The following is a 1001071-nucleotide window of genomic DNA, read 5'->3' as shown; positions in this document are numbered from 1 at the left end:
ATGTGATGGACGCTATCTTTGGGAAACAGAGAAATATGATTCCTGCCCTCATGGAAGTTTATTTACTTTTCTCTCTTCCCTTTGTTCAGACCTTGAAGAATTCAGACTTTTGAGGGAATGGAGGGAGCCTCTCACTCTAGGGAGGTCATTCCATCTGTTCTGCCTCTGGGACGTACGACAGAACCTATGACATCCCAAAAACAGCTGGTTCTTCTAATACACAATAAGATTCTCCTGAGTTACAGTGCCTCATGTACCCTCGTTCATTGGTTTTGTTAGGAGAGACTGAAGTCTCCAAAAGATTGCCAAGTGCCTGCTACCATCTACTAAATTCTTGCAAGACAGGGCTTTAGTAATTCATAACGCCTCAGCATGTTTACCCAGTTAAATGACATTGTTTCAGCATTTGGTAGAGAAGAGCCATTTCTGCATCTACTCAATCCTGTCACTTAATTGTCATTGTATAGGAGTTCATTAACATTCCCTTAATTTGCTATGAAGAGTTAAAAGGCTTTCAAATCTAGTCAAATTCAAAACCAGTTTATTTGCCTTTTATGATGATGGAAATGATGTGCACTGTAAATAACCTTATGTTCAACATTCAGCGATATTAATTTCACTCAACTTCATGACTTAAGGTCAAATACGTTAATCAAAGCCGCTGTCATTAACACAGTTTCCTTTTCTATTAAGCGATTATGATCACTTACTATTAATGAGTCGTGAAGTTTTAATAAATTTTGGCTGGTGTGAAATTACAAAACAGTAATTATGACACATACTGTATGGATGGCTTGTTCCATGATGTAAATTTGGCCCAGTGTTGGTAAAATACAAAAGAACCGCAAATAATTAATTAGTTGCTGCCATGGCACCAAAATAAGTCCTCACTATGAAAGCAAATGAATGAAAAATGAAGAGCCTTTTGTTGTTATTAGTGAACTGTTACACAGTGAGACCTGGGCACTCAAAAAGGCCTGATCCCTCAAAAATGACATTTTGACTGGAGCTGGAGGAGAAATATCTGCAAGAATTCTTTTGGTTTGAAGTCCATTTTTCTGGCATGGGGCTGATTGTATAACAGTATGGGGCAGGAGGAGGATTTTGAAATAAAATTGAATGTTGATGCAGATGGATTGATGGGAATGGTACCAAAGAATTAGCATCTCAAGACTGAGAGAGCTCCTGTGAGCCTGGGAGAGACACAGAGTCCTCAAGGATTTACCACCTACATTGAGAGTTTGTTGCAGAACACATCGCGGTCCCTAAAGGATTATGTCACAATGAAGATTCCTGGGCAGTGCCCCCAGAAATGTTGGTTCAGTGAATCTGGAATAGGGCCTAGGCGTCTGCATACACGCAGGACAATTCTGATACAGGTGGTCTCTGGCACACACTTTGAGAAGTAATAATCTAGAAGGCCTAAACCACAATTCTTCAAAACTATATAGGAGTCAAAATCCTCACCGCAAACACTAAAGTACCAAGCCCCATATTAAGCACAAGATCATAAATTTTCTACATTGTTTACAATCAAGTAAGAAAGGGATATGTATATAAATAACAAATATATCATCATCTAAGATTTCCTGAGCATTTGCTTATAATGTGCCACACACAGAGCTGAGTATTTTATATGTACAATCAGATTTGACCTCAACACAACCCCATTTTTCAAATCTGGAAACTGAGTCACAGAGAGATTACATAACTTGCCCAAGGTCACACAGCCAGCAAGTGTCAAGCTAAGAAGTGGGCTCTATTAGGCAGGCAGTAGGCAGCAACCGAACATGTTTAGATAGGGGAGAAGCACAACCAGAGGGCTTAGGAATGTCTCCTGGGACAGCGCTGTGAAGCAGGGACTGGGGTGGACGCAGGTGAGCCCCCTGGGTAGCAGTTTCAGTTGTCCAGGGCAGTGGTTTGCAAACTGCTCCCCAGAGCCTCGGAGGCTTTGGGGTGTGTCCAAGGGTGGATGCTGAGGTGGAGGTTTAAGGAGAGTTCCTTATCCTTTTGCTGTCCCCTTGACACCCCCATTCACATTTTATATCTGCTGTTGGAGAATGCTATCATGTGACAAAATGTCTGAAAACCCCTGGCTTGGGGCATGCAAGAAAGGGGCAGAAGGTAGACGTGCAGGCTCAGAAATGCTTCCAGGATGGGACAGGTGGGAGCCATGAGACTGAGTTGGAAGTTGGGCCCGGGTTGTTTAACCTGCTGGCACAGGGCTTGGTGAGACAGTTCATCTGGAAGTCAAGAGACAAGTCCAGAGTTTGGGGATGGAAGATTTGATATTTATTTTGGAGTCATCTGTGGCCAGGGAATTTATTCTAGAAGGAACACAGCCAGCCAGTTTCTGAGTGAGGCCGAGAAGGACCCAAGTGCCTGTTCTGTTCTGGGTACCGTGCCAGGGACGGTAAACATCTATCACTAGCCCTAGGAGGTCTGCACTCCTAGGGCGGATGCTGTGCCCACCTGGCAGAGAAGGCTTACTGAGTTGCAGCAGAGAAGGCTGCACCATCGACACAGCAGCTACCCTCACTGAGCACTCACACATGCCAAAGCACTTTAAGTATCATCTCATTTACTCCTCGGGAAAGCCCAGGAGGAAGACACCGTTATTTCCTCCGTTTTAAAGATGAGACTAATAAACGTATCTCATGTGGGTAAGTGAGATTCCAAAGCTTGTGTTCTTTTCTCTCCACCTGTGATGACATTGATAAGACCAGCATCTATCTTAAGAATTAAACAACAAAAGACAGGGCAGCTTCCGTTATACACTGTAACCCAGACAGATGGGACCTGCCAGTTATGCTAATTCACAACTACGCAGCTGAGCCTTGCAGACACTTTTCAAAGCCAGCCCCAGCTTGGGGTCACCCCTCCTGCAAGGAGAGGCAGTTTGTCTAAATACAAAAATAGACGAAAAGGGTCCAAGAAGCAGAACTCCCACCCAAGGTGGTCAAGTAAGAGGGAAGGGATACAAAATATGTCAGAAACTGGATAAGGCATTTCCTATTACCCATCAAACACCTTATTACACTGAATAGGTTATGTGGGAAAGATTTCTTTCCCTTAACCATTGCAATTGTCAGTGTGAAGCACCAGTCTTCCAAGAATTTTCTGTCAAGCTCCTCACTAATCAGTCTCAGACCTCACAACCGGAACCACAGTGCCTCTGCCCCATTAGTGCCCCATCCGAAGGCTTGTCCTGGTTTGCCAAGATCAGTGTAAGAGCCAAGCCACAGTGGCAAATGCTACTGTCTGTGTTCTTCATACATAGGGTTATCACCCTTATTTTTAGCAACACTAGTGTCATTTAGCCTTACTTTATTAAGTTTTTATCCATCTTAGGCAGGAGGCAAAAACTGATAAGTGACTTGAAGACAAGGTAGGGCCAATGTGGAAACAAAAATAAAGATGCAGTAATCTGTAAATAGCTCCAGGGAAACATGTTTCCGAAGAGAGAGAGAGAAGCTGAGACTGCCCATTGCCCAGATTCCAGGGTAGGACTGCCTGTGATGTGGGAATTGCCCCTCTCTGGCCACAGGAAAGCTTGGCTCAAGTATGTAACAACTCACCCCTAGGGACTATCCTAGAATAGCCACTAGTTTCATTTTAAATGGTGAAAACAAGAATGAATATCTAATTTTTGTTGAGCACTAACTGTGTACCAAGAACTGTGCTCAGTGTTCCTGGGTACACCTTCCCTGAGGCAAGGTGCACCAGCAGGATCCAGGTAGATCCACGTTTCTCAGAATGAGAAGACTGCACAGGTCTCATTGTCAAAGCCTCTGTTGGGTTTGTCAGTCCTGGAAGTCTCCAGGGCTCCAGGGCACAACATTAACAGTGATTCTTTCCAGATGGCAGGACCATGGGCGATTTCTCTCTACTTTTTCATAAATTTTAAATGTTCAATATGGAACAATTAGTTTACACCATGAAAAGCATATCAAATTCTACTTTTCAAAAGTGTGCCAATCTATTAATTTGTCAGGTATAATAAGGAGAATAAGGCTTTGCTAGCAACGTGAACCACTGAACAACTACTAAGAAAAGGGCCTAGGTCTTCCAGCACAGCCTGGAACAATCACTCAGGAGTTGTTGAGTTCTCTTTCAGCTACTTTCCTATTCCATCTGTCGGTCTATTGTCCTATTTATTTAGTTAATGCTTGCTTGGTTCCTGTATTAGTCTGTTTTCACACTGCTATGAAGAACTTCCTGAGACCTGGTAATTTATGATGAAAAAAATTTAATTGACTCACAGTTCCACATGGCTGGGAGGCCTCAGGAAACTTAAAATCATGACAGAAGGCAAAGGGGAAGCAGGTGCAGTCTTTGCATGTCAGAGCAGGAGAGATAGAGTGAGGGAGGAAGTGCCACACTTTTAAACCATCAGATCTCGTGAGAAGTCACTCGCTATCATGAGAGCAGCATGGGGGAAACCACCCCCATGATCCAATCACATTCTACCAGGTCCCTCCCTTGACACATGGAGATTACAATTCGAGACGACATTTGTGTGGGACACAGAGCCAAACCATATCGGTTCCAAAAAGGATATTGACAGCTTCCATGCAATTTAGTCAGATAAAAACTTGAAGTGAGTGAGAAACAAGAGACAAAGTGAAACAGCAGGTGGACCCAGCACATGGGCCGCACAAGACCCGGCCACTTTCAACTGGGCCGTAAACATGGCTGCAGCTGACAACAGTAAAAAAGGAACACTAATTACAGTTACACTGAGGGAGAGCACTCCTGAGATCAAGAGAAAGCTTCTTAGAAGGGGCATGACTATTCCCGAGACTATGATGGGAAAGTATTTGTTGCAGAGTACCTGGTAAAAATGACACTTGGTGACATAGGAATGATCAATGTACTCAACAACATCCCCATTCTAAGTCAGCCATGCTTCTCAGGGGAATTCTCTTACCGAAACAGACCAAAGGCATTGCTCCAAAACACTGTTCAGGAAAGGAAATTCTAAGGGGCCGTGCAATTGGGTCCAAGACCTTTATTCACTAATAGTCTGAATTAATGCAGGTTTTAGGGTATCTTGAGCAATGGTGCCCCAGGAGTTATGCAATTGTTTATTTTAAATTTTACCTTCAATACCTTTTAAATATCATACATCTTTCAAATCAAATCATAAATATAATCAAATCACCTCCACCCAAATATGCTGTATAGTAAATTCTAACATTTTGGAAACCACTAAATTGATGAATCATGCATCTGGGTTGATGTGTTCTTTTGTAGCCCTGACAATGAAGCCCTTACCATACTGATTTAATTGAAAATTTTCTGAGATGGCCAGGTACACTGTGGAAGAAATAAATATTGACAAGTGTACCCTCTTATCTATGTGAATTGTGACATTCTTAAACCACATGAACAAAACCTAATGTAGTTACAAATTAGATGGAAAGGTGGATGTTAGAATGCAGCTGTCCCCTTAACTCTCAATTTCAGTTTTGGAGTCATTAAAACAACCTCTTTGACTGGGAAGACATAACAACTAAATGCTATGTGGTTCTTGGATCCTGGAACCAAAAAAGAATATTAATGGAAATACTAGTAAAATCTAAAGAAAGTCTGTAGTTTAGTTAATTGTATTATAATAATATTAATGTCAGTTTTGAAAGTGTACCAGTTATATAAGATGTCAACATTGAAAGAACTGAGTAAAGAATATGCTTCCCTCTATACAAGCTTTGCAAATCTAAAATTATTGCAAAATAAAAAGAGTTTAAAAAATTTAAACAATCTCATTGTTTTCATTTGTTAACTTTGTTAAAGCATATTATACATTTGAGTTAACAACATGGTTACATAATATATTACAATGCCATGTGACTCTGTTTTATATATTAATGATCCATATAAGATTTGATCTGAAGAAAGGATTCTGTGGTAGAAATTTGTTAAATTGTCCTTCCCCTTTACCAATAATTTAGTCCAAAAGACATTAGAGGGAATTGAGCAAGGAAGGTGAGCTCGCCAGTGTGGTGGGAGGAGCCTGGGTGGTGCAGGACATGGGCAGGGTGTCAAATGCCAACTGGAGTAAGGAGGATGTCCACACAGGGGGGCAGCTTTGTGCATGGATTCAGGACCAAGTGGGGAAGAAAGGCTACCCAATGCAGAATGTCAGAACTGAGAGGAGCAAGAGGAGCTTCCACGTGCAGAGGTGGCTTAGCATGGAGAGTCAATGCTCAAGACAGTTGAGCAAGGCGTCCATGCAAGTAGGCAGGATGGGGGTGCACACTGGTGTGGGGAAGCAGAGCCCAAACAGAGCGAGGAGAGCTTCTGTGTAAGGGTGCAGCCAGCGTGGGGAGTCAGAGCCTACATAGGGTGAGCAGGGGCACCCCAGTAGAAGAATTTTGTATAGCAGGGCACCATGGCAAGGGGGCAGTTGGAGAGGAGGATGAGGCCAGTTGGAGAGGAGGCCATATTTGGGATAGGGGTGCAGTAGGCACCAGTGACAGGAGACTGGATGCATACAGGTTACTGGTCAAATAAGCTGATATACTAAGGATAATAAGAGTCAAGTTTCTTATTGTCATAGGGCTACAAATAAACAAAGGGAGAAAATTAGAAGGAATTTTGTGGTATTACAGCAGAATTGGAAGTATTACTGTAAACTCTTGTTTTTCAACATACAATATTGAAATAAATAAAAATGTAAATATGCATGTGTATTATGCATACATATAATCCCTTGCTCTGTCCATGAGAAGGCTGGGAACAGCGATGTCCCAACAGCCATGAATACACCTACTGGCCAGACTTTGGTTTTGAAATACCATCCTCCATTAAAAGAAACCAGGGATCCCTCGAGAAACAGGTGATTCTAAGGCTGGAAATGTGAGGAGCCTGGAATATTTTGTCAAGTCAAAAGTAAGGAAATAGTCAAAGAATAATGGGAATGTGTCAAATGAAAGGGCAGCCACTGGTCACATCTGGGAAAATTTGTATATCGAAATATATACATAGGAATAAAATAGGAAACTATGGGCCCATACTGATATAACTACAGGAATAAATTCAAAGTTTGATAAGGAGTGGGGTGTTTACATAGTCTCAGAGAATGTCTCCATAAATTAATACTTTTTAATTACAAGCAAGAGTCAAGAGAGTAACTTTATAGTAGAGAAGGTTGACAGATACCTTAATCTAGTGATTAAATTTAATATCATTAGAAATAGGAGGAGTCAACATTGGGTGTCACCTGATGGGAGGCTTAGGAAGAACTCATTGTCACTTCTGTAACATTCCCACTGAAGATGCATCACCTAAATCTAATCATAAGGAAACGTCAAACAAACCCAAATTGAGACACATTCCACAGGATATCTGACCTGTAATTTTCAGAAGCTTCACGGTCATAAAAGTTTCAGAAAGACTAAGGAAAAAGACACTAAAAAGACAGGGCAACAAAATGCAACGTGTGTTCCCGAACTGAATCTTTTTACATAAAAGACATTATTGGGAGAGTTCACAAAATGTGAATGAGGCCTGAAGATTAGATGGTAGGAATTTAGCAACACCAACTTTCTGATCTTGTTGGTTATATTGTAATAATGTGGAAGAATGTCCTGATGTGTAGGAGGTGCACGAAAATGGTATCTAGGACTGATGGGGTATTCATGTCAGCAACTTATTCTCAACTCTTCAGGACCAAAACAATGTATTTGCCAAACTTTTCAGTAGGCTTGAAATTGGTTCACAAAAATATTTGAAAATCACTGAGGTAGCAGAACAGATAAGATACACGTCAAGGTCCCAAACCTACAAGGGGAGGTCACCCCATCTCTACTCAGAGATGACCATCTGAGTGGACATATTGCAGAATGAAGAATTCCTTAGAGTGCACCCCAAAAGATCTTCTCTTATGGACATATAGAGATTGATGAGTTCATGTCATAGAGCATAATTATGATCATTTTATCTTAGAACATTTCTGTAGTAAGAGAACTATATACCCACCTTATCCATAGGAACACACCATTGAAAGGCCCATGGAATACAAGGCTGATGGTCCCACCTACATGAGCTACTTGCCAAAACTGATGCCAAGAGGACTGAATGAGGTGAATTGCTGAAGTGGTTTATTAGCTATAAAGAAATTATTAATGGGTTTTGATTCTGGCAATAATTAAATAGTAGGGGCAGTTGTTTATGAGATTAATTAGATGAGATCATCTGAATCCATTAATCCAAGTAAGTGCTGAGCATGGTGAATGGTACAGAGTACATGAACACCACTGTCATCATCCTTATTATGATTATTATTGTTGTTGTTACTGGCCACTCCCAGCTAGTAACAGCAAACTATCTCTGTGGCATATTTTTATATTCTTCATCACAGGTGGGCATACTCCAAGCTCATTCAAAAGTAGCAAGCAATCACCAAGAAACAAGTTAACAATTGTTTCCTCAATTTTCAAAATCATTAACTGATCAGCCCAGTAACGATTTGTGCTGAGACAGTGATTTACGCGGGGTTATCCCAGTGCAAGCCTCAGTAACTGGGGGACTATATTATGTTCACACACGTTGGCCTATAATTGGTTCCAGCCAGAGAGTCAAAGGCGAAGGAAAGGTCTGTGAAAACAGCAATCTAATAGTGCTTCTAGTTTATTTCTCCAACTGCAACTCCTGTAAAACACTGACCTAAGAAATTCAGGCTAGCTGTGTACTGAGGATAAGACAGATAGAGTCTTAAATGGCACACCAAATAAACTAATTTGTTTGTAACTGGGAAGAGAACAAAAAGGTAACTCAATATCTATGCCAGCAAAATAACAAACTAGGTACCTTGACCAATTTTCTCACTGAAAATAACCAAAAATGCTGGCAAAAATGGTAAATACCTCCTGAAGTGCATTGATGAGCTGGCAAGGAAATAAGAAACACTAAGGAAAAAAGTGAAGTGAAGGTCTGAACCCAAGAATTAGGCAGAAAATGGACCAGCTTTCACCCTGGGGGCATTTGCAGAACCAAGCTTACAGTTTCACAGCCTCATGAGGCACCAGAGACAAAATACAAGTCCACCTGGGAAGAGAAAGTCAAATAAGAGAACTTAACTAGTAAAATCAGGATCCTACAAGCAGGATTTTCGGAATAGAATGGATTAGATGTAAGTCCACTACCTCCTTACCACCAATGGGACTACAACAAATGTTACCACTCTTGAACCTCAAAACAGAGGAAAAATGGAAAATAGTCCCTGAGAATTGATACCCACAAGCTGGCCCTCACTCAGGTTTGCAGCCTAAATTCTTATGACCTGGGAGTCTGAAAATCCTGAAACCAACAATTTAAGTCCTACAGTAGTAGTGATCCCAGGCATCCGGCAGAAGTTAAATGAAATCCTCTCTGAAGAAAACCATCTTCATCTCACACATAAAGAATTGCCACACACAAAGTTCCAAGGAAAATGAGCAAGTCTTGCTCAGCACAAAGGTAAATAAAGGACCATAAATAAGAATCAGCAAAAGCAAAAATCAGTTAACTATGACTTCAGATCCTGAAATTAGCTACAGAACATAAAATCATTGTTCATAGAAATTAAAGATAAACTTGAATATAAGCAGAGACAAAGAAACTGATAAAAATATAAAACTATAACACTTTGTAAATATAAAAACTATAAAAATAAACTAATTAAGCTGAAGAGAGAAGTAGTGAAGAAATTATCCAAATTGCAGTTCAGAGATGACAAAGGTTTGGAATACACGAATGAAACATGAAGAAACAGGAAACGCAGATTAAAAAGTTTAACATATGTCTAAATTAATGGTGCTCAACCAGGGGCAACTTTGCCTTCCAGGGGACATTTGGCAATGTCTGGAGACATTTTTGATTGTCACAACTGGCAGGGGTGGTGGGTGTGTGCTACTAGCATCCAGTGAATAGACGCCAGGAATGTTGCCAAACATCCTACAATGTTTTGGACAGCCCTGCACAAACACGAGTTATGTCAATAGTGCTGAGGTTGAAAAATTGTGGTCCACATGGAGTTCTGGTATTAAAACACAGTGAAAATGGGGCAAAAAGTAATATCTGAAGAGGTTAAAAGAATCAATTCCAATGAATTTCCCCCCACCATAAGATATATATAAAAAATACACATATAAAACTTTAATACATCAAAGGGAAAAAGCAAATGTTTTAAGAACCAGAGTACATTAGGGGTCATTATACTATTCTATATTCTTTAAAATTTTCCATATTAAGAAGTTAAAAATTGTTTTACAAGACCAGCCAAAGAACAAAAACAGACCACCTTTAAAAAACTGATAGCTAACTTTTCAACAGCAAAAATGAAAACTAAAACACAATACAACGATATTGTCAATGTACTCAGAGAAATATTATTGTCAACTATAATTTTATACCTAGTGAAAATAAATTTCAAGATTGAGGGGATAAAGCACTTTCAGATAAAAAAAAATTGAGTTGACTATAGACCTTCAATAAAGGAAATTCTGAGGGATATACTTAAGGAAGAAGGAAAGAGATTCCACATAGAAGGCCTGAGACCCAAGAAGAAATAGACAGAAGAAAATTGATTATTCAAAATAATAATAAGAATGCCCTGAGAGTTAAACTGTCACCAAATATTCACTTGAAGAAAGCTTGTGTATAAAGCATTGCACCAGGCACATGCATAATATGTATTCTTTTCAAATGCACGTGAAACATTTAAAAATTTGATCACATACTCAGCCACAAATAGGGTAAGATACATTGTAGTTTCAAGACAGTATTAATTCACATCTCTTGCCTTAACATCTATCTGTTATCATAGATAGCAATCCAAAGACCAAGAGATCCAAAAACACATCATAGATAAAATGTTAAAATAAAAACACAAAGGCAAATCTTAAAAGCAGAAAGAGAAAAGAGACTCCTTATATATAAAGGAACCTCAATGAGATGAATGGCTAATTTCTCATCAGAAACAATGGGGGTCAGAAGTCTGTGGTATGACATATTCGAAAGGCTGAAAAATTGGTCTAAAATTCTCTTGTTTTGTTGTGTCTCTGCCAGGATGAACATTGATACAAAAATCCTCAATAAAATACTGGCAAACCGAATCCAGCAGCACATCTAAAAGCTTATCTACCATGATCACGTGGGCTTCATCCCTGGGATGCAAGACTGGTTCAAAATACACAAATCAATAAATGTAATCCAGCATATAAACGGAACCAATGACAAAAACCACATGATTATCTCAATAGACGCAAAAAAGGCCTTTGACAAAATTCAACAGCCCTTCATGCTAAAAACTCTCAATAAATTAGGTAATGATGGGACGTATCTCAAAATAATAAGAGGTATTTATGACAAACCCACAGCCAATATCATACTGAATGGGCAAAAACTGGAAGCATTCCCTTTGAAAATTGGCACAAGACAGGGATGCCCTCTCTCACCACTCCTATTCAACATAGTGTTGGAAGTTCTGGCCAGGGCGATCAGGCAGGAGAAAGAAATAAAGGGTATTCGATTAGGAAAAGAGGAAGTCAAATTGTCCCTGTTTGCAGATGACATGATTGTATATCTAGAAAACCCCATAATCTCAGCCCAAAATCTCCTTAAGCTGATAAGCAACTTCAGCAAAATCTCAGGATACAAAATCAATGTGCAAAAATCACAAGCATTCTTATACTCCAATAACAGACAAACAGAGAGCCAAATCATGAGTGAACTCCCATTCACAATTGCTTCAAAGAGAATAAAATACCTAGGAATCCAACTTACAAGGGATGTGAAGGACCTCTTCAAGGAGAACTACAAACCACTGCTCAACGAAATAAAAGAGGATACAAACACAAGGAAGAACATTCCATGCTCATGGATAGGAAGAATCAATATCATGAAAATGGCCATACTGCCCAACGTAATTTATAGATTCAATGCCATCCCTATCAAGCTACCAATGACTTTCTTCACAGAATTGGAAAAAACTACTTTAAAGTTCATATGGAACCAAAAAAGAGCCCGCATTGCCAAGTCAATCCTAAGCCAAAAGAACAAAGCTGGAGGCATCATGCTACCTGACTTCAAACTATACTACAAGGCTACAGTAACCAAAACAACATGGTACTGGTACCAAAACAGAGATATAGACCAATGGAACAGAACAGAGCCCTCAGAAATAATGCCGCATATCTACAACCATCTGATCTTTGACAAACTGGACAAAAACAAGAAATGAGGAAACGATTCCCTATTTAATAAATGGTGCTGGGAAAACTGGCTAGCCATATGTAGAAAGCTGAAACTGGATCCCTTCCTCACACCTTACACAAAAATTAATTCAAGATGGATTAAAGACTTAAATGTTGGACCTAAAACCATAAAAACCCTAGAAAAAAACCCAGGCAATACCATTCAGGACATAGGCATGGGCAAGGACTTCATGTCTAAAACACCAAAAGCAATGGCAACAAAAGCCAAAATTGACAAATGGGATCTAATTAAACTAAAAAGCTTCTGCACAGCAAAAGAAACTACCATCAGAGTGAACAGGCAACCTACAAAACAGGAGAAAATTTCTGCAATCTATCCATCTGACAAAGGGCTAATATCCAGAATCTACAATGAACTCAAACAAATTTACAAGAAAAAAACAAACAACCCCATCAACAAGTGGGCGAAGGATATGAACAGAAACTTCTCAAAAGACGACATTTATGCAGCCAACAGACACGTGAAAAAATGCTCATCATCACTGGCCATCAGAGAAATGCAAATCAAAACCACAATGACATACCATCTCACACCAGTTAGAATGGCAATCATTAAAAAGTCAGGAAACAACAGGTGCTGGAGAGGATGTGGAGAAATAGGAACACTTTTACACTGTTGGTGGGACTGTAAAGTGGTTCAACCATTGTGGAAAACAGTATGGCAATTCCTCAGGGATCTAGAACTAGAAATACCATTTGACTCAGCCGTCCCATTACTGGGTATATACCCAAAGGATTATAAATCATGCTGCTATAAAGACACATGCACACATATGTTTATTGCGGCACTATTCACAGTAGCAAAGACCTGGAACCAACCCAAATGTCCAACAATGATAGATTGGATTAAGAAAATGTGGCACATATACACCATGGAATACTACACAGCGATAAAAAATGATGAGTTCATGTCCTTTTTGGGGACGTGGATGAAGCTGGAAATCATCATTCTCAGCAAACTATCGCAAGGACAAAAAAAACAAACATCGCATGTTCTCACTCATAGGTGGGAATTGAACAATGAGAACACTTGGACACAGGAAGGGGGACATCACACACCGGGGCCTGTTGTGGGGTGGGGGGAGTGGGGAGGGATAGCATTAGGAGGTATACCTAATATAAATGACGAGTTAGTGGGTGCAGCACACCAACATGGCACATGTATACATATGTAACAAACCTGCACATTGTGCACATGTACCCTAGAACTTAAAGTATAATTTAAAAAATAGGCTGAAAAATTTTCTTAATTGTCAACCAAAGATTTTATGTCTAGCAAAATTATCGAGCAAAAATGAAGGGGAAATGCATTCCTAGATAAAAATGGAGATAATTTGTTGCTAGCAGAACTGCCTTGTAAGAAATGCTGAAGTTAGTTCTTCAACTTTGCTGAGAGCGAGTGACCTCAGATGGTAATTAGAATCTATGTGAAAAAAATAAAGAGTGTCAATAAAGGTGATTATGTATGTAATTATAAAAGACACTATAATTGTATATACTTTCTCCATTCTATTATTGACTAATATAAAATGTACTTGTATAAAACATGTACATAATTGCATTGTTGGGGCTACAACATAAAGAAATATAAAATATTTGACAATAACAGCTCAAAGAAGCGGGTGGAAACAAAGCCGCATCAGAATAAGAAAATGACAGCAGTTAGTCAAATCCATAGGAAAAAAGAAAGAATCAGAAACAGTAAGTAAGAAGGTTAATATAACCAACTCTGTAAATATATATTTGTGTTCCACTCTTATTTTTAAGGACACATTATAAAATTATAAAATTATTACAGTATATTGCTGGGTTTGTAACATAGACAGACATAATATGCATAATAATAATAGTACAAAAAAGCAGAGGAATGAATAGAGCTATCTAGAAGCAACATTTGTGTATCTCATTGGAATTTAGTTAGTATAATTATGACATAGATTATAAAAAGATGTATATTGCAAGACCTAGAACAACTGCTAATAAAATAACCTTTGAAATATGGTAAAATAAATCATAAAAAGAGTTAAGATTATATACTAGAAAATATTCACTTAATGAAAAAGAAATCAGAAATGTGGAACAGAGGAATAAAAAAGGCATAAGACATATAGGAACAGAAATCTAAATGGCAGACATATATCCTATTATATCAACAGTAACATTAAATGAAAATAGACAAAACAATCTAATCAAAAGGCAGAGGTTGTCAGACTGGATAAAACCAACAAAATCTATTTGCTGTCTATCTACAGAAGACACGTTTTAGGTTCAAAGACACAGAGATGGAAAGTTAAAGGATTGCAAAAAATATATGATGCAAACAACAATTCCAGGAAAGCTGGAGTTGCTAGACTATGTAGCAGGCAAAGTAGAATTTAAGACAAAAAAAAGTTACTAGTAATAAAGAGGAGCATTTTAAAATGTAAAAAAGTCAATCCATCAGGAAGATATAAGAATTATAAATACATATGCACTTGACAACAAAACACCAAAATACCTGAAGCAAAAACTGACAATAATGAGGGGAGAAAAGACAGTTCAGCAACAATAGCTGGAGACTTTACTACCCCATTTTCAATAATGGATAACATCTAGGCACAGTATCAATGAGGAAACAGAAGATTTGAACAACACTATAAATAAACTAGATATAAAAGCCATCTGTAGAATATTCTACCCAAAAATAGCAGAACATACATTTTTTTCACAAATGCACATAGAACATTCTTCAGGATAGATCGCAAGCCCTGATACAAAACAAACCTCAATTAATTTAAAATGATTGCAATCACACAAAGTAAGTTCTCTGACCACAATGGAATGAAATTTAAAAGCAATGATAAAAATAAATTCAGGAAATTCAAAAGTATGCATAAATCAAACCACAAACTCCTAAACAACCAATTTATCAAAGAAATAAATCACAAAAGAAATTTGAAACTACTTTGAGATGAATGAAAATGGAAACACAACATACTGAAATTTATGGGATGCAGCTAAATCAGTACTTAGAGGAAAATTTATAGCTGTAAAATGCCTATATTAATAAAAGGAGGAAGACTTCAAATTAGTTATCTAACTAACCACCCTAAGACACTAGAAAAAGAGCCAAATAAACTGATAGCAAACAAGAGGAAAGAAACAATAAAGATTAGAGTGAAAATTAATAAAATATTATGGAGTTACTTCTCTGTTTAAAGCCTTTCTGTGTCTCCTCAGTGCTTTTAGGATAAAATCCAGACTCCCAGGTCATTCAAATCTCTTCGGAATCTGACCTTTGCTGACCTCACCAACATTATCTCCCATCACTCCCCATTTTTATCCTGGGACTCAACCATCCTAAGTGAGTTATGAGCCACCTTTCAGATACTGTATATTGAAGTATAGTGGTTAAGTATAATCTCTGAAGAAATGAGGAGTGATTCCTAATGGGTACAGAATTTCTTTTGGGAGATAACAAAATATTCTACAAGTGATTGTGATGGTGGTTGAACAACTTTGTGAACACACTAAAAATCACTGAATTATACACTTTAAATGAGTGAATGTGTATAATGAGGGATGTGGCAGCAGACCCAGAACAGAGCCACACAGTCCACAGGGATGAACTGCCAGCAGATGACTAGCTGGAGAGCCAAAAGGCTCCTTCACCTGTTCTCAGTGCACTGTCTTCAGGCGTTGCATAGAGGGGATGCCCACACTGGGTATACTTCAGGAGGTATCTGACCTTCCTGTAAGAAAAGGTCCCATTGGGTAGGTCTGGTTCTTCACCAGTGTATTCCTGATTGTGGCTAGTTGAAATAATTACCAAATGAATGCAATGCCAGGTTAGATTTGAGGATTCCTGGGGAAACTGCCTCCCCCTACACAGACAGACCTTCCCTAATAACTTTCCAACCTGAGCCTCACCATAGCTCACATTTGAACACATGCTATGTGCTCCATACTATCTTAGGAGATTTGTAAATATCAACTCATGCAATCCTCAAAGCAACTCTAGGAGCTAGATATCATTCTTATCCCATTTATGCATGAGGAAATTGAGGCACAAAGAGGAAAAATAACATGCCCATAGCTAAGAAGTGGTGAATATAAGATCTAAACCTAGACACACTAACTCTGGGGCCCACGTTTTTCACTTCTTTACAGTGCCTGCAATTTTACTATGCAAGATTGTGTTTTCAGATTCCTCTGCCTAGGGTTTGTTTTTTTACTCTTAGCAATATTCCTAAAGACTAACATATTAAATTGTTACCTATTCAGGTTTACTTCTCTTTCTCTTTCTTTCTTTTCTTTTTTGAGATAGAGTCTCGCTCTGTCACCCAGGCTGGAGTGCAGTGGTGCAATCTCAGCTCACTGCAACCTCTGCCTCTGGGATTGAAGCAATTCTCCTGCCTCAGCCTCCAGAGTAGCGGGGATTACAGGCACGCACCACCATACCCAGCTAATTTTTGTATTTTTCATAGAGATGGGGGTTTCATCACATTGGCCAGGCTGGTCTCGAACTCCTGACGCCAAGGGATTCACCTACTTCAGCCTCCCAAAGTGCTGGGATTACAGGCCCAGCCTCTCAAAGTGCTGGGGCATGAGCCACCGCGCCCAGGCCAGATTTACTTATTTTTGTTTTTCAAGGACCATGTCACTCAAGGAGGCCCAGGAAGAGTGTGGGCAAGGGACCCCTGGCACAGTTAGTGGCATCTTAAGGTGAACTGAGCCAGACAGTAATTATATAATTCAGTCTTTAGGGGGCAGGCAGCGGTCCAAAAGGTTGTATCAGTTCTGAGCTTTAAAGGCTAGGGCAGCCTCAGCCTATGGTTTAGTGGGGTAGATTAATTGCAAACATGGCCCCAGTTTGCCATGTCTCCCATGTATGTCCTTTGTAAAGTGATTTTGTAGCTCCTTCATCAAGAAATGGCATCTACTTCTTCACAAGAGCTGGTCTTGTGACGCATGTTAGCCAGTAGAGCTTCATGGCTCAAAGTTCTGAGCCCAGGATTCCAGTGGCCTCAAACACCTCAGCACTCTCCTGGATCCCTGCCAACTGCCCCACAAACACGGTCAGCTGGCCTGATGGGGGATGAGAGATCATGTAGAGTAAAGGTCAGTTGTTCCAGCTGAGGCCATTCTAGACCAGCAAGACCCCAGCTGGCCTATCAGCTGACTGCATGAGTGAGCCCACCCAACACCACAAGAAGTATCCAGTTGAGACCAGCCTAAATTACCAACTGCTAATAGTAATTGTTCTCTGCAATCATGTAGGGTATGGTTTGTAATACAGCAACATTTATTTGATCCCATTGGCGAGGAGCAAGGTTTGGAAGTGGGCATATGCAGGAACAGAACAGGAAGTGAGGCACAGGCTGAGGCCCTATGGGAGGCTGAGGACCCAGCCCCTGCAATGTGAGGTGCAATGGGAAGCATTAGGAGGGAAAAATCCCAGGGTCTGGGGTCACTTTTCTTCCAACTGGATGGACTGCAAGGATCTGAGAGCCTCTCCAAGGTGCACAAGAACAGCACTCATGCTGGTCTGGAATCTTCAGGAAATAGATGGGATGCCAGAAGCGGATGGACGGGCAAAGACTGAAGCAACTCCTACTTTCCAGATGTGCCGCAGGCAGACTCATATCAGATTAACCTCCCCCGCTCCAACCCTGGGTGGAGGACCTGCTGGATATGCTAAGTGGAGGCTGCAGAGATCCAGGGGCCAGGGATGCCACCAGTCACTCATTCAAGGGCGCTTTTCCTGAAACTAGTCGAATTGAAAAGTGCTACTAACAATCAGCAAGATCAAAGAAGGAGGTCTGCCCTGTGCAGGTGCTCTTTTGAAGAGCCATCTGTTGGCCCCGGCTTCTGTTATCAAGACACGGCATTCCAACAGAAAGGATTGCAAAGAAGAAATGGAACTTGCAACATGTTTATGATCTAATGCAAACAGCAGGTGGGGTCTGTCAGGAGTTCTGGGAAGCCCTGAGGAGCAGGGGGGAAGGACAGGCCAGGCTTCTCGTTTGTCCCCAAACAATGGCAGCTCGGGATGGCGGATAGAGGGTGGGCTTAGCCAACCTTCACGGGTACCAGCCTCAACTTCCCAGTTCTCCCAAATCCTCCTGTGGACAGCAAGCCCTCTAGGGCTTCACTTCTCTCCTTTATAACTCTGCTCATTCCTAGACACCAAGAAATCCACATCAACAAAATTAACCTAATATTCACCCATCCTGGAGTCAGACAAACTGGATTAGAATCTTGACCCAACCAGATATTAACTGAGTGACGCTGGGCAGGTTACTTCTCAGGTTCCGTTGCCCTTATCCACCAAAGGACTTGGAAGATGGCAGTCCCTCCACCTTCTGGGGCTGTGGTGAGGAGGTGACATACTCAGCACAGGGTCCAGCACGGAGTAAACCCACCCGTAGTACGTATCTTTGTCACTGTCATCATTCAAACAGTCATGAACATCTGCAGAGGGCCAGGAGTCGGGGCATGGGGTGCATCAGAGGTGGTTCCTACTCCTGAAGAACTCAACAGAATGAATTAATGATTTACAAAGCAGACAAGAGCACCTTACCGTCATAAAACCCCAGAATGGTGACCAGGCAAGGGGCTCCCCTAATTCAGAAAACCCCAGAATGGTGACCAGGTAAGGGGCTCCCCTAATTCCTGGAGCACAAAGAGCAGATGGAGCCTTTCTATGAGGCCATCTCTGTCTCTCCCCTGCCCTCTCACTGCTCATCCTCCAAGAGTTGAAAACTCGCGGAAGCATCATCTCTACAAATTAAAGTTGCCCAAGTACAATATAAAGTTTCCTGCACATTATAGTCACGGAAGCAGGTCCAAGCCGGACTTCCTTCCTCTTGGAGAAGCATCCAAGAGGGAGGAAGCTTCCCAAAACATCCAGAAGATTCAGCTGCTGAGGATGAGGCTCTTAGGGCAGACAGAGGCAACAGAAAATTCCAGAGGCCTGGTGGGGGTCTATTAGAGAAGCTGGTTCTCAAACATGAATGTGCTCAGGAAGCACCTGGAGCTCTTGTTAAAATGCAGCTGCTGATCCAGTAGGTCTGGGGCAGTGCCAGAGAACCTGCATTTCTAACAGACTCCCCTGTGAGGCCAGTACTGCAGCTCTGTGGACCACACTTTGAGTAGCAAGTGTTTATCTAATCTAGGCCACAGGAGAATAACCTGAGAAACTTTTATTAACAGGTTTATTGGGGCATAATTTACATATAGTATGTACAAAGAGATATATTATACCATTCATCCATTTAAAGTTTATGATTTAATAGTTTTTAGTAGATTCACCGTTGTGCAACCATCACCATAACTAATTTTAGAACCAATCTTTGGTTGGGCCAAGATTCTAATCCAGTCTGTCTGACTACACTGGATGGGTGAATATTGGGTTAATTTTGTTGATGTGGGTTTCTTGGTGTCTGGGAGTGGGCAGAGTTATAAAGGAGAGGTGTGAAGTCCTGTGGGCCTGCTGTCCACAGGGGGATCGGGAGAACTGGGAAGCTGAAGCTGGTACCCATGAAGGTTGGCTAAGCCCACCCTCCATGCCCCATCCCCAGCTGCCATTGTCTGGGGACAAATGAGAAGCCTGGCCTGGCCTTCCCCCTACTCATCAAGGCTTCCCAGAACACCTGACAAATCCCACCTGGCGCTTGCATCTACACATCAAGACCCAAAGAATATCAGTACCAGGTGGTGTTTGTCTAGATCATACAAATAGTCTTACATTCAGAGCAATTTCACGTGCTAAGCCACTGTCACGGCCATCCCCTGGTGCACCCCAAAAATAAAACTACTCTTTTTGTTCAAACACCTCCTTCCAATTTTCTTTCAGGCCTTGGTAGTCACTAATCTACGTTCTGTCTCTACAGATTGTCCTCCTCTGGACACTTCAAATAAATGAGTAATATAATATGTGTCCTTCCTGTTTTGCGTCTTTCACTTAGCATGTTTTCAAAGATGCATCCATATTATAGCATGGATCAGTACTGCGACCATCTTTATTGCTAAATAATAGTTGGATGTACCACCTGTGGATATACCACGTTTTACCCTTCATCAGTTGATGAACATTTGTGTTGTTTACACACACACACACACACACACACACACAGAGCACATGTGATTTTGGAGGCTTTGCAAGTTTAAAATCTGCAGAGTAGGCCAGCAGGCCAGAGTCCTAGCGAAGAGTTTCAATTTCAGTCCAAAGGCCATCTGCTTATACATTAATTTTGGCTTGAAGAAGTCAGTCTTATTCTATTAAGTACTTCAACTGATTAGACGAGGCCCACCCACATTATGGAGAGTAATCTGCTTTACTCAAAGGCCACCAATTAAATTAGTATCATCCAAACAACACCTTCACAGAGACATCTAGATTAGTGTTTGACCAAACATCTGGGCACTGTGGCCCAGACAAGCTGACACATGAAATTAACCAATACAGGTCACTTATTGATTACGAAGCAACAACAATGAACCCCTTACTGTGAACTGCCCCAGGCACTGGGGATATTGAAATGGAGACATGGCCCCTACCCTCAGGAAGGTCATAGTGTAAAATGGGGACACTGACAGTGCCCACCTCACTGGCAGACCATGAGGAATAAATGGAAAAATAATGCATGCATGGCAACCAGCATCATGCCTGGCATCAGTAGGTGTCCACAGCAGCATCTATACATCAGGACCCAAAGAATATCAGTACCAGGTGGTATTCTCTTAGGTGATACAAATAGTCTTACATTCAGAGCAATTTCGTACACTAAGCCACTGCCACAGCCATTCTCTGGTGCAGTGTAAGACACCCTCACCCAAGAGAGATTTACTGCCATAAAAAATATTGCCCTGCTGGCCAGGAAAGCCGCAGTGCCTGCTGTACCCGTTGGGGGCCCGCTGCCCACGGCCACACACACCAATCTAAGCAGGATTATTAAAGCATAAATCCCTATCGCTTGTCTCCCTCTCACTGGGCCGAAGCATCACCATGTTCATTAACGGGAAATGTGAGGTTATATAATGTAATTTTTATAACTCTCCAAGGATAGTGCGGCTCATACATTAGGCTGAGATTTCAACCTTTAAAGATAAGGGGAATGTCATTTTTATTAAAAAGGACCACAAAGCATAATGAGAATTACTACCCCAAATAGCCAAAATAACCCAGAATCCATAGAAAGGAGTGCTGATAATTCTAATACTGTGGTCTCTGAAGCAGGCGTGCAAATTAAGCAGCTCAAGGGCATTTGCCAGGGATGCCCAAACAGCACCCAGTCCCACACACAGACAGAGGGAGGCATGGCACCATGAATCCTGACACCTGCTGGCCAGGGACTGCCCAGACTCCATCTGCATTCCCTGCCTGGGCTGGGGAGGGGTAAATCCTGTGGCTGCCCTGGCTACCCTCACCCTGGAAGACCTGGGCTGGCACCAAGGAACACTCAGCATGAGAAACCCAGGTGGCTCAAGTGAGAAGGCCAGGCCTCTGTGACTGCTCTAGACCTCCAAATTTGGGTGCTGGACTTCTCTCCCTCCCCCAGACACTCCTCTCAGCCCTCTGTGAGCTGCCAGAGACAATCATAGTGCTCCAGGGTCAGAAGAAAGTGCTCTAGGGTCTGAAGCCTCTTCATAGACCTGGAGTCTGAAGCATCAACCAAAGTCAGCAGCACTTGCCCCATATTTAAGGGATCCCAGAACAGGTTTACAGGGGCTGGGTGCAGTGGCTCATACCTGGAATTCCAGTGCTTTGGGAGGCCAAGGTGAGAGTATCACTGGAGGCCAAGGCGAGAGTATTGCTTGAGACCAGGGGTTCAAGACCAGCCTGGGCAATATAGTGAGACCCAATTTCTACAAAAAATTTTTAAAATTAGCCAGATGTGTTGGTGTATGCCTGGAGTCTCAGCTACTCAGGAGGCTGAGGTGAGAGGATTGCTTGAGTCCAGTAGTTCAAGGCTGCAGTGAGCTATGATCATGCCACTGCACTCCAACCTGGGCAACAGAGCAAGGCCCTGCCTCTCTAAAAAAGAAAAGAAATGAAATGAAATAGGTTTCATAGCACATTAGCTGTGTAGAGAACTGGCCACGGGTGGCCGAGATGTTCTTGACTACAGAGTTTCAAGAGATTTGAGAAAACACTGAAGAGTCCAAAGTTTTGACCTGAGAATGCAAATTGCTGGTTTCCCTAGTAAACCCAGTCCCCCTAGGCCCGCATACGGCTGCATGCCCCGCCATGCTCAGGATGTAAGTCTTCCTACATGGGCGGCTTCCCTCATTGACTCTTCCTGTCTCCTGACCTCCATCCTGCAAACATGGACTGGGAACTTCTAAACTGGAGTCTGGTTATTCACTCACCCATCCCTTTGCTCCAGGTACTCCTTGGTCCTCTGCCTACCTGTCTTTGAAGATGTCCTACTCTGCGGGTGAAATCTCTTCCTGGCTGGTTCCCACCGCCTGCCCTTCCCCTTCTCTATGCTTTCCTGCAGCTCTGCCTTGGGGGTGAGGTTGCTGTTGCTGCCCATGGCTTGGCCCCTTGGCCAGATACACAGTACCCAGACCAGTGCCCAGCATCATGGAGAAGGTCTCAGTCACTCCTTCAGAATCCATCGCAGTTGCACAAATAGGAAGTGAGAAAGCAAGCCAAGATCCTTCAAATTCATTTTCCCACATGTCCAATTATGCTGGAGACAGTAACCACCCATCTACTCTATAGCTCAGGGAGAAGTTCAAGGCCCAAAGAGAAGAAGAAGGGATGAAAATCTGAAGACACACAGGCCCAGTTCAGAGTGCACCCCCAGCCCCTCACCCTCACCACCAAGAGTTGCTCAGGCAGGAAGTTCTGCTTCAGCTAATCTCAATCTTTCTTGTTGCAGTTTAAGCCAATTTCCTGGGCAGCATGATGCACTTTTCATCAAGGACACACGGGTGGCAATTATCTTTGAGAGTGGCTATTACAGGCAGGCTTAGCGGATGACAGCCTTTTAAGTTTTCAGAAGTGTGTGTGTATTTATTCTCTGCCATATGACTTCCTGCTTTGTTGTTCTGCATATTTAAAAACTCATCTTCTAGCTTATCTATTTGAAATACATGTAATTCATTGGAACAGTCAGGACATCAAATAAAACCATGTTTGCAGTTTCTGATCAATACCCCAGCAAGGGAAGTACTTAAGCAAAGAAGGCTTACACTCCAACCTCAGAGCAAGCCTTGCTCAAAAATGTTCCAAAGCTTCACTTCTCTAACTCCCTAAAATCCTGAACTCCTGGAGATTTCTGATGAAACACAGAAACAGGTGTTTATAATCAGGTTGTTTTAACCTTAAAAGTATGTTTTCTTTTTTAAAAAAAATTGTGCAGTTTTACAGATGTTTGTAATCAGGTATCCTAAGCTGGAAAACATGTTTCCTTAAGACAGTATGTGCAATTTAGATCATATCCTCTTACGTACAATTTAAAAAGTCATTCTTAGAGAATGATTGTAGCTGGGATTTTGGTAGCTCCTTTCTCATAAAGAGCTCCAGGCCCTTGAACCTAGACCTTGTGGAAATAAATATTGAAGGAGATGCTGGTATTATGTTATCTTTACAAAATACCCATTGTGAAACCAAGTGTTAAAAAAAGTAATCAAATCCTTAACACAGATCTGGATGGAGTACTGAAACTTTAATTAGAAGTGTCTCCTCCACCCCTCATTTAGTACAGGAGGCATTTTTCTGTCTGTGTGGTCTGATTTGGGATGACATTAACTTTTTATAAAATGCGCATATGGGAATGTCTTCCCTTCCCATAACCTTCCAGTTTTCATTAATGTTGGGTATGAGTAAAATACTTAAGTTTTAAAATACCCCTTTGAGGAAGGAGGACAGACAGCTCTTTGCTGATCTGTATCAAATCTTTGCTTACAATTAAAAACAAGGAACATGTAGACATTTCAAAACAAGTTGTGGGGGTTTGCCAAGGCAGACTTTCAATCTCCAGATGCTAGATCCAATAGACCCTCACAACAAGGTGCTCTGCTACAAACCGTGGGACCCCAGTAGGACTGATGACATCCTTATAAGGGAAGGTCTTCTTAGGGTCATGGAGAAGTGCTGTGGGTCATGGAGAAATGACCTGAGTCACTATGGTGGCAGGGGAGAGGCTGGGGAGTGGCTTTTGAACCCCAGTTCTGGGACTTGTGGATCACAAAATGTTGCCTAAGTGAAGAGCCAGAAACACAGGTATCTGCAGCTTCTGTGAATAACCGACCCATTCTCCTAATGGTTCCATGGGAACAAAATGCCCACGGAACAGTGGCAGAAAGAAAACTAATTCAGAGCAGGAAACCAGTGAGAATCTCAAAGAGTTGAGGGAAAGAACAGAAATTGGTTATTTTCCTAATGGGGCAAGAAAGTATTTTTCATCCAGTTATGATTGATAAAACAGACAACCTAATTGTTATTAAAAATCAAAGGATTCGTCGGCCTCTGGAAAGGCACAATTGCCATGTTTCAGATCTGAACAAAAGGGTTTGGTCTTCATCATTTCAACTGACATGTGATTAACTTTAGTGACAATTTTTTAAAAAATATGTATACTGTCCGGATTTTCCTTTTAATTTTCAATGCTTTTTCTATCCTCAGAATGAGCACAAAATCAAGAGATATTAGAATCAAAAATTCACTACAAAACCCCTTGAAAAACTGAATGCATTTAATTTTTGTCAACTCTCTAATAACTAAATCTATTTGCTAATACAAACAGAAAAATATTAAAATAAAAATCATTATATACCAAAAGATTCCATTATTTTCTCTCAGCCTCACCCCCTTTCCATTCTACTTTATTGTCTTTATTATAATAAGCACCGGAAGATAGACGATGCGAAAGCAAGAAACCCTGGTTCCAGGGAGGCAATTGCATTTCCAAGCACAAGAATTGATCATCTACTTTTCCTATTCATGCTGTTCAAACTCATATTAGTCTTTCTAATTTTAACAGCAAAAGTCAGCTTGGAAAGAATGATTTTGTGCATATTTTCACAAGATGTTAACAATTCCAACAGTGAGGAGTCAATAGTTCCAGCATACATCATAATCATCAAGACTGCATTAAGATGAGATAATTATGAATGGAAAAAATATATATTATTTGTGTCTAATAGCATCTCTGAATGATGAGAATAGGGCCTTGCTCGTGAGAACACATGTTTGGTAATTGAGCTCTCATTTTGGAGATTAATTGTTCAGTGACAGCTGTCTGAGACACAGTCTCTTATCACTGATGGAAAATGGCCCCTCCGAGTCTGTCCTTCTGGAGTCCTAGGCTGGGTTGACAGTATAGGAGAAGTAAAAAGCTCAGGGCTGTGGTTTTGTAAGGGTGTTTGGTCATGGTTCTGCCTCAAATAGATCAATCCTTCTAAAGAAATTCAATCTCCCACCAGACATAGGGCTGTGATCCCCTAAAGGGTGCTTTGTATCCTAAAGGTGGCAGGCAAGTTCATTTTAGGTGAGATAGATGTGTAATTTATTTTAATCACTATGTAGTTACTTTCTTGTGTATTATTCAAAATATTATTAGCACATCCAAATGTAATTTCAGAGGTAGGATTACTTAGAATGAAGCAAAGTAACAGAAGTCAGTGTATTTAGGTACATGGAAAGAATAACAATAAGTACAGTTGCCCTTGGTATACGTGGGGTATTGGTTCCAGGTCCCACGTGAATACCCAAATCTGTGCGTACTCAAGTCCTGCAGTCAGCCCTGTGGAGCCCGCATATGCAAAAGTTGGCCTTCAGTATATATGGATTTTGCCTTGCCTGATTATTGTATTTGAAAAAAAATCCATGCATAAGTGGACCTGTGCAGTTGAAACCCACGTTGTTCAGAAGTCAACTGTAAATTATAGTGCAGGCATTGCTCTGACATGGCAGGACACATGAACATGGTTTGAAAATGACTGAGGTTTGGAAACCAGGCTGTGAAATTTTATCTCTACCTACACAGAAAAGACAGAAACCCTGACTCTTTTCACTGGAAGAAAGGTCCAGAATGAGGGCAGGGGGTTTTGACTGCATATGTCCAGCACTAAAATTGAATTCAGATACAGCAATGCTCTCTAGTGGGTTTAAAAACAGCACAAGTTCATGTTTCCAGGGTTCTACACATGTGGTCCTCAAAATTACAATCCAGCCTTCTGTTTTGGCACAGAAATAAGAAAGGTAGAAGCTAAACAATGTGCACATCTCTGAATTCTATGCCTTAAAAGTCTCCCAAGCCCTGCTTTTAAGAATCCTGCTGATATGGTTTGGGTGATATGGTCCCCATCCAAATCTCATCTTGAAATGTAGCTCCCATAATTCCCATGTGTTGTGGGAGGGACCTGGTGGGAGATATACGAATCATGGGGGCAGTTTCCCCCATACTGTTCTCATGGCAGTAAGTCTCATGAGATCTGATGGTTTTATAAGGGGTTTCTCCTTTTGTTCGTCTTTCATTCTCTCTTGCCTGCCGCCATGTAAGATGTGCCTTTTGCTTTCCACCATGATTATGAGGCCTCCCAGTCACATGGAACTGTCAGTCCATTAAACCTCTTTTTCTTTATAAATTACCCAGTCTTGGGTGTGTCTTTATCAATAGTGTGAAAATGGACAAATACACCTGTTCTCTCAGATCCAAAGACTTGGAATTAGAGAAACCACTGGGATCTGCAACAACCAACACAACAACATCTGCATTGTCCATGGTCAGGTGCTGTTCCAAGATCTTGACCCAAATTATCCCATTTCAGTCTCTAACACTCCTGGGGGATGAATTATTATCCCCATTTTATAAATGAAGCAACTGAGATGTGAAGAACTAACAGCTAGCACAAGAAGAACCTAGATTTGGGCCCAGGTCCAGAGGCTGACCTCTTAACTGTTACAAATATTATACTGCCTCAAACTTTCTATCACTCAACGCACTCCCATCACCGAATGCTCTGGACTATGAAGATTCACAACAAAGAACAAGTCCAGAGAGACTGAGCCAGGAACATGGAGGTTGCTGCAATACCACCTCTTCACCCAATTGCTTGCTCCGTCTCCTGAAGGTTGTGGCCCTAGCTTGCCATCTATTTTTGAGAAAAGAGTAAAGTTGTTGTCATTATAAAGTGAGATGCTTGCAAGAAATTGATAGGTAATTGTTTTCTTTCATTTTTCCTTAAATTTCTGGTAGGAAAGAAATGTAATGTTTGGTGATAGCCAGCAGAAAAAAGTCTGATCACTACGTCTCAACTTGATCAGAGAAATGAACCACTTTTAGCCTTCTCTTTTTTCAAACTTGATTTTCTTTCCCAGGCTCCACCAATTCAAGATCAGATATGCCTTATGAGAAAACATGATTGAAGACAGTCTACTCACCATTTCTCAGCCTTCCTTGGTTTTTCCCAAAGAGAGCACCTGTTAGGATGCACAGAGGTGATTTTTCAAATCTACTGTCAAATTGCCTATGAGAACAACTCCTCTTCTCAAGGTCGAATTCGTCTTTGAAGAATATTTGGGATCACTGAAGGAGAATTACTTTTAGGCATCATAATGATAGGCAAAAGCAAAAGAACTCCAATCCCTTTTAGGGTTATTATGACAATTAATCAAATGCTAAACTCAGAAAATGAGAAAAATATGCACTGTGTGAAGAGAGACACACATTATTTGAGATGGGCAGGGTGCGGGTGTGGAGTTTCTTCTGCTTTTGTGCTGATGCTACTTAATGCCAAATTTCTGACGTGCATGTGGGGAAGCTGCTAGGTCAAAGACCCTGAGTGTGTTTTCTGGTTACAATAAACCCTGTTAAGTTAGGTTGCAAGAGACACATGTGTACTTAGCATGGGAACAAGACAGAAAACCATCAAACACTGGAAGTGCCAGCTCCTTCTTCACGTCTGAACAAAGGCAAGAAAAGAACACTTAACACTTGAAAAAAGAAAACTGTGTAGTTAAACAACCTAACAGGGACATCCCCAAAATGAAACCACTCAAAAATTCAACCAAGCAGCTTTTGACACTGTCATTTTTTCTTTCTCTTCTATTATCTCCATATTAGGCCAGCACCAACTAATGGCAAACCCAGAACCACCATCTCCAACTCCAACTGGGATTTGGGGGACAATCAGCTATAGGGTAGGCCCGAGTGAAGGGCATAGCCACATTCATGTCTCTAATCCTGACTGACACCCTATAGATCAGTCATTAAAATCTCCCATCCCATTCACACTGGAGTTTCAGAACAACAAAAACCATGGGCATCCACATTCTCCAAGTCACAAACTAGAATATTCAAAGAGCTATCACTAACCCCCTGTGTACACTGCATGCTGAGAGCTTACCAGAGCCATCCCATCCACTTCAGGAATGACTAACGGTGACTGGGCACTTACTGTGTGCCAGGCACAGTGTTTGCAACTCTGCTATGTCTTCTTTTGGACAGTGAAGATTCTCATTTTACAGGTGAAAAAAACAGGCTGGGAGAGGTCCACCTGGCTGAAAGACACATAGATAGACCAGCCCTGGCCCCTGGGTGAGGTTGCAGACTCCACAGCTCATGCTGTCTATCCTGGCTAGTTCAAGTCCAGCTGAAGCTGGGCCTCTGAAGTTGATGCTGACAACCACCACTCTGCTGCACAAGTCCCTTGAGAGGGACACACACTAAGGGTAAAGCTACCCTGAAAAGCATGCCTTTTCGTTCATTAATTTGGCAAATAGATGAGCACCTCCCATGATTCAGACCTGTTTTGGACACTCCAATAAAGCAGTGAACAAAAGAGGTCAACTCTGTAAGTTAAGGAGCTTATATTCTAGTGAGGCAGACATATCCATAAACAAATAGGAGCTTATATTCTATGAGGCAGACATACCCATAAACAAATAGGAACTTCGGTGGCTAGTATTAGGGAAGAATGAAACAGAGTGTGTGTGTTGGAAGGGTGTTATTTCATACAAAATGGTCAGGGAAGTCCTCTCTGATGAGAGGACTGAGTAGAGACCTGAAGGAAGCAAGGGAAAGAATCATGCAGACCACCGAGAGCAGAGTATTCTAGACAGTGGGGACAGTGAGGGAAGCCACTGAGCACGGGTGTGCTTGGAGGAACATCAGGAAAGAACGGCTGGGTTTAGCAGAGAGGGAGCAGTGGGAATCTGACGACCACTCATTTAGTGAAACACACACTGAGAACCCACTCTGAGATGCTGGGCCTGGCAGAGACACGAAGAAGCAATCCCAGCCTTCAAGGAGGTAATAATCCCATGGGTGATTCAGGATACAGAAACCTGAAAGAATTACTTGGAGAACAAGAGAGAATGAAGCCAAATGAGCTGCAAGGGGAATGTCGAAGAGTCAGGAGAGATCTCTGTGGCCTGGGAGCGTCTGAGAAGGCATAAGAGGTGGAAATGTCTCTTGGCCTTCAAGAATGGCAGAATTCAAAAAGGGAGGGAAAGGGTGGAGGATTATTTACCCCACAGCACAGTGCTGGGCACATAGCAGATATTCAGTGAATCCTGTTTACACAGGCAATAAATTATCGACGAATAAGGAGGCAGTGGGAGGTAAAAATGGAAGCCTACTTGAGATCATACCTTAGAAAGAGCTGAACACCACCCTATAGTACTTCATAGAGAATTAGTGTGTTTCCCGCATGTTCTCGCTTATAAGTGGGAGCTGAACAATGAGAACACGTGGACACAGGGAGGGAAACAACACACACTGAGGCCTGTCTGAAGGGTTGTGGGGGTGGGGGAGCATGCAGGACTTAATACCTAGGTGATAGGTTGATAGGTGCAGCAAACCACTATGGCACACATTTACTTATGTAGCAAACCTGCACATGTACCCCAGAACTTAAAATAAAATAAATTTTTAAAAAAAGAATTTGCATGTTTGTGTTCATTCCTATCTTAAGAACAATTATAAATGTGCTCTGTAAATTGCAACCTCATTTTTCATAATCAACCACTTTGGAATACATTGGCTTAGCTTAGATGGAGCTAAGAAGATATATAGTACATAAGTTTAAATTTTTCTTTCACTGGCTTTGGCACCAGTGAGCCTGACATTAACAAGACTGGTCTATAAAAGCATGTCATCAAGTTGCGTTTTTCACAAAGAGATGGGAGGCCAGGCAGAGCCTAGATCTCCTGAAGGAGAAACTCAAAAATTCACAGATAATTACTTCAGTAACCCCAGATTCTTGCTTATGTTAGGGATGCATGCCAATGTAGATTTAAAGTGCTGATGGGCTTGTTTTGTTGGGAAATGTCTGAAGAATTTTCACACAGCCCTATTGCACTAAAGCACTTGAAGGAGACTAGTAAATGACATCACATTGGTTGGGGAAATTTTGTTTTTGTTGTTGTGGAAAAAGTCTCAGGGTAGGTGAGCTGTTTCATTTTTCCCTCAAGAACCAGCGTAACATGTATACTTCAAAAATGGACCATCCACGTCCAACTGTCAGGAGAATCAGTTTTGATGTAAAATTGCAATTTGAACTGAAGACCAATATCTTGCATGCCATATTAAATAAAACATCACATAAAGCTTAGAAGCAAAAGGATAGACGGGAACAAAGTTTGCAAAAATTTACCAGAGTCACAGATGCCACTGAAACCCAAGACGGAAGCTAACTTCCCAAGACACTGTGTTATAGCCTATTGCTTCTAAAAATGAATGCATGAACAAGTGGAATTAATCCACCACAGAGCCAAGAACTATTACAGGAAAAAGTGATTTGTTTATTTGATCAACAGATCTCTCTAACAGCAGCATCTGCGCTGCAAGAGGTAATTCACAATCAACATCAGCAATAAAACATTGCTGAATTTATTACAAATTTCAAAAATATCAACTTTGTCAGCTTCTTCTGAGAAAACAAGGCTGGGGTTCAGAATTTCCAGCTTGTGAGGTGGGGTGATCATGACAGCTCAGAGAGAATTAGGAAGGAAAGAGCCCTTGCTTTAATCCCCCGCTTCAAATTCATTGGCTTCTTCTGCCAGAGTTTACCTAATCCAAGCCACCCTGGCAGGCTAAATGCACACCATCCCCAAGACAGTGGCATGGGTGCACATGGAAGCGGGGGAAGTTCTCTTTTTTTTTTGAGACGGAGTCTCGCTCTGTTGCCCAGGCTGGAGTGCAGTGGCGTGATCTCTGCTCACTGCAACCTCTGCCTCCTGGGTTCAAACGATTCTCCTCCCTCAGCCTCCCAAGTAGCTGGGATTACAGGCACCCATCACCACACCCAGCTAATTTTTTTTTGTATTTTCAGTAGAGACAGGGTTTCACCATGTTGGCCAGACTGGTCTCGAACTCCTGACCTCGCGATCCACCGGCCTCAGCCTCCCAAAGTGCTGGGATTACAGGCGTGAGCCACCACGCCTGGCCAAGTTTTCTAGTCTCTTCCTTTAATCCTACAGACTCTTTTGTCATCAGCTAGTCAAGGTGTGGGTACTTATTCCCTGTTGTGCACCACTGCCCCAGCAACAGAACAAGGACACCTGGAAGTGAGGGTTCCACAGGTGATGGAAAGCTTGGCCTGCCTGGGAAAGATGAAGCATCTCCTGTTTTTTCAAAATGTGCATAAAAAGGTCAATCAATGGACACTTCCCCGTACCTCCTCAGGGCAATGACTCAAGCCCTGAAGCTGGGAGAGGCAAGTTTGATGGATTTTCAGATGAGAGCAGGAGCTGCTGTGATCAATCCCCCAGAACCACGCACCGTGTGGGATGGAAATGGGCATATTTCCTGCGCTCTGATGAGGACTTTATCTTCTCAGGTCCAGGAGGAGGAAGAAAAGCTTGACTGATCTTTCTGATGTCTGCATTATTAAAACTTTCTATCCCTCACCATTCCATTTCTTTCTCATAGTCTAGTGACCTTTGTTATTAGATGGTGAAGGGAGAGCCTCGTTGCCTTAAACTTATGATCCATTGCCTCGATTTAGTATTCTATTTACTCAAAAACATATCTGTGGCCCAGAACCTCTGGCAATACATTGGAAATACAGATGGGAAAAATATGACTCTTATCAGCTTAAGTGCTTGGTTTAAAAAATAGCCCAGAGCATTATCTAGCAGAAAATATCAGAAAATGTATGCAATGTGTTGTATCCCAGACAAAAAGGTTAAGAAAATGGGAAGGTGGCCAGGTATGGGGCTGCTATGTTTACCAAGGACACAGGTAAAGTCCAAGTACCAAGAGTACCAAATTGAAGGCAAGGATGGAGCCCATGTGGGTAAATCTTTATTTCCCAATTGTTCCCTCCTTGATGCGGTTGTCCCATTTACATACTGGCTTTGATGACTTATAATAATGGCTCTGAATGGTACAAGAGTGCTTGCAACATATATTTATAGAAGACTAATTTATTTATCACATGGTCTCCAGGGAAGAGGGCTTGACTGATGGTGTGTAAATCTGCACATGTGAACAAGCAGCTTTCTTTTTCTTTGTAATGGAAAAGAAGCATGCATTTCCATAACTGACATATGGACTCTGAAGTCCCAGGTAGAGAAATGCAACATGAAAGGTCCGCCTCCTCATAAGAATATCTTCTGTGGAATCTAAAACTTGGAAATGTGTGATTTTTTAGTCCGTTTAGTTGAACTTCTGGTGACCTCAGAGAGAGAGCTAGCAGGCTCAGATCATCATAACATCCAGGTCTAAGGGAACTGTGGTCTTCAGGGGCAGCCATGAGGAAATGAAACCAAAGACTCTAAACTCCTGGAGGTTGTCAAGCTTCTGTTTAACATCAGCTCTGACAAGCAGGTCTCAAGTTCTTAAATGCCTGCGGTAGGAGGTGCTGTGTAAACAGAACTTCACGGCTTTTATCTTTGCCCTCTTGGTGATTATAGTGTTAGAGAAAAATGTACTGAGGTTTTCGTTGGTGGTTTGTTTTTCCCTGAATTAAGATTCCACAAAGAGCTAGGGAAGGACTTTTTTCTCAGACTTCCTATATTATCTCTTTGTTTTTGTTTGTTTGTTTTTAATTGGCTGGCCAACTATCCAAATCATGTCAGGATCTAAGAAGCAAGCAGTAGTCAAGAAAAACAAGACCATTTTTGGCAAACATGAGTACTATCCCAGATTCAAGGCAGGTTCATGAGCCAGCTTAAAGGTCAAAAAAGAAAGAAAGAAGTTAGTTGCAAGTACCAGGAACTCTAAAAAGTGTTGGTATGGAACCAAAAAGGTGGCATGCAAACTAATCACTGTCCAGGGTTTGTAGCAAACCTGCACTCCGTCTAAAATACTGGGTGACATCAGCACCAGTTTGGAATGTTGAGCTGGAACTCCATGTCTAGACCTGAAGCCTTTGCTATGGACATTCCTTCAACAGGAAGGGGTAAGACCTGAGACCAGAGGTTCGCCTGGCCTTCCCACCAAGACTGTAGTTAAATCTAAGGCAGGCGAGTCCTTCAGAAGAAAAGCACATCTGACATCAAAACCTCTTCACAGAGTAGGTACATTTAAGGTGCTGCATTGAGAGGTGGAGTTCAGTTTTCCTCCCTGAACTGGGGCCCTGTGACTGCTTAATCAACAGAAGGCATGGAGGTGAAGCTCCTGAGCCCTTTCTAGCCTTCAATAGGGCTGATGTCTTCAGATTCTTTCCTCCTGCAATGTGTGTGCTTGAGAGAAGCTGGGCCTCCATGTATGTAGCCCAGCTACTGAGCTGGAGAGAACATGCAGAAAGACTGTGCAGAGAGAGAGGCACTGAGACCACACAGAGAGGGAGAGAGGCCCAGGCATCCCAACATCTCAGGTGGCCTCCAGACAACTCCCACCCTATTTTACTACAACCAGCAGAAAGACCCAAGTAAGATCAAAATACCTTCCAGGTTAAACCTAGTCTAACCACAGAACTGTGCAATATAAGAAAATGTTTGTTGTTTTAAACAGCTATACTCTGGGGTAATTGGTTATATAACAGTGAATAACTAAAACACAAAAGCATCTGAACGTATTTTCATCCATGTATTGATTTATTCATCTATTTGTCCATTTGACAAATACTTGCCTGAATCTCTGCAATAGACCAGGCACTCTGCTAGTTGCTAGGGAATCAGCAGGAAAATGACATATCTGGGTTTTTCTCCTTTGGAGCCTCCAGCATCAGAGACAACAATGACCTTCAAACAAGGAATTATAGCCATGATGGATGGCATAAAGGGTTAGGGCCAGGATGCTGTGATTGGAATACAAAATATTCAGCCCCAAACCATTTGTAAAATGCACAATGCCTGGCATCCACTCACAAATTACCAAGCATGTAAAGAATTAGAAAAAGTAGCCCATAATAAGGAAAAACACTAACAATTAAAACAGACTCAGAAGTGACACAGATAATTGAGTTAAAAACCAATAGCATCAAAACAGCTATAATTATATTCCTTGCCAAGGCAAGACATGGAAGGAAAGAGAAAAGACCCAAACTAAGCTTCTAGAGATGAAAACTACCATAAGATGGAAAACATACTAGATAGTATTAACAACAGATTACACGCACTTGAAGATAGAACAATTGGAAATATACAAAATGAAGCACAGAGAGAGAAAAAAGATTAAAAACAAAACAAAAAGCAGTGATCTGTGGAACATCAAATTCTCTGGGTGGAGGGAGATGGATAAAATATTTGAAAAACTAATAACCAATTTTTCCTGAATGTGATGACAACTATAAATCCACAGATCCAAGATGCTAAGGAAACCCCAAGCCCAAGAAATATGCAGATGATCTTTGACTTACAGTGGGGGTATGTCTTGATAAACCCATCCCAAGTTGAAAATATTGTAAGTAGAAAAATGCACTTAATACACCTAATCTACCGAACATCACAGCTTAGCCTAGCCAAACTTAAACATGCTCAGAACATGTACATTAGCTTACAGGTGGGCAAAATCACCTAACGCAAAGCCTATTTTATAATAAAGTATTGAATATCTCATGTAATTTATTGAATACCATACCGAAAGTGAAAAACAGAATGGTTGTATGGGTTCTCAAAGTATGGTTTCAACTAAATGTGTATTGCTTTTGCACTGCCATGAAGTTGAAAAATCATAAGTCAATCCAGCATAAGTCAGGGACCCATCTGTACATAAAAATATATATCAACACATTTCATAATCAGATTGTTTAAAATAAGTTATCACGCCTGTAATCCCAGCACTTTGGGAGGCCAAGGCAGGCGGATCACAAGGTCGGGAGATCGAGACCATCCTGGCTAACATGGTGAAACCCCATCTCTACTAAAAATACAAAAAATTAGCCAGGCATGGTGGTGGGCGCCTGTAGTCCCAGCTACTCGGGAGGCTGAGGCAGAGAATGGTGTGAACCCGGGAGGCGGAGCTTGCAGTGAGCCAAGATCGCACCACTCACTCCAGACTGGGCGACAAAGTGAGACTCCGTCTCAAAAAATAATAAATTAATAAATAATAAGTTACAACAAGAAAAATCTTAAAATCAGTCAGAGGAAAAAATATGTTATATACAGAAGAACAAAAATAAGACTGATAGCAAATTTCTTGTCTAAGTAATGCAAGACAGAAGATAGTGGATTCACATCTTTAAGGTCCTGGGTGAGGATGGGTGGAAGGAAGCACCCAACCTAGAATTCTATGGCCATCAAAAATATCATTCATAAATAAGGATGAGAAGCTGAGTCAGCTTTTCATCTCACATCTTCTGGCTTCATAAATTTAATTTGGTTGTCCAGAATTGACAAGTTGATTGTAAAATTTATATAGAAATGCTAAGGACCTAGAATAATCAAAATGACTTTGAACAAGAACAAAGTAGGAAGACACACTAAATTATTTCAAGGCTTATTATAAAGTTACAATAATTACAACAGTGTGGTACTGATATAACAGTTAAAAAGAAATTATCTAGGCAGATAGTGAGGGTAAGGAAGTCCTTGGTAAGGTTTCCCTTTTAATAAAAAGCAGCCCCCAAATTATTTCTTTTCTAACAAAAAGCAGCCTGTAAAATCAAGCTGCAGACATTGATAAGCAAGCTGGAAGCCTGCAAGGGTGAATGCCTGTAGGTATGACCATAGGAGAAGGCTACATGGGGGCATGTTCAACATGGCGGCCCCATCTTCCCTTTTCTTTGTCAACTAAAGGAAATTAAAGGAAATTTTTTGCAACAACGTGTACAAGAAGCACACAACATGGTGCCAGCCAGGTAGAAAACTCATTTGCATAATAAAAGATTAGGGTGGGGTGGCCAGCTTCTTCGCATGCTATGTAAACACCACACCTGGTCCAACCAATCTTTGGGCTCTATGTAAATCAGACACCAACTCAAGCCAGTCTATAAAATCCCATGCACTTCATCACAGGACCAGAAGACCCACTTGGGAACCCCTTGCAGAGAGAGAGCTTTTCTCTTTCTCTCTATTAAAACTCTCTCTCTATTAAACCTCTGCTCTTAAACTCACTTCTTGTGTGTCTGCATCCTTGATTTTCTTGGTGTGAGATGACAAACCTCAGGCATGTACCCCAGACAATTACATTGCTTCAGTACTGGTGTAAAATGGAAATATAGATTAATGTAACAGGATACAGTTAAATTAAAAAATACTTTATTGCTAAAAAAAAAATCTAACAATCGTGTCAACCTTCAAGGAGTTATATAATCTTTTTGCTGGTGGAGGATCTTGCCTCGATGTTGAGGGCTGCTGACTGATCAAGGTAGTAGTTGCTGAAGGATGGAATGGCTATGACAACTTCTAATTTTTTTTTTCTTTGAGACAGAGTTTCACTCTTGTTGCCCAGGCTGGAGTGCAATGGTGCTATCTCAGCTCACCACAACCTCTGCCTCCCAGGTTCAAGCGATTCTCCTGCCTCAGCCTCCAGAGTAGCTGGGATTACAGGCATGTGCCACCACACCTGGCTAATTTTTTGTATTTTCAGTAGAGATGGAGTTTCTCCATGTTGGTCAGGCTGATCTCGAACTCCCGACCTCAGGTGATCCACCTGCTGCTGGCCTCCCAAAGTGTTGGGATTACAGGCATGAGCCACCATGCCCGGCCAACAACTTTTTAAAATAAGACAGCAGTGAAGTTTGCTGCATCGATTGACTCTTCCCTTCAGAAAATTTTTCTCTTTAGCATGCCATGCTATTTGATAGGATTTCACCCACTGTAGAACTTCTTTGAAAGTTTGCGTCAATCCTTTCAAACTCTGCTCCATTATCAACTAAGTTTATGTAATATTCCAAATTTTTTATTGTCATTTCAACAATATTTATAGCATCTTCAGTAGGAGTCAATTTCAAGAAAACGTATTTTTTGCTCATTTATAAGAAGCATGTCCTCATCCACTAAAGTTTTATCATGAGATTGAAGCAACTCAGTCACATCAGGCTTCACTTCTAATTCTAGTTACCTTGCTGCTATTTCCACTACATCTGCAATTACTTCTAAGTTTTGAACTCCTCAAGTCATTCATAAAGGTTGGAATTAACATCTTCCAAACTCCTGCTAATGTTGATATTTCAACCTCTTCTTATGAATCACAAATTTTATCAATGGCATCTAGAATAGTAAATCCTTTCTAGAAGGTTTTAAATTTACCCAGATTCATCAGAGGAATCACTAGCTATGGCAGCTATAGCCATATGAAATGTATTTCTTTCTTTTTTGTTTTTTTTTAGAGATAAGGTCTGGTTCCATTACCCATGCTGGAGTACAGTGGCAAAATCATGGCTTGCTGCAGCCTCAAACTTCTGGGCTCAAATGATCCTCCTGCCTCAGCCTCCCAAGTATCTGGGACTATAGGCTCACACCACCATGTCTGGCTGATTTTTAAAGTTTGTCCTTATATTTTTTTAGAGAGAAGTTCTCACTATGTTGCTGAGGCTGCTCTTGAGTTCCTGGCCTCAAGCAATCCTCCTGCCTCAGCCTCCCAAAGTGATAGGGTTACAGGTATGTGCAACCATGCCCTGCCAATATCTACTTCTTAAATAACAAAACCTGAAAGTCAAAGTTACTCCTTGATCCATGAGCTGTAGAATGAATGTTGTGTTAACAGGCATAAAAACAATATTAATTTCCTTGTACATCTCCATCAGAGTTCTTGGGTGGTTGGGTGCACTGTCAATGAACACTAATATTTTGAAAGGCAACCTTCTTTCTGAGCAGTAGTTCTCAACAGCAGGCTCAAATTATTCAGTAAACAATGCTATAAACAGATGTGTTCCTATCCAGGCTTTGTTGTTCCCATTATAGAGCACAGACAGAGTAGATTTAGTATAATTGGTAAGGGTCCTAGTAGTTTTGGAATGGTGGATGAGCACTGGCTTCAACTTAAAGTCACCAGCTGCATTTGCTTCTAACAAGAGAGCTAGCTTGTCCTTTGAAGTTTGAAGCTAGACATTGACTTCTCCTCTCTAACTATGAAAGTCTTAGATGGCATCTTCCTCCAATAGAAGGCTGTTTTGTTTGCACTGAAAAATCTATTGTTTGGTGTAGTTACCCTCTTCAATTATCTTAGTTAGGTCTTCCAGATGACTTGATATATCTTCTACATTAGCACTTGCTGCTTCACCTTGCCCTTTAATGTTATGAAGATGACTTCTTTCCTTAAACCACATACACCAACCTCTGCTAGCTTAAAACTTTTATTCTGCATCTTTATCACCTGTCTTAGCCTTCACAGAATTGAAAAGAGTTAGAGCCTTGCTCTGGATTAGGCTTCAGCTTAAGGGAATGTTGTGGCTGGTTGGATCTCCTTTCCAGACCACTTTATATCAGCAATTAAGCCATTTTACTTTCTTATCATTCATGTGTTCACTGGAGTAGCACTTCTAATTTCCTTCAAGAATTTTTACTTTGAATTTACAACTTGGCTATCTGCTGCAAGAGGCCTAGTATTTGGCCTACCTCAGCATTCAACATACCTTCCTCACTAAGCTTAATCATTTCTAGCTTTTGATTTGAAGTGAGAGATATGTGACTCTTCCCTTCACTTGAATACTTAGAAGCATTTGTGCATTGTTAGTTGACCCAATTTCAATATTGTTGTGTCACAGGGAATAGGGAGGTCTGAGGAGAGGGAGAGAGACAGGGAAATGGCTGGTCAGTACAGCAGCCAGAACACATGCAACATTTATCTATTAAGTTTGTCATTCTATAGGCATGGTTTGTGGCACCCTAAAACTATTACAATAGTAAAATTAAAGATAACTGATCACAAATAACCATAGCAGATATAATAATCGTGAAAATATTTGAAATATTGCAAGAATTACCAAAATATGACTCAGAGACACAAAGTGAGTACATGCTGTTGGAAAAAAATGTCACCCATAGATGTGTTCAATGCAATGTTACTACAAACCTTTAATTTTTAGAAAATGCAATATCTGTGATGTGCAATACAGCAAAGGACAATAAAATGAGTATAAAATGAGTATATAAAATGCCTGTATGTTTCACCACAATAAGAAAAGGAAAAAGCTATTCATATAAGATATCCCTTGCAGTGTTGTGTGTAATAGAAAAACGACCAAAAACAATCTAAGTACCTGTGGATTGGGGGCTGGTATAAAAATTATAGCACATTTTAAAAATGTAGCCATTAAAAATAATTAGATGGTTGCCTATACATAGGAGATGATCCCCAAAGCTTATTTGTAAAATAGACATAAGCAAGACACAGAACAGTGTGTGCTCCCAAGTGCATAAATAAAAAGCAAGAAGGAAGGGGCTAGGATTATGCACACACATCCAGACACACACAGTTGCATATGCATAGGGTATTTCTGGAAAGATATATAAAGAACTGGCATCAACAGTTGCCTCTGGAAAGGGTGAGAGAGACACCTTTTTATTCTCTGAATTTTTACCATGAGCATGCATAACTTTTTCATTTTAAAAAGTTGTTAAAACAACTGGTCACCTACGCACTAGAAGATTTCATCCTTTTGCAGCTTCCAGGGAACATCACTCCCACACCGAGCTCCTCCCTCTTCAGTAACTTATCCAGCTTATTCCTCACTTCAAAGCCTCTCCTCAAATCTGCTGCCTCCGAATCTGCTGTCTCCTCTAGAGATCCTTTCTCCCTTCTTCCTCTTCCTGATAAGCCTCTGGAAATGGTGGTGATGCCTGCCATCCCTGCTTCCTCACCTGCCAATCACTCCTCAGTCTTCTGCCCTCTCGCTCTCCCTAGCTGCTGTCACTCCACGCCCTGCAACTGCTGCCTTCTTGCCTAACTCAAATGCTTTCCTCACTGCTGCTTTTCCTCACTGACTTCCTGGCAGTATTCAGTAATGCTGACCAATTCCCTGTCCCCAAATTCTATCTTCTTCCCTCCCTGAACCATAACACCATGAGTCTAAGAGCTGCTTGATCACCACCACCCTATCCTTGGTATACACAACACCTGGCGCACACCAGGAGCTCAATGCATGTTTCCTGAATGAACTGGCCCTCCTCCCTCTCCTACTTGTCCACCTACTCCTTTTCTTCCACTGACTCTTCTCTTTCTCCCTAACTGTGCACATTCCTCAATGCTCACACTTTGCCTTTCTGCTCTTCTCTCTGTTGACACAGCGTACACCTTTCCCCCACTCGGCCATTGACACAATAGTCCCATATGTTGCTTCCTCTCTAACTCCTACCTCCAAGGCTTTGTAGAAAACATTCCTTGGAACGCATACCACCAATTCAGAGTCAGGAGCTTGTCTGAACTCATCTGCTCCTCCAAACTGGTCACCTCTCCACTTTTCAGCAATTTGTAATTGTTAATTCTCACTTATTCTTCTATGCAGTTGATAAGGCTGACTGGCTCTTCCTAGAAATGTGGCTGCCCCTTCCTCACCCACCTCACCCCACTGCTGCATCCCTGATACAAGCTTCACACTCTCAAACCCAGTGCCCTAAAGCAGACTTCCAACTGGCTGTCCTGTCTCCTATTTCTTGCCTTATCAATACATCCTTCACACAGCCATCAGATTACTACTTTAAAAACTTTCTCAGCCACAACTAAAAATTAAGCTACTCACTTAAAAGTGGTTAACTCTGTTATGTGAATTCACTTTAATTTAAAAAATCAATTACTGAACCATTGTACCATCTTACTAGTTCCCTCATTAATTAATGAGTAAATAAAATCTTGAACAGGTATTCATTTAAAAATTAAGCTACTTTACCCTCATACAACCTGCGTAAAGTACTGTAAATGGTTCTTCAACACCCTCATGAAAAAGTCCATATTCCTCAGATTGGAATTCAGCATCCTGGGATGTCCATTAGAACCTTCTGCTGTGATGGAAATGCTCTATAACTGCAGCACCCAATAGGGCAGGCACTAGATACATGTGACTATTGAGCACTTGCAATGTTACTAGTGCAATCAAGAAACTGCATTTTTATTTAGTTAGTTTTAATTAAGAAGACTTTAAATAACCACACATGCGTTCTGACTCTCATTTTGGACAGCACAGTCCTAGACAATCTGAGGAACACTGGTCTTTCCTTCTAATCTTTTCTCCCACTTGTCTTCAGTGTGAACTCCCTTTGCTGGTCTCTTCTTTCTCTTTGGAATGGGTTATGTCACTGAAGATTTTCGTTCTTTGCTTATTCCTTTCCTCTATATCCCTTCTTGCTCTCTTTCACCTATCAAACCTTCTCCATGTCCAATCCTTATCACACCTTCTTCTGGAAGCTTCACCAATGGTCAACAGTGCTTTCCTTGACTCAGTTCCCTGGAGACTCCATCTGCAGTGCTTATCTTACTCTGGTGCTCAATGAAACTGCTCTTGAAGAATGGCGTCCTATGGGTTTGTCTAGATCCCCTCTCTAGATGGTGAACTCTTGATCAAGAATACTTTTTTCAAAGTATTCTTGAGTATCAAGAGTACTTTTTTCAAAGTATTCTTGAGTATCAAGAGTACTGTTTTATTGTCTCTATCTCCAGCTCATCTTATGCCTCACCCATACCCAGAGCATGGTTACAAGACAGCAGCAAAGTGACCAGATGACAACAGTGAGACTATATGCTCACTTCTCCATTCACACTGGCCACTGTGATATTCAAATGAGCATGAACTGATAATACGAGAAGACTTGCCTGAGCTTTCATATCCATGAGGAAAAATATTGTATAGTATCACACATGGTCTTCATGTTTTTGTTCAGTGGAAGATTTCTCTTTCAGTCTAAACCCCAAAATTTATTGAACATGTCCCACCAATCATGTCATTGGGCCATGTAAGGAAAACAAAGGCAACTTAAGGGCACTTAGTTAGAGTTGTGTAGCTAGCAAACAGAGTGAGAAGCTGTGCCCTGGGGTAATGAGATAAGCAGGCAGTGGCACTTTGGAAGGGAGGAAAACCCAGTTTCTTGTGCAATGGAGTTGATCATTCTGTACTTAAATTTGAGCGAGTTCAAACACAGAGGCTGAGCGTAAGCTGCTTAGTATGATGAAGTAAAATCTGAGTGCTGGGTAGGAAAACATAAGCACAGATTAATGCATAAAGAGAGAATCTGAGAACTCAGACAGTGCCTGAAAAGATGTACCAGGCTTTGACCATAAACTCTCTTCTGTTTTTGGCCATTTTTGTTAAAAAAAATTTACTAGTTCTTTAGTGTAAAAGAACTAGAAATTAATCAGACCCTCACTAAATACTACTGCTAGTAACAATAATAAGGAGGAGGAGAAGGAGAAAGAGGAGGAGAAATACAAAAAAGAAGGAAGAGAAAGAGGAGGAGGAGGAGGAGGAAGGGGAAGGGAGAGGGAAAGAAACAGGAGGAGAAGGAGATGGAGGGGGGAAGACATCAAAAATAGCAGTTCTAATAAATATTATAATTGACTATGATAAAATATATATAGTTTTTCCTCCACACTGTGGTTTCAGTTGTTCTCAACTAATTTGTTGGGCTGTCTTTGTAAAGCCTCCAGTGAAAGAACATTTCTACTTGCTGTTACAGATAAGTATCTGAACTGAGTAGACCCTGCCTGACTCTTTGCAGTCAAAATTATAGTGCCCAGAGCAGATAAACACAGGGAAGCAGTCAATTCCCCTACAGAATTGAGTCTTAACAGAGCTTATTTCTCTGCGGATAAGTGTAACTCAGGCTGGAAGCGAGTGGCCCCAGAATATAAGGGATCATTCCTGTAGTCAAAGACCTATGTCATGGGTATAACAATCCTGTGCAACTATTACAAAGACTAGAGAAAATGAACATAGCTGCTTGGCATATGGTAAAAGCTTAATAAATGGTGGTGATGATAATGACAATGAGGATTATAGGGACTTTGCAAAGGAGTAGTAAGGGCCTTTGTGGCCTGAGACCTTGTAGAAATGTGCCAGCTGTCTTGGCTCTGAAGGGTTTGGCCAGGCCTTCCTCATGTCCTGGGGCAGGGGCCAAGCTATAGAAAGGATCTTCCATAGGGAGAGGGGGTCTGCCTCAATCCTCCTCCCTCCCACCCAGGACTGCATGTAGGCGCCATGGTAGATGGAGACATGGAGGCTGGACCAAGCTTGCAATGCAGTTATAGCCCACACAAACGAATGGAAAATTAAATTCAAAGAAATACAGAAGAAATACAAATATTGTGAAAAATATTGTAACCTCCTGGGCTCTGCTTCTGTCTTAAATACATAAACACGGCTGGGCGTGGTCGCTCACGCCTGTAATCCCAGCACTTTGGGAGGCTGAGGTGGGTGGATCATGAGGTCAAGAGATCAAGACCATCCTGGCCAACATAGTGAAATGCTATTTCTACTAAAAAAAAAAAAAAAAAAAAAAAATTAGCTGGGCTTGGTGTATTCTCAGCTACTTGGGAGGCTGAGGCAGGAGACTCATTTGAACCCAGGAGGCAGAGGTTGCAGTGAGCCGAGATCACGCCACTGCACTCCAACCTGGTGACAGAGCGAGACACCGTAAAAAATAAACACACACACACACACACACACACACACACACACACACACACAGTGATTATACCAGAATGATCATTCCCAACACCCCCTTTCCTTTCAGTAAAGAAGAATTGCAGGCCGTACATTTCTCTAGCTGGGTTATTGATTTTTGAAGACAGCAGTATGACAACGGGAGGGCCTGATCAGGACTGAGGTGTGGTGGAGGTAAAAAATGGACAAGCCTGCAAGGAAGAAAGCCATGTATCAGCTGAATAGACCAAGCGACCCTTTCCACCCAAACAAACAGGAGCCACCTCTGACCTGGCTCTCTCCTCTTCTCTAATATAATTCAGGTTTGAAAACATCTGACCGCGACCAGAAAGAAGCACATGCTGTACCTTGCTAACGCTGCCTATAACAGAAACCAATTCTTGACTTCTTTTTTCCAGTTCTGAACAATAAAGAACAGTTAGGGGGCCAAGGACTCCATGGAATCCTGCCAACTGCCCTAGGAGGTAGGTATCACTATTGTCCTCATCTTTCAGATGAGACAAACTTACTCAGAGAAGTTAAACCATTTACCCAAAGTCCACACATGCTAAGTGGCAAAGCCAGAATTTATACCAAAGATGACTAGAGGTGAAGCCTCTGCCTGTAACCCCTATGCTGTGCTGCATGCAAGCAATGTCTCCAAGGGCTGTGGTCACACTGGCCAAGTCCTCAGCATCTCCCTGTATGGAGAGGTTGCCCCCAGCTACATGTCATGTGCCCAAGGCATTCCCTGGGCTGCAGGGAAGTTGCCTCAGGGTTGGGAGTGTATGGGAGGCAGGGAGTCCTGCCTCAATTTCTCTGGCACTGGAGATGCTACTGCTTCCAGCCTAGATTATAGTTTCCTCTGTGCTCTGTCTGTGATTAAATCATGGCATCTTCTATGTCCTGTCTCCTCTGGAACTATTTTGGCAACTCTAGTCACCAACCCCTATTGCCTTATCCATTTCTCCCTAGTAATTCAATCCAGGAATGTGTTGTCTACATTCCATGCTGACTCAGCACAATCCTCCTTCAACCCTCACATGGCTGTTCTGGACACTGAGCAGGTGGGGCCTTGTATTAGTCTGTTTTCACACTGCTATAAAGAAATATTTGAGACTGGGTAATTTATAAAGGAAAGAGGTGTAATTGACTCACAGTTCCTCATGGCGGGGGAGGCTTTAGGAAACTTACAATCATGGTGGAAGGGGAAGCAGGCACATCTTACATGGCAGCAGGCACATCTTACACAGTGGCAGGCACGTATTATATGGTGGCAGGCGAGAGAGAGAGAGAGCAGGGAAAACTGCCTTATAAAACCATCAGATATGGTGAGAACTCACTCATATCACAAGAACAGCATGGAGGAAACCACCCCCATGACCCAATCACCTCCCTACCTTGACACATGGGGATTACAATTCAAGATGAGATGTGGGTGGGGACACACAGCCAAACCATATCAGGCCTGTTAACTTAGACATGGGCTGCCCAACATGGTAGCCACTGGCCACATGTGGCTCAAGGGCACTTGCAATGTGGCTAGGCTGACTTGAGAAGTGCTATCAGTAATAAATGCACTGAAGTTCCTACAAAAAAATTAAAATATCTCATTAATAATGTATTTATATTTATTCCATGTTGAAATAATATGTTGAATATATCATGTTGCATATGTTATTAAAATAATGTCACAGATTTCTTTTTTACCTTTTTATGTAGCTGTGAAAAATGCTAATTTCATATGTGGTTGACATTAATTTTCAACAGGGCAGCTGTGACTTTAGCTTTGGCATCTCCACCATCCCCCTGCCGGCCCTGGCTCCCAGTTCCTGCCAGGTGAGTGTTTGAAGACCTGACTCAGTGGTCACAGCCTTGCCCTCTACCCTGGGAGGTCAAGGGGACAGACAGCTCAGGGTGACAGGTCCCTAGGGCCAAGAAGTTAACCTAAAGCACTTTTAAGGGGCAGCTTCCAGGTCCACTTGGCTTAAGGTCCCCCTGGAAGCTGTTTTCTCAGCGCTCAGAGCCAGAGGGGAGCGAGGGGCAAGGCAGCATCTGGTTAAAAAACAGAAAAATCCCCATGAGGCTCTCACAAACTTTATCTCCGAAGGAATTTTGAATAATGAACAAGGGAAATAAAAACTCAATTTTCAAAAATAAAAAAAAGACAGAGTCAAATTAAACTAAATTGAAAAAAAATAACTTCTCGGGGCCGTCAAACACCATAAGAGAATTTCTGAAAACATATTATTCTTGTTTCAGGGGTTTACCAGATAGATTGATTTGGTGATAAGGGGCTCCGAAAGCTATTTTCTCAGCTTCAGCAGAAGTTAACCACCTCAGAATGCCTCAGTATTTAGCTCTGCAGCTGACAGCAACCATGTCGGGGAAAAGCAAGATAAATGAATGAACATACTGGATCAGAGCCTCTAGCAATCTGTACAGCTCTGTCCCCGGCGGCCACGATTAACATCGAGGCCAGTTTAGAAGTCTCACATTGTTATTCCGGGAACAGGACGGCAGCCAAAGTTCAGTGACATGGAACCTGTTGTCAGCAGCCCTACAAATGGCCAGGAAAGTTTTAATTGGTTTTTTAGCCAGGGAGACAAAGGGGGAAATGGGGAGTGGGGGCGGGGTGGGGAGAGGCTTTTTTGTCTAATGTTCTGCTGTAAGCAACTTCCAGCCTCCAGGCCCCAATCCCCAAAACATAGACACGGTTTTCACTCGTTTTTGCTCTGGATGCAAAGCAAAGCAAAATCGTTTATTTATGTTTCTCACCATGAGACCGAGCCAATGACACACTTGTAAACATTTGTTCTTGCAGGGAAAAAGAGAAACCTAATTTCTTGTGTGACACTTGTACAACCCCACTGTGTTTGGATATTTTTGAGACAAGCAATAAAGGCTCTGTCTTCAAAGACTGGTTTGTTCCTGCCATTTCTGAAAATAAAGGTGTTCTCAAAAACATGTCTAGAAAATGCTCCCAAATTCCAGGTGGTGCTTCTGTTCTCTCTTCCCTTCCCCTGCTCAGCTTCCCTGAGTTAATTACTAATTTCCCGTCACATCCCAAACCACAGATATATAATATTGCTGTTCCAGCCACCGGGGAGAGGGAAATGCCTTTTATTAAAAGCTGATAAATAGAAGTGACAGATTGGAAGGTCTTGATGAGATGCGCAAGTCAGAGTGTGTCCCCGGCCCGGTCATTCTGTCAGCTCAGGAAGGTTGTCGTTCTAACCTCTCTGTCTGACCTCAAGAATATATCAGAGCAAAATTTGCTCAGCTCCATCCTCCATCGATCAACAAACTCACACGGAGCGACAACTGTGTACTGTGCTCCTGGAAGAAGACACTGAACAAGCCAGCCAACCTCCTGTGGTAGGGTGGGCTGTGCAGGGTGTGCAGGCTAGGGCCCCGGGGGTTGAACTTGGACACCAAGAGCTCCCAGCTCAGGCTGGGCCAAGGAGTGCTGAGGTTTTTACAATATACGTGATCCTGGTAGACACACACACACACACACACACACACACACACACACCCTCCTCTATCAGCCCGTGTGTGGCTCTACTGTCTCGTTTGGAATAAAAGTACACTTAGTCATAAATTTGAGCGACAGTAAAATGCAGCGGTCATGTGTATAGTGTCTAGAGCCAGACAGGCCTAAGGTCAAATGCTAGCTCCTGCAGATACTGACCATGTGACCTCAAGTAATTTGTTAACCTGAGCTCAATTGTCCTCACCTGCAAAATGAAACTAACACCTGTGATTATTGCTATACTGCAGAGCTATCCAACAGGAATAGACTGAAAGCCACCAATGTAAACCATGTATGTAATTTTAAATTTTCTAGTAACAATATTTTAGAAGGTAAAAATAAAACAGGTGAATTAAATTACATTCGCATCTAACCTGATAGATCCAGAATGTAGCCTTCCAAGTCTTTGAAATCCAGTGTCTATTTTATACTGAAAGTGCATCTCAATTCAGATTCACCAGTAGTCACAAGTGGTTAGTGGCTACCATATTGGATAGCTCAGCTCTGGGGGTTAAATAAGTCAGCACAAGCCCAGATGCATGGAGAACCTTCAGCAAATGCTGGTCACTATGACTGTTAATAACACATCTGCTTAGAAAAATGTAGATGAGGAAGTCAGACCTTTCTTCCATCATGGCTGCAGTGAGTTAAAGCTCGTTCGTTCACAAGTCAGCCAGCAAGGGTTCATGTGGCCTATCTAATGTGCTTTGCACCTGGCTAGGTCTTACAGGGTGAAATATACCCATAACCAATAAATCCATCATTCCTGCCTCCAGGAAACTTGCAGATTAGCTGATCATAGGAGTTAAAATATCACAGAAAATTCATTAAAGATGAAAAAAAACAGAGCTAGACAGGGGAAGGGACTAACTTAAGGAAGCAAAAATAGCCAGGGCCAATGATCTCCATGTATGAAACAATCAGTTCATTAAGTGCTTGGTCAAAGGCTTAGGGCTGTAAGTCAGAAAGGGTAAGGTCAGATAGGGCTGTGAGACTCTGGAAAATTTCACCCTTGAGGCATGAGGAGAGGGGCAGGCTGTGCTGGGAAAAGTCACTTATGTTGAGAGCACGTGGATTTTCCTTTCATCAAAACTCACCTATCCCAGCCTCATACTGGGGCATGCCTTGGCACTGTATGGCAAAGGACCAATGACTTCAGCAACTATCCCAAATATAAGAACATATATTTTCCCTCTCCACAAACATGACAGCCCATTAATTAACCCCAAATCTCACCATGTTAGTGAGAATCCTGTCCCTATTACAAATCTGTGGGTGATATGTCTGGGGTAAGGAAGAGGCTATAATCCTGTCCCATGGTTTGCTACTCTGAGAGGCCCAGGTAGGTAAGCAGGCAGGCATCTCGCTCCATACCTGGAAGGTTAAGCACCACCTTCAACGGGGGTCAATGCTCTCTTGAATTCCTGTAAGTTCTGAACAGATAATGATGCCTTACCAGCAACCAACTACAAAGACCAGGCAAATGTGAAGAGAGACAGCCAGCACAAGAAGAGAGTGTAGACCATTTATGATGCTACCTGGTAAGGGTGTATTCTGCCAACCACCAAGTCCTTATACATGCACAGCATTTTGTAAATTGCAACAGGTTTTATTTGAGCCTCACAAACACTTTGTTTGACAACAGAGCAGGTAATATGAGGAACTTTTTAACTCCCATGTCTTCTGGCTCTGACTTCCAATCCTCTAGCCATGAGTCAAACACAGACCCGATTTTTTTTTTCTTTTGAGTCAGATTTGGGACACCAGGTCTGACAAAGGATGTTAGTATATGAATTTTTATGCAAAGCCCTACAAAGTATACATGTGTAATTATATTGAATGATACGTATAATAAGTTTTATTGAAGAGCAAAAATAACCTAAAATCAGGACTTTCCTATAATAGCCATGCAGTAAGACCAGTTCAGGATGCCACAGGGCAGTGGATAACCAACTGCCTGACTCATCAGCCCAGCAAGTAGCACCAAGAGTCAGGTGATCTCATAACTGGGGATAGATGAAGTTGTTAAAAGGTGATTCTCCTGAGCCAAGGTCAAGGTAACCATTGCCAGAAGCTCAGACAGACCCAAATTCTTGGGGAGAGGTCTTCAAAAGGTCCCTTCTGACAGATCTCCAGGACTACCCCGCCCTCCCTTCTCTTCCCTTCTCTATTTGTCAATTAAAGGGAAGAGACTAAGTCAGGAATAAGGTGCTCAGATCAGTGAGGTCTCCTTTTGACAAGGTCAACAGATTGAACAGAAAAACCAGAGGAGCCCTGAGTAGAAATGCTGTCCAGTCACCACCTCATCTCATTGGTGAGTGCATAGTGGCCTCAAGAGCTCAGCAGCAAGGTGCAGGCTAGACTCCAGATGATGATAACCCAGGGCCCCTGAGAGATCCCTGCTCAGAGGCCAAATCACTTTTCCAGGAAATTCTGTGCTCTAAGCAAGGGCAGGCTCCTGAGTGACGGGATGTATGGCTGCTCTGGCCCAGGTTGGGTGACTTGAGCTGCCTGGCATGTCTACCATGTCTACCCTGCAACTCCTAAACAACTATGAAACCCAGTCCTTCTCACCCTCCCTGACTCATCCTATGCATTGACTGTCCAACCCAAGAGCATTCACTGGACATCAACCATGGGGAGCTCAGGATTGTATCCCCAGAGCTTCTGAGCTCATTTCTGCCCCATCTCTTCTCATCCTAAACACACTGTATAATACCAACAAATGGATTTCCTAAAATACTTTTGTTTTGCCACTATGAAGTTCAGATTTTTCCTTTGTTCTACCATAAGAGTTATTTTAAATATTAGAATTCCTTTTTCAAACAACTTCCTGTAGAATCCCAATAGATGATGGACTTGGACCTTGAATCTCCAGCCTTGTGCTAAGTCCCTCGGAACTTTCCCTCATGGGCTGACCCTCTCCTAGCCACAGGGCCTCAGACCCTATCTAATGGACTAGCTGAGCAACAGATGCCATGACACCTCTATCAGTACAAAATCGGCCTGTGCCTACTCTTTTGTGTCCTGGGGCTATTGTAACAAGCACCACAAACTGAATAAGTTAACAGAAATGTGCTGGAGGCCAGCAGCCTGAATTGAAGTATCAACAGGGCGATGCTTCCTCTGAAAGCTCTTGGATAGTATCTGTCCTAGTTTCTGATAGTTCCTTGGCTTGTGGCAACATAATTGTAATCTCTACATGGTGTTCTCCCTGTGTGTATGTCTTATTTCCATCTCCACATTTCCCCTTTTCAGGAAGAAGCCAATCATGTTGGAATGGAACCTACCCTAACAATCTCATCTTTACTTGATTACCTCTGTCAGAGGTGTTTAAACCAGATCAACTCCATCTTGAATATGGGCTGGGTAAAACAAGGCTAAGACCTGCTGGGCTGCATTCCTAGGTTAAGGGATTCTAAGTCACAGGATGAGATAGGAGGTTAGCACAAGATAAAAGGTCATAAAGACCTTGCTGATAAAATGGGTTGCAGTAAAGAAGCCAGCCAAAACCCACTAAAACCAAAATGGCAATGAGAGTGACTTCTGGTCGTCCTCACTGCTATACTCCCACCAGCACCACGGAGAGTTTACAAATGCCATGGCAACATCAGGAAGTTACCCTATATGGTCTAAAAAGGGGAGGCATAAATAATCCACTCCTTGTTTAGCATATAATCAAAAACCTATAAAAATGGGCAACCAGCAGTCCTTGGGGCTGCTTTGTCTATGCAGTAGCCATTCTTTATTCCTTTACTTTCCTAATAAACTTGCCTTCACTTTACTTTATGGATTTGCCTCAAATTCTTTCTTGCACAAGATCCAAGAACCCTCTCTTGGGGTCTGGATTAGGACCCCTTTCCAGTAACATCTTTCTGGTGACCACAAAAGGGACAATACTGAGAAAACCCCCAACCCAAAGGCTAACTTTGGTAAGTGGTGGGGTCTGGTAACACCTCTGTAAAGACCCTATTTCCAAATTAGGCCCTATTTGAAAGTACAGGAGGTTAGGAATTCAACATATCTTTTGGGAGACATGATTTAATCCATAATATCTACCCAGAAGCATCTTTGTGTCTGCCCCCCAACCCAGGCCAACTTCCCTCTATGCTCCCAAAGCAGTTTTAAGCTTCTTAATGCTTCTTAAAGCCACAGCTTGAATCTCAAGCATCTCCATTTCAGAAGAGAGTTTTGTCTTGACATTTCCATAACTAAAGGCTCCAGTTTGGTGTTTTTCCAAAAACAAAAAACCATTTAGCCCATCACCACTTCTTATAAGATGGCAAGTTTTGGCTTTTTAAAGGCAAATTGGGTTTCCTTCATTGCTTTTTAGCTTTAGCCCAATAAGATTTCAAAAATTTTAACGTCTGTGTTTCTGCTTAGGTACTGTGCAATATTAATATACATTTATTTCATGAGTTCAGATGATTAAATGTTTGTGAATATAATGAAGTCAGTCAATGAGAAAAATGAACCTAAAACTTTGAAATCTGTGCCTATGGAAGAAAATGGCAATCTGATATCAGCCTTAACATCAAGTTTATTTGTATATGTGGTTTAAATTGTACAAAATGGAAAAAATCTTGATTTGGTCCAGTAAAACTGGGACAATTTACAGTTTAATAGCACATACTACAATCTCAGAAGTGCCTTCCATTAAACAGCTATGGCCAGAGTTTTATTCAAAGAGTTGATCTAGTAGCACAAGTTAACCCACTGGAGGTCAACAATGTGTTAGAATTTAGTGTAAATCAAATTTGTGTGCGCCAATGTAATTGTATTACTGTTTAAAATATGTAATTTGGAAAATTCAATTTAAATTATTTACAGAACTCCTGAAGCGCTTCTGTGGTGCTCCGGGCTTCTTTGGAAGAACATAATTAGAATATCTCTGACCTACTCAGCCAGATCCAAGCTCCTCTGCGTCTTACCATCCCCTTCCACCTCATTCTCTTTTGCTCCTCCAACATGCAGTAGGCACGTCTAGCTTCAGGCAGACCAACTTCTCAAGGCTCCTGGTTCAAGTTCAGTGTTAAGTCTTTTTCAAGTGTTTTGTTTACTCTGTTACTACCCCAGCTCCACCAGCTCTACGTTCCCAACTCTTTCTTGAGTTTTGAGTCCTTTCCACTTTTCAGGCTCAAATCTTCCATCCGTCCACTTACCCCTCCACCAGACATCTGCTGGAAACTGTGATGTACAAAGTGTGGCTGTAAAGATGATCAGACCACAGTGCTATCCTGTGGAGCTCCCGGGGCAGGCGCAGGGGAGACACAGTGTGAACAGGACATTAGAATACAGTGAAGTTGCTGGTGGAATGAAGGGAAGGCAGGCATCTGCAGGATCACAGAAGAGCAAGGAATTCCCTTGGAGGCCTCCAGTATACCCTGGTTTCTGTCATTTATGAACATCAGGTTGCTGCCAGTTTTCATTTTATTGTTCATGAATGTGTTCATAGGCATTAGCTCTATTTTCCCCCATCCCAATTCCATTAGAGACAAGCCTCAAACACCTTTGCAAACCCTTCAGTGCCAGGCACAAGGATAGGCACGTAAGTGTTCAGGAAATGTATGTTGGTTGATCAACAAACTAAATAAAAGGATAAATGAAGATGAGGTCAGAGGAGAGGAAGATTGTAGGCAGAAAAGTGTCCAGGGGTGCCCAGAAGGCTCTGCAGTATAGCACAGAAGGTCACATTAGCCCTGCCAGCATGGCATCCTGCAGGGACCATATGGTTGTGCATTTAGCCCTGGCCCCAGTGATGATGTGGCCTTGTTCTGGCAGCTTTCTGCTCTCACTCCCTGGAACTGCAAAGTAAGATTTTGCACCTTCAGAACAGATGTGACTGGTCAGGCCAAAGCCAGTAGTGTTTTGCTACAGGATTAACAAAAGCTCTGGTTTATAACACTTGCCAATTGCTGTAGTGTAAATATTCCCATCATGGTTAATTTCAAGCTACCATTGTGGCTTCAATGAACAGGGAGCTGAGAAGAAATGCACACAATTGGCCAGTATGAGGTAGCTCAGACACAACATTGTTTGAAGTTAATGTTTCATGCAAGGGCTCTCACTCAAGGATGGCTCCTATAATCAAATAGGACATTCTGTCTTTGATTAATTTCTATTTCACTGTCAAAAATAGAATATACAAGAGCTTATTCATAGTATAAGACAGAAAGACAGCCGAATGCCTCCCTTCCTTCTAACTGTCTGTTTTGATGAGTAAATAATGATTGACTGGCTTACAGATGAGACAGATCAAAACCAAGAACAAGATGCTATGCTTTGCAGGACTCTGAAGGTTCCAGCTCCTGAGTGTTTCATTACATTTGCATTCCAGAAATAAAGCCCATCCTAAGATCTTATGCAATGTTTCTAAAGGTAGGGTCTGCAGACCAGCCTGCGGAGCTGTGAAAATGAAGATTTTAGTCCCATCCAAACTCCACTCTCAGATTGCAATGTGATAGCTCTGTGGTAAGGCTCCTGAATGAGTACTAAGGTATAAGAACTACTACTCTACAAAAGATTTCAGGAAGAGATACAAGACTGCTCAGGCAATAACTTGCTATGGGCCAGTCTCTGTTCTAGGTGCTGGGCAAACAGTGACAAACAAACCAGATGTAGACCTTAAACTTTAATGGAGAGGTTTCCTCTTTCCCGCTTAACTCCCACACGCCCTTCCTCTCCTCGCTTACCCCATCTATTCTTATTTTAGGATCCTTCCTCCCCAGATGACAGCTGATTTGCCTTCCTGAGCTATAGGGCTAGACCTGGCATGTATGGCCCCTTGGAGCTAAGACCCTGCTCAGGGGAGGGAGCAGAGGGTGTGCATAGCCCTTCAGACCCTCCATCATCTTACTGTGGGCATTGGGGTAAGCAGGAATCTCAGACTCCAGAATACTAGAACATTTCAGGGACACACACCTTGGAAAAGAGTAGAGCTTTGTGAATGCCCATTCATCTGTCAAAGAGGAGCGTTCTCTCAGAAAGATCCTGTAACCCCAAAGCCTCAGTGTTCCACATTTTACTAGGTCAGCACAGCTCTTTTATTAGCTTCATTGTTCTCCTTTCTCAAGGTCACCAGTTTCCACTCACTGGGAGTAGCTTAATGGGCTGACATAAGTTCAAAGGGATAGGGGTCTCTTGGCTATGCTTTAGTACCAAATTTATGAATGCTGCGTGTCAGTAACAGTTGTTGCTTTGACTGATTAGCCAGCCTGTAAGAGCAATGAGTGAAAGTGACTTCCATGAGATATTTATTCAAACTTCTCTTCCAATTCCTGAGCCATGTCTGCAGTGACTTTAAAATGCAGATGGTAGACATTATTGTTCTGCATCCAGATTCTCTCCTTAGAGAGCCTGGTGGATTTGCTTTTCCTGCCATGGAGGAAGAAACACTTCTCTAAAGTGCATGCATTGAAAGCCCATCTGTTGGAGTCCTCTGACAGGCATCATGGGTGGAGACACTCCTAATTTGTCTCTGTCTTTGCCACTGCATGGTCCCAAATTCATGAATGGGGTTTTATGCTTACCTCTTATAATTAATCTCTGTCTCATTGGGAGAAAAACACAGCTAGCAACAGTGCAGCTTGTGTATCTGCAGGCAGCAGACATTACACCTATTAGAAGTGCATGCACCAAGTTTATTTTTCCATCATTAACTCTTCAGGTTTCTAAAACCAGACAGCAGGGTGAGCAAACAAATGAGCCTGTGGACGGCAACTGGGCCACTTGGTGTGGCCTGGAGGAGGACACCGGGTCAGTGAGCAATGGATGGGATGCATCAGGTCTAAGGGCTTTCTGCTGAATGCCAGCCCCAGGGAGCACTTTCCTCCCAGCAAGTGTCTGCAGTTGAGTGGAGTGGTATAACGCGCAGCCTTTTTTCAGAAGCAGGCGACCACAGCTCCCTTCTGCGTGTAATGGCCTCTGTTTCCCCCTCCCTATTGGCAATTAATACTGATGCCATACTGGTTTTTAGGAGGTGCCATTTTCCTTAAATGGGCTCCATCTGTGAACTTTGCTGAGTTCTGGCACCCTCCATGGGGGCTGGGAATAGCACCAGGCTTGGCCATTAACTTTCTTGTTGGCAATTTCTACTCTCTGCTGTTCTGCAGAATTATATATGTGATGGGAAGTACAAGCACACATGGCCCTAATCCAGAACTTGGTTCTCAGTGGTTTGGACACTGTATTAGTCCATCTCACACTGCTAGAAAGAACTGCCCAAGACTGGGTAAATTATAAAGAAAAGAGGTTTAATTGCCTCACAGTTCCACAGGGTTGGAGAGGCCTTAGGAAACTCACAATCATGACAGAAGGGGAAGCAAACATGTCTTTCCTCAGATAGCGGCAGGAAGGAGAAGAAAGAACTGAGCAAAGGGGGAAGCCCCTTATCAAACCATCAGATCTCGTGAGAACTTACTCATTATCATGAGAATACCATGGGGGGAAGCCCCTTATCAAACCATCAGATCTCGTGAGAACTTACTCATTATCATGAGAATACCATGGGGGAAACCAACCCCATGATTCAGTTACCTCCCACTGGGCCCCTCCCACAACACGTGGGGATTATAGGAACCACAATTCAAGATGAGATTTGGGTGGGGACACAGCCAAACCATTTTAGGCACATCTGCTTTCCTGGTTTGTGGGTGCTGGTCTCCTTCTAGATGATGCTCTAAGTGGAATCTCTTGGCTTGTGGAATCTTAAGAGCAAAACATACAGGGCATAGGTGAGAGGAGGGGAAAAGAAGCAGGCTTTTCGAAATGTGGATGCTCATTACTTGAGGCCAACACATGCAAATTACCTTTTAGATGAAGGTTAAAATAAAGTATTTAGAGGAAGTGTTCACCTCCTTAACTTCTTTGGGACTAATGTGCCTGTGGTTGTGGGCACCTGTTCTTCTATCTCGCTAGCCATTCCTTCTCAATTTTTATCTGAAGACTCACTTGTTACCACCTTGGTAGCACAGCTTATCCACTGTAGTCTGAATGTGTCCCTCCAGAATTCATGTCCCCTTTGTGGTGATATTAAGAAGTAGAGCCTTTGGGGAAGTGATTAAGTCACAAGGGCTCTGCCCTTATAAATCAGATTAGTACCCTTACAAAAGGGGTTTAAAGGTGCCCCTTTCCACTTTGTGAGGATGAGCCTAGAAGATGCCATCTTTGACAGCCCTTATCTGACACCAAATCTGCTGCCACCTTCATCTTGGACTTCCCAGCCTCCAAAGCAGTGAGTAAGAAATTTCTGTTGTTTAGAAATCACCCAGTGTGAAGTATTTTGTTATAGCAACCCAAATGGACTGAGATGCTGCCTAAAACTGAGTGTACAAAAATCATTCTGTATTTAAATCAGAGTGAAGATCTCTGTGCTTTCTCTTTGTGACCCACCAGATTCATCAGCACATACATGCTCTGGGTAGATTGGTTGACTTCCAGACATTTGTTCCATCCCTGCCTCAATCCCCCTTCCAGATGATTGGTCCAAGGAAATCAAGCTAATTCATTCCCTTTGCTATTGACTGGTTCAAGAACAGGTTTGCAGCCCAATCAGAGACAACAAAATTTGAGGGGAAGAGACAGCCTTAGAAAGAAGCAGTTTCTTCCCTACATTCATCCAAGTTTCCACCTGGTCAGCCAAGATATCCCCCCAGTCAGCCAAGATATCCCCCCCAAATCTACATTTTTAGTCTGTTTCTTTCCTGAGCTCCAACTCCCTGTATCCAGCTGCCCATGGAAATCCCAGTGCAGTGGAGTGCCATGAGCAAAGCCCTGGGTAGGCATTCAGGAGAACTGTTGTTCCCTGACCTCTACAATTGCTTACTTATTGGGTTGTTCAACATGATTCATGCTAGGTAAGATTCAATTTTTACAACCAAATTTGACTCCAACCTTCTGAGCCCTGAGCCCCTAAAGCAATTAGCTGCTCCTCCTGCCTACCAACTCTGTTGGTTAATATCATCAGTATTCATCCTGTAACCAGGATGCAAACCTCAGTTTTACCTTCAATTCTGCCTTTCCTTTATTCTACCACAACCAACCAGTTATCCAATGAGTGCCCTTTCTCATAATTCAGTCTTGCTCCTGCCCCTGCCTGTGGGATCTGCCTCCTTGAGTATAAGGAGGATAATTATATTAGCTCCAGATCCCAGGTGCTTTGTACAGTCTCTTTCCTCTGAATTGATCTACCATGTGGATATCACACAATTTCTAAAGGTACTGATTTAACTCCCTCTGCCCTCTGCTCAGAAAGATGAAAAGGCAACTGATAGCCTTTACAATAATTACACAACTTTGGCCCATGGATCAGCATGATATAGCACTAAATTCAATTTTCAGCCTTATTACTTGCTATACTCCTGTTTTCTTGATGCATATTTTACAGAACTTGGATTGGGTTAAATTGTATCCCCCCAAAAGTTGTTTCTACCTAGAACCTCAGAATGTTCCCTTATTTGAAAATAGGTCTTTGAAAATGTAATTAGTTAAGATGAGGTCATACTGGATTACAGTGGGTCTTAATCCAAAGACTGGTGTCTTTATACAAAAGCCATGTGGAGACACAGATACACACAGAGGGAAACACTGTGTGCAAATGGGGGCAGAAGTCAAAGTTATGCTTCCACAAGCCAAAGAACACTAAGGACTGCTGAAAACCACTAGAAGCTAGAATAAGCGAGAAAGAATCCTCCCCCACAGGCTTCAGAGAGATTACAGCCCTGCCAACACCTTGATTTTGCACATCTAAATTCCAGAACTATGAGACTAGTGTTCTAGGCTAAATTGCTACTATTTCAAGTCAGTTAGTTTATGTCATGGCATGCCCAAGGAAACCAACATAGGGCCTTTACACAAACTACTCTCTGTTGTCCCATCTCCATGCTTCGGTCCATGTTTCCAAAAAACCCTTCTCTCACCTCTTGTCCTTTGACATCTGTAGATTTCTAGGAATTCAACTGATAAGTTACCATAAGCAGCCCTACAAGGCCTGGAAGGGATTCTGTGCCTACTTTTCTCACAAGTACTTTGCATGATGGTTTTCCAAGCTGTCTCCCCCTAGACTGGGAATCAGACAACCGTAACCTGGTGCTTTTCCCCTTTGGTGCTCTGCCACCCAATGCAATAGGCCATGGGCTATGGCGGGATCTCAAATGTTAAGGGAAAGATGGAAAGAATGAATTAGTGAATGTACTCCTTGACAAAAGTTTGTACCAGGCTTCTTTCTGTGGAAAAGGGAATGGCATATTTGTGAGGCAGTTAGCAAGTTGGGGAGGGCTATGCCCATTTGTTTATTCTTCCAGGTGAACTTTAAGATAATTTTTGCAAACTCATAAAAAAATACATGAGGACTTCATAAGAATTCCTGTCTTTACATTATGTATTCAAGTATTCTTTTTATTAAATGTTTCTAAACAGCTTTGAGATATAATTAACACATAACCTGTACTTTTTAGTTTTTTTAAGACAGGGCCCCACTTCCTTTTCCCAGGCTGCCGTGGGGTGGCATGATCACAGTTCACTGCAGCCTTGACTTCCCAGGCTCAGGTGATTCTCCCATCCTAGCCTTCTGAGTAGCTTGGACTACTGGGGCACCCAACCACACCCTGGTTTTTTCTTTTTTTTTAGCAGAGATATTTTTTGTATTTTTATTAGAGATAGGGTTTTGCCATGTCGCCCAGGCTGGTCTTGAACTCCTGCGCTCAAGTCATTCACCCACCTCAGCCTTCCAAAAGGCTGAGATTACAGGTGTAAGCCACCATGCCCAACCAAACTGTACATGTTTAAAGTGTACAAATCAATGTTTTGACATTTGTATACAACCATGAAATTATCACCATAATCAAGATAGTGAACAATTTCCCCATAAGTTTCCTTGTGCCCATTTAAAAAATTGTGATAAAATTTGTATAATATTTACCATCTTAACCATTTTTCAGTGTCTAGTTCAGTGACATTAAGTACATTCACATTGTTGTGCAATAACTGCTGCCATCCGTCTCCAGAACTTTTTCATCTTCCAAAACGGAAACTCGGTTCCCATTAAACAGTAACTTCCATCCTACTCCCCTCTAGCCTCCAGTAATCACCATTCTACCTTCTGTCACTATGAGCTTGACTACCATACGTACTTCATATACATAGAAGCATACAATATTTGACCTTTTGTGACTGGCTTGTTTCACTTAGTATAACGTCTTCAGGGTTTATTCATGTTTTAGTATGTGTCAGAATGTCCTTCCTTTTTATGGCTGAGTAATATTTCATCTTATGTATATACCACATTTTCTTTATCCATTCACCTGTCAACGGATATTTGGGCTGCTTCCACCATTTGACTACTGTAAATAATGCTTCTGTGAAGATGGCTATACAAATATATGTTTGCAACCCTGCTTTCAATTATTTTAGGCATATATCCAGACATGGAATTAAGGAACCGTTATTTGTGTCCTTATGAAATTCCACCCTTCAGCCCCTCAACCCCCATTCCCAGGCAACTGCTGATCTACCTTGTCACTATAGGTTAGTTTGCATTTTCAAGAATTTTAAATAAGCGGAATCATACAGTATGTACTTTCTTGTCTTCTTTCACTCAGTGTACTTATTTTGAGGTGCGTGCATGCTCTTGGGTTTACCCATTCCTTTTTATTGTTGAGTAGTTTTCCATTATATAACTATATCACAATTTCTTCATGCATTCACCGTTGAAGGCCATTTGGGTTATTTCTAGTGTTTATTATAAATAGAGCTGCTATGAATGTGCATGTACAAGTCTTCCTATGGACATGTGCTTTCGCTTCTCTGAGGTAAATAGCTATGAGTGGAGTAGCTGGATCACATGATAGGTGTATGTTTCACATTTTCAGAAATAGTCAAACTATTTTTTAAGTGATTGCATCATTTAACATTTCCATCAAGGCATGAAAGTTCCAATTGTTCCACATCCTTACCAACACTTGCATTGGGTGATCTTTTAAATTTAGGCCTTTTCAGTAGGTGTGCAGTGGTGATATGGTTTGGCTCTGTGTCCCACCCAAATCTCAACTTGAATTGTAATCTCAATTGTAATCCCTACAAATCAAGGGAACAAGGGAGGGACCTGGTGGGAGGTGATAAGATCATGGGAGCGGTTTTCTGCATGCTTTTCTCATGAGATCTGATGGTTTTATAAAGTACAGTTTCCCCTGTGCTTGCTTGCTCTCTCTCTCTCTCTCTCACCTGCTGCCATGTAAGACGTGCTTGCTTCCCCTTCTCCTTCTGCCATGATTGTAAGTTTTCTGAGGCCTCTTAGCTATGCTTCCTGTTAAGCCTGTGGAACTATGAGTCAATTAAATCTCTTTTCTTTATAAATGACCCAGTCTCAGGTATTCTTTATAACAGTGTGAAAATGGAGTAATACAAGTGGGATCTCACTGAGGCTCAATTTGCATTTTCCTATTGACTAATAATGTTGAACATCTTTTAATCTTTATCTGCCATCTGTATGTCATCTTTGGTGAAGCGTCCATTTAAGTCTTTTGCCCTTTTAATTGGGTTATTTGCTTTTTGTATTGAGTTTTAACATGACTTTATATATTATGGATGAAAGTCCTTTAACACAGATATACTGTTTTCTACTACTCTGTGACTCGTCTGTTCATTCTCTTTACAGTGTCTTTTGAAGAGCAGTAGTTCTTAATTTTTATGAAGTCTTACTTATCAATTTTTGCTTTTATGGCTCTTCTTTTCAGTGATCCATATAACTCTGTCTAACCAAAGTAACAACTATTTGCTTCTGCGTTTCATTCTGGAAGTTTTATAGTTTCAGGCTTTACAGTTTGGTCTGTGATCCAACATGAGTTAATTTTTTTATATAGTGTGAGGTAGGGATCAAAGTTTATTTTTTGGAAGGGCCTATCAAATGGTTTCTGCAACATTTGTTAAAAAGACTATTCTTTTTCCACTGAATTGCCTTTGTATCTTTATCAAAAATCAATTGACCATATATATGTGGGTCTTTTCCTGGACTCCTTTTTCTGTTTCATCGATCCATTTATCTATCTTTACATCAATACCATACCATCTTGGTGAAGTCTTGAACACAGACAGTATATGTCTTCTTTGTTATTTTTTAGGGTTTTGTTTTTTCCTTTTTCCAATTCTAAGGTCGTTTGAATTTCCATGTGTATTTTAGAATCAGCTTGCCAATTGTATTAGTTTTCTATTGTTTCTATAACAAATTACCACAAACTTAGCAGCTTACAACAACATAAGTTTATTATCTCACAGTTCTGCCAAACCTTGACATGCATCTTACTGGGCTAAAATCAAAGTGTCAGCCAGGCTGTGTTACTTGCTGGAGGCTCTAGGGAATGCTCTGCTTCTAAGATCATGCAAGCTGCTGGTGGAATCCAGTTCCTTGCATTAGGACAAAGCTCCCCATTGGCTTGTTGGCTGTCATCTGGAGGCTGCCCTTAGCTTCTTTATGCCTCTCTCATTCTTTCCACATGGGCCTCTACATCTCAGAGCCAGCAACAGTACATTGAAGCTTTCTCATGTGTGGAATCTCTCTGACTTTTCCTTTTGCCACCTCTTTCTACTGCTGCCTCTTCTTTCAGTTCAAGACAGTCATTTCCTCTTAAGAACACATGTGATTAGCTTAGATGGGCCTGCAGCTGGAGAAGAGGGTTTGGAGACATGGAATATAAGAACTTCCTAGAACTAAATCAAATGGAAACGCTTCAGCAATAACAGGAAATATCATCTCCGTTTATATAGGGTGTCTGCCAAGTAAGACTTTGTAACTTTACTTCATCCTCTTCATTTACATAAGGCATACACCATGTAACCAATGGAAACCGTAGAGGATGTCTAAACCCCAAAAAATTCTGTAACGGGGCTCTTGAGCCCCTGTGCTCAGGCCTGCTCCCACCCTGTGGAGTGGACTTTCATTTTCAATGAATCTCTGCTTTTGTTGCTTAATTCTTTCTTTGCTTTGTTTGTGCATTTTTCCCAATTCTTTGTTCAAGACGTCAAGAACCTGGACACCCTCCACCGGCAAGAGGTCTACCTGAATAATCCGTGATAACTTCCCTATGTTAAGTCCCATAACCTTAATTATATGTAAAAAATCCCCATTGGCATGCAACATAACATATTCATCCAGGGATATGGGCATTGTTGAGGAGCTATTCTGCCTACTCAATTAAAAAGAAAAGCCTGCTAAGATTTTGATTAAGATTGCTTTGAATCTTGTTTCAATTTGGGGAGCATTGACTTCTTAATGACATTGAGTCATCTGATTCGTTAACAAAGTATCATTGTCCATTTATTTAGGAGTTCTTTAATTTGTCCCATCGATGTTTATATTTTCAGTATACAGGTCTCACACATCTTTTGGTAAGATTTATCCCTAAGTGTTTCATGTTTTGATGGTGTTGTAAGTGGTATTTTTATTGTAATTTTAATGATTTGTTCCTGGTAATAAAAATCTAATCAATACTTTATATTGACCTTGCCTCTTGCAACTTGCTATACTTACTTATTAATTCTAGCAGGATTTTTTGTTTTTGTTTTGGTAGATTTCTTAAGGAGATAATCATATCTACTGTGAATAAAGACAGTTTCAGTGCTTCATTTCTAATCTGAATACCTTTTATATTCTACCTGTCTTGTGTTATTGCACTGGCTAGAACTTCCAGTATAATGTTGAGTAAAAGTAATTAGATCAGCCATCTTTGCCTTATTCAGGTGTTAGGGGTAAAACATTCTGTTCACCATTTAGTGTGATGTTACCTACAGGTTTTTTGTAGATGCCTGTTATTCTTAGTTCATTGACATCTTTTAGTAAGAATACTGGATTTTGACACATTTCTCTTTTTTTGCATCCACTGAGAGGATTAGTTGTCTTTTTAAGTCTGTTAATATGATGAATTAATTGATTTTCAAATGTTAAACCTATCTTGTATTCCTAGTATAAATCCCACTTGCTTTGATGTATTATTCTTTTGATATATTGTTTAATTCTATTTGTTAAAGTTTTGTTAAGAGCTTTTACTTACATGTTCATGAGGGATATTGGTCAGTAGTTTGCTCGCAATGTCTTTGTCTAATTTTGGTATCAGAGTAATGGTGGTCTTACACAATGATTTGGTAAGTAGTTCCTCCTCTTTTATTACCTGGAAGAGTTTGTGTAGAATTAATATCATTTGTTCCTTAAATGTTCAGTTATAATTCACTAGTGAAGCCATCTGGGCCTGAAGCTTTTGATTTATTACAACTTTATTTAATAGATATAGGACTATTTGAAATATCTATTTCTTCTTGAGTGAGCATTGGTAGTTTGTGTCAAGAAATTTTTCTGTTCATCCAAGGTTTTACATTTATTGGCATAAATTTGTTCTTAATATTCTCTTACTTATCTTTGTAATATCTCATAGGATCTGTGGTAATATCATCTCTCTCATTCCCAATATTAGTAATTTGTGTTCTCTCTCTCTCTCTCTCCCTCTTTTACCTAAATAGTCTAGCTGGAAGTATATTCATTTTATCGATGATCTCAAAGAACTAGATTTTTATTTTATTGGCTTTATTGTTTATCTGTTTCCTATCTCATTGATTTCCACTCTGATCTTTATTATTTCATTTCTTCTGCTTATTTTTTTGTTCAGTTTGCTGTTATTTTTCTAGTTTCTTAAGGTGGAAACTGAGGTCATTTATTTTAGACATTTCTCTTTTTTAATGTATTTCATGCTACAAATGTCCCTCTCAATAATGCTTTAGTTGCATTCCACAGGTTTTGTTTGCATTTTTATTCTGTTCAAAGTATTTTCTAGCTTCTATTTGATTTCTTCTTTGATCTGTATGATATTTAGAGGTGTATTAGTTTCCAAATATTTGGGAATTTTCCAAATTTCTTTTTATAATCGATTTCTAATTTAATTCCATTGTGATCAGAGAAATACTTTGTGTGGCTTGAATCATTTTGTATTTATTGAGACTTGTTTTGTAACCCAGAATGTAATCTATCTTGGTAAATGTTCCATGCATATTTGAAAATAATTTGTATATTCCTATTTTAGGCTCAACTGTCCTATAAATGTCAACTGGGTCAAGTTGGATGATATTGTTGTCTTTTATATCTTCATTAATTTTCTGGATTTTTTCCTTCTTCTAACAATTATTGAGAGAGGGTTGATGAAATCTCTGCCAATAACTGTGGATGTGTCTATTTCTCTTTGCAGTTCTTTGGAGTAGGGGGAGTATGGAGGTCAGGAGGCTGAGCACTACCCCTGGCCAAGAGCTAAGAACAAAGCATCACAGTTGAACATAGCAGAGAAGGGAAGCAGTTTGAGAAAAAAAATGGGAATCCAAAGTACAAGAAGGGGCCCTGTTACAGTGGCCAGGATAGAGGGAATGTCTCTTCCAGAAGGAAAGATGCTCAGATGGGCTGACCTCTTCACTAACTTTCTCTAATACAGAGGTTCTCAGACTAAGGTGGGAATCAGAATCACTTGAGGGCTTGCTCAAACCAACTGCTCGCCCTACCCTTAGAGCTTCTGGTTCACTGAGTTTGATTTGCTTGTGATGCTGGTCTGGGAATTGCCCTTTGAGAAGCACTGCTCTCAAGCAGCAGGCTCTGCCTTCACTTTGAGTCTTACACCTGCTCTCCTCTATCTTGAACCCTCCTCTACCTCCACAGCCACCCAGCCCTGGTTAGTATTTCATCAACTTCTTCAATTCTTCATAACCAGGTTAGTTGCCTCCTCCTAGGTGCTCCTAAAGGCCCTATACATCTCCTTGTCACATTCTGCAGTGACGGCTATCTGCCATTTGTCCTCTCCCCGAGGCTGTCAGATCCCTGGAACAAAGGTTCTGTCTTGCTTGTTCACCATCATACTCTCAGAGTGGAGCACATGCTCAAATATTCACTGCACAAATGATGTGTAATTCCCCAAGGTTTGAGTGGTCACACTAAGCCTTACCTGAGCTTTCCATAAATTCTGTGAGCCAGATAGGAACTATAATGTTGGCACTATAAGATATCTGGGAATGGGACCAGAGTCTGTGGAGACCTTTCTTTCCTTCTTGGGTGTTAGATTTGGGCAAGAAATACATAGAACCAGAGTGGAGGTTTGCAATAATTTCAAATGTGCCTTCTCTTTGCAATTTCTTCCTGGAACACACACATCACAAGTCACAGGGTGCTGTGGCTCACTCTCAGAGGAGCTGTTTCTGTCATTTCTTAGCCCTTCAGGGCAGCATCTGCTTTGTGTCGGCGGCAGCAGCCAGGTCTGAAGATGAATGATCCGGGTTCTGCCTTGATGGATAGCTGCCCCCAACAAATTGGCATATGATCTGCAGAGATCTTCTTTAGAAAATGTGACAAATGGTGACAGATGAGGAAGGTGAGCTGTACTTCTGTTGCCAGCCAGATACACCAGCTCTGAAAAATGTCCCGTAGTGGATGAAAAATCGCCCACCAAAGATTTAAAGGCGGGGAAAAAAACACCTAGTTCAAGTCGTGAAACTAGGAACACTATGAATTTGAATAATTTTGCACTTCTCAGAGATGCTTTCACTCAATTTTTAAAATTACCCAGTGAGATAATCTGGAGAGGGAGTAGCATTCCCATTATTCTCATGCACAAATTGAGGCTGGAAGAGGTTCAATGTCAACCCCAAGGTCACAGGGAGCAGAGCCAGGGCCATAGACCCTCCTTTGAGATCCCCCATCCAGGGCTCATCTTAAACACTAACAAGGCAGTGAGGTGAGGACAATGCTTTCATTTATTTTGCTACAAAGTAATAAAGGAAAGGCTGACTGGTAAGAAATGTTTGTGTACACATGCTTTATTCTTGAGGCTGATTTATGGGAGGAAAAACATCATGGGAAAGCATATGGTTACAGCTGAGAATGAAAGAGAATCACATTTTTTGTGATTTCAGGTACTCGGGCATGCCACATTGCCCAGCAAGCCTGAGGTGCATGGCGGGCGGGTGGTCTCTGCTGAGTGCTTTTGATGCAGCTTTATTCCCACTGTAAAGGGGCCTTGTGGAAGCCGCTCATCCACTCTCAGACTGAATTGCAGCATGCGTCGCTTTAGGGGACAAAGCTGGGGACCATGTACCAGCCTCGGGCCAATTAAGCCTAAAACAAATTCTTAGGCTGCCAGAGCGCAGATTACACTTGAAGTGCCGTGGACTCCAACCTACAGTGTAAAGCCTGGATGCGCCCCAGTAATTGGGTTGATGCACCAGCTCCGTCAAAGGCCTCCCTAATGACCAGTGGTGCTGGCTGTTTGTTTAGGAGCATTTAAAAGTGAAAGTGCTAGAAAATGCAGTCAGGGAGCCCACAGGCCTGCCCCCCTTCACTTCCCCGGAAGCCATTTGCTGGATACACACTCTGGATTTTTCTATCGAATCTAGGGGCATGGGTAGAGGAGCAGAGATGAAAGGTCAGAGAAGCCAGAGTTATTAAAGCAAGGGCTGAGAAGGCTTCCAGTATGAACAGCAGCCTCAAATCAGGTGGGAAAAAAACCATGGATTTTTCATCAAGAAAACACAAGCTCAGCACTGAAGAGGAAACAATTATTCATAAAGTCCACACGTTGTAAATGCACGACCCCTCGTCCCACTGGGGAGACATTCTAAATGGCTAATAGCTTCAGGATGATTAATTTGGGCTAGATTAACTTTGTGTTATAAATGGATCAAATCCACACAGTTTAGAGGTTACAAAATTGTCCCTTCCCTGCCATGCATTTTCATACTCAGAAATAAGAAAATGAGACTTAAGAAGGAGATAACTTCATCTGCTGGATTCCACAGATGTTTTCTGAGTGCCTGCTACATGCTGACGAGGAATATGTCTACCCCCAGGAAGATACAATCTCCTAGGGGTTTGCCCCTTGGGCAGGAGATATACAGTGACCAAGTGTCTGGATCAGAGGGATCCTAACAGTCATCACTGTCTAGACTAAGGGTTGCACACCAAAACACACAGACTGGCTGCGTGTGGTGGTTCATGCCTGTAATCCCAGCACTTTGGGAGGCTGAGGCAGGTGGATCACTTGAGCCCAGGAGTTTGAGACCAGCTTGGCCAACATGGCGAAACCCCGTCTCTACTAAAAATACAAAACCTACCTGGGTGTGGAGGTGCACACCTGTAATCCCAACTACTCGGGAGGCTGAGGCAGGAGAATAACTTGAACCCAGGAGGAGGAGGTTGCCGTGAGCCGAGATCATGCCTCTGTACTCCAGCCTGGGTGACAGAGTGAGACTCTGTCTCAAAATAATAACAATAATAATAATAATAATAATAATAATAATAATAATACACAGGCTGCCTCTCCCTCTGATCCAACCACATTGGATCCAACCAAATTGGTCTGAGGCTGGTACCAGACACGTGTGTTGTTAAAAAGCTCCCCAGGTGAATTGGCTGGAAGCCAGTCTAGTCTAATTCTCCCACTGTCCTGATGAAACTGAGGCCCAGATTACAGAAGGACCATGCCTGGAGTGAACCACAGCCCTGCTGGGATGAGGAATCCACAGCTCCCAGCATCCCCAGCAATGCTCTTTCTCCTGTACCTTCTGGCCACTCACTGGTCATCAGGAAGATTATGATGTCCATGGAGGTGTGTCCTGGCCATGGATAACAATCATTCCAACTGGGCAGATCTGGGAATGTTTCTTGGCAGAGGTGAGATCTGAGCTGAGCCTTGACACATGGGCAGTGATAATAACAAGTTGTTATCACTAACAACACCTGCCTGACCAGCCCCCAGCCTCTGTCGGAATTCCCCTCCCCCACATCCCTGCCAACACCTCTGCTGACAGGTGGCTCTCTCCCTCCCTCTTCCTCTGATTAGACAGAGATAATCTTCTTAATAGAAAAACACCTTCTGGAAATCAAGAAGGAAACCAAAAACAACCACTCAACTAGAAAATGGACAAAATACATGAACACCCAAATCACAGAAAAAGAAATGCTAATGACTTGTGCACCTGTACACTTATGAATAAGAGAAAGATTGACATCATGCTGGGGAAACCTCTTCTTACTTAATAGGCCAGGAAAAATCCCAGACCCTGAAAGCAGTTGGGGAACCTGTAGCAAAAGAGACATTTGAGGGCATTTTTTTTTTTTTTTTTTTTTAGACAGGGTTTGCTCTGTTGCTCAGGCTGGAGTGCATTGGTGCAATCATAGCTCACTGCAGCCTCAAAATCTTGGCCTCAAGTCATCCTCCTGCCTTAACCTCCCCAGTAGCTGTGATTACCGGTATGCACCACACTTAGCTAACGTTTTCATTTTTTGTAGAGACAGGGTCTCACTATGGTGCCGAGGCTGGTCTTCAACTTTTGGCTTCAAGCAATCCTCTCACCTCAGCCTCCCAAAGTGCCGGGATTACAGGCATGAGCCACCATGCCCATCCTGAGTGCATTTTTTATGAGAGTACAAAATGGCATAACCCATGTGCAGTCAATCTGACAACATCTATTATAATCACAATATTGTTTTAACTTGTGATTCAGCCAGCAACCCCACTTTTGGGTCCGAATCTTTCTAATCTCCACCCGCTCCAAACATATACAAAATCACACAGATACAGTCAAGGCAATGGGTCCATGGCAAGTCAAGGGTGGGCAATGAAGCATTATTTGTAGTCATAAAAGACTGGAAATAGCTAAAGAATTCGTCTATAGAGAATAATGGAATCACGGCACATCTGCCCAGTGCATCTACCACATTGCTAAGGAAGAATCAAGAATCTCACATGGAGAGATCTCCAGATATATTTTAAGAAATTAAAGAAAAAAATGTGTAAAACAGTGCATAATGCATGCTACATTTTGCATTAAAAGGGGGAAAATAATACATATTTGTATTTGCGTGTGTTTGCATGAGGTAGCACTGTGAGAATTCTCAATAAATTAATAAAAGTCAATGTGGGTGTAGTAGACCCCGTGTGACAGACAAAACAGGTGTGAGCACAATTTGTGTGTGTATCCTTCCTTATGTCCTCTTTGATTTTTTGAACCCTGTGAATATATCACTTTCTCCAAAAAATTCAATGTAATGTTAACAAGTTCTTCCTCACATTCAGTCCAAATGTACACCTGTGCCCCCAACTTCTGGCCCTGCCCAGCTCTGGCGCTAAGCAGTGCACACATGACCCTTCAGAACCTGGGGTGGATGATAGGGTCCCTTTTCAAAGGCTTCCTCACACCCCCGACCAACTCAAACAAAGAGGGTCCCTTCCTTACCCACTATGTGTCCTCAGGTAATCGTTGGTGTTCGCATCCACTTGCCTTTATAATTCTAAGGCTGTTCCTTGACTTAGACCCTGTGAGCATCATTAAAGAGCCACCCTAGGAGCCAATATTTACAGAGCCTTTGCTGTGTGTCAGGACCACTGTGAGCACTCACAGCATCACCTCATTTCATCTTTGCTGCAGTCCTGTGGAGTATTATGGATATACCCATTTCACAGAAGAGAAAACTGAGGCCTGGAGAGCTCAATCATTTGTCTGAAGACACACAGCCATCTCAGCCCAGATGCAGGGCTCCTGGATGCTGTCTCTGCTGTAACAGTAACCTTCAACCCCCCTGCATCAAAATGAATGATAGTAAAAAATAAATAGCAGCCAGGACCTGCCAACAGTCACTATTCACCAAGCTCGGTGTTAAACACGTGTTCTTTCATGTCGTCCTTAGAACAAACCTGAGCAGTAGACGCAGTCTCCCTTATACACAAGTGGAAACTGAGGCCCAGAGAGGTTAAGAAATGTGCTGTGGTCACAAGCTAGTGAGAGCAGAAGCTGCCTGAACTCTCAGTCTCCTGGTGGCCGCTACATTCCCCCAATTTCAATGTGCTTCTGGTTTCTCTTTCTAGACTCCAGTTCATGATAGTTGATAGGATTCTGGGCCTTTCTCCAAGTGTCATCTGCCCCCGACCTGTATCATGTCCCCACACCTAGTGAATTCTCAACACACAGGCGGAAAATCCAAGGTCTGTGTCCCTTCTTGCTACCTCTTAATCACCACTCTTTTACTGCCTCCCTGATGCTCATCTCCAGTGCTGGGAGTGAGACAGGCTGGAGAGAAGGAAGAAATCTCTTTTGGCTCCTTGCATTGGCTTGGATGCAGGGGAAAGACTGAGTTTAAAGGGTCACCTCTCCTCTGGGACCTTCATCTTCCCTGTGTCTGTGTCACAGCGACAGGGAGTGGCCCCTCCCAAAGGAGACCCCAGGGCAGAATTGGGATCGATTGACTTTTGAGCTGGCCTGTTGCACCCATGGTTCTCCACGGTGGCATAAGGTTTTATTGTGGTTTTATTGCTCAGGACATTAAAGTGTTTATACACAGAGCCTGGCTGGGGCAGCCCTAGTGCAGGCCGGGCTCATTTCTTCTTTCTTTTTCCATTTACCGTCAATGTTCTAAATTGCGGAGGACCCATTAGGACTATTAGGACTGAAAATCAGAAGGGACATAATGCAAGTCTTTCCCAGGATCTGGGACTGTCAAAGCCAGAGCCACACAGCAGGCTCCAAGCCCATGAAAGCAGAAAAAATCTGGGGACACAGAGTCAGCTTCAAGAAATGAAATTCAAGAAAAAGCCAGAGTTAAGAGAAAACTGCATTTTTTAGGAGAATTCATGGGGAAAGAAAAAAAAAGTTGTCACAGGAGCATTTTTTTTTTTTATAATTCATAATTTGCGAAGTTTGTAGAGCTCAGTGTCTGATTCTCATCCAAGGGGAATTTCGAAATCAGGGGAAAATAATGCACCAAGGAAAAAGTGCTGGATCAGGGAAACGCGGCTGAGAAGCAGCAGAGCTGCTGGGAGGCTGCTGGTCATTACTGAGGCAGGAGATGGAAGGTGTCAGGGATCAGAATATCATTTGAACAGCTTGGGAAAATCTCAGAGGGAAAGAGGGTGTGTGATCCATTCATTGGCACACACCCCCGCCTTCCTCCATCTCTCCTGTGGCGTTGGGTGTGGGTGTAGCTCAGCAGCCCAGCTGTGCAAGGAGAGGGCTTCTTCCACTGTGATGGGCAGCCCAAGGGCAAGATGCACACACTGAAGTCTGCAGTGAAGTCGCTGGTTCCACCCAAGTCAGGGGAGCTCATGTCCACAAGAGCCCTACCAGCCAGGGATCAGACACCATCCTAGGTACACACTTAGGAAACCTGAGAGAGCCCAGAAGCTCTGTAAACCTCTGTTTCTTTATCTGTTAAGATTCCTTACAAGGAATCTCTGCTGGGCAGATGAAAAGAGGAAATGCGAAGGCCCTTGACCCAATACCTGTCCCTTCCAGGAATTCAATGTCCATCAGTTCATACATTCATTCCTTGTCAATAACTTAGCCATCTTTATTTCACTCATAGAACCCTGCAGTGCATTCTACACACAAAGGTGCCAAATAAAAAAGTTAAATTGATAGAAAACTAATCAACTAGGAATAAACCAAACCATATACAAAACCCTCCCTCCCAAAACACACCCAAAATCTTAGGCAATAGATGAGGTTGCTTCAAACTTCGCCATTCTCCCTAATTCTTTTCTGACTTCAGCCTGTCTTTTTTGTGTATCTGAAATAAATATGTTGCTGAGCATAAAAAGAATAAGAAGTGCTTCTGTTTGTCGAGTGCTGCCCGAGCTATGGATCCCCAAGCCCTGTGAGTTGCCTGCCAGTTACTGATGGGGAAACAGGACGGGCAAAATGTGAAGATTCACTACCTCACCTGCCGTGAGGAAGTCAGCAGCCCAGATTCACAGCTGGTTTTGCAGCGGTCCCTCTGCCCCACAAATGCTCTGGCCTCCCTGAGCAAAGTCATCTTATAGGGATGGAGGAGTGTCAGGCTGGGGGTGGATTCTTTTCTCTTTCCCAGTAGCACCTACTTAACACATCCTTAACAATAGCACCTCACAGCTGGTTTCCAACACAGAGGGTGAAATTGATCACATTGCTGCATCTTCAAATCTCTGTTTGCAGATCATTAAATACTTAATCTGGGGTGAATCGGAGATGTTCTAAACAAATAAAGCAACAGTCAGACATTTTCAAAAAAATAAATCTGACTCCATAGTGACAACAAGATACCCTCACGCATGGAGAGGACATTGTATTCTGCTGTTTGTTTTTAATGTTTGATTTACTAGATAGAAAGCGCAGCCCTTGTGGGTGTCTCCAGGGCTTTGGGGGGGTCTCCCTGTAGCCCTAATCCCTGCCCCCCACCAACCTTCCCGAGATTCAACGCCCCCCTCCCCGCCCAGGCCAAGGCCGAGCCCCCAGCCTGCCCAGATCTAGGGAAGCTGCTTTTGTGCTACCGCAGGCCCAGTGTCTGAAGGTTGGCTTCCAGAAGGGCCTTTGAAAGCCCTTGAGCTGAGATGCACTCAGAGCCGCTTGAGACTGCTTCACAGTAAGGGTTTATAAAGCCCTTTTCCCAGAGAGAGGCACAGCCTGAGAAGTATTTCCAAAATTGGTGCAATTTGGGACAGTGCAATGTTTAGTCTAACAGGCCCCGCTTCTCATGACTCCGCTTCCAAAAGTAGGGAAGATTCTGGCTGCCTCTAAAAGGGCCTGCTGTAGGCTTTCTCTCCCCTGGGCTCCACATTCTTCCACAGTAGACAGGATCCTTAGAAAGAACTGGAAGGCCCTTACCCTACAGCCCCCATGGTGGCCCCAAGCCCTCTGATCTTCTCTCCACAGAGTGGAGGGAGGCCGCTTAGACCAGGCAGGGAACCAGGGAACCAGGAGGCAGCGAGGGTCAGTTTGGAGAGGAAGCAGAGCTAAGCCCCCTCCTCCAGCAGAGATGGGGAGCCCAGGGACCTGCCAGAACCCCAGGCCTCCCACTGCCCATGCAGCTGCCTGACTTAACAAGAAATTAGTCAAGGGCAAGAACTGAGGGCTGGAGTTTCCTGCAGTCCATCAACAAGCACTTTTGGAGCACCCGCTAGCATGTCAGGGATCTTTCCAGACACCCTGTCCTGACGGAATAAGACTGAATACTTAAACTTGTAAGATAAATGAAGACCATTTAAATGAGAACAAGCAGAGGCATGCAGAGCTTGCTATAGCAAGGGAGTCAGCCGCTGACACTAGTGTTTGGCAGAGGCTCCAAGGCAGGCAGGGGAGTGGGAAGGCTTTACAGCAGAAAAGAGGAAGGCTTCAGGCATGCTTGGATTGGAGGCTATTGGTATGGGGAAGCTGGAGGTACCTAGAAAAGAGGCATCCTATGCAACTGATTAGGGGTATATGTTGGGCTGTCTATGGTTGGTCCTGAGTTGAAGTTTGCACTCACAGACCAAGTCCTGCCCAACCTGGGTAGGTTGCTGCAGAGGCTGTGGGTCAGAGTGCTATTGTCATGTATAGTCTGGCCACTGTCCATTTGTGTATTCGGTCTCTTAGGAATCAATGTCTAATGAAGAGACCATGGATACAATGCTACTACACACTGGACAGAATGGCTAAACAAAATGAAACAAAAAGTGACAACATCAAAGGCTGATGAGCAGGTGGAGCAACTGCAGCTCACATCTACTGCTGGTGGGAATGTCAAATGGTATAACCACTCTGCAAAACAGATCATAAGAACCCAACTATCCCACTCCTAGATATCTACCCAAGAGAAATGAGGACGTATGTGTACACAAAAACTTGATCACAAGGGGTTATAGCAGCCTTATTCATATTCACACAAAACTAGAAACAACCCAAATATCCTCAATAGAGAATGGATATACAAACTAAGGTATATGTATGTAACAGAATACTATGCAGCAATCAAAAGGAATGAACTACTGATACCCAGCAATGTGAATCCTGAACGTATTATTATAACTTTTTAAAAGGAGATGGGAATCTTGCTGTGTTGCCCAGGCTGGCTCAAACTCCTGGGCTCAAGTGATACTCCCACCTCAGCCTCCTGAGTAGCTGGGATGACAGGCATGCACCACCACACCTCACTTCCCAAATGCATTATTCTAAGTGAAAGAAGGTAGACTCAAAATGCCACATACCATATAATTCCATTTACATGATATTATGGAAAAGGCAAAACTGTAAGGACAGAAAAGCAGTCTGAAAAGAGAGTGGTTATTAACGAAGGGCTGGGAAGAGGCTGAGTCCAAAGGGGGGCAAGTGCATTTTGAGGGTGATGGAATTGTTCTCTGTCTTGATTGTGGTGGTGCTTATAGGGCCGTGTATTTTTGTCAACACCCACAGTAAATTTTATTGTACCTAGGTTATATAAAGATATGGAAAAAATATAATTATGGGAAGTTATAACTGCCCTGAAGAAAAAAATAATGCAGAGGCCGGGCTCGGTGGCTTATGCCTGTAATCCCAGCACTTTGGGAGGCCAAGGTGGGCAGATCGCTTGAGGTCAGGAGTTTGAGACCAGCCTGGCCAACATGGTAAAACCCCGTCTCTACTGAAAATACAAAAATTAGCTGGGTGTGGTGGTGGTTGCCTGTAATCCAGCTACTCAGGAGGCTGAGACAGGAGAATCACTTGAACCTGGGAGATGGAGGTTGCAATGAGCTGACTGTCTCAGAAAAAAAAAAAAAAGTGAAAATAATGCAGGGGAAAGAGGAGGAGAGAGATACAGTGGGTGCAGTTTTGGTCAGTTTCCAGAGAGGAACTGGGAAATGACATTAGTTCAGAGACATTTGATTTGGGGAAGATGGGACTTCCTAGTGGAGACTGTTCTGGGCTGAGGGGCACAGGATAGAGGTGGGGACAGGTGCTGTAGGGAGGTGAATGAGAGACGGGACACCAGTGCTGCAGGCAGATCATGGGGCCTGAAACCCAGCACACGCTTTAGATTTGTAGGTGGCTGGGGAGCGCCAGAGGGTTTTATGCAAGAGAAGGACTTGATCTCACTGACACCTGCCAAAGCTGGCCCTGGCTGAAGTGTGGAGCGTGGAGCGCAGGGGCAAGCGGGGAGGCCAGCAGGTGCCCAAGGCCCATGTCCAGGTGGCAGGTGATGCTGGCCTCACTCAGCAGGTGACCGTGAAGGGCTGAGGTGCAATTCCATTTGGGGCACCTTGGGTGATACAGTGAGTATTTACTAATTGATTCTCAGTGAGTTGTGAGAAAATACAAGAGAAGGGGGTCTGGGGTGAATTAAATAGTGAGGCAGGTGGGCCCAGCTGGGTGTCAGAAACAGTCAGAGAAGGGGCTGTGAGATATTAGATTGGTACAAAAGTAACTGTGGTTTTTGCCATTGAAAGTAAGGGCAAGTACCACAATTACCTTTGCACCAGCCCAGTGAAAGCCTCTGGATTCCCACGCTCCTGGTTCCACAGCCCCATTCCCTTGAAAATCCTTAAGGAAGCTTGGAACCCGTCTGTCCCCAGGTCTCCACCTCTGCCTCTGCCTCCTCCCATGGCTCACCCACAGCCTGCGGTTCCTGATCAGCCCTGGGCCATAGACCAGCTCTGACTGCACTGCCAGCTCTCTGTCCTGTGGCTTCCACACCCCTAACACTGGAGCCTCTCCAACGGCTTTGTCCAGCGTCCCGGCCTGGCCTCTGTTCTGGCTGTGCTGTCCCTCTACTATTCCATGCCTTCCTTCCATTTCAAATGTCTGTCTCTCCTTTGGCCACTCTCAAACTGGTCTGGCTTCTTGCCTATCAGCTGCCTTGCGTTTCCTTCTGCCTGTAAGGTGCTCCTTGGAGCCTCTCATTTAAGAGTTCGAAAGCCAAGCCAGTGGTCTTTTCTGGTGTCCCTCTCTGTGATGGGCGTCCACTCAACCCACACTAGACACCTCGCGCCTCCCCTGCACTCTTGCACCGAAAAGTTCCAGTGACACCTCAACTGGCCTTCGGGCATCTCTGGTCTAGAGCCTGGCTCCTCCCTGCCATTCCCACTGTCACTGCCTGGACTCCGGCTGTGACCTCCTCTGCCCCCACTGGAGTCTCTCTGGCTCCTTATTTTCTTCTCCATCCCCCTCCTCCATGCTACTGGGACAACCTTTCCAAAGCTTACTCGCTATCAGGGCCTTCCTTATAAGCTCCAGCCATCCCCACCTACAGGACCAAAGCCCTGTTCTTTGGAAAGCACCCACTGCCACCCCAGACTCTTTCTGGCACGGGGTGATCATGGAATTTATCATCTAAACCAGGCCACTTCTGAGCACAGAGGGCACTATTAGAAGTCATGCTGTGACAATGGGCATGCATTGGGACGTGTGGGCTCCTGGCTCTGGCCTCATCTGCAGCCTCGTCTCCCACGTCTAGCCCCATCATGAAGCTCACAGGGTCATCTCATCAGACCAGTGAAACCTCAGGCCAGCCTTGGTGCCCATGGGCCGTGTTTTTCCTTTTGTTTGAAATGACATTCTTTCTCCCCAGCTAAATTCAACCTCACTTCTCACTCAGACCCAGCTCTCTCCCCACTTGTCTGGAAAAGTCTGGGAAAACTGTCAGAGTGCCCTCAAAATCCATCCTGCTCCCTCTGGCTCCGCATTGGTGAGCGTTCCAGCCCTGAAGACCAACAGACAAAGCAGCAACCTTGAGCAATCCCCATAAGATTCATCTCAGTTTCCAAATCCATGAAATGGGTATAACTGCAGTACACGTGCCTTTCTCATCTAGGCTGCTGTGGGCACTGAATAAGGGGTACGAGGGAGTCACGGGGTGCTGTGCCTGATGGATGGGAGCATTTGGGTCCTCAATCTGATTGTTTGCTCACAGTGCTGTAGACAGCAGCTTCCCTCATTAAAAAGTAAGAAGTGGCCAGGCACAGTGGCTCATGCCTATAATCCCAGCACTTTGGGAGGCCCAGTTGAGCAGATCACTTGAGGTCAGAAGTTTGAGACCAGCCTGGCCAACATGGCAAAACACCATCTTTACTAAAAATAAAATTAAAACAAAGGCCGGGCGTGGTGGCTCACATCCGTAATCCCAGCACTTTGGGAGGCTGAGGCAGGCGGATCACAAGGTCAGGAGATTGAGACCATCCTGGCCAACATGATAAAACCCCATCTCTACTAAAATCCAAAAAAATTAGCCAGGCATGGTGGCCGGTGCCTGTAATCCCAGCTACTTGGGAGGCTGAGGCAGGAGAATCGCTTGAACATGGGAGGCGGAGGTTGCAGTAAGCCGAGATCATGCCACTGCACTCCAGCCTGGTGACAGAGCAAGACTCCGACTCAAACGAACAAACAAAACAATTAGCCGGGTATGGTGGTGCGCTTCTATAATCCTAGCTACTGGGAAGGCTGAGGCATGAGAATCGCTTGAGCCCAGGAGACAGAGGTTGCAGTGAGCCAAGATTGCGCTACTGCATTCCAGCCTGGGCAACAGAGCAAGACTCTGTCTCAAAAAAAAAAAAAAAAGAAGAGAAGAAGCATAAAGTTATGGTTTCCTCTTCTCTACAGCCCTGGGTAAAGTCCTGACTTCTCAGCAAGTGCCCAAAAAACATCTGAATAATGGACAACACTGGAGGACGAGCAAAGAAGACCGGCATCTGAGCAATTGAGAGGCACGCTCCAGGGCCAAACAGAGTAGTTAGCTACTCCTTTGCAAGGGTCCCTGGGAGGAGCCAAGCTCCTAGGAAGCCCTGGGGAGAAGGGGCGGCCCAGCTGATGCAGGCTTGGATGAAAAGTCTCGCAGGATCACTCCAGCCCAGGCGACAGAGCCGTCACCTCTTCTGACTCCTCGTCCAAGTGTTGTGGCTGGGTGTACTGTGAACTCATTAGTGGGAGTCTCCTGTCATCGGTCTTTAATAATTGAGTGTTTCCCCATCTCCTGGCACATCTTGCATACGTGTTAAACTCCCATTGAACACCACGCTTGGCTGCTCTGCTCTTCAGCAGCCTGTGCCAGTGAGCCGGAGTGAGCAGAACTCGGGAGCATTTCCTAGCAACTTCTGCCTCCCCAAGCCTATTGTGTCTTAGTGGGTTACGAGGTGTCAGGTGGATCTGGCCAGTTCAGAGGCTGGCGTCTTGACAGTCCCACATCACCATGGACCATGTAAACCCCCTACCCCAAAAGAAAGGAAAAAGACAGAGCGCATGGAGCTTTAAATAGAACCAAAAGCTGTTTGCTATTTTGCTAAAGCTGGAACAAGGGGGCTTCTTTCACGGAGGATAAAAGACTAAAAATCAATGGCAGGGTTGTCTGAAAACTCAGGTTTCATCTCATTTCAAGGGGGGAAGAAACCAACAGGAATCAGTTATTCCAGTCTTTCTCTATTAGATTTAGTTCAAAGATACCACTCGCATTGGCAGTCAAGTGGTATGGGCTATTTATCTGAAGGATGCTTGATGATCCATTTGTTTATTGATTTAGTTAAGCAGGTGTAGGTAACCTTGTTTACTTGGAAGAAAAAGAGGTCTTCCTATGAGAAAGAAACTGTGTATGGGTTAAAAAAAGAGTTCTGTTAACATAAATTAGAAAGTTGGAGTAGAATAACAAAACCCAGTACTGTCTAAGCTCTCAGTCAATTCAGAAGAATCTGGAATATTATGTCGAAATGATGGTTTGCAAAGAGGGGGAGATGTTCTCATAAAACCCAGAGGTGGAGAAAAATGAACCCAAGCGCCTGGAAGTAATGGGTGGTCAGGGAGCTAGAGAGAGAATGGTCCATGTGTTTTGTGTTTGATGCTGAAGATTTGAAACCTTGTCAGGAACACGGGGAGGGAGTTGGAGATTCAACCAGAAAGATGGCTTGTTATCCTTAGGCAAAGAGATATGTTAGTGTGCATAAAAGAGGGAGCATGCTTGAGGAAAACCAGGGCGTCTTCTAAACAGTCAGGTATTTTAGGGAACAATGGATTTCTGGTTGCTTACAAAACTCTAGGACAAGGAGCTACACATGGACAGAGTTATAAGTCGGTTCTTCAGACATGAGCAGATAATCTTACAAACAAATGTGTAACGACGAAAGGCAGTCGTGGCACATGAGCAGTAGGCTCTCTCAGAAGAAAACCATTCAAAAAGCTACTCTCCAATCTTCTCTCTCTCTGGAGCCTTCCAGGGGAATTTTCCTGTTTGGCCAGAGGGTGATGGCTGCAGTCATTGCGGCTACCATGTCAAGGAGTGGGCCTTGCACATGAATGTTTTTCTGTGCCCTCCTGACAGGTTCCTGCACTCCTTCACCACTGGAGGCACCACTCCTGATGTCACAGGTCAAATGCTGGATGACTTCCCCCCAGCATGACCACAGGGGACTTTTCAAAATCCATCCAGACCTAACCGCCCTTTACCATCCAGGCTGCTTCCATTCTGATCCAATCAACCCTCACCTCCCCCAGATTGTCCCCAAGACTTGTCATTCATGTCCTTTATCTATTCCTGTCCCTTGGCACTTTTTAATCCATACTTAGCAAGCCAGAGTGGTTCTCTTAAAACATGTAACGGAACTCAAGCTAAACAGCACATCTCTTGATACCACTTGGAAATGTGTGCACGGTCCCCCGAAGACCTGTGTAAGGATGCTTATGGCAGCACTATTCAAGAGCGTTCAACAGAGCCCATTAACAACAGAATGGATACACACTGATAATGGTTTTGCTGTCCCCACCCACATCTCATCTTGAATTGTAGTTCCAATAATCCCCACATGTCATGGGAGGGACCTAGTGGGAGGTAACTGAATCATGGGGACGGTTTCCGCCATGCTGTTCTCGTGCCAGTGAGTGAATGCTCACCAGATCTGACGGTTTTATAAGGGGCTTTTCCCCTCCTTTGCTCTGCACTTCTCCTTGCTGCTGCCATGTGAAGGACATGTTTGCTTCCCCTTCTGCTCTGACTGTAAGTTTCCTGAGACCTCCCCAGCCATGCTAAACTGTGAGTCAATTAAATCTCTTTCCTTTATAAATCACCCAGTCTCAAGTATGTCTTTATTAGCAGCGTGGGAACGGACTAATACACACACTATAGTCCTTCCGCACGATGACACAGCAGAGAGAACAAAGCACTACTCGCCACAACATAGGTGAATCTCACAAACATAATGTTGAGCAAAAGAAGTCAGACAGGAAAGAGAAAATATGTCATCATCCATTTACATGAAGTTTACAAGTAGGCCAGTTTAGACTATGGAGATAGAGGTCAAGAAAGCAGTTACCCTTGGGTGGGAGGCAGACAAGGAGGAAGAAGTCACAGGGTTGCTCTGGGGAGGCCAAAATGCTGTGATTCTTGCTCTGGTCCTGGCTAAAGAGAAATTTCATCTAGCTGTACCCTAACTATTGGCATGCTTTTCTCTCTCTATGCTATACTTTAGTAAAGTGTAAAACATTTCAGATAGTTGCATAAAATGAGATTTAAAAATGGACAGTAATGAAGATCATGAGAACTGTTTTATATGCTATGGGCATAGAATATTTAGTGCAAATTTCGAGTACTTTGTATTGGTGATATGAAAGAATTACTGTTAAATTACAGCCATTAAAAGTTATAAAAGAAAATTGGTACTGACATTACCATCTCCACACCATTTTTTTCAGCAAAGGTATTTGGTACTTTTATTCTAGATAATGTTTTTAATGTAAGTTTTTCAGGCTGTTTTATACTATTTGATTGAGGGTATAGTAAGACCAACTTATTGATATCTTTATTCCAAATATCACAGGTACAGTGGAGAGCAAGTCAGATGATACAACTGCTATCTTCCAAATCTTTCAATGGTCCCATCTCACTCACAGTCAAAAGTTAAGTGCAAAGTGGCCCCAAGGCCCACAAAGCTCTGCTTGGCCGTCATGCCCTCCCCTTATTTACTGGGCTTTGGGCACAGTAGACTCCAGCAAGCCAGGCATACAGTAACCCCAGGGCCTTTGTACCGGTTGCCTTGCCTTCTGGCTCTCCTTCTGAACATTCTTCCAGATGAAGGCAAGCTTTGTTTCCTCACCTCTTTCCATTTTTGTTTAAATGTCACTATATTAGTTCATTTTCACACACTATAAAGACATACCTGAGACTGGGTAATTTATAAAGAAAAGAGGTTTAATTGACTCACAGTTCCACATGGCTGGGGAGGCCTCAGGAAACTTACAATCATGGCAAAAGGGGAAGTAGGCACGCCTTATTATACTTGGTGGCAGGTGAGAGACAGCCAGCAAGAGCAGGGAAAACTGCTTTATAAAACCATCAGATTTGGTGAGGACTCACTCACTATCATGAGAACAGCATGGGGGAAACCACCCCCATGATCCAATCCCCTCCCTCCCTCAACACGCGGGGATTATAATTCGAGATGAGATTTGGGTGGGGACACAGAGCCAAACCATACAAGTCACTGTCTCTGTGAGTCCCTTCCTGACCACCAGCCATCCCCACCCTCCTCTGCTTTTCCTCCTCATAGCACTTACCTTTCATTACACTATATTATTTAGTTACTTATATTATCTCTTTCCATTAGAATGTAAACTCCATGAATAAATGAATTTTTGTCTATTTTGTTCACTGCTTATGTCCTTAGTGCCTAGAAAAGGACTTGGCAGGTAGCAGAAACTTAGTATTCCAAGAACGCAAGGGTGAAGGAATTAATGAATTTACAAAACTCGCTTTGAATCCCATATGGTGTGAAGCAAACTAGAAATGCAGGCAACATCCAGGTCAATAAAACTCAGTTGTAGGAATTCCTCAAGCCAAGTTTAAAGTCAGATCAGGACTAAAGAAAGGGGGAAAGGATTATTTCCCTGAATATTCCCTGCCTTCAGTCTCCCTGCATTCTTATTTGGGTGCATCAGCTCACTCTTTCATTCACGCTAAACAATACTGGTGCACCTACTATGCGCTAGGCTGTGCTGGTTGCAGGATCCCTGGTTAAGTGGCACCAGGATGAAAGATGCTGAAGGATGAGAATCATTTTTAAGGCTTAAGCATTACTGGCATTATCTCAGAACATCATCACCGAAACCATCACAAGAAACTACTATCTCCTAATTTTATATCCTAATTTTACAAAGAGCCTTTCTGAGGTTAAGTGACTTCCCCAATTAATCGGCGCCAGCAAGTGGTAGAACAGGGGGCTGCACTAGCCTGCTGGGCTCCAGCCTGCACTCTGCTTTCTCCAGTGAGGGATAAGACTTCAGCCAGAGCTCATCAGGACGTGAGTGTTTAAACCAAATCACAAAAGCACAGACCAAAGAACCAAAGCGATGGCCACCGGGATGTTGTCAGGACATGCATCATGGGACCTTTGAGGGGATCCTAAAAGACCGGCTGCATTTTGGTAGACAGGGCAGAGGACTGGGTGCAGAGTCAAGGAGGGCAAAATCTGAGCAAATGGGTTGCAAATGGGTTGCAAATGAGCCAACCCCAGGTAAAAGCAACTCAAGGAACTTTCTCTGCCACCCATCCTAGGGCGGACAAGATGATCAAGCACTTTTTCTGAGATTATGATGGTGGATGCGAACAGGGTCTGGGATATACTAGGTTTGCAATAAATGTCAGTTTCCCTTCTTACTATGCCCAGGGGTTGGGGAGTCATAGGAAGAACATAGATATGGAGCATTCTATTTCTTCTAAGCAGGCCTGGCTCTAACAAACGCTGTAGACTGATTGCATTTCCACAAGAGTGACGTCACAATCTTCTCCTTGCTGGGGATAAACCCCCTTTGCTATAATCAAAGAATCACAGTGTATCAGGACTGAGAGTGGCCCCAGCTCTCCCCTTCAGAGGAGGATAGGAGAGGAGACGAAACTGATCCCTAATCACATAGCTAGTTGCTGAGAAGTAACTAATTTATGATTACACAGCTAGTTGCTGGCACCCTGAGAACTATAGCAGGTGGTTCAAATGTGTGTGTGCAAATAATGGCCACCAGGGTGAGGGAAGAGTCATTTGAAGGAAAGATGCTCTCCCGCCTCACCCCTCGCCCCGCAAAACCCCTTCCCTTGCAACCCCCTTCCCTCGCAGCATCCCTTAATGGCTACAGTTAGGAAAGTTAGCTCTCAGTGGCACTTGGGCCATGGCTGGTTCTTTCTCTTGCAAACAGCACCTCTTTGGGATTTCTGGGTTCGTCGTCAAAGAATAAGATGCATAGTAGAATACTAGATTACTTGACTATCTGTGGGCTTATGATTTTCCATGTGACATCCATTTAATCAGACTATTCCGTGCCCTGGAACCTGCTATTTACTGATTATGCCTCATTTAAAATCATTTTCTCCACTGCCATCTACCAGACTGAATTCAAGCCCCTGGAGAGGCAGTTCCCTGGGTGGAGGCATATCAAATGTCTCTGGGGAGTCTAATATTTTACCTACTTGCATACACTATTGTGAGTGACTATTAGTTTTTTGAAGCGGCTTTCTCAGGAGTGGGAAGAAAAGAAGCTGGCTAACAGTGGGATCTCAAATACCACCAGGCACAACTGAGAGACTCTCCTGAACAATGAAGGAGGAATAGAGCTGGAAAGAGGGGCAGGCAGTGGAGTGTGGAATGGCTGGGGCGTAAGCAGCCCTGACAGAGAAAGGAGAAAGACCCGTGGAGTCAGAGGAAGGCCTGACGCTTTGCCATCTGGCAGATCTGGGTGTGAATATAGCCCCACTTACCAGCAGGTGGCCTTTGAGAGTGACTCAACCCCTTTGAAGTTTCTGTTTCTTTCTTTATACAAAAGAGGCCAATGATTCTGCACACCGAGTTGTCAGGAGGGTGAGTAGAACCGTGCCTGGCACGTAGTAGGTGCTTCACTGAGTTGGCACCCTGCCTTTCTTGTTAAAGCAGATGACACCATTTACCAGCCTTGGCTCCATTAGCCTGGAAGGTGGATTGATTGCCAGGAAAATGCCTCAGTTCTCCAAAGCCTCTTGAATAATTATCTCATGGGCTTTGTCGGAGCAAATGAGGTCTTGCCATACTCAATTTCCAAAGATGCAAAACAGGGATGCATTAGAGGCCCCATTTGATTCAAGAGACCTTCTTACACCACCAGACATCACAGAGTAATGGAGAAACTAGGTTTGGAGTTAGACTATGAACTGGATCCTTGGGGAAACTTTCTCAGCTTGGATAATGATGATAGCTAATGTCCTCACAGCACCACCATGTGCCAGGCCTGTCCTGAGTACTTTATGCCTGTAACTCATGTGCTCATCTCCAACTGTAGAGAAGCCTTGAAGTAGATACCACTATTATCTGTGTTTTTCAGATCAAGCAACTGAAGCACAGAGAGGCTAAATCACTTGCCCAGGGACAGTCCAGGACATGAACCCAGACTACTTGGCTCCAGAGGTCACGAGTGCAGCTCCTGGGCCACACTACCTTCCAGTGCCTCAAAGGGCACAGGTTAAGTAACCCAGATTGGACAAATCTGTGGGTTCAGCACAGCACTCTGGGCTTCTATGCCATCTGAGGACTGCCAAGGATGTCAGTGCCAGGGAATAAGCCCAGACCCTCTTTTCGCCAGGAAGAACGGTGGTCCAGGACCGACTACTGTGGTCCCTGCACCCTCCAGGGTCTGTTGCCTGTGTGCCCTTTCATCATCAGCTCTCTGCCTTTGCCAAAGCAATTTGATGGCTATGTTTTTAGGGAGGACACTGAGGCACAGGGAAAGTGGTAGCCAAAGGTTAAATCCGTTTAGAGCCAGCATTTTCTGCCTTCTAACTCTTAGGTCTCTTACAGATCTTGTATTCAGTGTATTTCTTTGTTTATTTGGTGAGGCAGTTCAGTATGACCAGTGCATCCTTGGGGAGGCACCAAATCTCTGCTTCCTCCTCTGTAGGTGGAGAATATGGCAGCCACATCACAGGTGACTGGAGGGAACTGAGTTGAATAAGGTTCTGTATATCACATCACTAGGGCAACGTACCATAGCAAGTATTTAATAAGTGGTAGTCCTTTTTGGATGGTGTTTATTTGTATCATAAATAATTTTCGTCATGTATGAGCCACATTCAATGAGTCTGTGGGATGAGTGAGACCATTCATAGGAAGTCATCATCTGTTCAGATCAGCTCCACTGGGAATGACAGAGAAGGAAGTAGAAGTGAATAAAATGGCCAAGCCAAATCCCTCCAAACAATGAGCTGAAATCCAGAGCTGAAGGTGTATTTTTAGTTCATGGCAGGCTGAATCAATTTGGCATATTGGCTATATTTCACAATCCACATACCCAAGTGTGAAAAGAAAATATTCTCTAATTGAACCTATTTTCTTCTCAAGCTTCCACTCCAACTGTGGCAGAATATTAGGCAAGTCAAGAAAACTCAGCCACTTGAAGGTTTCCCTGAAGGTTTCCAGTCGTTTCAGCCCTCGCCTCTTCCCTAAGCCGCATCTACATTCTTGTGGGGCAGGGTGATGGCAGAGATGGGGGTTGAGCCTCTACTTCATTTGGGAAAGTGTTTCCTGTTCTCCACCACCTTTTGTCCATGGTGGCATCTCTGGTGATGGCCACTGCATGGTTTTGCTCTGATAATCAGCCTCTATCCCCTTTGGTATCTGTTGAGACAGGTGGGTCCTTCACTGGCCATGGGCTTGCAGAATCTACAGGCTACTTCCAATAGCCAAGACCTTAAGACACCCCAACTTGCACGTGCACATATACCATGCACACACACATCATGCACGGACACATATGTATCCCCTTTGGTCTTGGTCCAAGGAGAGGGGCAAGGGGGCAGGGCCTGGACTCCCTTCCATACATTCTCCTGCCTCCATCTGGTCATCTATCATCGTCTCTTTCCATGCCTAAGAGAAGTGGCCTTTGGCTAAATATTCTGTTCAACCTATTGCTTATGCTATTGTTTATTTTGGGCCTTTGTAACCTCAAAATCCAGAATTGAATATTACTCTGTATTATTTCTTTTTGTATTTTAACTTGAGCCTTCTTTCTTTTGAGATAAGGAGCCAAGCTGTGGTTTTCTTGAGGATGTGTTTTATTTTCAGAGGGGCAGCACCAAGATGATGTAAATAAGGGGAACATTAAAGTGCATGTGTGCACGTGCGCACACACACACACACACACACACAGCCACTCTAAACTTCATATATCAGTCCTTGCCATTGGCAAAAGGTTGCACCACAAGGCTCAGATGTACCAGTGAGGGAGTGCTGAATATTCCTTTATTTCCAAAAAAAGAAGTCAAGGGCCAGGGGATCAGGCTCTGTACTCAGCAGACCTGGAGGTGGAAAAGATGGCTCTGCAGCATGGTGGCCCACCAGCAGTGGAAAGAGCCATGAAGGTGGCTGCATTGCAACAAGCACCATTTAGAAGAACGTGAGCTTAGGAGCAGACGGCAGGTCTGCGAGCACATTTCTGAGAATAAGCTGTGCTTGCAAGATTGTGACAGCTTCTTCCACCTCCTTCCCAGCAGTGAAAACAATTATTCTTTACATTAGTCTCCCTCAGTTCAGACCCTCATCCATCTCTATCCAAATGGCCTGAGATGAACACTGTCCAAAGAGCTTCTTTAAAAGCCTCCATCAGCACAAATGTGCCAACGCCAGGAATGGCTTCTTCTCCTTGTTGGAGGCCAGGCCTTCCCGTCTGCAGAATTATGGCCTTCCCCGGGCTGGCCTGAGTTGTGGCCTCTGCCCATGGCCACAGCTCTGCATGAGACCTTCACGTCCTCTCTCTTTCCCCAAGTCCGCTAGCGTCCCTTCAAGGTTGCTAATGGCCGCCCTTTATTCACTCTGGCGGCACGTTTAGTCTCCTCAGAGCTGGCACCTTGACCTTTCTCTGTCTTTATTGTCCTGTCAAATGGTTTTGGTGGAGCAAGGTACAATTTACCCAAATCACTGTAGAAAGGAATCAGAAAAACATCTGTAAAGTTGGTTGTCTAATTGTGCTCCTTCCTTTCTATTCTATGAGCAGCTGAAGTCAAGGGAAGCTGTGTGTGTGTGAGGGAGGAGGGGTGCTAATCTCAGGCCCACCCTCCCGTTACCATGTCTTGCAGGTGGGCAAGGTGATAATGGTAACCAATGACCTGCAAGTAAGATGGCAGAGGATAACTGCCTTTGTGAGCTTCCTGGACTCTAAACTTTATCCTAATCCAACTGGGATTGTATTCTAACAGTTTTTGAATGTCTCGTCAAAAAAAAAATCTATCTATAATGTCATTTGTATTTATACTAAAATAATTAAAAATAACGTTGCTGGGTTTAAAGTTGTCTAACAGGGAATGTCACGGGCTGCAAGATGGGCATGTTCGTTTCTTGGTGGCTGCTGTAACAAATTACCACAAACCTAGTGGCATAAAACAATAGAAATGTGTTCTTTTATAGCTCTGGAGGCCAGAGGTCCAAAATGAGTGGTACATGGCTAAAATCAAGTTGCTGGCAGGACTCATTCCTTCTAGAAACTCCAGAGGAAAATCGATTCTGGTTCCTTCTAGAAACTCCAGAGGAGAATCCATCCTGCAGCCTCTCTGGTGGCTGATGACATTTCTTGGCTTATGGTGTCCTCACTCCAGTCTTTGCCTCTGTTGTCACATTGCCTTCTCCTCCTCCTCTGCAGTCAGTCAAATCTTCCTCTGCTTCACTCACAAAGACACTTGTGATCACATTTAGGGCCCAAGTGGATAACCCAGGGTAATCTTCCCATCCTCATATCCTTACCTTAATCACATTTGCAAAGTCTCTTTTGCCATACCTGCTAACATTCTCCATACATTCTCCCAGGTTCCTGGGATTAGGACATGGATATTTGTCCTAATATTCCATCTGTCATGGTGAGGGGCCAGTTTCAGCTTGGACTCTATTCAGAAAGTGATGCTTCCTGCCAAAGGGAGTGGAAGACTCACGTGCCCTTTGTCTCAGCACCCAGGGAGAATACTGAAATGGTCAAAGTGCCAGTAGACAGGGGAGAGAGCTGCAGGGCCACCCAAGTGCATCAAAACCATTCCCTGGGTTAGCAGTAACATAAACAGCCAGTATTTTGCAGATCATTTTGGAGAGAAAAGTAGTGGTCACCAAAACAGGTGACAATCCCAGTCTAAGTGATGAGGAATTTGAAGATTGCAAAGACACTGATGGTTGCCCACCCTAAAGCCATTTCCACCTTTCTTGCTAACATAATCTTGATTTTCCCAAGTTGCAGTGTGCTCAGCCCAGGAAACAATTCCTTTGGATCACACTTTGAATAGAGAGGGTCTAGGCAGATCCCATTCCCCCTTGCCAGAAGATTGATTGGTCTAGGGTAAGTATGTGGCTCAGTCTCAGCCCATGAAGGCTAAGAGAGGATACGCTGAAGGGCAGGTGGGCTTCTGAAGATTTCCTTTCCTGATGAAAGACAAGAGGGTTTTAAAGAGAAAGCAAGATCGCCCCTTCCCTGCCTTCTTGCTTTGCACGGTCATGTGAGGAGGTAAGGCCCAGAGCCGTGGTGGCCATCTTGTGACTGAGATGGACACATCGATGGATAAAAGCCAATCCACTGAGGGCGAGAAGCAGGGGAACACCTTTGAAACATCAAAACAACCTCAGGACTGCCCACTGCCATGTTGTCTTTTTAAGTGAACTATAAATTCCTTATGGCTCATTCCACTGTTACTCAAATTGTCTCTTATTTGGAGCTCAATGCACCCTAAGTGATAAAACAAACATAAGGTCTTCAGAAGGAACAGAACAGGGACAAGGCACAGAAAACTGGAGTTCAGATGCAGGCTCCCGGATACTAAAGATCCACCCATTCTTCCCAGTGAAGAGCAACCTTACGTTGCTGTTTGAACTCCAGTGCATGGCAGCATATCACAAGCATCTTCCTGAGGAGTTACTATATGGCGATATGCCTAGAGCACTCACTCCTGAGTTTGTAATAGAATCTCGAGCAACCTTTAAGCATCTTCATACGTCACAAACTCAACATTCCCTTCAAGTACCATGATACCTGAATTGGTAGATGCTATCGATAATAGTTAGGACTCTGATGCTTACATTGAACTGCTAAACTAGATAAGTCTCATTTCCTCAGCCCCTCCATTTAGAGATACTCAGGTGTGTCCTTTTTGGTATACTTATTTCAGGCTGGTTATATCACATCTCCTGCACGTACCTTCCAAATTGGAGGGATGCCCCTCAGCTCCACACATCGCAGCGATCAACCACACGATTAATTAATCCTGAGTGTAACTTAAGCTACTTTAAAGAAAATTCCAGGCAAACAGATATAAAATACCTATCTTTCTTGCTGAATTGCTTGTTTGAATTCCCTCATTGATATCAGACTTAATTATGCAATATCTCAGAAATACACAAACATCTGCGATTTTATTTCAGAGTGTATTTGAAAGACAAAGATTTAAATGCCCTGTGTGGTTTCAGAAACATGATGGATCTTACAGAGGCTGAGGTGGGGGAAAAAAAGAAGAAGAAATAAACCAAACTCCCTTATTCAGGTGAAACAGATTATTCGACACAGTTTGAATTCCAAGGAGGAAGACATTGGCTCATTTCACAATGCAGATTCTAGGTCCTCTACTGACTTTTCTTTTAAGGAATACATCTTTAAAAAGTCACCACCTCTTTTGGGACACAGTTAAAGTATGCCTGTACCACTGATTAGCTACATAACTTTTAATCTAGGAGGTTACTAATTTGTCTGACAACTCCCTGACCATTCGGCTCTGTCCTTCTTTTTTCTGAGTCAGCACACTCACTCTTAGAGAAGCCTGCATCTTGCAGAGCTGTCACTTCTATCAAACACAATGCCCTCAGGGTTTATGCTCATCATTAAAGAAAAAAAAAACTTGTTAGAGTATTAGCCAGGCCCAGTGCAGCGCCGTTAAATTAATTTTAGAGATGTATCTAGGTCAGACATCTATCTGCATGTTGCATACAAACACACCAGCTAGTTACCTAGTATTTGCATGTTTCTAGGCTGTTAGGGCCATGCCTGATGGAGAATTACCCTTTATTTTGGCCCCAGATGGAAAAATGGCTGTTCCTGTTCAATATAACCATAAAGTAATTGTGGTATTTCTTCTGAAAGTTGGCCACCACAGAATATTTCCAATGATTTTTTAGAAGACTGTTTCTAAAGGGCATCAACATTTCTGTCTCTGTTAACTGGCAATTTTTATACAGAATCGTTTGATGCCCAAATAATTTATGAATCCTCCACATCTCATTTTATCTTCTGTGTAGAAAGAATATGTTTCATAAAGTCCCTTTAGAGGTAATGAAGTTTTTACACAAAGCTGAGACGATGAAGTTATAATATATTGTCCTTTGGGTAGAAATTAAGCTTCACTGGTGGATAAAGAATATTTAAAGTATGTACGGTGCAGAGGATCTGTATTAGAAAAGATAAAGTCTGTGAGAAGAGTCTGCAATACCCATGTTCTTTCAATATGCTAGGATGCCAACTCAAGCATAACCAAAGGAGTCCAAAATTATTACAGAAGGAAACCTTTTGACTTTGCACATCACACTCCTAGGATGACTCGTGTGCCACTTTAAGAACATATATTTCTTGTGGAGTTGAATGAAACTGACAGGTCCTCACAGTCTTCTCAAGAGCTATTTCATAAAAAGCATGACAATGTAGGTAAGCACAATAGCATTGTCACCAGCTGAGAATTCAGACAGAATCAGCCAGTATGTCCTGAAAAAGGCCCTTGTTAGACAAATGAGGAAACCAAGGTTGGGACAAAAAAAAAAAAAAAAGAAGTAACCTGCCTAGTACTACAAGCATGCTTTAACTGAAAAGTGCTGTGTGTCAATTCCTGTTAGTATGCAATCTGTATAAAGATGACCTCCATGCTTAGATAGTGTTTATGATAGCAACACTAGAGTTCTAGAAAGGAATTTTAATGCCTTTCATAACAATTTGTACTGTAGCTTGACCTGATACAAATACTATCTAGAGGACCCATAACTGGTGCTTTGTTTCTCCAAGGCTTAGAGTCAGGGAAAAACTGGGTAAATGACAGCACAAGACACAGTCCACTGTTCAGTAAGCCCAAGGAGTAGAGAAGGGAGATGTGCTTCACCCTATCCAAGGTAACTACTAACAAAGCACAAGTGTCACTAGATTGGACTAATGTGCTGATGACTTATTGCACTGGACTGAAACAAGCATTGCAACCACAGCCTAGAGATCTGAAAATACCAGCAACGTGGAATACGGACAAAATGATGACATCAAGATATAACTTGTAATAGCAAGTCATTTTTGATTAGATCACTAGCACTTTTGTGACCCAATGATGTGACATGATTACGTCTGAAGCCAGCCCAGGAACACGCACAATGATGGTTGTGTGATTAGCTAGGCTGACTCATGGGCATGTTGGGTCATGGGCAACTGAAAGTCTAAGACTTCCTGGAGCTGGAGAGAGCTAGAGCTCATTTACTTTACATGGGAGATTGAGAACAACTTGAAAAACGAAGATTGCCCATTAGAAAAGGGAGACTATGTCTTGGATGAAAAAGGTTTCTGTCATTGGAAAGTATGATAAAGGAATGATGGTCAGAGTTTCTGACATCATTTTTTCTGACATTGTATGAAGGTTGTGTGTTAATCACAGCAGGTTTGGGGGAAGCAGCATGTTGTGGTAGATTTTATTCCCGTCTGCACTTGCTAGCCACGTGAGCTTAGACAGGTCAATGCTCTAAGTCTCAGTAAAATGGGGACTCTAATATTCTTCTCTTACCGGCTGTGGGAGGATTAAATAACATGGCATGGCATGTAGCCCATAGTAGGTGCTACCAAATACTTGAACTTTCAGAAGATGCATTTCACCACAGGGTCATCTTTTGACTTGATTGCATGTCTACTAATTAATTCTATGTCCACTAATGAATTTTAAGGGAAAATGTAAATGCAATTAAATAATCAATGAAACCAGTATGAGGACCTTCTCACTTCTCACCCTCCTAAAACTACCTTACAATATGAGAGTCAGAAAAAAAATAAACCAGCATTGACAGAACAAAAACAAATCATAATTGAATGTATCACACTGTGCATGAAGATTATACAACTGAGAGGCACACTGGGCCACTTCACATCCACCAAGGAAATTATGCCACACGTCAGGGAAAGCCCCAGCAGAGGAGGTCAGCGTGGGCAGCAAGGGGGTCACCTGCCCCAGACAGAGGCTTTTTGTGAATGGCCTCCCTGAAGCTCTATATGGGCAACGTTAGCGACTCCGTGAAGAATAGTTCTAAGGAAAACGGATTGCCTCCTTAAGTAGAGCTCCCCAAACTTGTCTGTTAAGAATCAATTGCAGCCTTATTTAAAATACTCATGTCCAACAGAACAGTAGATCATTCTTATTAAGAGCAGAGCTGAGAAATGTCTCCCTGGTCTAGCTTTTCACAAGCCAGTTTGGTGCTAGCATTGCCCATTTGCACAGGTGTACCACGACACTATTTCCAGCTAAAAGCTTGTTTTCAGGTGTTTGTAATTCCAGCAAAGCCCTCCAAGGAAAACCCCATGAATTAAAATACAGACGATAATGTCATCCCACTTACCCAAGTCCACCACTTAGCCCCTGCCCAGAAATTCACCCTGGAGGCCACTTCAGAGACATACGAGGACTGCCTACTTTCTGGCAGAGACCCTGCGGAAAATATGCTGAAATATATGAGGAAGGCAGATTCTTTGCTCAGTGCTGCATTCAAACCATGCCCGCCTTATTTTTTATTTGTTTCTAACAGTTCTCACATGGCGATCCTCGAGTTCCAGCATTACTTGAGAATTTGTTGGAAATAAACATTCTGGTCCCACCCCAGAACTACTGAATGAGAAGCTCTGGGAGTGGGCCCCAGCAATCTGTTTTAGCACACTTTCAGAAGATTCTAACGTACTCTAAAGTTTGAGAGCCACTGGTTAAAAAACAGACAAACAGGCCGGGCGTGGTGGCTCACGCCTATAATCCTAGCACTTTGGGAGGCTGAGGCAAGCAGATCATTTGAGGTCAGGAGTTCGAGACCAGCTTGGTAAACATGGTTTCACTGTCTCCACTAAAAAACAAACAAACAAACAAACAAAGAAAAAAATTAGATAGGTGTGGTGGCGGGCGCTTGTAATCCCAGCTACTGGGTAGGCTGAGGCAGCAGAATTGCTTGAACCTGGGAGGTGGAGGTTGCAGTGAGCTGAGACCGCGCCATTGCACCCCAACCTGGGCGACAGAGCAAGACTCTGACTCAAAACAAAAACAAAAAACAGACAAACAAACAAAAAACCAGGCCATTTCCCCACTTATTTCAATACAGCGACCCATTAAGTTTGTAACTAGTTAGGCCTCCCAAATATTTGTTGAGATTTTTCTACATTCAGTTAGAGGAAGGTAAAAAAACAAACATCATTTTCACACGATTGACATTCTGTAAAGTAGCTATGATTTGAAAACATCAGAGTGAGACAAAAGCTGATCATTAGAAGAGAAAAGCAGTTATTCTAATTTCACCACTTTGAGTATTTACTTTCGTAAGGGCAAAGTCACCCGGTGAAGTCATTTTTCACACAAACGAGGATCTAATCAGGCTGCAATGCCTCTTCAAGGCGCGACGGCAGCAGAGCTTATGAATGTTTCTGTGAACATTGTGCGGTTTTATTTTAGCTGCTCAAAGTATGAACAGCCACTTAGTGACAATTGTCCAAGGGATAAAGAGAATGTTTTAAATTTAATGCTTATTTGTAATGTATCCTCCAGCATTCTTTTGCTACATATATATGAGTATACTCTTACATACATGTTTCCTACTTTTCCTAGTGTATATAATAATTAAGGGTATTAAGATGTACGTATAAATATATTCTATATACAGAGAGAAGTAAAGGTTGAATGTAAGCAGGCTTTAAATGGGAGAAATTGAAGTCCATTATATTTACACACAAATATGTAAGGAAAAAGTGTACTATGGAATACAATATACTCTATTTATGAATTCTCGCATTGGTTTCGAAAACTCAAAAGAACACAGTTAAATGAACAGGAATTGAAGGCGCATGATGGATGCGTCCCTCATAGCATTTAAATCTCTTCCACTTGATTAAAAATTCCTAGTTCCTCTTCACTGAATTGTTTAGAGTTTTTGAGCAGCCTCTGCCCTGATTAAAACAAATTAGCATCAAAGATCCCCTGTTGAATGAGAAATCATTAATTGAGAAACATGCAATGCTCCTTAATTACCTTTAGAACAGTGAGAGAACAAATAATCTCAGGTTCCAGAGGGCCCTGCCTGCTCTGCACCGTGAACTCATTTCGTGTAGCTGCTGGAATAAAACTCAAGTAGCAAACACTATTGGGGAATATCAATGCAAGCTTCAGTAAACACACTGTAGATTGTTTATCTAAAAGAAAAATATCTAGGTAATGACTAACTGGAAGAGAGGAAAACGTTTTAGTCTTTTATTTTGACGAGAGCTTTAAAAGGGTTTTACATATGCCAATATTGATTGAGAAAGAATGTGAGCTGCTCTTTCTGATACAAATTTTAATGCTTTGTGTAAAACACTTCATTTATGCAATTACCTGATAAGATTTCAGATTCTTAGGTACAGATGTGTAAACTTTATCATTTCACAGTGGAATGGAAAGCTCCAAAGTGTTAAACTGTACAAAATCCAGCTACAGATGGAAATTCAAATTATGATAGGGCACCATAGTTCTTGCTTCCTTTATATACGAATACAATGATTATGACAGCTTAGGTAGGTCAGCGATAAATGATGCATCCCTCCCACCTTTAAAATCTGGTAAACCTTTCATAAGACCCCATGAGAATGTCAATGGAAAATCAAATTGTTATAGATATTATGACAATGTAAAGAATGTTGCCAAATGCTTGTACGCAGCGCCATATGGAAAGCCCTCTGAGAAGAGGGGCATGGCACTGAGTGTGAGGTTCTAAAGATTCTAGAAGCACATTCCTCCCAAGCACCCTGGCAGAAAGCAATGTTCTCATTTTTCTACATGGGATAAATAAAGCATAGTAAAGTATAGTTATTCTGCTGAGGGTAGAATTTTGGTTTTATTCTAGTTTTCCCAGGCCTCCGTTTTAACCACTAGATCATGCATGCTTCCTCAGCAGTCTTTGAAAAAATTGACAGAATTGATTCAACTATCTCTATTTTTTGGATATTTTGGTTCACCATACAGTTTACAGACCAATTCAGATAAAATAAAGTGCAAAACTTCCCAAACAATACTGCCATATAAGATCTATATTAATGTGATTAAGACCCAATTTGGGGAATTTGCATTTAATTTTTAGTGGCATGAAGTGACATGTTTTACAAGTTGAATTACACTTTTTACCAACAGTCTTAGTAGATTTCAAACTTTGTAGAGATTATTAATCACTATTCTTTGTCTTGCATCCCACCAAGATAATAAACTTGATGCTGCTACGATCTTTGCTAATACCGCAAATAGTCCCTTACTGCCTACATTATAAGGGCAATTATCAAGACTCCATCAAGAATATGTACACAAAGTAATTTGCACCAAAAACCAGAATGTTATTAACTGTCTTAATGCAGTATAGAGGACCATAAACATGGTCATACTATTTTGAAACAGTAGGAAAATTGTTTTTTCTCAAAGGGTTCCCAGGAAGGTATATGCTTTTTGGGATATCCACAATAATGATCAATCCAGTAATGTGCAAAATGAAAATAGTTCAGATATATTATCACTTACAAGAATTACTAAAAAAAAAAAAAAAGGCCATCACATAACTGTCTTCTAGACATTGTTCATAAAAAGAAAATCATGTAAACATTGCACATTATGTATAAAAACACAACCAAGGCATCCTTCTACGTCATTACAAATTTCTAGTTTGTAAAGCTCATCATAGACACAGCCTCCTGAGAAACAAAATGATGCTATTTTGTAGTTCTCCCTTCTAGAAACGCTGCTTTAGTTAACAGCCCACACTGGTAGCATTTTTTGTTTTGTTTTTGGCTTTGGAAGGTCAAATTGGAGCTGTCACTTCAGAAATCAACAAGGAGTGAACACTGGATTCTCAGAGTTTTTCCCTCTTCTAATTAGTTCACCTGCCCCTAAATGTTTGGGGAGGCCATATTCTTCTATCCTCCCATGGAAACAAGTTTCAAAGGAACTTGGAGATCTGACTCTCAGAAGGGAATAGTCTTGATAAGTAGCATATCCTGTTCGCCATTATCTATTTGTGTTGCAAGGTAATTCATTTCAGGCTGAAATCAAATTGCTTTAAGCTGAGCTGCTGTTTTTATTGGTGTCCTTCCAGCTGGCCTTCCCTTTTAAGTGCCATCGTATTTCAAACAAGCTGAACTAAAGGAAAAGATTACTGCTGCCAACGTGCATTGTAACAAGGGAATGAAGATGTGCAAGACCTATTTTATGTTATTTATTTATATTTTAAACATTGGTAGAGGTGTGAGAGAACTAGTCTGCCACTGAGGGAATGAGCTGACTAGTCAGCGAAGGGTTAGGAGAGGTGGGTGAAGATGAGAAAGAACATCTAACACAATTTGTTAGTATTTGCTATAAAACTGTCACTTAAAGTTGAGGAAGGTAATTTTAAAAATATGTAATAGATATTGTAAAAATCTTGAAAAGCACAACTCTAAATCACCAGGCAACACATAGCATTGGTTCCAATTGCAATTTAATTATTTGGGAACTGTGGCACATAGAAGCACTTTAGTATTACCCCAACAACAACAACAAAAAATCAAGGAAAAAAATCAACGCTCATGATTCACTGAATTTAAACCTGGACCTTTCCATAGTAAAAGGAGAGAACATTTAACTATGATCTACTTATTTCAACAACAACAAAAACTCATCACAAAACCTACATGAGTTAGCATTTTTATCTCAGCTTACTCAGAAATTTAGATAACTGGCCCATGGCATTAAAAAAAAAAAAACAAAAAACTCGGCATTTGAGTTAAAATTCGAGTATTTCTTCACACAGGACCTGTTCTAAGAAAACTTATATGTCACTGGAAAGAACAAAATTTAAAATATCTTTGGGCAATAGAGGCTATAGAAACACAAAGAATTATAAAAGAATTTGCTCGGTAATGCTATTTTCCTAGGCAGATTTTCTAGAGTGAGATTTCCTGACTGTGCACACAGCCAGGCTAAAGAAACTTATGTTTAAACAACTATCTTCCCTGAGTGAATACCACTCAGGCCAGATACTACTTCTGCCAAAAATAACCAGAAAATGCCACTTCTGCCAAAAATAACCAGAAAATACCACTTCTGCCAAAAATAACCAGAAAATACCACTTCTGCCAAAAATAACCAGAAAATACCACTTCTGCCAAAAATAACACGGGTTAAAGCTTTTGACGGTGAGAAGAATACAGTGTTTCTGCAATGGTCTTTCAGGGGTTTGGTTTCTTGTTCAATTAAAACTACTCTGCACCCAATCCCTGAAGTGGGAGAAGGTTAGAATGGGGGTGGGGGTGGGGGGTGTAGTTTACAGAAGCTCATTTAAAATTATACTGTTGTTTCATATTTGGAAAACAAAACAATAGTAGCTATTTTCATAGTAGGGCTGGAGAAAGTAAAGCTTGATACTCTCTTGGCTGCCATGGCCATGCCAGGTACCCTGATTCTAAACAAGCGAGGAAGCATGTAAGAATCTGGAGCAGGAATTGTGTGTTTACCGAAAGGGTTATAGGTTGGAGCTGAAAGAACGCCTAACACTCACATCCGCCACTCACAGGTGATTTCTCTGAGCAAACCCTTTTAGGCCAGAGAAAAGTCAGTTTTAAGCTAAACTTTCCAAATCTCCTTACAGCCACTGATCCACCATCAAAAAGCTGAAAAAGAGAGTGTGCAAGGCTTAGATATTCACAGAGCAGCTGCTGCTGTCTGTGGCGAGAGTCCACCCAACAGCCCTACCTACTTTGGGCGCATCTTCATCCAGGACCCTCGAAAAGCTTCTCTTTCTTCTCTGATGTTCCTGGGAGGCAGCAGCCAGGCTGGGCATGTTTCTCAAGATTCGGTGGTCCTCTTCTTCCCAGCCCCTTCCTGGCCTGGCCTCTTGGAGGTGCGACGGGGAGGAGACCACCATTCCAACCCCTGGAGCACAGGCAGGGCCGGCCTCAGGTCAGGGGCCTGGAAGAGCCTGCTTGAGGCCCTGAGCCCAGAAGGTGTCCCAGGTGCTGGGCCCAGGTGGTGTGGGGGAGGGGGTTGGAGAGAAGAGAGAAGTTTAGATCCTCCTTGGTTTTCTCCTTCTCGGTGAGACCTTACAGAGGCCTAGCAGAGCAGTGCCACTGAAAGAAGGCTGGGCCCCAGATGGCCACATAAGGACCAAGCCCAGAGCTTACCAGAGAACATGCAGGCTTTCCCCAGAAGAGTCAGCTATGCCAGAGCTGCCCTGGTCTCAGATAGCTGACTTTTATTCTAAGTAAGAGCAATTTCTATAACACGTGTCCTGTGGCGTAGACCCTCATTATAGCTAGATTCTTAGCTGCTGGGCCTTGTGAGTTTTGCCTTTAATTCTCAGGAACATTCCAAGTGCTCAGCACGCCCTTCACAGAGAACGACAGGAAAGGTCAATGCAAATCTGGTGAAGAGGAAAAGAGGGGGAAATGTATTTTGAATGTCAAAATTCAATAACAAACTATATAATCACCTCTTCGATGGAGAGGGGCTTTTTCAAGTTCTCAGAGTGCTTTTTCCTGTGTGACCACGAAAGGATAAAACAAAAACAAAAACAAAAACAAAACAAAACTGCATTTGGCAGTGGGGGGTTGGAAGAGCCAATGTTTTTATTTCAATAAAGTCCTGATTAACAGCATATTATAACATAAAATGTTGGCTTTCTAAAACGGGCTTGAACTTTTACACAATCTGTTTTGAACACTGGCATGCACACCTGTGTACATATATACTGATAGGAGCTCGGGTTCTAATTCTTAATTTCAAAAAATTTTGATAAAACTAAAATGTTAAATGTACACTCTAATGAAATCACTGCTGTAACACCAACCAGATGGCTTGTATTCCTTGGAAAATTCTTTAAAGCATTTTGAATTAGAGTAATAACTTCGTTATTTAGAGAACTCCCTCTAATGGTCGATAAAGGCAGCACTTTGACCCTAATTTGTTTCCCTAATTTGCCTAATGGTAAGAAGCACTGAGGAGCTTATTAACAGTACTGCTCTCCAGGGCCTACCCCAGTGTTTCTGAATCTAAATCTCTAGAGGTGAAAGTGGGAATCTGCCTGAACCCAAGCAATTCCTGTAATCAGGTAAGTTTGCAAGCTCACCCTAGTATACGGCAAATGGGTTTTGAAACTCGACATTTAAAAAGACCATAGGTGGGTAGAATTAGTTCATTTGGTCAGTTTTCATTTTAAAATCTTTTTTAAATATAAGACACCTTTCAAATCATAGTTTTATGTTCACTGAGAAAAGATGTATCATGTATAACCACAAAATGTAAGCACTGACCCTGTCTTGCCTACTTTGTACGTGAAAGGTGATCATTGATGCTCTTGTCTCAATGTCATCAGTCAGTAATTTTAAGAAAAACTCTCTTAAAACTATAGATTTAAGAAGAGTTTAAGTCTTTATTGACTAAATGTCAAAGTCGTTTTGTAGAAATCCCTATATCTTAGAAATATAGGAACTTAAGTTATTCAGGGAGTCTTTTTGAAAAACCTGATTGACCTTTACCTACGATGAAAAGATGGATGAAAATTAATAGGTGGATTCATAAAACAACTGGTAGAAAAACAGTGGCCTGGTGTCCCCACGGTTGTTAATACCAGCTACGCTGCGTCAAGGTCCCACTGTGGGAGCTTTCTGTGTGTTACCATCTAGCCTCGCAATGCCTCGAAAGGTGGGCACCATTACCGCCCTTTACAGATGGTAGGCTGAGGCTTCAAAGGTGAAACTTACCCAGCGCCACACACCTGAAAGCTGGGTCCAGTGCCCGTTTTCCAGCCTGTGTGCCAGTGTGCACCCTAAATGACCTTATACCATGAACTGCAGCCATACAGTCACCTCTATCTTACTGCAGCCAAAAGAAGATGAGATGTTGGGAAGTACAGCAAGGATCAATTACCTTTTTCAATACGAACTATTTGAAGTTTTCCTACTGAACATAACACTATAGTATACGGCATCTCTGTGTATCACTAAAACAAATTTTCATTTAAAGAATTACGAGAATCCTAATCCTCTTAAAATTTATTAGCTGAATCTGTAAGTACGTGCAAATTCTTTTCCAATAGGAATTTTCTAGTTCAAATAGAATCCCCAGGTTAATTTTTAAAACTCCATTGTATTTAACCAATTTTTTTCTTCATACTTGGCAGAATAAAACATCCTAAAATCTAAGGAATTTTTCAAAGTCATTCTAAACTGAAATGTTTAGAATTCCATTAAGGTTAGTTTTCAAGAGGATCAGCCATTTAACTGCGAAATTCTGGGAAAGCATCTGCATATTTGTGTGGTTTGATTTAAAAAAAATGAAAGCATCCAAATTTAAAGTGTCTGGAATGTAGGGGAAAACCAACAGATTCAAAGTGATTATCCTTGATCCTTGATGTCTTTTCAATCCACTTCACCTGAGGGCAAAGAATTTACTGCCAGTGAAAAGCTTTGATACGTTGAGAATTAATTGCATAATTAGCCACAGAGTTAGCAATATGTGGCCCAGAAAGACATAGCATGACTTTAACTTAACATTGCATTGTGTCTCATAATTCTCTACAATTTGAATTTTCAAGTTTTAAGAACCCAATGGGATTTGAGGTGAATAAAACTTGATAATTCTTCCACAGTAATACTATCTGCTTAGCTTCCCTAAAAATATAGCTTATATAGATTTTACATCTAAATCTGTATGTTTTTGTATTTTTATTGTTATGCTTTCTCTTGTGACAATTGTTAGAGAAATACATTGGGCAATCCCTTTTTAAAAAATGATTATATCATTGTAATCATTAGTTTCATCAATTTATTTTTTCATGAGAGAATTCAATATTTAGAGGATCCAAAAGAAGCTAATAAAATTACTTGATTGTTTTTAGGGGATATTTACAAACTTAGCTCATTCCTTTACTGAGAGAGAAAATATCATAGGGAAGTAGAAACAACCAGTGGCCTCCCCCTCCAAAAAAACCCCACAGATTATAGATAAAATTACTAAAATTACTCTAAGAATTTGTCTTATTTTTAATGCATGGAAAATAGCAAAATTATCATGCCAACATGAGGAATATATACTATAATTCATAAATGCCTAATTATCAAAATAATGACATAGTCATGGTTAGATGCAACCTAGAAATCTTATATAAGATGCAACTACATATTGTATGATCATTCCTCTTATATATGACATTCAATCCTCATCAAATTAAGCTATGTATAAATGGCATTATGAAATAAACATTTAATATCACAATAGGGTCATAGTCTGCTACTGTACAACCATGGCATGCAAGTAACTATGCATTCGCTGTAAACAGTAAAGTGTCATAACCTTCCAGAAATCCAAAGAATGTGAAAAGTACATATATAGTACTAAACATCAATTGTATTTAAAGGACCTTCATATTTAACAAAGCTATATCATATACAGCAGCTTTGGAGATTTCTGTCACTGTTATACATATCTTGTCACCCTGAAGTGAGGAAACTGCAATTCCAAACTATATCTGTTAATGCTACTGAGCTTTAGTGAACTGTGGTCAGTATTAGGATGTAAATGATTCTAGGTTCTAATGTGAAGTATGTTTTATTTTTCCTTTCTGCCATAATTCAGAATTTTGAGTCACTAAGAGTGTGCTGACTGTGGGCAACCATGGACATATTTTCTAAACCACAGACTTTTTCTCAGGACACGGATGCGCTCGTGTTGGGAAGAAGACTCCTGTTGATGCTTGCCAGCCAGTGCTCTTCTCTACTTGTATTCTAGGTGGAACAGTTGGCAGGAAGGAACTCAGGTCATCTTGAGAGATGTCGCCTCTAAAATACATTTTGTAACATTTGTAAAAGGTAGTTAAAATCTAGCAGCTAGGAGAGGAAGGGCAAAGAAAGATACATTCTTATAAAAATGCAGATGGATCATTTAGGTCTGATCCAATGATTCTTAGGCAATTAAAAATTATCATACTGGAGCAGAAGCTTGTATGCTGTAAAATAACCATTTTGGCTCTTTTCAGGTTGTGGCATTGGAGGCTGTTTTTGGAAGGAGGGGAACAACTGATCGCTGGACAGACTTTTCCATGCTCTATCAGCTCTGATAACGAGTTAGGCAGTTGGCATGGATGACAGGAATGTCCTCTACACTGAGCATTCTAATAAACGTCCTGTGAAGTTGCACAGAATGAGTTGAACTCATTCTGGTCTGCATTCCAGTTAGGTGGAAAGCTGTCACATTCTCAGACTGACTTTGGACATGATATGGTCATATGAAATATTTAAATACATTACCTACATCCTACTACATCAAAATCTTGCCTTCACATTTACAACGAGATAAAAGAGCATTTAAAGCCATTGCAATGTGTTCATTCCCTGTTCACATACAGGTGATTCAAGTTTGCTTATGAGGCAAAAACTGTACAATTCTCATCATTCAGGCATTAAAAAATGTCTTTCTTTAAAGTCTTGGGATATAAACAGTTGATTTATATGAATTACATATTTTTCATCTTCATTAAGAAACAATATACATCTTTTTCCAGAGTAATTTAATGTTAGCTATAATAAGCCTAAGATAGTGGTAAAAACTGACTTTATCACCTGTGACCATCAATACTTTTATAAAACTCATGAACATTCTTCGGCCACCTGGGTCATTGTCCATTTGGAAGGAAACTGTACTCAGGCTCTGGATGATACAGAGATCTGCCTCCATAAAATCCAAGGCCATAGAACAGCTTTAACAGAAGCCCGAAGTCAAACAGTACAGAATATACAGGAGCGGTTTCCATTTCTCAGACACAAGTTCCTTGACGTGTTGAAAGGTGTTTTCGATTCCGGACTCCAGAAGTCTTATCTTTACTATCTGAAGCTTTCTGTTGTGAAATATCTATTAGGGCACTGGCAATTGCAAGGCCTGGAAGGAAAGAGAAAAGCATTTAAATGCTTGCTTAGACATTTCTGGGATGGCAACAGTGGTGGTGAAGGGCCCTGCTTTTTATTGCTTTTCATTTAGTCATCACACGTTTGGCTGTTAATGGAAGTTTTCAAGTAGTTTGCCCTTTACCTAAAATGTTTCTTGACTTGGGCATGTGAACTTCACCAAGGAAGAAGAAGAAAGATCTAAGAAAGTTAACTGACTCTGACTTGGAACAATCAAATCAGTGTTTGACAAATTATCACATTTAGTTATGCATACGACCCTAAACCTTCCTCTCCGTGTCTGAACACGAGTTTGCTGTGGAGGTACTAGAAATTTTAAATGTTACTATTTTTTTTTTTTTAGGAACAAAACTAGTCATGTTAAGATTTTTAAAAACATTTCAAGCAGTTTTAGATTTACAGAAAAATTGAACCAATATTGAGATAAAATTACCAACTGAAGTCCATAATTTACATTAGGGTTTACTTTTTCTGTTGCATAGTTCCATTGGTTTTGACAAATGCATAATGCAGGGCATCCACCATTAAAGTATCATACAAAATAGTTTCACTGCCCTAAAATACCCCCGCACTTCACCAATTTATCCCCCTCTTTCCCCAAGTCTCTGGCAACCACTGATCTTTCTTTAATGTCTCTGTAGTTCAGCCTTTTCCAGAATGTTGTATGGTTGGAATCACACAGTACGTAGCCTTTCAGACGGTCTCCTTTCACTTAGAAATATGTATTTAACGTACCTCCATCTCTTTTTTTTTTTTGGCTTGATAACTCATTTCCTTTTATTGCTGAATTATATTCCATTGTGCGGATGTGCCATAGTTTGTTTATGCATTCACTACTGAAGGACATCTTGATTGTCCTTGCTTCCAATTTTTGGTAATTGTGAATAAAGCTGTTAAAAACATCTGTGTGCAGGTTTTTATGTGAACATAACATTTCAATTCATAAGTACCTAGGAGCCTGATTGCTGGATAATATGGTAAGCTTATGTTTTAGTTTAGTCAAAAAAAAAAAGCCAAACTGTATTTCACAGTGGCTGTGCCATTTTGTATTTCCACCAGCAATGAATGAGAGTTCTTGTTGCTTCACAACCTCACCAGCATTTGTTGTTGTCAGTGTTTTAGGTGTTAGCCAGTCTAATAGGTGTGTGGCAGTATCTTACAGTTGTTTAAATTTGCAATTCTCTAATGACATATGATGCTGAGCACCTCTTGATATACTTCTTTGCCAAATGTATATCTTCTTTAGTGAGGTGTCTGTTCAGATCTTTTGCCTGTTTTTAATTGGGTTGTTTGTTGTCTTACTGTTGAGTTTTAAGAGTTCTTTGAAGATTTTGGATATCAGTTCTTTATCAGATATGTGTTTTGTAAATATTTTTTTCCCAGTCTATGGCTTGACTTTTCATTCTCATAAACTGTTTTAAAAATTACAAAAGCACTCCATGGATAGTTATGCTATGTACAAATGGACATGGAAGAAAGACCACTTGACATTTAGCTGACAAGCATCTTAAGTACTAGAAAAGGACCTTGAGTATTATTGACCGAATGTGACCACAAATGCGGAGCTGTAGCTATCATAGGTAATTTAAGAAGCATATTGTTTAATTATGTTGATCTGCTTTGTTACAATGATGGACAGGAACACTTGATAAGATGCTCAGGGATAGTAAAGATTTCATTAAATTTATAGGAGCCATGGCTCAACCAGATAATTTGGCTTATCATAGCTACATATGAATCATTTTCATATCTGTTGAGTCCCATATAACTCTTGAGTAAAACCAAATGTATCAAATCACCATACTAAACCATGAGGCCAGATTGGCCTTGCTTAAGAAAAGGCCACAAAAGGACTTTTGGCTCATTTTCCTTTCTACAAGGTCTTGAAGACTTGACTTTGAATTGAGCTGACCTTTTCTCCACATGTTGCTCTTAGAGGAAGATCATTTTCAGATCTTATCCTACGTAGAATATCATTATTTTATTCCTGTGGGTCAGTTAATTCTGGGTAAGCTTCACGTATTTCCTGGCAGGAACTGAATTCAGAGATTTATGGACAGAAAGAAATGACAGTAAAGGGATGTGAGCACTGTAAGAGGAAAGCAAACCAGCCTAGTGCAGTGTTGCGGGAGTCAAGGGAGGGCCAAGCCCAAGGAGTCTGTAAAAAGTGGCAAACGGGCCAGCAGGGTAAGGCCTGTGGCAAAGGCCATTAGACTTCCTCCAAGAAGATTCTGATGATCTTTGAGTCATTTCTGTATCTAACTGAGGATGGAAGCCTGAAAGTTAAACAACGAATGGAGTGACAGGAAGTACGGCCAGCAGACATAAGTTCCATGTTTAAGATGTTTAGCAATGGGAAGAGATAAGTAAGCTTATCTACATAACAGAATTAGCAGGGTCAGACAGAATTTATGTGGATGCATGGAATTATGTAAGTGCATTATTTAAAGGAAAAGGGAGCCTTGGATACATTTGAAAACAGAAGAGATTTGTGGAGAAGGAGAAATTTATGGTGTTAGCAAGGAAAGAAATTACAAAATTATAATAAGCTCTGGCTAAGCTGATAAATTTACAGATTTACCTTTTAAGGGTTGCTCTTAAGTAATTTGCTCTTTCAGGATATTAAATATCATCCTGAATGTTTTAGAGTTATTACAAGTTCAAAGTTTACACAAAAGCTGTTTTCTTGACCTTTGAAGAGCACGTGGGAACTTCTGAAGAGTCCAACATAGATGTTTTAAACACTTATTCTGCGGTAGTAAATAATTATTTCATTATTTGTTCAATTAGTGGAGCTGAAGGACCTTGTTATTATTTTTAAAATTGCAGATTGTGGTGGTGCTAACTAAAAGTTCAAGCTGACTGTAAGTTTCCACTGATCTTCTGGCATACTTCTGTCATTATTTACAACTTCCTGCTATTTTATTCCTGGCACCAACTAATCCAGAGACAGCCAAATATGACACATAATACATGTCTCCTTTAATGTGGACAGAGACCACTTACACTAATTTCAATGATCACAACATCCAAATATGAAATCATGTTATTCATTAAACTACTGCATGATGTAGTCCAAAGAAGCTCTGAAAAAATAATACTTTCCATTTACATGTGAATGCAAATGTTTTCATTACAGAAGATATAGCATCAGGAGAGGAGTAAGCAGCTTGAGTTGCCAAAACAGGAAATTCTACGCTAATTCAAAACTGCCACTGTATCGCTGTATTTCATGAAGTCCAGAACCTAATTGAAGCAATGTTTCTGACAACATGTCCTGGGTTTACTAATGATTCTGAAACTTGGAAACACATTCAGTTGAAAATCATAAATATTTCAGTTCTTAATTTACAAATAAAATTGCAAATCATGCTTATTTTTAATTTGACAGCTTTTTGTCATTTCTTATGAAAATGTAACAATCAACTGCATTTTCAGATCTGCATAAATGGCAATGTGTATGTAGAAAGGCTTGCACTTCTCTAGGCAGAGATATTTAAGTGTTCGCCATGGTGCACTCACAGAGAACACTCAGGGCCATTTGCCCAAAGTCTTATCTGCCCATTTGATGGGCCAAACAATGTTTCATTTGGCTTAGGTCCTTTACTGGACCCCACCGCTTGTGGCCCGTCATGAGTTATTCTTCTTTATAAACCTTGTAGTTTAATTATGAACAGGATAAGAATCATAATAACTGCATTTATATGTGTGTGTGCCTTAAATATCAAGTTATTACTACTTTTGCATTTCTTCATGTTAAATATAAGGTGAACCTTAAAAACATCAGAAGTTGCTACGTTCTCTTCCAACCTACAAGAGAACGTAGATACAAGAATGAAAAAAAGAGACAAAGCCCCTATCTTATTGAATTCGATAGTGTGTATGGAAGACTCACTGAAAGAGAGAGAGAGAGAAGAGAGAGAGAGAGAGTAATCTCTGTCATCGCCTTTCAGCACACTTTGTTATTAACTGATGAAAAGAAAAGCCAAGTCAATGCCTTTTTTAAAAAGACAGTATTACCTCCCCCGTCCCCTAAATGTAGCAGTTATATTCTGGTAAGATACTGAACATGTAGATAATGCCCAGACCATGTATAAATAGAATTCTGACCCACAACTTGTGGCAACCTGCTCAGGAAACCGAGCTATAATCTGCAATAACCAGCCCAGGAAGCCAGCCTGCTATGTCAGACTTGTAAGAAGTCAGACTGCTATCTCTACTAATAACCCATGAAGTGAAACTGTAATCCCTGTCACGACTGGCCCCAAATGGCCAGGACTTGATTAATAAACAGCTTCCCTAATTTATGTCCTCACTTCCAGCCAGAGGAAACCAAATATGTACCCCTAACTACATAGGATGCCCCACTTCTAGTTAGTCTGTCTACAGCTCCCACAAGCTAATGGCCTCTAATCAGGGCACACCTGAAGCTTCCCTTTTTTCACTATAAAGATTTCCCATTCCTGCCTGTCCTTGAGTCTCCGCCAAAACACAAGTGAAAGTGGCTGACTCCCTTGCTATAGCAAGCTCAGAATACATAGCTTTTGCTTATTTTCATTTGCTTGGTCTTGGTTTATTTTCACGCTGGCAACAAAGACATAAAGGTCGTTTGCGATCTTTTCTGGGCTTTAAAAAAGGTATGTATCAATAAAAGAAAAGCAACCTAGAAATAGGTTCTTTGTGTTGCCATTTTTGGCACACACTTTCTCATGACTTTCCTGAGAATTTTTCCTGGTGAGAGGTCTTCTGGGGATGATCCCGCACTTCTTGTGCCATAGGAGGAAGTGCTTCCTCCTAGTCGGATGCTGGGCCCATGCTGCACGCCGCTAGAGTTCCATTAAAATCAGGTCACTCCAGAAGATCATTTTTCAAGACGTCACACAAATCATCTGATGAAATTCACTTATTGTGTTCTCTAGGCCTAGCATAGTTCCTTGTTATCAAAGCAATACAATTAACTGGGGGAACAATTCATTATTTTAGACTGATGGTCCACAGGAATTTCATTTACCACGTAAAGATGATGCACAGATGCTGCAGGCTAGTAGGATTTACATAAAAATATACCAGTAGATTCAACAAAAATGCTGGGGTTTCAATAGTTATTATAAGCTTTACCTTTTTGTACTTTTAGTTCTTAAACACCAGACACTATGACATTTAGATTATTTAAACAGGAAGTATAAACCTCATAGGAAGGAACATACCATCCTCTGTTTCCTCTTCAATTTTCCATGGTCTCTTGGTGTTTCAAACTGGTCCTTGCTAACAGAGAGCAGGCCCAGTGGCTGCTCTGGTTCACCTAGGGCAGGACAAGCCCTAAAGGAAACAGGCTCCTTTGAGACCATAGGAAATTCCCTCAGAAAATGGGCACGACTCAGTGGTCCCTGGGCTGGATGCCAAGAGTTACCACAGCTATTTTTAAAGCTTATTTTCAATTGACAAATAACTGTGGATATTTATGTGATACAATGTGGTGTTTTGACCTATGTATACATTGTGGAAAGATTCAATCAAGCTAATTAACATATCCATCACCTCTCCAACTTACCATCTTTTTTTGTGGTGAGAATGTTAAAAATCTATTCTTTTAGTTGTTTTGAAATATATAATACATTATTATTAACTGTGGTCACCATGTAGTGCAATAGATCATTAAAACTTATTCCTCCAGTCTAACTGAAACTTTGTACTCTTAGATCAAAACCTTCCCTTTCCCCATCCCTCCCCCTTCCCCTAGACTCTGGTAATCAGCTTTCTACTCTCAATTTCTGAGATCACCATTTTTAGATTCTACATATAAGTGAAGTCATACAGTATTTGTCTTTCTGTGCCTGGCTTATTTCACTTAACATAATATGCTCCAGTTCCATTCATGTGTTGCAAATGACTGAATTTCCTTCTTTTTAAGGCTGTATAATATTCCATGGTTTATAAAGACCACATTCTCTTTATTGATTTTTCCCTTTATCCATTGATGGACACATAGCTGCTTCTATATCTTGACTATTGTGAATAATGCTGAAATGAATGTGGGAGTACCCCACAGCTATTTTGTAAACAAGTAGAACATACACCAAAATCAGACCTTCACCTGCAACCTTAGAAAAAAACAATATATGCCTCCTGAAATTTAAGAATTTTATTTCTCTTGAAACATGTGAAAACATGACCTGAAGATACAGCTAAATAATTAAATGGTAAACATGTCTTTTTAAACCACTAAATTTGCAATGAAAACCACCAAGGAGAAACATCAGGAATTTAGTTATTGTTAGCAAAACTCTAGTTTTCCCTAATGGAAGTGAAATGGTAATAGTAGACTTCAGCAGTAACAATCTAATCATAAAATTACTGATGTGTGTTTTTTACAATTATGCAGAACAATTAATAAGTACAGTAATAAAATACTGCACATCAAATGAAATTGCCTTGGAAAGAACATTCCCGCTTTATATACAAACATAGTACTTCCATTTTACATTTGAACAAAAGCCTCAGAAAAGTCATTCATTTTGAAATGCTCTCCTCTGAAGTCTGTGTAAAAGCAGGCACCACTATATATTTTAATTTTCCAGGAAAACAGCTTCATTAGGCGTGAAAGGTTAATTGTAGGTTTAAGTGGAGTTCAGGGAACGGTGCCGGGCCTGTAGTGAATTGCACAGTCTGCTTCAGGACGACTGAATGAGTGCTGTAAACTGTTTGCCCTGCCGAAATGTTTTACTACCTCATTTACTGTCTTCTTTTACTGCTTGTATTTGTAGTTCTTTTAAACCTTTAATGGCTACAGTTTTATTTCACTGTAATCAGATTTAAATGGAAATACCATGCTGGGATGTTTAAATGTTTTTCCTCTGATCGTATATAGCTACATACTACTGATCAAAGTCTTGGCTATCCTTCACATGATTAAGAAAGTGACTTTGGGAAACTTTGATGTTACATAGACTCTAACTATTGTGCAGACTTAATTTAACATTCGGTGTGGCCACCCTCGCCAATATGCAACTAAGGCTGGATGCATAATTAGAAAATATGCATTTCCATTTTAATTTATCTGTTGGAAGGCCAGCACAAGTGAAGTCATTATTAGGCAAAACTCCAAAGGTTACATTGTTGAACAAAAATGGAAAAACTTCAAGTGCCGAAGACACTGGAATGACAAATGCACTAGTCATACTTGTCTGATCATTTGAAGAGATATTTCCCATCACCTACTAAAAACCAGTGACAACTACAGATGCCAATGTTTCAATGCAAATGATCATTGTATTCTGGTTATAAAATTTTGCCTGGCCTTTAACATATCATAATATTCTACAATTTCATTTAGAGACACACTGTTCAAGTTATAGAAAATGTTATCCTACTCCAGCACCACAGACACCTCACGCAACACTTTCTATAACATTGCTGAGCACTCCCTGACTTTGACACGAATTGTTCTCTCATTGGGTAGAATGTGCTGAATAAATCATGACTGTCTCAAATCATTGTTTTTAATGCAAATCCTCACGGTTCTTGGCAAGTGATCTCATCAGTTCTATTTTTAATTACATACTCAAAAACTTTACCTGGTTTATTTAAAATATTTTGTTGCCACTGATTTCGGAGACACAAACACTTACCAGAATCAGACTTGCAGCTACCTTTCCAGATTGTTTAGTAAATTTGGAACTCAAATGGAAATTCCTTCTTTCTAAGCCAACTGGAGAAATATTTTCTAGTATTTTCTTCTTTCAATTAAAAAAAACCCCAACAATTCTGATACTTGACAATCCTTATTAGAAACCCTAGTCATTCTTAATTTAAATGCTTACTGCTCATTGAAGAAATGGAACAATGGTAGTATTGTAATAATGGCTGTATTTTATTTTTCATCTGGTAGAGACATTGTATTTCAGTATTTCTAGTGGAAAAATGTCATTGACTGCCTTAAGTGAGGTTATGTATGTGAAAGTGTTTTATAAACTATAATGTATTATATAAATTTAGTTAATAATTTCAATAATAATCTGTTACTACCAATAAGAAATCACCGTCAAACTATAGATGCTCAGAAAACTCCAAAGCCTTGAGAATTAAAAAAATCATTTGAGAAGCAAATAACTTCACTCAACAAGTGTTTCTTGAGCGCCTACTATATGCCAGGCACTGCTTTAGTCCCCAAGGATTTAGCAGTGAACAAAACTGATGATATATGAAAGATTCTGTACCTCATGGAGTTTACGTTTTAGTGGATCTAGCACATGAATTCTTTTGACCAAGTCATCGTGAGGATTAAATGTAAAGGGCTTAAAAAACGCCTGGTATATAAGAGTTCAAAAATGTCAGTCTTCATCATCATCACCGTCATCCTCATTAACATCAAGTGAGAAGCTTGAAGTCAAATAGGAAATAGTAGACAAAACTCTGGGCACGCAAAGATTTTGCCTGTATCTGCAAAAGCATTCATTCATGCAAAAATCAGTATGTCTACCATGGGTTGAAATGCTGTGTAAGGAAACAATTATTAGAAAGATAGATTCAATGACAAACAGACAATGTCAATTTAGAGCAACATCCTCAGTGAGGGGATTCTGTGTGCAGTCCTCAAAGCAGAATTTATGTGATGCCTGGGATGATGAAATTGAGAATTTGCCCATGAGGAAATACATGACTTACATGTGTTGTCCACTCATTAGGAAATGCAAAAATAACCGAAAGTGATAATGGCAAAATAGAGGAATGACAATATTCAACAGAGAAAGCATTGTTTATACTAATATTGCCTATGTCCTTGGAAATACTACTAATAATTGACTTTTATCATTTTCAGAGTTACAAAATGCTTTTATATTCATTATCTAGGTTGTTTCTCAAAACTATTCTGTTGAAGTGGGTCAGGAAGCTATTTTTGTCCTGATGTCACAGATGGCCAAAATGAGGCATGGAGCGGTTAAATGACTAGTTTATGCCCACACAGCTGGTGACAGTGGTGGCACCTGAACCCATGACTCCAGATCCCTTGACCTGCACTCTGCTCATTTGCAGCCAGAAGAAGGAAGCTGCTACTTTGGTGCAAATGTCTCCCATATGATTGTGAACCAGAAGAAAAAGAAAAACAAAACTTAGTAGAGATGTGAAATCAGCTATGGTCAAAAATATTGAGTAATTGCTGATAGTAATAAAAGCAATAATGATAATAATACAAACAAACTATGATTGATTCTGTTAACATCAACTGAATGCTTGCAATAAGCCAGGCATTACCCTCAGCTCTACATATGCATTATTTTATCAGGATATGCAGTTAGGAGTGGATGACAATACAGGTTAAATTGAGAAACATGTATTGAGGGCATATTGCAGGCAGTGTTGTAGCTGGCTGTTCTCAAAGAACATCAAACTAGGGCAAAGATTCAAGAGCTCCTAGATTTGCTAACAATTGTGCAGATGCCAACTCTATGAAGTAGGCAGAAGCCATGAGGAAAAGAAAGATAGAGGTGTGATCTCTAACGGGAATGTGGAGGTTGAAGATTCCCAAGACAGATGATCTCTGAACTGAGATTTGAATGATGAAGAGGAAGAAGTACACTGGCAGGAGGGGTGTGGTGTGTTCTGGATACTGGAAACTACAAAATCAGCAGCATGGAGGGAAGGGATATTTGAGAAACTTCAGGACGTACATTGTAAATGGAACAATGGGAGAACGGTAAGAGAGAATACAGGAGGTCAGCAGCAAAGGGTCCATAAAGTGGCCTTAGGTGTTACACTAGGACTTTGATTTTTAATCTGCAAGGCAGAAAGAGCCATGGAAGGATTTTAAGGAGTAGAGAGGCATAATCAGATTTTTATTTCAAAGAGACACCTCTAGTGTAGCATGGAGGACAGACTGGAGTAGGGGGTGAGGCTACTATTATTGAAACCAGATAAGAATATGGCAATAAGGAGAGATAAACGGGATGGACAGGATAGATATTTAGGAGAGAGTAGTATGGGAGATAAAATAGGGCACTCTTGAGTACCTGGGTGCATACAATTGGTATTCACAAGCATATGATGGAACAGGAATGGCCAGGGTGTGTGGGAAAGCAGTGGATCATTTGTCTGGCTTCAGACATAGTGAATTTGGTGACCTGCAGGTCATTATAGTGGACCTGTCTACTAGGATATGCAGTTGTGAAACTCAGGAATAAAGTCTATGCCAGAGATGCAGAATTGGGAGTAATTAGCATAGATGGAATCTGAAGATTTTATAATTATATAGGTGGGGAATGTTAGCTGTTGCAATAGTTAAAGCCTGAAATCTCAAGGGTTTAACAAAATCGAAGTTTGTTTCTCACGATGTAAAGTGTTCCTGATTGGTGGCAGGCTGTCTGGAAGGGGATGGAGAGGAACACAGCTTAGCTCTGGTCTATGGCATTATTTAGGGCCTCAGACCGATGACACTTCTGTCATCTTCAATCCAGGGCATCCACCATTGCCTTGAGCATTGGCATCTAGATGGTAGGCAGAAGATGAGCAGGTGGAAAAGGTACCTCCACTCTAAAACACTTTGTTCCCATGCCATTAGCAAGTACAGCTGCTGGGCAACACCTCTCCACTACTCAGTTGGGGCTGGGGGGTGTGTGCAAATCTTCGGTGGAAAACTAGCACTCTGCCATTAGAGTGGATGAGGCTGCCCTGGTAGAAAGAATAGAGTAAGAAAGGGAGAAGACCCAGAGGAGGGCTGATGGTGGGGAACACAGGAAAACAAAGAGAGGTAGGAGAAACCAGGAATGAGATTGTCCACAGGCTCTGTAACACTGGTCAGTAGCTAGTTATAACCTGTGGATTCTGTTTCTGTTTGCAGCAAAAGTCCCAAAATTCCATAGCAACTGTAAGCCAGCTGAGTTTGTGGCTTCCAAGTTGTTCTTGACTTGAAATTCAGCATGTCTCTTGAGAAATTTCTCTTGGAAAGCAGTTGGAGTAGGTGGCTGCTAATGTCACTTCTGGTTCTATGAATTCATGACTGCAGCTGCCTTTCTTCATCAGGCCATGGGCAAAGACCTGGACATCCCTGCTGGCTTCCCCTCCATGTGTGCTTGCTGGCAGCAGCAGAGTGAGCTGCCACAGCATCGCTGTGAAGTCAGGGGACTGGATGGGCTCAAGGACTCCCTTGCTGGAAATGTGCATTTGGTCTTGTTAGTTGATGACTTGAGAAGGACTGGACATGCTTCTACAAGAGTGAGAACTGCACTGGTAGTACCAGCTATGGTTTGTATTTATGGTTAGGTGTGTGGTTTCTATGATGCCAAAAACACTAGTGAAGAAGCTGACTCTAAGTTTCACATTACAAGAGTAAAGAGACTGGGCAATGTCAAACACCTGGCTGGGACTTGATCTTGTGTCTAGCAATCTCTGAACAGCCTGGTTGTTTGTTTGTTTTAAAATTTACTTTTCTAATTGGAAGTCCCACCGTAAGCATAACTCAATTCCTGAAGGAATTGCTTGCCAAAGGGAAGAATCTGTTTACCTTTCATATGAGTTCTGATCTCTCTCAAGGGATCTGTGCGAAGTTAGAGCTAACAGGAATGTGTTTTTGTTTGTTTTTTAAAGCTCAGATACCTGTTTACAAGAAATTATCTTACCGTTTTAAGTCAAGGCTAAAGTGTTGGGTAGTGATGCACATAATAATTTTCCATAGTATTTATGTGAGGGTATAGGAAATTATAGGAGACAGATACAAGGCTTATGATATTACATAGCACAGATATACCACAATGAATATTAAAAGACAAGCTATCAACTAGAAAAAATGAATTTTTGTATTTTTCAAAGTGATATTTCTGCTCCCTTAAGTTCCTAGCAGTCAATATTTTTAAAAGTTTGGTATTAAAATAAATAGAAAATATATAATGATCTCTGCAAAGTCAAAATATTGTTTTAACAAACTCCATTGGTAGAACAAATTTATGACTTCCATATAAAACTAGATCATGGCAAAATGGGAGAAAAAAACTAGAAAAAATTACGCAAAGACTCACTTCTAGCCATTTAGATAAAATGGAAGGGAAAATGGTGTAGAGAATCATTATTTTTTTCTATTAATATTATTATAAATTGCTTAGACCTTACTGAAAGTTATTACAGATAATGTAATGGCCAAAGGCATTTTAACGAAAACAGGTATGTCTGTAACCAAATTTATCCTGATAAATCTCCTTTGCTGAAGGAAAAAGCAGTAGAGTTGGACAGTACATTTCTCAAAACAGACTTGAAACCTTTCCTCTGATGTTTGCTAAGTGATCCAGGACCCTGATAGTACACATTCTTTCCAGTAATTCAAAACAGGGACTTTTGGAAAGTCGTTTGATTAAATGACCTCCTTTAATAGGATTCTCTGAAGCAATTTTGAGAATCTGACTGAGTATATCCCATAAATGCTGGCCCTTTTGAGTGAAAAAAGTATCATGGTGCCCCATTTTGCCTTTGGGAGCAATCAAAGTGGCCTCCAAGCTACTATAGATTGAGAAGTGTCAGAAAGAGTCAGCACTAGTGGGGACCTTTCAAACTCCACAGGCAGGTAAATCAGAGAGAGAACAGACTTCAGAGTGATCTGGAATTTTCTGATGTTATATCCAGGGGGGTAAACACTGCCCTGCATCCACTCCATGGTATTTTTCAGACACAAAGAGAATTCTCATAGACTGGTTCCACAATCCCTGCCGACATGTTTCCTAGATCATTTGACGTGTGTATCTGCAGAAGGGGCCCCTTGTTAACCACAGGTTCCTCACAGGATGGCAACGTGATGGGTTAAGGGATGGATGGAGATAGAAACTATTAGCACATGTCATTACAGAATGTCATTTGTGGGGAGAGATGGAAAACTTTGTTCTCTTCATTAGGCATATTCACTTTGGATGCTGTCTACCTACTTTCAGTAAGTGCCTTAGCTGGCATGAAGATGAAAAAAACTTGCTTTCAGGTCAATAAAGGGAATCTCTGACGATCAATGGCTGATTAAAGCAAGATCTTCTGAGCAGTAGGCTCTGGGCTGTGTTCTGTAAAGAGTTTTCAAATTAATCTTCCTCTGAGGTCTGGGCAAGGGGCCAGTTCACCATCCAGCTGTCTCTGACTTTCAGCCCAATGGTACATGAGTTCCCATAATTAGAGTAATCATTTTATTTTTAAATAAAGAAAAGAAACTTATAATATCATTATACTTTAGAGGCATTAAATCTAAGAAAGTGCAGTGCAGCAGAAGTATGGTACTATCAGGTTTCAAAAAGTATAATTTAATCAGATTTAGTTTCATATTCTCTTAATCCCAAATCCTAAATTAAATTACTTAGTTTAGTAATTTGGGATTACTAAAATTGGAGAAATACAGATTACAATTTTTATTTGCAAATATATTTATCATTTTCCCTAAAGCAATGTAAAAGCAAATCTTGAAAAGACAAATATATGGCTTATAATCAACCTGGATATTCACCCCTCCCTACTCCCTTAGTAAAAGGCTGTAAGACTATGTTTTTAAAGCATTTGACAAATTGGGATCCTAATTATCTGAATAAAAGCAAATCCTGTATGAATAACTGCATATTTTAATTAATTATATTTTGTCCCTATTTCCCTATTTCACTTTCAGGAGTTGGAAATAGCAGACCAGTTGTTTTTCTTTTTTTGTTCAAGTGCTAACTGAGAGAAGAGGATGGAGAAGTAAAAATACTGACCCTGAGCCAGTGAGCCTCAGTGCCAAAGGGCTACCCATTATTTCTAGAGAGTTAGAATAATCTGCAAAGATGGAAAGTCAGTGTACAAAAACACATTAACTCATAATGCTCATGCCCAGATGTTTACCATCCACCAGTATGACTCTTAGTTGTATATTTACTGCAGTCTTTGTATGAGATTTTAAAAAATGTTATCTTTAAAAATGTTGAGTGAGATGCCTGAGATAAAATGTGGCTATATCTTTGTGCAGAATCACTCATGTGACCAAAATTGACCCAGTTGAATATTTTAGCTCAGCCAATTATACCCCAAATTTGATTTTCATTCAAATAATACCAATAGTTGAATTGTAGGTGGCTGAATTGCCTGGCTGTTAGACTGAACTGTTCAGATCAGTATCAGTTATGATGCCCTTCATGGGATGTATGACTAGTTCTGAAGCTTGTGTATGGCTAGTTCTGAAGTTTATGGGATGTATGACACATTCCCAGGCTTATGATCCGACCCAAAGAGGTTTACACTTCAACTCTGAGCATGGTCTGTATTCAGATGTGCAATCAAATATGACAGAAGCAACTTCTGGGGAAGGAAAATAACCAAATAAATCTCTAGAATGACTGTGGTTAAAAACACATTGTTTGGTAATTTTAAGTAATTTGGGAAAAGGCCTGCTTAGAAGAAATAAACAAGGCATACAATGTCACATTAAGATAATGTTAAAATACAAAGCACTGGCATTAAAGTGTGAATTGGGCGTAGCTACAGCCCCAGAGTTCAAGTTCAGAGGAAATATTTCCTAAACTTCCTAGAAGGTCAATATTTTAATATGTAAGCATCTATACCACATTCTTTGGAAAGAGTTTAGGAACTGCACCATCAAATTTCAAATGGTGCTTCTTTCACAGGTTGCTTAACCTTCCTCAAACATTTAGATTGGATTAGTATTTAAAAAGTAAGGTGAACTTAGAAAAAAACATTTTTATATAGGAAAGCAATCTGTTCAACTTCCCATCTTTAACATATTGACATATGTTTTGTTCTAGTATTAGTCAAAATTAGCTTTGAGATAAAAGTTCATATTAATTATCCCATAATGTAGCCTAATCGCTGCTGACATTTTGAAAGAAGATGTTAAGGCAGCCAAGATAAAAACTAAAAAGTGGGTGCAAAAATATTACACATGTTCATCACAAAAATTATAATGGTCCTCTGTGAAGTTATTTTTTCTTAAAGTACAATCTGAAAGTGACCATGTCTGGAGGATGGATAAACTCATTGGACCCTCTGACCTACTCCAGCCTTGGGTTCCTTCATACCTGGCATGTCTCTGGTTTGTAGGTAGATAAGCCAAAAACATTTTGGATATGTTTCAGTTTAAATTTTATTGTTTTGTCCATTTTTATGACTTTTAATATGACACAAATATAAGATAGAATGAGTCAAAGGATTATGCTTTAGTTTTCTCTTTTTCAACTGAAATGATTAGACCCAGAATTAAGTGAACATTAACTCCAGTCAGGCATTACCTTCAGAATTTGGTGAACCTTGCAAATTTTGATGTTAAAAATGAGAAGTGTTTATTATTACACAAATTCCTAAATACCAGTAAGAAATAAGTGTAATCAAACATAGCATCTATAAATTTTTCCTTTTTAAAAACATAAATTAGCCCCTACACTTTGTTTATTTAGTCAATATAAAAAGTTGAAATTTCCCCTTGTTGAAATGAGTAAAAATGCAATTATGATGCAAAAATCAAAAGAAAACACAGATTTTGATTCTCTCATGTTTTTCAGGATCAGTATTCAAAATGGGCTTTGTGAATAATGAACACTAAAGAAGAACATAAGGATTCAGTGAGTTTGAAAATAACTTTGTTTTGGACAATCACATTGAAGTGAATTTAAATAATCTTAAAAGTATGAGAGAATCAAATTTAAAGGACATGTTTCTAAAATCATTCTTAAAATCTTATTCCCAGTAATAAAGGTGGTTTTCACACCCACGAACACAAACAGATACATGAAACACTGATTAAGTCCTATGAACCAAGAAGTTGAAAAATATTTTATCATATGTATACTGGTACTCTTTGTATTATCAATATGAACAGAAGCAAAATACTTCTCTATTTCAAAAAAATCTGTTTTACTTCTGGTTTTGATCAGAATATTCAAACAGGAAAAAGATAAGAAAGTGATCACCAAAAACTGAACCTAGGACCCTTGGTTTGAGATAATTAACTAATCAATAGACAATTCTTCTCTTCAGGGAATGCATAGAAACAGACATTTATTCAGGAACTTTTCAGATTTTCATACAAGGTAATTAATACAAGCTTCACTATAGACAATTACATTTTAATGACTTTCTGTTCAAATTACATGAATTTTATGTAAGGAAAAGCTTATGAAGTCTAAGATTTTCTTTCCACCCAAGTTATTAAAATCTGTGTTTGAATATAGTTCCTTTCATTAACATTAAATCAGTTAGCTTTAAGTTATAAAAAAGGACTGCTAAGTTTTACCACAATAGTTTGCACAGCTTTAATTTGCATTCATGAAAAAACACAATAAATTAATTTGCTACTTGGAACAAATTTGACAAATGCATTAATCATAAAGAAACCAAATTCAGTTTTCTTTACTCTTTCTCACAAAGATAGATGTAAGATATGAGACTACTGATTTAGCATTCTTTAAGCAAAATGAGATGTAATGATAATAATGAGGATATTCATAGCACTAGAGAATTGGAGAGCTGGAAGGGGCCTTAGAAATTTCCTGGTTTAACAAATGGGAAAAGAACAATTCAGTCTCCCAAACAGTCCATAGAGCCAAATTCTGAAGAGGGATTATTTTCATTTTCTCCATTGGAAACCACCACAAAAATTAGACTTTTTCAAGTACTGACTAGTTTGGCTTTGAAATTACTTTGGTTCTTCCTGAACCATACTACTTCTTGTCCCTAAGGTTTTGAGAGTACAGTTTGAGCTCAGAGATTATGCTAAATCATAACATGAAAATTTAGGTTTTTTAACAAATAGCATGAAAACAGCACTAAAACGATTCCCAACACCTACACTGTGCACTGATTCTCTTGACAAGTCAATAAAATATTGTCAAACACATTTACAAGTTTGTATCTCTGTGAAAAGGTTTGGATAAAGAAGCATTTAACAGCAATATACTGTATTGCAAATATTTCTCTTATTTGCTAGTTGTCATTTCATGCTTATTTATTAAGCTTCAAACTTTTGCTTTTATATATAGTTGAAGCTAAAGATCATCTTAATGTTTATATGGTGTTTGGAAAGGACTTCCCTACTCTTAGATCATAGCAAGATTCTCCCATGTTCTCTTCTAATGGTTTTTTTAAATTTAATCTTTTGGTATTATGAAGAAAATTCAAAGGAAGTTACTGAAAGCAACAGTAATCACAGTATTCTTAGCAAATGTTCAAACATTATTAATCATTTTTGAATGAAATAGAATTCTACCAGTTTTCAAAGAGAATGCTTCCAGGTTTTGCCCATTCAATATGATATTGGCTGTGGATTTGTCATAAATAGCTCTCATGATTTTGAGATATGTTCCATCAGTACCTGAGAGCTTTTAACATGAAGGGATGTTGAATTTTATCAAAGGCCTTTTCTGCATCTATTGAGATAATCATGTGGTTTTTGTCTTTAGTTCTGTTTATGTGATGGATTATATTTATTGATTTGTGTATGTTGAACCAGCTTGCATCCCAGGGATGAAGCTGACTTGATCATGGTGGATACCTTTTTTGATGTGCTGCTGGATTTGGTGTGCCAGTATTTTATTAAGGATTTTTGCATCGATGTTCATCAGTGATATTGGCCTAAATTTTTCTTTTTTCGTTGTGTCTCTGTCTGACTTTGGTATCAGGATGATGCTGGCTTCATAAAATGAGTTAGGGAAGAGTCCCTCCTTTTCGATTGTTTGGAATAGTTTCAGAAGGAATGGTATCTTCTGAAACCCTCTTTGTACCTCTGGTAGAATTTGGCTGTGAATCCTTCTGGTCCTAGACTTTTTTTTTGGTTGGTAGGCTATTAATTACTGCCTCACTTTCAGAACTTGTTATTGGTCTATTCAGGGATTCAACTTCTTCCTGGTTTAGTCTTGGGAAGGTGTATGTGTCCAGGAATTTATCCATTTCTTCTAGATTTTCTAGTTTATTTGCATAGAGGTGTTATTCTCTGTTGGTAGTTTGTATGTCTGTGAGGTCAGTGGTGATATTCCCTTTATCATTTTTATTGTGTCTATTAGATTCTTCTCTCTTTTCTTGTTTATTGGTTTAGTTATGGTCTATTTTGTTAATTTTTTCAAAAAACCAGCACCTAGATTCATTGATTTTTTGGAGGGTTTTTTTTGTGTCTCTATCTCCTTCAATTCTGCTCTGATCTTAGTTATTTCTTGTCTTTTGCTAGCTTTTGGATTAGTTTGCTCTTGCCTCTCTAGCTCTTTTAATTGTGACATTAGGGTGTCGATTTGAGGTCTTTCTAGCTTTCTGATGTGGGCATTTAGTGCTATGAATTTCCCTGTTAACACCACTTTAGCTGTGTCTCAGAGATTCTGGTATGATGTCTCTTTGTTCTCATTGGTTTAAAAGAAACTCTTGATTTCTGCCTTAATGTCATTATTTACCCAGCAGTCATTCAGGAGCAGGTTGTTTAGTTTCCATGTAGTTGTGCAGTTTTGAGTGGGTTTCTTAATCCTGAGTTCTAATTTGATTGCACTATGGTCTGAGAGACTGTTATGATTTTAGTTCTTTTGCATTTTCTGAGGAGTGTTTTACTTCTGATTATGTGGTCAATTTTAGAATAAGTGCCATGTGGCACTGAGAAGAATGTATATTCTGTTGATTTGGGGTGGAGAGTTCTGTAGATGTCTATTAGGTCCACTTGATCCAGAGCTGAATTCAGGTCCTGAATATCCTTGCTAGTTTTCTGTCTCATTGATCTGTCTAATATTGAAAGTGTGTTAAAATCTCCTACTATTACTGTGTGGGAGTCTAAGTCTCTTTATAGGTTTCTGAGAGCTTGTTTTATGAATCTGGCTGCTCCTGTATTGGGTGCGTGTATACTTAGAATAGTTAGCTCTTCTTGTTGAATTGTTCCCTCTACCGTTATGTAATGCCCTTCTTTGTCTTTTTTGATCATTGTTGGTTTAAAGTCTGTTTCGTCAGATACTAGGATTGCAACCCCTGCTTTTTTTTTTCTTTCTTTCCATGTGCTTGGTAAATTTTCCTGCATGACTTTATTTTGAGCCTATGTGTGTCTTTGCACATGAGATGGGTCTCCTGAATACAGCACGCTGATGGTTCTTGACTCTTTATCCAATTTGCCAGTCTGTGTCTTTTAACTGGGGCATTTAGCCCATTTACATTTAAGGTTAGTATTGTTATGTGTGAACCTGATCCTGTCATCCTGATGCTATCTGGTTATTTTGCACACTTGCTGATTCAGTTTCTTCATAGTGTCATTGGTCTTTATATTTTGCCCTCTCTCACCATTCTTATGCAACATAGTATTGGAAGTTCTGGCCAGGGCAATCAGGCAAGAGAAAGAAATAAAGGGTATTCAAATAGGAAGAGAGGAAGTAAAATTGTCTCTGTTTGCAGAGGACATGATTTTATATTTAGAAAGCCCCATCATCTCAGCCCCAAAACATCTTAAACTGATAAGCAACTTCAGCAAAGTCTCAGCATACAAAATAAATGTGCAAAAATCAGAAGCATTCCTTTACACCAACAACAGACAAGCAGGGGGCCAAATCATGAATGTACTCCCATTCACAATTGCTACAAAGAGAATCAAATACCTAGGAATACAGCTAACAAGGGATGTGAAGGATCTCTTCAAGGAGAACTACAAATCACTGCTCAAGGAAATAAGAGAGGACATAAACAAATGGAAAAACATCCCATGTTCATGGATAGGAAGAATTAATATCGTGAAAATGGCCATACTGCCCAAAGTAATTTATAGATCCAATGCTATTCCCATCAAACTACCATTGACATTTTCACAGAATTAGAAAAAACTACTTTAGATTTCACATGGAATCAAAGAAGACCCTGTAGAGCCAAGACAATCCTTAGCAAAAAGAACAACGCTGGAGGCATCAGACAACCTGACTTCAAACTATCTTACAAGGCTACAGTAATCAAAACAGCATGGTACTGGTACCAAAACAGACATATAGACCAATAGAGCAGAACAGAGACCTCAGAAATAATGCCACACATCTACAACCATCTGATCTGCAACAAACCTGACAAAAACAAGCAATGGGGAAAGGCTCTCCTATTCAATAAATGGTGCTGGAAAAACCGGTTAGCCATATGCAGAAAACTGAAACAGGACCCCTTCCTTATTAAACCTTATACAAAAATTAATTCAAGAATGATTAAAAACTTAAATGTAAAACCCCAATCCATAAAAAAACCCTAGGAAACCTAGGCAATAACATTCAGGACATAGGCATGGGAAAAAACTTCATGACAGAAATATCAAAAGCAATTGTAACAAAAGCCAAAATTGACAAATGGGATCTTATTAAACTAAACAGCTTCTGCACAGCAAAAGAAATTATCATCAGGGTGAACAGTTAACCTACAGAATGGGAGAAATGTTTTGCAATCTACCCATCTGACAAAGGTCTAATATCCAGATTTTACAAGGAACTTAAGCAAATTTACAAGAAAAAAACAACCCCATAAAAAAGTGGCAAAGTGTATGAACAAACACTTCTCAAAAGAAGACATTTGCACAGCCAACAAATATGTGAAAAAAGCTCAACATCACTGATCATTAAAGAAACGCAAATCAAAACCACAATGAGATACCACCTCACGCCAGTCAGAATGGTGATTGTTAAAAAGTCAAGAAACAATAGATGCTGGTGAGGCTGTGGAGAAACAGGAACGCTTTTACACTGTTGGTGGGAATGTACATTAGTTCAACCATTGTGGAAGACAGTAGGCGATTCCTCAAGGATCTAGAACCAGATATGCCATTTGACCCAACAATCCCATTACTGGGTATATACCCAAAGTAATATATATCATTCTACTATAAAGACACATGCACATGTATGTTTATTGTGGCACTATTTACAACAGCAAAGTCATGGAACCAACCCAAATGCCTATTAATGATAGACTGGATAAAGAAAATGTAGTACATATACACCATGGAATACTACACAGCCATAAAAACGAGATCATGTCCTTTGCAGGGACATGGATGGAGGTGGAAGCCATCATCCTCAGCAAACTAACTCAGGAACAGAAAACCAAACGCCACATGTCCCACCCATAAGTGGGAGTTGAACAGTGAGAACACATGGACACAAAGTGGGGAACAACACACACCAGGGCCTGTTGTGAGGGGTTGGGCGCGAAGGGAGGGAACTTAGAGATGGGTCAATAGGTGCAGCAAACCACCATGGCACAGGTATATCTATGTAATAAACCTGTACATTCTATACCTGTGTCCCAGAACTTAAAGTAAAATTTAAGAAAAATAGAATTCTAATTTTTGATCTACTACATACATATATACATATATGTTTTGTGTATATATGTGTATGTACATATATTTTATTACTGGGTTACATGAAGATGTTGATACAATAATTTAAATCAGGAGACCATCTCATTAGAGCCACTTCACTATCATTAGAAACACTGCAATCCTTCAGTTAAGGCTTGGACAAGAAAATACCGTAAGGGAATAAGCTTTTAAAAATTAAAAATCTTTTTGAGATTCATACATTATGTTGATTCATGGAAATTATTCATATTCCTTTACTGTGGGCTAAAGTAACACTGATATCTTAGGAATAGGAAGAGAATAAACCATCTACTACCTCACCATGCATGGGTATTTTCCTTGTGTTAAAAATTCTAAATTCTTTTGATCCCACTGGGTCTTTGTTTCTATAGAAGTAAATTTATTTCTTCTCCTCTTAACCTATTGCTCTTTCCTCTATAAATTGTTGTTACATGAAGAACTTGCCTTACTTATTTTCTTATTAGTTTTTAAAATTTAAAACATGTTCTTATGCTACTACATATGTCAGATTGGAAAAGTCAGCACTGATGGAGTATTTCTGCTAAAGATAATCTTAACTGACTTTTGAAAATGAAAACTATCCCATGCTTCCCAGGCTGAGTACAGTGATTCATGCCTGTAATCCCAACACTTTGGGAGGCCAAGGTGAGAGGATCACTTGAGCCCAGAGTTTGAGGCTGCAGTGAGCTTATGACTGCACCACTGCACTCTATCCTGGGTGACAGAGCAAAAACCTGTCTCTAAAAAAAGAAATTAAAACATAATAAATAAATAGCTAGCTAGATAGGTAGAATGAAAACTATCCTGGTTGCTTATTTATATATATGAAAGGATTTTATTATTTTATGTTAAGTATATTTAATTTTTCTGGGTTACTCATGATCAGAAAATTTAAATGACATGAAATTCTAGCTAAGTGACTACATGCAAACCACCCTTCGTCTGCTTTCTTTATTAAAACATACAGATCCCTGTTGACAAATGATAGTTTTCCTAAAAGACAAGTATTAAAATAAAAATATTTTCCCATACTCAGACAATGTCAAACTGTCCATACGCATCTAGAGAATTTCTTCACTTCAAGCAAATCTTAGTGCTGAAAACCAGTGAACGTGGGGGCAGGGTTCAGAGTAGTTTCAGGCCCTGGTCTGGCGCCTCCTTGACCTACAGCCCTGGGTAACGAGGCTGGCAGCAGTCTCAATGGCTGAGCTATCCTTCACCCTACAACTGGAGGTGAGTCAACAATCCCTAAGGCAGGGAAGCCGATTAATGTTTAAGAAACATTTTCAGTCATAGGTTTGAAATACAATTATTTTTGGTTAACTCTCGATTAGTCACAGTATTAAGTTGATCTGTTTTTATTTTCCAACACTTGAAAATGTGGTGTTACAAAAAGGTTATGTAAATTGGGATAATCCCATGTAAAAATGAGTGGGTTCACCAACACTTTACGCTAACACAATTTTAAAAAAAGATTAGCTACTGTATGAAGTGAAAGTGACTAACATGGTATTTCTTCTGGGATTAATACTGGGTATACTTAGGTGTCTCTACTACTTGTTCTCAGCACCTGAGCAATCTCCTTAAGAATCAAGCCCTAACAAAGAAGAAGAGCTACAGCTAAAAGGTAAATTTGGGCTGTATTATCAAACTATAATACAGTGAAAACCAGAAATATGGGGGTAAGAGGTGTAAAAGAATTTAAGAACCTTAACAGTTATTGTAACTGGACTTTCTTTTCTCATCCTTTAAAAAAGGTGCTAATTCCTAGAGTTTTCTTCTTTATCTTTTTAAGAAAACTGCTTTATTGAGGCATGACTGACATACAAAAAGTTGTACATATTGCTTTTTTATCCTTTAATACATTTTAGTTCACATATAAACTTCTGAGACAAAAAATACTGCTTAAATACAACCTATATCCATATCCTTTAGACTATCTATAATTATTTTTTTCTCTTTTTGTCATTTATTCTTCCTCTGTCTCTTTTTAAACCACCCCTTTTAGTTCCTAGCTTCCTTTACTTTCAAAAGCAGGTGGTGTGATTGCTGGTATTTGACATTTTTGATTAAATAATAGCATTATCTAAACCATCTTCTATTCTTCAGGGACCTCCTTTCATGAAACTCCAGAAATGTCTTCTAAAATCTTCTTAATGCTATCTTATTCTGTGAGCAACTTAGACTGTCATATCATTATTTGATACTGTAGAAGAGAAGGAAATTTCAGCTGATTTCAATAACCATTTCTGTTATTGTACTATTTCTAACTTCTCATTTTAGTTCACAGATAATTTCCATTTAAATATCTTCTATATATACATTAGTTATAGAAATAAGTGCTGATATTTTGATACTTCTTAACTTCTTCTTTCTCTTAAAAACCGTTTTTTGCAATTTTAGTGCTAATATCTATGTAATACTGGGTTTAAATGACTTCTTCTTATGTGTACTGACTAGAAGAGCTCCTGCTTTCATTAATGGTTCCATCTAACGCTGTGAAGGTGATTGTTGTAAAAGACACAGTAAAAATGAATCCAGATTTTGGTTAACCAGGCAAGGTCATTTCAAGGGACAGCTTAAATCTATTCCATGCACTTTTGGGCTCCTCTTCTCCTTATACAAATTCCCCCTGGGGACCTTTAGCAAATGAGTCTCATGCCAGATCTGGCTAGATGGGTTCTTGTGCCTCTCTTAGATTCTGGGTGTCTATAACACAGGTAAACAATTATATTATTCCCTGGCAGGGAATGGGTGAGTGTCTCAGAATTACAGTCTTCATGTTACTCCCTCTTGCCCACAACCAGTCATTTGCTACTTCTTTGGAGGTGTTTGTACTAGCTCTGGTTTTCCTGGTCTGAGTTCCATGAGTAGCAGCAACGATGACAGAGGTGAGGACAGAACACGTGTTACCACAACTTCACGTGCCTGATAAGATCAGAATAAACTGGTAAGGCAGAGTTTAGAGTGACCTGCTGGATATCCGTGAAGGTGAAAATAAAGAGAGTTCAAAATGTGTTTGTTTACAAAACCACGAGTCTAACATAACATGGGCATGGAGTAGTGGGGAATAATGTGACAAGAATGCTGTCCATGAGTCTAGATTTTGAGTTGTTAGGGAGGATGAGACTGGACTTCAATGAGAAGAGGATACTGGGGGACACAGGCAGGTGAGCGGACTCTTAAAACAACTATAAATTTCAATTTACAGGGTTATTGAGTGAATATGTCTCCCCCAAATCCACGTGTTGAAATCTTAGCCCACAATGTGATGATATTAGTAGGTGGTGCCTTTTGGCGGTCATGAGGTCATGAGGGTGGAGCCCTCATGAATAGGATTTTTGCCCTTATAAAAGAGATTCTAGAGAGCTTTCTCACTCCTTTCCACCACGTGAGAACACAGTGAGAAGACAGTATCCATGAATCAGCAAGAAGGCCCTCACCAGTCACCAAATCTTCTAGCACCTTGATCTTCGAAGCCTCAGCCTCCAGAATTGTGAGAAATAAATGTTTGCTGTTTAAGCCACCCAATGATGTTTTTGTTGTAACAGCCCATGGACTAAGACTATATATATATGTGTATGCATATGTACATATGTATACATATATGTATACATAATATTAATTATATATACACATTCAGTATGGCATCTATAGCACAGAATGTTAATACCTTCATCATCATTTTATCTGAAGAAAACCAGTCAACATTCACTGTGATTTTTAAATGTTTGCACTTTTTGATGATAGACTTAGTAGGAAATAATTAGACATGTGGGAAGTTTCCAATATGCCTTCTGTACCTATCACTGAGGAGCTCTGAGCTGAGATTATAATGAGTAGAGCTGTATTAGAAAACGTTCTCCATTCTGCTGCACTTCCTCCGGGCTGAGTGAACACGCCGTTTCTTACTGAGTATGTTTTATTTAGCATTTCGGCCAGCTTTCCAATTTAGCTGACTTTCAGGTTCTCTTGTTAACTTATTTACTTGTGTGCCCAAGTAGAATTGGAACACCTCTTTTGCATAATCACAATCAGTAGAATTGGAACACCTCTTTTGCATAATCACAATCTGTTGACCCCTTATCTTTTGAAGATCTGATGCACAAACTCAGGGCAATGCTGGTTCCCAACTGGAACTGTGGACCTCAGTGGTGGTATTTCTTCTTCCTATGGGGTTATGTCTGTGAAGTTTTATTGCTGAGTCAGGGCTTTGAGATGGGTTTTATTTATGTCTAGAAGTTTTATTGCTGAATCATCTTAGGCATTCACAGTCAAGTTCTTAGGTTTGCTAGTTATTTGGAAATATTTTACATCCTTATAATGTGAAAGAATTTGCAGATTCCCACTGCAGATCAGCGGTATTAAACACTAAGGAACATTTATTACCTCTGCCTATCCAAATTCTGTTCATCCCTTCAGACCTAGATCAAGACCCAGCTTCACCAGCAAACTTCTCTGATTATCAAAGACTACACTAAAATTTCTCTCCTTCTGAACTTCTTTAGCACCTAAAGCCCATACTACACAATTTGACCACTGGTGGTTTTGTTGTTTATTGCTGTTTTAGCAGTTACCACTGAAGAGGTTCTGGCTGTGTGTTTTATCCCCTTTTGCCATTCCCAAATCCCTAACCCCACTACATCTCTACTATATAAATACTTATTGGTGAATTCTAAAAATTCTAATTATTTCTTTAAAGTTACTGAAATAATTGCCTTGAAATTATTTAAACTTTTCCTGGGAATTTCTTAACCTTATATTCCACAAGGAATGTAGCTAGCACTACTTCTAGATCTGTACAACTACTTAGAAGGCAAAGAAAAGACGCTAAAAAGGCCGGGCGCGGTGGCTCACGCCTGTAATCCTAGGACTTTGCGAGGCCAAGGTGGGCAGATTACCTGAGGTCAGGAGTTCAAGACCAGCCTGGCCAACATGGTGAAACCCCATCTCTACTACAAATACAAAACAATTAGCCAGCTACAGTGGTGCACGCTTGTAATCCCAGTTACTCGGGGGGCTGAGGCAAGAGAACCTCTCGAACCCGGAAGGCGGAGGTTGCGGTGAGCTGAGATCGTGTGACTGCACCCAGCCTGGGCTACAGAGCAAGACTTCGTCTTAAAAAAAAAAAAAAAAAAAAAAAAGACACTAAAAAATAGATTGCTGTAAGCTAGGACACATATCACACAAATCTGAGATTTTTTTATTTTGCAGCAAGGCAATAAACATTTTGAAATGGAGTTTAAACATGATATAAATCTTATTTCTGGGACCTCTTATTTACTATTTTAACAATTATTAGAAATATAATTTTACATAAGAAAAGCCAATCAACCAAAGAATACTTGTTAATAATTACAATAGCAGTGACTTTTGTTGCCCCTATTTATTTTGTTACTTGTTTACATGGAAAATACCAGGTGAGGGAGTGCTGAGCCGGCCTGAAATACTGTAGTAAGAATCAAGCCCTGCAGAAAATTTTCCTTGGAGCATTATTATGAACAAAATGTGGTTAGCATGAATATCTTCAATATCTGAGAAAAGTAAACAAGAATTTTTCCTTCAAAATATTAATCACATATGAGCTTTTACTCCATGGTAAGGATGTTATCCATTTAAATAACCTCTCTCGTTGAAAACAACACAAACAAAAAACAAAAAACCACTACATAGTGAGCAGACGTTTTGCTCGCTTTGTCTAATGTAGTCCACATGATCACTCTAAAAGGTGAATATCATGGCCCCGTTTTTGTTTTTCTTTTTTTTTTTTTTGAGACAGAGTCTTGCTCTCTCCCCCAGGCTGGAGTGCAGCGGTGCGATCTCAGCTCACTGCAAGCTCTGCCTCCTGGGTTCACGCCATTCTCCTGCCTCAGCCTCCCGAGTAGCTGGAACTACAGGTGCCCGCCGCCATGCCCGGCTAATTTTTTGTATTTTTACAACACAGAGACGGGGTTTCACTGTGTTAGCCAGGATGGTCTCGATCTCCTGACCTCGTGATCCACCTCAGCCTCCCAAAGTGCTGGGATTACAGGCGCGAGCCACCGCTCCCAGCCGGCCCCATTTTAGAGAGGGAGAAAGTCAGGATCCAGAGAGTGCCCAAGGTAGCACAGCCACTAAAGTGGCAGTCAGAGTTAGACGCCATCTCAAAGCGCTGACAAGGTTCAGCATTGGCAGTGTCGCCACATTTCTGATTTGGACTCTATGACCTGTAAGGCTGTATATAGCAGCTCTCTTCACTTGTATTGCAAAAGTGAAAACTGGGAACTTAATTTTTTGCACCACGCCTAGAGGCAGTTCCTGACAGGGGGCCAGTCCTGAGCCTGGTCCTCCCAAGCAATATAAATACCCAGACAGAAGGAACAGGGAGGTGTTGGAAGCACGGATTCTGGGTATCTCAAAGTGGGATACAAATAACTTTCTCTTGGTCAGAGAAAGAGCTCCCAGGAAACAGAAGGCCCTGAGCTCCCAAGGCTGCAGCTTGTATCAGCACTGAGACGTCTGGACAGACACAGAGTAGTTGGGGAGTTGGATGTCTGGCAGTCTACACTGTCGGGATCTCTCTCCTAAAGAAATATTCAAATAAGACTTTCATGAATTCTAATGCACGTGGGATTACACAATGGAAATGAGTACAAAAATAGGATGTGCTTTACAGAAATTTACCGTGCAGCCAAGTGCTATAACCTATATAGTCCATGAGGCGAGGGAGAGCTGAAATCATAGCACCATGTTCCCTGTCTGTGCAAGTTCACTTGCTTTAAGCGTTGTATTTACAGCCATTTTGCTTCTTTGCCTCTGTGTTGGTGCATGACCAATAGACCGAGACTATTTCAAACAAAAGGTCTCTGAGGGCAAGGCTATATTGACTTGACTTGATGTGTGGAACAGTAGACAGAGCCCAATAGGCATTGTAGGAATTTATAATGTTACTTTGGGCTGCTAATTACGATTAGGCTATAGCTTAAATCTGAAGCAATTCCGCAGTAAAGTTGAGACCAAAACATGGAGTCATTGCCTCCCAGCAGTCACAATCCAATATGTGGTGCATGAGTATGATGCTGCAATTTTAGGGAAGGTGACTGCCCTTTAAGATGGTCCATTTAAACTGGAAAGCATTCTAGACAAATTCGTGAGAAGGAGCTGACTCACCTATGTGCCTGCAAATACTTTAAAACTATACTTTAAATGATGCTTTGCTTTGAACAGATCACTGGCCCAATTCTTCCCTTTCTCTGAGTCTGTAACTCCCATTGAAATCAATGAGAACTGAATATTCAAAAGGGACCAGAGAACAAAGTTGCAGGTTGAATTAATGGGACAAAGGAGTGCAGATCTCTTAAAGCCTGTGCAATTAAATTGTGGCCTTATACAATTCTCTAGGGTCACCAGCAATTTGCTGGCCTAGGAAAGCCAGCTGACTTCACTTTCAGAGGTGTCACAATTTATAGCATGCATATTCTTAGACATTAACGCATGATCCTTCTTAGCTCAAAATCTACCTCCTCACTCTAATCCCTTTAGAACCTGATACTTTGGAGTCTGGGATTTCATTCACATGTCCTTATCACCAGCTAAGATAATCAATCAAAAGGCAAGACGTTCATTTAAAAGTGCACAGCTAAGCACATATGGATATATTATTTTTCTATACATACATTAGTTTATGCATCTTATCTATATATATACCAATACATATATTTATATATACCTATGTATGTTAATTATCTGATGTCTTTCCCAACTAGAATCAAAGTTCCAACTGACAAGAACTTTATCTTATTTAATCATTATATCCTTAGCACTTGGCTTCATTGTAACTGTCAATTTTTTTTTTTTTTGTGAGATGGAGTCTCGCTCTGTTGCCCAGGCTGGAGTGCACTGGCGCGATCTCCACTCACTGCAAGCTCCGCCCCCCAGGTTCATGCCATTCTCCTGCCTCAGCCTCCCAAGTAGCTGGGACTACAGGCGCCTGCCACCACGCCTGGCTAATTTTTTTGTATTTTTAGTAGAGACGGGCTTTCACAGTGTTCGCCAGGATGATCTTCATCTCCTGACTTTGTGATCCGCCTGCCTCGGCCTCCCAAAGTGCTGGGATTACAGGTGTGAGCCACCGCACCCAGCCATAACTGTCAAATATTTTTGATCATCAAGACATTTACAAACATATTTGACTAGATATTCGTAATGCCACAAGAATAATATTTCAGTAATTCTCTTAAATGTTTTTTGTCCAAAGAGAAAAACAGTATCACTTACTAACCATATATTGTATTCTAGTTTTTTTCCAAATACTTTTCTTTCTCAATAAATTTTTACAACAGTGGAGTGTGATGTCATATTTTTATATTTTTGTTACAAATAGTTTAGAAATGGAGGCTTAGAGAAATTAAACAACTTTGCCAAGGACACAGAACTAGGAAGGGGCACAGTAGAAGTGTGAATCCTCTTCTGACTGCAAAGCCCATACTCATTTCCCTTATCTCACTTCTTAACAGTTGAACAATCGGGAAAAGAAACATAAAATGGAAAGGTCTCCACCAGTCAACCGTAAGAAACAGTGATGACTATGACGTAGCCTTCAGCATGGGGAAGTAGCAAGTAGGTGTCCAGATAAGCTGAAAGGCAATGAAGTGACAGGAAGGAAAGGTCTGGGACTGCCTCACCAGCAGAAATACACCAGGCACCTGGAAGTCCTTGCTGGTCACTTGCTCACTGCTCAGGGCAGGACCACTCAAGCTGGGTACGCATGTGGCATAAACCAATCTCCATCTGCCTTGACTCATTTGGTGGCCTATTCCATACCCCCAAATCCCTGCTCTTTGGTCAACATGACCTCAGAATCCTATCATTTCCACAGGTGTAATAGACAACACTAGATTTCTTCCTCTCTATCCTATCCTTCCCCAGTGACTTCTGTCTTCCCTGATATACCACCTGTATTAGGTCATTTTCACACCACTATGAAGAAATATCTGAGATTGGGTAAATTACAAAGAAAAGAGGTTTAATTGACTCACAGTTCTACATGGCTGGGGAGGCTTCAAGAAACTTACAATCATGGTGGAAGGGGAAGCAAACACGTTCTTCTTCACGTGGTGGCAGGAGAGAGAATGCCAAGTGAAGCAGGGAAAACCCCTTATAAAACCATCAGATCTCCTGAGAACTCACTTACTATCATGAGAACAGCATGGGGGAACTACCCCATGATCTAATCACCTCCCATGAGGTCCCTCCCCCAAAACGTGGGGATTAGAATTTGTGTTACAATTCAAGATGAAATTTGGGTGGGGACACAGGGCTAGGTCATATCACCCACCCCTCCCAATATCTTCATGAAGTGTTACAAATGCTAACCACATGCTCAATTTGTACCTATTCCCAAAACCTACATCAGGGTAGGTTGAGATGCCCCCAGTCACAGTTTGGGGGCATCCATGAGCAGTCTGGATAGCCCCAAAGGCTGTGGGCCACGCATTGTGACTCCATCTATGCTTTCTGCACAGGCTGACATTGTCCTACACTCTGGAGGCTGCTTCTATTGTCCTTAACTAGAACATGTGAGCAGTGCTGGGAGGAACAGCATTGTGTAACTGGAAGCTGAAAGCCATCTATGAGTTAGAGGCAGTAGTAGTAATAAAACCTACCATGTACTGTTTCCTCTGTGCCAGGTATTGCACAGATGATTAAATGAAATAATCCAAATAAAAGCTCACCATCCCTATGAGGTAGAAGCTGCTATCCCCATTTTATAGTTGAGGAAACTGTGGCTTTACAGTAGTTAAGCACTTTGGCTTGGGGTTTGCAACTGGCATGTGACAAAACTGGGCTTTGAATCAGGTCTTCTGGCCCTAGAGCTAGTCCTTTGACATAGCGCTACCTGCAGGGGTCTGGGTGATTTTTGGAGCCACCTTTGGGGGCTGGTGTGGATGGGGACGATCAAAGGACTCAGGACTGTGTTGGTGGAGGACTTCTGAATAATTAGGCAATTGGAATGTTTAAGATACTGAGGGCAGCTGGGGATATGAATGTTCTGTATGTGAAAAGGAATGAAAATTTGTAATCAGTTAAAATATTACTTCAGACACATACTGCAATTTAGTTCATAAAGTACTTTTGCAGCCTGTTATCCATCCCACTAATAGTTTTTTCTCTCCAGTGCCTGCATTCTATGCTACCAGCAGCAGCTGCCCTAGCTTCTTTACCACATCAACATTTTCAGACACATTATCTCACAATTTGTCTGCTGAGGTAGGTGTAAGGGACACTGTGGGGAATTGGGAGCTCTGGGCAGTCTAGCAACTTTGCCATGGCCACACGGTTAGTAAGTGGTGGCAGCCAGGTCTGGTCCTCAGCCCCGTGCTCCCTCCCTGCCTTGTGTGGAGGAAGCCCCTTGTCACCCACCATTTCTACCATATGAAGAGTGATGACATTCTTCCAAGATTTCAGGAGAATTAATTGTGGTTGACATTTTGTGACATCCTTAAATATTCTTTGCATTATTATGATACAGCACAGAGCTTTGTGATAATTCATGGAATTTTTTTTTTTACCGTTCATCTAAGCTGTCAATTTTCTACTTTTATAAATCATGTTGTGTTGAGCATTTCTGTTTTGAGTATTTGACCAAATTTCTAATTATTTCCTTAAGGTAGATTCCTAAAAATGAAATTACTGAACCTGAATATGAACTCTTTTGAAGCTCTTGATACATAGCTCCAGTTACTTTTACTGAAAGACCTATCACACTGTTCTTCCACCAGCAGTATTTTTAAAATGTGCCTGTTTCATCACATGCACACACACACACACACACAAAGATATATATATGTATTTCACTAATTTGACAGGTGAAGATTATTGTTTTAATATCTACTTTATTGACTACTAGTTAGACTACAGTCATTTTTATTAGTCATTAGTTTGTTTATCAAGTGCTCCTTTGTATATTTTGTCCCTTCATTGTATGGATATGTTAATTTCCTTAATTGATTTCTGTGAGCTTTTCCTATAATCAACAATCAATGGTTTATCATTTGTTTGTAAAATTTCCCTGGATTTCCCCCTTGCTTTGGCGGCCTTGTTGTATCTTCATGATTGATGATGACTTCTAGAACTAGGCTGCCCTGTCTCCTGTAGTTCTTCCCCCCAAATGCTTCCCGATGTCCCAATGTGTGGGAAGCTGTTTAAGTCACAAGCCTGAGATTCAATCATTGAATAGTCTTGTGTTAGCTCATGGTGTAGTGGTGAGAAACATAGTACATAAAGGAAGCACACCATACGGGGGCTTCCTTTGAGCACAGAATGAGTTACTGAAATAATAGGCAGATCAAACAAGGAGGAACGAGGAGAAACACGGGATGGTGCAGGGGAAAAGCAAGGCAGCAGCGGCTTGAGGGGAGAAAGTGGAGTTCATTTATCAGCGTCTCCCTTGTGCTCTTCCCATGGCAGCTGCCTGCTAAGGGCTTGGTGGAGGATGAATAGATGGATGACCACACTCTTCTCTCCTGACTGCCACGCCCACCGGCTCTGTAACTTTACATAAGTCAATTGCCTCAACTGATGAAATCGGGCCTCAATTTCATGATCTATAAAATGGGTTTTAGCCAGACATGGTGGCTCACGCCTTTAATCCCAGCACTTTGGGAAGCTGAGGTGGGTGGACCACCTGAGGAGTTCGGGACCAGCCTGTCCAACATGGTGAAATCCTATCTTTACTAAAAATACAAAAAATTAGCTGGGCATGGTGGTGGGCGCCTGTAATCCCAGCTGCTGGGGAGGCTGAGGCAGGAGAATCGCTTGAACACAGGAGGTGGAGGTTGCAGTGAGCCAAGATTGCACCATTGCCCTCCAGCCTGGGCAACAAGAGTGAAACTCCATCTTCAAAATAAATAAATAAATAAATAAAATAGGTTTTAGGCCGGGCATAGTGGCTCATGTCTGTAATCCTAGCACTTTGGGAGGCTGAGGCAGTTGGATTGCCTGAGCTCAGGAGTTTGAGAACAGCCTGGGCAACATGGCAGAACCCTCTATCTACTATAAATACAAAAAATTAGCTGAGCACGGTGGGGCCTGCCTGTAGTGCCAGCAAAGGCTGAGCCATGAGAATCGTTAGAACCTGGGAGGCGGAGGTTGTAGGGAGCTAAGATCGCACTACTGCACTCCAGCCTGGGCGACAAAGTGAGACTCTGTTTCCAAAATAAATAAATAAATAAATAATGAAAAATAAAACGAGTTTTACACTGGGTTGTTGCCAAGATCCACTGAGATAACGAATATGAAAACAACTTGCAAACTAGAAAGCAAAAAGCGAAATGTCAGTCACGCATTTTAGTAGAAGTTTTGCTGTAGTTATTTACTATCTTATAGGAAAAAAATATTGCCAGGCGGGATGAGAAGTTAGGATTTTTCTCAGAGGGTTACTCTCATTTCTTTGTGTGCCCCTGTCCCTGCTATGGTGTACATTCAAATGCCTCTAACAGGCGGGCACTGTAGTCATTTAACTTGATTTCTATGGTGACCAGCCCAGCCCAGTGAGTGAAATGTTTTCATGAGAAGTCTGTAGGAAAATTCTGTTCTACACACATATATATCCTGTATAGTGCATTAAAGGTTAGCATAAAATATTAATGAATGGCCTTTCCTTGCTTGTGTTGGGTGTGGCAGCCGCTAGGAAGAGCTTCACAGATGGGCTGCTGAGCACAGACTGCCTGATGAGCATGTAAGGAGGGTGGGGGGTGGCTCAGTTACTGGAGCAGCATGTATAGTGGTCAGGAGGTGTGACAGGGTGACAGGGCATGGCCTGGGTCCCAGAAGGCTTCTCCCCAGATGGGGAGACAGGTGTTGACAAAAACCACTTATCAAAAATTCATCCACTCAGAATAGTCAAATTGAGTGCCCTTGACACAGCATTTAAGAAGTAAAAGAGGTCTATGTAAAGGGTATCAAGACCAAGAGTGCAGCTGAGAATGTGGTAGCAGCAGCCCCTTTCCTCTGACCTTGTGGCTTTCACTCCTGTGGGTCTAGTCATTCTTCCTCCATATGGAGGTGACTTGGGGAGGATGTAATGTCAATGGCCCTTCTCAGGTTGGTTTCAGTTGCTTTCTTACCACCGAGTGGTGCTAAGGGATCGGGTGAATAAAAAGTGGAACTCTTCCGGAGTGCCAAGCCCTGTCCAGAGGTGAGAGTTCTCGTGGTCTTCTCCTCCTCCACTCCTCCCCAAATCAGGTTGCAACATCCTCAGTAACAGCCAACTTTCAATTTATTTAGTTACTCCTAATGCCCATTGAGTAAAATGAGGACTCAGTTGTTTGTGGGTATCCCATTTACTTTATTTAGGGAAGATAAGATTTAATAATGCCAAATTCCTGCCTTCTGGCTAGGAATCACTGATCGCTACAAAGTTATCTCTGATTAACTGCACGTTGTAAAAGGAAACATACATTTAATCTAAATTTAAACATATTCAGTATATGTCCTCCCCTTTCTCAAGGCATGATAATTCTCCTTGGGAGTTCTAGAAAATCTCTCTCTAACACTGGCTGGCATTTGTCCTCCCACCTCACTTCGTCTTTTTTTTTTTTTTTTTTTTAACATTATCAAAGTGGAAAAAAGAAAAAAAACCATGAAGCCAACCTGAAGTCGTGTCCTGTCTTCAGTATGTCTGGCGCCTGGCAAGCAGATCTGGTTTGGGGAGGGTGAGATGCAGTAGAAGCAATGGAAGGCGAAGCTGGAAGGTCAGGATGGGACCTGATTTGGAAGAGCCCTGTAGATCTATCCTGAGGAGTTTGGCCTTTATCTCATAAGGGCTTTGTCTTAGCCTTGATGGCAGTTTAAAAATCAAATGAAATACTGATTCCTGAGCGCAGTGTGAAGTGGAAAAGCTGCCACTATTTGCATTTAATCTATAAAGAAACTGACGCATACAGAGATTAAGGAATATGCGGAGGAGGATATCACAGCTGCTAAGTGGCAGATCTGAGTCTGACAAGTCTATGACACTGTTGCTTCTGGTACCTTTAACTGACTGGGCATGAAGAGGAAGGGGAGGGGGATTGCGCCTAGGGGGAGAGAGAAAACAAGTTCACTACAGCTGTGTACATTATTATTTCACACAAAGTCTTGAATGAATTCCTTGCATGTGGCAATTCTCTGAAGAATATATGTATATTTTCTGAATAAACAGTAGTGAAAACCCAGAGGTAAAGATGGGAAATAAAAATGACGGGGGTGTGCAGGCATGACGTGCACACGTGCCTACATACACTGCTCTGCCCACCAAGGGTCTACCGCACAGGGCATTATTACCAAGAGAATCAAAGGGAGGTAGTGAATCATATATTCCCTGTTATTAGGTTTAAGAAAAAAGTAATGAGTAGGAAGAGAGGCAGCAGCAACTTTAGAAGCAGAATGTAAGGTGCAGTAGGGAACCAGTAGCAGGAGCAGAGTGAGATGAACCAAATATACCTCTGAGAATAACTAACAGTGTGTGCTGGGCAGCAGCTTAGGTGCCCTGAGAAATCTGTTCTTCTAGATTTTGCCATGTGCCTCTGTGGCAGGCAAAATAATGGCCCCTCAAGGATGCACATGTACTAAGCCTTGGAATTCTACATGGCAACAGGGACTTTACAGAAGTGATTAAATGAAGGACCTTCAGATGGAGAGATTATCCTGGACAACCTGGGTGGGACCAATGTCATCACAAGCATTCTTCAAAGTGGAAGAGGGAGGCAGAAGAGGAGGTCAGAGGGGTGCAGGGTGAGAAATCCACCAACCAGATCCTGCTAGTTTTGAAGATGCAGGAAGGTGGGCATGAACTAAGGAATGCAGGCAGCCTCGAAAAGCTGGAAAAAGGCAAGGAAACGGATTCTTTCCCAGAGCCCCCAGCAAAAAGAATGAAGCTTTGCAGATCCATTTTAGACTTCCGACCTCCAGAACTGTAAGGTAATACATTTGTGTTATGTTTAAAGCTGCCTAGGTCGTGGTAATTTGCTAGGGCCTCCTACAAGCTCAGAATTGTACTCCATGCAGAGAAGGAGCCATGGAATATTCAAAATCAAGCAAGCAGCTGAAGGGTTCTGAGAGGTCTTATGTGTTCACGGAATCTACATTTTCTGTTCTCTGCTGTTTCTTGTAGGAAGTAGATCTCAAAATGACCAAATCAGAAAAATGAGAAGTAGAAATAATTCAGGAATTTGCATGGTAATGGGTAGGAAAAATAGCTATTACTTTTAAAAAGTGGATTACTTATAAAACTCATCAATAAGACGGTGTATGCTTTCTTCTTTGCCTTATTCAGTATAGCTAGTGTGTACAGAGAAGTAGGTAGGCAGCTTGCTGGTTAGTTTGTCAAGGATTAAAATGAAGTAAGTCCTAACAAGGCCTTTAAGACCTTCATCAGATCCTCTACATGTCATGTCAGAGTAAAAGGTACTCAGATTAAATATAACATTTTATTATAAAATATTTTTTAAAGTTTTTATAATTTTATTTTAAAATATTCGCTATAAGTATCTTATATAATGTATGACTGGTTATGATTATTCTGCAATGATCCTGCTTACTTGGGAATTCTAATGAAGTGAGCAATTAAACCTACAGACTGCAAATGTATTGAAATGTGTATGAAAACTACATTTAACAATAATGTGGGCATTATATTACATGTTGTAGCTATTAAATTAAGGGATTTCTTAATTTTAATTTTGCAGCTTTCTTATTTTGGAGTAAAAACTTTGTTTTCATTCTCAAACATGTTCATAAGGCCCATGGCCTTTTTGCTCATAGTGCTTGATGGATAAAGTAGTCCTGTGAGATGAAATAGCAGAACAGCACCTGCAACTAACTGAGCTCAACTGTATGAATGAGCACATACCGAAAGGGAAGAGTTAAGATTACCATAGAAACTGTAATACAAAAATTCTGGAGCTAAATCATTACCAATCTAATCAGCTTGCTACCGCAGCTTCCTTTTTGATGATGATAAGCATTGTCATTAATGGGAGGCAGAATGGTACAAGGATCAAGAGAATGGACATTAAAGCAAGGCAATGATGAGCTCCAAGCTGGACTCTACCACTTAGAAGACATGTAACTTTGGCCAGGTCACTTGGACTTTCTAGACCTCAAATTCCTCATCTAGGAAATGGGGATAATAACGGTACAGGTTGAGCATCCCTAATCTGAAAATTCAAAATCTAATGATTAATTAGATTTAATGGTTAAAACTGTTTAACCCACTTACAGTTAAAATTATTTAATGAAAATATCTTCAAATATTGAAAAATGAAATTAATCAGCAGATTTACTAAATGCCTATTTTGTCTGTAGGCCTGTATAATCTACTGTGATTGTTTTGAAAAAAGGCATTTGTTAAGAGAGGAGGAAAACAAGACAGAGAGCCTGCTCTGTGCCAGGGCCTGTTAAGATTTTCTTACTGAACTTTCTCAATCCTGAAACAAATTTTGAGGTATGTATAATCATTCATACATACCTCAAATTCAAAATGCTTCAAAATCTAAAACTCTTTGAGCACTGACTTGACACTCAAAGATCATATTTAAAGGAAATGCTCATTGAAGCATTTCGGATTTTGAATTCCTTGATAAGGGATATTCAACCTCTACCAACCTCAGGGGATTATAAGGATTAAGTGAATTAATATTTACAAAGCGCTGGTACATAAGTAGTTTTATATATAGGTTTCTGATTTTTTTTTTAAAAAGTATTTGTTCAAAATTTACGAAGTTCAATTATACGGCCTTCACTGTAAAGATGAAGTCTAGGATATAATCCTGTACTCTAGGTGCTGAAATTCTAGGGGGAGGCATGTACTGGAACCCAGGTATGAATAAAGTAATATGAAAACTTTGAAGAAAGTAGTCAATTCTAATAATGAAAACTGTTTAACCCACTTACAGTTAAAATTATTTAATGAAAATATCTTCAAATATTGAAAAATGAAATTAATCAGCAGATTTACTAAATGCCTATTTTGTCTGTAGGCCTGTATAATCTACTGTGATTGTTTTGAAAAAAGGCATTTGTTAAGAGAGGAGGAAAACAAGACAGAGAGCCTGCTCTGTGCCAGGGCCTGTTAAGATTTTCTTACTGAACTTTCTCAATCCTGAAACAAATTTTGAGGTATGTATAATCATTCCCATTTTACAAAATAGTTACCTGAGTCTAAAATATGTTAAGGCAGAGAGAAATCTGAATCCAGATCAAATTCTCACCCTCAAAGCCAATTTTACTTTCGCCAAGCCAGTAGTTTTCAAACTTTATTAGCAGAAACCTAGCTTTAAAACAAAATCATGCATGTTAAATGTATTATTTTATTAGTGTAAATATAAGTTATAATTATAATTTAATTTTTAAAACACAGTCATAACAGTAAATATTTACTTGTTGTAAAGTCAATCAACGAGAATAATGTGGGTATAGTGATTAACATAGAAATTGGAAATCAAAGCTTATGGAAGTTAGTCACAGTTATGCTAGTCTCAGAGCTTGATTTATTTTTTTGTTATTGTTACATAGTATTAAGAAAACCCTGCATTGCACAGTTGTAAATTTTAAAAGAGTTTTAACAGTTCACCCTATAAACCAGGCTATTCTTCAACTAAGCTGATATAGAAGCTTGAATGACATGAGGAGGAATTAACTTCTCTTAAGTTCTATTTCATAAAAACAATTATTTATCAAGTCCCTCCTTTATGTTAGGCATGGGGCTGGATGCCAGGGATTCCATGGTGCTCATGACAGATGTGATTCTTGGCCTCCAGATAAGTGCTTTGAAAGGGGAATAACCAGGTTAAGAACATTTACTGGAGTAGACCATTTTCAAGAACATTTACTGGAGTTGACCATTTACACGGATGACTTTTTCCCATAAATATAAATGTATAGGGTCTAGTTAACCTCTTATGGAAAGATTTCTTTCCGTTGAATTTATATTCACAGGTCATAGACTCTGGGCATCAAGTATAGCCTGACTGGAATTGTTGGAAGACTAAAACCAGCCAGGCACAGTGGCTCATGCCTGTAGTCCCAGTAATTTGGGAGGCCGAGGTGGGTGGATCACTTGAGCCCAGGAGTTCGAGACCAACCTGGGCAACATAGGAAGACCCTGCCTCTACAAAACTTAAAAAAAAAAAAAAAATTAGCTGGGTGTGGTGGTATAGGCATATGGTCCCAGCTACTCGGGAGGCTGAGGTAGGAGGATCGCTTGAGCCTGGCAGGTTGAGGTTGCAGTGAGCCATGATTGCACCACTGTACTCTATCCTGGGTGACAGAGTAGGACCCTGTCTTCAAAGGAAAAAAAGACTAAAACCAATATTTTCTCCATCTACTCTCCTTTACTCACTTAGCACTCAATCTCTGCTACAGTTTTAGTAACCCTGGGCACTGCACTAATTACTTTAGTAGCTGGGGACTAGCTCACTTTCTCGTTTGGGTAAGTGCCAGGCCAATAATAATCTTGAGATTTTTAAGGATTTATTTTGAACTCTTTCAGACTTCAGCTGTAATTTATGAAGCACTGAAGGGACTACATCCATCCGAGTGATAGAAACTCCGGGCTGAAGCTGCTCAAGCAACCCTAACTCGTCTTATGTATCAATAACCCCAGTACCTGGCACTGAGCAACATCAAAAATTGGAGAGAATAAACTGTGGATATATATTTTTAAAATTTAGCTCACTAGGATAAGAGAATCTGATTGCAGACTTTATGTTCTTTGGACTTTAATTTGTAAAGTGATTGAATATTTGGACTTAAATTTCTCTCCAGGAATTTGAAAATGGTAGGGAGTTTGTATTCAAACTTAGGGCATCTTTATGTTGACAGTCGATTAAATATCTTAACTTAATCAGGTTGTTTGATCTCTACAACCTGTTATGCTGTCTTTTAGAAACATGACTATATATAATTTGAAATGGGGAATAGGAAATAGATTTTGAGCCTTGGCTACAGTATAGTCTTGGAGCTAATTTCATGGATGTACAGGTGTCATTAATCTCAGAGCTTGTGAGGGGGAAATCCACACTGTCTATAGTGATCCCATGGTGACTGCCAAAGCAGCATTAGTTGGCCCTGGGAGAATGGCCTCTAGGAGTAAGACTGTCTTGACAGGTTGCTGATCTCTTCTCCTGAGGGCAACAGCCACACTGCAGGAGGAAAACAAACAGCTGAGAGTGGTGGCCTAAAAAGGTGCTAGTCAGATTTCCTGTGGAGGGGAGCACAGTTGACTCAAAACCCCAAATGCCACCCCTCTGGATCCAGCACCATGTGCGGTGCTGCCAAATTCTTCCAGGATGGTCCCAGCCAACCAATGCTGAGCCTGGTGGGAGTAGTGGTACAGGGTCCATTCCTGCCTGATGTGAAACTTTGCTGGCAGGTGATTGGCTTGAGGACTTTCCATTGGTCTTTTCAAAACTTTCTTAGAACGGCACCATGCTGCCCAATCATTGTTCCTTCCTTTAGCCTTCCCCACACCGCCTCCCACAGGTGCCAGACTTACCTCCTGGTCTGAGGCTGTCCTTACTTACTCATGCTTCCTCCCTGTACCCTTCATAGGCATGCCCCCCAGTAAAGCTCTTGCACATTTCACCTCGTCTTGGTGTCAGCTTCTCAGAGATCCTGAACTAACGCACTAAAAAATCTTAGGGGAGTGAAAGGATTTTTAAAATGCAAAGTTAAAATGAAATGCTTATGGGATCCCCTTGCCACTGCCTTCTCCTTCTCCTCCAGCCCAAGTTCCTCTGGATACATTTTGCAAACCACTTCACAACATAGGAAGTATGGAGGAAAATGTGGTTTTACTGTGAGAAGAAAAATATAGATGATTCTTTAGGAAATTCTGACGAGAGCAGATGAAGGCTGAATTGGATCCCAAGACAGGAGAAGGTATTAAAGGTGATAAATACAAGACAGGGAAAGTCACACTTTAAGCTGAACAAAGAACTCTGGCTAAAGGATTTGAATCTCTTTTAGCTCCAAAGAAAGTTCCAGGTAAGGTTCTGAAGCAGGGAGTTTGTCATAGTTAAGAAAGGAAGTAATTAAAGTAAGAAAGTATCTTAGAAGCATTTTCCAGGTCAGTATGAATAGTAACAACATTCCAGAGATAGTGCTAACCAGACAGGGGGAGGGAGAGACTGGAGGCAAAATATAATGCTCCTGAGCCTGATTTAAGCAGCTAAAGCAAAGTCCAGGCCAGGGAAATGGAGGGCAGTGGCAAGATACCACGGAGAGGTTTGTTACTCAGAAGACTGCTTGTATTTTTGAAGTACATTTTCAAAGGGTAAAAAGCAGTTTGAACTTAGCACCCACCAGATGCAAAATGAATGTATCAATATTTTAAAACAATATACAGCATGGAGAGCTAGTCACACTTTAAATAATTAATTCCCTGGTAATTAACCCAAGAATGACATGATAAAAGAGAAACTTCCCCAGTGTGTGTCAGATTATATACGTTTAAAATTTAAAACTTTCATAAAGTATACAAGGGGGCCAAGAGGATCACAGATTCAGAGGCTACACTGAAAAGTCAGAAGCAGTCTCCAGATTTTGATAGATTTCTGGAAAGATGTGTCAAAAGATCAGCTTGACACGGACAGCTGGGCTTCCTTGAAAATTAAGTTTCTGTGTACAGAGTTCTTCAGGTATCCAATTTCTACTCTCACCTCTGCCTCCAGAAGCAGGTCTCACAGGACTCCACTGTAGCAAAGACCTGTCAGATCCCCCCGTTGCTTTTCATTGCTGAGTTCCTCCTGTAAGTTGTGTCATTCGTGTTAAAATTACAAATTCACATCCAATTGATTTCTGAAGGAAGGAACTGCCTCCAAATATTTGCTGATCTTCCTCAATATACAAACAAACAGAAAGCGTAGGGGGAAAACATATTTGTGAATTGAGCTATTTGCTTTTTGTGTAGCTTCTCTCATCAAAAACGTGGGGACATTCACTCCAGACTCTGCTGTTTTCACTTTCTAATATGAGGTCTCCACTCATCTCCATGCAAGTATTTCCCTTCCATTAATGTTAATGGAAGTCACTCTGGTGTATCAAGGGGAGAATAGATCCCTTTGTCTTTTTAATTAGTCCTATAAAAAATAAATGAATGCACTATGTGAGTTCTATTGAGAAATAAATTTTGGCCATCCACACTATGCGGCTTTTAAAAAAACATTTTTTTTAAAAGAAGATAATATGTAGCTTCCTGGTTGGACACTAGCTAGGAACCAAACACATAAAAAAGTACATCAAGATTAAAGGGATAATAGGTAATTTTGTTCTTTAGGAAGATGATGTTACTAAGTGTGTCTGCAGAGCATGGGGCAGAATACAAAGCACAAGGCGCCTTTTAAGATGAAGCAATTGCAACCGCAATTTAATGGAGGACAAGAAAGCAATTAACAGTGTAAAGTCATTGATGCGAAGGATAGACCTCAGGATTAGAATCTTATTAAAACAAAGGCTGTACAACTTGATTATAACGAGCTAAGTTAAAAGATCTCCAAAACAATCTCAGCGTACGAATGTGAAAAAGAAAACATAATTTACCCTATTATTACATTTTGGGCCCTATAAGTTGCTGGTAGCATTGAGATCTTTCCCAGGTCAATCTCTAACAAACTGGACAGCTGCTGTTTCCAGGACTTAATTCTGTAGGACTGAACTGAGGGGATAGAGGGCATTTGCTCGCTATCATGATTACCGAGTCAAAAAATGATAGTTCAAAACATGATGTTTTTTAGCACTGTTAGAAACTGTTCTAGAAAAGCAAAGCTTTTTTTTTTTTTTTTTTTTCTCAGTTCTGTTCCTCTCTGGTGTTTTTCTAATAACATCACTAAGACGGTTCTGCAGGTCAGTGTAAAGATAAGCTGTGGTTTGCAATGAACTAAACCGTAATCTTCTGACACTTTCCTTGCTGATTTAATATTTTAAGACAAAAGCATAAAAGGGACAGTGAGAAATGAGACAAAGGGCACCATATTAAATGCAACAAAAACAAAAACAAAAACCAAAAAACCCACTGCCTAAAAACCTGCCATCAATTAACAGTTACCATTTTGGTTTGTCAACGCCTCCAAGTTGGGATAAAAATCTGTCTTAAATAGGCCCTTAAGAATAAGTTAAAGAATTTTTTTCACTCAAATATGTACTATCTTTTTAATCAAAATAGACTTGAGTGAGGCTCATACTTTCCTTCAAGTTTTAAAGATGAATTTTATATTTTACAAACCACTTAATAAACTCCATATACATATTTTATCAATTGAGACATATTTGCTTCTATTTTTAATAGAACTGTCTCATGTGTCCATGTGGGAGAAAAATGTGACCTAAAGAGATGACTTTTTCCATAAAATTTTTACATAGTAGGACCAAAATATCAATTAATTAACTCAAGAGAATGATGACATTAATATATTTGTCAATCTATGCTCCCTCCAGCAGTGTAGAAGAGTCCATATCTGTGCCACTATTTCACACTGGCAAGGATATGAACTCCTCTATACCATTATTTCACGCTGGCAAGGATGTGGACTCTTCTACATTGTAGAATCAGGTGGATGTAAAGTTGTAGCTATAATTTGCATTTCACTGATTACTAGTGAAATTGACTACTATTCATATATTTACGGACCATTTATTTTTCTTCTTCCGTAAAATGACCCTTTAATCTTTTGCCCTTTTTGCACTGTACTGCTAGTCTTTTTTATTATTGATTATAGGTGCTCTTCATATATTTTGAATTATCATCCTTTAATATAGCTGAGGCAGTATAACGTCATGTTGGAGTGATTAAAATAACAGACTTCAAAGCAAGTCAGCCTGGGTTCAAATTCCAGCTCTGCTACTTCCTAACTACGTAGGCATGAGCAAGTTCCCTAACTTCTTTGTGCCTCAGTGCTATCTACAAAATGGGGATGACAATACTACGTGTCTCATGGGGTTGTTGTGAAATTAGCTGCATTAATATATGTAAAGCCTTAGTATAAGCATCTGGCACATCATAAGCACTGAAAAATAACTAAATATTACTTTTTGCCTTTTGCAGGTTTTAAAAATATTATCTCCTGTTTTGTAGCTTATCTTCTAATTTTTTTAAATGAAATCTTTTGATGAACAGAAGTTCTCAACTTCAATGTAGCTGAATTAATTTTTTCATCGTTTGAGATTTATATTAAAGAAATCTTTCTCTTCCTTTAAAGTCATTAAGATCTTTTGTAGACTGTCTTCTAAATGTTTTATGATATTACCTTTCATATTAAAATTTTAAGCCAAGAGGCATTAATTTTTGAGTTATAATAGGAGGTATGGGCCCAATTTATCTTTTTTAAAAAATATGGACAACCTGTTTTCCAGCACAATTTATTGGAAACTCTGTTTCTTTCCAACTTGTCTTCAATGCCAACTACATCATGAATCAAGTTTCTGGATATGTGTAGACTCTCCACTTTTTAAAATTGGTTCACATACTTGTATTATGCCAGTAGCACATTGTCTTAATTAGTATAGCTTTATAATAATTCCTGAAATCCTGATAAGCAAATCTTTGCTCTTTGATCTTCATTTTCAGGAGTGCCTTGGCTAGTCTTGGCTCTATAATCAAGTTTTTATGAGATGAAGATATTTACTTTTTTGAGGGTGAAAAATTATTCTGGTGGAATCATTTTATGTTCTATATGGCTCTTGAGATTCTTTTAACCATCAGTCATGTAGAAATATTAATTTCTTTTTACAAAGACGATTTGTTACAGGAAATCAAGAATACAGGAAAGTGGAAAAACTACAGTAAAAGTTGTCCCAAGTCTAGCGTCTCAAGACAATCACTATTAACAATTCTGCATATCTAACAGGCTTTTTAAAAAATACATATAGCTATATGGAGGTATATTAATATGCAACATTTTACTTAAAAATTTCATATAATGGGCCTGGCACAGTGGCTTAGGTCTGTAATCCCGGCACTTTGGGAGGCCGAGGTGGGCAGATCACCTGAGGTTGGGAGTTTGAGACCAGCCTGGCCAACATGGAGGAACCCCATCTCTACTAAAAATACAAAATTAGCAGGGCGTGGTGGCACATGCCTGTAATCCCAGCTGCTCGGTAGGCTGAGGCAGGAGAATCGCTTGAACCTGGGAGGTGGAGGTTGCAGTGAGCTGAGATCATGCCATTGCCTTCCAGTCTGGGCAATAAGAGCGAAACTCCGTCTCAAAAACAACAACAACAACAAAAAAATAGGGACATGGATGAAGCTGGAAACCATCATTCTCAGCAAACTATCGCAAGGACAAAAAACCAAACACCGCATGTTCTCACTCATAGATGGGAATTGAACAATGAGAACACCATAGATGGGAATTGAACAATGAGAACACCCAGACACAGGAAGGGGAACATCACACACCAGGGCTTGTCGTGGGGTGGGGGATGGGGGAAGGATAGCATTAGGAGATATACCTAATGTAAATGACGAGTTAATGGGTGCAGCACACCAACATGGCACATGTATACATGTGTAACAAACCTGCACATTGTGCACATGTACCCTAGAACTTAAAGTATAATAAAAAAAAAGAAAAAAAAGGAGAAGAAAAAAGTAAAGAAACAAAAAAAGTTTCATATTATGTATTCTGTTTTGCTGCTAATTGTTTTCCTCCACTCAGCCATATAGTGTAGAGATCTTTTCATGTCAGTGAAAACTGCCATATTTTAAACAATTTTAAAAATTAGTCAGCTTTGCTACAAAAATGAACCCAACAGTTTTGGTGACTTATAACTACGCAACATATCAGGGGTTCGTCATTCATTACGGTTCTGCTTCATGTGCCATCTCATTCCAGGATTCAGGTGGTCCCTGTTTAGGACAGATGCAGAGTGTGGAACAGTGGAGTGGAGACCTGTTATGGCCTTAAGGTCTCCTAGACAAGGTGTGTGTCACCTCCACTCGTATGTGTTTGGCCAAAAGGAGACACATGCTTGGCCCCACATTAACGGGCTGGGCCAGTGCACTGCTCATACAGCAGCACTGCCAGGCACACAGGAGCACTGCCAGGCACACAGTAGAGCATGGGGTAGACAATCCTGTCTGGGAGATGGGACAGCCCACGTGGGGGCAGCAGAACAGCCTGCCACAATGATGGCCTGGAAGTCTTTCACTGCACAAATCACATGGTGCAAACTGGATTTTGAAAGCTAAATTTGGTATTTGATTAATTAATTTTAAAGTAAATTTGTCAATAGGAAACTAGGAAAAGGAAGTGAATAGACAATTCACATGCATACATACATACCTACCTATCAAAGAAATAAAAGGGGACCGGGCATAGTGGCTCATGCCTGTAATCCCATCACTTTGGGAAGCCAAGGTGGGCGGATCATGAGGTCAAGAGATTGAGACCATCCTGGCCAACATGGTGAAACCCCGTCTCTGCTAAAAATACAAAAATTAGCTGGGCGTGGTGGTGCATGCCTATAGTCCCAGCTACTCGGGAGGCTGAGGCAGGAGAATTGCTTGAACCCGGGAAGACGGGAGGTTGCAGTGAGCTGAGACCACGCCATTGCACTCCAGCCTGGTAACAGAGTGAGACCCTGTCTCAAAAAAAAAAAAATAAGGATGACCTATACGAGAATATATTTAATGTTGCTAATAATTTTAAAGAAATGCAAGTTATGACTAACATGAATGATCACTTATGACCTATTAGATAAACAAAGAAGAAACAAATTTATGACATCCAGAGTTGGCGAAAGTGTTGGTTATGATCCACACTGTGTTTTCTTTTACATTTTAGTTTAAAAATCCGGGGACTGCATTCTCAAATTTCGATTTTCAACTTCTCTTCCACAAAAATCTGGCAGCCTGGGCTCAGCATTCCCTGATGGTGACAAATAGCTGGAGCCGAGAGTGCCTGTCCCTTTGTGAGGACACTCTCCCATTCTCTATGATCCCATCACTCCCTATTGTCTTCCACCTGAACCACTCCTTCATTTAACTAGCTCCATGATCCCTCTAAGCATTTAAGCTTTGTATGTCTGCATAGATCAACTGTATCTCCTTCGGATTAACATTTAAAATATTTCAATTTTCATTAGGATCGAAAAAGCTGAAATCAATACCCTTGAATACTTCTTCAAATATCTTTAATTCCTAAGAGGGGTTGCTAGATAAAGTACCTTCCAATTTTGATTAAAAATTGCCCCACTCCCTCCAACAATGCATGAGCATGCCCATTTCTTCAGATACTGCCAACATATGATATTATGATTTGTTTCATCTTTATCTAATAAATCATAAATGATAATTCAGTATAGTCATAACTTGCATTTCTTTAATTATTAGCACGATTGAATATATTTTCATGTTCATATAGGCCATTCCTATTTCTTTCTTTGGGATGTATGTATGTATGTATGTATGTATAATTGCCCATTCACTTCCTTTGCCTAGTTTCCTATTAGCACATTAAGAAAATTAGTTAATCAGGACTCTTTATGTTAGGGATACTTATTCTAAGTGATATAAATAATTTGCTAGTTTGATTTAGTCTTTCACTGAGGTTTGGTTATAGAATTTATGTGTCAGTGTTGCAGTCACCAGCGATTAGTCTTTTTCTTTGTGGGTCCTCCCTATTACAAGTTTGTAAAAATGTTTACTCATATTTCGATCTTATGTATTTATGTATGCCTTTTTATAGTACACTATTTTATCTATCTGGAACTTAAAAATTAATATAAAGAGGAATGGTTGAATTCATATTTTTTGAACAGCTTCCAGCCAACTCTCCCTATACTACTATTGAAAAGTCATCCTTCCTTCATTTATTTTATATTCTTTATTATGGCACTAAATTACCACATATATTTGAATCTATTTCTGTATTCTTTTTCTTTTTAACTGATTTGTGTAGTGAGGCCAAAGCCCACATTGTTTTAATCTCTATAGTTTTATGTTTTAATATCTGGGATAATTATTCACACTCCATTAGACTTTTCATTGTTATTTTTTCCAGACTTTTACCAGATCTTTTTATACCTTTATTTTCTTGAATAAATTATATCATCAGTTTTTCAAGGCATCCTTTTACTGCGCTATCTTTGTCAGGTTTTGCATTCTATAATAAAAGGATAACTATTTACACTTGCTTCGGAAAAAATTCAGTTTTTTCTCTATGCTGTGAAACAGTTTAATTAGCACAGGAATTACTGATTTCTTTGAAATATAAAAAAGTGATATCTTTAAATCATTTTGTGATTATTGGTCAATTTCAGCTTTCCAACTTGTGAGTCATTACTTACTTTATAATTTAATAGTACAGGCAGAACCATAATCACAGAATACATATTAGGAAAACAGCATACTACTGAATCTTTATAGAATGGGCAATATGTTTTTATGGGTTTTTTTAAAAATTCAGTCTGCTGAACGTGTTAGAAGAATTTTACAAACATGGTTTGATGATGATGATGATGATAATGACAGTGACAATAATACAGAAAACGCTAACTGGGCTCCTTGTACACATCCCCTTCTCTCCTTTTATATTCCTTTTCTTGGATTATGGCAACCTCATCCACCTGGTAGGTCGAATTAGTAAACACAAAGCCATCCTTTCCACATTCATATATGTTCTTTCCCCTGTCTGCTAATATCTTCACTTCTCATTTGAACCACTTGGCAAATTCCTTGCATCTTTCTAGACCCAGTTCAAGCATCAGCTCCGTTGGGAAGGCCTCCCTGATTCCTCTTCTGCACATCACTCTTGGATACAATTAGGTGTTCCCTCTTTGATTAAGAGTTCTTACACTTTATTGTAACTACTTGTCTAAATGTCTGTCTTCTTCACAAGACATTAGCATCTTTGAACACCGGGTCCGGGTCTTACTTGCTTTTATATCCCTGGAATTCAGCAATGTCCGGTATTCAGTGGATGTTCAATAAGTGTTTGCTGAATGCACAAACAAGGTCTGTGGCTTTCCTGAGTGGAGGGGGACAGTGACAGGCAGAAGATGTTTCACTGAGGGTTTGTCAGATGAAGGCGTCATAGTCAAGAGTGAGTAGAAAGTGATTATAAATGTGCTGGAGCTTCCACAAAGCTGGAAATAATGCATTCACATTAGAATGGCAGGATGAGCACAGACGTGTGCAACACGCTGCTGTATGCCTAACCTTGCGGCAGCTGAGAAGGCACTGCACCCGGGAATACTGAATGACAACAAATACCTCCAGGTTATTCAGCTGTATCCCCGGTGGACCAGTGCAGTGTTGTTCCTTCAATACACACGACCACCTTTGACTGTGTACCTCTTGTTTCATTTCAGATCATGCAAATATCTGATTATTAGTGCTAGTTATGAAGGTAAAATGCTCTTTTTATTTTTTACTTTTAGAAATGGTCTTTGGAGGAACCAAGAGAGCATTACCAATATAATGGCAACTTAAAATACGAAGCTTTTGATGAAATTGTTTTAATTACATAGCCCACTTCAGCATACTTCAGTTTTGATCATTATTCTGGATCTCATGCACACGGCAATTTGAGTTTTACTTAAGAAAACAAGTAAACTAGAATTACCACACACAGCTTGTGAGTGAAACCACAGTTACAACTGAGCAACTGAGAGCCATCTAATTGACCTAGAGGTATAGTAATTAACTACCAGGGGATAAGCTAAAAGCTCATTTTGTAGACTCCAAGTGTTTCTACAGAGACCCCACATGTTATTTCAGTCTGCCGGAAGCAAAAGTCATTATGGTTGCCTTTGTACAAACAGAAGGAAGGAGATATTTGTGTTGGATTTTTAAAGAACTGATATTGTCATTCTGTCTGTCCAGGAGTATTATTGTGGGTAGCATAACAGACACCCCGCGATTTTGCTGCTGACTTAAACAATTATGATAAAAATTTCTTTCATAAGAACATATTCTAGATCTTTATAAGAATGCAACAATGGTCAATATCTTGGCACCAATTTCAAAAACTAATATTCCTTGGGATTTTTAGGTGGTTCCCAGCACATTTATAACTCCAGCAATTTTTTTCAGAGGTCTGGTAAATATCTTGTAATCTTAGAGAAAAAAAAATTCTCTTGGGTGCTCCCTGCCCTACATACATTACATCTATATGTAGCCAATTTCAAAGCTCTTAGATTTCTGTAAAGGTGAGAGTAAAACATTGCTTACTGGATAAATTGTGGCAAGGCTAGCAAGTTCATGACCAATGCTCAGGAATCAGGGAGACGGAACACAAGAGCCGAAATTCTGCTGCAGTCATTAATTGCATGTCCTATAAAGAAAAGAAACTCAGCCATCATCTCAGTCCCATTCCTCCAACCACTTTGTGGACAGTGGACCTTCAACAATGCCCTTTGGTGCATCTTTGATCTAATATTATGCTAATTAGCATCACTGATTCCATGTCAGTTATGTTGAAGACACCTGGCTTTATATGTGGCCCAGGAGTCAGCTCAGGGCTTCCTTGCCAACTGAAGTCTTACTGAAATTTCCATCTATTCCCCTTGTCTCTTTCCTCATCCTGTAGAAGTACAAAGTCTTTCCTAAGATTTTTTTTTTGGTCCATTCTTGAATATCAAGTTGTGATGCTCTTTTGAATTTTGTCTTCCCTGAGAAACTTTCCTTTGCCCTACTGACCCTGGCATGAAACAAAGGTCCTTATTTGGTTCACACTATATCCACACCAAACATCTGTGAGTTCAACAGATATGACAGAAATTATTGTTTGCGTGGGGGTCCTATGGAAGTAGTCACGTTTCATGCCAGGCATCTGTCTGATTTGCTAGCCCTTCACTGCCCACTGCCACCTCTGCTGTCCAGCCGCAGCCTCCTGAATCATCTGCAGGAGTGGCTGGATCTCTGTTTTCTGAATCCAGTGCTATTCAGCTTTCCCCAGGCCTGCACCCAAAGTGCTTATGCTAACCCATCAACATGCTCAGTAGAATACAGTCTTCCAACAGAAGAAGGCAAGATATAAAGAAAAAGAACAAATTATGCTATATCATCTACATATAACTTCATTCACCCAAAATCTGTTGAGTCATATATTATTTCAGTTTTATAGAAGGAGCAGCTAGATGCTCAGAGGTTAAATACATTAATAAAAGGCACACAGATTGCAAATCCGAAACCTTGCTCTTTCCTCTGCATCATACTCATTAAACACCTTACTCTTTTAAAGTCTTTTTCTCTCACACATACTCTTTTAAAGTCCTTCCCAGCGATAGACTATCAACTTCTCCATAACTCCCTCCTCTCCACTTCACCTGGCTGCTGAAGGATGCCACACAATCATGATCTCCATGTTCTGCCCCCATTTCCCTCAGCCTCATGCCTAAGATCTTGAAATCCAGCTTTTGCCGTTATCTATATGATGAAACTCGAACCTGCATTGTCAGCAGTGGTTCCTGAGATGCCAAGCCCATGGCCTCTTCACATTCTTTATTTTCCTCTTATTCTTGAGGCATTGGCACACAATGAAGCATAGTCTGTTTATGGAAATTCTCTCCTCCCTAGGTTTCCATGACATATATGTTTATAAAGAATTCAATAGCAATTTTTAAAAGCAACTTGTCTTGAGTCTCTCTAAAGTATTAATATAATTTTAATATAAACAACTTTTGAGCTAATATTTTATCAACTTATGGAACATTTAATTAAATTACTTCATTATAATACAGTACAAATATAATTAGAGTTACAATCACAAACACAGGCGCATAAGCAGGCTTGTGAAACAACTCGATCCCTTCTTTTTTCCCAGCTGCCTGAATTTTCTATAACTAGAGTAAATATTCCCTGATCATGAATGATTTCAATCGGAATTCAAATCCATTATGTAGTATGCAGTGCTATGACTTAATAAGATGGGTGGCTTGAGGAAACTCAGGCCCTCTGTAATCTCTAATGCATACAGTAGAGTTTAAATTATATGCTTGCTATGTCTGCTTTCAAAAAGTTCATAGTCTTACAAGATATGTATCATCAGCATGAAATATTGCTAGCCTAGAATCCACTATTCTTATTAGAAGGTAACAAAAAAGTGGTGTATCATATAAAAGTGTTTAAGAGTAACTATATATATTAAAATTGCTGGTAGCTACACAGGACAGAAAGTATATTACTAGATGTATATATAACATGGGGAAACTGAAGATTGTTTTTATATTACACTTTTGGAAACTATAAATCCCCCCTTATTGGGTAAACAGTCTCTTACACAAAAATTTACCATACTCCTTCCAAAGGAAATAGTTAACTGATTGTGTTTGCACTGTTTGGCAGGTCTCATAAACAAAAGCCATCAAATTTTGCTTTAATAAAAATCACCATTACAATGTCATGAATTTCAGAAATATCTTTCTGAGGCGAGAAAAAAAGCCTCAAGTGCCTGATTTTAGAGTAAACAGAGTAATATAACAACAACAACAAAATCCCAAAATATTTGAAAGGGTTTCAGCAGACTCAGTAGAATCTTGTCTGTATTCACCTTAATATGTATCTTGATCACAGATATCATGAAGCTGGTTTTGCTTTTCTTACCCTGCATCTATCATTCAGGAAGTAAATGTGTGAGCATCGGTACTGCACATTTGTAATGAATTGATGAACTGAATTAACAATGTCCTATTTAAACTGCACAAAATTTAGAATATACAAGATTGTTGGATTAATGCAACAAAAAAAATCAGTCTTATTAAGGAAAGACAAACTTTTACTAGCTTACCTGACTGAGTTAAATCAACCTCAGCCAGATAATCTAACCGGTAAAACAAAAGAAAACTAAAGCTACCCTTTCTTGTGATATTTGAAGTACCTGTCCATTTCGAGGATACAAATTATCTACAAAAAGGAACTAAGTGATCTTCTAGTATTTGGAGAAGAGTCATTTTAAAACAGAAGACATTGAAAAATAAATGGATAATGACTAGATCCAGGACAGAGGAGTAACTGACAGAAGATTCACGATCATCATTCCACCTTGCAACTCATCATCTTCATCTGCTCCAAACATTGGCATTATATATGCACAATATAATTTGCTATACTGTTCACATGAAATGCTTGCTTGGAGATAATTAAGTATCCCCTTATTTATTTGCGAAACTCTGTATTTCCAAAAAGAAAGACAAGGCTAGTAAGCCTGGTTTTTGGATGTTCTGTTCTTGGATGAAGTTCACAGGCATAGGCAGTTTAGAGATAACAGTTGGCCTCCCTTTTTCTTCCAGAACACTATTCTTTGCATTCTCTGCTTCCTGACCCCACATTCTCCTCCTTTTATAAGTGTCCTCACTCCAAATTTTCTTCCATGGCTGCCCAAGCTTTGAATATAAAGATAAATGCTATTTTACAGGTTACAAGCTTTCATTTACCACTAAAAGAATCTGTTTAAAATAAGATGAGCATATGATTTTTTTTTTTAACCTGGGGAAGATAGAACATATTTTACAAAATAAAATGTCTGTTAATGCTGTAGGCAAGAGATGCTCTCCCTTGCCCACACACCTTGATTTGCACCCTTACAGCCAAACAAGAGTTGCTTGGGCATTTCATGAGTCCCCAGTCGGCATCTGCAGTAAAAGGTACCATCTGAGATTAAACCAGGCTGACCGCCTCCAACTTGACGGCCATAACTCTAATATCCAAACTGAATATTATTCTCATCAGAAACCTCCCTCAACACTAATTTGGCACAGAAGCAAACAGGCCATCGAGCAAACCTGTAAACCGAAGGTGTCAGACACTAAAAGGTACCATTAAGCTGATAAAATATCTCTGCATATGAGTAGGCATCATTACGGGGCTATATTTCTTAGGACCTAAAGTTTATTGGCTCATTCTCCAAATCTGACAGTGTCCTTCATGAACTATCAAACATATCATAACACAAGCTATTAAAGGAAATAGAAAGTGTACATTTCTCTAAATAATCTTTTCCCGTTGCAGGTAAACTTAATGCACTTGGAAAAAAATATGTGAAATAACAAGCAGCAGCAATTTTCAAAAGATGATCTGAAGAAAAAAATCATATTTTATAGGGACTGTGAGTCACATAAAGGCCCTTTTATACAGCACCATTACTGCAAATTTTAACAAAGATTCGGTGAAAATAGGTGATGAATGAGAGTGGTAGAGAAAGATGCACACTATGAAGTGCTCAATCAAATGTCTTTGTGTTCAATAAATAGCTTTAAAGATTAACCATATTAGAGCTGGTGAAAAATGGAATCCTTCAACTTCTCATTCTCTGCTTAATAGGTTGCATTCTTAACATCACACAGACTGCCACTCTGTCCCCATGTGCTCTAATGGTCACCACCCACAGTGAGCTGGGTATAAGGACAATGATTTATAAGGCTTACGAGGGCTTCTCTGGTTTTCCTGTGATGAACACCTTCACGATTTAATGTTTGTACTGTACATAAAACTAAGCATAAAGCCAAAAGCTAGTCTTATTTGTGCAAACATATATGAGTATATATATCAATGGAAGAAATGACAAGGTACTTTGTGGCTGTTGTCTCATCTGGAAACCACCACTCCCCCAATGCACACACACCAGCAACATTATCCAAATTGCTCATCACCCTGGCTTTAGAATATGTAACTTAATTAAATATACATATATTCCTTGGAATTTGGCTACTGTCTTGGCAAAATTCTACAAGTGTTTCCTTAGAGTCTATTTCCCAAGGCTAAGTCACAGGGATTATAATGGGTAGATTAATCACATTACTTATATGCGCTCATTCTCAGGGTTGATAAATATTCGGATGTTTAATAAACTTCAATGTGGTGTTGTGGTTAAGAACACAGGTTTTAGAGGCAGACAGAGTTCAATGCACATTCTAAGGCAGAAAATTGTGAGTTCTGTGATAAGAATGCCTGTATTGCAGAATTGCTGAAAGAATTACTGTATAGCAGTCTATGTAAAACACCTTGCACACTGTCCAGCACATGGGCGTTATTCTGAAACTTTTCAATAATATCACATATAGGAAGCCACGCTATTATAACAAAAACTGACTGCGGGTGGTGCGTGGTGGCGCATGCCTGTTATCCTAGCTACTCAGGTGGCTGAGGCATGAGAATTGCTTGAACCTAGCAGGCTGAGGTTGCAGTGAGCACCACTGCCCTCCAGCCTGGGTGACAGAGCAAGACTCTTTCTCAAAAACAAACAAAAACCCCAAAAAACTGACTTTGGGAGGTGGGGGTGGGGGTGGGGCAGGCTGTTTATCAATTTAGTTAGCACTGCCCAAAAGTGTGTAAGTAGCTGAAACAAATAGTAATGGACTAAGAGAGAGATGCTATCTTCTAGTGCTGCTCTGTATCTGCCTTTCTGCTTCTCTCTGCTTTTGTCTCCCTCTTCTGAAATCCTCAGCCATTCATTGAATCAGCAATTTGTATTAATTGGCAAATATGGGAGAGGTTGAATACTTTAGTGTTCTGAAAGTGATTTGGGCTTAGATCTTGTCCTCTTTCAAGAGTTTACTACAGCTTGGTAGAGATGACTAGTTTTCACTCATATCTGGCTCTATGCATCCTCCTGGGTATGTAGGGGACTATATTCCACTGCACCATTCATTTAGGAGGAGTCAGATTACTAGTTCCAGCCAATGAAATGTCAGCACAAGTGACATGCCATTTCTGTGCCTTGTCATTTAAGAGACTGGGAGGCCTCTCCATGCTTTGTGGCTGCCTTGTGAGCCACATGCTAGGAAAATGGCCTGATAAGATGAAGGGGGCCTAAATCGTCAAGTCACTGGATGAAGGAGTGCTTCAGTTAGCCCAAGTTGAACTGGGTATAGGTGAAATTCAACTTCTGTTTATCTTTTGCAGCAACTAATGGTTACTTACGTTGATTAATACAGAGAGAGAAAAATGCATAGTAATTATTGTAGAAGGTAATAAGTACCTTATAAGAGGATCTGAAGAGGACTTCAGCCAGGAAGATCATATTGAGGGGTTGTTCCTTTAATTCAATCTTGAAAGACAGGTATTATTTATTTAAGTGACAGTGGAGGAGAAGGGCATTCCATCTGGAAGAACCACTCATGAAGAGAGCCAGAGAGGTAAGGACCTGTAAGACATCACCTATCATCTTCTGGCCCTGAAAAAACAGATGTGGTCTCTGCCCTAATGGAGCTTGCACTCTAATGGGGTGCCAGATATTAATCAAAGACATCAAAAATGAATGTTGAGTTACAACAGTGATAAAAATGCAGGGGAATAAGTGGTGTAATTTGAGATCACAGAACAAGAGGAAAGAATCTAATTAGGGAGGTCAGGGAAGGTTTTCTGAGAAAGAAATGATTGAGCTACAATCTAAGGAACAATAGAAGTTCACTAGCTAAACTGAAGGGTAAGGAGAAAGCAAAGTGAGAGAGGACTGCTACCTTAGAGAACTCGGCACAGAACAAGTCTAGAGAGCAAGCAAGACTCAATCTCGTGGGACCACCTTACAGATTTCTGTCTTTATCATGAGAGCAATGGAAGGTCCTTTGGACGTTTTAAGCAAGCTGGTGATAAGTTCCAATATGCCTATCCAAAAGATTACTCTTTTCCACAACTTACTGTGGAAAATAAACTAGAGGGGATAAGAATGGAAGCAGGGGGACCAGTTCAGAAGATACTGCAAAATATCCAGGCAACACACAAAAGTAGCTTAGACAAGGAGGGTGGCAGTGGAGAGAGAGTGAAAAAATAGGAGGGATGTGAGAGATAGTGAACTCGGTGATAAATTAGATATGGGGGGTAAAGTAGAGGAAGGTTTCTGGTTTGCATGAGAGAGTGGATGGTGATGCCACTCACTGAGAAGAGGAAAACTGGAAAAAGAACTAGGTATGGTGAAAAAAAAAAAAGAGCTCTATGTTGAGCATTGTTACAGCCTGAATGTTTGTGCCTCTCCCCGCCCCCTAAATTCATGTAGTGAAACCTAATCACCAGTGTGATGGTATTAGGAGATGAGGCCTTTAGGAGATGATTAGGTCACAAGGGCAGAGCCCTCATGAACGGACCAGTGCCCTTATAAAAGAGAGCCCAGAAAGCTGTCCTGCACCTTCTACTGTGTGTTGTTACAGTGAGAAGACATCCGCCTAGGAAGGAAGCTGCCCCTCACTAGACAGCAAATCTGCTGGTGCCTTGATCTTGCACTTCCTAACTTCAGAACTGAGGGTAATAAATGTTTGTTGCTTATAAGCTACCCAGTTTATGATATTTTGTAATATTTTATAATAGCAGCTCCCAAAACTAAGACAAACATATTGTGTTTGGGGCACCTTCGAGATGGTCAAGAGGAAGTGTCAGAGAGACAGTCTACCTCCAGGTCTAGTTCTTAGAACAATGCATCTCAAACTTGAATACGCAATCGTATCACCTAGGGATCTTTTGAAAATGCAGATTCTGATTCAGTAGGTCTGGTGTGGGGTCCATGATGATGCATTTTTAACATGTTCACTAGTCAATGCCAATACATGACGCCTGCACATGGTTAGCACTCAATAAATATTTGGCAAACTAGAACGAATGTACTACTGCAGAAAGTATTAAAAATGAAGGGTAAACTAAAGGGAGAAAAGTAACTTGAACAGTCTGTACTCAAATTTGACAGAAACATCAAAAGCCTTAGAATGTTTATAACATTTGACAATAATTTTATGTTTAAGAAATTTCCCTGAGGAAATAATTTATTCCAAGGATATGCATAATGATGTAGCTATGAGGACAATGTAACCCAAATTGAGAAAATGTATGGATCTGTTTTAAAAATGGAAACTTCTTACAGACTCTCACTGTTGACTTAAATTAATTTTACTGTTACTTAGATGTATGAAAATATGAAATTACATAGTGGCTCTTTAGGATTATGGTTCTTATACAACTATACAATCCAAACAAATGTAAAACAAATCTACAAATTAAATACAATACTTACAAAACACATGACATTCAAAACAACAACATTAATTTAGAGTTACTAATGTTTTTGTTCTTGTTTTTGTTTTTGTTTTTGAGACAGTTTCGCTCTTGTTGCCCAGGCTGGAGTGCAATGGTGCGATCTTGGCTCACTGCAACCTCCGCCTCACGGGTTCAAGCGATTCTCCTGCCTCTGCCTCCCGAGTAGCTGGGATTACAGGCATGCGCCACCACACCTGGCTAATTTTGTATTTTTAGTAGAGACGGGGTTTCTCCATGTTAGTCAGGCTGGTCTCGAAACTAATGATTTTTATGAGAGCCTTGATTGCTGTCTGCTGTGAATATGGTATCAACTTCTTGGGTTTCTATTTTCTTTTTTAGTTTTGAGTTTGATGTATCTCTGCTACCTCCATGTGATGGCTCAATCCTGCCACTGCTTTTTGCTATTTGAACTTCCATTTGTCCTGCATACTATGAGGTCCTTTGGTTTCACTCGGTGGAACCAACTATATGATCATTTACTTATTAAGCAGACCTCTGTCCTTTCTCATCAGCTCACAACAATGAAAGTGACACGCAGCACAGCACACTGTGAATACAGATGCAAACGCAGGCACTGACATTGTCACAAGGTAATAATTTAGAATGAATGACCTTTAACATGTTTTCATGAAAACACAACATTTAAAACTTCTTTTAGAGAACCCTCACATGGTGAATAGTAAAATGATAGAAATTAATGTTGAAAAACTAGCCTAAACGTCCATCAAAACTGGTTAAATAATTTAGGAACTATCAATATTACAGATTATAATGGAGTCATGAGAAATATGATAAAAGACAATAATACTTCATTGGAATGTTCACAATATACCGCTTCTAAAATGCAGGTTGCAAGAAGTATACATATATATGTAGATACAGTGAGAGTCATCTACAAGAGAGACTGAAAGCATATACGGAAAAAAGTTAACATTGATAAGGAATTATAAGTGATTTCTATTTTCTTCTGTGTGTTTTTCAATATTTTACAAACTTTCCACGATGAATATATGTTAGCATTGTGATCAGATGAAAACATTATTTTTTAAAAGAATTCTTGCACAAAGCATCTGACATAAAACTACTGGATTTCATAGCTTAGAGACAGGTCAGATTTAGTAAGACAGTGTCTAAGTACTTGTTATTTGAGGCATGCCAAGAAAAAAACCATGAGACTTGCTTGGCGCCGCTCATCCCTGGTGGTAAGATGAACCACAGTGGGCATCTTCCTGACAGAGTGGCAGTACTATCATCTTCCCACCTTCAAGGAGCTAACAGTATTATTATCAATTCTTGACATGCTGTACAATCTCCCTGAGAACAATGGAATTTCAAATGAGACCTGAGTCTTTGAATCTGTTTATTTATTTATTTTTGATAAGACACAAATTTTACAGAAGTACTCTCTACTTACACAGTCACTGTTCATCATTTAATTACATAGCTAATGCCAGGGATTACAATAGTGAGTGCACAAAGATGTAATTATGGGATAAGTACCTGGTAATTTCTATTCTCTAAAGTGAAGACTGAATGTTAATTAGCTTTAAGCATATTACGGTAGGTGCAATTATCAGGTAATCTTTGGGAATGTGTACTTTTTGGATCAGCATTTATTAAGGAAGTCCTATGCAGTTACTGAGGAATGTTACAAAAAGCTGCAGACCTTTGTGCATAGATAAGAAGAAAGTATAATTAGAGAAGTCAATTCCACTGTCACCTTATTGGTATTACTATATTCCCATTGTTCCCTTGTAATTCTGTCCCTGTAAATGCTCAATTATTCACTATTCCCAGGTACCTGGGATATTTGGAAGACCTGTACATGTGATGCGTAGCTAAGTACGAAATGCCTGAAGAAGCCAAGTCCATCAAATAGAACCTCTCTTCGGCAGTTTTTTTGCATTTAAATATGAAATCATAATGAAGTGTCCAGGTGGCAGAATTTTTTGCTTCAGCAGCTGCAGTACCGACTCAGGAATTCAAAAGCAGAAGCCCAACAGATTAACGATTCCCCATAATATTATCTCTGTAACATGCAATTTGTTCTCAATGATAATTAGATATTTAGAGAGAGACATAATTAGGAAGAAGCGGCCTAATGCTTTTTGTTGTTGTTGTTGTTTGCTGAGAATCTCCTGACAGCCAGATGATCCACTATGGGAGCAATGTGATTCTGGGATTGGAATTTGCAGTAGCTGGCTATGTTGAGATATGGCTTAAACATTCTGCATGGTGAAATAAAACCACCCTAAATTCAAACCTTCCTAGAGTTAATTGGTGTGTCATATCTCCCATCCTTGAAAATAGGCCAGGATTCTGTTTATAAGGGCTTCATAGCCATGGATTACCAAAAGAAATATTGGGCCAGATATAAAGAGAAATGAGGTAAAATGTGATTTCAAATTCATTTTGGAATGATCATGGCTAAAACAGCCATGTAAAGGTAGGGTCCAGATGGAAACTGCTATTTTCTTTTGCCTGTTTATGACAGCTTGTTCCATTTTTCCTCAGCTCTAGCATTGTTGCCACAGAAGCCCATATCTAAATGCACGCCATTCTTTCCTGGAATTTTACTTACTGAATCAATCATTAGGTTCTGTCCCATGAGCAGAGTGGACACCAAGCTACTCAAAATATCATTCTTCATATCCATTCCAAATGCCCCCACTGCAGGCTGAATGGACAGTTGGAAAAGACTGCCTCTGCATCTGACGAATGTAGGCCATTTCTGAACTGGTCAGAGATTCTTACCCAGGCAGAAGGCCCAGGCCTTAGGCAGAACGTTCACCCCCAAATCAGTTCTTTCTATACCAAAGCTCTAGAAGATCCCCTCTGCTCTCTCCTCCTGAAATATAACTCTCCTCCTGACTCCCAGCACTATTAATTAGTTGTCCTTTTAAAAAACTTCATATGAAACCATATAGTTCACACCCTTTTGTGGCTGGGTGTTTTAGCTCAACCTTATGCACACAGGATCCATCTGCATTGCTGCATGTAGCAGTAGTTTATTCCATTATGGTATACCATACCCATGTATGAATATACTACCCTTTATCCATGTTGTTATTGATGGTTATTTGGATTGTTTCCAGTTTTTAGCTACAAAAATTATGCTGCTGTGAACATTCCTGTATAAGTCCTTTGGTACACATATCCACCCATTTCTGTGGGGTGTTTATCTAAAGATAGGATTGTCCTCACTCCCAACAGCTGTAGCGCATCCACTCATATGCACGAGAGCTTTGTTTTCCTAATAGAAGAGAGTTTTATTGAGGACAGGTCTTAGATGGAGTGGGAAGGATAGTGGGGGAAGAAATATAACTTATTCTCCATTGGAGCTTGCAGACTGGATGTGCAGGAGGGGTAAAGAGTTTCTTGCATGGATGTTGTTCTTGGATGGGTATAGAGTTGTCTCCAGGGTCCAGAAGATGCACTCCTACCATCTGCGCAAAGCCCTGCCCAGCGCTGGTGCCTTAGAGAACAGGAGTTTGGGATTATCAAGAGGTCGCAGCTTGGATAGCTACTGGCATCTGTTCCGCTGATAGACCATGACAGTGGTGAGGCATCTGTAAAGGCTTTATGGGCAGAGAACATGGGCAAGGATGGCTAGAGCCAGAAAGTTCAAACAGCTGGAGCTACGATGTATTGTAACTGGTTTATTCCTTCTAGAAATAACTGGCGGCCCATTGGGAGGCAGGGAGCACTAAAAGCTTGCTATATGGCAAGGGTGAAGTACCTGTAGATATCTGTCTATTTTACAAAACTATTCACCATACAAAGTGGCTAATGCCACTGCACCAGAATGAGCAAAGACCTAAGAGCTCTGGGGGGAAGAGACGCCATTCTACTCCTCATCCTCTTCTCATTCTCCAACTCAGACCCCTTCCTTACCAAAACATTCTCCCTTCCTCTATAAAACCACAAAGGAGAGTTGTAACACTGCCTACAAGGAGTCTGGAAGGCTTCATAGAGAAGATGACAATAATGTGTGACCCTAGAGAGTGGAAAATTTTTCCAGATGACAGCAAGTCTTACAGGCTGAAAAAATAGCACATGTGAATGAAGTACGAAATAGCACATGTGAATGAAGTATGAAAATACAGGGTACCTATGGGAAAGAACAACTAACTCAGTGTGACTAGGAAGTACAATGTGGGTGTCAGAACCTGGGTTAGGGGCGTCTTAAGGCCACTTATTTAGGCAGTTCAGTGAATATCTTCCCAGCAGCCCTCAGTGGGGCAGACCTGACCACCGGCCTTTCTCCCAAAGCCCACCACACCCCTAACTAGTGTGGGCACCCTGCAGGCATTCTAATGCATGTGCTTATTTGCTCAGCTCTCAGTGTTTATTCAAGGCCTTTTGTGGCTCAGCTTTTCCACCCACAAGTCTCTTCCCCAGAGACCACAACTGTTTTTGAATGCTGAGTGCCAATCCTGCAACATCTTCCCTTTACCATTTATCCCCAGGGCCTGGACGTGTTGGTCTCAGTCTGATGGTGTTGGAGATGGGGCATGAGTGTTAGGAACCAAGGCTGGGGAAATAAGTAAAGACTGCATATGACAGGCTGGGAAGGGTGAACTTTACCTGTCAGAAATGGCTGGTCCTCAAAAATCTGCAGGTGACAGGATAGGTGGTATGCATTTAAGGGAGTTACCTCCAGCACCAGTGTGGAAGATAGGCTGGTGGAGGGAAAGTGTGGGGTTGGCATAGCTATTTAATGGTAGGTCCTGGAGCAGATTGATGAGCACAGTGTAATGCAGGGCAGGTGAGCTTGGAATTTAGAAGCAGACAGACCTGGGTAGGCAGCACTTACTGGCTTGAGGCCATGATAGTGAAACTCTCCAAGTCTCGCTTTCCACATTTATGAAATGAACATAATGGAAGAAGAAGATAGCCTATAATGAGTAAAAGAGACCTAAAGTACCCAGCATATGGCAGGGCTCTGTCAATGTTAGTTCTTTTGGTTTTTGAACTACAGAAATAGTCTTTGAGAAATCAGAGGTGGGATCAACACTAGTATTTAACTGAATGTAAAGGTTGAGGGAGGAGTCAAAGATGACTTCAATATTTTGGTTAGGTAAGCCAGAGAGAATATAGGAAACAAAGCTTTGTGGGTGAAAGCTATTGTGCTACAGAGTTGATGTGTTGGAGCACTCCTTCATCACCATCCGGCAGAAACAGAAGCAATCCATAGGGGCGCTGCAAACTGCAAATGGCTGTGCGAGTTCATCACTGCACAAGACTCCTGGCTAAGGGCTGGGCGCCGGCTGAAATGCAGATTCCACTCTGTGCCAAGCCATAAACTCTGGAGCAGGACAGCATTTGCTCAAAGGCAATGAAAGCTAGTGGTGGCCCTGGAACTACGGTACTCCCATGTATAGCTGGATACGCAGCCTACCCTCAGTGGAAGTACCCAGAGATAGGCTCATGTTAGCTAGGCAATGCCCTGAGCATAAAACAGGGAAAGCCCTTCATAGAGAGAGCCTGAAGTCCCAGAAAAGACAGGCCACGCATTGAGGGCACAGGCCCCAGGACAGCTCCACAAAAATACAGTAGGTAGCACCTGCCTCTGAGTCTTTTTCACCTTGGGGGGATTAGGACATTCAGACACTCACAGAATGTTAAAGTGGGAAGGGGCCTCACACCTCTATTCAGAGCTTGTTCTTTTTGGTTTCTCAAGGGGAAAACAACTCTTATGATTACCTGCTTCCTCTCTTTCTCTTCTAAAGCAGTCCTTTCAAACCTCATTGATTACCATACATTGCAGCAAGATAAATACTTAAGAGCATAAAGGGTTTAACTACTCGTACATGCACAAAAGACTCAGGATGAAAAATCCAATACTGATTAGGTAAATGACAGGGACACAATTGGCCTAGATGTTCTACAACATCCATCAAATTCTTCCAGGCCCTTCCAGTTCCACAGTACCACTCCCTTTCTTTTTTGTTTTTGTTTTTGAGATGGAGTCTCACTCTGTTGCCCAGGCTGGAGTGCAGTGGTGAGATCTCGGCTCACTGCAACCTCCACCCACTGGGTTCAAGCGATTCTCCTCAGCCTCGCAAGTAGCTGAGATTACAGGTACCCATCAGCACTCCTGGCTAATTTTTAAAATTTTTATTAGTAGAGACTGGGTTTCACCATGTTGGCCAGGCTGGTCTCGAACTCCTGACCCCAGGTGATCCACCCGCCTTGGCCTCTCAAAGTGTTAGGATTACAGGCGTGAGCCACCGTACCTGGCCCCTTTCTATTTATCACAGGTCTTCTCTAGCCAAAGCCTGGGATTCCTTCACTTTTCTCCATAGTTCACCCTCTCCCATGGCCAGGCTCAGGTTGACCCCACTGTTTCAGATCTCTGGGTCCTTGCGACAGCAGGCTTTTCAGTTAGAGCTACAGATTGCATCTGTTTCTCCTTGGCTGACAGCCACTGCCAGTTGAGGTGAAGCACTCTACTGAAAGCCTCCAGCAGGATGACTTTATCCTGGGAAATAATTTCGGTTCCTAGTCCAGCAATATAAGCTGCTTTCTCCTGTCTGAAGCTGTTTTTGCCTTGTTTCCAGGTGCTTTTGGCATCATCTCTGCTGTGTTGGCTTTTACCATCTGATGACTTTTGATTTCTAGCTTCTGAAACATTTCCTGGCTCCTGAGCTCAGCTTTTACTGCCCCACCCTGACCCCAGGCTTCTGCATACTATTCTTTCAACTTGTTCCCATCCATCACCCACAGCCTCTCCGAGGCTCCCCTGATTTCCTGATGCTCGTGAATGACTGCAGCCTCCGCTGCTGGTTGAAAATGCTTTCCTTGCAGCCACTCGAACCACAGTTGGACCAGAATCTCTAGTATTCCCTTAAAAAAAACTCACAGTGATGATCATTTACAATCTATTGCTAAAAAGGGGATTTAAAGTAGCTAAGTGACTACTATTGTTTTTATTTTCTGTTTATTTACCACAGTCAGGGTCTTCCCCAGTTCAGCTTCAGTTCAGCCCTCTATTCCTTTCAAAATTCTCGGTTCCCTTTCTCACAACTCCCTTTACCCCATTATACAGACTCACTGAGTCTACACCCATCTTTTGGTTTATAAAGAAATCTTTCCTCTACCTGCATATAGGGCTCTCCTGTGGCTACATAGCATCATGCTTTGAGCATTGACTTGACAGCTGGACTGTCTGGGTTCAAATCCTCACTCTGTCACTTGTTTGCCATGTCATCTTGGCCAAGGCACTTTACTTTGGTTTCCCCAATCTATAAAATTTCTTTCTTTCTTTCTTTCTTTTTTTTTTTTCTTTTTTTTTTTTGAGATAGAGAGTTGCACGTCACCCAGGCTGGACTGCAGTGGCACGATCATGGTTCACTGCAACATGGAGGTCCTGGGCTCAAGCAATTCTCTAACTTCAGCCTCTTGAGTAGCTGGGACTACAGGCATGTATCACCATGCCCAGCTATTTTTTTAAATGTAATTTTTAGTAGAAACAGGATCTTGCTATGTTACACAGACTAAAATTTCAGTAAGTATGTTTATCCCATGGGGGGTGCCGTAATATTTAAATGAGTATGTGAATGCACATACATAAACCTTTTTAACACTACCTGGCATAGAATATGCAACATATATGTGATGCCATTATAATTTTTCTCTTCCTTATACTATTTTTATGCCTACACATTTTCATCTTTTTCATCTTTTCTGATCCCTACCACTGGAATCTCTCAATTCTCCAATCAAACAATCAATATTTAGGGGGTCAGGAGGTAAATTTTTCTACAAGTACAGACCATGTTGCTGCTGGGCGAAGGAGCTACTTGTATGCCTCATTTATACACAGTATCAGGGGCACTAGTATTACATGGTATTAACGTATTAACAAAACACATGCATTATGCAGCCAAGAGTATTGAAACTGTAAGGCTCCAATACAATGTCAAGCAGGACTTTCTTGCTCTAATTATAAATGAAGCAGATCCCCAGGTCCTTGTTTTGCACAGAGGAAATGCAAAAGGAAACTGCTTGTAGAAACAACAACAACATAAAAAACAGAGAAAATATACTTGTACCCCAGATTAATCCACCCAGACTAGAGATGCACTGATATGTCAATTATCTGATATGCTGCAAGTTCAGAACCCTTCATCAGGTTCAATAACGTGTGTGTGTGTGTAGACAGGTAAGCATATTGAGGCTTCTTGTCCACATCTATTTATTTCTTATTGTTTCTTATAATCTATTTATTTCCTGGGAGAAGAGTCTTCCTACTGGCATTCTCTCTGGCCTAAGCCATGCAATAAGTAAATTATGTCTTTCATTGTAATGAGCAAATAGTGTGGCTTTAGGTTGGTTGGAATGAAGGCTTTTTCTTGCATGTGTGTGGCCAGTATGGCGAGGCTGGCCAGTAAGATCTGAAACAGATTTAGTCCAAATGAAATAGATTCAGCAAAGATTCTTCCATTTTTCTGCACATCAGAACCATATGTAAAGCAATCTTCAAACTAGATCTGCAGAGCCCTACAGAGAAGCCCTGAGAGGGCAGTGGGGAGAAGGGGAGTGGCAGGTCTCCTAGCCCTAGGCTACTTCTACAGGAGCTGCTCCCCTCTGATCTGGGAGTCGTCTTAAGAGGGAAGGATATTGCAGAGAGAATACTGAGACACTATTTGCTTCCTGTCTGAATCCCACACAAGACTCTAAGTGTCCATTTAGTGCAGGGCCGTTTGGCATTAGTGCCTAGCACGGTGCTTAGGAATTTTCTTGGACTTAGTTAATATTTTTGAATAAATGAATAAAATATATGTGAAATCTGCCTATCAAGAAAAAAATATTGCCAAGTCCCTAGAGAGATTAAACTAACATAGGATTTATATAGTTATGTGGTTGGCTGAACTATTTAAATTAATTGTAAAATTTGCTTACTGTTTATATTTACTAGGATTTAAATATTGCCAAACAATGCTTTTGTTCCCAAAGTCCAAATAAAATAATCTCATCCAGGTATTATTGCAAGGGAAATATTTAAACATCAGTGTACTTTACCCATTTATTGTCACTAACCTATTTCTGATCTGCCTGTTTATACAAATAAATGAAGCTTTTATGTAGGTATATGTAGGGACCCCCTGGAGTGGGCTTTCCCAAACTTCCATATTCTGGAGAAGTGCTAAGGAGAGGTTTTAGTAACTCCCATAGATGGACTTGGTTTGAGCAAACCTGTAGCTTCCCACTGCGATGAGCAGAACAGTATCCTGGGGCCTGATCAGGTTCAGGGAGGTCTAAGGCTATATGGGTAGCTTTGTTTCTAGCCATGTGTATAGGCTTTAGATACTGATTTGCTGGCTACATTCTAAAGAGAAGTGATATCTCTTTTCACATTAACAGCAAATAAAATGACTGCCTTTCTAACTAAAGTGAAGTACAATGCAAGTAGCATCCTAGCTTCAATCAGATAAATGCCTTCTTCCCAATTTTGTTCTCATGCTTCTAAGAAAGCTGGAAAAGTATTCTATGGTAATAGCAGCTCAAAGCCGAGTCTATTACAATATACCAGTTACTCATTTTAGTTTACAATTGCTTATAAAGCACAAAAGTTCTCTGGTTTTTGGCTTGGATCCATAAGGCAGAAAATTTACTGTACTATGCTTCTAATTGTCTACTATTCCTTTTAAAGGGAAAACCATTCTAGATAAATTGTTTGGCTGAAATGCTAGAAATGTTTTAAACAGAAAAAATGTTTCCTTTCCTGGAACTGTCAGAACATTTCTCTGATTAAAACATGGTAGATTTATAGTTAAGAGAATATTCAGAGAACAAAAGGTTGCAATTTAGTTTACTAACAACTTAAAAACACAAATTACTAAAAAATGCTTTAAAATTATTTTTCAATGTACACGACCTTAGCAATGAATTAACTATGGTTATCACTGTCAGATCTCTATAATTATACAGTAATCATTCATTCATCAAATCTTAATTGAGCACACACTGAATTCTATGTCTATTTACATATGAATCCCTTAACCCTTTCCCAATCTGGAGATTTCACTTCAGAGAGCCTCAAAGATATGAAACACAATTACAGATCAGGAAATAGGTGGAAAAGACTCAGATAAGCTTCTGAGCAGCAAAGAAAATGCCTGTTATAAAGTCCCTTCATTTTGCTAGGTATGTGGGTATCTTCATGTTGTTATCAAAATAAATATGAATTAAATAGAATAACAAAAGACTTGGTGACATGAAGGAAGAGCATATATTGTCTGTCAGGTACTGAATTAAGTATATTACCGACATTATCTCATTTGAGCCTTTCACAATCCCCAAGAGATAAGTAGTATTAGCCCCATTGTACAGAATGAAAAATTAAAGCTGAGAAAGGGTAAGTGTCTTCCCAGGATAAAACACCCAAGAAGTGGTCCACATTCATCTGACTGCAAATTGTATGTTGTGATGTCCTGACCATTAAATATGCTGCCTTTTTCATTTAGCGTGTGTCTGTAGATTCTGAGCTGGGTAATCTGAGGACAATTTGTAATTACAGCCATTCCAGGTTCCAGTTTCACCTTGCTCCAAAGCTTAAACCAAATACCTACTTCCAACTTCAAGATTCCCAGTATTTGATCTCCTACTTTGCCTTTCAGTGTCCTTGACACTCAACCTTTTAGTCTTTGCCTGGCTAATTCCCAGTCATCCTTCAAAGTTTCTGCTAGAATATTATTTACTCAGGAACACCATTTTTGACTGTGAAATCTAAGTGGAGAACCCTTGTTTTACCCCCATGCCACTCTATATTTCCCTTTACTGCAATGATCACAATTTGTAACTAAGTATGTATTTGTATAATTATTTGTTTGATGACTATCTCCCACACCAGACTATAAGCTCTATAAGGGCTGGGAACATACCTGTTAGGTTCTTTGCTCAGCCAACACCTAGTAAGTGCTCAATACATACAAGTAAAACAAATGACCTATGCAAAGCTTTCAGCACGGAAGTAGGTACTCAATGCACATAAGTAATATTATTTCATTAATGAATGGACTACTTAGATCCTTGAATCTCTATCCTCATTTCATGTTCTATTTTGTCTCAGAGACTGATGTCTTAGTTTGGGGAATTTCTTTGGGAGTCCCCTTCCCGTTCTTAGAAAAAGTGCCCCTGAATTTGTTTCTCCACTTGTCCCTCAGGATAACTTATCCACAGAATGGTATCTGATCTGGCCAGTCCCTCTGGACTGCCTCCCCAAATTGGGCAATGACAGCAAGCTTCAATTGTCTAAATATTTTATTTACTTAGGTTACCTAATTTTAATGATGCCAGATAAATGTGGCCTTGCCTACTAAATCCAACAGCCTGCCAACTGTATTCAACCAGAAAAGATCTCTCAAATCAACTTACATTAAAAACTTCGCTATTAACATAAAAATCTCTTTAATGAGTTCACTGGTAGAGATGTAGAATGCTGAGATGCACAAAATAATAAATGATTTATTAGTCAATTTAATTCAATTTGTCACCAAGTCCTATCAATTTCCACTTTCCAATAACTTTTGAATTCATCAGAGACTCTCTTTTTCTGCTGCAATCTAGACCCTCACCTGCCTGGATTACTGTAATTTTTCCTAGCTGATCTTTAGCTTCTGATCCCACTCTTTAATAGCTGAGTTTGTATACTCCAGAAAAGTAAATGTTCTCAAAACTGTGCATTTAAAGCTTGGATCCCTGCTCAGAAATCCAAAATGGTTTCCCAATTCCTACCAGATCAAATTCAAGCTCATCTTGGAAGTAAGGGCCTTCCTGGCATTTTCGATCTTTCTTAGCAACCTTCCACTTCCAAAGAACTCTGATTTCTGAGTCTCCTTTGCTCATGTGACTCTCCACTTAGACTATCCTTCTCCATCTCTGCTGCCTGTCCAGGTTTCTTTCACTTGGAAATCTCAGGTTCTGCTGACTCCATTTAACTTTTAGTAAGTGCTCTTTCTCTCTCACCTACATTTTTATCTTTTGTAGAAATGGAAGATACCCATATTATCTATTATCTGCCTGAAGAGATTGTAGTTTCCTTCAGAGAAGTGATTATCTAAATGTTCTTTTGTATTCCTACAGTTTGTGTATAATTAACATTGATTTCTTTCTCTGATAGTGCTTAGTACTTGAGAAACAAACTCAAGAAACACCTGTAAAGAAAAACAATATTTTATAAATTCTCAAGTTGTTATTGGATGGCAACCTAAGACAAGGCAGGGACCTGATTACCAGTAGGTGATGCTATCTCCTTCAATTAGTATTGGTCAGTGTGAGAACGGAAACTGCAATGGAGAGGCAGGGCAATCAGGGAGGTCAGCTTCAAGCTGAAAGGACTCAGTCCAGTGAGCTCAAGGCTCCTCCAGCTATGGATGCTGCTTTCTAAGAAAGCCATAGAGTAAAGCCCAGTTGTGGCAGAAGACGTCACTGACTGCCAGAAAAGGCAACAGATCTTCTCCAGCAGGCTGTCAGAAGGGCATCAACCATGACTTTCCCCAAGTTGACAAGCATGAAGAGCTGTGGAGGAGATATGAAGATGGAAACAGTGAAAGAGGGGAGAGTGGTGGTGCCATTTCTGGGTACCAATTTTGATCCTCTCAGACCTTCTGTCTTGAGTAATTCCTAGTACATTTCCAGAACCTTGTCATTAGCCATTCCAGCAGTTATTTGCATCTGGATCAACACCTTTAACTGATCGATGCAATTATTGAAAGCCTTCTTAGAGAATTCTCAATATCATTTCTCCTATCTAAACACTAAAATTAATAAAGTCACTCAATAAAATATTAGAGAATAGTCCACAGGTATTGTCTCAGTCTCATTGGTCTTTGAATAAATGACTGAAAAGTGGCCAATATATTTCCCTCTGCCGTTTTGACTGAAAATCAAAATGCTAACCTAAATAGTCAATCAATACAGTAAATCACAGACAAAAGCTTTGGAGAAACGAGGTGTCTTCTCCTTCTGGCCCAAAGGGTCCTCACTCCTCCCTTTCTGCAGCCAGAAACTACCTTAAAGAAAGGGTCAGATAAGCTATATATACCTATATGTTAAAAGGTTAACAAAGCTTAAGACAAATAAATGAATTGTTAATCATAGAATTTCAGCAAGTTAGAGCAAGTATTTTGTGCGTTGACTAGGGTGGTAAAGACAAAAAGGCATAACTCTTAAAATCATACAGTATATAGCTTCTCACTCTGAACAAGAGGCTGAGTATTTTTCAATCCTACTAAAATTTACTTTTGGATGAATTTAGTAGGTTGTGAAAGAGTACTCCCAGGAGACTCTTCCCCACAATATTTGCTACTTTAGGGTCTAGGTCCTGGTTCCTTGTCATCCTTGCCTTGGCAATATTTTTCTTTCACTGTGGCATCACCCAGTGACACAAAAACAGCATCTCTGCTGACAGTACAGGTAGAAGTTATATGAAGGTCACAGGAAGCAAACAGGTAGACAGACAAATGAATATCTTTCTGAAACCAGCCATATCTGGCATGTAGATCTCAACTGATTATGCTCAGCTATCGCATGGCTATCGTCTCCCATTTCAGGGTACTTACCTTACTATGAGGAAAACAAAGAAAGGAAACTGAAATATGATCGGAAAGATCTTCTTAAATGCTCAATAAATAGTGTGTTCAGCTAGAATTTCAGGAGGAGCAGCTATGCTGTAATTCTTGAAGATTCCCAGAAAACCTGGGTTTCCCAGAATTCTGGCCTGATTTACATAAACAAATCAAGGAAATGTTTTCCTGATGGGTTCCTCATTATTTCTCTGACAAATGCTAGAAAAATTGGCAAACTGAAGCATCTGCCTGATTTACAGTTGCTCTTTCTCTGGGGCTCCTGCAGTCAGGATATAACAGTATCTCCCGGAAACTGCAAATATTCACTTTATTTCAATTAGTTTTCTCCACACAGTCCACTGCTTCTTCACCAGCTCAGAAAACATGACTTTTAGCCTTGCTTAAGCTGCTTGACTTGTGAGATAAGCACTGGACTTCTACCTAGTCATTCCCTAGCAAGATTGGATCCTTTGTGTCTTATCAGTTTACTTGCTGGTATTTATTTAACACCTTTTGTGATGAGCTCTCACTTTTTTTGTCCGTTTGAATTTTGACTTGATATTAATTTATCTTTATCTTCTGATTAACACAATTCTACCTTTGTGACCTAGAGTCAAATTTTCCTTTGAATAGGCTAGTCTAAACACAAACGTTGGAATTGGACAGTACCCACTTCTGAATAAGACTTTTAAGCTGGCATAGTCTCTATTAGGCTTTTGAACTTTTAACAACAGAAAGCACTGACATCTTTCTGTCAACATATTCCTGAACCACAAATTGTGCATACATTAGAAATTCTCTAGAAATGACATAGAAAAGCTAGGAAGCAAATGTATTCTTGTAGTGCAGGTCTGCAAGTCCCGGTAATTTCAGAATATACCATATAAGCTGAAAAGATGGCAGATGCAAGAATTGGATTTAACCATAGATGATAACCCAATTTTCTCCATAGCACTGTAACTCAATAAGTCTTTAATGGCTTCTTAGATAAACAGATGGATGTCATCAAAAGGCACAGGATGATAAATCTGATTGGTGTCTGAATAATTTGAGCTGCTTTATCCCCAAAACAAGTAGCAAGAGAAAAATGGGAGAACACACACTTAAGCCCCAGCATGGGAGTTTAAATTATTTGATTAGAAACAGTTGTATTTTCCCAGTGGCATAATATTGAAAACAACCAGAATGGCAAAGTCCAGGAAGTGCAATCTATCTTTTTAATTAGGGTTCTTCTTTTGAAGATTTATATTGTTTAGTTTAGCTGTGTTTATTATTATTTAGTTGACTCAGTTTATTTTCATACAAATTTTCAAATATTCAATTAAGCCCTTTGGAAAATTATGACTTTCAATTATCCATGATAGCCCAGAGTTTATAGACCATCATGTCCATGGTCATGTCAATTTCTGCTGCTCAAGCAGTTCCTGCTTCTTTGAGTAGTTCCTTTCCTTGGATGCTTTTCATTTAGCTTATTTATTCATCTGGATCATGCAGTGGAATTAGATTTCAAATGGTTCATTGTCAAAAGTCATATATATATATATATAAAGAATCTGACCAGGCCTTTCTAGGACCGGTACTGTCAAATTCTAGACACACTCTGATAACCTCAACCTATCAGTGAGATTTATCCAGATGAATCTAAGAGAAAGGCTATGGCAAAAAAAAAAAAGTCCTAAAAGGAAATATGCCTTTTGTTGTCATTGTCATTATTATATCTGGGTTGTAAGATTATGGGAAATTTGTAAGATTATGGGAATAATGCCTTAGTGTAAAGGGGAAAGTATCAGATGGGTGGTAATGCTAATGGTCCTTGTCCCCAGTATAAGACACTGCTTTCAAATATGTCTGAGAGATCCAAAAGTTTACTAAGTACAATCATGATAAAAAAAAGAAAAACTTTTCAAGGACAGAACCGAAATATTATTGGGATCCTAGTTGAAAAAAAGCATTCCTTTTATTCCCAAAACTCAAGCAATTGCTTTAAAATATTTGTATTATCTAATGTTACTTCCTCTGCTAAAGTTAATTCTTAGCAACTTGAAATAATAATAGTAGGAAATTTGTATATAGCATTTACTATGGGCCTGATATTGTTCCTAGAAATTTATATGTTTTAACTCACTTACACTTCATGACAACTATAAAGAAAAGAACTATTATTATCTTCAAATTATGATGAGAAAACTAAGGCACAGACAGATTAAGTAACTTGCCTAAGATCACACAGCTACTAAATTGTAGAGCTAGGAATTAAATCTCAGACAGTCTGGCTCCAGAGTCTATGTTCTTAGCCATTTTAATGTTTTACTGCGTTTCATAAAAGCTTGATTGATATATAAAGATATGCATGATATTATCAGAAATAATGTCAAGATGGATTGGTTAGGTCACACTGAATATGAGGATAATAATCTCTGCTTTGAAATCTGGTTATTTAGTTATGCAGGCTGGGGAGTTCAGGGGTTAGTCCTTCAGGAGCAGTTGGGTCCCAGATAACCAGTGCTTACCTCAAATGCTTTTAGGATGCAGGTATGTGTCAAATAATAAACTGCATATTCCAAAAGCACTAGCTACATATTGGTATACTTTGCTACCTGGCCCTTCATATGCAAAAGGATGGCCTTATCTTAATTTCAGATGATTTCTGCTAGACTCTTCCTGTATTAGGCCTCTGCCAGGCTTCTGGTTTGCCAAAGGCAGGAGCCAATAGCTAGTCAATTGTGATCAACCCCTTGATTTGGAAAATCTGACTGCCTTTCTATGTCCCACTGCCATTTTCCTTAGGGAGAGAGTATGGCCATTTATCATAATTTACTTTTTTGTGATATTCAAAATACCTCAGTTGGCTGAAAAAAGTTGGTAAAATTTTCCTGAAAAACAATTTAGCAATATGTATTGATAAACCTAAGTATGGTTCATACATACTAGCTTCAGAACAAGTAATGTATCCCAAGGAAATAATCAGAGATGTGGACAAAAGTTTTACCCAGAAATCTTTTTCATGGAGTTATTTATAACACCAAAAAAAAAAAAAAAAAAAAAGGTCTGGGAACAACATAAATAGCCAAGAAGAGGAGAATAATTAGGAAGTTTATGATACATCCATAAGATGCAATATGCAGTCATTAAAATTATATTTCTGAAGAATTTTTAATGACATGGAGAAATACTCATTTTATAACATTCAGCAAAAATGCAGAATACAGAACTTCATTAAAAAATGATGCCACTTACGTAAAAAGAAATCCAAATATGTCTAAAGTCCTGAATAAAATATGTGTTTTATTGGTTATCTCGGGGTTGTAAGATTTTTGTTTCTGCTTTCTAAATTTTAAACAATGAAAACATTAATTTTATAATCAGAAAATCAACCTATAAAACATAAATAGCCATGAGCTACGGGGGAGACTAGCAGATGTTTGTGTGTGGTGGTGGGAGATGAGTGGAAGTGAACAGTAGAAGAGAAATGAGTCCTCCTTTCCCAGAAGGAATATCCCAACACCCCTGGCCCCTCTTCCACCTCCCTTGTCCACAGCACCTGCGCATGCGGGCATGCACTCACAGGCACACACATGTAGACAAATATCTGACTGCCCAAGGAGCCTAGCTCTTTCCCACTAATGTTGGGGATTCCTGGCTACTACAGATGAGAACAGAGTCAAAGCCTCCCATTGTATATTTTTATGCAAATTGCTCTGGCTAATCATGCTCCCACTATGAGGCCTTAAATTCTTTAGGCTAAAAGTAGACTGGACAGCTCTTTTAATACCCCTTTGCAGATTTTGTAATGCCTTATAGGTTGTGAAACGCGTTGTGTGTCCTGGTAGCTTTAGGATAATTCCAAAAATAAAAGCCACCAATTAAAACATAAAGACTTGGCCGGCTGCGGTGGCTCACGCCTGTAATCCCAGCACTTTGGGAGGCCGAGGCAGGCGGATCACGAGGTCAGGAGATCAAGACAATCCTGGCCAACATGGTGAAACCCCGTCTCTACTGAAAATACAAAAAATTAGCCGGGCGTGGTGGCGGGCGCCTGTACTCCCAGCTACTCGGGCGGCTGAGGCAGGAGAATGGCGTGAACCTGGGAGGCGGAGCTTGCAGTGAGCCGAGATCGCGCCACTGCACTCCAGCCTGGGCGACAGAGCGAGACTCCGTCTCAAAAAAAAAAAAAAAAAAAAAAAAAAAAAGAATAAAGACTTGCCACCAGATATATTCAAAAGAATATATTGTGGGCTTTGAAAACAATTTAAAAGGAGCCGAACCCTCTTTTGAGCCACATCAGTATTATATGAAACCCATTGGCATTGGCCTGGGAGTTAGGAGACCTGAGGTCACATGCTGGTTCTCCTAATAATCAGCTGTATGACCTTGGGCGAACTGCATGCCTTCTTTAGGGCTTCTGTGTCTGTGTGTGTAAAATGAGAGGCAGAGAGTATGCATTCATTCATTCATTCAGTGAAGCATTGACGGTCTGTGATATCAGGTGTGTGCTGGACATAGAGGATACTGTGATAAAGAAAGATAGCCCTCGCCTCCATGCTGCTCTTAGTTTAGTTAAGGAGGCAGATGATAACTCTTAGGGTAATGAGTGGGTTGGAGAAAATGAGAGTGCACCCAATTGTCCCTATTAAGAGACTTGGCGGTCACGGGTAACCTCATTGGTGAGAGTTTTAATACAGAAGTGAGTACTGAAGTCAGATTACAATGGGCTAGGGAATAAATGAAGATGGCAATAATAGATGGTAATGTAAGAAATTTTGGAAGAAGATGAAAGACAAAGCAAAGGAGCTAGAATAAGTTGTAACTCCCAGAGTCTTGTCTGTACCTAAAATACTAAGATGCATATCACTCGAATATATACATTTAACCTTCCAAGGTAACAGTCTTGAAAAGGGCAGCAACCAATTCAATGTATAAGCTCTATGTTTGTATAAAAGTCACATCATGGGCTGGGCATGATGGCTTAAGCCTGTAATCCCAGCACTTTGGGAGGCTGAGGCAGATGGATAGCTTGAGGCCAGGAGTTCGAGACCAGCCTCACCAACATGGCAAAACCCCATCACTACTAAAATACAAAAAAATTAAATTAAATTAAATTAAAAAATAAATAGCTGGGAGTGGTGGCACATGCCTGTGATCCCAGCTATTTGAAAGGCTGAGGCAGGAGAATCACTTGAACCGGGAGGTGGAGGTTGCAGTGAGCCAAGATCGTGCCACTGCCCTCCAGCCTGGGCGACAGAGTGAGACTTTGTCTCAAAAAATTAAAAAAAAAAAAAAATTTCACAGGGTGGCCACATTCTAAACACTAAAAGGAAATAAGATGTGGAATTATTACTGTGAGAAACTGTGTGTTCCCAATCTGTGGCTATGTTAAAAAATATAAGATGGAAGCAGCACAAGACAGAGGGCTGAACAAGATGAACTCTAGTTGTCTGATCCTGTTATGCTAATGACACTGAACTTGGAAGAGAGGAAAGAGGACCACTTCAGTGAGAGGAAAAAGCATATGAGGATCCCTAAGCAGGCTGCCAGGCTGCTGCTTCCAGTAAGGAGACTTTGACCTTGACTTGTACCATTCTTTTCTACTAAAGATGGTATAAGTAAATGGAAACTTCCTCTTATTATATGACATGGAAAAAACGTTAATGCTTAAGCAGTTGGTTGCTTGGTATTCCTAGATGTGTTATCAAGATGACATTAAATCTAACAAGTGACAGCATGGAATTCTATTGTTCTAAAAAAAGAAATCCAAAAATTGAATTTAATTGTATAAAACAGTTAATATTTTCAATTAAAATTTCTAGGTTATTCTTACATTACCAGTTCAACATTAACACTTTCTTAAAGGACAAATATGGTTTTATTTTTTTAAAGAAAAAAATATGTTTTTTACTCTGTGAAAAACAGGAATTTCAGAAAGGCAGTTACATTCATCTTTACTGGTCAGAATTCAGACTTATTATGGTAAAGGTTTGAATTTACTTTCTCATTAGCATTTTATCAATTGGACCAATTAGTCTGAGCAAGCCTGAAATTCCCAGGATTTCCTAAAACTGACATCTGTTCCCTTCTTAAGCTGCTGGTGACACACATGATGTAAATTTACCAATTACGAGACTCAGAGGCAGATGTGCATCAGCAGCGGTGAAGCCTTAGGTTTGAATCTGAAGTGCTCTGGGACAAAAGATAAAATCATGTTTGATCTTTGAATTACTCTTTAAAATCCCTTGTAGCTTTTCTTTTCGCTCCTTTAAAAAAAACTCCCATAAAACAGCAGATTAAATGTAAGCTTAACATATTTCATGTTGGTGCCATTTTTCCTTCTTAGTTTTCTATGCTGTATTTAATGCTTTCCTGTCAGGAAACACTAGAGTACTGTACAAGGATTAAAGGCATAAACTGTAGAGTAGACACAAAAACTAGGTTCATATCTTGGTCCTGTCAGTTATGAACTCTCTAACTACTGGTAGGTTTTTGAACTTTGATTTTGCTAATTTGTCAAATAGACACAGTAGTATCTACCTTACAGAGTTAATGCAAGATTAAATGAGAAAACATAAGAAAATACTTTTATGATAGTGACTGAATCACAGTAAGTACCTGATAAATGGTGGTTTTTGTTTGTTTTGGTTTTGGTTTCTGTGTATCTTTTGGACAGTTTCATAGACTACTTGAATGTATTTTCTAAGTTCAGAAAAAGTCATAATAGGAGTGACATTTGCATTAGGAGCCCCACTCCTTATAATTGTTCAGAACACCATGTTCGTGTCAACATAATTTATGAATATTTTAATGGGAAAGAGCTTCTTAGCCTAATATTATAGTCTTGAGATGCTTAATTATCTAAAGCATTAAAAAATTTTAACAAAAATATGGCAGCACATTATAAGCACAGTGTAATTTAGTAAATATATATCCTCTTGTTTTAAAATTTTATTAACTTTGCTCCAAATGCTGCATTAGGAGTTCTACACTTTTTGATTTATCTATAAAACATGGTTTTAAAATGATAGGCAGAATTAGAGAAAAAAAATCCACAAACTATTTAAAAGTCACTATTTCTAAAAATAAGGCAATTCTCATGAACAAAATAAACATGAACATTTTGTTCAACAATCCAGGAAAAGAAAAAGAATCAAGGGAAAGATTCCAGAGGACAGCACAGAAGCGTCCATAAGATTTGCCCCTTTTCAGCGGCTAATATGTGAGTGAGTGGCCTAGCAGACGAAGCCTCAGATACCTCGGTAGGGAAACTCAGTATACGGCGTTACACAGACCTGGCTCTAAAATCAGGTCTGCAACTTGCTTGCTCTAAAATCTTAAAATAAAAAATGTGGGGCAAGTAAAGAAACCTTTCTGTAACCTCATTTCTTTACCTGTAAGATAGGGGTATTTTTCTATAATGGGAACATGGCTATACTATGTTATGTTCAAGAATACAGTGAGACTACTTAATAAATAGAGATACACATACATATATAAAAATTGTAGGTTAAGTAAACTTTTGAGGCTGGCCCAGGAACCATATAATGAAATAAATATGATTTCTATGACAAAATAGAGCCTGTAAACTATAGATTGAACTTTGGAATATGACCAACTTATAAAAGAGTCCTGACAAAATACTTCTATTAACTTTTTACTTTGAGATAAATTTAGACATGCAGGAACACTGCAAATCAGTACAGAGATCTCATTTGCTCTTCATTCAGCTTCCCCAAATGAAAACATTTTACATAACCAGAGTACAATGATTAACACCGGAAAATCAACATTGATATACTATTATTGAGTAATCAACAAACCCTATTTGAATTTTACCAGTTTTCTCAGTTATGTATTATTTTTGGTCCAGGATTTAATGCAGGATTTTATTGCATGTATATGTTATTAGACTCTAATGTATTATTTCCTCAGTCTTTCTTTGTCTTTTATGACCTTGGCACTTTTGAAGAGTTTTGGTGGTTTTGTTTTGTAAACTGTCCCTCAATTTGGATTTGTCTGGTCTTTTCTTTTTTTTTTTTTTAGACGGAGTCTCGCTCTGTCGCCCAGGCTGGAGTGCAATGGCACCATCTCGGCTCACTGCAAGCTCTGCCTCCTGGGTTCATGCCATTCTCCTGCCTCAGCCTCCCAAGTAGCTGGGACTACAGGCGCCCACCACCACGCCTGGCTAATTTTTTGTATTTTTCATAGAGACGGGGTTTCATCGTGTTAGCCGGGATGGTCTCGATCTCCCGACCTTGTGATCCGACCACCTCGGCCTCCCAAAGTGCTGGGATTACAGGCGTGAGCCACCGCGCCCGGCCTCTTTTCTTATGATTACATTGGTGTTACACATTTAAGAAGAATACCACAGAAGTGATATTTTGCTCTTCTCCATCAACATGTCAGCGGGCATATGATTTCTATATGTTTAATTACTAGCTATATTGACCTTGATCATTTGGATAAGTCATGTCTGCTAGGGTTCTTTATTACAAATTTACTGCTTTCCCCTTTGTAATCAACAAATGTCTTGTGGGAAGATACTCTGACTATACAAATGTGTTGTTTTACAATGTATTTTGTCCTATTAACTTTAGAGTTCATCAATGGTTCTTACCTTTAACAATTACTACTGTGGTATTTGTCTAATGGTGATTTTTCTATTTCCCTTATTTCTACATCCATTAATTAGAATTCTACTATAAGAAAGTACTGCTCTCTTCTCTCCCACTTCTTTTTTTTTTTTTTCTTGTGATACTGGGTCTCACTCTGTTACCCAGGCTCCGAGGCTGGAGTGCAGTGGTGCAATCTCAGCTTACTGCAGCCTCAATCTCATGGGATCAAGCGATCCTCCCACCTCAGCCTCTTGAATAGCTGGAACTATAGGCACATGCCACCATGGCTGGCTAATTTTTGTATTTTTTGTGGAGACAGGTTTTTATCATATTGGCCGGGCTGGTCTCGAACTATCTATTCTTTATCTATTCAATCTTTCAGTGTGGACTCATGGATCATACATTTATTGAGTAATAATCCAATACTATACTTATTTACTTTGTTCGAGTTGTTCCAACTTTGGCCATTAGCTGCTCCTTCAGGTTGGCTCCTAAGTCCTTTTAACATGTCTTCATAATTTTTTGAGTACTTATTTTCTGGAACCATTAGATATTCCAAGCTTATCTTGTGGTTGGCCCTTCTTAGCCCTGGAATCAACCATATACCCAAAAGTCCTTGTTCATTTTATTGGAGAATGGTGTTAAAAAACCAAGAGATGAGTGCTAAGTACATTTATTGCTACTGAGATATCATTGCTTCTAGGACCTCTCGGCAGGCAGCATTAGGAAACATACAATTGTATACCAACACACATGCATACATCTATATTTCTATGTGCATCCACCTACAGTGAATAAACTCATACTGATCCCTCTAATTCCAACCCAATGCCAAAGGGTTCATTCTAGTCTTCTCACTTTCCTCGTATGTATCATTTTTCTCTGACAGTGAGGAAACTAGCTCTCATTACCCAGAAAATATTTACTTTGTTCAATCCTAGCATGGACATTAAATAGTGTCAGAATTGCTGGTCCATGCTCCTGTTTGTAGAAGAAACAAATATACAACTATAGTACATTCATATATATATTTTTGGTTGCCTTTAGCGTTATAGTATATAGTCAAAATAATCATTTTCTAAAGGTACTTAGGTTGCTCTTTTCTTCCCTATACCCCCAGCATAGTTATTTATTCATTTGAATACATTTAGGTTCATTTCTTACAGTTCATATTTCATTTTGCGTTCTCCCACATCCTAACTGATTGGGTAGGTGAAAGGCCAGGTTTTTTCTAAGGGTCAGAGTTATATACAAAAATGTACTCAGAGAAGTGTCCCTCCAACTCCCCCTCTCATTGCTCCATTTTTATACCCCATTTCGCTTTATTTCCTGTAGGTAAACAGTCTTGTTGGTTTCTGACTTATCTTTCTTTACATCTTTTGCAAAAATGAGTAGATGTTTGTAGATTTCCTTATAGTCCCTATTTCTAACTTTAGGGACAGACACTCTAGATATCTGTATGCACTTTACTTTTCTCACTTAATATATTTTGGAAATAATTTCATATGAGTTTCTCAAGGTCTTCCTTGTTCTTTCTTACAGGTACAGGGTATTCCATTTATGCATGTACCAAATTCATTTTACTGCTTCCCTATGTATGGTCATTCAGGTTATTTCCAACATTTTGTGATTACAAAAAAGTACTAAAATAAATAACTCATGCATATGCAGTTTCATATTGCTGGAGGTGTATTTTAGGGTAAATTCCTAGAAGTAGGACTGCTGGGTCAAAAGAGTACAAGTGTAGCTGTGTTAGGTCTTGTCAAACTCCCCTCCAACAGGGTTGTTGTACCAGCTTGCATCCTTCCCAGCACTAGGTTGCCACACTTTTTAAATTTCACCAACATAAGAGGTAAGAAATAGTATTTCAATAGTGTTTTAATTTGCATTTCTGAGAAATACTTTTAATGCATATGAAAAAAGTTGGCTGAGGGGAAGTTCAAGTGGACAGGCAAGAGCTGCACAAAGAGCTAAAATGGAACTTAGGAGTGCTGTAACAACACTATAAGTCACCTAAGAAGCTGGCAAAACACGATGATTCTGAAGCATCAGGGAAGGTGAAAAGCAATAAAGCGAGGACTAAAGTGATCCACTGGAAACATAAAGGGAAACAGAATATAACCTGTAATGCAGTAGGCAATAGGTTTAAAAATTTGGCTTGTTTTTATATGTAACAGAAAATACTAATAACAAATAATGCTTTAAAAAGAGACTTTCAAAGTGCTTGAAAAATTTCAGTCTTAAAGAACAACTGTGATCTAAAAATCCACAACAAAGGATATAGGAGCCAGGTAGCCTAGTAAGAGTCAGCAGAAACTACAAATGGATGGTCCAAGGAGCAGAAGCAGAGTCTGGTGAGTCATACCTAGGTCATCAAGAAAAGTGGTAAGGGCTCTGATCCTGCTTAAAGCACTGAGAATAAAGAATCTACGAAACATTATTTTTTTTTCTTTTCTAATTTTTGTAGAGATGGGAGTCTCACTATGTTGCCTGGGTTTGTCTCAAACTCCTGGCCTCAAGCGATCCTCATACCTTGGCCTCTCAAAGCACTGGGATTACAGGTGTGAGCTACTGCTCCTGGCCTCATTTTTGAGAAAAGGAAAAAGAATGGTGTTACAAATGATCAAACAATGATCTTATGAATGACCAGAGTATCAAAGTGATATTTTTATATCTGGAAAAAAATAACAAAAGACCGAAAGAAATTTGTTAAACATAGAAAAAATCATGTATTGCAAAATGACTACTAAGACTTGAGACAAATAGGTCACAAGGATGGGGCTGAGACAACAGGCCTAGTTAGTAGTAAGGAACTGATTTAACCTCAATAAAGTTTTCATAAGCCAAATTTCAGGCCAGAGATTAGGGTGGTTTATCATTTTTAAAACCTGAGAAGCATCTATAATTAATTTATAGCAAGGTACATGACAAAGGGCAGTAGAAAGTGTGAATTTACAGCTAGCTTAAGAGTTGGACTCTGGGACATTAGCACCAACATGCACAGGTAAGAAAAGTGGGGGAAATAATTAAGCAAATTGTCTTTTACTATGTTGTAGGCACAATTTAGCCCCTACAGAAATAATAAGGGAAACATCCCTGCCCTTAGCTCGCCTGGGTGGGACGGAGACAGCGTAAGAAAAATTTTATAATAGTAAATGAAAAAGCAAAGCAGAGGACTGAGGATGGGTAGACATGGGGACGAGTTTCATGGAAGAGGTGATCTTTGAATTCAAAATTCTCTTGGTGCAAAAGGGGAGGTGTGTATATTGGAGAGGAGCTGATGGGTAGGACAATCTAGGCAGAGGCAATGGTACCTGCAAAGGGACGGAGGTATGGTGCATTCATAACAAATGGTATTTTAAAAGTCCCTTTGGAATCCAGCACTGTGAGGCATCTAACATCTCCCTAAAATTATCATATTTTCAGAAAACATCAAATGGGTCACAGGGCACTAGAAAGGCATTTAAAAGGATAGGATTAAGCTTCAAATATGACCTTGAAACATAAGTGAAACTAACTAACTGCTCCCTTTTCTGTGCAAGAAAAACCGTGGGCATAGATACAAAATGCAGAATGGCAGAAAAGGTCAGGCAGGGACAAAGGAGTCCTACCGAACTGCAAGTGGGGAAGCACTGCCTAGCAGGGCAGGACAGCTGGTTGAAAAGAGAGGATAGGTACCGAGAAACAAACAAGGAGAGGAAAGCCCGAGAGGGCTCTTGGATTGGCTCTGCCATACAGTAAATGATGGACTCTGAGGATATCTTTGGATATCTTTTCTGATAAGCCTCAGTTTCCTCATCTGCCGAACAAACGGACAGAGTCCCTTTGTATTTCATGTCTCTTGAATCAATAATATTTGGGAAGGTTGAAGAGCATTCTGAGAGTCACCAGATGACTCAGGCTAGGAGCCAGGCTCTTCAAAGGCCCAGATGGAAGGACTGGGAGTGCAGTATTGAACCTGAACTGAAGGCTGGGTGGTGATTTCAAAACTGCCTTCTACCACATGATGGATTATTATAGGGAGCATAATTAGCTGTTCTCTATTTCTAGAGAGATGAGAACAAGAAGAAAGAGAACAAAAGAAAATGGAATCAAATTGCAGTGAAGACTGTTAAATAACAGAATGAATTAGTCCCGGAAGTTATCAGCATGACTTTTGGGAATGTCTTTAGAAACAGTCTGTCTGTCCAAGATGATTCTGGACAGGGTCACCAGCTGTGGCTGCATGCAGTTGGAGGAGCCATATGTCATTTCAGTGCCCTTCCTAGCTCTGTGTTTCTGCAGTTGTATAATATTATGCATAAATAGAGTAATACCAAATTATCCCATTTATACATTTTATGTATCTATTAATATGGACAACAGCTTCCTTTCCATTTTACCAGTAAAGTTTTGAATACAAATGTAACTCAGCCTCTCTCCATTACAGCTCTGCCTTCAGAGTTAATTGCCTTGCAGAACACTTAAGGAGTCATTTTTCATTGTGATGGTGAGCAAAGGGAAGGCAGATGGCACAGTCATGTTATTGATTTGATGATCCTTGCCTGGCTTGTTGAATAAATGGAACTGAATGTATGGTCACTGCATCCAGATTTTTAGGGGCTTCAAGGTTCAATTCAAATTATATCAGACAGCAGGTTCAGAGAACAAGAATCTTTATTCCCTCAAAGCTTCTAAATGATGATCCCAGGGACCATGTAGGATTCCTCAAACCACCTCCCTGAAGTCCTGTGGACCAGTTTCAGTCCCAGCTCCTAAGGAAGAAGATGAACTCTCTCATATTTTTTCCAGTGCTTTTACCTGCATGAAAGCTTTGGATATGCTACCCATCAGTGAGAGAAGCCTGCTCAACTTGCATGGGCTATGCTCATTTGCAAATTTGCAAATTATAAAGCGGATAAAAGGAAATGAATTACTCTCTTTTCAGAGGGCCATTAACTTTTTCCCTACAAGCTCTTAGAGAAAGATCTCTGTGGTCTTAAGGAGTTAATGTAATTGTAATCAACATTTACCTTTTATAGAATTACATTTTTACTGCTGGCACTTGCTCCTCCACCAGGACTTCCATTAAGAGTAAGGGGACATCCATACTCAAAAATGCCTTTGGTAGATACTATGGCACCATTAAACAGTCTGTGGGAGGACCCGAGATTAAACCAGCTATCAGTATAACATGGAGTTTTGATCAAAACTTGAACATACTTCTGGATTTGCTGACGGACCACTGGCCCTATGAGGTGACCCCCAGAAAAATGTTTCTGTGACTAGAAGGAATTTGCAGGGCCACTTACCCAGTCTTAGCCTTTACATATTTTCTCAAGTCACTTAATTTTCCTTTCTGGATCTAGGGAGTTCCCTTCTGCCTGCCTTTTCTGGGCTCTGTGTGGCAGAATTGTGCAGTACTGCCTGCTGGTAAGAGGTGAATTATATTATTTTCTTTTTCTGGTTAGGTTTTGCAACGCGTTACAATAAATATGAGGGAGGGGTAATATGAGCACGGACTAGAACCAAGGTCTCTGGATCTCTCGCTCCCTGCTTGAGAGACCCAGACACCTTGGTTCTAATCATTCTGAGACTCGGAACCCATCCATTCTTTTTAACTACAGAAGAAGACTGCTATGGCCTGAATGTTTGTGCCCCACCTTCTACCAAATTCATACATTGAAGCACTAATCCCTAATATAATGGTATTTGGAGGTGGGGGGTTTTTGGGGAGGACTAATTCGGTTTAGATAAGGGCAAGAGAGTGGAGCTTTGGAATGATATTAGTGCCCTTATAAGAAGAAATCAGAGCCCTTTTTCTCTGCCATGTGAGGATACAGCTATAGGTGATCATCTGCAAACCAGGAAAAGGGCCCTTACCAGACACCAAATTGGCCAGGCATCTTGATCTTGGACTTCCCAGCCTCCAGAACTGTGAGAAACAAACGTTTGTTGTTTAAGTCACCAAGTCTCTAATATTTTATTATAGCAGCCCGAGGTAATGAAGGCAGCAAACTTCTGTTAAATTCTCCCAAACCTATGTAAAGTAGGACTATTTAATTCATAACCAATTAAAAGTATTTTTTTTTTTACCAATTGGCAGTTTTATATAAACCATGGTGTCAGCTATCATAAAAAAAAATGGAGGATCTCACAAACTTACCCTTAACATTTATTTTATTTTAAGTTCTGAGGTCCATGTGCAGACGTGCAGGTTTGTTACATAGGTAAACGTGTGCCATGGTGGTTTGCTGAACCTATCAACCCATCACCTAGGTTTTAAGCCCAGCATGCATTAGCTATTTTTCCTAATGCTCTCTCCACAACCGCTCTCTCCCCCTACAGGCTCCAGTGTATGTTGTTCCCCTCACTATTTCCATGTGTTCTCAATGTTCAGCTCCCAGTTAGAAATAAGAACATGCAGTATTTGGCTTTCTCTTCCTGTGTTAGTTTGCTCAGGATAATGGCTTTCAGCTTCATCCATGTCCCTGCAAAGGACATGATCTCATTCCTTTTTATGGCTGTATAGTACTCCATGGTGTATATATACCACCACATTTTCTTTATCCAGGCTATCATTGATGGGCATTTTGGTCTTTGCTATTGTGAACAGTGCTGCAATGAACATATGCGTGCATGTATCTTTATAATAGAATTATTTATATTCCTTTGCATAAACACTCAGCAATGGGATTGCTGGGTTAAATGGTATTTCCAGTTCTAAATCTTTGAGGAATTACCATACTGTCTTTCACAACAGTTGACCCATAACATTGTATTCACACCCACAACATTCTTGCTTTGTTGTTTTGTTGCTTCAAAGGCAGCTTGGTTATTGCAACACATTTTGATTTTCCTCTTTGGCTTTGTAAGTTGTCTTGTTGAGTTTTAATTTTTTCCTGTTTTTCTCTTTGAGCACAGTAATTATTAACAGTCAATTCCAGAAATACCAGAAAGAGGTGGCAGGTGGGAAAGAAGAAAAAAGAAAAGAAAAATGTGTTGGTCACGTTTCAGTGCTAGTGGTCTCATTTTTCATTTCCATGAATCCTGATTTGTCATGTGAGTTTGTTTCTAATTGGTCAGTCTTTAAAGTATTTGAATTAACTTTTAAAGTTGACTCTTTTCTGCAGCATGTTTAATTAGCCATTTTCACTATTCTTTAAGCTTCTCATCCTTATTTTCTTTTGTTTCCTTTACATATTAATCAATTTCTCACAATTAAAAGTGACAGAAAGATATATTTAAAAGTCTGAAATGGAAGGACCATCACCATGTCATTTTACAGTGACACTGGTCAGTAAAAGAGAAAGCTTGTGCTGTCCTCAAAACACAAACAGCTAATGGTCTTTACTCATAGCTAAGAAATGAAAAAACAAAACAAAAACAAAAACATTTATAAAGAGCACTTTGATGTAAAAGTTTCCTGGTTTTAAATTCTGACTCCATAATTATTTACTATGTGACTGTAGGCAAGTTACTTAATATCCATGGTTCATTTTTCTCATATATAAAAGAAAAGTGATAACACAGTTGACCTTTGAATAAAATGGGGGTTGGAGTGCCAACCCCCTGTGCAGTTTAAAGTCCCTGTATAACTTTTCACTCCTCCAGAACTTAACTATAATAGCCTATTTTTTATCAGAAGCCTTACCAATAATATAAACAGTTGATTAACACATATTTTGTATGCTGTATATGTTATATATTGTATTATTACAATAAAGTAAGCTAGAAAAAGGAAAATGTTATTAAGAAAATCATAAAGAAGAGAAAATATATTTACTATTCATTAAGTGGAAATAGATCATTATAAAGATTTCTATCCTAATTGTCTTCATTTTTGAGTAAGCAGAGAAGGAGGAGGAGAAGGAAAAGGAGAGGCTGGTCTTGGTGTCTCAGGGTGGCAGAGACAGAAGAAAATCTGCATATAAACGAGCCCACACAGTTCAAACCCATGTTGTTCAAGGGTCAACTGCACATACCTCACAGCAAGGGCCCCCAACCCCAGGCTGCATACATGTACCAGCCTGTAGCCTACTGAGAACCGGGCCTCACAGCACTCACAGCAGAAGGTGTGCAATGGGTGGGTGTGAGCGAACATCACAGCCTGAGCTCCGCCTCCTGTCGGATCAGCGGAGGCATTAGATTCTCATAGGAGCACGAACCCTATTGTGAACTGTGCATGTGAGGGATCTAGGCTGCAAACTCTTTGTGAGAATGTAACTAACGCCTGATGACCTGTAGTGGAACAGTTTAATCCCAAAACCATCACCCCTGCCACTGAGCCCCAGGTCTGTGGAAAATTGTCTTCCACGAAACCCGTCCCTGGTGCCAAAAAGTTGGGGACTGCTGCCCTGTAGGGTTACAGTAACTCAAAGGACAGCATGGTGCAAAGAATAGATTCACAACAAACAGTATGTATGGCTTTTTTTTTTTTTTTTTTTTTTTTTTTTTTGAGATGGAGCTTCGCTTTTGTTGCCCAGGCTGGAGTGCAATGGCACGATCTCGGCTCACTGCAACCTCTGCCTCCTGGGTTCAAGCGTTTCTCCTGCCTCAGCCTCCCCAGTAGCTGGGATTACGGGCATCTGCCACCAAGCCTGGCTAATTTTTGTATTTTTAGTAGAGACGGGATTTCACTATGTTGGCCAGGCTAGTCCTGAATTCTGACCTCAGGTGATCCACCTGCCTCGGCCTCCCAAAGTGCTGGGATTACAGGCGTGAGCTACCGTGCCTGGTCTTCCAAACAGTATGTTTTAATGACTACACCAACAATTGATGCTTTTTATTTGCCAGTTATCTTTTGTGAGGTTATCTGTCCTGAGTATAACTAATATGTGGACATTTCCATAAGATTCAAAGTAATTTATTTTTCTGGTCATAAAGGGTAGAATTGAGTTGGGCTCTTTCAAACTTAAATAAAATAGTTTAAAAAATTACTATCCAAGGAATAAATCAGTGTTCAAATCATGAAAACAGAAGATCTCTATGATAGGTTTCAGACATGCTACATTGGAAATATAAATTGCTTTACTGTTTTGTGTCATCTTTCACTAATATTCTCATGTTCATTGAACCTTAAAGCTAAACAAGTTAGTTTTCATAGATGTAACCCATTGAAAGTACAGTTTTGGGCTTGATTTCAGTCCCTGAGATACGTAGCTTGATCCATCCTACATGAATTATAAAAACACAAAATCCAGTCTATCGAGGTTATGGGCTTGAAGTGAAACTTTACATCGTAAAGTATACATTTGTGGAGTATACATCTTTTGTACATCTTTTTTGGTGAAGAGTCTCCAAAATTTAAAGATAATTTTATTCATCAATTAAATATTTATCAAGCAACTATTAAGTACCAGAAACTTGTTAGCAGCTAGGGATTCAAAGATAGAATAAGATATTGCCACTGCCTTCAGAGAGCTTACTACTGGGGAAAAAAGAAAAGAACGTAGCAACTCTGATATATGTTAGAAGGCATGGATATATGTTAGAAGGCGTGGGATTTCAAGACAGTGAGGTCACATTTGTATGGAGGGGACTGAAAAGGTCTCAAGGAAGAGGAAATAGCATTTGAACCAGGCTTTGAAAATAAGCAGCCTAACACAGGGGATTTCAGGTACAAGAAACAGCAGTATGACAGACCACACTTACACTCAGAGAATCGTAAGAAAAATACGTATGGAATGATAGGCCTAGCAGCAATCACAAAGATATTTTATCTAGTCATTTTTCTCATGTTATACATGAAGAAACTAAAGGTCTGAGAGTTTAAAATAATTGTCCAAGGACCCCCATGTAGCCAGTGGTGCTGTGCAGGTAGGCTTAGGACTCTGAGGGTGCTAAACCTGGAAGAGAAGTTGAGGAGAAGTCAGAGAGGACCTTTCATTCCAGAGTAAACGTCTGGACCTATTTCAACAGGCAATGAAAAGTCTGCAAAGGTATGAGGAAGTGATATGATTAGAGCTGTGCCTTCCTTTGGGAGCAACCCAGGTGAGAAGCAACCACTCCCAGAACAAAGCATGGAGGGAATAAGAATGGAAAAAATAAGATGTCTTCTCTGTCCGCTCCAGGGATAAAATCTATAGAACTTCACGAATACTGAGATGTAAAAGGGCACAAAGAGAGAGAAGACAGGCTAATTTGAAGGTTTCAAACTTGAGCCATTCTGAAACAGACTTTACAAAAACAGACAAGTCAGGAGAGAAGAGCTGGTCTGGGGAATGGTGGGAAGTGACAGAGGAAAGGGGGAAGGAAGGCTCACTTTACATCTGAAAGGGAGGAAATCCAGGTTGAGATGCTGCTGCTCAGCAGGTGAGAGGTGTTGGCTGGAGACCCACAGGATCGGCAGTTAGCTGCAGAGAAGTTTTCCCTAAGTGAGTGGAGAGGTAAAAGAAGCTGGCTAAGGATCAGACCTGGGGGAATGCCTGTAGGCAAGGGGCAGACGAAGCTGAGGATGCACAGAAAGGAGATGCTCTATAGCCATCGCCACTAAGTGAATTCTAAGTGGGTACCTGTGATGGGTCAAGGCACGAAACAACAGAGGAGGGGAAAGTTTCCAGAACGTGGGGAGGTGAAGTGGGGTAATAATCGACAGTCAAACACTACAGAGATGCGAGAATTGAGGAAAGGGCATTTTAATGACTATGTTTATCACTCGATTACTGCTGTAGACAAATATTAAACTTAGCAATTGTCCATCTGTTTTATTTCATCTCTCTATTCTTTGTTCATAGCACTTTAACACAACTTGTAAGTATGAGTTTATTTGCATGATTATTTGTTGAATGTTTATCTCTGCATAGGCTGTAACCTCTATGAGGGCAGGAACTCTGTTTGGTTCACTATAGTATATCCAGTGCTGTCATATAATAGACACTTTTACACATTTCTTGAATGAGTAAGGGTAGAAAGTGGGGATTCACAATAACTGTATTTTGGATACAAGGTAAAATCGTTTCTTCTGTTGATTTTAAAGTCTTTTAATATCAGATATTTTTTGGCACGGAGTCATATTTATTAACAAGAATCTCAGATATTTGTTCTTATCTCTGTTGTTTCCTGGGCTCTCTGCCTAATTTTCTAGTTTATTTTACCATGAATGCCACTTTTTCTTTCTTCTTTGTGAAGACAAATACGCTGCCTATAAACAATATTTGTATTTGAGGTTAAAGGGTAACTAACATGCCAGATTTTTATAATGAAGTTTTGATATAATTCAGTAGTTCTATTTCTTATTCTAGCCACCTCTACCAAAGAAAGTGCTAAGATTATATCAACAGATGTGTTTCTACAAGTGTGAAGATATGGTGGCAGAATTATAAAAGAAAAACAAAGTGTGAAGGAATAGAAATTTCAGAGGCTGCTAGAAACTGGAAATTTGCTTTAAAAAACTGTGTTCAGAGGAGAAAGTACTACATTGTGAGCCAGCAGACCCGGAGTCCATTTCCAATCCATCTCTGAGATTATGGGAAATGTACCTCTCACTGGTAGTATTAGATTCCTCTTACTCAATTCTAAAATAGGGGCACTATAAACCATCTACATCTTTCAAACATGCTAGGAAGATTTCATTAACACAGTTTTAAGATTTTTTTAAATGTAAGGAGCAATGCTAATTATTTTTAGTCACTAATAATACATATGAAAATTAAGTTTCCCAATGGCTCTGAGCAACTGAAAAGATAAATCAAGGTATCTCTCAGAAGCAAGTTATTTGCTCTCCCCACCCCAAACTGTCATGACTTAGCATAATTTGTAGTATTAAACTGTGCAGTGGGGTTAGAGTGAAATGCATCCTAGGAATCTAACCCGACCCCATCATTTTTTACATGGGAAAATAAAAGACCCAGAGACTGAAAGACTTGCCCATGGTCGCATTGCTAGTCAGTGGCAGAGCTAGGTCTAGATCTTAGGGCTTGTGATTCCAAGTCCAGAGCTCAGACATACAAGTTTAATTTCTTCTCCTATGAGTTCATGGGCTTCTTCCTATTACATACACCGAGTCATAGTTTCATGAGCAGATGCGCCACGGCATGCACAGATTGGCATTTTACCAAATTTCTGAAGTCACCAGCAAAGATAAAATTGTCCTTACTACAATAAGCCCACTGCTTAGCAGAGACCCTCTAGGTCCTTCCTCCTTGACTCTGGATTTAAAGCTTTTTTAGGAATAAGGGCTATGCCCCAGTATCTTTATCCACAGGGACACAGTGATGAGGGAGAGTCACACTGGCTAAGGAGCCAGTGGCCCTGGCTTTGAATTCTGGCTCACTCACTCACTAGCTGCATTTACCCTGGGAAAGTCATTTAATCTCTCTAGAGTTTTGGTTTTCTAAATAGTAAAAGTGGGATAATCATCTCCACAGAATCATTAAGAGGGTTACACCAATGAATACATAAAGCGCTTAATATAATGCCTGGTCCTCTTTCCCTCTCCTCTTTTCATTAAATTAAACCAAAGTTATCTTATTGTTATCATTATAAACAAGAAAGACATCCATGACACCGTGGGTAAACTATCATTTTAAACATTATGTAATATTTCTAGATTATTCAAAATAATCTAATCATTCTGCCCAAACTTCTAAGGCTAACGTAGAAAACTTTAGAATTTCAAAACCTTAGACTTTCTAGTAGTATTCTTTTGGTAATGGTATAGTCAATCATATATGAGGCAGGATCATGGCAAAATTCTACTTCCAGTTGTAGCACATAGCTTCTTTTCAGCAGTGGATATTTGGGCCATTGGGATTTTTGATTCAGTGAGAAAAGTTAATCTGCTTCTCATTAGGAAGAATCCACAAATTATGAAATCCATAATCTTCCATCACAAAGTGACAGCAATCATTATCATTTTCAATTTATGCATCTGAAGAGCTCTGTTTACTCTGTCCACATTTCATCTTAATGTGCCTCTAAAACGCTTGGGGACCATGCTGTCCGGGGTGACTGGAGACATGCTTGGTTGTTTAGTGTCATGTAGGAGAGTTACTTAATGTGTCCTGTTTTCATGGAGATGTCAATCTTTCAACCACTTTGAGGTCAGAAGACAAAGTGGCTGCACAGTGAACATATGCATAAACAACAGCATAAATCCCACCTTAACCAAAGAGTCTGGCACGGATTGCAGTGGCTGCTCACAGAAAATACAGAAATGAAGCAGCAGGTTTACTGGGCGGGGGAGCAGGAAACCTAATTAGCCCAGCTCTAGGAATGCCAAAAAGCCTACTTAATATCTTTTGCCTTACTATTCTAAGCCCCCTAAAGGGAGAATTTCTCTCAAGCACCTAAATTTATTGTATTAAAAAGAGATTAGTGTATGGGTAAGCTAAGGGATGAGTCGGCACAGTTTTTCTTTTGACCTCTGGTTAAGACAAGATCCATAAGGAAGGGAGTTCACACATTTCAGAAAGAAACTAAAATGGCCATGTCTAAGCATTACTTGCCACATATTGCTGAAGCAGTTGCTAGTGGAAAGAAAATCAAGTCCAAAGATAATGCTATTTTTTTAAATAAAAAAAAAATCACTAGCTGTTCCTGAAAAGAGATGGCCAAACTAGCTCCTGTGCATTTCTGTCACTCATTTTCAGGGTTGAAATTCACTGTGTGAGAGAAATCCACCATGCTCATAGGATGCTTCTGCCTTTGCAGATCCTCAAGCTCATCCTTCTTAAATGCTCTTATTCATGCCAACAGAGAGTACACATGACACTGACATTTAGTAAGTTACATTTCAAACAAGGAGCCTGATAAAAAAAAAATTTAGTAAGCTACATTTCAAACAAGAAGCCTGACAAAAAAATTTGAGATTATGCAAAGTACTATAAGACTTTTAATCTATAAGAAGACCCTTAATAATGAACGCTAATTTAATAACTGAACAGATACACTAACATTTGGAGAAATAAATAGCCCAATAGCCAAGAGAAGACCCCTGGCACCCTGTCCTTCACACAGTGGGGTTGGGGTCAGGAGTCTGCCAACAAAGCTCCACCTCTACCTCCTCCTCAACTCCCCCAACCTGTCACCCTGCACAAATAGTGGAGGAGGCTCAAGAGAACATAGGGCTTCTAGGAGAGGAATCTGGGAGAGGGTAAATGAATTTGAACTCTGTTGCTCATTTTACTGAAATTAGCTGAAGCTAACAGATTCAAGTGGTTGCTAAAGGTCACATTTCCCAAGTCTCCTATCATTGTCATCATCATTATCAAAATAATTTATTAACTGATTTCTATGTGTAGGGCACTGGGATAAGCACAGGCCTATATAAGGACTTTCTGTGAAGACACAGAATAAACCAAACTTCAGCAATGAGATAACCAGTGTCAGCATTTGGTTCCCAAGAGCCAATATGGTTCCCAAATAATCATTGGAATATATTTCCTCTCAAATATGTGAAGTTTTAATTGGCTGTGCATACACTAAATATTTGGACGAGCACTGAAAAAAATAGTCACTTAGTTCATATATTGGTGTCAGTATTTGCCTTGTTCTGGGAAAACCTAGATGATCATATTGGAAAAATTTTTCTCTACAGATACTGCCTTTTTTCTTGCAGTGAAATCAAGACATTTTGTTTTATTGTTTCCCAACATTTCATTATTAAATATTTAAACATATATCAAAGTTAAAACAATTTTATAATGAATATCAGTATTCCTAGCACCTAGATCCTACCATTAACATTTTACTTTACTTGCTTTATGACATATCAGTCCATCTACCCCTCTTACCCATCTTCCAAATTGATGCAGATAACAGATAATGCTGCAATTTAAAGAGTAGAACCACTGTCTTACTCCTCTAAGAGCTTGAAAAATCTACTAGATTGTTTTTAGAAAACAAAGAACAAGCTCATTCTGAATTATGTACGCAGATACTCATCATAGTTTAATCCTCAGGCTCTGTAAAAAGTATGGTAAGCTATTTCAATCTTTTGTCTAGCTCTATCAACCCTGTAGACATTTTCAGTATTCATCCAAATGCTTGCTTTTGTAAAGACATGGGCTGTTGATTTTAGAGAGGCTCTCTGCTACAAATCATCAGGAACAATTACCTGGAATGCTAGCAGTAAGTATTTTTTATTCTTTTGCTCTATACTCTAGTATCCCCTCTCCCCAATTATTCCTTGAGTGTAGATATACAGTGCTTTCTACGTCTCACTCCCCTCATTTATGATGTTAGTTTTATAATACCTATCTCACAACCCTGTCATGAGGATCACATGTGAAAAACAGAAAAAACATTTTAGAAAGAGTAAAGTACTATGCATATCTAAGATAACATTAACATTAGTAATCATAATGCAGTTGTTAGAAAACACAGCTGAGGTAATGGTTCACACTGCTACTTGTCTCTTTCGTATCAGTCAAAAAGGACTTCAAAGGTTAAAGGGACAGAGAATTGGCAGTTGCCTTCAGTCTGCCCATCTCGTGAAGGATCGAGAAAAACCTTGGTGTATATCACACAGACTTGTTTTCATTAGTGAAGTGTTTGTTTTGGAAATCATCCCAGTTTTAAAACAATACTTCCATTAGCTGTGCAAGTACCTATAATTATCCATCTTATCTGACCAGTGCCAAACTATTTTACTTATTGCATCCCATTTACCTTGGAGGTGCTGAAAGGAAAAGAACAAGACATTCACTCAATGTATGAAAAGGTGCAGAAAATGTTTATTTCTTTGAATAAACATCCATAAATGAACTTTGGATAGAAATTTCTGCAATAAGATATCATCAGGTACCATGAATGATGAATCTGAAGGTGATGGAAACTCTCTGCTCCCATATATGGGAAAAATTCTGTTACATGAATACCTAACGTTTACAAGGCATAAAGTAGTACATTTTCCATTTTTTGTGTCTGGTTGGACACAAGTCAAGAAAGTGAGGAGCAAATTCAAAGCCAAGTAGGGAAGTAAGAAAAGATAAAATAAGCAAGGAGGCTGGTTCATCATCAATTACTGTTATTGAGAACTTGCCAGCTTGCTGGCATTTTATTTTATGCTTAAGGGGAATTGAAGAGAAAAACAGATTTGAAATCACCCTTGCCCTCAAAAAGCATTCATTCCAGTAGTGGTTGGATAGATAAAATAATCAGGAGACAGAAAAATTCAAAATTATAAAGATGGAATAGTATATGCAAAAAGAGAGAAAAAAGTGTGGTCTGTAATTTAAGTATGATTTATATTCAACATTGAGCATGCTTAGAATGTGGACAACACCATCGCAATGAGCAGAGCTCTAAGAGGACAGGTATAATTATCCTGAAATCAAAAACATGCTTTTCCTACAGGAAAAGGAGAATCAGAACAAAGGCTGGCTGTGCCCACCTAAGACAGAGGGTTTCCCTGGTCCATGAACTCCAGCTGGTGCTGAAAGCAATGGCGTATCTTAAACCTACTGAGATGGTTGCATGAAGCTATCATCCTCTGATGCCACTCAACGTTCCAAACATACACGTTCCCTAGTTTGGTTCCACATTCACAAAGCAAATTTCTAATCATATTTATAATTTGGTTTCCAACATGCCACACATACTGGAAGAAAGGAAGCTGGCTGGAAGGGTCTAGAACATGGTGGCCCTTCTAATGAGATTTCTCATTGTAATTCCAGCAATTAATGGGAACATACATACATGTGTGTATAATACACAAATAAACACATATTCACCATGTGTTTTTCGGAGAAACACTGGGAAATCTACCTTTATAACAATGCAGGTATCTAGATAGTTGGGTAAAAGTTTGTATTCTCATAAAATTTTACCATGCTCTAAATTAGAACCTTGCAAAGGTCCTTACTGCGCTATTTAGTGGTATTGTTTATTTCTTCTGTTCAGTCTACAAGTTTTGCTTAACTGCTGAAGGCTCCTCATTTATCATACCTGACTGCCCAGGGGGAGGGGCACCTGATGATCCTCGTGGTAGACAAAGAAACACAGTCAGAACAGCAGCTCTGTTCCCAGCACATGGTTCAATGGCAATTGGCTTGGGTGCCCCCTGAAAAAGAAAACCCACTTTAAGTTTGCAAAATTGACATAGCATTGCTATTTTAATTTTCACCTTATCTATCCTTTAGGTAGCTGTGCTGTACATTCCTAGTTGTTCAGGACACACCATGTGTTATTTTTACACTAGCTCCTTGCACACTATGGATGTGCACTTGGCCTACACTTGAATAAATCAACAAATTTCACTATATTTGACGAGCAGCTTGTGAGCCACAAAGTTATGCAACTTTTGTTCCTTTTTCCCAATTGTTTCCTCTCACCAATGATGTATAACATAGCATAGTTTATCTAATTAAGTGATCACAATTCAAAATATTCTGTTGGCATATCTTAATTTTCTTATTTTTACTGTCTATAGGGTGTACAACATGATGTTTTGATATACATATACATATACATACACAGATACATATACATAGTGAAATAATTACTACAGTCAATCGAAGTAACATATTCATCACCTGATACAGCTACCTATTTTTTCGTGGAAAGAACACCTAAAATACACTCTCTTAGCACATTTTCAGTATACAATACAACAGTATTAACTACAGTCCTCCTGCTTACATTAGATCTATAGACTTATTCATCCTACATAAGTGCAAGTTTGTACCCTTTGACCTACATCTCCTCATATCCTCCCCCTCCCTGTCCCTGGTGAATATTGTTCTATTCTCTGTTTCTATGTCTTTGACTTTTTTTAAGAATCCACATGTAACAGTGAGATCAGGTTGGCATATCTTTAATACTGTTTTAGTGAAATACCTACTTACTAATCACCCATCAATGCCCTTGTATAGATAACTTTAGAAATAACATAGAGTAAATAAATATATAATAATAATAATAGTAATAGCTAGTATTTTATTAAGTTGTTACTATGGGTTAGGTGTTCAAAGTGCATGACATATATTGACTTATTTAAACCCACAACAACTCTGTAACATGAGAACACTGAAGCAAGAGGTTAAAAAAGCTTGCTCGGATTCATATAGCTAGCTAGCAGTAGTTGGGCTAGCACTTACGCTCAGGCAGGCTGCCTCCTGAGTTCACATTCTTAATCACACAATGCAGGCTTATGACGTGTGCATATGCAAACATGCACCTCCACACATGTACACATAAATATATGCACAAGTACACACATGTGTACACAAATCCACATATAAATTTGGAATTAAACACAATGTGATCTTTGGAATAGTGAGGCTATCAGTTTGGCCTAGGAATGTTAGTTTTGGCCATCATTTAAAGAGCTATAGAAGAGACATGGTTGATATATCAAAGCAACATTTCTGAGGAAAGGCAAAATTAAATAGAAGAATAAGTACCACGGCTTTAATTATTAGAACAAATGATTTGTTCAGGTTTTTTTCACTGATGATATTTAAACTTTTCAGAAGAAATACAGACATATGCAGTCATTCACCTAGAATATTCTAGAATACTGCCGTTTCTAGAAAGTTTAATGAGGCATTAAAGATAAAATATGCCTGCTTTCATGTAAAACTTAGACTGAAATTTCTGGTGACAATGGTTTTATGTGGTTATAAAGGATTTCTCCTTTATAGCAACATAAATCTCATGTTTTAAAATTATCTTCATATAGATACATTTTGGGAGTATTCAATATAAAGGTGAAAGTGGCGATGGTGGTGGAAGCAAAGGGCATAAAAATGTTCCAAGAAAATGCTGTAAGCCATGTTGCAATACTTGTATCAAGTTACATGATCTATGGTTTTACACTTTAAAGCTTACATTTAATTTAACAGACTTATTTTTGAAAATGTTAAGTCAAAATCAGCATAAGTACATAGATATTCTCCAGTGATGTAAATATTTAGAGAATAGGTTTGTCTTATTCCAAAGCTAAAAGAAAAATACTATGAAATGTTTCAAATCATATTTACAGGCTACTAAAAGTTATTTTAATTTAATAAATGCAAACAATATGTAAAGGTCAATTGATTAAAATATACTAACAGAACATAAAATAAACTCAAGGTTTAAATGATAGTGATATATTGGAAAAACCATACCTAAGAAACAATCAATCATTTCTACCAATGGGCAAGCTTTTCTTTGTTTTTTCTTTTTAAACTCTCAATGTATTAACTGATACTATTCAGCATATCCAAAGGCATGTTAAAAAAAAACTCGACTGCAAAAATTAGAACAGTAGAATTATATGTTTATATAAAAAAGTTGAGAAACAGTGGGTCTTGGTTTAGGAGATTGAGAAAAACAACAAATGATTCAGTAGTACATCAATTTGATCTTTTTGCCAGGCTATCTTTCTGCCGCTTTTAACACAAGCAGAAAATATTTTAAAACATCAAATCATCAACAGCATCAACGGAGAAAAAAATTAATAAAAAATAACTAAACTTCAGGTGGAATATGCTCTAATTAACACTTTAAACTTCAGAGACTTAGCAACAAATAAGGACAGTGGAGTAGAATATCTCAAACGTGGAAAGGAAATTATGCCTGCATAAAAGCTACTTCTATAAAATCTTCCTTTAAAAAATTACTCTTTCATTCTTAGTTCTACTGCTATTGTATAGAAAACATTCAGAAATTTCTGTATATTGATAAGCTATATAAAAGGAGATTATACTTCTATTTTAAAAAATCAAATTGACTTACAACTTAGTCTATTTTAGGTAAAATAATTTTCATAAAAGGATATTAGCAAAAATGTGAATTATTCATTCTGTTTAAAATATTAGTTACTAGCACAGCTCTTTGATACTTCTGGAAGAAATTCACATAATTTAAAATATTATTTCCAAAGAGTATGTGGCAAATATCACTTTCAATACAGAATTTTATATACAAAAAAACCCAAACAAATCTCTTTATAGCACTTGAATTTTACAACAGAAAATAGCAAAACCCCACAAATGATAATGTTTCTGATACCCTGAGGTTTGGCAGTTGTTTCGTGATAACTACATAACCATGAATCAAAATCATTTCACAATGACATAACATGTTCACTGAGCTGTGCAATTTATCATGTATTTTCCATTGCTGCCTTTCAAAGAGATAAGGCCTGGGTTTGTTTGCCCACAGCACTCAGCAACTGTGATTTACTTCTAGGCATTTTCATATTCGCTGTACTGCAAGAAGCTGGTGTTAGGCTCTGCCAGAAAACATCACTGACAGTTATGTAATTAGCAGTCCCTGTGTATTAAGCCCACAGCACTTTTAAAAAGACTGCTTTTGTTCAGTCTAGTGTTTTTAAAACTGTTGTACTCTTATTTTCAAGTTGCTGTTTTAGGGGCAAAAATTCTATATTAAATGCTTTCTATTTTTCAGCTATTACAAACAGAAAAAAATGTTACCAGAGAAGCTTCTAGAATCATGAAGATTTTCAAGGTATAGTTATTAAAACTCCTAATAATTTGTTCTGAAAATGAGGTGTTCATTTGAGCTCAGGATCAATCCTGGGAAACTGCTGCTACATGAATCACTGCACGTTTGGAAAACATCAATGGGTAAAGCTGGCTACTTGTTCTTCCACTGGCCCTCTCCAATGGCGAGTGAGGGATTCACTTCTGTAAATCACACTGAGACCCATCACTAGAAACCATACTCCAGCAGCTGGGGCTTAACAGAATTATCTGATGTCCTTGGACTAGTCACTACAATTTAAGTGGGGTTTAGTAGAACATTCAAGGACTCAAGATTAAAAAGATGTTACATCCTTTCTCAAAAACCTTTTCAGTAGTTCCAAAGCAGAACTTGTAAACTAAGTCACTTCAAGGCACAGGTGGGTAACACAGTAATAATAGCTAACATTTATTAAGCACTTACTATATGCCTGATGTCAATACCTACCCGATGAGACATTGACTGTTTCCATTTTACAGATGATGAAACTGAAGGTCTAAGAGTTCAAGTGACATAAATAAAGTTGTAGACCTAATAGGTGGCATAACCAGGAATTTGGACCAATGCAGTCCATTTTCTGAGCTTGTATGCTTAACTTTATGCTATATTGCCTGTAATAGGTAGGAAGACTGACTTATCCTCTAGAGTAAGACAATAAAAAGTAGTGGGTACTAACTAGAAAGTTCTTTAAAGACATTAACTCTTAAAACGTGTGCTGATCATGTCTTGGGTCAAAAGAGGCTTGAGCCCAAAATGACATTCCCTACATACTCATCTAATCACATCCTTTATTCTGCACAAGCTCTATTTTTTAGTCAAATTAAGTGCTATTAATAACTGTTCAACAACTGTTCCCAGGGTTTTCAGAATCATCTGTGCCTTCTTCACCCTTAATCTTCCTACTGTCTAAGGCATCCTTCCCACAGGTCTCCAACGTTCCTGATCTTATGCGTCCCTCAAAGCCAACTCAAATGTCACTTCATCTATAAAGTCTTCTCTGATCTGAGATATTTAGTTTCTCCCTCTTTAGTTCTTTAACTTTAACTTTAGTGACCCTCTTTATTTTCTACTTTGAATAACAGCTGGGTAAATGTCTATTTCCCACTGGATCAAGCTCCTTGAGAACAGGTCTGGTTTCTTATTCATCCCTATATCCCCTATGCTCACTTCCTCTCTTTGAAATGTCCAAGCACGGTGCTTGTGCCGCCTTTTTGGGACCTATGTCTCCCAATGTTTTATTATACTTATTGATGTACATGTTGTATAGCCCTGCTTCTGCAAGGCAGATATCATGTTAGATTCTTGTCTTACCTATAGCAACTACTAGAGTGCATTGCACATGGTAAGTGAAAGAGTTAATGAATGAATAAATGAAGTTGTCACAGAGGTCACATGGTGAAATAAGCAACAAGGCATGACCAAGTTTCTCTCCAAATTGTGGATATTAAAGGGATAATAAAACACTAATAATAATAATATGTAACATTTACTGAGTACTTACTAGATGCCAAGTGCTATGCTAAGCTTTTTACATGCATTATTGTATGTAACCTAAACAGCAATCCTATTAGCAGGATACTGTTATTTTCCATTTCCTACAGATGAAGTAATTGAAATTCAGAGCGGTCAGACTGTATTCTCAGGGTAAGACAGCTAGTGAGGGGCAGATCCAGGACTGGAACTCTGATTCTAGAATCCAGGTTTTCAGCCACTATACAATATTACTAAAACATACAGCTTAAGAAGCTAAGGAGTCTCTCATTCTGTCAGCCTGACTATTAATAGTAAAAATCAATTTAGAATACCAGTTATAACAATTATATGCAAATACCTACCCCATTTCTGACTAGTGATCAGAACATATGAGTCCTCAGACCAGCTCTCCCACTATCTAGCTGTGTGATCCTGGGCTTGTTACTAAGTCAGTTTCCCCAACTTGAAAATGAACAGGGTAGGTTGGATGATTTTTAAGGTCCCTTTCCTCTTTAACATTCTGTGACTACGATTTATGGACAACCTCCAGAATCTGTGACATACCAATATCTAATAGTTTGTCTAAGTATGGAGAAATTTAAAATTTCCAATCCTTAGTATTTTTTTCTTCCTGCTCAGTTACTTTAAATGGCACATCTAATTTTTAAAGAACATTTTTATACCATATGATGAATACATCACATAAGACTAAATGGCCACCATCGCATGCCAAAAAAGCAATTAGAAAATTGAATCAAGGAATTAAGGATTAATGTGGATATGTTATACCTGTCAGCAGTAATAAGTATTTTGACAAGAACAGAATAAATTCTGACAGTATGCACAAATACTAATCTGATATATGAGTGAAATATTAAAAATGCAAACAACTACACATTAATCACTGTAACATTTCCCTACTAAAATACTTCTAATGCTATTCTTATCAGAATTCATCTATAAATAAAAATGAGTCTTTTTCAACAGCTTGCATGACTTGGTATTTGCAGCTTAATAAGTGTTTATATTGATATGAAATTTAGTTTTTAGTCACATTAGTAAAATTGAATTAATTTACTGAGTATTGTATTAAGTGAGCCTGATGACTTGGCTTGCAGCTAATCAAGTGTGCTGATTCCATAGGATCAGCAAATACTAAGATTCCAGATTTCAAAAACAGATTCTCTGATTCCATTATTTAGGCTTGGGGAAAAAAATGGAAGCGAAAATCATATTCTTTCCTTATTTACTTTTTGCTTTGCATGAAATGATAAACGAGAAAAAACACATTAGCTGGGTTTACTCAGTAGGAAGGAGAAGAATTCATATTAATAATAGAAATTAAGCTAGTGGACACTCAAAAACAGGGTTAAATTGCATTAGAAGCCAATTCAAAGAGAATAAAGTATTACACGTGGGAATAGGTAAAGGAATAAAACATAATCTTCACAGAATCAGGATGCTGCACTTGAGATTCTGAAGGTATTCCAACCGTAAACTTCATTTTCATATCCTACCAAATATCTCTCCTTGCTGAAATGCCTCCATGTTCAATCTGTGTTCAAAGTTTCTAACTAAACACACACATGTACACAAACACACACACTCATATATACCCATATTTAAGGATTATCTTTATAGTATACTATCTAGATTAACTGAGTTTTGTAGTTATTTTAATTGTGTGGCACTGACTTTGGGAGTAAAGAGGCTGGATTGTGACAGCTTCAGTTTTATCACCTATTTTTCCCTAGGTGTTTAGGTCCCAGAAAGTAAAATGAGACAACACTACCTCTTCTTGAGCTATTATATAATCATGCTTTGCCCTGAGCTGGTTAATAACATGACTGTTAATAGGAGGTGACTCTGAATAGATTATCCTTAAAAGTTGATTCCTGTTAGCATTTTTCAAAACTTTAAAATAGATTTCTATTAAATAATTATCTTAATTAGGTTTGTAACAACCTGTACTTTTCTCCACAGCTCAGTGCAAAAAGCAACCTAACCACTATACTTGATGTATGAGTTTCAAAATTAAGAACATCCTTTCTGGCCTTGAAAGGTACTGTTAAGTGTGAGAGACAACTGTGCCTGCCAAATCAGTCACTTCCCATCTTGCTCATGCCCAGACTTAGGCTTTTTTTTCAGGCCCCTCCATTCACGTAGACTTCTTGCCAACATCTACCATTCCTGCTATATTGGCTTAAATCTCTCTACCTGCAAGAAGCCATGCCAGGTCATGCTAGGCCACTTCAGGACCTCTTTGCTCTACTCTCTTTCAATACTTCTGAGTAAATAATTTTTCCTTTTTAACCATTGAGAGGAAGTGTAACGTGGTGGTTATGAGAACAACCTTTAGCACCCAACTGCCTGGGTTCAAGGCCATGCTCTCATCCAAGCATGAGTTTGGTTAAAGCACTTAACCTCCCTGTGCCTCAAGTTCTTCATCTGTAAAGTAGAGCTAAAAATACCTTACTCACAGTGTTATTATAATGATTAAAGGAGTAATATATATACATGAAGTATAGCACACAGTAAGTACTCAGTAAGTCAGTGATTGTTATTACACCATTCTGTCCAGTTTTCACTTTGCTTTGGAATTGCTCTTTGTTCCGTATGAAGAATATGCTCAACTCAAAAGAAAGATATCTGAGGACATAGACCATATTTTTAAAATCTCTGTTAATGGCTTGAAATGAATTAATTAAGAAATTCAGCCTTGAGGAGAGATTTTTATTGATGGTTTTCAGGGGAGGAAAAATCTAATCCCAATGCCAAACTTCCCACACTTACCACATCAACACTGCCCCGGAAAGCCTGCCTGTTCTTCCCATTTTTGTTCCCTGCTGTTATCAAGGAATCTGACCTGACTGTAAGCATTATATGCTGCAGAGAACAGACTTTCCCTGGCACTTAAGACTGAGGCATTTAAGAAATATTTTATGAATAAATGGATGTTTGTTTTCCCTTTTCCAAATTGTGCACAAGGTAAATCTCAAAGTTATAAACAAAATCTCAATCTAGAATAGATAGATGTAAACCATTGGGAAAGTTAGAAAAATCAAGATCTTGGTATTACTCCCCAGGCTAGTCCATTCTAAAACACATTATGTCATTCATTAATGTAGAAGGCCACCATAAGAATACAGCTGATAGATCAATTCTTTTTAAAAGGTAAATGTGCTAATTATTGGTGGTAGAGTGCTACATAGGCACAGTACCCACTCTGGTGAAGCATCCTTTTAAGCTAAATGCAACTCTGACTAATTTAGAGCTGAATGCACTGGAAGAGTTATGCACAGAGTCCTGGGGGTAGTAACGGAGGGAGGCAGGCAGGAGAGCGTATGTGAAGTTCTGGAGAAGGACTTTACCTTGCAGAAGATGACTAGGAGTTCACCAGGAGAATGATGAAGGAGGATTTCTGGCAGAAGTAAGGGCATGCACACAGAGGTGCAAAGACATATGGGTTGTATTGGAAATCGATAGAAGTTTATTGGGGATACAGCCTAGGAAATATTCTGTAAAGAGGGATGAGAAGAGGCAAGAGAGGAAGACTGAGGCCCTCCAAAATATCCAGGTCCCCCGTTAGCCCTTCACATCCTTCCTGGCCATGACTGGGATTCTCACTACCTGCTTCAAATGCTGTGCTGAGATGCTCGGATGGAAACGGACACGTGCAGCACACAGTGGGTCATGGGCAGCCTTCATCAAGATGTGCGCATCATCCCTCGGGAACACGAGCAAACCTCTCCCTATTAGAAACTTGCGGTGTCCCTTTATTAAACTATTAGTCAAATCTGTTATACTGAGGGAACATTAAATTAAAACATTTATTCCTGAAACTTCAATCATAAAAGTAAATCAAGAAGCACTGTGAAAACTAACTGTCAGCAGAAAGAATAAAAGTGCAGATTTGGCAATATTCTTAATGAGGAATCAGATGTTAATAGATCCACATAATAAATGACTTTCTACTGTAATTATTATACCAGTTGCAACCTATTATAAGTACAAAAGCATGGACAAAACTATGAATGAAAGAGTTTAATATGACTTGGTACAAAAGCATGTATGAAACTACCTGGATTTCTCAGAGAATAAGTCATTCTGGATTACAGAGTTTTCCTAGAAAGCTGAACATTAACTCTACAAGAGCTAAAACTTTGCCGTTTTAGGGTATTAAAAAAAATACTGTGAAATTGCTTAAAACAAATATCCTTTTCTCTGCTTCTCAACAAGTCTATATTAAACATAATTTAGTATTGTCTCGATGTTCCATGATCAACATTATGAACATCAGCTTTCACAGAATGCTAAAGACACATAGAGCTGCAAATGTGTGAATGAGTAAGTATGTTACAGCTATAGCCCTAGGGGTTTCTTTTCCCTCCTCTTCCTCAGTCCCAGAAACCACCAATGCCAGCTTGCTTGTTACTTATTTGTTTCTTTACATAAATGCAACCTAAAACTTATGCAGCTGCCAGTGGATAAAGTGACTGCTTTTCTGTAAACCCCATCAGTGATACAAATACCGAAATGACCTTCTCAAGAGGTTGTCTTATTTTCCACAATATCTTCTTCTCTGTTGCTGTCAGCGTCCTGTGACCTGTCAGTAACATTCAAAGCACTGCCTAATTTCTACATTACCAATCCCATGTACCACAGACATCCTCTTGACAGTCTAACCATCCTCCTATGTCCCTTGAAGTTTGTAGACGGAGTAGCCTTTGCAATTTCAAAAATTTTGACAATAGAGTTTGAAAATAATCTTACTATAAAGTCTAGAAATACTTCAGCAGACCCAAATGACTTTACTGGACATGAAGTGGGTGTGGGTTCAAATATTATGGGATTTTGAATAAATTATTGAACTTTTGTGTGCCACAGCTTTTCCACACAGAAAATAGAGATTATAATGCCAATCTTGCAAGTTTACACTGAGGATTATAAAGAATAATATAAGAATAAGGCACTTAGCATAGTGACTGGCAAAAAGTAGTTGTTTAAATACAATTTTATATTAGGTAAAATCACTTGCAAATGCAATTTTTAAAAGTCAAAACCAACTGAATATCAGCAATTTTATATGGGTCAATGTTAATAGTTCCCTTTCCCTTCCTTCCACTTTGTTTTGGTGATTGATGGCAAGCAAATAAAGGAGGCTTACACATCAAGATCTTTTCTTATCTTTCTCTCCTGGGTGAAGTCATTCTCTCTGGCTTGGTCCGAAAGTATGGCACAAGTATTCTACTGTCTGGTCTAGAACTGAGTTCCAAGTTCAAACATTAGTCTATTGTGGAGAAGATGATAATTGATCAATGCTAGTGTTAGAAAGCTCAGAGGCAAAAGCCATTACAAAGGACATATTCTATGCAAACCTTTCTGCTTATACAGCAAACAGAAAAATATTTTATGGATGGATATGCTTAGAAATGCCTCCTAAGGGTGTTCTGGTGTGTGTGTGTGTGTGGCTTGGGAAGCCTCTTTGCTCACTAGCTGTCTCCTCATTATTTCCTAAATTTAAATTTCCTAATTTTATAATCAAGTCAGGTAAGAGGGAAAAATGAGAGAAAGGATGTTAGTAGACAGAGGATGCTTTTTGCAGGTCTCTGGGGTCTTCCTGCAGGAATCAAAGTTATGGAACTCACAAGACAGGACTTGCTACCCCTGTGCATGACCTGAGATACGTGGAGTCCTTGTGTGGCCAAACTAAATATATTTGCGTAGCATTCCTTTAGGTCTTTTCCTCAAATTATCTAATATTTGACTGTGTGAACTCAACTACCACATCATGTTGCTTTAGAAAATGAAGTATATGAGAGTGAATAAAATATCTCTTCAAATCTGTCTTTTCCCCAAGGTTCCTTTTTTCAGTATGACTAAAAATTAATGGTCACAGTCTGGGTAATGATCCTTTCCCTGGTTTTACTTATGCTGCTTTACCAACTCCCTGTTGGTCCTACTAATTATCTAATTGATTAAGCCTTCAAGGAGCCTTCTGTCATTGGGTGGCGCCCACTGCACACATCTGGCTCACTGTGTTTTCTTTTAAGGCAGTTAATTAAAAGATCCACAGCACAAATACAGGTATCAACTGGGAAGCAGATCTTGGTTGTTTCCTCAGTTGTTATCTGCAGAGGGTTGAATAGCATCTTCTAAAAGTTCATGTTTATCCAGAACCTCAGAATGTGACCTCTTTTGGAAATAGGGCCTTTGCCAATGTAATTTGTTAAGATTAGGTGAGAGGTCATACTCCATTAGGGTAGGCCTGCCCTACTTTTGATACAAGGAGATGCCACACGGGAGAGTCACCGAAGAGTTCACCATGTGAAGACAGAGGCAGAGACTGCAGTGATGCATCTACAAGCCAAGGAGCACCAAGGTTTGCAGGCAACGCCAGAAGCGAGGGGAGGGGCACGGAAAAACACTCTCCCTCAGGGTCTCAGAGGAATCAACTCTGCCAACACCTTCATTCCAGACTTCTAGCCCCCAGACTGTTTTTTTAAGCCACCAAGTTTGTGGTAATTTAGCCCTCAGGAGCTAATACAGTCTCCCTAGTCACAAACCAACCTTCAACAGAATGGCCAAGGAGTATTGATTACTTGCCATCTTTTTGTTTTGTTTTGGAAATGATCATAAGTATAATACGGTAACTGGCCAGTCTCAATACCTCAGAATATTTCCCCTATTTGGGGGCCATTCAAGTCACTTTCACTTGAGAAACTAGCTACATATCACATAGCATGGCAAATGCAGCCCACACAACAGGTCAACAGGGAGATTCACTTAGTTATGGGAATTCTGTGATCATTGTACGATTGATGATGTTCTTAAAATTGAAAATAGTTGTAATTGCTCCTTAGAATGCAAAGGTAGTATACGTTATACGTTGGATTCCCCAGGAAATAGATTCTGAGATTCTGAGACATGTGTGCAGGAGGTTCATTGGGAAGTAGCCACAGGAACAACATCGGTGTGGGGGGACAGAGCAGAATGTGGCAGAGGGAGAAGTTCACCTGCGGTGTGGCAGCCTCTGCCTGAGTGGGTGGTTCTTTAGAGTTGTATCACATTGAGACAAGAGGCTAAGTCTCTGAACCTATCCATGGATGGAGGCTGTCCTCAGCGAGGGGGCATGGCCATTGTGAGAGGCAGCTTCTGTCAGCAGAGGGTGATTTCTGGAGAAGGACTCGGCTCAGAGCTGTGAAAATGAGAGGCTCAGTCTCGAAGTGGGAATGCAGGCAGCACATCCCAGTCCTACTATAATATTCACAGTTCTAAAGATAAATTTCTTTATTAGCTAAGAGTGACTGGGCCAAGGCCCAATTTTATATGTTATGGTATAGATAAGGTTATTGGGCATTTATACTTTTGTTCCTCACCAGGCTTCTGAGGCCGCTATATTATTGCCCTTCCTAATTCTCCCATATGAGTGCTTGCTCTTCAGGACTGTAACCTTCCTCTTCAACTTTCCTACCTTGGCTGGCAATTCTGATGGTGATTTTTATCTTCAAAAAAGGGCAGAAATTATGATCTTGGTGCTAACTCCATGGCTAGGTCAATAGTTTAAAGAACTGAGTAAGCATTACTCAATATTTTATTCTTCACAGTTGGCATTCAAATGATTCAATGTATCTTACTTTTTGTTAAGTCATGAAGCTTTCAGAGGAAGAGGTCACCTTTCCTCTGAAATAAGGTCACCCTTATTTTGCATTCAGGGACAGTGGAAGATGAGTAATTAATTAATCTCACCAAGGTTCTGTAAGGTGTCAAAAGGGATGGCAGAGAAGACGCCAATATCCTCTGTTTGCCTGCTAAGTCATATTGTCTCTTGGAAAACTGCAACTTTATATGTCTTTTCTCTAATAATAATAATAATGTCAACTATTATTAATTGAGCATGTACTATTTACTGAGCACTCCCTTGAGAAGTGGAAGGTGAACTAAAAAGCAGTTGCTGGACACTGTGCTAAGTACTAATACATGTTCCAAGTATTAGCAAGATTAAAAGGTTTTTGAATCCAGAACATGAATATGTCATATTAGTTGTAAAAACTACTGCAACAAAGCAAACTAAACCCTTTGGGTGGAACATTTACATCAATACTTTTAAGATAAATATTGGTCCCTATCACACTAAGGCAAGAAAATACACAGCAGAGGAGAATTCATTATCTTGAAGATTAACACATGGTGGAAGGTAGTAGGGGAAGGTGTGAGGTGACGACACTGTGGTTCTACATGTAGACATCCCATTGGAGAACAAACAAGGAAGATGCTTTGCTAATACAGATTCCAAATCCGACAACAGCTGCCTGTCTGTTGGCAATCTCATTCTATTCAAAACAAGTAGAAACTGATCATATTACCTAACCAGAGCAAAATGGTAAAGGGAACATTCCAATAAAATATAGAGGTTTGCCTAGAGACAGGCAAACAAACTTTGCAAACAAGGTGGAAGAGTCTGAGAGGCAAGGGAGAAGTAGGCGATTGGGTCAGAAAAGAAGAGTTGTTGAGCCTTATGGATTCAGACATATATACTAAACTTAGGGAAGTGGGTTTCAAAAAGTTCAGAAAAAATTACAGGTATAATCCCACCACTAGAGAATCTAAAATAATATGGCTCAAAGGACAGGAAGCTTTAAAATATCTGAGTGAAATCCCAAGTGACAAAATAAAGAAGGAATATTGGAGCCGCAGAAAGTAGTTTCTAATGGGATGCCAGTAGAATAAGAGTATACAACCTCAGACTCACAGGCCTACTGTGGGGAGCAAGTTCTTGGAGTGGACTAAAGGTGTGGGGCATGCAGGGATATGATAGACAACTGGCTCCTGAGAGCATAGTGGTAGCCACCAAATTAACTGTAGATAGAAAGACAGTCGGTCGCTGGCACTCCATTGAGGTATCGCAGTGAGTGCTCCGGCAGTTGAGCATAGCACAGTCATGGAAAATCATTCCATAAGAAATGTTTGCTCCAAAGGATCCCCATCAGGGAATCATCCAGATTATGAACACATATGGTGAAGAGCAGGCCCTGTTGCTTATGTGGCAGACCTTTAAACTAAAGCTTTACAAGATAATGTGCTTTATATTAGAATTCAAAAGAATTAGAACACAGGATTAAATTAACTAGGCAGTTTGTATTGGATAGAGGGTAAACATGTGGGCTCTGGTACATTATCGCCTAGAATTAATTCTTAACTGCCGCTTACTTGGGCATGTTTCTTAACTCTCTGGGCTCAATTTCCTCATCTGTAAAATGGCAATAATTATAATATGTACTTCACTGGATTGTTGTAAGGATAAACTAAATTGATACTTACAAAGCATTTAGAGTACTGCCTGGCATAGGGCAAGTGTTCAATAAATGTCAGTGATTATTATATACTTTTATCATTTTAATGGTCTGTTTAACATAGCATACACTCTTACTATAATAATAACTTATTCTTATAACTTAGCCTGTATCTTCTGATTTATGATAGAATAGCCCAGGAGCTTATATGTGGCCCTGGTGTGACACAACCTTTGAGGAAACTCTTGCAGGCTGGTTCTACATTGAGCACACTATGCCGTGAAAAGTAAAATCAAGTTTGAATCTTGGCTCTACTACATACAGATCACACGTGACTTTAGGTAACTAGACTAATCTTTCTAGGCCCAAATTTCTTCACCTATAAAAGAGAATAATAATAGTGCTAATTACTGATAGGGTTTTTGCAACGAGTAAACTCAATAACTTATTTAAAGCACCTGGTATATTGTATTGCATAGAGTAGGCATTCAATGAATGGCAGCTATGTTAAGATTTAGCTCCTTTATCTCCTTAAAAATATATTTAACTTTCCTGCTTATTACAAATGAACACCATACATTCTTAGTTTGCTATTTGAATTTCTTTTTTTTTTCTGCTCTTACATGTCCTGAAGGAATTTTTAAAAATCTCACTAAAAAGAAATACTGGGACATAAAAATACTTGTGATGGTCATTTTCCATTTAGAAGGGAATTACCTTGATACTTCATTGCATCTCTTCACCATAGATCTTTCTACAATGACACTCTAATTCATGATCTTGTCAGAGCTGGGGGCAGGGGATTCAGGTGTGGGTATCAGATAAAAGGTTGAGACAGAGATGCAGGATCAAGAAGGGGTGGCTTTGAAGCAAGCAAGTAAGGACAGCAAAAGTAAAGGGTTAGAGAATGGATAAATCAGTTGTGGGTTTAGAAGTGACATACATAATAATAGTGGCCATTTTTGAATACCTAATGTTTCCTTTGCCTGTGCAAGGAGAGTGGAAGAGCGGAGACTTGGACTCAGACTTATCATAATTCCAATGCCTAATTCTTCCCCACTTTCCATACTAGCATCTAGAAGTAATGAGATACCACAGGAGACAGACAGACGCATACGTTGTAGTTCAAGGTCTGAGACTCAGAATCCAGAAAGTCTATGAGATATGAAGGAATGAAGTGAGAGCAAAAACAATGTCAAATGATGAGCAAGTATAGAAAAACACAACAGAAAGGGTTTTCTATCCTTCCCTTAGCATTATGCTCTGCTTCTTGGTAATAGAAGCCAATCTTCCCACTTAGGTTGGTGGAGCCTCTGCAGGTGAGAAAAGGTTAGTGGCAGCTCCTGACCAAGATGAGGCCCACAAGGCAGGAGTCAACAGCACGAGTGAATGGTGGGAAAATCCTGGATTCCTCCCTATTTTACCTTGGCTATTTGATAGCTTTCTGACCCAGACTACAGTTTTAATTTGAAAAGTTCCCCTTTCTACAGAAACTAAACAGGTTTCAAAGCAGAAATATAAATTAATTTTGCCAATTCTGGCAACCAATAACCCTCAAATTTTCTATGACCTTAGCTTTTTCCCCCTTTATTTACCTCATAAAAGGGAAGTTAGGACATATTAATCTCTGTAAATAGCTCCATATTTTCTGAGATCACTTCAGAAGAAGACTATTTGAATAAGATAAAATTACTATTTGTCGGGGAATTTAATCATACTCTTTTTCTTGGTGTTGGTTTTCAAGTTTCTTAATGCCTTTGGTTAATAGCAGGTAGCTATAGCAATTTTAAAGTATCTCTTTCAGTTATAACACTCTCTGTTGACTTTTTTAAAGCACCTAACAATTGACAAAGCTTTTTAAAAATCTCACTTGAAAAAAAAAAAAGACTCACTTGACTCTTATAGCTACCATGTGAGGTGGTGAGAGCAGCCTTTACTACCCAAACTTTACAAATGACAAAACTAAGGTTCTGAGAGTTAAGAGACTCACTTGAGGACACAAAGTAGCTATGTCATGTTAGCCGGTGCAAGAAGTGAACATCTAAACACTGACTCCTGGGCTCTTGGTAATACAGGGAACACCTTTCCAATTGGTTTGCTTTCCACGCTCCGCTCCACCCTCACCCCGGCGTGCTTTTCACTGGAGGGATTTTCTCATGAGCTCAGGTGGGCTCTGGGCTGTATCATGCTCATCCATATGCACTCATCTATGAGATGCTCATTCCTCTTTATTAAGGAACTATGACAAATAAAATCTGTTAAAAAAAAGTTCTAGATCTCCAGTTCTCTCTCCTCAAATAGTTCTGTACACTCTTGCAAATATGAAAGATGTAAGATTGAGAGATTAAAGGGAAACACATACAAGGAAGGAGGCCGGGAGGTGCTAGGAGGGGAGAGGGGCGTGAACAGGCCTCCTCCGGCTTCCACATGCTCATTCTCTCCCCGGAGCAAAGAGTCAGTGATGCACTTAGGGAAAAGGGAAGCAAACCGGGAAATACCAACGAACCAACCAGCCCATCTGTGTTTCTGGAAGAACAAGGGCAGGTGGGAGCACTTATCTTAGGAAATTGCTTTTCTTGATTTTTTTTTTCCAGAAAACGTGGAAAAATCTATGAAGAATGTGGGACAGGGAAGGGAGCAGAATACAAGAGAATGTATGTGGCTAAGGACTGGTGCTCACAGCCAAGGGATAAAAAGGCAAGGCCTGCTCTGTGTTGTAAAGCTGTAAAACTTTCCTTCTGCATACTTTCATATGAATTGGAGAAAAGCCACTCAGGCACTGAGGACTGATGGACAGAAATTAGCTGACATCAGAGAGGCCAATAAGTTATCTTAGCACAACTGGCCAAAGGCACATAGTTTTCCATGGGAAATGACCGCTGAGCTTTGGTTGATGTTCCCCAAGAGGAAAAGCTCGATTGTGACAGCTTCTTCATTATGCTGCCAAATGCTTGTGGTTCCATCTGAAACCAACAGTGCAAAAACACTCACACCTCTGCACCTTTTATTTGAAAAGCAAGACATTTTCAGATACTGCTATATTTTCTAACAGAGGATCTACATCTGAACACACTTGAATTTTAGGAACTGGTAAACACAAACCCAATGTGAACTATCATCACGACTCATCCCAGCCAAGCAGATGGTCAGGCTAAAACCCCTAAAGCTTATTGCTACAAAGTCTTGGTAACAAGACAGTCATTCAATAAATGTTTATTGAGCATGGCCTATGTGCAAGATACTGTAGCCATGCCAGATTTCTTATTACTCAGTGTGCTGCTCCACATAATGAGAAGGTTGATCTTGCTGAATTTCTACTGAAGAAATGCATCAAATCTTACCTCAAAGGTTGCCAATGATCCATTTATAAAGAGCAAACAAGAATTTATTCTGGTTGTAATTTTTTTCCTACATATTCTTAGGTTATTTAGCGAGATGAATTAGTTTCTGCTAAAAACAAAAACAAAAACAAAAACCCAAAGCCCTTTGTTCATTTGTATATCCACAAACCAAATATTATTGAGATCCACCAATGCACCAGGAACTGCATATATGCAGCTAGAACTGCAGACTTTGGCAGTATTAGGGCAGGAGAATTTTGTAGTAACAAAGGACTCTCTTGTTGCAGGTCTGCTGATTAGGTAATAGTAGCTAACACTTACTGCACTTACTGTAGAATAGAGTCAGACCCTACATTAAGTGTTTTGCACTGCACACACCAAGATAAAGATGAGTTCCTTTTATGCAATTAAAATTAGTCATGTAAAATCCCTAAAGAGTGGGGCTAAAAGGTGGCATTGCTGTGTTTGTAAATGCCTAAGGAACTCTTCTCTGGGCAGTCAGACAAGAGACAAAACCACGAAGAGTACATCTTCTAGGGCCATCTAGCGTTGATTTTTTTCTGCTTTAGCTCTTGGGGAGTCTCCAAAACCATAAAGGAAAAGAAAATCCCTTGATCTTGCAACTACTGAAGTGGAATTCCTTGGTGGCATAAGACAGAGAAGGTCTTGGAAAAGGGTATATCTTTTTTTGGCTTAAAAGTATATGCTAGCTCAGGAAGGGAAATGAGTTATAAATACCAAGGAGCACTGTGCTGCTCAGCTCGCATTGCAGATAAGGAATATTTTACTTTTTTTTTTTTTTTGAAAAAGAAAATTTAAAAAGAAAGCCTACTGAAATCTCCTGAAGAGACTGCAAAGTGGAAATCGACATAAGCTTGATCATGTAATACAGAATTAACCTTCCTAAAAAGTTGTTTTTATCTACCTATGTGTCTTACCCGCTTAAAATCTCTTTGCTCTCTTCCCTATAAAAACTCCAACCCAGTCATGGCTGGTCTGCTCTACTGGTCTTCCTCCTGACACTTCTGATGCTCTCAACTCCTATCTGCCATAAATTTCCCTTTTCTTTTTCTAAAGTAGAAATAATCTGTAGAGATAAAGGATTATCTTCCTGTAGGTCTGGTCATTCAGTGCATTTTTTTTCCCTCAAATGCTATGTGGCATATCACTCTTATGATCAAAATATTTTATAAATCTTCACTTATGGCTTTTGGTCTTCATGTGATATTTATGGAGGGAAATTCTACAGATAGGAAAACTGAAAAAAAGGGTGATTGTGAAATAATGCCCATCTGCAGAAGTTAGGACTCTATCTTGAATCCAAGGCCCTCTCCCCTAAAAATGCTATCAGCATGTAGACACCTTGAGGTTTCTAATGACATTGGGAATTTGGAGAGGGCTAATAATGGGACATTACATTTTTTAAAGAGGAATTTAGTAATGCTCTTTTAAATTTATTAGGAGACTCTTAGATTTGTCCTGCACAGGCTGATAAATGCATACTTATTTCACTACTTGCACAGACTAGATCGAGGTGGTGAAACTTGGCAGCCATTTAATAGACTATTATGAAGGTTAGATCTGCAACAACTCCCCCTAGGCCACTGAAATAGTAATAAAATTTAGGGAGGTAAATATAATGATTATAATTTGAGCTTGTCTAAATAATACTGAATGTAAAACATTAATTAAATCCTGAGGAATTAGAAAACAACAACAACAAAAACAGGTAGACAACTACCACCATGCTGTGTACCAGAGTGAGAAGCAAACATTGTACTGTAGCTACCTGTCTATTTAAACCTTTCATTGCAATTGAAATATCCTTTAGAGTAAAATAACTGACAAGCCAGGAAGAATCTCTGCTTTATTTCCTTGATTTCCATTTTCCACAGTGCCTTTCCACACAGCCTTAACAGCTGCAGGCAGTCTGCTCTTCCAAGCCTTGCATCAGGCTTGGTGTTTCTTTTCTTTTCTTTTTTTTTTTTTTAAGATGGAGTTTTGCTCTTGTTGCCCAGGCTGGAGTGCAGTGGTGTGATTTCGGCTCACTGCAACCTCCGGCTCCCAGGTTCAAGTGATTCTCCTGCCTCAGCCTCCTGAGTAGCTGGGATTACAGGCATGCGCCACCACGCCTGGCTAATTTTGTATTTTTAGTAGAGACAGGGTTTCTCCATGTTGGTCAGGCTGGTATCGAACTCCAGACCTCAGGTGATCCGCCCACCTCGGTCTCCCAAAGTGCTGGGATTACAGGCGTGAGCCCCCGTGCCCGGCTTCAGGCTTGGTGTTTCTTGAAGCATTCATTCCATTCCATGTGAGTTGGGGCCTTTGTTAATGGATCTGCCCTCGGCTCCATTTGGACTGCTGCAGTTCTCTGTGGTCCACTTGTCTTGGGTGCTGAGCAAGAAAGAGCTCTGGGGTACTGCCTTCAGAGACAGCCCCATGGAAACATTCTTTAGCCATGATTTCATTGTGACCACTGCTTAAGGCTAGTCTATTTCATGCTCACTGAGTCCAGGAAAGCTCCCTTGTGTCAGTATTCGACAACTGCTTTTGTTCATATGTCATCTCTTACCTATGCCAACATGTGGCATGTGTAGCCAATCTGTTGACAAGGCAGCTCTCATCTCTTCTCTAAATTTCATATCTATCCCAGCCAGAAGTTTGGTACATCCATTAGGATGTTAGAATTCTTTTGTCCATATGAAGACTGAAACCCCCACCACATTATGTAATGTGTTCATGATGTGGTCATTCTTTTGGATAATCGTCAACATTAAAATCGACCAATATCCTGCCTGTGACCTCAAAGGGATTTAGACTGATGCAACACCACATGGGAAATTGTCTGAGACACCTTACGTCCTGCCAGCATTATCTGCTAAACTGGTATAGGCTTCATTAGTTAACACATCAATCATAGGCACTAATCATGCATATTTTAAACTGTGAAATCCCAGCACACAAGCCAATGTTATGACTGTTTTATCCAGAAACAGTTTGCAGGGGGTGTGGCCTGACTGAGCTGTAATACTTTGGCTCTTGCCTCATGGGTTTAGTTGTTTACAGTTTTTATAAAGCAATGAGTTAAAGTCAATGCTGTTGGACTTTCAGACGTTGGAGGCTCCCTCTGTGGCAGGGACACTGTCTTCTAGACCTCTGGCTTTAGGCACGTTAATGTTCTGTCACACAGCACAAGACGGCCAGCCATGATGTTCACTCCCATCCAGTTTTGCAAAGGAATCTGTCTGTGGGGAAACACACTTTGATAATATGTAGCTTCTTGATGTATGACACTTGAATGGAGGTGTCAGGAGACAGATTTCTAGGCAGACAGGGACGGGTCCCTGGTGAAACTTGACCTAAAGCCAAGGATCCTCTGAAGTCTGAAAACCAAACTACCAATTCCGGATAGAGTCCATGAACTAGAGTGAGAACTTCTATTCCTGTTACCCACTCTTTTTCAATTGGTTCTTTCTGAATAATGCTTTTTTATCATTTTTTAATTGAATGTTGCCTTTTCTAAGATTACCTACAGCCTGCGCTTCCTCATTCCAAACGCATAAAAAACCCCGGACTCAGCTTCACAGATGGCTACCCATTTTCAGGTGCCCACTCACTGTCGAGAGCTTTTCTTTTGCTCAATAAAATTCTATTCTGCCTTACTCGCTCTCTGGTGTCCGTGACTTCATTCCTCTTAGTCATGGGACAAGAACCCGTAATTTGCTGAACTGTGAGAGCAAAAAGAGCTCTAACACCCCTGCTCACCAGCTGCAGGAGGTGAGAGTAAAAGGGCTGTAACACTGTTTCCCATACACCAAACTATGGGAGTGAAAAAGCTGCTGGGTGCCACTCCCTCCAGCTCACCGAGCTGCAGGCAGCTGGAGTAAAAAAGATGTAACCCTCCCTCTTGCTTGCTGAACAATGGGAGAGAAGATGCCACTGGGTGCCACTCCCTCCCGCCAAGCTATGGGAGTGAAGAAGGGAAGACACTGGGTACCACTCCTTCCTGCTTGCCTAACTGTGGGAGCAAGAAAGCTGTGACAGAGGGTGCCAGTGTCCAGCAAACCAAGAGAAATTCAGAGGGAAACAGATTTGAAAAAAAATGGGATAGTATACTGTTTGATCCATTTCCAAAAATATACTAGAGAACAGTCATAGCTAGCATGACCATCTATAGATTCCCCAGGAAACAGCTCTCCAAGGAGGTAGTTTTTATCATATGTGTATATTTCATGTGAGTTCACCCTTGCAAAAACTTCAAGATGTATGACACTAAATGACCAAAAGCTTAATTAATAAAAGCTAAAATCCCATGTCTACATATATAATACTAATTTCTATTTATAGCATTCATTCATTCAGCAGTGCACCATTGTGCTAGGCACTGAGCTTAACAGGTGGAATAGTTCAAGTGGGAAAGACCCTAAGGGAAAAAAAAGGTCACAATGCAATGATACATAGGCTATACAAGCTTGCACAGCTTGAATAACTATATGAAGTTGACTAACTGCTAGAGCCAGGAATCTTCCAGGAGAAGACAGCATTTGGCCAGAAAGCTGGGTCACAAAGGACTAGTATTTATTAATGTTTGGGAAGTCCAGAGAGAGTCTGGTATGCAGCTTGACATGGTTAAAACACACTGACGATTAACAGGAAAAGTTGAGAGATACAAATGGAGAGGCACAGTGTGGACAGATCTCAAAGGGTCTGTGTGCCATTTGTAGGCAAAGGATTTGTAACTTTAAGCATATTTTAGGTAACGAGATGCCATGTTGGGGGTGGGGGTGGCAGATCAGGGCAACTTTAAGCATGGGTGTACCAAGTTAATAATGTCTAAATATAGAAAGTCTATATACGCTAGGTCCTTTTTTATTTTTATACATTAAGTTCTGGGATGCATGTGCAGAAGAATGTGCAGGTTTGTTCATAGGTATATACGTGTCATGTGGTTTGCTGTACCCATCAACCCGTCATCTACTTTAGGTATTTCTCCTAATGTTATCTCTCCCCTAGTCCCCCACCCCCCGACAGGCCCTGGTGTGAGATGTTCCCCTCTCTGCATCCTTGTGTTCTCATTGTTCAACTCCCCCTCATGAGTGAGAACATGCGATGTTTGGTTTTCAGTTCCTGTGTTAGTTTGATGTTGAGAATGATGTTTCAGTTCCTGTGTTAGTTCCTGTGTTGAGAATGATGGTTTCCAGCTTCATCCATGTCCCTGCAAAGGACATGAACTCATCCTTTTTTATGACTGCATAGTATTCCATGGTGTATATGTGCCACATTTTCTTTATATAGTTTATCATTGATGGGCATTTGTGTTGGTTCCAAGTCTTTGCTATTGTGAACAGTGCTGCAATAAACATATGTGAGCATGTATCTTTATAGTAGAATGATTTAAACTCCTTTGGGAATATACCCAGTAATGAGATTGCTGATTCTAGATCCTTGAGGAATCACCACACTGTCTTCCACAATGGCTGAACTAATTTACACACCCACCAACAGTGTACAAGAGTTCCTATTTTCCACATCCTCTCCAGCATCTGACTTTTTAATGACTGCCATTCTAACTGGTGTGAGATGGTATCTCATTGTGGTTTTGATTTGCATTTCTCTAATCACCATAGATGATGAGCTTTTTTTCATATGTTTGTTGGCAGGATAAATGTCTTCTTTTGAGAAGTGTCTGTTCATATCCTTCGCCCACTTTTTGATGGGGTTGTTTTTTTCTTGTAAGTTTCTTTAAGTTCCGTAGATTCTGGATCCTTTGTCAGATGGATAGATTGCAAAAATTTTCTCCCATTTTGTAGGTTGCCTGTTCACTCTGATGATAGTTTCTTTTGCTGTGCAGAAACTCTTTAGTTTAATTAGATCCCATTTTCCAGTTTTGGTTTTTGTTGCCATTGCTTTTGGTGTTTTAGTCATGAAGTCCTTGCCCATGCCTATGTCCTGAATGGTATTGCCTAGGTTTTCTTCTAGGGTTTCTATGGTTTTAGGTCTTATGTTTAAGTCTTTAATCCATCTTGAGTTAATTTCTGTATAAGGTGTAAGGAAGGGGTTCAGTTTCAGTTTTCTGCACATGGCTAGCCAGTTTTCCCAACAACATTTATTAAATAGGGAATCCTTTCCCCATTGCTTGTTTTTGTCAGGTTTGTCAAACATCAGATGGTTGTAGAGGTGTGGCATTATTTCTGAGGCCTCTGTTCTGTTCCATTGGTCTACATATCTGTTTTGGTACCAGTATCATGCTGTTTTGGTTACTGTAGCCTTGTTGTATAGTTTGAAGTCAGGTAGTGTGATGCCTCCAGCTTTGTTCTTTTTGACTAGGATTGTCTTGGCTAAATGGGATCTTTTTTGGTTCCATATGAAATTTAAAGCAGCTTTTTCTAATTCTGTGAAGAAAGTCAATGGCAACTTGATGGGGATGGCATTGAATCTATAAATTACTGTGGGCAGTATGGCCATATTCACAATATTGATTCTTCCTATCCATGAGCATGGAATGTTTTTCCATTTGTTTGTGTCCTCTCTTATTTCCTTGAGCAGTGGTTTGTCGTTCTCCTTGAAGAGGTCCTTCACATCCTTTGTAAGTTGTATGCCTAGGTATTTCATTCTCTTTGTAGCAATTGTGAATGGGAATTCACTCATGATTTGGTTCTCTGTTTGTCTATTATTGGTGTATGGAATGCTTGTGAGTTTTGTACATTTATTTTGTATCTTGAGACTTTGCTGAAGTTGCTTATCAGCTTAAAGTGATTTTGGGCTGAGACAATGGGGTTTTCTAAATATACAATCATGTCATCTGCAAACGCAGACAATATGACTTCCTCTCTTCCAAATTGAATACTCTTTATTTCTTTCTCTTGCCTGATTGCCCTGGCCAGAACTTCCAATACTATGTTGAATAGGAGTGATGAGAGAAGGCATCCTAGTCTTGTGCCAGTTTTCAAAGGGAATGCTTCCAGCTTTTGCCCATTCAGTATGATATTGGCTGTGGGTTTGTCATAAATATCTCTTATTATTTTGAGATATGTTCCATCAATACCTAGTTTATTGAGAGTTTTAAGCATGAAGGGATGTTGAATTTTGTCGAAGGTCTTTTTTGCATCTATTGAGATAATCATGTGGTTTTTGTCATTGGTTCTGTTTATGTGATGGATTTTATTGATTAGCGTATGTTGAACCAGACTTGCAGCCCAGGGATAAAGCCAACTTGATTGTGGTGAATAAGCTTTTTGATGTGCTGCTGGATTCGGTTTGCCAGTATTTTATGGAGGATTTTCGCATTGATGTTCATCAGGGATATTAGACTGAAATTTTCTTTTCTTGTTGTGTCTCTGCCAAGTTTTGGTATCAGGATAATGCTGGCCTCATAAAATGAGTTAGGGAGGAGTCCCCCTTTTTCTGTTGTTTGGAATAGTTACAGAAGGAATGGTACCAGCTCCTTTTTGTACCTCTGGTAGAATTCGGCTGTGAATCCATCTGGTCCTGGGCTTTTTTTGGTTGGTAGGCTATTAGTTACTGCCTCGATTTCAGAACTTGTTTTTGGTCTATTCAGGGATTCGACTTCTTTCTGGTTTAGTCTTGGAAGGGTGTATGTGTCCAGGAATTTATCCATTTCTTCTAGATTTTCTAGTTTATTTGCATAGAGGTGTTTATAGTATTCTCTGATGGTAGTTTGTATTTCTGTGCGATCAGTGGTGATATTTCCTTTATCATTTTTTATTGTGTCTATTTGATTCTTCTCTCCTTTCTTCTTTATTAGTCTGGCTAGTGGCCTATCTATTTTGTTAATCTTTTCAAAAAACCAGCTCCCGGATTCACTGATTTTTTTGAAGGGTTTTTCGTCTCTCTATCTCCTTCAGTTCTGCTCTGATCTTAGTTATTTCTTACCTTCTTCTAGCTTTTGAATTTGTTTGCTCTTGCTTCTGTAGTTCTTTTACTTGTGATGTTAGGGTGTTGATTTTAGATCTTTCCTGCTTTCTCCTGTGGGCATTTAGTGCTATAAATTTCCCTCTAGACACTGCTTTAGCGGTGTCCCAGAGATTCTGGTGTGTTGTGTCCTTGTTCTCATTGGTTTCAAAGAACTTATTTATTTCTGCCTTCATTTTGTTATTTACCCAGTAGTCATTCCAGAGCAGGTTGCTCAGTTTCTATGTAGTTGTGTGGTTTTGAGTGAGTTTCTTAATCCTGAGTTCTTATTTGATTGCACTGTGGTCTAAGAGACTGTTTGTTATGATTTCCATTCTTTTGCATTTGCTGAGGAGTGTTTTACTTCCAATTATGCGGTCAACTTTAGAATAAGTGTGATGTGGTGCTGAGTAGAATGTATATTCTGTTGATTTGGGGTGGAGAGTTCTGTAGATGTCTATTATCTCCGCTTGGTCCAGAGCTGAGTTCAAGTCCTGAATATCCTTGTTAATTTTCTGTCTTGTTGCTCTAACATTGACAGTGGGGTGTTAAAGTGTCCCACTATTATTGTGTGGGAGTCTAAGTCTCTTTGTAGGTCTCTAAGAATTTGCTTTATGAATCTGGGTGCTCCTGTATTCAGTGCATATATATTTAGGATAGTTAGCTCTTCTTGTTGCATTGATCCCTTTACCATCATATAATGCCCTTCTTTGTCTTTTTTGATCTTTGTTGGTTTAAAGTATGTTTTATCAGAGGCTAGGATTGCAACCCCTGCTTTTTTTGCTTTCCAACTTGGTAAATCTTCCTCCATCCCTTTATTTTGAGCCTATGTGTGTCTTTGCACATGAGATGGGTCTCCTGAATACAGCACACCAATGGGTCTTGACTCTTTATCCATCTTGCCAGTCTGTGTCTTTTAATTGGGGGCATTTGGCCCGTTTACATTTAAGGTTAATATTGTTATGTGGAAGCACTAAAAATGGAAAGGAAAAACCAGTACCAACCACCGCAAAAACATACCAAATTGTAAAGACCATTGACAGTATGAAGAAACTGCATCAACTAACGGGCAAAATAACCAGCTAGCATCATAATGACAGGATCAAATTCACACAAGCTACTTTTCTAAGAAAGATTGAATAACATATATTTAATCTTTGCAACTATTTATGAGGTAGGTGCTTTTATTTCCTGTATTAGTCTGTTCACACACTGCTATAAAGATATACCTCAGACTGGATAATTTATAAAGGAAAGAGGTTTAATTGACTCATAGTTCTACATGGTGAGGGAGGCCTCAGGAAATTTATAATCATGGTGGAAGGTGAGAGAGAGGCAAAGGCATGTATTACATGGCAGCAGGCTTGAGAAAGTGCATAAGCAAAGGGGAAAGAGCCCCTTACAAAACCATGAGATCTCATGAGAACTCACCCACTATCATCAGAACAGCATGGAGGAAACCATCCCCACGATCCCATCACCTCCCACCAGGTCCTGCCCTAGACACTGGGGATTATGGGGATTACAATTCAAGATGAGATTTGGGTGGGGACACAGAGCCAAACCATATCATCTACCCATTATAAAATGAGGAAATTGAGGCACAAAGGGGTGAGACAGAAGTGACAAAGTTAGTCTTTGATAGAGCCAAGTCAGTGTGACTTCAGAGCATGCACTCTTTACCACGACTTTGTACCGCCTCTCAGATGAGGATCTGAAGGGGCGCTCTAGAGACTATGAAAAACGGACTAAATAGAGAAAACACTGGAACCAGAGCCCTTTGCCTCTGACAGGCTGTAATAACTGGATGTGATATAGTTCAGGCCGACCTGCCTTCATTAGGAAAAAACAAACTGTCAGAGATCAGTTTTTAAATCACGAATATCCAAAGTCTTGACATATGTTGCAAAAAGCACTTAGTAATTTCCCCCAAAGATGGTTCCATCTCCTTTCTGTATCCTGATGAAGGAATTACTTGAAGCATTACAGTTCTGGAGCGCACAGGTAATGGGGCTCCCTGCCATAAACACTGTGTAAAGCTGGAGATACGCACAACTAGGGAAGACAACCAATATATTCTATTGTAACAGAAACTTACTAATCAGTAGTAGAGGGAACTTGATGGGCATGAAGATGACATTTACTTATGTGGGACAGAATGAAATGATGAAGGGGAAAATGAATATCATGTTCCAATAAATTATGAAATTTCTGACAATGTTAAAACCTCAGTGATTTTTAGAGTGAGGCTCAGAGAAAAAGCTGTGTCCTACTCATGCTTTGAAAGAGGATGTACATAAATGATAAAAAGAGAGTAGCCTAATATTGAGCCGTATTTTGGAGGCCATTTTCACATGTGGATTTGGGGCTGTAGTAACACAGCAGTGTTAGAGCATTTCCTGGTTTCATCTCCAAGCAAACAACCTCACTGCCACCTCTCCCACCTAGTCCTATTCCTCCACCTTAGCCAGGTGTTAGGGTTTTGTTTTTTTTTTTTGACTTATTTCTTGGAAATAGAATTCTAGTTTATACGTGAATGAAGCGGGTGAGGAGAAAAAGACCTGCTTTGAGATAAGGCAATGTTTCATGTTTAGTTTAGTGTTCAGTGGCAAGAACCAGTGACTTGGGGTGGAAGAACATGAAAAACTCTGCCTATTTCAAGCACTTGCATCTACACTGAATTTACTTATGAAGTAAAACTTAATTTTCATATAAAGTACAGGGTGCTACTGAGAGGGACAGAGATAGAAACAGTGATACAGAGAAGAAACAGTATGTTAAAAGTATAAAAGAAAGGGCTTGAATTAGGCAGAATGATAATAAAAAAGGGATGGATTTGGTGAGAGAATTTGGTGGTATAATTTGCAGGACTAGGGGATCACTTGAACAACTCATGCTAGCGGTAAGGAAGAAGAGTCAAGAAAACCTCTTAATTTACTTAACAAATATTTTGAATTCCTAAATTTCTTAAAACCTAGAGATATAGGCCTAATCAGAAAAGTTCTCTATCCTCACAGAATTCAGTAGTGAAAATATTCTAGATAGATAGTAATGCAATTAACCAAGAAATCAAGTATTACTGGAGGGGGGAAACAGTATAAAGAGTACATATTAAAGTTAATGAGTTCAATTTTGAACATGCTTCATTTAAGACGCCGAAGGGACACTAAAGGGGAGATGTCTAGCAAGCTGGTGGCTGATGGGCTTGCAGATCCAGAGAACTGGCATCACAGGCATATGGAGTGTGGTTGAAATCTGAAGAGGAGTTGAAATTATCTGTAGAGAACAGGTTGGGTAAAAAGAGAGCCTAGGAGGGATGCCTGAGCAACAGTCATCCTTAACACAAGGGCAAGCAGCCAGCAAATGATACTGTGATAGAGACATCTGATAAGGTAGATAAAATCTGGATTGAACACAATTGTGACATGAAAGGGAAGAGAGTTTTGTGGGCTGTAATTGCCGGTTTTCTTGGAATCTGCCACTGGACAATAGACTCTGTGTGGGTGATGACCGTGGTTCTCTTGCTCACCTTGTCTTGCCAGTGACTAGCATGGCATCTGGGACAAGGGTAGGACTCAGTATGTATTTTTGAATGACTTAGTGAAGGAGGAACTGGCAGTACAAAAAGCTACAGCCAGTGAAGTAAGGAAAGGACTGGAGAGCCTCTTCTGGATTTGCCAATTAGGAGATTCCTGGTAGTGTGAGGAAAGTGTAATCTAAGTGACTAGAAGGAAAATAACATAATAAATATCACTAGCTTTTCAAATATTAGAGATGTGAAGAACTGTTAGGAAGGGCACAGCCAACATAATTTCTAGAAAATAACCTTTTCTCTGACAACAGTTTAACTACAATAGAGTTGCATCATATTAATGACTGCTGATTGCTAGACTAACATGATAGCAGAATACAGATTAAAATCCTTATAATAAAACTATGAAACATTTTTGAATAGGGCATTAAGCCATCAACATAATGGCAAGTCATTTGAAAATCCTGAATAATACAATAAGCCAAATGAGTTCCAACTGTTGGTTAACCTGAAAGTAGTTTAGGGACAGAACAGGCAAGACTTGCTTGCAGTGTGGCTTCATGGTAATAAAAGTCTATACCTTTTCATAAAGCTCAGCAGCTCCATGCTTCTGGTACTTATTCACAGAAACCGAAACTAGTGAGTAAAGCATTGGCTGACTGTCCAAAAAAAAAAAACGGAATCAAATAAACCCTGGACTTTAGCTTGGACTTAAGAAAATTTGTTTCTAAACAAGCACTTAGAAGTCCTGGAAAGCAATAAAATGAAAGGCAATTTGCACAGACTAATGGAGCAGCTAAAAGAGGAGGGAATGGAGAACGAGTACTGTGTAATAAAGGAAAAGTTTTGTTTTGGAATTTTGTTGTAAAATAGTCTCTCCCTGATGATAAAACACTGGCTAATGACATCTAGAATTTTCTGTTGGAGCCATGATAACTTCAAGTTTGTGTGACAAAACATTAAAACAGAAAAAAAAAAAAACACAACGTAAAATCAAAGCCATATGCTAAAATTTTGTATTTGGGAAAGTAGCCTATGTCATAGGCTCAATTAAAATATCTCTCAATTAAAAACAAACCAAAAAAAAAAAAAACTACTTTTTTATGGGCCAGTTAGCATAGGCATTTAAGGCTAAGTGTTAATTCAGCACATGAAACAGTTTCTTTTCCTTCTTGTATAAGAGGTGATTTATTTTTACTAGTGAAACAAAAAGGTAGAAGAAGGAAAATTAAGATTGCTAAGGTGTACCTCAACATAATCACCCTTAAGTGTTTCTCAGTGGGTCCACACAGGTGGCTCACTCTTCTTTCATGTCCTTCTGTCATATATGTATGCATCTGGCTTTATTAGATTGTAAATGACTTTCAGATAAAAGGCTGTGTCTCATTCATTTTTGCCTGAGCCCTAGTGCCATATTTTATACTTAGTGCTTAATAAATATTGGTTAAATAAATTATGGTCTTTCAGGTGCTAGAACTCCTCAGATAATTTAGTCTCATGAAATGCATGCTGGGAATGTAATCCATGTTTATTATGACCTCATAAATAATTTCATGATTTTTTTCTGAAAAATTTTTAAATAGTACAGGATAATCATATTGATCCTCAATTCAAAGAATCAAGGAAAACCTATGTTCTTGGTCATTCAAATCCGACCACGAGATGGAGCTTAAATTCTTGGTTTTAATGAGGATGTTTTTATGTCCCTGTGTTTCACTGGCTCTAGGGCCAAATTTGTGTAAGTAAACATGCAGATGGAGGCCTGGGGATTCTAAAGGCATGGGGATTCTGAAGGGTCTATAAGCTCTTTATTTCCAATCTAGCCTGAGAGTTGGGTTTAGGGAATCAATCTTCTTGCAAATTATCCAGCAATGCAGTAGGAAGAGGAACAGTTAGGTTAAAAAAGCAGAATTTCTATTTGATGAAATAGAAAAATAAGGTTTGGTAAATACCTATTCTAACCCGCACGTAGCTCCAGACATGATTCTATTCCAACTGTTGCTAAAATATTTCAGAGGCATAGTATGGATCAGAGTTACCAATTTTCTTTCTTCCATTCCTCACAGTGATGAGGGCATATGATACAGATGAAAGAGACAGGCATTACGTGAAGAAACACCTTAACATCTTATAAGGTGGTTCTGCTAAAAAATAGGAAAATAGTTAAAGTGCGTAGTAGAGGACTGAAACTTAACAGGTAAGGCTGTTTTCTTCCTTCACGTGTGTGTGTGTGTGTGTGTGTGTGTGTGTCTGTGTGTGTCCTTATAAGTGTGTCTAAACAGGTCGCTCACTCTTCTTCATGTCCTTCTGTAATATATGTATGTGTCTGTCCCTGATGATAAGACATTGGCTAATGACAATATATGGCCTTACTTGTTAGCTATATATACATTACTAACGATGTTAAATCTATAGAAATTCTTATGAGTGCCCCAGTATCTGGCACAGAGTAACTTCTCACTACGTATTTGTTGAATTAATGAATGAATGACTTATACAATATCTGATTCTTAAGCCAATGGAATGTTTCATTGGATTTCTCATTGTTTAGCAACACTCCCGTGGAGTAACAGCCAAAAGAACTTAGTGATACAATGTAGGCAGTCTTCTTTTGCAGAACAAAGTGGCAGACTGTGAGAAACTGCAGTTGGCAGATCACATTGTGTGACCACAGACTCAAAGAATCTGACCAATTTGGCAGGTAGAGCTAGATGTGCAGTGATTAACATCTGCACTTGCTGAATTTCAGTGATAACATTGATGTTTCTTATGTTCTACTGTCACATTAGAGAGGGGTTTCTTTTTGCTTAAAATTGTCTTGGTTAGTCCTAAGACTGTAATTCACTGAATCTGTTTCTGGACAGTGTTTGCAGAGAACATAATCAGGCCCAAAATGCATGCTTATGTGGGACAATACTGAAGGTTTATGAAATCAGCCTGGTTTCCTACTTATTCTCCTCTTACCTGGCAATTTGAGGCTATAATGTGATTTTTAAAAAGAATTATAAGGCAGGAAATCACTGAGAAGATAAAATGTATAGCATATATTCAGGGTTCTACTATTTTCTTATTTTCCAGTCTTTCTAAATAGACACAGATCTAGAGGCTTCTCCCACTACTGCCACTTATTCTTTGCACACATTTCTATTCACGGATACATATACTTTTGTTACATCTTTCCTGATAAAAGACCAAGGAGAAAAGATAGATTAAAAATGAAAAGAGCTTCTATTCTGAAGTCAACCTCCACTTGAAGATAGTCCACTAACATTGACCTAAAGATGGTAGAGTATTTTCCAGTTAGATTAGTGTTTTTGGATGTTTGTTAAGCTTCGTGTAATTTGTGATTTAAGAAAAGTACTGAAAAAAACACAATGGAAACTTATGAATTTAGCATATTCTATATTAAAATACACACACATACACACACACACACATACACATACACACACACCACATACCAGTGGATGTGTGGATCTGTGGTGGTAAAATTCAATAGCAACTTCATTTTAGGTACTTTAAATAATTCAAATATTAACACATGAACAGAATAGGTCTATTAATTTCAAATAATAAAACTAGACTTTTCTACAATGTAGAGTTCTCACAATACGGGAGGAGATCCTCAGCCCCAGGTCTTAGCTTGTGAGACTCTATTATATTCAGTTAGAAGTGAGAATAAGTTAAGCCTGAAATAAGTATAGAAATAAACTATGCATTTCATACTACCATCACCTAGGATTAATTTTGTGGTGTTTGTTTATTTGTTTAATAGCCACTGTCTATTCATATCAGAAATCTGTAGGCGGGTTGTCTTGGAAATGTGCTCCTCAGATTTTCTTCTAACTTGATCAGGTATGTTACCTGAAACTAAGATATGTAATATTCTTTGCCATCTGAAAATGTTCATTTCACATAACTATGGAATTTAGGTAGCATAGTAATTCTGTGGTGTAGACATTACAATCATCTTTTTAATGGATTAAGCCACTGGGGCCCAGAGAAACTTGGTAACTTGCCACAGATTTTATACCAAGTAGGTAGAAGAGCTGGAACTCAAACTCAGGTCTCATGACTAACTTTTTGTGTTTTCTGACCAAGCTGGACAGTAAGATAGGCTGCATAAAATGAAAGTGCTTTGTCAATGATCAAACCAGTGCTGCTTCTTCCTCTTTGTCCTTCTGCCTTACCCTGTCCATTAAAGCCCTTCCTGAGACAGGAATGTTAAGAAGAAACCCTTAGGAAAAAAACATTTAGTCTGCCGTGTCCAGTAAGCAATCGCTCATTTTAATACTTGGATCTCTGTGGGACTGGTAACTCACTATCACATATGTCTATATAACTATCTTCTTGTACTTTCAAAAATTTATTTTCAAAATTTAAACTTTTGCTTTCAAAAGTTGAACTCTATAGTTTGATTAAAATGAGTATATAAAAGTATTATTATTAAAGGAACCACTGGAATATTCTGATCTTCAGCCAATAATGAGTCTTGAAAATTCTCTTGGGAAATTATTTTTTACTTAAAAATATTTTGTGGGGCAAGTAACTTGCCATTGCCTACCATATCAAGATCATGATATTTTCTTCAATACAGTTATTATCATGACTCAAGGTTAAAAGTATGAACTGATCCATTAATTTTACTTTCATATTTGCTCCCTAAATTGAAATATAGGAATATTTAGAAGGCTGAACATTAGGTCATTCACTTACTTAATCTTACATTTATGTGATGTCAGGGAGTGAGCTGGGTGTTGACCTACTTTCCTCATTTTTTAAACAAGACATAATTTAAATTTTCTTTCCATAAAACAAAACACAATGGTAGATTCTTAGCACCAACATAATGAGATTCACTGTCATTATGTCAACGAAGGAAAATTTAAAAAGATAACTTATAAAGTTCTTCTTTTCAGAGTGTACTTGGTTGCCAAATAATATCTTTTTGTAGGTACAAGATGATCTATGAATGTCCAAACAAACTTAATTAAAGGAGAAATAAAAAATATTATTTAAAAATGTCTGCTATAGTTAGCTTTTCTATAAATAGACCAACCACATTTTTCATCAATACCCATTACTGTAGTTTATCTTTTAAGGATTTTAAAAAACTACATATTATTATTCAGGCATCTATTCTATTATTTAATATCATTTTATAATTGCCACTAACGTGATGTTTTAATGGTGATGCACTTTGTTGTGGAAATTTAAAAAATTAATTTAGAGAAGGTTATTTAAATGTTAGTGATAATCTAATGCCAAAAGAATGTTGTTTCATAAGGATACCAAGTACAACCAGCAGCTATCTTATTGCAATAGCATAAAATCAGTTTTTGATATTCTTTCAGTGATATAATCAGGCAACTATTAGTGAAAAACAACAGCACAGTATTTTCATCATCTCAGCTTCAGTTTTCTAAACTTACGGACATGCTTTTTTAGTTTGATAAATATAGAAATTACAGGAAATAGACCCCTCTTTGGGGTATTAATCTCTAAGAAACAATGAAACAAAAATGCAACATTATAGTTGGACAGACTATACATAATAACTCATATCCCTGCAGGGATGTCAGGGACCTCTCTCATTTTTTAAAAATTTAATTTAATTTAATTATTATTATACTTTAAGTTTTAGGGTACATGTGCACAACGTGCAGGTTTGTTACATATGTATACATGTGCCATGTTGTTGTGCTGTACCTATTAACTCGTCATTTAGATGATCCCAGGCAGGGTGGGCAAAAGAACCCCACAGAGGCACTTCAAAATGACATTCTAACAGTGTGAAAGAATGGATTGCTGTCATGGCAATCTGGCTAGGGAATTCTCCTTTTATAGAGGAAGAGAAGACATCCATATTCACTCTCTAGCATACTTTCTTCCATTCACAGTTTAAATTAAATAATTAATATTGATATTAATTCTATTAATTCTAGTGACGGTGAAGTGAAAGTAGGGAAAGGCACCTACTCTAGACTTGAAATATAAGAAAAGCTTCTTAGAGGAATACAATTTTACTGAGATCTGAAGGATGAGCAATAATTTGTTAAGTGTGGTTGAGAAAAAGGGGAAAGGCCAGGCACGGTGGTTCATGCCCCTAATCCCAGCACTTTGGGAGGTCGAGGTGGGTGGATCAACTGAGGTCAGGAGTTTGAGGCAGCCTGGCTAGCATGGTGAAACCCCGTTTCTACTAAAAATGCAAAAAATTAGCTGGGTGTGGTGGTGCGCACCTGTAATCCCAGCTGCTTGGGAGGCTGAGGCAGGAGAATTGCTTGAACCCAGGAGGCAGAGACTGCAGTGAGCTGAGATCGTGCCATTGCACTCCAGCTTGGGCAACAAGAACAAAACTCCGTCTGCTTAAGTAGGCAGAGAATAGCTTGTAAAAATATCAGTGGGGTATAAAAAATTGGCCCTTTGAAGGTATTAGAATAAGCTTATGAAGGCTACATGTAGAGTAGAAGAAAATAAGTGTGAAATATGTATGAGACTACAGGGGTAGAACAACAAGATCCAAACAAGAATCTTGTAAACAAATAATAATATAATAGATTTTATCCCAACCATACTGATAATTACACTAAATGCAAATGGTCTACATAGATGAATTAAAAGGTAGAGATTGTCATTTTGGATACAAAAGTAAAAGCCAACTATAGTTGTCCATACGAAACCTATTTTTAAATATAAATATATAACAGATTAAAAATAAAAAGGTAGAAGAGAAATTTCATGCAAACACAAAAGAAAGCTGGAGTGATGGATGTGCAACATTATGAATGTATTTAATACCACTGAACTGTATACTAAAAAAGAATGAAGATAGTAAATTTTATGTCATGTGTATTTTACCATAAAAATAAAACTTTTAAAAATAGGTATATACGCAAAGTTGTTAACAGTGATTACTTTTGGGTAGTGAGCTTACAGCTGATTTTACCTTCCTATTTTTGACTATCAGTATTTTCAAATTTTCACATATTTTTATAATTAAATGTTTCTTACCTGTATAATAAAAAAGAAATCTAAAAATGAAAGAAAATGAAAATAAATGAAAATAAAGAAAGAAAGCTGGAGTGGCTATATTAAAGGCACAAAGAGACGACTTCAGATCAAGGAATAGTACCAGGAAAATGTGTAACATTATATAATAATAAAGAGGTCAATTAATCAAGAAGACCTATCAGCTTCTAGCTAATAGTAGACAGCTGAATGTGTATGTGCTTAAAGATAACAGAGCTTCAAAATACATGAAGCAAAAACTGATAGAATATAAAGAAGAAATAAATAAGACTACAATTATAGTTGGAGATTTTTAACACTTCTCTCTGAGGAAGAATCAGTAAGAATATAGAACTAAGTATGTGGAACACATAATGGCATTATCAATGACACTAATCTAATTGACAATTCTAGAACTCCATACAAGAGCAGAATACACCTTCAATTCAAATCTAAATGAATCTTTCACCATACAGACCATACTCTCAGCCATAAAACAAAGCTTAACAAATTAAAAAAGATAAAAACCATAGATTAATATTCTCTGACCAAAATAGAAATAAACTAAAAATAAATTTAAAAATCTGGAAAATTGTGAAACATTTAGAAACAACACACTTCTAAATAACCCAAAGATGAAAGAAATAGTCACAAGGAAAATTGAAAAAAGTTTTGAATTGAATAAAAATGAAAATATAACAAGTCAAAATTTGTGCAATGCAGCTAAAGGGTGCTTGAAGGGAAATTTATAGCATCAAATGCTTATACTAAGAAAGAAAAAATGTCTCTCATCAATGTTCCAAGCTTCCCTCCTAGGACACTAACAAATAGTAAATTAAACCTAAAGAGAGAGAAGGAAATAATAAAGATACAAATATCAATAACATGCAAAATAGAAAAACAAAGGAAAAAATCCATAAAGCCCAAAAGCTATTTCTCAGACAATATCAATAAATATGATAAATCTCTAGCCAGACAGACCAAGAAAAAGAAACAACATACATCAAGAATGAAAGAGAAGACATCACAATAGTTCCTACAGACATTTTAAAAAATAGTAAGGGAATATTTAGAAGATAAGAGACTGCCAATAAATTTGACAACTTAGATAAAATAATAAATACCTGGAAAATCTAAAAATACCAAAACTCACTCAAGAACTATATAACTTGAACAGCCATATATCTACTAAAGAAATAGAATTTATTAAAGAATATTATATATATTCACATGTATAAACACTTGTGTTTTTACTTCCACGAATTAATACGTATTCTTTTTTATGTTAAAGGTGTTTTAAATCAAACTTACTACTATAATTGCCACTTTATTATCTTACAGACACTGTCAAAATTACCCTGGCCGAAGGTTAGTATGTAAAATAAATCCATCAAGTTCTTTTATGGAAAAATAAAAGAATTTGTCCTTAAAACTATTCCACAGAAAACCCCAAGGACTAGGCAGCTTCAGTGGGCAATTTCTATCAAATACATTTGAGGACGATATAATATCAATTCTATGCAAACTCTCCAGAAAACAGATGAGGAGGAAACATGTCCCCAGTCATTTCATGAAACCAGCATTATTCTGATATTAAAGTTGCAAAAGACATGGCAAGTAATAAAAATTACTGACTAGTATACTTTATCAACATCTCAGTAAAAATACTTTTACAAATTGGCAAATTGAATCTAGCCATGCACAAAAAACATATGTCATGACAAGTGAGCTTAATCCTAAAAAGGCAATGTCAATTTGACATTGGAAAAACAAATCAATTTGATTTACCATAACAACAAACTATACGAAGTAAAAACCACAAGATTTTCTCAAAAAATAAGAAAAATATTGTTAAAGGTCAATATCCATTCCTAAAAAAAATTCTCAGCAAACTAAGAATAGAAAATTTCCTAAACTCTGATAAAGACCATCTTACAAAACCTAAAGTTAACATCTTACTTAATGGTAAAAGACTGAATGTTTCCCCCTAATATATGAAATAATGTAGGGGTATTTGTTTGAATCGTTTCAATTCCACAGTGTACTAGACAACCTAGCCAGTGCAACAAGGCAAGTAAAAGAAATAATAGGCATACAGATGAAAAAGGAAGAACTAAAATTGTGTTTATTTGAAGAGGACAATATTGTTTCATAGGAAACCCTGAGGAATCTACAAAAAAGCTACTAGAATTAATAACTTGAGTGTTGCAATGTCACAAGATAAAAAGATAAATCCACAAAAATTAATTGCATTTCAGTATTCAATGGTAACAAACAATTGGAAATCGAAATGAAAAAAGCTACCATTTATAGTAGTATCAAAAATTTAGGTACAAATTTATTAAAATATTTCACTAAAAATCCATTACTGACAGAAGTTAAAGAAAATCTAAATAAAAGAAGTAATATTATTTAACTTGTAGATTAGAAGAGGCACAAGACTTAAGATATCAATTCCCCCTATATTGATCCATAGATTCAACCCAATCTTATTCATAATCTGATTTTTTTGATAAATTGAAAAAGTTGATTCTAAAATTTATATGGAAATGCAGAAGATCTAGAATAGCCAAAACAAATTTGGAAAAGAAGTACAAATTGGAGGCTTCACACTACTTTAAGACCTAATATAGTCACAATAACCAAGACATTGTGGGATTGGTGTTAGGATAGACCTATATATCAATGAAACAGAATGAAGTCAACAAATAGAATCATACATATATAGTTGATTGATTTGCAACAAAGTGGTTAAGGTAATCCAATGGTGGCAAAATAAATGCTGGAACAATTCGGTATTCTTATGAAAAAAACCTTCAGCCCTTATCACATACAACATTAAGAAAAACAAACAAACAAAACATGTGCCAAAATACAATACAGACCTAAATATAATAATAAAAGCAATAAAACTCCTAGGAGGAAGCATAAGAAAATCCTTGTTACCTTGAGTTAGGCAAAAAATTATTCAGTTTGACATCAAAGCATGATTCATAAAAGGAGAAAAAGTCAATAAACTGAACATCATTAAAATTAACAGATACATCGCCAAAGTTATATCAGTGGTCAATAAGCAAATGAAAAGATGCTCAACCTCGGAAGTCATGAGGGAAATGGAAAAACAAATCACCATAAGGTACCCAATAGAATGGCTAACATTAAAAATGCTGACTAGTTCAAGAGTTAATGGTGTGTGGAGCAACTGAAAATTTTGCACATTGCTAGTGGGATGCATAGCGGTGCCGCCCCTTTGAGAACAGTTTGGCAGTTTCTCATAAAGTTACACATATACTTAGCCATACAATCTAGCAGTACTATTGCTGGACTTTTATGTAACAGAAATGAAATTATGTGTCTACAAGAAGACCTATAAACACACGTTCATAGCAGCTTTTATTCATAATAGTTCCAAACTAGAAACAAGCCAAAAGTCCATAAACTGATGAATCAATGAATTATGAAATATCCATAATCAGGATATTTTATTTACTTATAATAAAAAGAAATCTACTTTCTTACAATAAAAAAATTTCTTCCTAGCACTGGTTTAAGTATTCTACACTGAAAAAGACATCATTTGGAAAAAGTCATTTATGTCATTTCCAACATGAAAACACGATAAATTTGCAACATCTTTCGAATAATGTCTTTCTCACTCCAGTCCACTTAAACCAGTACTAGAAAGGGGGAAAAAACAGATAAATTTGTTACTAAATATATTTTAATCATTTTATCAACATTTGTTTCAATCACTTATTGTTACTTAATGAAAAATAATAGGTGAATAATACACACAGCGAAGATAAATCACATAAGATGGAATGATAAAAGGTAGTACTCTTCCAACTACCTTCTTCCCCACTTCACATACACACAAAAAGAACAAACCTCTGAAAACTAGGGAGGCTGTAATTGTAAGAGAAACCTTTAATTAACTCGGGAAATTAAAAACGACTTTTATAAGGCAGTCCTAGTAACAAGACACGCTCAGATGAGCACATAAACACATAATAAAGAACAAGAAGCTATTTCAGGTATGTCATTGACTAGGCAGCATTTACATGCAGTTCAAAGGAAGCTAGAACTAAAATTTGTTAATGCTATTAACTAGATAAACAATAGAGTCAAAGCAGTAGGCCTTAATTCTATCTTGTATTATATCTTTATTTCAGTGGCAATACATATTGATTGTAGAATGAACATAAGCATGACAATGAAAAGGCAACCACATTCTGAAAAACCTGCCACCCTTTCAATGTGGTTGAGGTGCACATCTAAATGCGAGTAATTTCTGTGTTTCTTTTTATATCCTGGTCAATTGCTAACATTCTTCCAAATATTTTCTCAACAATTTCTGAAATCTCAGCAAGAGAAATCCTTTTACTCATGGGGTAAAATTATCAGACACTTGAATTTGGTACCCATAGTATTCACTTAAAAGTATATTGAGTAGGCCAGGTGAAATGGCTCACACCTATAATCCCAGCACTTTGGGGGCTGAGGCAGATGGACTGCTTGAGGCCAGGAGTTTGAGAACAGCCTGGCCAACATGATGAAGCTCCGTCTCTGCTACAATTACAAAAATTAGCCAGGTGTGGTGACACACGCTTGTAATCCCAGCTACTCGGGAGGCTGAGGTATGAGAATCACTTGAACCCAGGAGGCAGAGTTTGCAGTGAGCTGAGATCACACCACTACACCACTGCACTCCAGCCTGGGCAACAGAGCGAGACTCCATCTCAAAGAAAAAAAAAAAAAAAGTACCTGAGTACAACGACATGCATTCGTTGGAGTTCCTGGTAACTCACTTAAAAAGGACTCAGAAAAACAAAGCAAAATTTGCAAATATTTTAAAAACTTAAATTTGTCACCTTAAGATTTGACTCCAGAGGTTGCAGAAAGGGATAGCTAAAGTAAGATGATTTTCCTTAAATTTTAATACTGAGGAAAAAACAGATGCTAATTGCTGTTAATGCCTGTGTAGTACTTTGTATATACCAGGTACTATGCATATTAACTAATTTAATCCTCATACAAACCCTATAAGTGTTATTATAATTTGCATCTTAAACATAAAGAGGTACAGCAGGTTAAGTAAATTGTTCAAAGTCTCATGCTAGTAATGGCAGAGCCAGATTTTAAACTCAGGCAGTGTTTCTAGAATTTACCTTCTTAACTATTAAACAACACTGATCTGACAAATTTCATATTCTAATCAATTAATTAATGTATATTATATGAAAGTTAATCATTTTTAGATGGCCCTGTTTCTTTGTCAAATTTGCCTTAAGAATTGAGAAGCTTTATAGAATTACAAAAAAAGGAAACCTGTGCAGTTTAATTTATTCTGATGAATTTTAGTGACTTGCAACTGTAGCATATATTTATTCTTGCCGGCCACCCCCTCTTTCATTTTATTAATTTCCTACAGGAAATTGCAAGTTAATAGAAAAAGCAGCACTGGAACTGCCTCACATCCTATAGTTATTAATTAAAGCAAAGTCTGGTTCAGTAACTTTGGATACTAAAAATATAGAGTTAAACAAAGCTGACTGCCTCTTGAAATGAAATTTCAACTTCAATAGTCTGTCTAAAAAATTTATGCATTAAAATCCACATCTTTCCTTAAAGAAATTCTCCACAAAATATTTAGTGAATACAGCAACTCAATATCTGACCGTTCCTCACTAAGACTTCAGAAGTAAAAGGAATCCAAGAAACACAGAAATAAATTACTGAAGTTTAAGTAAGTTCTTTTAAAGGCAGTTAGGCACATTATTCCACTATATTCCCATCTACAGGTTATTACCCACAATCAATAAAGCAAGAGACTGTATAAACTATCTTATTAATTTTATATAATGGTTAGTAAACTTTAAAATACTGTACTATAAAACTTTTAAATGTTTCTGATGGCTTTAGATCCCACTAGATAATTTATCGCTTTATGTAGCATAAAGTGTTAGGTAAGTGGATACCATGCTGGGGAAAATGCACGTAATTTCTGAATGCAAAAATCTATTCCATTGTAGAGTTTTCTGACATGATTTAAGGTTATTATTGGGATGATTTTTAGAATCTAGGTCCATAAAAGTCCCTAAGTGACAAACATACCAGATATGACTTTTAGTCACACAGGCTGCCTACCTGTACTTGTATTATCTTCCCCACAACCCCCAACCCTAACCCTGGTTTCTTCTACAGCTGAAGAAACAGAACCCTGACAAGTTTAAGGTGCTTTTTGGTTCTGTGATATTACATAGAACTAAGCTCCCTGATGCTCTCTCACTGAACTCTTAGTATAACAGAGTCAAGTAGGTAATGCTGTCATGGAGTGAAACAGATGGAAATAGTAGTAAATGTTTGATTTAATACAACTAAGATACGAGTGGTAGGAAGTTCCAATTTATGTAACCATTGTTTTATGGGTTTATGAAAACTTACCTTACATAATTCTAAATGGTGACAGAGAGAGAATGGACCTGCAGAAGTGGGTAGCTCCAAGATGTAAAGAAATGTAAAAGTCATGGCATTGTTTACAAAAAAATGCAGCATCTTGAAACCAACACAATTTGCTTTCACAAGTGAGTGAATCATCCAAGAATAACCTCTGAATGGCCTCTTTTGGGACAGGCAAAACTTCCCAATATCAAGGGAATAGAATGGACTAATAGGATTACAGATAAGTCACATTGGATTTTTGGGCTAAATAACCAAGGGGCTGCTTCTTCTACGATTAGGAGGTAGAATTAGGAGGGGAATGTTTGGGTGTAGAATTCTACCCCTTGAAAACTAACTCCTAGAATTTTACATATTTACCTAAGAGGCATGCTGTGCTGAACTCGATCTTCACCCACTCAATACACAAATGTAGCACATACACATAGTTTGCAAATTATTCTTTAGACTTAACCAAAATGTTGTTAGACTAACCTACAAAACTATAGACTAAACTATAACTTAGACTAATCTTCTTTAAAAGAAATTAAGATAGATTCCCAAGAAGTTATAAAGAATACATTCTTTACATATGAAATAATAGTTCCAATTAACTCCCCTGTGATCTTAATATGTTTCCCACTTGGGAGAGGTATAAAGGAGAGGAAACCTACCTCCACTACGTGATGTTACAACCCACTGAAAGTCTTGGTTTTTATTTTAAGGATCCTTGAGCCTTTGCTGTTTGTGGTATGCATGTGTCTCCGTCAGTTCAGGCTATCATAACAATTTAGCATAAACTGGGCAGCTTAAACAACAAACATTTATTTTTCACAGTTTTAGAGGCTGAAGAGACCAAGATCAAGGCACCAGTAGGTTCAGTGTCTTGCAAGGGCACTCATCCTACTTTGCACATGGCTGTCTTCTCATTGTACCCTCACGTGGCAAAGAGCAAGGAGCAGGAGCCAGGTCTCTGTCTCTATTAGTAAGGGCACTAATGCCATTTATGAGGGCCCCAACCTCATGACCTAACCACCTCCCAGAGGCCCTGATTCCCAATGCCATCACATTGAGGGTTAGGATTTCAACATATACACTGTAAAGGGACACAAACATTCAGGCCATAATAGCATGAATTCAAGTATTTTGTGTGTCCTGGGGAGATGTTAGTCAAATAGATAATCAAGAAAGTAAGTTTAAAAGGCAATGCATCAAAGTAGTTAAAAGCCCCAATTAGGGAGTAGTATACAAACCTGGATCTAAGTTCTGGATACTTTTTACTTGCTACATGTTTTGGACCTTCTATTTAACCTCTCTAAATGGAGTTTTGTTCCTTTCTGAAGTAATGATAACAGTTACTGTAAAAATTAAAGAAGATAATTATGTGACATGCTCATATGTACCTGGAATATAGTAAAAACTAATTAAATGTCAGTGGTATGAGTCAAAATCGTTCATTTACAATGCATAACAATTACTAATTATTACACAGATGTACTGTAGACCATAGATATCTTGTCATCTTTATGCGTATTGGCCAGGCCATGATCCCAAGTACCAAGGAGATGTTAATGAGTGCAGAAAAACACAAGACATAAAACTGGAATAAGTTAATATGTTCATAACAAAGTATACCCATTCTGACTTTGCAGTTAAAAGAGTTTATTTAACCATGGTTAAATTTCCATAAAAGAAAAAAACATGGAAAAATGGCCTATAGTGAGAATTTCACTAGGATTCAATCTGTAGTAAGGAATGTACCGAATCAAAAAGATATATAAAAAGCCCATTTGCTTAAAATGTTAAAAAAAAAAACCACACAAAAAAACCCAAACTTCTAAAACAAAAATTATGCAAGAATAAAGTTTCCTCCATATCTCTAATGGAAACTATACATCAGGAAAAACTAAAAATAGAATGTGATTCTATTTGTTCTCATTAACAGTTTACATAGTGATGTTTATCTGCAAGGTCACATAAAATCATAAATGTAGTCTATTTAAAAATGTAGTCCTTATTCATATTTCAGAAATGGCTTAATTTACCTTTTACTTTCATGACTGTTGTAAATCTGTGTTAATGCAATATCTTATATCCTTCAGGAAAAAAACCACTTAAAAATATTAACATATAAATTTTATTGAATGAGGATTTGAACCAAAATAATCTTGCCAAATTAATTTAGGTAAGTACACTAGGTAAATAAATCTGCACCCTTTTACTTCTAGAAAGCATTCCAAGCAATTTCAAGTCATTAAAAATACTTTCAGCTGCAGCATTTTGCCTTTTAGTGTGGTCTTAGTGGTTACATGACAGCATTTCTAGTACTGGCTGTGTGGCTTTTATTATGTCCTGATAGTAGCAGCATTTTAGAAAACTACAAAGAAAATGAAATTCAGGTGTAATTTTGGAACAAGTCTTCTAAAATTGTTAAATCAAAAATGACACAAATGTTGTAAGCTGTTGAAAATTCTAATTTCTTATATTCTTTTTGCCTGTCAATGGGAAATGAACCCTTCCTAAAAGGACATATAAAACAGGTAACAAATTGCAAAGGAGTAAGGAGCCCCTGGATAATATTCTGGAAAAGTTTTACTAATTTATCTGATTTGCTGATTTATGGATTAGCCTCATAGGCTTCTGACTTAATTTCTCTTAAGCTAACAAACGTCTCATATAGATGAATGTCATTTTGTTTCATATCTATTTAGACTAAAAGCCAAGTCCCACAAGGCAAGAGATAGTCAATTATTTTCATTTTATACTGTTATTATGAAATATTGCCATTTTAAAAATGTACTTCTGGAGAATGAGATTTGTTCACCAACATATTTTAAAGTGAATTTTAGGTGTCTAAATGCCAGAGAGAAAATAATGTAATCTCAAAACATAACTTCAAATGAATTGCATTTATAATGATTTTGTAATTTTTTTCATTAAGTTTTCCCTCACAAAAATGATCAATTCTTTTTTTCCACTTCCGTGCTTACTATGACATGCTTCTGAGCGTTAGCATCCCTTCTTTTCAAATAAAAGTATGATGGACATATGGATTCTATATGATAGAGTGGAGAAACTTCCTCCCTGGGCAGAATCAGACCTTTAGTTTACTTTCATAAGTTTGAGAGGAAATGGCTTCAATCACTTGCCTGCTGAATGGTAGCTTTCCCAGAATATCAACAAAATCAGCTTTTTATAGCCTGTCATATGACAGAGCTGAGTTCATTGTTTACCACCATAGGGGAGACAGCTTCCTTGACATGGCCTTAGTAGTCTCTGGGAGGAGGAAGGCAAAGTCGGGATATTTAAGAGAATTTAGGTGTGTGTGTGTGGTGGTGGGGGGCAGAAGGTAGAAATTCTGTTTTTTTTTTGTTTTGTGTGTGTGTGTGTGTGTGTGTGTGTTTCTTTTTTTTTTAAGGCAAGTTTTTCCATAGGGGAGCATTTGATTGTGTGTCAGTAATGCTGACACTAATGTCTTAACATTGGTTAAGACACTACATAATAATTTAAGTTTGGAAGACACACAAGCTGAAGGTTTCACAATGAATTTTGGAGCATAAACATTCATCTGATGCTAACTGTGAAAGTTGAATTATTTAATATTCCTTTAAATGAATTTTCAAAAAGTTTCTGAAAGGGACAAGAAAATCATTTGCTATTTTTATCTTCCGAGGCAAGAGTTTCTTGGAATAGTAAAATCATGTTGATGAAGACAGTAGGACAGTAAAGTCATGTTAACAAAGACAGCCTAAAAAGTAAAGTCATGTTAATGTTGACACTAAGCTGTGTGAGTACAGATCATTTTGGTTTGCAACCAATATAGTCCCAAACAATATTCCCCATCCACAAGTTAAATACTTACAGGGTTTAGAAAGTGAACAATGGTTAACCACATAATTTGCATTTCAAAGATAATAATACCCCAATATTTTTATTGCAAATAAAGGGCAGAATGGTTAAGTACAGTTGGAAGCAAAATAATTTGCTGAAATTTCAGAACTTTTTATACTAGTAGTTTTAGTTTTCTCTTCCTCTCACTGATCTTTACTCTCTTTCTCTCCTTACTTGTTTCCTCTGTGGCAAGGTACCCTATTCCACCTTAAGGTTTTTCAAGTGGCCATAAAGATTGTAGTTCCTAGTGGGCTCATATTTCCTCAAGGTCAAAACAGGTAATCATTTAAAGTCAGACAAGACAGGGGGTTAACTAGTATACCATTATCAGAGGTCTGAGTCACTAATGAATGGAAAATACAGGGTGTTAAAGCAAGACAGGAAGGGTTATCCTCACCAAAGAAAAGGAACAGACTAGGACTACAGATGGGCAAGCCTGTGTTTAGGTGCAGACAATGACTAGGAAGACAAAAACTTTTCCATTTAGGTCAATGACTGGAAGATGGGGATGTGAACCTGTTTCTGAAGACAGGCCTGAGAAGAAGACCTATATTTTCCTTAGAGAATAACAAGTTACAGTTTTCACCTGCTCTGACTGCTATAACACAATGTCATAGACTGGGGTGGCTTAACCAACAGACATTTATTTCTTGTAGTTCCGGAGGCTGGGAAGTCCTAGATCAGGGAACCTGTGTGGCTAGGTTCTGGTGATGACTCTCCTCCTGGCTTGCAGATGGCTGCCTTCTTGCTGTGTCCTCACATGACAGAAAGAGAGAGAGAAAACTCACCCTCATGACCTCATCTAAACCTAATTACCTTCCTGAAGCCCCACTTCTTAATACCATCACATTGGGGGTTAGGGCTTCAAGCTATGCATTTCGTAGGGACACAAAAACTCAGTCCATTAATGGTCATGGTAGGAGCCTCTGGTGCAGGAGATAAGCAGGGCAGGTGCAGAGATAAAGGACAGGCTAGAAGCAACTCTTTCCTGGGGGGAAATCAGACCTCTGGGGTTGAAAAAAACAGATGGTAACATACTTCATTTACTTTTCTGTCAAACATATCTTTCTCCCCTTCTCTTTCTGTTTCTTTCCCTATTTTTCTTCTCCACTGTCTGTTTCCCTCCTTTGTTTGATCATTAAATTGAAGTATAGCGGAAATATGACAAGTATGGCATTAGAGTGAGACAGGCTTGAATGTAATTTTTAGGTCTGTCACCTGTCACTTAGCTGTACAAGACACAGCTCTTGGGCAAGAGACATTTCTTTTCTTAGCATCAGATTCTTCTTTTTTTTTTTTTTTTTTTTTTTTGAGATGGAGTTTTGCTCTTGTTGCCCAGTCTGGAGTGCAATGGAGCCATCTTGGCAACCGCAACCTCCATCTTGTGGGGTTCAAGTGATTCTCCTGCCTCAGCTTCCTGAGTAGATGGGATTACAGGCACGCACCACCACGTCCAGCTAATTTTGTATTTTTAGTAGAGACGGGGTTTCTCCATGTTGGTCAGGCTGGTCTTGAACTCCTGACCTCAGGTGATCCACCCGCCTCGGCCTCCCAAAGTGCTGGGATTATAGGTGCGAGCCACCATGCCCAGCTCAGATTCTTTACTAAAAGAAGAAAAGTATCAGTACCTATTACCATACAGGTTACTGTGAGCATTAGAGATAAAGCCTGTAAAGTGGCTGGCAGAGTATCTGATATTGAAAGATTTTTAGAAAATGATACAACAAAACTGACATAATGCAATAAGCAGTGCCCCAGAAATTCAGCTGTGTAAAATGTAGGGTTGTGTTATTATGAGATTAGCTAAATGGCCAAGGTGAGCCTGTGCAACTGGACATCTGGAAGTTCTGAGTCTGTTTGATGCAAATTTCACCTACCCTGGGCTGAAGTTCGGCACCACCTAGTGGTGACTGCTCTAACATAAATATTGATGGGGAGAATTCTGGGGCCTGGCTGGGACTTCCGGGAGAGCAACTGTGATCCCAGGAATCTCTTCGTTAATTGGTGAATGTTTTGTTGGCCTGATCCAGAGAGAATGGGCTGGGAGAATACTGGGAACTAACCCCCACCTCTCTGTTTCCTAAAATAGGATTGTCTGATTTTTCCCTGTCCAGCATCCCCATGAGGGAGAGGCCTCTATGTTCCCTTCTCCTTCCTGAGAAAAGGAATCAGGTAGAGGAGAAAAAGCTGCTTTCCAATCATTCCATGTTTCAATTCAAGCTATTCTAATTTGCATTATTGCCAGGTGTGTTATTGTAGAATTTACTACCATTACAATTAATAATATGAGTTGCATTAATAACATTAAATTCAACAAGCATGTATTAAGTCCATATTGTGTGCAAAGCAAAGAGACAGGTATTATAAATGTAAAGATAAATAAGATAGGATCTCTGACGTAAAGAAAGCTTATTACTGGTGTCTCACGCCTGTAATCCCAGTACTTTGGAAGGCTGAGGTGGGCGGAACACGAGGTCAGGAGTTCAAAACCAGCCTGGCCAACATAGTGAAATCCCATCTCTGCTAAAAATTAAAAAATTAGCCAGGAATGGTGGCACGTGCCTGTCGTCCCAGCTACTGGGGAGGCTGAGGCAGGAGAATCACTTGAGCCCGGGAGGCGGAGGTTATGGTGAGCTGAGATTGCGCCACTGCACTCCAGCTTGGTCAACAGAGCGAGGCTCCGACTCAAAAAAAAAAAAAAAAGAAAAGAAAAAAAGGAAAAAAAAAGCAACCTCATTACTTGGTGGACAGAGAGATATTTAAGTAAAACTGAAACCAAGTAAGTAGTTTATTCTAATTGGAGAGATCAAGAAACATTTCAAGGAGAAGACTCCATTGGAGTTGAAATTGGAATGAAAAGTTAGCCCTCAAGTTCTGAGACTGAACAAATATCCTCCAGGATGAGCAAAGGCATGGAGGTGTAGATGAGCAGGTGATGGTCTGTAACAGGACAAAACCAGTTTAGTCAGCATATGGGGCAGATCATTTTATGGCATTTCTGAACATAACATAGGGTCCTATACTTCTGCATTTTGGTATGGTGCATGAAAGCCACACAATGGGTCTTCTGAGTAAGAATACACAGTCAGTTATGTTTGAGACTTGAGCTCCAGCAGTGATGAGGGCAACAGGCAGTGGTATGGAGAGCAGAGAGCTTTGAGGCAGGAAGTTAGAAGCCTCCTGTAACAGGTGAGAGAGCAGGAATCTCACCTAAGCTAACTAAATTTGGAAAAGAGAAGATGGAACAAATTCCAGAAACAAGATTAGTGATGTGGAGAAAGGTAGGTGGGGTGTGGAGTAAAAAGAAGTCTCTGAGAGGCCGGGCGCGGTGGCTCCTGCCTGTAATCCCAGCACTTGGGGAGGCCGAGGTGGGCGGATCACAAGGTCAGGAGATCCAGACCATCCTGGCTAACACAGTGAAACCCCGTCTCTACGAAAAATACAAAAAATTAGCCGGGCGTGGTGGCGGGTGCCTGTAGACCCAGCTACTCAAGAGGCTGAGGCAGGAGAATGGAGTGAACCCCTGAGGCAGAGCTTGCAGTGAGCGGAGATCGTGCCACCGCACTGCAGCCTGGGCAACAGAGCGAGACTCCGTCTCAAAAAAAGAAAAAAAAGGTCTGAGAAAATTGGACTGTCTCACTGAAGTATTTGCAACATTGACTGAGAAGAATTTGCATTTGCTCCTGCCACTGCCTGCAACATCTTGGCCCAGATAGCCCTATGGCTGGCTCCTGTACTTCTCCCAGATCTTTGCTTGAATGTCATCTTCTTAGTGAAGGCTTTCCTAACCTACTTCAAATTGGAGCCCATTTCTATCCACTACACTGAGTACTCCAAACCCCACTTTCCTGCTTTGTTTATTGATTGTCACAGGGTTTATCACTACCTAACAGATACTACAGGCACGTGCACACATACAATTTTTTTTTTAACTGAGTCTTCTGCTGACATGTACATTCCATGATGCAGGGACTTTTTGTCTGTTTTGTTCATTCTAATATCCCCAGTGTCAGTCCAAAAACTGGCAGAAGAAGCCTTGCAGTTGGTGGGCTGTGGATGCCTGCACCCCAGCCCTTCCTTCTGCCCCAGGTGAGCCTTCAGGTGCCTATAAAAGTTGATACCTGCTTGGTGAGTATCCCAGTGCCTGAGTGTAAAATTAAATTGCAAATTAAAAAACACTATTCGAAAGGCCAAGAGAGAGACCACGGAAGAAAGGAAAAGGTGTCATATTTTAGGACTTTTAAAGGCCTATTTTTCCTACTTTTTGAACAAGAGGCCCTGCATTTTCATTTTGTACTGGGCCCCACAAATTATGTTGCTGGCCTGAGTTGTCTAATAACTACATTTTGAATAAATGAACAAACTTCCCAGAAAAGACACAAATAAAAGCTTGTTCCTGCCATTAACAGGAACTAAAAGTCAAGGTCCCTATATTTTAGAATAAAGCCTTTATGTTTGTTATTCCTATGTAATGCTTCAGTCCAAATATCATTTAATTCTCTTTTTGTTTATTACATTTCTTGGAGGAGCTATAAGGTTGAAACTATATGGAAACTAATTCACTTGCCTATATTATGAAAATGGAAGAAAGAAGGCATAATTCTGATCAATGATTTTTGATACTAATTAAGAATAAAAGCTCTACATCTAATGAACATTGCTCTTTTTAAGTTTATGATTTCAAAATAAGTCAATAGATTTAATTTATATTATTAGCAAATTGTATATAGAAGGGTTAGCCCCCATGAAAAAGCTCCATTTTGTTACATTTTTTCAGAAAGATCCTCTTTGGAGGACAACTGGCCAAACTGCTTATGATTTACTTTCCTTTCTAAAATAATGCTCAAAGGGTTTGATTGAGATCACTGATAAGAGCCAAAGACTGGAATTGCTTAAGTTCTCAGCTTTCCACTTGAATGAGGTTAATTTAACAAGCATTTATTGCACTGCTACCTACCTCTATGAATCAGATACTTTGTTAAGAGCTGAGAATAAAAAGATGGAAAAAATGTGGTTCCTTCTGCCATGAACTTCAGTCTAGTGGGTGAGAAAGATGTGTTAAGTTAAAATATTGCATGAGCTTTTCCCCTTCCCTTTCCCTTTTGCTTCCTTTCGCTTACCTGTTTCAACAATTTAGTCCTAAAGCCATTAGGGGCAGCAGAGCAAGGTAGGTGTCCAGATTAGGGGGGAAGAGGAAACCATGGTGTGCCAGAACACGCATCAGAGCCCCAATGGGGTGAGGAGGTACATGTGAAGGAGGGCAGATGTGGCATCAGAACATGAGTGGGGTGGAAAAGGCATCCACATATGGCAGTTGCCTGGTTTAAAGCTGTCCCAAGCAGGGTGATGACGGCATCTCCACAGAGAGGCAGGCAGCCTGGCATGAAGTGTCTGAGAGCCAGCAGAGTGCAGCATGTTGTGTCCCATGTGGGGATCCAAAGCCTGAGTGAGGTGAGATGTGTGTGCATTCAGGGGACAACTCTGTACAGGGATTTGGAGTTCAGGTGCCCAGGCAGAGTGAGGAGGGAAGCTAGATGTGGGAGTGATCTGGCACTCAGCACAAGGGCATTAGCAGGATAAGGAGGGATCCGTGTGGGGCAGAAGCCAGCCCAGCATGGGTGCTGGAGATTGAATGGGGGATGATATGGTTTGGCTCTGTGTCCCCACCCAAATCTCATGTTGAACTGTGATCCCGAGTGTTGAAGGTGGGGCTTGGTGGGATTTGCAAGAGATCTGGTTGTTTCAAAGTATTTAGCACCTCCTCTTTTGCTGTCTCTCTCCCTTTCCTGCCAGCCACATAATGATGCACTTGCTTCCCCTTAGCCTTCCACCATGATTGTAAGTTTCCTGAGGTCTCCCCAGAAGCAGAAGCCTGTATAGCACACAGAACCATGAGCCAATTAAACTTCTTTTCTTTATAAATTACACAGTCTCAGGTATGTCTTTATAGCAGTGTGAGAACGGACTAATACATGGGAGACTGGAATCTGCACTGGGGATGGGAGGAAAGCTGAGACCAGGAGACTGGTCATATAAAAGGAGGCTTTATTTTTGACTCAATACATTAAGGATAATGGAAACCGGGTTCATCACCTAATTAGGTAAAGGAGTTATAAATGTGGGAACAGATAAATGAACCTTGGATTCTGGATCACAATTTTAGCCATTTATATATACTCATGGTGTTCAGTATATAGACAGAGAAATAAATATACATGTAAATGTATATATACATAGATATGTTTTCCAGCTCTGTCTACAGAGAGGCCTGGAAGCAGCAATACCTCAATAGCAATGAGCACACCTAATGTCAGATCATGGCTTCTAAATACCATTTTCCACTAAAAGAAACCAGGACTTTCTGGAGAAATCACTGAGGCATAGAAAGTACAAGATGAGACTGGAATATCTTGTGCCAGAAAGTAAAGAAATGCTCAAAGAATATAGAGACTTTTCAAAAGGACACAGAAGCCATCTTAAAGGGGCCTCTCAGATCTGGGACAATTTGAGCATCAAAATAATGATAGTAACAGATTATTATTCAGTGAATAAAATAGGAAGGTGTCATATAAATAAGGAAATATAAAATTGAAAGTTTGATAAGGAATGGGAGGTTTACATAGTTTAATAGTGTTTCCCATAAAGAACTTATTAATTGTACAAAGGAAAATAATAATTTTATATTGAAGAAAACACTACCTTATGCAAATGATTAAAGCAAACATCATCAGCAATGCACAGGATGACATTGTGCACATCCGAATAGGATGCAATGAAAAGAATATAGAATCACTTTTGCTGAAGTGAATATCACCACTAAAGATTACATTACCTGGATGTAATCATGAGGAAACACTGAACAAATCCAAATTGAGGGACATTCTAAAATCCATTATAAAATAATTATTCAAAATTATCAAGCCCATGAAAGTCAAGGAAAGACTGTGAAACTGTTGTATACTGAGGAAACTAAATGCAACGCATGATTCTAAACTGGATTCTTTTGCTATAATTTTGCTGTAAATGGAAAAATTGCTGTAACTTGAATGGAGTCTGAGGATTAGGTGGTAGTCGTACATCAGTGTTAATTTCTCCATTTTGATGGCTTCACTGTGGTTATGTGGAAAAATGTTCCTTTTTTAGGAGATATACATCAAAGTATTAGGAGATAAAAGGGTGTCAGGTGGCAAATTACTCTGAAATGGTATGAGGAAAAAAATTCTTTGTATATATTTGTAAATACTTTTTTGTAAATTTGTGATTGTTTAAAAACAGGCATGCATACTGTGTCACAAGGCCTGAGTTTTCTTGTGCATGCAAAGTAGAGCAAATGTTAATCCCAAATCCAAATAGTCCGACTTCTTTAGGATTGTCTCATAAACCGTTTGATGCACACTTGTCTACTTGTTCAACACTGGCTGAGAGCCAATAACTTTATGATCAACATCATTATGACATTGTTGTCTTCCATCAATAAAGCTTTGTTTTTCTAAGTAGCTGTACTGAGATTTAATTCACATACCATAAAATCAACATGTTTAGAGTGGATGCACATAGTTCATTGCTTTTTAGTACAATCACAGAATTGTGCAACCATTATTGTCATCTAATTATAGAACATTTTCATCACCCACCACAAAGAAAAATCCCACACTCATTGGGATTATCAATCAGTCATTCCTCATTTGCACGCTTATTCATCGTATTTTTAAATCTTAATTCAGTTTCTATTGGTCCAAGGTGTGATGGTACATAAATATAGTGGGTAGTCAATAAATATTTGATGAATGAATCAATTGCCAACTAATTGGTATTACAGCTATTCGACTGGCATCTTTATGGTTCTTTCTCATCTGCTACTTTCCATGTTTTTATTAAAACCAAAGTGGTCCTCAAGCATCTTATTACTAAACTAAATGAAGCTTTCAGCTTCTTCAAAGTTATTTTATAAAATCCATGGTATTAATATTAACTTTATTGTGGTTTAATAGAATATAGATAATGAGCTACTATTATATCAATATATTTTGGAAAGTGTTGAGGTCACTTTAACACAGATATAATCATCAGCATATCTGAACTTACAACCTTTGCCAGATGGGCAATCTACCATCATTTTCTATGATGAGAGACTACATAAAATTCTTCACATGCCAGATAAGTTTATTACATGATTGAGTTGAAGTTGAATATATAAAAGAAGACATTTCTTCAAATATAACCTTATGACCAAAAATCGGTAGGGCACAGATAATGACTAACCATACAATTATTAAAAAAAACTATATTTTATTTTTATTGAAGTCTTGCAACAAGACTTTCTTTTCATAATCAGTTCAGTGCCGAACCCTTAAAAATGGTGAAATTATTATTTTGTGGTAGTGATGAAAAAATGTTTAAGCCTCTTCTTTAAAGCATCTCCTTAAAGTTTTACTACTTATATGGAAAAAATCATTTGTATATTTGTATTCTTCCAAATACTACTTATTCTAAATATCTGGCAATAACATGTCTCTCAAAGAACTGGATCAGTTTGCCACTGAAGCTAGGTACCCTCTAGAAAGAATGATTTTTTTTTTCAAACTGAAAATAGATATTTCAGTTATATTTTTAGAAGTAGAGTTCTGTGTATACTTTTGCCTATTTAAACTTAACCATATTGAGCAGAGGATATAATAATTTTAGCTATCAGTTAAAAACCTGTTCTTTGAATGAAGAAATGAAAAATGCTGAAGCTAATAAATGAAAAAACTAAAGAAAAAGTTATATTTTTTCATATAACATTTTGAATATCCTTTATCAAAAGAGCTTCTAGACTATCTATGGATAATTTACTGCTCCACAACTTTTGTTTCTGGTAAAATGCAGCCAATGTAGAGAAAAGGCAGAACACTGATAAAATGCTACAAAAGAAGTTAATTTAGATATATACCGCTACACTTACTGCATACTGTTTTAGATAAGTAAAACGGCAATATTCTCAACAGAAGATTTAGATGCTACACCTAATATATGTTGATAGTGTAGTGATTGCCCAATCTAAGAATTCATTTCAGGGGCCAGTGACACAGTGATTACAGCTATTGTAGAACTCAGATTATAGCTGAATGATACATCTAGTTCTAACAACATAAAAAGAAAATGAGTACAGTTCTCTGGACTCTGTAGCGTACAAAAGAAAGGTGGACATTGTTCCACTGAAAATTCTGTAGAATAGAATAATAGCTAACTTCAACTAGATGAGGATGAAGGATACTTGCAAATAGGCAGCAGTCCCAATGATGATAAAGTTTCATTTGCATAACCTCTGATTACTCATTTTGATTGTATATGAAATGATTGAGCACATTATCAAAACAAAATGAGATCATCTGTGAAGCAGTATGCTTGCTGAAATCTTTGGAATAAATCTAAATGGAAACTGTACATGGGATAACTGTAAGCAAAGCAAAGTCACTCTGAGGATTGTACCAGAGAACAAAAAGTTTGGCTGTCCAGATAAGCATGAGGTTTTCTGTTACTAGAATAGGTAACAAATAGCAGAAACTCTATAACTATTTAAATTTGTTTCAGGAATGAAAGAAATTACCTATTTTCAGTAAAATTTGATTACCTTGGTCAGTTGATTCTGACTTATATCAAAAGTGAAGACTGTCCTGTTAAGAGAATTGGAGAAGAATCTAAACATCTAGTAGGGGTATGCCAAACTAGGGAAGAAAGGTTGGAAAGAGATGGAAGGTTGGGGGTGAAATAGACAGAGTTAAGAGAGCTGGTGAAGGAAGACGCAAGTTGATTGGGCTGAGAATAAGTTTTGGAGTATTCTGGAATAGGTCTAGGAACTCATCTATATACAAAGAGTGCCAGATATCTTAGTCTGTTGTTTTAACTAGAATAAATGACTAAATTATGTATTATTATTCACAAATATACATAATTGATAAAACAATAAGAAAACATATGGGAATGACTATCATAAAAGTTGAAACAGTGGTTACCTTTCCGAACACCCAGGGAGCTTCTTATTTCTTAACCTGGGTGGTGATTAGACAGGTGTTTGCTTACCCAGGTGTTTGTTCTAAACTGTGCATATGTATTTTGTACACTCTCCTGTACACATATTTCACAAATAATAATGAGAAAAAGCATAGGTAAGATTATGATGGATGTTATGGAGAAAAATAAGGCAGGAAATGTTGGTGGTTAGAAGTATGTTGGCATGAGGAAGGGGGAAGCACAATTTTATAGGGTCTGGCTCTGCAAGGCCTCACTGAAAAGGTGACATTTGAGTAAATAAAGACTTGAAGCAGGTAAGGAAGTAAGCTATGTGGACCTTGGGGAGAAAAGATTTTCAGCAAAAAAGAGAAGGATATTAAAAAGTCCTGAGACAGGAACATGTGTAATATATTCTTCCAAACATCACCATTGTCATTAGACAGATTCTAATTACCATTGATGGATTTTTAGTTTTTATTTATGTCTCTGACTCTTCTGGGTTATCTCACATAAATCATATAGGAACTGCACTGGTTTGGCAGATGGCAGAGTAAGAGAAAATGTGTTCATTTAAAAACCCCCAAACATTTTTAATGCTAACGAACATCTATGTGAAGCTTGAAGTATGTGTAAGAAACTGAGTAAAGAAAATAGGTGCCTTTTAATTCTTTCTACTTTAAGCTTATTAAAAAAGCAGTAGAAGATAGAAAAAAGAGAATAAAGCTAGAAAAGCAGATGAAATATTACCTTAGGCATGGAATTTTTAAAAACATACTGGTCTAGATCTCTCTGACACCAATATATTCAGTTTAAAAGTTTTTTTTTTTTTAAGTCAAGTTACAAGTTTCTAAAGGTAAATGAGGCAGAATATTTCATTTCCTTCGCTCTCTCTACCCTCACTCAAATTTACATAATGATCCTCTGGTTGGATATAAGCTTAACTGAATTATTGTTTGGTCACTGTTTAGGAACAGATATTAAATCAGCTAAAATTCAATCGTAACAGAAAGGCCGTAGAGGCCTTGGGGATTTGGAGGAAAGATTTAGTACGTGAGCCTTTTGATATCTGAGAGGTTGCCATTTATTCAGGGTCAGAACCTCCCTGTGGCAGTTCTGGGGAACAGAAACTGTGGGTGGAAGTTAGAATAAGCAAGTCAATTCAAGGAAAGAAGGCTCTTTCAAATAATAAGAGTTTTTTTTTTTTTTCTTTTTAAACTAACAAGGCTGCTTTGGGGGCCACCACTGGGTAGAGGCTGGGTAACCACTTGTCAGATTGTCCTGCTCTGGAGAGACAATGACAGACCATGCATTCTATGATCTCAAAATTGATTTGGGAAACACATGAAATACACAAATGTACAAGAAAATGTGTCTGAAAAAAATAAAAGCATAGAATATTTAATGGAATACAAATATCTTTATTCTCTGGCTAACAAAACTGTTTTATACTACATTTTAAGAAAAGTCTGCTTATTCTTTGTCTCTTCTATAATTAATGCCTTTAATCTTCTTCTTCACTATCCTTCAATCATGGCTAATTAAAAAAAATAACCTCTTGGTTGTGTATTTATGTTGGATACCCTTTTCCAGAATTTAATCCTCAATTGTACTGGAGCATTTAAACTGCTCAACTCTAATAGCAGATTTGCATTTGTTTTGACTTTTACTTCGAGGCAAAATTTTCCCATAGTTCTAGACATTTTGCCCTGGCTTAGGAAGCAGGGGGTCCTGATTAAAGTAAATGACTAAGACTAGGCAGGAGGAATGATGGGAAAATACAGAGTAGGGCAAAGAAATTTTAAAATAGGAAAAAATGACAAAGGCATTTTCCCAGTTAAATCATTAATTCTTCTGGCGTATTTTCTCTATTCTTGGAAACTCTGACCTAACAGTCCTTAGCTCTCCCAGGCAACTATCTGTGCACAACCCCCGCAGTTGAACCCTTTTAGCAGTAGTGCTCGGTGCCCTGGGAGGAGCGCAGGGTGCTATTATCAACAGCACCATCAAGCACACTATAATTTGTGCTATGTATCCCCATTTTGAAATGTGTCAGGAGATGCAGGGATTCAGGCTTTTTCATTTTTCTTGACAGCAGACTTAAATTTTTCAGATACAGTACCAACTTTCTCAACAAGTTTTATTTTCTTGTTACTTGAGAGCTAAATTGTTGACTTGCTGTCAGATAAAACAAATTTTCCTATTTCTACCCTTTCTCATTTACATGGGATAAATAGTTGGGTAATAAAGAACAAAGAGTCCAATCAGAAGCTTAATTGGGCATAAAACCTGCAGGGACTTCAACAACAAAACCTGCTAACCACAGGAAGCTTTCTGCAAAAGACGAATTCACTGAAACATTTAACTGAAGTTCTGTTACTTAAAGAACTGGTCAGATGCAGTTGAAAAGCAACTAAACACAAGTGGCTTTCCCCACAGAATCCTTTATTTTATAACGTGTGTGATAACACAACATCATAAAAAATCGCCACTCGAGAATGGATTTCATAATACGTTATTTCTAGGAATGAAAGAACTTTGAAGATCACAGTGCTCCTGACAGGGATACAAGTTCATGTGCAGGTTATTATTGGCAGTAGGGCAACTGCCCCAATTGCAGCCCTTTGCCACAGTTAGAAAGGCTTCTGACAGCCCTCTCACAGGAGGTTGCTTATAGATTATGTAGGTCTAGTTGATGATTTGTTTTACTGCCTGCCATTCTAACACTGCCAGATGGATTAAGTTTCCTGTCACTTTCCAGGGACTGGTTTTCTGCCCAGTAGACACTGGTACCATTTTGGTGGGGACAATTTTCATTCTTGTAATTAGCCGTGGGCACTAATAATTGCTTTTCTAATTACCTGCTTGAGAATGCCAATTATCTCCTTGCCCCCACAAAAGCATATGCAATTGGCTAATTAGACCTTCAAGTAGGCAACTAGAAACATAATTAGCCATTTGAGAGAACAATTACTTGTACCATCAATTTTGCACCCATAAAGGAGGGAAGCTTTGGTTTAATCTGTAATTTATAATGTGAAATGAAAACTGAACAGAAGTTGAGGCTTTATAAAGAAATATGAATGTTTACAGAGGGGGCAAATCTGAAACACACTATTTAGGTAGGAAAAGATGTGCCTCTTTATAAAAGACATCACTGAAATAGTCTCCCAATTTAAAAATCTATTCTATGGGGAAGTTCAGAATTAATTTGACAGGTTAAGTATTTCACTTAAGGACAAAGTGGAGGAATGTTACTCGAAACCCAGTATCAACTCGGAGGATGCATTTTCTGCATAGAACTACTGAGAAACATAACTACTATATATAAATCCAGCAGCCAATTACATTTTTGTTAGGAGTATGGTGTATCTCATATTTTCCAAGGGAAAATGTTATGTACCTGTATTATTTTCCTGAGGCTGCTGTAACAGATTACACAAATTTGGTGGCTTAAAACAACAGAAATGGATTTTCTCACAATTGTGGAGGCCAGGGATTAGAAATCAGTTTGTGTTTAAACTGCTCAGATCTCTGCATCTACTATCATATTGCCTTTTTCTTTTCTGTCTGTTTTCAAATCTTCCCCTATCTCTTCCTCCTAAGGACACTGGTGATTGCATTGAGGGTCTATCCCAATAATCCAGTGTAATCTCCCATCTCAAGGTCTTTAACCTAATCACATGTGCAAAGGTCCTTTTACCAAGTAAGGTAACATTCAGAGGTCCCAGGGATTAGGACATGATATCTTTTGGGGGAAATGAGGTGCTGAAGAGGATTTTTATTTAGCCAACTACAAACCCAAATGAAATAGGAGCTTGGATCATATTTTCAAAATAAACCTCAAGAAATAACACTCTAGTATAGTTAATAAGTAGTGGGACATGAAGCTTCTAAATATAATATCCCTAGTACGTGGATTACTATGAAGGTAAGATAAGTAAAATATTGCAAGTATATGATGAGAAAAAAGCCTGCACAAAAACCAAAAGGATATTGTTTCCTAAGTTTCCAATTGATAAAATAGACATATCTTCTAAGAGCAAAGAAAGTAAAGAATAGTATTCCTGGAATTAGCTTCATCAAGTGAAAATAATTAAAGCTATGAGTATGAGTCTTAGTGGCCCGAATGGGTAAAGCCTGGCTATATATTAATGTTGCAAATCTCTACTCTCAAGAGCTTAGAAAGTACAATGAATTTACAGTCTTAGATATCATTCTTTTCTTAAAGAATGACCTTCAATCACAAACAAGGTACAAGACTATTGAATACAAAGATGCTTCCCAAATCACTAGCAGCTTACACATTGACTTTGCCATTGATTGATGTGTTAAAGTAACAAATCCCAGGCTGGGTAACCACGGCAGACCATGTATTAAATATCAATTCACAGAATCAGATAAAGAACCTTTGATATTTTCAACTTGAGCATGTAATTAACTATGAATAAAAACAAAGATTATTATTTAACCACAGTTAGTAGCAGGCAGACATATTAATCCAATAACTTAAAAAGAATGTTTTACTGTTTCTGACCTCATCTTGGCAAAAACATAATGTTTAGATTTCTCTAGGTGTTGCCACAGTCTGACATAATAAAGGTTTAACATATAAGAAACACATTTTGAAAAGAAATAGAATGCAGATAGTAGGTCAAATAAATAAACTATCACCATAGCAACTTAATATTAGTGTCTTGTCACCTAAAAGAGAAGATGAGGAAGAATTAGAGGTCTGTAAGAACACATACTGGGTTGAATAGTGTCCCCTTTAAAATTCTTGTCCATCCAGAATCTCAGAATGTGACCTCACTTGGAAATAGAGTCTTTGCAGATATAATTAATTAAGATGAGGTTCAATTGTGTTCGGATGAGCCTTAAATCCAATGACTTGTATCCTTCTAAGAAGGCCATATGAAGACACATAAAAAGGAAGAGGAAGCGCATGTGATGACGAAGGCAGAGATGGGAGTGATACAATTACAAGCCAAAGAATCCTAGGCTTGCCAGGAACCACCCGAACGTAGAAAGAGGCAATGATTCTTCCTAGAACCTTCCAAGGAAGCATGGCCAACATCTTGATTTCAGACTTCTGGCCTCCAGAACTGTGAAACCATACACTTCTGTTGGTATAAGCCACCTAGTCTGTGGTAATTGGTTATGGTGGCCCTAGGAAACTGACACACATTTTGATACCAAGTAAGGGGTAATAATACCTAAAAAAAAGTCTGCAAATGGCTTTGGAATTTGGAATTGGGTAATGGGTGGAGGCTAGAAGAATTATGAAGCATATGATAGGAAAAGCCTTGATGACTTAAAAAGAATATTAGTAGAAATATAAATGTTAAAGGTGATTTTGGTGAGGGTTCAAAAAGGAATGAGGGAAGCTGTAGAGAAAGCTTCTATCAGCTTAAAGAATATATAAATTGTCATGAACAGAATGTTTCTAGAAATAAGAACATTAGCGGTGCCTCTGATGAGGTCTCATACGAAAATGAAGAACATATTATCGGAAACTGGAGGAAAGTCAGTGCTTGTTATAAAGAAATGAGTTGTGTTCAACTCAATTGTGTTGTGTGGAAGGTGAAACATGTAAAGGATGAATCTGGATACTTAGCTGAGGAGATTTCGAAGCAAAGTATGAGAAGTGTGGCCTGCTTTCTTCTTACTGCTTATGGTAAAATGTGAGAGGGAAGAGATAAATTGAGGCAAAAACTGTTAAGCAAAAACAAACCAGCACTTTATGATTTGAGAAATTCTCAGTCTATTTGGATAGCAAAAGATGAGAAAACATGCTCTGGAGAGAACACAAAGGTTGTAGCTGGACATTTCATTGAATAGATTAGGTGTGTGGTTAACAGATCTAATAACCAATCTCAGCAGAAGCCAGCAATAGACAAGAGATTATCTAGAAAAGATCTGTGGAGGGCCTTCTTGCATAATGGCATAGACTCCCATGAATTGCATGAGCAATCAACACAGTTTTTGAGAATTTTATACCAACAAGCACTGCTAGGCTTGGACTGAAAGGGACACAGATGAGAGAAAATGGAGGAGGAATGACTCTAAGGGTGGAGCCACGGATGAAGAGGCCATAGAGGGTGGGGATGCCCCAACAAGGGCCCACAAGATAGAATATCATGAGAGGATTATTCCCCAGCCTTGAAACCTAATGGAACTTTCTCTGCTTGATTTCAGATTTGCTTGGAACCAGTGATCCTTTTATTCCTTTCATTTGCTCCCTTTTGGAATGACAATGTCTAAACCTATGCCTCTCTCATCATTGTATTTTGAAAGCAGATAATTTGTTTACTAGTTTCACATATCCACCGATGGAGAGGGGTTTTGCCCCAGGATAGATCATACTCACAGTCTTACCTATACCTGGTTTAGATGATGAGATTTGGGACTTTTTGAATTTTTAGATGAGAATTTGGATTTAGATTTAATGCTGGAATGGGTTAAGAGACTTCGGAGGATGTTGAAATGGGGCAAATGTATTTTGCACATGAAATAGAACTTAATTTGGGGGAACCAGAGGGTCCCTGTACTGGGTTGAATAGTGTCCCTCCAAAATTCATGTCCACCCAAAATGTGACCTTACTTGGAAAGAGGTCCTTTACAAATATAATTAGTTAAAATGAGGTCGTATTGGATTAGGGTGGGCCTAACCCAGTGACTGCTATCTTTATAAGAAGGCCGTGTGAAAACATACAGGGAAGAAGGTCATGTGAGGACTGAGGCAGAAACTGCAGTGATGTAACTATAAGCTAGGGAACACCAAGGATGCCCAGCAACCACCAACAGCTAAGAGAGAGGCATGGGATGGTTTCTCCCTCAGAGCCTCCAAAAGAAACCAACCCTGTTGACATCTTGATTTTGGCTCCAGGACTGAGAGAATACATTTTTATTGTTTAAAGTCACCAAGTTTATGACAATCTGTTACGGCAGTTCTAGAAAACTAATACAGAATCTGCCTTGCAACTGACACATATCTAACTCATTTGTCAACCCTCGGTTTAGGACCAGCTCCTGTGAAAATCTTTTCGGATTCTACTACTACTCCATGAACCTTGGGCATACCTATATCATGGGAATTATCATTTTTTATTGACATTATGTCTTAATATGTGATTACCCCCACAATCGTTTATGGATTTGAAGGCAAGACTCACGTCTTTTCCTATGTATCTACAGCATCTAGGACTATGTCTGGCATACAAAATAAATCTTAATCCTAAGAGCCAATAAGCCCTGTGTGTAGTGATTACATAGTCTCATTGAAGTTTTACAACACTCTGTAAGGCATATCATTCCAATTTTACAGAAAAGAAAACTGACATTCAGAGAATTTAATCTCTTGTTTTAGTTCACAAAACAAATAAGAGATAAAGCTAGGTCTTCAACACAGTTCTGACTCCGAATCATTTTTGTTGTTGTTGTTGTTGTTTTTGGGATGGAATCTCGCTCTGTTACCGGGCTGGAGGGCAGTGGCACAATCTCCACTCACTGCAACCTCAGCCTCCCAGGTTCAAGTGATTCTCCTGTCTCAGCCTCCCAAGTAGCTGGGACAACAGGCGCCTGCCACCACGCCCGGCTAATTTTTGTACTTTTAGTAGAGACGGGGTTTCACTGTGTTGGCCAGGATGGTCTCAATCTCTTGACCTCATGATCTGCCTGCCTCGGCCTCCCAAAGTGCTGGGATTACAGGTGTGAGCCACCGCGCCTGGCCCCGAATCACTTTATACTTCTTTCTCATTACTATCTGAGCTAAAGAATTCCTGCTGATCTCCTGTAATTCACTTACAAGAATCAAAGAGTATTCTATGAGCTTAAATGACATTATATTTGAATGTGAAAACTCAAAGGTTATCTCAATAATATCTTAAATGTGTAGGTACTTTGCAATTTATACGTATTTTAACATTTATTATCATACTTAATAGTCACAGTAAGCTCTTAAGCATTATTGTTCTATTTTTCAAAATGAACCTGCTGAGGTGAATGGAGGTTAAATGATATGTTCAGTTATTTAGCTAGTAAGTCTAAGGGACTTGAACCTCTACTTCCATCTCCAAATCTGAACTCTTTTTATTTGATCATGACAGAGGCCCATATGTCTACAGAGTTTTATCAGTCTAATTTAGAACATTAAAAGCATTTTTTGGTCTCTTTACTACCTGCCCTTAATACACACTTAAATGTGTGTGTGTGTGTGTGTGTGTGTGGCATCATATAGACAAATATGAATCCATAGCCTCTAGTTTTTCATCCTGTTCATAAACTATTGAGAAGGGCTAACAATTCACCATCACCTCTGCAGTGCCATTAGACTTTAGATGTCCACAATAAATTATATACATTGTCTGCTTTTAGAAAAAAATTAATCCATGCTGAATAATACCAACCAGATCACTAAGCACTTTTAATATCCTTAAATGAAGTATTTAAGATTTGAAGACATTGTTTAAAACAGGCTAAGTCATGTGTACTGATTAATAAAAATGCTCCTAACAAATATATTTGATCAGTTAACATGACAACACTCTCTAGAATCTTTCATAACTGTCCTGTCCGTTTAAAAAACATTATGTGGCAAAACAATTTGCCCCAAGAGTAAGCTCCTAGAAACCCTTTTATATAGTTATAATCTTATATTTTTATGACTGCTGCTATGTTAAAAGTCACCATTCAAGACATTTCACTGCCAAGGGCTATTATTAAATTACAGATTGAAAATCTGAAGGTCAGAGAGGTAAAATGATTTTCTAAAAGATCCAACAGAATGACCAATAGAATCAAGAACATGACAGACTCCCAGTTTCAACTTCTCAGCCCTTTTCTCTTTTCAGAGCACTGAAGAGTCATGCTGTAGGATAAGCACAGTTGCTTTACAGGTGGCCTACTATAGCCAGGTGAATGAAATCAGCCACCTAATAATCAATTAGATGATGTGAGGAGGTTTAGCAAAATGAGGAGGCTTAACAACAAAATGTCAAGTTGTGATTGCATCAACACTTTTTCTTTTCATCATAATTATTTAACAGAAACAACAATCAACATTAGGGATAAAATAATGTTAATTTAATGTAAAGGTTCAATTTCATTTTGCCCTGTTTATTCCTTTAAAAACAGATTTTGCTGTGCCTGCTGTTAGTTTCTAAGGAGCTTGGTTAAATAAACTGTAAAGTTGAGGTGGTTAAGGTTTGAAGCAGTTAAGAAAAGCTAAAGATCTTACCTGATTCAGATTGAAGAATGTTTACTGGTTCAAGAACATCTGGGCTCTGTGGCATATGGCCTCCTTACATACCACTTTATCTGAGTTAGAATAGCGTAAAGACACTTAAACTGAGACATTTGCAGTCTTTCCATTTTCAAAAGCATAGTGATATTAACTCTTTCTTTAATCCTTTCTTGGGTTCATGAATCATCATTTGGAACAAATATCCTAAATTATCTAAATATATCCATGGAGCGACAGGAATTATCATTCAGGGCAAAAAGGCAACAGAATAAAAAACATTGTGGGTAAGAGTTGCTACTATATAACAGCTGACCATAATTACCCAATCTGGCCGATTTCAGCCCGTGGAGAAAGATTACTTTTCTTTAAATGGATGGGTTGTTATTGAAATATAGCTTATACAGAAAACTATAAAAATATTAAATGTATAGCTTTGTGAATTTTTATGAAGGGAACAGGCCTATGTAACCATCACCCACATTAAAGGAGAAAAATAAAAGATTTTCATCATCTCAGAAACTTGCCTTATTCCCTCTTCCAGGCACTTCCTCCACATTCCCAAGGGTAACCACTATGCTGGCTTGTACTATCATAGATGAGTCTTTCCTGTTACTGAATTTGATATAAGTAGGATACTCTTTTAGTGTCTGGCTTCTTTTGTTCAATATTATGTTTGTGGGATTCACCCATATGGTTGCATGTAGTTGTGATTTGTTCACTTCAGTATTCCATTATGTGACTATACTAAAATGTATTTATTTTAATCTTGATTGACTTTTGACTGTATACAGAGCGCTGCCATAAATCATCTTGTACATGTTTTTTTTTGGTAAGCACTTGTACTCATTTCTGTTAGGCTTATATCTAGGAGAATTGCTGGTCATACAGTATGTATATGTTTAGCTTTAGAATATAGGACCAAATTGTTTCTCCAAATGGTTGTAGCAATGGATATTCCCGAAAGTAATGTGTGAGATTTATGGGTGCTTCACATCTTTGCTTGGATTTGGTGATGCTTGTCTTTAATTTTAGCCTTTCTTGTGGATATGTAATGGCATTGCATTGTGGTTTCAATTTGTTTTTCTCTGATGACTAAATGAAGTCGAGCACCTTTATATATGCTTGTTGGACATTTGCAGATCCTCTTGTGAAGTGTCTCCTCAAGTATTTTGCTAATTTCTCTATCAAGTTGACTGTGCCTTTTAAAAATTGATTTGGAGTTCACATATATAGATGTATATGAGAACTTCCATACACATTCCCTCTTCTGGTCTCCCTCCACTTTGCTGAAGCAGAAGTCTCTCACTGTAGCTGCCACAGCTGGGAATGTGCTGGGTCTCACCTGAAACCAGTACATCTGAGTCTCACTCAAAGCCTATAGCATTCTACCCAAAGCCCACAGCATCACTGCTGCTTTTTAAGGGCCCAAAGATGCTTTAGTCAGCAGGTGATGAATCTTGCCTGGCCTGGATCCTTCCTTTCAAGGCCAGCAGATTCCCTTCTGGCCCAGGATATAACTAGAAATGCCATCCAGGAGCTAGGGCCTGGAAAGGGGGCCTCATGACTCTGACCAGTGCCCTATCCTACTGTTGCTGAGCTGGTATCCAAGTTGCAAGACAAAGTCCTCTTTACTCTTCCCTCTCCTCTCCTCAAACAGAAAGGAGTCACTTTCGTTGCCATGAGCTGTGCAGCCTGGGGTTTGGGGAGGGGTGGCACAAGCACTTCCTTAGCAGCCCCGACTAGTGTCTCACTAGGTCCTGTGCCCCCTACCAAGGTCTACTGGCCCAGTACAGCACTAGGACTTGCCTAGGAGTTGCCGTCCTCGCGGCCTAGACTGTGTTTCAAGTTTATTTAGAACCCCAGAGCACTTTAGCCTGTGGTGTTGAGGCTTGCTAATACTCAAGTTCTGACCACTGTAACAGGTGATTCCCCTCTGCCTAGGGCTGGTCTAAATGCTCCCTCTGTGCGTGCTGGCTGAGTTCAGCCTGGTTTTGCTGTATCCTGTGACAGAGCAGCACTGAGTTCAATGCAGTGTCCCACAATCACTGTGCTCTCCCTCTCCCCATCAAACAGATTCTCTCTCCGTGCATGTGGCTGCTACTGGGGGGATGAAGGAGGAGTGGCAGTGGCAATTTAAGACAGTATTTCCTACTCTCTTCAGTGCCTCTTTCAGCAATATGAAGTTAAAACCAGAAAGTGTGATTGCTCACCTGATTTCTGGTACTTATGAAGGTGCTTTTCTTGTGTGTAGAAAGTTGTGAAATTTGGTGTTCCTGCAGTAGGGATGATCAATGGCCATCTTGCTTTGCCCCTCTCAAAGAACCATTTTTCCAGGACATATCATGTGTGTATAAGACAATATGTTTCATACAAGTTTTATAGACTACATTGGCATTTTCTATATGTTTTGTACCAACCCTAGAGGAAGGCTAAGGCAGAACATTACCTTCTAAATCATTGAGAGTATTTCCTGTAAAAGCTAAGTTCTAATCTATTCAGTGTAATCTATTTTCTGATATTTATAGTTATTTAGGCACAAATAATTAAGTTGTAGTGATCGAATTTAGAAAAAATAAAAAAGGATATATGCACAGTCCTCCTAATATTTAGCTTTCAAGTGCCAATTATCTCAGCTGTACTTTTGGCAGGAGCCAAAAGGAATGAAATTCAAGATGGAAATTTCTGGTAGGTGCCCTTGATTGTGCACCTTGAGTATTGTTTGGCTTAAGATCCACTAGCTTTAGAGACCAGATATGTGAGTGACATTGTAGATGCTCAATTATAAATATTAACTCCCTCAGACCTAGAGGCATTCCACTAGCTTTAATTGTCGCGTCTTAACAGATGACTCGCTGACCTAGAGCACTGTCCTAACTTCTCAGCTGAGTTACATCCACTATCACATTGAGAATGTTGGGCATTATCAATTGGCCAGCCAACCACAACTCACATTTAACATGTATAAAACTGAACTCATTCCCAAATCTGCTTTTATCTTCCTGATTTCCATTTCTATTAGAAGCACCATCAAACTCCCAGGTGCCAAGCTTGAATTTCTGAAGCTTCTTTAAGTGCTTCTGCTTCCATGCAATGGCCTACCAGGTGGGGGACATTGGGAGCAATCTGCCCTGGGTGCAGGCAGCAAAAGGAATACTGTTTCTAGGGAATTTAAGAACAATAATATAACTAAAAACTAGTCTGCTTTTTATTATTATCATGTATTGGCAATTCTAAACAATGTCAATAACTTACTGAACCCCACTTTGGTATACTCTGCTGTCCTGTTGCTCTTGATACTGAATTGGTTGCAAGGTTATATCCTTTTATCCTCTGAAATAGCTCCTTCAGTGTCCTCGGTTCACGTCCTCATTGCCTTGTGGTCATTTTGCCTCTAGATTTTTCTTCCTCCAATTCCTCCTACACAAGCTACCAACTAACACCAAACAATAAAAGCCAAAAAGCTCTCAACTTTTCATTCCTCAGGTCATAATTCTTTAATGTCTTCCTGTTGCCAACAGAATAAAGCCCAAGACACTCAGCATAGTATTCAAGGCCTAGGCGGTCTGGCCCAATTTCCCTTTCAATCATCCTTCTCTCCATAGTCTGCACTGTAGCTGGAAAGAATCACATATTCGATGTCATGCATATGATTTAGTTTGTTCATTGGATCATTCTTATCCCTTTCTTTACTCTTTTACCATATCTCTGTTCACAATCTACTTATTGCTCTTTAAAGACCAACTCAGTGTTACCTCCTGCATAAATACTTATCCTCCTTTATACAACTATAAGAAAACTCTTCACTGAATTCACTTAGCATTTTATCTGGTCTTTTTAAATGGCATTTGACATTTTATACTTTGTATATTACAGTTTTTTTTCCTTACCTCTTCTAATAGGCCATAAGCTTCGACTAGCCTGGCATACTCTTGTCATCTAGTAGATAGCTCTTGTTATTGTTACTCTTAAACCTCTTGAAGTTAGGGCCAAATTTCATTCATAGTAACCCTCAGCACCTACCCTAATGCTTTATATGAACCAGACAATAAATAAGCATCTCTTGAAAGGAAGAGAGGTTGTAATATTCAGCTACAATTTCTAGCTGATTGTGGCTAAAAGTTCTGTTTTTATTCTTCCCTCCTCTCCATAATTCTCAAAGAAAGTCCGGCCCCTGAACGTTACTCTTTATTCAATTGTGTTTTGTCTTCTACCAAAACCACAACTTCGCAATAAGTTTCTTTCATGTTCCAAAGGGCTTAAATAGGCAGTGAAACTGCCAAAATTTTCACTTCAAGGCTATAATGATTTTTTTCATCTTCTGAACTCTCAGCTCATATTATCTATATTATTCACTTGATTCTTAATCATTTACTTCTTTGTTACATGTTTTATATTTTTAACTCACGCATTGTTCCTTTTTTCCCCAAGGGTTGCATATTTCTTCCTAACCACACTGAAAGCCTTTTGTGGGTGAGGCCCTTGTGTTAAGCAGCTCAATTTTCTGTCCCACAGCATCTAGCACAGGGCCAGTTTTTGTTAAATGAACTGTTTATTTGAAAACAGTATATTCAGTTAGAATTGTATGCTGGATTTCTTCTTTCTTGTGTTAAACTAGAGTTAAATTTAAATTTAGTAAAACTTATCTTAAAATACATCAAATACCATGAAATTTGGGTCAATTAATTTTTCTTAGTGCTACAGGATTATTACTGAATTTCAAGATCTATTACAGGAAATATACTATTTGCTTAGCAAGACTTTACATTTCTTGATATAACAAAGTCAAAATTGGTAAAATATCAATAACTTGATATTTTAGTATATCAAGTTATACGGAAATTAATATTTTAGAAGAATTTTTCAAGGAAATGAAGCTATATAAATACTTTATTTTATTCAGTTACTAGTAAATATAAAACTAGTAACAATTTTAAAATCCTTGCACTTTTTGAATGTTTACTAGGTGTCAAACACCTCACATCTTTGTTTTTCCCAACATTTCATAAAGGAAATGTTCAAGCATGCAAAAAAGTAAAATTGTATATTAACCACCATATGCCTATCACCTCAATTCTACAATTCTTAATATTTTGCTACATTTGCTTTATCACAACCTCATCACAGATCTATCAGTTTGTTCCTTTATTAATCCACCTTTTCTTTTGAGACATCTCAAAGTTAGAGACATCAGTACATTTCATCCTTAAAACCTTCAGTATGTATTACAATTAATGTTTATGCTTATCTGTACTGAGAAGAACTCCTGGCCTCAAGTGATCTGCCTGCCTCAGCCTCCCAAAGTGCTGGGATTACAGGTGTGAGCCGCCGCGCCTGGCCCTTCTCGTGCACTCTTAAGATGTTAACCCTGCTGCAAATGGCAGTAACCAATCCCAGAATTCCCAATACAACTGAATCTAATTTGGGTAGGGCTTGGAGATGTGGCTCATCTCTCAAGATCTTTGCCAAGATAACATATTCATAGGCCAAGAAAGGTGGTGCTGGCTGTCAGCTGTCAGCTCATCAAGGGCTGTCAGCAGGGACACTGGTTCCTTTGCACATAGGTCTCTTCAAACATTAAGATGTACGAGCCTCTAGCTTGGTTTCAAGAATGAATATTACGAGAGACAGGAGGGGAATCTGCCATTGTCTTCAAGCCTGGACCCCAAAACTGACAAACTTCACTTCCACCACATTCTGTTAGTCAGACAGTCAGATCCCACCCAGATTCAAGAGGAAGAGACCTAGACCCCACCTCTTAACAGAAGAAGTGTCAAAGAACTTGAAGCCATCTTTAATCTACCAAAAGAGGTAAGATTATCTAGCAACTGTACATTATTATGAAATATTCTTTATTCTTCATCAGGTCACATTCTTCTAGGGAGGCCAAATGGTACTTGGTAGTGGCATATACTATTTAGCTACAGATACTCCATGTCCAGATTAACATATGCTTTATATAATTGGAGGCCAAGGTCTACTTTGGAGTAAGATCCTAGAGACTGATTTTGGTACTGAATTTACTCGCTAGATAATATACCACTTATTCCTGAACTATCTCATTTATTTTAAATATGTATTGTCTTCCATTTGTGATTAACCTTGATAACTGCCTAGATTACAAACTAATTGGCTATGTCATCAAGAAAGCAGACAGCCTATAACAGTGTTACCTCTTGTATAACGGAGCTGCTTTAATAAAAGAATATTCGACTTTTCTGTAAATTCATTTTCTCCTTTTTTTTTTTTGAGATGGAGTTTCACTCTCATTGCCCAGGTTGGAGTGCAATGGTGCGATCTCGGCTCACTGCAACCTCCGCCTCCCAGGTTAAAGCAATTCTCCTCCCTCAGCCTCCTGAGTAGCTGGGATTACAGGTGCATGCCACCATGCCCGGCTAATTTTTGTATTTTTTTAGTAGAGTCGGGGTTTCACCATGTTGGCCAGGCTGGTCTTGAACTCCTAACCTTGTGATCAGCCTGCCTTGGCCTCCCAAAGTGCTGGGATTACAGGCATGAGCCATCGTGCCTGGCCCATTTTCTCCTTCTTAAACCCTTATCGTACCTTAAATGAAATTGTGCTTTAAAAAAATTATTGCACTGACTCCTTAAGATTTATTATATATTTTGAAGTCCATATAGGATATTTGTCTTTTTAAGTTCAAATATTATAACTTTTGCTCGAGAGCTTTGGTTTCATGTTAATTTTGTTACATTGGGTAATAATTGGAAGGTTGAAATCTTATACAGATTCAATTCAGAAGAATAAGTCAATATTTTCTGATTGAAGAAAAAATGTTTCTTGAAGTCAAAGTAATCTATTAAGAAAGAAAGCTCTGTATACAATAAATTGAAGTTTAAAAATGAATACTATTTTACTTAGGTGTTTTCTATAAGTAAGATGAAAGAATAATACTATTCTAAAAGATCCAGCCAAGTATTGCAAAGCTGATTCAATATATTTTAACTTAAGTATTGAAATTCAATGCCAGTAAACTGACAAGCTAAAGCTATATGTTTTAGAAGGGATCATTCTGGGGTAAACATTTCAGAAGTATGCAGTTAGAGTTGCATTGGACAGAATGTAGTTACTCAAAATATATTACTTTTAAAATAAGTTTTTTAATGGACAACTCATCAAAAGCAGGATTTATTATTTTCTAAAGTATAATCTTAAAAATTAACAGCTGATCATTCAAAACCTCAATGGTATTCATTTCTTAGCTAATGTCTTATGACTATTAGTCAACGTCACAATAGTCATTCTTTTATTTAACTTCCTTTGATGCCTGTGGGATGGGGGTGGGAAGAAGAAAAGACAGCTTTACATAAAAAAAAAAACAAACCATGACTTCACTAACTCCAAATATAACTGAGTGAAACATTAGCAAGAAGTGTTATAAGTGCTAGCTAATCTTGAAAAAAAAATAAGAGAAAATATTCTGGGGCATTCTGTCAGTGGTAGGAATTATGTGATACTAATTATAGTGCTGTGTCAACAAAAGATGAAGAGGGAGATTTTAATAGAGAATACATATCTTATTGTTGGACGGTACTAAAGTTGAAACATATGCTAAGAGGAAATAAATATTGGCTTAAACAGCAGCATACTCAAGTTTGAATTGGAATGTAAAAACTTCTTCTACCCAGAAGTGTTTTTTATAGCTTAGGTGATCAAGACTCTTATAGGCTTAATTTCCCTATTATCTGGGCCCTTAGAGCACCTTGCCCAAAGCCACCCCTAGCTTTCACTAATCTAATTTTTTTTTTTTTTTTTGAGATGGAGTCTTGCTCTTGTCGCCCAGGCTGGAGTGCAGTGGTGTGATCTCGGCTCACCGCAACTTCCGTGGCCTGGGTTAAGCTTCTTCTGCCTCAGCCTCTTGAGTAGCTGGGATTACAGGTGCCTGCCATCATGCCTGGCTAATTTTTGTACTTTTAGTAGAGACGGGGTTTCGCCACATTGGCCAGGCTGGTCTCAAACTCCTGACCTCAGGTGATCTGCCCGCCTCGGCCTCCCAAAGTGAATCTACTTTTAGTGTTTGGCACAACCAGGTATTATCCACACTCATCCTAACTCCAAACCTGGGGCTGGGGAAATTATTGGTTTTTCTAGGATGAGTGCTGGTTTGGGGTGGCTATTAGAGAGCAGTCTTTGGCTATTTTCAGCTAGATGATTCATAAGTTAGGAATAGAAAGTGAAGATTAGGCTCTTGAACCTCAGGTTTAAGGGAGAGGTTCAAATCTGAAATGATAATGTGGAACCTCATAAATCCTATACTTTCCCATAGAAGATCACACAAAAAGGGAGGGAGATAGGAACAAATAGTTAAATTTAGTGATTTGCAAAGCCTCCAATTAACCCAAAAAGAATTTGGGTTTGAATTTTTGGTATTAATATTTGTGTTGAGCATTTACAAGCCAAAATATTTAGGTAATCTGTAACGAAACACTTTCATTAACTAAGTTTGGAATTCACACAGTTCACTACCATCAAATAAAATGAGGGCTGATTTCATGAGCATGTGATCTGTGCAGGTGCAGGGGTCCCCAGTCTTAGAAGGGCTCTAAGCTTGGCTGAATGCTCTGCTGAAATTCTTAATAATTTGTTTAACAAGTGGCTCATACTTACATTTTGTACCATAGATTATGTAGCCATACCTGAATAAGATCCATTATGACTGGGCTATATCTTATATATTACTAGTGAGACAGAATAAAATAAATATTAAGCAAAAATGAGGTGTTGGTTAGCATAAGCTATATAGTAATCTTTTTTAAACACCGTATTTTCCTGAGGCCTGAACTTCCCAAAGCAATTTTCTTGTGCTCCCTTTGTAGTCCAGATAGGAAATAACTTCATGTAGGAAGATTTTTACTCCTCTGGGCATATGAATTTTAAGGGCAACTGAGGAATGAACTCAATGAAGAAATCTGAAAGGAATGAATTGCTAATGGTAGACATTTAGGAGAAATTTTTTGGGAATGGATTTTTTGCCACTTTTCCTTTTATATACAATGTGCACTTCCCTTTAATATTTGAGCTGACAACTGTTAAAAAGAGTCATTCTCCCTGCTCTTGCTCCCTATTGCAATTTCATTTCTCATAGTAAAGTCCCTCTTTTTCTGCTTCCGTAGTAGTTTTCTTCACTAAAATTTCTCTAATGTTCTTTGTATAAAGAGGGTAGCAAGAAAACGCCTCCCCAATCAAATATCAATTGAAACCGCCTATTGGCTGTGGTTGATTTTTACCTCAGTCAGTAGTCACAATTTCCAAGACAATTTCCCTCCATGCTCTTTTATACCACCCCCAAATTTCTCTGCTCACAACATTATGAATCTCAATACAGCTGAATCATGCAGGTCTGATTTAGCCTGCAAAAATGTCAGTCAAAGCAAGCAAGATGTACTCTTTGGCCTTGAGTGCTCTAAGCTGCTATGAATCACAGGTTTAGTTTTTGCCAAATGAAAAGCAATTTCACTTGCAAAAAATATCTGTAGGGATACTTATGGCTTTTAGCTTACAGGGAAAATGTACTGAAATTGTCCAGGGAAAAGGAGAGTTTGTGTAATACACACACACACACACACACACACACACACACAGACAGAGTATATATTTTGTATATTTATACAGTATATATATATATACAGAATATTGAATATATATTCAATCTTTTATGAAACCAGTTAAAAGCTAGCATTTACTGCATTTGCTTTTCATTAAAATCTTTTTCATTTTTGAGCTTCATCTAACAGGTGTTAACCATTAGACTAATAAATTGCTTCTTCAAATGGACCATGTCAATGAGTTGATACCTAATAAAGTTCACGTTTTCGTAAGGGAACACTTCAGTGAGACTTGGTAATCGAGAATTTTGTAATTAGTTGCCTAAATATTAAGCAACATGATATTTTCTCTGACTCCTATTTAAAAGCACCAGGCACAGTGTGAAATGCCATTGTGAATATTGTAATCAATAATTTTGGAATTTCTGTTCTTGAGAGAGGATTTTACACAAATTGTTAACCTTCTTTTTCACCTTGGAATTCAATTCCACAAATTGCAAGCTTTGTTCTGTTAGTGTGGCACTTCATCTCTAGCCACAGAACACCTATAATGGTCAAAGGAGCAGCTTTCATTTCTTGTAAGGACTGTCTATCCTGACTTAAAGTACAACTTAAGATGGTGTTCAATATGTTCAGTCAACACTAGCCTTCAGCTAATCCAAGACAGCTCTAAATAGTGGTTATCCAAGACAGTGGCAGCCCCATTAAGCTGTCTAAAACATCTCATCTTATTTTTCCCCCAAGATTGTTCTTGTTATGAACAATTTTTGTGGTGTAGAAAAGAATGTGAAGAAATAAGCATTTCAGATAACATTTCAGATTAGGCTATTATAGTAAAATTAAGCATCCCAATCAAGGCATTGGGCTTCTAAACTGATTTACTACATCTATGATCTCTTATGTTTTTAACTATTTGGAAGAGACAGAAAACTATAACTGATTTCTCTCCTGAAAGCGTTCTCAAGGAAGGAAAGCATAGAAAAGGGTATCGCTGGTATATTAGACTCATGATCTTCTGAAAATATAATAAAAAAGGCATTTTCTAAAAATGCTGAGAGATTTCGACCTAACAAGATTAAGAGGCAGATAAGAAGTAAGAATTCTGGCCGGGCGCGGTGGCTCACGCCTGTAATCCCAGCACTTTGGGAGGCCTAGGTGGGCGGATCACGAGGTCAGGAGATTGAGACCATCCTGGCTAACACGGTGAAACCCCGTCTCTACTAAAAATACAAAAAATTAGCCAGGTGTGGTGGCGGGCGCCTGTAGTCCCAGCTACTTGGGAGGCTGAGGCAGAAGAATGGCGTGAACCCAGGAGGCGGAGCTTGCAGTGAGCCGAGATAGTGCCACTGCAGTCCGGCCTGGGCGAAAGAGCGAGACTCTGTCTCAAAAAAAAAAAAAAAAAAAAAAAGAATCCTATGAATTCTAGTCCTGGTTGTAATAATAACTTTGGTAAAGTCATTTAACCCTGGTTGCTCTGATATTTCTTTGTCTGTAAAATGGGAATGATGTTTCTTATCATAATGCCAGGGTAAGGTATTTGATAAATGGTAGCAAATCCTTTCTGTTATTAACTGTGAGCTTCAATTTCTACATTTGACTTCCTCAAAAGTTAATACTGTCTGTTTCATAAAATTGCAATTTTGTTTTAAGATGAACAAATTTTAATATACTTTATATATTTTGAGTAGATATATACCTTTCAAGGGGAAGCCACATATTTTAAAAGCACCTGACTTAAAAATGTTTTGGATATTTTTCATATTTTATACTGAACATGTAGGTATAATGAGAAAATCTATCAATAAATTCTTTTAAAGAATGAGATGAGCAATGCAAATTACAAAGTCTTTTTACTGGTTTTATTAAGGTTTTATTCTAACTTACCAACTGATGTTACCGGAAAGACCTTGAAGTATTTTTTTCTCAAAAATTTGAAGCTAACCATTTTAAACATGAATATATCTTCTGTGGATTACAGTGTATTTATATAATACCAGAGTTTGTTTTATTGATTTCAATTATGTAATTTTCTCAACTTCAATTTTTGCATGTGTGAGTAATGGACATTTAATTTATAATTTGTTGGAAGATGTATGCCTCAATATGCTTTTGACACAGCCTGCCTTGAGGAAGACAGATATTTATTTTGAATAAGCTTAATCAGTTACCTTTCTCACTGATTGGTTAAAACTATTTTTTTTCTTCTGAAAAGTAGCTTAGAAAATATTGAGTATACAAAATTACATAATTCTATATCACTGATTACATTTCCTTTGAGTTTTATTGCTGTACTCAAGTTATCTCTTATTTTCATTGCTTATTATGCCATTTTTATTACCGGTAGAATCATTTTGAAGCTGAATGCATGAAATAGAACTTATAGGATTTAGGCTTAAAATAGAAATTTAATATAAATATTCTATCAATATATTCATTAGATCGCATACATTTTTGTGCTTCCTTATAAACTTTCTCTTGTTTTTTTAGTTTAAAAAAAAAAACCCTTCAGGTAATAGTATAACCTAGACCCAGGTTTTCTGAAACCTGAAATTTTTGGAGCTTCGGAGGTCTTCTTTAAGAAAGAGAATATAAAATTAAGAAGAGTATTAAGTGTCAGTTTGGAAGGGACTTGTGCAAATGAGAGGCCCTTAGGCTTAAGCTGCATTAACTTCAAAGTCAATATACTCCTGGGGTAATAGTTGTTTGACCCTTCCACATTGTTCAAAGGCATATTTACAAAGAAGTCAAGAACCTAAGACACAGATTTTAGCAGTAAGAATAAGAATAATAAGATCTACTACTTACTGAAAGATATGATATGTAACAGGCATTGGAAGCCCTTTATATGCATGATCTTATTAAATCCTCAGAACCACCCTATGAGGTTGCTGTTATTTCACTTTAGCTTATTGTCAAGGAAACTAAATTCAGAGTAGTAATTTGGCCGAAATCAGCCAGTTATCAGATGATAGATCTGGAATATAAAACCAGGCATGAATAACTCCAAAGTCAGTGATATCCTCTCTCCACACAATCTTCTCAAAACAGCATAGCCCGTTACTAAAATGTACTGAGCACTATGTGCCAGGCACCATGGTAAATGCATGTAATCCTTTCAATAATTTTATAAAGTAAGTATCAATATATTCATGTTACGGATGAAATGAGAATCAAACATATGTCTGTTTGGCTCCATAAATATACTGTAAGAAAGGTAATTCACACAAGGTTTCAAGCACTTTCATTTTAATTCTGAGCCCACAGTGTTGTTGGTATCTGTATAAATTGCAGCTACAAATATTCAGGGAAATGAAAATGTGCACTATTTAGCAACACTTTTTCTTTAGCTTTGACTAATTTATGGGAGCAACTGGCATGATTAATAGGCATTCCAAAGAAACCTATACAGTTTCTTGTTTTGGTGCAGGAGAAGATAGCCTCCATACATTACTTTTACAACTTTGAAACTGAAAAAACAGTATAAATGTCCATGGTTGAACAAATAATTTCTTTCCTTTAATTGCTCTGGAAACTTTCTCCTGTCTTATGATTGGCAATGTGCCACTTTGGTTAATTACTTTTTTATTGTTTTCATCTAACTTAATGAAGACAAGTTATTAATGAATACTTTCTCATTCATATGTCTATATGTTTTCCTTTAATAATACAATTTAAATTTTTTCACTAGTAAGACAAGAAAAAGATTTAAAAGTGACTCATTTAAAGATACAGAACTTAATAATAAAAATAATTTATATAGGAAGTGTCTTTTGTGGAAACAAAGTACTTTACGTTTTCTTGCTGATCCCAGGAGCACAATCTATAAGTCTAAATTTAATAGAATAGTATTATATTCCTTTAATTTTAAAATTAAATGGGATAGTTATAAACTATGAAATAAAATAAAATGAGCTAAGTTAAAAATAAATATCCTCTTTTAAATTACAGTTAGGAGGAAGAAACACCTAATTGGCAATGTCAGGTAAAGTGAAGAAGATACATAAAGTTAGCGTGTTCATGGCGTGGAGTTGCTGCTGACAAGGAAAAACTGTAATGGTGCATATTCTCTTGTAACCAAGAAAACAGTCAGTAGAACGATGGTTAAAAAATAGAATACTCATGTGCTCTTAAAATATGAAAATGTAATTAGGTTTCAAAGGTATCAAAGGTAATTAGGTATCAAATTACATGGTGATTTGATAGGGTCTTGATATCCTGTCTTAATTCCAATAGTAATGTAAATAAGTAAATCTACTAAGTCATAAAATAGCAAATCATAAAGCAAGAAAGAAAAAGGGTTTTTTAAGCATCTCTACAACAGCAGAGAGACTATATAGTATTAATAGTAATAAAAAGGCCACCATGTAGCTCTGAAAATTTATGTACATTAGCTCCACTTCTCATAATTAGCAACATATATGTTATTATTCTCATTTTACATACAAAGAAACATGAGGTTAAGAGATTCAGCAATTTATACAAAGTCACAGAGCCAGAAACTGGAAGAGGTAGCACACAAATTATAGGCTGTGCAGGAAATGAATAAGAAATATTTTTATATCACACTATCAGTTAATCAATTATTGAGCATTGGGTATATTGATGTCTTTAACATTCTTACTACCAGTAAATTTATAAATCTGTGGTCTGGAAGAGAAAAATGACCTGCTTAAAATATCCATGAAGATGTTCAAACCACTCTACTAAAATTATAATAACAAAGCTCTGTCTAGAATTAGAATCCCCAATCATGGTCCTGGGATTATATTAAGACAACAAACAAAACTTTACTGAGGTGATTCTGATATGCAGTCAGGATTGAGATCCACTATGATACATTAAGTTAAACTGACCAATAACAATGAGAGTGAAGTGATAAAAGAGATTAGAGTAAGCTGAGCTATAAAGAAAAAGAGAACATAGAGTAATAGGGATGATAGACATCTTGAAAGTTGGTGCTGGTTGATAGGTAAAAGAACAGGTGAAGAAAATTCTGGGGAGAAAAACATGATGAACAAAAGCGTAGGTGCAAGAATGAGTCTGGTGCAAGGAAAGAAAAAGTAGTTTAGGAGAATATGGGTAACAAGGAGTGCTACTGAAATATAATTTGGATTTGATGTGGCACTCAACAGGGGACTCTCAGCTTATAATCACAAGAAGGGACCTGAAGAAGGAGGTAGTCTACTTTAACTAATCTGGTTGTGGTATGCAGGATCCATGGGACAGGGAGCACAAGCACAAGAGATGACTGCAAAGTTCCCACCCTCAAGACTAGAAAAATGATGGCATTGACAAAAATGGGGCTGTTGGAAGGAAAAGGCAGTTTGGGGGAAGACAATGGTACTTATTTAATGAATGTTGAATGAATGATGAGTCTATCTGGGACTTATTCAGTTAGGAGGAGAATTGTTCTGAAATTATTTAGGCTACAGAGTTGAAGATATGGTAAGGCTACACAATGCCCATGTTTAATAAATAAATGAGTGAGAACAGTTTGAGGTGACCGCAGAAGCACTGAGAAGAGAAAAACTCTCGGGACACTGTGAGTCATGAGATAAAGCAGCGGGTCATAAAACCTTCATAATAATTATCATAAACCCTTGCAATTGTGAAAGGCTTTGCAGTCTAAAAAATAATTCTTACAATAACTCAGTGATGTGGAGAGAGCAAATGTTATTATCCACAATTTTCAGATGAGTAAATTGTAGCTCAGAGTTTATGTGACTTCCCCAAGGTAACACAACTAGTAATTAGGAGAGCCTGCACTCAAATTCCAAGGCTTTTGACTCCAAATTTTGTTCATTAATCAAGGCCAGTTGATATAATTCTAGAGAAGATTCAGCCCATGAATGCATAATGGTCTGAAGATAAGAAAGGATTTATAAAACAGATATTTTAACAAAGAAAAACAAGAGCAAAAAGCACTTTTTCTACACTTGATTGTGGATTTCATATTTTCACTCTATCCCCCACCTTCCCTCTACAGTGGAAAACCAAACTTACCTTCATCATTACAATGTACAGTGCTGGGGATTTGTTACAGCAAAGTTCCATCAAAATGTGAATTCATATGCCAGTTAAAACTATGAGATACTACTTTTCACCATTAGATATTCAGAGTGAACTGTTTCCTAAAAGACGATATTGGCAAGGCTGTGGGGAGATATTTTCATAATTGTCAGTAAGAGTCAAAGGTTGCATAACAATCAGTGCTTCTTAACAAGGGACATTTAGTAATGTCTGGAAACATCTTTGGTTGTCACAACTGGAGGATCTGTTAAACAGCCTACAGCACATACCTTCACACAGTAAAGAATTATCAGGCCAAAATGTCAGTAGTGTCAAGGTTGAAATGCTCTGTTCTATAATGATCAATTTGGCAATATCTGTCAAAATTACAAATGCCTTTTGAACCAGCAATTTGACTTCTATGATTTTTTCCTCTAGATATACTTGTGTAAGAGGCATTCAATCAACAAACATTCATTAAACATTTATTCTATGACTAGGGTTACAGTAGGAAACAAATTAAAAAAAATCTCTGCTTTTTGGATCTAACATGCTAATATGTGACAGGAGTGAAGTTTGATAATGAAAGCAATAAAGAAAATACATAGTATGTTAGATGATGATAAGATCTTTAGTGAGCGGGGGGGGAAAGGATGAGCTGGGGGGGATAAGGAGAGCTGGACAAGAATATTCACTGTCGCATTGTTTGCAATAGCTAAAGATTGGAAAAAGTCTAATTGTACATCAGTGGGGGACTAGTTGAATATAGTACTGTGGAACACTATACAGCCATTACAAGTGAGGTAGTACCCTCCACAAAAATTAACTCAAAATGAATTGTAGACCTAAATGTAAAATACAAAATGATACAACCTGTAGAAGATAACATAGGAGAAAACCTAGATGACCTGTGGTACTGTAATAATTTTTTACATATAACACCAAAGGCTTAATTCATGAAAGAAATTATTGATAAACTAGACTTCATTAAAATTGAAGACTTATGCTCTGTGAAAGACAATGTAAGAGAATAAGAAGACAAGTTACAGACTGGGAGAAAATATGTGCAAAAGACGTCTGATAAAGGCATGTTATCCAAAACATATGAAGAACTCTTAAAACTCAACAATAACAATGGATGAAAGACTGTTAACTGACACCTTACCAAAGATGATACACACATGGCAAAGAAGCATATGAGATGATGTTCTATAGATCAGAGAAATGCAAAGTAAAACAGCAATGAGATACTATTTCACATCTCTTAAACTGACCAAAATCGAAAACACTGACAACACCAAATCCTGGCAAATACATAAAACAACAGGAATTCTCATTCTTTGCTCACAGGAATGCAAAATGGTAAAGTCATTTTGGAAGGCAGTTTGGCAGTACAAAACTAAACTACCCTGACCATATGATCCAGCAATTGTGCTCCCTGATACCTACCCAAAGGAGCTGAAAACTTATATCCATACAAAAATCTGCACATGGATGTTTGTAGCAGCATAATTCATAATTGTCAAAACTTGGAAGCAACCAAGACTCCCTTCAGTAGGTGAATGAATAAATAAACTGTGATATATCCAGACAATGGGATATTATTTAGCTCTAAAAAAGAAATTAGCTATCAAGACATAAAAAGACATGGAGGAGGCTGGGCATGGTGGCTCATGCCTATAATCCCAGCGATTTGGGAGGCCAAGGCAGGCGGATTGCCTGAGGTCAGGAGTTTGAGACCAGCCTGGCCAACATGGTGAAACCCCGTCTCTACTAAAAATAAAAAAACTTAGCTGGGTGTGGTGGCAGGCACTTGTAATCCAGCTACTTGAGAGGCTGCAGCAGGGAGAATTGCTTGAATGTGGGAGGCGGAGGTTGCAGTGAGCCAAGATTGCACCATTGCACTCCAGCCTGGGCAACAGAGTGAGACTCCATCTCAACAACAACAAAAAAACAAACAAAAAAGACACGGAGGAAACTTAAATGTATATTTCTGTGTGAATATACATTTCACAGTCTGAAAAGTCTACATATTATCACAACAATCATAGAAATGTATGATTCAAACTATATTACATTCTGGAAAAGGCAAAATTATGGAGACAGTAAAAAGATCAGTGTTTGCCAGGGGTTGGTGGGAGCAGGAGTGGGTGTGGGGATGCATAGGCAGAGTACAGAGAATTTTTAGGGCATTGAACATACTCTGTATGATATTATAATGATAAATACATGTCATTACACATTTGCCCAAACCCACAGAAGGTAAAACACAAAGAGTGAACTCTAGTGTAAACAATGGACTTTGGATGATTATGATGTGTCAATGTAGCTTCATCAAGTGTAACAACTGTGTCACTCTGGTGGGGATGCTGATAATGATGAAGGCTGTGCATGCAGAGGCAGGAGGTATACAGGAAATCTCAGTACCTACCTCTAAATTTTGCTGTGAACCTAAAACTGCTCTAAAAAAATAAAGTCTTTAATTTTTTAAAAATGTAGTTGTTCCTTAATTGCTGATATGGAATTATCTAGCAAGGTAAGAACACTGCATCTATAAAGCAGAGAACACAAATACTAGTACCTGTATACAATACCTCAAAGAAACACAAAAATCCCGAAAACAGTGATTGCCTCTAGGAAGGCAAGTAGGTGGCTAGAAAATTGAGATAGAAGAATGGCTTAGTTTTCATTTTCACCGTATCATCTTCTGTTTCTTTCAAACTTTGAACGTGAATGTTATGTAATAGGCATTTAGTATCTACTAAAACAATTCAATATTTCTTCTAAAAGTGTTTCCATGCTATAGAAGTTTTAAAAATACATACATTTTTAAATACAAAAATACATATAAATACATACATACATATGTATATGTCTGTATATATACATTAATGGATATGTGTGTATACAAACACACACAGATATCTTTCTAAATACATATAACAGACACACACACATTTTCTTATTGATTGTGCTTAGAAGTCTTCTCCAGTCCCCCACTGTCTACAGAATTCAGAATCTTTGTGCCTATCCCCGACTCCCCTTCCTTGCCTCTCATCATTTTCCTTAGGCTCCATGTCACAACTAGGCCAACCAGATCATGTTCCCTCTTGAATGGAATGCCCTCTGTTCACTAGGGAAATTTATCTTTTTTCTTTTTCAAGATCCTGCTCAAATACTGCCCTCTCATTGAAATAATTACCCCACTTCTCCTGAGCATAATTAGTTTCTATTTTCTTTTTGTTCACAGAGAATACGTACATTTCTCTATGTATGTACTGTCACATGGTCAAGTATCTGTGTCTCTCCCTTAGTAGATTATGTGAGTCTCAGGAGCAAGGCCTATGTTATATTCATGTTTCCAATTCCAGATTTAACATAGATCTTGGTCTAAAAGAGTTGTTCAATAAATATTTTTGAATGATGGATAAATGAATGAATAAATAAATACATTAATTCATGGATGAATCTTAACCTTTGATACAAACTGCATAGAGTAAAATATATATGCAAAACAAAAAAACTCACTGATAAGAATTTGAGTATATTTATTGCATGATAACTTTTACAACTTATATAAATTATTTAAACCTTCCCAATCCATCTGAAATTTTCTCAAATATTATACAAATGCCATAAAAAGTGCTGATCACATTTTAATATACCTTTATATTTTACCTATTAGTGTTTCTAAATAATTTTTATTTAACTTAAGAAAGAACATTTCAAAAATTTAAACAAAAATGAATAAAGATATTTCAACAGTTAGAAAAATTGTATGCTTTCATTTTCTAAGCCACTGAAGAAATTCAAAAGTAAAGTTATTAAAGAATAATTATGTTGATGATTAACTGGTTACATTTAAAACTTTTATGTCATTAGAATCTGTCAATATAAATTATTGATAGTAACTTTCTCAAGTATGGAGTAATTTGTATTCTTATAATTTATATAATGTTATATACTATTTATGGGAGGTTAGTTTTAGGTGGGATGTAAATGTACCCTTTCTCCCCAAATCATGTTACAATCTAGATAAATTACATGGCAGATTTCAGTTCTCTAAGTTAATCCTTAAGAAAATAATTCATAAGTACTGATTATTTTTTAAATACTGAGTTCTATATTACTGTGTTGTTTCTTCTCACATTAAATGACTGGTTCCATCAATGAATTCTTAATTTTGAACTTTTCATTATTTTCTAGGATGTACTAGATTTTCTGCATTAAATTAATCTGACCCTTCTATATACTTTTAGCCATCATGGATGAGGTCATCCAAATCCTAGCAAATCTGCCAAAAGACCAGGCAGGCTTTCTGAAGAAGTCATCAGTGCAGTCTGAGCCAGGAGGAATAAAACTTTCAGGCTTACTGACATATCTATTAATAGTTTTTGAAACAGAAGAAAGAAGGAAACTTAGTGTTTTGAATTCCTTTTTCCAAGCAGTAAAGAGCCTTCTGCTGGGGCTGGGGCATGCCAGCTACTTCTCATATTCCCCAGAGTTCATGTGTGAGGTGTCATACATGGAGCAAGTGCTCAGAGAAGCTTTGGTGAATAATAAATTCTGACAATGGCCAATTTCTTTTTTACATAATTTGGAGATGTTTATTGTGATCTTAGATACTTAAAAGACAATAAGTTGACAGAGAAAGAGAAAAGAGCCCTTGTGGGTAAGCTTCCTTAAAATCTCCATCTTCTTAAGGGAGGAAAGTAATGGTTATTGTTGAGCCCCGACTTTGTTTTGGGTAGTTTTACCTATTTTAGCTCATTTAATTCTCACCACAATCCTGAATTAGTCATTATTGTGCCTGATTTTATTTAAGGAAACAAAGTTCAAAGAACTGAATTAACCTACCCAAGTCAAAATCTTATAAGAGAAAAAGCTAGGATTTTTATCCAGCTGGTATGACTCCAAAGTTTATTCTAACACACCACTCACAAAACAAAACAAAACCCAACACCAACACCACCAGCAACAGCAAATGTGCTGTTATTTTGTCCTTCCTTTTAACTGTAAGTCATCTCAATTCTCTTTTGGAAGTAGGTGAGCCCACAGTAATAAATGCTGTCAACAAGGGCATCACTCTTCAATCCTGTTTTCTCAAATGGAGAATTTAATTGCAGCGATATTTAACTGGGGGGAAGTTATTTATGATTTTTGTGTCTCCACCATACACATATCTGGATCAGCAGGTGGTCCAATGAGGTCTTAGAGCACTGGAATGTGTGTTGTAACTTTTTCCTTACCTCGCCCAATGTCTATGTGTCTCCTCCACCTCTCAAATTATTCCACAAGGAGATGACAAAGGGTGCCCACAAAGAGGCAAACTTACAAAGTGTAATTATCGGCTTCTTTAATATGTGTTTTAACAGTATTTGAGGCCAATTCCAAGCACTTCACATAATGCATTATTATAATAGAACAAAAGTTTTCTAATAAAACTAGCCTTTTGCTATTATTTACAGCTTTCTTTTGATTACGTGATTTGATTTTTTAAAAAAGAGCTCCAACAGTGCAGTCTTTGAAACGCTACCTCAAATAGGTCAGAGTCTTACTTCCCTAGTTGTGTTGTGCAGCATGAAAGGCTGCCTATGTTTTCTCATGACTTTACTCCTCAGGAGACCTCCCATGGATCATTTCTCTTAGTAAAAAAGAATCTATTGACTGAGCCTATCCTAAAGCTAACAAACTGGGCTTTCCATGGGGAAATAACAGCAAATTGAGTGCAGCTATTGACCAGCCTTCTGTAGTTAAAAATACAACAAACTATACCTTGTCTGATTACTTTTAAATTACTGGTCATTTTCATGCTCTGCTGGTATTACTTACTACTTGATAACCTTTCAAACAAGTAGAACAAAAATATTGGACACTATCTTCTATCTGTTTTTGTCATCTGATATCCAGTATATACATACGAATGTATTTTTTATTCATAGCTAATAAGAATAATATTGTTTTTTATATACGTGTGTGTGTATTGTTTCAGAAGAAAGATGTTTAAAATTCAATGGCTTAATTATACCAACAATAACCCAACATTTATATTTATCTTTCAATCAGGGTAATAGGATAATAGGAAATAATGTGCTCTACTAAGTCATATAATTAAACTGTAAATTGTTTTATTCAATTTTTAAAAGTCTTCTAGACTTACCATTTAGGAATGTTTAAAATTAGTTATAAATTATTTTTATTTAAAATTCAGTACCAATGAATACGTAAAAATATATTTTTCATTCATCTGCTGCCTTTTTGAAGGAGGAAAATGTCATGTCATCACAATAAAATTTATAGAATATTACATGTACTAGAGCAAAAAATAAAACTAAACTTCTTCCCTACTAACATTTAATCAGTATTTGTAAAACCAAAAACAAAACCATTAAAACCAAAACCACAAATATATTTAGTAAGAGTTTAGTCTTTTTTTTTTGGAAAGGGGAGTAATGAACAGTGTTTTGTAGAAAGTATTAATTAAAATCATATGTAATGAGCCACATGGAAAAATATATATTATATATAGTTCTTTGTTTTGACTAAAATTCACATTTTTATTTCTGTAAATTTTATCAGATCAACGTAAAGTGTTCACAATTAGAAAGTTTTATTTACTCAGGCCGGGTACAGTGGCTCACGCTTGTAATCCCAGCACTTTGGGAGGCTGAAGTGGGCAGATCATGAGGTCAAGAGTTCGAAATCAGTCTGCCAACATGGTGAAACCTGGTCTCTACTAAAAATACAAAAAAAAAAAAAAAAAATAGCCAGGCGTGGTGGTGCACACCTGTAATCCCAGCTACTCAGGAGGCTGAGGCAGGAGAATCACTTGAACCCAGGAGGCAGAGGTTGCAGTGAGCCAAGATCATGCCACTGCACTCCAGCCGGGGCGACAGGGAGAGATTCCATCTTAAAAAAAAAAAAAAAGTTTTATTTACTCAAATATTTAGTGACTATATCATAAAATGCTTTAAAATTATCATCTTTACTTTTTAATACAAATGAAAACATTAGTCAAAACCTAACTAATTAAAACTTTGCTCTACTGTAGTTTAACACATCTCACTAATTCTCACTTTTTCCTCACTCATTCGTTCTCACTATTGTCCCCTGGTCACTCCCCCAGGGGCCATCTGACAATATGGGTAGGAGACATTTTTGGTTATCACAAATGGAGCAAGTGTGTTACTGGCATCTAGTGGGTAGTGGCTAGAGAGGGTGCTAAACATCCTACCATTCACAGATCGGCCCTCCACAACAATGGATCACCAGTGCAAAATGTCACTAGTGCCTATGTTTTCTCATAGAACAACCCAAATATGTATTCACTAGTGCAAACTGTCACTAGTGTCACTAGTTGAGAAATCCTGATTTAAAGAGAAAGGTAAATCAAAACAAAAATTTATTTTAAAATGCCAATTTCCTCAAGACAAAATATATTCGGTCTAACCCAGACTTCCTGCATCCGCGTAAACAAAATAATACAATATTATAGGCATTAATTTTTGTATTTCTGAGCTCCTTTTATTGCTCTATAAGATTAAGGTAGTATAAATGCCTATACTAATGGGCTGTTGCAAAGATTGAATGAAGTATTTTAAAATTGTAATACAAATATTTTGTTATTGACACTATTACATAACCAAAAGTTTTTTTATAAAAACAAAATTGATTCTGTTGCATCTACTCTATAAAGTACAAAAATAAGCTAATGTATTTTAACATTTATGTACACCCATAAGAATTAAAAGTATTCTGCTATTGCTGAGGCTTGAGTAGGCGGGTTTTACCCTCATAGTGCAAACAAAACCACCAGGAAGTTCGAACTGGGCGGAGCCCACTGCAGCTCCCTGGGACAAAGCACCTGGGGGAAGGGGCGGCTGTGGGCACAGCTTCAGTGATTTAAACGTCCCTGCCTGATGGCTCTGAAGAGAGCAGCGGTTCTCCCAGCACAGTGTTTGAGCTCTGATAAGGGACAGACTGCCTCCTCAAGTGGATCCCTGACACCCCCGTGTATACAGATTGGGAGACACCTCCCAGTAGGAGCCGACAGACACCTCATACAGGAGAGCTCTGGCTGGCATCTGGTGGGTGCCCCTCTGGGACGAAGCTTTCAGAGGTAGGAACAGGCAGCAATCTTTGTTGTTCTGCAGCCTCCACTGGTGATACCCAGGCAAAGAGAGTCTGGAGTGGACCTCCAGCAAACTCCAGCAGACCCGTAGCAGAGGGGCCTGACTGTTAGAAGGAAAACTATCAAACAGAAAGGAATAGTATCAACATCACCAACATCAAAGACCAAAGATAGATAAATCCATGAAGATGGGGAGAAACCAGTGCAAAAAGGCTGAAAATTCCAAAAACCAAAAGGCCTCTCCTCCTCCAAAGGATCACAACTTCTCGCCAGCAAAGGAACAAAATGGGACAGAGAATGAGTTTGATGAATTATCAGAAGTAGGCTTCAGAAGGTGGGTAATAACAAACTCCTTCGAGCTAAAGAAGCATGTTCTAACCCAATGCAAGGAAGCTAAGAACCTGGAAAAAAAGGTTATATGAATTGTTAACTAGAATAACCAGCTTAGAGAAGAACATAAATGACCTGATGGAGCTGAAAATCACAGCACGAGAACTTCGTGAAGCATACACAAGTATCAATAACCGAATCACAAGCAGAAGAAAGGATATCAGAGACTGAAGATCAACCCAATGAAATAAAGCAAGAAGACAAGATTAGAGAAAAAAGAGTGAAAAGAAATGAACAAAGCCTCCAAGAAATATGGGACTATGTGAAAAGGACCAAATCTACACTTGACTGTTGTACCTGACAGTGATGGGGAGAATGGAACCGAGTTGGAAAACACTCTTCAGGATATTATCCAAGAGACCTTCCCCAACCTAGCAAGGCAGGCCAACATTCAAATTCTGGAAATACAGAGAACACCACAAAGATATTCCTTGAGAAGAGCAACCCAAAGACACATAATTGTCAGATTCACCAAGGTTGAAATGAAGGAAAAAATGTTAAGGGCAGCCAAAGAGAAAGGTCGGGTTACCCACAAAGGGAAGCCCATCAGACTAACAGTGGATTTCTTGACAGAAACCCTACAAGCCAGAAGAGAGTGGGGGACAATATTCAACATTCTTAAAGAAAAGAATTTTCAGCCCAGAATTTCATATCCAGCCAAACTAAGCTTCATAAGTGAAAGAGAAATAAAATCTTTTACAGAGAAGCAAATGCTGAGAGATTTTGTCACCACCAGGCCTACCTTACAAGAGCTCCTGAAGGAAGTACTACACATGGAAAGAAACAACTGGTACCAGCCACTGCAAAAACATACCAAATTGTAAAGAACATCGACACTAGGGAGAAACTGCATCAGCTAAAGGGGAAAATAACCAGCTAGCATCATAATGACAGGATCAAATTCACACATAACAATATTAAACTTAAATGTAAACAGGCTAAATGCCCTAATTAAAAGACACAGACTGGCAAATTGGATAAACAGTCAAGACCCATTAGTGTGCTATATTCAGGAGACTCATATCATGTGTAGGGACACACATAGGCTCAAAATGAAGGGATGGAGGAAGATATACCAAGCAAATGCAAAACAAAAAAAAGCAGGGGTTGCAATACTAGTCTCTAATAAAACAGATGTTAAACCAACAAAGATGAAAAGAGACAAGAGTATTACATAATGGTAAAGGGATCAATGCAACAAGAAGAGCTAACTATCCTAAATATATATGCACCGAATACAGGAGCACCCAGTTTCATAAAGCAAGTTTTTAGAGACCTACAAAGAGACTTAGACTCCCACACAATAATAGTGGGAGACTTTAACACCCCACTGTCAACATTTGACAGATCAACGAGACAGATAATTAACAAGGATATCCAGGACTTGAACTCAGCTCTGGACCAAGCAGACCTAACAGACATCTACAGAACTCTCCATCTCAAATCAACAGAATATACATTTTTCTGAGCACCACATCAAACTTATTCTAAAATTGACCACATAACTGGAAGGAAAACACTCCTCGGCAGATGCAAAAGAACGGATCATGACAAACAGTTTCTGAGACCATAGTGCAATCAAATCAGAACTCAGGATTAAGAAACTCACTCAAAACTGCACAACTACATGGAAACTGAACAACGTGCTCCTGAATGACTAGTGGATAAGTAATGAAATTAAGGCAGAAATAAAGATGTTCTTTTAAACCAATGAGAACAAAGACACAACGTACCAGAATCTCTGGGACACAGCTAAAGCAGTGTGGAGAGGGAAATTTATAGCACTAAATACCCACAAGAGAAAGCAGGAAAGATCTAAAATTGACTCCCTAACATCACAATTAAAAGAACTAGAGAAGCAAGAGCAAACAAATTCAAAAGCTAGCAGAAGACAAGAAATAAGATCAGAGCAGAATCGAAGGAGATAGACACAGGAAAAACCCTTCAAAAAAATCAATGAATCGAGGAGCTGTTTTTTTGAAAAGATCAACGAAATAGATAGACCTCTAGCCAGACTAATAAAGAAGAAAAGAGAGAAGGATCAAATAGACGCAATAAAAAATGATAAAGAGGATATCACCACCAATCCCACAGAAATACAAACGACCAGCAGAGAATACTATAAACACCTCTATGCAAATAAACTAGAAAATCTAGAAGAAATGGAAAATTCCTGGACACACACCCTCCCAAGACAAAACCAGGAAGAAGTCGAATCCCTGAATAGACCAATAACAAGTTCTAAAACTGAGGCAGTAATTAATAGCCTACCAACCAAAAAACGTCCAGGACCAGACAAATTCACAGCCAAATTCTACCAGAGGTACAAAGAGGAGCTGGTACCATTCCTTTTGAAACTATTCCAAAAAATAGAAAAAAAGGGAATCCTCCCTAATTCATTTTATGAGGCCAGCATCATCCGGATACCAAAACCTGGCAGAAATGCAACCAAAAAAAGAAAATTTCAGGCCAATATCCATAATGAACATCGATGCAAAAATCCTCAGTAAAATACTGGCAAACTGATTCCAGCAGCATATCAAAAAGCTTATCCACCATGATCAAGTTGGCTTCATCCCTGGGATGCAAGGCTAGTTCAACATATGCTGATCAATAAAGGTAAACATCACATAAACAGAACCAATGACAAAAACCACATGATTATCTCAATAGATGCAGAAAAGGCCTTCAACAAAATTCAACAGCCCTTCATGCTAAAAACTCTCGATAAACTAGTTAGTTATTGATGGAACGTATCTCAAAATTGTAAGAGCTATTTATGACAAACCCACAGCCAATATCATATTGAATGGGCAAAAACTGGAAGCATTACCTTTGAAAACCAGCACAAGAAAAGGATGCCCTCTCTCACCACTCCTCTTCAACATAGTATTGGAAGTTCTGGCCAGGGCAATCAGACAAGAGAAAGAAACAAAGGGTATTCAATTAGGAAAAAAGGAAGTCAAATTGTCCCTGTTTGCAGATGACATGATTGTATATTTAGGAAACCCCATCATCTCAGCCCCAAATCTCCTTAAGCTGATAAGCAATTTCAGCAAAGTCTCGGGATACAAAATAAATGTGCAAAAATTAGAAGCATTCCTATACACCAATAACAGACAAACAGAGAGCCAAATCATGAGTCAACTCCCATTCACAATTCCTACAAAGAGAATACAATACCTAGGAAAACAACTTTCAAGAAATGTGAAGGATCTCTTCAAGGAGAATGACAAACCACTGCTCAAGGAAATAAGAGAGGAAACAAACAAATGGAAAAACATTCCACGCTCATGGATAGGAAGAATCAATATCGTGAAAATGGCCATACTGCCCAAGGCAATTTATAGATTCAATGCCATCCCCATCAAGCTACCAATGACTTTCTTCACAGAATTGGAAAAAACTACTTTAAAGTTCATATGGAACCAAAAAAGTGCCCTCATTGCCAAGACAATCCTAGTCAAAAAGAACAAAGCTGGAGGCATCATGCTACCTGACTTCAAACTACACTAAAAGGCAAAGCAAAACAGCATGGTACTGGTACCAAAACAGATATACAAACCAATGTAACAGAACTGGAGGCCTCAGAAATAACACCACACATCTACAACCATTGGATCACTGACAAATCTGACAAAAACAAGAAGTGGGGAAAGGATTCCCTATTTAATAAATGGTGTTAGGAAAACTGGCTGGCCATACGCAGAAAGCTGAAACTGGATCCCTTCCTTATACCTTATAGAGAAATTAACTCAAGATGGATTAAAGACTTAAATGTTAGACCTAAAACCACAAAAACCATAGAAGAAAACCTAGGCAATACCATTCAGGACGTAGGCATGGGCAAAGACTTCATGACTAAAACACCAAAAACAATGGCAACAAAAGCCAAAATTGACAAATGGGATCTAATTATACTAAAGAGCTTCTGCAGAGCAAAAGAAACTATCATCAGAGTGAGCAGGCAACCTACAGAATGGGAGAAAATTTCTGCAATCTATCCATCTGTCAAAGGGCTAATACCCAGAATCTACAAAGAACTTAAACAAATTTACAAGAAGAAAACAACCCCATTAAAAAGTGGGCAAAGGATATGAACAGACACTTCTCAAAAGAAGACATTTATGCAGCCAACAAACATATGAAAAAATGCTCATCATCACTGGTCATTAGAGAAATGCAAATCAAAACCACAATGAGATACCATCTCACATCAGTTAGAATGGCGATCATTAAAAAGTCAGGAAACAACAGATGCTGCAGAAGATGTGGAGAAATAGGAAAGCTTTTACACTGTTGGTGGGAGTGTAAATTAGTTCAACCATTGTGGACGACAGTGTGGTGATTCCTCAAGGATCTAGAACCAGAAATACCATTTGACCCAGCAATCCCATTACTGGGTATATACCCAAAGGATTATAAGTCATTCGACTATAAAGACACATGCACACTTATGTTTATTGCAGCACTGTTCACAATAGCAAAGACCTGGAACCAACCCAAATGCTCATCAGTGATAGACTGGATAAAGAAAATGTGGCACCATTTCTTTATGTATTTTATGTAATTTCTATTAATACATAGTATTTCCATATAATGGAATACTATGCAGCCATTAGAAAGGATGAGTTCACATCCTTTGCAGGGACATGGATGAAGCTGGAAACCATCATTCTCGCAAACTAACACGAGAACAGAAAACCAAACACCGCATGTTCTCACTCATAAGTGGTAGTTGAACAATGAGAACACATGAACACAGGGAGGGGAACATCACACACTGGGGCCTGTTGGGGAATGAGGGGCTAGGGGAGGGATAGCATTAGGAGAAATACCTAATGTAGATGACAGGTTGATGGGTGCAGCAAACCACTATGGCACATGTATACCTATGTAACAAACTTGCACGTTCTGCACATGTACCCCAGAACTCAAAGTATAATAAAAAAAGGGACTTCTAGTTAAAGAGAATTTTTATTATTAAAGATATGCGATTAATAACATCAAATCTTCCATATGTGCATCCCATTTCATGTTCACAACATCACTGAACACAGGTATTATTATTCCTATCTTCTAGATGCAGAAATTGAGCTGTAGGTAAACTAATTCACCTAGTGTCATGCCACTATTACATGGTAGAAGGGAGTCTCCCAAATTTGACCTTAGCCCTTGACCAAACTCACGCAGAACAGTCCTCATGCAAAACAGCGCAGCTTCATTTACAAAAGTGTTGGCAATACTTTGTTTCTATGGAATTTCATTGGTAAAGCAAAGAAAATGAAAAGAACGCTACTTACTTAAAATACTAGGCATAAATATATCAGAGGCTGGACAGTATAAGTACAAAATAATTGCTAACATTAGTTTGCATAACTCTATCATTTTCTTGTCTATTTATGGAGTACTCACTGTCTATTAAAGTGCACAACGTACTACAAGCGCTATAGAGGCTTCTTTAAAATAGGTACAACACATCATACAACATAGTACTTGCTTATGTAAATGTCTGTCTTCATCTAGGGGGACTATGAATGTCCTGGTGATAGGAATGTGCATGCTCTTGCCACGGTCAACACTGATCTCCACTGCACTAAATGTAATGGTCAATTCTCAGTTCTTTTCATCTTTTATTTATTGTCTGTTACCCTCATTCTTATAAGCATGTAAGCTCTATGAAGGTAGGAGTTTTTGACTGTTTTAAAAATCACTGAACCCTACTGCCTATAACAGAGTTTGCTCATAATAGGGGCTCAGTACATATTTGTTGAATATATAACTAACTGAATGAGCGCAAAATCTTTCTTATTCTCCTAGGTGGAAGTGCACTCTCATTTCTCTGAAATCCCTTTAAATCTCTCTTTTGGATGTTTCACCATCTTCCTTGCAGTATAATTATATATCATCTGATTCCCCTACTTGATGATGAGGTCATAATGAATTCTGAATAAATATTTTTAATGAACTCCATCCTCTATCAGTTTTGAAAACTGCTTTCTGTAAATTAGGAAATTCTCATAAGATTCAGTCATTCATATTTATATTCATTCACATATTAATTCTAACTTGTGCATATTTGAAATATTTTGAATTCCTAAATCAGTAAAACTTCATAGTTGTAATACATTTATAGGGCTAGAGGGTCAGATCTACGAAGTAAAGTACACTTAGGTCTACCTACCATCCCTATTTCCTTCATGCTGGTCTTTTCAGTCCTATGAATAACCACTAAAAAAGAAAAGAAAACCCAAATAATACTTTTTAGTTTATCATTTTATTGTTAAAAAAGCAAATATATATGTGTAGGTAAAGGTATACTTATATTCTCCCTCTTCTTCGTCAAATAGTAACATACATTTGTTTTCAACTTGCCACTTTCACTTAGCAATATTGCCTGAGATCATTCCACAGCAAAAGATGAAAACTTTAATTTTTTTAAAACTGCATAGTACAACATAATACCACACTTCTTTCAACCAATTTCTATTAATACATATTTGGGTTGTTCCCAGTATTTTTTGCTATTACAAATAGGGCTGAAAAATCTTTTCACAATACTTGACAGTGACAGAGATGTGTTTGTGGGATCTAAGGGTGAGTGTATATGTAAATATAGCAAAATTCTCCTCCACAGAGGCTGTACAGTTTGCATTCCCAACAATAAATGAAACTGCCTGTTTTCTCACAACCTTCCTCTTAAGAGTATTTTATTTGTTGCCTAGTGCTATAGCAACAAGTTACCACAAATTTAGTAGATTAAAAACACAAATTTCTTATCTTACGGTTCTGGAAATCAGAAGTCAAAAATAGTTCTCAGGGAGCTAAAATCAGGGCAACAGCAGATTTGTATTCCTTTCAGAGGCTCCAGGAGAAAATCCATTTCATTGCCTTTTCCAGCTTGTAGAGGTTGCCCACATTCCTTGGCTTGCAGTCCCCTTCCACCTTCAAAGGCACTGATCACACCTTTCTAACCTCTGCTTCCATCACCAGATACATCTCCTCTGACTGACTCCTCTTTCACTGGTAAGGACCTTTGTGATTACTTTGGGCCCATCTGAGTAATCCAGGATAATCTTCATCTCTCATAATCCTTAATTTAATATCTTCAAAATCTCTTTTGCCATGTGAAGTTCTGGGAACTAGGATGTACACATATTTGGGGGTCACTTTTCTGCTTACCACAAGTATGTTTTCAACCTTTTGTGCTTTTGCCAACCTTATTGATAAACAATAGTAATTTCAGTGATTTCAATTAGCATTTTTATGAGTGAATTGGAACATCTTTTCCTATATTTAAGGACCCTTTGCATTTATGTTATGCAAACTATCTTTGGATGTCTCTTGCCCATTTTTATAGAGTTGCTGGTCTTCTTTTAATTTTAAAAGTGCTTTATATTTTAGGGATAACAACCCTTTGTTTATGACAAAAATTGCAAATATTTTCCATTTGTTATTGTGCATTAACAAGTGAAAAATATTTGCAATTATTTTAGTATAAAAAGTTTTTTTCCTAAATTTTCATATTGTCACCTTTATTAGCCTTTTCCTTTATTGCTTCTGGATTTAGAATCAGTTAAGAAACTTTTGGCCACTCTGAGGTTACAGAGTAATTCACCTTTGTTTTCTTCTAGTAACATAATAGTTTCTGAATTTAAATTTTTGATCTTTTTAGAATTTGATTCTGTTACATTTGGAACAGATTCAGTTTTCTCTTTTCCCATATAGCTGTTCATCTATCCCAATACCACTTGCTGAGAAGCCCATCTTTTTCCTACTGATTAATGCCAATTTTTTACTAAATTTCCATACTTTATTTGATCTATATATATTTTAATTCTGTTTTTATTAATAGACCTTTCTTGTAAACTATTATATTTTATTATAAAACTACTTAAAGTTGGCAAACATTCTATTAACAACCTGCCCATTAGTGTCTGCAATTGAAATTAAAGTATTTTATTATGTGTTCACGTGTCCTTGCCCATGAGGATTTGAAGTGTTTGAGTACTATCTTAATTCCCTTTTATTTCCCTAGTGTCTAGCAGTGCTCCTTGCATATTGAAGATAATCAATAAATCACTATTTAAAATGTATAAATGAAAATGGTGGACAGTAATTCTCTGCTGGAATACATTATGTTTAGATAACAAATATTGAGTTTTCCAACTAAATGTACAAATCTTGTTTGATCCAACAAGAACTCTGAGTGCTAGGCATAAAAGGTATTTCTTACTTCGACTTTATAAATGAGAAACTTGAAGCTCAGAAATGCTTAAGTGACTTTCTCAAGGTCACACAAGCTAAAAGTAGAACTGGAACTGAAATTCTGGCTTCAAATTTAATTTTTTTTATGTTAGAGATAAGATGTTTGGCACGATTTCATCCCTTTTTAGATATCTCTCTTTCCATTCCAAAATAATTTTTATCATAGGGATGTACAAGTTACTAAGGTCTAAACCTGGTGAATAATGAGATGAATCAATTATTCTCCAGCAAAAAGAATGCATGAGAGCTGAAATAACAGTTATAAAAGATCAGTTTTACACATTATTCTGAGGATAATAATATTAATTACATGCCTGAGGGTGGTATTAAAAAATAAAACGTGAGTTTTTGTTCAGCATCTTTACTGTACATGTCTTTTACCCATTTTTCTACTTCACTTATTTTTTTACTAATATATAATGAAAACTATGTATAAATTTATATGTTTATATATCAGCACAAGGCTCTACACAAAAGCAGCCCAGGAAATGTCAATACTGTATTTCTAAGTATGATTAACAGGACAAAAAGGAATGAACAAGAATAAAAAGAATTAGTGAGTTTTCTTTGTTTTGGAATTATTGGTTTACTGTTTCTAATGATAAAGAAATAAAACAAAATAAGTACAATAAAAATACATAAAATTAGTATTAAAAGATGGTTGAAATCCACTATGTTCTTATATTTAAAAAGTTGAATATCTATTTAACAAAGTTGCCCTGATAATATAGTATTCTATTCTAGTTTGTTTGGCAATACATTAACTAACTGATTAACTTAAGAACATCAATTTTGTATTGAGCTCTGTGGTTCATCTTGAGAGATTTACAGTAATATTTTTAATTTAAATACATTTCATTGTGATTATATTGAAAATCATCATAGACTCTAATAAAATGTCTTATACATTTCATTGTTACTCTGAATCATTATAAATATATTATTTAAGCTAAATACATTTGCATTTAATAAATAAGCATTCTGAATCTAGATAAAATGTTCATTTCCAGAATTAAGATTCCTAAGGGAGAAAACAAAATTGCTGCTATGGAAGCTAAACATAATGCTGTATAATCGATTGGTTCACTTAAAGGCATCGGCAATGCTCCCTTTGATGACAGATTAAGTAAATATGAGAGTAGACAGTACAAACATTATGGTATTCTACAACATATTGTAGCAAAGACTATGAACATTGGTCATGCTCTAGAGCAAGCAATGTGGGTGAAAATGTTTTATGAGAAATGTATTTATAAAGAAATTGAGGAAAAATATTTATATTAATTATATAAATGGTGAGTAAATAGTGACATACAGCATAGGGTGATTGAAACCAAAAGAGTGTCCAGGGCTTTCAGAGACAGAAAAAAGTTCCAGACCTTTAAAAATAACCAAAATGATCATAAAGATTTATTTATGTAAAGAAAAATCTCCATTTGCATGTGTAATGGAAAAATCCAAAGTGAACAAGAAACTACAATCCCTACCAATTTACAACAGAGAGGCAAAAAAAAAAAAAAAAGATGCAGCTGATCACTAACATTAATCAAATGAATTATAGATCAGATAAGCATGATGACCTGTTACCCTTCCTTCATTGTATAAAACAGCCTGGAAGCTTCAGGAGAGGTCAAAATGTTGTCAACATTGCTGGCTGCCCTGGGAGTAGGTTTCTTTGTTAAATAATATCAGAAAAGCAACAGCAGTACATTCTACATGACTTACAGGCTTCACTAGCAAGGCCAGTAGATACAACCACTGTAGGAATGGTTACATGCTTAGGGGCAACAAAGAATATGTCGCTCTTGCTATGGTCTGAATGTTTGTATCCTCCCCCAAATTCATATGAAATCTAATCTACAAAGTCCTGGTGTTACCAGGTGAAGTCTTTGGGATGTAATTAGGTTATAAGAGCCAGACTTTCAAGAATGAGATTAGTGTCCTTATGAAAGAAGGCCAACGGAGTGTGTTTGCATCTTTCACCATAAGAGGATACAGCAAGAAGGCACTATTTATGAACCCGAAAGTTGGGCCCTCACCAGATACTGAATGTGCCAGTGCCTTGATCTTGAACTTACCAGTCCCTGAAATTGTGAGAAATAAATTTCTGTTGTTTATAAGTCAACAGAAGTTTATGGTATTTTTGTTGTAGCAGTCCAAATGGAATAACACACCTCTCACTAGTTGGAATAGTGAAGATCACTGGTGGGAACAATAAGATCAGAGGAAAAGAAGGCTGTCATTCCAGAGTGAAAAACAAGATCATGTCTCTCTCTACCACTCTAAATTCAAAAACAAGAGCATGTCTCATACAACCACAAAGAATGATACTGTATTTGGGTTCTGTTCATTACATATTCCTTGGTTAAAGTCAGCCTCCTGAATAAGCATTTGGTGATCTTTCAAGTAATCTGAATCTATTCCCAGTATTACCACTGAGTTATTGATCCAGTTTTCCCACCTGCAAGATGGGGCCAATATCTTGATTGCCTTTCTTTCTTAACCAAGATGTGATGAGAGCAAGTAAGATAACATGCTGTCAGCTATTTGGAAGAATGAAGGAATGCAGAATTGGAAGGTGTTCTAACAGCATATGTAAGATAAAGGATCATCATTCTAGCACAAGTTGGGAGAATGAATAGAAATGAATTGGAACCCAAAGCTGTTATCAATAGAGGGTGACATGACACAATAAGAAAAGGCTGCAGGCTGTATTTTGTTTCTTTTCTATCTATGATAACTATGTCCCTTATCAAAGTAATCCCAACTACTATTGCTCATTAAAGCTGTCATGTTTTCACAATCTCATCTGCCTTATAATTGAAATTCTTATTTTAACAGCGTTATCTTAATGTTATTGCTAGCTATGGAATGTCTTGTGAAGAGTGCAACATTAAAGTTAATTTGGCCCTACATCTTTGGTAATGTATACTGTCTGGAATATAATAAACTACAGATACTCACACTTCAACTGAAATGCGTCAAGGTTACTTTCTCAATTATCGTAGTTTGTTATAGGTGACCCCTAACATGGTTAGTTATTATTTCTCACATTTGATGAATCTCATATTGCTTGTGGTCTTTTTTGTTAGAGAAGCAGAAATCAGAATTCCTAATGATGTGAAGTTTTGTTTTCTTTCCTTCTTTTATTTTTAATTAAAACCTGTTATGCACTTCAGCTGAGCTTTCCAGTGAGAAAAATTATATCAGTATTATAATATAAGAATTAAGAAAGTACTCCTAGGATTATAGTCAATGTGTAACTCAAAAATATAATATAGTGAATAAAAAATAGAGGCCAATATTGTTAAGTGGCAACTTCCATTATGCAAAACCTACAGTTCATATAATTTAATGTCTATAAAATGCTATCAAAGAAACTATATACAAAGTATGCTAATAAAGTAAAACAATCTCACTTAATAAGCTTTTAATCCCATTCAGGTATAATGATTTTCCTATTGCTTATTGAATAAATGCCTGGAATATCATACCTAGCAAATACTCCACATGTAAATGGGTCAAATCAAGAGACTACTAAAACCTTAGGGATTAATACTAAAAGTTTAAAAATTTAAACATTTTAAGATAATTATTTTCAATACTAATATGATAAATCAAAAACTCTGAGATTCAATTAAAAGTTAATCTTTGATGCCTGGGATTTGCTTCAAAATAATCAATGCTGAAGTTCGGGGTAAGAGAGCATAAAGATGAAACAAGATTGGCCATGAGTCAGCAATTCTCGAATTTGAGTGATTTATCTCTCTATTTCTATGTACACTCATTTTTTTCTTATAAAAGTTAAAAATTAACCTTTGATATTAATATTTCTTTTCTTATATAATGGAGTTATTTCACTAAGAAGGCTTCATAAGAACTGGAAATATACAACTGTTTATTTTATGAAGATATTTTCCAAAATTCAATTTTTGGATTCTTGTTTTTTAAGCACATATTACATATTCCCCACCCCTTGTCTTTCATTACAGAATATTCCTCAATTGATATCTATGCATATATAGCTATGGGAAAATTAACGTTTGAAGATATGCATACCTATAAATGGGTAGCCAGACCCCACCAATGTTGGAAATTAATTTACGTCTCTTCAAAACCAAATTTTGGGTTGGTGCAAAAGTAATTGCAGTTTTTGCCATTACTTCTGCACCAATCTAATACAACAAGATACCATCACACAGTCATTAGAATAGCAAAACAAAATACAAAATCTCAACAATACCTAGTTCTGGTGAGGTTGTGAAGCAACTGGAACTCTCATGTGTTGTGGGGAGAAATACGAAATGGCATATACACTTTGGAAAATTGCTAAAGTTAAACATGCTTTTACCATATGGCCCAGAAATCCTACTGATAGCTTTTTACCTGAGAGAAATAAAAACATATTTTATTAGAAAGACCTGTATGCAAACATTAATGATGGCTTTATTTATAGTAGCTCCAGGTCCTGAAAAATACAAATGTCTACTATCTGGTGACTGGATAAATAAAGTGTGGTGGATATACAATGGAATAAACTTAGTAATAGAATAAACTACTGATACGTAATGGCATGGTTGGAGCTCATTGAAAGTATTGTGCTAAGTGAAAGAAACAAGACACAGAAGTCTGCATAAAATATGGTTCCCCAGGAGGCGGAGGTTGCAGTGAGCCAAGATCTTGCCACTGCACTCCAGCCTGGCAACAGAGTGAGACTCAGTCACAAAAAAAAAGTTCCATTTTCATGATGTTCTGGGAAAGGCAAAACTATAAAGGCACAAATAAGTGGTTCTAAGGGTCTTGGAGCAGAGGGATGGGCTTTGCTTTCCATGGTGATGAGCACATTTTATATCTTGATTGGTGTGATCACTGTATGACTGCACACACTTGTAGAACAAACAGTGATGGAGTATGAATGAGGCTTTTTATTTGTATAATATATTTTTCTGCATTTTACAAAATTTTACAATTAAGATATATTACTTTTCTTAGAGAAATAGCTAACATTATTTAAAAATTAACAACTGATGTTATAACTATATTGCCCTCACAATTCAAGAATATGTAGGAAAATAATTATTGTGACAATCACATTGTCGTTCAGTGCTGGATGAAAACTGTGTATATGTATTATGCGTGCATTTACATATTCATACACTCACATTAAATTCAATACAGTGGGAGGCTGATTAGAGGTATATAGTTAATCAAATATTATGGTGAAAAGAGGGTTTATATATTAATGTAAATATAATGAAATATCTTTATTACTAATTATACTAACATTAAACTTACTTAGATGAATTAAAAGTATTCTGAGATCCTATGGTGCTTTGGGTTTATCATCATTTGCATGTTATTGTAACACATGAGAAATAGTGTGTAGTAAGAGAACTAGACTGAAAGAGAATGAAAGAAGAAGCAGTAGCAGAAAAAGAAAGAGATGATTCAAGGGGTGATATAATTAATGTCATCCTTAACAGCAGATTCTAAGACATTCTAGAGTATCAATTATGTCATAAGCACTTTTGTGCTATCTGGAATGTCTAGTATAGAGCACTGTACATTATTTTGCTTAATGAATGAGGTCATCAAAATTTAATGTACTTTTAATAAAATGTTATTTGGAACTGCTTGAAATTTAATTTATATAGGCATAATCATTCTATTTTGTGAACGTAGTTTCTAAAAATTTCTAAAATTCCTCCAAACACATAGATGTTATGACGTATCTTTCAAAGAGATTTAAGAGGCCACATATGCAATACATTTTTAAAAGTTTTGAAAGAATGATTCTTCTAACAGGAAGTTATAAGCAAAAAATTTATGTAACTTCATTAATACTCAGTATTTACTCACATTTATTCATGTTGAATACATATTCATTTATATTTACTCCTAGAATAAAAACATATGTGTAGATGTGTACAATATACTGGCTGGACAACTTCTTTCAATGTGGTTACAAAAAGATTTTTCCTGTTCACTTAAAATCTGTATTTTTTCTAAACAAAGTTCTTTTTGTTATTTTTTTAAGTCTGAGTTACTGTATGTGTATTTTAATACACATACAATTTTAATAAAATACACATATTATTTTAATGCATTAAAATACAATAAGAAAGTTGCATAATTGAGCAATTAAAACACAGATCTATCTAATTGAGAATAATCAATAAATAAAGCAAAATCAGGCAGTCCTAATTACTTTGTAACTCAAATATTTTTTAAGATCTTAAACATCAGTTTTCCCTTTCACTTCTACTTGAATTGTTATTCACAAGAATAGGGACTGTGCTCCTACATAATTTCTATATCCTCAATGCTTCACTGTTGCTCAGCAATCCTTCTTATCACCTTAAGATAATGTTTCTCATTCATTTTTTCTTTATTATTTCTTTCTTTTGTTTCGAACTTTAAGAATTAGTTAAACTCTACCACTTTAGGCAATTTCCTCTAGGACAAGAGAACAACAGAGACAGAGTCAGAGGCAAGGGCAGGGATGTTGTGTGGAGTCAGCTTATTGGGGTGAAATGACAAGAAATGGCTGGATAGGAATGGTAGTATCAGATCCATGTAGGGTATATAGTACATTATATAGAAGAGTTGTATTTTTTTTTTTTTTTTTTTTTTTACTATAAGAGATAGGAAGCTAATATGGTTTGTCTGTGTCCCCACCCAAATCTCATCTTGAATTGCAGTTCCCGTAATCCCCATGTGTGGTGTCCTGGGAAGCACCTGGTGGGAGGCAACTGAATCTTGGAGTGGTTACCTCTATGCTGTTCTCATGATAGTGAGTGAGTTCTCATGAGATGTGATGGCTTTATAAGGGACTTTTCCCCTTTTACTCGGCACTTCTCCTTCCTGCTGCCATGTGGAGAAGGACATATTTGCTTCCCCTTCCTCCTTCATTGTAACTTTCCTGAAGCCTCCCCAGCCATGCTGAACTGTGAGTCAATTAAACCTCTTTCCTTTGTAAATTACCCAGTCTTGGGTATGTCTTCATTAGCAGTGTGAGAATGGACTAATAGAGAAGCCATTGGGGAATTTTGAGCAAGGTGATATGAGAAGATTTGCATGCTAGAAAGATTACTTTAGTAGCAATGTGGAAAATTGCCTGGAAGAGTGAAGGCAGGGAAACCAGTAAGGAAGATAATGTAACAGAGCAGGAAAAAAATCATGAAGGCTTGAAACAGGGGCAGTAGTGATGATAGAGATTCATTTAAGATATACTTAGGCTGTAGAACAGGCAGAGCTCAATGACAGATAGAAAATGAAGAATAGAGTGAAAGGAGATGGATAACTCAGTTTTTGTCTTAACCATCATAGCCTTTGAAACAAATGTTCTACATCTCTTACTATTCTTAAGCCTCAACCTTGTACATCAAGTTCACTCTCTGCAGGTGACCTTACTTCTAAATTATCATGAAAAATTATAAGATCATCGAAGGTAAACTCCTATCAAATAGAAAGGCTCAAAATGTCCTTTCATCTTTACCCATAATTTTATTATCCTTTTTCATCTTTCTAAAACTAATACTTCTACTTGACTTCTTGATCCTTTCTCTGCTTTCACCTCCCCTTTATCCTACTATACATTTTTTCCCTTGAATATTTCTTCCCCAAAAAAACGTTCTCTTGAAACTGCCAATTTCTTAAATTACTATCTCATGTCCTTCCTTCCTTTCAATATTGTCAGTTTCAAAATGGGTCATCTATCCTTGTTGCATCCACTTTCTCATCTTCACACATCTCTTGTGGTCTGGCTTCTGCCATTTAATAGAAATTACTTCCTCAAAAGCCACCAATGACTGCATAATTACCAAATTCCATCTTTTCTCCTAGTGCTTATCTTCATTGACTGCTTTGAAATGGATGACATATTTTACCACACCATCCTTCTTGGCATGCAGTCTTATTCTTAATTCTAATGGTTCTAAAACTCTTCAATCTTCTTAATTCTGTACTCTTTCTCAGCATGTCATTTGAATCTTTGTTTCTTTGTAGCAATTTTCCTAGATTCTACCTTCAATTCTCTTTTCTCACTCCCATGAGTTCAAGTACATATGAAGAAGACCCAACCTTCTGACCCCTCCCTCTTTTTGACCCAGACTATCCCTATATTCAGTTACTTACATTCTATATATTCTACATTGTCAAAGTTTTCAGTAATATTTGCACCTTAACATTTTGACAATCACTAGTTCAGCGCCTGCCCTTCCAAATTGTTTCTCTACCTCAATTATTCTTCAATCCAGTTGATGCTACAAAATGCTGCCAGTGTAATCTTTCTAAAATTAATCATAAAACTCTTCTCAAAAACCTTCTGTGTGATCCTCGGCATCTTGTTTAAATTGTCTTCCATGATATGCTCCTATATTTGCTACCTTAACTCTCACAGCTGCTTCCTCATTGGGTGAATGTGGCCTTCTCACTGCTTCACTCACATACCACCCTGTTTTCTGTCTCCGTCCCTCGCTCACCTTGCTCTCTCAACTTGGCATGCTTCTTACCTGTCTCCATCCTCACCTATTCCTATCTCTGCCTACTGACATTTTAGGTACCTTTAAAGCCCAAGATAAATGACCACAACCTTTCCTGAAACATTCAGCAATACATTGAGTATTGTATTCCTTTTTCCTCTTCTTCATGCTTATTGTCCTTTTGGCATTAATAACATATTTTTATTAGAGGTATTTTTACACGTACATATCTCTCTTGTTAGTCTGTAAGTTTCTGAAAGGTAAAGATAACATATTTTCCATATCTACCTCCTGTATTGCTTTACATATAGGTCAATATTTGTGGAGACAATTGTTCATAGTATATAGAGTTTGTTTTTAAGGTAGAATTTCCAGTTTAAAATATGGAAAAATAAAACTGAGCTGTTATTACTTTTATTTTCCAAAATGTGCTGGGATGAGTAAAAAAATCAAGAAATAAAAACTCCTTCATAAAAAATTGCACTTAAACTTTACATACTTGATAGTCTATTCCATAACATTGTGTGTGTGTGTGTGTGTGTGTGTGTGTGTGTGTGTGTGTTTAAAGAGATAGGATTGGCGGGGTGTGGTGGCTCACACCTGTAATCCCAGCACTCTGGGAGGCTAAGGCAGGTAGATCACTTGAGGTTAGGAGTTTGAGGCCAGCCTGGCCAACATGGTGAATCACCATCTCTACTAAAAATACAAAAATTAGCAAGGCATGGTGGTGTGTGCCTGTATTCCCAGCTACTCAAGAGGCGGAGGCAGAAGAATTGCATGAACCCGGTGGAGGTTGCAGTGAGCCAAGATTGTGCCACTGCACTCAAGCCTGGGACAGAGCAAGACTCCGTCTCAAAAAAACAAAATAGATAGATAGATAGATAGATAGGATCTTGATATTGCTCAGCCTGGCCTGGAACTTCTGGCCTCATATGATCCTCCTACCTCAGCCTCACAAGTAGCTGGGACTATAGGTGTGTGCTGCTGCACCCAACTTTCTGCCCCACTTTTATATGTCATTAATGGTAAATCCAGAGCCTTTCTCTATAAAGCAAATTTAAAAAGGCACATAATAATATAAACAAAATTATCAAGTGTAAATATAAGAAAAGGTCTCTGGTATGAAATATGTAAGAACTATGACCTTTGATGAAAAAAAATCTATATTAAGATTTGAGGTAAATTTGCATATTTAATACTCTAAATATTGATCTAGTTGCTATTTTATTTTCTAAGAAAGTAAAATATGGGAACACATGAAAATGTTTGTTTATCTAAAGTATAACATTATTGGTTTCTTAGATTCTACATATAAAATATCTAGCTTTACATTTTGAATATCTGGTATTTTACTTCATAAGATTCTATTTGATTTAACAGCATTTTAAGGATTCTTACAGTCAGTTATTCCATTGAGGATATAAACCTGATGAGATTATCTCCTACTGCGTGTAACAGAAAAAGGATATACAAGTTAAATTGGTAACTGATTTTATATGAAACATAAGCAAAAAATATATTAAGCAAAATCATAAATTTAGTGTAAAAGTAACTGTCATAGGCAATAATAGCCTAATAAAATATTTAAACAAAAACTAGGAAATAACTACTGCATACTACCAGACATAAAATGAATGCTTCAAGACAATCTAAAAGGTTAGAAACAGGAGCCAAAAATATGACTAGCTGATTGCTGTTACTGAGAAAGTTGTATTAATTAGGATGTTAATACTACTTTTGTGTTAATGTTTTAAACACAATCATTTTAACATACATAGGAATGAGTATTCAAAGGGTTTGACAATACTCAAATTTACCCTACTGTGTTTCATAAATTGTGGAATGTTCTTGGGTGCAGGAGATACAATCTGCCCATTCTGTTGAGCACAGTTATTTTTGGTGGATTCAATATGTTATCTCTTTTATCTGACAGTAGGTGAAGGGTGGAGGACAGTGTTGGCAATTCAGTCTTGTTTATCCAAAGCTATAACACTGTTCCCAAGCATTGTTAAACTGTATTTATAACTTTTATTTTAAGAAATAATTTTCTTAAAATAAAAAATCATGGCCGGGCATGGCAGCTCATGCCTGTAATCCCAGCACTTTGGGAGGTCGAGGCAGGTGGATTACCTGAGGTCGGGAGTTCAAGACCAGCCTGGCCAACATGGTCAAACCCTGTCTCTACTAAACATACAAAAATTAGCTGGGCATTGTAGCGCGTGTCTGTAATCCCAGCTACTCAGGAGGCTGAGGCAGGAGAATTGCCTGAATCTGGGAGGCAGAGGTTGCAGTGAGCCGAGATCATCCCACTGCACTCCAGCCTGGGCGACAGAGCAAGACTCCATCTCAAAAAAAAAAAAAAAAAATCATTATCTTCTAAATCATTTTTTATGAAGAATTTGGCAATTTCCTTACAATTTCCTTCTGTCTACTACCAACTGAAAATCATCTCCCTCTCTTAAGGCAAATGGCTCACGGGGCCTATAGGCAACTATGTGCAATTAGGGATTGGGTCCTATAGAAACTCTGGTGGAGGGAACTCATGCCTTACTTTCTCCCATTTGGACTGGCCAAGTGCATAGGAACCAGCATCAAGACCCAGTGTAAGAATTTTACAGAGGCTTGGTCCAGAGAGAACTGTAAACACCAAGAGAAAAGTCAATACGGTTCCTAAAAGACTATACCTGGACTCTCTGGTCCCCAAGAGGCTTAGAAAGAAGCAGAATTGGGGGTCTGAGTCCTCCTTCTCCCTGAAACTGGGGGAGTACCAAAAGGTCGGTAGGAAATGGGTGGCTTGACTGTTTCTATGCTACTACCACATTAACAAGTGAAGGGGACCTCCCTTCCCATCCCTTTCAACTTGCCAAAGCCTGAGTCTTAAATTGGTGACAATGAAAATATCGAGCCAAGGCCAGGAGGAGGAATGGCAATCCAAAGAGAACCTGTGTTCAGTAAAATAGAGTTGCCAGAGGAGACAACTACAGATAGTGTAAGTAGGGCCTTCCCACTTCAAAATAACCAAATGCTTAATGAAGTATACTTTTCTTTTTTTTTTTTAGACAGGGTCTTGCTCTGTTCAACCAGGCTGGAGTGCAGTGTATGATCATGGCTCACTGCAGCCTTGAACTCCCCGGCTCATGCACTTCTCCCACCTCAGACTCCTGAGTAGCTGAACCATAGATGCATGCCACCATGCCCAGCCTTTTTTTTTTTTTTTTTTTGGGGGGGGATGTTTTGCAGAGACAGGGTTTTGCCATGTTGCTCAGGTAGATTTTGACCTCCTAAGCTTAAGGAATCCTCCTGCCTAGGCCTCCCAAAGTGCTGTGATTACAAGCATGAGCCACCATGCCTACCCAATGAAGTATACCTTTTAATGCATTGCTGAGAATGCAGCCAGTAAGGGAATGCTCCAAGGCAACCAGATAAAACTGCTCCAAGGCAACCAGATAAAACTGGAGAGGGTGCAATGAGCAGCAAGCAAACATGACAGCAGAGTGGCCCTGAGGGTAAAAGTTAATATGAGCAACTCACACGGTAAGAAAACTGAGTTTGAAAATACAAATATTAGCCAGGCATGGAGGCACACACCTGTAGTCCCAGCTACTCGGGAGGCTGAGGCAGGAGAATCGCTTGAACCTGGGAGGCAGAGGTTGTAGTGAGCTGAGATCATGCCACTGCACTCCAGCCTGGGCGACAGAGCAAGACTCCGTCTCAAAAAAATAAATAAATAAATAAATAAAAAGGAAAACTGAGTTTGAGATTCCTGCACTATTCCAGAGACCCTGGAAGAAGTGACTACAGAATAAAGAGAGGCCCTTGGTTTTTGGCAGAAGCAATCCTCTATGGAGGAAAGCATTCTTTAGGTCACTAGCAAACCACAAACTAAGATCATATAAGAGCTCATAAAGATCACCAAATACACAAGGAAATCAGTCATAATGATTGAGGGCCAGCAGAAATAATCAACAGATTTAGATTTCCAAGGATTTCAGATATTGAAATGATCAGATACAACGTAAAAATAATTTTGTTTGGAATGAAAAATGAAGTAATGAAAACAGTAAGGAAGAAGAGACTTTCAAAAACTGTCAAATTTAAAAAAAGAACCAAATAGAACTTTAATAAATAAATAATAAAATATAACTTTAAAAAGTAATAAAAATATGTGTTGAAAGTAATCCAAATGGACATAGTAGAAAGCAGGTCAAAAACAGATTTTATACACTTAAAATAGTTAGTGAATTGGAACAATGTTCGGAATAAGCCAAAAGAAACAGCATTGAGAAGGAGATAGAAAACAAAACAGAAAGACTAAGAGATTGTGAAGATGGAAAGAGGTTTAACACACATCTAATCAGAGTCTTAGAAGGGGAATAAAGAAAATACAAATGGGATAATGACTCAATAACTTTTAGAAATAACCAAAGACTTGGATCCGCAAATATAGGAAGCACAAAATATGCCAAGTAGGTTAAAAACAAATAAAGGTATACTTTGTTAAATTGTGATAAAACTGCTGAACACCAAACACAGGGATTTTGGAGAGAAAAGCTAGATTCTCTATAAAGGAGTGACAATGATACTGAAGGAAAGTTTTTAGTACAGTAGTCTTCCCTTATCCATGGGTTCACTTTCCATGGTTTCAGTTATCTGTAGTCAACTGTGGTCTGAAAATATTAAATGGAAAAATTCCAGAAGAAAAAGATTAAATTGCACATAATTCTGACTTGGAACAAGATGCGAATTATCTCTGTCTAGCATATTCAGCCTGCATCTACACTGTATAAATTACTTGCCCATTAATCACTTAGTAGCTGTCTTGGTTATCACATCAGCTTTGTAGTATCATAGTACTTGTGTTTAAGTACCCTTATTTTATTTAATAATGGCCCCAAAGTGCCAGAGTAGTGATGCTGGCAAGTTATTAATATTGTTCTATTTTATTATCAGTTATGACTGTTAATCTCTTATTGTGCCTAATTTATAAATTACACTTTATCATAGGTATGTATATCTCGGTTTGGTACTATCCCATATTTCAGGCATCCACAGGGACTCTTGGAACATATTCCCTGGGGATATGAAGGGACCTACTACAGCAACAACGGAAATCAGAAGCCAGCGTCAGAACAATTTTCACGTGAACACAATGTGTGAGTGTGACCCTCCCATTGAAAGATAACTAGAATGCTTGATAAAGTATATTTTAAATACATTTCTTAGATTGTAAACAATAAGAGGATACTGAAACTGGAGAGGGAAATAGAAAGACTAAGAGAGTTTATTATCAAAAGACATATGCTAAAGGAATTTCTTAAAGACAGAGCAGGAAAGTGGAAACATTTTAAAAGGAAGCTCTGAAGGCGAAGAACAACTGTGAGCCAAGAAAATACACAATATGTAAGTAAATTTAAACACATATTGATCATATAATACAACAACAATAATGTTTAATTCAAAAAATGACAAAACTCATAGAACTTAACAAAGGTAACAAAAACAAAGAAAATTGGAAGCAAGATTTAAATTGTTCTTAAATTGGAAGCAAGATTTACATTGTTTGGGAAGAGGGAAAAATGTTCATTAATTTTTGACTTAAACTATGCCTGTTAAAATGTTAAGAGTAACCACTAAAATAAATAAATTTTATAACATGCAAATCAATTGAGGATAAAAGGGAATATTTTTTAAAGATGGAAAAATAATAGGAAATTCAGGATGAAAATAAAGCAAAGGTAGGGTCTGAAAAATATTACCAAAAGACACAATAAGCTGATTAATTAAAAGTAGAGAAAATATAGCATTTAAAATCAATATCCAAAGAGAGAAAACATTTATAGCAGGTAATTTACAAATGCTTAATATATTTGATCTAGAAGTAAAAAGGCAAGGAATGTTCCAATAGAAAGATGAAGAAAGATATCGAATGAGCTATTCTATCATTTCTAAGTTTTCTAGAATTAATACAATATTTCTTATATAATCAGATGACTATCAATAAATGCTATTAAAATAGAAAAGGATTAGAGAATAATGATCAACAAATGAACATCTAGGAAAAATACAAATGGTTACAGACAATACAAAAATATTCAATTTTACTAACAATAAAATTTTGATTAAAAGAAAGAAGGTAACATTTCTTGTATCAAATTAACAGTTGCAAAAACGCTAACAATCATTTTTGACAAGAATGCACGAAAATAGAAATTCTCATACTTTGCTAAAGATAGTGTGAACAGCGACATTTCTAGAAAGTAAATAAGCAATATACCTCAAGATCCTAAAACTTAATAACTTTTGATTCAGTAGGTTTTTTTCATAAAGTAAGATCGAATTATATACAAAAATGAAATGCAGTCTTATTTATAATAGTGTGAAATTAGAATAATGCTAATTGAAAATAGAATAGGCAAATAAATGATGATATACCACAAAATAATTAAAATGTATTTTTGAATCAAACTTAGATGTGAAAAATGTTCTTATTCTAATACTGAGAAAAACAGAATGCAAAATCACTATAAAATATGCTCTCAATTTTGTAAAAATACAAATATGCAAAATGAAAATGTTATTGGAAGGAAATAAAAGTTCTGGCACTGAATATTTATCGGTAATGGGATAATGAAATATTTTAATTTGTATTATATCTGCATTAATATTTATCTATAATGAGGATGTATTCTTTACATAATCAGAATATTAATAGTAAATGATAATAATTAAAAATATCAAATATCACAAATCAGCTATAAGAAAAAAGGAAACCTGGGGAAAAGTAAATAAGCTGCTTAGGCCAGTCACTGGAACTACTGTCCATGGATATGGCAGGACAGGAATGAGGAACCAGGGGGACCACTGGCTGTGCCCAAGAGCAGAGGACTGGGCTTAATGTGCTCCAGGAATGAGGCCATCAATGCTCTTAATAGGACAGCTGCTTCACTTTGACTGCCTTAGACTTGAACAATGCGTTTTTCACCTTGGGAGAGAGGTTTCTTACATAAGATACGAGGCTGAACTGTCCCAATAAACAGAGAATGAACTTCAATGTGATGTCAAAATTAGCACTGTTAGAGCTACCAAATAGAAAGTAGATTCGAAATTAATTTTTTCTAGGTTACCGTATGCTTCTTACATGTCCAGTGTCTTTTTGAAAACTCCACTTTATAGTACTCGAAAGCTATAATTTTCTTTATATGTGGAGAGAATCAAAACATTATAAATTTGTAAAATGAAAATTCTGGTATAAAGTAGTTAAAATATATACAGAGAATACTAATGAAATAATTAGTCTGGTAAAAATTAATCATGCTGTAAACATTGTCTTTAAAATTATTAATTAGCCTACTTGACTATAATTACCAAATAAACAATCTTAAATTACTTTGTTTCTACAGAACTGTTACTTTATTAGCATAACAAAACTACAAAAGTTATTTTTATAAGAAACTTCTAATATAAAAATAAAAGAAAGCTTGTGTGCTGAGTTTATTGCAGTTTAGTAAATCACTTTGATTTCTTTATAGCAATTTAGATTACAATGGATAACTGCTGGAATTCTCTGATATACTAAGACAGCCTATAACTTTCCAAGTGAAAGTTCTTCCTTAAGATCCACAATTATCTATGACTATTTGAGCACCTGGAATCAAAGTATACTACATGAACTTTAAGTAACTCTATTCCTTACAAAAAAAATTCTACAGATATATTAAGGTCTAAGATGTCTTCTCAATTTGAACGAAAATCAGCATATATAAAAAGCAATGTGGGAAAGAAACCCTTAGGCCAATATGAGATTTGAACCCTGGTTCTTGCTCTACTGGTGACTGAATTTGTGATCTTCAGCATAGGTCTGAAGCTCTCAGAGCCTCAGTTTCCTCAATAGTAAATAGAAAAAAAGATGAAATATGCTCTGCTTATTTTATAGGATTGACTTAAGACTCAAATGAGATTGAGATAGTGTAAGTAAAGGAATTTTGAAAAATAATGTTTCAACCTCAATTTAAACATTTTGATCATTCCCAAGACCTAGGAAGTTGAAATTCAATCTTTAAAACAGTCTTTAAAAAGAACAAAGTTGGATGACTCACACTTTTAGATTCCAAAACTTGCTACAAAGGTAGAGTCATCAAGATAGTGTGGTACTGTCATAAGAATAGATAAATAGATTGGTAGAATAATATTGAGATTCCAGAAATAAATCCTCATGGTTATGGTAAATTGATTTTCAACAAGGGTCCCTAGACTATTCAATGGAGAAAGAAAGTACTTTTCAACAAGCGGTAAAAAGTTACAATATAATCCAGCAATTCCACCCTTAGGCATATACCCAAAAAAATGTAAACATGTTTATACAATTTTTTTTACACAAATGTTCACAGTGGCATCATTTATAGTATCCAAAAGGTGAAAACAACTCAAATAACCATCAACTAATTAATGTATAAACAAACTGTGCCACATCCATACAATGGAATATCATTTGACAATAGAAATGAATGAAGCACTAACAGGCGCTACAACACGTATCAACTTTAAAGACATTATGCTAAGCGAAAGAAGCTAATCACAAAAGATCACACTGTATATAGTTTTATTTGTATGAAATGTCCAAAACAGTAAAATCTGTAAAGATGGTAGATTAATCGTTGCCTAGGGCTAGGAGATGGGTGTGGGGTAGGGGGGGCAGGGGCTGAAGAAAAATGTGGGGTAGGGAGACTGCTGAAAGGCATAGGGTTTCTTTCGGGGTGATGACAGGTTCCAAAATTGACTTTGGTGGTGGTTACATAACTGTATATATACCAAAAATCAGTGCATTATATATATTAAATATTAGAACATTATATATATTAAATATAAATATAAGAACTATTGGTATATGTTCTATATTTCAATAAAGCTATTTCCATAAAAATACCATACATTAATAGCTAGATCTTGATCCCCAAATATAAAGGCCTTTCCTAAACGAGAATTTACATGTAATTATTTTTCTGCAAAAAGTCATACAAAAGAAATAGAGGCATGCTAGTTATTAAGAGAACTGAGTGAAAAATAAAAATAGTAAGAATTGCAACAATTAATATAATGCTTTATGTTATACCAAGTACTTGCAAAAATGACCCCACAGACAACAAAATAGCAAATCAGAATGAGTCATTTGTTCCCTCTCCTGATTTTAAACATGGAGATAATATGTGCCACAGTCCACATTGTCCTGGATAGATTGCTACCGATCCCACCTGCTGTGAGGCAGGAAAGCAGCAGAACCAGTCAAGTGCCAGCCTAAGGCTGGAGACTGATTGTGAGGGTTAATACTGAGTGTCAACTTGATTGCATTGAAGGATGCAATGTATGGATCCTGGGTGTGTCTGCGACGATGTGCCAAAGAAGATTAACATTTGAGTCAGTGGGCTGGGAAAGGCAGGCCCACCCTTATTCTGGGTGGGCACCATCCAATCATCTGCCAGCGAGGCTAGAATATAAAGCAGGCAGAAAAAAACACGAAAAGACTAGACTGGCCTAGTCCATCTTTCTCCCATGCTGGATGCTTCCTGCCCTTGAACACTGGACTCCAAGTTCTTCAGTTTTGGGACTTGGACTGGCTCTCCTTGCTCCTCAGCTTGCAGATGGCCTATTGTGGGACCTTGTGATCATGTAAGGTAATACTTAATAAACTCCTATATATATAGAATATATACATATACACAACTATATATCTCCTATTAGTTCTGTCCCTCTATAGAACCCTGACTAATATACTGATGACAGGGTAATTATAGGGCTCATCTCAGGGAAGAAATCCCATAGCTATAAAAGCAGATGGCTAGATAACCCTAAACATTCACTTCTTCCCGCCTCAACTGCCGATCTAGCAAATACGTAAATTTACGTGTATCTTTTATTACTTGGGAAGAAATAAGAAACATATGTATATATACACATACACACACATATGGACACATTGGAGAAAAATGTATGAACACTGAGAAAGGAGAAAATACTGAAAAATTCCAAAAAGAAAATGGAGATCATTTACAAAGGACAAAAAATCAAATTGACATCAGACTTGAGACAATGGTTAAAGCTTTGGAGAAGAGAACTTTGAACCTAAAATTTCATATTCAATTAAACTGTTTTGTACATGTGAGAAAAACATATTGGTAGGCATTTAGGTTCTCAAAGATAATGCCATACAAAGTTTCTCTCTCTCTCTCTCTTTTTTTTTTTTTTTTTTTTTTTTGAGGAGTCCTACTCTGTTGCCCACGCTGGAGTGCAGTGGTGCAATCTTGGCTCACTGCAACTTCCATCTCCTGGGTTCAAGCAATTCTCCTGCCTCATTTTCCAGAGTAACTGGGATTACAGGCGTGCACCACCATGCCCAGCTAATTTTTGTATTTTCAGTAGAGATGGCGTTTCACCATATTGGCCAGACAGGTCTTGAACTCCTAACCTCAAATGATCTACCCGCCTCGGCCTCCCAAAGTGCTGGGATTACAGGAGTGAGACACCATGCTGGACCCAAAGTTTCTCTTTGAAAAAAATCTTTTAGAGAGGTTATCTTAGTGAAAAATAAAAGAAATGCATGAGCAAACAACTAGATATCAAAAGTAAAGGAGAACAAATAAAGTTCATTGTTCTTTACATAGGCCATAGTAAAGAAAGAAGTACATCCATAACGTTTTGATAAAAATTCCAGGTGGTATTAACATATGGAAGGAGAAACAGAGGGAAGTTGAGAGCATGCTAAAGTATTAATTTTATTTGAGATGGGCAATGGAGGAATATGTTTTAATAAGATTAAAGCATAGCTAGGGAAAAATCACTATGAATCTTGATAAGGAAAGGGTAGCTATAAGCAACATAAAAATAGAATATGCAATATTCTGTTTAGTAGATGAAAATCAGTTTATGGACAGAAGCTGGGAAAAAAAAAACAAAAAGAAGCAAGGCTAGTAACAACACACACACACACACACACACACACACACACACACACACACACACAAAATGGGGTAGCTGAAATAAGCCTTGGTAGAACAGTAGTTAATGTCAGTGTTAACATCAATAAAAAACAGAGTAAATGAAAAAATAAAAAAGCTAACAGTTTTTTTCCAGAAAGTATAGTTGTAAAACAAAAGGATATAGCGAAATTGCAAATCAAAGAATGAAATAAGGAATATCAGAAAATATGGACTAAAAGAAAGTAGGGCTAGACATTTTTTAACTCTACAAAATACAATTTAAGGTTAAAAATTCACAATGATAAAGAAAGAACCAACATTTGGAAAAAATAGAACATGAAGATATGACGATTATGAACACATGGGTACCTAACAATACATTATTGAACACTATTAACGTGCAACTGACAAACTATGGTGACATATGTCTATGTCATATTTGTTCCTTGAGTTTGTGAATTTTCTAGTTCCTTATTTCTTTTCTTCTTTAGTCTATGTGTGCATTACTTACATTTTTTTTCTCTTGTTACTCGATTTTTAGCAGTATTTAAGAATGTTTTAAACAGATGGGGATAAAAAGAATTTATAATAGTCCAAAAATAGTCTAAGTTTTCTGTGTGTGAAAGGTTTTTTATAAAAGTTATTTGAAACAAGGAACCAAAATGAAATTAGAGCACTTGCTGTAACTTTCATTTAATCATTCTTTTTTGTTATTTTTTCCCCAACAAATAGAAGATATACACACAAATTTCCTGATGTTCTAAGCTTCCATGGTAACCTGTGATCTAGAGTAGTAAAAAATCAAGTACACAAAATGTCTTAAAAATCATAGGGAAACATGCACCCAATATTTCATTTCCTCTAAAAACTGACCCTTTGAGTAGCATCCATGAGTTGTGATTTTGTCTTATTTTTTCAGAAAAAACAAAAATGCTACAGACAGAATCTATTATATGTATACCTAGGTTTTTGAATGATTCTATTTTTCCATTCTTTATTTTCCTTGACAAAAAGTAAAATCTGAATATGGCAACATAAAATTAGTCAAATAAAGACATTTTTAAAAAAGAGAATAAAATGTTTCAATTCTACAGTTTCTTAACCTTTCTACTTAAATATATCTTACCACATATAAAAGTAAATAAAAGTAATAAACATACAATTAAATTAGTATGCATCATAATGCTTTGAATAGTCATTAATCAGAATTTGTGAATTTTGCATCCTTTTTTTTTTTTTTTTTTTTTTTTGAGGCGGAGTCTCACTCTGTCCGTCGCCCAGGCTGGAGTGCAGTGGCACGATCTCGGCTCACTGCAAGCTCCGCCTCTCGGGTTCACGCCTTTCTTCTGCCTCAGTCTCCTGAGCAGCTGGGACCACAGGTGCCTGCCACCACGCCCGGCTAATTTTTTGTTTTTTTTTTTGTTTTTTTTTTGTTTTTTTCAGTAGAGACGGGGTTTCACCATGTTAGCCAGGATGGTCGCGATCTCCTGACCTCGTGATCTGCCCACCTTGGCCTCCCAAAGTGCTGGGATTGCAGGTGTGAGCCACCGCGCCCGGCCGAATTTAGCATCTTTAGGGATTATTATTTTCAGAAACCACTTCATGTATTACTTTTGGATTCTAATACCATATTTAGTTGCATATAATGATTTCTGTTTCATCATACTCTATTTCTGCCTTTGCAATAAAGGAATGTAATAATACAGCAATTAACCACAAATAAAAATATTCATTTTATATGTGAGAAACATTCACTTTTCAACATTCAAAAATGAAGCTATGTAATTAAAATGCAACTCATCTCCACTCGTACCTTTTCTAAGTAAACTTTGTTAATAAAGATAGATGTGAATTGTTAACTTGGTGCACAGAGTACTCCAAAGACTAAATACAGGCGCTTTGTTTCTTCGATCATACCTATATCTTAAATTCCCTCAGCTCCTCTGTCAGAGAAAGGCTGCCAGGTGAGCAGTCTGTCACTCCTGCCTAGGCTAATAGATTCTCCAGTGGCTTTGGTTACAGCTCATGTCATACTATCAAAATTATGTGCCTTGAAAATGGCATAACATATGTAGCTGAATCTTGTCAACTGTAGATAATCAGACTCTGTTTGGCTTCATAAGCAGATGTAGATTAGAGAAGCAATATAATAAATATGCAAAGCACAGTGGTCCTCTTTCAGCACCGCTGTTCCTACCTCTAATGGCCCTCGCAGAAACTCTGTTTGTTCAGCTCCCACTTCCAGAGCTACATCAACAGAAGCAAAGGGACGGCTGGCCATCTGCTGTCGTTCTCGAAGCAGTTGCTGGAGGGGGTTAAAAATGATTTATCTTAAAATAGGTTTAAAAGCACATGAAATTCAACAATATCTGGTTCCCTCTTTTAACAAATGGCATTGAAAAGTTAGGAATCATTTTATACAGATATCCATATCTAGAATACTAAAGATGAAAATTACTTTCTCCCCGTAGCCTTGGCTGTATGTCCACAGAAGCTTTAAATGTACGGTGCCTACAAACAACTTTTCCCCTGACCTCCATCCTGCAGGCCTAATACAATGTACTCAAAAGCACTTTGAAAGCCTCGGGTGAGAGGTGCTACTTGAGTAAAAAGTGTTATTACAGTGACGGCTATGCCAAATTTTCCTACTCAAAATAACTCAGATTTTTGTCTTAGCTGAAAAAGAAAAAAAAAACAGTAAAAATATTTAAGAAAAGATAATGAAAAGTTGTCAAAATGCATTAATAGAAATTAAAGGAACATATACCTGCCAAGACTAAGTTTTGTAAGTCATCAGAATCCCCTGTGAACTGCTATGGAACCAGAAGGAATTATTATTGGCAGTGTTTATAATTTTGTTCAAAGCCTCTGTTTATCATTCAAAATGAGGCATGATTAGTAAGGTGCAGAAACTGTGTGCAAGGACTTCTACAGCACCCCCAGATACTTGTTTCTTTCTCTTTGTGACTATTCTGGGCTGTGCCCAAGCTAAAACCAATAAACTAGCAAGTCCCAACCAACTACTAAGCTAATTTATCTTTTTGCCTCTCCTTGTAATTATAATATTCATTAAGTCATGATAAAAAAAATTGGTGACCAGCACTAGATATTGCAATTCTTGCCCTTCTCATTCTATACAGCTAATAAAATTATTATTAAATATTAAAATAGGACGTGTGATGCAATTAAATACTCTTTAAAATGAGAAAAAAATTGTATTATTGAAGAAAGGCAAAATCCTTGAACACAATGAATGGCTTCATTATTCACAGATATTTTTAAAGATTCTCTGTCATTTACTTAAAATGTTAACTACTAGTCTTTGAATGTAAATGGATGTAGTCCTGTGAGTGAACATTCATAAAGTTCCCTTGTAGATGATAAAGGAACACAGGCCAAATTATTTAAACACAAGTTTATTTATTTAAGCAGAAGTTTAAATAATAAACTGCCATGACAGTTTATTATTTAAAATGTTTGTTTTAATACCTGGTTTTTATTATTAAAAAGAGAACATTCACATGACAATATGGGATAGAAATAATGCAACTGTTAATAAGTGACAATTTAAGTTTGTAGATCACATTTTTTTGAAGTAACAAATTCATTTTAAAAATACATATTCAAAGTAAAAAGTGAATGTGATCTGAATTATCAAATTATTCACTTTAATATAACTTCAAAATTATATTATTAAAAATACAGCTCCTGGCAAATAGAATCTTGTTTAGGCCTCTCTCAATAGGAATGGGAAATTGATCTGAATAGTATGTCTGTGCAAAATGCAAACATAATGTTATCTCAAATGCTAAGGGATAGTAAATGCAGAAGACACCAGGTTCTTCGTCTTTTGTAAAAACACACACAGCAACATGCCCAGACAACACACACAAATATACAATCTACCCTTCCTATACTCATGTACAAAAAGTCTTGAGAAAATTGTAAATTCCACTTTGTGTTTGAACACAATTTTCTAAGATTTGTATTATCAATTATCTCCATTTGTATTTGTTCTCCTCAGCATATAAACGGCATCTCATATGACAAGTGATTGCTAGACAAAATGAACAGCTTCTTTTTCCTCATCTTGCCTTTTCCTTACATCTAAAAGTATAAGGTCTACTAAATAGAATTAATGAATACTCAATATCACATATTGTAATATAAATCAACAAATATTCCAAACTCACAATCGTTGACAAAAAATAGAGTTCCATGGACTGGAATCTATTATTGTGACTCCCAAAAACTCATAAAAAAATCAGTGACTGATACTTTTGTTCGATTTTTAAATTTGTAGAATGCAAAAGTATATTTAAAAATTCTAGTTTGTTTCCTGAGCTTTGTGTTTCTATCAGTTTTTAAGAACTGAATGTCTACTAAATTACTTTATATAAAGAAAAAGAAAAATATTCTTCTTGCCCAGGACTTTACTACTATAGTTTGTAAAGCAAATCTGGTAAAATGGAAATAATTAGGGCACAATATAGTGTGTCAGTAAAATTACAAATAAAGAATTAGACAAATAAATTTATTCTGCGTCACCTAGTAGAAGACTAGTTAGAGAGTCCTTGCTGAAACAGCTGAGTTTCTGCCTTTGGGAGACTAATGCAAATGTTCTTACTGTGAAATTTAGGAAGAGAACATCATTTTCCCTCATAGCACTCTTGCTTTAGTGTGATAGCCCTAAAATAATCAAATGGAGTAAATCGTGATTATCTTTGCAACTAATTTCTGCCCTCCTCCCCTATTCTTAACAATTGTCCTACTTTTAAATACCAGTTTCTCCACTTTTTAGCTGTTTGAGCTTAACCAAATTATTTAGACCTCTCTAAGCCTCAATTTTTTTCGTCTATAAATAACAACAGTACCTACATTTATTTATTTATTATTTATTATTTATTATTATAAATAATAACAGTACCTACACTATGCCTATACCTTAGAGGACCTGTTTTAAATCCCAGCTGTTGCACTTACCAGCGATTGGATCATAATCTAATTACTGAGACCTTTCACTCATTCTTTCTCTCCATAAAATGGGAATAGCAATAGTATCTTTAAGTCATAAGGTTGAGACTAAAGAGATAACACACTTGGGCTGTTCCACACAGAGGCTGGCACATTGTGAGCACTCAATAACTGCTAATTGGTACAATTATAATGTTAAATTTCAAGCACTATTTTTGTCTCAGAAGACGGCACACTAATTACCACAGGCCCATTTTCTTCAGCAACAGTGACACATTTTGCTCTACTAGTCTCCCTTTTAACAAATGTTGCAAATTTATGAGACAGTTGGAAACTGTCATTATTGTGGTAAAATGAATTTAGATTTGGAACTGCCTTCCACCATTTGTGACTAAGAATGATAAAAACTCATCCTGAAAATTAGGAAAAACTGTATCGTATTTTCTTAAGAAATTTTGAAAATTAATAGATTTTCCAGGATTGTGTTTTATACAAAATGAAGCTTAACATTTTGTATACCCATAAGAAGCCATATAGCAGATGTGTCTGTTTTATAACTAATCTGCTCTTGCCAATTATTCAGCAGAACAATAAAGCCAAAAGAACAAATTGATCATAATACAATAGATTATAATCATACTGCCATAAACATTGTTGTGAAGAAAATTTAAAAATTAAAGAGATGTTACTATCTTATTTGTTGTACATAATAACTGTTTTGCTATTCAAAATCTCTTATAAAACAAACCATGGAATTAAAAATGATATGAAAATCAGGCCAGGCTCAGCGGCTCACGCCTGTAAGCACTTTGGGAGGCCAAGGCAGGTGGATCACCTGAGGTCAGGAGTTCAAGACCAGCCTGACCAACACGGTGAAATCCTGTCTCTGCTTAAAAATAAAAATAAAAATAAATTAGCCAGGCATGGTGGCACATGCCTATAATCCCAGCTACTCAGGAGGCTGAGACACGAGAATCACTTGAACCCGGGAGGTGGAGGTTGCAGCGAGCTGAGATTGCGTCATTGCACTCCAGCCTGGGTAACAAGAGCGAAACTCCGTCTCAAAAATAAATAAATAAATAAATACAAAAGAAAAGAATATCTACGCTTAAATTTGACAACCAGGTAGAGTCAGGTAGAGTCAGTGATTCTATCAAATACGAATACAGATAATTCTTCAACTTAATACTATTACTTCAAATACGGTATCATTCCCCAAACTTCATACTAGCTACCTTTCCAAATACCACAAGGCATACAACTCTTTGAATGACTTTAGGATAATACTCCTTAAAAATACACATACATAAAAAACAAAGCAGTGACTAACTCTGCCTGCAATTGTCTTCATACCTCCTACTACATGACTCTTTTGCATAGGTTCCCTATCTATTCTCTCCTCCACCTTCAAATGTCCTTCTACCTCACCTCAACTTTGAAATGATCACCTCTTCTATGAATTATTTGTGATATTAATATGGCACCATCTCTTTATGTCTCCATGCTTTTCTGGGATCTTCTTTAAGGCAAAAGCCTATTTTTGTTTTTCATTCCCCACAATACTTAGTTGATAGTCAACAGTGTTTTATGAATGAACAATGAATGAGTGAATAAAATATAGTATAAGAATCTGTTTCATCCAAATGTGGGTAAAGGCAAGTTATGATAAAACTGACTCTAATTATGCATAAACTTTTAAAACTCTTATATGTCCTTTGATATTCTAGAATTTATGTCTTCTCCTTGAAAGTAGGTAGACATTTATTTTTTTAGAATGGGGATGTTTTGTGGACCTGTCTTGCAAATCAATATCAGATTTCATATTGTTCCTCATCATCTAGCTTATGGCAATACTGCAAAGATCATAGAAAAAAACTGCCATAAAGTCATCACAATGCATTAATATTTCTAACAGCAATTATATTCAAAACAATTTGGAAAGGTATAAAAAGAGCACTCAAAATGATTTTGTCATTAGTTTTGAGCTACAAACTAAAATAAAGCCTCTGAAGAAAAGATTATGCAACAATTCATGAAATAAGAGGGTTTCTGTAATTAACACAAACATACTTAACATACAGTAATACAAGTAAAAAATCATTTTTTGTTCTTTTGATGTTAGGATGGTGTAAAGAAGAGAAGTGGCAAGAACTTTTAGTATCATTAAATTAGGAAAGCATGGTTTTCTACCATTTTATATAACTGAATCTTCAAGGCACAAGGTTCAAATTCTTGTTCAGAAAAATATTGGAAATCTTTTGCTTTCAGTCTTCCAGTGTGAAGTTAATTTTCCCAGATAGTGATGTTAGTCATTATCGGAGTGGTTTGGAAAAACATCTTTATTCAGGTTACAGTTGTTATTTTTTTTCTAGGCTTTTATAATCTTTGACCTACCGGCAATATGCTGTGTTTGACATAATGTGTTAACTTAAAAATAAAAAAAAATTCTACCTGTCTAACACTGACAAGTATTCACTGAGTTGGCTGATAATATTCATTTCCAATGATTTTTGAAATTTCTTTGTCAAATGGTATTTTTGCAATATTTGTATTAACTTGCAAAGTAAACTTGAGTGACTTTAATAATGCAAGATTCCATAAAACCTTAAGATTAGTTATTTTTTCTTCATTATTCAAAAGCAAAATGTTGTCAAAGAGCCACAGCAGATTTTCCAGGTAGGTTGTTCAGTTTTTCGGGGTTGCTATTTGGGCAGTAATGTGCCAAAACCTAAACCTACCTTTCACTGTCATCAAGTCTGCTACCAGACAGAGGAAAGACAAAGGAAAAATGGAAAATGTTTCTGGATCTTTGATTAAAATATAGATTTCAAAATATCCTCTAAAATGTTAATAGCATATATAAGTGATATGGTTTGACTGTGTCCCCACCCAAATCTCAACTTGAATTGTATCTCCCAGAAATCTCCTGTGTTGTGGGAGGGACTGAGTGGGAGGAACTGAATCATGGGGGCTGGTCTTTCCCGTGTTATTCTCATGATAGTGAATAAGTCTCATGAGAACTGATGGGTTTATCAGGGGTTTCTGCTTCTGATTCTTCTTCATTTTCTCTTAACGCTGCCATGTAAGAAGTGCTTTGGCCCCTCACCATGATTCTGAGGCCTCCCCAGCCATGTGGAACTGTAAGTCCAATTAAACCTCTTTTTCTTCCCAGTCTCAAGTATGTCTTTATCATTAGTGTGAAAATGGACTAATACAATAAGCTTATATATATGTATATACCCATGCATATATAGTACATATGCATGTCAATGTATGTAGAAAGTACAAGCATGACTATGTGTATCAAAGTAAATACGTTATCACTCAAAGTAAAATTAAACCAAAAGGTCAAAATAACGGATTAAATTATGTCAACAAATGAGGGTCTTGTTGTCATCTGGATAACACTGATTATATAATTCATATGACCAAGACACAATCTCCACAGATTTTTAGACCTGGCAGGAACCTCACAGAACCTCTAGGCCAGAGATTCCTCAACCTGCAGATCACAGACCTCTAAAGGGCAAATAGATGAGGACTGGAAAAGTCTATGAACCTGGCACTAATAGATGATACTTTAATTATTTTCCTGTAATTTCAGTGGATTCAATCATTAACTTACTGCTGTCTTCAGAAGCTAACAGCCCCTCATCCTGAACCAAAATGTAACTCTACTTCCTTAAGTTATTTCAAGAAATAAATCAATCAACTCATATTAATGCTTAAAACAAAAGGGAACAAATTCTAAAAGCCAGCAAAACTACTTTAGAATTACTGACACATTCCTATTTGCTAGATAAGAATTTGAAAATTATCTTCAAGGCAGAATTAGTTCAAAGCTCAGACATTTAATTGGAAACATTTCATTTATTTGTTTTCTTCATGTAGCTCACTGGTTCTCAAACTTTGTTTTTTCTGTAAACTTTGGTGTATGTGCAATGCCACCTATACTCTATACTGAATGATCTTGTTTCTTAAAGATATCAGCCTTACATACTGATTGTAGATCATAACTTCGATGTAAAATCAGTCTCATGGAACTCTGGAAATTGTCAATATTAACAAGAGCAGGGGGGTAGAAACTACATGACCTGATAGCATCACCATCATTTCCTTGTAATAAGGTATTTTTAAAAGGTTTCTGCTGACAGGAATTAAATAAAATATACCTTACTTTTACAAGTATGGTCCTTTTAAGCATGGGCTGTCGTTGTTTAGGTTAATTTAGGAAATGTCAGAGAAAATGAATAATCTTCATTAGCAAATCTTCCTTAACTTTACATATCCATGCTATCCATTCCTACTTAAACATCATGGGAGACAAAATAGTACTTCTTACAGGTGTGATTCTTTGTAATTAAATTTTGAAGTCAAGAAAATGGAAGGGTTGCCTGACATCTGTCCATTTGTAAGTCTTCATGAAAATAAGTTTAATTTAAAAGGGATAGGGGCCAGACGCAGTGGCTCACACCTATAATCCCAGCACTTTGGGAGGCCAAGGCGGGCAGATCACCTGAGGTCAGGCGTTCAAGGCCAGCCTAGCCAACATGACGAAACTCTGTCTCTACTAAAAAATACAAAAAATGTATCCAGGCCTGGTGGCGCACATCTGTAATCCCAGCTACTCAGGAGGTTGAAGTAGGAGAATGGCTTGAATCTGAGAGGCAGAGGATACAGTGAGCCAAGACCACCACTGCACTCCAGCCTGGGGCAACAAAGCAAGACTCCAACTCAAAAAAAAAAAAAAAAGAGTGTGTGGGGGGGTGGATAGAATTTTACCAAAATTTGAATTTTTCTCAACACAAAAGCTGTGTCTTGAAGCATATCACAAAGTTGTTAATCAAATCAGTTAAGCTTTGTATCTTTGGATAGACCTTGGTAAAATCATTTTTTGGTGGCGGGGGGATGATCATGCTAATTTGCAGTGTGGAGCAAACAAAGAAAAGTAAAATAATATCCCTATCTAATTATCACATCCATTCCAGAAATTTCTAATGTTTGCTAACACTGAGTATTTTGAAGTAAATTAGGAAAGGATTAGAATTTCATCATTTCTTTTTAGTCTAAGTGAAACACTAACATGATCCAGCATAGACAATCCCTGGTTTTTGTCAACTGTGTGCTTGCTGACTTCTCATTAACAAAGAATTCCAACTTGTGAACACTTTTTCAAAAGAAAATCACTTAAGTCTTCATAACACTGAAGATGAATATTCCATGCAAAACTTTGATTATGCAGATGATATACCTGTGTATACTTGTTTTTATCTTCTACTTGATCACATATCTCATTTTGTTCCTTAATGAGAAATGAAGTTCTGTACGTCATGTGGCACATGTCTTCATGCATTAGCAATAAGAAAATATTTTTCTGTAAAGTCTTAATACCTTGTCAAGAAACTTCATTAAGGACTGGAAGCAAATTATGAAGTTCTTTACTTCACATTCCAAAGGATGATCCTGAATAGCTTAGACTAAAATTCTAGGAAAAATTTTGTTTTTTTCTTTCATTGTTTTTAAAAAATAAAAGCCCATTTGTAGAAAAATGTGATAGAGAGTTTGCTCATAGCAAGATTTCCATGGTGAATAAATTTGCCTGTAATAATTAATTGAATGAATTTTTACTGAGCTCCTACTGCATGCCCTTTTTCTAGTAACTGATGTATGGGGTGACTCTTTTGATTCTATTCAGCAAGCTTCTCCATGCCAGCAAAAAAAATACCAGAGACTCTTCTGAACCATGTGCCAGAAAACTGGAAGCAGGCAGCTGGCAGATAGTATAGTCTGCTATTGGAGGAAGTACTTATGTAGCCTGGAGTTAAAAGCAACAAAGCTATTCGTTAGTGGACGAACACCTCCATATATGCAAAAATATTGCAGAATTTTTGAAGGTGACTCTTCGGGAAATTTTAAAATTAAAATACGGACTCTAAATCTTTTCTGTGTTGACACAGATAGCATCACCTATAAAGACTTTGCCAAAGATGATCTCATTTCAGGATAAAAGAAATAACGCAAAATGGATTTATCTAGGAGAGTCTTAAAAACTGTGCTATGGCTTGATACAGGCTATCTTTTCTGGTGACCAACAGGAAATTCAATGGACCTTTGCAAGATAGTATTTTATCTTGCTTTTTGTACTTGTTGACATTAAAACAAAATGTTGAAAAATGAATGTTTATTGACAACTTTAAAAATACTCTGGGCACTTAAGAATCATAATTAACAGCACATAGAAGTCTTGTTTGTTCGACATTGACTTACATAAACAAATAAATAAAAGTATTATGGAAAAAAATTGCTATGGGAAACAAAATGCTCAGAGGAAAGATACAGTGCAGAGGGAAAGTGCTTTAGATAGAGTGGTTACAGAAGAGAAATGACATTTGCCCTGAAACACTGAATAGTTAATCAGAATAGGCATACATCCCCAAAAGCTCAGTAGTTGAACACAGAAAAGTTTATTTTTTGCTCACACAAAATCCTCTGGTCTAGGTAACTTCCCATTTGGGAAATCAGCAATATAGATTGTTTCAATCTTGTCACTTTCCATCTCAACCCAAAACTTCCCGAAGAATCATGGTAGAAAAAGGACTAGTGAATCGTGTACGGACTTTTCAGTGCTTCAGCCCACAAGTGACACACCTCATTATCAGAAATAGTCACACAGTCCAACCTAATTACACAGAAGCCAGAAAATGTAGGGTGGCAAATAGAATATTAGGTGAATGGAACAAAGGAAGATAGAAAAGAACATTTCAGGCCGGGTGAGGTGGCTCACGCCTGTAATCCCAGCACTTTGGGAGGCTGAGGTGGGTGGATTACGAGGTCAAGAGATGGAGACCATGCTGGCCAACTGACATGGTGAAATCCTGTCTCTACAAAAAATACAAAAATTAGCTGGGCGTAGTGGCACACGCCTGTAGTCCCAGCTACTCAGGAGGCTGAGGGAGGACAATCGCTTTAACCCGGGATGTGGAGATTGTAGTGTGCTGAGATTGCGCCACTGCACTCTAGCCCAGGTGACAGAGCGAGACTCCATCTCAAAAAAAAAAAAAAAAAAAAAAAGAACATTTCAGGCAGCGGGAAAAGCAAGCACCAAGTTTTGAGGCAAGCCTGAGCTTAAAATATTCAAGAAACAGACAGAAAGAAGCTAGAATCTTAATAAGCAAGATGGTGAAGGGCAGACTGGCCAAAGGATAATATTGGGTTTATCAAGATTAAGATACATTGAAATCACATCTGTAAATCATTAGGCACATAGGAGCTGAATAAATTAGATTCATTATTTTCTGAAACATAATTTTCTTTGTATATCTCAGAGAGTCCATTCCTATGGTGTTAGAATTAGCTTGGAACAAAATGGCACAAGAAATAGGCTTTACCATCCTCAAGTAAAGTTATTTAACACATCATTCAGAAAACAGCAACAGCAGTTAATCTCAAATACAATGAACCTAGCTCCCTCAATAAGTATCAAAAGGTCAATTTCGTATGTAACCTTTTTTAATACAAAAGGCCAGGTGGTTGTAATTTATCTGAGCAAATCAAAATGAGCAAAAGGATGAGTACTGAAAAGGTCATTTAAAAGCTAGATCCTCAGAATGGATTTTAATACATATTACTCCTCAAAGAGCAAAAATGAGAACCTGGTTAATTTCAAATTTTGAAATCTGCACTTGAAAAAATTTTTCACACATAGAATAACCCCACAGTCATACTATGGAGTATATTTCTTAAACTTAGAGGTTTAAGTTGTGAAAGAAATACCTGTCCTGCTCTCAAAGAGAGGGACAAATGAATGCTATGTCTCGGACATCCAGGAGGTGTACAATATGATCAAGTCAACCTTGACGAGTGGAAATATAAAAGCATCTGACTACAATAGAAATGACACACTGACTTCTGCTTGTGTGCCAATAATTTATGACTTGAGGCTCTTGCTGCAACAAAGCTCAGATCAATCTCTCAGTAGTTCCCCCAACCCCAAGAAGTAATTTACTAAAGAAAGATTTCTTTTCTCCCTGATTCTGGGAATTAATGCAAAGCTAATGATTCAATTCTGAGCCACAACATGCAAGCTTCTAGGTTAAAAAATTCTAAATGCAACATAATCCAGTTAGCTTTTTCATTTAGTGTATAAGGAGTTCGTGTTGAACATTTAAGTAGTTTATGACTATAATTTTGAAGTTCTTCAAGAGGTTCTTAAATCTTCCTGGATATGTAAATGACCCACACACTGGCATTTTCCTTTTAATCAATATATATATTAAAGATATTTTTTCCCTTTGAGGAAAATGGGATTATTTTGCTATTAGCTAATGGAGTCATTTTCAGTTCAATATTGCAAAATGCTAAAAAATTGTTCTCCAGTAAAATGCTCCTTTGTGAAGACATCTGCTAAATATAATTTTTTTAAGTCTCCATTGGAAGATACCTATAATAATCATTGACTAACTGGTGTGATAAATGAATAGGCAATCTGACTTGCTTTTAATATTTTGTGAAAGGAGACATGACGTTTTTAAGAAAAAATGAATTTCAATTGTTTGAATTTTTTTAATGTGAAGGGCAGTTTGATGTAGCATAGATTACTCATGACTGATATAAATCGGCTTTCTTATGTACTTGGAACAATGTGTTAAACCACAAAAATCAGAATGTGAGAAAGTCACAGGCTCATTGGAGTAACTCATTCCCAGATTTGGAAGGAATACTGGAGGTTACTAAGTCCAATGTTCCTATTAAAGCAGGCTCAGAAGTGCTGTGACTTTCCTGACAGATGGTCATCTAGGACCCTTGAATACCTTGATGTGAACTTTGATCAAGACAAGTCTTCTTTACTTAGCATGTCTATGAGTAAATTTTTGAAACTAAATTCGGAACTTCACATTGGTATTTATCATACATTTTTCATGTTTTACTGTTGTGATTGTTTTTAACCTGTTTTTTTATTGAGTGCAGAATTCTCTTTGAACCTTTAAACTTCCAATGTGTTAGTTGTCTCTCTGCATGTTTTCTTTCATGTTGACCCCGATTCCATCCCCTGAACAGGTCAATGCCCTTTGGGGGCAAAGAGAATCAAGATAGTGAGTTGCCATACTTGCTAGTAATTCAATACAAATCATAAAAGCCACCACAAGAATGAGTATTGCTTTTTCATATTCCAGGGTTCCCCCCATGTCGTATATCAAAAGATAGGACAGATAAGGTATATGGATTTAGAAACATTCAGTTTATTATGTCTACTCTGGGTGGCAAGAGGTATATGATACCCAAGAAGTTCCCTAGCTAGCAGACTAGGCATGTTTTCCCTTATTTTCAAACTTTGTGAAACCATCCTTTGTCCACTGCAAAACTTACCCAAAACTTAACCCTCCTTAGCCCTTGCTCTGGAATACAACTTTTTGGACCATATGTTATTGAATTCTAATTTCTGTACTTTGTATATATTTTTATAAGGAGTGGGTTCCAAACTTGGGGCAACTGAGAAAGGCATCTGTGTATTTCTTACTTAGTCAGCCCCTCTGCAGCTGATGACCAGACAGATTTCTTGGCTCATTCAACCTCTCTTGGTCCAATGATGCTCCCAAAAACTTTGCAGCGTCTTCCTCTGTGTTTTGTCTGCTTCACCAACCAACTGGTAAATTTTCTTGAATGTATTGGCTTATGATATATTCCTGCTAAGAAGACATATCTAACCCTATGATTTTCTTCCCTTTACCAAAAGCATTTTAACTTTCACCAAATATATTCTATATATTTCACACTTAATCTACAAATTCCCTTTATTCTAATATATTTCCTTTCCATGAATTTTCCCATAAATATCTAAATTTGATAATCAGGCCATTTATTTCTTGGTTGATGAAAATTTTAAGTGGATCAGAGAAAAGAAATACATGCTTCATTACCCTTTCTCTAGAAATGGACACTTACATAGCAATCAATAATGAGTCTATTGAACTGTTGGGGTCTCTGATAAGGTTTCTATTATTAAGTAGACCCTTCTCATCCGCTTGGGATTCTGAACAAGTTAAAAAGTAAAAAGTGAAGATAAAGAACATAATATCATTGAGACAGCCAAGTAAAATGGGCCGCCTGGCAGAACCTTTGACAGGCCTGTGCAATGGGAGGAATGCACACTGGGTGGAGCCTCAGAAAGTTCGTGCTGTTTGCAGCGGGAGGAACGTGGCCTCTCCTGTTCTAGGGTGGTACCTGGGAGTCAATTGGTGAGATGGGGGCCTGTTAACAAGAAATTCTCTCACTTTGCTGAGTTTTTTTTTTCTTTTCACCCAATAAATTCAATTTTTCCCACCCTTCAATGTATCTGTGAGCCTAACCTTTCATGGTCATGTGATAAGGACCCCATTTTTAGCTGAACTAAGGAAAAGGTCCTACAACATCATCTTTATAACTGATGCTGTTTATTTCACTTAAATTTAGAAATCAAATAAGCCACTCCATTTCCTTAAGGATAGAACAAGTGATGGGGCAATCCAGAAAACAAAAATGAAGATCACTGGGCTTCAACTAGGGCCAAGGCCTTAATATGCCATTTACTATGCAAATGTAACTATTTCTAAGCTTTGCTGAGGCAATGACTTAATCACATGGAAAAAAAGGCTTTGGAAATTATTGAGCAGAATATTTGCTGTTACCAAACATAGTAAACTACAAAGAAGTCAAGTTCTAAATTTACAGAACTTGAATTTTAATTTTTGTACTTTGTACACATATATGAGGAGTGAGTCCCAAACTTGGGGCAACTGAGAAAGGTATCTGTGTATTTCTGTCTTAGCCAGTCCTTCAGCAACTGATGACTAGATAGCTTTCTTGGCTCATTCAATCTCTTATGGAGAGACTATAGATAGATAGATAGATAGCTAGCTAGCTAGCTAGCTAGATAGATAGATAGATAATAGATAGATAGATAGATAGATAGAAAACAGAACCTGAATGAGTTTTAAATGGTTACTGTGTATATGTGTGTGTGTGTGTATATATATAAACAGAATGTGAATGAGCTTTAAATGGTTAGTGTTAGGCTTAAGTAGCCAACACTAGTTCCTTTACCTAAAATTTCATTTTCTACTTCTTCCCTGACCACCTCAATTAAAATGTCAATCATCTTCACACAGACACACACACAAACACACACACAAACACACACACACACAACCACTTTCCCTCTTCCTTGTTTTGTTTTTCTCCGCATTATTCTCTCTCATCTAATATGCTATATATTTTGCTTGTTTATTTAAAGTTTGTCTCTACTGATAGTACTTGGATTTTTATATATGTTAATCTCAGCATCTAGAAAGTATCTGGTGGATAGAAGATGTTCAATAAATATTTGTTGAATTTAAAAATTAATTTAGGACCAAGATAGGACCTATGGATGAAACTTACAATCATTTAGTTTGAACACAAGCTCAAGGTCACTCTCTACCATGTGGTCTTAGATTGTCTCTGAATTGGCTAATGACAGAAGAGAGACAAATACTTCCTGGGAAGTAAAGTCATAGAGACATACAGTGGCAACAGCCACAGCAAAATAAGATTGAAATGCCTCTAGTTAGTCACAAAAGCATGGGTGCTATTCACCAAACACAGTCACTCTCAATTTAGGGTTGGGATAAAAGGAAACTAAAGTTTAAAAAATACTGTCTTGGAGGAGAAGGCATGAATAAGATGTGCTCGGGACTGGGCTGATATGATTAAAAATTTCTAATTTTTTTTTCTTTTTTTTTTGAAATATTGTCTTACTCTGTCGCCCAGCCTGGAGTTAAGTGGCACAATCTTGGCTCACTGCAACCTCCGTCTCCTGGGTTCAAGCGATCATCGTGCCTCAGCCTCCTGAGTAGCTGGGATTACAGGCGCACATCACCACGCCTGGCTAATCTGTGTACTTTTAGTAGAGACAGTGTTTGCACCATGTTGGCCAGGCTGGTCTCGAACTCCTGACCTCAAGTGATCCACCTGCCTTGGCTTCCCAAAGTGCTGGGATTACAGGCATGAGCCACTTCGCCCAGCCACAAATTTCTAAATCTTGCAAGAAGGCAGCAATGTTTCTCTAAGAGGTAAGTATGCATAATACCAAAATCAAACATTTGCTTAGGGATTTCTCCCTCTGGGATTTAAACCCATAGCTCATGAATTCTGGACAACTTGTATAGACCAATAGGTATCATGTCAAGATTAAAATCAGGGTTTACAATCTATCCTTCTTTCCTTAGATACCACTGAGTCTCTGGTATGGTGTTTGGCCACACTAAGAATTAGGTTTAGGCATATCATTTTGCCTGAGATAACTCATTTAAAGGGTAGGAATTGGTCTGCTTTCTAAATTTGGTCACTGTGTGGCCAGTGCTCTGAAAATTTTCCATGTATTATTAATAATTTGAATTATTTAAAATCAGGCCCACAGAAGGCTTGGCATTGAACTAATGTAGCAGTGTTGACGCTGAAGGAGCTCTAGGCATTCTGGTGAGAAACAGACAATCCCAACTCTTCCTGTGAATGGTGAGTGCTTATGGCTGAGACTAATATTGAAGAATGTTTAATATTTTAATAAGAAATACTGAAGAATGGTTTTGAAATTTATTTGAAGAATTTTTAACTCACAAAGGCAAAATAATTTTAGACTTTACTTATGGTTTTAACTTCCCAAGTAATATAATCTTTTAAACTTTAATGATTGTTCCTTGGGAATTTGATAAAGTGAGGAGATTTTATTTAATTAGGGCATTTCTATGTTTTTGGAATTTTATTACTGATGTATCTTTACACATTCTAGTATTAGAGTTATTTAATATGGCCATAGAGTTATATATAATTTAAGATAAGAAATAAGTTGGTGGTAAATTTCCAGCTTCAGATACAAAGTGTCATTGAAGCTGATTTGATATATGTCCTGTTCCAACCCATTTCAGAATCTTCTCAGTGTAGAATCAAAACTGACCACCATGGATCTCAGGATAAAGCCCAAAGCAGCTGACATTAGAATTCGCCTCCTGCCCAAATAAACTGCTGATCTCCTCCCTCACATAGTTGACCACAGGCTTTATGGTTAAACTCAGTGGCCTAAGAGAACAGATGCAAGGCAAAGTTAGAGGGGAAAAGCTTTTGCCATTCCTAATTTTGATGAGGAGGTATTTTCCATAAATACTCTCCTAGCTTCTCTCCTGCTCTTACTCATTGTGTTCCAAGGAGGTGAAGTGATTAATTCTACAGATGAATCTGCCTCTCTTCCTTTTAGAAGCAAGTCTGCCTGCAGATGATGTGAGTTTGGTTTGGATCCTGTCTCTCATAACTTCTTATCTGGGAAGCCTACCCACAGGAGGCAGCATACCTTAATGTATTATCCATGGCAGGTGACAAAATCTGCCTAATTCTTGAGTTCAGAATTAGCAAAATAATTTGGTTTATGGACCCAAAGTTATGTCCTTCAGCATGACTTTTATCAATAATAAAAATGATATATTGACCAGTATTTTCAAATTAACTGTTAGTTCCTATTTGTTTAGAATCCAGAGAAAGAAAAGAGGGCTAATTATTGGCCCCTCTCAGAAACCACCAACAATAACTATGCTATTACCCAGTGTCCATTTTTCTGTCAACTTCAAAAGAACACCAGATATTCATAAATGCCATTACAAAGTTAAGATATATCATATCTGCAGCATAACCTTGCTGTATCAGTCAGGTTATCCTAACAAAAAAAAGAAAAAAAGTTCATTTTGAAGCCTTAACTCACTTACAGCTTTACACTTTCTAATACCATTACTTAAACTGAATAAATGGATGAATGATCTGTTGGGGTATTTTATTTTAGCTCTCTTGCCACAGAATCAAAATAGCTTTCCTGTAAACATTTTGGAATAAATTTTGCCAAAACCTGGGGGTATGTAAATGCTTCACTTCTCTATTCTCTTTTCTTTATATTATATACTCTCAAATGGCATGATAATTTTCTCTCTCCCAGGACTCCTACATCCCCCACCTGTTGGTTGTTTATCTTACTATTCTCTCTGTCTTCTCAAAGTTAAAGCTATTAGCAAAGCAAATCAAGAATGGATGACATCTTCAGCTTTCAGTGGAATATCCAGACAGTTTCTACTTTCCTATAATTACTCTATCTTGATTCAGTGCCAATTTTGTAACCTGTCAGTGGGACAAAGACAATGTGTCACAGGTCATGCAATTATGACTACACACACTTTCAGCTCAAGGGAGATCTTTTGGAATTAATTCAAGTGCAGTACTCATTGCAGCCACCAGCTTCAAAATGTAAATAATCTGATTCATGTACCCCTTTTCTATTTAATATGCTCTTTCTGTCAATACTATCTTGGCTTACACTGATTTTCCATGTCAGGACTATCACATAAACAAAGTAAATAACTTACTGATGAAATACATGTTCCAAAGCTTCTAAATTTCACCCAAGTCTCTGCATGCTTTCAGTGTTATTTTATTTTATTTTTTTACTATAGGATAAATGACTCTTTTTGGTGAAAAATGCTATATATTACACTCAGTCATTAAAGAATTGAGATCCCTCTACAATGCAAGATGCTTTGCTAAAACTACAGAAACTATCAAGAAATAGAACAGAGTGCTTGTCTTCCAGATTTGTATTCTACTTAGAAAATTGAGATTTAAAGCATAAAATGTTAACTTATAATAGCAGATTTTAATCACAGAACAACTCAGAATTACAAGTGTTCAATCAGTTGTCAAGTAAGTAGCATAAACAAGTGACGAGATTTTAGGAAAAGACATTGTCATGGACTGGACTGGTACTAAAGGCTTTCAGATGTCTGTGAGACAAAGGATGTGCAGGATTTGAATAACAACATTGTGATAATTAAATAATTTGGGTTAGAATAATTCTTTTATTGTAAAATTCTAGTTTTGTGAGACTAAATGTACCCTTTTGTCCTTCTTCTTTATACTATAAATTCCTGTTCATTATTTCTTCTCATTTGTCAAAGTCTATACATTGCTCTTCTTTTCTACCTTCTTTTTCTTCAAATCTCTCAAATTTTCTCATCTCTGAATCCCATAAATCTTTTCCTGCCCTGCCTTTTCCATTCCCTTTTAGTTACAGTAACCACAGGAACAAGATTACTCTTCAGATATATTGGAATAAGTTTGTGATACCAGAATTCCAAAAAAGCAGAACTACATTTGTGTCAATCATTAACTTGACATAAACTTTGCTCACCCAATATATATTTTGTTCACTATATTTGCTCTTCATTACATATATTTCAGTATATAATGATTAGACATGCAAGGTATCTGAATGTGTGACATGCCAACAAATACCGATTGAATTCTAGCATTGTAGTGAGTGTTTCGGGCTTTCTTCAGAAACTGCCTTGTATTCACTGACAATTCTAAGGCCAAGTAGGTCAAAATTCAAATAAATATGCAAATTATTATAAAGTGAATGAATTTGTATAAATATTATTAAAATATACCTGAACATTTAACTGGTCTCTGCTACCTTTTAACCAGCTCTTCTTTCCATCAGGAATAAAAAAGTAATGAATATAGCATAAATTATTATTCAATCTACTGAATGCCACTGTTGTCAACAAAGCACGTGTGTTCCCTTTCTGAGAATCTTAAGTAAACAATCATAATTTATTTTCCCAATTCATTGCTTACTTGCTTCAAAAAAAGTTAGATAACTAAGCAAATTATATTCTAATTTAAATCTTGTCTTGACCTTAACAAAATTAACCAAAACTGTATTTTAATTCAAGTTAGAAGTCACTGTAGGCTCGTCAAAATAATATATACCACAGACATTAGCAAATACACAGAACCAATAAGAGCTTAAATGATATCCTTTAGCAATTTTCTTGCTAACATTTCAGCTTGAACTTACAATAACATTTATGATAATTTACTGTATACTGCTGACTTAAAACCTTTAATTGGAAATGACGCAAGCATACCTTCAGACAATGATGTATCAGATATGGCAAGGCTTTCTCTAGTGCAAACAAAAGAGGAAGAGCAAATATAATGTCACTGGAAATTATGTCCCCTTCCTATACAAAGATCTTAGCCATTTCTAACAAACAGTATTAAAAAGGAAGAAAGAGTTTATAAATTTTCAAATATTTTAAAATTATCAACATATGTAGATTTTGTTAAAACAATAATTCCCTTTAGGAAGATCACACTTTTTAAAGTGATTGTATCTTCATAAGAACCCTGAGAGTTCAGGCTCCAATTTTCTCAGGGAAAAGAAGTTACAAAGCAATTACGGGACTTACTAAAAGCTAAAGACACAAAAACTTCTAGTTAATAGTGTTACTTTTATTCTCATTTTCTTTCTATTGCAGTATTGACAACACTGATCTATGTGAAGTAAGAAGCCAGAGAACCCTACTCTAAAAGATAAAGAGGACTCTGAATTCCATTCTGTAATCCCTTCCACCTTTAGAAATTATATTCATCATCTCAAATGTTTATGTTCCTTTTCAATATTAGTGCAGTAAGCTTGATAATGATTATTTTATATAAATTTCATTATATATAATTTAAATAACTTGAAAGGGAGTCATAAGATAAATTAGTAAACAGGAGCACATCAAGGAATATTTTTACCTAATTGGCAAAAATTAAATTAATGAAGCACTTTGGCAAGAGTATTAAGAGAATGCCACTGGTTTGGCCCTTCTGGAAAGCTATTTGCCAACAGATATCAAAAACATCAAAAGTCCACATATCCTTTGACCTAGTAATTCCACCGCTAAGATTCTATATTAATGAAATACATAATGAGAGATATAAGCAAGATTTATAAGTTTCTATGAAAGTGTCATTTATAATAGTGAAAAATTGGAGACAATTTGGTCTATTTGGTTAAATTGGAATACCAAAAAGGTAAAATATCATATGACCATTAAAATTTTTTCAAGGAATCTTAATAACATTGGAAAATGTTAAGAATATAACTTTATATGAAAAATCAGAATAAATTAATGTGTATATATATGTATAGGTAAATGCATATACATATATAATCACACATATATATAAAATACAAATAAGATTTGGAATAATGTTTACTTTGGCTTGGGGGATACGGGGAGATGGAATAGGGGAGGGCCAATAAACTTAATATGATATTGTGAATGAGGTTCAAAAGAAGAAAAAACTCACTGTAAGAATCATCCCAATTATATTTCCATATCATTGATATCCACATCTATACCTATATCTTTATGCCTGGGAAATACAAAAGGTGTTATCTTTAGAACATGAATTTTAACTTACTTAAATATACATTTTCTGAACTCTTCTATAAAAGTTTCTGTAAGAGGGAAAGAAGAAGAATATTAGCTGTTATTTTGATGTCTCTGAATTGTTTAGACTGATACGATAAGAGTGCAATGATTTTGGAAAACAGTAGAACAATAAAATAATAAATTTTGCTATTTTAGAAAGCTGCCTTATTTGTAGCCATTATTTTTATTATATATTATGTGATACTACAGGATAAAAGCTACACGGATTAGTACCTGCCTGAGTTGAATTCATTAATGAAACAAGTTCTAGGAAAAATCCTGTATATAAGTAATTAAAATTGAGATTAATAATTAATCATATCAATTAAATTTAGAATTTGTAAGAAATTACTCAAAAACTAAGAGAGACTGCATTGGAAGAATTTTCTGTGAAATAGAAGCATGCTTAGTTGTTGACGTTAGCTAGATAAGGAAGTAATCTTTTTCAGAAGCCATTAAAGTAGCTCAAATTAATATCTGACTATGTGTAGCTGTTCTCATAAAAAATGATCTAGTGTGATAAAACTTCAGTTGATCTAAACTGCATGGCACTATACAGGACTTTAAATTGGCATATTTAACTACTCAGGCTGTCAAATTAATTTAGATTAGGCCTAAAAATATAATGACAAAGTTTGCCATCTGGTGGTCAGTGTGATACAAGTCGGATGTCTGCACTTAACCTATTTCTATTTCAGAGTTTTGAAATGGGTGTAAAAATGGAAGACAATATTGGTATTAAATAAATTAATGGGGGGAAATTAAAGCTGTGGCAGATAAAAGTGCACTATGTGATTTGGTCAGATAGTAGCTGTGGTGGGCTGAATAATGCCCCCCCAAAAAAATCTCCAGAATCTGTGCAAGTTTCCTTACATGGCAAAAGAGACTTCGCAGATGTGATTAAATTAAGTCTTAAGATGGGGATTTTTTCCTGGATCATCCTGAGGGGCCCTAACTGTAATCATAGTGCTCTTATAACAGAAGTATAGGGAGATTTAACTAGAGAAGAAGTCCAGGTAATGTGACCACTGAAGTAAGATGTGATAGTCCTGGTTTTGACAAGGGCCAGGAGCCAAGGAATGCAAGAAATGCAGTTTTAGAAACTAAAAAAGGCAAGAACATGGATTCTCCCCTACAGCCTCTAGCAGGGGCTTGGCTACAGAGACCTTGATTTCAGCAGGGTAGGACTAATTTCAGACTTCTGATCTTCAGAACTGCAAGGGAATAAGTTGTTTTAAGTCATTGAGTTTTCAGTAATTGTGTTGTACTAGCCACAGGGAACTAATATGACAGCTAAGCGGAAGATGGCCTGAGGCTGGGATGATATAAGAAAATGTAAGAAGTGTGAAAAAATTAACTCTGTCCACTAATTAGATATTAAATATGACCATGTCTGTCAATAAGTAATGCATTAGCACACAAACTAATTTTTTAAGCCTAGAAAAAGTTGTTTAGATTGTTTAGAAAGAAACCAAACACAATGCACAAAAATAAACTACTTTCTGCATAATCCCTGTGGTCTGACCTGGTAATTCAAAGGAAAAGAATAGTGAAAGTATTTTACTCTACAAATCTTAAAACTTTGGGAGACAGTAATCTTATAGGACATGCATATTTTATTATGACAGTGATCTTACAGTAATCTATAGTACAGTAATCTTACAGTAAAAGACAGTAATCTTATAGTACCTGCATAATTTTATAGTGATGGTAATCTTATAGTACATGCATATTTTACTCACCAAGGTAATGTGATATATTTTAAAAAGTTAAATATTAACCAAAGCAAGGAGCTATCCTGTAGTAGAGAACAGATTTAGAGTAAAATGAGGCTTGAGATAAAATTCACTAAGTATAAAAAAATGAAGAAATATCACTGGTCTGAGAAGTAATAAATATACAGCATATTCCCTGCTTTTTAAAATCAATACCTCTATTATTTTAACCAATCTTGTTTTCTGGGAAGTGAAGAAAATTTCTAGATGTAATGCTAAAATATCCGTTAGTATTTGAATCACTATAATGTGTACTTGTGCTTGAAAAATAGAAGCATACAGACAGTATTTTTAGTTCTCAGGATCCAGAGGAAGCAGGTAATCTGATGGCCAAGGTCATAGGTATAGATGAAACATAAATGGGATATTTAACATCATTGGTTTGGTTCAATTAACATTTACTGAGTACAGATCAGATTTCGGGGATCATCCTGGGCATTGACATTCTCTGTCTTCAGTACACATAAATCAAATAAGCAATGAAAGAGAAATCCACATGCAGCCATGGAAGCAAAAGAGGAGGGCTGTCTCATATGAGAGTGACTGGAGAGTGGGGCCGGGAAGGCTTCCACATGAAACGTGAAGGAGAAGAAGGAGTTAACTAGGAGAAGAAAGAGAAAGAGAAGAGGGTTATGGAAGAAGAAAGGAGGAGAAAGAGATAGAAGAAGAAAGATGAGGATATAATAAGCAGAAAGACTATAATAGGAAATGGAAAGACACCAATATTTCTATAAAATAGCATAGAACAGTCAATATTTTGCTTTCTTTAGAATATAAGAAAATGTGGTGGGAATGAAGCTAGACAGGTAGGCAAGACCGTATACCCCATATCACAAAATGTATTCTATAGGGATGGTGAACCTAGGTGTGTTAGCTTTCATTTTTTAGCTTAAAAATTTTAGTTTAAGGAACAAAATAGTTATTGTTCATATTTATTCTGCTTAATATTTTTCCTAAAAATAAAATTATTAAATGTATCCTGAAAATAGTACATATAACTCATATATACAATTTAAAAATAACAATTACATGGGTTGAAAATATGTCTCCCCAAAAAGGTAATGTTAAAGTCCTAAACCCTAGTATGTCAGAGTGGGGCCTTATTTGGAAATAGGGCCATTGCAGATATAATTAGTTGATATGTCACAATAAAATAGGGTGGGCCCCCTAATTCAAGATGATCAGTTTCCTTATAAAGACAATTCAATGTAGAGAGACAGAGACATAGGGAGAATGCCATATGAAGAAGGCAAAGATCAAAGGGATGCACTTACAAGTCAAGAAATGTCAAATATTGCCAGCAACCCACCAGAAGCTAGGAAGAGGCACACACAGCTCTCAGAAGGAAACAACCCTACTGATATTTTGATCTTAGACTTATAGCCTCCAGAATCGTAAAAGAATACATTTCTGTTGTCTCAAATATTCTCCTATACTTTTTCAAGTTTAAAAATTTTCTCCTTTTAAGTGAAAACTGACTGTCTTTAATAAATCTGGGATTCATTTTTGTGCATGTGCAAATTGGGATTCTATTTCATTTTTTTCCACAGTCAGTTGTCCCACCATCATTAATTAAATATTCTATCATTTTCCCACTGACTTGAAAATCAAGCCGTAGATCAAATTTCCATATATTTGATAAGAGGCCTAAATCTAGACTTTCTATTCAGTTCCATAAATGATTTATCCTTCAGGAAGCGCCACAGTAAATTTTGATATTTGGAAAGAAAATTCCCCCAAACTATTCTATTTTTATAGAGCATTCTGGTTTTCTTTCTTTCATTTCTTTAATATGTTTGTTTTAAATATATTTTTAAATATACAAAAGATTATATGTTTATATATTATCTACATATGTTTGTATATTAAGTTAATGCATGTTACATGCATTTATTAAATTAAAAACATAAGATAATGAACATCCATGAACTCACCACTCAACCTAAAAACTAGAATGTTACTAGATCATCCATCAACCTATGTGCTACTTCCCTATTTTATCTCCCTGCTTATCACTCCAGAGGTAACCACTGTCATAAGTAGTTTTGGTACTTTTTGATATTTATAACAATGTTCTCTTTTGCTGTGCAGAAGCTCTTTAGTTTAATTAGATCTGACTTGTCAATTTTTGTTTTTGTTGCAATCGCTTTTGGAGACTTAGTTATAAATTCTTTCCCAAGGTCAGTGTCCAGAATGGTGTTTCCTATGTTGTCTTCTAGGATTCTTATAGTTTGAGGTCTTACATTTAAATCTTTAATTCATCTTGCATTAATTTTTGTATATGGTGAAATGTAGGGGTCCAGTTTCATTCTTCTGCATATGGTTAGCCAGCTATGCCAGCACCATTTATTGAATAGGGAGTCATTTATTCATTGCTTATTTTTTTTGACTCTGTCAAAGACCACAGGACCATAAGTGTGTGGCTTTATTTCTGCGATCTCTATCTTGTTCCACTGGTCTATGTGTCTGTCTTTGTACCAGTACCATCTGTTTTGATTACTGTACTCTTGTAGTATAGTTTGAAGTCTATAGTTTGTTCTTTTTGCTTAGGATTGCCTTGCCTATTTGGGCTTTTTTTTTCTTTTTGGTTCCATAGGAAATCTACAATAGCTTTTTCTAATTCTGTGAAAAATGACTTTGGTAGTTTGATAGGAATAGTGTTAAATCTGTAGATTATTTTGGGCAGTAGATATTGATTCTTCCAATCCATGAGTACAGAATGTTTTTCATTAGTCATCTATGACTTCTTTCAGCAGTGTTTTGTAGTTCTCCTTGTAGAGATCTTTCACCTCCTTGGTTAGATGGATTCCTAGGTATTTTATTTTTTGTGTGACTACTGTAAATGAGATTGTATTCTTGGTTTGGTTCTCAGCTTGAATGTTATTGGTGTATAGAAATCCTGCTGATTTGTGTACATTGATTTTGTATCCTAAAACCTCACTGAAGTTGTTGATTAGTTCCAGGAGCATTTTGGTGGAGTCTTTAGTGTTTTCTAAGTATAGAGTCATTAGTGTTTCCTAAGTATAGAATTGTATCATCAGCAAAGCAAGATAATTTGACTTATTCTTTTACTATTTAGATGCCTTTTCTTTTCCTTGCCTGATTGCTCTGACTAGGACTTCCAGAACTATGTTGAATAGGAATAGTGAGAGTGAGCATCCTTGTCTTATTCCAATTATCAAGGGAAAAGCTTCCAGCTTTTGCCAATTCAGTATTATGTTGGCTGTGGGTTTGTCAAAGATGGCTCTTACTATTTTGAGGTACATTCCTTTGATGACTAGTTTTTTCAGGATTTTTATCATGAAGGGATGTTGGATTTTATTGAAAACTTTTTGGTGTCTATTGAGATAATCATAAACTTTTTGTTTTTCATTCTGTTTATGTGTTGAATCACATTTATTTATTTGCATATGTTGAACCAACCTTGCATGCCAGGAATGTAACTACTCAATCGTGGTGAATTAACTTTTTGATGTGCTGCTGGATTCAATTTGCTAGTATTTTGTTGAGGACTTTTGCATAACTTTCTTTTTTTGTTGTGTCTTTTCCAGGTTTTGGTATCAGGGTGATGCTGGCTTCATAGAATGCTTAGGGAAGAGTCTCTCCTGCTGTATTTTTTGGAATAGTTCCAGTAGAATGAATACCAGCTCTCCTTTGTATGTCTAGTAGAATTCAGCTGTGAATCCATCTGGCCCAGGGCTTTTTTTGGTTGGTAGGTTTTTACTACTGATTCAGTTTTAGAACTCAATATTGGTCTGTTCAGGATGTCATTTCTTCCTGATACAATCTTGGGGAAATTGTGTGTTTCTAGAAATTTATCAATTTTCTCTAGATTTTATAATTTGTGTGCATAGAAGTGCTCATAATATTCTCTGATGAACTTTTATATTTTCGCGGGATTGGCTGTAACATCATCTTTGTTATTTCTGATTTTAGTTATTTGGATCTTCTTCAGTTTGTTTGCTAATCTACCTAGCAGTCTATCAATCTTATTTATCCTTCCAAATAACCAACTTTTGGTTTCGTTGATTCTTTGTATGGATTTTTGTGTCTCAACTTTATTCAGCTATGCTCTGATTTCAGTTATTTCTTTTCTTCTTCTAGCATTGGGGTTAGTTTTTGTTTTTCTAGTTCCTCTAGCTGTGATGTTAGATAATTAAATTGAGATCTTTCTAATTTTTTGAGGTAGGTGTTTAGCACTATAAGCTTCCTCTGAATACTGCTTTTGCTGCATCCCAGAAATTTTGGTATGTTGTATCTATATTTTCACTTATTTCCAATAAATTTTTGATCCCTGCCTTAATTTTGTTTTTTATCCAAAAGTCATTCGAGGGCAGGTTTTTAAATTTCCATGTAATTGTGTGGTTTTGAGAGATCTTATTGGTATTGATTTCTACTTTTATTCCAATGTGGATTGAGGGTATGGTTGTTATATTTTCAATTTTAAAAATTTATTGAGACTTGTTTTATGGCCAAGCATGGGGTTGATCTTAGAGTATGTTTCATGTGCAGATGAGAAGAATGTATATTCTGTGGTTAACAGGTGTAGTTTTCTATAGATATCTTTTAGGTCCAAATGGTCAAGCATAGAATTTAAGCCCAGAAATTCTTTGTTAGTCTTCTGTCTTGATGATCTATCTAATGCTGTTAGTGGGGTGTTGCACTTCCCCTCTATTATTGTGTAGCTGTCTGTGTATTTTCATAGGTCTAGAAGGACTTGTTTTATAATTCTGGGTGCTCCAACGTTGAGTGCATATATATTTAGAATAGTTAAGTCTTTTTGTTGAATTGAACTCTTTATCAATATATAATGCCCTTCTTTGTCCTTCTTTACTGTTATTGGTTTAAAGCCTGAAACTATCAACAAAGTATAACAGACAACATACAGCATGGGAGAAAATATTCACAAGCTATGCAGCCAATAAAGGTCTAATATGCAGAATCTACAAGGAATTTAAACAATTCAACAAGCAAAAGTCAAATAACCCCAGTAAAAAGTGGGCAAAAGACATGAACAGACACTTCTCAAAAGAAGACATATAAGTGGCTAAAATACATATGAAAAAATGCTTCATATCACTCACCATCAGAGAAATGGAAATCAAAACCACAAAACCACAATGAGATACCATCTCACACCAGCCAGAATGCATATTTTTAAAAAGTCAAACAACAGTAGATGCTGGTGAGGCTGCAGAGAAAAAGAAACACTTACACAGTGTTGGTGGGAGTGTAAATTAGCTCAGCCACTGTGGAAAGCAGTTTGAAGATTTCTCAAAGAACTTAAAACAGAACTACAATTTGACCCAGCAATCCCATTACTGGGTATATATCCAAAAGAAATAAATCATTTAACCAAAAAGGGCACACACATTTGTATTTTTATTCCAGTACAATTCACAATGGTAAAGACATTGAGTCAACTTAAGTGTCCATCAATGACAGATGAATAAAGAAAATGTGGTACATATACACCATGGAATTCTACATAGCCATAAAAATGAATGAAATCTTGTCCTTTGCAGCAACATGGATGTAGCTGAAGGCCGTTATCCTAAGCAAATTAACATAGGAACAGAAAACCAAATACCACATGGTCTCATTTAAAAGTGGGAGCTAAACATTGAGCGCTCATGGACATAATGATGACAGCAACAGAGGAGGCTACTAGAGATGAGAGGGCAGGAGGAAAGGGCTGAGAAAGTAACTATGGGGTACTATGCTCACTACTTCGATGACGGGGTCAATGGTATCCCAAACCTCAGTCACGTAATGTACCCATGTAAGAAACCTGCACATGTATCCTTGAATCTAAAATAAAAGCTGCAATTATTTAAAATAATAAATGATAAATAAATAAATAAACAAATAAATGTTCTCTGACTGTGAATGGTCCTTTATATCTTGCTTTTTTCACTTCAGCTTATGTTTCTAACATCCATTTATGTTTCTTTGTGAAGCTCTCATTTATTCATTTTACTCCCAATAATTCGCAGTGACATATATCAAGTTTTTAATTCTATGTGAGTTTGTTGTTGAACTCTTTATTCTGTTCTCTTGATCTAATTGCCTATCCTTACGCAAAAAATCACACTTCTTAATTACTCTAGTTTTATTTAAAAAACAAAACAAAACTGGGTATCTTGAAAGGCAAGTCATCTAATCTTATACTTTCTGGTCAAGAGTGTCTTGGATATTCTTGATACTTTGCTTTTCCACGTAAATTTTAGAACTATCTTTCATGTTTTATAAAAACCTGTTGCAATGGGAATTTTATTAAATCTATAGATCAATTTGATAACTTTACTACACTGAATCTTCTTAGATTCAGTAGAATTGATGACTTTACTGGATCTTTTTATCCATAAAGTTGCTATTCCTCTCCATTTGGTTGAGTCATCATTAATCCCTCTCAACAAAGCTTTATAAAACTTTACAATTTTATGACTTCATAATTTTCTACATAACAATCTTGAGCATCTGTTAAAATTATTCCTAAATAGCCATTTTGTTGCTAATATAGATTTAAAAAAATCATATTTACTATTTGTTGCTGGTGTATATAAATATGAAATTTCCTTTAGTGTATTTAGTTTATCTGGCTACTTTGTTAACTTTTAAATATTACTAAAATTTAATAACTTAATACAAAAAGCACTGAGAAGAATATTGTTAGTAATGGCCATTTCTGGATAGCTGCTCTCTTTTTTTGTCTACTCACATTTCTTCTTCTTTTTTTTTTGAGATGGAGTCTCGCTCTGTTGCCAGGCTGGAATGCAGTGCTACCATCTCGGCTCACTGCAACCTCCGCCTCGCAGGTTCAAGTGATTCTCCTGCCTCAGCCTCCCGAGTAGCTGGGACTACAGGCTCACGACATCATGCCCAGCTAATTTTTGTATTTTTAGTAGAGACGGGGTTTTACCATGTTGGTCAGGATGGTCTGGATCTCTTGACCTTGTGATCTGCCTGCCTCAGACTCCCAAAGTGTGGGATTACAGGCTTGAGCCACCGTGCCCAGCCCACATTTCTTCTTGACACTAGCAACAACTGTAGCAACTTTATGTTCAACTGAACTCTATCAGTATGCCATATGTTAAGAAAATTCATCATCTTAAAATGCCTGTATGATTTCCCCTGTCCTTACTTGTAAATTCTCCATGTATTCTGGTTCAAGGGCATCAGATTTAGCAAAATTCACAAAAATCATGTGGATATAAATCCAGTATTTTACTTGGACTTAATTTGATTTTTTTTCTGTTACAGTTGTTTGTTTTCATATTATTTAACTAGTTTCATGAGCATTAAATTAGTAGCCTCTTCATTACATTTCTTCTTATTATTATTTAATGGTTATTCTGGTAGTATATTTGAACTGGGTCCATTTCTCTGATTGTTGTACAGCCAAATATACAGAAACTATGAAAGTATCTATAAAGGGTTAATTCCCATTTCTCTATCACTACAATGAGTTTTTCAGTATTAATGTGACAAAGAGCATAAATCAAAATACTCTATCTGGCATTTTAAGCTCTACTTAGTGTGTTTCAAAAGGGAAAAGTGGAACAATTTAGAGTTCATCAATTATATCGCATTAAATTAGCCTCCATCATTGGCTTGGCTCGACAGCCTTCATCTATTTTAATTTACAACAGAAAGGACAGCCAAGTACAGGATAGTAGCAAAGACACGGTCAAAAGGAGGCTCTGTCTTCTTAGTTATAAAAAATGCTTTGTTTTTATAGCATTAAGATAGGCATTAAGATAAAGACCTCTAACTCAAATGAGATTCCAAAATAGCATATCATATATGTCATAATATTTACATTAATAAAAGTAAATTATAATAGAATTATATATGTAACACACAGAAATTTTTTATTGATTAAAAAAATAGGCCAGGTACAGTGGCTCATGCCTGTAATCCTAACACTTTGGGAGGCCAAGGCAGGTGGATCACTTGAGCTCAGGAGTTTCAGACCAGCCTGGGCAACATGGTGAAAACTTGTCTTTACAAAAAATACAAAAATTAGCTGGGTGTGGTGGTATGTATCTGTATTGCCAGCTATTCTGGAGGCTGAGGTGCCAGAATCGCTTTAGCCCAGAAGGTGGACGCTGCAGTGAGCCATAATCACTCCAGCCTGAGCAACAGAGCAAGATCCTATCTCAAAAAAATACAAAACATGCTTGTATTGTAAAGTATAAATTCCAACTGTGACATTCTGTTAACATGGCAGAATACATTGGTTCTTTAAACAAATTTACAAGGAAAAAACACACTAAAAAGTGGGCAAAGGACATGAACACTTTTCAAAAGACATACATGTGGCCAACAATTACATGAAAAAAAGCTCAAAATCACTGATCATCAGAGAAATGCAAATCAAAACCATCATGAGACACCATCTCACAACAGTCAGAATGGCTATCATATAGTTTGGCTTTGTGTTCCCACCGAAATCTTATCTCAAATTGTAATCCCCACATTTCAAGGAAGAGGCCAGGTGGGAGGTGATTGGATCATGGGGGTGGATTTTCCCCCTTGCTGTTCTCCTGATAGTGACTGTGTTCTCATGAGATCTGATGGTTTTAAAGTGTGGCATTTCCCCCCTAGCTCTCTCTCTCTCTCTCTCTCTCTCTCTTCTCTCTCTCTCTTGCTCTGATATATGATGACTGTACCTGCTTCCCCTTTGCCTTCTGCCATGATTATAAGTTTCCTGAAGCCTCTCAGCCATGTGGAACTGTGAGTCAATTAAACCTCTTTTCATCATAAATTACCCAGTCTCAAGTAGTTCTTTATAGCAGAGTGAAAATGGACTGATACAGGCTATTATTAGAAAGTCAAAAAAATAACAGATGCTAGCAAGGTTGTGGACAAAAAGGAATGCTTACACACTGTTGGGAGTGTAAAATAGTTCAACCATTGTGGAAGACAGTATGGAGATTCCTCAAAGACCCAAAAGCAAAAATATAATTTGATCTAGCAATCCTACTACTGGGCATATACCCAAAGGAACATAAATCGTCCTATTATTTTGTTTTGTTTTGATTTTTGAGACAGGGTATCTCTCTGTTAACCAGGCTGGAGTGCAGTGGCACGATCTTGGCTCACTGCAATCTCTGCCACCCAGGCTCAAGCAATCCTTCTACCTCAGCCTCCTGAGTAGCTGGGATTATAGGCAAGTGCCACCATGCCTAGCTAATTAAATCATTCCATTATAAAGACCATGCACAGGTATGCTTGTCACAGCACTGTTCACAATAGCAAAGACATGGAATCAACCTAAATGAGCATCAATGCTAGACTGGATAAAGAAAATGTTGTGACCGGGTGCGGTGTCTCCCCCCTGTAATCCCAGCACTTTGGGAGGCCAAGGCAGGCGGATCACGAGCTCAGGAGATCGAGACCATCCTGGCTAACATGGTGAAACCCCGTCTCTACTAAAAATACAAAAAATTAGCTGGGTGTGGTAGCAGGCGCCTGTAGTCCCAGCTACTCAGGAGGCTGAGGCAGGAGAATGGCGTGAACCTGGGAGGTGGAGCTTGCAGTAAGCCAAGATCATGCCACTGCACTCCAGCCTGGGCGACAGAGCGAGACTCCATCTCAAAAAAAAAAAAAAAAGAAAATGTTGTACATATACACCATGGAATACCATGCAGCCATAAAAATAGAATAAGGTTGTATCCTTTCAAGAACATGGATGGAGCTGAAGGACATTGTCCTTAGCAAACTAATGCATTCATTCTTCAACTATTGTGATGTTACTATTAAATGGCTGGGAATAGTCAATGAATTTCTTATTATTTTATAATCTTTATCATTACCTAAGCACCAAGATGTAAATGTTCTTTATTTTTATTCAATTTAATATCCTTAGTATTTTCTTTGTTTATATTATAGAAAATGATGATATAGTTCTAATATATAACATTATCAACATCATGAATGTTCACTCATACTGAATGTAGATTATAATACAAATCACATTTACTCCTCGTGGGTTTTAGAATGACATCATGTTAGGTTTAAAGTATTGAAAGCTTGGACTGAATGCTAGGAGATTCAAATAATAACTTACCCGTTACTAAATTCACCTTCCATCTTTCAAAAAAAAGAATGTTGAAATATTATTTATAAATACTTCATAATTTTCAGAATAAAACTCTTATAAAAATAATCAGTAGTATTTTCACATTATTGAATTCCAGCGCTGTTTAAATTCCTAACTTTGATAATGGCTCCTTGAATTTGGACCTGACTGATGAGCATAAAAAATTCTCCTTCAGATTTGTACTAAATAGCCAAAATTGAATTTGGTAGAACTCAGGGTATTGACAATGGTCCTTTTCTAAACTAATAAAGGGTTTTGAATTTTTCTTTTTTTTCTTTTCTTTTAAAAAATGTGTCAGTTGATTTTTCTCTGAGCACAGTTTTGAAAGTATCACCCTTATTTTATGAAAAACAGTATTCCTTTGGTATTTAGGAAATATTAACTAAATCCAAACCATGTTTCTCAACCCCTTTTATCTCTAAGGAGTCATAAAAATGGATGAAGATACTGTGTGTGTGTGTGTGTGTGTGTGTGTGTGTGTGATTTTATAACATTTGTAAAAAAAAAAACAGGAAAAATAGAATGCACTCATTCACTTGAAATTGCATTTCTACCATCCTCCACCCTCCCAAAATAAAGCAAGGAAAAGTGTATCTTTTATTTAGACTAGTCATAGAAAATGCCTTATTCCCACCTAGGGAAATGCTTTCCCAAATGAAGCTTCATTTTTATAATATCATTGTGTTCCACTCACAATTTTGTTAGTTGTATTGAACATCAAATCATGTTTAAATAAGCTTTAGTACTCTCCAAAATATCATTTATTTACTATCAAGAATCTAAAAGAATGTCAGAAATAACATTCAGTATACACAAAATGAATATAGCAGTATCTGTGTCTTTGAAAATGTATTTTATATATAAATTCAAAAGTCATGCTTTGCATAGCTGTTTACATTATGAAAAGTTTTAACATTGCTACCTGAATTTTACTTTAGTCAAGATATTTGTCTAGTATTTACTTCCTAAGAACTTATCCACATTAGTTCCATAATGTTAGAGCATCCAAAGTCTTTCCATAATAAATTGTACCTATTCAGAACATGCTTTTATATATTAAACATTTTATTTTTTGAATTCATATATGCCTATATTTTTCAGTAATTTATTATTATAAATATGAACATATTTGTAAACACAACAAATCATGAGACAGGTCTAGTTTTTATACACTGATATACAGTGGGAAGTGTGTGTGTGTGTGTGTGTGTGTGTGTGTGTGCACGTCTGTGTAGACTGTGGGAGTAGAAGTGAAAAATAGGAAAGTTATATTTAGGAACAGAAAATGGCAAATAGAAAGAGGCATAGACAAGGAACAAGTACTATGATTTAGGGATTATACATGGGTTACTATATGGATAGTCATCTGGTATTATGACTTCATACTATATGGATAGTCATTTGACTTACATTATATTTTCCATTCACAGGAGAATTAAAAGCCAGTAGGCTTCTGGCCCCTTATGCCTAGCACCCTCCTGTCAAAGATAACCATGTGTTGTTTAATTATGTTTCTGGTCAATGATGGACTGTATATATTGCAGGGCGCCCATGAGAATTTAATGGAGCTACCCTATATATGTGTGCCCAATTTTTATCTTATATAATGCATTATTGCATTTTTACTCTACTTAATTTTTATATTTAGATACACAAATACTTATTGTGTTACAGTTGTTTACAGCATTCGATACAGTAACATACAACACAGGTTTGTAGCCCGAGAGCAATAGGCCATACCGTATAGCCTAGGTGTGTAGTAGGCTATCCTATCTGGGTTTCTTTAAGGAAACTCTATGATGTTCATACTATGATGAACTTGTCTAATGAGGCATTTCTCAGAAGGTATCTTTTCATTAAGTGATGCCTGATTGTATAGCGTTTTTAATCTTGAATTGTCTTACATTTCAGCTTGTGAGTAATTTGGTTTGGACAAAAGGTACTGAAGCTAACAAAAAGCATGAAGCCAATACTCTATAGAAGAAATGTAAAACAGCCATTGGATAAATATATTTGTCTGGTTCAATAGCTCTGCTAAATCTCAGCCAATATTTGCTTACATGAAATAGTGATGCACTTAGAATCTTAGACTATTGGTAACAACCTGAATTTAAGTCCCATTTCATTTCTGCCCATAATAGGATATTAAAACAGAAATATATGTAAAAAACATTTTTTAAAAAGTGGTTACCTTTCAGCCTTTTAAATAGTAAAAAACTATTACTATATATAATCATAAAAGGGCTGGTGAAATGCCCTTATTTGAATGAAATCTTCCCTTTTTATTCTGTTACATATAAACATATAAACATATCTAATTAATTTAGGGAAGAATTTTCCACAAAAGTCCTCTTCAGTACATAAATATGTCAAATATCAATGATCAATGATCTTACTCAGTGCCTTTTTAAGAATATGGCAACTTGGAAGCAATATTGCCTATTATAAAGAGGGATGTTGCATTCAGAAGAGGTTATGAAAAAACAAGGACTCTCCTTTACTCATAGGTTATATCTTTGGCCAAATGATAATGATCTTAGCATCACATATACATTGAACACTAAGCTTGAAATACTCTGTTCTAAAACATCAATGTCTTCTACAACTACGACTTGTTTTTTATAACTATTTTCTACATATTATTTATATTGGATTTCAGTAGGTTAAAATGCATTCTAAATAAATAAATAAATAAAATGTTTTAAAAACATTAAATGAATCTCTTATAGGATTATATTTCATTGTATTTCAAATTTTTTAAAAATTATTTTCTTATTTATAAAATTTATAAAATTATTTTAGGAATACAAGTGCTATTGTATTACAAAGATATATTAAGGGATTATTTTTAGAGTACTTGAACAATCTAACATCTGTTGTCAAGTTAAACTTTTAAGGGCCCGTAGGCTCTTAAATGTAATGCAGCGACCTTCACCTGTAATGTACCTAGAACAATATATGCTTTGGGTTCATGGCTCCTGACTGAAACTTTGTATGCTTTCAGTGATATATGTCAATTTATTCTTCAAATTCCTGCACAATCTTGTTTGCTAATCATTATTCCTGAACTCCTGCTTTACAAGTCTAGTAATCAAAGAATAAATAGTTCTGTCTGCAATTAGATCCTCAAAGCAATAGGGTCCCATCAGGCACCTATTAGCTTCACACATGATTAAAAAGAGTTCAGTTGTTTAATAGCCAAAAATTTGCCTTACTATAGTTGGAGGAAATAGTTTTTCTTTAATTTGTTAAAGAATTAGGAATTTAAATTGTATTATTTGATTCAACTCTAGGAAGAAGTTTCAGAACCTCATGAAGTCAAAACTGCCTCACTGGTGAAGTTAAGAATTTTACGGGAGGCTGAGGCAGGAGAATGGCGTGAACCCGGGAGGCGGAGCTTGCAGTGAGCCGAGATCGCGCCACTGCACTCCAGCCTGGGCGACAGAGCGAGACTCCGTCTCAAAAAAAAAAAAAAAAAAAGAATTTTATATTTGGCTTTGTCAATGATTTCTTGGATATGACACAAAAGAGCACTGGCAACAAAACCTAAAATTGTCAAGTGGGATTACACCAAACTAAGAAGCTTCTGCAAAGCGAAGGAAACAATCAGCAAAATAAAAAGGCATAGCTTTGGAGAAAATATTTGCAAACTATATACCTGGTAAATGACTAATATCCAAAAAATATAAACAAAATCGACAACTTAATAGCAAAAACAATAAAATTTAAAAATGAAAAATAAGAAAAAAACCCAAAATTTAAAAATGAGCAAAGGAACTGAATAGATTGATTGATTGATTGATTTTTAGACAGGGTCTGCCTCTGTCACCCAGGCTGGAGTGCAGTAGCGTGATCTCAGCTCACTGCAACTTATGCTTCCAGAGCTCAAGCCATCCTCTCAACTCAGCCTCCCAAATAGCTGGGACTGCAGGCATGCACCACCATGCCCAGCTAATTTTTGTATTTTTTGTAGAGACGGAGTTTTGCCATGTTGCTCAGGCTGGTCTCCAATTCCTGAACTCAGGTGATCCACCTGCCTTGGCCTCCCAAAGTGCTGGAATTACAGGCGTGAGCCATCACGCCTGGCCTGAATAGATATTTTTTCAAAGAAGGTATACAAATGGCCAAAATGTATATGAAAAGGTGCTCAACTTTAGTACCCATCAGGGAAATGCAAATCAAAATAATGAGCTATCACCTCACACCTGTTAGGATGCCTATTACCCAAAAAGCAAAAGATAATCAATGTTGGTAAGGAAGTGGAGAAAATGGAACCCTTGTACATTGTTTGTGGGAATGTAAATTGGTACAGGCACTATGGAAAACACTATGGAAGTTCCTGAAGGTTAAAAATAAGAACACTGGTTCAAGATGGCTAACTACAGACATTGGGCACCTGCCTTCTCCAGAAGGAAGCACCAAAATTATGAATAGATAATCATACCTTGAATAGAACATCTAGGAAAGAACACTGATGTCTAACAGAGATGCTACAGGAAACACCTGAGGCAGAGAAGGAAAAGGTACCCAGCAGCCAGCTCAGAGAAGGTTGGCTTGGGAGCCCCAAGGGGCTTGGTATTGTAGGTAAAGAGTAATTCAGCAGTCCACATCCCTACTGTGGACTGCTGCAATTTGAGCAATGGGAGAGTTCTTACGCCCACAGAAACCCTGACACTAGCATGGGGGGTGACTTGCAGGGTCCATGAGGGCATTGCTCCAGAAAGAGGACTTGCACATTGTCACTCATTCCTGTCCCTGCCAAGACCTAAGCAGCAGCAGCTGGGCACCCTTGTGAGGGCACAGTTGCCATGGGACTGCATCCTGCCCTGGGAATCATAGCCCCCATATCTCTACATCCCATGAGCCCCAACTGACATCTCTCAGTGTCCACCCAGTGTCCACTAAAGTGGCACAGTGTTGGTTGGTTCAAAAGATTCTGCATAGTCCCCAGTACTCTGGTCCAGGGGTCTCCAACGTCTGGGCCACAGACTGGTACCTGACCGTGGCTTGTTAGAAACCAGGCCACACAGCAAGAGATGAACAGTGGGTGAGTGAGCATTACCACCTGAGCCCCACTTCTTGTCAGATCAGCAGGGGCATCAGATTCTCACAGGAGCGAGAACCCTATTGCAAACTGTGCCTTTGAGGGATCCAGGTTGTGTGCTCCTTATGAGAATCTAACTAATGCCTGATGATCTGAGGTGGAACAGTTTCATCCTGAAAGTATCTCCCCCCAATACCCACCCCCATCTGTAGAAAAATTGTCTTCCATGAAACTGGTCCCTGGTTCCAAAAAGGTTGGGGACTGCTGCTGTAATCCACAGGGAGTACTATTTCCTGGGGAAAGGATGGTACAGCGCACCATCCGTGGGACAAAGGAAACAAAGCACATGCTTTTCAGAGGCCAAGACCTCCCTGTCTGGGACTATGAGAAGTGACTCTGTCTCCAGCAATAGTGCAAATTCTGTACTTGGCCTTGCAAGCAGAGAGTGAGATCCCCTCTCACCAGCAAAATGACCTCTCTGCTAGGGCTCATATGTACAGAGTAGGATGCCTTCTTTCCGTCTGCACACTGTTACAAGTACAGCCATTGCTGCTGCCACTGGAGGCTGAGGTGCATGAACAGAGGCTGCCTGTGTGGGGCTATGAATGACAACTGTGCCCCCACTGATGGTGTGGCCCCAGTGTCCAGGACAGTGTGTGACAGGCTGGGTCCTTCCCCACCTCTACAGAGCTGTTGCTGCAGAGAGCAGGACAGCCTGCGAGCTCTGTGTCTGGGGCTGTGAATGGTGACCTCTGACTACAGCCACTATCAACACCAGTGCACACTGATCAAGACCCAGAGATACACACTTTCCCGGTCCACTGCTGCCACTACCAGCATCCAAGCAAGCAGCCACCTAGAGGCCTAAGAATCAGTCTGTCTGATCCTGCTAATGCTGGTGCCAGTGTATGCTGCTCTGGGGCCCAAGATCAAGCATGCTCATCCCACTGCTGCCAATATGGGCATAGCAACATAAGAACAGTTCTTAGAGGAAAATTTCTTTAAGCAAATGAAAATGAAAACACAACATATGAAAACATAACATACTTTGTTTTGCGGGACACAAAAACAAAGCAGTGCTAAGAGGCAAGTTTTTAGCAATAAATGCCTACATAAAAAAGCCAAAAAGATTTCAAATAAACAATCTAATAATGCATCTCAACAATCTAATGATGCATCTCAAGGAGCTAGAAAATCAAGAACAAACCACACAAAAAAATTGTAGAAGAAACAGACAAGTTGGAGCCATCACAGTGCTTGACTTCAAAACATATTATAAGGTTATGGTAAACAAGGCAGCATGGTATTGGTATAAAAACAGACACATAGACCCATAGAACAGAGTAGAGAACCCAGAAACAAATTGAAATATTTACAGCCAACTGATCCTCAACAAAGCTACCAAGAACATACACTAGGGAAAGCATACTCTCTTCAATAAATGGTATTGGGAGAGCTAGATAACTGTATGCAGAAGAATGAAACTTGGACCCCTATCTCTCATCATACACAAAAGTAAACTCAAGATGCATTAATGACTTAAATTAAGACCCAAAACTATAAAACTACTAGAAGAAACATAGAGAAAAATCTTCAGGACATTGGTATAGGCAAAGATTTTATGGCAAATCCCTCAAAAGCACAATCATAAAAAAGGGGGGATAATACTAAATTTAAAAGTTTCTCCACAGCAAAGGAAAACATCAGCAGAGTGAATAGACAACCCCCTGAATGGGGAAAATATTGGCAAATTACTAACTGACAGGAGACTAATATACAGAATATATAAGGAACTCAAACAACTCAACAGTTTCAAAAAAACCTCATTAAAACATGAGAAAAGGACATGAATAGTCGTTTCTCAAAAGAAGACATAAAGATGGCCAATGGGTATATATAAAAAAATGCCCCAACGTCACTAATCATCAGGAAAATCCAAATCAAAACCACAATCAGATACCATCTCACCCAAGTTAGAATGGCTATTACTAAAAAGACCAAAAATAACAGATGCTGGTGAGGATGCAGAGAACAGGTAACTCATATGTTGTTGGTGGGAATGTAAATCAGTGCAGCCACTGTGGAAACAGTATAGAGGTTTCTCATAAAACTTAAAGTATACCAACCTTATAGTCCAACCATTCCACTACTGGGTATCTATCCAAAGGAAATCAGTATATCAAGGGGATACCTGGACTCACATGGTTACTGCCAGCACTGTTCATGATAGCAAAGCTATAGAATCAACCTACATGCTCATCGATGGATGAATGAGTAAAGGAAATGTAATATATATATACACAATGGAATGCTACTCAGCTATAACAAAGAATGAAATCATGTCATTTCCAGCAACATGGATGGAACTGGAGGACATTATGTTAAGTGAAACAAGCCAGGCACAGAAAGACAAATACTGCATGTTCTCACTTATAGAAGATAAAAGACTTGATTTCATGGGTATAGAGAATAGAACCATAGATACCAGACTCTGGGAAGGGTTGCAGTGGGGAGCGGGGGAGTGAATGAAGAGAGACTGATTAGGGTTAAAAACATACAGTTAGATAAAATAAGTTCTAATCTAATATTTGATAGCAGGCTAGGGTGACTATACTTAGCAATAATATAATGTATATTTGAAATAAGTACAAGAGAGAACTTGAAAGAATACCAATACACTAAAAATGATAAACATTCAAGGTGATTGATACCCCAATTACACTGAATTGAACATTATATAATTTTTGCCTGCAACAAACACTCCCATGGACCCTGTAACTATATAAATTATTATATATCAATAAAATGGAAAAATTAAAAATAGAACTATCATTTGATGGAGCAATCCTGCTTCCAAAGGGGCAATGAAATTAATATCTCAAAGAGGTATCTGTATTCCTATGTTTATTTCAGCATTGCTTACAATACTAACAACCATGTCCATGTCCAACCTAAATGTCCATTAAATTTGAACAAATAAAGAAAATGTGGTATATACACACAATGGAATATTAGCCTCAAAAAAGAAGGCAATCTTGCAATTTGCAACAACACAGGTGTACCCAGAGGACATTATGCTAAGTAAAATAAGCCAGACACAAAAGGGCAAATACTACATGGTACCACTTATATGATAAATCTAAAATGGCCAAACTCATAGAAGCAAGAGAGTAGAATGGTGATTTTCCAGGAAATGGGGGAAGATGGAAATGGAGAAGTGTGAGTCAAAGTGTACAAAGTTTCAGTTAAGCAAGATGAACAAGTCCTAGAGACCTACTATACAACACAATTATATGTATAATTATAGCATAATGTGTATAATGTATCATATATTTAACATTTTGCCGAGACGAGATTTTCCATTGTTATGTAAAACATCATAATCCAAATCAAAATTGCTAATCATCAGGAAAATCCAAATCAAAACCACAATCACCTAAATAAATAAATAAATAAGGTGGAAGGAAATTTCTGGAGCTAATGAATAGGTTTATAGCACAGATTCTTCGATAGTTCCATGGCTGTATACTTATCTCCAAACTCATCAAGTATATACGTTAAATATGCAGAGTTTTTTGAATATGTCACCCTTAAATAAAGTGGTTTAACAAAACTTTATATTATTACTCAATAAGGTGCTTAGCTAACTTCTCCAAATGTAGCAGTCAAGGTTTCTATCAGTTTTGTAATAGATGTAATGCAAAGTGATGGAAGATAACTTGGATATCAAGCCTAAGAGTGTGAAACATGAATTAAATGACTCATTTGAAACATGACTCCTTAAAAGTAATCACATATTTGATATGTGCTGGTTTGGTTAGCTGACTTGAAATCCATTCAGTTTACAAATGCTAATTGAGCACCTATTAATGTGCCTTGCAAGCATCATACTAAGTAATAGTGATGAAAAGATAAATAAGATAGAGTATCTGCCACTTAGCTTTTACATTCTAGGAATGGGATTTTGTTACTGTTCTAAAAATGCAGATTAATGAAGGTTAATAGCAGGTCTTACCAAACCCTCTCATTTTCCCATAAGGACAAAGGGCAAATCTTTCATACTTAGAAAAGGTCAGACTAAGATTTCTAAGTAGGTGTAGCTCAAGAAATGGTGAGGCTAGAATTCTCTAGAACTATGTAAGGAAGCAGAGTCTTTTGCTGTAAGGAACCATTTGCAGTATTGTACTGTTTTCTTTCTCAAAGGAAATGCTTCGTCTTCAACCATTCAAACATGGATGTACTTTTGCTTACAGTGTGGCATTAATAATTCAGAATTTAGATAAAAATAGCACTTCCTTCTGAGAAAATAGAACAAATGCTATTCATATTCAAATAAAATGGTAAGCTATTTAAAAAATGTTATTCAATTATTGGATAAATAATTAATAAATTAATAAATTATAAACATTGTTCTAATTTTCCTAAACTTCTATAAATAAAGTTTGTAGAAGTTTCTAGAGCTCTATGTATGGTAACTCAAAAGTCAACAAAAATTAGAAATAATATTCCATATTTGGCAATTATTTATTTTTATTTGAAATAGAACTATCGAGACTCTCATCATTGTGCATTTGGTATATGAAAAAGTTTTCTTTAAGAAATATTTAAAAACTAAGAAAAATTTTGATAATTAAATTACATGCAAAATATAATATAGGCATCAATTGTATTCTTGGACTTAACAAAAGCATCAAAAGCCTAGTCTAATATAAAAATAGGCCTTTTAAAATCATCAAATAAAAATACAGATGATATTCAATGACAATATTCAATCTATTGTAGCAAATAGGTATATTTTGTAAAATACCTTCACATTCAATAACAACTTCATGTGTCTACAAAGACTGTCTATGACTTTGAGGTATTATAACATCTGTAAACATAGGCTTTCCTACTTTTAAAGTAATTTTGGCATAAGATGAATTATCTAAATGGATGATTCTCACATTTTGGATTTCACAGACTAGTGATGATGACAGTAACTTTAGCTCTTTATGGAATACTTATTATATGCCAGAACTGCTCTGTGAGTCTTACATGTATTATCTAATTTTATCTTAACAATCCACGAGGTAGTCATTATTGATATCTCCATTGTATAGATGATAAAATTATATCATAAAGAGGCTAAATAACTTGTCCTAAGTCATACAAGTAGTACATGGCAGAGTTGATATTTAAAATAAATTTAGAAATAAAGATGAATAATTGACAGAGGAGTTCTAACTTCTTGATTTTGCTACAAAAGGGTATTTTTAAAATCTCAAACATCACTATAATAATTTTGTGGAAGACATCTGAATCACAACACAATTAGACCACAATAATTAACTGAAATTAACTTAGCTTAATAAATTTTATTATCCTTATTTTTCTAATTGTACAGTGAAAATGTAGTCATAGGCCAGTACCCATCCATGGATTTATGATTGGAAATGGCTGATGTACTCCAAGTTGCTAATTCTATCTGTGGATAACTACTTACTTCTTATATGTTGAAAATTATTGTAAAAGAAACATTATTTTAGAATATACTATATTCTGTGATGACAGCCACAAATCAATTAAATTAACATAAAAATGAGGAGGAAGACTAACATTTGTTAAGTATCATAACATGCTAGCCATTTAGACATACAGTGTGTAATATACAGATATTACACCATATGTGCATTACACTATTTGGTCACAATTTGGGTTGAATTATCTGATTGAATTTACCCAACAACTCTGTAATGAACATACAGTCATTCTAGTTTTTGTAGATAAGGATGCTAAGATTCAGGGAAGTTAGATAATTAACCCAAGTTTATTGATATATTACATAGTGGAATTTTTCTCAGGGAAATTTTACTCAAAAGCTCATATTTATTTTAAATTATGCTATATTATGGACAATAAGTAGCTCTATTTGAACAAAGTCTCAGTAATATTATTTCTTAATGTAAATATCCTGAACCAAAAGCTGTTTAAAAAACCTTACAGATATAAAATTGTTAGAGGAAAAATTAAAAAAAACAGAAACTTTTTTTATTTGTACTAATGTTATTACAAAAAATGCTTGTAATAACATTATACACACACAGGCAACACAGTGGATCATTAGACACACAGAGAAAAATATTTCTTGCTATACTTCATATTCAAGTTGTAACATACCCTCAAAATGCATTGATTTTGGAGGACCCAAGATAAATTTGTAGAAATATCTTGTTAAGAACATAAATATTATATACTATATACTAAAAAAATTAACAAAACGTAGAAAGTTTAAATTATAAGCCCTTGACAATGAAAAAATATAAATTGTACAGAAATTACCAGGTATCTAAAACAACTTTCTTTACAATTAAACTACTATGTAATAATTAATACAGAACAATAATTTCTGTATATGGAAATAATTACCATAAATAGTATACTGATACTATTCCTAGAAGAGCTTATGATACATGATTAGATAAAAATATGTGTATCAGATATCTAGATTATTATCTCACAGTCTAATTGGGCTAAAACACAGGTCAATGAAAATTTTCTTAGGCAGAGCTTATTTATTTGCTATGTCTATGCTTATATGCTTTATTAATGTGTATGTAATTTATACTAAACCTTAAAAAACTAGCTTACATAAATTATATCAATTCTTTGAGGAATAAATTTCAATTTGCTTATACAAATTTCAACTTAGGAATTTGTTTACATTGTTCTATTAATTCTCTGTGATTCATCTGGATTTTAATTATTTGCCCTCTCTGGGTTTTGGAGGTAAGTTTGGGTTGAATTTTCCAGCACTACAATTTATGTTATAAAACCTTAGTCATGTATTTTTACTGATAAGTTATCTAGTCAGTGAGGCTGCTGTGAGGTTAATATCAAAAGGTGTTAAATATATTAGGCATGCAAAAAAAAAAAAAAAAACACTAGTTCTCTTCTTCTTCCCATATACCTTGCTTGTAGGGTTTCTATCAACACAGAAAGCATATTCATTTTCATTATCTAAGAGGATCTTCAGAAAAACTCTCTAGGTATAGAAGGTAGAAATAATGCTTTCCTTACAGATAATGAAATTAACTTAATGTTTGAGGAATTAAGTGGCAATAAATTCAATACTGGAAAGCTTATAATAATAAAAATTATATAAATGACAGTGTCTTTTTGTTTGGTCTTCTAGGAAGCTCAGAGTCAAATCTAAAGGTTAATGTTTGCACCTCTGTTGGTCCAGAATTCCATGAAATAATTGAAAAGATATTTTAATACAGAATAACATACGTGTTGGTAGACAAATATATTTAAATTTAAAACATAATTTAATACATAATATCCGTATGTATAATTAAACATATATTAAATTTAAAACTTTATCAATTTATTTTACAAATGTATTCATTGTTTTACAAACACTTTAGTAATGCTAATATGTACTTAATAATAGCCTTACGAGAAAAGTTTTTTTATTGTTTCCCCATCCCCCTTTTACAGAAGATGAACTCGACTCTTTGAGAGAATACGTAACTTGCTTAAAGTTACATAGCTAGAAAAGGCAGAACCAGAATTCAAATCCAAGTAATCTCAGTCTAGATTCTGTGCCTTTAATCTCTTTCCTAATACTGCTTCTGTTGTGATACTTAAAAATGTAGTTTCTTGATGAAACTTTGACTTAGAGGTCTACAGCTTCTAAGAGCTAGCAGTTGTCAACTGTTTTGTTCCTTTAGAGGGAGATTTCCACTGGTGGGGGCACAAGAGAATAAAGGTAGGGAACTGGCTGGCTCTTCTCCTATCATCATCATCATCATCATCATCATCATCATCATATGTATTATCTATTGAGTGTTTACTATAAAATGGGCACATTTCTATATAGTTTACAAATAGGCATTATTTGGTTCCCACAGCAACATATAAAGTACATATTCCTTTTTGATTGTTTGTTCGTTTGGTTTGAGATGGCATCTCACTCTGTTGCCCAGGGTGGAGTGCAGTGGTGCGATCTTGGCTCACTGCAACCTCTGTCCCCCAACCAGGTTTAAGCAATTCTCCTGTACCAGCCCCCCAAGTCGCTGGGATTACAGGAACCCACCATAATGCCAGCTAATTTTTGTATTTTTAGTAGAGATGGGGTTCACCATGTTGGCCAGGCTGGTTTCGAACTCCTAACCTCAAGTGATCCATCCACCTTGGCCTCCCAAAGTGCTGGGATTGCAGGCGTGAGGCACCATGCCTGGCCCATATTCCTTTTTTTTCTGTTTCACAGATTAGGAAACAAAGGCACAGGATCCTAAGGTAATTTGCCTAAATTCACACAGTAAGTTGTGGAGCTAGGGTAAGACTTGTGTTCAGTTTATCTATCCTGCTAATCAAAGGGAACAAGAAAGGAAAACCCAATAGAGTTTTATTTTCACAGCTAGAGTAAGAACTGGTATTAGACCTCTATCAAGTCTAAAACAGTCTAAAAAAATCACTAAAACAATAAAGGGCTGCACACCAAGTTCACATCTTGTTTGACCATGAATCCTTTACTTTTAACCACTGCATTGTATCTCAGGATCAATTTATGGTAATGTGTTTCAGAAAAAATTACCTATATTTCTTTCACATGTCACCTTTCTCCTTACACAGCAAAAATAGTTACCAATATAACCAAGAGCAGGGGTTCTCAAAAAGAGGTGGTGGGTGGGATGGTGTATTAAAATTACATGAAAGTTCTTTTTTAGTTATATATTCACCCAGGTAAACATGTGAGAATGAATGACTGACTGTGAGGCAAGGGAGAAGAGCAGGAAAAAGATCTATGTAGCTTGAAGAATTCCCCTCAGTTGACTATGAAATGATAACTACTGAGTTACAGTCTAACAACACAAATACACTCTTAGGATGGTTCAATTTGATGATCTAATAAAAACACAACCTTCTATCAAACGGAAGGATACTAGTATACAGTTGGAATTAAGAATGTGGTGTTCTGGAGTCAGACTGCTTGGGTTTGAATACCAGTCCTGCTACTTTTTGTGTGACACTGGGTCAGCTGCTGAACCTACTGCTATCAGTTTTGACATCTTTAAAGTGGGGATAATAATTTTACTGCCTCACTGGATTATTATGAGAAATAAATGAGATAACACACAAAAGTCTTTACATGATAACTCAATGAATTGCATTATTATTACAGTGACTTTGTCCAATACTTACTCTGTATTAATTTTGATCTATTAACTTTTCAAGGACTTAGCCTCTAATTAACACATGACATAGAAGGACCAAACAAATCTATTTTTAATAATCCTACTAATTGACATTCAAAGTTATATTTTAAATCCTTCTATTTTTGTATATGAGAAAGATGTATTCATCATAATCCATTCCCTAGTAATTAGAATCCCATTCCACATGTCTGGAAAGAGGTATGTAATGTAAATTTTGATAGTTTAAAAAAGGATATTATTCATAGACTGCCAATTAAAGCAGAACCACACTAGACTTCAAATATGGATACACTACAGGTATAAATCATTTCTCCTGAAACACAAAAAGTGCAATACCAGGTCAGACAAGTGTTCTCTCAAGCCCGTGATTCAGTCTAATAAATGTCCCAAGTGTCTCCCTGTTAAAGAGCATGGTATTCACATGATTATCTTTCCAAAGCTCAAGGATACACTTCAAGGATACCACTTGTTTTCTATAGTCCACTTGCTATATATATAGCTATTGCTTTCAATACATCTCTTTCTTGAACTTACTTTAAAATTTTTGTCCATATCATTCCTTAATGTGTTTGATAAATACATTATTAACCCATTGAAAGAAGAATTAGTTTTGTTTATCTGGTCTAGTCTTCCAAGACTACAAAGCTCAGGATTTCTAATAGCTCTGGAACTACAGCCTTAGCAAATACACACAGCCATTAATTTACATAGACTTTTCATAACTGCATATACTTTAAGAGTTTTCTCTGTAGAAGAGACTGCAATGCTCACCAAATATTTCATATGATCCCCTATAGTTACTAGGCATCTTGAAATTAGGCAGGGCCATGTAACTAACTTTGCCAATAAACTGTGAGTGGAAATAACATCTATTATTTCTGGGCCAAAGCAGAGAAGATGTCAACTCTCCAGGTACTCTCTCTACATCTGCTTTGGTGACCAGTGAGGATCTAGATGTGGCTCTTCTTTTAGCCTAGGTCTCTGAGTAACTAGATGGAAGAGAGACCCTTTGCTGATCTGTCTTAGATATGCTTTAGAAGTGAGAAATAAACCCTTGTCATATAAAGCCATTGATATTTCAGGGTTAATTTGCCATCGCAGCATAACAAAGCCTATCTAGACTAGTCCAGAAATTGGTATCAGGAGTAGAGTGCTGCTGTTACAAAAACCTAAACTCTGTGGCATTGACTTAGCAGGCAGATTATGATAAAATTGATACTGGAAGCTGAAGAGCTAGCAATCTATGTTACGCAGTACAAAAACATTTGGTTAAATGTTGTCTTTGATAAAGTGGGAGACAGATCACATATCTCGTGTTTAAGTTCTAGGAGAAGATAATGGAAAACAGAATATTAGTAGAGTATGTTGACTACTTTTAACAGGGTATTAAAGAAAGACCTTTAATCAAACAGTAATGTCAGTTTGCAAAGAGAAATGAAATGGAATTCAGAGAGTCCAAAAATTTGAGGCCTTGCAATTTTGGAAAAGCTAACTACTAAAGGCCCTAAACAGTAAGAAATATAGCTGAGGAAGACTTTGAATGACAGAGGCCCATTAAAATTTAATCAGTATCAAAGATATGATTAAAGGTATAGCCTTCATGCCTATTGTTACAATTGTTGAGCTCACTATGATGTCTCAGGGCAAATATCAAATTAGGGGTTATTACCCCAAAACATTTCAACTGGATAAAATGACTCAGGGTAGAGATCAGAATGAAAACAACCTTTCTGCAGAAGTCAGATAGTCCCAATGTAGCTCTCACTGAGTCTAGAGAGTGAAGTATGCGGAGAGAAAGCAAAGCAATACAGCAGATCTGAGAATAACATCTCTAAAAAATACCTGCAGGCAGGGTAATTGGCACATAGGACTCACTGTAATCAAACAGATAAGAAGCCCAGTGAGTTTCAGAGAGGGTTGTACTGCAAAAGGAACAACAAACCTGGAATTAAAAAAAAACCAACCAAACAAACAAACAAAAACTAGTACTGTTCAAGACTTAAAATTACACTTGGGCTACCAACTTGCTTTAAGCAGGAAGTAGGAAGAAAAGCCTTCACTGAAGCCCCCAAGTAAGGCATATTCCGTCAAACATACTTCAGATACGGCCAAAGAGGATAATGGAAAAGAAGTACCTTCCAGAGAGTACATGCCATGCAGGGATTCCAGGAAATAGTAAGAGAAGGACCTCCTCCCAGGCATCAGGATCCTTCACTTTCACAATTACTGCACAGTGGATTTCCAAAATGCTCGCAGACTATGCCTAATGGTGCCTGCTATTTTTCCCATTTTTGAATGGAGGGTTTACACTGTTTAACTTATTCCTCTTCCGCCATTGTCTATCGGGTATGGAGTGAGGAGATACTTTCTTTTATCAGTTCCTAGGTCTCAGGACCAAGAAAGCCAAGTCAGAACATAATGTGCAGACTACATTATATGACCAGATTTCTAAACTTGAGCCAGCTGCAGTGACTGGATAGGACTTTTGGTTTGTTCTCCCTTGCTGGCATCTATGATATGCATATGACACCTTTAGTGACAGAAATGATATAAATAACCTACATGCACTTATAGCATTTGACTTAAGATTTAAGTTCCTTTTGGAAGGGGACAGATAATATAAGACAAATATAAACTTTTGTCTTTAATGTTAATACTTATTATTATGCTATTTGCATAAGAATGATTATAGATATTCAAATGATATTAAACACAGTTACAAACTGTTTCCCAAAACAGAAGCCAGAACTGAGTTTTCCTAATGAGCAGAGTGGTAATAAAAGAAAATGTAATGACGATTTACTTTTCTTCGGAGTTTAATTCATTTAAACTACTCCACATAAATTTTTAAAATATTAACAAAAGTGGGAGAGTTCATTTCATAATCGATTTTATAAAAAGATTCGTAGTTTATTTCTTAACCTATAGAGATTGGTATTTATTGTTCAATTGTACTTATATTAGTTAAATCATAGAAATGATCCTTAATTTTTGCACATGTACAGTGGTGTAAACCTGTTTCTTAATATAATGTTTTAGCTTGATGTGCCTGAAGAAATTTAGTATATGAAATAATGCTTGATAAAAACCAATAAACTCACTTCCTCTCTTTGTTGAATTATTATTTTTTATATCATGCTTATTTACTGTTATATAAATCAGCCAAAGATGGCTCCTGTATATTGGTCCATAGATTGTTTATTTCTTCACAGCAGGCTGAGACCTGGTAGTTCAAAAGTAAACCCATACCAAACTCAAATTTTCATTCGTTTCACTATGTTTTCAACATAGACTAAATAAGTAGATATTTAAATAGTTACAAACAGCCTACTTTGCATACCCCATGAAACTATGCCCGATATCTGCTGGCCCCAGGCTATAGATAGCACCTGGGCTATATATATGCCAAGCCACTGATACCCTTTGGAGCTCTCTGATGCAGAGACTCAATGTGGTGCTGCCGAGGAACATCACCTAGATAGGTAAGCTCCCTCCCTATTCTCTCCCTCCTCTGGGAGTTTCCTTGCTCTATTAGTCTGTTTTCACGTTGCTGATAAAGACATATCCGAGACTGGAAAGAAAAAGAGGTTTAATTGGACTTAAACAGTCCCACATAGCTAGGGAGGCCTCAGAATCATGGCGGGAGGCAAAAGGCACTTCTTACATGGCGGCAGCAAAAGAAAAATGAGGAAGAAGCAAAAGCAGAAACCCCTGATAAACCCATCAGATTTCGTGAGACTTGTTCACTATCATGAGACTAGCACGGGAAAGACAAGCTCCCATGATTCAATTACCTCCCCCTGGGTCCCTCCCACAACACGTGGGAATTCTGGGAGAGACAATTCAAGTTGAGATTTGGGTGGGGGCACAGCCAAACCATATCACTTGCTGTCCTCCCCTTCTGAATGGTGGCTCCTATGCAGTAACTTCTGGACAGTTCCATGCTGTGAGGGACTTTCCTGCATCAAACCTGTCAAAGTGTTAGCAAAATAAAGCTTATGTATGCTACCTCTACCTGTGGCCATATCTTTTTCATGGAGCAGCCCTGAAATTCCTGGAACCCCTTATATTTGCATTTAGAGCTTTTAGCCCATGAGACTACGTACACACATCAATAGCCCTCTATCGACTTGTTTTCTTTTATTCATTCTTTCATGAATGCATTTATTCAACAGATATTAACCAAATGTGTACTATATGTAAGACATTATGCTGGGTACTCAGAAATAAGCAAATAAAGCTGCCAGAAATAAAAACAAGTACAGCAATGGAAGAAGTACTGTAAATAAGAGGTATGTATCAGGAAATTTAAGCATTTGTCTTTTGTCTCTACTTTCTTTAACTGAGACATTGGTCATGGGTGTAGCAGAAAAAACACAAACTCAGAAATAAGTTCGATATTTAAGCATATCTGACATGTTTCCTGTGAATGTCTCCATTCAGCAGATGCTGTAAGTAATCAGCCATCCTGCTCTACTTGTTTATCCTTTTCCTGTCCCTCTTTCTCCACTGTTACTCCTTTTTCTTTCCCCCTCCACTCTATGCTCCTTTCCCCTGACTTATGTTTGCCTTTTCTTCATCTTTTTTTAAAAAAATACATTTGCCACAGCATAAATTAGACATTAGATGTTAGAAAGTTCAGAATTGTGTTCTTAACTTCATACTTACTGAATCATAAATATGTATATACATATACAGATACAGTTGTAGATAATACAGATATACATACAGATATAGACAGAGATCTCAGTCACTCACTCCAGATTATATATAACTAATCTGCTATTTTTTCTCATTTGGAAAGTGAAGTTGCATGTGGATTAGAATTATTTAGATAACTGAGTAAATAATTCTACTAAATTTTGCATATAAGACATGTATTGCAGATGGTTATGCCAAGGTATTGCTGAATAAACATGTACTTCTCTAGAAGTATTATTAACTGTTTTCTTTAATGAGTTGAGCTATGGTCGATCTCTAGTAAAATGTACAATATCTTTGAAAGTTTTTTTTGTTTTCTCCAGCCATGATTACTGAGAAACTTGCTTTCTTTAGTTTTTGTGATTAAAGTTTTGTGCATCACAACATCCTTCCCTTACTGTCACTGTATATGGTTTCATATGCTAGAGTAAATTTCATCTAGCATTAAGAATTATCCTTAGGGAACTATAATTATATGGACTGTTAACTTTTTGTTATTGTTTAATAGTCACTGAAACGACTATTAGATTTTCTTTCCAGATAGATTGATTTGCAAAATTTTGCCCGGTGTTATTTAGGAACAACTACAAAGGGCTTGGAACTTCCTTTCTGGCTGAGAGCATTGCCAGCACAGCTCTGGAGACAGACGGCCTGGGATCCTGCGATCTTGACTTGCTGTTTTCTAGCTCACTAGCTTTTTGAGCTTTCTTCATGCTTCATCTTTAAGATATGAGCATAATAATAAGCTATTTAATGAGGTTGTTATAAGAATTAAATTGAATATATGTAAAGTATGTAAAAGACTATCTGGCACACAGTAGCACTCATAAATGTTGGCTATTACACCATTATTAACAACATCTTGCCAGGTATGTAACCACAGTGGGTAACCGAGTAGAAGTCCTATGGCCTTTTGCATTTTTCCGTTCTTATTTGCTGTAATAAAAATAACTGCAGTGAATAAAATGAACACTGAACTTTGGAACACAGCATGCCTAGAGAAATACCTGTTAAAAGGAACTTCATTACAATGTATTTCTAGAGAAGCAAGAACATAAGGCAAGACAGAAGCTCCTAAAATGTCTGTTTGGCTTAAGCAGATAAATAATATACCCCATGACAGAAAATGAACTTTTTTTCTTCTTTTCTTCTTTCTCTTTCTCTTCCACTTCTTGTTCTTCTTCTCCTTCTTCTTCTTCTTTTTCAAGAGACAGGGTCTTGCTCTGTTGCCCAGGCTGGAGCTGGAGTGTGCAGTCGCACAACCATAGCTCACTGCAACCTTAAACTCCTGGGCTCATGAGATCCTCCACTCTCAGCCTCCCAACTAGCTAGGACTACAGGCTAATCTTTTTAGTTTTTGTATAGATTAGGTTTTGCTATCTTTCCCAGGCTGTCTCCAATTCCTGGCTTCAAGCAATCCTCCCACCTAGGCCTCCTAAACTGCTGCAATTACAGGCATGAGCCACCATGTGCAGCCAAACATGAGATTTTAAATGCATTCTAGACTGTGTGTAGGTTCAGCAGAAATAAGCAAGTAGTTCTTGTTTTCAAGGAACCCAAAGTCTAGTGGAGAGAGAGTTAAAAGAAATGAACACAAACTATCACTAAGGTTTTAGGAGAGAAATGTATCATATTTGGTGATACAGTCATGACATATTTCATAAAGATGTGGTATTTTAACTGGGTTATAAAGGCTGGGTTGAATTTTTATGAACAGAGATAATTTATGTCATTTTATGCAAAGTTGCTAGCATATGCAAGAATCACAGTGGTCTAGAAATACAGTCCATTTTTTTAGAAAAGTGAGATGTGATGTGGTTGGAATTTGTGAAAAATAATACATGTATGACAAGTAAAATCAGATTTGAAAGGCTTTGCATTCCAGGCTAAATAATTTGAATTTTCCAAGAAGATTTCTTTTGAAGAAAGTCTATAAATGGGCAAATAAACAGTTAAGTACTTAGAAAAATTTCATCAGTAGACTCGGAGGTCCTTGAGAACTGGGACTACATCTTATTCATCTTTCTATTCCCAGGATGTAGCTGACATGCAGTAGGAACTCAGTAAGTGTAATAAATCAATGATTAAGTAAAATGGAATTTTTTAAAAATGAAGAAAGTATATTATTCAAGAATAGGCCAGGTAGTAAAATAACTCCAAAATCTCAGTAGTATAAGAATGTCTGTTTTTCACTTACACTACATGATGTCTAACAGAGGTTGGCAGGGCTTTCTCTTCCACATAGTGACTTAAGGATCTAGGCTATCTAAAGCTCCGACATCAGAAATGTCATGTTTATTCATACCTGATCTTCTCTCTTATGGTTGGGAAGTGACATTTATCATGCTACTCATAGCTCACTCTCCAAGAATAATTACTTGGCCTCAAATAACTGCAAGAGGCCTAAAAAAATGTGAGTGTGTGCATAGAATATTTGGTAAGCATTATTGTCTCTGTGGCAATATATTCTTCTGGTCATCGAAGATCTCTTTGCTTTCTCCTTTGCACATAAAGACCTTCACTCATAAGTCTAGCACCTGAGTTGGGATGACTTGGAGGCTGGGCCCAGTTGGATGTATTAAGTGTAGTGCTGGCTTGTAGCCTTTTTATGTAGCCTGGGATTCTGACAGCATGGCAGCTCCCAAGAGGAAGCATGCTGAGTGGGAATTTTCCAGAGAGTCAGTGTTCCAGAACAGTACACTAAGGAAGAAGCTACATGTCTTCTGATCTAGCCTTGGAAGGAACACACATGAATTCTTTTCCATTCCAATGGTTATAAATGAGTTGGTAAGGTCAGTGCACATTCAAAAAGAGGGGACTAAGACTACCTGTTTATGGGGAAGGAGCAAAGTCACATTACAGAAGACTATATGGGATAGGAGATATTGTGGTCATCACTGGAAAATACAAACTGTCACAGATGTTGAAGTTGGTTATATTAATTTGCTTTACTTTTATATTATCTGGTGTTTGGTTGCATATAGTTCTTGATCTTAACATTACTGTACTTGGCTTAGAAATTACTGGTTCATAAGAAGTGTCTCTCCCACCATTCCAATCATCTTTACCAGTGGAGGTACCACTGTTTTCTAGAAAATGCTGCTGTCACTGAGACTCAAATGCCTGTCTGATATTGCAGTTCAGCAACCCTTACATGCCAGCTCTTACCATAGTTGCTTCTGACTCTGGGATTTGCAAGATACTCATGGGGCCAGTTGCCTATCAATGGTAGACTGGATGAAGAAAATGTGGTACATATATACCATGAAATACTACACAGCCATGAAAAAGAATAAAATAATGTCTTTTGCAGATTTCTTATTTTTCCTTCTCTTAAAGGAGAGCCATTATATCACTCAGATTTGAAACTACTGTCTTAAATAGAATCCTAAATTCTGACCTCCCAGGGACAATCTCAAACACCTGCTGGGCATCTCCATCAGAATGCCCTGGTGACACTTCAATATCTGCAAGCTTTAATGAACACTAGGAAACAACACGAACTTCTGAGACACCTTTTGGTAAATAAGGGGACCATATTCATTCCTAAAATCAGTACAATAAAAGATGAGCTGGATTGGATATGGGAGTGGAATAAAGGGAGGTGTGGCAGGATTTGGCAATGAACTAAGTTGCTAAAACAAGGTGTGGTGAGGGTGGAGGAAAAAATACTATAACGTCATACACTGAAGAAATAGTTATTAGTTTACTATGAACATAAAACTTCAATGTGTATGGATATTCAGAAAGGAATTTCTTTTGCCTTTTTTCTTCTTTCCCCCAAATGAGATAGAAACATGAGATTAAAAATAATTTAAGAAAGACAAAAATTGGCCAATGTAACAACTTAGTAAGTTGGTGACATTAATGACAGATAATTAATCTTTTTTTAGTAATAAGCACCATACATAAAAAACAATTTCTGTAATAAGAAAAGTTATTACTTTGAAAATCTAAATCTAAGAAGCCTATATTCTTAACTTCTCAACATTCAGCTTACATTTGCCTAACTTAATACTATTGCCTGGGCTATTTTTATCCTCTTAATCATTTTCTTTGCACCAGTCGAAATGTTTTCCACTTTTTTTATATATTATGTTCTAAAATGCTATAATTTAGGATTCAATTTATGAGACTATAAATATCAAATTAATAGGAAATGCTTCTATGAGTAATTCCTAAAATAAGTTGTGTTCTTTCAAAAGGAATACAATAAGTTGGAAAAAGAATAGGCTTCGGAGGCAACCTCAATTGAAATTCCAGCTCTGCAACTTCCTAGGCTGTTTAATCTAGGGCAAGTCACTTAACCCCTGAGCTTCCTTTTTCTAATATTAAAAATGAGGCTATCAACATCTACCATGTTTCAAGTTACTGTTAGGGTTAGATCATATAAAGACATCTAGAATATTTCCTGGCTGGGCATATATAAATGGTAGTAGTAATTGTTGTTTTTATCATTAAAAGTACAATGTGTTATATAAAATTATGTTATTTGTTTTTCTTTCAATTATTGACTTGTTTAGAGGTTGTGACCGAAAATATTTACAATTAAAACGTTATTTAAAGTGAATATTATGTAAAAATCTAGTGGCAGTGTCCCTGTATTTTGTTTATTTCTTTATAAATCTGTATGCAAAATTTATTGGGACATCTTGTTTCTCTCACCTTATGGGCAGTCTCAAGATAATATCATATCCAAAAATACCTCTAAATACCCACAACTTCAACTCAAATGGATTGAAATGAAATACAGAAGTTCAGTGACGCTTTCTTGGGATAAGAAGAGAAGGGTACATTACTTACAAACAAACTTCATAAAAAACCTTCTTTAAATCTCTTGCCTCAAAGATCCCTTTCCTTTGGAGGCTGCCCAAATTGTTCCCTGCCGAGGCAGTGGTCTGGCTGCCCTCACCTACCCCACAAATTCTATTACTCATGCTCTCATCTTTGTCCTTACCTAACAACCTGATTAGGGAAACAGTGGAACTCTTTCAGATAGCTTCAGGAGAAATGTAGATACTTTCCTTGATAGATGTCTTTCCTCAACTAGTTGAAGAATCTCAAAGACAAGGCAGGTCTAATAATCATTGGAATGCTATCAAAATGTGTAGCGCAATAAATGTTAGTTAAAAATATCAAATATTTTTCCTTTTTCTTATATAGCACTCAGCCTATTGGAAATCTTTTATATTAGAAGCATCTACTGTATCCATTACTTTTTCTTTTCTTCTCTTTCCTTTAGGCTGTATTCTGGAGTCTATCTTGCAGAGTAAGGATGAAAAGGAGATACAACTGAAATCTGTTAATTTTGACATTTATTAATAGTTCTTAGAAAAATACTTGATAGGAAATTCATCAAAAGGCTTTGGGCAAAAAGAAGACTTCTAAATCATCTTTTGGACACCACTGATCTGACCTCTAGCTTGGATCACTTCTGCCAAATGCAGCCTGTGTTTCACGACCACACAGTCCTTCTGAGACTTGGCTAGAAATCATTGTCCCTCTCCCTAAGCATGTGCATCAGCATGTTCTGCAATGCTCCAACCCCACTACCACAGAATGTATATTCAAAACCAATTTAATCCTTAACCTCTTCAGCAGGATAAAGGTACAGTGGCTTCAATAACACTGCTTTTTATTTCTGTAATATTTTCAGCATCTAAAGTGTTTCTCATTATTTGATTTTTATACTAGTCACAGAATTAGCTGATAAAGAAACTGTGAGTCACAAAGGTAAGAGATCAACATAGCAAGTAAATGGCAGTGACCTTGACCTGAACTCAGGTGTTCCATACCTCACTGAAACACAGGGCACTGTCTCCTTCTCCCTCTTAAAGAAATATATTTTATAGTCAAAACAAGGTCTTAGTCTCTAATCAATGTTGAGAAACAGTAAGGTATCAAACTTATATGCTTTAAAGTGTAACATGTATATGGCATCCACAAAATGGGCTGATTTCAAAGAGACTACTTGCTCAGTAGTTAAGAGAGTGATTTACTTTGCCTGGTTAAGATAGTGTTAGAATCTTTAAGACTAGAGACATTACTCACACAAGTTATTATTAAAGTCCCAATATCTCATATATTGTGAAATATTGTAGAATACATTATATATAAACTTAAAAATGCAACTTAAAATGTTAAATAATGGCAAAAGGATCCATTGCATTCTTTTTCACTGCAGGAAAAATGAAATGAAATACATTAATAACAATGACTGGAACTAATTAAATGAGCAAATGTGCTTTCATTGTCTTTCAATAGCAACAATGATAGCAAACACATAGAATTTATTATATGACAGCCACTTTTTAAGCACTACACATATATTAACTCTTAATCCTCACCATAACTGTATAAAGTATGACTATCCCTATGTATATGGATATTATTTCCATTTTAAAGATGAAGAAACTGAGGCATTGAGACAGTAACATGTACAGTGTTAAAAGCAAGTAAGGAACAGATGAAATGTAAAACCCAGTTCTCTGGCTCCAGAGTCTGAGCTCTTAACCACTATGCTAGTATAATCCCTCTCAAAGTATTCTATTTTTTACATATATCAAATGTGAAAACTTCCAGGAGTATAACACATTTCTAAATCAAAGAAAAGGGAAATGACAAGTTATGAAATTGGAGAGCTGTTAAAAACACCTCTAAGTAATAACACCTTTGCTTGTTCTCAGTTTTTACATTCAGCTGGGAATTCAGGTGAAAAACATAACAATGTATATTGAAGTTCACAAACATCATCATATATAGGAATTAAACACCTGAAATTTGACCAAAGTTGTAGAAGAAAGGGCATTTAATCAAAATCTCCCTACTAGAATATCAATTTTTACCTGGTATATCACCAAAATATTTTTGTGCTCCAGTGAATATATACATGATTTATTGCTTAGCAGAATGTACCTGGTCTACTGTTACAAAGTAATGCTTTGTTGGAAAGCTTCTGCACTTGCAGTATGTCAATAAAAAAGTCACTGTAGTTCACAAGAAAGGGATTCTCCCAGGTAAGGAAATGATGGGAATATATCAGGAGCACAATGAACCTGAACATAGAATGTCAGTTGCAAAGAAAAAAAGATACATGTTGCAAAGTTGGCATTTACCTTATGATAAGCCATAAAAATTTATTATAGCTGCAATGAAATATCACAGTAATGTGGTCTCAATATTACAAATCTAGTATTTCTATATCTAGATATACTCTAACTCTAGTGTATATCATATTAACAGATTGTATCTGCTATATTCCCATTTATAAATATTACATATCCTTCAGACAGCTATCATATTCTGTCAGAAAAATGAGCAAAAAAGTAAAAATTCAGATTTTGAGTGATATGACATATACATTGTTAAATTTGTTTAGTATAAATGTTTTCTTAAGTCTTGGGGTAGTGGGCCACTTTAAATTTGCTAAAGCCTTTTATTTCTTTAAGCAGAATCAAAAATAAATTATAAAAGAAAACAATGTGGTGTCAGATATTTACATATAATCATTTGGAAAACCACTTTAGGTAAATTAAAGGTGGAAAGCTCTCTTCCTTCTACAATACGAGCATTTTTTTCTGGATCTAGTTCTATAAACCTTAAAATAATTTAATATCAAGAAATCAGTATTTCTGAGGGGAATAATGACATTTAGTTTTTAAAATCCTCGATCCTGAAAACACTGAGTAATCATATGACCATCTGGTTTAAATTTCAATTGTTAAAACAAGCTCATTAATTTATTAATAAGTCAGAAGACAAGCACTGATGAGAGTAGTAAAAGTAGTGAATTCTATTGAACATAAATGATATAAAAAGGTTAAAGTTAAATGCTTGGTGACCTGTTTAAGACACAAATGTAAAAGATTTATGTAATCCTAGAGAAAAAATGGACATTTTAATACACTACTGACATTGATACTGAACACAGAACACAGAACTGAGTCATACAGTTAAAGATTGTAGGTCTGGTCACTGGAGGTTGCAGATGTTACCAAAATCAGAAGATTTCATTTTGAAATAATGGTTTACAGATATGTTAGTTAAACTTAATATTCATTCTCCATCAAGATTAAATCCTAATGTAAGAAATCATAAAGACTAAATGTAAAGCTAACTGGGTAAAGGAAAATTTTAAATGCTTTATGATTGCTACAAAAAATTAATAGAATATTGTGAACAATTTCAGGTGTAAGGTAGTAAGATAAAGCAACATAACTAATTTTTGAGAATAGATGAAACAGGATCAAGCAGGAAAATAATTCTCAATTCAGGTATTTTGAAGTTACCCCATTGGGGTAAACAGGCATAGGAAATTCACAAGGTGTAATTCAGTGTGTAGGGATTCGTAAGAACCGGGGAGTCACACCACCCCTAAGCTTGGAGGGGTGAGGGGAACAAGTGGTTACCAAGAAATCAAAAGCAAGAAAGTCATGGACAAAGGTCCCTAGACAGAATCTGTGACTTTCAATGGTGGATATGGCTACCAGCAATCCCTCCTGTATTTGTAGGTGCATGCTGCTTCTCCCATCAAGTCTCATCTCCATCCTTTGAAACTAAGTTGATTCATGACTTGCTTTGGCTGATAAAATGCAGTGATGGTCCAGGTGTGGTGGCTCACACCTGTAATCCCAGCACTTTGGGAGGCAGAGGCAGGCTGATTGCTTGAGCCCAGGGATTTGAGACAAGCCTGGGCAACATAGTGAGACCTCACCTCTACTAAAAAAACAGTAATTAAAAAATTAGCTGGTCATGGTAGCCCACACCTGTAGTCCCAGCTACTGGGGAGGCTAAGGTAGGAGGATCACTTGAGCCCCCGGGAGTTTCAGGCTGCACTGAGTCATGATCACACCACTGCATTCCAGCCTGGGTGACAGAGCAAGACCCTATCTCAAAGGAGAGAAAAAAAAAAAAAGATGCAGTAGATGTAATGTTGTGGATGTAATGCTGGACCAGTTCCAGGCCTAGACTTTCAGAGGTCTAGAAACTTGTACTTTCCTCCTCTTGAACCCCTGAGCAATGATGTAGTGTCATTCAACTGTAATATATAGAGAAAAGATCAGCCACCCTGAGCTGTTCTAGCTACTCCAACTGAGATGCCAGACAGGTTCTGACTTAAGCAGATCTCCCAGTTCAATGTAATCGCATAAGCCAACAAAACATGGAAAAGAGGAACTTCTCAGATTACTTATTAACGCAGAAAACCCATCAAATTGTGAGAATGAATATATTATTGTTGTTTTAAGTCATTAAATTTTGAGATAGTTTGTTACACCACAATAGATAACTGATATACCTTGGGTTGTGCAGCACAGTCAGCCTTTGAGACCTTTTTAGAAGGGAGTGGGAGACAATATCCTGATCTCATACTCCATACCAAACCTACTGGAAGAAAAAGTGTAAGGAAGTCCATTGGCATAGTAACTACAGTCAGCTTCTGGGGCAGACAGCAGGGTAGACAGCAGTGAAGAGTGGACCTGGAGGGACAGGCAGAATATACCTGGCACACTACCAAAACGTACATATTCATATAAAAGCTGTGCTATTCATCTATAGTCATCCATAGTCCCTAAACTGCATGTATTTGAGATATTGCTCAAAATACGAGCACTGTCCCTTCCCTTAGATCCTATGGCAAAATTATTTGACTATCTTTAGTGCTGGCAAATTCTTTTACCCTTTAAAAGTGGATTTAAGTATTGCAAATAATTAAAAGTTCTACAGACTAGTCTTGTGAATAGGGTAGGTGGTCATTCTAGATGAGTGCTGTCCAATAGAACTTTTTGCTTTATATTTATGCTGTTTAATATCGAGAGGTTAAATACCAAGTATTTACTGTGCCTACTGAGGATTTGATATGATGCTGGTATGACTGGGGAACTAGATTTTAAATTGTATTTAATTTTAACTAACTTTAAATAGCCATATGTTGCCAGTGGCTGTCATGTTGGATGGCTCAGATCTAGATATCTTTTTGGGGAAAAAATATGAGGCATAGCTATAGCAGTGAGGCTAATTTCTTTATGTGTTTTGCCAGTTACCCCTGAAGGTAGTTCCAAATAATAAGTCTGAACTCTATTTTAATTACAAAAGTATGGAGTTGTAGAATTGCAGAAATATAGCTTTCCAAAGCAACCGAGCCAACTCTCAATAAACTAGGGTAATGGGTGTTAAGGAAGCTATGAATAATCCAAACACAGAGTAAAAGCATAAACAAACACATAAAAGCAACAATAAACTAGTCAAAACATGATACACAATGAATTGAATATAAACTTTGTCAGTTAATCATAACAGCCAATATTTAGACAGTGTAAGTCAGTGTTTTTCAAACCTTGGATGACCTTTAAAATACTCTGGAAGTTTCTTTTAAAATTGTATATTCCTACATCAGAATTTCTGAATATGAGGCTTGAGAAAGAATCTATATTTTTGTCAGTGAAACTTTTTACAGCTATCTTTCCACTTTCTTACAGGTGTCCTTTGAATTTAACTATGTCTTAGAACATCTAACCTTTATTTATATTTATCATAATCAAATTACCATACCAATGTTATTTTCAACAACTTTTCACCCTGAAACCTAAGCAAAGAAACAAAACCAAAACTGCAAAAGAGAAGATGCCTCAAAGTTACAACCCATTTAAGAATCCTTAACATTTAATGAGTCTGATAGACCAGTGAGGAACAGGTACCACTTTCTGAACAAAAATATACAGGAAACACAACTTACTGAAATCGAGTCCTAGTCATAGGGTGAGGCTGCTTTGGTCCAATGTCTGCCTTATTCAGGCGAATCTTTCTAGATAATGACTCTTCACAGGTTGCCCTGGATGAGCAACAGTGGTCAAACTATGACTCAAGGGGAGTCACAAGTTATGTTTTTGCTTGATTTCTAACATTTATTTAGTAATTCTTAAATATATGTGGTGAAGAAAGAGAATTTCCAGATAGCAACAGATTTAAATTGGTGTCCATTTTTTATTAGAAGTATTCACTGATTCTCAGTAGCTTTTTCATGGATTTCTTCTTCCTCCTCGTCATCTGCCTCTTCTTCCCTCTCGTCTTCCTCCTTATATATTTTCTCCAAATATTGGTGCACATAAATACTTACGTAGGTCTGTATTTTTTCAAAGGCCAAAAGAGTACTGACTGAAAGTCACGAGATGATATCCTAGTCTTGGTTAATTATTAATTTTTTGGATTATACTGGGTTAAGCCACTTACCTTCTTTGTGCCTCAATTTTTTCTAGGAAAGTGAGGAGTTTGTATTAGTGATCTTTAAATATCTTCATAGTTTAATAATCAATGACTCTGTTATATATTTCTATTAAAAATAGTGACTAAATCCCTCTCCCCAACTCCTGTCTCCCAACCTACATCAGTAGTCTTTACCTTCTTGATTACTTTTATTTTAATGCTGGCCACAACAACAAACATATTGCCTCTTCTATTGAACTACATTCTCTATATTAATGAGAAACCATTAGATGTTTTCCCATCTGGTCTTCAGTTTCAGTGGCCAAATGACCAGGTAGTAACAACATTTCTGGGATAATGTTCCTATGTTGAACCATTTTATCTGTGGCTTTAAAATTAAATAAACACAAACTCAGAATTTAATATCAAATGACATAGATTTTTAAGTACAGAGACAGTTAAGAAGTGGAATAGCTTGACACAGGGCAAGGTGACCCTGATCCTGTAGATTTTCACCGCTGGATAAAATTACAGTTAGGTAAATTTAAAAGTAAGCATTAAAAGAAATACCTAAAAATGATTTGGATTCTAATTCTAGGAGTGAAAATGAGAAAAAAAATATTGATTTTTTTCTATACCTAAAAAATAAACTTTGAAATGTGAAGAGAGCAGAGTCTTCTATTAAATTATTTATATGATAATTTTCATGTACTGGAAAGTGATTATAAACCTTGACAAAAATAGACTAATTTGAAAAATGTGTAACTATTTTATATCTGAATTTTATTTTATTGCAAAACATTTAATTGTTTCAAAGTGGTATGCTTATTTATACACAGTGATAGGACATATATTTAATAAGCAAAATACTGACTTATCTTGAACACAAATATTTTCTTTTCACATATATATTATTCATAGCAAATTAAAAATAGAAATTATCAAAAGCCTACATATATCCTCATAAACTATTATTGCTCATATCTAATAGCACAGCAAGAAAGAATACATTTGAGATTCATAATTGTGTCAGGATTTACTGCCTTTCTTTGCTATGCTTTTGCTATGGTGAAGCTGTTACTGCTTTTAAAACACACGTTCTGAATATCTGACTCAGCCATGGAGAACACCAGCATAATACTGACTGTGAGGCTTCCTATAGATTGGTACAGGGAGTTAGAAAGTTCTGGAGAAGCCAGCCACAGAAGCTGTGGGGAACATCTCTTTAGCGGAGAACACTGGCAAAGGGGCCAGGAAGGTAGTCTCAATGAGAACAGGAATCAGGGAAGGATGCTATTGTAGGAAGGCTGGATTTAGGTGAGAGCATGGTGGGACAGACCATCCAGGACAAAACTCAGGTAAAGTGGGAGCTGTGGGAAAATGGTATGGGTCAAGCAGTGGGATTTGCCAATGAGCAAAGGCAGGTGCTAGAATTCCAAGTAAACTTCTTTGGCTACATCGGAGTAATATAAAGCAGTCACAGGGCATAGAGATTCATGGGGCCACTGTGCTAAAAGTATTTTCAGAACCAGAAAACTCATGACGCTCTTCAGTTTTAGAGGAACCTTAATCCTAAAGCAGATGGATCTCAGCAGGTCCAGTTTGTGTGTACACAAGCCAATGCGATTTTTTGGCATCCATCCATGTTTAGTCCTCATCTCCCCCAAAAAGTCCTACTTGATGACATATGCCTACATTGAACTCATTTTTAACAAAACTCCTATAGGATTTGCTGCCTCTAACACACACTTTTCGTATATTATACTATTATATGATAATGTATATCATACAATTTGGATTATATCACTCACTATTTTAATCATATATGTCATCCTTTTCCAAGCAGAATGAAAGGTAGATAGCATATTATACATGCTGGTAAATCATAATTCCTACAGCTGTTCTAAGCATAGTAACAGGTACCACATATTCTTTTAATGCATTTAAGATATATAAACAAATATAGCCTATTATATTATGTATGCACAAATATTACATTTAAAGTATAGTAAAAATGTTGCAAATGGCTGAAATTATAATATACATAGTAAGGGTCTAGTGCATGAGCTTTCAAGTCACAGAAACCCAAATTTGAATCCGTGTTTTGCCTAGTTACTAGCCTGTGAGCATATCAAGTTATCTAAATTCTTTGAGCCTCAGTTTACTCACTGGATAAGTGGAAATAATAATAATTCATAGTGTTGCATAAATTAAATAATATAATGTATATTGAGCACTTAACACAGGCCTTGGCATATACTAACCAGTTACAAAGAGAAAACGAGTTTTTAAAATTACACTAAATTTTAATTTATATAACAATAAAAATTTGAATAACTCTTCAGAAGAGATAACAGTACATATTTCTTCACTTGATAGTTTTCATGTTTAACACTGTTTACTTTAAATGCGAATACAAAGTAATCTAATTTTTAGCAGCAGATGTCAAGGATATATCAACTATTTCCTTTTTCCCTTAAGTACTTTGAATATATGGATTTTAAAGTTTGTATAAGATCAATGGCAAAATTATTATGATTTTAAGTAAAACTTTTCTATTTGGAGCATCATTTTTTATAATATATGAAAATCAATTTGCCATCAAATTAATAATTCTGCCTTTGGAATGATCAGATAGGTGGAATTTGCCTTCTATCATTAAAAAGTAATTTTTAAAATGTATTTTGAAATTCTATTATGAGGGATATCATATAAATTCGTAAATCAGATGTTATTGCCAACTAAGCATTTTACCAAAAATTCTCAAAAGATAAAATATCTTTTAAAAAATATTCAATAAGTTTCAGAAAGAAAGTGTGACAAATTGGCTACAGGTAACTGGTCAAAGAGTACACATCTGACTACCACCAACATAATTAGATAAAATTTAATTTTGGGTATATACCCAGTAATGGGATTGCTGGGTCAAATGGTATTTCTAGTTCTAGATTCCTGAGGAATCGCCACACTGACTTCCACAATGGTTGAACTAGTTTACAGTCCCACCAACAGTGTAAAAGTGTTCCTATTTCTCCACATCCTCTCCAGCACCTGTTGTTTCCTGACTTTTTAATGATCACCATTCGAACTGGTGTGAGATGGTATCTATAAAGACACATGCACACATATGTTTATTGCGGCACTATTCACAATAGCAAAGACTTGGAACCAAGCCAAATGTCCAACAATGATAGACTGGATTAAGAAAATGTGGCACATATACACCATGGAATACTATGCAGCCATAAAAAATGATGAGTTCATGTCCTTTGTAGGGACATGGATGAAGCTGGAAACCATCATTCTCAGCAAAGTATTGCAAGGACAAAAAACCAAACACCGCATGTTCTCACTCATAGGTGGGAATTGAACAATGAGGACACATGGACACAGGAAGGGGAACATCACACACTGGGGCCTGTTGTGGGGTGGGAGGAGGGGGGAGGGGGGAGGGATAGCATTAGGAGATATACCTCATGTTAAATAACGAGGTAATGGGTGCAGCACACCAACATGGCACAGGTATACATATGTAACTAACCTGCACGTTGTGCACATGTACTCTAAAACTTAAAGTATAATAAAAAAAAATGTAATTTTAATTGAGTCACAGCCAAGCTCCATAGCCTATGTCATGATTTTTTATTATAGAATCTAGATTACTTCTGATCTTAAGTTTGAAATTTTAGAATGACAGAAAATCACGTAGCTGGTATATAGCCTAATCTAATGTAAACAGATTTGAGTCTCTTCAAATATAATCAATCAATAAAAAAGAACAGGTGAGATATAGGGTCACAAAAGCAAAAGCTTTCTGCACATAATCATCTTCTGACTGGAACTGATACATTGAGGGAGTTATTATCACATATCATAGTGCTATCACCATAGAAATAATGTAGATTCTTTAATTTGAATTTTATTAAATTTAACCATATTGATCTAACTCATTTCTCCCATGTATCATTTTCTGTTTTCATTTAGTATATATCAGGAGAACACTTAAATGGCACTTAGTACTAATTCAAAATTATTAAAACTGTTATTTAATGTCCAAAAGGGATCATTTAAAAAACATTTCTATGGGTAAAATACCTAAAGGACATATGTTTGACAGTTTTTGAAGGTAGGATATAATGCAAATTTTGGCTGAGGATCTTGGAAGAGTTCTGAGGTAAATTAACTATTTTATTTTAGCAAGCTATTATTCCTTTTTCCTAAAACTAAAATATAGAAGATCCCAGTATTCTCTAGGTAATGTCTTAGATGCTGAGGATACAAAAAAATATAGTCTTTGCCTTTTTAGGGATCAAGCTAGTAAGAAAGAACAATATACATTGATAATAATGATATTGTTCCTATCCTACCTTCCCCTAAATCTAAATCTAATGATTATTTCATTTCCCTATACCTTTAATCCACTCCCTAGTGCCTGTCTCCATCAGCATTTAAACCACTTTAAGATACTCCCATTAACATACATAGAATCCTACATATTCATATGTGTACTTACATATGTAAATGCATGCATGCATGCAATCGATGCCCCTGAGCCACCACCATATTTACCAAAACTACAATCCTTTCTCTTCTCTTTCAGGGAAAAAAATACTTGAAAGAGTTATTTTTACTCACTCTACTTTCTCATCTCTTACTTCTCTAATCTAGGCTTTCTTCCCCACCTTATCATGGAAACTGTCTCAATCAAGGTTTGTCACCCTGTTCATTTCTTTCTCTGAGCCCTTCTCAGTCCTTACTTATGTGTCATCCTGAAGCGTTCTTAAAATATCCTTGCCTTAGAATATGATACAATCATATTCTGACTTACTTCCCCCACTGCTTCATCTTATCTCCTTTGCTTTAATGGTCAGCTTATGTTGATGACTTCTAAAACCATACTACCAATCCTCATCTGTCTCATAAAACTCAAGCCCACTTATCTATATAATTACTACACATCTCCACTTAGATTTATCTATTGCCGCCTTCGTGGTTTTTCCTCCAAAACTTGCTCACAGTTCACCTTCTCTATTTCGTTGACTATCACTACAAGCCAACTAGTTGCCTGGTCATAAACTTGGAGGTTTAGGCTTGAAATCTCCCACTGTCTTTAGAATTAGGGATTCAGACCCCCAAATACCAGTAAATTACTCTGTCTTGTAGGTGCTATCTGTAAAATCTCTCTGAAATCTGATTACTCTTCTTCCCCACCAGGTGAATATACATTGGTTCGTCCCCCTATCATGACCATACATCCAGTCTCCCTCCCTCCATTCTTATTCTCCTCTTACCTATGCTCTACAACTAATCAGAATAACATTTCCAAAGTTACAATCTGTTCATGTCATGCTTCTTGCTTCAGTGGATCCTCATTAGAATAAAGGTAAACTTCTTAGCACAGTTTACAATGTCCTTTATAATCTGACAGATATTCTCCAGACTGATCTCTTGACACACCCTCACTCGTCATAAACACATCATCTGCTACCTTTCATTACTCAAATATGCCATGTCTTCCTTTTTTGGTTTTGTAAGTATGTTTTTCTTGAGCTGGAACATTCCCTTCTCATCGTCAGCCCTCTCTGCGGGTCTAATTCTTACTCACTTTTCTGGTCTCAGCTTGGATTTCACATTCTTTGAGACAATGTCTCCAATGATTATGTGTAAGTTATGAACCTTTTTTATGAAGTTCCATAGCACTATAGACTTCTGTATGTGTAGGACTCATTACATTAAATAACTGCATTACAATAACTGCATAAATAACTGTATTACAATACATTAAATAATGTAATGTAAATAACATTACATTAAATAACATTAAATAGCATACAACTGCCTAACTAATGCTGGCATAACTTACATGGATATATTTTCCACGTGGGCCCAGGAGACTGCCTGACACTTAGTGGATGCACAATAAATATATGCTGAATTATGTAATAAAGAAATGAATAAAGGAGCTATATGCACAATGTCATGGAAACACCAAGCAGAGAATTAACTGTGCCTGGGGGTTATATCAGTCAGTGCCTAAGAGGAAAGAGATGACACATTCAAATTAGGATAATCTGAGGAAGGTTCACAAAAGGATTATTTACAAAGGTGTGGGCAGAGTGCAGGGAAACTATATTGGGTTGTGTAGGACCCTCCACAAGCCAAAAAGAGAAAAGGAGGGAGAGGTTATTAGAAGCCAGAGGAGAATGTTGTGTAGAGATGGTGATATGTTTTGGCTGTGTCCCCACCCAAATCTCATCTTGAACTGTAGTTCCCATAATCCCTATGTGTGATGGGAGATACCTATCACAATTAAATCATGGGGGAGTTTCCCCCATGTTATACTCCTGATAGTGAGTACATTCTTATGAGAGCTTATGGTTTTATAAGGGGCTTCCCCCATGGCCCAGCTCTCATTCTTCTCCTTGCTGCCGCCATATGAAGAAGAATGTGTTTTCTTCCCCTTCTGCCATGACTGTAAGTTTCCCGAGGCCTCCACAGCCATGCTGAACTGTGTGTCAATTAAACTTGTTCCTTTATAAATTACCCAGTCTCGAGTATGTCTTTATTAGCAATATGAGAATGGACTGATACAGATGGCTACCTTGAGAAAAACTCTGACCTTACAGCAAAGGACACAGCCAGCTTGAGGCAACTCTACAGGGAAGAGGCAGAGGGAATAAATACCTTTACCTCACTAGTGTGCTTTACACTCCAAGCTGGTGCCTGAACTGATATCCTCCTGACCAGATAGGGAGGATACTATACCCCCTGGAACTCTCCCTCCTTCAGTGGAGAATGCTGCTAATTTGAAACAAATTGCTTAAAAGTTTATCAAATTATTCCTATCATTAAAAAAGGTTGAAACCTCCAAGACTCATAATTATCCACAGAAGAAGGATACTAATAGAATAGTCTATTTTTCATTCATTCAACAAATATAATAAATATTATATACATATATTCATCTATTTTGGGTAAGAGACCCCTAAATACAAAAATATGCTCTTTCCTTTAAGGGGTTTTGTATTATTACAAATGAGTAGACTCATATATAGATATAAAAGGAAAAAAATTCCCCATCTCTACTAAAAATACAAAAAATTAGCCAGGCATGGTGGCAGGTGCCTGTAGTCCTAGCTACTCAGGAGGCTGAGGCAGGAGAATGGCGTGAACCCAGGAGGCAGAGCTTGCAGTGAGCCGAAATTGCGCCACTGCACTCCAGCCTGGGCGACAGAGCGAGACTCCATCTCAAAAAAAAAAAAAAAAGGAAAAAAATTACTAACAGTATAAATTGAGAATTATACAATATGATGAGTAATATTAGTTAAAAGGTATACTATTAAAAATAGGGTATAGTTTAACATTTATATGCCAAGATTTATGAGAATATATTTGGTAAGAGAATTCATAAAGAGTTACAATTATGTTATTACATAAGTTTGATAACATTTTGTGATATGTTTAGTTAGGATACATTTTATGTATTAATCCAGAGAATTCAGGAAACATGTACTGTCAGCAAGATACAGGGGTAGAAACAGAAAAGATAAAGAAGAAAAGGGAGAGTGTTTAAAGCAAAGATTCTTAATTGGTGGAAGTGACATCCCAAAGGGATGTAATGGAAATTTCTTGGGTGTGTGTCAGTGTGGGCGTTATGACAATGAATGGGGAAACAGCTGGGCTGGCATTTAATGGGCTGGGAATTCTAAAGATCCTGCAATGCCCAAGATGCTTTCCCCACTGTGAACCATCGTGACTCCTGCATGACATTCAAATGTCTAACCAAGTACTCACCCATTTATAATTATCTAAATCCAATCCCTAACTATATTTTTATGTAAATACTAAGTACATTTTGCACAGTTATTAACACTGAATTTTTCAAGAATGCAACTGCCATGTGCATTTTAAGAGAAGACTTCCCTTCACTTTGTTTCTAAATTTATCGTGAGCCATTTATCCTTTCAAAAAATGTCACTGTACTGCAATGCTGCCCATGGTGGATGAGTCACCAAAACAACAAGCATCTATTTGTCAGCATCTGTAGCCGTCTATTTCTGCTAATTCTATGAATAGATGCAAGCATCTAACTACATCGTTATGTTTGTAGCACAGTCATATAAACATTTAGCTATTAAATATATATTGATTTATTATAAATTACCTTCATTTTATGTATCTTTTACATTAGGACATTTTACTGTATTTTTTAAAAATCATGTATATTAAGTCCTCACCTAACATTATTGATATGTCCTTGGAAACTGAGTTTCAGTGAAATGATGTATAATGAAACCAACTTTACTGCAGGCTAATTGATATAAACAAGAGTTAATTTCCTCTGGTATATTTCTAATTATGTAACATCATCGCTTCTAACTAAAGACCTCAAACGCTTCTAATATTAAACATTGAAACAAATGTGAGCTATATATATATTTAAGAAGGAGTAATTAAAACAAGTAAGATAATGATTTACCCAATTTTTGGTGAGTCAGTGAGTGACAGTAATCATAGTGGTGGTAGGATATATCAAGGAATAAATGTTTGTGAAGAGAAAATTATAAGGAGAACCTCCTACCACCACTTAGTTCAAAAACAAACAATCACAACTTGGGGGTCAGTGAACACTCTCCTACCACATCATTTACTGCCATACACTTGCATGACTATAGTAAACTTCATGAAATTTTATTTTACAATCATTTTATTCATTCATTCATTCATTCATTCATTCATATTTGAACCAACTTATTCCAGTTCAGGGTGGTGGGTGGCCAGAACCTATCCAGCTCGGGGCAGCAATGCAGGCCACCCTGGACAGGATGCTATCCCTTTGCAGGGCGCACTCACACACACACCCATACTTACTCAGATTGGGACCATTTAGACAGGCCAATGAACCTAACATGCACATCTTTTGGATGTGGCAATAAACTGGAGTAGCCAGAGAATCCCATACAGATATGGGGAGAATGTGCAAACTCTATAAAGATATGGGGAGAATGTGCAAACTCTATAAAGATACTGGCTTCATCCAGGAAGTATTTTTTTCTCTTTAATATTATATCAAAACAACATTGAATGAAAAGAAGTGATTTAAGGAGCTATATATATAAGTCATGCTGGTGATGAGTTTCATTTCGTGCTAATAAAGGGGACATTACAAAGTATTTGTTTTAATGACATGTAATTCAGAATCAGTTACATTCATGGAAGCACAACAGTGAAACGGGCCAATAATACTGTTGGAGATCAATTAAGCATAGCAGAAGGCCTGGCTAATACCAAAGAGTAGAGGTGCTAATCTCAGTTGTCCTGGTCATGGGATCCTGATTTATGTTAATAACATAATAAAGAGAAAACTCATGTGCAAATAAAGAGTATTTAGGGGCAGCAGCACATATGGTCAGGCTTATTTTCCTATTTAGTGCACGGTGCAAGTAGGAGTTTGGGGAGGAAATTTTTGCAGTAGACAAAGGATAAAATCACAGGGCAAAGATCTTAGTTATAAATTAAAGAAAATATATTGACCCTAACAGCTCAAAGTATTCTTGCTTCTCCTACTGACATGATCATTGGTAGGATAAATAAACAGAACTTTCGTTAATTCACATTTGAATTAATTTTAAGTTTTATTTTAAGTTTTATTCATTAATATATGGAAAAACTGAAATTGACTTGGATTACTAGCTATTTGTAGTGGCTTGTTGTTCTTGCTGCCACCTAAGAGGACTGGGCTTGCCCAAAAGGTAAAAGTAAGCCTAAAAAATCAACATGCATATCAAAGAAACTGTTTACCAAATTCAAAAGAAGTAGTTATCACAGAATGAGATGATCATCTTGCATTCTACTTTATTTACTAAAATTTTATTCCTTAGGGTCCTTCAAACTTTGTGCATGTCAATCTATGAAGAAAAAATAACTTTAATAATTAATTAATAAGGAATATGAAAGAAATTTTGGCAACATATGCCTATTACCAAGGATGCTCAAGATGTAATTCACAATCCACTCTTTATATGTACTATTCACAAATTAGAGACTAAACTATGTTAAACTTCCTTATTTGTATAAAGTGATCGCCCTTTTTTTCCAGTTATCAATGGCTTAATCAACGATACCCATAGTTAAATCATGACTGTGAGTCAGGAATCTTGGAAGAACTTGGATAGGTAGTTCATCTCTGACTCATGTTGTGGCAGCTGAGGAAATTAGGACTGGGAAATCCACTTCCAAGATGGATTCACATTCTTCATTCACTTATCTGGTATCCTGGTGTTCCTTGGTCTCTCTCCATCTTTCTCTCTCCCTCCTCTTTTCCCTCTTTCACTCCTCCTCACTCAGGGAAGACAGACTTCAATACATGGTAGCTGGCCTACCCAGAACAAACATTCTATGAGCAAGTGCTCTAAGAGACAAGAAGTGGAAATTGTCAGTCTCTTAAGGTCTCGGCTAAGAAACTGGCACAGCATCATTTCCACTGTACACAACTGGACAAAGCCTTCTTAGAGTCCATCCAGATTCAAGGGGAGGGGACATAAATGTCACCTTTCTTTGTGAGTAATGTTAAAGAATTTGTGGTTATCTTAAATCCACCACATCTTGTCTGCAGCAATAATAAAAATGACCCTATTTCCCATCAATAATTTTCATTACTCATCTAAACATGGACACCAACAACATGCACAGTAAAGGAGCTATATAAAACACAGTGTCTTACTTAAAGGAATTACAATTTTTACTCAAAAAATGTAAAAGGCAACCATTAACAGTTAAACAGTTTCCCAGGTAACATTTTAAATTAGTCAATGAGAAAAGAAGAATGATGGGAATGATAGTTGCTCATGCCTGTAATCCCTGCACTTTGGGAGGCTGAGGCGGGCGGATCACCTGAGGTCAGGAGTTGGAGACCAGCCTGGTCAACATGGCAAAACCCCGTCTCTACTAAAAATACAAAAAATAGCCAGGTGTGGTGGCGGGTGCCTTAATCCCAGCTACTTGGGAGGCTGAGGCAGGAGAATCGCTTGAACCCGAGAGGCAGAGATTCCAGTGAGCTAAGATCACGCCACTGCACTCCAGCCTGGGTGACAGAGCCAGACTCCATCTCAAAAACAAAAAAAAAAGAAAAGAAATTCACAGATTTCCATTCTGTCTACAACAGCAATGCCAGTCTCTCAAACAAATAACTGGAAAACACTTCCATGTTTTCAGGAAATGTCAATAATGAATATTTCAGACTGCATAGATTTCAATATATATTTCAGACTGCTTATATTGTATTTAGTTCTGAGGATAAAACATAGTTTTAGAGACAAATATGGTGGGTTATTTCACTATCTCACAGGAGATACCTGAGATAATCATATTTAATATCAGTATTCATGGTACATTGTTAATTCCAGAAGTTACACGTAAAAAAGGATGTGATCACAGGCATATTTAAGATTGCATTTGTAGGTGAAACTCATGAGTGATTTTGTTTGATAAACACTAATGAAACAAACATTTATTTTGTGTCTGCTATGAGCCAGGGCACTGTACAGGATTGTTTTGGAGATAAAAAGATAAATAAGACACAATATTTGCAAACAAGGAGCTTAGAGTGTTGGGGAGAGAAATGAATAAACAGGAAATTCCATAACAGCATGACCATCACAGAGGTAAACTGCTGCTAGAGAACACAGAGAAAATACTTAGCCTGGACTGAGGGTTAATATGCAATGGAAGACCTTCCAGAAAACAATGATAACCAGAGTGCTAAAGGTCCATCAGAAGGATATTGTTACTGTTGTTTGAAAATAGGGGGCCAGTTTCGGGTAACAGAGGACTTAGCAAACATTCCAAACGGAAAGGCAAAGTTTGCAAACAGATCTAGAAAACAAAAACCATGGTGGGTTCAGAGCAAAGCCAGTTAGGGTGAAGAGAAAATCTGGGGCAAGAAGTCACATTGAGAGATAGGCCTAAGGACATTACTGTGATCACATCACTTAGTGCCTTGTACTAGATGCTAATGAGTATGGATTTCATACTGAAAGCCACAAAGAGGCACTCATGACTAAAATAAATGTACATGACAATTTCAGATGAAAACTTACATGTGCATAGCTACATATATAAAAGCATATTTGTAAACAGCCAATATAACACTTTTGAAAAGTGACACATCAGAGCTTAAAAATAAAAGCATGTGAAAGCCTTTACATTTAATGTCATAAATCTGAAGGGTTTTACTTACCAGCCAAACGTGTCTTTTCAATTGCTTACATTTATTAGATTACCTATTGATTTAGTTTACAGTTTAAGAGTTGTAATTATTTTACGCAATGACAAATAAAAACTATTATTTAAAAAGTAAGAAATCAAAAGCTTCAGTTCTAGTTTTTAACTAGAAACTACATAACTTACAATACATAAATTAGTAATAAACTTTCCTTTTTACTAAATTGAAGGAAAATCTACATGCATTATAAATCTCTTAATAATTCATCTATAATAAATGACAAATATTTAGTTAAAACATAAGATAACCTCAGAAAAATTCTTTTTATCCAAGTAAAATTTAAATAAACAGCAAATGTTATCTTGTCTAATGGCTTTTAGGATTAATAATATATAATGTTCTCTTAAAAGTAAACTGTATGCAGAATGGTATGCGCTCATTCTGATGCTTTTACAGTATATGAGACCTCGAATATATACTGCTTCTTTAAGGTGCTGCCCTCAAAAAAGATCAAAGACATTTTACTGGCTATTAATAGTAAAGGTTATTAACATGTCCATTTCTTCTAGTTATCGTAAATATGTTCTCCATTCTTTAAGCCATCCGTTAATTTTCACTTGCACTGGTTTGGCATATCTCAGTAATAATTCAATAGAAAATAGGTATATTATTAATATGTTAGGGATAAAATGTGCATCACAACTTATTATTACTGGTCAGTGCAAGAATTTTATAGGTATCTGGCTTTTAACTCACATTGAATTCAGTGAATTGCCTTCCAGTAATTGAGAATGATGAATGATTTTGTCATCTCAAATATAATGAGAAAAATACAAAATAGAAAAACCTCTAACTTTCCTTAGACTGTGTCAGTATAATGGAAAAAAAAATAACAACAACAACAATGACTGATTTCTGGCAGGTATGTTTGGATAGAGAAATGCTAACAATCCCCTTTACAGCTATGAAAATATGTAAAATTATATAAAAAATTAAAACTGCATAAATCTTTACTAACAATTATTTAGGAGTCTACTTTGCAGCATAAATTTACTATAATCCATAACAAATTTGTGAACAAAATGGTCATTTAATGTATAGAACAAAGAAATCTTATAACCTATTTCATAAATCCTTTAAACAGGGTTACTACAGTTGTTTTCATTATTATAATAGTTAACTAAACAGTTCATTCTAACATATATTTTCTACAAGTATCTTTTAGTTGGCCAATTACAAATTCTCTATATCATATTTATTTACTGTTGCCATATAGAAGGATGATAAATTCATCACTAACCAATCATCGGTAAAGAAAAAGCCAACTTCGAAATACATAATTAAAGCAAACTAACCAAAGGTATCATTGCATCTTCTTATTAATCCCAATAGAAACACATTTAATAACTTCTAGCAAGATGCTTATGTAAAGATCCCCCTCTCTAATTTCTCGTAAGCTGTATTAGTTTCACGAATGCCTTGCTCACATTTTCATTTTCTTTAAATTCCCAAATTCATTGAAAAACGTTAACCTACACATCCAGGAAGCTAAACAAACATGAAGTAGGATAAATGCATAGAGATCCACATATAGATACATCGTGATTAAATTGCTGAAAGCCAAAGAAAGAAAAGGAGAAAATCTTGAAAGCAGTAAAAGGAAATGACTTGTCAGTTACAAGTGAAACCCAATAGTAGTAATGACTAATTTCCTCTTTTTGATATTAGTATTTCTTTTTAAAATAATTTCGACTTTTATTTTAGATTTAAGGGGCATATGCGCAAGCTTTTGTTACATAGGCCTAATGCGGGATGCTGAAGTTTAGGGTACGAATGATCCCATCACCCAGGTAGTGAGCATAGTACCCAATAGGCAGTTATTCAGCCCTTGTCCTCTTCTCTCACTCCATGTCTAGTAGCATGAATAAAAAGACTGGATCACATTTTCAAACATACACTTTCTTTTAATTCATGCAGAGTCTAGGAACATTGATCTCCCCTTATAAACTAAGTCGTGGCCAATAGCTGAATAAGGGCTTGTAGTTATGTGTGTTTCCAAAGCAAGTCAGCGGAACATTCAAATTGACTCTCATTCTGCCTAGAACTAAGTATATGTATTGAAGCACATGTAGATATTCTTAGATAGCACATATTCCACAATGGGCAAATTAAAATATATTCAGAGTTATAAATTAGGAGACTTACTTTAGTGATCGGTACAAAAAGCCTCCTGCAGAGAGAGATTATTCAAGTGGAAATAATCAACGAACCAAAACACAGAAATGGCTTTGGGACAAGTCAATAAGGAAAAAATAAAACATAAAAAACACAAAAAAATGAACAACACAACACTCCATAAGCTCTTTCTCTTATTTAGCAGAAGTCAGTGCCTCTAAGATGGCTGACTTAAGTATGCCATTTAATTTTTATGGGCAAAAGAAAGCAAAGTGATAGAAGAAATTTAAAAAAAGAAGACAAAACAACAGATCCAATCCCCTTCCTCTCTAGTTTCTTTGAAAATCTTTTTAAATCAACATGGTCAGCTTTTCTATTCAAACAAACGTATCTGTGTGCATGTGTGTGCGTTCCACTGGAAGTTACTTATTTGTTTTGCTTTACCATTTCATTAGGTATCAAATTATCATCCAGATTTGATACCTCCATAATCACTAATAATTATATTAGTGCCTTATACTCAACCAGCAACTTGACTTATGAAAGTCTTCTGACCAATAAAATTTTATTTATATATAAATCATGATAAACAATATAAGATAAACAATGCCTCCATGATTTGAAAAAACAGCATCTCAATTACCAAGATGTTGAACAATCATGTCCAATCGTGTCAGCTCTGCATACGCTGAGATTTCAACATCTTTGAACATATTGGGAAGAAGGTCATTGAACTGATTTATCCTGCATGTGCACAGCTTAAGTACTATAATAATGAAATCACGTTTGCTTGGAGGAAAATTGCCCAGTGTTAAGTTGCCAGTGGCCATGTTAATAAGGCTTTCTATCTAACTTGGCTGATAGAAGCTTTCAGATCCAATACTATTTATTTAGTAATTGTAAAACTCATAAGCACAGAAATGAGAAAAGATACTTTGTAAAGAAACATAGATAATTCAGGTCTATTGTTGTTCTTCATAACAATAGAGCTTTTAGTTCTATTCTCTAATTTACTGTCACTTTATCACTTTTATCTTCCACTTTAAGTCTGCTTCTTTTATTGGACTATCTATTCAGCTGATAATTCATTTACACTTTTGAAGTTCCATGCCATAAAAACTCCACTTAACTGCTTCCTAAATGGTGGTTAATCTGCACAAATTTTAAATTTGACCTTAATGCAACAGCTTATTCCTGAAGTTATTATGACACTTGGAAAACAGATCATGTCCTTAAAAGTGTACTTTATTTTAAAGGTTTTTTTCTTTTCATTCACAAAATGAATTTTGCACAGATATTTGCAAAGTGCCTTTTACAATAAAATGCACAGTCATTTTCCCATTTGAATTCCATCTGGACAGTTCAGAATCTCACTCAAGCATCAGATGAGGTGTCAAAGTGCTTTGTTAACAAACTTATTTCCCAGATGTGGATAGAACCGGGACAGAAGGCTCAAATGCTCTAACATACCTAACAATTCAATTACAGTTATCTTATGGTGCCATCACATATTTTTCTTCAACAATCAAACAACCTCAGCTGGAAACCTCTAGCAATAACATAAATAAAGGACCATCTGGCTAGAATAATTAAGGAAGGCTGGAAATAAAACGTTAATTAGTGCAGTATTTCAAACGACCTTCAGAGGCCTTATTATGAAATTATATCTAAAACAGGTAATCGTTTATTTCATGTTGCTGTTAAATTTAACTAGGCCTGAATAAATACAAATAGCAAATTTTTAATCTTTTAGTGAGGACTGTTAACTCAAAATGATAACGTATTTCTTAAGCACAATAATTAAAGCGACAAATAAATAAATAAAACAAAGCGTCACTATAAACTTTTAAAATTTATGTCACTCAAATATCATATAATTTTAACATTGTAAGGACCTTTGAAGATTATAACACATTATCTAACCTCCTTGATTTATGGATGAAGAAAGACAGGCTCAGAGAAATTAAGTGATTCTCCAAGGCCTCACACCTAGAGAGTTACAGAGGCTAGAGGTGAACACAGACCTGATTCTCACTCAAGAAATACCCTGCATTGCAATGAGAATTCACACACAAATGTTCTACCACAAAATGGCACACAACAAAGTGTGGTGGTTATTTTGCCACTTCAGTGAATTAAAATAAAAATTTCACAAAACCCACCAACATATTAAATTTCAGGGCCACATAACGAAACAATACCAAAAGTAATAAACTACCTTAAATAGAGTTTGTGCACAGATGAATAGCTATTTATCAATGGTTCCCATTCCTTGGGGAGGAGTTAATGATAGGAAGTAACTGCCTAGAAAAGGACTACATATCTCTGAGGGCTCTGTTCCATTTCGTTGGTCTATATCTCTGTTTTGGTACCAGTACCACACTGTTTTGGTTACTGTAGCCTTGTAGTACAGTTTGAAGTCAGGTGGCATGATGCCTCCAGCTTTGTTCTTTTGGCTTAGGATTGTCTTGGCAATGTGGGCTCTTTTTTGGTTTCATGTGAACTTTAAAGTAGTTTTTTCCAATTCTGTGAAGACAGTCATTGGTAGCTTGATGGGGATGGCACTGAATCTATAAATTACTTTGGGCAGTATGGCCATTTTCATGGTATTGATTCTTCCTATCCATGAGCATGGAATGTTCCTTCATTTGTTTGTGTCCTCTTTTATTTCACTGAGCAGTGGTATGTAGTTCTCCTTGAAGAGGTCCTTCACATCCCTTGTAAGTTGGATTCCTAGGTATTTTATTCTCTTTGAAGCAATTGTGAACGGGAGTTCACTCACGATTAGGCTCTCTGTCTGCTATTGGTGTATAGGAATGCTTGTGATTTTTGCACATTGATTTTGTATCCTGAACATTTACAACCATCTGATCTTTGACAAACCTGACAAAAACAAGAAATGGGGAAAAGATTCCCTATTTAATAAATGGTGCTGGGAAAACTGGCTAGCTGTATGTAGAGAGCTGAAACTGGATCCCTTCCTTACACCTTATACTAAAATTAATTCAAGATGGATTAAAGACTTAAATGTTAGACCTAAAACCATAAAAACCCTAGAAGAAAACCTAGGCAATACCCTTCAGGACATAGGCCTGGGCAAGGACTTCATGACTAAAACACCAAAAGCAATGGCAACAAAAGCCAAAATTGACAAATGGGATCTAATTAAAGAACTTCTGCAGAGCAAAAGAAACTATTATCAGAGTGAACAGGCAACCTACAGAACGGGAGAAAATTTTTACAATCTACTCATCTGACAAAGGGCTAATATGAAGAATCTACAAAAAACTTAAACAAATTTACAAGAAAAAATCAAACAACCCCATCAAAAAGTGGGCAAAGGATATGAACAGACACTTCTCAAAAGAAGACATTTAGGCAGCCAACAGACATATGAAAAAATGCTCATCATCGCTGGCCATAAGAGAAATGCAAATCAAAACCACAATGAGATACCATCTCACACCAGTTAGAATGGCAATCATCAAAAAGTCAGGAAACAACAGGTGCTGGAGAGGATGTAGAGAAATAGGAACGCTTTTACACTGTTGGTGGGACTGTAAACTAGTTTAACCATTGTGGAAGACAGTGTGGCAATTCCTCAAGGATCTAGAACTAGAAATACCATTTGACCCAGCCATCCCATTACTGGGTATATACCCAAAGGATTATAAATCATGCTGCTATAAAGACACATGCACACATATGTTTACTGTGGCACTATTCACAATAGCAAAGACTTGGAACCAACCCAAACGTCCATCAATGATAGACTGGATTAAGAAAATGTGGCACATATACACCATGGAATACTATGCAGCCACAAAAAGGATGAGTTCATGTCCTTTGTAGGGACATGGATGAAGCTGAAATCATCATTCTGAGCAAACTATCGCAAGGACAGAAAACCAAACACTGCATGTTGTCGCTCATAGGTGGGAATTGAACAATGAGAACACTTGGACACAGGGTGGGGAACATCACACACCAGGGCCTGTTGTGGGGTGGGGGGAGGGCGGAGGGGGGAGGGCTAGCATTAGGAGATATACCTAATGTAAATGACGAGTTAATGGGTGCAGCACACCAACATGGCAAATGTATACATATGTGACAAACCTGCATGTTGTGCACATGTACCCTAGAACTTAAAGTATAATAAAAAAAATTCATACATGCTATTCAGTGAAAAATAAAGCAGATTAGATAATAGTATGTATAGTATTATGCCATGCCTAATACACATACATGAATATATATATGTATTAGTCCATAGGGAAAAGTATGGGAGGGCTTTTAATAAAATATTAACAATGGTTATCAAAAAAAAAAAAGAAAAAAAGAAAAGAAAAAGACTACATATCTCAGTCCTCTTCCAAGCAGGTATGACCACATGATTACTATTTCTTGTTGCTGAAATGCAGCAGATGTGGTTATGAACCAGTTCAAGGCCATAGTTTTTAAGAACCAGATGCCTTCTCCGCTGTCTCTTTAACATTCTGCTAGCTGTAGAGTCTAGAAAATGAAGCAGCCATAAAATGGAAAGAACAGGGGTCTTTAACACACTATATGGAGGAAAACATCTTACTGGTGCGAACATCCACATTAAACTGGTCCATGAGAAGTAAATACATTCCTTTGGTTATTATAATTAGTATTACTAAATTATCTAATAAAGGGTCCAAAGCAGACCTTATGGACGTAAATGTTCACACTATAGCAGCCATTATTATAAAATAATATCAATGTACAGTTTTAAATGAATATTAGAATAAAGTTATTCTTTGTTTTAAAAAATCAGTATAATTTTAAGGCTCTTTCAATAAAGATCATCTCCTTTATACAGATCATCCATAACTTCTAGTATTCCCTCAGCTTAAATGGGCATATATGTTTGTGTGTGTGTGTGTGTGTGTAAATTTTAAAATTTTGTAAAAACATACCAAAGAGGATGAAATGGACTAGAGCAATGTATAGGTCAAAGAATATGGGATCTAAAGGTTGATATCTGGTTTCAAGTACCAATTTTGCCTTGAGATGCCAAGGACTAAAACATGTCTGTGTTCCTCTTCACCATCTTACAACACTTTAGCTTTCTACTTCAAACACAATAGGGATGGGGTGGCAGGAAATGAGTGGGGCTTCAAGAACAGTAACAACGAAGTTCAATAACAGCTCCAGACTAACTCCATTCTGAATCACTGCCAGAGACAAACAGATTAAGTAAAACTAGTAAACATTCAGAGTATGTTTCTAATGTCTGTTATTGTCAATCCTGTTAGCAGACATACTAGGGATCCACATGGAACAAACACATCTTTTCATCTAAATGGTGTGCCAAGAGCTCAGTTTGGTTAAATGACAAAATTCTTGGAAAATTCTGTAGTGCTTTTATATGCATTCAAAAAAGGAGAAATATCCAGAGGGATATATATTTTTTTATATTTATATATATATAAATCTCTATTATATAGATATATAAATATATTATATAGATATATAAATCTATATTATATATATAAATATATATATATATCTCCCATTGAGAATGGAATAGGAACAGTGTAGAGGAGGAACAAGGAAGAAAGAACAATTTTCACTGCATTACTTTTTGGAAAATTTTTTTTCAAGAAACAGTGTATTTAGATGAAGAGAATACTTTTTTTAAAAAAAATGAGTTATGGGCTTAAACAGAAGTATCCCATACAGTTTCCTATTTATATTATAAAATATCATGTAAGTGAATGAACTGGACAAGCTTGATATATACTCTTCTATTGTTGAACACAGAATAGCATAGTAAACAATGAAAACCTTAAGTGTGCTTCAGAGTCTCTTCGAAAAATAAACTACTTCAGCTTGTCCATTAGTGTTGAGTAATGAAGCAAAATCTTGGTATCTTGATAACATCTCTGACTGTATATGCTCCAAACTCAACTAGGAATGAATGTCAGAAGTGATATACGCCTTTCTATCTTGCAAGTGACTGGTTCAGAAATGTAACTATTTCACGAGAAATTTTAGATAGAATGCAAAGCACATTTTGAGAATGAACTTACTGGAATCAAAGAGGTTTCCCCAATTAAGCATGTATAACAAATACAAGAATAATAATTAAAGCTAACAACATCCCAGATATATTGCTTCTAAGCACCTTATATGTAGTTTTATAATTACTGCAAAATCCCAAGTATGTATACAGATGAGGAGAGGCATTGAGGCATAATAACAGTCAGCATTTATTTAGTGTTTACTTTGGACCAAATTGTATATCCTTTTATTACTTAAATTCTCACAGCACTGTGAAATAGCCACATCCAAATTTATCTTTAACGTCTAGCAAATCTTAAAAGGAGTAAATGGCTAAATGAGGATTTGAACCCAGGTCTGTCTGACTCACAACCCTATATATGGCAAAAGTATACAGACTTTGGAATAGATCTGAATCCAAAATGTTTGGGCATGCGACCTTGAGCAAGTTACTCTATCTCTTTGAGACTCATTCTCCTCTTCTGTAAAAATGAGTTTAAAATGCCTACATACAATATTGTCGTGAGAACTAAATGTGAGAGTGCAGCAGTGTTTGGTACACACTGTGCGTAGTTAAGGTAAGGTTGGCCATTGTAACAGAGGCCTCCAAGAACACACAGATTAAAGAGTAAAAAAATGTTTTTCTGTAACACAAAACAAGCTCAATGTGATTGGTTCAGGCTGCTGGGGAATCAAATAAGATCTTAGTTTTTGAAATTTTGCTTCTTTTGTTTAGCATAATGCATTTGAGATTCATCCACGCTGTTGTATCAGTAGTTTAGTTCCTTTTAGTACCAGGTAGCATTCCATTGTGTAAATATACTACACTTTGTTTATATATTCACCAGGTGATGAATATTAGATTGTTCCCAGGTTTTGGTGTTTATGAATAAAGCCACTACAAACGTTCACATACAGCTTTTGTGTGCACCTAAGTTCTTGCTTCTTTGGGGTAAAGATGGAGAAATGAGATTATGTCATTGGTATGTATATGCTTAACTATACTTAAAAACTGCCTGTTTTTTCAAAGTGACTGTACCATTTTGTATTCCCAACAGCAAGGCACAGGAATTGCAGAAGTTCTGTGTTCTCATCTAGTATTTTAAGGGGTTTTTGTTTGTTTGTTTAGGGGTGTGCATGTGTGTGTGTAGTAGTAGTAGTAGTAGAAGTAGGTGCAGCAGTGGTGTCATACTGCATTCTTAATTTGTATTTGTCTAAGACTAATGATATTGAGTATCATCATATTCTTATTGGTCATCCATATATCTTCTTTGTTAAAGTGTCCACTCAAATCTTTTGCCCTTTTTAAAAACTGCATCATTTTTGTTTTCTTGAGTTTTGAGAATCCTTTATATATTTTAGATTCAAGTTCTTTGTCAGATATGTGCTCTACAAATTTTTATCCCTGTCTGTGGCTTATTTATTCATTATTACTTTGTAATTCTAATTTATCAATATGTTCTTACATGGATCATGGTTTTGATATCATATCTAGAAAGTCTTTTCCTGGTCCAGGTCACAAAGATTTTCTCCTGTGTTTTGTTTAGGTATTTTATGATTTTCAGCTTTACGTTTAGGTTTATAATCAATTTTGAGTTAATTTTTGTATATGAATGTGAAGTATGAGGTCAAAGTTATTATTATTTTTTGCATATTTATACCAAATTGTTCCAGCACTATTTGTTGAAGGGTTTATCTATTCTCCATTGAAACACCTTTGCATCTTGGTTGAAAATCAGTTGATCATATATATGTGGGTATATTTATGTTTTATTGATATATGGATCTACTCTTTAATGAATATTGCACTTTCTTGATTACTGGAGCTTAGATCAGGTTTTTTCAACCTTGCCAATATTAACATTTTGGGCTGGATAATTTGTCTGAGTGCCATACTTTGCATTGCAAATGTTTATCAGATTCCCTAGCCTCTATCCACTAGCTGCCAGTAGAAACCTCGAAGTTATGAGAAGCAAAATGTCCCCAGACATTGCCAAATGTTTCCTGAGGGTGCAAAAGAGTCCTCTGTTGAGAGCCACTGCTTTAGAATAAGCCTCGAAATCAAGTGTTACCAATCCTCCAACTTCATTCTTTCTCAAAATTGCTCAGGCTATTTTAGTTCCTTTGCATTTCCATATAAATTTTATCAGCCTACTAATTCATAAAAATACATTAGAATTGGCCAGGCGCAGTGGTTCAGGCCTGTAATCCCAGCACTTTGGGAGGCCAAGGCGGGCGGATCACCTGAGGTCAGGAGTTCGAGACCAGCCTGGCCAACATGGTGAAATCCTGTCTCTACTAAAAATACAAATAATTAGCCTGGCATGTTGGTGGGCACCTGTAACCCCAACTACTAGGGAGGCTTAGGCAGGAGAATTGCTTGAACCCGGGAGGCAGAGGTTGCAGTGAGCCAAGATTGCTCCATTGCACTCTAGCCTGGGGCACAAGAGCAAAACTCCATCTCAAAAAAAAAAAAAAAAAAAGCACTAGAATTTTTATTAGGAGTATGTTGAATCTATTGATCAATTTGAGGAAGACTGACAACATTAATTCTTCTAATTCAAAAAATGTCTATTTCTTCATTAGTTCGGTATTCTTTGATTTCTTTCATCAGTGTTGTGTAGTTTTCAGAACACTTTGTTAAATTCATATGTGTTTCCTATGTTAGGAAGTTTTAGGAATTGTATTCTTTTGATTTCAATTTCTTATTGTTCATTGTGAATATATGGAAATACCCTTCATTTTATATTTTGGCCTTGTATGTGCTACCCTTGCTAACATCATTGAGTCTGAAAACTTTTGTTATTATGCTGTACAATGTAATTTAAAATATTAGTAACATTATAATACTAAAATCTCTAGGTTCACATATACAGTAATAACTCTATCGCTCTGCGTGTTTATTTTATAATAGTGCCAGCTTACCTTATAGTTTACTTGTTTAAGTAATCAATCACATACTTTTCAAATATTCTATAGAGAGCTCATGAAATGATTATAATAATCAAGATGAAATCAGATTGAGAAATAAGTCTATGATTATTACATGGGCAAAGAATATTAAAATATTTTATATAAAATAATTTTATAATTATCTACAATAATGAATTACCTTGTTTTTCTGTCCCTTCAATAGACATGACTGAATATCTAATAAATACATTTCTTATCTATTTGCATTAGCTCATCTTACAGTGCAAAATTACAGAAATTTTAACATAAAAGGTTTAAATAAGCATGTTGCTAGCTAATGTTTTATGAGAAAATTATGTAAATAGTTAAATGAAATAATATAGAATTTAGTAGAGTAGTAATATCACATAGGTGCACACAATCCTCTATCTGTGGAGTCTAGTTTTTCTATCTAGGAAGATCTCCCTCTTAAACAACCTGATTTGTTTTCTCAAATATTAAGAACCATATCTACAAAGATGATTGGTTTTGGCACTGTAACAAAATTTCAGGAACTTAACTGGACAGTTTAACTAGGGCAATGTGTGACTTCTTTATAGTAAAAGCTTCTTCTGTGAAAGCATGACAGAGGTAGAGCCTATCAAACAAGTAAATGGTAGCTCCTATTATATTCCAGCCTGGAAGAGTATAGAGAAGCATCAATTGATTATATGATCAAGTTGAAATCAGACTTAGAAAGGAAGCTATAATTATTCCATAGGCAAAGAATTTTAAAAGCTTTAATATAATGTTACAACAATCTGCAATAATGAATTATATTATTGTTTTGCTGTTTCTTCAATAGATATGATTGTATTACTAATAAATATGCTTCATATCTGCTTGCATTGGCTCATCTTCCAGATCAGGGCAAAATAACACTAGTGGTTGTAAGCAACTGCATTTTGTTCCTACCTTTAAAAGCAATGGGGAAAGGATTCCCTATTTAATAAATGGTGCTGGGAAAACTGGCTAGCCATATGCAGAAAACTGAAACTGGACCCCTTCCTTACACCTTATACAAAAATTAACTCAAGATGGATTAAAGGCTTAAATGTAAAACTTAAAACCATAAAAACTCTAGAAGAAAACCTAGGCAATACCATTCAGGACATAGGCATGGGCAAAGACTTCATGATTAAAACACCAAAGGCAATTGCAACAAAAGCCAAAATTGACAAATGGGATCTAATTAAACTAAAGAGCTTCTGCACAGCAAAAGAAATTATCATCAGTGAACAGGCAACCTACAGAATGGAAGAAAATTTTTGCAATCTATCCATCTGACAAAAAGCTAATATCCAGAATCGACAAGGAACTTAAACAAATTTACAAGAAAAATACAACCCCATCAAAAAGTGGGTAAAGGATATGAACAGACACTTCTCAAAAGAACACATTTATGCGGCCAACAAACGTGTGAAAAAAACTTCATCATCACTCATCATTAGAGAAATGCAAATCAAAACTACAATGAGATACCATCTCATGCCAGTTAGAATGGCGATCACTAAAAAGTCAGGAAACAACAGAGGCTGGCAAGGATGTGGAGAAACTGGAATGCTTTTACACTGTTGGTGGGAGTGTAAATTAGGTTCAACCATTGTGGAAGACAGTATGGCAATTCCTCAATGATCTAGAACCAGAAATACCATTTGACCCAGCAATCCCATTACTGGGTATATTCCCAAAGGATTATAAATCATTCTACTATAAAGACACATGCACATATATGTTTATTGCAGCGCTATTCACAAGAGCAAAGACTTGGAACCAACCCAAATGCCCATCGATGATAGACTGGATAAAGAAAATGTGGCACATATATGCCATGGAATACTATGTAGCCAAATGAATGAGTTCATGTCCTTGGCAGGGACATGGATGAAGCTGGAAACCATCATTAACAGCAAACACAGGAAAAGAAAACCAAACACGGGATGTTCGAGTTGAATAAGAACACATCACACACTGGGCAGGTCGGGGTGTAGGGGGCCAGGGGAGGGAGAGCATTAGGACAAATACCTAATGCATGTGGAGCTTAAAACCTAGATGACGGTTGATGGGCGCAACAAACCACCATGGCACATGTATATACCTATGTAACAAACAGCATGTTCTGCACATGTATCTCAGAACTTAAAGTATAATCAAAAAAATTGAAAAAAAAAACCCTCATTTTCATCATTTTATCCCTCTCTCTTCTTTTGCCTTCCTTTGGACTACTTTAACATACTTTAGGAATCTATTTTGATTTATTTATACTGTTGAATGTATCTCCCTGTGTAGTTTCCGTAGTGGTTGCTCTGTGTACTGCTACATACATATATGAATTAAAGTAGTTCACCAGTATCAGCATTTTCCACTTAGAATGAAGTGTGAAACCACATGTCCAATTTTTACCTTTACCTTCTCAACTTTTAAATATCATTGCACTGAGTATCAGATAGGATTATGCTTTTTGTTTCAATAATAAAAGATTTACAAATTTCATGAGGAAGAGGATAGCCAATGGTATGTAGGTTATACTTTAAATTACTTTGCTTTGTCATTTCCTTTCCATTTGAAGAACTTCTGTTACACAATTTTAAAGGAAGGTCTGTAGCAGATAAATGATTTTAGTTTGCATTCATCTGACAGTGTTTTTGTTTCCCTTTCATTCATGAAGGATAGTTTCTCTAAACACAGAATTCACAGTTTGAAGTTCTTTTCTTATAGCACTTGGAAATTATGCCACTTCTTTACAGACTCCATAGTTTAAAAAGAGAAATTTGCTGACATTCAAATTGGTGTCAATATGTAGTGTGTTGTTTCTGGTTGCTTTTAAGATTTTCTTCTCTGATTATATTTTTCAAAAACTTAATTATGATGTATTTTGGTGGGGATTTCTTAGCATTTAACCTCTTTGGTGTTCAATTGTCTTCTTGGATCTGTAGGTTTCTGTATTTTGCCAAATTGGGATAGTTTTCAGCCTTTATTTCCTCAAATATTCTTTCAGCCCCACCTCTTCTCCACTCCTGTGACTCAGATGGTATTAATGTTGGCTCTTTAGTTCCTATCACGTAAGAACTGATGCTATGTTCATAATCTTTCACTCTATTTTATCTGCAGAGTGAATACTATTGTTTTATCCTCAATTTCAGTGATTCAATTCTCTGTCATCTCTACTTTACTACTGGCTAATCCAGCAAATTATTTTTATTTCTCTTACTGAATCTTTCAGTTTTATAATCTTCATTTGATTCTTTATTTAAAATAAGTTTTATACATACCATAAAATTCGCCATGTTCATGTCCAAAGAGCGGTTTTTAGTTTTTCTATACAGTTGTGCAATTACCACCAATATCTAATTCCATAATGTTTTGGTTTTCCTTAAAAGATACTCCATACCCATTAGCAGTCACTACTCATTCCCTACTCTCAAAGTGTCTGAAACCACTAACTACTTTTTGCCTCTGGATTTGCCTATTTGGACATTCTGTACAGTAAGTGGCCTTTTGTGTCTGGCTTCTTTCACTTAGAATAATGCATGCAAGGTTCAAGCTTACTATACATATTAATATAGCCATGTGATACTCAATGATGGGGATACATTTTGAGAAATACATCATTAGACAATTTTGTCATTGTGAGAACATCATGGAGTATATTAGGCTATATAGCACAGCTTATTGCTCCTAGGTTACAAACTGTACAGCATGTTACTGTACTGAAGACTGTAGGCAATTGTAATACTATGGTAAGTGTCTATATATCTAAACATATCTAAATATAGAAAAGGTACAGTAAAAATACAGGATAAAAGATTAAAAATGTCATACCTATATAGGGCATTTATCATGAATGAAGTTTGCAGGACTGGAAGTTGTTCTTGGTGTCAGTGAGTGAGTAGTGAGTGAATGTGGAAGCCTAGGACATTAATGTATACTACTTTATAAAAACTGTATAGTAGACTTTATAAAAGACTTCATAAAAACTGTATAGTATAAGTAGATCACACTACATTTATAAACATATTTTTCTGTCTTTAATAAGAAGTTAATAGCCGGGCGCGGTGGCTCATGCCTGTAATCTTAGCCCTTTGGGAGGCCAAGGCGGGCAGATCACAAGGTCAGGAGTTCGAGACCATCCTGACCAACACGGTGAAACCCTGTCTCTACTAAAAAAACAAAAACTAGCTGGGTGTGGTGGTGCATGCCTGGAATCCCAGCTACTTGGGAGGCTGAGGCAGGGGAATTGCTTGAACTCGGGAGGTGGAGGTTGCAGTGAGCCAAGATTGCAACACTGCACTCCAGCCTGGGTGACAGAGCGAGATTCCATCTCAAAATAATAATAATAATAATAATAATAATAAATTGACTTTAGCTTACTTTTTAATTATTTTACTTTATAAGCTTTGTAATTTTTTTAACTTTCTGACTTCCATAATAACGCAGGTTAAAACATACATACTGCTATACAAAAATATTTTCTTTAGGTCCTTACTCTATAAGCTTTGATTTACTTTCACATTTTTAAAATTTTAACTTCGGTTTTACTTTTTAAACTTTTTAAAAAAAAACTAAGACAGATGCATATATTACCCTTCAGGTTAAGTAGTATCACTGTCTTCCACCTCCACATCTTATTACACTGGAATGTCTTCAGGAGCAATAACATGCATGAAGCTGTCATCTCCTAGACAAGCATGCCTTTTTCTGGAATGCTTCCTAAAGGACTTGTGTGGGGCTATTCTTGAGGAATTGTCACCCTTTTCAGAAATGTGTCCACGGTGATATGGTCAGTTAATTTTCATCATAGATTTGCTTTTAAGCAGATAATACATCATGGACATTCTTCTCTGTTAGTTAAGACCACTAGGTATTGAGGTCCATGTTTTCAAACTTTTTAAGGAGCTTCTTGAGGTCTGCAACAGCTTCTTCTGACCTGTTTACTATGAATTTACTTGGGGGTTCTTCTTTTTTTATCTTCCTGTTTCAGTTCCTATAACTCCTGATCTCTTGGGACCATTGCTGTGTATGCAGTCTGATGATGAAATTTTGTTATGTGGCATATGACTGTACGTCATTCCTTTTTATTAGCAAATAATATTCCACTGTATGGATAGGCTATGATTTGATTATTCATTAATCAGTTGCTAGACATTTGAGCTGTTTCCACTTTTTGTTTACTGTGAATAATATTGCTATGTACATTCATATGTAAGTTTTTGAGGCTTATGTTTTCATTTCTCTTGAGTAAGTATCTAGTTAAATTTCTGGGCCATATGGTAACCTATGTTTAATACCTTGAGGTATAGCCAAACTATTTCCTATAAAAGATGAAATCACTTTATATTTCTACAAGCAATTTTTGAGGAAACATGTTTCTCACATAGGAGACTCTGAGTTCTATTTAAATCTTTTATTTAGTAGGCATTCACTTTGTTAGCACATAATACGTAGGTCTTGACATAACTATGGTGGGCTGTGGTTCCAATGATGGTTTAAATTTCATAGCCTTTGCGATCTTATGTTGGTCTTACAGTACATTTGGTGCCTCTGCAGCTCCCACTGGTACATACTGGTGTTACCTGGGAAGAATGGAAGGGATTTTCCAGGGTTGGCTGCAGGATGTCTCTCTGTGAGATAGGGATGTGGTGGGATCCCCCTATTGCTATTGCCAGCTGTCTCTACGTCTCTAAGTGAGGGAGAAGAGTCTCGGACCCAAGGGATAAAGAGGCTACCAAGGTTTATCTCCTTGTTGTGAACTGGGTCCCTTTTGATGGTTGCCTACCTGCACGGAACACAATTTAAATTTTTACTGAAGTAGAAAATACAGAAATGACGAGAAATCGTAAGTATCTCAACTAATTTTCGAAAATTGAACATATCTGTGTAACTATGATCTAGAATAAGAAATCCTATAATAGCAGTACTCCAAAAGCCCCCCTCATATTCTTCCCAGTGAAGACCACTCCTCACATGGGGAAGCACTGACCTGACATAACATACTGATTAGTTTTGTCTTTTACTGAACTTTAAATAAACCCAATCCTAAGTATTTATTCTTATGTTTCTAGCTTTGTGTATATGTAGACATTATTTCTTTGAAATCCATCTACCTTGTTATATTTACATGTAGTGGTTCACTCACTCATTTTTTGCCTGTACAGTGTCTGATTGTGAAAACATACCATTACTATCTTTTGTTTTTAAAAATGATACTATTGACGGGCATTTTGAGTAATACCAGGTTGTGGCTATTATTGGTAATGCTATTATGAGCATACTTGTATGGTGGTTTTGGCAAACTTATGTTTGCATTACTATTGGGTATGTATCTAAGAGTCAAATTTCTCAGTTATAGGGTATCCATATACTCAGCTTTAATATATACTGCCAAATAATTATCAAAAAGAGTTGTACCAATTTACACTCTACAGTAGTGAATAAGAGGTTCAACTGCTACACACCCTTTTCAAATCTTGTATTGTCTTTTTCATTTTAGCCATTTGATAGATGTGTAATGGTATCTCATTGTAGTTTTATTTTGCATTTCTCAAATAACTAAGGAAGTTGAGATCCTTTACATATGCCTATTGGGTGTCTGGATACCTATGATGAAGTTCTGTTCAATTTTTTTTTTTTACCACTTTTCCCACTCTGTTATCTCTATCTTTTTTCATTGATTTGTAAAACGTTCTTTATGTATTCTGAATATGAGATTTATGTATTGAAAATACCTTCTCTCACTCCATTGCTTGTTTTTTCACTAATTTAATAATGTACTTTGACGAAGATAAGTTCTTACTTTAATATGGTCCAGGTTATTAGTTTTATTCTTTTATGATTAATGATTTGAAAAGTCTCATTTAGAAAACTTTGCCTACTCCAAGGTCATGAAAATATGTTAATAAATATTTTGTTTTCACATTTAGATTTATAACATCTTTTAGAGAATCTAAGATAGCATTTATTAAAATTTCTACAGGAAACTATAATTTCATTTTTCTAATTTTTTTTCAAACTCTCTAGGCCCTAAGGCCCTTTTGTTCTCATGGATATGCAATTTTTATAACACAGCTTTTGATAACTCAAGGTTTTCTGGGAACTACACTATCAGGTGGTGGCAGATCAGAGGCCATCTTGCCGGCACATCTAGACACTGACAATATTTGCATTGTAGACTTATAACCTCTTTAGAAGTGATAAAATGCATCTATTTTTAAACTCTTGAGCATGTTTATTTTTATCCAGTAAAAAATCATATAAATATTTTAAATATTTTAGATTAAGCATTTTTCTAAGTTACATTCAAACAGTAAAGAACTAAGCATTTTTCTAAATTATATTCAAATAGTAACGGATGATTATCCAAAATAGAATTCTACTTGAATCCTTTGGCTTATATGGGATATAACTCCATTAGGCTTAATGGACTATTAAATTATATGAATTTTTGACATTTTATTTGCATACTGTCTGGTGGTCAATTAAACTCATTGTTCCAGTATTAATTTCATCAGTCATAAAATGTTACCTTTTACCAGAATTTAAAACTATCAATATCTAAATGTATGTATCACCATTGTTTGAACCATCCTGTAAATAGGTCAGTTCTTAATATGGTTGATTGAATTCAAGTACCATTATAGACACTAATGAAATGCCACGGTATAGCATGAAGTGGAAAATATGTTTCATTACAGTGAGTCGGAAAATTGTAAGGACAATTTGGCAAAGATATAAAAGTGCATAATAACCATGGTAGATTGTATATATCAAAAGTTGATTTTAGGTGTTTTAGTGAATAAAACTAGTTTGGCTTACTTTTTCCACAGACACTAATTTTAATATTCAGAGCTCGGTATCATTAATATTTACTTATCAAGATGTTACATATAACACTTACTTTTTTATTCTTAAGAGGAAACAAAATTTCAAAATTCTCAGACCCAAGAACCCTCTTTTCCCTGTGATAGTACTGGCAATCCACTTGAGGATAATAAAACATAATAATGATAATAAAGGTAAATTTATTTTATAATAAAGGAATTTACCTACAACTACTAGCAAATATAGCCATGCTAATATGTCTATCAATGGAAATATCAAATTGCTCACTTTCCAAGAAATCACTGGTGTCAAATACTTTAGGATATCAATGTTTTATTATTCTTAGAAATAATCTATGACCAAAGGACTTGGTAGATAGCTAAAAGTGTTTTAAAAATTCTATATTAGATCTTGCTTTCAGTATCTGTAACTCTTAAAATGCACATGTCACATATCCAAATAGGATGGTTTGGGAGTCAATAATGATAAACCATTACTAATTTTATCTATCTTGCAAACAATTAACAACAAGTTAATTAACAACTCATAGCAAGTAACTATGAGTATTACTGATTGGACTTATTTTTGAATTAGAACCCATGGTTATGTAGTCTTCTATCAAAACATTTCAACTCATAACTTTGAAATAACTATAAATTCTTATAGAAGAAAATAATAAACTTGTTTCCTTATAGTGTAAATCTATAGACCAAATTCAAACACACAGTAAGAAACTGTCCAAGACAAGTCCCAAACAATCAAATGTACAAACTTACAGTGACAAAAATACTTACATTAGCATAGACAGAACCAAGACTTACACATCTTTATTTCAAGATAGAAGTGGTTATCCCATTAGAGATGTATGCATTTTTGCAATGAATAATGGGCAAGAAGATTGTCGCTTAAAATATTAACTTTAGGCCAGGTGTAGTGGCTCACGCCTGTAATCCCAGCACTTTGGGTGGCCAAGGCGGGAGGATCACTTGAGGTGAGGAGTTCGAGGCCAGCCTGGCCAACATGGTAAAACCCTGTCTCTACTACTTAAAACAAAACAAAACAAAATACAAAAATTACCCGGGTGTGGCAGTGCATGCCTGTAATCCCAGCTACTTGGGAGACTGAGGCATGAGAATCATTTAAATCCAGGAGGCGGAGGTTGTAGTGAGCTGGGATCGCACCACTGCACACCAGCCTGGGTGACAGAGTGAGACTCTGTCTCAAAAAATAAAATAAAATAAAATAAAATAAAATAAAATAAAATAAAATAAAATAAAATAAAAAGTTAATGTGAGGCCCTAGAATTTGTATTTATAATATTGACTCATTTTTTAAAGTTAGTTTAACATTATTCATGTATTGTGGCTTACCAAAAAATTGTCTGTTTGCGTGTGATAATCTCACCAGTCTCTACCTGCTACAATTTCCCAGTATGATGAATAACAAATAAATAATGCAGCATATTCATTCACTGAATGCATTTTCCCTTTATATTATTAGTTCTTTAGACCTCTTACAGAATATCAAGTATATCACAACATGTAAAATTAGGTTGCTTGTCAAGATAATCAAAATCAGCTACATATTTGAGTGAAATTTGTAAGAGAAAGACAGTTCTTGTCCTTTACAAAATAGATTCTTTAAAACTATAAACCAGGTATTTTTAAAAAGAACCATCCTCTTTCTTATCCCTATTATTACTGTTAATATAACAGGAGTTCTTATTTATAACCAACTTGATTATTTCCCTGATGATCATATAAAAATAATCAAGCATTGATTTTTATTTATTTATTTCTGTTTTCCAGTCATGAAGTTATAGTGCTTCTTTCCTTGCAACATTTATTGGATCCACCCAATCCTTTTCAGCGCCAACCTCATAAGTCTGGTAGCATTATTTATTACTTCACATCTAGATCATTGGATTACTTGCCTATATGGTCTCCTTGCTTCCACCTAGTTCCTAGACTAAATAACTTACTGCTGGGATTTATATAATTCCACAGTTAATTGTTATCCAGAATTAATTCTTCCCTTCATCTTTTTAGTAATAAAACATCCTGAATTTTAGACAGGTACAAGGATGCATAACTAAAACCCATACTTCCCAGAATCCTTTTTAGCTAGCATTTAAATTTTGGTCAGCAGAGTATGAACACAGTGATGAGTACAACTATTTATTGATATATATTCTTGATAGATGAATTTCCAAAGTGCCAAATCTTATTTCCCCTTAAATATGGGTTGGAATATAGACTCGACTTGCCATTGTTTTTCAGATTACCGCTATTCACAGCTCAGTCCTAGAAAACCATTGAAAATGGTCTCTAGGCATTCTCTTCCTTTCAAAATGTGATCTCGATAATATCAGAAGGTATCGGTATATTAGATTTGGTAACAGCACTGTAGTTTACAGATTTAATATGCTACTATAGGCAGTAATTAACTAGACCATATCATGATCTCTTTATTATAACTTTGATGCTTTGAAAACTCCTCAAGGTGTGGTATCAACACATCTGGCCTCAACAATTATGTGCTTATTTAATTATGTTACTGTTGAGTTACAGCATTTCAAAGTGTCTCTCCCATCTATTCCCTTATACTCAATTATCTTCCTAAGAGGATTGATGTGAAACCTAGAAAACATATTACATATGATAGCATACATTGTCTTTCTATTTCTATATTCTATTATCCTATTTATACTGTAAAATCTTTGTTAGCATGTGTAATATCTTAAGGCTCTTTTTAACTACCATTTGTGCTCCCTATTTATTTAATTATTGTCAATTTATTTTTATAAAATTTGTGTATGTTTAAGGTATACAATATATTTTGATATACATATACATAGTGAACTACAGTCAAGCTAATTAATAAATCTATCCCTTCATATAGTTACTAATTTTTGATGTGGTGGGAACATTTAGGATCTAGCCTCACCTTAGTAAGTTTCGAGTATACAATATTAGTAACTATACTCCCCATGCTGCACATTAGATCTCTAGAATATAGTCATTCTAGTATATGAAACGTTGTGCCATTTGACCAACATCTCCCCATTTCCCATACACACCACCCTCCCCACCCCTGGTAAGCATAGTCCTACTTTCTTCTATGATTAGGCCTTTTTACTTTCCACATATAAGTAAGATCCTGCAATATTTTTCTTTGGTGTCTGGCTTATTTCACTTAGTGTAATGTACTCTACATTCATCCAGGTTGTTGCAAAAGACAGGATCTCCTTTTTTAAGGCTGAAAAAATTCCAGTGTGTGTGTGTGTGTGTGTGTGTATAATACATATATTATATATCTATTAAATATAGATGTACAATACATATCTATTCAATATATATCTATTAAATATATATCTTAAATATAGATATATGATATCTATTAAATATCTATTCAATATGGATATAATATACATATATAAATACTAAATTTGTAAATATATATTTAAATATTTAAATATACATAGATAAATATTATTTCTTTATCCATCTATCAATAGACAAATGGGTTGTTTGCATATTTTGACTATTATGAATAATGCTGTAATGGGAGTGCAGATGTCTCTTGGAGAGACTTATTTCAATTTCTTTGAATATATACCCAGAAGTAGATTTGTTGGATCATATGGTATTTTTATTTCTAATTTTTTGAGGAATGTCCATATTGTTTTCTATAATAGCTGTACCAATTGACACTCTCACTAACAGTGCTTAAAGTTTCCCTTTTCTTCACATCATCACCAACACTTATACTTTTTATTTTTTGATAACAGGCATCCTATCAGATGTAAGATAATATCTCATTGTGGTTTTAATTTTCATTTCCCTGATGCTTGGTAATGAGCACCTTTTCATATATCTATTGTCCTTCTGTATGTTTTCTTTGGGAAAATGCCTATTCAAGTCTTTTGTCCATTTTTAAATTTTTTTCTACTAAGTTGTATGAGAATTGAAACCATAAAATTCTGATAATTAAACAAAGGGAAACAGCTCCTCGACACTGGTCTTAGTAAAGATATTTTGGATATGACACCATATACAGGCAATGCAAGCAAAAATAAACATGTGGGATTGTATCAGACTAAAAGTCTTTTGCACAGTACAGGAAACAAAATGAAAAGGGAACCTATAAGTTGAGAGAAAATATTTTAAAATCATGCTGCTTCTTATTAGCTAACTACTACTTGTTCTTTAACATTTAATGCAAAAGTCAACATTCAACTCAAATACCATCTTCTCCGAGAAGCCACTTAAGTACTCCTCAATCCGATTTAGATGTACTTCTAGTACTGTGTTCCTTACAGGACTTCTTATCTTCAGGAAACAGAATTCCATGTTTAAACTATAATAAAGAGTTAAGGAAATGATGAGCTCACAGAAAAGGAAGACTAAAGATGGTTCTGAATTCCCAGTTGGTTCAACTAATGATTCAGTGATGCCATCAGAAGACAGTTCAGTCTTGACTCTCTGCTCTGCAGTCTCCAATATGGCTTCATGCAACAATTACCACTTTGGAAAACATTTCCTCATTTATTTTCACTGGGAAGAGAGAAGCTTCCTATACTTTCTCTTAAGAGCAATAAAACCATATCCAGAACTCCTCAGTAACCTCTCCTGGGGGACTCTCATGGCTTAAATTGACTTAGGCATACCTATCCTTGAAAAAATCATGTCTGGCAAGGAGAATAGGATTCATGATTACTTCAGACTAATTACTTGGAGTAGAATAGACATTGGTGAGTACACCTGTTACATCCCCTACACTCCTATAACATCCCGTACTCAATCTGAGCATTTATCAGACTGAACTTAAATTGTTGGTTTACTAAAGTTGGACCCGCACTAAACATTAAGCTCTTTCTTGAGAGTAAAGACAGTATTATATTCAAGTCTATGTTTGCTCTACATAGCACAGTGCCTACAACATATTATCTACATAATTATATCTTAATTTAAAATTCCAGATTAATCATTTAAAAACATTGTGGATAATGCCCAATTCCTAAGTTATTTAGCTTTGAAATATTTGTAAAGAAAAACATATAGAGTAATGGAATGAAAATGATATAAAAATAAAATGGTATTAAATAGAAATGGAATAAAAATGAGAGTAATGGAATAAAAATGAGAGATAAACTCATACATCTATAGCCAATTGATTTTAGACATGAAGGCCAAGACTATTCAATTAGGAAAGAATAGACTCTTCAAAAAAATTGGACTGGGACAACTGGATATATTAGATTGGTGCAAAAATAATTGCAGTTTTTGCCATAAAAGTAATACCAAAACCACAATTATTTTTGCACCAACCAAATACTATTGCAAAAATAGAATGAAGTTGGACTCACACCACATACAAAAATTACCTCAAAGTTGATCAAAAACCTAATTATAAGAGCGAAAGCAAAACTGTTAGAAGAAAACAAAGAGGTAAATCTTTATGATGTTGGATTTGGCAATGAATTCTTAGACATGACACCAAAAGTGCAAGCAACAAAAGAAAAAAAGTATAAATTGAACTTCATCAAAATTTAAAACTTTTGTGCATTAAATAATATTTTAAAGAAAGTGAAAAGACAATCTACAGAATGGGAGAAAATACTTGCAAATCATTTATCTGATAGGGATCTAGCATCTAGATTATATAAAAAACCCTTACAATGCAACAAAAACAAATCATCAGTCCAACTAAGAAATGGGCAAAGAACTCGAATAGACGTTTCTCCAAAAAAGATATACAAATGGCCAAGAAGCATATGAAAAGATGTTCAACATTATTAGTTATTAGGGATAACCAAAATGAGATACGCCTTCACACCCATGAGAATAGCTGTATAATTTTAAAAATCAAAAATAAGTGATGGCAAAAATGTGACGAAACTGAAACTCGCATATATCGCTGGTGGAAATACTATGAAATGGTTCATTTCTTTTTTTTTCTTTTTTGAGACAGAGTCTTGCTCTGTTGCCCAGGCTGGAGTGCAGTGGTGCGATCTTGGCTCACTGTAACCTCCGCCTCCCGGGTTCAAGCAATTCTCCTGCCTCCGCCTCCCAAGTAGCTGGAATTACAGGTGCACACCACCATGCCCAGCTAATTTTTGTATTTTTTTAGTAGAGATGGGGTTTCACTATGTTGGCCAGCCTGGTCTCGAATTCCTGACCTTGTGATCTGCCCGCCTCAGCCAACATGGTTCATTTCGAACTGTGGAAAACATTTTGGTGGTTCCTCAAAAAGTTAAAAATAGAACAACCATATTAACCGGCAATTCCACTCCTAGGAGTATACCCAAAAGAAGTAAAAACAGGTTATCAAACAAATACACTCGTGTTCTTAGCAGCACTATTCACAATTGCCAAAAGGTAGAAACAGCCCAAATATCAATCAAGGGATGAAGTGACAAATAAATTGTGGTATGAAAATACAATGAGGTGGGGTGCAGTAGCTCATGCCTGAATCCCAACACTTTGGGAGGCTCAGGGGAGGGCATCACTTGAGGTCAGCAGTTCAAGACCAGCCTGGCCAACTTGGTGAAACCCTGTCTCTATTAAAAATACAAAAAATTAGCCAGGCGCAGTTGTGTGTGCCTGTAATCTCAGTTACTCGGGAGGCTGAGGCAAAAGAATAGCTAGAACCCAGAAGGCAGAGGTTGCAATGAGCTGAGGTCTTACCACTGCACTCCAGTCTTAGCAACAGAGTGAGACTATGTCTCAAAAAAAAAAGAAATACTAATACATGACATAATCTGAATAAACTTCAAAAACGTAAAGATAAGTGAAAGAAGCCAAACACAAAAGGTCATATACTGTGTAATTCTATTTATGTGAAATACTCAGAATAGGTAAATACAAAGACACACTTCAGGTTGGTGACTGCCAGGGATCTGGCAGGGGAGAGGAGAATGGGGAGCAACTGCTTAGTGGGTAAAGGGTTTTATTTTGTAGTGCTGAAATGTTTTGAAACTAGATGGAAACGGTGGGTGCCCATCTTTGTGAATACACAAAGTGACGCTGGGCTGTTTAAAATAGTTGATTTTCAAGTTTTGCAAATTTTATCTCACTAAAAAATATTTTGTAAAAACTACCTCATTTATGTGCCTAATTATATTTCTATCATCAAATCATAAAATATGGAGGTTATATGGATGCAAAAACCATGTTAAATATTAGGAGATAGAAATACATATGTGCTGAGGATATTCAAGAGGCTAATCAACAGTATAACCTCTGTATTGATGATTTCTGCATTAGGAAATGGCTCATATGCAGATGCTACTCTGGAATTCATATGTAAATCAACAATAATACAATAACTTTAGTTTGAAAAATAAATTTTATATCTATATGAATAAGTAATAAATATTTTCTTTACTGTGACAATTCACCTATTTTTCTTTCAAATCTAACCTAATGTAGTCTGTGAAATCTGAGAAAGCGATTTACAAGTTCATTGCTAGTATCAAATTTGAATAAGATGAAAAGTAGATTAAGAGTCACAAAAAATGATTTAAATTGCTGCCTGTCTAAGGAAACATATTAAATATTATCCAAGGACTACTTTGAAAATCTATGGTATTAACTTACTGTAACAGAACCAAATATACCCAACATGAACCAGAACATATTGAAACATTACAAAAGCTAATTCATGGACAGATGCTTAAGCAATATGACCAAAAATAAAGTATTTGAGCCAAATTACTATTACCTCTAAGTATGATAATTACCAGAACAGCTGATGTTTAAAATGAACCTATGCTGATTTGGCCACTGAGCAACATATATAATAAAGTATAATTATTCCTAATTCCCTCTTCCACCTTCCAGAAACAACAACTGACATAGGAAGAGAAAACAAATGCTTTATCTGACAACTTACAGATTATGTATGCCATTGTTTTTAAGTTCTCTTTATTTTTAACAAAGTAAGTGTATGTATATGAGTGTGTGTGTTATAAAAATGATGAATGATAAGTAACCAAACTAGCTGAGAAGGGTTTAATATTTTGGAGTATTTTGATTCAGGTCAATATCAGTTTCAGGGGGCATGGAGATATACCATGTAGTACAAATTATTATTAGTAAAATATTTACTCTGCAAGGCAGGCTGGAGAAAATTCAGGAGATGAGGGGGAAAGTGTGAGGATTGTTTAAGTAAGGGTATGCATTCAAGGATAATCTTTATACTGACAGAGGAACAAACAAGTTGGGGCTGCTTGAGGGGCTTAGATTTGGAGGATTGGAAATGTCATCTAGAGAAAGAAGAGTTTGTTCATTGAGGTTGGAAATATAAGCATATAGGGTCATTCCTATGCGCCTTGGCATCCAATTCTAGATTCTTGATTAAATTGCATGAAAAGAGTTCTGGGAATAGGTTCTTGATTAAATTGCATGAATGGAGTTCTGGGAACTCAGGGACTGAATGTGTGAAGTTTCCTTTCTTTGAACCCTCATTTTTCTGTATTTATGTACAGATAAAACACCTGCAAAGGTGTTTCCAGAATGTTATGGATAAAACTTTCCAGATAGAATATTCATGGTCTATTTTTTCTTTCTTTTCTAAACTTTTTTGTTTGAATATTTTCAATAAACATGTGTAATATTTTTCAGCAACAATAGTGATTTTTTCTTAACAAAAAAGGTATAAAACTACAAGCAACTATGCCAAGAAATTAATAGCATTAAATTATGAGTGTGGAAATACAAATTATTATTTGCTTCTTAGTATTTTTGAAAATTTCCAAAGTAAAAAATTCCATCAGAAATTTCTATCAGCTCAAAAAATTTACAGTGACAACTCTTCCATTTTCAGTTTCATCCATACAATTTCGAACAAAATGCTAATCATCAGTGTTTGCAGCTACCAAAAGCCCTTGTATTGAAAAACAAAATGTACTGTTCCAAATATATTTATATTTTCCTTATTAAAGGCAGCATCCACTAACACTGTAAAGTATCAAATAAGACACTGTTATAAAACCCAATATCTTATTCAGCTTTTAGGGAAGGTATATAATTTTTGTTTCTGCCAGTCTACACTGCTTGTTTCCCAACCTCCCTTCCACGAAGTATCACCTTGAATTTTAAAGGCCATACCTGCTTTGGTTTTAATTTAGTATTATGATAGTAAAATAATATTGCCTGAAAACATTTGAAATCATCTAAGGGGAATTAAAAAGTAGTTCTGGTTACAAATTCTAAAGATATTGCAGATCCAACTTAGAAACTTAAAGAAAATGAAATATATCCTGTAAAGATGAGTAGAAGTTATACAAAGATAATCTCCTTATCACCCCCTAATTATTTTATATAGGAGCATTATAGACACTACTTTTATGTATCGTATACTCCACACAGTAGTGTGGTAGTAAATGTTTAACAGTCAGCTGTCCAAACAGTGGGGGAGGGGTCCTGATTTGCAGGGTTTGCAGATTCCTGTGTTGCAAACACTCTCATCATGGCCTACTTCAAAATACCAAGGTAATGACACTCAACGCAGAGTTGGGAAGAGTTGCACACAATAGGCTCCTACGAACTGGCTCCAGGCAGCTTCTGCATACCACTCTCACATTGCTTTTATATCTCATTGTTAAATTTTATAATCGAAGATGATATTGCTTAGTTTTTCCAAAACAATTATGTCATTCCAATAATGTTAATATCAAGTCTTATATTTACAACTATATAACATATATGTTTATTGCTGACTATTTTGCAACAAAAATTAAAAACTGATTCTTAAGAGGACTTTAATAAAATACTGTTTAATATTTTTCTATCTTTAGAAAACATAATTTAAACATGTAGTTGCAAAGCATTTTAGGAGGCATAATTATTATAAAATCATATAATATATATATTGTACTTAATATAACTTGAAGTATTTTAAAATTTATTATTGTATGCTATTGAATTCAGGGCTGTATCATGACTTCAGTGGGTTCAAAGCACTTTTGCCTTTGTTAGCTCCTTCTTCCCTAAACATATATTAAAAAATAAATACATAAATTCAGCAATAGATATAGAAAAATAATATTTTATGACTATGTGGGTATAGAAACAAATTTAATCCTGCCTGGATTCATTATTAGATATTCATTATGACTATATTCTTTTTTTTACAATTTAAAAAGTAAAATTAAATCCTTTCATGTGTCCCTAAAAATATCCTGAGCCCTAGGCCGTGTACCTACTGTGACTAATAGACTGCTTGGCCCCGTTGAAATGTAGTAAATTTGTAAACACATTATTTTACTAAATATCTATATTTTTATTTTACAAGAATCAAGAAAATGCATACTATTTTACTATGTCTACCTTTTCAAACCTATCATTGCTTATGTATACCTTCTCTTTCATCTCTTTAATAATCTAGCCAGTCTCTCTCATTTATTAGTATTTTTAAAAAAACTGATTGTGGTATTCATTTACCCCCACTATTTAATTTTTAAAAAATTTTTGTTACTCACTTCATTATTTCTTCTTTGTACTTTATTTTGGTTTTTTTGTAGTTCTTAAATTGCTTACATGAGATACATAGCTCATTAATGGTCAGCTTTTGTATTTGTTTTAAATATGAATAGTTAAGACTATAGATTTTTCTCTAAGTAGTGCTTTTTCCATACTTCAGAAGTTTTGGTAAGTAACATTTCCAGTATTATTCAACTCCAAGTATTTTCTAATTTCTACCTCAATTACCTCTTTGTCATATTAGATAGTGCTTACATTTTAAAATTTGTTCATTCCTGGCATTTCAGGTTCAATTTTTTAATTTCAGTTTGAAACTTTCTGCATTACAGTAACAGAATGCGGTCTGTCTGAAACTGATTCTTTAAAACATTCAGAAACTTGCTTTTCGGTGTCATATATAGTTAATCTTCATAAATGTTGTATGTGTACATACATTTTTGTTCTCTTTTTGATCAGGGTTCCATATACCTTATAAATCAAGGTGATTCATTATACTGTACAATTTTTAAATGATTTTTATATGCTCGACCTATCATTTACTGAGAAAGTTATGTTAAAATTTTGCCATTTTTTAAAATACAATGACGCTATGCTATTAGATAATTATAAATTATAATTTATTATACCGTTGTGATAAAGACAACCTGTTAGCAGTGAAGATTTTCTCTGTTTGCTTTCTGTTTTAAATTCTATTTTTTTTTTTTTCGAGACACAGTCTCGCTCTGTCACCTAGGCTGGAGTGCAGTGGCGCGATCTCGGCTCACTGCAAGCTCCGCCTCCCGGGTTCATACCATTCTCCTGCCTCAGCCTCCCATGTAGCTGGGACTACAGGCGCCCGCCACCTTGCCCGGCTAAGTTTTTGTATTTTTAGTAGAGACGGGGTTTCACCGTGTTAGCCAGGATGGTCTCGATCTCCTGACCTCGTGATCCACCTGCCTCGGCCTCCCAAAGTGCTTGGATTACAGGCGTGAGCCACCGCGCCCCGCCCTAAATTCTATTTTACATAATATTAATACAACTACATCAGTTTTCTTTTGCTTAGAATTTGCTTGATATTGTAAAAGTTATCAAACTCAAAATGGAGATGCTTGCGTCAAACCCCAACAAAACATAGATAAAGATGAGAGGTTAAGAAGCGAGGACCCTCACACACTCATGCTTATGATCAGAACAATTACAAATGTCTGTAACAAAAACTTTTGCCAATGACTTTTCAAACTTGAGCTTGCTACATGAGTTACAGGATAGCTAGCTGGATGCATAAGAACACTTGACTAACACTGTCTCCATAATGAACTGGTATCGACTCCTGAGATAAGCCCTTGTCACCAATATTCTCTTTGTTTCAAAACAAATTACATGTTCTTTTTCCTTTTGTCTTTAAAAGTTTGCCCGTTCCTCAATCTCTTTGGATAGGTCTATGAATCCTATAGGCTGTATATCCTGGAAATGCAAATCCCTTGCACACTCCTGAATAAACTCAGTGTCTTCGGAGACTCTCTCTTTGTCTTTTATTTAGGTTGACATATCTAGAGTCAGAAGTGGAGCAAGATTACCTTTGGAAAAAAGCAGTAATTCTTAAGAACAGTGTGCAGCAGTCACCTGAGCCCTCTGCTCTCCCCTTCCACACCTCACCTTTAGTGTCTGGTGAGTCTCCTCTCAGGCCAAGATGCCCTATTTTTGGCAGATGTTTCCTGCTGACTTTATTTGAGATCTTACTTAGATAAATCCACCTTCATAAGGAACCCGCATTTCTCTTAGGAAGACAAAAGACTTTTTGCATTTTTAACACAAGTCCTTTCTATTAGAGACATTTTGAATTTCTGGTAAGTATACACTTTAAATTTCATACGGCAGGGAAAATGATTTTCTTTGCTCTGAAAGATTAATAAGAAATGGAATGGGATCTTCAAGTTCTAATGGCATTCCAGAACAACCTTCTTTCAGGGATTCTAGGAGGGCTATATTATAGTACATTCTTGTACACATTTTTAAACTGATGAGGAAATTACACAAAAAAATCAGAGCTTGGCCAGGAGCAGTGGCTCACACATTTAACCCCAGCACTATGGGAAGCTGAGGTGGGTGGATTGCTTGAGCCCAGGAGTTCAAGACCAGCCTGGGCAATATGACAAAACCCCATCTCTACAAAAAATTCAAAAATTAGCCAGGCATGGTGGTATGGGCCTGCAGCCCCAGTTACTCAGCATGCTGAAGGAGGATTCCCTGAGCCCAGGAGGTCAAGGCTGCAGTGAGCCATGATTATGCTACTTCACTCCAGCCTGGGTGACAAGTAAGATGCTGACTCACTCACACACACACTCTCTCTCTCTCTCTCTCTCTCTGTCTCTCTCTCTCTCTCTATATATATATATATAGACACTTGGAGTCAAGTGTTCTTATTCTCTCTCTCTCTCTCTCTCTATATATATATATATATATTCAGAGCTCAATGGCCATTATTTGAACTCTATAAGGAAACTGCATCTATAAGATTTACATGTACAGGCTTTCAAGTTCTCTATGTATTGTTTTTCTTCTGCCTACTCTGAATCTGCTGATTTTTTTTTTGCTTGTATTAAAATAAAAACTGAATGCTTCAACAGTCTTTGTAGTTACAAATTTAAATAAAAACAAGGAAAATCTCACTCAGAGATTGTTTTTCTGATGGCATTCCAATGATACAAGGCGACAAGGAATTAACCCCTAACTCAACTGAAAATGAAAAAAAAGGGGAAATGGAGTAAAATATGCATTTTTTAGAAAAAAATTTCTATGAAAACTGCTTTACCCAAAATTTGGTTTACAGCCATGATAAGATTACAGATCAGAACATATTAATGTCTCATGTCTAAAATTCTAAAATGAAAGCTATAATATCTTTGTGTGTATATATGTGTTCATGTGTGTTTACACACGTAGTATGTTGTGTCTACAGGGTAAAATCTAGCATAATTGGTCAGAAATACCTTAATAAATTCTATTAAGATTGGTTTTAATAAATGAGAACTCATATAATTTAATACTTAAGACTGTTAAAATATTTACTAATTTATCCAAATGCCTTTTAGTTCACATGCTTTGAGTAAATCTTTAATAAATAAGGTGGCTTTAAATTTGCTGGTAAAATAAAAATAATCTTTAGAATTGTTAGCATATATTTTTTAGCCTGGGTTTAATGGCCAGTTTTATATTTGTCTCTAAAATGGTTTAAGGGCATAAAATTATATAAGCAGCTTAAAAGCAAAATGATCATCCTTTATGTAACTTCTTGATAAGTAAGACTGATATAATTTGGATATCTGTCCCTCCAATTCTCATGGTGAAATGTGATTTTCCAGTGTTGGGGGTGGGGCCTGGTGAGAGGTGCTTGGGTCGTGAGGATGGAACCTTCATGAATGGCTTGGTGTCATTCCGGAGGTAATGAGTTACCATGAGATCTGTTTCTTGAAAAGAGTTTGAGACCTCTCCCACCCACATCTTACCTATGTGACAGGCATGCTTCCCCTTCCTCTTCTGCCATGATTCCCCTTCCTCTTCTGCCATGATTGTAAGCCTCCTGAGGCTTTACCAGAAGCAGATGCTAGTGTCACACGTCTACAGACTGCAGAACTGTGAGCAAAATAAACCTCTTTTATTTATAAGTTATCCAGCCTTAGGTATTCCTTTATAATGTGAAATGGATTAACAAAAAGACTAATTAAATATTGCTGGCTTAATGAAAACACCTCTATCTTCTTAATTATCAGCAAAATACCAATACATTTAACCTTAAGATTCATACTTGGGTGATAAACACCTGATCTTGACAGGCTGTAACAAGAAGATAATTAGAAATGATGACTATCCTTGTCTAATATCCCAGTTTTTATAAGTAATCCAGGTGTTGTTAAAAATAAATATGTTAGGTAAATACAAATCAGAGAAACTTTATAAATGAAATTTTTATGTAATTTAAAATATTAAAGTTATATTAAATTAAGCAATGGATATTCATAAAAAGTCTGGGTCATATCCAAATGAGATAAAATACTGAAAAATAAATGGTTAAACATGAAGTTTAAAATTCTATACTTTTAAATTCATATTACAAAAGTATCACAGCATCCATGCAAGCCACCCAGGGGCCTCAGGATCAGACTGCCTGGAGTCTGTCAATAGCACTACGGATGCTTGCAAGTGTGGCCTAGGGGCCTGAAGACTGGCCCACCCAGCACCCACCCCTGACACAATCAAAGCTCATGTGTACTCGCCAGGGGCCTGAGAATCAGTTTGCTCAGGGCACACAGTCCACTTCACTGGTGGAACTGCTATGCACCTCTGGTACTAGGGGCTGTGGGGCCAGCCTGCACAGGGCTCACAGTGGACCTTCCAGTGTTCACATGTGCCCTCTATGGCCCCATGGAATGGCTCACCACACATGGGACTCACCACTGCTGCTACCAGCAAACCCACTCCCTTCAGTAGAGGGGCAACCATGCACTTACACATGACCCCAGAGACCCAAGGATTGGCCTGCCTGATGTCCCTGTCCCCAGCAAATCCACTCCACATCCTACACAAACAACCACAACCTAAACCGTGAGGAACAGACAGACATAACTGATGTTGATTACAGCCAAAGAAATCATATGAAGACTACCTTACTGCACAGTCACAGAACCAAAGCCAAAGTATCCTATTCAACTGACACTATAAATACATCTAAAGGAAAAATACATCCTATGAAAGCTATTTCATAACACTGGAAGAAACAACAGTTACACCAGATGCACAGACATCCAGGTATGAACACAAAAAACCCTAAAGGGCAAAGAAACATTGCATTGCCCAAGGAACATAATAATACTCCAGGAGGAGACCACAGAAGAAAATGTTTTAAATGCATGAAAACCAAAATAATGATCTTAAGAAAACTCAGTGAGATAAAAGAACAAACAATTACCCAATAAATAGAAATCAGGGAAAAACTGATGATCTAAATAAATAATTCTACAAAGTAATAGATGTCATTATAAAAATCCAAATCTTGAAAACGAAGAATTTAATGAACAAAATAAAAAATACGAAAGATAGCTTTGACAACAGTGTAGATCAAGGAGAAGAAAGAATTTACTAACTTGAAGAAAGGTATTTTGAAATAAACCAGTCTGAAAAAAGAAAAAGGGAAAGGAAAAAAAAATTGTAAAAAGGCCAATGTGACATATGAAATACCATTATGCAAATAAGTTCCAATATTTGCATTAAGTGAGTTCCAGGAAGGGAAGAAATGGAAAGCTGCATAAAAAATTCTTATTTAATACAATAATAACTGAATACTTTTCAAGTCTTGGAAAGGATAAAGACATCCACATACAAGATGGTAAAAAATTCCCAAGTAAATTGAACTCAAAAGGTCTTCTCTGAGGAATATTATATTTAAAATATCAAAAGTCAAAGAGAAAAACAGAATTCTAAAAACAGTAAGAGAATAGCATTATATTAGTCCATTATCATATTGCTCTAGAGAAATACCTGAGACTAGGTAATTTATAAAGAAAAGAGGTTTAATTGGTTGATGGTTCCACGGGCTGTACAAGAAGCATGACAACATCTGCTCAGCTTCAATCATGGCAGAAGACAAAGGGGAAGCTGAAACTTTACAAAGCCAAAACAGGAGAAAGAGAGATGGGGGAGGTGCTACACACTTTTAAAAGGCCAGATCTCATGAGAACTCACTCACTATCACAAGAATGGCAGCAACGAGGAAATCTACCCTATGATCCAATAACCTTCCACAAGACCCCACCTATAACATTAGGAAGTAGTTTTCAAGATGAGATTTGGGTAGGAACACAGATCCAAACAAAGTAAGTCCACCCCAGGCCCTCCCAAATCTTATGTCCTTCTCACATTTCAAAATACAATCATGCCTTCCCAACAATCTCCATGCCTTAACTCATTCCAGCACTAACTCAAAAGCCCACAGTCCAGTCTCATCTGAGACAAGGCTAGTCCCTTCTGCCTATGAGTGTGTAAAATAAAAACAAAGTTAGTTGGCTGGGCGTGGTGGCTCATGCCTGTAATCCCAGCACCTTGGGAGACTGAGGCAGGTGGATCATGAGATGAGGAAATCACAATCATCTCAGCCAACATGGTGAAACCCCGTCTCTACAAAAAATACAAAAATTAGCTGGGTGTGGTGGCGCATGCCTGTAATCCCAGCTACTTGGGAGGCTGAGGCACTAGAATTGCTTGAATCCAGGAGGCGGATGTTGCAGTGAGCCGCGATTGCACCACTGCACTCCAGCCTGGCGACAGAGCAAGACTCCGTTTAAAAAAAAACAAAAAAACAAAAAAAAACCAAGTTAGTTACTTCCAAGACACAAAGGGGTTATAGGCACTGACTAAATACTCGCATTCCAATATGGAGAAATTGGCCAAAAGAAAGTGGTTACAGGCCCCATGCAAGTCTGAAACCAAGTAGGGCAGTCATTAAATCATAAGGCTTCAAAATAATATCCCTTGACTGCATGTTTCACATCTAGAGCACACTGGTGCAAGAGGTGGGCTCCCAAGGTCTTGGGCAACCCTGCCCCAGTGGCTTTGCAGGGGTTATTCTACATGATTGATCTCATGGACTTCTGTTGAGTGTTTGTGGCTTTTCCAAGCACATGGTGCAAGTTACAGTCGGCTCTAACATTCTGGGGTCTGAGGCATGGTGGTCCTCTTCTCACAGCTCCACTAGGCAGTGCCCCAGTGAGGGCTCTGTGTAGGAGCTCCAACCTGACATATCCTCTCTGCACTGCCCTAGGAGAGTTTCTACATGAGGGCTCCAACCTGCAGTCCAGCCAGCTTCTGCCTGGCCATCCAGGCTTTCTCACACATCCTCTGAAATCTAGGCAGAGGTTCTCTAGCCTCACATCTTGCACTGTGTGCATCTACAGGCTTGAAACCATGTGGAAGCCACCAAGGCTTATGGCTTGCACCCTCTGTAGCAGTGGCCTGAGCTGTACCTGGGTCCTTTTGGCCTTGGCTGGAGCTGGAGTGACTAGGATGTGGGGAGCAGTGTCCCAAGGTTGCACAAGGCTATAAGCATGGGCCTCACCCATGGAAGCATTCTTTCCTCTTAGGCCTCTGGGCTTGTGATAGGAGGGCCTTCCATGAAGGTCTCTGAAATGCCTTTGAGGAATTTTTCCCATTTTCTTGGCTACTGGTACTTGGCTCCTCTTTACTTCTGCAAATTTCTGTAGTCTGCTTGAATCCCCCTACCTGCCCAAAAATTGGTTTTTCTTTTCTACCACATGGTTGGGCGGTAAATTTTCCCAAATTGTATGCCCTGCTTTCTTTGTAAATATAACTTCCAGTTTCAAGTCATTTCTTTGCTCATGCATATCAGTGTAGGCAATTAGCTGCAGCCACGCCACAACTTGAATGCTTTGTTGCTTAGAAATTTCTTCCACCAGATAACCTAAATCATCATTACCGAGTTCAAAGTTCCACAGATCACTAGGGCAACAATACAATGCAGCTAATTGCTTTGCTAAGGAACAAAAGTGAACTTTGCTCCAGTTCTCAATGAGTTTCTCATTTCCAACTGAGGTCTCATCAGCCTCACCTTTACTGTCCATATCACTATCATCATTTTGGTTATAACAATCTAACAAGTCTTTAGGAAGTTCCAAACTTTCCTTCAACTTCCTGTCTTCTTCTGAGGCCTCCACTCTTTAAACCACTGCCCATTACCCAGTCCCAAAGTTCCTTCCACATTTTCAGGTATCTTTATAGCAATGCCTCCCTTGATACCAATTTTCTATATTAGTCCATTCTCGCATTGCTATAAAGAAATACCTGTGACTGGGTAATTTATAAAGAAAATGGGTTTACTTGGCTCACGGTTCTGCAGGCTGTACAGGAAGACTGGCAGCATCTGCTTGGCTACAATCATGGCAAAAGCTGAAGGGGAACTGGTGCCTTGCAAAGCTGAAACAGCAGGAAGAAAGATAGCGAGGAGGTGCTACACATTTTTAAATGACAAGATCTCGTGAGTACTCACTATCACGAGTATGGCACTGATAGGGGAATCTACTGCCATGATCCAATCACCTCCAACCAGGACCTACCTCCAATAATGGGGATTACATTTCAACATTAGATTTGGATGGGGACACAGATCCAAACCATATCAAGCATCAAGTTGTATCTAAAGGAATCTCTATCAGACTAACAGCAGATTTCTCAACAGAAACTGTACACTCCAGAAAAGAATGATATTATATATTATATTCAAACTGCCAGAAGAAAAGAAAAAAAAGTGTTCAACCAAGAATATTATACCTGACAAAGCTGTCTCTTCAGAAATGTGGAGAAATTTGCTTGTTGATATCTCAGACAAGCAAAAACTGAGGGAATTCATCACTACTGGTCAGCCCTACAAGATATTATTTAAAAATCCTATATCTGGAAGCAAAAATACAATATATATTATTATAAAAACACTCAAAAAGCATAAAAAATATTAGTATAGCAGATACCCTCATGAGAAAGAGAAATGAATCAAATGTTATCATTGCAGAAAACCACCAAACCACAAAAATAATAAAAGTAAGAAAGAAACAAAGGATATACACAATAATCAGAAAATGATTAAGAAAATGACAGGAATATGTTTCAATAGAAAAGTAAAAACCTTGAATGTAAACACTTTAAATTCCCAAAAGAAAAAATACAGAACTGCTGAATTGATTAAAAAAAAACAAGACCCAACAATATTATGGCTATAAGAAACTCACTTCACCTCTAAAGGCACACATAGACTTAAAATGAAGGGATGAGAAAAAGATATTCCAGGCAAATGGAAAACAAAACCATGCAGGAGTACTATACTTATATCAGACAAAATAGATATTTTAAGTCAAAGAACAAAAGGGACAAATAAGGCAATTATATAATGATACACAGATCAGTTTGGCAAGAAAATACAATTGTAAATACGCACACACACACACACACACACACGCACTGGAGCACACAGATGTATAAAGCAAATATTAATCAAAGACCAATATAGACAGCAATATAGTAACAGTTGGGTACTTGAACACTCTATTTTCAGCATTGGACAGATTATCTAGACAGAAAAACAAAAATAATCATCAGACTTAAATCGCATTATAGACCAAATAAACCTAACAGACATATACAGAATATTTCAGCCAAGAGCTGCAGAAAACAATCTTCTCTTCAGCACATGAAATGTTCTCCAGGAGGGAACATATGTTAGGCCACAAAACAAGCATTAACAAATATTGAAAAATCAAAAATCAAAATCACATCACATATCTTCTTAGATCACAAAGGAGTAAAACTAGAAACAAATAACGTGAAGAACTCTGGAAATTGTACAAATACATTGAAATTAAGCAACATGCTCCAGAAAGACTGATGGGTCATGGAAGAAATTAAGGAGAAAAAAAAATCTTGAAACAAGTGAAAATAGAAAACAACGCCCCAAAACCTACAGGATACAGCAATAGCAGTACTATGACGGACGTTTATAGCAATAGAAACCTACATCATAAAAGTAGAAAGATTTTAAATAAATGATGTAGTGATGCACCTCAAGGAACTAAAAAAGCAAGAAGAAACCAAACAGAAAATTAGTATAAAAAAAAATAAAGATCAGAGCAGAACTAAACAAAATACAGACAAAAAAAAAACCCCACATAATACAAGATCAGCAAAACAAAAACCTAGTTGTTTGAAAAGATAAACATAAGTCAATAAATTATTAGTTAGAGTAAGAAAAAATCAGTGGAGACCCAAATAAAAACAATCAGAAATGAAACAGGAGATATTACAACTGATATCATAGAAATGCAAAAAGACCATTTAGAAAAAAATATGAACAACTACATGCCAACTAGAAAACCTCAAGAAAATGAATAAATTCTGGGAAAAATAAAACTTACCAAGATTGAACCAAGAAAAAATAGAAAACCCAAACATATATAAAATCAGTAACTGGATTGAACCAGTAATAGTCTTCTAATAACAAAATACCCAGTACCTGATGGGTTCACTGCTGAATTCTAAACTACTTTAAAAAAATAACTAACACAAATTCTTCTCTAATTATTCCAAAAAACTGATGAAGAAGGAATTTTTTCTAATTCATTTTATGAGGCTAGCATTAGCCTGAAACTAAAAATAGACAAGAATACAACAAAATAAGAAAACTATAGGCAAAAAGCCCTGATGAATACAGATGCAAAAATCAACAGAAATACTAGCAAAGTGAATCTAACAGAGCATCAACAAGATTACACACAATAATACAGTGGGATTTACATGAGGGATGTAGGGGTGTTTCAACATGTGCAAATAACTAAATGTGGAACATCACATCAGAGAATAAAGAACAAACAACATGATAATCTCAACAGACATAGGCAAAACATTTGATAAAGATCAGTATCTCTTTGTTGCCTAACATCTGCAACAGCAAGACTCCTAATAGAATAATACTGGTCCAGTTTTGTTAAAATGATAGCCAACACCTTTGGAACTAACAAAATGGAACTTACCAATGGACTTCAGGCAAAATTAATCAGAGATACAGGGTTTTCAAACATACTTGTTGCGCCATTTTGCTAAAATGTTTTTAAAACTGACTCAGAATTTGCTGACCATCCTCACTGATGTGAGAAGAACTGAACAATCAGGACAAGATCATACCAGCACTGAGAAATAAAACCTAACTATGAGATGCTTGAGATGGTTGATCAGCAATGCTTTTGGAGAAAGACCTTGATCAAATGAGGAAATGTGAAAGTTGTCAGGATCAAAATGGAGTCATTTGTGTCAAACTTGGATTCCACAAATGGAGTCATTTGGGTCAAAAATTAAGCTGGTAGGTTAGGAAGGGAGGGCCCTCATGCACACATGCCTATGATAAGAACTATTACAAAGAACATCTGAAAGTCTCTTACTTGTACATATGCCTGTAAAAAGAACTTTTGCCAAGGACTTTTCAAACTGCATCTTGTTATATGAGTCACAAGGACAGCTAGTGAATGCACAAGAACACTTGCCTGACACACTGTCTCCACAATGACCTGGCATCAACTCCTGTGATAAGCCACTGTAATCAATATTTTGTTTGTTTTAAAACAAATTACGTTCACTTTTTCCTTTGAAAGCTTCCTCTTGTCTCAAACTCTTTGGCTATGCCTATGATCCCCATAGTCCACATATCCTGGATTAGCATCTATACTGCACACTCTGGAATAGAATGAGTATCTTTAGATAATCTCTCTCTGTTATTTAGGTTGACAGTATGTTAGTAAACACTGTGGCAAGAAAGAAGTTGCACACTAAAACAGGTTATTATGGTGAGTTTGTTGAAAGAACAGTTTTAACAAAGGCCAAACTTCCTCGGTTGTCTTTTTTTTTTTCTTTTGAGATGGAGTTTCACTCTTGTTGCCCTGGCTGGAGTGCAATGGCTTAATCTCGGCTCACTGCAACCTCCGCCTCTCAGGTTCAAGCGATTCTCCTGCCTCAGCCTCCCAAGTAGCTGGGATTACAGGCGTCCGCCACAACACCCGGCTAAGTTTTTGTATTTTTAGTAGAGATGGGGTTTCACCATGTAGGCCAGGCTGGTCTCGAACTCCTAACCTCAGGTGATCCACTTGCCTCGGCCTCCCAGCGTGCTGGAATTATAGGTGTGAGCCACCATGCCTGGCCCTCAGTTGTCTTCTTATTTTCCAATTCCCCCTTCCTCTTAATTTTTGGCCTTGTAATGACTATCTCTCTTGTCAATTTAGTTCTTTGATGCTATTAATAAATTTTAAAAAATCATATCCACTATTTTAAAATTTACTGGAGAGGTTGCTCTGATTAACACATCCCATCAATAAAATTCCCTACATTACTGGCCTTGATTTTTTGAGATGAAATATTATCCTAAATTATAAATTATGTTTCAAAGAATATTAATCATCTTAATATCAATAAACTTTTATGTCTATATGCACTAGATGACAACTGATAGCATTTAAGGAAACATATCACACCATCTAACTATTAAAATTGTCTTTTTAAATCAATTAAAAATGAGTTATAAAAAATATTTATTTCCTCACTACAAATATCTTCACAGTAGAATATAAACACCTGAAAGACAGTAGTTAATAAATGATTTATAAGTGTACTTAATACATATGCTAAACCTACTGAATTATATCATCCTAAAAGGACACAAAATAACTATTCTATCAATTTATATTTTCTAATATATCTACCTCTGTTTAACTTTAAATGTTGTATTTTGACAATATCCAACCAATAATATCTGAAGTAGAATCTAAACAACCTGAGATAAGTAAGATAAAAATTGCTCTCCAACGGAAATGTATATATTTTGTAAGCCCGAAATACTACTTATAATTAAGGATTGCACATTAGATACAAAATTATTTTTCCAATTTTCTTATGATTTACCTTATTTATGTCACATGTATTATTCTGCTTGTTTAACAACTCAATTTCATGGGCAATTAAAAATACCCACAGAGGTATACAAATGTTCAATCCAATCAGTTCCATTGTAAGCTGTTTTTTCACTAATTTTATCAAGAGGTATATAGTAAAAAAAAAAAAAAAAAGTCCTTTGAAAATTACTGTGTTGGCTGGAAAAGATTCATATTTTGAAACTCTAAATTTGTGTAATATATCATGTACATGTTTAAAATTTTAGAACAAATTAATGTTTATATTTATTATTGTCCCTTCAGGGTAATCTTTATTAATTTAAAGTTACAATGAAAATAGTCTTCATTCCGACATTTTGAAGGTTCCTTAAGTATATAACTCAAGTTGATGATATTTAGTTGAACTTCAATAAAAAAGAATCAACTTTGGTTTCCTTAACTTTGACATGCAATCCTATTTAACAATAATTGCTAAATAACATTTATAGTGTGCTTAGGCAAGGTAAGCACTGTTCAAAGACCTCTACATACAGCAATTTATTTATTGTGGGCACAACTTTATAACTGAGGTACTATTATTTTCCCTGATTCACAGATAAAAAATTGGGCTCAAAAGACATTTAATAACATGATGAAAAACTGGCTCTAAGCCACCATGCTATTCTGTCTCTATTAAAGGTTAATCATAACCAAAATTAATTCACTCATAAGACTAAAATGATAAATAGCTGCAAGTACCATTTTGGGGAGTGTGCAGGCAAGAAACGAAAATTCTTGATGAGGCACTGACTCATCACTTCTATAGAAATAAGCTACCAAGAGAAAAAATAAAGCTTTTTTTGTAGTCATAGACAGTCTACAATGCAAAACTATTTTCAAAGAAATCAATTGCTTTCATTCGTTTATTAAATTTCCTCTATTTGCTACTAAAATTTGGTTTTAACTGCAAGTTTGGAAAGGCCATAGACTGTATGAGAGTGTAGCAGTTAAGAGCACAGTTTCTAAAACAGTGACACCCTGGGTTTGCATTGCGGTTGCTCCATTACTAGCTTTGTCATCTTGGTAGTTACATAACGTCTATAAGCTTCATTTATAAAATGGGGATAATAATTTTATTCATCTCACAAACTGAAAGTTTTAGAAAGTTGAAAGAAAAATGAAAGTTTATTTTAGAAAGTATTCAGCATAGAATATAGCATAATACATGGTAAATACGTTTATTTTTATTGTCAGTTATCCATTTCTATGGTCAGTTATCTTCTGTCCACATGATTAGACTCACAAACAACACGTCTCACAAAATCAGCATCCATAAACCTACTTGTCCCAAATGTACAGAGTGGGCCACGGATATCATAAGAACAAATCTATCCTCCTTTCACTTATGTTGAGGGATCTATGGACGCCAGATATTTCACCATTTACCTCTCCTCAGTGTAACGAACTATTTGACTCTCAGATTCACTCCTTTCTGTCTCATATTACCAGTGCCAAAATTTGAGATTTTATCCCCTGCTTCCTCCCACAACACACTGCCCATTTCCCTATTTTCAGGTACTGTGTTAAAAAAAATGAATAGGAGAAAGCAGGCAAAATAATCACACTTGTGCAGAGTAGGTGTAATAAAATACATTTGTGTATATTTCAGAACATAGAAAAATAAAATGTGAGTTCTTAAAGGACTGACACCATTTTAATGATTATTACAAAATAGTGATACATAAAAACAAAGATTTATTCGGTTATTTAATAGTTTTTAACTCTAATTTAACTCTAAATTAAGCATTCTTTTATAATAATGGCCTATATTACTTCAACTCAGGAGTTAGGGTAAAGTTCCCTGTGGGTATAACTTCTGGTGCTTCAGAGCAGAGTGTCTTTCCTTGAAAGCTCCTCAGCAGTCCTCTCAACTGCACCCATCCTGGCTACTCCACTGACAAATACTCAGTGTATTCCACATCATGTCAGCAGGGTGCAGGAGAACTAAAGAAACAGTGATGCTTCTGGAGAAAGCTCTGTAATTTTGACAGAGTGAAGACTCTATAGCTCTATTACAATTATATCTTTAACAAATAATTTGGAATTTTCACCAACCATAACTCACGTGAATTAGTGTTAACCCGTTTTAATAACATAAAAATAGATAAACATTTCAACTTAACTTATATATTTTATTTAAAGATATTTATTAGCAAAATATTTATATTAATAATACAAGTATAGTATTTAGATACACATAATCAGTTCATGCTATCCAAACAACTGGAAATTTAAAAAGAATCCCCAGTAACTATTACCATTATAATACAGTAAGGCAAACAAAAGCTTGAAGCGATTTTTTTTTCAATTTTGTCTACTAGGATTTATAACTATTGAGGAACTTATTGCTTCCAAATAAAAGTCCAAAGTGTATTTTTGACAGTGAAAACAGAGGAAAGCCAAAGTTGTCTAGCTTTAATCTGTTGGTACTCTTGCTGAACCTAATCCTTTTAAGAACTAACGTTTTCATAATAGGTAAATAATTTCAAATTTCCAACAATGAAAACACTTCTATTTAGTGGCAGTGATGTATATTCTTGATATATTATGTATTTTACTTTACATATCTTTAATAATAAAAAATCTAGTGATTGTCCATGTATGATAATTAAAGTGACTGAAACTATGAATGCATACTTTTAGTAATAACAATGAATCCACTGTGATATACTTGGCCTATTATAATATAGGGTTATAATAAACTTTTGTCCAAAAGTATGGTATGTAGTGTTTTTGCTTCTTGTTATTTAACCTACAGAAATTTTTCAAAATCAAACTTCTGATATAGAACTTCATAGTTCAGATCTGTTTTTCAAATGGTAGTTGCTCTAATAATCTTGAGGATTTTTTAACACCAGAGTTCAGATTTCTGAATTGTACGTTTTACTCTTTAAGACTCTTTGTAGATGAGTAGCTATCGGTTATGGATGTTAACTGATTTATATCACATTGCTAGTAACACAGAATGTAAAAGATTTGCAGAGTCTTCTTGAAAAATACCACTGAGTAGTGTAACTTTCAATGCAAATTACCATGTCCTTAAAAACTCTAAAAATGCTAAGGGGAAAGAATAAAGATCATTTATATCATATAAAGGTGGGCTGTAATTGGAAAGGCAGTTGCTACTAAACCAATAGCATATATACTGGTTCCTATTTAACCGATAAAATGTAATTATCCCATGTAAACATTTATAATCAATATATACCCTCCTAGGTGAAATTAGATCAACTACAGTAATTGAAAATCTATAAACAATGGCATCTCTAATCTGAGAAAATATTTCCAGTGGAAGAAGATGGTGATTTCCATATACGAAGAAGGAATAGGGTTGGCAATGAACCATGAAGTTTTGTGAATAATGAAATTACATCACTAGAATAGTGATTTAGAAATGCCAATCCAGAAGCAGTGAATATTTAATTACATTATCAGTAACTTCGTTATTCTATAACACATTGCAATATTTATGTCAGTGATATACAATCTGCAGATTGTCTATAAATATGAACAAATAAGAATGGAACTAAAGAAAAGATACTGGAATTGGGGTCCAAAATTCTAGATTTAAGTTCAATATCTGTGACCTTAGGGTACTAACAACAATGAGCTCAATTTCCTCAACTGTAAAAAGGGGGTTATATTTCCTAAAGTCTCTACCATATAGAATTGGTATTAGGGCAAAAATAACTATTGCTTGTGAAATCAAGCAATTTAAAGTTGTAAACTTTAAAGGATTATGTAAATAAGACACAATTACTAAATACATAGTATGAATGGTTATCATATAATGATTATCATTTTTTAAGTAATTTTTATATCCAGAGATCATAAACAGAGAATTCAAATAGATCAGAGAATTCTAGAGTCTATCTCAAGTTATATTTTCATAGGTAGCAACAAAAAGAACAATAACTAAATGCTGTTTTATTTATTTTAAAAGATGAATTGAAAAATAATGGTTCGTAATTTAAAATACAATTAAATGTAAAAATATGACACAGTCTTCTTTAAATTTTAATATACATTTGCTTCGAATTTTAAAATGTACCTAAAAAACTTGAAGGAACAGGCTAAGATGAAAAATATATTGATTAATAAACAAATTATTGAAAAGTACAGATGAATTTCATCATTTTGACCTTGAGTAAAAAGTCATTGAGAAATATCATCACTGCATTAATACATTTAGCAGTGCAAGAAGACAATGTCCCTCATACTTTATCACGCATCACTGAACTGTAACAAACGCTGACAGTTAGAGAGCATATCTCTAAACATTATGACACCATCTTAGTGAGAGCTAAAGAAGAAAACTGTGTACAATCATTGTTCATGTTTACTAGAACAGGCATGGCTAGAAAATATAAAATAAACTGATTTAAAGCATTTGGATAAACGTCTTTAATTCTGGCACTGTAGAAATAAAAATGGTGGGTGCATTTGTTTAGTCTTTTACCATCAGCAATTTATTTTCAAGTCTTATGTATAATACTGTCATAGAAACATCTCTTTAAAAAGTAGTGCTCAATAACCTTGCCCCATTACAAAGCAATTCATGACAAAGATCTTTTGCAGTAGCAATAATATTTGCATAATAATTGCAAGCACAGAAGAAAAGACTGAAATGCTACAACTGTATTCTAAGAGTTTTCTTTTTCATAAATTAAATTTTCCCAAAAAGCACTGCAAAAACTCATTATTTTATTTCTGAAATGTTACTTAAACATTCGCTCTTAATGGAATATAATATTCTTGTGTTATACCTTGAAAATGAAAAGCAGATAAGACTACTTATTAATGAACATTTTTGACTGAATATGTTGAACAAGAAGGGATATATTTTCAATGTAGCAATAAATTCAGCATGCAGCTCCCATTAACAGCTTTGGCAGCTGTGCATTTTTTTTCTATGAGTGTGTTGCTGAAAATGTACATTCCTAGAATCAAATATGCGAGCCTAATGTGTACAATTGCTATCTGAACTTTTGCCTCTCAATTAAAGGGTCTATGTGAAAAATATTTGCAAAATATACAACAGTGTACATTTGCAAAAATAACAATCCAAATCATCCCTAATACATTTCAGTTTATTTCAGAACAATGTCAGAAAATGAATCTTAGGCTTTTGATACATAGGAATACAATAAACTCAGATAAAAATATCCTTAATTGTCTTCTTTTTCTCCCTATCCCCACATTTTTTGTTCATTATGCATGCATCTTTCTTACTGATATAGTAAAGATCATCTCATTCACATTTTTATTTCCAAAAGCTAAGTTATATAGTAACTCAGTCTGTAGGAATTAGGATTGCAAATGTTGGAAATACTTAGCATAGGATAAACAGATTGAATTATTATTATTATTATTATTATTATTATATGTAGACTGATCGCACTCTGTTGCCCAGGTGAATACAGTGGTGCAATCATGGCTTGAATATTTTGATGAATGAGAGTCACTGATATTTTTTCGATGCATTTCTGTATATGCATACTAAAAGGCACATGTCTATTTAATTATTCACTGTTGTATAATAAAATATGCTGAAATACAAGATGATCTTCGACTTACAATGAGGTTATTTCCCAATAAACCTGCTGTAAATTGAAAATACTGTAAGTTGAAATAGATTTAATTCCTTCATAAACCCACCATAAAGTCAAAAAAATTGGAAATCAAACTATCATAAGTTAGGGGTCATATGTATAAATATGAAAATAAATGTAAGTAATCTATGCAAAGGTGTATTATTAAAATATATATGCTAACTGTAGTTACAGAAATTTCTATTATTAGTTGTCATGTTTGCACATTCCTCAAGAAGTAAGCTTATTCCATCATCAAGATCTAGTATATTATTTGTAAGTAAGAAAGACAAATTACTACCATCAGATGGAGAGGGAAACCAAAAATCCTGCTCAATTCCCAGGGATCAGAACAGATTGTTCCTCGTGAACAAAAGATGATAGCAACACTGGATGCAGAAAAACTTTGGCAGTCAAGGTATTATAAGGAGATAATAATGGTAGTAAAAACATTTAAATTGATGTATGCGTATAAACTGTGTAAAAATGACACTATATATAATCTGTATTTGGTAAGTAGTTGTTATGCATAATCAGCCATCTTCTAATATGTCCCTCATGTTAATTTACATTAAAAGTTAATATTTTAAATAATACAAAATGTTACAATCCTCTATTATTTAGGACCTGTATAAAGCTCACAATTGAGATAAATATCTTTGGTAACATATATTTCAAGTACTCATTTAACAAAGAAAGAAAATTGCAAATACAAAAAATCAAGCAAAATAAGATCTCCACATCTGGTCTTAATTGAGTAACAGAGATCAGATTTAACCTCCTGCCATAAATAACTAGAAAAGTGGAGAGAATCTATGAAAGTCTTGCTTCTGGGTATTAGACAATAGGCAGAGAAGCACAGTGATTCTTTAGAGAAGGGAAACAAATAAAGTGAGTCAAAAATTGGCCTTGTTGTCTGTCTTGCAGCATAGTATAGCCTGTGATGTAGGAAGGGTATCCTAAATGGGAACTGACTTAAGGAGTAAGAGGTCTAAGTGTGGAGAGGCTGAGTTGTAGGGTGTCAATCAGAAGAGGATGGATATATGCTGAAAAAGAGCTCTAAATATCTCTTTGAATTTTTACCAAATCCTAAAAGGCACAAAGGCAGACAAAGGGTGACCAAAAACTGGTGACTTGCACAGTTTCTGAGCTCAGAAAGGGCTGGCTGGAAGACAGTTGAGCTCCAACTAGCTAGAGTGGAGTCTTTGCTGATCATTCAGAGTACTCAGTAGAAAACTCAAAAAGGATATACCTTAATAGTAGGCTGAATTCTAAGACAAAAGGACAGTCAAGGCTGTTCTATCATAATAAAGTTCAAAAACAAGCCTCAAAAGAATTAAACCTAATCACAAGTAACTTAACTGTCTAGCAGAACAAAACTCAATGCTTATTAAAAATACAACCAAATTCATATCCTCAGTAATGTAAATTTACAAAAATAACATAAAAATATAGAATGTCTTGAATCAAATAAAAATGTATTAGGCCAAGAAGCAGGAAATTGACTATAATGAGAGAAAAATAAGTCAGTAAAAAACAATAGACCCAGAAATGACATCGAAAGAATGACACATTATATGCAGATGAACAGATACAAGATAGCAGACATTTTTCAAGAGAAACTAGACAAAGATGAAAAAGAAAAGACATTTTTAAGGGCCTCCAAGAGGTCCACCTAGAATTCTATAATCAGTAAAAATATCTTTGAAAACTGCAGGCAAAATAAAACATTTTCCATATTAAGTGGAAAGAATCTGTTGCCAGCCTATCTGAACTAATGAAAACACTAAAGAAACTTTTTCAGGAGTAAGGAAAATGATACTAGCTAAAAACTTAAATCTAGACAAAGCAATGGAGAGCAATGGATAGGGTCAATATTTAGATAAATATCAAAACTTTTTCATCTCAAAATTTCACTTGAATGAGATTTGATGCCTGCTTATGATGATGCTTATAAAATATCTATAAGTTAAATGTATGACACAATAGTATAAGAAATAAATTGTCAGAAGTTTTATACATTGAAATGGAAATAAATTATAAGTTTCTTAAAATTTTATGAGGGTAGACTGTTGTGATATAATAATAAATATGTATCTGCCCCCATAAAACTCCTGTAATTTTTTAAGTGATATGGGTACTAGGAGCATCGTTTGCTCTAATGTTTGGTCTTTGGCTCTAGCTCCTAAAACAGTTTCTAAAACCCTTATAATTTCCTGATTGATGGGATGACAGGAGTCTCTTAATGTAAAGCCCTTAAATCCCTTGGTATTTCCCAGGCGATATTAGCATCTTTTGTTCTAATGAAGCAATTCTTGGTGGGCTTTTGGATAACTTCAGGAGGGCTGGTCATGAGAAAGACTAATTTAACATTAGCTTGGAATTTTCAGTCCTATCCCCTGTCCTCCAGGGAGGGGAACAGGGCTGGAGACTGAGTTAATTCATTATGCCTATGAAATGAAACGTCCATTAAATCTCAAAACTGCAGTTTAAAGAGCTTCCAGGTTGGTGAACATCCACGTGCTGGGAGAGTGGCATACCCCCACTACATGGAGACAGAAGCTACTCAGGAACTTTTCAGACCTTGCCCTACGTACCTCTTCATCTGGCTGTTCATTTGTATCTGTTTTAACATTCCTTATAATAAACCAGTAAATTTAAATAAAGTGTATCCCTGAGTTATGTGAGTCATTCTAGCAAATTATCAGCCATTTGGGACTGGACTTGTGATTGCAATTTTTTTTTTTTTTTTTTTTGAGATGGAGTCTCGCTCTGTCACCCAGTCTGGAGTGCAGTGGCGCGATCTCTGCTCACTGCAAACTTCGCCTCCTGGGTTCACGCCATTCTCCTACCTCAGTAGCTGGGACTACAGGTGCCTGCCACCACGCCCGGCTAATTTTTTGTATATTTAGTAGAGACGGGGTTTCACCGTGTTAGCCAGGATGGTCTCGATCTCCTGATCTTGTGATCCACCCACCTTGGCCTCCCAAAGTGCTTGGATTACAGGCGTGAGCCACTGCGCCCGGCCATGATTGCTATTTCAAGTGAGGGGCAGGCCTGTAGGACGGAGCCTCTAACCTTGTAGCGTCTGACACTAATTCTGAATAGTCAGTGTCAGAATTGAGTAAGCATATAAGACACTAAGTTGGTGTCCAGAGAGTTTTTTTTGTGTGTGTGTAAACAAAAAAATCCCAAACATTTAGTGTGAGAAGTATTGTGAGTAAAGAAACAGTTTTCCTTTTACTTTATTTACTTATTTGAGACTGAGTTTTGCTCTTTTGCCCAGGCTGGAGTGAAGTGGCATGATCTCGGCTCACTGCAACCTCTGACCCCAGGGTTCAAGAGATTCTCCTGCCTCAGCCTCCCAAGTAGGTGGGATTATAGGTGCCCACCACCATGCCCAGCTAATTTTTGCATCTGTAGTAGAGACAGGGTTTTGCCATGTTGGCCAGGCTGGTCTCGAACTCCTGACCTTAGTTGAGCCACCTGCCTCAGGCTCCCAAAGTGCTAGGGTTACAGGCGTGAGCCACTGTGCCAGGCCTCCTTTTACTTCAATAAGTTCAAAATGCATATTGTAAACTCTAGAGCCATTGTCAAAAAGAAAAGTAGATCTAGTAAGAAAATAGTAAAAAAAAAAAAATCCAAAAAGTACTCAATTAGCCTGAAAAAAGGAGGGAAATGAGGAAAAAGTGAACAATGAAAATATAGAGGAAAAATCCAGATGGGAGACACATAGTATAGATAATTACATTAAAAATATGTAGTCTAAACACTGCAATTAGAAATGCAGGAAGAAATTACTGTGCTGGAATAACGAAAGAGTTACAACTATATGCTGTCTATAAGAAACTACTTTTAAATTAAATAAGCAGACAAGTTAGAAAGAAAGAAAAATGATATGTTGTGCAAATATTAAGCATAAAAAGCTAGTTGGCTCCATTAATATCATAAAAATAGACCAGAACATGAGTTAATACTACGAATAAAAAGGGATATTCATAATAATATGTTAAATCATGGACAAGTCATACCAATCCTAAAACTGCATGCAAGCAATAGCAAAACTTCAAAGTACATGAAGCAAAACTGACAAAACTGAAAGGAGCAATAGATACATCCACAATTATAAATGGATATTTCAACACTTCTCTTTGTCACATTATAGAATAAGCAGACAGAACATAAGCCGGAATATAGAAGACATGAAACTACAAGCAAACATTGTCTAATCTAATTGACATTACAATAATTAACCCAATAATTACGATTTTTTCTAACATATATAGGACATGCATGAATGTAGATCATATTCTGAGCCATAAAACAAGTTTCCAATAGCACTACAATGATATGTATATGGTCTCTGTATGTGGTCTACATATGAGGTCTAATACAGAACTAATTAGAATTCAAAAGCAGAAATATATTTGGAAACAATGTCAAATATTTGGAAATTATACAAAATACTTTTAAGTAAGTCATGAGCCAAAGAAGAAATTAAAAGGGCAAATATAACTTATTTTGAAATGAAAAAAATGAAAATGCAACATATCAAAATTGTGAGATGCTACAAAAGCAGAAAAAGAGCAGATTGTAAGAAATGCAATGCGGAAAGGATAATGTTTTCGACAATGGTTCTAGAAAATGTGGACATCCATACAGGGCAAAAAAAAAAAAAAAAGAAAATAAAAAACCTCAATCCTTACCTTACATCAGACTCTGAAATTAACTTGAACTAATCATAGACTCAAATAAAAAAGCTAAAACCATAAATATTTAGAAAAAAATGGGAGAAACATTTTTGTAACCATCAAATAGACGTTTCCTTAAGTAGAACAAAGAAAACACAAACCGCAGAATAAAATTTTATCAAATTCATCAAAATTAAAACACCTGCACTTTGAAAGGTAGTAAAAATATACAAAGCAAGCTTATAGACCTGGGGAAAATACTTGCATTGCATAAAACTGACAAAGGATTTATAACCCAGAACATATTATATAAGAACCGTTTACATCTCAATAATAAGAATACTTTGTCAATTTTAAAAATGAGCAAAAAATTGAAGACACACATGACAAAAGAGAAACAGATGAAAAGATATTCAATACCATTAGCCAACAAAAACTGAAAATTATAACTATGAGGTACTAGAGTAAAACTACTAGAATAGTTACAATGAAAAATACCAAGAATACTACATGCTGGCAAGGATGCGGAGAAACTGGAACTCTCACATGGAATAGGTGAAATGTGGTATTATACAATCCTTTTGGAAGAGGGTTTGGCATTTTCTAATAAAATCAAACATATTTACAGTAAAATCCAGAAATTGTACTATTTGGCATTTACTCAAGTTAAATTTTTTAAAATTTCACAAAAGCTTCTAAACAAACATTCATAACAGTTTTGGAATAGAACTTGGTGAAATCAATGAACGAAGTGGTATAATACATAAAATTACTGATATATCTCAACATTGTTAAGATGGGTCAAAGAAGGAAGACAGGAAAAAAACACACACACATGCTGCATAATTCTATTTAAATGAAACTCTGGGAAAGACAAAATAAAATCCTTAGTGATAGAAAGCACACGCATGGTTGCCTGGGGTGGAGATGGGAGTGAGGAGTGAATGAAAAGGGTCATGAGGGAACCTTTTGAGATTATGGAAATGTTCTTTATCTTGATTGTGTTGGTGGTTAACTGGATACATACATTTGTCCAAATTCATTAAGCTGTACAGTTAAAATCAGTTGCTTTATTGTATATGTTATATTTTTATAATATTGATTTTTTAAGTTAGCACATTGCTATAGAGCGACAGTTTTCATAGTGTAGACAGTGGGTGTTTGGGAGTTCTAAAGAATCTTTTTGAGGATACAACTAAGTCAAAACTATTTTGTTAGTCATTCCAAATTTCCATTTGCCTTTTGCACAGTGCTGATGTTTGCAGTGATGGTGAAAAAGCAATGATAGGTAAAACTGCTGGAACCTTAGCACAAATCAAAGCAGTGTTAGCAAACTACTAGTAGTCACTGAATTTTTCACTGCCAAGCCCTTGTAGAATAACAAAAAAATCCGGGTTTACTTTACTTAAAAATATCCTTGATGCATCAGTAAAATTATGAATTTTATTAAATCTTGACTCAAGTATAACAAATGGGAAGTACAAATACAGCATTTCTGTAACTAATTAAGTGTCTCCTGGAAATGCACTTATGAGACTGAGTTGCATGCTCATTTAGCTGCCTTTTTCATGAAGCACCATTTTAAGTTGAAAGCACAAGTGACACACAAACCATTCACACTAGATATTTTACAGATATTTTCACAAAAATGAAAAAACTCTGTCACTTGAAGGAAAATAACTGACTGTATTTGTTGGCAATGATAAAATAGGAGGGTAAAGCAAAAATCATAGTTTGGGAAAAAATTTATAGTACACTGTGAGCCTGATAGCTTTCCAATACAGTACTTTAAGCTTGTTCTTATTATATTGGTGGTGATTTCTTGGTATTACAAAATGAAATGGGTCAATATTCAGAAGACCTGCATAACTCAGTGAATCAACATTTTCCAGAGGACCAATGCATGATGCTAGCAAATCTTGCATGGGTAAAAAAATATTTAAACCAACTTCAAGAAATTACCACTTGTCAACTTTCAATAAAGTATAACAGAAAAGTATTCACAACTACGTGCAAAAACTTAAAAAATACTCCTCTCTTTTCTAACTATGTTTCTGTGTGAGGCTGGATTTTCTTTATACACCTCAACCTGATGAACATATTAAAACAGATTAAATATGGGAATCAGGTATGAGAATTTAGCTGACTTCTATTGAGTCAGGTATTAAAGAAACTTATTAAGAGTGAAACAAAGCCACTCTTCTCACTTTTTAAAAAACAGTTACTTTTATAAAGAATATGTTATTTATTATGATAGATATGGGTTTTTCATTATTTTAAAAATAATTTTTACTTTGAGAGGCTGAGGCAGGTGGATCACGAGGTCAGCAGATTGAGACCAACCTGCCCAACATGGTGAAACCCCGTCTCTACTAAAAATGCAAACATTAGCCAGGCGTGGTGGTGTGTGCCTGTAGTCCTGGCTACTCAGGAGGCTGAGGCAGGAGAATTGCTTCAACCTGGGAGGCGGAGGTTGCAGCGAGCCGAGATAACACCTCTGCACCCCAGCCAGGGCGACAGAACGAGATTCCGTCTCAAAATAAATAAATAAATAAATAAATAATTTTTTAAAATAAATAATGTAAAATGTTCTCAATTTAAATTTCCAAAGTAGTAAATTTCTCAATTTATCAATTTAAATTTCTATATTTCTAAAGTAGTAAATATCTATAGTTATACGCTCACACCAAACAGTCTGAGAGCTGCTATACTGAATAAAGGAATATTGCTGTTAATATGCTGATGCTATTGTTTTATCGCTTGCCTGGGCTTGCTTTCAGCCTGCTTCCCCATTTCTTCCTTCCTCACCTACCATGCAACAATTATATAACTATTCACCTCTAGTTAACTTACCATGTTCAAATTAGGTCTATTGCTGTTATGTCTTACAATCTTTCAATAGCAGCTAAATACCTGGATTTGTATGTGAAGCTTTTTAAATTTTTAAAACACTGTTTAGGCCAAAAATAATCTATATATCACGAGTTTAGAAGTTCAGTTATATGAACACACCTTAATCTACTACAGAAATGAACAGCAATGTTGTTGAAAATGTCTAAATTTAAAGAGTTCACATAGAGGCCCGGCGCGGTGGCTCACGCCTGTAATCCAGCACTTTAGGAGGCCGAGGTGGGCAGATCGCCTGAGGTCCAGTCTGGCCAACATGGTGAAGCCCCATCTCTAGTAAAAAATACAAAAATTAGCTGAGCGTGGTAGTGGGCGCCTGTAATGGAGAATTGCTTGACCCAGGATGCAGAGGTTGCAGTGAGCTGAGATCCCCACACTGCACGCCAGCCTGGGTGACAGAGTGTGACTCTGTCTCCAAAAAAAAAAAAAAAAAAGCTCCCATAAATGAATTGTTTCATGTAATGTTTACAAAGTTTTTTCTCATATTTTGTAATTAAAATTTCATCATTATTAACTCACATTTGTATTCGACTGCCATTTTAATTCACACAACAGATAAATATTTAGTAAATCTAAAAATACAATTTTCTAAAATTGTGTCATCAACATAGATAAGCAGGTACATAGATAGACATTACTGTATATCATTTACTTCATTTCTCAACCTTTCATAAAACAATAATTTTGTGTAATTATGAATAAAGTATAATTTGAACTAGTTTTTAAATTTACATATGAATATTTGTGTTATGGAACTTACATGATTCACTAGAGCCTCGAATCATTTTGGTAACCATTCGTCTACGGAGGAAAAAATTTTAGTAAACATAGAGAAAAATTATTACCTTACATTTAAAATAATTTAATGATGTATCCTTTGGAGTAAATATAATCAAAATGTTTTACCAGACTATTTAAACTAGAAGAAACTCATTTAGGACTGAAATATTTTGTTAGACATGAGCTGTGAATACCAAAGGAAATTAACAACACAGTGAAGGATTTTTTTTTTTTTACTTTTTTTGTTGTTCATACTTATTGGCAACCAAAATAAATAGGAAATAAATGTAACGTTATAAATCAATTATTGTAGTAACAATAAATTTCACTTGATTTTAGGATACCAATAATTAGTCCTATTTGATAAAGATTGATGTCTCAGATTTATGAATAATAATATTCTTAAACTAATATTCTTAAAAATAAATGGATTTATAACAATAAGTAATACTCTCATATTACCTTAAGGCTTAACAAAGTATATTTCTACATACAAACTTCCCATAGTCTATCATGTTAAATGTCAATTATTCTCACTGTCACGGGTTTCCAATATTGTCCTAGCTCTACCCTTTAGCCAATTCCAACTAAACATGCCCTTCAGCTCACTGGTATTTGCCCATTTTCCCTACTGTAAGATGTCAGGTGAAATTGCTAAGATAAAAGCACAAAGACCTTCCTTTCCATTTGTGACTACTTTAACTTGTTCATGATAATCCATGAATGTCATTGTGTTTACCATAAGTTGAAAATTGTATGTAGTCATATATTTATCTAAATGATAATTTATACCAACTGATTCAAACGAGAATAATGACAGGCCGGGCATGGTGGCTCATGCCTGTAATCCCAGCACTTTGGGAGGCCAAGGCAGGTGGATCCCTTGAGGTCGGGAGCTCAAGACCAGCCTTGACAACATGGTGAAACCCTGCATCTACTAAAAGTACAAAAATTAGCTGGGTGTGGTGGCAGGTGCCTGTAATCCCAGCTACTCAGGAGGCTGAGGCAGGAGAATCGCTTGAACCCAGGAGGCGGGGGTTGCAGTGAGCCAAGATCATGTCATTGCACTCCTGCTTGGGTGACAAGAGCAAAACTCAGTCTCAAAAAAAAGAATAATGACATAATTTGGGCGTCACATTTCCGAACACCAACACAATATACATACAAACCATTATGTAACTTTTACTAATAACACTTACTATAGCTCACACCTGTTTTCTAGTTACAAAACCACAGAGACGAAAACTTGGAACAAACCTTTAAAAGCTGTTATCTTTTGACTTGAGATGAAGTAGTTAGGACTGGTGATTGTCTGATATATTAGTGAAATTCTAAGCCAATTCAAGCAATTTCACAATAAATATACTGACATTTTGATTTTAAGTTCTAATGATTAATCGCTAATGATTCATTATAATTAATTCTAACCTTTCAAATTGAGACCAAATTGTAACATTTCAAGTGAAGAATAATCAATCCATAAAATACTGAGTCATAAATATAAAAAACTGAGCAACTGCCATATTGCTATTTTCATGTATAAAAAGACTCAAATGAATCAAACATTATTGTGCACTCAGATCTTAAAAGGAAAAGATAATAAATAGATCCAGCCACTCCAAGTAAGTGGGAGTGTAATAAAAGAGCAAACAAGGAAATGAAAATCCATGTTTTTCTTTTTGCCCAACAATTAAGCTCTTAACTACTGCCTTAATAAATTTAACATATTAACAGAAAAATGTAAATGGAAAATAAATTACCAAATTCAAAGTGAAAGCACAACAGCTTTTAATAACTATTTTCACTAGTTAATATACAATATTACAAATCTCATGGCAGTCTACACTCAAAGCAGAAATATAATTCATGTGTGCTTGATATTTTCCAGTTGAAAACTCGTAATTTTATATAGATTATATCAGTGTCTCACACCTGACCCCTTTTAAAGCTAAAAAGAAGTAAGAAAAAAGGGAAGAAAGGAAGAATATGAAGGAAGAAAGGAAGGGAGGAAGGAAAGAAAAAAATTCAAACACCCAAAGTAACCCATAGATGACTTTAATTAAAATGCCAGAACAGCTATCATTTTGGACAGGCCTGTGATTGGCAGGGGACTTAGTGGATCTTCTGTGGTGCCAGCAAGTTTCTATTGATTTACATGAATGTTTGTGGATGATGGTTACACAGAAGGGTCCATTCTGTGAAAATTCAAGCTACATATTTCTGATTTGTTTACTGTTCTGTATGCAAACTACACCTCAATAGAATGTTTATCTAATGAAAAACTTATGACTAGAGACTTGAAAAGAAGGCTCAAGAAGGATGTCATGTACCTCTAAAAGCTCTGTTTGACTTGGAGCCACAAACCACCTGCTGATCTCTTTAGAGACCTAGAGAATTTAGTTGAAATAATGTTACTGGCCTGGCACAGTGGCTCACATCTATAATTCCACCACTTTGGGAGGCTGAGGCAGGTGGATCACTTGAAGTCAGGAGTTTAAGACCAGCCTGGCCAACATGAGGAAACCTCATCTCCATTAAAAATACAAAAATTAAGCAGGTGGTTGTGTATGTCTGTAATCCCAGCTACTTGGTAGGCTGATACAGAAGAATCACTTGAACCCCGAAGGCGGAGATTGCAGTGAGCCACGATCGCGCCACTGCACTCCAGCCTGGGTGAAAGAGTGAGACACAGTCTCAAAACAAAACAAAACAAAAAACAAGTATTAGTGAAGAATTATTTTCTTATCCTACAGTTCCTCATTAGGATATGCAAATTAAGACCCACCCATAGTCACACTATACCTAATTCTAATTCTGAGTCCTTGAGCAAGTTTATTAAAGCAAAGATGAAATTTCCCAGATTAAAAAAGAAAAGCTCATAAAATCTGCTAAATTTTGGCTTAAAAACACATCAATTCTACAATCTGTAATATGTGAGAAATATAAAATATTAAGTATTTATAATATAGAATTCACATATGATATCATGCATATATATGTATAGATTATAGTACTTAGAATCTTGAAGTATTATTGCTTTTGGATATCAAAGAATAAGTGTTTCTCCCTCTTCCAAGAAGAATTCTAAATCACTCATAGGTATACAAAAGTATAGTTTTATTTCTTCTGAATCAATAAAAGAAATATGAATTATGTCACAGCTGATATAAATAGATCAAATATAAAGATATCTGAAATCTTACTGACCTAATAATATGTTTTAGAGTTTATTTTCTAGCAAGGTATGAAAACCCATCTCTCTTGGGTCATTTAAATAGATTAAATAAAGTATACATATTTGGAAGAAAATAATTGTATACTACCTGTAGAAAAAAAAGATAATTAAATTTTCATTTTAAAACAGGATGATAATAAGTGTAAGCAAAATTTTAATTTAAACAACAAAACTACCCATTTGACAACCATCTCAGAATTATTACAATGAAGTGTCTACACCAATTTTGTTTCAATGCAAATTTTAGATACAATTGTTCAATTATATCATTAAAATAGAGATGTATTGAGAATGTTTATGATATAGTTTTAATGGAAAAAATACTATAATTTCCACACATACAATGATCTCAACAATGTATTATGAGGTACATACATATAAGTGTAGGCATTTGTGGTAAAGTGATAAAATAAGAGTCCAGTTTCATTCTTCTCCATGTGGGCATACAGTTTTCTCAGCATCAACTAGTGAGGAGACTGTCCTTTCCCCCATTGTGTGTTCTTGTCACCTTTGCCAAAGTTCAGTTGACCATAGATGTGCAGATTTACTTCTGGGATCTTTATTCTGTTCCATTGGTCTATATTTCTGCTTTTGTGCCAATACCATGCTGTTTTAATTATTGTAGTTTTGTATAGATTTTGGGATTAGGATGTGAGATACCTCGGCTTTGCTCTTTTTGCTTAAGATTGCTTTGGCTATTTAGCATCTTTTGTGGTGATTACGTCATGAGGTCCCTGACCCCATAAATGGATTGATGTTCATATCAAGGGAGTGGGCTAGTTGCCATGAGAATGGGCTTATTATAAAAGGAAGTTCAGCCTCTTCTGGCTCCCTTACTCTTGCATTCTTTTGCCCTTCTGCCTTCTGCCATGGGATGATGCAGCAATAAAGCCCTCGCTAGATGCATGCCCCTCAACCTTGAACTTTTCAGGCTCCAGAACTCTAAGAAATACATTTCTACTCATTACAAATTACCCAGTCTGTGGTTATAGTGACACAAAATGGACTAAGCTAGATAGATAGATAGATAGATAGATAGATAGATAGATAGATAGATAGATAGATAGACAGAAAGACAGACAGACAGATAGTTAGATAAGAAAGAGGGACAGAGAGAAACAGCGAATCAGGAACTGACATTCCCTAAAAAGAATTGTAAGTAGGCACATGTAGCTGACTATAATCAAATATATAGAGTTTCAACAACAAAAGCAATTATGTTTTGAGGAAGCTGTGCTGTTAAAAGTGCCACCATCCGGGATAAATAGAAACTGATTGCTAGAGAAATAAAAAAGATGATTTCTAGTATTATTTGGCAATAAAATGTACATGGATGAATGTTGAATATATTACACCAAGTGAATGACACTAGTCATAAAGGACCACATATTATATGAGTTCACTTACATGAAATGTGCAGAATAGGCAAACTCATGGAGGCAAAAAGTAGAGGTGGCTACCTAGGACTTAGCGGGGTGGAGTAAGGTAGAACTGCGTGGGTCTGCTAATGGTTATGTTGTTTCTTTTTAGGATGATGAAAATGTTCTAAAACTGGAATGACAGTTGTAGAGTTGTAGAATTTTGTGACTATAGTAAAAGCTGCTGAATCATACACTAAATGGCTAAAATGTATGGTGTATGAATTATATTTCAAGAAACACCATCATTGGCGATCTCGTTTGTTTGTTTCAACTTTTAGATCTCTACAGGAGGTACACGTGCAGGATTGTTACATGGGTATATTGCACAATGCTAAGGTTTGGGGTATACTGATCCCATCATCCAGGTGGTCAGCACAGTACCCAATAGTTTTTCAAATCCTGCCTCTCCATCCCTCACCCCACCCCTAGTAGTCCCCAGTACCTACCGTTGCCATCTTTACGACCTTGTGTATCAAATGTTTAGCTCCCACTTAGAAGTGAGACCATCCAGTATTTGTTTTCTGTTCCTGTGCTAATTAGCTTAGGAAAATGGCCACCAGCTACATACATGCTGCTGCAAAGGGCATGATTTTTTCTCTTTTATGGCTGCATAGTATTCCATGTTGTACGTGTACTACATTTTCTTTATCTACTCCAATTTCGATGGGCAACTAGGTTGACACCATGTCTTTGCTATTGTGAATAGTACTGTGATGAAAATAAGAGTGCATGTGTCTTTTTGGTAGAACAATTTATTTTCTTTTGGATACATGTGCAGTAATGGGATATATACCCAATCATCAAATGGTAGTTGTAAGTTCTTTGAGTAATCAGCTGCTTTCCATTGGCTGAAATAAGTGAGATTCCCACCAAAGTATATAAGCGTTTTGGACCTTTTTTGGACCAAAGTTATAGGTAGAAGAAAGGTTGAGAAAGCTACACAATGTGAGGAGACAATGCTCCACGAATATTTCATGTTTCTGCATGGTCAGAGCTTCCTGAACAAAAATTCCAAGCAACATGGGTTAAAAGTGATTGAATATCAAATAAGTCTTGTATGATAAAGATAGAAATTTCCAAGAAAATTTATGGACATCTCCCTCAGAGAGTTTTATTTACATTCCAGAGTGGTGAAGTAGAGACCTCTCCATCTTCTCCGAGAAGATTTGCTTACATTCTAGAGAAGGTTCCCTCTCTAGTCTCCAGAGGGCAGAAGGGCCACATGTGCCAATTACCCTATATAAGCCCCAAGATTCATAATTTTGGAGTTCCTCTCCTGTGTCATAAACCCCATTTTCTGTGCAGGATATATCTGATACTATGTCATCTTGTGGGAAATTGAGGTATAGGGAAGTGACACAGGTTACTATGTGAGTAAAGAGTCTATCTCCAAACCAGAGATCTCAAGATATTGCTACTATGTGTGTGTGCATTTTTGTGTATGTGTACTCACATGTTAGTGTGTATACACGTATGTATTAATATATACACGTATACGTGCATATCTTGTACATGCAAGTACAGTGGTACCTAGAACCTTTCATAGTTTCAGACTCAGTGCTCAGATCCAAAAAAGACGGATTCTCAAATGCCCTGTTCAGATATAACGAAGTGAGATCATTGAAACAGAAGGATTTGCCAGAGGCCAGAGCCAAGAGTCATGAACAATAACTAGGGAGTTGTTCCCAGAAAACCTCAGCAAAGATTTGCCACTCACACAGGAAGGGGGATGGTGAAACCTCTGACCAACAGGAGTTCAGAAATGCTAGTATTCAGGGACTACTATATGTGTCCATCTTTCTATTTCCAATGGAAGTGTTTATTATGATTATCTTGTTCTGTTTCCTCATTGAATGTTGAATGTGGTGAGTGGGGAGCCAGATAATTTGCATTTTTACTTCAAGGCTATTAAGATTAGACAATTAGATGTGACTTTTGAGTTTCTTCCTGGAAGAGGCAGGTGGGAAGTGACTATATTTTATATACAAAAGGAAGGGAAGTATGTATGATAAAATAGACTGTAGTAGATTTTATTAATATTCATAAATATTCCTCTTCCCTTCCTCTACTCCATAGTATTAGTATATTTTCTTCATGTATTTACTTACTGGGCAAGCAATGGATCTAGAACACAAATAATAAAGAGCACAAGCAGAAAATATTAAATATGTACCAAAGGAAACAATAATTAGACAACCAAAGGTTAATACACAGAAAGAAAGCAAACTGCTAAAGAAAAGAACTTTTAAGATCATGATTAAAAACAGGGTGACACTAAAGATTCAAGCCTCTTCAACATGAAGAAGAAAAGTCAGTCATGTGCTTAAATAAACCTACTCATCTTGTTAGGCTATGTATTCATTTCAAATTAGTCTCTGCATCTCTATCTGAAAGAAACACTAAGACATTTTAAATTTCTGTGGCCTATGGCAGTATATGATCGTTATCTTTTAACGACCAGGCTCTACAATTCAGATTTATTCTTAAGGCTGGAGCAGTCAATGCTTTTAATTTAACTAACACAACATTGTATTATTTTGCCACAGTATATTTTACATTGTGAATCTGACAATGCTAAAGAAAACTGCTATATTAAAGCTAACTTACAGACAACCAACACAAAGCTGTGTCAGGCAGAATTCAGTTTTACACAGAAAATAATAAAGAAAAGCAATGAAGATGGCCTCTCACCAACGGAACTGTCTGACAAAACTGGTACTAACCATGATGGGCTCCTGATCTTTCTTGTGGAAGACTAACAGAGTAATCTTTCGTTAATACTCAATTTGACATTTTTGATCCAAAAGACTTTTGGGAAAAATTATGTGTTATATAAATAATTTTAGATCAAAGCAATATAATTCAAAGTTACAATCAAAATTAATGAGATTTGCTAAATTTTTGTTAAAAATTATTGCTAAAAAGACAGACATAAGTATGTATCATGATCTAGGCCAAGGAAATATATCATCCTACACTCAAATAATAAGGGGGAGAGGGAAATTTTGTATTTTTGAAAGCATTTGAAAGTAGACTTTGTACAATGAGAATTTAAGCTTTGTGAGGTCTGGAACTCTAATACAATTACTGTCAAAGGAACAGATATTGAAATATAGTTCCTATAACAATTTAATGTGTTTTCTTCATTAAGTAAATGAGAATCCAATGAAAAAGGAAGGATAATTGTAAAATAATGTGAATAAATATAATATTTTCCATACTGATATAGGAAGCCCTAAGAACTTTTTGACCAAGATTATTGATCAAAGAGTAATTAATTTTAAATAGATCATTTAAATATTCCTCCAGCTTTATGCAACTAATAACCATTGCACATAATTCTCTGGAATTACTGGCAGAAGTTAATGTTTTACAGATCATAAGTTTGTTAATAATATTCAAAAATATCTTAATATGTTATAGTCAAAGTCTATATCTTAAATTATTCTTTTTTCCAGTATCTACAATCACAAATCATTGAGGTATGCATTTTTATTATATTTCTTATCATATCTCTATGTCTTATCTATTTGCCATTCTCACAACCACTACTGATCAATATATTACCAGCTGGAATGTTAGTCATAACTTATTTAGCACTGAAAATTCACAATCTAATCCTTTGAAAAGAATGCTAAACATGGAAAATGCAAAAACTGCAAGGAAATTACTTATACTTGTTTTATATCTACCATTCTGTCAAGGACATTTGCAGTGGTAATATCTGCAAGATGGAAGAATAGGAAGCTCTTGATTTTCCCTCCTTCCATAGATGCACTAAATAAACAGCTACACATGGATCAATCCCTCTGGGAGAAAACCAGAAACTAGTTGAGAGACTTGTACACACTGGGAAAATAAGAATATACCCACATCAACACGGGTAGGAAAATCTGGGACACACTCACACACAAACCCTACCTGGGGACAGCACCTAATGACTGGGAAGGAACCCCAAACTCCCAGCTTTTCCGTGAGTAGCAAAGGGCTTAGAGCACACATATAGCACCCTAATTTTGGTTGTTCCTCCCAAAGGGTTTGGTTCTTAAAACACTTAGCTTTGAAAGCAGAAAGAACTCTGCATTCATAAATCTTCCTAGGCCACAGAATACTGTGGAAGGCTATCTTACTAAAGTTTTGGGTTTTGACAGAGGAACACAGATACTGCCATTCTGTGGTCTCTCAGGAAGGGACTTAGGAGAACAATGCTCTGACCTCTCTATCTGCCAACGGTCTAAGCTCCAGATTGTGTCCCCCACAGGTTGAGACCATCAGAAGCTGCAGAGCAAAAGAGGCTCATTGATGTAGTCCATACATAAATCACCATCCATGGCATAGAGCTGAGGTGAGAGTTGGGGGTGAGAGAGGCATGAGAAGGGAGGACGGTCTAGAATGGTTCCAGAGAGCCAAACTGATGCTACATATCAGGTTTAACATTTTCCATCCTTTCATTTTCAACAGTACTGTCTCTTCATGTTTTAGGGGTGTTTTAGTAAAAAAGAGAGGAAAACTTCCATTTATTATCCAGTCTGATAATCCCTGTGTAACCTAGTGAATTTGAACCATTTGCATTTATCATGTTTACTATTATACTTGAATTTGATTTTCATTTCTTATTTCTTTCTCCTTTTTTTCATTTAATTTGAATTAATAAACTCCTCTCCTTTCTCCATTACTACTTCTGTTCTATTTGTTTTCTCTACTGGTTTGGAAGATAAACTTTGTTATTTTATTGGTTAAAATGGATATTTTTACATCTACTTTAAAAGTTTAGTGTCAAAAGAACTTGTTGGGAGGAGGAGACAAGATGGCCGAATAGGAACAGCTCCGGTCTACAGCTCCCAGTGAGAGTGAGGCAGAAGACGGGTGATTTCTGCATTACCATCTGAGGCACCGGGTTCATCTCACTAGGGAGTGCCAGACAGTGGGCGCAGGTCAGTGGGTGTGCGCACCATGCGCGAGCCAAAGCAGGGCGAGGCATTGCCTCACTCGGGAAGCGCAAGGGGTCAGGGAGTTCCCTTTCCTAGTCAAAGAAAGGGGTGACAGACGGCACCTGGAAAATCGGGTCACTCCCACCCGAATACTGCGCTTTTCCAACGGGCTTAAAAAGCGGCACACCAGGAGATTATATCCCGCACATGGCTTGGAGGGTCCTACGCCCACGGAGTCTCGCTGATTGCTAGCACAGCAGTCGGAGATCAAACTGCAACGTGGCAGCGAGGCTGGGGGAGGGGCGCCCGCCATTGCCCAGGCTTGGTTAGGTAAACAAAGCAGCCAGGGAGCTCCAACTGAACTGGGTGGAGCCCACCACAGCTCAAGGAGGGCTGCCTGCCTCTGTAGGCTCCACCTCTGGGGGCAGGGCACAGACAAACAAAAAGACAGCAGGAAACTCTGCAGACTTAAATGTCCCTGTCTGACAGCTTTGAAGAGAGCAGTGGTTCTCCCAGCACACAGCTGGAGATCTGAGAACGGGCAGACTGCCTCCTCAAGTGGGTCCCTGACCCCTGACCCCCAAGCAGCCTAACTGGGAGGCACCTCCCAGTAGGGGCAGACTGACACCTCACACGGCCGGGTACTCCAACACAGCTGCAGCTGAGGGTCCTGTCTGTTAGAAGGAAAACTAACAAACAGAAAGGACATCCAAACCAAAAACCCATCTGTACATCACCATCATCATAGACCAAAAGTAGATAAAACCACAAAGATGCGGAAAAAACAGAGCAGAAAAACTGGAAACTCTAAAAAGCAGAGCACCTCTCCTCCTTCAAAGGAACGCAGTTCCTCACCAGCAATGGAACAAAACTGGACGGAGAATGACTTTGACGAGCTGAGAGAAGAAGGCTTCAGACGATCAAATTACTCTGAGCTATGGGAGGACATTCAAACCAAAGGCAAAGAAGTTGGAAACTTTGAAAAAAATTTAGAAGAATGTATAACTAGAATAACCAATACAGAGAAGTGCTTAAAGGAGCTGATGGAGCTGAAAACCAAGGCTCGAGAACTACGTGAAGAATGCAGAAGCCTCAGGAGCTGATGCGATCAACTGGAAGAAAGGGTATCAGTGACGGAAGATGAAATGAATGAAATGAAGCGAGAAAGGAAGTTTAGAGAAAAAAGAATAAAAAGAAACGAGCAAAGCCTCCGAGAAATATGGGACTATCTGAAAACACCAAATCCACATCTGATTGGTGTACCTGAAAGTGACGGGGAGAATGGAACCAAGTTGGAAACCACTCTGCAGGATATTATCCAGGAGAACTTCCCCAATCTAGCAGGGCAGGCCAACATTCAGATTCAGGAAATACAGAGAACTCCACAAAGATACTCCTCGAGAAAAGCAACTCCAAGACACATAATTGTCAGATTCACCAAAGTTGAAATGAAGGAAAAAATGTTAAGGGCAGCCAGAGAGAAAGGTCGGGTTACCCTCAAAGGGAAGCCCATCAGACTAACAGCGGATCTCTCGGCAGAAACTCTACAAGCCAGAATAGAGTGGGGACCAATATTCAACATTCTTAAATAAAAGAATTTTCAAACCAGAATTTCATATCCAGCCAAACTAAGCTTCATAAGTGAAGGAGAAACAAAATACTTTACAGACAAGCAAATGCTGAGAGATTTTGTCACCACCAGGACTGCCCTAAAAGAGCTCCTGAAGGAAGCGCTAAACATGGAAAGGAACAACCGGTACCAGCCACTGCAAAATCATGCCAAAATGTAAAGACCATCGAGACTAGGAAGAAACTGCATCAACTAACGAGCAAAATAACCAGCTAATATCATAATGACAGGATCAAATTCACACATAACAATATTAACTTTAAATGTAAATGGACTAAATGCTCCAATTAAAAGACACAGACTGGCAAATTGGATAAAGAGTCAAGACCCATCAGTGTGCTGTATTCAGGAAACCCATCTCACGTGCAGAGACACACATAGGCTCAAAATAAAAGGATGGAGGAAGATCTACCAAGCAAATGGAAAACAAAAAAAGACAGGGGTTGCAATCCTAGTCTCTGTTAAAACAGACTTTAAATCAACAAAGATCAAAAGAGACAAAGAAGGCCATTACATAATGATAAAGGGATCAATTCAACAAGAAGAGCTAACTATCCTAAATTTATATGCACCCAATACAGGAGCACCCAGATTCATAAAGCAAGTCCTGAGTGACCTACAAAGAGACTTAGACTCCCACACATTAATAACGGGAGACTTTAATACCCCACTGTCAACATTAGACAGATCAACGAGACAGAAAGTCAACAAGGATACCCAGGAATTGAACTCAGCTCTGCACCAAGCGGACCTAATAGACATCTACAGAACTCTCAAGCCCAAATCAACAGAATGTACATTTTTTTCAGCACCACACCACACCTATTCCAAAATTGACCACATACTTGGAAGTAAAGCTCTCCTCAGCAAATGTAAAAGAACAGAAATTATAACAAACTATCTCTCAGACCACAGTGCAATCAAACTAGAACTCAGGATTAAGAAACTCACTCAAAACCGCTCAACTACATGGAAACTGAACAACCTGCTCCTGAATGACTACTGGGTACATAATTAAATGGAGGCAGAAATAAAGATGTTTTTTGAAACCAACGAGAACAAAGACACAACATACCAGAATCTCTGGGACGCATTCAAAGCAGTGTGTAGAGGGAAATTTATAGCACTAAATGCCCACAAGAGAAAGCAGGAAAGATCCAATATTGACACCCTACCATCACAATTAAAAGAACTAGAAAAGCAAGAGCAAACACATGCAAAAGCTAGCAGAAGGCAAGAAATAACTAAAGTCAGAGCAGAACTGAAGGAAATAGAGACACAAAAAACCTTTCAAAAAATTAATGAATCCAGGAGCTGGTTTTTTGAAAGGATCAACAAAATTGATAGATAGCTAGCAAGACTAATAAAGAAAAAAAGAGAGAAGAATCAAATAGACGCAATAAGAAATGATAAAGGAGATATCACCACTGATCCCACAGAAATACAAACTACCATCAGAGAATACTACAAACACCTCTAGGCAAATAAACTAGAAAATCTAGAAGAAATGGATAAATTCCTCGATACATACACTATCCCAAGACTAAACCAAGAAGAAGTTGAATCTCTGAATAGACCAATAACACGATCTGAAATTGTGGCAATAATCAATAGCTTACCAACCAAAAAGAGTCCAGGACCAGATGGATTCACAGCCAAATTCTACCAGAGGTACAAGGAGGAACTGGTACCATTCCTTCTGAAACTATTCCAATCAATAGAAAAAGAGGGAATCCTCCCTAACTCATTATGAGGCCAGCATCATCCTGATACCAAAGCCGGGCAGAGACACAACCAAAAAAGAGAATTTTAGACCAATATCCTTGATGAACATTGATACAAAAATCCTCAATAAAATACTGGCAAACTGAATCCAGCAGTACATCAAAAACCTTATCCACCATGATCGAGTGGGCTTCATCCCTGGGATGCAAGGCTGGTTCAATATATGCAAATCAATAAATGTAATCCAGCATGTAAACAGAACCAAAGACAAAAACCACATGACTATCTCAATAGATGCAGAAAAGGCCTTTGACAATATTCAACAATCCTTCATGCTAAAAACTCTCAATAAATTAGGTATTGATGGGACGTATCTCAAAATAATACGAGCTATCTATGACAAACCCACAGCCAATATCATACTGAATGGGCAAAAACTGGAAGCATTCCCTTTGAAAACTGGCACAAGACAGGGATGCCCTCTCTCACCACTCCTCTTCAACATAGTGTTGGAAGTTCTGGCCAGGGCAATTAGGCAGGAGAAGGAAATAAAGGGTATTCGATTAGGAAAAGAGGAAGTCAAATTGTCCCTGTTTGCAGATGACATGATTGTATATCTAGAAAACCCCATTGTCTCAGCCCAAAGTCTCCTTAAACTGATAAGCAACTTCAGCAAAGTTTCAGGATACAAAATCAATGTACAAAAATCACAAGCATTCTTATACACCAACAACAGACAAACAGAAAGCCAAATCATGAGTGAACTCCCATTCACAATTGCTTCAAAGAGAATAAAATACCTAGGAATCCAACTTACAAGGGATGTGAAGGACTTCTTCAAGGAGAACTACAAACCACTGCTCAAGAAAATAAAAGAGGATACAAACAAATGGAAGAACATTCCATGCTCATGGGTAGGAAGAATCAATATCATGAAAATGGCCATACTGCCCAAGGTAATTTACAGATTCAATGCCATCCCCATCAAGCTACCAATGACTTTCTTCACAGAATTGGAAAAAACTACTTTAAAGTTCATATGGAACCAAAAAAGAGCCCGCATCGCCAAGTCAATCCTAAGCCAAAAGAACAAAGCTGGAGGCATCACACTACCTGACTTCAAACTATACTACAAGGCTACAGTAACCAAAACAGCATGGTACTGGTACCAAAACAGAGATATAGATCAATGGAACAGAACAGAGCCCTCAGAAATAATGCCACATATGTACAACTATCTGATCTTTGACAAACCAGAGAAAAACGAGCAATGGGGAAAGATTCCCTATTTAATAAATGGTGCTGGGAAAACTGGCTAGCCATATGTAGAAAGCTGAAACTGGATCCCTTCCTTACACCTTATACAAAAATCAATTCAAGATGGATTAAAGACTTAAACGTTAGACCTAAAACCATAAAAACCCTAGAAGAAAACCTAGGCTTTACCATTCAGGACATAGGCATGGGCAAGGACTTCATGTCTAAAACACCAAAAGCAATGGCAACAAAAGACAAAATTGACAAATGGGATCTAATTAAACTCAAGAGCTTCTGCACAGCAAAAGAAACTACCATCAGAGTGAACAGGGAGCCTACAAAATGGGAGAAAATTTTCACAACCTGCTCATCTGACAAAGGGCTTATATCCGGAATCTACAATGAACTCAAACAAATTTACAAGAAAAAAACAAACAAACCCATCAAAAAGTGGGCAAAGGACATGAACAGACACTTCTCAAAAGAAGACATTTATGCAGCCAAAAAACACATGAAAAAATGCTCACCATCACTGGCCATCAGAGAAATGCAAATCAAAACCACAGTGAGATACCATCTCACACCAGTTAGAATGGCAATCATTAAAAAGTCAGGAAACAACAGGTGCTGGAGAGGATGTGGAGAAATAGGAACACTTTTACACTGTTGGTGGGACTGTAAACTAGTTCAACCATTGTGGAAGTCAGTGTGGCGATTCCTCAGGGATCTAGAACTAGAAATACCATTTGACCCAGTCATCCCATTACTGGGTATATACCCAAAGGACTATAAATCATGCTGCCATAAAGACACATGCACACGTATGTTTATTGCGGCACTATTCACAACAGCAAAGACTTGGAACCAACCCAAATGTCCAATAATTATAGACTGGATTAAGAAAATGTGGCACACATACACCATGGAATACTATGCAGCCATAAAAAATGATGAGTTCATGTCCTTTGTAGGGATATGGATGAAATTGGAAATCATCATTCTCAGTAAACTATCACAAGAACAAAAAACCAAACACCGCATATTCTCACTCATAGGTGGGAATTGAACAATGAGATCACATGGACACAGGAAGGGGAACATCACACTCTGGGGACTGTTGTGGGGTTGGGGGAGGGGGGAGGGATAGCATTGGGAGATATACCTAATGCTAGATGACGAGTTAGTGGGTGCAGTGCACCAGCATGGCACATGTATACATATGTAACTAACCTGCACATTGTGCACACGTACCCTAAAACTTAAAGTATAATAAAAAAAAAAAGTTTAGTGTCGATGGTTTCTTTACCTATCTTCCAAACTTTGTAAGAATGGAAGACCTGTTTACCTTGGATCAATCTCTCTCCTGACTTATATCTGATTATTATCCACTACTTTAGCTATATCTTTTTACAATAGTTTGAAATTATTATACATATGCACATATATATTTTAATTTACATATATCAAACTAGACTTTTAATATTTAATTTTTACATTTCTATGAGTTTTAATGCATGTGATATTTGAATGGGTGCACTTCCAATAACTATGCCTCTAGATCAGAGTGTGTAGTTCAAATGAGAGTGTAGGAATTTCCCACAGATCCTCTTCCTGGCTTAGTGCAGAGTGAGTAAGAGGTAAACTCCCATCCTCAGCTTCTCCCTGACAATACACATCTAACTTGCCAAATTTTCCAGATGCATCTCAAGGGACTGGCTTCTATCTTGTCTGTCTTGGGGCACTGACAAAACTTGGCACATACTAATTGGGGATCACTAAAAAAAACAGATTAAGATAAGCATAAAAGTTGGGGCACCTAGAATCTCTTGCTGAATTGATTAGTGAGGTACATCTCTTACAAGACACTAGTCTGATAACACAGGGAGAGACAGTTGTCTTACAGACTGTGCAGAAACCAACACAGAGTGTCAATAAAAGTCAGGAAACAAAGAAATATGCTCCAAATAAAAAACCAAGATAAATCTCCAGAAACCAGCCTTAGTGAAATAAAGCTGTGTGATTTACCCAAGAGAAAATTCAAAGAAACAGTCATATGGGTGTTCACACCAAGGTCAGGGAAACAATGCATGACAAGCTGAGCATTTCAACAAAATGATAGAAAATATTAAAATGCATCAAACAGAAATCATAGAGTTGAAGATTACAATGACTGAATTGAAAAAATCAATAGAGGACTCTATTGATCAGCAAAACTGAAGACAGGTCATTAGAAATTTATCTAAGTAGAAAAAATAATGAAAAAGACCGAAGACAGCTTTATGGGACTTATGGGTAACAATTACATACATTATAGGAGGATGAGAAAGAGAAAAAAAAGAAAAAGGGACAAAAAGAGTATTCAAAGAAATAATGGCTGAACACTTTCCAAACCTGGGAAAGAAAACAGAAATCCAGATTCAGCAAACCTAAGGTACATCAAATAATATGAATCCAAAGAGTTCCACACTGAAACACATTGTAATTGATTTGACAAAAGTTAAAGACCGAGAGAATTTTGAAAGCAGTGAGAAAAAAAGGCTTGTTACTCAGGAAATGCCATCAGACTATCAGTTGATTTTTCAGTAGAAACATTACAGGCCAGAAGGGGGCAGAAAAATATATTTAAAATGCTAAAAGAAACAAATTGCCAACTAAGAATTCTATACCCAGCAAACCAGCCTTTCAAAAACAAAGGGAAGATAAAGACTTCCACAGACATACAAAAGCTGAGGAAGTTTATCACCACTAGACATTTCTTATGAGAAATGCTGTAGGAAGTCACTGAAGTTGAAACAGCAGGATGCCAAACAGCAACATGAATGAACACCAAGTACGAAACTCATTAGCAAAGGTAAACATATAGGAACAGAAAGAATATTGTAATACTGTAAGAGTGGTAGATAGATACATGGTAATTTGCTATAAAAGGTAAAAGAGAAAAGTTTCAAATACAACTATAACTAAATTGTGTGAATGGTTCTGCAATATAAGAAGTTGTAAATTGTGACATCAGCAGTGTATAATGTGAGGAGAGGAAAGGTAAAAGCAGTGAATTCTGGCATGCAAGTGAAGTTAAGCTGTTATCAGCTAAGCAGAGACTGTTATAACTATTAGATATTTAAGCCCCTTGATAATCACAAAGAAAATACCTATACAAGTTACACAAAAGAAAAAGGAACATCAATTAAAACCTAGCAATATAAACAATAAAAAAAGAGGCAGGAAGCAAGAAAAAGAGGAACAAAAGAACCACAACACAAAAAGAAAACAGTTAACAAAATGGCAATAGTAACTCATTCCTTGTTAATTATCACTTTAAATATAAATGGTTTAAGCTACCCAATAAAAAGATATAGGCTGGCTAAATGAATTTTAAAAATCTAAGATTCAACTATATTCATCTATAAGATACTCACTTTTGATTCAAGAACACACACTGGCTGAAAGTGAAGGGATAGAAAAAGACATTTCATGCAAATGGAAACCAAAAGAAAGCAGGGAAGCTAAGCTAATATCTGACAATAGGTTCTAAGTCACAAACTGTAACAAGTGACAAAGAAGGACAATGATAATTACAGAAAGTCAATATAATTTTAGAAGGTCAACATAATGAGAAAGAGATTATTCTATCAAGAAGACATAATAATTATACATATATATGCATCTTAGATCAGAGAATATAAACATATAAAGCAAACATTAACAACTAAAGACAGAAATAGACAGCAATAATGATAGAGAACTTTGATACTACACTTTCAATAATTGATAGATCATCCAGATGAAAATTCAATAAAGGAACATTAAATTTAAGCTGTACCTTAGACCTAATCAACATATATAGAACATTCTATTCAACAGTAATGGAATACACATTCCTCTTAAGTGCACATGTAATAGTCTCTAGGATAGATCACGTTAGACCACAAAACAATTCTTAACAAATTTAAGAAGATCAAAATCATATCAAGAATCTTTTCTGACAACAATGGTATGAAAATAGAAATCAATAAGAGTAGAAAAATGGGAAAGTTCAGAAATATGTGAAAATGAAACCAAATGCTTTGGAAATGAGATCAAGAAAAAAATCAAAAACTATCTTGAGACAAATGAAAATGGAAATACAACATAAGAAAACTTATAGGATGCAGCAAAAGCAATCTAACAAGAAACTTAAAGTGAAAAATGTCTACATTAAAACAGAAGAAAGATCTCAAACAACATACCTCACCTCAAGAAACTAGAAAAAGAACAAACTGAATCAAAAATTAGCAGAATGAAGAAACTAATAAAGACCATCATAGGAATCAAATAGAAAAGAGAAAAACTATAGGAAATATTAACAAAACTAAAATTTTTTTGAAAATATAAACAAAACCAATAAACCCTTAGCTAGAAGAAGAAAGAGAGAAGATAACATTAAAATTAGATATGAAAGAGGAAACATTATAAGGGATACCTCAGAAATAAAAAAGGATCATAAGGAATATTATGAACAATTACATGCCAAGAAATTGGATAATCTAGGGGAAATAAATTCCTGGAAACATGCAACATATAAAGACTGAACAGAGAAGAAATAGCCTGAAAAGACCAATGACAGAAAAAGTGATTAAAGTGGTAATCAAAATCCTCTTAACAGCAACAAAAGCCTAGGATCAGATGAATTTATAGCAGAATTCTGCAAATTATTAAAAGAAGAATTAATATCCGTAATTCTTAAACACCTCCGAAAAATGAAAATAGAGGGAATACTTCCAAACTCATTTTATGAAGCTAGTATCACCCTGACATCAAAGCTGACAGAGACATCACGAGAAAAGAAAACTATGGGCCAATATTGCTGCTAAACATACATGCAAACATCTTCAACAAAAAACTCGCAAACTAAATACAGCAACACATCAAAAAGATTATTCACCATGACTAAGTGGAATTTATTCTTGGGAAGCAAGTTTGCTTTAACATACACGAATCAATATATGTGATACACCACATTAAAAGGATGAAAGATAAAAACCACAGGATCAAGTCAAAGATACAGTAAAAGCATTTGACAAAGTTCAGTATCTGTTCATGATTTTTTTTAATCTTAAAGAAACAGGTACAGAAGGAAATTTCTTGAACATAATAAAGGTCATTTATGAAAAGCCCAAAACCAATATCATAATCAATGGGAAAAAACTGAAAGCTTTGCCTCTAATATATGGTACAACGTAAGGATTTCTACTCTCTCTGCTTCTGTTAAACATAGTACTGATAGTACTAGCAGGAGCAATCAGACAAGAAAAAGAAATTAAAGGTATCAAAATTGAAAAGGAAGAATAAAATTATAACTGCTTATAGACTGAATGATTATACATGTAAAATACCCTATAAGACTACACACACACACACACACACACACAACCTGTTAGAACAAATAAATTCAGTAAAGTAGTAGGGTACAAAATCAACATGGTAAGATCAGTTGCATTTCTTGGTATCAACAATGATCTATTAGATACACAATTAAGAAAACATTCCATTTATATTGTCATCAAAAAGAATAAACTACTTAGGAATAAATTTAACCAAGAAAGTAAAATATCTGAACAATAAAAACTATAAAATATTGATTAAAGAAACCGAAGAAGTCACAAATAAATGGAAAGTTCTGTGTTAATGGATTGAAGAATTAATACTGTCAAACTATCCATACTACCCAAAGAGCTCTGCAGATTCAACAGAATCCCTATTAAAATTCCAATGATATTTTTCATAGAAATAGAAAAAACAATATTAAAGTTTGAATAGAACCACAAGACTCTAAATAGCCACAACAATCTTGAGAAAGAAAAACAAAGTTGGAAACATATCACTTTCTGATTTCAAATTATATTACAAAACCATAGTGATTAAATATTATGATACTGGCATTAAAACACATAGACCAATAGAACCGAAAAGAGAGCTTCAGAAATAAATTCAAGCACATATAGTAAGTTATTTTCCACAAGGCCACCAAGAGGACACAATAGGGAATGGATAGTCTCTTCCATAAATGGTGGTGGGAAAACTGAATGTCAACATGAAAAGAAATGAAAATGCCCATTATCTTACACCATTCACAAAGATCAACTTAAAATGAATTAAAGACCTAAACACAAGACCTCAAACTGAAAAACTCTTAGATGAAAATATAAGGAAAAGCTCTCTGATATAAACCTGGGAAATAATTTTTTTGGGTATCACAGCAAAAGCTCAGGCAACAAAACCAAAATTAAGAAATGAGACTATATCATACTAAGTTACTTCTGCATAGCAAAATAAACAATCAACAAAAGAAAAGGGCAGTTAATGGATTGGGAGAAAACATTTGCAAACCATGTACGTGTAAGGGGTTCATATCCAAAACATGTAAGAGATTCATACAGCTCAATAGTAAAATAGCAAATAACCTAATTTTAAAAAGGGGAAAGAATGTAAATAGACATTTCTCCAAATAAGACATACAAATGGCTAACGGATATATGGAAAAGTGCTCAACAACACTAATCATCAGGGAAATGCAAATCAAAACCATAATGAGATATCACCTGACACATGTTATGATGGCTACTATAAAAAAGAGATAAAAAATGTTGGCAAAGATTTGGAGAAAAGTGAACCCTGTACACTATTAATTGAAAGATAAATTGGCACGGCTATTATTGAAAACAGTATTGAGATTCCTCAAAAAATGAAAAAAAGAATTATCCTATGGCTCAGAAATCTCTCTGCTTTGTATACGTACATCCAAAGGAAACAAAATCAGCACATCACAGAGCTAGCTGTGATCCATGTTCACTGCAGCATTATCCACAATAGCCAGGATATGGAAACAACTCAGGTGTCCATCAATGCGCGAATGGATAAAGAAATTGTGGTGTATATACCATGGAATATATTTACTCTTAAAAAAAGAGATACTGGCATTTGTGGCAACATAGATGAGCCAAGAGGATATTATGCTGCGTGAAATGAACCAGACACAAAGAAAAGTACTGCATGATCTCATCTATATGTGATACCTAAAACAAGTTCAAATACATACAAATAGGGAGAATAACAGTGGTTTTCAAGGGGAGAGAGGCAGAGCAAAAGGAGAGATATTCATCAAAGTACAAACTTGAAGTTAGGTAGGATGACTAATTATAGAGATCTGATGTATAGCAGAAGGATATAGCTAAAAATACTGTATTGTATATTGAAAATTTGCTAAGAGAGTAGATTTCAGGTGCTCTTACCACAAAAAAAGGTAAGAGCTTACTTATAATAATCATTTCACTATGTATATGTATATCAAAACATTATCTTGCACACCTTAAACACATGCAATGAAAAATAAATAAAAAATAAAAAAGAATATTTGCAAAAACGCAATTGTGGCAAGTAGGTGACATTAGCATGCAGAAAGAAAAAGGTTTCTAACACTTGGAAAACACTAACAGGAACGGCAAATGACTATGTGATGAACAATGAAATGAAAGTAAAACACATTATAAAACATGTTGAAAAACACTCCAGATGTCAACAACACTAAAATTTCAGACATTCAGATAATAAATGCAAGAAAGTATACAGAGTTTACTTCTCAACTTAATCCTAGTTAGGGCAGAGTTCTGACACTATTCTCTGCTTCATTGCAAATGAACATGAACATTCTTTAATGCAATGCATTCTGTTTTAAAGGTTTTACTACACACATAATTGCTAAAATCTCAGTTCAAGCTTAGTAAACAAAATGACTTGAAAGTCGATGGTCCATTAACAACACATATTTTCTAAAACTCAACATTAAGTGGTAAAAGATGAATATATATCACATGCTCTACTTAAATCATTTTTAAAATCTGATATTTTAAAATAATATATTTTATAAATTCTTGGGATAAACAGTGTTTAAGCACTTTCCACTATAACAATGAGTTTAAAAGGTGCAAGGAAAAAGCAACAATGTTTACTAAGATTCTATTTTAAAATATCTATAAGTTTAGTTACATCGTATTATTCACATTAAGAGTCAGACCTAAAATGCAATAACCTGTTTTGAAATATTATCTCAACCAATTTCCACAAGTTATTGCCATTTCCAAATGATTTACATTTGTCTATTAGCAATTTTATTTAAGAGATGTTTCTAATATTTTACAAAGAAAATAGGCTATGTTTAAAATTAAAAAGGCAGACAGATGGAAAGTCTTGTGCCAGCACCCTATGTGTAGGAAATTGGTAGTCAATAACAGGGCTGAGCAAACCTTAACTGGCTTTGGTATCAGCAATGGCCAGAGAATTTCTAGGGCTCCTGAAATCAGCATGCAGAAATCAACTAAGGAGCATCTGGTGCCCAAGTAACATAGGATTTAAATGTGATTGAGATTGAAGTAGATGGTAACACATTTAGCAAGGAATTTCAGCCAAATATTCAGTACAAGTTGCAGAAAATATAAAAGATTAAGATATATGGTAGATTTGATATTAAATATTTTTGATAATGATATACTAGTTACTGTCTTTTGATATAAGTTCCTAAAAACAAGTGAAGTAAATTTGAAGGAATTAGTTTTAGTGGAATAGCATTGGCAACCATAGGCTTTTTTCTCAAAGAGTTTCATTCATGCTTCATGTGTGTATATATATACATTTATATATATAAAACTACTTGTACATATGTAGATATATATATCTGCATAGTTATTGATATAGATATACATGTACATATGTAGTTATGTATATATAACTATAGTTATATATATAGCTGTAGTTATATTTGTATATATAGATACACACATATATATGTATTATATATACAATTATATATAATGGCTGTAGTTATACATATAAAACTGCAGCTGTAGTTTGCTAGTTTGCTTTTTATCATAAGTAAGACAAACGGAATCATGATTTTGCAAGAAATAATTGAGATAACTACTTCCCAAAGAATTTTCTGCTTTAAGTGGTTTACACAAGTTTAGGTTACCCATTTCTTTCCTGTCTGTCACAGGTTCTCCTACAATCAGACACAGAAGTATCTTTTCAGTTTTGTCTTTCAACTCTTTTCTTAATTACATACCTGGCATTTGATTATTCAGTATTTTGAAAACAATGGTACGGTCATAACGGCTAGTATTTTCCAAGGACCTTCTCTGTGCCCATACTGACTTTTAATAACATCCTAACCAATTTATCTATCAAGCAAAGGGCTACATATTCTTGATAGCTCAAATGGCACCTATTTGGTGAAGGCTATTCTAACCATCTGCCTTCACCTGGTATTGGAATTTAACACTTTTTGTTACCTATTTATCTTGCTCACTGAGTTGTAACATTCCCAACGACACCGAGACTTCTGCTCTGAAAATAATACAGACAGGAGACAGGGAAATACTGGGTAGAAGAGGGCGGTTCCCCGGCAAAGACCCCACCCTCAAGCCTGGATACCTGTGGCCCTAAATGAGAACAGGTATTTCTGTTTTTGTGCCCCAAAGTTGCCTTTTGGCCTGCCACACTCCCTATCCTACCCCCAGCCATGCCCCCATCCTGCCCCCATGTAAACCCTGAACCCCAAGCTCCAGAGCAGACCAGCAAGTGAGGACATTGATGAGGAGGCAAGCAGACAGACAATGGAACAATGTAGGGGAGAAAGAGAGAAGAAGAGGGACATCTGAACACTGAGAAGAATTTGGCTGGGGGAAGTCAGGAAAGAGTCCGGCCACTAGGTGGCCCAACTCCAGATGAAGATCACCTTCCCACTCCATCCCTGCTTCCGGCTCCCCATCCGTATCACTGAGAGCCACCTCTACCACTCAATAAAACCTTGTACTCACCCTTTGAGCCCACATGTGATCCAATTCTTCCAAGATGCCTGGCAAGAGTTTAGGATACAGAAATCTGTCACACTGGTTCTTTACCCTTGCAATAAGGCAGAAGGTCCATTAAACTGATTAACACTCAAGCCTTCTGCGGAAGGCAAAGCTGAAAGAGCTTTGCAAAACTGGGGTTGCAGACACTCACCCCTAGACACTACAGTGGAGCTGGAGCCCAAAGCGCTCACCTGGCCTCTGCATCTGCCCGTCTGCATGCTCCCCCTCCCTCAAGCAGTTTGAGCTGCAGGGCAACCAAACAGGCAAGCCACACCCCAATCATATGTCCTGCAAGGGGAATCAGGGAACTCTCCCATTTCAAAAACAACCCCTGACAAACAGTATTTAATATTAATCAAGACTTGGATCTTGAATATCAATTTTATGGTATTAATTAGGAAACTTATAGATTCAGCCCAGAACTCTCTCTGGAATCTCAGACTTGTATATCCAAATGTCTTTATGTCCAATTGCTATGTGAACCTTCCCCTCTTGAATCTCTTTTAGGCATTGCAAACTTAACCTCAAGTAATGCTCTTGACTGCTGTCTAACTTCCATCACATTTTTGTCTCTCCCAGTTCTTATGGTTTAGGTTAAGGTACCACCATGTACCTAGTTTTTGAAGGTAAAACCCTAGATTGTAGAGTGAGAATAGTCTTTTTTTCCCCCACCCGTTGCATCCAATCTATCAGCAGTGACAATATATTTGACCTCAAAAACAAATCCTAAATTTTCCTCTGTCTCTCCACCTCTATTACCACCTATGTAGTCCAAAAAACTATTTTCTCTTATACCCTGGGCTCCAAATTGTTCTCCCTACTTCTTCCCTTGTTCCCCTATAATCCATTCTCCATACTGTAGCCAGAGCTATGATTTTCTTTTAACATTTTTACTGCAATACTATATATATAGTAAAATGTACTGTAATGTACAATTAAATGAATTTTAATATATTTAGAGTAATATAACTGTCATTACACAATCTAATTTTAGAACACTTCCATCACCCCCAAAACCAAACTTCTGTCCATTTGCAATAATTCTTCATTCCAACATCCATCTCTAGGTAGTCTCTTTATATTTCCCTTTTTCTTCACATTTCATATAAACATCATACAATACATGGCTTTTTCTACGTGTGTATATAAACTTGAAAAAGAATATACAAAACCTACTTGAGGAAAACATTTTTAAATTCCCTAAAGACACAAAAGTAGAACAGATGGTAAGACATAGAAATATGTCTTATATGAATAGGAATATTTTATAATTTTATAAATAACATTGATAATAGAAATATTAGTTTATTATGAATAGTAATAGGAATATATGAATATGAATTAGAAGGTTCAATATCATAAAGGTAATAGCTGCAAATTAATTTATAATTTTAACTCTAACAATAAATATACCAAGCTATTTTCTCCAGAAAGTCACAAAATCTATTTAGCAAAATAGTTATAGCAAAATAATACATAACAAAATTACACAAGCAAAAAATGAGAAGCAGCCAGCCTACTAGAGAGAAAATACATTGGAAAGTCTCAATACTTACAACAATGTTGTAGTAGTGCCTGGATGGGTAATTCAACAGAAGCTAACAGAAAGCCCGAAAGTATATGGGAATAAAACATGCAGTAATAACAGCATCTCAAAATATGGGGGTAAAGAATGTATTAATAAATAGTGTTGGAATGACCTAATAGCTATCTGGAAAACGATAAGTTGAAGCAAATATTTAAATATGTGGCAGATCAAAGATAGAAATTCTTCATCACTCCTTCCTTCCATGAAAAAGCAGGACAATCCATTTTTCCACACGTTTATGTCTGACCTGGTCCTATGCTGATTTTGCAAATATAATACAGGTGCAGGTGACACTGTGGAAATTATAGGTCTAGTCTATAAAAGGACTAGAAGCTGCCTCCTATTAAAACAATTGCCATGGTATAAGAAAAGCCAGCAGCTATATGGATAGGCCCATATGGAGGAAAATTAGCCAACAGCCTGTGCTGAACTCTTAGTTAATGGGGGTAGAAGATTCTCCATCCCCAGTGAAGCTGACCCAGCCGGTGCCATGTTGGGGAGAGATAAGCTATCCCAGCTGAGCTCTGCTCAAATTATGAATAAACCCTATGCTTGGGTTGCTCGGGATGGCTGCAATCAACTGAAGGCTCAAATGAGAGCTCATGTGGAGTCCTAACTGAGGGCTCAGTTGAGGTCACTCTCTAGCAGTGTCAGCTCTCTGGATATAGGCCTCTCCCTGAGGATGCCTTTATACATGATAGCTAGATTCCAAAAAGGAGCATCTCATTAGTAAGCTCCAAAGAGGGAAGAAAAACAACTGTCAGTATAATTAAGGGCTAAACATAAAACTACCAACACATCACTCCAACCACAGTTGACTGGTCAAAGCATTCATAGCCCCCATCTACAGTCAATACAGAGAGTACAGATGGGCATGAAAATCTGGATACTGAGGTCACTGGGGGGTGACCAAGCTAACAGTATACACAAAATGTAAAAATGAAGCCATAACTGGGTAAACTCCTTTGTAAACTTGAAGTAAGCTGAGTCTTTTTACCTATGACTCAAATTCCAGAAACCATAAAAGAAGTTTACAAAATTTGAAATCAAGCATAAATATATCTTCATGTTTGCTATGGTCAGAAAGTTTGTAACCTTCAAAATTTCATATGCTGAAATCTTAACCCCCAGGGTGATGGTGTTGGGAGGCGGGGTCTTTGGGGAGGTGTTTAGATTATGAGGGCAGAGCCCTCATGATTGGAATTAGTGCTTTAATAAAAGAGATGGCAGAGGCCAGGTGTGGAGGCTCATAGCTGAAATCCCAGCACTTTGGGAAGCCACGGCTGGTGGAGCACAAGGTCAGGAGTTTGAGATCAGCCTGGCCAACATGGCGAAACCCCATCTCTACTAAAAAAATACAAAAATTAGCTGGGCATGGTGGTGTGCACCTGTAATCCCAGCTACTCAGGAGGCTGAGGCAGGAGAATTGCTTGAACATGGGAGGCAGAGGTTGCAGTGAGCTGAGATCGCACCACTGCACTCCAGCAGAAAGCTAGCTAGCTCCTTTCACCATGTGAAGACACAGCTGTAAGGTGCCATCTATGAACCAGGAAATAGCCCCTCGCCAGACACCAAATCTGCTGATGCCTAGATCTTAGACGTCCCAGCCTCCAGAGCTGTATGAAATATACTTCTGTTTCTTATAAGCCACCCAGTTTATGGTATTTTGTTACAGCAGCTTTAACAGAGTAATACATTGTTAAAAAAAAAAAGTATTTAAAGAATTAAATGGTAAACAGAGAAAAAATATTTTCAACTCATACCAGAGACAAACAGTTATCCTACTCAAGGTTAAAGAGCTTCTAGAAATAAAGAATTAAAAGATTAACAATCTAATTGAAAAATGAGTAAAGGACATGAATAGTTTGAAGAAAAAGAAAATACCACCCTTGAACACTGGATAATATTTTTGGCTTTGCTTTTCTTCAAGATGTGCAAATCAGAACCACTTTAAAACATCATTTCCCACTTATCAGGTAGCAAAAATCCAAAGTTTGACAAAACACTCTTCATGCAGTTGGTAGGAAAATAATGTGGTAAAACCCTATAGAGGGCAATCTGCACATAGCTATAAAAATTACAAATATAATTTCCATTAAGCAAGCAATCCCATTTGGAATTTATCCTATAATTATACCTGCACACATACAAAATGAACAATGTACAAAGTTCATAACAATGAAAAAGAAAAACATCAAGAGTCTGTTTATAGGGACTAAATAAGTTAGGGTATAATCATACTACAAAATAGAATGCATTTATAATAAAAGAAACAGAAGAGGTTGGCAATGGAAAGATATCCAAGTTATATTGATAAGTGACAAGAGTAATATGTAGTAGAGGGTACATACCATATTTCTTCAACTCTAACAGATGAGGTTTTTCACATTTTAATATTTCTAACATTGCAGTGTTCTTTATAATCAATGCTGTCACCCTTTAATTGCCAAGATTTTTTCTTTCTTGGTGGTACACAAAAATGTTGTGCAAATTGTCTGAACTCAGGTTTAACGAAATACAGAAATATATTATTTTTGTATAATAAAGGAGGGATATATGTTTACACATTTGCATATGTTGATATTGGAATATGCAACATCCTGATAAAGGAAACCTGGAAGGATAGATAATAAACAAGTGTTTATCTATGAAGGCAGGGAGGGAAAGTGTGGACTAGGTTATAGATAAATGTGAAACTTTTTAATTTATAACTTTTTATTTTTTCCTAAATTTGAATTATGTTAATATATTACTTAGTTTAAAAATTAAATTAAATTGAAATAAAACCTAACACTCCAAAATCAAATTTCGTTTTTAAAAATCTAGTATAGAAGAACCTACATTTGTTTTTTATGCACTACCTCACATTCTTGCTAAGACAAAAGCTGAATTTTTTCCAAGCATTAAGAACTTGCTGAGAGCTTTATATTTAGAATCTAAATTCTGGCAAAGATATTTAAGATAATATCTAGTTCACGTAGACATGAATATATATGCTTTATGATCAATATTACCTGAAAATATTACTACCAAAGTGATGTTGCTGGCTTTAAAATCTTTAATAAAGCAAAAAGAACATAGCTTTAGTAATTGGGCATCCTATTTTCAATGGATATACTTAAATTGTTTAGCATTCCTGTATTCAGATAATTAAATTAACTTTAAATATTAAATTTTTAACATAAAAAAGATGAAACCAATTATAATTTATTCTGTATCTTGTGAATTTCAATATTGAGTAAGGACTTCTCTTTTTTCTCTAGCTGAAATAACACGTATCACTATGATTTAATAGCCTGAACAAAAGGGCACTGGCTACTTACTACGTATGGCAATAACTTCTGCCAGGCGTGATTCTATGTACCTACATTCATAAAACGTTATTCCACTGTTACCATTAACTGTCAGCTTTCAGCATCAAAGTCACCTTCATTTGAAATCCAACAAACATTTATATTAAGAAAAAATAAGAAGTAATTCTAAGCACAATAATTAGACGTATTAAGTAGAATAACAACTAGATAAAGGATGACAGTACTCAGGCTACCACCAAATATTTCACTCATCAGGTAGCAAAACTATACAGGTTTTATAAAGGTTAAACAAAAAGAGATCATAGACATTGTGACTATTACTTACTATGCATTATTCTCCTTGCCAAGATTTTCTGGAGAATGTATTTGGTTTTCACCATTCTCATTAAACTAACTGCTATTAAAATACCTCCTAGTTGTTCACTAATGAGCAGGTAATTCACTAATTAGGAAACATTCAAAATAAGTACGTTTTAGCAAAATTTAAAAAAAGTTCCTGCATTATTCTAAAATTACAAATCAACATAGAATTTGAATCAGTATATGATTAAAATTTTGGAGTAAAAGACTAAAACTATCAACCAAGACAGCAAAAGTGAAATGAATCTTAACAATTCTTCATGTTTTAATAGGTTGCTAGCATGCAGGCCATCCCTGGCTAAATCATGTGATATGTACTTTTAATTAATATAAATTTCTGCATAAAATAGATCTGCAAAATTAAATGGAAAAGTTTTCATTAGGCAAACTCTAATTTTGAATTAATCTTCAGGACAAAATGAGATATGTTTTCATTTAGAAAAACTTATCCCAATACACATCAAAGAGTAATTAAAACACAGTAGTTCACTTTACCACACATATTAAAGGAAAAGAAGGACAGCAGTCTAAAAAAGCATTATCTTTAATTTGTAAAATATTAACCTCACTAAACTATGATTTAATACATTGATTCTAGATAATAATCACCTAGCTACATAACATTTCACAGCTACCATAAGATTCTACACTCAATCTTCATTATAAAATTAAGAAATTTTCAGTTTTAAAACTAAATGCAACAGTTGTTTACCCAATATTGGGTACTTGCTAAACAATGTGTGTTAAGCAAATAGGAGGTTCTTGACAAATACTTATTGTTTGTCCTGGCTGGACAAACAGGTATATCATTTACTATGCCTTCTACAAAATTGAATTTCAGTTGTTAGTAATTGGAATATGATTCATCAATAAGTATGCCATTAAGTGATTATAAATGTGTTGATACTCATTGTTTTGAGCAGCCTCCTGGGGTGCGTGTGAAAGCCCCTGGGCAGAATAACTACAGCCACAATTAGCCTCCTTTACTAACCTTAGTGTATCTTGCAAACATTAATGTGTACCTTAATGTGAAAATGTCTAGGTATCATAATACAGTCATAATTGCATTATTTCTAAATATAGTATATGTAAAAAAAATCCAATAATCTAAGTACCTGGGCAGTTTTCCTTGTTTCAGCTGACTGATAAAGTAACCTAAAGTAGTCCATAGAGGTTATAATTTAGCTTTCTTACATACTCCACTCAGTTTCCTAAAATATTCATAATAGTCTCCATAGTATCATTTAGCAACTCAACTGTCCTAAAATAGTGCATTTTAATTAGATTTTGCATTTCAAAGAACATTCTACATAGAAAACAATTTTATGCAACTTATATCAATACCCTAAGATAAAAGAATAGCCAAAGGTTATATGTAAATTACTAATTATCTAAAGGAAGCAAAACTGATTTACTGCTTAATTTATGTTAGCTCTTCTGTTAGGCAAATAACTATTCTGAAAGTAACAATAAATTGTCCACATCTACAGGAGACACGTGTTTCATATTAAACGATATAACACAAAGCCAGCTTCTAAGAATAGCATATTTCTTGCACTTTGATTAGAAAACTACAGCTCTTGCCCAGGTGCAATGACTCACACCTGTAATCCCAACAATTTGGGAAGCTGAGGAGAAGGACTGCTTAAGCCTAGGCGTTCAAGACCAGCCTGGGCCATACAGCAAGACACCATCTCCAATAATAATAAAAAAAAGAATAAAAAAAAGAAAACTATAGCTATCATATAGAATTGTTTAAACAATTATGTGTTTTCTGAAAGTCAAAGATAATTTACCAATTATAGACGTCATTGGAGTTCACAATGTCACTACTTCAGCATGAATAGAAATAAGAAATAAGAAGCTAACACTTTTACTCAAACAATTTTAGAGAAATAGACTGAGTAGAATCTTGCTAACCTGTACATTTATGGAAATTAATGTTATTTTATGGCAATAACTTGGCATTTTTAAGAACAAAATATACTTTTATACTAGTAGAAAAATTTAGAATGGCAATAATAAATAATAAAAATAATCAAATGGTAAATTTGCAAAATATATAACGACTTTTAAAGCTTTTAATTATAATCTTACATAGTTCGATTGAAAATACTTACCAAGTATAGATTTGAAATTTGGATGCTATTGTACCATAAGCTATTAGTAGTTGATGAGTGTGTGCTTCTAAGTCATTCTAAGTTAATTTCCAAAGCAAGCTATTAGGACCAAAGTAATAAATATTAATTGCTATAAATGCATAGGTAGAAAGCCAGAACTTGAATGCCGTAAGTCTGTACCATTACTCAACACAATAACATGGTACAAATGTATACTTGCATAACATAATAACCATGCAATTACATAGTCTTTCTACACCAACATAAAAAGCAGTTACACACACACACAAACTCACACACACATTCATTTAAATGAAGGAAAAAGCAGCAGAAGCCTTTTTTTATTATTTTACATTATTGTCATACTTCATAGAATTTATAACATGATCTGTTTGCCAACATTTTAATTTAATTCTCTAAGACTGTAATTTAGCTTGCTGTGTCTTAAATTTCCTACTGAAATTCTCAGTCATTTTCCTTATATTACTGTTATAAACTTGAGTTAGAGCCATGTAGTTTTTGAGAGGTACTCCACTGTAGTGTGGTTCTAAAAATTATTTCTCAGAATTACATAGCTGGATTGGTATCCTGGAATTCTTAAAAATATCTCTCTAAAAGAATATTCTAAGTGCATTAGAAACGCTCCACTATAGAAATAAATAGTAAAGAGAAATAAAGATATGAAGTGTTCAAAATGTGACTATAATGAAAATAAGTTTGTACAGTTTTGACTTCTCATCAATAGATGTGAAATATTTTTTATGTTGCAAAATAATTCAGAATTATAATAATTTATTAGAACTTTACAGTTACATGCAAAAATATACAAAAACAGGTTATAAAGAATATGCTATTATTAGCGTAAGTAATGCAGAAAAAGATGTATATTCATATTGCTTCTGTATGTATAAAATAACTTCAGAAAACTATACACACACAAAAAAGCCCTGATAACACTGATTGGCTATAGAGAAGAGAGAATAATTGAGTGGGTGGGTAATGCTGGCGGCAATGTTGAACTCTGAAACATATAGACATATCACCTATTAAAAATAGATATGAAAACATGTACAAGGTATAAAAATAATGCTTGATTTGATAGCAAACTTTCCATGTTTATTTCCAATAAAGAGGAGATGACTTCTAAAAATCTCTTCCATTAATAGAATAAAATTTTATAATACCAAATTGCCAAGGAAAGGAAAAACATACATCTATTAAAAAGAGATATAAGAAAAAAAATTATCTTCAATTCTAGCTACTCAAGGAACTAGAACAAATTGGCCACAGAAAATGAGTTTGAATGGGCTGTGGGAATACAGAATCAAGCTTTGATTGACTGCCCTTGTTCAAAGTACTGGTTACAATGCTTCATAACTGTTACAATATAATAACAGTGGATTTCAGACTCGAAATAATGAATATACTATAATAGTTAACATTTTCAATATTACATTCATGCATGAATCTAATACCATGTTCATTCAATATACTCTAATAATGGTTTACCTAAATATCACAGTTAAAGTACATGAATCATTTCAGTGAATGACAATAAACTAAATTAGACCATAATTATGCTGGCATCAAAATAATTTAAAAATAAATAAATATACTATGCAGCAGGAATACCCTGTAATTTATAGATAAGGACAGTACAGGTCGAACACCAGTTCAGCATGATTTCCAGTACAGATGTGATTCTTGGACATGAGGAGAACAGAATTACTTATCTAATGAGGATATCAAAATCAACCAGACTAGGCCTTTTTTTCTAATTATATTATTTTAAGACATCCTCTTTGGTTGAGAATCACTGTTATAGTGAACCACTGCTAGTGATGGAGTATGCACAATATCTGTCATTCAATAATATTACCTATTTCCATGTTCCTTACAATGTGGTTGAATTATTGTGAAAGCCAATTATTCAGGATGCTATTATTGCAAACATATTTTTATTCTGAGATAAAATACAAAATAGTTACTAAGACAACTATGAATTGTTAAATGACTAAATTTATTTTCAGAAAATTAATAAAGCATTATAACTATGTTCAAATCACAATAAAATTATTTTGTTTAAAGCTTTTTTTTCCTTAAATTAGAACCAGTAGAATATATTTTAAAAGCTCACAAGAAGAAACTTTATATATAAAATACATACTGCTGAATTCTGTATTAGGTTTAAATCTGTATATAAATGCCTGTTAACAGTATAAACCTAGCAAACAAATTCCCCTGTAAGGGGAGGTGGGTGGTGGTAGGAAGAGAATTGCTCAGCACGGATGTGCAAATTATGGCATAATTCTTTAAATGAAGGAAATTCTATATTTTAAGCAACAATTTACAGAATGATGAATGAAGTTAATATGGAATGCAGGTAGCATTATCACCTGCAAACTCAACTTTTAACATGTCAAATCCTGTCAACAAAATTCAGGGAAACTATATTACTATCATTCCACAGTAACTTATGCAATATGAAGAATCTTACACTGTTGCTTTAACAGGCGCTCACCAGAAGCAGATACTGGTCCCACGCTTCTTGTACAGCCTGTGGAACCATGAGGCAAATAAACCTTCTTCCTTTATAAATCACCCAGCCTCGGGTATGTTCTTTCATAGCAACACAAAAGAACTAAGAAATATACTGTGTAGTATAATAACACCATCTTGATTACTATAGTTTTGTATTAAGTTTGAATACAGGAACTGTAAATTTGTTCTTTTTCAAAAATGTTTCTGCCATTTAGGGTCCTTTGCATTTCCATGTGCATTTCCATTTGAACCTGCTTGTCAATTTCTAGAAATGTATTAGCCCATTCTCACACTGGTTATGAACTTAAGCCCAATTTGTGCAAGACATACTTGAGACTGGTAAAGCGGTTTAATTGACTCACAGGTCAGCATGTCTGGGGAGGACTCAGCAAACTTACAATCATGGCAGAAGGGGAACTGAACACATCCTTATTCACATGGGGACAGGAGAGAGAATGAGTGCCCAGTGAAGGGGGAATCCCCTTATAAAACCATCTGATCTCAAGAGAACTAACTCACTATCATGAGAACAGGATGGGGAAACGGCCCTCATGATTCAATTATCTCCATCTTGTCCCTCCCACGACATGGGGGGATTATGGGAACTACAATTCAAGATGAAATTTGGGTGGGACACAGCCAAACCATTTCAACAAAGAAGCCTGTCAATTTCTACAAAGAAATTTGTAAATCACCCATTTAGAGCATAAGATTCAATAATATTTAAATTTTTCATAAAGCTGTACAACAATTACCACAGTCTAATTTTAAAACATTTTCATCATCCCAGAAAGAACCCATGTACCCATTAACAATCATTCTCCATCTGGCCCCACATTCCATCAAATACCCAAGCACAGCACAAGGCAACCGTGAATTTACTTACTGTCTCTTTAGATTTGCCTAATGTTTTCAAGGCTCTTTCACTGTTATAACATGCATCAGTACTTCATTCCTTTTTAATGTAGAATAATATTCCATTTACACATATATCACCTTTTATTTGTCCATTCATCAGTTGTTAGGCATTTGGGATATTTCTACTTTAAAGCTGTAATGAATAATGGTGCTATAAACATTAACGTAAAAGTTTTATATAGACCTACGTTTTCATTTTTCTTCAGTATTCACCTAAGAGTGGAATTGCTGGGTCATATGGAAACATTAATATTGCAAGGAATTGTCAGAGTGTATTACACTACAAAGTGTCAGTTTTAAATATCCAACAACAATGTGTGAGGAATCTAATTTCTCCACAGCCTCACCAACATTTTGGTGATAATTGGTGATGATTATTGGTGAATAATAATAACATTATTATCGATCACAAGCATTTAGTGGTATCTTATTGTAGGTTTGATTTCTATTTCTGCTAATGCTAACATTGTTGAGCATCTTTTCATTTTCATGAGTTACTGACCACACACAAACACACACACACACACACACACACACACACACAGAGTTGTCCCTCGGTATCTGCAGGAGATTGGTTCCAGGATCCCCGCAAGGATACCAAAATCCAGAGATGCTCAAGTAAATTGTTTAAAAATGGTGTCATAGTGGCATATAACCTATGCACATTTTCCCATTTATATCATTTCTAGATTACTTATAGTGCCCAATACAATACAAATGTTATGTAAATAGTTGTTATAATGTATTTTTATTTATATTTATTGTTATATTTTTCAACTTTTTTTCAGAATATTTTCAATCCTTGAGTGAATCCACAGATGTGGAAACCATGAATACAAAGGGCAAACTGCATATACTATATGGAGAAATGCCTACTCAAATTCTTTATACATTTTTAAGTGGGTAATTTGCCTTTTGATTACTGACTTGGAAGAGTCCTTTGCATATGTAGATACAAATATCTTATCAGATATATGATATGCAAAAGTGTTCTCCCATTCTGGAGGTTGTATTTTCATTTTCTTCATGGTGTCTTTTAAGCACAAAAGTTTTTAATTTCAATGAATTCCATTTTTTTTCTTTAATCACCTTTTCTTTTGATGTCATGTCTAAGAAGATTCTGAAAGATCAAGAAGATTTTCTTCTATATTTTCTTCTAAGAGTTTTATAGTTTAGGCGTCACATATTGGTGTATCGATTCCTATTGACTTTATTTGTATATGGTGATACGAGTAATGGGTCCAACTTCACTCTTTTGCATGTGGCTACCCAGTTGCCTAGCCCCATTTGTTGCAAATATGAATGTTTCTTCCATTTAATTGTCTTGGTACGCTTGTAAAAATCAATCAACTATAAATGTAAGAGTTTATTTCTAGATTCTCAGTTACATTCTATGGATCCAAATGTCCAGTCTTATGTCCAAATCACACCATCTTGATTACTATAGTTGCATAGTAAGTTTGAATTTATGAAGTGTAAGCTTTGTTCTTTTTCAAGAATGTTTTTGCTGTTTAGGGCCCTTTGCATCTCCCTGTGGATTTTAGGATCTACTTGTCAATTTCTACAAATAAACTACCTAGTATTTGGATAAGTATCATGTTGAATTTGTAGATAAGTTTGGGAGTACTGTCATCTTAACAACATAAAGACTTCGAATCCCTCAACATATGGTATCTTTCCATTTATTTAGGTCTTCTTTAATTTCTTTCAACAATGTTTTATAGTTTTCAGAGTGATATGGTTTTGCTGCGTCCCCACCCAAATCTCATCTTGCATTGTAGCTCCCATAATTCCCACCTGTCATAGCAGGGACCCAGTGGAAGGTAACTGAATCATGGGGAGGGTCTCTCCCATACTGTTCTCATGATAGTGAATAAGTTTCATTCACCTTCTGCCATGATTGTGAGGCCCCCCCAGCCATGTGGAACTGAGAGTCAATTAAGCCTCTTTTCTTTACAAATTACCCAGTCTTGGGTATGTCTTTATTAGCAGTGTGAATATGGACTAATACACATAGCATATGTTTTCTACTGCTTTTGTTAAGTTTGTTCCTATGTATTTTATTCTTATTGATGCTATTTTGAATTGAATTCGTTTTTAGTCTTACTTTCAGGTTTTTCATTGCTAATGTATAGAAATACAACTGATTTTTATATTGCTCTGGCATCCTGAACCTTGCTAAAATTGTGTATTAGTTCTAACAGTTTTTTTAGTGGATTTCTAAGGAATTTTATTTACAAAACATGTTATTTGCAAATAGAGATAGCTTTAATTCTTTCTTCCCAATCTAGATGGCTTTTATGTCATTTCTTTGCCTAACTGCTCTGACTACTATATACAGTAAAATGTTGAATAGAATTAGAGAGAGTGGACATCCTTGACTTGTTCCTGATATAAGTGATTTAAAAAAAGTTAAGTATGATGCCAGATGTGGGTTATTGGCAGATGCCTTTTATCAGGTTGAGGATTTCCTTTTCATTCCTAATTTGTTGGGTGTTGTTATGGTAAAAGGTTGTTGGACTTTGTCAAATGCTTTCTCTATATCTATTGAGATTCTCATGTGATTTGCATCCAAGCTCCTTTTATTGGTGAATGGTATTTAGAAATCAAGATCTAGGCAATATGTATGCTAAAATAAAGGGAACCAGAGATCCTTGGAGAAATAGCTAATTCTAGGACTGGGGCAAGAAGTGTACAAGCTAAACCTGAAGTTTCTTATGGTACCAAAACGTAAGAAGGGTTGCGCGTGTGTGCGCGCACGCACACACACACACACACACAAACACCAAGAATGAGAGTATGTCAGGAATGGAGGAACCACTGGAAAGAGTTCTCTAATATTAGAAAACAAGATCTGGGTGCTAGATGTGCTTGCTGCAAACAGAATGTTGATGTATCTAATTGGAAATTAAAAAATAACAAATGCAATCTCTGTGCTTGCTATAGGTTTATTTAGATTTTATCTTTTTGAATTGATTTTGCTAGTTTGTGCAAGCTCTAGAGCTAATGATGGGGACAGTGGCCCATAACTCTCTTAAATAATGTTCCTGTTTCATGAGCAGAGTGTTGAGCAGAGGTGTTACTTTTTTATATTCTCATATTATCTCGCCAGTCATGAAATTTCTACCCTATAAGCAAGGTGGAGAGAGGGAGACTGGGTCCCTGTTATTATCAGGCTGCTATGCCTTGAGAAGAGCTTCTTGCCATACAAGTGGGGCTCATTAGAAGAAGAGAGCCTCACGCCTCAGCTGATTTTGTCTGGAATACAGCATCTGCAAAAGGGAGCTGGGGGGATGAGAAATGCTAGTCACAGTGAGCTAGAAGGGGGTAGGAAGGGAGCAAGTTGAGGCTCAAATGCTATAGATTTGCTGTTCTTACTGAGAATTAGTAGATTTTCTTAAATAAGTTTGAGGCAGGTAAATAGGGTCTGCAGACAGGGAACTTAAGGCCAATTTGAGCAAATTTCTAAAACAGAAAACACCAAGGTCTGGGGGCAGAAAATCTAGGGCCAATTCATGCTGACTTCCCAAAGCTGGATCAAAAGGAAAACGCCTAGGTTTGGGGGCAGGGAACCTGAGGCCAATTAATACAAACTTCCTAAAACTAAACCAAAAAGAAAAAAAAAACCCTCTCCCCAAGCTGAGTAACAAAGGATCAAAAGCTACTCTCCCTACAGCCCTCCCCCTTCTGCCACATCTCAGATGGAAAGGGAGAGTGCCTTGGATAGGCCACAGGCCGAGCAGGGACCATCCCTTTATCTGCATGGGCTGCCAATTCACCTCAGCCTTTAGCCACAGACAAAACCTTCTTCCAGATAAGGGGTAGCCAATAAGAACCTCAAACTGGGTACTTAAAACCCAGAAAACTTTGCATCCAGGCCCTTGACCAGCTTGCTCAGGCCTCCTCCCACTCTGTGGAGTGCTTTCTCTCTTTAATAAGTTTCTGCTTTTGCTGCTTCTTTGCTGCATTTCATTCCTCTGCTACTTTGTGCATTTTGTTCAATTCTTTGTCCAAATCTCCAAGGACCCTGGCAACTCATACTCAAGACTCTCCACCAGTAACAAGTGTTTCTTTGTTTTCCGTATGCATATAAAACTATTTCCAGGTATTTTAAATGGTTTTTTTTGTTTTTGTTTTTTTGTTTTTTTGTTTTTGAGATGGAGTCTTGCTCTGTCGCCAGGCTGGAGTGCAGTGGCAGGATCTCGGCTCACTGCAACCTCTGCCTCCTGGGTTCAAGCAATTCTCCTGCCTCAGCCTCCCAAGTACTTGGGACTACAGGCGTGCACCACCACACTCAGCTAATTCTTGTATTTTTAGTAGAGATGGGGTTTCACCATGTTCGCCAGGATGGTCTCGATCTCTTGACCTCATGATCCGCCAGCCTCGGCCTCTCAAAGTGTCGGGATTACAGGCATGAGCCACTGCGCCCAGTCGGTTGTTTGTTTTTTAAAGATTTTTCACTAGTTAGCTTTGTCTGTCTGGAGAATAGGTCTCAGGGGATCCTCTTGCTGCCATTCTAGAAGTCATCTTGTTCTAGTCTTTCTCATCAAACTTCAGTCAAACTTTTGCATCCATCAGTCCACTAAAATTGCTGTTGTTGGGGTCAGCAATGATTTCTAAGTGGCTAAATACAATGGTCAATTTTCAGTTATTTCACTTGAACCACCAGAATTTTTTAGACAACTGATAACTCTGTTCCTTTTTATACAGTGTTTCCTTGGCTTCCAGAAGCTCAGGGTTTTTCTCCACCTTCATTGGTAGCTGCTTTCCAGTATTCATGCTGGGTGCTTGTCTTCTCTCTGACTTCTTAAATTTGAATGCCTCAGGGCTTAATCCTCCTCTCTGGGTAATTTTATCTAGGCTCAGGGTTTCAAATGCCATCTATGTGCTGAGATTCCCAAATTTAGCTTCCTACTCAGCTCTGTTTCCTCATGCCAGATGCAACTCCTGCCTCTTCGCTAGATCTAATTAGATGTCTAGTAGATGTACCAAACTTAAGATTAAAAATTTAGCTCCTCTCCATAAACCAATTTTACTTGGAGTGAACACAGAAGCACAGTGATCAGCTTAAAATCAGATCCTTTTAACTCAGATATCTTTACAAGTTTGTTGGACACCCTTCTATAGTTTCCCAGCTCTGTCAGAGTAGAAGCTAAAGCAGTGTTTCTAGGCCAATAGTGCATATTAGAACATTTGAGGGCTTTAATAATAAACACACTTGGCTGAGCCTCACTCATAGAAATTCTGATTTTGTATATCTGATGGGGATGGAACAGTAGAATGGCATGCAAATACACACATACACACAGATACACACACACACACACACACACACACATTTTAAAGATCCACAAGTGATTCTCAAGGGCCTACTAGATTCAGAACCATTGCATTACAGTAGAAATGGAGGAGGAGTCCAAGATATACAGGAGTTGTTGTTAGTAATATTAATGTATAATGCTGATCATTCTTTATATTACATATCAATAGCAGCTAATATTTATTGAAGTCTGTTAGGTAAAATGCAGTGGGGTAAGCCCTTAGTATGCATTAATTCGCTTAGTACTAAACACCTTATAAAGAAGGTTCTACCATATTTGATTGATTCTAAGAAACATTTTTTCACATTTTAATATCTCTAAACTCTAATGTGTTTTAAAATCAATGACATTATATAATCACTGCTGGCCAGATGACAGTTGTGATGTAGTTCTCATTGTCTGCACAGACATAAACTTGATTATTCTAGTCAATGATACTATGTGAAACATACAATATATTTTCGCTTAACTCAAAAAGTGATTTTTAAAAACTTGGACTATGAAGGTGAATAAGTCGTAGCAAAACTTTACCCAATTTATTTTGCTTTTATTTTCCTCTCTGTATAAATATGAATGACATATGACAAAACTATATCTAAATAATTATATAAGAGCTCTTTCAATAAGTAGAAAATAAATATTCTCAGTCGGAAGTGAACATTGTGCAATAGTTGAATAAGTACTGTGTTTTCTTCGTAAGTGGTACATCAAATAATGATTGTGTCATAATATCAGATGAAATATAACATATTTCCAGTACAACAAACAGATGCATAAGTTACATTATAAGTGGTCCATTATGAAACCAACTTGTTCAAACTCAGGCTATCTCTAAAGTTCTCTGTATGGTTCAGTCTGACAGACTTGGTTTTAAGTTACAGCTTCTTCTTTTACTAGTTGTAAGCTTTGAGCATTGCACTCTAGTCTCCACAAATTCCTTATATAGGTAAAGGGCAAATATATACATTTTTAGTGTGAAAATTAAATACTATTTTTATTAAGTGCCTAACTTAAAATGTTAGATCATGTTCTCTCAACTTGCCCATTATTTGACTATTTGTTTATATTATAGTTATCAAATAACACAGTCAATCTTCTTTATCAAATACCAACAGACCCACAATTTCCATGCACATTATGCTTGTGCATGTGTGATTTATACAAATAGAAACATCATACAAACTATGTCATATATTTTCCAGTTAATATAGATTTTAAGATCTGTAAACATTTTTGAGGGCTGGGATTTTATTTGGCTTGTTCATTGCTGTATTTGTCTAAAAATGTGCTTGAAACAACAATAGTTGTTCAATAAATATTTGTTGAAGGAATAAACTAATTTAATATTAACACAAATATGCCTCATTCTTTTTTTCAGTTACCTAATATCCCACTGTAAGAACACAGAATTTCTTTCTCGAATCTTTTTGAATGATATGAAATAGTTCTGATATACAAAAATCTCTCTGTAAGTGTCTATATATGAATATACTTTGAAAAGCTAGGCAGATATATATCTTTAAGATATATTTTCAGAAATCTAACTATTGAGTCAAAGAGTTTTTAATTTTGATAGATAATATATGGAGTAAACATCTTTTATTTTTGCTTGCCAGTATAACTCCCCCTTATTTTGAAAACAAATCAAGATTCTACTTTAGAAAATTATTCCTTTCTACTTCTCTCTGAGTTCCTGTGGATTTTATGAGGTTGAACCCACCCCTGAGCTCCAGGGTGAGCATTTGTGTTGAAAATAAGGTTGCCAGATTGAGCAAATAAAAATACAGAACACTTGGTTAAGTTTGCATTTTAGATAAAAAATGAACTTTTTAGCATAAAAACACATATATACACATAAACATCAGACACATATATCGAGATATACATTCGTTTGAATATATAATACAGATAAGATTTTGTGGTTAGTGAGACTACATTTTTTAGAATAAATTAATATAATGTTTTAGTCTAAGTAACTGCGGCTAAATATAAAGATAATAGCATATAATAAAGAAAAAGTGATTTTAGACAAATTTGTTATATTGTATATACAGTAAAAACAGTGCCCAAAGTTTTTTTGTTTAGGGGTTTTTTTGAAATTAATCCTGTGTATAATTATGAAACAGTTCACATTTACTTCCATTACTAATCTGACTTCCAGAAAACTTTTCGATATATTCTATCTCCCTATGCATGACATCACAATAAAGTAAATCCAGGTGCGCCCCTAAGAACTCTGCACGTGTATGTGTGTGTGTCTGTCTGCCTTATTGAAATGTTTTAAAACTACAAATTCCCCAATAATGGGGCCTATATCTTTTTCTTTATATCCTCAGTATTTATCAATTTGTCTATAATATAGCGAGAAATTGATACACCTTTGTTGAACTGAGCAAAATGAAAGCACTATATTTACCATGAAGTCTTTGGAAACAGGTTTACAAGGCAAGTATCAGTTATTTTTCAAATCTTAACTGCATACATATTTGACTTCTCAAGTTATTTTAAAGTAAATTTATGTTAAAATTTTGAAAGTATGATAATGCAATAGGCATGCGGAAGACCTGTAATTTCTAGTCTCGTAGGATAAAGGAAGAAAATTAATACAATAATAATCATTTTAGTTTGCAATTCAATAAAAAGCAAATGACAAGCAACAGTAAGTTGACATTGTGGCCATTAACTGCAAAGACATTCATTTGAGTGAAATATTTACTAACGAGTTTTAAAAAGCATGTGTTTAATGGAAAGCTTTATCTATATGTTAAAATGTTTAAACATTTACAAAATACAGAACTTTGAAGTGCTATGAAATTCTACAAAAGGTTGCAGGCAGTACCTAATCAGTTAATTTGAATTTATCCACCTAAAATAACACTTTCACTTTTTCCTTAATGTTTTTATTCTGTGCCCAATCCTCTTTCTGTAAATATATTTAGTGTCTAAGGAGAAAAGAGTAGTTCAATTTATAAAACACTGCTACATTGCATTAATATTACTTAGATGAGAATCTATTTATCACCGCGTCAGAGAATATTTTATAACTAATTGGTTTATATACCATAAAATGTCATTATTAAAGTACAGTTTAAGATTATTACTTTTGTCTGGATTTGTACCAGTAAAACAGGTATAGAAGGAAAGAACTAATGTATTTGCCTCTGGAAAACTAGTTTGTTACTCAAAGCTACTAAAACTCTACTTGTGGGTATTGGTTTATTATTTTTAACTCAAATTTCAGGGTGATAATAAAAAATGCAAATCTAAGTTTTATTTTTCATGATTACAAAATATGCAGGGAGATAGGGTATTATGAACATAAATTCAATCCCTCATTGGGCATGTCTTATCCTCCAAAATTTCCTGTATTCATTTTGAAGCAGAAGAGAAGTGTAATATGTGAGAAATATTAAAAAGTAGTGTGGTAAAGTTCTACATTAAAATATTTTTAAACTTAAAAAAACTGTAAATTTACAAGAATTAAAAATGGAAAAATTGCTATCACATGAAATGTAGAGATTATTCAAATACTCAGACTCACTAGTAATATGAAGTTAATGTAAAAATAACCCTTCCTTTGCCTATGGATCTATTATTCTACAGATTTTGCAGTTAAAGTTTCACAGAGACATGCTACATTTAAACAACTCAAAATGGAAAAAAATTAACTTCTTGTAACTATTAAAATATGCATCATATTTTCACACGATAGCCAAATATATGATCAAATATCTTCATTGCAGGGAACAATTATAATATCTTCATATTTTTCTGCCTTATGATACCTATTAAAATTCAAATTTCAGATTAAGAATGAAGATTATCAAGCATAAAAATAGCTCAATAGACTCCTTTTTACATATACTTGCTCCTGACAAATATTTCAGTAATGTGATGACTATAACTGAATGTGCCATTGAAGCTAAATGTTTTTAATACCGCTGTAAAAAGGACAAGCTATATAAATGAATTCATCTTTCTAGTGTAAATATTTCCACTTATCAATATACACTTATTGTTTCCATTCATTAGCACATCCCAAAAGAAAGTTTTCATCTTTTTAACACCATAGAAATTTGTTTGGGGTTAGTGTATGAAGGGGTCATATCAAAATTGAAGCCTTTTGTGTGTAGTTTCATTTTTTTAATGTGTGTTTAAGAGCCCCTGAATTCTCAGTGGTGTTATTCAAAAGTCATAACATGACTAACTATCCTCTGAATTTAAAATTATGCCACAAACAGTATATCTATGTTTATGAGAAAACAAAACTTTGGTTTAAAAAGTAACACATCTAGTTGAATGAACACAATATATTAAAACATTTCCAAAGATTATTTTCATTTTAAACTTTCATTACATTTAGAAACGCAACTAGTATAACTGCTGAAATAAAACTACATAATTTCTAAGAAGAATCCTTTAAGTAACTTTCATTTACTGTAACAGATAAACTGTCATTTTACTAATCAAAGGTGTCCTCTGAGCTTTACAATAATTGATTTCTTCAATGTTTTGAAGAGACAGTAACATTCACATAAAGAAATAATAGTGGGTTCTTTTCCTTTGGGAAACATTACAGTTAATCTAATATTTAAAACTGAATAAAGAGAGGATTAGATATAAACACATTTTTACCTCCACTCACATAAAGTCTATAAATGGAATTATCACATAACTACAACTAGTGTGGTTAAAAATCTCCAGGGCTCTTAAGACCAAAATGAAAAACAATTTCTTAACACAGTAGTTCCCCCTTAAATATGTTTCAACACACCCAGGGGATGCCTAAAACTGTGGATACTGCTAAGCCCTATATATACTATGTTTTTCCCTATACATACATACCAATGATAAATTTTAATTTATAAATCAGGTACAGCAAGAGATTAACCACAATAATAATGAAACAGAACAATTATAATAATATGCTGTCCTAAAATTTATGTGAATGTAGTCTCTCTCTCTCTGTCACTTCCCACCTCCCCCACCATTTCTTTCTCTCAAAATATCTTAATAGTTTTGGACTGCAATTGTCTGTGACTAACTGAAACTATGGATAAGGGGGGACAATTGTAATATTAAAATTACTTGCTAATCGCAGATCTTTAATAATCATCAAAGACAATGTCATCTTTACTTTGGACATCAATATATGAATAGTTTCTATAATATTTAGAATTTTACATTTAAAGGAATTTAGTAAAATTAAATTTCAGAAAATTCCTCAAAATATGTTTTAACATGTAATGCTATAGCATAACATAAACCCTCAAGATACATTTTCTTTTTCGGAAGCAGTAGCAAATTAAATGCAAACACTATTATACACTTTAATAGAAAGAAGCACTACCTGGATGAGTTTTGGAAAGAAGGGCATTATATTAAAGGAATTTCCAGAGAACACAGTAATATTAATAATACAGATAAAAACTGGAAAGTGATCCTAATCTAGCTCCCCTCTACTATTTGTCTTTTATCCTTTCCACATCTACCACATATATTGAAAGATTTTGACTTCCAAAAGATAAATTTATATCTATATTTTAAAAAATTAAAGTAGTATCAACTTGCCAGAGCACCTGATTAGTATGTAATAAACAGCATTACTACACTGAGATAATACAATATTAGCCAAAATCAATTTGTCATTTTGAGAAGTATGAAAGTTTTATAGCTAAACTATTCATATTAGTTTTAACAAATATTAAATATCATTTCTAAACTTTAGCTACTACATGTAAACATTTATAGGGCTCAAAAGACTAGACCACAATTGAGAATTAGCTCTAGGGTATAAATCCTTCTTTTAAGAAGTAAGGAAATTTAACTAGACAACTTACTTACATTCAGCTGCCAGTTAATGGCAGATATTTCTTACTTACAAATTGATATTTTCACAATACTATATTCACATAGATGCATTTTATAAATTTTAGAGATCAGATATTTAAATAGTGCTCCTCAGGATGCAATGGGAACAGAGGCTCCCTGATTGATTCAGCCTTCTCTTCTAATAATTAAGGACATAAATTGTCACTTGCCCTATTCCATTATGGAAGGAAGGCCTTCACACTACCTGCCTATAATTATGATTTTTCCTTCCTGAATCTATAATTTTACTGTAATAGATCATCTAACATGTCTAGAAGATTGTTTACCTCTGCAGAGAATTCCACTTCCTGTCTAATAGTTATATATTTATATTTAATAAGCTCTTTTTCCATGGGATTACTTTTTAACATACAGTCATTCCAAGTAAACCCTCACTGATGTTGCACTGGCCATAAACAGAAAATCAGAGAGGCAGAGAGTATTAAGATGAATGATTTATTTGAAGGCAGGGAGGGACTCCAGTTTGCAAATATATTATAGATAGTACTGATCTTTGATGGGTACTTAAAAATAGACTAAGAAGAACCCATATCACTCACTAATTCTATAGCTTAGAACACTCTGGATTATTTTTACATGTCTTTAAATATTATATTTTTTATGTGGAAAAAAGAAGGTAAGCAATTATACTGTTGTTTTATATTGTTACAAAAACCATCCATATAAAAATATATGGAGAAATGCAATAGCAAATAAAATATTAAGATTAATACAATAGAATACATTATAATAAAAGAATACTGATAAAAACAGAAACTAGCTTTTTGAATAAATGAGGTATGAACAATAAATCTAATGCATACTTTTGCTCCTCAGATGATTTTGTTTCTTCGTTCCTTTCGATTAACAAATATACACAATTTATATAATCAGTTGTTATTTTGTAAGAATATTATTGTTTTCATCAATTTTAGGATTATGAGGAAAAATAACTAATTCTAATACAGAAATTTATCCAATGGATGTGCTCTTTAAACAGAGTTGGATTATTAGATAATCAAAAAATGGAAAAGACTTGATTCCCAAAAAAAGAATGTTATAATAAATTTCTAGGAGATAAAATATTTTTCAAAAACCAAAAATAAATATTTATCACTCAGAATTTTAAATTTCAACAGACACTTATGAAAAATAAAGTATGTCTTTATAGCATAACTAAATACCTAAGTTAAATATATTACAAAATTATTTAAACATAATAATTGTATTCACTATAAATTCCAATACCATTTTTAGAAACTGTTTGCAACAAACCAATGCTTTTACAAATACTAACTTAAAATTACAGTGATAAAGTTTGCTCTACAGCTTAAAAAATACTAGAGTGATTTTTGAATATTAGTATTTAAAAATGATTTGAAACTCTGCATTCCAAGAGAGCATGGTAATTAACAGACAATAGAGATTCATATATTTGCTTAAATCTTTAAACAAAAGATTAAATAATATTACTGATACCTCTCTCCGTCGAGAAGCCCAACAAGTCTGTTTGATCTTCCATACCACAGCAGCCACCAGCAATAAGGATAGGAAACAACTGGAAAATAAAACACAAATAATTTTTGCTCAAAACTTATTTGAACTATGTAATGAAAAAACAGTACATGAAAGACTCAAATACATATATATATATAAGTAACAACTTTGTCTAGGTAAACAATCAAAAATATGATAAATTTCCAATGCTTAAAATGTTCTCTCAAAACCAAAATGTACAGGTAGAAAAAATATTTATATTTCTTGCTATAGATTATGGTCAATATTTAGAATTTTCTCTGTCAGAAGGAATGTAAATTTATAATTATATTGGTCTTATGAAGCAACAGAAATCACAACCAAAATCTATCTAGAATTGCTATTATGAGTCATAAAATATGGAAATTTTATAAATCCAAACGTCACACATGTACATTTATATTATTTTTATCACTATTTTACATATGAACATATTAAATAACCTTTATATATGAACATATGAAATTACATCTGAACATATTATATATGAACATATTAAATGACCTTTATGTATGAACATATTAAATAACCAAAATAACCTTTGGTTCCCAACCCTTTTGGCAATCATTTGGCAATGTCTGGAGACATTTTTGTTTGTCAGAACTGGGAGACGAGTGCAGGGGTGTTGCAAGAATTCTACAATGCACAAGACTGTCCCCAACAGCAAAGGATCAGCAATACAAAATGTCAGTAGTACAGAGGCTGAGAAACCCTGGCATATGCTAATGTTTACTTTAAGAAATAAGTCAGTTACAATGTTCATACATGTGGTCTAATATATTAGGTACTATATGCAATAAACTATGATAATGCAGGGTACTTTGTTAGAAGTAACTCAAGCCTGACAAATCTCAAAATGACAGAGATTTACATGAATCTCATTAATCAATCTCAACCCTGTATCACTGTTTATTTTCCCTTTCTTTGCTCTGTGGTCATAGATTATGCTATAAGAAGACCCAGAAGTGAACAGACCTGGGACACTACAAATTCACTGGTCACTGGACATTACAAGAAAAACCTGGTTCTCATCCTTAATCATTGTGTTCATCACTTAAGTCACTCATAAGCAGTGGCAATTTTTGACACTTTCCACTCTTGTCAAGTCTTCAATATATTTTTTCTCCTTGCCTATGCCTCATTTGAAGCAGAAGACCTTAGAATATCCTTCAATGACAACGATAACAATGTCACTTTTAACATCTATCCATTGAGTGCTGCACACATTCCAGATGCTGTGCTAGTACGTCACATCGATGATTGGATTTAGTCTTAGAAATCCTTCAAGATAGTATATACTATTCTTATTTGAGAAAAGAGGAATCCAGTCCTCAGAGATTTTGAAGTTAATTGCTTATAGTCCCACACGGAGTAAGTCGTAGTACCAAAATACAAATCCAGCTACTTAAGCCTCCAACTTTTTTCCTTTCCATATGCTGGCAGCTCTAAGTGTGCCCACTATCCATCCCATAATCACTCTGTTTCCATATCCATTCTCTAATCCCACCTCCAGAATCAAAGGAAATCTATTTTTTAAAAAGTCAGTGATACTAACCTTTCCAACCATAGAAGTGATTTTTAACATAGCACCCTTTATGTAATATTCAATATTTTAGGGGACACTTTTCTCAGAATTTGCTTTCAACAGAAAGTCACCGTGATTTTCTAGAAATTGTATAAACTGGTGCTTTCTCTATTATCAGACTTTAACTTCTCAATTGACAATACCAATCATTCATTCTTTAAAACTCTCTCCTGAATACTTTCTTTCATTTCGTTTTGTTTTGTTTTGTTTTGTTTTCCTTAATACTTCCTAACCTAATACAGGTTAAATGAATATAGGTTACATTCCAAATTCCCTCTTTTAAATTACGAACATTCCTTAAAATTCACTTCATGCAATTGTGCTCTTCTTTTCTCTTGCCCTCAAAGAGAAAGCTCAGTTATTTTCCTGATTTCAACTATGACCTCAATTTAAATGATTTCCAAATCTGCATCTTTACACCTGTCAAAATGAGAGCATCTTATCCTTGAAAGGGATATAAAAGATTTCTTAGTTTCAAGTCCCTCCCAGGAAGGAAATTCCCAGTACAGCTCTGATAGTGATCCAGCACCTAATTAAATACTCACTGTAGCTGAGAAGTTGCTGACTGACAAGTTAGTGCATTCTATTTCTAGTTAATTCAAATTTTGAAAAAAAAAAATATATATATATATATATATTTTTTTTTTAGATGGAGTCTCACTCTGTCACCCAGGCTGAAGTGTAGTGGCACAATCTTGGCTCACTGCAACCCCTGCCTCCCAGATTTCAGCAATTCTCCCACCTCGGCCTCCTGAGTAGCTAGGATTACAGGTGCACACCACCACCTCGGCTAATTTTTTTGTATTTTTAGTAGAGATGGGGTTTCACCATGTTGGCCAGGCTGGCCTCGAACTCATGACCTCAGGTGATCTGCCGGCCTCGGCCTTCCAAAGTGCTGAAATTATAGGCGTGAGCCACCACACCTGGCCAATATTCTAACTTTTATCAACCAGTGCTGTGTCTGCCTTCTAGGTTAAACAAAATCAGTCTGCTGTATGCTAAAACTTCTTTATATATTTAAAGAATATACAGGTTTTCTTGTATGCAAGATTGCCTCAAGTACAGTGTTTCTCAACCAGGAATGTTTTTGTTCTCCAGGCGATATCTGGCAGTGTATCTAGAGACATTTTTGGGTTTCACCACTTGACAGGCATCTAGTGGGATGTCACTTAAATATCATACAATATATAGGTCACCCTTCCAACAGCATTTTCCCAGCCCAGAATGCTAATATTGCCAAGGTTGAGGAACCCTTCTCTAGTCTGAATTATCATAGTGGTTATACTTCTCTTGTTATACCTGGAATAATAGTGTAACTTTTTTTTTTTTTTTGAGACAGAGTCTCACTCTGTTGCCCAGGCTGGAGTGCAGTGGGGTGATCTCAGCCTCACTGCAGCCTCTGCCTCCCGGGTTCAAGCAACTCTCCTGCCTCAGCCTCCTGAGTAGCTGGGACTACAGATGTGCACCACCACGCCCACTTAATTTGTTTTGTATTTTTAGTAGAGACGGGGTTACACCATGTTGGCCAGGATGGTCTCGATCTCCTGACCTCATGATCTGCCCTCCCCAGCCTCCCAAAGTGCTGGGATTACAGGCGTGAGCCACCGCGCCTGGCCAATGTAACTCTTAAAATATGGTACTGAGAATGGACACTTTAGATATGATCTGAGGGTTCATTTTTCTGAATTTCAGTCAGACCATCATACCCTTAAGAATTGTGATACAAATATTAATATCACCTCAAACCTACCATGTCCAAGCTGAACCATTAATAATGTTCATGATTAGAAAAGCAACTAACATCTATTGAGTAATACGTACCAAGCACTATGCTGAGTGTTTTACATGAATTACCTCTTTAATTCCTAAAATTACAGGTGATAGATCAAGTATACTGTCATGTATTCATTTAAAACATGAGAAAGCTAAGTCACAGAGAGTTGAAGTAAACTGTCTAAGGTTCAAAGTATTAAACTGCAAGTTCTTCCCTTTCCCCTGACTTCTCTGTTTCACCATTACTTTCCAGCTAAAATGTTAAAAACAATTTACATTTCAATTATATCATCCCTTACATCCAGATACCAGATCCTGTCAACAGTTTCTTTCAGAATATCTGTCGTAGTAAATAATAGTGTATATAGAAAAGTTACTTATATTCAGTAGATACAACTTAAATACCAAAATGTATTTTTATATGATTAATAATTCACAACATTCCTCTTCGTTAAGAGTTACATAATAAAGATTCAGTTTGAGACGGGAATACTAGTTGAATTTCTCATGAGGAGCTTAAATTCTTTCTTATCTAAACTTTATGACTCAACTGAGTATCGTTTTTGTAATGATGTACAAGGACAGCATAAAATATACAATTTTCATAATCTCACTTTCTTGAAACAAGGAGTTATACACTTTAAGGGTTTGTGTCAGATGCTTTCTATGGTAATTCCTATTAGGTTAGCAGTAAAAGAGCTAACGTGATGTAGAAACTTGGCTACTAAAATCAATAAACAGTGTAAGAAAATATTTTTAAAATAATATTCTCATAATCTGCAGTAAATATCAAAAATCCAGTAAAATATATGTTACTACTTGGGAGATAGTAGGTGTCAATACATTTTTGCTAAATAAATGATTTTTTTTTTTTTTTTTGAGACAGAGTCTCACTCTGTCACCCAGGCTAGAGTGCAGTGGCGTGATCTTGGCTCAGTGCAAGCTCCGCCTCCCGGGTTCACGCCATTCTCCTGCCTCAGCCTCCCTAAATTGGTTTTTAAATTGATTTGAATAACATCATTTTTTCTAATACTGAATGTCTCATTTGGCACTATTATCCTTATATAGGGTAATACTTTATAAATGTTCTTGATTTCTAATAAATTACATTGCAAACAAAAGTGACAGTTCTCTTAAAAAATATACATACAAACAAAAAACAGTTTAAGAACACTTGCTTTGCTAAAAAGCAAAACAAACAAACAAACAATAAATATTTGTCATATTTATTCAGCATAGTTAAAAAGTTATATTCTTCCTTTGGTGACTAGTAGAGAGTCTCCGTGTTTATTGACAATCTTGGACACCTGAAGAATGACAGAATTTCCATCATCTGAATTTCTTAAATGACCATGTGAAGCAGTGTCCCTTATTCCATGCTATCCCTTCTGATATAGTTTGGATATTTGTCCCGACTCAAATCTCAGGTTGAATTGTAATCCCAGTGTTGGAGGTGGGGCCTGGTATTCGGGTCAGGGGAAAAGATCCTTCGTGGCTTGATGCTGACTTCACAAAGTGAGTGAGTTCTCCTAAGATCTGGCCATTTAAAAATGTGTGGCACTTCTCCTTCCCTAACTCTCTTGCTTGTTCCTGCTTTCGCCATGTGACAAGCCTGCCCCTCCTTCACCTTCTACCATGATTGTAAACTTCCTGAGGCTGCTCTAGAAGTTGAGCAGATGCCAGCACCATCCTTCCTGTAAAGCCTGCAGAACCGTGAGCCAATTAAACCTCTTTTCTTTATAATTTATCCAGACTCAGATATTTTTTATAGCATTGCAAGAACAGCCTACTACACCTTCCACTGGCTCCTTTTTTGCCCACTGGACTTGATGTGACACAGAAGCATTGTAAACTTTTATTATGTTAAGTGACATATTTGTAGGTTTGTGTATTCTAGTTAGCTTTTCTCTATCTCTTAAATCAAAGGGTTTAATGGGTATCATTGAACATTAGTATGTTTTAATTTGGTATTGTGGCAAATTTGTCAGAGAAAAATAAGTATCTACTGCTTTCCTTCAGGTCTTCTTTTCCTATCACATTATGCAAAAGCTTTTATGCTCCATGATATAGATATTGATGGGGGAATAATTGGGCTTTCTTTTTCAAAAAAAAGTATGCTGTACGATAATAATATCAAAAGATCTGAAAGGTTCAACACCCCTCAGTACAATCCACCCAAAGGAAATAGGTAGTAAAAAGAACAAAGAAAGAAAGAAAGAAAACAAACATTAAAAAGCAAGTACATCAGCTACAGGAATAAAAAAGGGAAGCATAAAAACTTAGGGAGAGATATTTCGATAATTTGATTTTATTATTCATAAAATGGTCATTTTGAAAGGATTCTTAATGTAAAAAAATGGAACTTATTAGGTAATCTCATTTAGGGAAAATTAAAAGAATTCAATATAAGTAACATAGTGTGCTATAAGGTTACATTGTAATGCAGGTTGCTAGTGACAAATAAATACCCACTGGTGGTAATCTAGTTGGCCAATTGTAAAAAGAGATAATATTGTCGCTATTTTATAGCAATTTGAGGTTAACTGATCATAAATGTCAAGTCTTAAGTACATATTTTAAAAGATGGTTTGGGCATATTATTATATGTCACTGAAAAATGTTAGAAACTGGGAAATTGTGTTGAAATGAAGAAATTTACCTCCTAATAACTGTTATTCCACAAAATATCTTTCAATTTTATACCTTCATGACATTTAAAGGATTTTTTCTTACAAACTAACATATTAACAGAATACACTTCTAACTTAAAATGCAATAAAAATATGAATATTAAAAAGAAAAAATTGCTTATATGTTCAAGTCATCAGTTTGAAAAAGATGAAAAATCAAAAGCCCAGTGGCTGAATGTGGTAAATAACACACTCATAGAATAAATTGGTCAAACTTCTGAGGGTTGTTAAGCAAGAGTTACCGTACCTTAGGAGCACTATTAGTTAAGATTATTTCAAATGCAAGTAACAGAAAACCTAACTAAAACTGGTATAAAGAAGAGATCTACATGAAGTTTACACTCTCTGGTATGAATTGAATTGTGTTCTCAAATTCATATGTTAAAGCCCTAACCCCCAGTGTGGCTGTATTTGGAGACAGGGCCTTTAGGACATAATTAGGTTTAAATGAAGTTAATAAACATGGGATTCTGATCTGATATAATTAATGTCCTTAAAGGAGAGACACCAAAGAACTTGCATACTCTCCCTCTCTTCCTGCATGCATGGAGGAAAGGCCATGTGAGTACACAGTGTGAAGGCAGCCATTTGCAGAGCCAGGAAGACAGGTTTTACCAGAAACCAACAACTGGTACCCTGATCTTGAACTGTCTACCCTCTGGAACTGGGAGATAATACATTTCTATTGTTTAACCCACTTAGTCTGTGTTATTTTGTTATGGCAGCCCAAGCAGACTAAGACACTTCCCAAAGTCCAAAGGAAGAAAAGTTCCAGGTTTGGTCTGATCAGGGTCCTAGCTACATTTTCTTATGATTCTCTGGACTATGCATAACACTACGCACCAACTTTATTTTCAGGCTTGTTTAATTCTTAGGAACAAAAATGAACGCAGCAGTTACAAGGCTTGTATAATACACTATTATACATGCCCACTCCTTACCAAACATTGATGATGCAATAAATGGCATTGGCACAATCATGAAGCTAGTGAGAGACAAATCCCATTTAAATTGGATGGTTTGCTACACAGCCACGTGGAGGGAGTTAAATGAAGGCTGGGAAATAATAAAATCTACTAGATATCATTTATGAAAAATTTATAGAACAGTACCTAAATTAACCTCCCTGCCACGGTTCTGTAACAGATTTTGAGGCTACAGAGCATCTTTAGTCACTCTTAAATTTTTTCCTAAAACTCTACAGAAAATGGAGTAGTCTCAAGCCTCATCTGATGGCATATTAGAAAGACTAATATCTAATAAGGAAAATCTTCCTGGGTAAGTCCTATTACAAGTAGCCTACTTGGATAATACCTTATTCTTCCAAAATTGCAACAAAAAGTGACAAAGGACAATGTATACAGTGTTTCTTCCTACATTAAATGTTTTTTGAAGCACATCTTTTAAAACCATATAGTTAGGACGAAAATTTTAATTATTTTGAAAACCTTTCCTAAATCATTAATGTGTAACACAATAGAGAAACCCTAAGTATATAGCTCAATAAATTATCACAAAGACAATATACCCTTGAAACCACCAGCTTGAAGAAACAGAACTTAATTCATTCTCTCCTTCTCAAAAGGAACTATCACATTTATTTTTAATGCCATACTTCAGTCTTGTCTATTGCTAAATTTTTTACAAATATAACACTATAGTATTTTTTTTTGTTTCTGTCTCTATCATTCAACACTATGTTCATGTTACCTATTTTGATCCTTTGGCAATCGTTTTATTTTCCCATTGCTCCACATTATATGAGTATATTTTTCTATTCTATTATTTTTGGGTATTTTGATTATTCCCAGTTTGGGGCATGTAAAACATGCTTCTATAAATATGGTACACATGACTTTGATGACATGGAATTGTTGGGCCATGGAGTATATGTAAATTCAACTTTAGAATATAATGTCAACTTGTTTTCAAAGCCATTACATCAATTTCTAGTGTACTAAAAGTATTAATAGTTCTGAATCCTCTCCAACATTTGGTATTATTTGTCTTTTTCTTTTTATCCACTGTAGAAGGTATATAATGGTATTACATTGTGGTTTTAATTTGAATTCCCAGATAAAAATGAAGTTGAGCACTCTTGCATATTTTGTTGGACACTTGGATGTCTTCTTTTGTGAAGTGTATGTCAGTCTCTTGTCATTTTTGGAGAAAGGAGTTTTCAGACTATTCTTAATTGATTTATATGAGTTACATAGTGTGAATATAAGGCCTTTGGCTTTTATACAGTTTGCAAATATTTCGTACTACTGTGTGACTTGACTCGTCATAATGTTAATGGTGTCTTTTGATAAGAAAAAGTGTTAGGTTTTTTGTAGTCTAATTTTGTTATAGTATTTTATGTGTCCTGTTTAAGAATCCATTCTATATTCTAATGTTAGGAAGAATAATTCCTACATTACCTTCTAGATGTTTCATTGTTTTTACCTTTCCTCCTAGAATTTATTTTATATTCGAAGCAGGGATCAAATGTCACCTTTCTCATATGCATAGGTAATAGATCTAGTACCTGATCAAAGTTTTCTTAAAGCACTAAACATTGAGAGATAGTCCTTGACTTGGTAATTAAACTTAAGAATGACTACTTCCATTAGAGCCCTGTTCCCCCCCCCTTTTTTTTTTTAGATGGAGTTTTGCTCTTGTTGCCCAGGCTGGAGTGCAATGGCATGATCTTAGTTCACTGCAACCTCTGCCTCCTGGGTTCAAGCAATTCTGCCTCAGCCTCCCAAGTAGCTAGGATTATAGGCGCGTGCTACCACTCCTGACTAATTTTTGTATTTTTAGTAGAGACGGGGTTTCACTATTTTGGCCAGGCTGGTCTTGAACTCCTGACCTCGTGATCCACCTGCCTTAGCCTCCCAAAGTGCTGGGATTACAGGTGTGAGCCACCATGCCCGGCCTCCACTGTACCCTTTAATCCATCTCTCTTGTGCTACCTTGACTTTACAAAGGGATTGAGGTATTATTTATAGATAATGTTGATATTCTCTAGAGAGATATTTTGTTTTATCCATCTGGAGGCTATGGTCACAATGCATCCAAAGCTTTTGAAGTGCTTCTTGAGTCTGTGCAATGGGAGGGCTACCCACTGTTCAGTCTGGGCCCAAAGCAGAGTTCTACCTATGAGCTCATTTCTCCAATTATTTCGTATGATAATGTTAATTAGGATCAGATCAGCACACAGGCAGCTCAGGGGAGATCCCAGAAGTTTATAAAGCACTTTATTTATTTATTTATTTATTTATTTATTTATTATTATTATACTTTAAGTTCTAGGGTAAATGTGCACAATGTGCAGGTTTGTTACATATGTATACGTGTGCCATGTTGGTGTGCTGCACTCATTAACTCATCATTTACATTAGGCATATCTCCTAATGCTAGCCCTCCCCCTCCCCCCACCCCATAACATTTGATGGGAAGGCTTTTCTATCTCCATTATCTCCTAGGTCCTTTCTGGATTTGTGGGCTCTACTTTTCCATCATGTGGTCAGAAACTACACACTTTTCCTATTGTACCATGTTTTGAGCTGGGAGGACAGACAAGAAGGAAATCGACAGGGTTTATCTTGGCTCTCTGTAGCCAGAGCTCCACTATGATTAGAGGAATATTCCCTTCCCTTGGGATTGTGGTTCTTACAGCTTCCCGCTGTGAGCCATTTTGCTGCTGCCCATGTTCCTGCTTCAGACTGCCTGGGGTATGGGTGAGTGAATTCAGGAAAAAGAGAAAAAATGGGAGGGAGGTCTCCCTCATTCTCTCTGAGCTTAAGAGTTCCCTTTTCCACATCATGGGCCAGAACTAGAGGACTTTACCCTGTCCAAACTATAGTAGTTACTTCCAAGTTTCAAATTGCATTGACTTCAGGTCAGGGGGCACTAAAGGGGAAAAATGGCAAACTTCTAGATGGTTCACCAGTACTTTGAATTCTGGTGTGCTTCTCTGCTCTGCCTGCTGATATCATATACCAAATAGCTGCCCATGAATTTTGTCCAGGTTTCATGGTTGAGTTCACTTAGAGAAAAAGAGATGTGTGTTTACACAATCTTACCTGGAACTGGAACCCTATGGTGAATGTTTGACAAAGTTGCAAAAGCATTTCAAAATGGAAAGGCTAGTCTTTATAACAAATCATGGTGTAACAACAGGATATCCACATGTGAAATAATCAGCATTGAATTACACCTCAACATAAAAAATAACTGAAATGGATCACAGATCTAAAGGTACAATGTAAAAATACAGTCGTGTCACTTACTAATGGGGATATGTTCTAAGAAATGCATCATTAGACAAATTTCATCCCTGTGCAAACATCACAGAGGGTGCTTAAACAAACACTGATGGTATACCCTACTACACATGAAAGCGATTGGTATAGCCTATTGTTACTAGGGTACAAACCTATATAGCATGTTACTGTATTGAATACTGTAGGTAATTATAACACAATGGTTTTTGTGTATCTAAACATAGAAAAGGTACAGTAAACATATAGCAATATAATCTTATAAGTACCATCATATATGTGGTCTGTCATAGACCAAAATGTTATGTAGTGCATTGACTGTATAAAACTGCTAGAAAGAAATCTATGTTAACTTGAGTTAGGGAGAGTCCTTGGATATGACATCAAAAGCATAATCAAGTTTTTAAAAAAATGCATTAAATTGAATTTTATAAAAACTAAAACTTTTCACTCCATAAAAGATACTGTTAAGAGAATGAAAAGACAATTCAAAGACTGAGGGAAAATATTTGCAAATCACATCTGGCAAAAGAGTTGTATCCAGAATATACAAAAAACATTCAATATTCAAAAATAAAGAGCTAAACTAAAAAGCAATTAAAAATAGGCAAAAGATTTGAAAAATACTTCACCAAAGAAAATGAAAGTGTAACTAATAAGCACATGAAAAGATACTCAACGTCATTAGCCATTAAGGAAATGCAAGTTAAAATTACCACAAGATACCACTACACATTTATCAGAATGGCTAAAATAAAAAATGTTGACAGGACCAAGCACTGGTAAGAATGTGCAACAACTGGAACCCTGAGCTTTGCTGGTCGCAGCACAAAATTGTACAGTCACTCTGAAAAACAGTGGCAGTTATTATAAGGATGAATATACATCCACCCTATGACCCAGCAACCCTACTTTCTGGTATTTATGCTAGAGAAATGAAAACTTATGTTTGTGTAAAACTTGTATGTATGTTGATCACAGCAGCATTATTTATAAGCACCAAAAACTGTAACAATCCATACCTCTCAATGGGTGAATGGATAAACAAAGTGTGATATATCCATATAATGAAATACTACTTAGCAATGAAATGAAATGGACTATTGATACAAAAAAGCACCTTGGATGAATCTTAAATGCAGTAGACTAAGGGAAAGAAGCCATTTGAATGACATTCTGGAAAAGGCAAAACTGTGAGAACAGAGATCAGGTCAATGGTTGCCAGCATGTATGGGTGGGGAGAAAGTCTGACTGCAAAGAAGGCTCTATGAGGTATTCACTGGGGCTTTGGCATTGTTCTGTATCCTGGGAGAGGTGGTAATTATAATAAATGATGCATGTGTTAAAACTCACACAACTGTACTCCCCGCAAAAGGAATTTTACTGTACAGAAATTTTAAAATGCTTCCAACAGAAGTAAAAAACAAACAAACAAACAAACAATAAGCACAAAAAATGCTGGAAAAAAAAGCAAGTAATTAACCACTGCCCCCTCTAACAATGAAAAAGTGACTGGTATACTTTAAGTATGAGAATACTCATACTTTGAATTATAAATGTAAAAGGAAGATTTTAAACAGTGGAGTTAATAATTTATGTTTAAAATAACCACTTTGGCTAATTTACATACAATATATTGACAGAAAGAAGTTAGAACTGATGTTCATATAGGGCATTAAAGAAAGAGGATTTAAATGAGTCCCAAGTATTCAAGTGAGTTAAATAGTGATACCTATAACTGAGCTACAGAAAACTGGAAAAAAAGAGACTGTTTGCCAGTACAGTAAATTCAATTTAAAGCATGTTAAGTTTGAGGTGTAAAGCAATATTTAAGTCAAAGTGTGAAGTTACTGATATGACTCTTGGAGAAGTCTATTTCAGTGTCTAGTACGCTAAACCTCAGCTTTGTAAACTAGATGGGGAGCACTGGTTTAACTAAGTTGCAAGAAAACGTACCATCACTAGTTTACTCCCACCGCATTAAATATTTTGGTTTACAAGAACAGTTAGGTCCTAAGTATCTACTGTATTCCACAACAAAACCATGGAGAAAATTCCTAAGTGAACTTCCAGTACAGTAAGAAATCATTTATTGTTTCTACTTAGCAAAATCCATATCTTCAGGTCTCATTTCCATTAACATATCTATCATCATAATCTCATTTTTTTAAACAGAGACTTTTTTGTATTTGCAATTCTTCACAGTGTCCTTACACATTTTTTAAAAAACTTTTTGGCAAATATCCTAGGATTATATCACTTTGATGTAGAGATCCTGTGACTAAATTAGGTTCACCTTTTCTCTTCAGGGAGTTACATTTTCTTCTTTTTTCTCTTTCAAAATATGTTTATGTACAACATGATTAAATGTCTTATTTTTGGGAAGAGCCAAGATGGCTGAATAGGAACAGCTCCAGTCTGCAGCTCCCAGCATGAGCGACGCAGAAGACGGGTGATTTCTGCATTTCCATCTGAGGTACCGGGTTCATCTCACTAGGGAGTGCCAGACAATGGGCGCAGGACAGTGGGTGCAGCGCACAGTGCGAGAGCCGAAGCAAGGCGAGACATTGCCTCACTGGGGAAGCGCAAGGGGTCAGGGAATTCCCTTTCCTAGTCAAAGAAAGGGGTGACAGATGGCACCTGGAAAATCGGGTCAAGCCCACCCCAATACTGCTCTTTTCCGACGGGCTTAAAAAACGGCGCACCAGGAGATTATATCCCACACATGGCTCGGAGGGTCCTACGCCCACGGAGTCTCACTGATTGCTAGCACAGCAATCTGAGATCAAACTGCAAGGCGGCAGCGAGGATGGGGGAGGGGCGCCCGCCATTGCCCAGGCTTGCTTAGGTAAACAAAGAAGCTGGGAAGCTCAAACTTGGTGGTGCCCACCACAGCTCAAGGAGGCCTGCCTGCCTCTGTAGGCTCCACCTCTGGGGGCAGGGCACAGACAAACAAAAAGACAGCAGTAACCTCTGCAGACTTAAATGTACCTGTCTGACAGCTTTGAAGAGAGCAGTGGTTCTCCCAGCACACAGCTGGAGATCTGAGAACAGGCAGACTGCCTCCTCAAGTGGGTCCTTGACCCCTGACCCCCGAGCAGCCTAACTGGGAGGCACCCCCCAGTAGGGGCAGACTGACACCTCACACGGCCAGGTACTCCTCTGAGACAAAACTTCCAGAGGAACGATCAGACAGCAGCATTTGTGGTTCATGAAAATCCACTGTTCTGCAGATACCACTGCTGATACCCAGGCAAACAGGGTCTGGAGTGGAACTCTAGCAAACTCCAACAGACCTGCAGCTGAGGGTCCTGTCTGTTAGAAGGAAAACTAACAAACAGAAAGGACATCCACACCAAAAACCCATCTGTACATCACCATCATCAAAGACCAAAAGTAGATAAAACCACAAAGATGCGGAAAAAACAGAGCAGAAAAACTGGAAACTCTAAAAAGGAGAGCACCTCTCCTCCTCCAAAGGAACGCAGTTCCTCACCAGCAACGGAACAAAGCTGGACGGATAATGATTCTGACGAGTTGAGAGAAGAAGGCTTCAGACGATCAAACTGCTCCGAGCTACAGGAGGAAATTCAAACCAAAAGCAAAGAAGCTGAAAACTTTGAAAAAAATTTAGACTAATGTATAACTAGAATAACCAATACAGAGAAATGCTTAAAGGAGCTGATGGAGCTGAAAACCAAGGCTCGAGAACTACGTGAAGAATGCAGAAGCCTCAGGAGCCAATGCGATCAACTGGAAGAAAGTGTATCAGTGATGGACGATGAAATGAATGAAATGAAGCGAGAAGGGAAATTTAGAGAAAAAAGAATAAAAAGAAATGAACAAAGCCTCCAAGAAATATGGGGTTATGTGAAAAGACCAAATCTACGTCTGATTGGTGTACCTGAAAGTGATGGGGAGAATGGAACCAAGTTGGAAAACACTCTGCAGGATATTATCCAGGAGAACTTCCCCAATCTAGCAAGGCAGGCCAACATTCAGATTCAGGAAATACAGAGAACGCCACAAAGATACTCCTCGAGAAGAGCAACTCCAAGACACATAACTGTCAGATTCACCAAAGTTGAAATGAAGGAAAAAATGTTAAGGGCAGCCAGAGAGAAAGGTCGGGTAACCCACAAAGGGAAGCCCATCAGACTAACAGCGGATCTCTCGGCAGAAACTCTACAAGCCAGAATAGAGTGGGGGCTGACAGGACAACATTCTTAAAGAAAAGAATTTTCAAACCAGAATTTCATATCCAGCCAAACTAAGCTTCATAAGTGAAGGAGAAACAAAATACTTTACAGACAAGCAAATGCTGAGAGATTTTGTCACCACCAGGACTGCCCTAAAAGAGCTCCTGAAGGAAGCGCTACACATGGAAAGGAACAACTGGTACCAGCTGCTGCAAAATCATGCCAAAATGTAAAGACCTTCGAGACTAGGAAGAAACTGCATCAACTAACGAGCAAAATAACCAGCTAACGCCATAATGACAGGACCAAATTCACACATAACAATATTAACTTTAAATGTAAATGGACTAAATGCTCCAATTAAAAGACACAGACTGGCAAATTGGATAAAGAGTCAAGACCCATACAGCTGTGCTATATTCAGGAAACCCATCTCATGTGCAGAGACACACATAAGCTCAAAATAAAAGGATGGAGGAAGATCTACCAAGCAAATGGAAAACAAAAAAAGGCAGGTTTTGCAATCCTGGTCTCTGATAAAACAGACTTTAAACCAACAAAGATCAAAAGAGACAAAGAAGGCCATTACATATTGGTAAAGGGATCAATTCAACAAGAAGAGCTAACTATCCTAAATATATATGCACCCAATACAGGAGCACCCAGATTCATAAAGCAAGTCCCAAGTGACCTGCAAAGAGACTTAGACTCCCACATAATAATAATGGGAGACTTTAACACCCCACTGTCAACATTAGACAGATCAACGAGACAGAAAGTCAACAAGGATACCCAGGAATTGAACTCAGCTCTGCACCAAGCGGACCTAATAGACATCTACAGAACTCTCCACCCCAAATCCACAGAATATACATTTTTTTCAGCACCACACCACACCTATTCCAAAATTGACCACATACTTGGAAGTAAAGCTCTCCTCAGCAAATGTAAAAGAACAGAAATTATAACAAACTGTCTCTCAGACCACAGTACAATCAAACTAGAACTCAGGATTAAGAAACTCACTCAAAACCGCTCAACTACATGGAAACTGAACAACCTGCTCCTGAATGACTACTGGGTACATAAGGAAATGAAGGCAGAAATAAAGATGTTCTTTGAAACCAACGAGAACAAAGACACAACATACCAGAATTTCTGGGACGCATTCAAAGCAGTGTGTAGAGGGAAATTTATAGCACTAAATGCCCACAAGAGAAAGCAGGAAAGATCCAATATTGACACCCTACCATCACAATTAAAAGAACTAGAAAAGCAAGAGCAAACACATTCAAAAGCTAGCAGAAGGCAAGAAATAACTAAAATCAAAGCAGAACTGAAGGAAATAGAGACACAAAAAAACCCTTCAAAAAATTAATGAATCCAGGAGCTGGTTTTTTGAAAGGATCAACAAAATTGATAGACAGCTAGCAAGTCTAATAAAGAAAAAAAGAGAGAAGAATCAAATAGACACAATAAAAAATGATAAGGGAGATATCACCACGGATCTCACAGAAATACAAACTACCATCAGAGAATACTACAAACACCTCTAGGCAAATAAACTAGAAAATCTAAAAGAACTGGATAAATTCCTCGATAAATACACTCTCCCAAGACTAAACCAAGAAGAAGTTGAATCTCTGAATAGACCAATAACACCATCTGAAATTGTGGCAATAATCAATAGCTTACCAACCAAAAAGAGTCCAGGACCAGATGGATTCACAGCCAAATTCTACCAGAGGTACAAGGAGGAACTGGTACCATTCCTTCTGAAACTATTCCAATCAATACAAAAAGAGGGAATCCTCCCTAACTCATTATGAGGCCAGCATCATCCTGATACCAAAGCTGGGCAGAGACACAACCAAAAAAGAGAATTTTAGACCAATATCCTTGATGAACATTGATACAAAAATCCTCAATAAAATACTGGCAAACCGAATCCAGCAGCACATCAAAAAGCTTATCCACCATGATCAAGTGGGCTTCATCCCTGGGATGCAAGGCTGGTTCAATACACACAAATCAATAAATGTAATCCAGCATATAAACAGAACCAAAGACAAAAACCACATGATTATCTCAATAGATGCAGAAAAGGCCTTTGACAAAATTCAACAATCCTTCATGCTAAAAACTCTCAATAAATTAGGTATTGATGGGACGTATCTCAAAATAATACGAGCTATCTATGACAAACCCACAGCCAATATCATACTGAATGGGCAAAAACTGGAAGCATTCCCTTTGAAAACTGGCACAAGACAGAGATGCCCTCTCTCACCACTCCTATTCAACATAGTGTTGGAAGTTCTGGCCAGGGAAATTAGGCAGGAGAAGGAAATAAAGGGTATTCGATTAGGAAAAGAGGAAGTCAAATTGTCCCTGTTTGCAGATGACATGATTGTATATCTACAAAACCCCATTGTCTCAGCCCAAAATCTCCTTAAACTGATAAGCAACTTCAGCAAAGTTTCAGGATACAAAATCAATGTACAAAAATCACAAGCATTCTTATACACCAATAACAGACAAACAGAGAGCCAAATCATGAGTCAACTCCCATTCACAATTACTTCAAAGAGAATAAAATACCTAGGAATCCAACTTACAACGGACGTGGAGGACCTCTTCAAGGAGAACTACAAACCACTGCTCAAGGAAATAAAAGAGGATACAAACAAATGGAAGAACATTCCATGCTCATGGGTAGGAAGAATCAATATCGTGAAAATGGCCATACTGCCCAAGGTAATTTACAGATTCAATGCCATCCCCATCAAGCTACCAATGACTGTCTTCACAGAATTGGAAAAAACTACTTTAAAGTCCATATGGAACCAAAAAAGAGCCCGCATTGCCAAGGCAATCCTAAGCCAAAAGAACAAAGCTGGAGGCATCACACTACCTGACTTCAAACTATACTACAAGGCTACAGTAACCAAAACTGCATGGTACTGGTACCAAAACAGAGATATAGATCAACGGAACAGAACAGAGCCCTCAGAAATAATGCCGCATATCTACAACTATCTGATCTTTGACAAACCTGAGAAAAACTAGCAATGGGGAAAGGATTCCCTATTTAATAAATGGTGCTGGGAAAACTGGCTAGCCATATGTAGAAAGCTGAAACTGGATCCCTTCCTTACACCTTATACAAAAAATTAATTCAAGATGGATTAAAGACGTAAACGTTAGACCTAAAACCATAAAAACCCTAGAAGAAAACCTAGGCATTACCATTCAGGACACAGGCATGGGCAAGGACTTCATGTCTAAAACACCAAAAGCAGTGGCAACAAAAGCCAAAATTGACAAATGGGATCTAATTAAACTGAAGAGCTTCTGCACAACAAAAGAAACTACCATCAGAGTGAACAGGCAACCTACAAAATGGGAGAAAATTTTCACAACCTACTCATCTGACAAAAGGCTAATATCCAGAATCTACAATGAACTCAAACAAATTTACAAGAAAAAAAACATACAACCCCATCAAAAAGTGGGCGAAGGATATGAACAGACACTTCTCAAAAGAAGACATTTATGCAGCCAAAAAACACATGAAGAAATGCTCACCATCACTGGCCATCAGAGAAATGCAAATCAAAACCACAATGAGATACCATCTCACACCAGTCAGAATGGCAACCATTAAAAAGTCAGGAAACAACAGGTGCTGGAGAGGATGTGGACAAACAGGAACACTTTTACACTGTTGGTGGGACTGTAAACTAGTTCAACCACTGTGGAAGACAGTGTGGCGATTCCTCAGGGATCTAGAACTAGAAATACCATTTGACCCAGCCATCTCATTACTGGGTATATACCCAAAGGACTATAAATCATGCTGCTATAAAGACACATGCACACATACGTTTATTGCAGCACTATTCACAATAGCAAAGACTTGGAACCACCCCAAATGTCCAACAATGACAGACTGGATTAAGAAAATGTGGCACATATACACCATGGAATACTATGCAGCCATAAATGAAGAGTTCATGTCCTTTGTAGGGACATGGATGAAATTGGAAATCATCATTCTCAGTAAACTATCACAAGGACAAAAAACCAAACACCGCATGTTCTCACTCATAGGTGGGAATTGAACAATGAGAACACATGGACACAGGAAGGGGAACATAACACTCTGGGGACTGTTGTGGGGTGGGGGTAGGGGGGAGGGATAGCATGAGGAGATATACCTAATGCTAAATGACGAGTTAATGGGTGCAGCACACCAGCATGGCACATGTATACATATGTAACTAACCTGCACATTGTGCACGTGTACCCTAAAACTTAAAGTATAATAATAATAAAATAAGTCTTATTTTTCCCAAATCATGAACACTATACTTAACTTTGCATTATTCTGCTCACTTGCATGCTTGCTTCCATGTAGTCATCTTTGATTGTTCTTGTTTTTCAAGAGCTTAACTCTTATTATTTCTTTACCTGTTGTATTCTTTAGATTCCTTTAATCTTTCATTTTTAATTCCTCTAAATATGCATCATCTCTCACCACTTTATGCCCACTAAGATGGCTATAAGAAAGGCAGTTAATACAAACTTTAGTAAGAGTGTGGAAAAAATAAATGTCTGATCCTTGCTGGTAAGATTATAAAATGATACATCTTCTTTAAAAAAAAGTTTGGCAGTTTATCACAATGTTTAACCTAGAGTTACCATGTGATCAACAATTCTACTCCTAATTATATACTTAAGAGAAATGAAAACATATATCCACATAAAAACTTACACACAAATGTTCATAGTAGTATTATTCACAACAGTGAAAAAGAAGAACTCAAATAACCATCAACTAATAAATAGAGAAATAAAATGTGTTATACACATAAGATGAAATATTATTCAGCAATAAAAAGAAACGAAGTACTGATCCATACTACGTTACGGATAAGAAACATTGTGCTAAATGAAAGGAACCAGTCACAAAAGAACACATATTGTACGATTCCATTTATATAAGATGTCCAGAATAGGCAAATCTATGGACAGAAAGTAGATTAGTGATTTTTCAGAACTAGGGGTATGTAAGAGGGGGGAGTGATTACTGATGAGTACATGGCTTCTTTTGGGGATGATGATATGTTCTAAAATTGACTGCGATAATGGTTGAAGAATAACTGTGCACTTTCAATTGGTGAATTGTATTATATGTGAATTATATCACCAAATAAAACACAAATTAAAATTAGAAATTGGAAAACATGTTTAAAAATTAGACAATGATAAGTAAAAGTTTTGAAGTTTTTTAGTTCTCCTATATGATTCAGGAGGATAAAAGACATACTGATTAATATTATTGTTGGTTAGGGAAATATGCTTTTTAAAATTTAAGAGTAATCATTAAATAGAAAAATAAAACTATAATTCCTAAACTGCTAAAAGGAAAATAAAAGAACATTAGAAGCTCATTCAATTAATAAGAAGCTCATTCAATTAATAAAAATCAGAAGAGAAGAAAAAAGAAAATTTCCATTTATTTCCCTGTCACATAAAATTAAGAGATTCTCAGATTATTAAAACAAAACCAAAATATCCAGATATTTTTGGTATAAAAGAAACATACACAAAATATAACAAGAGAAAAAATGTTAAAAGATATGCAAAAAGACATAGACAAATTCTAATAAAGAAATACTATATTTAAGTTAAAAATGTTCTTTAAGACAAAAAGTGACAATAGGAACAGAGAGAAATCCAAATGATTAAAACAATAATTCAACTCCATTCTCAGTAAAGGATAGAACAATCAGACAGAAGATAATAAAGGAAACAGAGGTCTAGAGCAATGCAATAAACCACCAAGATCTAATAGATATATACAGGATATTCTACCTAAAAACAACAGAATACATATTCTCCTGAAGGGCACAGGAGACATTCTCCAGGACAGAATATATGTTAGGTAACAAATTATATCTCGGTAGATTTTAAAAGATAAATGTGCAAAGTATCTTCACCACCCACAGTGGGATAAAGTTAGAAATCAAAAACGGAAGAAAAACTTGAACATTAAAAAGTATGTGGAAATTACCAACACACATTTGATCAATGGATGAAAGACAAAATCACAATGAAATTAGAAAATATTTAGAGAAATGTGAAAATTAAAACACAACATACCAATACTCATGGAACACTGTAAAGCAGTGATAAAAGGGAAATTTATAGTTATAAACATACTAAAAAAGAAGATTTCAAATACACAACTTAACTTTACAACTTGAACTAGAAAAAGAACAAACTAAATTCAAAGGTAGCAGAATGAAGGAAATAATAAATATTAGAGCAAGATAAACAATAGAGAAAATAGAAAAGCAATAGAGAAAATCAACAATACCAAAAGTTGATTCTTGAAAAAGAGCAACAAAATTGGCAAACCTTTAGTTAGACTGACCAAAAAAAAGAAAAGAGAAAGAAAACTGAAATTACTAAATTTAGAAATGAAAAGTCAGGTCATTACTGCCAATTCTACAGAAATAAAAATGATTATAGGAGAGTACTATGAAAAATTATACACTAATAAATTGGATAAGCTAGGTGAAATGGACAAATCCCTAGAAACACAAAACCTACCAAGATTGAATGATAAAGGAATAGAAAATGGAATAGATCTGTAACCAGTAAGGAGATTGAATCAGTAATCAAATATACCACAACAAAGAAGCCCTGAACTCAAAGGCTTCACTGATAAATTCTACCCAAACATTTAAAAAATAACTAATACCAATGCTCAAACTTTTCCCAAAAAGTGAAAAGGAAGGAACAATTCCTAAATCATTCTATGAGACCAGCATACTACATATTAATGTCTACAGAATGCAGCTGAAGCAGATTATTTTTAGAAATGAGAAGGGGAAGGAAGGAAGGAAGGAGGGAAGGAGGGAAGGAAGGAAGGAAGGGAAGGAGGGAGGGAAGGAAAGAAGGAAGGAAGGAGAAGGAAGGAGGGAGGGAGGAAGGGAGGAAGGAAGGACGGAAGGAAGGGAGGGAAGGAGGGAGGGAGGGAAGGAAAGAAGGAAGGAAGGAGAAGGAAGGAGGGAGAGAGGAAGGGAGGAAGGAAGGAAGGGAGGGAGGGAAGGAGGGAGGGAGGGAGGGAAGGAAGGAAAAATAGGCAAAATTCTCAATAAAAGGGTAGGCACAATTCTAATATAGAACAAACTTCAGAGTATTAATATTGTAAATATGTCAATGAATTTATAAAATGAAACAAAGATGACAATTTCCATTAAAAAGCCAATTACCAACTAGGTCAGGAAAAAATTAAAAACCTCCATAGACACAAATATTACTGAAACTTAGTCAAATTTAAAAATCTACCCTCAAAAATATAAACTACACAAAAATAAATACAAACACATTACCAAAATCATTTTTTACAGGTTTCATAGGTCAGTTCTATCAACCATCACACAACAAATAACTCCATTGTGACAACCACTAAGATATACTTCTCTGGCTGGGCACAGTGGCTCAGCCTGTAATCTCAGCACTTTGGAAGGCCGAGGTGAGCAGATCACTTGAGCTCAGGAGCCTGAGACCAGCCTGGGCAACACGGCGAAACCCCATCTCTACCAAAAATACAAAAAACTTAGTCTAACAGAAGACTACTCATATGAACAGGTTTAATGCAACATGGAATGCAAAAGATTAGAACCATTAAAATATTTAATTCTTCAACTTTAAAAAATTAAATAAAATCAAAATAGGATAATGACCAGAATAGTGCCATTATAATCACATCAAAAAGTAAAGCTTCCATTAACATTTTATGAATTTGGCAATCTAGTACAATACATTAAGTATTGTGTTTCACTCAATTTTGTGATACTCCATTTTTGAAAAAACTTAGAGGCTTCAGATACCCATGAAAAGAAAAAAATCAGGGTAGAAACACATAGGCTGAGGTTTGCTAATTCACTGTTTAAAAAGGACCTTAGATGTCCCACTACAATTGCTCTTAGGTATTTTTAACAAATGAATAGTCATAATTCACAGAAAAGACAAGTGGTACTTTTTATCTACATAGACTATACTATATAAGCTTTCAGTAAAACATTTAAATTGTTTTACTTTTAATCCTGTCAAGTAATTTTCATTTCTTCTACTTCAAAAGGTTGACCAGGTTGTTTGCCTGTATTGGGATCAACGAATGTTGGGCTATATACTATGTTTAGTTATAATAACTAATTTATCCACCCTGACTTAATATGTGGGAAACAATACACCCTACCTAAGAGCAATTATAGTGGGACATCTAAGGTCCTTTTTAAACAGTGAATTAGCAAACCTCAGCCTATGTGTTTCTACCCTGATTTTTTTCTTTTCATGGGTATCTGAAGCCTCTAAGTTTTTTCAAAAATGGAGTATCACAAAATTGAGTGAAACACAATACTTAATGTATTGTACTAGATTGCCAAATTCATAAAATGTTAATGGAAGCTTTACTTTTTGATGTGATTATAATGGCACTATTCTGGTCATTATCCTATTTTGATTTTATTTAATTTTTTAAAGTTGAAGAATTAAATATTTTAATGGTTCTAATCTTTTGCATTCCATGTTGCATTAAACCTGTTCATATGAGTAGTCTTCTGTTAGAATCACATCTGTGCTTTTCTTGAGTCTGCTGTTGAACTATTAGATTGTCATAATTCATAAAATTTTAGTTTAATGTGCTCTTTGTAAAATGAAATTGTAAAGAAAATAAATAAAAAAAAAAAAACTTAGTCAGCTGTGGTGGCAAGCTCCTGTAGTCCCAGCTACTCGGGAGGCTGAGGTGGGAGGATCGTTTGAGCCTGGGAGGCAGAGGTTGAGTGAACTGAGATTGTGCCACTACACTCCACCCTGGGAGGCAGAGTGAGACCCTATCTCGGGGAAAAAAAAAAAAAAAAAAAGTACCTCTCTGATCCCTGATGGCAGAGAGCATAACTGACTAGTGGCCCCAGCTACTGCACTCTGAAATCCATCATTTTATTCACACTGAGCCCATGCTTCCCAAGGGCTGCCCTTAGTCAAGGACTAAACATGGCAGAGATACCAAGGCGGGCCTGTTCCTGGGAGATGGAAGACTCCTTTGATGGGTAACTTTTGCTCAAGGCTGCACCACTGGTGTTAAACATTCTTAGAAGTGCCCTGCATTCTCAGGCTCTTTCACTCACCTTCCCTTTCTTGCTTCTCTCCCTCACAAAGGCAGGTAGGCATTGTGGTCTCAAATTCTCCCATTATCTCCCCTCCCTTCTCCCAATTTCCCCTCACAGAAGTTCCCCTAACACGTTTATTGCTTATCTAATCCCATCTTGGCTTCTGTGTCTCAGAGGACTTATGGTCCAAGTAAACAGAAGGTAAGATGGAGATGAGGAACTGATTCACTCACTGATTGGCAGGCTAAGAGGACAACATCCATGTTGGTGGGTGGAACACAGTTCCTGGCAGAAGACTTAAATTGCTGGATTTCACCAGTGGTGACCTGAGAAAATGCACTGATAGAGAAAATACTTGAAGGTACAGCAATTCAGGTGCTTGGAAGATGGGGAAGACACCTTCAAAAGAGAGTGGAGTAGACTGATTATCATTATGTTGTATTGATACTTGCAGAGGGATAATGAGAGACTGAAGGCCATTAACAAACCATTTACTGGCTAAATAAAAGAACCAGTGGGTCTCTTTCATAGCTTTAAATGAGGCCCTGATGACTGATAGCAGAAATGCCAACATGAATGACCAGCAGGATGATGATCTCGTTGTAGAGTTGCAGAGCTCCAGAGATGACAGTATGCTAAGCCAAAGAAGTTGTGTTATGCAAAAAGGGCCATGGTTCAGGAGACCTAGGAACCTGAAATATGGAATAGGAATATATGAATGAATGCTTCTGAGGATGTTGGTTTTACCAGCCACTTCCCTAGCAATACCTAGCATTTTGTTATGCCGGAAGACACTAAAGAGCTCTCTTCTCTCTTAGGTAACAGGTGCACCCTCACAAACTGTCACCACTTCTTTTCTTGGCTGCCAGACTGATTAGTGGGATTAAATCACAGCATGACCCAACTGAGCCTGATACGAAAGAAAATGGATTGCACAACTGAAACGGATGCAAGATTTAGGGAGCACATACTGGCAGGAGCCATGGAAGTATGACCAGATTTAAATATTTGATAAAGGGCAACAAAATGTTAAGACTGGATAAATAAAAACTCATTGGTTTTGGTGCATATTTTCAGGACCACAGAGATGTAATACCCTACTGAGGATTCCAGGGAATGGAGCAAACTTGTTGCTAGAGTGACTCGTAGAAGCCTGAAAAATGCAATGTCCAGTACAAGTGAAATTGAAATGCCTGGGTTGTCCTGGCTTATGGAAGAGAAAGTTATAAAAACACTGAGAGAAGGGGATATGCTGGAATGGTTCATATTATATGAGGCCAGAAGAACTACCAGGTTGTGTTCCATGGGAGGACTCAGAGGACAAACTATGCATTAAGGCTGTTATGAATATGCTGATAAGAGAGGCACCAGTATTATAAGGAGGCTTAGAGTTGGCTCTCCTCTTCAGAGCAGTCCCGAAAATAGGAGAGATAGTCACAGGGCTAGGTTTGTTAATTGCCATAAAAAGATGGAGATCCAATGTAATAGACGACAGGTGTCAGCGCTTAACTTCCAGAATCCAGAAACCACAATTACCATAATTAGATCAACAAGATTGGATGAACTGCCAAGGGGGTTGGCTCACAAAGAGTTGTAGGGATTATTAATAAAGCATGGTATTCTGAAGGGAAAATAGGTGGGCAGCCAACAGTGGTACTATTTAACATCTGGTTTCATTTTAAGTAAGAATGAAGGAACAGGAGACTGAGGGTTGTTGCTTCAATGGAGGGCCATATTTCTCTTCACAGTTCCCAGATTTCAGCTAATTTTAAAATCCAAAACCCATTAACTAATCAGGTGACTGAGTCCCTAGAAGGAAGGTCCCTGAAACATTTTGAAAAGTGGGTAAAATGATCCCTGAAAATACCTACACCATAAACTTGATTATATACATTGGTATATGCATGAGGATATATATACAGTACAGGAGGAATAAGCAGACATTTTGACTCCCATTAGACATGAGGGCCTAATTGACTCCCATTAGACACAGATAGCCAAGCATTCAAAATATCATCATGTCCTCTTATTAGAGTTGGGGTGTTCATGGGGTGGGGGCACATAACAAATTCTGACTAAATTCTTGCTCATAGTGTGCCCACTATGTCAATGGATCCACCCATTGGTCATTTCCCCACTCTTTAAGTGTATAAATAGAACTGATGTACAAGGTAGCTGGAATAACCTCTACACTGTGTCCCTGGCTTATAGGATAAGATCAGTCATAGTGGAAAAGACCAACTGGTAATCTCTGAAACTACTCCCAACTGGACAAGTTAATAAATACAAAATATAATGTCATCCAATGATATAGAAAATTAATGCCACCACTAAAAGTCTAACACAGGGATAGTAGTCTCTACCAAATTTCCATTTAATTTAGTTCTTTACAATAAATAATTCAGACTTTTCTGACTCAGATACATCTACTTTTCCATTTTACACACAAGAAGAGTTTATTTAAAAAATTATTCTTTTCAATTTTCGAATTATTTACTATATTATTTCACAGCAACAAAAAGAAAAAAAAACCTTTAGTTCAATATATGAAAGGACTGAGATTTAGAGAAGCTAGGTGACTGCTATAGTTTGGATATTTGATCCTCCAAATCAAATGTTAAAATTTGATACTCAATGTTAGAGGTGGGGCCTAATGGGAGGTGTTTGGGTCATGGGGGTAGATCCATCATAAATGGATTTGTGCCATCGTTGTGTCTCATGTTCCCATGACAGCTGGTTACTTAAAAGAGTCTGGAACTTCTGTCTTCTCTCTTGCCTACTTTCTCACCATGTGATCTCTACACATACCAGCTCCCCTTCCTCTTCCACCATGAATGGAAACAGCTTGAGGCCCTCACCAGATGCAAATGCCAACACCATACTTCTTGCACAACCTGCAGAACCATGAGCCAAGTAAACCTCTTTCCTTTATATATTACTCAGCCTCAGGTATTCTTTTATAGCAATGCAAATGGACTAAGACAGAAAATTGGTGCCAGGAAGTGGTATGTTGCTATAAAGACACCTAAAAATGTAAAAGTGGCTTTAGAACTGGAGTGCTCATAAGATAGAAAAATGAGGGAAAGTTTGGAACATCTTAGAAATTGGTTAAGTGGCTGTGACCAAAATGCTGATTGAAATATAGACAGTAAAGGCCACGTTGAGGGTCTCAGACTGAAATGAGGAAATCACTGGAACTGAAGCAAAGATAACCTTTGTTATGCCCTGTCAAAGAACTTTGCTACATTGTGTCCATGCCAAGCAGTAAAGTGCTCAAGAAGTAATGTGGCTGCTTTTAACAGCTTATGTTCACATGCAGGAGCAAATGAATAACCTAGAGTTGGAATGTATAATCAAAAGGAAAGCAGGGGATAACAATTTGTAGAATCCTCAGCCTGGCCATGTGGCAGAGAAGGAAAGAGTGTTTTCAGAAGAGTGCTGGGGTAGCAAACACTTGTTAAAGAAAGTAGCATGAATAAAAGGAGCCAGGTACTATTAGTAAAGACAATGGGGGAAAGACCCTGAAGGCATTTCACAAATCTGGCAGGCTTCTGGGCTTCCCATCACAGACCAAGAGCCCAAGGAAGATGGTATGGTTTTGGATGACAGGCTTGGGACAACATTGCCATGCCCCATCTCTAGAAAGTGCTCCCCACATCTCGCTGCTCAAATGGCCCCAGGTATTGCGCCTACTGCCACTGAAGGAGGCTAGAAAGTATGAGTACTAGAGGCTTGTCGGCTTCCACTGAGATTTCAGGGGATGTATTGAAAAGCCTGAGTGCCCAGGCAGAAGCCTGCCATAGGGGTGGAGACCCTGCAGACAGATGCTAGTGAGGCAATGCTGAGCAGAAATATGCGGTTGGAGGCCCTGAAGAGAGTACCCACCAGGGATTGCCTAGTAGAGCAGGGCTATGGTGCATCCATGTTCCCAGGGTGCAGGACATGGAACCAAGGGAGATAATTTTGGAGCTTTAAGATTTAATGTCTTCCCCGCTATATTTTGGATTTTCATGCAGCATGTTATCACTATATTTTGACCAATTTCTCCCTTTTGGAATGAGATGTTTACTCAATATTTGTTCCACCATTGTATCTTGGAGATAAGTAATTTGATTTTGATTTTACAGGCTCAAAGCTGAAAGGAACTTGCTTTGAGTCTCAGATGAGACTTTGGACTCTGGACTTCTGAGTTGATGCTGAAGCAAGTTAAGACTTCTGGGAAGTACTGGGATTAAATGATTATATTTTGTATGTGAGAAGGACACCAGGGATTTCAGGGGCCAGGGATAGAATGCTATAGTTTTAATATTTGACCCTCCAAACCACATATTGAAATTTGATACCCATCGTTGGAGGTTGAGCCTAATGAAAGGTGTTTGAGTTGCAGGGGCAGACTCCTTGTGAATGACTTGGTGGTGTCCTTATGGTAGCAAATGAGTTCTCACTCTATTAGTTCCCAAGAGAGCTGGCTGTTTAAAGGAGTCTCTGGCTCTCACCTCTTCTCTCCCCATGTGATTGCTACACATGCCAGCTCCGCTTCCTCTTCTGCCATGAGTGGAAGCAGTTTGATACCCTCACCAGATGCACATGCTGGCACCCTACTTCTTGTACAGCCAGCACAACTGTGAGCCAAATAAACCTCTTTTTATAAATTACCCAGCCTCAGGTATTCCTTTTCAGCAATAGAAACAAACTAAAATAGTGACCTACTTAAGATGGCATAAAACATTAAGAACAGAGCCAGGGTATGTCTGTAAGTGATCTCCCTAGTACTGGCCCAATTATGTTTACCATCAGAACTACACACAATATAGAGGTAAAATCTAACAAAGAGTTTGAGAACAATCCCCTACAGAACAATGGCTAAACTGCAAAGCTGACGCACTCAGCTCTGTTACCAAAATAACAGCAATAACAGTAAAAATGGCCTGATTGAGGGGTCTCCATAAATGTTAACCTGTTTTAAAATCTCCTAAAGTTTAGCAGTAGCTTTATAAAACTTAATAATTGATAAGCTTCAAAATATCCTGTCCATATTTTTCTTAACAATGACACAGTTTTTAAAGTGATCTAATTTACATTTCACTACTGGAAGAATTTAAATGACAAAAAACCCATCAAATATATTTTATCACATCCAAAGATTAGAATATTTTATTTTACATTGTCCATGATGACAACATAATAAATAGGATCATCTCTAAGACATGGTACACATTAACAGTAATTTTCTTTTACTTAACAAAAGAGCTATTGAATTTAAATATGCACACAAATTCAAAAGCTTAAAATAAAAAACCTCAAGATTCAAATAATTTACATACATATTCAACTTTGTGAAATTTTGCACTTAACCAAACTTTCAGTGAATTTTCTTCCAGACTATTCTGCATCAAAAAGTTTTTTTAGACCAGGCATGGTGGCTCACACTTGTAATCCCAGCACTTTGGGAGGCCGAGGTGGGCAGATCATCTGAGGTCAGGAGATCGAGACCAGCCTGGCCAATGTGGTGAAACCCCGTATCTACTAAAAATACAAAAATTAGCTGGGCGTGGTGGCAGGTGCCTGTAATCCCAGCTACTCAGGAGCCGAGGCAGGAGAAATGCTTGAACCCGGGAGGTGAAGGTTGCAGTGAGCCGAAATAGCGCCGCTGCACTCCAGCCTGGGTGACAGGGTGAGACCCTGTCTCAACAACAACAACAACAACAACAAAAGTTGTTTTAATGCATTCAATAATGCTTGTTCAATTGTAACTTCTAGTACTTTCTAAAACCATACTGTAACTTTGTTAATAGCCTTAAAATTCATTTGTTTTCTGAAGTACAAAGTTGTAAAATATTAAACATATTTAAGATGTTTCCTCAAATTTCATTTTAAGGAACAATTTAAAGTATAAATGCACTTTTTACACATATTAGTGATAAATATGTTTATAGAAATACATTATAGAAATTATAATATTTTAAGGTGCATGGATAAACATGATTGTTTTCAGAGTAAACTGACCAATATGGCAAAGGTTTCTCTTATCAAGAGAAGTAGAAAAATGAACAAGGAATGTGTAAACCGTAGAAAATACTTTACAAATCTGAAGGGCTGTAAATGGAAATGAGAAATTGAAATTGTTATATATGGACCCATATGGAGGAATTAGGAGAGATATCATAGGGAGGCAGATTTCAGCTCAGTTATAAAGAACAATTTGGTATCTGATGATGGAAAATGCCATCTGAGGAGCTGGTGAGCTTCCTGTCATTAAAGGCATTCAGGCATAAAACTGATCAGTGGTTGGGCAAATTATGTCCACAGGCTGAATTCAATCCACCAGCTGTTTTTATAATAAAGTTTTATTGGAACACAGCCACTCCCATTTGTTTCCATATTGGCTTTGTCTGCTTTAACACTATAGCAGAAAAGTTGCACAGATGCGATGAAGACCATACAGCCCACAAATCTTGAAATATTTACTATCTGGCCCTTAATGGAAAATGTTTGCTGACTCCAGTGAAGAAGGTATTAGAAATTCAAATACTTTATGGATATCTGGACAAGACAACCAACAAGATGATGGTTACTTTGTGTTTAGACAAGTTCCAAATACATCATCTGTGCTAAGGATTGAGTTGTGCAGGTCTTTACTGTATGGCAGCCCAGCCAAGTTGGTGAGTGTTGGTTAAAATTCATACTGCACTATTTTCAAATTTGTGTGCCATGATGTGGGGCTTTATCTGCCAGAAGGAGAAGTCATATTTGTCTAATTTGTACAAAGTCACCCAAATGACCAGCATAAACTTCACACGTGAATAATAATGTTAATAAAAATAAGATCTCTTCCAATCCAGAGGATCTATGATCTCATAACACAGATATTTTATAACTTAAACTCCTAACCCAGAGTCTCTACATTTATATCCCACGGAAATGAAAATAAATGTTCCCTGAAAACAGTTTTCATGTTTTGAGAAATGCTACAAACTATAACCTCTCTTGTAGAATGACATATTGCAAATTAGCATTTTAAAAGCTTTGAGAAGTAATGCCAGTTGAAAACCAACCAAAAGAGCACTATTTAACTTTAGGACATGTAGCATTTTACAAAGCTGCTTCACTGTGGAGCCCTTTTTATGAACCTACAACGAATATGTCACACAATTAACAAAATTAACTAAGAAATAAACAAATTGGTTTAGTTCCTGTAGATGTAACTAATCCATGTGGTGCATGCATTGTTAATTTCATTAATTAAAACAGGCTATAATTATTTATGTGATGGGGGACACAAAGTTATCCTCTTTCCACTGAATCCATTAGCTATTAAATAGTGTAACAGCAAAATAATCTTGCACAAGTACATTTCAGCTATGTTACCTCTGCTCTGTGGGATATATTTAAGCATATAAAGCTATTCAAGACATACTCTATGATACTTTAAGGTTTTAGAATTGGTCGATTATCTAACAGATTGACAGGACATATATCAGAATACAGGCTTGACAAGTTCAAAGTCAGTCAAAGCAAACTTTTACCTGAAGAAGGTGACAAAAAACTGCACAAGGTCCATGATTGTATTGTGTTGTGAGAATGCAATCTGAAAAATCAAAATAAAAAAATTGAAAGTATGTTCTTCTCTAAAACCTGTGGTGATATTTCATGACATTTGTAAATACAGTTTTTCTAAATCACCAAGACATTTGGATCATGATATTATAAATCAAATATGTGATGGAATCAAAATTTCATCTAGAATACCTAATATATCCAACTGCTAATGATGGTCATAGTGTAGAATATGACATTAAATATTTTAAAAACTATTATATAATTACTTTAAGGATGCACGCTAAGAGTTTCATGTGAAATACTACGACAGATTAAATATGCCTAACCAAAACACCCACATTTCAACTCAGCTAAGAAAACAGGGAATTTTCTCCCTATATATCTTCATCTGGGGAAGCTTCATATATATATACAAATGTTTTGTTACACACCATTCAAATAATAAAATATGTCACATCATTTTAAAACTTGTTAATGTTAATAAGAAGTTAATTTTAAAAGGTGAAACTAGCCAAAAAGTTAAAGTCATTCTCCATTTCTGTTAACATTATAGAGATCATACTGCAACATCTGTCCTGAGGAAGTGTATTATAGTATATCAATCAACAATATAGCATCTGGATAGAGAATAACTGATTGTGTAATGTGGAGTTTTTCAATTACTAGCCCTGTATATTTTGAAAAACTAGTCTATTTCTCAGTTTTCCCGTATGCGAATGGTAATAATAAAAGCATCTACCTTATAATGTTATAGAAAATCTAACTGAATTAATAGAAATGTAATGTTTACCATAATTTCTGGCATGTAAAAGTTACAATATAAACATTATTAAACTTTTGTATCATGTATAAATGAGATGTCAATATAAGTGAGTTTTCCCACATTGCTGAAGCTAAACCATTCAGGTATTAAAATCTCTTTTTCTTTTAATAATATTTTATGAAAATGTTGCAAAAACATAATAGAATTTCTACTGAAAATGGACTAAAAGGAATGAGTTTTCCCTCCTGCTATAAACAACTGGAAAACTAGGTGAAGTATCTGAAACAACCAATTTCAGCCATTGGACAAGTGGCCAGAGATTATGATTCCTGAGTGAAGAAAAACAAAGGAAATTAATCCTATAATTGTCCCAGCTTCCAGTGCAAGGAAAGAACACTAAGGAATTTAAATGGCATTCTAAAATAAGGGATGTCAGTATTTCTTATGTAAAGAATTACAGTAAGTTGAGAAAATGATTTTTTGGCATGTACATGTAAGCTTAAATATAGTAATATTCATTTCCTACAAGCTTGTAAGCTATTGAATTATGAAACACTTATACAAAGGCTGAAGAAAGATAATTGGCATAGGAGATTGGTTATAGGTGAAAATATTATAAAAGATTAAAGAAAAAACATCTTTTAAAGTTTAAAAGAACGAATTTTCTTCCCAGGTCTTTGTCCATAGAATATCATAGAAATGAAGCTTATCAAAGAATATTGTCAACAAGAACTTAAATCCATGGTAACAGAATTCTGGAAACAATAATTAAAAACAGGAAAAATCTTCAAAATGATAATATTTTGAAATCATAATAAAGAAAATTAGTTTATTTAAGACAAATTGGAATAGGAGGAAACCTTACGCAATGTTGATAAATACCTAAATGAAAAGGGGGCATAAGGACCTTGAACAAAGGCTTGAATAAATTAGCAAATATATAAAAAAAGAGAACAGATGAAATAACAAATAAAATAATAAACATAACATAAAATTAACTGAATAAGATACAGTGCAATTGCAGTAAATGTCAACAGGCTGAATCCACATTGAAAGACAGAGATTTTTGCAGTAAAGATACAATTCAGCTTTACATTTTTAGCAGAAAACACATATAGAACAGTGACACATTTTTATCTAAAATATAAAATACTGTAAGAAGATACAATAGGCACTTAAAAACAATAAAACATATAAATCAATATTAATAGCAAAGTGAAATTCAAAGGCAAAACCTGATCAAATAAAACACTGAGACAAAGAAAATATAACAATAATAAAACAATATGCACCAAAAATACAGGCCAAGTAAGTAAAAACACAATGTCTGGACATATAAGGGGAATTTGATAATGGCAAAATTTTGGAATAAACTATTAACATGCATATCTCTTTTAAAAGTTATCTGATCAAAGAGACACAAAATTGATCTACTTAAATCATTTAAATCATGTAAAAATATTCAAGAAATAGTCACTAAACAAGCTCTGTTCTAGGTGCTAGTGACACCATTATAATAAGACAAAGCTCCTATTATTTTGGCTTCTATGTTCTAATAGCAGGAGGGAGAAAATAACCAGGTGAACTTGTAGGGGGATATCATAATTGTTGACAGTGGTGTTTTGAGTGGAAAAAAACAAAGATGATATGAGCTAGGAGGATTTGCGGCTAATTTGGATCAGGTGGTTAGAGCTGCTGGCCTCACTAAAGGGGTGATATATGAGCTTATATCCAAATAAGAAGTTTAAAAACACACAAATATCTGTTGGTAGAGGTTTCTCAAGTGTAAAGATGATGATTAGGTTAGACATGTTTATGAAAAGTCATAAGATCTGGAGTATTGTGAGCAAAGGACAGAGTAGTTGTAAATAAATTCAGATTAGAAAGCAAAAAGCAAGTCACATAGGTCGTTGGCCATGACAAAGAGTTCGGAATATATTATAAGGGCAATGGGAACCCATGGAAAGTTTTGAGCTATGGGAATTACATGATCTAACTCTCAAGAAAAATATCATTCTGGCTATTGGGTGAGAAAGAAATAATTGGGGAAATCCAGAAGATAAGAGAAGAGGATATTTGATTTTTCTAGTCGTAAGGCAATAGTAGCTTGCACAAGAGTAGTAGTCATCAAGACAAAAATAAGTAGTTAGGTACATAATTTAGAGAGAGAAATGAGGAGACGTGCTGAAGGATTAGATATGACAGGTGAATGAAGAAAGATTAGATATGACAGGTGAATGAAGGAGAAGAATCAGTCATGACTATTGTAGTTTGCTCTCACAAGAACAAGTGGAAAGATGATATTTCTACTTATTGAGAATAGAAAAGTGCCATGAGGATCAAGGGAGAAATAAGGAAAGAAAAACTTACTTAGAATATGTTAAATGTGAAATACCTATTAAATGTTCAAGAGTAGACAGTAACTACTAGCTTGAAGCTCACAGGAAAGGTTAGATTTAAAAATTTGGAAATCAAAGGAACATAAATGTCATCTTAAATCATGTACTTGTATGATAGTCCCTATGAGACAGAATAGATGCAGGAGAAATTATCTCTAAGAGGATATTCAGGGCCACCCCATCATTAGAGCTTAAAAAAAAGAAGTGGAAAGGTAGGTGGGAGGAAACCAGGAAAGGGTTGTGTCAAGACGATCAAAGAACAGAAATGTTGCAAGAAGAAAGTAGTGGTTGATTATGTTGGTTAAGATGAGGATGAAAATATGGCTACTGGATTTGACAACATGAACTTCATGAGTAATTTAAACAAATGAACTTCCAACAGAGTGGTGGGGATGTTAATATAAACAGAATATAAGGAGAATGTGGAACATTACAAAGTAGAAACAAACTACAGGCTGAACTTTCAAGAAGTTATGTTACAAAACAGAGCAGAAATCATCAAGAACACAGATGATTTAAAATATATTTTTAATCCATAGAACATTTTAAAAAGAAGACAATAAACATTGTACAGAGAAAGTATTTTAAAAATCTAAATGGTAGCTTTTATGAGGTACATTAACATATTCCAATAAAATAAAATTAAAACTATAATTTCACATATGGCCAAAACAAGCTTAACTACTTAGAAATTAACAAATGCAATCCAAGGGACAGAGTTCTGCGTGGGCAGTGGGCATAGCAGGATAGTTTTTGATATCCTTGACTTCCAATATTAAAATATATAGCAGCTAAATTGAAAAGCCAAAAAAAAAAAAAAAGAACAACTATTCTAACAAAAGTAAGTGGCAGATTATCTATCCCCTTAAATGTCAAAACATAAACTGGTACGGGTAAATGACAAACTCAAGCTGTGGAAGGTACTAGTGTCTATGAGGCAGGAAAAAGAGGGAATCAATAGGAAAACTCAAAAGTTTCAAAAAGGTATTAACTGGAACTAGGCCAGGTCAACTTGAATAAGGAAGTGAAAACAGAAGTGTAGAGTTGCTCAATACAAGAGTAAGTTAGTTGAAGGGATCCTGAGGAAGTTCTAAAGAAGCCTGGAACAGTTGGAGTACACGAATGTTCAAAAGCAACCAGTCAAATCTCTATTCCAGGACTGGTCTCATAATGAGGAGAAACTGCTAAAAGTGAAAATCGAAATTAAGCAGAAAAAAATAAATATAGACAAAACAAAGAAGGTCCAACAAAAGTGGGGAAAGGAACTGAGATGGAAAATTTTCAAAGAGCAAGTGGCACATTTTTAGGGGAAAAAAGTATTGATTATTAAAATACATAATATTCAAATATGAGTCTTCACTAATCCCCTTGCGCAATCCCTATTTAACTCATTATCACTCCCAAGTAGCTGCCATTCTTTAACATATAAAGGATTTGGCATTTCTTTAATTTAAATGGTGTATAAGTAGTGGGAGTAACCAACAGACTAACAATATACTTAAACTGATGAAGCACATGATTCAGGCTGGAACTGCAGAATTTTATTATGGTTTACCTGCCATCTGTGGGTCCATATAACTAAGTACCTTATAAGAAAGATCATAATTTCAGGCAAGTAAGCAAGACATAGGCACACATGAAACATCTCTATATATTTTTTTTACATCTGCCCAAAGAATATTTGAATAAATAAAGTAGCCAGAGGAAACTGACTACTTCTTCAAGTAAAAGTCAGGAAGTAAAGAACCAAAACATTCTAAAACTTGAAATAATTACATTATCTATCTTTACCTATTAATAAATATAATAAAGACAAATGTAAAAGTTTTCATAAGAAATATGAATGCTATTTTGATTCCAGCTTGTTTTCAGAGAATAAGCTGAAATACCACTTCTTGGGGGTGATGAGACACTTGGACCTCCCAAAATTAACACTGTTTTTAAAATTACCAAAAATAACAGCTGCAGTTCAAATTAGGTTACACATGATACTTGAACATTAAGTAAAGTACTGATTGAAGACCTCAATCAACTCCTGCTACAGATAATACTCTCCTACCTTTTACAATAATGAGTATTAATGGTGGGATGAAGTGTATGGGTAAAGTCTCTATAAAAAGTACCATCTGAAATACAGACTTTCTTAAAAACTGATGCAAGGGACACTCAGAGTAACTAATCTGTTAAAATAAATGGCACTCAAGAGTAAATGTAGACTCAGCACAAGCAGTTTTTGTACTTGGAGTCCCAGCTGGAGGCTACAGGCTCAGGTTGAATATATTCCATACTGGCTATTCAACAGAAGAGTCAGCACTACAATTTGTTGTACAAATATTTCAAAATGTTCCTCCACCGGAGACTTTCCATAGAAAATTCCACAGGAAATTGCCTATGGAAAATACTGTTGCAGTCCATTGTCAGGTATATACTTTAAAAATAAGATATAATTAATTATGGAAATGGAAGGCAGATACAAGGATGATTTTGTAAAATTAGTAAGCAATGCCAAGCAGACACTAACTCAATCAGATTCTCTTTCAAGATTCCCTCTTAAGGGGTATACATTTATGCATATATCAAATAAATCACTAAGTATCTATTATATTCTGGGCATTGTACCAGGTACTTGGATGTATCAGTTAAAAATAAAAGCTAGCAGTGAAAAAATTCTTACTGGGAGAGCAGATAATAAATGGCGATAATAATAAATTATATAATATGTTGGAACTCAGTAAGTGCTATGAGAAAAAAGAACATGAAAAATATCCTGTCTTCTACTACTCACATGGGTGGGACAAGAAATTGCTTTTTAACATCTAAAAATATGCAGAAGTGCTGAGATCAAACAGAAAAATTTGATACAGAGAGCAGAAAGAAATGAAGCACAGCATTAGGTTCAATTGTATCTGGCTATTCTCAGTTTTTCTCTGTCTACAATAGCATACAGCAGTTCCAGGCCCCTTTTAATAAAACTGGAAACTGCAGGGGTGCCCAATCTTTTGGCTTCCCTGGGCCACAGTGGAAGAAAAAGAATTGTCTTAGGCCATACGTAAAACACACTAACACTAACGATAGCTGATGAGCTAAAAACAAAAAAACAAATCGCAAAAAAATCTCATAATGTTTTAAGAAAGTTTACAAATTTGTGTTGCACTGCATTCAAAGCTGTCCTGGGCTGCATGTGGCCCGTGGGCTGCAGGTTGGACAAGCCTGGTTTCTAGGAAAAGGAATAAGCACAAAGGAGAATCATTCTTAAGTGATGTAGGGCAACTGGTCTTCACATGGCTTGCTCTGTATCATGTAGGTCTCACCGTAAATATTGCACTTCTTAAAGACACTCATGTAAAGTAATTTACCACCCCCTTACTCTATAGTATTGTAAAAAACTATGCTTTTCAAACTACAATCTAAAATTATTTTATTTTACTGGTTGATCATTAGTTAAAATGTCTTTTCCCCACTAAAATGTAAGCTCCTCGAGAATAGTAGCCTTGTTCATATTGTTCACAGCACTCTTCCAATGACTAGAACAGTAGTTGGTAGACAGTATATAGAAAGCACTCAATAAAACTACTGAATAAATAAATAAATTATTATAAATAAATGAATGTAATTTAGGAATATTTATAAATATAAATAAATAACTTCAAGAAATTTATAGAATAAATAGATTCAATAGCAAGATTTAGCACAGGAGTATTCTTAGGACTTCAAATATCCTTATTAAGAGCTATGAAAGGAAGAAGGTACAGATGTTACTGTGTCTCAATTAGGTGGCATTACATGAAATATTATTTCTTAATGTATTAAAAATGATACCATCTTAAAAGAATGATTATTTAGCCAACTGCTTTTAAAAAACAGTGAGACAATAACGGCAACAATATTCTAAATTTGTATTTTCTATGAAAGTATATCTTCTCAGGGTATGGGATATTTATGACTGTAAAATCTATTATGTTCTAATTAGGAAGATTCCTATTTGTTGATGCCATGGCTAGAACATGACTCTTGCAAATAACGTTCTCCATTTAGTTCTGTGGTATTCCCATGAAAAATATGACATGTTTACACAAGTTACATTTAAAGTTAGTTTTAAAACTTAAGCCAGTATAAATGCACCTTTGTAATTCTGTCTTCGGTAATAATTTTATTCATTATACAGTGATTATTCAAAAAATAATCAAAATAAAGACTGATTAATGACACAATTTCATATTCTCATCTTCCCCATCTGTTTAAAAAACCCCCAAAATAATTGATAAGACAACATGCTAAAAATTAAGTTAGCTGAAACTACTGAAACCCTGATAATACATTTTGTCAATTCAAATGTAAATGTAAATTCATATTGAAAACATGTCCAAAATCTAAAACTTGAATTTAAGATATGCTATATTTTAATGAATTAATAATAATGATCAATATTTTAAATTTTATGATTTTATTAAAAAGTTGCATTAAATGCATTTGGACAGAGAAGTAGATTAATAGCTTGATATTTACTACAAAATGTCAAAATTTGTGGGAGAAAATTTCTTATTTTATGAAAGATAAATTGATGTGTTTGTGCAAAATGTCAGCTTGCCAGACATAATAAACTCTGATATAATATTTCAGATAAACAAAAATGAAAATGTAATATAAAAGAATGTGCTAAAATTATCAAGTTCATCTAACGAACTGAAGGGAAAGAGAGGGTCTTGCGAACCACTATTTGGATTTAAAAGCATAGTTACATAAAGGATGCTAGTTAACTAGTCATATCTTAAAGACAATCGGGCTGTTTCAGGCAAACAACTTGAGATCTTATTAGGTTATATTCTTACTTGTTCTTTTAAAAAATATAAATAAATTCAAATTGGAGATTAAATTAGCTGTTACTAAGATCCACGATGAAATCTATTCCATATAAACTTTCAACAGATAATTAATACAATAATAATGTATATAATTCAGACAAGGTAATATTTTTAAAAATATGGTTACACAGAAAATAGACAATTGTAAAAGACAAAATAAAACATATTTCTGGAATAAAACATGAGGAATAAATATACCAGACAGTTCTGCATAAGTATTATAGCATATTATTCTGATGATAAATCCTTGGATATTGTTTATAAACATTAAATAGTTTAAGTTCTTTCTATAGCAAACACATGCCTAATGAATGAAGGCACTCATAACTTTCCTCATGGTTTAATACACAAACTTAACTGACAAAGTGCTCTCTTTAACCCCAAAAGAGGTTTCTGTGATTCTCCTCCAAACACTTCTTAATTCCCTTGCTTAAATTTCCTCAGTGTTTCTCCCTCACTTGTATGACGTCCAATCACATTAACATATCATATACCAATCTTAGAAACTTAGCCTTGCTTCTTTCTCTGCTAATAGCATTAACACTGCAGTCAAATAACAGTACAGGCATATGTTGGAGATGTTGCAAGTTTAGTTACAGACTACTGCCATAAAGTTAATATCGCAATACAGTGGGTCACAAAATTTTTTTGGTTTCCCAGTGCATATAACAGTAACATTTACACAATGCTGTAGCCTATTAAATGTGCAATAATATTATGTCTAGAAGAAAATATATATAAAATACTTTATGGCTAAAAAATGCTAATGATCATCTGAGCCTTTAGCACGTTTTCTTTTTGCTGGTGGAGAGTCTTGCCTCAATGTTGACAGCTGCTGCCTGATCAGGGTAATGGTTCCTGAGGGTTGGAGTGACTGTGGCAATTTCTTAAAATAAGACAACAATGATATTTGCCACAATGACTGACTGCACCTTTCAGGAAAGATTTCTCTGCAGCATGCAATGCTGTTTCATAAAAATTTACTAACAGAACTTTTGCAATTGGAGTCAATCCTCAAATCCAGCTGCTTCTTTATCAAGTTTATGTGATATTCCAACTCATTGTCATTTCAACAATGTTCACAGCATCTTCACCAGGAAAAGTTTCCATCTCCAGAAACTACTTTATTTACTCATCCATAAAAACCAACATCTCATTAATAAAGTTTTATCATTACATTGCAGCAATTCTGTACATCTCCAAACTCCACTTATAATTCTATCAATATTACTCATGCTATCTCTACCACAAGTGCAGTTACTTCTTCCACTAATATCTAGAACCCCTCAAAGTCATCTATGAGGGTGGGAATCAACTTCTTCCAAACTCAAGTTAATGTTGATATCTTGATCTACTCCCATGAATCATGAATGTTATCAAAGGCAATTAGAATGATGAATTCTTTCCAGAGATTTTTCTTTGCCTAGATTCATCACAGGAATCATCACCTATGTCAGCTATAGCCTTACAAAATGTATTTTAATAAAAATAGTACACAAAATCAAAATTACTCCTTGATCCACAGGCTGCCAAATGGTTATTGTACTTAGACCATTCTTGCATTACTATAAAGAAATACCCAAGACCGGGTAATTTATAAAGAAAAGGGGCTTAATTGGCTCATAGACCCACAGGTTGTACAGGAAACATGATGCTGGCATCTGCAAGGCTTCTGGGGAAGCCTCAGTAAACTTAGAATCATGGTGAAAGGTGAAGGCGGAGCAGGCACAGGAGCAGGAATGAGAGAGTGAAGAGGGGGTACTACACAATTTTAAACAACCAGATCTCTCAAGAACTCACTCACTATCAGCACCAAGAGAACAGCATGAAGGGGATGGTGCTAAACCATTCATGAGGGATCCATCCCCATGATCCAATCACCTCCCACCAGGCCCCCACCTCCAACACTGGGGATTACAACTGAACATGAGATTTTGGTGGGGACGCCACCCAAACCGTATCAGTTATTGTGTCAGCAGGCATGAAACAGCATTAATCTCCTTACACATCACCTTCAAAGCTCTTGAGTGACTTGGTATAATGTGAATGAGCTGTACTATTTTGAAAGAAGTCTTTTTTTTCTAAGCAGTAGGCCTCAACAGTGGGCTTAAAATATTCAGTAAACCATGCTGTAAATAGATATGCTGTCATGCTGGCTTTATTGTTCCATTTACAGAACATAGGCAGAACATATTTAGCATAATTCTTAAGGACCGTAGGATTTTCAGAAGGGTAAATGAGCACTGGCTCATTACCAAGGCTCATAATCACCAGATGCATTAGCTCCTAACAAGAAAGTCATCCTGTCTTTTGAATTTTGATGTCAAGCATTTACATGTCTTCTTTGCTATAAAATTCCTAGGTGGTATCTTCTTTTAGAAAGCTGTTTCATATACATTGAGAATCTGTTATTTAGTGTAGCTACTGCATCAATTAAGTTAGACATGTATCTTCTATATCAGCACTTACTGCTTCACCTCGCACTTTTGTTATGAAGATGGCTTCCTTACTTAAACCTCATAAACCACCTTCTTCTGGCTTCCAAATTTTCTTCTGCATCTTCCTCACCTCTCTCAGACTTTGTAGAATTGAAGAAAGTTAGGCTCTACTCTAAATTAAGCTTAGGTTTAGGGGAATGTTATAGTGGTTTTGATCTTATATTCGGACAACTAAAACTTTCTCCATATCATTAAAAAGGCTATTTCATTTTCTTATGATTTGTGTGTTCACTAAAGTAGCATTCATTTCCTTCAAGAATTTTTCCTTTGCATTCACAATTCAGCTAATACTTCGGACAAGAGGCCTAGATTTCGGCCGTATTGGCATTCGACATGCCCTCCTCACTAAGCTTAATCACATGTAGCATGTGTTTTAAAGTAACAAGACATGCAACAATTCTTTTCATTTGAACACTGGAAAGCAATTGTAGCATTATTAAACAGCTTGATTTCAATATTGCTGTGTCTCAATGAAAAGGAAGCCTAAGGAGATGGAGACAGAACTTCCAGTCAATGGAGCACTCAGAACAAACACCACATTAATTAAGCTGACTTGTTTTATATAGGTACAGTTTGTGGCACCCCAAAACAATTACAAAAGTAACATCGAAGAGCACTGATCACAAATTGCCATAATCTATATAGTAATAATTTAAAAAATAAAAATATTTTTAAAATAACCAAAATGTGGCGCAGAGACACAAAGTGAGTACATGATGTTGGAAAAATTGCACGAACAGACTTGCTTAACCTATGGTTACCACAAAACTTCAATTAGTAAAAAAACTACAACATCTCTGAAGTGCAATAATGTGAAGTAAAATACAACAAGGTATGCCTATACCAGCAGTTTCAAAAACTTGACATACATTAGCAAACCTCTGTAACCCTGTTTGGCACAAACTTTTCCCTCATCCCTTATACCTTCCACCCATGGGTAACTCTTATTCTAGAATCATTGCCTATCAGTTCTGGATTTTGTCTGAATGGCAATCCTCATTTTACTCCTGATTTCTCTACATATACTTCTACAATACTACTACTAAAAAGAGCTGATATTCATAAAGGGCTTACTATTTCCCAGGCACTGTGCTAATTACTTTTCGTACATTAACTGACTTAATACTCCGAATTACCTCATCAATTAGGTAATGTTATTAATTCATTTTATAGATGATAAATCAAGGCTTAGAAGGTTACCCAGTCAATAAGCAGTGAAGCTGAAATGAAAATCAGTGCATTCTGACTCTAGTTCTTAAGTACTACACTTTCCTAACAACAATTAGTCACAGTGTGTACTATCATTATTAGGTTACCTGTCTTTTTCTTCATGTGACTTTATAATATTTGCAATCACGCATTCGATTATTATATTCCTAGTAACTAGCAAAAAATCCTAGCATTTTTACTTATTGAATTGCAGTATCTACTAGAGATGTAACACTTGAGAAAGGAAAATAAATCTGGGGGCCCCCAAATCACTAAGCTAAAGGGAAAAATGAAGCTGGGAACTGCCTAGAGCCAACCTGCTTCCCATTTCATTCAAAGTCGCCCCTCTGCTCACTAAGATAAATGCATATCTGATTTCCTCCTTTGGAGAAATTTATCAGAAACTCAGAGGAATGCAACCATTTGTCTCTTATCTACCTATAACCTGGAAGCCCCCTCCCTGCTTCAAGTCTTCCCATCTTTGCTTCAAGCTGTCCTGACTTTCCAGACTGAACCAATGTTCATCTTATGTATGTTAATTAATGTCTCATGTCTCCCTAAAATGCATAAAACTAAACTGTGTTCTAATCACTTTGGGCACATGTCATCAAAACTTCCTGAGGCTGTGTCACAGGCGCATGTCCTCAACCTTGGCAAATAAACTTTCTAAATTAACTGAGACCTGTCTCAGATTTTGGGGGTTCACATTTTGGTAACCACAAGGCAATTCTGACCGGAGATGCCTCTGACCTTTCACAAATCTCCTATTGGTGCTTGATATCAGCATGAGCAAACATTATGGCTCCAATAGGACAATTTGCTGAGGTCTGGGAGCATACCGTCCAGAGAATCCCTGATCTCCCAAAATTTGGTTGAGATCTAAAGTTTATTTTGCCATACAACTTCCCTTTTTTGGAGTTTTACTTGCTTCCAACAAGGAAGGCAAGATTTTCTGTTTCCATGATGGTGAAAGGCAGATAACTCCTTTATGGAGTTTGAGCTCATTTGCAGCAGGGAAGATGAGTTCAGGTTTTTGTTTTTTAGTTTTTTTTCCAGCTTCTAGGCTGGTAGAGTACGGTCTTCAGCCTGAGACCCATCCCTAGGTAAGTAGCTAAATTGGGGTTTTGTCTTGGCTAAGTTTAAGAACCAGCTGGTCTTAATTTCTCCTTACCATTACAATATTCAGTAATCACATAATGTGTTTGTTTGCTGTCGTTTGTTTGTTTAACTGTTTTTGTTGTTGTTGTATGTTTGTTCCTATTTTTATTGTTCCTTCAGTCTTTTTCCCATTGGGTTTAACCAACTCTATCAGACTTGATAAAATTTGAAGGAAAATTCCAAATTATGGGGAACAAGGCCTCTGAAGTGGCTAAATTCCCCACCACCACCCCTGACACCCTGCCACAACACACGCACACAAAGGTGGTGTAGTGGGGGAGAAAATGGACAGCAAAAGGGAAAAAGAAATGAATTTTTTTTTTAATTTTAACTACTAAAGGGGCTTTATTTACATAACAAGGCCACCTTTTTACTAGCCAGGCCAAACTGAAAGAACAATGGCTGTCCACCCATGCTGGAGTTCAATAGCTAAGCTTCTGCCTTCTTTTTTTTTTTTTTTCTTCCAGCAGGACACCCTGGATTTGGTTCCTGAATCCAGCCCTTTCTGGTTTGATACTTGGTACTTCTGAAATAGCAGCAATTTCTCCTAGCTGAAATATGATAATGAGATTTTAAAAAATTTTTTAAAGGAGCTCAATGGTTAAGCTTAATTAAAAGTTATCATCCAAGATGTGTGTGTGTGTATGTGTGCCTGTGTGCCTGTTTGTATTTAAAAGGCATTCATGTTTTTTTTTTCTCTCCTAGAACCTTGCCTTTTTTTGAGCAAAATATTTTTTCTTCTCAGTTAACTGAATTCTGTTTTCTCCATTTACATCTACTCTCTCTCCTTTCTCTTGCACCATCTACTGCATGAGGGACCTAAAATAGTTTAAAATATCTTGGGGGCCCTTAAAGAAATCAAAGAAGGTACCTAGCTCCCTTTTGGGGAGGAACTTCTGTTTTTTGTTTGTTTGTTTGCTTTTTATGGAATACCAAAAGAATATACAGACAAGTTTGTCTCAGCTCTTAAATAAACTGCTTGCTTTTGTATTTTGTAACCTGATTTTTTTAACTAAAATACCTATTACAACAGAGGCTACTTTTGGGTTTTAAGGAAGCATGCAGTTCAAACACTTAGAAATATCTTTGTTTAAAAAGAATTATTTTAAGTGCACTGTAAAAGCATCACATAGACTAAGATCATGATTATTCTCCCTTTTTGGACACCCAGGATTCAGTGTGGGCTCTGCCCAGAGCTCAAAGATCCAGTTAAAATATATGTAGTCTGTATCTAAATAAAATTGGTCTCCTTATACAATTCTATGATAGATTTCTATAATTTTATGTTTAATTTGGCATCCATCTTTAATCTCCCTCTAGCACCACCAGACTTTTTGTCTCAGTACCTTATTATGTAAATTTTGTAATTTGATTTTCACCTGAGTTGTCTCCTTTAATATGCAAATTTAAGGCTATTTAGCTGAAAACTGCTCTGGGTTATAAAACATGTTATTAAGAATCTAAAAGTCTAAGATAGAGAAAAAGGTCTTTATAAATCTATAAATCTAAAGATGTACTTCTATAGGCATGCCTAATACATCTATGTATTTTTGTGTTGTGTACACAATGTTTCACTACTGAAAATATATAAAAGATCTCTAATTGGCTTAAGAAAATAAAAGTGCTTAAATCAAATACTTTATCATGAAAAAAGAAAAGGCTAGTCAAATGCTTTTTCAAGTTTATTTAACTTAAGTAAAATCTTTAATAAATAAGACAGCTTTAAAATTATTGGTAAAGTAATATTAAAAATGTCTTAAGAATTGCCAGCATACATTCTTTGTATTTATTAATCAAGTAATTTCATACTTATTCCTTTCAAATACTATACAGTGTCAAAATTTGGCTATAAACTTTAAACCCAGCCCAAGAAAAAATAATCTTTGCTTCCATAATCTTTAGTAAATAAGACATTAATATGAGTTTAATAAAAATAGATACATCTTAAATTTAGTAAGATTACCATAACTTCTAATTCTGTGGCTTTAGGCGGACTAGTCCACAGGCAATACGGTTTGTTTTGGGAAGGGAATGTTATCTTCATCTTTGATTCAAAGCTAAACTATAAACTAAATTCCTCCTAATTTTGTTTGTTCAGCCAATACCAAGGAATGAACAAGAATCAAGATGAAGTCAGTTAGATCAAATCTTTTTTACTGTCTCAGGTACAATTTTGCAATGGCAGTTCAATAACTTTAAATAATGACTATTTCAGTTTTCATACACAATCTAGGTAAATGATAAAAAGAAAATAATTAGGTAAATGTAATGGGATAAATACTTATAAACAAAAGTGTTATAATTTAAAATCTAAAGTTATATTAAATTAAATAATAGATATTTCATTATTTGGGCATTTTCCAATAATAATATATTTGTATAAAAACATTCTTTCTTGAAAAAAAGTGTGTCCTTTTTGAAAAGGTGAACAAATTTTGTCTAATTCAAAGCTAATTTAAAGTTTATATTACAAGAAGGTAAAAGGAACCAGGAAATAAGAAAGATGTAAAGGAAGTTGTAAAAATAAAAAGGGTTTTTTTGGTAAAAAAGCTTAAAGAAAAATAATTTAATATGAAAAAAATCTTGTAGGGTAGATTTAGTCCTATAATAAAATAACTGGTTGTTTAAGAAAAAGTGATGTTCAGGACAAACCAGAAAGTCCAAGCATGTCATGAACAGTCTGGGTAAGTCACAAGAAGAGAATTTATTAAAAAAATAAAAATAAAAACTTTTACATAATAAAGTTGTCTATAATTAAAGGGAAATTGTAATGGTCTTTCTAAAGACTGGGCTTGTTGTATACAAAAACACTCATACACTACATAATTGGTTAAAACAATGGAATTTTCTTAAGGGATTGATTTATTCAATAAATTATGTGAGATTTTAATTTGTTTTTAACACAATGTTCAACTTGTATTGCATCTCACCGTTTTAGGTTTTCTCTCCCCTTTTAAGGGTGTAAAATAGCAAAACTTCTCCTTCAACACATTTTCAGCTCATATAATTTTTTTTCCTCGTGTCCTGTTTGTTATTGCCTGAGACTAACAATATTTTCTTAAAGCTCTAAAGAAAATATTTTCTTCCAACATAATATTGTGTACAGTGCAAAAGGCCTTTTCTTTTCCCTTTGGTAACTGGCCTAAAAGATTTTACAGTTTATCGAAACAATTCCTATGCCATTATTATTAAGTTTTGGTTTGCTTAGGAAAATAACTAAAATTAATTTTTTAAATTAAGGTTATTACATATATGTATCCTTCTTCATGTGCTTTTAAAGTCCTTGTAATATTAAGTTACATGGTTTTAAATCCTGAGTCTAAAACGGACACCATGTCCTGCTAAAGCATAAACACTAAAAGCAGTTAAAGCCTTATCTTCAGGCCTGGTAAAAGATGCCAGTCAAAATACACTGTATTCCTGAGACATACAGGGCCAGAAATTAAAGCTATTCAACTCCTCAAGGCCCAAAAACTATCGCAGAGGAGGTGGGGATGTGAGACTGTTAGGGCCTTTTTTAAAAATTATACTTTAAGTTCTGGGGAACATATGCAGAACATGCAGTTTTGTTACATAGGTATACACGTGCCATGGTGATTTGCTGCACTCATCAACCCATCATCTACATTTGATATTTCTCCTAATGCTATAGGGCCATTTTTAAAGATAAAATCAGTTCAGTTTATCTATAAATCAATCATTAATGTCAAAGGCACATTAAGGCAATACCAGCATATGTACAGCTGTGTCAGATTAACAAGGTTTCCTTAAAGCATTAACCGACTCCTTAATAAAGGTTATAAGAGGATTATGGAAGTTATATCCTATGGTCAGGATTAAAATTTTATAAATTGTTTATAAAATTAAAAAAAATTTAGTTGGCTTCATGCTATTTTTACTAGGGCTTCTTGTTTGTAAAATTAAGTCTCCTCTCTCAAAGAATAAGGGTTTCTGCCTCTTTTTAAAAATCCTTGAGTTATCACTTTGGTTGAATGAATAACTTATTTTACAATAACCTGCTATATCAAGTGTTTTAAACCTTTGATATGTAACAAACTTTCCAAAATCAAATTATAAATTATGTCTTTTTCTAACCTAATTAATCCTTTAAGATATTAGGGTCCCTAGAGTCCAAAAAAAAACATAATTTGGCTTAATTGGTATAAAAATTATACAAGAAGCATTGTCAAATGCAAAATGGCATGTGGTTTTCTTTGAACTATATTTGTATAAATACGTTATTGATATGTATTCCAAAATTATGGAAAACTCCCATAATTCTGATATAACTTAGTATACATTATCAGTAATAATTGTAATTGTTACGTTAAATTATTGTGTGCCACAGACGTAACAAATTTACTTAATTGTGTCTTAAACTTTGGCTATCTTAAAACTTTTGTAATCCAAGAACAATTGTTGTCTTCTTTTAGTCCTCTTTAGAAGGGGGTTTTATAATCAGCTATAAAACTCTAACAGGTGCTCTTGAATGCAATCTCTGATAACTTTGAAGATTTTTATATATAAATAGAGGAAAAAATTTCAGGACACAGGGAGAGCTGATATGTTCATAAATGTCAAGCAGAACAGGAATTAACTGCATGGACTGAACTAATAGACGACTACAGTAATCTTTTTAACCTTTTTGCTTAAAACATTGCTAATCCTTTGTTTTGTTTTTTCAATGTCAAGAAAACTTTTCTTTAAAGCTATTAATAGCTTCTAATAATTTAGTATACTCCTATAAACAACATTTGTTTCTCTCTACCTGATTTCTACAGAATTTAAAAACTGTTAGTATTCTTAACTTATGGCAATATAGTTATTTCCATATAACTATGGAATGTGCAATAAGAATCTGTTTTAATTTGTAACAGTACATGACTGAAGAAATGGGTTATTTTTACCAAAGCATTAACTGGAATGATATACTTTCCTTTAAGGAATCAAACAACTTATGGAGCCAATAACAGCCCCATGGAAAAACTGGCCTTATACCTTGTCTACAGTCCCTGTACAGGGTTCATAACCTGTGGTAAGTAAAATAATGTCACTTTCTAATAGGCCCATGAGCCCCAAGTTTATCTTGAAACCTCAAGAGAAGAGGAATTCACCCAACTCATAGGTATTTAATGGTACAAATCCATGGCTGGGCACAGCTTTAAAAAAGTCTCACCTGGGCCAGATGCAGTGGCTCACGCCTGTAATCCCAGCACTTTGGGAGGCCAAAACGGGTGGATCACCTGAGGTTAGGAGTTCAAGACTAGCCTGGCAAACATGGTGAAACCCTGTCTCTTCCAAGCAATACAAAAATAAGCCAGGCATGGTGGTGGGTGCCTGTAATCTCAGCTACTTGGGAGGCTAAGGCAGGAAGGAGAATTGCTTGAATCCAGGAGGCAGAGGTTGCAGTAAGTGGAGATTGCACCATTGCACTCCAGCCTGGGTGACAAGAACGAAACTCTATCTCAAAAAAAAAAAAAAAAAAAAAAAGTCTTACCTGAAATTTCTGCTATGAAACAAAGTTCCATCAAAGCCAATTTAAAAGCCTATGTAAAAAAAATAATTATTTGGGCCAGGCGTGGTGGTTCACACCTGTAATCCCAGCACTCTGGGACGCCGAGGCAGGCGGATCACCTGAGGTCGGGAGTTCGAGACCAGCCTGACCAACATGGAGAAACCCCATCTCCACTAAAAATACAAAATTAGCCAGGCGTGGTGGCACATGCCTATAATCCCAGCTACTCGGGAGGCTGGGGCTGGGAATTGCTTGAATCTGGAGGCAGAGGTTGCAATGAGCTGAGATCACACCATTGCACTCCAGCCTGGGCAACAAGAGCAAAACTCCATTTCAAAAAAAAAATTATTCTTGCTACACTATATACAAATAATGAGGCCAAGTATAATAAAACAAATCAGTCCTACCATGATTTGTCTTTAATAAACATGGGAAACTGGAGAAAAAAAAATTTCAAAAACTATAGGACACCTGATGTTAGATTCTAGTCTTGCCTAATGTTTTTCAATTTTTATTATTTTCTAAGGTTTGGACCAAATTCTAAATTTTCTTGACTACAAATCTGCAAACTAATGTTTTCAATTTGTTTTCCTTATTTTTTCCCCATATTTCCTAATTTGGAGTCACTGAAAACTAAGCTGTGCTTTCGTGAAGCCCTGCAAACTAAAGCTAAACAACTTAAACTTCAGAAAATGTAACAGCAACCTATTTACATACATAAGCCACATTCATACGTGCCTACTGATGGATGGACTTCAAAGTACTGTGGCCTATGTCAATTATCCAGGATTGTTCCTTTGTTTGTGGTTGTTTTTCTCCCTTCCTCCCCCTATTTTCTCTTCATAAACATAAGTCTTCAACACCTGCAAAAAATGAGCTTTCCTAATAACTTGGGACCTACCTGTCTAGGAATAAAGCATCCTAGCCATAAAAGATCAGACAAAACCTGAGACCAGAAACTTATTTTCTTCTGAAATGCTTTCTCCAAAAGATGATTAAAAGGAAAAGGGAGTAAACGTGAAAGGAAAATAAACCTTGGTGCCTCCAAATCACTAAGCTACAGGGAAAAATCAAGCTGGGAACTGCTTAGGGCCAACCAGCCTCCCAGTTCATTCAACGTCATCCCTCAGCTCACTAAGATAAATGCATATCTGATTGCCTCCTTTGGAGAGCTTAATCAGAAACTCAATTGAATGCAACTATTTGTCTCTTATTTACGTGTAACCTAGAACCCTCTCCCTCCTTCAAGTCTTCCCATCTTTGCTTCCAGCTGTCCTGCCTTTCCAGACTGAATCAATATTCATCTTACATATGTTAATGTCTTATGTCTCCCTAAAATGTATAAAACCAGACTGTGCTCTAACCACCTTGGGCACATGTCATCAAAACCTTCTGAGGCTGTGTCACAGGTGCCTGTCCTCAACCTTGGCAAATAAGCTTTCTAAATTAACTGACACCTGTCTCATCTTTTCGGTGTTCACACACTCAATGTTCAAAGTAAAACCTCTTAAAATAGTTTCATTTTAGCTAAAGGTCAAGCTGTACTAGAAAACAAGCATTACTTTTCCACAAAGATTATACCAGTTAAAATATGTAGAATTTTATATCTACATTAAAATTGAGCCCAATCTCTTCAGTTAGTTTCTTGAAGAGTATAATTTCTTGAAGTTAAAACCTATTTTTGTCAAAAAAATATTGTTATAAATGTTAGAAAACAAAACAGAACCTTTAAAATGACAAGATAAAAATTAGTAATTATAATGATACCTGTATTTAATTATAGTATTTGCATATTTATGAGATTTCTTGAAGATTCTCAGATTTCAATTCACAAATCAAAGATTCATAATAGCAATTTTTGCTTTTAACACCATTTTATAGAAATTATAATTTTTTCATAACCTATCTTTTTCTGCATACTGTGTTAAGTAGCCAAACGTACTCATTTTGTAAAGGAAATGCACTAAATCGACTTTATCATTCAGTCTTATCTTTAAAACTTTAGAAATTTGGGTTATGTCTAAAAGCTGAAAGTAGCAAGTATATCCAACAGTCTAAGAGTAAAGCATGTTCTACTACCCAAAACATTAATTTTTTAATGCATATATATTCCTATTAAATGAGTAATAAAACATTTGTATTATAAAAATACATTAATAGTTAAGGAAACAAAACTACTAAAATTTTAAAATATTGATATCCATATTTATATTTTGTATATTAAAGTATATACTTATATATAGAAAGTATCTAATTTTTAAGAGATAGTTGCTATTCTGTTTTCACTGTTAGACTAATGAAACAGAATGTAGTAACAGTGAGGTGCTTTCCAGAAGAAAAATCTTACAAAGGTGATTTATTAGGTACCCCACAATTGCTGATATTTTTCCCTGATAAGCATAGGTTTCCATTAATTAACTACATAAAAAAATGGCATCATAGAGCTTAAGACTCATTATAATCAAAACATGATAAATTTTTAAAACCCAAGTTGAGAGATCATGGCTTTTCAATTTTTTAAAAAATGAAATCTTATGATTATCCAATATAGCTAAAAACAAAGTTGAAAATCATGTAATGCCATATATAGTTTATAGGAATTTATTTGTAACTTTAAAAATCTTTTCTACCCTGTGGTATTTGGAAGGCCTTTTATACCAGAGTATATTAGGCAAAATAATAATAATAGGCAAAGAAAATAAATATCAGACATATATTTCACTATGGTATTTAAAATATTATTTTCTTAAGTCATGGGTAATTACTATATTTAAATTAAATCTAATGTGGGAAATAAGATGTTGCTGAGCACTAGTCAAATTCAGATTTTGTATCAATTTAATGGCATAAAGTAATTTATTCTTTGAGAAGACTCTTTCTAATGAGTTTTCACTCACTCATAGATAATTTCATGCTTTGATGATTTTTAAAAAGTGCAGTAGACCTGGCGTGATGCCTCACGCCTGTAATCTCAGCACTGCGGGAGGCCTAGGCGGGTGGATCATGAGGTCAGGAGATCAAGACCATCCTGGACAACATGGCGAAACCCCATCTCTACTAAAAATACAAAAATTAGCTGGACATGGTGGCACATGCCCCTAATCACAGCTACTCGGGAGGCTGAAGCAGGAGAATTGCTTGAGCCAGGGAGTCAGAGGTTGTGGTGAGCCGAGATTGCGCCACTGCACTCCAGCATGGCAACAGAGTGACACTCCATCTCAAAAAAAAAAAGAAAAAAAAGAGTAAACTTAACTTACACTGAGACTTTACAAGATGGCTGATTAGAACCAATTAGTGTGCACCACTTTCATGGAGAGAAGAGAGTGGTGAGCAACACTAGCCCTTCAACTGGAACATCTAGGTGAACACATTGGGATTCATCAAGGAAAAAATGTGACCCATGGAGAACAGAAAAGAGTGAGACAGAACTATTGCCCGCCCAAAAGTGGCACTGAGCCAAGGGATGTCCTCCACCATGGGGAAATGATAAGTGAGTGATAGTCCCCATGGACTCACATATCTGCCACAGGCTTTTTGCACTCTGCACTTTGATCCCCTATGAAGATCATAAAGATTCAGGAGATTCAGGAAAAAGATGAAACCCATCCATAGAATTTACGGATTTCAATAAAATAATGCAGGAGCTGATAGATAAAATGGCCGTTACAAGAAAGAACCAAACTGATCTGATAGAGTTGCAAAACACACTACAAAAATTTCATAATGCAAGCACAAGTATTCACAGTAGAATAGACCACGCTGAGGAACACATCTTAGAGCTTTTAGACTGGTTCTCCAAACTAACTCAATCAGAAAAAAAATTTTTTTAAAGAATTAAAAAAATGAACAAATCCTCTGAGAAATATGGGATTATGTAAAGAAACCAAATCTACAACTCACTGGTGTCGCTGAAAGACAGGGAGAGAAAGCCAGCAACTTTCTCCCCTAGCCTTGCTAGAGAGGCCACATTCAACTTCAGGAAATGCAGGGAACCCCAAGAGATACCTCACAAGAAGACCATCCCTAAGACATATAGTCAACATATTCTCCAAGGTAGAAATGAAAGAAAAAATGTTAAATGGAGCTAGAGAGAAGGGGCAGGTCATCTACAAAGGGAACCCCATCAGGCTAACAGTGGACCTTTGAGCAGAGGTCTTATAAGCCAGAACAGACTGGGAGCTGATACTCAGCAATTTTAAAGAATAAAAACTCAAACCAAAAACTTCATTTCCAACCAAACTTAAGAGGAAAGTTTATAGTGCTAAACGTCCACATCGAAAAGTTAGAATGATCTCAAATTAACAACCTCACATCACACCAATAGGCTCAAAGTAAAAGGATGGAGAAAAATCTAGCAATAAATGTGATTTATCACATAAACAGAGCTAAAAACAAAAACCACATAATCATCTGAATATATAGAGAAAAAGCTTCCAATTAAACCAAACATTCCTTCATAAGCTTCATAAGTGAAGGGAAAATAAGATACTTTTCACACAAGCAAATAACGGAATTCATTACCTGCCTTATAAAAGATCCTTAAGGAGTGCTAAATCTGGAGAAAAAAAGACCATTACTTTCCACCACAAAAAGACACTTAAGTACATAGATAACTGAAACTATAAAGAAACTGCACAAACAAGTCTGCATAATAACCAGCTTACATGCTGACCCATCTTACGTGCAATGACACCCATAGGCTCAAAGTAAAAGGATGGAGAAAAACCTACCAAGCAAATGAAAAACAGAAAACAGCAAGGGTTGCTATTATAGTTGCAGACAAAACAAACACTAAGCCAGTAATGATCAAAAAAGACAAAGATGGGTATTATACAATGGTAGTGGTTACAATTAAAGAACAACTAACTATCCTAAATAGATATGCACCCAACACAAAAACACCCAATTCATAAAACAAGTTCTTAGAGACATATAAACAGACGTACATAACCACACAATAATAGTGGGTGACGTCAACATCCCAATGGCAATATTAGACAGATCATCAAGGCAGAAAACTAACGAAAATATTCAGAACCTGAACTCGACATTTGATCAAGTGGACCTAACATACATCTACAGAACTCTCCACTCAAAAACAAAAGAATATATTCTTCTCATCTGCAAATAGCACATACTCTGATATTGACCACACAACTGGCCATAAAACAATTCTCAGCAAATTAAAAAAAAACTGAAATCATACCAACCGCATTCTCAGACAGTAGTGCAATAAAAATAAAAATCAATACTTAGAAGATCACTCGAAACTATAAAATCACATGGAAGTTAAACAGCCTACTCCTAAATGACTTCGGGGTAATCAATGAAATTAAGTCAGAAATCAGAAAATTCTTTGAAATCAATGAGAACAAAGATGCAAAACACCAGAATCTCTGGAGCACAGTTAAAGCAGTGTTAAGAGGAAAGTTTTTAGTGCTAAACGTCCATATCAAAAAGTTAGAATGATCTCAAATTAACAACCTAACATCACACCTAGAGGAACTAGATATACAAGGGCATACAAAACCAAAGCTAGCAGAAGATAAGAAGTAACCAAAATCAGAACTCAACTGAAGGATACTGAGACACAAAATCATACAAAAAATTAACAAACCCACTTCATTCTTGGAAATATAAATAAGACTCATAGACCACTAGCTATACTACTAAAGAAAAAAGATCCAAATAAATACAATCATAAATGACAAACATAACACTACAACCATTCCCACAGAAATACAAAACACCCACAGAGACTACTATGAACACCTCTATATACACAAACTAGAAAACCTAGAAGAAATAAATTCCTTGAAACATACAACGACCCAAGATTGAACGAGGAAGAAATTGATTGCTGAACAGACAAATAATGAGTTCCAAAATGGAATCAGAAATAAAAAGTCTACCTACCAGAAAAAACCCAAGACCAGACAGATTCACAGACAAAATATATCATTTGTATAAAGAGCTGGCACCATTCCTACTGAAACCATTCCAAAATTTTAGAAGGAGGGACTCCTCTCTAACTCATTCTACAAGGCCAGTGTCATTCTGAAACCAAAATCTGGCAAAGACACAATGAAAAAAGGAAACTTCAGGCTAATATCCTTGATGAACATTGATGCAAGAATTCTCAAAAAAATACTAACAAAGTGAATTGAGCAGCATATCAAAAATCCAATCCACCACAATTAAGTAGGCTTTATCTTTGAGATGCAAGGTTGGTTCAACATACCTAGATCAATAAATGTGATTTATCACATAAACAGAGCTAAAAACAAAAACCACATAATCATCTGAATATATGAAGAAAAAGCTTTCAATTAAACCAAACATTCCTTCACGTTAACACCTTCAACAAACTAGGCATTGAAGGAACATACCTTGAAATAACAAGAGCCATCAAGGACAAACCCACAGCCAACGTCATGCTGAATGGGCAAAAGCTATTAATAGCAGCATTCCCCTGGAGAACTGGGACAAAACAAGGATGCCTACTCTCACCACTCCTGTTCGACACAGTACTGGAAGTCGTGGCCACAGCAATCAGGCAAGAGAAAGGAATGAAATGCATCCAAACAGGATGAGAGGAAGTCAAACTATCTCTCTTCACAAATTATATGATTGTATACGTAGAAAACCTCATAGTGTCTGACCAAAAGCTCCTAGATCTGATAAACAACGTCAGCAAAGTTTCAGGATACAAAATCATTATGAAGATGCCAAAAGCAATTGCAACAAAAACAAAAATTGACAAAATTTTTGACAAAAATTAAACTGAAGAGCTTCCAACAAAAGAAACTATCAGCATATTAAGCATCCTATAGAATAAGAGAAAATATTTGCAAACTATGCATCCAACAATGGTCTAAGGATTTATAACCAGAATTTATAAGGAACTTAAAAATTAAGAACCAAAAAAAAAATAACCCCATTAAAATGTGGGCAAAGAACACAAACTGACACATTTCAAAAGAAGATATAAATGTGGCCAAGAAGCATAAGAAAAAAATGCTAAACATCACTAATTATTAAAGAATTGCAAATCAAAGCTACAATAATACCATTTCACACTAGTCAGAATATCTACTATTAAAAAGTCAAATAATAACAGAAGCTAGTAAGGTTGCAGAGAAAAGAGAAAACTTATACAGTGTTGGTGGAAATGTAAATTTGTTTGGCCAGTGTGGAAAACAGTTTGGCAATTTCTCAAAGAACATTAAACAGAACTACCATTCAACCCAGCAATCCCATTATTGGGTATGTACCCAAAGGAATATAAATCGTTCTACCATAAAGAAACATGCACGTGTATGTTTATCACAGCAGTATTCACAATAGAAAAGACACATAATAAACCTAGATGGTCATCAATGGTGGGCTGGATAAAGAAAGAGTGGTACGTATACACTATAGAATACTATACAGCCATAAAAAGAACAAAATCATGTCCTCTGTCGCAACATGAATGGAGCTGAAGGTCAATATCCTAAGCGAAATAATGCAGGAGCAGAAAACCAAATATTGCATGTTCTCACTTATGAGAAGGTGCTAAACATAGAGTACACATAGACATGAAGAAGGGAACAATATACACAAGGGCCTATCTGAGGATGGAGAGTAAGAGGAGGGTGAGGATTGAAAACTACCTATTGTGTACTATGCTCATTACCTGGGCAATGAAATAATCTGTACACCACATCCCCACAAAACACAGTTTACCCATGTAACAAACCTGCATGTCTACCACTAAATCTAAAATAAAAGTTGATAAGAAATAAATAACAATTTCACAAAGCAAAAAAAAATGATTATTTTTTATTTTATTGTAAATTGTCAAGTTATAATTCTATATATTTATGGAGTACAAAGTGATGTTGTTTTACATATACATATGAATGACAAAATGAAGCTAATGAACATTTCCATCAAAAAACACTTTAGTAAGGCCAGGCGCGGTGACTCACGCCTGTAATCCCTGTACTTTGGGAGGCTGAGACGGGTGGATCACAAGGTCAGGAGACTGAGACTATCCTGGCTAACATGGTGAAACCCCGTCTCTACTAAAAATATAAAAAATTAGCAGGGCATGGTGGCAGGCGCCTGTAGTCCCAGATACTCAGGAGGCTGAGGCAGAAGAATGGTGTGAACCCGGGAGGCGGAGCTTGCAGTGGGCCGAGATTGTGCCACTACACTCCAGCCTGGGCAACAGAGTGAGACCCCATCTCAAAAAAAAAAAAAAAAAACACTTTAGTAAAAATGAAAGAGTTAAAAGAAATGAATTATAATATATATAATATATAAAGTAAATGAAATATAAATATAAAATATATACATAAAATATCTAAAATAAATGAAATATAAAGCTCTAGAAATGATAAAAGGAACCTCAAAGTAAACTAATAGAAAGCCAAAAAAGGAAATACTATAACAAAGATGAAAGTAAGCATTAATGGTGCAAGAATATGAAGAATGAGAGACCTAATTAAATCAAACTCTAATTTTTCAAAACATTAACAATGTAAGTAAATTGTCAGTTATAATGATCAAGAAGGCAAGGACGAATGCCCACCTCCAAAAAAAGAAATAACCATTGAAACAATACAAGTTAATAGAATGAGGGATCACTTTGCAGACTTCTAAACAAAAACCTCAGAAATCCTGTTAAAAACAAAGAGCTTGAGGATTTGCTAGCAAGATGGCCATATAGGAACTGCTCCAGGCTGCAGCTCCCAGCGAGATTAACAGAGGGTGAGTGATGTCTGTATTTCCAACTGAAGTACACCGTTCATCTCACCGGGACTGGTTGGGCAGTGGGTACAGCCCACAGAGGGTGAGCTGAAGCAGGATAGGGCATCGCCTTACCTGGGAAGCCAAGAGGTCAGACGATTTCCCTCCCCTAGCCAAGGGAAGCCATGAGAGACAGGAGGAACAGCGCACTCCAGGCCAGATACTGTGCATTTCCCACAGTCTACACAACCAGCAGACCAGGAGATTCCCTCTGGTGTCTATGCCACCAGGGCCCTAGGTTTCAAGCACAAAACTGGGCAGCCATTTGGGCAGACACCGAGCTAGCTGCAAGAGTTCTTTTTCATATCCCAGTGGCACCTGGAACGCCAGCCAGGAAGAACCATTCACTCTCCTGGAAAGGGGGCTGAAGCCAGGGAGCCAAGTGGTCTGGCTCAGCTGGTCCTACCCGGACAGAGCCCAGCAAGCTAAGATCCACTGGCTTGAAATTCTCGCTGCCAGCACAGCAGTCTGAGGTTGAACTGGGATGCTCCAGCTTGGTGGGGGGAGTGGCGTCCACCACTGCTGAGGCTTGAGTAGGTGATTTTGCCCTCACAGTATAAACAAAGCCACTGGGAAGTTCAAACAGAGCTGAGCCCACTGCAGCTCAGCAAGGCCACTGCGGCCAGACTGCCTCTCTAGATTCCTCCGCTCTGTGCAGGACATCTCTGAAAAAAAAAAGGCAGCAGCCCCAGTCAGGGACTTAAAGATAAAACTCCCATCTCCCTGGGACACAGCACCTGCAGGAAGGGGCAGCTGTGTGGGCAGCTTCAGCAGACTTAAACATCACTGCCTGACAGCTCTGAAGAGAGTAGCAGATCTCCCAGCAGAGCGTTCAAGCTCTGATAAGAAACAGACGGCCTCAAGTGGGTCCTCAAGTGGGTCCCTGACCCCCAGTGTATCATGACTGGGAGACACCTTGCAGTAGGGGCCGACAGACCCCTCATACAGGAGAGCTCTGGCTGGCATTTGGCAGGTGCCCCTCTGGAATGAAGCTTGCTGAGAAAGGAACAGGCAGCAATCTTTGCTGTTTTGCTGGCTCCGCTGGTGATACCCAGGCAAAAAGAGTCTGGAGTGGACATCCAGCAAACTCCAGGAGACCTGCAGCAGAGGGGCCTGACTGTTAGAAGGAAAAACTAACAAACAGAAAGGAATAGTATCAACATCAACAAAAAGGATGTCCGCTCAGAGACCCCATCTGAAGGTCACCAACGTCAAAGACCAAAGGTAGATAAATACACGAAGATGGGGAGAAACCAGCCCAAAAAGGCTGAAAATTCCAAAAAACAGAACACCTCCTCTCCTCCAAAGGATCACAACTCCTCACCAGCAAGGGAACAAAACTGGATGGAGAATGAGTTTGACAAACTGACAGAAGTAGGCTTTAGAAGGTGGGTAATAACTAATTCCTCCAAGCTAAAGGAGCATGGAGGAGCATAACTCAATGCAAGGAAGATAAGAACCTTGAAAAAAGGTTAGATGAATTGCTAACTAGAATAACCAATTCAGAGAAAAACATAAATGACCTGATGGAGCTGAAAAACACAGCACAAGAACTTCGTGAAGCATACACATCTATCAATAGCTGAATCAATCAAGGGGAAGAAAGGATATCAGAGATTGAAGATCAACTCAAAGAAATAAAGCCAGAAGACAAGATTAGAGAAAAAAGAGTAAAAAGAAACAAAGCCTCCAAGAAATAAGGGATTATGAGAAAAGACCAAATCTACATTTGATTGGTATAGCAGAAAGTGACAAGGAGAATGGAACCACGCTGGGAAAAATTCTTCAGGATATTATCCAGGAGAACTGCCCCGACCTAGCAATGCAGGCCAACATTCAAATTCAGGAAATACAGAGAACACCACAAAGATACTCCTCGAGAAGAGGAACCCCAAGACACATAATCATCAGATTCACCAATGTTCAAATGAAGGAAAAAAATGTTAAGGGCAGCCAGAGAGAAAGGTCGGGTAACCCACAAAGGGAAGCCCATCAGACTAACAGTGGATATGTTGGCAGACACCCTATGAGCCAGAAGAGACTGGGGGCTAATATTTAACATTCTTAAAGAAAAGAATTTTCAACCCAGAATTTCATATCCAGCCAAACTAAGCTTCAAAAGAGAAGGAGAAAATAAAATCCTTTACAGGCAAACAAATGCTGAGAGACTGTCACCAACAGGCCTGCCTTACAAGAGCTCCTGAAGGAAGCACTAAACATGGAAAGGAATGACCGGTACCGGCCACTGCAAAAACATACCAAATTGCAAAGACCATCAATGCTATGAAGAAACTGCATCAACTAACAGGCAAAATAACCAGCTAGCATCATAATGACAGGATCAAATTCACACGTAACAATATTAACCTTAAATGTAAATGGGCTAAATGCCCCAATTAAAAGACACAGACTGGCAAATTGGATAGAGTCAAGACCCATGAGTGTGCTGTATTCAGGAGACCCATCTCATGTGCAAAGACACACACAGGCTCAAAATAAAGGGATGGAAAAATATTTACCAAGCAAATGGAAAGCAAAAAAGGGGCAGAGGTTGCAATCCTAGTCTCTGATAAAACAGACTTTAAACCAGCAAAGATCAAAAGAGACAAAGAAGGCCATTACATAATGGTAAAGGGATCAATTCAACAAGAAGAGCTGACTATCCTAAATATATATGCACCCAATACAGGAGCACCCAGATTCAAAAAGTAAGTCCTTAGAGACCAACAAAGAGACTCAGGATCCCACACTATAATCATGGGAGACTTTAATACCCCACTGTCAATATTAGACAGATCAAGGAGACAGAAAATTAACAAGGATATCCAGGATTTGAACTCAGCTCTGGACCAAGTGGACCTAATAGACATCCACAGAACTCTCCACCCCAAATCAACAGAATATACATTCTTCTCAGCACCACATTGCAGTTATTCTAAAATTGACCACATGATTGTAAGTAAAATACTCTTCAGCAAATGCAAAAGAACGGAAATCATAACAAACAGTCTCTCAGACACAGTGCAATCAAATTAGAACTCAAGATTAAGAAACTCACTCAAAACCACACAACTACATGGAAACTGAAAAACCTGCTCCTGAATGACTACTGGGTAAATAACAAAATTAAGGCAGAAAGAAAGATGGTCTTTGAAACCAATGAGAACAAAGACACAACATACCAGAATCTCTGGTACACATTTAAAGCAGTGTGTAGAGGGATATTTATAGCACTAAATGCCCATAACAGAAAGCAGGAAAGATCTAAAATTGACACCCTAACATCACAAGTAAAAGAACTAGAGAAGCAAGAACAAACAAACTCAAAAGTGAGCAGAAGACAAGAAATAACTAAGATCAGGGCAGAACTAAAGGAGATAGAGACACGAAAAACCCTTCAAAAAATCCATGAATCCAGGAGCTGGTTTTTTGAAAAGATCCACAAAATACATAGACCGCTAGCCAGCCAGACTAATAAGAAGAAAAGAGAGAAGGATCAAATAGATACAATAAAAAACGATAAAGGGGATATCACCACCAATCCCACAGAAATACAAACTTCCATCAGAAAATACTATAAACACTTCTATGCAAATAAACTAGAAAATCTAGAAGAAATGGATAAATTCCTGGACACATACACACTCCCAAGATTAAATCAGGAAGGAAGAAATTGAATCCCTAAATAGACCACTAACAAGTTCTGAAATTGAGGCATTGATTAATAGCCTACCAACCAAAAAAAGTCCACTACCAGATGGATTCACAGCCGAATTCTACCAGAGGTACAAAGAGGAACTGGTACCATTCCTTCTGAAACTATTCCAAACAATAGAAAAAGAAGGAATCCTCCCTAACTTATTTTAAGAGGCCAGCATCATCCTGATACCAAAACCTGGTAGAGACACAGCAAAAGGAAAAATTTCAGGCCAATATCCCTGATGAATATCGATGCAAAAATCCTCAGTAAAATACCGGCAAATTGAATCCAGCAGCACATCAAAAAGCTTATCCACCACGATCAAGTCAGCTTCATCCCTGAGATGCAAGACTGGTTCAACATACGCAAATCAATAAACTAGTCCATCGCATAAACAGAACCAATGACAAAAAACACGATTATCTCAATAGATGCAGGAAAGGCCTTCAACAAAATTAAACAGCCTTTCATACTAAAAACTCTCAATAAACTAGGATGAAACATATCTCAAAATAATAAGAGCTATTTATGACAAATGCACAGCCAATATCATACTGAATGGGCAAAAACTGGAAGCAATCCCTTTGAAAACTGCCACAAGACAAGGATGCCCTCTCTCATCACTCCTATTCAACATAGTATTGGAAGTTCTGGCCAGGGCAATCAGGCAAGAGAAAGAAATAAAGGGTATTCAAATAGGAAAAGAGGAAGTCAAATTGTCTCTGTTTGCAGATGACATGATTGTATATTTAGAAAACCCCATCATCTCAGTCCAAAAACTCCTTAAGCTGACAAGCAACTTCAGCAAAGTGTCCGAATACAAAATCGATGTGCAAAAAACACAAGCATTCCCATACACCAATAACAGTCAAATCATGAATGAATTCCCATTCACAATTACTACAAAGAGAATAAAATACCTAGGAATACAACTTACGAGGGATGTGAAGGACCTCCTCAAGGAGAACTACAAACCACTGCTGAAGGAAATAAGACAGGACACAAACAAATGGAAAAACATTCCATGGTCATGGATAGGAAGAATCAGTCTTGTGAAAATGGACATACTGCTCAAAGTAATTTATAGAGTCAATGCTATCCCCATCAATCTACCATTGACTTTCTTCACAGAACTGGAAAAAAAAACTACTTTAAATTTCATATGGGACCAAAAAAGAGCCTGCATATCCCAGATAGTCCTAAGCAAAACGAACAGAGTTGGAGGCATCACGTAACCTGACTTCAAACTATACTACAAGGCTATGGTACCAAAACAGCATGGTACTGGTACCAAAACAGATATATAGACCAATGGAACAGAACAGAAGACTCAGAAATAATACCACACATCTACAACCATCTGATCTTTGACAAACCTGATAAAAAACAAGCAATGGGGGAAGGATTCCCTATTTAATAAATGTTATTGGGAAAACTGGCTAGCCATATACAGAAAGCTGAAACTGGATCCCTTCCTTACACCTTACACAAAAATTAACTAAAGGTAGATTAAAGACTTAAGTGTAAGACCTAAAACCATAAAAACCCTAGAAGAAAACCTGGGCAATACCATTCAGGACATAGGCATGGGCAAAGACTCATGACTAAAACACCAAAAGCAATTGCAACAAAAGCCAAAACTGACAAATGGGAATCTAACTAAACTAAAGAGCTTCTGCACAGCAAAAGAAACGATTATCAGAGTGAACAGGCAACCTACAGAATGGGAGAAAATTTTTGCACTCTATCCATCTGACAAAGGGCTAATATCCAGACTACAAGGAATTTAAACAAATTTACAAGAAAAAAACAACCCCATCAAAAAGTGGGCAAAGGATATGAACAGACACTTCTCAAAAGAAGACATTTCTGTGGCCAACAAAAATATGAAAAAAAGCTCATCATCACCGGTGATTAGAGAAATGCAAATCAAAACCACAATGAGATACCATCTCATGGCAGTTAGAATGGTGATCATTAAAAAGTCAGGAAACGACAGATGTTGGAGAGGATGTGGAGAAATAGGGACAGTTTTTACACTGTTGATGGGAGTGTAAATTAGTTCAACCATTGTGGAAGACAGTGTGGTGATTCCTCAAGGATCTGCAACTAGAAATACTATTTGACCCAGCAATCTCATTACTGGGTATATACCCAAAGGATTATAAATCATTCTATTATAGAGACACATGCACACAGATGTTTATTGCGGCACTGTTCACAATAGCAAAGACTTGGAACCAACCCAAATGCTCATCAGTGATAGACTGGACAAAGAAAATGTGGCACATATATACCATCGAATACTATGCAGCCATAAAAAAGGATGAGTTCATGTCCTTTGCAGGGACATGGATGAAGCTGGAAACCATCATTCTCAGGAAAGCAACACAAGAACAGAAAACCAAACAATGCATGTTCTCACTCATAAGTGGGAGTTGAACAGTGAGAACACATTGACAGGAGTGGGGGCGGGGATCACACACCAGGGCCTATTGGGGGGCTGTGGTAGGGATAGCATTATGAGAAATACCTAATGTAGATAACAGGTTGATGGGTGCAGCAAACCACCATGGCACGTGTATACCTATGTAACAAACCTGCACATTCTGCACATGTACCCCAGAAATTAAAGTATAATAAAAAAAGAAAGATCTTCATTTGTAATGTGTAACACCAGAAGATTCAAATAATTGTAGCAATGCTTACAATAAAATAATTTATAAACTTAAAAAAAATAAAGACGTTGGGTGATTGAGGAGGGGGTTTGGAGGGACACTGGTTAAAGGATACAAAATTAAAATCACATAGGAAGAATACATTTAACAGATTTATTGTATAGAATGGTCACTAAGGTTAATGATAATATGTTGTATTCTCAAAAAATGTTGAGAGACTGGATGTTAAACATTTGCACCACAGAAATGACAACTATGTGAGGTAATGCATATTTTAATTAGCTAGATTTAACCATTCCAAAATGTATATATACCTCAAAACATCATGTTTACATTATAAATACAATTTTATCTGTTAATTAGAAATAAATAAATTTAGAAAAAAGTAGCTTAAATGGAAAAGATTCTCTAGATGAAATAGAGGAAGTTATAAAGAAATTACTCTACAAAAAATACCAGTACCAGAGGTTTCATAGGGAAATTCTACTATGGTTTCAAAGATCAGGTAGTTTAAATGTTATATATATTTTTATAAAACAATAAAAATGAAGGAACACTTTTTAATTCTTTTTATAAAGCAATTATAACACAAATGCCACATCTGACATAGACAGTACAGGAAAAAAAGTTATCAATATCACTTATTAATATCAATGCACACCTACTAAATACTAGCAACACCACACAAAAAAACAGACCATGATCAAGTGATGGCTCATTAATAGCTTACACTCATTTTCGCTCACATAGTGATTCTTGCCAACTCCTTCTCTGAATTTCATAATTAATCTTCTCCCTATTGCATGCTCCTGATTTTTTACCTAATTTAAATTCTTTAGGTCAATAAACAGCTTACATTTCTTCTTAGTCTCCCCCACATAATTAGCATAGATAGAGCAAATTTAAAGCACTAAAACAAACATATTATTTGAATAGTCTAAAAACGGAAAGATTTTTGAACTATAAAATATGGTTAACTCTGACAGAAATTTGTAGTCTTCCTCAGAAGACAACTACAGGCAATTCACGTATTATATATTCAAATATTAAAAGTAGAGTTTATGTTCAAATACTATAAGAATAAATATAAGCTAAGATGCTACGGGAATTCAAAGAAGGCAAATATCAATGAAAGTGGTGTTAAAGAAGCACTCATTGGGAAAATAAGAGGGCCCTTAAAAATTGTATAACTTATTTAAATACACACAGTCCTAAAAAGTATACTGTATATAATAAAAGTATGAAGACTGTAACTTGATACCTTATCCTATTTAATTTATTTAAGATAAATTAAATATTCTGCCACTGCATTTGATATATATTAATACACTGATTCTTGGGTTTTTTAACTGTAAAAGAGTGAACACAAACAAGACCTGAGATAAAATCTCAAAATTAAAATATAAAATAGCATAATCTGTAAGTAGACAGTGAATTGGAAGATTATTCAAAATATGATAAACAAAATGAAAAAACATAATATTTAAGAACAGCATTTGGTAATTTGCAGAATACTTCATAACCTAAAATCAATGAGATATAGATTTAGAATTTTAAAAGATATGAAAAAGATCTAAGATTTGACATTTAGTGAAAAAAAAAAGATAATCAGAAACAGAGTCTCTTCAATTGCATTTCAAAATTATTACCATTATCCCAAGAAAGGGAGTATAAGGCACTCTGCTTTTGAGAGATCTAGTGTAGGTTTATTCAACTGTATTCTTACAAATTCTTACAAATGCTTCCTGAATATTTCACTTGAGTGGTGGCCCTCTCTCTGCTTCTTACAGTCTCACAAACAATTAGCCTAAAAGCATGTCAAACTCTAAAAACATGGGCAAATATGAGATTGATTCCTTCTTAGAGTGTGCAAAAATAATGAATATTTCAATGTTTATTTCACGTGGACTCTATCAAAAACATTGACCTAGCATATAAAATGCTTTAAAAATCATAAGTAAAATGGAATCATAACACTCACATTTAATCACATTTGCATTAACTTTAAAGCACCATGTGTAAATAATTAAAACAACATATACATATAATTACACGATTTCTTCTAACATCTAGATTTTGTGAAAATTAAGTATAATAAAATTGATAAATCTAAAGAAATAACTGAATTACAATTTGTAAATTAGGTCTGTACATATAGTCATGTGGTATATTTTGTTGTTACATCAAATTATATTAAATATATTTGGCAATAAGCCAAAATTGTATATGCACAAATGACCAATAAAATTTATGCTGAAAGTTGAAGGAATGAAAGAATTAAATAAAATATAAGCAATGAAAATCTATATTTGCTATATCTCTAGTAATTATGAGACAACATCATTATAATTTCCTAAATTTGCTTAAAGCTTCAATCAAGATGCCCTCTCTTTCTAAACAATTTTTTTCCCAGCGTGAAAGTTTGAGAACAGTTCTTTATGCAATACAAGTTTCTGGTGACTTCTTTCATTATATAAACTATTGTTGATTTATGAAGGCATATGAAATAAATGATGGAACTAATTTCATATCTGACTTGTAAGAGCAGATGTCTTTCTATAGGAGATCAACATGCAATAAGTTTCTTTTTCCATTAGCACAGGGGTTGGTAAATTAATAATTACAAATAATAATTTTCATTTATAATTTGATAGGACCAAAATGTTTTAGGAAAAGCCAAAACTGTCCAGAAATGTTAAAACATACCATTTTATTTACTTAACAAATAAAATATATACTCTTCTATTAGCAAGCAGATTATCCCCTACTCTTTCTTACCTTACGGTTAGTACAGAACTGGGAACCTAAGCAAAGAATATGTAAACGAATTATTCAATATCTAGGTATATGCTAAAACAAAGAATATTTAAGACCTTCACCTCTAACTTCTTTTATGCCTAAATTTTAGTTACTAACAACATTCAGTACAGAATAAAGTCCGCTTTTGTATAAATTTTGGATTCTACTTTACAATTCTCTGAGCTTCCTATATGAAGCAACAAATAGAGCTTATTCTTAAATAAGCTCTAATTCTTGGGACTGATTCAAACTTTATTAATTCTATTTTTATATGTGTTTTTACTGTAATTTATTAGACTACTCAAAGCGAATAACTCAATAAATGCTTATTAATGAAGAAATTCATTACTACATAATTAATTAAAAATTATTATATTTGTTTATCCAATCATCAAAGTACAAAATAAGGAGAAACATATGATTCAGTATTATAAATATATTAATAAAAGAAGCATTTTTATTCTCATCAAATTTCATAAAAGTTAAAAGAACATGGAAATTTCGAAACTACCACAATTTACATTATCTTACATAATCATTCACTTTGCCATTTGAATAAGCAACTCTTGTAGAGCAATTACAAAAATAAAGACATTAGTAAAAATTCTAAATTTCAACCTACAGATTTACACATAGAACCCACTGTGTGCTGAATATTCATTTGTAAGGCAATATTTAAAGAATTGCTGTAATCCTCTATTCTGCATTAATTCAATATTTATTTAGTGATTCTAGTAACATTATATAACAATATGAAACACGAGTCCAAGTAGAAGTACAATCTTAAGTCACATATACCTTTATTATCTATTGAGAGATTCTGAAATATTTGCTATGCTAAGTCATTATATATTAATATTTCATTTGATCCATTATTGTAAACATACTGCCTTCTGAGATTATGGATATTGATGAATTCTTAAAGGCATCAGTAGTTCACAAATCAAACCCAAAATATAGTACTCATACTTTAATACCTTTGCCAAAAATTAAGTCATTTTTTAAAAAATTTCTGAAGTAGACGTTCTTAACAAACCCCAAGAGGTAATACTTAATTGTAATTGCAAACAAATCAAGTATAGTTATATTTTTTTCAAATGACTAACTTTTACACACTTCCAGTTTGGGTTTAAAATGGAAGCGTGTCTAGAGCTAAAACAAAATATCCTCAGGAAGCTGTCCTGAGATATAAATATAAGATTATAAATATGTTTGTTTATAAATTCTTCTCAGTAAATATTTTATAAATAGAAAAATGTTCAGCCTTAATATTAATACTAATAAAATGATAGTAAAATAAAGAAATGTGAGTTAATAGTGGTAGAATGGGATCTGGTGTCAAATTGACCAGTCTCATATCTCAATTCAATTGCCTACTGTATGAAATTCAACAAGTTATTTTGTTCATTTATAAAAATTTAGATAAAAATATTTTATAAGTTAGGAATAACAGCACTAAATCATATACAATACCTTGAATAATGCCTAGTGCATAATATCGAATCATAAATTTGTTTATATACTTTAACCCAATAATTTAATTTGGGGACATATGTGCAAAAGAAATAATTTTCTAAAATAGAAGATGAATGCACACAAAGATATTCATCACCTTGTTGTTTTTTAAAACAAAAATAACTCCAAATTTCCAGTAACAGACTATGGAAGTATATGATCTGAAAAAATTCTTATAGTATTAAAAACATTAATTAATATTATGTTAAAACTAAAATTGTTTACAATATGTTATATAAAAACCAGGGTAGTTTATAAAAGAATATTATATTACAAGGGCAACCATCTAAAAATATCTATGGGATTATTATGAATATTTAACAAAACCTCATTAAAATTTTTAGAAGAGTTTCATTAGATTTCAAAATATAATTAATGACTTTATAAAAATTTATAATATAAAGAAATGAAAAATCTTCTTTACTCAAATTTATTTTACCACTGGAAAAGTTGAAAATGTTTGTCATAAGAAATTTTCTTAGAAAAGCAGATTTTACACTTATACCATCTCACCTAATTCAAACAATTTTATTCCTTGTAAAGAATAGCTCTGGATAAGGGATTAGATAAGAGCATTTTGCATAAAAAGTCAACGAACTTTTTCTGTAAAGAACCAGACAGTAAATATTTTCAGCTTTGTGGGCAATATGGTCTCTGGTTTCACTACTCAATTCTGTCAATGTAGTGTAAATTTAATATATCTTCCTTGTGAGAATTTTGAGAACATTTGTACCTATCATAGCCAGTATTATTTTATAGCTATTAGAAAATCTTCCATTCTCCTCTATATGTGTTTCTTACATATTTGTTATATCATTCACATTTATATTTCTAATTAGTATAGTTAATACATCTTTAACTGATAAAATTAACAATTTCTAATACTACCTTTTGAATTTATGTTACCATGGTTGGTTAAATGACAAAAAAGAATTGAAACTTTTTTAAAAAAGAAAAAAGTGTATTTGAAAATATATATGATAACTTCTTCAAGCATATAACAATTTAAAAGACAAGAACCACAAATAACGAAAAGTGTTCTGTGTCAATTTAAAAAATATATATATATACAAGGGCAACTCCATCAGCACATTTTTATAACCTTACTTTTCAAATCATATGTATAAGTTAAAACATCCTCTTTAATATCTACTTAACCAGTAGTTTTCTGTTTTGTGTGTGTGTGTGTGTGTGTGTGTGTGTTCAAATGACTCATCTATGTTGAAAATGCTAATTTATTTGTGATAAAATTTTATAGACATCAGCACTAGGATTCACTTCTTTTTCTATTTTGTTCTGTATAACTTAACCAATGCTAGTAAGGAAATTAACCAGTATAGAATGGGAATTAGAATTGCAAACTGAAGAATAATTCCTAGCATCATTCTCATTAAAAAATCTAATCTAAATTATGACATCACTTTGCAGATTGATATAATAGTGAATTGTCAAAGCCAGTTTGCTCAGAAACAGGTAATTGAGAGTCAATCTAATTTAATTTAAACTGTGATATATAAATGTTGATGAACAGCACCATTGTAGAATACAAAGTACTTAAGTTCAATACACTTTTTTTGAAGTTATTAGCACTACCGCTACAGTAGTACTTTTTTTCTATTTTTTATTATCAAGGTTTAATTGCATGACATTATAAATCATGAAGAACAAGTGCTACCAAAATAAAATCTCATATTACAAACATGCAAATGAACTCAATGGCATGATTCCCAGCATTTCAAAACAAAAAGATTTTTTCCCTGTTTAATTACTATATTATTGGAATATTTATCACATAACACTGCTATATGTCTCACAGTCACAACTAGAATTTCTAAAGGATCTTAAGGATATTTAAATGCTAAAGAGATTGGCAACCTAAAACATAAAACACTCTATTAAAGTTTGAAGACAATGAAGAAAACTTTTGTCTGATTTACATTAGATTAAAACAGCTTTCCAAAGTACATAAATTAATCAAATAATATGTTTAAATGGCAGAGGATCTCAATGGCTAAATTAATGTCTGATTAATTCTGTACAAATAGCCACCAACTTAAAATTTCCTACTCTAGTAAGTATATTATGCATTTGACATTTTAAAACATTTCTTGATTTCTAGAATTCCATTCATAGATATAAGACTATGGTACTACAAGAAACTTTTACAACACATATAATTTAGGAACAGTAAAAGAAAAAACTTCTAATTAGTTATCAAAAATTGGGTACAGTATTAACAAGTAAATACCAAAAATCCTTAACAAAGATATTTATTCCTCAAACATCTTTATAATTATAAAGGAAAATAGAACCAGTGAATTTTGCCAACAATGATGCTAGTAGACTGAAAAGATAAAACTTGTCTTTTAAATAAACAGTTATTATCACTGTCTTTACCCACATGAAGTCTTTATACCATAATAATTGCTTGATTGGCATGTAATTCACATAAAAATGTTTTACAGAATAAATTAATAAAAGTAAAATTAAAATCTAATGGGTTTACAGAAGAAAGGACAGCAGACAGTAGGAGTGAAAACATTTGATAATATAAATTGTAATAAAATATATTTGATATAAAAAGAACTATTTTGATAAAACTATAATACTATTATTTTAGTCAATATCTTTACTCTATTTTCATATACTTTAAATAACTTTCCATTTTTTTACCCTAATTCAAAAGATAAACATATACACATTTCTAATATTTTAATACAATATATGTTAAAGCCTTTCCCTTAAGTATAGGTGGAATCTGTGAATACAATGGAAAATTCACTCCCTTGATTACGTTACATTATATGCCAAAGGTGGTAGAATAGTCACTCCTATGATTATTGAATTTTATCAGTCTCCATTATAACAGACTGAAGAAAGAGATTTAAAGGAAAAGAGATTGTATAACTGGCCTAAAAGAAGCACAGTGTCATGTTGTAGAGAGGGCCATGTGGCAGGGAACAGCGGCCATCTTCTAGAGGCTAAGAAGAGCCCCTGGCTAACAGTAACTAGAAAAACCTAAGACCTACAACTTCAAAGCACTGAACTCTGCCAACAACTACTGACCTTGGAAGAAGTCCTTCTGCCTCAGATGAGACGGCAGCTCAACAGACCATAACTTCAGCCTTGTGAAGCCCTGAGTATAGGGTTTAACAAAGGGCAGTTAACTCATGCCCAGATTCCTGACCAACAGACAGTATAAAATAATAAATGGTCCTTGTTTTAACCTGATAAGCTTGTGATAATTTGCTACACAGCAAGAAAAACTAATAAAGGTAGGCAATATTATCATCGAGGAAGAAATGGAAAGACTGTGACTTAAAAAACAAACAAAAAACCTTCCTCTCAATCCTATCACTTGTAATTTAAGAATTTCAAATTGAGGTAGTAGTTTGACTTAGAACCCGTGTTCTTAATAACTACTGCTTACTGACAATGAGAAAGCAAACAATTGTAACCTGGAAGCAAGATAAGAATATCTACATTAGAATTGGCATTGATGAAAATGTTACATACAATTCACTTTGCAGCAGATTAATTGCATATTTTTAAAAATCACAATAACTGAAGCCTTCTTTCTTTAATAACAATTACATTACTTTATAGTCGTATTATTTTCCTAGAATAAGGAAATACTGATTTCAGAAGGATAGTCTTATTAGATATTAATATGCTTCTATCAAGGTTATCCATGATAACGAGTATTTGTTGACTTTTGATCACCAAATATCTCCCGACCAAACAAAGAATTATTTCTTCAGATATTTTTTTCCTTATTGGGGTTGTGAATCCAAGTCCCATATCTTCGAGCAAAGAAGCCAGAAAACTACTTCCCAGGACAATTTTTTTTCTTGCACCATTATGGGTCAGGAGGAAGTTAGACAGGTGTCCTAAATTTGCCAGTTGGACACATTCACTTAAGATTTTTAGATCCTGAGTGAATATTTATAGGATGGGTTGGAGAAATCATGAGATTTCATTCAATATAGCAGGCATGCCCAGTTAAGAATGTCAACTAATGCACATGACTGAAAACTGCTGGAATGAAAGCTTTCTGCTTATTGAAAACCTGATGATTTATTCTTCCCTTTCATATTGTTAGCAACACCTTATGCTAACAATACATTTCCTTCTGTTTGTTAGTCATGCACGATTTCTGTTTCTTACACAAAATCTTAACTAACAAAACAACTTACTATAAAATTTCATTTTGGGAGAAGAAAGAATTTGGGTTATTATTAAATAAGAAACCCATGTGATTTTTGTAAATATAAGGGAGAAATCTTTTATTGTACTAATAAACTATCTACATTGCATGTTAAAACTTTTTTAAGAGTATAAGAAAGCATATTTTATTGGTACATTCCTTTCTCCAGAGAAATATATTACTCATCTCTCAATTTAAAAACTATTCCTTTAGCTACCTCAGCTAAGTACTAAAAATACAAAAAAATATATAGTTTCTCTGTAAAGGAGTTTGAGGGCTAATAATGGATAAATAAGTGAAGCAATAAATATAAATAAACTGTGATAAGCTGAAGAATATGCCAGTTGTAAGAAAAGAGTAATTTCTAGTAGTTAGGTATAAGGGGAGGTTATATTCACAATTAGACAAAAGCTAAGCAAGAGTTAAAAACAAGGTTAAGACCAGAAAGGTCATTTGAAAGATAAAAATACAGAATGTAAAAATAAGCAGCAAAACAAAATAAATGACAGAGGATAGATATTTGGAGAGCTGAAAGTAGTTTGGCATGCAGATTTAATAAAGACAAAAAAGAACATTTCATAAAAATAAAAGGGTCAGTAAAGGGACCTTTTATGTAAATGTATATGTACAAAAACTACAATTTCAAAAAACAAGAAGAAAATCTGACAATATTAAAAAAAGAAACACAACACCAAAAATAGTTGGAAATTTCCAAAATATTCTCAGTAATTGATAGAAAAAGTAGAAAGAAAATCAGCAATAATCTCAGACATTGAATAAGAATCAAATAAATATCCAACTGACATTAAAAGAATAACAAGAGCAGAAGGCACTTTGCTTTTTAAGCACATGAATTTTCTGCAAAATAAAAAATATGCCAAAAACAAGCCTTAATAAAGTTAAAAAGGATTAAAACCATAGTTTCTCTCTGACCATAGAGAAAACTAAATTGGAAATTAATAAAAAGGAGACACCTGAAATATCCCTGAAATGAATTAAATAACATTTTGGAATAACTTATGCATCAAAGAAAATATCACAGGAAAAATCAGGAAATATTTTGGACTAAATAAAAAAGAAAATACAACATACCAAAATGTGTAAAATGCGGTCAAAGCACTGCATATAGGTTAATTTATAGCTGTAGAGTATATATCAGAAAAAAGAAAAGTTCTAAAATCAACGATTTAAACTCTCACCATAGAAAGATGTAAAACAAGAATGAATTAAACTAAATATTTTGTCTTTGTTATGATGAGCAGTTATAATTTTTGTATGACTTGTAGTAGAAGTAATCAACCTAATATAGATAAGTAAAAGATAAAGGAATAAATTTATCTTAAATATTATGAGAAATCACCAAAGGTTTTAAAAAGGTGAGGTAAATGATAAGAAGATTAAAAAGCTCTCTTAAATACCAATGATGTTGACGGTGATGATGAAGAAAAAGAAAATGATGATTATCTATTTACAATTTAGAACAATTATTACAATGCAACAGGTAAGGTTTTGTTTTACATAACTATCTCACATAATCATCATGATAACCCTATAATTAAGTACCACTAGTAATCTTCATTTTCTAGATTGGGTAATTGAAGCTCAGAGGAATGAATAACTTGATTGAAACCACAAATATGGGAAAGACAAATGCAACAGAAATTGAAGAAACAGTTATTCCAAATGGAGAAATAAGTGAGATATGCCACAGAGAATTAAATACTATAACGATTAAGAAGTAATCCATTGCCACTGGATTACTTCCATTGATAACAACTAGAACATCATTACTGACATCATAACTGACAAACTGATAGGTATAAAGGTGTTTTGCTACATATTAGCTGCCTAATTATCAAAATACATTACATAATGCATATAAATAATAGCAGCATTTCATGCATAATTAAAATAGTAGTTTAACAAGACAAGGATTATTCACTATGATATAACTAATTTCAATCATCTCCAAAATTCATTAAAATGAAAAAAACATTAAAAACATCATATCTCTACTAATCTAGATGCAAGTGGAAAAAGAACACTAAATATTTCATTGAGTTATGCTGTGAACCATAATTTAAGCCAATCCTCAAATTCCAAACAATTTCATATCTTCACAGACATAACTGAAAATACTATAGACAATTCCCAAATTAAGGAAATGGAGTGATTTTGGTGGTGGTGTTTTTCTATTAGACAATGGCTTGCAAGCATCTGTGCACATTATCACCTAGGGGGATTTGGGTAAAAAGCAGGATCTCATTCAGTGGCGACAGGGCTAAAATTCTACATTTCTGACATGCTCCTGGGTGATGTCAATGCCTTTGGTTAGTCAGTCCATACTTTGATAGCAGGGTATTGAAGAACTGTTTACTTTGTAATTAATCAAAAAGGGCTATTTTAGAAATTCTTGTTTGTATCACCAAATTTAAATTTCATTGTTTATCAAAATTTGCTGAAAACTATCCATAATTACTTTGTGTTTATATAACACTTGATTTTACTTAGTGGATGCTTTAAAAATGTATTCATCCACCACCAGACTCAAGAAAGTGAAGAGTCCTAACACCACCAAGATCCCTGGTGATACTCTTTAAAAACCTCTATATCTCCCTTCCATCCCTGCTCTATTTCACCCACAACAGTCCCTAAACTTGAGGCATCTATTAACTTGAAAATAATGGCTCAAAACTTCCCAAATCTTATGAGAGATTCAGATGTCTAGATCCATGAAGCTGAACATCACCAAACAGATTCAATCTAAAAAGGACTTCACTAGGACACATCATAATCCAATCGTAAAAACTCAAAAAGAAAATTGCAGAAGAAGATAAAAGTGACCCATCACATATAAGAGAATACTTCTAAGGATATCAACAGATTTCTCAGCAGAAACCTCACAGATGAGGAGTAAGATGATATATTTAAAGTGCTAAAAGAAAAGTACTACCAACCAAGAATACCTTACCTGGCAATGTTGCCCTTCAGAAATGAAGGAGACATAAAAGCTGACAAACAAAAGCTGAAGAACTTCATGACTACTAGGTCTACCTTACAATAAATGGCAATAGAATTGTTAAACTGTGAAGCCCAAAGTTAGCAGATGGAAGGAAATAATAAAGATCATGGTGGAAATAAATGAAATACAGAATAGAAAAACAATAGAAAAGATAAACAGTTGGTTTTTAAAATAATTTTAAAAACTGACAAACCTTGCACAGGACTAACCAAGAAAAAAGAGACATGACTTAAACAAACTATAAATGTATAAGGAGACATTACAACTGACATCATAGATACCAAAAGGTCATAAGAAATGACTGTGGGGAATTGTATGCCAACAAATTAAATAACTTAGAAAAGAATGAATAAATTCCTAGAAAAATACATCTTGCCAAGACTGAATCATGTGAAAATAGAAAACTTGGTCACATCAAAAATAACTAAGGTGATTGAATCAATTATAAAAAGCTTTCCAACAAAGAAAAGCTCAGGAATAGATGACTTCACTGGTGAATTCTAACAAACATTTAAAGCATTAACACCAAGCCATCTCAAACTCTTCCAAAAAGATGAAGTAGAGTGAACACTTCCGAACTTATGCTGTAAGGCAAGAATTTCCCTGACACCCAAGTCAGGCAAGGAGACTACAAGGAAAGAAAATCAATGGCATTTCAGAGACATTGGTAAAAGGACACAAAATTTTAGTTAAATAGATGGACTAAGTTGAAAATTTCTATTGTACAACATGGTGACTATAGTTAATAATGCTGTATTCTGTTCTTTAAAAAATAAATATAATAGCAACAGTAAGAGGGAAAACAAATAAATAAAAATGAATACTATTGTACCACAGCTTACCATAGGGAACATAAGGAAAAAAAAGAAAAATTACAGGCCAACATCCTTGATGAATGTAAATGCAAATATCCTCAACAAAATGCTAGCCAACCACATTTGATTCAACAGCACATTATAAGTATCATAAAACATGATCAAGTGGGATTTATCCCAGGAATGCATGGATGGTTCAACACACATGAATCAAAATGTGATATACCACATTAACAGAATGAAGGACAAAAATTATATGATCATCTCAATAGATGCTGAAAAAGCATTTGACAAAGTTTAACACTGTTTCATGATAAAAACTTCCAACAAATTAGGTTTAAGCGGAATGTACCTCAACACAATAAAGAACATATACAACAAGCCAATAGCTAACATCCTACACAATGGCAAGATGCAGAAGGTTTTTCCTCTAATTTTAGGAAAGAAACAAAAATGCCCAGTTTCACTACTTCTATTCAACATAGGACTGGTAGTCCTAGAAAAAGCAATTAGACAAGGAAAAGTAAAAGGCATCCAAATTGGAAAAGAAGAAGAAAACCTGTCTCTGTTTGCAGATGACATGTTCTCATACACAAGAAACCCTAGACAATCCACCAATAAACTGTTAAAAAGAATAAAAAAGTCAGTCAAGTTGCAGGATACAAAACCAACATACAAAAATCAGTTGCAATTCTATACATTAACAATGAACTCTCCAAATCAGAAGTTAAGTAAACAAATCATATTTACTGGAGCATCAAAAAGAATAAAATACTTAAGAATAAGTTTAACCAAGGAAATGAAAGGCCTGTACACGGAAAATTATAAAGCATTGATGAAAGAAATTGAAAACATCAAAAATAAATGGAAAAATATCCTATGTTCATTGATTGGAAGAATTAACATTGTTTAAACGGCCACACTACCCAAAGTGTTCTACAGAGTCAATACAATTGCTTTCAAAATTCCAATTACATTTTTCACAGAAATAGAAAAAAAATTTTTAAATTCAAAAGGAACCACAAAAGACTGCAAATAGTCAAAGAAATTTTATAAAAGAAGAACAAAGCTGGAGGCATCATACTTACTGATTTCAAACTATATTAGGAATCTATAGTAATCAAAACAGGAAGTTGCTGGCATAAAAATACACTAATACCAATGGAGCAGAATAGAGAGGCTAGAAATAAACCCATAGACAGCGTCAACTGATCTTTGACTCAGTGCCAGGAATAAATAGTAAAGGAAACACAGTCTCTTCAATAAATGGTATTGGTAACACTGGGATATCAATATGTAGAAGATGAAATTGGATTCTTACTTTATACCATATACAAAAATCAACTCAAAATGGATTAAAGATGTAAATATAAGACCTGTAATTATAAAACAGAATAAAGGGACTAAGCTCCTTGACATTGGCTTTATCAATGATTTTTTTGGATATAATACCAAAAGTTCAGGCAACAAAAGCAAAAATAAACAAGTGGGACTGCATCAAACTAAAAAAAGCTTCCTGGCACAGCAAAGGAAACAATCAACAAACTGAAAAGGCAACCTACAGAATAGAAAATAAATTTGCAAATGATCTATTCAATAAGAAGTTAATATCCAAAATATGTAAGGAACTCATGAAATGCAATAGCAAGAAAACAAAAACTCAATGGAAACAATGGGCAAAGGACCTGATTATACATTTCTCCACAGAAGACACACAAATGACCAATAGGTGTATGAAATGGTGCTCAGCATTGCTAATCATCAAAGAAATGCAAATCAAAACCACAATAAGATATCACCTCATAGCTGTTATGATGGCCATTATCAAAAATACAAAAGATAACAAGTGTTAGAATGGATGTGGAGCAAGGGAAATTCTTACACACAATTGATGGAATGTAAATTGGTATAGCCATCATGTAAAGCCGTATGAAGATTCCCCCCAAAATTAAAAATAAAACTACCAATGATCCAGCAATCCCACCACTGGGGATATATTCAAAGCAAGTGAAATCAGTATCTCAGAGATACAGCTGCACTCTCACATTCTTTACAACGTTATTTCCAATAGCCAAGATACAGAAGCAAGCTGTGTCCATGGATAGATGAAAGCATAAAGAAATTGTGATTTATATTTATATGTTTCATATTCATAATATGTATATATTTATATACGTACATACACACACATAACAATGGAATATTATTCAGCCTTTAAAAAGCAGGAAATCTTGCTATTTGTGACAACATAGAAGAAACTGAAGGACATGATGCTAAATAAACAAGTCAGTCACAAAAAGACAAATATTGCATGATATCACTTATAGGTGGAATCTAAAAAACTTATGAACTTATTGAAAGGGAATACAATGATGGCTGCCAGTATTTAAAATCATAATTAAAATAATTTTACTGCGTTTTGTATAATATTATAATTTAAAGTTTATTCTAGTCTTATAAATAAACACATATATTAATACTTCTATGCTTTAATGTAACATATTCCATAGGCATAATGAGTTTAATAAAGAGGAGAAATTAGGCCTACGTATCTTGTCCATCTCATTTATTTTCCACACTGTATTATTTTGAGAGAGTGGAGTATTTCAACCTCGTTACACAAATTTTGATTTTGCTTCCAAAAGAGTAAGTTCTCAAAAAAACCCAATTTAGAAAGTTAATTCCTAACCAGGAAATATTCAAAAACATTCTAAAATAACTATGTAATTTTTTTTCAAAAGTATATAAACAAGAAATAAGGATAGGAAGCAATTTAAAATATAATCATATCAATTTTAATAACTAATTACTACGTGCTATAGATGAACCCTTTTCCCTTTCAATCATAATTGAATAAATGAAGTGAAATTTGATAAATATTTCTCTATGAATCTTAGGAAATAAAGTTACACATCCTTAATGTTAAAATTTAAAAAAAAAATATTTATGGCATTTTTCTGACAGTACCAGCATCTAAATCAATCACTATACAATGAAGAAGTAAATTTCTCAAATTAATTCTCAAAAGTGAACTGAATAGTAATTTATACTCATATTTCCTGAACAGTTGAATAATTTCCACAATTTAAGTGTTACATCAACCTTAAAAATAAGAAGAAAAATTTTTTCCAGCAAACATATGATTTTAAAAATCACTCATTCTTTCCACAAATCACATAGAAATTAATATAAATAAAACCTGCAAACATTTCTAGTTACAGAGCATATGCTATAATTTACTAATATATAGGGAAGGGATGATCTGAAAATCTTTAAAAGATTTTAAAACATAAAAGCCATGAACAAGGATTGGTATATATAAGCTATTCGAATAACTAATGTAAATTCAATCTAATCAATCAGTTGTAAAGGAATGAACAAATCCCAGCATCCCAATAGATAGGCTTTTCTTTCAGGAAAACATAAATTAAGAACACAAACCTTGACTATAAGATAGAAAGAATATTCCAATTCTTTCCTAGAAGTAAATCTGACGTCTTAAGTAGACTACCTCTAACTATAACAAAAATGAAATGTAAAACACACATGTAGTACAGATTAGGAAATTAATGATGAGAGGTAATTAAAGAGGTAACTGAAATACTGCTAACTCAAAATCTTTAATGAAAGATCACATTATTTTCAGAATGTGCTAAAGTAAAAATAAGACTACTCAAACGGAAAATAATTTCAAGTGGGGTTATATGAGAACAGTATTTATTTAACCCTCAGTTAAAGTATATAATTAATCAGAAAACCAAAACATTTCAGTTGGCTGCATTGGTTAGTACATAATAATCACTGAAAAATTTAAGTATAGAGTTTGTTCCATGAGGGTTTTTACAGAGAAATTCATCATCACACACATTCGCAGACCTTTATTTATCAAAGGTCAATGCATGTTTTTGTATTAGTCAAGTCAGGAAATGTACATATATCATCGCTTTGGACAAAAGCACCATTCTTTTCTTAATGATATTATGGTCATTAGAAGTAAATACTCTTAACACTTACCTGTATTTTAATAGGCCAGGAAAAGTTGCTGACGTACACATAGAATGTAATGTTAGGATTGCTTCTAAAGTTAAATTTTTCATAGGAAAAACTATCTCTGTATTCCTTTATATTATTCTTGGAAACTATAGGAGTCTCTTCCCCAGATATTGTTCCAGCTAAAATGTAAATAATTTAAATAATTAATATTAGGAAATATCTTTATGAATTTAAAAATGCATATTATAGTTTTTTATAATTGCTCTTATAAAAATAATTATCAAAATATACTGTTTATAATTTTGAATGAAGGAAAATAAGTTTGCCATAAATATAATGGAAATAAATTTAGTATAAAAATTATTTTTAAAAATGCTACCACTGATTAAGTGCTATGTACTAGGCACTAGCTTAGAGACTTTATATTCTTTTTTAAAACCAATAATATCCCAGAAGTATTATCACCTCCATTTTTCAGATTTCGACCTGAGCCTCAGAAAGATTAAAGCATTTGCCCCAAGTTTATAGCTACTAAGCAGTTGGAACTCAGGTATATGTGGCTCTAGAAACTGAGCTCATTCTGTTTACAATGCCACAGAGCATTTAAAAAGAAATCAGACCATATTTTCGTGTGTCTCAATCCAATTAAAAAATGGGAAAAAATCAATTTACTTGTCTTACCACAAATTCAACCATCATTGCTTTAAATAAATTGGGTGGAGGCCACAATTTAAAACATGAGCTAAATGCTCAATTGGTTGAACACATATTGAGTGCTGAATAAATATTTACTGAAGTTAATAAAATAGAACAAAGCATTTCCAACAATCTTAGCAATACTTTCACCTTAATCAATAGTAAAAATAATTAGAATTAGTATACTGCGTAATTGAATTTTTAACTAACCACTTATTCCATAATCACCTTGTGTACATTTATTAAATGCAGATTCCATGACTTCATCTCCAAATCTGATAAATAAAAATTTCTGAGATTTGGTCTGGGAATCTGAAAGAACACGTGATGTCTTGCATACTAAAATTATTGTTCTGAAGTGATTAGAAATGTGTTATAGACATTTTTGTAGACACATTTTTAAACCCTTACAGTTTTCTTACTGGTCAGAAATAACTATCAAATTAACAGTACAAGTTATTATGAATTTTTCCTTAATGAAACCCATAGTGCCAACATTTTACTGTATGTTTGGCACTAATAGTAACAAAATGCCTATTTGCCTGAATTTTCATTTTTTGAATGTAATATATAAATTTGGGAATTGCAAAAGAGCTCTTAATTCTTGAATTATATGTATCCATAATATTCTACATATTAAAATAGCATAATGATTTAATTTTCAGAAATCAAATATAAATTTCTAAGAATCCATAAATTTTCTATAAAAAAGAAACAATTTCCAGCACATCTATGCAAGAGTATACCTTTGATACAGAAAATAGATACCAATAACATTTTTAGAATAAAAGTAAAAATAAAATTAAAGTAAGAATACATTTCATAATTCAACATAAAAATCTGAACAGCTTCTCAGATATACTTTTTAAGTCAGTAATTTAAATTTATTAACCTTATTATGAAAGACATATTATGTATCAGTTTTTTAACTCCTCTGAGCACTGAAGCTGACAAGAGGGGTTATATTTTCTAAGCTTGACAATAATAGATGTTTACTGTAATCAGCATGTACAGAAGAATTTCATTATTTTATATAAATATTAAGGTTAATAATTAAATTTATAGTTTTAATAGTGAATCAAATAATTGAAATTTCAGTCTCTTTAGTCATTAAAGAAGCAATTTATCTTAATTAAAATCACATTTTATAACACTGCCACTTAAAAATTTAATTTAGTGTATAATATTTGTTACCAATCTAATTTTAATTGAATAAAGGAGAAAGTTAACAAAATAATGAAGCTCTATTCATTTTTCTACTTATTATTTTTACCAGTAACAGCAAAATAATTCTGGCATATAACATTTTTAAAATTTCAAACATTTAATTAACAGTAGATCATGTTAGAACAACTTCCAGATAGGAACACATGTAAAAGAGATATGACATCAACATTTTTTTACCTGTTGAACCGACAGACCACGTAATGTTGAGATTAAAGTTGTTTGATGCATTAATTGATATATCCAGATTTTTGTTCGACTACCAGAAAAGAAAATATTAAGGTTAAAAAACAAAAATTACACTAGATATATATGATGTAGTCTACTGATTTAATTATGTCTGTTTTATTCCTTAAACTCTATAGATTTTGTAAATATTCAACTGAATATATGTAGATGCCATTTATACATTTTAATGAAGAAAATGTGTAATAAATTCAAAGGTAGATATCAAGTTCCTCATTTATCTTCTCTATTATAATTTGGTCTTTTGTATGTAAGCCAGAGGCTCCTGTAATTTAATATTTTTATTTGGATTCTCTTTGCTTAGCTGTAGACTAAACTTAGTTTAAATTTGATATTTGTATTTTGATTCTTTTTGCTAGGTTTAAATGAAACAGGTTTGGATTAGTCCCAAGCAATTTTATAACAATATAAGATTATTTTTTTAAAAGACTTCTTCTTAGGTGTATATTTTTATTATTAAACCCATATTTTCTAGTGGGAAAAATAACACAACCTAAAACTTTCAGGTAAAAATGATGAACCTACTCCAAAAAAACAGCAGATTACATTGTTTACACAGTTATAGAGAGGAACACTGAGAATTTAATTTTATGCCACTCAACCCGCTTCTTGTCATTCATTAGTGGAGTACAGACTCTTTCCATTTAATTTCAGGGAAATATGCCTAAGAGATTTCTTTAAATGTTATTTGTGATTTTCTTACTCCAAGAGGTAAGAAGCAGAAAGTTGGTATATTTACAACTATTTGTTCCTGTGGAAAGGCAAAGAATGATAGTCATAATGGGTAAGTTTAGCTTCAGATACTGAGTGTATTATGCTTTATTTTAAATATTCTCTACAAAGACTTGTAGAAAATTCTATACTGCTAAGATCTAGCTAATGAAACGGAGTAAGAGAGATAGAGAATATATTAATTCCTTTGTTTTACTATTTTTCTAAATATGATAAAGCAGGTAAGCCAATAGAAAATATATTCCCAATTTTCTAAGTGGCTCTTAGGAGAAAGTAAATATGGAAGCAACTAAATTCCCCTTTTCTGATATAACAGTCTTAGGGGAAAACTGACAAGGAAAATGGCCTTTCCCTGATGAATAGCAGGAGAAATAAGGAACATCATAAAAAGCAAAGGCTGCTGGATGATGTGTGATGGCCATCCCATTTGACAGACGTATAAAGCCCCAATCTTATACCTCCAAATAACATCTACTCTTAATGATTTCCCTACATGGAAGAACAGCTTAGTCTCTATGAAGAACTCTTAACAGTGTTCCATATCCATCAAATGATATTGTCACAGTTTCCAGGAGGCAAATAAGATTTCAAAAAGAATGATCATCTTGAAAGAGCATGTAAAATAAAATTTGTTATAATAAGGTTGAGTGATTGTCATGCATATTTTTAGAGTAGTACATAGTAATATTGTGGAGAAAGCATCTGAGAATTTGAAGTAGTCAAAGAAAAATAAAACCTTGCACTTTAAATACATAGAGTAAATCAGAAGGCTATTATATTATGCATCATAGTGATATTCATAAATGCCCATGAATATAAGAAGGAAGTTAACTTCCTTCTTATTTTCTATTGATTATCAATTAATACTGAATTCTATTGACAAGCTGTTCAGAACCCTTCTGCAGTATATGCCACAAAACTGTCAAACATATTGAGATTTTCCTATTTCTTTTAAGATATAAGTAAACACAGAGTTGGCATAAATTCAACGGAAGGCCGGAAAAATAATTGAGTAACTCTTTGACTGTAGCAATAAATGCAGAATACTTTTATGTCAGCATGCAGACAGGGACTATTCAATAGATTATGTTGTTCAGTTGTGGTATACAAAATATACTTCCAAATATACACAATGTAGTCCTAAGGAAAATCCAGATATCAAAGGTAGATATCTGGTAGCAAGTGTTGATTTATGTCATCATAATAAAGTAACCAGACTTGAATCCAATAACAGTTTCATATACAGTAAATCATTTTCATGAAGCAATGAAAAGAATTAGTGAAGAGTCAGATAACCTTAGACTGAAATTTCAGGTCTTTAATGTACAGACTGATTGATTAGGGGGAAATTACTTTTCCTTTCCAAAAATCATTTTTCTAATCTCTAAAATGGGGATGTAATTACTTCCCTCAAGAAGCTCTTGTGAGCATTAAATGAAATAATTTCTGGAAAAAAACTTTGGTTTCAGCCCATAGTGCTTATAATTGTAGTGTTATCGTTATTAGGTATAGTGACAGGGTATATTCTTTTTCTTCTCTTTCTTCATCTTCATCTTCACCCAGAGGACTGGGAACTCAAAAAAAGGACATGCTCTGAGGAGTGGATTTTTTTTACTATTAATGAAACAGATCCAAAAAGTCACTTTTTTATGAAAGTAAAGGATGGTGAAATCAGTGTACCCTTAAGGAGGCTTAAATCTTTATTTTCTCTTGAAATTGTCTCTTAATTACGTGTACCTTATGCTGGATGAGATTAATATGAGCATAACTGTTGTCGCTAAAAGGTCACATAAAATTTCCAATTGATATTTTAAAAACCTATAAAACTCTTTTTGAATTTTTAGTTCATTCTCTATCAACTCCAAGTTTAGGCAATGCTGAATTATATGGTACCATAACTAAAGCCATATAAAAAGCATTTAGGATTTAAAAAGCTGTACTGAAAAAGTGACACTGTAGTTATTCCAGTAAGTGATAAAATCAGTGATTTAGAACATTGTTTGTTAGATATGGATAAGTTTGGCAAAATAATGTTATACAGAAACATATTCAGAAATTGTTCACATGAAAGCACTGGCTAGAAGTGATGGATAGCAAGTTAACATTAAATCTGTTTTTCAAAATGTAGGAAATGTATAAATAATTATCTACTTTTTATTATTATTTTCTTATAGAATAAGAAGCCTTGGCCAATAATACATAATAATTTCAGAGATTATTCCCAGGTGAATATATCTTTAATTAAAGAGGGTTACACAAAATGATATTATAAGCATTCTTAGCGATGCCTCTCATGACAGTTATGCATCGTTAAGCTTCACAGAACACTTTTCTGGTTTCTTTGCTTCAATTGGACAAGATAGTAGAAAGTAAAACAAAGCTGGGACATTGGAAAGCACTTGGGATTGCTGGAAATTGAAGGAGAAAATGGCAAAAAGACAAGCAAACTAGAATTGTGGCTAATCTGGACATAAGTGTATGACACTATGGACAATACTGTGGAGGAATATTATTCACTCTCACATTTTGAGTCAGATATCTCTCTTATATCAAATTTCTTAGATCTTCAAAGAACCCCACAGGTTTGGAATTACTATTAATCAAGAAGCTAAAGGTAAAGAATGACCTCCGATACATGCTACAACATGGATGAACCTTGGAAAAACTATGCTAAATGAAATAAGTCAGATAAAAAAGGACAAATGATTACATTTATATGAGGTACCTAGAGTAAGCCAATTAATACAGGCAGAGAGTAGAATAAAGATACCAGGGGCTGCAGAGAAGTGTGGAATGAGGCATTATTGTTTAATAGTCACAGAGTTTCTGTTAGGGATAATGAAAATGTGGATGATGGTGATGATTGCACCACACTGTAAATATACTTAATGCCATTGAATTACATACCTAAAATTATTTAAATAAATGTTATTTTATGTCTATTTTACTACAATAAAAAGTCAATGGTAATTATAATGCAAGTATAAAAACTTTATCACATTGATAAATGTAGTTTCTGAGATTGTTAATATATCTATATAGAAACAGATAATCAGTGAAGGACGGCTTGTATTTGAAACAAAATATCTTTAAAATCATTATTTAAAAGTCAAAACTTTAAATGTATTCCCCAAGAATACAGTCATTCATAAAGTCTAGGGAATAAAGAGTAACATAAAATGTAAAATGAACTGTTCTTTTTTTTGGTGATGGGGGAGACAGAATGCTATTTTACTGGAAAAGAAAAATTTAAGAAATTATATTAGTTGTCAGCAAGTCCAGTGAACTACGTTAAGAGGAAAGAAGTTGCAAAATGTCATAGTATTAATATATTTAGACATTTCACCTACTTGAAAAACCATTAAATATATGATATGGATTTAACATATCATTTAACAATATGGATGAATTCATAATAATAATATATATATTTAACATAACTTCATTTCAAATGTATGAGTGTTAGTTTTAAAAGAACTAAAATTCAACCCGAATAAACCCTATGGTTGATATTTCCATTCTCAGGATTTTCAAATTAATAAAGTCTCAGATGGATAGCAAAATATGTGTGTTATTTCGACACATCCTAAGAGTCTTTACCTGAATTGACGGACTGAAATTAAAATTCACAATGAATCTTTCATATATTTAAACTTCAAAAGCTTATACAATATATCAGTGATGTGGTAATTTCATTAAAGGAGGCATCATTCATATAACTCAGATAAACTACTGACTGAGAGAAAAGACAAATCATATTACTGTGGAATGGTATAAAGGAAAGTAAAATATATTTAATATAGTATGCTTTGAATTCATTAGTTTTATTTATTTATTTATTTTTTGAGATGGAGTCTCACTCTGTCGCCAGGCTGGAGTGCAGTGGCGTGATCTCGGCTCACTGCAACCTCCACCTCCTGGGTTCAAGCAAATCTCCTGCCTCAGCCTCCTCAGTAGCTGGGACTATAGGTGCGCACCATCATGCCTAGCTAATTTTTGTATTTTTAATAGAGATGGGGATTCACCACGTTGGCCAGGATGGTCTCGATCTCTGGGCATCATGATCTGCCCACCTTGGCCTCCCAAAGTGCTGGGATTACAGGCATGAGCCACTGCGCCCGACCGAGTTTTATTTTTAAATAAGAACAGTCCGTGCTTGTATAATTATAGGCATAAATTTTGTTACAAGATATATAAAGTGACAAATTATATTTAATTTAAAATATAGGGCTATTTGCAAAATCTGAAATATCAAACTCACAAATTATTGAATCACGAAGAGAGAAAAAATTAATAGGATTAGTAGTTTCTACAAAGGCCCTACAATGTGATAATTCTGAGAAGAGGTAAAATCAAATGAAATACGAAAAAAAGTTGTGTCCAATAATATACTTTAAAAGATAACAATCTTTCCTCACCTGTTCTGGGTTTGCTATAAAGTTTATGGCAGTATGGTGGCGATCATCTTCCTGTAATAAGCTGAAGGTAAATTGATAATCAATCAAAAGGCTGTCTGTAGGGAGGAAAAAAAAGTACAATCCTGATATGTACTTTAAAAACTGTCTAAAAAGCAAAATTTAGGTTACAATATATTGTACACTGATATTAAAAATGATTATTGTTAAATACTAGTGGTATATTTAAGTATAACAAAATACAAATCTTTGTCCTCAATCAACAAAAAGCAAAACATAGTTATGGAAGAAGTACTAATTCCTTAAAAATTATATTTATTATTTCTGATGCTATTACAAAGTTAAAACATTATAGACATTCTGGAAACTATACAAAAGTAAGTGAATAAAATAAAAATTATCTATAATTTTATAACTAGAAGGAGATACAGTTAACATTTTGGTGCATTTTATTCCAGTTAGAATTCTGTAGCTGTAAAGATAGACATTTTCATAAAACTTTGTAACTTTCACAAACTCAAAATTCTTTGAAAACATGAAGTTTGATAGCTAAATAATATTTCTCATATAATGTATTTATTTGTTTTTCCATTGTGTTCACTTCTACTTTTAGTAATTTTAAAATGATTCTATGATAAACATCATTTTACAGATATGACCTTTATTCACAATGACACAAGGAATTCTGGGAAAAGATATTTTTAATTTTGTCCATACATAATGCTGGAACCAAGGTGAAACATTTAAATGTCATAAGTCATGAGTGGCTATGCATATTACATGAAGGTGATGTATTGCTAATAACATTAAACTGCTACTTTTATAAAAATTATTTCCAATTATTTTAAATAAATATAGATTACTTCTGTCTTTTGGATACATACCTTTCATATTATACCCTTAACCATTAAAAATTATTAATATAGAACATACAGATTAAATTACATTAACAGAATTTATTTTTAAAACTATTAAGGCATTATTCGTATGCTTACTTGTATACTTTATAAGATTCACCCTATATATTTATTGTATAATTTAGTGTAAGGCAATATTTTGTATAAGAATTTATAGGTATCCTTATATCTGATAATGAGAATTATGCAGTAGGTCATAGTTCCAATTTTCATCTGACTGCCAAAAAATTGCAGAGGAAAATTCAATGTGCCAGTGTTCTAGGCCCTAGAGATACAATAAAAAAATAAAAATTTCTGTCCTCTTGCAAGTAATACTCTACTGAATGAACATCAGTCTTTTGGAGAAGAATAAACCAGTGAAGAGGAGGGAGATACTGTTAGGTAGGAGTATGCTTCCAGCTTTCAGAAGAAACATTTAGAGAATTGAGATAGTAAGAGAATAAGCCACGGAGTTTACCAGAAAAAAATATTCCAGGCAGAGAGGACAAGTACAGAAACCTCAAAGCAAAAGCAAGCCTTAACTGTGATTCTCGTAAAGCCTGTGCCAGTAATACAGGCAGGAGCTAATGGAGGCCAGGGTAACAGCAGTGAAGGCCACAGGAAGTGGTCAAATACAGGGAATGTATTTTGAAGGTACAGCAAACAGGATTGGCTACATAAAAGAATGCAGCCTTTGTAAGAAAGAAAGGCAAAGTTTTATCTGTTTTTTTAAATTTTTTCCTAAGACCAAGCAAAAATCACCATTAACTTAAATGGAGAATAGGTTTGACTGCGATGGAACTTGGGGAAATAATTAGGAGCTTAATTTTAGAGATATTAAGTTAGAGAAATTTATTGAATAGCCAGATGTTAAGTCAAGCTCAGGAGCATGCGTAGTAGATAACAATTTGTAAGTTATCAGAAATTACATGGGATTGAAAGCCAGGAAGGCAGGAAATCGTCTTCGTAGATAGACAAGAGGTCCAAGAGATTAGCCCTGAGGCAGACCAACGTTAAATAATCAGAGCCTGAAGAGAAACTGGCAAAGGAGACTGAGAAATGGCTACTCCAGGAGAGAAAAAGAAACCCAGAATTTAGTGCTATAGACATCAAGTAAATACAATGTTTAAAAGACTGAGTAGTGATCACCTTGGACAAATGCAGCTGAGTGAGGTTCAAAAGTTATTGGGGGATCTGCCCCGATAATCACTTAGGTTCTTTTCTATTTTCCTAAGTGTTGGCTGGCTTGAGAAATAAAGGGACAGAGTACAAAAGAGAGAAATTTTAAAGCTGGGTGTCTGGGGGAGACATCACACGTTGGTAGGATCCCTGATGCCCCACGAGCCACAAAAACCAGCAAGTTTTTATTAGGGAGTTTCAAAAGGGGAGGGAGTATACGAATATGTGTGGGTGACAGACATCAAGTACTTAACGGCGTAATAGAATATCACAAGGCAAGTGGAGGCAGGGCGAGATCACAGGACCACAGGACCGAGGCGAAATTAAAATTGCTAATGAAGTTTTGGGCACCACTGTCATTGATAACATCTTATCAGGAGACAGGGTGAGATCAACCAGTCTGACCAAAATTTATTAGGTGGGAATTTCCTCTTTCTAATAAGCCTGGGAGCGCTATGGGAGACTGGAGTTTATTTCACCTCTGCAATCTCAACCATAAGAGACAGGTACGCCCCAGGAGGGCCAGTTCAGAGACCTACCCCTAGGTGCGCATTCTCTTTCTCAGGGACTTTCCATGCTGAGAAAAAGAATTCAGTGATATTTCTCCCATTTGCTTTTGAAAGAAGAGAAATATGGCTTTGTTCTGCCCGGCTCACTGGCGGTCAGAGTTTAAGGTTATCTCTCGTATTCCCTGAACAACTGCTGTTATTCTGTTCTTTTTTCAGGGTGCCCACATTTCATATTGCTCAAACACACATGCTGTACAATTTGTGTAGTTAACACAATTATTACAGGGTCCTGAGATGATACACATCCTTCTCGGCTGACAGGATTAAGAGATTAAAGCAAAGACAGGCATAGGAAATCACAAGGGTATTGACTGGGGAAGTGATAAGTGTCCATGAAATCTTTACAATTTATGTTTAGAGATTGCAGTAAAGACATGCATAAGAAATTACAAAAGTATTAATTTGGGGAACTAATAAATGTCCATAAAATCTTCACAATCCATATTCTTCTGCCATGGCTTCAGCCGGTCCCTCCATTTGGGGTCCCTGACTTCCCACAACAAAAAGTAGGGCTGCAGTCTTCAGAAAGAGAATATCTATTTAGAATGAAGAAAAAAATATCACGAAGGAAAAGCAAGCACTTCAAAACTATTTCCACAAATTTGTCTGCTCAAGCATCTTTATTTTTTCAAGACTGCAACTAAGCATTAAGAAGTCAGGAAATAAATGCCCTTTTGGAGGTAGGAACTGGGAGACTTCAGACCCTGGACAGTCCTGAGTAAAGGCTGTAATGCCCCAGACCTACAGACATTTTTCTGTCTATATAGACTCCAGCATCTGCCACAAATATGCCCAACCACATTCTTGGCCAGGCATTCAAGCATGATTTTCTCTCTTCCTATATTTAATAGAGTTGAAAATACTAGATCAGTATGAAGTATCTTGTGTATGGTAATGATCAATCCTAATGTCAATCAGGCTAAAAATACAAAGCTGAGATCTAGAACAAAATTAGTAGGAGTATTAATCAATTCAAGTGTCTAATAAGAATACCAATGAATGAATGTGCACTACTATAAAGAAAATTTAGACTTCTACACAAAATGTTTCCTTTTAAAGCTGCTTAGAATGAAAGTACTCCAGAAACCAACTACACAATTTTCCACTTAACTAGGAGATATATTTCTCCTCAGAATTTCAAAAATCATGATGGTGTGTTTGCTTATGAATGGAAAATTTACCTGGCACTTAAACATGTAACTTAATGCTGAAATATGCTCTGAACTTCTTAGCTAAGTAGGGTACAGGATATAAAACTTTAAAATTTAAAACATGTCTCAAGTTTATCCATAAACGTACATAACTTGAAAATAAATTTTTATGCTGCATTAATGAACTACTCTATTATGGTATAAAGAAATTACAACATGATTGACTATAAATCAATTCAAATAATTTATTGCTTTATTGATAAATACAGAGAAATGAAAAATTAGCAGTGAAGAATAAGTATGATCAAGACACATAAGAAAACTTCAGTTTTAGATTGGGGAAATAACACATTTTATGCCAATTGGAAAAAATTATTAGAAAAGGAAAAATTGCAAAGAGAGGAGAGGGAGGAGGAATTTGGAACTATTCCCTGCGGTAGGTAAAAGGTGATGAGATCTTGTGAAAAAAACATAAAGACTGAATATACACAACATGCAGAGAGGAGATCATACTGAACAGAGAGCAGGGAGGGAAATGTGGTGGCGGGATCATTTGGAAGCTCCCTTTATATTGCTTCCATTTTCTCAATAAAATCAGAAAGGCCATCAGCTGAGAAAGAGAATGGAGGATGAGGGGCTGGGAAATGTGCGGGCAGAGAAAAGATCTAAAATAGTCATTAAAAAGAGGGAAAGTAAATAGACTGAGGAAATATAGTATTTGTAGTGACAGGAGACAGACAAATTCCTAGGTGGACAGGGACAGGTCCCCGGTGAAAGCCAACCTTCAAGCCAAAGACAGCCTAAAGCCTGAAAAATTGAACTGCCAGTTCTGGATAGAGTCCACAACCAGAGTGAGAACTTCTATCGCCAACCCACCCACTCTCTCGATTGGTTCCTGGTGTATGATGCCTTTTAACTAATTGAACGCTGCTTTTTCCAAGACCACCTATGGACCAATTAGCAAGTACCAGCCTGCCCCCATTTTAAGCCCATAAAAACCCCAGACTCAGCCTCACAGAGGGCTACCCACTTTCAGGGTCCCTCTCTCCACTGAGAGCTTGAGAGCTTTCCTTCTGTTGCTCAACAAAATTATTTTCTGCCTTACTCACTCTCCGGTGTCCACGTACCTTATTCCTCTTGGTCACGAGAAAAGAACCCAGAACTCACTAAGCTGTGGGTGGTGGAAACAAAAGACCTGTAACCCTCCCATTCACCAAGCTGCAGATGGTAGGAACAAAAGAGCTGTAACACTTCATTCCACTTGCTGAACAATGGGAGCAAAAAAGTCATTGCACACCATTCCTTCCTGCTCACCGAACAACGGGAGCAAAAAAGCCACTGGATGCCACTCCCTCCCACTTGCTGAACTACAGGAATGAAGAAGCTGAAACAGTATGAGATTGGTGAGCATGCATCTGAAGTGAGACTGATCAGTATATTCGTATGTTTTTCTACAGCAGAGTGTTCAAAAAAAGCTTAGAAATTAGTTGATACTGTATTAGAGTTTTGTCTGTGGATAGAGGATGAAGTAAAGACAGGGCAACGAAGTTGAGAATATATTCATTAGAGAGTATTATATATATTACTATTCAAAAATTTATTTTTTTATTATTATACTTTAAGTTCTGGGATACATGTACAGAACGTGCAGGTTTGTAACATAGGTATACATGTGCCATGGTAGTTTGCTGCATCCATCAACCTGTCATCTGTATTAGGTATTTCTCCTAATGCTATTCTTCGCCTTACCCGTCACCCCATGACAGGCCCTGGTGTGTGATGTTCCCCTCCCTGTGCCCATATGTTCTCATTGTTCAACTCCCACTTATGAGTGAGAACATGTGGTGTTTGGTTTTCTGTTCTTGTGTTAGTTTGCTAAGAATGATGGTTTCCAGCTTCATCCATGTACCTGCAAAGGGCATGAACTCATTCTTTATTATGGCTGCATAATATTCCATGGTGTATATGTGCCACATCTTCTTTGTCCAGTCTAACATAATGGGAATTTGGGTTGGTTCCAAGCCTTTGCTATTGTGAATAATGCTGCAATAAACATATGTGTGCATGTGTCTTTATAGTAGTATGATTTATAATTTTGAGGGTATATACCCAGTAATGGGATTCCTAGGTCAAATGGTATTTCTAGATTTAGATCCTTGAGGAATTGCCACACTGTCTTTCACAATGGTTGAACTAATTTACACTCCCACCAACAATGCAAAAGCATTCCTATTTCTCCACATCCTCTCCAGCATCTGTTGTTTCCTGACTTTTTAATGATCATCATTCTAATTGGTGTGAGATGGTGTCTCATTGTGGTTTTGATTTGCATTTCTCTAATCACCAGTGATGATGAGCTTTTTTTCATATTTTTGTTGGCCACAGAAACATCTTCTGTGAGAATTGTCTGTTTATATCCTTTGCCCACTTTTTGATGGGGTTGTTTGATTTTTTCTTGTAAATTTGTTTAAATTCCTTGTAGATTCTGGATATTACCCTTTGTCAGATGGATAGATTGCAAAAATTTTCTCCCATTCTGTAGGCTGCCTGTTGACTCTGGTGATAGTTTCTTTTGCTGTGCAGAAGCTCTTTGGTTTAATTAGATCCCATTAGTCAATTTTGGCTTTTGTTGCAATTGCTTTTGGTGTTTTAGTCATGAACTCCTTGCCCATGCCTATGTCCTGAATGGTATTGCCTAGGTTTTCTTCTAGGGATTTTATGGTTATAGGTCTTACTTTAAATATTTAATCCTTCTTGAGTTAATTTTTGCATAAGGTGTAAGGAAGGGGTCCAGTTTCAGTTTTCTGTATATGGCTAGCCAGTTTCCCCAACACCATTTATTACATAGGGAATCCTTTCCTCATTGCTTGTTTCTGTCAGGTTTGTCAAAGATCAGATGGTTGTAGATGTGTGGTATTATTTCTGAGGCCTCTGTTCTGTTCCATTGGTCTACCAAGCCAAGTTCAACAACACATTAAAAGGACCACACCCCATGATCAAGTAGGCTTTATCTCTGAGATACAAGGATGGTTCAACATATACAAATCAATAAATGTGATACACTAAATTAACAGAATGAAGGATAAAAATTATGTTATCATCAATAGATGCAGAAAAACATCTGACAAAGTTCAACACCCTTTCATGATAAAAAAATACTGAACAACTAGGTATAGGAGAAAATTAACACAACAGAGACCATATGTGAATAGCCCACAGCTAATACCATATGCAATGATAAAAAGCTGTAAGTATTCCTTCTATGTTCCAGAACAAGGAAGGGATGTCCACTCTCACCATTTCTATTCAAGACAGTATTGGAAGTAAGGTCCAGAGCAATTAGGCAAGAAAAAGAAAAGGTCTCTAAATCAGAAAGAAAAAGTAATCTCTGTTTGCTGATGATATATTATATAGATAAAATACTAAAGGCTCCACATATACACACACACAAACACAAAAATCTGTTAGAACAAATAAATTCAACAGTGTTGCAGGATACAAAATCAACATACAACAATCTGTTGCATTGCTATACACTAGCAATGAACTAACTGAAAAAGAAATTAAAGAAAACATTCTTACAATGGCATCAAAAGAAATAAAATACTTATAAATAAACTTAACCAAAGAGAATAAAGACTTGAACATTAAAAACTATAAAACATTGACAAAAGAAATTAAACACAAATAAATAATATGACATCCCATATTCATGGATTGGAAAAATTAATATGGTTAAAATGTCCATGCTACTAAAAGTGATCTACAGATTCACTGCAAATCCTGTCAAAATCCCAGTGCCTTTTTTTACATAAATAGAAAGAAAAAACTCCTAAAATTCATATGGAACCACCAAATAACCCAAATAGTCAAAACGATTCTGACCAAGAAGAAAAAAGGCTGGAGGTATCATACCCCTGATTTCAAAATATATTACAAGGCTATAATAATCAAAATAGTTTGGTACTGGCATGAAAAAAGATATATAGATAAATGTAACGGGGTAAAGAACCCAGAAATAAACCCATGCATGTAGAGTTAACTGATCTTCATCAAGGATGCCAAGAACACAATGGGGAAGGGATAGTCTCTTCATTAAATGGTGTTGGGAAAACTGCATATTCACATGTAAAAGAATGAAATTGGACCCTTATACCATACACAGAAATTAATTCAAAGTGGATTAAATACTTACATGTAAAACCTGAAACCATCAAACTCTTGTAAGGAAACAGAAGAAATGCTTATCAACAGAGAACTTCACAATGATTTCTTTTTTTTTCTTTTTTAGTATTATTATACTTTAAGTTTTAGGGTACATGTGCACAATGTGCAGGTTAGTTACATATGTATACATGTGCCATGCTGGTGTGCTGCACCCATTAACTCATCACTTAGCATTAGGTATATCTCCTAATGCTATCCCTCCCCCATCCCCCCACCCCACAACAGTCCCCAGAGTGTGATGTTCCCCTTCCTGTGTCCATGTGTTCTCATTGTTCAATTCCCACCTATGAGTGAGAACATGCAGTGTTTGGTTTTTTGTCCTTGCGATAGTTTACTGAGAATGATGATTTCCAATTTCATCCATGTCCCTACAAAGGACATGAACTCATCATTTTTTATGGCTGCATAGTACACAATGATTTCTTGAACATACTACCAAAAGCACAGGCAACAAAAGCAAACATTGACAACTGAAATCACATCAAACTAAAAAGTTGAAATTACATCAAACAGCAAAGGCAACAATCAACAAAAGAAAATGGTACAAAATGAGAGAAAATATTTGCAAATCATACATTGGACAAGGGGTAAATATCCAAAACATAAAAGGAAATCAAACAACTATATATCAGGTAAACAACACAATTAAAACTGGGCAAAGAGACTGAATAGACATTTCTCTAAAAAACTCTTGTATACTGTTTATGGGAATGCAAACTGGTGCTGCCATTATGAAAAACAGTATGGTGTCTTCTCAAAAAATTAAAAATAGAACTACTATCTGTTCCAGCAATCCCACTTTTAGGTATATACAGATCAAAAGAAACTAAACTCAGGATCTCAAAGTGATATCTAGACTTCTATGTTCCTTATAGCATTATTCTCAATAGACAAGACATGGAAGCAACCTTAGTGTTTGCTGACAGATGACAGATAAAGAAACTGTAGTATATACATACAATTAAATATTGTTCAGCATTAAAAAGGATGGAAATTCTGCCATTTGCAACAACATAGATAGACCTGGAGAACATGATGCTAAGTGAAATAAGCCTGACCAGAAGAACAAATATTGTATTATCCCACATTTATAAGAAATCTAAAATAATCAAATTCATACATGCAGAGAATAGAATGGTGGTTACCAGGTGCTGGGATAGGGAGAAAGAAAAGGGGAATGGTTACTCAAAGGGTACAAAGCTTCAGTTATGCAAAATGATTAAGTTCTGATGATCTACTATACAGGATAGTACTTATAGTTAACAATACTGTATTGTATATTTTTAAAATTTGCTAACAAGTTAGGTCTTATATTAAGTGTTAAGAAAATTAATTAAATAACTTAAGGTGTTGGATGGATATATTTATAGTCTTGATTGTGCTGATGGTTTCATAGATGTATAATTATTTCCTAATTTATCAAATTGTGGATATTTATTGTGTACAGTTTTTCTATGCCAATTGTATCTCAATAAAGTACTTTAGAAAAATCTGTGGTGAAAGGGAGACTGCAATAAATGGCACAGGAACAAACAATAAAAAAGAAAAACTACAGTATGGATTTATATCCTATATCAAACATAAAAATCAATTTAAGCCAATTAAAGACCTAAATATTAAAAGCAAAACTTTATAGCTTTTCAAAAATACAAGAGAGCATCTGTTATGACCTTAAAAAAGCATGTCATTAAGATCTAAATCATAAAGGAAAAAATTAATAAAGTTTAAAACCCCTCCACAATAAATATTGTTTTTAAAAAACTTTTATTTTAGGTTCAGAAGTATATGTGAAGATTTATTACATAGGTAAACTTAGGTCACAGGGATTTGTCATACAGATTTTTTTATCACCCAGGTATTAAACCCAATATCCAATAGCTGTCTCTCCTGCTTCCCATTCTCCACACTCAAGTAGACCCCAGTGTCTGTTGTACCCTTCTTTGTGTTCTTTAGTTCTCAGCATTTAGCTACCACTTGTAATTGAGAACATGCAGTATTTGGTTTTCTGTACCTGCATTGGTTTGCTAAGGATAATAGTCTCTAGCCCTATCCATATTCCCACAAAATATATGATCTCATTTTTTATGGCTACATAGTATTCCATGGTTTATGCATACCACATTTTCTTTATCTGATCTGTCACTGATGGGCATTTGGGTTGATTCCATGTTTTTGCTATTGTGAACAGTGCTGCAGTGGACATTTGTGTGCACGTGTCTTCATGGCAGAATGATTTATACTCCTCTGGGCATATTCCAAGTAATGGGAATGCTGGGTTGAATGGTAGTTCTGCTTTTGGCTCTTTGAGGAATTGCCATACTGCTTTCCACAATGGGTGAACTAATTTACACTCCCACCAACAGTGTATAAGTGCTCCCTTTTCTCCACAACCTCACCAGCATCTGTTATTTTTTTACTTTTTAATAATATCCATTCTGACTGGCATGAGATGGTATCTCAATGTGGTTTTGATTTGCATTTCTCTACAATCAACGATACTGAGCTTTGTTTCATATGCTTGTTGGCCACATGTATGTCTTTTTTTGAGTTTCTGTTCATGTCCTTTGCCCACTTTTTAATGAGGTTGCTTGTTTCTTTCTTGAAAATTTAAGTTCCATATATATGCTGGATATTAGATCTTTGATAGATGCATAGTTTGCAAATATTTTCTCCCATTCTATAGGATAGTTGATAGTTTCTGTTGATAGTTTCTTTGTTGTGCAGAAGCTCTTTAATTAGATCCAACTTGTCAATTTTTGCTTTTGTTGCAATTGCTTTTGGTGTCTTTGTCATGAAATCTTTGCCAGTTCTTTTGTCCAGGATGGCATTGCCTAGTTTGTCTTCCAGGATTTTTATAGTTTTATGTTTTACATTTAAGTTTTTAATCCATCTTAACTTTTGTATATGGTGTAAGGAAGGGGTCCAGCTTCAATCTTCTGCATATGGATAGCCAGTTATCTCAGCACCATTGATTGAAAAGGGAGTCTTCATTGCTTGTTTTTGTGAGCTTTATTGAAGATCAGATGGTTATAGGTGTGTAGCCTACTTCCTGGCTCTCCATTTTGTTCCATTGGTCTATGTGCCTGTTTTTTTACCAGTATCATGCTGTTTTGGTTACTGTAGCCCTGTAATATAGTTTGAAGCTGGGTAACGTGATGCCTCCAGCTTTATTCTTTTTGCTTCGAATTGCCTTGGCTATTCAGGCTCTATTTGGGTTCCATATGAATTTTAAAATAGTTTTGTTCTAGTTCTGTGAAGAATGCTGCTGGTAGTTTTATGGGAATAGCACTGAATCTGTACATTGCTTTGGGCAGTATAGCAATTTTAATGATATTGACAGTTCCTATCCATGAGTCTGGATGTTTTTCCATTTGTCTGTGTCTTCTCTTTGAGCAGTGGTTTGTAATTCTCATTATAGAGATCTTTCACCTCCCTGGTTAGCTGTATTCTAAGGTATTTTATTCTTTTTGTAGCAATTGTGAATGGGATTGCCTTTCTGATTTGGCTTTCAGCTTGGCTATTGTTGGTGCATAGGAACACTAGTAACTTTTGTACAGTGATTTTGTATCTGACAACTTTGCTGAAGCTGTTTAAAAGTTGAAGGAGCTTTTGGACTCAGACTATAGGATTTTCTACATATAGGATCATGTCTTCTGGAAAGAGGGATAGTTTGACTTCCTCTCTTCCTGTTTGGATGCTCTTTATTTCTTTCTCTTGCCTGATTGCTCTGGCTAGGACTTCTAATACTATGTTGAATAAGACTGGTGAGAGAGGGCATCCTTGTCTTGTGCCAGTTTTCAAGGGGAATGATTCCAGGTATTGTCTGTTCAGTATGTTATTGGCTGTGGGTTTGTCATATATGGCTCTTATTATTTTGAGGTATGTTTCTTTAATACCTAAGTTATAGTTTTTAATTATAGAAAGCCTTTTCTGCACCTATTGAGATAATCATGTTGTTTCTGTCTTTAGTTCTGTTTTTGTGATGAATCACATTTATTGATTTGCTTGTGTCAAACCAATCTTGCATCCTGGGGATGAAGCCTACTTACTTACTTGATTGTGGTGTATTAGCTTTTTGATGTGCTGCTGGATTTGGTCTGCAAGTATTTTGTTGGGGATTTTTACATCTATGTTCATCCAAGATATTGGCCTGAAGTTTTCTTTTTTTGTTGTGTCTCTGCCAGGTTTTGGTATGAGGATGATGCTGGCATTGAAACAGAACATTTTCCCTGACCCCTTCATGGGTCTCACAAAAGGGGTGCCTCACTTACTCAGCCCACAGCTCTTAAATAACCCCTTGTGGGAGGAGGAGCATGCAAGTGAGCAGGTGCAGCAACCGGGATGAATGCTTCTGGGTGCCGGCAGAAGCAAAACTCTGTGCAGCCCCATGGCAGTGTCTGGGGGGTACCCAAACCCCTGAAGCCCCAGAGGGCATGTGTTACAGTGTCTTCTTAGCTTTGCCATCCACGGAAGGCTTAAGTGTTAAATAGCTCAAGTGTCCATACCCATGGCTCCTGAGCTCTTGTTCAGCATCCAGGAAGAATCAGGTTGCATGAACAAATTGGAGGGTGGTGAATATGGAGGATTTTATTGCCAATGAAAGTGGCTTGCAGTGGGAAGGGGAGGTGGAAAGAATATGAGGTGAGAAGGTGGTCTTTCCCTGGAGTCTTGCTCTCCCCAGCCAAGCTCTCCTCTGATATTCCCCGTCAAGCCATCCCTCTGAAGTCAAGCTGCTTCTCTCCAATGTCTGGCTGCTTCTTCTCTTCTCTCCTTTTCTGCAGCACCTCTGCCAGTGGAGCCTGTGGTTTTTATAGGTACAGAATCAGGGGAGTGGGGTGGGCCAGGGCGATTTTGGAAAAGGCAACATTTGAGCAGAAATATGGTGATAGAAATTTCTCCCTTTGGGCTACTGTTCCAGGCTTGAGGGTGGGGCCCTCCCAGGGACTGCCCTCTTCTACCCAGTGTTTCCCTGCCTCCTGTCCATATGAGTATCATAGAATAATATGGGGAGGGGTCCCTTCTCCTCAACTTTTTGGAATAGTTTCCGTAGGAATAGTACCAGCTGTTCTTTGTACATTTGGTTGAATTCATCTGTGAATTCATCAGGACCTATGCTTGTTGTTGTTGTTGTTGGTTGGCAGGCTATTACATTGGAGCAAAAGTAATTACAGTTTTTGCCATTACTTTCAACTGCAAAAATAAGTCTAGCTTGCAACATATCTTATTAATATTTTCAAAAAACCAACTCCTAGATTTGTTTATCTTTTAAATGTTTTTTTGTGTGTGCATCTTGATTTCCTTCAGTTCAGCTCTAATTTCAGTTATTTCTTGTCTTCTGCTAACTTTGGGGTTGATTTGTTCTTGCTTCTCTAATTATTTCAGTTGTGATGTTATGTTGTTAATTTGAGATCTTTCTAACTTTTTGATGTGGGCATTTAGCCCTTTGAATTTCCCTCTTAACACTGCCTTAGCTATATCCCAGAGATTCTGGTATGTTTTAGCTTTGTTCTCATTATTTTCAAAGAACTTCTTGATTTCTCCCTTAATTTCATTATTTATCCAAAAGTCATTCCAGAGCACGTTATTTAATTTCTTGAGCAATTTTCTTTGTCCTGACTGCTATTTTCACATGGTCCAAGAGTGTGTTTGTTATGATTTCAGTTCTTTTGCATTTGCTGAGGATTGTTTTATATCCAATTATGTGGTTGATATTCGATTTTAGGGTAGGTGCCATGTAGCAAAGAGAAGAATGTATAAATGTCATTTTTAACAAAGATCAAGAGCCAAGTCATAGACTATGAGAAGATATTTGCTGTATAAATAATAAACAAAAAATTAATATCCAGAATTTATTACATTAAAACTAGTATAAATCAATAAGAAAATGCCAACAATATGAAAAAGACAAACTACAAAATAAGAAAAAGACAAAGAATAAGAGCAACAATTCAAAGAAGAGAAACTTAAATACAAAATAAATATGTAAAATGATATTGTTTCAATTAGTCATAAAGAAAATGCAAGTAAAAACAAGATAGTATTTCAAAACCATCAGATTGGCAAATATTAAAGAGACTAAAAATATAAAATGTTGGTGAGGAAGTGGAAGAAAAGTATTGTATACCATGATGGAGCATAAATTAATATAAATATTTGCAGTGTAATTTGGAAAAATCTAATAAATCTACAATTCCACTTCTACTTGTATATCTCAAAGAACTTCCAGTTCAAGTAGAAATGTGTAAGGATTTTAATTCCAGAATTATGTATTATTTTGAAAAATTAAGTACAACTTAGATGTGCATCAAAAGGAGAATGAGGAAATAAATGTTATACCTGTAGAAATATTCTACATAACTAAAATAAATGCACTATGGCTGCATATATTAGCATTGATAAATCTCAAATATGTTGCACATAAAAGCAATTTGTAGGATTCACAGAGTATGTAATTTTTATATATTTTAAATAATGTGGTATAGTATTAATTTTTATGGATGATTAAGTGAGCTAACAAATTAAAGGTACTTATAACAGTGTTTGACATATACTAAAGTACTCAATAAATATTGATTATTATATATATTGCAAACAAATAACATTAGCATAATAAGGACAAAACAAAATACAGTTTGGTGGCTCTATCTAAAAAAAGACACACAAAAAATCAACTCTATCTGTGATGTTTACTTTCTTTTTAAAAAATCCAAAGCAAATAGAGCAAGACGTTAAGCTTTATTAAAGCTTGGTAACAGGTACACAATTTTTAAGTATATTCTATATACTATGAAATATATATACTACATGAATAGAAGTATATATACTATACTTTTTAACACATTTTAAATTTCCATAACTTAAAAAAAGATAAACTATTCTTTATGTTTAAATATGCTAGGAACACCTTTTGGAAAACTTTGTTAATAGAAAAAAATACTAAATAGCTGTATTTCAAGGCTTGAAGAATCAAAGCTGTAAGTATCTATAAATCAATCTTTTGATTTTAAAGACTGAGCCCAGAGGTTAGAACCACTTTAAATGATATATGTATCTGCTTTTAAATATTTTGGCGAACAATCAGCAAACCACCTCTCATAAATCCAAGCAAACCACCTCTCATAAATCCAAGAAAATCGGAGATCCACAATTAATTTCCCAATTTTATATAAAAATAGTTTATAAAAATAGGTAAAATAGATATAAAGAAAGACCTCTCTTATTTACACTTCTCACTTTTTGTATGAGCTTCGTAGAGCTTCAGGAGAATACAAAACCATTCATACTTCAGGCTCCAAATTCCAATTGCATATGTTTTTTTAATCATAAAAACAAAAACATAGGAAAAGTAGTAAACATTTTTGCTTTTCTTACATTATTTTGACTTGCAATGGTAAGAAGAGAAAAAGAGCAAAATCTCAATTTGACAACAATAGATGAAGTAGATACAATTAATTAATATAAATACAGAGTTTTTTAGTTATTTAAAATACCCATGGGGAACATGTCAAGAGAAAATAAAATCTAAAAATCACTGACTCCACAAAATTAAAGATGAAAGATGAGATAATAACACCAAAGATTACAATAAAAAGAGAGCTAAATAAATTACAAAAGGAAAAACAAAAAAGTAATAATGTAATGGCAAAATTTAAAAAGTTAATGCGAGAATCAGAAAACAGAATAATTAATACAACATAAGACTGAAATAGTGCTATGTAGGTCAAATATGAAAAAGCCTCCCAAAATAGAAATAGAGATGAAAATCACTCAAGAGAAATGATACACAGAAAAATTCAGTGCATGCATGACTAATGTAGTTAAAGCAGAGGTCATAATGAGTTGAAGGGTAGCACATATATTAAATAAAGAAAAAAATCTGTTGATGAAGAAAACCTAAATATTTAAAGGAAGTATCTTGTATAAATATAAAAAGCATATTATATTACACAAATATTATTCAAAATAGCCAAAATGTAAAAACAACCCATGTACCTCAACTGAATGGTAAACAAAATGTGATATGTTCACACAATAAAATATTATTTTGTCATAAAAAGAAATAAAGTAATGATTTCTGCTATAACATGAATAAGCTTCAAAAATACTGTGCTAATGAAAGAAATCAGTCACAAAAGACTGATTTGTTTATTTTGTTATGTCCAAAATAGACAAATCAATACAGATTTGGACATAACAAAATAGACAAATGCATACAGACAAAAAGAAGATAAATGGTAGCCACTAGCTGGTGAAAAAAGAATGATAAGTGACTGCTGACATGTACAGGTTTCTTTTTGGAGCGATAAAAATGTTCCAAAATTAGATGGTGCAGATCGTTGCACAACTGTGTATAATATACTAAAAGCTACTGAATTGTACACTTTAAAATGGTGACTTTTATGGTTTGTGAATATATCTCTATGAAGTTATTGTTTAAAAAAAAATTACAGACATCCAAGCATGTCCATGTAGGTAAGTGTACACACACACACACACACACACACACAGACAAATGAGTTATTTACAGAGTAGGATTAGGCAACATGCCAAGTGCTTTTTTTTTTTTTTTTTTTTTTGAGGCGAAATCCCACTCTGTCACCCAGGCTGGAGTGCAGTGGCACACTCTTGGCTCACTGCAGCCTCTGCCTCCCGGGTTCAAGCAATTCTTGTGCCTCAGCTCCTGAGTAACTGGGATTACATGTGTGTGCCCCCACATCCTGCTAATTGTTTTTGTATTTTTGGTAGAGATGGGGTTTTGCCATGTTGGCCAGGCTGGTCTCGAACTCCTGATCTCAGGTGATCTACCCGTCTCAGTCTCCCAAAGTGCTAGGATTACAGGCATAAGCCATTTTGCCCAGCAGCCAAGTGCTCTTAAGCAGAAATAAATGTCAAAATAAAAAAAATGAAGTAATATTTACGGAAAATATATACTCAGCAATGCTGTCCCCATTCAAGGACAATATAATAATAATTTCAGGGTCGGGCGCAGTGGCTCAAGCCTGTAATACCAGCACTTTGGGAGGCCAAGGCGGGCAGATCACCTGAGGTCAGGAGTTCGAGACCAGCCTGGCCAACATGGTGAAACCCCATCTCTACTAAAAATACAAAAATAGGCTGGCGTGGTGGCGCACACCTGTAATCCCAGCTTCTCAGGAGGCTGAGGCAGGAGAATTGCATGAACCCGAGAGGCGGAAGTTGCAGTGAGCCAAGATGGCACCACTGCATTCCTTCCTGAGTGACAGAGCAAGATATAAATATCTTGCTCTATCCACCTCAAAAATAAAATAAAATAAAATAATTTCAGGTAAACAGGTGTCCTAAAAGGACATAATCTACATATCAATTTTGAAAAAAAAATCAACTCACACACACATTACAACTAAGAGACAAATACAAATACAAAAATGGCAAAGAAAAAAGGTGAATAGATGACAGAGGTAAATTACAAAAATATAATTATACAGAAATATGAATATTTTTAAAAAGAAAACCAAGTTGTCTTTTTCTGCCTAGAATCAGTTTACCAAGAAATTAATATAAAACAACTAAAAAGCTATTAAATAATAAACAATTCAGTAATGTAGCCAGATATGACTTAAATATTAATATATAAATACCTATACCTTTTATTTGGAGATTATCTTATTACTTCAGTGACTATGCCTATCCCTGCACCAAAAAACAAAACAAAAACAACTCTACACTGCCTTAATTACTGTAACTATCTAGTTAGCCCTAACAGCTGGTAGAGGAACATGTCTAAGAAGGCACTTTAATATTAATCTTGTATCCAACAACCTGACAAACATTCCTGTTATTTCTAATAATTTGCCTGTAGACACTTCGATTTCTTATGGAAACAATTATATCATCTGTAAAATAAATGCAAATTTAAATCCTCTTTTTAATCTTTATGGCTATAATTCATATTTCTATTAACTGTGTTCTTCAGATCTTTGATATTCTTTCTGAATTTTGTCTGCTTGATCTATTAATACTCTAAAGAGGTATGTTTAATTTTTTATTGTAGTTTAATCAATTTTTGCTCCACATATTAAGTCTACTTTATTAGTTGCATACACTCAAATATGAAGGAATAATAAATACTCTGAGGCATAGAGACTTCAGAAGCTTTGACATGCAGACTTCCGTTAAAACAATTTTTGATTAAAGACTTAAAAAGAGAAGAGATAAATACAGAATGTGTAGCAAAAAAAATATCAAGGGATACGGAGATGGGGCTGATAAAATACCTTGGTGAATTTGTTATCTTTGTAAAAATTGCGATGACCAAAGAAACATGTGTATCCATAATAACCAAGAATAGAAAGTCTAGAGAATATCAAAACACTGTGGTTTTATAAAAGAATTTCAAAAAAAGTTACAGAATGCTAAAATCCTTATCTTATAGGAGGGGGATATCAGTATGTTTCCCCTTCCAAAAAAGCTATAAAAGGCTTAAAAACAAATATATAAAAAGTAAAAATACAAAATAAAAAATTAAAATGGTATAGATTCAAAGATATGAATAATAACACCAAAAATAAATGGATTCAACTCATCATTAATCACAAAAATGTACAGATTAGAAAACAGCAAAATCAAAGTCTTCTATTTTTAAGAGATATGCCTATAAAAAGAGAGCCCACAGACTGAAAGGATGAAGGAAGACACATCAGGCAAATGCTAATCAAAAGAAACAGGTGTAATTACATTTATTTCAATTATAGACTTTGAGACCAAAAATTTGTCATTAATGGCATCACTATAAATCATCAACAGAATAATTTGATGATATCAAATCACCAAAAAAAATGCAAAAATTTAAACACATATAATCATCAATAGCTTTTCTTTCACATCAATAGAGGTTTTACATTCAACAGAAAATGTAATGGTTTAAAAATTCCATTCTGAATAGCAAACTAATAAAAATCTCCAAACCAAATGAAATCCCAGAAATAAACTAAATATTAATTTACAAAACTACAAAAAATTTAATTTACAAAACTACAAAATCTATTTTAGGTCATAAAAGAAGATGTAACTATACATGATAAATAGACTGCTAAGGAGCATTCTAAATTTTAATACTTAACAAAATATATATATGTTCTCCTCAGATTAATCTTTTAAATTAACAAAATTCCAATCAGAATTATAGACAGATAGAAGTGAGGAATCAAAGGCCTTGTTCCTATGGAGTTTGCATTCTATTAATAGAAGAGAAAGCCAAAAATAATCACACAAATAAACAAGACATTTTAAGAGAGTGATATATGCTATGAAGATAGCAAGGTAATGTTTTGGAATAGGTGTTACAAATTACTGCCCACAGACCAAATCTGGTCCACAGCCTGTTTCTGTAGCTAGTTTATGATAACACAGCCGCAACCAATCATTTACATATTGTCTATGGTTGCTTGTCTACTACAGTGGCAGAGTTTAGTAGGAACAAGAGAGACCATCTGGCCTGTCATGCCTAAAATATCTATTATTTGGCCCTTTACAGCAAAAGCTTACCAATCCCTATTACAGGTTCAGAGAAGATTGCTTTACAAAAGGCACACAAAAGGAAATAACATCTGAAATGATAAATGAAAAATGAGAAGCAAATCATGTAAACAATCAGTGAAAAAGTTCCTGATTGTTTACACACATACACACACACAAAGAGAGAGAGAGAGAGAGCAAACACAAATGAAAATGAAGCTGCGCTGTTTGAAGAAAAAAAATAATTCCACTGTGCTTAGAATGATTTTTGGAGGGTTGTAAGAGATAAAGTCAGAAAGCAGGTAAGGGCCACATCATGGAAAACCATGAAAGATCTCAAGCTGGGTAGTGAGATGGTCTGATTTTTAATTTTTAAATGTCACCCTGGTGGCCGATTGGAGAAATGTCTGAAGAAAATTAAAACTGAAAATGGGAAAACTACACAAGGAAGCTTCTAAAAAGGACCAGAGTCAAAATGACAGTGCCTTGGACAGGGTGGGAGAAGTAGAAGAGAGAAAGATATATATCTTTGGGATATATTGTATAAGGAAATCCAACTGAAGTACTAAACACCCTCACAAAGTAAGGGTTGGGAAAGGAAAGGTATCAGAGAGGGGGGCTCAAAGAAGTCTTTGGAATCAGGAATCAAAGAAGGCTTTCAGATATTTGACAAAAGCAAGTATATAGGCATTATGTACATTTACTGAAATGAGGAAGTCTGAGTAAAGAATGAAGTTTTAGAAAATGAGGAAAAACTAAGGTTCTGTTTTGAAAATATTGAATATGACTTTCTAATAAAATATCTAAATGATGATATCAAACAGAAAGTCAGAGAAATCAGTTTGCAGCTCAGAAAAGTGATCAAAACTACAAGTTTTGGAACATCAAAATTTAGATGCTTCTTAAAACTATGGGAACTGATAAGGTCAAGTGGAAAAAAAGTAAAAAAGACTAAAAAGGTACAGTCAGTGACAGAGTAGGAAAAATTGGAAAGTATGATAGGAAAGTCAAGAAATAGACTGTTTCAACTGTTCGACTCTGTGGTATGTTTCCTTAGAAAAGCAATGTCTATGGAGTTGTGGGGATTGAAGAGGAAATGGGTGGTAAGGATTTGGTGACAAGTTTAGGCAACTATTTTGAGAAGGGTTGATCTGAAAGAAAATACAGAAATGGTGCAATAGTTGGAGAAGTACAAGGGGAGTAGAAAAATTTTATTTTTAACATAAGATATATTAAAACATGTATATGTGTGCTAAAGAAATTGGTCCAGTAGAGTCTAAGCAACTGTTGATAAAGCAGAAATGGAAAAGCAAAGTCCCTTAAAGAGTTAAAGGTATAAAATTTAGAGCAAAACAAATTGAAAAATAGGCTTTTGTTAGGAAGAGAGGCATTCTTTCCTCGATAATAAACTAAATGCAGAGAAAATAAGTATAGGTGCAAAAAAGTTTGGTGATTGTGGTGGTAAAAAAAAATGGGAACATTCGCATCTATTTGCTTATATTTTCTCAATGAAGTAGGAGGTAAAATTATTAGCTGGTGCAGATAAAGGTTTGAGAATAGAGATGAAGTTTTAAAACACTTATTTGGAGAGTATTAAAAAGGAAATGCAGGAAAAACACCAGGTAGTTTTGCATTTTCCTTTGATAAAGCTCAAGACCAGTCAACACAGCTATATGATTTTTTTCCCCCCAGCAACGTGAGGGTGAAGGAAGTTCGGACACAGAGTAGTGAAGAGTTGGGTTAACCAGTTTGGATTTTGCTACACAAGTAGATAGAAGAAACAGGAGTGGGAAGAAAATATGCAGTTTTAGCTAAGGACTGATGACTATAATGGCGTAAAACCTCACATGGTTAAGGGTATAAAAGAAGACAGCAGGGCACTAGGAAAGGGTGAAAATGAGAAAACAAGTAGGGTTAATGAATTACAAATTTCAATGAGTTTGAATAATTATGGCATTAGTACTTAGTGAGCAAGAAGGACTAAAGGTGTAAGATATTTGAATTTGGTATTTCACAGGTGATGTTATTAATGACAAGGTATCGGGTAATACCATTGTTATACCCTAGTGCATGGGTCAGGAAACCCATAAAATTTTTAAAAGAAAGAAAGAATAAAACCCCAGAACCAATGAGCATATATAATCCCCAGTTTTGGTTTCTAAATATTATTCTCCAATATAAGAAACCATGGCATCTTGGGGAAATGGGAACTAGTTGATTTCAGGGATGGAAGAGGGAAAGTACAAGGTAAGCCCGAAATATCTTGTAGTGCTAGAAAATAAGGATGCACTTAACAAATGATGGAGTCATGTTAAAAAACACAGAAGCCAAATTGAGGGGGATCTTAATGACCAGATCTGGAACAATTTCAGCTACAAAATAAATAATGACAGTAATTTCTTATAAATCATAAAATTAAATAGATATCCATGAGTTCATACTGATATAAATAAATAATTAAACAAATTAATGAGGAAGGAGAAGGAACAGCTCTCCCTTACAGTTAATAATGTAAAAGAAATGATGAAATAGAAAATCATCATTTGGTAAACACATTAATAATAATTCTTTCATATAAGAATAATCAATGTATGGTAAAAGTTGCCTTTTCCAGCTTCCAAAGCCTGTCCTCATTTGTTGGCTCATGGTCCCTTCCTTCACATCTCTCCACTTGCTTCCATCATCACATCTCCTACTACTGTAGTCAAATTTCCTCCACTTCCCTTTCATAAGAATACTTGTTATTACACTGAGTACACCGGGATAGTCCAGAATAGTCTCTCTGAAAATCCTTAGTTTAAGCATATGTAACTCCTTCTTATCATTTAAGGTAAGTATGTATCACAGGTTCTGGGGAGGATGTAGACATCTTTTGGGGTGCATTACTCACCCTAACACAGAGTATCAATACATAAATAAATGACTGGAAAACTAGTACAATTTAGCAACAATTTTCTCTAGGTAGAAAAATTAGTAATTTTTATTTTTATTTTTATTTATCTCTTTTCTAGAATGAACATGCAGTATTTCCACTATTGGGCCAAAAAAAATGTAAACCAGTGTTCAGAGAGTTTCTTTGTTTTAATCCTTGATCTTCAACATGTTTTTCACATGATGTATACTTACATATTAAATAATTAGATTGATATACAGATGACCCTATACAACACAGGTTTGAGCTATGCAAGTCCACTCATATGTGAATTTTTTTCTACCTGTGCCACCTCTGAGACAGGAAGACCAACCCCTCCTCTTCCTCATCCTCAGTCTACTCAACATGATGACGTTGAGAATGAAGACCTTTATGACGATCCATTTCCACTTCTACTTAATGAATACTAAATATATTTTCTCTTCCTTATTATTTTCTTAATACATTTTCTTTTCTCTAGCTTACTTTACTGTCAAGAATACAATATATAATGTATATAACATACAAAATATATGTGAATCAACTGTTTATGTTATTGGTAAGGTTTCTGGCCAACAGTATCCTATTAGTAGTTAAGTTCAGGGAGAGTAAAAAGATATACGCAGATTTTCAACTACATGCGGGGTTGGTGCCTCTATACCTTAGGGGGTTCAAGGGTCAACTGTAGTTATGTTTCTCTCCAAAAATGTCATATTTCATTCTTAATACACAAACTTCTTAGATATAGGCTAACAAAAACATACAAGATAATCAGTCTCTCATCCTAGTCTTATATGACCAGAATATGCCCAGGATTAAGTTTCAACATGCAGCAGTTGATTTTTTTAAGGTTGTTTAGTCAATACTGGTCTAGCAGCCATAGTGCAAAAAAGTGTTTGCTATTTACTACAAGAACAAATTATATACTAAATTTAGCTGATGAGTAAAACACATTGCATGAAAAAGGAGTTTAAGCAAAAATATATAAAGAGAAAAGGCTTTTAACCTATACAAGATGTTTAAAGAAGTCAGATATTAAAAACTAATGATTAGGTGGAAAGTGATGACTAAAATGTATATGCATAAAAAGACATTTTGAAAGAGAAACTAAGAAGAAAGTTTCTGAGTACATTACATGCTTGGGATGATGAACAGCAAGTAGTGAATATTTAAGATTTGCTTTACTCTTGCAACAAAATCTGCAGGAAATAATGTATTTTTTAAGAAGATAGTAACCAGTGATAAAAAAAATCATCAAGGTGTATATTGGAAATATCTTTATATCTGAGATGCAAGATGGCAGGCATGTTAGGATAACAAATAAAAATAAGCCTGATTTGCATATGCTGTATCAATGGCACTGCTCATGTAAATTTCAACTTATTGGGGAAGAAGAATTCTTAGATATAAATTTTGAATTGTTTCTGAAATTTTATATGTGAATTATTTAAGAAACAAACTGCAGCTTAATAATTTGCTTTTCCACTGAGTTAATGATTCAGTTAATACTGCATTTCAGTTTTAATTTAGCATCATCTATACCATTTAAGGAGATCTTGGTTGTAATCTCCCATATAACAACTAGGTTATTTTATACAAGTTAATTAAGCTTAATGAGACCCAATGGTACAACAGGGAAAAAACAGCCTATGTCATAGGACTGCTCTGTGAATTAAATGTAATTGTGTGAGTATGTATTTGCCTTAGAGAAGACTGTCTGATAAAATAAAGGCATTCGATAAAGTTATTTCACTGCCTTATTCACTGTAGTTATTTCTGAATGAATTCTGAAGGATTTCAAAAGTTAGATTCCCATATGTATGTTTATTTATATTCATATGTTTGTTAATAAACATATGTTTATGATCTTATAGCCAGCCATCCTGAGGAGTCTGTAAAGGATACATACAGACTTTGACAACAATATCAAGAGTCCAAAAACGCTTAAACAATGGTACGATTATAAATACAACTATTTGAAAACTTAGACAATTGTTTAGTAAATGATAAAAACACATGTGAATAAAAGTACAAGTATTTTAATAGTCTCAGTGTGCTGTAATTATATTTTACAGATAGCTCCAGGAACATGCCTCAAAAAATAAACCAAAAATGGTCTCTTTCATGCTCTATTGCCGCCACTAAGCTGTTTTACATACTGAAAGCAGACTGATTATTTTAAAAGCAAAATGTAACATTTTTCTCTCCTCTAAATACCCTTCAATGGCGTCCTATCTTTCTTATGATAAAGACCGTATCTTACATGTTCTATAAAGCATAGCATTGTTTGGATCTTGCAGATCTCATAAGCTTCCTATTTTTGCTCTGTATATTCTATGTGTTTCAGTATTGGTTTTCTTTTAGTAACTCAAACATTGCATGTTCTTTCTAGTCACGAACCTTTGTACATGCTGTCCTTTTTGGTTCTACTTCTTCCTATCTACCCTCACACTATCACATCTTATCAAATCATTTCTTCAAATCAAAGCTCAATCATTCCCTTACCTCACCTACTCCCTATCCCACAAATTAGGTCAGGCCCTCTTGTAATGTATTCCCAAAGCTCTATAAAGTTTGGAAATACATTCCCAAAACTCTATAATTCTCATTCAGAGCTCTTACGAAAATCACACCTATGAAAATCATATAACTGGTTTAATATCTATTTTCTCTAGTAGTGTATAAGCTTCAATAGAGGAAAAACCATTTTGTTCACTTTGTTATCCATGGAGTCTAACAAAGTAGCTAGTCAATAAATAAATGTAGAATGAATAAACACAAGTCAGTAAACGCAAGTAAATGACAGTCTCTCCAAGCTCTAACAGTCGAATCCTCCAGAAAGTAATTTAATGAGAAAAAATATGTCACCCTTGGGAATACTGAAATTATTAATATAAAATTGTTTTGTACATAAATATTTAATAAATACTAGTTTTTTCCTTGTTTGCTCAACTGTACTATCCATGCTTAAAATTATTAAGAATTTCTACTGAATCTGGAACATTTAGAACAATTTCAAAAGTAAAATCTGTTGCACAAGTTTTGTAGGTTCAGCATTTGCTAGATATCATATCATAGAAAAAACACAGTTGTAATCCAAACTCTGAAAACTACTAATTGTATGACCTAAGATATACATTTAAATTCATTCAGTCTTACAAATAAATTTTTTAAACAAATAAATAAGAATGGATGATTATCACCAATGTCATACATTAATTTTTCTAATTTATGGGATTTTTTAATAATATGCCATGACCTATTCAGAAGCCACCTTTTTTTACTTCATAATAGCTCAAAATCACTAAACTTTCAATTATCCTGCAATGATGAATGGTCATCTATTTAGTTTCATTTGAAAGAAATGTTCAATGAAGAAAACAAACCTTGAAATTCATTTTTTCTTTAAATAAAAGACTGATACTTAAAGTTTTTCAGTGATATAATAGTATTACCCTATGTCCGTAATAAACTTAAAGCAACTTTTACTTGATAATCTACAATATGATCTCTGGACATTTTTGCTCAAGTACCCCAACAATAAAAATGCTTGCTCATACAGCTAAAACAAATGTATATTCACTTATGTATTAATAACTTACATGAGTCTACTACCATTAAACATAACTGAAGGTCTGTTATGAGTCATACAGATTTCTAAGTATGGAGATCCAATAAAACAAGGTACTGTGTTCACAGAATTTCATTCTAGTAAAATTTCATTTTACTTAAAAACCTAAATTCAAGTTAAAAACAGAAATCAACTGAGATAATTTTATACTATGTAAGTGTTAGGATGGAAACAAAAGGTTTGTGATATCTGGAAGAGTCATTTTTGTTAGGTTTGGAATATTAGCTGGGGATAGAGTACTTGAGAGAGAAAAGTAGTAAATGCGAAAGCCATAATCTTCGTAAAGTTTGAGATATCTAAGAACAAGCAAATTAAGTCATTAAAGACATACAAATAAAATGACTTGCCATATGTCTTAGTCTGTTTTGTGCTGCTATAACAGAATACCACAAAATACCACATACTGGGTAATTTATAATAAATATAAATTTATGGGCTCACAGTTCTGAAGGCTGGAAAGTAGAAGACCAAACAGCTGGCATCTGGTGAGGGCCTTCTTGCTGTGTCATCCCATGGCAGAAGGCCAAAGGGCAAGAGAGAACAAGAGGGAACTGAAGTTGCCTTTCAATAACAGCACAAATTCCACCTATGAGGGTGGAGTTTTCATGGCCTAGTCACCTCTTAAAGGTCCCAATCCCAGCACTTTGGGAGGCCGAGAAGGGCGGATCACGAGGTCAGGAGATCAAGATCATCCTGGCTAACACGGTGAAACCCCGTCTCTACTAAAAATACAAAAACAAAATTAGCCAGGCATGGTGGTGGGTGCCTGTAGTCCCAACTACTCAGGAGGCAGGAGAATGGCATGAACCCAGGAGGCGGAGCTTGCAGACTGGGCCACCGCACTCCAGCCTGGGCGACAGAGCGAGACTCCGTCACACACACAAAAAAAGTCCCAGGTTTTAATACTGTTAAAATGTCAATTAAACTTCAGCATGAATTTTGGAGGCAACAAACATTCAAACCATAGTACCATATAAATTCCCAAATTATCAGGAACTTAATCTTATACTCCAACTTGTTCATTGATTTAGTGGCATATTCTAATACAAGTTTGGGAGCCAGTGGATGCAGTTAGAGTTACAGTTTGTTTGGATATCTATTAAAGTAGGAATTTCTTACTATTCTTCCTGTTTGTAATCTAACTGGATATTCTAAAAGTGTATTATTTAACTTGAACCTTAAGGTAATTTATTGGAATGCATGCCTTTCAGAAAAAATTGAATGAAATTCTATAATGGAATTACATAAAATTTTTATATCAATTTTGGGAAGTTATGATATCTTTGGATGAATATTTCTTATTTGAAAAAATGGCATATGATTTTTTAATTATTTAGATCCTCTTATTTCCTTCAGCATAATGTTTTTATTTCACTCATATAAAAATTTTTGCTTACATATACCACTAATTTCCACTTCTTTAATGGTTAAGAGGGTTGAAACCTGCCTTTACTATTTCCTATGTGATCTTATACAAATTAGTTCAGCTTTCTCTATCTCTGTTTTCTTATCTATAAAATGGGAATAATAAGCATACCCTTCCCATTTGAGTATTACATAAGCTAATACATATAAAAAGCTGAGAACAGTCTAGTATAGTAAGTTCTCAATAAATGTTAACTAGTATGATCATAATTTTAAAGTCCGGTGGTTGTTCTTTTCCAGTTTGGGAAAAACTATGTTTTATTTACTAAATGCTAATAATGAGCTATATATCTATAAGAAAAACATTCACAATAATAATATTATGCATGTTATGACCTCTATGACATAAAATCATTCTCAGGACATGATGCAGAGATTTATTTAGAAGGCAGGCAGTCCCTTCAGTAGACCATTCAACATTTTACACACAAATGAAGAACTATATATCTCTGGCTCAAGGCAGACACAGCCCCACACTAGGGTACATGGCTTAGTGAGAAAGGTAAGTACAGCATATCAGCTCTCAATCTTCCACTCAGCTGAGTACCCTTACGAAGGATACATACTACACAGCTCAACTTGGGGGACCTGGTGGAAGGTTTATGGACATTTTTATTTCCTTCCTTAAACTTTTTTATTATTTTTTACAGTGAGTCTATGATTTTACATGAAAATAATAATGTAACACTTTTATTGTAAAATATATAAGTCAAATAAATTTTCATCATTCTTCTACATTAACTTAATAGCAATTTTTTTCCTTTTAGCTATTTTAAATTTTCTTACAATCATGTTTATTATCCATCATTTTGGACTATGCTAAAGGAGTAAATAGTTCTGAAATAAAAATCTAAAAGTACGGGGATACAGACTTCAGAAAATTTAATAAAAATACTGATGAATCAAAGAACAAGGTTAAAATGCCAAAAATGTGACTCATTTATGTCTTGTCAGATACTGTTCAACCCATTATATCTGCAATCTGGTAAATATAAGAATTTAGATTCTTGGTGTTTATTAAGGTCACTCTGCCCCATGTGCAAATGAAACAGCCAGATCCTACTTAAATAGCAATATATAGCCAATAGTTAAAAAGTCATATAAAACATTCACTAACAAAATGTTCAGTTTATAACAGGAAAATTATTTTACTCAGTTTTAGAACAAAAACCAGGATAATTCCATTAAATATAAGGGTCAATTCAAGTATTAATTGGTTTCATTGTTTTCTATGACATACTATTTTAAGTAATTAAACTGACATACTATTTTAAGTCATCTTTTTCAACTTAAATTTCCTACTCTCAAAATAGGTAGTTTATTATTACTACAAAATTCCACCATGAACTCTAAATAAAAGAAACTCTAATAAAAGAAATTCAACATAAAACAGTAATTTTTTAAAGAGTAAAAGATGAAATAAAAAGTGTTCAATTACTTGGAAGTATATTAAAACACAATAATTAGGGGTGTGAGCATTGCAAATTACATGTATTTAAAGAATTAGCACAATAGTGAAATAAAGTAAATGACTGCAGAAAGTGACTTTATGTACTCTTATTCTACTTTTTGAAATATATCATCTATATAGCATTTCTACAGCCTAGTCTTTCATTTTAAGGTTTTCTTTGTTAAAATTGTTATTACAATTAAAAGAAAGCATTTAAGAAAAAAAACTATACTACTTTGTGATACTTTATGACTACTACTTTTTGTATTTACTAAAAATATATTGAGTAATTCAATGTTTACAAGGGCCAATAAAATTAGTTAACACTGTTTGAACGTTTTCCCTCCTTTGTGAGGCATGCTTTATAATATATTTGGTTTTTGGTTTTAAAATGAACTTTGAAAAACTACTAAGTAAATAGATTACAACTGCTGACATATTACTTTCAATTAAGTTAATACCACATTGCACTCAATTGCTTTAAGTTACAGTGTGGACTTGCATCTTAAATTTCTATCTAATCTTGAAAATTAGAATAGTTTCTATTAACATTATCACAAGAGTTATTGTCCTTTTCTTTTTTAAGCATCACTTCCTTTCAAATATTAAGCTTTAAACGTCTCACAGCAATACCAAGAGTGCCACCTAGTGCTTTATGATTATGCTTCTGATATTTCTAAAAGAACGCAGGGATCCTATGTAATCTAGAGAACAGTTGTCCAATAAGGTCACCACTAGCCATATGTGGCTATTGACTAGTTGAAAAGTAACTGATTTGAATTAAAATGTGATGTAAGTATGGAATGTAAACTTTGTTTCAAACACTAGTACAAAATAGTAAGATATCTCATTAATGACTTAATGACTTTTAAAACTGATTACACATTAAAATGAAAAAATTTTAGATGTGTTAAGCTAAAAAAGGTTTTATTAACATTAATTTTACTCATTTTCTTTTACTTTTTAAAGGAAGCTACTAGAAAATTTTAAATTACATATGAGGCTCACATCATATTTGTATTGGACAACATTGACATAGAAGAAAAATTATGCTAGTTTTTATAAAAGGGTTAAACATTAGTATGTTTGTAATAGAGATTACATAATGTGTTCATAATGGTAACTAGTTACTCCTTTGGCAGATAAAAGAAACTAAAGGCTCAAAAAAAGAGGAATTTCTAATTTTAAAAAATCAAAGAAAAAAATCCCTATAAAATAAATCCAGGATATTTGAAATAAGAAAAACAAAAATGATGTGGAAAAGCTAGAGAATAAAGATAATTTAAATGACACAGTAATTGGACAGTCTGAGCATCAGTAGGAATAATAATTGCACACGGATTAAAACATGTATGGATCTATAAGTTCATTAGTGACAAAAACTGTCATTTTTGAAAGATATTGAGCGAACTTTTAATTTTAAATAAATAAATACATACATAAAAGTAGTAAAGGGAATAAATAAAAAATACAGGGAAAAACTGTAACATTTATCATGCCTTTCCTATGCGAACTGTAGCAATAAGCAACCAAACAGCTGATGAGCGAAAATTTGTTTTTACCGAAGTATTCAAACCAAAACATGAAGAAGAAATTGGAATATTATATCTTTTCTTTTTTTTTTTTTTTTTTTTAGTTTCACTCTTGTTGCCCAGGTGCGAGTGCAATGGCACAATCTCGGTTCTCCGCAACCTCCACCACCTCCCAGGTTCAAGCGATTCTCCTGCCTCAGCCTCCCACATAGCTGGGATTACAGGCGCACACCACCACGCCCAGCTAATTTTGTATTTTTAGTAGAGACGGGTTTCTCCATGTTGGTCAGGCTGGTCTCGAACTCCCTACCTCAGGTGATTCGCCCGCCTCGGCCTCCCAAAGTGTTGGCATTACAGGCGTGAGCCACTGTGCCTGGCAGAATATTATATCTTTTCAGTCTTGATCAATTAAAATCTAAACATTGAGCGTCAGTGTGTGCCAAGAACATAAGAGACACTAACAGACATGATATGACTCTTCTAGACAAAGAAAACCAAACCATCTACAATTATTATTTTCTCCAAAATCAGACATAAATTTGATTAAGCCTCTAAATCAGGATTTCTCAACCTAAATACTATTGATATTTTTGGCCACATAATTTTTTGTTCTGGGGAGGTTGTCCTTTTCATTGCAGGATGTTTACCAGCATCCCTAGCCTCTACCCACGAGATGCCCACGGCACCCACGTCCCACTCCCCTGTTGTGACAAACAAAATTGCCTCCATACCCTATCAAATGTGTCATAAAGGGCAAAAATACCTTAACAAAATTTGGGATTTTATATGCCACATTCTCAGTAACATTTTTTAAAAATTAAAAATAGTCAACAAATGTTTTGTGGATTGGAGGAGGGTGAGGATCAAAAAACTACCTATCAAGTACTGCACTTATTACCTGGGAGATGAAATAATCTGTATACCAAACCCCCACAACATGCAATTTACCTATATAACAGGCAGCACATGCAGCCCTGAGCCTAAAATAAAAGTTAAAAAATAAGAATCACTTAAGAAAGGAACTAAGAAAATAATTACGTATTTAAAGATAAAAAAGGAATTCATAAATTCTGTAAAAAAAATGATAATTTTAAAATATTATAGCAAATATAGGCAAAACAACAACAAACAGTATATGAGAAGGAAATTATTAAAGACAAAATCTGAAATTGATGAACTAAAAAACAAGATCCACAGAAAAGATAAATAAAACCAAAAGCTAATACTATGAAATAGCAAAAAATAAAAAAATAAAATAACTACCAATTAAAAAGCACTAGACCCAAAAATTTTTGTTGAAATACCTAATTTTTATTTAAAGTTTTAACCATTCCTGTTTTAAAAGAAGATAGCAATTGTTCCAAATTCATTTTTAAAAGCTTTTACCACAATTAAAGATATATAGAATGGAAAACTTTTTTGTTGTTTTTTGAGACAGAGTCTCACTCTGCCACCCAGGCTGGAGTGCAGTGGCGCGATCTCGGCTCACTGCAAGCTCCGCCTCCCGGGTTCATGACATTCTCCCATCTCAGTCTCCGGAGTAGCTGGGACTACAGGCGCCCGCCACCACGCCCGGCTAATTTTGTTTTTGTATTTTTAGTAGAGACGGGGTTTCAACGCGTTAGCCAGGTGGTCTTGATCTCCTGACCTCGTGATTCGCCCTTCGTGGCCTCCCAAAGTGCTGGGATTACAGGTGTGAGCCACAGCGCCCGGCCAGAAAATAATTTTTAAAAACTGCAGTCATAGGTCATTTAGTCAGAAAAAAATAACATACAAAAAAGAGATCGTCTTCTTTCATACTAAAAATATTCTAAATTAAAATATAAACAACTAATATTTAGCAGTATCCAAATACTAATATGCTAAGACTAAGTATGGTTTAGCCCAGAATGAAAAGATGTTTAACGTGAGAAAATCTGTTAATTTAACTTAGTATTTAATAAGGTAAAAGAAAGTTATTCATGATATAACCTTGTCACAAAATAAGATAGGAATTTGCTTAATGTGATACAAGGAATATTCCATAAATTATAATAAACATCCTACCTGATAAGGATATCTATTATCATCACTGTGATTCAGCCCATAAATAGAGGTCTCAACATCCCAATAAGGGTAAAAAATATTGAAAAAGGAAGAAAATTGTGCTTATTTTCATGTAATATAATTAACTGCATTTAAAAATCCAAGCAAATCTACAAACAGAATTTAGTAAGCGTTCACCAAAGTTAATGAATATAAGATCAATATACTAAAATGAATTTTATTTTTATATATCAAACAAGAGTAGAAAACAAAATTTTGAAAAATACAATTTAAAACAGCAACAAAAACTGAAAAAAGAATAAATTTTACACACCCAGCAAATCACTTTCAAGGCATCAACACATAAAATCAAGTTCAACACTATTAGTCATTAAAGAAATACAAAACAAAACCACAAAATGCCACTATACACACTCTAGAATGTCTATGATCAAAGAGACAATGTTGTATTGATGACGATGTCAAGGAATGAAATTTCTAGTATCAAAATTTTCTAGAATAAATTAAAAAATGTTACCAACATTCTGGAAAACCATTTGGCAGTTTCTAAAGTAGTTAAGCAAAAGCTTATCATACAACCAAATTATACATTGCTAGGAATATACCCAAGGAAAATAAAAACATGTTCACATAAAGACCATATGAATGTTCATTCACTGCAGCATTTTTCTTAATGACAAAACCTAGAAAAAAATCCCAATGTCCATGAACTTATGAATGGACAAAAATGGTAGTATATTCTTATACTGTATACCGTTCATTAAATTAAAAATACTAAAATCACTATATTAACAAAGTAAAATAGAAATTTCTGATAATCATATAAATTAATGCAGGAAATGCATTGGACATAAACAACCATTTCTGATAAAAAATGTACAGCAAAGTAGGAATAGAAGGCAATTTCCTTAATCTGATAAAGGCAGTTAGCAAAAACCTACATCATATTTAATGATAAAAGACTGAATGCTTTCCCTCTTAGATCAGAAACAAGACAATAATACTTTCATGTTCACATCTTTTCAACACATTATTAAAGGTGCTAGCTATAGCAATAAGGCAGAAAAAAGAAAGAAAACCATCAAAAGAGGAAAAGAAATCCAACTGCCATTATTTGCAGAAAACATTGTATGTGTAGAAATTCTGAGAGTCAACAAAAAATGGTAGTAGAAGTAAAATGTGACTTTTGCAAAGCTACGGATGTAAAACCAATATAAAATCAATTATAAATGCCAGAAACAATCAGGAATGAAATATTTTAAGCTAACATTATCAATAGCATCACAAATTTAAAATATACAGGGATAAATCTGACAAAAATGTGAAATATGTGTACAGTTATAACTATAAAATATTAATAGTAAAAATTAAAGAATTGAGAAAAAATAAAAAATACAATAATTCCAAAGACTCACTATAGTTAACATGCCAATTCTCCCCAAATTCATCTATAAGTTAAACAAAATCACAAAACAAATTATAGCATTTTTTTTGAAAATTGAAAGGCAGATTCTAAAATTCACTTGCAGATGCAAAAAAAAAAAAGAGTAGTCAAAACAAGTTTGAAAAGGAAGAACAAAGTTGGAGAATAAATACTAACCAATTTCAGGACTTATAAAATCACATTAATTATAAATGTGCTACGTTTGCATAAAAATAAGCAAATAGATTAAAGAAACAGAAAAAAGTCCAGAAACAGACCCACACATTTACAGACAAGTGTTTTTCAGCAAAGGTGCACAAGAATTCATTGATTAAAGTATAGTCTTCACATAAAGTGTGCTTGAACATTTAAATATTTACATGGAGAAAAAAAGAACTTCAATCCATCACCTACTATATATACAAATACTAATTCAAAATGGACCATATACTTAAATAGAAAACTTAAAAATATAATAATTCTACCAAAACCTGGGGAAAATCACAGTGACCTGTTAGGCTAAGATTTCACAAAAGAACAAACTGATAAGTCAAGCTTCATCTAAATTAAAATCTGTTCTTCAAGAAAATAGTGTTAATAAGATAAAAAGACAAGTTACCACTAGTAAAAAATATTTGCAAGTCATGTATCTGATAAAGGACTTGTATCTAGAATGAAGTATGTGGAAAATTTGTTAATATAAAAACAATCTAAAAAGTGGGCAATGGATTTCAACAGACCCTCCATTGAATAAAATATACAGATGGCAAACAATCCTATGAAAAGATGCTGAACATCATTAGTAATTAGGAAAGTGCAAATTAAAATGAGAGTTAGATACCATTACACACCTATTAGAATGGCTAAAACTTGGACTAACTCTAAAAAAGTTTCTGAAATGTGGAAGAACTGAAACTCTCATACACTGCTGGTGGGAATGTAAAATGGTACAACCATTTGGGGAAACAGCATTTGGCTGTTTCTTTAAAAGTTAAAGATAGGCTAGGTGCAGTGTCTCACGCCTGTAATCACAGCACTTTGGGAGGCCAAGGTGGGCGGATCATGAGGTCAGGAGTTCGAGACCAGCCTGACCAACGTGGCAAAACCCCATCTCTACAAAAAATACAAAAATTAGCTGGGCGTGGTGGTGGGCACATGTAATCCCAGCTACTTGGGAGGCTGAGGCTGGAGAATCACTTGAACCTGGGAGGCAGGGGTTGCAGTGAACTGAGATTGTGCCGTTGCACTCCAGCCTGGGTGACAAGAGCAAGACTCCATCTCAGAAAACAAAACAAAAGTTAAATATATACCTACCATATAATCAGTACCCAATGAAAGCATCTGTTGGTACAAAATCAGTGCAGCCTTTTAGTAATGCCCAAAATTCTGCAAAATATCTATTATAAAATTCAAGTTCTTCAAAAATCCATCATAATGAAAAGGACTACATTAAAATCACATGAGTTTACTCAAGTTCTATACTTTGTTCTATGTTCAGAATAAAATCTATTGCTATTTTACTGTTCAGAGTAGAAAAAATGTACCAAATATAATTAAGATAATATATTTCTTAGCAATATACGTAAAGTTGTATTATAAAATTTAAGAAATAGAAATTGCAAGATATTCATGACAATTTTAGTTATTCAAGATGACCTTTATTATTTGAAACTAATAGTATGCACCAATTATTTAAAATGAAGAATACACATATACTTACAATAACATGTTCCTCTAAGTGGATTACCAACATAGCGATTTTCAGAGTCACATCTGCAGAAACACAAAAACTCATTTACTATTAAACAATGCAATTCAAAAGCCTCATGTTTTTCTTCAAGCAAAAAAGTATTTATATTCTACATCAAAACATATTTAAAACTATACCATTATTTGAAATTTCAGAAACACATCTTTGAAAGATGTGCTTGAAATTTGAATTAATTGTAGAAAGCTTTATATATGAGAAAAAGTGAGAGATGAAATAGTGAAGAAAAAGAAAATAAACATACATGATAGGCATATAAGGAATGTTAAAAGGCAGATGAAATATAATTATGAGCTTTGGGATATGTATCCTGCCTTAATAAACAGAAGAAGTGAAAGTCTGAAATAAGATACAGAGATATTTTTAGGTAGAAGAAAATTCAGGGAATTCATAAATCCACATTATTTTCACACTTGTGGTATTCTTTGAAATTAACATATTTTCTACACCAGTTAAAAAAATTTTCTACACCAGTTTCTACACCAATTAATCTGTATTTTTAAAAACAGATCTCCTCTGGTAAATAATTGGAAAAAAAGGTTTCTCTAACCCAAACAAAATTGACTAATATAGATTAAATTCAGGAGCTCAAACTTTGAATTCACATAAACAGATTTTTAAAAAGTGAAAGAACATATGCGCATCCATACTCATGTACTCTTATATTTAATACATAAAAATATAGTTAACTACAGCAGTGGGAGAAAATCATAAGTATTTTCAAAATTTTTCAAATTCACAAAACCTTGTTTGCCAAATAAAATTGACAATGTCTAATAGAGATATAGCATGGTTTTGCATAACATTTCTTGGAATGTCCTCCAAAATAAATTATTATAAAATTTATGCACCAGGGTAACTTAATAAAGTGACTTAATATTTAAATAATAAAAATTATATTTGCATATAGTTTAAGTAATTATTACATACATATTTTATATAAACATATTACATATATTTCAACTCTAGTTAAAAGTTTAAAGAGGTAAAAGAGTCTAAAATGTCTTCAGTTTTTCAGAAGCATTCATAAGAACAGAGGAATAGTAGAATACATATATATAATGAAGAGTCAAATAGTGAAAAATTAGAGGCTAAATAATCAGATTACATTCCCAATGCATTTTTCAGCCATGTGCTAGCTAGTTTTTATATTCATGGAAAAAATGAGTTGAAGAGTAAATTTTACTGTATATTAATTATAAAATTAAAGTCAAAATATGATAATCCTTTAAAACACTAACTTGGAAGAAAAGGACTCTGTGAAACAAAGGAACTTTGGGTGTTAGGTTTTCTGTGACATTTCCAAACACCACTTTTAAGATTTTGTCATTGATGGTAGTTTTCTAGTTTTAGAAATATGCAATAGAGCACCACAAAGTGTGATTCCTATCTAACTGTAACTTTGTATAAATTGACCAATCTCTCCCCATTCCACCCTCCTCATACCCTCCCAAGCCTTTCAAAATCCTCCACAGCTTCTCATAACCACAATTCTCAGAACCACAATTCTACTCTCAACTTCTATGAGATCAGTCTTTTTAGATTCTACATATAAGTGAGATCATGCAGTATTTTTCTTCTGTGTTTATTTCACATAATATAATGTCCTCTAGGTTCATCCATGTTGTGTCCCAAATGACAGGATTTCATTATTTTTATGAATAAAATACATTCCAAAAATATATGACATATTTTTATCCATTCATCTCTTGATAGAGACTTAGACTGATTCCATATCTTGGCTACTGTACATAGTGCTGCAATAAAAGTAAGAGTACAGATGTATCTTCAAAATACAAATTTCAATTCCTTCGGATAAATATCCAGTAGTGAGATTATTGAAACATATTTTCATTCTGTTTTTAATTTTTGGAGAAACTTCCATACTGTTGTCCACAAACAGCTGTATTAATGTGCATTTCCACCAACGGTGGATAGAAGATCCTCTTTCTCCACAACCTCGCCAGTATTTGTTATTTTTTTGTCTTTTTCATAACAGCCATTCTAACTAGTGTGAGGTGATATCTCATCATGATTTTGATTTGCATTTTCCTAATGATGAGTGACGTAGAGTTTCTTCTTCTTATATCAGTGAGCTATTCGTATGTCTTCTTTTGAGAAATGTCTATTCAGATCTTTTGTCCACTCTTTACTACTTGTGGGGTTTTTTGCTATTGAGTTCTTTGGGTTCCTAACATAGCTGGATATTAATCCCTTGTCAGATGCATAGTTTGCAAATATTTTCTCCCATTCTATAGGTTGTCTCTTTGCTCTGCTGATTATTTCCTTTGCTGCACAGAAGCTTTTGTTTTGATGTAATCCCATTTCTCTATTTTTGCTTTTGTTGCCTGTGCTTTTGAGGTGTTTTCCAAAACAAACAAACAAAAAACCTTCCCCAGAGAAATGCAATAAAGTGTTACCTCCGTGTTCTCTTCTAGTAGTCTCACATTTTGAGGACTTACATTTAAATCTTTAATCCATTTTGATTTTTTTTAAGTGGTGACAGATGGGGTCTAGTTTCATTCTTCTTAATGAAACTTTTTCCCAGCATCATTTATTAAAGAAAATATTATCTCCCTAACGTGTATTCTTGGCACTTTTGCCAAAAATCAGATGGTATACATGCGTGTATTTATTTCTGGGTTCTTCATTCTGTTTCATTAGTTTGTGTGTCTTTTTAAATTTTTAACTTTTTTGTTTGTTTGTTCGTTTGCTTGTTTGTTTTTGAGACACAGTCTCACTCAGTTGCCCAGGCTGGAATACAGTGGTGCAATCTCAGCTCACTGCAGCCTTCACCTCCTGTGCTCAGGTGATTCTCCCACCTCAGCCTCCCTAGTAGCTGGGTCTACACACCATCACGCCTGGCTAGCTTTTTGTATTTTTCTTAAGACAGGGTTTTGCAGTGTTGGCCAGGCTGGTCTCCAACTCCTGGACTCAAGCAATTCACCCACCTCAGCCTCCCAAAGTGCTGGGATTACAGTTTGAGCCACCGCACCTGGCCAATTTTTACCTTTTAATGTTTATGGGTACATAGTAAGTGTGCTTATTTATGGGGTACATGAGATATTTTGATATGGGCATACATTGTATAATAATGACATCAGGGTAAGAAGGACATCCATCACCTCACGGATTTATCATTTCTTTGTGTCAAAAACTTTCCAATTACACTGTTTTATTTTAAAATGTACAATAAATTATTGTTTTCCTATCATTTTTCTTAACTTTTATTTTAGGATATACTAGAGGTACATGCACAGGTTTGTTACATAGGTAAATTGCGTGTCACAGAGGTTTGGGGTACAGATTATTTCACCACCCAGGTTTAAGCATAATACTTGATAGGTGTTGTTTCTAACTTTGCCCTCCTCCCTTCCTCCACCTCTCCAGTAGGCTCTGGTGTCTGTTGTTCCCTTCTTTATGTTTGTATGTACAAAATGTTTAGCTCCAACTAAAAAGTGAGAACATGTAGTACTTGGTTTTCTGTTTCAGTGTTAGTTCACTTAAGATAATGGCCTCCAGCTCCATCCATGTTGCTGCCAAAAACATGATCTTGTTCTTTTTTTATAGCTGCAAGTGTTCCATTGCTGGGTCAAATGGTAACTCTGCTCTGAGTTCTTTTAGAAATTGCTAAACTGCTTTCCACAGTGGCTAAACTAATTTACAATCCCACCAGCAATGTATAAGGTCCCCTTTTCTCTGCAACCTTGCCAGCATCTGTTATTTTTTAAAATAATTCCCATTCTGACTGGTGTGAGACGGTATCATATTGTGGTTCTGATTTGCAATTCTCTAATGGTTAGTGATGTTGAGCATTTTTTCACATACTTGTTGGACACATGTATGTCTTCTTCTGAAAAGTGTGTGTTCATGTACTTTGCTCACTTTTTAATGGGGTTGTTCATTTATTGCTTGTTGATTTAAGTTCCATATAGATTCTAGATATTAGATCCTTGTGGGATGCATAGTTTGCAAATATTTTCTCCTATTTTGTAAGGTGTCTGTTTACTCTGCTGGTAGTTTTGTTTGCCATGAAGAAGCTCTTCAGTTTAATTAGGCGCCATTTGTCAATTTTCTTTGTTGTTGCAATTACTCTTGGCATATTCGTCATGAAATCTTTGCCAGGTCCTACATCCAGAATGGTATCTAGGTTATCCTTCAGGGTTTTTATAGTTTGGGGTCTTACATTTAAGTCTTTAATCCATTTTGAGTTGACTTTTGTATATGGTGTAAGAAAGGGGTCCAGTTTCAACTTCTGCATATGGCTAGCCAGGTATTACAGCACCATTTATTGAATAGGGAGTCCTTTCATCACTACTTGTTTTTGTCAGCTTCATTGAAGACTAGATAGTTGTACATATGCAGAATTATTTCTTGGCTCTCTATTCTGATCCATTGGTCTATGTGTCTGTCTTTGTATAAGTACCATCCTGTTTTGGTTACCACAGCCTTGTAATATAGTTTGAAGTCAATTAACATGGTATCCCCAGCTTTATTCTTTCTGTTTATGATTACCTTGGCTACTCGAGCTCTTTTTTGATTCCATATGAATTTTAAAATAATTTTTTCTAATTATGTAAAGAATGTCATAGTTTGATAGGAATGCCATCATACTATGGCATTTGCTTCAGCATTCAAAGGGAAAGCTTTCAACTTTTCCCTGTTTGGTAGGATGTTAGCTGTGGATGCATATATGTGCACATATGTTGAGGTGTGTTCCCTCTACACCTAATTTTTCAGGGGTTTTATCATGGAGGAATGTTAAATTTTATCAAATTCTTTTTTTAGCATCTATTGAGATGATCCTATGGTTTTTGTCCTTCATCCTAGTAATGCAATGTAACACATTTATTAATTTTTGTGATTTGAACTGTACTTGCATTACTGGGATGAATTTCACTAAATCATGGTCAATGACCTTATAATATGTTGTTGGATTCAGTTTGCTAGTACTGTATTATGGGTTTTTGCATCTATATCCATCAGGGATATTGGCCTGTAGTTTTATTTTATACTTTTGTCTTTGTCTGGTTTTGTTATCAGGGTAATGCTGGCCTCATAGAATGAGTTTGGAAGAATGCCCTCTACTTCCATTTTTTGGAATAGTTTGATAATAATTGGTATGAGTTCATTTTTAAATATTTGCTAGAATTTAGCAATGAAGCAATCAGGTCCTGAACTTTTTTTGATAGGAGTCTTTGTTTCACTGATTCAATCTTGTTTCTCATTATTGGTCTGCCCATGTTTTCTATTTCTTCATGATCCAATCTTGGTAAGATAAGCTATAAGAAATTTATTCATTTCTTCTAAGTTTTCAAATTTGTTGGTCTATCATTGCTCATTATAGTCTCTAATGATCCTTTGTATTGCTGTGGTATCAGTTGCGATGTCTCCTTTTTCATCTTTAACTTTTTCATTTATTCATTTGAATAATTGAAATTATTCAATTATTCAATTCATCTTTTATTCATTTGAATCATTCCTCTTTTTTTCTTAGGCTAGCTAAAGCTTTGTCAATTTTGTTTCTTATTTCAAAAACCAACTCTTCATTTTCTTGATGCTTTGTATTTTTAGTCTCTATTTCCTTTATTTCTTCTCTGTTCTTTATTATTTCTTTCCTTCTCATAATTTTGGACTTAGATCATTCTTGTTTTCTAGGTCTTTGAGGTACAACATTAGGCTGTTTATTTGAGATATTTCTACTTTTTCAAATAGGTGATTATTGCTATAAACTTTCCTCTAAAAACTGTTTTTGCTACATCCCATAAGTTTTGGTATGTTGTATTTCCATTTTGATTTTTCTCAAGAAATGTTTTAAATTCCTTTTTAATTTCTTCATTGATTTGTTTAATTTCCATGTACGTATACAGTTTCCAAAGTTCCTCCTGTTATTGGTTTTAGTTTTATTCCACAGTGGTCAGAAAAAAAATACTTGATATGACTTTGATTTTTAAAAATTTGAGGCCAGGCCGCCATGGCTCATGCCTGTAATCCCAGCACTTTGGGAGGCCGAGGCAGGTGGATCACCTAAGGTCAGGAGTTCGAGACCAGCCTGGCCAACATGGTGAAACCCTGCCTCTACTAAAAATACAAAAATTAGCCAGGCATGGTGGCAGGCACCTGTAATCACAGCAACTCAGGAAGCCAAGGCAGGAGAATTGCTGGAACCTGGGAGGCGGAGGTTGCACTAAGCCAAGATCGCACCATTGCATTCCAGCCTGGGTGACAACAGTGAGACTCTGTCTCAAAAAAAAAAAAATTGTTAAGACATGTTTTGTGCCCTTACATATAATCTATCTTAAACAATGTTACATGTGCTGTTGAGAAGACTGTGCCTTCTGCAGCTGTTAGACCGAATGCTCTGTAAATGTCTGTTAGGTCCATTTGGTCAAGAGTGTTGTCTGACACTGAAGTTTCTTTGTTGATTTTCTGTCTGGACGATCTGCACATTGCTGAAAGTGGAGTGTTGAAGTCCCCTACTATTATTGTGTTACAGTCTATCTCTCCCTTTAAATCTATTAATATTTGCTTTATATACATAGGTCCTCTGCTAGTGGGCACATACATGTTTATAATTGTATCTGCTTGCTGCATTGACCCCTGCTATTATTATATAATGGCCTTGTCTCTTTTTACAGTTTTTAACTTAAAGTCTATTTTGTTCAGATAATTACAGCTACTTCTGTTCTTTTTGGGGTTCCATTTCCATGAAATAGCTTTTCCCATCCATTTACTTTCAATCTATGCATGTCGTTTTATATGTAAAGTAAGTCTCCTGTAGGCAGCATAGTTTGGTCATATTTTTCTATCCGTTCAGCCTCTCTTTTAACTGAATAATTTCAACCATTTACATTCAAGGTAGTTTTTGATAGGTAAGGGATGACTATCACGATTGTGTAACTTCTTTTTTAGTTGTCTAGATATTTTTTCCTTTTTTCCTCTCTTAAAGGCTTCCTTTGTGGTTATGTGATTCACTCTAGTAATGTGTTTTAATCCTTACTTTTTTAGTGTTATCTATTATAGCTTTTAGCTTTTTCGTTACCATGAGACTCACAAAAACATCTTATAAGTTATTTTAAACCAATAAAAACTTAATTTTGATCGCAAAGGAAAGAAGAAAACAACAAAAATGGTACATTTTAACTCATTATCCCTCCATATTTTGAATTTTGATGTCACAGCTTATATTTTTCATATTGTCTATCTCTTAACAAATTATTGTAGTTTTTTATAGTTTTGTCGTTCATTCTTTATACAAAGATAAATGTGGTTTATACAACAAAATTACAGTATTAGCCTAACAATCAATGTAAGTATTCTTTTCTTTAAGTTTGAAGAGCTCTCTTTAGCATTTTTTGCAGAATTGGTCTGGTGGCCATTAATTCCCTCAGCTTTTGTTTGTCTGCAGAAGTCCTTCTCTCCTTCATTTTTAAAATACACCTTTTCTGCCTATAGTATTCTTGGTTGGCAGGTAGTTTCCTTCCACATTCTGAATATATTGTCACATTCCCTCCTGCCCTGAAAGGTTTCTGCTGAGAAATATGCTGCCAGTTATATTAGATCTCTCTTAAATGTTATTTGCTTTTTTTTCTCACTTCTTTCTAGATCCTCTCTTAGTCATTGATCTTTGTGAGTTTAATTGTGACATGCCTTGTGGTATTCTTATTTGGATTGAATCTGGTGACCTTTGACTTTGCTATAATTGGGCATTCACATCTTTCCCCAGGCTTGAAAAGTTTTCTGTTATTATTTTTAATAAGTTTTTGGCCCCTTTGTCTCTCAACTCCTTCTTGAATTCTAATAACACAAATGTGTTATTTTGATGTTGTCCCACAGATCTGGTAAGCTTTCTTTGGCCCTTTTCATTCTCTTGGTTCTTTCACCTCTGACTATGTTCTCAAATAGCCTACCTTTGAACTCACTAATTCTTTCTTTTGTTTGATCTATTGTGCTGATGATGCTCTCTATTCCATTTTTATTTCATTCATTGTATTTTATTTCACTCATTCATTTCATTCACCTCCAGGATTTCCATTTGTTTTTATTATTAATATTTCAATCTCTTAAGTTTCGTTCATGTATTTCTGATTGCTTCTCTGAATTTTACTGAAGTTTGGGCTTCAGTAAATTTATTGAACTTTCTAAAAACAGCTATTTTGAATTCTTTGTCTGAAAGACCACATGTCTCCATCACCTTAGGGCCAGTCTCTGGCACCTTATTTTGTCTGTTTGGTGAGATCAGATTTCCCTGAATGATCTTGATGCTTATGGACATGCAACAATGTGTGTGCACTGAGAGATCAGGTGTTTATTCCAGTCTTCCTAGTCTAGTTTTGTTTTTGCTCATCCTTCTTCAGAGGGCCTTCCAGAGTTTCTAAGGGGACTGACTGTTGTGTTCTCTGAGCCCATGACCACTGCAACTCCCTAAACACTAGAGGGCAGTCTAAGCCCAGATCTGCCACAAGTCTCAGGAGGGCTCCAAGGTTGGCAGGGCTCTGCAGGGCAGCTGGACCTAGGGAAAATCCAAGGAGGGTAACTGGGCTGTGTGGGAAAGCTGGCCAGGAAACCTAGCCCAGAAGACTATCCCAGTGCCCCAGACAATCATGCCTCCCAGGAGGTCTCTGAACAGGTGAGAGATATGTCACCAACTGCAGCAGGAGGGGCCAAATCTGAGGCTGGGTCCCCTCAGGATCTACTGTGGGACAAAGGTTGGATAGCCCACCTCCATTCCTCAGATGGCTGCACATCTCCTAGCAGGTCCCTGCACAGATATGATAGTTACCTCACTACAGTGTGGGGAGCTGGGGGTCAGACTGGATCCCTCAGGATGTGCTGTGAGATGACAACCTGGGTACTACTGAAAGATAAGTTTGGCAAGCCTATCAAGGAGGCTCAGACTCACAATCTGCAGGATATGGGCAAGTCTCCCTCTGGGGTTTTGTGTGAGCAGTTCTGTGCTGGGAACTCAACTGTAGAGGGCTGGAGTCGAGCCACAGGACTACTTCTAGGTTCACTGCAGAGACTGATATCAGTGGGCAAACAAGTCTCTTACACTAGTACACATGATTGCTCCTAGACCCCTTAGAAGATGATTTTAGTTGCAGGCTCAAGGCCAAACAGGGCTGTAGTCAAATCCCTTGGGGATCAGGGCCATTTCTGGGCTTGAACCTGGAAGCAAAATTAATGCATCTATTACCTGGGTGCCAGTCTGCATTCTCAAAACAACCCTCTTTGGGCCTTGGGCTCCAATGGGCTTTCACACCCTCCTACCTGACTCCTGAGGCTCCTGCCAGTGACTTTTGTCAGTAGATAAGTGCAGAGTTCTTGTTGTTGTGAGGAAATATTAGTAGGTTATCTCCTATTCTGCCATCTTGCTGGCATCACTCTCCCTCAAGTGTTTTCAAAGTGATAATACTGAGATATTGACTTAAAAAGTTCAAGGATACAAACTCATTTCTCTAATATGAAAGTTATAATATGAAAGTTATAATATGAATGTTATAACTTTATTCAAATTACATAATCATATATTGAACTGAAATTTACTATAATATATTTACCTTCAACACAGTATAAGTTTTACAAAGGAATAGTTGAAATTTTATTTTCTCTAAACTACAAATTTCTTGGAAGGATGAAACTATATGTTCTTGTGTAGGAAGTAACTTTGGCATCCCAATTCTAAGTTTTCAATAGTCAACCACAGAAAATTAACAGAAAAAACAAACCAACACCACCTTGTTAAGAATTAAACTGAAAGACTTTGCAGAATTCAGGAAGGTGTCCAATACAAGAACTACATTCTCTATTAAATATTTATAGCTCAAAAAAGCAAATTAGAAACATATATTATCTAAAGTGGTTTATATTAACAAATAATAATTTTTGAAATAATTTTGAATGTATTAAAAGGGTTTTCAAATTTTATGAGTTAAATTTAAACACCAATTTTTGGTAGTTTAATTCCATGTGTCCTTTAAGGAAACACAGGTACCTCCAAAAAGCTAATGAAATAAATACTTTCTATAAAAACATAACAATATGATTTTGGGCATGAAACTCAGCTTGAAAAAGACAAAAGTAGATGTAAATAAATGGAAAGACATTATTTATTCTTTTGTAGGACACCTCAACATCATCAGAATAGCAACTAATTTCAAAGATAATCTTTAACTTTAATGTGATTCAATGAAAACTCCAATGAGATTTTATAGGAGCTAGAAAAGTTGATCTCAATGCTTAGGGACAAAAGTAAACATACAATAATAATTAGAAAAACACTGAAAAAGATGAGCTTTGAAGAGAGGTAGACCTAAAAGATATAAAATATACTCAAAGTCTCTATAATTAAATAGTATGGTACTAGCACATAAATAGACCAAATGTGTACAATAGAAATTCCAGAAACAGGCTCAACTATCACATGCTAAAAATCTAGTAAATGATAAAAGTTGTCTTAAATGACTGGAGTAAGACAGTCCTCATGATAAATTAAGACAACTTGATAGCTATTGTAAAACTATCAAATCAGATCCAATCCTCATACCATAAACAAAATAAAACTCTAAATGAAGCATAAATCTAAACGTAAAAAATAAAATTTTTGATATAGTAAAAAAAAGAATGTTAATTACATAATAAATCCTTTACATAATAAAGGATAAGTTAATTACATAATTAATTACATAATAAAAGGCTTCCTAACCATGAATAAAATTCCAAATGTAATTTTTAAAAGACTAAGAAATATGACTACCTTAAGAAAGCTGCATAGCAAAAAAAAAAAAGTGCAATTAGTACAGTCAAGAAACATATGACAAACTGGGAGGAAATATGTGCAACTTATGTCTCACTGAAAAAGAGCTATAATCTCTAATTCATAAAGGACTCTTTAAAAATAAGGGGGAAACTAATAATTTTATAGAAAAACTGGCAAAATACATGAAGAGACAATTCACAAAAGTGATATAAAAATGGCTCTTAACCACATGAAAAATATTCAACTTCACTTATAATAATGGAAATATAAATTAAAACTACACAAATTATTCTCCACAAGAATGGCAAAATTTCAGATGCATAGCAATATATCCTGCTTATGAGTCTGTAGATAAATAGGCCATCCCATATTGGCTAGTAGGAATAGAAAATGAGAAAATTCATATGGAGGACAACTTGACAATATCTAAAAAACTACATATGCATGTATTCTTCGACCCAACAATCCCATTGAAAGGAATTTGCTCTTAAGAAAAACCTCCAATATTATAAAACTACATACATACGAGTTTATTCAGTGTAGCGTAATTTTAATTGCAAAATACTAGAAAAATGTCTAAATGTCCCCGAATAGATTTGTTAACCTATGGTACATATGCATAATGGAATACTATACATCTGTAAACAAAATAGAACAAAAAAATGAACATTTTTATGAGCTGATATTAACTGAGCTCCAGGAAGTATTATAAAGAAGAAAAAAATGTAAAACTCAAAAGAGTATCTAAAATACATCTAATAATATGTCAGCTTTTGTTTAAGAAGGTGAAATAATAACTATATATATAAATATAAGATACGCACATAGACAGAAACACACACAGCTCATACAGCTTTACTTTTATGAAAGGAAACACGGGAAGGATAAACCAGAAAACAATAAAATTGGTTACCTACTGGAAGAGGGAGAAAGAAATGAACAATAATCTCTCTGAGTATACTGGAAGTAGTTTCAGCTTATTAATGTTCAACATATTTAATTAATTATTTTAATACAATAAGAATGGGAAAGGAAAAAATTCATAAAATTAGAAGTAAGTAGAAACAAAAGAGCCTAATAAACTTCAAGTGAATCCTATCTCTATATTGATGGAAAAAGAAAGTAAAAAAGGAGGGAAATAGGAGAAGAGGTAAGGGGAAGAAGAGAAGAGGGAAAAAAGGAATGAAAGAAGAAAGGAAGGGAGGGAGTAAGAGAAGAGGGAGGGAAGGAAGGTTCAAAGTAACTTAGGAACCCAAAATTTGACTACATACTCCGAATTGGTGCAGGGCAAGGTGGAGAAGGGAAGCTTGAAATCAGATTCCAGAATCTTTTAGGTAGGTTTTCTTACTGAAGTGATATAAGCAAAGTAAATCTGAAACTATTTTAGATTACAATATAGAATTGAGCAAACAAGGAAATATGTTGATGTCGTTGGAAGTCAGTGTTCATTTACTGTAGAAGAAGGAACAAATACTGAGCCGGAGAAGGTACAAAGGCCTTGCAGAAATAGATCTGAATCGGAAGTTTTAGTATGAAGAAATGCTTTCTAAAATATTTATATGTGTGTATATACATGCATATGTATGCATGTATGTGCACATATGTGTATTTATATGTGCACATAAATAAATTATTATTTCCTAACTTTGTTCACCAAACAACCCACTAAGTAAAGATACCTCAAAGAGCAAAAAGCATACCTAGCACCAAGATCTTGGTCACTAATATGATATTCCATTACAAGGAACTAGAGCTCCAAAAGGATATACAGCTGATTCCACAACTGAGGCAGAAGAGGAATAAGATGAGCCTGAAATATCTTCTTATACCAGAAAGTAAGGAAGTATTCACAAAATGATAGGTGTGTCACATAAACAAAAGAGCTAGCTTGAAGCCTCTCCTACTGGCCAAATCTTGGACAATGTGAGTGCCAAAGTGGTTAAAAACAGTAGTGAATTATAAATCATTGGGAAAAAAACAGGAATTCATGAGTCCATTCCAATAATAAATAGCTAAATAAATGGGACAAGAAGGGAGGGCTCTTGTTTATAGAAAAATGTTGAGGTCTGTCTGGTAAATGTGAAGGAGTCTACCATAGGAGTTGGTAAACATCATCATAAAAATTAAGATTAGGGAAGAATAAACAAATTTTTATTTTCGTTAATGTCACGTCCTATCAGATAAATTTGTTCCATGTTTAATTCACTTAAAAAAGACAAAAAAGAAAAAAGAATGCAGGCTTACTTGTTATACTTCCACTAAAAATCCAAGATCCTCACAGGCTAGCAAATTGATTCTAATAGCAGAGTCACCACTCATGGGAAAATATCTCATTACAAAGGATAAAACAGATGAAATCCCAAACAAATGTATAAAATACTACTTATACACAATGCAATGCTATGCAAACCAATGACTCCCGACCTCATTCCTCACATGCCAAAAATAAATTGATAAAACTGTGCTAACCTGTTATAAATATAATAGGTGATATTAAAATGTTTGGCATATCCGTTATGGATTATGATGTAATCTAATAATAATATGATCTGGAATCAAGATTATCATAATCCATCAATTTCATTGTAGATCCCCCAAAGAAATGCAAATTAAGAAATCAGAATGGAGGATCTAACTATTTTCAACATAAGAAAACAATATAACAAAATTATAAATACCTTATTAAGGCAATTTTGCAGATATAAATGTAAATTACTCAGATCAATTAAAATAGTTTAACTCATTTATTCTGTAACAGTCTACTGTGTTTATTTACACAAAGGTAAAATTTCTTCAGAAATGCTCTGTTCTAGGAAAAGTCTTAATCTGCATTGTTGAAATTATTTTACCCATTCAAGAAAATATCTACCAAAGACTAGAAATCTCCTTCCTAGTCTGAAAACACTTAAGGAATACATTACAAAAATATCTAATGTAGAGTTGTATAATTCGGTAAATAAAATATCAGAGTACTTGGATATAATATTTGTACTAGTTATCTATTGCTCAGTAAAAATACATAAATTTGGTAACTATAATCAACACACATTTATTATATCACAGTTTCCGTGGATCAGGAGTCTGAGCATGGCATAACCAGGTTCTCTGATTCAGAGTCACAGCAGACTGCAATCAAGACGTTGGCTGCACCTAGGGTCCACTGTAATCCTGCAATCAGGTGTCAGCTGGGACTGGTTTTAATCAGAGGACTAACTAGGCATATGCCTGCTTCTATTTTCCCTCAGGTTTTTGGCAAAATTTATTTCCTTACCACTATAGGACCGAGGGCCTTGGTTTTTCACTTGCTATTGGCTGTTGGCTATCCTCAGCTACTAGAGGATACTCTCAGCTACATTTTTCTCAGAGCCAGCAAAAGAAAAAATCACTAGAGCAAGTTTTCTAGCAAGCATAGACTTCACAGCATATTCACAGAAGTGAAAACCATCACTTTTACCATGTAATGTAACAAAATAATAGGAGTAATATCCCATTAACTTTGCATTATTTTCTGGTTTAGAAGCAAGCACAGGTCCTGCCCACACTCAAGGAAGGAAATGGAATTACACAATGGTATGAATACCAGAAGTCATAGATAATTAATGGTCAGTATAGGAGCTGCCCAACATAAAATTTTTGTTATAGATAGAATTTTATAATATAAAATATTTCAATATATTTACTTGAGGTATGAACATGAACCACTAATCTAATTCACATAATAAAAAAGCAAATTGAGACATTAAATTATTTTAGCAAGTTCAACTTCAGATTACAACAGGTAAATAAAATGTAAAACGTTTAAATATAAATAATAATTCCTTAAACAAATTGATACTTTACAACATAAATCATGTTAATATTTCTGATATTTGAGCTAAATAACATTTTAAAAACTCAGAACCCTTCAAGACTGATAAAAACATTAAAAGCCTTTAGAAGTCTTCTGTATGGCTTAATTAAAAATGTAACTTCAAAGGGTTTCCGTGTCTAAGCAAAGAGATAATCATACTCCTTTTCCACTAAGCAAACTAATCAAGCAGCTAGACTTTCATGGAAAACAGATTTAGGCTGAACTATGTATTACAGACTTTGAAGAAGTAAATAATCTCATTAAATGTCACCTAAATAATGATTATCATTTATGTAAACGCTAACATTATGTTATACACATTTTGTATAAAACAAAATATAAAATAATTCTACATTTATAAGTTTTAAAGTATTTTTAATTTAAATGTTTAAATTAAAATTTTAAATTTAAATATTTAATTTATTTAAATATTTGAATTTATAATACGAACACTTAGATATTAAATATATTAAATATATATTCAAATGTTTAAATATATACATATACCTTGTCAAGATATATAATTTTTTTACTCAGAGACTAAAATAAGGGGCATGTAACCGCCATAATTTTAAAATATTACAGATTATTTAAAACAGCTGAAAATCTGCTAAATAATTTTGCATTTTTATGATTAAATATGAAGGGGTAGGCCAAGCATGATGACTCATGCCTGTAGTCCCAGTACTTTGGGATGCCGAGGTGGGTGGATCACGAGGTCAGGAGTTTGAGACCAGCCTGGCCAACATGGTAAAACCCTGTCTCTACTAAACATACAAAAATTAGCAGGGCATGGTGGCGCACACCTGTAATCCTAGCTACTCAGGAGGCTGAGACAGAAGAATCACTTGAACCCACAAGGCAGAGGTTGCAGTGAGCCAAGATCGCGTCACTGAACCCCAGCCTGGGTGACAAGTTGAGTAAGACTCTGTCTCTGAAAATAAAATAAAATATTTCTTTTTAAATGAAGATATAAAGATATAAAAGGTAAAACACACTTATTTTTCTCTTTTTTTCCCTAAAGAAACCCACCAAAATGCTATCATATAATATTTTTAAAACAGAGAGAGAGAGGCCAGGTGCGGTGGCTCATGCCTGTAATCCCAGCACTTTGGAAGGCCAAGGCGGGCAGATCATGAGGTCAAGAGATCGAGACCATCCTGGCCAACATGGTGAAACTGCATCTCTACTAAAAATACAAAAATTAGCTGGGTGTGTGGTGCACACCTGTAGTCCCAGCTACTCGGGAGGCTGAGGCAGGAGAATCACTTGAACCCGAGAGGCAGAGGTTCCAGTGAGCCAAGATTGTGCCACTGCACTCCAGTCTAGCGACAGAGCAAGACTCTGTTAAAAAAAAAAAAAGTAGCAATTTTTAAAGAGAAATGGCTAAACTTTCTGAAATCTCCAAACTGATAAATGAAAAAATAGCAGTAAACAAGAGCATCATAGTAAAACAGGACTAGGTTAACCCTGATACCAAAACCAGATAAGGACACAACAACAAAAAGAAAACTATAGGCTAATATCACTGATGGACATTTTCAAAACTCCTGAACAGAATACTGCAAATCAAATCCAACAATATATAAAAAGATAATACACTAAGATCAAGTGGGGTTTATCCCTGGAATGTAAGGATGGTTCAACACAATGCAAATCAATAAATGTGACACATCACATCAACAAAATGAAGGAAAAAAGCCATATGATAATCTCAAAAGATGCAGAAAGAGCATTTGACAAAATTCAACATCTCTCCATGATAAAAAAAAAAACTCCCCATAAATTAGGTATAGAAGGAAAGTACCTCAACACAATACAGGCCATACACGACAAACCACACCAAACACTAATTTGAATAGGGAAAAGATGAATGCTTTTGTTTTGTTCAGGATTTTTGCATACATGTTCATAAGGGATATTAGCCTATAGTTTTCTTTTTGTTGTTGAATCCTTGTTTGGTTTTGGTATGAGGGTTAATCTACTCCTGTTTTACTATGATGCTCTTGGTTTTTGTTTTTTTTGTTTGTTTGTTTTTCAGTAAGAACTAAAACAAGACAAAAATTACCACTCTCACCATGCTTATTCAACATAGTGTTGAAAGTCCCAGCCAGAGCAATTGGGCAAGAAAAAGACATAAAAGGCATCCAAATTGGAAAAGAGGAAGTGAAATTGTCCTGTTTGCAGATCACATGATCTTGTGTACAGAAAATCCTAAAGAATCTCCCAAAACACTATTATTTAATAGAACTGCTGAATGAATTCACTAAACTTGTAGGTTACAAAATCAACATTAAAAAATCAGTAGCATTTCAATATACAAACAACAAAGTAGCTGAAAAAGAAATCAAGAGGCAAATCTCATCTAGAATAACTAACAAAAAAGTACCTAGAAATAAATATAACCAAGGAGGTGAAAGAACTCTACAAGGAAAACTACAAAATAAACTGATAAAATTGAGGAGAATGCAAACAAATAAAAAGACATCTCATGCCCACGAATCACAATTAATATTGTTAAAATGGCCATATTACACAAAGCTATACAGATTGAATGCAATTCCTTTCAAACTACCAATGACATTGTTCACAGAAATAGAAAAAAGTAATAAAATCAAATTTGTATAGAACCTCAGAAGACCTTTAGTAGTCAGAGCAATCCTGAGCAAAAAAGAACAAAGCTGGAGGTATCACACTACCAGACTTCAAAATATACTAACCAAAATGACAGGTACGGGCATAAAAACAGACACACAGATCAATGAAACATAATGGAGAACACAGAAATTACATATCTACAGCCAACTGATTTTTGACAAAGGTGCCAAGAACAAAGGTGACTTGGAGAAAAAATAATCTCTTCAATAAACGGTTCTGGGAAAACTGGATATCCATATGCATTAGAATTAAACTAGACCCCTCACCTCTTGCCCTATACAAAAAACAACTGAAAAATGGATCAAATACCTAAATGTAAGGCCAGAAACAATAAAACGACTAGAAAAAAACACCAGGGGAATGCTTCAGGACATGGATCTGGGAAAAGATTTTATGAATAAGACTTCAAAAGCACAGGCAACAAAGGCAAAAATTAACAAATATAACTATATCAAGATAAAAAACTTCTGCACAGCAAAGGAAACAATCAACAGAGTAAAAAGACAATCCACAGAATGGGTTGCAAACTATTCATCTGACAGGATATTAAGAGCCAGAATACACAAGGAACTCAAACATTGCAACAGCAAGAAAACAAACAATCTAATTGTAAAATGGGCAAATAATCTGAACAGACATTTCTCAAAACAAGACATACAAAATCACCAGCAAACCTATGAAAAAATGGCCAACATCACTAATCATCAAGAAATGCAAATGAAAACCACAAAGAGATATCATCTGACCCCAGTTAAAATGGCTGTGTTAAAATGGCTGTGTCTTTTTAAGACAAAAATATAAGATGCCGGCAGGGATGTGGTAAAAAGGAACTCTTATACATTGTTGATAAGAATGTAAACTAGTACAGCCAGTATGGAAAACAGTATGGAAATTTCTCAAAATACTAAAAATAGAACTACCATACATATGATGCAGACTTCCCACTACTGGGTATTTATACAAAGGAAAATAAATTAGTATGTCAAAGGCATACTTGCATCGTCATATTTATTGCAATGCTATTTGCAATAGCAAAGATATGTAATCAACCTAAGTGTACATCAATACATGAATAAAGGAAATGTAGGATATATACACAATGGAATATTATTCAGCCATTAAAAAGAAGGAAATCCTGTCGTTCGTGGCAACATAAATGGAACTGGAAGACATTACATGAAATGAAATAAGCCAGGAATAGAAAGTTAAACACTGCATGTCTTTAGTCATGTGGAAGCTAAAAAAAAAAGTTGATCTCATAGAAGTAAAAAGTAGAACAGAAGGCACTAGTGGCTGGGAAGGGTGTGGGGAAAGAGAAATAAGGAGAGATTTGTTAAAGCATATTAAATTACAACTAGATAGGAGGAATAAGTTCTAATATTCTATACTACTTTAAGAGGACTATAGTTAACAATAATACATTATATAGCTCAAATAGCTGGAAAGATAATTTGTGTTAATGTTCCCAACACAGATTATAAATGCTGATTGCCCTATCTGATCCATTATGCACTGTATGTACTGAAACATCATTATGAACACCATAAATATGTACCATTATTGTGTCAATTTAAAAATAAAATCCAATTTAAATAAATAAACGAAAATATTTTAAAGGAAAAGAACAAAACAGACACTAGAAGAAACAAAAATCTGAATAGTTTATCTCTTTTAAAAAAATTGGATGAAAGTTAAAACCTTCAGGCCAAAAATAAATTCCATGACCAACTGGCTATCTGAATACTACTTGATAATGGAGAACAGAAAGAATTTTTAAACAGAACCCAAAAAAGCACTAACCATAGGGAAAAGATGGATATATTGGATTATATTAAAATTAAGAATGTCTCATTATAGACATACAAATTGGCGTGAAAGTCCAACCACAGAGTGACATTTACTAAACATATCACGAACAAAAGATGTGTACACAGCATGTATAAAATATTACTAAAAATGATTAAGAAAAGGAGAATCCAGCAGAAAAATCACAAGAAACTTGAGATAATACTACATCATAAAAAGAGAAAATTCCACCGGTGATTAAAGAGATGAAACCTTTAAAGATTAAACATAATAAACTTTTAAGAACTAAGGAATTTTTTAAGCTTAAGAACATAGCAATTACACATCTATCAGAAGTGTCAAAATTAAAATGCCTTGGAATACCAACTATCAGCAAAGATGTGGAGCATTAATAAAATTCATAAAGACTTGGAATGGCTATAATTTAATATAATCACTTTACAAAATAGTTAATTTTCCAAAGTTGAAAATATGAATAATGAATACACATGCAACAAAATGTATGCATTTGTAAGCCAGGAAACATATAAGAATACTGATAAAACATTAACGGTAATGGTGAAAAAGGAAAAACAAAACTGGAATTATCAAAAAAGAAAACAACCATTGTGGAAGTCAGTGTGGCGATTCCTCAGGGATCTAGAACTAGAAATACCATTTGACCCAGCCATTCCATTACTGGGTATATACCCAAAGGATTATAAATCATGCTGCTATAAAGACACATGCACACATATGTTTATTGCGGCACTATTCACAATAGCAAAGACTTGGAAGGAACCCAAATGTCCAACAATGATAGACTGGATTAAGAAAATGTGGCACAAATACACCATGGAATACTATGCAGCCGTAAAAAATGATGAGCTCATGTCCTTTGTAGGGACATGGATGAAGCTAGAAACCATCATTCTCAGCAAACTATCGCAAGGACAAAAAAACAAACACCGCATGTTCTCACTCATAGGTGGGAACTGAACAATGAGAATACATGGACACAGGATGGGGAACATCACAAACCGGGGCCTGTTGTGGGGTGGGGGGAGGGGGGAGGGATAGCATTTGGAGATATACCTAATGTTAAATGACGAGTTACTGGGTGCAGCACACCAACATGGCACATGTATACATATGTAACTAACCTGCACGTTGTGCACGTGTACCCTAAAACTTAAAGTATAATTAAAAAAAAAGAAAACAGGCAAATGAATGAAGTGTGTTATAATTATATAATGAAATACTCTACAACATTGAATAGGATCACATTACAGCTATCTGAATGCAGCAACTTGGATAAACCTCAAAACATTATGTTGAGGTGAGAGGACAAATATTATTAACAATAAAGAAAGGATATCATATTTGCACCTGCAAATTGCCAAAACAAGACAAAAAAGAAAATTGTTATAAAAAGAGATTACACTGAAATATGTTCAGTCACTTACCATTTTTCCATAAAACTAAAAGTGCTAAACTATACAACATAGCCACTACACTGGAGCTCCAGAAATAAATCAAAAGGACATACTAGTGTATAGCAGTAGTTCATCCTATAACACACATGCATTTGACATGAGTTCATATTTTGATAAAACACCTACACATATACCAGATATATTTTCTACATTTAAATGTTAAAACTTTATTTCTTCATACAATGTTAAGTTGGGACATACTAGGCTATTTATTTCACCCCCTGATATTTCAAGATAACTTAATAATAAATATATAGAAGACTGATCAAAGTAAAATAAATGCTTAAAGTGCTGTCTCTTTCTTTGACATACACATCTGTTTCTTTTTCTAATTTCTTCCAACTTGTAGGTAGTATATCCTAAATCTTAACTTGATACCCTGTTCTTTACTGTGCACTTTTCTTTTTTATTAGCAATTCCAACAATTCTATCATGTATTGGGAACTATTCTGACCATCTAGAGTTAAATAAAGCCATTTAACTTTTATGCCTTATGTGAATGTAATAATCAAGTTGGAAATCATGGACTATACTAGTCTCCCAAAAAATAGCTTTAAATGAGAACAGCTTTGATTTAAAAAAAAAAAAAAAGCTGGGAGGTTTTTGCAAGTTTTAAGAGATGAATGGGGATTAAAGAACAAATTAACCCTAAATACCCCCACACTGTTCACTAACCTACTCCAGCAGTCACACTTAATGAACAGGACCCTTAAGGTTATTTAAATGAAAGTACAGTAATTAAGGATGTCAAGCTAGATGCTAACGGAATACTAATTACTCATGGAAGAATATGCTAACTCTAGCAAGCAACCTTACAATCTCAGCAGTTCTATACAATAAGTTTGATTCCAGCTGAAGACACTGTCCAGTGTGGAATGGATTTGGAGAAAAGGTCTTGCTCCATGCAGTCTTCCAGGATCTGGGCTATTTCTAGCCTCTGCAATCTTTCAGATCCTCATCTTCCTCTCCATTGAACTGTTGAATGAGGAAACAGAGGGTGTATGGCACATGAGGTTTTTAAGAGCCAGGCCTAGAAGTGGTGGGTGTTACTTCTGTCTACCGGACAGAGCCCAATAACATGACTTCCAACCTAACTGCAATGGAGGCTGCGAAATACAGCTAAGTTGTGTTCAGAATGTTTTCAAAATTGGCGATTAAATGACATTCAATCTAGTATAGTTTTGAGGGACAAGGTGTTGGTATAGAAAGACTGATGGGAGAACTAACATTTAACTTTGAAAGTACATTCCTAAAATCCAAGAACTTTAAATTCATTAAGTCATATTCCAAAAGAACTCAAATATTTACCTGACATAGGAAGTTATATGCTCAAGTTAGACTTGTTACCAGAACATATTCCTCAAGGGTAGAAATCGGACAAAACCATATGTGGTTTCATACTGGCCAACCTTAACATGAGTAACATGCGTTCTGAACTGATATTTTGAGATGTATGGCTTTTGGTACTGTCTCATAGCGTCTCAGTGAATAAATGTTTACAGAATAAAGCAAGCATAAGAGTTCCTCAAGTATCTTACATGTTAGACATCAAGGCTGCTTAACTCATTATCACAAGGAAACCATTAGTCTTATCTGCAGTTGCAAATACAGCAACAAAACAACCTAGAAAAATCTTAACAATATTTAGTGTTGGAGGCTGGGTGCAGTGGCTCATGCCTGTAATCCCAGGACTATGGTAGGCCAAGGTGGACGGATCACTTGAGGTCAGGAGTTTGAGACCAGCCTGGCCAACATGAAACCCCATCTCTCATAAAAATACAAAAATTAGCCGGTGCGGTGGCGAGTGCCTGTAGTCCCAGCTACTCAGGAGGCTGAGGCATGAGAATCGCTTGAACCCAGAGAGTGGAGGTTGCAGTGAGCCAAGATTGCGCCATTGCACTCCAGTCTGGGGGACAGAGCTAGACTTTGTCTCAAAACAAACAAACAAAAAATTAGTGTCAGTATTTGAAGACTATAGTCACTAGTTACTTATCCAATTGTGTTTATAAAGGTGATAACCTATGTGCAGGCAGGCTGTACAGCAAATTATTCTTCCTCTGTAGTCTCTATTATAACAATGTAGATTAAGTCACATAGAGAAAAGATGTACTTTTCCCCATATAGCAGACTAAAAAAAAAAAAAAAAAAAAAAAAGATGAGAGTAATTAGGAAAAATAAAGATCCAAGATACATTATTTTTTAAAATCTAAAGTCCCTAGTATGTGCCAGAATCTGTTCTAGAAAAGAAGGCACAACTTTGATCTTCCTAAAATGGAAAGGAATTCATTGGCATCATCATTAAGGCAATTTCACAAAACAAACAAACAAAAGAGACTTGATAAAACAACATCGAGAAAAATGGGTAATAATCTTAGATATTACTGGCCTAAAGGTAAGCCAAGGAGGAAAAAAAATGTTCAGGAAGATCCTCCTATGGCAACATTTCTCAAAATGTATCAAGAATTTTTATTTCACAATTTACTATTAGTAAAGTAGAATTTTGGCTCCCATCCCAGGAGTTTAGTCACCATATCCCAGGAGATTCTTCTGTGCCCTAATTTTGAGAACCAGGGTCTTAAGCCTGAAGTAAGTAGCTATGAAGAAGTTGTAAGATCAGTAAATGGGAAAGGTATAAGGAACAGAAAAGGGGAGCCAGTTATAAGTTAATTAGCACAATTAAGATCCTGATTAGCAATATTGCCATATATCTTAGGAAATGGTATTTTTAATTCCAAATGCCTTTGAGAAGTTTATCTTCAATTTACTGTGAACAGAAAGTAAAACAATTTTGAATCAACTCATTAATTTTGACTAATCTACCAACAAAATATCTGAGTGCTATTTATATGTACTTTTCACCAGAAATCAATAAAATGATCTGAGCTCTTATATTAAACAGTGAAACAATAAACTTTTTTTGGCTAGATAAGGGAAAACACTAATTTTTAAAGCACATGGTTGTGAGTGGGGATAAATTTGTGAGTAACAATTCATTATTTCCATAATTATGGAGTTCCACTGGAATTTACTGAATGGAATGAAAGAGAAACCAGGGGTGCAGACATCCTACAAAAATACAAAGTAATTCCACAAAATAAAAAAGGGATCAAAATCTCATATAATTTTAGAATAACATGGCAGATGTTTAAGTAGGTGAAAAATGTGCTCATAAATATTTCAGCCTGGAATCTAACTCCATTTTACATATAAACACAAAGTAGTTTTGCGTATTTATAACACATATTGAATTTTCTACGACTGCAACTATCATGTAAATTGAAAATATACCTTTTATAATATTATTCAGAATTTGACCAAGAGATATTCATTTAAGAAAATCTCATCACCAATAGCTATCCTGCTCACACACATCTGTGAGTATACAATGTGTCTGGAGAATATTTGAGATACCTCTTAAGAGATAAAAACAAAAACATATTAAATTGGTGCCAAATTATGAGTACTACTGAATTTCATAATATAGGAACTAAAATTATCATATTATTCCTGTCCTATGCATTTGTTAAAATTTCATAGTGCTATAATATAAAATGTATGTGGTAGAAACTACATGGTAAAATTACTGTGGGGGAGATTGCAATTGTTTTTAAACAGGGGACTCTGATAATGTTCCAGAGGTCTACAACATGACTTGACTGGCTCTTATATTACTATTTCCTTTTCAAATATGTCCCGTTTCCTAAGACATGATATAGTCTCTAGAGTCTTTTTACATACCAGAAACAGAATGTATACATTGACATGTGGTAGGATTTCAAGAAAGAAAATATATTTTCTGTTAGATTTTATCACAATTCTGTCCACATTTTAAGCTAGGGAATTATTTTGGCACTACACTTATAAATAGTATCCAGCTCATATTTGAGAATATCATAATCCCTCATTTTCTCCATTTCAGCAGCCTGCTATTTGTCTTGACATGAGATCTCTGATTTGCCATCTTGACTGGGTCCAGAATGAATGGAATTAGTTTCAAGGGTTTCTTTCTCTTGGCCCTTCTCTACCTTACTGGCTCTTTCTCCACAGGTCAGGAAGCCAATATGAGACATCTGCTGGCTGCTACATACATCCATTTTAATTATGAACTAAGGAACAGGGAAAATGACTACAGAGTGAGTTTGTAGATCTACTGTACTCAATGAAACATATTTGGACTTAGATTTTATTTATTTCCTGGTCTCCGTAAGTGCCCATTCTAATAAGAGGCTGTGACTATTCATCCTCTTATGCCAGTAGCACTCCCCAATTATTAGAATAATTAATTATGAAAACCTATGAAGTTCTAGGGGGTGCTATTCCATCTCCACCAAGAACCATTAACCTAATAAATCCATGTTTATCTTTTTCCAACCAAAATACATTTAGTTAGTACACTTACTGTGTATAAGACATAACAATGTCTTTGTTAAATTCTGTTGGAAATTAAATATTTTATGGTAACCTTAAATGTAAATGGGTTAAATGTCCCCAATTAAAAGACATAGAGAGGCAAACCAAATAAAGATCCAAGACCCATTGGTATGCTGTCTTCAAGAAACCCATTTCACATGCAATGACACACGTAGCCTCAAAACTAAGGAATGGAGAAAAATCTACCTAGCAAATGAAAAAGAGAAAAAAGCAGGAGTTGTAATCCTAGTTTCTGACAAAACAGACTTTAAATTCACAAAAATCAAAAAGGCAAAGAACAGCATTACATAATGATAAAGGGTTCAATTCAGTAAGAAAATCTAAGTATCTTAAATATATATGCACCTATACAGGAGAATCCAGATTCATAAAGCAAGTTCTCAGAGATCTTCAAAGAGACTTAAGCTCCCATACAATCATAGTGGGAGACATTAACACACCACTGACAATATTAGACAGATCACTGAGACAGAAAATTAACAAAGATATTCAGGACCTGAATTCAGCACTGGATCAAATGGATCTCATAGATACAGGCAGAACTCTCCACTCAAAAAGAACACAATATACATTCATCTCATCACTGCATGGCATATACTATAAAATCAATCACATAATTAGAATTAAAACACTTTTCAAGAAATGCAAAAGAACTGAAATCATTACAAACAGTCTCTTGGACCACAGCACAATCAAATTATATAGTTTTACATTTAAGTCTTTAATCCAACTTGAGTTAATTTTTGCATTAACAGTGTAAGGAAGAGGTCCAGTTTTAATTCTCTCTAATGATCAGTGATGTTGAACTTTTTTCATATGAGTTTTGGCCACATATATGTCTTCTTTTGAAAAGTGTCTGTTCGTGTCCTTTGCCCACTTTTTATGGGGTTGGTTTTTTCTTGTAAATTTGTTTAAATTCCTCATAGATGATAGAAATTAGACTTTTGTCAGATGTATAGTTTGCAAAAATCTTCTCCAATTCTGTAGGCTGTTTACTCTGTTAATGCTTTATTTTGCTGTGCAGAAGCTCTTTAATTAGATCCCATTTGCCAATTTTTGCTTTTGTTACAATTGGTTTCGGTGCCTTCATCATGAAATATTTGTCCATGCCTATGTCCTAAACGGCATTGCCTAGGTTGTCTTCCAGGAAGTGTTAAGAGAGAAATTTATAGCACTAAATGTCCACATCAAAAAGTTAGAAAGCTCTCAAGTTAACAACCTAACACCATAACTAAAAGAACTACAGAACCAAGAGCAAACAAATCCCAGAGCTAGCAGAAGACAAGAAATAAACAAAATCATAGATGAAATGAAGGAGATAAAGACACACACAAAAAAAAAGATAAAAAGATCAATGCATCCAGGAGCTGGTTTTTGAAGAAAATAATAAAATTTCTAGACCACTAGCTAGACTAACAAAGGAAAAAGAGAAGATTCAAATAAACGCAATCAGAAACAACAAGAAGGGTATTACCACTGACCCCACAGAAATACGAACAACCATGAGAGAACATTAAGAACACCTCCATGCACATAAACTAGAAAATAAAAAAAGGATAAATTTCTGGACACATAAACCCTCCCAAGACTGAACCAGGATGAAACAGAATTCCTGAACAGACCAATAATCAGCTCTGAAATTGAGGCAGTAATAGCCTACCAACCAAAGAAACCCAGGACATGATGAGTTCACAGATGAATTCTACCAGATATACTCTCTTCAATAAAAAATTGAGGAAAAGGGACTCCTCCCTAACTCAATCTATGAGGCCAGCCTCATCTTGATGCCAAAACCTGGCAGAGACACAACAAAAAAAGAAAATTACAGGTGAATATCCTCGATGAACATTGATGCAAAAATCCTCAACAAAACACTGGCAAACGATTCAGCAGCATATCAAAAAGCTTATCCACCATGATCAAATAGGCTTTATCCCTGGGATGCAAGGTTGGTTCAACATAAGCAAATCAGCAAATGTGATTCATAATATAAACAGAACTAAACACAAAAAGCACATGATTATCTCAATAGATGCAGAAAGGGGTTTCTATAAAATTCAACATCCATTAATGTTAAAAACTCTCAGCAAATTAGGTACTGAAGGAACATACTTCAAAATATTAAGAGCCATCTATAACAAACCCACAGCCAACATCATACTGAATGCACAAAAGCTGGAAGCATTCCCCTTGAAAACCAGCACAAGACAAGGACGCCCTCTCTCACCACTTCCATTCAACATAGTATCTGAAGTTCTCACCAGGGCAATCAGGCAAAAGAAATAAACAAAGGCATCTAAATAAAAAGAAGGGAAGTCAAACTATCCCTGCTTGCAGACAACATGATCCTACATCTAGAAAACCCCATAGTCTCGGCCCAAAAGCTTCTTCAGCTGATAAACAACTTCAGCAAAATATCAGGATACAATGTGCAAAAATCAATAGCATTCCTATACACTAATAACAGTCAAGCTGAGAGCCAAATCAGGAAAGAACTTCCATTCATAACTGCCACACAATTATGTGTGCCTAGGAAAACACCCAGGCAAGAGAAAGATCTCTACAAGGAAAACTAAAAACCACTGCACAAAAAAATCAGAGATGACACAAATGGAAATTCATTTTTAAGTTACAATTTTTGATGATCAGCTGTGTTTTGGGCCAAAAAAAGACTGAGAACTGTCATTACTATGGCAAAATGAATCATTTGGTGCTCATCTAAATGAATATTTTGACTGTACTACTGATGCCCTGCCCACTGCGGCTGCCAATCCCTTCCACAAGGTACAACACAAGGAATGCTCTCTTAAAATGTTCATTTTTTTTCCCTGAGCAACTGGTGGAAGGGAATGGCAGCCACAATAGGTGGCTTGAAAACTCTACAAAGAGTATGCTCTCCATACTCTTCCAATTTCTGTGGCTCCCAGGAGCTTCACACTATTGACAGTGTATACCTAATCCCTGCCAAATATCAACTACCCTAGCTGATCTCCTCTTATCAGTTTCCAGATGATTTCGCTCCAGGTAAGCCAATGTTCATGTCTCATCTCTGCAGTCTCTTGTCTCTCTTTAGATTTGTGGCCATTTGATTACCCTGTTTTCTCAGTTCTCCAATGGTTTCAAGAAAACTCATGAATTTACAGTTTATCCAGCTTTTTTCCCTTTCATTGTAAGGGTAGAAGCAATATTTTTCCAGCTCTCAACATTCTTGAGCAAAGACCGGAAATGCTATGATCATGTTCATTTCTACTTCTTTGCTTTTATTGATGCGTTTCCCCTTGTTTCCTATTTTCTTTTCCCAGAAAGTCGATTTTATTACTCCTTCAGGTTCTAGTTCAAACATCCTCTGCTTAAATTTTTCTTATCCAACCAAAATAAATTAATACTTCCCTTTTCAGTGCTCCATCAATACTTTCTTCATTCCATTCTATTAAACAAATTTATTGAACACTTACATTGTGGTATTGTTGCAATGGTCCCCCCAAAAGTTCACTCTAGTAAAGGATACAGACAAGTACACAAATAATGCAAGAAAAGAAATTAACAGATATGAAGAGAACCGATTTCAGTTTAGGATGGTTATTAAGAATATATAAGATATGATATCTGACTAAATACTTAAAACCAAACAGAAATTATCCTAAGAAGTGGAAGGGGTTCATAAGCATATTAAATCACTAATGTAAGAAATTGGTATACTGTATTTTGGTCAGTGTCTTCACTGCTAGTCTGAGATACTTTCAACAAAAACCATATGTTATTCATCTTCATTAGTAGTATCAAGTACTCACTTAATAATTGTTTACTGATTTGAAGGAGTACCTCTCCTTCCTAACAAACCATTTTTTTCAGGTATACGCACATTATAGCAATTAATTGCTCTAAAAATAATGAGCCTATTCTTTATTGCTCCATACTCAAAAGCTAAATAAACAAAAAAGTAAATGAATGGAATTCTGTGTACAAATACCACCTACAAAATACTCTTTACAAATTAGTATTCCATTATTATCCTCTTCATAAAAAGCCATAAATGAGAATGGGGAAAATGTACTTTTATCATTAAGAACTATATAATTGATTTTCTAATATTTTGCACATATGCCAAATCTTATAACTCTATTTTAGCTAAGCTTACAAGCTCACTATTTCAATGAATTAAAATTCTGCTTTCTTTTGTCTGTAAACAAAAATATGTTACTGCAATACTGTATCAAAGAACTATTTATTATGGATAGTTATATGGCTATACTATTTAAGTAAAACTATACTAAGAAGATTGACAGTGTTTACTATCATGGTAGAATCTCATATATTATTTTTATCTGTAATACTGCCACTATGGTCTATAGAAAATATTTTCATTGCTGCACACTGCTATCCAACCAACATATTTAATAGAAGTTAATCAAGAGAAACATTACTTATAACCAGAACATGCTATTATACATAATTGGAGGGAATAGGAGAGCGTTGTGCAAAAGAGGAATGTAGAGTTCTTATTTAAAAGTTATTAAGAATTTCAAGATGATGATAGCAGAGCACTAAACCAAGTGTGCTGCCCTTGTAAGTGTGGGAACCTGTATAAATTCACAGGCCACATGCCCATGAAGTTGGCCTTACTTATAATCAAGCTTTAGTGTTGCAAAGTATTAGAGGCACCCTTGATCTTAGAACAGAAGACAATGATTTAATTCCGTTGGTTTTAAGACCAAAATGGCCTTCCTTAATAGGAATTCCCCCAAGATCTTTTGCTGTGAACTTGTATTTAACTTCAGACTATAGAGAAGGAATAAAAACTGATTGTGCTTACCTTGTCTGAATTTGAAAATCTGTAATACTTAGGTGGCTAAGCAAAGACATAATCACCTAACTTGAAACATTTAGGATAACTCTGCAACAAGTAATATATTTATTTTAAATAAAAATAAAAGGATCATTTTCCATGCTTAATAGACTTTAGGTATAAATTTTTATATATTTATAGTTTTGAAGAATTCTTTATTAAACTTTCCCTATGTTGCTGTAATTATTATGGTTGGAATTTATTATTTGTGTCAAATACAGTACATATATACCTAATATAAACATGTATTTGTCCACATATAATTCAAAACCATAAAAATTTGATTTTAATAATATAGATAAACAAGAAAAAGAATAAAAAACAATTTAAATAGCCTAAAATGCTGCCTTTTAAAGTTAATTTTTGAAGGAAAATAAAATTTTAGAATAAAAACTAAATGCTAAGACAAAAATCATTCATGAAAGTACAGAGAGGAGAGTAGCAGTAGAGGGTTCCTGCATACTGAAAGAACAGAGAAAAGAGAAGAAGATGAATATAAGGAACCAGCTGAAAGGGTTAAAGGACAAGAATTGGAATTAATTATCAGAATTAATAATAAATGACTGAAAAAAGAACGGCATAGAGACATTATATTAGGTATAATATGAAAGAAAAGTGTAAAGATAATGTAGATTTGATACATAAGATTAAGAATGCATCTTTTTCTGGAAATGCAAAAGATAACATGTTCTATGGGGTTGTTTTAAAGCCTCTACAAAATTGTTCTTTAAAAGGTTTAATTTTTAAAGAGAATTCATTAGGTGCAAGTAAATTCTCAAAGAAAAATAAATCATTCTACCAAAAAGACACATGCACCTATATGTTCACTGCAGCAGTATTCAGAATAGCAAGGACATGGAATCAACCTAAATGCCCATCAACACTGGACTGGATAAAGAAAATGTGGTCCACATACACCATGGAATACTACACAGCCATAAAAAATGAAATCATATCCTCTGCCACATGGATACATTATCCTAAGCAAATTAACGTAGGAACAGAAATCCAAATGCCACATGTTTTTGCTTATAAGTGGGAGCTAAATATTGGTACACAGGGACACAAAGATGGGAACAACAGACACTGGGAACTGCTAGAGAGAGAGAGGCAGGAAGGGGAAAAAGTACTTTAAAATTATCTATTGGGTACTATGCACAGTATCTGGATAATGGGATCAATCATATCCCAAACCTCAGCATCATGTAATACACCCATGTTAAAAACCTGCACATGTACCCTCTAATCTAAAATAAAAGTTAAAAATTGTAATAAAGGTATGCCTAACTAGCACAACACTAAATTAAAAAGTAAAACATAAAAATTACTTCAACAACACAAATTCAATCCATGAAAGTTCTAAAAGTCATTCTTACTTACAATTGGCATTGGTCACCTTTTATTCCTTTAGTTGTGCAGAAACATTTTCCTGTGTGCAGATGACAGATATTTGCATGGCCACTGCATGTACAAGCTGTAAGTCAAAACCAAAATGATATTGAATATTCTACATCACAAACATGCACATTTCACATTTCAAGTATTATTATTACCTTATTTTTATGTCCTGTAACTTCCTCTTGCCATCCAAAAACTAAGGTTACCAGATAGTATAAATTATTTTTAATTAAAGGGAAGTAAATTCACTTTTCTGAAAATTTTGAGAAATTCCTTAAAGTCTTTGGGGGATATCCTGAAGTCTACTGTGGATATAACTAGTTATCTAATTCTTCTTTGGGCTTCTCTCCATTTTTACTTTGGTATATTTCTTTAATAAAGTGAGTTTCAAAGCGTTAGTGCTAGAGCTTTGGACTCAAACAGCTTGGGTTCAAAATTTACATCTAAAATCACTATATGACCTTGGACAATTTACTTAACCTGTTTATGCTTAATTTCTTCATTTGCAAAAGAAGAATAACAGCACTTAGCTTTCAGGATTGATGTGAAAATTAAATGAGGTAATGTAATTTAAGACACCTAACACATATTGAGCACTTAATAATTGGCAGATATTACTTCCACTGTTATTACTACTGCTAAGAATAATAAAAACATAGCTGCAGATTGTGTTTTAAAAAAGAACATCTATTTATTTCCTCTAAATTCATCCTTTTAAGTTTCTGAGATCATCCTCATTCTTTTAGAGTATCCTTTTAGATCTTTTTAGATCATCCTTTTAGAGTACTAGACGAAACTTTCCATTTTGTAAAAGTTGCACGATTAATTTGGTTCATATAAACTTGTCTCCTTTTCTTACTTTGCAATCCTTTCTTAAAGAGCACTGTTCAATTATTTAGGACATAAATCTCACACTTAATTATGTCCAACATCCAGTCAATTGGTAGATTTTAATTTCTACATGTATAATCTTTTTTGTATCTGACCCCTCCTTTTCATTCTAACAGCCACCACAAAGTATTGTCATCCACTTTCTCTTACTGACAACAATATAATCACATAGCAGATATCTTTGCCTTCAGTATTTCCAGGTTACAATTAATTCTCCAATCCAATAACACATTCTAAACAGACAAGGCTGATGGTGTCACTAACTCTTTCAAAAACACCTAATGAGAACTACTGCTGTTCTTGTACACTACCAGTTAGCTAAACCATTCTATTGACAAAAATGAAATGATATGGTCTTTTCCTGAATTGTAGAGCCATATAAAATTAAGTGAATGAGTCAAAATTTCCCAACATTCAACTTTTTCATTATTTTTCTTCCAGTATCAATAGTAACTCTAACATATATGTTAATGAATTAATAAATGCAAACAAATGTAACCAGATAATCATATTGCTAGTTCAATTGAGTCTCTGAAAGAAAATAGATACTGTATACCTAAGTGAAATATAAGACCAATATGAACATTTTCAAAAGAAGAGACTAAAACAAAAGTTCAAAACCAGTAATCTTTGAACCAGATAGAGTCAATAAAAGGGGCAAAAAGAGTGAAAGGGGGAAAGACTGGATGGGGATTATCAGAAAAGCCCATTTCAGTGTTAGTAATCCAGTCTTCTGCCTGCCAAGGGAGTGGTTGTCTGTCCTCTTACACAAGCCTAATGAGTGGGACTTCACAGAAGTTTTTGAAGAGTCTGCTGTGGGTCCCCTTAAAATCCAGGTGGCATATTAGAGGAAATTCTGAATTAGGTGTGACCAGCTATGGCTATTTAACTGAGGTGGAAGGACAAATAGAAACAGTTACTTTTAGGAAGTATTTGTACTAACACTGAAGTCAAGAAAAAGAAAGTATGTTTCTTCCAGCTAGCCAGCATCTACTTAATATTCTGACCAACAGGATTGCCTGGAAGCGCTGGAGGACTTCAACGGAAAACTGAAGTAAAAGTTGCCAGAACAGGAAGAAAGTATGTGTCTCCCACACATCACGAGAATTGCATCTAGAAAGGTCAAGACTCAGAAGAGCCCCCAAAGACATTTATGTGAGAATGGATCAGCCATTGTGCATCTCTCACACAGAGGACCTTAACTAAATATGACAACTATTCTTCACACATAAGACTATAATTTTCTCCTCTCCCCTAGAAAGATCAAAAAAATTATTGAGCCAGGAAAGGAGGAAAATACTAGGTTAAGAATGAAAGAACATATGGAATAGAGGAAAAGAGAAAATTTGGCTTCAAAATATGTTCAGAGTTCTTACTTTTATCTGATCTAGACAAGTTTAATTATTTACTTACACACGTGTTCACAAATTAAATTCTCAGGAGTTCCTTATATTAACTAAGAGTGAATCTGAGATTTCATACAAGATCAAGGGAAAAATGTATTGCACTGAATATATTTTAAAGGGTCAGTGACAGAGAAAACTACTGTATTTTGATTATACTCTATGTCTTGCTTGGGAATGATATAAATTATACCTATATAAGAAAAAATCTGAAAAAAAGTACTGCTTATTATTTTGTGAAGACAAAAGATTATGGTGGTGATTTTAAATAGCATGTACATTTTCTGCTTATAAAACTGTTCGTAATTTATATAATGGGATAATTAAACTATCTAATTTAAGGACTAGATTTCTAATGCTACCACTTGTATCGATCTGTGTGTTGCTCCCTTAACCTTTCTTACTGCCTCTTCCCACCAGAAGTAACCACTACCCTAAATTTTATGTTTATCAATTCCTGTTTTTAAAAACCAGCATATATAAATCATTTATAATATTTAACTTGCCATTAGCAAATGAAGATAACTGCAACAAATTCCTAAAAATAGTATCATACAATGAGTCCTGATGACAATACAATTAAGTCAAAAATGAATAATAAACAAATAAAACTCTACTAAAACCCCCATATATCTGGATTAAAAAAAAAAACTCTAGAGGAGTGATGTTAGGAAGATAGTGGAATAAGACTTTCTAGTGTTCATCTCTCATAGAAACATTCATTTGAAAAACTATCCATGCATCAAAATACCTTCCCAACAGCTAAGGAATCCAGACAAGAGATTATACCACCTTACTGCAGTTCGAAAGAAAAAAAAAATGCATTGAATAGGGTAGAAAAGCCAGTTTAACATTATCCATATTACCCCTCCCGCAAGCCCAAGCAGCACAACACTGAGCAAGATACCCCCAAGTCAAGGAAGAATGAAATAAGCACTCAACTTTCCACTGGACTGCAACACCAGATCTGCCTCACTGAACCCAAGGTCAAGCATGACCCCACAGTCCCAAGCTCCATGCTGGCTACTGCAGTATCAGAATCCAGACCCATCCCACTACCAGACTAGTCCCTGCATTGTCAGGCTCCAAGCCTCAACACAATAAAGGCCATATATTCCACAATTACTTCTGCATCAACCTATGATATACCCACAGCTAACATCATACTGAAAGGTAAAAAGTTTAGCTTTTTTCTATAATCAAAAAGAAGACAAGGATGTCCACCTTTACCACTTCTGTTCAATGTAGTACTAAAAGTTCTAGCCACAGCAAAGAGACAGAAAGAAGAAATAAAGGGCATCCAAATAGGAAATTAAAAAGTTAATTAAAAAGTTAAATTGTTTCTGTTTGCTGATGACATGATCTTGTCTACAGAAAACCCTAAAGATTCCCCAAAAAATATGTTAGAACTGATATAGAAGTTCAGTAAAGTTGCAGAATACAAAATCAACATACAAAAATCAATAACATCCCTTCACACTAACAATGAACTAACTGAAAAAGAAATTAAGACATCAATCCCATTCATGATAGCATAAAAAATACTTGGAAGTAAATTTAACCAAGGACTTAAAAGCTCTAAATACTGAAAACCACAAAACATTAAGGAAAGAAATAGCGAGTGACTTATATAAATGGAAAGGTAGCCCATGTTCATGGATTGGGATAATTAGTATTGTTAAAATGCCCATGCTACCAAAAGTAATATACTAAGTCAATGCAATTTCTGACAAAATGCCAATGGCATTTTTCACTGAAAGAGAAAAAGCAATTTTAAAATTCATATGGAAATTAAAAAGATGCCCAGTAGCCCAAGCAATCTTGAGCAAGAATAAAACTGAAGGCATCAAACTATTTGATCTCAAAATATACTACAAACCTATATTAAACAAAACAGCATAGTGCCAACATAAAGAAAAAGAAACATCAACCAAAGGAAGAGAATATAGAGCCCAGCAATAAACTCAAGCACTGACAATCTACTGATTTTTGACAAAAGTGTCAAGAACACACAATGGAGAAAAGATAGTCTCTTGAATAAATTATGCAGGGAAAACTAGATATATTCACATGCAAAATAATGAGATTAGACCCTTATTCAATACACAAAACTCAACTCAAAATGCACTAAAGACTTAAAGGTAAGTCCCAAAACTGTAGAAGAAAACAAGGGAAATGCTACATGACATTGATCTGGGCAAAAATTTCTTGGTTTTCCCAAAAGCACATGCAAAACAAAAGCAAAAATAAACAAATGAGACTGCATCAAACTAAAAATCTTAAGCACAATAAAGGAAATAATCAATAGAGTAAAGAGACAATCCACATACTGGGAGAAAATATTCACAACCCATACATCTGGTAAGAGGCTAATATTCAAAATACATAAGAAATTCAAGCAACTCAATAGCAAGAAAACAAAGAACACAATTTTAAAACGGACAAAGGACCTAAATAAATTTTTTGTAAAAGCAGACATACAAATGGCCAATAGGTATATGAAAAACTGTTCACTATCACTAATCATTAGGAAAATGTAAATTAAAATGACAATGAGTTATCACCTCACATGTGTTTATATGGCTATTATCAAAATGATGAAATTTAACAAATGCTGGCAGGGATGAGCAGAAAAAGGAACCATGTGTACTGTTGGTGAAAATTTAAAATAATAGTCATTATGAAAAGAGTTTGGAGTGTCATCTGAAAAGTAAAATTACAATTACCATATCGTCCAGTAACTCCTGTTCTGGGTATATATCCAAAGGAAATGAAATCAGTGTGCCGAAGAGATAGTCATACTCCTGTGTTCACTGCAGCATTATTCACAATAGCTACGATATAGATGCAACCTAGGTGTCCATCATTGGATGAAATATATATATATATATATATCCACATTTGAATACTATTCAGCCTTTTTTTTTTTGAGACAGAGTCTTGGGCTAAAGTGCAATGGTGCAATCTTGGCTCACTGCAACCTCCACCTCCCGGGTTCAAGCAATTCTCCTGCCTCAGCCTCCCGAGTAGCTGGGATTACAAGCACCCACCACCACTAATGCCCGCCTGGCTAATTTTTGTATTTTTAGTAGAGACGGGGTTTCACTATGTTGGCCAGGCTGGTCTCGAACTCCTGACCTCATGATCCGCCCTGCGCGGTCTCCCAAAGTGCTGGTATTATAGGTGTGAGCCACCATACCTGGCCTCAGCTTTTAAAAAGACAAGATGAATTAATGCTAAATGAAATAAACCAGGCACAAAAAGACAACTACTATATGATCTCAATTATATGTGGGATCTAAAAAATATCAAATTCATAGAAGAAGAAAGTAGAATGATGATTACCACAAGCCAGGGTTAGGAGCGATGGAAGGGGAAAGAAGAAAGGTTGATCAAAGAGTACAAAATTTCGGTTAGGAGGAATAAGCTTTAGTAATCTACTGGACAGAATATATATTTCAAAATTACTAAGAGTAGATTTTAAATGTTATTAACACAAAAATAATTAGCTTAGTTTCATCCTTCCAAAATGAAAACATATATCAAAATGTAAATGCCACATTTTACCCCACAAACATATAATACATATAATTATTATTTGTCAATTAAAATTAAAAATAAAATTCAAAACATAAAAACAAAGGTGTAATGGAACAAAATTACAAATCTCCATAAATGTAAATATTATTTTTTAATTAAAGAGCAGAGAAACACATCACAGAGAAATAAGCACAACAAATATAATATGATACACATTATAAATAATGTGTATATATAACATAAATGAGAAAAAATAACCTATCAATAATAACAATGAAGATGAATAGGCTTAACTTATCTATTTTGTCTCATAAAGCACAACCAACTACATGCTCTAAAGTATAGCCACATTTAGAACCAAGTGACTCAGAAAAACTAAAAATAAGAGATAGAGAAGGTTTACCAGGCAAATGGAAACAATAAGAATGCAGAGATTACAAACCTGGTATCAATTAAATTAAAATAAAACTTAAACCAAAAAAGCATTAAATATGACAAAGACCTTTTTAGTACCAAAGCTAAAAGTCACCATGAATATATAACAGTTATGAATATTTCAGTGACAAATAACAAAGCAACTATGTTTACAAAGCAAAATCACAGAAGACATAAGGAGTAAGGAGACAAATAGAAAGACTTTAGCACACCACACCTAGTAGAAACCAGCACACCACTCTTAGTACAAAACAGTAGATATAAAATATGAAAAACTGTAAAAGGCCTAAAGAAAATAATCACTAAGTTAGATATTATAACAAGATAGCTGAATAGATTCCAGGCTTATGCCTTGATACTAAAGAATACGCCTTCTTCCCACTACACATAAAACATTCAGAAAACATAATCATGCATTATGTCACAGGAAAACATCAGTACCTTACACAAAGTGGTAACAACACTTAATCACACAATAAAACTAAAAATTTATAATAAACACAAATTTCCTTCAAAAGTGATGATGACGATACTATATATCATAACATAAGTAGTAGATTTACAGTAGTGATACGAGTGATCAGATTCACAATAGCCATAAGTGGAAACAACCCAAAGGCCCATCAACTTATAAATGATAAAATATCCATACAATGGAATATAATTCAGCAATGAAAAGAAATAAAGTACTAATACATGCTACATAGATGAATCTTAAAAAAATATTCAGTGAAAAAAAGCCAAACACAAAAGATTACATATTACATGATTCAATTTATAGGAGCTATTTATAACAGGTAAATCCATAAAGTCTGAAAGCAGATTTGTAGCTGCCCAGGGCTGGGTTGTTTAATGGTTATGGGTTTTCTTTTGCAGTGATGGAAATGGCTGGAAATTGATACAGGTGTTGGCTGCACAACACTGTGAATGTCCTAAATGCCACTGGATTGTGGATTTCATAATAATTTTGTGTTACCTGAATTGTACCTCAATAGAAAACAATTATATTAATAGAGTAATAACATGCAACTAGAAATTTAAATTAACATTTGTTGGGGTTCAATCAGGCTGGTAGGAAAAATATCAGAGATAGTTATAGAGATAGACACAAATCTTGAAAGGCCGAGAAGTTTGCATAGCTTCGGTAATAGAACTGGCTAAAGGCAGCCTGGTCCCTTTACCTTTAAACAAATTAAAGCAGCAACAAAGGAAGGCATAGTAGTTTACCTAGCTAGCTTGTTTACTCATCTGATCTTAAGACTAACCTTTTATCCTTGCGATAGTTTACTGAGAATGATGATTTCCAATTTCATCCATGTCCCTACAAAGGACATGATGTCCCTACAAAGGACATCATTTTTTATGGCTGCATAGTATTCCATGGTGTATATGTGCCACATTTTCTTAATCCAGTCTATCATTGTTGGACATTTGGGTTGGTTCCAAGTCTTTGCTATTGTGAATAGTGCCGCAATAAACATACGTGTGCATGTGTCTTTATAGCAGCATGATTTATAGCAAGGACAAAAAACCAAACACCGCATGTTCTCACTCATAGGTGGGAACTGAACAATGAGAACACATGGACACAGGAAGGGGAACATCACACTCTGGGGACTGTTGCGGGGTGAGGGGAGGGGGGAGGGATAGCATTAGGAGATATACCTAATGCTAAATGACGAGTTAATGGGTACAGCACACCAGCATGGCACATGTATACATATGTAACTAACCTGCACATTGTGCACATGTATCCTAAAACTTAAAGTATAATAATAATAAAATAAAAATTAAAAAAAAGACTAACCTTTGATGTACCTTGGGTGCTTAAGTGCTTTTTACTGGAGGAGAAGTCCACAATGTCAGTTACCTTCTACTGGTGTTTACTCAAGCCTTTGTTAATCAGTCTTACTGAATAAATGCTAGTCTCACTAGCTGATCAAGGCAGTCGCAACTGTTTACAGTACTCAGTGGGGAGTCTGTAAGCAGCTTGAACACCCTCAACTGGATTGGCAAAGCAGAATATCTGTGGGTCAAGTATACATTATTCATCCGTCGCCAGGTCAAGGATCTGCAAGGGACAGACCCCCCGCAGCTGGTGCCCCCGTGAAAGGAGCGCTGCCGCAAAGATTAATATCATTTATTAGCAACAGGTTGTGAAATATTTAGAGACAAATTTAACAAAATATGAGCAAGCTCTATACACCGACAACCATATCTACTGAAAGGATTTTTAAATATCTAAATAAATGGATATGCCATGCACATGAATTAGAAAATTACGTATTGGTAAAGTAACATTTCTCCCAAAATTTATACAACAAATTTTATAAAATTTCAATACAATTCCAGCCGGCTATTTTTGTAGAGACTTGCAAGCTACTTCTAAAACTTATATACATCTTAAAACATGAAAGAAAAAAAGCATTTAAAAAAGACGAAGATAGAAGACTTAAAAGACATAATTTCAAGACGTGCTTTAAAACCATAGCAATTAAGAAAGTTTGGTAATGACATTAGGCCAAAGAGAGTGATCAATGGACCAGAATAGAGAAGACAGAAACAATCCTACACATATTCCATCAATTTAGTTTTCAACAAATGTGCTAAAGTAATTCAATGAGAAAAGAATTGTCATTTCAACAAATGGTGCTAGAACAACTGGACATCTGGAAGAGAAAAAAGGAACCAGTATCACAACTTCACATTACACACAAATTTTACTCAGAATTAATCACAAATTTCCATGTAAGAGTTAACACTATACAATTTCTGGAAGAAAAAAACAGAGAAAAAATATTTGCCTCCTTGGGGTAGGTAAAGATTTCATGTACGTGATACAAAAAGTATAAAATATCAAAGAAAAAAACATATAATTTATCTACTTTAAAATATCTTCGTTTTATAAGAAGATACTCTTAATAAAATGAAAAGTGAAGTCATAGGCTGAGGGAAATATTCGCAATCCACATATCTGAGGGAGATCTTCTATGTGAAATATTATAAGACCTCTTAAAATTTAACAGAAAGAAGAAAAATAGCCCAGTTTTTAAAAGTGGACAAAAGATATGAATAGATACTTCATACGCACAAGCAGAAAAGATAGACAACTTGCTAATAAACACATGAAAAGATATTTAATGTCCTTAGCCAACAGACAAATATAATTGTAAATCAACAAGACATACCATCAAACACATAATGGCTAAAATGTAAAAAGGTTGACAACACTAAATGTTGATAATAAAATGAAACACTAAAATCCTCATAAATTTCTGACAGAAATATGCAATGATACAATTACTTTGAAAAACAGTTTGACAATTTCCTATAAGGTGACACATACGTTTACAAATTTATGATAGCACAAAAAGCAATTCCACTCTAAAGTATTTACCCAAGAGAAATGCAAGACATGCACACATACACTTACACATAAATATAAACACATAAATATTAACACTAATATTGTAAGTAACAATATTAACAAATAATATTGCTCCTTACAAACTAGAAAAAAACCAGGTGTGATGGAATAAACAAAATGTGGTATATTCAGACAATAAAATACTACTCAGCAAAAAAAAAAGAGAAATTAAAAATGCTGAGTGAAAGAAATCAGAAACGAAAGTTCTATTTAATTTTATGTATGCAAAACTTTAGAAATAACAAATACAGTCTCTAGCAAGGATCATCAAACTATAGCCCATGAGCCAAATCTAGCTTGTCTTTTACTTTTGTATGACCCATGAGCTTAGGGTAGATTTTTAAAATGTTTAATGGTTGAAGAAAAAAAAATGAAGAAAAAATGCATAACATGAAAATTTCATGAAATTCGAATTTCAGTGTATATGAAATAAGTTCTACTGGAATACAGCCACATTCATTTGTTTAGATAGTATACATGACTGCTTTCATTTTATAGAAGCAGAGTTGAGCTGCTGCACACAGACCGAATGGCCCATAAAGCATAAAATATTTTCTTTAAAGAAAAAAAAACCCTTATATTTGTGACCAAAAGAAATTAAAAAGTAGTATTTGGCTGCACCTTGGGGCAGGTGAGGAAGTGATGGGGAGGAGATACAGTGGAAACTTTTGGGGTGAAAAAAATGTTTATCTTGATTGTGGTAGTGATTTATTGGATATAGAGAATTTGACAACATTTCTCTAAGGGCACTTTTAAAGAACATGCATTTACTATTTATAACTAATTCTATGAAGATAAAATATATATAGTTACGACAACATGATGTTCCTTGGTAGGGAATTGAGAAAAGTTAATATATTTACTTTCATTTGTTTGCATAGGTTTTGCATCTTTTAGTGCTTTAATGACACAAACTCACACTTTTTCAAATATGAAATGAAGATAATACTAATTAAATAATTTTAATTTCAAGACCTGTACTGTTAAATTGTGCCTATTTATAAACGCAAAATAATATATTTTAAATTATGTTACTTTTTGATATTTTCCTTGCTTCTCAGTCCATATCAAGTCAGCTCAAGTGCAATTACTTAAAGGGTATCAAAGAAAGTAAAACTTACATAAAATAAACAAAACTGCATTTTTTCTGAGTCTGTATTTGGAAAAGGTAACTAAATTTTACAGTATTTGAACATACATCATGCTGTCTTTACTTCATTTATTTTGTCAACAAATATTTATTATCTTAATTTGTAAAGTAGCATAATTTGTTATAAATGACATTTTGTGATAGGTGCCTCACATATCCAATTTAAAATATATTTCTGAATATTTGTATATTTTTGGAAGCAGCACCAAGTATGATATATTCGATGCTGAATTTTGCAATTTTCTTATGGGACCCTTGATTTAGAAAGGTATCAATCTTATGCCAATAGCACAACTGGAAATTTTTCATTGATATTATATTCAATTTTATAAATATAAACTTACAAACATAAATGCAGTAAGGGAAAATGTCTGCAAGTCTTATACACATATACAAATATCTAACTATACACATAGTTAATCTAGCATGCATGTTACTTTTCTGAAATTACATACAGACACAAACCATACAGACCCACAAAGATATGAAGATTTTCTCACCCAGTCATAATTATCATTTTTTAAAACATATGTTTTAATCAGGAATGAAAGAGGAGACATCACTACCAACTTTACAGAAATCTTCAACAAAATATTAGCAAAGCAAATTTAGGCAAACATTAACAGATTCCCACCATGATCCAGTGGGCTTTATCCTAGGAAAATAAAGTTGGTTTCACATACAAAAATCAGTAAATGCAATGTACCACACTAAAAGAAAAAAGACCAGTAGAGAAAAAAAAAAAAAAGAAAAAAAAAAAAACAAAAATAACCAAATAAATACAGAAAAATTATTTTGAAAAATCCAATGTTCTTTCATCATTAAAAATAATCAACTAGAAATAAAAAGAACTTCCTCTCTATTTCTATTAAACCCACATGATACTGGCATAAATATACAATGCATATCAATGGAATGAAATTAAGAGTCCCAAAACAAACCATTACATTTATGGACAATTGACTCTTGACAAGGGTGCACAAATACGGGTACTTGATAAATAGCATGGGCATTTTTTTAAAAACTCACATCTAACATGCTTAATAGTAAAAAACAGAATCTTTTCTCCCACTGCAATCAGGAATGAGACATGGATGCCTGCTCTTGCCACTTATTTTTATTCTTGTACTGGAGATTCTTATCAAACCAAGTAGCTATTAAAAAAGAAAAAAAAAGCAAAGAACAGAATTAAAAGTATCCAGACTGGAAAGGAAGAAGTGAAGCTATCACTACTCACGTATGACATGATCTTGGATAGCCTAAATAATCCACAAAAAGTCTATTAGAACTAATAGATTAATTAAGCAAGGATACCAAATCAATGTTTAAGCAGGATATAAAATCAATGTATAAAAGTCTATTGTACTTCTATACACTAGCAATAAACAATGTGAAAATGAAATTAAAAAAATAATTTCATATAAAATAGTATTAAAATAAAATTCTCATGAAATAATTTAATAAAAGAAGTACAAGATGTACTGTAAAAAATTATAAAATGTTTAAAAATTAAAGATGGTATAAATAAATTGAAAGACAGCCCATGTTCATGGATAAGAAGAATTAATATTGGTAAGATGATTTATAAATTTACTCTATAGATTGCATGTAATCCTTATCAGAATCTGAGCTTTCTTCTTTGTAGAAAACGACAAGCTGATTCTAAAATACACATATAATTACAAGGAGTCTCAAATAGCCAAAACATTTTTAAAAGAAGAATAAAGTTGGAGATTCAGCCATCCCAATTTCAAACATTACTACAAAGCAACAATATTAAAACTACATAATGCTGGTATAAATATAAAATGTGTATAAATGGAAGAAAATTGAAAGTCCAAAAATAAACCATTACACTTATGGCCAATCGATTCTTGTCAAGGGTGCCAAAATAAGTAAATGGGGGAAGAATAGCCATTTCAACAAATGATGGCAGGACAACTAGATATGCATGTTTAAAAAAAATAGAGTTGGACTCCTACACATCAGACCATGCCCTAAACATCACTCAAAATATATAAGACACCTAAATATAAGAGTTAAAATTATAAAGCTCTCCAGAAAAATGTATGAATAAAACGTTGTGACCTTGAGTTAGGTAATTGTTTTAGTACTAGGAGCACACAAAAAACAAAAATATAAATTGGACTGGATCAGTCTTTAAAAATATTGTGCTACAAATGATACCATCAAAAAAATAAGAGGAAAATAAAGAATGGAATAAAATTTTTGCAATTTGTATTTCTTATTTGTATCCAGAATATAAAGAACTCTTCTATTAAATAATAAAAACATGGCCTGGCACGGTGACTTGCACCTGTAATCCCAGCACTTTGGGAGGCCGAGGCCGGCGGATCACCTGAGGTCAGGAGTTTGAGACCAGCCTGGCCAACATGGTGAAACCCCATGTCTACTAAAAAAAAAAAAAAAAAAAAAAAAAAAATTGCCAGGTATGGTGGCATGTGCCTGTAGTCCCAGCTACCCAGGAGGCTGAGGCAGGAGAATTGCTTGAACCTGGGAGGCAGAAGTTGCAGTGAGTCGAGATTGCGCCACTGCACTCCAGCCTGGGCGACAGAGTGAGACTCCGTCTCAAAAAATAGTAATAATAAAAATAAACAAAAAACAAAGATAAATGCCCAACTAAAAAAAGTCCAGAAAAATATCTGAATATTCCAAAGAAGATTATTCCAAAGAAGATTTACAAATGACTGATAAGCACAGAAAAAGATATTTAAAATCATTACTCCTTAGGGAAATGCAAATCAAAACTCCAATGAGATCACTTCACACATACTGGGAGGGCTATAATAAAAAAGACAGATAATGATAAGAGTTTGTGGAATATGGAGAAATAGAAACACACATGAATTGCTGGTCAAGATGTATAATGATGCAGCTATTCTTGGAAACAGTTTGGTAGTCCACGAAAATATTAAACATAAAATTTACATATAACCCAGCAAATCTACTTCTAGAAATATATACCAAAGAGGATTTTTTTAAATGTCCACAATAAAACATACACGGAATGTTCATAGCAGCATTATTCTTAATAGCCAAAGAATGGAAATAGGTCAAAAGTCCATCAACTAACGAAGAAACAAAATATGATATAGCCATATTTGAATTGGATATTATAATTGAATTTTGTCTGGCAATAAAAATTAGTACAGTCCTGGTACATAATACAACATGGATGAACCTTTATTACACTACATGAAAAAAGTCAGTCATGAAAGATCACATATTTGATAATTTCACTTATATGAAATTTCCAGAAGAATAAAACCTATAGAAATAGGAAGTAGATTATTGATTGCCCAGGGCTACCAGAGGCAGGGCTGGGGGACAAGGGAGGAAGGGGAATGGCTGCTAATGACTGAGGGCTTTTTAGAGGGGGGTGATGAAAACATTTTAAAGGTAGATTATAATTATGTTTGCATGACCCGGTGAATACAGTAAAAACAACTGAATTGTGTACTTTCAAATGGTAATTTTTTAAATGTATGAATTTATTTTAACAGAGATGTTTGAAAAATCATCAGTACTTGCCGTATTATGAAATACTGTAGAACACTAAGTTTCTTGCTAATTGCTTATGATTATTACCTTTGAAAAAACAGATGATTAAAATAAATACACACATCTCCATATGCATACATAAAATTTCTTTTGGTACTAGAAAGGTTTCAAAGAACCTGTTTTTCTACTAGAAGACATTTTTACATAAAGGTATAAAGTTGGCCAGGCACGGTGGCTCACGACTGTAATCCCAGCACTTTGGGAGGCTGAGGCGGGCGGATCACAAAGTCAGCAGATCGAGACCATCCTGGCTACCAGGGTGAAACCCCGTCTCTACTAAAAATACAAAAACAAAATTAGCCGGGCATGGTGGTGGGCACCCGTAGTCCCAGCTACTAGGGAGGCTGAGGCGAGAGAAGGGTGTGAACCCGGGAGGCAGAGCTTGCAATGAGCCGAGATCACGCCACTGAATTCCAGCCTGGGCCACAGAGCGAGACTCCGTCTCAAAAGAAAAAAAGGTATAAAGTTTACTTCATAAAGAATATTTAAATAAACCTACACAGTTTTTTCATTAAGTTTGTAGAATTAGCTGTGGGAACATAAGATGTGAGAATTACAGAGTGAAACACAAGGCAGAGAACTGCAGGGAATAAAGGAAACTGTCATCAAGCAATAAAGACACACCGTGATATATTAGTAATATGTAACTTCAAAAATAATGAATATATCATGACGTCTTTTAATATTAATCTGCAAAGTTTCATATTAATACTGTCATATTCAGAGTTACACTAAAACGATGCATATTAATATTTTAAAATTTGGATAAACCTTTCGTTTATCTGTTATGGCAAAACTGGATACTAGTTATACTTGCCACATTTCTTAAAAGAATTACCATTGTACAGTAAATTCAATAATTTCTAAGACAGTACCTTTTTGTGAGCTCATTTTGAGAGAATTCCCTTGTGGCACTGTATTTCAGAGTAAAATAGCACAAATGCATTTTAAATTCAATTGTTTAAAATTTATACTTCATGACAGTGCTGAAATTATTCTGTTGTTGTCAGCATTTGTGGCTATCCTTTTATGCTGAACCAGCACCTATGAAGGCATTATACAGTGGCCTTTGTTTAAAATTTTATATATGATGATGATTTTATATTCTAGATATACACTAAAGGAACATAATGAGGCCACATATTTATGCCCCCTAGAATATAAAGTTGCAGTATCAATTTATAAGCAAAACCAAACAATAAAGATAAAAAAGATGCAAAAAAAGTTATTGAAAGAAGTTGTTTATAAAAAAAAAACACTTTAGAAACATAAAACCAAAGAGTAGCCAATGGTAGTACCTGCTTCAAAATCAGTTTATGTTCCTATGCCCATCCCTTGCTATATCATTATTTCCTTGCTTGCATCATCATCAACTGTCATATACTTGTAACAACCCCTAGAGGTTAGGATATCATGTAAATTTAATTTTCTTTGTATCCTTACAGCATAATTATACTTAAAGAAATTTAATAGATATGTTATAGATTAGATTTCAAATATAGTAAGAATTCTAACAAAGACAAAAGTTCAAATACCCTATAATTTAAAATTCTATGCTTCAAAAACACTGGGAGACTTGCTGATCTGTGCCACTGTGACAGGCTTGTTGGTCTTATCCCAAAGCAGATCCTGAACAGGTCCCCAATCTCAGCTCCAGCCCCTCTCTGCTGTGGCCTAGAAACAATCCCACACACACAGGGAACTGCTGGGAGACTAACTCCTCTGCCACTGTGAGAAGCTTGTCAGACGCAGTCCAACAGCACATCCTGGTACAGCCTTGGATCTTGGTCCCAGTATCTCTTATTTACCGTTGTAAAACAGTTCTGCCTAGTCAGGGCGCCACTGGGAAACAAGCCCATCTGAGTCCCCAGGACAGGCTTATCAACTTTAGTTCCACAGTAGAACCTGAAATGGCCCTGGATCTTGGGTCTGGCTCATCTTGACTGCAGCCTGAAATCAGTTCTGCCTTCCCAGGGACCTACAGATGGGCGTGTCTGTTACTGCCTCTACAGGCTAACCTGCTGACATTAGTCCCACTGTGGATCTTGAAACAGCCCTATAAATCAGTTGTATCCCCTGTCAACTACAATCTGAGAGCAGGTGTACCCACCAATGAACGTGCTGGTAAATACACATGTATGATACCCCAGAGACAGATATGAAGACCTTGGCCTCAGGTGTAGACCCTGAAGCAGCTCTAACTCAGTCCCAGTCCATCTAGGATACAGACCAGGGAAGTGCTGTCTGTCTGCTAAAGGACCCACCCAGAAATCCAGTGGCAGCCCTTACAAGAATGCAGAAGAAGCCACAGTAGTCCATATATGTGGCCACAGACCAAATGTCTGTTAACTCTGAACGCACATCTCAGTGTAAGCCCTACCAACCAAGGTTCTGGAGAGAGTGCAGTCCACCTAGGAACTGGAGAGAATTCATACTTGGTAGAGCCCCAGTAGCAGTGTCATCATCCTCAGACCCTACCACAGAAACAGCATCAGCCACATGAGCCAACTCCAATTCCATTCAACCATAATTTCAGAGGCAATTCCATCAGCCCAAGGACCCAACAGGAGAAGGACTTATAAAGACATATACAGACTGTCAAATTTTGTAAGGACTGGAAGAGGTGTTTGCTCCTCAACTGCACAGATACTGGTGCAAGGCTACATAGTTAAGAAAAAATCAGAAAAATATGATACCACAAAAGCTCCAGTAACTAACGCCCAAAAGTGGAGAAATACAAATTGCCTGAAAAAGAATTCAAAATAATGATGCTAAAGATGCTTTATAGATGCAAGGAAACATAGATAGACAACCGTATTAATCCATTTTCACACTGCTGATAAAGACATACCCAAGACTGCGAAGAAGAATAGGTTTAATGGACTTACAGTTCCACATGGCGGGGGAGGCCTCACAATCATGGTGGAAGGTGAATGGCACTTTTTACAAGGTGTCAGCAAGACAGAAGGAGAGCCAAGTGAATGGGGTACCATCAGACCTCGTGAGACTTATTCACTACCACAAGAACAGTATGGGAAAAACTGCCGTCGTGATTCAGTTATCTCCCACTGGGTCCCTCCCACAACATGAGAAATTATGGGAGCTACAATTTAAGATGAGATTTGGGTAGGGACACAGCCAAACCATACCAACAATTAAATAAAATTATAAAAATAATGCATGAACAAAATGAGAAGCTTAATAAGAAAATGTAAACAATAAAAAGAACAAAACAGAAATCCAAGAGCTACAGAATATGACAGAAATGAAAATCACAATAGAGTTTAAACAGCAGACTCAATCATACACAAGAAAAAAATTAGCAAACTCAGAGATAGATCATTTGAAATTAACCAGTTAGAAAAACAAGCAAAAAATGATTCTTTTTAAAATGAAGAAAGCATAAGGAATCTATGTGACACCATCAAATATAAAAACATATGAATTATGGGATCACCAGAAGACGTGACAAAGGGAGAAAAAGTTTACTTATAGAAATACTGGCTGAAAACTTCCCAAATATTGGGAAGGTTACAGACATCCAGATTTCCAAACTTAAAAAAATCTCAGGTAAGATGAATCCAAAAAATACTCTGTGACAAAATATAATAAAATTGTCAAAAGTCAAAAACAGGACTGGGTGGTTCATGCCTGTAATCACAGCACTTTGAAAGGCTGAGGCAGAAGGATCGCTTGAGACCAGGAGTTCAAGATCAGTCTGGGCAACATAGCAAGACCCCATATCTTCAAAAACTAAAAAAATTAACTGGATGTGGTAGCATGCATCTGTAGTCCTAGCTACTAGACCCTATATCTTCAAAAACTAAAAAAATTAACTGGATGTGGTAGCATGCATCTGTAGTCCTAGCTACTTGGGGAGGCCAAGGCAGGAGGATTGCATGACCTAGAATTTGAAGTTACAATGAGCTATGATTACACCACTGCACTCTAGCCTGGGCAACAAAGCAAGATCCTGTCTCGAAAATAAATAAATAAATAAATAAAGTCAAAGGCAGAGAATCTTCAGCAGTAAGAGATAACAGAATCATCACATATCAAGGAATCTCCATAAGGCTATTAATGGAAATCCCTACCCCCTTTAAAAAAAACAACCACCTTATAAAACAGGAGGAAGAAGGATGATGTATTCAAATTGCTTACAGGAAAAAAACACCACCAAGACTTTTACATCAGCAAAGGTGTCCTTCAGAAGTGAAATAGAGAGAAACACATTTCAAGACACACAAAAAGCTAAGAGAGTCCACCACCACTTGACCTGATTTACAATAAATACTAAAGGAAATTCTTCAATTTGAAATGAAAGTATGATAAGTAACAACATTAAAAATATGAAAATATAAAACTCACTAGTAAATGTAAATCTATAGTCAAATTCAGAATACAGTAATACAGTAACAGTGGTATATAAATCACTTTTAGCTGTAGTATAAAATTTAAAAGAAAAAAGTAATAAAGTATCTATAGTCATAATACATTTTCTAAAAACAATATAAAAAAATAAGTTGACATCAATTACATAAAACGTAATGGAAAGGTGAAAAAGCATAGTTTTTGTATGTGATTAAATTCAAGTTATTATTAGCTTAAATCAGAATATTATATTTTATGCTTAATGGTAATCATGAAATAAAAACCTCTAGTACATGCACAAAAGATAAAGAAAAAAGAATGAGAGCATACCACTATAAAAATACAACAAAACACAAAGTAAAAAGCAAGGTTGGAGGAAAGAAACAAAAGAACTACAAAACAATCACCAAACAATTAACAAAATAGCAAGATTAAATATTTATCAGTAATTACTTTAAACTTACATGGATTAAATTTTCAAATAAAAAGACACAGATTAGCTAACTGGACTTTTTTTAATGATCAAACAATAGACTCCCTATAAGAGACAAACTTTAATATTAAAGGCATACATAGAAAGTGAAGGGATGGAAAATGATATTCCATGCAAAGAATAACCAAATGAGATCAGGGGTGGCTATATCAGACAAAACAGACCTTAATCTAATGTATCAGTAGAAAAAAAGAAGGTCATTAGGTAATAAAAACAAGATCAACTCATTAAATGGATATAACAATTATAAATATATATGCACCAAAATCAGAGTACCTATATATATAAAGAAAATATTAATAGATCTGAAAACACAGATAGACTACAATAAAATAATAGTAAGGGACTTGAATACCCTTGCTTTCAACATTGAACAGATCATCCAGATAAAATGTCTATTAAAAAAAAACAACATTGGATTTGACCTACACTTTATATCAATGAACCTAAAAGACATATAAAAAACATTCCATTCAACAACAACAGCATACACATTCTTCTCAAACACACAAGGAACTTTCTTCAGGATAGATAATATGCTAGACCACAAAACAAGTCTTAAAAATTCAAGAAGACTGAAATCATGTCAAGCATCTTTGCCAACCACAATGGTAGTAAATTAGAAATCAGTAACAGGAGGAAAAATTGAAAATTCACAAAGATGTGGCAATTAAACTACCTGTTCCTAAACAAAAAGAATAATTCAAATGAGAAACTTAAATATGTCTTGACAAAAATAAACATGGAACCACAACCTACCAAAAGTTATGGGTTGAACAAAACAATACTAATAGGAAAATTTATGCAATTAATGGTTACTTCAAAAAAGAAGAACGTTCTCAAATAAACAGCCTAACTTTAGATCTCAAGAAACAAAGAAGTAGAAACAAGAAGAAAGAGAAAGAAAGAAAAAAAGAAAGAAGGAGGAAGAAGGAGGAAGAAAGGAAGGAAGGAAGGAAAGGAAGGAAGGAGAAGGAGAAGGAGAATGAGAAGGAAAAGAAAGTTGAGTCCAAAGTAAGCAGAAGGGAGGCGGAAATAATAAAAATCACAGCAAATAAATAAATAAATAAATGAAATAGGAACTAGAAAAACAATAAAAAAGATCAATGAAACTAAGAGTTTTTTCCTTTGAAAAGATAAACAAAATTGACAAACCATTAACTAAACTAAGAAAACACAAGAAAAGATTCATATGAAGAAAATTAAAGAAATATTACAACTAATATCATAGAAGATTATGAAACTATGCACAATTTTATATCAACAAGTAGAATCACCTATAAGAAATGAGTAAGTTTCTAGAAACATACAATCTACCAAAACTGAATCATGAAGAAATAGAAAATATAAACAGAATCAAACAATTTAGAAGATTAAATAAATATTGAAAAGTCTACCATCAAAGAAAAGCTCAGATCCTGATGGCTTCCCTGCTGAATTCTGCCAAATATTTAAAGAATAAATATTAATGCTTCTGAAACTTTTCCAAAAACATTAAAATAGGAAATATTTCCAAACTCATTTTTATATGGCCAGCATTACCCTAACCCTAAAGCCAGAAAAGAACACTAAGATAAAAGAAATTACCAGTCAATATCTCTAATAAACATAGATGAAAAAAATCAACAAAATATTATGAAACAAATTCAATCATTTCAATAATCCTTTAATGAAAAAAAATCATTCATCAAGATCAAGTAAGATTTATCCTAGGGATGCAAGAATGGTCCAACATATGTAGATCAACAACTGTTACATACTACATTAAGAGAATGAAAAATAAAAATCACATAATATCAGTAGATGTAGAACAACTACTTGACAGAATACAACATTCTTCCATGATTGAAAAAATGCTCAACAAATTAAGTATTGAATGTACTTCAACATAATAAAGAACTTAGATAAAAACCCATGGCTAACATCATACTCATTAGTGAAAAGTCAAAAGCATTTCTTCTAGAACAATAAATAAGACAAGGTTTCCGACACTCACCACTTCTATTCAACATAATACTGGAAGTCCTAGCCACAAAAATTAGAAAAGAGAAATAAATAAAAGCTATCCAAATTTTAAAGAAATAAGTAAAATTGTCCCTGTTTGCAGATGACATGTTCTTACAGAAAACTGCAAAGACTCCACCAAAAACCCATTAGAAATAACAAATTCATGAATGTTCCAGGATACAAAATGAACATACAAAAATCAGCAGCATTTCTATACACTAACAGTGAACTATCTAAAAACAAAATCAAGAAATAGTCTCATTTATAATAGCTATGAAAAATAAAATACTTAGGAATAAATTTAATCAAAGAAGTGAATGACCTATATACTGAAAATTATAAAACATTGATGAAAAAAGTTGAACAGGACACAAATAAATGGAACAATATCCTGTATTCATGAACTAAAAGAATTAATTTTGTCAAGATGTCCATATTACGCAAAGCGATCTACTGGTATAATGCAATCCCTATCAAAATGCCAATGGCATTTTAGCTGAAACAGAAAACACAACCCTAAAATTATTATGGAACCACAAAATAGCTCATATACCCATAGCAATAATGAGCAAAAAGAACGAAGCTGGTGGCATCACACTATCTTATCTCAAAATAAACTACAAAGCCATAGTAATCAGAACACCATGATACCAGCACAAAAGCAGACATATGATTGATGAAATAAAATAGAAAGACTAGAAATAAATCCATAACCATTGATCTTCAACAAAGGTGGCAAGAACACACAATAAGGAAAGGATAGCCTCTTCAACGACTACTGTTAGGAACACTGGATATTTACATGCATAAGAATGAATTTGAAATTTTATCTTATACCATATTCAAAAATAAACTCAAAATGGATTAACGACTTAAAGGTAATCCCTGAAAATTATTAGAGAAAAACATAGAAAGCCTTCTTGACATTACTCTTGGCAAAAATATTTTGAACATGGTCCCAAAAGCACACATAATTAAAGCTTAAAAATAGACAAAAAAAAAAATTGACAAATGGGATTGTTTCCAATTAAGAAGCTTCTGCAGAGCCAAATAAGCAATCCACACAGTGAAGAAACGCTTAGGAAATTGCAGAAAATATTTTCAAATCATATACCTGGATGAGGGGTTAATATCAAAAAATATAAAAGGAACTCAAACAACTCAATAGCAAGAAAACAAGTAACCTGATTTTTAAAATGGACAAAGAACATGTATTAGTCCGTTTCCACGCTACTGATAAACACATACTCAAGACTGGGAGCAATTTACAAAAGAAAGAGGTTTAATGGACTCACAGTTCCACATGGCTGGGGAGGCCACACAATCATGGCAGAAGGTGAAAGGTATGTCTCACATGGCAACAGACAAAAGAAGAGAGCTTGTGCAGAGAAACTCCCCTTTTTCAAACCATCAGATCTCGTGAGACTTATTCACTATCTCAAATAGCATGGAAAGGACCTGTCCCCATGATTCCACTATCTCACACCAGGTCCTTTCCACAACACATGGGAATTATGGGAGCTACAATTCAAGATGAGACTTGGGTGGGGACACAGCCAAACCATAACATTCTGCCCCTAGCCCCTACCAAATCAAATGTCTTCACATTCCAAAACCAATCATGCCTTCCCAACATTCCCCCAAGTCATCTCATTTCAGCATTAACTGAAAAGTCCACAGTCTCATCTGAGACAAGGAGAGTCCCTTCTGTCTGTGAGACTGTAAAATCAAAAGTAAGTTAGTTACTTCCTAGATACAATGGGGGTACAGGCATTCGGTAAATATAGTTGTTCCAAATTGGATAAATTGGCCAAAACAAAGGGGCTACAGGCCCCATGTAACTCCAAAATCCAGCAAGACAGTCAAATTTTAAAGCTCCAAAATGATCTCCTTTGACTCCATGTCTCACATCCAGGTTACGCTGATGCAAGAGGTGTGTTCCCACGGTCTTGAGCAGCTCTGCTCCTGTGGCTTTACAGGGTACAGCTTCCCTCCTGGCTGCTTTCACAGGCCAGCATTGAGTGTCTGCGGCTTTTCCAAATGCAGGGTGCCAGCTGTTGGTGAATCTACCATTCTGGGGTCTGGAGGATGGTGGCCCTCTTCTCACAGCTCCACTAGGCATCACACCCAGTGGGGACTCTGTGTGGGGGTACCACCCCACAATTCCCTTCTGCACTGCCCCAGCAGAGGTTCTCCATGAGTGCCCCACCCCTGAAGCGAACTTCTGCCCGGACATCCAGGCATTTCTATACATCCTCTGAAATCTAGGCAGAGGTTCCCAAACCTCAATTCTTGACTTCTGTGTACCCGCAGGCTCAATACCACATGAAAGTTGCCACGGCTTGGGGCTTGCATTCTCTGAACCCATGGCCCAAGCTGTACCTTGGCTCCTTTTATTCATGGCTGGAGCAGCTAGGATGCAGGGAACTAAGTCCCTAGACTGGACACAGCAGAGGGACCCTGGGCCTGGCCCACAAAAAATGTTTTCCTCCTAGGCCTCCTGGCCTGTGGTTGGAAAGCCTGCCAGAAAGTTCCCTGACATGCCCTGGAGACATTTCCCCCCACTGTCTTGGTGATTAGCATTCAGCTCCTCATTACTTATGCAAATTTCTGCAGCGGGCTTGAATTTCTCCTCAGAAAAATGGGATGTTCTTTTCTATCATATTGTCAGGCTGCACATTTTCCAAACTTTTATGCTCTTTCCCTTTTAAAACTGAATGCCTTTAATAGCACCCAAGTCACTTCTTGAATTCTTTGCTGCTTAGAAATTTCTTCCACCAGATACCCTAAATCATCTCTCTCAAGTTCAAAGTTCCACAAATCTCTAGGGCAAGGGCAAAATGCCGCCAGTCTCTTTGCTAAAACGTAACAAGAGTCACTTCTGCTCCAGTTCCCAACAAGTTCCTCATCTCCATCTGAGACCACCTCAGCCTGGATTTCATTGTCCATATCATTATCAGCATTTTAGTCAAAGCCATTCAACAAGTCTCTAGGGAGTTCCACACTTTCCCACATTTCCCTGTCTTCTTCTGAGCCCTCCAAACTGTTCCAACCTCGGCCTGTAACCAGTTCCAAAGTTGCTTCCACATTTTCAGGTATCTTTTCAGAAGTGCCCCACTCTACTGGCACTAATTTACTGTATTAGTCCATTTTGACACAGCTGATAAAGACATACTGAGACTGGGCAATTTATAAAAGAAAGAGGTTTAATGGACTTACAGTTCCACATGGCTGGGGAGGCCTCACAATCATGGCAGAATGTGAAAGGCACATCTCACATGGTGGCAGACAAGATAAAAGATTTTGTGCAGGGAAACTCCCCTTTATAAAACCATCAGATCTTGGGAGACTTATTCACTATGACAAGAATAGCATGGGAAAGATCCACCCCTGTGATTCAATTATCTTCTACCAGATCCCTCCCACAACACCTGGGAATTACAGCAGCTCCAATTCAAGATGAGATTTGGGTGGGGACATGGCCAAACCATATCAGGACGTGAAAAGACACTTCTCAAAAGATTAAAAAATGGTCAATAAATATAGGAAAAGATATTCAACATCATTTATCATCAGAGAATAGCAAATTAAAACCATAGTGAGATACCACCTCACATCTGTTAGAATGGCTGTTATCAGAAAGACAAAAGATAACAAGAGTCAGAGAGGATGTGGAAAAAAGGGAACCTTTGTACATTGTTGGTGGGAATGTAAATTAATCAGGCCATTATGGAATGTAGTATGCAGTTTACTCAGAAAACTGAAAATGGACCTTTCATATGATCCAAAAATCCCACTACTGTGTATATACATCCAAGGAAAATGAAATCAATTTTCAAAGAGATATATGCACTCCCCATGTTTACTGCAGCAGTATTCACACTAGCAAAGATACAAAATCAACTTAAATATCCATCAATGGATGAATACTACCCAAAAGTGATCTACTCATTCAAGCTTCATCCTCTCACAAAACTCCAGTCCCCCTCACAGAATCCCTCATCCCTCTCAAGGAATCCCATCGCCTTCACAGAATCCTATCCCCTTCACAGAACCTGCATCCCCTCATGGAACCCCCTTCCCCCTCACAGAACCCCAATCCCCTTCATAGAATTACCCCATCCCCCTCACACAACCCCTATCCTCATCACAGAATCCTCCATCCCCCATATTTTCTCCACATTATATACATAGTATTTATAATATATATATTTAAAAATGAAATATTATTCAGCCTTAAAAATAAGCAAATCCGGTGTTTTACAACAACATGGATTAACCTAAAGGATATTATTTTACGTGAAAATAAGCCAGGTTAAAAAAAGACTAATACCGTATGATTTCACTTGTACGCAGTATCTAAGAACTCAAATTTATGGCTGGGCGCAGTGGCTTACGCCTGTAATCCCAGCACTTTGGGAGGCCAAGGCAGGCAGATCACCTGAGGTCAGGAGTTCAAGACCAGCTTTACCAACATGGTGAAACCCCGTCTCTACTAAATATACAAAAATTAGCCAGGCGTGGTGGTGGGCACCTGTAATCTCAGCTACTCAGGAGGCTCAGGCAGGAGAATCACTTGAACCCAGGAGGCGGTGGTTGCAGTGAACCAAGATCACACCACTGCATTCCAGCCTGGGCGGCAGAGCAAGAATCCATCTCAAAAAAAAAAAAAAAAAGAATCGAATATACAAAAGCAGAGAGTTAGAATGTTTACCAGGAGCTGGTGTGGAAAAGGGGATGGGAAATGAGGAGATGGTCAAAATGTACAAAGTTTTTGTTAGAAAGGAAGAATAATTTCTGGAGATCTATTGTACAGCCATGGTGACTGTAGCTAAAAACAATGTACTGCATACTTGTAAACCGCTGAGCAGATTTTAAATGTTCTCATAACAAAAAATCATAAGTATGTTAGGTGATAAATATGTTAAGTTAATTTAAGCATTCCACAATATATCCTCATAAACCAAACATGATGTTGTATATTATAAATATATATAATTTTCATTGGTCAATTAAAAATATGAAAAATAAATTTTCATTCTATTTTTTAACTTACATTTTTATTTATAGCTCTAAGCCCAAATTTTCATCAATTTATAGTTTATGAAAAAGGAAAACAATATAGCTGTTTCTTTTTTATATAAATAAATATGAAATGCTGATATCAATATCTTCACTATCTGATTTTTCTCACAAAAAAAGCCCTAGATTTACAACTATTGCCATATATTAACCTGCTGTTATGAGAAGTGTGAATTTTTTTTCTTTTGGATACATGATAGCTCTTGCAATTTAGAAAAGGCCATATGACTTAATCAGATTACTTTGTTTATTTAGGATATTAGGCACCTGTACTTGCCTATATTAAAGAGTGGGAAAACAAGAAATGATTCTTTCTTCGATAAAAAAGGTAAAGTAATTCATTCTTTGATCCAGTACTTACTGAATGTTTTCAAAGCAGTGCTCCAGTACGTGAACATGATCATAAACAATAATTTAAACCTTAAGTAACTGGAATCTTCCAGAAAATAGCACTGTTTCAAAAATTTAAGTTATAAGTTGGAGACTCAAAGGGCCAAGAGTGCTATAAAATTTACATTTTACAGTCCAACATTGTATACCACATTAAAAAATGAGAGGAAACTCAAACCATATATTCTAAGGGTCACTAAACTATGATATGGGGTCCAAACCCAGCCCATGTCCAATTTTTCTATGATTCTCAAGCTAAGAATGTTATTGCATTTTTAAAGGATTGTGAAGAAGGAAGAAATGAATATTGATGTGTGTGAGGTTGTGCATATGTATGAAAATACATGTGTCTGTGAGTAGACACCTATGTAAGCATTTCTGTACACATACATGTATTCTCTAGTTTGTCTGCTGAGGTGATCCACAAACAATGATGCTCAGAGCCCACTAAAAGTACCAAAGCTGCTTGATAAATGCTAGCTTCCACAGTTATGGCTGGAAAAGTACAAGATAAATGCCGAAACTATAAGGAAATGCTCAAAGAATGAAAGGATTACACACATACATACATACATACATACATACATAGACAGGTAGACAAAAGAGAGAAAAGCAAGCTTCTCATTATAGTAGAAAGCCAACTAATCAATGTGGAAAGAATAAAGAAATTAGAAAATCACCATTTGGTAAAAATCATAATAATCATTGATTACAGAAGAACTATCAATATATGTTAGAACTAGCGGGTGAAAGACTGAGGACTAACACAACATGCACATAGTCTCAAAGTATCTCCCATAAGATTCTCATTCATTGTAAAGGATAAAATAGCACGTTTACAGTGATGAAGTCTGGCAGACACCACTGTAACGAAAGGTTCATTGTGAGCATCCCTATTAAGAGCATGATGACAGCATGTGGCTCCTGATACGTTGGTAAGAATTTAACATAACTTCAGAGGTATTCCTGCCAAAAGTGCATAATCAGAATATAATCATGAAGACATAGCAAACACAAATTGTAGCACATTCTATCCATACACAAAAATAATATAGTGTAGTCCTAAAAAATGTCAAATGACATTAAACAAAATGAAAGAGTGGGGAAATTACCCAGGTTAAAGAAGACTAAGACAGGTGCAGGAATCCACCATGGCACACGTTTACCTATGTAACAAACCTCCTCCACATTCTGCAAATGTATCTGGAACTTAAAGTAAAATAAATTAAAAAAAAAAAAAAGACTAAGAAGTCAGCAAAAATGAATACAACTAATAATCGGATTTTTTTTTTGCTTTAAAAAACAACATTGAGACAATTGGCACAATCTGAATAAAATCTATATTTAATAACAATATGCATCAATGTTAAGTTTCTGATTTCAATAACTATACTGTGGTTAAGAGAATTCCTAGTTTTTAAGAAATATGCACTAAAGTATTTAAGGGGTAAAGAGACCTTAAGTTTACAATGTTTAACTGAAAGCCATGAAGAGAGAAAGGCAATTTGGGGGAACTGTTTGTATTTTCTTTATAGCACTTTCACATGGACTTATGTCAAAACAAACAAATTAAATAGAACTTTTCCATTTTATAAATATTAAACATTTCTACACTTAGAAATAGACAATAAAATGCATTTTTATTCTTTTGACTTGTAAATCAATAATAACATTATGTGTAACAACTTTATTTGAAGAGTTCTTTGTTTTTCCTACATATATTAAGGGTAGTTATTTTTTTCTTTTTGGGTATTGGGATGTTGTTAGGAATATATGAAATAAACGATTATTCCATTTGTCAAGAAAACACTAGTGCTTAATTTTTAAAATATATAAAATATCATATGTGAATAATTACTCAAATATCTTCTGTTACAAATAATGGGAGTTATATAGTCTTATACTACTTTGAAATTCCAGAAGTTGGACGCTTACAGCTAGAAGAATGCACAAAATGTATGTTAAAAATCACATAAAATACATATGTTATGGTAAAGTGAAATATTAGTACTTTGAAGTTATCTAGTAACTGATTGTATAGAATAATACCTTCTGCTAAAATGACTCCAGAATTAGTAGGTTAGTGAGTCAAAATGTAAGATAGTTAAGCTCTGAAAAGTCAGATATCAAGATTCTATTTATCTTCTCTAGAAAAACTAGAAACCGAAGAGAGTTACATAAATTGCATTTTCTTCCTTATTTGAGCTTTACATAACTTCTCTTACCAGTCTTCAATGAAAAAATTTATATATAAAATATTGCATTATTGCTCAATAAGAGTTATGAGAATGGGAAATCATCTATAATAATTAAAACCAATTCTCATTCAAAGCAAATATAATACATACATTGGAACTGCGAGTGTTATTTCACCGTTGGCCCAATTGCTGAAAATAAAAGCAAGCAGAATAATCAATAATTTTAAAAACAGGAAGCTACTTTTTGCCTCTTCCTGTAAAGTAAAAATTAGTTGAAACTAGAAAACTCGTTTGCTAGGAAGACTAAATAATATTTTCTTTTAGATAATATAAAAATGATTAAAACAGATGAAACAAATGTTACTTTGTAGTAATATTAATACAGCAAAATTCTAACTATGTACCAAGTACAGTACTACCTATATAGTGAGGATACAAGAATGTAAAAAACTACAAAACATATGAGACAAAAATTCTCTCATAAAGATGTGCACATCCTGCTAGATAAAAAGACAAGTAAATTAAGACTTAACAAGAACACTGATGGTAATAATCATGGAAGCACAAACCTGCCTGAAGTTAGTGGGGATATTATGACAAGTTTTTAGGCTGGAATTTTATTGGAGCTGAGATTTGAAAAATGAGTAATTTGAGTTCAAAGGCAGGGACATAACACCCATTTAAATAGGCAAAGACCTGGGTTTATATGGAGGAGTGGTTGGATATGAAGTAAAAACTATATAATATTGTGGAAGTCTTGGAAACTGAATAAAATACTGATTAAAAGATCTGTTTAGAAGCTAATGTAACAGTCAAGGCTAAATAATAATAGACATAAGTAGGACAATGGATGTGCAATATTATGGCCTTAAAATGGATAAGAGCTGGCCACTAGTTGCATGTAAGAGTCAAAGAAAATATAAGAACATACTGGTTTAGACCACTGTTAGAATCAGGTAGTTCAAGGTTTCAATTCTCATTCTAGCACTTAATGACTTAACCTTTCAAAAAGGAGTTAGGCTTATGTCCTTGGTTTACTCATTTGTAAAATAGGTATAATAAATAATAACTAAAATAGGTATACTAGAATCTTTATTAAATGCTTAGAATTAATTGAAAAACATTTAGATTAGCTTTTTAGCAATGTACCTGGTATAATCAATAAACATTATCCACATTTTTAGATATAATGCTTGGAGCTTAACTGACAAGGAAAATGTATTATTCAGTAAAATGTAAATGGCAAAAAATAAAAAATAACGATACGATAGAATATGAAAAATATGGTAAGACGTAAAGCAAGAAAAGTTATCTGGGCTCAGTATAAAAGGATTTACAAGCCTTATAAAGGAGCTTTAAATGTACTTCATAGATAATTTGCAGGCAACAAATATTTTAGAAATATTAATAAAATAAATGTTTTGAATGATTTTAGGAAGAAAATTGTCTCTTTTTTCTTTTCCTATGAAGGAAGTATAAAGGTGGATTGTAAATGGAGAGAGTCTATAAATACATAGTGAGAGCATTCATGCATTAATTCAACAAATATTTAATGAGAACTTATACCATGTCAGGTAATCTGTAACATCTAACAAGAACACAAGAGAAGCAGGATCATGGAGGCCTAAACTAATAAGGGCAATGAACTCCAAGAAGGGAATAAATATCATAGATAGTGCAGAGCCAGGATCAGTTTGGAACTGAATATACTGGCAGAGGGAAAAGATGGAATAAGAAGATGCTTTTGAAATTAAGCCTAAAAGGGTGACAGTATCATTAACTAAGATAGGGATGGAGAGAGAATATATTTAAAATAATAACAACAATGAATTCCATTTCTTAACTAATTAATTTGTATAGTAGTGGGATTTCTTTGGAAATGTTCAGCAGAAAGTTAAAAATTTTAAATTGCCTAATAAAATAGGCTGTACTGTTAAGCAAATATATAATTAAATGTTTACATACTTCCTTTAAAGCCTAAAAACATAAATTATTACTATAAAATCAATAAATTGGCCATAAAGTAAAGGTAAGATAAAAGATATAGATAAAAGTATGTGTAACTAAGAGAAAAGTAAATATTTGGATCCATGCCCTATGGCATATAAAAGTGGATCTTTGAGAGAAAGGCACTTCTTCCTAAATAATATATTAAGGAGGATTTTAATGTGTTTATGAAATATTTATAAACTATTTATGCTGAAGCTTTCCTACACCTGCTGTAGGCATGACTAAAATATAATTAACTTCTCCACCATCACTAATTAGTATTCATGCACTATTTGAGCAATGCAAAAGTGTGTGTCCAAATTGGAATTTAGTTTGGTTTTGCCTTTTGAAAAAAATGTACAAATATCAGAATAAAACCAAAAGTATGTTTAAAGTTTCTTAGGTTAACCTATAATCTTCTGAACTGTACTAAATAAATGTTTTATACATATTAGAATATAAGTAGAACTATGCCCCACTTTAAATTTATCTTTTCTTCACCCTAGGCCTGTCATTTCAAGCCAGTAGGAATTCTACAACATTTGTGAGTTGGCATAAGAGCCATTTTTATTATTAAGTTAAATCATAACATCTTACATCACTTTTTAAAAAACCAAATAGTGCCATATTCTTGTAATGCAAACCTCAAGCAATACATTATAGGGGCTAAGCATCACATCAAATAAAATTAAAGAGAAATATTGAACCCTTAGACAAAATAATAGTTTCTCTCTGGCCCCAAATAAATAGTATTCTACCTACAGAACTGAAACTATTGAATAGTTTTCAAAATTACATAGAGATATATTAGTCCACTTGTTCCTGAAAAGAAAGCAAGTAAATGACACACTTCATTGTCAAAAACTTGTAAACCAGAGGTGAAGATATTCTATAATATCAGATCTAAGGGCCTAAAAATCACTATTCAAATAGCAAAAGTTGAAGTAATGCTTAGTCAAAGTTTGAAGAGGTAGAACATAAAACTTTGTACAAATAAAAATTAGAAGAAGAGGTCCTGAGGAAGGGAGTAGGTTTGATAAAGCCATGGCAAAGTTCCCCAGGGGAACTTTGGGAATTAGCCCACAGATAGTTCTTTTTAAAAGCATCTAACAGAAATAAGTAATAAACTGCATATTCCAGTAACCCATAATGAAGGCATGCTAAAATATCTGACATCAGGGCCAAACAGTTTTCATAGCCTCAGTTCTCCTCACCTTTGAAATTCCTTTTATGAAAACAAAAAGAATGAAAACAGCTCAAAAGGACGGCCTCTCTTTGGAATATTCAAAATCTCAAGTTGGCTTTCCTGTGCGACACAGAACGTAGTATGTACTGAGAGAATACAAACTTTTAACATTATTGTGTCAAAAGAATAAATAGAACCAATATTTCCATCTCAAGCTATTTTCATGTATCTGCAGCTTGAGATTTTTCAATGTTCCTAGTTTGAGAGAATTAAGCTTCCTACACTTATTTTAAGAAATGCTCAACCTCATATGGTAATAAATTTTCTGCTTCTCTGAATAATCTACAATGTGTGAGAATGGTTTAAAATGAAAAATTTCCTCATCTTAGAAGAGAGAAAAAAAGGTAATTCATCTTCCTTTTTACTACCCTTGAGTCTCAGAGAGTGTTTGGGTCACATCCTAGTGTGTGTATTAAAGTATTAAATACATCTGTAAAAGTCCACTATGAACAGATAGTCATAGTATGCCAAAAAGAGAAACATAAGGTAAAAATAGAACTGTCATTACGTTGAAAGAACTCTTTTTTCCCCAAAACTGAAAAATTAAAGTTTATCACTGTTAAAAACTCAAAATATAGAGAGAAATTAAGAAAATCAGATAGGCCTACTATTCAAAAACCTATAAAAAGATCAACAAAATGAACTAAAAACATAACAGATATAAAAACAGACATTACCAATTACAAATGTAATATTAAAGGAAAAAAATGTATTCATAATACCAACAAAACCCATTAAGCACCTTGCAATAAATTTAACCCAAAAGAGTAAGACCTAAATGGAGGAAACTATTAGTTATATAGGATTGGAAATTTTTTTTAATGTCTGTATATTTCATGATTTGAAGACATATTTTTCTTATAGTACATCTTTTGTTTTACAAATAATTGGATAAACAAATATCTACATAAAAAGTGCCCATGCTACCGGTTCCCCAACTCCAGACAGTTCAGGGTAGAGAAGGGCTCCTTATGCTTCTGGAAAAGACAGAAAGGGACTTTGCCTGATAACAAAAGGAATTCTCCCTTCACTTTCAGAAGTCTACCCAGGCTATGTACCTAGGAGTCTGCAAGAGTTCAGCATACCTGGGCTTAGGGCTCCCTCTAGTGCTAAAACAACTGCAAGGACCACAGAAATAAGTAATTTAACACTCAATCCCATTTGAATTCTCAGAAAACTTTCTCAAGGACAGGTATAAACAATGCCAGACTGGAAAGACTGGAATAAATACCTAAATTTTTAACGCTCATATATCATCAAATGTCCACAAGCATCAAGAGCATTCAGGAAAACATTACCTCATCACACGGAGTAAATGAGGCACCCATGACCAATTCTAGAGTGGCAGATATATATATTCTCAGACAAAGAATTCAATACACCTGTTTTGAGAAAACATGATGCATTTCAAGATAAAACAGAGAAATTTAACGAAGACACTGAAATAAACAATAAAAAATCACTCGAGCTGAAAAAGTCAACTGACTGAAAAATTCATCAGAATCTCTCAAAAACAAAATTGATCAAGCAAAAACGGAAATATTTAGTTCAAGACATACTATATGGAAATAGATTTAAAAGAATAAAAAAGAATAAAATATGATTACAGGATCTAAAAAAGAGCCTCAAAAGGGAAAATCTAGGAGTCACTGGTCTTAAAGAGGATACAAAGAAAAAGACCGGGATAGAAAGCATATTCAAAGAAAGTAATAAGAGAACTTTTCAAACCTAGAAAAAGATACGAACATTTAGGTAAAGAAGGTGAAAGAACACCAAGAAGATTCAACTGAAATAAGACTACCACAAGACATATAATAATCAAACTATCAAAGGTCAAAGATGAAAGAATCATCCTAGAAGCAACAAGAAAAAAGTAAATAACATATAAAGGAGCTCTGATATTTCTGGCAGCAGCCTTCTCAGTGGGGAGTTTACAGACCAGAATGAGCAAGATAGCATATTAAAAGTGCTAAAGGGAAAAAACTTCCAACCTAGAATACTGCATACAGGAAAGATATCCTTCAATATGGAAGAGAAATAAAGACTTTCCCAGACAAACAAAAGCTGAGTAAATTCATCATCACCAGATGAATGCTGAAGAGATTTTACAAAAAAAATGCTGAAGAGATTTTATCAATCTGAAAGTAAAGGCTGCTAACATATAACAAGAAAACATCTGAAAGCATGAAATTCAGTGGAAAAGGTAAGAACAAAGACAAATTCAGTATACTCTAACAGAAGAGTCCAACATTAGAAGAAGAATTGTCATGGGCCACATATAAAACACACTATCACTAATGATAGTGGATGAGCTAAAAAAAAATTATAACGTTTTAAGAAAGTTTACTGATTTGTGTTGGGCCATATTCAAAGCTGTCCTGGGCTGCATGTGGCCCACAAGCTGTGGGTTAGACAAGCTTGCTCTAGTGCAACAATTGTGGTGTGTAAATCACTTACATTTTCAGCATGAGGACCAAAAGAAAAATCTATCAAAAATAATAACTACAACAATTTTTGAAAGATAGACAATATGAAAAGATATAGAGACAACAAAAAGTCAAAAAGTAGGAGGGAGTTAGAGGAAAAGTTAGAGTACAGATTTTTTTAGTTTTTTCTTTGCTTGTTTTCCTTTTTTTCCCTCTTCTTTGAGATTAGAGTTTTTATCAATTTAACGTTGTTAGCTATAAATATTTTTGCAAGCCTCACAGTAATGACAAAGCAAACACCTATAATAGAAATTGAAAAAATAAAAAGCAAGGAATGAAAACATACAGCCAGAGGAAATCACTAATCTAAAAAGGAAGAGAGGAAGAAAGGAAGAGAAAATTTACAAAACAATCAGAAGAAAAATCACAAACTGGAAGTAGTTAAGTCCTAACCTTTCAACAATAACATTGAATGTAAATGGATTAAATTTTTCAAATAAAAGACAGAGAGTGGCTGAATGGATTAAAACAAGACTCAAATATATGCTGCCCATAAGAAATTTACTTTAGCTATAAAAACAACATACACTAAAAATGAAGGAAATGAAATGAAATATTCCATGCAAATGGAAACAAAAAACAAGAATAGCTATACCTATGTCAGATAAAATAGATTTCAAGGCAAAAACTGTAAGAAGAGTCAAAGAAGGTCATTATATAATAATAAAATGGTCAAATTCAGCCAAAGAATATTAAAATTGCAAATATTTCTTGCACAAAACACTGGAGCATCCAGATAATATAAAGCAAACATTACTAGACCTAAAGACAAAGACAGACTCCAATATAATAATGCCTGGGGACTTCAACACCCACTTTCAACACTGAACATATATTTTAAATAGAAAATCAACAATGCACCATTAGACTTAATACGCACTACAGACCAGATGGACCTAATGATCATTAAGAGAACATTTCATCCAACGGGTGAAAAATATACATTCTTCTCATTAGCACATGGAATATTCTTGAGGACAGACCATCTCTTAGGCCAGGAAGATAGTCTCAACAAAGTATTACATGTCAAAATAATATCAAGTTGGTTTTTTGTTGTTGTTGTTTTTTTAAAGACAGAGTTTTGCTCTTGTTGCCCAGGCTGGAGTGCAATGGCACAATCTCGGCTCACCACAACCTCCACCTCCCAGGTTTAAGTGATTCTCCTGCCTCAGCCTCCCGAGTAGCTGGGACTACAGGCATGTGCCACCACCCTCAGCTAATTTTTTTGTATTTTTAGTACAGACAGGGTTTCTCCATTTTGATCAGGCTAGTCTTGAACTCCCAACCTCAGGTGATCCAGCTGCCTCGGCCTCCCAAAGAGAGTATCAAGTATTTTTTCTAACAACAGTGGAATTAACTAGAAATGAATAATGACACTTTGGAAACTATACAAATATATGGAAATGAAACAATACGCTACTGAAGGAATTAAAACATAAAATTTCAATTAAGAAATTAAGAATAAAACTTTAAAATGGCTTGAAACAAATAAAAATAGAATCACAACATACCAAAACCTATGGGACACCACAAAAACAATATTGCCTACATCAAAAAAGATTTCAAATAAAAACACTTAATAGTGCATCTTAGAAAATAAAAAAGCAGAACAAACTAAACCCAAACTTAGGAGAAGAGAAGAACTAATAAAGACTAGAGCACAAATGAATAAGTTATAGACTAAAAAATATATATAAAAGATCAACAAAAGGAGAAGTTATTTGGGAAAAAATAACTAAAATTTATAAACTTTTAGCTACACTAAGAAAAAAAGTGAGAAGATGAACATAATTACGAAATGAAAAAAAAGACACTACAATTGATACCACAGGAATTCAAAGAATCATTAGAGACTATGATAAGCAACTATATCCCAATAAATTGTAAAGCCTGGGAGACAAGTATAAATTCCTAAATACATACAAACTACCAAAATTGAACCATGAAGAAACAGAAAAACTAAACAGACCAATAGCAAGTTATGAAACAGAAACAATAATAAAGACTCCCATCAAAGAAAAGCCCAATATCAGGTAGTTTCACTGCTGAATTCTACAAATCATTTACAGAAGAACTAACAAATTCTACTTATTATATTCTACAAAGTCAAGGATGAGAGAACACTCTCAAATTCATCCTACTGGCCAGCATTATCCTGATACCAAAACTAGACAAAGACACAATTAAAAACAAAAAAACAAAACAAAACAAAACAAAACAAAAAACAAGAAAAGAAAACTACAGGCCAATATCACTCATGAACAAGATGCAAAAATCTGTAACAAAATTCAGCAAACTGATTTCAACAACATATTAAAAAGATCATTCATTGTAATGAAGTAAGATTCATCTCAGGGGTGCAAGATAGTTCAACATGCAAATCGATAAATGTGATACATCATAGCGCATTTAACAAAATATAGCATATTTGCTATAACATATAACAAAATAAAGGTCAAAAATTATTTCAATGGTTGAAAAAGCATTCAATGAAATTCAACGTCCCTTAATGATTTAAAAAAAAACTCTCAAAAAACTAGGGATACAAGAAATATAACTCAAAACAATAAAGGTCATATAAAACAATCCCACCACTGGCATCATACTGACTAGGGAAACACTGAAAGCCTTTCCTCTAAGATCTGGAATACAACAAAGACGCCCACTGTCACCACTTTTATTAGACACAGTACTGGAAGTCCCACCCAGAGTAATTAGGCAAAAGAAAGAAATAAAGAGCATCCAAACAGGAAAGGAGGAAGTAAAATTATCCTTGTTTACAGATGATATGATCTTATACTTCAAAAAACCTAAAGACTCCACCAAAAACCTATTAGAACTAATAAATTCAGTAGAGCTGCAGGATACAAAATTGACATATAAATTCAGTAGCATTTCTGTATGGCAACAGAGAACAATCTGAAAAACCAAAAAGTAATCCCATTTAAAATAGCTACAAATAAAATAAATGGAATCAAAGTAGTAAAAGCTCTGTATAATTAAAACTATAAAACACTGACGAAAGAAATTGAAAAGGACACAAAAAAGAAAATATATATCATGTTCATAAATTGGAAGAACAAATATTGTTAAAATATCCATACAACTCAAAGGTATCTACAGATTAAATGCACTCCTTATCAAAATACCAATGACATTCTTCTCAGAAATGGAAAAAAAAATCCTAAAATTCATATTGAACCATAAAAGGCTCAGAATAGCCAAAGCAATCTTGACCAAAAAGAACAAAGCTAGAGGCAGCATATTACCTGACTTCGAATTATGGTATACAGCTATACAGCAAACAAAACAGCATGATACTGGCATAAAGACAGACAAATAGTCCAATAGAATAGAGAGGCCAGAAATAAACCCACACACTTATAAACAACTCATTTTCAAAGAAGGTGCCAAGAACATACACTGGGGCAAGAATAGTCTCTCAATAAATGGTGCTCAGAAAATTATATCCTGTATATACAGAAGAATAGAACTAGACCCCCTAACTCTCAAGATATATATAAATTAAAACAAAATAGATTTAAAACTTAAATGTAAGACCTGAAACTTTGAAACCACTAGAAGAAAACATTGAGGAAATTCTTTTTTTTGTTTTTTTGTTTTTTTTTTGAGACAGAGTCTTGCTCTGTCACCAGGCTGGAGTGCAGTGGTGCAATCTTGGCTCACTGCAACCTCCACCTCCCGGGTTCAAGTGATTCTCCTGCCTCAGCCTCCCAAGTAGCTGGGACTGCAGGCGCACACCACCACACCCAGCTAATTTTTGTATTTTTAGTAGAGATGGGGTTTCACCATGTTGGCCAGGATGGTCTCAATCTCTTGACCTCATGATCTGCCCACCTCGGCCTCCCAAAGTGCTGGGATTACAGGCGTGAGCCATTGCGCCCAGCCAACATTGAGGAAATTCTACAGAACATTGGTCTGGGCAAAGATTTCGAGTAAGACCTCTAAATCACACGTAACCAAAGTAATATTGAAAAAATGAAATCACATCAAGCTAAAATGCTTCTGCAAAGCTAACAATCAACAAAGTAAAGAGAAAACCTACAGAATGGGGAGAAAGTATTTGCAAATAACTCATATGACAAGAGATTAATAACCAGAACACATAAGGAGCTCAAACAACTCAATAGCAAAATAATAATAATAATAATACAATTAAAAATTGGGCTAAAGACCTGAAGAGACATTTCTCAAAAGAAGACTTATAAATGGTCAACAGGTTTATGAAAAAATGTTCAACATCAGTAATAATCAGGGAAATGCAAACCACCTCACCACAGTTAAAATGGCTTTTATCCAAAAGACAGAATATAACAAATGCTGGTGAGGATGCAGAAAAAGGGGCATGCTCTCACACACTGTTGGTCAGGATGTAAATTAGTACAACCACTATGGAAAACAGTATGGAGGTTTATGGAAGTTCCTCAAAACACTACAAACAGAACTACGTATGATCCAGAAATTCTACTACTGGTTATATCCAAAAGAATGAAAATCAGTATATTAAAGAAATATCTGCATATCCATGATTATTACAGCATTATTTGCAATAGGCAAGATTTGGAATCTACGTAGGTGTCCATCAACAGATGAACAATGAAAGAAAATGTGGTATATATACACAAATGGAACATTATTCCACCATTAAAAAGAATGAAATCCTGTCATTTGCAATGACACTGATGGAACTAGAGAACATTATGTTAAGTGAAATAAGCCAGGTACAAAAGACAAATGTCTCATGTTCTCATTCATATGTAGGAGCTAAAACAATTGATCTCCTGGAGGTAGTGAATGAAATGGTGGTTACTAGAGGCTGTGAACACTAGTGAGGAGATGAGGATAAATAGAAATGGTTAATGGGTATAAAAATACAGTTAGAAAGAAAGAATAAGATCTAGTGTTCCACAGCATAATAAAGTGACTATAGTTTAAAATAATTTATTGTATATTTCAAAAGATCCAGAAGAGTAGACTTGGAGCATTCACAACACAAAGAAATGATAAATGTTTGAGGTGATGGATATTTCAGTTACCCAGATTTGATCATTACACATTATCTATTTGTATTAAAATATCACATGTACCCCTTAAATATGTACAACTATTATATATCCAATTATTTTTTTAAATATTGAAGAAATGAAAGACCTTCCAAGACCAGATTCTTCAATGAGAATTCATCTCTTTGTCACTAATTCTATCACTCAATTTCTTCATAACACTATAATAGCACCCACACAATGTATATAAATTTAAGTCCTAACATTGTTCCTTGCATTTATTAGGCATTCAGTAAGTATTTATGGAGTTCAAGGATATTCCTTCATTGCAAATAACATAATGTGTAATGTACTGAGCCATTCTTCTATTCAACTAAATATTAACTTAGTTTCTTTTACTACAGTTTATAAGTCAGATTGGAAATAATATGACAAAAATACTGCCATAAAAGTTTGAATCATATATTTTTATCAAAATACTAAACTTATTGATGTTATGAATAGTAATAATAATATCACAATAATAGCTAGGATTAGGGAGTTAACATTTGCCAGGAACATATATTATACAACATATAAAGTACCACATTTATGACTTACCATTACACCATAAATTAAATTAGCTGCATTTTGCAGATGAGAAAACTAAGACACTAAAAAGTTAAATAGGCCAGGCGCGGTGCCTCATGCCTGTAATTCCAGCACTTTGGGAGGTCAAGGCAGGTGGATCACCTGAGGTCAGGAGTCTGAGACCAGCCTGGCCAACATGTGAAACCCCGTCTCTACTAAAAATACAAAAATTAGCTGGGTGCAGTGGTGCGTGCCTCTCGTCCAAGCTACTAGGAAGGCTGAGGCAGGAGAATCCCTTGAACCCAGGAGGCTGGGGTTGCAGTGAACTGAGATCATACCACTGCACTCCAGCCTGGGCAACAGAGCAAGACTGCATCTCAAAAAATAAAATTAAGTTAAAAGTTAAATAATTTATCCAAGGTGACAGTGGCATTGCCAGCATGTAGACTCAAGTGGTATGATTCCAAAGCCCAAGCATTTAACATTGTTATATTTTTCCATAGCCACAAAGATTACATATACATATATATACAGTATACATATACACACATAAATATTTTATATACATATCTCCAAAGCAAGTTTTTAATCAGAGAATCTTCCTGAACATTATAAATAAAATTTTAATAAAATATTTAAGAGTAAATTATAATAACTGACTAACCATAATATAATAATAATTGACAATAATGTTAGATTGTCTTTATTAGGTTGGATTTTTAAAATAATATATATGCTGCAGCATATTTAAAGCTTTGCCAGTCAAATATAAATTTATTTCCTACTTTCCCTTAATATCGGCATGCACTTTTAATTTTAATAAGTATATTTACTAGTTTTAAAAATGAGCTTTTCCCAATAAAGTGAATTAAAAATGAAAGAATAGTAATAAATGTTTACTTTCCAAGCTTTATAAATTGATTTTAGACATTACTACATTAAAATAATTCATCAGATGTGACTTATTGTTTATTATTAGGTAGCTAATGTGGCCCCAAAAAATAAAAATGACTTTTACCAATCACATCACCATATAAAAGTCATAGACAGCAAAATATTTCCTGCCAACTTTAAGAAACACAGAAACTCTTAAAGAATTATTTAAAAATTTCATAAACTACCAGACAAAGTATAACAGTGAATACAACAGGCATCTATTATTCACTCTATTTAATTTTTCATTGCCTTTACTTTGGCTTGTCAAATGTATCATGTCAGTAACAAAAATTAATGTGAAATAACTAAACTTGTCTTCAACCTAGCAGAGAAGTATTATCCTTAAAGGGGAACATATTCCTAAAAGCACTCTGCCTGTTAGAATAGTAAAACCTACCATAATAATTTAAAACATTTTGGAGCTGATAGAGCCATTCATATATTACTTTTACCTATGTTGGCAAAAAAATAATCATTGTGATGTTACATATGGCAATGGATTTGTAGATATGACACCAAAAATATAAGCAACGAAATAAAAAAATAGATAAACTATCAAAATTGAAACTTTTGTGTTTTAAAGGATACCATCAAAAAAGTGAACACAACCTACAGAATGGTGGAAAATACAAATCATATATCTCATGCGAGCCTCATATCTAGAAGATATATAGAACTTTTTCAATTCAACAGCAAAAAAAGCCCAATTAAAAAATAAGTAAAAGATTTGAATAGACATTTCTCCAAGAAAGATAAAGAAATGGCTAAAAAGCATATGAAAAGACACAAATACTCACAAAGATATTTGTAAGCTATATTCTTAGCAGCATTATTTACAACAGCCAAAAGGTGGAAGCAACTCAAGTGTCCATCAATGAATAAATAGATAGACAAAATATGATGTGTGTAAGAACTAGATAAAGGTGACAGTTGTACAACATTGTGAATGTACTAATACATAATGAAACATTATTCAACCTTAGAAAGGAAAGACATTCTGATACATGCTATCATATGAATGAACCATGAAGGCTTATGCTAAGAGAAATAAGCCAGTCACCAAAGGACAAAAACTGCATGATTCCACTTAACATGAGGTATCTATAGCCATCAAATTCACAGAAACAGAAAGTAGAATGGCAGTTCTTAGGGTCTGGAAGGAGGTGGGGGAGTGGGTAGCTATTTTTTAATGGGTATAGAGTTTCAGATTTACAAGATTAAAAAGTTTTAAAGAGGAATGAAAATGATGGTGGCAAAACAATGCACATGACCTTAATGCCACTAAACTGTATACTTAAAAATGGTTAAAATGGTAAACTTTATATTATGCATATTTTTCCAAAATTTAAGAAAACAAAGTTTCTTTAAACAGGTAAAGTACTTGAATAAGTATTTCTCCAAACTAAGATACAATGGCCAGCAAGCACATCAAAAGATATTCAATATTTAATCATTAAGGAAATGGAAATCAAAACCACAGTATTATTTAGCTGTAAAAAGGTATTAAGTACTGGTACTTGCTATAATGAGAATGAACATCAAAAACATAACATTTAGTGAAAGAAGGAAATCCCAAGATGTTACATACTGTGATTCCATTTATATGAAATATCTAGAATATAAGTAAATTTGTAAAGACAGATAGCAGAGCAGTGGTTGCCAGGGGCTGGGGTGACTCCTTCATGAGTACGGAGTTTCCTTTTGGGATGATAAAAAATGTTTAAGAAATAGATAAAGGTGATAGAGACACAGAGCAAGATAGCAGAATAGAAGGTTCCATCAGTCGTCCCCTCCAACAGGGACATCAATTTAACAACTATCTACAGAAAAAACACCTTCATAAAACCAAAAACCAGGTGAGCCCTCATAGTACCTGGTGTTAACTTCTATCAGTGAAAGAGGCACTGAAGTGATTTCTTAAAAATTCTCCAATTGCCAACATCAGCCCTCTCCCACCTCCCTGCAGTGGCAGCATATGGTGAGGAAAGTATCTCTAGGCACTAAAGGAGGGAGAAAACAATAATCGTGAGGGACTGAACTCACTGCTGTCCTGTTATAGTAGAAAGGAGAACTGAACAAAACTCAGGGGACACCCGCCTACAGAAGGCACATATAAACCAGCACTAGACAAAGGAAAATCGCCAATCCTAGCAGTCTGAACTTCGGCTTCCACTGACCTCACCACCAAGGGCTAAAATGCTCTGAGTCTTTAAATGAAGTTGAAAGGCAGTCTGGGCCATAAGGACTACAACTCTTAGGCAAGTCCTAGTGCTGAACTGGGCCCAGAAACAGTGAACTGGAGGGCACAGGACCTGCTGGGACAGCAGAGGGGGTGACTAAGGGAGTACTGGCATTGCCTCTCCTCTAACCCCAGACTGCACAAATAGTGGTTCCAAAAGAGACCCCTAACTTCCACCTGAGAAGAGGTGTGGGAAAAGTGGAGAGGACTTTATCTTGGCACCAGTCAGAATGATGAGGCCCTCCTTCCAGGTCTTAGCTTCCAGATGACGTTTCTAGACACATACTGGGCCAGAAAGGAACCCACTGACTTGAAGGAAAGGACCCAGTCCTGGAAGCATTCATCACCTGGTTAACTGAAGAGTACCTGGGTCCTGAATAACCAGCAGCAATACCCACGTTCTATGTTGAGGGTCTTAGGTGAGCCTCTGAGACTTGCTGGCTTCAGGTGAAACACAGCACATTACCAGCTGCGGTGGCTAAAGGGCAAAACTCTTATGTTAGAGAAAAGCACAGGGAAAAGTAAATGGTACTTTGCCTTGTACCTTAGGAACTAACACAGTCACAGGTGGATGGAGCACCAAGTGGGGTCTTGGGATCCCCAATTTTAGGACTTGACTCTTGGATGGCATTTCTGAACCTACCCTAGGCCAGAGGGAAGCCCACTCCCCTGAAGGGTGAGTCCCAGGCCAGGCAGCACTCACCATAAGCTTACTTAAGAGCCCTTAGGCCTTAAGGGATCATCAGCTGTAGTCTGGCAGTACTCCCCATGGCCTTTGATGGCAGTGGCTATGAGGTGAGGCTCTTCTGCCTTTGGAAAAGGGAGGGAAGAGTGGGAAGGACTGCATATTGTGTTTTGAGTGCCAGCTCAGCCAAAGTACAATAGAACACTAAGTAGACTTCTAAGGTTTTTAACTCTAGTCCCTAACTCCTGTATAGCACCTCTGGACCCAGCAGGGGCATGAGGGAACTCGTCATCCAGAAGGGAAGAACACACGCCTAGCTGGCTTTGCCACCTGCTGATTGTAGAGCCCCAGGACTTTAGGCGAACACAGGCAGTAACCAGTGAGTGCATACAGCAGGCTGTAGGCAAGATCCAATGTTGTGCTGGCTTCATGTCTGACCAGCACAGTCATACTGGTGATGGCCACAGTGGTACTTTTGTCACTCCACCCCCAGCTTTAAGTGGCCCATAACAGAGAGAGAAATTTTGTTTGTTCGGGAGAAAATAAGGTAAGAGAACAATAGTCTCTGCCTGGTAATCCAGAATTCTCCCAGACCTTGTCCAAGACCATCAAGGCAGTCCCTCTATGAGTTTGTAAGTAAAGTGTTACTGGGCTTAGGGTCCCCTCTATAGCAGATACAACTAATACCATAACATCCAAGTCCCAAGTCCTTTCAAACATCTAGAAAGTCTTCCCAAGGAGGACAGGTACCAACAAGCCCAGACAGTGGGGGCTACAATAAATACCTAACTGATCAATGCCCAGATAATGAAGAACATCTATTAGCATCAACACCATCCAGGAAAACATGACCTCATCAAATGAAATAGATAAGCCACCAGGGACCAATCCTGGAGAAACAGAGATATGTGACCTTTCAAACAGAGAATTTAAAATACCTGTGTTCACGAAACTCAAAGAAATGCAAGATAACAAAAAGAAGAAATTGAGAATTCTATTAGGTGAATGTAACAAAGAGACTGAAATAATTAAAAGGCATCAAGGAGAAATTCTGTAGCTGAAAGATGTAATTCGCATATGGAAGAATGCATCAGTCTTTTAATAGCAGAATTAATCAAGCAGAAGAAAAAATTAGTGAGCTTAAAGACAGGCTATTTGAAAATACGCTGTCAGAAAAGACAAAAGAAGAAGATTAAAAACAATGAAGCACATCTACAGAATTTAGAGAATAGCTACAATAGTGAAAATCTAAGAGTTCGTGGCCTTAAAAAGGAAGAAGTGAAACAGATAAGGGTAGAAAGTTTATTCGAAGGGGTAACAACACGAAACTTCTCAAACTAGAGAAATATATCAATATCAAAGTACAAGAAGGTTATAGAACACCAAACAGAATTAAACCCAAAGAAGACTACATCAAGGCATTTAGTAATCAATCAAACTCCCAAAGATCAAGAATAAAGAAAGGATCCTAAAAGCAGCAAGGGAAAAGCAACAAATCACATACAATGGAGCTCCAATACATCTGGCGGCAGACTGTTCAGTGGAAACCTCATGGGCCGGGAGACAGTGGCATGACATATTTAAAGTGCTGAAGGAAAACAACTTTTACATTTGAAATGTATATATATCCTAAAATGTATATATTTGAAGTGTATATATATCCTACAAACATGAAGGAGAAATAAAGACTTTCCCAGACAAACAAAAGCTGAGTGATTTCATCAGCACCAGACCTGTCCTAAAAGAAATGCTAAAGGGAGTACTCCAAACAGAAAAAAAAAATGACATTAATCAGCAATAAGTAATCACCTGAAAACACAAAACTCACTGGTAACAGTGAGTACACATAAAAACACAGAATATTATAACACTGTAACTGCAGTGAGTAAAATACTCTTATCCTACATAGAAAGACTAAACAATGAACCACTCAAAAATAATAACAACTTTTCAAGATGTTGACAGTAAAATAAGATATAAATACAAACAATAACAAGTTAAAAAGCAGATGGATGAGGTTAAGGTACAGAGTTTTTATTAGTTTTCATTTTGCTTGTTTATTTGTTTATGCAAACAGTGTCAAGTTGTTATTAGGTTAAAATAATGGGCTATAAGGTAGTTTTTGCAAGATTCATGGTAACCTCAAACCAAAAAACATACAATGGATACACAAAAAATAAAAACTAAAAAACTATATCATATCACCAGGAAAAAAAATGACCTTCACTAAAGGAAGACAGGAGGGAAAGAAAGAAGGAAAAGAGGACCACAAAAAGTGTCAAGTTGTTATCAGCTTAAATAATGGGTTATAATGTACTATTTACAAGTCTCGTGGTAACCTCAAAACAAAAAAACAAGATACACAAGAAATAAAAACCAAGAAACTAAATCATATCACCTTCACTAAAGCAAGACAGAAAGAAAGAAGGAAGAGAAGAACACAAAACAACCAGAAAACAAATAATAAAATGGCAGAAGTAAGTCCTTACTTATCAATAATAGCTTTCAAAGTAAATAGACTAAACTCTTCAATCAAGAGAGTGGCTGAATGGATGCAAAAAAAATACTCAATAATCTGTTGCCTACAATAAACATATTTTACCAATAAAGACACATGTAGCCTATGATAAAGGAATGGAAAAAGATATTCCATGCAAATGGAAACCAAAAAAGAATAGGAGTAGCTATACTTACATCAAACAAAATAGATTTCAAGACGAAAAACAAAGAATAGACAAAGAAGGTCACTCTATAATGACAAAGCGGTCAATTCAGCAAGAAGATATAACAGTTTTAAACATATGTATACACCCAACAATGAAGCATCCAGATATATAAAGCAAATATTATTATTAGAGGTAAAGAGAGAGATAGGCCCCAATAAAGTAATAGCTGGAGATTTCAACACTGCACTTTCAGCTATGAACAGATCTTTCTTCGAAGAAAATCAACAAAGAAACATGGGACTTAATCTGCACTATAGACCAAATGGATCTATCAGATATTTACAGATAATTTCATCCAACAGCTGCAGAATACACATTATTTTCCTCACCACATGGATCACTCTCAAGTATAGACCATACGTTAGGTCACAAAGCAAGTTGTAAAACATTGAAAAAAACTGACATAATATAAAGCATCATCTCTGACCACAATGGAATAAAACTAGAAATTAATAACAAGAGGAATTTACAAATACATGGAAATTAAACAATATGCTCCTGAATGACCAGAGGGTCAATGAAGAAACTAAGAAGGAAACTGAAAATTTTCTTGAAACATGATAATAGAAACACAACATACTAAAACCTATGGGATACAGCAAAGCAATACTAAGAGGGAAGTGTCTAGCTATAAGTGCCTACATCAAAAAAAGAGGAAAAACTTCAAATAATCTAATGATGCATCTTAAAGAACTAGAAAAGGAAGAGCAAACCAAAACCAAAATTAATAGAAGAAAATAAGAAAGATCAAAACAGAAATAATAAAATTGAAATGAAGAAAACAATAAAAAAAAGACTGATGAAACAAAAGGTTGATTTTTGAAAGGTTAAACAAAATAGAAAAACCTTTAGCCAGACAAACTAAGAAAAAACAGAGAAGACACACAAAAAAATTCAATCAGAAAGGAAAAGGAGACATTTCAAAGGATACTGCAAAAATTCAAAGGATTATTAGTGGCTACTATGAACAACTACATGCCAATAAACTGGAACATCTAGAAGAAATAAAAAATTCCTACACAAATACAACCTACTGAGATTGAACTGGGAAGAAATCCAAAACCTGAACAGACCAATAACAAGTAATGTTATTGAAGGTATAATAAAAAGTCTCACAATAAAGAAAAGCCTGGGGTCTGACGGCTTCACAGCTGAATTCTACCAAACATTTAAAGCAGAACTAATACCAATCCTACTCAAACTATCCTGAAAAATAGAGGAGAAGGAAATACTTCCAAACTCATTCTACAAGGCCAATATTACCCTGATATTAAAACCAGACAAAGACACACACACCCAAAAAAAAAAGAAAGAAAAGAAAAAAAAAGAAAGAAAACTAGCCAGGTGTGGTGGCTCACCCCTGTAATCCCAGCACTTTGGGAGGACAAGGCAGTCAGATGCCAAGGTCAGGAGATCTAGACCATCCTGGCTAACATGGTGAAACTCCATCTCTACTAAAAATCCAAAAAATTAACCAGGCGTGTTGGCACATACCTGCAGTCCCAGATACTTGGAGGCTGAGGCAGGAGAATCACTTGAACCCGGGAGGTGGAGGTTGCAGTGAGCTGAGATTGTGCCACTGCACTCCAGCCTGGGTGACAGAGCGAGACTCCATGTCAAAAACAAACAAAGAAAACTACAGGCCAATATCTCTAGTGAATGTTGGTGCAAAATACTAGCAAACAAAATTCAACAGTACATCAGAAAGATCATTCATAACCAAGTGGGATTTATCCCCCTGGAATGCAAGAATGGTTCAACATATGCAAATCAGTCCATGTGATGCATCATATCAATAGAATGAAGGATAAAAATGATCTAATCATTTCAATTGACAGTGAAAACGCATTTGATAAAATTCAAGATCCCTTCATAATAAAAACCCTCAAAAAATTGGGGATTGAAGGAACATAACTCAACCTAATAAAAGCCATATATGACAGACCCACAGCTAGTATCATACTGAAGGGGGAAAATTGAGAGGCTTTCTTCTAAAATCTGGAACACAATAAGGATGCCCACTTTCACCACTGTTATTGAACACAGTCCTGAACGTCCTAGCTAGAGCAATAAGAAAAAAGAAAGATATAAAGGGCATTCAAATAGGAAAGGAGGAAGCCAAATTATCCTTGTTTCCAGATAATATGATCTTATATTTGGAAAAACCTAAAGACTCCATAAAAATCTTAGAACTGATAAATTCAGTAAAATTGAAGGATACAAAATCAACATACAAAAATCAGTAGCATTTCTATATGCCAATAGTGAACAATATAAAAAAGAAATTAAGAAAGTAATCCCATTTATAATAGCCACACATAAAATTAAATACCTGGGAATTAACCAAAGAAGTGAAAGATCTCTATAATGAAAACTATAAAACACTAATTAAAGAAATTGAAGAGGATACCAAAAATGCACTGGAAGAATCAATTCATGGATTGGAAGAATCAATATTGTTAAAATGTCCATATCACCCAAGGCAGTCTACAGATACAATGCAATCTCTCTCAAAATAACAGTAACATTTGTCACAGAAACAGAAAAAAAAATTAAAATATATATGGAACCACAAAAGACCCAGAATAGCCAAAGCTATCCAAAGCAAAAAGAACTGAAGGAATGACATTACCTGACTTCAAGGTATACTAAGGAGCTACAGTAAGCAAAGCAGCATAATACTGGCATAAAAACAGACACATAGTCCAATGGAACAGAACAGAGAACTCAGAAACAAATCGACACAGCTACAGTGAATTCATTTTCGACAAAGGTGACCAGAACATATACTGGGGAAAAGACAGATTCTTCAATAAATGGTGCTGGGAAAACTGGAGATCCATATGCAGAAGAATGAAACTAGAGCCTATCTCTTGCCATATATAAAAAGCATATGGTATAAAGACTTAAATCTAAGACCTCAAACTATGAAACTACCAGAACAAAACATTGGGGAAAAATCTCCAGGACATTGGTCTGGGCCAAAATTTCTTGGACAATACCCTGTAAGCACAGGCAACTAAAGCAAAAACGGACAAATGGGATTACAACAAGTTAAACAGCTTCTGCACAGCAAAAGATACAATCAACAAAGTGAAGAGAAAACCCATAGAATGGGAGAGAATATTTGCAAACTACCCATCTAACAAAGGACTAGTAACCCAAATATATAAGAAGCTGAAACAATGCCACAGAAAAAAAATCTAATAATCCAATCAAAAAGTGGGCAAAATATTTGAAGAGATATTTCTCAAAAGAAGACATACAAATGACAAACAGGCACATGCAAAGGTGCTCAAAATCATGGATCATCAGAGAAATGCATATCAGAACTGTAATATCACCCCAGTTAAAATGGCTTATATCCAAAGACAGGCAATAACAAATGTTTGTGAGGATGTGGAGAAAACAGAACCCTTGTACACAGTTGGTGAGAATGTAAATTAGTACAAGTACTATGGAGAAAAGTTTGAAGGTTCCTCAAAACACTAAAAATTGAGCAACCGTATGATCCAGCAATTCCATGGCTGGGTATAAACCTTAAAAATAGGACACTGGTATATCAAAGAGATACCTGCGCTCCTATGTTGCAACAATGTTTACAATAGATAAAATTTGGAAGCAACCTAAGTGTCCATTACACAGGGGTCCCCAACCCCTGGGTATGGACTGGTACCAGTCTATTTCCTGTTAGGAACCGGCTGCACAGCAGAAGGTGATCAGCGGGTGAAAAAGCATTAAGGCCAGAGCTCTGCCTCTTGTCAGATCTGTGGTGGCATTAGATTCTCATAGGAGCTCAAACCCTACTGTGAACTACACATGTGAGGAATCTAGACTACGCACTCCTTATGAGAATCTAACTAATGCCTGATGATCTGAGGTAGAATAGTTTCATCCACAAACTATACCCCACCACCACCCCATCCGTGGAAAAATTGTCTTCCCCAAAACTACTCCCTGATGCCAAAAATGTTGGGGACTGCTGTATTAACAGATGAATGGATAAAGAAAATGTGGTATATATTTTTTATGGCATTCATCCATAAAAAAGAATGAGATCCTGTCATTTGCAACAACATGGATAGAACTGGAGATCACTATGTTAAGTGAAATATGACAGGCACAGAAAGACAAACATCGCATGTTCTCACTTACTTGCGGAATCTAAAAAGCAAAACAATTGAATTCATGAACATAGACAGTAAAAGGATGGTTACCTGAGGCTGGGAAGGGTAATGGGGTGCTGGGGAGAAGGTAGGGATGATTAATGGGTACAAAAACAATAGTTAGAGGGCTGGAGGGCAGGGGGTATAGTTAAGGGGTGCAAAAAATAGGAAGAATGAAGAAGACCTACTATTTGATAGCACAATAAGGTGACTATAGTCAGTAGCAACTTAATTGTACATTTTAAAATAACTTGAAATAACTTAAAGAGTGTAATTAGATTCTTTGTAACACAAAGGATAAATGCTTGAGCAGAAGGTTACCCTATTCTCCATGAAGTGATTATTTCACATTGCATGCCTGTATCAAGATATTTCATGTACCCCATAAATATATACACCTACTATGTACCCACAAAATTAAAAATTGAATTCTTTTTAATTAAAAACTTTTAAAAATGCCCAGGCATGGTGGCTCACACCTGTAACCACAGCACTTTGGGAGGCTGAGGCGGACAGATCACGAGGTCAGGAGTTTAAGACCAGCCTGGCCAACATAGTGAAACTCCATCTCTATTAAAAATACAAAAAAAAAAAAAATTAGCTAGGCGTGGTGGCGGGCCCCTGTAGTCCCAGCTACTTGGGAGGCTGAGGCAGGAGAATTGCTTGAACCCAGGACACAGAGGTTGCAGTGAGCCGAGATCACACCACTGCACTCCAGCCTGGGCAACACAGCAAGACTCTGTCTAAAAAAAAAAAAAGAAAAAAAAATCAGATAGTTGCACAACACTGTACATAGTTAAGTGTCTGTTATGTGGGTTTCACTTTGCTAAAAAGTCATTCTCAAGAATTGGAGTTATGGTTAGAAGCATTATATAAATGCCAACAGAAATATATTAAGTAAATTACAGAATGAACTAATTACATATGGGCATGAAAATATGTTGGAAAATATATCTAAAATAATTTTCATAAAAGTAAAATAAAACATACCACAATTTTATATTAAATACACGACAGTTTACAGAGACACACAAATTGTAATGTGAATGAAAACATCTCATAGTATATTTTTTCTTCAAATTATGCAATCAATACATTAACACACATAACCTATCTGACACATGCACTTTCTCCAATAAAATGTATGGCCACGGAAAATTCAGTACTAAAACACTTTAGAAAGAGCTTATCTTGAAAACCTTGGTCTTTTTAGAAATATAAAATTAAAAAACACTATGACTCTAGTATGTAGACCGTAAATTTTGTGGATTCCACTTGGCCCATAATTACTGCACCTTATGTATCCACTGGACACAGCACTAAGCTGTGGCTTTTAGGTGAGAACAACTGGATCTTCCTGGTCCATATTAACATAACTCCTGCATTAACAGTTAAGAGCGAGGTTTAGGAATGAGATATTTTCTTACTCTAACTAGCAATATGATCTTGGGTATTTTAGATAACTTCTTTGTGCATTAAATATTTGTGTCCACATGTAAAATGAGGATCAAAGTAATACCATACAGTTTTGTAAAGCTAATATAAAATAATGACAATAAAGCTATTAGTACAGTGCCTAGGATATAAAAAATGTTAAATGTGAGCCAATGCATCTGTATTAGAGCTTCAAATGGATCAGAGCACTGCATAACACAAAACTTCCATTCACCTATCTTTATTTGTCACCCAACATACTACAGTAGGCCCTCCTTATCCATGGGTTCCACATCTGTGAACTCAACCAACAGCAGATCAAAAATATTCAGAAAAAAATCCCCCAAATTCCAAAATGTAAAATTTATATTTGCCATGCACCAAGTATACTTTGAATCCATGTGAATGAAGTGAAATATAGGCATTGTATTAGGAATTACAACTAAAGATGATTTGAAGTACACAGGAGGATATGCATCAGTTATATGCAAATACTACACCACTATGTAAGGGACTTCACCATCTGCAGATGTTGGTACACAGGAAAGGTCTTGGAATTAATCCGCATGGATACCAAGGTACAACTGTATTAGCTGCACAATTTTGTTGACTCAAATGTTGAATCAGTTCATCATTCCCCATGTGTCTCAACTCTGAGTGCATATTAGTCACTTGGGAAACATTTAAAAAGAACAATTACCTAAGAATCACCCTACAACCACAACCCAGATAATGATTTAATTGTTTTAGAAAGTAGCCCAGACATCCATATTTTTAAAAGCTTTCCAGCTGGTTCTAATATGCAGCTAGTGTTAAAAAAAAAATTATCTAACCAGTCAGGCTCCACTCCCTCAAATTCCTCACATCTTCACAGCCAAAAACATATTTCTGTGGGTGCTATGTAGGCAAACTCCATTTAGAGACGGTAGATTAAAAATTTTAAAGACAAGTTCCAATCTAGAGATAATGAAGGATTTCTATTAAATTCTACTTTAAAAGGAAATTATATTTAAAGGCCAAATATTATTTACAAAGTAGGAGAAAGAAGTGGCAGAATAGAGAGGAAGATGGAGGAAAGTAGGGTTTAGTAAACAAGAATGTGATGATTATGGCTAGCATTTATAATGCTCTTTTTTATGTGCTTCAATTCCTAAGGCCTATATTACATAAAATCTCATTTGACCTTTACAACAACTCAGTGAATTATTATCATCTCCATTTTACATATGGGAAAAATAAGACACTGAGAGGTTAATGAACCAAGGTCATACATTTGAACAGTGACAGAGTTGGGATTTCAGCCCGGATTTGGTTCCAAACCCATACTCTCCTAAATACTACTCTATACTACCACCCTGTGCCATAAAAATCTTACCTGATGTAAGTTAAACACATTTAACTTTTAATTATTATTTCTGAAGTCAAAACAATAAATTATTACTTATTAAAAAACTATCAGCAATGATTATTTTTGAATAGTGAGATAGTAAGTATTTTTTCTTTTATTTATCTGTATTGGAGAAATTACAATAAGAAACATGCATTCATTTTGAAATAAGAAAAAGGAATATTTTTGAATCAAGCATATTACAGAATTTTTATAATTCACAGTTTCTAATATGTATTACTTTAGAAAACATACTAAAACTGAGTAAAAAAATTTCTGTAGTAGTATATATTCTCCACAACAGGCGCTGCTTTCTTAATTATCTTTTCCTTAGTAAAAATACACCAAAATTTGCTTAAAAGAAACTTACCTGTGCACTGTCCACCATTGGTTGGATCTCCATAATAACCTGGCATACAGTCTTGACACTGCTTTCCTGTGGTGAGATTTTTACACTGTTCGCACACATTATTATTGATGCAAGTGCTATGTCCATTACACTGGCAAGCTAAAGGAAACAGTAAAAAGCATTACAAATATCTAACATAATATCAAGTATAATAGCTATCAAAACAAAGAATGTATCTTAAAAAGCTGGATTGTAAAAATGTCCAAAGAGCATCTTCCAAGTTTTGTTTAAAAATTAATAACACATATAGCTCAAGGTTTTGTGCAAGACAGTGTGTACCATAAATCATGTGTTGAAATTTTACCTTAACCTCTTTACAATGCCATGGTTAAAGATGAACTGGAACATAAAAGTTATAGCTAAAGAGGGAATAATCTTTAGCATAATCCTTAAAAATTCATAAGAATGGTATGTCTGTTAAGTTATATAAACACAAGGCTAAATACTATAACTTTGATAAAGAATGCTAAAATTCATCTTAATTATATTAACACATGATAATAATCATCAATATAGAAAATAGTATGGCAATAGATTCTAACCAGAATAAACTAATAGTAAAATTAATAAAAATAGTACTTTTGAGCCAGACGTGGTGGCTCACGCCTGTAATCCCAGCACTTTGGGAGGCCGAGGTGGGCAGATCACTTGAGGTGAGGAGTTTGAGACCAGCCTGGCCAACTTGGTGAAACCCCGTCTCTACTAAAAATACAAAAAAATTAGCTGGGCATGGTGGTGCATGCCTGTAATCTTAGCTACTTGGGAGGCTGAGGCAGGAGAATTCGCTTGAACCTGGGAGACAGATGTTGCAGTGAGCCGAGATCGTGCCACTGCACTCCAGCCTGGGCAACAGAGCAAGACTCCGTCTCAAAAAAAAAAAAAAAAGTACTTTTGAATTAATTTGCATAAATGTGTATCTTCTTTAGATAAGAAAAACTTCAAGATTTAACTGAAAGTCTATTTAAGTTTGAACTAAACAGAATGAAATATAAAGTATGAGATTGTTTATATATCTGTGTAACTGAGACTTCCATGTTTCGATGTTAATATTACAGCAGAATATAAAAATTTCAGAATAAAGTTCATATACGAAAGGCTCATGCTCTTTGTGCCTATTTGGGACATAAAATTAACTTAGTCTGGTAACTGCTTGGCCAAAAATCATCTTAATTGTCACCCTCATGATTATTTTTACTTATTACAACTATGATAGCAACTAGCATTTAACTGAGCTCTCTCTCACTCCATGAGGAAAGCCAATATTCTGCTGATGCCAATTGTTTGTAGTTGGTATCTGTTCTGATTGGTAAGTGTACATAAGCATCAATTTTTAAACACTGTAAACACCATGCCTTGGCCAGACAGAGGACCAAATTGTACATATGAATTTTATTATTTAATCTTCAAAACAATGCTATGTGGAAGTTGCTGTGTTCAGGACTGATTCTAAGATGGAGAAATCTGGGTTAAGCAACTACACAAAGTCACACAGCTAATCAATGACAGAAACAAATATGTATATGGAACACTAAATGTAAAAAAAAACAGATATTAAATAGCATGTAAAACTGCCTCTTATATTCAGAAAATCTGAAAGTGAGAGGAATTCCCAAGAGGCTAGCACAGGATCATCAAAATGAATTAGCATGTGAAGAAACAGACAAACAAAAGAGTAAAACCAAATACTTTACAGAAATTCTTAGAGGTGCAAGTCTATTGTAACACATTATAGAAAGAATATGCAGTTATGAAAAAATGCTCATCATCCTCTTTATGAAATTGAGAAAAATTATAATGTTTTTAAACTCCATATTACATTATGAAACAATTAGAAAATTTAATAGCAAGGAATAATGTTCATGACAAATTAAGAGAAGCAATTAATACAGAGCATTATATTTAGAAAGATGGCAATGTTAAATTCAAGGAAGCAGAGCAAACAGCAAAATAGGTTTCTCCAACAATTATACTCATGAAGAAACATCAATTTGAACAACCACTCACACATATAATTGCCTTCACGAGGGCTAAAAAAAACCTGAATGCACAAGTAAGGCTGTGAAGCCTCTCCAGACTACAGACTAGTAAAAGTATGGTTGGATGGTAAGAGAATCAGTTTTCTGTGACCACAATACCCCATCCCCAAGCCCTTAGAGTACTATACACAGAAAGGCCTCCAGGACTCAGGGATTCTACACTCAAAAGAGGAAGCCGGAGATAGGCATTATGCTTCTCTACCATCCTGAATCCCTTCATGGGAGATTTGCTTCTGCATCAGCCCATGAAGAGCACCACAAGTACAATGGGGCTGAACCACCTGAGGCCACCTATGGAAAAAAGAAAGAGTAGGGCTAGTAACAGGCAGCACAGAGAACTTGGCAGTGGCTTACCATCCCTGGCAGAGAGGATGCCCCACCACAGAGGATGTTTATGAGTGCCACAATGCCAGATGGATGGTCTACAATCCTTCATATGTGAGGGTCTGACCCTGATCTCTTACATGGCCTGGGCACCCAATGTGGATCTCCCATGATCACAATGAGTTTGGATCCTGCATTAGACAATCATGTCAAAGCTGGGCTCAGAGCACCTTCTAGCACTAAAATGAAATACAAGAGTCAGTATGCTCAGAATATGTCAACAAGCCCACTGAAACAGAACAGTCACAAACAAATCCAGACTGCAAAGACTGGAAAAAAATACCTAATTCGTCAATAAACATACAGAGACACATGTAAAGAAGATATAAGATTAGCTTGGAAAAGATGGCCTCATGAAATGCCCAAAACAAGGTGCCAATTACTAATCCTAAACATATGCACATAAATCATAGGCAATCAAAGAATTAAAATATAGCTGCTTTAAGAAAAATCAGCAATGTCAATACAACACAGAGGAACAAATGAGGAATTTGTTAGAGAAATTCAACAAACAAATTGAAATAATTTAAAAAATCAAACAGTAATCCAGGAGCTAAAAAGAATAATAAATGAAAGGAAAAATGCAGGCCGCACACCTGCGGTGGCTCACGCCTGTAATCCCAGCACTCTGGGAGGCTGAGGCAGGCAGATCACAAGGTCAGGAGATTGAGATGATCCTGGCTAACATGGTGAAACCCCATCTCTACTAAAAATACAAAAAAATTAGCCAGGCGTGGTGGCGGGCACCTGTAGTCCCAGCTACTTGGGAGGCTGAGGCAGGAGAATGGCGTGAACCCAGGAGGTGGAGGTTGCAGTGAGCCGAGATTGCACCACTGCACTCCAGCCTGGGCAACAGAGCAAGACTCCGTCTCAGAAAAAAAAAATGCAATAAAGTGCATCAACAGCAGAATGACAAAGCAGAAGAATCACTGATTTCAAAAACAAGCTACTGGAAAATACACACTCAGAGAAGAAAACAGATAAGCAATGAGAAAAACACAGAGGTTCTATGAAACAGTGTCAAAAGAGCAAATCTGTGTATCATTAGTGTTCAAAAAAGAATAAAAAATGAAAATGGGGAAGAAAGCTTACTTAAAAAAATAATAACAGAAAATGTCCAAACCTGAAGAAAGATATAAATATTCAAGTACAGAAAGGTGAAAGGTAACAAAACAGATTCAATCCAAATAAGATAACCCTAAGACATATATAACCACTTTCTCAAAAGTCAAAGACAGAGAACACTGAAAGCAGCATGAGAAAAAAAAAAAAAAGCAAATAACACATAAAGGAATTCCAATATGCCTGACAGGAGAGTTACCAGGAGAAACCCCACAGGCCAAGAGAGAGCGGGATGACATATTCAAAGACAACAAAACTGCCTGCCAAGAATACTGTATAGAGCAAACTTATTAATTAGAAATAAAGACTAGAGACATTCCCAGATAAACAAAAGCTGAAGAAAACCTTTGTAACCAGAACTACATTACAAAAAAAATACTGGAAGGAGTTGTTCGAACAAAAAGAAAAAATAATAATCCTAATGTGTAACAAAAAAGGTTCAAAACTATAAAACTGACACGTAAAAATAAGTATCTAAACAAATTCAGAATACTCTAACATGGTAATCATGGGTCAAGAAACAATTATATCCTTATTAGGAAGGTTAAAAAACAAAGCAAATAAAAATAATAACAACTAAAATGATTTGGTTAAGGGATAAGCAATATAAGATGTAAATTATGACATCAAAAATGCAAAATGTAGAAGACTAATGAAGTTAAAGAATAGAGTGGGTTTTTCCTTTTCTTCTGACCAAAATTAACTTATCAATTCAAAATAGCCTTTTAAAATGATAAGATGTTTTTTGATAGGCTCGAGGTAAGCAAAAAACAAAAGCCTACAATATATACACTAAAAATAAAAAGCAAGAAATCAAATCATATTGCTAGAGAAAATCACTTAACACAAAGGGAGGCAGTAAGAGAAGAAAGAAAGAAATGTTCTACAAAACAACTAGAAAACAAGTAGCAATATGGCAGTACAAAATCCTTACCTTCCAATAATTACCTTGAATGTAAAGGGCTTAAATTCTCCAAATAAAAGACAAACAGTGAGTCAATGAATAAAGAAACAAGACCCGACTACATACTGCCAACAAAAGATTCAATTCACCTTTAAGAATGTGCATAGACTTAAAGTAATGAGATGCAAAAACATATTGCATGCAAATGGAAAAGTAAGTAGGATTAACTATACTTCTATTAGACAAAATAGGCTTCAAGTCAAAAACTACAAAAAGATAAATGAGGTCAATACTTACTGATAAAGGGATCAATACAAGAGGATAGAACAATCGAGAATTTATATGGAATGCACATTGGAGTAACTTAATATAGAAAGCAAACATTAATAGATCCAAAGGGAGGTATAGAAAGCAAAACAATAGTAGTAGGGGAATGTTAACACCCAACTCTCAGCAATCGACAGATCATCAAGACAGAAAATAAATGAGGAAACACTGAACATAAACTGAATTTATGACAAAAATGACTTCACATATACAAAATATTCCATCCAAAAGCTGCAGAATTCACATTCTTCTCAAATGCATATGCAACATTCTTCAGGTTAGCTAATATGTTAGGAAAAAAGTCTTAACGAATTAAATATATCAAAATCATATGAAGTATCTTTTCTGACCATAATGAAATAAAACTAGAAGAAAAGAGAAGGAACTTCAAACACTGTACAAATAGATACAAATTAAAGAACATGCTCCTAAACAGCCATGGGTAAATTATAAAATTGACAGTGAAAAAAACAAATGCTGGCATGTATGTGGAGAAAGGGGAACTCTATACATTTTTTATGGGAATGTAAATTGGTACATCAAAAACAGTTGGAGGTTTCTCAAAAAAATAAAAATATAATACTATATGATCCAGCAATCTCACTACTGGGTGTATATCCAAAGGAAATAAAATCAGTATGTTGAAGAGACATCAGCACTTCAATGTATTAATATATTGCAGCACTACACACAATAACCAAAATATAGGATCAACCTAAATACCAAACATGGATGAATGGATAAAGAAAGTGTGAATAAATAAATAAATACACATACACACATGCACACAATGAAATATTTTTCAGCCATGAAAAAGGTCCATAAAAAATAAAATCCCATCATTTGGGACAACACGGATGAGTTTAGATGACATTTTCTTAAGTGAAATAAGCCAGGCACAGAAAGACAATCACCACATGATCTCAGTCATATATGGTATCTTTAAAAAAAAGATCTCATAGACATTAAGAGTATAATGATGATTACAAGAAACTGGAGAGAATAGGAGGAGGGGGAGATAGGGACATGTTGGTTAATGCATACAATGTTACACATAGGAGGAATACCTACTATGCAATAGAGTACAAGAACAGTAGTAAGGTGATTATAGCTAACAATAATGCATTTCAAATAGCTAGAAGAGAGGATTCTGAATGTTCTCACAACAAACACATTATAAATGTTTAAGGTAATAGATATGTTAATTACCATGATTTGACCATTACACAACATATACCTGTATTAAAACATCGCATTGAACCCCATGAAACATGTGCATATTTTGTTTCAATTTAACATAGTGACAATTTTGTGATGAAATGTATAAATATGTTTATGGAAAAGCTGATGGGTATCTTACTATAGTAAGATTTTTCTGTATTACCAATTGTCTATAATAAATTAATATTATCTTTACAATAATGTTATTAAAAACTTTAATTTTATAACATTATCCTTAAAAGCTTAAGGTACTGTTTCTTTTTTTAAAATTATTTTTTATTATTATTATACTTTAAGTTTTAGGGTACATGTGCACAATGTGCAGGTTAGTTACATATGTATACATGTGCCATGCTGGTGCGCTGCACCCACTAACTCATCATCTAGCATTAGGTATATCTCCCAATGCTATCCCTCCCCACTTCCCCCCACCCCACAACAGTCCCCAGAGTGTGATGTTCCCCTTCCTGTGTCCATGTGTTCTCATTGTTCAATTCCCACCTATGAGTGAGAATATGCGGTGCTTGGTTTTTTATTCTTGCGATAGTTTACTGAGAATGATGATTTCCAATTTCATCCATGTCCCTACAAAGGACATGAACTCATCATTTTTTATGGCTGCATAGTATTCCATGGTGTATATGTGCCACATTTCTTAATCCAGTCTATCATTGTTGGACATTTGGGTTGGTTCCAAGTCTTACTATTGTGAATAGTGCCACAATAAACATATGTGTGCATGTGTCTTTATAGCAGCATGATTTATAGTCCTTTGGGTATATACCCAGTAATGAGATGGCTGGGTCAAATGGTATTTCTAGTTCTAGATCCCTGAGGAATCGCCACACTGACTTCCACAATGGTTGAACTAGTTTGCAGTCCCACCGACAGTGTAAAAGTATTCCTATTTCTCCACATCCTCTCCAGCACCTGTTGTTTCCTGACTTTTTAATGATTGCCATTCTAACTGGTGTGAGATGGTATCTCATTGTGGTTTTGATTTGCATTTCTCTGATGGCCAGTGATGGTGAGCATTTTTTCATGTGTTTTTTGGCTGCATAAATGTCTTCTTTTGAGAAGTGTCTGTTCATGTCCTTCACCCACTTTTTGATGGGGTTGTTTGTTTTTTTTCTTGTAAATTTGTTTGAGTTCATTGTAGATTCTGGATATTAGCCCTTTGTCAGATGAGTAGGTTGCGACAACTTTCTCCCATTTTGTAGGTTGCCTGTTCACTCTGATGGTAGTTTCTTTTGCTGTGCAGAAGCTCTTTAGTTTAATTAGATCCCATTTGTCAATTTTGGCTTTTGTTGCCATTGCTTTTGGTGTTTTAGACATGAAGTCCTTGCCCATGCCTATGTCCTGAATGGTAATGCCTAGGTTTTCTTCTAGGGTTTTTACGATTTTAGGTCTAATGTTTAAGTCTTTAATCCATCTTTAATTAATTTTTGTATAAGGTGTAAAGAAGGGATCCAGTTTCAGCCTTCTACATATGGCTAGCCAGTTTTCCCAGCACCATTTATTAAATAGGGAATCCTTTCCCCATTGCTTGTTTTTCTCAGGTTTGTCGAAGATCAGATAGTTGTAGATATGCGGCGTTATTTCTGAGGGCTCTGTTCTGTTCCATTGATCTATATCTCTGTTTTGGTACCAGTACCATGCTGTTTTGGTTACTGTAGCCTTGTAGTATAGTTTGAAGTCAGGTAGTGTGATGCCTCCAGCTTTGTTCTTTTGGCTTAGGATTGACTTGGCGATGCAGGCTCTTTTTTGGTTCCATATGAACTTTAAAGTAGTTTTTTCCAATTCTGTGAAGAAACTCATTGGTAGCTTGATGGGGATGGCACTGAGTCTGTAAATTACCTTGGGCAGTATGGCCATTTTCATGATATTGATTCTTCCTACCCATGAGCATGGAATGTTCTTCCATTTGTTTGTATCCTCTTTTATTTCCTTGAGCAGTGGTTTGTAGTTCTCCTTGAAGAGGTCCTTCACGTCCCTTTAAATTGGATTCCTAGGTATTTTATTCTCTTTGAAGCAATTGTGAATGGGAGTTCACTCATGATTTGGCTCTCTGTCTGTTATTGGTGTATAAGAATGCTTGTGATTTTTGTACTTTGATTTTGTATCCTGAGACTTTGCTGAAGTTGCTTATCAGCTTAAGGAGATTTTGGGCTGAGACAATAGGGTTTTCTAGATATACAATCATGTCATCTGCAAACAGGGACAATTTGACTTCCTCTTTTCCTAATTGAACACCGTTTATTTCCTTCTCCTGCCTAATTGCCCTGGTAAGGTACTGTTTCATAGAAAATTTACTCTGTGACACCACTAATTAATTCACTCAGGTAAAAACAAAATTTATTGAGTGCCCACTACATGTAAAGACTTACCAGAAGATTTAAAGTAAGAAATGGGTTACTGTAACAACTTCATGAAATTTCTGGCCGTTTGGAAGAATCATTAAAAAAAAAAAGTTTTAACATCTGAATAAGACAGCTAAATTTAGCACTCATATCTAACATCTCCCTCACAGATTAATGGTAAAATAATAAGTAAATGTACCAGCAATGATAGGCATTATGGTGACCTACATGAACAAAACTAGAATGTAGTAATCTATAATACCTCTTGATGATAAAAGAAGTTCCCTAGCAAAATGCCACTCAACCCTCCTTTCCTGAATAAGAAAAATTCTGAAAACAAAGGTTAGTCATAGGGCAGTCAAGAAGCATATCACTGGTATTCCTTCATCCATCTGGTGGAAAGTATAAATCAAGGAAGCCTGACATGGTCTATATATGATGCAGAAAGCCAGTATACTTTAGACCTACCTGCAGAAAAAATATCTGGTGAAAAAAGTCTGGTAATTGTCACACCTTATAACTAATATGGTAGCAATGGCAAAGGAGAAAGTATATTACAGAAAAGGGGACCCAGGCATAATGGCTGTATCAAATAACAAGAAAATGATATATTAGTAAGCCTATGGTTATGTTCTATTCCCCACTACCAAAAGAGTGTTAGATCGACAGGTAATGTCAGCTTGCACATAAGAGTGTTGAGGTTTACATTGTTGCTTGAAAGGTTCTAATATCATCTAATATCTCAGTAGCTATGGAATATGAATAAAACTAAAGAGAAGTCATCCATTCTATTTTCTCTAAATTTTAAAACCACTCCAGATGGCTCCTCATTTATGGACACACAAACAGAAAAAAATCAAAATAAAATACAATGACAACTCAGCATTTGATATGCAAATAAGTACATAGTTTTGAAAAATAGTTACTCTGCAACAGATGCGCAACATTTAAAAATATCTTTGTGACAATCTTAATAAATTTTAAAAATATACACAGAAATTTAAGACAAAAATTTACCCAAAGCATTTTTCAATACATATACCACTTTAAAAGAAATGGGAATTATCAGATGCTAGAAATGAAGCAGAGATTCAAAATAAGAATAGTAAAGCTAAATTTGAGCTAGCGACCAAATTTTACTATACGTGGAATAGACGAATAAGAACTAGGAGGCATGGGTTACAAAATCCAGCAGACCAAGAGGATATAATTCTTGGCATCCTAAAGGAAGCAAGCTAAACTGAACCATGTTCATAAAATGATCCTATCAACTGGAGACACTATCTATGAAAAAGGTATTAAAACACATCACAAGCTCTACAAAAAGCAGAAAAGAATTTTAAGTCCCCTGGGATATGTTTATGAAAGAAAAACATAACTTGTGGGAACTTAAAGGATATGTCAGGCTTATATGGTAATCTTAAATTCACATCATATATTTGGTGAACAAACCACCAAGTAAAATATTAATACAAACCTGCTCTGAAAAGAAAAAAAGCCCCATAGATATTGTAAAAGCAGATGTAAATGGCCCTTGTAGATACATCCACAACCCAGGTTATACAAATATACTACAAGAAAGGAATTGGTAAAACTTTTTTTACGTAAAGGACTAGATAGCATTTTATGCTTTGCAGGCCAGTCTCTATCACAACTATTCCTTTCTGCAACTGTAGTGCAAAAGCAAACAAACATAATACACAAATAACTGGGTAGAGTTGTACTTTGATAAAACATTCTTTACGTAAATCTGCAGCACACCAGATTTGGCCTACCGACCTTGGTTTGCCAAACCCTGACATGGAAGAGAAAAAAAAATTCTAAATTAAATCTCAAAATAAAAAATTCAAAAACACCATAAAAACCAGGAGATTAAAAAAAGAGAGAGAGTTGATTTAAACAAAGAATACACATAAAAGATAAAAATAGGTCAGACGCGGTGGCTTACACCTGTAATCCCAGCACTTTGGGAGGCCAAGGTGGGCAGATCACGAGGTCAGGAGATCGAGACCATCCTGGCTAACACGGTGAAACCCCATCTCTACTAAAAATACAAAAAATTAGCCGGGCGTGGTGGCGGGCGCCTGTAGTTCCAGCTACTTGGGAGGCTGAGGCAGGAGAATGGCGTGAACCCAGGAGGTGGAGCTTGCGGTGAGCCGAGATCGCGCCACTGCACTCCAGCCTGGGCAACAGAGACTCTGTCTCAGGAAAAAAAAAAAAGACAAAAATATTCAAAAATAATTAAAGATATAAAAAATAATGGGCCAGGCACGGTGGCTCATGCCTGTAATCCCAGCACTTTGGGAGGCCAAGGTGGGCAGATCACCTGAGGTCAGGAGTTGAAGGACAGCCTGGCCAACACAGCAAAACTCTGTCTCTACTAAAAATACAAAATTAGTCAGGTGTGGTGGCACATGCCTGTAATCCCAGCTACTCAGGAGGCTGAGGCAGGAGAATTGCTTGAACCCAGGAGGCGGAGGTTGCAGTGAGCTGAGATTGCGCCATTGCACTCCAGCCTGGGCAACAAGAGTGAAACTCTGTCTCAATAAATAAATGGGAAGGGAAGGGGAGGGGAGGGGAGGGAGAAATCATGCCTGAAGAAGAAGGGTATGATGACAATGTCTCATCAAATAGAGAATATCAACAAAGAAATAAAAATTTTTAAGAAAAAAACAAATGAAGTAGAAATGTACAATAACATACACTAGAAGAATTCAACAGAAGATTTGAACTGGTAGAAAAATAATCAGCAAGCTTAAAGATAGACTGACAGATTATGTAATCTAAAATACAGAGAGAACTAGGAATGGAGAAAAGTAAGCAGAGCTTGGAAAAACATATGGGACATCATTAATTTTACCATCACATGAATAATAGAAACACTGGAAAGAGAGGAGGGAGAAAGAGAAAAGAAAATAAAAATTATTTGAAAACATCATTTCTGAAAACTCAAATTTGATGAAAAATATTAACTTACACATCCAAGAAACCTAAAAAACTCTAAATAGGACAAACACAAAGAGATCCACAAAAAGACCCATTATAATTAAAATGATGAAAGCAACAAGGACAAAATCTTGAAAGAAGAAAGAGATAAAATCATTTCTCACTTACAAAAAAGCCCAATAAGATTAACAACTGATTTTAAATCAGAAATAATAGAGGCCAGTAAGCAGTATAATAATATATACTCAAAAGAACAATGCTAACTAAGAATCCTCTATCAAGCAAATCTACCTTTAGAAAATTAGAGAAATAATGACATTCCTAAATATTAAAAAATTAGGAGAATTAGATGCTAGAAGGCCAGCCATACAGGAAATACTAAAGGAAGTTGTTCAAGGAAAGCAAGTGACCCAGACAGTAGTTCAACTCCATGCAAAAAGAAAAACAGTACTGGTAATTACTGTGTAATAATAAAAATAGGAAATGCATATTTATTTTCCTTTTTTCTATTACCTGATGTTTTTAAGGAATTATTTTTAAATATATGTATATAATGGTATTATTTGTCCTATAACCATAAAAATGTAACACGTTTGCCAATAAAAGCACAAAATAGGTGAGTCAAGAAAACCTGTATTGGGCTAAAGGTATAATACCTGATGGTTTGGAGCCATGGGAACAAATAAAGAAAACCAGAAATGGTAAAAAGATTAATATAATAAAAGCTATAAATATATACTTATCCTCCTTTCATCACTCAAATTATTTAAAAGATATAAAATTATATAAAGTAATAATTTTATTAAAGTACTGTTGGGTCCACAACATATATAGATGTAGTAGCAAAAATAAGACCAAAATGAAGAAAAAGAATAGACCTATATGAATAACATTATTATATCTCACTGGTAGTAATATAAATCTGAAAAATATTTTAACAAGTTAAAATGTATATGTTAAAGGTTTCTAGGTCTTTCATCTCCTTGGTTAAATTTATTCCTAAGTATTTTAATTATTTATAGCTACTGTAAATGGTATTACCTTCTTGATTTCCTTTTCTCCTAGTCATTGTTCATGTATGAAAATGCTACTGATTTTTGTGTGTTGATTAGGCATTCTGTAACTTTAGTGAATTCATTTGTCAGTACTAACAGTTTCTTGATAGAATCTTTATGCTTTTCTACATATAAGATTATGTAACCTGCAAACAGGTACAATTTGACTCCCTTCTTTCCAATTTAGATCCATTTAATTTCTTGCTTTTGCCTAATTGCTCAGTCTGAAGACTTTCAGTACTATGTTAAACAAGAGTGGTGCAAGTGGGCATCCCTGTGTTGTTCCAGTTCTTTAAAAAAAAAAAAAAAAAAAAAAAAAAAAAAAAGCTTTCACCTTTCCCTCTTCAGTATTATGATAGCTATGTTCAGACAAGCAAAAACAGGAAATTCATTACCACTAGCCAAGACCTGAAACAGACACTTCAGGAAGTGAAAGGACAATATTTGCCATCATAAAAACAAATGAAAGTATAAAACTCCCTGACGAAGCAAGGACACAAATAAGAAAGAGAAAGGACTCAAATGCTACCACTACAGAAAACTAAAAAACCACAGTGATAAACAATAAGAAAGGAGCAAAGGATATATAAAACAACCATAAATCAATTAACAAAATGCCATAAATAAGCCCTCACATATCAAATAGTAACTTTTAAGGTAAACAAATTAAACTTTCCACTTAAAAGACACAGACTTGCTGACCCTCAAGGTCAGAGATCCCAGAAGAAGGCACAGGCACCCAACTGTACTGTTCTCCAGTCTCCTTGAGTGATATCTCCGGGTGCAGGAGCGAAGCAGATGAATAGGGGCTGAAGTGAACCCCCAGCAAACCACAGCAGTCCTACGTAAGAGGGACCTGATCATTGAAAGAAAAACAAACGGAAAGAAACAACAACAAAAAAAAGGCCCCACAAAAAACCCTATCCAAGGGTAAACAGCCTCAAAGAAAACAGACATACTGAAACTCAAACTCAAAACTAGACAAACTCAAGAAGATGAGAAAGAATCAACAACAACAACAAAAATGCCAAAAACCCAAAAGGCCAAAGCGCCTATTCTCCTCCAAATGATCACAACATCTCTCCAGCAAGGGCGCAGAACTGGACAGATGATGAGATGGACAAATTCACAGAAGTAGGCTTCAGAAGGTGGGTAATAAAAAACTACGCTGAGCTAAAGGAAGCTAAGAACCTTGATAAAAGGTTAGAGGAGCTGCTAACTAGAATAACCAGTTTAGAGAGAAACATAAATATCTGATGGAGCTGAAAAAAAAACAGCACAAGAACTTCATGAAGCAAACACAAGTATCAATAGCCGAAGTGACGAAGTGGAAGAAAAAATCTAAGAGTTTGAAGACCACCTTGCTGAAATAAGGCATGCAGACAAGACTAAAGAAAAAAAAGAATGAAAAGAAACAAAGCTTCCAAGAAATATGGGACCTCGTAAAGAAACCAAACTTGCAATTGATTGGAGTACCTGAAGTAGACAGGGAGAATGAAAACAAGCTGGAAAATACACTTCAGAATATTATCCAGGAGAACTTCCCCAACCTAGCAAGGCAGGCCAATATTCAAATTCAGGAAATACAGAGAACATCACTAACACACTCCATGAGAAGATCAACCAAAGACACATAACCATCAGATTCTCTAAGGGCGAAATGAAGGCAAAAATGTCAATGGCAGCCAGACAAAAAGACCAGGTCACCTACAAAGGGAAGCCCAACAGACTAATAGTGGAGCTCTCAGCAGAAACCCTACAAGCTAGAGGAGACTAGGGGCCAATATTCAGCATTCTTAAAGAAAATAATTTTCAACCCAGAATTTCATATCCAGCCAAACTAAGCTTAATAAGAAAAGGAGAAATAAAATATTTTCCAGACAAGCAAATGCTAAGGGATTTTGTTACCACCAGGCCTGCCTTGCAAGAGATCCTAAAAGAAGCACTAAATATGGAATGGAAAAGGCAGTACCAACCACTACAAAAACACACCGAGATATAAAGATCAATGACACTATGAAGAAACTGCATCAACTAGTGTGCAAAATAACCAGATAGCATCATGATGACAGGATCAAATTCACACATAACACTATTAACCTTAAATGTAAATGGGCTAAATCCCCCAATTAAAAGACACAGACTTGCAAACTGGATAAAGAGTCAAGACCAATCAGTGTGCTGTATTCAGGAGACCCATCTCATAGGCAAAGACACACATAGGCTCAAAATAAAGAGATGGAGGAAAATTTACCAAGCAAATGGAAAGTTAAAAAAAAAAAAGCAGGGGATGCAATACTAGTCTCTGACAAACAGACTTTAAACCAACAAAGATTTAAAAAGACAAAAAAAAAGGCATTACATAACGGTAAAGAGAACAATTCAACAAGAAGAGTTAACTATTCTAAATACATATGCACCCAATACAGGAGCATCCAGATTCATAAAACAAGTTTGTAGAGACCTACAAAGAGACTTAGACTCCCACACAATAATAGTGGGACACTTTAACACCCCACTGTCAATATTAGACAGATCGAGACAAAAAATTAACAAGGATATTCAGGACTTGAACTCAGCTCTGGATCAAGTGGACCTAATAGACATCTACAAAACTCTCCACCCCAAATCAACAGAATATACATTCTTCTCAGTGCCACATGGCACTTATTCTAAAATTGACCACATAATTGGAAGTAAAACACTCTTCAGCAAATGGAAAAGAACTGAAATCATTACAAAGTCTCTCAGACAACAGGGCAATCAAATTAGAACTCGGGATTAAGAAATTTACTCAAAACCACACACTTACATGGAAACTGAATGACTGCTCCTGCTCCTGAATGACTCTTGGGTAAATAACAAAACTAACGCAGAAAAGAAGTTCTTTGAAAACAATGAGAACAAAGAGACAAAATACCAGAATCTCTGGGACACAGCTAAAGGAGTGTTCAGAGAAAAATTTATAGCACTAAATGCCCACATGAGAAAGCTGGAAAGATCTCAAATCGACACCCTAACATCACAACTAAAAGAACTAGAGAAGCAACAGCAAACAAATCCAAAAGTTAGCAGAAGACAAGAAATAACTGAGATTAGAGCAGAACTAAAAGAGATAGAGACATGAAAAACCCTCCAAAACATCAATGAATCCAGGAGCTGGTTTTTTGAAAACCTGAGAAACTAGAGAGAATGCTAGCTAGACTAATAAAGAAGAAAATAAAGAAGAATCATATAGACACAATAAAAAAATGATAAAGGGGATATGACCACTGACCCCACAGAAATATAGACTACCATCAGAGAATACTATAAACACCTCTATGCAAATAAACTAGAAAACCTAGAAGAAATGGATAAGTTCCTGGACACATACACACACCCTCCCAAGACTAAACCAGGAAGAAGCTGAATCCCTGAATAGACCAATAACAGTTCTGAAATTGAGGGAGTAATTAATAGCCTACCAACCAAAAAAAGCCCAGGACCAGACAGATTCACAGCCAAATTCTACCAGAGGTACAAAGACGAGCTAGTACCACTCCTGCTGAACCTATTCCAAACAACTGAAAGGGAGAGACTCCTCTCTAACTAATTTTATAAAGCCAGCATCAACCTGACACCAAAACCAGGAAGAGACACAACAAAAAAAGAAAATTCTGGCCCGTTTCCCTGATGAATATCGATGTGAAAATCCTCAATAAAATACTGGCAAACCGAATCCAGCAGCACATCAAAATACGTATCCACCAGAAGTCAACTTCATCCCTGGGATGCAAGGCTAGTTCAACATATGCAAATCAATAAACGTAACTCCTCGCATAAACAGAACCAAAGCCAAAAAGTACACAATTATCTCAATAGATGCAGAAAAGGCCTTCGATAAAATTCAACATCCTTTCATGTTAAAAACTCTCACTAAACTAGGTATTGATGGAACATAGCACGATAATAGGAGCTTCTTATGACAATCCCACAGCAATATCATATTAAATGGGCAAAAGCTGGAAGCATTTGCTTTGAAAACCAGTACAAGACAAGAATGCCCTCTCTCACCACTCCTATCCAACATGGTACTAGAAGTTCTGGCAAGGGCTATCAGGCAAGAGAAAGAAATAAAGGGTATTCAAACAGGAAGAGAAGAAGTCAAGTTTTCTTTGTTTGCAGATGACATGATTTTAAGTTTAGAAAACCCCATCATTTCAGCCCAAAAACTACTTAAACTGATAATCAACTTCAGCAAAGTCTCAGGATACAAAATCAATTTGCAAAAATCACCAGCATTCCTTTACACCAACAATACACAAGGAGAGAGCCAAATCATTAATGAACTCCCATTCACAATTGTTACAAAGAGAATAAAATACCTAGAAATAGAGCTAACAAGGGATGTGAAGGACCTCTTCAAGGAGAACTACAAAGCAAGCACTGCACAATGAAATAAGACAGGACGTAAACAACTGGAAAAACATTCTATCTCATGGAGAGGAAGAATCAATATCGTAAAAATGGCCACACTGCCCAAAGTAATTTATAGATTCAGTGCTATTCCCATCAACCTACCATTGACATTCTTCACAGAATTAGAAAAAACTACTTTAAATTTCATATGGAATTAAAGAAGACCCCCATATAGCCAAGACAATCCTAAGCAAAAAGAACAAAGCTGGAGACATCATGCTACCTGACATCAAACTATACCACAAGACTACAGTAACCAAAACAGACGTAGACCAATGGAACAGAACAGAGACCTCAGAAATAACACCACACATCTACAACCATCTGATCTTCAACAAACCTGACAAAAGCAAGCAACGGGGAAAGGATCTCCTATTCAATAAATGGTACTGGGAAAACTGGCTAGCCATATGCAGAAAACTGAAACTGGACCCATTCCTTACACCTTATATAAAAATTAACTCAAGATGGATTAAACAGTTAAATGTAAAACCCAAAACCATAAAAAACCCTAGAAGAAAACCTAGGCAATAACATTTAGGACATAGACATGGGCAAAGACTTCATAATGAAAATCCCAAAAGCAGCTGCAACAAAAGTCAAAATTGACAAATAAGATCTAATTAAACTAGAGAGTTTCTGCACAGCAAAAGAAACTTATTAACAGCATGAACAGGCAACCTACAGAATAGGAGAAAATTTTTGCAATCTACCCATCTGACATAGGTCTAATATCTAGAATTTACAAGAAACTTAAACAAATTTACAAGAAAAAAATGAACAACTCCATAAAAAACTGGGCAAAGGATATGAACAGACACTTCTCAAAAGAAGACATTTACACAGCCAACAAACATATTAAAAAAAGCTCAACATCACTGATCATTAGAGAAATGCAAATCAAAACCACAATGAGATACCATCTCACACTAGTCAGAATGGCGATTATTAAAAAGTCAAGAAAAAATAGATGCTAGCGAGGCTGTGGAGAAATAGGCTTGTTTTTACACTGTGATTCTTCAAGGATCTAGAACCAGAAATACCATTTGACCCAGCAATCCTATTACTGGGTATGTACATAAAGGAATATAAATCATTCTACTATAAAGACACATGCACATGTATCTTTATTATAGAACTACTTGCAATAGCAAAGTCATGGAACCAACACAAATGCCCATTAATGATAGACTGGATATAGAAAATGTGGTTTGTATACACCATGGAATACTGCATAGCCATAAAAAGTAATGAGATCATGTCCTTTGAAGGGACATGGTTGAAGCTGGAAGCCATCATCCTCAGCCAACTAACACAGGAACAGAAAACAAAACACTGCATGTTCTCACTCCAAAGTGGGAGTTGAACAATGAGAACACATGGACACAGGGAGGGGAACAACATGCACCAGGGCCTGTTGCGGGGCTGGGGGTAAGGGGAAGGAACTCAGAGGATGGGTCAATAGGAGCCGCAAACCACCATGTTGCACATATACTTATGTAACCTGCACGTTCTGCACATGTATCCCAAAACTTAAACTAAATAACAAAATATTAAAAAAGAAATGAAAGCTAATCATGATATTCCATGAATTCATTTAGCCTATCTAATGATTCTAAACTGAATACCACCTGCATAAACTGAGATAGATATAGTCTATGGAATAATTTTTTATCTTTGACATTTTAGTCTCATTTTCATTGTACTTTTTTTCTAAAGCTAAATTTTCTTTATTATAAGAACAAAAACTCCTTCTTGGATCCCTTAAGCAGAAACTGAAATTGTTTCCATTACATTATTATTACCTGGACACTGGATAAAGGACCACTCATAGTTCTTTTCTTTGGGGCAAAGATTGGTGTCAAGAACCATCTCATTGTGGTGCATTCCAATAAGCTTCATTGGTCCCCGTGAAGAACCTTCAATGCAATGTCCTCTTCCTGTATTACTAGGATCATTGCACCAGCCACATCCAGGCTGTTCCAAACACTGTCCACAGGTTCTCAATCCAGAACAATTTTGAGCTGCGTGACAGGAACATTGATAAATATGTTAACATGACTATACATTCAAACAGAATTATAGGCTAATAAAAAATAAATATGATCATGATAAAAACCATGAAAGGTCATCTATAGTTAATGCAAACATTTTTGCAATAATACTTCAGAGACAACAATTACTAAAAGCAAATAAAACATACATCACAAACAAAGAGGAGATAAACAGGCTACCACAGGAGTGAAAATAGGTGTGGTTAACCATGACATGGAGAAAAATAAAATCAGTAATTGAAGACCCCTGAAAATTTTGGCAGTACTAGAACTTTTGGGGAGCTCATCTAGGGCCCTACAGACCACCTTTATTATTGTCTGTGACATAAAGCCATGTTAGCCATTCTTATTGTGCCTCGTAAGGACATTCAATGAAAGAACTCTGTATTCTGCCTGTGGACATCCAGTGTAAGTGATGTCTGCCCATTTCCTGAGATTGCTGGGCTATATTTGGACTACCTGTTATGGACAATGCTCCTCACAAGGGTCCAAGATACTAGTATTTGGCTACTATGTGATGAATAAACTTAATCTCATCCAAAAAGCCAAGCTGGATGGGAACATGAAAACCTGGTACTCTCCTTCAGCCAGTCAACCAGAGCACACATTCTAGTTTTCAGGGCTATAAAATAACACTCCATGACTTATTTGCAGATACTCAACCTTTGTCGTTGTTGGTTTTTTGTCTTTTTGTTTTTTGATTCAGGTATAACCTATGAGACTCAACAAAGCCTATGAATATGGTGATGTTTGCCAAAGATAAGCAGACATTATAGTCAAACACCACAGACATAGCCATTGCTATGAAATGTTTTAAACTTTTACTTAACAACCAAAGCATCTTACATTAAGCTGAGAGACTTTTCCTATTTACATAGTTACTTTTACTATTATTTAGCTAGGAATATTATATTTTGTCTTGGGGATTGTTTATAAATAGAAGATAGTGACAGACATACACGGCATCATGAATGATGTCTTCTAGTCACATGAAAGAAAAAACAATGGAAGAAAAAATGGTAGATTTCTGGCAGACTCAATTTCATTGTATAATGTTAATGGCTCAGCTGCCACTCAGTGTTTAATACTACTGGAAACAAAAACATCACTAAGAAAACTACAAACAATGGCACAAATTTCTCAGTGAATATCAGGAACTTGATATCGTTGACTCTGCACAGATAATAGAATATTGGATTTAAAAATTTACCAATTATAACATTATTTGTAGTTGTCAATCCTTTGAGGGGTAAGGATCTCATGCCTTCATAGGAAGGTAGAGAGTACGTATCACCTCCTGTATTTTCTTAATAAGAAATAAAAAAGGAAGAATACTCTTTGAGTCATTAAATAAAAGTGGCTAATGTTAAATTTGTAGATAAATAATTCATTGACACAGTCTTCCTTTAAAATCTTACATTTTTTCAACAGTACACAGCACTAAATGACACAATTTTTAAAATCCTTAGATAACTGAACATTTCCTATTTACCATATCCCTCCTTAGTTTTGTTGGTTTAAAACATTTATTGTATATCTATGATTACAGTTAGCCCACAGTATTGTTAACTAGTTTATTCTAATTGTTTTCAAAAGTATATTGGGTTACTATGCTATCAATAGGACATAAGGGAAAATATCTAATTAGTAATATTGGCTTGGCATTCCAATTATTTACTATCATGTAATGATTTGTATCATATATCACGTGAGGAGAAAGTAAATCTTTAGTGGGACTCACCCTGAATAAATCAAATTTTCTAATATTGTTATACAGGTATTTCCTAAGGAAGTAAGTTTTATTTTAAAACTATCTTTTTTTAAGAAAGGATCATGATACCTGCTTTAGCAACAGCCAGATTTTACCTGTGGACACCACCTATTGACCTAAAGTCTGAATTGTTCAACCCAGTGAATAAAATACTGGGGAAAGAATAAATAAATAAATAAAAAAGTACACGCCACTGGCGAATGAAATAAGCTTCATGATACCTCTGCCATTCCAACCCCACAGGAGACAGTGCACCTACTTATAAATGGAGCACATCACTACTACAACCAGTATCTGAGAAAGCCACCATGAAAAGGCTCTCTATGACCAAGGAACTCATACAGAGCCTTCATGACTGAAAGCACCAAGAGCCAAATTAGATTAAAATAAACTACAAACATTAAAGTCACATTCTCAAGGGGAAAAAAGAAATGAAAAAAGCACAGGTGAATCAAAAATAAATTCAAAAATAATTATAAGAACCTACAGAAATAAGAAGGAACCAGAAAAATAATTCTGGCAATATGAAAAAATAGGGTTTTATAATACTGTCAAAAGATCACACTAGCTCTTCAGTAATAGATCCAAACCAAGATGAAATCCTTGAAATGCCAGATAAAGAATTCAGAAGGTTGACTACTATGTTACTCAAGGAGATAAAAGAGAAAAGTGAAAACCAACATAAGAAAATGTAAAAAAAAATTCAGGATATAAATAAAAATTTTAACAAAATAATACATTTTAAAAAAAGAAACCAACTTCTGGAAATGAAAGGCACATTTAGAAAATTGCAAAATGCAAGTGGATAGTTTTAACAATACTTTGTCTTAGACAAATACTACTCTAAGACAAAGTAGAAGAAATAATTTCAGACCTCATAGACAAAGCTTTTGAATTATACCAATCAAACAAAAATAAAGAAAAAATAATTTAAAAAAGGAACAAAGTCTCCAAGAAATATGAGATTAGGTAAAACAGCCACACCTAAAAATCACTGGTGTTCCTGAGGGAAAAGAAAGAGAAAAACATCTGAAAAACTTATTTGAGGGAATAACTTGAGAAAAACACCCCTGGCCTTGCTAGAAATGTAGACACCCAAATACAAGAAGCTCAAAGAGCTCCTGAGAGATTCATTGCACAAACGACATTACCAATGTATATAGTCATCATTCTCTCTGAAGTCAACATGAATAAAAGAATTCTAAGAGCACTAAGACAAAAGTATCAGATAATCTATAAAGAAAAACTTATCAGACTAATAGCAGACTTCTCAGCAGAAACCTTACAGGCCAGAAGGGATCAAGGTTCTCTCTTTACCCTCCTTAAGCAGAATAACTGCCAGCCAATAATTTTGTATCCAGCAAAACTAACTTTCATAAATGAAGGAGAAATAAAGTCCTTTTCAGACAAGCAAATGCTAAGGATTTTGTCACTACCAGACCAGCCCTACAAGAAAAGCTAAAAAGAGTTCTAAATCTTAAAATGAAAGGTCAATATGTACCAGAATAGAACCTCTTGAAAGTATAAAACTCACAGGGCCTATAAAGTAATAATACAATGAAGAAAACAAAGTAACTAGGTAACAATCAGCATGATGACTAGAAATGTACCCCACATCTCAAAATTAATGTTACATGTAAATGGTATAAATGCTCCACATAAAAGACATAGACTGGTAGAATGGATGAAAAACCACAAAGCAAATATCTGCTATCTTCAAGAGACACATCTAACATTTAAAGATTCTTATAGACTCAAGGTAAAGGGGTGGAAAAAGATATTCAATGCCAATGGAAACCAAAAGCAAGCAGGAGTAGGTATTCTTGTATCAGAGAAAACAGACTTTAAAGGAACAACAGTAAAGAAAAAAAAAAGAAGTTCATTACATAATGATAAAAGTATCAATGCAACAAGAAGATATTACAATCTAAAATATATATGCACCTAACACTAGAGCTGCCAAATTCATAAAACAATCAATACTAGACCTAAGAAAGAGATAGACAGCAGCACAATAATGGTGGAGGACTTCAACACTCCACTAGACAGATCATCAAAGCAGAAAGTCATCAAAGAAACACTGGACTTAAATTACACTCTAGAACAGATGGACTTAACAGATATTAACAGAACATTCTACCCAAGAACTGCAGAATATGCATTCTTCTCATCAGCACATGGAACATTTTCCAAGATAGACCATATGACAGGCCACAAAACAAGTCTCAATAAGTTATAAAAAATCAAAATCGGCTGGGCGCAGTGGCTCACGCCTGTAATCCCAGCACTTTGGGAGGCCAAGGTGGGTGGATCATGAGGTCAGGAGTTTGAGACCAGCCTGACCAACATGGTGAAACCGGTTTCTACTAAAAATACAAAAAGTAGCCAGGTATGCTGGCATGTGCCTGTAATCCCAGCTACTTGGGAGGCTGAGGCAGGAGAATTGCTTGAATCTGGGAGGTGGAGGTTGCAGTGAGCCAAGATTGTGCCACGGCACTCCAGCCTGGGCCACAGAGGGAGACTCTGTCTCAAAAAAAAAAAAAAAAAAAAAATCTAAATCATATCAAGTATCTTCTCAGACCACAGTAGAATGAAACTAGAAATCAATTCCAAAAGGAACCTTCAAAACTACGTAAATACATGAAAATTTAACAATCTGCTCCTGAACGATTTTGGGGTTAACAATTAAATCAAGATGGAAAGTTTTAAATTCTGCAAAAAGAACAATAACTGTGACATAAGTTATCTAAACCTTGAATATAGCAAAAGTGGTGCTAAAAGTTTATAGTACTAAATGCCTGCATCAAAAAGTCTGAAAGATCACACACTGACAACCTAATGTCACATCTCAAAGAACTAGAGAAACAAGAACAAACCAAATCCAAAGCCAGCAGAATAAAATAAATAACAAATCTCAGAGTAGAACTAAATAAAATTGAAACCAACAAAATACAAAAGACCAATGAAATGAAAACTAGTCTTTTTGAAAAGATAAAATTGATAGACCATTAGCTAGATTAACAAAGAAGAGAGGATTCAAATAAGTTTAATTAGAAATGAAAATGGAGACATTACAAACAACATCACAGAAATACAAAAGATCATTTGAGACAACTCTGAACACTTCTATGCATACAAACTAGAAAATCTAGTGGAAATGGAAAAATTCCTGGAAACATACAACTCTCCTAGCTTAAATCAGGAAGAAATCAAAATCCTGAACAGATCAATAACAAGCAGCGGGACTGAATCAGTAATACCAATTTGCCAGCCAAAAAAAGTCAAGGGCCAGGGGATTCACAGCCAAATTATACTAGATATTCAAAGAATTGGTACCAATCCTACTGAAACTGTTGCAAAAGACTGAGAAATAGGAAATTTTTCCTAACTCATTCTATGAAGCCAGTATCACACTGACAGCAAAGTCAGGGAAGAACATAAGAAAACTACAGACTAATATCCCTGATGAACATAAATGAAAAAATCCTCAACAAAATACTAGCAAGCTGAATCCAGTGGCACATCAAAAAGATAATTCATCATGATCAAGTAGGTTTCATCCCAGGGATGGTTCAACATATGCAAGTCAATAAATATGATTCATCATATAAAATGAATTAAAAACAAAAGTGATATGATAATCTCAAATAATTACAGGAAAAGCATTCATTAAAATCCAGCATATCTTTATAATTAAAAACCCTCAACAAACTAGGCAGAGAAGGAACATACCACAAAATAATAAAAGCCATATATGACAAACCCACAGCAAACATAACAGTGAATGGGGAAATGTTGAACGCATTACCTCTAAGTACTAGAAGAAGACAGGTAGGCCCACTTTCATCACTTCTATTTAATATAGTACTGGAAATCCTACCCAGATCAATCAGGCAAGAGAAAGAAATAAAGGGCATCCAAATAGGAAACAAGGAAGTCAAACTACCCTTTTTTGCCAATGATATGATTGTATACCTAGAAAACCCTAAAGACTATGAAGTGATTTTATACTGTATACCTAGAAAACCCTAAAGACTTTGATATGATTGTATACCTAGAAAACCCTAAAGAGCCCTCCAAAAGACTCCTAGATTTGATAAATCAATTCAGTAAAGTCTAAGGTTACAAAAACAATGTACACCGATCAGTAGCACTGCTATACACCAAAAATGACCAACGTGAGAATCAAATCAAGAACTCAACCCCTTTTACAACAGCTGCAAAAATAAAATACCTAGGAATATACTTAACCAAGGAGGTAAACTATCCCTACAAGGAGAACTACAAAACACTGCTGAAAGAAATCATAGATGACAAAAACAAATGGAAACACATCCCACACTCAGGGGTTGGAAGAACTGATATCATGAGAATAATCATACTGCCCAAAACAATCTGCAGGTTCAATGCACTTCCAGTCAAATCACCAACATCACTTATCACAGAATTAGAAAAAATAATCCTAAAATTCATATAGAACCAAAAAAAGAGCCTAAATAGCCAAACCAATCCTAAGTAAAAATAACAAATCTGGAGGCATCATATTACCCGACTTCAAATTATACTATAAGACTATAGTAATCAAAACATCATAGTATTTGTATAAAAGTAGATACATAGAAAAATGGGGATACACAGAAAAATGGAACAAAATAGAGAACCCAGATATAAAGCCAAATACTTACAACCAACTGATTTTTTGGCAAATTATACAGAAACATAAATTGAGGAAAGGACACCCTATTCAATAAATGGTGCTGGGATAGCTGGATCAACACATGTAGAAGAATGAAACTGAATCTATGTCTCTCACCATATACAAAAATCAACTCAAGATGGATTAAAGATTTAAATCTAACACCTGAAACCATAAAAATTCTGGAAGAAACCTCAGGAAAACTCTTCTGGACATTGGCATAAGCAATTTATGACTAAGACCCCAAAATCAAATGCAACAAAAACAAAAATACATAAAAGGAACCTAATTAAACTCAAAAGCTTCTACACAGCAAAATAGGTAATTATCCAAATAAACAGACAACCCACAAGACAGGAGAAAATATTTGCAAACTATGCATCTGACAGAGGACTAATATCCAGAATCTACAAGGAACTCAAACATATCAACAAGAAGAAAACAAATAATGCCATTGAAAAGTAGACAAATGACATGAATAGATGTTTGTCAAAAGATGATACACAAATGGCCAACAAAAGTGAAAAATGTTCCACATCATTAATCACCAGGGAAATGTAAATTTAAACCACAATGAAATATCACCTTACTCCAGACAAAATGGACATTATTAAAAAGTCAAAAAACAATAGACGTTGGCATGGATATGGTGAAAAGGAAAAGCTTATACACTGCTGGTGGTAATGTAAATTATCACAACCTCTATGAAAAACAGTATGAAGGTTTCCTGAAAAACTAAAAGTAGATCTACCATTCGATCCAGTAATCCTACTACTGGATATGTACCCAAAGGAAAATAAGTCATTATATCAAAAAGACACCTGCATACATGTGTTTATCACAGCACAACTCACAACTGCAAAGATATGGAACCAACCTAAGTGACAATCTAGTGACAAGCGGATAAAGAAAATGTGTTATACATACACCAGGGAATATTACTGAGCCATTAAAAAGAAGAAAATAATGTCTTTTGCAGCAACTTGGATGGAGCCAACAGCATTGTTCTAAGTGAAATAACTCAAGAATGGAAAAACAAATAGTACGTGTTGTCACTTATAAGTGAGAGCTAAGCTATGGGTTCACAGAGGCATACAGAGTGGTATAACTGACACTGAAGACTCAGAAGAGCAAAGGAGGCGGATGAGGGATTTAAAAAACTATACACTGGGTACAATGTACACTACTCAGGTGACAGGTGCACTAAAATCTCAGACTTCACCAGTATACAATTCATCCATATAACTACAAACCAATTGTACCCCTAAAGCCATTGAAATTTTTTTTTTAATTATACTTTAAGTTTTAGGGTACATGTGCACATTGTGCAGGTTAGTTACATATGTATACATGTGCCATGCTGGTGCGCTGCACCCACTAACTCGTCATCTAGCATTAGGTATATCTGCCAGTGCTATCCCTCCCCCCTCCCCCCTCCCCACCACAGTCCGCAGAGTGTGATATTCCCCTTCCTGTGTCCATGTGATCTCATTGTTCAATTCCCACCTATGAGTGAGAATATGCGGTGTTTGGTTTTTTGTTCTTGCGATAGTTTACTGAGAATGATGGTTTCCAATTTCATCCATGTCCCTACAAAGGACATGAACTCTTCATTTTTTATGGCTGCACAGTATTCCATGGTGTATATGTGCCACATTTTCTTAATCCAGTCTATCATTGTTGGACATTTGGGTTGGTTCCAAGTCTTTGCTACTGTGAATAATGCCGCAATAAACATATGTGTGCATGTGTCTTTATAGCAGCATGATTTATAGTCATTTGGGTATATACCCAGTAATGGGATGGCTGGGTCAAATGGTATTTCTAGTTCTAGATCCCTGAGGAATCACCACACTGACTTCCACAGTGGTTGAACTAGTTTACAGTCCCACCAACAGTGTAAAAGTGTTCCTATTTCTCCACATCCTCTCCAGCACCTGTTGTTTCCTGACTTTTTAATGATTGCCATTCTAACTGGGGTGAGATGATATCTCATAGTGGTTTTGATTTGTATTTCTCTGATGGCCAGTGATGATGAGCATTTTTTCATGTGTTTTTTGGCTGCATAAATGTCTTCTTTTGAGAAGTGTCTGTTCATGTCCTTCGCCCACTTTTTGATGGGGTTGTTTGTTTTTTTCTTGTAAATTTGTTTGAGTTCATTGTAGATTCTGGATATTAGCCCTTTGTCAGATGAGTAGGTTGAGAAAATTTTCTCCCATGTTGTAGGTTGCCTGTTCACTCTGATGGTAGTTTCTTTTGCTGTGCAGAAGCTCTTTAGTTTAATTAGATCCCATTTGTCAATTTTGGCTTTTGCTGCCATTGCTTTTGGTGTTTTGGACATGAAGTCCTTGCCCACGCCTATGTCCTGAATGGTAATGCCTAGGTTTTCTTCTAGGGTTTTTATGGTTTTAGGTCTAACGTTTAAATCTTTAATCCATCTTGAATTGATTTTTGTATAAGGTGTAAGGAAGGGATCCAGTTTCAGCCTCCTACATATGGCTAGCCAGTTTTCCCAGCACCATTTATTAAATAGGGAATCCTTTCCCCATTGCTCGTTTTTCTCAGGTTTGTCAAAGATCAGATAGTTGTAGGTAAGCGGCGTTATTTCTGAGGGCTCTGTTCTGTTCCATTGATCTATATCTCTGTTTTGGTACCAGTACCATGCTGTTTTGGTTACTGTAGCCTTGTAGTATAGTTTGAAGTCAGGTAGTGTGATGCCTCCAGCTTTGTTCTTTTGGCTTAGGATTGACTTGGCGATGCAGGCTCTTTTTTGGTTCCATATGAACTTTAAAGTAGTTTTTTCCAATTCTGTGAAGAAACTCATTGGTAGCTTGATGGGGATGGCATTGAATCTGTAAATTACCTTGGGCAGTATGGCCATTTTCACGATATTGATTCTTCCTACCCATGAGCATGGAATGTTCTTCCATTTGTTTGTATCCTCTTTTATTTCCTTGAGCAGTGGTTTGTAGTTCTCCTTGAAGAGGTCCTTCACATCCCTTGTAAGTTGGATTCCTAGGTATTTTATTCTCTTTGAAGCAATTGTGAATGGGAGTTCACTCATGATTTGGCTCTCTTGTTTGTCTGTTGTTGGTGTATAGGAATGCTTGTGATTTTTGTACATTGATTTTGTATCCTGAGACTTTGCTGAAGTTGCTTATCAGCTTAAGGAGATTTTGGGCTGAGATGATGGGGTTTTCTAGATAAACAATCATGTCATCTGCAAACAGGGACAATTTGACTTCCTCTTTTCCTAATTGAATACCCTTTATTTCCTTCTCCTGCCTGATTGCCCTGGCCAGAACTTCCAACACTATGTTGAATAGGAGCGGTGAGAGAGGGCATCCCTGTCTTGTGCCAGTTTTCAAAGGGAATGCTTCCAGTTTTTGCCCATTCAGTATGATATTGGCTGTGGGTTTGTCATAGATAGCTCTTATTATTTTGAAATACGTCCCATCAATACCTAATTTATTGAGAGTTTTTAGCATGAAGGGTTGTTGAATTTTGTCAAAGGATTTTTCTGCATCTATTGAGATAATCATGTGGTTTTTGTCTTTAAAAATTTAATTTAATTTAAAAAATAGTCCTTACAGGACTAAAATTTCAAAATCAAAAAATAGAAAAGATAATCATTAAAATATCTTAAGATGCATTATGGACACATTAAATCTGAACTATTCTCAACATAACATTCTTATTCATGCTTCCAAACAGCTGGGGAAATCTTAGGTTACATACAGAATCCTGGGTTTTCTGTACTGACAATGAGAAACTATTAATCCTCTAGTTCTGCTTATCTATTAGGTTTTAGCCTTTAATAATAAGTTCAAAAATGTCAAGTTCAGAATAACATTCTAATTCTCTTGGATTTCATTTCAGATATAAAAACATTAAATGAGGTAATATTGATTTTGTTTTTGTTCAAGAGTAGAAAGCAACATGCATTGCTAAATAATTAACAGAAAATTAATTAATATTTAGTAGGGACTCAAAAACTGACATATGCTAATTTTTCTCCTCTTTCTTATAGAAAATAATATACGAGAAACCTTATGCAGGCTATGCTATTGTTCCTAAAGTTATGTGTAGTATAAGGACTTGTATGAAATATGGTTAATTGGAGCAATCCTATTTATTTTTGGCTTTTCAAAAGATCAAGTTGTAAAATATTCAATATGGTTTTTCAAATGGGTAAGAATATTAAAAAATCAATCTGTAAGCAATTGTCATCAAATTTTAAAAATGATTACCTTCCTTAATTGTTGAAGTGTTTAAATTGAACACATAAACTTACAAATACTGAAAAAAATACAGATTTGTGAGATAACACCTTATCCTCAAGTTGTGTATTATTCTATTTTTACTATATCAATTTAATTGAATTTTCATTTGAACCTTTATACATTTGGGACTAAATCTCCTATTATTTCTTTAAACACTGCCCTGGAATTCATTTTCACAAGTAGAATATCTGACTACCCAAAATATATCAATTACTAATAATGCCAATTATTAGCAAAGCTTTCTCAGAAACCATTAGTCAAAAATTATCTTAAAAAACATTTCCTCTCTTCAATTCGTGAATTTTAAACAATGATATCACAATATTATGACTGAAAAATACTGGAGAATATTGCAAAATCCTATTTGTTTCTCATTTCCAAAGAAAAGTTTCCCTTAATTTCTATTTACCAGTAAACCTCAAATGAACATTGAGGCAACTTTCTGAAGGCAACTAAAAGACCACTTCCAATACAAAGTTTTGTTGATAAGTATAAAAATATTTTAAAGACTCAAATGTTAAATGAATAGACGTGTAGTAGAAAACGATAATGTAAATATATATAATTTATCCTGAAAAGTCATAAAGTTAAAGTCAAAAGCATACTAAAACCATTGCCAAGAAGCTGACACCTATGAAAGAGTAACACTCAGCTACTTTTAACTTGTATTTTGAACAAGAATGTCATTTTACTCCTAGTCCCTATTGTACTTCCTGGCATTTCTTCACTACTCTACAAATGTCTGTTGGTTAAAAACACGGGAAAAATTAAACATAATGAAGGAGTTCATTATTCACAAACAGTGGATCACTGCCAGGTAACTACTTCTTTCAGAAATACAAAGTCTCCTTGAGGCAATGTTCCATGCCCTTCTTCCCCACAACGACACACAGGGTGTATAATAAAAAACCTGTGGAGGCCGGGCGCAGTAGCTCACACCTGTAATCCCAGCATGTTGGGAGGCCAAGGTGGGCAGATTACTTGAAGTCAGGAGTTCAAGACCAGCCTGGCCAACATGGTGAAACCCTGTCTCTACTAAAAACACAAAAAACAGCCAGGCATGGGGCAGGCACCTGCAGTCCCAGCTACACAGGAGGCTGCAGCAGGAGGATTGCTTCAACCCAGAAGGCGGAGATTGCACTGGGCCAAGATTGTGCCACTGCACTCCAGCCTGGGTGACAGAGCGAGACCCTGTCTCAAAAAAACAAAAACCAACAAAAAAACCCTGTGAAATAGAAATAACTGTTAGAGTAGTATTGGACATTATCAGCACAAATGATCTATACACAGCTTCAGGAAAGGCAAACATGACAACAGAACAGAGAAAGGAACTATAGAGGAGAAAAAATAGCAAACTAGACTATCTGCTCAAGGAACAAATGGTAGAAGTAGACAATGAAGCCTCTATAATAATCAAGAAAACAAAAGAAGCAAAAGATCAAAAACAAGAGAGACAATGGCAGACCTGAAGACCTGACTTATGCTTGCCTAGCTGACAATCCCACCAGCAGTATTTAGTTATCATTATTTGATTTGTCAGTGGTAGAATTTAATTCATACCTGTGTTAAAATAGTGAATTATGTTTCATTAACCTTCTCAAAAAAAATCAGTTACAACAATTTTTATATTTGCACTGTATAATTACAGTGTTCTCAAAAAACTTATTTCAAATAAATAAGTCTCAAGTAAAGGATTATAAAAAGAAAAATAGCTAAATATTAGCAAACAAAAATACAAAAAATGCAAATAGAGTTAAGAAATATTAAGATATATCTAGAAGTTCCAGCAACTATTTTAATATTTGCAACGAGTAAAGAGAACATGTATTTTAAGACATTACAGAACATTTTTAGCAGATGAAGAAACAAACTACTCTTCAGATTTAAAGAGCCAATGAGAAAATCTAAAAAATCTAAAAATCCTTTTCTTCAATGAGAAACTGTAAAAAAAATTAATTTTAAAGATCCACATCAATCACTGAAAAACTGAATTAAAACAATGAAAAATTTTAGAATGCCAACAAGAAAGAAAAAAATCTTAAAAGCTCCCAAAGTGGGGATAAAAAAGATGTTCCACAAAGGAATGAAAATTAGATTGGCATTGGAATTCTTATCCACAACACTGAATGCTAAAGAGGTTCCAAGGAAAAAATTATTTAGAATACCACATTTAGCCATTTTATCATTCAAGTGAAAATGAAAAGTACAATTTTAGACATGCAAAGACTCAAAAGTTTATGTCACAGTTTATTTGAAAGAAATTACTAAAGATTATTTACCAATGGTTAAAATGGTAAAATTTATGTTATGTGTGTTATACCACCAAAAAAAATTGTAAAAAAACAAAAAAGTAGAACAAATGAGAAGGAATGGGATATAAGAAAAATTTGTGACAACATAAGCTTAATTCTAAATAATTTTTAGAAAGTTGTTAAGAGTATAAGAGCTTAGACTTTCACAAACCAGTTTTTCCCTACTTTCTAGCCTCTTTTATTGTGAAATATAACACATATACAATTACATAAAGAAAAATATAAGATTAATAAATTCCTATAAACACACACTCTGGACCTGCACAAAGCCTAGAAGTGGAGCATTGCCTCTCTTGTTTCATTTCCTAATCAGCACCCCTAAACTTCTCCCAGCAACATCCTCTAGCTGACATTTTTGAGAATACACTTTTGCCTTACTCTATAGTTTTACCACCTAAATACGCATTTCTAAACAATACAGTGCAGTTTTGACTATTTTTTAACTTTATACCTAAATGTAATCAAACAGTATGTAATCTTTCATGTCTAGCTTCTTTCATTGAACAATAATGTTTGTCAAGAGACAAGCATGACTATTGAGGCAGGAGAAGGTGCGCATTGTCTCATTCCCCACAAGTCTTCAACTCTTGTATTCAACTCTCCTGGGCAGCTGGCCCCTAGTTTTGAAATGTTTTGCTATGCAAAAAGGCCATTTTATGCCTGCAACCACCACACTGCCGCACACTTCATCAGGTACAACACCCCCATTCCTTACCACAATCCCTAAAAAGGGATATCAACAGGGAGCTCAACTCATAATACATCCAACCATGTCCATCCCAGGCATACCTCTCCACTTCATGCCAAGAGCCTGAAGGAACAAATGAACACAACAGCTGCAGCTGGGATTCTAGCCTGCACTGTGTTACTGTTTTGCCTTAGCTCTTCAAGTAACAGTGGTGCCCACTATGGACCAAATACATATTTGACTGGACCACTGAGAGTGATGAAAGGCCTAGAAAGTCAGTAAGTCTCTACGTGCATTGCCTTACGCAGTGGCTACCTCTAAATGGGAAGATGACTCATCTGAGCAAGAAGGACTAATATCAACTGGGTGACCATGTTGTCCAAGGGCCATACACTTACAGGCTTCAACATAGTAGATTTACCACCAACAGGGATCTCAGAATTATGAAGTTACTGTGATAGAAGTTATTAAGAAATTATTTTAGGCAGATAGAGAAAAAAGGGGTCCTTGGAAAGTTTTCCTTTCTTTTTAAAACACCTCCAAAAGTGTTTCTTGCCTAACAGAAAAGTCCCAGCTCTTAGAGCCAAGCCAGCAACCTTTAGTATGCATATGCAAGCCATTAGAAACTGGGTCCACTCAACATGGCGATTCCCACCTCTGTCCTCTTGCCCTTGCCCCACATGTATTTGGGAACATGGCCGCCCCACATATCCCCATGTGTGTAGAACATCATGGTGCCCTGCATTTGCATATTAAAAGGCTAGGGTGGGAAGGCCAGTTTTTTTCCGAGGGCTACCTGAATGAATGCCTGGTCAAACCAATCCCCTAAGCTCTATGCAAATCAGACACCCCCTCCTCCAGCCTCTACATATACCTGCCTGGTATGCACCACACTTGGGGTTTCCTCTTTCGGCTGTGGAGTCCCCATCCCTCTGTCTCCGTAAGAGCGAACCTTCTGCCTTTTCTTTTCTTTCTTGCCTATTAAACTCTCTGCTCCTTAAAACCACTCCACATGTGTCCGTATTGTTTAATCTAATTCAACGTGAGACAAGAGCCCTGGTGTTCCTCCACTCATGGGAGCCATATCATTACTATAATTGCTAACTAGAATGGGTTGCCTCTCAGAGGAAAAACAAGAAAGCTCAAAAGGAGGGAAGGAAGAGTGGATGGGCAGAAAATAAATATTGCTGCTGGGATAGTTGTTTGTATTTTCATCAGTCAGGCTGCCAGTGGCTGCTCCTATGGAGGGACTGCAAGAAAGTCAATGATCTAATAAGAAAGTCCTGAAGATACTTATGAATGTTATAGAAACAAGCTGTGTTATGGCCTACACTCCTAGGAAAACTCCAAGTGGCTGTTTCCTGGAGAGAAAGGGTCAGAGGGAAACCAGTGGACTGATGCAAAAACCTAAAATGGACCTTTGACCTTTAAAAGTTTCAAATATGACAAAAGAAGAGAGATGATGATAGTGGAGAACTTAGGGCTGTTAGGAGAAAGGAATTAGAATCGGGATAAAGATCCCCTGGAGAGAATTCCTGTATAGAGAGGGAAACTGTTGCTTTCCCTATCTCATTGAATACATTTCAACCACAACATATTCCTGAGTTTAATAGATACATCAGACTCCAAGTGGCTGTTATTTTGTCTCCTTTGACTGAACTGTAACTACAGTTTCTTTGGAACCTGGATCAAACACACCAACATGTTAATTAGATTCAGTCATTTCAAATCCTGTTTACTGCAGGTTAAAGTATTGGAAGAAAAAAAAAATCCAAGGAGTCTTGCTCCTTTTTTCTTTGTGAGCTTCCTGGACACTCAGATGTTGAGAAGAAGGGAACTGAAAAAGAAGCAAAAGAACTTCTGATTTTATTTGTCTGTTTGGACTTTACCAAGTAACTGATATTTTGCTTTGTTCAAATCAAAACATCCTCAACGGACATAAACTTGGATACTGGCCGGGCGCGGTGGCTCACACTTGTAATCCCAGCACTTTGGGAGGCCGAGCTGGGTGGATCATGAGGTCAGGAGTTCGAGATCAGCCTGGCCAACAGTGAAACCCCATCTCTAAAAAAAGTACAAAAATTAGCTGGGCATGGTGGCACATGCCTGTTGTCCCAGCTACTTGGGAGGCTAAGGCAAGAGAATCACTTGAACCAGGGAGGTGGAGGTTGCAGTGAGCTGAAATTAGGCCACTGCACTCCAGCCTGGGCCACAGAGTGAGACTCCATCTCAAAAAAAAAAAAAAACAAACAAAAAACCTGGATACCATCTTTATCTCAGGTGATTCTGCAGCTTTCTATGGTGGTAGAATGGTAACTACTGGGCCCCTGAAAAGTATATTATTTTTAAAAAAAGGACATAAAGTCTGGATTAATTACAAGAGGGACAGATACCAATGAGTGGGATATGAATGAATGCAACCAACATTGAGAAACAGGTCATGAGAGCAGCAGGAGTAAGTAAAACTTTCTACTTTTTTGTTCCAAATCTGAACATACCAATTAATTCAGGTGAAAAGGCATATTTTTGATGAGTGTCAGTGTCAAAGAGTGGATTGTGGAAAGATAAACCATATTCTCTGCTATGAAGACGCTAGCTAAGATTGGCACTTTTTTCTCCCAAGCAGAAAGAGTTTCACATGGTCTTAAGTTCCTACAAGGCTAACAAGTGCTCCCAGTAGCATTATGCAATTCCCTTGGCAGCTATATTCTGATGCCATTTGTGTTTGTAAGCAAGGCCACTCTCACCACATAGTACCCAGTATTAAATATTCATTCAGGTGCAGCCTTATCCTATAGTCCTTAGAAAACATGAGAGATCAGCAAGGGGCAAAATCTTTCTCCTGAAGTATAACTCATAGCAAGCTCAGTACTGCCCTGCTGACATAACTCTATGTGGTTTCAAGACTGTGCATTCTACACTTGCAGCAGATATACCAACATTGATAAAATATTCTTGCCCCAAAATGCTTTCCTGAATCTAATCATGAGGGAAAAATTAGACAAATCCAAATTGAGAAACCTCCAAAACAATTGGTATAGGTTATTCAAAAATATCAAAGTCATATAAGGAAAAGATATGGGAATTGCACTAGATTAAAAGATACTAAAAAGGCTCACCAAAGCAATCTGTGATGTTTGAGGTGAACACTCTCATGAAGTGTTATACTGTCTGCGACATACACACAGTTCAGGGAAAAGAGGCTGTACATATGTGGCAATATGTTAATATTTAGGGTAAGATACTTAGTGGCATGCAAAATGATGATATAATAAAAATCAGAGGTTAACAGTACCAGTTGGTTTCAAAAGTAGCCGTAACAATATTTTTTCTCATTTTTTGAAACTTCTTCAAATATTTAATTCTTCTTTACATCACAGAAAAGTAATTTACGTTGCTCTGAAGTGAAAAGTCACTCTAGATAAATACTTACGGGAGCAGGTGGCAGTTTGCCACTCTAGACATTGTCCATATGGAAAAGAGATGATATAGGCATTAGAGTCAACACATCGTTTCGTACTGCTGCACCACATACACTCCATGCCATTGCTTGTACAGTTGGAACATGATGTCCTCAGAGAGCATGGCTTTTTGCACGGCCTCGCATTTTGATTTGGACTAACTGGAATAAATAAACAAATACAATAATTTCATTTTTAACTTCATGTTAACACAATTGTATGGGTTTTCTTTGCTTTGCTGTTCAGGGCATGTTTCAATTAAGCCAACTGTGGCATTATAATATGATGAGGTAGATAAAAACAAAGATGATATATCAATACTTCTTAAAATTTTTATTAAATTTGAAAATGTATAACTCATTTGAAATTTGTAATTCTTTACAAAGTATATAAAGTTGTATAATTTTAAGTATTATAAGCAGTAATGTAATCTATGACCTAGTTTGTATACCAGCACTGTTTATTTTCCCAGCCACAATTTTTCCCCAGCCACAATGTTTTCCATAGCATTCCACATCTTACAAAGTAAATGTCCCGTAAGTGAACATGTCTTTGATATAAACAAAGAATAAAAATACAGCTTATCATAAAATATTACACAAGATACACAAGATGCAATATTTATCACAGCCTTTAAGATGGCCATTATTTAAAAATAATAGGAAATAAATATTGGCAAGGATGGAGAGAAATTGAAACCTTTGTGCACTGCTGGTGGGAATGTGAAAAACAGAATTGCCACATTATTTTGTAATTCTGCTTCTGGCTATATATATATACCCCAAAGAAGTGAAAGCAAGAAGCTGAACAGGTATTCATACACCCACATTCATAGCAGCATTACTCACAATAGCAAAAAGGTAGAAGCAACGCAGTATCCATTGATAAATGAATGGATGAACAAAATGTAGTATTTACATTAAAAAGGAAGGAAATTCTCATATATCCTACAACTTGGTTAAACCCTAAAGACATTATGCTAAGGGAATAAGCCAGTCACAAAGCACATATACTGTATGATTCCACCATATGAGTTACCTGAAGTAGTAAATTCATAGAGACAGAAAGTAGAACAGTAGTTGCTAGGGATTGTAGGGGGTGGGGTGGAGGAAATGGAGAGTTATTGTTTAATGGGTACAGATTTTTAGTTTTGCAAAATGAAAAAGTTCTGGAGATAAATGGTGATGATGTTTGCACAACAGTGTCAAAGTATTTAATGCCATTGAATTGGCATTAAAATACATTTACAACGGTTAAAATGGTAAATTTTAAGTACATTTTACCATGATAAAAATATAAGATTTAAAAGAAAAGAACTCAATATTCCTTTCTTACTTAACAAAAATCCATTTCAGAAGATGTAACAAAAATGTTTCTTTTTACTTGATAACTGAAATATGTCTACAAGAGTAAAAGGAGTCCCAATTAGCCATTAACCTTAAAAGCAAATCTTCTTCCCAAACACTATCATGATAAAAGTAAAAGACATTAATGAATTAAGAATAGATTATTGTTATATTATAAGTAACTACAACCATATGTTCATAATCTCACTATTTGAACCAACAAAGTTTGCATAAAATAATAATATTATGTTATTTTCACAAGTTAATGCTGAGATCACTAATAGTAAGTGGGGAAGAATGTGTATAAAAATAAAATTTACATAAATATCATAGAATCAGACTACACCCTAGAAGGAAGGAATGAGAAGATGGGTGGGAAACATACTTTTAAAGGAATGCTAATTTACTGGACTACTTACCAACAGGTTTTTCACAGACAAGGCCATTTGCCATAGATGTACAAGGATTAGCTTTTAAGCCTGCCACTGCAGCCCTTTCCAGATATGCACAAAACCCAGAATCATTGGGTTCGCCAGGAAGCCACTGTAGTGTTGTGTTTGTAAAAGGAGACATGTCTTCCCATCCCCAATAGGATATATTGATCTTGCGCAAGCCTACCCAAGGTGATACTTTCTGTAAACAACAGGAAAAGGGGCATTCAAAGAAAGTTAGATGTAAAAATATGGCATATTCCTTAGCAAATAGTTCATTATCATTAAAAATTATATTTGAAAATATATAAAACTGCCTTTCTAATGAGTTTTAGTACTAAGAATAATTAACAATTATAGCATATTTTGGAGAATGATGTAGAATAGAACACTGTTTTTAAAACACAGGTTTTATATTTAGCTACATGATTGGAATAATTTATTTAGCCTTCATGAACCTCAGTTTACTCTTCTATAAAGTGGAGATATAATTATCTATCTGATAAGGCAGGATTATTTAAAAACTTAACATATTGTTATTGCTGCTGCTGCTTCTATTACTATTACTACTATCAATGTAATCAGTTATAGGATTAAGACTCTAAAGATAAATTGCCATTATCTGCATTGTGAAACTAGAAAATAAAATCAACAAACAATATATAGAGTCTGAGTGAAGACTTCATAACAAGACCTAGCAAAAAGACTTACAGAAGAATAACTGCCTCTCTCTTAGCTCAGACGTCTACAAATAAATCTGGACTTCTATATGATTTTTGGATAAATTTATGTCATATAATTTTATTAACAAAAAACAACAAAAGTAATAAAATCTGATGCTCGTGCCTAAAATTTAACTAAGATTGACAAATACTACATAACTATTCTTAATGCTGTAATATTTCAAAATTAACTTGAAATAAAAATCTTTACCATATTTATAACCTTAATATTACTCAATTTTAAAATGTTCTTCTTATATTTAAAAATGATATATTTATGATCCAAGTTACTAATCTTTACAATTTTTTTATATTATAAACATCTCTATTTTAATATATATGATAATAGATTTATTTTCCAAAATACTAAGCTACCAATATTATATTACAATGTGAAATGATGTCAAAACTCCACATTGTTCTTTTTTTTTTTAAACATTATGGAGTACCAGGATAGAGAAAAATGTTTCTCCACCTTAGACATTAACAACATAGAAATAAGATATTTATATCCAGTATTTATTCTAATTATGATGTGCATATGGTCCTAGAGATCTTAAAAGATAGCCACACCTAGAAATGTGTGCAGAGTACAAATACAATAAATTGCACATAGTAAACACTCAACAAATGTTTCTTGGATAAAATTTAAATATCTTATAAATTCTTGTTATGACAATAGATCTCATATTGCCCAAGTACTGTACACATAGTAGGTAATCAGTAAATTTTGCTAAACAAAATTCATTAGAATAAAAATTGTTATCTTCCATCATCAGCACAGTGCCTAAAACAAAGATGGTACTTAATAAATAATGTTTCTAATTATAAAAATACACATGCTGCTTCACATTGTGATCAGCATATATTTCATATATTATTCTGAAAAATATTTTAATAAGCAAAAACCTAAAACATTCTTACAGCTCTTGATAATAACAGCAGGAGTCAATTCAACATAGATATTTCAGAAGAACAACTGTGTTTCACATGACAGCAATTCTGCCTATATCCCTGAACTATCTATAGTCAAGACAAGTCATTTAAAATGAAATATTACTCCCTAACTCATCGTGATAAAAATCTGAGAGGAAGAGGAGGAAAACAGAAAAATGAAGCTGCTGATAAAACATTTAAAGTAACTATTACTCAGTAAATGAACTGGACAGGCAGTTCATTATCTTATGTAAGATAAATAACTATATTATGAAAATTTACTGCAGCACGCCATAAATCACTGTAACATTTCATTAGCCATTTCCGATAAGTAAATGATCATTTGACCCAAGATATCTCTATAAAGTGCATGAATTTGTCAATCTTTATTTGCCAAAAAAGGGTTATCTTCAGTTTATACAACTGTAATGACTCAGAATTCATTTTATATAAAGATATGCATAATTGAATGTCACCTTGCAGAAGTCTCCACCTTTGAAATCTTGCTGAAGTTCAGCTTTCTGATAAACCAAAACATTCTTCATTTACAGGGCATGCTAGTTAGCATCATATTCCTTAGCAAATGGAACTTTTGAATGTGTGATGAACTTATCAAGTCTAAGTTCATCACACATTCAAAATAATTATTAGTTCAATCATTATTATTTATAATAATAGGGAAGAAAAAGTGAACACTAACATAACAATCTTGAAATATGCAATCTCAAAAAAGCACACTTCAAGGTTATATTGTAAGAACTAAAAATAATATGTCTTAAGCAAGAAAGAAAACAACAGAGTTCTAATATCAAATATCAGTACTTTCTAAATATCAGGGAATTTGAATCTGCCAATAATAAGCTCTGCATAAGTGGTAGTGAGAACTAATTTTCACATGTTCATTGGTAATTGTCCCTTTTTATTTTTTTTTAAGACAGAGTCTCACTCTGTCGTCCAGGCTGGAGTGCACTGGCGCGATCTCGATCTTGGCTCACTGCAAGTTCCACCTCCTGGGTTCACGGCATTCTCCTGCCTCGGCCTCCTGAGTAGCTGGGACTACAGGCACCCGCCACCATGCCCAGCTAATTTTTTTGTATTTTTTTTAGTAGACACGGGGTTTCATCGTGTTAGCCAGGATGGTCTCGAACTTCTGACCTCGTGATCCGCCTGCCTCAGCCTCCCAAAGTGCTGGGATTACACGCGTCAGCCACCACGCCTGGACGGTAATTGTCCCTTATTTTTTGTAGTAAAAGAAATAAAGCTCCTGGCATCACAAGAATATAAACAGATTTTAACTTATGTTGTTTGTCCCATATGCTAAAAATAATACTTTACAAATACACCTTGTCACATTCTTCAAAAATATTATAAAACTGATAGGTCTCTCCTACATGCTACCTCATATATCCTCTAGCCATTAAGCTAGTAGCTCTCAAGACAAGTTAAGAGAAAAGACTTAGGCATTTCTCTGGCCTCTTTACCAATATTTTCATGTGCTGGCCAACTCCAAATCCTGTAAGACATAGCTAGGGCACTCCTCCAGGAAATTATTCTTAGGTCCACATTACTCGTTAGATGCCTACCCTTTATCTTCATATAGCACCCTGTGTGCATCTATCATTGCAATTATCACATTTCAGTAGAATTGTGTTTGTTTCTCTCCCCACTAAGCTCTTTGAGAACAGCAATTGTCTTTTGATCTCTGTAATCTCAGAAAGCAGTAGATTGCCAAGTACACTGAAAGTAATAAATGTATGCCAAATGAATAACTACTGGTCTATCCTTCACAGAAAAATAGCTACAGTTCACAGAAAAGTAGTTTCCTGAATCAACTGTTCATATAAATATGATTAGTATAGTTTTTCTTTACCCTATTAATCCCAGACATAAAAAAAAAACTTAAGGCCAAGAAGTACCATATTGCAATATCCACTTCAAAATATTTTAATATTTATAAAAGCCAAAGGATATAATTAATTCATCAGTTTTATTAATGGGGAAGAGGGCTTTGGCTGTACAGACAGAAACTGGGGGCAGAAATTAGATTATCCATTATTGATACTCATGAGAAATATACATGCTAATATTAATATATTTCATCACAAAAATTAGGGTTGGCAGTAACAGTGGACTGAGTGTCCATACAAAAATTTCAGGAGTGATGTCAGCAAGATGTCTGACTAGAGACACCTGGTGCTCATCCCTACCATAAGAGAGGATTGAGACAATGAATAAAGAGCTACGCTTTGACTGGAGTGTCGAAGGGAGAGTGTTGGAGTGCAGTGGGGGAGTGGAGATGCACCTGTGGTGAATGGAAGTCCAGAAAGGCAGCGTGGAGGCACCCAGCCTTTGCCCTGTCTTCTCCACCTGGATTGGATCTGTTTAGGATCAGCAGTGACTTTGTGTTATAGGGAATAGGTAAGGAGAAGATCCCCAACAGCCCCCATTGCTACCAAAAACACCTATAATCCTTACTACAGAAGAATCCCACAGTCCTTATAAGCTCTGAGCCCAGTTTAGAAGCTGCCAGGAATTCCCTCAGCTGCATTGCCCTCAATTAAGAATACAAGGTGTGCACTTCTCATTCCCTACTCAAGCCCTTGAGCCAAGATGCTGCAGCATGGTGCCATGTTGAGACCAGAGCCACCTCTGGAGTGTACCTTGCTCAAGTGTCCAGTAGCCTCTGCATTTCTCCAGTACTGCAGTTCATTTTCGTTCCACCAAGCCCACACAGGCGGCTGAATGCCACAACCCCAGCTGAATGGAGCCTAGGTCCAGGATTGGCTGTGACTCTGGTCCTACACAGCAGGGAAACCAATCCCCACCACTGCACTTCTGAGCCAAAGGAATGTTCTGGCAGTCCCACACAGGACAATGTGGTCCTTGAGCCAGCCGAGCCAGTCAAACCATTGCATGCCCTCCCCAAAGCAGGAGAGGCCCTTGAGACTCTGTGCAGCTAATACGCCCCTAGGCCAGAGGAGCGGCTACATGCCTGCACTCAGGGCCTGAGAAACAGCCACATTGCAACCTCTCCAGGCAGGCCCTTGGCCTGCCTAAAAGCCTTGCACTGGCAATCAGGGCCTAGAAACAGTTCCACAGGCTGCCACTGTTGGGCATGCCTCCATGCAATACAAGCAGCCATGAGTCCACATCCAGCACCTGAGAAACACCTCTACAGGCCACCCCTGGCAGGCACACCCACAGGCTCACCAGAAAGCCATATAAGCATATCCTGGGCCTGAGACACGACCCCATGAGGCACTCCCAGCAGATATTCCCCCAAGCCAGCCGAGCAGCAATGCACCTGCATCCTGGGATTAAGAAATAGCCCTGTGGGTTGTTCCTGGCAAGCAAGCCCCCAGGACAGCCAAGCAGCCTTCAACTTGTCTCCTGGGCCTGAAAAACAGTCCCAAAGGCCAACCCTGGAAAAAATCTTTCCAGGCCAACTGAGCAGCTATACACTCACATCTTAAGCTTGAAAACCAATCTCATAGGTTGTTCCTGACAGGCAAGCCCCCAGGTCAGCCAAGTGACTGCATGCCTATGCTCCAAGAGTGACAGTCCTATGGCCTCAACCCCAACAAGCCAGAATGCAAGTTGCCCTACCCACTGTGTGTACTCACATGCCCGTAATCTGAGAAACAGCAAGGTGAGCACACTCTCCAACAAAGCCACATCACCACTGCTACAAACTCTCTTTGCAAAGGCTACCAAGACACTTGAAAATGTCACTACTATGTCACTAATGTGGATTATAGCTGAAGAAACTACATGGAGACTACACTACTTCATCTACCTAGAACCAATACCAATACACCCCATTGAACTAATACCCCAAGACCCATTCATACTAATAATTCTTTCCATACAAAACCTACTCCATAAAATTGGAAGAATTTTATGTAGGAATTCCTACATAAAATGTAGGAATACATCAAACATGAAAAAGCAAAGAAAACATGATATCCCCAAAAGAAAACAATATTTCTCCACTAATAGAACCCAACATAAGTAAACATATGAAATATCAGAAAGAAAATTCAAAATAATCTTAAGGAACTTCAGTGAGATATAGGAGAATACAGATAGACAATTCAACAAAATAAGAAAAACAATTCATAATTTGAAAGAAAAATTCAACAACAGAGATATCAGAAAAAAAGAACAAAATAAATCCTAGATCTGAAGAATTCAATGAATAAAACTTTAAAAATGCAACAGAGAGCTTCAACCACAGACTTGACTAAGCAGAAAAAATAATTACTCTTTCTTCTTTTTTAACAGAGATGGGATCTTGCTATGTTGCCTAGGCTAGCCTCGATCTCCTGGACTTACAAGCGATCCTCCTACTTCAGTGTCCCAAGTAGCTAGGACTACAGGTTCACACCACCATGCCCAGCTAGAAGAATCACTGGACTTAAAAGCAAATAACACAGGTAACAAAAATAAAATAGAATACGGAGTGAGGAAGGCCTACAGCATTTACAAGAAACATTTAGTGAAAACCTATTTGTATTATAGGAACTACAAAAGAGAACAGAAGGGAACAGGTGTCTAGAAATATTTAATAAATCACTTGAAAACTTCCCAAGTCTTCAGAAAGAAATGGACATCCAGGTCGAAGAAGCTTAAAGAACACCAAATAGATTCAGCCTATACAGGTCCTCTACAATGCACACAATACTCAAATCATCAACGATCAAACAGAAAGAATTCTAAAAGCAGCAACAGAAAAGCATAAAGTCAGATATAGGAAAATCCCCATTTCAGCAATAGTGAATTTCTTAGCAGAAACCATAAAGGCCAAGAGGAATGGAATGATATATTCAAACTATTGAGAAGAAAACAAAAAAAACTGTCAACCACAAATATTATACCCAGAAAAGCTATCCTTCCGAAATTAAGGAGAAATAATATCTTCTACAGACAAAATCTAATGAAATTAATCACCAATAGACTAGCCTTACAATAAATGCTCAAAGGAGCCTAACATCTAGAACGGAAAAGATGATAACCACCATCATGAACACATACAAAATTATAAAACTCACTGGTAGAGCCAACACACTAAGGAGAAAGAGAAAGAAATAAAACCATATCACTACAAAAAGCCATGTAACTACAAAAATAAATAATAAGAGAGGAAGAAAGGAACAAAGGATAGAAAGGATATACAAAGGAAGAAAAGATATATGAAAACCAGAAAACAACCAATAAATTGATAGGAATAATTCTCACCCTCCAATAATAACCTTGAAAGTAAATGAATTCCCTTACTTAAGAGATATAGACTGTCTGAGGGTATTTTTTTAAAAAATAACTAACAATATGCTGCCTACGAGAAACTTACCTCACCTGGAAAGACATATATAGACTAAAAGTGAAGGGATGAAAAAAGATATTCCATGCAAACAGAAAGCAAAAGTGAACAGGAGTAGCTACACTTATATCAGACAAAGCAGACTTTAACTCAAAAGCTGTAAAAGAGATAAAGAAGCATATTATACAATAAGAAAGGGATTAATTCAGTAAGAGACTATAAATTGTAAATATACATGCACCCAATGTTGGAGCACTTAGATACATAAGGAAAATATTATTAGATATAAAAAGAGAAATATGCCCCAAAACAATAATACTTGGAGACTTCAACACCATGCTCTCAGCATTGGACAGATAATCTAGACAGAAAATCAGCAAAGAAACATCAGATTTAAACTGCAGCATAAACCAAATGGATCTAACAGACATTTACAGAACACTGTACTGAAGAATACACATACTTTTCATCAGCATGTGGAACATTCTCCAGGAATGACCATATATGGTAGGACACAAAACAAATATCAACAAATTTTTAAAAATCAAAATCATACCAAGTATCTTACATGACCACAATGGAATAAAACTAGACATTAGTAAAAAGAGGAACATTCAAAACAATGTGAATAAATGGAAATTAAACAATATAGTCCTCAACACTGGGTGAAGAAAGAAATTAAGAATGAAATTTAAAAATTACTTGAGACTGCTGAAAACAGAAACACAACATACCAAAGCCTATAGGATATAGCAAAAGGAGTACTGAAAGGGAAGTTTATAGTAATAAACATCTACATCAAAAAAAACAAACAGAATGATTTCAAATAAACACCCTAATGTTGCATCACAAAGAATTAGCAAAGTAAGAAAAAAACAAATCCAAAATTAGAAGAAGGAAAAAAATAAAGATCATGGCAATCATGATCTTTATTGAAATGAAATCAGGACTAAAATAATACAGAAGATCAATGACACAAAATGTCGGTCTTGTTCAAAAAATAAAGAAAACTGATAAACCATTTGCTAGACTAAACAAGAAAGAGAGAGGACCCAGATAAATAAAATCAGAAGTGAAAATTCAGGAGACATTAAAATAACACAGAAACATAAAGCATCATTAGAGACTACTATAAACAACTATATTCCAAGAAATTGAAAACTTACAGGAAATGAATAAACTTCTGTACACATGCAACCTAGAAATTGAACCAAAAAGAAAGAGAAAAGTTGAAAATACCAACAAAATTCATGATTTTGAATGAATGATGAAAAGTCTCACAACAAAGAAAAGTCCAGGACCAGATGGCTTCACTGCTGAATTCTACCAAACCTTTCAAAAATAATTAAAACCAATTCTTCTCAAATAATTTCAAAGAACTGAAGGAGAGGGGATTTTCTTAACTCATTCTATGAGGTCAGCATAACACTGATACCAAAACCAGACAAGGACATTAAAAAAAAAAAAAAAAAAACCTAGAGGCCAATATCTATGATGAACATATGCAACAATGCTCAACAAAATACTAGCAAAATGAATCCAACAATATCAGAACAATACACACCATGACCAAGAAGGATTTATCCAAGGGCTACAAGGATGGTTCAACCTACATAAATTAATAAACATCAAATATCACATCGATAGAAGGACAAAAACCATACAATCATCTCAATAGATGCAGCAAAAGCATTCAACAGAATTCAACATCTCATCAAGATAAAAACTTAAATTAGGTATTTACATAGGAATTACCTAATTTAGGAAGAAAATAAATAAATAAATACCTTTATTTAGGAAGGAATGTACCTGAAAATAATAAAGGCCATATGTGACAAACCCACAGCTAACATCATACTGAACAGGAAAAGCTAAAAGCCTTTCTTCTAAGAACTGGAACAAGACAAGGATACCCATTCTCACCACAATTATTTAACACAGCACTGTAAGTCCATGGCCAGGGCAATTAGGCAACAGAAGAAATAAAAGACATCCAAATTGAAACAGAAGAAGTCAAAGTGTCCCTGTTTGTAGATGACATGATACAGAGAAAAACCTTAAGACTCTTATACAAGAACTAGAAAGAAATTATTTAGGTAGATAGTGAGGGTAAGAGAGTCCTGAGCAAGACTTCCCTTTTAACAAAAAGCAGCTCCAAAATCATTATTTTTCTAACAAAGAGCAGCCTGTGAAATTGAGCTGCAGACAGAGATAAGAAAGCTGGAAGCTTACACCGGTGAATGCCGGCAGCTGTGCCACTAGGTGAAGGCTACGTGGGGGCCAGGCATGTTTAACGTGGAGGCTACATCTTCCCTTTTCTTTGTCAACCACGTGTACAGTAAAGGAACAGGCAACATGGCACTAGCCAAGTAGAGAACCCATCTGCATAATAAAAGATTAAGGTAGGGCAGCCAGCTTCTTCACTATGTAAATGGCACACCTGGTCAGATCAATCTTTTGGGCTCTATGTAAATCAGACACCACCTCCTTAAGCTTGTCTATAAAAACCCATGCATTTCACCACAGAACTAGAAGACCCACTCCAGAGCCCCTCTCTCTCTGCAGGAGAGAAAGGTTTTCTCTTTCTTTCACCTATTAAACCTCTGCTCTTTTTTGGACGGGGGTGGGGGGCTGCAGTTTCACTCTTGTCACCCAGGCTGGGGTGCAATGGCACGACCTCAGCTCACTGCAACCCCCGCCTCCCAGATTCAAGCAATTCTCCCGCCTCAGCCTCCGAAGTGGCTGGGATTATAGGCGCCTGCCACCAGGCCCAGCTAATTTTTTATATTTTTAGTAGAGACGGCGTTTCACCTTGTTGGCCAGGCTGGTCTCAAGCTCCTGATCTCAGGTGATCCATTCGCCTCAGCCTCCCAAAGTGCTGGAATTACAGGCATGAGCCACCATGCCTGGCAACCTCTGCTCTTAATTTCACTCTTTGTGTGTCTGTGTCCTTGATTTCCTTGGTGTGAGGCAAAGAACCTCGGGTATTACCCTAGAGGAATGACACCACTTCAACTCTACCAGAAAACTCTTAGTACTGATAAACTAATTCAGCAAAGTTTCAGGTTACAAAATCAACACACAAAAATCGGTAGCACTTCTATACACGAACAACAAACTAGGTGGAAAATAAATCAAGAAGGTAACACCACTTACAATACTTAGAATTAATTTAACCAAGAAGGTAAAAGACCTCTACAAAAAAAAACTACAAAACACTGATTAAAGAAATTGAAGAGTATCCAAACAAATGGAATGACATTCCATGCAAATGGGTCAGAAGACTTAATATTGTTAAAACAACCATGCTACTCAAAGCAATCTACAGACTCAATGCACTACCTATAAAATACCAATGACATTGTTCACAGAAATAGGAAAAGCAATCCTAAAACTTGTATGGAACAAAAAAGAGCCCTAATAGCCAAAGCAATCCTGAGCAAAATGAACAAAGCTAGAGCTATCAAACCACCAGACTTCAAAATACACTACAAAGTTGTAGTAAACAAAACAGCATGGTACTGGTATAAAAACATTAACATACACCAGTGGAAGAGAATAGAGAACCCACAAATAATTCACATAGCTGCAGCCAGCTGATTTTTGACAATTACACCAAGAACATGCATAGGGGAAAGGACAATCTCTTCAATAAATAGTGCTAGAAAAACTGGATCTCTATATGCATTAGAATTAAACTAGACCCCCACCTCTTACCCTATACAAAAACAACAACAAAAAAATGGATCAAAGAACTAAATTTAAGGCCCAAAACAATAAAACTACTAGAAGAAAACATACGAAAAAACTTCAGGAATGGGTTTACAAAAAGATTTTATGAACAAGACCTCAAAAGCACAGGAAACAAAAGCAAAAATAAACAAATGGGATTATATAAAAATAAAAAGCTTCTGCACAGCAAAGGAAACAACACAGTGAAAAGACAACCTACAGAAAGGGAGATTATATGGTTTGGCTGTGTTCCCATCCATATCTCATCTTGAATTACCACGTGTTGTGGGAGGGATCTGATGGGAAGTAATTGAATCATGGGGGCAGGTCTTTCCTGTGCTGTTCTCATGATAGTGAATAAGTCTCACAAGATCTGATGGTTTTAAAAAGAGGAATTCCCCTACACAAGCTCTCCCTCTCTTTCCCCGCTGCCATCCATGTAACATGTGACTTTCTCCTTCTTGCCTTTTGCCATGATTCTGAGGCCTCTCCAGCCATGTGGAACTGTAAGTCCATTAAACCTCTTTTTCTCCCCAGTCTCGGATATGTCTTTATCAGCAGCATGAAAACAGACTAATAGGAGAAAATATTGGTACACTATTCATTTGATAGGGAATTAATATCCAGAATATATAAGGAACTAAAAAATTTCAACAGCAAAAAACCACAATCTGAATTAGAAAAGAACAAATGATCTGAACAGACATCTCCCAAAAGAAGACATACAGGCTGGACACGGTGGCTCATGCCTGTAATCCCAGCACTTTGGGAGGCCAAGGCAGGCGGATTACCTGAGGTCAGGAGTTCGAGACCAGCCTGGCCAACATGGTGAAACCCTGTCTCTACTAAAAATACAAAAATTAGCTGGGTGTGGTGGCACACGCCTGTAATCCCAGCTACTCGGGAGGCTGAGGCAGAAAAATTGCTTGAGCCCAGGATACAGAGGTTGCAGTGAGCCGAGATCATGCCACCGCACTCCAGCCTGGCCAACAGAGCGAGACTGTCTCAAAAAAAAAAAAAAAAAGAAGACATACAAGTGACCAACAAAAGTGTGAAAAAAATGGTCAACATCACTAATCATCAGAGAAACACAAATAAAAACCACAACGAGCTATCATCTCACCTCCAGATGTCTATTATCAAAAAGTTAAAAAATACTGGTGAGGATGCAGAGAAAAGGGAATTCTTATACATTGTTGGTGGGAATGTAAATTAGTACAGCCCCTATGGAGAACAATATAGAAGTTCCTCAGAAAACTACAAATAGAACTATCATTTGTTCCAGCAATCCCACTACTGGACATTTATCCAAAGGAAAGAAAATCAGTATATCAATGGGATACCTGCATTCTCATGTTTATTGCAGCACTATTCACAATAGCCAAGATGTGGAACCAACCTGGGTTTCCAATAAGAAAAAAATAGATAAACAAAATGTGGTAAATATACGTAAGGGGATAATATTCAGTCATTAAAAAAGAATGAAATCCTGTCATTCATGGCAACATGGATGGAAGTGGAGGACATTTTGTTAAGTAAAATAAGAGAGGCCCAGAAAGTTACACACCTTGTGTTCTCATTCATAAGTGGAAGCTAAAAAAAAAAAAAAGACAGTTGATCTTATAGAAGTAAAATGTAGAGGAGAGGTACTAGAGGCTGGGAAGAGTAAGGCGAAAGGGAGGGATAAGAAGAGATTTATTAAAGGATTGAAAATTACAGCTCGATAAGATGAATAAGTTCTAATGTTCTATAATAATGTAGGATGACTATTGTTAACAATAATATATCACATAGTTTCAAATGGCTAGAAGGAGGATATTGAATGTTCCCAACACAAGTAAATGATAATAAATGTTTGACATAATGGATATGCTAATTTCCCTGATTTGCTCACTATACATTATATGTATTAAACCAGCACTATGTACCCCATAAATACATACAATTCTTCAGTGACAATAAAATAAATTTTAATAGAAGCTTGAACAAAAGAATGTACTTACCATAGAAAAATTAAGACATTTTTCCACAATCAGTTTCAATATTAACTATTTACCAGAAATATTCATTTAGTTACCTAAAAATTCATTGTCTAAATAATGATTCCTGGAAATAGTAGTAATAGCAGTAGTGGGAACAAAGACAAAAAAATAGTATCCCTTAAAATGGAAATAGTAAAAATTGTAACCAAAGTTAACTCTCAAAAATAAATTTTTCTATATTCTTTACATGCAGTATCTCATTTATTACCCACAATAAACATATGAAGTAGCCATGATTATTATGCCAGTTTACAAATGAGAAACATAGAGCTAGGGATGTTAACTTGCTACTAAGTTATAGAAATAAGCATATGTCCAGATTTTATGCTGTCCACCATTTTGATATGCTATCTACAATGCTTCTTTAAAGTAAGCTGTAACAAGTAAGCATTACTTGTTTCTATATAGCAAGTAATTGGTAACATAGTCATCTCTCTGTATCCATGGAGGATACGGAGATCCCTTGTGGATTCTAACATCCATAAATATCATATCCCTTATGTAATATAAAATGGCATAGTATTCCAAGTAACCTATCCATATCCTCCCATATACTTAAAATCATCTCTAGATTATTACTGAATACAATGTAAATGTTATTGAATAGCTGTTATGCCGTATTGTTTAGAGACTAATGGCAAGAAAAAAGTATGTACATGTTCAGTACAGACACAACCATACTTTTTAAAAATATTTTTCATCTGCGGTTGGTTGACTCCATGAATGCAGAATCCATAGATACAGAGGATCGACTATAATTGCTCTGAAAAGTTTTCAAGCAAAAATTGTTTCTGCCACACTATACCAAGTGGAGTTAAAATTCTTAAATTATATACTCTTTAAGTGTATCTATTCATATAAGATCACTTCTTGGTAAGGTAATACAGTGGTTTACTCTGCAAAAATGATAATTTACAAAACCTTATTACCTTATTACTTATACAAAATAACTCTTCTGCCAATTCACTTGAGAAATCAATTTCACTTTTATTTCTAAAATTAGCAACAATAATGTATTAAAACCAAAAAAAATTTCAAATAATTATGAAATTATCATAGCATATTTCCATAATGTAAACAAGTAGAAATGTTACCTGTTGTGTATACTTCTGTATTTCATCCAGAACAAATTCTACTTCTTTTGAGGTTGTTAATGAAGCAAGATTTCCACTAAGATTATAGCAATAAAGTTTTGCATTGTCATAGTTTTCTCTACTGGAATTGACTCTAAGACAAGCATCCCCAATATGACTCCATCCTTCTCCACAAAGATGAGCTAGTAAGAAAAAAAATGTGTCTTATTGTTAGATTACCAAAAAGCAAATGTATTTTTCAATTATTTCAAAGTACTTCTGTATTTGTTTAAATTATTTTTGAAATAAAACATATTAAATATCTCAATATTTCAAATAAATTTTTCTAATAGTTTGGTAGAGAATGAAAGCAGAACATCCCAAGTTTTTCTTTAAATCTTAAACATGAGATAAATTATGGCTCTATGACATCTGTTAAGTGTGTTGACTGCTAGGTTTTCTGTGTAACATCTGGTATATTGGCATATGGTATTTCAATAAGTAAAATCACTACTATATTTATGTCCCAAGGTCTAGTTTACATAAGACAAGATTACTTTAATAGAAAAACAACAAGCTTATAACAGAAGCAGTTTCAAAGTTACTCCTATAAGTGAAGCTAACTGACCTCTAAATCTAATTTCTATAGCTCAGGTATATAGTTGTGGTATAAGTTGGGTTCTTTGATTCTTTCATAAGCATGGGTAGAGAAGTCTCATTTCACTTATGATTAGTAAAGGAGCTATGATCTTTCCTTGCTAATGTTTATTTTTACACAATTATTCATGTCTTTCTAAAGATGAAACATACTGTTCAGTAATAATGGTTTATCTATAGAATCCAAGTTGAACTTGAAACACCGTTTTCCAAAACACAGGTTTATATAATATATTAATAAGGCTAAACTTTAGTGTGCACTAATTAACAATAGTGTTTCATTAATATACTGATCTATAAAGTTAGACTACATTTTAGTTTCTATATCATATGAAATGTATTAGCGCCTCTAGCCCTGTATGAATGACCTTGGATATATTGCTGCAACTCTTATAAAGTTGTTCTAAAGCAGCTGTTCTCAAATTTTTGGTCTTTAAGTCTTAAAAATTATTGAGGGTCCCACAGAACTTCTCTTTATGCATGCTATATCTACTGATTTGGAGCATTTTAAAATTAAAAATGGTTTTAAAATTAAATATGGTAACTTTAACAAATACATGTATTTATTCATTTAAAATAATAATTTTAAACCCCACTATAAGTGCACTCTTCCAGCTGCTGAGATGTCTTGCCCCACTATGGTATACAAATAGGCCCAAAGGAAATGTATCCTCAAATTCCCTTCCCGAGGGAAAGTAGCTGACAATTCAAATTAGACCTCAGCATCAAAAAATAAAGAAGGATTAATGAATGAATAGGGGATGGATAGGCAGAGAGATCAGGGATAGTGCAGATAGAGCAATATGTTAATTGTAGAATCTAGAATGTAGGTATTGGGTGTCCTCTCCACAATTATTTCTGTTTTTTAATATTTCTGTTTTAATATTTCATAACAAAATGTTGAAGGGGAACATTACAACTTAATAGCATATTTTATTTTTATTGTTTTATATTTTTGTAAATGTCTTTAATATTTGGCATTTGACAGCTATATTCTCATACCTTCTTCTACATTCAGTCTATTGGAATAGCACACATCAGATAGCCGTTATAAAACTCCATGGTAAACCCATAACAAATGGAAAATTTTAAAAGCAAATAATGTCTCAGTACTATTAGTCTTCAACAAATGGACCCACTCGAAAGCATCTTGGGGACTCCTGTTCGTTCACGGTTGCTGCTCTAAGGATTAAATTGGGTACCATGAAAAACTCACAGCAGTTGGAACATAGTAATCCCTCAATAAACTATAATTATCATTTAATAAGACTGTGTAGCATGCCCTGGTTTTCAGTTTGAAGCTATATGTGTTTCAATTTTCACAGTCCTTTTAAATCCAAAATACCAAAAAACTTTTCCTTACAATGCAAACGTTTTCTTAAATTACGGTTTTTTCTCACCTTACTGAATCAAGGAAGAATTTAGATTATTATTGCCTGTCTCCTCATTTATTTTTTAGTGAGAACAAAAATAGTTCATTGACAAATCACACAAATAAAAACAAATGCATGGGCCTTTGTGGCTAAACTAAATTATACTACCAAACCAAATATTTTTATACTTCAGGCTTTTGTAGTATTAAGCATCAACTTAGCAGTGGGGTTAAAAGGAAGGCAACTAATTTATAATGAGTTTAGTGAGATAAATTCAAATTGCCAAGCTCATATGAGATCAATGTAAAAAAAATGCAATACACCAATTGTCATGGAATTGTACAACTGCTCTACAGACTGGGCCCTCTATTTAGAGCATTCACTTCCTTGAGATAAGCTGAATGGAAATCAAATGATATATAACCAGTTGGCTGCTTAGTAAATATGAATTAAGAAAAGGGAATTTGTGCATAATATATTTCATTACATCTCCAAAATAATAGCCTGATCAAGTGGAGCCTTTATAACAAAGCAACATTTTTTTCCTAGGGAATGAGTAGATGAGTACTACCAAAAGTAACTTTACTATCATTTTTCCAAACTTCCACTGGCAACTAATTTCCATTCTTATCAAAGTAATATTCCTTGAAATGTATACATTCCTTCATTCAAATCTTATTTTGGTCCAAGATTAACCTTGTCATTTTAAGGAAACTTTGTAAATATTTTCATTGATCTACATTTTCATTTTATAGTTTAATTCTGAGAGATCAATACCACTTTCAACTTCTTAGTACCATCTCACTGTTGCTTCTTAAACCCTGCCTACTGCATTATTAATACTATCTTTCTCAAAATGAGCACACATGCACATCGCACTGTTTAAAGGCTTTAAGGGCCAGTATGTAAACAAAATTCAAAGTATGAATGACATTCCAGGGCCTCAATGGTGTGTTTGTTTGTTCGTTTGTTTTTGAGACAGAGTCTCACTCTGTTACCCAGGCTGGGGTGCAATGGCGTGATCTCTGCTCACTGCAACCTCCACCTCCTGAGTTCAAGTGATTCTCCTGCCTCAGCCTCCCGAGTAGCTGAAATTACAGGTGCCCACCACCACACCCAGCTAAATTTTGTATTTTTAGTAGAGACGGGGTTTCACCATGATGGCCAGGCTGGTCTTCAACTCCTGACCTCAAGTGATCCACCCACCTCAGCCTCCCAAAGTGCTAGAATTACAGGTGTGAGACACCGTACCTGGCCTCAATGGCATTTTTAAAGGCAGAATAATTTTGATTTTTATTACATTAACTTGTAAGAAAGATTCTCTTTCAGACAAATTCTGTGATGGAATTTTCCAATATGTTTTAGAATTAAATAGGCTCAGAAACTTTTCTTTAAAAAAAAAAGTGGGGGTAGGGGGCTAGGGGAGGGATAGCATTAGGAGAAATACCTAATGTAGGTGATGGGTTGATGGGTGCAGCAAACCACCATGGCATGTGTATACCTATGTAACAAACCTGCACATTCTGCACAAGTACCCCAGAACTTAAAGTATAATAATAATAAAAAATAATTCCACTTTAAAAAAAAAAAACTCTGGGATAAAGAGAGGCAAAATACTAAACAGAAATAAAACACCTAGTTAATAGCTACAACTCTGTCATTTACAAGTCACATAATTTTGAGCATATCACTTAACCAGCATGGATCTCAGTTTATCTGTATAACAAGCAGAACTGGTTAAATGCCTGTATTACCTTTCAATTTTCTAATTTTATCTTTTATATTTCAAAGGAAGAGTACTTAGCATCCACTAGCAATGTTAACTGTGAAAAAATGAAATTAATTTTAAAAATGAGCTTTGCTGTAGTTTATAAAATTCGGATTCTCATAAAAGCACATATTTATTATAAGAAATGTGAACACATGGACACAGGAAGGGGAACATCACACTCTGGGGACTGTTGTGGGGTGGGGAGAGGGGGGAGGGATAGCATTAGGAGATATACCTAATGCTAAATGACAAGTTAATGGGTGCAGCACACCAGCATGGCACATGTATACATATGTAACTAACCTGCACATTGTGCACATGTACCCTAAAACTTAAAGTATAATAATAATAATTTTTAAAAAATTTTAAAAAAATGTATTTATAAAATTATATAGGATAATATATTAAAATATAATTTATATTATTTTATATATTATAAATGTAATATAATAAATATATAAATTTATGGTTTAAATTTATTAAATATATAAATTATATATTTAGTTAAAATTACTAGATATATAATTTTAATAAATATATGTTACATATTATATAAGTAATATATTTATGTATTTATTGTTAATATATTATATATATAATATTTTTAAAACCCTGGGATATGGAGAGGGAAAATATATAATATATATATTTTAGGATACAGAGAGGCAAAATATATAATATATAATTAATATGTTCTATATTATTGTTGCCTTAAAATATTTTTTATAAATGTTATAATGTATAATGAAAATATGCACTGAGTTTGGAAAATAAAAGGCACTTAAATAAAATATAACAAAATGTTAGTATTTGTTAAATCTGAATATTAAGTCTGAGTGCTTATTATTTTCTACATTTTTAAGATTTTTTTCGATGAAAAGGTATCTAATCAGTTCAACAGTATCATAAACATATGAACACCTTAAAATAATTGGAAGCAAATATGTAATCAAAAAACTTTTCTTGTAGAAACAGTGTTATTAGTACTACAATATTATAGGTTGATATTTACTATGACTTTAATTTTAGAAAATGTAGTGTCCTTACTAAATGTACTTTTCTATGTCAGTATTTATCTGTAGACCATAAACTCATTTACTAAATTTTGAAATCTTTACCTGGTAAAGCCTGGCATTCTTGCTGTCTCTGATCCCACTGGCAATTCAAGTTTAGTGAACAGCTTTTACAGCTGGTAAGTTTGTTACAAATCTGCTCATTTCTCACATGACATTTGGTGTAGTTCTTGACAGACTAGAAAATTAAAAGAGCATGTTATTTTTCACCTTTGTACAGCAATGATTCTTAAACTTCAGTGTATATTTAAATCCTCTGGTGAACTTTAAAATAAACATTTCTAACTCCAAATACAATTCAACTGAATCAGACTCTCTCTTATTTATTTCATTAGTTTATTAAATTAAATTAAATTTGGCCTGAAGCTGCCTCTACGAGTGATGAACTACAACCTAATTTAGGATTAAACAAACTGCAACCTAACTTACAAGCATATTCTTGTAACAGATAGTTGAGTCCCAGCCAATCACAGCAATAGAGGCATATGTTTCAATGGACAAACTGCAAAATATTCAAATAAGGTATTATAAACACAATGGCATTAGGCAAAGCTAACTACACTGCCTTGTTCAAAGGTATTACAAATTAAAATGGCAATCATATCCACTCCCACTGGAAAACATAGATTGACCCCTTATAAAATGGTTACTGGAAGGCCTATGCCCGTAATAATAGAACCTCATGTATCTACTGCTTTTATAAACTCTGACATGACTTGATATTGCAAGGCTTTAATGCATTTTGCCAAGGTATATTTTCACCAGATAGAAGAAGCCCCCACGAACTGATGACAACCAGACTTTTCATGGTCTACACCCCGGAGACTGGGTCTTTTCAAAAGAGACACCAGAGAAAGACTGCCCTTGAAGTCAGCTGCAAGGGACTACACGAAGTTCTTCTCTGCAGCAAAACTTCAGGGCCTTGAGCCTGAGCCTTGGATCCACATTTCTCAATTTAAGAGGACCCTTCCCAGTCTCAGGACAGTACACCCACTGGAAACCTCAAGGCAAAATTGACCAGGGACCTTTCTCTTCAGAAACAAATGACATCCTAGACATGAACACCTTTCCCAAGAAGACAGATCAAGACTTCTTTCCTTAGTCACCATGAAACCATGGTCCTTTTCCTCTTTTCTCTGTTTTTATTTTTTATATATACCTAGGAAGATAACATGCTTATTATGATTTCATAATCAATAGCTTTTGCAGGCAACGTAACTGAATGTTGGATATGTTATGTTAAACACAAATCCTTAAATGATCTTAGAGATTCTCTGCTTCACCTTCTAACAAATTTCTCTGATGTTCTAAGAGCAATATCTGGTCCTTTGTACAGGGTTAGGCTTTTAGATTCACACATCAGGTTCTTCGTTTAAATCTGACAGTAGTCAAAACCTATAATGAGGGATTTGCAGTTACATTGTGCCAGAAATGGAATAGGATAACCAAAAGAAAGGTAATTCAACAGTTTGTAGAGAAATTTATCACCCTAATCCCTTTAATTGTCAAGATCCTTCAACCATGCAATGATTTCATAATGGAGCCTTGGAGAAATATTACTAGTGCTTCTCTACTGAGGCCCCTAACACACAAGGCAAGGAACTCTCTGTCGTGCCTCACCAGGGTATATTTTTATCTGTATAGGATTTAACAACCAACCATATATGTGAGCAACTCCATGTCTCAATAAGTGGAAAATGTTGAATAGGGATTTTAACAGTAATACTGTTAGAATTGTCATGATTATTTCCAATAACCAATTGGAAATTGAACATTGGTCTACACCTCTTAATTTAACTATAGAATAAAGAGGAGTTTGCAAGCAAGTCTAAGTATCCCTGAACAGGCATCTTTTGGTAGAATGCTCCTTCCCTGGCTTGGCATAAATGTAAATGAGACTATGATTAGAAATCTGTCGCAAACATTAGCTACTATAGCAGAAATTGGCTACAGTTGCCCATCAAACATCTTTAAATTCTCTTGCTAAAGTTGTTTTAGATAACATGATTGCTTTGGCCTATCTGTTGACTGAAGAGGGAAGAGTGTGTGCAACAGATGACACCTCCTATTGCCCTTGGGAAATTACGTCCGACATGATAGAAATTCAGTTTTAAGAAATCAACAAACAAGATAATTGATTAAAACAAGTAGATTCCTCTTCTGGCTTGTTGTTGATATATTTGATTTTGACCAATTTGATTCATAGAAGCACCTATTAAGAAGTATAGTTCAGTCTCTTAATATTACCCTCATGAGAGTCATTATTATAATAGTCTCCTTAGTATGCCATATCTTCTCAAGAGTCTTTATTATTATTTTTTTTTTTTTTTTTTGAGACAGAGTCTTGCTCTGTCACCCAGGCTGGAGTGCAGTGGTGCGATCTCGGCTCACTGCAAGCTCCACCTCTCGGGTTCACGCCATTGTCCTGCCTCACCCTCCTGAGTAGCTGGGACTACAGGCGCCCACCACCACACCCGGCTAATTTTTTGTATTTTTAGTAGAGACGGGGTTTCACCGTGTTAGCCAGGATGGTCTCGATCTCCTGACCTCATGATCCACCTGCCTTGGCCTCCCAAAGTGCTGGGATTACAGGTGTATGCCACTGTGCCCGGCCCCTCTCAAGTCTTATATGTTCATATGCAGCCATCTGTTATACATCAGATGGTCTCACTGTAGTTAAAATAATAAAAACACAAAGAGAATATAAAAAAATCATCCAACTGACTTGACATTGCAAATTGTGAATTCCATATTCAGACCAAACAAGTCCATTATGATAGTGACAGAAAGTAGTATTAGTGCCTAAGGTTTTTGGTCAATTTCTCAAAACTGACAGCTGGCCAAAAGGGGAGATTAAATTAAATTTGGCCTGATTTAGTATGTAAACAAACTGCAACCTAATTTATGAGTGTATTCTTACAACAGATAGCTTAGTCTCAGCTAATCACAGCAGCTGAGCTTCAGCCAAACACATGCTGCCAACTGATCAGACTATTTCTATACAAGGCAAATGCCTCATCATACCATGCCCAAATAGGGCAAATGGTGACCTGTAGCCAATCAAGATGTTCCTAAACGTCACTTCCTTTTTCTGTCTAAAAATACTTCCTGCCCACATTGATAGCTGGAGGTGTCCGAAGCTCTTGGTTCAGAATGCTGCTCAATTCATGAATCAATCTTTGTTCAAATAAGCTCTGCTAAATTTATTTTGTCCTAAGTTTTTCTTTTAACAAGTTAAACTATTGTTCTTGGAATTGGAATGAATGTTTATTAAAAAATGAAGCGTGCAAATTACATAATTTTAAACAGGTACCATCTAATGAAAACTTTTTCCAGTGAATTCAAAAACAGCCTTCCAATTCAAAAAATAAAGTCATGTACAAAGTCATTTCCATTAATGATGACATAAAATGGTTCTAGTCTTAATAAAAGTATCATGCAGACCCCTGGGAATGAGGCAGAAATGAAAAGTAGTAAAAGGTAAAGAGATGCTTTATCAAAACCCAATACAATATAAAAAGATAAATGACTGTCACAACTCAAACTAATTTTACTTCCACAGACACTAAATAATGGTTCTGGTTGATTGAGATTTCTTCTGTATATATCTGTCACATTTCCTCCATTGAGGCTTCAAAGAATCTGCAAAAGTTTTATTTTGTTTCCAAATCTACATAATGTAATCATATTTCAACTAATCCTGGCATTGAGAGATTAAAAGTTAATTTCCAAGAGAGAAAAAAAGTAGACAATGTAGAAACTTTGATGGTGGTTCCTTACATATACCCAGGTTCAGATAATTCACATATTATCAATACCTATGATAAAACCTAACTCATGAAAAATAGATATTAAAATTTTTGGCTCAGCTTTTCCTGTGGCTCTACTTTATAAGAAAAAAAATACAAAGATTTAATGCTAAACATTGAGCCCCCACCTCAATCTTTTTGTTTTGTTTTGACTATAGGTATAAATACCTCAGGCCTTCTCATGTAATGGAGCTAAATATTTGTTTTCACTCAATAAAGTTAAGAGTTAAAATTAAGTTATAGCTATCCTATAGATAAAATTTATTGAAGCAATTTTTAACCACTTAGAGACTTTAAATGTCACTCACCAAGTATTTATTTATAAGCCACTTCCTTCATAAAATACATTGCCATTACCTCCATTCCAAAGGTGCTAATTTCTATTAGAGCATTTTACACTTACTGTAAAGTAGCAGATAAAAAGTACCCAGATATAATTTTTATCTTTATTCATCCTAAAAAATTACAGAAGATACATTTTTGTAAATTTAAAATCATTTTATGACTTTTTCAACCACTTCATTTTCATTAGAAACATACTTTCTTATTGTTATTTGTTCTGATTCATAATTTTTTGTTTTCATATAGTATATAAATATTAGCATTATTCTATATAATCATTACAGTATAGTTCTAAACATTTGATAGCTAACTAAAAATAATTAAATTTACCTGAAGTATCAGATAAATAAAATAACCTATAAAAACGACATGAGAATGGCTAAACATGTTGGAATAAGAAAAAGAATAATAGTTTTATGTCAATCTTTAGAATAACAATGGTAACAGAGTCTCCATCCAAATAACTCTACTGCTCTTCATTAAGAAAAATATAGTCATTTATTGATACTAAACAAGTACAAAAAATGAAATTATATTTCAATCACACATAGAGCCAAGTTAATCAATGGTAAAAGAAAGCTATTATTCTGAAACATAGCTGGCATTTTTGGCCTAATGAACCAGACATGCTTATGAATAGTAACCACTACTCTACTGATCTTCACTCTAATATACTGACATGTAAATTGCAATGAAAATATGTGAGAATAAAGCACATTGTTTGACCTATATGAAATAGGATATCAATGTACATAATCTAGACTGAAATCCCAAAGACCTCTCTTTGCCATTAACATTTGGTTTAGCTTAATCACAAGACATTCTGATAAAACTGTCTAAAGGACACATTACATCAAATTCTAAATTACAAGTGAGTACCATCTGCTCTCTTACACTATCTCACCCAATGCTTTCCTTGTTAACACATCATCATCGAATAAAATATAAAGCAAAACGCCACTTTATAAATACTTGATAGCAATTTACATAATACAATTTTTAAGATATGTCTGTTTTCACTCAGATATGTTGTATTTTCATATGTAAATGTCTGTCATGGACTGAATGTTTGCATCTCCCAAAATTCATATTTTGAAACCCAATCCCAATGTGATGTTATTAGGAGGTGCAACTTTTGGGACGTAATTTAATCATAATGGTGGAGTCCTCATATATGGGATTAACACCATTATAAGGGGTTGAAGACACAAGAGCTCCCCTTCTACCAGGGGAGGAAGCAGTGAAAAGACATCTGTGAACCAGAAAGTAGGCCATCACCAGATACCAAATCTACTACCACCAAGATCTTGGACTTCCCAGCCTCCAGAACGGTAAAAGTATGGGAAAATGATAGACGAAACATAAAGTTGGATCAGGCAAAATTTATTGATATGGGCTCACTAAGCAGAAATTATACATTTGATGTTATAGCTTGGAGAGTTAGAAAGGGCTCTTTTTGTTAGTTGGCTAAAACATAGACCAAAAGGTGGCCCACAGTGAGTGACTTGGAAATGCTGGATCTGCCTTGGTTTAATATAGAAGACATTTAATGGCTTAGGGAGATTGGAATGTTAGAGTGGATTTGTCCTTTAAGATCTGCTCACCCTCACTGAGAGGGTCCAGAAGACACATCTTTCACCAATATTGAAAGGAATAAGCTTGGGAGGGGAGCACTGGCATCCTTGAAGAGCTCCATGATTGCTGTTTTCTGTATGCCCAGCCTTGCAGTGGGAAGTGCAGCCACTGAATTGGGAAACATAAATGCAAAAGGAATAATTGGATCTAGGTTGGCAGGGGCTAGGTAGCAGCACTCAACTAACAAAGGCAAGGTGGGTGAGGTTACTATGATGAACAGCAGAGTTAAAGCAGCAATTGGAATAGTCTGACTTGCTTACATCTATGGCATTGGTGAGTTGAGCATGAGGTTGCTCCTAGGAGTAAAATATATAGAAATCCTACTAAATCCTAACTATGCACTGGGGAAAGGGAAATAATCAGTATCAGTACTAGATGCTGGTTCTAAACTGACATTAATTCCAGGAGACCCAAAACATCACTGTGGGCCACCAGTCAGAGGCTTATGACTGCCAGATGATCAATGGAGTTCAGGTCCCTCTCACAGTGGGCCCACTGGGTCCCAAACCCATCCTGTGGCTATTTTCCCAGTTCCAGAATGCATAATTGGAATAGACATATTCAGCAGCTCAAAGAAAACTCACACTGGTTCCTTGACCTGTGGAGTGAGGACAATTATGGAGGGAAAAGCCAAAAAGAAGCCACTAGAACAGCCTCTATGTAGAAAAATGGTAAGCCAAAAGCAATACTCCATTCATGGAGGGATTGCAAAGATTAGTGCCACAATCAAGGACTTAAAGGATGCAGGAGTGGTAATTCGCACCATATTCCCATGAAATTTGCCTATTTAGTCTATGCAGAAGACAGATGGATTTTGGAGAATAACAGTGAATTATCATAAGCTTAACCGAGTGGTAATACCAATTGTAATTGCCTTATCAGATGTGGTTTCATTGCTTGGGCAATTAACATATTCCCTGGAAACTGGCAAGCAGCTAAACATCTGGCAAGTGCTTCTTTCTTGAAATTTGTTAGTAAAGATCACTAGAAGCAGTTTGTTTTCAGCTGGCAATGGTAGCAATACACCTTCACTGTTCTACCTCAGGAGTATACCAACTCTCCACTCCTATGTAATAACTTAGTTCTGAGGAATTTAACTGCCTTTCTATTCCACAAGACATCACACTGATCCATAATATTGATAACATCACACAGATTGGACCTAGTGAACAAGATGTAGCAACTACTCTAGACTTACTGGCAAGATATTTGGTGTCAGAGGTTGGGAAATAAATTCATCTAAAATTCAGGGGCCTTCTAACTCACTGAAATCTCTAGGGGTCTGGCAGTATGGGGCATGTCAAGATATCCCTTTCAAAGGTGAATGTTAAGTTGTTGCCTCTGGCCCCTCCTATAACCAAAACAAAAAAGAGGGAGAATGTCTAATAGGCCTCTTTGGATTTTGGAGGTAACACATTCCTCACTGGGGTATGTTACTTTGACCCATTTACCAAGTGATCTAAAAAGCTGCGAATTCCAAGTAGATCTCAGAATAAGAGAGGGCTCTGCAACAGGTCCAGACTACTATACAAGCTCTGTCAGTTGGGCTACATGATCCTGCAGGTGCAATGGTACGTGAAATATCAGTGGCAGACAGGATGCTGTTTGGAGCCTTTGGCAGGCCCCTATAGGCAAATAATAGTGCAGACCCTTAGGATTTTGTAGGAAAACATCACCATCCTCTGCAGATAACTACTCTCCTTTAGCAGAAACAGCTCTTAGTCTGCTACTGGGCCTTAATAGAAACTGAATGTTTAACCATGGGTCACCAAATTATGTGATTTCAGCCCATCATGAACTGGGTGTTATCTGACCCACCAACCCATGAGGTTGGGTATGCACAGTGGCACTCTATCATCAAATAAAAGTGGTATATACATGATCAGGCTCAAGGAGGCCCTGAAGGAGCAACTACGTTACACGAAGAGGCCCAAATGCCCATGATCCCCACTTCTGCCACACTGCCTTCTCTCTCCCAGTCTGACCTATCACTTCAAGAGAAGTTCCCTAGATCACTTGACAGAGGAAGAGAAGACTGGTTTCATTTACAGATGGTTCTGCACAATATGCAGGTACCACCCAAAAAAGGACTGCTGAAGTTCTGCTATCCCTTCCTGGGACCTCCCTGAAGCACACTAGTGAAAGGAAATCTTTCCAGTGGGCAAAATCAAACAGTGCTTCTCATTGTTTATTCTGTTTGGAAGAAGAAATGGCCAGATGTGCAATTATGTATGGATTCATGGGCTGTGGCCAATGGTTTGTCTGTATGGTCAGGAACTTGGAAGGAACATGAATGGAAAATTGGTGACAAAAAAAAAAATTGTGGAAAAGGGATGCGGACAGATCTCACTGAATGGCAAATAAGTGAAGATACTTGTATCCAGTGTAAATGTTTACCAAAAGGTGACATCAGCAAAAGAGTATTTTAATAATCACATGGATAAGATGACCACTTCTGTGGATACCTTCTTCCCTAGCCACCTGTGTCATTACCCAACGGGCTCATGGACAAAGTGGCCATGGTGGCAGGGATGGAGATTATGCATGGGCTCAGCAAAATGGACTTCCATCCACCGAGGCCAACCTGGCTATGACCACTGCTGAGTACCCAATATGCCAGTAGCAGAAACCAACACTGAGCTCCTGATATGGTACCATCCCCCTAGGTAATCAGCCAGCTACCTGGAGGAAGGTTGATAAAGCTTCAATCAGGGAAAGGGAAGCATTTTGTTTTTACTGAAACAGACATTTATTCTGGCTATAGATTTGCCTTCCTTGCTCACAATGCTTCTGCCATAACTCCCATCAGTAAACTTACAGAATTCTTTCTCTACTATCTTGGTATTCCACACAGAATTGCTTCTGACCAAGGAACTCATGTCACAGCACATGGAGGACAGCAATGGGCCTATGCTCACTGGTCTTATCATGTTCCCTACAATTGTCAAGCAACTCATTTCATAAAACAGTGGAATGGGCTTTTGATGATTCAGTTACAGTGCCAGCTACGTAGTAATACCTTGCAAGGCTGACAGAAGGGTTCTCCAGAAAGCCATATAAGCTCTGAGTCGGCATCCAATATATGGTGCTTTTTCTCTCACAGCCAGCATTTATGGGTCCAATAATCAAGGGGTGGAAATGGGAGTGGTACTACTCACTACCGCCCCTAGTAATTCATTAGCAAAAATTTTCTTCCTATTCCTGTGACCTTATTCTTTGCTGACCTAGATGTCTTAATTCCAGAGGAAGGAAGAATTTTTTCCAGAAAACACAACACTGATTCCATAGAATTGGAAATTAAGACTGCCACTTGGCCACTTTGGGTTCCTTACACCTCTAAATCATCAGTCAAAGAAGAGTTACTGTGCTCATTGAGGTGACTGCTTCTAGTACAGGGAAACTGTACTAGCCACACAGGAGGCTAGGAAGAATATGTCTAAAATACAAGAGATCCCTTATGGCGTCTTTCAGTATTACCATACCCTACACTCTGTGTGTTGGGCCATTCTTGCAATGCTATAAAGGAATACTTGAAATCAGGTAATTCATAAAGAAACGAGGTTTAGTTGGTTCACAGTTCTGCAAGCTTTACAGGAAATATGGCACCAGCTTCTGCAGAGGCCTCAGGGAACTTTTACTCATTGCAGAAGGCAAAGTGGCAGTAAGCATCTCACATGGCAGAATAGGAGCAAGAGTGAGAATGGAGGTGGAGGTGCCACATACTTTTAAACGACCAGATCTCAAGTGAACCCAGAGCAAGAGCTCACTTATCAACAAGCGGATGGCCCAAGCCATTCATGAGGGATCCACTCCTGTGATTCAAACACCTCCTACCAAGCCCCACCTCCAAGACCGGGGATTATATTTCAACAGAAATTTGGGCAGGGACAAATGTCCAAATTATATTACCCTGTGATTAAGATCAATGGAAAACTACAACAATCCAATTCAAGCAGGACTACTAATGAAGAATGACCCTTCAAGAATAAAGGTTTGAGTCACCCCAACAGATTAAAAAACCACAAGCAGGTAAGGTGCTTGCTGAAGGTAAAGGAAATACAAAATGGTTAGGTGAGAATATATGTATAATCCAGTCTATCATTGATGGATATCTGGGTTGGTTCCAAGTCTTTGCTATTGTGAACAGTGCTGCAATAAACATACGTGTGCATTTGTCTTTATAGCAGCATGATTTACAATCCTTTGGGTATATATCCAGTAATGGGATGGCTGGGTCAAATGGTATTTCTAGTTCTAGATCCTTGAGGAATTGCCGGGGCCTGTCGTGGGGTGGGAGTAGAGGGGAGGGATAGCATTAGGAGATATACCTAACGTAAATGATGAATTAATGAGTGCAGCACACCAATATGGCACATGTATACATATGTAACAAACCTGCACGTTGTGCCCATGTACCCTAGAACTTAAAGTATAATAAAAAATATATATATGTATAAATATTAGCTACAACCACATGATCAGTTACAGAAATAAGGACTGTATTTCCTCCTCATTTTGCTAAGAATACATCTGTGTGTGTGTGTGTGTGTGTGTGTGTAATATCTTTTTCTTTCTTCTCTTATTCCCTCATCATGTAACATAAGATGCTCATATCAGAATTTAAGTACTGTTGATTTTACATCATAGTATTTAATTTACAGAATATCAAGGAGAGGAGTAAATATCACTCCAGGACTTTACCTCCTTTTCTGGGAAAGAGATTGATGTGTTTTCCAGTTGTACACAGGATACTTGTATCATGTTAGGTAGAATTATGACCTTGTTATTATCTTCATTTGAAAATTAAGTATGGTTTATATAGATATGTATAGGTGCCAAGTTGACAAGGGGTAGACTTGTAATGGTTAATTTTATGTGTCAACTTTTCCAAGACATGGGGTGGCCACATATTAGGCTAAGCATTATTTCTGGATATGTCTGTAGGGGGCAGTTCTGCATGAGACTGAATTGGTAAACCAAGTAAAGTAAAATGCTCTCCCTATGGTGGGCGTCATCCAAGCAATTGAGGGCCTGAAAGAACAAAAAAGTAGAGGAAGAAAGAATTTCCTCTCTCTGCCTTTTCTTGCTCTTGAACTGACACTTACACCATCTGCACTCCTGGTTCTCAAGCCTCCATATGTGGAGTAGAATTTACATCATCAACTTTCCTGGGTCTTCAGTTTGCAGACGGCAGATCCTGGGACTTTTCAGCCTTCATAACCACATGAGCCAATTTCTTATAATAAATCTCATTATATATATATACACACACATATATTATATATTATATATAAACAAATATATATTATATATTTATATATAATATACATATATTTATATATTATATAATAGGTTCATATATTATATATAATAGATTTATATATTTGTTTATATATCTGTATATAATATATAAACAAATATATTTATATATAATATATAAACTAATATATAAACAAATATGTTTATATATTTATATATAATATATAAACAAATATATATTATTTATTTATATATATAAACTGTGTATGTGTGTATATATATATAGACAGATTCTGTTTCTCTGAGGAACTGTAATACAAGTCCCTGATTCCCATGTCTTATTTTATTTAACTCCGACTTCTACTAAAATAACTCCCATTAGATGAATATCAGTGGATATCTTCAAACGTAATTTAAATTTTCAAAGCATAACCATGTTATATTAATGTTAAAACTCAAATAAAATTGAAGTATATGTTGTTATTAAAACAACTTGTATCACTGGAAAGTATATAACAACAGAGTATGTATGAAAACAAAAGGGTTCAATCTAATGAGTCAGTAACTGCAAATTTCCCTCCATTTTAAGTTCTGAATATTAGATTAAAATCATAAAACTTACATATTTTGAATTATTAATTAGTGAAGAATTTTTTAAATTATACAATCAAATTTTTTACTTAGTTTCAACTCCCTTGTCTTTGCCTTTTACCTCCGCCTGCTATCTTGAAAAACAAGTAGATACTTTCAGTAATAAAATTTCCAAAAAAGAAAAAATAATACATTATATTCAGTTGGAAACATGTATCCATGCTATTTATTTTTACTCAAGCTATAGGCCCATGAAAGAATCTTTGGGCTGGGTGCAGTGCCTCATGCCTGTAATCCCAGCACTTTGGGAGGCTGAGGTGGGCACATCACTTGAGGCCAGGAGTTCAAGACCAGCCTGGCCAACATGGTGAAACCCTGTCTCTACTAAAATATAAAAATTAGCTAGGCATGGTGGTGCTTGCCTATAATCCCAGCTACTCAGGAGGCTGAGGCACAAGAATCACTTGAACCCAGGAGGTGGAGGTTGCAGTGAGCCGAGATCATGCCACTGCATTCCAGCCTGGGTGATGGAGTGAGACTCTGTCTCAAAAAAACAAAACAAAACAAAAAAATCTTTAATTCTACTAAATACTACTTTTTAAAATTTTTCCCTTCAATTTGTTGATATCTTCTACATAACATAGAATGTTTAGATGTTACCACTTAAAATCTTAATTTTTGCTTCTCTTAACCCATTTTCATCTGCCATAAATATTTTATGTTTTTTTATTCTGCAATATATAGAACAGCCCTCCCACAACAAATAAACAAATAATTATAGGGCTTAAAATGTCAATAGTGCTAAAACTCTACTTTAGATGAAAAAGGACGTTTAAAAATCTTATCAAATTGTAGAATGTTTAGCAGCATCCCTTGCTTCTACCTATTAGATGCCAATAGCAGCTCCACATTTGTGACAACCAAAATGTCTCTGCAAAATGTCCCCTGTGAGACAAAATTGCCTCAACTTGAGAACCACTAATGTATAGACAGTTAAAAGAGAAACTACAACTACCAAAAACTCAGGTTAAACTTACACACAAAGTGTGAAAACAAAGCACTAGACCACACGACCACTAATGCATGTCTGACAGGAATCCAATGGAAATTATTTCAATACCTACCTATATAATTTTATTTTCATAGGAACAGAAGACAACATTTATAGCTATAGTCTTTTTCAATATAAGTTTTGAAAAAATGTTCCCAGTCTCATCCATGAAAAGAAGTAAAGTTGATGGATCCAAAATGGAATCTAGACTGACAAATTTGAACAACAGACCAATCTAACTTCACAATTTGCCAAGAAGTGAATGATTCCCTATATACTTTCTAAATGTCTTAATGTGTAAAGTGCTTTTTTTCTACAGTGCTACTAAATGGTAAGCTAATGATCATAAAGCAGCAGTCTGTTGTAACTACAGCACCATTTACCCATAAATACTAACCATACTGCAGTTACTATTTGCTGAAATGCATTTCTTGTCATCACACCATTGGCACCCATTTGTATTGGCAGTACAGCTGGCACAATCTGCATATCTGTAACATCTGTCATCAGAAGCAGCTATAATACAAATGGGAGACAATATATCAGCACGGAAAAGAAAATCTTACTCTTCTTAATTTACAATATCTATTTAAGAATCATTAAGAATCACTAAGACATTTTTTAACCAAAGAAATGACCTTCAATTTCAAAGTAAGTTTTCTAAAGATTAAGACAACTTTTGAAGTTCAATTGTGTTTACAGGATTTTCGAGACCTTTTACCCCCATTTTAATTATTCAATATACAAGGATCCTACAGCCATTTTAAATTCACACATTTTGGGCTAGGCACGGTAGCTCATGCCTGCAATCCCAGAACTTTTAAAAGCCAAGGTAGGCGGATCACTTGAGGTCAGGCGTTCAAGACAAGCCTGGCCAACATCACGAAACCTATCTCTACTAAAAATACAAAAATTAGCCAGGCATAGTGGCACATGCCTGTAATTCCAGCTACTCGGAAAGCTAAGGCAGCAGAATTGCTTGAAACCAGGAGACAGAGTTTGATCACACCACTGCACTCCAGCCTGGGTGACAGAGTGAGACTCTGTCTCAAAAAATAAACTAAAATAAATAAATTTACATATTTTAGAGAAAGTCAAAGGATTTACATATATTTTACTGAACAAAGTGTATTACTATACATACAAAAGAAAACATCATAACAAATACTGTTTATCATCCTTTCTAAAGATATAAAAGACATCTGAATTAATATAGATTAGTAAAACTTAAAAATACATTTATTAATTGTAACCGCAAAAATGTATAAAAACTCTCAGCACTTAAAAAACTAAACAATATTTATCCAAATAATTAATTAGCTAACTGATTAATAATTGACTGGTAACTTTTCATAAGTCTCATTTATTTATTCACCATTTTATAAGAAATATAAAACCAGATCATTAGTCATGAAATGCTGTAACATTTTTTTACTTTATGGTGTGGTTTGGCAATAATTCAGGAAGAAAAAAAAATACCACATGGAAAATAAATTATTTCATTTTATTTCTTTGAATCTAACAGCACTTCTTAGAAATGATGGAAAGCATTTTAAAATTATATTAGAAAATAATTCATATATATGACAACGTTATATATAAAATATTGATATATATACTATATATACAGATTTCAAAAATAAAGCTAAAAATAGCTAATAAATGTATTAAATTATTAATCACTAGGTTCAAACATTAGAATTCCTAATTAGGGTAATAGAAATTTTTCATTTCTGTAGCTACTAAAGTAATTCTTATAAGCAGAAGATATTTCTACTTCTGTAGAAGAGAAATTTTGCTGCCACAAAGACGAAAAGAAAAAGAAATTTACCTGTTTTAGGAGGGCACTTTGCTCTAAGAATATTATTAGTATTCCCAGATTCCCAAGATTCACAGTGATTTTTATTCCAAACACATTTTATCCCTGGACCAGCATTTTTACAAAGTTCTTCATCTCTGAAAGCCTTGCAATTTGGAGGCTTGTATACAAGGATATCATTAAGGAGTACACTAGAAAATCCCCCAAATATATACATGGACCTATTAAAAACAAAACAAGAATCTTAAAGAAACGCTACTAAAAGTCCCTATCTAATGATTTAGTTATAAAAATAAGCATAGATTTAAATATACATTTTATACTATTTTTAAGTACTTCTGTTAGTACTGTTCTTTAAAATCATATTTCTAGCATAAAATATGATATAAAAACACCAGAGGAACTACTATATAATTTCTTGAAGACTTTCCAGACAAAATATGAAATATTCTATAAATCTTAATATATTAAGAAAACACTAAGTCTTCAAAACATGTTTTATTGTTAATACAAGAAAGGAAAAGAAACGATTATATACAATATTCCTTTGTCAGAAAAATAAGTATTTTTTAATAATGTAGAAAACAATGTTTTAAAAAAATAGATAATAGCTATACATGGACAAGACACACTTTAGAACTGCTATCTAGAATTATAACTTTTCAATATAGACACAGAATTTTGAAATTAGATACCGAGTTCTTCTTATGGTGTTTCATTCTTTTAAAATAAGAAAACTAAGAGTAAAATAATCAAAAAGATTTTTTTAATTCAGTCTGGAAAGAGAAGCCTAGACAATACTAAATTAATACCAAGCAGTGCCAATGCCCTTAAAACAGCATATTTTTCATGTCAAAAATATTATTAACATAATAAATTGAATCAGTCAAAAAAGTCTTCAAGAATGTCTTTTATTATTTTAAAAAAGTAAAATAAAAATCAACCGGAGAACCCTAGAGGTTTTATGTTTCACAGTTTTCATGTATTACTGTTTGGACAGCCAATTGATATCAGTTACACAGTTTCATTGTGGTTAAGTCATTTTGTGGCAATAGTGGAGAATTTTTACATATTTAGGATAAGGTGGTAATAAAATGGGCTTATAAAAAGGTCATTCTGATTTACAAATGTTAAGCCACTAAATGAGCTAGCAGATTGTTTACTGTCACTGGATTCCAAATTACCAAATTTTTGCCATAGAAATACAAAAATTATATTAACTTAAATGGGGAAGGCAATGTAATGACCATTGAGTCCAATTTCTCAATGGATATAAGGATTTTAAGGTCCAGAGAGGTTAAGAGACTTGTCAAAAATCACACATTTAGTAAATGACAGAACTAAAATGAGAATCTAATTCTTCTCACTTTCCTTGTTCTCCTTGATAGAAATATGGAGCTAGCCTCTCTATCATTTCAGTTCCATCTTTTTAAAACAAGAGGCATTCCTTATCTGATCTCTGGAAAAAGAAAAGAAGGCAGGATGACATAAAAGGGTATCTGATGTCTTATCTCAGCACCTTTCCTTTACCTACTCCCATGTCCCTTAAATATATTAAACAAGAAAGGAAAAAAGATATGATTGACAAATCAAAATGTATTCTATGGTAGAGAAGAGATGCATAAAATCCAATACCATTAAGTACCAATGATAATTTTCAAAAAGAATACAAGAATATGAGGATAGTATGACTGATATAAGTGACCCTCTAAAAATTGGAAATGTGCTTCTTTTACCCATTAATGACTACTGCAGAGTGTCCAAATCTGTTGACATCTCTATGAAGATTTGGTTTTGGTAGTATTTTCCATTCATCACAAGCTAGAAAAAAGAAAACAGAAAAACAAAAAATGAAATAAAAGAATAAACTAAGACAAATAATATAAAAACATCATTGGCCGAATTAAAGATATACTATGCACAAGCAGGAAGCAAAAAAAAAATTCTCATTAATTTTCCATGACCTACAATTTAGTGTAATTACTCAACTAACATTATTCATTAAATAAAAATAACTCTTGCCTAGAATTCTCACAAATAATTTTAAGCATATGAGAACAAGAAAATGAAAAGAATGAACTTAGAGGTATTTTATATTGGAAGATAATTTCGAAGACATATATTTATTAAATATTCCAAGTAAAACTTATGAATGTCAGTATAGGGCACACCTATTTGAAAGTTAAATACTAAATCAAATATGACATGTATGCATACAAAAGTCAATGGCATACACAATGTTCACTGAAAGAATACCTAAAAATATAATCATCAGGATAAAACATTTAAATCACTTTAATGATTTGAATTCTCAAAATAAAAGCTTTTTTATGTAGAAGGGAATTATTTTAACTGCAAAACTTCTAGATAAAAAACGAAAATCATAAATAATCTATGAACTATATAGAAACTATGGAAAGTGGTTAAGAAAAATGTGTATTATTTCAATATAAACTCAGAACTGACATATATACTAACGTAAATTTGAGATTTAAAATAATTCATCATTCAGTGACTAGGAACATTCTCAATACAGTGTTTTAGATTTCAACTTCTTAGAAATGTCATATTTATAAAGGCATGCTTTGGTATTTCATAAAAGCATATAGATACAAGATTTTTTAAAACAAATTAATTTTGTTTAGGTAAAAGCCTTTATGGAACAAGAAAATAATCTTAAGTACAGTTAGTTGTAAAAGTTAAAGTAATGAATTACTTGTTTTCTTATTTAAGTAATTACATCTATAACAATAATAAAATAAATTTGGTTTCAACTCAATATTTTATTAATGAACATCAAAAAATTATAAAAACCAAAACTGTAAGTTTAGAAAATGATGCTGAACACCAACATGGCACATGTATACATACGTAACAAACGTGCACGTTGTGCACATGAACCCTAGAACTTAAAGTATAATTTTAAAAAAAAAGAAAATGATGCTGAAAGACTGAGAACAATAAAATATATGTTGACCTGTATATGCTAAAGTATAATCCAGGAAACACAAATCTCCCCCAAAAGTGTTTAGTTTGCATAATCTGTCTTTTTAGTCCACATGGTATATCTGCCTATTAAATATTCTCAAAAGAGAGAGTGTAAAGGTACAGAAACCTAACCTAACTTTATTTAACACAGTGTTTTCCCAATGTTTTGTCCAAAGAAGCACTTTTCACATAATGCCTATTAAGATCCTCAAGAGTCAATGCTCTGAAGATCACATTTTAGAAAATATTATTATAGAGGCCTATGATAAAGATTAAGACTGCCAATTTTACATGTTAGAGTTAATTTAATAAATTTACATTATATGTTTGTAGCACTATTAGGTTGGTACAAAAGAAATTATATAAAGTATAAACTGTATACTTTTATAAATTAAGTACACATAAAAGTTCCAAAGTGTTTTCATCGCATATCTTAAAATGGTCTTCATAAGAATCCAGTGAAATTGATGGAGCAGGTATTACCCTATGTTAGAAATGAAGAATCAGACCTACGTGAAGGTAAATAACTTGTATGAGGTCCATTTGATTAACAGATCATATAGTATTTCTGTGTTCAATTTTTTAAGAAACTGCCATTCTGTTTTCCATAGTAGCTGGACCATTTTACATTTTTACCAGTAATGCAAAAGGGTTCATATGTCTCCACATCCTCGTCAACCCTTGTTATCTTCTGTTTTTTTATCATAGCCATCCTAATGAGTATGAATTAGTATATCACTGTGGTTTTGACTTGCATTGCCTAATGATTAGTGATGCTGAGCATCTTTTCATGTGCTTATTGGACATTTGTATATCTTTGGAGAAATGTCAATTCAACAGCTCATTTAAATTTATAGATACAAGTGGTACTGTGTGCTCATTGTAACCATGTTAGAGTTTTCCATGTTATGACTACACAAAATATTTACCCATTAAGCTGTTAATAATCAGCCTTTTTTAAGATTTTTTCCTATTACAAGTCATGTTGGTATATTCACTCTTATATGTATCTTGTGCATATTTTGAATGTTTCTCTAGATTTCCAAGAGGTATAAGAAAAGACACAACTTCGATTTTACTAGATTTTCCCAATTTGCTCCCCAAAGTAGTTGTGTTGACTCACATTAGCAGTGTACAACAGTTCCTCTTGTTTTATATTCTCTACAACATGTAGTTCTATCAGACTTAAAATTTTTACCAATCTAATGAATGGTTTGATTTTACATTTTTCCAGTTACTGGTGAGTCAACTTATTTTCACATGTATAGGTTATTTGTTTTAGTCTTCTATGAAATCATTGTTTAAGACTTGCACATTTTTCTATTTGCTTTTTGTCTTTTTCTTAATAATTTAAAGGACTCTTGATTAAATATTCTGGATACTAATCCTTTGCTGGCTATATGTATTACCATATATTCTTCCATGCTACAGCATCTTTTTTTCACTTAGTTTATGAAATCTTGTTTTACAGAAAGTTGGTCTTACCTTTAGGTCACCTTATGATCTGTGCTTGTTTACTCAGTAAACTGAGATTTTAAAAATAATCTCTAATTTTCCAGTAAAGGTTTTTCTGTTGGCTTTTACTATTTTGGTCTTCAATCTTTTTGGAACTTATTTTTGTATATCTGGTAAGCATCAAACTTAATTTTTCCCATATATCATATTTTCCAGATATTTCCAAGTATATGTCAATGCACTAATTTTCCCAATTTTTGAACATTTATCCTTGATCCACTAACTTGTGCATCATTTAATTTCTGTACTGTTATAGTTTGCTTTTATTTTATCATTTTTAAATATATACATGTGTGAAGCCCAAAAGTCCAATATTTCTACAAGGTTTATCAAAAAAAAAAAAAAATCCACTGCCCCCTATCTTCCCAAAGCATATTCCAGAATCATGGAGGTAAGCACTTTTAATTCTAAATAAACAGCTATAAAGAGTTTGTTTTTGTTTTTGTTTCTTGTATTTTCATCTGTTCTAAACAGCATGCCTAGTTCCCAGTTTCAGATAATATGCCTGACTTCCTTCTTCAGATGGTGAAGATTAAGCTCTTACACAGACTTACACACACATATTTCCTCTCCCTCCATTCTGTATACATTTATATTATAATTTTGTTTAGAGCAATATTCAGTTTCTTATTTGTTTTTTAGAGATGGGGAATTGCTATATTGCCTAGGCTGTATTGCCTAGGCTGGACTAAATTAATTCCTGGGCTCAAGCAATCCTCCTGCCTCAGCCTCCAGAGTTTCTGGAATTATAGGTGCACACCACCACACTCAGCTAATGCTCAGTTTTTATTATCTTTGATAGTATATATCTGTGATATTATTCACAGATAAGCCAGGTAGCATACTACATTTTTATTCTTAAATAACTTACTTTCTCCACAAATTATATTTTCACTTTTTTGCTTACCTTTCTGTATATCTACTGCTATTTCTCCCCCAACCCTTTGCCAGATGTGTACATTTCTTCTCAATATCTTCTAATACATCAAGTTATCTGGCAATTTCATTTACTTTGTAAAGACATCCCTCCTGAAACTCCATCTTTTTTCTCCAATCTGAACTTACTGCTCTCTAGGCCTATTACATCATCATAAGGATTCCCTCCATATTTCTCCTCTGTTATATATTCCATTTCTTAGATTTCATCTGTTTATTTAATCTCATACTTCAATAGGAGATATAATCCTAAAGTATCTAAATAAAGTGTACATTGGAGGTATATTTTTGAGAATCTGCAATTCTAAAAAATAATTTTATTTCACTCTAACACTTTTAGTATGATTTGATTGGTGTTAGAATTCTAATATGGAAAGCATTTTCAGATATTGAAGGTATTAGTCCACTCTTCTGGATTCTCGTATTGCTTTTGTAAGGCACTATGCTATCGAGTCTCATGATTTATTTGTCCTATTTCTTTTCTCTCTATATAAGTTTTTAAGTTCTTTTTGTCTTTTTGTAATGAGCTTTGCTGTGAGTCTTTTGTATTTATTTTTCTGGGGCTCAGTAGGCTCTTTTAGTCTTAAAATTTGTGTACTTCAATCCCAAACATATTTTTTGAATTACTCACTTGATAATTTCCTTCCTGTCTAAAATGTTATGTTCTTTGCTTTTTCAATTCTATTACTGAGATACAAAGTTTTCTGGAACAGTCATCTTAAATTTCTCATTTTTTACCCTATTTTCCATTTGTCCATTATTCATAATACTTTATGGAGATTCTTCACTTTATCTTCAAATCATTGATTTGTTTTCCTAATTTTAATTTCCAAGAGCTCATTTTTTTCTTTTCTGAATTAACTATTTTTATTAAAATCTCACATTTTGCTTCACAAATGTAACATCTTCTGTCCATAAAGATTTAACTTATAATCTCCTCTGTGGATTATCTTTATTTCCCCTAATTTCTTATTTTTTCCTACTCGTTTGACATTTTGGTCAAATTTAGTAACTTTTTGTAATTGTCAAAATAATAACAGGCTGCAAATTTAAGAGTGAGGCACCACAAGAGTCATTAGGAATTTAGTGCTTAAGAAGGACATGTTGACCTCTGGGATTCTGATCAGGTGGAACCATTTCAGTTAGAGACCTCCAAATGTCAGTATTTCTACATGCTTTCTCTTAGGCTGGTCAGATTCCTTCAGATAATTTTCCAGTCTCCTGCCTGGAAACCATAAATCGGACTAACAGCATTTTAGGAAGACCCTAAGTGGATGAAGGGTAGCTAGAGGGTTTCACTCTTAAGTATGTATACTTTCATTTAATCCCACTCTTTACAAAATAGTGCTTATGCTCTCAGTCATGTTCTGGTTTTCTTTTGTTTTGTTTTTAAAGTACACAAGTCCTGCAGAAGAGAAACATTACAGCACAGTAATAGTAATGTAATTATACATGAAGGCAATTAATTTAGACAAATAATAATAAAACATAATTCTACTTCTAGAAGTTATTTGCCTTTCAATACATGTAGCAGTAGGAAGTGACAGCTTTATTACTATCTCCAAGACATCATCTTCAATTATACTAAAAGTTTAAAAAAGAATTACATACAATACTTTTGATAGACATTTGTGCTGTTCAATAAAATATTTCAGTTCCTTTCCTTCTGGCACAAAATTATACTCTTACAATCCCTAGAAGTTGAATGTATCAATGTAATGCAAGCTACTGGAATATCTGTGTTTCTGGTTGGAGGCATTTGATTAGCAATGAAAGCCTATGTCTTCTGTCAGCCTGGGTCCCTAAATAATGACAAAAAAAAATCTGGAGAGGCGTTCCAAGATGGCCAAATAGGAACAGCTCCAGTCTGCAGCTCCCAGTGTGATCGACGCAGAGGATGGGTGATTTCTGCATTTCCAACTGAGGTACCTGGTTCATCTCATTGGGACTAGTTGGATAGTGGGTGCAGCCCACAGAGGGCGAGCCGAAGCAGGGTGGGGCATCACCTCACCCGGGAAGCACAAGGGGTTGGGGGATTTCCCTTTCCTAGCCAAGGGAAGCTGTGACAGACTACCTGGAAAAACGGGACACTCCCACCCAAATATTGCACTTTTCCCAAAGTTTTAGCAATCAGCAGACAAGGAGATTCTCTCCAGTGCCTGGCTTGGTAGGTACCACACCCACGGAGCCTTGCTCACTGCTAGCAGGGCAGTCTGAGATTGAACTGCAAGGCAGCGGCCTGGCTGGGGGGTGCATCCGCCATTGCTGAGGCTTGACTAGGTAAACAAAGCGGCCAGGAAGCTTAAACTGGACGGAGCCTACCACAGCTTACCAAGGCCTACCGTCTCTAGACTCCACCTCTGTGGCCAGGGCATAGCTGAACAAAAGGCAGCAGACAACTTCTGCAGACTTACAAGTCCCTGTCTGTCAGCTCTGAAGAGGGCAGTGGTTCTCCCAGCATGGCGTTTGAGCTCTGAGAACAAACAGACTGCCTCCTCAAGTGGGTCCCTGACCCCCGTGTAGCCTAACTGGCAGAAACCTCTCAGTAGGGGCCGACCGACACCTCATATAGGCGGCTGCCCCTCTGGGATGAAGCTTCCAGAGGGAGGATCAGGCAGTAATACTTGCTGTTCTGCAGCCTCCGCTGGTGATACCCAGGCAAACAGGGTCCGGAGTGAACCTCTAGCAAACTCCAACAGACTTGCAGCTGAGGGACCTGACTGTTAGAAGAAAAACTAACAAACAGAAAAGAATAGCAGCAACATCAACAAAAGGTCATCTAGACCAAAACCCCATCTGTAGGTCACCAAAATCAAAGACCAAAGGTAGATAAAACCACAAAGATGGGGAGAAACCAGAGCAGAAAAGGTGAAAATTCTAAAAATCGGAGTGCCTCTTCTCCTCCAAAGGATCACAGCTCCTCACCAGCAATGGAACAAAGCTGGATGGAGAATGACTTCGACAAGTTAACAGAAGTAGGCTTCAGAAGGTAGGTAATAACAAAATTCTCCGAGCTAAAGGAGGATGTTCGAACCCATTGCAAGGAAGCTAAAAACCTTGAAAAAAAGATTAGACGAATGGCTAACTAGGATAAACAGTGTAGAGAAGACCTTAAATGACCTGATGGAGCCGAAAACCATGACAGGAGAACTTCATGACGCATGCACAAGCTTCAATAGCTGATTCAATCAAGTAGAAGAAAGGGTATCAGTGATTGAAGATCAAATTAATGAAATAAAGCGAGAAGACAAAGTCAAAGAAAAAACAGACTAAAAAGAAAGGAACAAAGCCTCCAAGAAATATGGGACTATGTGAAAAGACCAAATCTACATTTGATTGATTGGTGTACCTGAAAGTGATGGGGAGAATGGAACCAAGTTGGAAAACACTCTGCAGGATATTATCCAGGAGAACTTCCCCAGCCTAGCAAGGCAGGCCAACATTCAGATTCAGGAAATACAGAGAACACCACAAAGATACTCCTCAAGATGAGCAACCCCAAGACACATAATTGTTGGATTCACCAAGCTTGAAATGGTGGAAAAAGTGTTAAGGACAGCCAGAGAGAAAGGTCAAGTTACCCACAAAGGGAAGCCCATCAAACTAACAGCAGATCTCTCGGCAGAAACCCTACAAGCCAGAAGAGAGTAAGGGCCAAAATTCAACATTCTTAAAGAAAAGAATTTTCAACCCAGAATTTCATATCCAGCCAAACTAACCTTCATAAGTGAAGGAGAAATAAAATCCTTTACAGACAAGCAAATGCTGAGAGATTTTGTCACCATCAGGCCTGCCTTACAAGAGCTCCTGAAGGAAGCACTAAACATGGAAAGAAACAAACGGGACTAGCCATTGCAACAACATGCCAAATTACAAAGACCATAGACGCTACAAAGAAACTGCATCAATTAACAGGCAAAATAACCAGCGAACATCATAATGACAGGATCAAATTCACACATAACAATATTAACCTTAAATGGAAATGGGCTAAATGCCCCAATTAAAAGACAAAGTCAAGATCCATCAGTGTGCTGTATTCAGGAGACACATCTCACGTGCAAAGATGCACATAGGCTCAAAATAAAGGGATGGAGGAAGATCTACCAAGCAAATGGAAAGCAAAAAAAAGCAGGGATTGCAATCCTAGTCTCTGATAAAACAGACTTTAAACCAACAAAGATCAAAAGAGACAAAGAAGGCCAATACATAATGGTAAAGGGATCAATTTAACAAGAAGAGCTAACTATGATAAATATATATGCACCCAATACAGGAGCACCCAGATTGATAAAGCGAGCCCTTGGAGACCTACAAAGAGACTTAGACTCCCACACAATAATAATGGGAGACTTTAACACCCCACTGTCAATATTAGAGAGATCAATGAGAGAGGTTAACAAGGATATCCAGGACTTGAACTCAGCTCTGCAACAAGCAAACCTAAAAGACATCTACAGAACTCTCCACCCCAAATCAACAGAATATACATTCTTCTCAGCACCACATCGCACTTATTCTAAAGTTGACCACATAATTAGAAATAAAGCAGTACTCAGCAAATGTAAAAGAACAGAAATCACAAAAAAACTGTCTCTCAGAACACAGAGCAATCAAATTAGAACTCAAGATTAAGAAACTCACTGAAAACCGCACAACTACATGGAAACTGAACTTGCTCCTGAATGACTACCGGGTAAATAACTAAATGAAGGCAGAAAGATGTTCTTTGAAACCAATAAGAACAAAGACACAATATACCAGAATCTCTGGGACACATTCAAAGCAGTGTGTAGAGGGAAATTGATAGCACTAAATGCCCACAAGAGAAGGCAGGAAAGATCTAAAATCGACACCCAACATCACAAATAAGAGAACTAGAGAAGCAAGAGCAAACACATTCAAAAGCTAGCAGAAGGCAAGAAATAACTAAGATCAGAGCAGAAGTGAAAGAGACAGAGACATAAATAACCCTTCAAAAACTCAATGAATCCCAGAGCTGGTTTTTTGAAAAGATTAACAAAATTGATAGACCGCTAGCAAGACTAAAAAAGAAGAAAAGAGAGAAGAATCAAATACATGCAATAAAAATGATAAAGGGGATATCACCACAGATCCCAAAGAAATACAAACTACCATCAGAGAATACTATAAACAACTCTATGCAAATAAACTAGAAAATCTAAAAGAAATGGATAAATTCCTGGACACATACACCCTCCCGAGACTAAACCTGGAAGAAGTTGAATCTCTGAATAGACCAATAACAGGCTCTGAAATTGAGGCAATAATTAATAGCCTACCAACCAAAAAAAGTCCAGGACCAGATGGATTCACAGCTGAATTCTACCAGAGGTACAAAGAGGAACTGGTACCATTCCTTCTGAAACTATCCCAATCAATAGAAAAAGAGGGAATCCTCCCTAACTCATTTTATGAGGCCAGCATCATCCTGATACCAAAGCCTGGTAGAGACACAACAAAAAAAGAGAATTTTAGACCAATATCCCTGATGAACATCGATGTGAAAATCCTCAATAAAATACTGGCAAACCAAATCCATCAGCACATCAAAAAGCTTATCCACCACGATCAAGTCAGCTTTATCCCTGGGATGCAAGGCTGGTTCAACATACGCAAATCAATAAACATAATCCATAACATAAACAGAACCAATGACAAAAACCATATGATTATCTCAGTAGATGCAGAAAAGGCCTTCGACAAAATTCAACAGCCCTTCAGGCTAAAAACTCTCAATAAATTAGGTATTGATGGAAGGTATCTCAAAATAATAAGAGCTAGTTATGAAAAACCCACAGTCAGTATCATACTGAATGGGCAAAACCTGGAAGCATTCCCTTTGAAAACCGGCACAAGACAGGGATGCCCTCTCTCACCACTCCTCTTCAACATAGTGTTGGAAGTTCTGGCCAGGGCAATCAAGCAAGAGAAAGAAAAAAAGGGTATTCAATTAGGAAATGAGGAGGTCAAATTGTCCCTGTTTGCAGATGACATGATTGTATATTTAGAAAACCCCATCATCTCAGCCCAAAATCTCCTTAAGCTGATAAACAACTTTAGCAAAGTCTCAGGATACAAAATCAATGTGTAAAAATCACAAACATTCCTATACACCATTAACAGACAAACAGAGAGTCAAATCATGAGTGAACTCCCATTCACCATTGCCACAAAGAGAATAAAATACCTAGGAAGCCAACTTACAAGGGATGTGAAGGACCTCTTCAAGGAGAACTACAAACCACGGCTCAATGAAATAAAAGAGGACACAAACAAATGGAAGAATATTCCATGTTCATGGATAGGAAGAATCGGTATCGTGAAAATGGCCATACTGCCAAAGGTAATTTATAGATTCAATGCCATCCCCATCAAGCTACCAATGACTTTCTTCACAGAATTGGAAAAAACTACTTTAAAGTTCATATGGAACCAAAAAAGAGTCCACATTGCCAAGACAATCCTAAGCCAAAAGAACAAAGCTGGAGGATCATGCCACCTGACTTCAAACTATACTACAAGGCTACAGTAACCAAAACAGCATGGTACTGGTACCAAAACAGAAATATAGACCAATGGAACAGAATGGAGCCCTCAGAAATAATACTACACATCTACAAACATCTGATCTTTGACAAACCTGACAAAAACAAGAAAAGGGGAAAGGATTCCCTATTTAATAAATGGTGCTGGGAAAACTGGCTAGCCATATGTAGAAAGCTGAAACTGGATCCCTTCCTTACACCTTATACAAAAATTAATTCAAGATGGATTAAAGACTTAAATGTTAGACCTAAAACCATAAAAACCCTAGAAGAGAACCTAGGCAATACCATTCAGGACATAGGCCTGGGCAAGGACTTCATGACTAAAACACCAAAGCAATGGCAACAAAAGCCAAAATTGACAAACGGAACCTAATTAAACTAAAGAGCTTCTGCACAGCAAAAGAAACTACCATCAGAGTGAACAGGCAACCTACAACATGGGAGAAAATTTTTGCAATCTACCCATCTGACAAAGGGCTAATATCCAGAATCTACAAAGAACTCAAACAAATTTACAAGAAAAAAACAAACAACCCCATCAAAAAGTGGGCAAAGGACATGAACAGACACTTCTCAAAAGAAGACATTTAGGCAGCCAACAGACACATGAAAAAATGCTCATCATCACTGGTCATCAGAGAAATGCAAATCAAAACCACAATGAGATACAATCTCACACCAGTTAGAATGGCAATCATTAAAAAGTCAGGAAACAACAGATGTTGGAGAGGATGCGGAGAAACAGGAATGTTTTTACACTGTTGGTGGAAGCGTAAATTAGTTCAACCATTGTGGAAGACAGTGTGGCGATTCCTCAAGGATTTAGAACTAGAATTACCATTTGACCCAGCAATCCCATTACTGGGTATATACCCAAAGGATTATAAATCATGCTACTATAAAGACACATGCACACGTATGTTTACTGCGGTACTATTCACAATAGCAAAGACTTGGAACCAACCCATATGTCCATCAATGATAGACTGGATTAAGAAAATGTGGCACATATGCACCATGGAATACTATGTAGCCATAAAAAAGGATGAGTTCATGTCCTTTGCAGGGACATGGATGAAGCTGGAAACCATCATTCTCAGCAAACTATCACAAGGAAAGAAAACCAAACACCACATGTTCTCACTCATAGGTGGGAACTGAACAATGAGATCACTTGGACACAGGGGGAACATCACACAATGGGGCCTGGTGTGGGGTTGGGGGCCTGGGGAGGGATAGCATTAGGAGAAATACCTAATGTAAATGATGAGTTGATGGGTGTTAGGAGAAATACCTAATGTAAATGATGAGCTGATGGATGCAGCAAACCGACATGGCACATGTATACCTATGTATCAAACCTGCACATTATGCGCATGTACCCTAGAACTTAAAGCATAATAATAATTTAAAAAATCTGCCCTGCCAACCAATGATGAACATGTATAATGGGTGAAAAATAAATTTTTATTTGGTGTCAATCATCTGAAGTTTGGATATTTCTGGTAGACATGGATATATGCTGCCCAGATCATAATTCAAAAAAAAAAATGTGTAGTCTCGGTTGCTAGCAGTGCTGTCAGTGAAGAGTCAGTTGCAAGCTACCTCACAAACTGCCTGAGGAACACAGGCCCACTTCACTCAAGGGCACACCCTTCCTAGAATGACCCATATTGAATGACTGATCAATGTATTGGTATAAAGGCCTGGCCATTCCAGCCCAACATGGGAGAAGTATGACCAATTATTTTGCCTTCAGTCAATCCTTACAGGGTTGACTAAGGTTATCCATCGAGCATCACAACTCAACTTCTCCCTTTGTCCAATTCTGCATCATCCCCCTACCTCTTGCAAAGGCATTGATTGTAAGGGTACTCCCAATTAACATCATGAATACTAAACTCTACCTCAGAGTCTGCTTTCCAGAGGACTCAAACTCTGACTTGTTTCAGGAATGGTATACTAAAAAGTAAGAAATAAGTTGGAGTTTGAGAGCTGGATCATACATTGCCAGGCTAGCAATGAAAAACTCATCATTGGTGGTAGGTGGAGCACAGATAGCTCTTGGCACAAAGTGGCCATTAAGCAACTGCAAAAACTTAAACTAGTGATAAATTAGGAAGGCATGCCAATAGAAGGGAATAGTATAGCAGGAGTGAAGTACTAGATGCTTGAAAAACATGAGGAAGGGTAACTATTAAGATACTAGAATTGCATGTCTACTGCTTAGCCCCAGTGAGCTCTAGAAAAAGATAATGAAAGGCTGATAAAGCCAGAGGGTCTCCTCAGTACCATATAAAGAGACTGCCAATTATAGAAGATCTGTCAATTGAAGAAGGTCAAGCCCCAGAAGAAAAAGGACTCTGACACACAAAATGGGAATATCAGAAGTTGATGCTCCTTAAAGTCTTCCCAAATTTTGAATTCCCAAATTTTCCTGAATCATCTGACACTGCAGAAATGATCCATCCTACCCTCCTAAAAGGCAGATAGCACTCTGCCTTTGCTTAAACACAATGTAGAGGCTACTCTCCAGCACGACCTGTGGCCCAGGGCAGAATCTGCTCACATCTTCAGTACTGGCCAGAGGGCCTATAACTGGGGTTGGGTATCAACATAACTCATCTAGGTACATGCTGGGACTGCTAAGGAAAGAAAGAGAGTATACGACCAAAGAATCTATAAGACCTTCGCTGGTCGCGGTGGCTCACGCCTGTAATCCCAGCACTTTGGGAGGTCGAGGTGGGCGGATCACAAGGTCAAGAGTTCGAGACCAGCCTGGCCAACATAGTGAAACCCCCGTCTCTACTAAAAGTACAAAAAATTAGCCGGGTGTGGTGGTGGGCGCCTGTAGTCCCAGCTACTCAGGAGGCTGAGGCAGGAGAATTGCTTGAACCCGGGAGACAGAGGTTGCAGTGAGCCAAGATCGAACCACTGCACTCCAGCCTGGACATCAGAGCAAGGCTCTGTCTCAAAACAACAACAACAACAACAACAACAAACCTAGACAGCTAGACAGCACATGTTGGCAGGAGGTGGGAGAGTACAAGTGGTACTAGGTTCAGAGGGGAGCTTGATCAAGGTGGCCGGAACCTTATTATTGGATTAGGGAGAGTTTACTGATTTGAAAGCCTTCTGCCAAGATGCAGGATTTTCCTTTCTGACAAGGATGCCACAAGAGGTGATGTTCACTTGCTATCTGGATGACTCTTAGAAACATGTAAAACATGAAAAGTATACCCCATGCTAAGTAAGGTCAAAATGCCGGAACTGCCATAGCAAACAGTAAAGGCAGTGATTAAAAGTCTAAAAATGTGCACATGCTGAAGTCAATACACTACGTGATGCCAGAAAACCCACCAGGCCATTTTATCTATGGAAAGGGCCAGAGGATATGCCAATTACCAAAGCCATGAAGAATATGATGGTGGGAGAGACACTAGCATCACTAAGAATTTCGTGGCTTTCCTCCATAGACCAAAGCTGATGATAGGAGCAACTGTAACAGAACTGAGCCAAATGATGGGAGACAATAGGAAAACAGCTGGACAAGGTCCAGCTCAAAATGGGTCCACTGGGTCACAGACTCACCCAGTGATCATGTCTTCAGTTGCTGGATATAGAATTGGAATAAACAGGCTTAGCAAATGGCACAACACCTACCACATTTGGTCTTTGGTTCTCACAGTGGAAGCCTCTGGGAGCTTTTATCCCCTGGATAATACAATAAATTTTAAAATACTATCACATTCCAGAGAGAGTGGGTAGAAGCAATTAGTATCACCCTAAAGAATCCAAATAATGCCAGGATAATGGACCCCATCAAATCTCCATTTAAATCATCAGTTTGGCAAACTAAACAAAGCTTAAAGGATAGCAGACACCTACTACCAAGTAGAACTAAAATTGCAGGTGTCGTGCAAGATGTATATCTTTATTAGAGAAGATTAACATGGCCATGGAGTCGGCAAATGTGTTCTTTGCTAACTATCAAAAAAAGGATCATAAATAGTTTGCATTCACATGGAGGGGAAACTAGTATACCTTCACACTTTTGCCTTAGGATGATATTAATTCCGCCCTCTTTTGTCATACATAGTCAGAATACATTTGATCCTGTTGGATATCTTGCAGAACATTACATTGTTCTACTACATTAACGACATTATGCTAACTGGGCCAGATGGGCAAGAATAATGCAACAGAGACCTTCTTAAGACATATGCTTCAAAGGATGGAAAATAAAACCTACAAAGATTCAGAGACTTTGATATTGGTAAAATATTTAGGGGTCCAGTGGACAAGAACATTCTCAGACAGCTCATCTGAATTAAAAGACCAATTATGCATCTTGCAACTCCCATTACAAAGAAGAAAGCAAACCATCTGGTAGGCCTCTTTGTGTTCTAAAGGCAGCATATTCCACTCCTAGGAATGCTGCTTCAGCCCATATACTGGAAGACATTAAAGGCTGCCAGCTCTTTCCAGCCAGGGTAGGAAATAGCTCTGCTGTCAGTGAATTCTACCCTGCATGCAACTCTGCAGCTAGGCACATATGACCCAGTACATACTATAGTTATTGGTAGTGTCACTGTTGGAAAAAGTAGTATGTGGAATTTATGGCAAGCCCCAGTGAAAGAATCACAATGCAGGCTTCACACACATGTCAAAGGCCATACCATCTGTGGTGGAAAGTTATATACCTCTATTACTGCCATGCCATTGGGTCCAGATAAAAATAGAATGCTTGACCATGGGTAATCAAGTGACTATGTGTTGAGAGTTTGCAATCATGAGCTAGTTCTGTTACCAATAACCCTAAGAATATAAAATGGAAGTGGTACCCATGATCAAGTATGAGCAGAAACACAGGGCACAAGCAATCTGTATAAGTATGTAGCTCAAATCCCTATGTCATCCACCACTGTTACATCAACACCCCTCCCTGTGGCCATATGGGGAATTCTCTGCTGTCCAGATAACAAGAGGAAGAAAACACAAATATGCCAGCTTGATATGTGGGCATAAATCAAATGCCTTAAAGCTCAATACTAAATAAATATAATGTGTTTACAAGTAGTCTAAACCAATTCTTACACTAAAAAGTCTCTTACATTTTTAATCTGTCTGACTATAATTTATATTTCTTGCCAAGAAGAAAATATATTTCTGGAGCACTTAGGTTATTATTACTTCATAAACAGTTCAAGACCAAACAAATTAAAGCAAATTCCATAGTTACTGACATCATGAAAATTACAGAAATAATATTCTATACCAACAAAACAGCCACGATGAAAAGAATGAAGACCAAGATAATATACACTCTCTGGAATACAGGCTTAAAAAAATAAAAAATAAAATAACATAATGTACTCATTATTTAAGGTACTAAATATTAATTATGAACCATATACTCAATACACATAAGATAAAAAAATTAGAGTTACTGTTCTCTCAAACCCAAATTTGAGCAAACGGTACTATACCATCAAAACTATTTACAAGTGAGGGATAGATAATTACATTAAAAACTCAAGCTGAAGGCAGACTGATTTATTTCAACAATTATACATTAAAAAATGCAAGTGGAAAATGTAAATTCACTGGCTAATTTTTCCATAAATGCTCATGTTTTTTCACAATATACATATATATAAACATATGTGTGTGTGTGTGTGTGTGTGTGTGTGTGTATATATATATCTCTGTATTACTGTAAAGACACTTTAAAAAATCTTTTGGCCAGGCACGGTGGCTCACGCATGTAATCCCAGCACTTTGGGAGGCCGAGGCAGGCAGATCACCTGAGGTCAGGAGTTCAAGACCAGCCTGGCCAACATGATGAAATCCTGTCTCTACTGAAAAATATTAAAAAAATACAAAAATTAGCCAGAGATGGTGGCAGGCGCCTATAATCTCAGCTACTTGGGGGGCTGAGGCAGGAGAGTCACTTGAACCTGGGAGGCAGAAGTTGCAGTGAGCCGAGGTCATGCCATTGCACTCCAACTCAAAAAAAAATAAAAATCTTTTACTGTTTCACTTAAAATGCCAATTCATAAGTTAGTCTTAAATGCAAATTTGAAATAAGACAGAAAGTACACACAGGTTGTATGTACAAGGCTCATAACAAGATGAATATAAAGAAAAACCTATATTAGCCATTTCAAAACTTCTGTAATAGAAAATTACATTTCTGGATGTTGCCAAATATCTTTTCCCACCTGCCCCTGAAATGATGGTACTTTACTGGGGTTTTGTTTTTTGGCTCCCTACTTCAAAACTTCTTTTAATATTCTAAAATAAGCACAATTTACTCTAGGTTAACTCATTCTCAGTTTAAAAAAAAAAACTCATTCATACCCGTATCTTCTCTCAGGAATTGTCCCCTGGCATTCATTAAATAAATATTTATTTAGTTTTTTACTGTCTGCCAGGCAAAGTAGGCGAAATGATTTTATAGTGTCTTAACATACAATGATATGTCCTGTTGCTTTGGTAGTTTTGAACTAATAAATTGTATTTATAGATTCCCAGATAACGAATCACAGTTGAATTCCTAGAATGAATCCTACTTGATCATAGTTTATTAAACTTTTGAAATATGGTTGGATCCTATGTGTTAATATTTTATTTTAAAATTTTTATTCTACATTCATGACTTCTTTGTCCTGCCTTCTTCCCCCAAGAGTTAAGACTTTTTAAAACTTTTTTCCTTTTTTACATTTTTTACTGAGAAATAATTATACATATTAATGGAGTATATAGTGATGCTTCAATACATATAATGTATAGTGAGCAGATCAGGGTAATTGGCATATCAATCATCTCGAACATTTATCATTTCTTTGTGTTAGAAACATTCAATATCCTAATTCTAGATATTTGAAACTACACATAATAGTTAACTATTGTCATCTTACACTGGTATAGAACACTACAATGTATTCCTCCTATCTAGCTGTAATTTTGTATTCTTTAACAAATCCCTCTGTGTAACCTATCACTTCCCCCACCCTCCTCAGACTCTAGTATCCTCTGTTCTATTTTTGTCTTCTATGAGATGAACTTTTTTTAGCTTCCACATATGAGTGAAAACATACAGTGTTTAACTTTCTGTTCCTGGCTTATTTCGCTTAACATAATGTCTTCCAGTTCCATCCATGTTGCCACAAATGATAGGTCTTCATTCTTTTTATGGCTGAATAGTATTTCAGCATGTATATATACCACATTTTTCAAATTCATTCATCCCTTGTTGGAAACCTAGGTGGTTCCATATCTTGGATGTTGTGAATAGTACTGCAATAAACCTGGAGGTGCAGGTGTCTCTTTAATATACTGATTTTCTTTCCTTTGGATAAATATCCAGTGGTGGTATTGCTGGATCATATAATAGTTCTATCTGTAGTTTTTGAAGAACCTCCATACTATTCTCCATAGTGGCTGTACTAGCTTACATTTCCATCAAATCATTTCCCCATTGTTCCGCATCCTCACCAGCATTTGTTATTTTTTTGTCTTTATGGCATGAGATGATACTTCATTGTGTTTTGATTTGTATTTCCCTGATGAATACTGATGTTGAACATGTTGTCATATATTATTGGTTATTTGTATGTCTTCTTTTGAGAAATATCTGTTGAGATCATTTGTCTATTTTTGTTAAACATTTGCAAAATGGATTGTTTGTTGAGGTTTTTTTTATCATTGAGAATTTTTTAGTTCTTTGTATATTCTGGATGTTAATCCCCTATCAGATGAATAGTTTGCAAATATCTTCTCCCCTTCTGGAGGTTGTCTTTTCATTCTGTTGATTGTCCTTTTCTTTGCAAAAGCTTTTTATTTTATATGATCCCATTTGTTTACTTTTGCTTTTGTTGCCTGTGCTGTTGCGGCCTTTTTCAGAAAGTCTTCTCCAGAGCCATGTCTTGAAGGATTATTCCTGTTTTGTTGTTTTATTGTTTTGATCCATTTTTAGTTTAGAGGGGAGGGTCTAGTTTCATACTGCTGCAAATGAATGTCAACTTTTCCCAGCACTATTTATTAAAGAGGCTGCTTTTTCAGAGCATTTTTTTTCATTAATCTTTATTCAGTAATTTTTGTATTCAATACAGTCTCTCAAAATGGATACAGACTTGTTAAGAATGAGAGAGATTCATTATCCATTATCCTTTTCTTTCTCCTGGATTTTCTATCTTGAGGTCACTATTTTCCAATCAACTTATTCGGGAGGGGGACAGGTAGAGTGAAATTCAAATACCTCTCAGAAATATGATTAAATCTATTGATAAAAACTATTTTTGAATGTCTTACTACACTAACAAGTTCTTTCCAACTAAAATTCCAATTTTTTCCTGTTAAACCAGGAAAAATAAATATCACAGTGTATAGTGTTAATATCAAAAGGACTCTGAATGTAGGCTTAACTTTAAATTCTGAATACAACATCTTATAGCCTGTGTGAGTTTGGGTTTAACCATGGTAAATCACAGTGTCTTCTTCTATAAATTAAATATACTAATGTACACTACACAGATGTAACAATAATTATATTATAAATCATGTGTGACATGCCAAGCACTGTTGAAAACATTAGATAAATGTTAGTTCATCTTTTCCTCAAAATAAAAGGTTATTTTTTCTTTTATTTAGTGGCCTCTTTTTAAAAAAGATTAAACTACTATTTCTTGTATATAATCCCAAAAAAAAGAAAGAGAACACCTTGAGCAAAGGATACAATGAAGCTTAAAACAGTCGACAGTTGGCTAAATTCATTGAAAGAAATGTGTGATGATTCTAAGGATTTTCCTGATGTACAAAGAAATTGTTTCTTTCAGATGGCCAGGTAAGTGGTACTACTTTCATCAAGAAAGAGCCCTAAGAATTTAACGCAGTGCGTAGAGAAATACTGATAAACAGAGAGAGGAACTAATAAAATAACCGCCAGAAAATAAAAATAATTATAAACATGAAAAGCAAGCAGATTGGAATTTTCATAACTTTGCATGAGTATTCCAGAAAATTAAATAATTAGATGTCTTAATTTGAATATGATTTTGCTATGAAATTATATGCCTTACCAAACTATATCTATTATATATGTATACATATATATCACTCCAAAGAGTTGGACAAAATCAGGTATCCCAGGCTTCATTAATTAGTTAAGTGATTTTTTTTTTTTTTTTTTTTTGAGACGAGTGTCGGTCTTGTTGAGCAGGCTGGAGTGCAATGGCGCAATCTCGGCTCACTGAAACCTCCGCCTCCAGGGTACAAGCGATTCTCCTGCCTCAGCCTCCTGAGTAGCCGGGATTACAGGCATGCACCACCACACCCAGCTAATTTTTGTATTTTTAGTAGAGACGGGGTTTCTCCATGTTGGTCAGGCTGGTCTCAAACTCTCGACCTCAGGTGATCAGCCTGCCTCAGCCTCCCAAAGTGGTGGGATTACAGGAGTCAGCCACCGTGCCCGGCCAGTTAAGTGATCTTTTAAGAGTATACAGAACTGCAATTTCACTGTATTATAAAATGGTTAAGAATATACATTATTATATACTACCATTAAAATATTACTTTCTCAAATACAAAATTACTTTTTAGTTTTTACTGATTTAGTTTTTAAATAATCACCTACAAAGAAATTAATATCATAAGTAAACCACTATGTTCAGGGAATTTATTTTGAAAACTCGATTATTCTTTAAATCTCATTTGAAATTTCAGCTGTTCTGCTTTCTGCAAGATATAGTTCTTATACAAATCCTATTCCCTACCCATTCTTAAATAATTTAACTCAGGAAATTACATTTTCATGTTTCTATTATCCTCTATTATCTTTTTGATTAAGAAAAAAATATAGTCAATAAGTTGTTTTGCATCTTGTTTCAGAATTCTGTATGAATTCTAAATAGAAGATTATCTTTACCAGAAAGTTCTTGTTAACCTTGAAGAAGGTGCCATGGTGGCTTTCTGAAAGTAATAATAACAGCACTAACAATAACAAAAAAAAAATTAAGTTTTTGGATTCTCAAATCTGACCTCAAACTAGATTTACAAACTAGAACATTAAGAAATGTGTCATGTCATATGTTATAGTCAAATTAAGAAATGTGTCATGCTATGTGTTATACTCAACCTATCTTATTCACCACCCTAGCTGTATTATCAGCTGCACTTTAGTCACTTTTAAAAAACATAGATGCCCAGTATCCAATCTCAAAGAATCTGATTACGTAAGTTATTTTTTTTTTCCAACCAACCTCCAAAGAGGATGCCAAGGTATGGGCATGATTGAAAATCACCAGCATATGCCTTCTACATCCATCATGCAATAATAGAATGGGAACTGTGAAGGCAAGGTTATATACCCAAAGATTAGCGATATTGACTGTATAAAATTTACTGTGAGAGTAATGTTCAAATAATACATTTTGCAACAATAAAAAATCAGAAATGGTACAAATATTCCTATTTGTTTAAATATCATATAACACAAAACAATCAGCTAACCTTTTAAGTGCCTTCCATAAATGCACCAAAAACGTCCTGGTGTACCACAGTGAAAAGAAAAACTAGCAACATGACACTTTTTCTGTTTCCTAATTGGTTTACTATATAATGCTTATATCTATTTCCACAAAAACATACTCCATGAGGAAAACAATTATTTTGAAAGACATTTGTTGAAGTATAAATAATAATATGAAAAATACCTTTTCCCAGGAAAATAGTCCAACATTTCATACTCCAAACCCAGGAGGATAAAACAGATTATTTTAGAGAACCTTTTTGAGAACTACCTACAAATAATCAAATGAGATAAAGCCGAACAGTTTTAACCTATGTTGAATTGTGGAACTGTCTTTATGTTTTTGTTGTCAGTGTTAGCACAGGGAATAAAAAAAAAACCTTTGTTAAAATGTAAAACTGTTTAAAATATGCTATTCCTTCCTCCAGTCTGAACAACTTGCTTGAAAAAATGGAACTCATATTTTCTTCTATATTTCTACAGCATTAAGAAACAAGCATTACTAAGAATAAGGTAATTTGTTGCCATAATTAAGAACATACACTGGGCCCAACTAATCAGCATGATGTAGTCAAATAGAAAGACTACCACAAGTTTTAGGAGTTACAAAAGTTAGATCTACCGCCTACTACCTGCATGGCTTTGGCAAGTTCCTGTTACTCTCATCTGTTTAATCTTCTGAATATTAGGATAATAGTACCATGCTACAAGGTAGGTTAAAGATTTTGTATATAAATTACTTAACATAGTACCTAGCACATAGAAGGAAATTAAATAAATAGTAGTAATTAGAATCATCATAATCTGACATCTTTCTATTTCTGAAACAAAATTCTCCAAATTTTTTCACTTAAGTTTTTTGACACATAAAACTTGATATATCATAATCTTCAACAATATGAAAAAAATAAAAATACATTCCCATTTTGTCAGCCAGAAAATAGCTCAACCTTAAATTCTTCATTGAAGTATAGACATTGTGTGGAAGCTCCTTGAAGAACCTTTTGCAAAAGTTCAAAATTCCACTTCATGGATTTTTAACAATGACAACAACAATCTATACTTTTTGTGGGATTTTTTTTCCCCAGAAGAAAAACAAACAAACAAAACTTTCATCAACTTCCAGAAAAATAAGCCCAGTGTCTTATCACCATAGCCAAAACAATAATATATTGACAGGCCCAATCTAGCAATGAGATAAAGTCACTGCCAGCCTAGATTCAGTACTTCATTCAACCCATTTTACTAATTTCAAACAATGATTCATGAGCCTCCTAAAAGCTGAGACAATCCCATGTTCATCAGGAGTTACCACCTCAAACTATTATTTCAAAAAGAAAAAGATCAAATTACTAGTATCAAATGATTAATCACAGAATGACATTCATTACTTAGATTTAAAAACCATGCTTAACTTTACTACTAGGAATTTCCTTTGAAACAACTGTAATAGTAAAAAGATTAAAGTGCTTATTAATAGTCAGAGTTTTCTTTACATGATTCTACTTGAAATAATTTACCAAAGCAGATTATGTGCCTTTATGAGGTTTAAGAGAAAAAGTATACTTCTTACATCTATTAAATGTGTTATTCTTTTATTTTACTTATAAAAATGTTTCCTAATTGCTTCAAATTGGTATAATACTTTATTTATACCCTCAATAAAAGGTGCTCTTAAGTACTGATAAGTATATTTTAAATATCAGCTAGGTTTTATATATAATATGATACATAGAAAAACAATGTTTTCACTACAAGGGTCTACTGGATACCTAAATTTAGTATTTCAATAAATACATTCACTTAAATATTCAGAAATTGATAGGACTATATTGCGTAACTAAAATTAGGTGAATTGTATAAATGCACACTGTTTTTAGTTCTTTGGGAAAACATGCTTATATAGTTGTTTCCCAGATACATCTGGGTTTCCATTTCGTCTCAAAATCTTATTTCTTTAGCTCTACTATCTCTATTCCTTTCTCTAGTTCTATCAGATTCCTATATTTAGTAAGTATATCGGAAATGTTTAATATATTTTTGCTTATCCCTTAAAATCTAAAATGTTTACATTCCTACTATGTATAAAAATTTACATAATTCGACAGTATTCCATATCTACCCATTATCAAAATTAATATGTAGCAAACACAATAAACTGATATAGTGTTCACAAAGGGAAACAACATAAAAAGTCTTCAAAAAGGACATCCAAATCTAGCTTTTTGTATTCCCTGTATCTACCACTACTTCTGCTCAGTACTTCTGTTCTCCTGGCTCTATTACTATAATACTACTGTGCTGAAATTAGAAAGAATTCCATTCATATTCTATCACTTAACTCTAAAATGACATATACACATGCTATCAATTAATGTATTTGAGAATATCTATATGGAAAATTTCTGATATTTCCTACTTTGTACAATCCTAACAGATACATACCTATGTCATATGCCAGGAAATCGGCAGAAAAACATTTTGCACCGTTACTCAAGGAAGTGTCATTATGGGTATTTCCTCCAAAAATAAGCATAGCTCCATTGATAAGAACAGCTGAATGAAGGTATCTGGCAAACCCACTTTCTTTCAAAATAGTCCTACAGAATAAAATTTAAAAATGTATTACAAAGGATAAAATGACCTCCCTGATTTTATATATGTTATATAAAGGGTCTACTTTGCATATAGAGTTTTCCCTGGAATTGTGGGGGAAAAAAACATATTTTTTAACAATTTATAAATGACCTCTAAACTTCAATATTTCAAAACAAATATTTTGAGGCTCATAGCATCTTAAAATGCTTTGAGGAGACACAATATCAAAAAGAATTTTTAATACTCATAATAATTTATATTATAAATTATTTTTTCATTTACAAAGATAGGAAACAAGCCATCTTAAAACTAGAGGCCCAAAACATCATTTTAAAATACCAAATAAGTAAAAAGTTAAATATAGTAAATTTAGTCTAAACTATATTTGGTTAAAACTGTGTAACTCATATGGACTCCATAATAAACTTTTAAGATTTTATTTAAGTATAACATGCATAAAACTGCACATATCAGAAGCCTAAAACTCAATGATTTTTCACAACATGAACACAAGTAAGTAATCAGCACTCACATAAAAAACTATAAGAATAGTACCACTATTCTAACAGCATAAATTCATTTGCTGTTTTTGTACCTTACCTAAGTGGAGTCTATAGATTGCACTCATTGATGAATAGGTACATTTGCTCAAGATATACATATATTTGAGATATATATTTTTTGTGTAATAAAAAATTACAATTACAATGCATCTTGTGAAACATTAAAATTAATATAAATGTTCTTTTAATTAAAGTAAAATTCTGAGAGAAAGTATTATAAATATATGCTCACAATTATAACTGATCTGAATGAATGGATATGTAGTAAAGGTGCATGACAATATAAATAAATACTAAATAACTACTCTAAAGCCCTGATACAAACAGTTAGAAGTTAGAATTATTATATACATAAACATAGCTAATACGTAAAGTATAGTTAGTATAGTATATGTAGCAGCTCCAAAACCATGGATTATAATACCAATTAATTTCTAAAGAATATGAAGCTCAGCCAGGCGTGGTGTTGTCTCACGCCTGTAACTCCAGCACTTTGAGAGGCCAAGGCGGGTGGATCACGAGATCAGGAGATCAAGACCATCCTGGCTTGATCCAGGGCAAAACCCTGTCTCTACTAAAAACACAAAAAATTACCCGGGCATGGTGGCACGCGCCCGTAGTCCCAGCTACTCGGGAGGCTGAGGCAGGAGAATTGCTTGAACCCGGGAGGCGGAGGTTGCAGTGAGCCAAGATCGCACCACTGCACTCCAGCGTGGGCAACAGAGTGAGACTCTGTCTCAAAAAAAAAAAAAAGAAAAGGAAAAAAAGTATGAAGCTCACTTACAGAATGGTAACATGAGGAGTTCCACAAACACTCCCACTAGGAAAAGAACTATAATTGGTAAAAATTATAAAAAGCAACCATTAACCTCAGAAAATTTTACTAAGCACAACACCAAATAAAGAAACATTTACTCAAAAAGAACAGCAATAGTCTATGGCAATAGATACATTACTTACCCCAACTCCCTCACGCCTGCCTCACACACACAAAACCAATTCAGCATGATAGAAATTCTACCCCAGGCAAGTAAAGCCAAGAACATAAGGCTCCTTCATCCCTCAACTCCCACTCCAGGCCAGCGATATCTCACTAGGAGTGGCAGGATACCAGCACTTCTCATTCCCTCCAGCTCTGGGTTACAGAAGCTCTGTTCTGGGAAAGATCATGAGAGGTCTGGGTGCTCTTCCTCTGCCCAGTTGCCACTCATAGGGTGGTAGCTATACACTAATTCCAGCAGGCTAACAACATTGGACCCAATAGTCTTCATCCCACCTCACTCCTAAGGCAGACTGTTGCATCCAGAAAGAGCCAAGTTGAGAAGACTCCAGAGACTACTATCCCCATCTAGTGCTCTGTACATAAAGTAGTGGTGTCACTCTAAGAGGAACAGGCCACTAAGCCCACCCACCTACAACTCCAAAGCAGTAGCACAGAAGTTTTTCCCCAGGAGGAGAGGTAGGCTAAGAAAAAATACAGCCCCGGCCGGGAGCGGTGCTCATGCCTGTAATCCCAGCACTTTGGGAGGCCGAAGTGGGCGAATCATGATGTCAGGAGTTCCAGACTAGGCTTGCCAACATGGTGAAACCCCATCTCTACTAAAAATACAAAAAATTAGCTGGGCGTGGTAGCCTGCGCCTGTAGTCCCAGCTACTCGGGAGGCTAAGGCAGGAGAATCGCTTGAACCCGGGAGGCAGAGGTTCCAGAGAGCTGAGATCGCACCACTGCACTCTAGCCCAGGTGACAAAGTGAGACTCCATCACAAAAAATAAAATAAAATAAAATAAAATAAAATAATCTCTAGTCTCTAATTTTTCTTTACAAAACAAACAAGAAAATACTATAATCTAGTGGACTGTAAATAAATAATATGGATCAAGGAACAAAATATTCTCTAGTAGAGCAATATTTAAGCTAAGATAATTTAAATATAATGAAGAAGAAGGTGGAACTTATTCCAAGTATGCTAGGCTGGTTCAACATTCAAAGTCAATTGATTCAATCCATCATGTCGATAAGCTAACAAAGAAAATCATATGATCATATCAATAGATGGAGAAAAAGCATTGACAAAATCCAACATTCAGTCATGATAAAAACTCAGCAAACTAGGAATAGAGGGAAAATACCTCAGCTTGATAAACATCTATAAAAACATCATATTTAATGGTGAGAAACAATGTTTTCCTTCCAAGAAAAGGAATAAGGCAAGGATGTTTCATCTCACCATTTCTATTCAACATTTTAGTGTAAGTTCTTGCTACTGCAATAAGACAAGAGAATGAAATAAAAGATATACAGATTGGGAAGGAAGAAATAAAATGGTATTTTTTCACAAATGATATGACTGTCTATGAAGTAAATCCCAAAGAATCAACAACAACAACAACAACAACCAAAAAAACCCTCTAGAACTAATAAGCTAGTATAGCAAGGTTGCAGGACACAAGGGTAATATACAATTGATTTTTTATATACCAGCAGTGAACAAGAACAAAAACACAATACCATTTACATTAGAACCAAAAGAAGAGAAATACTTAGGTAGAAACCTAACAAAATATGTACAAGACTGGTATGAGGAAAACTACAAACAATAAAAGAAACCAAAAATCTAAATAAATAAAGAGATAGTACATGAACACAGATAGGAAAACTAATACTGGCAATATGCCAGTTCTTCCCAGCTTGATATGCAGATTCAGTGTAATACAAATCAAAATTCCAGCAAGATTTTTAGTAATAAATTTACCAAATTTTTATCAAACTGATTCTAAAATTTATATGTAAAGGCAAAAGACCTAAAATAGCCAGCACAATATTGAAGAAGAAGAACAAAGTCAAAGATTGACATCACCTGGCTTTGGGACTTACTATAAAGCTACAGTAATCAAGTCAGTCCCTGGGACTGGCAAAAGAATAGACAAATAAATCAAGGAAACAGAATAGAGAGCTCAGAAATAGACCCACACAAATATGGTCAACTGATCTTTGACAAAATAGAAAAAACGATTCAACAATGAAAGGACTGTCTATTGGACAAATATTGCTGGAACAACAGGGCATCACAGTAGTAATAATAGAAATAATCATCTAGATACAGACCTTACATCTTTTACAAAAATTAACTCAGAATAGATCTCAGAGCTAAATGTAAAATGCAAAATTATTTAATATAAAACTCCCAGAAGATAACATAGGAGAAAATCTAGGTAACCTGGGTTTGGTGATGACATTTTAGATACAGCAACAAAAGCATAAATGATGAAAGAAAAAAGTCATAATTTGGACTCTATTAAAATTAAAAACCTCTCCTCAATGAAAGACATTGTTATGAGAATGAAACAACAAGCCACAATCTGGGAGAACATATTTGTAACACATAGCTAATAAAGGACTGGTATCCAAATTATACAAGGATCCCTTAAAACTCAATAAAAAACAAGCTCAATTTTAAAAAAGGCAAAAGATCTGAACAGACACCTTTCCAAAGAAGACATATAGATGTCAAGTAAGCATGTTAAAAGATATCCCACATTACATGTCACAGGGAAATGCAGATTAAAATAACAATGAAATACCACTACACACATATTAGAATAGCTAAAATCTAAAATGCTGACAAAAGATGGCAAGGATCTAGAGCAACAGGAACTCTCATTCATCGCTGCTGGGAATGAAAAATGATACAGCCAGCCACTTTGGCAGTTTCTCACAAAACTAAACATAACTTTACCATACCATCCAGGAATTGCACTCCCTGGTGTTCACCTGAATGAGTTGAAAATATGTCCACACAAAAATCTGCACACAGATGTTTATAGCAGCTTTATTCATAATTGTCAAAATTTGGAGGCAACCAAGATGTTCTTCAATAGGTAACTGGATAAACAAAAGATGGTTTCCATACAATGGAATATAATTCAGCAATAAAAGACATGGGCTATTATGTCATGAAGAGACATAAAGGAACTTTAAATGCCTATTGCTAAGTGAAAGAAGCCAAAATTAAAAGGCTACATACTACATGATTCCAGCTTTATGACATTCTAGAAAAGGCAAAAGTATGGAGACAGTAAAAATATCAGTGGTTGCCAAGAGTTTGGAGGGAGGAAGAGATAAGCAAGAGGATCACAGGTTATTTTTAGGAAAATTAAAATATTCTGTATGAAATGATCATTGTAGATACATGTCACTATACATTTGTGAAAATCCATAGAATATACAGCACAAAAGTGAACCCTAATATAAACTATGGACTTTAGTTAATGAGTAATGTATCAACATTGACCCACTGACTGTAACAAATGTACCATATTCACGTAAGACACATAATAGAGGACCTGGGGATAGGGGAGATGAGAGTATTTGGAAACATTCTGTACTTTCTGCTCATTTATCCATTAAAACTAAAACTGCTCTAAAACATAGAGTTTATTGTTAAAAAACAAAACAAACAAACAAAAAAGGTGGGGATTAAAATTACATCTGATTTACAAGATATGGTATATTAAATGGAAAAAGTAAATCTTGTTCCTCATACTTCACATACAAAAATATTTTGTAATGTATGAAGCATAAAATGGAAACCAAGTTTCTCACTGGCAGAAGAGATTTACAAATGTGAAGGAGGGGAAGGCAAAAATGATCCCTGTAATGCTGTATGGCATCATTATGCAATTTAGACAGACAGCATTTAAGCACAGATAGATATGTAGAGCTACAGATACATGCCCAGATCTATAAATGGATATAGAGGATATAAATGGATATATGCGTAGTTCTCTAATCTTAGTTTTTAAAGAACATTCTCCACTAAAAGGAACCTAGGTTCCTTGGGGGTAATGATTTATTCGAGCACTAGGGCAGGGACAAATGTTTGTGCAGAAGGTAAAGGAGTGCACAAAGAATGATGGGGACATATCTAAAGAATACAGACACCTGATTGAAAGGAGCTCACTAGGCAAATCTGTGACAATATAAGCACCAGAATAAAGAATATCAATTGATTACAAAACATTAAATAAAATAAAAATACATGAATTCATACTGATATAAATGAATATATAGACTGGGGAGACTAAGAAGGAATAATGAAATATAACCACTTAGTAACCATCATAGTAATAACTCTTTCTAGTGAGAATCATCAATGGGTATTAAAACTATTATGTAAAGGTTTAATAAGAAATAAAATATTTACATAATCTGAAAGTATCTCCCAATAAGGCACTTAGTAATTTAAAAAGGAAAAACAGTATATTTACCATTGAGAAAACTAAAATATACCACTTTTATCAAGATATAAAAGTTAACCTTTCCAGAAATGTTCACAGCAGCCTCATTCTTAATAGTCAAAAGTGAAAACAACCCAAATGTCTACTAATTGACAAATAGATTTTTAAAATATGGTATATTAAGATAATGGAATATTATTCAGTCATAACAAAAACAATGAAGCACTGATACATGGTATAATATGGACAAACTCTGGAAAAAAAAATTACAATAAGTGAAAGAAGCCACACACAGGAGGCCATGTTTGTACAATTCCATACATACAAAATATCCAGATTAGACAAATCCATAGAGAAAGAGAAATTAAATTAGTGGTTGCCAGAAGATGGAGATAGAGAGAATAGACAGGTATGGGGTTTCTTTTGGGGCTGATGGAAATATTCTGGAACTAGTGGTAATAGTTGCACAATATTATGAATATACTGAAAACCACTAAATTGTACTGTTTTAAATGATCAAAATTAAGAAGTTTGTGTTATGACTTTTATCTCAATAAAAAAGGTTTTTTCACAAAAATTTAACTTCACCAGCCATGGGAGAAGAATATGACATTTTGGTATTCCTAACAAAAATACAAAATGTGAATCTAATCACGCAGAAACATCAGATAAACCCAAACCAGGCACATACTTCAAATGAAAGATCATGACTATTCCAAATTAAAGGAGACTAAAAAGACATGACAACTAAATGTCTGCATGCTCCTGGATGTAATCCTGGATCAGGAAAAGATACCCAAACTCAGTAAGGAAAAAAGTATCAAAATCTGAGAAGGAGAGTATGAAAAGGGAAAACCACAGGCCAATCACATATGTGAACATTCATGAAAACTTATTAAGAAATCAAATCCGGCTCATACCAGTAATCCCAGCACTTTGGGAGGCCAAGGCGGGTGGATGGCTTGACCTCAGGAGTTCGAGACCAGCCAGGGCAACATAGCAAAACCCGGTCCCTAATAAATACAAAAATTAGTTGGCCCTGCTGGCACCCATCTGGGGTCCCAGTGACTCGGGAGTCTAAAGTGAGAGGATCGCTTGAACCTGGGAAGTGGAGGTTGCAGTGAGCCGAGATCGTACCACTGCTCTCAAGCATGGGCAACAGAGTGAGACCCTGTCTCAAAAAAAAAAAAGAAAAAGAAAAAAATCGAATCTAGCAATTTTAATAAGTTATAATTTGTAAAAAAATATTGATACAATTGAAAAAATTAAATGTGTTAGATTATAATATTCTATCCATGTTATTTTCTAAATTTGATCCTTATGTAAGAGAGTATCTTTGTTTTTTAGTAAATATATTTTAAAATATTTATGCTTAAGAGGGCATCATGTAAGCAACTCCATTCAAAAACAATACATAGATATATAGGGAGATATAAATAAATGCAGTATTAAAAATAATTAAAAGGGAACACAACTACAGATATTGCAGATATTAAAAGATCCTGAGAGAATATATTAACATCTTTATAACAATTTAACTGAAGATATCAGTTTCATGGATAAATTCCTTTAAATATATCTTACCAAAACAGACTCAACAACAAATAGAACATCTGAATGTTCTTACAACTATTATATTGAATTCAGTAGTTAAAACTCTACACCCTGAAGAAAACATCAGACCCAGTTGGCCCAAAGTTTATTATTTTAAAATAGGAAAAATAATTCCAATAATATATACATACATACACGTGATAAATGTTCTAGAGTATTAAAAAGAATACTCCCCAACTCATTTTAAAAGCCCGAAGTAACACCACCAAAGAGCTGACATGAATATCTCAAAAAAAAATGTGCAAATCTCACATATTAACATCAATGTAAAAATCCTTACAAAAATACTAGCAAACTAAAAAAAACACATAATACATTATGACTAAGTTTGATTTAACCCAAGTTGAGTTAATAATAAAGTAAATTAAAATAATATTCCACATTAAATTATTTAGTAGAAAAATCAAGTACGTCATTCCTAAAACAGCCTTTGGCAAAACCAAGCATCCATTCATAATATAAACCCTTATCAAACCAGGAAAAAAGAGACCTTTCTTTATAACGATATCTAAAAAACCCACAATGAACATCATTCTTAGTGAAGAAATACTGAAAGCATTTTTTAAAAGCTCAGGAATAAAATAGATGCCTGTTATCACACTTCTATTCAACAATGAGCTGAAGATTATAGCAGAAATTGTAAGAGGAGAAAAATATATAGCTGTAAGACCCAGAAAGGAAGAAACAAAACTGTCATTATTTGTATATAATCTGATCAACTATTATTTAAAAAACGCTAAAAAAGTCTACACATAAATTACAAAAATACAGCAAACTGTTAGACATAAGAGTAATAAAAAATCAATTGCCTTTCAGTTTATCAGATCATAAACAGAAAAAGAAATTAAAAGATATTGTACTGGTTGAATGAATACTGTCCTCCCAAAATTGTTCACCTGGAACCTTGGAGTGTGACCTTACTTTGAAAATAGGGTCTTTGCAGATAGTTAAGTTAAAATGAGATCACACAGATCTAATACTAAACGAGTATGGGTCCTAAATCCAGTGACTGGTGTCCTTATAAGAAGGCCACGTTCAGACACATACAAACACACAAGGAGAAGTCCATATGAAGTCCAAGACTTAGACTGGAGTAATGCAGCTACAATCGAAGTATGCCCAGGAATGTCTGGAGCTGCCAAATGCTGGAAAAGGCTAGAAGGATTCTTCCCTGGAGCCTTTCAAGAGGGAATGGCCCTGCTGACACCTGGATTTCAGACTTTTAGCCACCAGAACTGTGAGAAGCTAAATTTCTGTTGTTTTAAGCCTCCAAGTCTGTGATAGTTTATTATGGTAGCCATAGGAAATGAATACAGATTTTACTTAGAAAAGCATATAAAATATCAATCACCTGGAAGTAATTCTAACCAAAAAAACTGTTAGTATTGCAGACCACTAATAGAATGGACTTTTCAATAAATAGTTCTGGGAGCACTATTTATAGTTCTGGTTGTGCACACACACATACACACACACACACAAAAGTCCTTATCCAGTTGGGTTAAAGACTAAATGTGTGGAAGGCAATATTGAAAACACTAAGGTAAGTAAGTATTATTTAAGCAAGACACAAAGCAAAATCCATAAAATACTGACAACTTCTGCTATATTAAAATTAATAAGTTTTGCTTATCAAATATTACACAAAGAGTAAAAAGATGATCCACAATCTGTGAGATAAAATGTTGGCAAAATATAAAACTAACAAAAAATTATTATCAAAAAAGTGTACACAAACAACTACATATGACAATATGGGTGAAAATTTCAGAGTAGCTGTTTGGCCAATAAATATGAAAAGATGTTATACCTCATTAGCAATTAAGGAAACACAAATTAAAACCAAAATAGGACACCATTTTATACTCACCATATTGGCAAAAAATATTCAAAAATGAAAAAACATCAAATCTGAATGAGAAGAAATGGGAACTGTCATTCACCCCTGGTAGAAGCGCAAATTAGTAAGATGAGGCTGGAGTATAGTTGGGTAAAATAGAGCATGAACAAGCATTTATACTATTAAGTAAACAGCTTAGACAAACTGTCGTGAAACAATAGAAGACTAAATAAGAATATTTTTGCTACAATTGCTCATAATAGTAAAAACTAAGGACAATTCCAGTATGCATCCACAGTAAGGCAGAAAATATAAAAAGGCTCTGTGTTCGCACATTAAGGGTCTCTCACATGGGAAAATTCTGCCAAGGATCCTACTACACTTCCCTAACTCATTCACTCTCCCTCCCTCCTAAATGATTTCATACTTCTCTTTTCAAACCTCAATCTTCCACTATCCCTCATTCTCACCCTCAAGTGATGACTCTACTTCCTACTTCACTGAGAAAATAAAAAGAAACAAAATTTTCAAGAGTTCTCTCCACCTCTACTTCTGTATTTGTATTCAAATAACCTGACTTCATATCTGTTCTTATGAATAAAGTGCCCATGCTCTTCCTAGGTAAGGTTTACCACTCTATTTGTTCACTAGATCCCATTGCTACTTGTTTTCTTGAGTACATCCCTCTAGCAAATTATTCCCTTTATTTTTGGCATCATTTCTTACATCTTCTTGATCTTTCCTGTCAACCTACAAACATAATTATTTCTCCAAACTTAAAAATATATATATCTTGTCCCACTTCCCTTACCACTTGTTACCCTGTTTCTTTCCTTTCCTTATAACTCCTCAAAAAAGTTGTTAGTACTTTTCTTTAATTCCTCTTCTCTCATCTTTATTTGACACATGCCAATCAAGACTTCACCACCCACTGAAACTTCTCTTGTCAAGTTCAGCAAAAAGCACTGGTTTGCCAGATTCCATGACCATTACTCAATCCTCATATTAGTTTACCAATCAGCAGCTTCTGACAAATTCTCTTTCCTTTGAAATATGCTCTTGGCTTCTAGAATACCATATTCTCCTAGTTTTCCTCCTAACTCATTAACTGCTCATTCTCAGTCTCCTTTTCTGGTTGTTTCTCCTCATCTCTTTGACCAGAAAATTAGAGTGTCCAGATCCTGAAATTCCTACATCCAGCCACCTATTTAACATATCCACAAGCTGTATAGTATGTATCTCAAATTAAACATGTCTAAAACCAAGTTTCCATTCTTCCTGACACCAAACCTACTTCTCCCACAAAATTCATCATCCCAACTAATGCCAACTCCATGCTTTCAGGTCTTCAAGCCAAATGCCTGCTTCATCTTTCACTATTTCTCTTTCTCTCTCTCTCTCTCTCTCTCTCTCTCTCTCTCTCTCTCTCTCTCTCTCTCTCCCACTCTATATCCAGTCCCCTAGTTTTTTCAATTCTTGTTGGTTCTACCTTGAAAATATATTCGGAATCCAACCAATTCTCACTACCTTCACATTGGCCTCTATGGTTCCAGATACCATCATCTCCCTCTTAGATCATTAAAATAGCCTCCTAAATGGTCTTCCTGCTTCTGCTCTTGCATCGTAATTACAACACCGCTCCTGTAAAAATCTAAGTCAGAGCATGTCACATATGTCAGATATGTCACATATCTGTTCAAAACCCTCAAAGTCTACCCATACCAAAGTAAAAGCTCTATAATGTTTTCTAAGGCCCTACATGACTGGGTTTCCAGTTATTTCTCTAAGGGAAGATAATTTCCATCTTACTCCAAGACACTCGACTACACTAGCCCCTTTGCTGTTCCAGATGACAAGGATGTTCCCATCTCAAGGCTTTTGCACTAGCTGGACCTCCTCCTAGAACACCTGTCCCCCAGATATTTGCATGGCTCGCTCCTTAATCGCCTTTAGGTTTTATTAAGATGTCTTATGAGGTCTTCTCTGGCCACTCTTTTTAAATGCAACAATCTGAAACTCTCTATCTTCCTTCCATGTTTTCTTTCCTCTTCATAGCACTTATTATCATTTAAAATACATTTTACTTATTTCCATATTTATTGTCTGCCTCTCTCCATTAAATTATATCTCCAGAGCATAAAGCTGACTTTTTAAAGATCTCTGAAGAAAGCATACAATGATAAACAATTTATGCAAAATTTAAAAACAGAAAAACTAAATGAAAGGTCTGCTGGCAAATACATATATGGAGGGTAAAAACATGCAATGAAAAGCAAGGAAATAACACAATATTAAGAATAATGGAGGGGGATAATATAAGGGGTACAATCATAAAGGGACACATGGGGGCTTCTAGGGTATTGTAATGTCCTCTTTCTTAGCACAGGTAGGCAGGGAATTCATTTTATTATGGTTTTGAAACTATATATACATACTATCATACAGTCTTTTGTCCATATGTAATATTTCCCAATTTATAAAAGAGAACTAGTAAAAAATAAGTACTACAAGTTTTTTAATCACTGTGAAAAGCAAAGCTACAGAGATAAGTACTTATTTAAATTATCAATATGGGATTTTAACCAGACATTCCAAAATTCCAAATCTCTTATCATGATGTTTTTAAAGATAATAGTCTTTTTGCCTGTATAAACATTTTATTTTCATTTTAATAAATCTCTGATATCTTACTTCGCAACTATATGTTTGTGTGCTTGTGTGTGTATATATTTCTATTATTTCCCTCATAAATATATAAAATTAAATTTTAAATTCTCAATCTCCCTTACTGAGAACTACTTAGGATTTTTTCCAAAACAGGACTTGATAAAGAGCCAACAAAATTTTCATTGAAAAGATTTCAGACACTCAGTAAGCAGAGAAAGAAAAATGCTGATGTTCATCAGTATTTACTGAAATGGGTTTTAAATAATAACATAACTTATAAAATTAACCTCTATCGCTTTCCAAAACCTCGGACAGGAAATTTTTTAGAGAAATCACACACAAAAAAAAATAATTTCATAACATAGTTTTTAATATTTTAATGCAAAAACAACTTCTATTATATCAAATTGAAGCTAGATTAAATCATTTCATGTAACCAGGTGTGGTCTATGAAAACATTTTTTAAGTATATGTGATTAGAAAGACATTTTAGAAGTACAGAATTAATTTGTACCACAGAAGCATTACCATTAGATTCACTACCTATCTTTTTAATATCTGTAGAAATATAATTGAAGTTGGGCAAGCATGGTGGCTCATGCCTGTAATCTCAGCATTACAGGAGGTCAAGGTGGGTGGATAACTTGAGGCCAGGAGTTCGAGACCAGCCTGGCCAACATGGTGAAACCCCATCTATACTAAAAATACAAAAACATAGCTTGGCGTGGTGTCAGGTGCCTGTAATCCCAGCTACTCAGGAGGCCAAGGCAAGAGAATCACTTGAACCTGGGAGGCAGAGGTTGCAGTGAGCCGAGATTGTGCCACTGCACTCTAGCCTGGGAAACGAGCGAAACTTCATCTCAAAAAAAAAAAAAAAGAAAGAAAGAAAGAAATATAATTGAAGTCCTTTTCCCCTCGCTGGAAAAAAATAAAAATAAAAATAAAAACAAGTTGATAATTACAGCTGAAAGTTATAAATGGTAAAGTTTAATATATTCCTTATGTGTTAAAACTTACTGTGCTTTTTCACAGGCTAAAGGAATACAACAATTGAAGAAAGGACCTAAACAATAGGCCAAGAAAATCTGAGGTCTCCACTATCAGAGAAAAGTCTTCACATAGAAAAATAATGAAGACATAAGCTCCTATTATAAGTTGTACAAACATATGCAAAGAAAGTTATGAGATGCCTCATTTAACAAGGCTATAAAATGAAGATCACAATGACCCCAATATTCAAAATCATTACACCAAAGTTAAAGTGCCTGAGCAAAGATAATATTAATCAGCAAAATATACCAAAAACATAAAAGGAATCATTTTTGAGCAACAGGAACTCCTATAAGTTCAAGATGTTTATTCTCTCTTACTTATTAAATGTAACGAAACCAGATGCAACTACTCCTGAAGGAGTGGGATAGCAGAAATGACTGAAATTTTATGTCTCCATTCTTTCCTAACACTGATAATAAAAATGTAATTTGCTAACTTTACATAAAAAATTGACCCTCTTTTGGTATGTCAAATTATCATAATCTTTTAGCATATAAGAAGTCAAATTGAACTCAGATTTCTATTTTTTTATAAATTTTTATGGAGTATAATATATATGCCAAAAGTATAAAAATCTTAAGTGTATAGTTCAATGAATTATCACAAAGTGAACACATAACCACTCCAGAAGCTTTGCTGCTACTCATTCAAATACTACACAATCATAGGCAATCCCTATCATAACTTCTAAGCCCATAATTCTGTTTTTCCTGGTGCTGAACTTTATATCAATAGAATAATATACTATGTTTTCTTTTATGTCTGATTTATTTTATTTTCTGTTCCTGCATTAATTTCTCTTAGGATTATGGCCTCCAACTGCATCCATGTTGCTGCAAAAGACAAGATTTCACTCTTCTTTATGACTGCATAACATTCGGTGGTATGTATGTACCACATTTGCTTAATCTAATCTACCATTGATGGGCACCTGGATTGATTCCATGTCTTTGCTACTGTGAATAGCACAGCAATGAACAAACAAGTGCCTATGTCTCTTTGGTAGAATGATTTATTTCCCTTTGTGCATATACCCAGTAATGGGATTGCTGGGTCAAATGGTAGCTCAGTTCTTTAAGAAATCTCCAAACTATTTTCCACAGTGGCTGAAATAATTTACATTCATTCCCATCAACAACGTCTAAGCATTCACTTTTCTCTGCAGTCTCATAAGAATCGGCTGTGTTGTTGTTGTTGTTGTTTTACTTTTTAAAAATAGCCATTCTGACTGGCGTGATACCTCATTTGCATTTCTCTAATGATTAGTGATGTTGACCATTTTTGCATATTTGTTGGGCACTTGTATATCTTCTTTTGAGAAGTGTCTGTTCATGTCCTTTGCCCATTTTTTAATGGGGTTATTTGTCTTTTGCCTGTGGACTTAAGTTCTCTACAGATTCCGGATATTAGGCCTCTGTCAGATGCACAGTTTGAGAATATCTTCTCTCATTTTGTAGGTTGTCTGTTTGTTCTGCTAATGGTTTCTTTTGCTGTGAAGAGCTCTGTAGTTTGATTAGGTCCTGCTTGTCAATTTTTGTTTTTGTTGCAATTACTTTTGGGGACTTAGCCAAAAATTATCAAGGCCAATGTCAAGAAGAGTTATTTCCTTGGTTGTCTGTTAGGATTTGTATTGTTTGAGGTTTTGCATTTCAATCTTCAATCAATTTTGAGTTGATTTTGTATATGTTGAAAGGTAGGGGTCCAGCTTCAATCTTTGGCATATGGCTAGCCAGTTATCCAGCATCATTTATTGAATAGGGAGTCCTTTCCTCATTGCTTGCTTTTGTCAGCCTTGTCAAAGATCAGATGATTGTATGTGTGTGGCGTTATGTTCAAGTTTTCTATTTAGTTCAATTGGTTTACATGTCCATTTTTCTACCTGTATCATGCTGTTTTGGTTACTGTAGCTTTATAATACAGTTTGAAGTCAGGTAGTGTGATACCTCCAGCTTTGTTCTTTTTGTTCAGGATTGCTTTGGTTATTCGGGCTCTTTTTTGGTAATATATTAATTTTAGGATAGTTTTTTTTTTCTGATTCTGGGAAGAATGACACTGGTAGTCTGATAGGAATAGCACTGATTCTGTAAATTGCTTTGGCCAGTATGGCCATTTTTACAATATTGATTCTTCTGATCCATGAGCATGGCATGTTTGTGTTCTTACTGACTTTTTAGACATATAAATATAGTTCAGTCTATCATTTTTCTTTTACTAATAAAACTACTCAAATTCCATTTAAGAAATATTTCTTTACTCATAAATATGAAGATATTTGCCTCTGTTATCTTCTAGAATATTATTGTACTTCCACATTTAGATCTAACATTGATCTGAAACAGATCTTTGTTTATGATGATGTGAGGTAGGGCTTAATATTCATTTTTTCCAATTGTACACCCAATTGGCCCAGAACAATTTATTAAGAAAGACTGCTCTGTAGTTCCACCTTTGTCATAGATTAAGTGCCCATAAATGTATAGGTCTGTCTGTGGAATTCTATTTGCTGCATTAGTCTATTTCCCTGTCTTTGCAACAACACTTAATTATTGTAACTTCATAAGTGATGAGATCTGATAGAGAACTCCTCCAGCTTTGTTCTTCTAAAATTTGGATAGAAAAGTCCTCCAGCTTTGTTCTTCTAAAGTTTTTCTTTTGGAAATTGACACGGAGACTCTAAAATTTATACAAAAATTACCCTTCACATTTTTGTATAAATTTTAGAATCACCATGTCAATTTCCAAAAGAAAAACACCTGCTAAAATTTTGTTTGGGAACACATTAAATCTACAGATCAATTTGGGCAGAATAGACATCTGCATACTATTGAGTTTTTCAAACAATTGTCATAATTTGGTCTGAGATATATTTAAATTTTATTTAATTTCTCACAATAAGGTTTTATAGTTTTCTGTGTAAAGATCCTGCACATAAGTCATTAGATTTATTCCTTAGGTTATTAATGTTCTGACAGTGACATAAATAATATTATTTTTAAATTATCAGTTTTAAACTGTTCCTGGTATACAGAATTACTCTGGATTAATTTTTTATATTGATGTTATTTGCAGCAACTGATTACCCATGTACATATTATATTATATTATATTATATTAATCTGCCTTATTACACTGGCTGGAAATTCCAATACAATGTTGAATAAAAGTGGTGACAGCAAGCACCCTTATCCCATTCCCAATCTTAGAGGGAAAGCTTTCTCTATTTCACCATAATGCTTGCAGTAAAGTTTTCATGTGTCCTTGTACATTTTACCACATAAATGATTTGCTTCCATTCCTAGTTCACCAGACGTTTTATCATAAATACATGATAAATTTTATCTATACTTTTTTCTGCATCTTTCAAGAAGATTATAGATCATTACTTCTCTATTTTCTTAATTATTCAAATTTTATAAATTTTAAGTAACATTATATTCTTTGAATGAACCCAAATAATCTATTATTTTCTTTCTAAATTGCTGGAATCGTCCATGGAAAAGATAATACTAAAATTTTCCTTACCTGTAACATCCTTTTCATATTTTTATATCAAGGTTATGCTGGCCTCATAAATCTCAACATAATTATTTTTGTTTCCAGAAAGTTTGTGAAAGATTGATGTTATTTATTTCTTAAATGCTTATTTCTTAAATATTTGGGAAAATTCACCAGTAAAGTGATCAGGGCCTGGAGAATTTGTTTTGTTTTGTTTTTATTTGTTCATCTGTATGTATGCTTCTGTATTTTGAGGCAACAAGGTTTCAATTAAAAATTCTAGTTATTTGACATAAGATTATTTCAATGTTCATGTATGTGTCAATTCTGGTAAGTTTTGTTTTTCTAAAAATTTGTCATAATTCATCTACTTTTTCAAATTTACGGTCATAGAGTCGCTTATCATATGTTCTTACTAACTTTTAATCTCTATATGATCTGTCATGATATCCCTTTTCATTCTTGGCATGGATTATTTAAGTAATCTTTGTTTCTAAGTCTGTGTGGGGATTTATCTATTACTATTAAAAACAACCAACTTTGTCGAGTTTTGGTGGCTTTATGGATCATTTCTATCACATGTTTCCTATTTCATTAATTCATGCTCTTATCTCATGTTCCTTTCCTTTATTATATCTTTATTTTCTTTATCCTTTCTTGGGATCAGTCTGCTGTTCTTTTTCTAACTTCTCAAGGGGATTCTTAGACTACTGATTTTCAGACTTTTAGAAAATAATTTCTAATAAATGCATTTAGATCTATAAGTGCCCCTCCTTAGCTGAATAACATGCATTTTGATGTGTCATCACTCAGTAATTTTAAGTATGAAAATTTTCAGTATGAAAATTATACTAGGGTTTTTTGGCCAGGCGCGGTGGCTCACACCTGTAATCCCAGCACTTTGGGAGGCCAAGGTGGGCAGATCACGAGGTCAAGAGATTGAGACCATCCTGGCTAACAGGGTGAAACCCCATCTGTATAAAAATACAAAAAATTTGCCAGGCGTGGTGGCACACGCCTATAGTCCCAGCTACTCAGGAGGCTGAGGCAGGAGAATTGCTTGAACCCGAGAGGCAGAGGCTGCAGTGAGCTGAGATTGTGTCACTGCACTCCAGGCTGGGTGACGGAGTGAGAGTCTGTCTCAAAGAAAAAAAAAAAAAATATATATATATATATATACACACACACACACACACACACACACACATATATTAAATACACATATGTTATATATAAATATATATACACATATATATTAGGGCTTTTCTTATTATTTTTATGTAATCACCAAAAAGTTACTTTTTATTTCACTGTGGTCAATTAATTTGTATTATTTTAATCCTTTTAAATTTGTTAAGACTTGCATTAAAACCCAGAATATAGTAAATTCCGGGAAAGTTCCTTTGTTCTTGGAAACCATGTATATGCTTCAATTATAAGGTATTATGCTCTCAAATATCAAGTGAGACAAAATTGTTCATTGTCCTATTCAAATGTTTTATGTTCTTGCCGTTTTTTTGGTCTCCTGGTACTACCAGTTACCAAGAAAATTGGGTTAAAAACATCTCCCTATGTTTTGTCTCTTGTGTTTGGTCAATTTTACATTATTTCAACACTGTGTTATAAATTATATATAAATTAAGAACTGTTATGCCTTCCTTTTACTTTCAACTTTTCTAAATATTTTTATTTAAGGTTTATCTTTTCTAAGCAGCAGATGGCTAAGTTTTGTTTTTATATCCAATCCAAAAATTCTTGGCTTTTAACTGGAATATTTAATCTCTCACATTTAGTATAACTGGAATTTCTTTTTGTCTTTTGAGACAGAGTCTCTGTCGTCCAGGCTGGAGTCCAGCGATGCAATTTCGGCTCATTGCAACCTCTGCCTCCCGGGTACAAGTGATTCTCGTGCCTCAGCCTCCCAAGTAGCTGGGACTACAAGCACATGCCACCATGCCTGGCTAATTTTTTGTATTTTTAGTGGAGATGGGGTTTCGGCATGTTGGCCAGGCTGGTATTGAACCCCTGGCTTCAAGTGATCTGCCCACCTCAGCTCTCCAAAGTGCTAGGATTACAGGCATAAGCCACCATGCCCGACCAACTTTCAGACTTTTTAACACTAATTTACCCCTTTTCTGACTTATGTGCTATTAGGACCATGCATTTAAATTTTGTGTATATGCAAGCCACTATTATTACTATAGCTTTATATAATAGTCATTTAGAATCATCTCTATAATTTCATTACATTCCATCCAGTATCCGGGATCATTTTTCTTCTACTTCAATAGCACTTATTGTAATTAGTATTTCCTTTATTGAAAGTCTACTATTGTCAAGTTATCTCAGTCATTGTTTTTCTAAAAATGCTCTTATTTTGCTTACATTTTTAAGAATATTTAATTACGTAGAATTTTAGATGGATGATTATTGTCTTTAAGCTATTTGAAAACATGTATTCTGGATCCCATTTCCTCAGTTAAAAAATTAATTGTCAGTCTTCATGCTTTTCCTTTAAAGGAAATATGCCCTTTTTCCTCTCTCTGCTTTGAAATTTTTGTCTTCATGTTTTGGTTTTCAGCAGTTTTACTATAATATTTCTGAATTTCCTTGTACTTATGCCCCTTGGTGCTCACAGAACTTCTTTAATCTGTGGCTTGATGTCTTTGTCACTTTTGAAAATTTCTTATTCATTATCACTTAAAATAATGTTACACATTTGTCTTCACTCTTCTCTTTTTAGGATTCCAATTACACATATGGATTAGACAATTTCCACATCTTCCTTGTATTTCTTTCTGTCCTTTTTTGGTCATCATTTTGTCTTTATTTACTTCCTTCTGGATGTTTCCTTCTGATCTCTCTTCCATTTCATATTTCCCCCCTTCAGCTGTGTCTAATCTGCTGTTATTTCCATCCAAGGAATTCTTAATTTACTCAATGTATTTTTCAGTTCTAGAATTTCCATTTGATTCATAAGTATGAGTATCCAGGCCTGTCCTAATATTCTCTACCTTAAATTTTAATTCCTTGAACATACAATAATTATTTTAAAGTTTGTGTCTAAAACACTCCATTATCCTATATGTATGTTTCTAACGGATGTTGTTTTTTCGTATCTTATCTTCTTCCAAGCTTTTTTTTTTAGTTTGTGCCAGATATTGTATATGATACATAGAAGAAATACTTTAAGCCTCTGTATGATGTTATCTCACTCAATAAAGTATTTACTTTTTATGTTGCCATCTAACTACATTATGGGCATTTCACCATAATCTAATAAAAGATTGTGATGATTCAAAGGTGGGCTAATTATCACGAGTAGGGTTTAGAATCTCAGGGGCCAGACTAAATCCTTAAGTATGTACCAAGGCTCCTCTTCCTTGGCACATCTGGATATCTAATTTTGTTCCTCTGTAATGGCTGACAAAAGGACTGCTCAGTGTCTCAGGAGGTTTCCAGGATTTCTAACTGTCTCAAGGTTAAAATTACACAAAATGCCTGTCTCGTATCCCTTGACATTGTACTTCTCCTAAATCTTTGACAAATTCTCATGGTTTTGATAGTTCTCTCATGCTTTAGGCAAATAAAATTCCTAATTTTTCTCAGGGGAAGTAACAGTCCAAAAGAATTCATTTCACCACTGAAAAAGAGTAAGTCCTCAAAACACATTTCCTAGTATCTCAACAAAGTGCCCTATCTATGTAACCATATCTACTAAAAACCGAAACCAGTTCTGAGGTGGTAAAAAATAAATATCAGTCTATACAGTGGATACATAATACTGATACATAATGGACACATAATGGTGACATCATATACAATATAATCCCAGGGTTCTCAACACCCTGTTAGGAACCAGGCAGCAGAGCAGGAGGTGAGTAGCAAGTGAGGAAACACAGCTTCATCTGTCTTTACAGCCATTCCCCATCACTCGCATTACTGCCTGAGCTCCACCTCCTGTCAGATGAGTGGCAACATTAGATTTTCATAGGAGTGCAAACCCTATTGTAAACTGCACATGTTAGGGATCTAGGTTGCATGTCCCTATGAGAATCTAATGCTTGATGATCTGAGGTGGAGCTGAGGTGGTGATGATAGGGCTGGAGAGTGGCTGCAAATACAGATTAATGTTAGCAGAGAGGTTTGAGTGCACAGGGACCATAATAAATCAATTGCTTGCAGACTCATATCAAAACCCTATCAGTGAGTGAGTGGCAAGTGATAATTAAGCTGCATCTGGTAGCAGGCTTTATAGTGGCAAGTGAGATGATGTACTTCAATTTTACAGTCGCATCTGGTAGCAGGCTTGAAGGCAGAATCTAATACTTATTTTAGTCCATGCGGGCACTGCCTGACCCCGCCCCCCCCCCCATTATTTTATTTACCATTTCTGTCCACACCTCTTTCCCACACTGCTCACTTGTTTCAGTTACAGTTTTGGTAAGCCCACAAACAAACCTTAGCCAAACTGAGTAAAAAACAAACATCACTGGAGAGCTTCTTTAAAAAGGGGGAATGATGAGATAGCAGAAGACTCTTAGACTGCCAACAAAAAGAAAGCTGCATTTCAAAAGAAAATACTAAGAGTCTTACTTAAATTACGGGTTCATTACAACAGGTGATTCACATTCTCCAAGTCCACTTATTACAATACGTGGCAACCAGCCATCCAATGAAACCATGAAACCTTCAAAACTGCTTCACCACAAGGAGACCAAGCACCCTGCATTAAAAAACAAGCCTTTGGAGTTTTTCAAAAGAAAAAAAGTGAACACAAAGAGCCGAAGCAATTATTGAAAGCCACCACTTCATCAAATGGGTCTGTACTGAGAGCATCATTCTTAGTAGCTAACAGCATTGCTAAACCTTAGAAGCCCTTTACTATTGATGAAGAGTTGATCCTGCCTATTGCTGAAGACATTTGTAGTCTTTTAGGAGAGACTGCAGTTCAAAAGGTGACATGTGTTCCTCTTTCAGCTAGCACCATAACTAGATGAATTGATGAAATAGCAGAGGATACTGAGGCACAATTATTAGAGACAATTAATAAGTCACCTTGGTAAGCAATCCAGGTTGATGAGTCAACTGATGTTGACAATAAAACAACAATGTTTGTTTTTGTGCAATATATTTTTCAGGAGGATGTGCACGAGGATATGTTATGTGCACATTTCTCTCTCTCTCTTTTATTTTTTTGAGACAGGGTCTCCATCTGTCACCCAGGCTGGAGGACAGTGGCACGATCTCGGCTCACCACAGCCTCCACTTCCCAGGTTCAAGCAATCCTTCCATCTCAGACCAACAAGTAGCTGGGACTACAGGCATGTGCCATCATGTCTGGCTAACTTTTGTATTTTTAGTAGAGATCGGGTTTCACCATGTTAGCCAGGCTTGTCTCAAACTCCTAAGCTCAAGCAATCCACCTGCCTCTGCCTCACAAAGTGCTGGCATCACAGGCATGAGCCACCACGCCCAGACTATTACGTGCACTTTTGTTGACAACCAACACAACAGCGGCAGAAGTATTCAAATCTTTGAATGATTACATATCAGGAAAACTGAATCGGTCATTTTGTGTCAATATATGCACAAATGGAGTATCTGCCATGACTAGGCAGCTTTCTGGTTTTACTGCTTGGGTCAAAGAGGTTGCTTCTGAATGTGAGTCTACTCACTGTGTCATCAATAGAGAAATGCTGGCTAGGCAAAAAATGTCACCTGAACTTAACAATATTTAGCAAGATGTGATGAAAATTATCAACCACATTAAAGTACATGCCCTCAACTCACATCTGTTCACACAGCTCTGTGAGGAGATTGGTGCAAAGCACACATGTCATCCCTTTTTCTTTTTCTTTTTTTTTTGAGATGGAGTCTCACTCTGTCACCCAGACTGGAGTGCAGTGGCGCGATCTCAGCTCACTGCAACCTCCGCCTCCTGGGTTCAAGCACTTCTGCCTCAGCCTCCCGAGTACCTGGGACTACAGGCGCACATCACCATGCCCAGCTAATTTTTGTATTTTTAGTAGAGATGGGGTTTCACCATATTGGCCAGGCTGGTCTCGAACTCCTGACCTCGTGATCTGCCCACCTTGGCCTCCCAAAATGTTGGGATTACAGGCGTGAGCCACTGCACCTGGCCGCATGTCTTCTTTTATACACAGAAGTGAGAGGGCTTTCTAAAGGTGGGTCACTGGTCAGAGTTTTCAACTTACAAGGGCTACTGCAGAGATTTCTTTTAGAAAAACAGTCACCACTGGCAGCACATTTCAGTGACACAGAATGGGTCGCAAAACTTGCTTACTTGTGTGACATATTCAACCTGCTCGAGAAACTCATTCTGTCACTTCAGGAGAGAATAACAACTGCATTCAAGTTGGCAGGTAAAGTGGCTGCATTCAATGCCAAACTGGAATTATGGGGGCGACAAGTAAACTCTCGAATTTCTGACATGTTTCAAACATTAGAAGAGATTTTTTCTCCCAGCACCATCTTTCTCCCAGCTGGTGCATGAACAACTATTACAGCTTACAAAAGAATTTCAGCATTACTTCCCAACTTCAAAAAGACCCCAAACTGGGAAGGAATGGATCTGCCACCCATTTGCGAGTAAGCCAGGTGAATCGACTTTGTCCATGCTAGAAGAGGATCAACTGCATGAGATCGCAAATGACAGTAGCCTTAAAAGTATGTTTAAGACAACTTCAAATCACTATACATTGTGAATTAAAGTCAAGGCAGAATATTCTGAGATTGCCACAAAAGCACCAAAAAGCCTGCTTCTATTTCCAGCATCCTGTCTTCGTGGAGCAGAGTTTTCTGCAGTGACAGCAACCAAAATGAGATTATGGAGTAGACTGAACATAGGCAAAACACTTTTGGTGTCACTGTCTCCCATCACCCCCAGAATGGGACCATCTAGTTCCAGGAAAACAAGCCCAGGATTCTCACTTATTCTACATTATGGTGAGTTGTATAATTGTTTCATTATATATTATAATGTAATAAAAAAATAGAAATAAAGTGCACAATAAATATAATGCACTTCAATCATTCCAAAACCATCTCCCCTCCCTGGGTCCATGGAAAAACTGTCTCCACAAAACCAGTACCTGGTGCCAAAAAGGTTGGGGACCACTGACATAATCCATATATAATAGCAAACTTGACAAATATGCTAAAAAAGATCTAAGCTTAAAGAATACTACAAACTTTAAGGATAATGAAAAAATCAATTAGTGCTCACTGATAACTGTGTGTGTTTAAAGAAATTTAAGACCCATTAAAATATTAAAGCATCATACAACATATTTGTAATGAGGTGCTTAAAATAATTTACAAATTATTTTAGTAAATTGTTTTACATATAAATATCCAGTGCCATTTGTGCACATACTAAAATTGCCAGGGCTGACAATAATATTCATCTAGGCAAAACTTTCACTATGTAAAGTTTTCAGGTAGAAAACCATGGAAAACTTAACAAAATTTTATTCAAGTAGTGAGCAACAACTGAATCTCTCATTTTGACTTTACACAAATAATATCCAATTCTGCTCTCTTATCCATTCACTTTCATTAAGATTCTTCTTACCTGAGCATTGCTATACCCATTATTATTACTGTGAACTATACTGCCTCCTTCATACAGAAGTTATTCTTCCCTTTTGGTATGACACAGCATTGAAAATATATTTTTAGGGCCAGGCACAGTTGCTCACACCTATAATCCCAGCACTTTGGGAGGTCAAGGTGGGTGGATCACCTGAGGTCAGGAGTTCAAGACCAGGCTTACCAACATAGTGAAACCCCATCTGTACTAAAAATAAAAAATTAGCCAGGCATGGTGGTGTGTGCATGTAATCCCAGCTACTCAGGATGCTGAGGCAGGAGAATCACTTGAACTTGGGAGGTGGAGGTGGCAGTGAGCTGAGATCGTGCCACTGCACTCCAGCCTGGGCAATAAGAGTAAAACTCCGTCTCAAATAAATAAATTAAATTAAATTAAATACATGTTTAAAATGTGAAACAGACTGATAGTACCTTCATCACTATACCACAATTCCACTTGCTAACATAGCAAAATGTCAGAGAAAAATTTACAAATATTAAATGTACAGAAGATGCTATTTATGAGTTATACAAAATAAAAATGAATATAAAAATATAAATAATAGAACTACATTTTATTAGACTAAAAATAAGAATTATCAAAATTACCAAAAGAAAAAAGGTGTTATAATTCTATATTTTTTAAAAAAGCAGAAATTAGGATATATGTATGAAAGTGAAGAGGGTAGAACAAATCGTGATTTGATGGAAACCTGTGTATTTCCTTTGATCACATAAAGTAACTTAATGCTAGAAGTTTAAAAGAATGTATACTGTCTTAAAAGAAAAAAAAGTCATTTCCCAGATTTTACAAAGAAAAATTAGTAGAACAAAAATTTTATTTTAAAACTTCTATAACCAAAAAAATCAATAAATGAAAAATTAATTAATAATATTTCAAACATAAAGAGAATATTATGGATATGAGTAGGCAATTCACTAAACAGGAAACAATAGGAAATCAACACATAAGAAGATGTTTACAATACTAATCAGGAAAATGCACATTAAAATACTATTCACACCCATCACCTTGGCAAAAGTAAAAATTCTCACAATTTTCAAGTGTTGGTGAGAACATGAAGGATCAGGGACACATACCCTGTTGGTGGAAGTATATACACATTACCACAGTGACTTGAAAAGCACTTCGGCAACATGTAATAAAGTTGAGGATATAAATACTCTCAGATACAAAAATCTCACTTTTAAGTATGCACCCTAGAGCAACTCTTAAATATGTACATGAAAAGATCAGTGCAAGAAGTGCAGTGTAGCATTGTTTATAACAACAAAAGGTGAAAATTTACCTAAATGCCACAAGCTCTGTATTTCACAGGAAGTTAGATGATGAAACTAAATAAATGCCTTTTAAAATTTACAGATGACAATAAAATGTGAGTGCAAAGAAGAACAAATCCCTGAACAGATGATATCGAAGTCATACTGGTAAACAAAATTACTCATCTGAAATTAAGACGATATCAGCATTTACAATGAATGCATATAAAGTAAGTATTTCTATGTCAGAAACCATTTTAAAGTCAATCATTTACAATAATAATGGCAACATAGAAAATGTGTTATTTTGTGTACTCACCAAGTCTTAGTGTTAACTTCATATTTATAAAGATCATCAACCAATCCATATTTGTTGCCTGGCAATGCTTTATACCCTCCATGAACATAAATGGACTTTGTTATTTCATCATACACACTAGTATGGCCATATCCACCTTGTACAATAGCTCCTTTAGTTTCTGGAACAAGCCAAGTGTTTGATGCTGTAACAGAAAGAAAATACATTATAAATTTCAAGTAGTATTTTAAAATATAACTAATATATCACCAAAAATACCAACAAGTTAATTCTAATGACATATTTTTATGAGTAAACATCGTATATCTAATATTAATTTAATCACGAAACACTTATTAAGTATGTGCCAGGTTAGGTGCTGGGATTGAAGTTGAGTAACACTGGTCTTTCCATAGATGAAGTTAAACTCTGAAATACTAAAAAGAACATTTTGTGTGTTTGCAAGAGAAAAAGGAAAACTTTATTCTTATATTACATAAATAGCTCTGAAAAAAAATTTTAACAAATATTTTGAGAGCCTACTATGTGACAGTTAGTCACTGACATTATAAAGATAAAATGATATGATCCCTACCCTTAGAAATCTAAAATTAATTGAACACATTTTTAGTACTGTGCTGGTCCTTTATTTGTTGGTTATAAGCCCCACTTTCCTTTTTATAAAGTCCTTTGTATTGCAGAGGAAGGCAATTACAGTAGGTAATGGCAGTGCTGGCTTAATAGGTATTCCCTGCTCAGTAGCAAAACTGGTATGTTTAGTTGCTCAGTGGCAAATGTGATCATAGGCTCCAGCCTAGGTATGTAGCACTTCTGGATTTCTGGGTGATCCCTTCCCTTTGGTATCTCTAGTCCTTCTAACACTTTTGTACTAATTTCTGATATTAAAATCCCACTCTGCTTGCTGTATCTACAAGAGATTCATTTCCCAATGCAGTTTCACTAATAAAAACACCAATCATATGCAAGGGATGCTTTTAAGAAATGCATACGAAAAACCCACAATTTCTTGGCCTTAGAAAATTTATTATAAAAAGCAGCTATATAAAAATCTGTCATTTGTTTTTAAATATGCATATAGATCACATCTCCATCATTCCTCTAACCAGCCACCTAAAATGTGGCATCCTAGTCAGCTCATTGAAAATACCCAACTCAACTAATAGAAAATGATAATGCTTAAAAACTCTTTGCATTTACAAAATTCTAAGGTAGTAAAGAAAATGATTCTACAATGATCATAAAAAATAGAAATATCCAAAAAAGTCATCCAAGCCACTGGTACTTAACCTATGTTAAGAAACTTTGCAGAACTCATATGTAACTAACAGGCATTACATTTTGGAGGTAATTTCCAAAAAATGAAGTAAAAGACAACTTATCAGAAATAATTTGATTAATACTCTTTAACCACTTAACTATATATATATAAATTTGAACTAAAAGATTTTCATAGTTTTATTCATTTCCTTTTAATAAAGATAAACTTGATCCTTACCAAAAAATATTGAATTAAGAGGTATAAAATGTAGAAGTTACCCTTTCCCCCAGCCCACTACCTAGAGGTACATTTCACAATTTGTTACATACAGACTATTTTCAAACTACAGTTCTGAATATTTTCGTATACATAAAACACATGTACATGTTTTTTAGATAGATATGTTTATATATATGTGTGTGTGTGTGTGTGTACATATTTGTACTAAAAAATACTATGTTGCAACTACTGTTTCACTTAACAAGACATTTGGGGCATCATTCTGTGTCCCATTTATTACTTTTTTAAGAGCTAAATTTCATTGTGTTAATAATATACAATTTATTTAAATAACTCTACTTTGTTACTCATTTGGGTTTCAATTTGCCCTTAGAAACAATGGTGCAATAAACAACCTTGCAATCAACAGCAGCATCATTCTCTAATAGAGCACAGTTCTCAGTAACTATCTCATTATCTCATTTAATAATAATCTTTGGAGGGTTATATTATTGCTATCTCTTCTTTACAAATTAGGAAATTCAAAGCTAGAAAAATTGAATAACACATCAAAAGTTTAAAAGTTAATAAGTGGAACAAGATAGTGTAGACTGATTTTTCCCTGCTCCCCCCACAGACCTTAGAAACTGTGTAAGAGACAACCAAAGAAAAAATCTAAAGTGTAAAGATGAAGGCAGACTGGCTAGGGACTGGAGAATGTGTGTCTCATGACACTCACTCACCCAACAGAAGAAGGTTACTGAGGCCCAGCACTTCTCAACCCCCATCCTTAGAACAAAAGGTTACTTGGGTAGGCTTATTCCTTAGCCAAACTGAACACGAGTCCAATGGACAAAACCAGATGACCCTGGCAGCCCTAGCAAAAGGGACCTGCCAAATACTACTTACAGTAAATATGCAGGGAAAGCACTCCCCTTCCCCACAAGGCCTAAGACTGCAAAGAGAGATCTCACCACAAGACCTGAATGCAAAACCCAAACTAGGTGACTACCTGCTAAGATAAAAGATTTAAAATAGGACCCAGAGACTCCCACTATGAAACCCAAAATGTAAAGATATGATCAAAAACTCCCTGTCATACCAACAACAAGAAAAATCATGACTTGAATGAGAAGAGACAATCAAGTAATACTAACACTGAGATGAATGGATCAGATGTTAAAATTATCTAAAAAGAATTTTAAAGTAGCCATGATAAAAATACTCCAACATGTAACTATAACTATTTTTAACTTTTATTATAAGTTTTGGGGTACAAGTGCAGGTTTGTTACATCGGTAAATCTATGTCACGGGGGTTTGTTGTATAGATTATTTCATCACCCAAGTATTAAGCCTAGTACCCATTAGTTACTTTCCGGATCCTCTCCCTCCTTCCACAATTCACCTCCAACAGGCCCCAGTGTGCATTTTTTCCCTCTATGTGTCCATGTGTTCTCATCATTTAGCTCCCACTTATAAGTGAGAACCTGCAGTATTTGGTTTTCTGTTCCTGTGTTAATCTGTGAAAGACAATGGCCTGCAGCTCCAACCATGTCCCTGCAAAAGACATTATCTCATTCTTTTTCGTGGCTGCATAATATTCCACGGTGTATATGTACGACATTTTCTTTATTCAGTCTATCATTGATGGGCATTTAGGTTGATTCTTTGCTATTGTGAATAGTGCTGGCAATGAACATACGTGTGCATGTGTCTTTATAATAGAATAATTTATTAATATATTTCTTTGCATATATACCTAGTAATGGGATTGCTGAGTTGAATGGTATTTCCATCTTTAGGTCTTTGAGAAATACCACAGTGTCTTCCACAATGGTTGAACTAACTTACACTCCCACCAACAGTGTATAAGCATTCCTTTTTCTCTGCAACCTCACTACTATTACAAATTATCTTGAAACAAACAAAAATATCACAGCAAAAAAAAAAAAAGTTTAAAAGAAACTACAATAACAAATGAAAACTAATGGGATAGGCTCAATACCGGAGTGGAAATGACAAAGGAAAGAATTGTTAAACTTGAGGACAGAACAATAAAATTTATCAAGAGAGAGGGAGTGGGGCAAGGGGTGAATAACTATTGGGTACTGAGCTCAGTACACCTGTGTGACAAGATCAATCATACTCCAAAGCTCAGCATCATGCAATATAGCCACATATCAAACCTGCATTTAGATTCACTCCCTGAATCTAAAATAAAAGTTAAAATTGGATGGCTGGGTCAAATGGTATTTCTAGTTCTAGATCCCTGAGGAATCGCCACACTGACTTCCACAATGGTTGAACTAGTTTACAGTCCCACCAACAGTGTAAAAGTGTTCCTATTTCTCCACATCCTCTCCAGCACCTGTTGTTTCCTGACTTTTTAATGATTGCCATTCTAACTGGGGTGAGATGATATCTCATAGTGGTTTTGATTTGCATTTCTCTGATGGCCAGTGATGATGAGCATTTTTTCATGTGTTTTTTGGCTGCATAAATGTCTTCTTTTGAGAAGTGCCTGTTCATGTCCTTCGCCCACTTTTTGATGGGGTTGTTTGTTTTTTTCTTGTAAATTTGTTTGAGTTCACTGTAGATTCTGGATATTAGCCCTTTGTCAGATGAGTAGGTTGCGAAAATTTTCTCCCATGTTGTAGGTTGCCTATTCACTCTGATGGTAGTTTCTTTTGCTGTGCAGAAGCTCTTTAGTTTAATTAGATCCCATTTGTCAATTTTGTCTTTTGTTGCCATTGCTTTTGGTGTTTTGGACATGAAGTCCTTGCCCACGCCTATGTCCTGAATGGTAATGCCTAGGTTTTCTTCTAGGGTTTTTATGGTTTTAGGTCTAACGTTTAAATCTTTAATCCATCTTGAATTGATTTTTGTATAAGGTGTAAGGAAGGGATCCAGTTTCAGCTTTCTACATATGGCTAGCCAGTTTTCCCAGCACCATTTATTAAATAGGGAATCCTTTCCCCATTGCTTGTTTTTCTCAGGTTTGTCAAAGATCAGATAGTTGTAGGTAAGCGGCGTTATTTCTGAGGGCTCTGTTCTGTTCCATTGATCTATATTTCTGTTTTGGTACCAGTACCATGCTGTTTTGGTTACTGTAGCCTTGTAGTATAGTTTGAAGTCAGGTAGTGTGATGCCTCCAGCTTTGTTCTTTTGGCTTAGGATTGACTTGGCGATGCGGGCTCTCTTTTGGTTCCATATGAACTTTGAAGTAGTTTTTTCCAATTCTGTGAAGAAAGTCATTGGTAGCTTGATGGGGATGGCATTGAATCTGTAAATTACCTTGGGCAGTATGGCCATTTTCACGATATTGATTCTTCCTACCCATGAGCAAGGAATGTTCTTCCATTTGTTTGTATCCTCTTTTATTTCCTTGAGCAGTGGTTTGTAGTTCTCCTTGAAGAGGTGCTTCACATCCCTTGTAAGTTGGATTCCTAGGTATTTTATTCTCTTTGAAGCAATTGTGAATGGGAGTTCACTCATGATTTGGCTCTCTGTTTGTCTGTTGTTGGTGTATAAGAATGCTTGTGATTTTTGTACATTGATTTTGTATCCTGAGACTTTGCTGAAGTTGCTTATCAGCTTAAGGAGATTTTGGGCTGAGACGATGGGGTTTTCTAGATAAACAATCATGTCGTCTGCAAACAGGGACAATTTGACTTCCTCTTTTCCTAATTGAATACCCTTTATTTCCTTCTCCTGCCTGATTGCCCTGGCCAGAACTTCCAACACTATGTTGAATAGGAGCGGTGAGAGAGGGCATCCCTGTCTTGTGCCAGTTTTCAAAGGGAATGCTTCCAGTTTTTGCCCATTCAGTATGATATTGGCTGTGGGTTTGTCATAGATAGCTCTTATTATTTTGAAATATGTCCCATCAATACCTAATTTATTGAGAGTTTTTAGCATGAAGGGTTGTTGAATTTTGTCAAAGGCTTTTTCTGCATCTATTGAGATAATCATGTGGTTTTTGTCTTTGGCTCTGTTTATATGCTGGATTACATTTATTGATTTGCGTATGTTGAACCAGCCTTGCATCCCAGGGATGAAGCCCACTTGATCATGGTGGATAAGCTTTTTGATGTGCTGCTGGATTCGGTTTGCCAGTATTTTATTGAGGATTTTTGCATCAATGTTCATCAAGGATATTGGTCTAAAATTATCTTTTTTGGTTGTGTCTCTGCCAGGCTTTGGTATCAGAATGATGCTGGCCTCATAAAATGAGTTAGGGAGGATTCCCTCTTTTTCTATTCATTGGAATAGTTTCAGAAGGAATGGTACCAGTTCCTCCTTGTACCTCTGGTAGAATTCGGCTGTGAATCCATCTGGTCCTGGACTCTTTTTGGTTGGTAAACTATTGATTATTGCCACAATTTCAGCTCCTGTTATTGGTCTATTCAGAGATTCAACTTCTTCCTGGTTTAGTCTTGGGAGAGTGTATGTGTCGAGGAATGTATCCATTTCTTGTAGATTTTCTAGTTTATTTGCCTAGAGGTGTTTGTAGTATTCTCTGATGGTAGTTTGTATTTCTGTGGGATCGGTGGTGATATCCCCTTTATCATTTTTTATTGCGTCTATTTGATTCTTCTCTCTTTTTTTCTTTATTAGTCTTGCTAGCGGTCTATCAATTTTGCTGATCCTTTCAAAAAACCAGCTCCTGGATTCATTAATTTTTTGAAGGGTTTTTTGTGTCTCTATTTCCTTCAGTTCTGCTCTGATTTTAGTTATTTCTTGCCTTCTGCTAGCTTTTGAATGTGTTTGCTCTTGCTTTTCTAGTTCTTTTAATTGTGATGTTAGGGTGTCAATTTTGGATCTTTCCTGCTTTCTCTTGTGGGCATTTAGTGCTATAAATTTCCCTCTGCACACTGCTTTGAATGCGTCCCAGAGATTGTGGTATGTTGTGTCTTTGTTCTCGTTGGTTTCAAAGAACATCTTTATTTCTGCCTTCATTTCGTTATGTACCCAGCAGTCATTCAGGAGCAGGTTGTTCAGTTTCCATGTAGTTGAGCGGCTTTGCCATCCCATTACTGGGTATATACCCAAATGACTATAAATCATGCTGCTATAAAGACACATGCACACGTATGTTTATTGCCGCATTATTCACAATAGCAAAGACTTGGAACCAACCCAAATGTCCAACAATGATAGACTGGATTAAGAAAATGTGGCACATATACACCATGGAATACTATGCAGCCATAAAAAATGATGAGTTCATATCCTTTGTAGGAACATGGATGAAATTGGAAACCATCATTCTCAGTAAACTATCGCAAGAACAAAAAACCAAACACCGCATATTCTCACTCATAGGTGGGAATTGAACAATGAGATCACATGGACACAGGAAGGGGAATATCATACTCTGGGGACTGTGGTGGGGAGGGGGGAGGGGGGAGGGATAGCATTGGGAGATATACCTAATGCTAGATGACGAGTTAGTGGGTGCAGCGCACCAGCATGGCACATGTATACATATGTAACTAACCTGCACAATGTGCACATGTACCCTAAAACTTAAAGTATAATAAAAAATAAATAAATAAATAAATAAATAAAAAATAAAAAAAATAAAAAAACAAAAAAAACAAAAGTTAAAATTATAAAAATAAACAAAAAATTAAAAATAAAAATAAATAAATAAAATTTATCCAATATGAAAAATAGAGAAAACAGTGAACAGAGTCTCAGAGACCCTTAGGACAATAACAAATGATCCAACATTTGTAGCACCATAATCCCAAAAGTAGAAGAAAAAGAAATGGGGCTTACAGAGTTTTTAAACTCATAGGTGGGAATTGAACGATGAGAACACGTAGACACAGGAAGGGGAACATCACACACCAGGGACTGTTGTGGGTGAGGGGAGGGGGGAGGGATAGCATTAGGAGATATAACTAATGTTAAATGATGAGTTAATGGGTGCAGCACACCAACATGGCACATGTATACATATGTAACAAACCTGCACATTGTGCACATGTACCCTAAAACTTAAAGTATAATAAAAAAAAAAGAAATGATGGCCAAATACTTCCAAATTTTGTAAAAGACATAAACCTACAGATTTAAGAAACTAAGTAAATCTTAAATAGGTTAAACCCAAAGATATCCATACCAAGACACCTCATAATTAAACTTCTAAAAACTAAAGACAAGGAAAAAAACCTTGAAAGCAGCCAGAGTGAAATGACAAATTACCTAGAAAAACAATAATTTTAATAATAATGGACTTCTCATCTGAAACCATGGAGGTCCAAAAGAAGTAGCACAACTGTTTTCAAATGCTGGAGAGAAAAAGAACTGTAAAGTATGAATTGTACCTCCAGTGAAACTATCCTTCAGGAATTAAGAAGGAAAAAATTCTTAAATTTAAAAAAAATAAAAGAATTTGTCATTAGCAGGTCTCTCTTTAAATAATGGTTAAAGGAACTTCTTCAAACAGAAAGATAAAGGAAGGAAGCTTGGAGCATCAGAAAAGAAGTCAGGACAACAAATAGAGCAGAAACATGAATACAAACAACAGATTATCCTTCTCATGAATGTTTATAAATAATATATGATGATGGAAAAAAATTATAACACCATCCGATACTCAAGATAATGATATTTATAAGTGAGAAAAGTAAAGGTAAAGTGACGTAAATGAAAGCAAGGTTTCCACATCTCACCTGAGGTGGTAAATTACTGATGCCAGTAGACTGTGATAAGTCAAATATATATATTTTAACACACAGACCAACCACTAAGAAAATTATACAGAAGATACTATCAAAATTATACAAAGAGATACTATTAAGAACACTATATAAGTGCATCAAAAAGGAATCCTAAAAATTATTCACATAACCCACAGGAAGCAAGTAAAGAGAAAAAGAGGCACAAGAAAAGGAAAAAAACAGAAAACAAATAATAAAACTGCAGACTTAGTCACTAATATATCAAAATTACCTTAAATGTAAATGATCCATATATAAAACATTCTTGGAATCACAAAATTATAAAATGGAGAACAAACTGGTGGTTGTGAGGAGCCAGGGTAGAAAGGAGGTATGTGTGGTTAAAGGGGCAATGAGAAGGATCTTTGGGGTGAAGCACTATTCTGTATCTTAACTGTGGTGGGAGATATATCAACATGTGTGATAAAACTGCACAGAATGAAATAGGCACACACACACACAAACGAATACAAATAAAACTGGGAATATCTAAGTAAGATCATAGGATTATATCCATGTCAGTATCTAGACTTAGGATGTTACACATTTGTGCAAGATGTTTCTATGAGAGAAAACTGTGTAAAGGGTATACAGAATCACTCTCATTATTTCTTACAATTATATACCTGTAACTACATTTATCTCAAAATAAAAAGTTTATTTTAAAAATATAATGTTTACTACTAGTGATCAGCTACCAGTAATCAGCATAATTCATTATGAAATACAGTATTTCACTTAACTACTTGATAAACTTTTTTAAAAAAACTTTGGAATTGTAAGAGCGAAGACACAGGTCTAACACCAAAATGTGCGTTCTTGTACTACCTCAATGTTTCTCTAGGTTCAGTCACTAGCAGTTCAGGCAAGGAATTCATAAGTGGTATAGTAGTTTCAGATGAAAAATTAAAAGGAAACAATTGTCTTCCCACACAGGAGACAAATTTGAAAAGCAAGATTAATTTGAGTCACATTCTCATTATATTCTTCTTATGTTTTGCATTTGGAAATGTATATATGCTCTAAGGAACCAACTGGTCTCAATAAACATGCAAGATAACAACATACAGATCACCTCATAAAACATATGTTCTTATCCTCTGTTGTTATTTGCATATGCGTGAATTTTTTTTCAATTTGGTAGTGTGCTTTATCATATTCTCAATTTATAAAAAAGTAAACCACTGGTTCAAAAGTAGGTCATTAATGAGAAAAGACAGTGGTGAAAACAGATGCATGAATACATGAACTAACTCAGGATAATACTGCAAAAGTAAATAGCAAAAATGACTCAAATATACCAAGAGTTCTTCATTAGGCCATGATGGAGTAATTTAGAAAACATTTCCTGCTACAAACAACTCAGAAACCAGAAAAAAAAAAAACATAAAAAATGCTTTATGGTACTACTAGATACCAAGCAGCATTACACTGTGATCCTGTGACAGCATAGGACTATGACTCTAAAAGAAACAGAAACAAGTGTAGGCTCTATGATTGCCAGAGCATACTGCTTGTAGGCAATACCCTGGCCATGACACAAGATGTAGGAAGTAAAGAGAAAGAAATAAACTTTTTAGTGTGAAATAAATATTTCTCTTTCTTTAAAGAGAAATAAATATTTTACTTCTGCTTGTTATCCAACATCTGTGAAGCATTTTTCATATATTTTTTCTGGTTTTTGAGTTGTTTATGGCAGGAAATGCTTTCCAAATTACTCCATCATGACCTAATGAAGAACTCTTGTTATATTTGAGTCATTTTTATTTTTTACTTTTATAGTAGTTTTTGCTTTCGTAGTATTTTAAGTGAAATACTATATTTCATAATGAATTACCCTGATTACTTGTAAGGTGAACAGAAACTCAGTGAGATCCCAAATAGAGTGGTGATCTCACTAACTTGAGAAAACAAAGTTTAGAGTTTAAAGAAATCACGTACCCTAGAACTTAAAGTATAATAATAAAAAAAAGAAAGAAATCAAACCAGCTTGCACACACACAAAACGCAGAGATGTGCAGAAAAGTCCCACATGTCTTTAGCTGAGTACCGATCTGCATGTGCAAAACGGGAAAACTACTTAAGGCTATGGAAAGGACCAAGAAAAAACTAGTAAACACCTCTTGAGTCTTACACAGCACTGGGAACAGTTTGTGCTCCAAGCAACAATAGAAAAATGGCCTCGTACTACAGGAGGCATTAGGTAGAGTCCTGAGAAGAGATGTAGTACCAAAATAAATGAGCAATAAACTGAAAGTTGCTCTGGATCCACTCTAACAAGACTAAGGAGCAAACTCCCAGAATGTTCAAACTGGTAAAAGGCAATTTAACTGTGTGTCAGCACAAAGTCCAACACCCCTTAAAGGAATACAACAAAATCTAATAGCCAACAAGTTTAAAATATACATGCCTAAAACATGAAAAAATTAACAAGTATAGAAGGCAAAGAAAATATAATTCATAACAAAAAGAAAATCATCCAATAGAAAGAGACCCAGAAATAAAACAAAACATAGAAGTGGTAGAACAGAATGTTTTAAAAAATGATTGGAAATATACTCAAATATGTTTAATAATGTTGCAGAAAACATGAATATGATAAAGAGTAATAGCAAAAATTTTAGAAACTAAAACAGAATGCCTATAAATGAAATAGAATGCCTATAAAGGAATGCCTCAAATGAAAAATACATTTAACAGAATTAGCACAAGATTAGAGATTACAGAAGAACAGTGAACTTATAAAGAAATAGAAACTGTCCAAAATGAAGCACATAAATGAAAAAGATCGAAAAACCTGGATAACAATATCAAGCAGCCTAATCTAGAGTGATAAGAGTTTGAGATATGTGATAGTGATGTGGTGGACAGAAATATTATTTGAAGAAATAATTTCCAAAATTTAACAAAATCTGTAATTCCACAAAACTGAGAAAGGCAACAAAATACATACAGGATCGGGATGGGGGGGTGGGAAATATAAAGAAACTCACACCAAGAATTTCATGAAGTTATGAAGACAAAAAAGCAGAAGAACAAAGATAAGAATGACAGCTGTCTTTTCATCAGAAACCACTTGCAAGTCAGAGGACAGTGGAGTCATATTTTTAAGCTAGCAAAATGTTGGGGGGGGGGGGGGCAAGGGGAGGAACTGCCAACCCATAATTCTATGTTAAAAACAAAGGAAAACTATCAAAATAGAATTCTACACTCAGCAAATTTTTTTTCAAAAATGAAAGTGAAACAAAAATTTCCAGACTAAAAGAAAAAAAAATCAGAGATTTGCCCTACAGGAGATGACAACAAAATTCCTTGGGCTGAATGAAAATTATACCTGCTATTGCCAACAGACATATGAAAAAATGCTTATCCTCACTGGTCATCAGAGAAGTGCAAATCAAAACCACAATGAGATACCATCTCATGCCAGTTAGAACGGCGATCATTAAAAAGTCAGGAAACAACAGATGCTGGAGAGGATGTGGAGAAATAGGAATGCTTTTACACTGCTGGTGGGATTGTAAATTAGTTCAACCATTGTGGAAGACAGGGTGGTGATTCCTCAAGGATCTAGAACTAGAAATACCATTTGACCCAGCCATCCCATTACTCGGTATATACCCAAAGGATTATAAATCATGCTACTATAAAGACACATGCACATGTATGTTTATTGCGGCACTATTCACAATAGCAAAGACTCGGAACAAACCCAAATGTCCATCAATGATAGACTGGATTAAGAAAATGTGGCACATATACACCATGGAATACTAGCCAGCCATAAAAAAGGATGAGTTCATGTCCTTTGCAGGGACATGGATGAAGCTGGAAACCATCATTCTCAGCAAACTATCATAAGGACAGAAAACCAAACACCGCATGTTCTCACTCATAGGTGGGAGTTAAACAATGAGAACACATGGACACAGGGTGGGGAACATCACACACACTGGGACCTGTTGGGGGGTGAGGGGCTGGAGAAGGGATATCATTAGGAGAAATACCTAATGTAAATGACGAGTTGATGGGTGCAGCAAACCAACATGGTGCATGTATACCTATGTAACAAACCTGCACGTTGTGCACATGTACCCTAGAACTTAAAGTATAATTTAAAAAAAGAATATTATACAGAATTTGGATTTATACAGATGAATAAAGAGAATAGGAGAAAGTTAATATGTGGATAAATATAAATCATCTATCATTTTTATCTCTCTAAAATGATAATTTACTGTTAAAAACAAACACTAGAACAATTTATTGTGTTCTTTATAACCTATATAGATATGATATTAGCTCAAGAGAAACAATTTAAAAAATCAGGTATACTACTTAAAGGTTCTGACACTATATATGAACTGATATAACATAATTAAAGGTAGAATGTGATAAGCTAAAGATGTATATTGTAAATAATACAGCAACCATTTGAAAAAACAAAACAAAAAGATGTAGTTAATAATAGTCCTAAAGATTCAGGAACCTGAGCAAATCACAAACAAGGTATTTTCAAAAAAATCCACACCAAGCATGGAACAATTAAACTGTTGAAAAATAAAAATGAAGAAATCATCTTGGAAGCTGCTACAGAAAAATAACAAATTATATAAGGGAACAACAATTTAAATGACTATGGTTTTATCATAAGAAACCATAAAGGCCAGAAAGAAGTGGCCCAACATTTTTTAAGTGCTAATAATTATAACTCGGGATTCTATATGCAACAGAAATATCCTACACGGATAACTGTGAAATAAAGACGTTCTCAGATGCAGAAAAACTAAGATAATCTATACAGTCAGTGGAGCTGCTCCAAAAGAAATGCTAAATGAGGCTCTTCAGATGAAGGGATATGAAGCAGAAGGCAACTTCGAATGAGGAAATAACAATAGATATGGTAAATTTCTGGGTAAATGCAATACACTGTTCTTCTTTTTTTGAGTTCTTTAAAGTATGCTTGGTGGTTGAAAGCAAAAATATTTACATGGCCTTATGGGATTTTCAATGTTTGTAGATGAAATATACAAGAAATGGTAGCATATGAAAGGAGAAGGTAAAGGTACCTGTAATGGGGTAAGGTTTCCGCATTCCAAACCATGTGACAAAATATTGATTCTTAGTACACTCTAAAAAGTATTACTTTTTAATTTATGGAGCAATCACTTAAAAATTACAAAGATATAATAGTAAATATCACATTAAGATAAGATTAAAATGGAATACTAAAAAATGTTCAAATAATCCAAATGAATACAGGAAAAAGGAAACAAGAATAAAAAACAGGAAACACAAAGAACTGAATAATAAAATAGTAGACCTAAGTTTAAATATATCAACAATTACACTCAAGAAGTTAATAATGGAGAAAAATAAAATCGTAAGAGGAAAAAGAAACTAGTAGAATAATTAGAGGGCAAAAATCAAAACAGCATGATTAAATCCAAGCATATTGATAATTACATTAAATATAAATCGTCTAAAACTGTCAATTAGAAGGCAACATCTGCCACATTGAAAAAAAATAGGCAAAGTCCTATCAGCTATCAAAGAGACTAAAATGTATGAAAGTATAAAACTCACTAGTAAAAGTAAGGACACAATTCAAAATATTCTAATACTGTAATGGTGGTGTGTGAATCACTGTTATCTGTAGTATAAAGGTTAATAGACAAAAGTGTCAAAAATAATAGCTACAATAATTTGCTAAGGAATATACAATAAAATATATAAATCGTCACACCAAAAACATAAAATGTGAGGGGTAGAGTTGGCATAAAAGTGTATAGTTATTTTATGTGATCTAAGTTAAGATGTTATCAGCTTAAAAGAGTGTTACAACTATAAGATTGAAACACTAATCAAAAGTTTTTGAATCATTAATCAAAAACCTCCCAACAAAGAAAGCCCAGGAACAAATGAGCTTCGCTAATGAATTCTGCCAAATATCTAAAGAAGAATTAACAACAATCCTTTTCAAACTTTTCCACAAAATAGAAGAGGGAACACATCCAAAATTATTTCTCAAGGCCAGCATTATCCTAATACCAAAGCCAGACAATGACATTATATAAAAGCCAATATTCCTGATAAATATAGAAGGAAAAATATTCAACAAAATACTAGCAAATAAAAATCAAGATCACAGTAAAAGAATAATTCACTGTGATAAAATGGGATATATCCCAAAGAAGCAATGATGGGTTAATATGAAAAAATCAATTAATGTGATACACCACATTAACAGAATGAAGGACAATAATTCTATTATCATCTCAATAGATGCAGAAAAAGCATTTGATAGAATTCAACATATTTTCATGATAAAAACTCTCAGCAAAATAGCTATCAAAGGAATGTACTTCAACATAATAAAAGCCATATATGACAAGTCCACATCCAACACTACAGTGGTGAAAAGTTGAAGGCTTTTCCTCTAATATTAAGAACAGGACAAGGATGCTCATTCCCACCACTTCTATTCAACATAATACAAGAAGCCCTAGCCAGAGGAATTAGGCAAAAGAAAAAAATGAAAGACATCCAAATTGGAAAGAAGTGTTGCCTCTGTTTGCAGATCACATGATGTTATATGTAAAAAACTCTAAAGTCTCCACCAAAAAACTGTAAAAAAAAAATTAAAAAATTCCGTAAACTTGCAGGACATGAATAAACGTACAAAAATCAGTAGCATTTTTATATGCTAACAATGAAACTATCTGAAAAAGAAACCAAAAAAGATCCCCTTAGAACATTAAAAACTAAAATAAAATACTCAAAAATAAGCAAGGATTATATCTCCAAGATATAATCTACCAATAAGACTATATATTCTTTACTTGATTATGTCTATATTTTTAAATTTAGAAATACAGTAATTTCAACCATAAGATAAATTTTAAAGTTGACCCAATCTAGGCCAGGTGCGGTGGCTCATTCCTGTAAGCCCAGCATTTTGGGAGGCCAAGACAGGAGGATCACTTGAGGCCAGGAGTTCAAGAGCAGCCTAGCCAACATAGTGAAACCCTGTCTCTACTAAAAATACAAAAAAAAAAAAAAAAATAGCCGGGCATGGTGGTGCACTTCTGCAGTCCCAGCTACTCAGGAGGCTGAGGCACAAGAATCGTTTGACTTCAGGAGGCACAGGTTGCAGTGAGCCAAGAGCATGCCACTACACTCCAGCCTGGGTGACAGAGCAAGACTCCATCTCAAAAAAAAAAAAAAAAAAAAAGGTGGCCCTAGATCTAGTTTTAAACTTTTAAGAATCCTAAGAGGCTCAAAAGTAAACTAAATGCTCAAGAAGAGTGCATTTTGTACTTTATCATGTACCAAGAAATGACCAGCTCATGGGCTTATTTCCTAGCTTGACTTTCCATAAACATTCAGTTAGACAGTTAAGACATGAGGGGGCTATTATTTACTGTGAACCTGACATAGGGTCTGTTTTTTCTCTAAGAAGTCATTGTAGATGTCTTCAAAAGATTCCCTTCAACAGCTTATATGGCAAACACCAATCTCTATTACTGCTCTAGGTTTGAAGTTTCGCTTGTTTACATTTGTTGGTGGAGTATTACCACTTTTTTGAAAACTTTTATACTTGCAGATGGCCATAATAAAAGAAATTCATCGTTGTTAGGGCTTTTGAACCCTGCTTCTGGTTGTAATAACAAAGTAGCTGTATATTAAAATACAATCATTTCATACTTCCACAATGACCAAGCTATTCTCTTATTCCAATAAACGATCCCACAGAAATACAAACTACCATGAGAGAATACTACAAACACCTCTACACAAATAAACTAGAAAATCTAGAAGAAATTGATAAATTCCTCGACACATACACTCTCCCAAGACTAAACCAGGAAGAAGTTGAATTTCTGAATAGACCAATAACTGGCTCTGAAATTGTGGCAATAATCAATAGCTTACCAACCAAAAAGAGTCCAGGACCAGATGGATTCACAGCCGAATTCTACCAGAGGTATAAGGAGGAACTGGTACCATTCCTTCTGAAACTATTCCAATCAATAGAAAAAGAGAGAATCCTCCCTAACTCATTTTATGAGGCCAGCATCATCCTGATACCAAAGCCGGGCAGAGACACAACCAAAAAAGAGAATTTTAGACCAATATCCTTGATGAACATTGATGCAAAAATCCTCAATAAAATACTGGCAAACCGAATCCAGCAGCACATCAAAAAGCTTATCCACCATGATCAAATGGGCTTCATCCCTGGGATGCAAGGTTGGTTCAATATATGCAAATCAATAAATGTAATCCATCATGTAAACAGAACCAAAGACAAAAACCACATGATTATCTCAACAGATGCAGAAAAGGCCTTTGACAAAATTCAACAATCCTTCATGCTAAAAACTCTCAATAAATTAGGTATTGATGGGACGTATCTCAAAATAATAAGAGCTATCTATGACAAACCCACAGCCAATATCATACTGAATGGGCAAAACCTGGAAGCATTCCCTTTGAAAACTGGCACAAGACAGGGATGCCCTCTCTCACCACTCCTATTCAACATAGTGTTGGAAGTTCTGGCCAGGGCAATCAAGCAAGAGAAAGAAAAAAAGGGTATTCAATTAGGAAATGAGGAAGTCAAATTGTCCCTGTTTGCAGATGACATGATTGTATATCTAGAAAACCCCATTGTCTCAGCCCAATATCTCCTTAAGCTGATAAGCAACTTCAGCAAAGTCTCAGGATACAAAATCAATGTACAAAAATCACAAGCATTCTTATACACCAATAACAGACAAACAGAGAGCCAAATCATGAGTGAACTCCCATTCACAATTGCTTCAAAGAGAATAAAATACTTAGGAATCCAACTTACAAGGGATGTGAAGGACCTCTTCAAGGAGAACTACAAACCACTGCTCAATGAAATAAAAGAGGATACAAACAAATGGAAGAATATTTCATGCTCATGGGTAGGAAGAATCAATATCGTGAAAATGGCCATACTGCCCAAGGTAATTTATAGATTCAATTCCATCCCCATCAAGCTACCAATGACTTTCTTCACAGAATTGGAAAAAACTACTTTAAAGTTCATATGGAACCAAAAAAGAGCCCGCATCACCAAGTCAATCCTAAGCCAAAAGAACAAAGCTGGAGGCATCACGCTACCTGACTTCAAACTATACTACAAGGCTACAGTAACCAAAACAGCATGGTACTGGTACCAAAACAGAGATATAGATCAATGGAACAGAACAGAGCCCTCAGAAATAATGCCACATATCTACAACTATCTGATCTTTGACAAACCTGAGAAAAACAAGCAATGGGGAAAGGATTCCCTATTTAATAAATGGTGCTGGGAAAACTGGCTAGCCATATGTAGAAGGCTGAAACTGGATCCCTTCCTTACACCTTATACAAAAATTAATTCAAGATGGATTAAAGACTTAAACGTTAGACCTAAAATCATAAAAACCCTAGAAGAAAACCTAGGCTTTACCATTCAGGACATAGGCATGGGCAAGGACTTCATGTCTAAAACACCAAAAGCAATGGCAACAAAAGCCAAAATTGACAAATGAGATCTAATTAAACTAAAGAGCTTCTGCACAGCAAAAGAAACTACCATCAGAGTGAACAGGCAACCTAAAAATGGGAGAAAATTTTCACAACCTACTCATCTGACAAAGGGCTAATATCCAGAATCTACAATGAACTCAAACAAATATACAAAAAAAAAAACCCATCAAAAAGTGGCCAAAGGATATGAACAGACACTTCTCAAAAGAAGACATTTATGCAGCCAAAAGATGCATGAAAAAATGCTCATCATCACTGGCCATCAGAGAAATGCAAATCAAAACCACAATGAGATACCATCTCACACCAGTTAGAATGGCAATCATTAAAAAGTCAGAAACAACAGGTGCTGGAGAGGATGTGGAGAAATAGGAACACTTTTACACTGTTGGTGGGACTGTAAACTAGTTCAACCATTGTGCCAGTCAGTGTGGCGATTCCTCAGGGATCTAGAACTAGAAATACCATTTGACCCAGCCATCCCATTACTGGGTATATGCCCAAAGGACTATAAATCATGCTGCTATAAAGACACATGCACACATATGTTTATTGCAGCACTATTCACAATAGCAGAGACTTGCAACCAACCCAAATGTCCAACAATGATAGACTGGATTAAGAAAATGTGGCACATATACACCATGGAATACTATGCAGCCATAAAAAAGGATGAGTTCATGTCCTTTGTAGGGACATGGATGAAATTGGAAATCATCATTCTCAGTAAACTATCACAAGGACAAAAAACCAAACACTACATGTTCCCACTCATAGATGGGAATTGAACAATGAGAACACATGGACATAGGAAGGGGAACATCACACTCTGGGGACTGTTGTGGGGTGGGTGGAGGAGGGAGGGATAGCATTAGGAGATATACCTAATGCTAAATGACGAGTTAATGGGTGCAGCACACCAGCATGGCACATGTATACATATGTAACTAACCTGCACATTGTGCACATGTACCCTAAAACTTAAAAGTATAATAAAAAAAAAACTAAAGTAACAAAAAAAAATCCATTTTTAAAAATCTGCAGCTAACTCCAAATTGTTGGTAGTATCTAAATTCAGCAGAAATGAAATAAATGTGATAAAACTGAACTGTATTTGTTCTTTGTATCTTACTTTAATGGGTATTTTTTTAATCACTAGATTAGTTCATCTTGCTAACATAGAAAAATATACTCTGGTCCACTGAACACCCTATGCAAACATTGATCTGAATTCCCTCCCTGATGATGCCCTCTCAGCAATTAAGCACAAATCTGATTCAGAGGAAATTAAGTAATGTAACTGTTCACCTGTCTACAGAGATGACTTCTAGATGTCTCTTTGCTTTAATGTAGAAAGAATAGAAGCATTCTGAATAGAGGCATTCAAACATTTCTTTCTCATGTTTTAGTCCTGTTAATTCTTGAAAATAGTTTACTGAAAAAGCAAACAAACTAGTTTACATTTTCCCACTAATGCCAGTGTAGCTAAATTTCCAGAATCTCTCATAATTACTACCACTTTAGCTTGCTAAGAAGTCTCCACAACTCCGTTGCTATTCATGTACCTAACCTCAACCCTACATTATCTACACAGATATCAAGATATTTTTATAAAAAGCAGATATAATCAAGTTTCAGTCATGCTTAACTATTGAATTTTTTTTTTTAGATGAAATCTTGCTCTGTCGCCAGGCTGAAGTGCAGTGGTGCAATCTCAGCTCACTGCGACCCCCACCGCCCAAGTTCAAGCTATTCTCCTGCCTCAGCCTCCCAAGTAGCTGGGACTACAGGCACGTGCCACTACACCCAGCTAATTTTTGTATTTTTAGTAGAGACGGGGTTTCACCACGTTGGCCTGGATGGTCTCGATCTCTTGACCTTGTGATCCGCCCATCTTGGCCTCCCAAAGTGCTGGGATTACAGGAGCTACTGCACCCAGCCGAAACATTTTCTTTTATTGCTCATTAAAAAAACTGAAAATACTTGAAATAAATAAATAAATGTAACCAATGAGGTGAAAGATCTGTACAATGAAAACTATAAAACATTGATGAAATAAATTGAAAAAGACACAAATAAATGGAAAGATCCCACATTCACAGATTGGAAAAATTAATATTGTTATAATATCCATACTTCCCACAGTGATCTACAGATTCAGAGCAATCCCTACCACACTCTCAATGACATTTTTCACAAAAAATTTTTTAAAAATCCTAAAATCAGTATGAAACCACAAAAAGCCCCAAAGAGCTAAGACAACCTTAAGCAAAAAGAACAAATCCAGAGGCCTCCCATTAGTTGATTGCAAAATCTACTACAAAACTGTAGTAATGAAAACAACATTGTACAGGCATGGTACTAACACAAGACCAGTGGAACAAAACAGGGGACCTGAAAATAAATTCACACATTTATAGTCAATTAACTTTTGATGAAGATGCCTAAACACACAACAGGAAAAAGACAGTCTCTTCAATTAATGATTCTAGGAAAACTGGATATCCACATGCAGAAGAATAAAATTAGACCCTCATTTCACATCATATATAAAAATCAACTAAAAATGGATTAAAGACTTAAAGATAAGACACAAAATGGTAAAACTACTAGAAAAAAACATAGTGGAGAAGTTAATGACATTCATTGGGTAAAGATTTATTGGATATGATGCCAAAAGCACAGGTAACAAAAGCAAAAGTAGACAAATGATATTACATCAAACAAGCTTCTGCATAGCAAGGAGACAATCAACAAACTGAAGATATAACCTATGAAATGGGAAAATACACTTGCAAATGATATATCTGTTAAAGGGTTAATATGAAAATATATAAGGAACTCAAAGAACTTAACAGCAAGAAAACAAATAACCAAACTAAAACATGGGCAAAGGACATGAGTGGACATTTCTCAAAAGAAGATATACAAATGCCCAACAGGTATATGAAAAAATGTTCAATATTACTCACCATCAGAAAAATGCAAATTAAAACCAAAATGATATATCATTTCACATCTGTTAGAATCGTTATTATCAGAAAGACAAAAGATAACAAGTGTTGGCAAGAATGTGGAGAAAAGGGAATCCTTGTACCCTGTTGGTGGGAAGAAGTACGCCCATTATGGAAAACAATATGAAGCTTCCTCAAAAAATTAAAAGTAGAACTACCGTATGGCCCAGCAATTTCACTATTGGGTATATATCTAAAGAATATGAAATCAGCATGTCAAAAAGATATCTGCATTTCCATGTTCATTGTAACATTAGTCTCAGTAGCCAAGATATGGAATCAACCTAAGGGCTCATCAACCTAAGTGTCCATCCAATGGAATGAATAGATGAAGAACGTGTGGCATATTGATGATGCTTGAATAACATGGGTTTGAACTTCATGAGTCCACTTACGTGCGGGCTCACTTATATGTAGATTCTTTCAACCAAATGCAAATAGAAAATACCATATTTGCAGGATGCAAAACTTGTGTTTAGGGGGAGCCAACTTTTCCTATACAGAGAGGGCCAATTTTTCCTACATATGGATTCCCCAGGCCGACTGCACTGGCTTTGGTATGGGGTCCTGGAACCAATCCCCCATATATACTGAGGGACAACTGTATATACACAGTGTAATCTTATTTGACCTTAAAAAGGGGGAAAACCCTGTCATTTGTTACAATTTGAACCTTGATATCTCTACATCTAGTAAAGAAAATACATACATAGTTAAAATCATTCTCACAAAGTCCTGGAACAGATAGTTTCCCTGATCAAATTCTATCAACCATTTAAGACAGAAATAATATCAATTCTACATAAACTCTTAAAAAAGATGAAACATGCTTTAAATCATTTAACATTAGCCAGATTACAAAACCATATAAAGATATTACAAGAAAAATACATACTCTAATATCTCTTATGAATATAGACATAGAAGTCTTTAAGATTTTAGCAAATGAAATTCAGCAATATATGAAAAGGATAATATATTATGACCAGGTAAGCTTTATCCAAGAATGCAATTGCAGTTTAACATGTAAAAGTCAATCAATACCATTCACCATATTAAAGAATCAGAAAATGAAAAAACAAAAGTTTTTCTCAAAAGATGTGGAAAAAAAAACTATTTCGAGGAAATTTAACACTGTTCATGAAAAAAACTAAACAAACTAGAAATAAAAGTAAATTTCCTCAACCTGATAAAAGTCATGTTAAACACATTGCTAAGACTGCATATTTCCCTGCTAAAATAAGAGAAAAGGCAGGAATATCTGCTGTCACTACTTCTACTCAGTAGTGTACTAATGATCCTAAAAATACAAGACAAAGAAAATTAGTAAAAGGCATACACACTGAAAAAGAAAGAGTAAAACAATGTTTATTACCACACCACATGAGCATCTATATAGAAAATAAGTTGCTGACCAATGGGCTACAGATATTAATAAGTGTGTTTAGCAACGTTGCATGACCAAACCAATATTTGAAAATGAATTTTTTCCATAGATTAGCAATCAGCTATCATAAATTTAAATTTTTTAAATACCATTCAGTAATATTAAAAATATGAAATATTTAGGAATTTAGCAAACTATGTACACCACCAGTATATTGAAAAATATAAAATACTGCTGAAACAAAAGAGACCTAAATAAAGAAGTGATATACCATGTCCATGCATTAGAAGACTCCATATTGTTAAAGACTCAATTTTCCCCTCTCTAGATCCAATGCAACCCCAATTAAAATCCTTGCAGCCTTCTTTCAAAAACTGACAAGTTGATTCTAAATTTCATATTGCAATATGAAGGACCTAGAATAGCTCAAAACTTTTTAAAATGGAAAAAAAGATGGAAGACTTACACCACCAGATTTAGAGAGCTACAGTAATCAATAGAGTGTGATACTAGAATAACCATAATATACATCAATGGACCAGAATAGAGTACAAAAATCGGCTCACACATATATGGCCAATTGATTTTTCAACACAGATACCATGGTAATTCAATGGAAAAAGCTGGAACAATTGGATATTTATTCATTCATTCATTCATTCATTCAGGCACAGGGTTTTGCCTGTCTCTAAATGACAGGCTGTAGTGCAGTGGGCACAATCATAGTTCACTGTAGCCTTGAACTCTTGGGCTCCAGCAGTCTCCCCACCTCAGGCTCCTGAGCATCTGGGATTATAGGTGTGAGCCACTGGACCCAGCCTATTTTTATAAAAATCTCAGCCCTTACTTCACACAATATATGAAAATTCACTCAAATGGATCACAAATATCTGAGGACAAAAGCCAAAATTATAAAACATCTCCTAGAAAACGCACGAGAAAAATGTTACCTTGAGCTTGGCAAAGGTCTTTTAGATAGAATACAAAAAAGGACAGACATTTTTTAAAATAATAATAAGTTGTAATTCATCAAAATTTACAACCTCTGGTTTATAAAGAAGATGAAAAGTTATCCTAAAGAGTTACTGGCCTTAATTAGTATGTAGAAATAAAGATTGAGCTAGAAAGTTTATTCAAAGAAATAATAACTGAGAACTTTCCAAACTTGTAGAAAGATATAAATATCCAGATACGAGGTTATAAAACACCAACAGATACCTCAAATAAGACTACTTCAAGGTATATAATATTCAGACTCTCAAAGGTCAAGGATAAGGAACAGATCCAAAAGCAGCAGAGAAAAGAGGCACACAACTTATAAAGAATCCCTGACATATCTGGCAGCAGACTTCTCAGTAGGAAACTTGCAGGCCAGGAGAGTGAGATGACATTTTCAAAGTGCTGAAGGAAAGAAAACATCCAATCTAGAAAGTTATATATATCCAGCAAAATTATCCTTCAAACATAAAGGAGAAATACTTTCTCAGAAAAATAAAAACCAAAGGATTTCATCAACAACATGTCTGTCTTATAAGAAATGTTAAAGGGAGTTCTTCAGTGTGAAACAAGAGGATATTAACAAACAACAGGAAATCATCTAAAGGTATAAAACTCACTGGCAATAGTAAATATACAAACATACAGAGAATACTCTTAATACTATAACTGAAATAGATAAAGCACTCATATCTGTAGTAGAAAAACTAAAAAACAAACCAATCAAAACTAAAACTACCACAACTTTTTCAGGTAGACTGTATAAAAAGATATAAATATAGACAATAAAAAGTCCAAAGCCAAAAAGAATGTATAGAGCCTTTTTAGTTTTTTATTTGCTTATTTGTTTTGTTTTTTTCTTTTCCTTGTAATCAAAATTAATTTGTCATCAGCTTAAAATAACTGGTTATAAGATTTTATTTGCAAACCTCATGGTAACCACAAAACAAAAACCTAAAACAGATATACAAAAAATAAAAAGCAAGAAATTAAAATATACTACCAGAAAAAAAATCACTTTTATACAAAGGAATTCAGAAGGAAAAAAGAAAGACCAACAAAATGACCAGAAAACAAACAACAAAATGGCAGTAGTAAGTTCTTACGAATCAATAATAATATTGAATGTAAACGGACTAAATTCTCCAAACAAAAGACATAGAAGAATGGATAAAAAATAAGACCCCACTACATGCTGCCTAGAAGAAACACTTCACCCATAAAGACACACAGACCTAAAATAAACGGATGAAAAAAGATATTCCATGCCAATGGCAACAAACAAACAAAAAAAAAAAAGCAAGAAGGAGTAGCTATACTTGTATCACATAAATAGGTTTCAAGAGAAAAAAACTGCAAAAAGAGACAAGGTTATTACATAATGATAAAGGAGTCTCTTCAGCAAGACGATATAACAATTGTAAATCTATATGTACCACTGGAGCACCAAAAATATAATGCAAACATTATTAGATCTAAAAAGAGAGAAGACCCCAAAACAATAATATCTTGGGACTTCAACAGCACATTTTCAGTATTGGACAGATCATCCAGACAGAAAATCAACAAAGAAACATCAGATCAGACCTTAATCTGCACTACAGACCAAATAGACATTTACAGACCATTTCATCTAATAGCTGCACAATACACATTCTTCTCCTCAGCACATAGAATGCTCTCCAAGATAGACAATTCATTAGGACACAAAACATGTCTCAAAAATTCAAAACAATTTAAATCATATCAAGTATCAAGTATCTCATCTGACCACAACAGAATAAAACTAGAAATCAATAGCAGGAGGAACTTTGAAAACTATACAAACTCATGGAAATGCTTCTAAAAAAACCACTTCGGTCAATGAAGAAATTCAGAAGAAAATTTTAAAATTTCCAGAAACAAACGAAAATGGAGACAAACCGATCAAAACCTAAAGAATACAGCAAAAGCAGTACTAAGAGGGAAGTTTACAGTAATAAATCCTTACATTAAAAAAATAGAAAAGCTTCAAATAAACAACCTAATGGCACATCTTAAAGAACACAAAGAGAAGAGCAAACCAAACCCAAAATTAGTAGAAGAAATAAAATAATAAAGATCAGAGCAGAAATTAAATCAATAATAAAAAATACAAAAGGTCAATGAAATGAAGTTTATTTTTGAAAAGATGAAAATATAGACAAATCTTTAATCAGACAAAGAAAAAAGAAAGAAGACCTAAATAAATAAAATCAGAGATGAAAAAGGAGACATTACAAGGGATACCACAGAAAATCAAAGAATCATTAGAGACTATTAGGAGACAAAGTGCCAATACACTGTAAAACAGAAGAAACAGATACATTACTTGCAACATACCAAGATTAAACCACGGAGAAATTCAAAACCTGAGTAGGTCAATAACACATAGCAAGATGGATGCACTGATGAAATGTCTCCCATCAAACAAAAGCCTAGTACCTGATGGTGTCAACAGAATGAAGAGAAAAATCATACGGCCATTTCAATTGATGCCAAAATGCATTCAATAATTCAAAATCCTTTCACTATAAAAACTAAAAAACTGGGTACAGAAGAAACATACTTCAATAGTTTAAAAGACACATACAACAAACCCACAGCTAGTATCATAATAAATGCAGAAAAACTGAAAGCCTTTCCTCTAATATCTAGAAAATGACAGGATCCTTTCACCACTTGTATTCAAGGCAGTACTGGAAGTCCTAGCTACAGCAATTAGACAAGAGAAAGAAATAAAGGACATCCTAATTAGAAAGGAAGAAATCAAGTTTTTCCTTGTTTATAGATTATATGATCTTATATTTAGAAAACCTAAAGACTCCAAAAACTATTGGAACCGATAAACATATCCAGTAATGTTGCAGGGATACAAAATCAAGATACAAAAAAACAGTAGCATTCCTATATGGCAACAATGCACAATCTGAAAAAGAAACCAAAAAAAAAGTAATCCCACTTAAAATAGCTACAAGTAAAATAAAATGCCTGGGAATTAACTTAACCAAAGAAGTGAAAGATCTCTACAATTAAAATTATAAGACACTGATGAAAGAAATTGAAGAGAATACACAAAAAAACTGAAATATCCCATGTTCACGGATTGGAAAAATATTGTTAAAATGTCCAAACTACCCAAAGGTTCTATAGATTAAACACAATGCCTATCAAAATATTAATGACATTCTTCACAGAAATAGAAAGAATGATCCTAAAATTTATATGAAACCACAAAAGACCCAGAATAGCCAAAGCCATCCTGAGCAAAAAGAACAAAACAGGAGGCATCACATTACCAGACTTGAAATTATATTACAAAGCCATAGTAGTCAAAACAGCATTGTACTGGCATAAAAACAGAAATATAGACCAATGCAACAGAATAGAGACTCCAGAAATAAATTCACACATTTACAGTCAACTCGTTTTTTACAAGGGTGCCAAGAACATACATTGGGGAAAGGACAGTCTCTTCAATAAATGGTTCTGGGAAAACTGGATATCCATAGGCAGAAGAATGAAACTAGACCCCTACCTCTCACCATATACGAAAATAAAATCAAAATGGATTAAAGACTTACATCTAACACGTGAAACTATGAAAATACTAGAAGAAAACACTGGAGAAACACTCCAGGACATTGGTCTGGGCAGATTTCTTGAGTAGGACCTCAAAAGCACAGGTAACCAAAGCAAAAAATGGGCAAAGGCATCACATCAAGCTAAAAAAATCTTCTGCACAGCAAAGGAAACAATCAACACAGTGAAGAGACAACCCACAGAATGAGAGAAAATATTTTCAAAGTACCCTCTGACAAGGGATTAATAACCAGAATATACAAAGTTGTCAAACAACTGAATAGGGAAAAAAAGATCTTATTTTTAAATGGGCAAAAGATCTGAATAGAACTTTTCTCAAAAGACAACATATGTTATTAGCCCGTTTTCACACTGCTATAAAGAATTGCCCAAGACTGAGTAATTTATAAAGGAAAGGGGTTTAATTGACTCACAGTTCAGCATGGCTGAGGAGGCCTCAGGGAACTTGCAATCATGGCGGAAGGGGAAGGGGAAGGAAGGCACCTTCTACAAAGGGTCACGGAGGATAATGAACACAGGAGGAACTACGAAATACTTATGAAACCATCAGATCTCATGAGAACTCACTCACTATAATGAGAACAGCATGGGGGAAGCTGCTCCCATGATGTAATTACCTCTACCTGGTCTATTCCTTGATACGTGGGGATTGTGAAGAATATGGGGATTACAATTCAATTGAGATTTCGGTGGGGACACAAAGCCTAATCATATCAACATAAAAATGGCAAACAGGTATATGAAAAAATACTTACTAATAATCAGATAAATACAATCAAAATTATAATGAGATACAATCTCACTCCAGTTAAAATGGCTTTTATCCAAAAGACAGGCAATAATGCTGATGAGGATGTGGAGAAAGGAGAATCCTCATACACTGCCGGTGAGAACATAAATTAGTACAACCACTATGAAGAATAGTTTGGAGTTCCTAAAAAACTAAAAATAGAACTACCACATGATCCAGCAATACCACTGCTGGACATATATCCAAAAGAAAGAAAATCTGTATATCAAAGAGATATCTGCGTTCCGATGTTTATTGCAGCACTATTCACAATAGCCAAGCTACGAAAGCAACCTAAGTGTCCATCAACAGGTGAATAAGAAGAAAATTCTATGCATATACACAATGGAACATTATTTAGCCATAAAAAAGAATGAAATCCTGTCATCTGCAACAACACGGATGAAACTGAAGGGCAATGTTAAGTGAAATAAGCCAGGCACAGAAAGACAAATATCACATATTCTCACTTACATGTGGAAGCCAAAAATTGTTGAAGTTATGCATATAAAGAGTGGAATGATAGTTGCTAGAGGCTAGGAAAGGTAGCAGAGAGCAGGGGATAAAGTGAGGCTGGTTAATGGGTACAAAAATACAGATAGAATGAATATTTGGTAGCAAAATAGGGTGACTACAGTTAATAATTTATTGTATATTTTTATTAGGTTGATGCAAAAGCAATAAATAACTAAACAAGTAGAACTGAAATGTTCCTAACACAAAAAATAATAAAGGCTTGAAGTGATGGACATCCCAATTACCCTGATTTGATCATTACACATTGTATGCCTGTATCAAAACATCACATGTATCTCATAAACATATACAACTATTATGTGCCCATAATAATCAAAAATAAAAAATGTTATAAGTACAAATTACAGGGAGTGCGTATTTCTTCCAAATAAATAAAATGTTTAAAATATATAAAGTAATAGAATGGCTGCCTTTTAAGGCACTGATATATCCATCAATGAAAGAATGTTAAGCAGATACAGAAAAATAAGAATTTTCTGAATATGAATGCACATCTACTAAAACTTTTTAATATAGTCAGTGCAAATTTTCAAGGATATGTATAATATTTTTGTAGTTCCTAAATAGCTTAAAAGCATATGGTTTAATAATTCACTTAGCAAAACTAAAAACATTTAGTAAGTAAAAAAAAAAAATGTATACAATTTTAACAGTAGCATTTGTCACACTGGCAAAGCAGTTTGCTAAAATGATACAGTCATGTGTTCCTTAACAATGAGGATATGTTCTGAGAAATGCACTGTTAGGCAATTTCATCACTGTGTGAACATCATAGAGTATACTTCTACAAACCTAAATGGTATAGCCTACTACATACCTAGGCTGTGTGATACAGCCTATTGCTCCTGAACGAAAAACCCATACAGCATGTTGTTGTACTGAATACTGTAGGTAATTAGAACACAACGGTATTTGTGTATCTAAACATATAGAAAAGGTATGGTAAAAGTGTGGTGTAAAAAATAAAAAATGGTATACCTGTATAGGACACTTACCATGAATGAAGCTTGCAGGACTGGAAGTTGCTCTGGATGAGTCAGTGGGTAAGTGGTGAGTGAATGTGAAGGCCTAGGACATTACTGTATACTACTGTAGAATTTATAAGCACTGTATACTTAGTCAACACTAAATTTTTAAAAATATTTTTCTTCCTTCAATAATAAATTAACCTTAGCTCACTATAAATTTTTACTTATAAACTTTTTAATTTTTTAACTTTTTGATCCTTCTGTAATAACAGCCTAAAACACAAACATATTTTACAGCTATAAAATTTTTTTCCTCATATCCTTATTATATAAGCTTTTTCCTATTTTTTCATTTTTTATTTTATTTTTTAAAATTTTTTGCTAAAAACAAAGACACAAACACACACATTAGCCTAGGCCTACACAAAGTCAGGATCATCAATATCACTGTCTTCCACCTCCACATCTTGTCCCACTGGAAGGTCTTCAGGGGCATTCATATGCATGGAGCTCTCATCTCCTATGATAATAATGCCTTCTTCTGGAATACCTCCTGCCTAAGGCTATTTTACAGTTATTTTTTTTCTTGTAAGTAGAAAAAGTATATTCTAAAATAATAATAAAAAGTATAGTAAACACATAAATCACTAACATAGTTGTTTATTATCAGCATCAAATATTATGTACTATATATAATTGTATGTGCCATACTTCTGTACGACTGGCAGTGAAGTAGGTTTGTTTACACCAGCATCACCACAAACACATGAGCAATGCATTGCACTATGACATTTTGACAGCTACATCATCTCCAGGGATAGGAATTTTTCAGTTCCAGCATAATCTTATGAGACCTCCATCATATATTCAGTCTGTGATTAATTGAAATATTGTGCATGGCATAACTGTATTTTACTCATTATATTGATACTGTTTCATTTTACTTAATTATTCCTAAAAAGGTCTGCACAAATGAAACTCTACCACAAATGCCAAGCCTAATTGCAACACATAATAAAATTTTGCTTTCTGTGATTCCTATGATTGAATTGTTTCTAAACTGGAGATTTCTCCTATTAAAAATCCCTAATTCCCACCACTTAATACATCTGTTTTATGGATCTATTTTCAGACACCAGTGTGCTAAAAATCAATGTCCAATTTACACTTAAAATTCACCACAGAATTTTTAAAAACATGTGATATTAAGAGCAGAGGAGAAACTCATAGTATCAATAAATTTATATTAAAAAATACCTTTCTGAAAAAATCTAATGATTTTTAGATCAAAAGGAAAAAAGTTAACATTAAATGACATTAATTATGGCTTCCCAACTACACCTCCAAAATTCTTAAAGCATGAAAAATACTAAAGCAAAACATTAATATTATACTCACCTTGAGACTCACATTGAGATTCTTAGAAAGTTTATGAGGTATTGCTAAACTAAAGTGAAATAAATTTCCCACAGGACTAACCCAGAAGAGCTTTATGGTCCAAGTTAGTAAAACCATCCACATAATTCCCCTCTGAGATTTGTAGATTCCCTAAAAGCCGTAATTCTAAGTATAACAAAAAAGGACAAACTGACATTTCCTTTACTGCCACAGCAAGTTCAAGGGAATTCTTAAAATCTTCAGTTAAACATATATTCCACATAACCAAATATGAAAAAACATTTATCTACTTCTTCTATTTTCACATTTTATTTGCAAATAATTTCAAAAGTGCAAGAATAGCCAAAGAACTCCCCATACACATATACCTGTCATTCAGATTCCCTAATTGTCAATATTTTTCCCGTTTATCATTAATTCTTTCTCCCTTTCTCTCTCCCTTCCTCCCCTTTCTCCCTCCCCCTTTCTCCCTCTCCCCCTCCTCCTCCCTCTCCCTCTCTCCCAGTTGTATACATCATTCTTACTGTCCTTAATACTTTGGTGTGTATTTCTTAAGAACCAGCTGGGTGCGGTGGCTCAAGCCTATAATCCCAGCACTTTGGGAGACCGAGGTGGGTGGATCAAGAGATCAGGAGATCAAGACCATCCTGGTTAACATGGTGAAACCCCATCTCTACTAAAAATTAAAAAATTAACCGGGCGTGCTGGCGCGCACCTGTAGTCCCAGCTACTCAGGAGGCTGAGGCAGGAGAATCACTTGAACCCGGGAAGCGGAGGTTGCAGTGAGCCAAGATCACTCTAGCCTGGGCTACAGAGGGAGACTCCATCTCAAAAGAAAAAAAAAAAAAAAAACCAAGCACCCTCTTTCTATTATACATAACCATATTGCAATTATCAACTTTAAGAAATTTAACATTTGTACAATACTTTAATGTATATATACATTTAAATTTTGTGAACTGAGTACATAATGTCCTTCATAGCATTTTTTAATTTTTCATCCAGCATAGAATCCAGTCTGGGATCACCAGTTCTCATGCATTTGTTGTCACCATGTTGTGCACCAGTGGTCAACAACCAGCTGTCATGTCTTGTAAGCTTCCTTTAATCTGGAACAATTTTTCAACCTTTCTCTGTCTCCCATAACATGGATATTTTTGAAGAATAAAGCTATCCATCCCTCTTTTTAGACGGCATATTCTTTATTTGAAGTTTGTCTGATATTGCTTCATGATTAGCTTCAGGTTAGGCATTTCTAGTCACAATACTGTAAGGTAGAGGTTGGTAAGCTATGTCCTGTGGGGTCATACCTACTCTGCTGCTCATTTTTGTTAAAAAAAAAAAAAATTATTCCCAGCAACGGTGTACAAGTACTCCCTCTTTTCCACATCCTCACCAATACTTGTTATCTTTTGTCTTTTTTACAGCCATTCTAACAGGTGTGAGGGGAGAGATCATAGATCATTGTAGTTTTAATTTGCATTTCCCTGATGACTAGTAATATTGAGCATGTTTTCATACACCTGTTGGCCATTTTTATGTTTTGCTTTATAAATTTTTTTATTTTTAATTTTTGTGGTCACATAGATGTATATATTTATGGGTTACATGAGATATTCTGAAACAAGCATACAATGCATAATAATCACATCAAACATCTATTCATTTCTTTGATACAAATAATCCAATTCTACTGTATTATTTTAAAATGTAAAATAAACTGTTGTTCACTATAGTCACTGTTGTGCTATCAAATAGTGGATTTTACTCATTGTATATATACTTTCTGCACCCATTAATCATCCTCACATCGCCACCAACGACCCTTCCCAGCCTCTAGTAACCATCATTTTTCTATCTCCATTAGTTTGCTTTTATTTTTAGCTCCCACAAATAAGTGAGAACATGCAGTTTTCTTTCTGTGCCTGGCTTATTTCACTTAATGATTTCCAGTTCCATCCATGGTGCAAATGACAGGGTTGCATTCTTTTTTATGGCTGAATGGTACTCCATTGTATATATGGACCATTTTTTCTTTATCCATTCCTGTTGATGGACACTTAGATTGCTTCCAAATCTTGGCTATGATGAATAGTACTGCAACAAACATGGGAGTGTAGATATCTCTTCACTATAATGATCTTCTTTCTTTTGGGTATGTATCTAGCAATGAGATTGCTGGGTCATTTGGTAACTCTATTTTTAGTTTTTTTGAGGAACCTCCGAACTGTTCTCCATCATGGTTGTACTAATTTACATTCCCACAAATAATGTATGAGGGCTCCCTTTTCTCCACATCCTTGCCAGTGTTTCTTATCATTTGTATGTCTTCTTTGAGAAATGTCTACTTAGATCCTTTGCCCATTTTTTAATCGGGTTGTTTTAAGTTGTTGTTTATATATTTTGGATATTAACCTCTTATCAGATGTATAATTTGTGAATATTTTCCCCCTTTCCATAAAATGTCTCTTCATTCTGTTCACTCAGTTACTTATCTATGGCTTGCTTTCACCCTATAATGGCAGAATTGGCAAAATTGAATAGATGAGACAGAGACTGCATAGTCCACAAAGCCCAAAATATTTACTATTTCAACTTTTACAGAATTGGTTTGCAGAACTCTACCACACGTAATGTCTCTTTCTGTAGGTATTATATACAAAGGCACACAGTGTCCAATTCCCCTTAGTTTGTGATGTTAATTTTGATCACTCAGACAAGTTATTGACAGGTTTCTCTACTATGTAGTTATGATTTTTCTCCCGCACCTTATCAGCAATCTGTAGGGGAGACTTAAATGCCGTGCATATCTCATAAAAAAACTTCATACCCACCCCCACAGATTTAACATCCACTGATGATTCTTTCCCATCCCAACTTTTACTATGACTTTTGCAAAATGATTTTTCAACTCCAGCTATGACAGTCTGCATCCTATGTAGAGGCTTCCCTTCTTCTGTATTTGTACCTGTCTGTCTACTCTCAGTGTAAGCTTATGCATTCCTAATTTTTCAATAGTTTTTAATGTATTTCTTTCCTAAATTATTTTAATGCTCAAATTGTCCCATGTTTTACCAATGGGATCCCCTAGAAGGTGATTCCTGTGTTCTTTTGACATGACCCATCGTTTTCTTGAGTGCTTCCTTAATTTGATATACAAGTGTACTTGGCTTATCTTTACTTTCCTTGTCACAGTCATAGAATCAGCTCCTCCAAGGAGCCCTGCTTTCTTTCCATAGGAAATATTACAAACCAGATCTGGGAATACGACTGCTCAGTGTGCTCACTACTACTGGGGTGTCTTAGCTTCTGGGGCCTTTCAGAAGAATCTACATCTATGTATTAACCTATTTATTTATGTATCTACATATCCATGTATCTATTTATCTAAGTAACCATAAACTTATACTGATACCTCCAATTGCATCCATCCAGGCCAGGATTCTTCCTTGACTTCCCCATTTCATAGCTGCAGTTCTCGTCTTCCACATGAAGAACTTTGGTTCCCAAAAAAATATATTTACTTATTTTTCAGTCTAAACATATATCTAAAATAATTTCAGAATTGCTTCACCTAAACCTTCAAAAAACAAACCTCAAAGATTTGTTTGCAGTCCTTCTTCGCATCTACACCTAGACTGAGAGCACATAGTCAAATACTGTGTTCAAAAATCACTTGCATTAGTTCTTTTCATCCCGTTTCAGAATGATTATCCCATTCATTTGAAACATAGTTGGGTTCATTTGTTTCAGCTTACATTGTTTTATGATTTTTTTCTTCCTTTCCTTTTTTATTTAATTGTTCAATATGTAAATGATTAATATGATTCTAAAAATCAATGTTTCTAAGTCAAGACTATTTTTTTTAAAAGAGTAAACACAGGTAAATATACTTTCATGTCATATCTTTACCATACCATTCTCTACCACCCCTTGTAAATAACCAACATATTTGTTTTCTGGCTTATCTTTCCTGTGTTCATTTTTGCTCAAATTAGCACGTGTAACTATATTTTACTTCCCTTACACAAAAAGTAGTACATGTATATATAATACTACTTCACAGTTATATAGTTGTGTCTATATATATATATATATAGTTATACATAGTTGTGTATATATAGTTATATACATAGTTGTGTGTGTGTTTGTGTGTGTGTATATATATATATAAAACCTTGCACTGGAGATAGTGTGCATGCTTGTTTTGTTCTTGAAGTGAATAGAAATGCTTATTTCCCTTATTAGGTATAAGATGCTGGCTTTGGGATTGAAACATATTTATTATGTTCATACAGTAGCCATCCATTCCCATTTTCTCAAGCGTTATTAGAAATGTGATTTTTTTAATACCAATGAAAATAATCATATCATTTTTCTCCTTTGACCTACTAATATAGTGAGTTTTATTAATATATTTCATAATAGTCATCCTTGGATGCTTGGTTATATATCCCACTTAATTATACTTATCTATTAATGTGTATTTTATTATTAAATGGGATATATACCCAGGCATCCAAGGATGCTTATTATAAAATATATTAATAAAACTCAACACACATTAAGAAAATAATGTGTTGGAGTGTTCATTTTATTTAGAATTTTGTGTTGATATTTAACGGGGAAAGGTTTTATTTCATTTTTAATCATATACATATGTAAATTTTCCATTTCTGTGTAGTGGGTTTAAGTGGCAATGTTATACTTCCCTTATAAAACAAATGTGGAAGTTTCCTTCCTTTATCATTCTCTAAAACAACCTACATAGCATTGAGACTATCCAGCTATTAAGATTTTGCTAAATTTACTCTCTGGTATCATCTAGGCCTGGTGCTTTCTCCACTTTTTCTACGGAAAGTGCTTTATACAAATTTTTTATATTTACTGGGTTCAATTTGGAAAACTGCTACTTTCTATGAAATAATTCATTTCTTCAACATTTTCAAATTTAATTGCATTGCTGTACAAGATAGTCTACTATTTTAATATCCTATCAATATTATTTCTCCCTTGTCATTTCTTGTTTTGTGTATTTGTGCTTGCTCTCTTGTTTCTTGATTAAATGAGCTGCTGGCTTCTCTGTTTTTTTCAAAAAAATTAATCTGTTTTTCTGTTCTTACATCATTAATTTCAGCTTTTATTTTTATTCTCCTCCTAGTTATATAAAAAGTTATGCAAAAATCTTTACTTGTTGGTTTAGCTATTCTTTTTCTAGCTTTTTGAATTGGGAATGTGGTGCATTTATTTTCATTCATATTAATAGAGTTGTTTAATGTTATAAATATATTTCTGATAACTGCTCTAAATGTATCCCATAAATCTTTATATGTGTTGCTTTTACTGTCACTATTTTTCAGAAATTCTGTAATTTTTCCTTGTATTTCCCCATTCACCCAATAGAAAGATCTTATTTAATATTCAGGTGTTTATTTTCAATGCTTCCATTCTTGGGAAACTACTAATTTTTTATATATATATTCAGTCAATTTTTGTGGGTTTTCCATGTGCATTTGAGAAGACAACATTCTCTATAATCAGGCTGTATTGTTCGCTATACATCCTTGACTTCAACTTTATTAGTTATGTTGTTTAGATTTTTTTAGATATTTTCTTATTTTTTATCCTGTCGTGTATTGACAATAATGACTGACCTGTTTTGTACTGAAGTGACACTGTTTCTCTTCACTGCCTGTGGTTTCTGTTTTCTATAGGTGGTTGCTGGGTTGTCTGGTGTATAGATAATATTCTTCTAATATATATCATATCATTGTGGTGAATTGTGGGTTTTAGTAATTATAAGGTATTCTTGTCTCATATAATGTTTTGATATTCCCTGTCTTACTGTAATCATTCACCTATGAAATCTTTCTCTGTTCCTTTATTTTCATCGTTTCTGCATCAATATGTTGTAAATGTCTCCTAAATCAAGCATAGATTTGGGTTTTGTTTTATGCAGCAAGTTGAAATGTTTTCTTTTAATAAGCAAGTTAATCCTATTCCCATATACTGATATTATGGTGAATCTCAACTCTGTCACAGAATTTTATGTCATAATTACTGTGTGTATGTATTATAATGCATTTTTCTGAGTTTTTTCCTATTTGATATTTCTTTGCTTTTATTTCTTTTGGTATGTAAGAACGTTTATGTCTTTGTTAGTGTTTTCCTTTGTGTATGTACCTTTCATGGTGCCCTTAATTCTCGTCTTTCTTACCTAATTTTATTATCTGTTCTGTCAGTTTTAATCCTCAGTATACCTAGAACAATAGTAATCAGCATTTATCATGATTCAATGGTTCCTTTTAGTTGCTTTATCACATCATAAGTAATTTACACAAGAAAAAAGTGTCAGTCAAAAACTACCTTTTGCAAATTCCAAAAAGAATTTAAATATAGCAAACCTCTTTGTTTTAAAGTGTTGGGGCATATAAACATAATAAAAAATAAAAATGTATTGTTCACTCACTGAATCTAAGAGTTTGTAAAAATTCATTTAGGATATCATTTCCTGAAGATCCATAGTCTGAGATTTAGTATAAACTCACCAGAGTTTACAGGGTTACCATCTGTCTCTTTGCATTCTTATCTGTCTCTTTGCATGCATCTTCTTATTTGTCTAATAACTGCGAAAGATCTTTCAACTTTTTACTAGTATGGGCAGAAAATGAAAAATTTTAAATTCTCAACTGTGTTCAACAAAAACTAAAAGCGGGCTACAATGATAGTACTTTGTCTTATTGTATGCCTTCTTTAAAGGTAATAAAATACTTCGGGCACTGCAATAACACAACTAAAGGATGACAGTTTTTTTCACTGTGGCATCATCTTTCTAAAAAACTTCTGTTTTATTGTTAATTTTTAGCATAGTTGGAAATAATTGATAAGTAATGAATTAGTTCCTAAAATGATAAACAGCAAAATGCTTCAGAATACAGAAAATAACAACATTTAAATTCCACAGTGTATCTTTCATTTTTAAAAGAATGCAACAGACCCATCTGGTAATTACAGACAGAATATTTTATTCTGATTTTTTTTAACAAGTAAATGTTCTCTTTGTTCTTTGAAAGACTTCTAAGAAAGAATAAAATGTATAAAATAATCGTCTTCACAAATAGTTAGGCCTGCTCAGAAAACAAACTAAAAACTAAAATTGGGTCCAATAGACCTTGATGGAATATCAAGTGTTAAATGGCATCTTTCGATTCCTATCTATTACATATGCAGCTGTCAATGTTCTTATCTCTGATTTCCCCTTTCCTCTCCCTTCTCCCATTTTTAACTGCATTATTTCTACTTGGACAAAACATGTAACATTTGCACACTTAGTTGTCTACACATATTCCTACCTTTATTTTAGTCTTAGCTCTAAAATTAAGTATGGGAAATGTTTTCCATCAATCTTTTACCTGAAGTGTTCCCATTTATCTGTTCATTAGGTGAAGCTCATTCTCCAGGACAGGGATTGGAAAATTACAGCCCATTAACTCCACCAATTGTTTTTGTAAATCAGGTTTTATTGGACATAGCCACATTCACCCTTTTATGCAATTTATACTGTTTGTATACAGTTTCAATGGAAGAAGTGAGTAGTGACAACAGAGTCAACAGAATTTAGTAGGATACAAAGCCTAAACTATTTACTATCTGAACCCTTACCATAAAACATCTGCAAACCTCTACCCTAGTATATAAATTTCTCAGGTAAGGGCACACACATACAGTATTAACTTAGTTTTTCTATGTTCAAAATTATTTTTGATAGCCTTGACACTTGAGGTACAATTTGGCAAGACATAAAACCCTTGGTCTATACTTTCTGAAGTGTCTTGAAAATTTTGTTCCATGGTTGCCTTGATCTGTAGGTTGCTTTTGAAAAATCTGATAGTAGTCTAATCTCTTGCCCTTATAAGATGTTTCATCTTTCTGCTGGAAAATCCTAAGGATTTTTTTCTTTATCTCTTAAAATGCAATAGTTTATCAGGATATGTCTCAAAATGGCTACTGTGGGTAAATTTTACTAGATACCAAATCCAAAAGCTCAAAAGCAGGGAAATAGGTAAATAAATTGTGGTAGAGTTATACAACAAATAAAATACAGAAATATAAAGAAGTTAACTGCAGCAATATATAATGACATGGATGAATCTTGGTAATAATCGTGATAAACAAAATCAAAGAAAGCCTGAGAAAATGGCATAAATACAACCTTTTTATAAAGGTCAAAAATAAGCAAACCAGATGATATGCACATGTATATGTGATAAAGCTATTTTTAAAAACAAATATATAATAAGAATTTCTGGATTTCAGAATAATGGAGAAGTTGAAAAAAAATCAACAATTTTTTTAAATGAACATGATTTTAAAGAGAAAACTTAAAGGAATACAGCAAATGGGCTTTTAAAAAAATAAATATCCTCCCATCAAATACACTTTGGGGGTATTTTGCTAGTAAGACATGATTACTTCTACGTTGATAGCACAATAACCAAAAAAAAGTTGAGTCTGAGTTAGCATAATTCAAAAAGAAATTTAAAAGAATATCCAACAAAAAGGTTTTCTTGAATAAATAAGAAGAAATACATAAATAAGGGTTCTGCTTATTAAAAAACTGGAACAGCTACTCTTGAAAGATGATAAATATATTAATCTTTCACATTAAGAGAAAATGCAACATTAAAGATGACCATGTGATATTAAAATTTAAAAATTCAAAAATAAGCATAGAAATGGACTGAAGGACCTAATTCCATGCTATTCTGAAATGTTTATACTTCTGCCAACATTTTTATCCACTAATAAAGTGTGAAATCCTCCCACAAGACACTTCTTCCTCTCAACTTCCAGAATAAGAACATATGAAGGATCATTTTGGTCAAAAGTTATATTTGAATCTCTAAAAAGCCAATAGTAGCTACTATATCAGCCAGGGTGCTGACAGGAAATAAATAATATGCTCAAAACAATTACAAAGTATCTAATAAAGGCTATTTATAAAGGTATGACCAGGGCAGTATCCTGAGACCTACCACAACAGGAAGCCTTTACCACCCCTTGGCCTTAAAAAAGCAAGAGGAGGGAGTGTTTCCAGAATTCCTAGAAAATAGCTATATGAGGACACCTCACAGTTCAGCCTTCAATAAAGCAACACAACTAACCCAAGGTTATCCAGCAGGGAGAAAGTTGGTGGAATAAAATACCACAACCCCACTCATCTCCCACCATCAGATCTACCACCACTGGCTCAGCCTACCTGGAAGCCAGAGGGCATGGAAACAGGATGGAAAAAAATAAAAGGTAGATGTGGAGAGACAAATAGAGAACATCAAGCACAGCATGTTATGAGTCACCACTAGAAGGAGAATAATAATTACGTATAGTACACAATTTAAATAATTTGGTTAATATACTAAAAACAAAGTCAAGAAACAGATTCACACTTTTAAGGAAAGTGTGATGAAAATCGTATTTATTCATCCACAAATATTTATCAAGCATTTAATATATGGCCCTTTACTAGAAAGTATACACACAGGAGGTATGTTGCAGAATTCCTCCTCTAAAACTTCTTAGAAAAAGAATATAAATTTTTTTAGAAAAAAAAAGAGTACCTATAAAAAACAGCATATATGTAATTAATAAACAATGGAAATTTATTTCTAACAGTTCTGGAAACTAGGAATTTCAAAATCAAGGTGCTGGCAGCTTTGGTGTCTGCTGAGAGCTACGCTCTGCTTCCAGATGGTGCCTTGTTTGCTATGTCCTCCAGAGGAGAAGAATGCTGTGTCCTCACATGGTGGAAGGATGGAAGGCAAAAAGGACCCAGCTAGCTCCCTCCAGCACTTTTTGTAAGGCACTAATCCACTCATGACAGCGGAGCCATCCTGACTTAATCACACCCCAAAAAGCCCCACCTCTTAATACTACCACAATGGGGATTAGGTTTCAATATGAATTTTGGAGGGGACATATTCAAATTGTAGCATGTGTCATATTCATTTAAAAACAAAAGGACACAGGAGTTAGAGGAAAATAAAACTACTTCCAGAAAATGAAAAATACAGTAAATAAAGCTGTGGATTAACAAGACTTTTCATCATTATACAATTATGAAGGCCACTTCCACTCTGTGACAAACAAAAGCATGTGGAACCTTTACTGCAAGCTGATTTCTTCATTAAACATTTTCTGGATTTTTCCAATAATTTTGAATATAAATCTTGTTGTCACTGTCACACCTAAGCACTTGATAACCCGACATCACTTTTAGAAGTTGTACTCTAGGATGTTCTCACAAAAAATTTCCCTTCCTTGGCCAGGCACGGTGGCTCATGTCTGTAGTCCCAGTACTTTGGGAGGTCGAAGAAGGCAGATCACTCGAGCTCAGGAGTTCGAGACAGGCATGGCGAAACCCCATCTCTACTAAAAATACAAAAAGTAGCTGGGTGTGGTGGTGCATGCCTATAATCCCAACCACTTGGGAGGCTGAGGTGGGAGGATCACTTGAACCCAGGTGGCAGAGGCTGCAGTGAGCTGAGATCGTGTCACTGCATTCCAGCCCCTGCAACAGAGTCAGGCTGTCTCAAAAAACAAACAAACAAACAAACAAACAAAAAAACAAACAAAAAAAAAACACAGCTCCCTTCCTGATTTATTTGTGTATGCTTCACACTAGCTATTTTCTTAAGTATTCTGTTGTCTTATCTCTATAAACATTTTCATATTAATCAAGCCACACTGGACGACACAGTACTTTGTAATCCCAGAACTTTGGGACGTCAAAACAGGCAGATCTCTTGAGCTCAGGAGTGCGAGACAGGCATGGCGAAACCCCATCTCTACTAAAAATGGATAGGTTCTCTACTAAGAATGGGTAGGTTTTGGAGACATAGTCCATGGGACACATCAACTGACAACTGACAGGGTTAATAGTTAAAGAAAATTTCAGAGATTATGTGTCAATTAAAGCCTGGACCTTTAAATGGCTGCCTTCTTGTCCTTGTATCACTTCTCAACTCCCCTAACAGTGTTACCTACACTTTCCCAAATAGAATTATTTCACTGAAATCCTGTCTCATTGTCTGCTTCTGTAAAAATCCAAGCTAAAAAGGATCCTAAGTTTCTTGCCAGTTTCTGCTCACTTTGTGCTTTCCTTTTCAAACACATTTCCTTGAAAGAGCTGGTTCCACCCATCATTTCCACTTCTACTCCTCTCATTCCCTATTAAATCCAATATTGTGAGACTTTCACCCCACCACTACACAGAAACTGTTCCTGTCAAGATCACCAATGACTGCACAGTGCTAAATTCAATGATCAATACTTAGTAATGATTGTACTTGAGGCATCAGCAGAATGTGGCTCCGTTGATTACTTTCCCACTTAATATTCTTTCTGCACTTGGCTTACACTTCACCGTACTCTTCCTTGCTTATCTTCCTTTTCTCCCCTACCTCTTATTATTCGGGGACCCTATAGCTCAATCCTTTTATTCTCCTTTTTATCTACACCCACTTCATTAGTGATCTGATCTAGTCTCTTGGCTTTAAGAACTCCCAAGAACTCCCAAATTTACACCTTCAGCCCAAATCTTTCTCTCTAGGACTCGAGTAAGAATATGGCACTTTACTAGAAAGTGTACACACAAGGAGGTATACTGCAGAATTCCTGCTCTAAAACTTCTTAGAAAAAGAATATAAATTTTTTTAAAAAGAGTACCTATAGCAACATATATATCCAACTGTCTGCTTGACATTTTCTCTTTGACATCTAGTGGCTATCTCATGTATAACATGTCCAAACTGAACTCCTCATCTTCAAAACACCTTTGCCCCAAACCTTCTTCACAATCTACTACATGTCGGTTGATGGCAATTTCATCTTTCCAGCTGCTCAGGCCCAAAATTTTGGAATCACCCTTGGTTCCTCTCTTTTATCTCACACTCTACATCTAAACCCTCAGCAAATACTATTGGCTCTACTTTTTAAAAAAATCAAACAGATCGACTAATTCTCATCATCATTTTTGGCCCAGATTACTGTTAACAACTTCCTAACTATCCTCTTTCTGTTCTTTCTTCCATAAAGTTTATTTACAACATGCAGCCAAAACAATTCACAGGACATAGGCATGGGCAAGGACTTCATGTCTAAAACACCAAAAGCAATGGCAACAAAAGCCAAAATTGACAAATGGGATCTAATTAAACTAAAGAGCTTCTGCACAGCAAAAGAAACTACCATCAGAGTGAAAGGCAACCTACAGAATGGGAGAAAATTTTTGCAATCTACTCATCTGGCAAAGGGCTAATATCCAGAATCTACAAAGAACTCAAACAAATTTACAAGAAAAAAACAAACAACCCCATCAAAAAGTGGGTGAAGGATATGAACAGACACTTCTCAAAAGAAGACATTTATGCAGCCAACAGACACATGAAGAAATGCTCATCATCACTGGCCGTCAGAGAAATGCAAATCAAAACCACAATGAGATACCATCTCACACCAGTTGGAATGGCGATCATTAAAAAGTCAGGAAACAACAGGTGCTGGAGAGGATGTGGAGAAACAGGAACACTTTTACACTGTTGGTGGGAATCTAAACTAGTTCAACCACTGTGGAAGACAGTGTGGTGAATTTAATTATTCTGACAGCATCTTTAAACTACATTTACCCATCATTTTGTACTCTTTTCTTTGAAAGTACTATAGATTATTTTATGACACCACATACTTTCAACATGTAAGCAGCAAATTCAAAATGCCTTAGGAATAAGTAAAGTAAGATATTAATTTTTCTATTAAGAAATAATTTTACAAAAAATTTGTTGGGTTTTGCTTTGTACTTCAATAATTCACAGAATGTGAAACTGCCCATGGTTTGTCTATTATTCTTATAAAACTCATCAATCATGTATTCTTCCCATTTTCATCTTACACTACATTCTTAAGTATGCCTGACAAGTAATGCAGTTAGTAAGACCAAAATCAAAAAAATACCCTGCAGATAAATTTATTTAGACATAGTATTTTGGTGGTAGAATAAGCCAAAAGAAACTCAATATAAAAATATGTTTAGATTATCTAAAACAAAATTGGCATTCTGTAATCAGATTATCCCAAATCAAACAAAAACCTACCAGGAGATGAATATATCAGCTAACAACCTATATCAATATTTATCACTAATAGTTGATCAGAATAAACCCATAGTACTTTCCTAGCCATCCTCGGAAAGCATAACCACCATTATGTCTGATGGCTGAGTGGGACAAACGTTCAATAAAGGAAACGATGAAGCACGCGAAATATATTCTGCCTACTGTGAATTATAAACTATATTCAGTAAGGATGACATATACTAATCAGGTGGCCTAGAGATTCCATTTTAATGGCCAACATTGAAGGTGGACCCATGTAGGTATAAGATTAGAGAGTATCTATGTAAAGTCAAGATCATTGAAAGTGTACATCCTCAATGAAAAAGTGAGTTTTTAAAAATATGCTCCGTGGAGGCAGATAGATAGCATCTATTTCAGCCTTGGTTCCACATATACGAAACAACTGTTCCCCCTGGGAACTTTGGGCCATTTACTAGATATCAGGCTACTTTGGGGCATGAATTTTCCCTATATATAATGTCCAAAAAAAAACTATATGCCAAATTTTAATTTAAGTTGGATCAGGGTTACTAGGGCCCTAGAAGCATACTCTTTTTTCTCTTAAGAGCAAGTGTAGGCAAAGTAAGGCCCAAAGGCTAAATCTAGCCCACCACCTGTTTTTGTAAATAAATTTTTATTGAACACAACCATGCCCATTTGTTTATCTATTGTCTATGGCAACTTTCAGGCTACAAGGCAGAGTTAATTAGTTGTGACAGAGGCTGTATGACCAACAAAGCCTAAGATATTTACTATCTGGTCATTTATAGATGCCTTTTGCTGACCCCTGTAAATAAATGATATACTTACTGTTTATTTTTAATTTTTTTATATTATAAAATGATATAATTATCATTGTATCATTGTGTTTGAAACAAAACAAAAATAACTAAAACAGTGGAAAACAGTATCCTATAAATTGGAGGTTGATCAAAGAATAAGAGTATTGCTTAACTTTAGACTAAGTTAAGTACTCATTTTAAAATTTCAAAAGTCAAAACCTGTGTTTCAAGGACAAATGTGGTAACAGTTTAGTTCTGAGTCTCCCCCATTCTCCCTGGAAAAGAAATAGAAAACAAAAGGAAAACATGGGGAAAGTAGATGAAGTGAAAGGAAAAGAAAATTACATTTCCAGAGAAATTACGAGGGTAAAAAAAAAATTCCTCATAAAGTCTAGATTAGGTATGAATGTACAAAAATCAAGTGAAACCAAAACAGCTAAACAGAAGCAGCCACAAAAATGCTGAAAGGGCAATGAGAAACAAGTAGCATAGAGGAAACTAATGGAAGCAGATCTCAAAACTTACCACACCCATCCCCACAAAAAAATAAAATAAAGTTAAGGGGAAGGAGGGCCCTAAACGTGAGAAGAGCTATAATTAAAAACAAATCAACAAAAAAGCAAGAATGACTTTTGAAAATACAAGACATGTACAGAAAATTTACAAAAAAAACAGGAATCACAAAGCAAAATTCAACTCTCTCGTATGCAAGAAATACACTTTTTTAAAAAGTGATTCTAAAACACTAAACAATAATAACAATAAAGGGATGAGCAAAGGTATACTAGGAAAAGACTGACCAAAAAAACAAAACAAGGGAAATATTAATGACAGATGAGGTAGAATTCAGGTCAAGAAAACATTAAACAAACCACTTTATAATACTAAGTAATACAATTTACAATAAGCACATAACAATTATTAATATTTGTAATAGCAACTTCTATAAAACATAAATTCCAGAATATATAAGGAGAAATAGGAAAAATACACTAACACTTTAAAATTTTACTTCCACTTTCACAGCAAGATAAATCAAGAACAAAAAATACTAAGTCAGTAACAGGAGGCCTAAACAATATAATCAATAAAGTCGATTTTATAAATAAATAATATCAAACTCCATACCTTGATATTATTGGATTTATCTTCTTCTCAAGTGCCTATCAAATATTTGTGAAAACTGAGCCACAAAGAAAATTTCAATAAATTTAAAAAGTAGAAATAAGACCAACATTTCCTGAGCACTATAATAAAACCAAAAATTAATAACAAAATCAGAAAAAAAAACTGCCCTTCTACATAGAACATCTGTTAACTCTTGCTTAAAAACTCCTGGGCCCATTTCAAAAGTTGGAATAACTCAGCCACACATCTGCCTCAACGTTGTCATGAGTTTGTTATGACAATAATGTATGTAAGCAAGCTTATTCAATGTAGCATTGCTTATTAACCATCACCCTCCAACGTGTTCTCATCAACAGCCATTCTCTCCTGATTACTTCTGTTTTCTCAGTAAAATAAGAACTAAGGTCATCAATTGCGAGTGATGATAGAGAAGGAAGTGTTTGAAACTTGAGGAGAGAGGAAAAGGTATGAAATAGTCATCCAGGAGAGCTGGGAGCGAGACCAAGCTACACTGGCAGAAGTTCCAGATGTCATTAAGGGCCAACTTGACATGAGTAATTATAAACTTACAGCTGAGTAAGTACCAGATATCATAAAAAAAAAAACAACTTGAGAACAGTAATTATGAAATTTAAAGCTAGGTACGTTTAGAAGTATGGGTAGGACTAGAAGTATGGATTAAAAAGGTAGGGTTAGAAATATGGACAAAAAAAGAGTGAGAGATAGTGGAAAAACTGATAGTCTCAACAGACTAAAGGCTCTGGTAAGGTCAAAGAATTGTCAGAGTGTGGGCATTAGAAACAGTAAGCTGGAGAGATCAGTGGTACTTGAAAAGTAAGATATTTCATATGGAAATTATGGACTCATTGTACTGGAATAACAAGGTCTAGAACGTAACAATGGAGAGAGTGGCTCAAGGAGGATGGAAAACAAAATCTTTGGTAGATCAAGAAATTGACAGGCCAGGTAGGAGAAGTACTTAAGTGCATATTTACAACATAAAAATATTTGCCTTATGTATTCTGGACACAGTGACAGTAAGCCAGAAGCTAAATTCCTCAAGAAATAAAACACAGCCATCTGAGAGCAAAGGATGAGTGCAGGAAGGTGAAGTGATAGGTGATATATTCTGATGATGTAAGAGTCAAAGCCAGGCAATTTAAAGGAGGAGGAATTGAGAATAGAGTGGAAATGGCAATAAGAAGTAAAGGTGATATGTAACCCACTTTTGACCCAGCTGTACTGAGAATATGTAAACAAAAACAGCCATCACTTGAAAGGACTGCAAGGGAAACAGTGGAGTATTTTGAAGGGGAGTCTTCCTCTGAGCATACAAGTACTCTCTTGCTAATGGTGGTCTGCAAATGAGTTTTCTCATTAAGACTGCACAAGGACTCTAAATAGTTGTATATATAGTTGTCCATACACAAAAGAGCCAAGAATTTGAGTTCATAATACTGGCCAGAGCCAGAAAAGAATTATTTTCTTGAATCTGAATAACCACCATAGGGCATATATTTGTAAACAAACTAAAAACAATACAGAAGGTTACCACTGTTTTAAAAATGTTATAAATAATTCAAAAAAATGAAGTACCAGAAAAACAAAATGGAGTAAAGGTATAGTACAAAAACTCACATGTAGATTGCCCTAGACACCTTCACCTTCACATAACAGATAATAATCTCTTATAGAAGCCAGCAGACTATCCTTGAGAAGCTGACTTTAAAGAAGTAATACATACATAAAGATATAGCAGTAAGATTAGAAATAGAATGCTAAAAAATGAAAAATCCTGAAACCATGCAATGCATAGTAAAGAGACTGGGATAGTTTCAGTGCTTCGTTCATAAATAAAATCCAAAGAAATAGCACCACCTACTGGAATTTCACATAATTTTTTTAAAACTCCACAAATCTTAGAAAATGAGACTATTATGTAATATTTCCCCTCATTTGGTTAAAAAGGTAAGCTTAAATATTAAAGGACAAAATCTAACATAATCAAAAAAGCTTATATTAAAAATTATTAATTATCAGCTTATAATTTCAATCTCAAATAACTCACCATTTTGACTAAATTCATATGAAGATTTTATTAAAGAGAAAAACATTCCCAATCAATAAAGAAATTACAATTTTTAAGTAACTCACAGATATGGTATTCCTGTATGCTGCTTGTATAACCATATATTGCAGAATATCCAAATATTATGATCATGACAACATCTCTACTATCCAACTCCATAATATGTGCTGAATGTCCCTCCACAGCATACTGCTGACCATGTCCAAGAACAGTAGGAGTTTTTGTACTCCATGACTGACTATGTATGTTAAAAACCCATAATTCATCTGTGACATTGCCATCATTTGTTTCAATTCTGCCTCCATACATAAAGATGTTTTCCTGTAAATTAAAATACATATATTAATAGATAAAATAATGTTATATCTTAACACATATTAATTAAAAATAAAGGTTAAATTTACATAAAATTTTAGTAATTGTTCACAACATGCATAAGGCATTGTTCTCATTTGTAAAAAGTAATGAGAACACATGAATAATGACAACTAATGTTTTTATATACAAAAAGGGGGGGAAACAGCAAAGCTTTCAAAAAGCTACTTTAAATATATTTTTAACTATCACATTATGTAGTCAATTAAGTATACTTTTAATTGTCATACAGTAAGAGAACACTAAACTACTGCTTTAAGAATGGAAAATGCAATAAGCTAATGAAGAACTTACAATTTAAGGGTGAGGTAGTCCTATAACAAAGAATAATGTACTCCTCCCATATAACTGAAGATAACAAACTAAGTTGCTGATTAATATTACTCATAGTCTTTTCAATATTTGAATCATCTGAGTCCCTAGTAGTTACATTTGAATTCTACCATCTATTTGTACTGCTTTGTGCTATTCCCAGTTATTTACTGTTTTCATCACGTGCTCTTCACCAAAAAGACATATCACATTTGTGCATCACGTAGAGTACACCTCTGTTACCATTTCTAATGGCTATAGACAGACACCACATGCCTTCAGTTCACCTTTGGTAAATCCTTGTAGAACTTTTAAATTATACAAATTATTTCAAATGCATATGATGGAAATAAATGGTACATAAATGATGTAAATTATCATTATTTCAACAAACTAGAAATAGAAAAAAATCTTTCCAACCTGACAAAAGATATTTAAGGAAACTCACAGCTATCATTATACCTAACAGTGAAAGACTAGATACATTTCCCTAAGGTCAGGAACAAGATAAGCATGCCTGCTTTTGCCACTTATATTCAACATTGTAGTGGATGTTCCAGCTAGAGCAAAAACTAAATAAAGACATCCAGATTGGAAAGAAGAAGTAAAATATTTCTATTTGCAGATGATGCAATCTGGTATATAGAAAGTCCTAAAAAATTTTTTAAAAAGCACTTAGAGCTAATAAATGAATCAGCAATATTACAGAACATAAGATCAATGTACAAAAAGTAAATTGTATTTCCATATACTTGTAATGAACACCCCAAAAATGAAATTGGGAAAATAATTACATTGACAAAAGCATCTAAAAGAATAAAATACTTATGAATAAATTTAATAAAGGAAGTCCAAAACTTATACTCTGAAAATTACAAAACATTGTTTAAATACATTTTTAAAAGATATAAATAAATGAAAAGACATCCCATGTTTATGGGTCTGAAGACTTAACATTGTTAAGATAATACTCTCCAAATTGATTAAGAGGATAATACTCTCCAAATTGATCTACAGATTCAACATGATCCCTATCAAAATCTCAGCTGGCTTCTTTGTAGAAACTGACAAATTGATTCCAAAATTCATATGAAATTGCAAGGGATGCAGAACATCAGAACAATCTTGTAAAAGAACAAAACTGGAGTACTCCCACTTCTCAAAAACTTACTGCAAAGCAAAAGTAATCAAGATAGGTTGGGCATGGTGGCTCATGACTGTAATCCCAGCACTTTGAAAGTCCGAGGTGAGTGGATCACTTGAGGTCAGGAGTTCAAAACCAGCCTGGCCAACATGGTGAAACCCCATCTCTACTAAAACTATAAAAAAATTAGCTGGGCATGGTGGCAGGCGCCTGTAATCCCAGCTACTCAGGAGGCTGAGGCAGGACAATCGCTTGAACCCAGGAGGTGGAGGTTGCAGTGAGCCGAGATTACACTACTGCACTCCAGCCTGGGTGACAGAGCAAGACTCTGTCTCAAAAAAAAAAAAAAAAAAGTCATCAAAACAGAGTGATACTGGGATAAATCAATGGAATAGAACTGAGAGTCCAGAAATAAACCCACACATCTATGGCCAATTGATTTTTGACAAGAGTACCAAGACCATTCAAAGACAAAAGAAAATGTCTTGTGAACAAATGGTGCTAGGAGAACTGGATAGTCACATGCAAAAAAAAAAAAATGAACTTGCACCCTTACTGCATACTATATACAAAACTTAACTCAAAATAGGTCAAAGAACTAAATGCAAGAATCAAAACTATAAAACTCTTAAAAGAAAAAAAAATTGGGTTAAGTCTTTATGACCTGAGATTTGGCAATGAATTATTAAATATGACACCAAATCACAAGCAATAAAACGAAAAAAAGTTAAATTGGACTTTATCAAGATAAAGTCCATTTTTTGTGTTTAAAAAGATAACATCAAGAAAGTGAAAACAGCACACGAAATGGGTGAAAATATTTGCAAATTATTTACCTGATAATGGCTTGTATCTAGAACATATGAAGAATTCTTACAACTCAATAATAAAAGGACAACTTAATTTTAAAATAAGCAAAGGACTTGAATAGACATTTCTCCAAAGACAATATACAAATGGCCAAAAGCACACAAAAAGATGTTCAACATCATTAGTTAACAGGGAAATACAAATCAAAATCACAATGAGATAATACTGCACCCCACTAGGATGGCAATAATCAAAAAGGCAGATACTAATAAGTGTTGGCAAGGATGTATAGAAATAGAAACCCTCATACATGGCTGGTGGGAATGTAAAATGATGCAGCAACTTTGGAAAACATTCTGTCAGTTCTTCAAAAAGTGAATTTGACCCAGTAAGTCCACCCCTATGTATATACCCAAAAGAAATGAAAACATATGTCCAGACAAAATCTTAAACAGCAATGTTGTTAGTAGCATTATTCATAATAGCCAAAAGGTGGAAACAACTCAAATGTCCTCAACTGATGAATAAACAACACGTTATATTTCCATAAAATGTAATATTATTTAGCCATAAAAAGGAATGAAGAAGTACTGATACATTCTACAACATGGATAAACCTTGAAATTATGCTAAGTGAAATATGGTAGTCATAAAATACATAGTATATGACTTCATTTATATGAAATGTCCAGCATGGACCAATATATAGAGAAAGAAAGTAGCTTTGTGACTGCTTAAGGCTAGGGAAGACGAGGAAGTGTGGGGTGATACCGAAAGGATACAAAGTTTCTTTGTGAAGTAATGAAAATATTCTAAAAGTGATTACACAACTCTGTAATCTTACATAAATCTGCAATAGATGGTTGCACAACTCTGAATACACTAAAAACCACTGAATTGTACACTTTAAATGAGTGAAATGTATGGTATATCAATTATATCTCAGTAAGGCTGTTACAAAAAGGGAAATAAAGAAAAAATAAAACAAGGCAAAAAATGTAGTTATATGTTTTCATACATAGAAATACTTTTATTTTACTTTTAAAACACACAAATGCATGGATAAACAGGTGGTAGTTTGTTCTTTATACTGCTCCCATGCTTTCCAATTTTTTTTAACAACAGCACAGAAAACATATAAATTCATATTTAGACGGCCTAGCCAAAGGCCACAAAATACATGAAATTTTGTTGATTCAAAATGAAAACCAAACAAGTGTCCTGTCATTTTAATCATACTAAATTTATGAATCCCACAAATACATAAAAATAACTAATGTCAATACAATCCCTGTCAAAACCCCAACATTTTTGCAGAAATAGAAGACTCAATCCTAAAATTCATATAGACTTTCAAGGGGCCCTGAATAGCCAAAACAATCTTGAGAAATAAAAACAAAGTAGGAAGTATCACACTTCTTAACTTCAAAACTTATTAAAAAGCTACAGTAATCTAAATAGTATGGTACTAGCAAAAAGACAGACATATAGATCAATAGAATAAAATAGAGAGTCCAGAAAAAAAAACCCTCATATACATGGTCAAAGGACTTTCAGCTAGGGTGCCAAGACCATTTAATGGGAAAAAGACAGTTTTTTTTTTAACAAATGATGTTGGGGAAACTGGCTACCATGTGCAAAGGAATGAAAATGGACCCTTACATAAGACACAATTAACTAAAAATGCAACAAAAACTTAAACCTAAGAACTAAAACTTTAAAACTCTTATGAGAAAATATAGAGGAAAAGCTTCATGACATTGGATCTAGCAATGATTTCTTGTATATGACACAAAAGCATAAGTAACAAAAGGAAAAATAAAATTAAAATTAAATTAAACTAAAATTAAAAATTCTGTGCATCAAAGGACACTCTCAACAAAGTGAAAAGACAGCCCATAAAGGGGGAAAATATCTGGAAATCATATTCTGATAAGGTGTTAATACCATAATATATAAAGAGCTCCTCCAACTCAACAACCAAACAAAACAACCCAATTCAAAACTGGCAAAAGACCTGAATAGACATTTCTCCAAAGAGGATATACAAATAGCCAATAAGCACTTGAAAAGATATTTAACATCATTAATCATTAGAGAAATGCAAATCAAAATCACAGTGAGATACTCATTAGGTCAATTATCAAAAAAACAAAAACAGAAAATAACAAGTGTTGACAAGGCTGTGGACAAACTGGAACCCTTGTGCACTGCTGGTGGAAATGTAAAATGGTGCAGCCATAGTGGAAAACACTATGGCAGTGCTAAAAAAAAAAAAAAAATTAAACATAGAATTACCATACGATTTAGCAATTCCACTTCTGGGTATACACCAAAAAAAAATGAAAACAGAGACTCAGATAGTTGTACACATGTTCATAGAAACATTATTCACAATGGCCAAAAGATGGAAGCTATCTAAGTGTCCATCAACAGATGGATGGATAAACAAAATGTGGTATATACATATAATGGAATATTTACTCAGCTTCAAAAGGAAGGACATTCTGACACATGATACAACATGGATGATCCTTGAAGATAGTGTGCTAAGGGAAACAAATCAGTCATAAAAGGACAAATAATGTACAATCCCATTTACATGAGGTACCTAGAGCAGTTAAATTCACAGAGACAGAAAAGTAGATTGGTGGTTTCAAGAGGATAAGGGAAGAGGGGAATGAGAAGTTATTGCTTCAGTTTTGCCAGATGAAAAATGTTCTGAAGATAATGGTAGCCATGGTTACACAGCAATGTCAATGTACTTAATGCCACTGAACTCTATACTTAAAAATAGTTAAAATGGTAAATTTTATGTTACATGTATTTCGCCATAATTTTTTTAAGTGATTGACTAGGCATAAAGTAATAGACAAAAACTCAATCTTCATTTCTTTACATGTCATGTGGGGGATTGTTCTAAAATCTATTCTTTTACTAAAAGCATAAGAGTATGTGGTATCTCAAGTTATCATGATCCATATAATCTATTGTTCTCATTAAATATTTGAAATAAATCTGAGATTTAGTATTTTTTAGCCTGTGGTAAACTATCAAAAACAAAATCTGATTAAAATTTAAAAAGCAGGAGCCATACCTGATATAAAGCAAGAGAGTGTCCATATCTCTGGAGAGGTCCCCTTGACGGAGTTCCTACATTCCATATACTGCTTTCTAAATTGTAACTAAAAGCAAGAAAAGAAAATAACTTCATAAGCTAAGATTCATTTTTGTTTTTTTAATTTTCACGTGCTTTTTATTCACTTATGTCCAAGTATTCATTAAATTCAAAAAGAGTTACGACTAATAAACTCATAATTTCATGTGCCATATTAGAAATTTCTAATAAAGACTCATTCAAGATATACCTACACCAAATTGGGATTCAATCTCCTGAATGTATAATATACATTAACTTGATTAGGATATTTATTACTGGAATTAATCATCCAATTGCCTTTAATAATTTCCATCAATTGATTAAGCTAAACAATAGTGATTTGACTGTATTTTTTAATTTTTTTTTTAAGCCAGGTTTCCTTCTTGGAAACAGATGAAAATTCTCTCCATTTTGTTTTAGGTATTTATTTTTATTCCTTTTTTTTAGTTGGCCTGATACTTATAAGTTTTTTATTGATATTTAAGTTGTACATATATGGTACACACATGGTATTTTGATATATGTATAGAATGTGTAATGATCAAATCAAGGTAATTAGAATATCTATTACCTCAAACATTTATCTCTTCTTTGTGTTGGGAGCATAACATTTCTTCTCTTCTAGCTGTTTTGAAATATACAATAAATTGTTAACTATAATTTCCCTACTTTACTATCAAATACTACAACTTATTCCTTCTATCTAATTGCTTTTTGGCACTCATTAACCAACTTCTCTTTGTCCCCTTCTCCCTGCTTCTCTTCTCATGCTGTGGTAGCCACCATTCTACTCTCCACCTATATGAAATCAACTTTTATAGCTCTGACATTTGAGTGAAGACATGCAATATTTGTCTCTCTGTGCCTGGTTTATTTCACTTATAATGACTTCCTGTTCCATCCATATTGCTGCAAATGACATGATTTCATTTTGGGGGGACTAAACAATATTCCATTGTGTATATATACCACATTTTCTTTATCAATTTATCAGTTGATGGACACATGTTGAGTCCGTATTATGGCTATTGTAAATACTGCTGCAATAAACCTGAGAGTGCAGATATCGCTTTGATATACTGATTTACTTTCTTTTGGCTACATTTCTAGCAGTGGGTTTGCTGGATCATATAGTAATTCTATTTTCAGTTTGAGGAACCTCCGCACTGTTTACCATAATGACTGTGCTACTTTACATACCCACACACTTATCTTAGCATTATATAAATTAACCAATAAGCATTTATTTCCTATGCACAAATATAGCTTGTTTGCTGATAATTTTTAAGACTGTATAAAATGAATTTGGCAGTAGAGAAGCTTCTATAAAAATAAGTCACTGTTGGATTATGTAACATGAAAAGAAAATTCGTATTTTTTTCTACTGGTGTAATACATATGAAAACAGAAGTCCCAAATTATGAATCTCAAATGCTTATACTCTATGCTCAAATTTCCTCCATTTGCTAAAATATACAAAAGGAAGCATCCAGCCAAGAAACAGGAGCCTGTTTTAAGAAGCTTGCTATCAATTATTATCTTCCCAACTTCTCTTTCTTCCTCCAATGAATTAGGAAAGGAAAGGAAGTGCCCAAGTGCCCCTTCACAAGAAAGGTAAGGGTTACCAAATTTGTTTGCAGCATTGTTTAACTTATTTCCTACCTTGGAATTGTAAGATAAATGTGTATGATACAAACGAGGAAACATAATCAGAACATAACTTCCACAGATTCACACCACTAGTCCACCCATCTACCAGTATCTGCAGCCAACACACTGCTTTCCAAGTTATCATAAATTAGGGCTGTACAAACTATTTCTGTAAAGGGCCAGACAGTAAATATTTTAGGCTTTGTGGGCCACAATGGTCTCACATATTCTTCATTTTTTTACAGCCCTTTAAAAGTACAAAATCCAGGCCAGGCACAGTAGCTCACACCTGAAATCGCAGCACTTTGGGAAGCCGAGGTGGGAGGATCACTTGAGCACTGGAGTTAAGAGACTAGCCAGGGCAATATAGGGAGACCCCGCCTCTACAGAAAAATTTAAAAATTAGCCAGGCATAGTGGTGCATGCCTGTAATCCCAGCTACTCAGGAGGCTGAGGTGGAAGGATCGCCTGGGCCCAGGAGCTCAAGGCTGCAGTGAGCCATGATCACGCCACTGCACTCCAGCCAGGGTGACAGATAAAAAGAAATAAAAGAAAAAAGCAAATAAAATAAAAGAAGAAAATAAAAGAAATAAAAGAAAAAATAAAATAAATTAATCAAATTAAAGAAAAAAAGCAAAAACTAAAAATGCTAAGAAAAAATTCTTCGTTTCCAGGCCCTGAGCCCCTATTCTGCAGTTTGATAAGCCGAAGAATAACAAGTGATTCTTCTTCCTTGCACACGAGATCTCTTTCCTACATCACCATATTTTGTCTTACTAGATCTTTGCCATCAGCACACAAACATGGTGTTATAAACCATTAATAATAAAAGAAAAACCCCTTGACCACACTGTCCCTTAAGCTACTTCCCCATTTCTTTATTACCCCCATCCCCACCCCACTTTCCATTCTCTCTTAAACTAACTCTAGACACGCTTTTAACCCCTCCACTCCAGTAAAACTGCTTTTGTTATGGTCAAGTTCCTCATGCTAAATCCATGACCAGTTTTCAGTCTTCATTTTCCTTGACCTGGATAATCGTCAGCATTTGACATTATTAATTACTCCTTAATCCTCACATAATGCCTTTCCTTGCCTTTGAAGATACTGTACTCCAGGTTTTCCTATCTCACCAGTCATTCTTTTTCAGTCTCCTTTGATGGCTTCCCCTGTTCCCCACAACCTCTTAGTGATATGGTGCCTCAGGCTCAGTTCCTGGTCCTTTTCTCTATCTAGAATGCATTCCCTTGATAATTTCATCTTAACTCAAATCCCGTTTCTAATCTTCCTCCTAATCCCCAGTATATCATCAATAAACCGCCATGGTAACACTTTTAAAGTATGGATCAACACATGCTCAAAACCCTCCCATGACTCCCAAAAGATCTACAACATCCTACATGATCTGTCTCTCTCCTCTGTTATCACTCTAATTTAATGTATCCCTCTCATATATTCCATGCAAATTGCATGGGCCTGGTTATTGCTCCTCAAACACCTCAAGGAGTTCCTATCTTAAGTCTTTGATCTGGCTCTTTTCTGCGCCTACAAATAACTGCAATCCTCTGATCTCCTTCAAGTTTTTGCTCAGTTCTCACCTTTGTTATGAAGCCTACCTTAACTATTACATTTATAATTGCAACTCCCTCTTCTTTGGCACTCCTGATTTACCTACCCCTACTATCTATCTATATCTATCCATCTATCCATCCCATCTGTCTCTATATGTATATATGTTCATATCTATAATTTACTTTGGTAATAGTGTTTTTTTTTTGTCATTGCCAGCCTTTCCTCCCTAACTTTACAAAGACACGGGCATTTGTTATATCCAATGATATATCCCAAGCAACAAGCACGTAGTGTTTTCAAAAGTTTGCTATCCTCATGAATACATGTTAATTTTCATTAATGTTAATGTATATATATTCTGTAAAAGTCTTTCTAATTTAATAGACACTAACACAGAGCTTTTATATTTAGTGAATAATTTGTCTTAAAATGTAACATTTCCACCCCAATTAAATTCCACTATAGAAGATGATTAAATCAAGTTATGACTTATCCTATCACTTCTGAAAGCTGTTATCCTTACCTACAATTGAACTACATTCAGAATGATGAAAAGTATTCTCTAACCTGTGAAAACAGCAACACAATTATTCTACTCTAATCCCTCATTTGTTTATATAAACACTGTAACCAAAATACTCAGATTTCAGACAAAAAAAGTTGGCTTAAATAGTTTATCTGATTCCAATGGAAAATATGCAAATTTAAAAGAATAGCAAATAATATTCATCATTTAATTTTTGATATGCTACTCATCTTGCAAAGAACACGAACTTAAAATTTACAAACTTCCTTGTTGACAATGTTGCTCTTTGTCTTCACAAACTCGACTTTGGAAATATCACAATTTAATTCAAAGTTCGACTCTACTTTCATAGACTTTTCATTTTCTTTAAACATAGTTAATTTCCTTTTAATTTTCACATTTAAATATCATTATTTCTCCAGGTTTTTATCTTAACAATTCATTTTAATCCCACCAACTCTCTTTCAATTCTTCCTTCTGTATTTTATTCTTCATGTTAAAAAATTCTAATTTGCCACTTAAATACTTACATAAAACTCCCTCCTTCTCTCCAGAATTTATTCGATTTTCTAATTTAATTTCAGTCGCATTCAATCATAGTTTTAAAGCAATCTCCTTTTACAGAATTTCTGAAATCTTCCTAATTATGAGGGTTAATATATTCAGTGGTTAGGGTTGGCAGATAAAATACAAGATACCCAGTTAAATTTGAATTCAGATAAACAACAAACAATTTTTTGTTAAAGAATGACCCATGCAAAATTTGTAAAAAAAAAATATATATATACAGCAAAAGGGCCTTCTTATACTAAAAATGTACTTGTTTTTTATCTGAAATTCAAGTTTAACTGGGTATCCTGTATATTTATCTGCTAAATCTGGCAATTCTATTGTGTATACACCATTATGGCATACTGTCCAGGGCAAGTTCTGATTGACTGATGCCCAAGCTGTACCAGTTATTACATAATATGAACACTACCCCTGGAAGCAACATTAAAAATCAAATGATTCTCCCTATTTCCTTTTGTATTGTTACTAAACAGTTCATAAAATACAATCATTAGCTGAAAAAGAAATCAGATAAAGCTGCCATCCATATGATTCCCCTTATCCAATCATGCAGAGAACAATCTCTATTGAGCCAACAATAAATCAATCATCTCTCTCATAATACTAGAACTGTTCTCCCAATGAAAGCTTGTAAAGCACATACAAAGTAAAGTTCAGGTACATTAAAATTTACAAAACAAATTGAGAGGATTTTTATATATGAGATTATACTTCATTAAAAAAAAGGTGGCATGATTCATTTTATCCATTATAGGCAAGGCCTGCCTGTATTTGAAGTTAATATTTTCTTACTCAGAATTTATTAAAAGTACTCTAGAGAAGTAATAACATTTCTACATGAAGCATACTTCTATGTGCAATGACAGCTATGGACATACTGAGTTCATGTATTCACAAATCAGTCTCACTAGCAAATAGATACTACCACAAAAATAACCACTTTTACTCTCGGACAACAATTTAAAAAAAAAGACATTTTGGATAAAAATCCAGCTTAAAAAACAGCGAGAATCTGAAAATAAATACTTACTTTAGGACCATTTGAAAAGAACTGTAGTTAAAAGTATATCCACCAATCACCCACATAAATTTCCCGTGTAAAACTGCTTTATGTGAAGCCCGACCTACAGAAGGACTGAAGGGTTTAACGTTTGGCAGAATCCAGTAAGACTCAGTAGAGGGAACATTCAAAGAACAATCAGGACCTATTAAAAAAAAAAAATGAAACAACACACTAGATTAAACAAAGCCCTCAGATTATAGAAATACAACATATGGATTAAGAGAATTTAAGAATTCAATGTTTATCATATTAAATATATACATAAATTATCTGAAATATAACTTACAAGAATAATACTCACAGAAAATGTAATGCTTAGAGGCGAAAAAAGTCATATACTCACAATCGGACTTGGATGTTCAAATAAATTTCACAATTTTAAAGAATTATTTAAATAATATAAAATGTCAGATTTACTTTAGTATGCTACAAGAGTATTAAAATAGAAAACAATGTACTCAAATATCAGTTCTGTCAGGCAAGTATGTTTACCTCTTTCATCATCAAGCCTCCATCTACAGAAATGGATATAATAATCTACCACCAAGGGTTATAATAAATATTTATTTTTTTAAAATAGTGGAAGTAAAAGCATTTAAAAATTAAAGTTTAAAAATTATTAACTATTAAACAAACATAAAAAAGATTACATTTTTCTTAGCATTATTAAGAACAACCAAAGTTTGCTTCAGTGGAGTCCTCAAAAAGAAAAAAAAATTATGCATCATAAAATAAAAATTATTAAATTAGTGCAGAATAATTTCAAATACTATAAAGTTGAAAACACAGCCTTTTCCTTTCCATATTCATGATGTTACTCATAAGTCTTGGTTTCCCCATCAGTGTTTCTCAAACATAATAGAAGGAATTCTCCTAAAGGGAATATATTTTCATCAAACTTTAGGGCTCACAAATTATTTTAATTTTAATGAAACTAAAAAATTCTCAAATACTAGACATAAACTCCTATGTTTAAATTTCTTTTATAAGCATAAAACAAACATACATTTATAAATTATATATAAGTAAATTTATAAAACTAATATTTACTGAATATGATAAATAATATTGTGTTGTTTAAAATAATGGGTCCCAAGTTAAAAATGATATTAATTCTCATAATGCCTTTTTTACATAATTTTAGCACACCTACATTATTTTGACAACATAATTCTCCCACCATTTTTCTTCAACCTACTTTTTACAAATCTTTTAAATTCATATACTATGGCATATAATCATTTACCCTTCACTTGTCACAAAAGTATTAGTACACTTCAGTTGTATTGTTTTTAGCCTACAGTAATTAAAGGGATACTACTTAATCCCAACTTTAAATTGTCAACACAACTGCTGGCATTACAATACAGTGGCATTACTCAATTATGAGATCAGGCAGTTAATCTTCAATTTGCTTATATCAAAAAGTTTTAGATTGTCATTTAATAACAAAATTTTAAAACTCCCAAGCAGAGTCTGATTTAAGAAATATTGACCCATACAGTTTTCATGTCTTCATGTGTTCACTCACCCAGATATTAATTGATTCATCTTCAAGATTTTTTTCAATGCTTACATTGTATGGCTCTGTATTTTTCAGGTACAAACTAGGAAGTATCTCAGATTATCTCTTTGATAATGATAATATTTTAAATCAGCTATACTAAACTATTATTTCTGAGTGAGAAAAGACTGTGAACTATTCCTTAGTAATCAGAGATATCAAAGGAACCTCTTTTTTAATTTAATTACAGTAACTTAGAAATCATTTAATAGTTTTATTAAAACACAGCCATGTTCATTCAGTTAAGTATTGTCTATGGCTGCTTTAGCAGAGCTGAGTGGTTGCAACAGAGCCATGTAACTTGCAAAGAAAAAGTATTTACTACCTGGCCTTTTACAGAAAAGTTTGCCAACCTCTAATTTAACTGAAAAGACATGAAATCATATAGAAATTATATATAATGCATGTATTGGTATAAATGTTGTATCTATTTTCATAAAAGGAAATATAGATTTATTTTAACATGTAAGTCAGTTATACCAAAGAAAATAGAGTAAAATGTTAATAGGTGAATCTGGGAAACGGACATTCAGATAGTCTTTGTACTATTCTTACTCTTGTATAATAACTTTTCTAAAACTTTAAAATTATTTCTAAATAAAACATTAAAAACAGGCCACCACCCAAAGGCACAGAGTTGAAAGCAGCCAAGTAATATGTGGGTATTACTTGGAAAAGAGTTTGATAGAGAACAGTGTCATGAAAAAAATCTTGAAAATTGGGTACATTTTTAAATCACCAATATATTTATCAAATCTGCATTAAAGCAAAATACTGCAGAACAAGTCTCCAGTGGACTGAATAATAGCCCTCAAAGGTATCCAGGTCTTAACCACCTGAAGCTTTGGATTTTACCTTATATGGCAAAAGGAACTTACAGATGTATTAAATTGAGGATTTTGAAATTTGGGAGAGATTATCGTGAATTATCTAAATTGGCTCTAAATATAATTACAGGTGTCCTTATAAGAGAGGGAGATTTGACTGCAGAAGGAAGCAATGTGACTATCAAAGCAAGATGCTGCAGTCCCAGATCTGAAGATAGAGGAACAGGCAAGGAGGCAAAGAATGCAGGGAATGCAGTTCCAGGAGCTGGAAAAAAATCAAAGAAACAGATGATCTCCTTTACCTTCCAAAGGAGGTGCAACCCTGCTAAGACCTTTATTTTGGCCCAGTGAAACTGATTTCCGATTTCTGACCTCCAGAATGGTAAGAGATTAACAAATGTATTTTGTTTTAAGATACCAAATTTGTGATAATTTGTTACAGCATCTGTAAAATACCAACACTAATAGTTAAATTTATTTAATTTAACAAAATATTGTTATTAATACAGAAAATAAACTTCTAATGATTTTAATTCTGTAATAGAAAATACTTAATTTTCCACCAAAAAAAAAAAAGAAAATAATCTAAATTCTTCCTCTCTTTGTTACTAGTACATCTTACGTAACTCGTGGAAACTACTAGAAGAAATGGTCTGTAGCCCAATCTGTATGTTGTCTTTATTTTACTCTAAATTAATCCATTTATAAATAGAAAGACAAGATTTATAAATATAATTCAAAGATTTAAGAAAAAAATTAGATGTCTTAATTTGAAGCTTTCTGTATTCTATAACCAAAATGACTTAAAATGTAAACTAATTAACTGAATATTAATTTAAAACACAAACAACCACACAAAGACTTCCCCACCCATTAAATAGCTAATACTAATATCTACACTTTAAGGACATCTAAGCAAGAGTCCACTTTTTAAAATTTTTTTTCTGATACTGAACAATTATACACATTTATGGTCTACATGTGATATTTTGATACATGTATACAACGTGTAATGACCAAAACAAGGTAATTAGGATATCTGTTGCCTCAAACACATTTGTGTTGTAAACATTCCAAATATTCTAGCTATGAAATATATAATAAATTATTGACTATAGTCACCCTACTATGTTATTGTACTAGAACATATTCCCTCTGTCTGACTATATTTTTGTATCCATTATCCAACCTCTCGTCATCCCTCTCTCCCCGAAACCTTTCCCAGCCTCTGGTAACCATCATTCTACTCTACCTCCATGACATCAACTTTTTTAGCCCCCACATATGAATAAGAACATACTATATGTGCAAGACTCCTTTTTTATAAAAATATATCCATACAAATTATTCTACCACTTCATACTTTAGTATCTCATGCAATATATCCCCATAACTCTCTCTGCATTACTTTTCTCAATCAGTATGGCAATTTCTCAAGGTAGTATATCTCAGCTGTTTTTTAAAGGGTGTAATAAACAAATTCACCTTATAGTGCAATTTCAAAAAGAATCTTCTCCGCAGGTTACGCACAGTTTTAAAAAACCAAAGAGTATAAATGAATTTCTAACACTGTAACTTTAAGCATTAGTGTTGGGCTGCTGAGAGATTTTTTAAGGGAAAAAGCTACTACATAATCATACAGAGTAGAATTGTGCTCTGATATGTCCCAAATATATATGTCCAGCCCCACAATCTCTCATGAATTCAAACTACTACTTGACATTTCCACTTGGATATCTATAGAGGGTCATCTCAAACTTCACATGTATAAAACTAAAACCTTGATTGTTTCCTCCCAAACCAATTCCTTCAGCACTGTTTGCCAGCTGAGTAAACGGCACTTCCATTCATCCAGTTGCTCAGGGCAAAAACTTTGGTGCCATTCTTAAGTTGCCTCTTTCTCCAACACCCCATACAACCAACCCACAAACAGACTGAATATTAATTAGGTATGCAGGGATTACAGTCTTTCCACATGTTAAAGTATAAAAGTTTCAATGACTGTTGGTAAGTAGATGTACCTCAGCATCCCACGTTATCAGTCTTGCTGTCCCTGTTCCCCTGACTCCTCACTTGAGATAATTCAAACCTCCCTACAATAGATAACTAGAGGGGTAATGCCTGGCACAACATGGCACATCAAGATCTTACTCTATTCCAATGGCCACCATCCATTTTGATTGGTGTCTGGTCTGTATCTTACTAATTATGAGAATTTTTAAATTCTAGCACCCCACGATACCCCAACCACTGATCACTGTCTCTACAACTACCATTTCAGTCCAAGCCACCACCCACTCTCACCTGGACTACTGCAATAGTCTAAAACCTGGTCTTCTTATTTCCATACTTATCCCTTTCCTATAACATTCAACTATCCAGAATGCAACCAGAATGATTAAAAACATAATTCTACTCCTATCATTCCCCTACTAATAATCCTTCAGTGACTTCCCATCATAATAAAATACAATGAAAAGTACTTAACATAGCCAACAATTACTAATGATTAGCCTCAGTATACACTTATGGAATCAATCAATCAATGGATGGATGAATGAAAAGCACCTTAAGCTGTAAAGGAGTAACAGCATGAGCTATGCAGTCAAATCTAGCTTTCCTACTTACTAGCTGTGAAACCTTGGACAAACTTACTTAATTTCTCTAAGCTTCAGTTTAATTGTGGAGCTACCACCTAGAATATAAGATTTTTCTAAAGATAAAATGAGATTCTAAGTAAAAAGCTTAATATTTAATACTATAATAAATGCTTCATAATAGTAATTTTGTTATTATTAAGACAACCTTCTCATTTTATACACAAAAAAATTAAGTATAATTAAGTCCCCATATATCAATAGTAACCTTGATTGTAAACAAATTAAACCTTCAACTTAAAAAACACAGACTGGCTGAATGGACTTTTAAAAAAGAAAAAAAAAGAAAAACATGATCCAACTGCAGGAAACTCATACCACCTGTAAAGACATATAGAGGCTGAAAATAAAGGGATAGAAAAAAAATCCATTAAAACGGAAACTAGAAAAGAGCAAGAGTAACTCTAATTAGATAAAACAGATGTTAAGTCAAAAACAATAAAGAGAGACAAAGAAGGTCATTTTACAATGATAGAGGGATCAATTCAGCAAAAGGATATAACAATTCTAAACAAATATGTAGCCATCACTGGAGCACCTAGACATATAAAGCAAATATTATTACATTTAAAGGAAGAAATTAATACATTTAAAGGGAGAAATTGGCCCTGGGCCAATCTTTGGGCCGTAGGGGTGACAGTGGCAGTCTAAGAGTGCCTGTCTTGGGCTCCCTGGCACCGTTTCTTGGCACCAGTGTTATTTGATCCAATAAAATCACAGTTGGGGACTTCAACACCCTACACTCAGCATTAGACAGATCATCCAGACAGAAAAAGAAATATTGGATTTAAACTGCACATTAGACCAAATGGACCTAGCAGACATTTACAGAACATTTCAATCAACAGCTACAAAATACACATCTTCTCATCAGCACATAAAATGTTCTCCAGGATAGACTGTATGTTAGGACACAAAAGAAAACTCAAGGAAAACAAAAAAGGGCAGGGGTTGCAATTCTAGTCTCTGATAAAACAGACTTTAAACCAACAAAGATCAAAAGAGACAAAGAAGCTACCTTTCTTCTTCGAAGAATGGTACCCTTTACCATTAAATAATGGTAAAGGGATCAATTCAACAAGAAGAGCTAACTATCCTAAATTTATATGCACCCAATACAGGAACACCCAGATTCATAAAGCATGTCCTTAGAGACTTACAAAGAGACTCCCACACCATAATAATGGGAGACTTTAACACCCCACTGTCAACATTAGACAGACCAACGAGACAGAAGGTTAACAACGATATCTAGGAATTGAAGTCAGCTCTGCACCAAGCGGACCTAATAGACATCTACAGAACTCTCCACCCCAAATCGACAGAAGATACATTCTTTTCAGCACCACATCACACTTATTCCAAAATTGACCACATAGTTGGAAGTAAAGCACTCCTCAGCAAATGTGAAAGAACAGAAGTTATAACAAGCTGTCTCTCAGACCACAGTGCAATCAAACTAGAACTCAGGATTAAGAAACTCACTCAAAACCGCTCAACTACATGGAAACTGAACAACTTGCTCCTGAATGACTACTGGGTACATAACGAAATGAAGGCAGAAATAAAGATGTTCTTGAAACTAATGAGAACAAAGACACAGAATCTCTGGGACACATTTAAAGCATTGTGTAGACGGAAATTTATAGCACTAAATGCCCACAACAGAAAGCAGGAAAGATCTAAAATTGACACCCTAACATCACAATTAAAAGAACTAGAGAAGCAAGAGCAAACACATTCAAAAGCTAGCAGAAGGCAAGAAATAACTAAGAACAGAGCAGAACTGAAGGAGATAGAGACACAAAAAACCCTTCAAAAAAAATCAATGAATCCAGGAGCTGGATTTTTGAAAAAATCAACAAAATTGATAGACCGCTAGCAAGTCTAATGAAGAAGAAAAGAGAGAAGAATCAAATAGATGCAATAAAAAATGATAAAGGGGATATCACCACCGATCCCAAAGAAATACAAACTACCATCAGAAAATACTATAAACATCTCTATGCAAATAAACTAGAAAATCTAGAAGAAATGGATAAATTCCTGGACACATACACCCTCCCAAGACTAAACCAGGAAGAAGTTGAATCCCTGAATAGACCAGGCTCTGAAATTGAGGCAATAATTAATAGCTTACCAACCAAAAAATGTCCAGGACCAGACAGATTCACAGCCGAATTCTACCAGAGGTATAAGGAGGAGCTGGTACCATTCCTTCTGAAACTATTCCAACAAATAGAAAAAGAGGGAATCCTCCCTAACTCATTTTATGAGGCCAGCATCATCCTGATACCAAAGCCTGGCAGAGACACAACAAAAAAAGAGAATTTTAGACCAATATCTCTGATGAACATCAATGCAAAAATCCTCAATAAAATCCTGGCAACACATCCAATCCAGCAACACATCAAAAAGCTTATCCACCATGATCAAGTGGGCTTCATCCCTGAGATGCAAGGCTAGTTCAACATATGTAAATCAATAAACGTAATCCAGCATATAAACAGAACCAAAGACAAAAACCACATGATTATCTCAATAGATGCAGAAAAGGCCTTTGACAAAATTCAACAGCACTTCATGCTAAAAAACTCTCAATAAATTAGGTATTGATGGGATGTATCTCAAAATCATAAGAGGTATTTATGACAAACCCACAGCCAATATCATACCGAATGGGCAAAAACTGGAAGCATTCCCTTTGAAAATGGGCACAAGACAGGGATGCCCTCTCTCACCAGTCCTATTCAACATAGTGTTGGAAGTTCTGGCCAGGGCAATCAGGCAGGAGAAAGAAATAGAAGGTATTCAATTAGGAAAAGAGGAAGTCAAATTGTCCCTGTTTGCAGATGACATGATTGTATATTTAGAAAACCCCATCATCTCAGCCCAAAATCTCCTTAAGCTGATAAGCAACTTCAGCAAAGTCTCAGGATACAAAATCATGTGCAAAAATCACAAGCATTCTTATACACCAATAACATTCAAACAGAGAGGCAAATCATGAGTGAACTCCCATTCACAACTGCTTCAAAGGGAATAAAATACCTAGGAATCCAACTTACAAGGGATGTGAAGGACCTCTTCAAGGAGAACTACAAACCACTGCTCAATGAAATAAAAGAGGACACAAACAAATGGAAGAACATTCCATGCTCATGGACAGGGAGAATCAACATCGTGAAAATGGCCATACTGCCCAAGGTAATTTATAGATTCAATGCCATCCCCATCAAGCTACCAATGACTTTCTTCATAGAATTGGAAAAAAACTACTTTAAAGTTCATATGGAACCAAAAAAGAGCCCACATTGCCAAGACAATCCTAAGCCAAAAGAACAAAGCTGGAGGCATCATGCTACCTGACTTCAAACTATACTACAAGGCTACAGTAACCAAAACAGCATGGTACAGGTACCAAAACAGAGATATAGATCAATGGAACAGAGCAGAGCCCTCAGAAATAATATCACACATCTACAGCCATCTGATCTTTGACAAACCTGACAAAAACAAGAAATGGGGAAAGGATTCCCTATTTAATAAATGGTTCTGGGAAAACTGGCTAGCCATATGTAGAAGGCTGAAACTGGATCCCTTCCTTACACCTTATACAAAAATTAATTCAAGATGAATTAAAGACTTAAATGTTGGACCTAAAACTATAAAAACCCTAGAAGAAAACCTAGGCAATACCATTCAGGACACAGGCATGGGCAAGGACTTCATGTCTAAAACACCAAAAGCAATGGCAACAAAAGCCAAAATTGACAAATGGGATCTAATTAAACTAAACAGCTTCTGCAAGCAAAAGAAACTACCATCAAAGTGAACACGCAACCTACAGAATGGGAGCAAGTTTTTGCAACGTACTCATCTGGCAAAGGGCTAATATCCAGAATCTACAAAGAACTCCAACAAATTTACAAGAAAAAAACAACCCCATCAAAAAGTGGGCAAAGGATATGAACAGACACTTCTCAAAAGAAGACATTTAGGCAGTCAACAGACACATGAAAAAATGCTCATCATCACTGGCCATCAGAGAAATGCAAATCAAAACCACAATGAGATACCATCTCACACCAGTTAGAATGGCGATCATTAAAAAGTCAGGAAACAACAGGTGCTGGAGAGAATGTGGAGAAATAGGAATGCTTTTACACTGCTGGTGGGATTGTCAATTAGTTCAACCATTGTGGAAGACAGTGTGGCGATTCCTCAAGGATCTAGAACTAGAAATACCATTTGACCCAGCCATCCCATTACTGGGTATATACCCAAAGGATTATAAATCATGCTGCTATAAAGACACATGCACACGTATGTTTATTGCGGCACTATTCACAATAGCAAAGACTTGGAACCAACCCAAATGTCCATCAATGATAGACTGGATTAAGAAAATGTGGCACATATACACCATAGCATACTATGCAGCAATAAAAAAGGATGAGTTCATGTCCTTTGTAGGGACATGGATGAAGCTGGAAACCATCATTCTCAGCAAACTATCGCAAGGACAGAAAACCAAACACCGCGTGTTCTCACTCATAGGTGGGAATTGAACAATGAGAACATTTGGACACAGGAAGGGAAACATCACACCAAGGCCTGTCATGGGGTGGGGGGAGCAGGGAGGGATAGCATTAGGAGATATACCTAATGTAAATGATGAGTTAATGGGTGCAGCACACCCACGTGGCACATGTATACATATATAACAAACCTGCAAGTAGTACACATGAGTCCTAGAACTTAAAGTATAATAATAAAAAAACTTCAAAAAAATTTTAAAAATCAAAATCATGCCTTGTGAAACCACAATGAAATAAAACTAGAAATCAATGAAAAGAGGAACTTTGGAAACTGTACAAATACATGCAAATTTAAAAACATGTTCCTAAATGATCAAAGGATTAAAGAATAAATTAAAGAGAAAATAAAAAAACTTTTTGAAACAAATGAAAATCAAAACATAACATACTAAAAGCTATTGGATACAGCAAAAGCAATGCTAAGAAGGAAGTTTACAGCAATAAGTATCTACATCAAAAAAGCAGAAAGGTTTAAAATGAACTAATGATGCACCTCAAAGAATTAGAAAAGTAAGAAGAAACCAAACTCAAAATTACTAGAAGAAGATAAATAATAAAGATAAAAGCAGAACTAAATGAAATAGAGGCGGGGAAAAAAAAATACAAAGGATCAACATGAAAAGATGTGGTCTACCAATAAACCACTTGCTAGATTAAGCAACAACAACAAAAAATGAGAAAACCCAAATCAACAAAATCAGAAATGTAAAAGGACACGTTACAACTGATACCACAGAAATACAAAAGATTATCAAAGATTATTATAAATAACTATACACTAACAAACTGGAAAACAAATACTCACATATACCCCATAAATATTTAAATATTATGTATCAATAAAAAATAAGTAAAAGGGAAAGTAAGCAAAAAATAATCTTACTCCAGGATTTTAGACTTTTTGATGTAATTTTGGCTCATACCCTTAATTTATATTTCATCTATACTACTATGAAAAAAGCATTCATTTTAATGTTGAAGTGGTACATGTTTAAAGAGCCAACTATATTTATTTTCTTTTTGCAGTTTTCAACTGAACACATTAAATAAATATTGCTAACTCTGAATTCTATCAAATGCAGGTTGCTGATATAATTTTGGGTATTTTAAAGAAGTCTAATAACCAGAAAAAAAAAAAACACACCCTAACAGTATCTCTAAGGTGGTACTTCAGTTTGTTTTCTTACATGTGAGTCACAGAAATTAATTTGGCTAGCTTTAGGGAAAATGGGACTGTATTGAAAAAATATGTAGAAATTCAGAGAGTTTTTCAAAGAGAAAAATCAAGCTTAGAATAGACAGGTACCTGGATTTTTTCATCCCAGCAAGACTATGCTACGTTAGCAAAAGGCAATTTCCCAGAAGAAACTGGATTGTTAATAAGAAGTGGAAGATATGCTGGGAATAAAGATTTTAAGAGCAAGAGGGGTAAACGTAGCTTGTTGTAATCATTCCAGATATAGTCTTATGATTTAGTATGTACTGAATCTGAAGTTCTCCAATAAAAGTCAAAACAAGATTTCAATGCAAGTGTTCTCTCTTCTAACATCATTTTAAAAATTTGATTTTGTTACAGTATCCAAAGTATTCTACACATGTTCTAGACCCATAAAATCAATCTCCAAAGGCCAGGTATTAACTTTTGTCTATTTTAAATATCCACAACTATTCTGACAATCTGTTAATTTTATAAGACAATGAATTGTGTGAGTGGTAATCATTATACTAGATCTGTTCCAAGAATACTTGGCTCTTACAGTTTCGGTCAATGATGCTATTGTGGCATGGAAACAAATTGCCCTCTTGTTTAAAGATCAATGGTTTCCAATTTACTCTTTTTGGGCTGCAGAAGGCTTAAAACAAAGTTTTACAAGGAATCTCAATATGTAAAATATTGCAAAGTGATAACACTATGGTTGAGGCAGAAAAGGAAGAGTCACTTATCTTCCATCCTACCCCAACCCATCTCCTTATATAACCCTTGCAACACACATTTTGAAAACTCCTGGTATTATCAAAATATGTATGCTTAGAAAAGACTAACTTCAAAAATTTTAAAGACCAGATTTTTGAATAATCGTAACTGTCAAAATCATATTCCAAAAACATCTAAAATAATAAATTATAAAATAATGAAAGCATGTATGTCAAAATTTCTTCTAGGTACAAAAGTTAAACTGCCCATTTTATTAGACTGGTGCATGTATAATGCTCACAGAATATGTAAATAGTTGCCTAATATATAAATATTAATCACAAATTCAATTTTTTTATTAATAAAATGTACTGAACCTCATTGCAAACAGAAGATTTTACTAAATCAAACTATTACAAAATGTCTACTTACTAAAAAGGAAACTGCTACTGTATTATCAGCCAGTCAAGCATAAACAGCAAGACACTATTTCAATTCACTTTGATCAAGTTATCATCCCAAGACTCAGACAAGGGCAAATAATCTCTTTGTATAAATAATGAAATTTATAACCAGATAGTTAATTGACTTTCCCAAGATAAGTTTAATTGTGAATAGAGAATAGTTCCTCCATAAATTGAAATAACATTAAGAAATATTCATGCTAAGAATTTTCATGGCCCAGGCACGGTGGCTCACGCCTGTAATCCTAGCACTTTGGGCGGCTAAGGCGGGCAGACCACGAGGTCAGGAGTTTTGAGACCAGCCTGGCCAAAGTAGTGAAACGCCGTCTCTAGTAAAAATACAAAAAATTGGCCGGGCGCAGTGGCTCAAGCCTGTAATCCCAGCACTTTGGGAGGCTGAGGCAGGCGGATCACGAGGTCAGGAGGTCGAGACCATCCTGGCTAACACGGTGAGACCCCATGAAACCCCGTCTCTACTAAAAAATACAAAAAATTAGACGGGCATGGTGGCAGGCGCCTGCAGTCCCAGCTACTCCGGAGGCTGAGGCAGGTGAATAGCGTAAACCCAGGAGGCGGAGCTTGCAGTGTGCCGAGATCGCGCCACTGCACTCCAGCCTGGGCGACAGCATGAGACTCCGTCTCAAAAAAAAAAATACAAAAACTTAGCTGGCCGTGGTGGTGGGCACCTGTAATCCAGCTACTTGGGAGGCTGAGGCAGGAGAATCACTTGAAACTGGGAGGCGGAGGTTGCAGTGAGCCAAGATAGCCCACTGCACTCCAGCCCAGGCGGCAGTGGAAGACTCTGTCTCAAAAAAAAAAAAAAAGAAAAAGAAAAAAAATTCTCATATTATTGACTGAATGCCTGTGTCCCTTCAAAATTTATATGTTGAAACCCTAACTCCCAACGTGATAGTATTAGTAGGTAGGGCTCTGGACAGGTAATTAGATTTAGATAAGGTTATCAGGGTAGGGTCCTCATGGTGAGATCAGTGCCTTACAAGGAGAGACCAGAGAGCTTGCTCACTCTCTCCAGCTCTCACAAGTTCGCACTCTCACGTGCGTTCTCTCTCCCTCTCTCTCTCTCTGGCTCTCTCTTGCTCTCGCTCTCTCCTCCTCCCCTTCTCTCTGTCATATAAGGATAGAACAAAAAGGCAGTCATCTTGTTTTTTCTTTATGTGGCAGAGTGAGAGGGCCAGGAAGGTGGCCCTCACCATGATAGCACCCTGGTATTGGACTTCCAGTCTCCAGAACTGTGAGAAATAAATGCCTATTGTTTAAGCGACCTAATCTGTGGTATTTTGTTATAGCAGCCTGAGCTAAGACATTATGCTTTGAAGAAAATTGATAAACCATGTTAAGAGTATGGACAGGGCAATACACACTATAAAAAAAGAAATCCCAAGAAAGATTTAAGACCTTGGTTCTGATCAGCTGAAAATGACAAACGTAGAATTAGCTATATCGAGAGCAGGATTTGTTCATTTTACATTGTCCTACGCAGTCAGAGGCAACAAAATCTTATAAAGTCAGAGGCAACAAAATAAGTGGTTATAAATAGTTCAACATAAGGCAAGCTTATCTAAGAAAGGAATTTATATGCCTAGCACAGGATACTCTGAATTTTGTTGTGACCCACAGTTCAGTCTTTGGTTCGATTCTCTCTCTCTCTATGCTAACTTTCCTGGTAATCTCATCCAATTTCATCAATGGTTTCCAATTTAATATTTAAGCCAACACCTCCAAATTTATATCTACAGTACAGATCTCTCTCCATCAATTTCCAGACCCATATATCCAACTGCCTCCTCACTATCTCCTTTTGAATATCTCAAAGATATCTCTAACTTGGCATACCATAACCAAATATTCTTCCTAAAATCTTCCTCATATTAGTTGATGACAACTCTTGTCTTTCCATTTGCTCAAACCAAAAACCTTAGTCATCTTTGACTCTTCTTTCCCTCACCCCCCACATCTAGACCATCAGCAAATCCTATTAATCCTGCATTAAAATCACATTCAGTATTCAAGCCATTGTCACCACCTCCATAGCTACCAACCTGTCCAAGCTACCATCATAATCATCTCTCACCTAGATTATAGCAGTAGCCTCTGAACTGGTATACTGCTACTACAGTCTATTCTCAGGTGGAAACCAATAGGAGCTTTATAAAACTAAGCCATATAATATTAATATGCTGCTCAAAATCCTTCAATGGCTCCCTCATTTCACTTAGGGTAAGAGTCAAAATCCTCACAATGGTCTACAAAGCTAAGAATATTTAGCTGATATAGCTCCATCCTTCACGAATCTCCATCCCCTCCAGCAACCCCTTAATTCCACATCCCTAACCATCTCCCTTGTTGTGTAACTTCTGAGTTCATATCTGACTAATCTCCCCATCAGTAATTCAATTCCAGCCACAATGGCCTTTTTACTGGTCCTTATGCACACCTGGCTTGCTCTTGCCTTAGGGTCTTTGAACTGACAAGTCTCTGCCTAGAATGTTCTTCCCCTAGATATCTATATGGTTGAACTCTCTCGCTTGCTTAAAGTCTTTTCTCACATGTCATCTTCTCCATAAAACCTAAGCATATCATCATATTTTAAATGTAACCCCCAGATCTTTCTATTCCTCTTTCTCTGTTCTACTTTAATTTTCCATTGTACTTATCACCTTCTAACATACTATATAATGTATATTTATTATTTAGGGTCTGTCTCTCCTAGCTTGAATGTAAGTTCCACAAGGATCTTTGTCTTCTTTGTTCCATGATGTATCCCAAGGACCTAGAGCAGTCTCTAGCACTTAATAGAAGCTCAAAAAAAGAAACTGTTACATTAATAAATGAAAAAGATAAATAAATGAATTCATGAAAAAGGGCTGTCATATATACATTTTAATGCTGCTTTTATTTTCAAACAGTCAACTTTCTTAGTAGGTTAAGAGTAAAAATTTAGTTTTATTAGCTCTCACAAAAAAGTCAGATCTGCTGTTTTTGCTAAGTGGGAAGAATTTAACGGAATTAAACGCATTACCTGTCACTTCTCCCTCCTCAAAGTTAGAAGAGAAGAAATAGATTGACCGTGTTCATTATTATTATATTTCTAAAGGAAAATGTAAGCTACTTTATGAATTTCTTCAAGGCAACCTATAATCTCATGTGTATACTATCCTAAAATAACTAAATATGTCCTTATATGTTATATGACTAACCCAGATAAAATACTTCAGATAAAATATTCATGAGTTTGAGTTGAAAGTTTTTACATTTTTCTAAGTCAAACAAAACTACCAAGTTTCTACAACTTGAATGCCAGAGTTTAAGTGAGTTTTCTGGTAGTCAATACTGCCACCCAATGGCAAATGTTAAAATCTAAAACCAAAGGATTGAAACAAAATAAGACCAAGATTCCAAGAACCAATGCTTGATAAAATAACATTTTAAAAAATGTTCAAATTCAATTGCTTCTCTCAATGTTCAGAAGTAATTATACAGGAAGTAAATAACATAGTTTATTAGAGTAATAATCTTATAAAACATCTCTAGTTGAATGTCTACATATCACTATACTAGTAAACTAATACATTTCTAATTCATTCATTCAATAGCAACAACAAATGCAAGTGGCTAGTACATGCCATGCACTATATTAGGTTCTGGAAACCCAAAGATGATCAAAACATAATCATTCTTAACTTCTTGGAGTTTATATTCCACTGGGAAAGATAATCAAAGAATCATACAAGCACATAATTATAAACAGGGATAAATGATATAAATTTAAAAGATAGGGTCCTATGACAGCATATTACAGGGGGATCTGACCTGGACTTAGAATATGAATGGGGTAAGGGTTTTCTAGGAAGAATTTTGGAATTAAGAAAGGTCTTGAGATAGTGAAGGACAAAGAGCATCTGAGAAACTGGAGTAAGTTACAATAAAGTGTGACTTTAAATAAAGATCAGAGGCACTACGCAACGAAACTATTAAATTACATGATTTACATTTCCAGATACTGTATTTCAATCAATAATTTAAGAGTTTAAAACAGCCAACTTCAATCCTTATATGAGAACTGTAGCTGAATTGAATTAAAAAGGAATACTAAAAACATAAAAATGTCCTGAAGACATTTAAAAGAATCGAGGAATAGGATTGAGCAGGACATTCTGGAATAGAAAAGGAACAGGAACAATTTGATAACAGTTAAGCAACTCTCTTACATATAAATGATGGTGACCTGTTTTTCACTGTTCTCTGTAGAATAGGAAAAAAAATCTGTTGTAATACATTAAGAAAAAATTGTATGCTGAAGCTTGCTGGTTTGTCTCTTAACCTGTCTACCCCTACATCTAGTCCACATTACAAAGTTTCTCTGAGTAGACATGAGAGAACAAATTAGCCCATTCCTTGTTAATTATGGTAACAATCTATAGTTAAAAATATATTATTTGAATTTTTTATTTGTTTGGGAATCTCAATCATTTGAATCCCCTTTCCTGTGTTTGGGAGAATCCTTTATTGTGTGGATTTTGTTCAGAAAGAGAACCTCTTTCACTACATATAACAGAAAAGTTAAATTCCCTATTTCATATCTCTAGGCAGCCACGGTATGGACAAGACCTAGGTTTAGCCAAGCAGATACTATTAAGCAGGACTCAGTCTTAATAAGTGATGCAAAGATGTAAAGACAATTTACAATTCTTTCTCTCCATTCCTGTAGCATGCAGTACCTACTGAAAGGGTGCCAGTGGTAGTAACCCAGGATCCTGTGGCAATGACAGGAATATCCTACTCAAACTTTCCATTGGCTTCATCTTTGCTGTAGGCTACCCTTTATTTGTATCTGGCCTCTTTCCAACAATAGTTTATCCAGTCTTCTCATTTCTCTTGTGAGCTACTCAATATCCTTTTGTATTATTCAGAGAACAGGTTGAGTGAAGCAAAATAAGTTGCTAAAATAAGGGAAAAGCTTATTTCTCTCTAATGAACATTCTAGAGATGAATGGGCCAGTGCTACTTATTATAGTTGTTGCCATTTATCAGCCATATGAAAATATCTGAATGATCTAATATTTGCATACAGATTTTCTACTCACATCCTACCAATCTAAACTTAGTAACTGATATGGTTTGGTTGTGTCCTCACCCAAATCTCATCTTGAATTCCCACGTTATGGAAGGGACCCAGTAGGAGGTAACTGAAACATGGGGGTAGGTCTTTCCTGTGCTCTTCTCTTGATAGCAAGTAAGTCTCACAAGATCTGATGGTTGTAAAAAGGGGAGTTTCCCTGCACAATCTTTTTTCTGTTGTCTGCCGCCATGTGAGACATGCCTTCCACCTTCCACCATGATTGTGAGGCCTCCGCAACCATGTGGAACTGTAAGTCCATTAAATCTCTTTGTTTTGTAAATTGCCTGGTCTCAGGTATGTCTTTATCAGCAGTGTGAAAACAGACTAATACAGTAAATTGGTACCAGTAGAGTGGAGCGCGGCTGAAAAGATACCCGAAAATGTAGAAGTGACTTTGGAACTGCATAACAGGCAGAGGTTGAAAGGCTTTGAAAGGCTCAGAAGAAGACAGAAAAATGTGGGAAAGTGTGGACTCCCTAGAGACTTGTCGAATGACTTTGACAAAAATGCTGATAATCATATGGACAATGAAATCCAGGCTGAGGTGGTCTCAGATGGAGATGAGGAGGAACTTGTTGGGAAATGGAACAAAGGTGACTCTTGTTTTGTTTTAGCAAAGAGATTCGTGGCATTTTGCCCCTGCCCTAGAGATTTGTGGAGCTTTGAACTTGAGAAAGATGATTTAGGGTATCTGGTGGAAGAAATTTCTAAGCAGCAAAGCATTCAAGATATGACTTGGATTCTGTTAAAGGCATTCAGTTTTAAAAGGGACACACAGCATAAAAGTTTGGAAAATGTGCAGCCTGACAATGCCATAGAAAAGAAAATCCCATTTTATAAGGAGAAAGCTGGCTGCATAAATTTGCATAAGTAATGAAGAGCTGAATGTTAATCACCAAGACAATGGGGAAAATGTCTCCAGGGCATGTCAGTGGTCTTCACAGCAGCCCCTCCCATCACAGGCCCAGAGGCCTATGAGGAAAAGATGGCTTCATGGCTCAGGCCCAGGGCCCCCCTGCTCTGTACAGCCTAGGGACTTGGTACCCTGTATTCCAGCCACTCCAGCCATGGCTAAAAAGGGCCAAGGTACAGTTCTGGATGTTGCTTCAGAGGGTGGAAGCCCCAGGCCTTGGCAGCTTCCATGTGGTGTTGAGCCTTCAGGTACATGCAAGTCAAAAATTGAGGTTTGGGAACCTTCACCTAGATTTCAGAGGATGTATGAAAATGCCTGGATGCCCAGGCAGAAGTCTGCTGCAGGGGCAGAGCCCTCATGGAGAACCTCTGCTAGGGCAGTGCAGAAGGGAAACGTAGGGTTGGACCCCCACACAGAGTCCCTACTGGGGCACCACCTAGTGGAGCTGTGAGAAGAGGGCCACTGTCCTCAAGACCCCAGTAATGGTAGATCCACCAACAGCTTGCACCATGTGCCTGGAAAAGCCACAGACACTCAATGCCAGCCCCTGAAAGCAAGTGGGAGGTGGGACTAAACCCTGCAAAGCCACAGGAGCAGAGCTGCCCAAGACCATGGGAGCCCACCTCTTGCATCAGCGTGACCCAGATGTGAGACCTGAAGTCAAAGGAGATCATTTTGGAGCTTTAAGGTTTGACTGCACTGCTGGATTTCAGACTTGCATGAGGCCTGTAGCCCCTTCGCTTTGCCAATTTCTCCCATTTGGAATGGCTGTATTTACCCAGTAGCTGTACCCTGATTGTTATCTAGGAAGTAACTAACTTGCTTTTGATTTTACAGGCTCACAGGCAGAAGGGACTTGCCTTGTCTCAGATGAGACTTAGGACTTTAGAGTTAATGCTGAAATGAGTTATGACTTCGGGGGACTGTTGGGAAGGCATCATTGGTTTTGAAATGTGAGGACATGAGATTTGGGAGGGGCCAGTGGCAGAATGATATGGTTTGGCTGTGTCCCCACCCAAATCTCATCTTGAATTCCCATGTGTTGTGGGCAGGACCCAGTAGGAGGTAACTGAATCATGGGGGCAGGTCTTTCCCATGCTATTCTCATGATAGCAAATAAGACTCACAAGATCTGATGGTTTTAAAAAGGGGGAGCTTCCCTGTACAAGCTCTCTTATCTTGTCTGCTGCCATGTGAGACATGCCTTCCACCTTGTGCCATGATTGTGAGGCCCCCCCAGACATGTGGAATTGTAAGTCCATTAAATCTCTTTCTTTTGTAAATTGCCCAGTCTTGGGTATGTCTTTATCAACAGCATAAAACAGACTAATACAGTAACATAGCCAAACTAGCTGCAAGGCAGCATGAGAAATTTGGTATGTAGATGGAAGGCCATGTGCTGAGCTAAATGAGAATTCTATTACAATGACAATTCTATAATGAATGCTGGGAGACAGCAGTCTCTGTCTCTGCATACTTTCCAATAACTGACTTTTCTGCTCAAGTAAGCCAGATTGTTTCTGTTGCTTTCAACCAAAGACCTCCCATCATTCAGATTTTTTTTTGAGACGGATTTTCATTCTTGTTGCCCAGGCTGGAGTGCAATGGTGCGATCTTGGCTCACAACCTCCACCTCCTGGGTTCAAGTGATTCTCCTGCCTCAGCCTCCTCAGATTTTTTAAAAGTTATATAAAACAGAGAAACATGCAGCTACTCGGAAGGGAGCTGGTGGGAGGAACATCATACTTTGGAATCTACTTTGAAAATTACTGTTCTATTGTGTTCTTTACACATGAACATGAATTCAATTTCTTATATCTTGCTTTTCATGTGTTATAAAAATTGCTCTTCTATCCCAATGTTTGGAAGCCATTTTAAGGGATCAGTTCTTTTCAAAGTTGCCTTTTTCCCTCAGGTGACTTACTAAAATTTAAACAAATTTTACAGAAGCAACCAAGATGTCCTTCAGTAGGTGAATGGATAAACAAACTGTGGTACATCCATACAATGGAATATTATTCAGTGCTGAAAAGGAATTAGCTATCAAGCCATAAAAAGACATGGAGGAAACTTAAACATATCTTGTCAAGTCAAAAAGGCCAATCATAAAAAGCTACATACTGTATGATTACAACCATATGATATTTGGGAAAAGGCAAAATTGTGGAGACAGTAAAAAGATCAGTGGTTGGCAGGGGTAGGGGGAGGAAAGAATGAATAGGCAGAGCATAGGAGATTTTTAGGTTAAAAAAACTATTCTGTTGATACTATAATGGTGGATACATGTAATGATACATTTGTCCAAACCCACAGGAATGTCCAACACTGACAGTGAACCCTAATGTAAACTATCACTTTGGTTGATAATGATTTGTCAGTGTGAGCTCATGAACTGTAATGAATATACACTCTGGTGGGAGATATTGATAATGAGAGAAGCTGTGTATGCATTGGGGCAGGAGGTAAATGGGAATTCTCTGTACCTTCTGCTCAATTTTCCTGTGAACCTCAAACTATGAAGTCTATTTTTTTTATTTTACTGTCATAGAAGCAGATGAGTCTACACAGGTCCCTATACTTTTAGTCATATATTTAATATGTATATATCATTATCTTTGACAACTATACTTTATGACAAAATTAAATATTATACAACAAACTTGTGTGCCCTCAAGTAGTCCCAGCTACTCTAAAGGCCAAGGTGGGAGGATCACTGGAGCCCAGGAGTTTGAGACCAGCCTGAGCAACATAGAAAGATCTCATCTCTAAAAAAAAAAACAATTTAATTAGCTGGGAATGGTGGTGTGCAACCTGTGGTGCCAGCTACTCAGGAGGCTGAGGTGGGAGGATCATTTCAGCATGGAAGGTCAACGCTGCAAAGAGCTGCGATCATGCCACTGCACTCTAGCCTGAGCCACAGAGTGAGAATCTATCTCCAAGAGAAAGAAAAACCAAAGAAAAAAAAATGACACACAAGACCAGGTAGGTTAAGCAAAAGAGAAATGTTAGGAAGGAACTCAAGACTTAACATACTTTGAAGTCAGGTAGCGTGATGCCTCCAGCTTTGTTCTTTTGGCTTAGGATTGACTTGGCAATGCAGGCCCTTTTTGGTTCCATATGAACTTTAAAGTAGTTTTTTCCAATTCTGTGAAGAAACTCATTGGTAGCTTGATGGGGATGGCACTGATCTATAAATTACCTTGGGCAGTATGGCCATTTTCACAATATTGATTCTTCCTATCCATGAGCATAGAATGTTCTTCCATTTGTTTGTGTCCTCTTTTATTTCGTTGAGCAGTGGTTTGTAGTTCTCCTTGAAGAGGTCCTTCACATCCCTTGTAAGTTGGATTCCTAGGTATTTTATTCTCTTTGAAGCAATTGTGAATGGGAGTTCACTCATGATTTGCCTCTCTGTTTGAATGTTATTGGTGTATAACAATGCTTGTGATTTTTGCACATGATTTTGTATCCTGAGACTTTGCTGAAGTTGCTTATCAGCTTAAGGAGATTTTGGGCTGAGATGATGGGGTTTTCTAAATATACAATCATGTCATCTGCAAACAGGGACAATTTGACTTCCTCTTTTCCTAATTGAATACCTTCTATTTCTTTCTCCTGCCTGATTGCCCTGGCCAGAACTTCCAACACTATGTTGAATAGGACTGGTGAGAGAGGGCATCCCTGTCTTGTGCCCATTTTCAAAGGGAATGCTTCCAGTTTTTGCCCATTCGGTATGATATTGGCTGTGGGTTTGTCATAAATACCTCTTATGATTTTGAGATACATCCCATCAATACCGAATTTATTGAGAGTTTTTAGCATGAAGGGCTGTTGAATTTTGTCAAAGGCCTTTTCTGCATCTATTGAGATAATCATGTGGTTTTTGTCTTTGGTTCTGTTTATATGCTGGATTACGTTTATTGATTTGCATATGTTGAACTAGCCTTGCATCTCAGGGATGAAGCCCACTTGATCATGGTGGATAAGCTTTTTGATGTGTTGCTGGATTGGATGTGTTGCCAGGATTTTATTGAGGATTTTTGCATTGATGTTCATCAGAGATATTGGTCTAAAATTCTCTTTTTTTGTTGTGTCTCTGCCAGGCTTTGGTATCAGGATGATGCTGGCCTCATAAAATGAGTTAGGGAGGATTCCCTCTTTTTCTATTGATTGAAATAGTTTCAGAAGGAATGGTACCAGCTCCTCCTTGTACCTCTGGTAGAATTCAGCTGTGAATCCGTCTGGTCCTGGACATTTTTTGGTTGGTAAGCTATTAATTATTGCCACAATTTCAGAGCCTGTTATAGGTCTATTCAGAGATTCAACTTCTTCCTGGTTAGTCTTGGGAGGGTGTACGTGTCGAGAAATTATCCATTTCTTCTAGATTTTCTAGTTCATTTGCATAGAGGTGTTTATAGTATTCTCTGATGGTTGTTTGTATCTCTGTGGGATCTGTGGTGATATCCCCTTTATCATTTTTTATTGCATCTATTTGATTCTTCTCTCTTTTCTTCTTTATTAGTCTTGCTAATGGTCTATCAATTTTGTTGATCTTTTCAAAAAACCAGCTCATGGATTCACTGATTTTTTGAAGGGTTTTGTGTCTCTATCTCCTTCAGTTCTGCTCTGATCTTAGTTATTTCTTGCCTTCTGCTAGCTTTTGAATGTTTTTGCTCTTGCTTCTCTAGTTCTTTTAATTGTGATGTTAGGGTGTCAATTTTAGATCTTTCCTGCTTTCTGTTGTGGGCATTTAGTGCTATAAATTTCCGTCTACACAATGCTTTAAATGTGTCCCAGAGATTCTGTGTCTTTGTTCTCATTGGTTTCAAAGAACATCTTTATTTCTGCCTTCATTTCGTTATGTACCCAGTAGTCATTCAGGAGCAAGTTGTTCAGTTTCCATGTAGTTGAGCGGTTTTGAGTGAGTTTCTTAATCCTGAGTTCTAGTTTGATTGCACTGTGGTCTGAGAGACAGCTTGTTATAACTTCTGTTCTTTCACATTTGCTGAGGAGTGCTTTACTTCCAACTATGTGGTCAATTTTGGAATAAGTGCGATGTGGTGCTGAGAAGAATGTATATTCTGTCATTTGGGGTGGAGAGTTCTGTAGATGTCTATTAGGTCCGCTTGGTGCAGAGCTGAGTTCAATTCCTGGATATCGCTGTTAACCTTCTGTCTCGTTGATCTGTCTAATATTGACAGTGGGGTGTTAAAGTCTCCCATTATTATTGTGTGGGAGTCTAAGTCTCTTTGTGGGCCTCTAATGACTTGCTTTATGAATCTGGGTGCTCCTGTATTGGGTGCATATATATTTAGGATAGTCAGCTCTTCTTGTTCAATTGATCCCTTTACCATTAAGTAATGGCCTTCTTTGTCTCTTTTGATCTTTGTTGGTTGAAAGTCTGTTTTATCAGAGACTAGGACTGCAACCTCAGGCTTTTTTTGTTTTCCATTTGCTACCCGACTTCAAACTATATTACAAGGCTATAGTAACCAAAACAGCATGGTACTGGTATCAAAACAGAGATATAGACCAATGGAACAGAACAGAGCCCTCAGAAATAATACCACACATCTACAACCATCTGATCTTTGACAAACCTGACAAAAACAAGAAATGGGGAAAAGATTCCCTATTTAATAAATGGTTCTGGTAAAACTGGCTAGCCATATGTAGAAGGCTGAAACTGGATCTCTTCCTTACACCTTATACAAAAAATAATTCAAGATGAATTAAAGACTTAAATGTTGGACTGAAAACCATAAAAACCCTAGAAGAAAACCTAGGCAATACCATTCAGGACATAGGCATGGGCAAGGACTTCATGTCTAAAACACCAAAAGCAATGGCAACAAAAGCCAAAATTGACAAATGGGATCTAATTAAACTAAAGAACTTCTGCACAGCAAAAGAAACTACCATCAGAGTGAAAATGCAACCTACAGAATGGGAGAAAATTTTTGCAATCTGCTCATCTGACAAAGGGCTAATATCCAGAATCTACAAAGAACTCCAACAAATTTACAGGAAAAAATCAAACAACCCCATCAAAAAGTGGGCGAGGGATATGAACAGACACTTCGCAAAAGAAGACATTTATGCAGCCAACAGACACATGAAAAAATGCTCATCATCACTGGCCATCAGAGAAATGCAAATCAAAACCACAATGAGATACCATCTCACACCAGTTAGAATGGCGATCATTAAAAAGTCAGGAAACAACAGGTGCTGGAGAGAATGTGGAGAAATAGGAACACTTTTACACTGTTGGTGGGACTGTAAACTAGTTCAACCATTGTGGAAGACAGTGTGGGATTCCTCAAGGATCTAGAACTAGAAATACCATTTGACCCAGCCATCCCATTACTGGGTATATACCCAAAGGATTATAAATCATGCTGCTATAAAGACACATGCACACATATGTTTATTGCGGCACTATTCACAATAGCGAAGACTTGGAACCAACCCAAATGTCCATCAATGATAGACTGGATTAAGAAAATGTGGCACAAATACACCATGGAATACTATACAGCCATAAAAAATGATGAGTTCATGTCCTTTGTAGGGACATGGATGAAGCTGGAAACCATCATTCTCAGCAAACTATCGCAAGGACAAAAAACCAAACACCGTGTGTTCTCACTTATAGGTGGGAATTGAACAATGAGAACACTTGGACACAGGAAGGGGAACATCACACACTGGGGCCTGTTGTGGGGTGTGGGGAGGGGGGAGGGATAGAATTAGGAGATACACCTAATGTAAGTGACGTGTTAATGGGTGCAGCACCCCAACATGGCACATGTATACATATGTAACAAACCTGCACGTTGTGCACATGTGCCCTAGAACTTAAAGTATAATAAAAATAAAAATAAAAAAGGACTTAATATAAAGCTAGGTTTTTCCTCTGTGTTATCTTAATAAAACCCAAGTTTCTAGAGGGTAACACTCATTTTTAAAAAATATACATTAGGCATAGAGCCAAACAGAATAAGTAGTCAAGCAACAACAAAGGATAAAATATAATGGAGGTAACAACAATCTGTTACTCTAACCTAAATAATCCAGTTCCAAATAACACCTTGTATAAAACTATCAGATTTTGAACCTCATAAAGATTGCCTCGGCAGTCCGCATTTTCACACGTCTCTCATTCTTTGATCATTCCCCATTTGTCCTAGAAGCAAATCTATCTCCTCTTCTTACCTCACTGATTCCTTCCCATTCTATATATATCTGAAATAAAAACATCATTTTCCCCTAAATGAGTTTGCTCACAACCCTACCTTCTTTGGAGCTATGCTTCCTTAAATACAGAATCAGGATCAGGTTTGAGGCACAAAGTAACCAGTCTGCACATAATTTGTCTTGAAAACACCATATTATCTCATTTACAAGCCCTCTTTCAAACATACCAATTCAGAAATCATTTCCTTAATTATTAAGAAAATGGTATAAAATTGTCTTATTTCTGCATTTTATAATTTACAAAGCACTTTCACACTATTCTCCATATAAAATATATATGTAGTTATAAATATATGTGTATATATGCATACACACACACACACACACACAGACAAGTAGTTCTTAGACTACTGATAATATAACTTTGCTTTAAAAGTGAACATACCCAGTATTTGCTTCCTCATTTCCATTTGCTTATAGACATATTAGATTCAGGAATTCTTATGATTTGGGACATTACTGATGAGAATAATAGGATACGAAAAGGCCAAAAAACAAAGGCCAGAAAAAAATTCTTAATACTTTGAATCAGATCTATATTACAAGACTTACACAAAATAAAGCATTTCAAAGAAGGACTAATGAAAGTAAGTAAAAAACAGAAAAGGGGCAGAGTTGTTCACAGAGAATGTTATACAAATGTATTCCTCATTTGCTTTTAAGACTGCTGAAATGAGGTGGAGACTAATAGCAATTGAAGACCAGTTTGAAAAATACTGTGTATATGAGCTATATTTCTATTTCTCAGGCCTTAAATTAAATATAATACGGATACACCACTGTCTCTATAGAAAAGACAGTTATTTTAGTTTCACGACAGAAATGAAAATAAAATTACATCTCAAGGCACTTTTGGGGGGAAGAAAAGTCATAAACGATTAAAAGAGTCACTTAAAATACATGTCCCTGTAATTACAGAACATTTAGAAATTTGCATCTGTCATAATTGCAATTGGTAACCAAATTCGATTTAATAAGAAATCATAGATCTTTTGTGCAGTTGACATACCTAATATTTTTTAATGAGCTAACATGAGCTTAAGACAGGCATAATTTACACAAAGCCTAAAATAATTCCTCTAAGTAAGTACTCAACATACCCAACAACACTTTTTTGAAAAGGTCATCTCAGGAATAATGAATACAACTTCATGAAGAGTATGTTCTCTTTGGTTTTTAACTTGGGAACTATTGCTACTATTTATTACACTGTATTATAATAACATATAATCAAGTACTTCAGGTTATGTAATTATTGAGTCAAATTTCCCTATTTCAACAAGATTAATATGTTGGCACAAAGGAAGCTCTTCATAGGTAAATGTAACTAGCAAAAAGTAAGCTCTAGGTGGGTAGGTGTATGTATAAGCATATCTCTTAATTTCATAATGACAATATTTATTATTTTATATACAGATAAATAAGCCAACATTCTTCACTGTAGTCTAAACTTAATCTTTGATGATAGATATTTATAAAAATTACTTAGAAATTCTTTCCTAGGTATCTGACTTCTGCAATAGGCAGCTAAAATACTTTTTAAAATAGTCTAGTTCTTTTTAAAATGGCCACAAGATGTCAGCCTTTCCTAAGAAATAAGTTTCATACACTGCAGTCCCTTTGAACATTTATTTTTGTAGTATACTATTTATATTACCCTTATAAATCAAATTTGAATGCACTACATTAAATTCAGTGAAGTCACTGAATTTTGGGGAGATTCAACAACAAATTACAGAAGACCATAATTATCACACACCTAACAATTCAGTTTCATATATAACTTCATTTGATCTTCAAAGTAGTATGGAGACAAAATCTTTGCCAATTAATTCTATTTGTGACAAAAAAATTATTAAGAAGTTTATTATTAATCTGAACATTCTAAAAATAAAAGTATATGAGGCTTGGGTGTGCAAACTATAACGAAACAAATGTGTGGAATTTGTATTAATCTATTACATATATGAATCAATGTTTCAAAAGCCATCACACCACACATGCTTACCTTGCCAACTATCATTGCAGACACATAATTTTTCTCCAGTCAGGTCACAGTAACCGTGATCTGGACTGCCGCAATTGGCTTTACAGTAAGGAATATCACAAGCTTCACCCTTCCAGTATTTATCACATTCACAATATACTTGACTTGGAACAGAGACACTAGTTGTACACTTCCCATGACCAGAGCAATTGTTAGGACAAGAATTGATTCTGTAAAATATAATTCATATATATTCAGATTCAAGGTAATTGAAAAAGAATTTTGGTTGATACATCATAAACTTTATAATTTTTATACTGTGTCCTATGTGCTTATAAATGTAACAGAATTTCACAATGTAGTTTTAATTCTTTACTCTGTACCCTCTTACTCTTATGAAATTGTTAGTATTTATTTGCAGTTGGTCTTAGTTTATTCAACAGATTTACTTTGATACCAAGACTCCAAATGTCTAACGACTACATGCTCAACATCTGCAGGATCTGTACGGTTCCAGGCAAAATGTTTTGTAAAGACTTAAGTACTCAATGTTTTGATTGTATATTTTACAGAAAAAAATTAAATTCATGAAAATTCAAAACTATATGAGAAGTCAAGATATAACTTGGTTGTATAATATAAAAGAGCATGCTATCACCCATACACTCTTATTGAAGAAAAGGGATGTTTATCATACTTAGCTTTAAGACTCTTTTTTTTTTTTTTTTTTTGAGACAGTCTCGCTCTGTCGCCCAGGCTGGAATGCAGTGGTGCGATCTCGGCTCACTGAAAGCTCCGCCTCCCAGGTTCACACCATTCTCCTGCCTCAGCCTCCCGAGTAGCTGGGACTACAGGCGCCCGCCACCATGCCTGGCTAATTTTTTTGTATTTTTAGTAGAGACAGGGTTTCACCGTGTTAGCCAAGACGGTCTTGATCTCCTGACCTCGTGATCTGCCCGCCTCGGCCTCCCAAAGTGCTGGGATTACAGGCGTGAGCCACCATGTGATTATATTCTACTATATATTTGTTCTCCCTTGCATACATACTTGGATACATTGTAGGATAAATAAATTCCATAATAAATTGCTGATTCAAGGATATTTATAATATTTCTGGTGAAAAATTCTCTGGTTACCAATTTCTACATTCTGAAGAAAAAAATAATATATAGACTTCCTCTCTAGCCATTCCTGTGAAAGCATCTCTCATTACTTCACCCTCAGTCTTCTAGATATAAAAATGTATATAAAGTATCAGGCATAAAATAGATTCTCAATGAATATTACTTTTCTTATTTTAGAGGAGACAGTGGTATAGCCACTTAACTCTTAAGCCACAATTTCCTCATGTGTCAATGGGAAATATACCCACTTGACAGAATTGAAGGTAATTAAATGACATAATGTATGCATAGCATTCAGTACAGTCTCTGCAATAGAGACTACAAAAACTTAGCTCCCATAATCCTCTTCAAATTACAAGTGATATACCTTAGAGCACTGAAAGGCAGTTCACAACTCCCTGCAGTCTCACCACATCTGTTGCTACCAGTAAAGCTACACTAGTACTTGTTTACTTAATCACTTGCCAAAAAACAATTGTCAATTTCATAATTAATTTTCAACCAAACTTATAGGTTTAGATCACATTTTGTGGCATATTATTAAGATTTTATGTCACTTAAGAAGGGATCCTGCCTACTAACTTGAAATTTAACACAGTAGCCTGCTTCTGGTATATAAGACATTAATAAAAATAAACAAAAAAAAACTCTTTTACATTAAATTACAAGAATCATTAAAAGAAGGAATTTTTTAAAAATACTTACGAATAGAAAATGTTGAAACCAGTTAGATTATATGCAGCATCACTAAAAAAATGTAACAGTGCATAGCCAGATGTAGTAACAACTTCAGGCACAGTTTCATTGCCCCTTATTTCAGGGACTATCAAACCACTAAAAGAGAACAAAACTGAATATTGTATGTATAGATATACATAAGACTGTTAAGCACATAAAATTTACTCAGAAATATTCTTACTAGGATCAGTAATGCTTGTACGTCAGAATGGGCAACTAAAAGGAGAATAAATCTAAAAGAAGTCCCTATCCATTTCTCACTAAACTAGTTCTACTACTGCTGCCAATACACTAAAATCTACTCTCATGCCACTGTACCCCATTTTTTTTCTTATCACTATTTGTAAGGCAATGTCTCATTTCTCCTTTTTGTCCTGCTATCCATCCTGTCATAATACTACAGGGTAGTCTTCCACTTAATTCATATAAAACTTCACTTAAAGTCACCTTGCTACTCTAATAAAACCCTGTACCTTTACTTATTCTGATTGGTTTAAAAATCCGATGAAGCTGGAAGACACTCTACATCAGTTAAGCAATTACAATTACATTCTAGTTATAGCTGTACATTTCCAATACATTTATCTAGGTGATTTAAAATATTTACCTCAGAAAATTTAAATATATAGACTTTAATGTTTTTCTAATTTTGCATATCTATGCAAATTGCATTAATATATAACTATTCCAAGACAGAATATTGCTCACATAAGCCCATAAGCACACAAACAAAAACTTGGGGTGGGGGAGATATAAATGTACAAAATAGTTTTAAACTGGTAAGTTGTACTTCTTTTTAAGGATACTTGTTCATGAGGAAAATTACCTATCTTCATTTAGTTATATATTCTAACCTCTCTAAATCTATGAAAACATGCAATTGGTGAAAGAAAAGAAGCTGCTAACAAACAAATTATATAACTTGACAAAGTCAATTCCTTTAAACAGTTAAAATTATGTTTAGGTACCACTAAGAACTGAATTCCCCCATTCAAATCATATTTGACACATAAATGAAATATTATAGTCAAATAATTGATTTAGAAAATACACTCTCAAATGCAAACAAGTTAAAAAGTAATCAACTCTTGATTTAACGCTTTAGTAATTATTATTACATCTACTAGGTTATGTTTGTGAAGCAACAAATGATTTTAAAATGAGACTCTCAAAATAATACAAACCCTATGACACCAGTCTTAAGTTATACATACATATTGTTCATTGTAATAAAATTATATAAAGGTGAGTATTACTAAAAATAGGTCTTTATAATAGATACAGCTAGTCTCTGAGAGCTCTCTGAAAGAGATAAAAAGAATAGGTCTGGGCCAGGCGCAGTGGCTCATGCCTATAATCCCAGTACTTTGGAAGGTGGAGGCGGGCGGATAACGAGGTCAAGAGATCAGGAACATCCTGGCCAACACAGTGAAACCCCATTTCTACTAAAAATACAGAAAAATCAGGTGGGCACGGTGGTGCATGCCTGTAGTCTCAGCTACTCGGGAGGCTGAGGCAGGAGAATCGCTTGAACCTGGGAGGTGGAGGTTGCAGTGAGCCGAGATCGCACCACTGCACTCCAGCCTGGTGACAGAGCGAGACTCCGTCTCAAAAAAACAAACAAACAAAAAACAATAGATCTGTTTGGTTTTTTGTTTACAAGTATTTTAAAAACAATAAATAAAAGAGAGTTTCCACTTACTGTATAATACACCAGGAAATTCGGACCACCTGACATCTAGTAAAATGACAAATTATATAAAAACAAAAAAATCAGCTTGAAGGCCTGCCCAGGCATTGAGGTCATTTACCCTATTGGCATTTGCTGATTTCAAGGCTGGAGGTAAGATTTGAAGGGCTAAAAAAAACTCGGTGGTAATTTCAGGGGTTTTACAGAATGAAGGAAAGAAAAAGTGAAACACAAGGCCTTCACGTTGAACTGGGACTCCAATGGTTGGAAGTGAAAGCAAACTACCTGAAGTTAGGCCCTCCAAAGGACTGCACTGCAGCTGAGCTATGAATCACCTCAGTATCTGAGTTTGGATTGAGTTGAATATGGATTGCTAGTGTCCCCAGGTAGTCTCTGCAAGAATATAATCTTTCTAGGCCTCAAATTATTACTATATATGATTTTCCAAACAACAACGTCCAACACACAATTGTCCAGCACACAGTAAAAAAAATAAATAAATAACACTTCTCCATTCCAATCCATTCTCCACATTCTAAAAACTCTTGCCTACAGAATAAAAGCCCAACTTCTTTAGTGTGGTGTACAAGAAAGCAATATTACAGTGATTAAGGGATTAGGACCTATAATTACATAACCTTGATTCATATTCTGACTTACCAGCTAGGCAACCTTCAGGCCACTCACAGAAAATCTCTGTGTCTCAATTCTGCATTTGTAAAATTGCAATATTAATACCTACCTAAAGGTTATTTTGAGGATTAAATAAACTAATGCATATAAAGAACTCCTGTACATTGGCACAAAATGAGCACTAAGTAAATGTCACTGATTGCTGTTTTGGGGTAATGTGACTCCTACGTATCCTTCACAGTTCCTACAATCAAGTTACTCAAAACTTTCAACTATTGCCCTAAAATATAATGCTCTTTAATGTGTCTATATATACCTTTGTATATATGCTTTTCTCTCTCTAGAATGTCCTATCTGACCCCCATACTTCATACTTTTACTCACGATGAAAGTCAACATGAAGGATTAGTTATTTATTTTGAAATTATATAGAACTCCTTCATAACCTGATTGTAACACTAACTAGGCTGTGTGAAAAATCTGTTAACATACCCCCACTAATGCATGACTACTGCATACTAAAGAATTTGGCTGGCTTTTGTCCCCAGTTCTTGGGACATAACCTCTAAATTCTTGAAATTTCCTGAGTGATGGGAGTGTCTTCCTATTCATGGTGAGCCCTGAAAATTTATGCCAATGAGGTGACTCATGGTGGGCCCCTAATTAATTTAAGCTAAAGATATAATTCAGAATAGGGGATGGCCACTCCAGAAACACTAACCATGTGATTAAAATGTTGGGGCCATATGGTATTAGCCTAACTTCCCGAGAGAGAAGGGGATGGGAGGTGCTGGAGATTTGAGTTCAGCCTCATGGCCAATGATTCAATCACTCATGGCTACATAATGAAACTTCAATAAAACTCTGGACACCTGAAGCTCAGATGAGCTTCCCTGTTGGTGATACATGTTGATGTGCTGGGTGGGTAACACATTCCGAGGACCCAGAAGCTTTGCATTTATGATCCTCCCAGACCTCACTCTATGCATCCCTTTATTTGGCTGGCTCTGATTTCTATCCTTCGTGATAAAACTATAGTCATAAGTGTAGAACTTTCCTGAGTTCTATGATAATTCTAGTGAATTGTCAAACTTTTAGGAGAGAGTAGGAACCCCTAAATATGTAGCCAGATGGTCAGAGTAGGTGGGGAGCACCAAGCTTGCAGCTAGTGTCTGAAATGACAGCAGTGTTATAGAGCAGCAGTCCCCAACCTTTTTGGAACCAGAGACCAGTTTCATGGAAGACAAAATTTCCACAGACCGGGGGAGGATGATTTTGGGATGACTCAAGCATATTACATTTATTATGCACTTTATTTCTATTATTATTACATTGTAATATGTAATGAAATAATTATACAACCCGCCATAATGTAGAATCAGTGGAAGCCCTGAACTTGATTTCCTGCAACTAGATGGTCCCATCTGGGGCTGATGGGAGACAGTGACAGACCATCAGGCATTAGAACCTCATAAGGAATGAGCAACCTAGATCCCTCACATGCACAGTTCACAGTAGGGTCTGTACTCCTATGAGAATCTAATGCCGCTGCTGATCTGACAGAAGGCGGAGCTCAGGCAGTAATGCAAGCAATGGGGAGCAGCTGTAAATAAAGATGAAGCTTTGCTCACTTGCCCGCCACTCACTTCCTACTGTGTAGCCCTGTTGCTAACAGGCCATGGACTGGTACGGGGATCTGGGGTGGAGAGGAGACCCTTGTTGTAGAGGACTGTGCTCTTAACCTAGGAAATCTGTTCTAGCCCAACTGCAGGTAGTTGGTGTCTAAAGTCACTGCGATAGCCTATGCCTTCTTCCTTACTATGTACTCTAAGCCTGTGACACAGTCTCTGTAATTAAATGTTGAGTAATAAATATTTATACAATTGAAATAATTCAAACATATTAGATTCTGAATTCTTAGCAAGATGAAGTACAAACAGCATATGCTTTTAAATCAGGAGATTGAGATTCAAGTCCTAATCCTAGCTCTACCATCTATTAGAAGCAAATAACTTCTCTGAATGTCAATTTTCTCAACTGTAAAATGGGGATAATAGTACTTAGTACTCCCCCAACAAGATCTTTGTGAGGATTAGATGACATTTAAACTGCCTAGCCTAGTGCTTAACATCAAGTGGATATTCAATATCAATAAACGTGAGTTTTCCACTTCCCTTAGGAGGGCTAACAAGAACACTTGCTAATGAGAAATCACTAATTCCATCTTCACAGCCATATACTAAATCTCACCTGCTAATTATCTTCCTTTAATAACAAGAAAATGTTGGTAAGAATGCTAATGGATGAGTATTAATACAAAGTAATTAGAATTACTAGATAAACAAATGAACAGGCACACATCTAAATGATGGTCAGTCAACGGTATCATAAAAATAGTTAAGATACCAAAGTGATGTTTAAATTGCTAAGAATAAATGTATGAACTGAGGATCAAATTTAATCGTTACAATAAATTGTCTTACAACCTAATTATTTGCAAGGCTCCACTCCATTTTCTCTCTATTGTCCTTAGATGAAGGGCTGCTTATGGCTATCCTTTTTCTAATGTTCAAACGACTCAAAAATGTAAGCAATAGCAATATCATAGAATAAGTACCTAAGCTCCTAAGGAAATACAAGTCATTACATTTTTGTCCAAAATAATAATTCACATTCCTGATAAAATAGAATAAAATAAAATGTATTAGAATAGAATGAAATAGAATATTTGCCACATGAATAATAAAAAGAAAAATTGGAAAGAAAATATTTTGAAGGGACCAATAAGCTTTTATCCGTACTTAAATTTCCAACAATGACAGAACATATAACAGATATTGTATAAATAGCAAAAGTAAATAATATAATGAGTAACTTATCAACAATCATGTTAAATTATATACAAAATCTATACATGTTCATAATTTTTTCTGTGTCTAATAGATTTTCTCCTATTCACGAAACTTTTTATAATAATCTAAACATACATAAGAAAAGATTTTTAAATTGATACAATGCTATAATTTTAAAATTAATAATCTACCTTACAACTAACAATAAAATATTTTGAAACAAATAAAACTCTCACATTTTGACAATTGGTAGAAACTCCATCTTTATTAATCATTGCACAAAGCATAACTTAACCCTTTTATGCAGAATTTAAAATTTTACCATTTCACTAAAATAAAAAAACAACTATTAAAAAACAAAACTTGTCTATTTATCTGTCAGCTAGAACTCACGCTAATATATCCAGATAGTTCTGAAAACATATTCGAGGCACTTTAAAAGAATAAACTAAATACAATGAGAATAAAAAATATTTAGAAAGAAATCTATATTTCCAATATAGTACTTATTTATGTTATATCAATATTTACATAATTATTACCTAAATTGACAGTTACAGCACATAACAAAGTATTATAATCATCTGTGAAATGTAACTATCAATATCTTTACTAAATTTATTTTGCAGTACATATCAATATATATTTAAAGAAGCAATTACACAGTCACTTTTCTGCAACTGATTGAATATAATTACTCACCTAAGTACAGCTATTAAAGGTGCATATATTGAATCTCCATCATAAACATACATATGATCCCAGCTACATTCTGTAGCAAAATGATTGAATCTTAATCTTAACACTGCATTTGGACTGAAAATGAATATGAAATATTTTTCAAATTAAAATATACAAAGCACAGAGTGAATAAATACATAATATTTATTATATAATATACAAAGCACAGAGTGAAGAAACTTGAGATAGGGTATTTTATTAGAAATCTGTTTATAGATAATTTTGCTATAAATCCTTATATCATCAGGGTGAAAGATTGATAAGCCATCATATCTAATTTGTACAAATAAAATGTAACTTTCAAAATCTATTAACAGGACATATGTATGTATCATTGTTTTCTAAAAATGTAGTCAATGAAAAATGTTCAGCCAGGTGCAGTGGCTCTCGCCTGTAATCCTGGCACTTTGGGAGGCCAGAGCAGGCGGATCACGAGGTCAGGAGATCAAGACCATCCTGGCCAACATGGTAAAACCCATTTCTACTGAAAATACAAAAATTAGCTGCGCATGGCGGCATGCGCCTCTAGTCCCAGCTACTCAGGAGGCTGAGGCAGGAGAATTGCTTGAACTCAGGAGGCAGAGGCTGCAGTGAGCTGAGATCGCACCACTGCACTCCAGCCTGGGTAACAGAGTGAGGCTCTGTCTCAAAAAAAAAAATCTTCTTTCTCTTGATTGAAGGCAGAGGTTACATAGACTGCATACATCACTGAAACCTTATGGAACTGTACACTTAAAATGGGTGCATTTTGTTGTATACAAATGGTACTTAAATAAAGTTGATTTTTAAAAATCAACACTCAAGAAGCCACTATTCTTATTTTTACAGAACCCTTAAGTTGGAGGCACTAAAAAACTATTTAAATTTTAATCAAAATTCTCAATGTGATATAATGTTAACAAATAAACAAAATGTAACTATAGGTGCACAGCAGAGAATGAACAGCTTTTAAGTTAGAAAAATTTAAATACAAAATTTTCCAAATATACTCTTTAGAAATTACAAAACAGTTCAAAAATAATTCATATCAATTCTTTTATGCTCCACTCACAATACATTTAAATAGATAGATTGTTTCAAGCCCTACTTACTGAAAATACCTCTAAATGAATAATTAACTCTCTCTTCTACAAAATGTTCTTTTAAAAATACCCTTCGAACTAAAATGCTAAATTATATGAATAGCATAGCTCAGCAAGAAATACTTTTATAATTTCTACTAAGTCTTCAAATTTCATAACAAGATGTTCAAAATAAACCAAAAAAATGCCTACTCAATTTAATACCACAGTAACATAACTCAAAAACAAAATATATATAAAAATTAAACTACTGTCACAAGTGAAGAGGTAGTGTAATTTACATTAAATGTGATGTCTAGAAGTTGTAAATATTATCTAATAATAAACAAACTAAATGATAAAGTAATTATACTCTAATGCTCTGACATTAATATGATCACCTTTATCATTTAGGAATAAAATACATTAATTTGACTCAGACTGTATACTTACTAGCCTTCAATGAGCCATGTACATTTAGTTTTATATTTATAGTTAATTGGGCCATCCGTTAAATATCCAGAAGGTTCTGTTAACCTGGAAGAGAAAATAAAATAATGAAAATAATTACCTTAAAATAACTTTAAGACATATAGCAGGATAAGAAAATTTAAAAGTCATTAAGCCAAAGGAACGGGACATAACAATTTTCAAAAAGGAGGATTTATTTACAACTTAGGAAAATTTCAAAGTGCTGTATTTTTCTCTGCATCTCAAAAGATACTTATTTTGGATTTATTTAAATCTTAATATATCATGACCATTTCAATTTACGAAGCGAAAAAAGACACTGAAAGACTGAACATAGTACTGAAGGATTCAATGTTGATGCAAAATAGAATAAGTTAAACTTCATCTGCACAAAAATTAGGTTGAGGCAGAAGGAAGATCAAATACAAATCTATGGAATAGAGAAAAAGTATACGTATGTTCCACTTTGGGGAGTTAGCATGTAAGCTATATTTTTTCTTCATGCACTGGTATTGCTAAAATAGGTGTCACCAAACTTTAAAGAGTTCTGCTATAAATATATTTTTTATTATCATTTTCTCCTGTCTACTTTACATCTAGTCCAAGAACTCAATTTTTAAAACAGGACAAATAAAAAAAATTGTATCTTCTATTTTATGCATAAAAAAGAAAAAGATATTTGGAAAAACTCTATTTTCAGAAATTAAAAATCTTTAAAACAAAAATCTCAATTCTGCTTCATTTTGTTTTTCTTACTTCCAGCCCAATTATTTTATCAAGAGACCATATTTTAAAGAATTAAAATGTCTTACCATTTAACATTTATATACTATACTTATATATGCATACACACACACATCACAGCTAATCAGTTTTTACATATTCACATAAACATACACACACACATATACATATCAGGGCCATTATCTACTTTTAGATAAAATTAAATTTTCCTTATAGTATAGAGCCTTAAATACATTAGGGGGGAAAAACTTTAATTTACCTAAATCAGGGTTGACAGAAATGTCAGTCAATGTTAATGTCATTTGCAAATCTTTCATAATCCCTGCAAATTACTTCTGTAATAAAGTGGCTAATTCATGCTTGGAAAATCTTTGAAGAGCAACAAATTCCTATATTCTCAAATAAATGTAATAATAACTTAAGCATTTTCTACATGTCAGGTACCACTATAAACACACAATGTGTTGCCTCATTTAAAAATCTCAAAAAACCTATAAGATAGTAAATAATTAATAACTCCATATTACAGATGAGAAGTCTGAAGCACATTTTAAGTAACAAGTTAAATAACTTGCCCTGATTTTTCACTTCCAATAATATTAATACTAAGTGCAGTAATTCAGAAAAACTCTCCACTGAAGACAACTTAAAAAGTTAAAGGAAAATTTTAAAATCTTACAAGTAACAAAATGATAAAATGTACAAAGCCAAGATCCAGAAGTTGCAAATTCTTTAAGAGGAGGCAGGCATTCAGAGATGCTTTTGTTCTGAGAGATTTGCTTATTTAGAAGAGACTGCCAAAAGGTTGAGAGTGCATTTGGTAGCCTCAAGGAGAGAGGAGGACAAAAGTTGGAAGCAATAACCCACAAAACACAGGGGTTCAAAGAAACAACAGGGCACTTTGACTTGGGACATAATGACTTGCTCTTAAAATAGTGGTGTACCAGAAGTTAACCAGCCTTTACCTCAACTGTAGGTTAGCTATGAGTCATCTGAGCAGCAGAAAACTCCCAAGTCTTAAAATCGGCTTATGGTGCTGCTAGAACTGCCAATATGCCAAGTCTCCTAACAGAAGATACATGGTACTCTCTAAAGAAAGATAACATTATCCTGGGCCTTAAATTATTTCTATCAATAATTTTCAAATAAAATGTCTAGCATAATAACAGGTAGTTAAGCATATGAAACTACTACAAGAAAACATTGGGGAAACTCTCCAGGATATTGGACTGGGCAAAGATTTCTTGAGGAATAACCCACAAGCACAGACAACCAAAGCAAAAATGGACAAATGGGATCACATCAAGTTATAAAACTTCTGCACAGCAAAGGAAACAGCAACATGAAGAGACAACCCACAGAATGGGAGAAAATATTTACAAACTATCCATCTGACAAAGGATTAATAACCAGAATATATACAGTGCTCAAACAACTCAACAGGAAAAAAAGCCAACAATCCAATTTTAAAAATGGGCTAAAGGTTTGAACAGATATTTCTCAAAAGAAGACATACAAATTTCAAATACATACATGAAAAGGTGCTCAACATCACTGATCATCACAGAAATGAAAAGCAAAACTAAAATGAGATATCATCTTACCCCAGTTAAAATGGCTTATATCCAAAAGACAGGTAGTAAGAAATGCTGGCAAGGATATGGAGAAAAGGGAACCCTCTTATACTGTTTGTGGGAATGTAAATTAGTACAACCACTATGGAGAACACTTTGGAGGTTCCTCGTAAAAGTAAAAATTTAGCTACCATACGATTCAGCAATCCCACTGTTGGGTATATACCCAAAAGAAAGGAAATCAATATATTGAAATATCTGCACTCCCATGTTTGTTGTAGCTCTGTTCACAATAGCCAAGATTTGGAAGCAACCTACGTGTCCATCAACAGATGAACAGATAAAGAAATGTGGTACATAAACACAATGAATTACTATTCAGCCATAAAAATAATGTGATTCAGTCATTTGCAACAAAACGGATGTAACTGGTTGTCATTATGTTTCGTGAAATAAGCCAGGCACAGAAAGATAAACATTATATGTTCTCACTGATTTGTGGGATCTAAAAAGCAAAACAATTGAACCCATGGAGATAGAGAGTAGGAAGATGGTTACCAGAGGCTGGGAAGGGTAGTGGTAAAGTGAGGAGGAGGTAGGGATGGTTAAGGGGTACAATAGAATGAATGAATGATTGAGACTAGTATTTGAAAGCACAACAGGGTGACTATAGTCAAGAATAATTTAATGGTCCATTTTAAAATAACTGAGAGTAAAATTGGATTGTTTGTAACACAAAGGATACATGCTTGAGATAAATACCCTATCTTCCATGATGTGATTATGCATTGCATGACTATCAAAATATCCCACATACCCCATAAACATATACACCTACTCTGTACCCACAAAAATTAAAAATATATATCCCCCTTCCTCCAAAGAAACATATATTGTAGGAGCTACCATAGTAATCCTTATCTCCCTCTTATAAGTGATGTGAAGGAACTGTTATGCCTCCCTACCTAAGCTAAACAATAGGAGTACCTGAAAACTACACACCCTGTCCCGTCCTATTCAACTTCAGTAGTACAATTTCCCAAACTTAAAAGGAAACTACTCACCACAATCCCTGAATTCCTTATCCTTAGCACTAAAGATCTTACCAAGAGCCCACCTTTTCCTCCACTTACTACAAAAAAGTTTCCTCCTTGCCAATACCAGTCCACTGGAAGCATGGGAGGATGTCACCAATCAAGGTAAAAGAAATGGAAAATTCCTTCTCACCACCAAAAGACATGCGTAAAGGGGAGAAATCTCCTGCTACTTCTATAATAAAGAAAGAACAATTCTCCTTCTGCAGTTTCATGATCTCTTCTTAAACTACAAGAACCTTTACCTGCATGCCACTTGGGCAAAGCATTCCCATTACATACTTCGGACCTCTTTACAGTCTAGAACTGTTCTTCTAAAATTCAGAAGTCTTGCACTCCAGGACCATACTCTAACCATAAACACCTAGTTTTCCATTTATTTTTTTTTACTTCTTACTCCTAATACCCTTACATTCCAATTGTGTAGTGCTCTCCAGAAATTAGGTAGCACATAGTTCAACTCCCTACAAAAAGTAAAATAGGCTCTTACATAACTACTATTTCTAATATTATTTCTAATACATATTCCAAGTTTCAAACAACTTTTTTTAAAACTTTCTGTCATTCCTTTTCTTGAACTGAGAACCATACTGAATTATTCATCTAGATCAGTACTACATAAACTACTAGCCTGTTTGTGTAAATGAAGTTTTATTGGAACACAACTACACTAGTTTGTTTAAATATTATCTAAGATTGCTAACACACTACGAGGACAGAGTTGAGTACTGGCAACAGAGACCATCTGGCCAACAAAGCCTAAAATATCTACTATCTGGCCCTTTACAGAAAAAGTTTGCCAATCACTTGTCTAGATGCCTGCCACATATCCATATGCCTTGTCAATATCTCATTCTAGCTGAAAGTAGAGTCCTTAATTAAAAGCATGCTGGGCTGTTTATAACACAAGGTTGGCCACTAATAAATGCAGGAAAACCAGCACAAATATTAGACAATACTAAAATTAAATCTAGTGGGATGTTGTTGTCTATCCTGACTATGGATATATAATTTGACTATGGATATATAACTTAACACATTATAAAAATAAGAAAGTGTGATAGTTTTAATTTATGAAATCTCTGAAACAATAAATCCTGTTTATCACAGAATATAGGTTTAGTCCTGGCATAAGCAGCCTACAAGGAATAGTCAGATCCACTCAGGGATAGTCTTTATGCAGGGTGGCCTTTGTAAGCCTTTTTCACATAGAAATCTTTTTTAAAAACAGATTTTCTAGTTAAAATACTATTTATCAGCTTATTAATTCCTTTTTATTTTCATTTCATCTTTATTGACAAATGCTTCAATACATGTATACATTGCAGACTGAGCAGATCAGGCTAATTAACATACCCATCACCCCACATACATATTTTTTGCAGCAAAAATATTTAAAATCCACTCTATTAGCAATGTACTATATGAAATATACAATGCACAATTAGTAACATTAGTCATTCATTGTACAATAGAACGCCAACGAAATAATAGAACACTTATTCTTCCTAATTGAAACTTTGCACCCTTTGACCAATATTTTTCCTTTCCCTGCCCAACTGACCACCACCCACAGCTTCTGGTAACCCCCATTCTACTCTCTACTTCAATTGATTCAAATTTTTAGATTCCACATGTAAGTGAGATCAGGTGATATTTGTCTTTCTAAGCCTAGCTTATTTTGCATAACCTAACGGCCTCTAGTTTCATCTATGTTGTCACAAATGACAGGATTTTGTCCCTTTATAGGCTGAATACTATTTCATTATGTATATATACCTCTTTTTTTATCCATTGATCCATTGGTGGGCACTTAGGTTGTTTCCCAATATTGGCTATTATGAACAATGCTGCAATGAACATGTGAATGCAAACATCTCTCCAACATACTGATTCCAATTCCTTTGGATATATACTCAGACTGCTGGATCATATGGTGATTCTATTTTCAGTTTTTGGATGAACCTCCATATTGTTTTTCAAAATGGCTGTACTAATTTACTTTCCCCCAACAGTGTACAAAACTTCCCTTTTTGCCATATACTCACCAACACGTTATCTTTCATCTTTTTTATAAGAGCCATTTTAAGAGGTATGAGATGACATCCCATTGTGGTTTTGATCTGCATTTCCCTGATGATTAGTAATGTTGAGCATGTTTTCATATATGTTTTGACCTTTTGTATGTTTTCTTTTGAAAAATGTCTCTTCAGATTATTTGCCCATGTTTAAATAGGGGTTATTTGTTTTCTTGTTATTGAATGATTTGAGTTCATTTTATGTCTTGGGTATGAGTCCCTTATCTGATGTATGATTTGCAAATATTTTCTCTCAATGTGTGGGTTGTCTCTTCACTCTGTTATTTCCTTTGATGTATAGAAGCTTCTTGATTCAATACCATTTGTCTATTTTTGCTTTTGCTGTCGTGCTTTTGGAATCATGCAAGAAGTCATTGCTCAGACCAAAGTCATAGCTTTTCTCCTATGTTTCCTTCTAGTTGTTTTAGTTTCAGATCTTCCGTTTAAATCTTTAATCCATTTTGAGTTGATTCTTCTATAAGGGATCAGATAAGGGTTTAATTTCATTCTTCTATATCTGGATACCTAGTTTTTTAGAATCATTTATTGACAAGACTGTCCTTTCTCCAATGTGTATTCCTCGAGCCTCTGTTGAAAATCAGTGGACAGCAGACATGTGAATTTATTTCTGGGCTCTCTATCCTGTTCCATGGGTCAATTTGTCTGTTTTTATGCAGGTATCACGCTGTTTTAATAACTATGAGATGACTAAAAGTTCATGGAAAAAAAAAACAGATAAAAATAAAAAATATAAACTTTATTTTTCAACATAAGTTCCATCAAAGTCAAGAAGCTTTTGTAAGCAATGATACCAGTCATTTAGTACATCCCTAAAGAGCTGAAGGTCCTAGGAATTTAACCATGTCAATGCAGTCTTGTTTACATTATCAACTGAAGAAAAATAGGTGCCCTTAGAAAACATTTTAAGATTAGTGTATTAGCACCCATTTTCATGCTGCTGATAAAGACATACCTGAGACTGGGCAATTTACAAAAGAAAGAGGTTTAATGGACTTACAGTTCCACGTGGCTGGGGAGCACGCACAATCATGGTGGAAGGCAAGGAGGAGCAAGTCATGTCTTACATGGATGGCAGCAGGCAGAGAGAGCTTGTGCAGGGGAACTCCTCTTTATAAAACCATCAGATCTCATAAGACTTATTCACTATCATGAGAACAGCATGGGAAAGACTTGGCCCCATGATTCAATTACCTCCCACCAGATCCCTCCCACAACACGTGGTAATTCAAGATAAGATTTGGGTGGGGACACAGCCAAACCTTATCAATTAGGAAACAAAACAAACAAACAAAACTCAAAAGGAGCCAAATCAGTACTATAAGGTGGATGCCTAGTGATTTTCCATAGAAACTCTCACAAAATTGCCCTTGTTTGATGAAAGAAATGAACAGAAGCATTGTCATGGTGAAGAAGGACTCTCTGGTGAAGCTTTCCCAGGTGTTTTTCTGCTAAAGTTTTGGCTAACTCTCAAAACACTCTCATAATAAGCAGATGTTATATTTTGGCCATCCAGAAAGTCAACAAGGAAAATGCCTTTAGCATCCCAAAAAACTGCTGCCATGACCTTCGCTCTTGACCAGTCCACTTTTGCTTTGATTGAACCCCTTCTACCTCCTGGTAGCCATTGCTTTGATTGTGCTTTGTCTTCAGAATGGTAGTGGTAAAGTCATGCTTCACCTGTTACAATTCTTCCAAGAAATACTTCAAGATCTTGATCCCACTTGTTTATAATTTCCACTAAAACCTCTGCTCTTATCTCTAGTTAATCTGGTCCGAGTGGTTTTGGCACCCATAGATTGGAAAGTTTACTGAACTTTAATTTGCATTCAGAATTGAGTAAGTTGAATTAATTGAGATGTCTATGGTGTTGGCTATTGCTTCTGCTGTCAAACATCAGTCCTCTTCAATTAGAGAATAAACAAGATGGTTTTTTCCTCACAAATTGATGTGAATAGTCTCCTGCTGCAGGCTTCATCTTCAACATCATATCATCCCTTCTTAAAATGAGTTACCCATTTATAAACTGCTGATTACTTTGGGGCATTGTCCTCCTAAACTTTTCATAAAGCATCAATAATTTCACCTTCTTCCACCCAAGCTTCACCATAAATTTGATGTTTGCTCTCGCTTCAATTTTAGCAGAATTTATGTTACTCTGATAGGGGCCCTTTTCAAACCAATGTCTTATCCTCCTTAGCGCCTCAAACTTGATCCCATTCAGACTTGTTATAACAATTTGGTATGAGTTTATTTTGGTGCAAAAAAAATTTGAAATCCATGCAGTTTTTTCATAATATGCATTTTCCATTAACTTTTCAAAGACCAGTCAGGTAGTGTAATGCCTCTAGCTTTGTTCTTTTTGCTCAACACTGCTTTAGCTATTTGGGGTCTTTTGTGGTTTCAAACAAATTATAGGATTTTTTTCTAATTCTATTTTGATAGGATTGCATAGAATCTGTGGATTACTTTGGGTAATATAGACATTTTAACAATACTCTTTCACTTCATGAATACACAAAGTATCTTTCCATTTACTTGTGTCATCTTCAATTTCTTTCATTAATGTTTTCTAGTTTTCTACATATAGATCTTTTACCTCTTTGGTTAAACTTATCGTAAGTTTTTTTGGGGGGTTTTTTTGTTTTGTTTTTTGATGCTATTGTAAATGGGACTGTTTTCCTAACTTCTTTATCAGATCATTCACTGTCAGACTATTTTAGGCACAGGAAATGCATTCTGACTACTATCTTCCACTACTGTTGTCCTACCTTGCAATACAGATCAGCAGTTGCCTAACTTGACCCATAAATGAGTGGGTAATTTAATTTTGAGGTGAAGTATTAGCCCATTATGGCCACACAAGAAAAACACGTTCTCCAATTCAGTATTGATATAGCTGATATTTTAACCATTATCTATCTGACTTTGAGGCCTAATTCTCAACTGCTATGGTTTGAATATATGACTCCTCCAAACCTTACACTGAAATTTGATCCCTAATGTCAGAGGTGAGGCCTACTGAGAAGAGTTTGGGTCATGGAGGCAGATCCCTCATGAATGGCTTGGGGCCATCCTCACAGTAAAGAGTTCTCACTCTATTAGTTCCTGAGAGAGTTGGTTATGAAAAAGGGCCTGGCCGCTCCCACCCCTTGCTTCCTCTCCTGCCATATGAAATCTGCAGATACCAGCTCCCATTTGCCTTCTGCCATGAGTAGACGCAGCCTGAGCCCCGCAATACAAGCAGATGCTGGTGCCATGCTTCTTGTACATCCTGCAGAATCATGAGCCAAACAAATCTCTTTTCCTTACACATTATCCAGCGTCAAGTATTCCTTCATAGCAATACAAATGGACTACAACATCAGCTGATTCTGAGCTCTATAATTCTAACAAGGATATTTCCAAATAAGATTTTAGCTCATTAATACATTTTTTCCTCAACATTCCCTTCAGCTACTGAGATAACTATACAACTCAAACATTTTTTAATCAGGGAATACTTCTCTTGCACATGGTAATCATTATTTTCAAATTAATCTACTATCTAATGATAAGATCAATCTCTTCCCCTTTTGGCTAAACTTCATCACATCTACTGATCATTTCATAACTTTATGCTATCTGTAAAATATTTCTCCTATTCACTTTTTGGCTCAAATGGTAGACTGGAAGTATACTGTGCATCAAATAGGGTCAAATAAATCAGATATCTAAAAGGCAGAGCATCTTCCTTTCATGGATCCAGACAGCAATTAGTAATTTTATGGCAAACATTTTGAGCATTAATTCTAACCATTCATGGCAGACCAAAGAAATCAAAGACAGGTACACAAGGTGTTATAAAAAGCTTAAATTAATAAATGACAATCACCTTGTATTATTACTGTTAAAGATAATAAAACTCAATTGACCATCATGTTTAAAGAATTAATTTAATTTTCTGGTTAACTCAGTATCATTGACTGAAATTCAGCCAGAATAACTTTTTTCAATGATGTATTGCTAAATATGCCCCTAAATTTGTTTTTACTGCTGGTAACAAATTACCATAAACATAGAAATTTAAAAGAACATCCATGTATTATCTCACAGTTCTATAGGACAGAAGTCCCTATAGACTCAGATGGGTATTAGTTGAGCTAGGCTGTTATCCAGAGGCTGCAGAAAAGCATCCACTTCCAGGCTTATTCACTGTTGGTAGAATTCAGTTCATTCCAGTTATATGAATGAGGTCCCAACTTTCTTGCCAGTTGCTGACCAGGGGTTGCTCGCTCTCAGCACCAAGAGGCCACTTTCTCTAGTACTTTCAGGCATGGCTCCCTCCATCTTCAAACAAGCATTAGCATGTCAAATCCAGTTTATGCTTTGAGTCTTTAGCTTCCTCTTCTGCTAGCACCCAGGGGAAATACTCTGCTTTTAAAGGGCTCATGTGATTAGAGTAAGAAAACCCAAATAATCTCCCTTTTGACAAATGACATAACATAATCATGACAGTAATACCAGGGATAAAAGTCAAAAGGGCCATCTTAAAGTTTTGCCTACCTCAGTTTATTTCTATATTTTTGGAAATTATAATATGCTTTGATAACTCAGGATGGTAAAATACTGATATAATGATGTTATGATAAAACATCATTATAAAAATTCATTTTTATACCTCTAAAGTACAGATTAGTTTGATTTTATACTGACTATATAAGATACCCTAGAAATTATTTTTTAACAAGTCACAGATACCAATTTGTTTATACAATTTGGCTCTTCAGCCTAAAATTAGGTAATGGTGATGGTTGTACCACTCTCTAAATATGCTAAACATAAGTGAACTGTACATCTTTAAAAGGTGAATATGGTGAGGTGCAAATTGTAACTCAGTAAAGCTCTGTTTTTTGAAAAGTGAGCTAGGTCATGTGTGCTGAACCAAAACAAGTTGATTGCCTCCTAAAACAGAATATTTAATTGTGAGGCAATTCTGAGGAGATCTCAGACAGAAAGGAGGAAAGAGATTTTGCAAACTGGAGTAACAGCCATCCTTGACATGAAGCAGAGTCTCTGCTATGGTTTGAATGTGTCCCTCCAAAAAAGTGTTGAAAATTTAATCCCCGATACAACAGTGTGGGGATGTGGGACCTAATGAGAGGTGATTAGGCCATGAGAGCATAGCCCTCATGAATGGATTAATGCTGTTATTGCAGGAATGAGTTCCTTATAAAAGGATGATTTCACCCCCTTTTGCCCTCCTCTCTTTCTCTCTTCACCCTCTCTTTGCTCTTCTGTCATGCAATGATGCAACAAGAAAGCTCTTGCCAAATTCTGGCCCCTCAATCTTGGCCTTCCCAACAGAATCATAAGCCAATAAATTTTTATTCATTATAAATCACTAGGTCTCAAGTATTCTGTTATAGCAGCACAAAACTGAATAACACAAAAAACTGGTATTGAAGCATAGAACACTGCTTTATCAAATATCTGAAAATAGGGAAGCCACTTTGAAACTCAGCAATAAGTAGAGGCTGGGAGAGTTCAGGAAAAAAAAGGCTAGAAAAAACTTGTATTGGTATGAAAAGCACATTAAGGATGATTCTGATGAGGGCTCAGAAGAGAACTGCAGGGAAAGCCTAAAACTTCGTAGAGATTACATTAGTGCTTATGATCAGAATATTGGCAGAAATGTGGAGAGTAAAGGGAATTCTGAGGAGATCTCAGACAGAAAGGAGGAAAGAGATACTGCAAACTGGAGTAATAGCCATCCTTGACATGAAGCAGCAAATAACTTGGCTGAATTGTGCCCATATCTGAGTGCTTCATGGAAGGCAGAATTTAAGAGCAATAAGCTAGTATAAAGGGAGTTAGAAAGGAATTACTTAGTCAGAGAACAAGGGGATGGGAGTGCTTGGTAAGGCTTTCCTTTTCAATGAAAAGCAGCCCCAAATCATTTTCTAACAAGGAGCAGCCTGCAAGCTGAGAGCTTGCATGAGTGAATGCTGACATGAACTAAGGACTAGACATTTTCAAAATGGCGGCTCCATCCTCTCTTCTCTGCCAGCCATGTGTATTGTAAGGAGCAGACAAGATGATGCTGATCAACTGGGAAATCCATTTTCATAAGAAGATTATGGTGGGGCAACCAGCCTTCCCCATGCACTATGTAAACTTCATACCTGATCTAACCAATCTGTGACCCCTACAGAAATCAGACACTGCCTCCTCCAACTGGACTATAAAACTCGGCACATTTGCCACCAGCCAGTCCTTTCCGATCAGAGACCCCTCCCTTTATAAAGGAGGCTGTTTCTCTTTCTCTTATCTTCTACCTATTAAACCTCTACTCCTAAACCCCTTGTGTGTGTCCATGCCCTAAATTTTCCTGGTGCATGATGATGAACCCCAGGGTATATACCCCAGACAATGCAGCCGCTTCACTAGGATATCTGGTGGAAGAAATTTCTAAGCAAAATATTGAAAGAGCTGCGTGGCTACTTTTAACTGCATATAGTAAAGATGCGAGAAGGTAGAATGATTTAAAAACAAAACATATTATGAAAAGGGAAGCAGAAAGTAATGATTTGGAAAAGTCACAGTTTGTATAGGTAAAGAACAAAAAAGCAAAGCATGCAAGGGTGTGGCCAAGGAACCCTTGCATAAGGGGATTAGCATGGATAAAAGGAAGTCAAGTGCTATTCATCAAGATAGAAAGAGATCTTGAAGGCATTTCAGAGGTCTTCTGGGCTGCCCCTCCCATCTAGGATCCTGAGATCACAGTTTCCAGAAAGGCATCTATGGGACCTCAGCATTCACTGCCCTGTGCTGCCTCAAGTATCTGCTCCCTGCATTCTGGCACAGCTTCCCTTAGCCTCCCCAGTCACTGTTCAAGCAAACCAGGGTGTGTCTCTGGCTGCAGCTCTGGAAAGTATAGGAAATAAACCTTGGTGGTATCCATCCATGTGGTGCCAATTCTGCAGGTGCACAGACTGCACAAGTTGTGGAGATGCGGCTACCTCAATGTAGATCTGAAAGGATGCTACAGCAGCAGACTCATCATAAAGTACTTGCTAGAGCAATGCCTAATAGGGCCATGGGAGCAGGGCTGCCTCTGAGACCTCAGAACTACAGAGTCACCCATGTGCAGCCTCAGACTATAAGAGCAGCAGGCATGAGCCTCCAACCCATGAGAGCTGCTATGTAGGCTCAGCCCAGCAAAGCCTAAGGGCTGGGCTGCCTGAGGTCTTGGGAGCCCAATCCTCATCCAAGTATGCTCAGAAGGTGAAACATAAAGTCGAAAAAGATTATTCTCTAGCTTTCAGATTTAACATTGTTTGTTCTGTTGGGTTCTGGACTTATTTGGGGCCTGTTACCCCTTTTTTTTCTTTTGGAACAGGAATGTAGATCCTATACCTGTCTCACCATTGCACTTTGGAAGTAAACAACTTGTTTTGATTTCACAGGCTCACAGCTGGAAGGGAATTTGCCCCAGGATGAATTGTGCCTTGAGTCTCACCTATATCTGATTTAGAAGAGACCCTAGACTTTGGACTTTTGAGTTGGTGCTGGACTGAGTGAAGGCTCTGGATTAGTGTTGAGAGGTGGGGCATAATGGGAGGTGATTAAACCATGAGGGCATTAACGCTGTTACCTCAGGAGTGAGTTCATTATCAGGGGAATGGGTTCCTTATAAAAGGATGAGATTTGAATGCTTTTGCCTACCCCTTGACCCTCTATTTACCCTCTGCCACAGGACGATGCAGCAAGAAAGCCCTTACAAGATGTCAGCCTCTTGATCTTAGACTTCCCAGCCTCCAGAATCATGAGCCAATATATCTCTATTCATTATAAATTACCAAGTGTATTAGTCCATTTTCACACTGCTGATAAAGACACACCCAAAACTGGGAAGAAAAGGAGATTTAACCAGACTTACAGTTCCACATGGCTGGGGAGGCCTCAGAATCATGGTGGGAGGTGAAAGGCACTTCTTACATGGCAGTGGCAAGAGAAAAATGAGGAAGAAGCAAAAGCAGAAACCCCTGATAAACCCAGCAGATATTGTTGAGACTTACTCACTATCACGAGAATAGCACGGGAAAGACTGGCCCCTATGATTCAATTACCTCCCGCTGGGTAATTCCTTTACATAACACATCAAAAAATTCTAGGAGATACAATTCAAACTGAGGCTTGAATGGGAACACAGCCAAACCATATCATTCTGCCCCTGGCCCCTCCAAATCTCATGTCCTCACATTTCAAAACAAATGATGCTTTCCCAACAGTCCCCCAAAGTCTTAACTCATTTCAGCACCCCCAAGGTCTCATCTGAGACAAGGCAAGTTTTTTCCATTTATGAGCCTGTAAAATCAAAAGCAAGCTAGTTACTTCCTAGATACAATGGGAGTATAGGTATTGGATAAATACAGCCATTCCAAATGGGAGAAATTGGCCAAAACAAAGGGGTTACAGGGCCTATGCAAGTCCGAAATCCAACAGGGTAGTCAAATTTTAAAGGTCCAAAATGATCTCCTTTGACTCCAGGTCTCACATCTAGGTCATGCTGATGCAAGAGGTGGGTTCCCATGGTCTTGGGCAGCTCCGACCCTGTGGCTTTGCAGAGTGCAGCCTCATCCTGGCTGCTTTCATGGGCTGTCGTTGAACATCTGCGGCTTTTCCAGGCACATGGTGCAAGGTGTAGGAGCATCTACTGTTCTGGGGTCTGCAGGACAGTGGCCCTCTTCTCACAGCTCCACTAGGCAATGTTCCAGTAGGGACTCTGTGTGGGGGCTCCAACCCCCCTTTTCCCTTCCACACTGACATACAAAGGTTCTCCATGAGAGTCCCACCCCTGCAGCAAACTTCTGCCTGGACATCCAGGCATTTCCATAAATCTTCTGAAATGCAGACAGAGGTTCCCAAACCTCGATTCTTGACTCCTGTGCACCCGCAGGTTCAACACCACATGGAAGCTGCCAAGGCTTGGAGCTTGCACCCTCTGAAGCCACAGCCTGAGCTGCACCTTGGCCCCTTTTAGTCATAACTAGAGCAGCTGGGACAAGGGACACCAAGTCCCTAGGCTGCATACAGCACAGGAACCCTGGGCCTGGCCCACAAAACCATTTTTTCCTCCTATGCCTCCAGGCCTGTGATGAGAGGGGCTGCCCCGAAGATCTCTGACATGGCCTGGGGACATTTTCCCCATTGTCTTGGGAATTAACATTTGGCTTCTCCTTACTCATGCAAATTTCTGCAGCTGGCTTAAATTTCTCCTCAGAAAATGGGATTTTCTTTTCTATCATTGTCAGGCTGTACATTTCCCAAATTTTTATGCTCTGTTTCCCTTTGAGAATGGAATGCCTTTAACAGCACCCAAGTCACATCTTGAATGCTTTGCTGCTTAGAAATGTCTTCTGCCAGATACCTTAAATCATCTCGCTGAAGTTCAAAGTTCCACAAATCTCTAGGCAGGGGAAAAATGAAAGAAATTGAAGAAGACACCAAAAAAAATGGAAAGATATTTCATGCTCATGGATTGGAAGAATCAATATTGTTAAAATGTCCATACTATCCAAAACAATCTACAGATTCAAGGCAATCCCTATCAAAATGCCAATGACATTTTTCACAAAAATAGAAAACAAATCATAAAATGTATGCAGAGCCAAAAAGACCCAGAATAGCCAAAGCCATTCTGAGCAAAAAGAGCAATACTGGAAGCATCATATTACCTGACTTTAAGTTATACCACAGAGCTATAGTAACCAAAGCAGCATGGTACTGGCATTAAAAAAAAGAGGAAAAAAAAAGGACACATAGAGCAATTACAGAATAGGGAACCCAGAATAAATCCATACTTACAGTGAACTCATTTTTGACAAAGGTGTCAAGCACATACACTGGGGAAGTAACAGTCTCCTCAATAAATTGTGCTGGGAATACTGGATATCCATATGAAGAATAATGAAGCTGGACCCCTATCTCTCACCATATACAACAATCAAATGAAAATGGATTAAAGACTTAGAAATCTAAGACCTCAAACTATGAAACTACTACAACATTCGGAAAACTCTCCAGGACACCTGGAGACTAGGCAAAGATTTCTTGAGTAATACCCCACAAGCACAGGCAACCAAAGCAAAAATGGATAAATGGGATCATATCGAGTTAAAAAGTTTCTGCACAGCAAAGGAAACAATCAACAACATGAAGAGACGATCCACAGAATGGAAGAAAATATTTGCAAACTATCATTCTGACAAGGGATTAATAACCAGAATATATAATAAGCTCAAACAACACTGTAAGAAAAAAAATCTAATAATCCAATTCAAAAATATGCAAAAGATCTGAATAGACATTTCTCAAAAGAAGACATACCAATGTCAAAAGGTAAATAAAAAGATGCTCAACATCACTGATCATCAGAGAAATGAAAATCAAAACTACAATGTGATATTATCTCACTCCAGTTAAATAGCTCATATCCAAAAGGCAGACAGAAACAAATGCTGGCAAGGATATAGAGAAAAGGGAACCCTCTTACATTGTTGGTGGGAAGGTAAATTAGTGTAACTACTATGGAGAACAGTTTGCAGGTTCCTCAAAAAATTAAAAATAGAGCTACCATATGATTCAGCAATCCCACTGCTAGGTATATACCTAAAAGAAAGGAAATCAGTATATTGAAGAGACAGCTGTACTTCAATGTTTGCTGCAGCTCTATTCACAACAGCCAAAATCTGGAAGCAACCGAAATGTCTATCAAGAAATGAATGGATAAATAAACTGTGGTACATATACAAAAGGGAGTACTATTCAGCCATAAAAAAGAATGATATCCTGTCATTCACAACAACATGGATGGAACTGGATGTCATTACATTACATGAAATAAGCCAGGCACAGAAAGACAAACATTGCATTTTCTCAGTTATTTCTGGGAGCTAAAAATTAAAATAGTTGAATTCATGGAGATAGAGTAGAATGATGGTTACCTGAGGCTGGGAAAGGTATTGGGGTGGGGGAAATGGGGATGGTTAATGGGTAGAAAGTATAATTAGTATGAATTGTTTATAACACAAAGAAAGGATAAATGCTTGAGGTAATGAATACCCTATTTACCCTGATGTGGTTATTAGGCATTGTATACCTGTATCAAAATATCTCATTTATCCCATAAATATATACACCTATAACATAACCACAAAAATAAAAAATAAAGAGATATGGGCGAGGAAATATCACCAAAGAAAGATTTCCCTGATTATTTTTTTAAAGTCTACAAACTGGAAATTGAAATTAAAAGAAATACTACCAACTACAATAGCCTTAAAGAACATAAAATATTTTGGTATAAAATCGAAAAATATGGCCGGGCGCAGTGGCTCACATCTGTAATCCCAGCACTTTGGGAGGCTGAGGCAGGCAGATTGCCTGAGGTAAGAAGTTCGAGACCAGCCTTGCCAACATGGCGAAACCCCATCTCTACAAAAAATACAAAAAATCAGCCAGGCGTGATGATGGGCGCCCGTAATCCCAGCTACTCAGGAGGCTAAGGCACGAGAATCGCGTGAACCCAGGAAGCAGGGGTTGCACTGAGCCGAGAGCATGCCATTGCACTCCAGCCTGAGTGACAGAGCACGACTCCATCTCAAAAAAAAAAAACACTAAAAATATATACACAGAATCTGTATCTGATAACTACAAAAAACTGTTGTAAAAAATCAATGAAAACCCAAACAGATGAAAAAAAATACTGCAATGAAGAACGAGATAATTCAATATTGTTTACATATCAATTCTCCTCAGAATGATTTACTAAGTCAACACAATCTCAATAAAAATCCCAGCAAGACTTTTTTAATTGACAAACAGTTCTAAAATGTATATGAAAAACAAAATGAACCAAGTAAATTTTCAAAAATAAAAATAAAGTTGGGGGAATCTCATTATCTAACTTCAAGATTTACTGTAAAAATATACTAATCCTAGCATTTTGGGAGGCCGAGGTGGGTGGATCACCTGAGGTCAGAAGTTAGAGACCACCAGCCTGGCCAACATGGCAAAACCTCATCTCTACCAAAAATACAAAAATTAGCCAGGTGTGGTGGCACGCGCTCGTAATCCCAGCTGCTCAAGAGGCTGAGGCAGGAGAACCGCTTGAACCTGATGAGCAGAGATTTCAGTGAGCCGATACCGTGCCACTGCACTCCAGCCTGGGCAACAGAGTGAGACTCCATTTCAAATATATGTATGTATATATATACACATATATATACATTAATAAAGTACATACATACATTAATCAAGTAAGTGAGGAATTTGCAAAAGGATAGAGATATGGATCAATGGAACAGAAAAGAGTCAAAAAATAAATATACATAAAGACGTCCAATTAACTTTCAATAAAGGTACAAAGACATTAATGAAAAAAGGATAGTCTTTTCAACAAATGGTCATTGGATAATGATAAAGGCTCAGTTTATCAGGAGGACATAATCCAAAATTTTATGCACCTAATAACATAGTTTCAAAATACATGAAGGATAAACAGATAAGACTGCAGGGACAAACAGGTAAATACAAAATTATAACTGAAGATACCCTTCTCTCAATAAATGGTAAAAACAGACAGAAAATCAGAATGGTTGTAGAAGACTTGAACAAGACTATTAACCAAGTTGACCTAATTGAAATGTATACAACACTCCACCCATCAATAGAAGAATACGCATTATTTTCACACGCCCAAAAAAATACTTACCAAGATAGACAATATTCTGGCCAATAAATTTTAAAGGATTCTAGTCATATAGCCTTCTGTATATTAAATAAGTTGAATTTATATTAATAAAAGTTGAATTTGGAGTTAAAGAAAACTTCAGGCCTAGAGGGTGTCAATGGTGAATTCCACCAAACACTAATGAAGAAATAATGCCAATTCCCTAAAAACTCTTTCAGCAAATGATCAGGAGAGTCCCATGGTGCTTATTATATGAGGCCAGCATTATCTTGTCACCGAAACTAGTCATATATTATAAGAAAAGTGCAGACTAATATCTCTCATGAACACAGATACAAAAATTCTAAATAAAACTTTAACAACCAAATCCAACCTAAAATAAAAAGGAAAGCATATCGTGTCAGAGGAAGTTTATCTTAGGAATGTAAGGTTGGTTTAACATTCAAAAATTATGTACATAATTCACCATGTTAACAAACTTGAAAAAATCATATGATTATCTCAATGGGCACAGAAAATGCATTTAATACAATCCAGTTTCCATCACTGGTAAAAACTCTTGGCAAACTAGGAATAGAAGGGAACTTTCTCAGTGTGATAAAAGGCATCTAAAAAAAACTTACAGATAACATCATACTTCATGGTTAAAGATCAAATATCTCCCCCTAAATCTTAAGTAAGATTGACCACTCTCATCACCTCCATTCATTACTGTAATAGAGGTTCTGGCCAGTGAAATAAGGCAAGAAAAAAAAAGGCATCTAGATTGTAAAGAAAGAAGTAAATATATCTTTGTCTGTAAACAATATAATCATCTAAGTAGAAAACCATAAGGAATCTGCAAAAATCTACTACAAGTAATAAGTAAGTTTGGCAAGATTGCAAGATAAAAAATCAAACATACAAAAATCAGTTGTGTTTCAGTATAATAGCAACAATCAAAAGTGAAAGTTTAAAAAATGCCATTTACAATAGCATCCAAAAATATTAACTACTTAGGGAAAAATCTGACAAAAGAGGTGCAAGATCTATTGACTAGAAATTTAAAAACACTGCTGACAGATTAAACAACTAAATAAATAAACAGATATACCATGTAGGAAACTCAAAATTGACAAGGTATTCATTTTCCCCAAAATTGATCTATAGACTCAACATAATTACAAACAAAATCCTAGTAGGCTTTTTATAGAAACTGACAAGCTGATTCTAAAATTCATATGGAAATACAAAGAACTCAGAGTAGCCAAAATAATTGGAAAAGAACAAAACTGAAAAACACTCCCAGAATTCAAGACTTACAAAGAAACAATAATCAAGACATTGTTGTACTGACATACAAATAGACAAAGAGATCAAGAAACAAAGCAGAGTCCAGAAATAGAAACACAAATATATGAATGGTTTCAACAAAGGTACAAAGCTACTTTAACAGAGAAAGAATACTCTTCTCAACAAATAGTGCTAAAACAAATACCTATATGCCAAAAAACTGAATTTAGATCCATACCACTCCCCATATATAGAAATTAACTTAAAATGGACCATAAATATAAATGTAAAATCTAAAATTACAAAACTTCTAGAGAAAAAAAAATGAAGAAAATCTTCATCAACTTGGTTTAGGCAGTTTTCTTTTTTTATTATTATTATTTTTTAAAGACATGGTCTTGCTGTGTTGCCCAGGATGGAGTACAGTGACACAATCACAGCTCAGCTCACTGCAGCCTCCAATTCCTGTGTTAAAGTGATCCTCCCATCTCAGCCTTCCAAGTAGATGGGCTAAATGCGCACACCGCCACGACCAGCTAATTTTTCAAATGTTTTTGTATAGGCACGGTCTTGCCTTGTTTCCCAGGCTGCACTCAAACTCCTAGACTCAAGTGATCCTCCTGTCTCAGGCTCCCAAAGCGCTGGGATTACACACATGAGCCACAGTACCCAGCCTAGGCAAACTTTTCTTAGGCACAACATGAAAAGCATAAAAGAAAAAAATGATAAACTGGAATTAATCAATTTAAAACTTAGATTCTTTGAAAAATACTGTCAAGAGATTTCATTCTCTTTGCATTGTGTTTTCATAGACAAGCCCCAGACTGGTAGAAAATATATGCAAATGATATACCTCATAAGAAGCTAGTAATCCAGAAAATGTAAAGAACTCACAAAAATCAGTAAGAAAATTTTTTTAACATGCAAAAGGTTTGAATAAATGCCTATTACAGAAGATATACAGATGGCAAGTAAGCACATGAGAAGATACTCAATATCATTAGTAATTCGGGAAATGCAAATTAAAACCCAATAATATACCATTCACTTATTAGAATCACAAAAATTTAAAAGACTAACCATACCAAGTATTGGTATGGATGTGAAATTAACTAGATAGAACACTGACTCACTGCTGGTGGGAACATAAATGATACAACTACTTTGGAAAACAGTTTGTCAGTTTCTTTAACAGTTACACATATATCTACCCATATGATCCAGCCATTCTCAGGTTATTTCCCCAAGAGAAAGGAAAGCATATGACCATACAAAGATAAAAAGGCTTCCACATGAAACTTCATAGCAGCTTTATAAGGAACAGCCAAAAATTTGAAACAATCCAAATGTCCATCAGCAGTTGAATGGATAAACAAATTATGGTGTATCCAGACACTGGAACACTATTCGGCAGTAGAATAAACTACTAACACACCATGAATGAATCTCAAAATAAACATGCTGTGTGAAAGAAGCCAGACAAAAAAGAAGTATATAATGTATGATTCTATTTACAAAAAGTTCTAGAAAATACCAACAAATCTATAGTGAGAGAAAGCAGATCAATAGTTGCCCTGGGACAGGAATTGGCAACTAGAAAAGGGAGGGTTTACAAAGGAAACACATGGAAACTTTCTAGCGTGATCGGTATTTTTATGATTTTGATTGTGGTGACAGTTTCAGATGCAAATACATATGACAAAACTTATCAAATTGCATAATTTAAATAAATAAATTGTACATTTTAAATTGTGCTGTATGACAATTATACCTCAATCTCTTAAAAATTTTGTTTAAATAACTATCAAAATTATAATTAAACACCTCATTTTTGACAATACTAAGAAGGAAAAATAGTGCTATTAGGGCAGTATATAAGGGGTAACCTAGTGTGAAGAGTCAGACAAGCCTCCTTTAGAAACTAGTATTTAAGTGGCCAGGCGCAGTGGCTCACGCCTGTAATCCCAGCACTTTAGGAGGCCGAGGCGGGTGGATCACAAGGTCAGGAGATCGAGACCATCCTGGCTAACACGGTGATACCCCGTCTCTACTAAACAAAAAATTAGCCGGGCGTAGTGGCGGGCGCCTGTAGTCCCAGCTACTCGGGAGGCTGAGGCAGGAGAATGGCGTGAACCCAGGAAGCGGAGCTTGCAGTGAGCCGAGATTGCGCCACTGCACTCCAGCCTGGGTGACAGAGCCAGACTCGGTCTCAAAAAAAAAAAAAAAACACTAGTATTTAAGCTAAGATTAGAAGGATGATCAGTAATCATCCAAGCAAAGACCAGAGAGGAAAGAGTTCACAGAAGTAACTGTGTATAAAATGCACTAAGGCCAAAAGGAATGTGACACTTTCAAGGAACTTCAAGAGGCCAGTCAGGGCAGAGGAAAGGAGGCCTGAGTCTAACCAGCTAAAGGAGCCAAATCATGCAGACACGTGTTCTTGAAAACCATGCTACTATGCTACTACAAGTAACTTACCTTATCAATTTAGAATCTAAGAAACACTCAATTTAAATTATTTTAAATTCCTACTGTGTGATTATACACTTTAATAATGTAAAAATAATCCATGGATATAAATTATCCATTAAAATAAAACTTTTAAATAAAGAAGTCTTAGGGACAGGGAACATTCAGTTTAAGTTTATAATTACTGTCAGTTTCCTTACAAGTAAAAAGGATTCCAAATATATATGTATTTACATATGCATATGTATATTTGTTTTTTGTTGTTGTTGTTGATTTTTGTTTTGTTTTGAGACGGAGTCTCGCTGTGTTGCCCAGGCTGGAGTGCAGTTGCGCGACCTATGCTCACTGCAACCTCCGCCTCCTGGGTTCAAGTGATTCTCCTGCCTCCGCCTCCTGAGTAACTGGGACTACAGGCGCGTGCCATCACACCCGGCTAATTTTTGTATTTTTAGTAGAGACGGGGTTTCACTGTGTTAGCTAGGATGGTCTCGATCTCCTGACCTCATGATCCGCCCGCCTCGGTCTCCCAAAGCGTTGGGATTACAGGCGTGAGACACCAAGCCAGGCAATATGCATATATTTTTAACAGCTTAGGGGAAGAGTTTACACACTTTATTCTGCCCGTTTTTGTTTATAATAACAACCTAATTCCTGACATTATATCATTACATCTTCATTTTGCTGTCACTACAAATAGAATGCTTCATATATGTATATATAAATTTTTAAGAAGAGTCTCGCTCTGATACCCAGGCTGGAGCGCAGTGGCGTGATTACAGCTCACTGCAGCCTCAACCTCCTGAGCTCAAGTAATCCTTCCGCCTCACTCTCTCTTGTAGCTGTGACCACAGGTGTGTGCCACCATGCCCAGCTACTTTAAAAATATTTTTTGTAGAGATGAGGTCTCACTATCTTGCCCAGACTGGTCTCAAACTTCTGGGCTCAAGGGATCCTTCCACCTCGGCCTCCCCAAGTGCTGGGATTACAGGCCTGAGCCACGGCACCCAGCATACTTCCATTTTAAATGCGTGAAATGAAGTATCCAAATTTGACTAACCTAAGAGGGGTAAAAATATACCCCTTTATATTTGACTAATATAAAGAGCAATACTCTTTATATTTATATAAATTTATATAAATCTCTACAAAATTAATTCTCAAGGGCTCCCTTCTAAAAGAGAACGTCATTCAAATAGATTATAGCAGAATATTTTCTTGCTTAACATTACACTGAACTATTCAAATAAATATAACTTGAATTAGAGTCTGTATCTTTGATTATTATATTTCAAATATATTTTCCTATTCTCAATCCCAAATCCTTTAGTCTAGCTTTGGGTGAAAAATCAATGTTCCTTTTGTTTTACCTGTGTAAGGAAGGAATGGCTTGTTATTCTGAGTGCTTTATTCTTTTCAAATGGAAACAGAAGACTGGAATCAATGCTAAGAGAACTGAAGTACCACTTTTGATACTATATTTGCTTCTGCATTTCTTCCCCCAACTATCAATCTTCTATCCTCAAGAAGCATTTGAAGAACATTTTTATTCCCTGGCGAAATCCCTATAGTAGAAAAAAAGCTAAGTTACCATGGAGCCAACCAATTAATTTTGACACCTGCTTACCAAGATTGATCAATCATTTTTAATGTCTGTTTGTAAGGTTGCTATCCTTCAGTTTAGAAAAAGATTTTCAAGATAGTTAGTGAAGTGAGATTTTCTAGTTAAAGCCTTTCCCACTGTGTTATTACTTCAAATGCCAGGTAAAACAAGCTACTATCTTCAAATAAACCTTTCATAGCTTTATTTGCATGTACTTTACCAAGAAGAATTCTTTTCTACTATACATAATCCTTCTCTTTAACATTAAATACCAATGTGTTCTTTATCCCCAAGAGTATACATAATAAAAACACAGATCGTCACACCAGTTATATTTACTCTAATTAATAGCTTGTATTCCACAGAGAAATGCAAAAGCATTTACCCAATAGAGTACAATGAGTCCTAGGAAATAATAGCTTCCAAGGAAATGATGAATACTCAGTGATTAGCTCAGGATTTATTGTTATTTAACAATATCTACATCAAATATCTATTCTTCTTCTACTCACTAATGTATTTTGTTTATGAACACCACCTCTCAATGTTATTTAAGCTAGTTTTAACTTGATCTGTGATCTTTTTAACTGGGACAACATCTGCTAGTGAGGTCACAGGCTGCTGATCCAGCTGATTAACAAGTTCCGCTACTTTAAAATGAAGCTTCTCAGGACTGCAGCAAATTTTGTCCTCTTAAGACAAACGGAGCAAACCCACCCACACAAAAGCCAATATCCCTACATACAAATCAGGCACTCTCCCTATTTATGTAAAAAAATGTAAAAAATGGATGAGGCTTTTTCACTGCTGACTACCAGTTTATATGTTCAAAATTCTCTCTTGCTAGGTAAAGACGCTGAATTCTACTGTCATAGCAAACGTTTAAGAACACAAGCAAAAAAAAGCAACTAACAAGCAGAATTCATTAAGATCTCTTTCCTCATCTTGAAACACTTTTTAAACTTTTAATCAGCATCTCTCCTAATTTTTTTAAAAAGTATTTTTAAAACTACATTACTATACTTTAACTTTAAAGTATAAACCCTAGAAAAATTTCAACCTATTGCATAAGTTTCATAAAACTTCACTTTAAGATTTCACTTCCAAAACCTACTAGTTAATTTAAATCATAGACTCTACCGAAAATTTTAAAGTGCCATTTAAAAAATATACATTTTTACATTGAGTTTTAAGGGACACTTATTTTAATCAGTAATAGTAAGTTTTTTTTTTTTAAAAAGGAAAGTATGCTGTGTTTAAAATTCCAGGAAATTGTCCTAGAATACATTAATAAGGTGAACTAGTCTTACCTTTGCCTTAGAGCCCAAGAGAAATTTCACCTAGATTTTGGCTATCATCCTAACAATATCAGTAATCTACAATATTCAAGAGCCACAAACCAGCCAGCAAACTTCATATTAAATACCTAGAAGACTAAGAAGCTGACTTTCTTAATGACTGTTACCTGCATGTTGTTAGAAGCCTGCCCCAATGTTAACTGACTTTTGCTACTCCCCTACACTGTGACCCATTGCTTTTTATATCAGGCAAGAATGTAATAAACACCAACCAGTACGAAGAAAGTATCTTCACCTTAGCAAGCAAACTTCTTAGGCTCCTTGAGCTTCAGACAAGCCAAAGCGATGTTCCCGCACAAAAGCTGATAGTGAATTAACCGATCAGAAAAAAATCCATTATCCTCACCACATAAAAACGTCCTTCTATCTAACCTAAAGTCACCTTTGTATTTCTCAATTCAAGATTGTCCTAGCAAATACAACACAGCAAATTCGTTAAAAGTACACATTCTGGAGTGTGTACTGGCTCCAGAATGTGCCAGCTGATTTGGAATCATAACTCGGCCCTTACTACTGTGTAATCCTGGCCAAGTTACTTCAATGTATCGCCTCGATTTCTCTCCGTAAATCCAGCATAATAATTCTAGCAACTCATAGAGTTGTTGTAGGGAATAAATGAGAAAATCGACATAAAGCGCTTAGAAGAGTGTTTGGCACTTAGCAAGTCCATCATAAACTCTACTTATTAAGATCACTATGATGACTAAATAAATGTTAGAAGGGGTCACCTCTAGAGAGAAGAGGATGGGGAAAGAGAGAGGTACTGGTAGATCATAACTGAACCTTTACACTTCCGTGAATTTTTCACAATGCGCATGTATTTCATAAGTAACTTGGACAATTTCTGATTTTAAAATATTATCCCAAGAAAATGGTGCTGGGCATCATAACTGATTGTGAAAATGTTCGTGCTGAGCAGCGGATCAGAAGTCGCTGCGGACATCTGGAACGCTCGAGAAATGCCTAGCTCCCCGTTGGTGAGGGCTCCGCGCGGGCCCGAGCTCTCCCGGGGCGCCCCGGGGCTGGAGGGGGCGCGGCGCGGGCCCCACTCTCGCCCGCTCCCGCCGCGCGCTGAGGTTCACTCACGGCCGGGGGATCAGAGGCAGCGACGGGGGCGGGGGAGGCCGCGAGGGGGGCGGGGAAGGCCGCGACGGGAGCGAGGCAGGGCTGGAGGTTCGGGGTCCGGCGAAGGCACTTACTTGAATCTGCCCTGGCAGTGCTGGCACTGGTCCCCCACCCAGCCCGGGTCGCAGAGGCAGGTGGAGTTGACACAGCGGCCCGAGAAGCAGGAGCCGGTCCTCTCGCACGGCTTGGACTGGGACACCTGCGCGTAGAGCGCCAGGTAGAGGAAGCCATAGCACAGCAGCCAGCTGTTCCCGTCCAGCAGCCAGGAGGAGGCGCCCCCGCCGCCGCCACCCGCCGGCCGAGCCCTCCACAGCCCCCGGGCCGCCGGCTGCGGGGTACCAGTGCGGGCCCGGCCCCCAGTCTCCATCTTCCCCGGCGCCCCTGCCCGGCGAGACTGCGCTCGCGGGCGCCGACAGGGATGCTGTTGAAGGGAATTCCGGCCGCAGAAAACCTCTCCGCCGCCGCTTCTCCTCCTCCTCACCGGCGCCCGTCCCAGTCCCGCTCCCCGGTCAGGAGGGACAGATCCCAACCGCCGTCGCCTCCGCTCGGCTGCCTCCAGTCGCACTCGGGCATCGCCACCCAGTCTCCTGACCTTGTCCTTAGCGGGCCGACCCCACAGCCGCGGCGTCCGGGACCCGGCCGGAGGCGAGGAGCGGGAGGCGCAGACTGCGCCCGGCGCTCCTGAGGGGACCTGACCGGGAGGAGGAGGGGATCCCGCGCGCAGCCCCGCCTCGCCCGCGGCCCGCGCCAACTGCCTCGGCTCCGAGCGCCGCGCGCCCGGGAGGGCGGGGGCCGAGCGGGCGCCCCGAAGTGGGCGCGCCCAACGTGGAAGGGGGCGATCAAGGAGGCGGCGGTCAGCCCCGCCTCGCCCGCCCGGCGGGCAAGGGCGCCCCGGCAGCCATTCTGTCTCCGGTGCCTCGAGCCGGCCGCAGCGGCAGCGCCGGGAGCCCACGATGCGTGGGGCCGCCCCCCGCCCTCGCGCGCGCCTACACTCCTCCCCACAGGCCCGGCGCCTTGGTCTCGCCCCGCCCCTGACAGGGACCGGGGACTCCCTCCCGCGCGCGCCCACCCCGCTTGGCCCGCGCGCTGACTGGAGACAGGCCCCCCAGGTGTGGCCCGCGTGCCCGTCCCCCCGGCCCGTGCGGGCACCCCGGCCCCATCCGCACCCCGCGCCCCGGGAGCCCCACGAATGAGAGATCGACACAGGCTTCGCAGCTTCAGCAGAAAAGAAGTCCTTCCCGTCCGCCGTCTGCAGCTGCAAAAGTGCAGCGCTTTTTCCCTAGCGCTTCCCCCTTCCTCCGCCCCATCCTCCTGCCTATTTCTTCTTTTTCTCTTAAGAGAGAAAAACTCGAACAACACACAAAGAGCTGAGCATGTGCAGCAGGCAAAAGCCTTAAAGGCACCGCAGTCCGACCACGTTGTGGGGTCAGCGAGGGCTGGGAGGGGCGGGGATTGGGGACTGCGAGAGGCGCGAGGCGGTCTCCGCGGAGGGACCTCCGAGGGGGAGCCATTGCTGCCTCGGAAATAACGAAGCCCCCGCCCCCAACAAAGAACTGGGAGGCTCCGAGCCCCGCGCTCTCCACCCCTTACAGACGCTGTCTCGAAACCCCACGTCTCTCCTTTTCTGCCTGTCAGTGCTCCCTCCTCCATCTGGGACGATATTCTGCCTTGAAAAATATTGCAGCATCGGGGCTTTTTTTCAGAAGAGCAGAAGTGATGCCCACAAAAGGGCCGTTTTCCTTCCTCAGCAGCACTTTTTCTTCTTCAGATGACTTTCCAAGATTGGCTGGCATATTCTGAGATTTTTGTTTTGTACTTTGGTGCCTTCTCTAAACAGTTGCCTTTTTATTTGACCCCCTTGAGAAAGGAAGCCAAACACACATTGCAGCCATATATCCTCGAGTTACAGCAATGTTGCTGGAGTCCCACCAAAGAACAGGCAGTATGAAAAAGAATTCAAAATCCACCAAAGGCATTTCTCACAGAAAAAAAAAAAAAGAAGAAGAAAGAAAAGTTTGTTGTAACTACACAGTCAAAATATTATTGTTAGGATTCAACTCGTGTTTATTTCGCGTCAGTTCTTTTCATATCTCTTATCCCCACTTGCAGATGAAATCCTCCATTAACCCCATTTTGCAGATGAGAAAGAGCAACTCAGAAAGGTTGAAATATTGGCCAATGGCAGGTTAGGAGTAATGAACTGAGCTTTAGACACGAGGCCTCTGACTGCTGTGCTTTTTTCACTGCTTCTATTAGCAGATGCTTTGTTCTTCCTTCGGTGAATAAAATATACGTGTTGGCTTGGTTTACAAATACCTCAGCAGTGACTTAAGGAGGAAAAAATAAAAACAAAGATCCAGAAGGAGTTGGCTCCTTCGCAAGGAAAAGAGCAAAAGGAAAACCACGATTCTTGTTGGCATACAGAACAAATCATAATTTCCATAATTTCAGGGTTTTACCAGTATCAAAAATGTCCTTATCAAACCTAGAATTAGGATGCCCTCTTCTTCCCTTAACATCTTTTCCACATCAGGCTGCCCCTTAGAGACTTCTTGAAATGAGTGAAGAAGCAGAGGAGAGAACACTGCAGACACCAGTTAAAAGGAAGATCCTGTTCTGGATCACATCTTTTCATTTCAATGACTGTGAAATCCAGAAGAATTCTTTCTAGTGTCAGCCATCCATGAACACTGTCTGCTGCTTTTCCATTCTTCTCCATCTGCCAGCCAAAGTCAGCCGCATCTTTCTCACATCTAAGGTAGAGTCGCTTTCAGACGTGGGGAAGTGGCCAAACACTTAAAACCGTCAGTGAGTGTGAAGGTAATTCAAAGGGTGCGCTGTAGTCCCTTTGACGAGAGAGATCACAGCTCAGTCACATACTGACTGTAGCCTGTATTTGAGCAGAGCTTGCCCATTAAAAATATACTCATAAGTGGGAGTTGAACAATGAGAACACATGGACAGAGGGAGGGGAACATCACACACCAGGGCCTGTTGTGGGGTGGGGGGCTAGGGGAGAGATAGCATTAGGAGAAATACCTAATGTAGATGACGGGATGATGGGTGCAGCAAACCACCGTGGCACGTGTATACCTATGTAACAAACCTGCACGTTCTGCACATGTATCCCAGAACTTAAAGTATAATAATAATTTAAAAATACATATCTTTTAATTGAATAACCACTATAATCAGCTCAGTACTTCACATTACACTGAAGAACATGCAGCCCCACGGGCCTCCTCTCAACATTGCCTTTAGAATCAAGCTGAATATATTAAATTTATATGAATTATTCTCACAAGGATCTCAGAATTTTCACTCACCCTGTATTTTGTTTCTCTCTCAAACACTTTTAGTCAACACTTACTATCATGAATTTAAGCAAGAGAAAACAAATATGAATAAAGCATGATTTCTACCCCAGATTAGCTTATCTTCTATCAAGCTCACTAGACTGTGAGTTCATTATACAGTTGAGTGTCATATACTTTACAAATGTAGACACAGAAAACTTAAATTATTTTAAATGGTCACACAAAAACTCAATGGCAAAGTTTGCCTAGAATCATGAGTTATGTTTCAGTACCTTCTATGATCAAGAAATGTTAAAGCTCCAACATATTTTCTTTTTTTTCCAATTAAGTAGGGTCAGCCTCCTAGAAGTGCTATATCATACTGAAATAATTAATAGTATTGGTAATAGCAGTCATAAATCTAGCAAAAAGGTGAAAATTTACTCCAAAGCCATACTGGGGGAAAATTCACCCTACTGAAGTAGGATGAAACTGTTAAGAATTATCTATTTAAATTCATCCAAGGGGAAAGATAAGAAAAGACTATTTGTTTTCTTTAGCCTTATATCAGGACCATTAGATATTTTGAGGTGTATGTTTCATTTCCATTCATACTACTTAACAATGGTGTTATAATATGATGGGCAAAAATCTGATATCACATCACCAGATTGTTTAAAGGAAATTTAAGTGATTTTTTAAGAGAACAAGAGAAATGATAGATCCAATATCTTTTGATTGCTACTCAAAAAGTAAAAGATCCTATTTGGGCTAATGAACCAAAGCAGACTCTTTTCAGTTGCTTAATTTAAGAATCTCTGCTCTCTGGTTATTGTTCGCCCTTTAGCTTATATGAGGCTTCTGAAAGCAACCAAGATAATGAGAACTACAGATAGCCTGGCCTCAAAAGCTAGAAATGCATTCACTCAAAGGGACCCACAGCGAAACTGGGGCAGTATTCTTAAGACACCAATAGATGATGAATGGTCTGCAACGTTAGACAGTTTAAAAAAACAACCATCAAATTTAGGTACTTATTAAAAAATTATTGATGATATTTAAAATGTTTATATGGCTATGGATCTGAAACACCACCACCGTCCCAATCAAAATCTAACATTCTGCTTTCTCTTGGATTCATTCTTTTCTTCCATCGGTTTCCCTTGCTGTCACAGTTGCAAACACACACATACACTTCTGCCAATTTTTCTACTTAACACATTTCAAACATATTGTTATAAGTAAATCCAAGGAAATAAATCCAAAGATTATAAATTCACTATGCTGGGCTACTACATTCTTTTTTAGCTGGGAAATAAAATGAACATCCTTAAACTTTTAATCCTAAATATTCAGTCTTGTCACCAAAAAAAGTTGATTGCTAATAGCCAATTGCAGAAACTTGTCTTTTGTGAAATCTAATTCAATAAAAATATGGGCTAGGGCTTCCTGATAAACAAAGTAGATCAAGTATGTGCATTTACCTCTGCTCCCTCTGGAAACTCTACCAACATGACAGGAAAGGTTTTTGTTTTTTGTTTTTTGTTTTAATTTTTTTCAGGTATAAACTCACAATGATAAAGAAAATGAGAAAACAGCCAACTTGCAGATGAGAGGTGACAAGGCATTTGGAAGTGTCAATGAAGGAGAAAAGTGAATGGAGACGTAATAACTAAAACATATACACCATCAGAGATAAGAAACAACAAGAAACAAATCTGTTTCTCCCAAAGATCCCCAGAAAGCCTAAGGACTCAGATGCAAGAGTTACCAGGAAGGCAGAGGTGGGGCTCTAGGATAAAAATAAGGGGAATGGTTGAGAGTAGAATAAGGACCCATACTCTCCCTCTCATCCGAAGAAGCTAAACACTACCCCAAACCCAGCCCTGACAGAGGTTTAATCTCTTGAGAAATTGAATCAGAGGCTCCAGACTTGGAACACCAGGCATGGTAGAAGGAGGGAGTGAAGTATACAGCTGGAACTTGAGAGACTAAGTGAAAATCTACATAATGAATGGTAAAATTTCCCTGCCATCTTTTCCTCCTGTTCCCAGAACATCAATAATCAAATGAATAACCCCCAGACAGAAAACTGAAGGATATTTATCTGCAGAAGTTGAATGGTTCCAAGACAAAAGATACTGTCATTTGGCATCTTCCAACCAAATGAAAATCCAGCTTCTGGATCACTATACAGTGAAGCCTGATAGTTAATAAGCTTTGCCTAATCCTTTTTTCCATAATTTTCTCCTAAATAAGGACAGTAAATGTTCACTAGACATAAAAGATAGAAACAAAACAAAGAAAAGGAAATTAAAGGAAACAAAGTCAAATGATATGGAAAGATTGTGCACCATAAAACAAAAGTGGATATTCTTTAAAAATAATAATAATAAGGGGACAATCAGAAAACAAAAATATAAATAAATAAGTAAATAAATAAGCAGTAACCAAACTTAAAATGCAATAAAATTTGGGAAAATAAAGTGTAGGAAATTTCCTAGAAATTATAATGAAAAGGTAAAGAAAGTTTCTCCTTTATCATGAAGGAAAAACTAAGAAAATTAGAGAATTCATGAATAGATACTATTTTAAATTAAGCATTTATACTATGAATGCATGTATTAATATGAGAGTACATTAATACACAACATATATAGGAGCAGACAAAATTTGTTTATATCAGTTCATCCTAGTATTAACATGAGGAAATTTCCCAGAACTAAACTGAACCTCCAGATGAAAGACCCACTGCAACATAAAACACTGAATAAAAAGACTCACAAATTGAAGGGGGAAAGACAAATGCAATGGATTAGAGGTAAGAATAGCATTAAAATTCTCAACAACAAACCTGAGATGTAAGGGGAAAAAGTAGATATATAAGGGAAAATTATTTTCAACCTAGAATTCTATACCCAGCCAAGCTATCAGTAAAGTATGAGGATAAAGACATTTAACAGTAAGATATGAGGATAAAGACACACAAGCATTTATAAAATTTATCTCCCAGGGTGCCCTTTTTTAGGCTACTAATAGAAAATATAATAAAGGAAGAGACAAAACAGAAGAGAATTGTGCAGGGACATCTCAGGATGACATACAGCTGTGCCCCAGGCCAACAGAATAATCAATCTAACCTGGAATAGAGGGCTAGGGAGAGAGGTATCCATGAAGATCATGAGTTGATATGATTTGGATCTCTGTCCCCAGCAAATCTCATGTTGAATTACAATCCCCAGTGTTGGAGGTGGGGCCTGGTGGGAGGTTATTGGATCATGGGGGTGGAGGTATCATAAAAGGGGTTAGTACCATCCCCTCAGTGCTATTCTCGTGATAGTGAGTGAGTGAGTTATCATGAGATCTGGTTGTTTAAAAGTGTGTGGCACCTCCCTGCTTCCTCTCTTCCTCTTGCTCCAGCCATGTAAGACATGCCTGCTTCCCATTCTGCCATGACTGTAAGTTTCCTGAGGCCTCCCCAGAAGCAGAAGCCAATATGCTTCCTGTACAGCCTACAGAACCGTAAGCCAATTAAACCTTTTTCTTCATAATTTATTCAGTCTCAGATATTTCTTTATAGTAGTGTGAGAACTGACTAATACATGAGTATTTGGAAATGTTTGGACTTTTGGAAAGAAGATTAACAAGATGTGACACATCTTGGAGTATTGAGGGAAGAAATAGAATAAACACATAAGAATTTGAGAAAATGAACAAAATAAGGCAATTGTTGACTAGAAAAAAAATGTAAAAGATGTGATCAATACTTGCTTACATAGTTATAGTAAAGTAAACATTGACCATCAATTTAACCAAAAATTAGAATTACCTATTTTTAAAAGATAGAAGCAGGGAAACAGTAATGTTAAATCCTAATTTTTTAGCAAGAAGTCATTATATGTCCAAATTAATACATCCAGAAATAGCAGTATAATCACACTACATTGAAGAAAAGATTTGAAAGCTTCTTACTCTGGAGCATAGTAAAGAAGGGCAGGAGATGTACATTTTATTATAAGGCTTTTAGTACTCTTTGATCGATTGAAAATTAAAAATTCTAAGACATAAAAATAACAAATAAATATGTGCATTCATAATAAAATAGACAGTCATGGCACCAAAGACTCATAAAAACCTGGGTTTGATTCCTAATTCTGCTGTCTATATGCTGGTTACCCTTGAGTGATCCATTAATGTCTGTGCCCTAGTTTCCCAACATATAAAATTAGAGTAGTCAAATATCTATCAATGTTCATTTTAGGACTGAGATGAGGGTACAAATAGAACATATGAAAGCACCTAGTAAATGATATAAAGCATTAAACAAACTTTGATATTTAATGTTCACCAAAAATTATTATTAGGAAGAGATTATATTCCCATGTAAAGGAAAGGTTTACTGAAAGGGATTTGGGTCAATACACATACATACACACACACACGCACACACACACACACAAACACACACACACACATACACATACAAAAACAGGCAGACCTAGAAGAAGAGGAGATAATTTTAAAGATGGATGTAGCCAAAGTTCCTTATTTTCCAAGGTTCAATAAAGTTAAGTGACTTGGCCAAGATCATATAAGTAAACAGTGGAGTAAACCAAAAAACAATAAACAGCCAAAGCACAAACCTTGAACCAAAAACTCAGAACCAAATGAAAGTTCACCAGAATGGTTAAAGGCATAAATTGAAAGCCCAGCCCAGTCTGTAACACAGCAGATTATCAATAATATAATCTGCTATATTGCTATATTAACTAGCTGATTACAGTTCCTGCCTAAATATGGAGAGAAGAGCTGGAAAGAAAATAAGCATGCTTTAAAAAGAAAAATAGCAATTAGACAAGCAGAGTCAGCAACAGAATATTCCTCCTGAAAATGAAGATGTGAAAATTGGATTCACCAAATCAGGAGAGAGAGTGAGAAAAAGGAAAGGAAACAAATGAAGAAAGGGCATGGCCTAGTGATGGACAAAATGTGTCAAGAAGTGCCTGAATTTGGAACTCCTGAAGCTATTGCAAAACAACTAATAGGCTTCCCTGTTTTCTCCTCCTTGGGATAATGTTGAAAGGGATGAGGACATGAGGAAGATAAAAGGGTCAGGGACCTTTCCTCCATTCCATACAGGAAATCATTTGCTGGCACTTTTCTTCATAAAAGGCCAGGGGGCGGGGAGTTGCTGGGACTCTTTTTAAGAATACAGTTCTGTGAATTAAAATGAACAGAAGTTCAATTTGAATCAAGTAGCAAAAAAGAAAATGTCATACTATTTTATTTTCAGATGTCATAAATTTTCCCTAAGAGATAATTCTAATTTCTCAAGGTAACTCTTATTAGGAATCGCTGCATTGTGTTGTATCATCTTAAATCTAAATAAACCAATTTTAAGTGTCATTGAACATAAAGAGAAGCACTTTTGATTTTGAGAAACAGAAAGGATCGTTTTGGTTGTGAGAACATCCAACAACTGCTACAATAAGGCATCATTCACATGTAGATAAACCCGGTAAAAATTTCTATAATCCTTAAATTGAGGATTGTTTCATGTGCTCTCTGCTTAAAGAAAAAGTCAGTCACAGGAAGTACTTAAAAAACAAAAGCTTCCAAGCAAAATAAACAATTCATAAGAACAATAACATACTCGCTTTTAGAAAGCTGCTTGGGGTTCTGACACAGGAAAATACGTTTATGTTTACAAGGAAAGGAGCATGAAAGAGAATTATGGACCCTCTCAAAGGAGAGACAAAGCCATCAGGATGCAACAAGGTTTTCTTGAAGAGCTCAGAGACAAAAAGGAACCACAAAACAGCACACACATAAAAAAAGAAAAATATCTGACAAATGATAGCCAGGCCCCACAAATCCCGATAACACGACATTCCACTTATTAAAACCATCAGTCTTGGAAGACTTCAGGCACAGTAATTTTGAAAATGTACACAAGTAAATTAAAACCAGGCTTATGATTCTTCTCATTTTAAGTCCCTCACTTGTACCCCTCTGCAAAAGCTGATGTGAAATTTAAAATTAAATGAAAAAAAGTCAACATGAACCTTGCTGATTTTAAGCCAGAGCCCCAAGTTTTACATTTTTAAATTGGAACGTAGTCTAAAAGTCTCTCCGCACATGAAAAGGAAGCATACTTTCCTAGGAAAATTTGTTCCAGGGTAAACAGAAAATGCTATATCTACAATTAGGAAGCATGTGTGATAATTTTATTTATTAAGTTATCTGAACCACTTGGTAGCAGATATTTTAGGACATGTTTTATGGCCATGTTCTTTATTACTGGACACAATCCTTGATGGAGGTAGCAGGAGGTAGTGCCAAGAGAACTGGACAAAGAGCCAGCAGACCCAGTCTCAACAACCAAACAGGGCATGCCTCATTCACCCTGTTTCTTTATTCATAAAAGAGCAAAAAATATTGAGCCTCCCTGAACATTGTTGGAAGAATCCAAAGTCCAAATAAGATAAGATGTCAAAATTATTTTAAAAACAGTGAAACCTTATTGAACTGTGTCAGCTTCGATTCCTTTCTCTGCACAAGGACCCAGTGGGGCCATGTAACACTGGTGAACCACAGAGCAAGCTCAATAATTCCTCTGCAGCTACAGCCCCCATCGCCTGTCACTGGGGCAGGGAGTGGTGGGGGAGCAGCAAATTCACAGCCCATTGCTTTATGCCTAGGCAAGGTAAGTGACCACCTGTGTAGGGTGACTGAAGTGACCATCGGAAGACCCCAGAGAACAAAATACACTGCCCCCACACTCTTGCTATAAACTTGGAACTCCAGCTAAGGATTCTGTCCTTTAGGCTAAAGGTTTAGGGGCACTTGTTCCATTGCAAAAGACTTTGAAAGGCTAACACATTTTGTTTGTACCAATTATTAACATCTTACCATGAATGACTTTGTACCTATTCTTGAGAGTAGTTTTCATAACGAATATAAGAAAAATATAAAGATATATCACTTCTACTGCCACCAACAACTCCCCCCAACCCAGCACACACAGTGTGGACATTCTTTGTTACCTGGCCTCTTAGAGGAAACGCTATCTGAGAATCACTAACATCCTCTAGTGATCTTAGCATAATATCTCATCCATGGAGGGAATGCTTATTTTTTAAAAGAATACCAAAAGAGGGAATGAACACAAAGGAGTTAAATACTAACGGTGAGATTTGAGACAGAGTGGCTCCTGGATGAAAGATTTGACATACATCTCAAGTCAGTTATGGTAGGTAGCTGCTTACATCCCCTAAGTGGAGGTCAAAACTAGCAGTGGAATTTTGGCATCTCTGACTACACAGCGAATGAATCTAAGGGGAGAATTAAAATGAAAGGTTAGGTCTTCACTGGGAAACACTCTTCCCAAACTCAAGTCTGGCAGATATCATCAGCAACAGTTCTGCTATTTTTAATGGCTAGGAGGGTGCTTAAGGAAATGTCAGTCTCTAAGATTATCCCAACTCTCCTCTGCATAAATAATAACATCATTACCGACAGATTCTTGGCTCAACCGATCTTCTTTTAAACATGCAGACTAGTCAAAATGAAATACTTATTAGAGAAAGATTGGAAAGGGTAAAACTGAAAATGATCACTCAAAATTAGAAAAAAATCAGCCTCATTAAAAGGAGAAAAAATATGGGCATTCTGAGCTAGCCAGACACCAAAAATATGTATGAATAAACAGCAAAGCAGCAATACTGTGTTGGTAATATGGCCTTTGAGGATGCAATGACTCAAAGGAAACCACCAGAGAAGCCAGTGCTAACCCCCAGTACATGCTCAGAGGCTTGTAGATCACCAGCAATCCTGGCAGGTCGACAATATTATACCAGCTGGGAACATTTCCTCTGGCTTATGCTCAGTGTATGCCCTAAAGTCTCAGGACTTTCTAATGCTCATTATTTTTGTTTTAACTCTGGTGCTGGAAACGCTATCCTCATTCCCATGAATGCTTAATCTTTCTGAATCATCCTAAACTATCTGTAGCAATTATCCTATGATTGAAGTTCTAAAGTTAATTAAGTTTGAAAAAAGACTCATGAGTTTTAAATTTTTCTGCCTTTTCATTTTATCAAGTGTATTTTTATTCCTTTATTATTAGAAAATGTAAATAAGCATCCAATCATCCTTCTCTTTAACATTTATTATTTTATAGCCCTTATCAGATTTCTACTGTTTTTCTCCCAACTTAAAAGTCCTAGTCATTCACCTTTGGGATCTATCTTGCCACTGTAATTTTTATGACCTCCTTTACACTACTTCTTGTCTAGCTCAGTCATTTTTAAGATGAAGAAGATAAAATGGAACAGGCCATTCAAAATTAGCATGATTATATACCCTGTAAAAATGAATATAAATGTATCATGTTGTTTTCTATAACCCTTTTTAGCCAGAATAGTTTCTTATTTACTTAATTATCACTGCTCTTTAAAAAGATGTATTCTTTGAACTGTCCATAATGGTGTCTACATGCTTTTCCTGAAGGGTTATAACTAAGTCAGTACCTGTGAAGATATTAAGTTATTTCCTTCTGAGATGCATTAGAATCATAGACTCTCGAGTTAAATTTCTGCCTTTGGTGTGTTCATCTACCTGGTTAAGTAAAATACCTAGATGCTTCTAGATTTCTAACTCCTTTACCATCTGCACTAGACAATTATGGTGGGAGACAGGCCCTTAACACTTTCTGAAGAAAACTGTCCGGCACATGTCCTCCACTGATAAAGCCCACTTATGCAGCTGTGTTTTGTATACATGATTCTGCTCTCCTCAGCTGCTGATTAGAACAGAGGCAAGCACCAACCTGCGGGCAGCCAGTCCCTAGGCTCACCGGCAGTTTTACAAGTTGATTGGCATGAAAGTGCCAATCAAACACTGGGATGCACTGGGACAACCAAATTCTCACGTTGGGGAATTTGAATTAAGAAATACAGAAAGGGCCAGGTATAGTGGCTCATGCCTGTAATCCCAACACTTTGGGAGGCCAAGGCAGGCAGATCACTTGAGGTCAGGAATTTGAGACCAGCCCGGCCAACATGGTGAAACCCTGTCTCTACTAAAAATACAAAAATTAGCCACGTGTGGTGGCATGCGCCTGCCTGTAGTCCTAGCTACTTTAGAGGCTACTTGGGAGAATCGCTTGAACCTGGGAGGTGGAGGTTGCAGTGAGCCGATCGTGCCACTGCACTCCAGCCTAGGAGACAGAGCGAGACTCTGTCTCTCTCTCTCTCACTCACACACACACACACACACACAGAAAGAAGTAACTAAAATCAAGAGCTAAGGCTAAAAATTTATGCAGAAAAAGAGAGATCATTAGATAGGGAGGAGCAAAAAAAGACCTGAGTAACAGTTACAAGAAGGTAAAAATTATGAGTAAGAAGAACTTGTGGATTAGTAGCAACTTATGACGTGGAGACATAGAGTAGAAGATGAAGAGATTTCTGTCTACCGGTGATTAGACATAGAGAAGCAAACACTGGAGAGTTTTTGAGTCATATTGCTGGCTAAGCAGTAGAGATTCATGAACTCTTGCTGCTGAGCATTCTAGAGCTGCCTTAGATTCAAAATGGCTATTGAGTTCTAGTTTCAGTCTCTGTTTTTTTTTAAAAATTATTTTAATTAATTTAAAAAATTTTTTTTTGAAACAGGGTCTCACTCTGTAACCTAGGCTGGAGTTCAGTGGTATGATCATGGCTCACTGCAGCCTCAACCTCCTGGGCTCATGCAATCCTCCCATCTCAGCCTCCCAAGTAGCTGGGTATATAGGCACATGCCACCATGCCCAGCTAATTTTTTTTTTTTTCTGTTTTTAAGATGGAGTTTCACTCTTGTTGCCCAGGCTGGAGTGCAATGGTGCAATCTTGGCTCACCACAACCTCCACCTCCCAGGTTCAAGCGATTCTCCTGCCTCAGCCTCCTGGGTAGCTGGGATTACAGGTGTGTGTCACCACACCCGGCTAATTTTGTATTTTTAGTAGAGACGGGGTTTCTCCAAGTTGGTCAGGCTGGTTTCGATCTCCCGACCTCAGGTGATCCTCCTGCCTTGGCCTCCCAAAGTGCTGAGATTACAGGCATGAACCACCACCCTGGCCTGGAATTGTGGTCTTAAATAGAGTAATTGGGAAGTGCCCACTGATAAAATGACATCAGAGCAGAAATCCAGAAGGAAGGGGTGGGTGAACCAGACAGTTGGAGGAAGAAGGTCCTAGAGGAGAAGAACAGCAAGTGCCAAGACTGTGAGCTGCAAGTGTGTGTGGTGTGTTTGAGGAGGCCAGAGCACCTGGAGCAGAGTGAGTTGAAGGACAGCATAGCAGGAGATGAAGTTAGAAAGGAGGAGACTAGGGGTAGATGACATAGGGTCTTATAGGCCAATGTAGAGACTTTTAGTTCCAGGACAAGCCATTGGAAGGTTTTGAATATACCGACATGTTCTGGCTTACCATTTTAAAGGTTTGTAGGCAACCATTCTGGCTGCTTCGTTAAGATTATACTGTAGGGGAAACAAAGGTGGAAGAAAGGGGACAAATTATTAGGAAGCTATTACAATAATCCAAGAAAGAGATAACAGTGGCTTGGACCAAAGTGGTAATTGCAGAGTGAAGAAAAGTGGTGAAAGTCTAAGTATATCTTGAAGATAGAGGCATCAGAATGTGGTGATGGATTGAATGTGGGGTGTGAGAAAGAGAAGAGTCAAGGATAACTCCCAAATTTTTGGCATGAGCAATTGGAAGGATGAAATTCCTATTTACTGAGATGGGGAAAGCCATGGGAGAAGCAGGTTTGGGAGGGAAGATTAGAACCTCACTTTTGAACATGACAAGTTTGATATGCCTATTCAAAATCCAAGTGAAGATATCGTATAGGCAGTTGGATATTAAAAACTGAATGCAAGGCAGTTCCAAGATGGCCAAATAGGAACAGCTCCAGTCTGCAGCTCCCAGCATGAGTGACACAGAAGACAGGTGATTTCTGCATTTCCAACTGAGGTACCAGGTTCATCCCACTGGGGCTCGTCGGACACTGGGTGCAGGACAGTGGGTGCAGCTCACTGAGCATGAGCCGAAGCAGGGCGAGGCATTGCCTCACCCAGGAAGTGCAAGGGGTCAGGGAATTCCCTTTCATAGCCAAGCAAAGCTGTGACAGACGACACCTGGAAAATTGGGTCACTCCCACCCTAATACTGTGCTTTTCCAACGGTCTTAGCAAACGGCACACCAGGAGATTATATCCTGCGCATGGCTCGGAGGGTCCCACGCCCACGGAGCCTCGCTCATTGCCAGCACAGCAGTCTGAGATCGAGCTGCAAGGCAGCAGCGAGGCTGGGGCAGGGGTGCTCACCATTGCTGAGGCTTGAGTAGGCAGTTGGATATTAGAGGCTGGAGGTTAGGAGAACAATCAGGGATGGAGATATAAATTTGGGAATTATCAGTATATAGAGTTATTTAAAATATGTTAAATGATGACGCTGGATGAAATCACTCAAGTGATGATAGAGGAGAGAGGTCAAAAGGTTATATAAAATAATGCATATAAAATCTGAATACAGTAGATATAGACTTCTACAGGTTTGGCACACTTCCCAACTCCCTTGTAAAAATTAGGTATTATAACCTGATTAGTCAGATGGCCAGAACACTGACTGGGAATTTATACTAGTGTTCAGAATCACTGTGTGTTTTAAAAAATTGCACATGTGGATATGGCAGTTCTTTCCCCGACTGTTTCTCTAATCAAGTAGCCAGATCAATAAGAGAGCCACTTTCTCATGAAAAAGAAAGAGGGAAACATCATCATTTCTCTTTCCTCTTTGATCAACTGTGCTTGGATTCTCTCATCAGTTTATTATTATTTTTTTTAATCTCAATTGTCATGGAGGGTTTGGGCTTAGGAAGAGAGAAAGATTTCCCTCTTTACCTCTTATCCTGACCTGTGGACCTTGCCTCTAAATCCTGTAATCCAGTCCATTTTACCAGCATATTCTGCAGTGAAGTTTAGGGCACAAGCTCAGATAATAATAAAGTGATACTTTCATTGCGCCACTGCACTACAGCCTAGCAACAGAGCAAGACTCCATCTCAAAAAAATTAAATAAAAAATAAAAATAAAAAATAAAGTGATACTTTGATTCCCTATCTTCCATTAGCCCTTACACGTATATCTATCCCACCTAGGTTACCTCAAGGGGAATGGTGGCTCTACATTGAGGTAGAATTTTGGCATTCCTGGGCCCCACACCTTAATAGTATCAAATTAGTATTAACCCCAATCAGTCAGCACTCAATAAGCATATGTTCTTTTGCCTTAACATGCCAATAATTCCTATTAGAGAGACACTGATCCAGACATCAAAGGGAAGATTTGTTAATAAATAGAAGGCTAACTATTCCCTTAGTCCTTCACTGTGACACCAAACCCACGCTCAACTTGCCTGCAAGGTTAACACCAGAGTCAACAGAGAAAGAGAAGAATGATAGAGGTTCAGGTGAAGAAATTATAGGAAAAGTAGGGAAGTGGATATATGCAGGTCTGCTAGCTTGTCTGATAATGTATATCTAGTTACTTGCACATAAGAATGTGGGCAAATCTAGAAAAAGAGGTGCAAGGATCATGGAAGAAAGGTATAAGGAAGATTCTGAGGCATCACTCTGTAGAAATCTTCCATCAGGAGCTATAATGGAGTGGACGCTAGCAGCCAACAGAAGGAAAGCAGGCTCCCGCTGCTCCAGCCATTTCTGCTATGCTTACCTGCTGACTCCCGGGACAGATATCTTGCTGCCTTTGAGGTTAATTCACCAAACCCTGAACTGTCTGAATTCTGTGGAAGCAGAATATATTGAGGTCCTGACCACGGTGTCCAGCCCTGCTGTAGAACCATGTGGATCATTTTCAGACTTGATTCAATTTTCCGTTTTATAGAGTCACTCACTGCAAGTTTTGATTCTCAATGGGCCACCAGAGAGAGAAAGCAAAATATGTTAAAATGATTTATCAACATGTCCTGTATGTGGAGCCATTCCAATGGCTCTCATTTATATCATATACTCATCAGCCTCAGTCCTCCCACCCATCTTCCCACCCAGAGACTCAGCCCTGTCCCAGATGCCAGACAGGAAGTACTTGAGCAGCCTCAGCCTGCCATCCTAGAGAGGTTAGTTATGTTGATTTAGAAGCAGTGTCCCAGCAGTGATCACTAGGCCCCCACACTGGGCCCTAAATGCCACCCTTCTTATTATGTTGAGATGAGTCCTAATCAGAACTAACAAGCTCATACCAAATGTGGTCAGTTGATAGATGGGATAACTACAATATCCAACTAACTCATAGAACATCTGCATTTCAAATTTAGTTTTAAGATCATGTATAGTTGAGCCTGCTAAGACTTTACCTCCTACCCTGAAATACCACAAATTCCATCATCTTTAGTAGGTTCCACTGATATAACTACCTAGGACCTGTAGCAAAGATTGTTTGACCAAAGGAAAGCTGACATATTTGCTCTTGAGCCTAGAATGCAAATGTATGTCCCAGGCAGGACTCTGAGTCCTCCCTCTGAATGTGAAATCTAACTACTCCTGAGAAGTTTCTAGTCCTCCAAGGTTCTCCTGGTCCCATCTTTACTACCTGTGACTTAGTAACAATAATAAGACCATGTTTGTTTATTTTTCCTGTTTTAAAAGACAAAAAAAACTGCTATATGTCCAGAATAAGAAATTATGAAGAAAAGGTAGTGTGTAGAATAAAATGCAAATGTTTTCAATGTACATTAAAATTTTGATATATTGATCTTAGATTTAAGAGGTTAGATGTGGGTGGTTCCTTGCTCTTCTCTCTCTCTCTTTTTTTTTTTTAATAAAAAGGTCATTTACTTGTGAAATAATGGATTTTGACTCATATTAATGGCTTTTTAAAAAAATCAAAATTCAGCATGGAAATTTCTATGTAACCAAAAGACATCTTGAGACTAGTAAGAACATTTCAATTATCTGAACTTTGACTTTTACACAGGTGAGTATTCAGTGATTTCAAGGTCCTGTTAAATGCATTCTGTTTAGTATTTCTGTTTTCTGACACCATAGTTTAAAACGTCTTTCACAAAAAATGCCTAATATAAGTAACATTCTTTAAATGCAATTTAATTTCATCTATTTGAAGAGGATTGATAAACACAACATGCTTACCAGAGATTTCTACATTTTGCTACTACTGTCAGCTCTTTGCTTGTTGGTCAGCCCTGTGGTGATGACATTGGACATAATTACAAATAATACTTAAGAGTATCCAGTTGATTGATAACATTAATATTTAAGATCTTTGCATCTTTGTTAACACCGAGAACATTTTCCAGCCATGTAGGAGCTGCCCCAAGACTTGGCTAAAAATAACATTTTATATCAAATTCAACAAACAAGAAGAATCTTTTTGCTATGCTAAAAATATAGATAACCAGAACTTTTCCAATAAAGTTTATAAAAATCTCCAGATGTGAACTTGACTTTAGAAGACAGTCTGTTCCTAGTTTTAATGGATTTGATTTGTTTTGCTTGTTTTACTGCAGAAACAAATTTCCGCTGGCAATCATGATTGATATTTTCTTGAACTAATTTTTTCTTAATTTTTTCTGTGAAAGGAGAACTATTTTAATTGACATTTATCACCAGACTAAGAATCATTTCAGTTCTAAAATGTTGGAAGTAACATTTCCCATCTGTTTCAATAACCCAACTGACTAATTACATTGCCAAGAATAATTTGTCACAAACAGAAAGACCATTCTTTGGGGTTGGGGGGAACTCTTACTGCTTGATCTTACATCACATACTGATTAATGAGCAATTATAGAAAACTTATGATACTAATTTATGCCAGGAGTTTATTCTATGAATGAGATTCTGAAAGGAATAACAGAAAGCTGGTTAATCATTTACATTACTTAAAAAGAAGGGATGGAGTCTCTTGATTAGTTCATATCAGAGAAGGTACATATATTTACCTTTATATCCTGCCTTTAAGGTGTGGACCACTGAGGTATGAATGGCTCAGCCTAACAAGGAGGAGATAAAATGCAGGCAGTGTGTCTGCAGTATCATCACTATCCTCTGCGATTTTTAACATTGCAGGTGGGCAGTCCACCAGTGTGGTGGTGAAGAGTGTGGGCTCGGACACTAAACTACCTGTGTTTGAATTCCAACTTTAGCATTTACTTGTTTGCCAAATTATGTAGATTTTTGGTATCTTGAATTCTTCATCTGTAGAAGGGGTACATTAATAATAATAGTAACTGCCTCAGAGTCATTGAGAATTAAATCAGCTAACACATTTAAAGTTCATTCAATGTTAGTTATTAATCTATTATGATCATTATTAATATTAGTATACTACTTGGGTATTAACAGCTTTCTGGTCTCAATTCTGGCTACATATTGGAATCAACTGGGAAGCTTTAGATTTAAAAAAAAAAAAAAAAAAAAAAAAGGACAAAAAAACCCCAATGCCCAGGAGCCACCCAAAAGAGACTCTAATTTAACAGGTCTTAGTTAGGGCCTAGAAGCACCCCCTATCCCCCTGCCAAATATTTTTTTTTTTGTTTAGTTGCTCAGGAGTTTTCTAATGTACAGCCAGGAATCTTAGCAAGAAGAGCTAAAAGTCAGCAGGGTGAAAACCTTAGGAACAAGTATATTAACACCAGGAAAGGCAAACAGACAGGAAAGACTGAAGACCAGGACAATAGGATAAGTTAGGGTGGAAGGGCCTCTCCACTTTGTCCAGGGAGAGCCATGCTAAAGTGCTTGCTTCTTAGGGCTCATTCTGCCATAATTATTTCTTTATGAGGCCCTAAGATCAGGCTTGACAACCAACTTTTCTGGTGACCTCTGCCCTTTCCTGTGTCTTCAACCACATGTCTTACTTTACCTTTTGGTGGTGCCCCTATTTTAAAAGCATCAGAACCCTTCTTTGAATATTTAGTTTGTAAATTCCAATGAGGAACCCCATTTCCTTAGTTATAATGTATACCTCAGACAGTTTGAATGTAGTTATGGTGATGAATGGTTTCAGCTCAAGAGACTCTTAGCCACTAAATAGATGTGTTTGTTCTTTGGAAGGAATAAGAGGCTCCAAAATGTGAGGATGAACTAGGCTGTTGTTCTTGTTCCATAATAGCTTCAAAAGCTCACTTTACTTTTAACTAAAAAGAGAAGAGGAGGGAGAAAGATGAGAATAATACCCACATTCAAAGAGTCAGAGAAATGGGCCATGCAGTAGCAGAAAAAAGTCTTACATTTCTGGTGCTTTATAAAAACCTGAAATTCTGAGTGATCTTATCCTTTCATTTCTGTCTTTGCCTCGCATATTCATTATAGGAAAATTCCAAATGGTAGTGAAAAGTACAAAAAGAACTTGAAAATGACTCATAATTTCAACACTTGTTTTCTTCTTTTGCTTTTAGTTCATAAAATGAAGAATAAAAGTCTACCTTCCTCCATGTCTCCAAAGGTAAACTCTTGCAAAAATGTTTTATATTTATGTGTATGTATACATCTTAGCCTTATCTTATGTTTCAGTTACTATGCTAAGCAATGCATGGGAATGACCTCATTTAATCTCCACAATAACCGTTGGAGGTAGATCTATTAATATTTTTCTTACCCTCATTTTAGAGATGAGGAAACAGAGCCTTAGAGAAGTTGCCTTACCCAAGTTGAACTCCCATTTATTCATTCGCTCTGCAAGTATTTATTGAGTCCCTACTATGTGCCAAGCGTGATGCCTTAGCATAGGGGATATAAGAGTGAATCAGCCAGACACACTCATAATCCATCTCTTACCTATTCTACTGCTGTCACTCAGGTCTAAGCCACTATCATCTCTCGCTTGGATTGTTGTAACAGTTTCTAACTGGTCTTCCCGCTTCTACCCTTATTCCCCTGCAGTCCATTCTAAACACAGTCACTCCTCTACTCAAACACCTTTGATGGCTGTTCATGTCACTCAGAATGGAATGAAACCTGGAGCTCTGCCGGTGATCAATAACATGCTGCCTGATTTGTGCCTCCTGTACCATCTCCTCATCTCCTGCCACCCACACCCTCATGCTCTGCTGTCATTCATTACCTTGGCTTCCCAGATGTCTCTTGAATATACCAGGCATGTTCCTGTCTAAGGGCCTTTGCATTCCCAGTTCCTTCAGCCTGGAATATCCTTACCCCATGAAATGGCTCAGAACATGCCACCTCAAAATATGCCACTTTGGCATAATGATTATTTTGAGCTGAAGGCGCTTGAGAAACACTAGGGGCAGGAAGAGCTCTCAGACTTCCCCTTTCTACCAAAAAGCAGGTCATAAAATTTCCCATGAGAAAGGTGCCCTCCTTGTGCCAGGAAGAGAAGAATAGTATCACCAGAGATGACTGGAGTTATCATCGAAATGGACCTGTAAAAAAAAACTAAAATCATCCTCATTTTCCACTAGTTTCACCTGTATATCCCTTACTCCCACAATTTACTGCTTCTAGCCCAAGGCCTTTTGTCTTGTCACATCTCCACAGTTTATCATTCTTTGTGTAAAAATGTATATAAGCTTTGGGGCATAAAGTCTTCTTTGGGTCTTCATTTTTCTCTGAGGACTCCCATGTATACATAAAAACATTAAATAAATGTGCATGCTTTTCTCTTGTTAATCTATGTTGTTTTAATTCTTAGGTTAGCCACCAAACCTAAGAGGGTAGAAGGATGTTTTTCCTTCCCTACACCAAAATACTCACATGGCTCACTTCCATACCCCCTTGAAGACTTTGCTCAAATGTCCCCTTTTCAATAAAGCCTCCAATGACCATTCTATTTATAACTGCAATATCTGCCCCACCCCATGCTTCCCCCTCTTTATTTTTATTTTACATATATACCACGTAGTTTGTTTTGCTTATTTTTCTCTCCTTATAATGTAAGCTTTATGAGGGCAGGCATTTTTCCTGCTTCAATCACTGCTCTTTGCAGAATGGCTATTTTGCTTTTTGTAGCATTTAGTTATTTTAGAAAGACTGCGCACTTAATATCTTCTAGCAAAACCAACTCAATATTCTTCTACAAATATCAATTCATTGAATCCTCACAATGTCTCTATAAGACAGGCATTATTGCTATCCCTATTTTGAAGAGACCAAATCAGAGGTCTACAAGGATTAAGTAACTTGCTAAAGGTCGCACAGAGAGTAGTGGCAGGACCATGATTTGAGCTTAGGCAGTTTGGCCCCAAGGTCCAAACTTTTACCTACTTTACTATGCAGCCTCATCTTCAAACCCATGCTCTCCTGTGAGCAACAGTATAATCCAGGACCTTATAACATGGGCTAGCCCCTTCTTTGCTACAGTAACCATGTTCTTTAAACCCAAAATATGGACATACAAGTTCACTCTGTTAACTAAAGGATAATTCGAGAGCAAATGAAAAGAAAAATACTAATTTTACTATAATTTTGCTAAAGAATACAATAAATAAAACACAGATTGCATTCTCATACCTGCAGGTAAGGTTTACAGAGTCTCAGGGATTTCCTCTTTCATCAACACCTCTTATTTCTAAAGCAAGGAAAACTCAGGTTCAGAACTGTACATGTTTATGCTTCATGTTCAACATAAAAAAAATAGAGCATTAGTCCTCCATAGTTGACTGCAATGTAGGTGAAGGTACTGTTTAATGATATGAGGCAGGAACAGAAGATTAAATTTAATGCCCAAGAATTGAATGAAGTACTTCAACGATGTTACAGATTGTTCCAAGAACTTTCTATTTACAAAACATGACATGTGCAAGAGATGCAGATTGGATCATATTTTACTTTAATATTTTGGGATAAGCCAAGACTAGTGAGCACAGAAACTAGACTTAGGTTCATCAGGCCTGAAGTCCTTTAGCTCTGATATTGTTCTTTTGTTGATTTTTTTTAATAGTAAACTTGCAGCTGATGATTATGATACAAATACATTTAAGAAGTATATGGTAAATTGGAAGCACAAGAGAAATATCTTGCTTTTATTCTAAATTTGTGTTTGTTATAGAAACCACATTAATGTATAAAAAATAAAATTTTAAAAATAAAATAATCACCCATAGCCCTACTATCAAAGCACAGTAATTCTTCTCTTTTTTCTCTGTATCTTCCTCGTTTTTGTCTATAAACTCACTTACAAAAATCAATAAATCTCCAACTAAAGGAAGAATTGGGTCTTTTGTATTGAGTTCAGTTACTGCCACACTCTTTCTAGGAACCCCCCCCAAATACAGCATATATTTGAAATGCTGAAATCAAGGTATGGTGGAGCTGGGAAGAACCTTAGAGATTATCTGAATTCAACCCCAGCATTTTAGTGGTGGCTGTATGGTCAGTATTGTCAGTTTTAGTAGTAGTTATAACAGCTGCTGCTATTCCTTCAACATCAGGAATATGTGCTAGATACTTTCTATGTCTAATCTTCCTGACAATTATGAAAGGAAGAGTGAGTAGAAATGATTTGGGTTTGAGTCCCATAGCATAGGAACAACAATGCCTCCAACCTCCTAGGTTTGTAAGGAAGATGAATTGAGGGGAAATACGTAAATCACTTGGCATGGAGCCTAGTTATTTTTATCATCATCATTCATTTTTCAGGTGAGGAAACTGAGGTTCAGAAAGAACTTGGTCACATAATTTTGTGCTTCAGTTTCTCACAGTCAACTAAGCCAGTGCCTAGGACCTAAAGTTAATGTTTCATAAGCATACTCAGTAGACCCCATGCTTCAAAATCACCTGGTGTGAATAAAGAAGATTCCATTTCTTAGGCCCTTCCCCAAGCTAACTCAATCAGACCCTCTGGAAGTAGAGAACAGAAATATGCATTTCAGAATTTCACTGGCTGCTTCTGTGCACCAAGATTATAATCATTGCTGTTCAAGCTTTCCAAACTCACCAGCCAAGTTCCTGGGCCCTAACCCAGGTTTCCCCCTCTGTGAAACGGGAATAATATTACTGCCTATCAAACTAGTTGGGAGGATGAAAATAATATATCGTATAAGAAAGTGCTTTGTACACTGTAAAATAATTATTGTTTCTCTCTACCTGAATCAAGCTCTTACCAAATAGGGAAAGACAATATCCAATGTCTCTATGACAAATTAATAGCACCATCACAGACACAGTTCATGCTAGGTCTAACCAGGTAGCCAATGAAATTGTATTGCATTTGTTTTCTCTCATTATTTAACTCTTCGTCCTAAACATATAGGCACTGTTCTGAAAACTTGATGTCATCCCTTTGCATCCCTCACTGCCATGGTCTTCCCAGACAAAATTAGACATTGCCACAATTGATCTTAAATGCCATTCTTTACGGTGTTCTTTCCTCACTGTTCTAATAGAATCAGCTCTATTTGTCTGTGGGTGAGTAGCAAGCCTGCAGTTTTCTGAAGAGGTCTTCGTACTTCATGTTTTGTATCTGGAGCTATTATAGTGTGTCTGACATTTTCTTTTTGAGGTATGTGATTATGGGTTAAACCAGCACATAATCAAACCAGCCTACTTGCCTAATCTCCCTCTTAATAGAGTAGCTTTTAGGGAAGGGAATATAAGCAGCATGCAAAGGAAAAAGAAAAAGCCCAGAAGCAACAAGAGTAAGGAATAATGTGTGATCCGTGGGCAGGACTGGACTAAAGTAGCAATAAGAATGGTCCCCAATGAAAAACAGCATGAGTTGTTTCTTCCCACTCTCTCCCACAAAGCTAGCCTCTCCATGGAAACTCCCCTCAAAGAGAATGGAAAAATTTTAGCTAGAAGAACGTGGATTTCCATCTGCCTAAAGGGAAATGTTCAGGTTCACCTAGGCTCTGAATATCTGGATTCCCAGAACCACGTACTATAAAGCCAGTGGAGATCTATTGATTTCTGTTTGATGAGTTCCTACTTTGCTCCATTTTTGTGAGATTTGTGGAGCCACCAATCCTAGTTCTGAATTCCCCTATTCAAAGTGAGTTCTCCAAGGTTAGACATGCAACTCAGGCCTAGCCAATAAATGTTCTGCCCTGTGATTCTTATTAAATTTTGAAGCTGGAGAAGCAGCAGCTTTGCATTTTTGGTCACAGAGCTACAAGGGTGAGACTGAAGGAAATGTTATTGGTTATCATCACCACCGTGGATAGAAAGTCTGTTTGTGGAAAGAGAATAAAATATACAGAATTCAAAAGAATCTGGAATGAGAGTGGACACCCTGCTCCCTGGTCCCTGCAGTTACCTAGTGCCTTTGTAACAAAATCTCCTATGGTTTAAACTCGTCTGAATTAGCTTATGTGCCTTGCAAACCAGAGTTCTTCCTAAGTACAGCTGTGCCCTCAGTTCCTTGTCTTCTCACACACAACCTGGATACACAGTACTAACCTCAAATCCATCATAAATCATATCTACATCTTCCTCAACTTGATAAACCATCCCTTTGGGAAATAGCATGAAAGGGCTAGTAAATTAATCTGCTTGAGGTAACTCATGACTGATCCTGCCTTAATGTGCTACCTTTCCCAGGAAATCATGCATCTTCATACAACGACTACTGCTACTACTACTACCAATAATAGTAACAACAACAACAACAATAATAGCATTGAGTGGCAGGTACTGTGCTAAGCACATTATATACATTAACTCATTTAATCCTTATAACAACCCTAAGGTTCCCATTTTATAGGTAAGGGGACTGACATGTGGTGGTGAAGGGACTCTTCAACCAAAGAAATTATCCCCAATAGTATATTTTCAGGAACGGTATCCAGGAGTTATATGCACATGCATCCTTAAACCTATGTTACCACCCCATGTATAGCTCTTCATGTGAAATCAGCCGGGGTAAGGAGTAGCGCTGGTCAGCAAGTCTAATATTTTGCTTTTTATCGGGAGACTTGAGGGTTAAGAGAGGCCACAGTTCAGCATTTGCCAGATAAGAAGGAAAGTCATATATTATTCGTTCAAAACAAGCAAGGAGCAGGCTGGAAGCCAAGGAACTCTGGCCAAAAGAGACTGAGGCAAGAGAATATTCATCATCAACTCTGATCCATACAGTGAACACACGGTTGAATTACTCCCCAGGGGAAAGGAGTCAATGACATTGGGAATATGGTTCAGTGAGATAAGCCAGTGTTTTCTAGTCAAGCCCCTTGCAAGATTGATCTTTACCAAGCTTAGGAGTAAGACAAGCTCCTTTCCAGAGTTTCTTCCCTCCTATCCATCCCTCCCTCCCTCCCTTCTTTCGTTCCTCCCTCCCTCCCTTCTTTCCTTCCTCCCTCCCTTCCTTCCTTCTTCCTTCCTTCTTTTCTGTCTTCCTGCCTTCTTGCCTTCCCTCCTTCCTTCCTTCCTTTCTTCCCTCCTTTCCTTCTTCCTTTCTTCCCTCCTTTCCTTCTTCCTTTTCTTCTTTCCTTCTTCCTTTCTTCCCTCCTTTCCTTCTTCCTTTTCTTCTTTCCTTCTCTCCTTCTTTTCCTCTATAGATATTTAGTGATTCTCTGTGATATACTGAGATAAGATTCCTGCTTTTGCAAAGGTTAACATTCACGGGAAAAACAGGCAATAAAGCCAACAATAACAATAGAGTATGGAATATGTGGTGATATTGTAGAAAAAGCATAAGCTTAGGAGCCAAATAGATTCAGCTCAGAATCACGACTCTGCCTCCTACAATAGATACGATTTTTTTTTTTGCAAGTTATTTAACTATGTGTGCTTGGCCCAGCACAGTGGTTCATGCTTGTAATCCCAGCACTTTGGGAGTCCGAAGCAGGCAGATCATCAGGTCAGGAGTTCGAGATCAGCCTGGCCAACATAGTGAAACCCCATCTCTACTAAAAGTACAAAAATTAGCCAGGCATGGTGGCACATGCCTGTAGTCCCAGCTACTCGGGAGGCTGAGGCAGGAGAATGGCCTGAACCCAGGAGCAGAGGTTGCAGTGAGCCAAGATCATGCTACTGTACTCCAGCCTGGGCAACAGAGCAAGACTCCGTCTCAAAAAAAAAAAACAAACAAACGATGTGTGCCTGTGTTTCCTCATCTCTAGTATGAGGATAATAATCATATATATTTACTAGTGTTGTTGGGATGATCAAATTAGGTATATTTAATCATTGTGTAAAAAAGTTGACGTGTAAAATCCATGTAAAAAAGTTGGCAGAAGAGACAAACTGGTAAAGCAGCCGTTCTTCATTTCTGATTTCATTCAACAAGCATTACTAACAGCCTAGCAAGAACACAGTATCTAGGAAAAATCAAAGATTATCAAGCTCATGTTCTATAATCAAGCAATTTATAAACTAGCAGAAGAACAAGACAGATGAATAAGAAACTGTGTATATTTAAATGCTAAGAAGTTCAATTCAAATAAATGTCCCTGGAGGACTAGTGTGGTCAGAAATGTTTTATAGAATTGATGGGTCTGAACCTGGGCTTTGAAAGAAAGATAAGATCGCTTCTCGGCCTTTGGACTAAGATCAAGTGAAAGAAAGATAAGATGTGTTGAGGAGAAGGAAGGTAATCATGGCAAGGAAACAGCATGAGTAAGTACTGTTCTGGGATGAGGCAGACCAGTCTTGCTAGGGTTTGCTTCCTACTGGGAATCAGTAGGTCAGAAGGTTGGAAAGGATCACTGGGTCCTGTATGACAAGCTGGGGAGTATGAACTTGATCCTAAATTCAATGGGTAACCATGAAGGTTTGCATTTTGGAGTACAGCACAGCGTTAGTGCTTTATGGGTAATATTGATTGCTCCATGCATGTAGGGTAGATTGCTGGGGACCAAATTCCAAGGGGTGGAAGTGGGGAGACCAGTTTGGTGACTACAGTTGTCCATACCTTGGGCCATGGAGACCTGAATATGGCTGCAGTAGTAAGGAAGACAAGGAAGCTGACTACAACAGGCTATTTTAAACTTTTTTTAAAACAGCGATAAAATATACATAACATAAAATTTACCATCTTAACCGTATCTAAGCATAGAGCTCAGTAGGGGTAAGTATATTCGCATTGTTGTGCCACCAATATCCACAACTTTTTCCTCTTGCAAAGCTAAAACTATAACCATTGAGCAATTTTCCATTTCCCTCTCCTCTCAGCCCCTGGCAATTGTCATTCTACTTTCTGTATAACAGACATTTCATATCATTTAGAACTCTTTAGATTTTTAAGAGCAAAAGACAACTTAAGCTAACACGCAAAGAGGGTGGCAAGGGATTTATTATTGATTTACAAAACAGGATCACAATGCTTCCAGACAGGAATGCGTCTGGGCCTCTGAACTGACTGGAATCTAAGCAGAAAGGTGTCAGACATCTCCGAGTGTCTGCTTCTCTCTGTGTGCTACTGCATTCCGTCTGTGCAGACTGGCTTCCTCTGCTTCTCTCTCTGCTTGATAGAATATTGCATCTCTCTAGCTCTGGGTTCATATGTTACAGTTCTAGCTACAAACAGAGACTACATAGCTGTTTCTGAATCTCAATTTGAGATTTCGAGAGCAAAAGAGAGAGATAGAGAATATTAATATGATTGGTCCAGCTCGTGGCAACTGTCTATCACTGTTCCAATCAGCTATTGTCTCAGAAAGAGTCATATAGAACATATATGGCGGCCGGGTGCAGTGGCTCACGCCTGTAATCCCAGCACTTTGGGAGGCCAAAGCGGGCAGATCACGAGGTCAGGAGATCGAGACCATCCTGGCTAACATGGTGAAAGCCCGTCTCTACTAAAAATACAAAAAAATTAGCTGGGCGTGGTGGCAGGCGCCTGTAGTCCCAGCTACTTGGGAGGCTGAGGCAGGAGAATGACGTGAACCCGGGAGGCGGAGCTTGCAGTGAGCCGAGATCGCACCACTGCACTCCAGCCTGGGCGACAGAGTGAAACTCTGTCTCAAACAAACAAACAAACAAACAAAAACCATATATGGCTGCAAGGACAGATTTCCAAAGAGGGCAGGGGTCTTTGTGAACTGGGCAAATACCCTAAAAGGAGTCTACTACACATTTCAGAAAAGGAATTACAATGGCTCGGTAACTGATTTTTGGAATTGTGGGGCAGAAGAGTGGCTGAGGAGATCAGAGAAGAGTGAAAGATACACTTGCTGCCTTCAGGCGGCTCACAGCCTAACTGGGAAGACAGATTATACAAGAACTGTTCAACTCAGAGATGGTTGCAAAGAACTCACCCATTTTCAAAGTAACTATTGCTATCCCGTTTTGGAGGCACCGCTACAATCTTGTAAATTTAACAAGATATTACTAGACTGGGAAAAGAAGCTAAAATACATTTACATTTTTTCATGAGAAGCAGAAGAAGAAAGAGCACCTTTACCTCTAGGGTCATTGCAAAAGGAGAGCGGACACATCTCTGGCACAACCCAAAGGCTGAGAATCATTGGCCGTGATTTATAAAACTGCCTCTAAGATCGGGGTAGTTTCAGAGGCTTTCCAGGGGGATTTCTGCAAAGGCACAGTTTGATCCTATTATAGTCATGCACCACATAATGTTTCAGTCAATGATGGACTGCATATATAGCAGTGGTCCCATAAGATTATAATACTGTATTTTTATTGTACCTTTTCTATGTTTAGATAGGTTTAGATACACAAATACCAGTGTTACAGCTGCCTACAGTAGTTAGTACAGTAACATGCTATACAGGTTTGTAGTCTGGAAGCAATAGGCTCTACCATATAGCAGACGTGTGTAGTAGGCTATGCCATCTAGGTTTGTGTAAGTACACTGTGATGTTTGCACAATGGCAAAATCACCTAATAATGCATTTCTCAGAACATATCCCTGTCATTAGGTGGCACATGACTGTATTAAGCAACAACAACAAAAAAACAAACATGAGAAGGCAGAGTTCAGAGAGGAACTAAAGTTAAAAATAAAATGCAAATCAAATCAGTCTCTGATACATCCTGAGCACCTCCCACAAACCATTCTAGAGTTTGTTTTCAGCAGATCGGTGACTCCAGCTATACTTAAAATGCAATTAACATAATTAAATACGGCATTCAAAAGGATAAAGTGATATAGTCACAAAGCTACAGGAGGCTTCCTTTCCTCAAAATATTTAAGCTCTAGCTTCTTTACATTTAATTTTACCTGAATATTTCAAGAGACCAGTTGAGTTCTTTGAGATTACATATTCTGTTTTAGATGAAAGCTGAGTGGTTCAGTGAATTGTATTTCAACTCATTTCTCTAGACATCAGTTACCAGAAACCCTTTTAATGAAAGCTTTGAGGACTGTCTGTCCATTATGCTACTAAGGCTCCTGAGTCAGCAAGCTCATTCAGATTTAAAAATTTAACTGGCCCTCATCCAATCGTTAATCAAAACCTAATGCACTTTTCCAACCTAAGTCTTTTGCATTTACTGTCTAGAAAGGATGCCGAATCAAATGTTTTAGGGAAACAGCTGGTTCAATATGCAAGCTGCCATCACAGTTGTGTTGCAGTCTTGTTGTGAGTGTGTGCATGTGTGTATTTTTTCTTAAAAGGCATGACTTATAGCAGGTCCTCACAGTTATTGAGCATTAACGAGCCTTTGTAAGGTCAGACTTGCCACAAATGCTTTTTCTCCTGCACTGAAAATGGAGCAAGGTGGACAGAATTAACAACTGAATCGGTTTGGGTAAGAGCAGGGAAGTTCTTCAAAGAATCTAAGTTCCTTCCCTGGAAGAGCTCTGTGATAAGGCTGAGTATATCCCAGAAGGCAAGAAGTTGAATATTTAATTCCTTGTAGTGGAACTAATCACAAATGAGAGAAAAATTACCCATGTCGGACCATGGGACATTTAATGAATCGGAGAAGGTAACTACCAGATAGAATTCTGGCAGAATGACTTCACCAAGGATGGAGGAGAAGTTCTCCCAGAGGGATTTGTTTATTCCCTTCAGTTCACTAAAAGTCTAAAACAAAATCCAGCATGCTTTTAAGAGCAAGCTTGGGCACTTAACTTGGCACCTGTACCATATAAGACTTTATGACAAAGCCTCCTTTCTACGTAGGGACCACAGGCCAAAAAGCTCACCACTGTCCACTTGAGTCAAGATAGTTCTCATCATAAAGAATTCAAATACTTTTTAATAGATTCTCAATGACCTGATTAAACAAATACTTTGACTTTCACATGGTTTCTTTTTCTTATTTTTATATTGAGCAAAACCAGCTTGTTCTTCTAATTACATAGATTGTATTTTTTGTTCCTTAGCTAATGACTTCCTTATGATAAGTGAGCAGAGAAATGGACAGATCAGTCTATTTCAGCCAATCTAATGAATTCTTTACATATGAGACCTGTGGAGAAAAGACTTCTGTATCACATTGCTCAATACCCCTTTTATATGTAAGCCAAGAGCCTTAGTGCATATAAAACATTTACGCTTAAGAAGCACAGCTCTCATAATAGATATGTATTAGCAAAGCCAAGTGTTGCATGAGAGGGAATTGTGTGTAGATGACTTATAGGAAAATTGTAGAAATTATCAGTGAATTCAAAATAATTATGCAGTAAAATTAGGGGGCTTGTGAAAAAGCAAGATTTACCTGAAGAGCCCAGCTTTCTCATTTCTCTCTCACAGTATGTCACACGCTTTGGAGATCCAGCGGTAGACAACTTCTAGGACTGTCAGGAGCACTTACTACTCCAGATGGTGGTCTGAGGATTCAGGACTGATGTTCCTATGGAGAGTCAGCAGAAAACACAGCTGACTTCTGAAGGAAGAAAGGCTGGACACACATAAGAGGTCAGTTCCACTCCTGAGGCTGCACTGCCTGAGACTAACTACATGGACATGACAAACTTAGTGGTGTTAATTTCAGTGCTGTGCCCTAAGTAGTGGAGAATAGTTAAGTGCCCAACATACAGCTCTCTAGAACATCCTGTATTGAGGAGGCCACCCTGCATTCCAGGAGCAGCTTAGTTGGTGTTGGTTTCCATAGGGGAATGCTTTAATTACAAAATGTGAATAGATCTTACAACATGTCAAAAAGAATCAATTGCTAGAATGTCTATTGTTAACTAGGCCTTTCTTTTGCCAAGAATGCTTGACCTAAACTAAGGTGAAGAGCCCTGGGAACATGGTCCAGTTGGAGGAGGAAGAGCCTGGCCCAGTGGCTATAGTTTATTTGGTCTAGGATAATCTGAAGACATTGTCCCCAGGAAAGAACCCAAAGCAAAGCTAAGGCAGTCCATGCAAACAGCCACCAGTCCCAGAGGTGAGGAAAAGAGAAAGATCACTAGAGTGAGGCAACAGAAATGGGAGAGAGCCATATAAGGAACCCAGCTTAGTAGAAACCCTGCAGAAGCTTTTACAGGGCATATGGCCTCAGGTACAAGCAGTGAGTAAGCTGTGAAAAGCGAGTACAAGGCTTAAGATAAAAGCACCCACCAGTAGAGTCCCTATGTTCTTTTTCCTGTGTGCTATTTTGTTGGAAGCATTTGTGAAATTAAGGAAGACATCAAAAAAAAAAAAACCATTTTTAGCATGATATAGTGGCCCTTGCCCTTGTTTGCTTAGCCCTACCTTCATCCTAACATGCACTCTTTCCTCCCATAAGACTCTACCATCGCTACCACCACCTCAGGGACAGGAAGGTGACCCATCCTGGACTAATCCTAGTATTCCTAGAATTTGAGAACAATTCTCTTGTTCCCAAAGCCCCTTCCATCCTGTCCTCTCTGTGAGAAGGTTACATGAGCCAATATATTTTCCTTTTGACTTACGTTGGTTTGAATTGAGTTTCTGTCACTTGCAATCCAAGGGTTCTGAACAATATGCACGTTAATATATTTTTCACTCTCTTTTTCTTTTTCTCATACAAATAAAGATGTGCTTATCCTAAACAAACACCAGAATGCTCAGTATTCTCATTCTTATAATTACATAAAATGATTTTCTATTTATCTAGCCCTTTTACTATGGGGCTTAGTCCTCATGAAGAGACTAGCATAGGTACACAGTGTAGGTTGGGGAGGAGATGATCAAGCAATAACCCCCAAACCACGGAGCATCAGAAGGCTGAGGTCCTGATAACAGGACAGCATTTAAACATGTTTCTCTGGGTCCTCTTTTAGTTACTATGGGGATAGAAACATAGCTGCAAGTAAAGCTACCTGCTTTCTCCGGTACTCCAATGGAGATGTTTGAAATTATTGAGAAATGCTGGGGATAAAGAAGGAAAAAATGGAGCAATGAATTAATAATGCCAGTTGTGTACTTCCTCTGTGAAAGACACTGCTAGGTGCTGTGATATCTACAGATGGATAGAACATGTGCCAATACCCTTGAGAAGACCACATTTTATTTGAGGAAACAAGACATGCATATAAACAGACAATTACCCAATAGAAGGAAGCAAACACTAAAGACTAGTAGGTCGGGGCCAGGTGAGGTGGCTCACTCCTGTAATCCCAGCACTTTGGGAGCCCAAGGAGGGCGGATTGCCTGAGCTCAGGAGTTCGTGACCAGCCTGGGCAACACGGTGAAACCCTCTCTCTCCTAAAATACAAAAATTAGCCGGACGTGGTGGCATGCACCTGTAGTCCCAGCTACTCAGGAGGCTGAGGCCGGGGAATTGCTTGAACCCAGGAGGCAGAGGTTGCAGTTAGCCGAGATTGCACCATTGCACTCCATCCTGAGCAACAGAGCAAGACTCTGTCTCAAAAAAAAAAAAAAAAAAAAAGACTAGTAGGTGGATTAGATAGGAAGTGCTGCATAAGTTTAGTGGAAGCAACATAGAACATTGCAAGCTGGTATTTTATTTGTTCTTTGGTTACAAGGAGATTCTGGCCAACTTTAGCCAAAATAGAAACTTATTGAAAAAGCAGCTCATAGGACTGAAGACAGAGTTAAGCAACAAACCTCCAGAAGGATCCGAACCAGGGTAGCCCCAAAAGACCTCACTGGTCATGATGATAGTGTCAGCTGAATAATAAGTGGCTGGTCTTAGTGGGAGGCAGTGAGAAGGAAAAAGGGGCAAGAAAGGCATTTGAAAGTTCTCCTGTCCCCTCAACCTGACACAATGTGTACTTATCACTCTTAGAGACTGGAGACAGTTGATTATATAACGTATATATCTCTATGATTCAGGGATCTAAGAGACGGAGGAAAGACATATATATTGAGGGCAAAAATATCACAGCAGAATGTCAGCCATAACTAAATTCTCCAGGCTCAGATTAAAGACCAGCTAGGGATTTTAACCACTTAAGAACCAAGACTAATATTCTAAAATTGACTGCCTAGAAAGCCCTTCTGCACTGAGAAATCTGACTCAGCAATCAGTATGCAGAAGCGAACGCTTGGCCTTCTGGCTTTATTGAGCGCTATTGACAGGACCAGGCATCCATGACAGCTAATCACAAAGTTACAATTAGCTCTCGTCTCCTACTGCCCTTCCACAGGGCATCTGCTGCCCAAATGAGGCTGGCACTCAGTTTGGCCTGGATGGGACCCTACAGGGAAATAGAGAGAATAAGCTGCCCAAACATTGTGAAAGGGTTACATCAGAGAGCAAACAAGACAAGGGTTCTGACATTGAGCTGTATTTTATAGAAACAAAACACATTTTGTTTTTTAAAGGAACACTTTAAAGGGAGTCTTATGACCACATGGTGGGGCGTCAAGGAGTGGGTGTGGAATGACAAAGTTGACAATATCATATGCAGCAGCCACAGATGGTTCCATTCCACTCAGCCAAGTAGGAGGCAGAACGAGCTGAGGAAATACTCCCCATGATCCTTGTAAGCGATTTCCTATTACTAATAGAGCTGGGGATTCTTCACTGTTAAAGGGAAGTCTTATTCCCCCAAACCTCATATTCCCATAAAGAATTCCAGGAAAAACTTGGGAGGAAACTGCCCTCTCTTTCTCCACACCACCTCTCTGGCCTTGTCCCGAATGAATTACGTGATTGTTTACTTAGGAAGGGGGACCTGACCAGCTGGTGCCTTTGGTGCTCTGCTTTTTGGAGTAGCCTGTTCTCGGTCGACTTTCTCGTCCGCCTCCATGCAGTAAGAGGTTGTTCTGTGGGAGAGACACAGAGTGTCCAGCTCTGCCAGTGACTGGGTGAGGAAGTTTGTCTTCTCACCCTGTCAGGAAGTGTTACGAAGCTCATTGTGGCCACACAAGTAAGCCACATTCCAATCCAGTTGATATTTTCAACCTCATCCATTGGACATGCATATGTAACTCAACTGCTTCACAACTCAGAGCAGAAAGAGAGGAGTGGGTATCCCAAGGCCCCATTATTCTTTATTATTATTATTATTATTTTCTTTTTTTTTAGAGACAGGGTCTCACTCTGCTGTCCAGGCTAGAGTACAGTGGTGCAATCACAGCTCACTGCACCTTAAAACTCCTGGACTAAAGTTATCCTCCCACCTCACCCTCCTGAGTATCTGGGACTACAGGTGTGAGCCACTACACGTGGCTGCTTTTTTTTTTTTTGTAGAGAAGGGGGTCTCACTATGTTGCCCAGGCCGGTCTTGAACTCATGGCCTCGAGTGATCCTCCTGTCTCAGGCTCCCAAAGTGCTGGCATTATAGGAATAAGCCAATGTACCTGGCCCCAATATTCTTTATGACCTCTAATAGCAGTCAGAGACATTCATCCATGGTGTTCAGGGATCTAAGTAATCACGCTAACACTTGACATCTGTACAGCACTCTTCCACACTATCTCTATGTGCCTCACGAAATCTTAGGACATAGGTAGAGCAAGTATTATTGTCTTAGTTTTAAAGATTAGAAAATGAAGATTCAAAGACGTTGAGTGAATTCCTCAAGTTTGTCTGGTTACTAAGTGGTGAAATTGGGACTCCAATCTGGCTTTCTAACCTTAAGTTCTATAGGAATAAGATGGCCGAGATGCAGTTTTAGAATGCAGGTTTAAAAGCCATATAGATTTGGGTTCTGGCTTTGGTACAGCCCTTGGGAAAATTAGTCATGTTCTTGAAGCCTTCCTGTCCTTACTTATAAAATAGGAAAGTAGGGTCATTTTGAAGATGTCATAGAATAATACAAAGCCCCTGACAAAGTGTATATTAAACATTCAGTAAGTGTCATCTTTCTATTATAGATTTAAGCCAGTTGAATAAGCAATTTATGTAACCAACCTAGGTTTGGTACAGATCATCTATAAATGTCTGTTTGGCCATAATTCTAAGGATTCCGTAAATAACCCAATGAAATTATTTTAAACTGAAAATGCTCTATGTTCCTATTTCAAGTACTTTATCATCTATTACAAGGTCCTCCTGAACAGAGAGACAAATTTTTGTAATATTTTTTCAGTAGTACTTTCTGTTATATATAATACAAAATGTAAACTGGTATAATCCTCTTAAAACGCATTTGCAAAATTTATATTAAGAATCAGAAAAATGTTCATACCTTTTGACTAAGTAATTCCACTTCTGAGAAATTATATAAAATACATAAAAAGCTACATCCGTACAAACAGGCACGCACAAAGAAGTATATCACAGAAGTATTCAAGATAATAAAAATAACCAAAGTGCCTAGCAACAAGTCTATAATTTAGAGTTTCTTGGTTGCAAAGAACAGAAAACAACTCTATCTTCTTTTCTGACTATCTTTCTTCCAAAGACACTGTTGGAAAGATTGGGTAGTTCGTCAAATGAATGGCATCAGGAAGAATGGAAACCAGGAGTGTCGGTATAAAAGCCTCATTGACAGTCTTTCTTTGGGGTACAGGTGTTAATTAAAATGACCCAGCTTTAGTCTCTTCTGCTCATCTCCAACCAAGCCTTGAGTGGGGTGATACTGTGATCAATATGGTAATTATCTGAAGATTGTGTGTAACTGGCCTGGCTTGGGTCTTCTGTTTACCTCTGGTGAGGCAAAATGGGGAGTGAAAACACTGTGATCAACAGTTCCATCCAGAACCCATGCAAAGAGTGGGTAGCATTTCCCTAAAAGAAAGAGAGGTGCTGAGTGGGCAGAATGACAGGTGTCTGCTACTTGGCAGAATGGCCAAATAAATTATTATTAATATATATTGACAATTTCAGACTATTTTATTGTCTTAATCATGACCATTATAGAGACTATCTAGAATGTTTATCCTGTCATTTTTTTTTTTTTTGAGACGGAGTTTCGCTGTCATTGCCCAGGCTGGAGTGCAATGGCAAGATCTCAGCTCACTGCAACCTCTACCTCCCGGGTTCAAGCGATTTTCACATCTCAGCCTCCTGAGTAGTTGGGAGCCTGCCACCACGCCCGGCTAATTTTTGATTTTTAGTAGAGATGGAGTTTCACCATGTTGGCCAGGCTGGTCTCGAACTCCTGACCTCAGGTGATCTGCCTACCTCGGCCTCCCAAAGTGCTGGGATTACAGGCATGAGCCACCACTCCTGGCCCTATCATGTCATTTTCAATAAAAAGGCAGGATATTCAAATATGTGTGTAGGTGCATGGTTATATTTACAAAAAAAAAAAAAAGGTATTAGAAAAACAATGGAAGGAAATTCACCTAAATCCTTGCCAACAGCTATGTTTCTGTCTGATCTAGGCTCACTCAGTAGGGCACCTGCCTTACGAACTAAAACCAGAGAGAAGTCTGGGGCTTGGAGCTGGTTTTGAAAGAGTTGTCTCCAGTTGTTACAGAAGGCAAGAGTCAGGGAGTGAGAGCAACTAGAGGGAAAGAGAACTAACCACTTAACCTGATAAAAGAAACCAGTTCCTAGGACTTGAACAGAAACAAAGCCCAAAGTCGAGTTGAGAACAAGGTGGAGGAGAGGAAGTGGGAGGGTCAATGGCTTTCCTGTGACCAAGAGTGGATTGCCCAGACCTCCCTCTGTGAGGTGTGACTGCTCAGTAAATTGAGGCCTGGGCCTGAGGAAAAGGCACAGATTTGAAGGAGATCGCTGGGGAGAGGAAAAGTAGGTAATTTTCTGCCCCTTCCTTCTTTCAAACATTCTGTGATGATTTTTAAATTGTATGCGAATAAGGGCCAGAAGTGATGGCTCACGCCTGTAATCCCAGCACTTTGGGAGGCCGAGGCGGGCTGATCACTTGAGATCAGGAGTTCGAGACCAACCTGGCCAACATGGTGAAACCCTGTCTCTACTAAAAATACAAAAATTAGCCGGGGTTGCTGGCACACGCCTGTAATCGCAGCTACTCAGGAGGCTGAGGCAAGAGAATCGCTTGAACCCGGGAGGCAGAGGTTGTGGTGAGCTGAGATCGTGACACAGCACTCCTGCCTGGGCGACAGAGCAGGAATCCTTCTCAAAACAAAACAAATATATGTGAATAAGGGAGATGAATAAAAAACACATTATAGTTTTAAATTGTTGATTCATTCTTCTTAAACTCCTACTGCTCTTGTATCTCTATTAGCACAGCGAAGGAAGCTTTAAATTTGGAATGTGAGAAGTCTATTAAACTCAACTGCTATCGATATTCCTGAATTGTAAAATTTTACGTGTTTGACTTACAAGTTACCAAGCTTTATCTAAATTTCAAAGTGCAGGCTTTCTTTTCTTCTATAACTTAATGATCCAAGAGGAGATTTTGCTTATGCTTAGATGTAATGACTTCACGATTGGTTCTCTTACAGGTTCAGTAATCTGTTTGTTTTTATAACTCTCCAAAGATTCAGGGATGAAAACATTGCCTAGAGCTTCCTTTAAAATTTCTACAATTTTCCCCTTGATAATATGAGGACAAGGAAACTGTGAATAACAAATTACTTTAACCAAAGAGAATGGCCTCTTTGCAAAATAAAGTTAAAAATAAAAATACAGCTTCAAGATTTCATATATTTGGTTAACGATACAACACACTTTTTTTCTTTCATTTCTCTGTAATTAAAAAAAGACATTGGTCCTGGTGTCATGTAGAAAAACTTCAAAGTTTCTGGGAGGGAGAAGAAGAAACAATCTGTGGGAAAAAAAAAATTCATGATTAGGTACAGGTTTTTGAGGACTTTGAAAACGAAGTTAAAAAAATACTATTTTCTGGCTGCTGACATTCACATTTTGAAATATACACTTTCTTTAGAGCAGGAGAAAAAAAACTGTTTTACACAAAGATTGCCAACCTTATTGTACAGATCTGTTTAACACTTCCATGAGGAAATGATGTGTCTTAAGTCAAATGAGCTTCTACAGTCATATCATGAAACTTCCTTTGATATAAAACTGTATCCTCTATTTTTGACATGTCCTTCAACCATGGAAGAATTTTTCCTTTAAAAAAAATCTTACAGAATATAAATAGAATATCAAGAAATACAGGTTATGAGATAGAAGGAAGCCCAAATATGCATAGAATCCTTTGCTGGACTAAGAACATCTTGAGAAGAGCCACACACTTTAATCTTCAAGGCTGTCCTCTCTTTGTGATGAAAGCCTAAACTCTTAAAGCCCAAACCAAAAGGTTCCAAGGAAAATTAATTTGTGAAATTCAAAAGAAAAAAAAATCCAGCTTGTCATTTGAAATAATGAATACCATAATTCAGTACTTACATGATATGCACTAGATTTGAATATGCAAATAATACCCATTACGTTTTGAATTTAACTTTCATGCCAGCTGAGCTTTCTTTTTGAAAAAGGAATGGGAAAAATGTAAGATAATCTTATTTTCTCTCTTCCACACAAGGTATAGTCCCCAAGTCTGCATAGGAAACCACTACATTAACCAAGTTTCTGAAGGCCCAGTCTACACTTTAAATCCTCTCTGAAAGCTGACTTCCAAAGGATTTAAAAGGATGTTCAGGAAACCCCCGACTTTCCTGGATGCTCTTAGATAAGAGGTTTTTCTTATCACTTCAAGCTGCAAAACATAATCTTAGTTTAATAATTAGTATATCTAATCTCAACATTGTCAAAATTTAAAATGTTTTTAAATTAAATGATAATGTTACTTCAGTTTTAAAAAGAATCCTTCTTCCTGATTCCCCAGCTCAGGCCTATGACGAGGGAGAATCCAGCAGCTGAGAAGGAGAGAAAGCTGCTCTTTTTTCCCCACTTACAGCTTCTCCTGCTTTCCCCATCTTGCTAGCCACTAAGGTTGGAGGGCAAAGAGGAAGAGGAGGGAAGGGAATCAGGAATGTTCTTACTTGCCAGGTACCCTGGTAACTTAGTATCTCAGTTTACTAGGCTCGGCATATGTTTACAGCTGACTGGTTGTATGTGATTTTCTTTTTCTTAGGGGTGGGGGCAGGTGGGTGGGTAATTGTTAGAGACACCCCCACTCTCCATCACTGGGCATCTTTCCTATGTAATTCGCTCCACGGGGGAATGAATCTAGGTTCCAATTCAGCACTGAAGGTACCTCCAGCTTCTCTCCTACTGAGTGTTTCTTCTTCCAGGGACCTCTTAGACTAGCCCTAAGTCAACACTCATGAGGCTTTTCAATGCAGGCCATCTTTTGGACTCCACGATCAGAGCAGCCAACCTGTCTCCCTGACTTAGCTGTGAGTCAGAAGCTAGACCATAATGTCCCCCTAAGCAACAGTCTCCACACATTAGACTCTTGAAGTGGTCTTGTTGAGGTCCTTTTCCAACTATGCTTGAAGAGCACAGGCCTCTCCTACCCTGCCTCAGTGGTGGTAGGGGTGGATTCATTCATAGCACACTAACATTTATCTTTAAAAATACTCTCCAACTGATTTCCAATATATATACTCTTGTCAAGGGTGAAATACTTAATAATTGTAAAACTGATTTCCCCCTACCTCTTCCTATCCCACATAGATATATATTAAATATATATAATACACATACATGTATATGTATAGATATTTAAATCCTGTATGGTGTTCTGGCATTCATTTCAGACTATGATATTTTTATTGTCTTCAGTCTTAGGCAAAACTTCCATTTTAATATCTTATACTGATGTTAACAAGAATGTTCTAGTTCTGACCTAAGACTTCAGAGAATGCATATATATGTCAGGTATTTGATCTATAAGTTATAGATCCTCAGTATAACCCAAAAGTAATACAAATGTGAGTGCTGGTAAATTCAAAATGTAAAAGAAATTAAAAGAAAAGTAATGCCTACAAGCTACCATGGTTCTGCTATTGTCATATTAAGCAAGTCAGTATCAAAGAAAATATGCTGAGAACATGTGAACTGCAGAAATTATTTACTTTTATCAAATAGCCATGGTTTTCATGCCTGTTCATTTTCTTAACACTGTATTTCCTGCTTCTTCAGATACTGCCTAGTCAATTACATGAGCTTCCTTTCACACTTACATCAAGGCCAAGAGTAAACTGTTCCAAGCACAATGCAACAGCCTGTTTCTTTTGAAGCAAATAAAATAGGACCATCGTTTTCAATCTTTTTTTTTTTTTTAATTTTGCCTGAAAAGTGACAGGATAAGAATTAGGCTAAAGAGAGAAGCATGAAGAAACCTTTTCTTCCAGAAGGCTGAACAGCACTGCATTAACAATACACTTCCTGATGGGTAAGTGGTGAGTTCTTTTGTTTACTAAAATACCTCAATCAATTTTTCTTTTAATGACTTTCATCACCACTACCTACGTATGCTGAAGGACATTTCAGCCCTGAATCTTATCTTTCCTCATGTACTTTACTGTTCAGAACAAGCACACACCACAGTCATGTGATATTCCTTATTAGCGTAACTGAAGCTTAACGGATATAATTAGTGGATTATTCCAACCCTCTCTTTAGTTCCTCAGCTTCTTTTATTCTTAAAGAGATGAATTCTAATAGGGGCTTTATCAGATTCTAAATACAGTAGAGACATATTAGAAGAATGAAATGCTCCTTATGACTCACCGTGTGGCTTATTGTAGTAATAAAATAAATGTCCATCCAGAGGGATATTGTTAGGTTTTAGAACTTCTCCCTTGATTCTTCACTGAAGACTTGAAATTTGGTTCCAATATCCTCCCACACCCCTACTAGCTGTGTGAGAGTGGCAAGTCCCTTCTCTCACTAATGTCATCTGCAAAATTACCCCATCAAAAAATGTCTAACTAGATAATTTCTTAAGTCAGCTATCCTTCCCCAAACTTTAACTTTCAATGCTGCACTCTATTCCTGGTATTTACCCAAGGCTAATTTGTTCGGGGTTTAAAAAGTCAGAATGTATGGTACAATTATGGGTCATTTTAAATTTATTCCTTCACTTGTCACTATTTTCTATGGTTTCTCCACTGAACACGAATTATTCTTATAACAAAAAAAGTTATTTAAAAGAGGACAAACAAGAAAAAAAAATCAATAAAAATATATTTGGGATCTTACATGTCCCCAAGCCTTTGTCAGTTATGTGTTAAAACCCAAAGCGATTTGATCACCACGTGATGTAGAGATCACCATGATACACTTAAGAAATCTAATCACAACACTCTAAATGTAGCATTGTATCAAATTTTCTTTAATTTTTTAATTTTAATTTTTATGTCAGATTTTAAAAACATTCATGTAGCATCTATAGGTGGAAAAAGCATATGAGAAAAAAAAATCAAAGACAAATCACATGTTATCCCGTTTCCCAGTAAGCTGACAATTTTAAAGTGCTCCAGATTATGATCAGAAATTCTGGGTTCAATTTACTTTTGTTCAACTAACATTTACTGAGTTCAAGGCATTGGAGATTGAAGATGAATGAGGAGATTATGATACAGTGGAAAGGACAGATATTTAAGCAACTTCAAAATTAGTCAGACTGGCAAACATGCTAAACAGTCAGAAAGGGTACCCTGGAAAGCTCTAGTTCATTCTGACTGAGGAGATCAAAGGCCTTGTATACTCTGCTAAGAGGTTTGCGTTCCAGTGTGGTCTGCCCTCAGTGCTCCTTAACAAATTGTTTGGCCTCTCTGGCCATCTGTTTTCCCAGATGAAAATTAATGAAATTGAATTTTGAAATTTCTAATCCTATCAGCTATAAAATTCTAGGAGTCCATGATTTTATGTTATGACAATGATGAGGACCCTTTATCTAAGGCTTCTTAAACTCCTTTGTCCAGTCTCCCTGACCCCTTACTACTATTGTTACTGGAAAGGGGTCCTGATCCAGACCCCAAGAGAGAGTTCTTGGATCTCTTGCAAGAAAGAATTCACAGGGAGTCCATACAGTAAAGTGAAAGCAAGTTTATTAAGAAAGTAAAGGATAAAAGCATGGCTATTCCACATTCAGAGCAGTGGCTTGAGCTTCTGGCCTAAGGATACTTACAGTTACTTCTTGATTATATGCTGAACAAGGGTGAATTATTCACAAGTTTTCCAGGAAAGGGGTGGGCAATTCTGGGAGGTGAGGGTTCCTCCCCTTTTTAGACCACAGAGGGTAACTTCCGGAAGTTGCCAATGTACCTGTAAACTGTCATAGCACTGGTGGGAGTGTCTTTTAACATGCTAATACATTATAATTAGCATACAATGAGCAGTGAGACCAACCACAGATCACTCTCATGGCCATCTTGGTTTTGGTGGGTTTTGGCTGGCGTCTTTATTACAACCTGTTTTATCAGCAAGGTCTTGTGCTGACCTCCTGTCTCATCCTGTGACTTAGAATGCTTAGCCTCCTGGGAATGCAGCCCAGTAGGTCTCAGCCCTGTTTTACCCAGCCCGTATTCAAGATGGAGTCGCTCTGGTTGGAAGGCCTCTGACACTATTGTCATTCTCTATAGCTGAATCAAGTCTGGGATTATACCTCTCCTTCTGTTCCCATCTCTCTGTGGCTATCAAACTATGGAAGCAGTCAATTTCCAGGTAGAGAACTCTGCATTTGAGCTGAGCAGGTACAAAGAAGCAAATTTGGTTCAGTGCTTCCCCTTCTTTGCTTTCTCTTTAAGGATTATTGGCTATATGCTACTTGGAGAAAGAAACAAATTTGAAAACCTGTTAAATTAGCTGTTTTTATAATTAACTGGTTTTGGCTGTCATTCCAATTTAAAGGCATGCAGGGAGCTCATACTTTCTTTTTAGTCATAGTGATTTTTCAAGTTTCTGTGAGTCTTACACATTAACCTTGAAGCCATGTGCTTTTCTGACATTCTTCAAATTCTTTAAATAGATCTGGGGGCTTGGATTCAGGGCTGGCTTCTATTCACACAAGCATTACATTCTCAGCAAATAATATCCATTTAATTTGTTTTTAGAAGAGCGTTATTATTAGATCTATTCACAGGAAAAGGCATGTAGATGCGTTTGTGTTTGATGATCCACTCAAGACATATACAAGAACAATTTATATAATATAGCCATCTTCCTGTTATTTATTAAAACACATGTGAAATTAATGTTTTGATCTATTCACCATTTTATTTAAAAATACTTTATTAAGCTTTTGCTATGTGAAAGGCAAAACATCATTAAACAAAATGACCCATCCTTTCCTGTGAATGTATTTTTTTCTTGTGACACTAAAATGAGTCCATTTTTTAAAAAATTTCAACAAATTGCTGGGGAAAGAGACTGCTGGATGAATCCTAATGCTGAAAGAACAACAGTTGATTAGAACGTAGAAGGGAAAAGGAAGCTAGAATGAGGTTTCTCAACTTTGGCACTATTGATATTTGGGGCCAGATAATTCTTTGTTGTGGGGGACTGTCCTGTGCTTTGCGGGATGTTTAACAGCATCTCTGGTCTCCACCCACTAGATGCCAGTAGCAACCCACCCACTCATCCCCCAGCTATAACAAATAAAAACGTCTCCAGACATTGCCCACTGTTCCCTGGAGTCAAATTCACTCCTGGTTAAGACCCACCGAGCTAGAATGATTCTTTCTCTGATAATGTGCCAGTCCATACTCACTTTTGCTTCTTAGAGATGAAAGCAAACCCTTGCTCTTCAATCTGTATACACTGAGATTTCACAGAAAAGCAAATTCCATTCTCGTGCCTCTATTTTTGCCACCAGTGGTAATGATAATGGTCCCTTCATGAAAGAGATTGAAAAGGTGGCTACTGGCCTGAAGTCAGGGTTAGAACTTAGTTTTCCTAAACAGGGATATATTTGTACTTACATAGCTAAACTGTCTGATGTAGTCTCCCTTGCCTTAGTTCGGGCTGCTATAACAAAATATCAGGTTGGCACAAAAGTAATTGCAGTTTTTGCCCTGAAAAGTAAAGGCAAAAATCGCAAATACTTTGCAGCAACCTAATATTGTAGCCTGGGTGGGGTATGAACAACAGAAATTTATCATCTCATAGTTCTGGAGGCTGAAAGTCTGAGACCAGGTGCCAGCTTGATCAGGTTGTGTGAGGGCCCTCTTCCAGATGCAAGACTACCAGCTTCTCACTGCATCTTCAATTGATGGAAAGACAGTGACGGAGCTCTCTTTCTAAAGGCACTAATACCATTCATGAGGGCTTGATTTTACCTCCAGAAGGCACCATCTCCTAATACTATCCCATTGGAAGCTAAGACTTCAACACATGAGTTTTGGAGGGACACAAACATTCAGTCCATAATATACCTCCTGACTAGAGTGTGAGTGGTATAGGGGTACCACAATATAATGCCCCCAGAAACTTAAAAATGCAAGTGCTTTGGGAGTTAAATCTAGAAGTCAATATTTTTTGTATTTAGTGGAGATATGCAAAGAAACCTTCAAGCAGTGGTCTTCACACTATAGTATATATAGAAATTACCTAGTGATTTGTTGAAAATACCGATTCGTGGGCCCCACCAACACTGATTCTGATCTAGTAGAACTGGGGAAGACCTAAGCATTTTTAATATACATCTAAATGATACAGATGCATACGGTCCATGAACTTCCCTTTGAAAAATACTGCCTTGAAGATAAAAAATAGCTACCAGCCTCTGATTGGAGGCATTGCCATGTGTCAAGAAAAGATAATCCCATCAGTAGGGTAGGAGGACAGAGTCGGCTATCGTCATGCCTGGGAAGGAGAGTCCTAGAGCAAGATGGACAGTGACAATCTTCTAAGGTCCTGCCCAAGGACTTGCCTGTCCCTTCCTTAAGGCAGCAGGTGTCTCAGTTGTGGAAATGGATATTCTGTGTCACCTTACCCTAATGTCATCAAGCTCTTTTTGCCTTCCCCTGGGGAATGCCCTGGGGTGGCTTTCTTCACTGTAAATTAATAAATTGATATTCTGAAGGTATATATCAGGCTTTGCACTTGGGTAATGTGAGTCCTTCTTAGAAATAATGGCTCTATCCTCAGCTTGCTGACAAATCCAGGTTTCTAAGTCTAGGTCAGAACCTGGACTGTGGTAAATTAACAAAGGTAAGACCAGTGCTGTGTTGGTAAATTTTTGACAGACAGCTCTCCAGGAGGGAAAAACAAAAGTCTGGATTTGTAGCCTTGGCCAAGCCTCATGGTACAAATGCTCACACTCCCACTGTGGCCAATTTCAAGCTACTAGCCTGACATCAGGCTATGTAGAGTTATGAAGAGAAGCACACCATTTATATATGAATAGTATTGTCACCATATGGATAAAATCAATGTAAATAATCCCAAGGCACAGATAGTAAAATAATTAGGTGGGGAAGAGTTTGGGGATAATTAGTTCCTTTGTTTTTATTTTAACTTATTTTATCTAATATTATTGTTTGTTTACATAATTTAATTTTAAATAATGACTATTTTTAACCAGCAAACAAAATTCCTAAAAATGAAACAATTGGCCCTCATGAGCTGGTACAGCTAGCTCCAGCACACCACTGGAGACTGATGTTCATGAACTGGTTTGGGTGAGCAGATCACCTTCCCCAGATGATACCTGTGTTTCAAATGTGCATATTCTTTAGAGTTTCCATGTGGTTCATAGAACAGAGTCAGTGTTACTATTTACTCCATGCTTAAAATCATCAGCCTGGTCTCATTAATCCCTTAGATGTACAGTCCTTATACAGTGTACAAAGAGCTTCAATGCCCATAATTTAAACTGATTTTTATAGCCACCTCAGAAATTGAGTATAACAGTTATTTTCCTTCTTTTACAGGTGAAGAAACTAAACTGAGAAGAACTAAATTACTTGCTCATAGTTAACCAGCTATTATGTGGCAGAGCAGAGAATCAAGGCAACTACCATTTATGGAAGGTCAGTTGTAGACCAGAGACACTGTTCCACAGTGTCTGTTACAGACCTCTTGCCTAATCCTCAAAGCAGTCCATGTGAAATAGATATTATTGGGCCTATTTTAAACATAAGGAAACTGAACTCAGTGAGATTATGTGACTTGTTCAAGATCACATGCCTGATAAGTCTAACTCAGGATCAGCTACCCAGTGGTTGTCAAACTCTAAGGCACATCACAATCCCAGAGAGCCTGCTAAAATACAGATTTCAGGGCCCCACACCTAGGGATTCTGATTCAATGAGTTTAAGGATCTGCAGTTCTAACAAGCTCCCTGAGGGTACTCATGATGCTGGTCTGGGCACCACACTTTGAATAACATTGAGCTGCACCGTGCAACCTATTCATTGCTTCCTAGGAATCCAGACATCCTGACTCCTAGTTCTATGATCTGTCCACTACAACATACTGCAGTTTATTCTAACCTCTAAACTAACCAGACAAAAGACAGTATTGTGTATATGTTTGTAAATATACGTATTTTCTTTTAAGCAGTCGATATGACATGTGGTCGTTCTCAGTTTTTTTATGAACTGACATTATATAGAAAATCTAATTGTCAAGAAAACCATTAGATGAAAACATTTTAGAAACCTTTCATCAAGGTTTATTATTATTATTATTATTATTATTATTTTATTTTTTTGAGACAGAGTCTTTCTCTGTCACCCAGGCTGGAGTGCAGTGGTGCAATCTCAGCTCACTGCAACCTCCGCCTCCCAGGTTCCAGCGATTGTCGTACCTCAGCCTACCTAGTAACTGGGATTACTGGCACACGCCACCACACCCGGCTAATTTTTGTATTTTTAGTAGAGACAGGGTTTTGCCATGTTGGTCAGGCTGTTCTCAAACTCCTGGCCTCAAGTAATCCACCAGCCTCAGCCTCCCGAAGTGCTGTGATTATAGGCATGAGCCACTATGCCTGGCCCAAGGTTTGTTATTAAAGTTCTAGTCATCCCTGGAAATAAACATTATAAGTCCAATTTTGTTGTAAATAGCCCATGTAGGGGAAAAAAGACAATTGTGTGTGTTATGGACACTCTGGAATCATGTATTACAAAATAAGCTCCCAGAAATCACATTTACAAATTTCAATTTTGCTTCAGGGAAGATTGACTTCTTACTCAGCTGATATTTATACTTGGAAGATCTGTATTGAAGCATTACTTAATGATAACATTAATTATAATATTTATAAGACGTCTTTCCATGAGGCATTCAAATAACTGCAGTCATGTAATCTTTTTCTCAGTGTGGGCTCAAGAAAGAGATGGAATTATCAACTCTGCCTTAGAGATGACAAGCCTGTGGTTCCACACAGACCTCAGGTGTCTTGGTGAAGGTCATTCACAGAAAGAACCTAAGCCTTGGGAATCCCAGCTCAGCATAGCCATGGTTACATAACTGCTCTTTAACAGATGCAGTCTCTCCACTGTGGGGTCAGGGAAACAGTGGTAAGACTCAAGCCAACTAGTGTGGTTACTTGGTAACAGCTTAGCTAAAAGGCTAGAAGAGAGAGGAGAATCAAGCTATTGGATAAAATTAAATGATTGCTTTGAATTACACATTTCTCTCTTATTTCCCAGCACCATAGAAAAATAGGAGTTGGCATTTGTTCTTTATGGCTTATCAAATCTGACCTGGGAGAACCTACTACAGCTTCCAAAAATGGATGTTTTATTAAAATAGCTTAAGTTTAATCTATCACATTTGCACACTAACAATTAGGAGGCAGTTCATTTTCAAATAGTGAGGGCTCCATGAGTACTTACTCAATTAAAATGATAATTTAATTATCTTCAATTGCCATATATGATTGGGGGAATCTATTTAAAGTTTTTGCCCCATCCCCACTATTCTTCCCTTTGCCTTCTTTTTAAAATACCACATATTCCTGGTGAGTATTCATTTTGCCCTGTTCAAGGGTGATACATCAACTTACTGATCTCCCCAGAATGTTCATTTCATGGATGAATGAAAATAGTGATGCTCATTGTATTTCAGGTGCTTTACCCCATCTAAATGATGAGCAGCTTTATGAGTAGGGGAACTTAGAATTGTGTTATTATTCAGATCTCTACAGTTAGTAGAAAGCCTGAGTAACATTCAGGAAGTTCCAAAATCCAGGCTTTATGTTGTTGGGAGTCCCTATTTATCAGGAGCCTGGGCCAGTCCCTGGAGGCCCAGGAACAGCCTGGAGGCAAATGCATAGGTACAGCATTGTGTCTGAATTTAGGATGAGGAGGCTCAGTCCTCAGGCTTTGGTGAAAACCCCCCTTAATTCTGGTCACTCTTAAAGATACCCCACTAATACTGACTGATACAGGCTTCCATCGTATTGAATGTGTGCCACGCGCCTAGCACAGCCCCTGGCCCATCATAAGCACTCAAATATTAGCCATCATTTTGCATTCTTTTAAGACCATGCATCTTCTCCTACTTCTAATCAAGTTTCCACTGCTGCAACATAGACGTCCTCAGGTTTCTCCCCTGCTCAAAAACGTTCAGTGACTATTAGTTCCACCAGTGCTTCTCAAAGTGTATCAGAATCACCTGGGTTTTTTTTTTGCACAATTGCAGATTTTCAGGCTTTACTCCAAACCTACTGTATTAGACCCTTGAGGAGTTGGGTCTGGGAATTTGAATTTATTAACAAGCTCCACAAGTGTTTCTTACATACTCTACCAATAATTTGAGATTCCCTGACATGTTGCATAGTATGCACATACCTTTACATGGCATTTATTACCCCTTAAAACCTGGCCCCAACCATCCATCCAGTCTTATTGCCTGCCATACAGTATTATTGACACTCCCTTATCAGGAAAACTTGTGAAAGACTTTGAAATGAGAAAAAAACATCCTGGATGTGGATATTGTATCTATCATACCATTGTGGGTTATATCTGCCTTTCATTGTGTTTGAGTTATTTTATAATTCTGTTAGTTGTAGAAAAATTGGTAAT

At 36.3% G+C, this 1001071-nt stretch overlaps 1 protein-coding gene across 6 annotated transcripts; it reads right to left on the bottom strand.

Annotated features, from left to right (window-relative positions):
• Nucleotides 1-99285: 99285 nt before the first annotated feature.
• ATRNL1 (attractin like 1) lies at nucleotides 99286-956308 on the bottom strand. Of its 6 annotated transcripts, none has more exons than XM_034931565.3 (29): nucleotides 952852-956308; nucleotides 925600-925683; nucleotides 924047-924160; nucleotides 918137-918265; nucleotides 916329-916537; nucleotides 888947-889121; nucleotides 883533-883620; nucleotides 877860-878115; nucleotides 830136-830319; nucleotides 804299-804453; nucleotides 781048-781132; nucleotides 779324-779532; nucleotides 777890-778008; nucleotides 764851-764983; nucleotides 759953-760134; nucleotides 746095-746308; nucleotides 744302-744490; nucleotides 726870-727088; nucleotides 708210-708347; nucleotides 653965-654058; nucleotides 622712-622764; nucleotides 587062-587156; nucleotides 581846-581924; nucleotides 579767-579924; nucleotides 529783-529844; nucleotides 498503-498581; nucleotides 320623-320730; nucleotides 200968-201082; nucleotides 99286-103609 (listed from the first exon to the last, which is right to left on the bottom strand). In XM_034931565.3, exons 3-29 carry the CDS (start codon nucleotides 924097-924099, stop codon nucleotides 103488-103490), a joined length of 3702 nt encoding a protein of 1233 aa, XP_034787456.1. In that variant the 5' UTR covers nucleotides 924100-924160; nucleotides 925600-925683; nucleotides 952852-956308; the 3' UTR covers nucleotides 99286-103487. The 6 variants fall into 6 exon arrangements, 5 of the variants coding, with proteins under 5 accessions (XP_034787456.1, XP_003825663.1, XP_008949195.1 ...); XM_003825615.5 differs by lacking the exon at nucleotides 952852-956308 and adding an exon at nucleotides 951760-952439; XM_008950947.5 differs by lacking the exons at nucleotides 708210-708347; nucleotides 952852-956308 and adding an exon at nucleotides 951760-952441.
• Nucleotides 956309-1001071: the final 44763 nt, after the last annotated feature.

The sequence above is a fragment of the Pan paniscus genome, chromosome 8 (assembly GCF_029289425.2).
Source record: "Pan paniscus chromosome 8, NHGRI_mPanPan1-v2.0_pri, whole genome shotgun sequence".
Lineage (NCBI taxonomy): Eukaryota > Metazoa > Chordata > Mammalia > Primates > Hominidae > Pan > Pan paniscus.
This window is presented reverse-complemented; position numbering and strand designations above follow the sequence as displayed.

Excerpts from the sequence above, each read along its gene's own strand:
- ATRNL1 (XM_003825615.5), bottom strand. The coding sequence starts at position 952,052 with ATGGAGACTGGGGGCCGGGCCCGCACTGGTACCCCGCAGCCGGCGGCC. Across the intron at positions 764,984-777,889 it reads CAAATAGTAACTGCAGTATG|TCTGTCAAGAACTACACCAA; the intron begins GTTAGTATTTAT and ends TTAATTTTCTAG. Across the intron at positions 201,083-320,622 it reads TTCTGCGAGGGCCATTAGAG|GGGGCACCCAAGCCAATTGC; the intron begins GTAGGAACAGCG and ends TTTCTTTTTCAG.